The sequence below is a fragment of the Schistocerca piceifrons genome, chromosome 6 (genome assembly GCF_021461385.2).
Source record: "Schistocerca piceifrons isolate TAMUIC-IGC-003096 chromosome 6, iqSchPice1.1, whole genome shotgun sequence".
Lineage (NCBI taxonomy): Eukaryota > Metazoa > Arthropoda > Insecta > Orthoptera > Acrididae > Schistocerca > Schistocerca piceifrons.
The window spans coordinates 99,685,144-100,838,576 of NC_060143.1; positions in this window are offsets into that span (position 1 = coordinate 99,685,144).

Here is a 1,153,433-nt window from a genome sequence, read left to right on the forward strand (position 1 = left end):
TAGGTGCATCCAAGGAATCTCCCAGTTTACTGTTAAATAGGAGAATTATTACAGTTCGATGTAAGACCAAATTGATAAATATGAATTCGAACGTTAATAACGGTCATCTTTGACAACCAGTCGATTAGTTTAAAATATTTGATCTCACAAAATTCATAGCTACACACATTTGTCTTGATATGTGATGACAGCTTAACAGCCGAAAACAGGTTAGTAAAATAATAAATATTGTAAAATATCACGAAAGTGTTGCATGTTTTTCATTCAAAGTGTATGAAATATCCTCCTGTGAACCAACGAAACAGTCAGTTAACGCAGCTGCAGTTTTGAAGTTCTGGCAGGTACAGATTCATCCCACAACAAGTCTGCAAACGTCTGGGGGTCAAGGCATAAACAAACATAAAAAAAAATTTGCATCACCCTGTTTTCAGATCTCCTGAAGACAGACGTTGACTGTGGATAATGTATTACAGACACAGTCGCTTTGACTGTTCAGAGATGTCACTGAACCTGCCCAAAGATGTGAACAACCACGCATGAGCAGCGCCTATTAGACGGAGTGGCTCCGACAGCCGATCAGTTCCAGTCATTCCGTCAGGAAGGAGGTACAAGACTCGTCTTGTCTGTAGTGCAACCATACCTAGACAGTCAGTACCACGGTTCGATCACGTCCAAATTCTGACTTTGTGCCAGGAACGGCTCTCAGCAAAGGAAGTGTCCAGGCGTCTCGGAGTGGATCAAAGCGATGTTGTTTGGACATGGAAGAGATACAGAGAAGCAGGAACTGTCGATGACATGCCTCGCTCAGGCAGCCCAAGGACAACTACTGCAGAGGATGGCCACTGCCTATGGATTATGTCACGGAGGAACCCCGACAGCAACGCCACCATTTTGAATAATACTTTTCGCGCTGCCGCAGGACGTCGTGTTACGACTCAAACTGTGCGCAGTAGCCTGCATTATGCGTAACTTCACTCCCGACGTCCATAGCGAGGTCCACCTTTGCAACCACATCATGCAGCGAGGTACAGATGAGTCCAAAAACATGCCGAACGGACCTCTCAGGATTGGCATCACTTTCTCTTCACCGATTAGTATCGCATATGTCTTCAACCAGACAATCGTCGGAGACGCGTTTGGAGCCAACCCGTTCAAGATGAACGCCTTAGACACACTGTCCAGCGAGTGGAGCAAGGTGGAGAGTCCCTGCTGTTTTGGGGTGGCATTATGCGTGGCCGACGTAAGCCGCTGGTGGTCATGAAAGGCGCCGTAACGGCTGTACGATACGTGAATGCCATCCTCCGACCGAAAGGGCAACCATGTCGTCAGCATATTGGCGAGGCATTCGTCTTCATGGATGACAATTCGAGGTCCCATCTGGTGAATGACTTCCTTCATGATAACGACATCTCCCGACTAGAGTGGTCAGCATGTTCTCCAGATATGCCTGGGATGGATTGAAAAAGGCTATTTATGGACTGCGTGACCCACTAACCACTCTGGGAGATTTACGCCGAATCGCCGTTAATGAGTGGAACAATCTGGACCAACAGTGCCTTGATGAACTTGTGGATAGTATGCCACGACGAATACACGGATGCGTCAATGCAAGAGGACATGCTACTGGGTATTACTGGTGTGTACAGCAGTCTGGGCCACCACCTCTGAAAGTCTCTCTTTATGGTGGTGCAACATGCAATGTGTGGTTTTCATGAACAATAAAAAGGAGGTAAACGATGTTTATGTTGATCTCTATTCCAAATTTCTGTACAGATTCCGGATCTCTCTGAACCGAGATGATTCAAAAGCTTTTTGATGTGTGTAGTTTGCGAAACAGTAGTGATATTTGTCGGAATGAAAAACAGAAACGTCCTGTTACGCTTCGTAAATTAAGAAGATGCCCGTATCCACGACGACACAGAAAACCACTGCCTTATCCTTACTGTTCATCGTCAACTGAAGCCGCCATTATGACGCGTAAGGAACTGAAATGGAAATTAAATATCTCTTATTCATCAAATCTTCTTAATGCGTCAAACTGATCGGGGGATAAACAGGCTGATGTTTGGCTACCAGCTGTACTACACTGGAAAATTATAAGTCCTTTGCTGCGTACGTCCATTACGTGCCGGAAACAATGTACTAACGTGCGTAGTCAAATGTTAATCAGGCTAGGCTCGTGGCTGAATGTTGTCACAGTGGTAAGTAACGAAGCTGACAAAGCAACTGCAAGCAGATCAGTGAACTGCGTCGCCAGTCTACGAGTAGGTCAAGGGCAGGCTGGTAGGGGTGAGCATGGTTAGGGGGGGGGGGGGGACAGCTGCGGTGGTGGCGGGGTCGGAGGGGGGGGGGGGTAGTTGCAGTGGAAAGGCGGGGCACGGGAGCACTTGTGGATTGTCGATAGCGCGACGCCACGCTGTCGCTAACAACACTAATTTGACCTATCGCACTGCTCTATCTTAATTTTATTTGACGTGTCATTAATGCAAATTAGGGGTTTGCCGGCGCTTTCGCTGATAAATCATGACGTATCTCTCGTTTACTCCGTGCGCACCGCGGTGACAGATCACAGCTGTGCTGTGTTGTGTTTTTGTTTTGCTGTGGTTTGACACAGAACATACAACGCACGAAATACTTCAGCGTCTGATGATTTTACCTCCGCTAGCAAAACATATTATTACAATGGGTATTCTGAAAGTAACGTCTCCTCATTTCTTCCTCGAAGAAAGAAAATAATACTGGTTCCAAAACAATAGCAATCTCTTTAAACAAATCAAGCTATTTACGGCTCAGATTATAATTTTGCATTCATTTTTTACCTATCTGAAACTTGTGATTCTGGAAGTTATAATTCTCTTTCCATGCCAACGAAGAAATAAAACCTTTGAGGCTTGCTGATGACGTTACAACTCTGTCAGATACGGCAAAAGATTCGGAAGAACGTTTGATTGGAACAGAGATAGCTTATAAGATGAAGACCAACAAAAGTACAAGTCAGGTAATGGAGTCGATTTACATCAGGTGATAAGGAATCAGATACAGAAAGAAGACATTAAAAGTGAGTTTTGCTATTTTTGGCCCCAAAATAACTTATGGTAGCCGAAGCAGAGAGGACATAAAACAGCATGTAAATAAATTTTGGTAAGAGAAATGTGTTAACATCTAACATAAATTTAAGTTTTAAGAAGTAATTTCTGAAGAAAACCTTCTTCCAGTTCATAGCGGGAATGGTACAGCAACCGGTAACGTGCAATGAAGAAACAAAGTCTTTGTCGCAGGGTTGTGGTCATTATTTGTTGATTAAGGCTTATTGAAATTAGATGATATTAGATGGTGTCAGGCACATGGTATACCGTACAAAGAAAACTTTGCAGCAAATAACTGTCCTCGTCAAATATTCGAAAACATTCCGCAGTGTCCTTGTTGAGGCACGAAACGAGTCCACTAGTTACTATCGTGCAACCAAGATCGATAGTTTCTTCATATGCTCTGAAGGTATTTGTGTTGAGTGTAGCCTTTTACGCATGTGAAACATGAACGGTAAGCAGTTCACACAAGAAGAGAATAGAGGCTGTTGAAATGTGGTGCTACAGAAGAATGCTGAAGATTAGATGAGTAGATAGAACAAGTAAAGAGAAGGTACTGAATAGAAGTTGTATAACAAATTTATGGCACTACTTGATTAGAAGAAGGGATCGGTTGACAGCAGACATCGTGAAGTATGGAGAAATAGTCAGTCTGCCAGTGGAAGCAGTCGTGTGTGTTGGGGGAAGGAGGGGGTGAAATTTGTAGAGAAAAACCAAAGGGATCAGTGCAGTAAGCAGATTGAAGTAGATGTAGCTTCAGTAGTAATCCGGAGTTGACAGGCTGGTACAGGAGTAGCATGGAGAGCTTTATCAAAAATCCTCGGCCTCAAGACCACAACAACAACAATTATCTCGCCTGCTAACATTTCAAATAAATACATACCAAGTCAGGTGCCTTCATTTAGGGTCATTTGTCTTCTGATTGGTTTGAGGCATACCGTCATGTCTACTTGCCTTGAGCCAACCTTTTCATTTTAGAAAAGGTACTTCACACTACATTCTGAGTTATATGTTCGAAATATTCCATTATCTGCCTTCCCCTAAGGATTTTGCACCCTACAGTTCCCTCCAGCGGCGTGGAAGTTACTCCATACGTCCTAACACGTATCTTATCGTTATCACCCTGTCGGGCATTCTAGAGAATATTGTTTTCCTGGTGTATTCTGGGGGGAAAACTCCTCATTTCCTATCAGTCCACTAAATTTACAGCTTTTGTCTATAACATCAAATCTCGAACTCTCCAGTTTTCTTCTTTTACGATTTCTCTACCATACTTCCATACTATAGTGAGCACCAGACAAATTTTAACAAACGTCTACCGTAATTTAAGACCGATATTTTATGATAGAGAACCTTTTTAGAGAAGAATATTCTCTTCGATTTTAGTAATTGCTGCTTATGTCTTCCTTGCTCCGTCTGTTGTGTCTTCTTTTGTTTCCGAGACGGAACAATTTTGTGGTGTCACCGCCAGACACCACACTTGCTAGGTGGTAGCCTTTAAATCGGCCGCGGTCCGTTAGTATACGGCGGACCCGCGTGTCGCCACTGTCAGTGATAGCAGACCGAGCGCCACCACACGGCAGGTCTAGAGAGACGTCCTGCCACTCGCCCCAGTTGTACAGCCGATGTTCATAGCAATGGTTCACTGACAAGTACGCTCTCATTTGCCGAGACGATAGTTAGCATAGCCTTCAGCTACATTTGCTACGACCTAGCAAGGCGCCGTATTCAATTGATAATTAATAGTATGAAGCATGTACCGTAACGAGAGATGTTCTACAATTGTGGATTAAAGTTAAGTATTATATCAACTACGTACTTTATTTGCAATTCTCAAGATATCGTCCTGTTCCAGACCTCACGCCAGTCAGCGTGTAATTAAACGCGTGCATTTCGGCCTCCTCTAGAAAAACAGTGTTGGCTCTTCTGCCAACATTACAAATTTCGTCACATGTTCTACTATGTGGTACTTTAATATTGTGTTACCTTATCGCTAATGTCATTTAAGTTTGATACAGTAAACGACGATACATATACACTTTGATTCAATGGTATCATTCAAACCAAGACTGTTGTAGGCCCGCTGCAAAAGAGAATACAGGGAAACTGAAGGAAAGCAACGAAATATACATATCTGAGGAATGTAGAGAAAGAAGCTCACGACAGTTTCCACCGTCAGATGTGAGCAGCTCTAGTAAAAGTCTTAGACCGTATTTGTCCTATAAAAAGGCATTGAAGAGAACTCAACATTCCACCAGTTCACAAATGGATCACTTTGCTGTTGAAACCTAAGACAGCAAGCAGGGAACTGAAATTTTAATTTCATCATTTAAAAGGTGTTCATGCATTGGAAAGCGCCCAACCAATATTTCACCTACGCACTCGTAGACGAATTGTTGTTGTGTAACCACATACATACAGTACTGAAAACCACTTGAGAGTATTCAAATTGAACAATGCTCCAAAGAAGATATAAATGGTATTACGAGTACATTTTACATGAAAAGTGCTGCAGAACCAGCTTATTTTCAATATAATGTTTATGAGGACTCCCTGCGCATTCTATGATGCAGTCATAATCAGTTTCGGCCCAGAATGTACGACTTCAGATGCCACAAGAAGAAAAATGAGAAACGCTAATATTCTGAAATCCAAAAAAAATTTGGCACTTCCACTTATGAGTTTAAATAAAGGACGATTAAAATATACTATGTGGTTATATGTATTTGTCATGGTGGCATTTAGCTCTTACTGTTTCGCAGAATGTGCTGATCCTCTATCAAAGATAACAACGAATGAGTCACCGATCTCTTTTCGACAGAGTATTGTTTTTTCTGAAGGCTCTAACAAACAAGAAAGTACAATACTCTTGATTTCTGGAGATCACTTACAATATCCAATGCACCACTGAAGTGAAATAAGTAGGGACTATAATTTTAAGACAACCTCGTTAAAGAAAACACATCATCGACTAACTACAATGAAAAAACTTGAGAAATTGCAAATTATGTTCTGTAACAGCTGTCATATTTTAGGTGACTGAAATTCAGAATAAGTTTCAGATTGCAACGACTATTCCGCTTTGACGTCAGCTGCGTATTCCAGAACGTCGAACAGAAAACTTATTTTACTGTTGAGTTTTGTAGAGTTATAGTTGTTTACGGTACACTAAAAGGCTTTTAATCCTTATCTAAGACCTTTTTTTTAATTTTCAGGCAGGACTGTTATCAGAGATCCAAAAATTTTTGCATTATATCTACATTTTGCATGTTTAACTTACATATGACGATTCTGGAAAATGTCGTCACCCTTTTATTCTTCAAAGGTCAATTATAGCCTTGCGAGACACGCTACTTATAATACACTCTCTACATCCAAGGTACGCTTTGTAATGCGCTAAATTTGTTTCCCATAATGTACTTTTTTCCTTTGACTCCCTTTGTTTTCATTTCTATATGTGTGATGTAGGGCTGGAAACGAATAAAAAAGTAAAAAAGTCTTTGAAAATAATGGTTTGACACAGCAACTGTATGCCACTTCAGCATTAAAACTGCAGGTGTCAGTTAAACAATAGACCATGATCAGTCATGAAGAACAGCATAAAGAAGTAACAGACAGCTTTTGAGCCAACTCATGATTTTTCAGAGATATATAAAGGCGGTAAATCGTAATCTTGTTTATAAGGATTGATAGTTAACAATGATGCATTTCAAAACATTAGTTGAACTTTTTCATTAATTCTCTGGAGGAATCCTACTTCGCTGTGAAGTAACTTGTGAATGTCGAACCTTGATGGTTGGCCATATTAATCGTTCGTGAAGACCTCAAATAAATAGGAAAGTGAAATAATTACCTTGAGGAAGATTCGTTTGGATTCTTGAGAAATGTAGGAACACGCAAGGCAATACTGAGCATACGATTTATCTCAGAAGATAGGTTAAGGAAAGGCAAACCTACATTTATGGCATCTGTACAATTAGAGAAACTTTTTGAAATGTTAAACACAACATTCTCTTTGAACTTCTGAAGGTAGTAGGGGTAAAATACAGGCAGCGAAAGGCTATTTACAACTAATGTAGAAGTCATACTGCAGTTGCAAGAGTCGAGGGGCATGAAAGGGAGGAAGTGGTTGAAAAGGGAGCGAGACAGGATTGTAGCCTATGTCCGATGTTATTCAATACATTGAGCAAACAGTAAAGGAAACCAAAGAAAAGTTTGGAGTAGGAATTAAAGCTCAGGGAGAAGAAATGAAAATTTTGAGGTTTTACGGCAGCATTGTAATTCTGACAGAGATAGCAAAGGGCTGTTGAATGGAATGGAAAGTGTCTTGGAAGGAGGGTGTAAGATGAACATCAACAAAAGAAAAACAAGGGTAATGGAATGTAATCGAATTAAATCATGGGATGCTGGCAGAACTAGATGAGGAAATGAGACATTTAAAGGAATTAATAGGTTTTGCTATTTGGGCAGAAAAGTAAGTGAACATGGCGAGAGTAGATGGGTTATAAAATGCAGACTGGTAATGGTAAGAAAAGCGTTTCTGAAGAGGAGACATCTGTTAATATCGAATACGGTTTTGAGTTTTAGGAAGTCTTTTTTGCCGATCACTTAAATGTGATTTGCAGCGTATCCATGCAGATTTAGATGTAGAAATTACTTTTCATGTATAGGCCCTCTATTGTTCCTGATCTATATTAACGACATAGGAGACAATCTGAGTAGACGTCTTGTTTGCAGATGATGCTGTCATTTATCGTCTTGTAAAGTCATCAGATGATCAAAACGACTTGCAAAATGACTTAGATAAGATATCAATATGGTGCGAAAAGTGGCAATTGACCCTGAATAAAGAAAAGTGCGAAGTTATTCACATTAGTATTAAAAGAAATCAGCTAAATTTCGATTACGCGATTAGTCACACAAATCTGAGGGCTGTAAATTCAACTAAATACTTAGGCATTACAATTACAAATAACCTAAATTGGAACGATCGCATAGATAATATTGTGGGTAGAGCAAACCAGACTGCGATTCATTGGCAGAACACTTAGAAGGTGCAACAGGTCTACGAAAGAGACTGCTTACACCACGCTTGTCCACCCTATTCTGGAGTATTGCTGTGCAGTGTGGGATACGTATCAGATGGGACTGACCGATGACATCGAAAAAGTACAAACAAGGGAAGCTCGTTTTGTATTATCGCGAAATAGGGGAGATAGTGTCACAGACATGATACGTGAATTGGAGTCGCAATCATTAGAACAAAGGCGTTTTTCGTTGCGACGGGATCTTCTCATGAAATTTCAATCACCAGTTTTCTCCTCCGATTGCGAAAACATTCTGTTGGCACCCACCTACATAGGGAGAATCTACCATCGCGATAAAATAAGAGAAATCAGGGCTCGCATAGAAAAATTTATGTGCTCGTTTTTCCCGCGTGCCGTTCGACAGTGAAACGGTAGAGAGATAGCATGAAGGTGGTTCATTGAACCCTCTGCCAGGCACTTTATTGTGAACAGAAGAAAGTTTCTGAGATATGGAGCTACAGAAGAATGCTGAAGATTAAATGGGTAGTTCACGTAAGTAATGAGAGGGAACTGAATACAACAGGGTAGACAAGAAATTTGTAGCATAACTTGACTAAATGAAGGGATCAGTCGAGAGAATACATTCTGAGACATGAAGGGAGCACTAATCTACTATTGGAGGGAAGTAATGTTGGGGGAGGAGGGGGAAAGTGTGAAAATCGTAGAGGGAGACAAAGAGATAAGCCCAGTAAGTAGATTCAGAAGGATGTAGCTTGCAGTAATTATTTGGAGGTGAGGCAACTTGCTCAAGAGAGTGTAGTGTGGAGAGATGCATCAGACCAACCTTCGAATCGAAGACCACAACAACAACAGCGAAATAACTGGAAACTATAGACTGAGAAGTAGAGAAAAGCAACGAAAAGAGCTGAAAACTTTGCATAGCTACGCCAACTGTTACTCCACAGCATTCTGTAACAACTTCCTATACCATGTGGAATAGCGTTTATATACACCAAAAGACGCAACTTAAAAATTGCGAAACCGTTTGTGTGTGTGTCTCCAATCGACTTAAATAAACACAACTATAGTGGACTATTGGCCTGTTCATTCAGTTTTATATTTTAATAGTTTTAACACCTTTTTTACTGTAAGAACTGTCAATCTCTTAGGCATAACGAAAATTAGATCTGGGAAATATTCAGCCGACGGCAGCTCAGTACGTTTGCTCCTTGTAGACTCGTTAGGCACGGTGCTGCTTCAAAGCATCCTTGTGAGAACCCGAGTCCGGCTAGGACTGGCACCTGCCGAGGGCAGGAGAGGCCGCGGAGTTGCGCCCAAGTTGTGGCGCTGCCTGTTCAGATCTTCATCGAGTTGCAGTCCCGCGAGAACTCTCGGGCTCAGGCCGTAGTTTCGCAAGAGCCCTGCGCGCGGAGCTCTGTTAAGCAGCGCCCCTGTCGGCGCGGCTACCTGGCGAACACATTAGTAGGAGCGTTGGGGTTTCTCCAAGACTGCACGCCAGTAACGACATGTGTGTGACACTGTAGTGGGCTGACCTATTTATACACTCCTGGAAATGGAAAAAAGAACACATTGACACCGGTGTGTCAGACCCACCATACTTGCTCCGGACACTGCGAGAGGGCTGTACAAGCAATGATCACACGCACGGCACAGCGGACACACCAGGAACCGCGGTGTTGGCCGTCGAATGGCGCTAGCTGCGCAGCATTTGTGCACCGCCGCCGTCAGTGTCAGCCAGTTTGCCGTGGCATACGGAGCTCCATCGCAGTCTTTAACACTGGTAGCATGCCGCGACAGCGTGGACGTGAACCGTATGTGCAGTTGACGGACTTTGAGCGAGGGCGTACAGTGGGCATGCGGGAGGCCGGGTGGACGTACCGCCGAATTGCTCAACACGTGGGGCGTGAGGTCTCCACAGTACATCGATGTTGTCGCCAGTGGTCGGCGGAAGGTGCACGTGCCCGTCGACCTGGGACCGGACCGCAGCGACGCACGGATGCACGCTAAGACCGTAGGATCCTACGCAGTGCCGTAGGGGACCGCACCGCCACTTCCCAGCAAATTAGGGACACTGTTGCTCCTGGGGTATCGGCGGGGACCATTCGCAACCATCTCCATGAAGCTGGGCTACGGTCCCGCACACCGTTAGGCCGTCTTCCGCTCACGCCCCAACATCGTGCAGCCCGCCTCCAGTGGTGTCGCGACAGGCGTGAATGGAGGGACGAATGGAGACGTGTCGTCTTCAGCGATGAGAGTCGCTTCTGCCTTGGTGCCAATGATGGTCGTATGCGTGTTTGGTGCCGTGCAGGTGAGCGCCACAATCAGGACTGCATACGATCGAGGCACACAGGGCCAACACCCGGCATCATGGTGTGGGGAGCGATCTCCTACACTGGCCGTACACCACTGGTGATCGTCGAGGGGACACTGACGGTACATCCAAGCCGTCATCGAATCCATCGTTCTACCATTCCTAGACCGGCAAGGGAACTTGCTGTTCCAACAGGACAATGCACGTCCGCATGTATCCCATGCCACCCAACGTGCTCTAGAAGGTGTAAGTCAACTACCCTGGCCAGCAAGATCTCCGGGTCTGTCCCCCATTGAGCATGTTTGGGACTGGATGAAGCGTCGTCTCACGCGGTCTGCACGTCCAGCACGAACGCTGGTCCAACTGAGGCGCCAGGTGGAAATGGCATGGCAAGCCGTTCCACAGGACTACATCCAGCATCTCTACGATCGTCTCCTTGGGAGAATAGCAGCCTGAATTGCTGCGAAAGGTGGATATACACTGTACCAGTGCCGACATTGTGCATGCTCTGTTGCCTGTGTCTATGTGCCTGTGGTTCTGTCAGTGTGATCATGTGATGTATCTGACCCCAGGAATGTGTCAATAAAGTTTCCCCTTCCTGGGACAATGAATTCACGGTGTTCTTATTTCAATTTCCAGGAGTGTATTAGCGGACAGGAAATAGTTAATAAACATATCTACACACAGTCGTGTCCGATGTCATGTCTATTAGCAATCTATATACTGAGTTAACTCATTATGAATGAAGACGCTTTCTGTACAACGAGACTCGTTTTATTATAGCGCAGCCATAACAAGAGACCTTGTGATGATGAAAGCCATGGGATAACGTTATACACATAATCAGATTGCGATAGTGTCGTTAACAGGGTATAAAATGGTAGTGCATTGGCGGAGCTATCATTTGTACTGAAGTAATTTATGTGAAAAGTTTCCATAGTAATTACGGCCGCACGACGGAAATTAATAGACTTTGAACACGGAATGGTAATTGGAGATACAAGCATGGGAATTCCAATTCGAGACTCATTATGGAATTCAATATTCTGACATCCACAGTATCAATAGTGTGCCAAAAATACCAATTTTTCAGACATTACATCTCACCAAAGGGAACGCAGTGGCCGACGACCTTCACTTAACGACCGAGAGCAGCGGTGTTTACTTAGAGTTGAAAAAAAAAGCAACACTGTGTGAAATAACAGCAGAAATCAATGTGGAACGTACGATGAACGTACCTGTTAGGATGGTGTGGCGAAATTTGGGGTTAATGCGCTGTGGCAGCAAACGACGGAAGCGAGTGCCTTTGCTAACTGCATCGCACGACATCGCCTGCGGCGCCTCTCCTGGGCTCGTGACCATCCCGGTTGGAATCTAGGTGACTGGTAAACCGTGGCCTGGTCAGACGAGTCCCGATTTCAGGTGGTAAGAGCTGATGGTAGGCTACGAATACGGCGCTGACCCTACGAAGCCACGGACCTAAGTTTCTAACAAGACACTGTACAAGCTGGTAGTGGCTCCATAATAGTATGGACTGTGTTTACATGAAACTGACTGGGTCTTCTAGTCCAACTGAGCAGATAATTGACAGGAAATCTTTATGTTCGGCTACTTGGAGACCATTTACAGCCTTTCGCGGACGCCTCGTTCCCAAACAACGATGGATGACAATGCACCATGATAGCGAACCACAGTTGTTCGTGATTTGTTTGAAGAACATTCTGGATAATTCGAGTGAATGACAGGAATCCCACTGAACATTTATGAGACATACTAGAGACGCCAATTCGTGCACAAAATCCTGCAATGGCAATACTTTCGGAATTATAGACAGCCGGTGCAGTCATGGACTGTGTGGCTGGTCCCGGCGGAGGTTCGAGTCGTTCCTCGGGCATGGGTGTGTGTGTTTGTCCTTAGGAGAATTTAGGTTAAGTAGTGTGTAAGCTTAGGGACTGATGACCTTAGCAGTTAAGTCCCATAAGATTTCGCACACATTTGAACAACAATTATGGACAGCTACACAGGCAGCATGGCTCAACATTTCTGCAGGGGACTGCCAACGACTTGTTGAGTCCATGCCACATTGAGTTGCTTCACTACACCAGGCAAAAGAAGGTGAGACACGATATTAGGATGTGTCCCATGATTTTTGTCAGTGTTTAGTAAATTTTGCAATGGACCCAAAACTCCCTACGAGGTACATTTGATAGCTAATGATGGACTGTACTGATAACAAAACCCACCATCTGATGAAGAGTGATAACGTATCCTCACTAGGAAAATAACTTTCAGCCATTGGCAATTTGCTTTTCCTTCAAGGGTGTTATATGATAGCTAATTGCTAATTGTCTCACAACGAAACGTTTCGTAATATGGCCGATGGTGTGGGAATTCTCATAAATCAGCCCAATGATAGCATGCAGACAATAAAGGTTGCAGCATACGAGGGGCCAGACAAAGAGTCTACACACAACTGGACTCTTTTATGATGTCTAATGGAAGTTTGTTCTCATCATAAAGATGACGACAGTATGAGATCAATGACAATAGTATGAGGTCACTATGACAATGGTTGCTTCTCAGACTAATCGATGTGCATGCGACAGTACGCGCTGTAAGAAAAATGGTTCAAATGGCTCTGACCACTATCGGACTTAACATCTGCTATCGGTATTACGGTGCACTCTTCTGAGCAGAAATTCTTGCCTTCCTTTCACCTCACTTCACTGACACCCACTGTATCTAGATGGGGACTTAGCATTTCACTTTTCAGAATTTGTAACTTCGTTAACACATTCAGACATATGACATTCCACGTGCCGGCTCATAGAACGTTGTTGTTTCGTTGATTATTCAGCACGTACAATACGCACGTAAAATACACTTAAAAGGCGGTTTACAAAGAGATGTAGCACGGAGAAATTTGCTGTAAAGTGTCTCCACTATCAAAAGAGTTCTGGGAAAACCGTGTTCTACTATTGAAGCACATGCAAAATTTTTGTCCACGTAAAATCTGGTCTGTGATGTAAAATTAGTTTTGCATTATTACAATTTCACATCACTAACTTACCAACGTTTCAAAATTCTGGAGTCGTCACAAGACGCATGTAACTTTTTTTCTTTATAACTTTTCTGTATTTTGCCGGCCGTTGTGGCCGATCAGTTCTAGGCGCTACAGTCAGGAACCGCGCGACCGCTACGATTGCAGGTTCGAATCCTGCCTCGGGCACAGATGTGTGTGATGTCCTTAGGTTGGTTAGGTTTAAGTTGTTCTAAGTTCTAGGGGACTGATAACCTCATATGTTAAGTCCCATAGTACTCAGAGCCATTTTTTCTGTATTTTTCATGTTTCACTCGACCAACGAGTGCATCTTCGGGAACTGCGGGGCCGAGGGCCACTCCTTAAAATATCGGTCTGTGTATAGTACCACCGCCATACATAAGCACATACATATACATGGACGAAATAATAAACTAAAAGTCACTTATTGGCACTCAAAAAAAGCAAATACCAAGACGAGTAAAGGAGCAACTACAACCGATAACTGTGCAGTCGACAATAATGATTTAACAACGCCAGAACAATCGAATTTTTCCACTAAGAACTCAATGCGCTGTGTATCATTTCACTCAAAGAATGAATTAAAAAAATAAAGTATTCTAGGTTTTCAAGCCCCATCGACTCGAAAAAATTCTCTAGCCTATGATGGCTTTATCCGCCGACTTTTTCAGGAGTAAAACCACTGTTGGGCCTGGATTTTTTCCTTTATTGTTATTTCGATTTCACACAACAGGGCGGGCTGCCATGGGACCAAAATCTGCTCTTTAGCAACAGGATACATCAACTGTATTTAAAGACGGTTGAAATATATGAAATGAGACCAGATTATTTTGTAAGAAGTACGTAGGTAGACTAAGCTGATGATTTTTTCATAAAATCAATAAAAAGTAAACTGGGATATTGTAAAATACACATACACTATGTGATCAAAAGTATCCGGACACCTGTCTGAAAATGACTTCCAGGTGCGTGGCGCTCTCCATCGGTAATGCTGGAATTAAAGATGGCGTTGACCCACCCTTAGCCTTGATAACAGCTTCCATTCCCGCAGGGATACGTTCAGTCAGGTTCTGGAAGGTCTTTTGGGGAATGGCAGCCTACTCTTCAGGAGTGTTGCACTGAGGAGAGGTATCGATGTCGTTCGGTGGCGCCTGGCACAAGTCGACGTTCCAAAACATCCCAAAGGTGTTCTATAGGATTCAGATCAGGACTCTGTGCAGGCCAATCCATTACAGGGATGTTAGTGTCGTGTAAAAAATTCCGCCAGAGGCCGTGCATCATGAACAGGTGCTCAATCGTGTTGAAAAATGAAATCAAAATCCCCGAATTGATCTTCAACAGAGGGAAGTAAAAGGTGCTTAAGACAATGTAGGCCTGTTCTGTGATAGTGCCACGCAAACAATAAGGGGTGTATGCCCCCTCTATGAAAAACACGACCACACCGTAACACCACCGCCTCCAAATTTTACTGTTGGCACTACACACTCTGGCAGATGACGTTCACTGGGCATTCGCTACACCCACACCCTGCCATCGGATCGCCACATCACGTACCGTGATTCATCACTCCACTCAACGTTTTTCCACTGTTCAGTCGTCCAATGTTTACGGTCCTTACACCAAGCGAGGCGTCGTTTAACTGTTATCTGAGTGATGTATGGCTTATGAGCAGCTACTCGATCATGATAGCGAAGTTTTCTCATCTCTCGTCTAACTGTCATAGTACATGCAAGGGTCCTGATGTAGTTTGGAATTCCTGTGTGATGGTGTGGATATATGTCTGCCTATAACCCAATACGACCCTCTTCAACCGTCGGCAGTCTCTGTCAGTCATCAGACAAGGTCGGCCTGTACGCTTTTGGCAGGTACGTGTCCCTTCACATTTCCACTTCACTATCAAATCGGAAACAGTGGACCTAGGGATGTTTAGGAGTGTGAAACTCTCGCATACGGACGTATGACACAAGTGACACCCAATCACCTGACCAGTTCGAAGTCCGTGAGTTATGCGATCGCCCCATTCTGCTCTCTCAAGAAGTCTAATGACTACTGAGATCGCTGATATGGAGTACCTGGCAGTAGACGGCAGCACAAAGCACCTAAAATGAAAAACTTACGTTTCTGAGAGTGTCCAGATACTTTTTATCACATAGTGTAGATGGAAAGTGATGATGGCTTCTGAAACTCGTTTGTCTAGTTTATATTACAGTTAAAATATAGCTCTAATATGTGACATAGTGTAACTGTGATGTTAGGTGACACGTGAAAAAGTTGTCATGACGAAGGTGTGATGGACTATGGAACCGTGTAGAACCGCAGGTAGCGACTAGAAGTCAGTAGAGTTGATTAAGTGGGAGGAGAAAATGTCAGGATGGTATGAACTGGCGCGTTGTGACTAGATTTCGAAACAGGGGTACATACCGGGAGGGATTTTGTCGTTGGGGAGTCGGTTAATTCTTTGGAGGGAGAGAATGGTTAAGGCATGGAGGTACATGGAAGGTGGAATATGCATGTAGTGGCGCAGCAGAGCACCTAAATCGGTTATTACTGGGATTAGGTTTTGTGCTTAATGTAACGGATCGGCAGTCTCACAAGGAAGAGAAGAATGTGTGGGAAGTGCTCGAGTTGCTACAGGATGCAAGATGGGCAAAGTAGGCGGCTGCTGAAGGTGAGGCGGAGTGCATGCATTTCCTGAACTTCAAGAGACTTACAGAATTTAGGCGAGGCAGACATGGTTCAAAATGGTTCGAATGGCTCTGAGCACTATGGGACTTAACATCTTTGGTCATCAGTCCCCTAGAACTTAGAACTACTTAAACCTAACTAACCTAAGGACATCACACACATCCATTCCCGAGGCAGGATTCGAACCTGCGACCGTAGCGGTCTTGCGGTTCCAGACTGAAGCGCCTAGAACCGCACGGCCACACCGGCCGGCTGAGGCAGACATGCAGGAAACATAGGCGTACATTACAATGAGGTGATAGATGGATTTATTGGTGAGGATAATGGCAGATGGACGTAGACCCCAATGCGGCCTGTTAGTAGTTTTACTAGTTTTAGTCGGTTTCGGGCATTCCGTTGGATGGTAAGAAGCTGTTAATTTTCTGTCGAGTCTTCTTCTTCTTGTTCTTTCGCTTACGCCATAGTCCCACAACGATCGCAAGGTCGGCGTGGTTACAACGGATGTGGCAATGTTAGTTTTAGGGATGGCCGGATGCCCGTCCTGCCGCCACCCCGTACCCCCGGACGGAATCAGTGTACCACAACTGTCTGCGTCTAGTGGAAATCGTGAAACAGTGCGGACCTGGTTCAAATGTCTGTAACGCGTGTAGCTGAGGCGGAACGTGGGGACCAGTCCGGTATTCACCTAGTGGGATGTGGAAAATCGCCTAAAACCACATCCAGGCTGGCCGGCACACCGGCTCTCGTCATTAATCCGACGGGCGGATTCGATCCGGGGCCGGCGCGCCTACCCGAGTCCAGGAAGCAGCGCGTTAGCGCTCTCGGCTACTCTGGCGGGTCTGTTAATTTTCTGTCGAGTATTAGCCCTAAATACTTTTCTGTGATAGTCAGATGTAGAGATGGAAATCTGGGCTAGGGAAATGTCGAGTGGTGCGACCAAAGGTAGTGGCTGGGTTTCCTTTGGAGTTATGTGAAGTTTGCTCGTATTACACCACTAGACAAGGAGATAGAGAGGCCCCGGAGGGAGGCATGGGATACTGCTTAGATAGGGGTTAGATAGGGGATGTCGTCAACATACTGCAGGAGCTACGTTGGAGATGGTGGTTTGAGAATGTCTGCAGCGTACAGAATGTAAATGAGGGGTGAGGGGACAGAGCTTTGAGGGGCACTTACAGTGGGTGAAAGATGCGAATGAAGGCATGGTTGACTCTGACATATGTAGGGCGGTGTTGAAGGAAGGATGTTGTAAGGTCGGGACTGGCACAGCTTTCCTCTTACGCAGGCACGATTGCAAACTCTGCCACCTAAGTGGCACGTGCGCGGAAGTGAGTTGAGCATCTCGAAGATGCCCCGGCGGGTCCGAGTGACGTCACGTGGCGTGAGGGCCCGCCGCCACGATTGAAACTGACGCTCGCTCATCCCTAAAAGCATCAAGCATCTGTCTTTGCTTGCCTTCGATATCCAGAGCTTACCCTCAATCCTCACTAAGTGCGTACACCTGGTCTGTGTTAAAATTGTTGCTGTTCATTCCAATTTCAGCCGCGTCCTTCGCAATATGTTCACGCATGGAAAAAACTCTAGTGCTTTAAACTGTACTTTTTGTCTGTTTTCCAGGCAATGCTGAGCTTCGGTGGGTTTGTCAATCTCCGTTTGGTTAATATGTTTACAATGCTCGGTACAACTATCTGCAATTGTAATCGTCAGCTGTTTTCGACGCAGGAAAACTTGTGCTGGACCAGGACTCGAACCAGGATTTATCGTTTATCACGAGCAGTCACCTAAACAACTACGGCTAGGCGAGGACGCCTGCAGCTCGATCCAAATGTCACCTAATCACAATGCTCATGCTCGCACAGTTCGCGATTTCCGCTCAGGGAGATAAGTTTTATATTGACACTGTAGCCGTCAACGACGTATCCATGCCTAGGACTAAAATAACGATATAATAAATTGTGCGATGATATGGTTTGTGAGTACGTGACATACGGACGTTTAGGTCGGTTCTGGGGGCGTGTTCGGATATCCAAAATGGTCAAGGCGACCCCTCTTGATAAGCAGGAAATCCGCTTTCGACAAACGGTGCGGCATAAAGATTTGCATGAGTTGCAGACAGCTGACGTCGTTGCGTAATCGCAAATTAGATTAGATTAGTACTTGTTCCATAGATCATGAATACGACACTTCGTAATGATGTGGAACGTGTGAGGTTAATAAAATGTGTCTATACAAGCTATTACATTAAACAAAATATTACATGACACTTAATATTTTTAATTTTTATTTCGGGGGGGGGGAGGGGTTGGGTAAATTACCCACTTACTATATCCAAAAATTCATCTAATGAGTAGAAGGAGTTCCCATTAAGAAATTATTTTAATTTACTTTTAAATGCTATATCGCTATCTGTCAGACTTTTGATGCTATTAGGTAAGTGAACAAAGACCTTTGTGGCAGCATAATTTACCCGTTTCTGAGCCAAAGTTAGATTTAACCTTGAGTAGTGAAGATCATCCTTTCTCCTAGTGTTGTAGCCATGTACACTGCTATTACTTTTGAATTCGTTCGGATTGTTAATAACAAATTTCATAAGTGAATACATATATTGTGAGGCTACAATGTAAATCTCTAGCTCTTTAAATAAGTGTCTACAGGATGATCTTGGATGAGCTCCAGCAATAATTCTGATTACACACTTTTGTGCAATGAACACTCTTTTACTCAAAGATGAGTTACCCCAGAAAATGATGCCATACGAAAGCAGAGAATGAAAATACGCGTGGTGAGCTAATTTACTGAGATGTATATCGCCAAAATTTGAAATGACACTAATAGCATAAGTAGCTGAACTCAAACGTTTCAGCAGATCCTCAGTTGTGTTTTTTCCAGTTCAACCCCTCATCATGGCATACACCTAGAAATTTTGAATATTCTACCTTACCTACCGATTTCTGATCGAAGTCTATATTTGTTAATGGTGTCATTCCATTTACTGTGTGGAACTGTATATACTGTGTTTTGTCAATGTTTAATGAGAGCCCATTTGCAGAGAACCATCTGATGATTTTCTGAAAAACATCGTTTACAATTTCACCAGTTAATTCTTGTCTGTTGGGTGTCATATTTCTTAAAATTTTGAACGGCGTCTGAAACTAACCAATTAAGATCAAAGCAAATAGATAACTCCACAGGATACCCTTCTGTGAGGCTCTTCAGCTGGTTCAAATGGCTCTGAGCATTATGGGACTTAACATCTGAGGTCATCAGTGCCCTAGACTTAGAACTACTGAAACCTAACCAACCTAAGCACCGCACACACATCCACGCCCGAGGCAGGATTCGAACCTGCGACCGTAGCAGCAGCGTGGTTCCGGACTGAAGCGCCTAGAACACCTCGGCCACAACGGCCGGCCGCTCTTCAACTGGATACGGCATACGTGAAGAAGGTTGTTGCTCCTTTTATTGGCCCAGTTGACGCCAGAACCCGTGTTGCACAGTATTAACGTAATATCTTCTGTGGATTTTCCGACGTACTCACATACCGCAACGTAGCTCACTGTGAGTCATTCAGAACGTGTTACGGAAGCGATATCAGACTAGTGCACACCGCATTCCCCTCGTCGTCGCGTGCCAGGCCTCTATATAGGCGGTATGAGGAGGAATGGTGGTGGGCTCAGCAGACGCAGCGGGGAAGCGGCCCTGCAGCCGTTCGGCGGCGGGCTGGCCGGGCTAACGGGCACGGGCGTCTCCGTGGCAACCGACTTGTTACCGGTGCGCTGTTTGCGCCACGCCGGGGCGTAATGATGTTTACCTGCCGCGGCGGCGGAGGCGGTGGCACGCGTGTTTTCCGCGCCGCCAACGCCGCATCGGGCGCCACATCCGCTGGTGTCGCCCCAGGCCAGGTGGTGGGCGGGTCAGCGACGTAGGTGTTCGTCCCAACTCTCCATCTCGCAACAACAGTTGCCGGGGGAACCACCGCTTATAAACTCCTCGTTGCTGTTATTAAGCTTCGCAAAATGTGACCCGTCTGAAATAGCTCTACCGGTGGCAGATGCTGGAACTAACCACGCGGAGGAATATGGTATCCGACAATATAAAACAAATTCAATGTAGCCCTGTGCCTTGCGACGTGGACTTCAGGAGGGAAGAAATCTTTACTGTTGACAGAGTAAGAGCAGTTGACGTAAGTATTAATGATACAGTTATTAGAATTAATGTTAAAATTGTAAAAATACCGCGTGATCAAAAAGTCAGTATAAATTTGAAATGTTTATAAACGACGGAATAACGTAGATAGAGAGGTAAAAATTGACACACGTGCTTGGAATGACATGGGGTTTTAATAGAATTAAAAAAAAAAACAAGTTCACAAAATTTCCGACAGATGGCGCGGGACAGCAAAACGTCAGTGACTTTGCATGACAGTCTTGTATAAAAGGAGCTGTAATGAGAGAGAGAATCAGACGCGCCAGTAGTCGCAGCTTGTTGACGGTACCTGAAAAGGCGCTTTTAGTGAAGCTGCATTATCAGAATGGGGAATGTGCTAGTTCAGCGTTACGATCCTTGTGGTGTCACCGCCAAACACCACACTTGCTAGGTGGTAGCTTTAAATCGGCCGCGGTCCATTAGTACATGTCGGACCCGCGTGTCGCCACTGTCAGTGATCGCAGACCGAGCGCCACCACACGGCAGGTCTCGAGAGACTTACTAGCACTCGCCCCAGTTGTACGGACGACTTAGCTAGCGATGCAACACTGACGAAGCCTCGTTTATTTGCAGAGATGATAGAATAGCCTTCAGCTAAGTCAATGGCTACGACCTAGCAAGGCGCCATAGCAATTGATAGTTATCGTATGAAGCATGTCTCATCAAGAACGATGTATACAAATGATGGATTAAAGTTAAGTATTCCAGAAGCTACGTACTTTTCTTTATAGCATTCATTACGTATCCTGTTTCAGACCTCACGCCATCCTGCGTGCATTTCGGCCTTCTCTAGCAATATAACAATCCTATCGCCATAGGAAGGGGATTCGAACGGGTAAAGGTCCGTTGACAAAAGCAGCTGCGGAGAGAATGATTTCGAAGTTCGAAGCCACGGGCTTTTTAGACGATAGACCCCGCAGTGGCCGACCGAGCACAAGGCGTAATGCTGCTGAGACCGTTCAAGAAGACATGGAGACTGTAGCGGGTTCGTCTATGCACGGGGAAGTCAGCGCTCGTGCAGTCGCACGTCGCACCGGCATTCCATACACTACTGTTTGGTTGGCACTGAGGCGTACCCTGCGATGCTATCCGTACAAAATCCATTGGCATCATGAACTGTTACCTGGTGATTTAGTGAAGCGGAGGGCATTTGCGGTGTGGGCGTTTCAAAAGATAGCGGAAGATGACGATTGGTTGAGTAACGTGTTGTGGAGCGACGAAGCCCATTTCGCGCTCCGAGAGTCTGTCAACACCCACAACTGCAGAATTTGGGCTACCGAAAATCCTAGAACTGTCGTGGTAACTCCATTGCACGACGAGAAAGTCACAGTATGGGTTGGATTTACCACATCTACCGTTATCGGGCCTTTTATCTTCGAGGAAATGCGTGGTTCTGATTCTGCAACTGCTACCGCGACGGGTGAGAGGTACGCCGATATGTTACAGAATCGCATCATTCCCAGCCTGGCTGATAAACATCTGCTGGAACGTACGATGTTTATGCAGGATGTCGCTCCACCTGATATTGCTGGACGCGTGAAAGATCTCTTGCGAGCGTCGTTTGGTGATGATCGTGTGCTCAGCCGCCACTTTCGTCATGCTTGGCCTCCCAGGTCCCCAGACCTAAGTCCGTGCGATTATTGGCTTTGGGGTTACCTGAAGTCCCAAGTGTATCGTGATCGACCGACATCTCTAGGGATGCTGAAAGACAACATCCGACGCCAATGTCTCACCATAACTCCGGACGTGCTTTACAGTGCTGTTCACAACATTATTCCTCGACTACAGCTATTGTTGAGGAATGATGGTGGAGATATTGAGCATTTCCTGTAAAGAACGTCATCTTTGCTTTGTTTTACTTTGTTATGCTAATTATTGCTATTCTGATCAGATGAAGCGCCATCTGTCGGACATTTTTTGAACTTTTGTATATTTTTGGTTCTAATAAAACCCCATGTCATTCCAAGCATGTGTGTCAATTTGTACCTCTCTATCTACATTATTCCGTGATTTATTCAGTTTCCACATTTATACTGACTTTCTGATCACCCGTTATGTAAAACATAAATATAAAATATAAAAAGCTATAAAATAAACACCCTAATAAAATACAAACACGAAATTAGCCTTCAAAACAACAAATTATACTAGCGCAAAACTATATTCGGGAAAAAATCACATTCCCCGAAAACTTAAACCCGGGTATTTACAAAATTAACCGAAGTACTTGCACAAAATTTTATATAGGACAGACAGGAAGAAATTTCAAGCTCAGATTCAGAGAAAACACGAGAGAAACAAACAATATCCAGTCCACCTTCTTTACAGACATCAGAAATGAAAAAGACGAAGTTGACAACATTGAGAGCCGGCCGCTGTGGCCGAGCGGTTCTAGGCGCTTTAGTATGGAACCGCGCGACCGCTATGGTCGCAGGTTCGAATCCTGCCTCGGGCATGGATGTGTGTGATGTCCTTAGGTTAGTTAGGTTTAAGTAGTTCTAAGTTCTTGGGGACTGATCACCTCAGGTGTTAAGTCCCATAGTGCTCAGAGGCATTTGAACCATTTGAACAACATTGAAAATGCACTACGTACCCCACACAAAATCCCGGAAGGTCCAGTCACAAATATTTTGGAGGAATTTGAAATGCACATACACACTAAGGGCTACTACCACGAACAAACCGATTTCAAGCACACAGGGTTTTAATAAAAATTATTCAAATTTTATATAGCGGTAACAGTTAACCAAAACACCACAGACGGCAATAACTGTTCCGCCCACAGCTCGTGGTCTCGCGGTCGCGTTTTCGCTTTCCGAGCACGGGGCCCCGGTTTCGATTCCCGGCGGGGTCAGGTATTTTCACAGGCCTCGAGATGACTGGGTGATTGTGTTGTCCTCATCATTTCATCATCATTCATTTACGTGGCGAGATTGGACTGAGCAAAGGTTGGGAATTTGTACGGGCGCTGATGACCGCGCAGTTGAGCACCCCACAATCCAAGCATCGTCGTCATGAATAACAGTTCCATTGATAGACGACCTGCAGACGACATAAGTATCTTTGAGTAAACAACTAGCTGTCAAACTTAAGTTCCTACGACTGTCAAAATAATAAAAAACGTATAACAACATAAGGAAAACATTGAACCTTCGAACAACTTTGAAGAGCTAAGAAGTACATAAGACACACCACAAAATTTTCATGACTGTTCTTACAAAGATCAATGAAACAGAAAGGCTACTTGGAGAGAAAAATAATTTGTAAGTTTTGAAATAGTGCACAGTGGAATTGTTATTAGTTGATTATATTTGTCACATTGTATTAATATTTGTGGAATGTGGCCTTCAAACAAGCAGGAACAGCGATTTTGAGGTTAATTCTAGTAAACATATCGTTCTATTACTGTTTATGTGATGTGTACCACCATCACTCTATCAACAGTAGCAACTTCTTTTAGCGTGAAGTTCAAGTTGAGGAAAAGGGTTACATTCAGTTTGTGCAATATTGGCGAATACCGTATTATTCCGTTTGCAACCAATAACATGAAAAATCACAAAAATAATGGCGTTCGTTGCATCACAACACGTCAATTACATCCCGAGAAATTGCGAAGCGAAGTTGATGCTTGAAGTAAACTAAGCGCACAGCAACCGCACGCCCTGAGACTCAAGCGTGCATCTCACGCTGCCTGTGTCAGCGGCTCACACAATGGGAAGGTGTGCACAATTCGCAAAAATAAACAAGTAACACGACCAAGGAGAAGTTACGTTTTTCAAATTGTAAATGTATGTTTATTCTACCGAAATGACAACTAGAACTACGATTAACGATAACACACTTGAAGTCACTTTGCTGGACACATTTACTAGTTCCCTTTCACCCACAGAAACTGTATTGTTGTGGATTACATCCAACATAGAAAATACACCCACATCTTGAACAATGAAACTGTCACGTCAGCATATGTTCGAAGTGCTCTCCGTTTGCATCAATACACGTTTGCAGACGGGTAACGAGAGAGTGTTAAATAGATTGTAGAGCCTCTACAGATGTTGCGGCACACGCCTTAGTAATACGATGTTGCATATCCTTTATAATCGTTGGGGGTTCTTGATACACTCTGTCTTTCACCACAGCCCAGAGAAAGAAGTCTAATGGCGTCAAGTCGGGGACCGTGCTGGCCATCGCACAGTATCTCCCCGCCCCATCCACCCATTTGGGAATGTCGCATCTAGAACGTCTCTGGCAACTTTTGCATTGTGCTCGGGACATCTGTCATGTTGGAACCACATTGATAGACGAGTTTCCAATCCTAGATCCTCCATGAGGAGCGCTAGTGTGGTTGAAAAAAATGTGTGTGAAATCTTATGGGACTTAACTGCTAAGGTCATCAGTCCCTAAGCTTACACAATACTTAACCTAAATTACCCTAAGGACAAACACACACACCCATGCCCGAGGGAGGACTCGAACTTCCGCCGGGACCAGCCGCACAGTCCTAGTGTGGTTGAAGAAATGATGCATACCGCTGTACCAAACTTTACAGAAGCTTCTGTAAAGTTTGGAAGGTAGGAGACGAGGTACTGGCAGAAGTAAAGCTGTGAGGACCGGGCGTGAGTCGTGCTTCGGTAGCTCAGATGGTAGAGCACTTGCCCGCGAAAGGCAAAGGTCCCGAGTTCGAGTCTCGGTCGGGCACACAGTTTTAATCTGCCAGGAAGTTTCATATCAGCGCACACTCCGATGCAGAGTGAAAATCTCATTCTGGGATCAGTAGTGACGTTTACATGTTGAATAAAGTGCGTCCACGCCGCAGCTAATTTACGTTTTTCTCATATAGTTCAATAACTGTCGCCAAGTATATTTCAATATCTACATCTACATCTATACACCGCAAGCCACCTGACGGTGTGTGGCGAAGGGTACTTTGAGCACCTCTATCGATTCTCCCTTCTATTCCAGTCTCGTATTGTTCGTGGAAAGAAAGATTGTCGGTATGCCTCTGTGTGGGCTCTAATCTCTCTGATTTTATCCTCATGGTCTCTTCGCGAGATATACGTAGGAGGGAGCAATATACTGCTTGGCTCCTCGGTGAAGGTATGTTCTCGAAACTTCAACAAAAGCCCGTACCGAGCTACTGAGCGTCTCTCCTGCAGAGTCTTCCACTGGAGTTTATTTATCATCTCCGTAACGCTTTCTCGATTACTAAATGATCCTGTAACGAAGCGCGCTGCTTTCCGTTGGATCTTCTCTATCTCTTCTATCAACTCTATCTGGTTCGGGCCCCACACTGCTGAGCAATATTCAAGCAGTGGGCGAACAAGTGTACTGTAACCTACTTCCTTTGTTTTCGGATTGAATTCCTTAGGATTCTTCCAATGAATCTCAGTCTGGCCACACAGAATTTTCCGTGTGGTGCTTACAATTAAAATTGCTTGGTATGAATGGAACGCACACAATACTGGAGTTCATCTATCAAGTGAGTTTCACCCTTCCGAATGCAGAAAATAGTATTACATATTTAGCGACTTCTAATCAAGCTGCGGGCCTATGGGGTATCGTCTCAGTTGTGCGACTGGATTCGTGATTTCCTGTCAGGAAGGTCGCAGTTCGTAGTAATAGACGGCAAATCATCGAGCAAAACTGAAGTGATATCAGGTGTTCCCCAGGGAAGCGTCCTGGGACCTCTGCTGTTCCTGATCTATATAAATGACCTGGGTGACAATCTGAGCAGTTCTCTTAGGTTGCTCGCAGATGATGCTGTAATTTACCGTCTAGTAAGGTCATCCGAAGACCATTATCAGTTGCAAAGCGATTTAGAAAAGATTGTTGTATGGTGTGGCAGGTGGCAGTTGACGCTAAATAACGAAAAGAGTGAGGTGATCCACATGAGTTCCAAAAGAAATCCGTTAGAATTCGATTACTCGATAAATAGTACATTTCTCAAGGCTGTCAATTCAACTAAGTACCTGGGTGTTAAAATTACGAACAACTTCAGTTGGAAATACCACATAGATAATATTGTGGAGAAGGCGAGCCAAAGGTTGCGTTTTATTGGCAGGACACTTAGAAGATGCAACAAGTCCACTAAAGAGACAGCTTACACTGCACTCGTTCGTCCTCTGTTAGAATATTGCTGCGCGGTGTGGGATCCTTACCAGGTGGGATTGACGGAGGACATCGAAAGGGTGCAAAAAAGGGCAGCTCGTTTTGTATTATCACGTAATAGGGGAGAGAGTGTGTCAGATATGATACGCGAGTTGGGATGGAAGTCATTAAAGCAAAGACGTTTTTCGTCGCGGCAAGATATATTTACGAAATTTCAGTCACCAACTTTCTCTTCCGAATGCGAAAATATTTTGTTGAACCTAACCTACATAGGTAGGAATGATCATCAAAATAAAATATGAGAAATCAGAGCTCGAACAGAAAGGTTTAGGTGTTCGTTCGTTTTTCCCGCGTGCTGTTCGGGAGTGGAATGGTAGAGAGATAGTCCGATTGTGGTTCGATGAACCCTCTGCCAAGCACTTAAATGTGAATTGCAGAGTAGTCATGTAGATGTAGATGTAGATCTAACAATCAGCCAGGAAAGTTCACTGGCTTAAATACACAGCCCTTTTCCTCACGACTAAAACACGTTATAGCGTGAGCTGCCGAACTGCATCTCCCCTAGCACGCAGCGGCCGTTCACAAGGGACCCCCGCCTGTGCCACTGCCCCCTATTGTGCCCTGTAGTCTGCGCGGTTACTAGCTAACTTATTTCGTGTCCACTCTTAGCTTTAGAAAGTTCCAATTCGACGCGGCGAACAGAAGAACAACGTTTCCTTTCAATGTGTCTTGGCTGAATACTCCATTCCCTGAATCATCACATACTGTTGTAGCGTACTTCCATCTCAGATGCTGGTGAAAAAATGGCAGCCCACTATCGAGGCCTTCCGTCGTCGTCACTAGCTGCGACTCTAACCAGACAGAAACATCGTGGACGGCACCGAGACCTGCAACGTGCGGGGGCGCAGTCAGAGGAATCGATGCCCGACAATGGCAACAGCGCCAAAGGGTGTGCCACGGGAGGAGGGGGTGGGGCGGAGGAGGCCCTCTTAAAGGCAATCCCCCGGTGCAGCGCCGCGCCGGCTTATTACGGCGGCCTGTTTGATCTTAATTAAACTCCGCTTTGGATCCGGAAACCGCCTCCTCGCAAAATTGGCTGAAGGAGGCGGCCGCGATCCGTGCACCGGCGCCGGTGAAACTGCGACCTAGGCAGCAGCGGCGGCGGCGGCGGCGGCGACGCGGGGGCGGAGACGACGCCGCCCCGCCGCCGAAGACGCCGCCGCCGTCGACGCCTCGAAGAAGGGCCTCGGCGGCGCTTCGCTTCCGCCTGGCGGCGCGGCACCCGCTTTGCAATTCCGCAACCCTAAGTGGCGGCGGCGACGCCTACCGAATAGGCGAGAAAGGAAAACTTTCGCCACTTGGCGCAAGAAACAGAGGCAGAGCGTGGCAGTCAGACTGCCGCTCAGGTCGCCGCATAATTCACCCCCCCCCCCCCCCCCCCACTACTTCCTCGACCGCTCGAAATTAGTTTCCGAGAGCGGTGCGGTACCTCACACTGAGACCAGCAAGTTCAGCTGCGGCCGACGCGCCGACCGGGACAAAGCTAAACGTCAAGGATTAGTCGCTTTCTTCTGCGGGCGACTCTCGAAGAAACACAGGGTGCGTTTAAAGATTCTTGAGTGTAGTTTCATTCTATCGTTGCAACTACAAAAAAATACGTATTTCTTTCACCAGATGCGTTTCGCTTCATTGAGGTAAAGCATCATCAGTGGTGTGTTATTAACTTATTTACATTCTGATTTTCTTTAAGATCGAAAAACAGTTACTCTTACGCAGTACACCAATACACAGCAACACGTACAATTAACTCAACAAAAAACAAAAAAGAAAAAGAGTACAGGTCGAAGACAAACTGGTGGCAAGCTTATGTTGGCAAAACTACAAAATACTTATCACAGAGCATGCTTAGAAATATAAAAACAATCAGAAAACAGTGGTGTGCGGAAAGATGTGCTGCGTAAAACATGAAAAATGCATAGTGCTGCAGAGCAACAAAACTGAGACCACAACTGTGAGTGTCTAAAGAAGAAAAACATCAACGATGTGCTGGCAGACGGCAAATCCCCGATGTAGCTGAGACATCAAGCGGAAATCGCCGTAAGTAAAATCCGACATATTGTTAACGAACTGTTTTACGATTTTAAAGCAAATCAAAATGTAAATAATTTAATTGCAGACCAGTGATGATGCTTTACATCAATAAAGCGAAACGCTTCTAGTGAAAAGAACACGTATTTTTTGTAGTTGCAACAACAGAACGAAACTACGCTCGAGAATCTTTAAACACACCCTGTGTTTCTTCGAGAGTCGCCCGCAGAAGAAAGCGACTAATCCTTGACGTTTAGCTTTGTCCCGGTCGGCGCGTCGGCCGCAGCTGAACTTCCTGCTCTCTGTGTGAGAACTGTAAAAGAATTTCGGACAGTGTGGCCACAAAAATGACGTGTTTGAATAGTACGATGAATGAGAAAAATAAAACTGAAGAAAAGAACGTAATTTCCATTGCCTTCCTCGTTGTGATGATCACAAATACTCAAGGAAAGCAATAGGAAAAAATTTCTGATTTATGGACCCACATCGTTGACATACTTTCTAAGTAGAACCTTTGACCACCTGCTGTGTTCCAGTATAATGAAATGTGTCGAAGAAAACGATCTCTTGATATATAACCAAAATGAATTTATAACATATCGCCCTCCTGAAACACAACACGCTCTTTATTCACATACAGTAATGCTTGCTGTTAATATGGGATCTGAAGCTGATTCTGAATGTCTTTCCACAGTGGCTTCTAATCAGCTTCCGTGCCTACGGAGTATCATCTCAGTTGTGCGACTACACAAGCGATTCGCTGTCAGAAATGTCACAGTTTACAGTAACTGACGAGAACTCATGTAGTGAAACCAAAGTGATAACTGAGGTTCCGAAGGAAAGTCTTTACGCCCTTCGTAGTCTACATAAAAGTTTCATAAAAGAAAGAGATTATCCCTCTTAGATTATTTACAGATAATACAGTCGTTTACTGTTTGGTGAAGTCGTCACAAGATCCAAATGAATTGCAAAAGATTTAGAGAAGACATCTACATGGCGCGAAAACAAGAAATAATAAAATGTCTGAGATACTCCATATATCCTCCCCCCATGAACCATGGACCTTGCCGTTGGTGGGGAGGCTTGCGTGCCTCAACGATACAGATGGCCGTACCGTAGGTGCAACCACAACGGAGGGGTATCTGTTGAGAGGCCAGACAAACATGTGGTTCCTGAAGAGGGGCAGCAGCCTTTTCAGTAGTTGCAGGGGCAACAGTCTGGATGATTGACTGATCTGGCCTTGTAACATTAACCAAAACGGCCTTGCTGTGCTGGTACTGCGAACGGCTGAAAGCAAGGGGAAACTACAGCCGTAATTTTTCCCGAGGACATGCAGCTTTACTGTATGATTAAATGATAATGGTGTCCTCTTGGGTAAAATATTCCGGAGGTAAAATAGTCCCCCATTCGGATCTCCGGGCGGGGACTACTCAAGAGGACGTCGTTATCAGGAGAAAGAAAACAGGCGTTCTACGGATCGGAGCGTGGAATGTCAGATCCCTTAATCGGGCAGGTAGGTTAGAAAATTTAAAAAGGGAAATGGATAGGTTAAAGTTAGATATAGTGGGAATTAGTGAAGTTCGGTGGCAGGAGGAACAAGACTTTTGGTCAGGTGATTACAGGGTTACAAATACAAAATCAAATAGGGGTAATGCAGGAGTAGGTTTAATAATGAATAAAAAAATAGGAGTGCGGGTTAGCTACTACAAACAGCATAGTGAACGCATTATTGTGGCCAAGATAGACACAAAGCCCATGCCTACTACAGTAGTACAAGTTTATATGCCAACTAGCTCTGCAGATGACGAAGAAATAGATGAAATGTATGACGAGATAAAAGAAATTATTCAGGTAGTGAAGGGAGACGAAAATTTAATAGTCATGGGTGACTGGAATTCGTCAGTAGGAAAAGGGAGAGAAGGAAACATAGTAGGTGAATACGGATTGGGGGGAAGAAATGAAAGAGGAAGCCGCCTTGTAGAATTTTTCACAGAGCATAACTTAATCATAGCTAACACTTGGTTCAAGAATCATAAAAGAAGGTTGTATACCTGGAAGAATCCTGGAGATACTAGTTGGTATCAGATAGATTATATAATGGTAAGATAGAGATTTAGGAACCAGGTTTTAAATTGTAAGATATTTCCAGGGGCAGATGTTGACTCTGACCACAATCTATTGGTTATGACCTGTAGATTAAAACTGAAGAAACCGCAAAAAGGTGGGAATTTAAGGAGATGGGATCTGGATAAACTGAAAGAACCAGAGATTGTACAGAGTTTCAGGGAGAGCATAAGGGAACAATTGACAGGAATGGGGGAAAGAAATACAGTAGAAGAAGAATGGGTAGCTTTGAGGGATGAAGTAGTGAAGGCAGCAGAGGATCAAGTAGGTAAAAAGGCGAGGGCTAATAGAAATCCTTGGGTAACAGAAGAAATATTGAATTTAATTGATGAAAGGAGAAAATATAAAAATGCAGTAAATGAAGCAGGCAAAAAGGAATACAAACGTCTCAAAAATGAGATCGACAGGAAGTGCAAAATGGCTAAGCAGGGATGGCTAGAGGACAAATGTAAGGATGTAGAGGCTTGTCTCGCTAGGGGTAAGATAGATAGTGCCTACAGGAAAATTAAAGAGACCTTTGGAGAGAAGAGAACCACTTGTATGAATATCAAGAGCTCAGATGGAAACCCAGTTCTAAGCAAAGAAGGGAAGGCAGAAAGGTGGAAGGAGTATATAGAGGGTTTATACAAGGGCGATGTACTTGAGGACAATATTATGGAAATGGAAGAGGATGTAAATGAAGACGAAATGGGAGATAAGATACTGCGTGAAGAGTTTGACAGAGCACTGAAAGACCTGAGTCGAAACAAGGCCCCGGGTGTAGACAACATTCCATTAGAACTACTGACGGCCTTGGGAGAGCCAGTCATGACAAAACTCTACCATCTGGTGAGCAAGATGTATGAGACAGGTGAAATACCCTCAGACTTCAAGAAGAATATAATATTTCCAATCCCAAAGAAAGCAGGTGTTGACAGATGTGAAAATTACCGAACTATCAGTTTAATAAGTCACAGCTGCAAAATACTAACGCGAATTCTTTACAGACGAATGGAAAAACTGGTAGAAACGGACCTCGGGGAAGATCAGTTTGGATTCCGTAGAAATGTTGGAACACGTGAGGCAATACTAACCTTACGACTTATCTTAGAAGAAAGATTAAGAAAAGGCAAACCTACGTTTCTAGCATTTGTAGACTTAGAGAAAGCTTTTGACAATGTTAACTGGAATACTCTCTTTCAAATTCTGAAGGTGGCAGGTATAAAATACAGGGAGCGAAAGGCTATTTACAATTTGTACAGAAATCAGATGGCAGTTATAAGAGTCGAGGGGCATGAAAGGGAAGCAGTGGTTGGGAAAGGAGTGAGACAGGGTTGTAGCCTCCCCCCAATGTTATTCAATCTGTATATTGAGCAAGCAGTAAAGGAAACAAAAGAAAAATTTGGAGTAGGTATTAAAATCCATGGAGAAGAAATAAAAACTTTGAGGTTCGCCGATGACATTGTAATTCTGTCAGAGACAGCAAAGGACTTGGAAGAGCAGTTGACCGGAATGGACAGTGTCTTGAAAGGAGGATATAAGATGAACATCAACAAAAGCAAAACGAGGATAATGGAATGTAGTCTAATTAAGTCGGGTGATGCTGAGGGAATTAGATTAGGAAATGAGGCACTTAAAGTAGTAAAGGAGTTTTGCTATTTGGGGAGTAAAATAACTGATGATGGTCGAAGTAGAGAGGATATAAAATGTAGACTGGCAATGGCAAGGAAATCGTTTCTGAAGAAGAGAAATTTGTTAACATCGAATATAGATTTAAGTGTCAGGAAGTCGTTTCTGAAAGTATTTGTATGGAGTGTAGCCATGTATGGAAGTGAAACATGGACGATAACTAGTTTGGACAAGAAGAGAATAGAAGCTTTCGAAATGTGGTGCTACAGAAGAATGCTGAAGATAAGGTGGGTAGATCACGTAACTAATGAGGAGGTATTGAATAGGATTGGGGAGAAGAGAAGTTTGTGGCACAGTTTGACTAGAAGAAGGGATCGGTTGGTAGGACATGTTTTGAGGCATCAAGGTCTCACAAATTTAGCATTGGAGGGCAGCATGGAGGGTAAAAATCGTAGAGGGAGACCAAGAGATGAATACACTAAGCAGATTCAGAAGGACGTAGGTTGCAGTAGGTACTGGGAGATGAAGAAGCTTGCACAGGATAGAGTAGCATGGAGAGCTGCATCAAACCAGTCTCAGGACTGAAGACAGCAACAACAACAACAACAACTCCATATATGGACTAAAAAAAATCATTTAAAGTTAAATACACTCCAAGTAGCAAAAATTCAACGGTTGCAGATTCAACAAAATACGTTGGGCTTACAGTTACAAACAATTTTGCATTAATTGATTGTTCCGCCGTTTGTTGGAAGAATATTTTAATGTCATGAATGGGAAACACCAGTATTGTGTGTGTTCCTTTCATACCAAACAATTTTAATTATAAACATCACACGGAATATTTTGTGAGGAATGTGATCCAAAGAATGTATTTAGGAGAAAACTGTGAAAATATCTACTGAAATGACTCCTCACGACACACTTTTTTGTCCATCTTCCTCTGTGTTACTGATGCGCCTTTGGGGATCCTTACCACAAAAGATAGACGGTTGACATCGAGAAAGTTCAAAGGAGAACGGTTCGCTTTGTATTATCGCGAAGCAAATGGTTTAGCGTCACAGATATGGTAAGCGAACTGAAGTGGCAGTCACTAAAAAGAAGCCCTTTTCATTGCGGCGAGATGCTTACACGAAATTTCAATCAGCAGGTTTCCCCTCCAAGTGCGAATATACTCGTATTTTTTTGACAACGACCTACATAGGGTGAAATGATCGTCCTGATAAGAGAAATCAGAGTTCATACGGAAATATTTAGGAGTTCCTTTCTCCCGCGTCCTACTCAAATTAGAATCGTTGAGAAAACTCTCTGAAAGTCGTTCTGTCATAAGTCTGCTAACCACTTGAGTGTGAGCTACATGGATAATAAAATATATGTGGCTGTGTGTGAAAGTAGTTTGTGGACGTGAAAATGCAGTTCAGTGATCGTTTATAAACTTGTTGTAGAATGACCATAAGGCATTCTTTTGTAAATGACAGAAAGAAATATTGGTCTTGTGCTGCTTCATAATTTTATACAAGCGACCATTAACCGTACACAGTGAACTCGAAATCCAGCGACAAAATTTCGGCGGATGTTCAGAGACATTTTGTGAATATTTTGGTATCAGTGACCTAGTGGCTCATTAATTTTATCATGATTTACTTGGTTTTGACCCCAATTACCCACAAATCTGTGGAAATTTCTCAATAGTCTGTAACCTCACCCTTCCTAATCGGCCTACAGGACTGACCTTGATAGCATATGCCTAATGAAATTTTATAGTAGGTAAGGTTATCGTTACCGAAGGAAAATAACGCTGGTTAGCTGGAGGGAATTGTACAACAGACTCTGCTGAAGGACGGATATATTCTAAACTTAAGCTGAATACTGAAGATCATTTTGAAATGTGTGGAATATAGTGCAATCTCTCACGAACCATACAGGGGGAAAAAGGGTCACACGTAATATTTACTACAAAAATTACCGATAATACAAAGAAATCACTGATTAGTTAAAAAAGGGGATAATCAAACGGTCGCCAGCCCGCTAGGGCAATGAACCTCCAGAATCTTAAGAAAGTTAATGGAAAAAAAATTATGCAAATACTCACTGTCGTGGCAACAGAAGTTGTCACGCTTTTCCACAACACAACAGTTCACGATAAAATAAATGAATCAGAACGGAATGAGTTTGCAGTTACTTAATTTTAAATACTAAATTTTCGAAACAACGTTAAATGAAGTTGCTGGTTAAACAAATGACTAATTGTAACTGAAACTTAGTTACGTAAAAATGACTTTCAGTAATCTCGGCGTAACGTAATGAAAATTTTGAAGAAAAAGCAAGCACTTTAGTTTTAGTTACTTAAAGATTTAATTGAACTTACTTTAAGCAAATGAGCAACTGATTTTGTTTTTAATATAACAACAATGAGATACGCACTAAGCCAGCGGAAGTCACTTGGTAAGCTAAATATAGAATAAGTGAAATTGTACACTCTTAATCTGTGCTGTATCTTTAGTTATTACTTCAAGTGAGTGACTACTGAAAACTGCAAAACCGTTAAGCCTTTACCGTCCGCAGCTCGTGGTCGTGCGGCAGCGTTCTCGCTTCCCAAGCCCGGGTTCCCGGGTTCGATTATCGGCGGGGTCAGGGATTTTCTCTGCCTCGTGATGACTGGGTGTTTGTGCTGTCCTTAGGTTAGTTAAGTTTAAGTAGTTCTAAGTTCTAGGGGACTGATGACCATAGATGTTAAGTCCCATAGTGCTCAGAGCCATTTGAACCATTGTTTGAAGCCTTTACCATGCAATACAAGAATGAACAGTTACTGAGGAGCAAAATTTAGACGGAAACTGGTCATTAGCAAACAAACAAAACTGGCAATATTGCAGCTACCTCGGCCTGTCCACTCCTACCGTGCTCCCAATACTCGCGGATTAACGAGGTAGGCGCGCCTACACTAGTGGCAATCACAGCAGCACACCGCGTCTTTCATGACTCAAGCACTCTTTCATGACTCAAGCTGCTCTGCCTCCTCTCTGCAGCGCGGCAGAGACTCTCCATATGCCAAGATAAACAATGGCACAGCTATTGCCGTTTCTCTTGGCCATTATCCAGCAGTTTACAGTAATTACCTTTATAATTATACTCAATTGTATACAGTCAGGAAGATATACACTATTACTTCCATTACGTATTAACTACAGTTTCTGTAATAAAGCTTACAGATTCAGAATTTGCTCTACTGTACAAATTAAACTGTTCTACAAAAAAAAAGGTTTTTTTCTGTTTCTAAAAAAATACATTGTGATTCTAGTTGTACTTCAAGTGCTGAATTAAAAACTGTTTTTAGTTTTTTTCTGTCAGGGATAGTTTATGAGTAATCGCAATTTTATTTCTATTTTCTGTTTCCGATATAGCGCAGGAAACATGCGGTGAAATTCGATAAACAAATTCACATTTTTATGATGTTATAAATGCACCACATTAATGGAGGGTGAGATCTACCATATAAAATAGTAATAGTAATCTTTGTATCATTTATTTAGCATGAGAAATTACAGAAAATTGCCAAAAACGTGAGACACTGTAGTGTAACGCACGTCACTTTTTTCTCTTGTATTGTGAGTCTTTTTTTTCTCGAATGATATTCCAGCAATAACTTGTAACATAGAAGGTAACCACTTCCATTCATAACGCCTTTCTGTGGTAGAAATGTCTTTAGGGAATCGTTAGCCAAGTTCATCCGATACCTCACTACAACTCTCTGTGAAGTAGTCGATATGTGACTCCATCATATGGTCCTTCAAAGACATATTGCACCCCAGATCTTGATATGCTTTGATCATGTCAGTCATCATTGCTTTGTACGTAGTAGCTCATCTACTTCCGGGGAAGGTATCTGACACCATCTTGAAACAGTCCCATCCTGTCTTTTCTTTGTCAGTTAAACGTGCTTCAAAATTTGCACCTTTCTGCAGCTCCTTGATTTGTGGGCCCACAAATACACCTTCCTTTGTTTTTGCAGCTGAAAGACGGGGGCATCTGGTAGCTACATATGCAAACCAACTGCGTGTTGGATCCTTGTCATTTACGAATTGTTTCATCATGTCAAGTTTGATGTGAATCCGTGGAAGGAGTACATCTTGAGGAGCCACCAGACTTCCACGTTGTACATTATTTTCGCCCTCTTTCCATCTCCGCCTAGTCCATTTCTTTTTCACGTAGTGAGAATTTCTGTCGCGACTATTCCACTTGCAAAGAAAACAGGCATACTTCGTGTAGCCTTGTTGCATTCTCAGTACGATAGCGATTACTTTGAAATCTCCACATATTTTTCAATTGTATTCATTGTATTGTAATGAATTTATTATGCTTTGTACTAATTCGTCATTCACTTTGGTCAATCTGGCGTAAACTACTAGAACAGAGGGTATTTTATTTCCGTTATGGAGCAAAACTCCCTTGAGACTTGTTTTCGACGCATCTGCGAAAAGTATCCACTTCTGGGAAATATTGATGAAGTTCAGCACTTTCATTAGGCAAGCAACGTCATTGTAAAATGTCACTGCTCCGTCAGTTGGAAAATAGGAAAGAAAGGCATGTTCTCTGTGCCTGAACACACTGATTTTAAAACTTTGGTGGAGTAGATTATACTCTTGTAATCTTGAACCGAGCAGCTGCACCTATTGTTTACTTATTCCTAGATCATGTATTAAATCATTTAAGTCTGCTTGTGTTAACAAATTCGGCTCACTTGTGCAGTGATATAAGGGATCAACATTTGTGATTTCTTCAGTACTACTTACTTCACTGTCTCCCCGAATTTGACCTGAAGCTCTCGAAGGTACTGGAAGTCTGTCAGACTGCTGCACTGGCATTCTCGCTGAAGGCAGATCTGAGTAAATAATGTGCCTCTTAAATATTTTGTTTGTATGACCCTGAATTTTTGATAGACAGTAATAACAATCAGTAACGTGGTCCTTGAGCTGTCTCCACACCATGGGCACAGCGAACAACGCCAAATTCTCTTTACCTTTCCACCACTGAATTAGTTTGCAGTAACATGTAGCACTACAGAATGTGGTGACCATTCTTCATCTTGGTCCCCTATTTCTACTCTAAAGTAATGTTTATATGCTTTCTTTACGACTGTTGAAATTTTCTTCCTGTTTCTGACAAAGGTGAACTTCCCACAGATATGGCAGAAGTTGTCTGGCTTATATCTACTTCCACGACGACGTTGCATTTCTGAAAATTTAAAAATACCGCTTCAGTAATACACCTGTACCACATTAATACTATAGAACTAGGAAAACGCTGATAAGTAAAAACAAGCAGTCAATTTACCTTCAGCACCAGGCTATATCAGTTTAAACACAGTAACTTATAATTTCAACTGTGCTCAGAAATATGACAGAGACGTCTACTTGTCAGCCAAAATACCTAGCCGTTAAGAGTGACACAAATTAGGCTAACATCTCTGTTGTAAACTCAATAAACTCGATGCACCTGCATCTGGGAAGCGTGAAGGTCTACTGCCGAGGCAGCGACCGGTTGTCGCCGTTTGAGTTAATGAGCTATTGCAGGTGGTCTTAATGACATAGATTTGGAGGGGGATAATCCAATGACGTCTGATTTTTTACCATGTTGCTGAACAAGAAATTGTTCCGTTCCATCACTATTCGATGCGGCAACATACGCTTATTTTTCTATAACGTCCCTGTGTTTGCCATGAATTTTGTATATACATATACTTATTACATTAGGCTTATTACATAAAAAGTATCCCTGACAACGATATATTGTTTACATATTTGAACTTCCCATGGTAAACTGGTTTAGAAGCACAAACTTTAATATCAGAAATAGAACCCTTGTCGAACAGTGTTATGAACGGATATGGAACGGCGCAAAATTTTGGATGGTGCAGAAGGTAGTTTATCTGCATTTTCGGTTTTACAAGTCAAAAAGCCTCTTGCATTCAGTTACCATAAACGGAAGGAGCCAGTTTCTTTCAGCCGATTATGTGCAGCTGCAAAAGTAGTGTGGTGTGGTTGGCGCCGTTATGGACAAAGCTGAACAAAGCGTCGTTGTAGCACTGGTCCAGGGCATGCAGTGATCCCAAACACGAGGTGCATGTCAGCCAACTTTTCGTCAATAAACGCATCCATACTGCTGCTTTATGTCACTGTTAACGTACAAGAAACACTGCCGGGAAACAAAAACCTAGACAGAACAGGACAATGCTGAATGCAGACTTGAAGGCGAAAAGTAAAATCGGCACCACTGTTTTGAACAGCATATACCGTGTGTGTCAGTCGGAACAATCTTTCTCACGAGGTAGACAGCGCATACTGCCGACGATTGCGCTGTTGTACAGATATTTTCGGTCCACTAGAGATACAAAAATAAATTTTAGGAAAACAAGAGAAATTTAATTACACTGTAACGAGTCCCCAGAGACCAGAGGTCGCTTATAGTGATATACTCAGAAAAATTACTGTACTGTCACCGAAAATTTGGACTGAGTTCGTGTTCACTCGGTATATATTCTACATGACAAATACTTCTTTCTGGGATTGTTGTGCGTAGAAAGCCTCCAGCACTAAAAATACTTAAGTTAATTTAGGGAAAACAAGCGTAAGATCGACATTAGTAACAGGGACTGGCTGCTGGTCACCCAATAAATGTGAGGAATCGTGACTTTCTGCTTAATTATGATGAGAGGTCCATTACTTCTAGTTTACTCTATTGGCTTCCATTCACTGGGAACAAAAACGATCGTAAAATGTTTGGGAGCTCCCGCCGGGAGCGAAGTACACCAACCACTTAAAAGTAATTGCAGGGAAAGTAGATGCCAGGCTAAAGTACCTTGAAAGATCGCTGTGGATCTTTAATTCATTCACGAACTGCGTCTCATTCTAGGACCCTTACCAGGCTGCAATAATGGAATACACGAAGCAAATTCACAGAAGAGTGGTTCGTCTCATCAGAGGTTTGTCTCGCGAAATCGTGACGGAGATGTTCATCAAAGTTGGACCATTATGGAATACAGGGAGTAGCTCACAACTGGTTCACCTCTTGCTTTAGCAACAGAAAGCAAATGATCATTATTCACAATGTTGGGAATAGCTGTGATCTGGGGTGTGAATGGGGTACAGTCAAATGGGGGGGATGCCCTAGGGATCAGTGTTGAGTCCACTCCTTTTCCTCATTTATATAAATGATATGACCTCTAGTATTACAGATAACTCTAAATTATTTCTGTTTGCTGATGACACTAGCTTGGTAGAAAAGGCTGTTGTGTGCAACTTTGGCTCAGTTTCAAACACTGCAGTTCATGACATAAGTTCATGACTCGTAGAAAATAAACTAACGCTAAATCACAGTAAGACTCGGGGTTTACAGTTGCTAACACACAATTCAACAAAACCAGACGGTTTAATTTCACAGAATGAGAATATGATTAGTGAAACTGAACAGTTCAAATTTCTAGGTGTTCAGATAGCTGTCGTGTAAAGCCCACGTTCAATATCTTGTTCAAAGACTTAATGCTGCCATTTTTACTGTTCGAATGGTATCTGAAGTAAGTGGTCGTCCGACACGAAAATTAGTCTACTTTGCTTATTTTCATTCGCTTATGTAGTATGGTATTATATTTTGGGGCAACTCTTCCCATTCTAAAAGGATATTTTTGGCTCTCGTCACTTCTCTGGGTATTTTGACGTTGGCCTCTCAATATATATATTATTTACTGTCATTTCTTGTAAAAAAGAAAGTCAGCTTCTCCCCAACAATTAGCAGCTTTCACTCAGTTAATATTCGGCAGAAATCCAGTCTGCATTTGGATCGTACTACCTTAACTCTTGTGCAAAAGGTGTGCCGTATACTGCTGCATCCATTTTCAATAAGCTACCACAAGTATTCAAAAATCTCAGCAGTAATCCACGAGCTGTGAAATCGAAACTGAAGAGTTTCCTCATGGGCCACTCCTTCTATTCTGTTGAGGACTTCCTTGAAAAATTAAGCTGATTTTTGTGTTATATTGTTGATTGCATTTACTTAAACATATGACTTGCCTTTTTTGGGTTCATAAAGAATTTATTTTTATCTGTTATTACTTTTATCTTGTAATTTTATGTACTGACACAGTCCGTGACCTTGGGGATTTGCCTCTCAATTTTCTCCTGTGGAACTTGACGTGTAAATAAATAAATAAATAACAGATCTGAAACCAATGCGAGACACTGGCTTGTAGGACTGAAGTCGTGCTGGTGACACTCCAAAGCATCCAGATAAAATGATCAGTATAGCCTGATGAATCTGTGATTAAATTGTCTACGAAGTGGTGTGGAAACGGTTGGCACAATTATGTATCGTCTCTAAAAGGTATTTGTCGCGGATGTTAGAATCTCCGAACCCAAATTGTAACGAAGTAGTTACGAAGTAGTTGAGCCTCGAGAACAATGGCATTATATTGCACTATATTTCGTCTGAATAGGCCAGAAAGGCTCAGCAGACCGACCAACCGCCGTGTCATCGTCAGCCGATAGGCGTCACTGGATGCGAATATGGAGGGGCATGTGGTCAGCATACCGCTGTCCCGGCCTTTGTCAGTGTAGGTGAGCGAAACCACTACTTTCAAATCAAGTGGCTTCTCGATTGGACTGATAAGGCCTGAGTGCATCTCGCCGGCTAACATTGCTCAGCAGACCCGAACGGTCAGCCGGCAAGTGTGGCCGAGCGGTTCTAGGCGCTTCAGTCTGGAACCGCGCGACCGCTACGGTCACAGGTTCGAATCCTGCCTCGGGTATGGATGTGTGTGATGTCCTTAGATTAGTTAGGTTTAAGTAGTTCTAAGTCTAGGGGACTTACGACCTCAGAAGTTAATTCCCATAGTGCTCATAGCCATTTGAACCATTTTTGAACCTGAACGGTCACCCATCCAAGTGCTACCAGAGCCTGATAACCTTTATCTTTGACGATCTAACGGGAACCAGTGTTACCCCTATGGCAAGGCCGTTAGCAGAACTGCATAGTGGTGGGCAATACGTATCCATATTCATAGAGAGGAGAAGAAATTTTAGGACACGTTCGTCGCCACAAATTACGACTGCCCATCCACTATAAGGCAAAAACTTTTTGTAATAACTTTATAAGCATTGTATACTTAGTAACAGTCATCTAAGTGCACGTGTTCTAATTCTGAAACGATGAAACATTACAGTTTATGTGTTTTATAAATAGTTTTCGAGAAGTGTTGATATCCTCTACGATAATGTCAATATGTCGTTTATTTAACAAAGAAACTGGTGGTATTAATTACTATAAATTAAGTATTTGTTTTTATAAAGAGTTTTCTAGAGATGTAGATATCTGCTACGATAATGTCAATATGTCGTTTATTTAACAAAGAAACTAGTAGTATTAATTACTATAAATTAAGTATTTATTTTTATAATTGTTTTGTAAATAAGACCGCGTTTTCTCGAGGCAACTTAATTTATTTTTCCCAGACGGATTTCGCCTTTTTATCTCTAAGGCATCTTCAGTGGGATCTGTAACAATACAGTTTTGTTATTTTTAGATTATCAAACAGTTCATGTCACTTTTTTTGTGTAAATAAGTAATTATTTACGGTTTGCGTTTGCTCTCACCTGGTCTGGAGATCGCACTACCACTATATTATCGAAATATAAGAACAGTTTTGTATTCCGAACTTTCTCACTGTGTTCAACATGTTTCTCCCTCTTTTTTGTGGTGTACCATTATTCTTTTGCCACTAGATATAGCTATCTGTTCGAACATTGTGCTTGTGAGAAAGTAAATTCTGTAACCTCATTATGTGTTTCCTCCTCATTGGTTTGTATGTGTTCAAAACCATCTTCTATTCATGATATTTATATGTGTATGTATGTATGTATGTGTGTGTGTGTGTGTGTGTGTGTGTGTGTGTGTGTGTGCGCGCGCGCTGAGAGAGAGAGAGAGAGAGAGAGAGAGAGAGAGAGAAAGAGAACTTAAGGTTTATTTTTAAGTACGTGTCTGTGTATGGGCGTATGGAGAGGGTCGGGGGAAGGGCGGTTGGTGATTTGATTTTGAGAGTGTTGAATACGAATCAAACACCTCTTAGAGAGTGGTTGAAAGCTTTAGTGACAGCTGATCTGACTTTTCTTTTTAATGTTCTTTGGAGGGGTTCATGGACAAGTGATTGAAAAGATGTTCGGTAGTATTATTATTACGTTTGGTGGTTTTATTGTTGTTATTATTTTACTTGTTGTTCGTTTTTATATTAAGTTGTCGCCTTTCAACATGTCATGATTAAATTCGCGTGTTGCCAGTTTTTCAGATTAAACGAAATGATTTTCGAGAACCATGTCAGATGAGTTTTTTGAAACATGGTAGCTAGAGTGCTACATGGTAAAGTTTTCTACTTTAAGCCATCTCCCTTGTCAAATATCTTCTCAATACTAAACGAGAAGGTTGTACCAAAGTAATTACAATTATGAATGTAATATGCAGAATCAGCCTCATCAGGTCTGGCGATCGTTACATTTTAGTTTTGGAATTTATTGCAGAGGTATAAACTAATGGTAAGTTAGCTGCTGCTCACGTTCTGACGCTGAACAGTCACTGTTTCTTTCGGGAATGAAACCAAGTTTTGAAGACAATGACGCAGATAGCCAGCGCAGCGAAGTATTATGTATATGTGTGTGTTTTACATGGTAAAAGCCAAACCTCATGTATACCCAATGCTTCTGAATTAAATATAAGATCGGCTTTAACAGCTGTTCTAGTACCGGTTTACGCACTCCTAGAAGTGGTCAACATTATTATCAGCAACGTGTTTTTCCTTTGCAGTAACACATTCAGGGTACAAATAATTCCTATAAACAGCGATTATCAAAATTTACAGCTTGTTGGGAACATAGAAATTACGATACGCACTGCAGTCGAGGTAGTGAGCGAGGTCACGTGAACGGGCGCAGGTAGCTAACCTAAGCGTAACAGTTTAAACACAGAACCATGTGTACTGTTGCAGGACAGCTTACTATCGCTTGTGCCTTTTCTCATGGTTACGCAGGGTCGGCATGTTTAATCGGACTTCCTGCAGCCACACTGTACCCCTGGGATGGAATGGGTGTACCCGAACTGTCTGCGACTAGTGTAATCCATGGAAAAGTGCGATTGTGTTCAGATGTCTGCAAGCCATGTAACTGAGGCATGGGGACCAACCAGGTATTCACCTATTGGGATGTGGAAAACCACCTAAAAACCACATCCAGGCTGACCGACACACCAGTCATCGACGTTAATCCGATGTGCGGATTCGATCCAGAGCTGGCGCGCCTATCCGAGACCAGGAAGCAGCGCATTTAGCGCTCTCGGATACCCTGGCCGGATGTTGCTGGACAGCTTACAAGTGATGTAAATGTTACTAAATATTAGACTTGATAAAAAGTAGGTGAGCTTACACGGAGAATATACCGTCAAACGTTAGCTGGTTATTGCTACAGTCAGCCTGCCAAATAAATTATATCTCTTTATAATCTCTGGGAGTGTTAGTTTCTGACCAAGTTACTGCTAAGACTTTTCACAAATTTCTGTTCAAAGGAAGATGTATGAAACACTTCATATACCTGGATGTGATCTTTAAATGTTCCTATTTTGCTATATTCCCTGCTCTTTTCTTATATGATCGAAACTGAAAAGATCGTAATAGACCCTTTTCTCATTTGAAGACAAGAAATATTTCTTTCTCTTTTTTCTTTTTACTTTCTCCTTTAATGTGCATCCTTTTTCTTTAGAATATTTACATCACTTTTCTAGTTTGTTTCAGTAAACAAGGTGAATCAAGACAGAATAAAATTATGAGAGAAACACCCAACATTTCAGGTTGAAATCAAAGAAATCTTAAAGGTCTTTTAATTAAAGCTTTCCCTGAGACATTAAAATCTCATGTTTATCTGCGATAATAATGGAAGCAGAAGAAGTGAATTAAAATTTGTGCAGCGGCCGGGAATCGAACGTGGGTCTTCTTCGCTAACCATTACGCCACCGCAGCACTGTGATCAATATTGCTGCACGAACTACCGAAGTCAATGCTCTCCTCAACACACACTTTAATTCACATCTTCAGCTTATTTTTTCCCCTACATTGTCACTATCGCCAGGGCTCTCCAACAATCGAATAACGACACATCGTTGGAAGTAATGGGAAAGTAGGGGGGTTAATAAGCTAAAGATGTGAACCATCGACATGGGTAGGTCGTGCAGCAATGTTGACCATAGTGCTGCCATGGTGCAATGGTTAGCATTTCTGCCTGATAAGCAAGAAGAACCGGCTTTGAGTCCCGGCTGCGAGACGAATTTTAATTCAGTTCTTCTGCTTCCATCATTACTTCCACCGTTTACTTAAGGTTTCGCGTGCAGCATCTGACTTGCGCAGCATCACCTATAAAATCCCCGTCTCCTACTCACTTGGCCCGGTCTGAAATAGTAATAATAATAACAAGAAAATTAAAAGAAAATCATTATTCGCTAACACCACAACAATAACAATACTTCAGAAAACAGGCGTTAGATTCTTAAGTAAACGTCTTCGAAGCTTGCTTTATACAATACTTCCATGGTTTCACTTGGTAGTTCATGAAATGATGAAAGTGCTGTTCATGTTTTCAGGCCAAACTTACTTAAAACTGTTTCTCAGTGAAATGTGATGTAATGCAATCCTTATGATGTATAGTACCACCTCAAGATTCATTACTTTTGATAGCACATTTCTTAACGATCATATCGTTTCATTCATCACACTCCTTAGCAAAATAACTACAAAAAGTTTCCTACAGTTCGTAACTCTTCTGAGACTGTACAAGTAATTGAGAGAGTCGTCGGCTACTTATCTCCTCAGCCGAGAGACGCAAATTCTCAATACTAAATCCCAACGCGCCACTGAGCCCTTATGAGGCCAACTGGGGAGCTGCTTGATCGATAAGCATCGGCTCAGGTCTCGTAAACTGACGTACGGCCGGGAGAGCGGTGTGCTGACCACATGCCCCTTCGTATCCACATCCAGTAACGCCTGTGGACTGAGGATGACACGTCGGTCGGTCGGTACCGTTGAGCCTTCATGACCTGTTGGGCCAAGATTTTTGTTTTGTAAATCCAAACGCTCCATATAAACTCTCAACTATTCAGTATGAGTCCTGTGCATCAAATAACTAAAACCAATTTCATGCACAATAATCAGCATTCTCATTACCTCTGTACATTATTCACACTGCGCAGCGATAATAGCTGTCGCATCCGGGGAACGAGAGCATGTTGGCCGCTTTTTGGAGGGTTCCACTGTTCTGTGAGCCTAGAATTTCTGCAAGGTAACTCCTCTGCAAAGTCAGCGTCAGTTTACTGAAGTCTCCATACCTTCTCACACACACTAACAAAATAAAATAATTCCAATTACAAACCATACGTCATCCCTAATGTCAATGCACAAGGCCTATTTAAGTACGTCATGCAATGCAATGACGGTACAGTGACACTCCAGTCATTTTTAGACCATGACAGCCTCCAGTAATTTTTACCTGTACTGCCTTTTGCTCTACAGTCAGTCGGTGGGTTACAAATGAAGACTAGCAAAATCGTGGTGAATGATGCTGTAAAGACTGTTCTCTAAAACCACTGTTCCTCCTATATGGATTTCACAAACATTTGTCGACGTTGCCATGTCCTTGATGGATATTTTGTATCTGTTTGGTTGTTATGGTCTCCCTAAATGTAACATGTAATCAGCAATTCTCCTTTCGCCCTCAAAGTGTTTCACCAAGTCGTAAACATATTAAACTCTACTCCTCACCAAAGACTGGTTTCTACTGATAGCTGAGAATACGTAAACAGACCGGGCAGAGCATAATGACAGCCTGCTTGATGCCCAGTATGTCAACCTTCGGCATGGGTAACAGCTTCGAAGCGTCATAGTGTGGAAGGAATGAGATGCTGGTAGCTAGCTAGAGGGAGTTGGCGTTACATATCCATATACGAGGCACCTAATACTCGTAAATTCCAGGGAGCAAGCCGAAGAGCTCTGACACCACGTTCAATCATATTGCACATGTGTCCGATCAGGCTCTGATCTGGCGAGTTGGGGGGCAAGCACATAAACTGGAACTCGCAACTGTGTTCCTCGAACCACTCCATCACATTCCTGGCCTTGTGGCGTATTATCTTGTTGAAAAATGCCACTGCCTAAACATGATCGTCTGGCAGGGGTGTACGTCGTCTGCAACCAGTTTGCAGTACTCCTAGGCCGTCACGGTACCTTGCAGAAACTCCACTGTTCCCATGGTTGCCAAGTGAATGTTCTCCTGAGAATAATAGAGGCGCCACCAGCTCGTCTCCATCCCGCGGTGCAGGTGTCAACGAGATGTTCCTCTGAAATACGACGGATTCGCGTCCTCCCATCAACATGATGAAGAAGGTATCGGGATTCATTATACCATGCAACGATCTGCCTCTGCACCAATGTTCAGTGCTAATGGTCACATGCCCATTACTCTCCTAGTTGCCTTTAGGTGTTACGTATTAGAATATCGGGTCAAATTTACAAAGGACTTGGCTATATTAGGCCGCTTACTACCAGGATGTTGCACCGCTTCTCGCCTGGATCCAAGCACAGATTTGGTTTGGAGGGGTGCCATAAACCGTTCTATCCTCCCTTGAGGCAAAATGATTCTTGGAATCCTGAGTACAGTAACTGTAATGCAACTGACGTCCGAGTCCGAATCTATCAGGGACAGATTTGAGCATCTTGTTTTGCCGTTTAGTTGGAGACAACCCAGTGTCGAGTATAGACTCCTGATGAAAGCTAGACCACGTGTGCTTGTAACAAGGATCCCACAGTGAATGAGCCATGGAAATCAAATACTCTTTTGGCAGTGGGGCCTGAGGATGGCGAAATTAGTCATGCAATAGAATAAAGGCATTCTCAAGATACAGCTATGGTGGCACCTTTTCACATATATGTCATCAGCTGAAGTTCCTTGTCCATCCAATTAGGTGGACATAAACAAATTGAAGTACAAGTTGTCTGTGTGGTGAGTATGTGCAGTTACTCTGACCATCTACCATGTGACAGGACCCTGCCACCTGTCACGTAGGTAGCTATGGAATTTCAGTGTTGTGCCATGGGCTTTGGAGGCACAGTCCACCTCTAAGGGAGACTGCTGTGTTGCAGGGCGTGTGCTGTGGTCTGTGGCCGATGTCAGAAAACCTTCCAAATTCTGAATGCAGAATATAGAAGTAGGAGTTAAAAATACTGAAGAACACGTGTACCATTTGTGGTGTCAATTCAATTAACGTTAAATTACTCAGTCGGGAAATCCACATCATGAAGCAGTTTTCCTAGCCACTTTTACGAAAGGCAACTGGAACGCCGCCACTATTTTTTGGCTTGCCACAGCTAACGTAAGAGGCCATTGGAGTAGGCCTACCAAATGCTGTTAAATGTAGGACTGCCTGCTGATACAACAAGAACTGCTGCTAAGGGGCTAGGCAATTACCATACCTCTGGGCCAGCCAGGGCACCAGAGTTCTAATAACACTGATGCTGTAGAGAGGCACAGTCGCTGTGGTGCGACTGCCCTGATTGGATCACAGCTGAGCTTTGGTTTTCTGCGGCTTACTTCATAGAAATCGATGGCATGATAAAACAAGTATGGGCCTAGTCCTTTTAGTCGAAGGTATCACAGTCAGACAACTGCTGGTTTCGAGGGGAGATCCACGCCAGTCTAAGAGTCGACACGAACCTACAAGCTGCCACCATGAGACTTCTCTAACTGTGGGCCAACTCTGGTTCTGGATCCTATGTTGTTAACCTAGCACTGTCCAGCTGGGGTGTGTATGCTGATCAGCAGGTTGCTGCCACAGTGGAACAGCAGTGTCTGCTTGAGCAGCCTTGCTGGCACAACGATGTTGTTAGACATCCAGCAGGTGGCAACTGTATGCTGGATTAATGCCAACAATGGGCCACATGCACATAGGCCTTTTGCTGAAACAGAGCCCTCATAGTTAAATGGAGTGTCAAACCACGACGCTATAGGTGTGACCTCCACTCAGTGGCACCAGCTAGTCATCCAGAACCATCAGGTCCTAGATGGGAGATGAGCCGCCTTAGAGCCTACTTCCAGTCACTGCCCACCTCCAGCCCTGGAGGGTTATTTTTCGAGACTGGGATGGTGCAGCAGGCCAGGCACCTTCGTCAGTGCAGGCACACGCCCTGTGTCTGCCTCCATGTGCAAGGACGGGCACCACTGCTGACAGTTCGGGGCCCATGACGGGATTCGGTGGCTTCCAGTGCGTCTTGCCCTGAGCTGCGAAGCTGCGTCCAATTGGCGCATACGCGGCCCAAGCCACCAAACACACCTCTCGTTAGCGTTCCCTCTGAATCGCTGGCTTCATCATTTCTCTGGGCGAGTAGCGCAACCACATACCAGACACCATAGGTAGCCTGCTGACCTCGGCGCCTCCACATTCGCTGTCTTCAGCACATGTCCTGGGGGCGTTTCGATCCTTGAGCATTGTTCAGATTGTTGTAGTTGTTTCACTAATATAATGTGTGTTTAATCAATGATGTTTCCACGTTTATGCATCGTATGACTACTGGACATCGACTCACCACTCCACTGCTGCTCATACCAGTGACGTGAACTATTGGCTTCCTGATACTAAAAACTCAGTTTCACCACCCACTGCAGGGACCATCCTCTTCCGGCCATTACACAACATATAGCTACAGGAGAGAAAGAAACTGCATAAACATACAGGATTATTGAAAATTATTTAAACACATCATTCACGTGACTGTAAAAAATGTAAAAAGTAAACTATAAAAAGTACCCTGACGAGATTCAGTTACATGTATGTGGAAATCCAACAAATCTGTGCACACCCAACCAGCACGCAAATTCCGACTTACTTTCCCTATCAGTGTGGGAGCAAACCATAGGTTGAAATCCTAACCCATCTGAAACCAAAAGTAGTCTTAGTCGCTCACGAAATACTTGTTACTCCTCAGTTCAGAGAATCTCTTCCACCCTTAATCCTAAGCGGTACAGAAACAATCTTTTCATCTTCTGCAAAGAATTTTCCAGAAGAACTTGGGGTTAATTGTGGATCGTCATTCAGAAGGGACTGTAGACACAACTGCAATCTGTAAGAAAGTGTCACCGTCATTTCACTCACTACGGAAATATAGAAAAGTGTATTTCCATTCGAGCTTAAAAAAGGCATGTAGAGCCACTAACAAACTCCGTACTTGACTACAGTGATGCCATTCTTCGACGAATTTTGTACGAAAGCTAGAACTGGCGATGAATGCTTGTGAACGATACATTTTTGACTTACGTTTTTTTGACCATGTCACTCCAGCCTACGAAGAATTATCGTGTCTACGTGCCTTTAAGTGTAGAGATTATAATACTCTATGTTTTCTCTATTGTCTGGTAAATCATTGCACTTCCGCTTATTTGTGTTCGACTCTAAATCTACTATCTGAACAGTACAGCAGAAATACTTGTTATCAACAGAGTAAGATTCTCTGTACCATCACATAACGCTGCCATGTTCCTTAAACTACTTTCTGTACCAGGGAGACGACTTTGTAACAGTCTTCCACAAAATATTAGAGAAATTAAATTCCTTAAAAATTTCAAAAGGGAGCTAATGGTGCACTTTCTATCACAATAGCCATCTCGCCTACAAACGATGCAGCTCAAAATCCTGTCACTCCCTTCCCCCACGAAAGTGTCCCTATTCTTGTCGATGCATTTTTCTAACCCGTTCTTTCCTTAGAGCCACTGTCACTGTCACTCCAATCTTTTCCTCTGCTTTTAACCGTTCTGCTTCTGATCATTTTAATTACCCTTTACTATTACAGTTTTTACTTTTTATTACTGTTATTAGTGTCAGTTATTATTATTGGCAATATTATTATTACTGAGAAGGTTTTGTAATATGTTTGGTGTGCGTTGCTATTGTTCAGGTGCAAGAGAGGGCCTTAAGGCCCTAACCTGTTCAGACTATATAAGCAATATATATATATATATATATATATATATATATATATATATATATATATATATATATAGAGAGAGAGAGAGAGAGAGAGAGAGAGAGAGAGAGAGAGAGAGCTACAACCACTCAAGGACTTTTTTTACAGTGGTCTCTAGCTACGTGGCTGACAGATCAATGGGTAAGATTCTTCGTGTGATGGAACCCTGAAATAGAGAGTCCGCAACTGGAGCTTTCGGATTCAGAACCACATTTAACATGGTGAGAGGTTTCATGCCTTTTTTATGCATGTCACGTCTCACTTTCATCAATTTTATTAATGTTTTATATCATTTTACGGCGGGTGAAGGCCGAATAAGGTTATTCTGATGAGAGTATTTGTACTGAGAGCTCAAATTACTTTTCACTTGATTGCTATGAACGTTGGGAACTGTATGTGATCTTGCTTTTGGTTTATTCTGTTATTTTCCTGTGTGTCAGGTTGCGAGACGACCACCAGAGGACGCGCGTTTTCGTAGGGTGTCTGCTATTGCGCTATTCCACAAACGCGGAGAGTGTCAAAACAATGGGCTTGAGCGCCTGCGGGGCCACCGACCCTTGGTCGAGTTTCGTCTACTGTATGGAGGGTGAAACGACCTGCAAGCCATCTGTGTTGCGCCGCAGTTTATGTGTTTCCTGTTCCGGTGCATCTGGAACGAAGACTGTTGGCGCCAATTGACTGTGGTGTCTTCATTATTCTGACTCATTCTTGTGGACGATGCCCCACTTGGTGCGACTGTCTGGCGCCGGATGGCGGGTGGTCTTGGCAAGCTGTTTTCTTAGCCATTCAAACGGCAAGTTCAGTGCCCGCAGCTAAATAGCAGAGGCATGATTCGTCAACTTAAACTGATGCCAGTTGACATCATAAGGCCCAGCACGAAATTGGAGGGAACGGTCGCTATTAGCGCAAATGATGTTCTGAGATAGTGTGGGAGAATTTTAGTATGAGCACTGAGTGCTGATTCCACGCCTTTCGAGGGTAGTGGGGAGTTAAATGACGTTGGCTTTGCTCTTGTGTTGCTCGGGAGCAGGGCATTTCGAGACCTGTTATTCGTTGGAATTTGAAGATCTCATGACTTAGTCGCACTTTTTCGGAATCGTTGTGGAGCATGACCTTGGTCATACTCAAGTTTCTTTCTGCGACTTAAGACCCAGATTCTTACCCTGCGTTTTCGCACCTGTACCGATGTGGCGAGTTTTCCTGTATCTCTTCATTAAGATATACCCTCGGGCATCCAGGAGTTTTTCTGTTTCGGCCGCGTGGGTAGAACTTAGAATTGCAGGACTGCATTCGAGGCCATGGGGTGAAACACGAGCTGCTGCACAGCAGGAGTCGGAGCCTACATCATCAGAAGGCTGCATACCTACGACGTGCTGCATTTTCCAGGACTGGTGAAGCATTTTGCGGCTCCGGCATTGTAGAACCTATCATTTTTATACTGAAGTCCTCAGCAGCACGCGAGCTCGCTTTGCTACAAGTCCACCTTGTTTGTTTTTCCACGTGTTCCCATTTGAGTTCTCATTACTAATTGCGATACTGCACTGTAATCAGTGGAGTAATATTTGATTCATTAGGACCTCCAGTCGTTATCGTCAATCTATTGCATCACAGAGAGTAGGAGCCCTTTGTCCTCGAGCCAACTCTTATTCTCATAATAGTTCAGTATACCCTATCCTTTAACCTACCGTTTGTATCGACAATCGAGTACCTTGTGTTCTGACTGATAATAAATCTCATTGTAATATTTAATCCGCATATCATTGTAGATAAATGCAGAATTCCATTTCCTGTCGTTTATTACGATAAAATTCCCTTTCTTTACTGAGTAGATTACGATTTTTATTAAATTATTGTGAGTGTGCATTCCTTATTTTACCAACTAGCAGGGTCCACCATCAATTCATTTCGTTACCGTTGTGCACATAAATAATTAGGTGGTAGACAAGGAGAGGGCGGAGTGCATGTCTAGTTTTCATGCAAAATTCGCCAGAATTAAAAAGGCACTAACTCTCGCAACGGCCCCACCTACCACACAATTCATTTACTAGTGAATGCAGAAGTTTAAGTAAACTGGATGTCTTTGTGAGGGTTGACGCATCAGGCAGCTATGATTGATATCAATGGGGACACTTTAGGGTGAGTGTGGTCCGACTTGGTCTCTCGACTGGACGTGTGCCGTGCGTCTAGCCGTTTTTGTAAGCGTGACACAAAGAACTTCTTGAGTTTCTATTTCTATGCGTCTAAAAAAAATACCTTATCTCAACACAAACACTTCTGCAATCGCTTAAAAGTATCTACATCATTTTGAATAACCTGTGTGTGAAATGCGTTCCACTCTCATACGCCTTGTGCGTGCAAGACGGATGGCGATATAACAATCACAGACCTCTTCAGCTACCTAAAGTAGCAACAGCGGCCAAGAAAATGCCATGTATCATGTGACATGACGTGTTTGTTTAATACGTGTACATGACTACACCATAACTGTCACGGATAAAATATAATAATTTTTTAAATAACGACGCTGTTTCCTCCACCCTCATCGCTCTCCCACGCAGAATTCTGTTCGCTACAAGTACGAAACCTTCTCCGAAGTCCTCTCTGGCAGTGCTATCTTATCGTAATCTGCTGCATAATCGATACTAGTCGGTTGATCTGGTCGTAAATTCGCATACTGTAAATCGAGGTTTCTTGTAGCTTCCATCCACTTGAAATTTAAATCGGAACACCAGAACTTCCGTATCGGTCTGTCAGAGTGCTTTCTTTCGCTCTAAATAATAAGGAGACTTGCCTTCTCCTTCGCTGTATCTTCCTCCTGGAGTTTTTTACTCTCCTTTGGTTGCCTGAGCTGAGGTACCGGCTCTTTTCCAATATAAGAGCTGGTCTCTCGTCTTACTCTCCTGTCACACTAAGCTCCTTACAGCGGATACTTCCAGCAAAGTAAGATGCTATCGAGCCACAACCTCTTACTTTACCGCACCGAAGCTGAGACGATGAAGTTAACAATATTTTATCGCATCTTCTTCCTCCAGTGTAAAACAGGATGACAGAAAGCCTTGTTAATACCCCATGTTTCAGTCACAGTTATGCTGTTAGTTACGCGAATTCATTCTCAAAAGGTTTTGGAGTATTGTATACTTTGCGATTCCGTCCAAGACTTGTATGTTTTTTAAAATTAGTGTGTTGACTACATTATGTTCAAAAAGAGCTGAAACAGCTATATTTACACAAAATTCGTGGATACTTATCACTGAGCTGTATAATGAACGGATGAAACAAAAGATACGAAGAAAATATCTGGCGGGATAAATGCTAAGTGACTGGCTCGTGTAGACTAGGACGCACACTCCAAGAATGGGAGGTGAGCCACGCTAGGCTCCAATGCATTTTGCTGATAAACTACAGCTGATGTAGTGTACTGGCCAGCTTGTGACTATTAGGCGCTCGTCTAGGTAAGTTCTGGGTTGGTCCCAAGTCTGCTCCTCATAACATTCGATTATGGTAAACACGATGATTGTGGACGTCGAGTCCCTCTGGCTAGAGCGCTCCCACCATGTCTCCAAGCCAACGCACACTCACAAACATATTGAAACCCATACGAAATACAGGATTTACATTTAAATAACTTGAAATTAAATAAATATTCCTACGGCTGGACTTTAACCACGCTCTAACACATATTATTAGAAACCGGGTGATAAAAAAGTCAGTATAAATTTGAAAACTTAGTAAACCACGGAATAATGTAGATAGAGAGGTAAAAATTGACACACATGCTTGGAATGACATGGGGTTTTATTAGAACCAAAAAAAAAGTATTGCTAGACGCGTGAAAGATCTCTTGCCCGCGTCGTTTGGTGATGAACGTGTGCTCAGCCGCCACTTTCGTCATGCTTTGCCTCCCAGGTCCTCAGACCTCAGTCCTTGCGAGTATTGGCTTTGAGGTTACCTGAAGTCGCAAGTGTATCGTGATCGACCGACATCTCTAGGGATGCTGAAAGAGAACATCCGACGCCAATTCCTCACCATAACTCCGGACATGCTTTACAGTGCTGTTCACAACATTATTCCTAGACTACAGGTATTGTTGAGGAATGATGATGGACATATTGAGCATTTCCTGTAAGGAACATCATCTTTGCCTTGTCTTACTTTGTTATGCTAATTATTGCTATTCTGATCAGATGAAGCGCCATCTGTCGGACTTTTTTTGAACGTTCGTATTATTTTGGTTCCAATAAAACCCCATGTCATTCCAAGCATGTGTGTCAATTTGTACCTCTCTATCTACATTATTCCGTGATTTATTCAGTTTTCAAATTTATACTGAGTTTTTGATCACCCGGTACATAAACAAATCAAATAAACATATATTGAAGGAATAGGAACAAAAACAGGCCAGTACCCTAATGTTTCTTTGCTTCCTAAAACAAAGTAAATATTTGACCAATTTCTTCATGAATGGTTTATGTCGGATATAAACAAATACATATGACGAATAAATATATTTATAAGCATGGTTCAAAAATGTTTCAAATGGCTCTGAGCACTACGGGACTTAACATCTACGGTCATCAGTCCCCTAGAACTTAGAACTACTTAAACCTAACTAACCTAAGGACAGCACACAACACCCAGTCATCACGAGGCAGAAAAAATCCCCGACCCCGCCGGGAATCGAACCCGGGAACCGGGAAGCGAGAACGTTACCGCACGACCACGAGCTGTGGACTATAAGCATGGTGCCACCATTTTTTGTGTAACTGTGCAGTACTTATGGCCTGACGCGATCAATAGTAATCGGCCACTTTGACCTCCAATAACTCATGTACCATTCAAGTTACATGCCTGTAATTCATACCAATTTAGGTTTACACTAATAGCTTTCTAAAGACACGCCGATAAGCAAAATCGGATGAACTGTTTAGATTTTGGAAATTCGTTGCTGGGTGTTACTTGTCTAATTTACAGCGGATACTAAACTTTAAACTAATGAAGATACAGAAAATCTGATTACACCATCAGAATCGTCGTGCAAATAATGGTAATGTTCGTGCTTCTTTTTAAGGTGTCATGATTCCTCTGGCTATTATTAGTTTCTACATGAACTATGAAATGTCTGCCATTATGGTTTCACGAAGTCCGCCATCTTCGGCACTCCCAGCATACAAATCTCCTTCATCAACACAAAGCACAGTCCTCATCACAGTGTCAACATCTAATTCCCAGCCCCGTGGTCGGCCTGGACCACGCGCTACCTCTCTAGCTCCGGCTAACGTTCGCCACCACGCGGTTGCTGACGAAACCCGGCTAGCCGAGCGGCCCGTGCGACCAGCCCAACTCTGAACTTCGAATATTTTCAGGGTGCGACCACTCGCCCGTTACCACACACCAGAAACACGCAGTTTCACGGATTTTCATACTCAGGTTGCCACGTAATCATGACTTACCTTGTTTCATAGCCGAAAAAACAAATTGTCACTTCAATATGTTGATCGACATATTGTTCTCTGTAGGATGCGCAGTAGACATCGTGCACAGTTTTAACGTAAAAGGATTAATGAATAAACTGGGAATTATCTTGCAGTTCATTTAGTTAGATCTGCACATCCACAGAGGCCCTTTCAGCTGGAAGCGGAAAGTCTCGTAAACAACTCGATAAGAGATGTAATATTGGCAATGTCCTCAAAATGTTTAAGAAACTATCCTTGTAATTCTTTCAAAGTTACAATGAATACTTCAATTCTCGCGTTTTCTTTAATTCCAGGGAGCCTAGGGAATTGGACTGTGCTTGCCAGAATGTGTCCCTTCTATAAGACGATTTTCTTTTTAAATCCATCTCTTTCAATCCAGGGAAGAAGTTGTTCCTCACCTTGCAGTGTCTTACTGTGGACAGTGTGCAGTGAAGGCCACTTAAAATGCGAGGTCAGCAATCCTCTCAATTATCAATCATTTTTTTTTATTTTTTCCTTAAAATTCTTTCCTGTACTCCTTTTCCTCCATGAATTCAACATTTTTTTTTCTGGTTTCATCAATCTTCTGACTGGTTTAATGCGGCCTGCCACGAATTCTTCTCCTGTGCCAACCTCTTCATCTCAGAGTAGCACTTGCAACCTACGTCCTTATTTATTTGATGGATGTATTCTATTCTCTGTCTTCCTCTGCGGTTTTTATCCTCTACAACTCCCTATGGTACCATGGAAGTCATTCCCTCATGTCTTAAAAGATGTCCTACCATCCTGTCCCTCTTCCTTGTCAGTGTTTTCCACATATTCCTTTCCCCTCCGATTCTGTGCAGGACCTCCTCATTCCTTACTTTATCAGTCCACCTAATTTTCAACATTCGTCTGTAGCACCACATCTCAAATGCTTCGATTCTCTTCTGCTTTGGTTTTCCCACAGTCCATGTTTCACTACTAACAAAAGCGAGTTTTAAATTGAAAAAAAATGCTGCATGTGTGCCTCGTGAGCAAATCTCTGCACTCTGCACTCGTGCCGACTCTCCATTTAGTTACGTCAAACCTGTTGCAACTGACGTCCGGTATTTAACTATTCGTACCACCAATTATTTTCAATTGCTGGACGCCTGAAAATTTAGCACAAAGTTCATCTTAATGTACAGAACAACGAATCCCGTCTGTCAAGTGTTAGTATTTTTTGGTCGTCCACTTTAGGCGGCGCAGTTACTTCCGTCCATTACCTGCACCTACCTGTGAACTCGTTGCAGCAGATCGCCAGTACCAAAACCGAGCAGAAACCTGCCGTACTGCAACTCGCACCAGGCAGCATACAACGTAACTATTCCAAGAATGGGGAAGGTCTTTATTTTGAATGAAGGGTGGAAATAGTGGCAAAACTCCGGTAAATTCTGAACCTTAATAATGTACACGTTCACTGCTAATCGTAACACAGTCATGCACAAACCCTTTCATTCACGTTAGCAAGTTTATCGTAACGTATATCTCGAAATCTGAACAGCTAGTAAACACGGATTGTCCTTAAATGAAAATGCTCGCCATACTATTAAGTTTATCGGTATCTAATGCACTCCTTTTTTAGTCACCGATGTGCTCAATATGCCATGCGGAATTACTGTCTTTTCTCATACACAAAATTACTTAAAAAATCCGTTCTTTCTAAGAAACACACAGCAATAAATATGCCTTCATTTTAAAACATTTTTGAAATACGTAGCAAAACTAAAACCGGCAAATTATACCTTCCTTCGGAGATACTATTACACACGACCGTGCCGTTGAAAGGCAAGGCTCCGACTCCTTAGACTGCTGTAAGCATTCTCTATCTCCAAGAGAAAAGACACGCGAAGAATACTCCGTTCTGGTTGGTCAGTTTTCTTTAAGGTCAATATAAAAACATTATTCTCCCGCGTTAGTCCGCTCTTTTCATGACTAGCTAATCAATAAATAACACACTTTCGAACTGTACTTTTTCCCGAAATAAATATTTAACGTTCTGATATTCAGTTTATACTTTAGGTTATTAACTATTTCCATTTGCTCTCGAATTAGCTTTCCTTTTACCATGAACTTACTTAACAAATTATGATACAAAATTCCCCGTCGTTTGCATTCACACTGTCTTGAAACTTTCTGTCACTAGTTCGTACAGCGTTCATCTGCAGAACAATGAGCTAGATATTACTTTGGAACACATTCACGCATCATTCACACTACTAAAAGCATATACAGAATTGTACAAACATAAATAAACAAAAAGCCTTCGAGAAATAAACACAAAACAATTCACAAAAACATTCTCTTGACATCTTTCTTGAATGTCTCTGAGCACTACTGCACATTGGTGGTCAAAATTCGTAACTAAATTATAGTTCTTTCTGTTTAATCGTGTGCGCTACTGCCCTCTAGCAGATCAACATAGAACTACGTACTCCACTGAACAGGCTTAAGACCATCTGTCACTGTGCATTTACGAGTCGTTCTCCCGATACACAGGCTGTAGACAGGAGCGATATAAGGCGCCACGCCTCACACTGTCAGCTAAATTTTCAAATTCTTTCTTCACGGTATTGTAATGTCGTTACACAGGTAATCTGTAGTGCCTAATATGTAGTGAGACTTCTCATCCCTATCTTCTGTCAATCCCATTCATTTTAAAAGGCTTGTGGCGATATATCTCTAGACTGCCTCTTTTCAGGCAGACTTCCACCGGATCTGTGAACGTCCTTCATAACACGAACAAACAGGAGAGGGTAAGCAGCGGTGACTCCACGATTCCGCAGAATTGAAAAGAAACGTGCCGACCGAAAAACGCCGTCCGGAGTGGCCGAGCGGTTAAAGGCGCTACAGTCTGGACCCGCACGACCGCTACGGTCGCAGGTTCGAATCCTGCCTCGGGCATGGATGTGTGTGATGTCCTTAGGTCAGTTAGGTTTAAGTAGTTCTAAGTTCTAGGGGACTTATGACCACAGCAGTTGAGTCCCATAGTTCTCAGAGCCATTTGAACCATTTGAACCGAAAAACGCCACGCCCTAGTGCTGAATGAAATGTCTCGCTGTACCGAATACTTTCGGGAAGGAACGAGCGAAGTCAACACAGACGGAGCCAGGTCCTGCACACTGCCCGCACACTCGGCCCGCGTGAAGTTTGGTATGCTGTGGCCGGACGTGGACCAATACTTCTCACAATCCGCCACTAAAATGCTATTTCTTTCTAAGTGCTGGGTCATCCCTGCATAGAACGTATATCAGGACGAAATCGTTGATGAATGAGTAGGTGCGATCCCCTTGCAAATGTGCCTTCTCTGTAACAACGCACCGAGCGAGGTGGCGCAGTGGTTAGCATACTGTACTCGCTTTCGGGTGGACGACGGGTCAAACCCGCGTCCGGCCAACCAGACCCAGGTTTTCTGTGATTTTCCTAAATCGCTTCAGGCAAATGCCGGATGAAAGTGAACAGTCGATTTCCTTCCTCGACCTTCCTTAATCCGATGGGATCGGTGACCACGCTGTTTGGTGCCCTACCCTAAATCAACCAACCAAGCCTCTAACAATGTGTTAGCTGCCTGGCGTTTTGGTGCGGCTGTTCTGTTTGATGTATACTATCCGACTGTGTCTGCATTGACATGGAGCGCCCTCTCACACTACCTTCCACCTTTTACTTTGCCACCTTTACGACTCCTTATCACAAAGCTACTTTATACAACTATTGGTTTATTACAGACATTGATCCAGACAGTGTCTGACATTGGGCGCGATAGCCCTGGTTCTGCCGGCCAGGGTAGCCGAGCGGTTCTAGGCGCTACAGTCTGGAACCGCGCGACCGCTACGGTCGCAGGTTCGAATCCTGCCTCTGGAATGGGTGTGTGTGATGTCCTTAGGTTAGTTAGGTTTAAGTAGTTCTAAGTTCTAGGGGACTGATGACCTCAGAAGTTAAGTCCCATAGTGCTCACAGCCATTTGAACCATTTTTAGCCCTGGTTCTGCGTTGCACGTTCTTGAGTCTTGAGGAAATAATTGGATCATCGTTGTGATGAATAGATGCAATCGTGGACGACGTGCATGTGGTTGCCATGTTCTTTGCACATTATAATTTCCCATGTGCAAAGTAATCAAGTCTTCGGTGCTGTTTCAGACTTTCGTCCTCTGCTCTGACGTCAAGGATGTCAGTGAAATACCATCTTCCTGAGAGTTCACATATTCGCAAAAATCTTTCTAACCATACAAGCAGTTGCCCGACACTGCTTCGTATTGAATTATATAGTTCAGGGACAATGTCAAGAATTTATTTAAGACTTCATCCCCGTCCTCCACACCTGATTGTATACTGCTCATCAAAAACGACAATGCTTTCAAGGATGGTGTTTTGATGCAGATCTCCTGTAGTGCCCGCATCAGTGTTGCAATTTCCACTACAAGAACCATGATCACCAATCTGCAAATAAATTATGTATTAAATCCTCTTCATCTTCCGAATCTGATACATAACCTAAAGAACTTCCACATCGCACATTGTATATATTTTCGATATGCAAGGTTCTAATTTTTTGCTTTAAAGTATTCGCATATTGGTGCTATATTTTCTGCATACGTAAAGTGTACTGTACTGGAGACTGAAGTTCTTTGCATTTTATATGAATATTCTACGTAAAATGTTATGTAAATTGTTTATTACGTTACATAATTTTCTGATGAAATTTTGTATTTAAGAATATTTGTGTGTATAAACTGCCCATGTTGAAAATTTCACAATTGTAAGAAATAGTCACGCAGGAACAATGTAAGAAATAAAACTAAAGCTAAACTCCTCCCGAACCGGCCATGAAGGTGCAACGGTACCTACCGGCCGCCGTGTCATCCTCAGCTCACAGGCGTCACTGGGTGCGGATAAGGAGCGTTATGTGGTCAGCATACGCCCGTCCCGGCCGTAGGTCAGTTTATGAGACCAGAGCCGCCACTTCTCAGTCAAGTAGCTCCTCAGTTTGCCTCACATTGGCTCAGTGCACCCAACTTGCCAGCAGCGCTCGGAAGACCTGATGGTCACCCATCCAAGTGCTAGCCCAGCCCGACAGCGCTTAAGTTCGGTGATGTGTCGGGAACCGTGTTACCACTGTGGAAAAGCAGTTGGCGAATGTAAGAAATAGGTGTTATGTAAAAGCCAGAGTGCTTTTATTTGAAACGGAAGTGGCTCTGGGTAGTGGAAAAGGTGGTGAGCGCGAATTGGCGCGCTACCTAGAGCAAGCGGGTGAAGTAAGTCACACAATCTGTAGCTAGCAGTGATTGAGGCAACACCCTAGTAGAGCAGGAGAATCATCGCCTGCAAATTTGCACAAAAATGCATCGGATGAAGACTGAAAACGGCTTACGACATTCCTGCGAGTTGTTGGTCTACTGTATATAGAAATGAACGATGCCAAGAAGAGAAATTGAGCCCATACATCAAGATACTTGCAGGCCGTACTGTGGGTAGTGTAGCCGTCATAATTGTTCGCCATACCCAAACCTGTTGCCACCAGATAAGACGTATTATAGTAAATTTCTTTTTGTACAGCGAGAACCATTAATTTAAACTTTGTTTTAATAATCATTCTTGAACTTTAAAGAAAGTGATTGAACCTGGTATTTCATCTTGATCATACACCTATATAGGGTTCCTTCCTGGTATTAGATGATTCCGAGTGTCCTATTTTACAAATTTATGAAGTGCGAAGTTAATATAAAGAAGCACCATTTAAATTGTTTTTGTGTTTTCTTAACAACTACAAAGTGTTATAGTAAAAGTCTGCTTATGTAAAATTCAGTCAGAGTGTAGCCAAGTTACTAGAACCTGTTAAATGACTATACAATTTTATTTTTAATTTTTGGTAAATTCCTATGGGACCAAACTGCTAACGTCATCGGTCCCTGGGGTTACACACGACTTAATCTAACTTAAACTAACTTACGCTAAGGACAACACACACACCCTTGCCCGAGGGAGGACTCGAACCTCCGACCGGGAGAGCCGCGCGAACCATGACAACCCGCCCCAGACCGTGCAGCTACTCCGCGTGGCAATGACTATACAGAGATAGTTCAAAGAATAATAGCTTTTGGAGGTAAATTCCAGTAAGAAAGAGGTTTTCTTGAAGTGAAATGATCAGTATGAAAAATGTGTGCTTTAGTATCCAAGTATATTAGTTATTAAGTTTGTTAATTATGGAAAGTGCTTTTCTAAAGATCCCCCATGGCTAAATTTTTTTTTGCTTCCTTGAAGTTACCTACTGGGCTTTTTATCTTTGAAAAACATAATGTTTAACGGTGTAGTCCAACACTGTTTAAGTGGAGTAATAAGAACAAAATGAAAGAGTAGCAAGAAAGTAGGAAAACTTCATACTTCTGCTTCTCCAATACTTCACTGTTTCATTGCTTGGATAGGCTGGCGAACATTTGTGCATGTTTTAAAGCATTAAATGAACTTGGAACTGAGTTGTCCTAGCTTCAGTGTAGTATTATTCATACTGCGTTTCTATCTAACTGCTGGGTGATATCGTAGGAAAAGAAGTGAATAGTCTGATTTACTTATCCATAGACACGACATACGGTCAAATCATGTAAAAAGGGTAACTCTATTGATTAGTTTTTCATATAAACAGGACTATCTTTCCATGTTGTTGTAGTTGTGGTCTTCAGTCCTGAGACTCGTTTGATGGAGCTCTCCATGCTACTCTATCCTGTGCAAGCTTCTTCATCTCCCAGTACTTACTGCAACCTACATCCTTCTGAATCTGCTTAGTGTATTCATCTCTTGGTCTCCCTCTACGATTTTTACCCTCCACGCTGCCCTCCAATGCTGAATTTGTGATCCCTTGATGCCTCAGAACATGTCCTACCAACCGGTCCCTTCTTCTTGTCAAGTTGTGCCACAAGCTCCTCTTCTCCCAAATTCATTCAATACCTCCTCATTAGTTATGTGATCTACCCATCTAATCGTCATTCTTCTGCAGCACCACATTTCGAAAGCTTCTATTCTCCTCTTGTCTAAACTATTTATCTTCCCTGTTTCACTTCCGTACATGGCTACACTCAATACAAACACTTTCAAGAACGACTTCCTGACACCTAAATCTATACTCGATGTTAACAAATTTCTCTTCTTCAGAAACGCTTTCCTTGCCATTGGCTGTCTACATTTTATATCCTCTCTACTTCGACCATCATCAGTTATTTTGGTCCCCAAATAGCAAAACCCCTTTACTACTTTAAGCGTCTCATTTCCTAATCTAATTCCCTCAGCATCACCCGACTTAATTCGACTACATTCCATTATCTTCCCATAGTGTACTTTATTAGGAAACTAAACCAAAATTTAGTAAGAGGGTTATACGTGGTAACATAGAGACAGTGTTTCCTGGTATTTAGGTAAAAGTATACAAATTGCAATAGTTGTGGTAGGGTTATAACTTCCTCGTGCTTTTCTGTATCTAGCGTTAATCTATAAAGCTATCATTTCTCTTCGTAATACAAAATTTATATAATAGGCTTACAGAAGTAGCAGAATTCATAAAAAGCCTTGTTTAAAGTCATCTACATATTTAAATTTCTTACAAAGATTTAGGAAAAATAATCTATACACATATGTAATGTGTCCGTCCAAGAGCCAAAAGATTCTGACCGCTGCCTACCGAAACGTTGAATGCTGCCTCTTGACGTTATGGAAATCTGACACGTAAAGACTGTATGTAAGCTACGCAGAAATAAAACGACCGTACTGGACGCAGCAGGTGATATCCATTGACGTAATCGACTTTGGCAAAGTGCAGATTGTTGTTTCCCAGCGCCCGTACACCATCAACTCGAAGGCGGCGAAGCTGTCAGGCGGTTCGCGTGCTGCTGGCGTCAGCTTGTATGGAAAGAGCTTGTAGGACGATAAAACCGTGATTAAGCGACTGGGTACTGGACGTCCACACATCATCATAGTTCGTGGCGGTCGGAGGTTTGCTCCCTCTGAAAACTAGGATCGGCTGTGATCTGTGGCATATCTGAAGACAGCGTATAACGCAGGTGCGTCCAAAAGTGTTTTGGAGCTGTTGAGAGCATATTGTCGAACATGAGTCTCTGCAGTAGAAGAGCCCCATGTCTTGTCGCCTCGACCCAACGATATCGTGAAGTGCGACGGCGGTGGTCATAGGATCATCAGGACTTGGCTGTGGTTTAGCGAAAACGTGTTGTCTGGTCGAATGAATCACGTTTCTTGTTAAACCTAATCGATGGTCGTGTCTGGTTACTCTCTGGGGCGAATGGGCTACTCGCGACATGCACTGCACCACAGACGCAGGCCAATGAGGTCAGTATTATGCTGTGAGGGACGCTCGTCTAAGCGTCCGTACTATCTACATCTACATCCTAAATATACTCCGCTAGCCACCAAGCGGTGTGTGGCGGAGGGCACAATTCGCGCCAAAGTCATATTCCCCCCCTTTCCCCCCTCTGTTCCACTCGCGGATCGCGCGAGGGACAAACGACTGTCTGAGCGCCCCAGTACGAGCTCTTATTTCCCTTATCTTTGAATGATGATCATTACGCGATTTGAAAGTTGGTGGTCATAATATATGCTCTACATCCTCGGTGCAGATTGGATTTCGGAATTTAAAGAGTAGCTACTTCCGTTTAGCGCGTTGTCTACCTGCAAGTGTGTCCCACTTCAATCTTTCTATGAGATCTGGAATGCACTCGCGATAGCTAAATGTACCAGTCACGAATCTTGCCGCTCTTCTTTGGACCTTCTCAATCTCTTGAATCAGACCCAACTGGCAAGGGTCCCATACAAACGAATAATACTCTAAGACTGGACGAACTAACAAATTGTAAGCAATTTCCTTTGTTGAAGGACTGCATCGCTTCAGTATTCTACCAATAAACCGGTAACTAGAGTTCGCCTTACCCGTTACTTGTGTAATCTGATCATTCCATTTGAGATCATTTCGAATAGTCACACCCAGATAGTTGACTGATGTTACCGCTTCCAAAGACTGACCATTTATTTTGTACTCATACATTAATGGGGATTTTCGCCTTGTTATACGCAGTAGACTACACTTCCTAATATTGAGAGATAACTGCCACTCATTACACCACGCATTTATTTTCTGCAAATCCTCATTGATTTGTTCACAACTTTCGTGTTATACTTCTTCCCTGTGGACTACAGCATCATCAGCAAACAGCCTAAGGCTGCTGTCAATACCATCAACCAGATCGTTTATGTAAATCGTAAAGAGCAGAGGACCTATTACGCTGTCCTGGGGCACACCTGAAGTTACTCTTGCAGAACGACCTCTAGAGAATTGATGACTGGTGCAGACTCTGGCATATGACCCTGAACGTAAATAAATGTAACATATTGGTATACATAGGAAAAGAAATCCACTACTGTACAGCTACACTACTGATGACAAACAGCTGACGACAGCATCTACCTTAAACTATCTAGGCGTAACTATAAAGAGCGCCGTTAAGTGGAATGACCATATAAAACAAATAGTGGGAAAAGCAAACACAAGACTCATATTCATCGGAAGAATCTTAAGGTAATGTAACTCGTCCACGAAAGATATGGTTTATAAGGCGCTTATTCACCCGATTCTTGAGTGTTGTTCATCTATCTGCGATCCGTATCAGGTAGAACTAATAGAGGAGATAGTGAAGGTGAAACGAAGAGCGGCGCATTTCGTCACGGGATCGTTTAGTTGGCGAGAGAGCGTTACTGAGATGCTAAACAAACTCCACTGGCAGATTTACCACTGAAATTTCAGGACAGCACTGTTCAGGACCAGTCAGACAACATATTACATACGCCCATATACATCTTGCGTGTTGACCACGAGGAGAACATTCGAGAAATTAGAGCCAGTACAGAGGCTTACCGTCAATCATTCTTCCCGCGCAATATTCGCGAGTGGAACAGGGTTGGAGGGTTGAGACAGTGGTACAGAAAGTACCCTCAGCCACACACCATTACGGGACTTGTGGAGTATGATGTAGATAGTCTGCCGCCTCCTAGCAGTATAATGGTCCTTGACACAAGGCCAACATCATAGTACAGGGTTCTGAGGAGCATAACAGTGAAATCACTCTGACGTCTCGGCCAACAGACTCACCTGATCTGCAGCCGACGAAACACGGACCAGTGCGCCAGTTACGCTCCCACTTACCATTGGTCCGTCATTGACGAGTTCTGTGTGACCTGTACATCTGGAACCACCTATCCCTGGATATCTACTCAGGACATGTTGAGCGCATCTCAAGGAGAATCGTTGCTGTATTGTGTTCCGAAAGTGAATCAAGATTCTTATCCATCATCTATCAGAGATCATTGGAACAGCGGAAAGTTCCACGGGACTGGAACAAGGACCAGGTGATAGCAATCTATAAAAAGGGGAGAAAATCTGATGCACATAATTACCGGCCAACTTAACTGACATCTATTTGTTGTAGAATCATGAAACATATTTTGTGTTCAGACATAATGACCTTTCTAAACTCGTCTGCAGAAACAGGAAACAGCACTCATGCGACACATAGCTGGCCCTTTTTGTGCATGATATACAACAGGCTCTATATACCTGCTCCCAGGTTGATGCCAAATTTCTAGACTTTCGAAAGCCGTTCGACTCAAATGGTTCAAATGGCTCTGAGCACTATAAAACTTAACATCCGAGGTCATCAGTCTCCTAGAACTTAGAACTACTTAAACCTAAGTAACCTAAGGACATCACACACATCCATGCCCGAGGCAAGATTCGAACCTGTGACCGTAGCAGTCGTGAGGATCCGGACTGAAGGTCCTAGAACGGCTCGGCCACCGCGGCCAGCCGTTCGACTCAGTTCCGCACTGTCGCTTGCTCCAAAAAGTGCGCGCTTACGGTCTGTCCGATGACACATGCGGTTGGATAGAAAGTTTTCTAACAGACAGAGAGCAGTATGTCGTCCTGAATCCGGTGACTTCAACAGAAACAAGTGTAACTTCAGGTGTGCCTCAGGGCAGCGTAATAGGTCCGCTGCTTTTTACGATTTACATAAACAGTCTGGTTGATGGTATTGACAGCGGCACCGGACTGTTTGCCGATGATGCTGTAGTCTACAGGAAAGTAGTGTCACACGAAAGCTGTGAAAAAATCAGTGAGGATTTGCAGAAAATAAATGCGTGGTGTAATGACTGTCAATTTTAGTAAGTGTAACCTACTCAGTATAACAAGGAATCCCCATTAATGTACGAGTACAAAATAAATTCCTAGTCTTTGGAAGCGGTAACATGTGTCAAGTATCTGAGCGTAACTATTGGGAATCATCTGAAATGGAATTATCAGATTACACAAGTAACGGGAAAGGCGAACTCTAGATTGCGGTTTATTCGTAGAATCCTGAAGCGACGCAGTCCTTCAACAAAGGAAATTGCTTACAATTCGTTAGTTCGTCCAGTCTTAGAGTATTGTTCGATGTATGGGACCCTTACCAGTTGTGTCTGATTCAAGAGATTGAGGAGGTCCAAAGAAGAGCGGCAAGATTCGTGACTGGTACATTTAGCCATCACGAGAGCATTACAAATCTCATAGAAACTTTGAAGTGGAACACACTTGTAGATAGACGACGCGCAAAACGGAAGGGGCTGCTCACTACATTCCGAAATCCGATCATCGGCGAAGATGTAGAGCATATATGATTATCACTAACTTTCAAATCGCGCAGTGATCACCATTCTAAGATAAGGGAAATTACAGCTTGTACTGAGGCGTTCAGACAGTCGCTTTTCCCTCGTGCGTTCCTGCGAGTGGAACAGAGGGGTGGGAAAACATGACTTCGGCGCCAATTGTGGCCTCCGCCACACACCGCTTGGTGGCTAGTGGAGTATATATGTAGATGTAGATGGTGAAGATGGTATTAAGCTGGAGGCCATAGTGTCTGGCATCCACATCTTGAGACGCTACAGTACATGTATAGCGCCTGCTTCTATACAGCGACAAGGCTACGCTTGAGAGGGACGTAGCTGAAGTGAGATACGAGGTATGCGTTCAGCTGGACGAGTCGACGGTCCCTTACCATTAGCCGAGCGCTGCTCAGAGAGCACCACTGTGCGGTGGTAGGCGGCGCCGAGGAGCTCGCAGTGCCTCTCGCGGGCGTGCTTTTCTGTAGCTAAGTAGCAAAGAAGAGAGGCGCAGGCGGAAGAAAAGAAAGCGGACGACGCCTCCCTTCCCCGCCACTGAGGCGCCAAAGCCCTCCCCTCCACCCTGTCCCACCGAGGCTGCTCGGCTTTGACATAATAGAGAAGGGGTTCCTTTTACTTTGCAGATTGCTGATATGAATAATTACTGGCCGGGCTCAGTGGAGAAGACTGGAGGCGGTGGGGCGCGGGGGCGCCCTCGTCCTCTTGCTCCTCCTCGGCGGCAGGTGCCCCAGATATAGCGAAGAGGAGCGGCTCTGCCCGCCTAGGACGCTGGACGCTCTCGCTGCGTCGAGAACCGGCCGGCTCGCTAAATTATTAGCGGCCACGCCGACCAGTCGAGGATGCACCGCCGCGCCGCAGAATGGTACCGCGGGGCTCTTCCGGTCGAGAGGCTACCTGCTTCACACTGAAAGCCTGCGCCAGCGACAGTGGGGCACAAGGCAAGAAGTTATTTTCTTGAGCTTTGAAAGATACATTCGCTACGTATGTCCGAAAGAGCACTGCATCGTTCTTCTTAACAACAGCGGTACTGCAGTATCGTATTTATCGCTGGGCTTGTGGCTCTCAATTACAATGTCTCCCCTATACGGAAATATACTCCGAAGCGCCAAACAAACTCGTACAGGCATGCGTTTTCAATTACAGCAATATGCAACTAGGCAGAATACGACGCTGCGCTGCGCTCTTACATAAGATAACTCAACTCAACGTTTTGGAAAACATCCAAATTTACAAAAACAGAAAGAGGTTTCCGAGCAAATTGTTGAACGACCAGTTAGAATCGGCGGATCATAATATCTTTGACATATTTGATGCGGTGCTCTAGAGACCCTGTGCAACCTATTCACACATTGTGATGCGTAATGTGTATCTATTATGCTCGGAAAGTCATCCTTAGAATACTACTGCTGTTATTTATATGTTTTTTAGACGGCCTACCTTGGTAAAGTAAATAAATTTTTCATAAGGCTTGAAGTGTAGTTGGCCAGCTTCGCCAGTAAAACTTTACTCGATGATTACCATTGCCCGCCAAGCGTGTCTTCGTTACGTTCTTATTTTATTTATTTTATATCTTACAGATATATTTTTGTATGAAGCTAGAACGCTTGTGGTTTTGGTATCATAGTAACGTAGTTAGTCATTATTCCCCATTCGGTGAGGCCCATGGACGAAACGAGTGGCATGCCGACGGGACCGCACGTGGAGTCACGGTGCATCTTGGTCTGCATGTCTTTTCCCCTCTGTTCTTGTGCCCTTCGGTTTGCTTCTGACCTGGCATTCCTTAATTGCATGTGCCTATGCAGGTTTTCGTAGTGGATTCGTACCGAATGTATCGATGGTGAGAGACTTTATAGCAAGTAAATATGTTCTTTTTTAGCGCTTACAATACCTAAGACCATAGTGCCTAGACAGGTAACACCCAGCATACAGGTTTTTATCGCTCGTCACATTGTACCTAAGTCGTGTTATGAACAGCTTTCTGTGTGCATATTCCTGACGTCCTTATATGAATAAAGGTAAATCGTAATATGTAGTTTTGTAAGGCGATAATGGATAATGTCTGTGCCTCAGATGCTTTTACTTTGCAATTGACGTACTTTATAGTGATTGTAGTACGTAAAGGAAATGCAAGCGCAAATGTGGGTGCATGGGTATGTAACAAGCAGTTATAGTAAAGTTGTGTTTTAGTAGTAATGAGTGGTTATACCGTGGGACTATGTATGCACTGCTTGGACAGCGCTATCTGGTGGCCGGTTGTGAACCGCTAGGATCACAGTAGGTAAGCCTGCGCGGAAAAGGGCAGTGATGATGCCGACCGGTGTTAGGTGAGCAGTGGTAGTTTTATCTGGTGACTTCAGTTTTATATTTTATGGAAAGAACGACCATGAGAGCAGTTTTTTTTATTGTTTTTTATTGGTTGTGACAATTATTTTATCAGATCGTGTGCCTCATATGCCATGATGTCCATATGGTTTTATAAATGTTAATCCACGTTTCAGGTATGTGGTTCTGTAATAATTGTAATGTATATAGTTAACTCACGTAAGCCTTCCCTCAAACCTGTTATGTTATACCTTCACAGATCTGATGATGGCACCTTCAGAGCGCTGAAACCGGTCATCTAATAAACAATTAAAGCGATCGTGGCTTTTCAATTATTTTAAAAACAGAGTGATCGCCCCACGACACACCACGTGTTCACTGCAAAAGACAACAAGTGCCTGGCGCAGTTGTTAGATCGATTACTGCTGCTACAGTGGCAGGTTTTCAAGATTTAAGTGAGACTGAACGTGGAGTTGCAGTTGCCGCACGAGCGATGGATCACAGCATCTTATCCGGCCACGGTGGCCGAGCGGTTCTAGGCGCTTCAGTCCGGAACCTCACGACGTGCTATGGTCGCAGGTTCGAATCCTGCCTCGGGCATGGATGTGTGTGATGTCCTTAGGTTAGTTAGGTTTAAGCAGTTCTAAGTTCTAGGGGAATGATGACCTCAGATGTTAAGTCCCATAGTGCTCAGAGCCATTTGAACCATTTCGAACAGAATCTTATAGGTACCGATGAAGTGGGAATTTTCCCATACGACCATTTCACGGGTGTACTGTGAATATCAGGAATCCAGTAACACATCAAATCTCCGACATCGCTGTGGCCGAAGAAATGTCATTTCGCACTGACGAAAATCATTCGTATTCGGCATCGCTTTACCGATATAGAGAGGCTGGCCTAATTTGTTTTTCTTTGCCTTCATTTTAACCGTAAACATCCTCATTGAATAATATAAAGCCTCGCAAGTTTTGTCTTCCACTTTTCCAGGCGAACCACATTCTTCTTAAAACAGACTTGTCTTGTTGCTTTTGGTTTTCTCTTCCCGTTTCACATTCTGCTTTCTAGAATGATCTTCAAACACTTTTCCAAATGGGGTACCTGTTGCAGTCTTTCTATTTTGTTTAGATGCTCGATCTTTCATCAGACTCTGTAAATGTCACGACTAGCTAAATTCTGACACGGTGCTTTTTCCCTAGATGGTGTATTAGATTCAGTTTGACCCTCATCACTTATAGGTAGTACATCTGTACCTCATACATCTTATGTCGAAAATTCGCAATGAGCAAATACATTTCTAATTATTCCCTACTTTACAAAGATATAATCAATAAGACAGCCTCCCTCGGGCATGGGTATGTGTGTTTGTACTTAGGATAATTTAGGTTAAGTAGTGTGTAAGCTTAGGGACTGATGACCCTAGCAGTTTAGTCCCATAAGATTTCACACACATTTGAACAATGAAGAGAGCTGTTTGTAAGCATATTTGCAGCCAGTTTTCTTCCGCTTCGTACATGTCAGCAAGTAGGCTGAATTCAGTTTCTAGTTACGTTAAATTTTACTCATTGTATGCTGTGAAATGCTTTTTCTAGTGACAAATGAACATTTCACATAATATTGCGTCAGAAAATACCTACAAACCATTAACCACTGAGATAATATAAATTATTTCCGCTAATAGTGCACATGTTGGACATTTACTGAGAATATGCAAAGTGCCGGAAACAGTTTAGGCTTGTTATTTACTCATTATTAGTTGATTTATTCAGTTAGAGGGATCACTCTGACGTTCGTGAATATTTCTTTTATATCAATAGGTATGACGTCATGGAGGTGCTGTAGTTCCATGATAGGCGAAGTTACGACTGATCATGTAATGAAGTGTTGCGAAGAGGTCACAGAAGAGTACGCAGAAGGTTCAGAATTTTGAAGAGACGCTGGCGCAGAAGGTGTAGCTAGTCCTTGTACAGTTCCAAACGCCACTGAAGCAGCTGACAGTCTCTGGCAATATTGTCAAGTGGAGCAGTGTGTGAAACGATTCGTACAGATGCAGCGGGTACGGTGGTCTGTTTACGTTTCGAGAAGCTTTTCAAGAAAGTCTCGAAACTAAATTGTGATTCAAACGGCTCTGAGTACCATGGGACTCGACATTTGAGGTCATCAGTCCCCTAGAACTTAGAACTACTTAAACCTAACTAACCTAAAGACATCACACGCATTCATGCCCGAGGCAGGATTCGAACATGCGACCGTAGCGGTTCCAGAGTTAAGCGCCTAGAACCGCTTGGCCACCACTGCCGGCAGTCTCGAAACTAACCCTGATACTGAAGCGACTGCCAATGTCATTTATATTTATGGTGTAAAATTGAACCCTAGTGCTTTGGAAAACTTCTTCCTCCTCCATGCCATATGTTTACTAACAGGAAATGATATCCATAATTTCCTTCGGTTTTGAGAAACTTATCTGTGATATTATTACGTATAATTTCGTGTTCCTGACTGACTAAAATGAGTGTTTATGGCTACTAGTGGTGGACCTAGAAACGCATAATAAATTGAGCGGTTTTATTGGTTACTATTCCCGGAGAGTATATGCTGACATTTTGTTTTTACATTGGATGAAACATTCTTCAAGGGTTTGTGACCAGGAGACAAAGCTGTCAGAGCGGAATGAATTGATAAGGAACTACCGTACAGAGAAGACAGGTCGTTAGACCTCTGTAGCAGACACTGAACGTCAGATGACGCAACAGGAGTAGCACACACTTGTCGCGCAGAGTCCGACAGGCGGCGTGTATTCAGGCAAGTGTCAGGCGAAGCGCTGCGCAGCGCGGCTATCTCGTGTTTGCATCCCCGCCTCTCTCTCTCTCTCTCTCTCTCTCTCTCTCTCTCTCTCTCTCTCTCCGGCGGCCCTGGCAGACATCCGAGATGCAAACACGAGATGCGCGCAATTGAGCAGGCGGCAGACAGCGATGTACACGCTAGATAGCGGCGCCGCGTAAAGAAAGCCAATTTCTGCCACGGACAGCAGAGCCGCGGCCCAGGCTACCTGTTCAACGCGCCCTCCTGTCGGCGCCGAGACGTGCTGGATAAGCACTCTGCGGCCCAGGATGACTTGATGTGCGCAACGTCGGGGGCTCCTTAATGAAACGCTTTTGAAGCAGAACTGAAAGCGGCACATGGCGCAGTCGTTCCCGCTTTCTCTACATCTACGTCTTTCAATTGCACCCTTTCGCCAGTTTGTTAATCACCTTACACCCATCACACTAAAAAAAAAGTTAAATATTGCACCTCATTCGGAAGAGAAATTTGTTTTAATTATGTCCAGCCCAAGGCCTGGATCATTTCAGTGACGGTCTCTCCTCTATTTCGCGATAATAAAAAACATGCTGCCCTTCTTTGAACTTTCTCGATATGCTCCGTCAATCCTATCTCGTAAGAATTCCACACCGCGCTGGACTGTTCTAAAAGAGGACGGATAAGCGTAGTAAAGGAGGCCCTTTAGTAGATCTGTTACATTTTCTAAGTGTCCTCCCAATAAAACGCCATCTTTGCTTAGCCTTTCCAACAATATTTTTTGTGTTCCTTCCACTTTAAGTTATTTGTAATAGTAATCTCCAAATATTTCGTTGAATTTACGCCCTTTAGATTTGACTGATTTATAGTGTAACCGAAGTTCAAGTGGACCACACTGTAGTTCAGGTCGAAAAAATTCGATTTTCGCTTTTCATGTAATTTCGATAGATTAAGCTTTTAATTAAGTACTCTGAAAAGGACTTTGTTGAAAAAAGTTTTTTCGAGCATTTAAAGATCATTTTCCTACCATGTGTGTTTGTGTGCCACGCCCACTTTTCTGTCACCCACTGTCAACCCATCCACTGTCACCTCAAATCCATATGGAGATGCCATTATTATCAAAATAGAATGTGTAGGCCATGTTCAAAAGCGTTTGGGGACAAGGCTGAGGAAAACTAACTGTTGATATGAGAGGAAAAAAATTAGAAGGTGGAAAATTGCTGACCGAACAGGGTCGGTTAACTAAAACTGGAATAGAAAACTTGCAGGTATACTACGGGCAGGCAATTAGGAGAAATAAAGAAATCTGGAGGCAATGAAGAGAGATGTTTGGGCCATATTCTTCCATAAGTCCTCTGCTGGTGATGAGCCGTACCATCCATGGATTGTGTCCATCAGGAGAAAATTCGTGGTGCAAATACAATAGGGCTCAGGAAACTGGTGAATCATATTCTCACCAGCATTCTCTTCCTGCTGCTGTTATTACAGCAATTAAACCTATTTTCAGAGACTTGGCTCATCCTGACCTTCTAAGGAAATGTGTGCATGGGCAGACACAGGATGGTTCAACTGGCTCTGAGCACTATGGGACTTAACATCTATGGTCATCAGTCCCCTAGAACTTAGAACTACACTCCTGGAAATTGAAATAAGAACACCGTGAATTCTCCCAGGAAGGGGAAACTTTATTGACACATTCCTGGGATCAGATACATCACATGATCACACTGACAGAACCACAAGCACTTAGACACAGGCAACAGAGCATGCACAATGTCGGCACTAGTACAGTGTATATCCACCTTTCGCAGCAATGCAGGCTGCTATTCTCCCATGGAGACGATCGTAGAGATGCTGGATGTAGTCCTGTGGAACGGCTTGCCATGCCATTTCCACCTGGCGCCTCAGTTGGACCAGTGTTCGTGCTGGACGTGCAGACCGCGTGAGACGACGCTTCATCCAGTCCCAAACATGCTCAATGGGGGACAGATCCGGAAATCTTGCTGGCCAGGGTAGTTGACTTACACCTTCTAGAGCACGTTGGGTGGCACGGGATACATGCGGACGTGCATTGTCCTGTTGGAACAGGAAGTTCCCTTGCCGGTCTAGGAATGGTAGAACGATGGGTTCGATGACGGTTTGGATGTACCGTGCACTATTCAGTGTCCCCTCGACTATCACCAGTGGTGTACGGCCAGTGTAGGAGATCGCTCCCCACACCATGATGCCGGGTGTTGGCCCTGTGTGCCTCGGTCGTATGCAGTCCTGATTGTGGCGCTCACCTGCACGGCGCCAAACACGCATACGACCATCATTGGCACCAAGGCAGAAGCGACTCTCATCGCTGAAGACGACAAGTCTCCATTCGTTCCTCCATTCACGCCTGTCGCGACACCACTGGAGGCGGGCTGCACGATGTTGGGGCGTGAGCGGAAGACGGCCTAACGGTGTGCGGGACCGTAGCCCAGCTTCATGGAGACGGTTGCGAATGGTCCTCGCCGATACCCCAGGAGCAACAGTGTCCCTAATTTGCTGGGAAGTGGCGGTGCGGTCCCCTACGGCACTGCGTAGGATCCTACGGTCTTGGCGTGCATCCGTGCGTCGCTGCGGTCCGGTCCCAGGTCGACGGGCACGTGCACCTTCCGCCGACCACTGGCGACAACATCGATGTACTGTGGAGACCTCACGCCCCACGTGTTGAGCAATTCGGCGGTACGTCCACCCGGCCTCCCGCATGCCCACTATACGCCCTCGCTCAAAGTCCGTCAACTGCACATACGGTTCACGTCCACACTGTCGCGGCATGCTACCAGTGTTAAAGACTGCGATGGAGCTCCGTATGCCACGGCAAACTGGCTGACACTGACGGCGGCGGTGCACAAATGCTGCGCAGCTAGCGCCATTCGACGGCCAACACCGCGGTTCCTGGTGTGTCCGCTGTGCCGTGCGTGTGATCATTGCTTGTACAGCCCTCTCGCAGTGTCCGGAGCAAGTATGGTGGGTCTGACACACCGGTGTCAATGTGTTCTTTTTTCCATTTCCAGGAGTGTACTTAAACCTAACTAGCCTAAGGACATCACACAACACCCAGTCATCACGAGGCAGAGAAAATCCATGACCCCGCCGGGAATCGAACCCGGGAACCCGGGCGCGGGAAGCGAGAACGCTACCGCACGTCCACGAGCTGCGGACACAGACAGAGGACCCAAATGAATGTTTCAACAGCATAATTTGGAAACCGCATGCATACAATGAAACTAGCAGTTCATGATGCTGTTATTACATTCAATTGTGGTAATATTGGAAAGTGTTGGGTACTGAAAAAGCTGGAAATTAATCCTGGTGAAAATTTGATCACTGGCTGCAACACTGTGATAAAATGAGAAGAGCTGATGCAGACAGGTCTGCATCTAAAATGGCCAAGAAAGCAAGACAAACATCCAGGAGGGTGAAAAAGAAGCTGGAAGACCTGCTAGAGGCCAAAGAAGGGTCATCATATGCAGCACGACAGTTTTAATTAACTGTAAGTAACAAATTTCAAAAGTTTTTTCTTTAAATTCAATTTCCCGCAAACTAAAATTTTCAGTACTTATGCCCCATTAAATCAGAAACTATCATAGATAAATGAATGAAATTTTCAGAGACTCTGCATAACATAAAAAGCCACCTTTAGTACTACATTCATTAATATTCCCCCATTAGGAAGATCAAAAAAATTATTTTCTGCAGAGAAAACTTAATATTTTTGTTGATACATTTAAAGAAGTATTTCTTAAAAACTAGAAAATGGATGAAGTAGATTTTAGTATAGTTGGCTCTATTAGCATCATGTAACACACAGTAAAAATATTAAGGTCCTGCATCAAAGAGTTTCATCAGAAATGGGTGAAATACTTGCCTAAATTAACATGGGTTAGATAGGCAGGGTGTGGCCCCCTTAACAAATTCCTTTTAGCACTCATGTGGATGACCTCACGCTTTTCGTTATTTAGGGTCAATTACCAATTTTTGCACCTTACAGATATCTTTCCTAAATCGTTTTGCAATTTGTTTCCATCTCCTGATGACTTTACTGGTCGATATACGACAACGCCGTCTGCAAACAACGTAAGACGTATTCCTAGATAATCTTCTAAAACGTTTCTGCTTTACTCGATAATTTTCCGTCAGTTACACCCAACTGTGACCTCTCCGACAGGAAAGCACGAATCCAGTTACATAACTGAGACGATATTTCACACGCACGCAATTTCACTACAAGCCGCTTATATGATACAGTGACAAAAGCCTTCTGGAAATCCAGAAATACGGAATCAATTTGAGATCCCTGTCAACAGCACTCAACACTTCGTGTGAGTAAAAAGGTAGTTGTGTTTCACAAGGACGATGTTTTCTAAATCTGTGTTGTCTGTGTGTCAGTAGACCGTTTTCTTCGAGGTAATTTGCAATGTTCGAACACAATATATGTCCTAAAGCCTGCTGTATATCGACGTTAATGATATAATCTTGTAATACTACCTTTCTTGAATACTGGTGTGACCTGTGCAACTTTCCACTCTTTGTGTACGGATCTTTCGTCAAGCGAACGGTTATATAGGATTGTTAAGAATACAGCCATTATACCAGATTACTCTGAAAGGAACCTAACTGGTATACCGTCTAGGCCGGAAGACTTGCTTTTGTTAAGTGTTTTAAGTTGCTTCACTACTCCGAAGATACCTACGTTACTCATGTTGGCGTCTGTTCTTGATTCGAATGCCGGAATATGTACTTCGCCTTCTACTGTGAAGGAATTTCGGAAGGCTGTGTTTAGTACCTCTGCTTTGGCAGCATTGTCGTCGATAGTGTTTCCATTGCTATCGCGCAGAGAATGCATTCGTTGTGTCTGCTCGATAGCAGGCTTCACTTACGACCAGAATCTCTATTGATTTTTTGCCAGGATTCGAGATAAAGTTTCGTTGTGGAAACTATTATAAACATCTCGCTCTGAAGTCCGTGCTAAATTTAGAGCTTCAGTAACAGATCGGCAGTCTTGGAGATTTTACGTCCGTTTAAATTTGACATGTCTTTTCCGCTTTTCTGTGACAGTGCTCTGACACGTCTTGTGTACGAAGGGAGATCAGCTTCGCTGTTTTATAGTTTATTCGGTATGAATCACTCAATTACTGCCGATACTATTTCTTTGAACTGAAGTCCCATCTGCTCTACACTTACATTGTTAATTTGGAAGGAGTGCAGATTGTCTCTCAGAAAGGCGTCAAGCAAATTTTTATCTGCTTTTTTGAATAGGTATGTTTCTCGTTTATTTTTGGAAAAATAGGGCTTTCAATATTCAGTCTCGCTACAACAACCCTGTGTTAACTGATCCCCATATCCGTCTTGATGCTTGTTATTAGCTCAGGATTATTTGATGCTGACAGGTCTAGTATGTTTTCATATTTTACTACCCGCCTTTTGTACCCAACGAGGTGGCGCAGTGGTTAGACACTGGACTCGCATTCGGGAGGACGACGGTTCAATCCCGCGTCCGGCCATCCTGATTTAGGTTTTCCGTGATTTCCCTAAATCGTTCGAGGCAAATGCTGGGATGGTTCCTTTCAAAGGGCACGACCGACTTCCTTCCCCGTCCTTCCCTCATCCGATGAGACCGATGACCTCGCTGTCTGGTCTCCTTCCCCAAACAACCCAACTACCCACGTGGCGTCATGAACTGCTCTAAATAATTTTCAGGGAATGCGTTTAGCACAATTTCGGATGTTGTTTTATCCGCACCTCTGGATTATACATGTATTTTCAGCAACATACCGAGGGCAAAATAAAGTCACCACCAACTATAATTGTATGAGTCGGGTACGAGTTTGAAATTAAACTGAAGTTTTCTTTGAATCTTTCAGCAACTGCATCATGTGAGTTAGTAGGTTGATAAGAGTATCCAATTGTTATTTTATTCTGGTTGCCAACAATGAACTCTGCTCATATTAACTCACAGGAACTATCTACTTCAATTTTGCGTCAAGATGAACTACCTCTAACAGCCACAAACACGCCACCGACAAATGTGTTTTGCCTATCTTTTCGGAACACCGTTAGGTTCTTCGCAAAAACTTCGGCTAAACTTATCTCCGGCTTTAGGCAGCTTTCAGTGACTTTAACGATCTGAGCATCAGTGCTTTCTATTAGCGCTTGGATCTCTGGTACTTTCCCAACAGGCCGGCCGTAGTGGCCGCGCGGGTAAAGGCGCTTCAGTCTGGAACCGCACGACCGCTACGGTCGCAGGTTCGAATCCTGCCTCGGGCATGGATGTGTGTGACGTCCTTAGGTTACTTAGGTTTAAGTAGTTCTAAGTTCTAGGGGACTTATGACCACAGCAGTTGAGTCCCATGGTGCTCAGAGCCATTTGAACCATTTCCCAACACGGCTACGACAATTTACAACTACAATACCGATGGTTCCTGTATTTATGTTCTTCACGTGTTCGGGCTGCACCCTTTGTGACTGAAGCCCTTTTTGTGTTTTCTCGAGACCCTCTAACGTAAAAAGCCGCCCCTTTGGCACCACATAGCCCCTGCTACCCGTAGCCGCTTCCTGCATGTATAGAACTCCTGCCCCATTCAGCGGAACCCGGAACCCAACCACCCTTTGGCCTCAAGTCGAGGAATCTGCGGCCTAAACGGTCAGAGAACCGTCTGAGCCTCTGATTCCGACCCTTCACTCGGTTCTGTACTAGACGTCCGCAATCTGTCCTGTCGACTATGTTGCAAATGGTGAGCTCTGTTTTCATTTCGAAAGCGAGACTGGCAGCCTCTACCACTTCTGTAAGCCGCTCGAAAGCAGACAGAATCTCTTCTGATCCAAAGCGTCTCGCTTCATTGGTAACTACATATTAACTAAAATACTGTAACGGTCAACTGTCACCTGCTGATTACTGTCAAAAGAAAAGATTGAGATCACCACCAGGAAAACACACTAAAAAGTTCTACCTAATAATCTTTATTGTAACCAGATGCTACACAGACTCATGAACTCGGATCACATGCGTTTCGTCATCTCCTAAAATGGAATGTAAATCAACTGCCAAGCCACGTACTGACTTCATATTTTTATGTCCTTCTTGTTGTTGTGGTCTTCAGTCCTGAGACTGGTTTCATGCAGCTCTCCATGCTACTCTATGCTGTGCAACTTCTTCATCTCCGAGAAACTACTACAATCTGAAACTGTTTAGTGTATCCATGCCTTGGTCTCTCTCTACGATTTTTACCCTTCGTGCTTCCCTCCAATACAAAATTGATGATCACTTAATGCGTCAGAACGTGTCCTACCATCCGATCTCTTCTTCTAGTCAAGTTATGCCACAAATTCCTCTTCTCCCCAATTCTATTCGGTACCTCCTCGTTAGTTACCTGGTCTACCCATCTAATCTTTAGTAATCTTCTGCAGCACCACATTTCGAAACCTTCTATTCTCTTCTTGTCTAAACTATTTATCGCCTATGTTTTAGTTCCTTACATGGCTACACTCCATACAAATACTTTTAGAAAAGACTTCCTGACACTTAAATCTATACTTGAAGTTAACAAATTTCTCTTCTTCAGAAACGCCTTCCTTGCCACTGATAGTCTACATTTTCTATCCTCTCTAATTCGACCATCATCAGTTATTTTGCTCCCCGAATAGCAAATCTCATTTACAACTCTAAGTGTCTCATTTCCTAACCTAATTCCCTCAACATTACCTGATTTAATTCGACTACATTCCATTATCATCGTTTTGCGTTTGTTGATGTTCATTTTACATCCTCCTTTGTAGACACTGCCCATGCCGTTCAACTGCTCTTCTAGGTCTCTGACAGAATTACAGTGTCATCGGCAAACCTCAAAGTTTTTATTGCTTGTCCATGGATTTTAATTCCTGCTCCAAATTTTTCTTTTGTTTCCTTTACTGCTTGCTCAATATGTAGATTGAATAACATCGGGGATAGGCTACAACCCTGTCTCACTCCGTTCCCAACCACTGCTTCCCTTTCGTGCCCCTCGACTCTTATAACTGCCATCTGGTTTCTGTACAAACTGTAAACAGCCTTTCGCTCCCTGTATTTTACCGGTACCACCTTCGGAATTTGAAAGATACCATTCCAGTCAACATTGTCAAAAGCTTTCTATAAGTCTACAAACGCTAGAAACGTAGCGTTGCCTCTCCTAAGATAGGTCGCAGGGCAGTATTGCCTCACGTGTTCCAATATTTCTATGGAATCCAAACTCATCGTCCCCGAGGTCGGCTTTTTCCAGTTTCTCCATCCGTCTGTAAATAATTCGTGTCACTATTTTGCAGCCGTGACTTTTCACACCTGTTAACACTTGCTTTCTTTGGGTTTGGAATTACCATGTTCTTCTTGAAGTGTGAAGGTATTTCGCGTGTTCATACACCTTGTTTACCAGATATATATTTCATATTTTTGTATACAGTGCATTCTGTTAAAATGAGGTACGCTGATACCGGTACACGAGAAGTTCTGCACACTGGAGGGGAATCTCACCGGAAGAGGAATCGATGAGTCAGTACCCTATCTGAAGGAACATAGAAAGTAATCCTCCTGCCTCGTCGTGTGTAATTATTATTCCTCAGCTTTACCCTATCTTCTTTCCGTAGACACTTGATCCCGTAACTCAACAGTGATGTATCTGAAGATACAGGCTCAATTCCCTGTCAGATTGTACGCAGGAAGATGGTGTGCTGCGCGGGATTATCCGAGCGGTTTGAAGCGCTGCAGTCATGGATTGCGCTGCTGGTCCCGGCGGAGGTTCGAGTCCTCCCTCGGAGGACTTAGGATAATTTAGGTTAAGTAGTGTGTAAGCTTAGGGACTGATGACTTTAGCAGTTAAGTCCCATAAGATTCCACACACATCTGAACATTTTTTTTTTTTGTAATATGGTGTCGTGGATCCACTGGACTTGTTTTCCCGCTGGGCATATGTAGTGGAGAGCCTGAACAGAAGTTAGGGAGTCAGTTGAGGTGAAGAATGTGGTAGTACCATTACGCCTCATACGCTCCAGTACCATAAATATCACACATAATTCGCCGTCGTATACTGCGAGTTCATAAATTAAGTGAATCTTGAAGGTATAATCAGGAAATAACACAGTGCAGCTGACGGGTTGTCTGAGTATAGCCTGCTACGTGAAGGTGTCTGCCGTTAGCGTTGCGCACCAGTTTGCCTCGTATTTTCCGCCATTTGAGCTCCCGGATTTCGGCGGCCCACTACTGGGCTAGCGTAACGGCCGGCGCCCTTCCACCCGCCCTTGGCCGCCCTTCGCCGAGGACGAATCGATGTCGTCGCCGGACATTTGTTTGGCGGCGCTATCTCTGCGCGGATGGGGGCCCGCATGAATCACGCGGCGACAGACGCGCGTGTCGTACCCGTGTTTGTGTCAGCGGCGCCGAGTCCAAGCGCAGTCTTCCAGCAATAGATACACTTGACTGCTTCGTAGCGAGTGAACGGCACAGGATGGTTCCGCAGGAGTTTTGTTTTCTGCACGTAACGACAGCGAACACTACAGCAGAAGCACGTCGGACCTGAGGTTAATTTGGTCAGTCACAAATTTTTCTGCCACGTCCGTGCCTTTCTCCATATTTTCCTATCTTGAGCTAATCCTTCCATCTCTACCTATTATGCTCTACATTCTCAATAACGTATTTCGTATATTTCAGACATGCCTTTACTAGCGGCATCATTAATATCGTAATTATCACACCAATAAAATAAAGGTAATGCTTTTCTTTTTTTTGTGGGTATACGTCTGCAGCCATCCCGCCCTGATACTCGTTGAAATAATCGAATCTTAGTTCCGTTGCACGCCACTACAGGATCTAACAGAAATGACGCAAACCATTGATAAAGTTAATTGTCACGAGGCAAAATTTTGTATGCATAATGATGTGTGCGAAGCTGCTATGACGCATACAGAGATGGTGGATGAATCTACCATCCTGTGACAGAGTGGTAGTTCGCGGAGATGCTAATAGTACCTCCGAACAAGTCCGAATAATGTGTAGTGTCACTACCCAGTTTTGTCAGAAATGGAACAATATGCAAGGAGCCATGATGTAGCGTTGTGTCAATTTTAATCTAAATATGGTATGCCAATGTTTACATAATAAAAAAAATAAATTGTGTAATTCAGTACAATTATTATATAGATGCGATAAATCACTTTAACGGGGGCCAAATGAGCAATTAAAGTCAATATAATTCCAGTAAACCTGCAAAAGTAAAAACAAATTAATGTAGGGACCTACATAGATATCACGCATCTGCTAGGTGCCCACGAAATACTTAATTTTGTTTTGAAGCTGACAGCGAATCAGAAAATGGGTGCAGTTTTCAAGCAGTAATGGCGGACAGCATCAGCTGTTTATTTACTAAATTTTATGGTAGCTAATTTTACTACTCAAAAAATAAAATATGTATTCCCTCCAAAAGAAGTTACAAACAAACATTAAAATAAAATGATAATGAGCAGCAAAATGTCTGAGAAGAATTATGAAATAAAATTATTAATTGAACTTTAATTTGGCGAGTTTTCAACACTGTCAACAAGACGAAATAATGGAAAGAATATTTACTGGAACTAAACAAAATTGTGATACTGTGACAGAATTTTTAAAATAGTTAATTTAACTGCAATTGTCTTTAATTTTGAAATGAGAGAGAGCGTAATAATTTTCTTTTAATGTCTTACCTGTTGCTGCAGGCAGTGTGATGACATCAGCGGTGGTCCGCGCGGACGATGTGTGAAGTGAATCCCGGTTCGTGGCGTGAGGATAATGATGGATCCTCCTGTTCATTAATATTCCAGTTACAGCGGTGGTCCACGTCTCCGTTGTAGTCGACTCAGTTGGCAGCAATGGCGCGATAATAATAGTTCCAGTGTGTGCGTTGTCGTTACGCGCGCGAAGTTTCATTATTAAAAGTTTATTAATCACGCGGTGCGGATAGGTCGGAATTATACAATGTCTTTAGTATTCACGATATATATCCGGTTAATGCCAATACTTCGCACAGTTCTTTCACCGTGTTGCCACAGGAAAACAGTCACATGTGTTTATCACTTTAACAGACCGTTAAACATCAGTTCAATTTACGTCGTCGTCCTTAAGACACTTTGGACGATATAATAAATGTTTCTTGATCAAATCACATTTCTCTGCCTCGTGATGACTGGGTGTTGTGTGACGTCCTTAGGTTAGTTAGGTTTAAGTAGCTCTAAGTTCTAGGGGACTGATGACCATAGAAGTTAAGTCCCATAGTGCTCAGAGCCATTTGAACCATTTTTGAATCAAATCACAGCACTGTTCTTTTACTTAACATTTTGGTTTGTTCAACTTTCACACAATTCTAACAATTAGTGTCTCCACACGACGATGGTGTCTGATTCATAGCTAAATGTCTTAAGTTCACACAGTTTGTAAAATCGTCACCGCAAACACTCTATATACTTTTCAGGTTTTACTGTTCGCTTAATAGTGCAAGATCTCCTATTAATACAGCGGACGCACTGTAATTAATTGTTCCTCGGCGTATCACCGTCTTTCACGCCGAACTTTGCCACGTTTTTCCACCCGCGAACCGGCCGCGTACCACCCAACTCGCACGCTCTCTCTCTGACACAGTGCTTCTCCTAGCGTAACCAAAGATTTACAAAGCGTGTAGAACCAGAACATTCATATTCGTATAATATAAAATATAAAACAGAAGCAAAATGAATGGAGTAACAATGTGACGTATTAACAAATAAAGAATAGTTGAAATAAATGATACATACGTACTATGACAAGGTAGTGTACAAAAGGAAAAAAGATATTTTCGACTTTCGGAGAATGCAATGGCTTTACAGACTCATAGCAGGATGTACACAGGAGCACTGTAACATAGGCAAGCCAAGCTCACAAGGAAAGATCCCCAGCGGTGGGGTCGAATTTTTGAAACCATCCATACGATTGTGCAGGTTAAGATTCCAGGTATCACACTTCATCACCCTGGCGGGCCCTCGTCTGCGAGTAGTTGACGAAAGAAATGGTTCAAATGGCTCTGAGCAGTATGCGACTTAAATCTGAGGTTACCAGTCGCCTGGAACTTAGAACTAATTAAACCTAACTAACCTAAGGACATCACACACATCCATGCCCGAGGCAGGATTCGAACCTGCGACCGCAACGGTCGCTCGGTTCCAGACTGTAGCGCCTAGAACCGCACGGCCACTCCGGCCGGCAGTTGACGAAACAATTATGAAATTTTGTGTGACACTCAACAGTGTTAAAAATTTGCGTTATTAATGTAGATGCTTGATGTAATGTATCGGATATTAATTTCACATGCAGGAAGACGTGGGTTCGATTCTCGACAGCTGCAGTAACATTTTTGTTTTTAAATGTTTATCTAAATTATTCAACTGACTGGTCTAAATGTATTTTTTTCCATTCCTTAATCACATAATTTTAATCGTAACATCAACTTCATCATTTGCTCTCATTTTTCTTCATATCATTATTTTTGCACTTTACATCTTTGTTCATTAACTTTTATCACCCTGTTTTTTCGTCCTCGTTATTGCGTTCATTATACTTATATCTCATTTTGCTTGAATTTCGTTTTCTTGTAAACCCTTCGTTCATTTAAATCTTTATCTGTGTTAATTTGTTCATAGTGCAATACGTATGATGTGTTTTAAATGATTGTATGATGGTTACCATGCAAAAATCTTTCACATCCGAACGAGAAACACTTACTACATACCATTGCACAGTCAATATAAATATATTATTGCGTCTTCTGTTTTTTAACGATAGATCGGAAATTTCAAATACCATAACTGCATATTGTAACAGATAAATATAATTAAATTCATATTTTTAGAAATTCAGATTGGAAAGAGAGTGATATAAAGAAAAAAATGAAACAAATGAAAAAGTTCGTATGGTGATTAAAATGACGTGACAAAGGAATAGAAAAAAAATTAAATTCAAACTAATTAACTGAATAACAATAATGACCACAGTCATTTCGACAAAAATTAAAAAAAAAAAACAAAAAATTACGCTAACTGAAGAGATTCGACCCACAAATTCCTCCATACGAAGTTGTTGTTCTAACCGCTACACCACGCAGCCAACGTTGATAACAAGTTTTTTGAAAGTTATTGAGTATCACACACAATTCCGAAAGCTTTTTTCGTCAATTACTCGCAGAGGAGGGCCCACCAGGTGAATGACTACATTGTGTGATACCTCGGATCTTAACCTACATAACCGTACAGATTATTTCAATAGGTCGAGCCCAACGCTGGCAACCTGTCCTTGTCACTGAAAAACTGTACCGTAACAGCTGGAGTGGGTCATACGGTGTTACTACACCAGGACCACACTCTTCTTCTACATCTACATCTACATTTAAGTGATTACTCTGCTATTAACAATAAAGTGCCTGGCAGAGGGTTCAATGAATCACCTTCAAGCTGTTTCTCAAGCGTTCCACTCTCGAACGGCGATCGGGAAAAACGAGCACTTAAATATTTCTAAGCGAACCCTGATTTCTCTTATTTTATCGTGATGATTATTTCTCCCTATGTGTGTGGGTGTCAACAGAATGTTTTCACAATCGGAGGAGAAAACTGGTAATAGAAGCTTCATGAGGAGATCCCGTCGCAACAAAAAACGCTTTTCCAGAATGAGAATTACACTCTGCAGCGGAGTGTGCGCTGATACGAAACTTCCTGGCAGATTAAAACTGTGTGCCCGATCGAGACTCGAACTCGGGACCTTTGCCTTTCGCGGGAAAGTGCTCTACCATCTTTTTTTTTCTTTTTTTTATTTTTTTTTATTTTTTTAAAAGGGTGTTCAGATATGGGTAGGTGGAGACAAGGCGGGCAGGGGTCGAAACCCGAGGCCTGGCCGCGATGTCTCCCCCCTCCCGTCCCTGAATCACTCACTCAAAGTAGCTTTTTGATTTTTTTTTATTTATATTTTTTTTTTACCAGGAAAAGGGTAAATGGAAAAAAAGATCTTTATTGGTACAAACTTAAATACAACAGAAATGCCATCCTTCCGGCGAAAATAACACAAGACAATATACTCGTACAAGGCGAGGAATTTTTTTTTTATGAACATGGTGTAGGGAAAAAAAGAATAATAGGTCTGATGTAATCTAAGAGGTGTGAAGCAATATACAGTGGAGTGAGGGAAAGACCAGTGTTGTCTGGGGTAGTGCATTAAAGAAGGGAGGCGCGTGTCCATGCGCCTATTCCACTGTGGGTTACAATGTAGAAAGTAGCGCGGGGAGTCTCAGATGTCAGCAGGGGGGGCGGGAGTGCTGTCGGCGTGTGGCACCATCCAACTGAGCGGGGGTGAAGTAGAGATCGCGTGTAGGTAATTGGCGAAGAAGGCGCGGTAGCGCGGTCGCTGTTCGACTTCACTGTGGGCGGTTTGTAAGTACTGCCAGAAATCAAGGCGTGATTTGTCGCCACCATTATACATGTAGGTGATCGTCCATCCCTTGACCCATACAATCGCATGATTTTTGGAGGCGGGGAAATAAGTATTCTCAGGATGGATAAAAGTCCATGGGTCAATCGAGTCCGGCGGAACGCGGAGGTAACAGGCAACGAACTGTCGGGCAAGTTTCCAGACGTCACTGGTGGCAGTACAAGTCAGTTGATGGACATCGTCATCCACGAGGTGGCAAATGGAACAAAGTGGAGAGTCCTGTAGACCGATGGCGTGAAGGCGATGGTTTGTGGCGAATTTTTCATTTGCGACTTGGTACCATGTTGCCCGGACGTTGGAGGGAAGAAAAGGCTGGTGGATGTGACGCCAAACCGTTGGCCACCGCGTGGACGGATGTCTCAGTTCGATATTGTTGCTGGATATGGAACGAAGGAGAGGGGTGTAAAAATCTTTAGGTCGAGGAGAACGCGTGGTCGTTAGGTGTGTGTGAGCATAACTGAAGTCGACGATGAAATCAGAAATGTGCGTCAAATGGTGCTTGATGTGTCCGACTGGTACTGGTGGTGTTATGGTCGCGGGCACAAGAATTTCCAGCAAGCTGCGCGTAAGGGAGGTGCCCCCGTGCCACTGCTTGTGCATGGTGGACATGTACAAGGACGCCGCTCGGAGTCGCACATTGACAAGGCCGAGGCCTCCTGCTCGCGGGGGAAGGGTGAGCGTGTCGCAGCGGACCTTAAAGATCGTACCGGCTGTAAGGAAGTATCCGAGGGCAGCCTGGAGGCTGCGTCCAATAGTTGATGGCAGCGGGAGGACCTGTGCGATGTGGACCATTCTGGACGCCACATGTTGATTGAGGTATTGGACACGTTGTAAAGAATCGAGTCGTCGGAGAAGATTTTGTCGCACCGTCGTGCGGATAGTTTGGAGTGCACGCCGAAAATTGATGGCAGCGGAGCGGCGCACGGTGGAGGTGAAAATGATACCAAGATATCGTAGTTGTTGTACACACGGGAGAGGTGCTAAGTCTTCGTGTGAGAGGCCGCGTCCAATGGGCATCGCCGCGGATTTAGCCACATTCATGTTACTGCCCGCTGCAGTGCCGTACGTTGATATCAAATCAAGTACCGTGTGTGTTTCACTCCGTGAGCGGATCAAGAGGAGGAGGTCGTCCGCATACGCACGACATCGAAAACTGTGCTGTCGCAAAGTGAGACCAGAAAGGTGGCTCGTCAGACTCCCGATGAGTGGCTCCAGGCTTATGGCATACAGTAGGGTCGAAAGTGGGCAGCCTTGCCGTACGGAACGCCGGATCGTCACTGGTCCCGCCACACGGCCGTTAACCTGAATCAGAGATTCGGCGGTGCCGTACAGGCGCCGGATCACGTCGATAAAGGCTGGTGGAAAACCCATGCGGTTCATCACTGAGAACAGAAAAAGATGCCGCAATTTGTCGAATGCGCTGTCAAAATCAATGGCAACCACTGCGGCGCGGAGTCTGTACGCCGCTGCCAGTGCAATTAAATCGCGACATTCTCCTGTGGCCGTTTGTATATTAACTGAGCCGCCCGGAGTTGTCTGTTCCGGGGATAGAATGCTAGGCAGGATCTTGCGGCATCGCGTTGCCAGTAGGCGTGTAAAAATTTTACAGTCTGCGTTAAGCAGAGTCAGGGGACGGTAATGTGCTGTCGTCACACCTGGTGTCGGTTTGTGGATGGGTATAATAATTCCCGTGACGAAGGACGGCGGTACGGCGTTCCCTATCGTCAGCAGTTCATTAAACATCGTTGTCCACCGTGATGCCATTAGTGTGAAGAAAGCGCGATAAAATTCTATCGGCAATCCGTCGGCACCAGGTGACTTATTCAGAGCACCTTTTTTGATTGCATCGTGGATTTCGTCACGCGTAATGGGCTCCAGCAGCTCGTCCGCTTCGTCGCTGGTGAGGGTGCGAGTTACGTGTGGTAACACAGACTCCTCAGCGTGGTTGTCGGTAGTCTCCTCCTGGTACATTGTGCGGTAGTGGTTGATAAAGGCACGGACGATTTCGGCCTGGCAAGTGACGTGCTGGCCGCGACAGGTGGTGATCTCGGTGATGAGTTGTCGTCGTCGATGTTTCCTATCGGAGGCGATATGATGCATGGTCGGATGTTCTTGTTCCACCGAATCTTGACGTCGGGTTCGCACCATAGCCCCCTGCAGTCGACGGCGTGTCAAAGTTACAATTTGCGCCTTAATCCTGCTGCGTTCCCTCTGGGTGTCGGGGGTGGGCGGTTGGGCGTCCAGGTCGCGGAGAACGGCGTAGAAATAGTCGGTAGTGTGCCGGCGCCACATAGCAACTTCCTTTCCATACTGAATCAAAGTACGTCGAATGGCAGGTTTGGCACATTCTAGCCACCAGGTCAAGGTCGTGCAGTATTTAGGTAAGCGACGTTCACAGGTGGCCCATGTCTCGGTAACACGTTGAAGACATTCGGGATCATGAGGATGGGAGGTGTTTAGCTTCCACGGTGCACGACTACGCCAGACCACTTGCTTGGGGAAGAGAATGTTGCAGATGTAGGCACAGTGGTCCGAAAAGGCCAGGGGCCAAAGTTCTGCACCTTGGACTGCAGGTGTGAGTTCCCGAGAGACGTAAATTCTATGAAGGCGGCTCGCGGAGTGACTCGTCTGGTAAGTATGTCCAGGCGCGTCGCCGTGCCGAACTTCCCAAGTGTCGCGGAGCAACAGATCTCGGACGACAAGACGCAGTTCTTGACAGGTGTTGTAGTGGGGCACTTGATCTTTAGGGTGCAAGACACAATTAAAATCACCCCCAAGCAAGTAATGGTCGCAGCGTCCAAGAAACAAAGGAGCGATTTCTTCTGAATAGAAGAGGGCCCTGTCGCGTCTGCGGGTGGAGCCTGACGGAGCGTAAATGTTGATGATACGCGTCCCCATGACGGTGACGGCCATGCCTCTGGCAGATGGAAGGTATGTGATATCGGCCACTGGAATGCCTTCTCTGGCGTAGATGGCTACGCCGCGTCCCAGGTGGTCACCAGGAAAAGGATAAGTGTTATATCCCGCGACGTCTGGTAGTGTGGCCAGGTGTACTTCCTGTAGGAGGGCGATATCGACGTCCGACGCCCATATCATCTCTCGCAGCAGTTGAAGTTTCACGGGTGAGCTAATGGTGTTAGTGTTGATCGTCGCTATTCGGTAGGTTTGGAGCTGTAACCCGCCGTGGAGGGGAACTCCACCGGCGGAGGATGAAGAGGGACGAGGCAACGGTGAGTCGTGCCGTACGCCAGCTGACGGCATTATCAGCGGCGTAACAATGCTTCCGTCTGGGGTAACTCTGTCCCCAGCGTGTGGTCCGGCTCCTCATCGACGTCCTCACTCCACACCATTGAAGGCGTTGTCGTTGTGATGGTCGTACGTTCCACTTCGGTCGTAGGGGCAGAGGACGTCTCGGCGGAAGTCGCATCTGTGGAGTCCATTGGTTCAGGAGCACCTGAGCGAGCCAGTAGAGTAGGCATCGACGTATCCGCAGTCGGCGTCATGTTGTCGTCATTCGTATCGTCGTGTAGGTTCTCCGAGGCCTCTTCGGGTCGGACGGCCTCTGGAGCATCGGGGGGTGGTGATCCGTCTCGTTCCGAGACCGTACGGCGCCTCCTCTTGCGCCTCTTAGGTGAACGTTGTTTGCGGGTTCGTCCCTCCGTGTCGGAAGACAGGAGGGAGTCGCGTCGCTCTGAGAGGAAGGCCGTCGCGGGAACGTCAAATGAAGGGGCGTCCATATGTTCAGGAGGGTGGGTGTCGGAAGTCGTCGCTGTTGGTAGTGGCGCCGGAGTAGCGTCAGGCTTTGAGCGCGACGCGTCGGCCCCAGCGGTATCCGTAGCAGCTGGAAGGGTCACCGGTGCATGGTCCGATGGGCGGCGGCCGGTGGGAGGAGAACAGAGCGCCGATGCGTAGGTGATCGGTAAAACCGTAGTCGGAGCCGGAGGTGCCACGGTAGCGGCTGGCAATTGGGTGATTCGTCGCTGAAGACACTCAGATCTGAGGTGGCCTTCTTTGCCGCACCCGGAACAGGTCTTGGGTTGGCCGTCGTATATGACAACCGCGCGGCACCCGCTAATTTGCAGGTAAGATGGCACGTGGCGATGGAGGTCGATGGTGATCTGCCGTACACCGTTAAGAACAGGGTACGTTTGGAATTGCGCCCAGCGTTCGGCAGTGTGGCCATGTACAGTGCCATAGGGGCGGAAAGCCGCGATAACGTCTTCCGCTGGAAGCTCGAACGGGAGTTCGAAAACTCGTATGGTGCGCATTCCTAAGCCGGCATGGTCGACAGTGACCGCTCCGACATTGCCGTCGGCGTGGCAAAAGCGTAATCCATGGTTGGTGTCACGAAGTATTCTTTCACATACCGCGTCATTGACGACTTTGACGTACACAGTACTGCTTAATATGGACAAATGGATGCCCAAGATGTCAGAAGCTGGGATCTTAGCAACGTCGCGTAGGAAGCGTTCCACTTCCAAGGCCTTTGGTCGTGCGTAGTCGTTGCAGAAGTTGAAACGTAAAGTTGATTTTCGAAAACGGTTGGCCATGGTTCTAGTGCACGTAAGCGACACGTAAGTGACGGCCGCTGAAATGTAAACAACAGCGAGCGCGCGCGCTCCGCAGGCGGAAATAACAACACGTCCGCACTGCACGGCGGCGAAAGCCGGACTGTCCATCTGAGCTACCGAAGCACGACTCACGCCCGGTACTCACAGCTGTACTTCTGCCAGGTAGAGCACTTGCCCGCGAAAGGCAAAGGTCCCGAGTTCGAATCGCGGTCGGGCACACAGTTTTAATCTGCCAGGAAGTATCAAAAAACGCCTTTGTTTTAATGATTGCCACTCCAATTCACGTATCATGTCTGTGGCACTTTCTCCCCTATTTCGCGATAAAACAAAACCAACTGCCATTCCGTGAATTTTTTCGATGTCATCCGTCAGTCCCATCGGATGCGGATTCCATACCGCACAGCAATACTTCAGAATGGGGAGAACAAGCGTGTTGTAAGTAGTCTCTTTAGTAGACCTTAGCACCTTCTAAGTGTTCTGCCAATGAATCGCTGTCTTTGGTTTGTTCTACCCACAAAATTATCTACGCGATCGTTCCAATTTAGGTTACTTGTAATTGTAACCCTTAGGTATTTAGTTGAATTTACAGCATTAAGATTTGTGTGACTTATCGCGTAATCGAAATTTAGCGGATTTCTTTTAGTACTCGTGTGATTAACTTCACACTTCTCTTTTTCAGGGTCACTTGCCACTTTTCACACAATACATATATCTTATCTGAATCATTTTGCAATTCCCTTTGGTCATCTGATGACTTTACAAGACGGTAAATGATAGCATCATCAGCAGACAATCTAAGACGGCTACTCAGATTGTCTCCTATGTCGTTAATATATACCAGGAACAATAGAGGGCCGATAACACTTCGTTGGGGAACGCCGGATATTACTGATGTTTTACTCGATCACTTACCGTCTGTTATTACCAATTGTGACCTTACTGACAGGAAATCACGAATCCAGTCGCACTACTGAGGCGATATTCCATAGGCATGCAGTGTGGTTAGAAGACGCTTGCGAGGAACGGTGTCGAAAGCCTTCTGGAAAGCTAAAAATATGGAATCAGTTTGACATCCCCTGTCAATAACACTCATTACTTCATGCTAAAGAGCTAGTAGTGTTTCACGAGAACGATATCTTCTGAATCTGTCCTGGCTATGTGTCAATAAATCGTTCACTTCGAGGTGCCTCATAATGTTCGAACACAGTGTATGTTCCAAAACCCTACTGCAAATCGACGTCAGTGATATAGGCCTGTAATTCAGCTGATTACTCCTACTTCCCTTTTTGGGTCTTGGTGTGATTTGAGCAATTTTCCAGTCTTTAGGTACTTTCTGAGAACGAGAGGTTATATGCGAGGGCTATTCGGAAAGTAAGGAACGATAGGTCACGAAATGGAAACCGCAATGAAAATCAAAAACTCTTTTATTTGCAACGGTTTGCTACGCCTTCCAGCTACTTCTCTACACAGTCGCCGCTCAGACAGATATCTGTCGTAGCGTTGTACCAACTTTCCAATTCCCTCGTTATGGAAGACAGCCGCCAGTGCTTTTCGTCAATTTTCTACTCTGGACTGCAGCTCGTTGCCTGTGTCAAAATATTGTCTTCATAGCCAGCGATTCATCTGAACAGCCAATTTGTTCGTTGTATTGTGGGTGATCAAACACCTTCCATCGAAAACGCTGCAGGAGCATCATCATTGCCCCTGGAGAGTGCGGCCGAGAATATTGTCGTGTAGAACGAATCACATGATAGTTATTTTATGTGGATTGCATAGCTTCAGGCTAAGTCTTTCGCTAGGCCATCATACCTAGCGGGAGTCGCTAATTGCTAACCATCTTTACGTTCTCTCTGTGAGCTCAGAACTGAAAAGAGCGACATGATGCGATCGACAGGTGTACTAGAAACAGTGCCCAACAAATCTTTGCAAAGTTTCATCAGATCTTCACTGTATTTCCCATTTCGCGACCGATCGTTCCTTACTTTCCGAATAACCCTCGTATCTGTGCTAAATATGGAGCTATTGTATCAGCATACTCTGAAATGAACATGACGTATACAATCTACACCGGAAGCCTTACATTTATTAAGTGATTTAAGCTGCTTCGCGACACCGAGGATATCTCCTCCTATGTTTCTCATCTTAGCAGTTGTTCTTGATTCAAATTCAGGAATACTTACTTATCTCCGTCGGTGAAGGATTTTCGGAAAACCATGTTCAATAACTCTACTTTAGTGGCACTCTCACCGGTGACTTCATCGTTGTTATTGGGCAGTGAAGGTACTGATTGCATCTTTCCACTGGTGTGATTTATGTATGACCAGAATCTCTTTGTGTTTTCTGCCAGATTCCGAGACAGAGTTTCGTTGTGGAAATTATTAAAAGCATCTCGCTTTGAACTAAACGTTACATCTCGAACTTCTGCAAAATTCTTCTTATTATGAGCACCGTGACTGGGTGTAGGGCCGGTCGTTGTGGCCAAGCGGTTCTAGGTGCGTCAGTCTGGAACCGTGCGACCACTACGGTCGCAGGTTCGAATCCTGCCTCGGGCATGGATGTGTGTGATGTCCTTAGGTTAGGTTGGTTTCAGTAGTTCTAAGTTCTAGGGGACTGATGACCTCAGATGTTAAGTCCCATAGTGCTAAGAGCAACTTGAACCATTTTTGAACTGCGTGCGTTCCTTTAGTGTAATAAGTGCGCACTGGAGCCATATAAGTAGTAGCGTATTTTGAGGCAGAGACCCTTGGAGTCCTGCAGCAACACCACAGCGCCCCAATTGGGCATCACCAGCTGCAGCCGCGAGTTCGAGCGAGACCAGGTTGGTTCAGCCGTTCCCAGCACTGGGTCTCCTCGCAGGACTCGGCGCCACTACACTGCTTACTACCCGACTCCTGTCAGCGGGCTGCGTGTCGTGTCCCGTTCACGGCACTCTTCCTTATTCTTCTTCTTCCTCCTCCGGGCCTGAGGAATCTGAGCTTGGGCGCCGCCACCGCGGGACGCCATCACATCACAACACCGCACGGAGCTCCGTTGACGTCAAGATTGCGGTCCACTGCCAAGCCACCGGTTGTTGTTGCGCCTCACGTCAGCACAATGGGGCAATCACTGACGCTGTTCCTTCACGCCAGTGCGGAAGCCACCGTCTACGATCTACACCAGCCTGTGTCGCTGGAGTGGAGCGTTTCTGTCTCACATTCCTAAAGATGTAACGTGTATCTGAAGCTGATAAAGTATTGTTTCTGGCTCATCAGTGTACCTACTGAGTCTCACCAGTCCGTGCACCCTCAATGCAGGCACCTGCTGCACTCTACAAGTGACATACCTGCCCCTCACTCCTATTAAGAACTGGAACCCAGGTGGAAGCTTTAGAGGTTGTAGACTAGCATCTCTCGACCAACGTGACAACATGACCAACTGAGGCATTAGCGGATGTGTTGCCGCTGTGTCACCTCAGTCCAGACCCTTTGCCTCCTGATCACCGTGAAAGAGACCTGGCCGCATCATTATAAGACAAATGAACAAGGTCAGCAACGAAAACACGTGGAGTTATCACCGCCGAAGAAGGCAAGGATCCAACGATCGATGATGCTGAATCTTTTTTGGGATTGACATGGTGTAGTATTGACAGCTTATGCTCGTAAGGGGCGAACTATCACAGGACCATACTACTGAAATCTGCCTTGGTTCCCAGCCTCGAGGTTATTACCTACTGAGGGGTAAAATATAATATTCTTAAGGGTAAAACCGAAAGGAGTCGATTGAATTTCGATCACACAACTAAATTATTTTTAAAAGATCGTATCTATTTTCCCTGTTTCTTTATTAATTTATTTACTCGGTCGGCATCTATAAGGCGAAAAATTAGACTACGACATTACACCATTAAAATTACACTTTCAGCATTACTTCATACAATATGACTTATGTTTTAAGCCATTCAATTGCATTGTCCCTGAGGTTATGTATATCCTCCAGTTCACCATTAAAACCATTCACAGTACACTCGATCAAGTGGGCCATTGATTGGTTGAGCCCACATTCGCACTGTGGGTCATTCGTGAGGCCCCATGTTGTCATCATCTCCCTGCATCTTCCGCCAGTCGTCCTGACATGGTTCAGCGTAGTCCACACTCTTCTGGAAAGCTTAAAGCACACTATTGGTATGCTTAGATCGGAAACAAATTTTCTGTTCTTCACTGTGCTTCTACTCCATAAATTTTCCATTCATTTGCTGGGACGAGGTGAAACATATTTTCACCTGTTTGCCATAGAGGTGACCTTGATCTCATGTGGTTTTTTGGTGTCAGGTCCTGTTGTACTGGAAGGTTTGGGTTTGCCAGTATTTTGCTACACTGTCTTGATAGTAGCTGATTTCTTTTGATTTCAGGAGGTGCAATGTTAGACAGTACAGGTAGCCAATCTATGGTTTTAGGTCTACGTGCTCCTGATATTATTCTCATTGTTTCTCTTAGCTGGATATCGATTTTTTTATATATGCATACTTTTGGCCCATATAGGTGCACAATACGCAGCCATGCTGTATACCAGCGCCAAGGCTGATGTTCTCAAGGTATTTGCGTAAAGTCCCTCGGCGGTTCCGGTGAGTTTGGCAACAATGGCATTTCTAGATTTTAGGTTTTCTTTTGTATCCTCTAGATTATCGAGCTATACTCCAACCTTCATGTTTAATGGCCTGGTTATTCATGCACATGTTCAGCTTCCTCTTGGCTTCTTTCTTATGGAGTAGCATGTTTACACTTACTGTTTTGTCTGGATTCGCTTGCTGATGCCATTTGGTGCAGTATACGTGCAACAGGTTTAGGTCTTCGTTCAATTTCTGCTCTATTTTTTCAAAAGATTTGCATTGATAAGCTATTGCCATATCGTCCACGTATATAAACTTACGGGACGTTGTTTCTGGGATATGCACAGTGTACAAGTTAAACAATAAGGGGGCCATTATCGAGCCCTGTGAGAGTTCGTTGTTGAGCGCTATGCATCTGCTGGTTTTGTCGTTAAGAGTTACTCTAATTTTTCTTCCAGTTAAATGTTCTTCATAAGTTAATAAGTCTGGCTGCTCTTTTTTTTTATCAGTTTATAGAGTAGGTTATCCGTAGTGTAGGCTATCTGTCCATACTGTATCACTATTTTTAAGACTGTAATACTGATGACATAAGTTACCAACAATTACATTTTTTTAAGATCTAGGTTTAACGAACGATACAACGTGGTGGAAGTTAGAGCTTCACAAAAGAATATATCAACATTCGTTTCCTCACGTAGGGAACCCAATACACACTTACTTTGCACTTTGCACCATGCATGTACGACTGAGGCATATACAGCACGTATGTATCAGTATCTCACGAAAATTCCTTCTCCAAGAAAGAATTAGGAATTGATTCATTATTCACTTCGCAACACATGAACTAATTAATTCACAGCACAACGTAACAGTAACTCTGTAAAAGTTACAAACTTGTTCTAGTGCTCAGTATTTTGCTTCTTCTTTCGTTTCATCCGACTTTGATCTACTTTAAATCACTCAATTTTTAATGTTCTTTTGCCTTCTTCTTATCCCAGTATTGTTTGGTTCTCTCCGATCTTGCTTTCTTTTCTTCTTAAGAGATGTGGATCGTTATCTGGTTTTAATTATTAATTGGAGCACCTCTTTCTTGTCTTTAATTTCCTTCTTTGTTTTGACAGTTTTATCTATGAACATTCTCCGTATTTTCTGTGGTTTGGAGTAGCCTTAAGTCCTTCTCCGTTCCCTTAAACCAATTTGGCGTTTTTTTGCGAGAGCTGTCACATTTTTTGTTAATATGTTTGAGTTCATTGTGAGAATGTGTCCAAAAAATCAGTTCTTCTTTTGCTCATTGTATCTGAGAGTTTTTCGGCAGTTTGGTGTTTAGTTTCACGTTTTATGTTGGTTAGGTTGTTGGGAAATCTAGGGCCAAGGATTTTTCTGAATATCTTCCTTTATCTAATCTCCAGCATTGCAACTGGCCCATCGTTGGTGATTGACAGTGTTTCGGCTGCATACAGGGCTCCCGGTTTGATTATTATGTTGTATTGTTCTATTCTTGCTTTCCACGAAAGTAAATATTTTTGTGTTTTTGGTGAGCTCGGAGGTCGTCCTTTTCTTTTTTGGACTCATCGCCTTTCTCATGAAGGCATACCAGCTGATCGATTCTCCAAGGTATTTGAATTTTTTGACGGCGCCTGTTGCTTGTTTCACTTTAAAATGTTTGTTCGTTTTTTTTTATGTTTGTCATTAGCTTGGTCTTCTCGAAGAAGATTTTAGGAACTTTTTTTGCTTGTTTTTGTAGTTCGAGTGTTTGTTCTTTGGCTTCTTCCCAGGTATCGGCTAGTGGGGTAATATCATCTGCAAAGGCCGGAGGATTCACTTAGATGCCTTTAGTTTCTGCTCCTAGTCGGTTTCCGACTACATTTTCTAGAGAGCAGTTAAATAGAAATGGGGAGAATCCACATTGCTGTTCACCAGTTTTACTTTGAAGTAAGTATTGGTAGGGGTTTCTCTGATAAAGTTGGTGGTTTCTGGTTTGCTGTTTTGTTGTGTAGGTATAATTATTTCACTTCGAGAAAGAAGAATTACTGGTTTGTTGTGTCATATGGTTTTTGATAGTCCATGAAAGTGATAACATATCATTTACGCTCTCGATTTCTGGTAGGCCATGAGAGGTTTGAGGTACGCATTAGTTGTGGGCATGAGATCCGTTTGCTGAAATCCGCTAGGTATTCTGCACATTGGCAGTCTACTTCGGGTTCTGCTCTGTTTGTTAGGACTTTTGAGAACGTGTTATGTGTTACGTCTAGGAGTGAGATCCCACTGGAGTCTGTTTCGAAGTTGGTGGATCAGGACCATCTTCTACTCACCTGGAATTCTTTCATTCGTAGGAATTTTTCCAAAGATGTGAGAATCTATGCCATTTTTGTTGACATTTTACAAAGTTCAGATGTGATTTACTATTCGCCCCAAGCCTTCCCGTTTTCGAGATTTGAAATGACTGTATGACCTTGGTGGTGGGTGGTTCAGAGTTAGGGTTGGTTATTATTGAATTCTTGAAATCCATTTTTATGGGTTCTTCACAGGTGAGAAGGTTTCTGAAATAAACCTCCAATATTTTGCAGTTATCCCTGGTGTTGCGCGCATGATTCCTGTTTTGTGTCTTTCTGTTGCATGCGCTGGTACCGGCAGCCAGGGGAGTGGAAGCCCCTGATGTGCGACCGCCCGCTTAGCACCCGTGTGTGTCGCCGCCCTGTCCTCCCCTAGCGGCCAGCAGATTACTTGCTGCTGCTGCTGTTGGCGCTGATGCTGTCGCCCTGAAAGCCGCTCCCTGCTCTGTGGTCTCCGTGCGTCTGCAACTAGCAGACAGTCCGCCGCCGCAGCCGTTCCTCTGTTCCTCCTGCTCCTCCTCCAGCAGTGTGGTGGTACCTGGGCTGCGGTGTTGTGGCCACGCCTGTGCCAGAAGTGTGGGCTCCAAGGGCTCATTAATATTAGCCAAGGCATGAACAGTGTTCTGATTTTCCCTTATTTCCAACACTTGATTGAATTTTATCATTTTGAGAGTCCTGTTTTAATTGTTAAAAACCATTCATTGGTCAAGCTCGCGTAAAGTATTTCTTTACTTATGGCAGCCGGTTTCAATAGACTTTGCTGTCATCCTCAGGCCTTAAAAACCTTTTGTTGTAAAATATGTTCATTTTACGCTGAACCTCACGCACAATATGTCAAGTGGATAAAAATTAGCACATAATAAATGGTCTGTCGTCACTTAAATATTTAAAAACATAAAGCACCTTGCGCAAAAGGCCACGTCCATACACATATTGCTCACAGATGCTTGTTACATCACACAAACATTGTACACAATAGCACTTCTGTTTCGCATGCTGGACACACTCTCAACACTCCTGCTCTTTAGAACCGCTAGCCTTCAATAAAGAAACATTTCATACTATCTTGGCTACTTAATGGTGTTTAACGAAATTCCATCATTGTTTTGATAATTTTAAAAATCTATTTGAACACTGCAGTTGTAATGACTAAGTTTTACCTTCAGCAGTGATACATCCACATGATCAAAAGTATCCAGACACCGCCCAAAACATACGGCTTTCATATTAGGTGCATTGTGTTGCCACCTACTGCCAGGTACTCCATATCAGAGACCTCAGTAGTCATTAGACTTCGTGAGAGAGCAGAATGGAGCGCTCCTCGGAACTCACGGACTTCGAACTTGGACAGGAGATTGGGTGTCACTTGTGTCATACGTCTGTACGCGAGATTTCCACACTCCTAAACATCCCTAGGTCCATTGTTTCAGAAGTGATAGTGAAGTGGAAACCTCAAGGGACAAGTACAGCACAAAAGCGGACAGGCCGACCTCTTCTGTTGACTGAAAGAGACTGCCGACCGTTGAAGAGGGTTGTTATGTGCAATAGGCAGACATCTATCCAGACAGTCACCCAGGAACTGAAAACTGCTCAGGATCCACTGCAGGTACTATGACAGTTAGGCAGGTGGTAACTTGGATTTCATCGTCGAGCGGCTGCTTATAAGCCACACATCACGCCGGTAAATGCCAAAAGACGCCGTGCATGGTCTAAGGAGCGTAAACATTGGACGACTGAACAGTGGAAAAACGTTGTGTGGAGTGACGAACCGTGGTACACAAAGTGTCGATCCGATGGCAGGGTGTGGGTATGGCGAATGCCCAATCAACGTCATCTGCCAGCGTGTCTAATGCCAACGGTAAAATTCGGAGACGGTGGTGTTATGGTGTGGTGGTTATTTTTCATTGAGGCAGCTTGCACCCCTTGTTGTTTTGCGTGTCGGTATCACAGCAAAGGCCTACATTGATGTCTTGGTTCAAATGGCTCTGAGCACTGTGGGTCTTAACATCTTAGGTCATCAGTCCCCTAGAACCTAGAACTACTTAAACCTAGCTAACCAAAGGACATCACACACATCCAAGCCAGAGGCAGTATTCGAACCTGCGACCGTAGCAGTCTCGCGGTTCCGGACTGAAGCCCCTAGAACCGCACGGCCACCGCGGCCGGCCATTGATGTTTTAAGCAGCTTCTTGCTTTCCACTGTGGAAGAGCAATTCGGGGATGGCGATTGCATCTTTCAACACGATCGAGCACCTGTTCATAAATCACTGCCTGTGGCAGAGTGATTACACGACAATAAAGCCCTGTAATGGACTGGACTGCACAGAGCCCTGACCTGAAAGCTATAGAAGACCTTTGGGATGTTTTGAAACTCAGACTTCGTGCCAGGTGTCAGTGCAGTACTCCATGAAGAATGGGCTGCCATTCCCCAAGAAACCTACCAGCACCTTGTTGAACGAAGGCCTGCGTGGACGCTGTCATCAAGGCTAAGGGTGGACCAGCACCATATTGGATTGCTGCATTACCAATGGAGGGCGCCACGAACTTGTAACTCTTTTTCAGCCAGATGTACGGATACTTTTGATCATATAGTACACCTACAGTGACGAGTAACGAGATATTTCCCATGGTTGTATAGCAGCCAGCAAGGCCGCCTACGCTGTAATTAGTGCTGAAGTACGCCATTCCGATGGGGCAGAGAGTGTTTAACATAGCAATGTCAAAAGCTGGGGACCAACCGAGTTCTTAAATCAAATATTAATTATTAGAATCCACTTTTAACACGGTAAACGTTAGGGGAAGTCTAAGAACCATAGAAGCTTCTTCACCATAATTCTACGATGGAGAAAACTGTTTGTAATGAGAAATAAATGATGTTTATTATACTACCGACAAAGTACGAATCCAACCTATGGCATACGAACATTGTTAGTAATTCCTTTCACGCGCCACGTAATTCAGAGTTCGTTAGAATGTATAGGACGGGCCATAAGTCACGATCGGAAATTATTCAAGTAACTTAATACGTTTGCGGCTGCATGGTTCTGGAAATGTATTCCACTTCGAAAGTAATCTTCCCTGCCGCCTGTCTTCTGGTACAGGCCACTAAAATTACAACAGTGCAGCTGATAATTTATGTGCGTGAAATTGCAACAATGTAGGCGTCACTCCATAAAAATACGGCAACTAATGCTGTTGTTTTGCTTATGTTTCTGTCTAATGGTACGGTATGTGATAGTTTTGCTACTAAAGTGCTACTGCCTTAAAAATTTATGGTGAATACAAGCGTATTCAGAATTGAAGAATGTTTTCTTCTTGGCGTATGGGTGTGCGAAGGTACTCGAACGGGTGTGACCTATGATCAAATCACGACATTCTTTTTTAACTGCTTCGAGAAAATAGCCCCAATGCAGGCTAATCTTCGGAGGCCCCAACGGAGGTTAATCTTCGGAAAATGGAAATAAAGGCCTTTGCAACTGGGTCTGTGACGGACTCAAGAATGACGACAATGATAAGGAAGCCAATGAACGCTTAAATGCATCATTGGTTCGCTCACCAGCAAAATCGACAAGCAAGTGATCAGGGAGATGGACATTCCTCCACACGTCGTTGGTGAAGAAAGAAAGTTATCGTTCAGCTCTACCCGGCAGCATCAGTGTAAGTGGCCATGGTATGAATACACAACGAGGTTAGTGCGAACGCTTATTTGCAGCATTACATAAATTAGTGGATCGCTGTGAGATTATGATGACAATTGTATGTGCAGTTATGTTACATCCCTGTGTCGAAGTGTTTATGCCTGGGTGAAAGACGACCGTTAACAACCTTCAGGTCTGCACCGAGAATAATAGCATACAGAGAGAGTTTGAGGTATGAAAGAAGTATATAAGGCGTTCCTTTCTCTATTATTCCAATCTTGCGTGTATCTTTTATCAGTGAAATACAATTTCTGCTGGAGTCACGGAGTCTTTTCATGGCCCTGTTTGCCTTTCATCCTGCTTCTTGTTTAAAGACAAAAACATTAAACGTTTCCGATGGTGACTTCTGCCCCAATCTGTACACCGGTTCTGATCTCTATGTCTTCCATACTTACGATTTTCCGTCTTATGTGAAGTTAAGTGCACTAATCTGAGTAGTTGTAACCCACTTCAAAGCGTTTGTCAATATATCGACCGTAATGACATCCCGGAATATTGTTTAGTGTAGAACGTTGTTTTCTCTATGCATGGGTGATGCTGATTCAGCAACTGTTGTTCAATCAATGGAAACTCTATTAATTTTGTTAATCCTATCTTTATTACTTACGCACGACCAAATAGAGCTTTATATTAGGCCATTATCAAGTGTTTCTGAAAATTAGTCTGTAGAGAAACGCTGTCGAATGACGTTTTACAAATGTCTGCGGATAAGCAACCGAAAATAGTTTTTCATCGTGTTATTAACGGCTGTAAAGGTACACCATACCTTGTGGTAACATTGATACTCGTTGTGAGACTACTAAATTATTGACAGAGGGCCTCATTTTATTTGTTTACCCCATCCACCCACTCCCTCGCTCCTTACAAGAAAAACTATTTCTGTTTATTAACCACAACAATATACAAATGTGTAATGCGTGTCATCTGTAAGGAATAAGAATGCACGTATGTCCACTCTTTTATTATTGTCAGATGTGTAATACATTTAAGATCGTGACTACATACATTTTTGCCGGCCGCGGTGGTCTAGCGGTTCTAGGCGCTCAGTCCGGAACCGCGCGACTGCTACGGTCGCAAGTTCGAATCCTGCCTCGGGCATGCATGTTTGTGATATCCTTAGGTTTAAGTAGTTCTAAGTTCTAGGGGACTGATGACCACAGATGTTAAGTCCCATAGTACTCAGAGCCATTTTGAACATATATTTTTTATGTTTATTTTCCTCACCACACACAGTTATAAGCAATTAAATAGGCAAAGGAGGTCACTTGTCCGCGTAGCCTGTCATTTCGTATTGAAAGAAACACTCTGTCTCGTTATTTAGCGACAAAGGTAACATCCTCCTTCTACGCCATAAACGTAAATCACGGTAAAGTTTGAGTTTACAGTGTGTTATATTCCGTATATTAATGCGGGGGAAAATCAGGAAGTGATTGCGTTCCTAACAAGGGAAATAATGAAGCAGCATGTTTATTTTAATATAAAAGAACCACCTATATAATAATTACCTTAAGGAATTTATAGCGGTTGTGGACACATACGTAAACAAGACAATAAGCTACTATACAAATTTTAAACATTTGGGAGACGAAACTATAGTTGAGAAAGCTAATAGATGTCCATGTTCATTAAATTCCTCAACTTCACTTTCTGTAGGTACAGTTACGAGAGATTTATCCCACTTTCATCTTTAAATCTAAAGCTTGTCTAGCTATATGATTATGTTTCAGTAGTGAGTTTGAATATTCTTAGTCTCGTGCAGCAGTTCCTGACAATCTCTGTGATTGAGTTTCTGTCAACTGTGATATCGGTTGTGTTGTTCTGATCCCATAATTAGCAAAAAACCATTAGTCTCAATGCCCACATTTAATGCTTTTCTATCAAAAGTTGTTAGTGGGTATCACCAGAGTGTTTAAAACAGGAGTGCTTCAGTAGGAAATCCAAATAGACTCTCGAATTGAATGTGTTAACGGAAGTACAGAACAAAAGCGTTTTTTTTTTTAATGTTACTTTCTAGTAGTAAATGTCACATTTATTAAAATATCCTGGATCAGTGTGATAAATACCTTTCCTTTCTTGTGGATACTACTGGTTAGCTGGGGGTCAGTATCATACTGTCGGTCTGCTAGTGAATGCTGCTCAGCAAATCTGAATCTCGATAGCAAAAGTTGCTCCAATAACCAAATTCAGCTATTCGCTTCACACATATTTCAAGAACGTTCCGCTGCAGGTAGATTATAAGAGCATAGTTACCACAGGTAGTATTACATGTCATGTGCCGTCCGAGTTGTAGTATTAGTAGCGTGCTGCTTGACCAGTCACGTCGATCAAATATCTAGGCAGAACGTTGCATAGCGGTATGAAATGGAGCGAGCACGTAATGACGGTGGTAGAGAAGGCGAACGGTTGTCCTCGGTTTACTGGGAGAACTGTAGCTCATCTGTAGAGGAGATCTCATACAGAGCGTTAGTGGGATCCATTTTTGCTCAATGTTTGTGTGTTTGGGATCCACTCGAAATCGTGTTAAAGGAAGACATCGAAGTAGTTCAGAAGCACGCTGCAAAATTTTTCAGCGATAGGGTTCTATCAGCATACACTTTATGGAGATTCTCCGTGAAAAATAGGAATCCCTGGAGGGAAAACGACTTCCTTTTCGAGGAACACTACTCAGAAAATTTAGAGAAGCGTCATTTGAAGCTGACTGCATGACAACTCTACTGCCACCAACGTACATTTAGCGTAAGGACCACGAAGACAAGAGATTAGGGTTCGTATGGAGACATGTAGATAGTCGCACTTCCTCCCTCCATTTGCGAGTGAAACAGGAAAGAAAATGACTAGTAGTGGTACAAGGTACCCTCCGTCATGCACTACGCCATGGTTTGTGCAGTATGTATGTATATGTAAATATAGAGGATTGATTATAACAAAGTAAAATAGAATTGTGTGTGTGTGTATGTCTGCAAGTCATATAAATATTTATTTGTGTGGAATTACACAAGAAGCCGAGTGGTCTAGGACGCTGCAGTCATAGACTGTACGGCTGGTCCCGGTGGAGGTTCGGGCGTCGGAGACTGATGACGTTAGCAGTTAAATCCCGTAAGATTTCTCACACATTTGAACATTTTGAATTACACAAGAATGCGACCATTGCTTTATTTATTTTCTGATTGCACGAACAAACTGTAGTGACCGCAAGTACCACACTATACTTAGTTCATCATAGGAATAAACCTGATGTAAACAAACACAAACGCGATGATTGGTAAGCAGCCATAGCTCTAGTACACTGGTATTGTTCCGCTCTTGGAAATAGGTCTAACTTACGTATTAGATAGCTTATTAAATGTCACTGTAAAAGAACCTTTAAAGCATTCTGATGTATTAACAACCATCAACGTTTTTCTCAATAACACATTAGGTACGTATTTTTTATTTAAAAAATCGTGTACAGTCACAGTCTCTGTAAACGGCAATTGTACTCTGATTGTCTCGCTGTTCATATGTACTGTGAAAATGGATGAGACTGCATCCAGCTTCACAGTGAAACGCGCGCGGAACACCGTTAATGGCGCAAAACAAGTTATTCTTGACGTTTTTCACAACATTACAGAGAAAAATCAGGTCTGACGTTTTTCAAGAAACACTATCTAATGAATAAAATGAACGATAGGTCAATCATATGTGTGGTGTAAACGGTAGCGTCTTATAATGATAATCGTGTTTATTGACTAGCGGCGGTTCGAAACTCTTTGTGGATTATAATATTTTGTCCGGTTTGAATAGCCAAGTCATTCGAACATGAAATTCATCAAACATACGTTAATTAACGTATACTTAACCCTTTTTTGTTCGGTTTGAATATCTAAATCATTTATACATGAAATTCATCAAATATATGAAGGGCTTATTTCAATAGTGGTACAAGTCCATTACCTCCACTTTTCTGTCTATAATGCTTCTGAAATTAATGGTCGAAACAAACAGAAAGAAAGGTTCATCTCTAGCAACAAGCCATATGCTTGAATATTTCTGGCAACTCAACTGCAGATTTTTCAGCCCTCATTTTACTTTAGGACTCTGTACCTCAGAATGAAGAAAAATGGACTTGTACCACTATTGAAATAAGCCATTCATATGTTAGTTAACTCCTACTGAACGATCATTTTTTTAAAAAAATGCAAGTCATCTAATTTCATTTTACATGTCACATGCAAAATTCTTGTTTTCATTGCAAATATACATTCTTAATTGCCGATATTTTATAAAAGTTTGTTGAAGAGTGTTGAAGTTAAGAAAACACTATACAATTAAATTTTAGGGAAAAAATGAAAATTAAATACGCTTTCCTAAATACGCCCTCTGTTTTGTAGGACAGATGTGGTCTCACACGAGACAGAATGATAAGTGTCATAGAAACATGGAAAACAACTATTTAATTACAACACTGTGTTAGCTAAGATCGAGAGCATGTAATGTTTTCCGTCCCGTCACCTGAGAATTGTTGGCAACATTTTCGATTCGTGTGCAGGTAAACAATTGTAAGTGTCTAAAATATGGCGGTAAACGAGAGTTTGTGTGTGTTTACATCAGGTTTATTCTTATGATGAACGAAGCATATTATGGTACTTCCGGTCACTACAGTTTCTTCATGCAATTACAAAATATATGAACTGAGTTTCTGAACGAATGTGGAGATGACCTGCATACTTACGACCCTGATAAAGATCCAGAATACGTTCCTGAAGATGAAAACACGTCCAGAGTTGTTGATAGTCAGGTGAATATATATTTATTTCTGCAAGTAAACAGTGTTAAGTTGCGTCCCTTAACATTATTTACATCAATATGCTTGACAATGAGATGCCTGTAATGTTAAGGGCTATCCGTAACACTACTTACTTGCCGTAGTAAGAAATCCAGATTAGTTTTAGATGAAGTATTACGCTATCTGTAAGTGAAGCTATATGTCAACACCTAGCCATCTAACAGCAATCGGTATTAAGTTACGGATTTATTATTATGGAGTTCCTATATTCCACATGTTTAACGTTTTCAACATTTTTTTGCTAGAGAAGGTGTGTGTGAGAATGTCAGTGTGTATGTTACATAATGAAAACTGCAGTAGATGTATAGTTTTAGGTGTTTCGTTATCCCTAGAACTATGCAGAATGTTAATCTTAGACTTTTATTTATTTATTTATTTATTTTTTGTTTGTTTCAGAGGCTTCTTGGAGGTTGATTTTCCTCCGAAGATACATGCAGTAGTGACAGTGATGAAGCAGACATTAAATATGCTAATGATCAACAGAGCATACGGAAAGGACGAGTGGCAGCATGCAAGAGCAGATGAGGAATACAGGAATTAAGGAAAGCAGTATAAGAAGTACAGTGGTAAGGGTACTGTCGTTTAAGAAAAAAGACAAAGACGAAAGGTAGACAATCACGTACTAAGAAAACAATGTTTTAAGTAAAATAATAATGTTAAGTAAATGCATTGAGGATAAAAGGTTTAATGTAAAAAGTGTTAAGTAAGTGTGTTGAGACTACAATGTTTCGAGTAAATAATGTTAAGTACGTGTTTCTGAAATTTTGAAAAATTTTTCAAGTTGATGTTACATACTAAAAACAGGTAACAGCTGGCGCTGTGTAATAAAGCAATGCTGCACCCGAAAAAACATATGTATTTGTATGTATTTCAGATATTTGATTTATGGGATTTTATTAAATTATTTGTGGCGCGTTTTTTCAGAACTACTTATTTTCCCTTAACCATTTCTTACTGCAAAGCCCTCCAATTCACATGATGTTCGCAGGCCTCCTGTACACTTAACGCCGCGACTATATGGCGCCTAAGTTTACAGTTTTCATGTCTTATGCAGTTAATATATTCAACGGTATGGGTCATGTTCTGTGGTAACAAGATGTGAAATCGTTTCTTCTGCCACCATCTAAGATTACGGCTCTATCGGTGTATGAAGGCTTTGGTCTGTGAAAGACGGGTGTATACCGTACCCCGTGCAGTTGTGGCAAGTTATACACCTGTCAGAGGATGAGAACCGTGGAGGACCGCTGCACAGTACACGCCAGCACAGCAGCCGAGCGAAACTCCGATTTCAGAATATTGCACTGGTACCTAACATCATATGGAATATAATAACGTTGAGTTCCTGTCGTGCGCTTTCAATTACTGGGACAGTGTTTTGAAGGAAGCTGTTGACATTAAACTAGCAAATGACCTTATAAATAGAGTTAGAGGTTTGTTTGCTTGAACTCTGTCAGGAAAGCTGCTCTGTCACTGTTCACGCAAGAGAGGGACGGGACCAGCGCTACCTGCTCGCCCATTCGTAGTTGATATTTTACTCCCGGTAACCTCTGACGCCGATTACCCTGCTTCTGAAGTGGCGCTATATTGTGTGTCGTCTTTCTGCATTTTCCGGTTTTTGATCCTTCGTTGACGTAGGCCCACCCTTCGAGGATTTGATACCCACAGTTATCTCTCGTTTTACATGTGCACTGCAAATGACGGTGTCTTCACCTGTCGAAATATCGGTCGTTCTCAAGAATACCAGCCGGTTGCATTCTTGTAAATTATATGAACAGAGCATACACTATTTGTATCATTTTAGATAACAGAAAGGTCCGACGTACAAGGAGTGGACAAAAACAACGCTGACATTGAAAACTCCTTGCCGCGCGGTATTAGCTGAGCGGTCTAGGGCGTCATAAGATTTCACATACGGTTGACATTTTTGAAAACTCCTTCCTGTGGCGGCGTCGGAAGTGTTGGTACCTCAGGACAGTCGCTGTCTGACGCAAAAAAGGGTGAGACACGACGGCGTGGAGACGCCCACGAGATGTTCGATACGCCACCGCTGTTGGAAGACTACTTACGTCAGAGGGCAGTAACACTCAGCCCCACTCTGCAGTCGTCGCTTACGACGGCAGCGTCGTCTTGCTTCAGATCCAGCAGCGCGAGCTATATTTGAAACCAGAACTGTATCGACGTTCATTGTCAACTGAACATTGATATGAGGCCATCATCCTGTGTCGTGTCAAGGGATAAGTTACAGAGAACAACTACAGTAACAAATGCACAAGCAACATTCCTGTGGAAATGGATTGTTTCCAAGTTAACTATTTCCAATCAACCGAGTCTAAATAAAGTGATCTAATACTGTGTGTGTGTGTGTGTGTGTGTGTGTGTGTGTGTGTGTGTGTGTGTGTTGTAGAATCGACTGCCTCCAGAATAAAGTCTGCGCTTGCTAGAAAGCTGTGCAGAGCCGATGAGTATGCTTCTCGTGTTTTTTCGTCCGCTACTACAATTCCAGTCGCTTCGAACTAGGTAAATACAGGTCCAGTAGGGTTTTCAAGGAATTCTTACATAAATATTTCTCGAAAATAATGGCAAGTTAAGGTGGAGGTGGATGACGGTCAAGCACCCTTCTCTCCAAAGTAGCCCACAAAGCCTCGATAATTCTGAGACCAGGCAACTATGGAGACCAGGCAACATGCGACAATTCATTCTCGTACTCAGAAAACCAGTCCTGCACGATGCGTTCTGTCTGGACAGTGACCCTGTCGTCTTAGTATACAGCATCACCATTTGGGAACGAATATCGTGCCATGCGACACAAATGATCAGGCAAAACGGTCACATAATCCTTGGCAGCAATGGGACTTCCCAGATGTAGCCTACCGACCTGTAGAGTAACACGATATGGTTGGCCAGATGTTTACCGAAATTCCCCTGTATTCCATCCTGGGAGGTAAATTCGCCCAGAAGTTCGTGCGGAACAAGGCTCCTCCAACCACGCGACTTTCTTCCATTGTTCCATAGTACAGGTTTTACTACTTCACCACCACATTTCCCTGTTAATGTTTATTTGTTTCACTCAAGATGGGTTATGGAATTACAGCACGCCCTCAAATTCTCAGCTTATGGAGCTCCGTTCGTCTTGTTTTGGTGCTGGCAACGTTAGCGAGTGCGGCATCAGTACCTGCTGTGCCTTTTGCGGCTGCCGTTCTCTTACTTTTTGTCACAATCCTCTTCAACGACCGTCTGTCACCGTCATTCGACACAATCCAATCGCTTCGGCTACCGTGATTATGCAAACACCTACCATACGACCACCAATAATTTGCCCCTCATTCGAGCTCACTTAGCTCCGACATAATGCCCTCACAACTACACAGAACACTCTTCTGACAACCGACTGACACTCGCAACGTATTGACGACATTGCACAGATGACGTTCGTCGTCAAATACGACAGTGTCACATGAAGGCTTGGCTGGCACCTGCGTTTTTGTTCAAGCACGCATTTCACGCCGTGTTTCCGTATTTTTCTCTAAACCTTATATGCGATTAATTTCAGCATTATTGAAAGAATTTCTGTTTTTTTTTTTTTATTTTTTCAGTCATTAGTCTTCTGACTGGTTAGATGTGGCCCGCCACGAATTCCTTACTTGTGCGAACGGCTTCACCTCATAGTAACAGTCGCACCCAACGTTCTCAATTGTCTGCTGGATGTATTCCAGTCTCTGCCTTCTCGTACAGATTTTATTCTCTACAGCTCCTTCCATACCTTGGACGTTATTCTCTGATGTCTTAATATATGCCATTCCCCTTGTCAGTTCTTCGTGTCAATGTTATCCAATTTTCATCTCTTCGACAATGCTCGAAGAAAATCTCGTCATTCCTTATCTTATGAGTTAACGCAATTTTCAACATCGTTCTATAGCACATCCCCTAGAAAGCTTACATTCTCCATTTATCGGTGTTCATGACCGTGATTGACTATCATGCAATACTGTGCTCCATACGTATGTGCCCAGAAATTTCTTCTCCATACTGAGACCGATATTCGATAGCACATATTCTCTTGGCAGGAATGCCCTCTGTGCCTATGCTAATCTTCGATTTATGTCCACCTTCCTTCGGTCGTTATGTTTTGTTATGATTCCAAGATATCAGGGTTCTTTAACTTCTTGGTGCGTGTCTGGGGCACTGTGACCAGTTTGACCTACGTGTATGACATCCTGCGATCCGTAGCCATACCCTTTCCGCACAATACCCCAGACGTCATTTTTCAGCAAGACAATGCGCGACCACAAGTTGCTGCACGAACATGTGCCTTCTTTGTGTCACAGCATGTCAGTCCCTTGCCCTGGCCCACTACATCAACAGACTTGTCGCCAAACGAAAATGTGTGGGAGATGGTAAAACGGCAGGTGCAGCACTGTAACCCAGTGCTACTACAAATGAACTTTGGAACCTGATAACCCAGCATGGATCGCTATACCGCATTACGCCATTTACGCCTTTTACTCGTCGATGCCATCATGCATGGAACAAGTTATGAGGGCCCATGGCAGACCATGTGCCTACTAGGCAACAGGACGCATGTCGAACCGACGTGACTCAAATGCTAATCATTTCTGCCGAACACACTGATGTACATGTCCTGTGAATATGAACGCCCTGGGACCCAGGTAACAGGTTCAGGATACGAAAGATCACGCATCAAGACGTGGGAGGGAGACACATAAGATAGTTGGTCATTTTCACCAAACTAACGTTTATTTAAGAGAAACATACTGATCATTTAAAATCCAGATAATAACAATATCAAAACCATCAGAATTATAGTGACATATAAAGTGAGAAAGTACTCAAATTTACCATGATAAGCAAAAGGAATCAGTATTGAATAAACACAAAGCATCTGAGCTTATGAGTAGTCAGAATGAAATTTGAATTTACAAAAGTTCATGAGGCAATCCCGCTAAACTGCACAGCCTACAACCCTGGGGGGCAATCGATCAACCCAGGTATAGCTCCAAGGAACAAGACAACTACCCAATGTTTGCTAGGTATGACAGATGACGCGGCAAAGGGGTCCCACGACAATAACTTAGACGTCGGACGTTGGGCAGGGTGTCGCCAAAGTAGCGGCCCAGAAGTCACGGCTGCAAACACCGAGATAGACTCGCGTGTTTCGCAATCAACTGTGAACATAAATCAGAACCGAGGCAGCACCCTCAAACAGTAACAGAATATACACTACAAATTAGACTCGCTTTAGCAAGATAAAGACAACTCGTAACCTTAGCTAAAACAAATAGTTAAAGCCAAAGTTATACATGTGACTAAAGGAATCAGGGTGAGGAGTACGCTTAGCACGGAAGGTCCAGGCCCCTATAATGTCACTCCTTGAACACAACAATTACCAAAACAATAAATTAATTTATTCAGGACAACATTTATAAAACAGCTAAGAGACAAGCAACACGTGGCCATCTTTAAGACAATACTAAAATGTCACATAGCTTGCTTCTTAAGCAAGGCAGCAAAGTATAATTACCAAGACTAACTTTAAGAGATGAGGCACAAAGATTTGAATAGTTAAAGGAAAAATAAATTACAGTCTGGAGGTGATTTAAAAGTTACCACTTAATACAATTCATTCCCAAGCAAATTAAAAAAAATCTTATTTTTTTAATATACATGAAACACCTTTAAAGTTCACCAAAGGGGCAGCGACGCCAGGCTGCCCTGGGCAAAAGGTGACTCGACTTGAAGTGCTTCAAGCAGCAGACCAGCCATTCAAAACAACACCTAAACGCCGGGGCCCAACAGGGAGTCACTTCCATTAGACGTTACATCACAATATATGTACCTTCAAACGCTTTTTATCAGATCAGGGGAAACCCGCAAGCATTGGCAGAGATAATTAGAATGGATTTTGTCGTACACAATAAATACATATGTCTCTGTCTAGGCAAGATGATAAGCGAGTACATATAACGCACAAGGAGCAGGTACAAACAGAGCAGTGGCAGTTAAACCCCCTGAGAGACGAATAAGTTTGCTAGAACGCCTTAAGAAACATTAGCTAAGGTGAGCTTATGCTAAACAGAAAATTTCACTCAGTAGGAGCACTACATAATTCAGTTATGACTAAAACACATCAACGTAGGTTAGAATAAATACACTTTATAAATCACAATTAGATTTCAAATTCAAAGGCAGCACCTCATACAGTACCATGACATTGCCACCGGGTACAGTGCCACTCACCGGTGTTACTACTTCAATTCACAACATCGCACCCCAGGCGAGTCCATACAAGCGCTTTACCAATTAACAGAATCAGGTGGCTTCAAAGAAGATGCACTAACAACCATTGGACACTCTCAAGCCCAGGCACATTGCAGAACAAACGAGTACATATTATTCACTGTACAAGGCACAATAATATTGCGCCAACTTTCCTATGAACAATAATACCACAGGGCCAGAATATCAATATGCAGTGTGTTACGGTGCACTCTCCCCACTGTCAGTTATGCTTTTAACTCCTTTTCACAAAAGGTGGGAATTTAAGGAGATGGGACCTGGATAAATGACTAAACCAGAGGTTGTTCAGAGTTTCAGGGAGAGAATAAGGGAACAATTGACAAGAATGGGGGAAAGAAATACAGTAGAAGAAGAATGGGTAGCTTTGAGGGATGAAGTGGTGAAGGCAGCAGAGGAGCAAGTAGGAAAAAAGACGAGGGCTAGTAGAAATCCTTGGATAACATAAGAAATATTGAATTTAATTGATTAAAGGAGAAAATATAAAAATGCAGTAAATGAAGCAGGCAACAAGGAATACAGACGTCTCAAAAATGAGATCGACAGGAAGTGCAAAATGGCTAAGCAGGGATGGCTAGAGGACAAATATAAGGATGTAGAGGCTTATCTCACTAGGGGTAAGATAGATACTGCCTACAGGAAAATTAAAGAGACCTTTGGAGAAAAGAGAGCCACTTGTATGAATATCAAGAGCTCATATGGAAACCCAGTTCTAAGCAAAGAAGGGAAAGCAGAAAGGTGGAGGGAGTATATAGAGGGTCTATACAAGGGCAATGTTCTTGCTGAAAAATGATGTCTGGGGTATTGTGCAGAAAGAGTATGGTTACGGATCGCAGTATGCCATACACGTAGGTCAAACTGGTCACAGTGCCCCGGACACGCACCAAGAAGTTAAGGAACCCTGATACCTTGGAATCATAACGGATCGCATTATGGAAATGGAAGAGGTTGTAGATGAAGATGAAATTGGAGATATGATACTGCGTGAAGAGTTTGACAGAGCACTGAAAGACCTGAGTCGCAACAAAGTTCCGGGAGTAGACAACATTCCATTAGAACTACTGACAGCCTTGGGAGAGCCAGTCCTGACAAAATTCTACCATCTGGTGAGCAAGGTGTATGAGACAGGCGAAATACCCTCAGACTTCAAGAAGAATATAATAATTCCAATCGCAAAGAAAGCAGGTGTTGACAGATGTGAAAATTACCGAACTATCAGTTTAATAAGTCACAGCTGCAAAATACTAACACGAATACTTTACAGACGAATGCAAAAACTAGTAGAAGCCGACCTCGGGGAAGATCAGTTTGGATTCCGTAGAAATATTGGAACACGTGAGGCAATACTGACCCTACGACTTATCTTAGAAGCTAGATTAAGGAAAGGCAAACCTATGTTCCTAGCATTTGTAGACTTAGAGAAAGCTATTCACAATGTTGACTGGAATACTCTCTTTCAAATTCAGAAGGTGGCAGGGGTAAAATACAGGGAGCGAAAAGCTATTTACAATTTTTACAGAAAGCAGATGGCAGTTACAAGAGTCGAGGGACATCAAAGGGAAGCAGTGGTTGGGAAGGGAGTGAGACAGGGTTGTAGCCTCTCCCCGATGTTGTTCAATCTGTATACTGAGCAAGCAGTAAACGAAACAAAAGAAAAATTGGGAGTAGGTATTAAAATCCATGGAGAAGAAATAAAAACTTTGAGGTTCGCCGATGACATTGTAATTCTGTCAGAGACAGCAAAAGACTTGGAAGAGCAGTTGAACGGAATGGATAGTGTCTTGAAAGGAGGATATAAGATGAACATCAACAAAAGCAAAACAAGGAAAATGTAGTCGAATTAAGTAGGGTGATGCTGAGGGAATTAGATTAGGAAATGAGACACTTAAAGTAGCAAAGGAGTTTTGCTATTTGGGGATCAAAATAACTGATGATGGTCGAAGTAGAGAGGATATAAAATGTCGACTGGCAGTGGCAGGGAAAGCGTTTCTGAAGAAGAGAAATTTGTTAACATCGAGTATAGGTTTAAGTGTCAGGAAGTCGTTTCTGAAAGTGTTTATATGGATTGTAGCAGTGTATGGAAGTGAAACATGGACGATAAATAGTTTGGACAAGAAGAGAATAGAAGCTTTCGAAATGTGGTGCTACGTAAGAATGCTGAAGATTAGATGGGTAGATCACATAAGTAATGAGGAAGTATTGAATAGGATTCTGGAGAAGAGAAGTGGCACAACTTGATTAGAAGAAGGGATCGGTTGGTAGGACATGTTCTGAGGCATCAAGCGATCACCAGTTTAGTATTGGAGAGCAGCGTGGAGGGTAAAAATCGTAGAGGGAGACCAAGAGATGAATACACTAAGCAGATTCAGACTGATGTAGGTTGCAGTAGGTACTGGGAGATGAAGCAGCTTGCACAGGATAGAGTAGCATGGAGAGCTGCATCAAACCAGTCTCAGGACTGAAGACCACAACAACAACAACACATAGCAGAAGGAGGCGCCCATCACCAGAGCTCCAGAGCACAATCTTCGTCACCTTCTTTAGCGGCTGCCCAACATTCGACAAGTCGCTCGGCGATGCGGCTGCGTATATGCATCGTCAGACTCAAATCTGCGCAACCAAACCCTACCGCCACGCACTGCTGCCCCAGTCCTCCTCCTTCCGTCACGTGACGTTCACAACTAACTGCGTCCGCGCTGAGCCTCCACACTGCAGCCAGGAAAACCAAGGGAGGTGACTATCGATACCGGTGCCAGAGGTAGTTAGGCCAGCAAACCGAGGTGTTCTTTTTTCTGAACGTGAGTGTATTACGTTTCCTGGCGTGGTTGCTACGGACAGAGTCGTTCCCGGTGAGTGTGCGGAGGTGGGCGCGGCTTGGCCGGCGGCCAGCTACCCCCTTCGCGGCGCGCGGTGGGGTGACGGCGCGTCGCCGGCTGACTCATTTCTGTTCCCGCCACCAGAGCCCGGCAGACGACGGGCCGCAAGCGACCGTAAAGGTCGCGCTACGTGCTCCCGGCACGCACGGCGCTCGTTCTGCCACAGGGTGGCACAAAAGGGCTGCTCACTGGGGTGGAACGACGTAGTCTATACTCTTCATCTACATCTGCTTCTGCGTCTGTGCTCTGCGGGCCTCTGAGAATTGCGTGTAGCAGGGCACGTGTCATTATGAACCGTGGCAGATTTGACCGCTTGAGCCGCTGTTTGCCCCTTTTCTTGTACTGTCATAAATTTAAAGGACTAAAATTGTTGATTGCATCTTTTAAGAAGAGGCATTTTTAACTCGTCAACACTCGCGTGTATGACTCTCGCCATCTGCAGGGTGGTTATAATTAAAGTTAAACCTTCAAACTGCTGTAGAAGTAACACCACCGGTCAGAATGACGCCAAATTGCAACGGAATATTATCAGAGAAAGGGGAAAACGTATGGATGAAGAAAAATAAATCGTTACAAAAAGTAGCAATAGTTGGTGCTGTAAGCATCGTAATTTAATAGTGGTCGACTACAAATGACCAATGAATCACATAACAATGCCTAAGGTATACGTTTGACGTTAAGCAGACTGCACTACTCATTGTGCACGGGTGTACAGATGTGATACTGTTAATTACGTAACCCCATCCGTCACGGCAAGGTCGTATCACACCGGATGGGAAAAATCGGTTTTTGATTGTCCTGAGGCCAAAGGCCGCATAAAAAGCATCACTCACATCGGTTTTTAATTGTCCTGAGGCCAAAAACCGCATAAAACGCATCAGTCAAAATCTAATCGGCATATTAATTTCCGTGCGACTGGCGCAAAAAATGTTCAATATGCTGTCTACCGTTTTCTGTAACAAGTTGAAATCAAGAAACAGAATGTTCCACAACTGATCGAAGTGTTTCCAGGGTCGTGTTCAAAATGTGTTGCTCAATGCGTGCCTTCAATGCAGCTAATTTTGCAATCGGAACACTGAACACAACATCTTTCAGATAGCCCCACAGCCAGAAGTCAAGCAGATTAAGATCAGGTGATCGGGACGGCCAAGCTGTAGGGAAATGGCAGATGATAATTCTAGCAATTCCGGAATGGTGGTTAGGCAGCTGCATAACTGGATTTGAAATGTGCGGAAGTACGCCACCTCGCACTCGCACAAAAATTACCCCATCCACAAATCTACGCTGTTGGAGAGCTGGAATGACGTGGTTGCGCAGAAGACACTCATAGCGCTTACCAATAACGGTACAGGTAACAGGACCGGAAGCATCTGACTCTTCGGAAAAATATGGCCCTATGATAAATGATGCAGTAAACCGGCACCACACAGTAACGTTTTCAGGGTGAAGTGGTACTGGTTGATTTGCGTGAGGATTTTCCTATCCTACATCCGACAATTCTGTGTATTGACATATCCTGTCTCATGTGTGCTCACAAATCTTCAGCAGCCAATCATTGTCCACTTCCATGCGAGCAAGAAATTCTAAAGCAAAGGTCTCTCTTGCTGGCAGGTCAACAGGAGGCAACTCGTGCACATGTGTAATTTTGAATGGATAGCAAAGTACACTATGTAATCAAAAGTATCCGGACACTCCCAAAAACATATGTTTTTCATATTACATGCATTGTGCTGCCACCCACTGCCAGGTACTCCATATCAGCGACCTCAGTAGTTATTAGACATCGTGAGAGAGCAGAATGGGGCGCTCCGCGGAACTCCTGGCCTTTGAACGTGGTCAGGTGATTGGGTGTCACTTGTGTCATACGTCTGTACGCGAGATTTCCACACTCCTAAACATCCCTAGGTCCACTGTTCTCGGTGTAATAGTGAAATGGAAACGTGGACACGTACAGCACAAAAGCGTACAGGCCGACCTCGTCTGTTGACTGACAGAGACCGCTGACATTTGAAGAGGGTCGTAATGTGTAATAGGCAGACATCTATCCAGACCATCACACAGTGATTCCAAATTGCTTCAGGATCCGCCGCAAGTACTATGACAGTTGGTCGGGAGGTGAGAGAACTTGCATTTCGTGGATGTTTCGTAGGATTTTACGCACCATGCTCATGGGTATGTCCAATGTTCTGACAATTCTCAGGGCACTACTTGTTTGCTCACCACTTTAGAATTTATCTAATTTATGAAAAAATGAATGAGCTGTTACATTTTAAACTTCGTGTTTAGAAGAAACTCAAATTTTATAGTTAATTATGTCAATTTTTAGCACAGTTTTTAATAGATCTGGAAAATTCTAGAGTTTCATACACTTGTAAGTATGGTTTGTATGCTGTACAAAATTTATCGATGAATCTCTCTTACGTATGAAGAAAACTCTACCTATAACAACGAATCCAGCCAATAGTAAGTAAAAAAAACGATGAAATTTCACATGTAAAAAAAATTTGTTATGTTTTTGAACTTCCACTGCTATGAGTGTGAATCGTAATCGTTTTTGGTCATGCTAATAAAGTTTTATGAATTTATTTGTTAAAGTATAGACATTGGAAACTATAATGATCTGTAGTGCCTCTCCTGCTCCAGTTCGGCCCGGTTCATGCCCTGGCTCCCTTAATTCCGAGAAAAAATTGTGACATGTAATAGAGGTAAAAGGGAACAAGTTACGTAAGGTAGTACAGCACTGGTTTTTATCTGACTGTACGTCGGATAGTGCTTTAGTTGAACGGATATTTGGGGGGGGGGGGTAAAAGATTGATATTAGATAAGGCAATCTGGGATGGTTGCCATATACTATTGACTATTGATGGAACAGATGTAGGACATTCCAAGATAGGGCCCTCTCAAATTGTTTGAATTTCCTGTATCGCGTTTATGCATTTGCCCCCACTGGCGGAAATGGCAAAGCACGTGCGCCACCTGTTCTTCATAAATGATTGCTTCACGCCTCACATAGTTTACCTTAATTTTTCAAGTCTTAAAACCGTATTATTACCAACTTTTCCTGATGTTAGTATTTTATGCGCTGTAGGTCGCCAAAAACCGTTTGTCAACAGACTGCCGGTCTCTTGTAACCCATCCCAGCACCACTCTGCGGCCTCTTCCAATGCATTATTGTCGACTATTCAAAATACTTGTTACTCATTGTTTTGTAAAAAATACATTTTAGTAAAACATTGTAAAGTTGTTTCAATGAATTGTTTCCTAATGAATTTTTTTTTGTACGATGTAACGATGAAAAATGTAGTTGTGAACAAACAAATGTAGCATGTGACACTTGTGCAGCGCAGCCTAGCGTTGTAATCCACTTGGTTTCCAATTAGTTCCTTGGTAGCAGTTTACACTTGTCTCGTGATTGAGAATGTTGTCAAGATACAACGTGTCTATTGAAAAGCTTTATATGTTCATAACTTTGGTAATCAAGAAAATCAGACTCATTCATTATCCTCTGTCTCTAACCCATAGTGAAATGTAGCATATTTTCATATCTTTTGCTACCTGTTTTATGCTGTATTTTAAAGTCATTGAAAATTACGGAACTTCGGAGGCTGGTTTTGGAAATAATAAAAAATGTGGTCACGAGATCTGAAAGTTACTAAAGCCTATTATAACATCGAACCCAATAGATAAGCTGGAATGACGTAATTAGAGGGAGGTTGTGATCTCCGAAATCATCTGTGTCCAATTTGAATTTAAGATCTTGCATTAAGCCATTTAATGTGACGAAAGAAAAACGAATCTAATTACTGTATGCTTACTGGACTGAAAGTTCGCCTAACATGTCACACGTCAAAGCTGCCCGGCATATGGTCTGCTGGTAACTTATTCATTCTAGTCCTCCTGCAAACTGTCGACGCTTTGTAGATGCACCTACAAACCACGTGGGAGTGTGTTCCAGCGCAGCATGTCCCGGCTGTCATTCATTCCTTTCCACCACGCGCTTTGATTGCAGCTGCTGATGGCTTCACTATGTACTGAATCCTTATGGTCAAAGTGGATGTACCATTCTGTCATCCAAATAATTTGTATATTGGTGCCTCTTCAATCTGTAAAATAAAATTCATTGCAATCACCTGTCTTCTTCTTTATACGTCAACTTCACAGACTGCAGTTTACTCTCACGAAAGTTGATTCCCAGCGTGTTTCTTCCATTCAGTGTCATATCTTCAGAACGGACTTGGAACATGCCTAGCAAACACTGTTGTAGCACTAAGGAATAAAAAGGAATGGAAAAACGCAGGTACAAGGAAGTCAAGTGCGAAGAAATCACGGGTGACGGTTGATCGACGAAGCATGGACTACAAAAATGTTCAGGGAAATTCAGGAGTACATAAAAAAAAGCCACTTAGGAATAAAATAGGTAGAAACTGTAGGAAAACAAAGGCGAAATGGCTGCATGAAAAATGCTATGAAATCGAAAAAGCATATATAAAAGTAAAAACAATCTTCGGCGAAATTAAAAGCAAGGGGGGCAACATTAAGAGCGTGATGGTAATGCCACTGTTAAATACAGAGGAGAGAGCGGACAGATAGAAATAATTTGTTTGACTACGTGTTAGAAGAAGAAACAGGAGTCGACAGGAAAGAGTTAGAGGGTACAGTATTAGAATCAAAGTTGGAAAGATCTTTGAAAGACTTAAGACCAAATAAGGCTGAAGGGACAGATAACATTCCATCAGAATTTCTAAAGTCAGTGGGGGAAGTGGAAACAGATCGACTGCTCATTTTATCGTGTAGAATGTATGAGACTGGAGATATAATACAATTCTCAAGAGAGCAAGAGCAGGCTAGTGCGAGAATTATCGCACAATCAGCGTAACAACTCATGCACCCCAAATTGATGACAGGAATAATATAGAGAAAATTGGAAAATAAGATTGAGGTTCTATTAGTTGCAGATCACTTTGGCTATAGGAAAGATAAAGGAACCAGAAAGGCAGTTCTGACGCTGTCATTGCTAATGGAAGCAAGACTGAAGAAAAATCAAAACACATTCATTGGATTTGTCGACCTGGAAAAAATTGTGCAAGATGAGAAAAATAGGAGTAATATACAACTTGTGTAAGAAACAACATAGAACAAAAACAAGATTGTGTGAGAAAGAACGAAGTGCACGGATTAAAAAAGGTGTAAAATAGGGATGTAGTCTTTCGCCACTATTGTTCAAGCTATACGTTGAAGAAGCAATGACAGAAATAAAAGAAAGTTACAAGAGTGGAATTAAAACTCAAGATCAAAGAATATCAGTGATAAGATTTGTTGATGACATTGGTATTTATTCTTAGTGAAAGTAAAGAAGAATTGTAGAATCTGTTGGTTGGAACGAACAATGTAATCAGTATAGAATATGGGTTGAGAGTAAATCGAAGAAAGGCGAAAGTACTGAAAAGTAGCAGAAATGAGTACAACAAGAAAGTTAGCACCAAAATTGGGGACCACGAAGTAGACGAAGATAAGGAATTCTGCTACCTAATCACCAAATAGCCTATGGTGGACGGAGCAAGGAGGACATAAAACTCAGCATAGCACTGCCGAAAAGGTCATCCCTAACCAAAGGATGTCTACTAGTATCAAGCATTATCCTTAATTTGAGGAAAAAATTTCTGAGAATGTACATTTGGAGCACAAAATAGTATATTTGTGAAACATGGTCTGTGGGAAAACCGGAACAGAAAAGGGTCGAAGCATTTGAGACGTGATGCTAGAGAAGAATTTCGAAAATTTGGTGGACTGATAACGTAAGGTGTGAGGAGATACTGCGCAGAATCGGGGAGGAAAGGAATAGATGGAAAACATTGACAAGAAGATGGAACGGAATGTTAGAACGTTACGTTTCGTCAGTGGTAACGTGTCCACGCATGTTTAGGAGAACACTGTAGTCAGAGGCGGGCTTCTCATACATAGGTAACATCTCTAAATTTGGTCGTTTTTTGTATCAGAATTATCACAACAAATTTCTAAAGGAATAAAGTGTATTTTGTTGACTAAGTTGTTCAAAGCATTGATGTGAATCACGCCGAACAACCTTAAGATGATATAGACCATATCTTGAAGCCGGGCTTAAACACTATCGTGTCTGACAACAATTGTTCATTTTGCTTCTTCTACATTAGAACCAGATTGAGCTTTCACTGATTCAGAATTTAACTGTAAGTCTTCGTAGAAAATTTAACACTGCCAGCAAGAAAAAATATTTTTTGTATGTGCGCTTAGTTATACGAATGTCGTCTTTCGAAGTAAGTGCTAAATGCGTTCTGACGTATTTAGTACTGTGGTGTGCATCAGAAGTTCTCTTTGTGCGGATGCCTCTATGACAGAAATGATAATGATGATGATATTTGGTTTGTGGGGCGTTCGACTGCGCGGTCATCAGAGCCCGTACCCTTTCTCAATCTGAAAACAGACCAGTCTCGCCACTTTTCATTAATGATAATGGAATGATGAGGACAACACAAACACCCAGTCCCCAGGCAGAGAAAATCCCCAAGCCGGCCAGGAATCGAACCCAGCCCCGTGATCCACAGGTAGCAACGCTAGCCACTAGACCACGAGCTGCGTATTATGATAGAGAAATCAGAGTAAAAAAGTAATCAGGTAGTCAGCTAGTCAAACGTTTCCTTACATACACTGAAAGGGTACAGTACCGCCCGACATTGAAAATAGGTACAACATATTTCATTATTTTTGTCAGAACAACACATTTTTTTGTAAAATAACTCAATTTCAATTAATACAGCGAAGCTGGATACCAGTGTGGGAAATAATGACAATTTATTTATTTAATTGATCACATGTGCACTCCTACAAAGTAAATCCCTACATCCAGTTTGGTGAAATCTGTGAAATGAATGAATGTATGGTCGTCTGCTAACCGCAGATAGTGAATGTGAATATATGATCATCTTTGAGTCGATCCTTTGGCCACCTTTGGTGGGACCAAAGAGATGAAATTTACCAGAGCTTTGAGCGCCTGAAATGTGGCTGACCAATACGATAGCAAGGTGCTTCCCCCACCTCGACACAGGTGCGAGAGGACCTAGAGAATGGCCACGTTTCAGCACTATGCCGTTGGACCCTGTTCTGTTAAGACCTGTTTTAATTGTGCTCTGTATTGACGAAAGAGTGGAGACATGGTATGCATGTGGAATATTTAAGAGTAGTTTGAAATATTAATTTCTCTATTTCAGGAACTTTTGTGGGGAGAATTAAATGTCACGCAGGTAATATTAATGGGATTGTAGAAATCTTCGGAAGTGACCAACGGTCACAATGAAACCACATGTAGCATTAAGTTGAAATACTTCCGTGTGCTTAAGTTAAACTCAATTACTAGCGTGTGTACAATAAGTTGAAATATTTAAGAAATAGCGTGTGTACCATAAGTTGAAATATTTAAGAAATGGCGTGTGCAGGACTTGAAATTAGAGACGAGTACTTCCACGTGGTGAGTACTGTGTGAGTCTCAAACTGTGTATCAGACAAAAGATAAAGAGAAGTACTCGTCCATGGTATCAGTTGAGGACTCGCGTGTGTGATGTTCTTAATATTACTTTGCGTGATATGATTCCGTGTGACGCTTGATTCAAACTCTGAGAGAGAAGCAAGGTGAGTCGGCCGTCTATCCAGCAACGCCACTTGGCTTGCATTGCACAGGAAGACGAGCAAATATCTCCAGAGTTCATAGTAGGAAAGTAGAATTACAAAGTGGGGCAGTGTCGTGTGAAACTGGGATAAGTATTAATTGAAGTGGGAAAGCTGAAAGTGATAATGTTGTGACCATTCTCTGTGTAGTATTTCCTATTGTAGTGTGGTGTATGTCTTGTAATTTGGGTATGTATGGTTCGCATGGGAGAGTAGCGAGGTAGTTTCAAAAGATTAGTGGGTTATGCTTCTTCCTTCGGTACCGCTCGGTCTGGAGGAAAGTTTAGTGATGATGATTGTGAGAGTCGAAGTGTGAGGTATAATAAAAGATCCACCATCCTATCCAGAAAGTGCACTGTAGCGTTAAAAATAATTACAAGACCATAATATAGAGATTCACTATTGTAAAGCCATGCCCACTGGGCGGTATTTCTCATGTGTTATTGTTGTAGGTTGTAGAATTTGTGTGTTTAGGTTAGAGAATTTATTGGAATAAATAAGATAGTGAAAAGAAAAAGATTGGTAGACTATTCCTTCGAATTGTGTGTTGTCATAATGTCCCGAATTTATAATGTGTGCGCCATTCATATTCAGTGCGGTGGCCACGTGTTGACAAAAGCCGTTAAATAAAAGACAAAAAGAAAATGTGGTATTGCCAGTGCGTAGTGTACAGTCGGAGTTCTGTAAATTATTGATAGTCAGATGTGTGTTTCCATTGCGTATTAATCATATAGGAGGATAACTGGTAACTTAAGTGTGAGTACTAGAGTTCATGTTACTCGATAAATAAGAATGAATCCACTCGCTTGGCAGACCACTCATCTTGCAGGCCTGACTGCATGATGCCACTGTATGAGCAAGGCATGTGGGTGCCTCTCATAATTTCGACCCTGCCAGGATATATTTTCCCAGGATATTTTGCTGTTAAGATTTGCTGTTAAGATTTTTTTTATGGAATGTATTGTGATAGCGCTAAGAAGTAAAATTTTTTTTGTTTGTAATTTATTTCTGGTTTGGTGAGGATCTTTTATTTTTTTTATGTAATTGATTGCTATATCGTCCAAGGCTGGAAGATCGTTGCATAATTTTTTTGCGTAATGTCCGTGGTAACCAGGTCGCAGTCGAAAAGTGTAGTCACCATGGAGAATAGCGATTCTGGGGTGGATGTAGCAGTGCAGCAGGAAGTATCTGTTGACCATGGGATAATGAGCGGGGACGGCAAGCACTCAGAAGGGGCTGAATTGTTCAGTGGACCGCGGCTATGTGATCCTTTATGCGGGGGCTTTGTTCACAATCGGGGGCTTTTCCCGACGACGCGCACGAGGCGGGACTAGGTCAGGTATGCAGTGAAAGTGAAGCTACCCTGAGCGAAGCTACTGTTTCTCAGGCGAACGAGGTGAGCGCGTCGAAAGTAGCAGATGACAATGTGATACTGCAGTTTTTACAGAAGATGGATAAAGATTATAAGGAAAGATTGGAAAAGATGGATAGGGAGTTTAAGGAAATGGTGGACACGATGCGTAGAGGTAATAAGGAAAGATGGGAAGCGATGGATAAAGATAGTGAGGAAAGTATCGAGGCATTGGATAAGGGAAATAAAGAGGCAATGAGGAAGCTACACACAGTTATCGATGAGCGTTTGCCCGCAGTTAATAATCGGTTAGATGAGGGGGAGAAGCATCTGGGTGCGTTGAAGGAAGTATGTGACGCCGTGAAAGGAAAAGCTAATAATTTCGAGGTACAAGTATTTGCAATAGAGAGTGATACTACTGAGCATAGGGACGTGTTGCCGGATGAGCGAATCAAAGAGGTAGTGGTCAGAATGAATACGATTAGTGCAGATGTAGAAAAGATCAGTATAAGAGGCGAGACAGGCTCTGACAGTACGCAGCGAGAGGTTTATGCCGACCGGGAGGAGGTACAATCACTATTACAGTTTAAAGAGGAACAATTAGAAACAAATAGGAAACATAGGGAAGAACTAGCACAGTTGCAATTAGCGTGCAGAAGCGAAGGTGAAACACCACCAGGTAGACTGCAGAGGGAGAGTGAGATAGATTCAAAAAACGAAAATAGGCAGAAAGAGGAAGACGAATTCAGAGAGTCAGAAGAACGGTTGTGTCCGATAAAACAGGTGGCAGACCCAACTGGGTATAGTCCAAGGCTGTCTCAATTTCAAGATTCATTACCTTCATCGTGGGGACCGCGCCTCAAAATGAAGTTTGTGTGTAACCATTTGAGGGACGAGGCTAAAGCGAAAATGCAGGAAGTTATTAAAGACTGTAGTAGCTATTTAAATGAATTCTGCTCGAAAAGTAAGCAGGACCAGGCTACGCAAAGCGTATTGATGATGCCAAATTGTAACGAAGGTGGTATAAGAGATCCAGTGTCGTGCTATCAGGAAATGCTGAGACGAAATAGGTATTTGGATGTGCCATACGAACCTGGGGAGTTCATTAGGATCTGTATAACGAAGTTGCCAGTGAAATTGCGCAGAGGTATAGTGATGGCAGGCAGAGGCTTAGTCGATTCCGCGTCACTTCAGCACTTTTTACAAGAATTGGGTAATGAGAGCAATATCGTGAACGGAGACACGACTCATAGGTCAGACAGAGTCGAGGATAGGAACGGCAGAAACTATCAGAATGACAGGAGAGCATGGAATCCTGGCATATCTTTCTAGTCGTAATAGATTGATGGATAGGGGAAACTAATCCAACATATCAGCCCTTAACATCTTGCTTTAAAACACATGCAGCTGGCACTGAAAATTGTCTATGTAGCAGACATACTCTACTGATATGTAGGAATGCAGATACCATACTTCTGATCAGAGAATAAAACACCAGTAATGGCATCTGTTAGGCTGGTCTCTCAGAGCAAAATTTGCAAATTTTTATTTGGGACAGTAAAGTAAAAGGACTGTTTCCTCAAAAATCAGTTATTCTTTACTGTGTATAGTGGACCATTCAGAGTGAGGCGGATTGTCCAGGAAAATGCTGTACTGATTGAGACGATCAAGGGAAAACAATCTCATGGGCTTCATCACATTTCTAACATCAAATTATGGAAAAGTTAAGGATAGATCGAAAGTAGGCAATTTATTGTAGATAGTCAGGGTATTTATTTGTGGTGTGTAACGTTGTGCAGGGTCAAATCGAACATAACAATTTTCAGGCGGGATGTCAGGAAGTATGACGGAATAGACTGGTCAAATGAGCCATGAACAGGAGTCGACAGAGTGGTGTATATACGTATTTTTTGTCATATGAATAAGGATCAAGCAGAAACGACGTGATGATTAATGAGTGGATAAAGATGGTAGATAGAGAAGCGACGTGATAAATAGTAGTGGATAGAGGGGACATTTAAGGAGAGAAGCGACGTGAAGCAGCGTGGTTAATAAAGAGAGATTCGACGTGATGAAACAATGGTAAATAAAGGTGAGTAGAATTGAATAATGTGGAGATGTCTTAGATGTATGTTACAGAGAGACTTGTGTATGCTGCAATAGAGATTGATGCCAATGGCGAAGGAAGACCAGGAAATGATGGAGTAATGGACGGATAGAGAGCCGAAATACGAATGAAGAGATGAGGACAACTGCACAATGTGAAAGGACATAAAGGGAGTATGAGATCCAGATGGTGAACGTTGTGGAACACTGACGTAAGATGTAATATAAGTGTAGATCTAATTCTTACCATAAAATATGCAATTTGGCGAAAATAATATTTTTTGTTGTTGTTGAAGCCTGGTACCAGTATAACTAATCAAAACGGTACCAAGAAAGTGTACAGTTATTTTTCAGGATGAATAATTGGTGTATTTTTTGTTCTTAGATGAAACGTCGCAATTCTAAGTTGATATTTAGCATAAAGTGAATGCAGAGGTAAGCCGATGGAGAGAGGTGCCAGACTGAAAGGACGAATTCGGAGACTGGAAAGCTATCCCCGAAACAGCTTCACGTGTTATGTGGTTGAGTATAAGAGAGGAAAGGTATGGTATGTTGTCGTGAGTGTGGTGGTGTTATGAGTATAAGGGAGCAAAGGTATGGTATGTTGTCGTGAGTGTGGTGGTTTTAAGGTTATCTGACTTCTATACCTATTCTGTTAGTGTATTAATGGATTGAATGAGAAGTAAAATGTGATGTCTGGTGAGTGAGAGTCGTAGAGTAGTGTGATCAATGCGCACACTCCTGTGAAGGGGATGCTACCGATCTGTAACTAAAACATTATTGTGTATTGTTTGATTTGGATGAACCTTGATGGCAGGTCAGGATCTGACATCAAGTGGATGGTTCATACATGTCCTAGAAATGCAGTTATATATAATAAAATGTAAAATATATAAAGAGATACTAATTTCAGTCTGTCACAAGCACAAAGGTGCATTGTATGTTGTAGATTTAGTCATCAGTTTCTAAAAAATGTTTATTGTGTTAGGATGTTAATGTAGTTTAATATTTAATAACCTGTGGTAGGTAATTGTGAGCTGTGTAGATTATTTCTTATTTTTTTTGTTAGAACACTTTCAAGGGGTATTAATTTCAGTCTGTCACAAGCACAAAGGTTCATTGCATATTGTAGTTTTAGAATCAACAGTTTCTGATATTTTCACTGTGATAGGATGTTAGAGTAGTCTACTATTTTATATTGGAATTATGAGTTGTATAGATTGTTTATTATTCCTTTTGTTTTTTTTTTACACATTCATGTTTTGTATGAGGGACGACAGGTACAATCAATAGCGCAAGTGTGGGCTGTAAATAGAAAAGGGATAAATGTTGATGTATGTGTAGAAAACTAGGGTGTATAGTTTTATGTTTTTTGGAACAAAGATTCTTTTATTACCAAGGTATCTAATAGATCATACATGTAATCAATGAGTATTTAAATATACCCTTTTGTCTGTAATGTTGCGAGATGCACGGAAGGGTCTGACTGATTGGGTGTCATAACGCCCATACCGCTAGGTTACCAGCAACTATTAACTAGTACTGGACTGTGGAGCCGTGAAACAAGATGACTGCGACTTTCCATAAGGTGGAAAGTGAAGGACTGGTGTTCCCATGTTGTGAGTGGTGGAAAAGATTTTGTCTTTAGCAGACAGGCTGATCGTTTTGTTTTGTCTTGACCACTGAACGGTGGGATCCATAAACTTTTGGCAGTGATTTGTTAAGTGTGCTTTGTGAATTGCATGTGGGACGCTTGGTATTCTTGAAGAGGACAGTTGTCGTTTGGTGACTAATTATTGTATGAACGCAAGAAACTAGAGTGGGACATTGACATTTGCGTCTGTAGTAGGAGACATTTCTTTAATTGGTGCGGGAATAAGTGCTGTTTGTTGGAACTTATAAATTTTAATTACACCATGAACGGAAAGGACAGAACCGTGGATAATGGTATTGGTCGGGCCATTTCAGGACGACCAGATTCGTGTGGATGGTGCGCTGAGAGTGACTATGACATATGTGTTTAATGTGAGATACAGTTTACTGTTCAGTGCGTGTTCAAAATGCCGATTTGAGTGACTTACAGACTTTCGTCCGGGTAACCATGGGAGAGCTTTGACACCGAGACAGTGTTTCTAGGGAACCTGTCAGCAACTTTTTAGACCCCAAGAAAATCACAGAATGAAATGATTCCGTGTGACTCGCAAGATAGGGAATAATGTATTTGTACTTGTAATTGTGTAAAATTTTTTTTATATGTTTCATTCCTGCTGGGACAGCAAGTGTAATTGTATTTCATTAACATTTGTGTTTAGAATAGTTGGTGTTTTTTGTTTGTTTGTTCTGGGTTATCAAGTTCACGTAGCATGTTTATTAGAATATTTGATACAATGATGCTTTAATTATTAGCCAGTGGCGTAATACTAACGTAGTGGCTCTTGTTGCATTTGTCAGTAAGGTTGTCACAGGGGACAAGAGTTTGCATTGCACATCAAATATCGGAAATAACTGATGCATTTTGATGTCATGGACAGTAATGATCTTGTTGGTGTGTTGACTGAAGCCACTTATTTTCATTATCACAGTGGTGATATTTCACATTAAAGTGTAACGAAGGCTAGTCGAAATGCAAGTTCTTGTCGTCTAAATATGTAACAATAGAGATATGAGCAGTAGAGTAAGATACGAGAGCTACTGGTGGATTCAAGCACTTATTGCTAACTATTTATAGCGTGTATTGATATGGAGCCTGACTTCTACGTGTAACTAGTGTACGCAATTTTTTTCTTTTGTTGATTTTGTTTTGTATTTAGACATTGACGTGTAAAGATTATTACAACGCAATTTATGAATGTCAGATTACTTGTTCTGTGTTTGGACGGTGAGCTAATTACAATTAGTATTTTTTTTATTTATTTGTCATAGGGTTAGTGAAGTTTGGATTACTCATAAAAATAACGAAGATCCCAGTAACTGAGCAAATTTTTATTTCAACATTGTTTTTTATTTGTATGATGTAATGTTTTATTTGTCATGTGGATTGTTGTAAATTTGTATGTGTACGTTACTCCGCATTGTGGTGAGTACAATAATGCAACAACTGTGTCAATAATTTGGTAAAGTAACAACATTTGGTAGTCAATTTGAGGTCACTAGGGGCTAAGGTCTCCTCCTGGTTATTTTGATGACTTGCTAAGTTCGTTCTAATACAGCTTTCTTAAAAAAAATGTTCGGAACTACCCTCGCATTGCAAGGATAGTACTGTGCCATTTTTTTCTGCATGGGTAGCCGGTGGTGAAAGGGTACAGTACCGCCCGACATTGAAAATAGGTACAACATATTTCATTATTTTTGTCAGAACAACACATTTTTTTGTAAAATAACTCAATTTCAATTAATACAGCGAAGCCGGATACCAGTGTGGGAAATAATGACAATTTATTTATTTAATTGATCACATGTGCACTCCTACAAAGTAAATCCCTACATCCAGTTTGGTGAAATCTGTGAAATGAATGAATGTATGGTCGTCTGCTAACCGCAGATAGTGAATGTGAATATATGATCATCTTTGAGTCGATCCTTTGGCCACCTTTGGCGGGACCAAAGAGATGAAATTTACCAGAGCTTTGAGCGCCTGAAATGTGGCTGACCAATACGATAGCAAGGTGCTTCCCCCACCTCGACACAGGTGCGAGAGGACCTAGAGAATGGCCACGTTTCAGCACTCTGCCGCTGGACCCCGTGCTGTTAAGACTGTTTTAATTGTGCTCCGTAATGACGAAAGAGTGGAGACATGGTATGCATGTGGAATATTTAAGAGTAGTTTGAAATATTAATTTCTCTATTTCAGGAACTTTTGTGGGGAGAATTAAATGTCACGCAGGTAATATTAATGGGATTGTAGAAATCTTCGGAAGTGACCAACGGTCACAATGAAACCACGTGTAGCATTAAGTTGAAATACTTCCGTGTGCTTAAGTTAAACTCAATTACTAGCGTGTGTACAATAAGTTGAAATATTTAAGAAATAGCGTGTGTACCATAAGTTGAAATATTTAAGAAATGGCGTGTGCAGGACTTGAAATTAGAGACGAGTACTTCCACGTGGTGAGTACTGTGTGAGTCTCAAACTGTGTATCAGACAAAAGATAAAGAGAAGTACTCGTCCATGGTATCAGTTGAGGACTCGCGTGTGTGATGTTCTTAATATTACTTTGCGTGATATGATTCCGTGTGACGCTTGATTCAAACTCTGAGAGAGAAGCAAGGTGAGTCGGCCGTCTATCCAGCAACGCCACTTGGCTTGCATTGCACAGGAAGACGAGCAAATATCTCCAGAGTTCATAGTAGGAAAGTAGAATTACAAAGTGGGGCAGTGTCGTGTGAAACTGGGATAAGTATTAATTGAAGTGGGAAAGCTGAAAGTGATAATGTTGTGACCATTCTCTGTGTAGTATTTCCTATTGTAGTGTGGTGTATGTCTTGTAATTTGGGTATGTATGGTTCGCATGGGAGAGTAGCGAGGTAGTTTCAAAAGATTAGTGGGTTATGCTTCTTCCTTCGGTACCGCTCGGTCTGGAGGAAAGTTTAGTGATGATGATTGTGAGAGTCGAAGTGTGAGGTATAATAAAAGATCCACCATCCTATCCAGAAAGTGCACTGTAGCGTTAAAAATAATTACAAGACCATAATATAGAGATTCACTATTGTAAAGCCATGCCCACTGGGCGGTATTTCTCATGTGTTATTGTTGTAGGTTGTAGAATTTGTGTGTTTAGGTTAGAGAATTTATTGGAATAAATAAGATAGTGAAAAGAAAAAGATTGGTAGACTATTCCTTCGAATTGTGTGTTGTCATAATGTCCCGAATTTATAATGTGTGCGCCATTCATATTCAGTGCGGTGGCCACGTGTTGACAAAAGCCGTTAAATAAAAGACAAAAAGAAAATGTGGTATTGCCAGTGCGTAGTGTACAGTCGGAGTTCTGTAAATTATTGATAGTCAGATGCGTGTTTCCGTTGCGTATTAATCATATAGGAGGATAACTGGTAACTTAAGTGTGAGTACTTGAGCTCATGTTACTCGATAAATAAGAATGAATCCACTCGCTTGGCAGACCACTCATCTTGCAGGCCTGACTGCTTGATGCCACAGTATGAGCAGGGCATGTGGGTGCCTCTCAACACCGTTGGAATGGCGTTCTAGCTGAATAGAAGTCTAACTGCAGGATGTCATTAATTCCGTCCTCGATGTACTGTTGTTTATTTACGAAACTAAAGCCACACACCAGTAACTGTGAAACAGAGTACAGTATTTTCAAACATTGAATGCCAATACTTGTAAAATGCCAATACTGCTGCTCCGACGAGCTGTGCATCAAGTATGCAAATCTGGTTCATTGTTTTTCGCATAAATGATTGTGGGTTCACTGATATTTTATTTCAGTTACGCACACTGCCTATTTAGTTTCGGGAATCTAGCGTTTAGTTCAAGTTCGTGGCTCACTGCAGAGTATGAAATTTACGTCAAATTAGAATTATTTTTAATGGTGAATTATTTATGAGATAATGAGCTCTCGGCATCGAAAAATTTCTCACATCTCTCCCATTGGAGTACCTGATGTGAATAACTTCCTTCGTTAGGTGGTTTCAGCAGTTGAAACAACCTTACCTTCCGTTAGGATCTTGTCAGTCTGTAAGATATTCTTAACACTGTTTTCGTTTTTTTCTTTTTTGGGAGGGAATGGGGACTTGTTTTAGCCTTCTAACTGGTTTGATGTGGCCGCCAGATTAGCAATCTTGTGGAAATCTCTTCGTCTCAGAGTAGCGGATACACCAAGTGTCAATTATTTGTTGTACTTATTTCCGTATCCGTCTTTCATTGCAAATTTTGCCGCCTACAAATTCGACTAGTGCCATGGATGTTCTTCCATGAAGTGTTACCAAATTTCCCTTCATTCAATCTTTTCTTTTGTTTCGTGTTTCCCCAACGGATCCTTATTTTACCTGTCTATTCTGTTTTCTGCTCCTTTTGTAACACCATATCTCAGAGTGTTCGATTCTCTTCTTTTTCCGCAATACATGATTCATTTCCATAGATCACCTGTTAATAACGAGGCCTAATGCATATTAAGAACACCCTGTTACCGATGAGTTTCGGTAATTTCGTTTGCAAGACGATAACGTTATACAGAGCTGTTTCTACGAATATGACACATTTCTAGCATAGCTTCTTACGTATAATGTGGTCAGAATAACTTGAAGTTACTTAATACAAAGTTATGTAAATCTGATTTCCACCAAACTGTCTTAAATTCATGTAAAGAATATTTATTAGTCAGTTAAATACCGTCTTTGTCAGCGATGTTAACAATTAGATTCGTTTCCTACAAATGCAATCGTTGGTCTATCTAGTTTGGTGGGACAACAATCATACTCCGAAGACATCGTAGGCAACATATAAGACTAACTATGCACCAGACATGTTTAAATTCGAATTGACATACGTCGGTAGTTTGATTTGTCAATGGTGGATGGTGGTTTCACCCTTCCTTACACGCTGTACTCTAGACACAAATTCTCGAAAATTTCTAACTCAAATTATCGCCTGTTTTTGCTACTAGTGGACTTCTTTCAGGGAAGAATTCTCTCTTCGTCTCTGATACTTCGCTTCTTTGGCTGCGAGTGACCGATATGGCCTCGAGATCTTTTACTTCTGGCAGAGAGGTCAGTACCTTAACATCTCTGGAAACGCCTTTGCGAGCCCTTAGCAGCTCTGCCAGTAAATCCAGCTTCCACACCCACAAAAGCGAATGCAGCATGACCACTGGACAGTATACTCAGACTGTGGTGTAGCCAATGCGAAGGGGTTTATCGCGAGTGCCTGTCTCTTTAAAACTGGGGCAGTCAACCCTGATGGAAAAGAGGTCTAGAAGCCGAAAGTTAGTAGCCTTCTCCCCATCAGAGTCGCCCCCCAGCCCCCCTACCCCTCCGACACACACACACACACACACACACACACACACACAGTGCCCCTGACGCGTTCATGGGGAGATTTTATAACGGCAAGTGTTCAAACAAATCTCGGAGTTCGAATTCGACTAGACTCTGCTTCTTAAAAATTCTGCTTTTTTGCTTCCAAATGAGTCGGATTCCTTCGCTTCGCCTACTACATGGTATCCAGTTTTCGTGTTCAATTTCTTACTAATTTCCTGACTCAGCTTCCAAATATTTCCATCCTTCTTTAGTTTACTCGTGATCTATGTGTTGTGCTCAGCAGAGTGTTCTTCCACTCAAAAGATCCTGTAATTGTTCCTCGCTTGACGGGGAACTACAGTGTCATCACCGAATCGTGACTGAGTCTTACAACCTTACAACCTTCATCTGAATCCAACTCCTGAACCGTTCTTTTTCTAATATTGCTTCTTCGTTATTCACGTTGAGCAGTAGCGGAGACAGACTTCCCTTGCACTTCTTTCAATCCGTACGCAGCTCTTACATTGTCCCGTCTTCGCTCCTGTATATACTGTTTGTTGGCTACCTTATCGTATATTGTATAAGGCTTTCTGAAGATCTCAAGCACTACGGCACAAACATTATAGGCAGACTGAATCGCAAGATTGAAACGAAAGTGAGAGGGACACAGAGCACAACAAAACAAACTGAACATCATCAATACACAAAATCAAAGGTACTGAACGTAAACGCACAGAACAGAAACACACAGAACACAAAAGCACACATGAGCAAGAAACATCCACAGAAACAAGCAAATAGCACCGTCTCACTTACAAAAAGCAGCCCACAAGACAGGCAGCACATTCAATAAGCCAAGGACACTTACAGAACTGATAACTCAACGCAAGGGGAAAATAAAGACACCTAATACAAATCAGATAAACAGAACACATCTGGTATTTAACAACTGGGATGTCAGGACTGCAGTTCGTTTTATAATGGACAGGCAAGCAGAAATCTCTATGTTAGCTGCACAGAATAAAAAAGAGCACTAAAAAGTAGCAGCTATCATTCTAAATCCACAGAAAACCTTGTAAGTATGAAACACAGACCAACAGACTTCAACACAGACTTGAAACTTTTCAACTGCAGAAGCAGTCCAGGGAAAAATTAATACCGGAGGAAAATTACCAAATACGGAAAGCCATACCTGAAGTAAAATGAATAATAATGCACAGCTATCTGCAACAGAACTCTGTTCTCTGTCCTGAAAGAACTGTCAGACAACGCCAACCCATAAAAACAGAGCGGTGGCTGAGCGGTTCTAGGCGCTTCAGTCCGGAACCGCGCGACTGCTAAGGTCACAGGTTCGAATCCTGCCTCGGGCATGGATGTGTGTTGTGTCCTTAGGTTAGTTAGGTTTAAGTAGTTCTAAGTTCTAGGGGAATTATGACCTCAGATGTTAGGTCCCACAGTGCTCAGAGCCAGCCATAAAAACAGATACACAAACAAAAATTCACAGTCGGCGGACCTGTCACACACAAGCACATTCACAAACCGACACACACACACACACACACACACACACACACACACACACACACGCACACGCACACATGCACGCACACACACAGTGTAAGACACACCTCTCAATGATTCAAAACTCCCACCCAGAACGCCTAGAACACTTTCAGCTGTTGGCCATCTACACTCTGCAACACGATTAAAAGGTCAAATTTATGAAACAACGTACGTGTCTCCCCCAGCGACGCAGAAGTCTGAAATTTAGATCAAAGATGTCTACAACCTACCTCTACAATAGTGCAAAAAACGTGGAGCCCTGAGACCTCACACTCGGAGTCAGCGAAGCTTCAAACAGTAAGGTGGTGACTCATGAGAAAAAAGGCAAGAGCTCGGAAGTTCACTTGGGCTGTGATGGGGGTTAATGATTTCAGTTCTGTAAACCCTCGTCGTCAGTTTTGTAAATGCCTCGTCGCTACTGCTGTGGAGGCCGAGTTGCCACTGTTGTTACGGTAGGTCGATTCTGCAGTACACCGCCAAGACAATTTCTCCCTGCCAGTATTACACACCTATGCTGCAGAATCAGGTAAAAGGATAGGAGAACGAAGGTTCTATAACGCTCCAACAAATTATGAACAAAGTCATACAAATGAGTTAAAAGGTTTGTGAGCAGTTGCATAATAAAGTCTGCAACACTGCTTGTAATGTAACATAAATAAAAAGGCCCTCAGTGGCTACGTGCAAATAATCGTAGGGCTGTAATCCCATTGATCGTAGTCTCAACGCGTCGAAGTTTAGCGTGGGAGCAAGTTTTGTTTGGTGCACATGGTGGAACTACTAGGAACCGTTCAAAACCATACGTCGAAATTGGCACCTTTTATGCCACCTCCTGAGGCCTTTTCGTATCGCCGGCCGTGTGACCGAGCGGTTCTAGGCGCTTCAGTCCGGAACAGCGCTGCTGCTACTGTCGCAGGTTCGAATCGTGCCTCGGGCATGGATGTGTGTGATGTCCTTAGGTTAGTTAGGTTTAAGTAGTTCTAAGTCTAGTGGACTGATGACCTCAGATGTGAAGTCCCATAGTGTCCAGAGCCATTTGAACCGTTTGAACCTTTTCGTATCGATTTCGAGCAGCAGTATGTGTGAAATGTTTTCCTCACCCACCCATAGAAACCCCGTGTGATTTAGACACTATGCGTATTATTTCTGACCTCACAACAGAGGCGTCAAACGAAGATGTGAAAACTGGGAGGAGGTATGGTGATCTTCTCGTCTTGTGACACGTCCATGTTGGCTTTGGGCAGAAGTATGAGGGCAATTTCTGCCAATGTGACATCATTAACCCACCTCACAGATCACATGAGCTTCGGAACATTTGCCTCTTTTCACATGAGTCGACAGCTTGTTGTTTGAAGCGTCGCCCAACCCGATGGTGACGTCACGGGGCGCAACGCTTTTGCGTCGTTGTAGAAGAAGTTTGCAGACGTCTTTCGTCCAAATTTCAGTCTTTTGCGTCGTAATGGGAGACAACTACGAGGTATCAAAAATGTGAGATATTAATTATGTTATCGTTTTCGCAGTTCTGTAAATAAAGACGGTGAAATTTCAAAGTAATGCAGTCTTCCACAATGAAGATAATAGGGAAACCACGAAAGGAAGCGCATACACACACAAAATCAAAGACACAAAACCTTTGACATGGAACTAAATAATGTTAACAGTAACGTTTCCACTTGCAAATTTCTGAAGTAAACTGTTTTCTATACACGGTGTTTCAAAAAGAACTCCCGAGTCTTAAGAATAAATTTTGTGGGGACATTAATGAAAACTTTCATCAGTGAGTAGATATCATGAAACAGAATTCCTGCAGGTATTGTTCAGTGTTAGTATATGTCAACATGGGATCTGTTTGTTGCCCTACACACGTCGAGACGACATTCAACTTGTCGCCACGTATTCACTAAAATTTGAGGTGTAACTGACCATGCGTCGCTACGATTCTTTCCCATAAATGGTTGGTGACTCTGATCTTTTAACTGTGCACAACATTTTTTATGAGGCCCAAAAGAAAAAGTCCAGTGGGGTGAAGTCTGAGCTTCGTAGTGGCCAAGGTATTGGGCCAGCCCTGCCTATCCATCTTCCTGGAAAGCGAGTATCAAGAGCTACACGCACTTGGTTGTTGTAAAGAGGTGGGGCGCAATCTTGTTGGAGAAACACAAGCCCCTTTTTCCGCATCAGTATCGTCCATTTGGGGAAAGACGTACTCTGTCAACATGTCACAGTAAAAGTACCCGTTCGTTGTCTTTTTTTTTAAATAAAAGGACCAATCACAAGGTTTTCCATCAAACCGCACCAGACATTAACTGTGGGAGAATCACGTTGATGCTGAGTAACTTCATGTGGATACTCTGCCCCCAATTCTGCAGTTATGACGATTAACTGTTCCACTGACATGAAATGTAGCGTCATCAGAAAGGAGAATCTTTTCTAAAAATTTGACATAATCATCAATTCTGTGTAGAAAGTCAACAGCAAACTCAGTAGGTTTTATTTCATGTAAAAGTTGCAATCTGTTGCCGCACACCGTACGTCCTTTACGCACATCATACACAGTACCTTTAGGTATTCCTAATTGTTAGACTACGTCTGGCCAATGACTTCTTCGGGCTCCGAACACACGAAACACGGATCTGTTCAACAACATCTTCAGAAATTCTCGGTCTATCTGGTGATTTTGCTTTTAAAACACTGCCGGTTTCCTTGAACGACTTTAGTCAATGACGGATGGTTTCTGCTGTAGGTGGTTCACCACCTAACTGACGTCTAAAATTACGTTGCACTGATGCAACTGAGTCAGTTTTCACAAGTCAAATAACACACCGCTCTTTCTGTTGCGGAGTACATATTGTTGCTGAGTTGCTCTGCACTGCACAGCACGCACGCCTGGACTGAACTGAAAGGACAGAGGAAAAAAACAGCACTGGCGCCGACTCAAGGTCAAGCAGATCTGCCAACTGCAGGGCAGCCAAGCTTGGAGCGTTGATGAATTAAAAACCGCAAACTAGAATACTGTATGTCACTTTGTACAGATTCAAGGATTACAGAGTTCTTTTTCAAACACACTGTATTATGACTGCTATGCTCGCCGATGACGAATTGCGAAAGAAAAGCAACTACGATGCAAAATGAAGAAAAGCACCAAAACCACAGCATGTGGTAACACGTTACATTATTTGTCTGTTTTCAAATTTGTGAACACTTCCCCACAAATTCAGATTTTATATATGTACAGGCAGAACAGAACATTCCTCTTGTTCTTTAACCCAAAAAAAAAAGAAAAAAAAACATGATCCTGTAACTTCAGCGAAACGTCTCTGGGTGAAAGAAGACTAAACTCTATTTGATCAAGGCAGATTCTAGCCAAAAACAAATTTATTTGCAAGCAAACACCGGGTTGCAACCACACCTGCAAGACGGTGAGCGCTGCCAACGAATTCGCTGTCTGCGATAGCGGAGACCAATCACGTTTCTCCACTGCTGTATTCATCCGCGTGATCTCATAACGCAGGCATATCACCGAGTCCTATCTCATAGTTACGACTGACGGTTCTTCAGTCACTGTGGATTAACTATGTCATAATCCTGAGATACACAGTAGCAGTGACAAACTTGTTACTGCAACCAGCACAGTCAGATACTATTCTGGTATTTGGACTTAGCGCCAGGTGGAGACTGTGTTACTGGCAGTATGGTGTGTTTGTTTCAGAGTTCTTATCTAGGTATTTGCGAGTTATGAAAAACTAGAGTCATCTAGACATGGATTAATTCATTATGCAGTAGTTTCAGGAGGCTATAATGGCGCAGCCAATCGAAAGGGTGCACATCACCAGCACTGATACCACAACACAACAGATTTCCCTCCACAGCGTACCCCCTTTCAAGCCTGTAATCCGTCTCTAAAGACCTCGCTGTCGACGGAATTTTAAACGCTAATCTTCCTGCCACCTTCATTCAACTAGAACAGCCACTAGCAATCATTGTAGCATCCAGCTAGACTCTACTATTACATAACTTGTAGTTACATGATTTCCAATTTGTGCATTGTCTGCATTCCCCTGCATATTTAACTGGGCAAATGATTCGGCTTATTGCACTGTTTCGGAGATGTGAGGTACTGTATAATAAATGAAAGCACCAGTTTCTTTTGGTTCTACAGTAATACTCTTACTGTGTTAACCAGTTTTCGGCTTACAAGGCCATCTTCACACATTTGCTAAGTAATGCCACCAAAGGAGCTACAGTGTTTGTAAACAACGTTGGGAGAAAAGTTACACGTCCAGATTGAAGCAGAAACATACAGTAAGTAACATCTTTGACAGTGTGGCGGTAATGCAATAAAAAGTAAAAATTGAACAGTAAATGAATTAAAACTTGAGTAGATAGGAAAAGCATTAACACAAAATAGGAACAGTATATCGACATAACAGTTTCAGTAAATAAACAAAACTAATAAAATAAATTAAAATTAGTACTTGACAAGGCTACTTCAGGAGGGGTAAAACATTGAGAGTGATACACAAATCAATTGAAAGATGAAACAATTATCAATTTAACTACAGAATACATAACTAAGTTAAGCAATGTCAATAAGATAAACAGAAATAAATAAATGAAGAAAAATGGAGGAGTTTGAGGGAACACACAGTAAATGCAATCCTTGAGAGTATGGTAGCACTGCATTTTAAAAGGTAAAAAGGCTGAACAATACACAAATACAAAAGGAGCAAAGAGGAAATACGTTAACATTCAAAACTGTGGCTATGTAACAGGTTACATTAAATAAGTGATCCAAGTAAAATATAAAAAATAACTGATCAGACAACTACAAGAAGTCTTAAACGTGGACAGTAACACAAGTACCAGTTAAAAGAAAGCCTTGACAAAAAAAAATGGTTCAAATGGCTCTGAGCACTATGAAACTTAACATCTGTGGTCATCAGTCCTCTAGAACTTAGAACTACTTAAACCTAACTCACCTAAGGACATCACACACATCCATGCCCGAGGCAGGATTCGAACCTGCGACCGTAGCGGTCACACGGTTCCAGACTGAAGCGTCTAGAACCGCACAGCCACAACGGCCGGCAAGCCTTAACAGTTGAAACTACAGTCTATATGGAATACATAGACAATTGAATAAAATAAATGAACTTAACGAATACAGATACCGTTCAGTGTGCGTCGGCTTTCGGTGAACACTACGGGAAAAGCGGATGGTATTCTGGCACATAGTGTTCGCCGAAAGCCGATGCACACCGAACGGTACCTGCATGCTAAGGGTTGTCAGCCACCATACCAACGGAGTGTTGTCCCTAGAACCCTGGTACGCAGAGCATATGCCATTCCCGATGCGGGCAGCTTAACCCAAGAACTTGTGCATTTGACGGCTGTTTGTAAGGACAATGGATTCTCTGAGAAGCAGATTCGTCGGACTGTGGACGATAACCGGAGGTGTATGAAGAGGAACATAGATCGATGGTCTTCATTCCCTATGCTGAGGGTACATCGCTTAAGATTGTGAGAATTGTAAAGAGTTTTGACGTTAAGAGTGTGTTCCTTACACCTTCCAAGATTAGAGCACAACTCGGCTCTGTGAAAGATGATTTGGGGCTTAGGAAGACTGGTACATACAAAATTTGATGTCAATGTGGGAAGGCTTACATGGACCATTCGATTCGGACAGTTCATGACAGGTGCGTGGAACGTCGCCGTCATACGAGGCTACAACAGCCGGAAAAAACGGTGTTGCTAGAACATTTTTTAAGCAGGGGACACGGTGTGAAATTTGACGAAAGTGTAGATAAATGCCAACACTTCCAGTTTTCACGGTGTTTATAAAGAGGCAATTGAAATTAGGTTGGCCAATAATTTGATTAATGGAGACAATGGGTTTCCTCTTAGCAATACGTGGAATCCTGTACTATCCCGTATCAGAAGAGAGCGTTCTTCGTTGCGATCAGATCGAGTGTTGTACAAAGGGCAGCGCCACCTGCCCAGTCTCGGAGGACAGCCGTGTACGGCAGCCTTGCCATCAGCTCTTCTGAAGACGGCGAACAGTTGGGTCGTCGCGAAAATATCGAATAAAGTTCATTTTAATAGCCGTAGCAAACCCGAAGAAACTTATGTGATAACTTAACTGAAATTGGGGACCCCATTGCCAATCCTTCTCGTTGTAGGTAGATTTATTTGGTGAATACAAAGGAATTTTGACCAATAATGAGGTGCAGGAATATGCTCTTTTTCTACCATCGCGATTGTTTCTTTGAGAGTTTGTCTGTTTTTTACATCAGATGAGACCAACATAACTATCACTGGGATACATAAATCTTTTATGTGATTTATTACTTCTTCTGTGTTTTTACTGGTCTATCATTTTGTGTTTTATACGGCTGCGCGAGTGTGTTCAGCGTATGGCTGGCGAGGGCACTTTTCTGTAGTTCCCCACTGGCCTCAGAGGAGTATTTTCTTTATGGAACTTTGGTTGGCTCTAGAGTTTTGGCGAATTAGGTTTCACACCTGTCATATGAGCTTTTTGTTTGTCATTTAGTCTGTGTTCAATTGTCTTGAGGGCATTTTTCGTTTCTGAATGAAACCTTTTTTTCGGTCTGACTTCAGTTGCGTGATTTCATTTTGTGGAATGAATTCTTGTGTCTGGCATTTTATGTTTGTTCGTGAGGCTGCGCTCAATATCAATTCCCTGAACTGACGTGTCGAGAAGTCTGAGAATGTTTTATACAACAATGCCATCATGGAAGACTCCTTTCTCAATAATAAAAACATTTGACTTTCTGTTGTTAGTACTGACTAATAGCTAATAAACTTAACACAGGCAGTACTTCTCCTACTGTTGCTTCAGACAATAATAATATTAATAATAATAATGTTAATAATAATAAAATAATAATAATATCAGCAAGATGAATAAAAGCAGGCTCACAAGACAAATCTTACAGACAGTAAACAAGAGCAAAAACAAGACGACGTGGATCACTGAAGCACAAGAAGACATTAAAGAACTTGGGATCACACAAGACAACATCAACAATAGAGAAAAGTTCAGAAACATCAAAAAGAAACTCACACTTAAACAAGAACATACGGAGAACAGAACGGGAAAGAGATGGTCGGAAGAACGAAGAAGAAATCATAACTACTCAAGTTCAATCGCTCTCTCAAAAGGGACTAATCGAAAATAATAATAATAATAATGATAAATATTATTATTATTCTTTCTTTTCTCAGACGTTATGTCATTATTATTATTATTATTATTATTATTATGGCTGTGGCAGATGTGAAAGAATTTATACGTGTACGAAATAAATATTTACTGATGTAGTAGTTCCTGTGTAAGGGAAATTTAAGGAGATTGCGACACCTGGAAATGTTGGAATGAAGGATGAAGGTGCGTAACGAGTGTGTACACGGACAATGGTAGACATAATTGTTGTTTCAATAGATATATCTTGCAGTGTGTTTTGCAATGGCATGATGTAGAGGACTGGAGAAAAACAGCACAATTCCTGCTTTATAAAGTGCCCCCTGATGACATCATCGACGCATGTACACGACAACAAGCTTCTCTTAGAGGAGAAATATGCACTCTGTATAACAGAGACACAGTTACCCTTTAATTTGCACAAGTATTTTGACAATGTCGTAACTTATGAACAAAAAGGCCCAGATGGTACCTGTTATAACCAGGAATAACACAATAACCTCGTCAGTCTGGTTTATTAAATCACAAATCACTTTTTAACAATTATGTTAGCCAAGCGTCTACCCAGGCTCACACTCAGAAGTAATGCATAATTAAAGTTTGGTTATACCAATGTCCGAATGTGCATGGTGGGGTGCACGTCCCGTAATTATTCCCAAGTCCAGTGAAGTTCAGTCTCTCCAAGTGAAGTCGCAAGATTTCCGCCGAGCAGCCAGGTAACCTCGAGTGGTGCGGCGAGTCATCCACAAGCAGCTGGAACACGGCGTACTGCACTTCCCGATGAGAACTGTCGTCTGCGGCGGCGGCCGGGTTTTTATAAAGCTTGCTAGTTATTGGAGCCGTCGGCTGGGGTCGCTGTTTTCCAGGGAAAACCAATCGCAATGTTTCCTGGCGTAGCCAATTGCTGTGTGCTGACAAACGCGCGCGCGCGAAGGCGGCCAGCGATGGTAGCCACGAGCCGCCCGGAGAACTGCGGCCAGCGATGTATTCCTCGGCCACGTAAGGGAGCGTGCGTGTGAAGACGGCCAGCGATGGAAGCAGCGGGCCGCCCAGAGAAGTGCGGCCAGCGATGTATTTGGCGGCCGCGTACTGGAGCGCGTTGTTCGGTGTTTGTTAGAAGTGGTGTATACCACAGTACCCTTTCACTGGTACTCAAAAGACTAGCACCACAGATAACCTCTTCCTTAACAACATCATTGAACGGCGTCCTACGGATGGGCAGGGTACCCGCAACTTGGAAAATGTAAAAATCAGTTATAATCAAAACGTCGGAAAACAGAAGTCGTTCAGATGCAAAAGATCCAAAAACATTTTGTTCAATACGTCTAAAACTTTATGGCAAATGTTCAGGAGACGCTGCAGTGCTAACTCCCACTGGCTCATGGATCTGTTTCGGGACTGCGCTCAGACCCATAAAATCTATCAGTCAAGCATTGCAAATTGTCAGAAACACAACAAACAAACACACCACGGCAGTAGTGATAGACATTGCAGGATCGTTTGACAACTTCCGGTGGCCTGCAATCTTTGCCAGGTTAAGTCAACTGGAGGTACCACAGTCCCTGTACGATAGTCTACTAGACTACTGCAGGAACAGAGCAGTAGTATGGCAGATGGGAGTCGCAAAGTTATCAAACGAACTTCTAAGAGCTGTGGCCCCGTCTTCTGTGACTTAACTATTGAACCCCTGTTGTGATTACTAGTTGGGGATAGTAGGGCATATGGAGCTGTGCATGAAAATGATGTACTAGTGTGATATCAGAGAATAACAGAGACCACCTGTAAGAGGGAGTCATTCGTTCGTCTGTTTATCTCTGATGTCTGGGAGGGCAGCAAATAGAGAGGTCATCGAATTAGGGAAGGATGGGTAGGCAGTCGCCATATCAAATGAACAGTCCCGGCATTTGCCGGAAGCGATTTAGGGATATCGTGGGAAACGTCCTCCCCCCCATGAACCATAGACCTTGCCGTTGGTGGGGAGGCTTGCGTGCCTCAGCGATACAGATGGCTGTACCGTAGGTGCAACCACAACGGAGGGGTATCTGTTGAGAGGCCAGACAAACGTGTGGTTCCTGAAGAGGGCAGCAGCCTTTTCAGTAGTTGCAGGGGCAACAGTCTGGATGATTGACTGATCTTTCCTTGTAACACTAACCAAAACGGCCTTGCTGTGCTGGAACTGAGAACGGCTGAAAGCAAGGGGAAACTACGGCCGTAATTTTTCCCGGAGGCATCAAGCTTTGCTGTATGGTTAAATGATGATGGCGTTCTCTTGGGTAAGATATTCCGGAGGTAAAATAATCCCCCATTCAGATCTCCGGGCGGGGACTACTCAAGAAGACGGCGTTATCAGGAGAAAGAAAACTGGCGTTCTGCGGATCGGAGCGTGGAATGACAGATCCCTTAATCGGGCAGGTAGGTTAGAAAACTTAAAAAGGGAAATGGATAGGTTAAAGTTAGATATAGTGGGAATTAGTGAAGTTCGGTGGCAGGAGGAACTAGATTTTTGGTCAGGTGAATACAGGGTTATAAATACAAAATCAAATAGGGGTAATGCAGCAGTAGGTTTAATAATGAATAAAAAAAATAAGAGTGCGGGTAAGCTACTACAAACAGCATAGTGAACGCATTATTGTGGCCAAGATAGACACGAAGCCCACACCTACTACAGTAGTACAAGTTTATATGCCAACTAGCTCTGCAGATGATTAAGAAATTGATGAAATGTATGATGAGATAAAAGAAATTATTCAGGTAGTGAAGGGAGACGAAAATTTATTAGTCATGGGTGACTGGAATTCGACAGTAGGAAAAGCGAGAGAAGGAAACATAGTAGGTGAATATGGATTGGGGAAAGAAATTGAAGCCGTCTGGTAGAATTTTGCACAGAGCGTAACTTAATCATAACTAACACTTGGTTCAAGAATCATAAAAGAAGGTTGTACACATGACAGAATGCTGGAAATACTAGAAGGCATCAGATAGATTATATAATGGTAAGACAGAGATTTACGAACCAGGTATTAAATTGTAAGACATTTCCAGGGGCAGATGTGGACTCTGACCACAATCTATTGGTTATGAACTGTAGATTAAAACTGAAGAAACTGCAAAAAGGTGGGAATTTAAGGAGATGGGACCTGGATAAACTGATAAAACCAGAGGTTGTACAGAGTTTCAGTGAGAGCATAAGGGAACAGTTGACAGAAATGGGTGGAAAAATACAGTAGAAGAAGAATGGGTAGCTCTGAGGGATGAATTAGTGAAGGTAGCAGAGGATCAAGTACGTAAAAAGGGCTAGTAGAAATCCTTGGGTAACAGAAGAAATATTGAATTTAATTGACGAAAGGAGAAAATATAAAAATGCAGTAAATGAAGCTGGCAAAAAGGAATACAAATGTCTCATAAATGAGATCGACAGGAAGTGCAAAATGGCTAAGCAGGGATGGCTAGAGGACAAATGTGAGGATGTAGAGGTTTACCTCACTAGGGGTGTGATAGATACTGCCTACAGGAAAATTAAAGAGACCTTTGGGGAAAAGGTAACCACTTGTATGAATATCAAGAGCTCAGATGGAAACCCAGTTCTAAGCAAAGAAGGGAAAGCAGGAAGGTGAAAGGAGTATATAGAGGGTCTATACAAGGGCGACGTACTTGAGGACAATACTATGGAAATGGAAGAGAATGTAGATGAAGACGAAACTGGAGATACAATACTGCGTGAAGAGTTTGACAGAGCACTGAAAGACCTTAGTCAAAACAAGGCCCCGGGAGTAGATAGCATTCCTTTAGAACTACTGACGGCCTTGGGAGAACCAATCCTGACAAAGCTCTACCATCTGGTGAGCAAGATGTATGAGACAGGTGAAATACCCTCAGACTTTAAGAAGAACATAATAATTCCAATCCCTAAGAAAGCAGGTGCTGACACATGTGAAAATTACCGAACAATCAGTTTAATAAGCCACAGCTGCAAAATACTAAAGCGAATTCTTTACAGACGAATGGAAAAACTAGTAGAAGCCAACCTCGGGGAAGATCAGTTTTGATTCCGTAGAAATATTGGAACACGTGAGGCAATACTGACCCTACGACTTATCTTAAAAGAAAGATTAAAGAAAGGCAAACCTACGTTTCTGGCATTTTTAGACTTAGAGAAAGCTTTTGACAATGTTGGATGGAATACTCTCTTTCAAGTTCTGAAGGTGTCAGGGGTAAAGTACAGAGAGCGAAAGGCTACTTACAATTTGTACAGAAACCAGATGACAGTTATAAGAGTCGAGGGGCATGAAAGTTAAGTAGTTGGGAAGGGAGTGAGACAGGGTTGTAGCCTATCCCTAATGTTATTCAATCTGTATATTGAGCAAGCAGTAAAGGAAACAAAAGAAAAGTTTGGAATAGGTATTAAAGTCCATGGAGAAGAAATTAAAAGTTTGAGGTTCGCCGATGACATTGTAATTCTGTCAGAGACAACAAAGGACTTGGAAGAGCAGTTGAACGGGATGGACAATGTCTTGAAAGGAGGGTATAAGATGAACATCAACAAAAGCAAAACGAGGATAATGGAATGTAGTCGAATTAAGTCGGGTGATGCTGAGGGAATTAGATTAGGAAATGAGACACTTAAAGTAGTAAAGGAGTTTTGCTATTCGGGGAGCAAAATAAATGATGATGGTCGAAGTAGAGAGGATATAAAATGTCGACTGGCAATGGCAAGGAAAGCGTTTCTGAAGAGGAGAAATTTGTTAACATCGAGTATAGATTTAAGTGTCAGGAAGTCGTAGCCATGTATGGAAGTGAAACATGGACGATAAATAGTTTGGACAAGAAGAGAATAGAAGCATTCGAAATGTGGTGCTACAGAAGAATGCTGAAGATTAGATGGGTAGATCACATAACTAATGAGGAGGTATTGAATAGAATTGGGGAGAAGAGGAGTTTGTGGCACAACTTGACAAGAAGAAGGGACCGGTTGGTAGAACATGTTCTGAGGCATCAAGGGATCACAAATTTAGCATTGGAGGGCAGCGTGGAGTGCAAAAATCGTAGAGGTAGACCAAGAGATGAACACACTAAGCAGATTCAGAAGGATGTAGGTTGCAGTAAGTACTGAGAGATGAAGAAGCTTGCATGGAGAGCTGCATCAAACCAGTCTCAGGACTGAAGACCACAACAACAACAGTGGGAAACGTGAATAAGGGCGGCCGGAAGAGGGTTTCAGCCGTCGTGCTCCTGAATGCGAGTCCAGTGTTCCAACCACTGCACCACTTCTTTCGGTATGAGGCAGTCGGTGGAACAGTACGTGCTATCACACAATGGTGTAGCAATAATCTACGTCTACATCTTCATGAACACTCTGCAAATCACGTTTAACTGCCTGGCATAGGTTTCATCGAACGACCCTCACAATTCTCGTTCATTCCAATCTCGTATAGCGCGCGGAAAGAACGAACATCTATATCATTAGGTACGAGCTCTGATTTCCCTTATTTTATCATGGTCATCGTTTCTCCAAATGTAGGTCGGTGTCAACAAAATATATTCGCATTCGGAGGAGAAAGTTGGTGATTGGAATTTTGTGAGAAGATTCCGTCGTAACGAAGAAACTCCTTTCCTTTAATGATGTCCAGCCCAAATCGTGTACCATTTCAGTGACACTATGTCCCATATTTCATGATAATACAAAACGTGCTGCACTTCTTTGAACTTTTTCGATATACACCGTCAGTCCTACCTGGTAAGGATTCCACACCGCACAGCAGTATTCTAAAAGAGGACGGACAAGCATAGTGTAGGCAGTCTCCTTAGTAGATCTGTTACATTTTCTAAGTGCCCTGCCAATGAAACTCAGTCTTTGGTTAGCCTTCCCCACAACAGTTTCCATTTGTTCCTTCCAATTTAAGTTGTTCGTAATTGTAATTCCTAGCTACTTACTTCAATTTACGGGATTTAGTCTTTGGTTAGCCTTCCTCACAACAGTTTCCATGTGTTCCTTCCAATTTAAGTTGTTCGTAATTGTAATTCCTTGCTACTTAGTTCAATTTACGGGATTTAGATTTGACTGGTTTACCGTCTAACCGAAGCTTAACGGAATCTTTTAGCTCTCATGTGGATGACCTCACACTTTTAATTATTTAGGGTCAATTGCCAATTTTAGCACCATACAGATACTTTTTCTAAATCGTTTCGCAATTTGTTTTCATCTTCTCATCACTTTATTAGTCGATAAACGACAGCGTCATCGGCAAAGAACCTAAGACGGCTGCTCAGATTGTCTTCCAAATCGTTTATATAGATAAGGAACAGCGAAGGGCCTATAACGCCACCTTGGGGAACGCCAGAATTCACTTCTGTTTTACTCGATGACTTTCCGTCAGTTATTACGAACTGTGACCTCTCTGACCGCAAATCACAAATCCAGTGAAATAAGTGAGACGATATTCCATAAGCATGAAATTTCACTACAAGCTGCTTGTGTCGTACAGTGTCAAAATCCCTCTGAAAATCCAGAAATATGGAATCTATATGAAATCCCTTCTCAATAGCACTCAATACTGCATGCGAATGAAGAGCTAGTTGTGGTTCATAAGGACGATGTTTTCTAAATCCATGTTGACTGTGTGTCAATAGACCGTTTTCTTCGAGGTAATTCATAATGTTCGAACGCAATATATGTTCCAAGATCCTGCAGGATATCGACGTTAATGATATGGGCCTGTAAATAAGTGGATTACTCCTACTGCCTTTATTCAGTATTGGTGTGACAACTTTCCAGTCTTTGGATGCGGATCTTTCGTCGAGGGAACGGTTGTGTATGATTGTTAAGTATTGAGCTAATGTATCAGTATACTCTGAAAGGAACCTAACTGGTACACAGCCTGGACCAGAAAACTTGCTTTTATTAAGTAATTTGAGTTGCTTCACTACTCCCAGGATATCTACTTCTACGTTACTCATTTTTACGGCTGTTCTTGATTCGAATTCAGGAATATTTACCTCGTCTTATTTTCTGAAGGCATTTTGGAAGGCTGTGTTTAGTAACTCTGCTTTCGCAGTACTGTCTTCGATAGTATCTCCATTGGTATCGCACAGAGAAGGTATTGCTTGTTTATTGCCGCTAACGTACTTCACATACGACCAGAATCTCTTTGATTTCCTGCCAGGTTTCGAGACAAAGTTTCGCTGTGGAAACAGTTACAAGCATCTCGCACTGATGTCCGCATTAAATTTCGAGCTTCTGTAAGAGATCGTCAATCTTCTGGATATTGCGTCTGTTTGAATTTGGCGTATTTGCTTGGTTGTTTCTGCAACAGTGTTCTGAGCCGTTTTCTGTACCAAGGAGGATCAGTTCCGTCGTTTGTTAATTTATTTGGTATAAATCTCCGTATTGCTGCTGATACGAATTTTTAGAATTCAAGCCACATCTGGTCTACATTTATGTTATTAATTTGAAAAGAGTGGAGATTGTCTGTCAGGAAGGTGTGAAGTAAATTTTTATTTACTTTTTGGAATAGGTGTACTTTTCGTTTATTTTTGGAGGATTTGGGAGTTACAATATTCACTCTTGCTACGACAACCCCGTGTTCACTAATACCTGCATTCGTTTTTATGCTCGTTATTAACTCAGGATTATTTGTATCTAAGATGTCAAGTGTGCTTTCACATCCGTTACTATTCGCGTCGATATATCTGCTCGATATAATTTTGAGAGAACGCGTTTACCACAATTTCGGATGATGTTTTATGCGTACGTCCGGAATTAAACGTATTTTCGCCAACATATCGAGGATAAATTAAAGTCACTACCAACTATATTTGTATGAGTCGGGTACGTGTTTGAAATCAAACTCAAGTTTTCTCTGAACCTTTCAGCAACTGTATCATTTGAATTGGGAGGTTGGTAAAAGGGTCAAATTAATATTTCATTCCTGTTGCGAACAATGACCTCTGCCCATACTAACTCACAGGAACTATCTACTTCAATTTCGCGTCAAGATAAACTACTTATAACAGCAACAAACATGCCACCACCAACCGTGTTTAGCCTATCCTTTATCGTTAGGTCCTTCGCAAAAATTTCGGCTCAGCTTATATCCGGCTTTAGCCAGATTTCCGTACCTATAACGATTTGAGCATCAGTGTCTTCTATTAGCGCTTGGAGCTCTGGTACTTTCCCAATACAGCTACCACAATTTACAACTGTTATACCGATGGTTCCCGTGTCTACGTTCTTCCTGTGTTCCGTCTGCACCCTCTGTGACCGATGCCCTTCTTGTATCTTCCCGAGACCCTATAACCTAAAAAACGGCCCAGTCCACGCCCCACAGCCCCTGCTACCCGTGTAGCCATCTCCTGCGTATAGTGGATACCTGACCTATTCAGCGGAACCCCAAACCCAACTACCCTTTGGCGCAAGTCGACGAATCTGCAGCATACACGGTCACAGAACCGTCCGAGCCTCTGTACCAGAGGTCCGCAATCGGACCTGTCGACTGTGCTGCAAATGGTGAATTCTGCTTTCATCTTTCAAGTGAGACTGGCAGCGTTTAGCACTTCTGTTAGGTGGTTGAATCCAGAGAGAATCTCTTCTGATCCAAAGTGACACACATCTTTGGTACCGACGTGAGCAGCCACCAGCAGCTGGCTGCACACCGTGCTCTTCATGGCATCTGGGAGAACCCGTCCCACATCTGGAATGACTCCACCCGGTATGCACACGGAGTGCACATTGGTTTTCTTTCCATTCTTGGCAGCCTTGTCCCTAAGCGTCCCCATAACGTGTCTAATGTTGGAGCTCCCACCCTCTGTGACTCTGGATTTTGCAGGCTGAGAGGTTTCCTCTGAAAAGGACAGGCGACGGCGTCTGGCTCAGCGACAGTGTCTGCCACAGACAGCACCTGGAACCTGTTTGTCAGACTAACCGCGGAGGGCTTACGTGCGGCCGCCTGGGAAGGCTTTCGCCGCCTACTACACCCCGGGGCGACCTCCCAGTCGACCATAGGTGATGGGTCAACCTCAGTGCGAGCAGTAACTGGGCTGGCCACCGGTGAGGACTGATCGGAGGACTCGGACGTTCTGGACGTCCGTTGGATTCAAAAGTGTAACTACCGAAGCACTCAGGCGAAACTAAATAATTCACCCCTAATTATGATCTCGTAATATGTCACAAAATCGTTTTACTTTCCGACGCAAACGAAAACGCGAGAACTGTAGGTATTAGATATTAAATTAACACGCAGAAACTCAAGTAACTAAACTATTAAATTACACACATCATACTATAAAATCCGCTCCTGATTAGGAACTCGCAGAAGTCACAATATCGGTTACTTCCCTGTTGCTGCTTATGTCTCGCAAACAATCTAGACACTACTGATTGGAGCACTGACCAGAGACCGCTCAGTAAAGATTGGAGACACAAACAGCAAATGAGCTATCGTGACACACTGTCTTGGAATAGACAGATGAAATTTTGAATTTCCGTCAACACGTAATGTTAAGCAGAAACAAAGCAGAAAAAAACTCTGTATAAACTAGCGAGGCTTAATTCAAGCTAGTACCACTTATACCAGTGTCTATAGTTCTATGGGCACACCACTGCGCAGTCTTCGAATCTGTGCCAAGCTTTGCAGCCAGTAGATGGACACATCGATTGACCCTAGTTACTAAAAAGGCGTCGGTCAGACGAGGACAGAGTAGTGTCCTGAGTCTATCAGGGGCTTTAGGCACCATCTCAGTAACAGCACTGTGTATGGTGCTCGGAATATACCAGACACATATCACCATCAGATATCTCGCTACAGCTTACAGGTTATGTATGTGGAAACTAAATCAGGCAAGTAAAATTACCGGTGTACCTACAGAAACCAAAGCCAAATTAAGCTCTGACTGCTGGATACATGACAAGGGGAGTGGGGCACAAGTGATACGGGACGTTTAGTATATTATTTCGTCCCTGACATGAGTGGCCTGCTGAGAACGAAACATATCAATTTCATCTGTGTTGTCGTTCATTTCTTAACTTTACACGGAGCTTATCCCACACAGCCTGAGACACACACCTGCCTGTACTTGTGGGGTTCCTCAGAACGCACAGACATTTTATGTGTACAGTACAGAACATCAGAGACCATTATAACGCCAGACGACATATCAACACAGAATTAAGAAAGGAATGCCAATAAACCCAACTCAACACACTGCAGACATCGTCCCTGACATTACATATCAAGACCGCAAACGACCACTGGCACACAAGCGACAATCTCGTATGCGACCTCATGATGGATTCTGTAGGGAAGGGGCTCAAGAAGGAGCAGGAGAAGAAAGCAACGACTGAACTACATTAACAGAACTTCGGACGATTGACATAACATTGACACAGCCAAAGATAATGCAAGGGAACTGTCGCAGTACTGCACACAGAACACGTATAAGGTCAAGTAATATACGTCTGCGCAAGTGTATTGTCACAAGAATGCACTGTAAAAATGTAAAGTTATCTAGAATAACACTGATGGCAAATAATTAGTCTATTAAGAATACATGAATATATACTGCAACAGTATCCACTATGAAATCTTAGCACGATGTTTTTTTCTACTATTAACACAATTTGAAGGATTGCGACTGGCGGTCAACGGCACGAGGACACAACTGTGAGGTATTTGCCCTCAGTCACAGTGGTGGAGGTACTAAGTGTGGAAGATGAGGCGCTGGCCGGAGTGGCCGTGCGGTTCTAGGCGCTACAGTCTGGAGCCGAGCGACCGCTACGGTCGCAGGTTCGAATCCTGCCTCGGGTATGTATGTCCTTAGGTTAGTTAGGTTTAATTAGTTCTAAGTTCTAGGCGACTGATGAACTCAGAACTTAAGTCGCATAGTGCTCAGAGCCATTTGAACCATTTTTGAAGATGAGGCTCCATGCCTTGCAGTCCCCTCAGAGGCGGCAGCAATTGCCCCCGCTGTTTGACGTGGGTCGCATCTTGCCTGTTGCACAATGTAGTGGTTATCTGCTGCCCTAGTTAACCATGGTCTACCAGTTCCTCTCCTTTGGCCAGCCATGCACATGAGTAGTGGGGCAAACTGTGTACCATCGCATATTTCAGGTTGCCTACCTATCAGGGGGAAGCATAAGGACCAAACATTAGATTAAGACATCCAGAGTACAGTGCTGAACATTAAGTTATGCAACATGTTTGCCCCATATGCTTGCCCCTGATCGGTAGGCAATCCGAAAAATTGGGTGGTAATCACTTTGCACTACTACTCACGTGCTGTGGAACGGTCCCCATGCTCTTAAAATGACTCCAGGTAATATCATATTCCTGGGCTACACTCGTCACGTTTTCTCCTTCTTCCAGTTTCCTTGAGATTCTTTGCCGTGTGAACTCATTCAAATGTTGCCTCCGGACGATGCTGTAATGAAGGATGCCATCACAGGGCACCGCAACCGCTCAATGCTTGACACAAACTGTCCTTTCCAGTCCCTTGAACTGCCTCGTTTTTCGGGGCCAGCCACTTTCTGCGCTGTAGTCACTCTGACCTCGCGCCACGTGGTGCATAGTTTTCTGTGCACGACTGGGAGACCTCTGGCAACTAGCTCCGGAACTTCCATTCATTTCCACTGAGTAATCAATATGTTATACTACTTCATCTGTCTGGTTTTTAAGTTTTGCATAACAATATACATTTTAGAAACATTTGACACACCTACAATGATGTTCAGCAGCTGGGCCGCTCGTACGTTAGTGAAGTAAGGAACTGCTAAGTGAAATTCCACCAGAATATATCCTCTACTAGTCCTGAAAATTATAAGATTCTAATTTGAACACTGAACTTCAAATTCTCAATCGGCACCTCATTTGTTGTACATAAATTTGAGAATTATTCAGAGGCACATGAAATGTTTCTCTAATCTGTATTATTCCTCATTTTTATCCAAATAATTTCACAAAACATTTGGAATTTTTTTCCAGAATGTATGAAACATAATTTAATATCAGTAGATATCCTATTATTATTAAGAATATATAGGTCAAGAGAAAGCAGAGAAGTTTCAATTCACGCTGTGCTTTTGCATTTTTTAACACTTCGTTGACATAAAGTAGCTACCAACAGCTGTTCTGCAAGGTTCGCAGGAGAGCTTCTGTAAAGTTTGGAAGGTAGGAGGCGAGGTACTGGCAGAAGTAAATCTGTGAGGACGGCCCGTGAGTTGTGCTTGGGTAGCTCATTTGGTAGAGCACTTGCCCGCGAAAGGCAAAGGTCCCGAGTTCGAGTCTTGGTCCGGGACACAGTTTTAATCTGCCAGGAAGTTTCATGTTCGTGATATATTTGAATTTTCCCTCAAATCACTAATTTTTTTTCGATTATTCTGATTACTTTCCAGCAATTAAAGTTTTTTCCGTTTGCTAAATTGGACCTCAGGTTGGTCAGTTTGTTACCGCATATGTCAAGTTTTACTCTTCGTTTCGCTATGAAAATTCAGACTAATATATTTTGTGTATTTCTGTCGACTGTCGTTTCCGCTCCACTCAAATATTTGAGCAAGAAAGTAGATCGGGAAGCATTACCTCCGAAGGCAGTCACTGGCGCTAGGAGTACGGTGGACGCACACAGCACACACCCACTGCGGGCAAGTGCCAGAGTCACCCTATCGTGCCTGCCTGCGGCGGAACCTCTGCGCGGCGGACGGTAAAAATACCCCGACAGTCGCGGTGGCCGGTGTCAGGTTATAAAACAGGGCGGCCGCATCTGCTGGCCGGCGGGTGATGGATGCGCCGGCGTATTCATTCCATTGTTTGTCGGTAAATCTGGGATGGGGAGAAGCCGGCGTGTGGGCGGGTTTAGCGGGAAACTCTGCGCATAGACAGCGCCCCGGGGTCACGCCGTTCAGTTCACAGAAACACCCCGCCGGTCAGTCTCCCTGCCACGGCACGGCCGTGTAAATAAATAGCATCGAGCCACGTTCAGCTTGTGTGAAACTGACAGGGGCGCCCATCTAAATCAAGAAAGCGTGTTGCCATGGTCCTCTTGGGCTTCTGACGTTACACGCAGCCAACGACTCACCTGTTAGGTTTAGATTAGGCATTTTCTGGCCTGTAACTATACTCACGTTTATCATTTACTGTTCTAGTCTATTTGTGTTCTTCATTTGAATCGGTCACTCCTAAAAGGCTCCATACCGGCAAAAGTTATGTTCGAGGAAAAAGCGAAAGTGTGTTTTTCTGTCAAACTAATGGTCCAATACGTGCTAATTTTTTGATATCAGTAGTGAACGTCACGGAACGTGCTCTGTAACAAAATTAGTTTTCGATGCCTTATAGAAAGAAAGCTTTAAGCTTCCGAGATGTGTAAAATAAGTGCCTTGTAACAATGAGTACAGAAATATGCTAGATTATCCAACGAATCTTTAAGGGGTTGTCTTTTAAAAACAAATAGAACCTTGTAACGTCCCCTTAGAAAATTATGAATGACTGTGCTTTTAAACTTCTGCGTTATTTGATTTTTAAACAGCTGAGCAAAACTGAACATACTCAGACATTTCTATCTTTACTTATTCTGATCTTCACTAAACTGACACACAGTATTTTTTTTAGCGCAACGCAGTCTGACTTTCAATAATCCCTACAAAAGAATGGCCCTGACTAACAATAACCTATACCTTTCATGAATCACTTACCTCACAAAAATCTTCGTCACTCGAACCACTGCAATACAATGAGAGCCAATTCTGCCAGCTAAATGAAAGATTCTAACTACTGAAGGCACTAACTACTGATAGGCATAGTTAGCAAATAAAAGATTTTGATAGAGAACAAACAATGTATTTATCTTAATAAAGTTCAATAGTGATCATATATATATCAATTCATGACATCCATCTTCACAAATTTCCTTTTTCTGACGGACACGCGTCCAGATCGTCCGCTTATAGCAACCTCTCAAAACTCTGCCATCTCTCTCACCACATCCACCACTGCTGGCGGCTCACCTCTAACTGCGCAACGCCACGCGCTGTTCACATCCTACTGCCCAACACTACAATAGCGAATATCCAACAATGCCAACCAGCCACAGACTGTACACAGCACAGTCACTGATTTCCATACAGGGCGCTACGTGGCGTTACCAACATAAAAATCCAGGCCGTCTACTTACAACCTCTCAAACGATAGAACATTCTTTGTTTTACGAAGCAGTCGGTATACACCCTACGTATACAGGATATTAAATGCGATATATTCTTACAGAACGTAGTATATATCAAAGCTACAGGAAGGACGTATCTGCCTGTCACATGCAAGTAGACACTATAGACAGTGCTACACATCCTTCAGTCCTTCTTTCCAGTGAATCACTCATTCTTTGGTATCCACATGGTTCTATTCCGACTGTGTGAAATGCATTGGTCACACACTACTGTAGCGTCTGCACCTTATCTATGCTTGGGGCACACACCATTGACTTCAAATGTCCCCGTAGCCATATCCTCAACGTATTCAGGTTCGGTGAAGTGGAGGATGTACTACCGGATTTCCGTGACAGAAGTGCCGCCATTAAGGTTTGCTCTACGATACCGCCACACGATCCGTAGAACATGGTTTGTTTGTTGCCCTGCTGTTCGTCAACTACATTCGTTGTCTTTCTCTAAGGGTAACGGTCTGTAATAGCGATGGGAATTCATTGCACAGAAATAGGTGATACACAGCACCTGTTAATCCAGTGAAGTGTATTGGGCTATAAGTCTGTTTACAGAGGCGATCTGTGGAGAAAATGCTATTATACGGAAATTGTAAGCTTTTCATTTGTGTTTTGTTTATTGCTTTTGCTGTACTTCCAGCAGTAACTTTTGTAGTGTCTTCTGAACTTCCCACATGGCAACGACAAGAGTCCGTAAACTCTTAGTGACTCGTAGTGTGTGAAACAAATCACATGACATACTGCTCCAGAGACTTCGCTGGAGGACCTGGATAATTTCCATCCAATGCTGTATACCATCAAGCTACATGTGGGTCTGCAGCCTCTTTTTGACCTGTAACACGAAGTTAAAATAATCACTTCTTCTATACAACTAATCAATGCCCTGCAGCACTCTGACTGCTTTCGAAATACCCCAAAATACGATCACTGAACTGGAGAACAAGCACTGCAGTCAGTCACTAAGCAGTCATCAACAACTTTCTACAATCTCTTCCGTAACGTGCATTCGATCACAGTATAAAGTGAAAGAGACGAACGGAATACAAAAGAACTCCACATCTGAAATTTCCATTGGACCAAACGGAATTAATTGTCTACTGATGACCTCGTCAAATACACTTTGTTCGTTAGGCAACATCTCTGGCTAGTTAATTTCTACACACCCATCTAGGCAGATGCTTCCTAAGCAGTCCACGTACGCTCCCTAAACAGCATCACGCGGCTTATCAAACAACTGATGAAGCCAGTTCACACATCCGCACACGGGAACACACTTCCGAGCACTTTCTAAACTTTCCGTACAGAGAAAAACAACTTTTTGGACTATTGACGGCTGAGTTTCGAAATACACACCGCCTCACCAGCTTGTCACTAAGGGGCTCAAAACTCGCCTTCTGTACCCCATGATTTCTGCCAGTCCATTTTCTCGATTTCGGTAGTTGCCAGCTCCAAATCGCACCGTGAAGTTATTTTAACATGCGACGTTCTGGTCAATCAACAAGCAGTTGTGGTGCAGAAAATAGGCACTCAGAGAGTCCATTTACTGTTGGTGCTCAAAGTAATGTTGTGAAGTTCTGCAGTCTGGCGACACGATCAGGAGTTGTTTCCCACAGGGTATTAGGAAGCGGGAGAAACCCAATAGAAAACACTCACTTTGAAAGTCGCTGGTACGGACCAGGCTACCAACTATACACCCGATGAAATGATCACTGGAAACTTGTCTCCCAGCGGGAGACAGTCCCCTTACTCCAGAAGCCAGAAAACGCCCTAGCGTTTACCACAGTGACGAACAGAAGCGCCGTCTTGCATTCACAGCGCCAAATTTTGACCTGGTGGCCAAACTTGGAACTAGTCTTTTTCCAGCATAAATCTCTTCCACGTTAACGCAGTACAATATCTACCAAGTTCCGTTGGCGTACGATGATTACAGTCCACACTGGACCTCTGTCAGTAGCATTGTTTTAATTAACCTTTGACTGCTGGAGGTGCACGATCCGCTTGGCACGCTGAGGCGCTGCGGCCTGCACTGTCATCCGTACACCTGCGCTGATGTGGCTGACCCTCGAGCTGCCGCCTGGGGCGGAGCGCCCCTCGCTGCCCCACCCGCCCTGTGCTGAATATCTCTTTTCCGTCACCAAAATTATCTTGCTTGTAGTTTTCTTGCACTATTTTTGTAGATGATGCCGAAAGCGAGGTGATTCGTTAGCTTTACATCAATGGTTTATTGTTCTTTCTTGGACACCCGTTTATAATGTCTGCATTTATCTATGCGTTCCTCACCGTACTAACTCAAGAACGAATAAAATAAGCCATAGATTATAATTACTGTACGTTATTTTTGTTGTTCAGAACATCTATTACGTCGTTTATAGGAGAAAGCGACATACAGATCATCTTTCATATCGCACTACAACATCGGAATTTACTGTGAGCAACGATAAGAAGAATTTTACTTCACGTCGTTAAATTCGTATTCTGGTGCGATAAGAAATTTCACACGGCCTACTGTTTGTATCGCTGAATTGCCCGTATATTTGTTGCACTTTGTAATTACCCGATTATGCGTAATTTTGCTTCTTTGACGAAATTTTACAATACTTGTGATTCAACAGATTTTCCAACATTTGAAAGCTGTGAAATCTCTGTCCTTTTGTTAGCACATTAAATTCACTTATAGAGAAAATTCAAAGTCATGAACTGTATATTTAGGCCTTACTTTTACACTTTGTGAATATGTTTCCCATCCTTCTTTTTTATCCGGGCTTTGGACCGGTACTGGCGAAGTTATAAACTTTTTTTTTTGTTTTTCCCTTTTTATAATTTGTTTTTTTCGCTTTCGAAGCTTTTCTTAAATAGCATTGTTGTAATCGTTCTATGCTGCAATTAGTAATTCTGTTTTGTGTGGTATTTTTCAAAACAGGGTACGGCACACAATGGTACCTTGCAAGTTTTACATTCGTACCTGCTTTCTCGACTCACTTTTTGTTTCCAGCAAACAATGCATTACGCGTTAGCGCACTTTTCTTGGATTGCTCACTTGTTAAAATGTCTGGAAACCGCCTTCCCACAAATCTTAGAGGATTATCATCAGAACACCTTCCTCTACCAGCTTTTTTGCGCTCTAACGCATACGTTTCTGTAAGTTCCGTTACCAGTGACAGATGAAGCTCTGCTATCGTCATTTTACGGCCTGTTAGTGATATGTGTAGGACATGAGCATTTAAAACACACAGATCTAGAACGTGAAAAAAGAACTTTTTAACCACTTCATTGTTTTCCATGTACATCCGACAGAGCTAAGCAGCATATCAGAACGGTCAACTGCTCCCATATTCAAGTTATAATCTACAATGCTTTGTGGTTTCTTAATTTTTTCTCCAGTATTCCTGTCAATCTTTCCTGTTTCAACCGTTTCTGTGGTGTTACATGTGATCAACATCCACACTTCCCTTTTGTCTCACAACTTTATAGCAAGCATTGTATCAGTACACATAAACTGAAGAATCTCCATAATATCTTCCTCAGTGCAACCACGACGTCTCGCCATTTTCCTTGTAAAAATACAGGACGCGAAGAACACTGATGTAAATTCCGATGGACAGTGAACTAGTGGTGGGCAGGAAATCGCGTATCTGTTAGAAGTCACAGATATCACAGTAGCAACTTTACAGAATCTAACTGCGATTTCAGTCACAGGTAGCAGTCGCAAGTAGTATTTCACATTGAAAGACGTGAGCCATCTTTTGGTAGAATTTAGCACTGCTTTCTGCGATTTCCGTGACAAGTCGCAACTAAGAGTCGCAAGTAGCAACTAAAAAGCGCAGTTAGCACTGCCATCTGTTGAGCAAAGTTTATACTACGCTATTCGCTACCGAGTCAAACTGCGATTTCTGTGACAAATCGCAACTAAGAGTCGCAAGTAGCAACTAAAAAGCGCAGTTAACATACTTTTCCTAGTGTCATCTGTTGACCGACGTATGTACTTCGTTATGAGAGCCTTGTGCCTCACGAGATCGATGTGCTGTGTGTGCATATGAAGGGCTTATTTCAATAGTGGTACAAGTCCATTTTTGTTAATTTTGAGATATAGAGTCGTAAAGTTAAATGAGTGCTGAAAAATCTGCAGTTGAGATACCAGAAATATTCAAGCATATGGCTTCTTGCTAGAGATGAACCTTTATTTATGTTTGTTTGGATCACTAATTTCGGAAGCATTATAGACAGAAAAGTGTAGGTAATGGACTTGTACCACTATTGAAATAAGCCCTTCATATTATATGACGACATGCACATTCAGCATCAGTTATGGTTGGTCAAATACTGCTGTGACTCTGAATGTATTATATTAATAAGAAGCAACATTGCCTTTTTCTCCTGAAAATATCAAGTAACGTAACAAATGTGTTTGATTCTGCTTCCAATATGACAGTTTTGGTTAATACTCCACATGCCTACAGGACTTTGCAATGTTAACACAGCAGAACTCAGACATCTGTATAAGCGTAGAGAAATGAAAACAGTCATATGAATGCCTCACTTTTGTTCCGACACAGTTCAAGACTCGGGAGAAAAATTTTCCTGTGTCACTTTCAAGTAATGCACTTAAGCTATTCCTGATTTAACTGGAAGATCTGTACTTCCCACTTTCATATCAACAGCCTCAAAATGCATATTGTAGACTTTGGGATATGTTACAGGTCAGTGTCACACCAAGATTGTGGAGAAAGGGGGGGGGGGGGGGTGGGCGGCATGTCACTCTCCAACAAGTGATTACCAATAAATAAGTGGCGGAAAATTACGGGTATAGGACGGCTTAACATGTGGAAAATGAGATTTTTATTATTCACTCAATGTATTTAACATTTACTATTCCTTTAAAATCGCACAACAACTTCAATAAAACACTTTAATCAGTCACACACTTATTTCATAATTATTTCACTTTTAAACTGCAAATCCTCTAAGAGCTGTCTTGAATCTTCACGAGTCTCTCTCAACAGCCTTGATGTGGATAGATATGTACAGCAACCAGTAATCAGCCAGAACTGCGTCTGCAAAAACACAATTTTTGCTGTCACTAATTACTAGCAATATTATTGACAGAGTAGATTGCTAATATTTGCTATATCACATTTGCTAATATTTGCTATATCACATTCGCAAGAACGATCTCACTGAAGTAATTAAGTCCATCAAAACGCTTAGAAACTAACCTGTCGTCTGACGAAAACGGTCTAAAGACTGGCAATTTCTTCAGATCTGTTGACAATGATATTTTGAATTATCACTTTACTGAGTGACTGAAATGTAGTTCAGGTACCTATGAACATAACAATATGTTAGAATTCATTTTCTAAACACGAACTATTACGGTACTGTGCGGCTACTTACATATTAATTACACTATTAATATTTTCACAGTTGTTTCTTTAATACAAAAGTAAAGCCAACGGAAGAATAAACGTAAAACATACTTACCAATGACAGGTTTGTTGAGATGCAATTTTCTGTGAGGACAGATGTAACTTTTTCATACGGTGGTACGTCGCAGAAATCGCAGGAGTCACAGAAATCGCAGAAGTAGCAGAAGTCGCAGAAGTAGCAGAAGTCGCAGAAATCGCGGAAGTAGCAGAAATAGCAGTGGCGGAGGGATACGCGACTTAGGTTCCTTAACTGCGACTCTTAACTGCGAGAAATCACAGTTAAGAATAACAGATACTGAAAAGTAGCATTCACATAAATCACTGATATCGGAAAATCGCAGTTTAGCCCATCACTACAGTGAACTGTAGTGCGAAGCCTAGGCTCACAACAGACAAGCTAGCGGCCAGAATTCCGAAAGTCTACTGAGACATGGGACGGGAAGTCCGCTGTCCGAGTTATCTCGTCATCAGCACTCAGGTAGCGGCGCGCCTATACTCGTCATCAGCGCTCAGGGGCCGGCAACCGGGTGCGACTTAACTCGTCAACAGCGCTCAGGGGAAAACCGGCGGCCGCGACTATACCCGTCATTAGCACCCAGGGAGCGAGTAAACTCGTCAACAGCAGTCAAAGAGTTAAGACCACCTGGTAGTTGTCGAATTCTGAAGAGGAAAGGTGTCATCTCTTTCTCCTCTGCACAGAGTGCAAGTATGTGAAATTGTCAACAAAAGTTTGATTGCCTTCTCAGAGTGACGAGAGAACAAGTATTCGTGGCTTTTGTATGAAGGAAAGTTAACAGAAACGTCGCGGCCTTTGACATACCAGTGGATGCCCGACAAGAGACCGGCTAGTGTACCTGCGGTACCTCCCCGCCGACAAAGTGAATTTCTGTTACATTTCGATGCTGCGCTCCTCCCCACCCCCCGGCTCCGTGGAAGCGGCGTCTCGGGCAGAAAGTGAAGCTGTGTTTCGAGCAAGTCGCCGGGGACGGCGCTGGCGCCGGGAGTGGATAAGACGGCCGAACAATCCGGCCCCCCCCCCCGCGACCGCTGCGATCCTCCGGCGAGGCGCTCCCCCCCCCCCCCCCCCCAGGGGGGCGGCTCAGCGCGGCTCTGCGAGTAATTCGACGCAGCAGGCGGGCGCCTACCCGCCTCCGCTGCCTGCGCCTCGCGAGCCAAGTTGTCTCGCGCTCGCTCCTCGCTGTGTTGGCAGCGCTCCCAGCGGCCGCGCCGCGCAACTCGTGAGCTCTGCAGGCCCCGCAGATCCACGGGCTCTGCCCCGGGCGTCAGAGTAGCATGGAGGGAGGAAGGGGGGGCGGGGGCTCCAGAACGTTCCTCCTGTTTCTGATGGAGCACTTACAAGTGTATCAATAGATAGAGAAGTTATAAATTCCTCGAAAATGGTCAAGAACAAGGCGACAAATGGTACAAGGATCGCCAGAATATTATGACCGTTGATCTAGTATCGACATAAATCCGTCCAGGCGAGAGTAGTGTCACCTGGCTAGGAGTTACTGCTCGTCAGGCACACCCACAGTGCATGTAGTATCTGCGAGTTTTTGGAAATTTGTGGTAAGGTTTTATGGGACCAAACAGCTGAGGTCATCGGCCCCTAGGCTAACACACTAATTAAACTAATTTACGCTAAGGACAACACACACAACCATTCCCGAAGGAGGACTCGAACCTCCGACGAGGAGAGCCGCGCGAACGTAACAAGAGCCCTTAAGCCGTCGGCACACGGACCGTGCTGTCAAACGTCAACGTTGAGCGTGCAAAGTTCAACGTGCTGCCGAACGCTCAGAAACGATGCAACTTGTGCATACGGTACGTGGGCCCCAACATGGTATACGCGATCGCAACGCACTCCGGCGGCAGTTGCGGGAAGTTTCTAGTTTGTAAATCACACTGTTTACTAAACGGCGCGCGTAAAATTCCAACGTTAGCTCTATTAAAACGCACATTTCCTCCGTTGTCCACGAAAAGGAATGTACCTTGTCCAATCAATAAGGACACAGGCCTATCAAAGTTCCATTACAAACAGTGCGATACAAATATGCAATACTTCTTCACATAAGATAAACATTATTTCATCATTCCCACATTTTAGTTAAACCCTTAAGGTTAGTCTTACTTGATCACTGTTCCTACCCAGTAGCAGAATCCTTGCAACACGTTAATTACGAAGCCTAAAAGAAAAAGGAGCAAAATAGCTTTACACAAGTAGCGCAAGGTGTCCTGTAGATCAAGCCAATCGAACACCCAAAGAAAGGTGAACTTATATTTACATAACATCAAAATTTATAGTATGTACTTATATTAATCTAATAATAAAGTAACAGAAACTAATAAAAACGCAAATGTTAGGAAAAAAATTACGTACTGGCGAGTCGCGAACCACCGCCCAAACGTAAAAATGTCACCTATCAGTGCGACGGTATTCGCCACGGTAAACCCACATTTTGTGGTAGATTGCTATTTCTAGGATCTTACCAATCTTAGCACTTACTGAAAGCTTTAATCGTAACTATGTCACTAAGTGAAATTTAATTATAACAAATTGTACCAAGAACAATGCGTTTTGAGTGCATCCTCAGTGAATTGCTGCCTTCAAATAGCATACCCTCATAATATGCAAGTTACAATAATTCTTTTACCACGAATATGATGTTTCTCATTATTTTATTGCAACGGATCACGCAGTTAACAACGTGTTTTCCAGCGATTCTCAATTATCCGGTGCTCAGAAACGGCATATACAGGATGTTACAAAAAGGTACGCCCAGACTTTCAGGAAAATTTCCTCACACACAAATAAAGAAAAGATGTTATGTGGACATGTGTCCGGAAATGCTTAATTTCCATGTTAGAGCTCATTTTAGTTTCGTCAGTATGTACTGTACTTCCTCGATTCACCGCCAGTTGGCCAATTGAAAGAAGGTAATGTTGACTTCGGTGCTTGTGTTGACATGCGACTCTTTGCTCTACAGTACTAGCATCAAGCACATCAGTACGTAGCATCAACAGGTTAGTGTTCATCACGAACATGGTTTTGCAGTCAGTGCAATGTTTACAAATGCGGAGTTGGCAGATGCCCATTTTATGTATGGATTAGCACGGGGCAATAGCCGTGGCGTGGTACGTTTGTATCGAGACAGATTTCCAGAGCGAAGGTGTCCCGACAGGAAAACGTTCGAAGCAATTGATCGGCGTCTTAGGGAGCACGGAACATTCCAGCCTATGACCCGCGACTGGGGAAGACCTAGAACGACGAGGACACCTTCAATGGGCGAGGCAATTCTTCGTGCAGTTGACGATAACCCTAATGTCAGCGTCAGAGAAGCTGCTGCTGTACAAGGTAACGTTGACCACATCACTGTATGGAGAGTGCTACGGGAGAACCAGTTGTTTCCGTACCATGTACAGCGTGTGCAGACACTATCAGCAGCTGATTGGCCTCCACAGGTACACTTTTGCGAATGGTTCATCCAACAATGTGTCAATCCTCATTTCAGTGCAAATGTTTCCTTTACGGATGAGGCTTCATTCCAACGTGATCAAATTGTAAATTTTCACTATCAACATGTGTGGGCTGACGAGAATCTGCACGCAATTGTGCAATCACGTCATCAACACAGATTTTCTGTGAACGTTTGGGCAGGCATTGTTGGTGATGTCTTGATTGGGCCCCATGTTCTTCCACCTACGCTCAATGGAGCACGTTATCATAATTTCATACGGGATACTCTACCTTTGGTGCTAGAACATGTGCCTTTACAAGTACGACACAACATGTGGTTCATGCACGATGGAGCTCCCGCACATTTCAGTCGGAAGTGTTCGTACGCTTCTCAACAACAGATTCGGTGACCGATGGATCGGTAGAGGCGGACCAATTCCATGGCCTCCACGCTCTCCTGACCTCAACCCTCTTGACTTTCATTTATGGGGGCATTCGAAAGCTCTTGTCTACGCAATCCCGATACCAAATGTAGAGACTCTTCGTGCTCGTATTGTGGACGGCTGTGATACAATAAGCCATTCCCCAGGGCTGCATCAGCGCATCAGGGATTCCATGCGACGGAGGGTGGATGCATGTATCCTCGCTAACGGAGGCCAATTTGAACATTTCCAGTAACAAAGTGTTTGAAGTCACTCTGGTACGTTCTGTTGCTGTGTGTTTGCATTCCATGATTAATGTGATTTGAAGAGAAGTAATAAAATTAGCTCTAACATGGAAAGTAAGCGTTTCCGAACACATGTCCGCATGACATATTTTCTTTCTTTGTGTGTGACGAATGTTTCCTGAAAGTTTGGCCGTACCTTTTTGTAACACCTTGTATACGTGTAGGCTTGAAATGAATGCCAATATGGCGCCTCACAATTTTGTGCTGAAGGGAGATGGCGTGGATGTGACGTAGGTGGCGTTGCGCCATCTCATTGGTCAACGCTCAGACGCACGCTCAGAATGTCTGACATGCCAGATAGTGCTCTGCACGTTCGGAAAGACTCCCGAACGTGCTATTCCACGCTATGACGTCAGAAACTCGGCACGCTCAACGCTCAACGTTCGGATGCACGGTCCGTGTGCCGACGGCTTTAGGCAGTGCGGCTACCCCGCGTGACTATCTGTGAGGGTGCTGTGCGTGTGTTTAACGTGGAAGGAGGGCGATCTACACTCCTGGAAATTGAAATAAGAACACCGTGAATTCATTGTCCCAGGAAGGGGAAACTTTATTGACACATTCCTGGGGTCAGATACATCACATGATCACACTGACAGAACCACAGGCACATAGACACAGGCAACAGAGCATGCACAATGTCGGCACTAGTACAGTGTATATCCACCTTTCGCAGCAATGCAGGCTGCTATTCTCCCATGGAGACGATCGTAGAGATGCTGGATGTAGTCCTGTGGAACGGCTTGCCATGCCATTTCCACCTGGCGCCTCAGTTGGACCAGCGTTCGTGCTGGACGTGCAGACCGCGTGAGACGACGCTTCATCCAGTCCCAAACATGCTCAATGGGGGACAGATCCGGAGATCTTGCTGGCCAGGGTAGTTGACTTACACCTTCTAGAGCACATTGGGTGGCACGGGATACATGCGGACGTGCATTGTCCTGTTGGAACAGCAAGTTCCCTTGCCGGTCTAGGAATGGAAGAACGATGGGTTCGATGACGGTTTGGATGTACCGTGCACTATTCAGTGTCCCCTCGACGATCACCAGTGGTGTACGGCCAGTGTAGGAGATCGCTCCCCACACCATGATGCCGGGTGTTGGCCCTGTGTGCCTCGGTCGTATGCAGTCCTGATTGTGGCGCTCACGTGCACGGCGCCAAACACGCATACGACGATCATTGACACCAAGGCAGAAGCGACTCTCATCGCTGAAGACGACACGTCTCCATTCGTCCCTCCATTCACGCCTGTCGCGACACCACTGGAGGCGGGCTGCACGATGTTGGGGCGTGAGCGGAAGACGGCCTAACGGTGTGCGGGACCGTAGCCCAGCTTCATGGAGACGGTTGCGAATGGTCCTCGCCGATACCCCAGGAGCAACAGTGTCCCTAATTTGCTGGGAAGTGGCGGTGCGGTCCCCTACGGCACTGCGTAGGATCCTACGGTCTTGGCGTGCATCCGTGCGTCGCTGCGGTCCGGTCCCAGCTCGACGGGCACGTGCACCTTCCGCCGACCACTGGCGACAACATCGATGTACTGTGGAGACCTCACGCCCCACGTGTTGAGCAATTCGGCGGTACGTCCACCCGGCCTCCCGCATGCCCACTATACGCCCTCGCTCAAAGTCCGTCAACTGCACGTACGGTTCACGTCCACGCTGTCGCGCCATGCTACCAGTGTTAAAGACTGCGATGGAGCTCCGTATGCCACGGCAAACTGGCTGACACTGACGGCGGCGGTGCACAAATGCTGCGCAGCTAGCGCCATTCGACGGCCAACACCGCGGTTCCTGGTGTGTCCGCTGTGCCGTGCGTGTGATCATTGCTTGTACAGCCCTTTCGCAGTGTCCGGAGCAAGTATGGTGGGTCTGACACACCGGTGTCAATGTGTTCTTTTTTCCATTTCCAGGAGTGTATCTGCATTTGACCGAAAGCATATTACTTTTGCCCAGAGGCTCAGCACTAGGATTTCGCAAACTGCACAACTTATCGGGTGTTCGAGTGTCTTCTACACGCGGCGAAACCAAGGTGAAACCACGTCTAGACGTCGTGGGCCACACCTCATTACAGGTGTCGGACGTCGTGGGCTAGGCAGACTGGTAAAACGGGATAGGCGGCGAATTGTGGTGGAACCAACATCACACCTTAATGCTGAGCAGAGTGTAAGTGTTTGTGAACGCACAGTGCACCGAACACGCCCAACGACGAGCCTCCGCCGCCGACGTCCTATGCATGTGCCAATGTTAAAACGAGCGCAATGGGCACGTGACCATCGACACGTTGGCGCAGGAGCAGGGCGTTGCGTGGTCTGACAAATCCCGATACCCTCTTCATCATGCCAATGGAAGGGCACGAATCCGTCGTCTTCCAGGGAAACAGTTCTTTGAACCTGTATTGTGGGACGGAGACAAGCTGTCGGCGGCTGCATTATGCTATTGAGAACATACACGTTGGGCATCCATGGGTGCAGCGGAGTTTGTGCAAAGCAGCATGAGCGCCAAGGAGTATCGTACACTGGTTTCAGACCGCGTACACGCCTTCATGACGATCGTGTTGCCCAGTGACAGTGGCAATTTTCAGCAAGACCATGCACCATGTCACAGGGCCAGGAGTGTGATGGAGTGGTTTGAGGATCGAATTACCGAGTTCCAATTGATGTACTGGCCCCCAACTAGCCAGATTTTAACCGGATTGAACCCATCTCGGATGTGACTGAACGTGGTGTCAGAGCTCATCGCCTCATTCCCTAGGAATTATAGTTCTTGTGTGAGCATATGCGGTACCAGCTCCCTCCATCGACCTGTCAAAGCCTCATCGCTTCTGTGCCATGATGTGTCGCAGCTGCTCTCCGTGCAAAGTCGGACATACCGGCTATTAGGTCAGTGGTCATAGGGTTCTGGATGATCAGTGTATAACATGAAGAGCTGATCATGACTCATAACGTCTGGATGCACTTGTATTAAATTTTATTTTCCAATAAAAGAAGTGCACAACCAGGGTTCAGGACAACATTCCCATCTTCAGGTGCATAGAATATCTGTACGAGTCAACTGTAACATGTAATGTACCAGAGAATCTTACCCCCTTTTAGTTCATCCGTATGGATATTCTATGACATGTCCAGAGAATCACTACATTAACCCATTTTCAGTTGTATGGATATTCTATACACCTGAAGGTTGTTGTCCTGAAACCTGGATGTGCTCCTTTTTCATTGAAAAATAGAATTTTGTAGATCCGTAAACTAATGTTATTAATTACGTTTTATCTATACAACACTTGTGAATGTCCTATTAAGACAAACATGGACACCTCGCCTGTAAACAGTGGTAATGGACAAGTTGGTTGTTTTCATAAATTGCGCATAAAAATTTCAATGGAATCTAACAAATAACACATTTCAAACACATACAGGGCGAATTTTGTAATTGGATAAGCCATTGTTTTCAAATATCTCTACAGGAACGACATACTTTTAAAATGGTAACTTCTACCCAAAATTTTATTCTTAGTAATCCATCAGTGAGTCCGTAACATCGTTTACTTCCGACTGATTGCGTTTTATATGTGTCAGCATTGAGTTACCAGTGTTTACTTGCAGCGCGAGGTGTCCCTTAAACCAATAATCAGGCTTTTCTCATAGTTCGAAAGATGAAGATAAAGTGGAAGCGCACGCCCTCGGGGCATGATGTGTTGGGATCACCAACTGAAAAGTTCCAGTAATGCCGGACGCAAGCAGTAGCCATCAAATATTCACACTCAACTTCAGATGCACACAAGCCTTTCTTCAGTACTCGGAACGCTGAAAAATAAGCTCTCATAATGATGAAATTTCGCCAACTTATCTCAGAGGTATGCAACTACTGGACTATTCGTTTCATAGCATTCGGTCAAAGAATTCATGGTGTAACAGTTTCCACGGGCGTCAGTTAGGTTACAGAAGTTTTGCGAAAGGAGATATTTCCCCAATAAACTGAACAACCACACAATTTTTCCTTTCCACTGACAAGGAGACAGAAATGACATAAAAACTGTAAGCCCCTTAATCAATTTTCTGTAAGCTACTAGACAGACACTAAAACATTAGACTTTGATAAAGGAAAGAAACAAGCTACTTCTAGAAGTGAAGATAGCACTGTGGACCAATTATGGGCCAAGAAAGAAATTACGTAAAGGAGCAATAAATATCAGTTATTATTATTGCGGGACATGGGTTTTGATGAAGATTTTTACGAAGTTAAGCTGGTCACTGTGACCGAGTGGTTCTAGGCGCTTCAGTCTGGAACCGCGTCACCGCTACGGTCGCAGGTTCGAATCCTGCCTCGGGCTTGGATGTGTGTGATGTCGTTAGGTTAGTTGGGTATAAGTAGTTCTAAGTTCTTGGGGACAGATGACCTCAGATGTTAAGTCCCATAGTGCTCAGAGCGATTTGAACCATTTTACGCAGTTAGAACGAAGCCTGTACTGACACACACAGGAACAACGCTTGAATACGAGCTGCGCTAGTTTACTAACAAGTATATATGTCAGTGCCACAATTACCGTTGGGGTACATTCAAGGAGGTTCCACACCAGCTCAGCTAGTCTCAACAGCCCCAGCAGTCAAGAGAACAAGTTAGCATCCTGCAGTAGACAAAGACTACTCAAAATTAATAATAACTATTAAAATAACAGGCAGCATGCTCACTGCGTCAGGAAACAGTAATTTCTACTACTGACTTAGGACTATATGGGCTGTAGTAAAACAAGAAGCAAGACGATCAACCACAGAACAGGGGAACATCACTATTGACCTGAACTGAATGGCAAAATTGTGAGTTATAGATATTAAATATATTTAACGATTATTTCTTAAATATAATAAAAGTATAAGGACAAAGGGTTTAAGAGAAATATCGCAACAGTACGTTGTAAAAGTAACTCTCACAAAATTCAGTCAAATGACTGTACCACCGACATCTCCTTCTCAGATTAAAAAGTCTATGCATTCTATAGTCAGATATAATTGTCTTAAGGAGTGTGACTAAACTCCATGATGCTACTCCAGGCGGGTGTAAAATGAATGTGCGCAACGGAGAATAATACACCCTAAAAAGAAGATTTGGCCCTGTCTGGCTACCCCCTGAAACAGATCTTAGGATCTCTTAATTTTGTAAATTACAATCTAAACATAAATGAATGATGAAGGCAACTAATCCTACTAAATGATAAACGTTGTTCATGCTTAAATATTTAATGCAGATTAAAAAAACCTTTTTATTACAAAGTTTACATATCCTAAGAAAAATTACTAATCAATTGCCCAACTCTGCCCCTTATTATGACTGTGCGGTCTAATATCAATAACGCGAAATGACCGACATCATCTATTTACCAGACACTTGAAGACACTACTTTTCAAGATGATCTACGGTGGTGCGGAACCTCAGTGGAAATAAACTAACGTGATCACAGCTGTTTAGCTTTTATAGCCCTAATAAGCAGAAGCAATTTGCTATATCACCGTATGTACTGCGTCTGGTGCGTCGAAGTGATGGTTCTCGTACTCGTCTGCGACGATGGAAGAATTCCAGCCACAGATTATCACGAACTAGGAAGGCAGGACGCGGTCCTCTGACTACTATACCCTAATACCGTCCTCTCTTAACTGTGTTCTACAGACGAGAAACGCGAAATCCCAGCCACAAAGACGGAGTTCAGATAACGTCTCACCGCAAGTATAGGCAGAGGAAGTGCTTTCAATTACTGAACGCTGCGTTCTCGACGACGACTTCCAGCCCGGAGGCGAAATCCACAATCGTATAGGTTCGCAACAGTACAGTGCCTAACTGTTCTAACTATAAACTCTCCTGAGAGCAAAGACAGCAGGTCCGTCTGTAGCAACAAAAGTTGATATCGAGAGACTGTCACATACGGGCGCTGACTACGGAGCGCCACGTCTCTCCACCACTGGCTTCCCAGCAAGTCTCGGCTCCCCGCCATCGTAATTCCGAAAACGAATCATATTCCCGAAACCACGGAATATTCTCCCTCTCTGCAGATTCTTCCGATCGCCGACCAACGATATTTCAGTCTTTTGTCGTCCAGCGCGAAAGTTTGCGAGGAAAGACCTATACTCGTACAATGGTACCCTTCTGAGTAAAAATCTTTGGAAACAACCCAGCCTGCGTGGTTTCCGAGGTGCAGCTTCTTCGTTCCTCTCACCTGCGTCGAAGATTTTCAGCGTTCGGAAGTGTTATCCGGTTATCATTCCGGCCCCTACTACAATAGCCGCCGGCCATCACCCTATTGAGCTCCAGAGATCAGGTGCCGCGACGTCTCTCTAGCGACTTCCTGTGTTTAAGCAGGACCAACACCTGTGCGGGCCTTCCACCCAGAGCTTGAGTTCTGCCTGCCGTTTCATCTCCACTGGCGTTCCAACCTCTATTAGTGAAGCCAATTCATTACGTCGTTTTTATAATAAAACCACTCCGTCACGTTTCATACAATAAGCGCAAGCAATTATTTACATGACGTACGTGACAATGTCAGTCTCCTTTATATATTCATATATACGATGTACAACCTGTCACATTATACCGAATTGTGTTTGTAGATCATGGAAAAGTATGTGGATGAGTTCTTGTAAGGGGCGAAATTATAGTCAACTTACGAAACGTAATTCAAATGTTTATTTGACACTACAGTAGTGAAGCCATAGTCACAGGACATAAAATTTAGAAAAAGGGGCTACATTACCAGTTTGAACAACCTACGTCGTCATTTTCAAATATAAAACATCAGTTGGAGAATTCACATTTTTCACATTTTTCCTTAAAAATGTTTCACAGTTTTCTTAAAAAAAAGGGGGTTACGGTACTGTAACACTTTTTTTAAAGAAAAATTTTATGTACTGTGATTATGGCTTCACTACTGTAGTGTCAAATAAACATTTAACAACACATTCACTTAAACCTCATCTGGATATGATAGGGTTTCCAATAATGTAAACAATTGTTCCCAGGTAATAAGTCCTGTAACCTCGGAAATATATGATACACCCTAAATCAAAACATTTTTGCTGAAAATCTGAAATACACCACTGTTTAACCCTCCAAGAAAAGATGGTAGACCAGTTTCACTACTGACATCATTTTCCAAAAACACTGAGAAGGTGATGAGTTGTAGAATGGTATCTCATCTGAGCAACAATAATATCCTAAGTAAACACAGTTTCGATTTCAGAAGACTTGCTCTACGGAGAGTGCCATTTAAATGTTCAAATATTTTACAAATAGCACAGAGTGGCATTTCTGCTACCTTTCTAGGACAACTGACTGTGTGAATCCTAATTCTCCTAGATAAACTGAGGTTTTATTGAAACACGTAAATGAATATAAATCACCTTAAGACAGGTAAAAGCTCAAAACCGGTCACGTATTAGATAAAATCACCTTCAGTTGTGACTGGTAGTGTTTATTGTTCTACACCCTATAAACGAACAGTCATGGAGTTCAGCTGCATCCATGGAGGGATTTCACTTGGGGTTTTATGGTGTTGATGTACTGCCAAATGGTTCAAATGGCTCTGAGCACTATGGGACTTAACACCTATGGTCATCAGCCCCCTAGAACTTAGAACTACTTAAACCTAACTAACCTAAGGACATCACACTACACCCAATCTGTACTGCCAACCAATGAATAATGTCAGGCAGTTAGTTCCATGTTACACAGATCATTTTGACGATTAATCCTAATTACGTGATGTAGAACGAGACGTTGTACATTCACATCGCAAATGAATTTGTAAACATGTCTTCATACTGAACATTTATAAGTTCTTTTTTTAAGATGTAGATGTTAGTAATTCCTACCCACGTCCTTTTACACATCACAATAATGGAAATTCTTCGACGAATTAGAAAGAATTTTCAAGGTAAACTTTTACCATCTGTGTTAAAATTTTACTTTACTTTCTGTCGGACATTTAATATCAGTAGGTAAGTAATCAAAAGTTTTTGTCGAAGAATTGTGCGCCCCTTTTTATGCTAAAGACAACCTTAACGTGGAGTAATGAATGTCATTTGTCCTTCTGATTTTTTAATTGTGTACCTCATTCCTCCTTTTGAACCGTTCGTGAATTACTTACAGCAAACTTCATGAGGGAATAAATTTACTGTGAAGCAATAGTTAGGATGATCAACTCATTAAGCAGATGTCTACTAGATGACCGTGGACAGCACTAAATGTTATTTTTACATAAAGTCTCTTAGCAATGAAGACTTTCCTTCTTAAAGATAGGTTACAGTAGTACATTATTCCACATGACATTATTGAACAACAATATGAAAAATAAGGCAAATTCCCGATTTTTTTCTCCCCAGGATTTGCAATGACTATACGAGTGTAAATGTGGCTGAACTACGTTTTCTTACGAGTTTCGAAATGTGCTTCTTCCCATACAATTCCTTATCAGTGCGAACACATAAGAATTTTGAAGTTTTCACCTCATTACTATTTACTCCTGATGTGACACACTTATCATTGGTGTAGTGCACTTATATGTTCGGAACCGAATACGTTGTGGCTTTTCTAAAATTGAGAGTCAGCCCATTCGCAGAAAAGCAGCCAGTGATACTGGTAAGAATATTGTTTAGCATTTCTTCTGTTTCTGTATGTATGCTTGGGTTAATTACAAAGAACAAGCAATTCTGCTTGTTGTATATTAGTTGGAAGATCGTTTACAGACATGAGAAAGAATAATAGGTCTATGATTGAGCCTTGTGGATCCCTATGCGTGATTTCTCGCCAGCAAGAATTATGTTCCCAGCCTACATTATTTGAAATGCCAAGTACACCTTTCTGCATTCTCATGGTTAGGTATGACATAATCCATTGTTTGGCTATACCATCATTCCCATAAAACTTCAATGCATCTAGGAGAATACTGTGATTCACACCGTCAGATTCCTTGGACAGGTCGCAGAAAATTTAATTCTTGTAAAATTTGGTGGGTGAACGTATAAATGACATTCTCAGTAGAGCAACTCTTCTGAAACCCAAACGGTGATTTGCTGAGGATATTGTTGTTTCTAACGTGAAGTATTATTCTAGAATGCGTAAGCTTTCCAAGATTTTGGAAAATGTCAAAAGTAATCGAAAGCAGAAAGTTGTGTTTAATAATTCAATCAATGTTGTTCGGAAATCTTATTCTGACTGGACACAATCTCAGGTCCACTGTTGTGTCTGATATATGTAAACGAGCTTCCACCTGATATACAACAAGTAGAATCTGTTCATTTTGCGGACGCCACTAATATTATACTCTATTCAAGCATACGAACAGAAGTAGAATAAATGGTAAACAATATTTTTAAAAGTATCGTTGACTGTCTTTTCCCGAGTGGTCTCTCCCTCGATATTAAAAAGAGACAAAATATTGTGTTTTGCACACCTAAGGCTACTGTAATGGTGGAAAGTGTAACACATGGTGAGGATATAATGAACAGGACGGAATTCTAAATTCTTATGTTTATTTGTCAATGAGAATTTGAATTATAAAAAAGGTAATTTTTGAACTCCTAAAACAACTTAGTGCAGCCACATTTGAACTTATCATCACTGCAAATCTTGGGGAAAAACGCATCAGAAAGGTAACTTACTTTGCATATTGTCATTCAATAGCGTCACATTAAATAACGATCTGGGGTAACATATCTTTAGAGAGACTACCTTCATTGCTCAAAAACGTGCTGTGAAGAAAATATGTGGCGCACATCGACGATCATAGTCTAGACATTTAAGGTGTTATGCATCTTGACCACCGCTTTACAGCATATTTATTCCCTCTTAAAGTTCGTTGTAAATAGTCCACAGCACTACAAAAGGAACAACGATGTACATAATTACAGTACCAGAAGAAAACATTCATTACACCACATTAAGGTGTCAATAGCACAGGAAAGAGTGTACAATGCTGCAACCAAAATTTTTGATCACTTACCCAGTGATGTAAAATGTTTGACAGTCACCAAAGTAGAATTTGGAAATAGACTGAAAAAGCGTCTGCTTAAAAAGTCCTTCTGTTCCAAAGAAAATTTTCTATTATTGCGATGTGTAAAAGGTGGTGGGTATGAATTACTAACTCACATCTGTGTGTCCAAGCTTGAAAGTGATCATCATGTAGGCGTGTTTACAAAATAATTTGTGATTTGGTTATAAAATGACACTTTTCGCATCATTACGATTTATGCTACAAATGATCCGTGGATAATGAAACTGATTAACTAACTATGGGGAAATTTCAAATAACTAAATGCAGAAAACACATACAGGTTTTAATAAGTCATGCATGAACCATCTTCGTTGCGGTCGTTACATTCTACTAATTGCCTCTGCTGCAGGAAGCACGAGAATCGATTTTAACAATTCTAAAACTGCCCCAGTACGAGCTCTAGGCTACCTCATGAACTAAGTAATTTATAAACAAGAAAACAGTATAAAATAATAATGAGGTCATAGAAGCAGTGCGTGCGCTTTTATATTTAGGGAACTTGAAAATAATGACCGTATTGACAGGAAAAGATTAACAGAAGGGTAAAATGACTCGAGAGGTTGTTGAAGGCTTTCAAAACGTGATGTGTCTGAACCTAGCCTACGTTGCGAGCTTGGGCTGTGTTTGGTGTCTGAATATGGCTCGATTTTTCGCAGCTGTACGACAGACTTAGACTTTATTCACAAATATGCAGCATTCCCCATTGTTCATTCTTCGCATAACCGCATCCATACAGAAGTATAGGTGAAGTGCAAAAATTTGAACCTAGACCAAATTTGTAACTGGACTTATTCTCTAAATAAATGAAACGGAAGTACCGTTCCCACTCAGTGAGATACGCATTCGGGGAAATACTAGAGGAGAGAGGAAAGCAAGTGGCCCAGGGGACAGTTACGAGAGGAAGTTATAATCGTAACTAGAAAGGATATGAATTGGAGGTAGCAGTGACATGTAGCCAGTCGAATAGATAGGAAACTGAGGAAACAAGTTCTTTCCTGGATGCTAAAAAAATCAGCATAGCTCAGGATGACGACATAGTGGAAGCCCAGATGATACTAGAAAACTTGCAGAAGCAACGTCGACCCAAGAGAGCGAGAATGCTCGGAAAGTTTTGTAGGAAGCAGTGATCCAGCAAATGGGTGTCAGATATCTCATGATAACGATAGTTGTGATGATTTATGTGAATGCAAATTAGAATTACAGTACTTCAGATATCTGAGACACAGTGGAGAGTTGCCTGAAGTGTACCACTTTTGAAATGTTATTTATTGTATCCTAAACAGTAAGGTACAAGGTTATTTAGACAGTGCCATACTCAGCTGCAGGATTTAGTTTTTGGTATTTGATTTAAAGACTAGAAATTCTGAGAAAATGACCACTCTATGCTCTACGCATAGACATCTGCGAATGATACAAATTCGGATCTTGGTGTCCTAAATTGTGCCAGTGGATTACCTTACACTCTGGTCACTTAGTGTTGTCCAGCACCCTGCCAGCGCTGTCTAAAAATGGAAATGAGCGTTTGGCGTCATTGGCCGGGAGGCCCCTTACGGGGCAGGTCCGGCCGCCTTGGTAAATGCTTTTTACATTCGACGCCACAATGGGCGACCTGCGTTCCGGACGGAGATGAAATGATGATAAAGACAACACAACACCCAGTCTTTGAGCGAAGAACATCACCGACCCAGCCGGGAATCGAACCCAGGTCCGTAGGACGGCAATCCGTCATGCTGACCACTTTTTTTTCCATTTTGCATTGTGTTCGTTGTTGATCGTTGTGTTTGGTCGTTGCGGACGTCACATGACATCCGTTCAAGTTCGTTGTTGATCCTTTCACTCAGTTTTTTTATTACAGAGGCCAACCAGCTCTCTGACCGAACACGCTGAGCTACCGTGCCGGCAACCACTCAGCTATCGGGGCGGACAGCACTGTGTACGGCCCTCTTTTCTACTCGTTCCGTTGTTGAAACAGCGTGCCCTGTATCAGCCGCAGTGTCACTGAATGGCAGACTCGCCTCTTCGAGACCACTCGTTCTGCCCTTTTCGAACCCATATTCCACACTGTTTTGCCGACGAGGCACTATGACACTTGGTTACACGTTTCCGCTCTGTGTGACGGCTTTGCACCACTGATCATTACGTAACACTGACCTGTCCGGTCGCGAAAAAGAGGACGCTGTTGGGCCTACATGCACGCCACTTCTTTGCCATTTAAATCACTTATCATGATTCACCTGTTCTACCCGTCCTCTTATCGTGGCATGTTACAGACCATTGCTTCTGAGTGTTTCACTTTTACAAACAATAGTGGACATTTAAGGGAGGTAGGACGTCACAGGACGAGTTCCAGCAAGAGAGGCACCACAGGAATTTTTAATTTCCACTGTCTGTATTTTTAAAAATAAATTCATAAAACTTTGTTAGAATGACCAGAAATGATTCAGGATTTACACTTATAGTGGTGGAAGTTCAAAAATATAAGAAAATAATTTATTTTTTTACGTTTGTATTTCACCTTTTTTCACTCACCATTGGCTGCATTTGTTGCTATAGGTACACTTTTCTTCATAAGTAAGGGAGATTGTTCGATGAATTTTGCACAGCATACAACCCATACGTACAGGTGTATGAAACTCTAGAATTTTCCAAATCTATTAAAAACTGTGGTAAAAATTCAGATAATTAACTATAAAATTTGAGTTTTTTCTGAACATGAAGTTTAAAATGTAACAGCACATTCATTTTTCAATAAATTAAATAATTTCTAGAGTTTCATACACCTGTAAGTATGGTTCGTATGCTGTACAAAATTCATCGAAGAATCTCTCTTACTTATGAAGAAACGTGTACCTACGGCAACAAACGCAGCAAATAGAAGTGAAAAAATGATGAACTTCCGCACCTAAAAAAAAAAATATTTTGTAATTTTTTGAACTTCCATTGCTATGATTGTGAATCGTTATTCTTTCCTGGTCATGCTGACAAAGTTTTATGAATTTTTTGCTAAAAGTTTAGACAGTGGAAATTAAAATGTGGTATGGTGTCTCTCCTACTCGAAGACGGCCCGTTTGACGTCCTACCTCCCTACCCCCCGTTAAGAATAAAACTAAAATAAACTCTGCCCGAACAGGCCACGGAGGTCGAACGGTACCAATCGGCCGCCGTGTCATTCTCAGCCCACAGGCACCACTGGGTGCGGATACGGAGGCGCATGTAGTGAGCACACCGCTCTGCCAGCCGTATGTCAGTTTACGAGACCGGAGCCGCTTCTTGACAATCAAGTAGCTCCTCAGTTTGCCTCACAAGGGCTGAGTGCACCCCGCTTGCCAACAGAGCTCGCCAGACCGGTTGGTCACCCTTTCATTTGCTAGCATATCCCGACAGCGCTTGACTTCGGTGATCTGACGGGAACCAATGTTACCACTGAGGCAATAGCGTACGTTACATGAACTAAATTATCATTAAAGAAGCCTTTTTAGGAACTGAACTCAGTTTGTTGCCAATTTTGCCTCTCATATGGAATAAAATATGAAATATCGTTTCGTTTGTAACATTATTTATCATAGCTCATATCACAGACATTATGTCTAGCTAGCGAATGCTGAACGAAATCATTATACGAATTTATTACAATTTTTCTGTAATATTGTTTTATCGTGTGGCTACATGAATGTACAAGGTAGTCTATATTCTTTTGAGACAAAATTACAATGTTTGGACACAAATAAATGTTGCTTTGAATTGGCGTTTACTCTTTTTCTTGACAATTTGTTCGTCTCAAGCGTGTAACGTGGTAGTCACATCAAGTGAGGAGCCACATCAGTACCTTGCTCTTTGAGCTCCCCGAGGTGCAAGTATTGTGGTAGAGTGAATGGCAGAGGGAGGGAGGGGGAGAGAGACAGAGACAGCTGCACAGGGCACGGGTTATACACATACAGCGAGCAGCAGGCCGTCCTTAATTAAACTGAGCGCCCGCTGCAGCTCCTGGTTTTAAGCTCAGCCGTTCCGCACTTTTAAGCAAGAAGCAATTAGCATTTACAAATTTTAATTTCCAGTTCTTTTAACGTTAGAAGCTGCCGCTACTAAAGCCGGTGCTCCGCTGCATTTTGTTCTTCGAAATAAAGCTTTCCAGATTCACAAGCTTACCAGATTCCGCTTGTGCGAGAATATCTTGCACTTTACGACTGAACTCAAGCTCTGAAAAGAAACAAAAGTGCTTTTAATAACTCGAGCTCCACGGCAAGTGAAGACTGTGTCTTCAGTGCGACCTGAGACTTAAGCCGTCCTCTCGCAGGACTAGTTAGCTAACGTTGGTTTGGAGATGTACCAGTTCTGTGACGTCACTTCCTGCTATTTCACTTTGAGGAGGCATTTAGTAATGTGAAACACAAAATAAGTAGAAACAATAAGAAGTAAGAACACTTTCTGTGTCAAAGGACTACTTGAGAGACACCGTATTATATTTGAAGTTTTCAGCTTAAGTCAATATGTGGTGTCCTTTAATTCTGAATTTTTTATTCCTTTTTTTATTTGCATTGATTGCTGCAGTTGTAGAGAATTACACCAGTGTTGTATGTGTTTATATTCATAGTTTCACTTATTTATTTTTCTTTTAACCTACATACTGTCAAAGTATACTGGTTCTAAAAACCAACACATTGAGGATCTCTCGAACACCCGTTACTGGTATTATTTGTCATAATAAAAAGATGGGAACGTTGTACTGTTGTTGTACGAATTTTCGTAGTTATTTTCGTGTTATAACTCGCGTCTGATCAAAGTATGCCTTTTTTAGGCAACGGTACACTGGAGATTCGTAGAAAGCACTGTAAGTAGGCTGTTTAGGTTTTTTTATTAGTAACGCCACCTCTGTATAAAAAATCACTGGCTGTGCTGTGTGCAGTCTGTGTCTAGTTTGCATTGTTGTCTGCCATTGTAGTGTTGGGCAGTGGCAGCTGGATGTGCAGCTGGATGTGAACAGCGCGTAGCGTTGCGCAGTTGGAGGTGAGCCGCCAGCAGTGGTGGATGTGGGGAGAGAGATGGCGGAGTTTTGAAATTTGTCATGAACTGCTATATATATATATATATATATATATATATATATATATATATATATATATATATATGATATTAAGGTAAATACATTGTTTGTTCTCTATTAATATCTTTCATTTGCTAACTATCCCTATCAGTAGTTAGTGCCTTCCGTAGTTTGAATCTTTTATTTAGCTGGCAGTAGTGGTGCTCGCTGTATTGCAGTAGTTCGAGTAACCAAGATATTTGTGAGGTAAGTGATTTGTGAAACGTATAGGTTAATGTTAGTCAGGGCCATTCTTTTGTAGGGATTTTTGAAAGTCAGATTGCGTTGCGCTAAAAATATTGTGTGCCAGGTTAAGGACAGTCGTGTATAATTTTTCTAAGGGGACGTTTCAGCACGTTGTCCTTGGTAAGATTAGTCTTAATTAAATTCCAGTTAATAACGTATCAGACGTTGAAGCCTTCCGAATAACAAGGTCCTTATTAAATAAGAAGATACTATTTTTGTAATACTCGACGTTATGTAAATATAGTTTGGCCGATTTTGTGAAGTTTTATATGCTGACGTCTCTTCTAACTGGACACGGAACTTATGTTTTTGTCTTATAACATGTTCAAGGATACTGAAGTTACTGTTTATATGTCCTACAGCGAGAACAGCATAACTAACAATGGGCAAGGGAGGAACTGTGCGCCTTAGCAGAGCTAACGTAGGGATTTTACGCGCGTCCACTTTCGTAAGCAAACTGTGTGGTTTGCGAGCCAAGTATAGTCCAGTGTGTGGATGGCTTCAGGAGGATCTACAGTAAGAGGAAAACCGTCAAAACAACTTTGATAGTGAATACAAGCGTAGCATTTAGAAGGGAATTATTAAGTGTTAAAGAAAGCTGCTATTGAGTGACAATTGTGATTACAGGGGCATCCAAGTACGTTATTCGGATCTTCACTACAAAGACACAAAAAAAGAAATTAAGATATCTTATTGTATCTATTTTATTTAAAAGATATGCTTGAGACCTTGTGGTCAAGGAAGGCAGGATTCGGTTACGATTATGGACGTGTCCGTAATCAATTACTGTTAGTTGGCTTTTCTTTTAATCACACACAATTTATTTAACATCAACAACAAATTAAAATAATGGCAATAATTTAAGAATTGTTTCACGTCTGAAGGCCTTAATGGCAATAAATTAAGAACTCACTAAACTTTATGCAACTTACAGTTACAGTTATTAAAATATAAAAGGCAAGTGACCAAGATCTTAAACCTCGCTGCAAAAATACAACTGCCAAATTAAAAGACAAGTAACGACACTCATGGCTGAAGGCCTTAATAGCAGTACATTAAGAATAGTTTCACGGCTGAAGGCCTTAATCGTAATAAATTAAGAATGCTTAACTTTTTGCAACTAACAAACTACAGTTATTAAAATATTGAAAACAAATCATCAAGGTCTTAAAGGTTAATTGCTAAAATACAATTACCACATTAGATTTTTAAGACAAGTAGCGACAGTCACGGCTGAAGGCCTTTAATTCCAAGAATGGCAATTATTAAAAAACATTTAACAAACATACTGTCAAACAACACGGCAATAGCAAAAGTTAATTTAAAAGACAGGCAACTGATCACCAAACAGGTGAGACAAAATGGTAGTAAAGTTGGTGGCACAACCGTTTAAACTTGCTGTAACGCCAAGAATGGCAATTATATTTAAAAAAATTAGAAACATACAATAAAACAGCAAATATAATAACATGGTTAATTCAAAAGGACAAGCAACTGATCACCATACAGGTGAGACAAATGATAGTACCTTGGTACTACAATAATAAAATAATAACACAATAATAAAACACACCGACGGTGCTCCAGGAATCGACATCTGAGTAGGTCCGGCCAAAAACACTTTCGCAAGCGATGAGAAAGGCAGCCAAGAGTTCCATTCACTTGACAAGATGGTAACTCAGACTAGTGGCAGTTCAACAAATGACTAATGATAATCTGCTGAAGCTACCTAAAGTCCGATAACCTATGCAACGATAGAACACCATACCAAAGCCGGAACCGGCGGTCAGCACTACGTCTTGAGAATGCTGTGTTTACAGCGTCCGAAAGGAGAAAGAGACCACTGCTGCCAGAGTAGAAGAAACACCAACTGACCTACAAATCAAGGAATCTGTCAAAACTACACGCCTTAGCGGACAGCAGCGGCAAGGCGAGGAAACGTACACTGCGGTTACATACACTAACCTCCAGGACAGGTCACTGGGGAGATAGCGGACACCAGGCAGGAAAAATACCGCTGGTTGAACTTAACAAATAGTAACACATATAATGCAGTAACTAGTAACAAGAAGTCGAGGAAAGCTAATTAGATCCGCCTTCCCCAGCATTCGACTCACTGCTGTTCGTCTTGGCGACACTGCGAGCAGCAACACGAACCCAAGTCACTGGAGAATTGCGAGATCTCACAATAGTGGAGGTTTCAGTGCTAGGGTTAAAATCCACTCAACTTAAAGCTTGTTGGATCTGGTTGACGACTAAGTCGTGTACCTTTGCGACCGCAGCCCTTCCATCCAGCAGTGCATGTGTGCTGCCGGCGGTCCCGGCGTGTTCTGGCACTGCCCCCTTAGTTCCTCCGGAGTCCCCAACCGAACTGCTCACTCACACTACCCGGAAGAACAACGACGTCACCCCAAAGATAGGGCCACAGTTACTACATATTGATAACGCTGCTGCTGCCACTAGCGGACAGGCAACGCTTGCGAAACTGAGCGGGGCCAGTCAACACAAGTATAATTCAAACAACCGCAACCATGTCTACTAAACGATACAGAGGACGGAAACCTACAACAGCACCAACGCGAGCTGCAGCACGGCTCAATGCCTCATCAATTATTGGTGTTAGTCACTTGCTGTAGCATATTGTGTTATCTAATTTAGCGAAACGGGCCTCAGTGAGAATTAAAACGGTTCTATCACAGATGTTTAAGTAATTTTAGCGGATAAAAATATATTTCCAACATGTGTAAATTCGAAAGTGAAAGACGGGCTAAGATTCTGACGATGTACTTCTAAACTGTTTATTAAATGCAACAAGAAATGTCCATAGTACATGCTCTATTTCACAACAAATTTCTGATATTCTGCGAACAGTCTACATCTACATGATTTCTCTGCAATTCACAACTCAACAATCTGTGGTAATTATTTGTGGAAACAACAAGTTGAAGACACAGAGTTCTCGTAAGCATATAGTTTACGGCCGATAGATGGAGTGGAACGTTTGAAATTTTCTGATCTTCTGCTTAAAGCTTCACCATTTCGTTTATGTGATACAATTTTTGGTATTTTGGTAGAGAAATAAAAATTGTCTCCTTGACGTATTTTCTGATGAATGATTATCCTATGGTCAAACGAAGACACCTACGAAGCGACAGCAAATAAAACTGGAGTAATCTTCAGCAACGATGTTTCCTTTTAATTATTCCGGAAGGTAAGGTTTGCAACTGACGTTCTTCAATTTATCAACGACTTTAATTGGCGAAATGTAACAAAACGTGTTTATAACTGTAAATGAAGATGAATACACAAAAATCTAGAAGAGGGAGAATTTTATATCCTCTTCCTCTCGGAAAGGTGCTCTGCCTCGTTTCTTGGATGGGTTATTCCTGGAGTTGTTAATACAGTGCGCCACAGAGAGTTTAAGAGTTTTATCCAGCACATATCCAGTAGAGAACTTCACCAAATTCCACAACAAAGGAAAAGGCAAAGAAATAATAACTTTGTACCATATGATACGAAACTTTGCACAATGAGCAGTACATAAAATGTGCTCCACTTTAAAAATTGATGAAATTACCAACAGATTAGGAAATATAAATAGGACAGAGTGGCTTTCAGCCGATACTTATCACAAGACAAGCATCCTAAAGAAGAAAGCAAGTAAGATAGACGCAGCATCATCACCCACATTAATCCATGTGCCACATCATCAAAACTACTTTTTGATATAGAATCATCTTTCACTGTTTTTATAACCGTTATGCTACATAAGTCAAGAGGTGTAACAATCTGCTCAGATTTTAAATTATGTTCCGTTAAAGAGCAGAGAAATGAATAGTGGAAATGTTGAACCTAGGTGCCGAACGTCATATTTGTCAGGACAATTAAAAATGTATCTTCTTTTATTCACAACTTGTTTCTTTCCAAAAAGCTGAGAATTAATTCCAATACCACAGAAATCAGCTACTCACTGTGCTAGCGGAAACCTTCACCAGCACGCCGGTCGGCACTGGGAAACATCGTATAGAGGGCGCCAAACTAAGCCCGCCTATGACAAGACAAGACTGAGAGGGAAAGTTAGTCATTGTATACAGTTGTGATATGGACACGGACAAGATTCAAGAATTAGTAAATTTTTTTATTGCTGTTAACCACAGAACTTCAGGCTGGACATCATTGAAGAACTCAATTGGTTCCTGTAATAAAGTGTATTTAATCACGTGTGCATTTTCTGTCGCAGTGAGAGGAAACCGGCCACCCATCTATCATAACACCCTCTCCTCATTCATGCAGGAACCACAAAACATTACAAGAGGACACAGCTGCAACATTCACATCATGATCGCAAAAAATCATGAGACAAATTAAAAAATAAGTAATTTATTAAGAATTTTCTGAGTGCCACATCAAGAAAATTAGTGGTTCTTAAAGTGAATAAGAACATTTTTGTTTCAGTAGCCGTGAATAGCGAGGCACAACGTTTTATTTGTGTTAATACAAGTACAAGAATGCCCCAGTTGTGTTTGAGTGCCACATCAAGAAAATTAGTGGTTCTTAAAGTGAATAAGAACATTTTTGTTTCAGTAGCCGTGAATAGCGAGGCACAACGTTTTATTTGTGTTAATACAAGTACAATAATGCCCCAGTTGTGTTTTAGCTAGTAGATCTGTAGACAACAAAAATCGGTTCTCATATCTTTTTAAGTTTTCTCCGTAGGAAAGTAATAAAATGAAGCAAAACAAATAAAAGTCACCCAGTATCGACTTAGTTTTGTGGCGAAGCAACCGCTGTTTCGTTTGAGAGATAGAGAGGCGAACGAGTGTGCCGTGACATAACCTCAATTCACTGCTTATAGCTCAACTTCACCATAAAGTGCCTGTGCGTAGCACACGAGTATTGCAGCATAATTTAAAAATGGAATTAAAAGCTAAAGTTGCTTTTCCAAACTTCGTCAGCATATGCTTTAGTATATCAATGTTTAAACTGTCAAATTTCAGACTGATCAGATGAATATGTTTTCCTAAATACATGGTTTAATGAAAAACATCACCGGTGCTGAATAATAAAGCTAGGAAGCCAAAAATTGGTTAGAATGTGCAAATTAATGTCAAAATTAACTGGTACAAGTCTGAACGTGATCAAAGCGATTCACATTTTTAAGAAAAACTGATGGCGCTAAGTATTAGACTTACAAATATGAAGTTTCAGTTCAACATAAAAATAGTAGACTAACTACGTGACCCAATTAAGGTGCCGCTAATAGTTTTCGAGTAATTTGCTGAAAACTTAATTTGGAGAAAAAACATCCTTATTTATAGTAGATTAAGAATTATTTATAGTAATAACGAAATGAAATGATCGTATGGCATTGATGGGTGGGAGGCCCCATGCGGGGAAGTTCGGCCGCCGTATTGCAAGTCCTTTTTAGTTGACGCCACTTCGGCGACTTGCAAGTCAATGAGGATGAAATTATGATGAGGAGCACACAACACCCAGTCATCACGAGGTAGACAAAATCCCTGACCCCGCCGGGAATCGAACACGGGACCCCGTGCACAAGAAGCGAGAACGCTACACCAAGACCACAAGCTACGGATTTTCGTACCACTCATGGAAAGTTATGATTACAGCACGTGATTAAACCCATTAAATGATATATCTATAACAATTTTTCAAGGCCTGGATGTAAAGAATAACAAATAAAAGGGCTCTTAAGTTGTAGTTCAGAGTACTTGCTCTACTTTCGGTTCCGTTTTAAAAATTCTAGACGGCAAAGATTATATGTAGGCGAGCTAAACCCTTTTCTGTGTCTATATCCAACCTAATTACATTCATATAAAAATCGCGAAGATTCTAAATTGATTCATGTCAGTGTTATAAAATATTATGTGCCCGAGAAAGCGCCCGTTTAGAGACTACCTCCGGGCGCATAGAGCGCATAACAGCAGTTGTTCCCTTGGCCGTCCGCTGCCCCCGTATATAAATACGGCCTGAGACGTACCACTTCACTTCACATCCAGCTACCGTACGAAGCGTGTCAGTGAAACGCCGGAGTACGTGCTGCCTCGGATGACGTCACTGCCAGATTGCAACTGAACTCTTCATCATTTGCCACTTGAAACAAATCTAGTGGTATGCAACTTAGTACTGTGAACACAACAGCACTGAAAATGCGTTTTGCGAAAAAAATGGCACCTGGTACGTTTGACATTTTCACCCTTCAAATGGCTACCGGTAACTCCCCCATCCCTGTTGCCAACCTCTACATAACACAAACAAGGAAAGGGAACGTCCGGTTTTCTCTTACCCATCGAAATCACGAAACACAGCTGTGCCTTTCTACATTTTCTGTATTAACGTGTATCTATTTTAAATGAAGAGAATGCTATTTCAGGGAGATATATGAAATGAATTTCCACAGTTACATGCAAAGAGTGAGTTGGAACTGCTCTAAACGATTCCGTACTGTGCAGAGACATTTTCTACTGTGACTTTGTTTTCAGTGCGAGACCTTCCCATTGCTATTCAGTAGGGAGTGACGTCACAGACATAATTCACACCTCAGCAATGTGAGGCCTTCTCAGTGCTAATCAGTGGAGAGTGACGTCACAGACATAATTCACACCTCAGCAAGACAACCTGTTGTAATTAAGCTGAGCAGGGTACGTACTTCTCTAACCTAGAAACGAGATTTTGTTCCAGACTTTCTTAGCTATTTTACTATTTGTTGCACAAAGCTGGTGAACGTTACACATATTGTGACGTTGTGTTATCTTCAGCAGCCGCATGCTGCTTCAGGAATTGACGTCCGACGTGACTCTCACAGCTGGAGTTAACTTGGCTATTTCTCAGTAATCATCCGCGGCAGTGCTTCTAAAGTGTTAAGTCGCACATGCTACTAATTGAATGCTAAATCACCAAAAGATGGTTTGTTGTTACACAACGACCAACTCGAGGAGACGAAATGGGGTTCGGCAGTGGGCGTGTATCGTATGCCTACCTCACCTACGAACTCAATATTGAGGTGTTATATAAGCGAGTGCTACATTCGTTGGACATAAATCAATGTTCCACAGTGTACACACCAGATACTCAAAGGAAACACCGCCACAATGAGACAGTAAATTAAATGACAAAATGACTGATTATGTTTACTATTTGACCCACTGACTTATACAGCCGGCTAAGTAGACGAGGCATCGCGTTCTTGTATCTGCTTAAGGGAAGCCGCATTTAGTCAGCCTATGACCCGAGGTGTCTCAGCAGCCAAACACGGCCTCTGCTGACAGGAACAGAAGGCTCGCTAACTTCCACAAACTGCAATCCCTTGCGACACTATTTCTCCTACTCCGAGCCGGCCGCGGTGGTCTCGCGGTTAAGGCTCTCAGTCCGGAACCGCGCGACTGCTACGGTCGCAGGTTCGAATCCTGCCTCGGGCATGGATGTGTGTGATGTCCTTAGGTTAGTTAGGTTTAAGTAGTTCTAAGTTCTAGGGGACTGATGACCACAGAAGTTAAGTCCCATAGTGCTCAGAGCCATTTGAACCATTCGAACCATTTCCTACTCCGAGAGTCCTGTAATTTCCTACCATGAGTAGAAAGGCACACCTGGATTTTCTCGTCCACGTCGAGACAATCTCAATTTCTATTCCTAAGCAAACAATCCGCGTACTCTCTTCCACCACCGTTAAGAATAATAACAAAATGGACTGTAATCAAACATCGCATTGTGATATTTCCTAAGTTCTCATCTAACTCCTGCATCGCTTATTGTAATCCGCCACGTTAGCTTCCAAAGCATAACTGACTTCAGAATTTGCAAGCTCCCATTCAGTGTTCCTTTCTCCAAACATCGCAGCTTTGGCCACCTTCCTTTCTTTGTCAATATTCAGTTACTTTACTGTTAATTTTTCTCATGCAATTTCAATATTCCTCACAATGCTTCTGAAAAGGGTGTTCCCATTCTGTGATTTCTGCTACATAAAGGATATGTGGAGCTTGTTTCCAAAAGATACCAGATCCAAAAAATTAAAAAAAAAATAACGTACAGATGGCATCCTCTACCTAACAGCTTGCTGGATCTAACAAGTAAATATTTTCTTCCAAAAAGAACCAAATCTCTTATACGGAGGTAGTCAAATCCGACATTTTACACCATAACATAACAAATGCCCTTGAAATTTCACAGCAAGAAGTACCAAATCCTCTTGCACCGATCTGAATGAGTGCTGTGACGTCACAAACGCAGTGAGGCAACTTCAGTTTGTTATTGACTTACTTCATGTAATATTCTTGTGTTTTCTGTTGTGTTTGCTTATGGTGAACACTTAAAACGAATTCTGGTATGTCAGACGAATATGTCACTCTGCCTGAATTTACAGAAAAGCTAAGGAAACGTAAAAGATCGGTAAATATGTGGAAATGGAGTGTTTTGAAACACGAAAAACATAATGCTCCTGCAAGTGCAAAAACTGAACTACGTGCAATCGTAATGACTGCTTTTACGAATCATTATGCATGTCAGAAGATGACATGATACGTGAAAATAGCAGGCACTGGAACACTACAGCGCTGTAAGTCACAGAAACTTTTTAACGGCTTATATTGATGTATTCAGATCAAAAATGCCAGTAAATTTGAAGAAAGCAGTATTTGATCAATGCATTCTTTCTGTGATGACGTATGGCTGTGAGACATGAACACTAAACTCATTTACATAAGGGATACTTAGGACAGCACAGAGAGCCATGGAGAGATGAATGCTGGGCTATACAAGAAAGGACAGGAAAAGGGCAGATGACATCCGGTCTGTGACGAAGGTTAATGACATCTTAGAGCGAGTAGGTTCCTTGAAATGGCAGTGGGCTGGCCACGTCGCAAGAAGAAAAGACAGCAGATAATAGGGAAGCAGCATACTCACACCTTATAAAATTCACACCAGTCTTTCCATTGTGTGCCAGCCAAGTCCGCTGTAACTAGCTCTGACGTCATAAATATTGCGCAATACTTTAAAATGAAGTAAATAACCTGAAACGTTTCTAGCATGTCAGGAGTAATACAAAATCAATATGTGTTGGATATCAGTTCAATAACTTTAACCATTTTCGAAATTTGGATGTTTTTCTGTAAAAATCATTGGCGCAATAGAAAAGAGCTAGAAACTTGAAAATTTATATTTAGATTCCTTTTGGATAATAATTTAGTAGAAACGGTATTCTGGATCTCACAAATTAAAATTTTAGTTGAAATTAATGAATTCCTGGTTTTTGTCTTAGAAATTAAGGAAGCATGATAGATTAAGTAGGCAAATAAATAAAGCTATGATGTTTAAATTTCAGTAGAAGGGAGATCCGCTTTAATCATAAAATGTGAGAAGTTTCAACAGAATAACTATAAAACTATAGCCATAGCGTATCTCCAAAGAGCAAGTTCAGAGCTCGTCTAGTGCGTTAGTGTAATTAAATTAATTCTCTCGCCCAAAATATTTGACTCAGCCATGTCAGACTTTTAGTATGATTACTTACCTGTGTGCTGATTGCACATTTAAATTGAGAGCTTCATCGACCATCAGCAAAGGAAGCAATGATTTATTCGATAACTTAAAGTGGTGCATTACTAGCCTAGCTGCTAGTCAGGAGAGCAGATTTGATCAGGCGTTCCCTTAGCCGTCCGCACCGCGGCTTTATATGTAAGAACGCTGTGCGAGAAGAGGAAGGCCCCAGTTCTCTCCAGAGGCTGATTAGCGCACCACCTGTGTCGGGAGTCGCGTCGCGTCGGTATCGTTGATATAAACAGCCTCGGATGCAGTAATAAGTTACTCGGGATACGCGTAACGATGAAATCGTTTTCGAGTGAAGTGTTAATTTTGGGATGACGTTAATGATCTATTTTTAGTTTGCGTGTGTCGTATCTTCACGTGCCGCCGCAGGGCAGACATTCTACCATTATTAGCGTGGCGTTTGATGAACATTATCGTCAAATTATGGTGAGCATTTACTTAAACATTTAATTTGAACGGTTATAGTTGCATCAGCGCATTAGACTCTGGACTGCTCTGGTAGATGGATTGTGGATTGTTTTTGGTTTGTGACTTTCAGAATATAGTGAACATTTTAGAGAGAATGGTTTTTGATTATGAATCCCAGACAATCTCCTAATTCCTCAGAGCTAAAAGCTGTAGCTATAAGTGTATTTCTCAGATGAAGTGGGCACTAGGAATTCTAATTACAGGCTTCACGTTTTGCTAATCACTTTCTGGTTGCCAATATTGTAGTTAGAGAGCCAGTGTTGAGAACGGCAAACTGCATAAATACAAATAATTTTGATTCTATTATTCCACCTACCGCCCCACATGATGGACGAAGCTAGTACTGGAGTGGAGTCCAAGAGAGCATCGGAGGGCTAGAGGAAGACCACCAGACAGGTGGGACAAAGACATCAAGAAGATCGCTGGTAACACCTGGCAGAGAACTGCCCAAGACCATCCCACTCGGAGAAGACTGCTGAAAGCCTACCTGAATCCACGACTCGATAAGGCCACATCATCTAATGATTGAATTGGCTGATGATGATGATGATGATGATATTGATATGGACTATCCTAAAAGAAAAAGGCTTGATGAAGGCAACAAAGAGCGTTCAAACAAAAAGAAAACTCTAAGCTACAGGATACAAACTCCTTTTCAGGGATAGCTCCCGGTTTGAAATTTTACATTCCTAAGTATTTTAGATGTTGGGAAAAGGAAGGTTGAGAATGCAGCTTATAAGACAGTGAATAGTTGTAAGAAAGAACGTTCAAGCAAAAAGGAAACTATAAGCTGCAGGATACAAACTGCTCATAGGGGTAGGTCCCTTTTTCTGAATTTACATTCCCAAGTATTTTTGATGTTGAGAGAAGAAAGGTCGAGCATGCAGCTGATAATAAAATGAGTAGTGGGGCAGCAGTTCCTGGAAAGGACGTGGTGCAAGGCTTGGTGACAATGAAAAGAAAATAAAGGTTGAAACTCAAGCTAACATAAAACGTCTTAAATGCAGAGAACAGCATTGTGGGAGAAAAAAGACACCATTAAGAAAAATAATTGCCTCCAGAATTCACCATAAGTAAGATGTTGAATTTATTTTCTGGGAGGGGATGGAGGAGAGTTATTTGTGCATTAAGTATAATTTGTACACTTCAAAAATAATTTTGTTACAAAAAGTTCCGAATCGTAAATTAAATTCCTAATGGCTGTACAGTAATAGCGAGGAATACCTTAAATTTTTCTAGAAGACGTATCAGCGAGTCCCAGACACACTGTATATCAACTATGATTTGCCTACAAGAACTATAGTGCCTACAGAGAATATTTCTGCTCTACTCAGAGATCTGCCCGGTTGGATTTAGTGTGCTTTCGAAACAAGCTCCTCATATTAATATAGAGTATCCATACTACATAACATCTATATGACCTCAACAGTTTTTTTTCTTTTTTTTTTTTTTGTATCCACGAGAAATTCTCCACAGATTTTACTCACTGCTCATAGCTGTGCTAAATTGTCTTATTAATACTGTTGCAACGTTTTGAATACGAATAAATATTAAAATTAAAAACAAATTGCACTAAACCAATATGTTGCAAGGCCCACTTCTTATCTGGTTAGATGTCGATATGTCTAATGATTGTATAATATTACACTATAAGTCAGTGTTGATAATTTTCGGTTAAAGTTAGATTGGAACTGGGCTTCTAAGTGTAGCTACTTTAAAAGAAGACTTGCTCAATAGGTGATGAGTTCATCAATATGTGTGTCAAGTTGCTCCGGTTAATTATGTTAAAAGTGTTTCAGTTTTGGAGGACGAGTGCCGAGAAAAGGCTGAGTAAATAGTGACTATGAAACGTAAATTTTCTGTCATGCACAATAATCAAATATCTTACCTGTTATTATGATTATGTGGAATTTATTGAAAATATTAACGGATCAGACGATACTCACTATAATAATCTAAGAGACACTGAAATGGCGCGTTGTCTTCTTTCTACGAATTTTCAGGGTCTCACCGTATGAAGCTTTAGTAGTATTTGTGTGGTGGAGCTACCTGGAAGTATTAATTTGAACAAAGTGATCAGTCATGATGCAAGACCCGTCAACTTATCCCAGTCTCCCCCAATACAAACATCAACTCTTGTCGACTGTTATTCGAGTTACTTGACCATGTTTGAAGTTGTCCTAACTTGATGTCTACTTATCTTCACCGGTTCCTCATCAGCGAATGCCACGATTTTGATCATTGCAACAAAGGTGTTCAGTCTTCTTTTATGCACTCGTCTGGATTGAATACGCATGTGCTGGCCTTCTTAAAAAACCGTACTCTGTTTCAATTAAAATCAGTCGTTCGTATGGGTGCGTATCTAGCATGATTTATTAATTTCGAAATGTGTAACCAATTTCTTCAGCCGACCATCAATGACGTCGTCAATTATACGAGTAGTATTTCAAAAAGGACCACATTAACTCAGGCACTCGTTTAAACATGATGAGTTTGTGGTGTTCATGGGCACCTCATCTCTCATACCATATTTTCAGAGTCTTTTCCTATGTCATTGACAAATCTACAAAAATTATGTCAGTGTCCAAACATAAAAAGCAGTTATCATTCTATTACCAAAAACAAACATCAATACGCTATGAAATTCATTTAAGTGATTCGTCGTGTAGAAAGAAGAATTGGAAGTGTTTTTGCATAGCACACAATAGCTCTTGACACTGACTGTGCAGGCAGTGGTAATCAAAAGTTGAACGGTTGGCACAGTAGCTCGTGGAAAGCCATATTGGACCGGCGTCTTCTAGGATATGGAAGCCAGACGTTCTGAAATTGCAGAATCTACGACAAACGACAGCGGCAGGTCCTAGGGCGAAAGGCGAGTCGGGAAATTGGATGCCGATGCGCCCAGTGCTGAGACGCTCAGTTTGAGGGCAGAAGAGACTGGAAGGTAAAGGAAAAGAAGGAAAAAAACACGTAATAGACTTCATCCGCTTATAGCACCTCTCCTTGTTTTCACGGGGTATTAGGAAACAACACTGCTAACTGTACTGACAACTAAAGGATATGAATTTGTTTACGAAGATGCTGTTACTTATTTAAGTGTATATTAATATCAAACAGTTGTTGTTATCCTTAAATTAATATCTCCATTTCTAAGCTATCATCACATCCTATATGAATACAATTTAGGATTCCTGTATCCAGTAGCTCAAGTGGTTTGATCATAGTAATTTTTGTTGGTACTCTTGTAGAAAGCATCACAATTTAATGACTTTTTAAGTTTTAATGTTTTTTCAGACATAAAATCACGAAATTGGAATTGGTAAAAACATTTGAGTGAATTAAGACTGTATCCAAAATTCTATTTCATTCGCATTTAACATATTTAATATTTGAATTTATCCGGGCTCAACAGTCTTTACGTAATCTAAAACGCATTACATTTACTGTGCCATTGAAGTTTTTACTGACATATGAATTGTCGAAAGATGGAAACGCATTATATATACGTAAATTTCGAAGATGAGTGTTTTACCAGATTATGTATCAATTTGTATATATTATTACTCTGGTTGACGTTTCGGTTCTTTATACGGGACACGTGCATTGGGGATGTAAATTAAGTATTAGCCACTATGAAAATGCTTTTCCAGATATTGCGTTTTCCTTTTGTCAATAAGCGAGAATATAAAGCGAACATTATGTAATTTTGTGAGCTTAAATAAGAGTGTCAGGCATAATGACCTGATGCGTGACTCATTTACGGTTTTCTTTACCGATAATTTAGCGAACAAAACTGTATTTAAGTGTTCGATACGCAGTCTGTTTAGTTATACAGTGAAATCAGGTCCACTTGAAGCAGCTTTGGAGCAAACATTGCAAAGGTGAAAAGAATACTGTGAGTTGGATGCTTCGTAAAAAGCCAGCTGCACACAGCAATACAAAAAGCTGCACGTCTTCAGCGTTCGAAAAAGTAGGTGTTAGTCAACTGGAGGCGTGTAGTGCGACCGACGAGGTCCGTTTTTTCCTCTTCTTGAAAGACATATGTCCTTTGGAGGAAAGAGAACTACCTAAACGAATATCAAGAACTCATGTGGAAAACCGGTTCTAAGCAAAGAAGGGAAAGCAGAAAGATGGAAGAAGTATATAGAGGGTCTATACAAGGGCGATGTACTTGAGGGTAATATTATGGAAATGCAAGAGGACGTAGATGAAGATGAAATGGGAGATATAATGCTGCGTAAAAAATTTGACAGAGCACTGAAAGGCCTAAGTCGAATCGAGGTCCCGGGAGTAGACAAGATTCCATTAGAACTACTGATAGTCTAGGGAGAACCAACCATGACAAAACTCTACCATCTGGTTAGCAAAATGTATGAGACAGGCGAAATACCCTCAGACTTCAAAAAGATTATAATAATTCGAATCCCAAGGAAAGTAGATGTTGACAGGTGTTAAAATTACGGAAGTCTCCGTTTAATAAGTCACATTTGCAAAATACTAACACGAATTCTGTAGAGACGAATGGAGAAACTGGTAGAAGCCGACCACGGGTAAGATAAGTTTCGATTCCGTAAAAATGTTGGAAAACACGATACAAAACTGACCCTACGACTTATAGATTAAGGAACGGCAAACCTGCGTTTCTAGCATTTGTAGACTAAGAGAAAACTTTTAACAATGTTGACTGGAATACTCTTTCAAGTTCTGAAAGTGGCAGGGGTCAAATACAGGGAGCGAAAGGCTATTTACAATTCGTACAAAACCCAGATGGCTGTTTTAGGAGTCTAAGGGCTCGGAATGGAATCAGTGGTTGGGAAGGGAGTGAGACAGGGTTGTAGCCCATCCCCGATGTTATTCAAGAGCAAGCAGTGAAGGAAACAAAAGAAAAATTCGGGGTGGGAATTAAAATCCATGGACAAGAAATAAAAACTTTGAGGTTTGCCGATAACATTGTAATTCTGTCAGAGATGGCAAAGGACCCGGAAGAGCGGTTGAACTGAATCGACAGTGTCTTGAAAGGAGGATATAAGCTGAACATCAGCAAAAATAGAACGAGGATAATGGAATGTAGGCACATTAAATCAAGTGGTACTGAGGGAATTAGATTGGGAAATGATACACTTAAAGTAGTAGATGAGTATTGCTATCTGGAGACGAAAATGACTGATGATGATCGAAGTAGAGAGGATATAAAATGTAGACTGGCAATGGCAAAGAAAGCGTTTCTGAAGAAGAAATATTTGTTAACATGGTGTATAGATTTGAATGTCATGAATTCCTTTCTGAAAGCATTTGTATGGAGTGTAGCCATGTATGGAAGTGAAACATGGAAGATAAATAGTTTGGACAGGAAAAGAATGGAAGCTTTCGAAATGTGGTGCCACAGAAAAAAAACACAAGATTAGATGGGTAGATCACGTAACTAATGAGGAGGTACTGAACGGAATTGGGGGCGAAGAAGAAATTGTGGCACAACTTGACTAGAAGAAAGGAACGGTCGGTGCGACACGTTCTGAGGCACCAAGGGATCACCAGTTTAGTATTGGAGGAAACCGTGGAGGGTAAAAATCGCAGACGGAGACCAAGAGATGAATACACTAAGCAGATTCAGAAGGATGTATGTTGAATTAGTGCTCTGAGATGAAGAACCTTGGACAGGATAGGGTAGCATGGAGAACTGGATCAAACCAGTCTACGGACTGAAACCCATAACAACAACATGCCCTTCTTCTAGGAAATTGAATCTAGTTAAATTATGGTGCTGGGACATGTTTTCGCTGAAGGCCACGGTTTTCACATTATTCAAGAAAAAGGCGGTTGAAGGTGTTCTTTGTACGTTTTTATTGAATAACATGAAAACTACGGCCTCTGGTAGAAATCATCCCAACACTAAATTTAACCGTATTCAGATTCCTACAAAATCGTCCAGTTAATATTTCTCACACGTTCCGAGCGAGATAATATGAAAATAATGTATGTGGTACTTGAAGGCGTTGTCAACTGCGTGAAACGCATACGTAGGGGCAACTTAACCACCCTGTACGTATATGATGTTTTCTTCAGAGCTGTCACTTTTCTAGCAACTTTGATACATATTTTTTCAAAATAAAAACAGTAGTCAGCTGCACAATTTACACATTTTATTGCACTTTATCGGTTTTGACAGATTAGTCTGTCATCTTAGGAAGATGACAAAATTTAGAAAAATACAAATCGTTTGAGCTATCAATTTACATGCGCGTCACAAAATACTTACGCAATATTGGCTTGTAACATGGATAAAGAGATATCAAATTGGAACTGGACAGTTAAGAAGTCCTTAAAAGATAAAGTTAAAGCACATCAAAATATTTATTTAAAATTAAGTGTTGTGCGAGAGTAACAGCAAGAAAAATACCATAGTTTCGTTAATGAATGACATGACAAATCGCAAAATACAGATAGCGTAATGCATTAATTGCAGTTATTGAGTGATAACACAGAGTGAATTAACCTCAGATACATATAGCGTTAAGTAGGTACCCTAGCTACAAAGTATACTACAGAAGCATATAAAATGTATGACTGTGGCGTATAAAAGAAAGTTATACATTAAACAAAAAACTCAGCACTCAAGAACCGGTCGAAGGTCAGCATAAATTTTTAGCAAAAGGGGTCTGACAAAAGACTGGTATAGAACTGTATTCATTAAACGTTTATGTTGGCGGCATGGGCCGATACTTTAGTGGCAGTTCATTGTACTTTCCAATGTCCTCGAGATGCTACTAGTAGCCAGAATTGAGTCTGCAGAAGCATGGAGGAAGTCATCTGCATGTAGGCTTTGGTATAGGTGTGTTAATTAAAATCCAAAGGGGTAATGTCTGGTAACGTTGGTGGCCAACAATAGTGACTATTTCTCCCAGTTCATCTTCCAGGGAACGACGTGTTTCAACGACGTGTCACCTGACGACTACAATGTGCAGGAGCTTGTCGTGCTCGAAGAACACACTCACCACTGTAGCCAGAAAGAAAATCTTCCAACACTACTGGAAGGTCGGTTTCAAGAGTGTCCAAATACTGAGCAACAGTAAGACGATGAGGTAATTTCAGCAGCCAGATAATCTGATTGTCTATCAAGCTAAGTCACATATTTACAGAGCACGTTCTAGAAAAATGTGTCTCCACATAGGCATATGGGTTTTCTTTAGACTAGAGGTGTAAGTTACGAGTCTTACTCAAGCGGCCGCTACTGAAAGTGTCTTCATCCAAAGTCAGTTTTAATGGGACTACTCGAAGATATGCAATTAGCCAAAGACAGAATTTCAGACGTCTACCTCCATCCCCTTCTTGAAGGTGTCGTACCACTGTAAGTGATAAGAACCGAGGCCTTGGAGTCATATGTTTGCCACCTTCTTGTATTCTGCCTGTTTACATATCTCTGTATTTGAATCGCATGCCTATACCAGTTCCTTTGGCGCTTCAGTGTATAACGGTATAGTTGCGTGTCACGAAGATAGCGGTAGAGTTTGGGCTTGTTCTGCGCATAAATGACACACATTCTCCAACAGCCAGTGAGCGTTCTAGTAGCGTTCTCAGTGCTCTGTTGTGAATTTGGTAGCCGATGCGAGCATTAAACTTGATCGCAACGAGTTATTTCCATTATTTCTATTCTGTTGTTGCAGTCTGTCACAGCTGGTGGTGGTGGTGATCGACAAATTACGCACAGGCGAGCGAGAGAAATAATTTGGCAGTGCACACGGTTTCCTCAAGCGCAGAGCACTTTTATGCGCTTACGGTAAATGTCGCGTGGAACCAACTGGCAACACTGCAATCCCCGTCCTTCTCTCGAGCTGTGCGAACTGCCTTCGTTCGTGGATCAGACTATAGATCTTACTCAACAGTATTTGTTTCTATTGTTATGTTGTCTTCTAATTTTACTGGTTATTTCATTCATGACGTTTGTGTGCTTTGCTGTTTCGTCTGAACAAGACACAGCCAGTTCACAAGCACCACAGGCTCAAAGATGCGACTTGGTGCCAGTGCCATAGACACTCGGCACTTGTGCAAGTTCCCCCAGCGCCACGAGCGGAGCCAATTGCCGGCCTAATACAGTGCGCCAATGACCGGACGACAACGGACAGAAGCCAACGCGGAAGACAGTAGAGCAGCTCCCGGCCACTAGGTTATAGATCATCGTCCACGGCTGACTTAGACAGGGAACGTCATTTAGTGAACTCTTAGAAGTGAACAGACAGTTGTTTTAAATTGCATTTTCTGTGTGCTGAGTAATGTTGCAGACTTCATTATTCAAGTAGTCACAAAGATAAATAAACCTTTTTAACTCATTTGTGTGACTTTGATACTCATTTGTTGGTGTCTTGTGGAGCCTACGTTCTCCTATCCTGTTGCCTGACCCTTGGGCATAGCTGTGTAATGTGGCAGGGAGAAATTGTCTTAGCAGTGTATTGCACCAGAAACTGTTTCACGAATTCACAGACTTGACCTACTGTAACAACAGTGGCAACTCGGCCTCCACAGCAGTAACGACGAGCCCTTTACAAAACGGGTGACGAGGTTTTGCCAAATACTGTCTGACGCCAATTTTGTGCAGCGAGAGGGTTGACTTCAGTTATTTGCCTTAAGGTGATTTTAAGGACGTTATGCATTGTCAGCTCTGTATACATCACTTGCTGGTGAGCATTATATTAATTTGGCAGTTCCTGTTTCAAGGCAGTCCTAATTACGAGTTTTGTATCTTATTTAGGTTAATAGTTTGCTACCGGAAGATGTGACTGTAATGTTATGACACTTGTCATAATGAATAAATCATTTCGACGCAGCTGTTGCTGTTTTCTTCATTCAATATTAAGGTATGCTTTACCGAAACTGATGGCCTTTCTTAACTTGTGTTTCACAAAAGCCAGTAACACTTCTGCTGCTCTGCTATAGTGGAACTGGGGATACAAACTACACGTTTTCATTTGTTATATAGGTTATCCGTCTTGAGCTAACTGCAATCTAATTAAAAAGAATTACACCAGACTCGTTTCGCCTTTATTTACAAAGCATCTTCCGTGGTTATTCTGTAGATTGGACCCATACGTTTACACATTTTTAATTGTTTTAGGTTTAAACAGTGTTTTCCGTATAAAGTTTGTCTGTAAGCTACTTACTTTGTTTCTTTACATAATCTGCTGCTTCCCTATTGACTAGCAGTATTTGGTATCAACAGGCTTCATTTCACATCTGAACTTTGCAGTTTTTAGCATTCTGCAGTATTTCCTGTGCTGCACTATTTACAATTGACTTTCTTAAACTATTTTTCATTCTGCACTGCCACAGTGTTTATGCCTGTTCGTTTGTTTCCTTGCACGTTCTGAGGGTTGTCAACCTATGAAACGATTTCGTATGTGTGTGTGTGTGTGTGTGTGAGAGAGAGAGAGAGAGAGAGAGCTAGTGAAATTTACTTATATATAGGTAGAGAGGGGTGGGAGTGGTCTGATATTTATTTATCTTTGCAAGTGGGGGGGGGGGGGGTTGGTGAAGGAAGACAGAGTGATTATAGGACAGAATCTGGGAGGAAATGGTAGTGGTAGATTGAGCCTGTTCTATTAAGTGTTCAATCAGTTTAAAGAGTGTGTGGTTTGCCAAGTTGACCTATCTTTTATGAGTTGTTTCTTTTCTGTTATGGGTTTTTGGATGTGGTAGTTTTCTTGTATGGTGAGGAGATGTTTTTTGTTGTTGTTTATCGTTATGATTTCCGTGTTTGTGTCTCTTGTTACAATTTTATGCTTGTGTTGGTGTAAGTGTTCTGCAAAAGTTGAATGATCTATCGTATACTTCCATGATCTTACATGTTCTTGGTATCTGGTGTCAAATATTCTCCTGGTTTGACATATGTATCTTCCATCACATGTATTGCATCTCAGTTGGTATATTCCTGATTTCTGATACAGATCAGTTTCTCCTATTGTTTCTTGGAGGTATTTCTGAATTGAGTTGGTGGTTTGGTGTGCTATTTTTATGCCTTGTTTCTTGAAAATATTGGATATTCTGAGTGTGTATGTGTGGTTGTGTCATTGTGTACCATCTTTTACTTTCTGTTTCTTTACGCACTTTATGTTGTTTCTGTTCTTGTATTTTGTGTATTTGTCTGTGTGTGATTTTGTCCTTGTTTCGGTAACAGTTGATTGTTTATTCTTTTCTGTTTCTTGATTTTCCTTTTCAGCTTTGTTACTATCTTTGTATCCATTGTTGGTGGCTATTTGTATTATAATATCCATTCCTTTTTGTAATTTTCTGTATCTAATAGTACTGTGTTTAGTCTGTGGAGCATGTACCTAAGTGCTGCCTGCTTTTGAGAACTGGGATGTTGTGATATCTCTTGTATAATTGAGTCTGCTGTTGTCGGTTTTCGGTATATGCAAATGTGTGTTGCTTGTTTTGAATCTTCATGGTGATTTCCAGGAAATTTAACTGTCTATTTTGCTGTTTCTCTATTGTAAAATGTATCTTATCATGAACAGAATTTATGTCTGTGCGTAACTGGTCGGTATTGTTGTTTCGTTCGTCTATCAGGCATAAGATATCATCCATATACTTAATCGAGTATAGGATGTTCTACCTACTTGGCACTATTTTGTTAAATCTAATCTGTTCTACAAGGTTCATAAATATGTTTGATATTGTTCCAGACACTGGAACAGTTTAAGAAAGTCAATTGCAGATAGTGCAGCGCAGGAAATACTGCAGAATGTCGAAAACTGCTAAGTGCAGGTGTGAGAAGAAGCCTGTAGACATCACAACTGCTAGCAAGGAGGGAAGAAGCAGATTACATAAAGAAACACCGTAAGTAGCTTGCAGACCAATTTTGTAAAGAAAACGCTGTTTTTAACACAAAACAATCAAAAAATGTAAAAACGTATGTAACCAATTTACAGAATAACCGCGGAAGGTGCTTTGTAAATACAAGCAAAAGGCGTCTGGTGTAATTCTTTTTAATGACACTGCAGTCAGCTCAAGACGGATAACCTATAGTGACAGCTGTTAATACCTGCTGTGTGTGACAGCTGTTAATAGCTGCTGTGGAAGATGGCCACGCAAACGAACACACACTTCTTCATCTTCAACAAGATGGTCAAAGATAAGTACATGCCCATGAACCATGGACCTTGCCGTTGGTGGGGAGGCTTGCGTGCCTCAGCGATGTAGATGGCCATACCGTAGGTGCAACCACAACGGAGGGGTATCTGTTGAGAGGCCAGACAAACGTTTGGTTCCTGAAGAGGGGCAGCAGCCTTTTCAGTAGTTGCAGGGGCAACAGTCTGTATGATTGAGTGATCTGGCCGTGTAACACTAGCCAAAACGGCCTTGCTGTGCTGGAACTGCGAACGGTTGAAAGCAAGGGGAAACTACAGCCTTACTTTTTCCCGAGGGCATGCAGCTTTACTGTATGGTTAATGATGATGGCGTCCTCTTGGGTAAAATATTCTGGAGGTAAAATAGTCCCCCACTCGGATCTCCGGGTGGGGACCACTCAAGAGGACGTCGTTATCAGGAGAAAGAAAACTGGCGTTCTACGGATTGGAGCGTGGAATGTCAGATTCCTTAATCGGGCAGGTATGTTAGAAAATTTAAAAAGGGAAATGGATAGGTTAAAGTTAGATATAGCGGGAATTAGTGAAGTTCGGTGGCAGAGGGAGCAAGACTTTAGGTCAGGTGAATACAGGGTTATAAATACAAAGTCAAATAGGGGTAATGCAGGAGTAGGTTTAATAATGAATAAAAGCTACTAATAAATTAAGCTACAACAAACAGCATAGTGAACGCATTATCGTGGCCAAGATAGACACGAAGCCCATGCGTACTACAGTAGTACAACTGTATATGCCAACTTGCTCTGCAGATGACGAAGAAATTGAAGAAATGTATGATGAAACAAAAGAAACTCTTGAGATAGTGAAGGGAGGCGAAAATTTAATAGTCATGGGTGACTGGAATTCGGTAGTAGGAAAAGGGAGAGAAGGAAACGTAGTAGGTGAATATAGATTGGGGGTAAGAAATGAAAGAGAAAGCCGCCTTGTAGAATTTTGCGCAGAGCATATCTTAAACATAGCTGACACTTGGTTCAAGAATCATAAAAGAAGGTTGTGTACATGGAAGAAGCCTGAAGATACTGACAGATTTCAGATAGATTATATAATGGTAAGACAGATATTTAGGAACCAGGTTTTAAATTGTAAGGCATTTCCAGGGGCAATTGTGGACTCTGACCACAATCTATTAGTTATGAACTGTAGATTAAAACTCAAGAAACTGCAAAGAGGTGGGAATTTAAGGAGATGGGACCTGGATAAACTGACTAAACCAGAGGTTGTACAGAGTTCCGGGGAGAGAGTAACGGAACAAATGGCAGGAATGGGGGAAAGAAATACAGTAGAAGAAGAATTGGTAGCTTTGAGGGATGAAGTAGTGAAGGCAGCAGAAGATCATGTAGGTAAAAAGACGACGGCTAGTAGAAATCCTTGGGTAACACAAGAAATATTGAATTTAATTGATGAAAGGAGAAAATACAAAAATGCAGTAAATGAAGCAGGCAAAAAGGAATACAAACGTCTCAAAAATGAGGTCGACAGGAAGTGCAAAATGGCTAAGCAGGGATGGCTAGAGTATAAATGAAAGAATGTAGAGGCTTATCTCACTAGGGGTAAGATAGATACACCCTACAGCAAAATTAAAGAGACCTTTGGAGAAAAGAGAGCCACTTGTATGAATATCAAGAGCTCAGATGGCAACCCAGTTCTAAGCAAAGAAGGAAAAGCAGAAAGGTGGATGGAGTATATAGAGGGTCTATACAAGGGCGATGTACTTGAGGACAATATTATGGAAGTGGAAGAGGATGTGGATGAAGATGAAATGGGAGATATGATACTGCGTGAAGTGTTTGACAGAGCACTGAGAGACCTGAGTCGAAACAAGGCCCCGGGAGTAGACAACATTCCATTAGAACTACTGACGGCCTTGGGAGAGCCAGTCCTGACAAAACTCTACCAACTGGTGAGCAAGATGTATGAGACAGGCGAAATACCCTCAGACTTCTAGAAGAATATAATAATTCCAATCCCAAAGAAAGCAGGTGTTGACAGATGTGAAAATTACCGAACTATCAGTTTAATAAGTCATGCCTGCAAAATACTAACACGAATTTCTTACAGACGAATGGAAAAACTAGTAGAAGCCTACCTTGGGGAAGACCAGTTTGCGTTCCGTAGAAATATTGGAACACGTGAGGCAATACTGACCCTACGGCTTATCTTAGAAGCTTGATTAAGGAAAGGTAAACCTACGTTTCTAGCATTTGTAGGCTTAGAGAAAGCTTTTAACAATGTTGACTGGAATACTCTCTTTCAAATTCAGAAGGTGGCAGGGGTAAAATATAGGGAGCGAAAGGCTATTTACAATTTGTATAGAAACCGAATGGCAGTTATAAGAGTTGAGGGGCATGAAAGGGAAGCCGTGGTTGGGAAGGGAGTGAGACAGTGTTGTAGCCTCTCCCCAATGTTATTCAATCTGTATATTGAGCAAGCAGTAAAGGAAACAAAAGAACAACTCGGAGTAGGAATTAAAATCCATCGAAAAGAAATAAAAACCATGAGGTTCGCCGATGACATTGTAATTCTTTCAGAGACGGCAAACGACTTGGAAGAGCAGTTGAACAGAATGGACAGTGTCTTGAAAGGAGGATATAAGATGAACATCAACAAAAGCAAAACGAGGATAATGGAATGTAGTCGAATTAAGTCGGGTAATGTTGAGGGTATTAGATTAGGAAATGAGACACTTTAAGTAGTAAAGGAGTTTTGCTATTTGGGGAGCAAAATAACTGGTCGAAGCAGAGAGGATATAAAATGGTAATGGCAAGGAAAGCGTTTCTGAAAAGGAGAAATTTGTTATCATCGAGTATTGCTTTAAGTGTTAGGAAGTCGTTTCTGAAAGTATTTGTATGGAGTGTAGCCATGTATGGAAGTGAAACATGGACGATAAATAGTTTAGACAAGAAGAGAATAGAAGCTTTCGAAATGTGGTGCTACAGAAGAATGCTGAAGATTAGATGGGTAGATCACATAACTAATGAGGTGGTGTTGAACAGGATTGGGGAGAAGAGAAGTTTGTGGCACAACTTGACTATAAGAAGGGATCGGTTGGTAGGACATGTTCTGAGGCATCGAGGGATCACCAATTTAGTATTGGAGGCAGCGTGGAGGATAAAAATCGTAGAGGGAGACCAAGAGATGAATACACCAAGCAGATTCAGAAGGATGTAGGTTGCAGTAGGTACTGGGAGGCGAAGAAGCTTGTACAGGATAGAGTAGCATGGAGAGTTGCATCAAACCAGTCTCAGGACTGAAGACCACAACAACAACAAGTACATGCCGCCTGTGCATTCTAGAGGATCGAGGAATCTGTAGTGCTGAACTCAGGTGTGAAGTCACGTGCAAATTCCACCAAGACTTTGATGATACGCCACAACTGACTACAGAAGCTGCTTTTGAATTTGAAATCTGTTGTCCGAGGAGGTCTGTCCCACGCTAAATGCTCCAGCCGTTGCCTGCCGTGAAAACTGGCAGCGCCGCGTTAAAGCGGCACGTTTTACAACCATTTCAGTATGTGACTGTCCCTTGAAAAAAGTTAAATCCTTCTTCAAATGACACTTGGCGAATTTTCCGTATGCCACCAACAATCAACGCTATAGTAGCTACGTACCCTAAACATAGCTAAATAAAAACGGCTGTCAAATCTAAATGTTCTACACTCCTGGAAATGGAAAAAAGAACACATTGACACCGGTGTGTCAGACCCACCATACTTGCTCCGGACACTGCGAGAGGGCTGTACAAGCAATGATCACACGCACGGCACAGTGGACACACCAGGAACCGCGGTGTTGGCCGTCGAATGGCGCTAGCTGCGCAGCATTTGTGCACCGCCGCCGTCAGTGTCAGCCAGTTTGCCGTGGCATACGGAGCTCCATCGCAGTCTTTAACACTGGTAGCATGCCGCGACAGCGTGGACGTGAACCGTATGTGCAGTTGACGGACTTCGAGCGAGGGCGTATAGTGGGCATGCGGGAGGCCGGGTGGACGTACCGCCGAATTGCTTAACACGTGGGGCGTGAGGTCTCCACAGTACATCGATGTTGTCGCCAGTGGTCGGCGGAAGGGGCACTTGCCCGTCGACCTGGGACCGGACCGCAGCGACGCACGGATGCACGCCAACACCGTAGGATCCTACGCAGTGCCGTAGGGGACCGCACCGCCACTTCCCAGCAAATTAGGGACACTGTTGCTCCTGGGGTATCGGCGAAGACCATTCGCAACCGTCTCCATGAAGCTGGGCTACGGTCCCGCACACCGTTAGGCCGTCTTCCGCTCACGCCCCAACATCGTGCAGCCCGCCTCCAGTGGTGTCGCGACAGGCGTGAATGGAGGGACGAATGGAGACGTGTCGTCTTCAGCGATGAGAGTCGCTTCTGCCTTGGTGCCAATGATGGTCGAATGCGTGTTTGGCTCCGTGCAGGTGAGCGCCACAATCAGGACTGCATACGACCGAGGCACACAGGGCCAACACCCTGCATCGTGGTGTGGGGAGCGATCTCCTACACTGGCCGTACACCACTGGTGATCGTCGAGGGGACACTGAATAGTGCACGGTACATCCAAACCGTCATCGAACCCATCGTTCTACCATTCCTAGACCGGCAAGGGAACTTGCTGTTCCAACAGGACAATGCACGTCCGCATGTATCCCGTGCCACCCAACGTGCTCTAGAAGGTGTAAGTCAACTACCCTGGCCAGCAAGATCTCCGGATCTGTCCCCCATTGAGCATGTTTGGGAGTGGATGAAGCGTCGTCTCACGCGGTCTGCACGTCCAGCACGAACGCTGGTCCAACTGAGGCGCCAGGTGGAAATGGCATGGCAAGCCGTTCCACAGGACTACATCCAGCATCTCTACGATCGTCTCCATGGGAGAATAGCAGCCTGCATTGCTGCGAAAGGTGGATATACACTGTACTAGTGCCGACATTGTGCATGCTCTGTTGCCTGTGTCTGTGCCTGTGGTTCTGTCGGTGTGATCATGTGATGTATCTGACCCCAGGAATGTGTCAATAAAGTTTCCCCTTCCTGGGACAATGAATTCACGGTGTTCTTATTTCAATTTCCAGGAGTGTATATGCGCCCGAAAACAAACTCAACAGACGCTACTGGCTGATACATTATGTTGTACACTAGCCGTTGGTACTATTCGTTGCCTCGTCGCAAGCGTTCTAATGTGTAACAGCCCAAAGAGGACCACGGCCAGAAGAAAAGCTACATTGCCTCGGCCTGTGAATAAGAAGGGTAAAATTACGCACCCGCAGAATTACAGGCCATACCCTTAGCATAAGTTTGCTGCAGAATTCTTGAACACTTTCTCAGTTTGAAGACAATAAATTTCCTTGAGACGAAAGAGCTTCTGCGCACAAATCAGCAAGTATTTAGAAAGCATCTTTCGAGCGAAGCTTAGCTGGTGCCTTTTCTTACATTGTATCTTGCGAATCATGAATGAAGAACAACATGTAGATTCCATATTCTTACATTTCCGGGAAACGTTTGACACAGTGCCCACTGCCAACTGTTAACGAAAGTACGAACATAAAAAAACAGGTTCCCAGTGGCTAGAAGATTTCTTATGTTATAGAATGCAATGCGTGTTGGTCGACGATTAGTGTTAGAGACAAGGATATCGTCACAAGTGCCTCAGGCAAGTGTGATGGGATCGCTCTTATTCAGAAATGATCTGATGGATAGGGTTAGCAGCCATCTGCGACTGCTTACTGATTATGTTTTGGTGTACTTAAAAGTATCGTCATTGACTGTCTGTGGGAGCATAAGGATGTCTTAGACCAAGTTTCTTTTAGTACATTTCAATGACAGTTTACCCTAACTGTAGAAAAATAAACCTTAATGTGGATAAATTGGAAAAAGCAATCCCTTAACGCTCGGATAAGGCATTAGTAGCGTGCCACTTGACACAATCACATCCATTATATCTCCAGGCGTTAACTTCCAAAGTGACACTAAGTGGAATGAACACCTAAGTACAGCATTAATGTAGGCGAATTGTTGACTTCAGTCTATTGGAAGAATTTTAGGAAAGTGTGGTCCACCTCTAAAGAAGACCGCGTGTGCAACACATGTGCGACAGATTCGTGAGTACTGCTCCAGTGTTTGGGGTCCCCACCAGGTCGGATTAAAGAAAGAAATCGATACAAGTCTGAGGTGGGCTGCTAGCTTCCTTACCAATAGGTTTGATCAGCATGCCACTATTATGGATACTCTTTTTGAACTCACATGGGAATCCCCGGGGGAAACAGTATTGTGAATATTTAGAGAACCGCCATTTGAAGCTGACAGCAGGAAGATTCTACTACCGCCAATGTACATTTCGCATAAGGTCCTCGAAGATGGAATTAGAGAAATTAGGGCTCGTACGGAAGCATATAGACATTCTTTTCTTCCAGAGGCCCCGTTGCGATTCGAACAGAGGCGGAATGACTGCTAACAGTACAAGGTACACTGTCCCAGTGTAACATCTATTTTCGACATATTTTGTATGTGTATCGGTATTTCTATGTCGATTCATCGTATTGCTTATGTAGAGTACTGTATCTATCATGGAAATTCTTTGACTATGTATATATGTTTCAGTTACGTGAAACTTTTGAACGATGTTGTTTAAATTATGCTTGTAGAGTTATATAACTAATGAATAATTGTTATGTAATGTACTGTAAATGACTTGGTCCACAGTTAGGGAACGTAGGGTTGCATATATAAGATGTAGGGAAGCCCTGCTGCTACGAAAGTAGCCTGGCGGAGTGGAAAAGGTGTGGATGGCACGCAAGTGACAGCTCATCCTTTGTGACGGGTAAGGAGTCTGGGCTGAGCAGTGCTGCTGTTAACACCTTACTACCAACAGCGAATCATTGTGGCTCATATGCCTGGAGCCGTGAGGCCAGAAGAGCTTAAGGGCAGTATTTATGGGCCTCGGACGCTGAATTTGGTGATACCATTATCATGGTATAGTTTCTGGCTCTGTAAATATAATTCTGACGCCACCAAGATATGTAACAGGGAGAGGCTAACAGTAATGCTACGATTGCATCGCCGGCAGGTTAATAGCCAGTGAAAATTGCGGCTCCAGAGCCACCAGCCTTCCACTAAATTGTTTATATTTGGCAATCTGTAAATGGACCAGGTATTTGTTAAATTTGGTTGATTTTATAATAATAGTCGTGATTATCCCAGGTCACAAACCTGGACATAAATCCAATCCTAGTGAATTTAATTCCGAGTGTCCAAATTTATTATGAGAAAGTGGTTGAACTTGAATTTAATGTTGTGTTGTCAGTTGTACAGCCAATTATATTTCTGGTTACATCAAAAGACTGCTCATGAAAGCATATTTGTTATGTAAAGAGTTATAGTTTGTTGTGCTTTACTTAATTAATAATTAATGATAAATATACTTACCATTTCTCATACATACTGGTGTTGTTTGTAAATGAGCATGGTTCTTCAAAGTATGACAGTTTAATGGTCCTCATGTACTAGGCTAGTTAGTTAATGAAGCATTTCAAAGGGTTCTTCAGAGCCAGTGTAGTTAGATTTTCATTCTGTTTCGTTGCTTCAAACAGAGTTAAGAAAGAAATATTTACTCTGTTATCTCTTCCAATGCGAGCTCGTTAATGCACAGTCATAGAGACCCTGTACTAAGCAATAAAGTTATAGATAAGTTTAATTTACGTCTACGGGCAGAATCTTTTTTGTTTAACAGATTACCGGTTTCGGTCTTTAATGACCATCATCAGATCTGTTTCATAAATACAAAGTCCTAATGTTCTGTAGCCATAGATTATGATCATTAGCAGACGCCCTGATTTAGATTCAGATTAATTTCAAGCTTTTCCCTGTTTAGTATTCCTGTTGAGTTTCATGTGTGTCGGTAATTGCTTTTATAAACTTTTTCACCCATTTCATTTTAGGTAAGTGTTGTTGAGAGGCATATGTTACTGTTTACTATCTCATTGGCCATTTGTTAGTAGCACATTTATCTGCAAGATTAGGCTACTGTGTTGTAGTGTGCACAGACACAAGGAAAGAGTTTAGTGTGTGTGTCTAGGTAGGTTAGGTCAGCCTTAGCACTGCCATCTGCTTTATCATTTTTCTTGACACAAGAAAGCCTAATTAGGCCGGCGACTTGTTTTAATATGTAATACTACAATTTGATTTTGTGCTGGGAGAACGTCTGTTCCTGACCCACCGTCTACTATTGGTTATACCCTGCTGGAATGTTTCGGAAACGATTCCCAGTTTGATTGCTCTATTTCCATTAGATTATCTCAAGGTCACATCTCAAAAATTCCTCGCAGAAGTATAACGCTGGCATCGATTGTCGTTTAAGGTGTTCTGTGGTAGCGTTACACAAGCACCGTATGGTGACTTGCGCAGTTTGTATATACGGATGCAGATGTAAGCGTACACCCTACGATTACAAGATTCACCGTTATCGTTATTCGATTCACATCGAAGTGTGCCAAGCACGCAAATTCAGGGCGAGAGGCAAACATCACCACCGAAAGTGAAAAATGGACACATTCAGTCGATTCAGCTCCACCAGTCCTTGTTTTATTCTGACTGTTCGCTCCTTCCGTTGTGAGGGCGATGAATTATCAACTTCGGAACGCACCAGGAAGGAAGGAAAGAAAGAAGTAAATGGAGAGAAATCCTGGTCTTCCCCCACTCTGGGGCAATAATTTATCGGATATCAATTCGGGCCGGTGGGCCGTTAAGATAGGCTGTTTTACATATCGTTTCCCACCCGGACATGGCCCAACCCTCTCCAGCCGCGCCGCTGGAGGCGGCGAACGCTCGCGGGGACGGACCCGACCGCAGAATCCAATAAACTTCGCCTCCAGCCAGCCACTTCCAATAATTCGGGGCCAATCGGAAGGCCCGGCGCCGCAGAAACAAGCGACGGTCGCGCGCCCCTCCGTCGTCGCGCGAGCGCCCTCTCGCCGCCGCCGCCAGTAGACTCCGCGAGTAAATCCGGCCCTATGGGCTATTAAAGGGCCCGCGGCGGGGCTCGAGAGCGAAGAGCGGCCGTCAACGACAGTGCCACGGACGAGGTGACGGTGGCCTCTTTCGTTATTAAAGCCAATAAATCCAGTTTATGGCGGCCCCCTCCGTAACGTACAGCGCAAGAGAACATACGCTCTCAGTGTGGTAGACTGGTCGATGCTGGGAAATGCGCCAACCTATGTAAGACGTGTATATTTCTATTGTCTATTGTCAAACCACAATTTACGAAAGATGTTTATGTTTTATTAATGGGATTCAGTAGAAATAGTTAATATTTGTCATTTTGGAAATAATTGTGGTAGCAGGGAATGTCTACATCAAAGTATTGTTGGCGAGAGAGACCGCACATTGATATAATTTTAAAAAGGGCGGGAGAGACCGCGTATGGATGCATTTTAACCCTAGGACGCCCAAGCCTCTTTCTCTAATTTGGATGCCTAATGGGGGGGGGGGGGGGGGGGGGGGGGGGGTTCGGGGAGTCCACAGGTATTAAATAAGTTTACTGACGAAAAATTGCAACTTTCAAATGGTTTATGTATTTTAACTAAGGCATCGGTTTATAAATGTTGTTAATTGTTATAAATATTGGATTGAGTGAATAAAAAAATTGACAAATTACTATACAAAATACAGATGTGCTCATATACAATAGACTACTCTGAGTCCTCAACTTCAAGGCAAGAAACACACTTCACAATTTTTTTCTGAATGTGTGTTACACACATGTTTATGACACTGTCCACAATATTGTTTTGGTTTACTTAGATTGTTGTACTTCTGCTTCTTTGTTTTAGCTTTTCTTACACAAACATGGCACAGACCTTTCCCTGCAGGAGGCTGACGTGCTTCTGTAGTCAATTCTTTGATTTTCTTTTGTAGAATAGAATCCATTGATTGAACGATTTGGTTAGATAACCCTCTTGCATTGGCACTTCTTCCTTCTACCCGCAATTTCACTTGTTCCGTCCCAGCTTGCAGAAGATAAAGTTTCCGTTTGTTGTGTTTCTCTTCATTCCATCTTGGATGTTGCTGGATGAATATGGTGGTTGCATTGATAGCACAAATGTCGATGAGAGAGTAAAATACAGATAGAGGCCATCTCTTTGTTCCCCTGTTGTAGGCGTACATACGCGCCATTTGATCAATAGTATCAGTTCCACATTTAGTGGAATTATAGTATGCATTTATCTCGGTTTTATTCTTCTCCGACAGTGCCTTTATCTTGGTGCATTGTTGACAACATAAGTAAGTTCTTACTTGGTTTCGTTTTTGCTGTGTAGGACACCAAAGTTACTGGAGGCCTACGTGTTGGGAACTGCACTAACTCACTGCAAGTTTACAAGCTAAATAACAGCTGACTGACATCAACAACCACTTCCTCTGAAAGTACACCGATTGTTGTGAATATCAAGAATACCAACCAACAAGAAACTAACTTGCATTGTTGTGGAGATGAGAAATACGAAATCCTACTAAGGGAAATTTTCTATAGCATGGAAGCCTAAGGGAGGGTTTGTTGGACCCATAATAAGTTTATTTATTTTTTCTTTCAAATCAGGAATTTTCTATAAAATATATTGACACAAACATTTCATAAAATAGCCCACAAACAATAACTCAAAGGGAATATGTAGTATTAGAGTTACTTGGGAGAAAGCAGGGGGCATAAAAAAATTGTGGATTCAACGAACGCCCCCCCCCCCCCCCTTAGGCGTCTGCTCCAGAAAGTATTGTTAGTGGGAGAGACCGCACATTAGCGCTCGTAGGATGTCAGTAGTAAGCGAGATGTGAAGCGAGTTGGTAGCAGGTCTGAAGCGAGAGGTTGAGAGGAGCAGTGTGCCTGCCAGCCACCAGCTATGATTTACAAGAGATTATAAACGGATGTACTGAGACATCAACTAACTACACTCCTGGAAATTGAAATAAGAACACCGTGAATTCATTGTCCCAGGAAGGGGAAACTTTATTGACACATTCCTGGGGTCAGATACATCACATGATCACACTGACAGAACCACAGGCACATAGACACAGGCAACAGAGCATGCACAATGTCGGCACTAGTACAGTGTATATCCACCTTTCGCAGCAATGCAGGCTGCTATTCTCCCATGGAGACGATCGTAGAGATGCTGGATGTAGTCCTGTGGAACGGCTTGCCATGCCATTTCCACCTGGCGCCTCAGTTGGACCAGCGTTCGTGCTGGACGTGCAGACCGCGTGAGACGACGCTTCATCCAGTCCCAAACATGCTCAATGGGGGACAGATCCGGAGATCTTGCTGGCCAGGGTAGTTGACTTACACCTTCTAGAGCACGTTGGGTGGCACGGGATACATGCGGACGTGCATTGTCCTGTTGGAACAGCAAGTTCCCTTGCCGGTCTAGGAATGGTAGAACGATGGTTTCGATGACGGTTTGGATGTACCGTGCACTATTCAGTGTCCGCTCGACGATCACCAGTGGTGTACGGCCAGTGTAGGCGATCGCTCCCCACACCATGATGCCGGGTGTTGGCCCTGTGTGCCTCGGTCGTATGCAGTCCTGTTTGTGGCGCTCACCTGCACGGCGCCAAACACGTATACGACCATCATTGGCACCAAGGCAGAAGCGACTCTCTTCGCTGAAGACGACACGTCTCCATTCGTCCCTCCATTCACGCCTGTCGCGACACCACTGGAGGCGGGCTGCACGATGTTGGGACGTGAGCGGAAGACGGCCTAACGGTGTGCGGGACCGTAGCCCAGCTTCATGGAGACGGTTGCGAATGGTCCTCGCCGATACCCCAGGAGCAACAGTGTCCCTAATTTGCTGGGAAGTGGCGGTGCGGTCCCCTACGGCACTGCGTAGGATCCTACGGTGTTGGCGTGCATCCGTGCGTCGCTGCGGTCCGGTCCCAGGTCGACGGGCACGTGCACCTTCCGCCGACCACTGGCGACAACATCGATGTACTGTGGAGACCTCACGCCCCACGTGTTGAGCAATTCGGCGGTGTCCACCCGGCCTCCCGCATGCCCACTATACGCCCTCGCTCAAAGTCCGTCAACTGCACATACGGTTCACGTCCACGCTGTCGCGGCATGCTACCAGTGTTAAAGACTGCGATGGAGCTCCGTATGCCACGGCAAACTGGCTGACACTGACGGCGGCGGTGCACAAATGCTGCGCAGCTAGCGCCATTCGACGGCCAACACCGCGGTTCCTGGTGTGTCCGCTGTGCCGTGCGTGTGATCATTGCTTGTACAGCCCTCTCGCAGTGTCCGGAGCAAGTATGGTGGGTCTGACACACCGGTGTCAATGTGTTCTTTTTTCCATTTCCAGGAGTGTATTATCATTGTTGTTGTGGTCTTCAGTCCTGAGACTGGTTTGATGCAGCTCTCCGTGCTACTCTATACTGTGCAAGCTTCTTCATCTCCCAGTACCTATTGCAACCTACATCCTTCTGAATCTGCTTAGTGTATTCATCTCTTGGTCTCCCGCTGCGATTTTTACCCTCCACGGTGCCCTCCAATGCAAAATTTGTGATCCCCCGATGCCTCAAAACATGTCCTACCAACCGATCCCTTCTTCTAGTCAAGTTGTGCCACAAACTTCTCTTCTCCCCAATCCTATTCAATACCTCCTCATTAGTTACGTGATCTACCCACATTATCTTCAGCATTCTTCTGTAGCACCACATTTCGAAAGCTTCTATTCTCTTCTTGTCCAAACTAGTTATCGTCCATGTTTCACTTCCATACATGGCTACACTCCATACAAATACTTTCAGAAACGGCTTCCTGACACTTAAATCTACACTCGATGTTAACAAGTTTCTCTTCTTGAGAAACGCTTTCCTTGGCATTGCCGGTCTACATTTTATATCCTCTCTGCTTCGACCATCATCGGTTATTTTACGCCCTAAATAGCAAAACTCCTTTACTACTTTAAGTGTCTCATTTCCTAATCTAATTCCCTCAGCATCACCCGACATAATTTGACTACATTCCATTATCCTCGGTGTGCTTTTGTTGATGTTCATCTTATATCCTGCTTTCAAGACACTGTCCATTCCGTTCAACTGCTCTTCCAAGTCCTTTGCTGTCTCTGACAGAATTACAATGTCATTGGCGAACCTCAAAGTTTTTACTTCTTCTCCATGAATTTTAATACCTACTCCGAATTTTTCTTTTGTTTCCTTTACTGCTTGTTCAATATACAGATTGAATAACATCGGGGAAAGGCTACAACCCTGTCTCTCTCCTTTCCCAACCACTGCTTCCCTTTCAGGCCCCTCGACTCTTATAACTGCCATCTGGTTTCTGTACAAATTGTAAATAGCCTTTCGCTCCCTGTATTTTACCCCTGCCACCTTCAGAATTTGAAAGAGAGTATTCCACTTAACATTGTCAAAAGCTTTCTCTAAGTCTACAAATGCTAGAAACGTAGGTTTGCCTTTTCTTAATCTTTCTTCTAAGATAAGTCATAAGGTCAATATTGCCTCACGTGTTCCAACATTTCTACGGAATCCAAACTGATCTTCCCCGAGGTCGGCTTCTACCAGTTTTTCCATTCGTCTGTAAAAAATTCGCGTTAGTATTTTGCAGCTGTGACTTATTAAACTGATAGTTCGGTAATTTTCACATCTGTCAACACCTGCTTTCTTTGGGATTGGAATTATTATATTCTTCTTGAAGTCTGAGGGTATTTCGCCTGTCCCATACATCGTGCTCACCAGATGGTAGAGTTTGGTCATGACTGGCTCTCCCGAGGCCATCAGTAGTTCTAATGGAATGTTGTCTACTCCCGGGGCCTTGTTTCGACTCAGGTCTTTCAGCGCTCTGTCAAACTCTTCATGCAGTATCATATCTCCCATTTCGTCTTCATCTACATCCTCTTCCATTTCCATAATATTTTCCTCAAGTACATCGCCCTTGCATAAACCCTCTATATACTCCATCCACCTTTCTGCCTTCCCTTCTTTGCTTAGAACTGGGTTACCATCTGAGCTCTTGATATTCATACAAGTGGTTCTCTTCTCTCCAAAGGTCTCTTTAATTGTCCAGTAGGCAGTATCTATCTTATCCCTAGTGAGACAAGCCTCTACATCCTTACATATGTCCTCTAGCCATCCCTGCTTAGCCATTTTGCACTTCCTGTCGATATCATTTTTGAGACGTTTGTATTCCTTTTTGCCTGCTCATTTACTGCATTTTTATATTTTCTCCTTTCATCAATTAAATTCAATATTTCTTCTGTTACCCAAGGATTTCTATTAGCCCTCGTCTTTTTACCTACTTGATCGTCTGCTGCCTTCACTACTTCATCCCTCAGAGCTACCCATTCTTCTTCTACTGTATTTCTTTCCCCCATTCCTGTCAATTGTTCCCTTATGCTCTCCCTGAAACTCTCTACAACCTCTGGTTCTTTCAGTTTATCCAGGTCCCATCTCCTTAAATTCCCACCTCTTTGCAGTTTCTTCAGTTTCAATCTGCAGTTCATAACCAATACATTGTGGTCAGAATCCACATCTGCCCCAGGAAATGTCTTACAATTTAAAACCTGGTTCCTAAATCTCTGTCTTACCATTATATAATCTATCTGATACCTTTTAGTATCTCCAGGCTACTTCCATGTATACAATCTTCTGTTATGATTCTTGAACCAAGTGTTGGCTATGATTAAGTTATGCTGTGTACAAAATTCTACAAGGCGGCTTCCTCTCTCATTCCTTCCCCCCAATCCATATTCACCGACTATGTTTCCTTCTCTCCCTTTTCCTACTGACGAGTTCCAGTCGCCCATGACTATTAGATTTTCGTCTCCCTTCACTACCTGAATAATTTCTTTTATCTCGTCATACATTTCATCAATTTCTTCATCATCTGCAGAGCTAGTTGGCATATAAACTTGTACTACTGTAGTAGGCATGGGCTTTGTGTCTATCTTGGCCACAATAATGCGTTGACTATGCTGTTTGTAGTAGCTAACCCGCACTCCTATTTTTTTAGTCATTATTAATCCTACTCCTGCATTACCCCTATTTGATTTTGTATTTATAACCCTGTAATCACCTGACCAAAAGTCTTGTTCCTCCTGCCACCGAACTTCACTAATTCCCACTATATCTAACTTTAACCTATCCATTTCCCTTTTTAAATTTTCTAACCTACCTGCCCGATTAAGGGATCTGACATTCCACGCTCCGATCCGTAGAATGCCAGTTTTCTTTCTCCTGATAATGACGTTCTCTTGAGTAGTCCCTGCCCGGAGATCCGAATGGGGGACTATTTTACCTTCGGAATATTTTACCCAAGAGGACGCCATCATCATTTAATCATACAGTAAAGCTGCATGTCCTCGGGAAAAATTACGGCTGTAGTTTCCCCTTGCTTTGAGCCGTTCGCAGTACCAGCACAGCAAGGCCGTTTTGGTTAATGTTACAAGGCCAGATCAGTCAATCATCCAGACTGTTGCCCCTGCAACTACTGAAAAGGCTGCTGCCCCTCTTCAGGAACCACATGTTTGTCTGGCCTCTCAACGGATACCCCTCCGTTGTGGTTGCACCTACGCTATGGCCATTTGTATCGCTGAGGCACGCAAGCCTCCCCACCAACGGCAAGGTCCATGGTTCATGGGGGGAACAATTATCATAAGAAGAACTAATGTTATTGAATTATTTTCTTTGCAAAACTCAAGAGTACTGAAGGTATGTTTGCTCAATGCTAGTTGTAAGATTATTGTAAAAAGTAAGTCCCATTTGAACGTTTCTAAAATCATTTCATTACCAGCAGTAAATATTTGAAGCGTTTTCAGAATATAATTAATTTTTGCCAGCAATGTTGCATTACTGATTATAATCCATCCCAAAAACCATCAACGTAAAACTCTGCAAAAATTTTATTGTTGTCAAGAAAAAGTGTAACTATGAATTACGTAACTTCAGTCAAATTAATTAAAGAATAACGTCAGCTTCGCTATTAAAGAATAACGTCAGCTTTGGTAATAAATACAGCCACCTATTATGACAGCCCACCAGCAGTTAATAGAGAATAGTAAACCAGAGTAAGTATATTCATCTCCCAGTTGGATGTAGTAGTCAGATGGCGATCCAGTAACAGTAAAAAAGGTAAGGAACAGTTTTGGTTATTGCAGATAACGACTGAGGGCCACGACGACGACACATTCTATGTTTCGTCGAAATAATCAGAAAATCACTTTTAATAAGCAGCAATTAAATTTGTATACCGAGATTGAGAAAGAGAATAAATTTCAAAGGGAAGATTTCATTTGTTATTATTAAGCAAGAGATAGAAATCCTAAGGAAAGGTTTCACAGGTTATTGTAGAAGGGAAGGTTGCGTAAAGAAAAAGAGATATAGAGGAGACGGGAAGGTTTCACCTGTTAACAGAGTAACTCCTATGGAGGCCGTAGCCTATAAACCCAAGGGTTATAAGTGTTGCCTTATTTTTAATTAACAGAATATAATTCGTCAAACTGTCGTGAACAGTCTGGCATCAGGTAATCGCAAATTACTGACAACAATAATGTGAAGAATGAAAAGAAAAATTGGAATTTTTGGGATTTGAGGTCCGCCAGTTACGCAAAACACCTTTTTTCTCAGTACCGAAACATGTTTCGGCACCACTGTGCCATCATCAGTGGGTTTTCGTTTTTATTTATTCTGCAATGTGAACATTTTTGTTGAATGATTATAAAATTGTGTGCATTTTTAGTTCAAACAACAGATCGTTTCTTTTAGAAAATACCTTTACATTTGGTGAGCATGAATTTTCTGGACCACTTTTGTGTTAATGTTTACAGATAGTTTGTCATCTGCAACAAAACGATGTTGATGAGAAAGTTTTTTTTTCTTAGAGTTAACCTATCTTATAGAGTGTAATTTAGTTTTTCGCGATGATTTCAGGCCTATTTTCGTATTTACTTACGTCTTCGTTTGTCAAGCACTTCCATTCTCCGCATCATGCTGAGATGTTGTGATGCATACATAGCTATAATAAATATTTTCCACAAATAGCGTAGTACAACGCTTTTCACTACACACCAGAACATAGTGTGATTGTGGTTTGTTATGTGTCCCAGCGCAGTCAGTGTTCATTTGTTCACCAGAGAGTTTGGCGCCAAATTTGAATTTTATTTGTATTTTATCTTTGTGTGTGCGCGCGCGCGTGTGTGTGTGTGTGTGTGTGTGTGTGTGTGTGTGTGTGTGTGTGTGTATGTGTGCATGTGCGCGTCCGTGTGTGTGTTTTCTGTGTGTTTCTTAGATGTGTTTGTTGTCTTTTATATGGTATTCCTATTTGTATGCAAATGGTGCGTCTTTGCAGATTTTAGCGTGTTTATTTTTCGCGCGCACACAAAGATAAAATGTAAATAAAATTCAAATTTGGCACCGAACTCTGTGGTGAACAAATAAGCACTGACTGGTCTGGGACACATAACAAACCATAATCACACTGTGTTCTGGTGTAGTGAAAAGCGTTTTACTACGTTATTTGTGGAAAATATTTATCACAGCTACGTATGCATCACAACATCTCAGCATGATGCGGAGAATGGAAGTGCTTGTCACACGAAAACGTAAGGAAATACGAAAATAGCCGTGAAATCATCGCGAAAAACTAAATTACACTCTAGATGATAGGTTAACTCACAGCAAAAAAAAAAAAAAAAAAAAAACTTTCTCATCAACATCGTTTGGTTGCAGATGACAAGCTACCTGTAATAATTAACACAAAAGTGGTCCAGAAAATTCATGCTCACCAAATGCAAAGCTTTTAAAAAAAGAAACGATCTGTTGTTTGAACTAAAAATGCACATAATTTTATAATCACGTAGCAAAAATGTTCACATTGCGGAATAAATATAAACGAAAACCCACTATTGATGGCACAGTGGTGCCGATACATGTTTGGGTACTGAGGAAAACGGTGTTTTGCGTAACTGGCGGACCTCAAATCCCAAAAATTTTAACTGCAAACACTGCCATTACAAGGAGCTGCAGATCAAAAGATGGGAAAATTGGAATGTTGCTGGATGATAACAGATAAGACGCAGAAAAAATAGTAGTACAGAAGAAAATCTCAGATGGTAGTTTTTCGCTCTTCGAGATTTGCCGATTATTCCTTTCTTGTGGGTAATGTTTCGACAGTTCCGTTAGTCGTCTTTGGCAGATGCCTGGAGCAGTGGTATTAAGGAAATCTCAGTTCTTAAACTTCAATCTGACTTATTGATTATCTTTCTCCTTTTTTACGTATGAGGCAGGTTGAACTTACCGGAAAGTCCCAGCGGGTTTATAACGAGGAGGAGAGGATCCCAATTGAAGTATTGGGGAGGGCTCGTTGAGTTGCAATGTTCACCTCATTTTCTTATCTGCTTTTATGCGCAAGCAGTCCTGTGCTAGGTTAGATGTTGTTCACTACGATTTCCCGTCCTGTTGCAACTTCTCCCTCTCAGAGCAGCACACTCAGCCACCCTCCTCTTTTATTTATAGGGTATATTCTAATCTCTGACCTCCCATAGACACTTTCTGTTCCTTGTGGTATTAACATGTCCCATTGTGACACGGCTCTAGTCAGTATTTCCAGCATATTTCTTTTCTTAGCGATTTTGTGGACAACCTCTCATTCACTTCTTATGACTTCACTTAATTTTCAGCATTTTTCTGTAATACCATTCGCCCTCCTGCAAGATTCTCTTCGTTTCCGTCTTTCCCACAGTCTATGATCCATTTCAACACATCGTTGCACCGCAAATGTAAATCCTCAGAAATTTCTTCCTAAAATTAATGTACACGTACGATAACAGAACACTTCCCTCAACAAAGAAAACCATCTTCGCTTGTGTGATTCTTGCATCCTCTTCCCTTTCGTCGGTCTTGCATTAAATTCCTTCCAAAGAATCAGCATTCTTTAACACTATTACTGCAAGTTCGCGTCAAGTATAACGCTCTATTGCAATCTAGCGTTACCCTCTGGGAGGATTTTTGAAGCTTGACCGTGTGTTAACGTAATGGGCTGAGGGCATCTGACAGTATTTTCGTTTCTATGGCATGTAATAGAAAGACTAACAGACTGAGTTTTGGAGATATTGAAACTAATGAAATACATACAAATGAAATAATCGACGATCGCCAGCCTAATTAGACATAATACTTTGAAACATTAAGTTTAAAGAAAAATTAATATGGACTGCTGAAGTGACTTTCTTTAATTCTCCTTTTAAATAGTGCAATGCATATATAAAAGTAACGAACGTAGTGGTTAGCAGTAGAAAGCTTTTACACAAACCAGCAAACGTAGAGAACTAAATAATACTTCACTCACAGTAATAAAAGTTACTGTTGCAATCATTAATTGATTCAGTGCCGGCCGGAGTGGCCGAGCGGTTCTAGGCGCTTCAGTCTGGAACCGCGCGACCGCTACGGTCTCAGGTTCGAATCCTGCCCCGGGCATGGATTTGTGTGATGACCTTAGGTTGGTTCGGTTTAAGTAGTTCTAAGTTCTAGGGGACTGATGACCTCAGATGTTAAGTCCCATAGCGCTCAGAGCCATTTGAACCATTTTGAATTGATTCAGTACTAAATGAACATTAAGATGTTACCAAAGACACACTGGACTGAAATTTGGCATGGAAAGAGTTCTGGCCGGCCGAAGTGGCCGAGCGGTTCTAAGCGCTACAGTCTGGAACCGCGAGACCGCTACGGTCACAGGTTCGAATCCTGCCTCGGGCATGGATGTGTGTGATGACCTTAGGTTAGTTAGGTTTAAGTAGTTCTAAGTTCTAGGGAATTGATGACCTCAGAAGTTAAGTCCCATAGTGCTCAAAGCCTTTTTTGAAAGAGTTCTGATTTCAGCTAACACATACATACCACAAATGAAATTAAGTAATCCTACACCTATACTTATTATACCTTCATTATTCGCCATGTCACAGATTTCTCTTAATTGCAACGAAAAACCCGATTATCTTTCAATTTGAGAATAGATTACTGTGGCGACCGATGAACTGTTGCTTTCTCTACATGCAAAGTCTGTAATTATTTCGGACACCAACTGAAATTTAATAACATTAAACTCTTAGCCGCACTTGCAACAGGTTATGTTTTAATGCTTTAAGACAAGTTAACAAGCTCAACCAATTTCAGAAAATAGGTCATAATACCAATCAACGCAAGTTACTTTTCACCATAGTCCAATATACATGCCTTTCTCACCACCTGTGAAGCAAGTAGCTTTGATAACAACATTCAAATGGCGGCTAAGTGGAGTTGAATACTCTTTACAAATTCTTCTTGGCGACATATTTCTTTCATTTCAGATCCATTCCATGATAACAGCCAAACCCACATCCGAGGCAATTTCAACATAAATTGACTTCCAAATGCCTCACTTGGCACCAGCGTTTTTGACAGTACAACGTCTGGCCACTGACTGCATAATCTGCTCTCTCTCTCTTGCACCCAGATTCACCGGCAAATCCACCTTTTACCGCGCGCCAAGACCCTTCCGCAGCGGAGAGGGTCCCTATACCTTTTCCTTTATATAATACAACTTCCCTAAGTATGACTCAGTATTCAAAGTACAATTTCTCTTTTAGGAGCATACATATTTTATGAAGTTTCATTATTTTTAAACATTATTAAGTTTTTATACTATATACTTCACAAACTTCCACTTCCCTCTGACAATTCAAAGATCTTAACTAGTACAGAACAATCACTACAAAGTTACGTACACATAATTACATAGCATGCTCTACTTACTATTGATAATGGTGTCACAATTCCTTCACTTAATCTACAAAGCGGTCGCCAATTTTAAGGTCATCGCCAATTTCACTTCTGCTAGTCTTCATTACTTTCATCTGTCTTTAGTTTACTTTCAAACTATATTCTACGCTCACTATAAGATTAATTTCAAGCCATCGGTTTGTAATTCGTTCCCACTTTCACTGCGGATAGCAGTTGCTTCGGAGAATCTGGTCATTCCACCTTGAATTTTCAACGGACTCCTAAATCTTTCTTTTATCCGCTCTCTCTTTTCCATTTAGCAGTGATATTCCTGTGGTATTCTTAATGTTTTAACTGAACCAAAACTTAGGCTTCTCTGTATGCCATGCCTGTGCTTCCGACGACTACTTCCGTTTGGAATTCGTCACATTTTTCCTGAAGGCATTCGTTTCTTCGTTTTACCTTTTCTGAATTTCCTTTTTATTTCGTTTCTAAGTAACATACTTACAATGCTGTAGTTCTGTCTGTTGAGAATCGTATCTGTACTTGCTTCTGTTTTCAAATAGTTTAAATATTTTCTCTATGACTCAAAACTTCTTCTCAGTTATCTTCCTTGCACCTTGTTTGAATGACCTGTTTAGGGATGGTTTTTACCCTTCAACCGAAATGTCTACTGTGGTGTTCGTTTTGATAATACTTAAAATCTAAGAGAACGTCAGACGCTCAGTATCAGTCCGCAGTTGTTTAGTATCCCACTTCCTTAGTATCTGATGCTTCCTGACGGTTATCTTCAACTTTAGCCTACTTTTCATCATTACTAAATTGTGGTTCGCGTCTATATCTGCTCCTGTGTACGCCTTATCTCAGAATTTCTGTCTGACTATGACGTAATCCAGGTGGTACCTTCCTGCGTCAATACCTTTTCGAATTACTTCTTCATCTTGTGGCCCTTGACAGGTATATTACTAGCTAAAATCTACTGCAGAACTCAAGGAGTCTTTCACCTGCCTCATTCCAACTATAGAGCCCGTATTCTCCCGTAACAATTTCTTCTACTTTTGCCCCATCAATAGCGTCCCATCATTATTATTAAATTTTCATATCAGTACACTTATTTGCTCAGTGCACTCATATGCTCTCCCCAACACGTAGTCTTCTGCCCTAGATATATCGTTGTTTGGATTGGTTGTTGTCAACTCTGATGAGAATAATCCTATGACAGAACTGTTCACAGTACCGCAATCTTTGCCCTACCTTCTTATTCCTGACGAATCCTACTCATTAATACTATTTCTCACTAAAAACATTTCCTTTTTCCAACTTATGTGCATTGCGCACTTGCATTTCGCTTTTCAGATGTTCTGCCATGTTCAGACTTCTGAAGCTCCAATTCGGAGAATGCAATGGTTTCGTAGGTTTTTCTGTCCGACAGTCAAACGTGAAACCCCGAGAAACATTTGTCGGAACCAGAGATTCAAGCTGCTCTTTTTGCTAGTAGGGATAGAACAAAATAGCTTGATATTCGGGTTATTTGTCACTTCATCATTTCGTCGAGCATCCCTAATTGCGGGTCTGGGCAGACTTATGTAGCAGCATTTGCTTGAGGTATTTCATATTTTTTAATCTATTAATGTGGTACTCTCAGTATTTTGAAATAATCTGAATTGTGGATAATACATTTAGTACTCACCGATACTCAGTTTCTCACATAATTCAGTCCGGAAACAGCCGCAGTATTTCTGAAAAATCTCATCTCCGATAGTCGGATCCATGCTTGAACTTTAGCTGACACAAACCAGTTCTCACTTCCATTAAGGATATCTGTGCTGTCACCTGCCACAATTTTATTCTGATCTCTCGATTTGTCAGGTTTTCAGATGACGATAGGTATTGCCACACATGTGCTGGAACGTAGGTTTATGTTTTAGGTCTTCTTCACGTTGACCGCCGACACATCAAAGATGTTTGAAACGTGACATTCGTTCATTGGTCTAGCAATTCTTACAATTTTAAAGCGAAGAATTTCTGTTTATACTCTAATATTATCTTTTCTATACCATTAATTAAGGCTGATATTATTTTTAATTTTTCTCTAGCACTCATTTTTAAGTCCAAGTCACTCTGAGTTCCTGCTAAAGTCTTTAAAGTGAATCTCGTTTCCGTGCCCTGTTACTCTGTTCCGTAAGACAGACTCACAAGAACTCATAACTTTTGTGGCGACGTTCGTAGCGACAAACAATTCGCTGTAGAAACGGCTTACGAAGTCACCGCCACACTTTTAATAGCGGGCCGACCGGTCCGCTGGAACAGTGAACAGAAAGATGAAAACCCAAACACTCTGATTAAATAAAAATCGGTACTTATCTTTATTAACGAAGATACAGAAACACAGTAGTGAACTCCGTGTCTACAGAAATATGTCTAGTTCGAGTCGGAGCGGCTAGGTCAGCGTCGGCTGACGACAAACAACAACTCTGCTGCGATGAACACACAACTGACTAGCAAGTACACAATTCGGTGGCGAGTATACAACTGAGCGGCGAATACAGAACTCCTATCGCTCGCGACTCCAGCGCTTAAGAAACCAGAAGCCAGCGGTGGCGCGCGCAGACTTGCGGCGATTTCCTGTCTCGCTGGCGCTGCTTATGCGGACGGCGTCCGGACTTTGATGCTGCCAACCTTTTGGCAGCGGGCTCGGGTGGCATTACTGGCTAGGATATAACAAAAACGAAATCCCAAACGTTTCTTAAACTGGAATTAACGTCTCTGTGTAATGACAAAACATTCTCTAAAGTAGAAATCCGCAGTTGAGGAACATATTTACAGAATACCGAATTTTTTATTCTATAAACCTGTGCAGTGAGTTTTCTAAAACCGTTACATCTATCGATTCAATGACGGTGTGTGAGAGCCGTAGACATAAAGAATATAGACGTGTGTAGAATGAAATAGGCCTTGCTTGGAATTTTCCTCCACTAACAGACCATATTTTGTGGACAGTTTATGAACCCCATACAAAGCAGTAATTCACACTTATTATTCGGTTCTGTTATTTCCTAGGGGCCCACTGCCTTACATTCATCTCTAAGGGCAAACCGTTCATTTGCATGATTGAGGTCTAGTGCCTTTCTTATGCCCTAGCTAATAGCTTTAGTGACTGTCTTATAATTTGCGGGGAGGAATTTCACATACAGTGTTTTACTTCTTGTAAGTCGTATTTCAGTAGTTGTAAGATATCCAAGTATTGAGGAGTTGTCTTCCTCCGCGGAAAGTCTACACGACATCGCAGGGCCCTTTTGTAATACTCTGTCTGAATCCTTAACGTTTGGTAGATTATCGAGGCATTACCATCTACTGGTGAAATTCCTTTTTCGGTACCTCGACTGGCTGGTTTCTCAGGATGGGGCAGTATAAGGTTATGATTGCGGATGGGGCCGTAATCAGCTACTCTCGGTTGGATAACAAATACGTAAACTTTATTTAAAGAAATTAAAATTTTAAAACAGTCTCTTAATAAACACAATTAACTGTATGACAGCTCAAGGCCTTATCACAAAAAAAATCCACAATTTTAGGGCCGAAGGCCACCGACAGTAACCTCAAACAACAAACGGCTGACGGCCTGAATTAGAAGTCAGAAGAACAATTCCAAGTAGCACATATTAAGATAAATACTTCGTTTTAAAATAAACTGTAACACGGCTGAAGGCCTTATTATGAAAGAGATAAAAGTATTGCTCGGCTGAAGGCCACTCAAAACTTCAAATAACAAATATCCTTAAAGCAAACATCACAATCTAAGGAATCAGGACAAGTGGTTCTCAGCAAATGTTCCAGGGGTTGGCCTGCGAAGGTAACTCAAACATAAGGTAAGCTGAGACAGGCAGCCAAGAGATGTACTCACGTAACAGGAGGGCAACTGAAACTGGGCTCAACTTAAGCGCCGACCGACCGATTAACCAATCAGCCTAATGTCCGGTCACCGGTACAGTTATGGAATATTTTTAGGCAAGGGCGAAGAGGGAGACAGCACTACGTCTTCAGAAAACGCACAAGGCCGAAGGAAACATTAGAACCAAGGCAGACCTCCAAGAAAAAGAAATATATATATGCACAGTACAATACAAGAGGCTGTAGAACTACATGACGTGTCGGACAGCATCAAAACTTCAAGGAAAGGTACACTGACGGAAAAGTACGCTAACCTCCAGGGCAGGTAACGGGAGCGTCAGCGGCCACAAGGCAGAAAATACCGCTGGTTGAATTTCAGTAATAAGAATAATACTAAATTGAATGACGAATAACATATAGAGAAAGATGTCTGCAATATTTCACCGCCTCGAAACACTTCACTCGTTGCCACCTGGCTCAGCGACCCTGGGAGCAACAACTCACCGACCAAAGGCGAGATCTCAGAATAGTCGAGGTTGCGCTAGCAGTTAACTCTTCGCTCAACTTAAACGCCCAGGGTTCGGTGTGCACTGAAGTGGTCGCTCTCACAGCTATGCCTCCTCGATCCGGCAGTGGCAGCACGCCGCCAGTGGCCCCGGCTTGCCTTCGCACAGCACAGACCTGCTCGCTGCTGCGCCCCAACCGAACTGATCTCTGTTTGCAAGTCACAAATCCAGTACCCAGACAGCATTAAAATAACTGCCCATTCAAAACCACAAGATAGACTCGGATCTGGGAAAACAATTCCTCCAACAATTCACAATACTAAAACCAGTCACAGTGAAACAACACGGACGAATTATAAGTCGGCACAAACGCAGAGAAGCCAGAGGCGGTCGGAAGACCAAATGCACGTCGTCCGCTGCGACGACCGACCGAACGACCAAACAACGGTCGTCCCCACTCAAGTCAGGCATGGGAAAGATACCACTATAAATCGCCGACTGACAACTGATTGCCATGAGGTCACTTCGACGTATGGACACACACACACACACACACACACACACACACACACACACACACACACACATACCACGCAAGTGAAAGCTGCACTACTCGAATATCAAGGCCCATTCAACTAAAACTCGTGAATCCGATCCTTGACATGGTCGTGCTCTCTCGCGACCACATCCATCGTGGGACAGTGCATGTGTGTCGCCAGCGGTCGGGCTGTCCGGACCTCACTGCTGCTCCGTCCCAACTCCACTCGCTCGACATCAAACGAACCGTAAATACTAGAGGCCGCTCCATAGATGGTACCACAGTACGCGCTATCGATAAGCGCTGCTGCTGCTGCCACTCACGGACAGACAAGGCGAGCAACGTAGTGGCGCCAGTGAACACACTAAGAAAACGAGACGCCACTATCGCTATATCAAGATGCCAAGCTATGAACAGCATCAACGCAAGCCGCACACGGCTCAGGTAGAACTCATTTAAAAGTAGTGTATACTTTTGTTTCATATCGCGAACTTAACAAATATTTAAGGAAATCTTCAAAGACTTGTACGGTTCTACTTCTGTTGTTGTAGTGATTTTTGCATCTCATCTGATGAAATTTGGTCTCTACCCATGTATATTTCTAGTTTCTTTACTCCATTTTTTGTTTTCAGGTGTTTTTACATTCAAATTTTCGTTCTTTCTATGTAAATCCTGGCTAAGAAGATCCGAATAATTTTGTTCATTTAAGTGTATAGTGTGTAAATAACAATGTAGAGCAAGTCGAGACGAACAGATTGATAGAGGACACGACAAGACACAAGTAGGGAAACTAGCAAAAACTGGCCTACAAGAACGTCCCTAGTTACAGCGCATCCACGTGTGGGTGAAATTTTTAGTTTTGTCTCGCTCTCTGCAAGTAAACTGTTGGTACTAGAGATAAGAAATAGTAAACCATTTTTATAGGAGATGAAATGTAGTTTAATTTTGTTCTGGGGTTCGTTTTCGCTAGAGAGCGCAGATTTCAAATTATTCAAGAAAACGTACAAACGCGACTTTCCAGCACACCCGTAACCCCTACCTGACTCCCCACTATTCAGGATTTTTTTGCTCCTACCACCGTACAAAAACTTGCGATTACTATCCTTCATATTCGATCTGTTTCGGTCTTCACTGACTGGACTGTTATGCCGTCGGCATACTCTGCAATTTCGTTGCATTACGAATTTAATGTTTCGAGGGCGGGTATTGAAAGAAAGGAACTTTTGTAAACGTTTGTCGTAAACTAATAACGTCTAAAATTTCGATCTCGTCTTAGCCCCTACAAGCACGGTACTTTCACAGTAAGAACGCCCAATAAACAGAAGTATATAAACATTAATTTCATGCTAAAATTCACAAAAATGTTAGGCGAAAATCACACAAGTGTCTATTTTACAATTTGTAACTACACAACTAAACAGGTGACGGAATAATAGCCCAGTGGATGAAGACACGAATATGGAAAATTATTCGTTTAGTGGCAAATTTTTGTACCTTTGTAGGAGGGAGTGCCATGAATATTATAATAAAAATCTTGAACTGTGGTGGGCTACTTTTGAAAGCCAGTTTCGTACGTTTATGTTGAATACCACGAGAACCACAGCCTCTAACGAAGACGCATCCCGGTATAAAGGTAAACTACATCACAAAAAAGACTTGTTCCTTTTTCCTCTTAGGCCAAGATTTTGAGCACGGAGAGCGAGAGTATGTTGAAAATCTGGCGCAACGGGCATGCGCTGTAGCTTTGGTGATTCTTGTAACCCAATTCGTGGCAGTTTCCCAGCTTGGTGGACCACAAGGTCCTGTATCAGATGGTTTGGCTCGATTATCCCTTCAGCATTACCGTAAGCTGTAAATCATGATCGTTTACGGTGTCTGCTATCTCGCGTTTCCGCTATCGCGTGCTTGGTACTTTCGCTTTGTCTTCAATAGCTGCTTTCTTACAAAACAAATTTTTCTGTTCATGTACAAAATGTATCACAATTTATTGTGAATGCTTACGAAGTACTGGGGAAATAATACGATAATTGAAGCAAAAGTATTCTAGTCTTCATCTCACTTGGCTCGAATTTCACCATAAGTCACATAGTTGAGGAATGAGAGCACCGCCACATTTTACTGTTGATATAAGACAGCATACAGAGCTCCAGTACGGTCATAGATGGGCAGGCCTATCAGGGGTCTGTATGTCGACCGCAAGATCACATGCTCTCATTCTCCAGAGCAGTTTGTTTCCTATGTATTCTCAGAAAGTGAAGTATACAGTAGCCCGTTGGTATAGTTAAAGCGTCGAATCGTACAGCCATGTCAAGATTTACGATCCGATGCGAGGTCGTTTTAAACAATTCGCAACTAACGGTAGCGACGACTATAATATTGTAGAAACCCTCCTTCGAACAGATACAGGTGTACAGTGAATTCTAACATGTAATGAAGTAGTATCGTATTCCTTGAAATGATTAAGCCATATGTGTAATGCGAGCTCAGTTAAATGGGAACTTACTGAAAAGTTTACATTTTAGATACATTCCCATTTCCTGTCTGAATAACTTACACTACAAATAGATTCTAATTATAGAGCTATAATCTCTACCTGTTACAATAGTTTGGTCAGAAACTTGAGATATTCTCCAGATTCTGCAGCTTCTTTCGCAAGTGGTATGTAAAAGCACTGCTGTTCATTTCCGGTGGTAGCCAGATTTCTTTCTTAACGCTGTTACTGTTGTGGTCTTAAGTCCGAAAACTGGTTTTAAGCAGCTCTTTATGTCAGTGACGTGCCAGTTCTCTTCATCTCTGCGTGACTACTGAAACCTACGTCCTTTAGCAGCTTCCTGCTCTACTCGAGTAGTGAACTACTTCTACAGCTTTTACGCCCCACAGTACCCTCCATTGGCAAATCGAAGAGTCTTTGATGCCTGAAAGTGAGGCCCATCACACGAGCTCAGAGTCAGGTTAATTTTGTTCCGAATATAGTACTACACCTCATCCTCACTTATTCAACCACCGACCCAACCCTCAGCATTCTCTACTTCTATGAACTGTCTATCGCCCACGTTTCACTTCCGTACAGGGCTGCACTTCAGACAAACACCCGTCCCCGAATACCCCGAATGTATACCGCAGAGACAGACTGGACAGTGAAGGGGAAGTCGTGTTTATAGCGATAAGAAGTGCAATTGTATCGCAGGAAATTGACGGAGATCCGAAATGTGAAATAATTTGGGTGAAGGTCACGGTTAAAGCAGGCTCAGAATGGTAATTGGATGTCTCTATAGGCCCTCTGGCTCAGCAGCTGTTGTGGCTGAGCACCTGAAGGATAATTTTGAAAATATTTCGAGTAGATTTCTGGGTGGAGATTTTAATTTGCCGGATGTAGACTGGGAGACTCAAACGTTAATAACGGGTGGCAGGGACAAAGAATCCAGTGAAATTTTTTTAAGTGCTTTATCTGAAAACTACCTTGAGCAGTTAAACAGAGAACCGACTCTTGGTGATAACATATTAGACCTTCTGGTGACAAACAGACCCGAACTATTTGAAACAGTTAACGCAGAACAGGGAATCAGCGACCATAAAGCGGTTACTGCATCGATGATTTCAGCCGTAAATAGAAATATTAAAAAAGGTAGGAAGATTTTTCTGCTTAGAAAAAGTGACAAAAAGCAGATTTCAGAGTACCTGATGGCTCAACACAAAAGTTTTGTCTCAAGTACAGATAGTGTTGAGGATCAGTGGACAAAGTTCAAAACCATCGTACAATATGTATTAGGTGAGTATGTGCCAAGCAAGATCGTAAGAGATGGAATAGAGCAACCGTGGTACAACAACCGAGTTAGAAAACTGCTGCGGAAGCAAAGGGAACTTCACAGCAAACATAAACATAGCCAAAGCCTTGCAGACAAACAAAAATTACGCGAAGCGAAATGTAGTGTGAGGAGGGCTATGCGAGAGGCGTTCAATGAATTCGAAAGTAAAGTTCTATGTACTGACTTGGCAGAAAATCCTAAGAAATTTTGGTCTTATGTCAGGTGGATCAAAACAAAATGTCCAGACACTCTGTGACCAAAATGGTACTGAAACAGAGGATGACAGACTAAAGGCCGAAATACTAAATGTCTTTCTCCAAAGCTGTTTCGCAGAGGAAGACTGAACTGTAGTTCCTTCTCTAGATTGTCGCACAGATGACAGAATGGTAGATAACGAAATAGACGACAAAAGGATAGAGAAACAATTAAAATCACTCAAAAGAGGAAAGCCGCTGGACCTGATGGGATACCAGATCGATTTTACACAGAGTATGCGAAGGAACTTGCTCCCCTTCTTGCAACGGTGTACCGTAGGTCTCTAGAAGAGCGTAGCGTTCCAAAGGATTGGAAAAGGGCACAGGTCATCCCCGTTTTCAAGAAGGGCGTCGAACAGATGTGCAAAACTATAGACCTATATCTGTAACGTCGATCAGTTGTAGAATTTTGGAACACGTACTATGTTCGAGTATAATGACTTTTCTGGAGACTACAAATCTACTCTGTGGGAATCAGCATGGGTTTCGAAAAAGACGATCATGTGAAACCCAGCTCGCGCTATTCGTCCACGAGACCCAGAGGGCCATTGACACGGATTCCCAGGTAGGTGCCGTGTTTCTTGACTTCCACAAGGCGTTCGATACAGTTCCCCGCAGTCGTTTAATGAACAAAGTAAGAGCATATGGATCATCAGACCAATTGTGTGATTGGATTGAAGAGTTCCTAGATAACAGAACGCAGCATGTCATTCTCAATGGAGAGAAGTCTTCCGAAGTAAGAGCGATTTCAGGTGTGCCGCAGGGGAGTGTCGTAGGACCGTTGCTATTCACATTATTCATAAATGACCTTGTGGATGATATCGGAAGTTCACTGAGGCTTTTTGGAATGATGCTGTGGTATATAGAGAGTTTGTAACAATAGAAAATTGCACTGAAATGCAGGAGGATCTGCAGCGAATTGACGCATGGTGCAGGAAATTGCAATTGAATCTCAATGTAGACAAGTGTAATGTGCTGCGAATACATAGAAAGAAAGATCCCTTATCATTTAGCTACAATATAGCAGGTCAGCAACTGGAAACAGTTAATTCCATAAATTATCTGGGAGTAGGCATTAGGAGTGATTTAAAATGGTAAAGCAGAAGCCAGACTGAGATTCATTGGAAGAATTCTAAGGAAATGCAATCCGAAAACAAAGGAAGTAGGTTACGGTACGCTTGTTCGCCCACTGCTTGAATACTGCTCAGCAGTGTGGGATCCGTACCAGATACGGTTGATAGAAGAGATAGAGAAGATCCAACGGAGAGCAGCGCGCTTTGTTACAGGATCATTTAGTAATCGCGAAAGCGTTACGAAGATGATAGGTAACTCCTGTGGAAGACTCCGCACGAGAGACGCTCAGTAGCTGGGTATGGGCTTTTGTTGAAGTTTCGAGAACATACCTTCACCGAGGAGTCAAGCAGTATATTGCTCCCTCCTACGTATATCTCGCGAAGAGACCATGAGGTTAAAATCAGAGAGATTAGAGCCCACACAGAGGCATACCGACAATCCGGGAATAGAAGGGAGAACCGTTAGAGGTACTCAAGGTACCCCCCGTCACACACTGTCAGGTGGCTTGCGGAGTATGGATGTAGATGTAGATGTAGAACATCCTAAATTTAAACTTTTATTCGATGTTAGCAAAATTTCTAGTTTTATGAACGCTTTCCTCGCTACAACGGCTCTGCATTTTGTCTCATCTCTACTTCGGCCATCATCAGTCCTTCTTCTGCCCAAATAAAAAGGATCATCTACTGTCGTTAGTTGCCCATTTCCTAATTGTATTCCGTAAGCATCGCCTAATTTAAGTCGCTTTCATCACACTGTCGTTGTTTTATCTTTGTACTTGATCCCCTTATAAATACTTTTCCTGAGGCTATGCATTCCGCGCGACTGTTTTTCCAGTGCTTTGTCGTCTCTGACGGAATTACCGTGCCATTGGTTAACCTGTTTTTTTACTTTTCTCACTGAATTTTAACTCATTTTCCAAGTTTCTCCTTGCTCTTTCATACATTGCTGCCCATTAAAATTGCTACACCAGGAAAATGGGTGTTCATTGGACAAATATATTTTACTAGAGCTGACATGTGATTACATTTTCACGCAGTTTGAGTGCATAGATCCTGAGAAACCAGTACCCAGAACAACCATCTCTGGCCATCATAACGGCCTTGATACGCCTGGGCATTGAGTCAAACAGAGCTTGGATGGCGTGCACAGGTACAGCTGCTCATGCAGCTTCAACACGATACCTCAGTTCATCAAGGGTAGTGCCTGGCGTCTTGTGACGAGCCAGTTGGTCGGCCACTACTGACCAGACGTTTTCAGTTGGTGAGATATCTGGAGAATGTGCTGCCCAGGGCAGCAGTCGAACATTTTTTGTATCCAGAAAGGCTTGTACAGGACCTCCAACATGCAGTCGTGCATTATCCTGCTGAAATGCAGGGCTTCGCAGGGATCGAATGAAGTGTAGATCCACGGATCGTAACACATCTGATATGTAACGTCCACTGTTCAAAGAGCCGTCAATGTGAACAAGAGGTGACTGAGACGTGTAAGCAATGGCACCCCATACCATCACGCCGGGTGATACGCCAGTACGGCGATGACGAATACACGCTTCCAATGTGCGTTCACCGCGATGTCGCCAAACACGGATGCGACCATCATGATACTGTAAACAGAACCTGGATTCATCCGAAAAAATGACGTTTTGCCATTCGTGCACCCAGATTGGTCGTTCAGTACGCCATCGCAGGTGCTCCTGTCTGTGATGCATCGTCAAGGGTAATAGCAGCCATGGTCTCCGAGCTGATAATCCATGCTGCTGCAACGTCGTCGAACTGTTCGTGCAAATTGTTGTTGTCTTGCAAACGTCCCCATCTGTTGACTCAGGGATCGAGACGTGGCTGCACGATCCGTTAAAGCCATGCGGATAAGATGCCTGTCATCTCATCTCGACTGCTAGTGATACGAGGCCGTTGGGATCCAACACGGCGTTCCGTATCACCCTCCTGAACCCACCGATTCCATATTCTGCTGACAGTCATTGGATCTCGAACAACGCGAGCACCAATGTCGTGATAAGATAAACCGCAATCGCGATAGGATACAATCCGACCTTTATCAAAGTCGGAAACGTGATGGTACGCATTTCTCGTCCTCACACGAGGCATCACAACAATGTTTCACAAGGCAACGTTCGTCAACTGCTGTTTGTGTATGAGAAATCGGTTGGAAACTTTCCTCATGTCAGCACGTTGTATGTGTCGCCACCGGCGCCAACCTTTTGTGAATGCTCTGAAAAGCTAATCGTTTGCATATGAAAGCATCTTCTTCCTGTCGGTTCAATTTCACGTATGTAGCACGTCGTGGTGTATCAATTTTAATGCCCAGTAGTGTAGTTTGCTTCTTGTGCAGACAATAATGTTGGAAACAAGTTACAACTGCGTCTGAATTTCTCTGCGACTACAGTTCCCTTTTCATGTCCTTTGGCACTTTTACTTGCCATCTGGTTTCTGTACACGTTGCACATCAACGGCCTCCTAACTCTGTTTGTTTTTTCGAATTTCAGAGATTGTAGTTCTGTGAAAACTGTCGAAACTTCTTTCTAAATCTACAAATGCTACAAACGTTTACCATTCTTCAGTTACCTTTTAACCTAACAATAGGTTGTTCGGTCGCATTGCGTCGCGTGTTCCTTCATTTCTCCGGTGCGAACTCAAACTGTTCTAGCTGGCCGGTGAGGTCGTGCGGCTCTAGGCGCTTCAGTCTGGAACCGGGTGTCCACTACGGTCGCAGGTTCGAATCCTGCCTCGGGCATGGATGTGTGTGATGTCCTTAGGTTAGTTAGAATTAATTAGTTCGGAGTTCTAGGGGACTGATGACCACAGATGTTAAGTCCCATAGTGCTCAGAGCCATTTGAACCATTTGAACCAAACTGTTCTACCCCTAGGTCGTCTGCTACGTTTCCATTTAAGCTGTGTGTCGGCTGGTATCGTTAGCAGTATCGGGTCTGTTTTACATCCGACACTGTCACTCAGCAACGAGTACCTTAGCGCACCGCTAGAGGGCCTGCGGTGCGTCCGCCTGCCCCACTTAGGAGCACTGCCCAGCCATCTGCTTCTCAGTCTGAGTTTACCGTCGAGTACCTCGAAGTCCCGGTGCTACAGCTGACCAGAACGCCGCAGACTGCGGCCTTGCCATGTGAAGCGCTGTTTACCATCCTCCTGTTGTAACAAACTGCGCATGACGTGCTGCAGTCCGGAGGGTCAGGCTAGCTACAGACAGAAGTCATCCGAGCCTACAGAACTGGCTGATGGCGACTTCGTTCACTGCACCGTCAGCGGACTACCGGAAATAATTAACTTGCTGACAAGTCAGAGGCCACACTCGCTTGTAGCTGTGTGGTGTTCTGCATGCAGTGACTGGTGTAACTGCTGGTAAAAATTTCGGGATATGAGTTCGTGGTTCAAGAAACTCTTTTGTTCCTGACGTTTCGTCCAGGACCACGCTGGACATCCTCAGAGGCACTCTTCCGCTGAGTATTGCCGGCTGACCGGTCGGACGTCCGAGAGCGACATAAATACCATAGGAAACCGGGCGTGGTCAAGGTAACACGTGATGGGCAGAGATAATCCTTGTCAGAGATAAAACTTAACTATCGATTGTCGTCTTGTCATAGATAAAACTGTCTAGCGATTCTGCAGAGCTACTGTCCATATGTAGCTAAGTTTCATTTCCTCCTGTTTCCTATTAAAATTGTCCTGTTGCTCATAAATTTCAGTGGCTTCTCTACATAGTCTTGGACCACGACCTCATATCCAGATAGGTTTACCAGCAGCTGTGTCGTCAGGTCGTGAAAGCCTTCATTCTATGATCAGTGACTGGTGTGTCTTAGTAAGACAAAGCGTTGCTAAATTTATTTTAGTTGCCAAGCTTCATTGGTTTCTTCAGTGTTGGGGCTGTGCGGTGTTGTTCTAGTAATGTTCTTAATACAATCTGCAAAACTATAAATCACTGCCATTAGTTTTGCTATATGTATATCCACCCTAGGTTATGTGTTACATTACGAGTGATTATGTTCTGATTGATTATGACTTGTACTATGATTTCTATAATTAACAGCTCTTTTACTTAATATTTTCATATTTTCCTAAACATTTATCCAGAGCTCTGAATTCTTTTGGATTTTTACATGCTCTGTGTGTAATCTGCAGTTGCCCCTTTTCTAATTTTTATTACTGTATATCTTTCATTCATTCCCGTTTTTAAAGATAATTAGGTTTTAACTGTTCTTTACAATGTATGGCCAGTTCACTGCGTGACATCGTCATGCGAAGTGTGCTTCCAGTCTGCTCCTGATTGTAAATTGCGTGCATTTTACTCACGTCATTATAATTCTTCAAGTGTTTATTCGTTTATTGTTAAGCCTCATGGCGGAAAACTTGTCAAAATTTTTGTTTTGTTGCCGTATTCACTCGAAGAATAAAATAGTTAGTTCCTTGCAATAAATAATTTCTTTGGTAACTTCCACTCCCACCAACCTTTCACCGTGCATCTGTAAATAATGTGTCAGTCCTTTGCCAACAGACCGAGCGAGGTGGCGCACTGGTTAGCACACTGGACTCGCATTCGGGAGGACGACGGTTCAATCCCGCGTCCGGCTATCCTCATTTAAGTTTTCCGTGATTTCCCTAAATCGCTCCAGGCAAATGCCGGGATGATTGCTTTGAAAGGGCACGGCCGACGTCCTTCCCCGTCCTACCCTTCTCCGATTAGACCGATGACCTCGCTGTCTGGTCTCCTTCCCTAAAACAACCCTTTGCCAACATGCCTTATTAAACAGAGAGTTCGGTAATATTCACACCTGTCCTCGTCTTCCCTCATTGGATTAAGGATTATATTTTTCCAGAAATATGATGTTCTTTCGCCTGTTTTATGTGTCTCAGAAACCAGGTGGTGCAGTTTTGTCGTAAGAGGCTCACTCTAGGACGTCGGTAATTCTGAGGTAATGTCGGCTGCTCCAGGGGTCTTGTTTCAAGTTGGGTCTTTCAGTGCTTCGTCAATATAGGATAAATGCCATGGACGCTAATTATTCTCCAACACTTGGGTTTCACATTTTTAAGAGTATGTGTACGTCGTCCTCTTTTCCTGGCAATAGTGTGAGATAAAAGAAAACTTGAAACTACGTGTTTGTCTTCTTTTCTTCTCATCAGTCTTCTAACCAGTTCAGTCCCACCCGCCACGAATTCCACACTTACGTCGACCTCTTCCTCTAGGAGTAGCATATACATCCAACATTCTCCGTTTTATGTATTCTAACCTGTCTTGTTCTTTAGTTTTTACCCACTACAGCCTAATTTAGTACCATGGAAGTCTTCCTCTGACGTCTTACCACAAGTCCTATCATATTCATCCTTCTTATTTTTTCCACATATTCTTTCTCGCCCATTTTGTGAAGAACTTCCTCATTTCTTACCAGTCCATCACCTGTTCAAAGTCCTTTTACGCTGAAGTGCCAAAGAAACTGGTGTAGTCATGCATATTCAAATACAGAGACATATAAACTGGCAGAAGACGGTGCTACGGTCGGCAACTCCTATATAAGACAACACCTGTCTGGCGCAGTTGTAAAATCGGTTGCTGCTGCTACAATAGCAGATTATCAAGATGTAAGTGAGTTGGAATATGGTATTATACGAGTCGCACGAGCAACGGGACACAGCATCTCCAAGGTAGCGATGAAGTGGGGATTTTCCCGCATGACCACTTCATGTGTGTGCTGTGAATATCAGGAATCCGGTATAACATCAAATCTTCGACATCGCTGCGACCGGAAAAGGATCCTGCAAGAACGGGATCAACGGCGACTGAAGAGAATCGTTCAGAATGATAGAAGTGCAACTCTTCCGAAATTGCTGAAAATCTCAATGCTAGACCGTCAGCAAGTGCCACTGTCCGAATCATTCCACAAAATATCAGCGATATGGGCTTTCGGAGCCGAAGGCCCACTCGTGTACCCTTCATAACTGCACGACACAAAGCTTTACGCCTCGCCTGGGACCATCATCACCGACATTGGACTATTGATGACCGCAAACATGCTGCCCGGTCGGACGAGTCTCGTTTCAAATTGTATCGAGCGGATGGACGTGTACCGGTATGGACACAAACTCATGAATCAATGAACAAATCATGTCGGCAGGGGACTGTTCAAGTTAGTGGAGGCTCTGTAATAGCGTGGGGTGTGTGCATTTGGAGTGATATGGAACCTCAGAAACATACTACTCTGACAGGTGACACGTACGTAAGCATCCTGTCTGATCACCTGCATCCATTCTGTCCACTGTGCATTCCGACGGACTTGGCAATTCCGGCAGGACAATGCGACGTCCGACACGTTCAGGACTGCTACAGAGTGGCTCCAGGAATACTCTTCTGAGTTTAAACACTTCCGCTGGGCACCAAACTCCCCAGATATGAACATTATTGAACATATCTGGGATGCCTTGCAACGTGCTGTTCAGAAGAGATCTCCATCCCCTCGTACTCTTACGGATTTATGGACAGCCCTGCAGGATTCGTGGTGTCATTTCCCTCCAGCACTACTTCAGACAGCTGAGTCCATGCCACGTCGTGTGGCGGCACTTCTGCGTCGTTGCGTGGGTCCTACATTATATTAGGCTCGTGTAACAGTTTCTTCGCGTCTTCATTGTACAAGCGTCGTTCAATGCCCCTCATTTTTTTTTCTCAGTATATATTTATTGTTAAGAGTTAGAATTTTGTGACAATATAAATTAACACGTCTTGTCCCTGTCTTAATTTTCTACGTTGTCTCCATCACGTTCTATGGTCGTAACCCAACAATGCGGAAGAGCATGTATTCCCTGCTGGTAGAAGCTCTTGTTCTGTAGACGTAGCCATGTTTTCACTGCATGACTGACACTCTCGTCCTCTTCAAAGTAGAGAATTTTTAAGAAGCCCAAAGAGATGGAAGTCCGAGGGTGACAGGTCTGGACTGTAGGGTGGATGAGGCAATGATGTCCAACCGAATTTGACGATGTGTTCCCGGGCTGCAGACTTGTGTGTGGGCGTGCAGTATCGTGTCGGAGAAAGATACATGCTGGAACCTTGTCCGATCGAAAACGTCGGAAACGGTTCTTGAGTTTATTCAGTGTCTTCACGTATACCTCTCCATTGATAGTTGACCCACTTGGAATCACATCCACGAGAACGACTGTATGGCTGACACTCTCGTCATGTTCAAAGCGTGTTGCCCACTCCAACAATTCAGATGAATTGGCCTTTCATTGAATCTTGTGGCCCGCTGTGAGTATTCGTGACATCATTCGTCAGTACCTTTCTGAATATCCTAGAGTCTCGATCATTGCAGACGCACTTCCAATGCACCGACAACTATAGAGCCAATTGTTGAGTTGTGATTCGCCGGTCAGCACGAATAATGGCATCCACACCATTCAGCATGTCTGGAGCAATGGCTGTGACAGGACGTTCCGAGCGTGTCTGATCATGGTGCTCTGTTTCTGCATTTCCTGAGGCTGTAACTTTCTTTACCCATCGCCCAACTGTACTACTATCAACTGCACCATCGCCATACATTGCACACAAACGTTTTTGGTTGTTCACCACGGTTTCCTTTTCTGCACACAACAATTCAATAACAGCACGCTGCTTGTAGCGTGAGTAGTATGTAGACCGCCATTTTGACACTGTACTACGTCTCTGCTACCTTCCGGAACAATTCGATACGTCACTGGCGCTCAGAACAAATATAAAATGTGGAGCACGAACAAGGACGTGTGTCTATGTATATTAACGGCTTCTTAAAGGAATATGGGGCATTACTTATTGATCGACCCTCGTTTAACATCACATTCAAACTCTTCGATTCTTTTCTCGTTCCAGAAAGCCTACGATTCACTTCCGTGTAATACTGTGCTTCAGACGTACGTTCTCAGAAATTTATTTCCCATGTTAGGGCCAGTTTTGGATACAGGAGACTTCTTTTGACTAACCTCATATTTTCTTGTGCTGGTCTGCTTTTTATGTTCTCTATAATTGTCTAAATATATTTTTTTCACTACAAATTGTTTTCCATTTCTGAATCGCATAGTTCATATAAATGTTAGAAATATAGATTAGTAGCTGCACACTGCTATCTCAACCGTGGTTAAACAGTTAATCATAAAGAAATTTACTGTCGAAACTCATTATCCACGCATATGCGCCACGACGAAAGTTATCTCTTGGATGTATTCAGGCGCGAGCCACATGCGGTCCAGGTAACTGCGAGACATTGTAGACAATAGGAGATGCTGACAGAATACATTTATTACTTTTTTATTTATTTATTGTTCCGTGGGACCAAATTAAGGAGAAGTCTCCATGGTCATGGAACGAGTCAATACATGAAGTTATAACGATATTAGAAACAGATAAAATGAAATATAAAAAAACATATTCATGTGACAAGTCGTAAGTTTAAATAAAGAAAATAAACAATGTAACACTGGAATTTGCTTAATTTTTTAGCTCTTCCAGGAGCTCCTCGACAGAATACAGGGAGTGAGCCATGAGGAAACTCTTCAGTTTGGATTTAAAAGAGTTTGGGCTACTGCTAAGATTTTTAAGTTCTTGTGGTAGCTTATTGAAAATGCATGCAGCAGAATACTGCACTCCTTTCTGCACAAGAGTCAAAGAAGTGCATTCCACATGCAGATTGGATATCTGCCTAGTATTAACTGAGTGAAAGCTGCTTACTCTTGGGAATAGGCTAATATTGCTAACAACAAACGACATTAAAGAAAATATATACTGTGAGGGCAATGTCAGAATTCCCAGACTATTGAATAGGGGTCTGTAACAACACCAACGCTATACTATTGCACAAATAATAAATTTTTCTTCTAATTTTCGATAAATTAGTGTAATGGATGTTCTGATTTCATTTCTTTTCTTTTCATGTCATTATGTTAAAGAAACTGTAAACAATTTTTGATGTGAATATTAATGTTTATGTCAAATTGCAAGCAATATTGTAACAAAATTGAAATGTAAGAAATGTTGAAACTGTTGTAAGATGTTAAAGTTGTAATTGTGCGTCTGGTCCATACGTAGGCAATGTATTAGGATATGTAGAATGCAAAACCTCGGATGAATACCCTGGCTGTAGGGGAGCGGTAAAAGGTGGATGGCAGGCGAGCGCGGGAAAATGCACACGGGCGTGGCATGGCATAACGGGCTCAGCAGCAGTAGTAGTCGGAGTTAGGCATCGGTCTGAGAAACACGTTCTGGGTCGAGGAGGCTCTCCTGGAAAACGTGATTTCGTTGAGCCTCGGATGTGCCGTTTCCGACGCCTATACAGCATGGCAATATTCCGTAGGCACTAAACGGAAAAGTATTGCGACGCTAAGAAGAAGCAAAGTGCCGATACATCAAGAGCCATGGCTGTGATTGTATGTGTGCTCTGTGCCTCGCCATCTCGCCGCCCGCCAACCGCCGCAGCGATACGAACAGGTTGAAACTTTTAGTACTGTATTCGTATGGACCAGTGTTACTTTTGTTCCATACTGTTCAATAACAACTTAAATTTTACCAGAACTGTCCTATCAGTTAATTATCCTCACAACTAACCTAGACAGGGTCCTTTCCACATGTTGTGCAATCCGAGTGTCCCGAAATAAAGATTTAAAGTTTATGTTAATAATAATTACCTGCAGACCTAGCTATGTTAGAATGATGTTTAAAGAACTTTGTTGTTAATGAATCTATGGGTAAATAAATAAGGAACGACAAAGTTGGAAGACAATTTTGAAATTGATTCAGTAATGAAGTTTAATTATTTTGAGGCAGATATAATGATAATTAAATGAGCAGGAAATAAGCTAAAAAGAGTAGCAATTCATATATTGGAAATCTTGAGCACTTAATGATTTCAATAATCAAAAGTTTCAATACAGTGATCATAACAGTTTAAGGTTCCTCCCCCCCCCCCCCCTCTTTCTTTTTCAATTGGATTCTGAAATGTACTGAACTCATTTGACCAGCAAAGTTAAAGTCAATATAAAACCAAAATTTATCAGTGTTTTACCCTTTTCAAAATTGACATTGTATGTGTGTTTCGAAAGTGCTATTTCCAGGGTAACCTAGGCCCGATTTTAATCAGATCAATAGACAGTACGAAGTTTGTAGTAAACATTATAGTGTATTGTTGTGTATTTATGGCTTGTCCATATTAGTACAGAAAGTGAACTTATTAGTTCAGTAGATCTTCTGGTTCTAAAATTTACCATATTATGCAGTGTTATTACATGTTGTTTTGCATGCACGTACATCAACTTGTACAGGGAAGAAACTCAGTTAATGCCTAATTAGGCTGGCGACCGTATTATTAACAATTTGGTAGCATCTGCTGTGTTGTTTCTTGTCCGTCCTAACGTGTGGTTGCACTCCGGAATTGCTTGACCTATCATTGTTATTACTGAGTGGGTGTAAGTCTGATTTGCCTCCATTCAGGTACACGCGGTCAAAATCTATACAAAAATCCTTTCTCTTAAGGTGAAGCCCGTCAACTTACCATAGTACAGGCTTTAAAGAGTATCGTGTGCGATAGCGCAGTGTTACAGGTCGACAAGAGATTCTCGAACTTACACCACATATAGCTCGAACAGCCCGTTTCTGAGCCAAAAATACCCTTTTTGAATCAGAAGAATTACCCCAAAAAATAATACCATACGACATAAGCGTATGAAAATATGCGAAGTAGACTACTTTTCGTGTTGAAGTGTCACTTATTTCAGATACTGTTCTAATGGTAAATAAAGCAGCATTTAGTTTCTGAACAAGATCCGGGACATGGGCTTTCCACAACAGCTTACTATCTATCCGAACGCCTAGGAACTTGAACTGTTCCGTCTCGCTTATAATATGCCCATTCTGTCTGATCAAAATATCAGTTCTTGTTGAATTGTGATTTAGCATCAAATTATTTTCCACAAGCCACGAACTTATTTCATGAACTACATTATTTGATACTGTTTCAATATTACACACAAGATCCTTCACTATCAAGCTGGTGTCATCAGCAAACAGAAATATTTTTGAATCACCTGTAATACTAGAAGGCATATCATTTATATAAATAAGAAACAGCAGTGGCCCCAGCACCGACCCTTGAGGAATGCCCCACTTAACAGTGTCCCATTGGGACTGAACATCACTACCGCTCCCAATATTGCGGAGAATTACCTTCTGTAAGAGGCGAACCAATTGTAAGCTACTCTCCTTACTCCATAATGGTCCTACTTCTGCAGTAATATTTTGTAGTCAACACAGTCAAAAGCCTTCGTTAAATCAAAGAAAACACTTAGCGTTCGTAACCTTTTATTTAATCCGTCCAAAACCTCCCAGAGAAAAGAGAATATAGCATTTTCAGTTGTTAAACCATTTCTAAAACCAAACTGAACGTTTGACAGCAAATTTTGTGAATGTAAATGCTCCAGTAAGCTTGTGTATACAACCTTCTCGATAACTTTAGCAAACACCGATGGCATAGAAATAGGTCTAAAATTGTCAACATTATCAATGTCTCCCTTTTTATAAAGTGGCTTCACTACCGAGTACTTTAATCGGTCAGGAAACCGACCACTCCTAAAGGAAAAGTTACAGATATGGCTAAGTACTGGGCTAACATACGTAGAACAATACTTCAGTTTTCTGCTAGATACCCCGTCATATCCATGAGAGTTCTTGGTCTTTAGTGATCTAATAATTAACTCAATCTCCCTCTTGTCAGTATCATGGAGGAGCATTTCAGGTAACAGTCTCGGAACACTTTTTTCTAAGAGCGCTATATGATTCCCTGTTGGGACTAGGTTTCTATTTAGTTCACCTGCTATATTCAGAAAGTGATTATTAAATACTGTACATATATGCGACTTATCAGTAACACGGACATTCCCACTACGCACTGATTCTATATCCTCGACCTGTCTCTGCAGACCAGCCACTTCCTTTACGACTGACCATATGGTTTTAATTTTATCCTGAGACTTAGCTATTCTATCTGCGTACCACATCCTTTTTGCCTTCCTAATAACATTTTTAAGCACCTTACAATACTGTTTGTAATGGGCTGTTGCATTTAGATTTTGACTGTTTCTAACGTTTTGATATAATTGCCACTTTGTTCTAAAAGATATTCTTATCCCTCTAGTCAGCCACCCAGGCTGCCTGTTTGTGGTAGTACCCTGTTTTGAACCTTCTAACGGAAAGCAACTTTCAAAGAGCATGAGAAGAGTCTTGAGAAAAGCATTATATATATCGTCTACTGTATCAGCGCTATAAACATCTTGCCACTCTTGTTCCTTGATGAGGTTTACAAAGGTCTCCACAGCAACTGCATCAGCTTTCCTAAACAGCTGATGACTATATTTAACACGTGATGCAGCACAAAAATCTTTTAGAGTTAAAATTTGTGCATCATGATCTGAAAGGCCATTCACCTTTTTGCTAACAGAATGCCCTTCTAGTAATATGGAATGAACAAAAATGTTGTCTATGGTTGTTCTACTGTTCCCTTGCATTCTCGTTGGAAAGAATACGGTTTGCATAAGATTATATGAATTAAGGAGGTCTACCAGCATCCTCTTCCTTGCACAATCACTTGTACAATTAATATTGAAGTCACCACATATAACTAACTTTTTGTATTTCCTATAAAGTGAACCAAGAACCTCCTCTAGTTTTAGCAAAAATGTTGTGAAATCGGAGTCTAGGGATTTACAAATAACAAGCTCCGTTAAATTTAATCACACCTGCACAAAATTCAAACACCTTTCCAGTGCAGTACTTTGAAACATCAATTGTATCAAATGGGATGCCGTTTTTCACATACATGGCTACTCCCCCACACCGCAAAGAGCTCCTCGAAAAGCTGCCAGCCAACCTGTATCCTGGTAAAGGAAGCCTCTGAATTATCTCCTTACTTAAGAAGTGTTCGGATATACCAATAATTTCAGAGTCAACATCTATAAGCAGTTCACTAACTTTATCTCTAATACCTTGTATATTTTGATGAAATATACTAATTCCCTCATTACTCGGATACCTAAGCTTTGTCAAAAGTGGTTCCTTTCTTAGAGAGACTTCCCTTAAGCAGGAACCACTTATCAGCTGACTTCAATCTAAAAAAGGTGCAGCTCTAACACCCACTACTGCAGGAATTTTCCCATGAGTGATCCCACGAACCCTACCTATGCTGTCACCTATAAGCTTTGCCAACCTCCCCTTCCCATACCTGTTGACGTGAAGGCCATGTCTAGTGAAACCCATCCTGCTGATAGACTCCACCGACACCACTGAAATGTGACCCATGCTTTCTGTCATCAGTGCACCCCCAAGTCTCATGTTATTACGCCTGACGGCTGTATTAAGATGAGGCCGATCGTGACGCTGAAACAGTTCCATGAAATGCACATTCGTGTCGCCAGTCTGAGTGGCTATCTTTTCGAGGTCACCATCTATGTTATACTCCCCATCCCTATCAATACTATTACCAGCCCCACCCACAATCACTACCTGATCCTCTTTAGTAAAATCCCTACATAACCCCCCTACGTTAACAGTCACCTGAGCCAATCCAGCATTAGGCTTCACAATGCTGGTGACCTGGTACTCACTCCCCAGCACTTCCTGCAACTGCTGGCCTACACCTCTGCCATGAGAACTACCTAACAGCAGAACCTTCTTCTTCCTCTTCGACTTTGCTACTGTTCTAGCCACCGTAACTACTGAGGTCTGCTGCATACTTCCTCCATCTACAGCTACTAGAGATTCCTCTCCACTAGACTCTGACAGTTGGTCATATCTATTGTAAACACCAATAGTAAAACTATCTGAAAATCTTCTTCTCCTAGCAGATCTCTTGCCAACAGCCAGCTCCCATTCCCCAACCCCCTTCTCCCTCCTCATCCTATCTAGCTCCTCCTGTGCGTTTTTCAACTGCACCTGAAGGGCACAGATCTTACGCTCTTGCTCCTCTATCAACTTACTCTTGCTACATAACCTGCAGTTCCAGGAGAGGATCTCACCAGAATGTCCACTGGCTTCCCCACTGCATTCCCCCCAGTGAAAATACTTCGAACAAGTCTCACACCGCAATCCACTACTCACGAACCTACGGCAAAGCCCACACTTCTCACTCATGGTAAAATTTTACTTTTTCTAAGTTCCGCTACTACAATAAGAAGATGTTAAAAACCTGACTACAATAATCACAAACTCACTCTACAAGGGAAGTATTAATAAACAACAAATGTGAGTATAAAAAAAGACTAATACAGAAAGAGAATCAAACGTCTAATGACACAGTAACGAAGCTAAAAACAGTTACCAAAAGGTTATTCTGAAATTATTTCACCAGAAAACACAAACTCCGGTTGAAGACTACTAAAGTTCCTAAATAAACCACTATACATAAACAATTAATTAGTACTTAGCTTTCGATGCGCCGCTACAGCTGCAACTGGTCAGCGCGGAATGTAAGGTAAGAGGTTACGTTGCTCGATACGAAACACTCACAAATATCAGGTCACAACTCTAGAAAGGCAGAGGTGAATGAAGAAACCACTAATAAGTCACTTATATAGTAAATATTATCACAAAAACCGTTAAAATATGTATCTGAAAGCTAAAAATATATAAAAACTTGGAGAGCGATCTCACACGCAGTCACTCGCTTATGACGTCACACCAAGGATACATGACTTTCAGAACTCACTCGTTTCTTTTTCTTTCTGAATTTGGCCAACCATGGACCGCAAGAAACTTAAGACTTCTTGTCTTTTCTTCTCCTTTCCTCACAGAACCTCTTCATTCTTTCACTTCTTATTTTCTCTCTCCTCCTCGGAGATGGTCTGCTTGGGCGTAATGATTGGTGGTTTCTTTTGAAATGATTCTACACTGTTAACTCTGCTTTTGAACTCTATTATTGAGAACCATCTGCGGTGCACAATTCCACGTTTCGCTGCAACACTCTTCACCTCGTCTGTTCATTTAGATGTGGCCTGTAACCGCACGGTTTAGTTGAAGATCCTTTTGGTCAGTCTGCTTTCATCCATCCTTAGCAGGTGTCCGTAGAACTTTAACCTCCGTTTGCCTCATTGTTTCCGTTTTGTTTACGGTGTACTTGTAGCGTTTAGTGTTTTTCTATTCATCCACATCCCATGCGTATTCTTCTGCGGTCCGATTGTATTCCTCAGAGGCTTCCTTTCTTTTTATTTAAAATAACACACGCCGAAGCGTAAAATACTTCACGTTGTACTGCGGAGTCATAGTATCTGAATTTGGCCTTGTATGATAACGCGCGTTTGTTGTATTTGCTCTGCGTTAGCTGTGTCACCCGTTTAATTAAGGAAAATCTTTTTTAAGAAACCGAGTAGCGAACTGCAAAATGTACCAGCTAATGGAATAAATAATTTCACGACAGTTTGAGACATATCCAGCGCGGAAAAGACCACAACTGTCTTGGTGTGTGTGGTGTCGGAAATCTACTGTAATACGTCTCTGCAACCAACGTTCCAAGGGTCGTTGTTATCTGTGTACATGTGTAGAGATTTATGGCTCTCGACACACTCAAGCAGCTAATGAAGATCTGTCCGTGTTTAATATTATAGCTCAAAAGAGGAAATTAATGTTTTTAAGCTGGTAATATTAAACTTGTTGTTATTGAACTAGTGTGTATAGCGTCTCTGTTTGTATGACTATGAAGGACAATATCAATTTCCAGAGCGGCGTCGACTACTCCCACAGCGTACGTAATTTCGTAGTCTACACTCTCGTGGTGGAGAAGCAGCTGCCGACTCCGAGGGTCGCTTGTAAAATTCGTTAAAAGTGAGAGAAAGAAAACTTCTGTAGTATCTTCTCGGACTGGGATACTGCCATTCGTATTTAGTCATTCGATGATTGGCTGCGAGTGAAATGATTTCATTTTGGCGGAGAAAACTTTCTCTATGCTTTTGACCGTATTATTGATGCTGGTTCTACAGCAAACATCGACCACCAAATGTTCGAAGCCCTATACAAGCTTGTCGTACAGTACAGTTTCTTTTCAGAATCTTTTGATCAAAAATAAGTACGAGAAATTACCTTTGAAATGCACCAGACTGTATTATGGCTGTTAATAACATTAACGTTACATACCGCTTGTGAATCTGAAAAAATACAAATTATACAGTATGGCGGCTTATAATGACTGTTTCATTGCACACACTTCATACACTTCCTGTAGTTATCCTGCCTACCAACAACGTCCGGTCACATACTGATTTTCTTACATTTTGTAAGTAGGCTGTTTATGTTTTCTTATTGGCAACGTTACGTAGCGGTCTGTATAAAAATCACTGGCTGTGCTGTGTGCAGTCTGTGGCTAGTTTGCATTGTTGTCTGCCATTGTAGTGTTGGGCAGCGGCAGCTGGATGTGAACAGCGCGTAGCGTTGCGCAGTTGGAGGTGAGCAGCCAGCAGTGGTGGATGTGGGGAGAGAGATGGCGGAGTTTTGTAATTTGTCATGAACTGCTATATATATTATGACTATTAAGGTAAATCCATTGTTTGTTCTCTATTAAAATCTTTCATTTGCTAACTATGCCTATCAGTAGTTAGTGCCTTCAGTAGATTGAATCTTTTATTTAGCTGGCAGTAGTGGCGCTTGCTGTATTGCAGTAGCTTGAGTAACCAAGATTTTTGTGAGGTAAGCGATTTGTGACACGCATAGGTTAATGTTAGTCAGGGCCTTTTTTTTGTAGGGATTTTTGAAAGTCAGATTGCGTTGCGTTAAAACAAATATTGTGTGTCAGTTTAAGCACAGTCCTGTACAAATTTTTCAAAAGGGGACGTTTCATATGTCGACCCTTAGCCGAGGATACCTCACTGGAATCTTCCGATTTTTTCCTTGTAGTTTGTGTAATTAGTGTAGCTTTTGTTTATTGCCAGCGTGTAATTATAGAGAGAATTTCCTTTGTAGTTGTAGTTTTTCATTGTTGTACAGTAAAATAGTTGTGGCATGCATGTAGATTTGCAGCAAGTATTTCGCAGCTGCGCTTGCAATTAACTAGCTATGTTAATGTGTTCTCTTATTTTTGCTCTTCAAATTGTGCTTTTCTGTGTTATCGTGTGAAATATTGTGCCAATAATGGCGTGTGAAAAACGTAACACTAGGCTCCAAAGTAAACTGAGAAATAATAGTGACGACAAGCGTAGCTTATCAGCACCACTGTGTAATAAAGTAACAGACATTCAAAGTAGTAATTTGGTAATAGTGCATAAGGAAATGGAGCGGGCGGCAAACAGTGGCGTAGACAGTGAAACAAATAGTGAACAGGGAAGCATTATCGATCGATCGGTCGGCAACAGCTCGCCTCAGGAATCGGGAATGACAGGACACAATCTTGCAAATACTGCAGATTCAGGTTTTGGGTCCTCACCGTTTTCTCAAATAAGTCAAGACACATTTTCTGCTTGTCAAAATGTCAATGTTGCCGGTGCAAATTCACTGCCGAAAAGCACTGAGGAACATGTTTCAGACACCAGTGCATTGTTATTACAGTTAATGCAACAAATGGGACAAAAGCTACTAAAGTTAGACACAACACTTGAACAAAATCAGAAACAAATGGCACAAAGTCTTCAAATGGAACAAAATCAGAGACAAACACAGCAACAGCTTCAAAAGTTAGACTCATTAGAACAAACGCTTGAACAAACACGTGAAGATTTAACTACCGAGTTACATAACATTGAATCGAAATGTCAAAAAGTCTGTAATGACGTAAAAACACAAATTTCTGAGCATTTTCAGCCTATTTTTTCGCGGCATGAAAATTCATTACAGAATCACGAAGCAGCCATAAAAGAACTGCAAACTATTGTTCATGAAAATCATGAGACCTTGCAAGCTAAATTTGACTAAGTTACATCTACCGATTCGGTTACGCAACTTGCAAAAACTCAGGAAAACTTAAAGGACACAGTAAATACTCTGAAACTTGGTTCAGAAAAACACACTAAGGAAATAGGTTCACTATCGGAGAAAGTAGCCGAACTTTCGGATCAGTTCACTAATTTATCTACGAAGGTAGATGATAATCTGAATGACACAAAACCGGTAGTCTATAATGACACAGAAGAGTGTGAACAAATTAGGAAATTCAAACAAAATCAGAATCAAATTAATACGCAACACCAAAGAGAAATCCGCGAAGTACAAGATCAGCTGACACAGGTAATACAAGAATTACGTATTTCAGAGGACACTCGCGCCCCAATACGGGAAGAGGGACATAGAAATACGGAACAGCCACAAAATAATAACACAGCGCATTTCGGAAATTATGAAAGAAATTGGCAAGGTGCACCGAATTTTGAAATGGAACCGCCGAAACGACGTAACAATGAACGATATGCGACTCGCCGACATGATGACTTTGACTATAAGCTGTTCATTACTACACGTAAATTCAAAACGTTTAAGAATTCTGCCAACGACATTCATCCACAAGCATGGCTCCATCAATTCTCTCATTGTTTTCCTCCCAACTGGTCATTGGAGCACAGGTTAGAATTTATGTGTGGCTACTTAGAGAATGAACCAGCTGTAAGAATGCGATCGGTCATTCACGATTGTCACAGTGAAGGAGAATTTTACCATGCCTTCCTCTCAGCATATTGGTCTCAAGCTACACAAGACCGAGTAAAACATAGCATTATGATGATGAAACACTTTGAACAATCTGAATTTTCCAGTCCTTTCAAATATTTTGAAGACATGTTGCATAAGAATCAGTATCTTTCAAACCCATACAGCCCCTCAGAACTCATCCGCATTTGCTTACTCAAATTGCCTGAACATTTACGACATATTATTTTAGCAGGACGTTGCAAAGAAGACATTGAGGCTTTTCAGGGACTGTTACAAGAACTGGAAATTGACACTGACAATCGGGGAACGCGGAAGCAGGAGCACAACAATTACAGGTCACATCTGTCACAATTCACCTATGAAAGAAATAATAACTGGACACGACAAGGCTATTCTCACAACACATATCGTGACCAAAACAGACACCACCCGTATGACAATCGTTGGCAGAGTAGTAATAATTACAGGGAGAGATCACCTCTCCGCGGTAGTGACTATCACAGAGACAATCAGAGAAACAGACAATTTGGGAACCAAAATAATTATTATCAAGGGAGACAGAATAACTTCAGATGCAACGGTCCAGCGCACAGTTACGATTCAGGGAGAAATTCTCCACCACGTGACCGACAAGAAAGAAACTATGGAATCTACCGACATGACGACAGACGATATGATCGTAATGGCAGACCTGAATTGCATCAGAACTGGCGGGATTCAAACAGAGCAGGGCCCTCTCGACAAGACGAATTTGTAGAAGTTAGGTCTCCAAATCCCAATAACGACGCGTGCCAACAAGGAGACAATAGGCAATGACTCATACCGCTGGCAGCCACAAAACGTACGTATGAAACTGACGACGCAGCTGCCGTAGCTAGTAATTACGTAAGAATGAAAGACATTAGAGATATCTTACTCCAGGAACACGACGTTAAACAGAACAACATTGTATATCCTGTGATTCACATTACAGTAAATGACGTAAAATTTACGGCAGTACTTGACTCTGGCAGTCCCATTTCAGTAATTAGTGAAACAGCCTTTAGAAAATGTAACAAATCGAACGATTGCCCCACACTTCCGTTACGTAAGATTAAATTACAAGGTGCAATCTTTGGAAAAAGTGTAGATGTACGCCAACAAACCAACTTAGAATTCTTTTGTCAAAGCCACAGCTTCTCTATGAGCTTTCTTATTGTTCCATTATTGTCGACGGAAATTATATTGGGAGTAGACTTTTTGAATGAATACAAAGCAATCTTAAACTTTCACGATGCTGAAATAAGTTTAGAGAGAGAAGGTAAGTCAATAGCTTTGAAATTTGAAGATTGGCTCTCATACCATGACGAGGAAATTAATCGGCTTTATCTTCTGTTAGACAACAGTTCGGATTTTTCTATGGAACTAGACACTAACAATCACTCTGCAAGTACTGACAGGGATGATATCGACGACATATTTGATACTAATGAGTTAATTCAGAATAAAATTCGAACAATTGAGAATTGTAATGACACTGATAGGCAAGACCTTTTTGAGATTTTACAAGCACATTCCACAGTGTTTACTCACAAAACAGGAACAATCAAGGGATTTCAATACCAATTTCGTCTTCGTGAGCATACTAAATTTTGTGTTAGACCATACGTAATTCCGGCGCATTATAGGGACCGTGTTAGAACAGAAATACAATCTGTGCTTGACGAGGGCATTATTGAGCCTGCAGTAAGCTCATACAACAATCCATTACATGTTGTCGAGAAGAAAAATGGATCTATCAGGCTCGTCTTAGATTCGAGACAAATCAATATTATCATCATTCCTGAAACAGACAGGCCGCATATGTTGGAAGAACTTCTTCAAAATTTTAATGGTGTAAAAGTGTTGTCTTCTATTGATCTCAGATCCAGCTTTTATCAGATCGAACTTCATCCAGAATGTAGAAAATACACAGCTTTTCTTTGTTTCAGCGTTTGTTATCAGTTTCGGAAACTTCCTTTCGGTTTGATCATTTCTTCGGCAGCATTCATTCGTGGGCTAAATTCCATATTACCTGAGTTCTTAAAACGTCACATCACCTTATCTTATAGCAGAAGCTTCATGGGAACAACATAATCGCATCCTCAACAGTTTGTTACGTACTTTTGCAGAATCTGGAATTACAGTTAACTTGGAAAAGTCTGATATGAATAGGACAAAAGTGAAGTTTTTGGGACATATTATTTCTTCTGAAGGCATTCAGCCGGATCCTGAAAAGTTAGAAGCAATCAGGGCCATTTCAGTTCCATCCACAAAAAAACAAGTCCGCAGTTTTCTAGGTCTCGTAAGTTTTTACCGTCGTTTTCTGAATATGCAAATTCTAGTAACACCAAAACTTTGTTCTCTCACTGGAAAAAATACTATTTGGAACTGGAACGAACAAGCACAGTTGGAATTCAATTCTTTGAAAGAATCGCTACTTAACGCGCCAATACTAGCTCATTCAGATCTGTCACAAGATTTCTGCCTTAACACGGATTCTTCTAAAGTCGGTCTTGGTGCCCATTTATTTCAAGAAGCCATAGAAAATAACACTACCGTTCAGAAAACCATTGCTTTTGCTAGCCGAGTGCTAACAAAATCTGAAAAAAATTATTCCGTTACTGAATTAGAAGCTTTAGCTATCGTTTGGGCATTTAACAAATTCCGTTTCTTTCTTTCTGGTAAGCACGTAAAAGAATACAGTGATCATCGTGCATTACAGTTTCTTATGTCTTCAAAATTATGACAGGTTAAAACGTTGGGCATTGTTTCTGCAAGAATTCCACTTCACAATAGTCTACATTCCCGGCAAGGAGAACATTGTTGCGGATGCACTGTCACGCGCACTGGCTGGGCTTGAGAAAAGTAACACAGAAGGCAACCTCGAGAAAAATTTCAGTATTCTTTACATTCAGGAAGTCGCCTTTGATAACTTCATCACCACATCTTTAAAGGACATTGCTCATGAACAAGATAAAGATCCGATTTGGAAAGACATCAAGAGCAAATGGCATGAAAAGACACACACACAGATTCGGCATTATTATCTGGTTAGAAACAACATACTGTTCAAACGCTGTACTGTTGATGACAAACTATGGGTACTTAGCATTCCTGACGATTTTGTTAATAAGCTCATTTGGTACATTCATTTCAGCTACGCAAATTTTGGTCCACGAAAATGTTATCACATTCTTCGAACGACTTGTTATTTTAACAATATGGAAAAGAGAATTCGAAGGGTCTTGTCTATTTATAAACTTTGTCAAAAGGCGAAACCATCTACTATCTCACATCGTGCTCCGTTGTTTCCTATCATTCCTTCTAAATTAGAAGAATTTGCTGCTGTTGATCTCTTGGGACCCCTTGTCAGAACATCGAATGGATTTTCGTACGTTCTAGTCGCTGTTGAACTTACTTCAAAATTTGTTCCTTTCACACCGTTACGTAAAGCCACTGGACGGTCTGTATCCAACGCCTTTGTTAAAATTTTTTTACGTGAAGTTGGACACGTTAGTAAAGTCATTTCAGATAACCGACCGCAATTCAGATCTGCTGTTTGGTCACGCATGCTTCGGAATCATAAAATCAAACCTGTTTTTATTTCATTGTACTCACCACATTGCAACCCGTCTGAAAGAATAATGAAAGAAATCAATAAGCTTTGCAGACTTTATTGTCACAGAAAGCATCAGTATTGAGACAGATATTTACACTTATTTCAAAATGTGCTGAATGAAATGCCTCATGATTCCACTGCTTTACCACCTACTCTTGTACTGAAGAATGAAGAACCACCGAACAGAATCAGAGATCTTGTACCTTTCCCGAATACACGTAAACTTCGACACAAAGACATAATTGATTTGGCTCTTAAAAATATAAAATCTGCAGCAGACAAAAGGAGAAAATTACACGGTAAAGCAAATGCAAAGAAATTATATATTGGTCAGAAAGTTCTCATTAAAGCTCATTCATTGTCACATAAGAAGAAACACTTGAGTCACAAATTCTTTCTAGTTTACAATGGAACTTACAGAATCCGACGTATACCACATGATAATTGCGTTGAAGTTGAAACTCTGCGTACTAGGAAGAGTAAAGGTTTACACCACATTTCACATGTAAAACCGTTTATTGAAAGATAATCTGCTTTTTAACTTTGTCTGTGGCATATAACTTTTCACTTTACATTACTAGTACGCTTTGTCAGACTTAAGAAACTGTTAACATACAACAATGTTTGAAGTTAAATATCCAATCAAGAACCAAGAGAACTTATTTAAACAGAAATTACGAATGCATTGTTATAGTGAACAGACGTCACAGTGTTATTGTGTGTGTACATTCTTGCTTGTTAGTTGCACGATTATGTTACGACTATAAGGCTTACATACTTAGAACATTTACCAGTACTGCTAATGAGATTTTAATGCAACATTTTGGTTTACTTGAAAATACATTCTGGATTTAAAGTACTTTCTGTGAGATACCAGATGACACAGTGGTTAGCTTATGTGACAGCTGCACGATTTTATCACGACGCTACTAATGAGTGACAATTTACAATGTTGCTTTTGCAGTGTCTCTGTTTTATATCTGCACAGTTTTCTGAATTCTTCTGGAAAGTAAAACATGTGTTAGTAGTAACTTTTGTGGTACAGCTACAATGAGACAGCCTTTTCTGTAGCACAACAATACGTTACAGCACAGTAATTTCTTCATCACAACAATAAGCGTAATAACTAAGATATCTATACGCAAAGCATTTCACTTTTGTTTATCACGAGGTAAGTACATTGACTTCTGCAGAACTTAGCTTTCGGAGGACAATAACTACGACACTTCCACAGAGATTATCGTACAGCAAGACACACATTTAGCGCTACAGGACACGTATTTGAGTGATTAATTTTGCACTTAAATCATTTATTTTTAAAGATATTTGAAGTACAATGATACAAAGGTTTTCCGTGACACATTTCATTCCATTGCTGTAATCTGTAACACCTGAGGGTATTATTCATTAATCCTCAGGGGGGCACACGCCTACTTTGTGTACCATGTGTTTGGCAAGCACAAGGAGCCCTAGCTAATATGGTATTTGCTTATACAACTTTACACATCGGTACCATATTTCTCTAACACACAAATTACACAGCTATCTGACCATTTAACTGAGAGATAAACATTTTTTTTACTACGTCAGTGACACATGTTTACGCAATTACAGAGTTGGATTACTTCACACTTACGAAATTGTATTTTTGTCTGTACTTCGTGAATTGTTCATATTTTTTCGGAACCATTGTGATACTATAAGAGCTTTGAATGATGTATTTGGTAAGGGAGCATGATTTTAAAGTACGTTTGAGGTAGATGACACTCTTGAAATGAGCAGAGAATTTTTTTTAGGTTCTGACATTATTGCAAAAAGCTACGACGTTTTTGAGATTTGACTGAGGTGTTATGATATTATTATGACGATGATGTGTATTATGCTGTTGCAGTATGTTTATGATCAGTAAGCTGATGCTATATGAGTTATTTGATTATGCTACATATCTGTAATGATGAAATATTGAAGAAGTGTCGACGAATAAGGTAAGGAATAATGAGTAGTGGTTAGGGACTCTGGTTTGTGAAAAAGGTTGTTGGAAACCAAGAATCGTACTTTAAGAGTTATGAAATGTGTGTATATGCGTGAATGTATCACAATGCTGGCAAAAATTTTTTGGACGCTGTTATATTATAGGATTTTGTTTCTACAGATTTGTAACCCAAATTCTTGACCTGTGAAATATTTTATATGAGACTGTCACTGTAGTGGAAACTGGTGTCGTAAATATTTCGGTAAGAAAGTTAAGTGACCACCTGCAAGTAATGCATCGTGGGCACCCAGCTGGGCGACAGTCGCAAGAAAAAAAAAAAAAAGGCCATTAGCGTGTGCCCTTCAGAGGTACAGGTGGAGAAAAAAAGGGAGGCCATTATCCTCGCCATTGTCATTCCTTTAGAGAAAGCATCGCAAATACGACACGCTAATTACTTGGAAACATATCGTACTTTCTGATATTTACTGAAATGCCTAATGAAATGACGTGACTACTGTCTTTCTAGATGAGAGATTTTTTTACTACTTATGAAATGCCACATGACTATTGAACAATGTTCTTATGCTTTGCTTTGTACATAGTTGCTTATTTCATTTGATATCTAGTTTCTAGCTGCACTGCAGCATTGGTTAAAATAAAATTTTATAGATGTACTAATATAAATATTTTCTGTCTACAGATCGAGTAAATAATAATTTTTTTCAAAAAAGTGAGGGAGCACAAAACGACATTTACCTTCACAGGAACTGCATTCATAATTTTCTTTTCAAGTACTTGGTAATTTCTTTTGTAGAATAAATTGTGATGCATCACTCTAGTGTTAGGATGTGACATAGGTATTAGACATGGCCATTTTTAGTGTAATATTTTTTCTGCTTGAGCTATGTCATGTTTAGATACATGTTTTTTTTATTTGCTGCTGCTGTTTGCCAGGCATAATGTTACAGAATTTGACTTTGTATTACGCTGTTAAGCCAGTTTTACTACGGATTTAGTTTTCTTGTTTGCTGCACAGTGCCTTATATTAGTTGTAATATTGCAATTGCTTTGCCAATTTGAATTTTTTTGTCATTGATGTTTGTGTTAATTGTTTTGTGCTGCTGCATTGCCTCGTCCCTTAGTTTAGCATCTGAGCTCAGTAGATTTAAGTTAGCTTAAGAGGGGGTAGACTATAGAAGAGAATGAGTTGTGATGAATTGGAAGAAATGCATTGAGAAGTTATACAAAAAAAGTACAGAAAGCAGGTATAGGTAGGATTTTCTTGGAAATAAATAATGAGGTAAGAAATATGTGAAATAAATACAGAAAGCATGCTTGGATAGGATTTTTGTGGTGGAAGCAAAGGTTGAAATAAGACGAAAGACCTATGGAATGAAGTTTTGGGTTGGACTGCAGTACCAAATGTTACACTGAAAACAAACCCTGTCCTTTCCTTTTGTGTTATCCCACTATGTGTTTGTGTACCCTTGTGTATTTGTTTTCTTCCTATCTCTGTGTAGTTTCATAGAATTTTTTTTCTTCTAATACTCGGCTACATTCACTATGATGAGGAATACTGTTATCCTCAAATATAATTTGCATTAATAATATGTTATTTACTTTGTAAAGATGTTTAGACATTATTTATCTGTTCTGTTTTGTTACTCATATGTGAAGGTGATGTTTCAAAAGTTATTCTGATCTTTATGTATTTACTTATGTCATTATTTTTGTAACACTGATGTATATGTTTATTTCTATTCTTTTGTAAAGCCTGTGTTACTACAAATATTATCTGTATTGTTATGTTCTTTAATGATGTGTTTTGTACCGTTGTTATTGTGTTTTTATGTTATAAAATTGTACTTGACACCAGTTCATCAAATTAAGTAACTTGTGAGTTCCATTTCAATGCACACGTTTCTGTTGGTCATAGTATATGGACAATATGTGAGAAGTAGGGACTGATAGAGTTTGCACGTGTGTTAATGATTCAGCAAGGGACTGGATAACAGCATTGCTGGTTCTAAGGAGAATTCCAGAAACTTTGTGAGTGCACAAGTGGTGGTTTATGGACTTGCTATATTCTCCGCAAGACTCTTCGATGGTGAATGTGCACCAGCACAGTCGCAACAGATGGCTGCTGGCCGTCTCTACATGGACTACAGTGGGTCTGCACCTCTGGTGGCCCACCAGTACCGTAATCTCTACCAGGACTACAGTGGGTCTGCTCTGTGACGACCAACCTACCAATATTCTTCAAAACGTCGAATGACTCTGCTGTGGGTTTGCTCTGTTGTGGCCCATTACCTGTCAGCATGTCAAGAGTCAGCACTGTCTTTCCGTTGGAAGGACAACACTAATTCATCAAGACTGCATGGAAATCCACTACTTCCGTGTGCATTGTCTTTTACTGCTCAGACTTTGAGAAAAGAAACGGCAGTTTCACTGTGATGAATGATCAGGACTGTCTTTATGGACTGTGAGAAAATTTTAGCTTTTGACCAACATTGTATCAATAAGTGTGTGCATTTGATATCTTTGTTATTGTAATTATGAAAAATTTCTTCAAATCATTATTGGCCACTGCCCAAAACAATTTGTAAAATTTTTTTGTGGGGAGCATGGGGGCTATGTAAGTAGGCTGTTTATGTTTTCTTATTGGCAACGTTACGTAGCGGTCTGTATAAAAATCACTGGCTGTGCTGTGTGCAGTCTGTGGCTAGTTTGCGTTGTTGTCTGCCATTGTAGTGTTGGGCAGCGGCAGCTGGATGTGAACAGCGCGTAGCGTTGCGCAGTTGGAGGTGAGCCGCCAGCAGTGGCGGAGTTTTGTAATTTGTCATGAACTGCTATATATATTATGACTATTAAGGTAAATACATTGTTTGTTCTCTATTAAAACTCTTCCATTTGCTAACTATGCCTATCAGTAGTTAGTGCCTTCAGTAGTTTGAATCTTTTATTTAGCTGGCAGTAGTGGCGCTCGCTGTATTGCAGTAGCTTGAGTAACCAAGATTTTTGTGAGGTAAGCGATTTGTGAAACGCATAGGTTAATGTTAGTCAGGGCCATTTTTTTGTAGGGATTTTTGAAAGTCAGATTGCGTTGCGCTAAAAAAAATATTGTGTGTCAGTTTAAGCACAGTCCTGTATAAATTTTTCAAAAGGGGACGTTTCAATTTCTTCGCTCGCCAGGGTGCAACACTAAGGAATAAATATTTCGCTCATGCAGGCGAGACGGACCGCCTCGCTATATACCCGTATATTAACTTTGAACCAATAATAATAGGAAGGACGTTGAACTGATCAGTTTATCGTTCAACTACTCCTGACCGCTAGTACGGGCCAAGGGATATTATAGTGCCAAAAACGTGGAATGCCCAAATGAATACGTACTGATCGAGAAGACCACGTTCAAAGGAAATCGAAAAAGGAAATCGAAGCGTTTGAACTGGAAAGGCACGGTCGATGGGATCGTAGCAATTCGTGGCATCAATAATTTCGTTTGTCGAAACAGATGAAAACCAACCTCAGCGCTAAGTTTAATGCTTTCATTTGATGGTTAACTTTCATGGGTGATTTTTCAGTCACGTTAGTCTTTCCACAGGAACATTAGTCACGTTGACCATCCCTCGGAAACAGAGCTTTTTCGAAACAGAAGGTGGCCTATGTGTTAATTCAGGGTTTACGCTATCTCTATTCCAAAGTTCATCTAAACACGTCCATCCGCTTCAGCGTGAAGGAGTTTCAAACACAGTCACACCCTAACTTCAATATCTACAGTATATATGGAATAAGCTTTACCTTTGTCTGACAACATAGCTTCTTGTGAAGAATTTTTCGTTTTGACACCTTCTCTACAAAGAATTACGTGTTCTTGCAGAATCTCTTTACCACGTTCATCAAATGAAATGGATAGCGTCTCCTTCTCGTAACACCTCCGAGGTTTTGCTGTGTTAGCAAATCATTCAGAGAGAAATTTGTGTCGTATCTAAACCGTTCTGTCGTTGCATCGGGAGCTCTTCGATTAAGTGACAGAGGCTCGGCCATCGCGCACGCGTGTAGACACTGCCGCCAATCAGTCGGCCATCAGACGCATCACGCGGAGCCGCCTACCTAATATCTATTGCCGAGGCTGCCGGCGTAATGTCATGCATTAGTGGGGTGATCGACTATAATGCAGTCGCGGGCGCGGATTACGTTTGCCCCCCCCCCCCTCCCACTTCCTCCTCTCCCCTCCTGCCCCCTTCCCCACCTCACTCCTCACTATACTGTGGCGCCCTCCGATCCCTTCACGATGTCTCGTTCGGCCTCCTGATGGCTAGCCATATGACCAGAAGCAAACAGGATGAAGTGGTGATTCCGATGCTTTTTTCCCCTCAATGGACGTGCTGTACACACAATATAACCTGGCACATTCCTGAGAAGTAAGGAATCGGTGGAAGTTGGATGACTTCGGACAGACACGGGAAGTTTCCACTCGTCGAAACTTTAACTGTTAGACAATAGAAAACGCCGTAGCGCTGTAGTAGGTAATGAGATTCCAATGTTGATTCCAGTGTGCTTCCGGTGCTGCGACTACGTACTACTACCAGCGGTTTCCTTTTGTTGATATTCATCGTATAACCTCTTTTCAAGACACTGTCCATCCCGTTCAGCTTCTCTTTCTCGTCCCTTGCCGTGCCAGGCACAATTAGAAAGTCATCAACGAATCTCAAATATTTTATTTGTTCTCCCTGAACTTTCATTCACTTTCAAACAATTTCCTTGGTTTCTTCTCTTGCCTGCCCAATGCTCAGACTGAATAGCATGGAGCATAGATCACAATCCTGACTTAATTTCTCAATCACTTATCAGCCACTGCTTTCCTTTCACCTCCTTAGAGACTTATAACTGCAGTATGGTCTCTATATAAGTTTCGGACAACTTTTCACTGCATGTATTGTACCCTTACCATCTTCAAAATACCGAAGAGTGTGTTCGAGTTAAAACTGTCAAAAGATTTATCTAAATGCACAAGTGTTACGAAGTGTTGATTCCAGTCTGCTTCCGGAGCTGCGACTATGTACCACTACCAATGGTATCCCTTTCATCAGTCTTTCTTCAATGTAAGTCGTAGCGCAAGTATAATATCACATTTTCGCACATTTCTCCCGAACCCAAATGGATTTTCCCCGGGACGGACTTCGACCAGTTTATCCTTTTTTACATATACGGTTCGTGTCAATATTTTGTAGTCGCGTCTTATATACCGATACAACTGTCAGCACCTGCTATCTTTGGAACGGGAATTGTATCTTGCATACCAGATGGAGTAGTTTTAACATGCCTGGCTTCCAAAGTTCTCAGTAATTCTGAGTGAATATCGTTAACTCCAGCAGACATGTTTCAATTTAGTTCTTTGGAGCTCTGTTATATTATTCTCATCAAATCATCACTTTTTCTTCTTCTCTTCCTTTAATATTGTAATCATGTTTGTTTCCTTATATATGCCCTCTATACATTCATTACAGCTTTCAGCCATCTCCTGTTTGCTCAGTACGCGTTTGTCATCTGAGCTTATACATGTGCGTCTACTTACTCTAAAGGTCTCTTCAGTTTTTCTACATGATGCATCTATCTTTACCATAGCTATCTTCGCTTCTTCTGCCCAGTATTTTCCTTCTGGATATTCTTGTTTTGCTGGTTTGCACTTCCTATGAGCCACATTTTTTTAGGCGACTGTATTCAATTTTACCTGTTCCGTTTGCTGCAATTGTACACTGGTGCCCCAAATTAAAGCAACAAACCGCTGTTTACCTGTGCTGCGTCTAATTCGTGATATAATCATACAAACTGTCAACAGATGCCCGTGCGATCGTGTTCCACACGGAAGATGGCCTTCCGGTCAAAGGACAACCACGCCAACGATAGCGTCAGGGCACCTATCAAGCGGAATAGTGTTTGCCTAATAGTCCCGAATCCAAAATCGCTGTGTACACAGTCACAGACAGTGCAGCATGGCACAGAGCAGACCCCTAGCAGACTATGGTGCGGTGGAGGGCCATAGGAAGAGTGGAAGCAGAACAGTCGCAAAATTATATAGCCTGATGGCTTAATGTGAATCGTTCTGTTGTTCTTCGCACGTGGCGGCAGTTTATAGAGAGCAAAACTGTATCCCAAAGACCAGGACAGGGCCGTCCACGTGTGTCGTCAAAAAGAGAGGACTGTTATTTCGCTTTGAGGGCACGATGGTACTGTCTTAGTACTGCACGGCAACTGGCATCTGACCTCGCAGCATCCACTGGACGTGTTGTATCGAGGCAAACCGCACAGAAGGTTTCGGCAGAGTGGCCTTTATTGTCGGAGACCTGCTGTATGCGTGCCTCTGACGCTTCTTCACAGAAGGGATCGTCTAGAGTGAAGTCATCAAAATGCTACCTGGATGGTCGATCAGGGGACTGTTTTTCACAGATGAGTCCCAGTTTTGTCTGGAGAATGATTCTCGACGGATTCACGTCTGGAGGGAACGTCGAACTGAATTTCGGGAACCAAACATAATGGAAGAGACCGATATCCTGGAGGATCCCTAACAGTTTGGGCAGTATGGGTGAATCAGCAAGGTTTAACTGTTGTCAGATATCGTGACAAGATACTGGGTCCTCATGTGCGGTTCTTGTGATGTCTATTGGCCCAAACGTCGTATTCATGGACGATAATGCTCGAGCCCCTAGAGGACGGGTAGTTGGTGTTCACTGAGAACACTCTCACGTTCTGAATCTCGTAGAGCATGTCTGGGATGCACTAGGGATACTGGTTGGATCACGTCAGCATTCATCAACGACACTCCAAGACTTGTGAGCAGTTTTGCAGGAAGATTGGGCGTTATTGCTTCAACTTGTCCCATCGTTGTCAGGCCTCTATTGGCGCCAGACGTGGTCACACCCCATACTGAGAACATTAACCAGTTGTCGGAATGTGTGTGCAAATCCGTTAAGTTGGAAAAAACGAAGAATTTCTTTGTCTACCATTGTGCGTGTTGAAATTGTTTACGTTCTGTATTATTTGCATTGTTTCTTCTTTATAATCATCTGTATATACTGTTTCGTGGCAAAATACACGGAACTTCCCAAACTTACCGCTTCTTGCTTTAATTTTGGACAGCAGTGTATGTTTTACCGTTTGGGTAATCAGTGCAATCTCTCGTATAGAAATTAGGGACGTGGAATTGTCAAGTGGTATGGCAAAATATGGTGGCTTGAATTTTATGTGGATTAATTTGACTTTTTTGGTTGTCGCACCACTCTTCTAGAAGATTGGGGCGAGGTTAAAGAGGGGCACGGGAGGGCGTTAAGTGTGCGGTGATAGCTGCGTTGTCGTTTATTGGTGCAGGCGTCCACGGCACTCGCGGTCACAGATGTTCGGTCCCAGCGTTGTTTACAGAGCTGAAAAGAACCTGAAATGGGTTTCTTGTAACTAGCTGACGAACAGAGCCCTCGGTCTGATGTTCTGAGCATGCTGAAATATTGAAGCTTACTATATCTTAAGTCGACACATCCGGGCTTGTATCGACAATTAAACAATTACCACGAAATTCCAACACCAGGGTTGTGCTTGCAACTCTAAAGCGTAGGAAGCATAGCACTGATAAAGAGCGCTGGCCGGTGTGGCCGAGCTGTTCTAGGCGCATCAGTCTGGGACCGCGCGACCGCTACAGTCGCAGGTTCGAATCCTGCCTCGGGCATGGATGTTTGTGTTGTCCTTAGATTAGTTAGGTTTAAGTAGTTCTAAGTTCTATGGGACTGATGACCTCAGATGTTGAGTCCCATAGTGCTCAGAGCCATTTTTTTCAACTGACAGCGAGCGCAGACTGAGGGACGGGCTCACGTACGATAAGTAAGTGGTAGTCAAATGGAAACAGAACACCCTACACCACAGAATCTCTCCATTCAACCTGGGGTCCAGGTGATCATTTCCTCTTTCGTAGAATGCCGTCGGCCACTGAGAGAGCTATAACCGCAGCCACTCTTTCACCTCCTCGTCCGAATGAAACCGACGTCTGCTCGTGTCTTTCTTCAGCTCGCCAGGGATGTGAAAATCACACGGTGAAAGATCCGGTCTGTACGGAGGTTGTTGCTGTCTTTGTCAACAAAATCGCTGGAGTATAGCCTTCTTCTGATTGGCAGCGTGGGGGCGGGCGTTACCGTGTAATTTATCGGAACTTGGGCTTTGGATTTGTTTGGCGGGGGAGGAGTGGGATGCTTCCAGTGCTGGCTCTGCCGTTTGCACTGGGCTCAAAGTGTCGGCACTACTTGAGGACATCACTACCTTCTTCTTCGACTGCAGGTGCCCTCTGCGTGGAACCACAATCAGTGCTCAGCCCTATGAATACTCTCTGAGCAAACTATGCCGCTCCATAAAGTCAAAACGATCAGGAATGCAGTCGGACCGAGTCATCCTGCCGCACGGTAACGCCCGCCCCCACATCTACATCTACATCTACATGGTTACTCTGCAATTCTCACTTAAGTGCCTGGCAGAGGGTTCATCGAACCATTTTCATACTACTTTCTACCACTTCACTCTCGAATGGCGCCTGGGAAAAGGAACATCTAAATCTTTCAGTTCGAGCTTTCATTTCTCTTATTTGATTGCGATAATCATTTCCCCCTACGTAGGTGGGTTTCAACAAAATATTTTCGCATTCAGAAGAGAAAGTTGGCGATTGAAATTTCGTAAACAGATCTCGATGCAAACAAAACCGCCATTGTTTCAGTGACTGCCAACCCAACTCGCGCATCATATCAGTGACACTCTCACCCCTGTTGCGCGATAACACGAAACGAGCTACCCTTGTATTCACTTTTTCGATGTCCCCCGTCAATCCTACCTGGTAAGGATCCCATACCATGCAGCAATATTCCAGCAGAGGACGGACAAGTGTAATGTAAGCTGTCTCTTCAGTGGGTTTGTCGCATCTTCTAAGTGTTCTGCCAACAAAGCGCAGTCTTTGTTTCTCCTTCCCCATAATATTATCTATGTGGTCTTTCCAATATAAGTTACTCGTAATTGTAATTCCTAGGTTTTTAGTCGAATTGACAGCCCTTAGATTTGTGCGATTTCTCGTATATCCTATGCAGCCCGGATCTTTCACTGTATAATTGTCATAGCTTTGGCGGCCTGAGGAAAGAGGTGGGTGGACGTTGATTTCAGCCGTACGAGGAGGTGCAAGACAGAGAGGGGTTCTGGTGGATCCGTTGGCAGCCGATCGCCTTCTATGGCAGAGGAAATGTTCATCTCGTCCCCCAGTGGGATAAATGTCTTAATGCGTGTCTATAACTCTACCACTACTATCGTAATTTAGTATGCTTTTACCTAAGTAACAGAAAACCCTGTCCTTATGTTGCCAAGTATAGCCCTCTTGCTAAACTTAGCTTAGTTTCCAAATAAAGTACACTTTGGGAGAATAGCCCTGTTAATAGGAAAAGAAAGCTAACCAATAGAGTTACCCTTTTTACAGGATTTGAGCGTCTGTTGTGTCCAATGAATAAGTAAATCAGACTATCCAATTCTTTTCCTAAGACCTTACACAGTGGTTAGAAAGAAACGCAATACGACTAGTATTATATTGAAGCTAGGACAACTCAGTTCCAAGTGGTTTAAAATATGTACTAACGGTCACCAGCCTATCCAGGCAATGAAACAGTGAAGTATTGGAAAAGCAGAAATATGAATTTTGGCTACTCTCTTACTACTGTCTAACTTGATCCTTCAGATATACAATGTTGATTGAGACACTAAAATTATTTGACTACTGAACCCTTATACATTACGTTTTTAAAAGGAAAGGAAAAGCCCAGAAGATAACTTCAAGGAACCCAAAAAAAATTTGGCCAGAGGCGACGTTTAGAAAAGCACTTTCTATAACCAACAAGCTTAAATACTAGAGTACTTAGATACTAAATCACACACTTTTTATAACGAACATTGCACTTCAAGAAAACCTCTTTCTTACTGGAATTTACTTTCAAGAGCTATTACTCTTGGAACTGAGGCTGTACAGCCATTTAGCAGATTCTACTAACTTTCGTTGATTCTGACTGAATTTTACGTAAGCAACAGTTTGCATTACTTAAGAAAACTAATAAAACATGAACAGTTTAACTTTATTTCTCTGTAATGTACTAAAGCATGGACGTGTTATTACTCTAACTAAAATTTTCATTACACCTTTCAGTGAAACAATCACGAAAACTTTTCTTTAACTATTTCTCAAGATTAAAATATTTATGAACTCTTTAATTTTATGATGCAAAATTTCATTTAAATTCACTCTATTCAATTTACACTCTTCCACTACTGAGACTTAATTACATTGCTACATGATTTAGTCCCTCCCACATACATCTCATTATTTACACACACAAAATTTAAGTGGTGCTTCTTTATATTAACTTGGCACTTCGTAAATCTGTAAAACAGGATACTCGGATTAATCAAATACCAGAAAGGAATCCTATATATGTGTATGATTACGATAAAATAAGAGGGTGAACAAGTACAAGAATGATTATTCACTAATAAAACACAGCTTAAATTAATGATTCACACTGTAAAAAAGTAAAATACCAAAAAGAAATCTTAGGTGGTTGCTGTAGGCTTGAGTGTGGCAAACAGTTATGACGGCTACACTACCCACAGTACGGCCATCAAGATCTTGCTGTATGGGCTCAGTTTCTCTTCATGGCGTCGTTAAATTTTACCTACAGCAGCCCAACAACTCGCAGCTATGTCGTAAGCCGTTTGCAGTCTTCATTCGAGGCATTTTTGTGCAAATTTGCAGGCAAAGCTTCTCCTGCTCCACAAGGGTGTTGCCTCAATCACTGCTGCCTACAGACTGTGTGACTTACTACCCGCGCTTGCTCTAGGTAGGGCGCCAATTCGCCCTTGCCACCTTTTCCAGCCCTCAGAGCCACTTTCGTTTCAAACAAAAGCACACTGGCTTTTACATAACACCTATTTCTTACATTGTTCCCTAGCGTGACCATTTCTTACAACTGTCAGATTTACATCAACATGAACAGTTTATACACACAGGTATTTTTAGTTACAAAATGTCATCAGAAAATTATTTAACGTAATAAGCAATTTACATAATGTTTTTCTTAGATTACTCACATACAATTCAAAGAACTTCGACCTTCAGTATAGCACACTTTACGTTACATATATAGAAAAAAATAGTACCAATATGGGAAAATCTTAATGCAAAAAAATTAAAAAATAATTTGGATGAACTATAAACAAATAGTGTTATTGTAAGAGGTCCGAGCAAATGTAATTTCGATGTATTGCTCATGTGCTGCCTACGATATGCAAGGTATAAGAGAATCGCTGACCAGAGAGCAGTGTTGACTGAGTAGGTACTGTGTAGCTGTAGCAGTATCTTGTCGCTAGTCTGCGCTAGTCTGTGTGTGTTGTGGAGTCTGCTCTGGTCTGGTATGGTGTATCGTGTTGGCTGGCCCGGTGCCGGTGCAGCGATGCCGGAGCCTGAGTATTATTGTATAAGGTAAAAAGCAGTGTCGCGCATATCTAGTAATGTATCTGAACTCCAATGTAAATGTTTTAAAAATGTCCTAATAATAATCTTGGTCATATAAAGTAATATTTTTTTACAAGCATTCATTTCAATTTAAAGAATTTACTAATTTCTCCAATCCATGATCATTCCGATTGTTGCAAAAGAAAAATCAGTTGCTTACTTTCATAAGTGACAAATCTATCGGCCAGCATTGCACAGAGCTGTGCCGGAAAAATTTTATAGTAAGAGCAGATATTTGGCGAATTTATTGAGGTAAGAATTTTTTTGCTTTTTTATTCAGAATGATCTTACAGGGCCGTGACGCAGTACTGCTGTCGTCCAAAATTTACTAGGTTACTGAATTTATTTTTTATTACGAGGTTTAGGAATTTTTCTGTTTCGAGCTTACATAAAATGAGAAAAGAATTTTGTGGGCACATTAAATGTGAATGCATTACTGTACAGAGATTATAAATGTGAAGCAATTTTGTTCTGAGGTTACACTAAAATTAGAATCATTAACCAAATAATATTTATTTTATTTTGTGGGGAAGTTACGCAAAAATTAGAATCATACTCATATTATTTATTTTTAAAAATTTTGTGGGGAGGTTACATTATATGTAGTGGTTAGTTTTGGATCGAACCATTCCATGGTCCCGTTGTGACGGCTGTTCAGTTTTCATTAGACTTCCCCTCATAATCTTAGGCGAAGCTACTGAATAAGGAGGAGGATGTAGAGAGGTTTAAATCCATGGTTTTTCGGCCGTATGTAGGAAGTCTTCCGTCAGAGGTAGGTCAGATCCTCACCGAGAACAGTGATCTTCCGCGCTGTACTGAAGACGGTAGAGGTTCTTGCGTCCATGAAAACGTTTTTAATGATCAAATATCCTGGCGTTCACTAGGTCCCCCGCCAATGCGATAGTCACAGCTCTCACTGCCTGGTACTTGCACTTTGGCAGAGCACTGACACCAGTACGCAGTGCCTGAAACTGTTCAAAAGTCAGTGTTGACTTTATTCTTCTGCGACACAGTTGTGGTAGAAGAGCTATGGGACGACTTTATTTAATGATGACAATGGTTTCAGCCTGAGAAATCTCAGAAATTCGGCCCCTGTTTTGACCAGAGACGCAGCTGTACTCGCGTGACCCTGACATTTAATTGGGAGTATTCCTACCAGTCTCATACCACCTGCATTCCACCTCCTGACTCTTCCTAATACTCTTCCTACATCCTTCTCCTATTTAATCGCTCAAGGTGTTTGGTTATTACAGGTACAAACCAAAGCGGCGACTAGAGGGCAGTGAAACAAGAAAATAATCACAGTAAACATAGCTCCAGAAACCACTGGCTGCTCCTATATGACGTAAGCGTAAATGCAGCCATGGCAATGTTACAACACTGTTAATGTCTGAGCCTACCTTTGTGCTGCTGCTGAGGTACGTAAATGATGGTGCACAGTCACACTTTCATGTCTCTGCTCGGGAATACGCAGTACGAATAATCGACGACATGCGTGTCGATCGTGGTTGGCAGCTGAGTCTCATTGAGCGCAGTGAACTCATTCTGGATGATTATCAATGCATTCGGAATACGCCTGGCATTTTTGAAAGTGTACAGGAACGATGAGGAAACGTGCTGTAGCCTGTACCCACATGAACGGTGGCCATCATCCACGTCGATATGCAGTAGGATTTTCGAACATATATTGTGTTCGAACATTATGAATTACCTCGAAGCGAACGGTCTATTGACACACAGTCAACACGGAATCACAAAAATATCGTTCTTGTGAAGCACGACCAGCTCTTTACACTCATGAAGTTGTAAGCGTATTGTCATATCGCTGGCTTAGTTGTGGAGTATCTTTGCGGGCAGCCGCGTCTGTATTGAGTCGAGCGCAGGACACGGTACTGTCATATTGCGTAGTGTGTAGCTCTGCAAATGAGAGGCATTGTTAGCATGGAAGTTGAAGTGTTGCTACAAGTGTTATTACAGTAAAGTGATAAAATAAGTAAATGATTCAGATGAAAGTGCGTCAAGAAGTAATTTAAAAATGAGCAGTGCTGCTGTTAACGTATTTGTGTATCCTCTCGTTGCGTGTCGTACCGTACTGTATCAATCATCTGTGCCGTGTTCGGTCTCCCAGAATGAACTGATGGTAATCAGTAGAAATTAGTCACCATAAAAGAGTGCGGTCAAGTGCCAGTGTCTAGTAGCGAGCGTGAGGACGTGCGGTCGATCATCGCGTTTCCGCATTATCAACAATCAGCGACGCCGCGACGGTTACGCGCACGCTAGTACAAGTGAGAACTGAGAACTGAAAAATTAACTTTAAGAAAAGTGTTATATCATTACTAGTGACAAGGAGGACTATTACCAGACATGTGTATGTGTGACGAGCGTAAGAACTTTCGTTCGATCATTCGGCTTCCGCATCATCAACCATCACCCGCGTTGTGTCGGTTACGCGTACGCTCGTCTAAATGATATTTTGTGGACTGTTAATCATCCATTAATTGGGATAACACTTCTGAATTAGAATGTAAACAGTGCAACCTGCGATTTTCCTTTAATCGTCTCAGAATATAGTTGTTCATATCAGACGTAGAACAGTTTTGTGTTTTAACGTTGAGTGGCTCCCCTTATTCGCTTGCATATTTCGATAAATAATTTCAGGCAAGCTAGGAGCAGTGTGGAGCAGAACAGTACGATCGCCGCAGGATTACCATGTACGTGGTGTAGACAGGGCGCACGGTCAAGAAAAGCAACGGTCACGAAACGAGAAGTCAGTATGAGAAACACCACGCCAACCATTCGTATTCCCGGGCGTGTTACAAAGTGCTAAGTGCTGTTGAAATGGGATTTCAAATTGACTTGGGATTTCAAATTCACTTGGGATTTCAAATTGATTCTGCATTTTTAGATTTCCAGAAGGTTTTTGACTCTGCACACAGCAGAGGCTTGTAATGAAATAGCGTGCATGTGGCATATCGTCTCAACTATTTGATTGGATCCGTGATTTCCTGTCAGAGAGGTCACAGTTCGCAGTAATTGACGGAAAGTCGTCGAGTAAAACAGAAGTGATTTCTGGCAATCCCTAAGGTATTGTTACAGGTCCTTTGCTGTTAGGAGGCAATCTGAGAAGCCGTCTTAGGTTGTTTGCAGTGATACTGTCGTTTATCGTCTGGTAAACTCATCAGAAGATCAAAACAAATTGCAAAACGATTTAGAAAAGATATCTGTACGATGCGGACATTGACAATTGACCCTAAATAACGACAAGTGTGAGGTCATCGACGTGAGTGAATCTGTTAAACTTCGGTTGCATGATAAATCAGTCAAACCGAAAGATCATAAATTCAACTGCAACGTAGGAATTGCACCTACGAAGAACGTCAATTGGAAAGAACACACAGAATATGTTGTGGGGAAGGCAAACCAAAGACTGCTTTTTATTGGCAGGACACTTAGCAAATGTAACAGATCTACTCTTGTCCGTCCTCTTTTAGAGTACTGCTGCGCGGTGTGGGATCCTTACTAGACAGGTAAGATAGTACATGGAGAAAGTTGAAAGAAGGGTAGCACGGACATGACACTTGATTGGCTTGGACACCACTGAAAGAAAGGCGCCTTCTGTCATGGCGGCATATTCTCACGAAATTTGAATCACTAACTTTCTCCTGCGAATGTGAAAATAATTTTTGACGCCAATTTACGTAGGGAGAAACGATCACCATAACAAAATAAGGGAAATCAGAGCTCGCACGGCAAGACGTAATTGTTCGGCTTTCCGCCCGCTGTTCGAGATTGGAATAATAGAGAACTACTGTGATGGTGGTTCGATAAGCCCTGTTCCAGGCACTCAAGTTTGATTTCTACATCTATATCTACATCTACATCTACATTTATACTCCGCAAGCCACCCAACGGTGTGTGGCGGAGGGCACTTTACGTGCCACTGTCATTACCTCCCTTTCCTGTTCCAGTCGCGTATGGTTCGCGGGAAGAACGACTGTCTGAAAGCCTCCGTGCGCGCTCTAATCTCTCTAATTTTACATTCGTGATCTCCTCGGGAGGTATAAGTAGGGGGAAGCAATATATTCGATACCTCATCCAGAAACGCACCCTCTCGAAACCTGGCGAGCAAGCTGCACCGCGATGCAGAGCGCCTCTCTTGCAGAGTCTGCCACTTGAGTTTGTTAAACATCTCCGTAACGCTATCACGGTTACCAAATAACCCTGTGACGAAACGCGCCGCTCTTCTTTGGATCACACTGATGAGCAATACTCAAGTATAGGTCGAACGAGTGTTTTGTAAGCCACCTCCTTTGTCGATGGACTACATTTTCTAAGGACTCTCCCAATGAATCTCAACCTGGTACCCGCCTTACCAACAATTAATTTTATATGATCATTCCACTTCAAATCGCTCCGCACGCATACTCCCAGATATTTTACGGAAGTAACTGCTACCAGTGTTTGTTCCGCTATCATATAATCATACAATAAAGGATCCTTCTTTCTATGTATTCACAATACATTACATTTGTCTATATTAAGGGTCAGTTGCCACTCCCTGCACCAAGTGCCTATCCGCTGCAGATCTTCCTGCATTTCGCTACAATTTTCTAATGCTGCAACTTCTCTGTATACTACAGGATCATCCGCGAAAAGCCGCATGGGACTTCCGAAACTATCTACTAGGTCATTTATATATATTGTGAAAAGCAATGGTCCCATAACACTCCCCTGTGGCATGCCAGAGGTTACTTTAACGTCTGTAGACGTCTCTCCATTGATATCAACATGCTGTGTTCTGTTTGCTAAAAACTCTTCAATCCAGCCACACAGCTGGTCTGATATTCCGTAGGCTCTTACTTTGTTTATCAGGCGACAGTGCGGAACTGTATCGAACGCCTTCCGGAAGTCAAGAAAAATAGCATCTGCCTGGGAGCCTGTACCTAATATTTTCTGGGTCTCATGAACAAATAAAGCGATTTGGGTCTCACACGATCGCTGTTTCCGGAATCCATGTTGATTCCTACACAGTAGATTCTGGGTTTCCAAAAACGACATGATACTCGAGCAAAAAACATGTTCTAAAATTCTACAACAGATCGACGTCAGAGATATAGGTCTATAGTTTTGCGCATCTGCTCGACGACCCTTCTTGAAGACTGGGACTACCTGTGCTCTTTTCCACTCATTTGGAACCTTCCGTTCATCTAGAGACTTGCGGTACACGGCTGTTAGAAGGGGGCAAGTTCTTTCGCGTACTCTGTGTAGAATCGAATTGGTATCCCGTCAGGTCCAGTGGACTTTCCTCTGTTGAGTGATTCCAGTTGCTTTTCTATTCCTGTTTGCAGAGTATCTCTTTGGATGCAGAACTGGAGCTCTTCCGATAGTGTATTTGTCCTTAGGTACGTGTCTGCAGTTCAGATACTTTGGTACTCTGTTATTAGGTGTTCACATACTCAGTCGCAAAACATGGTATCGGGGAGACAATTGCTTTCTGGACCTATATTTATCAAAATGATTTGCTTGTTTCGTTGTCTTTTTGTTGTTCCATCCGTTTGTTCTTTAATAGCCAAACAGATTACAACCGTTGAAATGAAATTAGTGATGATGGGAATGGAATTAATGTAGATGCGATGTCATAAAAATATACCTGCGATGACGTGTCAGAAACGTGAAGTCAGAAACGTTAAGCCTATGTTGCGTCTAATAAAAAACTTAGTCGGACATGGACTCGAACCCAGAGACTCCGTTCCACCTTTGGTGCTTTTTTCCCTCTCACATTGTAAAATTCCCCCGGCAGTGGCAAAACGCAATTACACTTAGTTCCGGAGATTAAGTTCTGCTATACGATTATTATTTTTCGTTTCATATCTTTTGCAATCGACTAAGCGCTATAATGAGCAAACCGTATTTCTGTTGTAGAGTAATTTTCACTTACCACCCACGAAGGACGAAAGAGAAACGGGACTAGAAATCTCAAACTGCCATCCTGTGTAAAAGCTACAGAGCGGACAAATTTTAGAAGCGCATTCGTAGTGGTAACGGATTGTGAAATAGAGGCAAGTTTTTTATCGTATTTCCATTGCCCACATTATTTAAACAACCAGTCACTCAAATCTTTGGTGGAAAATGTAGTACCTGGAGCACAGCGTACCTAGGAACACATGTTTTTAGTACTGTACTTCAGTCTAGTGATTGATTTTAGAATCACACGAAGCAATCCGCACTGGAGACCGCCATAAGCAATTTCGGCCATTTTCTACAGTTTTTGTTGTTGCTAGCCACGATGCTGAGTTTCGTGCAGCATTTGTAAATCTTTAACATTTTAGAAATTTAAATTCTGTATAAATATTAAACCTATTTGGAATTTTCGTTCATTCTTTAGCTGCAGAATTTTATGGAAAATAAAATTCTATGAACTTTTAAAATTAGTTTTATTACTTGTTCGTCAGTTGCTATCTTGTGCCTAGAAGCAGCAGGACGTCCTTTGCCATGGAACATGGGATACTCGTCAATGAATTGAGTTTCGTTACTTTAATAATTCGCCTGTCTTGAAAATGGAAATTTGTGTTAGTTCTCGATAAGGTAACCTGAGGGAGGGAAGCATTGTGCGCCACGGGTCTGTGAATCGTCTAAACTTAAACTGTGTTCTGTATGTGATCGTGTTTTAACTGCTTGTGTACAGTATTCTCTGAGACGAAATGTGGGGGCAAGTGCAGCGTTCGCCTACAGAGCGTGGGAAACAGCCTAGGGCTGGCTGGTTAATCAGCTGCGTGGTAGTTGGTTAAACGTGTAGAATGCGAAATATTTACAAGTGCCGGTCTGTGGTGGGTATTTCTTCGTGTGGTTCTAAGGTCAGTCATTACACTACAGCATCGACGAAAAATCATCGTGTGTTCCTGGGTACACAATTCCCTTCGTACATCACTTTTTCCTACGAGATTGAATAAAAGATAGGGCATAATATGGTAGGAGAAGCCATGTGATGTTTTGAATGCTTGGAAGGATCATAATCCTTCTATCACAAAACCAATAACATGCCCAACAGCATAGTGAGAATCTCCGTAAGTGAAAAATGTATCAACTTTTTCGACTTCTTTTATACACCGTGAAACACTGGACAGCTCAACCAGCTAGTCATTTCACTTTTACAGAGAAGAGCACGTAAGCCCTTTGAGTGCAGAACTGTACCTGAGTTACGTGTGCGCTTGCATTTGGTGTAGCAGCACAAACATTAGTAGCTCTCTCTCCATGTTGCGTGACAGTCTTTTGCGGCACTTTTGTCTTGTTGCTTTTTGATCATGTTCCACATAAGTTATGCTGTTCAAGTCCTTTTTGAAGAAGAGAAACAGTTCATAATTATATGAAAAAGGGTTCATTTACTATGCTACTACCTAAAATATTTTAAAAATGTGTTGCAATTACGTTTCCCCTAATTCTATTTTGTTCTTCATCTATAGAATCACTTAGGAGTTTACACGCTTTTATGTCTTCTGTCTCTAAAAAGAATTTGAATGTTTGTTGGTAAAGCATTACCAGAGGATATCCAAAGCTGAATTAATTTCGTAGTTTCTTAATATTCTCTGTCGCAGCTGAGAAAACGTGGCTAAAATCTTCCTAGTTGCCGCAATTTCATGAAGTAGATGTGATCATGCTGAGACGGAAAAGACATTTCCGGAATCTCTCCAGATTGTATCGAAGTCATGCCATTCCCACCATAAAGTTTATGCTGTGTCTTAATTTTTAATTCCAAGGACGTGATGGGAGACCATACCTCTGCTGCACAGCGTCTCCATTTAATTTCGTAAGACCGATGGAGGTTTCCGGTCTGTAGGGCACTGCGAAACTCAGCTTGCCCCTTTCTCACACAATATAGTGAGAACTGTGGATGAAGGGCAACAGGCAGATTCCATATTTCTAAATTTTAGGAAAGCATTTGACACGGTTCCCCACTGCAGGCTGCTAATGAAGCTACGAGCATATGCGGCAAGTTGACAGATATGTGAGTCGCTCAAAGACATCTTAAATAATGGAACCCAGTATGTTGTCTTCAACGACGAGTGTTCATCAGAGACAAGGGTATCGTCAGGAGTGCTCCAGGGAACTGTGATAGGACCGCTGTGGTTCCCTATATACGTAAATGATTTGGTGGACAGGTCGGCAGCAGTCTGCTATTGTTTGCTGGTGATGCTGTGGTGTATGGTAAGGTGTCGAAGTTGAATTACTATTGGAAGATACAAGACTATTTACACATAATTTCCAATCGGTGTGATGAATGGCAGCTAGCCCTGAATAATGGAAATGTAATTTAATGCGAATGAGTAACGAGAGACTTGGGGAACCTAACTGGAATTTACGTGTAAATCAGACTGGCCACTCTGAGTGGAAGGATGCCAGTCAAGGCAAGTACACTCTGCTGTATCGTTCGACTGACTGATCTGTCATGTCAAAATATAATTAAGAATGCAATGGACAGTGGGAGTGACTACTGCGAATACAAGGCTGATATGAAAAAAGATGGTCGTAAAAACGATTGATAGAGCTCTGAATTTGGCGGAGCTGCTCAACGTTACCGATATAGACGGTGAAAGATGAGATACTGTGATCTGCGTGCGTGTGCTGCTGAAGCTGCTAGCTTCGGAGGCACGTCATACTGCTGGAGATTACCCCACGTCCACCGGTCTCACTTCCACGAAAATATAAAATTTCACCCGGGTCTCTGGACGTATTTACAACTAACTGCTCTCCCGATAGAAATGGAAGAGCTCCAGCGACTGTACTCTGCAATGGTCGAGAAGCAAGTACAAGGCTCTCCTGTTGCTCAAAACTTTCCAAAACATAGTAGTGGCCCAACAGTGGTTGCCGTGTGAATCACTTTTTCTAGCAAGGAGACCCGATCTTCCTCAACCAATCAGTGCAGTGTAGTATAAATTCTGCTGTCCGAAAAAACATCACACAATGTCTGGAGGTCCTGCAGCCAAACCCCCGGCGCATTTCACAAGATTAGGGGAGCTTCCTAGTGAGAACAAGCTCCGTCTCTTCAACAAAACGATTTAGTTGGCGATGTTTTGGCGAGGCGCGGTGGCATCTAAGAAACGCAACATCAGGAGAAATTTGTAGTCCCATCTCACAAGGTACACTGTTCTTGTAATAACCACATTAGCGGGGCGCCAGCTCGACGCCGCTTTACCTGGACCCACACACGGGATAAGGAGAACAGGCTCCCACACCACGTCCACTCGCTAATAAAGCAGTTAGGCCTGCGCCAGGATGCCCGGCGCCGTAAGAAGAGGTGTCATTTCACATTCAGCCACAGCGTTCCCACCCTCTTGCTTGGCCACTAGCGAAACAAGCACGTCCGACAGAATGGTGGCCCATAAACCACTACCCTGCAGGGCCCACGGCCTGTTTTGGTGACTCAACGGACTCTGCAAACTCACCTGCTGCTCGGGGAAAGTTCTAAAACCGCCACTAATGCAATGGCCACCTCCAGTGTCTAGAAATCTGTCTCTATAGCCGAGTTTAATTATACTACTGCTACTCAAGTCATGCAAGTACTGTGAGTGGTTTACCCTAACCCTAATAGTCCATCAGATTAATATACATCAGGGAAAATTTAGATACACCAAAGGTGAATGAAATTGTATGATAACCAAAACAAAACGAAAGGGAAGAGTCTCACAGGTATTATCACGGCAGTGGCCTGCCCGGAAGGTACTGACACCTTTGACAGTCAATTCGCTGAAATATCTGGGCGTAACGTTGCGTAGCAATATGAAACGGTACGAGCATGTGAGAACTGTGATGGGGAAGACAAGTGGTTGACCTCAGTTTATTAAGAGAATTTTAGGGAGGAGTGGTTTACCTGTAAAGGAGACGGCATATAGGACTCTGGTGCGACTAATTCTTGAGTACTGCTCGAGTGTTTTGGATCTGTACCACGTTGGATTGAAGGAAGACATTGAACCAATTCAGAGGCAGGCTTCTAGATTTGTTACTGGTAGTGTAGTGTCGCAGAATAGTAAAGAGTTGGAAACGTGGAATATCGTCAAAGTTTCATTGCCTATGCCGAGAGCCAGAGGCAGTAGGTTAGCCAAGAGGTAAGGGAATTGCACATGTTCTCGCTCCCACGCCCGGGTTCCCGGGTTCGATTCCCGGCGGGGTCAGGGATTTTCTCTGCCTCGTGATGACTGGGTGTTGTGTGATGTCCTTAGGTTAGTTGGATTTAAGTATTTCTAAGTTCTAGGGGACTGATGACCATAGATGTTAAGTCCCATAGAGCCAGAGCCAATTGCACACGTATGGAATGTGTCGTCACGCAGGGTCAATGGCCTGGTTACACACAACAGGCGAGAGAGAATTTCTTAGCATGTGGGTTCGTGTTAGACGGAGACTTTCGTAGCGTGTAAGACAGAGGTATAGCGTCAGCTGTACTGCATTTCACAACTTCGCGTAAGTCTGCCGTAACAACACGTAACTCTGTCGCAAGAACACCAAAGGGGCGAGTACGATAGATGAATCAGCAGTATAAGTGGAACGAATGCGTTCATTACAAACGAGCATGACGTCAGGACGGAAGTCGCTCATACTTCCTTTAAATACGCCAGCTTTGATAGCAACAAGACACTCGCAGTTAGACTTGCAGTTAGATGTGTACTGGGTCGCTGCGTAGCGCTCAGCTCTGTGATCGACATGTTAATCTTTATTAAGGAGATGTTGCAGTAAGGGCGGCCCATCCAGCAGCAGACGTGAGGGGACAGTACCAGCTCTGGTACTCTCTGCTGCCGCTGTCAATCATCAACCCAGGATTAGCAGACACCGCGGCAGACGCGCTCGCCGCCTATGCTGGCCACATCAGTGAGCCGTCGTCGAGATTGTGCGGGGCCTAGGCCCTGTGCATCCGCCGTCACAACCGGGTGAGCCGACGACGATGGGGGATTGCAGCCCGTTCCACCCGTCCACCGCAGACGAGCCACCAGGAGAAGCAGGGAGAAGGCGGGGTGGGATAGAGTACACTCCACACTACGAGAACGCTTCTCGTGCCGACAGCGCCGAGACTCCAACCCGAAGCCTCCTACGCAGAGTAGCTTGCTATCTGCCGAGCCGGCTGGCCAGCCGTGCACCGCCAGCCACTCGCGGCCGAAGTAAGGGCATTCTTCCGCTACGTCACAGCACGCGGCGCTGCGCTAGCAAGACTGGTGCGGCCCGGAGCTGGTGTCATCGCTACGAGTCAGCGAGGACTCAGGGAAGGTCGTTGATATCACCAAGCTCAGCCAGCCTGTGCTACGCTGGCCACATTGTACTCGGCAGGAGTAGAGGTGTTATGAATTAATAAAGTTTCTTTGGCGTTTCTGACGCGTCCACAGTCATTTCCTAGCACCCTGACAGCTGGAGAGGTCACCGCTCGGCCTCCAGTCCACCGTAGACGACCGGGACCACCGGGGCGCCTACAGTAGGTTCGAACAACTCGTGTTACGGAGATTCATTGGAAACTCAAATGGGAATCCGTATAGCGAAGGCAACGTTCTGTTTGAGAAACTACGCTGAGAAAATTTAGACAACAGGCATTTGAAGCTGACTGCCAAATGATTCTACTGCGGCAACGTACATCATGCGTAAGGATCAGGAAGATAAGATACATGGAGGTGTACAGACAGTCGTTTTTCCTATTGCTTGCTCTATTTGCGAGTGGAACAGGAGGGGAAATGACGACTAGTGGTACAGGGTACCCTCCGCCACGCATCGAACGGTGGTTTGCGGAGTGTCTATGGAGATCTAGACGTTGATGTAGTTCTCATGGCATGTAGGAGATCGTCAAATCGCTGTTTATCACAGTTCACTCAAGCAGTGTACACGACTTCCTTGGTAACCGTATGTACTTGATCGCCCTTCATTTCGTTGTGCGTCTTTAACCTAAACCGGACGATAGTCTTCTTTACGCGAGAAAGCTACTGAGCAGTTTGTATAGTGCAGTAAAGAAGATTTTTTTTTTTTGGGGGGGGGGGGGGGGGGGAAGGAGACCAGACAGCGAAGTCATCGGTCTCATCGGATTAGAGATGGATGGGGAAGGAAGTCGGCCGTGCCCTTTCAGAGGAACCATCCCGGCATTTGCCTGGAGTGATTTATGGAAATCACGGAAAACCGAAATCAGGATGGCCGGACGCGGGATTGAACCGTCGTCCTCCAGAATGCGAGTCCAGTGTCTAACCACTTCGCCACCTCGCTCGGTAAAGAAGATAATTTTTGGCGTTGTTGACCCCATAGCCTTTTAATAGCGCCAGGGCATTGCCTGAGACTGATAAAGTGATGGTCCCTTGTCGAACTTGTTTTACGTATTTAAGTCCCTCGCTGTAAGTTTTGTGGTGAGTATAGGCGCAGCTTAAGAGAGAGAGCACGCAAACTGCGGCTGTGATTAAACAGCCGATTCAGTCTGCTGGCCAGCGGAGCGAGCGTTGCCTCGAGGCCACAGACGCTCCAGGCCGTGGTTTGACGAGTGACGCGCTATGAGTGAAAGCCGTAGGGGTTGGGTTGTTTTGAGGGAAGAGACGAAACTACGAGGTTTTCGGTCTCATCGGATTAGGGAAGGAAGTCGGCCGTGCCCTTTCAAAGGAACCATCCCGGCATTTGCCTGGAGCGATTTAGGGAAATCACGGAAAATCTAAATCAGGGTGGCCGGACGCGGGAGTGAACCGTCGTCCTCCCGAATGCGAGTCCAGTGTGCTAACCACTGCGCCACCTCGCCCGGTGAACTCGTAGGGCGGCGGCGGTGGTGAGGACTCAGGAGGGCCGCTCACCCATCAGCGGAAGGGCCGCCCGCGGGGGCGCGTAGGAGGGTGTGGGTGGCTTCTGGAGGCGAGGTGAGGCCGCGCGCCGCGGCGGTCGTACTTGGTGCGTGTTGCATTGTGCGTAATATCTGGCGCTGGCAGCCGCGCCGCCTGCTTATTTGTCTGAACAAACAGCCGCATCCCGAGTTGCGAGCGGAGCCGCGCGATAACACCGCGGTCTGCGCTCGCGACTCCCAGGCGACCTGGCGGAACTAAAGTAGGGGTCGCGGAGCTAGCATGGGGGCAGCGGGATGCTGCTGCAACCGTCCGATTCTCTGCTGTAGTCCACTTTGCGTTGCTCATTTACGCGTCAATTGGAACACAGAAGTAAAATGTGTTTAGTAAACAGCCACCATGTAACTGTTTTATGATTAAAACATTTTTTCATATATTATGATTTAGCACAACAGCTGCCGCTATAAAATACTACGAATTACAGACAACAGACCATCCACACCTTGCTGTATACAGGATGGAGAAAAATTCTTCAAATGGTTCAAATGGCTCTGAGCACTATGGGACTCAACATATAGGGTCAACAGTCCCCTAGAACTTAGAACTACTTAAACCTAACTAACCTAAGGACATCACACAAATCCATGCCCGAGGCAGGATTCGAACCTGCGGTCGTAGCGGTAGCTCGGTTCCAGACTGAAGCGCCTAGAACCGCTCGGCCACACCGCCCGGCAAAAATTCTGTCACGTCATGTGTTCCTAGACAGTAATGAACTGCAACAGCAGTGTATTGTATCTCGACAACGATTGATTTGTGGACCCATGTTTGTTGGAGCTCTTTAGCTACTTTTGGCCTGTACTTTCCATGTGTGAATTATTGATCATCACTTCTGAAACATCCTCTACACGGAGGAGAAAAATTGTTTGACGAAAATTTAACCCTAGGTAGCTGGTGTCAGGAGGAACCATTATTACTAATCTTGTGTAGGTCGACAACTCACCATTTTTGAACTGTAGAAACTTGGTGCCACGCGCTCCATAGGCCGTGGGATTGCCCTGTTACCGTTCGTCGGTAGATGGGCAGCGCTATGGTTGTCGATTCGCACATACAAACGTCCCTCGCCCCGTCACTGCCCCCAACGTGATGCGCACGCGTGTCGAATAGGAAGCACCTACGGCAAGTACTTGGGGCGTTGGACACAACATGGGGGGTCACTCATCGGTTAGTTTGAGATGTTTTGAGGTATGACGGCCAGCATCCATTTAGTTTCCACCCCGTCGAAGACCTAAATCCTGTGGCGGACTACTGGGCAAGGGGAAATCCTCACGTCTACGGACACCAGGGACGATTTTCACTCAACATTTAGGCGAGCACTGTGGGTGACCATCTAATTGGGGCGGTCCGTCTACCTCCTCGACTTGCCGGTGCAAATTATCTTCACTTTTTGCAAGGAACTCTACCTGGCCTGCTGGAAGATGTTCCCCTGGACATACAGCTACGAGTGTGGTTGCAGCATGATGGGGCGCCCTCACATAACAGTCGTGCTGTGCGCGGGCATTTAAATGAATTCTTCGACGGCCGTGTAATTGGCAGAGGTGCTCGTAGGACATCACCAGACCTCACGCCACCGGACTTTTTCCTGTGGGTATTCTCCATGGTACTACTTCACCCACCCAGACGCGAACCACCTACAAACGAAGAGGAATTAATGGGTCGCATTCAACATGTGGCCAATCACATCAGGGCAATGCCGGAATCTTTGAAAGAGTTCGGCAAAACACTGTTCCCAAGCTTGTGTCGCGTCAGAGCGTCGCCAGTTCGAGCACCTGTTTCAAGTAAACAATGTCCTAGCTACAATAAAGGTTCTTTTCAGGGTCGACACAATTTGTAAACGACTTTCTGTGCTCGAACTAACAGCTGTTGATACGTTTGTTCCCGGTATGTCTTATCATGAAACTACAATGAATGTGTCGGGACCCCGGCGAATTCGTCCCCAGGCTCCCAGAGTGGAAGGCTAGCGCGGTACCCACCGAGCATGTGGGCTGCCTTGGATACAACGCCATCTCAGGCAGCCAAAGTATTCGTTGTCATCCGCTGTCCACATCATCCAGCAACAGCCAATCGGAGTGCGTGGCTCCAAGTTTCTGTAGTTTAAAAATTGTGCATTGTCGACCTACACAACATTAGTAGTTTGGGTTCCTACTTGCATCAGCTATCTAGGGTTAAATTTTCGTCACAAAATTTTTCTCCAGCCTGTAGAGCATGTTTCAGAAGTGATGGTCAATAATTCACACATGGAAAGTACAGGCCAAAAGCAGATAAAATGCTGCAACAAACATGGGTCCACAAATCAATCGTTGTCGAGATACAATACACTTCTGTTGCAGTTCATTACTGTCTAGGAACACGTGGCATATCTAAACGTTAAAGTAGGTGTTCGAAATGTTGTCCGTGCGTCTCAGTGCAACATTGAACTCGTCTCTGAAATGAGTTGCGAATCCACTCAGGCAGCCCTGGGGAATGCTGGAATACTGCTTCAGTTCGCAAGCATAATTCCTCAAGAGAGTTGACCTCCATAACGTATACCAGGGTTTCTATCATGATCCCACACAGAAATCTATAGGACTTAAATCCAGAGACCTTGGAGGCCATGGCGCAGGCTCTCCTCTACCTATCCGAATTAGAAGCCGGCGCACACGTAAATGAAAATGTGCTGGAGCATCGTCGTGCATGAACCACACGTTCAGGCGTTGGTTCAGTGGTTGATCATCATGTACATCTGGAAGTACAGTCCCCAGAAACAGCATGTACTGCTGTCTAGTTAGTCTCTGTGGTAGGAACTGTTGTCCAGTTATGCAATCTCCGGTCAGTCCTGCTCAGTCGTTTAAATCCAGCCTCATCCGTGAACCGAATACTGCTTACAAACAGGGGATCCAGTATACACTGTTGTTGCACCCACTGGCATAAATTCTCTCTAGGAGGGAAGCCTGCATTGTTGAGGGCTTGGACTCACTGGAGATGATATGGATAAACTACTTGCCGATGTAAAATCCGCCACACACTGCTATGACTCAGGACACGCTCTTGGGTAGCAATCCTCCTTGTTGGAGTACTCTGACATTCGTGCACAATGCGTAATATCCTTTCCTCAACATCGGGTGTTGTGGATGTGCGTCGAACTTCTACATGGTGTGTGAAATTCCCAATTTCTCTAAGGCGCTGATATAACCGGCTAAATGTACGTCTTTCGGGCTGCCTGCGGAGAGGAAAAGCTTCCTCATGCAGTCGTGCAGCCTCAAGGGCACTGCCATTTGCTTTGCCGTACGTGAAGTACATGTCAGCGTATTCTTCACTGATGTAACCTCTGTCCATGGTACCTTCATGTTTGACTGTAAGGCCGATATGGCACAATGCATGGATGAGGAAAGGGATATAGTTGCGCATGCGTAAACAAACAGATAGTCAATCCCAAACCTTGAGATACTAATATAAATACCGCAGTATCCACGGGGGCTTACAGTTGGTCCCCAACTCAAATTAATGCGATATCTCGGCAACGGTTGATTTGTGGACCCATGTTTATTGAAGTTTTAAGCTATTTTTGGCCTGTACCTTCCATGTGTGGATTATTGACCATCACTTCTGAAACACCCTGTATAATAAAAATGACCATAATGATGAGCAATCATCACAAAGGAAAAAACAATATCCATATAACCTTCGTCATTCATACTTACAAAATTACCTTAATTACAGGACATGCATTCAGTCATAATCATTTGTGTCCAGACCAAAGTGGGAGTAATCTTCTCAGGTTAACAGTCGAGTCATGTCCTTTTGTCATGACATTTCGACGAGTTTTTGCACGACATGTTAGGCGAAGTTATGGCTTCATGTCCACTTCTTTCCTTTATAGCTGATGGATAGCAGACTCCCCTGCCGAGAGTCCATTGCCTGGGCCAGTCATGTACAACTGGAACAGATGCCTCTACCAGTGGTGGTGAGGCCCTGAGCAAGGTGGAGGGGGTTTCAGCCCCAGATCCCCAGTTCCACCTGTCTATGCCGTCAGCTGCCTCCGCTAGAGATGGACAGAACCATTCTTTACAAGGATCAGATCACAATTGTTTTATCACAGGAGTAGACTAGCTCTTCTTCATGATTCTCTCTTGTCACTTACTAAAATCAATGAAAAGATGGCACCCTGCCTTTTCAATCCAAAGCCATAGAACCTGTATTTTTACCCTTTTACCTGTTTTGAAAGAACGTAGAAAGACATTAATAATTTTCTGTTGTATTTCTTGTACTTTTAAGATTTTCGAAAAGCTGTAAATATCATCTTCAGTAACGAGTCCACAGCCAGAAAAGCAATAAAAGAAGCTTCGACAGAAAGCGAAAGCATTATTAAAAGGACTTATGAGCTTAAAGAGAAATAGAAGTGCAGTGGAAATCTAGTTTAGAAAGTGATTTATAAATAAAATAAAATTTTGTAACGTTGGAAAAAATGTGATAAATTGCTTACATTTGTTATTATACCCGAAAACACTCCATTTTTGGTGAGAAAACCTGACGTCATAAAAAATGGATTGCTTTTCTGAAATCAGAGCTGAAAAGTACATAAAAGTCAGTTATCAAATTTCAAACAACTTTCAAAAAATATTTTTTTGCAGACCTGTGTTATCGTAACCGTAAAAGTCCGAGGGGGAAGCACCCGAACTTCCTGTAACAGCGCTATGTCTAAATCTGCAGCCTTTATCATGTCACTGAACATCTGATTTTTATCCGCGTCCCAATGCTGCTGATTTTAACAGACCCCATTCAATAAGCTTGTTGCATGACTGTCGACGTAGTATGGCACCTTGCAGTCGCTAATTCTTCCGTACACAGGCTGCTTTCCTTCTAACGTCCCCCGCCGTCCCCTCATATGATCTGCCGTTATTCCGTGCATTCTTCCGGTCTTACAACGAGAGAGTGTTTGGGAGCAGATCCTCCAGCATGATTTGCTCCCCCTGGGGGGGGGGGGGCGTCTTCTGACCAATCCATTGCTTCCCATCGCTGTCGTGCGTCGTAGGCGCCGTAGCCGCCTCAGTAGCCTGTTGCCGTCGATCGAATGCCTACGCTGTTTCAGGTGAATCCTCAGCGGAAGGTCGTGTCGCCGTCCCGCTGGCCACCCCTGCATCCACGTTGGGCGGTTTTTCTGTATCTATTGTCGTCTGCTCTGTACCCGAAAATGTCTCAGACTTGTCTGCTGGTTCTATTTGGTCGTTCTCCACCGTGAGGCGGAGCTTCATCCGGCGTTTTGGTGATCGCTGTTTTCGTTGCCGAGCCTCGGAATCAGAGATCAGGATGGCCTCTGGATGTTATTGGGGGACGCAGGAATCGCGCGCCGTCTGCAAGTGTCTTATCCGAAGGGGCCGCAAGCGACACAGAAGAGAAGGCGTCACGTGACTGCTGCAGGGGGTCCAGCGGAACGTCGTCCTTCCGTGGCTCCGGTACTTTTCAGTCGCGCGGCCTACGTCATCGCGTAATGCGGAGATATAGGTCATGGGGAGCATAGTCAGATGCGGAGTGAGTATTGGATCATCCCGTGGCAGTTGTAACAACCTTCTTTCAGTACACTCAGAACGTACGTGTCCCTCCTTCCCATACCCAGAGCACGGCCTTGGTTGTCCGTCGTAGATGAAAACCGCCCTACAACCAGCGATTTACAAGTATGACGGAACATGTTTCCGAAGTTCGATCCTTATTTGTCTGACGCCATTAGGGACAGGGTATGTTTTGAAACTCGCCCATTTTCAGCCACATGGGATAGGACCGTTCCGCAAGGACGCAGGGCGTCTGCCATCAATTCTTCTGGCAGTTCGAATGGAAGCTCAAAGACACGGATCGTTCGTAGTCCCATGCCGGCGTGTTCAACTGTAACCGCTCCAACATCCCCGTCCGAATGACAGTAACGAAGTCTTTGTCGGTGTTGGAGTAGTAGTTCATCGAATGTCGCTTCATTGATGAGCTTGAAATAGACCACGCTGTTGACTATAGGTAAGTATATTCGAACTAGAACGTCAGGTTCGATTTTTACCTCTTCCCGCAAATAACATTGTATCCGGAAGCCTTCGGTCGAGCATATTTATCAACAAAATTAAATTTCAGTGTCGATTTGCGGAACGACAAGGCTATGATTCGTTGTATGTATTACCGTGGCACACCGCTACACACTTTACGTAAACACCTCTCGCGCGCACGTGCGGCAGGGACGTAAACTCCGTCCGAACCGCTGCGCCGCTGAAGGTTGATTGAAATCAGCTACCCAAGCACAACTCACGACCCGTCCTCACAGCTTCAATTCCGCTAGTACCTTACAAAGGTAGGAGACTAGGTACTGGCGGAGCTGAAGCTGTGAGGACGGGTCGTGAGTCGTGCTTGGGTCGCTCAGTTGATAGAGCACTTGCCCGCGAAAGGCAGAGGTCTCGAGTTAGAGTGTCGGTCCGGCACACAGTTTCAATCGGCCGGGAAGTTTCGTAGAAACACTTAGGCTGCCATAGTTACGGGGGCACCCACCAACGAGCAGCGAAATTTCGCCACTTTGGATATAAATTGGGTCCAAAGTATTGCACTCGCGGCTACACAGAACACTTTTCTGTCCACGAATGACACTTGCAAACATACTGAGGGCGTTGCACAGGCGCCTTTAGTGGTCAAATACAACAAGCTTACATAACATCTGTATTTATGTTGAAGGAGACATGTATCCTGGCGTTTCCCCATTTTTGTCCAATCCATGTACAGCCTACAGGCGCTTCTTACAATGAAAGCTTTCATTCACGTATCATACATTTTCAATACGACCGTCCACCGGACGCAAGGCAATCATCTACCCGACAGTCAAACTCCCACACATTTGCTAGCGTGACTGGACTTATAGTAGTTGCTACTGCTGTTGCTATGCGACATTAGCTGTTCACATAAAAGTGTTGGAAGGTGAGGCGCATAGGCGGAGTGAACAAACTCCCACGTCCCTTCCCAGAAGATCATATACCGTGAGACGAGGCAACTTTGGAGGCCAATGGAGCATTGTGAGATCCGTACACCCCTTACGGCTGTAGGAGACATGCTGGTTTAAGCCTTCTTCACACGGGATGAAGCAGATAACTTCGGCACACAAGCAGACGAGATACCTAGCATCACAACACTCAGTGCCGTCGGCAAGGGGGCGAGATGGTTAACATGATTTGCTCTCTCAACCCTCTTCAGCGAAAGTTAAAATTACCCAAAATGGTACGCAAGGAGGCAAATGCTCCAAACAGAGCCAAATCGGAAGTAAGCAAACACGCGGAGCAGCACTCAACTAAGATCCGTTCATGTGTGCGCGCTACAAAATCAAGGTAATTTACATTCATGACTCATCCACATTCACAGATGCATGATATACTTAAAGCATATACATATTTATCCCAATATAGCCTAGGTAGAAAAATCAGAAAATCGTATTTACATTAAAACATCTATTCTGTTTAAAAATTTTAGTGAATGAACTTTCAATATTGAAACTTCAAGGCTTTAAATTCTTTATGTTGTGTCTAGACAAGACTGCCTAGACACAATGAGAGGAAGCCGAAACGCACGCGCTTAAACTCACGCAGGCTGGCGTGCGGTCTGAAACAGGATACGTAATGAATGCTATAAAGAAAAGTACGTAGCTTCTGGAATACTTAACTTTAATCCACGTTTGTAGAACATCGCTCTTGATGATACATGTTATAACCACAATATATATAGCAAAGGATTATGGCGCCTTGCTAGGTCGTAGCAATTGTAGCTGAAGGCTATGCTAACTATCGTCTCGGCAAATGAGAGCGTAGTTGTCAGTGAACCGTTCCTTGCAAAGTCGGCTGTACAACTGGGGCGAGTGCCAGTACGTCTCTGTAGACCTGCCGTGTGGTGGCGCTCGGTCTGCTATCACTGACAGTGGCGACACGCGGGTCCGACGTATACTAATGGACCGCGGCCGATTTAAAGGCTACCACCTAGCAAGTGTGGTGTCTGGCGGTGACACCAACCTTAATTGTTCCTTTATGGGAACTTAGATTTGATCAGGAATCAAAATTACAGTTAAACATATCGTCTGGTCATACATGACCTGAAATAAACCCTTATAAACTAAGACACATGAATAAAAAAAGGTTTTACAATAAAACTACTCTAAAACTAATCGTTACATATTTTACAATGGTGCTTGTGCACTGAGTATATTTTGTTACTTGCAATCGATGAACAGTGGTTGTTATTGCAAATATTTCTGAATGTCCCTAAGTCAATAGAGTCCCTTTATACTTTCAGTATTGACGTCTTTCGCTAAACAGCAACAGTCTTGAGGAATTGAAACTATCTTGAATGGTCCTTCATATAGTAGATGCCTAATTTTATTTTTTTCCCCTTAATCAGTGATGGCTTAGGACGCGTTCCAAGCAGTACTAGCTATATCTCTCATTACCTCATTCTTCTTCGTCCAGGGGACCGAACGCAAAGACTTACGATAGGTCTTGTGCGGATACACTTTCATATCACAAATATAACCTTTTTTAACATCTGGACGATCTATGAATACTTTTTCATAGTTAGACAATAGATTTACTAATTGCCTAGCTTGGATTTGGTCAATGCATGAAGCTTCCTTCACTTTCTCCTTAATCATGGCAGAGATGTCACTCACATTGTTGTGAACATCATCCTTTTGGGTAGTACGCCACTCTTTGGTGATCACACCGTAATTTGAGCCATTTTTGTTCGCTGACCGCTACATTTACAGGTCTAGTCAGCTAAAGGCCTGCCACGATTTCCCGATTTAGCTGTAAGTTTGTCTTTCGCTCCTGCTACTTCAGATCGCAGACTCCTCGGGCGAGATCTGTTATTGCTTTCCTATCCCGGAGAAATTCGAAGTCCAAAATTATTGCTACAGACAGGTTTTCCATAACTAGGAACGTGCACCTGAGGCTATCATTGCCGAAGGAAAGCTCTATCTGCGTTTGGAACTTCACCGTCTGTGACTTCTTTCCCAAAGCTCCTATATAACGTTATAGTTGCTCACTGGCAGAACCGCTAATCGCTTGACTTGCATGACCCTCTACAAAAATTGCCCACTTATCACTGAAATACTTGCGCCAGTATCAAGGAGTACTGAGGTAATAATTCCTTTTACGGATGCATTAACTGTTGCTTGTGTATATTCTGCTGTTTCATTGTCAGAGACGGTATCTTCTTGATATAATGCGTCCTCTAATTTTATTCCGTCCTGATGTCTAACCATATTAATTTCGTTGGGAACAGACCCATTGCCTTCATTTTGTAGTCCGGTCTTTTGACGAAGGCCTACAGGGACCGAATCCAGTTTGTTGGATTCTTTGTTGCTTGTTTCGTATCCGGTGTTACTTCCACAATTCTCATATTCTCGGTACTGTTAGATGGAGGTGGTCTGTTTGGATCCCACGACTGTGAAAACGGACTGTTTGGTGCAGGTACAGTCTGTATATAATTTACAGGTTGCCCTTGGTTTGAAACATAGTAGTGGGGTTGCCAATGACTCGGCCCTGGCATTTGACAGTACTGATTGTCATTAGGTATAATTTTAGGTCTATCCTTGTATGGACTTCCCGATTTGCTATCGTTTCTCTTTCTTTTATTGTTTTGATGTTTATTATTTGTATTCTCATTCGAATACTCCCTCTGATTATCATTCGCATGTTGATAATCTCGGTTTCCCTGGTAATTATGATTACTGGGATTGTCCTGTTCCTGGAGGTAATTATCTTTTCCACTGTAATTGTTATTACCATTAAATTTATTTTATTCTTCTTCGGATTATTTTCACTCCTATTACCGTTGCTCCCATTCCAAGAGTTTTGGCATTGGAATAGTTGGTATTAGAATTTCCTGTATCTGAACTTTTTCGTACATCTTCCTGGACCAGGTCTGATGAGTATATTACGGTCAGAAATTCTTTAAGGTCAGTGTCCATAACATTGAACAGCTTTTCCCTTCTGTTAATCGGTAACCTTGCTTTTAATACTCTCAATAGATCTCGATTATGCTGCTACAGTCGCAGGTTCGAATCCTGCCTCGGGCATGGATGTGTGCGATGTCCTTAGCTTAGTTAGCTTTAAGTAGTTATATGTCTAGGGGACTGATGATCTCAGATGTTAAGTCCCATAGTGCTTACAGCCACTTTTTTTTACTCGATTAATTACCAGCTCGTCCCAATATTGATGTATTTTTCAAAGTATTTTCGTAGAGACCCAGTCTTCGGATTATATACTTCTACATTGTACACAATTTTTCAAAGTCTTTTTTGTATCGAGACTGACCAGAACTGATCAAGAAATGCCTTCTCAAAATCACTGAAAGTTTGGCAAGTCTCGCAGCATTTAATGCAGCGAAGCATCCCCCGCAATATGTGATACCACGAACTTTCTTCTGTTCCTCCGTCCAAGATTTCGGAAGAACACTTCTGAAGTTACGTATAAATACGACAGGATGAATATAATTTTATTTTCTTCATAGAATATCAGAAATTGATGATGTTTAATGAGACTTTCCTCGTGCATCACTGTACTCAAATGCATGGATCGGCTCTCATTAGCAGGCGGTGTACTCGTTTTGCTACAGGTACAGTCCGCTTCTACTTTTGAATTTCTTGTATGCACCAGTGGCTGTGATAATACAGGTTGGCTATCATGGCTTGACTTATCATAAACTGCAACAGGGGTTGCTGGTAAACTTAGTGTATTACTCTGATATATAATATGACCAGTGGGCAAATGTTGCGGTCTATTCTGCACTGCCACTCTAGCTGTCGGCAAATGTTCAATTTCAGTTTCAACGTCAGGACTATATTCTTCATTACTCCATTCTTACACTAGACCTAAGTTTCGATTGTCTAAATTAAAAACTCTGGCTACCTCCGTTTGTACTTGTTTCTTCACTTTGTATTGTGTTTTACCTTCAATTCTGTCTACGGCAGTGCTCAACGTTTTAAAACTAGTTTCTAAGTTACTGATTTCAGTCTGCATATCATTTACTTTGGTGGGAATGTTTTCCAACGGTTTGCATTTATCTCCGAATTAAAGTGTACTGACTGTGCTTTATCCCTGTTGATCATCAGTTGGATAATATTTTGAACAATTTCTTTGTCCAGCTAGATAAAAATGATTGATTTGTCCTAAGAATTTATTTTCTTCCTCTTTCTTGTTCTTTTAATTCGCGTTGCTCTGCTTTTAAAGCCTTTGCATCCAAATGTTACTGCTCTTTAACAGCTACTTCTTCCCTACGTTGCTTTTCTATCAATGCTAATTTCTGAAGTAATATCGCTACTTTATTACCAACTAGTGCGGCGGCGAGGTTCTTTCCGTCGCTTTACGACGGACCTGCACCTACCTGTGAACATTGTCTCAGCAGATGATCAGTAGGAAAGCCGAGTGAAACCTACTGTACTTCGACGGGAACCAGGCTGCAATTTAAGTCACTAATCTACGTTTCGGGAGACACACGAAATGAAAGTTTGGAAATTTTGTCCTCAAAACCTAGTGAACAAGTATCACTGCCAAGCCCGTTCTAGTCTTAACAGTCATTCACGATCCCTTTCACTCAGGTTAGAACGTTTATGGTGTTGCATTTCCCTAAAACGTAATAGCTACAGAAATACTGATTGTTTTTGATTGAGAATGCTCAACAAATATTAAGTCTGTCGGTACCAAATGCAGTCACAGTTTTTAGCCACCGACATGCTCAATAGGCCATGCGGAATATATGTCTTATCTCGTCACGAAATTCACTCAAATATTCCGAAATTTCTACACACACATCGGAATTATTATGCCGTCACTTTACAACACTTTTGACGTATGAAACATTGCTGGATCCGTTAACTTTTCATCTCTATCGGAACTACAACTACACACGTCCGAACTGTTCCATGGCTAGGCGCCGACTCTCTCTAGAATACTCTGTCTTCTCTACCAGCAGAGAAAGGGTGCGAAGAATATTGCTTTCCATTGGCCAGTTCACTCAACAGCCAATAGCAAAACAACACTCTCCCTCGTCAGTCCGCGCTTTTCATCCATAACCAATCGCAAAATAGTAAACCTCACGTCTGCACTTTTTACCGACGTAATTATGTAATGTGCTGAAGTTTTGCTTACGCATAAAATTATTTACTGTTGTTATTTATATCTGAATTAACTTTCCCTTTACCATAAACTTACTTTACAAATCTATTCTACAAAGATCCCCTTTGTCCATACCCATACTTCTTCGAAATGTTCCCACACTATATCCTACTACATAACTCGTTAAACAACTATCTCCACATTAACCTTAAACCACACTCACGCATCATTCATACTGCTAAAACACATTTACAACATTTTACATACGCAAAAAAAAAACTTTATGAAAATACTCGAACAGTTCATGAAAACCATTCTATCACTTTAGTGCACTCTAATGGGCACAATCGAAACTAAAATCACAGTCCCCCTACCCAATACTGTCCTCTATCGGCTGATACATAAACTACGTGCGCGTCCAGTCTCGCGTCACCATCTGTCACTATCCAGCTCTGAGACACATCTCCCACTTAACTGCCTCCAAGGCAGGATTGTTATACGGCGCTACGCCTCACACCCCCCTATGATTATAAAATTTGAGTCCAAAAAATTTTAAAATTATACTAATATCGATCCTGATTTAAAATTACAAAATATTTCACAAAAATATTCTCATTCTTATGGACTAAATTCACAAATCTCTTACTGCGGACTTGGCAGTCTATAACTCACCTAGTCTAAAATCTTTAATTTCTTTGACAATAATTCTTTCTCACTCGAAAACATTTTTTGCAAATCTCTCAAAAAAATTCCTTACTTTTTTAATAATTTTTTGCATTTACTTTTTGAATGTCTTTTTTCAGGCACTGCGGTTGGTGGCCTACTATTTAATAACAGTATTTTGTCCTACCTTAAAAAACTGCACATAAGTATCGCCTCTTTATCCCACACATTTCCGTGAGTCTTGAGTATGACAAGTTCCATAGTGCTCAGAGCCCTTGAGTATGGCACCTTGCATTGTAACGTCCACAACACACCTTCGTTCTCCACTTATTGGTCCCTCAATGGTTTACATGCATTGCTGTCCCTGAAACCATACTTCCGTCTAAGCCTACTTCCTTTATATACATCCTAATATACAATTACTTATAGTATAGGAGATTATTTACATTTTTTACTATTTAGTTTAACTTGAATTCCAATGAAAGTAAATTAATAGAGTATTGCTTACTCAAATCAGCAAGATCAAATCTATTCGAAAATCTTGTCTAAAATTTACTTCCTTTCCAAAAACTTAATGAATTTAAAAGAACCAGTTGCTATTGCAAGCAAAGGTCATTTTTTCTGGTTAACTTTCACTCAACTTGAAAATATTTAATGGCAAAAAACACGTTTCCTATAAAGCAATTATTTACAAACATTTTTATAGTGCATAGTTACCACTTTTTATGTAGTGTCTCTTTTCATCACTTCTTCCTCATAGTTTCACCACTATGTAACAGAAATCAAGAATTGTATTTACCAAATATACATATATTCCCCACATTCATTCATACTCCACTAATAAAAAATATTCTTCACCTAGATCTCCTTTACTAACTGCCCTTGTCACGTTCGGTAATTCTAATATTTGTATCTGTCACTCAGCCTTCTATCACAAACTGACACCCATCTCTCTCACCACAAAACTTACTTCAACTTAATACCATGACTCCATCTTACACCTACAAAGCCACGTTCCCTGATAGAGAAGAATATTACAGAAGATAGTGAAACACGTATGTAACATAGCAGCGATGGCGAGGCATTGTAACATCTGTGACCAGAGAGTTTGCGCTTGACCGCGCGAGTGTTGCGAGCGGTTCTCACTCTGTCAGTAGTCTGTCGTTGCGAGTCTGTCAGTTCAGTCGTTGCGAGTCTGTAGCTCTGTCTAGTTGAGAGCAGTACACGGTCTGTAGTCGTCATGCAGAGCGGTCGGTCAGTAGTAGCAGCCCAGTGCGGTTGTGTGATGTAGGCGGTCGGCAACACTGGTCAAGATGAGGAATAAGGTATACCATTAATTAATATAATCATTAGATAATGTAAAAATTTATTTATTGTAATTATTCTCCAACAAGTTCCCCAATAATAATTTTTATTTCAAAAGCATTTTTTCAAAAATTTAATTTTTTATTGAACAAAAGATCTCGTTGCACTTCCCATTTCATTCCACTTCTTTTGAAGAAAAATTTCACTAGAATCAAAAAAAAAAGAGAATATTATTATTTGCAATGCAGTTCCTCCAAGCGGTGCGCAACAACAAGAGCAGATATGTGACATCTATTTATTCTGAGGTAAGACTTTAATTCTGATTGTTTTTACACAGGGCCAAAGACCGATATTTCGGTTTAATTGTATTTTCTTGTCACTGAACGGACTTTAAATTTTGTGAAGAATTTATATTTGAGTCAGATTGCGAATTTCACATTTTTGTTGCCATTTTTCAGTACATTTCATTGTGGGCAGGTTACGCATAGAGCAATGTCCATCAGCATTTCTAATTAGTATCGTCTTTTCTTTTAAAATTTTTGTGGGGAGGTTACACTTGGCTCCCCATTTCTATTAAGTATTGCTATATTTCCTTAAAGAAATTGCGGTGGGGAGGTTACACTTGGCGACACCCAGTCCAGGATCGTATTTCGTTGAGAGTCTTTTGAACAACAGTCAGATATCTGCTCTTATTTGCTTAAGTATAATTAGGATTTGGCGCTACGCTTTTATTAATCTTGTGACTTTCTCTCTACAGGTCAACGGCAATTTGTTGCTTTGTTGTATTTGTGTGTTGCTTTTGCATTGTGTTGGTTTGTTTTGTGAAAAATTTTGACTATTGTAAAAATGCCGCGAAAGACTGTGAATAGTGTATCGCGAGGTATTATGAATGAAATTACCGACGCAAACAACTTTACCAATAGGACATGTGACACGCAGTGTGATGATGACAATCCTGCGTTCACTAACAATCAGTGCATTCCAACCATTAATGATGACTTTTACCTTAATGATGAACAAACGAACCCAATTGCCTCGTCTGTTAATTTGACGACAAATGATGATGCGGGACACTCTATTGTAATGAGCGCTGCCCAGCCTAACACACCCGGTGTGAAAAATTCTCGTGACGAACAGACAAATTTGTCTAATGAAAGTGGTCAGTGTACCGAAAATACGACGGACTCGAGTGAGAAACGTTTTTGTAAATTACAGAATGACCAAATGGTCATACAAAGCGCAACAATTCCATGTACACGAGCAAACAGCACAAATAATAGAGTAGGGAAAGTTACATTGGATCAAATTGCGGCATTTGTACAACTAATGTCTGAAATACTGAGAAACGAGCGCAAACAACGTGAATTAATTGATGAAAGAAATAAACAATCGAATGAAGATCAAGACGACATTAATAAAAAAATCAAACAACTTAGTGAACGGAATGAACAGATTAATGAACAGCTTGATGCCATTGCCGCGCATTATTATGATAATAGAGGACAATTACGTGTGGATACTAAGACTTGTGCTAATAACAGTAATGAAGAAGTTGGCACTGTTGCACAAGAATTAAGTAGCACACGTGTAGACACAACAGAATCACATAAAGACGAGATTATTGCAGTCACTGAACAATGTTCAGCAAACGAAACATTGATACACGAAATTAATGCAGTCACTGAAGAATGTCCTAAAAACGAAGTACAGATTCGCGACGACATTAATTTAGAGTCAGTGGAAGTTTCACACACTCCGAATACGGAAGTTGACGAGAAAAGTGAACGACACAACAACCAGATTGACGAAAGTATTAAAGTAACAGAATTAACAATTATTCCAGTCACCAATACGTCACAGAATCCGCCACCTTGCGAGCATTTATCAGAGTCACGCAGCGCGTATCATGTAAGCAATTTACAGCAACTACGCGACTTAAAATCCGAAAAGCCACGCGACTTAAAATCTGAAAAGCTACGCAACTGGAAATCCGAAATGACACAGACGAACAGATTCACACACAAACCCGAACGTGTTTTCAAATTCAATGACGAGAACGTAGATTACGAGCAAATTTTATCCGCCAGAAAATGTAAAGAAATTAATAATGACAGCGTACAGGTACACGCTTTGCACTGTATACGACAATTTGTTTTTATGCTTTCACCGCTATTGCGTGTAATGCAGAAACTAGCTTTGAACCAGATGCGACAATTTATTTTTGTATTTACAACAGCATTGCCTGTAATGAGAAAACTTGAATTAACATGGATACAACTATTTGCTTTTGGATTTATACCGCAATTGCCTGTAACGCAAAAGCCAAAATTTATTTGCAGTGCGTAAATGACCTCAGGGGATTCATTACGCTTTAATGAATATGTGCCGTAGCGAGCATAGGGCCCCGAGCTGTAGTAGTGCTGTTTCATCTTTAGTTTTCTGCACTGCTGCCTTCTCTTCTACTATCCTTTATATCTATCCAAACTGCTCTTTAACTATTGCTCTACCTAGAATTAAGAAACGTAGTAATGAAAACCAGATATGACAAGTTTTTACTGAAAGTGACAATTTTATTAAGCACTCCCGTAATGACAACTACCGCCGTAACTTTAATAACAGATAAAATCGTAATCATCAGTATGTACAAAATTTTCGGCAGTCGCAACCACATTTTTGTAGCAATAGATGTTTTTTCACCACAATAGCATGAAAGTCAGCCGCTTAGCATACCTAACCAACAATGCAGTCTACAAGGTCAACCAAACTTTAATGTTTCGCCGCGTGCACGTAAAGTCTCAGCTACAACAAATAGTAACGCACGGCAGCAAAGAAATAACTACGTACAGACAACACACTATTTCAACTCGTATCGCAATGCGCCGTATAGAAATTACTATCATGACAGACGTAAAAATAACGAACACAATTTTCAGCGTACATTTAATAACAGTCGATCTTATGAGCAGCAACAACATCAGCAACAATAAATAATGATGAATGAAACAGACAATAGGTGTCATCCATAGCGTAACACGTCAGTAAGAAATAACAGAACAGTTCATATAGTGGATATGCCACAACATTCTCCCGTAAATAATAGCACGTACGACGGAATTTGACCAGACACAGTACAGATTGCATAATACAGTAACGCAAACATTACTTTTGACACGCAGAATTTTGCTCACGAGAATGTTATTTGAAACATGCTTTGTTGAATGCACCACTATTATCGCACCCCGATCTTACTAGAAATTTTTCCATTGCTACCGACAGTTCCAACACCGCTTTAGGCGTACATATTTTCCAGGAAATAGAAGAAGATGGTTCAACAGTTATTAAAAACATCGCATTTGCAAGCCGCATTTTGTCACCTGCTGAGCGAAATTATTCTGTTACAGAACTTGAAACATTATGTGTTGTATGGGCTTTCACGAGATTTAGGCATTTTCTTTATGGCAGACACACCACCGTTTACACTGACCATAGAGCCATACAATTTTTGCTTTCAGCCAAATTCACTCACGACAGATTAAGCAGATGGAAACTTTATTTACAGGAATTTAATTTTTACAATAGTTCACATTCCCGGTACGCAAAATGTTATAGCAGACGCACTATCGCGTTCTTTCGGCAACAATCAGCAAGACGTAGCAACCAACTTCTGTAAAACAAATTTCAGTGTCATGTACATTGAGCAAGTTGCATTTGAAAACTTTATTTCATCGTCATTATAGGAAATAGCAAAGGAACAAAATAAAGACAATGTGTGGAAAGAAATTAAACACCTTTGGCAAGATAAGAATAATGTTACGGTTAGGAACCACTACACTGTACGCAATGACATTTTGTTTCGCCGCTCTCATCCTGACAGCAACAATTGGTTATTATGCATCCCTGACGAACTGGTTAACAAACTAATTTGGTACACTCATTTAAGCTACGCACATTACGGAGCAAGAAAATGTTTTCTTATACTGAGACAGAACTGTTATTTTGCCAACATGGAGAAACGTATACGACGAGTTTTAGCGTCTTGTAAAATTTGCCAGAAAGCTAAATCAGACACCACTTCACATATTCCTCCTTTATATCCCATTATACCTGTTAAATTAAGACACATGGCCGCAGTAGATATTTTTGGTCCGATTCCGAGAACTAACAGAGGTTTTTGCTACATTTTTGTCGCTGTTGAGCTCACTTCAAAATTTGTTACTTTCACTCCATTACGCAAAGCTACTGCTAAAACTGTTTCGAAAGCATTTGTAAAACATTTTCTATCTCATGTAGGGCATGTGATGAAAGTAATTTCTGACAATGGATCTCAATTTCGTAGTAGCGTATGGACACGCATGTTACGAGCCAGAAACATTTCTCCGATCTATATATCCAAGTACCACGCTTCTTCGAACCCCTGTGAACGATTAATGAAGGAAATTGGTAAGCTGTGCCGAATATACTGCCACAAAAGACATATTGATTGGGATACACACATACTCTCATTCCAAGATGTAATTAATTCCATTCCAAATGAATCCACTATGCTATCTCCGACTGTTATACTGAAAAGCGTTGAACCACCGAACAAAATTAAAGAATTAATAGAATTTCCCAAAAGTCGTCGCCTACGACACCACGAAATAATTGACATTGCGCTGAAGAACATCAAACGTGCCGCAGAGCGCCGGAGAAGACAGCAAAAACAGGTTTGTACACGCCGCGACTTTCACGTTGGACAGAAGATACTAGTACGTACCCACTATTTATCCAGTAAATTAAAAGGTAAGTGCAGTAAATTTGAACTTCTATACGCAGGTCCATATCGGATTCGCAGCATCCCTCACCCCAATGTTGTACACGTCGAAACTTTGAGAACCAGAAAATCGAAAGGCAATCACCATATCTCAAACATTAAACCGTTTATTGAATGAAGACACTTTATGATTCAACACACTATGATGTCATTTACTAATGCAATTAATTCACCTGACTAATTACTGATGATTATCGTATTTTTTCTTGGCAAGTGCCCGGCAAGGTAAGGTTAGCAGGTCGCTTTTCTTGTCGTTACATATCAGACCGTGCACATTTTCCACTTTTTTGTGTGTATGATTGTTTTCAAGTTTTGTTTGTATGTACTGTGAAATAGTTAAGATATAACACACACCAGTTGACTTTGACATTTTTTGTTGCCATATGACACCTCCAGATCGTGACTGTTTAACATTTTTTTTTTTTTGCTACTGCATTGTATTATTCTGTGTACATTTTTGCATCTGAACACTGTCAACGTCTTTAACATATTACGTTTTCTGTCATGTTATGCTGTAGGGTTAATTATGTTACCATAAACCAGTCATTATCTAGTGGGTATATGATTTAAATGCAGGACATTAATCTTTGTTCATCAATTTCAGAAAGGAATGATGATTCTAAGAAATAAATTTAACATAAATGGAATTTCACCTACGGAATAAACGAAAGGAGATGCAATAACTTTATGAGGAAGAGTAAATGGATCAGGATTAACAAACATTAACAAGAATATACTATACTCATCGAAGAATAGCAGTCTTAACTAATTTTTTCTTTCAGAATACAAGGTGATTGATGCAGGCTGTCAGACTGAACTACACATCTTAGTTTTAGTGATGAAATATGCTAGAGATAAGGAATAGTTACATAATGAGTAATGAAGTGATTTTTTGCAGACGATAATGAATACTGATGAATAATGATGAAGGATATGGTATTATGAATAATGAAGTTTTTCTTTACAGGTGATGATAATGGTGAAGTTATGATGATATGGATAATGAAGTTTTTTTCTTTACAGATGAGGATAATGTTGAAGTTATGTATTTATGTTATGTAGTTATTTAAGTATTTGTTGCAGTTTGCTTTGACAGCAGGTGTTACATTGCATAGTAGGATGACTGAAAGTTTTGGAAAGGACAGCTATGGAACACATTTTTATACACACTTCACTGCCTGTTAATTCGAAGTTCACTACTTTTCAGCATAGTGTGCGTTTCTTCTTTCAGGTCAATAATCCGTTTTTGTATTTTTTCCAGGAGAAGTTTTTCATGACACTTACTAAACCTGTTAGTTATTATACCTGTTCTAGTACTTGCATTTTTATTTTTTACCCATTTGTGTTTATCACTTCTAAATGTGATCACATGTACTGTCTTGTTACGTAATCTTGCTACAGCTGACTCATGACGAATGACGTTACCTATCCTCATTTGCAGCAATAGGTCAAAAGCAAAAAGTATTATGCCTCAGCAATTAATTATCGATCCCAACGCAATGCATTGCTACCAAAAAAATGTATTACCAGTCCCACATAATGTCACTAGTTTATGATAATTCTGAATAATACTGATCAACTCTGAATAGCATGGCACTGGATTAATGACCTCTTAATGAGACTATATTCAAAATGATGCTTTGTCACTAGCTAATAACTGCCACTGTTTATTGTAATGATACCACTTATAATGCTTGTGATTACTAATGATTTGACTGTAATTAACTGATTTTAATAATGCCTTTGTAATGATCTGAATACTACTGAATGAGGAACACTGTTTATTGTAATGAGTACTTGTAATGCCCATGATTATTAATGCTATGACTGTAATTAACTGATTTTTAATAATGACTTCGTAATAATCTGAATAATACTGAATGATGATTCTATTCAATACCTGCTGGCCACTGAGTGCCAATAATTAATGTCACTCCACGAATTGTTATTAATTATGCCATTGATTAGCTCTTGTTTCCAATGTTGATACTTTGTAATTTGAAATGAATGTGACTGTTTAATAATGCTTTGTAATTAGGAGAAGGCTAATAATTCTTAATATATTGGAATTTCAAATGATTAATTAACGATGCCATACTTTGTTGTTGGAAATGAATGTGACTGTTTCATAATGCTTTGTAATTAGGAAAAGACTAATGATTCTTAATAGATTGGAATGACACATAATTAATTAACTATGGTACTGTTTAATAATGCTTTGTAATTAATTAAGGCTAATAATTCTTACTATATTGAAATGACAAATGATTAATTAATTAACTGTAATTATACAAATGATTAATTAACTGTAATTAGACAAATGATTAATTAACGACAAATGATTAATTAACTGTAATTAGGCAAAGGCTAATGATTATTGGAATGACAAATGATTAATTAACTGTAATTAGGAGAAAGTTAATGATTCTTGATTATACTCTGTAACTGAAAAGAATGCGATTATTTCATAATGCTTTGTAACCAGGAAAAGAAGGCTACTGATTCTATGTACAACAATTAATGAACATTTTTCTGTAATACTACATACTTGGTACAGAAATGTTCAATAACTGGGCTATGAATGCCACAAACTACTAATTAAGTCTGTAATTGTCAATATTATGTGACATAATGTCCTTCTCCTCATAAGCTAACTACCCTGAATTACTGCAATGTCCATTTGTCCTGTTTATCCTAGTGATCATGGAGCACTATCTTTGGTTTTGCACTAATTCTACGTTGGTGTGCCTTGTAAGAGTGTGGTGTTGACACGACATGCTGTCCACCACCGTGAGCGATGAAGACATTATTATGGTCCCACTGTTTGGTGTACCTAATGTACTGCCAAAATGAAAACATGGAACATTACTACGACAGTTCAGTGTCTTTGCTACACTGATAAATTCTGATGGGAAAAGATCTTCAAGTTGTGTCACTTGGTGTTGTACTTCTGTGGAAAGATATGGACTTTCAGAGCAGCTGTGTGCAATCTAAAGTGCTACAACCATGATGCAATCCTTCCCTTTCCTATCCTGATTATTGTCACATAAAGAAAATCATTTTTTTTTTTTTTTTTTTTTGGTAACATCATTTATGTTCATAGGTTATACATTTTTTCGATTTGTTGAACTCCAGTGCGAGTATACTTATGTCATTGGTCGACATGATGCTTGCCATTATGTTTATTTATTGCGAAAATGCTAAAGACATTTTTCAGTGCCTGTGCACTTTTCTCATCTTTCAATATGATTTGTATAACTTTTATGATTTCCTGATATGTTCATTAAGTACACTCATGTCACTTGTCAACATAATATTTTTTTTTTTGCCAGTCTGTTTATTTGTTCTGAATATGCTAAAGAATTTTCAGTGCCTGTGCACTTTATCTGTCAAATAATTTGTATATACTTTTCTGATTTGCTACTATGTTTTGTACTCACATTTTGTCTTTGTCTGATATATTTTGTACTTAGTGCGTGTGCACAACATTTACTTTATGTACTACATCTAATTATTCTTGCCAGTCTGTTTATTTGTTCTGCATATGCTAAAGAATTTTTTCAGTGCCTGTGCACTTTGTTATCTGTCAAAAATTTTGTATATACATTTTTCTGATTTGCTACTATGTTTTGTACTCACATTTTGTTTTTGTCTGATATATTTTGTACTTAGTGCGTGTGCACAACATTTAAATACTCTGTAAGTTGTAGAATTTTGTTAATTAAAGAAAAATTTTGCCGCGCTTGGCAAGTCCAAATGACTCACCATCGCTGCCAAATTTTTGCCCCCCCAGTGGAGGGTTATGAAACACGTATGTAACATAGCAGCGATGGCGAGGCATTGTAACATCTGTGACCAGAGAGTTTGCGCTTGACCGCGCGAGTATTGCGAGCGGTTCTCACTCTGTCAGTAGTCTGTCGTTGCGAGTCTGTCAGTTCAGTCGTTGCGAGTCTGTAGCTCTGTCTAGTTGAGAGCAGTACACGGTCTGTAGTCGTCATGCAGAGCGGTCGGTCAGTAGTAGCAGCCCAGTGCGGTTGTGTGATGTAGGCGGTCGGCAACACTGGTCAAGATGAGGAATAAGGTATACCATTAATTAATATAATCATTAGATAATGTAAAAATTTATTTATTGTAATTATTCTCCAACAAGTTCCCCAATAATAATTTTTATTTCAAAAGCATTTTTTCAAAAATTTAATTTTTTATTGAACAAAAGATCTCGTTGCACTTCCCATTTCATTCCACTTCTTTTGAAGAAAAATTTCACTAGAATCAAAAAAAAAAGAGAATATTATTATTTGCAATGCAGTTCCTCCAAGCGGTGCGCAACAACAAGAGCAGATATGTGACATCTATTTATTCTGAGGTAAGACTTTAATTCTGATTGTTTTTACACAGGGCCAAAGACCGATATTTCGGTTTAATTGTATTTTCTTGTCACTGAACGGACTTTAAATTTTGTGAAGAATTTATATTTGAGTCAGATTGCGAATTTCACATTTTTGTTGCCATTTTTCAGTACATTTCATTGTGGGCAGGTTACGCATAGAGCAATGTCCATCAGCATTTCTAATTAGTATCGTCTTTTCTTTTAAAATTTTTGTGGGGAGGTTACACTTGGCTCCCCATTTCTATTAAGTATTGCTTTTTTTTCTTTTATAAAATTACGGTGGGGAGGTTACAATAGATTCAGCTCAGAATGATTAGAAGAGGAAGACTGGCAATACGAAAAGAAAACGAAATAGCACTGCCAGTAACTTGAGCACCTGGTGTTCGTTAAACACCTAGCATCGCATAGGTTGCAACGGCCTCTGAGGCCTCCAACTTCACATCTACCTCAGGGTCCAACCCCACATCATCTCCATACTCATTGTAGTCCCCCAAATCCTCTGTCCTTCTACAATACCTAACTGGTATTCTAGCTACTTCTTCATCGATCACATAGTCTTTTGGAAAAAATGGCACAACCACATCCATCCCATTTGTTTCAAGAATTGTCACATTTTCTTTAAAATTTAATCTCACTTTGTAATGTCTAAAGAAATCTATACCAATCAACATTTTAATACACAGATCAGGAATTGTAAGGAAGTTATGGAATACTTCCACCCCATTTATTTTCACTGGCAGCAGAACTTCATGTCTAACAGGTTTTTTCACTTTTCCAGTAGCTACAATAATCTGTACCCCCATTACTGGCATAATTACAAGATAATTCCCTTTTTGCAATGATTCTAACCAACCTTTACTCACAGCACATAAATCACTACCTCTATCTGCTAAACACTGTACCTCTTCATCACACACCTGCAGACTAATTATTGGTCGACTTAATACTTTCCTTTCCTTGTTAGTATCAGCACCATCCTCCAACAAGTCGTTCACAACCTCTCTTCGATCGAAACCTTGCCTGTTTCCGGAAATCACACAGATTTTTGCAGAATCACCTACACCACTTTTCTCCCCCATACTAAGTATTCTATCCACTAGTGACAATTCAAAACTCCCTTCTGGCGCTTCGCTATTCTGTATTATAGTCTCTCTCTCTTCCCTTTCTCCAAAATTAGTCGAGCCCCACTTTGGTCACCATCCTCCTGCTTCTCCCTAATAGCCTCACAAATGTCGTCATTTATAGACACTAATATTTCCTCGACAATGGCATCACTAATTTCCTGTAATTCTGCAGCCTCCTTCCTCAGAACATGATTCGACTTCAGCTTGGTTGCTAACCACTTTCTTGCAGTCGGATTCTGTCGCACATTCCGCTAGTACACCATCCCTCTCGTCTGCAAACAGTACTTATCTTGTTTATGTCTATCCTAAAACCATTTCCACGGAACACGCCAATTCTGTTAATGTTTAAATTAAGTCGCGGTCCTGCATCATTTGGTGGCCTGTCATTACGGTTTGCATGTTCCTCCTCATGCAATAACTTCTCGACTCTCTACAAATAACTAATGAACTTATGTAAATCATCCCTCAGCGCTGCAATAAGTTTGATCCGCCAGTGCATAGGCATTTTACCTTCCAAACCCATAACAATTTGCTCTGGCTCGATTTTGTTGTTCAAGTATGACAAATTTGTCATCCACTTTAACGCAAACCTTTTTACACTTTCACTTCTGGGATTAAACTTTTCCCCAGCCCAGAGGCTATTTAATAACTCCATCTGTTTTTGCTTACCCCAATATTCTTTCAAAAACGCCTCTTTAAATTTATCCAAAGTGTCGTACTGTTCAGTAGCAATAACCCCCCAAGTTGTGGCCTCTCCTAAGAATTTTCACGTAATAAAATCTATTTTTTGTTTGTCTGACCACAAACTAGGTAACACACCTTCAAAATCATTCCAAAATTCTCTTGGATGCACATTTCCTGTTGGATCAAAACGTAAAAACTGTCTGTTAGTGACTTACGAAATTTCAGATGATTCTACCACAAAACTACACCCACCACTGTTAATTTCATGTTTGAGGTTAGTTTCAACTTGGCATAGTCTACTGTCATGCTCATCCAACATACTTTCCACCTCTTCTACTCGGTTAGTTAGCTGAAGAACATTTTTATCAGACTCATCCACTCCTTCTGACACAGTTTTTACTTCATTCATACATTTGTCAGATTCAGAACTGATTTTGCTGGCTAACAGTTTGTGATCAGTTTCACATACAGATTCTACAGCTGCTAATTTAACCTGTACTTTTTGTACACCTTCTTTAATTTCATCTACTCTTTGTTTGTTTCCAACGGCAACTCTATTCAAAAACTCTGTTAATTCACCTTTTACAGTGCTAACAGATCTTTTGCAGTTATTCTCAACTCGAGAAATTTTGTCATCTACTTTATTTTCGAATGGCTCCAATTCATTTTACCACATTTCTTTTAAAACAGCAGTCTGCTTTTCAAGTTTTTCATTAAACCCACTGTCAATTTTACTAATATTTTTTTCAGTTTGTCCTTGTATAGAGCCCATTAAAGCGGCAAACATTTCCTGCATACTTCCTAGTTCCATTTTTTTCATCATTGTTTCTTGTTTACCTTGTTCCACCGGCACTATACCAAATTTGGTATCCACATTTGACACGTTTACCACATTTGAATCAGAAACACTACTAACACTATCATCACACAACTGATCGTTACTGAGTTCATGCTTAATGTTACTTTTGGGATTAGTATTATCCCCACTAGTTACATTAACAGACATACTTGAAGCAGACTCAAATCCACTGTCCGTAATAACATAGCAATATCATCAAAAACATCCCCTTTTATTTTCACATCTACTCCTTCTCTCTATTCAGGTGTGCTAGTGTGTGAAGCACTCACACTGAATAAAACTTCTTCCTCCTTCCCCGTATTCACAAAATCTTTATCACTTGCCATGTTCCTCAGTCTTTCAACACACACACACACACACACATCAGATGTAACAAAGTTGACTTATCTTTTGTCGCATGCTGCAGCCAAGGCGTGTTGAAACTGCGAGTCCGATCCCCTGCTGCTGCCGTAACATTTTCCGGGCCCCCGCTCGCCGTGTAGGCTAGCCGCGCTGCCCCGTTGTACTGCTCGCCGACACCGCGAAGATGCCATCTGCTTCTTCGCTGCGCTTCCGTCGCTACTGCAGCCATTGCAGATCATCTTCTTTCTTGCAACTCCAGCAACTCAAAACGAGTTCCGTTCAAACTCCTGCTAGTACCGGATCACTAAATTCTTTCACTAACGTTCACTGTTCAGTCCATCAAAATCTTTCTCTCGACCGCGGATACAAAATACTACGGCTTTAGTGTTTCCCGGCACCGATGCACCATGTGCGGCGGCGCGGATCTTTCCGTACCTATACGACGGACCTGCACCTAACTGTGAACATTGACTCAGCAGATCATCAGTAGGAAAGCCGAGTGAAACCTACTGTACTTCGACGGGAAACAGGCTGCACTTTAAGTCACTAATCTACGTTTCGGGAGACACACGAAATGAAAGTTTGGAAATTTTGTCCTCAATTAATATATTCTGAAACCTAGTGAACAAGTATCACTGCCAAGCCCGTGCTAGTCTTAACACAGTCACTCACAATCCATTTCACTCACGTTAGCAAGTTTATGGTGTTGCATTTCCCGAAAACGTAATAGCTACAGAAATACTGATTGTTTTTGATTGAGAATACTCTCCAAATATTAAGTCTGTCGGTACCAAATGCAGTCACAGTTTTTAGCCACCAACATGCTCAATAGGCCACGCGGAATATATGTCTTATATCGTCACAAAATTCACTCAAACATTCCGAAATTTCTACACACACATCGGAATTATTATGCCGTCACTTTACAACACTTTTGATATATGAAACATTGCAGGATCCGGTCACTTCTCATTTCTATCGGGACTACAACTACACACGTCCGAACTGTTTCATGGCTAGTAGTGGTGGGCAGGAAATCGCGTATTTGTTAGAAATCACAGTGACTGAGAAGTCGCAGATATCACAATAACAACTTTACAGAATCTAACTGCGATTTCAGTCACAGTTAGCAGTCGCAAGCAGTATTTCACATTCAAAGACGTGAGCCATCTATTGGTTGAATTTAGCACTGCTTTCTGCGATTTCAGTGACAAGTCGCAACTAAGAGTCGCAAGTAGCAACTAAAAAGCGCGGTTAACAGTGGCATCTGTTGGCCAATGTTTGTACTACGCTCGTCTCTGCGATTCGGAGTCGAGTCCAACTGCGATTTCCGTGACAAGTCGCGACTAAGAGTCGCAAGTAGCAACTAAAAAGCGCAGTTAACAGTGCCATCTGCTGGCGAAAGTTCGTACTACGCCTATCTCTGCAATACGATGTCGAGTCTAACTGCGATTTCCGTGACAAGTCGCAACTAAGAGTCGCAAGTAGCAACTAAAAAGCGCAGTTAGCAGTGTCATCTGTTGAGCAAAGTTCATACTACGCTATTCGCTACCGAGAAACTGCGATTTCTGTGACAAATCGCAACTAAGAGTCGCAAGTAGCAACTAAAAAGCGCAGTTAACATTCTTTTCCTAGTGTCATCTGTTGACCGACGTACGTACTTCGTTATGAGAGCCTTGTGCCTCACGAGATCGGTGTGCTGTGTGTGCATATGAAGGACTTATTTCATTAGTGGTACAAGTCCATTTTTGTTCATTTTGAGATACAGAGTCGTAAAGTTAAATGAGCGCTGAAAAATCTGCAGTTGAGATACCAGAAATATTCAGGCATATGGCTTCTTGCTAGAGATGAACCTTTATATATGTTTGTTTGGATCATTAATTTCAGAAGCATTATAGACAGAAAAGTGGAGGTAATGGACTTGTACCACTATTGAAATAAGCCCTTCACATTATATGACGACACGCACATTCAGCATCAGTTATGGTTGGTCAAACACAGCTGTGACTCTGGAAGTATTATATTAATAAGAAGCAACATTGCCTTTTTCTCCCGAAAATATCGAGTAACGTAACAAATGTGTTTGATTCTGCTTCCAATATGACAGTGTTGCTCAATACTCCACATGCCTACAGGACTTAGCAATGTTAACACAGAGGAACTCAGACATCTGTGTAAGTGTAGTGAAATGAAAACAGTGTTATTGGGTCATATGAATGCCTCACTTTTGTTCCGACACAGTTCAAGACTCGGGATAAAAGTTTTACATCTGGTGTTCCACATGGCAACTTCACACACAAGAACTTTTTGCCGACACTACTACCACCTACATAAGTAAGCTTTTCCTGTGTTACTTTCAAGTAATGCACTTAAGCTATTCCTCATTTAAATGGAAGATCTGTACTTCCCGCTTTCATATCAACAGCCTCAAAATGCATATTGTAGACTTTGCGATATGTTACAGGTCAGTGTCACACCAAGATTGTGGAGACAGGGAGGGGGGGGGGGGGGGGGCGGCATGTCACTCTCCAACTAGTGTTTACCAGTAAATAAGTGGCGGAAAATTACGGGTACAGGACGGCTTAAACATGTGGAAAATGAGATTTTCATTATTCACTCACTGTATTTAACATTTATTATTCCTTTAAAATCGCACAACAACTTCAATAAAACACAGTTTAATCGCTCATCTGCACACTTATTTCACAATTATGTCACTTTTAAACTGCAAAATCTTCCAAGAGCTGTCTTGAATCTTCACGAGTCTCTCTCAACAGCCTTGATGTGGACAGATACGTACAGCAACCAGTAATCAGTCAGAACTGTGTCTGCAAAATCACAAGGATTATTAAACAATTTTTGCTGTCACTAATTACAAGTAATATAATTGCTAAAATTTGCTCTAATGAAAGCCACTCAATGGGGTATATTTCACAATTGCAAGAACGATCTCACTGAAGTAATTAAGTCCATTGAACAACTTAGAAACTAACCTCTCGTCTGACGAAAACGGTCTAAAGACGCAGTGGCAATTTCTCCAGATCTGTTGACAATGATATTTTGAGTTATCACTTTACTGAGTGACTAAAATGTAGTTCGCGTACCTGTGAACATAACAATATGTTAGAATTCATTTTATAAACACGAACTATTACGCTACTGTATGGCTACTTACATATTAATTACACTATTAACATTTTCACAGTTGTTTCTTCAATACAAAATTAAAGCCAACGGAAGAACAAACGTAAAACATACTTACCAATGACGGATTTGTTGAGATGTGTGGACAGATGTAACTTTTTCATACGGTGGTAAGTCGCAGAAATCGCAGGAGTCACAGAAATCGCAGAAGTCGCAGAAATCGCAGAAGTCGCAGAAATCACAGAAGTCGCAGAAATCGCGGAAGTAGCAGAAATCGCAAAAATAGCAGTGGCAGAGGGCTACACGACCTAGGTTCCTTAACTGCGACTCTTAACTGCGACAAAACACAGTTAAGAATAACAGATACCGAAAAGTAGCATTCACAGAAATCGCTGATATCGGAAAATCGCAGTTTAGCCCATCACTAATGGCTAGGCTTCGACTCTTTTATAGAATACTTTAAGTCTTCTCTACCAGCAGAGAAAGGCGCGTGAAGAATATTGCTTTACCATTGGTCAGTACACTCAACAGCCAATAGCAAAACAACACTCTCCCTCGTCAGTCGGCGCTTTTCATCCATAACCAATCGCAAAATAGTAAACCTCACGACTGCACTTTTTACTGACGTAATTATCAAATGTGCTGAAGTTTTGCTTATGCATAAAAATATTTACTGTTGTTATTTATATCTGAATTAACTTTCCCTTTACCATAAACTTACTTTACAAATCTATTCTACAAAGATCCCCTTTGTCCATATCCATACTTCATCGAAATGTTCCCACACTATATCGTACTACATAACTCATTAAAAAATTATCTCCATATTAACTTTAAACCACACTCACACATCATTAATACTGCAAAAACACATTTACAACATTTTAGATACGCAAAAAAAAAAAAAATTACACTTTATGAAAATACTAGGACAGTTTATGAAAAACATTCTATTACTTTAGTGTCCTCTAGTGGGCACAATCGAAACTAAAACCACAGTCCCCCTACCCAATACTGTCCTCTATCGGCTGATACATAAACTACGTGCGCGTCCAGTCTCGCGTCACCATCTGTCACTATCCAGCTCTGAGACAAATCTCCCACTTAACCACCTCCAAGGCAGGATCGCTACGCCTCACTGGCAATGGCGTCACTTGGGTATTGGTAAGTCCTGCCCCTTGCTTGGTGAAATTACTATCATTTGCTTCTGAAGCCTTCACAACTGGAGTGTCACTCAACACTGGCAACTCCTCATTTTCGGTATCACTTGACATGTCCGGTGAAATAATATTATCACCAACATTAAAACGGTCTAGCTCCTGCAACGAAGTGTGTGGAATTTATCTCAATTGAGCATCTAACACTAAATCTGTACCAGCCTGTTCATTCGCTTTAGCCTACGTCTTAGGCCTAACCATTTTTGTCAGCAAATCTTTCACACTATAAAGCAATTACAACAAATTCAAATCCCCATAAATATTATGTAACTAACACTAGAAATAATCACTACAACTAAATTTGTGTTTGTGTTCACTAAAATTCTCTAGATACAAGAAAATATTTGATAATCCTTCTCGCAGTCAGTATATGATACTGTTACTTCTTATTGGTGGAGAGATTTTCAATGATGTGGTGCAAAATTGTTTATCGCACTGACAGATGATAATTGTGTGTTTGTGATGTATATTTAACCGTTTCTGTTTTCGGCAAACCGGTGACGCTATCGTTATATTAGGGTTGCATACTTCTTGGAATTTGCCATGCTGTTAGGAATCTCACAAGTAAGATCATACACAAAATGAAATACACTGATAACAATACTTGTACTAGAGCGCCACATGACATGGCGCCAATGCTGTGTATGGGTAATGGGGTCTATTTAATGTTGTGGTGGTGTATACGTGTTATTGTAAAACGAATGAAAGTGTAGCAGCAAGAATAACAGTATTGTTTGAAAGAAATAAATAACCTCTGATTATTCTTATTTATGTGCTGCTGCACCCGACTACAGTTTCAATAATTCTTTACTTGTCATTAAAATGTATTCACCAAATAATTAATATATCACATAACATCCTCTACCCATAACAACACTGGTGTCGTAAATATTTTTATTTAAAGTCACTGATAAATTAGTCTGGGAAAAATTAATCATACGCACCAGCCATAAAATGATTTCATTTACTTAAAGGAAGATTGCTCTGGTGAATGTTATTATTATGTTTACAGTAGAAAAATAATAAATTCCTGTGGGTTCTAGTCCTCGGAGTTTAAATATTGTAATAACGATCGAAACAATTAGAGTCTGATTATTTCTGCAGTTTAACATTGCCTCTCCATACGCTCACATAATGGCGAGAAACAAAGCACAGTCTGGACTACTACGGACACAACACTTAAAACATTCATAGTTGGTTATCTAGTTAAACACAAAAGTCTGTAAACTAGAATTGCATTTAGTAAATTGTACGTTATATTTTTCTTTTCATCACTTATGACTACCTTCTACAATATTTAAAAGAACAGACCTCAGCTTATCTTCGATCTCATCCGCTTCACACATCAAGAGAAGAAGGAAAAATTCCACAGACAACACAATGCCAATACATTCTTTCAGTGGTATTATCTTTTGTTACATGATTATTCCTTGTCGAGAACTGGTAATAAAAGTAATAAAACATATCGTTGTAGGACATTTCGCTATGTAATAATAAGTCCCAATATAATAATAAATCTTTTCTCAGTTAAAAGTCATTTCTGGAAAAATATTCGTTAATTCATAAGTCTCGAGCACTGTCCCTTATTGGGATTGACATTACACAAGTCACATTACTTCGAAAGACCTCTTTGATGTTTGTGGAATCATGGATCCTTTCAGGGACACAAACGTGCAGGGAGGCGGCGGACTATGTGTACACCAGATTCGGAGGACCGTGAAGCCTGTCGAGCGCAAACAACCTCAAGTTCCAAGTAAAAGTATCAAGTGTCATTGTGGCCCGATGTGACTACCGTGTGTGATGTGGCAAACATCCCACCGGTAATCAATGTCTTCCCACACTCGTTGCAGCAAATCCGTCGTAACTTGTGCAACGGCAGGATAGATTCGATTTTTCAGGCCGGCTGAGTCGTTTGGTAGGGGTGAAACGTACACACGGTCTTTGATAAAACCCTAGAGAAAAAAGTGCAGTTGTGTCAAGTCTAGGGAGCGAGGTGGCCCTTCATGGCAAACCCAGTGACATTCGAAGTAATTATCGAGGAACACGTCTCAACAAACTTTTTGTGCCAAGAGTAAAATGTAGGCTTGCTAGAAGGTTTCCAGCGTATTCAGTGCGAAATTTACACTGAAAATTTATTGCACAGTTCGTCTCAAGGAACCAAAACACACAGAGGGTACGCTCCCTATCAGTTAAAGTACCCATTGTATCTGTACACTATGCTGGTGATCCTGGGGGCTGAATGGGGTACTGATGCATTACTGTGAATCAAATTTGCGGTTATTTGCTACAAAATGATACATCTAACGATTCTGTAAGCTGCCTCAGCAAATTTTAATATCATTCCAAAGTAGTAATGCCCTTTTTGCCCCCCCCCCCCCCCACACACACACACATGTATATATACCTAAGAACTATGGACCTTGCCATCGCTGAGGTAGCTTGCGTGCCTGAGCGATAAACATAGCCGTACCGTAGGTGCAACCATGTCGGAGGGGTATTTGTCGAGAGGCCAGAGAAACGTACGGTTCCTGAAAAGGTTCAGCAGCCTTTTCAGTATTTGCAGGAGCCACAGTCCAGACGACTGTCTGCCTTGTAACATCAACTAAAACGGTCTTGCTGTTCTGGTGCTGCGAACAGCTAAAAGCTGGGGGGGAAACTACAGCGATAATTTTTCCCGGGGGCATGCAGCTCTACTGTATCGCTAATGATGATGACATCCTCTTACGTAAAATATTCCGGAGGTGAAATAGTCACCCATTAGGATCTCTGGGCAGGGATTACTCAACAGGAGGTCGTCATCAGGAGAAACAAAACTGGCGTTTTACGGATCGGACCATGGAATGTTAGATGGCTTAATAGAGCAGGTAGATTAGAAAATTTAACAAAGGAAACGAATAAGCTGGAGTTAGATATAGTGGGAATTAGTGAAGTTCGGTAGCAAGAGGAAGAGGGCTTCTTGTTCGTTGAATACAGGGTTTTCAATACAGAGTCAAACAGGGGTAATGCATGAGTGGGTTTAACAATGAATAAGAAAATAGGAATGCGGGTAAGCTATCATGAACAGAATTTTGGACACATCGTAACCAAAATAGACACGAAGCAGTCACCGATCTTCCTAGTACGAGTTTACGTGCATTCTAGTTAACCAGGTAATGAAGAGCGATCTGAAGATTTCCCGGAGTATTTCCAATTTGAACAGTTCTCGGGTATCCGATCGGGTAGCATCGTAATTTCTCCACAATATTTCGGCAGACGTACACGCTGTCATCTTCAGGTGGTTCATGACGAATGCTGTGCTGTAGCATAAGTGGAAAGAACCAGATGTGCTGAGACTTTCAGGGGCAGTATTAGGTAATGGTTGATTAGATAAGGGAAAAGGAATACAGCGGAAGAAGAATGGGTAGTTTTGAGTAGTGAAGTCAGCAGTTTATCAAATAGCAAACAAGATAAAGTCTAATAGAAGTCGTTAGATAACACAAGAGGTATTGAATTTAACGGATGGGTGAAGAAAATATAAAAACGCAGCAGCTGAAGCAGACGAAAAGAAATACAAACGTTTAAAAAATGAGAACGACAAGAAGTACAATATTGCTAAGCAGAAATGCCTAGAGGACAAATGTAATGACTTAGAAGCATACTTCACTAGAGGAAAGATATATACTGCCCACAGGAAAATTAAAGAAGTCTTTGGGGGAAAAAAGAGCAGCTGTTTAAATATCTAGACTCCAGAAGCAAGACCTGTCTTAAGCAAAGAACGGGAAGCTGAAACGTAGGAGTATATAGACTTATAGAGGGTCTATACAAGGGAGATGAACTTCAAAGCCGTATTGTAAAAAGGGAAGGGGATTCACATAAAGACGAGATGAGAAATATGATACTGCGAGAAGAATATGACAGAGACCTGAAAGATCTATGTTGATACAAGCCCTCTGGTGCAGAAGACATTCCATCAGAACTCCTGACGGCCTCGGAACAGCCAACTATGACCAAACTCTTTCATCCGTTGTGCAAGATGTATGAGACAGGTGAAATATCATCAGACTTCAAGACGTAATAATTCCAGTTCCAAAGAAAGTAGTTGCTAACATGAGTGATAATTACAAAACTATCAGTTTAATGAGTCATGGCTGCAAACTACTAACATTAATTCATTACACAAGATCAGTTTTGATTCCGGAGAAATACAGGAACAGACGAAGCAATACTGACCCTACGACTTACACTGAAGAGCCAAAGAAACAGGTGCACCTGCCTAATATCGTGTAGGACCCCAGCGAACACGCAGAAGTGCCGCAATAATGTTTTTGTCTGGGGAGTTTGGTGGCCAGCGGAAGTGTTTAAACTCATTAGAGTGTTCCTGGAGCCACTCTGTAGCAATTCTGGACGTGTGGGGTGTCGCATTGTCCTGCTGGATTTGCCCAAGTCCGTCGGAAAGCACAATGGACATGAATGGATGCAGGTGATCAGACAGAATGCTTACGTACGTATCACCTGTCAGAGTCGTTTCTAGACGTATCGGAGGTCTGATACCACTCAAACTGCACACGCCCCACACTATAACAGAGCCTCCACCAGCTTGGAAAGTCTTCTTCTGACATGCGGGGTCAACGGATTCATGAGGTTGTCTCCATACCCGTACCTGTCCATCCACTCGATACGATTTGAAACGCGACTCTTCCGACCAGGCAACATGTTATCAGTCATCAACAGTCCAGTGGTGGTGTTGACGGGCCAGGCGAGGCGTAATGCTTTGTGTCATGCAGTCATCGAAGGTGCACGGGTGGGCCTTCGGTTTCGAAAGCCCATATCGACGATGTTTCGTTGAATGGTTCGCTCGCTGACAGTTGTTGATTGCCCACCATTGAAATCTCCAGCAGTCTGCGAAAGGGTTGCACTTTTGTCACGTTCAACGATTCTCTTGAGTCGTAGTTGGTCCCGTTCTTGCAGGATCTTTTTCCTGTCGCAGCGATGTCGTATTCACGGTACACTCGTGAAATGGTTGTACGGGAAAATTCCCTCTTCATCCATACCTCCTAGATGCTGTGGCCCGTAGCTCGTGTGCCGATTGTAACACCACATTCAAAGCCACTTAAACCTTAATAGCCTGCCATTGTAGCAGCAGTAACCGACCTATCAGCTACGCCAGACACTCTCTGTCTTGTATGGGCGTTGCCGACCGCAGCGCCATATTCTGCCTCTTTGCATATTTTGTATTTCAATACGCATGCCTATACCGGTTTCACTGGCGCTTCATGATATCTTCCAACATAGGTTAAGGAAAGACAAAGCTACGAGTATTGCATTTTTAGATGCAGAGAAACCTTCTGACTGCAACACGCTCTTTGAAATTCTGAAGGTAGCAGGGGTAAAATACAGGAAGGGAAAGGCTATTTACAACTTGGACAGAAACCAGACGGCAGTTGTATGAAATGGCTCTGAGCACTATGGGACTCAACTGCTGAGGTCATTAGTCCCCTATAACTTAGAACTAGTTAAACCTAACTAACCTAAGGACATCACAAACATCCATGCCCGAGGCAGGATTCGAACCTGCGACCGTAGCGGTCTTGCGGGCAGTTGTATGAATCGAGGGGCATGAAAGAGAAGCAGTGGTTAAGAAGGGAGTGAGACAGTCTTTGTGATGATAACGCGTCAGAGGGCATTACAAAATGTAACCGTATCATCCGAAACGGCATCTCTCGAACGTCGACTGGCCAAGAACCGACCGTGTTCCATTACTCGAACTGATAATAACCTGATCCGTCTCCCCTAATTTACCGTGCCCAGAATGTTTTAGTTACCCGGAACTAGGAATGCTCTACTTTTCTTCATAGTGGCTGGATATTACAAACACACAAGCAAGTAATTACCCAAAAATTATAACATTACGAATGACCACATGTTAACCCAAATCAAACATGTTACCATTGCTAAAATATTCTCCTAAGCAAACCGAAGTACTCGTGACGTGCCTCTACCTAATAATAAAATGGCGGATAATGCATCCTGCGAAAAATTCATTGGCAGAGCACAATAATTCACGTGAGGTTAAATGGGAAACAATAAAACATGCCAGAGCAGATAAACAGGCATAAAATACGCAAACAAAGAAAAATTAGCAAGTAAAAGCAAATGAAAGGCAATAAAACTGTTTAACTTTTACCTTGTTAGTATTGATAGGAGTGCAATAATATGGACTATGTAGAAAGCCAGTGAGTTTTAAAATTTACTATGATTAAGGAAGGGTATAGGTAAATAGACGAAACTACGTTTTAACTATTATTCTGAACATTATTACTGACAGGACATCAAAACAGCATTGCAATATTACAATTTACAATTACGTTAAATTCATCACCATGAAAAGCTACTCTTGCTTATGCATATTGAGCTTTTACATCACTGGTTAGAACAACATACAACGATGAGCCAAGACATAACCAATTGTTTAATTGCTTGTTTTCCCGTCGGTAGACAAAATAAATCACTGCTTCTGTGAATCACGAATTCGACTGTTAGTAGATTTCTGCCTGTATGCGGCATTGGATGCCTATGCACAGGTCATGTAATTCATGTAAATAATGGGCCGCTGTTTCGTGCACGCGGTGATGGCGCCCGATATCGACCCAGATGGATTCCATAGGATTTCAACCTGAGTTCATTGTAATGCTCCCCGAGTTACTGTACCACGGTTCTGCCTCCGAGATACGGTCAATAATACTCCTGAAAGCTGACATCGCCGGTGGAGAAGACATCAAGCATGAAGGGATGCATGTGGTTCGCAGTCGCAGCTGTCAGCGTGTCTTCGGTCATTACCACAGGTCCCACGCAACAGCAGGAGAATGTCTCCCGTAGCATAATACTCCTCCCGTCAGCCTGTTTCCGTCGCTCGCTGCACATTTTGAGCCGCCGTTCATCTCGATGACGGAGTTTTTGGAGGCAACCATCTATCTGGTGTAGCAAAAATGTGATTCACCCGAAGAGCCGACACTTTTCCATTGATCCACCGTCGAATCCTGAGGGCCCCTTGCACATTGGAATCGTAACTGACGATGTCGTTGTGTCAACATGTGAACACGTGGGGTTGGTCTGCTGCGGAGCTTCATTTCCAGCAATGTATTATGAACGGTGTACTCCGAAACAGTTGAGCGTGCGCCGGCATTGTGCTCTTTCGGCAGAGATGCCACAGATCCTGCTTTACAGAGCAGACAAGCCTCCGAACCCAATGTTCTGTGATGAGTTGTAGATGTCCAATAACTTAGCGCCTAGTAGTGGGTTAACTGTCCTTCTGTCTCTTTTCGTAGATCCACGCGACAGTAGCACGTGAACATTCGACCAGCTTCACCGTTCCCGAGGTATACGTCCACAGGCTCTGCGTAATAATATTCTGCCCTTAGACAAAGTCGCTTATCTCAATGGATTTCCCCGTTTGCAGCTCATATCTTCTGTAGTGTGATACCCGCCCATCTCTGCTGCGCTTACGTATATTTCATAGCGCGTCACCTGCCCCCATCGTCACCAGACGGCTTTCAATGTTGCGGTGGACAGTGGTCATAATGTTTTGGCTGATCAGAGTAGTTCACGGTGTCTCTTAATCAATGTTCCTTCAAAACAGTTCCCACTTCAAAATTTTCGAATTCCACTACGTTGTTCCATGATCCTTGAGTGTGTAACCTGATAACTGGCATTGTCTTGATGAGCTCCTTGATCGGAGGCGCCTGTTACAGATCTAACAGGAACGCTTGATCTTCGCAGAATTCCTTCTAAATTGCATATCTTCATTCAATAAAACAAAAATAAGACACGGTTCTCCCAATAACACGTGACGTAACCTGACGTCATAATGTTTGTTGCACACGTTAGCCACAATTTCCAGATTTATGTTTACGATCGCGGCCCGGTACTTTTCACAGTATATCCGTCCGCACTGTGAAATAAAACCAAGGTAGTTGTACTACAAATCATTAGTCCGTCGTTGAAACAGACCAATAAGTACCGTGCGCAATTGTCTATACATCACTTCAATTACGCGGCAATCAGTACGTCATAATTCACAGTTGAAGTTCCTCGTATCAATACAAAACGCTAAAACGTGTAACCACATTTTCTGTTTCATTCCACAGTCTGTGGTGTTCACTAAACATTTGTGCTGTCTTCAGTCGAAAACAGTATCTTCACGGCTTGCACATAGCTTACCGGTCTGCATATCAAACTTTGATGCATAGGCCTATCAAAACGCAGTTCCCGCAAGTGAGCAACGAGACACGTAAAGTCACTAGATCTTTAATCGTGGTACACACCGAGATCATGAATGTGGCACTGTGGAAACACTGCTATTTTACACCGCGACACGAGCAAAACGTATAGCAACAGTACATACGTGGCACGACAACCACCTCCTTCTCCTCTTTTCGTTCCCCACTCTTTGTTGATGCCTTGTACTTCGACGTCACGATATGATTCTACATCGCTCATGTCTCTCGCTTCATATAACGCTTTCGAAGATTCTGTTTACCTCAATCTACAGTTTTATACAAAATCACAATTTCATATTACTCTGTCCACAGTAAATGAATTAAAACATAACGTTAAAAAATGAAAACTTATACAACATCAGAGTAGTGGGAAAATGGCAGTCATATTCGTAACAACTACTTAATGTAAACAGGAACATAATTATACCAAGAATTAAATTTCCAAAACTTACCTTGATATAATCTTTTCAGAGTACGATGAAGATAAAGCAGGAAAGGAGCAAAAGGAACTGCAGTAAAATGAGAAAGAATGTAAATCAGCCTACAGTGTTATCTTCCGACGTTGTAGCCAGTTTCGGATGTTATTCAGTCTGTACACTGTAGAAGCAGTAAAGAAAACAAAAGAAAAATTTGGAGTTGGAACTAGTTTACTGAGAAGAAAAAAATCATTGCCGATGATATTATGTAGGCAACAGAGACGGACCTGGAAGAGCAGTTCAACGGAATTCACAGTGGCGTGAAAGAAGGACATAAGATGAACACTAACTATAGCAAAACAAGGGTAATGGAGTGTATTCGATCTACATTAGGTGACGCTAGGGGAAATGGATAAGGAACCGATATAGTTCAAGCTGTTTGCTGTTTTGGGAGCAAAATAACTGATGATGGTTGACGTAGAGAGGATATACACTGAAGCGCCAAAGGAACTGGTATGGGCATGCGTATTCGAATATGGAGGAATGTAAACGGGCAGAATACGGCGCTGCGGTTGGCAGCGCCTACGTAAGACAGCAAGCGTCTGGCGCAGGTGTTAGATCGGTTACTGCTGCTACAATGACTGGTCATTAAGATATACGTGAGTTTGAACGTGGTGTTACATTCGGCGTATGAGCAATGGGACACAGCAGCTGCGAGGTAGCGATGAAGTGGGGATTCCCCAGTACGACCATTTCAGGAGTGTACCGCGAATATCAGGAAACCGGTAAAATATCAAATCTCCGGCATCGCTGTGGCCGGAAAAAGATCCTGCAAGGACAGGACTAACGGCTACTGAAGAGAATCGTTCAACGTGACAGAAGTGCAACCCCTCCGTAAATTTATGCAGATTTCAATGCTGGACCGTCAGCAAGTGTCAGCGTGCGAACAATTCAACGAAACGTGATCGATATACGCTTTCGGGGCCGAATGCCCACTTGTGTACCCTTGATGAATGGACAATACAAAGCTATACGTCTCGCTTACCTGGGTTCATCAAAACCTACTTTGGACTGTTGTTGACTGGAAACATGTTCCCTGGTCGGACGAGTTTCGTTTCAAATTGTACAGAGCAGATGGACGTGTACGGGTATGGAGAAACACTCATGAATCCATGTCAGCAGGGACTGTTCAAGATAGTGGAGGCTCTGTAAGGGTGTGGGAATTATGCAGTTGGAGTGATATGGCACCCCTGATACGTCTAGATACGACTCTGACAGTGACACGTACGTGAGCATACTGTCTGATGACCTGCATCCGTTCATGTCCTTTGTGCATTCCGACAGACTTGGGAAATTCTGGCAGGACAATGCGACACCCCACAGGTCCAGAATTACTATAGAGTGTCTCTTGGAACACTCCTCTGAGTGTAAACACTTCCGCTGGCCACAGGATTCCCCAGACATGAACATTATTTATCATATCTGGGATGCCTTGCAACGTGCTGTTCAGAAGAGATCTCAACCCCCTTGACCCTTACGAATTTATGGTCGGTCCTGCAGGATTCATGGTGTTTATTCCTTCCAGCACTATTTCAGACATTGGTCGGGACCAGAACATGTGCTGTTGTGGCACTTCTGCGTGCTCGCGGGGGCCCTACACGATATTAGACACGTGCCCAGTTTCTTTGGCTCTTCAGGCTGTAAGTAGGCAGTTTAGGTTTTTATGTTAGTAACGCCACGTAGCGCTCTATATGAAAATCACTGACTGTGCTGTGTGCAGTCTGTGGCTGGTTGGACTCATCGTTGGAATATTCGCTTGTGAAGTGTTGGGCAGTAGGATGTGAACAGCGCGTAGCGTTGTGCATTTGGAGGTGAGCCGCCAGCAGTGGTAGATGTAGAGATGCATGGGTTTTGAGAGATTACTATAAGCGGACGATCTAGACGTGTGTCCGCCAGAAAAAGGTAATTCGCAAAGATGGATGACATGTATTGATAGATATATGCATGATGACTTTTGAACACTATTAAGGTAAATACATTGTTTGTTCTCTATCAAAATCTTTTTGCTACCTATGCCCATCAGTAGTTAGTGCCTTCAGTAATTAGAATCTTTTATTTAGCTGGCAGTATTGGCGCTCACTGTATTGCAGTAGTTCGAGTAACGAAGATTCTTGTGAGGTAAATGATTCATGAAAGGTTTAGGTTATTGTTAGTCATGGCCATTCTTTTGAAGGGATTTTAGAAAGTCATATTGCGTTGCGCTAAAAAATATTGTCAGTTTAGTGATCATCAGAATAAGTAAAGAGAGAACTGTCTGAGTACGTTCAGTTTTACTCAGCTGTATTTGTATAAAATAACGTAGAAGTTTACTAGCACAGCCATTCATAATTTTTAAGGGAACATTACAAGGGTAATATGTAGACTGACAATGGCAAGAAAGTTATTTGTGAAGAGGAGAAATTTATTAACATAGGCTATAGACTTAACTGCTATGAAGTAGTTTCTGAAGATATTTGTGTGAAGTTTAGCCATGCATGGGCTATAAACAAATTTGATGTAAAAGCAACAGAAGCTTTTGAAATGTGATGGTACAGACAAATGTTGAAGATCAGATAGAGGGTCACATAACATGATAATGAAGTATTGAATGGAATCTGGGAGACTAGAAATTTGTGGGACAACTTCATCAAAAGAAGGCACGGTTTGATAGGACACATTCTGAGACATCAAGGGAACACCAGTTTAGTGTTGAAAGGAAGTGTGGAGTTCAAACCATAGAGAGAGACTAAGAGATGAATATATTAAGCAGATTCAGACGGATGTAGTCTGCAGTAGTTATTCGGAGATGAAGACGCTCGTGCAGGGTAAAGGCTTGGAGAGCTGCATCAAACCAGTCATTGGACTGAAGACCACAATAACAACAACAGCAACCAGCTGAGTACCTGACATTGCGTGGGTATGTATTACAGTCTTCTCTTAGTCCCTGTCCTCCCTCCTTCAGCCTTTCTACATCTACCTCCTCCTCCTTCTCCTCCTCCTCCTCCTGCTCCTTCAATCTGTCCATTTCCTCCACACCTTCTCTCTGTTCATCTCCTGCTGTTCTTCTCTCTGTCCATCTGCAATTTCGTCCTCTCTCGTGCCCTTCTCTGTGTCCATCTCCTCCTCTTTCCTGTTTCTGTCCATCTCCACTATCCCCCTCTCCCAGTCCATATCCTCGTCATACCTTTCTTTGTCCAACTGCTCCTACCCTCCCCTCAGTCCCTCTGCTCATCTCCTACCCCTCCATCTCCTCCTCCACCTTCACTCTCTCCATCTGCTCTTCTTTCCATCCTCTGCCCATTTCTTCCTCCCTCTCTATCCATCTCCTCCCCCCCAGCCATATCCCCCCCCTCTCTGCCCATTCCCTTCTCCTCCCTCCACAGGCTGGTTGTTACACACTGTATCTTTTTTTTCAGACAGAAACATAAGTACCAAGTTTGGCTGAATTCGATCCAGGGGCTTAGGAGGAGCTTTCTAGCCATGGCTTTGTCAGCATATACACTTGTCATACACATTTAAAGTATTTTTAACAATATTATGAGAAGGCAAGTTGCTACTCACCATGTGGTGGAGATGCTGGGTCGCAGACAGGCACAACGAAAAGACTTCACAATTAAAGCTTTCAGCCATTCGGCTTCGTCAACAACAGACATACACACACGCACACACATACTCACACACACACACACACACACATACACACACACGCTAACGCAATTCACACACACGACTGCAGCCTTACACGACTGAAACCGTACTGCAAGCAGCAGCACCATTGCATGATGGGAGTGGCGCCTGGGTTGGGGTAAGGAGGAGGCTGGAGTGATGAGGGGGAAGGATAGCATGGTGGGGGTGGCGGACAGTGAAATGCTGCAGAGGTGGTGAGAGGGGGGGGGGGGAGAGGTAGCGCAAAAGGAGAGAAATAAAAAGACTAGATGTTGTGTTTGAATGACCCCTGTGTAGTGCTGGAATGGGAATAGGGAAGGGGCTATATGGGTGAATACAGTGACTAACAGAGGTTGAGGCCAGGAGGGTTACATTGCAGGGAAAGTTACCACCTGCACAATTCAGAAAAACTAGTGTTCATGGGAAGGATCCAAATGGCACAGGCTGTGAAGCATTCATTGAAATGGTGGGTATCAAGTTTTGCAGCTTGTTCAGCAAGAGGGTGGTCCACTTGTCTCTTGACCATAGTTTATCGCTGGCCATTCACGTGGACAGACAGCTTGTTGGTTGTCATGCCTACATACACTCCTGGAAATGGAAAAAAGAACACATTGACACCGGTGTGTCAGACCCACCATACTTGCTCTGGACACTGCGAGAGGGCTGTACAAGCAATGATCACACGCACAGCACAGCGGACACACCAGGAACCGCGGTGTTGGCCGTCGAATGGCGCTAGCTGCGCAGCATTTGTGCACCGCCGCCGTCAGTGTCAGCCAGTTTGCCGTGGCATACGGAGCTCCATCGCAGTCTTTAACACTGGTAGCATGCCGCGACCGCGTGGACGTGAACCGTATGTGCAGTTGACGGACTTTGAGCGAGGGCGTATAGTGGGCATGCTGGAGGCCGGGTGAACGTACCGCCGAATTGCTCAACACGTGGGGCGTGAGGTCTCCACAGTACATCGATGTTGTCGCCAGTGGTCGGCGGAAGGTGCACGTGCCCGTCGACCTGGGACCGGACCGCAGCGACGCACGGATGCACGCCAAGACCGTAGGATCCTACGCAGTGCCGTAGGGGACCGCACCGCCACTTCCCAGCAAATTATGGACACTGTTGCTCCTGGGGTATCGGCGAGGACCATTCGCAACCGTCTCCATGAAGCTGGGCTACGGTCCCGCACACCGTTAGGCCGTCTTCCGCTCACGCCCCAACATCGTGCAGCCCGCCTCCAGTGGTGTCGCGACAGGCGTGAATGGAGGGACGAATGGAGACGTGTCGTCTTCAGCGATGAGAGTCGCTTCTGCCTTGGTGCCAATGATGGTCGTATACGTGTTTGGCGCCGTGCAGGTGAGCGCCACAATCAGGACTGCATACGACCGAGGCACACAGGGCCAACACCCGGCATCATGGTGTGGGGAGCGATCTCCTACACTGGCCGTACACCACTGGTGATCGTCGAGGGGACACTGAATAGTGCACGGTACATCCAAACCGTCATCGAACCCATCGTTCTACCATTCCTAGACCGGCAAGGGAACTTGCTGTTCCAACAGGACAATGCACGTCCGCATGTATCCCGTGCCACCCAACGTGCTCTAGAAGGTGTAAGTCAACTACCCTGGCCAGCAAGATCTCCGGATCTGTCCCCCATTGAGCATGTTTGGGACTGGATGAAGCGTCGTCTCACGCGGTCTGCACGTCCAGCACGAACGCTGGTCCAACTGAGGCGCCAGGTGGAAATGGCATGGCAAGCCGTTCCACAGGACTACATCCAGCATCTCTACGATCGTCTCCATGGGAGAATAGCAGCGTGCATTGCTGCGAAAGGTGGATATACACTGTACTAGTGCCGACATTGTGCATGCTCTGTTGCCTGTGTCTATGTGCCTGTGGTTCTGTCAGTGTGATCATGTGATGTATCTGACCCCAGGAATGTGTCAATAAAGTTTCCCCTTCCTGGGACAATGAATTCACGGTGTTCTTATTTCCATTTCCAGGAGTGTAGAATGCAGCACAGTGGTTGCAGCTTAGCTTGTAGGTCACATGACTGCTTTCACATGTATTCCTGCCTTTGTTGGGATAGGTAAATTTCGAAATTTGTGATAGGGTCTAATGGGACCAAACTGCTGTGGTCATCGGTCCCAACGGCTACTCACTGCTTAATCTAACTTAAACTAGCTTACGCTACGACAACACACACACCCATGCCCGAAGGACTCGAACTTCCGACGTGGGGAGCCGCGCGGACCGTGACAAGACGCCTCAGACCGCGAGGCTGCCCCGCGCGGGTGATGTGATACGTGTTGCCAGTGTTCCTAAAGTATTTTTGTAGTATGTAAATAGTGTTTCTAAAACATATTTAAGATATTTAACTCATATTTCTACACTTATTTCACCAGTATCGCTGGGGAATTTCGCCCTGCCATTTCGTTGTCACACAGTTCAATGTTTATGATTGAACTGTGTGTTGGAAAATGATACAGTTTGCCAGGTGCTTTCAGTAATATAAATGCATACTGTCTGCCAAATGTGCTGTGAATAGAGTTAGTAGTAAAGATGTAATAAATTAAAGCGAAGTGCCAAATACGGCAGTTTTATTGTATGAACAGCGAAAATGGAGTGAGTGATAAACTTTCATTTTGTGGGGGCTGTCAGGAAGAAAAAGGATGGTAAAAGTTGGAAATTACTTATGAAGTTTGTTCCAAGTCACTAAGTGATCCTATTATTAAATACTGGATGAATATAGTCTGGCAATTTCCGCGTCCTGAGCTACCACACGTTTTCAGCCCCACTTCCATCCGTTTGAGACAGGGATGTTTCTTAACACCATAGAGGTCCTTGCCAGAGACTTAGTCGTATAGGAACCAAGTTTGGTTCAACTCGATGTAGTGTTTTAGAAGAAGTTGTGGTACGTACATGCATGCATTCATACATACATACCTACACTTTTATAATATGTGTGAAGGCATCGAAATACTCTGAAACCACACAGTATTCTAAAAGCATCAGAAATGTACACACGAATAAACATTAAGATGCGTCAGCGCTATACTTTCCAGTGGGAAAACAAACGCACTGATATAGTGCTCTGTGGTATGGCAATCATTTAGAAGCTGCATCGATAGCACTTAACTTGCGTGAACCTTAGGTAGTAAGAACACCACAAGTCTAATCCCAACAATAAAAAAAGTGTTTTGTTTCATTGTATCCCATGCTTCTCTTTTCCCCTATGTTTCACTGTGCTCCATCTTTCCCCAACTCAAAAAATGATGAAGCCTGTGTTATGTAAGCCATTTCATAAAAAACATGGCTCTGAGCACTATGGGACTTAACTTCTGAGGTCATCAGTCCCCTAGAACTTAGAACTACTTAAACCTAATTAACCTAAGGACATCACACACATCCTGCGACCGTAGCGGTCCCGCGGTTCCAGACTGTATCGCCTAGAACCGCTCGGCCACACCGGCCGGCCCAATTCTTCCGAACATTAATTATAAATAACTTTTTTTTCCATCTTGAAATCTCCATCCTCGACATGTAGATCCATGTGGCTATGAGAATAAAAGCATAGTGATTCGGGCATGTACAGAGCTGTACAAACAGTCATTTCTTCCTCGATCAATACTCAACTTGAAGAGAACAGAAACTCGACCGCGTTGGTACGATGTGATGCACCATTCAGTGGCTCGCAGAGCTGTAGAGCTCGTTGCGCGATAATCATACCCGGACACGGAGAGTACCGTATACGGCGTTGTTTCCTTTTCTTTTTTTATCATCCGCCGCATGCGAGACACTCGCGTGGTTAGCAGGTGTTGGCCCGGGGAAAACCTGAGGGGCGTGGCGGCGGTGGGCCAGAAAAAGGGTGCGGGTATTTACGGACGCCTAACACGTATGGGAACTTTACGGTCCGCGACGGGGGAGCGCCCACAGGGTGTGGAGCAGCAGCCAGGCCGGGGCGCCGAAGGGATTTTTCCAGATTAGAAGCGCGCGCGTGGTCGTTGATTAACAAACAAGCAACATCGGGGCCGAAAGCGGCCGCACGGGGCGCCGTAAAAAACTGTCGCCGGCCGCGTGTTGCCGTCCGGGCGGAATTCCTCGGTCCGTGTTCAGCGGGTTCCTAATAGAGTGTACGCGCCGTAGGAAACTGCGAATAAATCAGGATTAGCAGGAAATCCTACATCGGAAAGCAGCTTAATGTGCGAGCAAAAAGTGAATTGCATAACACTCGGACGATACTAAATGTTTGGAAAAAGTTGTCACGACTAGCAGGCGCTGCTATGAGAGACAATAAAACATGAAGCAGCGCAGATGGGCAACCGTCACTGCTGTAGGCGTTGTCCGATCGTTTAGCCAATGGAACAGACGTTCTTGTGTGGAAAGATCTCTTACTATATTTCTGTAAGAAAGGCAGCCAACAGAAGATAACGTCACACATGATACTGTGTGTCGAAACGTGCCACAACCACGTATTTGCGTGGACATAAGGCCTAGTCACAATGTAATGTGTTGAAAGGCGTTGGTGATTTATAAAGGTGAACCTGATAACGAAATTTGATATTTTGAAATTGGCAGTGCTCTCAAACAACAATGAATAAAATAAAACATGTTGTAAGGAACATAAGTTACCCATATTAAAGATTTTGCATCTGTGACCGCAGCCATCCAATTTCAACGAGATGGAGAAAGCTACGAGAACAGTATGTAATTTAGTCTACTTGCATTTAAAACACGTGAGTATGAACTAATAACAAGCGCCTAGTAATTAGTTAGTAGTCACAAGGAGATCGAACCAAGCTGCTCTTGTGCAATTTAACTATTACAGAGCTCAAAATAAATCATTTCTCATTAAAAGAAAATCGTACTCTATAAGCTAATCTTGTAAAGGATTGCTTTAGCGTAGAGGAACTTGGTGACTGTTAGGGCAATGTTAGCGAGGTGCGTGCCTTAGAAACATAACTTCACACTTTACATTAATACCATTCCACACGAGTAGGTCAGACTTACAGAACCGACTAGACTATGGCTCTGAGTAAGTTTGCTCTGCTAGTTTCTTGAAGACTCTCACATCACTATTGCATCTCTAACAGTACTAGGTTGTCGGCTAGATCGTCAGTGACAGAGACACTCGACGTCCTGCTGCTAATAAGGCGAGAACACCGTTCGTTTATTACATATTCTTACGAGTTTCAAACAGGACCGATTTTCAGTAATGGATAGGAACTGATTGCTGTGTACAGGTACAAGCTGAGTTGTTGACCCTTCGGTTACAGCTCCAGGCAGTGTTGGCTTCCGTCACACAGCTTGAGGCTCCTGCCAAGGGGCATCACTGTCGGGGTGGGACACCTGGATGCGAGGGACGTCGAGCAGGTCCCACTTGTCCCCCGATCGGTCCACTACTGCGGGCGCCCCAGGTACTGCCTGCACTGAAGTTGACCCCTCACCCATGGTCGAGTGGGAGATCATTCCAAAGTCTGGCACCGAGCGAAAGAATTTCCGAGGGGCCGATCGTAGAGCCTCCCCATTTCGTTTGACCAACAGGTTTCGGAAGTTATCTGTGGCTGACGAAGTCTCTAAGCTGGATGCAATCGTCCAACCTGTTCCAGAGGCCCGGAATTTCTGGGCGTTCACAGAGGGAGGGTTTGCTGGTAGTTGGCAGCTCCAATGTTAGGTGCGTAATGGGGTCCCTTAGGTACATGGCAGCCAAGAAGGGGAAGGAAGCCAGTGTGCACTGCGTGTGCATACCGGGGGGAGCCATTCCAGATGTGGAAAGTGTGCTTCCGGATGCCATGAAGAGTACAGAGTGCAGCCAACTGCCGGTGATGGCCCATATTGGTACCAATGGCGTGTGTCGCTTTGGATCGGAGGAGATTCTCTCTAGTTTCGGGTGCTTAGCGGAATGGTAAAGACTGCCAGTCTTGCTTGTGAGATTAAGGCGCAGCTCACCATCTGCAGGCATCGTCGACAGAGCCGACTGCGGTCCTTTGGTGTAGAGCCGTGTGGAGGCTCTGAATCGGAGTCTCAGGCGGTTCTGTGACCGTGTAGGCTGCAGATTCCTTGACTTGCGCCATCTGGTGGTGGGTTTCCGGGTTCCGCTTAGTAGGTAAGGAGTCCACTACACACAGGAAGCGGCTACACGGGTAGTGGGGGCTGTGTGGAAGGGACTGGGCGGTTTTTTTAGGTTAGAGGACCTCAGAAAATCACAGACAGGGCGTCCGTCTAAAAGGGGGCAGGTAAAACACAGTAAGGTAGTTGTAGAAACGATCGGTATTGTAGTTGTAAATTGTCGTAGTTGTGTAGGGAAAGGACCAGATCTCCCAGCCATAATGGAAAGCACTGAAGCTCAAATAGTTATAAGTACAGAAAGCTGGCTGAAGCCGGAAATAAGTTCAGCCGAAATTTTTTCAAACGACCTAACAGTGTTCAGAAAGGATAGATTAAATATAGTTGGTGGTATATTTATTGCCGTCAGAAGTAGTTTACCTTGTAGTGAAATTGTATAGTTCCTGCGAGATAGTATGGCTAGAGGTTATACTTGACAATTTGACTAAACTATTAACTGGATCGTTTTACCGACTCCCCGATTCAGAAGATATAGTTGCGGAATAGTTCAAAGAAAACTTGAGTCTCATTTCAAATAGATACCCCACTCATACAAAAGTAGTCGGTGGTGACTTCAGTATACCCTCGATATCATTGAAAAATTACACGTTTAAAGCCGTCGGCAGGCATAAAACGTCATCCAAAATCGTACTGAGTGGTTTCTCAGTAAATTATTTTGATTAATTAGCTCATGGGACTACGCGAAGTGTAAATGTTCGCGAAAGAATTCTTGATCTCTTAGCTACAAATAATCCTGCCTGAAAGCATGCACGATTTGTCTCCCGCCGTGTCTGTTGCTGTTGAATACATCCTTGAGGAGACCGAACTCCCTTGGTAGGTTTTCTTTTTCTGATATTGCACACAACCTGCGAATTCATGTTCGCAGCACACCCACATGCTGTGAAGCATCGTGGCTACTGGAGGCGTGGAGATACAAACCAGTACGGATGGCCTTCCTGTATCAACTGTGTGCCATAGTGCCGTCCGATTTATTCTCAACTAAGGCGCCCAAAAAGGGGACTGAAATCAATGGACAAAATTGAATATTTTGTGCCAGACCAGCTGCAATGTCCACTGTGTCTAGATGGCTCAGTGGCCAGAGTATCTGCCTAGTAAGCAGGAGACCAGCGTTCGTATCCCGGCCTGACACAAATTTTCAACTTTCGCCACCAGTTTCAAGCAGCGGCCGCTCACAGCCAGCGTCTGTAATTCCTCTGTGTCTTATACCTGAAAAAGCATATGGACTTCTTTGCAGTTTTCTCCAGAGCTCTCTCTTCGGAATCATCCATGAAAAAGTTTGCCACCAGAGAATCAGTAAAGGTGTGACAAGAAATTACAACTGAGGTTTAATTTCTCCATGATCAGCTTGAGAGAATCAGTAAGCGGTGCATTGGTGAAGAGGGAGACCATATCAAAGATCAGTTTCATATCCTGGTTATGACGGAGCAGTTCTTGCGGTAACTGCATGAAATGCACGTTGTTTCTTATGTGGTACTTACATGTACTGACGTGTTGCTGTTGTTGCGGTCTTCAGTCCAGAGACTGGTTTGATGCAGTTCTCCACGCTACTCTATTTTGTGCAAGCTTCTTCATCTCCGAGTACCTACTGAATCTACATCCTTCTGAATCTGATTAGTATATTCATCTCTTGGTCTCGCTCTACGATTTTTACCCTCCACGCATCTCTCCATTACTAAAATGATGCCTCAGGATGTGTCCTACCAATCGATCCCTTCTTTTAGTCAGGTTGTGCAACAAATTCCTCTTTTCCCCACTTCTATTCAGTACCTCCTCATTAGTTGTTTGATCTACCCATGCAATCTTCAGCATTTTTCTGTAGTACCACATTTCGAAAGATTCTATTCTCTTCTTGTCTAATCTATTTATCGTCCATGTTTCATTTCGATACACGGCTACACTCCACACAAATACTTTCAGAAAAGACTTCCTGAGACTTAAATCTACACTCGATGTTAACAAATTTCTATTTTACATATACGCTTTCCTTGCCATTGCCAGTCTACATTTTATATCCTTTCTACTTCGATCATCATCAGAAATTTTGCGCTCCAGATAGCAAAACTCATCAACTATTTTAAGTGTCTCATATCCTAATCTTATTGGCGCAGCATCACCTGATTTAATTTGACTACATACCATTATCCTCGTTTTGCTTTTGTTGGTGTTCATCTTATGTCCTCCTTTCAAGACACTGTTCATTCCGTTCACCTGCTCTTCCGGATCCTTTGCTATGTCTGACAGAATTACCATGTCATCGACAACCCCCGAAGTTTTTATTTCTTCTGCAGGGGTTTTAATTCCTACACCAAATTTTTCTTTTGTTTCCTTTAGTGCTTGCTCAATATACATATTGAATAGCATTAGGGGTAGCCTACAACCCTTTCTCAGTCCCTTCCGTACCACTGCTTCCCTTTTGTGCCCCTCGACTCTTACAACTGCCGTAAGGGTTTGATATTGCCGTTAGATGTCTCGCCAGGCGGTATAAATGGTGATCCTTAATGAAACCGACAAACTACAGGTACGGATTTCTGACTGGAAATGAAGGGGGGAAGGTCATCTGAACATGTATTCAGTAATGCATCATTGATACGGCAGATGACGTTGACGAATGAGAGTTTCTCTCACCACGTGCCGTGTGTTCCTTGTGTTCTGCAGGCTGTGTGATTGACGCAGCGTACTTTTAGCGGCAGAATAGTCTGCTACTCATGTCAGGCGCAAGCTGAGATAATGTTTGTGTACGGCCGAGCAGATACAAACCGTCGACAGGCAGCACGGCTATACCAAAACAAGTAACCGCACGTACACGTACGACATCACACAACATTTCAAGCTCTGTTTGGGCGATTGTGATCATGGGTCCTTTCAGACAGACGAACGTGCAGCGGTCGGCGGATTGTGCGTGGAGGACCGGGCTCTACAGGGTATTGAGACGAACCCTCGTACAAACTTCAGGCAACGTGCCCGTCGCCATGGTATAAGCCGAAGTACGATTGTGTATACTGCATGTCAAGCGCTACTACCTGCAACGCGTGCAAGGATTATCGGCAGCGGATTTCCCTCTATGGGAAGAATTTTGTCGATGGTTTTTGCACCAGACCATCACAGTTATGGGATTTCTGTCATGAGTCCTCTTTACCGACGGAGCCACCTTTACCAGAACTGGCTTCATAAATCTGCGTAATCGCCATCTGTGAACTAAGACGACACGTGGGCAGAGAATTTTCATTCGTTAGCGCAATCCACCGTGGCAACGATGTACACTCCTGGAAATGGAAAAAAGAACACATTGACACCGGTGTGTCAGACCCACCATACTTGCTCCGGACACTGCGAGAGGGCTGTACAAGCAATGATCACACGCACGGCACAGCGGACACACCAGGAACCGCGGTGTTGGCCGTCGAATGGCGCTAGCTGCGCAGCATTTGTGCACCGCCGCCGTCAGTGTCAGCCAGTTTGCCGTGGCATACGGAGCTCCATCGCAGTCTTTAACACTGGTAGCATGCCGCGACAGCGTGGACGTGAACCGTATGTGCAGTTGACGGACTTTGAGAGAGGGCGTATAGTGGGCATGCGGGAGGCCGGGTGGACGTACTGCCGAATTGCTCAACACGTGGGGCATGAGGTCTCCACAGTACATCGATGTTGTCGCCAGTGGTCGGCGGAAGGTGCACGTGCCCGTCGACCTGGGACCGGACCGCAGCGACGCACGGATGCACGCCAAGACCGTAGGATCCTACGCAGTGCCGTAGGGGACCGCACCGCCACTTCCCAGCAAATTAGGGACACTGTTGCTCCTGGGGTATCAGCGAGGACCATTCGCAACCGTCTCCATGAAGCTGGGCTACGGTCCCGCACACCGTTAGGCCGTCTTCCGCTCACGCCCCAACATCGTGCAGCCCGCCTCCAGTGGTGTCGCGACAGGCGTGAATGGAAATACGAATGGAGACGTCTCGTCTTCAGCGATGAGAGTCGCTTCTGCCTTGGTGCCAATGATGGTCGTATGCGTGTTTGGCGCCGTGCACGTGAGCGCCACAATCAGGACTGCATACGACCGAGGCACACAGGGCCAACACCTGGCATCATGGTGTGGGGAGCGATCTCCTACACTGGCCGTACACCACTGGTGATCGTCGAGGGGACACTGAATAGTGCACGGTACATCCAAACCGTCATCGAACCCATCGTTCTACCATTCCTAGACCGGCAAGGGAATTTGCTGTTCCAACAGGACAATGCACGTACGCATGTATCCCGTGCCACCCAACGTGCTCTAGAAGGTGTAAGTCAACTACCCTGGCCAGCAAGATCTCCGGATCTGTCCCCCATTGAGCATGTTTGGGACTGGATGAAGCGTCGTCTCACGCGGTCTGCACGTCCAGCACGAACGCTGGTCCAACTGAGGCGCCAGGTGGAAATGGCATGGCAAGCCGTTCCACAGGACTACATCCAGCATCTCTACGGTCGTCTCCATGGGAGAATAGCAGCCTGCATTGCTGCGAAAGGTGGATATACACTGTACTAGTGCCGACATTGTGCATGCTCTGTTGCCTGTGTCTATGTGCCTGTGGTTCTGTCAGTGTGATCATGTGATGTATCTGACCCCAGGAATGTGTCAATAAAGTTTCCCCTTCCTGGGACAATGAATTCACGGTGTTCTTATTTCAATTTCCAGGAGTGTATTTTAGGTTCAAATGGTTCAAATGGCTCTGAGCACTATGGGACTCAACTGCTGTGGTCATCAGTCCCCTAGAACTTAGAACTACTTAAACCTAACTAACCTAAGAACATCACACACATCCATGCCCGAGGCAGGATTCGAACCTGCGACCGTAGCAGTCGCACGGTTCCGGACAGCGCACCTAGAACCGCGTGACCACCGCGGCCGGCTGTATTTTAGCACACATGATCATTGGACCTTTTTCCTTCTATTTTCAGGCAGGAATCCGTCCGTGTAGTTAATCTGTTTTTTTAATGTTCACGCCATATCAGTGCATCTACACTCCTGGAAATTGAAATAAGAACACCGTGAATTCATTGTCCCAGGAAGGGGAAACTTTATTGACACATTCCTGGGGTCAGATGCATCACATGATCACACTGACAGAACCACAGGCACATAGACACAGGCAACAGAGCATGCACAATGTCGGCACTAGTACAGTGTATATCCACCTATCGCAGCAATGCAGGCTGCTATTCTCCCATGGAGACGACCGTAGAGATGCTGGATGTAGTCCTGTGGAACGGCTTGCCATGCCATTTCCACCTGGCGCCTCAGTTGGACCAGCGTTCGTGCTGGACGTGCAGACCGCGTGAGACGACGCTTCATCCAGTCCCAAACATGCTCAATGGGGGACAGATCCGGAGATCTTGCTGGCCAGGGTAGTTGACTTACACCTTCTAGAGTACGTTGGGTGGCACAGGATACATTCGGACGTGCATTGTCCTGTTGGAACAGCAAGTTCCCTTGCCGGTCTAGGAATGGTAGAACGATGGGTTCGATGACGGTTTGGATGTACCGTGCACTATTCAGTGTCCCCTCGATGATCACCAGTGGTGTACGGCCAGTGTAGGAGATCGCTCCCCACACCATGATGCCGGGTGTTGGCCCTGTGTGCCTCGGTCGTATGCAGTCCCGATTGTGGCGCTCACGTGCACGGCGCCAAACACGCATACGACCATCATTGGCACCAAAGCAGAAGCGACTCTCATCGCTAAAGACGACACGTCTCCATTCGTCCCTCCATTCACGCCTGTCGCGACACCACTGGAGGCGGGCTGCACGATGTTGGGGCGTGAGCGGAAGACGGCCTAACGGTGTGCGGGACCGTAGCCCAGCGTCATGGAGACGGTTGCGAATGGTCCTCGCCGATACCCCAGGAGCAACAGCGTCCCTAATTTGCTGGGAAGTGGCGGTGCGGTCCCCTACGGCACTGCGTAGGATCCTACGGTCTTGGCGTGCATCCGTGCGTCGCTGCGGTCCGGTCCCAGGTCGACGGGCACGTGCACCTTCCGCCGACCACTGGCGACAACATCGATGTACTGTGGAGACCTCACGCCCCACGTGTTGAGCAATTCGGCGGTACGTCCACCCGGCCTCCCGCATGCCCACTATACGCCCTCGCTCAAAGTCCGTCAACTGCACATACGGTTCACGTCCACGCTGTCGCGGCATGCTACCAGTGTTAAAGACTGCGATGGAGCTCCGTATGCCACGGCAAACTGGCTGACACTGACGGCGGCGGTGCACAAATGCTGCGCAGCTAGCGCCATTCGACGGTCAACACCGCGGTTCCTGGTGTGTCCGCTGTGCCGTGCGTGTGATCATTGCTTGTACAGCCCTCTCGCAGTGTCCGGAGCAAGTATGGTGGGTCTGACACACCGGTGTCAATGTGTTCTTTTTTCCATTTCCAGGAGTGTATGTTGCTTACAATAGGTCGTAGGGGAATGGTTTGTTTGTGATTGTTTGGTAAGCCATTGGCGGAGCAGGAGATTCCTGTATGCCGGATCCTCCTACAGCAATCTGTACATTTTTCGATTGCGCACTGATAGCCAAAATAGTATAGCGGGAATATCTTGTCCGCAAGTAAAAAAAAAGTTTCAGGATCATTTCGTAGTTCTTGCATGCCATCTCTTTCCACTTTCGGGATATTTTTCTTTGCCTCTGGTGAGCACACAGCACGTTTCCCGACGTATCTTTTCCGTATCATCTATGAGTATGATGGAAATTACTTGTTTTATATCTCTGGTGAAATCTCCAATATGTATGGAGTCGATGCTGGTGCAAAATCGTGTCCCCTCCCCTGAACTGATTTCACAGCGACGTCGATCTGTTTGCCTGTGAGATTCATTATGGTTGATCGTAGCTCTTCATGTGGCTATTTTTCTCTCTGACAGACATTCGAACCTGGAGAACTGTTTGGTTGTAGCGCTGCTTCGAGGTCAGTCCGTCTTAGGCCAAGAGGCAACATCAGACACTCCTTTCTAATGAGGCCACAGTAAATAAGCCACCTCTAAGCGGAATACAAACAGTTCCTTAGATGTTATGCTCAATCGCCGACATGTGAACAGGATCCCTTCCCTTACAAGGGACAGACGTGCTCTTCTTGTGACCTGAGTCACGGGCACTGTGGGAGACAAATACGATTTGCTTTCACGCAGAAGGCACAGCGCAGCAAACAGAACACGGCGAAGAGGATAAGACAATGACGCATCTACAAAATACCGGCAAGTTGGCGAACAAAATCAGAAGAATCTTTGCTCGACGCAACAATAAATAAATGTTCTGTGCACCTACGCAAACGCTTGCACTACTAGGAATGAGGAAAGATAGTTGGGGCTCCATAAACCAGGTATCTATAGTGGTCCATGCAAAAGATTTGGAGCATAAACCGGGCAGAACGTGCGGACGGTCGATTAAATGTGCTAGGAGCGCAGGAGATACGCCGAACACAAGCAACCAGCAAAATCTGTTGTAATAAAATAAACACTTACACGCGTCCTTATGTGGTCATTCACTGCGTACTACCAGTTTAGGCTGTTCAGTGCACCATCTTCAGGCCTTGGTTGATGCTGAATGGGTTATCACGATCCATACATACGATGCATTAGTGGCCAATAACTAGTTTACGCAGACTGTAGCTGTGATGTCATCTCTCCAACCATCATACTTACAGTCTGCTTTAACTAGTTGTTGACCACTGATGCATAGATATCGTAGATCGTGATACTCTTATTTATCAGCTAAGGCCAGAAGATGGCGCACTGAAGCGCCGAAACTGGGAATTACAGAATAAATGACAACATAAGGATGTCTGTAGGTGTTTATTCTCCTAAATGGTTCAAATGGCTCTGAGCACTATGGGACTTAACATCTGAGGTCATCAGTCCCCTAGAACTTTGAACTACTTTAAACCTAACTAACCTAAGGACATCACACAAATCCATGAGCGAGGCAGGATTCGAACCTGCGACCTTAGCAGTCGCGCGGTTCCAGACTGAAGCGCCTAGAACCGCTCGGCCAAACCGGCCGGCTGTTTATTCTCCTACAATAGAGAACGTCCGTAGTCCCTCCAAACCTCCGGACACAAGGATGTACAAACAAAAACGAAATCTGTGGTTACAGAACACTGCGTTGCTACAGGGAACTAAATGAAACAGCAATAAATGGAAGTGCTAAGAATCACTCGTCGTTTTGGGAATGTGTTGTAAAGGAGGTTACTGAAATACGAGTGGCCGACGATCTGAGAAATAGAGACAGTGGCCTGAATGTCAGTAAAGCATGGGACCCAGCGCTCAGCCAACTGCAGTCGCGGCTTCGGCCAAAAGCGACTTCCGACCACGCCGAGGGCATCAGAAGTAATGAAGAATCAGAGCTGGTGCCGAGTACTTTGCGATTGCGTCCGCCCACTACTCCACCCTGCACGGCGTGCGCCTGGGCAGTGAGAAAAGGGGTGGGGTGTGGTAAGAGTAGAAAGGAGGCGTGTATTAGCGAAGAAGCTAATTCTACAGGGTATTAATCGCTGTACTGCGCCACCCCTTAGTTACCGCTAACCAGTAGTAGATTTACTGTATGGATAGGCTCTAACAGCAATGCGGTATCCAGGTTCAAAAAACAAAGAACTACAATGTGGCTCACACTGGTAATACTACAGTAAGTTATACTGACAAGACCTTGCCTACTCTCAACGATGTAATCTGTGTGACTTGAAATAATCGTCTGTACCCATATAACGATGTCACGTAAGATTTGATATTCAGCTTCTCACGCTATGAATCACACTACAAATCGCTACGACATCACTATGTACAAAAGGATGGACACAATAACACTTTTCGTGGCATAATGGGGTCAGTGGTACCTATCTGGATATTAATAACAAAAACGAATCTGACTGTCGGAGTTCACTAGCTAGCATCAGTCACCAGAAAAATACTAAATACGAGAATTTATGAGGAGTAGAAATGATACACTACTGGCCATTAAAACTGCTACATCACGAAGATGACGTGCTACAGACGCGAAATTTAACCGACAGGAAGGAGATGCTGTGATATGCAAATGATTAGCTTTTCAGAGCATTCACACAAGGATGGCGCCGGTGGTGACACCTACAACGTGCTGACATGAGAGTTACCAACTGATTTCTCATACACAAACAGCAGTTGACCGGCGTTGCCTGGTGAAACGTTGTTGTGATGCCTCGTGTAAGGAGGAGAAAAGCGTACCATCACGTTTCCGACTTTGATAAAGGTCGGATTGTAGCCTATCGCGATTGCGGTTTATCGTGTCGCGACATTGCTGCTCGCGTTGTTCGAGATCCAATGACTCTTCGCAGAATATGCAATCGGTGGGTTCAGGAGGGTAATACGGAACGCCGTGTTGGATCCCAATGGCCTCGTATCACTAGCAGTCGAGATGACAGGCATCTTATCCGCATGGCTGTAACGGATCGTGCAGCCACGTCTCGATCCCTGAGTCAACAGATGGGAACGTTTGCAAGACAACAACCATCTGCACGAACAGTTCGACGACGTTTGCAGCAGCATGGACTTTCAGCTCGGAGACCATGGCTGCGGTTACCCTTGACGCTGCTTCACAGACAGGAGCGCCTGCGATGGTGTACTCAACGTCGAACGTGGGTGCACGAATGGCAAAACGTCGTTTTTTCGGATGAATCCACATTCTGTTTACAGCATCATGATGGTCACATCCTTGTTTGGCGATATCGCTCTGAACTCACATAGGAAACGTGTATTCGTCGTCGCCGTACTGGCGTATCACCCGGCGTGATGGTATGGGGGTGCCATTGGTTACACGTCTCGGTCACCTCTTGTTCGCATTGACGGCACTTTGAACAGTGGACGTTACATTTCAGATGTGTTACGACCCGTGGCTCTACACTTCATTCGATTCCTGCGAAACCCTACATTTCAGCAGGACAATGCACGACCGCATGTTGCTGGTCCTGTTCGGGCTTTTCTGGATACAGAAAATGTTCCACTGCTGCCCTGGACAGCACATTCTCCAGATCTCTCACCAACTGAAAACGTCTGGTCAATGGTGGCCGAGCAACTGGCTCGTCACAATATGCCAGTCACTACTCTTGATGAACTGTGGTATTGTGTTGAAGCTGCATGGGCAGCTGTACCTGTACACGCCATCCAAGCTCTGTTTGACTCAATGCCCAGGCGTATCAAGGCCGTTATGACGGCTAGAGGTGGTTGTTCTGGGTACTGATTTCTCAGGATCTATGCACCAAAATGGCGTTGAAATGTAATCACATGTCAGTTCTAGTATAACATATTTGTCCAATGAATACCCGTTCATCATCAGAGACCAATTTGCGCTTTATCGTTTTGTGTTAGGGCCGTTGTAATAACACCAAGTCTCCTCATCATTGATGGTTTTTTTCCAGGAAACAACTATCCGCGTTTTTCATTTCGGTCAGGTCATAACAGGCGTGCTGGCCACGTTATATTTGGTCAGCGGTCAAGATGGGCGTGACAAAGTTTCTACCAGTGGCGGATGCGTACGGGGGTAACGCGGGTAGTTGTATTTGTACTTTCCTATATAGCACGCTCGTCTTCGTGATTGTATTTTATACGTTTCTGTCTGGCACATAGATAGCTAACACATACCTGCGAGAAAAGTCGCGGCCATTATAGTGATCTCGATACGTTATTCTGTATGGTATTTGTTGGAGAAAAGTCGCAAATATTCATAGTTTTTTGATCATGGAACCTTCGATACGTAGCGTTATAAATACTGACTATTCGCCGAATAGGAAGCTAGTTTACATTCAGAAGCAGAAATGTTAAGATGAAGAATGAATAAGTAAAAAGTCCTAGTTGTAGCAAGTGCAAATGTGAGAGTGATCAGTTGACTGTGAAGTACTAGTAATAGTAATTCTTAGTAATTTATCAGTAAAATTATTGTTACGAGACTCTTAACAATATTTTTACTAACAACGTAACAATAGTTTCCCATACCTAACTCGTAATACGAGAAACTATTGATGAGTGTATCTTCAGTAATAGCGACTTTCGAGAAGATTCCTAAAAACCCATTGTTACTATGTAGGACCTCTATCGAATGCACTAGAAAGGAACAGAATCGACAATAAATGTTCCACGCACGTAAATTGCCGGATGACGTCATCACTGGAAACTCTCCCTTATAATATGCCTCGTAAGGCCTCTCCCTTTCACAGTAGGTATTTGATCACACTCCATAAAAGTCTGGAAGCGAACATTACTGCACCGAATGTGTGATCATCCCGGCTTTAGCCTGCAGCGATTAAGAGAAATTACGGAAAACCTAAATCAGGACGGCCGGATGTAGGTTTCAATCGTTGTCCTCCCGAATGCGAGTCCAGTGTGATAACCAAGGCACCACCTAGCTCGCTTCCAGGACAGATGGTACAATTTTCGTGAAACAGTGTATATCTGCTAAAGATGTTACAGCTTAATTGGAAGGTAATCAGTATATAGTGACGTAGAGCATTTGAGAATACGATGTCGGAATATTCCGTTAGCGTGATGAGAGACAGAGAGAGAGAGAGAGAGAGAGAGAGAGAGAGAGAGAGAGATCTGGTAACGTGGTCCAGCAATCCACTCGATCGAACGGAATTTTGAAATTACTGCGTGCGCCACTGAGTGTGCATCAGGATGAATTGCTGCCATTCTTTTATTTCTGCGAAATAATTAAATTTTTGCTGGGAAATTATTTGTAAATAGCAGAGTGTGCTGTCTTTGTTCCCGCGACTGCTCCCCGCGTTTTCGCTGCTATTTCTGCTTGCAGCGTGGGCTTTGCGACTGTTAAAGCTATCAGTTTGACGTTCGCAAATAGATCGGCACTAGTTCCGTCTCACTTTACGACCTACATATCACGATTAATTTACTCCTACTGTAAGTTATTTTGTGTCCATTTGAAATGATCATTCCGTAAAATAGTTTTACTGGCGATGTTATCTCAAAACAAAGTTCCAAAATTTTTAAATGATATTCCTGGTAAAAAATTAACTATCTTTTATTTTATGTATGTTTTTGTGCTTCTACACTGTAAAACAGTATGTGGCTTCGGTGTCTAAACATTAAACAAAAAGTAATGTCGCGGAGTGCAAACTGAAGTGACGAATGAGATCACCAAACTTTAGCAATGATAAGTCCCGTCGATATCCAGATCATTCGAGACGGTGCAGTCACTTGGGAATTAAGTTTCAGTCCTCTGATAACCTCTTCGTCAGTATTACCTAAGTATAAATTTTCACGTTTTCTAATTTTTCTGCATCTTTCCTGAGGCAGTCAAGCTTTGAAAACCACATATAGCTACGTTTTCCACGTTCTTTATTCTCCTTATTGTGTAAATGGAATAGCCGTGCGGGATTAGCCGAGCGGCCTAAGGCGCTGCAGTCATGTACTCTGCGGCTGGTCGCGGTGAAGGTTCGAGTCCTTCCTCGGACATGGGTGTGTGTGTGTTTGTCCTTAGGATAATTTAGGTTAAGTAGTGTGTAAGGTTAGGGACTGATGACCTTAGCAGTTAAGTCCCATAAGATTTCACATCCATTTGAACATTTTTTTGTAAATGGAATAGGTGACGATTCCTACAGCCATCTCCGATTCCCTCTTTTATCAGACTTTTGCTTCATCGTTTGCCCCGTCTGACATACGCTAGCTGGTAAAAAGAAACGGGACACCAGTTAATGGACATTAGCCCTCTAAATGCCGCGTGCGTCACAATCTCATTAGATTCCGCGCGCGAACCTGGGTACCGCGTTTCCAAAATGACACCATCCGTACATTTTTGTGTTTATTATCACTTGTATGATGTCAGTACAACATAAGCATATTAAACGTCACAGAAAAATAATATTTATTTTAAATTCGGTACCAGTTTAGGGAATGAATACGTAACTATCCTTTATATTATAATACAAATAGTTTTGCTTTCAGTAATATATAATATTGAATAATTACAGTGTAAATCATATACATTTACCTGTATTTCTCATTTTAACTGAAACTAATGATATTAGAACAAATATAAATATGAAAACAATAAATATCAATCGCTCTGCACTTCTGTTTCCCCATCTTCTCTTCGACGACAGCAATTGCAAACTACTTGGTGTGTTGAGTGATGCTCACATACAAAATATTTGCATGTCGAACGAGGTACGGCAGTCTTGCTATTCTTGTGTCGACCAAATTCCTGGCACGGATCTACTCTTTTTTTCATTCGATTGTCTCCTAGGTTCGCTGTTAGTTGGTTCTCGGTACTCTGAGGGAGTTATATCCACTGAAGAGCCAAAGAAACTGTTACACTTGCCTAATACCGTGAAGGGGACTCGCGAGCACGCAGAAGTGCTGCAACACTACGTGGCATGGACTCGGATAATATCTGAAATAGTGCTGGAGGGAAGTGACAACACCAATCATGCAGGGTTGACCATAAGTGTGCAGGAGTACGAGAGGGTGGAGATTTCTTCTGAACAGCACGTTGCAAGACATCCCAGATATGCTCCATAATGTTCACGTCTGGAGAATTTGGTGATCATCTGAAGTGCTTAAACTCGGAAGAGTGATCCTGGAGCCACTCTGTAGCAATTCTGGATGTGAGGGGTGTCGCATTGTCCTGCTGAAATTGCCCAAGTCTGTCGGAATGCACAGGGGACATGAATGGATGTAGGTCATCAGACAGGATGCTTACGTACGTGTCATCTGTCAGAGTCGTATCTAGCCGTATCATGGGTCCCATATCACGCCAACTATAGACGCCGCACACCATTACAGAGCCTCCATCAGCTTGAACAGTCCCCTGCTAACACGCAGGGTCCATGGATTCATGAGGTTGTCTCTATCCCCGTACACGTCCATTCGCTCGATATAATTTGAATCGAGACTCGCTTGACCAGGCAACGTGTTTCCAGACAGCAACAGTCCAGTGTCGGTGTTGACGGGCGCAGGCGAGGCGTAAAACTTTGAGTTGTACAGTCATCAAGGGTACACGAGTGGGCCTTCGGCTCCGAAAGCGCATATCCATGATGTTTCGTTGAACGGTTCGCACACTGTCCCTTGTTGATTGCCCAGCACTGAAATCTGCAGCAATTTGCGGAAGGATTGCACTTATGTCACGTTGAATGATTCTCTTCAGTCATCGATGGTCCCGTTTTGCAGGATCTTTTTCGGGCGGCAGCGATGTTGGAGATTTGATGTTTTACGGGATTCCTAACAATCACGGTACACTCATGAAATGGTCGTACGGAAAAATCTTCTCTTCATTGCTACGTCGGAAATGCTGTGTCCCATCGCTCGTACACCCACTATAACGCCACGTTCAAACTCACTCAGATCTTCATAACCTACCATTGTAGCAGCAATAACCGATCAAACATCTGCGCCAGCAGTTGTTGTCTTATATAGGCGTTGCCCACCCCACCGCCTATTCTGCCTGTTTACATATCACTGTTTTTGAATACGCATAAGTGTACTTTCTTTTTGTGCTTCAATGTATATATCCTTTGGCAAATTGTTTTTTGCTCGGTCTTTGTTGTGTTATATAAGGAGCCCCAAACCTATATTTTCCAGGAAGGTGTGTTTGGTCTATATTAGTCCACATCCACAATATGTGTGCACTTATTACTGCGATGTCCAAAAATCTAAAGAATATTGCCAGCGGCCACCTTTTCGTTTTTCTTGAAGGCGAATAAAGCGAACACTTTCGGACAACTGTATCCACGCCACCTTAGTGTAGTTGTAGTCCGTTATTGGTGTATGTTTTCACGTTTCTGTGTCTATTTCCTTGCAACCATGCATTGTACATAACAGGAGGACACATTTTTTTCTTCTTCGGCATATAGGGTGCCGGGGTGAAACGGTCCTCAAATCCAACAGCGAAGAACTCCTTTCTCGGGATTTCAGATCCAGAAAGTCTGAGGGAATTTCGTTTCTATCCTTTTTCATTATACCGAGAAATGTTACACCGTTTTCCAGAAGAAACTATGGCAGTGGATTGTTAGTGTAGTAGTTGTCGATGGTCACAATTCTTCGAGAACCTGAGATGGGCTGAACCAGCCGCTTGACTATGTCGAAGTGTTTGTTCCGTGTAAAGTAAGGGCTTTCACTTTGTTTCTCTGTTTGCAGCAGTATATCTCAAAACTGTGCACATAAAATGCTCTACTGTTTCAGGCCGTACTTTGCCGGCTAGGCAGGCATATATTAGATGAAACTACACGGACCTTGTAAGGGAAGCAGAATTTTATCAATGGTTACAAATTCTGAAAGGGAGTACGTATTCTTACTATTATTTGTTGTATATCTCCCTAATGGCTGCTCGTTTACCATACTTATCTCGTATTCACCTGCTCCCCCCCTCATCCGACCTGATGTTTCTTAGTAGGAACATATATCTGCGATAGGAAAACACTGCTCGGCAAGCCATCATCCTTGTACCATTACATTTCCAAGCTCTTCGGGCACTGGCGAGGCTAGTTTTGTTGAGAGTGTTCGAGAATAGAGCTTCACAAAGATATTTCATTTCCGAAGATGAAGTAAGCCTAGAATCTCTTTCCCTCGTGTACTGAACTGTACATCTCCGCACTGAAGTATGTTGGTTTGTGTAACTACGAATTTTGTCAATCATAGCCGGCCGCTATGGCCGAGCGATTCTAGGCGCTTCAGTCCGGAATCGCGCTGCTGCTACGGTCGTAGGTTCGAATCCTGCCTCGTGCATGGATGTGTGTGATGTCCTGAGGTTAACTAGGTTTAAGTAGTTCTACGTTCTAGGGGACTGATGACCTTGGATGTTAAGTCCCATAGTGCTTAGAGCCATTTGAATTTGTCAGTCATATTTGTAGGAACGAATGTCATAAACGCATCCAATTCCGACGAAATATCTCTGCCCTCACGGGTGGGGTTGGGAATAATATTATTTTGATTTCGGTTTATTCGACAGACATAAGGAATTGCTTATGCAAAGTATTTCCCGACATTTTCCGACGTAAACACAGTAAACATTGCCTTAAATATCGTCAAAGCGATTGAAATGTTCGTCCACGGATTGTTCCAAGCGGCAATCCACGATCACACTTTCTTCGCCCCCCCCCCCCCCCTTTCACTTTTATCGGTGAAATCTCATGGAGGCTCTACCCCTTCATCCTCGTCCTCAGACAGCCCACTAAGTATTTGAGGTACAACTTCACCATGTAAATTGTCCCTATTCCTAGAAAAGCAAAAGGGGGCAAACAGGTAATTATATGTATTATATAATTATGCATATTATACTTACCGCAATCTGCAGCGGCGGTTAGCACATACAACGGCAAAAGCAAAGGGAGATAGGACAAAGTAAATACGTACGTGATTGACCGCGCGCGCTATGGAGTGCCACCTGTGCGACGTTATCAGTTCAATGGGTGATTTCTCAATGTCTATGCAAGAAAGCCGGAGACATACACGTGCAATACTCGGGGGAAGTGCGATCATGGGAATTCCTATAAACAAGAAGTGAGGTGACTGGGGTCTAACACGTAATTCAGCGAACTCTGGGTTTGTGGTACTCCCTGCCGCCGCGCTTTGTTTGGTCTGTTAACACGGAATGTGGTCACCTTTCGGCTTTATGACGAGTTTAGCTGTGCTGAGGACAGGTTCAGTGAGGGTCCGAATTTCTGTGGAGGATTGGCACCCGATTCTTCTTCAAGTGCAGGAACTTGAGAAACTAGTGATGTTGGACGCTGGTGTCTGAAGTGAAGCCGACGTTCTAACACGCCCCAAAGATGTTGGATCTACTTCAGGTCGGGACTATGGGTAGTCCAATACATTTCAGGAATGTTATTGTCCACATATCGTCGCCTTAGACATGTTGCTTTATGACCGGGTTCACGGTTACGGTGATACAAACGTTCATTACTTCGAACAGTTCCTCTGATGTACGCAGTACACAGTGCCGTAGAAGCTGTTCATCTCTTTCCACAGTTACCACTTTCAGAAACGCAATAAGGATATTGCGCAATAACCACGAGAATACACCCATACGGTCACACAACTTTCTCCCTAATTCACTGTGGGCGCATCGACCAGCTCGTGTCAATAGACCGCAATAGCGCTTTGCAGCAGATTACGTAATCGGAGAGTTCACAGAAATTCCCTGAGGACAGGCGGCGGTTTGTGGAGAGTGTGATACAATGCTGACGTAGGCACCGGTGTTTCGGAGCATAGCGTTCAACATCGTTGAGCACGGGGCTCTGTAGCAGCTGCAACATCAGTTGCTTGGTGACCACATTTACGGCCTTAAATGTTACGGTTTTATTCGTATCATTAGTTTTTTGTATTTAGATAGTTAACTCAGTGTCTGGTATTTTTATTATTTTTGCGTTTTTTTCAGAAAAGACTGAAATCGATAGGGTTCTTGGCAATAGGCAGTTATACAACATTCATTACTTGTTATAATACGCTACTGAAAAGTACTCTTTTTCCGTGAGCCCCGTTTTCATCACTGAAACGAATTCTGTAAATGCTACCACAGTAACTAATTAATACTGTGTATGTGTACAGTCTTTTGTCAGATACTCTTACTTTCAACAATAATTAAATTACGGCATTTGCCTACCCACGTGTTTCGCATACATCTTCAAGAGCCTTTTCCATATCTGAATTATATGTGGATCGTGGTTAGTGCCTTTAAACGGGTTAGAAACATGGACTCCGAGAAAGCAGGACTACAGAAAAACTGTAGCTTGCGAAATTTGGACATGGGGCAGAATAGAGAAGATCAGTGGAGCTGATGAAGTCAGGAATGCGGTACTGAGAAGAGCTGTAGAGGTTCGTAGGATGTTGCTCACAGTGGATAATAAGAAGCTGAACTGGATGCGACAAAGCTGAAGCGAGTCTGCCATCTAGTAGAGGCAACTGAAGGTTTCATTCCGAGGAAGAGAGGGAAGGGCGAGGAAGATATCAGATGCTGGATAAGTCAGTAGACTGCAACAAGGGTACCAAGGAATGAACAGGAAAGCAGAGGACCGAGAAAAATGGAGGGCTATGAAGCTTGAACCTGCCACCGAGCGAGGTGGCTCAGTGGTTAGCACACTGAAGTCGCATTCGGGACGACGACGGCTCAGACCCGTCTCCGGCCATCCTGTTTTAGGTTTTCTGTGATTTCCCTAAATAGTTTCAGGCAAATGCCGGGATGGTTCCTTTGAAAGACCACGGCCGTTTTCCTTCCCCATCCTTCCCTATTACGAGCTTGAGCTCCGTCTCTAATGACCTCGCTGCCGACGGGACGTTAACCACTATTCTCCTCCTCCTCCTCCTCCTAAACCTGCCGCAAGGCAGATAACCAAATGATATCTCTCTGACGTTCTCTGCTGTTTTCTAAGCAGCAGTCAAACCAGCTTGTATGAATAATAAAAACATAAATATTATACATCTGTCACTCACGGTTGTTTGTTTCTTTTGAGTACACAAAACTGCTCGCCCGTCTAGCCGCGCGGTCTAACGTGCTGCTTCCCGAGCGGGAAGGTTCGCTGGTTGGCTCAAATGGCTCTGAGCACTATGGGACTTAACATCTGAGGTCAGCAGTTCCCTAGAACTTAGAACTACTTAAACCTAATTAACCTAAGGACATTACACACATCCATGCACGAGGCAGGATTCGAACCTGCGACCGTAGCGGTAGCGCGGTTCCAGACTGAAGCGCCTAGAACCACTCAGCCAGGTATGCTGGTCCCCGGCACCAATCCGCCCGTCGCGTTAGTGTCGAGGTCCGGTGTGCCGGCCAGCCTGTGGGTGGTTTTTAAGGCGGTTTTCCATCTGCCTCGGCGAATGTGGTCTGGTTCCCTTTATTCCGCCTCAGTTACACTACGTCGGCGATGGCAACGCAAACACTGTCCCCAACTACGCGTGCACCATAATTACTCTACCACGCAAACATTTGGGGTTACACTGGTCTGGTATGAGACGTTCCCGGGGTTGTCCACTGGGGGCATAACCGCACAATAACCATGGGTTCGGTGTGGGGCGGAGGTGAGGTGGGTGGACTGCTGTGGCCTGTTGTGGGGTTGTGGACCACTAAGGGCTACGGCGGGACGAAGCCTCTCTGTCGTTTCTAGGTCCAAGGTTTAATACACAATACACACACACAATACTAGAATTACATCAAAACTAATTTCACCCTTCAAGGGCTTAGACCATTTCAGCTTATTTTCAAGTAAAAATATTAAAAAATTAAAAAAATTCAGATCCCTCACAAACGATATAACAACAATTTGTAAAGTTAGAACTACAGGGAGCCTATATAACTTTGTATTCTTTACTATTTTGTTTTATTCATTTTATTTTGTAGTAGATGCGAATACAATTGTAGTAGATGTGAATACAATTTAATAATATGTACATGGCCACAAAAGTTTAAATTGATTTTTCTGTATCCTTGACCTTGGGTTTCTTTATTATTTTGTTTTATTCATTTTGTTTTGTAGTACATATGAATAAAATTTAATAATATATATTTTCTGGACACAAAATTTTCAATTGCTTTTTATGTATCCTTTACCTTGGGTTTTGCGTGTTTGACGAATGGTACGCCATACTGCTTTATTGTTTTGAGCTGCAGTATAAGTCTGATTTCAATCTTTCACTTCTTCAGCCTGTATGGAAAAAATCAATGACGTTAAATGGGCGAGCTGTTATAAACCGCTGTAACCGAGATATACTGCTTGCGATAAAAATCGAAAGGTTATTTAACGCAATATCACTAACGCCTAGTGCTTGCTTGTGAGCCTCTGCTGGTTACAGACTCGTTACAGAGTAAAACGCATATAGAGAGAAAGAGACATTTAACGCATCAACAGCTGTCATGTTGTTAGTCCATGTTGTAACATGTATTTTGAACAGTTTCAAATGCCTTTGCAGCAATTTCTTCTGGTGAAATAAAATGATCCCTTTGATTCGATGTCGTTCATTGCCTTGCGTACCAGTTTCAATACTTCATTTACTCGTTTCTCGTTGCATCCCATTCCGCATCACCTGTTTGGCGGCAAATGTGAGGGAATGTTAGTCGAGACGTCCGCAGGAATGCTGTCAGCCCACGGAAGATGCCGAACAATAATATACAATCTTCGTACATCCATAGTTGAAATGGAGGACAGTGGGACGTCAGCTGGTATAAATTTATATTAAAAATGAAGAAATTCCTCCAGCTGTATTTAAGGTGTCGATTTTATTTTGGCAACTAGTTTCAACGTTGTAACAACGTCATCTTCAGGCCTATGCACTTGTTGACGTCACTTGGGTAGTAACCACCTGCGACAAGGAGCACTTACGTATCTGACCACTGACTTCTAGTATCAGCCGCACGCAGTTAACGTCAACCAGTGTATGGGCCTGAAGACGACGCTGTTACAACGTTGAAACTAATTGCCAAAATAAAATCGACACCTCAAATGCAGCTGGAGGAATTTCTTCATTTTTAACATAAATTTAATATACAAGTACCACACTTCATTTTATTCACTCAAAATCTTGTTCAGAAGTACCTCTGGTCGCGGCGCTACCACCCTGCTGCTCTCTCGCGGCGGTTCGCAGAAACGACTCGCGGCTGCTTGCTGCGCCTTGCAAATGATTTCGTGCGTCAATCAAACGCCATGGCGGGCCGGAAATTTCATTTGATCTCTGAAAGAAAGTGTCGTTCCATGCATTTTCCTCTGAAAAGCTCCACAAGAAGTTCGGAAATTTAGTTTGCGCCGCCCGGCGGAAATTTGTCTAAGCGAGTTTTCGATTACGTCGATAAGTTCGTTTGACGTCGAGAGAATTGCGGGCTGCCGCCCTCGTATTGAGACCGACAACTTTTTCTCGTGCCCCACCACTGGCGTCTGCGAGAGTGCTGGAAATGAAGCGAAAACGCCAAGGGCGAATTACAAAATTACTTTCGGCATTTTGTTTTAAGAGTTTTCCTAAGTCCGTGGTGGAAAAGCAAGTGAGCCGTTACACAGATCCGAAGTCCAGCGGACGAAAGTATATTCCGTGTGTCCATCAAACAGGTAATACGCAGATGTTATATAACACTTCCCATTTCCATCCAAGCTCTTCTAGTGCAAGCGCTACTATTCCATTTTGGAACTGTAACACGTATATATTTTGCAGGGTAGTAAATTTGTAGTCATGCGACGTTCAATGGCATTACAAAATTGTTGCCATTAGCAGTATTCGATATTATCTTCATTATGAAATTCTCACTGAACTGAAGATAATTTACATCAAAAGAAGTTTTGAATCACCCCGGTTCCCAGAACTCCTGAAGATAGACGTTGACTGTGGATATTATATCAGAGACACAGTCCCACTGACTGTTCAGAGATTCACTAAACCCGCCCAAAGATGTAAATAACCATGCATGAGCAGCGCCTATTAGACGGAGGGGGTCCTAAGCCGATCGGTTAGTGCCTCGCTCAAGTCACTCAAGGGCTACTATTGCAGTGGATAACCGCTACCTACGGAGAATGGCTCGGACGAACCCTGACAGCAACGCCACCATGTTGAATATTGCTTTTCGTGCAGCCACAGGACATCGTGTTGCGACTCAAACTGGGCGCAATAGGCTGCATGATGCGCAGCTCCAACGTCCATGGCGAGGTCCATCTTTGCCATCATGACACCATGCAGCGCGGTACAGATGGGCCCAACAACATGCCGAATGGACCGGTCAGGATTGGCATCACGTTCTCGTCACAGATGAGCGTCGCATATGCCTTCAGTCAGACAAACATCTGGAGGCAATCCGGTCAGGCTGAACGCCTTAGACACACTGTCCAGCGAGTGCTGCAAGGTGGAGGATCTTTGGCATTGTCTGGGGCCGACGTAAGCCGCTGGTGGTCATGGAAGGCGCCGTAACGGCTGTACGATACGTGAGTGCCACCCTCCGACCGATAGTGCAACCATATCGGCAGCATATGGCGAGGCATTCGTCTTCATGGACGACAGTTCGCGCCCCCATCTTCCACATCTTGTGAATGACTTCCTTCAGGATAACGACATCGCTCGACTAGAGTGGCCAGCATGTTCTCCGGACATGAACCCTATCGAACATGCCTGGGATAGATTGAAAAGGACCGTTTATGGACGACATGACCCACCAACCACTCTGAGCGATCTAAGCCGAATCGCCGTGAGGAGTGGGACAATTTGGACCAACAGTGCCTTGGTGTACTTGTGGATAGTATGGCGCGACGAATACAGGCATACATCAATGCAAGAGGACGTGCTACTGGGTATTAGATTTACCGATGTGTACAGAAATCTGGGCCATCACCTCCGAAGGCCTCACTGTATGGTGGTACAACATGAAATGTGTGATTTTCATGAGCAATAAAAAGGTCAGAAATGATGTTTATGTCGATCTCTATTCCAATTCTCTTTACAGGTTCCGGAACACGCGGAACAGAGGTGATGCAAAACTTATTTTTATGTGTGTTATTGATCCAATACGCAGTATATCACGACTTAAGTATATCTGCAAATAAGACAAAGATAATTGCTTTGAAACGAAAGATCGAAAATAGTAGTAAATGAGAATCTTTTAGAACAGGTATCCCGCTTCAGTTATCTCGGATGTGATTTTAGTTGCAACTACAAGGAAGACATTCAGAAGAAAGTTATAAATATCACGCTATCTGTGGAACAATTGAAAGAACTTTGGGGAGAAAAACAAGAAAGGAAAAACAAATGAAATTCTAGAAGGTTATGGCTGTATCTACTCTTGTATATGTTTCCTAACCATGGACAGTAAAAAAAAAAAGAAAGAAAATCACGTATACAAGCAGCAGAAGTGAAGTTAATTGCCGGCCGGTGCGGCCGTGCGGTCTAGGCGCTTCAGTCTGGAACCGCGTGACCGCTCCGGTCGCAGGTTCGAATCCTGCCTCGGGCATGGATGTTAGGTTTAAGTAGTTCTAAGTTCTAGGGGACTGATGACCACAGATGTTAACTCCCATAGTGCTCAGAGCCATTTGAACCATTTTTTTAAGTTAATTAGACATGATAGGGGCTGTAATAACATTGTTGGAATGAAACAATAAGAACAGATTTAAAAATCTTTTCAGTTAATGACAAGACAGAAAAGAATGTAGAATGAAATGAAAGGTTCATGTTTATAGAATGACGGACTGCAGATTGCCAAAAATGATCATGACTTATCGGCCGACTGCAAAGAGAAAACTAGATAGACCTCGTAAGTGGTGGATTGATGGATGATAGAGATCTGAACAGCTGATTACAACACTTAATTCTTAGAAAGAGTTAATAATGATTATGTAATTCTAAGTTTATAATGAAAGGTAAGAAGATCACTGAATTTTTTATTGTTTTTCAAATTTCGTAATCCAGTTCGAAAGAACCAAGACCACAGCCTCTGGTAGAAATCTTATTATTTCTGTGACAGCAGCTTTCAGTATTCCAAAGGGAGTATCATCAGGTTCAATAAGACAAACATGGGAAGCAGGCTGCAGTATATTTACCCAAATCACGCGAATTGGACATACATCACGACAAATAGAAAATTATAGCGCATTGCACTGACATTAGTTCACAAATAAGCCAGGAAGCAGTCCGTTTGTGCACAAAATTGTTAATTATTTCGTAAATGGAAGTCCATGTAAGACCTGTCAATGAAGCTTACCCTGCTAAAGAGAGAACTAACCACTTCAGAGCGTTATAGATGGTTTACAACTGGTACCAAATGGTCATGTAACTACACCATTTTCCCACGTCATGGCACACAGACAGTGTGCGTGGGCCATGCTGTATCGAGGCTTAATGCCTGAATTTTCACCAACCAACATTACATCAGTGCTTCTAAGACGCCTGACACATAAGGAAAAATTTTCTGGAAGACAGACAGACGATTTCCGACTGTCGACCAGGAGGTGACCCAACTGCCTTTAGAGACCAGGAGCTGCTCAGGCCTTTTCACTTCTGCAAGACAAGTGATCGAAACTAGGCCTAGTCGTATCCTAGTGCCTGGATGGTGGAAATACTACTTCAATAGGTTGTATGGAATCAGTGTACATAGATGGGTAAATGCGGAGGCATGGCAGAATCCCTGAAAAGAGATATAGTGATTGTCATACCAGTGACTACACCATGAATAAAACAGTCCGATTTGTTGGTGTATCAATGCCAACTGCCCATCGTGTCTACAAGATATGGTATACCACTTGCAGTTATGTAACATGGCTTCAGAATACTAGTCGTAAAAAGATCTTAACTGACAAGGACTGGTCACAAATGTCAAACATGGTCCATGACAAACGGTTTCAAACTCCTAAGGAATTGCTGCTGGCGCTCAATGCCAGTCCACCTCAACAAGTTTCTGAAGGGAACATAGCGAAAGCAACTCCACGTAAATGACGACTGGAGTCAGGTACTTTGCAAATGGCTATGGTTCACAGCAGCATATAAGGCTGCATGTTTTCAGTGGGTCAAACAACACAGAATCTGTATATTAGTTGATTGGAGGCATATACTGTTTGTCCACGATCTGGATGGTTGGAGGCGTGCCGTGGTGGTAAAGTGGCTGGCATACTAGACTTCATACAATGAAGACTTTCACGACCGGTTGTTTCAGCTGCCGAGAATTCTTCCGGTTTGTATGGCCGTGGTCCATGGAACTCTTCTATCCTTGACGTTTCGTCCAAAGCTACGTTGGACATCTTCGGAGGCGCTCCTGGTTGTGCTGAGCCTTGCCGACTGTGGCGAAACATGTACTTCAGTCGAGTGATCACGTAGTGAAATTTTCGGAAACTGAAGTTTTATGTACTATGACGAACTATTATCCACAGCTATACAGAGAAGCCATCGAATTATATAAACATGTGGATAATTTTAATAGAAAAGAAAAAGCTATGAAACTCAGCGATATATGGACAGTGGCACTACAGAATCGATGAGAAGTTTTTATCTTTGACGTACTATGATTGATAGTTATATTCTATCCTTGAGAATGTTTATCTCTGCTGTCACTTGAAATCAAGACCACGCCCACTTTCCACGGTATTTAGGCCGTTCTTCGACGTCAGACTTGTCATTCGGCAAGGCTCAGCCTCCGAAGATGGCCAACGTAGCTTTGGACGAAACTTCAGGGACAGAAGAGTTCTATGGACCACGGGCATACAACCCATTACCCGAGCTCTATGCTTATACGACGAAATTAGAAATGACGTACGCGGAAATATTGGCAACTCTCGGAGGTATATCAATATCATCCAACCAGAGCCGATTTTCTCCGCTACTGGCGCCACCACTAAAAATGGTCTTTCTACCGTGTGAGATACTTCGATGATTCAAGAACTACCTCGAGTCCACTGAAGACTGAATGAGGCGTTTAACTTGCAGTTTGAGGGTGTGTAGTTCAGGCCGTCAAACTACAGGTTAAACGTCTCTTCCAGTCTTCGGTGCACTCGAGACACCTCTTGAATCATCGAAGGACCTCACAACGATAGAAAGGGGATGTAGTTCAGGCCGAAATGGAACCTGATGTATTACTAACCAAAATGTCCTCAGCCTCGGTTTCGAAACCCGCCACCACTTAAATTTTGATTAATAGTTAGGATTGGCTGCCGAAGACTTCCGGCATAAGAAGTCACCCTCATTCTGCCAACTGCCTTGTCAAAAAGGGCGGAGGAGCGGGCAGAGGTTTAGGGCACTCTCTTGTTCTCAGGGCGGGAAACTGCCCCTAAATACGGAAGAATGGGCAATATTAACGCATGAGGATGCAGAAGCCAATGGAAACCACTGCATTAAAGGCACTTAAGGCGTACGCGTAGGACATGTGGCCTGTAACTGAAAAAGAGTCATGATCATCTCTCCGATGGCAAAAGATTGCAGAATAGTCCTCCATTCGCATCTCTGGGTGGGGAGTGTCAAGGGGAGGTCACCGTGAGAAAAAGATTGAATGACCAACGAAAGGATAACGTTCTACGACTAAGAGCGTGGAATGTCAGAAGCTTGAACGCGTTAGGGAAGCTCAAAAGAGAAATACAAAGGCTCAGTCTAGATGCAGCAGAAGTCAGTGAAGTGAAATGGGAAGAAGACAAGGATTTCTGGTCAGATAAGTATAGGGTAATATCAACAGCAGCAGAAAATGGTTTAACGGGGATAGGAGTCGTTATGAATAGGAAGGTAGGGCAGAGAGTGTTTTACTGTGAACAGTTAAGTCCTAGGGTCGTTATTATCAGGGGCGACAGCAAGCCAACACCAACAACAATAGTTCAAGTATACATGTCGACGTCGCAAGCTGAAGAAGAAGGTATAGAGAAAGTATACGTCGATATTGAAAGGATAATAGAGTACGTAAAGGGAGATGAACATGTAATAGTCATGGGAGGCTGGAATGTAGTTGCACAGAAAGGATTAGAAGAAAAGGCTACAGGAGAATATCGGTTTGGGACAATAAATTAGAGTGGAGAAACACTAACTGAATTCTGCAATAAATTTCAGCTAGTAATAGCGAATACCCTGCTCAAGAATCACAAGAGGAGCAGGTATACTAGGAAAAGGCCAGGTGATGCAATAAGACTTCAGTTAGATTACATCGTGGCCAGACAGAGTTTCCGAAATGAGATATTGGATTAAGGCATACCCAGGAGCAGATACAGAATCAGATCACAATGTAGCAGTGATGAAGAGTGGACTGAAGTTTAAGAGGTTGGTTAGATAAAACCAATACTCAATGAAGTGGGATACGGAAGTACAAAGAAATGACGAGATATGCTTGAAATTCTCTGAGGCTGCAGATACAGCAATAAGGAATAGCTCAGTAAGTAGTACAGTGAAGAGAAATGGACATTTCGGAAGAGGGCAATCGCAAAAGTTGGAAAGAAAAACACAGGTAACTGCGAAGAGTCCATGGGTGAAGAAATACTGCAGTTGTTCGATCAAAGAAGAAAGCACAAAAATGTTCAGGGATATTTAGGAATACAGAAATATAAGTCACTGAGGAATGAAGAAAATAGAAAGTGCAGGAAAGATGAGACGGAATCACTGCAGGAAAAATCTAAAGAAATCGCATCAAAACAGTCAGAGGGCTGATAACTCCAAAAAAAGTTGCACGCCGAAGTTGGTTCTGATGGAATGATGCCTTTTTTACTAAATTTCATGCACGTTGGTGACACGTGTAAAGCAACCTGCCTTGTAAACAGCTTTCCCAGGCTGAGCCACATCATACAACACTACAGGGCCTATGGGCATGGGCCCAGTAAATTCAGGTTTGATGGGTAGGGGTGCACGTGACAGAGTAGGCAGGTTGAGCATCATCACAGGGGATGAAATCTAGTCTGGGACATTGCTTAAAAATGTGGGATTGTGCATGATGGGGTCATGTGGGAGGATCCTCACAATCAGAAAGAAGGTGGTCGTTATATAGGAGGCATTTGGGCGCTGTTTTATTGGGGGGTTGGGGTGGGGGGGGGGGTGGAAATTGTGATTGGTTGATTTGATGAAGAAAGAGTCTTTGAGAGAGATAGGAATGTCGAGGGGGGGCATACTTTCTGATTCCAACAGTAAGGGATTTGGCATTTAGGATCTGAGAATGAGGATGGTCATGAAGAGCAAAGCGAGTAGTTACCCTTGTCGAAGAATCGACCTCGCTGGATCGCGGTCGATCCACAGTTTTTCGGCTTTGTTTCTGAGACACGAGCTAAGCAGCTGATCTGCATAATCGATTTCTGAGTGTTGTCGAGGGGGAAGCGGAGTGAGGTGAACTGGAGAGTGGTGTTGTGGACAGAGCAGCGAGCACCAGCGTCGCGTGGCCTTCTGCAAGTAACTCTGATCACGAAGAGAGGTCGCCACTAGCCTAGCAGTACGGCACCGCCGAGCACTGACGCATGCTGCAAGGAGGATGGTGTACTCGGGAGCTGGTGACGAGGTTGACAGTGCGGGGCAGAAGCTGTAATCGTCAGCTGTTGTTCGACTATCCTATCTCACTGTGCGTGGATTGTCAAGGCATCAGTGGGACAGAGGAACGAGCAGCTGATGTTCTACTACGTGGTAAGACTGACGGCACGTAAATCTGGGCAATCGGCAGATTTAATAATAAATGAAGCGACATTTTTTATATGTGCTAGAGATCATAATTAAAGTGTATTGGTGATCTTATCAGCTGTAGAATGTGACTGTCAGGGAAGTGTGACTCCCGCCCTAATGTAGCTAACGCCAGGTAGTTTCATAAACTGTGTCCAATTTTTGAAAAGATACTTGGCACTCATCCGTCAAAACAAAGGGGACATTCTTGCAACGCAAGCCATGCAATGGAGCTGCGTTTCGTGTAGCATTCGGTATTAACCGAACGTAATAGCTCATTTTCCCTAAAACTGACTGCAATTCTATGACACTGCGAGGAACTGGCAAGTCTCGTGTGACTAACAAATGCGACTGAAGAGGATGTACACCTTGACTGTTTATGATCTGACCAAGACACTGCAACTCAGGTTTAAAAGAATCACACTTGTCCAGTCTACACGTTAGTCATGCATTAGGTAACAGACGAAACAAGGCACGCAAATTTCCGATGTGACCTTAAGGTGTAAGGCCTGCTACGACAGTATCGTCCAAATAGTTTAAACAGTTGACATTTGTGCAGTCAGCTGTTCTAAATACCGTTGGAAAATGGTGGGTGCGGAAGCACTGCCAAAAGGCAAACGTAAAATTTAAGCAAGACCTAATGAGCATTTACTACTCCCACTTTTTGAGATTCTTCATAGAGCGGTATTTGAAGAAACACATCGTGCAAATCAAGTTTTAAAAAATTGCGATCGACGCCTAATCTGTCCATGAGATCCTCTGGGCATGGCAATGGATAAGTATCAGTCACAGTTTGTGGGTTGACTGTAGACTTAAGGTAACATAGAGGCGAATGTGACCTGAAGGTTTGGGGAGCAAAACTAGTGGTCGTGCCAATTGAATAATGCTGTCTTGCAGGTCTTTACGTTCAGCAGCAACTTTGTCCGGTAATGCAATAGCAACAGTTCTGACCCGGCAAAATTTCGGCTGAGCACTGTCTTTCAGAGTAATATGTGCAACAAATTTATTAACATTGCCTAAAACTTCAGAAGAGAGTTCAGGGAATTCTTTGGGCAAGCTAGCTACACTGTCTTTTGCACTGTGCGGCTGATCCCGGCGGAGGTTCGAGTCCTCCCTTGGGCATGGGAGTGTGTGTTTGTCCTTAGGATAATTTAGGTTAAGTAGTGTGTAAGTTTAGGGACTGATGACCTTAGCAGTTAAGTTCCATAAGATTTCACACACATTTGAACTTTTTTTTGTGTGTGCGTGTGTGTTTTGCATGGAATGCAGGCACCGACAACACATTGTCCTGAATGTGAAAGCCAAACAGATCAAATGAATCAGGATCAAATATGTTCTCACAGTCGCCTGATTTTAGCACCGTAAAAGTCACTGTTCACGTATGCATGTGATACGTGGCACGCAAAGTACAGTCGTGGACAAAACGAGTGAGACCCCTCGCCTTTTCGGTATGAGAACCCGCACAGCTTTAAAGTCTGCTACACAGAATAACAGGCAAGGCGACGAAGTGCTACCAACATACTATGCACAGGCGTGAAATTGAAAAACTATCTAAATTTTGTCACACTGTTTTCAACCGTGTGTAAGCCTATCTTAATGCTGAACACAACGCGTAAATATAGGATATAAATGAAAGAAGAAACGCTAATTAGTATGAACTGTACTAATAAAAATGAATTTTAGCTTATCGAGATAACATAACTGTTTTAGTAAGACAGAGTACCCCAGATTGTTACGAATTAGCAACATATTATGCGCATTCGGCCACGTTTAGACCAGTCATACTGGATTACCGTAACTGACCTACCATGAAAGTGTGCAAATTTAGCAATGCATGAAGATTCATAACTAAATTCAGTTAAAAATCGTTCAGTGCCACATTTAAGTCAATTCAGTTATTGGCAGAAGCGAAAAAAGTAGGCAGTAATAAGTATGAAATTCTACAAGTGTTTCATATTGACATCCATAGGGCGCTAGTACAGAATCAAGATAGCAATAAAACGTATTGAGGGCGCGAGAATTTCTTAAAATTGGTTTACTGATAGGCTATGTGCCTCCATCAAGATCAGAACCGAAAACAAGCCAGACCTCCCTTGCAGTAGCAAACACCTTTCACTACGCTAGCAGACAACCCAGGCAAACAGCCCTCTATTATTACCCCATACATGAATATGCCGGCAATTTCGCAATGAAAATGGCAAAATGATCTGCAGTTTATGTTGAATAGAGCTTTCTGGACTCAAAAACATGAAATTTCTACCTTTATGTAACCGCTTATGTGACAATCATTCGGGATGTTTATCGAAATAACAAAATACTGTTATTAGCGAGTAAATTTAGTAGGATAATTCTGCACCACCCCAGGAAATAAACGGCAACATAGCTGCCAAACGTATTCTACAATTCCATTATTTTCGTCATGGCAGCGACAACAACAGCCGTTTCGTAATTGTCTCGAATGGAAAACAGCCCACAGTTGCACTAAATTATGTTTATTTTATACCTTGACCATGGTTTCTGCTGTAATAATATAGCCTTCTTCAGAAGTCACACACTAATAAATGAAAAATGTCTTGGCCCAGCAGCTGCGTCAAGACCAATAAAATAAAACAACTTCAACAGACAAAATGGTTCAAATGGCTCTGAGCATTATGGGACTTAACATCTATGGTCATCAGTCCCGTAGAACTTAGAACTACTTGAACATAACTTACCTAAGGACATCACACAACACCCAGTCATCACGAGGCAGAGAAAATCCCTGACCCCGCCGGGAATCGAACCCGGGAACCCGGGCGTTCAACAGACATAAGGCTGTTACGAACAAAAGTAAAATTACAGATGGCACCGTATGTCCTCCGCCACTACCTCTGTTAAAGTTTTTTATTAGTCTTGACGCTGCTGGGCCAAGGCATTTTTCATTTATATGTGTATGTGACTTCTGATGAAGGGTATTATATTTTTATAGCAGAAACCATGGTCAAAGTTTAAAATAAACATAACCCAGTGCAACTGAGGGCTGTTTCTCATTCGAGACGTATTGTACAATGTTTCGAATTCTTCATTAGACTTGCCACAGCCAGCAAATTTTCATTAGTCAAAGTGTTTCTTAAGCTAGCTGGCAATGGAAATATTCGCACTTCTAAAACGCGAAAACGCGGTGGCATTAATACTGGGATCTGAATTAAGGTCGGGACACACATGTCAGGACCGTGTCCGTGCCGAGACACGTCCGAGTATCGGCCGTCACCCGGACTACGAAATACAACATAAAACAAATGCAGCGGGCCCCACTTGACAGGGCCGTGCACGGGGAACGTCAACGGGCCGGGGCCGGGCCGGGCGGGATTCGCCGTGTTTAAATTTTCACGCGACGGACACGGCCTGACGGTGGGGTTGTCTTGTGAGCTGTGCAACTGCGCAAAACTGTTCTGTGTACAAAACATGGATGTGGAGCGACTAATAGAGGAAGTTCGTAAGTTTCCTGTTCTTTACGATCAGGGAAGTGAAAACTACAGGAATATCGAGTACAAAGACAGAGTTTGGAAGACAATTGCAACAGATCTACAAGCCAAAGGTAAGATAAAAACTATACAAGTTTTAATACCCGAAAGATATTTATTTACTTTTTATTTTACAAACAGATGTTTGGTTTATGTCATCGTTATATCCCCAAGGCGACATGTTCTTGCCATTCCACAGTCCCTTGTGGAGAGTTCAGGAATTTTTTGAGTTGTTCTCGTACAGCAAATGCAGCATCTGTTGATCTCCCACGAATTCGAGGTAGGTTTCGAAGATTTGATGAACTTCCGGATCCCTCAGCAATTTCCGTTTGATCCATCCTCTGTTCGGGCACCCTATAACCTTCCATTTTTCGAATAAAGTTGTACAGTACACACGCAGCCATCACAATCATTGTAAGGTTATTAGGATCTCCCTGAAGGATTCTTCTAAATATTCGAAATTTCTGTTGCAATATACCGAATGCATTTTCGGATATTCTTCTTGCCCGACTCAAACGATAATTAAATATAGCCTTGTCATTTGTTAAATTCCTGCCGGGATATGGTCGCATCAAGTATGTTTTGAGAGGGAAAGCTTCATCGCCTACAATTACCATTGGAAGTTCAACATCAGTTCCGGGTAAAATTTTACTCTTTGGGACGCTAAGCGTATTGTTTTCCAATGACTTTCCAAGATTTGAATTTACTAGAATGCCTCCATCAGAGTTTTTCCGTACGCTCCCACGTCTATTGCAATAAAATTATAACATGGGTCAACTAGAGCAAGAAGCACAATGGAATATGTTTTTTTTGTAATTCCAATAGAGACTTCCTGAGTTGTTTGGAGCCTGTATTGTTACGTGCTTTCCATGTAAAGATCCAATGCAGTTTGGAAACTGCCATTTTGTCCAAAACTCCTCAGCTATAGCATTCCATTTTTCTTCATTCGGCACAGGCATCACCTCTTCTAACAATAAATCGATAACTGTTCTAGAGGTGTCATGGACGATAGCTGCAACTGTGGATTTTTCCCAACCTGTAGCTGAAGGAAATAGTTTTAAAGGAATCTCCTGTAGCAAGGAACCTGAAAAAAATTGAATGTATAAGATGAGAAATACTGTATAATCTATAAAATATTTGCAGCATTTTAAACATTGTAATATAAATACGCGATTTAAAATATTTTTGCTACAGGTGGAATAGAGGAATGCAAAAAAAAAAATGGGCATCTGTTCGTGACCAACTAAGGAAGACCTTGCAGAAAAGGAAAACTGTTTCAGGACAAGCTGCTGTTCATCAACATAAATACAAGTATGAAGATCTCTTAACGTTCCTGCTACCTTACATGGTAGAACGAGAAACAGTTTCCAATGTTCCTTAGACGCAAGACAATAATGAGCATAAACAAGAATCAAATACAGATTCCCAAGAGGAGCAGTCGATTGTTGAAAACGAAAATGTGTCTACACAAGAAGACATTGCAGATGAAGAATGAATCATTAAAACCCAGGATAGTGAAACAGAGAATTTGATGGAGCGCACTCGGCATTCCCAGACGCCCTCAGCTCATTCGTCCGTCACTTCAAAGAAGAACACGTTTATGAAACCACCACTGAAACGAAAATTTCAGCGTGAGGTTAAACCACAAGAATCTGCATCAAGCCAGCTCATGGTTTACATTTTGGCAGAAAAAAAAGCTGAAAAACAGAGAGATATACAAAACCCAGTTGATGCTTTTTTGGCTGGTATAGCACCAGCCCTAAAATCATTGCATCCACTACTGTTTCATCAAGCTAAAAGTAGGATTTTTTTCAACTGTACAAGACTTTGAACTGAAGCAACTCATGAATGACGTATCAGTCCATCAATTCACTCCATCATCCTCCAATTCCTCAGCAAAATCTGTTTCAACACCATATCCTTCACCTGTGGGAAACGAGTCAACAGAACCTACACAGCAGCTTTTGGACCTGCAAAGGGATTCGCACAATTCGTATATAAATAACCAAAGCCATCATCCTCCAAGTTCCCCTGCATCCTCATCAGCTTCAGAAACTAATTCACTGAATAGTCCTCATTTGTTTTTCTTAGGGTAGTAGAAATTTAACTGTATTATTTACTAACTTATGTATTTATCTTTCAATTACTAAAGTAATAAAATAAAAATGCTGTCCTTGAAACTTCTTATTTATTTGTGTTCTATGTACTTTTCTTTAACCTACCGTAAAAAAACAGCCAGTCGTTCTTTGGGTGAAACTGATACTCTCCAGAACGTGTCATTTTTTCTCAGCCTTGGTTCTAGTTTCTTTAAAGGTTCACAGAAGGTGTACTGCGTCATCCTAAAATATTCATAAAACTTAGTCTCATCATCTACGAGGTGAGAAAATAGTGTTCGAAACTCTCCCTGTACTGGTCTTGTTTTCCAGGCACTGTGAATCCATAATTTTCTTTTTCTTGTTTGCCTTCGTTCGTTTTCCTCTTCGTCTAAAGCAAGTGCTATAAGTCCTAATTCACTATTACGAAAATTAGTGAACATGTTTTACAGCTTTCACAAACAGAAACACAGCTCACCGCGTCCGAGTCACTACAAGGAACAACAGAGACACGGACGTGCCCCGGTCATGTGTGTCCCCTGCAGGAACGGACCGGAGTACGGCCGTCACTCGTCCGACGCTCGGCCCTGCCACGGCCCGGACGTGTGTGTCCCGACCTTTACCACGTGTATAGGCAAATGGATTTTATTTGCATTCCAGTAAACGTGATTTGGATCGAAAGCGTAGCTAAGATTAATATGCTGATGTATCAACTGCAACCAGAACATTTCGAATAAAGAGTAGGGGGAATTATTTATGCAGCCCTCATCTTCAGTAACTGTCTTAGCTATTTTCGTTGTTAGGATTTAGTCACCTAAATCGGTGATAATGGAAGTCTACTAGTCTCGCTTTCTTGACTGTCTATCTGTCTGCCCAACCCTTAAAACCCTTTCACCTTGAGTACGGGTAGACGCAATAAGCGGATATGTATCGCATTTACTGCGGTATACGTTCCCTTGGTGGTGTAAAAATGTGAGCCTCTATGTCAACGCAATCTAAATATACGGCCGTTTATGTAAAGAAAATTTACGCGAAAGGTCAAAAAATGGCTCTAAGAACCATGCGACCAAACTGCTTAGGTCGTTAGTCCCCTAGACCTAGAACTACTTAAACCTACGTAACCTAAGGACATCACACACACCCATGCCTGAGGTAGGATTCCAACCCGCTACTGTAGCAGCCGCGCGGTTCGTGACAGAAGCGCCTAGAACCGCTCGGCCACCCTTTTCACCTGATGATAATAAGTTCTGTCTAGTAAGGGTAAACTGTATTCGCCAGCAACTCAGGTCGTTTGATCATGGAACTTTTACGAAGCTACAATCAGATTTTCTTCGAAGTCGTCTGCAATATCCACTTATAAACACCCTAGGAACGTCGTATGCGATATCCAATTTTGAAGACGCTGACTGATACTGCAGTACCATAACAAGTATTTAAGAATTTATTGTTATTGGTCCATGCATGACTATTTCAGTATCAATTTAAGGCACCTAGGTGTCTGTCTATGGCTGAAAATAATGACGCCGCGCGGGGTAGCCGTTCGGTCTGAGGCTTCTTGTCACGGTCCGCGCGGTTTCCTTAGCGTAAAGTAGTTTAAGTTACATTGATTAGTGTGTAAGCTTAGGCCGATGACCTCAGCAGTTTTGTCCCATAAGACCTTGCCACAATAACAAAAATAATGAACAAAAAATAAACAAACAGCAAACAACTTCGATGTTCAAATAAAATGTAACTCATGTCGCAATTACAACATAATTTCGTTGTTAGATGAACATGACTACATGTACAGGATTTCTTTGCAATGCAGACTTACGTGCCTGGCAGAGGGTTCAGCGAACCACCTTCGGACTATTTCTCTAGCATCCCACTCTTTAACAGCATGCGGGATAAAGGACCCCTTAAATATTTTCTTACGAGCTCTGAATTACATTATTACTATGGTCATTTCTTCCTGTGTAAGTTCCCGAGGAAATAATGTTTTGAGATTCAGAACAGATTTTGGTGATTGAAATTTCGTTAAAAGATCTCGGGACATCGAAAAACGCTTTTGTTCTCATGAATGTCATCCCAACTCGCTTATCAAATCTGGGACTCTCACTCCTCTAATTCGTGACATTACAAATCGTGCTACTGTTCCTTGGATGTTTTTGGCATGCACCATCAATCACGTCTGTCAAGGATACCATACCGCGCAGAAATACTATAGCAGTCGACGGACAAACGTAGTGTAGGCAGTGTTTTCAGTAGACCTGTCGCGTATTCGTAGTGTGCGGCCAATAAAACCCAGTCTTTCGTTTGCCTTCCCCACAAAAGTAAGTTTGCGATCGTTCCAGCTTAAGTTTTACTGGGTACTGATATGAATTTATGGTATTACGACTTGTTTTTTGTCATGTAACCAAAAGTTAATTATTGTTACTGGATGCAGCTTTCGTGTTTGATGTATTCCTCATTCAACAGAGTACATTTCTCGTGCACCACACGTAACTGTTTCAAAGTATTAAATTGTTACTGTCTACTGAATCGCAACGCACGCCACTTACGAGAGGATCCGCAAAGTGTCATACCCCGATCTTGCTGAAACTTCGCTCAGTGAAAGAGGGGACAAAATAAGCGAATGCGTGTCTCGGCTTAACTGCATACACTCGACCGCTTCTGAGAAAACGACAGTCCAAGTTTTCAATGAGCTGTTGCTGTAGTGTACATACCTTTTAGCGTGTAAGGATTCAATTCAAGCGGTGGGTCAGCGGCTTCAGTCGCGACGTCAGAACTTTGCGCTGCGAGTGCGAAATCCGGTTGTTTTCCTTTTTTCCCCCCTCACTCTCTGAATTATCTACGGGGATGTTTATTCCAACTTACGTTGAAACAATGTTGTCGTTATTCGTCAATTATTTACTGTGTAATGAAAGAACTTAAAAAAATAAACGAATAAGAAAATGATGTGAAATATTTGTGAATGTCCTTGCAACCTTACAGGTTGTAAGGAGGCTCAAAAATATTTCTTGTTATTTTCTCATTCCTTTATTATTTTTTTAATTCATTAATTACACAGAAAGTTAATTGACGAATATGACAACATTATTTCAACATAAATTGAAAAAACATTCGTAGATAATTCTGATAGAGAGGGAGGAAAAAATAATAATAAAAGTGACGAGATACTGGCAGAAGTAAAGCTGTGAGGACGGGGCGTGAGTCGTGCTTCGGTAGCTCAGATGGTAGAGCGCTTGCCCGCGTAAGGCAGAGGTCCCGAGTTTGAGTCTCGGTCCGCCACATAGTTTTAATCTGCCAGGAAGTTTCATCAGTAGAGATGTTTTTCAGCCCTTAACCAATCAGCTGCAACAGATGTTTCAAGATATTTCTTTTTACAGGCGAATATTTTACATAATCTTACGGAAACTCAGTAAGTGGAATCTGGACAAACAAATTAATTCACAACAACATATGTAATATTTAATTTGCTATGAGAAGAAATACGTTATATATTCAGGCAGTCTCTAAAAATACATGACACACGTGTACAAGCAAGAAGGGTAAAGAGCAATTCAGCACAATTGATAAATATTGAGGAACAACTCGCCGATGAAGGCGTAATTGGAGAGCCAAGTTTGGTCTAGAAGGGGAGGTAAGGATGCCCGAAAAAGAAGAGAAAAATCAAGTACCCAATAGACTTCGAGTCGTTGACACAGCAGAGGGAAGTTGGTATATGCGATTCGGAGCAATAGTAGAAGAATAGTTTTATTTACTGGTTTTTGAGGCATTATTTTGTGACGGCTAAACATTGCTGCTTCATGACATCCACTATTTGTCCACATGTGGATAAACATCGTAGGTGTAAATATTTTGAGTGTCGAAGTGTTTTAGACAAGAAGATGATTTTTAGTTCATTTCATTTTGACCATACACAGTATGCTTTGAGATTCTAATCTATGATTTCATTTTATTACTATGTATGTTTTCTTCAGTGAAAGTGAAAGGTAGTATGTTTCAAGATATTAAGAATAACTGGAACTTTTTAATTTGTGGTATAGCGTATTTAACAGTTCATATTTTCAAGAAATCTGTAGTTATAGGACATATTAAGAAGCAAGTCAAAAATGGTATTGTGGATAGTTCAGGTTTGTCTCTAAAGAGTGACGACGGTCAAATAGCAAATACAAAACTATGGGTAACAACTGTTGTTGATGGTGAGGAGCCATCATAATCGATATGCCACTATTCGGTAATTGTATTTCTCAAGTTTATCGTCGATCCTAGGACTGAAACCGATACTCTGTTTTACGTAAAGAATATATAACCTTTAAAATTTATGTAGCAGCGCAGAATATTAATACACAGTTTATAGATAAGGAACCTAATCCCACTGCCTTTAATTTTATTCTCACGGATGACATTGGGACAGTAAATAACAAGAGGAATAACAAAACTCTCAGAATCATTATAGAGAATTCAAGTGTCCAATGGATATAAAAGTTTGCTATAATAGCGACTCCCTCATGCCTACGTTTTCACAGTCAGACAAAGTTTGAAACTAGGATTAGCAAGGTAAAACATTTTTCCACAAATTGTCAAATTGGAAGTCGAAGAGCAAGTTACATAAATTACGATGACAACAAACGTGTTTCAGGTAGACTGATCACTGTAGGCGTCCAACGCTTTTATTGTGTGTTTCATGCGCAGTATGTAAACTGGAAATGCCACCAACAAACAATACCACTAAGCTATGTAGCAACTGTAGCAGAACATAACATCCTCGTTGTCCATGTGATGCATAAGACGACTAATTCGCAACATAAATGTCAATGTAAGCAGCAATTTCTCTTGGAACGTGCTTCCTAGACCAAGTAATATACATTTCCTACGTCTTCAGTGCGAATCATGTAGCAAAAGTAATTTAAAGGACATAAAATATCGTGTAGATTTATTAACATAATTATGAACCCCTCAAGAACGTAAATCGATGGTCACATATTTGTCAAACGTATACTACGGTGTTGCCATTGTCCATTAGACTAGCAGCAGGAAGAAAACGTTCGCTCAGCTGATGTGCTCAGTGCTCAGTGCTCAGAAGCTCGCGCTTCGAATACTCCACAGCATCGTCTGCCACCACTTCGTGAGAAACGAAATACCTCAAGTATAAGCCAATGTGTTGCATTCGCATATCTGTGACGATAGCTTGGCGCTAAAGTATGGTTATGGATAGTACGTATCCTCAGATTGCGAATCTAACATCATACATAGAGACTAGGGGAAATGAATTAGGCGTCCTTCATATTCCGTAACATCAAATATATTTTAGTTATTCTATCTTAAATGAACTGCACAGAAAATCATTCACCAGAAGTGAATAACTTTTTAGCAACACCAGATGATATTAACAGCTTGCCTGCGCGGTATAGCCATGCGTTCAACGGCGTCGTATCGCAGACCGCGCGGCTGCTTGCGCCGTCAGTTCGAATTCTTCCCCGGGGATTGATGTGTGTTAGGTTACGTAGGTTTAAGTAGTTCTAGGTCTAGGGGACTGATGACCTAAGCAGTTTGGTCGCATACTTCATAGAGCCATTTTTTGACCTTTCGCGTAAATTTTCTTTACATAAACGGCCGTATCTTTAGATTGCGTTGACATAGAGGCTCACTTTTTTGCACCACCAAGGGACCGTATACCGCAGGAAGTGCGACACATTTCCACTTATTATGTCTACCCGTACTCGATGTAAAAGGTTTTTAAGGGTTAGGTAGTGGGTAGACGGTCAAGAAAGTGAGGCTTAGGGTTCCATTTTTACCGATTTAGGTGACGCAATCATAACAACGAAAATAGCTACGACAGTTACATAAGACGAAGGCCGCATAAATAATTCTTCCTACTCTTTATTCGAAATGTTCTAGTTGCAGTCTATACATCAGCATATTAATCGTAGCTAAGCTTTCGATCCAAATCACGTTTACAGGAATGCAAATAAAATCCATTTGCCTATACACATGGTAATTCAGATCCCAGTATTAATGCCACCGCGTTTTCGCGTTTTAGAAGTGCGAACATTCCCATTGCTAGCTAGCTTAAGATACACTTTGACTAATGAAAATTTACTGGCGGTAGCGAGTCTAACGGAGAATTCGAAATATTGTAGAATACATTTGGCATCTATGCCACCGTTTATTTCCTGTGGTTGTGCAGAATTATCCTACCAAATTTACTCGCTAATAACAGTATTTTGTTATTTCGATAAACATTCCGAATGATTGTCACATAAGCGGTGATATAAAGGTAGAAATTTCATGTTTATGAGTCCAGAAAGCTCAATGCAACATAAACTGCAGATCATTTTGCCATTTTCATTGCGAAATGGACGGCATATTCATGTGTGGGGTAAAAATAGTGGGCTGTTTGCCTGGGTTGTCTGCTAGCGTAGTGAAAGGTATTTGCTATTGCAAGGGAGGTTTGGCTTGTTTTCGGTTCTAATCTCAATGGATGCAGATAGACTATCAGTAAACCAATTTTAAGAAATTCTCGCGCCCCCAATACGTTTTATTGCTACCTTTATTCTGTACCGGTGCCGCCGACCGCGGTGGTCTAGCGGTTCTAGGCGCTCAGTCCGGGGCCGCGCGACTGCTACGGTCGCAGTTTCGAATCCTGCCTCGGGCATGGATGTGTGTGATGTCCTTAGGTTAGTTAGGTTTAAGTAGTTTCTACGTTCTGCGGCACTGATGACCATAGATGTTAAGTCCCATAGTGCTCAGAGCCATTTGAACCATTTGTACCGGTGCCCTATGGACGTCAGTAGGAAACTCTTGTAGAATTTCATACGTATTGCTGTCTACTTTTTTCGCTTCTGCCAATAACTGAATTGACTTAAATGTGGCACTGAATGATATTTAACTGAATTTCGTTATGAATCTTAATGCATTGTTAAATTTGCACACTTTCATGGTAGGTCAGCAACAGTAATCCAGTATGACTGGTCTGAATGTTGAAACAGACCGTTTCGCGGCCGAATGCGCATAATATGTTGCTAATTCGTAACAATCTGGGGTACTTTGTCTCACTAAGACACTTATGATATCTCGACAAGCTGAAATTAATTTTTATTAGTACAGTTCATACTAATTAGCGTTTTTTCTTTCATTTATATCCTATATCTACGTGTTGTGTTTAAGGCACTAATCAGCATTAAGATAGTCTTACACATGATTGAAAACAGTCTGACAAAGTTCGGTTAGATTTTCAATTTCACGCTTGTGCTTAGTATAATGGTAGCACTTCGTTGCCTTGCCTGTAATGCTGTGTAGCAGACTTTAAAGCTGTGTGGGTCAGCATAACGAATAGGCGAGGGATCTCGCTCGTTTTGTCCTCGACTATACATGTTTTGAGAATCGGAAGGTCTTGTCCATTGTAAGCCATCAGTTCCGTGCTAGTTTTAGACAGGCATGGGGAGCCTAACAGTTCATATGTGTGACAATTTAGCAATGTGACAAAGGCACCCATGTCCAACTGAAATTTCACACTATTCCCACAAAGAAGTAAATGAAAAAAAGTTTGTTGGACTGGCATATCACTGAAGAAACTGTTCATATGCCAGTTTATCGAATGCCTGTAGCAGACTTTGAATATACTACATTAATGACATGGGCCTGGTGACTAGATTTGTGTGAGTAGGCTGAATTCGTATGTTTATTCCATTGCAAACATATGGATTGTGCATGTCTTTTCTTGGTCACAAGCATAACACTGAGCTTGTCAAGAGGGGATTCTCAGCTTCTGTGCTGTGAATGACACCGAGGGCAAGACTTAATTCCGTTCACCTGTGTAGCCGCCTGTTTAGTGAGCTGCTTACGTGGTGTGGAACGTTGTTTACTTGGCGTGGTGAGCTCAAGCAGCCGCCTTAAACAAGGGACTCAATCTGATATATTACTGGCTACTCTGATCTATCGGCCAACATGGCACCTGAACCGTACTGATCTAGTATTTGCACTACCTGCTAAAATGATGGACTGGACTGATTCAAAATCTGTTCTCTGAGTTTGACATCAGGTATGTTATACACAGTCACATCACGCAAGATAACTTCTGAACATAAAGCACTACAAGCACAACTGAATTTGCATTTCCTCGTCATACCCTGAAAATCTGTTACCCACACGCGATAGGTTTGTTCCGACCGTTTTTTACAAATAAAGAATTCAGGTTACCTTCCATCCGGAAAGTGGGTGCAATCAGCGACTGTTATCTGACTTATAAATTATGAAGTGCAGAAATCAGTCGTCCTTTTTTAGATTTTATTACGCAAATCCAGATCTCGGCTAGCAGAGACGTGTGTCGCGTCCTCTTAAAAAAGGACGTTTTCCTGCTTACGTGCTGGAGAAGTGTTGGTATTGGTTAAAATTCTTATGGCTACCATTGGTGGGCCATATTCACAGGTTACTATTCCCGCAGGGATGCAGAAGAAGCGTCATTGTTGGCTAAACTCCTGTGGATACTACTGATGGCCCATCGTCATTGGATAGGAAGGCACTGTTCTACACGATGGAGATGGGTTATTGGTTGAAATTCCTCTTAATGCTATTGGTTGGCAGTCATCAATTGGCTAGACTCGAAACGGACAGGGGCATGTTTACGCAAAATATTATTGTCCGCCGAGGTGACTTGCTGGCGAAGGAAACAAACATTTATAGAAGAAAGGTACGAGAAGCGGTTGAAATATCCAATAATGTACGTAATTTCAATAGTGAGAACCGCTATAGGCTTCCGGCATCGTGGCTTCCCGCCATCGAGGAAGTGAATATGCAGCCGCGGTGTGCGAGCGACATAAACAACTTGCTGCAAGTCACTTCGGCGGACAATAATATTCTGGGTAAACATTCCCCCTCCCTTGCTATGTCCTTTTCGAATCTAGCCAATTGATGACTGCCAACCAATAGCATTAAGAGAAATTTCAACCAGTAACCCTTCTTCATCGTGTGAAGTAGTGCCTTTCTAACCTACGACGATGGGCCACCAATAGTATCCACAGGAGTTTAGCCAACAATGACGCTTCTTCTGCATCCGTGCGGGAATAGAAACCTATGAGTATGGCCCACCAATGGTATCCATAAGAATTTTAACCAATAATACCACTTCTCCAGCACGAACGCAGGAAAACTCCCTTTTATAATGGGACGCGACACACGTCTCTGCCGGCCTGTGTGATCGAGCGGTTCTAGGCGCTACAGTCTGGAACCGCGCGGCCGCTACGGTCGCAGGTTCGAATCCTGCCTCGGGCATGGCTGTGTGTGGTGTCCTTAGGTTAGTTAGGTTTAAGTAGTTCTAAATTCTAGGGGACTGATGACCTCAGACGTTAAGTCCCATAGTGCTCAGAGCCATTTGAACCATTTGAACACGTCTCTGACAGTATTCTAGCAGTAGTGAACACCGGAAGATCCTGAGGAACATCCCAGCAGAGGGGTTGAAACGTCGATCGATTTAGAGCAAATATGACGCGGTCTAATAATCCAGGAGATTTTAACTTCAGCGTCAATGGCCACGAAAGCCTGCAGACTTACGACTGATCCTTCTTTGTAAGAACTTAAAAGCAACAGCACACGACCGAATCACTCTAGGGAAAAGGTCTTGTATTTGCCCTCTGGTGGTTACATATCACTGAATTAACGCTTACGGCGATTAAAATCTCGTCTTTAATACGTTACGGAGTCGGCTATTTAGGCCCAGGGCAGTTTCAAATAGTAGATGGATTTACTATAACAAAGAAAATCATTGCAAAACTCAAGCATCGTGGTACACTGTTGACAAGACTGAAATCGTATATATGGAAACACAGGTACGAAAAGGCTCCTAATGAGGCCGCACTACAAATCCTTTTGTCTCAGTGGCATTCGTAAAGTCAAAAGTTTTTTTATCTTAATCAAACGGTCGGACCAAAATCAAGTGGCACTTGTTCACACAATATGATTTTAGGGTCTAGCGCTTCTACTGAGCGAGGGGGGATAGTGGTTGGTACAAGAATGATGAGTGGAGTTTCAATTAGGTCCGTCTATTGGTGAGGCGAATGCTCGGAGCTTCCTTCGAAAAGGATACTGCTTCCACTTTGTTTTGTTTTGTAATGACCTCGTCGTCGACCTGCTGTGAAACCTTAACTGTCACTTCTTGCTTTAAGCGAGGACACTGGGCTACAATGCGGACAGAAGTCTAGCTCCCCGCCGTAAATAGTATCAAACGACTCTGCAGCGACACTGAAAAATTAATATGAAACTAAACATTAGAAACAGTTATCTACGAGAGTTACATTTTTCGTAAATACCTTTGTGTGCTACAAACATGAGTATGTGGTAGTCATATGGTGTGTGCAGCGTACTGGAAGCGTTTGAAAAAAAACACCTAAACAATTTGTCTTCACCCAAAAACACGCAAAACCGCCCCGCTGCACGATTATTACAGTGCACTGGTATCAGACTACGTTCAATTTTCTTAAAATTTGTTCTAACAGTAGTAGTAATTTTTGTCAAGTCTTGTAACACGACCGTCGCGGCCCATCTGCAATTTCCCTTTGTGGCAACCTCTACATCTCAAAGTTGTGCCTTCTCCTGAGAATCTTGCCTCACCTGTATATACACTAAGCACCAAAGAAATTGGTATAGGAATTCGTATTCAAATACAGAGATACGTAAACAATCAAAATACAGTGCTGCAGTCAGCAGCACCTATGTAAGAAAAAAAAAATGCTCAAATGTATGTGAAATATGGGACTTAACTGCTAAGGTCATGAGTCCCTGAACTTACACACTACTTAACCTAAATTATCCTAAGGACAAACACACACACACATGACCGAGGGAGGACTCGAACCTCCGCCGGGACCAGCCGCACAGGCCATGACTGCAGCGCCTGAGACCGCTTGGCTAATGCCGCGCGGCTCCTATGTAAGACAAAAAGTGTCTAGCGCAGTTGCTAGATCGGACACTGCTGCTTCAGTGGCAAGTTATCAAGATTTAAGTGAGTTTGAACGTGGTGTTATAGTCGGCGCACGAGCGATGGGCCACAGCAGTTCCGAGTTAGCCATGAAGTGGAAATTTTCCCGTACGACCATTTCACGAGTGTACCGCGAGTATCAGGACTCCGGTAAAACACCATATCTCCTACATCGCTATGGCCGGAAAAAGATCCTGCAAAAACGGGGCCAACGGCGACTGATGATAATCGTTCAACGTGACAGAAATGCAACCCTTCCCCAAATTGCTGCAGATTTCTATGCTGGGCCATCAGCAAGTATCAGCGTGAGAACCATTCAACGAAACATCATCGACATTTACTTTCCGTGGCGAAGGCCCACTCGTGTACACTTGATGACGGCAGAACTCCTTTACGCCTCGCCTGGGGGCGTCAACACCGACACTGGACTGTTGATGACTCGAAACATGTTGCCCGGTCGGACGAGTCTCGTTTCAAATTGTGTACGGGCGTGTACGGGTATGGAGTCAACCTCATGAATCCATGGATCCTGCATGTGAGCAGGGAACTGTTCAAGCTGGTGGAGTTTCTGTAATGGTGTGGAGAGTGTGGAGTTGGAGTGATATGGACCCCTGATACGTCTCGATACGACTACTACAGTGACACGTACGTAACCATCCTGTCTGATCACCTGCATCCATTCATGTGCATTGTGCATTCCGACGGACTTGGGCAATTCCAGAAGTACAATGCCACATCCCACACGTTCAGAGTTGCTACAGAGTGGCTCCAGGAATATTCTTCTGAGTTTAAAACACTTCTGCCGCCCACCGGACTCCCCAAACCATGAAGATTATTGATCATATCTGGGATGCCTTGCAAAGTGCTGTTCAGAAGAGATCTCCAGTCCTTTGTACTCTTACAAATTTATGGACAGCCCTGCAGGATTCATAGTACCAGTTCCCTCCAGGACTACTTCGGACATTAGTCGAGTGCATGCCACGTCGTGTTGCGGTACTTCTGTGTACTCGTTGGGTCCTTACACGATATTAGTCCGCGAATATTGTTTCCCGGAAATGCGGTACTTGTAAACGAAACTGTCACCACCTTATTTCATGTATCTCTACACGTCACATATGCTCATAAAACGTATGGGAAAGGTTACTATTTTTCTTAAATGTTAGTTTAGTTTCCAATCACCGATAGCGCTCGAAAGTATTTACGAGGTCAAACATATCAGTGCGGACTTGTCTACGATACTATTGTCTTCCTGATCGTTCTGTTCCTCTAGTTAGATTCTATACATTGCTCTAACAAAGTGCCGCTCTTATCGTTTCCGCTGACACCCATACGAGACCTCGACTAAACATAGCGTCCGCTCTGCTGCTACTGACATATCCGCGTGAAGAAGTAAAACCAGATGAACAGAAGTAAACCCTGTGCCCGTACCGGCTAATGAGTCTACGAAATTTAGCATTTTCGGGAGTCGATGGGATTTCATTGCTTTAATTTCAATAAACTGACGCGTTTCTATTTCGATCCTTTTGCCGAAACACAGAAGTTTCCGAGGAATGTCTTATTGGAATTGCGAGTGTTTGCAAAATGAAGTTCAATGAACGAGGCGGGCTTATGAAATTCGACTGTTCCCGGAACTGCATCCAAGACGGTTTAATTAAAATTCCAGCAGAGTACCCGGCTGCTGCAACTTTGTCGTCCGTCGCATGCTGGTGCTCTTTCATGCATCATCACAGGAATGCGAGCAATGCGAGTACATAATAACTGCTGCATGCACAGCACGTTCCCGGTAAATGGTGCCGGCGTTGTAAATACAGCGCTGAAAGGTGTGTGTTGCTCCAAGGACAGACTTATTAGCAAGAACATTTTGCATTAATTGTACTGTTACGAAAAATATTATATTGTTTGCATAAAATAAAATTCAGGAGGTCGACAGTGTATTGTGTGTTCTTCTGAAGGACTTAATTTTGTATTATACATAGCGAATTTCGCTTTAAATTTTTCCTCTCGTCGATATTACCAGAGAGACTACCGTAATGACCCGATGTCGAATAAAGTACTACATTCTCGAAAATACAAACTTCAAAACGACACAGCTGCTATGCTAACGCAGGCGCAAGTTACATATCCTGCCTCGGGCATGGCTGTTTGTGATGTCCTTAGGTTAGTTAGGTTGAAGTAGTTCTAAGTTCTAGGGGACTGATGACCTTAGAAGTCCCATAGTGCTCAGAGCCATTTGACACTGTACATCCACAGTCAACGTCTGTGTCTAGGAGTTATGGGAAACGGAGTGATGCAAAACCTTTTTTTGATGTGTAAATGACTCCACAGCATATCAACGAAGCTGTACGATTTTTTTCGCAGCTTGAATTATTAATGAAAAACTTTTCTGCTACATAGTTATTGCATTTGTTGATTGCGTATCATGTGAAAAATAAGCTATTAATAATATTAGGACCAATAGAACAACATCCACGTGGTTCTTTGTTCCATTGTATAATTGTGGATAAGATGTGATTTCACCACTTTGCAATCCAAACAAAACGAGAGAAACGAGAGTGAAATGTTTGCGCTGAACGCGGTAAGTCCTCAACGAAAACAAATAAAGCACGTAACATACACCGGAAATGTTACTGTCAGATATTTACTGGGTTGCACAATGTATTCATTTTATTAATCATCTTGTGAGGAGTAAAGCAAAAGCTGGCGATTACATTAGAAGTGTTCAGACGAGTTGTATGAAAAGCCCCAAGACAGGAGGTGTGAACTTCAAAACAAAAGGTCATTTTATTTTCTGGGTAATGCAATGTCCACGTGGATACTTCGGCTAAGGAAGGACATACATAATGGTTTTATCTATGTTCACATTGTATGGGAATATTGCTCAATAAAATAACGGGTAGTACATTCTGTAACGCAACCACCACAGTGAAAGTATATTCTCAAAACTTCTAAACACGTGTTGGTATGGTTGGCATCTGATAAATGTATAAAACTTACTTTGATATTAAAATGTAGACTTTCACGGCCGGAAATGTCATATCCATTATAATTATCCGGGCTGTTATGCCGTGGTCGGTTGATGAATTCTGTGTTAATTCCCAGCGTTTCATCTCCGTCTGCGGGAGACATCTTCAAGGGGGTCTGTAGCTCGATTGAAGGTCCAACACACCCACTGCCGCTAAATTCCGTGTCCGCGCGTTCCCGCGCCGCGGCGTGACGTCACGTGTTTTGAAAACGTCAGTGCAATTGGCCTTTGTCCGTTGCCGTCGATCGCCGTTGCCATCACCCAGTAGTGGACGGGTGGTACACATCTTCTTTAACACCGGCATCCATATACAGTTTAATTTCACGCCCTCCTCCTTACGATTGAAATTATTAGGGTGTTTAGCGATTTCGATTGCCTCCCTGTAGAGCCTTTCGTAATATCCACTTGCGGCCGCTAGTACTTGCCTCTCCTCGAAACGAATATGGTGGTTCTCTGGCTGGAAAGCATGCTCCGCAACAGCTGGTCGTTCCGTTTCTCCTCTTCTACAACCGCCCTTGTGCTCTTCCAAACGTTTTGAAACCGTTCTTTTAGTGGTACTCACGAAAACTTCTCCACAGCTGCATGGGATCCTATATACTCTAATTTTTTCTAATGGTTTGCGAGCGTCCTTGGCAGGCTTAAGGTATTCCTGTATCTCCCTGGTGGGCTTGTAAATTACGGTAATATTCCGCTTCGTCAAGATCCTCCCTATTCTTTCCGTTACATTTTTAACAAACGGCAGGAAAACCTTAGATTTTGCAGTAGCCTGTACTTCACTATGATTTCTGCGTGGCTGTCTCAACGCAAGTTTTATTTCGGCGGAGGAATATCCGTTCTTCACTATTGCATTGTGTAGATGTTCCATTTCAGCGTCGAGCAACTCAGGTTCACAAATATTTCTAGCTCCGTCCGCTAACGTGTTGATAACACTCCGCTCCTGTTGTGGGTGGTGGTTCGAATCCCGGTGCAAATAACGGTCCGTGTGCGTGGGTTTGCGGTATACTAATTGGCCCGAACTACCATTTTCGGTTCTAAAAGCAAGCACATCGAGGAAATGTAATTTGCCGTCTACCTCCCCCGCCACTGTAAACTAATTTCTCGAGTTTATACTATTCAGATGTTCGTGGAACCGGCTTAGTTCCTCCCTGCCATGTCTCCACAGCACAAACGTGTCATCCACGTATCGGAACCATACATTTGGCTTTTTGCTGGCAGTACCTAAGGCGTGTTCTTCGAATTTCTCCATAAAGAAGTTTGCAATTACGGGACTTAGGGGGCTTCCCATAGCCACGCCCTCCGTTTGCTCATAAAACTGTTCATTCCACTTCAAGTATGTGGTCGTCAAACAACACATAAATAGTTCTGAAATATCGGCAGGAAAAATTCGATCCAGCTGTTCCAGTGCATCATTAAGTGGAACCACGGTAAACAGCGATACTACATCGAAGCTGACCAATATGTCCTCCTGCTGGACCACTAAGCCATTCAATCTGCTTATGAAATGTGTCGAATTCTTTATATAAGAGCCTGAACGGCCAACATGTGGTTTTAACAGCGTAGTCAAAAACTTGGCTAACGAGTAGGTGGGCGAACCAATGGTACTTAGTATCGGTCTTAACGGTACATTTTCTTTATGAATTTTGGGCAATCCATAAAGCCTCGGTGATAGCGCAACCGAATTACAGAGACCTTCCTGTACACTCTCTTCAATGGAGGACTTTTTTATTAACCGCGACACAGTTCTAAGAACGTTGTTAGTGGGGTCCTTATTCAGCTTCCTATATGCATGCGGATCCAGTAGATCAGTAATTTTACTCTGACAGTCGGCCACATCCATACCCAACGTTGCGCTTCCTTTGTCAGCTGGGAGAATCAAAATACTATCGTCGTCATTCAGGAGATTTAAGGCTCTTCTCTCACCCACAGTTATATTACTCTTCGGCGGTTTTGCATTGGCTAATATTCTCGCTGTTTCTATACGGATTCCTTCAGCTGTTACAGAATCCACACTGCAAATTCCTGCTTCTACACTGGCTATAATTTCTTCCGTGGCCACAAAACACGGACTAACAGCAAAGTTTCCTCCCTTGGCAAGCACAGATGTCTCATCGTCAGATAACGAACGTTTGGATAAATTGATAATGGTCCGGGAAACGTCTAAATGCCGAACAGTCTGATTAGGTAGCAAATTATCAAACTTCTTCTTCTGTCTACTAGACGTTGTCAACATACGCTTCCCCATGGCATCATGCAGTAGTCTATCAGTTTTATCCCAGTCACCGCTGCACAGTTTATTACTGATAGTAATATGGAGAGACAATAACTTAGAGTTTGTGCTTGTCAAGTCCCGTCGGGTCTGCTGAATGCGCTCTTGTAGTAAGGCCTCCTCAGTCCGTTAGAAAATACGTTGTGCCTTTCCCGAATAGAACAGTCGCTTTATCTTCAGAAACTGCGGTGTAACGCCGACGGCTCTGCAACGAGACAGGAATGTGAGGGAACACAAAAGCTGCACTCTCTTCTTCTGGAGTCCTTCCAGGCGTCACACTTCTCTTGACATCTCGTCCCCGTAGAGGCATCTGATACTAAAATGTAGACTTTCATGGCCGGAAATGTCATGTCCATTATAATTATCCGGGAAATACGTAAAGCTCAGTACAGAGCAATAGAGCTGTGCTGAAATTAAATTTTTGAAGGGAAGTATATGAAGCACACGCTAAACAATGAGAAATCCAGGCTATCCTGTATATCAAACAATTCGCCTGCGAAAGAGAAATCCGTTTTCTATTAAATATACATATACTGTTTGACTGGAAGATAAATGACTGGTGAAAAATGTTGCCCCTGAACATAGCTATTTAGCCTTGCCAGAAATCACTGTACCAGAACTGTTATTGTTATTGTAGAGCAAATGGAAATAAAAATTAGTGCATTTGACTTTGTGTTAAAATTGTTTGAATCTTCAAAAAATAACACTTTTCTGTAGTTTTTTACTGATCTGAAACCTCTGAAATGATATGATACTTTCACAAATACATTCCGACAATCACCGTACCTCACAGTGGACATGAATACTGATAGTTAAATTTGTCACGTTCCTTCAGTATGAGTGTCTGAGGATGGTCACAAACTGACAGGATCCTGTTACCATCAAAATAAATGTTTTTTGCGGTCGAGACTGGTTGTTTCTTATTTTAAAAAAATAGTCTTCGAGATCACTGAGCGGCATATCAAAGGAACTGATAATATGAAGCAAGATCGATGACAATCAAATTCAGACAAGAAACTTTCCTTGGCGGGAAGTTCTGTTCTTACTGCTGAACAAGAACAGTAATTAGTCAACCGTGTAGCTACATGGGCATAATTATTCTATGGCATTTCCGTGTTTAAGATGCGGCGAATTGCTTATGACCCTGCCGAAATAGTAGGTCTCAAGCACAATTTCAATGAAATTAACAAAATGACAGCAGAAGACTCAGTTTCTACACTCCTGGAAATGGAAAAAAGAACACATTGACACCGGTGTGTCAGACCCACCATACTTGCTCCGAACACTACGAGAGGGCTGTACAAGCAATGATCACACGCACGGCACAGCGGACACACCAGGAACCGCGGTGTTGGCCGTCGAATGGCGCTAGCTGCGCAGCATTTGTGCACCGCCGCCGTCAGTGTCAGCCAGTTTGCCGTGGCATACGGAGCTCCATCGCAGTCTTTAACACTGGTAGCATGCCGCGACAGCGTGGACGTGAACCGTATGTGCAGTTGACGGACTTTGAGCGAGGGCGTATAGTGGGCATGCGGGAGGCCGGGTGGACGTACCGCCGAATTGCTCAACACGTGGGGCGTGAGGTCTCCACAGTACATCGATGTTGTCGCCAGTGGTCGGCGGAAGGTGCACGTGCCCGTCGACCTGGGACCGGACCGCATCGACGCACGGATGCACGCCAAGACCGTAGGATCCTATGCAGTGCCGTAGGGGACCGCACCGCCACTTCCCAGCAAATTAGGGACACTGTTGCTCCTGAGGTATCGGCGAGGACCATTCGCAACCGTCTCCATGAAGCTGGGCTACGGTCCCGCACACCGTTAGGCCGTCTTCCGCTCACGCCCCAACATCGTGCAGCCCGCCTCCAGTGGTGTCGCGACAGGCGTGAATGGAGGGACGAATGGAGACGTGTCGTCTTCAGCGATGAGAGTCGCTTCTGCCTTGGTGCCAATGATGGTCGTATACGTGTTTGGCGCCGTGCAGGTGAGCGCCACAATCAGGACTGCATACGACCGAGGCACACAGGGCCAACACCCGGCATCATGGTGTGGGGAGCGATCTCCTACACTGGCCGTACACCACTGGTGATCGTCGAGGGGACACTGAATAGTGCACGGTACATCCAAACCGTCATCGAACCCATCGTTCTACCATTCCTAGACCGGCAAGGGAACTTGCTGTTCCAACAGGACAATGCACGTCCGCATGTATCCCGTGCCACCCAACGTGCTCTAGAAGGTGTAAGTCAAATACCCTGGCCAGCAAGATCTCCGGATCTGTCCCCCATTGAGCATGTTTGGGTCTGGATGAAGCGTCGTCTCACGCGGTCTGCACGTCCAGCCCGAACGCTGGTCCAACTGAGGCGCCAGGTGGAAATGGCATGGCAAGCCGTTCCACAGGACTACATCCAGCATCTCTACGATCGTCTCCATGGGAGAATAGCAGCCTGCATTGAAACGTCCCCTTTGAACATTTTCTATGAAACGTCCCCTTTGAACAATTTATACATGACTGTGCTTAAACTGACACACAATATTTTGTTAGCGCAACGCAATCTGACTTTTAAAATTCCCTACAAAAGAATGGCCCTGACTAACATTAAACTATACCTTTCACAAATCACTTACCTCACAAAAATCTTCGCTGCTCAAGCTACTGCAATACAGCGAGCGCCACTACTGCCAGCTAAATAAAAGATTCAAACTACTGAAGGCACTAACTACTGATAGGGATAGTTAGCAAATGAAAGATATTAATAGAGAACAAACAATGTATTTAGCTTAATATCATCACAAGTCATAATATATATATCAGTTCATGACAAATTACAAACCTCCGCCATCTCTCTCCCCACATCCACCACTGCTGGCGGCTCACCTCCAACTGCGCAACGCTACGCGCTGTTCACAGCCAGCTGCCTAACACTACAATGGCAGACAACAATGCAAAACTAGCCACAGACTGCACACAGCACAGCCAGTGATTTCATTTTCATACAGAGAGCGCTACGTGGCGGCGGCGTTACCAATATAAGAACCTAAACAGCCTACTTACATAAAGAAAACATAAACAGCCTACTTACATAGAGAAAACATAAACAGCCTACTTACATAGAGAAAACATAAACAGCCTACTTACAGCATTGCTGCGAAAGGTGGATATACACTGTACTAGTGCCGACATTGTGCATGCTCTGTTGCCTGTGTCTATGTGCCTGTGGTTCTGTCAGTGTGATCATGTGATGTATCTGACCCCAGGAATGTGTCAATAAAGTTTCCCCTTCCTGGGACAATGAATTCACGGTGTTCTTATTTCAATTTCCAGGAGTGTAGTTTTAAAAACAGACATCCTAAGCTAAGCTGAAGAATACCATCAGCAACAAGTATAAATTGAGTTCTAGGTTTCAGTAACGCTGAAACGGATTATTTCTTTCCAACTTGGACACCATTTTCGAAAAACATGCTCTGCACGTATTTTGATATATGTTAATATAATAAAATCTGTTACTTCGTTAGAACAGAGATTTTATCCTGTCTGTATTTCACACTTTTTTTTGTTATGAATTCCAATTGCTAGCCTCCACGGGTTGCGTTCGCCACATCGACCTGTTAGCATTAGGGCAGATGTACCCACATCATACAGGGTTTTAAGCTTCAGTTAAGTCAGTTTTACACGCGTGGTATCTACCAAATCCTGTAATGTACCCTGTGTGGTGTTATCCGGCCTCTCTCATTCAGAAGGCATGGTTTGTACACTTTTGACTAATGTCCTTTGAGTGTACTCAATTTTCTTATGACAACCTACCAGTGTTGTTTGGCTCTCTGAATGTCGAGACTTTGTAATTGTCCGTCTACATCACGACAGCGTTAACATTATAAACCGGAAGATGTGTTTATACTGACGATAGCTGCAAATGAAGCACCTTCATATAGGTATGCATCATTTGGAAATCCCTCTACATTCTTCAGTTTCTTAGTTGTTGTAATTTTTATAATGATTTGTTTGGTTATTGAGTGTTGAGTGTTTTTTACTGTTACTCACTATGTCTCAGAGCTGTGGTCGCCCTCCCCAGAAAGTTGTCTGTTGGTATCACCTCGTGTGCACAGTACACAGGCACCCGGGGAAATACTGACAGATTGCAGAATTGAGAAAATGTTTATAATTGGTGAATCACCTAAAAGGCACACCGCAAATATTGTTGAAATGGAGTGTGCAATTGATGTGCAGTTTTCATACAATAGATTGATGTTCAGGGTCTCGTACTATTAACCAACAAACAGATTGTAATAATACTTAGAAACTATTCATTTACAGCAGACATACACTTTTTTTAAATAGAACAATAGCTACTGATATTAACAAACTAAAAGTAGGGTAAATTACAATATCAATGGTGTTTGTTGCACGACTCTAGTGCGAGTTGTATACGAGATATTGTATTAGTAAAAGTTCTCACAAAGACACTTGCTTGTGCCGTTCAACCTACGTAGTCGGTAGGTACGATGTTGTTATGTTTTTTTTTTACAGTGTGCTTGTGTGCTCCTTGAGTGCATTCCGACTTGCTAGTCCGTTATTGTGGGACAGTCCAGGCAGTAGCTCGTGAGCGGACGATGAGACTTACCAGTGTAGGAAAAGCCGATATTCTGGTGCTATATGGAGAGTGTAGGAGGAATGCAGTTCGTTCTTGTACCGCGTATACGGCAATATATCCTAATCCACAACCAACCATCTCGGAAATTACTTATCAACCTCTTCAACCAGTTACGTGAAAGTGCTAGTGTTAAACGTAGACAACGTACCAGAAGGAAACAAGTGACTACGGAAAAGGAAAAATTAATGTTCATACTGCTGTTGCAGTTGATCCGCACGTTAGCTCCCACGCTATCGCAAAAGGAAGTGACATGAGTGAGGAAAGTATCCTACGAATTCTCCTTCGACATCGGTTGCATCCCTGTCACATCTCTCTCCATTAAGAGCCGCATGGAAACTATTATGAGAATCGTTTTAGCTTCTGTAACTTAAGAAGACAAGATTCTCCAGATGTATCATATATTTTGTTTGGTGATGAAGCCACATTTACCAATCATGGCCACGTAAACCGCCGAAACATGAACTATTGGTCTGTTGACAAGCCCCGTTGGCTTCATCAGGTGGAACGCCAGCATCCATGTGGTGTAAACGTGTGGTTCCGGATAGTAAACCATTAGCTCATAGGCCCGTGTTTCATAGACAGAACACTGAACGCGCACAGATATCGCAGTCTCCTAACAGGCCATCTTCCACGGATGTTAGAAGACGTTCCTCTGCAGGCTAAGAGGAACCTGTCCCAAAAGTAAACAATAAAATGTCAGTAGGCTTAGATGAAGTATCAGTGTGTGTACTGAAACAATGCATAGAGATTATACAAGGCCCCTTAGCAAATATAATAAATGAATCCTTCACATAAGGGACATTTGCAAAGTAGTTAAAACAGGCAAGAGTTGTACCTTTGCTTAAGAAAGGTAATGCAGAAGAGATACAGATTTACCGGCTCATTACCGTGCTGTCACGATTCTCAAAAATAATAGAAGCAATTATGAAAGACAGATTAATGAATTACCTGAATAAATACAATCTTTTAAGCGAATCACAGTTTGGATTCCGAAGTGGCAAAAATACGGAGTCAGCCAAACAGAATTCACAAAGGTTGTACTTGATGCTCTTGACAAAGTGACTGTGTTGGGGGCATATTTTTCGATCTTTCTAAGGGCTTTGATACAGTTGACCACAAGATTCTATTAAATACTCGTAAATTAGAAACATTAGGAATAAGAGGGATACCTAATGACTGGTTTCGATCATACCTAGCAGATAGGATACAAAGAGTAGAGATGACACAAACTTCAAAGAGACCTAAACATTTAGTAAATTACTTATCAGAACCAGAATACATTAATATAGGGGTTCTGCAAGGTAGCATGTTAGGACCAATACTGCTCCTGATGTACATCAACGACTTCCCCAATAGTGTTACTCATGCTGAAAAAACTCTCTTTGCTGATGACAGCAGTATTATATTCACTGAGAAAACAAGAGAACTCCTTGCAGAGAAAGCAAATGAAGCTCTCAAAGAAGTTTACGATTGGTCAATAAGCAATAAGGTGACACTGAACATAAAGAAAACTAATGCCATGAATTTCAGTTTGAAGAGGAAAAATGACAATGTTGAATTAAATGTAGATAGCACCTCTATAGACTGTGTAACAAATGCAAAATTTCTAGGAATGAATTGATTCTCAGTGGAAGTGGTGTGAACACACAAGGGTACTTGCAAACAGAATGTCATCAGCATGTTATGCCCCTAGAACCCTATCACCAGTGTCTTTTAGTTGCATACAATTCATATGTACACTCAATATTTAGCTATGGCAGTCTTTTTTTGGGAGCAAATGCACAAAATATGAACACAATTTTCAAACTCCAGAAAAGAGCCATAAGAACCATAACCAAAAATAGTAGTCAAGTTCATTATAAAGATCTGTTCAAAACACTGTGGATTCTAACCGCTCCATGTGAATACATGTACCAGTCAGTTGCACACATCAAAAATAACATTGGTAATTACTGTACTAACAGTTCTGTCCACGACCGTGGAAGAAGAGCTAAACTGAACTTGCTTCTACCAAGAAAAAATAAACGTAAAACTGAAATCAGTATTTTTACCAAGGAATAAAACTGTACAATAAATTACCAAAAGAGACAAAAGAAATTGCAAAAATACACTTATTTAAAAAGGCAGCTAAAAAGTACCTCTTATGCAATACATTTTGTATATTTAAGGATTACTTGGATAAAACAGAGTAGTGCTTGGGTAAAAATTTTTATACAAAATAATAATAATAATGACTATAAAACATCCAACATTCCACGTAACACCTTCACACTGCGTTTTTTCCCTTCTTTTTTCCTTTTCTAGAAAAACTTACCCCCAAGCTATGCATTGCACAGTACTAACACCTCTTCCTCTTTCTGAGCTCTACATCTCACTCATTTTAGGGGGATGCTGACTCAGTTTTTTCTGGATAGCAAATGGGAAGTTGTGGTACAGAAAATGGCCCAGAGGTCACCGGTGTGTGTGTGTGTGTGTGTGTGTGTGTGTGTTTGTGTGTGTGTATGTGTGTGTGTGTGTGTGTGTGTGTGTGTGTGTGTGTGTGTCTGTTTATGTGTGAAGTGAGTGAAGTGTTACGAAACAATGTGTGTATAGTGTGTGCAGCGACTGATAGTGAGATATGAGTGAACAGTGTGGCATTACATTATTTAATAAGTTATTTGTAAAAAAAGTATTTTATACCAGGACCAAATCAAATTATTGTCTCTAACTAGAAGTGTCTAAATGTATGTGCATACGAATTAGCTTATTTTAAAAGGGTCTAAACTTTTAAATACTTTGACATGTCCTATATCCTTGTCAAAAAAATAGGATCTACGTATGAATAAAGCTACTACTACTACTACCACTACTACCTGTGGTACCAACATGAGGACTGTCTAGCCCATAGCGCACGAAGTAGTACAGCATATTGAAACACGTATGTAACGCAGCAGCGATGGCGAGGCATTGCAGCGTCTCTGACCAGAGAGTATGCGCTTGACCGCGCGAGTGTTGCGAGCAGTTCGCTAGTTGTCGCTATGCAGAGCAGTACTCTGTCTGTAGTCGTGGCAGTCAGTAGTCGTCATGCAGAGCGGTCGGTCAGTAGTAGCAACCCAGTGCGGTTGTGTGATGTAGGCGGTCGGCAACACTGGTCAAGATGCTGAATGAGGTATACTGTTAATTAATATAATCATTAGATAATGTAAAACTTATTTATTGTGATCAATCTCCAACGAGTCCCCCAATAATAATTTTGATTTCAAAAGCATTTTTCAAAAAATTTTATTTTTTATTGAACTAAAGATTTCGTTGCACTTCCCATTTCATTCCACTTCTTTTGAAGAAAAATTTCAGTAAATTCACAGAAAAAAGGAATATTATTATTTGCAATGCAGTTCCTCCAAGCCGTGCGCAGAAATAAGAGCAGAAATTTGACATCCAGTTATTCTGAGGTAAGACTTTAATTCTGATTGTTTTACATAGGGCCAAAGACCGATGACAATTTATCTTGGTACATTCACCGCTATTACCTGTAATGCAAAAGCTAGCTTTGAACCTGAGGCGACAATTTGTTATTGTATTTTCATCAGCATTGCCTGTAATGAGGAAACTTGAATTAGTAAGAATACAGCGATTTACTTTTGGAATTTTACCGCCATTGCCTGTAACGCAAAAGCCAAAATTTATTTGCAGTGCGTAAAAGACCTCAGGGGATTCATTACGCTTTAATGAATATGTGCCGTAGCGAGCATAGGGCCCCGAGCTGTAGTAGTGCTGTTTCATCTTTAGTTTTCTGCACTGCTGCCTTCTCTTCTACTATCCTTTATATCTATCAAAACTGCTCTTTAACTATTGCTCTATCTAGGATTAAGAATATGTAATGAAAACCGGATATGACAAATATTTTACCGAATGTGACAATTTTCAGTAGGCACTCCCGTAATGACAACTACCGCCGTAATTTTAATAACAGATAAAATCGTAATCATCAGTATGTGTAAAATTTTTTAGCAATCGGAACCACATTTTTGTAACAATAGATGCTTTTCACCACAACAGCATGAAAGTCAGCCGCTTAGCATACCTAACCAACAATGTAGTCTGTAAGGTCAACCAAACTTTAATGTTTCGCCGCGTGCACGTATAGTCCCAGCTCCATCAAATAGTAACGCATGGCAGCAAAGAAATAACTACGTACAAAGAATACAATATTTCAACTCGTATCGCAATGCGCCGTATAGAAATTACTATCATGACAGACGTAAAAATAATGAGCACAATTTTCAGCGTACATTTAATAACAGTCGATCTTATGAGCAGCAACAACATCAGCAACAACAAATAATCATGAATGGAACAGACAATAGGTGTCATCCATAGCGTAACACGTCAGTAAGAAGTAATAGGACAGTTCAAATAGTCGAAATGCCACAGAATCCTCCTAATAATAATAACACGTCAGATAGAATCTGACTAGATAATGTACAGGACGCATCTTCCAATAATACAAGCACTACCTTAGACACGCAAAATGTTGTTCACGAAAATGTAATTACTTTTGACGACATCAGAGACACTCTTTTACAGGAAAGACCAGTTATTCAGAAAACCATTTCACATCCTGTTATCGAAATTAAAATTGGTTCTTCGAAATTCTCAGCAGTAATTGATTCCGGATCACCAATATCAGTAATAAATGAGGAGACTTTCAACGAGTGCAACAAAGAGAATACGTATCCGACATTACCATTAGGCAAAACAAAAGTGAAAGGAGCAGTACCGAGTAAAGGAGTAGACGTTAAATTACAGACGCATTTATCATTTTGTATTGGAGGTCATAGTTTTCATTCTAATTTTTGGATTGTTCCTTTATTGACAACAGACGTTATTTTAGGTACGAATTTTCTGGTACAACACGACGCAGTCATTGATTTTCAGAATTCTTATTTAATGTTAAAGGATGAAAATGTACAACTGGCTTTAGAATTTCAGCACTCTTTATCTGCGGAAGAACAAACAATTAACCGCACAGAGGTCATTTCCGCAACACGTAACATAGACTGTAATCCCACATTGTTCACGGATACGTACGTACACAACTATAATACTCCAGACGAAGCTGACTACGACGTAATACTATTGATTTCTGATAAGGTTAAAGAGAGCAGTGCAACTACAGACGACGAGCGAACGCAATTACACAAAATTCTTTTACAGCAAGCTCAAGTTTTTGACAACATTCCTGGTACTATGTCCGGCTTTATGTATGAATTTCAAGTCAAACCGCACGACACATTTAAAGCAAAGCATATCCCATCCCATATATTCACAGAGAACAGGTTAAAAAGGAATTGCAGGATATGCTTGATCAAGGAATTATTGAACCAGCAGTTAGTCCGTACATAAACCCGCTACATATTGTTAAGAAAAAAGATGGGTCACTTCGCCTTGTACTAGATTCACGTCACATTAATGACATTATTGTTAATGAAACAGATCGACCACAGAGTTTAGAGGAACTTTTACAGAAATTTCATGGTACAGCTATTTATTCTACACTAGATTTGAAATCGGGATTTTGGCAAATTCAACTTCATCCAAATTGCAGAAAATATACAGCTTTTCTCTGTTTTGGCGACTGTTATCAATTTTGCAAATTACCGTTCGGCTTAACTATTTCTTCTGCAGCTTTTATTCGCGGTTTGAACACAATACTTCCGACAGAACTTAGAGACAGACTTACGACGTATGTAGACGACATTCTTATCGCAGAAGCTAACTGGTCTGAACACAATCTGATTCTTGAACAACTGTTGCAAACTTTTCATGCACAAGGACTTACAGTTAATCTTAGTAAATCGCACTTTGGCAAAACTTCCATAAAATTTCTGGGACACGTAATTTCAGCAGAAGGCATTGCGCCTGATCCGGAAAAACTTCAAGCTCTACGTGACATTACTGTTCCTACGACGAAAAAGCAACTACGCAGTTTTTTGGGCTTAATTAACTTTTTTCGTAAATTTATTCATCATTCTGCTTTAGACACACCCAGGTTATGTCAATTAACAGGTAAAAACACTATTTGGTCTTGGGATAGGCAAGCACATTCTGAATTTGTGAACCTGAAACATGCTTTGTTGAATGCTCCACTTTTATCGCACCCAGATCTTAACAGAAATTTTTCCATTGCCACTGACAGTTCCAACACCGCTTTAGGCGTACATATTTTCCAGGAAATTGAAGAAGATGGTTCAACAGCAATTAAAAACATCGCATTTGCAAGTCGCATTTTGTCGCCTGCTGAACGAAATTATTCTGTTACAGAACTTGAAACATTATGTGTTGTATGGGCTTTCACGAGGTTTAGGCACTTTCTTTGTGGCAGACATACCACCGTCTACACAGATCACAGAGCAATACAATTTTTACTTTCGGCCAAATTCACTCACGATAGATTAAGTAGATGGAAACTTTATTTACATGAATTTAATTTTTACAATAGTTCACATTCCCGGCACGCAAAATGTTATAGCAGACGCACTATCGCGTTCTCTGAGCAACAATCAGCAAGACGTAGCAACCAACTTCTGCAAAGCAAATTTCAGTGTCATGTACATTCAGCAAGTTGCATTTGAAAACTTTATTTCATCGTCATTACAGGACATAGCACAAGAGCAAAATAGAGACAACGTGTGGAAAGAAATTAAACACCTTTGGCAAGATAAGAATAATGTTACGATTAGAAACCATTACACTGTACGCAATGACATTCTGTTTCGCCGCTCTCATCCTGACAGCAACAATTGGTTATTATGCATACCTGACGAACTGGTTAACAAATTAATTTGGTACACTCATTTAAGCTACGCACATTACGGAGCACGAAAATGTTTTCTTATACTGAGACAGAACTGTTATTTTACTAACATGGAGAAACGTATACGACGAGTTTTAGCGTCTTGTGAAATTTGCCAGAAAGCTAAATCAGACACCACTTCACATATTCCTCCATTATATCCCATTATACCTGTTAAATTAAGACATATGGCCGCTGTAGATATTTTTGGTCCGATTCCGAGAACTAACAGAGGTTTTTGCTACATATTTGTCGCTGTTGAGCTCACTTCAAAATTTGTTACTTTCACTCCATTACGCAAAGCTACTGCTAAAACTGTTTCGAAAGCATTTGTAAAACATTTTCTATCTCATGTAGGGCATGTGGTGAAAGTAATTTCTGACAATGGATCTCAATTTCGTAGTAGCGTATGGACACGCATGTTACGAGCCAGAAACATTTCTCCGATCTATATATCCAAGTACCACGCTTCTTCGAACCCCTGTGAAAGATTAATGAAAGAAATTGGTAAGCTGTGCCGAATATACTGCCACAAAAGACATATTGATTGGGATACACACATACTCTCATTCCAAGATGTAATTAATTCCATTCCAAATGAATCCACTATGCTATCTCCGTCTGTTATACTGAAAAACGTTGAACCACCAAACAAAATTAAAGAATTAGTAAAATTCCCCAAAAGTCGTCGCCTACAACACCACGAAATAATTGAATTTGCGCTGAACAACATCAAACGTGCCGCAGAGCGCCGGAGAAGACAGCAAAAACAGGTTTGTACACGCCGCGACTTTCACGTTGGACAGAAGATATTAGTACGTACACACTATTTATCCAGCAAATTAAAAGGTAAGTGCAGTAAATTTGAACTTCTATACGCAGGTCCATATCGGATTCGCAGCATCCCTCACCCCAATGTTGTACACGTCGAAACTTTGAGAACCAGAAAATCGAAAGGCAACCACCATATCTCAAACATTAAACCGTTTATTGAATGAAGACACTTTATGATTCAACACACTATGATGCCATTTACTAATGCAATTATATTCACCTGACTAATAACTGATGATTATCGTATTTTTTCTTGGCAAGTGCCCGGCAAGGTAAGGTTAGCAGGTCGCTTTTCTTGTCGTTACACATCAGACCGTGCACATTTTCCACTTTTTTTTGTGTATGATTATACTCCAGTTTTATTTATATGCACTGTGAAATAGTTAAGATATAACACACCAGTTGGCTTTGACATTTTTTTCGCCCTATGACATCTCAAGATCGTGACTGTTTTACATTTTTTGCTGCTGCATTGTGATATTCTGTGTACATTTTCGCATCTGAACACTGTCAATGTCTTTGACATATTACGTTTTCTGTCATGTTATGCTGTATGGTTAATTGTGTCACCATAAACCAGTCATTATTCAGTGGGTATATGATTTAAATGCAAGACATTAATCTTTGTTCATCAATTTCAGAAAGAAGTGATGCGTGTAAGAAATAAATTCAACAGAAATGGGAATTTCACCTACGAAATAAACGATAGAAGATGCAATAACTTTATGAGGAAAAGTAAATGGATCAGGATTAACAAACATTAACAAGAATATACTATACTCACCGTAGAATAGCAGTCTTAACTAATATTTCTTTCAGAATACAAGGTGATTGATGCAGGCTGTCAGACAGAACTACACATCTTAGTTTTAGTGATGAAATATGCTAGAGATAAGGAATAGTTGTATAATGAGTAATGAAGTGATTTTTTGCAGATGATAATGAATACTGATGCATGATGATGAGGGATATGGTATTATGAATAATGAAGTTTTTCTTTACAGGTGATGATGATAATGAAGTTATGGTAATGTGGATAATGAAGTGATGAATAATGAAGTTTTTTTTTTACAGATGAGGATAATGTTGAAGTTATGTATTTATGCTATGTAGTTATTTAAGTATTTGTTGCAGTTTGCTTTGACAGCAGGTGTTATATTGCATAGTAGGATGACGGAAAGTTTTGGAAAGGACAGCTATGAAACACATTTTATACACATTTCACTACCTGTTAATTCGAAGTTCACTACTTTTCAGCATAGTGTGCGTTTCTTCTTTCAGGTCAATAATCCATTTTGTATATTTTTCCAGGAGAAGCTGTTACCTATTATACCTGTTCTAGTACTTGCATTTTTATTTTTTACCCATTTGTGTTTATCATTTATAAATGTGATCACATATACTGCCTTGTTACATAATCTTGCTACAGCTGACTCATGACGAATGACGTTACTTATCCTCATTTGCAGCAACAGGTCAAAAGCAAATAGTGTTATGTCTCAGCAATTAATTATCGATCCCAACGCAATGCATTGCTAACAAAAAAAAAAAAAAAAGTATTACCAGTCCCACATAATGTCACTAGTTTATGATAATTCTGAGTAATACTGATTAGCTCTGAATAGTATGTCGCTTGAGTAATGACTTCTTAATGAGACAAAAAAAGGTATATATTTCAGATAATGCTTTGTCACTAGCTAAAAACTGCCACTGTTTATTGTAATGAGACTACTTATAATGCCCACGATTATTAATGCTATGACTGTAATTAACTGATTTTTAATAATGACTTCATAATGATCTGAATAATACTGAATGATGATTCTATTCAATACTTGCTGGCCACTGAGTGCCAATAATTAATGTCAGTCGAAGAATTGTTATTAATTATGCCATTAATTAGCTCTTGTTTTCAATGTTCATACTTTGTAATTGGAAAAGAATGCGATTGTTTCATAATGCTTTGTAATTAGGAGAAGGCTAGTGATTATTACTATTGAAATGAATGTGATTGTTTCATAATGCTTGGTAATTAGGAGAAGACTAATGAATGCTTTGTAATCAGGAGAAGGCTAATGATTATTACTATTGAAATGACAAATGATTAATTAACGATGCCATACTTCGTTATTGGAAATGAATGTGACTGTTTAATAATGCTTTGTTATTAGAAGAAGGCTAATGATTCTTACTATTGGAATGACAAATGATTGATTAACGACAAATGATTAATTAACTGTAATTAGGAAAAGGCTAATGATTATTATTGGAATGACAAATGATTAATTAACTGTAATTAGGAGAAGGTTAATGATTCTTAATTATACTTTGTAATTGGAAAGGAATGTGACTGTTTAATAATGCTTTGTAATTAGGAAAAGGCTAATGATTAATACTATTGGAATGACAAATGATTAATTAACCATACTATACTTTGTAACTAGTAAAAGAAGGGTACTGATTCTGTGTAAAACAATTAATGAACATTTTTCTGTAATACTACATACTTGGTACAGAAATGTTCAATAACTGGGCTATGAATGCCACAAACTGCTAATTAAGTCTGTAATTGTCAATATTATGTGACTTGATGTCCTTCACCTCATAAGCTGACTACCCTGAATTACTGCAATGTCCATTTGTCCTGTTTATCCTAGTGATCATGGAGCACTATCTTTGGTTTTGCACTAATTCTACGTTGGTGTGCCTTGTAAGAGCGTGGTGTTGACACGACATGCTGTCCACCACCGTGAGCAATGAAGACGTTATTATGGTCCCACTGTTTGGTGTACCTAATGTACTGCCAAAATGAAAACATGGAATATTATTACGACAGTTCAGTGTCTTGGCTACACTGATAAATTCTGATGGGAAAAGAACTTCAAGTTGTGTCACTTGGTGTTGTACTTCTGTGGAAAGATATGGACTTTCAGAACAGCTGTGTGCAATCTAAAGTGCTACAACCATGATGCAATCCTTCCCTTTCCTATCCTAATTCTTGTCACATAGTGAAAATCATTTTTTGCTAACATTATTTATGTTCATGGCTATACATTTTCTTTAGATTTGCTGAACTCCAGTGCGAGTACACTTATGTCACTGGTCGACATGATGTTTTGCCATTATGTTTATTTGTTGTGAAAATGCTAAAGACATTTTTTCAGTGCGTGTGCACTTTGGACATGATTTTTTTTGCCATTATGTTTATTTATTGCGAAAATGCTAAAGACATTTTTTTTGATTTGTTCTGAAGTACAGTATGTGCACTCTTGTCTTTTATATTGTGTATACATTTTTTATTTTTAAAGATATGTTCTGAACTACAGTGCATGTGCACTTATGTTAGGCGTTAATATGTTTTCTATTGAACTTCAGTGCCTGTACACTTTTCTCATTTTTCAATATGATTTGTACTATTCTGTATATTCAATACTTCAATGCGTATGCACTTATGTCATTTGTTACTAATTGTATATACATTTCATCATTTGTTGATATGTTCTCAACTGCAGTGCATGTGCACTCATGTCACTTGTCAACATAATATTTTTTTGCCAGTCTGTTTATTTGTTCTGAATATGCCAATGAATTTTTTCAGTGCCTCTGCACTTTGTTTTCTGTCAAATAATTTGTATATACATTTTTCTGATTTGCTACTATGTTTTGTACTCACATCTTGTCTTTGTCTTATATATTTTGTACTTAGTGCGTGTGCACAACATTTAATTCATGTACTACATCTAAATATTCTGTAAATTGTAGAAGTTTATTAATTAATTAAAAATTTTGCCGCGATTGGCAAGTCCAAATGACTCACCATCGCTGCCAAATTTTTGCCCCCCCAGTGGAGGGTTATGAAACACGTATGTAACGCAGCAGCGATGGCGAGGCATTGCAGCGTCTCTGACCAGAGAGTATGCGCTTGACCGCGCGAGTGTTGCGAGCAGTTCGTGAGTAGTAGTCGTGCAGTGCAGTGCTAGTAGTAGTCATGTAGTGCAGTACGCTAATAGTCGTCATGCAGAGCGGTCGGTCAGTAGTAGCAGCCCAGTGCGGTTGTGTGATGTAGGCGGTCGGCTACACTGGTCAAGATGCTGAATGAGGTATACTGTTAATTAATATAATCATTAGATAATGTAAAAATTTATTTATTGTAATTAATCTCCAACAAGTGCCCCAATAATAATTTTATTTCAAAAGCATTTTTTCAAAATTTAATTTTTTATTGAACTAAAGATTTCGTTGCACTTCCCCTTTCATTCCACTTCCGTTAAAGAAAAATTTCAGTAAAATCACAAAAAAAAAAAAAGGAATATTATTATTTGAAATGCAGTTCCTCCAAGCCGTGCGCACGAAAAAGAGCAGAAATTTGACATCCAGTTATTCTGAGGTAAGACTTTAATTCTGATTGTTTACACAGGGCCAAAGACCGATATTTCGGTTTAATTGAATTTTCTTATCACTGAATGGACTTTAATTTTTGGTGAATAATTTATATTTGAGTCAGATTGCGAATTTCACATTTTTGTTGCCATTGTCAGTACATTTCATTGTGGGGAGGTTACACTCGGCTCCCATTTCTATTAAGTATTGTCTTATTACTTTTAAATTTCGGTGGGGAGGTTACACTTGGCGACACCCAGTCCAGGATCGAATTTCGTTGAGAGTCTTTTGAAAAACAGTCAGATATCTGCTCTTATTTGCTTAGATATAATTAGGATTTGGCGCTACGCTTTTACTAATTTTTGTGACTTCCTTTCTACAGGTCAACGGCAATTCGTTGCTCTGTTGTATTTGTGTGTTGTTTTTGCATTGTGCTTATTGTTTTGTGAATATTTGTGACTACTGTAAAAATGCCGCGAAAGACTGTGAATAGTGTATCGCGAGGTATTTTGAATGAAATTACCGACTTAAATAGCGTGACCGATAGTAATTGTGACACGCAGTGTAGTGATGACAATCCTGTGTTCACTAGCAACCAGTGCATTCCAACCACTAGTGATGACTTTTACCGTGATGATGAACAAACGAACCCAATTGTCTCGTCTGTTAATTTGACGACAATTGATGACGCGGGACGCCCTATTGTAATGAGCGCTGCCCAGCTTAACACACCCGATTTGGAAAATTCAAATAACGTACAGACAAATTTTTCGAACGAAAATGGTCAGTGTACTGAAAATTCGACGGATTCATTTAACGCGACAATTGCAGGTACACAATCTAACAGCACTGATAATGGAGTAAGTAATGTTACTAGGGGTCAATTTATGGCATTTTTGGTACAAAATTCAAACAACTTAATGAACAGTTCAAACAACTTAGGGAAGATAACAAACAAGATAACGAAAATCTCAAACTACAATTTAGTGAACAGAACGAAAATTTTAGAAAACTTATTGAACAGATCAGACAACAGAATGAAAGTTTCCGCAACCATTACAAACAACCTAGCGAAACAATTGATAAAAGTTTCGAACTCACAAACGAAAAACAAGACGATCTTAAAGAACAGAACAAACAAGTTAGTGAGCAGGTTACAGCTGTTACCGTGCAATGTCGGGACAATAAAGTACATTTACGTGAGGATACTGAGGCTTGTGCTAAAAACAGTAATAAAGAAGTTGGCACTGTTGCACAAGAATTAAGTAGCACACGTGTAGACACAACAGAATCACATAAAGACGGGATTATTGCAGTCACCGAACAATGTTCAGCAAACGAAACACAGATACACGAAATTAATGCAGTCACTGAACAATGCCTTAAAAACGCAGTACAGATTCGCGACGAGTTTAATTTGAAGTCATTGGAAGTTTCACACACTCCGAATACGGAAGCTGACGAGAAATTTGCACGACAGATCAATCAAATTGACGAAAGTGTTACAGTAACAGAGTTGAAAACTATTCCATTCACCAATACGTCACAGAACCCGCCACTTTGCGAACATTTGTCTGACTCACGCAGCGTGTATAATGTGAACTATTTACAGAGACTATGCGAATTAAAATCCGAAAAGCTACGCGACTTAAAATCTGAAAAGCTATGCAACTTGAAATCCGAAATGACACAGACGAACGGATTCACACACAAACCCGAACGTGTTTTCAAATTCAGTGGCGAGAACATAGATTACGAGCAATTTTTATCCGCCAGAAAATGTAAGGAAGTTAATAATGACAGAACACAGGTACACGCTTTGAGCTGTATACGACAATTTGTTTTTATGCTTTCACCGCTATTGCCTGTAATGCAGAAGCTAGCTTTGACCCAGATGCGACAATTTATTTTTGTATTTACAACAGCATTGCCTATAATGAAGAAACTAGAATTAGCATGCAGACAGCAATTTATTTCTGAATTTGTACCGCCATTGCCTATAACACAAAAGCTAAAAATTATTTGCAGTGCGTAATTGACCTCAGGGGATTCATTACGCTTTAATGAATATGTGCCGTAGCGAGCATAGGGCCCCGAGCTGTAGTAGTGCTGTTTCATCTTTAGTTTTCTGCACTGCTGCCTTCTCTTCTACTATCCTTTATATCTATCAAAACTGCTCTTTAACTATTGCTCTTTGTAGAATTAAGAAACGTATGTAATGAAAACCGGATATGACAAATTTTTACCGAATGTGACAATTTTCTTTAGGCACTCCAGAACTACCAGCGTAATTTTAATATCAGATAAAATTTTAATCATCAGTATGTGTAATATTAGCAGCAACAGCGAATGCATTTGAGTAACAATAGACGTTTTTCACCGCAACAGCATGAAAGTCAGCCGCTTAGCATACCTAACCAACAATGCAGTCTACAAGGTCAACCAAACTTTAATGTTTCGCCGCGTGCACGTATAGTCCCAGCTCCAACAAATAGTAACGCATGGCAGCAAAGAAATAACTACGTACAGACAACACACCATTTCAATTCCTATCGCAATGCGCCGTATAGAAATTACTATCATGACAGACGTAAAAATAACGAGCACAATTTTCAGCGTACATTTAATAACAGTCGATCTTATTAGCAGCAACAACATCAGCAACAACAAATAATCATGAATGGAACAGACAATGGGTGTCATCCATAGCGTAACACGTCAGTAAGAAATAACAGAACAGTTCGTATAGTGGATATGCCACAACATTCTCCCGTAAATAATAACACGTACGATAGATTTTAACCAGATACAGCACAGATTGCATATTACAGTAACGCAAACATTACTTTTGACACGCAGAATTTTGTTCCCGAAAATGTTATTAATTTTGACGCCATCCGACACACGTTTGCATTAAGAACAGAATTACGACGTATGTAGACGATATTCTTATTGCAGAAGCTAACTGGTCTGAACACAATGTGATTTTAGAACGTCTGTTACAAACTTTGCATGCACAAGGACTTACAGTTAACCTCAGTAAATCGCATTTTGGCAAAACTTCTATAAAATTTCTTGGACACGTAATTTCAGCAGAAGGCATTGCACCTGATCCGGAAAAACTTCAAGCTCTACGTGACATTACTGTTCCTACGACAAAAAAGCAATTACGCAGTTTTTTGGGCTTAATTAACTTTTTTCGTAAATTTATTCATCATTCTGCTTTAGACACGCCTAGACTATGCCAATGAACAGGTAAAAACACTATTTGGTCTTGGGATAAGCAAGCACATTCTGAATTTGTGAACCTGAAACATGCTTTGTTGAATGCTCCACTTTTATCGCACCCAGATCTTAACAGAAATTTTTCCATTGCGACCGACAGTTCCAACACCGCTTTAGGCGTACACATTTTCCAGGAAATTGAAGAAGATGGCTCTACAGTAATTAAAAACATCGCATTTGCAAGTCGCATTCTGTCACCTGCTGAGCGAAATTATTCCGTTACAGAACTGGAAACATTATGTGTTGTATGGGCTTTCACGAGATTTAGGCACATTCTTTATGGCTGACATACCACCGTTTACACAGACCACAGAGCGATACAATTTTTACTCTCGGCTAAATTTACTCACGACAGGTTAAGTAGATGGAAACTTTATTTACAGGAATTTAATTTTACAATAGTTCACATTCCCGGCACACAAAATGTTATAGCAGACGCACTATCGCGTTCTCTCGGCAACAATCAGCAAGACGTAGCAACCAACTTCTGCAAAGCAAATTTCAGTGTCATGTACATTCAGCAAGTTGCATTTGAAAACTTTATTTCATCGTCATTACAGGACATAGCAAAGGAGCAAGATAAAGTCAACGTGTGGAAAGAAATTAAACAGCTTTGGCTAGATAAGAATAAGGTTACGATTAGGAACCACTACACTGTACGCAATGACATTTTGTTTCGCCGCTCTCATCCTGACAGCAACAATTGGTTATTATGCATACCTGACGAACTGGTTAATAAATTAATTTGGTACACTCATTTAAGCTACGCACATTACGGAGCACGAAAATGTTTTCTTATACTGAGACAGCACTGTTATTTTACCAACATGGAGAAAAGTATACGACGAGTTTTAGCGTCTTGTAAAATTTGCCAGAAAGCTAAATCAGACACCACTTCACATATTCCTCCATTATATCCCATTATACCTGTTAAGTTAAGACACATGGCCGCAGTAGATATTTTTGGTCCGATTCCGAGAACTAACAGAGGTTTTTGCTACATTTTTGTCGCTGTTGAGCTCACTTCAAAATTTGTTACTTTCACTCCGTTACGCAAAGCTACTGCTAAAACTGTTTCGAAAGCATTTGTAAAACATTTTCTATCTCATGTAGGGCATGTAATGAAAGTAATTTCTGACAATGGATCTCAATTTCGTAGTAGCGTATGGACACGCATGTTACGAGCCAGAAACATTTCTCCGATCTATATATCCAAGTACCACGCTTCTTCGAACCCCTGTGAAAGATTAATGAAAGAAATTGGTAAGCTGTGCCGAATATACTGCCACAAAAGACATATTGATTGGGATACACACATACTCTCATTCCAAGATGTAATTAATTCCATACCAAATGAATCCACTATGCTATCTCCGTTTGTTATTCTGAAAAACGTTGAACCGCCAAACAAAATTAAAGAATTAATAGAATTCCCCAAAAGTCGTCGCCTACGACACCACGAAATAATTAACATTGCGCTGAACAACATCAAACGTGCCGCAGAGCGCCGGAGAAGACAGCAAAAACAGGTTTGTACACGCCGCGACTTTCACGTTGGACAGAAGATATTAATACGTACACACTATTTATCCAGCAAATTAAAAGGTAAGTGCAGTAAGTTTGAACTTCTATACGCAGGTTCATATCGGATTCGCAGCATCCCTGACCCCAATGTTGTACACGTCGAAACTTTGAGAACCAGAAAATCGAATGGCAATCACCATATCTCAAACATTAAACCGTTTATTGAATGAAACCACTGTATGATTCAACATACTATGATGCCACTTACTAATGCAATTATTTCACCTGACTAATTACTGATGATTATCGTATTTTTTCTTGGCAAGTGCCCGACAAGGTAAGGTTAGCAGGTCGCTTTTCTTGTCGTTACACATCAGACCGTGCATACTTTTCCAGACGAACTTACGTATTTTATGACTAATTATGCAATGTTAGCTAATGAGATGTTAATTTCATTACATTTTTTTTCATTAAAGGCTTTAATTCTCGCCTCTATTAACTACACTACATACAAGCTGAACACAACGAACGTCACATTTTGTCTTTTTTATGTACGATTGTATTCCAGTTTTGTTAGTATGCACTGTGAAATAGTTAAGATATAACACACACCAGTTGACTTTGACATTTTTTGCCTTATGACATCTCAACATCGTGACTGTTTTAAATTTTTTGCTGCTGCATTGTATTATTCTGTGTACATTTTTGCATCTGAACACTGCCAATGTCTTTGACATATTACGTTTTCTGTCATGTTATGTTGTATGCTTAATTGTGTCACCATAAACCAGTCATTATTTAGTGGGTATATGATTTAAATGCACGACATTAATCTCTGTTCATCAAGTTCAGAAAGAAATGATGCGTGTAAGAAATAAATTCAACAGAAATGGGAATTTCACCTACGGAATAAACGAAAGGAGATGCGATAACTTTATGAGGAATAGTAAATGGATCAGGATTAACAAGCATTAACAAGAATATACAATACTCATCACAGAATAGCAGTCTTAACTAATTTTTTCTTTCAGAATACAAGGTGATTGATGCAGGCTGTCAGACTGAACTACACATCTTAGTTTTAGTGATGAAATATGCTAGAGATAAGGAATAGTTGTATAATGAGTAGTGAAGTGATTTTTTGCAGTGGATAATGAATGCTGACGAATAATGATGAAGGATATGCTATTATGAATAATGAAGTTTTTCTTTACAGATGATGATAATAGTAAAGTTATGATGATATGGATAATGAAGTTTTCTTTACAGATGAGGATAATGTTGAAGTTATGTATTTAGGCTATGTAGTTGTTTAAGTATTTGTTGCAGTTTGGTTTGACAGCAGGTGTTACATTGCATAGTAGGATGACAGAAAGTTTTGGAAAGGACAGCTATGGAACACATTTTTATACACATTTCACTGCCTGTTAATTCGAAGTTCACTACTTTTCAGCATAGTGTGCGTTTCTTCTTTCAGGTCAATAATCCGGTTTTGTATCTTTTCCAGGAGAAGCTTTTCATGATACTTACTAAACCTGTTAGTTATTATACCTGTTCTAGTACTTGCATTTTTATTTTTTACCCATTTGTGTTTATCATTTATAAATGTGATCACATACACTGCCTTGTTACATAACCTTGCTACAGCTGACTCATGACGAATGAAGTTACCTATCCTCATTTGCAGCAATAGGTCAAAAGCAAATATTGTTATGCCTCAGCAATTAATTAACGATCCCAACGCAATGCATTGCTAACAAAAAAAAATGTATTACCAGTCCCAAGTAGTGATACCAGTTTGAGAAAATTCTGAATAATACTGATTAGCTCTGAATAGTATGTCGCTTGAGTAATGACTTCTTAATGAGACAAAAAAAAGTATATATTTAAGATAATGCTTTGTCACTAGCTAATAACTGCCACTGTTTATTGTAATGAAACTACTTATAATGCCTGTGATTATTAATGCTATGACTGTAATTAGCTGATTTTTAATGACTTCATAATGATCTGAATAATACTGAATGATGAACTATGTTTTATTCTATTCAATACTTGCTGCCCACTGAGTGCCAATAATTAATGTCACTCGATGAATTGTTATTAAATATGCCATTAATTAGCTCTTGTTTTCAATGTTCATACTTTGTAACCAGAAAAGAATGTGACTGTTTAATAATGCTTTGTAATAAGGAGAAAGCTAATGATTCTTACTATATTAGAATGACAAATGATTAATTAGCTGTAATTAGGAAAAAGCTAATGATTATTACTATTGAAATGACAAATGATTAATTAACGATGCCATACTTTGTTATTGGAAATGAATGTGACTGCTTAATAATGCTTTGTAATTAGAAGAAGGCTAATGATTCTTACTAGATTGGAATGACACATAATTAATTAACTATGCTATTGTTTCATATTGCTTTGTGGTTAGGAAAAAACTAATGATTATTACTATTGGAAGACAAATGATTAATTAATTATGCTATATTTTGTAACTGGAAAAGAATGCGATTATTTCATAATGCTTTGTAACTAGGAAAAGAAGGCTACTGATTCTATGTAAAACAATTAATGAACATTTTTCTGTAATACTACATACTTGGTACAGAAATGTTCAATAACTGGGCTATGAATGCCACAAACTGCTAATTAAGTCTGTAATTGTCAATATTATGTGACTTGATGTCCTTCACCTCATGAGCTAACTACCCTGAATTACTGCAATGTCCATTTGTCCTGTCTATCCTAGTGATCATGGAGCACTATCTTTGGTTTTGCACTAATTCTACGTGGGTGTGCCTTGTAAGAGCGTGGTGTTGACACGACATGCTGTCCACCACCGTGAGCGATGAAGACATTATTATGGTCCCACTGTTTGGCGTACCTAATGTACTGCCAAAATGAAAACATGAAATATTACTACGACAATTCAGTGTCTTGGCTACGCTGATAAATTCTGATGGGAAAAGAACTTCAAGTTGTGTCACTTGGTGTTGTACTTCTGTGGAAAGATATGGACTTTCAGAACAGCTGTGTGCAATCTAAAGTGCTACAACCATGATGCAATCCATCCCTTTCCTATCCTAATTCTTGTCACATAGTGAAAATCATTTTTTGGTAACATCATTTATGTTCGTGGGTTATACATTTTTCGATTCGCTGAACTCCAGTGCGAGTACACTTATGGCAATGGTCGACATGATGTTTTGCCATTATGTTTATTTATTGCCAAAATGCTAAAGACATTTTTTTCGATTTGTTCTGAAGTACAGTATATGTACACTCTTGTCTTTTATATTTACTGTTAATTAATATAATCATTAGATAATGTAAAAAATTTATTTATTGTAATTATTCTCCAACAAGTGCCCCAATAATAATTTTTATTTCAAAAGCATTTTTTTCAAAAATTTAATTTTTATTGAACTAAAGATTTCGTTGCACTTCCCATTTCACTCCACTTTTTTTAAAGGAAAATTTCAGTAAAATCACAAAAAAAAGGAATATTATTATTTGCAATGCAGTTCCTCCAAGCCGTGCGCACGAAAAAGAGCAGAAATTTGACATCCAGTTATTCTGAGGTAAGAACCTAATTCTGATTGTTTTACACAGGGCCAAACGGTGGTGGACAGCATGTCGTGTCAACACCACGCTCTTACAAGGCACACCAACATAGAATTAGTGCAAAACCAAAGATAGTGCTCCATGATCACTAGGATAAACAGGACAAATGGACATTGCAGTAATTCAGGGCAGTTAGCTCATGAGGTGAAGGACATCAAGTCACATAATATTGACAATTACAGACTTAATTAATAGTTTGTGGCATTCATAGCCCAGTTATTGAACATTTCTGTACCAAGTATGTAGTATTACAGAAAAATGTTCATAAATTGTTTTACATAGAATCAGTAGCCTTCTTTTCCTAGTTACAAAGCATTATGAAATAATCGCATTCTTTTCCAGTTACCAAGTATAGCATAGTTAATTAATCATTTGTCAGTTAATTAATCATTTTTCATTCCAATAGTAAGAATCACTAACCTTCTCATAATTACAAAGCATTATTAATTAAACAGTAGCATACCTTTCCAGTTACAAAGTATAATTAAGAATCACTAACCTTCTCCTAATTACAATTATTTAATCATTTGTCATTCTAATATAGTAAGAATCATTAGCCTTCTCCTAATTACAAAGCATAATTAAACAGTCACATTCCTTTCCAGTTACAAAGTATGGCATCGTTAATTAATTATTTGTCATTCCAATATAGTAAGAATTATTACCCTTCTCCAAATTACAAAGCATTATTAAACAGTAATTAACATTCATTAGCCTTCTAATTACAAAACATCCTAATTACAGTTAATTAATCATTTGTCATTCCAATCTATTAAGAATCATTAGCTTTCTTCTAATTACAAAGCATTATTAAACAGTCACATTCTTTTCCAGTTACAAAGTATGAACATTGAAAACAAGAGTTAATTAATGGCATAATTAATAACAATTCATCGACTGACATTAATTATTGGCACTCAGTGGCCAGCAAGTATTGAATAGAATCATCATTCAGTATTATTCAGATCATTACGAAGTCATTATTAAAAATCAGTTAATTAGTCATAGCATTAATAATCATGGGCATTATAAGTAGTCTCATTACAATAAACAGTAGCAGTTATTAGCTAGTGACAAAGCATTATCTTAAATATATACTTTTTTTGTCTCATTAAGAAGTCATTACTCAAGTGACATACTATTCAGAGCTAATCAGTATTATTCAGAATTTTCTCAATCTGGTATCACTACTTGGGACTGGTAATACATTTTTTTGTTAGCAATGCATTGCGTTGGGATCGATAATTAATTGCTGAGGCATAACACTATTTGTTTTTGACCTATTGCTGCAAATGAGGATAAGTAACGTCATTCGTCATGAGTCAGCTGTAGCAAGGTTATGTAACAAGGCAGTATATGTGATCACATTTATAAATGATAGACACAAATGGGTAAAAAAAAATGCAAGTACTAGAACAGGTATAATAACTAACAGGTTTAGTAAGCATCATGAAAAGCTTCTCCTGGAAAAAATACAAAAACGGATTATTGACCTGAAAGAAGAAACGCACACTATGCTGAAAAGTAGTGAACTTCGCATTAACAGGTAGTGAAATGTGTATAAAAAATGTGTTCCATAGCTGTCCTTTCCAAAACTTTCCGTCATCCTACTATGCAATATAACGCCTGCTGTCAAAGCAAACTGCAACAAATACTTAAATAACTACATAGCATAAATACATAACTTCAACATTATCCTCATCTGTAAAGAAAAAAACTTCATTATCCATATCATCGTAACTTCACTATTATCATCACCTGTAAAGAAAAACTTCATTATACATAATACCATATCCTTCATCATTATTCATCAGCATTCATTATCATCTGCAAAAATCACTTCATTACTCATTATACAACTATTCCTTATCTCTAGCATATTTCATCACTAAAACTAAGATGTGTAGTTCAGTCTGACAGCCTGCATCAATCACCTTGTATTCTGAAAGTAAAAATTAGTTAAGACTGCTATTCTGTGATGAGTATAGTATATTCTTGTTAATGCCTGCCAATCCTGATCCATTTACTCTTCCTCATAAAGTTATTGCACCTTCTTTCGTTTATTCCGTAGGTGAAATTCCCATTTCTGTTGAATTTATCTCTTACACGCATTATTTCTTTCTGAAATTCATGAACAAAGATTAATGCCTTGCATTTAAATCCTATACCCACTAAATAATGACTGGTTTATGGTGACACAATTAACCATACAGCATAACATGACAGAAAACGTAATATGTCAAAGACATTGACAGTGTTCAGATGCAAAAATGTACACAGAATAATACGATGCAGCAGCAAAAATGTAAAACAGTCACGATGTTGAGATGTCATAAGGCAAAAAAAATGTCAAAGTCAACTGGTGTGTTATATCTTAACTATTTCACAATGCATACAAACAAAACTGGAGTACAATCGTACATAAAAAAGACAAAATGTGACGTTCGTTGTGTTCAGCTTGTATAGAGTGTACTTAATAGAGGCGAGAATTAAAGACTTTAATGAAAAAAAATGTAATGAAATTAACATCTCATTAGCTAACATTGCATAATTAGTCATAAAATACGTAAGTGTGTCTGAAAAAATATGCACGGTCTGATGTGTAACGACAAGAAAAGCGACCTGCTAACCTTACCTTGCCGGGCACTTGCCAAGAAAAAATACGATAATCATCAGTAATTAGTCAGGTGAAATAATTCCATTAGTAAATGGCATCATAGTGTGTTGAATCATACAGTGGTTTCACTCAATAAACGGTTTAATGTTTGAGATATGGTGATTGCCTTTCGATTTTCTGGTTCTCAAAGTTTCGACGTGTACAACATTGGGGTGAGGGATGCTGCGAATCCGATATGGACCTGCGTATAGAAGTTCAAACTTACTGCACTTACCTTTTAATTTGCTGGATAAATAGTGTGTACGTATTAATATCTTCTGTCCAACGTGAAAGTCGCGGCGTGTACAAACCTGTTTTTGCTGTCTTCTCCGGCGCTCTGCGGCACGTTTGATGTTGTTCAGCGCAATGTTAATTATTTCGTGGTGTCGTAGGCGACGACTTTTGGGGAATTTTACTAATTCTTTAATTTTGTTTGGTGGTTCAACGTTTTACAGTATAACAGACGGAGATAGCATAGTGGATTCATTTGGAATGGAATTACGTCTTGGAATGAGAGTATGTGTGTATCCCAATCAATATGTCTTTTGTGGCAGTATATTCTACACAGTTTACCAATTTCTTTCATTAACCGTTCACAAGGGTTCGAAGAAGCGTGGTACTTGGATATATAAATCGGAGAAATGTTTCTGGCTCGTAACATGCGTGTCCATACGCTACTACGAAATTGAGATCCATTGTCAGAAATTACTTTCATCACATGCCCTACATGAAATAGAAAATGTTTTACAAATGCTTTCGAAACAGTTTTAGCAGTAGCTTTGCGTAACGGAGTGAAAGTAACAAATTTTGAAGTGAGCTCAACAGCGACAAAGATGTAGCAAAAACCTCTGTTAGTTCTCGGAATCGGACCAAAAATATCTACTGCGGTCATGTGTCTTAATTTAACAGGTATAATGGGATATAATGGAGGAATATGTGAAGTGGTGTCTGATTTAGCTTTCTGGCAAATTTTACAAGACGCTAAAACTCGTCGTATACGTTTCTCCATGTTAGTAAAATAACAGTTCTGTCTCAGTATAAGAAAACATTTTCGTGCTCCGTAATGTGCGTAACTTAAATGAGTGTACCACATTAATTTGTTGACCAGTTCGTCAGGAATGCATAATAACCAATTGTTGCTGTCAGGATGAGAGCGGCGAAACAGAATGTCATTGCGTACAGTGTAGTGGTTCCTAATCGTAACATTATTCTTATCTTGCCAAAGGTGTTTAATTTCTTTCCACACATTGTCTTTATTTTGCTCCTTTGCTATGTCCTGTAATGACGATGAAATAAAGTTTTCAAATGCAACTTGCTGAATGTACATGACACTGAAATTTGTTTTGCAGAAGTTGGTTGCTACGTCTTGCTGATTGTTGCTGAGAGAACGCGATAGTGCGTCTGCTATAACATTTTGTGTGCCGGGAATGTGGACAATCGTAAAATTAAATTCTTGTAAATATAGTTTCCATCTACTTAATCTATCGTGAGTAAATTTAGCTGAAAGTAAAAATTGTATCGCTCTGTGATCTGTGTAAACAGTGGTATGTCTGCCATAAAGAAAATGCCTAAATCTCGTAAAAGCCCATACAACACACAATGTTTCAAGTTCTGTAACAGAATAATTTCGCTCAGCAGGTGACAAAATGCGACTTGCAAATGCGATGTTTTTAATTACTGTAGAACCATCTTCTTCAATTTCCTGGAAAATATGTACGCCTAAAGCGGTGTTAGAACTGTCGGTGGCAATGGAAAAATTTCTGTTAAGATCTGGGTGCGATAAAAATGGTGCATTCAACAAAGCATGTTTCAGGTTCATGAATTCAGAGTGTGCTTGCTTATCCCAAGACCAAATAGTGTTTTTACCCGTTAATTGGCATAGTCTAGGCGCGTCTAAAGCAGAATGATGAATAAATTTACGAAAAAAGTTAATTAAGCCCAAAAAACTGCGTAATTGCTTCTTTGTCGTAGGAACGGTAATGTCACGTAGAGCTTGAAGTTTTTCCGGATCAGGCGCAATGCCTTCTGCTGAAATTACGTGTCCAAGAAATTTTATAGAAGTTTTGCCAAAATGCGATTTACTGAGGTTAACTGTAAGTCCTTGTGCATGAAAAGTTTGTAACAGTCGTTCAAGAATCAGATTGTGTTCAGACCAGTTAGCTTCTGCGATAAGAATGTCGTCTACATACGTCGTAATTCTGTCTTTAAGTTCTGTCGGAAGTATTGTGTTCAAACCGCGAATAAAAGCTGCAGAAGAAATAGTTAAGCCGAATGGTAATTTGCAAAATTGATAACAGTCGCCGAAACAGAGAAAAGCTGTATATTTTCTACAATTCGGATGAAGTTGAATTTGCCAAAATCCCGATTTCAAATCTAGTGTAGAATAAATAGCTGTACCGTGAAATTTCTGTAAAAGTTCCTCTAATGTCTGTGGTCGATCTGTTTCATTAATAATAATGTCATTAATGTGACGTGAATCAAGTACAAGGCGAAGTGAGCCATTTTTCTTCTTAACAATATGTAGCGGGTTTATGTACGGACTAACTGCTGGTTCAATAATTCCTTGATCAAGCATATCCTGCAATTCCTTTTTAACTTGTTCTCTATGAATATACGGAATAGGATAATGCTTAGCTTTAAATGTGTCGTGCTGTTTCACTTGAAATTCATACATAAAGCCGGACATAGTACCAGGAATGTTGTCAAAAACTAGAGCTTGCTGTAAAAGAATTTTGTGTAATTGCGTTCGTTCGTCGTCTGTAGTTGCACTGCTTTGTCTAACTTTATCGGAAATCATTTGCATTACGTCGTAGTCAACTTCGTCTGGAGTATTATAGTTGTGTACGTACGTATCCGTGAACAATGTGGGATTACCGTCTATGTTACGTGTTGCGGAAATGACCTCTGTGCGGTTAATTGTTTGTTCTTCCGCAGATAATGAGTGCTGAAATTCTAAAGCCAATTGTACATTTTCATCCTTTAACATTAAATAAAAATTCTGAAAATCGATAACTGCGTCGTGTTGTACCAGAAAATTCGTGTCTAAAATAATGTCTGTTGTCAATAAAGGAACAATCCAAAAATTAGAGTGGAAAGTATGACCTCCAATACAAAATGATAAATGCGTCTGTAATTTAACGTCTACACCTTTACTCGATACTGCTCCTTTCACTTTTGTTTTGCCTAAAGGTAATGTCGGATAGGTATTCTCTTTGTTGCACTCATTAAAAGTCTCCTCATTTATTACTGATATTGGTGATCCGGAATCAATTACTGCTAAAAATTTCGAAGAACCAATTTTAATTTCGATGACAGGATGTGAAATAGTTTTCTGAACAAATGGTCTTTCCTGCAAGAGAGTGTCTCTGATATCGTCAAAAGTAATTACATTTTCGTGAACAACATTTTGCGTGTCAAAGGTAGTGCTTGTGTTATTAGAAGATGCGTCCTGTGCAGTATCTAGTCAGATTCTATCTGACGTGTTATTATTATTAGGAGGGTTCTGTGTCATTTCTACTATTTGAACTGTCCTATTACTTCTTCCAGACGTATTACACTCTGGATGATACCTACTGTCGGGTTCATTCATGAGAATATGTTCTTGTTGATTACTTTGTCGCTGGTAAGACCGACTGTTATTAAACGTATGTTGGTAATTATGCTCATTATCTTTACATCTGTCGTGAAAGTCATTCCTATACGGTGCATTGCGATAGGAATTTAAATACTGTCTTCTCTGTACGTAGTTGTTTCCTTGCTGCCGTGCATTACTATTTGTTGGATCTGGGACTATACGTGCACGCGGCGGAACATTAAAGCCTGGTTGACCTTGTGCATTACATTGTTGGTTATGTATTCCAACCGGCTGACTTTCATGCTGTTGTGGTGGAAAACGTCTATTGTTACCAAAATGTGTTTCCTGTTGCTGAAAATTTTGACGATATTGATAATCTGAATTTTGTCTGTGATTTAAGTTCTGGTAGTTATCGTTCCTAAAGCGTCTGTTACTTTTCCTATTGAAATTACGTGTCTGATCATAATTGCTGTACTTTTGTTGACCTTGGTTATTATAAGAAAAGTTTTTGTTTACAAAAGAATAATCAGATTGCTGTACTTCCAAGAGCTGTAAAAGATCTCTGAACGCTGAAATATTTTCTTTTTGCTGACCTGTTAGAAGTGACACTCGTAATGACCGTGGTAATTTGGAAATGCATAATTGTATCAGTGCGGATTCACTGTACGGTTCACTCAGGTATTGGTTTTGTTGTACCATGTGCTCAAAAAATTGCGTCACACTGGGAAAATTTGAGTTCTCGTAATTCGGCAAACTAATTAACTGATCTTTAATTCCGCGCTGTGTCGTCTTCGACCAGTACGCTGACAGAAAAGCATTCTGAAACTCTTCTACTGAATAGCATTGCCTCGCGATCGGTCTCATACGAGTTGCCGGTTCGCCCTCCAAAAAGCTGCAAATAAATTCAAGTTTATGCGTTACAGGCCAAGTCGGTGGAAGAGCAAAGCTAAATTGTTGAATCCAATCCAGTGGGTGAATCTGCTTTCTATCGTTTTTGAAAACCTTAAACTTTCTCACTGACAGAAAATGTTTGTAATCGAAATTATCATCTCTCTGTAATGGAACATGTTCAGGATCGTAAGAGAATCTATTGAACTGTGGTTGATCGGAATCTAAGTCCCGCACTCTCTGCAGATTACCCAAATTATACGCGCCGCGTGAGTCTGACAAATGTTCATAAAGTGGCGTCTGTTGTATATTATTATTAACTAAAATGCTTTTCATCTCTGTTACTTCTTGTTGCAAATTTGACAACTTCCTACGTAACGTGTTGTTAGATGAATCGATCTCATTAATTGTCTGCTGTAAATTTTGAAATTCAGGTGTTTGGTTAAATGAAACCGGTGCAGTATCGTCTGATTTATTGTCATTAGTATTTTCGATAACATCAATACGACTGGCCAATTCATCACATTTTTCAGTCAGTAATTTAACCTGATCATCGGTTTTAGAATCGGACGCATTAATCTGTTTTTGCAACTTACGCGTAGTTTCGCTCAGTTTTTTAACATCAGCTTTGATCACATCACAATCCTGTGTTAATTCTAATTGTTCGAATTTGTCTGTCACTGTTTGAATATTTACTGTGTGTGTATCTGTTTTTGATTTAAGATCAGAAATTTCATCCCGTAATTCCACGTTCAACTGTTCTATGGTATTAATTTTGTCGGACACTGTAGTAATATTATTGTCTACATACGTCTTCGCTTTCGCGAACATTTTACGTTTGTCCTCTTGTCTTTGTGCAGTGATTGTTTCCATAACCTGACGTTTGACTTTATTTTGATCCTGAATAAATTTGCGGAAACGCGTATCACTGTTTTGTATGTGTTGATTAAAGCGCTCGTTAATCTGAATGTTCTGCTGTTCGAATTTCGCGTCGATCTTTTCATCCACTGTGCGCGGAAGTTCTACCGTCATTGCTTTAAACTCGTCCCGTAATTGTGTAGCTTTTTCAGAGCATTGTTTAGCGACTCCGCTAATTTCGTCTCTGAGTGTTTCTGTTGCGGCTGTTTGCATTTCTCTTAATTCCTGCGCAACAGACTTAATTTCTTCGCTATTTTCTCGTGAACAAGCCTCAATTTCCACGCGCAACTGTTCCTTAGTGTCATGGCACTGCGCGGCAACGGCTCTAATTTGTTCGCCAAGCTGTCTGGAATTGTCGTCTAATTTTTCATTTAAGTATTGTTTGAGTTTTTCGTTATCTTGTTTGTTATCTACACTCTGTTGTTTGACCTGTTCACTAAGTTTGTCTTGTTTTTTGTCATTATTGTCAAGTTTTTCATTTAAGTGTTTGTTATCTTCCCTAAGTTGTTTGAAATCTTCACTCTGTTTTTCATTCATTTGTCGTAAAAATGCCATAACTTGATCCCACCCAAAAGTAGCTGTTGCATTCTCAGTACTATGTGGTGGTATATGTGCAATTGTCATGTTTTGTGCGACCATTTGGTCATTCTGTATTATAGAGAAAGGTTTGCCAGTCAAATGTACACTGTCAGACACTATTTCGGAATTAAATAAATCCGTCGTACTTTCAGTACACTGACCATTTTCATTCGAAAAATTTGTCTGTACATTACTTAGATTTTCTAAATCGGGTGTGTTAAGCTCGGCAGCGCTCATTACTATAGACCGCTCCGCGTCATCAATTGTCGTCAAATTAACAGACGAGACAATTGAGTTCGTTTGTTCATCATTAAGATAAAAGTCATCATTAGTGGTTGTAATGCACTGATTTTTAGTGAACGCAGGATTGTCATCATTACACTGCGTGTCACAATTACTATCGGTCACGCTGTTTAAGTCGGTAATTTCATTCAAAATACCTCGCGATACACTATTCATAGTCTTTCGCGGCATTTTCACAATAGTCACAATTATTCACAAAAGAAATAAGCACAAATACAGAAAGGCAACAAACAAATACAACAGAGCAACGAATTGCCGTTGACCTGTAGAAAGAAAGTCACAAGATTAGTAAAAGCGTTGCGCCAAATCCTAATTATATCTAAGCAAATAAGAGCAGATATCTGACTGTTGTTCAAAAGATTCTCAACGAAATTCGATCCTGGACTGGGTGTCGCCAAGTGTAACCTCCCCACTGTAATTTTAAAAGAAAGAAATAATAATACTTAATACAAATGGGAGCCGAGTGTAACCTCCCCACAAAAATTTTAGAAGATGGACAATATCTAATTAGAAATGGTAATGGACACTGCGCTAATTGTAACCTCGCCACAAAGAAATCTACTGTCAATGACAATTAAACAAATTAGCAATCTGACTCAAATATAAGTTCTTCAAAAAAAATTAAGGTCAATTCAGTGATAAGAAAATTCAATTAAACCGAAATATCGGTCTTTGGCCCTGTGTAAAACAATCAGAATTAAAGTCTTACCTCAGAATAACTGGATGTCAAATTTCTGCTCTTATTTCTGCGCACGGCTTGGAGGAACTGCAATGCAAATAATAATATTCCTTTTTTCTGTGAATTTACTGAAATTTTTCTTCAAAAGAAGTGGAATGAAATGGGAAGTGCAACGAAATCTTTAGTTCAATAAAAAATAAAATTTTTTGAAAAATGCTTTTGAAATCAAAATCATTATTGGGGGACTCGTTGGAGATTGATTACAATAAATAAGTTTTACATTATCTAATGATTATATTAATTAACAGTATACCTCATTCAGCATCTTGACCAGTGTTGCCGACCGCCTACATCACACAACCGCACTGGGTTGCTACTACTGACCGACCGCTCTGCATGACGACTACTGACTGCCACGACTACAGACAGAGTACTGCTCTGCATAGCGACAACTAGCGAACTGCTCGCAACACTCGCGCGGTCAAGCGCATACTCTCTGGTCAGAGACGCTGCAATGCCTCGCCATCGCTGCTGCGTTACATACGTGTTTCAATATCTTCACGAATTGTTTCCATATCGTTGGATTGGATGGAGAGGACCTGTACCTCGTCGGCCCTTTCCCCGAATTTGACGCCTGTAGAATTTTTTCTCTAGATAAAACCAAAAGACGCTGTCTACAAGGATATACCAACCACATCCGATGATATGCAACTACGTATTACTGCAGCTGCCCGGACATCTCCGCTGAAATGCTAGCACGTGCGCGCTAGTCGTTCCATACCAGACGGGAAGCGTGTATTGCCGCTACCCGTTGTCATTTTGAACACGGAATGTGAAGGTCAATTATTTCGTCACTTGTCTGAATCCACGTAGCTAGCGTATCCACTTTGTTTGATGTGTGCTACCACAGGTATTGTTGAAGTGTCGATGTGGGAAGCTTTCAAAATCCGATATCTCGTAACGGGCTCGCACTATAAGCCTGCAACAAACAGCACTGACATTCTGATTTGTCCTAGTTTTAGTTTGCTAATGCCAATAGTCATTGTTCCATATAAAGAATATGTTTGGACAAAAAATATACATTCTAGGTATTATTAGAATCTGTTGACTGGGTAAATATACAAGCCCCTGACTACCAATCCATTGTGTGAAAACCGCACATCAACAGCACTTTACAACTCCGCAGTACCTGCTGTGCAAGTTTTAGGTGATTCACCCTATGTACACTATGTGATCAAAAGTATCCGGACACCGCCAGAAACATACAATTTTCGTATTAGGTGCATTGTGCTGCCACCTACTACCCGGTACTTCATATCAGCGACCTCGGTAGTCATTATCCACAGTGACAGAGCAGAATGGGTCACTCCGGGGAACGCACGGAGTTCGAACGAGCTCAGGTGATTGGGTATCACTTGTGTCACACGTCTGTACGCGAGATTTCCACACTCCTTAACATCCCTAGGTCCACTGTTTCCGATGCGGTTGTGAAGTGGAAAAGTGAAGGGACACGTACAGGACAAAAGCGTAAAGGCCGACCTCGTTTGTTGATTAACAGAGACCGCCGACAGTAGAAGAGGGTCGTAATGTGTAATAGGCAGACATCTATCCAGACCATCACACAGGAATTCCAAACTGCATCAGGATCCACTGCCAGTACCACGACAATTATGCGGGAGGCGAGAAACTTGGATTTCATCGTTGGGCTGCACGTAAGCCACACATCACGACGGTAAAGGCCAAACGACTCCTCGCTTGGTGTAAAGAGCATAGCCATTGGACGATTGAACAGTGGACAAACGTTGTGTGGACTGATGAATCACGGTACATAATGTGACGATCCGATGGCAGGGTGTGGATATGGCGAATGGCCGGTGAACGTTATCTGCCATCGTGTGTAATGGCAACAGTAAAATTCGGAGTTGGGTTGGAAGTCATTAAAGCAAAGACATTTTCCGTAGCGGCGAGATCTATTTACGAAATTTCAGTCACCAACTTTTTCTTCCGAATGTGAAAATATTTTGTTGAGCCCAACCTACATAGGTAGGAATGATCATCAAAATAAAATAAGAGAAATCAGAGCTCGAACAGAAAGATTTAGGTGTTCGTTTCTCCCGCGCGCTGTTCGGGAGTGGAATGGTAGAGAGATAGTATGATTGTGGTTCGATGAGCCCTCTGCCAAGCACTTAAATGTGAATTGCAGAGTAATCATGTAGATGTAGATGTAGATGTAGATGCACGGCCTGTGGCGGAGTGGTTACACGGCAGTAACATACCTGTAATGCACTGGCCTGCACAGGGTCCTGACCTGAATCCTACAGAACACCTTTGGGATGTTTTGGAACGCCGACTTCGTGCCAGGCCTCACCGACCGACATCGATACCTCTCCTCAGTGCAGCACTCCGTGAAACGTGGTCTGCCACTCCCCAAGAAACCTTCCAGCACCTGATTGAACGTATGCCTGCGAGAGTGGAAGCTGTCATCAAGGCTAAGGGTGGGCCAATACCACATTGAATTCCAGCATTATCAGTGGAGGCGCCACGAACTTCTAAGCCATTTACAGCGAGGTGTCCGGATACTTTTGATCATATAGTGTAGCTCCGAAGGTGTTAAGGTTTTTTCCTGGTACAGATATCGGTCTATCATTTCTTCACAGAAGTGATAGATTCCAAAATAAAAGGAAAAATTTAGCACGGTGTCAGTATTCCTCCGGTCTCCCCTATAGACCGGCGCCGTGTCTTACCCCTCGCGAGCACAGTAGGGGTGGACACTGCTTTCCATCGGGTCGCCGCGACGCCCGCACTGCGGCATTCAACAAAACGCCGCGCGACACTTCCTGATTACCACTTTATGTCCGCCCGGCCTCGGCTGCCGCTCGAGAATTTTTATCTTTTTAGCTCGCCCTCCAAACTACTTTATGTCCGGAGACGCTGTTATTTTGCTCGCGCTGTCGAGGAAGTGATTTCAAAGTTTCTTCATTGTAACTTTGAGCGGCTGTGCTATATATATAGCCGGCCAGACGCGTGCCGAGAAAGGACTGGATCTGCGGTTTCACTCCGTCTTCCCTCCGTCCACTCTTTTCTTGCGCCCGCTTTCTCTCGCCATCGCCTAATTTTGCTTCGCCTTTCTTTCCCACGACGCGGGCCTCCCTCCTCCGCGTCCGCCTCGCTTATACGGTATAAAGTCTTCCGCAGACCGCCTGCCAGCTCCCGGGCGCCGCTGGTAATCTGTCTCATTGTGGGCGGCCCGGCGGGGATTCGATTTGGGAGCGGCCGCGCCGCTTACATTTTCATTCATCCCTGTCTCGCCTCGTACGTCTTGCGAGGAAAATCCCTACGTGTGATCAGTCGCCCCAGGACGATCTGCGGCTGTGCCGCCGTAGTGCCTTACATGTTAGCGGAGTGGTATTTTTGATTTGTTCTATACCAGTTTCTCTTCTCTGAAGACTCAAGTGTACGTCAACACAATCTGTATCACGAAGAATCTCAATAGCCCGTCGCTGTCAGCTAAAAGTTTCAGCTTTACGAATCCGTGTATATATCCCTGTTCACAAGAAAGCAGGTGCTGACAGGTGTGAAAATTACTGAATTACCAGTTTCATAAGCCACGGCTGTAAAATACTAACACGAATCCTTTATAGAGGAACGCAAAACTACTGGAAACAGATCTCGGGGGAGATCAGTTTGGATTCCGGAGAAATGTAGGAATACGCGAAGCAGTACTTACCCTACCACTTCTAATAGAAGATTGGTTAAGGAAAGGCTGCAAAATACTAACACGAATCCTTTACAGAGGAACGCAAAACTACTGGAAACCGATCTCGGGGGAGATCAGTTTGGATTCCGGAGAAATGTAGGAATACACGAGGCAATACTTACCCTACCACTTGTGATAGAAGATAGACTAAGGAAAGGTAAATCTACTTTTATAGCCTTTGTAGACTTAGAGAAAGCTTTTGACGATGTCGACTGGAATATTATCTTACAAATCCTGAAGGTGGCAGGGGTGGGAGCGAAAGGCTATTTACAATTTGTACAGAATCAAGAAGACATAACAGTTGGGGGGCACGAAAGGGAAGCAGTGGTTGAGAAGTGAGTGAGACAACGTTGTAGCCTATCTCCGATGTTATTCAATCTATATATTGAGCAAGCGGTAAAGAAAATAATAGAAAAATTCGAAGTAGGAATTAAAATCCATGTAGAAGAAATAAAAACTTTGAGGTATGCCGATGACATTGTAATTCTATCAGAGACAGCAAAGGACCTGGAAGAGCAGTTGAACGGAATAGACAGTGTCTTGAAAGGAGGATATAAGATAAAGATCAACAAAAGCAAAACGAGGGTAATGGAAAGTAGTCGAATTAAATCAGGCGACGCTGAAGGAACTAGATTAGAAAATGAGGCACTTAAAGTGGTGAATGAGTTTTGCTATTTGGGAAGCAAGATAACGGTTTGTGATCGGCGTAGGAAGGATATAAAATGTAGACTGACAATGGCAAGAAAAGCGTTCTTGAAGCAGAGCAGTTTGTTAACATGGAATATAGATTTTAGTGTCAGCAAGTCATTTCTGAAAGTATTTGTATGTATTGTAGCGATGTATGGAAGTGAAACATGAACGATAAACAATTTAGACAAGAAGAGAATTGCTTTTGAAATGTGATGCCACAGAAGAATGTTGAAGATTGGATGGGTCGATCACGAAATTAACGAACAGGTACTGAATGAAACTGTGGAGAAGAGAAATTTGTGGTACAACCTGACTAAATGCAGGGATCGGCAGGTAGGATTTATTCTGAGGCATCAAGATATCATTACGTTTGTACTGTACGAAAGCGTAGAGGGTAAAAATCGTAGAGGGGGACCAAGAGATGGATACAACAAGTATATTCAGAGGGATCTAGGATGCAGTAGTTATCAGGAGATGAAGAGGCTTCGCAGGGTAGAGTAACATGGAGACGTGCATCAAACCACTCTTTGGACTGAAGACCGCATCAACAACGAGCATTCCAAACAGCCTCCAGTCGTATACGGTTGGATAAGCATAGGATCTGAAAGGTTTTGAAACGAATCTTTTACCGTCCGCAGCTCGTGGTCGTGCGGTAGCGTTCTCGCTTCCCGCGCCCGGGTTCCCGGGTTCGATTCCCGGCGGGGTGTTGTGTGCTGTCCTTAGGTTAGTTAGGTTTAAGTAGTTCTCAGTTCTAGGGGACTGATGGCCATAGATGTTAGGTCCCATAGTGCTCAAAGCCATTTGAACCATTTTTTTTAAATCTTTTACCACTAATTCTGCAAAATAGCGACCAGCTCATTTAGCGATGGTCAAGGTGGAATCGGTAAGCCACCTCCTCTCCAAAGTAGACCTCTAAGATCCAGTAATATTGAGATCTGGTTACTGTTAAGGCCAGCGAAGATGTAACAATTCATCTCTCTGCTCACAAAACCACCCTGGACGATGCGATCGCAAAGATTCAATAATTATGAGATCTAGTCACTGTGCTGGCCAGGGAAGATGTGACAATTCACCCTCGTGCTCACAAATGCACTCCTGGACGATGCAGGCTGTATGGATAGCAGCCCTGTCGTCGTGGTACCCAACATCGCCATTGGGAAACAAACATTGTACCACGGGATGGACTTCTTCAGCCTAAATGTCACAAAGTCGTAGGCAATAAAGCTACCTTACAGAGTAACCACGGGGCCAGCAATTACACGATATGGCTGCCTAGGTGTTTACCGAAATCACGCAATCTTTCAGTCTTGGGTAGTAAAACTAGGCCAGTAAACACCAAGACTCATCCGACCAGACAAGATTCTTCCATTGGTTAACAGACCAGCTATTATGGCTTCGACATGTTTTCGTGTTACGGGCATGTGAATGACTGATAAGCGTTTTTGGAATTCCAGCTCGACTTGCTTTCCCTGATAATGGACGTACCTTCGTGTTATTTATTTCCCCTGACAGAGTTCGCAAATTCGATATTCCGTTTTTCAGTGATTTTGGCAGCTGTCGTCGCAATATTTTTCGTTACAATCGGTTTTAATGAGTCTCCGTGACGATCAGTCAACACATCCTTTAGATCGCGGCGTGACTAAGCGGATGATGTTTTAATATTTTTGAAAACATTATCAGCGATCTTATATAATATAATCAAGTATATATAATTAAAAACGGTCTTGGTTGCAATTTCTTTTAATTCGAGTGACCGGTTTCAATCCTTAAGTATCGTCTACAGACTCTAGAACGGCTAGTGCGCTTCCATGGAGCATCAGTTCAGCGTCGTGGGTTGGCGCAGCTTGCTCCATGGAAGTCCACCTGCCGACCTGGAGTCTGAAGATGATCCTTAAGGATTGAAACCAGTCACTCCAATTAAAAGAAATTTGCGATCATGACTGTTTCCAGTTATGAATATTTAATTATAGATGATGTTTTCCTGTTTCAAAATGGTTCAAATGGCTCTGAGCACTACGGGACTTAATTTCTGAGGTCATCAGTCCCCTAGAACTTAGAATTACTTAAACCTAACCAACCTAAGGACATCACACACATCCATGGCCGAGGCAGGATTCGAACCTGCGACCGTAGCGGTCGCACGGTTCCAGACTGTAGCTCCTAGAACCGCTCGGCCACTCCGGCCGGCTCCTGTTTCCCTTTATGACGTATAGAAGAAGTGGCTGCTGTAACACCGAAGCAGTTCAGCTACACTTATTACCAGACGTACCCACAATACGACCACCTACAATTTTCTTTCGTTCGAATTCACTTTTTTTCTGAGTCATCACACCACGAATTCCTCTCCTGTGCCAAACTCTTCATCTCAGAGTATCACTTGCAGCCTACATCCTCAATTATCTTCTGGATTTATTGCTGTCTCTGTCTTTCTCTACATTTTGTGCCCTCCACAGCTCCCTCTACTACCATGGCACTAATTCCCTCTTGTTTTAACAGATGTCCTATTATCCTGTCCCTCCTCCTTGTCAGCGTTTTCCACATATTGCTTTCCTTTCCAATTCTGCGCAGTACATTCTAACTCCATACCTTATCAGTCCACCTAATTTTCTACATTCTACTGTAGCACCATATCTCAAATATTTTTTCCTTACTGTTCCGGATTTCCCACAGTCCATGTTTCACTACCATGGAATGCTGTGCTCCAAATGTACATTCTCAGAAACTTCTCCCTCAAATTAAGACCTATGTTTGACAGTAGTAGACGTCTCTTGGCCAGGAATGCACTTTTTGCAGTGCTAGTCTGCTTTTGATGTCCTCCTTGCTCCGTCCGTCTTTGGTTATTTTGCTGCCTAGGTAGCAGAATTCATTAATTTAATCTGCTTCGTAACCATCAATCCGGATGTTAAGTTTCTCGCTTTTCTCATTTCAGCTGCTTTTCATTACCTTCGTCTTTCTTCGATTTACTCTTAATCCATACTCTGTACTCATCAGACTTTTGATTCCATTCAGCAGATCATGTAATTCTTCTTCTCTTTCACTCAAGATACCAGTATCATCAGCGAGTCGTTCATAGATAACTTTTCACCTTGAATTTTAATACCACTCCTGAACTTTGCTTTTATTTCCATCATTGCTTCTTCTATGTACAGATTGGACCCCTTTTTAATCCGAACACTTCGTTCTTGGTCAGTCACTCTTATTATTCCTTCGTAGCTCTTGTACGTATTTTATATTGCCCGTCTCTGCCTACAGCTTATCTACTTGGCATTGTCGAACGCCTTTTCCAGGTCAACAAATCCTATGAAAGTGTCTTGCTTTCTCTTTAGTCTCGCTTCCATTGTCAACCACAACGTCGAAATTGCCTCTCTGATGCCTTTGCCTTTCCTAAAGCCAAACTGATCGTCATCTAATACATCCTCGACTTTCCCATTCTTCTGTATATTATTCTTGCCACCACCTTCGATGCATGAGCTGTTAAACTGACTGTGCATCAATTCTCGCACTTGTCAGTTTCAGTGATATTTTTCCGAAAGTCAGATGATATGTCGCCAGACTCATACATTCTACACACCAGCTCGAATAGTCGTTTTGCCGCCACTTCTCTCAATGATTTTAGAAATTGTGATGGAATGTTATTTATCTCTTCAGCCTTATTTGGTCTAAGTCCTCCAAAGCTCTCTTAAATTCTGATTTTAATACTGGATCCCCCATCACTTCTCAATCGACTCTTGTTTCTTTTTCTACCATATCAGACAAATCTTCCCCCTCACAGAGGCCATTAATGTACTCTTTCCGCCTATCCGGTCTCTCCTCTGCATTTGACAGTGGAATTCCCGTTGCACTCTTAATGTTACCACCCTTGCTTTTAATTTCATCGGAGGTTGTTCTGGCTTCCCTATATTCTGAGTCAGTCCTTTCGACAATCATCTCTTTTTCGATTTCTGTACATTTTTCATGAAGCCGTTTCCCTGCACTTCCTATTTATTTCATTCCTCAGCGACTTGTATTTCTGTATTCCTGAATCTCCCCGAACATTTTCATTCTTCTTTCGTCGATCAAGGAAAGTATTTCTTCTGTTGCCCATGGTTCCGTCGCAGTTACCTTCTTTGCACCTATGTTTTTCTTTCCATCATATAGTTTCTTATTAATTCACTCGCGAAGAGAGACAGAAAATAATGACATATTATTGATCTCCGTGCGCGCTGCTATTAGTTTCAATTCTACGAAAGCTATACTGTATCATATTAATGGATTTTTCACTTAAAACTGGCTCTTGAAACTAAAGCAAGCTTTCGCAGTACAGATGTCGTCTGCCTACAAACATCTGATTCTGGAATTTCAGCGGCCGTAGCCACGTGAAATTTTTTTGCTCCCCATGTTTGTATACAGGCTATTTCCTTATTATAGCTACAAACGAAAGGGGCGAGTAGAAGACAACATAAAAGCAAACAATACTACTAAACATCGGCCCGGGAAGCAAAGGTGGATCCGATACGACATATTACGACTTATTAGAAGAACACCTTGTAACCGAGTGCCCAGGGATGCAGAATGCAGAGAGACACTTGAGAACAAACACTGTAGAACAATCGTTGCACGTGGCCGGTGCTCACGTGGAGACGGCCTTAAGCACCTCCCCTCATCGATGCCAGTACTCGTTCAAAAATCCCAGGCGCGTTCCGGATTCTTTAGCGGACATCCACCACAATGCATTCCCCGTGTCCATCGACTCTATCAACACGGCTAGAATACATTTATGCACGTACAAAAAGAACCGACGCATTCAAGTCGAGGTACTCGAGCGGCCTCGAAATTGTCAAAGACTCGTATTACGTACTCCAGAACAGCGACATGAAAGTGTGCCAGTGAACCATCATACGTATACCGCATATGCATCCTCTGACCACAACGCAGTCATCCAGACAGGTATGAAAAGTGTTGTGACAATGTCATAAGTACACCTGCGCATGCCATTTCAGAGAAGCCATCAGTTTCCGGACCTGTGTTTGTTATAATTACTTCCTAGTTTGATTGTCCTTTATTAGCTCATTTCGTTTGTACCTATAATAGTAAAAACTACAGAACACTGTATCTCCAGTTAGCTCAGTTAGCTATGGTGAGTTCTACTAGTGAACCGAGTTCTGCCAAGTCCTTTACCAATGAATGAGCCTATGCAATCATTCCAGATTATGATCTTTTGTCTGTTGGCAGCTGTTTCAGCAAAAGTAACATAATGAATCAATTAAAGTCTGAATTCCAACCACACGCTGAGTTACGTACGTGATGTTACCGAGCGAGGTGGGCATCTGTTAGCACACTGAACCACGCATTCTGGAAGACGACGGTTCAAATCAGCGTCCGACCATCCAGATTTAGGTTCTCCTTGATTTCTCTAGATCGCTTAATGCAAGTGCCGGATGTTTGTGCCCGTCCTCAAACAAGCGATCAGTGTTTGTACTCCGCTTCTGAGGACCACGTTCTCGACGTGATGTTAACCGCTATCTTCCGTCTTACCTCCATGGATCTTGTTCACAAACTCTCTCGTTGAAGTTACGTCGACTGCTGTCGGAAGCTACTTACCGATACCAAAATCGTGATTACAGTACATGGTCAGCTCCCTCGTGCCTCCGAGATCGGAGGTTTCCTAGTGATAGGACAAATATAAATGTTTCATTAAACACTATTGGCGGCCTTAGTTTATACCGCTGAGGTAAATGTTGAGTTAGCTTTTCCACTTCCACTCATCAGATTTGGGTCAAGGATGATTACTCTGACTTTACAAGCGGCTTCAAAGAGCCACCTATCAGGCATTTACAGTAGTGATAGAAGCTCCCCATTATCCCAGCTTGCTCAACAGCTTGCACGTAAATCTCATGCAAGACCTCGTACCTACTAAGATATTCATTTCTGACTGTTGGTTCTTGTGTGAAAACTGTATAAGAGTCTTCATAGTTGGTATAATTTTGAGCCTAGAGATTATTTATTTATTTACACGTCACGTTACGTAGGACCAAACTGAGGAGCAAATCTCCAAGGTCAAGGTCATGGAACGTGTCAGTACATGAAATTACAACACAAAAGTAATAACAGATAACAGATAAAAATAAATGTTTACGAACCCGAAAAATATCATTCAATAAGTTTGAATAAACTCAATCAACAATACAATAAGAATCAGCTTAATTTTTCAAGGAACTCCTCGACAGAATAGAAGGAGTGACCCATGCGGAAACTCTTCAGTTTCGATTTGAAAGCGCGTGGATTAGTACTAAGATTTTTGAATTCGAGAGCTTATTGAAAATGGATGCAGCAGTGTACTGCACATCTTTCTGCACAAGAGTTAAGGAAGTCCGATCGAAATGTAGGTTTGATTTCTGCCGAGTATTAATCGAGTGAAAGCTACTTATTCTTGGGAATAACAAGAAATGACAGTAAGGAATGTATACACTGAGAGGGCAATGTCAAAATACCCAAACTCGTGAACAGGGGTCGACAAGAGGTTCATGAACTCACACCACTTATTGCCCGAACTGCCCGTTTCTGAGCCAAAAATATCCTTTTAGAATGGGAAGCGCTACCCCAAATTATAGTACTGTACGATATAAGCGAATGAAAATAAGCAAAGTAAATTTTCGTGTCGAACGATCACTCACTTCTGATACCGTTCGAATAGTAAAAATGGCAGTATTAAGTCTTTGAACAAGATCCTGAACGTCGGCTTTCCACGACAGGTTACTACCTATCTGAACACCTAGAAATTTGAACTGTTCGGTTTCACTAATCACATGCCCATTCTGTGAAATTAAAAGGAAAGGTTCTATTGAACTGTGTGTTAGAAACTGTGAAAACTAAGTCTTACTGTGATTTAGCGTTAGTTTATTTTCTACAAGTCATGAATTTAGATATGTACTGCACTGTTTGAAACCGAGCGAATGTTGCACACAACATCATTTACTATCAAGCTAGTGTCATCAGCAAACAGAAATATTTTGGAGTTACCTGTAATACTAGAGGGCATGAACAGGAGTGGCCCCAACACTGATCCCTGGGGCACCCCCCACTTGACAGTACCCCACTCAGATCCCGCATCACAGCCGTTATTAACATTGTTAATAACGACCTTTTGCTGCCTGATGCGAAAGTAAAAGGTGAACCAATTTTGAGCTACTCTCCGTATTCCGTAATGGTCCAGCTTATGAAGCAATATTTTGTGATCAACATAAGCAAATGCCTTAGTTAAATCTAAAAATATGCCAAGCGTTCGAAACCTTTTGTTTAACCCATCCAGTACCCGCAGAGAAAAAAGAATATAGCATTTTCAGTTGTTAAACGAAATGTACATTTGATAGCAAATCGTGTGATGTAAAACGATTAATTATCCTTACATACACAACCTTTGCAATAACATTTGTAAACACTGATGGCATAGAAACAGGTCTAAAATTATCTACTTTATCCCTTTCTCCCTTTTTATAAAGTGACTTTACTACTGAGTACTTTAACGCTCAGGAAACTGACCATTCCTACAGGAAAAATAACAAATATGGCTAAATACATGGCTAACATGTGCAGCACAGAACTTTAATATTCTGCTAGACACTCCATCATAACCATGAGAGTCCTTAGTCTTCAGTGATTTAATTATTGACTCAATCTCCCTGTTGTCTGTATCACAGAGGAGTATTTCAGACATTAATCTCGGAAAGGCATTTGCCAAGAAAGTCATATGATTTCCGGTAGAAACTAAATTTTTATTTAATTCACCAGCAATGCTCAGAAAATGATTTTTAAATAGTGTACGTTTATCAAATTTATCAGTAACAGAAATATTATTAATGCGAACTGACTTTATGCCGTCGACCCTGTGCTGCTGACCAGACACTTCCTTCACAGCTGACCATGTGGTTTTAATTTCATCCTGTAAATTAGCTATTCTATTTGCATACTACATACTCTTTACCTTCCTAATATCATTTTTTCAGCACCTTACAATACTGTTTGCAAAGGGCTACTGTAGCTTGATTGTGACTACTTCTACCATTTTGCTATAATTCCCGCTTTTTTCTACAAGATATCCTTATCCCACTAATCAGCCTCCCGGGATGCCTATTAATGCTGGTACCCCGTTTAGAACGTTCTAATGGAAAGCAACTCTCAAAGAGCATGAGAAATGTGAAGGAAAGCATTGTATTTATCATCTATGTTATCGGCACTATAAACATCCTGCCACTCTTGTTCCTTGGCAGGATTTATATAACCCTGGGAATATTTCATATTTCATGAGGGATAGAGGCTATACTGAAATGAAAAAGGCCTCTCAAGTTTCTTGTATAAGTGAGGGACAATTACCAAACCTTTCTAATGAGTACAGAATACGGATTGGAAGTAAACCAAAGAAAGATGGAAGTAGTAGGAAGTAGGAGAAATGAGATTAGCCACAAAATTTGCCTGAAAATTGCGGCCATGTGGTGGACGACATTTAGGAATTCTAATATATAGACAGTAAAATAACCCTTTATGGACGGTGCAAGGCGGTTTAACAAGCAGACTTAAGAATGCGTTTCTAAAAGTGTTTATTTCGGCTACGGCATATTATGGAGGTGAAACACGGACTTTGGGAAAGCAGGAACAGAAGACAGAATTTTGAGATATAATTCTAGGGATGATACTGAAATTAATAGCTGCTAAGAAGAGAAAAGAGGACTTTCTTTGGAAAGACAGCGTAGAAAGGATTATCGAGTTTCAGTAAAGAATGCAGAGTAACTGGCGGTGTCGATTTGCGGTCTAAATTCAAAAGCGCTTTCAGTCGCAGCGCTTTCTTATTGCTTGTTAAGTATCTCTCCGTGCTGGAAAGCAGTTCTTGTGTAAAGGTTTCAATTTATGGAAATAATCAGCTTCTCACAAAACGATCTTAGTACCGATATCGAAATCGTTGCGAACCCGGAACTAGAGTATGTAAGTGAGGGTTCGTTTCGAGAGTGATATTCAGTACAGCAGGCAGTTACTGCCCCAAGTTATGCATTTTAGCTGCACCATCACAATACGTATATCCGCCAATGAAATTCGTCGTAAATAATCCGTCACAATTTGAGAAGAATAGTGATGTCCAACCCTATGACAGTAGACGACTCTATTACCTTTATTACCCATTATTAAAACTGTCAGAGGCTCAGACACTGGTTCAATATGCAGAAACAAAATTTTTTGATTTGCCCAATAACATAACATGTCAGACAGGAAGCAAGGCACAATTTCAAACTAACCTAAAAACATTTCTCCTGGGATAATCCTTTAATTCCATCGAAAAACCTTATTTAAAAACTGATAGTCTAAAAGAATTAGTTCTTAAGTGTAGTTGCATGAGTAGGACTAAAAATAATAAATTGACACTAATGTTAAAAAATAATAAATTAACATTAAAGTTAAGACTAATCACGTATGCATACCTTGTAAACCGACTTGTCCCACATCATTTCGATGAAGATATCGTTCAGCTGACCTATGGACAATATAATCAAGTAACAAACTAACCAGCATACTTCGTCTGCAGGTCTTCCTACATTTCGCTACAGCCTTTCGTGGGGAGGTAACATTTTTATAGCCAACAGCGTCGACGAATAGCTGCATGCAGATTTGGATGCTGCAGTTAACAGTATTTCTTTCTCTTGCACTTATGCACAATGTAATATATTTTTAACTCGTTTTACTTAAGGAGCATTATTTCAGTTTAATTTTCAGGACGGAGAATTCGTCATTCCTGCTGTAACAACAGGTGAGTTGAATCGAGTTTTCTAACTGACCGATAGCCAGAAAATTTGGTAAAGTCATTAGGCAAAATTTTATGTTCAGCTACTACACCACTTATTAGAAGAAGGGTCGGGATGGTAGGACATGGAATAAATTGCATCGTACTAGAGCGATCTGACGAAGGCAACATCTGTGGGGAATTTAGCAGCGGAATATAAACCGTACACTAGAAGTTTCCACTTACTTATTCACTGTTGTTAAGTCACAGGTATGTCATGACGTACAAAATGTATAAAATATAGTACAATGTCGTACAAACACAGTATGCTGAATACTTTAGCTAAAATAAAGGAATGAAAATATTTCGATTGTTCGTATATAATATGTGGATACAGGAAAAGGGCGAAAGAGGCTTTATCAGCTGATCAAACATTCAGTCTTTATAATACATCCAAATGAAGGTAACTTGCTGTTCTGCAGGCTATTTTGAAAGGACTTTTAGAAGTTTCGCAGGTACATCCAGCTCAATGTTGAGCCTGGGATGTAATTTACCCAAATATATATATATATATATATATATATATATATATATATATATATATATATATATAGCTTTCAAAACCTACAATTTAGCAACATGAAGATCACCGAATGAGCTACATCAGTAATGGCAGTTTTAGAAGTTGCTTCCTCTTGGATAAATTTCTACAGGCGCCCATATGTCTCAATCGTTCGAGAAACAGCTTATACTAGAACTCTACCGTAGAAGCACAGCTCCGCGTTCTGGTCTTGATGAGCCCAGCCAGAGGCGGCATTAGATGCTTCTCCTCACTCAAGTAGCTTCTCAGCTGGCATGGAGAGGCTGAGTGCATTCTGTTCCAGCCCATCTAGTAAGGAAAAATCCGTGGCCGTGACGGGAATCGAACACAGATCCGCCGCATTGTAGCCAGGCACACCGAGCACTGAATAGCCGGGCGGAAACAGCATTATTGGACAAGTCAAAATTAAGATGTAAGAAAATTACATAGCGAGCTGGACTCCAACTCGAATATTTTAACGCTTAACATTACCCATTGAACTAACTTGGCAGCAGACGTAGACAATACTGAATCAACATACCAGTCGTACATGTGGTCACAGTGTTACCAAAGGGCCTATTATCAACGCCCACTTTCTACTTAAAATTTGGACTCGGCGAAATTTTAGTACATCTATATCTACGTGATTACTCTGCTATTCGCAGTAAAGTGACTGGCAGAACGTTCAGTGAACTACCTTCACGCTGTATCTCTACCGTTCCACTCTCGAACGCCGCGCGGGAAAAACGAGCACTTCATTTTTTTCTGTACGAGCCCTGACTTATCTTATTTTATCGTGGCGATCATTTCTCCCCATGTAGGTGGATGCCAACAGAATGTTTTCGCAATTGGAGGAGAAAACTGGGGATAGAAATTTCATAAGATTGCCACTCCAATCTTATCATGTCTGTGGCACTATCTCCCCTATTTCTCGATAATACAAAACGAGCTGCCCTTCTTTGAACTTTTTCGATGTCATCCGTCAGTCCCACCTGATGCGGATCCCACACCGCACAGCAATACTCCAGAGTAGGGTGGACAAGCGTGGTGTAAGCAGTCTCTTTAGTAGACCTGTTGCACGTTCTAAGTGTTCTGTCAATGAATCGCAGTCGTTGGTTTGCTCTTCCCGTAACATCGTCTATGTGGTCTTTGAAATGTACATTATTTGTAATTGTAATTCCTAAGTATCTGAATTTACAGCCTTCAGATTTGTGTGACTTATCGCGTAATCGAAATTTAGCGGATTTCTTTTAGTACTCATGTGAATGACTTCACATTTTCCTTTATTCGGGGTCAGTTGCCACTTTTCGCACCATACAGATATCTTATCTGAATCATTTTGCAATTCGTCATCTGATGACATTACAAGACAGTAAATGACAACATCATCTGCAAACAATCTAAGAGGGCTATTCAGATCGTCTCCTTTGTTGTTAATGTAGATCAGGAACAATAGGGGGCCTATAACACTTCTTGGGGAACGCCGGATGTTACTTCTGTTTTACTCGATGACTTTCCGTCTATTACTACGAATTGTGACCTTCCTGACAGAAAATCACGAACCCAGGCGCACAATTGAGACGATATTCCATAGGCACGCAGTTTGTTTAGAAGACGCTTGTGAGGAACGCTTTTTGGAAATCTTCATAATGTTACAACACAGTGTATGTTCCAAAACCCTACTGCAAATCGACGTTAGTGATATGGGGCTGTAATTCAGCTGATTACTCCGAGTTCATGTTTTGGGTATCGGTGACTTGAGCAATTTTTCCGTCTTTAGGTACTGATCTTTCTGTGAGCGAGCGGTTGTATATAATTGTTCAAATGTTCAAATGTGTGAAATCTCATGGGACTTAACTGCTAAGCTTACACACTACTTAACCTAAATTATGCTAAGGACAAACACACATACACACATGCCCGAGGGAGGATTCGAACCTCCGCCGGTAGCAGGCGCCTTAGACCGCTCGGCTAATTCCGCGCGGCCGCGCGGCTGTATATAATTGCTAAATATGGAGGTATTGTATCAGCATACTCTGAAAGGAACATGACTGGTATACAACATGGACCGGAGGCCTTGCCTTTATTAAGTGATTTAAGCTGCTTTGCTACACCGAGAATATCTACTCTATTTCGGCAGTTGTTCTCGATTGAAATTAAGGAATGTGACTTCATTGTTGTTATCGCGCAGTGAAGGTACTGATTGCGTCTTGCCACTGGTGTGCTTTATGTATGATCAGAATCTCTTTGAGTTTTATGCCAGATTCCGAGACAGAGTTTAGTTGTGGATATTATTGAAAACATCTCGGATTGAAGTAAGCGCTATATTTCGAACTTCTGCAAAACTATGCCAGTCTTAGGGATTTTACGCTCTTTTAAGTATGGCATTATTTTTTCATTGCGTTAGGGACATTTTTGTACTGTTTTCACGCCGTGGTATCCAGGTGCTGTAGTTTCGGTTCACCTTCTATACACCTACACCATGATATCTACTACATCTACATCTACATACATACTCCGCAATCCACCATACGGTGTGTGGCGGAAGGTACCTCGTACCACAACTAGCGTCTTCTCTCCCTGTTCCACTCCCAAACAGAACGAGGGAAAAATGACTGCCTATATGCCTCTGTACGAGCCCTAATACCTCTCCTTTTATCATATGTTTGTGGTCTTTCCGCGAAATATAAGTTGGCGGCAGTAAAATTGTACTGCAGTCAGCCTCAAATGCTGGTTCTCTAAATTTCCTCAGTAGCTATTCACGAAAAGAACGCCTCCTTTTCTCCAGAGACTCCCAGCCGAGTACCTGAAGCATTTCCGTAACACTCGCGTCATGATCAAATCTACCAGTAACAAATCTATCAGCCCGCCTCTGAATTGCTTCTCTGTCCTCCCTCAATCCGACCTGATTGGGATCCCAAACGCTCGAGCAGTACTCAAGAATAGGTCGTGGTAGTGTTTTATAAGCGGTCTCCCCCTTACAGATGAACCACATCTTCCCAAAATTCTACCAATGTGCGGAAGACGACTATCCGCCTTCCCCACAACTGCCATTACATGCTTGTCCCACTTCATATCGCTCTGCAATTTTACGCCCGAATATTTAATCGACGTGACTGTGTCAAGAGCTACACTACTAATGGAGTATTCAAACATTACGGGATTCTTTTTCCTATTCATCTGCATTAATTTTACATTTATCTATATTTAGAGTTAGCTGCCATTCTTTACACCAGTCACAAATCCTGTCAAAGTCATCTTGTATCCTCCTACAGTCACTCAACGACGGCACCTTCCCGTACACCACAGCATCATGAGCAAACAGTCGCACATTGCTATCCACCCTACCCAAAAGATCATTTATGTAGATAGAAAACAACAGCCGACCTCCCACACTTCCCTGGGGCACTCCAGATGACACCCTCACCTCCGATGAACACTCACCATCGAGGACAACGTACTGGGTTCTATTACTTAAGAAGCCTTCGAGCCACTCACATACTTAGGAACCAATCCCATATGCTCGTACCTTAGTTAGGAGTCTGCAGTGGGGCACCGAGTCAAACGCTTTCAGGAAGTCAAGGAATATGGCATCCGTCTGATACCCTTGATCCATGGTTCACAAGATATCATGTGAAAAAAGGGCGAGTTGCGTTGCGCAGGAGCGATGCTTTCTGAAGCCGTGCTGATGCATGGACAGCGACTTCACTGTCTCAAGGAAATTCATTTTATTCGAACTGAGAATATGTTCGAGAATCCTGCAACAAACCGATTTTAAGGATATTGGTCTGTAATTTTGAGGATCCGTCCTTCTACCCTTCTTATATACAGGCGTCCCTGCGCTTTTTCCAGTCGCGTGGGACTTTAGGTAGAACAGAAAAAGTAGAAGATATGCTTATTACTGAATGGCTAAAAACTTCTGCTTCCCCATGCTCTTTGTTATTACTACCTTGAGGGTCGTGTCAATGATAGGATACATTTGCCTTTATGTACTCTTCAGTAGTGTAGAAAACACTGGAGATGTCACGTGATGTCGCCAACCCCTAAACTTTGCTGTGGTGGCAGGTGAAATGTCAAGTCGTGGCAGGAATCGCACAGCGAAATACAGACGGGGAGGTGGCGGCACCAAATGTGCGCACTGCTGAGTTGCACCCTCCCTCGGCGGATACCTCATTCACTGCCCCTAACTAGACACGCACGAGCACCCCCTCGCAGCAACGCGCGAGACCTGCTGCAGGGTACAGCGCGGCTTGGCATAGCTGTCCTCCCTGCTTCGCTGCGACCGCTGCCTGCCGCCCGCAGTGGCTGTCGCCCCGACCGCAGCTCCACCACTGTGCAGTGCGCGGGCCGAGTCTATCAGGCGCGGCGGCGGCTGTGGCGGCCGTGCCGTCCGCGAACGCGGTTTAATTCGGGCGGCCGCCACCGCGCCGCTGCGAGCGCGGTCCGCGCCTTTGTGGGGAACCCCCGACCCGGCCCGGCGCGACGCGTCACGTGCGCGCGTAGGTGGACGTGTGTGCCAGACCGGAGAGCGCGCCGTGTTTGCTCGGCCGGCGCGCCTATCTGTATGCGTGAGCCCCGCGCCCCGCAGTGTGTTCACGGAAGCGAGAGCCCGCCAGCGCACACATGCGTGCGCACGTGCGTCTGTCTCCGTGACGGGTCGGCGCGGGGTATCCCATTCGGAGCGCTGATCCCACGCCGATATTTATTGTGTCGGCAGTGCATAGTCGGCTGAGCCAATAGCGTAACGCGATCCCAAACGGCGTCATCACGTAACGCTTCATCGGCGGCTGAAGGCCGGAGATACGCAAGGTTAACAATACAATGAACTGGGTGCACCTCCAGAGAAACTAATCAACCAAATTATTTCCTTTAGTCCGGGCTACACAGCCGTGAAGAATTATTTGAAGGTCAGAACCATAACTGTATCGGGGCAGTTAACTTGTCAAGACTAATATTTTATTAAGAATAAACAACAATCGTCTTCAGCCAGAAGTCGTGTTTTTATTATAAAGCACGATGAACTTCGAGCCCTGAACCTGACAAGATCAGATACTTATATTACAAAATACCACAATATAAAATATAAGTTCATAAAAGAAATAAATCGAAAAGTAACTTACTGTTTCTACTACTAGGTGTATGGCTCTGGATTTTGTCTATACATTCAATAAAGCAACATATTTGCAGAAACATTTTGACGCAGCACATTTTCGAATACAATTCAAAACAACTCAAACAATTTCGACCCTCAAGATGCTGCATTTTTACAAATACATAGATATTATTTCAAAGGTGTTACATTATTATTTACAAAGTTATAATTAATATTATAAATATTTGTGAATGCGCTAAAAGTCTCTATATTTTATGAAATGGTTACATTATTAAATACTTGTTTATGCAAGAAAAATAAACTTTTAAAATCAGTGAAAAAATTTTGACTGCTGAACACTGTTTGCTCATTCAACAAATTTTCAGAAGCTTTCTGTCTATTTAAAACAATCTCTAATTGCTCTAGCACATCAAGTCTTTTACCATTGTTTTCTGTGTACAGTACAGTTACGCTGTTATAGATGTCACTTAGGCTGTGTGTGTTAAGATACATGTCGTTAGCTATTGCAGAATTGTCAAAGTGGTTAGTCTAAAGACATCATTGTGTTCATTGCAACATCTACGGGAACTTCGTGTTTTGCCTATGGAAAATGCAGGGCACCTGTTACACTGTAATTTGTGTACACCACTTTGTTCTGTTATTTGAGTGTTTATGTTTACTGTGTCAGTTAAGTAGTGTCCCAGTTTGTTGTTTGTGGAGAAAGAAATTTTAAGACTCGTGTTTCTAAATAAGTTAGCAATTTTTTGTGATGCTGCTCCTAAATAGGGGATCCTTGTGAACATATATGCTGTGTCAGACTTTTTCCTGTAGTGTTTCTGTTACTGATCTTGGCCTGTATTTTGTTTGATAGGTTGTCCAATGAAACAAATATTTAATACTGTAGACAATTCAAAAGATATACGCACATTTACCACATTCGCAAATATTTGTATTATTAAAGGGACCTATGTAAATAATAATGCAACACCTTGTAAATATCGGTGTATTTGTATAAGTGAGGCATCTTCATCGTAGGAATTCTTTGACTTGTTTTGAATTGTGTCGGAAAATGTGCTGCGTCAAAATGTTTCTGCAAATGTGCTGCTTAAGCGAAAGTGTGTATTTGTACATAAATATTCTCCAGAATCATACACCTACTACTAGAAACAGTAAGTTACTTTTAGATTTATCATGGTATTACAAACTTGTATTTCATAATGTGACATTTTTTCATATAAGAATGTGAATTTGCCAGTCCCAGAAATAAACGAGATGTAGCCGGCCGAAGTGGCCGAGCGGTTAGAGGCGCTACAGTCTGGAACCGCGCAACCGCTGCGGTAGTAGATTCGAATCCTGCCTCGGGCATGGATGTGTGTGATGTCCTTAGGTTAGTTAGGTTTAAGTAGTTCTAAGTTCTAGGGGACTGATGAACTCTCAATTTAAGTCGCATAGTGCTCAGAGCCAAACGGGATGTTGACTGTCAAAGCACCAGAAGATGAGCCCCCAGGGCTCGAAATACATCGTGCGTTTTAATAAAGTCACCATTTGTGGCTGAAGGCGATTGTTTTTTATTATTACGAAGGTAATACAGTCACGGAAGAAACACTGCAAACAATGGATAAAATTAAGTAACACTTTATTGACACTCACTCTATGTCTGTTTCTGGTTTTAAGCCATTATCACGTAATCTTGCTGCTTGCATGATGCTGGATTTTGGTGACTTCTGTCGTAAATTATTAACGTTTGAGGCACACAGGTTACTTTAATTCTAATTTTAAATCAAACTGTCTTTGTTGTTTATCTGTAATCGCTTTCGAAACCTTTCATGACTTCGTCTTCAATCAATTAGCTGCAGTTATCGAAATGGATTGGGGCTAAGAAATGAAAGAGGAAGCCCCCTGGTAGAATTTTGCGCAGAGCATAACTTAATCATAGCTAACACTTGGTTTAAGAATCGTGAAAGAAGGTTGTATACATGGAAGAACCGTTGAGATACTAAAGGGTATCAGATAGATTATATAATGGTAAGACAGAGATTGAGGAACCAGGTTTTAAATTGTAAGACATTTCCAGTGGCAGACGTGGATTCTAACCACAATCTATTGGTTATGAACTGTCGATTAAAACTGAAGAAACTGCAAAAAGGTGGGAATTTAAGGAGATGGGACCCGGATAAACTGAAAGAACCAGAGGTTGTACAGAGTTTCAGGGAGAGCATAAGGGAACAATTGACAGGAATGGGGGAAAGAAATACGTAGAAGAAGAATGGGTAGCTTTGAGGGATGAAATAGTGAAGGCAGCAGAGGATCAAATAGGTAAAAAGACGAGGGCTAGTAGAAACCCTTGGGTAACAGAAGAGATACTGAATTTAATTGATGAAAGGAGAAAGTACAAAAAAGCAGTAAGTGAAACAGGCAAAAAGGAATACAAACGTCTCAAAAATGATATCGACAGGCAGTGCAAAATGGCTAAGCTGGGATGGCTAGAGGACAAATGTAAGGATGTAGAGGCTTATCTCACTAGGGGTAAAATAGATACTGCCTACAGGAAAATTAAAGAGACCTTTGGAGAAAGGAGAACCACTTGCATGAATATCAAAAGCTCAGATGGAAACCCAGTTCTAAGGAAAGAAGGGAAAGCAGAAAGGTGGAAGGAGTATATAGAGGGTTTATATAAGTGCGATGTACTTGAGAACAATATTATGGAAATGGAAGAGGATGTAGATGAAGATGAAATGGGAGATATGATACTGCGTGAAAAGTTTGACAGAGCACTGAAAGACCTGAGTCGAAACAAGGCCTCGGGAGTAGACAAAATTCCATTAGAACTACTGACAGCCTTGGGAGAGCCAGTCGTGACAAAACTCTACCATCTTGTGAGCAAGATGTATGAGACAGGTGAAATACCTTCAGACTTCAGCAAGAATACAATAATTCCAATCCCAAAGAAAGCAGGTGTTGACAGATGTGAAAATTACCGAACTATCAGATTAATAAGTCACAGCTGCAAAACACTAACGCGAATTCTTTACAGACGAATGGAAAAACTGATAGAAGCCGACCTCGGGGAAGAAAGATTAAAGAAAGGCAAACCTACGTTCCTAGCATTTGTAGACTTAGAGAAAGCTTTTGACAATGTTGATTGGAATACTCTCTTTCAAATTCTGAAGGTATCAGGGGTAAAATACAGGGAGCGATTGGCTATCTACAGTTTGAACAGAAACCAGATGGCAGTTATAAGAGTCGAGGGGCATGAAAGGGAAGTAGTGGTTGCGAAGGGAGTGAGACAGGGTTGTAGCCTCTCCCCGATGTTATTCAATCTGTATATTGAGCAAGCAATAAAGGAAACAAAAGAAAAGTTCGGAGTAGGTATTAAAGTCCATGGAGAAGAAATAAAAAGTTTCAGGTTCGCCGATGACATTGTAATTCTGTCAGAGACAGCAAAGGACTTGGAAGAGCAGTTGAACGGGATGGACAATGTCTTGAAAGGAGGGTATAAGATGAACATCAACAAAAGCAAAACGAGGATAATGGAATGTAGTCGAATTAAGTCGGGTGATGCTGAGGGAATTAGATTGGGAAATGAGACACTTAAAGTAGTAAAGGAGTTTTGCTATTTGGGGAGCAAAATAACTGATGATGGTCGAAGTAGAGAGGATATAAAATGTAGACTGGCAATGGCAAGGAAAGCGTTTCTGAAGAAGAAAAATTTATTAACTTCGAGTATAGACTTAAATGTCAGGAAGTTGTTTCTGAAAGTATTTGTATGGAGTGTAGCCATTTATGGAAGTGAAACTTGGACGATAAGCAGTTTAGATAAGACGAGAATAGAAGCTTTCGAAATGTGGTGCTATAGAAGAATGCTGAAGATTAGATGGGTAGATCACATAACTAGTGAGGAGGTATTGAATCGAATTGGGGAGAAGAGGAGCTTGTGGCACGACTTTAGTAGAAGAAGGGATCGGTTGGTAGGAGATGTTCTGAGACATCGAGGGATCACCAATTTAGTATTGGAGGGAAGCGTGGAGGGTAAAAATCGTAGAAGGAGACCAAGAGATGAATACACTAAGCAGATTCAGAAGGATGTAGGCTGCAGTAGGTACTGGGAGATGAAGAAGCTCGCACAGGATAGAGTAGCATGAAGAGCTGCATCAAACCAGTCTCAGGACTGAAGACCACAACAACAACAACATCGAACTGAAATTCACGTCCTAGTTTATATGTTGCGCATTATCACAGAAAACATTGCTGGCTGTACAATGTTTGGCACCGTAAACTCTGCCTACTTCAGGCATGAGGTTTATCTTGAGCCCAGAAAGGAGAAAATGCATCGTCTATTAGTGAGAGGAAACAGGGATCCATGAGAATGCCAGTACATACTACGATTTTCCACAAGGCCGAAGCAGTTTCTCTAATGTGGACAGGTTTATTAGCTCATGAGGTTAACTGAGGTACTGTTTTGGCTCATTTGCCACAGCGAAATGTTATTGTTTCGTTTACTCGTCAAACTTTCGTCTACACACCTTTCAAAAGTTACAGATTGTTGAAAAGAGATTTTTTTCTAACTGCATATGGAACCATAGTCAGTTAACGTTTTTGCCTGAAGAAAATGATGTAAACAGATTGACTGAAAAATGTGTCAATAAGCTATTTATTTATTTATTTCCTCGTATGGCTGACACGGAGTTTAAAATTACAGGTAAATAACATTAGTAATACCATATGTGGCAGGAATATGAAAATACTAAACTACATTGTCAATCAGTAAAAGTGAGTAACTTGGACTCATTGTTCCTCACATGTGACTTGCACTAAAGATGACCTGAATCACATTTGCACCCTTCAAATGCGATATCAGTGTGGGCTGAAAATACCATAAAGTGAAATTCCTTAACAATACTATATATCCCCACTGTAAAATATAGTTTACTGAAGAGCATGTGACTGCACTGAGGTGATAAAAAGCATGGGATAGCCATATGCACATATACAGACGGCGGTAGTATTGCGGACACAAAGTACAGTATAAAACGGCAGTGGATTGGCGGAGCTGCCATATATATCCAGGTGATTCGTGTGAAAAAGTTTCTGACGTGATCTGGCCGCACGACGGAAATAAATGCGCTTAGAACGCGAAATGGTAGTTTGAGCTAGATGCATGGGACTTTGCAGCTCGGAAATCGTTAGGGAATTCCATATTGAGATATCTAAAATGTTAAGAGCGCGCCGACAGTATCACATATCAGCCATTCCCTCTCACCACGGAGAACGCAGTGGTCGACGGCCTTCACTTAACGACCGAGAGCAGCTACGTTTGCATAGAGTTGTCAGTAAGACAAGCAACACGGCGTGAAATAACCGCAAAAATCAATGAGGGACGTACGACGAACGTATGCCTTAGGACAGTGTGGCAAAATGTGGCGTTAATGGGCTATGGCAGCAGACGACCGACGCGGGTGCCTTTGCTAAAAGCACGACATCGCTGAAGTGCCTCTCCTGGGATCGTAACCATATCTATTGGACGCTAAATGACTGAAAAACTGTGGCCTGATCAAATGAATCCCGATTTCAGATCGTAAGAGCTGATGGGGTTTCGAGTGTGTCGCAGACCCTTCGAAGCGATGGACCCAAATTGTCAAAAGCGCACTGTGGAAACTTGTTGCGGCTCCATAATTGTGTCGGCTGTGTTTACATGGAATAGATTGCGTCCCCTGGTGCAGCTGATCCGATCGCTGGCTGCAAGTGGGTATGTTCTGACACTTGGAGACCATTTGTAACCTAACAATGATGATATCTTTTTGGATGGCAGTGCGCCATGTCGCTGGGCCACAACTGTTCGCGATTGGTTTGAAGAACATTCTGGACATTTTGAGCGAATTATTTGGCCATCCACATCGCCCGACATGAATTTCATCGAACATTTGTGTGACATAGTTGACAAATCAGTTTGTCCACAAAAACGCTATAGAAACAGAATGGCTCAGTATTTTTGCAGGGGACTTCCAGCGACTTGCCGGCCAGTGCGGCCGAGCGGTTCTAGGCGCTTCAGTCCGGAACCGCGCGACCACTACGGTCGCAGGTTCGAATCCTGCCTAGGGCATGGATGTGTGTGATGTCCTTAGGTTAGTTAGGTTTAAGTAGTCCTAAGTTCTAGGGGACTCATGACCTCAGATGTTAAGCCCCATAGTGCTCAGAGTCTTTTGAGGGGAGCCAGCGACTTGTTGAGTCCATACCACCGCACTACGCAGGGCAAAACGAAGTTCGTCACGATATTAGGAGATGTCACATGACTTTTGTCACTTCGGGTCCACTGCTTTAACAAAGTAGGGCCACAATAACCTGTGATAACCTCCACTGTGGATACATACAGACGATAGCGTGTTGCTCTTTAAGGTATCGTCACTAGGGTTTTTTCTTACGGACATGAGTAGTTTCTTCTTCTTTAGCTACTGTCCTTGTAGGATCACGAGTAGCTTCTTCAACGGTTACGTTTTTTTCTCCTCCTACTACCTCTTCACCCTTTCTTTTCTCCTCTCCTGTTCTTTTTCCGATATCTTCCATATCATCTTTACTTTCCTGACACATAACTGTTCTTTTCCTGTGTGCATCTCTGTCGTAGATCTCTGGCACATTGATCAGTGTCCAATACCTTCTACAATTTTACTTTCCTTCCAAATAGCTACCTAGTTACGACCAACCCCTCCTGAGTTCAGCTGCCCCCCTGGTTCCTCCTTTTCTTCTTGGTCTCCCCGTTGTTTATCATACTCATTTCGTCATTCTATTTACATTCACCGTAATAATACTCCTCGCAAATCTAGCCCTTTTCAGTTTGATTCGATATTTGATCTTTCTCAGGTAGAGTTCTCGCCTAGGTCTTTGCATCTCTTTGAGCGACCAGGACTATTCTCAGTATCTTTTTCTCTTATTTCTATTGTTTTCTGAACTGTGTATTCCCAGTATTGTCGTCTTAGCAGCATACACACGGTGATCAAAAGCACCCGGACACCTGTTAGTGGACATTAAGATGGGGTGTGTACACCCGTCACCCACACGACTGCTTGAACTCTACTAGGGGTACTTTCAGTGAGGCTTCTCTGTGGAGGAGTAGCAGACCCTTTTCCCCCAAGAGCCGAAACTAGGAAAGATATTAATGTTGGACGTTAGGGTCTCAAGTCGATGTTTTAACTCATCCCACAGCTGTTCCACTATTTTGAAGCCAGAACTTCGCTTACGCCAGTCCATTTCCGAAATGTTGTTGTCCACAAACTATTGCCTCAAGGACGGATATTTATGCATCTACATCTACGTGATGACTCTGCTATTCACAATAAAGTGCCTGGCAGATGGTTCAATGAACCACCTTCATGCTGTCTCTCTACCGTTCTACTTTCGCAATCGGAGGAGAAAACTGGTGATTCAAATTTCATGAGAAGATCCCGTCGCAACGAAAACCGCCTTTGTTTTAATGAATGCAACTCCAATTCACGTATCATATCTGTGACACTATCTCCCCTATTTCGCGATAATACAAAACGTGCTGCCCTTCTTTGTACTTTTTCGATGTCATCCGTCAGTCCCACCTGATGCGGATCCCACACCGCGCAGCAGTACTCCAGAATAGGGCGGACAAGCGGAAGGTAAGCAGTCTCTTTGGTAGACCTGTTGCACCTTCTAAGTGTTCTGCCAACGAATCGCAGTCTTTAGTTTTTTAGTTTGCTCTACCCACAATATTATCTATGTGATCGTTCCAATTTAGGTTATTTGTCGTGCTAATACAATCGTCGCTCCCGAACTTTTCCTCTACTGCACACAGTACAAACTGCTATAAAATGTGTTCATATCCTTCCCCAATTTTCGTTCTTTTAAGGGCAATGCGTGTACCGCAACCTGGCCGCGAGAATCACTCCACACCATAACACCACCTCTTCTGAACTTTACAGTTGGCACAACAAATGATGGTAGACTTTCGCCAAACTGGAACACTTCCATCAAACTGACACAAGGAACAGCGTGATTTATCAGTTCACATCACTCGTTTCCAGTCATACAGTAGTTAGTGTGGCCCCTTACGCCACCTCAAGCGTCGTTTAGTACTGACTGTAGAACTGTATGGCTTATGAGAAGCTGTTCGACGTTTCCACCCCCGGCTCCCCTTAACTCTCCACGCCCTGTCAGTGTGCTGGATGGACTACTGGCAGAGCTTTGCAACTCACAAGTGGTTCCTTCCACTGATTACGTACAATTTGGTAAACTCACTCTCCGCACGGCTCGACGGTCCCTCTACACCAGAACATGAGATCCACTTGTTCTTGATTTAACTGTGGTTGTTTCTTCGCGTTTCCACTTCACGATCTCATCACCAACAGGCGCCTTGAGCAGTTGTAGAAGGGTTCAAATGTTCGTGAGGGATTTGTTACTCTACTGACATCCAATGCCTTGTTCACGTTCGAAGTTACTGACCTCTGCTGATAGACCTATTCCGATGTTACCGCTTCTCTGCTCGCCGCATTTTCATACTGGCGGGTCCGTCCCACGTAACATCAAGTCGTCGATTCCGCATTAAATAAGGGTGTTCGGATATTTATGACCAGACGCTGTATAGTACCTCATTCCTCGCCGTTGCCTTGTACTGTCGGATCTTTGCGTCAGTAGATATTTTCCTTTTTTAGTATCAATATAGCAGCTTTCGAAAAGTGGTGCTACCGCAGAATGCTGGAGATTAGATGGGTAGATCACGTAACTAATGAATAGAATTGGGGAGAAGAGGAATTTGTGGCACAACCTGACAAAAAGAAGGGATCAGTTGGTAAGACATGTTTTGAGGCATTAAGGGATCACCAATTTAGTACTGGAGGGCAGCGTAGAGGGAGGCCAAGAGATGAATACACTAAGCAGATTCAAAAGGATGTAGGTTGCAGTACTTATTTGCAGAAGAAGAAGCTTGCACAGGATAGAGCAGCATGGAGAGCTGCGTCAAATCAGTTTCTAGACTGGAGACAATAAGACAGTATCAATACCTCGTGTCGTTAAGAAGGTCTATTTCATCCTCTCTATTATTACGATATTGTTCCTGCTTCATCCTGTTATATACTTCACCAAAATATTTAAATTTTTACACCTTGTGCACAGCACTTCCTAGCATTTCCCTATCCCAAATGGGATTCAATGGCTTTGTCTAGTTGCAGGCTATCATCAGTCCCACCTTCCTGCCCCTTCTGCTTAACTTATCGAGTTGTTTATTTGCATATTTTTGTGTGTCACAATCATTGTATCATCCGCAAAAGCTGTGCAGTCAAATGTAGACCGCAGTGTTCTATTTCTCGTCCAAGTGTTTATTTGGTATGCCTACTTGTCAGGAAGTCTGCTCTAAAAGTATTTATATGGAGTGTAGTCATGCATGGATGTGAAACATGGACGATAAATAGTTTAGACACGAAGGCAATGTGGTGCTAGAGAAGAAAAATGTTCAACATTACGTGGGTAGATCACATAATTAATAAGCAGGCACTGAACAGAATTGGGGAGAAGAGGAATTTGTGGCGCAACTACACTAGAGGAAGGGATCGGCTGATAGAACATGTTCTGAGGCATCAAGGGATCACCAACTTAGTATTGGGGGTCAGCGTGGAGGGTAAAAATCATAGAGGGAGTCCAAGAGGTGAATACACTAAGCAGATTCAGAAGTATGTAGGGTGCAGTAGTTAACTTGGAGATGAATAAGGTTGGACAAGATCGAGTAGCATGGAGAGCTGCATCAAACCAGTCTCTGGACTGAAGACTATAACAACAACAACACTTGATCATACACTGCTGTTTGCTGTATGATTATTTCGGCCAGCGCTACCCTCAACATATATGGTGACATTCCATCTCCCTGTTTCACACGAAGCTTGATATCAGATATTCTATTCCTAAATCCCGCTTGATAGTCTCCATCCGTACTTTCATTTTTGTCCTGCAAACTTCAGGTGTAGTTTCGAAAAAATTCTGTAGCCGATCCCTAGCAGTCACATTCCTCCCTAGCTGTGCTTCATATGCACTATTCGTTCACGCTGTTTCACTATTTGAAGTATCGATTTCGCTGTATCGAAATATTCAGTTTAATATCGTGTGTGGCGTATGTGTACTTTTAACATAAGATATCACTTTTAGAAGCTAAGATATCACTTTTAGTAGAGCAGGGAACTTCCATACTGCACTGACGATTTGTATCCACTGACAGCGCTGAGGGTCTTCAATTCTCAGTGAAGTGCAAAAACTACAGTCGTAACTAAGCGCTGATACCTAAGATCCTAAGGCGCACAGTATACAGGGTGAGTCAATTACTACTGCCACCTAGAATAACTCCGGAAGTATGACAGAAGCTGAAACGTTTGTGGGACAAAAGTTGCATGGGACAACGGGGGCCATAATATGCTAGGTGGGGTCGCGTCAGAGGTATGAAAGTCAACTTTGTTGTTTTTTTTTATTAATGGGATGCTATAGTTTGTTATTTATTTTCTGATAGCGGCTATAGATTCGAATCCAATGGTGTGTAACAGTAAGGTCTTTGAAGGTCAACGAAGGTCAAAAAGGTGGCATGTACGTCCTTCGACAGAAGATGTTCGAACTGATGACCATTGGTATGAATGCAGTGCCCCAGCCTTGTTATCATGGATTGAGTAGTATCCCTTATCACTTCAGCACCTATCGAAGTTCATGCTCTGACAATTCTCTCTCGTATATCGTGCAAATAGTAAATATTCTCAGAATACGGCGTATCCATCTAACGTGCGATTGACATGTAAACACCATTCGACGGTTTCGCAATACAACATAAATAGGAACGGTAAGACTAGTATCATCAAATCAAGCGAATGTGAATGATGTATCCCTTCGAAGATTAACTCGACATGCTTCTCAACTACGGAGAATGCCAACGAAATTCAGTGAGAGCTGAGGACTTATACGCTGAGAGGTATCCTCAACGTACTCACCCTATACGTCGTACATTTAAATATGTTCATGACTAAGAACAACTGGTCTATAACGCATCGGAAACATATCCGGCAAAGAAAAATTACTAACGAGGAAAGGGAAATTGGTATTTTTGCCACTGTGGTTTGAAATCCTTGTGTAAGTTCGCGTCAAATCGCAAGGGAATCTGGCATGAGCCAGAGAAGTGTTGTTCCTGTTCTGCATTTCCATAAATATCATGATTCCCATACCAGTCTCCACCAAGTATTAACTGGTACGGATTGTATGCGTCGCATTGAATTCTGCCGATGGGCTCAACTTCAGATTCAGAGGGATGACACATTTATTAATTTTCATTTTATTTACTGACGATACTTCGTTCACGAACCATGGAAATGTTAATTTGCGCTACGTACATTATTGGGCAACTGAAAATCCTTGTTGGCTGCCGCAAGTTGCACACCAAAAACCGTGGTCAGTGAATGTAGGTTTGGGATTCTAGAGGACAGAATTATAGGCCCCTTTTTTATCGAAGGAAATCTTGATGGTAGGAAGTACACCGCATTCCTGCAAGAAAAATTAGGTCTTGTTATTGGAAGAAATACCTTTAGGACCAAGGAACAAATGTAGTTTCAACACGATGGGTGTTCGGCACATTTTTTGCTGATGGCTAGAAATGAGTTGCAGAGAGAATTCCCAACTCGTTGGATTGGACGCGGAGGAGATGTGTGGTGGGTGCCTCTTTCACCAGACTTGTCGCCTCTGGATTTTTTCTTGTGGGGATTCGTAAAAGACATTGTTTATAAAGACGTTCCAACTACGCCTGAAGATATGCGAGAGGGAACTGTCAGAGCATGTGCTTCGGTAAATGCCGATGTGATAAGGAATATCACTCAAATCATGATAAGAAGATTGCGGCACTGCATTGATACCGGTGGTCATCACTTCCAGCACCTTCAGTAAATGGACGTCCATGCCAGCTTTATGACCTTCGATGACCTTCAAAGATCTTACTGTTACACATCACTGGATTCGTCTCCATAGCCGCTAACAGAAAATGATTACCAAACTACAGCATCCCACTTAAAAAAAAAAAGGAAAAAGGTGACCATCATATCTCTGAAGCGACCCCACCTATCAGCAAAAAACCGACGTCATATTATGGTCCCCGTTGTTCCATGCAACTTTTGTCCCACAAACGTTTCAGTTTCTATCATACTTTCGGAGTTATTGTTGGTGGCAATAGTTACTCACCCTGTATAGTCTCTGGCTACGGTACGTTATTTGCCGCCTTGTCATTACTAAACCACGAACACTCAGGAATTCATCACATGAAACTAACAATGTTCGTTGTGTGTGCCTCACAGTATTGTTTGATTACAGTCAAGTAATACAGTATGCCTAAGAAGCACCGTGTTCATAGGTCAGAACCGTGTATTGTATACTGGAGTGTATGTATATAAAAACGATGTATCCAGTGGATCAGTATGTGCACCATCGTGCCTTAGAAAGGGATCCAAGCACCTCCAACTCATGTCTGATACCTTACGAAACATCTCAGGAGTTACGCTCTGGAAGACTTCCTCAACACTCTGGCACAGTTCTTCGTTAGTTCTGTACCGACGTTGAGCTACGAGTAAGATGATTATTGACGAAAAGGCGTTGTGTCGTGTAGTAAGGTCCGGACTTCGTGGTTGTCACTTTAGTGGGGCTTCAGATGTTGCGCTGCTTCGAACAATTCAGCGACCTTGAAACTGTTCGTCGAGAAACTCGTGCATCTGAATAGCAGGCTGTGTTGGTCCGTCCTTATGGAACAAAAGAGGATGCATAATTGTCTCGTCATCGAGCTGAGATATTAACCATATTTGCAAAGTATCGAAATAATAATCTCCATTCATCTGACCTTCGAAAAAGTATAATCCGAACAGTAATCGTCATGGTATTTCGGCACTTCTGTACAATTTTCCTTAGATTGGAAAGCATGAACTGCAGTGCATTGCACATACATCAGATCATAACAGTCTTGAGTGAGACACGGCATTTACAACACGTGCCAATGAAGCACAACACGCTACAACTTGCTGTTCTATGCCGTTGTCAGATAGTTCATTCACTAACATCGGCCTAAATTGTTTCATTTTCGGATCTTTGTTAGTGTGGCCATGCTTTGTTGACTACGATACTTGAAGGTGAGCTACAGCTACTTTTTTGCGATTGGAGACCGCTGGAGATTTCTCAGTAGACTGAGATGGCAACCCACGTTATCTCTCGTGTCCACCAGGCGGCTTATTTTTAACACTGCCTGAAACGAAAGCACGATTCTTGAATCACGCAGGGCTAGTTAAGAAGGTGATGACTTGCCAAAGTGATGTCTAGAACCACTCATTATTTCCGTTATTTTTTGCTCTTGCTGTCTTCGTTTCTCCACCCACCCACCCATCCGCCCACCCTCGCACACACACAAACACACACACACACACACACATACAAACACGACTATAATCGTTCTTCAACGGCGTCATTGCGTCCGCTGACATCTACTATGGCTTCACGGCTGAAACAATGCAATATGGAAACAAGTCATTTGGAAGTCAGATCTGGAAGCTGGAGAGATCTGGAGAGATTGAATAAGAGTCTCTAACCGTTCTTACCACCAACCTGTCGTCTTCTATAGTTGTGTCCTTAGCGCAGATGTCAACTGTCGGTCGTGGGATCTTCGCCGGACGCTGCTACACTGTCAACGTGAACCTGTGATTGTGCTTCTTATGGGTTGTCACTTGCGCAGGTTAGTCTCTGTATCTATATATAGGGCAAGATCTGTAGTACTGACAATGATGGTAGGCAATATTTCCTGTTTGGTTGTTATTTAAATATACACACATTTTACACTGTCTTTTACAACAATCGACACAGCTCTGTTAAATCCACTTCCGATATAGAGTCCGTCCGAAACAGAGCTACATGTTCGGCTCTGAAGAACGCCCAAAAGGGAGTTACGGGTTCGTCCCTCCAGAACGCCCAAAACAGAGTGACTAGCGCAGCCAAAGTACTTCGTCTCCCAGGCACCCAAAAGCTACCCGACGGTGTCCGGAGCACTTCTGTTGCAATATCGTTACACTTACGTTTCTCAAAACTAGTTAAATTTAACAAACAAGAACGATAGACTCGTAGGATAACCATGAGGCATTGTCATACCAAAACCTGGGTTAAATACAATGAAAAGTATATATATAATTAATAGGGGAAGTTAGGCGTTTTGGCGCCTAGCACACGAATGTGCCGACCAATCAGAAGTTCAGTACAACTGGCGGACTCTCCCACGGGACTGGTACATACTGTACCATCTGTCTCTTGTTCCTCACTCCACTATTGTACCATATGCTACTTCACGTGTATCAGCCTGCATCAATGCGAGCTTCTAGCAAGATAAAATACTGGCGGCCACAGCAAGGAATGTCACACTGGACCTCAAATAAAGCAATTTATTACATCGCAGACGGTACGAAATCAAGAAGGGTACAAGGACGTCTTCGACATCGTACAGGTAAAATTGGATGGGAAAGGAAGAAGATTAGGTTTTAACGTCCCTTCACCGCGTGGTCGCCAAAGAAGTTTCAAAGTCAGATTGCGGAAAAATTGGGAAGGAATTCGGCCGTGTCCTTTAGAAAGGAACCATTACGGCACTGATTTATTGACACCACGGGGAAACGTAAGTCTGGATACCAGCAGGGGACATCAACCGCCGTCCTGTCGAGCAAGCGAGTAAGCTGCCTGCAGCCCTGGCCCACGTCGCCCGCTACCAGACAGGTGCTGAGTTGCTGCGGGCTGGCGGCGGATGAAGACGTTCGCCAATATCGGCAGCTGGGCAGCTGTGGGGAGTGTGGGGTCGTCGACACGGCGGGCTGTTTGCCCTGGGCCGTAATTACCAGCGAACACAGTTTGGGCAGGGCGCGCCCCGCTGCCAGCGCAGGGACAGCCTCTTCTTCGACAGCGCCGAGGCGAACCGCCGCCAGATTCTTGCCTGTCCAAAACAGTACATGTAAGTGAACTACGACTTTGTCTTTGCTTCGGAGTACATGACAGTATGTATTCAGAAATATGACATGAACGAAATTCCCTATTTTACATAAAGTTAAGAACCAAGAAATGTTTTACAGCACAATCTAATACTTCTTTCCTTTTCAAGGAACGAAATTAAGGAGGGTAGGACGTCAAACTGGCCGACTTGGAGCAGGAGAGGCACCACAGGACATTTTAATTTCCACTGTCTATACTTTTACAAATAAATTGATAAAACTTCGTCAACATGACCAGGAAGGATTCGGAATTCACACTGATAGTAGTGAAAGTTTTAAATATAAAAAATAATTTTTTTACATGTGAAATTTCATCACTTTTTCACTTAGTGTTGGCTGCATTTGTAGCTATAGGTACACTTTTCTTCATAAGTAAGAGAGATTCTTCGATGAATTTTGCATAGCATGCAAACAACACTTACAAGTGTATGAAACTCTAGAATTTTCCAAGTCTATTAAAAACTGTGGTAAAAGCTCAGATAGTTAACTATAAAGTTCGAGCTTTTTCTAAACATAAAGTTTAACGTGTAACATCTTACTCCTTTTTTAAAAAAATAAAATAAATTCTAGAGTTTTGTAGACCTCTAAGTAAGGCTTGTATGCTGTGCAAAATTCATAGAAGAATTTCTCTTACTTACGGAGAAAAGTGTACCTATAACAACAAACGCAGCCAATAGTAAGTGAAAAAATGACGAAATTTCACATGTAAAAAAGAAAATTATCTTACTATGTTTTTGAACTTCCACTGCTATGAGCGTGATTCCTGTATCCTTCCTGGTCATGCTGACAAAGTTTTGTGATTTTTTTGTAAAAAGTATAGACAATGGAAATTAAAATGTCCTTTGGTGCCTCTCCTACTCCAAGTCGGCTCGTTTGACGACCTACCCTCTTGAGAGTGGTTACTGATTACTTTCCTCAACGGAAAAAAATGGAGGATTATAAATGAACACTGGGGTGACTTTCTTTCATCGCAGTTCCTACTTGCAAGTTCATATTCTGATTTCGCGAACGTGTCACTAACCCACCTTAAAGGCGATACATGACCATACCTGGCTCATTCTGATAAAGTAACTCTTCTCTGCTTAGAATCTTGAAACATCGACAGATGTAAAGGTAATATACGGATTACCACAGGGAAGTGTGATAGGACCACTGCTGTTTATAATATATATATATATATATATATATATATATATATATATATATATATATATATATATATAAATGGTCTAGTAGAAAGCGTCGGATGCTCTTTAAGGCTATTCACAGACGATGCAGTTGTCTGTACCAGAGTAGCAACGCCAGAAGATGGTAAGAATTTGCAGAGAGACCTGCAGAGAATTGATGATTGGTGAAGGCTCTGTCGGTTGACCGTGATAGTAAATAAATGTAGCATATTGCGTGCACATAGCAAAAGAAATCCACTACTGTACAGCTACACTATTGATGACCAATAGCTGGAGATAGCGTGTGCCGTGAAATATCTAGGCGTAACTATCCAGAGTGACCTTAAGTGGAATGACCATATAAAACAGATAGTGAGAAAAGCGGACTCGAAAAGACTCAGCTTCATCGGAAGGATCTTAAGGAAATGTAACTCACGCACGAAAGAAGTGACTCATAAGGCGCTTTTTCGACCGATTCTAGAGTGTTGTTCATCTGTCTGGGATGCCTACCAGGTAGGGCTGATAGACGAGATAGAGAAGATCCAACGAAGAGCGGCGCGTTTCAAGAAACTCGAATGGCTCTATGCACTGTGGGACTTAACATCTGAGGTCATCAGTCCCCTAGACTTAGAACTACCTAAACCTAACTAACCTAAGTGCATCATACACATCTGTGCCCGAGGCAGGATTCGAACCTGCGACCGTAGCAGCAGCGTGGTCCCGGACTGAAGCGCCTAGAAAGGCTCGGCCACAGTGGCCGGTTAGGCGCGTTTCGTCACAGGATCGTTTAGCTGGCGAAATCCCGTTACGTTGATGCTAAACAATCTCCACTGGCGGACGTTACAAGAGAGGCGTTGTGCATCACAGGAAGTTAAAAATGTTCAGATGTGTGTGAATACCTAAGGGACCAAACTGCTGAGGTCATCGGTCCCTAGACTTACACAGTACTCATACTAACCTAAACTAACTTATGCTACGAACAACACACACACCCATGCTCGGTAGAGGACTCGAACCTTCTGCGGAAGGGGCCGCGCAGTCCGTGACATGGCGCTTCAAACAGCGGGGCCACTTCGCGTGGCAGAGGGAGTTACTACTGAAATTTGGGAACAGCACTTTTCAGGAGGAGTCGGACAACATGTTACTTCCCCCCACCCACCTCAACATACATCTCACGTACTGATCACGAGGAGAAAATTAGAGAAATTAGAGGCAATACAGAGGCTTACAGACAATCATTCTTCCCAGGCACTATTCGTGAGTGCGACAGGGTTGGAGGCATGAGGTAGTGGTACCGAAAGTACCCTCCGCCACAAACCATTAGGTGGCCTACAGAGTATGATGCAGATATAGATCTGTATTGCAGTGGTGTGCAAAACTTAAGAAAGACAATAACTTTCGCCTGATCTGTCACTCACAGGTAACACAGTTTGATGGAACTTCGACCATACTTAGAAGAAATCAGCTACATTACAGTTCAGAAAGTAGCTCAAAGAAATAGGCAATGGGATGGACAGAAATAACACTTTTATTAAAAGACAGTAATAACGCGAAAGTCGCCATGGACATGACAGAAGGTGAGACATGGTTCTTTGTAGGTTGCGGAATCACATGGGACGGTGGCGCGTGTTGCGCAATGTAATACCACGGTAGCCGCAATGTAGATAAGGAGTCCTTGCGATGGGGCTTTCCATTCACCCGTCAACGCTATTGACAACTGCTGGACAGTCTTTTGCGCATGTGCATTACAAATAACCTAAATTCGAACGATCACGTAGATAATATTGTGAGCAGAGCAAACCAAAGACTGCTAATCATTGACAGAACACCTAGAAGGTGCAACAGGTCTACTAAAGAGACTGCTTACACCACGCTTGTCCGCCCTGTTCTGGAGTATTGCTGTGTGAATTGGGATCCGCATCAGGTGGGACTGATGGATGACATCGAAAAAGTTCAAAGAAGGGAGGCTCGTTTTGTATCATCGCGAAATAGGGGAGATAGTGCCACAGACATGATACGTGGTTGGAGTGCAATCATTAAAACAAAGGCGTTTCTCGTTGCGACGGGATCTTCTCGTGAAAATTTAATCACCAGTTTTCTCCTCCGACTGCGAAAACATTCTGTTGGCACCCACCTCCACCGCCACTCAAGAATCGGACGGTAGAGAGACAGCTTGAAGGTAGTTCATTGAACTCTCTGTCAGGCATTTAGTTGTGAATAGCAGAGTAATCACGTAGATGTAGATGTAGATGGACGTGCTGCAATACATATCTCTCCAACGCATCCCATGCGTGCTCCATACAGTTTCACTTGGAGGAACGGGTAGGCCAGTCCATTCGCTGAATATCCCTTCCAAGAGTTCCTCCACGTACACCGTTCGACGCTGTAGAGCATTGTCATCCACAAAAACGAACTGAGGGCCAAATGCACTCCTGAAAAGAGTCACATCGGGAAGGAGTACAGTGTCACGATAACGTTCACTGGTGAATGTGTTGTGTTCAAAGATTTGGAGCTCAGTACGCCACACCCTAGCATCTGGATCACCAAAATGACCTTGTTCGTCAGTGATGGACGTTCATATGGCTAGAGGTGAGTACATGTAAGGCACTGACGAAAATGGTGAAACATGAGCTTATAGATGGTCCAGTTGTTACGGTGTGGAGAAGCAGAATAATGCAACGGAATGCTGACCTCGAAATATGGTCAAACGCCATTTTGAGACGGTTCTTCTTCCCTTTTGCGTCTTTTAAGAGGTGCATTCAGAACTTGAGCCATGCGCGGCTCGTGTTCGTGCCGTTATTACTTGACTTCTTGTCTTGGCGGTACTGCTGTTTCGTTTCTCATTCGATTTTATGCCGTCACTAAGTTGCTGGCTTGCGTGCCCGTGAGTGGCAGCAGCAGCGCTTATCGATAAGAGCACTGTTGTACCATATTTGGAAAGACCGTTAGTATTTCCGGGTCGTCGTGTGTCGGGAGTTCAGTTGGAACGGAGCAGCAGTGAGGTCCGGAAAGCCATGACTCGCCTGACCGTTACCGACACACATGACTTGAGTGGGGACGTTCGGTCAGTCGTCTCATCGGACGACGTGTATTTGGTCGCCGACCGCTTCTGGGTTCTCCGTGTGTGTCCACTTGTGATTCGTCCTTGTTGTTTCACAGTCACTGGTTTTAGTATTGTTCGAGTTGTTTGTAGAAGTATTTTCGTGGAACCGTGTGTAGCTTGTGTGGTTTTGACTGAGCAGCTATTTTAATGCTGCCTGCGTGCTGCATGTGGTCAGTCGGTTGGGATGGAGCAGCGAGGAAGTCTCCGCAGTGTGCAGCCAGGCGGAGACCACTGGTGTCGGATCGTGAGGCGCTAGCTGCGGTAGTGACAAAGTTCGTTGCCCACCGAACCTGGACGCTGAATTTGAGTGATCAGTTAACCTTTTATGAAGCTACTATTGTGACATCTCTTCGTTCATTTGCGGGTTGTTGCCCTCTGGGCTGTTTGGGCTAGCAACAACGTATAATGGGTTGGAGTCAGTGAAATCTTGCAGCCGTCTTCCTACGTTGAGATTAATTATGAAATTGACTGTTACTTACCAGAGAAGTGCGCCAGCAGTATTTTCTGCCCTGCGGCCGTTAACGCCCCAGTTACGTGCCCTGGTCGTTAGCGTACTTTTCTGGCAGTGTCCCTTCCCTCTTCGTTTGATACTGTCCGGTATGGCGTGCAGTTCGACAGCTTTTTAAGTTGTCTGGTTCATATTTGCTTAGAGTGGTTATTGTTCCCTTGGCGGTTTTCAAACGCCAATTTCTGAAGAAGTAGTGCTGTTCGTATCCTCGTCCGCGGCCGATATCTTCCCATCATTGTGCCGTTGGTTTGATGGAAGGGAATTGGTCAAATTTTTGGTCGGTCCTTCGGCCACCCCTAGGTTGGGTTGCCATCTGATTATTTAACTTCAGCTCTTGGCTGCCTGTCTCATCTCGTCTTACGTTTGAGCTAACTTCTCAGGCCAACCATTGGAACACTTCTGAGCACCACTTGTTCTGTTTGTTTTAGACTGTGCTTTCATATTAGTTTGAAGTACTGTGCGAGGCCTTTGTCCATGTATTAATTCTGCCGTGTTAAACTAAAATTATGAAGTTTAATTTTATTTAAAAAATGAAACAAAAAATTTTTTCTTTAAAATTGGTTCTATCTGAAATTGTTTGTAGTCCAGGCTCTAAGCCGTTAGTTGTTCGATGTGTTATGTGTGGCCTTCAGCCGACGGTTTACGTGAATCCCTTTTAAAAGCAATGTGTAAATGAGTGGTTCTTAGAAAAATAAAGTTGTATGTTTGATTGTGCAACTCACAGAAACTGTTTACGGCCCCATCCACAATCATAACCTCGTCCTGTGTTCTCTCTGAGTACCTACCAACCTGGTTTCAGTCCAGATTTTGTTTTTATGGATGACAATAGATGACAGCACTGAACGGTGTAGATGGAGGAACTCTTGGAACAAGAAGATATTCGACGAACTGAGTGGCCTGCCCATTCCCCCGGCTTAAGTCTCATGTGGGATGCGTTGGGGAGACGTAGTGTAGAACGCCTCCATTAACCGACGACAGCCCAGCAGTTAAACACGCTGGTGGACAATTAACACATTATACCACAAGAATTGTTTACCAGCCTTTTGGCTAGCATGTTAAGGAGATGCTTTGAGAACTCAAAAGGGAGTACCTGAAGGGAAGACGATGTTCTTTCGAGAAAAATTATTGAGAAAATCTAGAGCACAGGCTTTTGAAGCAGACTGAGGAAAGATTCTACTGCTGTCAAATAGATCGCGCGTAAGGACCACGAAGATAAGATACGAGAAAGTAGGGCTCGTACAGAAGCGTGCAGACAGTCGTTTTTCCCTCGCTGTAATTATGAGTGGAACAGGAGGGGAAATGACAAGTAGTGGTACAGGTTACCCTCCACCACGCACCGTACGGTGTTTTGCGAAGTTTCTATGTAGCATTGCATTCGTTCAACAGCTCATTAACAATCACATGTTGCCATTTGTGATGTCCACGAGGCTGTCACGATTCGCGTTGATATCAGTGTAATTACTAGCTTTGAATAAAAGTGTCATTTCTGTTTGTATATTACAAATTTGTTTCAGTTAACTTCTTTGCTATACTAAAGTTCCTTCTATGTGTGGGCAAGTTTCTTCGAGCTCTGTTACTTTGCGTGACACCTCATGTGAAAGTTACTTTCATCCTTAAGTGTTGCACGCCAGTGCATATCTATAATGATTATATAGAACACGATGTGATAAACAGCTACAGCAGAATCAGAATCTCCACGCCATTACTTACCTTCTACCCTGGAAGGCATGTAACGGATGGCAAAAGCGTTCTGCTGCCTGCAGCGTGTGGGATATACGGGTTGCAACAGTGGCTCACTTCAGTGGCTCACTTTGACTAGTGTTCCTGACTAAGGCAGACAGCTTACAAAAGTACAAGCTGTCCATCAATGTAGGTTGCAACCTGCTCTCAATACCTCAAAACTAATAGAGTCCGTAGACGTGAATTTATCATTGCCACAGGAATGTGAAATTCAAAAGTATTTCGTCTCGGAACATAATCATTGATACAAAATGAATACCATTATTTATATGTCAAATATGTGGCATACTGTGCCAGCAAAAATGAAATAACTGAACAACAAGATATTCTACGTACATTGGAAAATGCCGGAAACATTTAACTAACGAGAGAGTGATGATTTCCTCAAACCTGTTATTTTGGTGGATCAACGAGAAACCGATTCCCTACTATCTGCCTTGAAACTATCCACTTCACTGAACAACGACATTAAAGTCTGAACATAAGTAAATGCACGATAAAGATCGGGAAACGGTGCAAATTAATATACGTCAAGCTGCTGGACGCCAACCAGAATCTCACCGTAAATTTGTAAATCGTCGTGTGACAACGGCCATATTGGGAGCAAATTCAAAACATGTTAACACATCACTCGTCCAAAGCAGGGCTGCAGTTGGTGAGCACGCAGAAACTGTGACCATTTCACTGTTTCGTGTGGTTCAAATTGGCATACGGACAGGGAGCACTCGGTCGCGCTCGCTTCCCATTGGATACTCGCCAAAGTATACTGCTTCAGACGTCCATTCGCAGTTTCTCAAATATTATTATACAGTCAGTAACGGAGCATTCGGTACAGTATATCTTTGCCAGTACGCTTGTGATCCATAAAATGCGAAAAAGCAACACCTTTGAAAGCAGACTCTGTGAGAAGTGAATTTCACTCTTTAAAGGAAAAATGCAGCTTATAGTGTTATCAATAGTACCAACGGCCTTGCCTCACCGTTCCCGTCCGATCACAGAAGTTAAGCGCTGTAGGGCTTGGTTAAGACTTGATGGGTGACAGTCTGCGTTTGTCATGCACTGCGGGCAAGCGGGGTGCACTCAGCCTTGGTGAGGCCAGTTGAGGAGCTGCTTGATTAGGAAATGGCGGCTCCAGTCACGACAACTGACAACGGCTGGGAGAGCCGTATGCTGCCCACATGCCCCTCCATACCCTCATCCAACGAGCCACCGGTTGAGGATGTCACGGCGCTAGGTCGGAGCCGTTAGGCATTCCGAGGCCTGCTCGGGAATAGTTTACAAGCACTAATAATAATCGTGGTTCAAGAGAAGTAGTTGCACATGTTTGGAATGTCTGGATTGTTAAAACTCGTTTGATGTTCAGAGCATCAGCAGCCTTGCATAACGTGAGATACTGACTTCTCAGCATATTCAACACAGTTTCATATCCGATCCACAAGCCCAGTTCTGTATTAAAGATCTACTTCAGTCCCACTTATTGAAATACAACTGGCATGTGGAATGAGTTTTCTCCATCTAACTGAGCGCACGCTGATTTTTAACTTCCTGACAGATTAAAACTGTGCACCGGACAAAAACCTGAACTTGGAATCTTCGCGAGAGACACCTTTCACCTGCCAGAAAGTTTTAAATCGGCACACAATCATTTCCAGACTGAAAATTTATTCCGGACATGACCCCTAGACAATGGATAAGCCATGCCTTCGCAGAGTCCTTTCTTTCACGTGTGCTGGTTCCTCAAGACTGCAGGAGATATTTCGTGAAGTTTGGAAAATAGGACGCGAGATACTGGCCGAAGTAAAGGTCTGAGTACACGTCGCCAGTCTAACTTGAATAGCTCAGTCATTAGAGGACTTACCAGTGCAAGGCTATAGTCCCAAGTTCGGGTTCTACTCCAGCACACTATTTTAATGTCTGAAGCAGCGTTATAACTGCGTTTATAAACGTACTACCACTGTTAAAATGCATGACCTTACGACTATCACTGGAACCGCAGTCCTTGAGTACTAAGTAAGGGATATATCGTTTTAAATTTTATTACTTATTTTATATTGGCCTTTGGTGCCATCGAAACAGATGATTCACATTTCCAGGACTGTCTTACCACTAAAAGCATCAATCTTTCTTTCCTACAACTTTCTGAAAAACTCTTCATTTATACACAAAAAGGTTTTGTGTCACTTCGGTTCCAAGAGTTCAGGAACCTGTACAGAAAATTGGGTCAAAGATCAACAAAAATATCATTTCCGCCATTTTTATTGCTTTTGAGAACCACATCTTGCATGTTGTACCACCATACAGCAAGACCTTCAGATGTGATGTCTCAGATTACTGTAAACACCGGCAAATTTAACACCCAGTAGCACGTCATCTTGCACTGATGCATGCCTGTATTCGTCGTGGCATACTATCCACAAGTTCTTCAAGGCACTGTTGGTCCAGATTGTCCTACTCCTCAACGGCGCTTCAGCGTATATCCCTCACAGTGCTTGGTGGGTCACGTCGTCCATAAACAATCCTTTTCAGTCTATACCAGGTATGTTCGATAGGGTTCAAGTCTGGAGAACATGCTGGCCACTCTAGTCGAGCGATGGCGTTATCCTGAAAGAATTCATTCGCAAGATGTGCACGATGGGGGTGCGAACTGTCGTCCATGAACACGAATGCCTCGCCAATATGCTGCCGATATGGTTGCACTATCGGTCGGATGATGGAATTCACGTACCGCACAGCCGTACGGTACGATACCAGCGGCGTACGTCGGCCCCAAATAACGCCGCCTCAAAACAGCAGGAAACCTCCACCTTGCTGTACTCGTTGGACGGTGTGTCTAAGGCGTTCAGCCTGACCGGGTTGCCTCCAACACAACTCCCACGTTTGTCTCATCGGTGAACAGAACGTGATGCCAATTCTCAACGGTCCATTCGGCATGTTGTTGGGCCCATCTGTACCGCGCTGCATGTTGACGTCATTGTAAAGATGGAACCCGCCATGGCCGTCGGGAGTTAAGTTGGGCATCATGCAGCCAACACGACGTCTTGTGGCTGCACAAAAAAGCATTACTTAACAAGATGGAGTTGGTCAGGGTTCCTCCGAGTCATAATCCATAGGTAACGCTCATCCACTACAGTACTAGCCCCTGGGCAGACTGAGCGAGGCATGTCATCGACGGTTCCTGTCTCTCTGTATCTTCTCCATGTCCAAACAACATAGGTTTGGTTCACACCGAGACGCCAGGACAATTCGCTTGTTGAGAGTGCTTCCTGGAAGCAAGTGACAATGCGGATGCTATCAAACCGCGGTATTGACCGTCTAGGTATGGTTGAACTACAGACGACACGAGCCGTGTACCTCCTTCATCATGGAATGACTGGATCTGATCGGCTGTCGGACCCCCTCTGTCTAATAGGCGCTGCTCATGCATGGTTGTTTACATCATTGGGTGGATTTAGTTAACATCTCTGAACATTCAAAGGGATAGTGTGTGTGATACAATATCCACAGTCAACGTCTATCTTCAGGAGTTCTGGGAACAGGGGTGATGTAAAACTTTTTTGATGTGTGTGGTAAACCTAAAAATTAAGGACAGTGGTCAAAATGGCTTTGTGTCTCACACTAAGAACTCCATTTTCTAAATGATGGTAGAATCTTCTGAGTCTACAGGTCCCCTCATAATCATCTTCAAATTACGTGTAATAACACACGCAAACAGAAACACATGCACACACAACATCGTTGATTTCACCTATAGATGCGAACAGTGCCATGTAATTGGTATGGCATCTGTCGTATCTGCTGTTTCCTTTCCATCACTGATACAAAGCACTAAATCAATACATTGGACTTCAAATAGTGTCTAGAGAAAGGCAGTCCACAAAGCGCGTACCTGTTTTTACTTTAAGTATTTGGTTCTTCAAATTCCTGATTAACTTGATCGAATGTGTTTCTCGAAAATCCCGGATGTAACACCTACTCACCGATATGTCAGCTATTAAGATGTGGGACGACAGAAAAAAAGTCTGATAAGAGAAATTGTGTGTACAGGGGACTAAAAGGTATAGGGAAAAAAGAAAATTTTGCTTCTGAGAAAGGGAGGGAGGGAAAGGGAGGGAGAGAGAGATAGAGGGAGCGAGAGAGAGAGAGAGAGGCTGCATCAAAGAACTATAAGTCGTCATTGATTGTAATTAGTGCCAAATTTTATCAACATTTCCACGAGCAAACTATAAACCTTTATATTCATTTCTGTCAAGAGCAGCAACACATTCGACGAAAGTTTTTGTTTCGTTTTAACCAGCTTCAGAAGTAGCCAATCTGAACCATTTCCGATTACAGGACAGCCAAAGTGTATGTGTTTGACGTCATGGATCTTATCACCAACGCTGTTGGTGACAGTATGACATAAATTCTATGGAGAAACTGTCAGCTGCAGCAGCCCTGAATGGTTCTGAGTCCTGCAATGATCATTACGAACGGCCCCTTGTTTCCTTTGCCAGTGGAGTTCAAAGAGGAACAACGTCGTTGCAGCCTATCAACATGCTCTACATGTTACGTTGACTTCTCGACGTACGGTGTTAAAAGACATAGTCGCTTCTCTCACAATTGATCGCTTCTGAGTTGAGATGTTTTTGGGTTCTGAACGGAGACACGTGATCCGCTTCACTTTTGTCTGTAAGCCGAGATTTGACGACAGATTCTGCACACTGCACTGTTGGACGTGGTAACAAAACTTGTATTATTACACGTGTATTGCCAAAGACCTGCTGCCAAATCATCGTTTTACAGGAGAGCGTCAATGATACAACCACTAACGACTGATTCTTGTCGTTTGCCGTTAAGCACGTTGTGCTGTATTCCGAAAATGGTGCATGTTTCATAGGCCCAGTCTCTGTCGGGGCAGCCCTTGTTGCGTACGCTAATTATCGTACTAACTGAAGTCACGATTTGGCCCAGTTATGGTTGAGAGATTGGAATAAATTTGTTGTTCGTTCCTGAACTTGTTCAACGACGGTCTGGCAATTCAGAGCGCATGCAGTCTCATGTGGATATCCTTGTTTCTCGCGTTCCATCTTCTGAATGTACTCTCCATGAGTTTTGTCGGCGCTTTTGTATTCATGACTGATGTATGACTTAGTGTAGATTGTACCATAATAGCACAGTGAATGCTACAGACCAGTCTCGTAACTCAGGTATAACAGCATTATAAACTTTCTCAACAAGCACAACCGAGTGTTTGAAAATTAAAATGGATTCTTAAAATGTATGTCAGCTAGCGTAGCAGATGCTCAGTTAAATTAAGTGGTGATAATTGGTATCAAGAAGAAGCAACATGCTGCAGGTATGTACCTCGACTTTGAGAAAGCTTTCGACAGTGTGAACGCTACTGCACTATTAGATAAGCCATGGGACATTGGCATCAGCGGCATTGCTCTTCACCTAATCAAATCTTACATGAGTAACCGAAAACAGTTTCTACTGCTTGAAACTGAAACTGGTGTTCACAAATCCAAAATCCCTAATATAACGTTTGGTATGGCCCAGGGCTCGGTACTGAGTCCTGTTCTGTTTTTTATTTATGTAGATATCGTAAAATATTGCACTCAAAGATCCAAAGTACGAGGTGCATTCAAGTTCTAAGGCCTCCGATTTTTTTTCTCCGGACTGGAAAGAGATAGAAACATGCGCCTTGTTTTAAAATGAGGCCGCATTCATTGTCAATACGTCCCAGAGATGGCAGCACCGTACGGCTGGTGGAATTTTACCGCCCGCGGCGAGAATGAGAACTGTTTTAAATACTTAAAATGGCGACGTTTTCCTTACCTGAACAGCGTGCAATCATTCGTTTTCTGAATTTGCGTGGTGTGAAACCAATTGAAATTCATCGACAGTTGAAGGAGACATGTGGTGATGGAGTTATGGATGTGTCGAAAGTGCGTTCGTGGGTGCGACAGTTTAATGAAGGTAGAACATCGTGTGACAACAAACCGAAACAACCTCAGGCTCGCACAAGCCAGTCTGACGACATGATCGAGAAAGTGGAGAGAATTGTTTTGGGGGATCGCCGTATGACTGTTGAACAGATCGCCTCCAGAGTTGGCATTTCTGTGGTTTATGTTCACACAATCGTGCATGACGACCTGAAAATGCGAAAAGTGTCATCCAGGTGGGTGCCACGAATGCAGACGGACGACCACATGGCTGCCCGTGTGGCATGTTGCCAAGCAATGTTGAAGCGCAACGACAGCACGAATGGGACTTTCTTTTCGTCGGTTGTGACAATGGATGAGACGTGGATGCCATTTTTCAATCCAGAAACAAAGCGCCAGTCAGCTCAATGGAAGCACACAGATTCACCGCCACCAAAAAAATTTCGGGTAACCGCCAGTGCTGAAAAAATGATGGTGTCCATGTTCTGGTACAGCGAGGGCGTAATCCTTACCCATTGCGTTCCAAAGGGCACTACGGTAACAGGTGCATCCTACGAAAATGTTTTGAAGAACATATTACTTCCTGAACTGCAGCAAAAACATCCAGGAAGGGCTGCGCGTGTGCTGTTTCACCAAGACAACGCACCAGCACATCGAGCTAACGTTACGCAACAGTTTCTTCGTGATAACAACTTTGAAGTGATTCCTCACGCTCCCTACTCACCTGACCTGGCTCCTAGTGACTTTTGGCTTTTTCCAACAATGAAAGACACTCTCTGTGGCCGCACATTCACTAGCCGTGCTGCTATTGCCTCAGCGACTTTCCGGTGGTCAAAACAGACTCCTAAAGAAGCCTTTGCCGCTGCCATGGAATCATGGCATCAGCGTTGTGAAAAATGTGTACATCTGCAGGGCGAATACGTCGAGAAGTAACGCCAGTTTCATCGATTTCGGGTGAGTAGTTAATTAGAAAACAAATCGGAGGCCTTAGAACTTGAATGCACCTCGTAGTTCTGCAAGACTGCAAGAGAATGGAACGTCCGTCGTGTGTGTATAAAAAAAAAAAAAATCATTTAACGGACTAGAGACCTCTTGTGGTAATGTGACAAGTAAAATTCTTCAGTACTTAAATGAAAGCCACTTAAATGTGAGCACTACCAAATTACGTTTTGTGGAGTTTAATAATAGATGTAATGATGAAGTTAAACTATACATAGGCAATGAAAATCAGTAAAAAATAATTTCCTTGGTTTTACAATTCGAAAAAATCTAAAATGGGACACATGCGTATAGACACTCTAGCATCTAAGTTATCTATGAACTTATTTACAGTTAAAATCATTAACAAGTTCTGCAACGACACTGTTGTCCTAAAGACTGAATATTTTGCTTGATTTTACTCTTACCTGAATTACGGAAAAGAAATTCGGGAAGCAGAAACGGAAGGAAATCTAAGTAAGCTTTGATACTTCAAAAAGGGGCTTTAAGAATCATCTGTGGAGTAAAATATAAGGAATCGTGCCCTGGCTTGTTTCCAAAAACTGGTATGCTAATCATAGTAAACGTGTACATTCTAAAAGCCACGTTGCTTGTTAAAAGCATTTGTTCCGATCTGCATCGGTACAATTCCAGAAAGGAAGAAAAATTTTACAACAGCAGCCAGAGAACAGCACTCTATGAAAAGGATCTATAGTACGCAGGTTTAAAATTAGCCAATGAACTACCCCGTATAGTTATGACTCTTTCCAGAACGAAGCTTAAATTTCAGCTATAATAATTGCTGTTGCGAAATCTCTTTTTCACATTAGAAGAATGTCACACTTACATGCAGAATAAAAAGTGCTTTGAAAAAATATGTAAATAGTGTTAAGCAAAGCATTTTATCTCTAATCTAATCATTTTGTTGATCAATAACGTATTGAGAAGAATGTATTGAATTGTAACCTGCTATAATGATTCGATGCTGAATAAGGCATTATTATTATTTATGTATTTAAATTGTTTAGACCCATAGAGGGTCACACAAAGCGAACTACGATCTGTGGTTGCTATTTTTCTTGTTCATCCAGAATTGTTTCATATTCTCGCTACGTTTAGCTCGACGTTCTTCCATTCATTTTCTCGTAGATCTTTTGGGTTTTTTTTCTGGAGCAACTTCCCAGCAGAGGATCATCTGTCTGAAGATTTTTCGATGTGCGATGTCTGCGCATGTGATGTTGACATTTTTGAGATCAGTTTGAACTTGTCTGATCCAGACTGTTTTAGTCACTGTGGGTACATTAGAATTTTCTTTGTTAATCTATGGTCATCCAGTCTCATGATGTGTCCATAGAACTTCAGTCGTCGTTTGCGGAACTCTGTTTCAATGTTAGAGTATTTTTCTGTTGTCGTGTTTGAATGTAGTCGAAATCCTTCGGTTGTGACCTTTGGATTCAGGATTTTGATAATGATTTTCCTTTCAACTTTTATGATGTTGTCTAGATCGCCTTTGTAAGTGAGGTTTAGGGTCTCGCTTGCATACAGTGTTTCGTGTTTGATGTCAGTCGCTTAGTGTCAAAAATGGCTCAAATGGCTCTGAACACTATGGGACTTAAGGTCTGAAGTCACTAGTCCCCTAGAACTTAGAACTACTTAAACCTAACTAACCTAAGGACATCACACACATCCATGCCCGATGCAGGATTCGAACCTGCGACCGTAGCGGTCGCGCGGTTCCAGACTGTAGCGCCTAGAACCGCTAGGCCACTCCGGCCAGCTTAGTGTCAAATTTCTGTTTTGATAGTCATGCACCTTTTGTTTTAGATGTTCGCAATCTTCCCGTATGTTTTCCGCATTTTGACTTCACGTGGGCTAATCTTTCTGTTCCTGTGGGTTCGATGATTTCACCCAAAAATTTAAAGTGGTGGACTCTGTTTATTGAACGTATTCTGTGACCAAATTTTCTGTATTGACGTGTTTTGTGGCCATAAATTCAATTTTTATGAAATAAATTTCGAGCACGACTTTTTCGGTTCATTTTTTGAGTACTTCGATCTGACGAACTGCTGTTTGTTCATCCTCCGAAAGGATCGCGAGACCAGCAGCGAAGGCTAAACATGTGACATTGACGTTATCCCCTTTTTTACATAGCATTATGGGCCTCCAGTTGTTTTGCTTTTTCAGTTCCTTTTACCATTCTTTGGTGACCCTATCGAGAACGATGTTGAACAGTAGTGGGGAGAGTCCGTCATCCTGTTCGGAGGCTGCTTTTGATGAGGAAAGACTGGGAGATTTCTCCGCTGAACTTGACTTTGGAAATTGTGTCGTTTGGGGTTTGTTGAATGAGTCGTCGAGTTTTCTGGTCAAGATTGCTTTCTTCGAGTATATTAAAGAGGGATTGTCGATTGATGGAGTCGTTGGCTTTCTTGGAGTCGACGAATGAGCAGGTGGTTGGGAGGTTTCGTATGGCTCGAAGTTTTAATGTGGATTTCAGGTTCAAAATTTGTGCAGTGCATGATCTGTGTTGTCGAACCCTGTCTGGTATTGACCAGTTAGGGGCTCGACCTGTTTTTGTGCGCGTTGTAGGAGGCAGGCGGAGAGTATTTTGTTAGGAGACTGGAGGAGGGAGATTCCTCTGTAGTTATTTACTTCGGATTTCTAAAAATGTTCAAATGTGTGTGTGAAATCTTATGGGACTTAACTGCCAAGGTCATCAGTCCCTAAGCTTACACACTACATAACCTAAATTATCTAAGGACAAACTCAGACACCCATGCCCTAGTGAGGTCTCGAACCTCCGCCGGGACCAACTTCGAATTTGTTTCCTTTTTTGTGGAGAGGGTGGATGAGTGCACAATTCCAGTCTTCTGGGGTTTTTTCACTTTAAGAGCTATCTTGGATGATCTGTATGATTTCCTGAAGTGATCGTGGCGCCAGATTTTTCGATAATTCCGCGACGATTCCATCTTCTCCTGATGCTTTTCCATTCTTGAGTTACTTCTTGTGTTGGTGGTTCTGCATCGGGTTTTGTGTGTTCTGGGACTAGGTATTGGAAACGTTCGGGTGGTTTTGGGCAGTTGAGGAGGTCGGAAGAGTACCGTGCCAGTTCTTCGCAGTTTTCTTGGTTCGTGAGTGCAAGTTTTCCATCTCGTATCCTGAAAGTCAGTTTTTGCGGTGAGTAACCTATAATTTTGCTCTCAAAAGTCTTGTAGAAATTCCTACCGTTGAAGTTCCTGAAGTTATCCTCTGTTAATTTGAGTTGTTCAGTGATGTAATAGCGTTTTGTTTTACTGGTGGTTCCGTTTGTCTGCTTGCGAATGTTGAGGAAGTGCTGTTGGGTTTCTGGTGATTTGAGGCGAGTCGGCGGCTAATGATGGCTTGATCACAGTCAGAATTCCACCAGGGGCGTTTTACCTTCTTTTATAGTGGGATAAGTTCTTTGGCTTTTCTGATTATTTTGTTGCGGAAGTCAGTCCAGTTATTCGCCGTTTCTTTCGGCCATGCTTCCACGATTTTTGTTTCCTGAATTTTCGATACATGAAACTTTTGGATGTGGGATTTTTTGTGGTGAAGTCTCTACGGGGAAAACTTTTCTTTGATTCGAGTAAGGTAGTGGTCCGATCGATGTTCGCACCCTGTCGGACTTGGACATCATGGATGGTTCTGTAGTGAGCGTGGAAGATGGCTACGTGATCGATCTGGTATTCACCAAGTTGTTGGATTGGAGATCGCCACGTTTTCTGTTTGTGTGCGGGTTTTCTGAAGTCAAATTGTTGGCAGATATCAACCAGCCGTGTGCCGTTCGTGTTTGTGTTTTGGTGTGCAGAATTCTTGACAATGATTTTTCGATAGATATTTTCCTTGCCAAGTTGCTCATTAAAGTCTCCCATTAGGATTTTCAAGTCATCTTGATGAAATTTGCTCACGGTCTTTCCGAGCTGGTTCCAGAATTTTTCGACGATTTCGGGGTTCTTATTGTCGATGTTGGTGGGAGCATGTGCACTGATGGGGGTACACTTTTTGCTGGCGCTCTGGATGCACATCGTCTAAGTCGACTTTTGACAGGTGAGATTTCCTTGACAGAGTTGATGACAGATCTATGCACAAGAAAAGCCATGCCGAAGATTTGTGCACCTTTCGCGACTTCCTGTTTTGTTTTGCTCTCGAAGATGCGGTAACTTCCATAGTCCATGGTTTCGTCGCCGGTCAGTCGTGTTTCCTGAAGAGCAAGGATAAGGATTCGTTGTTGGTCGATTTCTTGAGTGAGGTTGTTCAGTGTTGCGATGAATGATTTCTGTCTTTAGGGAAGTGTACCAGAGATCTCAAACATTCTCTGCTGTGGTTGCCTGGACTCCTCAGAATCCGAAAGTCCAGTTGCTGTCTCTTGCTGGGTGGACTGTGTACCACCTGGGGTAAAGTAATTGCATGCACAGTTCAAGCTCACTTGCATTTCAGTGGTTTGGCCTGTTTCGTTCGAGGACCAGCTAAAACCAGAGGTTTTTGAAGCATTTGGAAGATATTGTTTCCTGCCGAGCTCACTGAGTTAACAAACGATGACCAGACTACCTATGATTTTTCACACAGACTTGTCTGAATATCTTGGGTTGATGTTAGTATTTCGTCCAACCCGAGTATTTGATTTCCTCAGTACCACCCATATCTGGGAGGCTTTCCTCTGTCTGCCACTTGGGGAGGCGCCCGATACTGGATTTACCTCACATGGGCATTATTGTTATTATTATTACAATTACACATCGCAAACCATCAGACAATGGCCATGTATAAGTACGTTAATGCCTATGATCTGAAACCCATTGTCTTAATTGTTCTTTTTCATCCTAACACACACACAGATTCAATCAAAGCTGTTGATAATGTTTTACTGCACCCCAATCACAATTTTCCTTACTTCCCGCCCTGTCGCCACGAAATTCACAATCTCGCTTTTATGTAAAGTTAATCTGGGTACGTTGCACACAAGCTGGGGTAAGTTGTCACTGCATATGCTCACTAGATGCAGGACAGTTCCACAGGGAACATTTGTTGTGCATAATATGACCTGTCAAGAATTAAGATCGTCTGTTTCAGGGCAAAATTTGTAGTCCAGTAGAGACTTAACTTAGAAGCACTGATTTAAATTTATGACTAAACTTTAATGTAAGTGCTGCAGTCACTACAGACGCCTACTGCAGCGGCAACTACGCAGACAGACCAGCATTGGGAGTTGCCGAACCTGCTGAGAAGTCTGGCAGGCACAAGAGTGTTTACAAGCAAGTACCACAGTTGACAACAAACACTTAGGTGCGACCAATGTCCAGCAGAGGGTATCAACCAACAGCAGATGATTGGGGTGTGACGATCAACGAACTATTTCCTGGAGATCACGTCTGCGCTAATAATCTGGGAAATATCCTTCCGCGGGGGCTAGATAAGCCAGCACATAGGTCGCTTCCATCGTGTTAGGCAATTTACCAGCTGCTAACAGCCGACTTCAACGTGAAACAGCTGTATGGGTATAGAGTTGAAGGAAACTCTAACTATAAGAATTAGTTGTTATTTGCTTGATCCGAGAAGGGATCCTTATTGCCTTTTGATTTTGAAAAGTGTCACACAGTTGCTGATTTATTGTAGTTCCCTTAATACCCAAGTTGGCAAAACAAGATGGTTCTTGCTCCGTAGATTCAGCAATAAGTCTTCCCAAATTAAGTTTGAATCTTAACCGTCAACTAGAACACTTAGATTTGCCCGTACCAGGTGCCATTGTTCCATTGGCTTTTGGTCACGTCTCTTAATACAGAAATTAAATCAGCCATAGGAATTCACCTCTTCTATATTCTGTTCTTTGCAGTAATCTTTGTCAGTTGACTAACCGTCTTGTTCCCCACAAACGAGGTGCCCCCTTTTGCAAACGATAAGTTACAGGGAAGTAAATTAGGTCTGAGCTTCTACTTAGCGCCAGGTAAATAAAAAGGGTAAATATTTGAGCACTAGAAGGAAAGAGCGCAAATCACTATGTGCACTCAGACTGTGGCTCCCAGCGCAACGTAAATAAAAAGGGGAAATGTTTGAGCATTGGAAGGAAAGAACGAAATCACTATGTGGACTGAGACTGTGGCACCCAGAGAACACATTTACTGAGTACACAATTGTTTTAAAGAATCAGGTTTATGCCTTTCGTGTCATACCTCATACTGGGTATCTGGTGATGCAGACCAACGTAAACTGCCCGTACACAGCGACTGATTCATCGAACTAGATGAAATTTGTCACAGGTCACAGCGCAAAGACACAGTCAGATCGCTGCAGTCGTGTACACTGGAAATGAGTGTGTTGGAGCAGATGAAGGAATCCCAGATTGCAACCTGTGACAAGGCCCTTGTGGAGGTGCTTTGCCGTCGCCTTCCCCCAACCTGTTATGAGAAGAGTATGAGTTAACAAGTATTTCACTCTCATTTAAATATATGGCCGAAACAGTCAACCTTCAGGAATGTGAAAAGAGCCCTGTCGCTCAGGACAGTGTGCCACAAAAAGCGCGGATTCGCCATGAGATGGGAAATTCACAGGTGTCTATTGTCTATTGAGGCCTAATTCTGTAGTGTGCGAGTGTGACAGACGAGAACGTACATCACAGGGGAATCCTGTAGAAGCCGTTTGTGGCCAGGGAGACGTAGCAGTGTCAAATATGGCGGACCTAAGACTGGCCACAAAGGGAAACATTTATGAAAATTATTTAATTCTGTAATAATTCAGGGAATGAAGCCACAGCATTTTTAATCTACCAAACTTCATAAATTTTTATCGTGATCCCAATAAAACTTTAATATTGATCATATGTGTAATAGTTTAGGATTAACTGTTAAAGTGAAATTAGCAAGTTTTGTAACAAAGACCTGAATACTAAAATCTGAACGCTTTGGTCGATCTTAACGATCGACATTTCATGTAGAAGCGCAACATCATAATGACAAATGTTGTAAAAATTGACTCTGTAACTTTATTTATTCAAAAGATATAGCAAGTTTAAATTGTCAGTATTTTCAGTTAAGCGTCATGTCATCATTTCCTCCACAGAAAACACATTGAACGATGACAGCATGACATCTTGTTGAATTATTAGGTAATAGAATATTTGTTGGCAAGTTTAGTGCATTGTAGTTACTTTTGTCCTTTATTTATTTATCAGGAAGCTAATTGGTGCAAGGCTACTGGCCGTGGTATTCAAAGCTAAGAATGGAATTGTATTAGTTTTACGTAAAAGAATTTAACATTTATTACGCATTGGATGTTATTGTTACTTTATTTAGAGCTTGAAAGTGGTCACATTTTGATTGTTCAAATATGTCTAAATGTAAAATAATGTAGAATAAGATGTAGCCAATCATATGGATGGCTTCAGGAAAGGGAACTGCCCTATCCAGTTGAGCGACGATGTTCAGCACGCGGGGGACGCGACCGGAGACGGTTACAGGGACAGTGCTGGTCTAGACACCAAAGGGCACAGTTCGGATTGAGATGCAAAAGTGGACAGTCGGTATTTAGGTAGCTAGGAAGTGAAACGACTTAGAAAATTTCGCGTTCTGTGATACCGCGAGACTTAGTCCCTGAGCGGTGAGCAGCCATGCGCCTGGTGTGAACTCTAACTTTTCGTTTAAATATCGTGGTGGCGTATTGGACATGTGTTTCGCGATGAGATTGTGAATGATCGCACTGTGGCAAATGGATATGCGCGCGAGTGTGTTAGTAACTCTAAACACACTCCTGGAAATGGAAAAAAGAACACATTGACACCGGTGTGTCAGACCCACCATACTTGCTCCGGACACTGCGAGAGGGCTGTACAAGCAATGATCACACGCACGGCACAGCGGACACACCAGGAACCGCGGTGTTGGCCATCGAATGGCGCTAGCTGCGCAGCATTTGTGCACCGCTGCCGTCAGTGTCAGCCAGTTTGCCGTGGCATACGGAGCTCCATCGCAGTCTTTAACACTGGTAGCATGCCGCGACAGCGTGGACGTGAACCGTATGTGCAGTTGACGGACTTTGAGCGAGGGCGTATAGTGGGCATGCGGGAGGCCGGGTGGACGTACCGCCGAATTGCTCAACACGTGGGGCGTGAGGTCTCCACAGTACATCGATGTTGTCGCCAGTGGTCGGCGGAAGGTGCACGTGCCCGTCGACCTGGGACTGGACCGCAGCGACGCACGGATGCACGCCAAGACCGTAGGATCCTACGTAGTGCCGTAGGGGACCGCACCGCCACTTCCCAGCAAATTAGGGACACTGTTGCTCCTGGGGTATCGGCGAGGACCATTCGCAACCGTCTCCATGAAGCTGGGCTACGGTCCCGCACACCGTTAGGCCGTCTTCTGCTCACGCCCCAACATCGTGCAGCCCGCCTCCAGTGGTGTCGCGACAGGCGTGAATGGAGGGACGAATGGAGACGTGTCGTCTTCAGCGATGAGAGTCGCTTCTGCCTTGGTGCCACTGATGGTCGTATGCGTGTTTGGCGCCGTGCAGGTGAGCGCCACAATCAGGACTGTATACGACCGAGGCACACAGGGCCAATACCCGGCATCATGGTGTGGGGAGCGATCTCCTACACTGGCCGTACACCACTGGTGATCGTCGAGGGGACACTGAATAGTGCACGGTACATCCAAACCGTCATCGAACCCATCGTTCTACCATTCCTAGACCGGCAAGGGAACTTGCTGTTCCAACAGGACAATGCACGTCCGCATGTATCCCGTGCCACCCAACGTGCTCTAGAAGGTGTAAGTCAACTACCCTGGCCAGCAAGATCTCCGGATCTGTCCCCCATTGAGCATGTTTGGGACTGGATGAAGCGTCGTCTCACGCGGTCTGCACGTCCAGCACGAACGCTGGTTCAACTGAGGCGCCGGGTGGAAATGGCATGGCAAGCCGTTCCACAGGACTACATCCAGCATCTCTACGATTGTCTCCATGGGAGAATAGCAGCCTGCATTGCTGCGAAAGGTACTGTACTACTGCCGACATTGTGCATGCTCTGTTGCCTGTGTCTATGTGCCTGTGGTTCTGTCAGTGTGATCATGTGATGTATCTGACCCCAGGAATGTGTCAATAAAGTTTCCCCTTCCTGGGACAATGAATTCACGGTGTTCTTATTTCAATTTCCAGGAGTGTATTTTTCCCCCCAAACAGCAAAACTCCTTTACTACCTTAATTGTCTCATTTCCTAAGCTAATTTCATCAGCATCACCCGATTTAATTGGACTACATTCCATTATTCTCGTTTTGCTTTTGTTGATGTTCATCTTATATCCTCCGTTCAAGACTGTGTCCATTCCATTCAACTGCTCTTCCAGGTTCTTTGCTGTCTCTCACAGAATTACGATGTCATCGACAAACCGCAAAGTCTTTATATCTTGACCATAGATTCTAATTCCTATTCCAAATTTTTCTTTTGTTTACATTACTGCTTGCTCAATATATAGGCTAAATAACATCAGTGATAGGCTACAATCATGGCTCACTCCCTTCCCGACCACTGCTTCCCTTTCATGCCCCTCGACTCTTATAACTGCCATCTGTTTTCTGTATAAAATGCAAAAAGTCTTTCGCTCCCTTTATTTGACCCTTGCCACCTTTAGAATTTGAAAGAAAATATTCCAGTCAACATTGACAAAAGCTTTCTCTAAGTCTACAAATGCCAGATACGTAGATTCGCCTTTCCTTAATCTATCTTTTAAGATAGGTCGTAGGGTCAGTATCGCCTGACGTGTTCCAACATTTCTACGGAATCCAAACTGATCTTCCCCGAAGGTTCGGTTCTACTAGTTTTTTCATTGGTCTTTTTGTATGTAAACATTATTAGATCAGAGTTTGTTTCCGTAACTTTTTATTCCTTCTACATTTATATTATTTTAAAATACTCTAATACACGTAGAGATTAATGAGATATCGAAGAACTTGCGGTATATAATCTCCTAAAATGGCATATTTGGGCGGGAACTTCACAGCCCGAAAAAGGACGCGTTGGCATATCTGTTGGTGTCCTAAGTCTTTCATAAGTGGCTCATACCTGGAAATACACTTCTGTGCTCGGCTTCAGTGGGTCCTGACATTTGTAGCATTGCTGCAAGTTCTGGATCAAATGAGGACTGCAGCGAGTGTTGTTTATCAACGAGTAAGTTGAACAAACAAACCCGGACTTTACACACTGACTAGCATATGAGTATGTAAATAGAACCGTGTTTACGCTAGAAATTTGACAAGTGACGCACCCCACTAAAAACTTGGAATAGCAAACAGGCAGCCATCGAGCCAGTGATGGAAAAACAACTGTGTGTGGAAGCGTACTAAACACAACTAGTCACAGCCTGCCCGATGACCCATTTTGCAGGGAACTGGGTCACACAAAAAGTGACGACACCAAAACTGTACGTATGTGGATAGAGTCTAGGTTCGCACTCGTCCGCACCGGCTCCTGGCGCAGTCTGGAACTCTTACAGGAGACTGCAGTGAGACTTTATCCTAGAGAGCTGATAGGGAAGTAGTCTGTAGATTGTAAGCCTTCCTAAGATGTACCGATGTTGTCGATTATACTGTGTACTATTGTGGGGCGGCGGGTTGATAGTAAAATAAGAAACATTGTTCACGATCTTTTACGAGAGCCTGAAAACTATTTTTCCGGTCAGTCACAAAGCGATGGAGAACATACTGACAGTGATTTCCAGTCTGCAAGTCGACATTCTTCTTGTACTGGCTGAAAGAAATGTTTCTACTCTCTGTTCATTCAATGGGATCAGGAACAATGATTATAAATGAAAGTTTTGGGTTCTAACTGATTGATATATTTTATAAAATCTCATATACACAACATAGTAATATTCCTGAAAATAACAACAATAATGATATTGCAACGTCCCCTTAGAAAAATTATACATGACTGTGCTTAAACTGTCACACAATATTTTTAGCGCAACGCAATCTGACTTTCAATAATCCCTGCAAAAGAATGGCCCTGACTAACATTAACCTATACCTTTCACAAATCACTTACCTCACCAAAAATCTTCGTTACTCGAACTACTGCAATATAGCGAGCGCCACTACTGCCAGCTAAATAAAAGATTCTAACTACTGAGGGCACTAACTACTGATAGGCATAGTTAGCAAATGAAAGATTTTGCTAGAGAACAAACAATGTATTTACCTCAATTGTGTTCAAAAGTCATAATGTATATAGCAGTTCATGACATCCAGTCTTATAAATTTCAAAACTCCGCCATCTCTCTCCCCACATCCACCACTGCTGGCTTCTCACCTCCAACTGCGCAACGCTACGCGCTGTTCACATCCAGCTGCCGCTGCCCAACACTACAATGGCAGACAACAATGCAAACTAGCCACAGACTGTGCACAGCACGGCCAGTGATTTTCATACAGAGCGCTACGTAACGTTGCCAATAAGAGAACATAAACAGCCTACTTACAATATCTCTAGCCTAAACAGCACTATGAGAAGTTCAGAATCGACCTCTACGTTAAGTTCTAGTTAAAGGATCTTTCGCCCTGTCTTCCTGCCTCGGGCATGGATGTGTGTCGATCCTTAGGTTGGTTAGGTTTAAGTAGTCCTAAGTTCTAGGGGACTGAAGACCTCAGATGTTAAGTCCTATAGTGCTCAGAGCCATTTGAACCATTTTAGAGTTAATTGCTCGGCACAAAAGTGGAAATTAATGTCAACACTTGTTAACATTACGGGCGGCCCACAAACAGTAACATCCACGAAATCTAGGCTGTCCAGGGTGGTGTACAGTCCTCGCAAGTTCATTTCCTATTTCTACCGAGAACGTGTTTAGCTGCAGCCTTGCTGTGGCGTCATCCGAGGCAGCGCGTAAGCCGGCGTTTGACTGACGCGGACAGAGTGATAGCGGGGTGCGAATTGTGTCCCCCTACCTCTCTGGCCTATTTATATATGGGCGAACGGAACATAACGCCGTCATCTGTTGTATGCCGAGGTAGGAGCATCCCAACGGCCGCTTTCTCGGACACATATTATTTAATAACTCGCTCATGAATCAATTTACGATCTTCGTAATTTTTGTATGAATGGAGTTGTCTATAATCACAGAAGAAGTTTTAACTTGTCTGCATTTAAACTCTGCCGGCCAGAATTTATAGAACGGAACCGACAGTAGAACATGACCTCTGAACTACAGTTTTAGAGAGACCTTGTAGTGATTGGTATTGCGTTAAAGTCTTGAAACTTGTTACAGCTTTTTTATTTAATGGATTTAATCGAGCGCTGTAATCAGAACTTTCTGTCATTGATATAAATGATACTTAATCTCTTACAAATAAAGACGTTTTCCTTCCAAATTTAGTTTTCAGTAAATGAAAACTATTAGAGGTAGCTTAAAGGGGTCACGTATTTATTGTTTTTATATCACACTGAAGCTTCGTACCAATTTTCATCTCTCTAAGGCTAATATTTAGTGCCTTCAAGTTTTCGTAAAAACACCGATTTTCACCAAATTATTGTTCCGATCAAGTTGAGACTTGTAACAGTCGATTTTCACATACATTTTCACATGTTGAAAAACTGTTCGCTTTCTAGTTCTATTATTTAGCGCCACTCGTTTTTTATATTAAACGATGTATTTAGGGAAACGTATTCATCTGATCACTCTGAGATTTAACAATTTAAACATTAATACACTCAAGCATATGTTGACAAAGTCTGGAAAAGCTAATTTAACTTTTAATTTCACCCTTACACTATGGTGCAATACTTGTACGCTACGCACAGGCGTGTTCTGATTACGTGACGCTAGTAGCAGAGAACTGGGTAAGTCCCGACACACTCGCTCTCCTCTGTATTTCTCAATTAATAGAAAGATTTACCGTCAGTTGAACATAGTCACTTTCAAAGTGTTGTACGTGAGATACTTTACTCAATATGTGTATGAAGTAGAACTTTATACCATCATTTATGATCACAGTCCTGATCCCGCTGAGTAGAAAGAGAGAAGAAACAATTCTTTCAGTGGGCTGGACCAAAATGTGGCATTGCAGACTGGAAACTAAGGTCAGTACGTTCTCCATCGGTTTCTGGATGACCACAAAAATCATGACAGGCTCGTTATCAACGTAGCAGGTGACACTTCCAGAACAGAAATGTATTTCTCGGATTTGGATAAGGAACCCGCTAGGAGAATACCAGACGAGTATGGCTCTGAGCACTATGCGACTTAACTTCTGAGGTTATTAGTCGCCTAGAACTTAGAATTAATTAAACCTAACTAACCTAACGACATCACACACATCCATGCCCGAGGCAGGATTCGAACCTGCGACAGTAGCGGTCGCTCGGCTCCAGACTGTAGCGCCTAGAACCGCACGGCCACTCCAGCCGGCTCCCAGACGAGTAACTGTAATACCTTCAGTGGCTGCAGTATTCAACAGTACGGTGAAATCCCTGCAGTATGCTTTTGCATTACACACAACTCGCTCAGAAAAATTTCCCTATGTGCAAGCAAGATATTTTCATCACTCTTGTTCGTAATTCGAATACCATGTCAGATGAGAACGAATGCGTTTCATGCTTCTTCCGTCCGGTCACCTAAGAAGCGTGTGGTAGTGCTGGAGTTGCTCCGAATATTATTTCGTTCTCTTTAAAAAGTAAATGACATTGGAAGCTATGTTGTTTCTTTGCTCGTCTCTTTTTACCTCTGAACTGCAACTGATCAAATCATTCCAGGTTATTTTGACCGTTGGCCGACTGGTGCTGTCCAAGTTTAATACGCCGGTAATGCTGTTGTCCCGCATTATCGCTCAGTGTATGTGCGTGTAGCACAGCATTAAACGTAACCTTATGATCGTACTTGACTGTACTGGTCACTGCTTGACTTCCGCTCCACGTGAAACTAAATCCAATGAGATTCAAGAAAACGCGGAAGAACACACGGCGTAATGTTTACATCAGGTTTATTCTTATGATGAACAGAGTATAGTTAACTTATAATCTGTGTGAACAAGTTCATTTTACCGTGTTTCATAATCAAACACACTATAATTGCATCAGGTGTAAAAATTATTTACACAAAAAACATCTTCCCTCTTCATTACATGAAACATACACGGTAGTATTGCACTTTCAGAATCCGACGGCGCGGTTACGGCTCTGTACCGCGGCTCACTAACTCAGTTGAAGACGGACTGGCTTAATTACCCCAAAACTCGGATGGGGAAGCATCGCCAGTTATACTGTACGCCTCTTACATCACCATCTATGGATCCTCAGGCTAAACTGAGACATTTCTGTAGGTTTAGTACCAGGGGTGAGGGGTGATTACTGCAAGAGAAAGACGCATAGTCTACCAAAACTAAAAAGAGAAAAAAACTAAGGTTAAGTAATAAAAGTGGAAGCTGAAGAAAGAATTCGTATTAAGACGGCTGCAGGGCCGGGATGTAGCTTAACAGAATCATTGTTCAACTTGTAGTAGCATCAGCTAGTGCCGGAGACTGCAACCGTCCTTCTGTATTTTTGCTTAGCCTCAGAAGATGACACAGTTCAGCTGAAACTAGTAGATACCATCAAATAAAAATGTGATATAGGCTCTATTGTTCGTAAAGGAATTAAAGAACACTATATAGGAAGTAAGATTACAAAGCGTAGCTGAAGCAAGGAAGATAACACAAGTAGAGACTTCTGAAGAATGTTTTCTTCAGTAAAAGACGTCTTCTGGTATCAGATAGTAATACGGAAATGTGATAGAAGTTCCTGATGCTTTACGTCGTGGTACTGTATGGAAGTGAAATGTGGAGTGAAATGGGTGCCATTGGAAATGCGGGAAAGAAATGGAAAACACCTGACATGCTGTACCATCGCTGACTGTTGAAAATTAAGTGGACAAATGCAGTATGTGAGAGTTAACTAACAGAACGGATGAGAAACAAAGCCACTGGAAGAGATTTATTAGAAGGAAGGACATACTAGAAGCACGAGGCACGAGAAGATGGACGACAGTATCAAAACAGTCTAACATCTTCTGACAAAAAGAAGCTGCACTCAGTCTAAGCAAATGAACATATTAAGACTGCTAAATGATTAAGTCCTCCACAATGACAATGATACTGCCCTCTGTAAAGTAGCAGCAACCTGGAATTCGAAATAAGGAAACTGTGCCCCTATCTGTTAATGATTACACGGTGGTGCCACATTTGAAACAAAAAAATCGTTGCTGGGAACATCTAAACGTAGTTTTAAATTGACAGCCTAAGGTACTAAACCGACAGGACACACACATACGCTCAAGCTCGCAAACACACACACACACACACACACACACACACACACACATACAGATAGGCAGACAGAGAGAGAGAGAGAGAGAGAGAGAGAGAGAGAGAGAGAGAGAGAGAGAGGGAGGGAGGGAGAGGGAGAGATCTTCAATATACGCTTTACAAAAATGTTTACACCCTCTCTAACCCTTTCACACAGGTGACGTTTAAGAATACAAGCTACACTGTTTTGATTTCATGACTTCATCTTTCCTGCGGTAATCTACGGATCAGCAGCACAGTCAATATACCGTGAAGACTATAGAAGCTGCGAAATAAAGTACTGACCATTTTACGAGGATTTTTTGAAAAGTAATGACTCCTATTTTTTATGTGCAAACTCTTAGAGCTTTTTAAACAAAAGGAACGTTATTAACATTCTACACTTTTATTCTTCATGTTTGGACTTGCAGCTTTCTGCCGCTAGAGAGCTCGGAATTGTAGCATGTAACATGGCGGTGTCTAACGTAACTACGCCGTTCCATGAGAAACAACGTGCTGTAATGGACTTTGAAATTCGAACAATTCGTCCTGAACATGGAGCACCGTCTCCTACAACATGAAAATGTCAGACCACACACGAGCGCTGCGACATCTGCCACAATTCGACAATGCCTTGGGTCCACTGTCATCTTTCATCCTCCATACAGTCCCATCTTGGCCCCATACGACTTTCATCTGTTTCCAAAACTTAAATATCAAGTTCGAAGACATCACTTTTATGGTGGAAGCAGAGGTGTGGTTCTACGTCCGTAAACAAAGTCAAGCCTTCTACAGTGACGGTATCAACAGACTGGTAACGTCGTGTGACTAGGGCCTCCCGTCGGGTAGGCCGTCCGCCAGCCCTAAGTCATTCTACCTGACGCCACTTCGGCGACTTGCGCGTCGAAATAGACTGGTGTCTCGTTGGAAGAAATGTGTTCATCGGCAGTGCCTATAATAAGGAACAAATATGTAGACATGAAGAATATAGATGCAGAATGTTAATAAAGTTTATTTGAACAACTGTAAGAGTTTTAAATAAAATATTCGGAGGCATCGATTTTTAGCGTGCCCTCGTACACACCGAGATAAACTCAAGTTTCACGAATTATCATTTGTGCAGAAATAATAAGCAGCCAGTTAGGTGCGTAACGGATGTTTTATTTAAACTCGTTGACCATACTTCGAACGACTATAAAAACGTCTTCTTCAGAACGATATTAGTGACAACGTGAACAGGTTGGCTCTGAATAGATGTTAACAACAGTAAGTCGTTACGGACACAAAAATTATTCAACGTTAATGGGTTAAATGAAGCAGATAGAAAGGAATAGAGACGTTTCAAAAATGAGATCGACAGGAAGTGCAAAATGGCTAAGAAGGGATGGCTAAAGGACAAATGTAAGGACGTAGAGGCATATATCGCTAGGGGTAAGAGAGGTACTGCCTACAGAAAAATTAAAGGGACCTTTGGAGAAAAGAAAACCTCTTGTATTAATATCAAGAGCTCAGTGGGAAACCATTTGTAAGTAAAGAAAGGAAACCAGAGAGGTGGAAGGAGTATATAGAGGTTCTATACAAGGGCATTGTACTTGAGGGCAATATCATGGAAATGGAAGAGGACGTAGACGAAGACGAAATGGGAGATATGATATTGCGTGAAGAATTTGACAGAACAGTGAAAGACCTAAGTAGAAACAAAGTTCCATTAGAACTACTGACAGCCTTGGGAGAGCCAGCCCTGACAAAACTCTACCATCTAGTGAGCAAGATGTATAAGACTGGCGAAATACCCTCAAACTTCAAGAAGAATATAAAAATGCACCATTTGTATGATATCCTCGATGCTGTGAAAATTATTGTTTTTCATGTTTTTACGGTACTTATCTATCTCTGTGGTTTAAAACGATGGACATAGTCCCTATAAAGAGGATTTTGATTTTGATTTTTGCCTTAAAAATGAAATTGTTATGTTTTCTTAATTTAAACAACTGTTACGAACAGTCATTCGTAAAATATCGGCAACTAAGAATTTGTATTTGAAATGAGAACAGGAATTTCGCGTCCAATATGTAATTAGAAACAAGAAGACGTGAATTTTTCACAAATAATGATGATGCGTTTTATAATTACGAGATGTAGGTATTTCATGTTGAAGAGCAAAGAACAGTAGTACTGGTGAGATTTGAACCACCAAACCATCATCTGTACGCTACACGTATGACGTAAGCACATGAATGAACTGTTTTACATGCAGTGGTTGGGAAAACTTCAAAGCCGATTTTCACTGTAAATTTATGAAAAACATTAAGAACAGCCTATTTCTCGGCATTTTTTAAGCGTATTCCACACGTGTGTTTCACTATCGAACAGAAAGCAGCCTCAACCATTTTCATACTGCGCATTACCAGCGTGACAATCAGAGCACAACGCTGCAGACGCTGTGACTATACACGATTTTTGCAATAAAAACTACGTAGCTAAAGTGTGGTTAAGAAAAACATTGGTGGCTGTTGATACATTTGGATATCTTTAAGTTTCATTTAATGTAACTTAGTAACAATATATGAGCTGTACGCGGCTCATGTTCATGCCAGTTATTGCTTGTCTCCTTGTCTTTACAGTACTGTCGCCTCCTTCTTATTCGATTTACTGGCGTCACTAAGTTGCTGGTTTGTTTGCCCGTGGGTGGCAGCAGCAACGCGTACCTATAGTGAGTGCACTGTCGTACTATCTCTGAAGCGAATTCTCGTATTTCCAGGTCGTCATGTGTCACGAGTTCACTCGGGATGGAGCGCCAGCGAGGTCCGCTTGGCCTCACCCTCGACCGTCACCTCACCTGGACGCCTCACCTCCTGACCATCCAGCAGAAAGCCCATTCCCGCCTCCACCTCCTAAAACTCCTGTCTGGCCAGACATGGGGATTGCATCCTTCCACCATACTCAACACCTACAAATCCCTCATCTGTCCTATCCTCTGTTATGCCAGTGTTGTCTGGATCTCTGAAAACCCACCCACATTTACAAGGCCCTCCAAATCCTCGAACGTCATGCACTCTGCCTTGCCTTCCGTATCTGCTTTCCTTCCCCCACACGGTTCCTGTATAACCTCATCCCATTCCCCCACCTCCTCCGTTTCCTCCAACATCTCTGCATCCTTTACACTGTCCGCAGGCTTGATCCCCCCACCCCTTGGTTTCCTCCTTCCTCTGCGCCCCCACCCATTGCCACGCCTCTATCACTGTATATCTCCCTCTCTTCACCTCCACACCCTCCATCTCCTTCATCAGGGCAATTTCCAGTACCTCCCCCTCCCGGATGTTGAACTTCACCGTGACGTCAACCCTTCCTTCCAACTGTAACCTGGCCTTGTTCCTCCCCACGCCAGGGCCTCCATTTACCTCTCCCCCCCCCTCTCCCACAGCGGATTTTCCTCCTTCCCTACCCTCTGAGTCCCTGCACACCATCCTCGCCTCTATCCCTCTCACATCCTCCCCTCCCCTGCCCTCTTCGGCGCACCCCGCGCCCATCCCCCCTCTCTTCCCCTCTCTCCCTTCTTCTCCCTCATCTCCTTGTGCCTGGCAGATCCTCCATTTGGCTCATCGTCATCAGTGTGCTACATCAGTGTTGTGTTTGGTGTTGGTCTCCTGTGCATTGAGGGGTGTGATTTTAATTGTGTGCTGGAATGTACATAGCGTTACTGTCAGTGACTTTTATGTGCTGCACTGTCCATCGATACCTTTATGGTCTGGTCGTACTTCGCCTTGTGTTCTTTTAACTGTCCCAGTGTGTTGGTTTTTGTGTGCACTCCTTTTCATGGTTTTTATCTCCATTTTACACACATCCCTTCATGTCTATTATCTTCCATAATGTTCCCCCCTTTTTATATGTATGTACACCATAATTTCTCCTTTATGTTATTTTTAAATTTCTATTGTATGTTTTATGTCTTTTGGCTGAAGAGCAGTGCATACGCTGCTGCCAGCCCGCCCCGATGTGGAATTCAAATACAATAAAGAAAAAAAAAACAGTTAGGTTCTGACAGCCGATACTCGCCAAACGCTGGCGACACACATGTACTGTCTGACGCAAGAATACTGCAGTGACAACGAGCACTGGTTGGTCATTCGGTCAGTCGTCTCATTTGCGACGTGTATTTGGTCTTTTCACCTTTTCTGAGCCTTGTCAGTTGGTCATCTTGCCGGACGTGGTTCGGTTCCTTCCTTGGCAGAGATGTGGGGTGGCCAATGATCAAGTATTCCCTCTGCATGGTTCGGTCCGAACAAGTGTGCCCAGGTCGCCATATCTCTGATTTTCGAATGGGCATCAAGGGAGTCTGGATGGAGCCACAATGAGCTCCGGACATCCATGACTCGCCTGACCGTTGCCGAAGCACGTAACTTGAGTGGGGACGACCTTGGTTGGTCGTTTGGTCAGTCGTCTCATCGTTCGACGTGTATTTGGTCGCCGACCGCTTATGGAAATGGTTAAAATGGCTCTAAGCACTATGGGACTTAACATTTGAGGTCATCAGTCCCCTAGACTTGGAACTACTTAAACCTAACTAACCTAAAGACATCACACACATCCATGTCCGAGGCAGGATTCGAGCCTGCGACCGTAGCAGCCATGTGGTTCCGGACTGAAGCGCCTAGAACCGCTCGGCCATCGCGGCTGGTGCTTATGGAAACTCTGTGTGTGTCGACTTGTGATTTCTCCTTGTTGTTCTACAGTGATTGGCTTTAGGATTGGAGTTCTTGGTGCAAGTGTTTACGTGGAACTGTGTGTAGCTTCTGTGATTTGCACTGAGCAGTAATGAATGCTGTCTGCGTACTGGAGTAGGCAGTTGGTCGGTTGCGATGGAGCAGCGAGGAAGTCTCTGCAGCGTGAGATCAGGCCAGGGCCGCTGGCGGCGTGCACGCGCGGTCAGAGTTGTGTGGCACTAGCTGCGAGAACTGCTAAGTTCGTCGCCCACCGTACCTGCATACTGGAGTTGAGTAGACGGTGAACCTGTCATGAAAGCTCAACCATTGTGACGTTTTGTTGATTGCTGGTTGTTGCATCCTGGGCTGTCGCCGAAAGCAGCAACGTGATGGTGTGTTGGAGTTGGCAATATTTTTCAGCCGTTTCCCTGTATGGTGTTTAACCTTTGAAATCATTATAATTTATTAGTGAAGTGGCCTTAAACGTTCCGATTACCTGCCCTGGTCGTTACGGTAGTTTTGCGGCAGTGTGTTTTCCTCGCCGTGTTGATGCTGTCCGGCATGGCACGTAGTTCGACAGCTTGGTGTTGTTCTCTTTTCTCTTTGAGTGTTTATTGTGCCTTGATTGTGTTTATAAGCCAATTATTAAGACATAATCCTGCTGCGATCCTCATCTTCACTGATACCTCTGGTTGCCGTGCTGTTGGTCGGGTGGAAGGGTACTGATTAGGCAATTGGTTGGTTCGTCAGCCGTCCATACATCGTGCTGCAACCTGATTGTTCAGTGTTACGCTTGGCTGTCTGTATCACCTAAACTGTGGTTAGAGTTACCTTCCCAGGCTGACCTTTGGAACACTTCTGAGCATCTGTTCTGTTGATTGTGATTGTGATTTTCTTTTGTCACAAGTACTGTGCCAGGCCTTCAGCAATGTTTTAATTTTGTCTGTTCCAGGTTCAGTATATGGCCTTCAGTCGAACCTCATGTGAAATATTTTAAGATTATGCATTCAGCCGTGTTTTATTTAAAATTCTTGTTTGTTCTGTATTTAAGCCTTCAGCCTCATTTGTTTTAAAATCTGTGTCTTTCAGCCGTAATGTATAAATTCCTGTCTGTAATAATATTGAATTCTTAAAATGGCCTTCAGCGGCACTGTGTGAATGCTTATCTTAACGTTTGTCTTTAATTATTTTGAATAATTGTTTGGGCCTTCAGCCATCAAGATACTTCAAGTTGTCTTAAAATGGTTTTCTGTCGTACTGTGTAAATGCTTGTCTTTAAAGGCTCCCTTTTATTATGTTGAAATAATATTGGGCTTTCAGCAGAGGAATTAATTTAAATTTTCCTTAATATGCTTTTCAGCCATCATTTGTAAATGTTAGCCTTTTAAAGAATTTCCTTTGCTGTTCTGAAATATTATTTTGGGCCTTTAGTCGAGAAGATACTTTAATTCTACTTAAGTAAGGCCTTTAGCCGTTTGTCTAAACCCTTGTACCTTAAAAGGAATTATTTAAGGATATTTTAATTTTACTTAAGTAAGGCCTTCAACCGTTACTCTAAATCCTTGGGTTTTAAAAGAAATTGTTTAAACTTTATTATTGAGAAGTTGCTTGGACCTTCAACCATGAACTGATCCTTGTTGTTTTAAAGAGAAAACTGTCAATTGGTTTTCGAGGAAAAAAGTTGTGTGTTCTTGTGTAACTAACATTAACTGATCTTGGCTCCTTTCCACAACCTGATCCGCTCTGTCCTGCGAAACCAGATTTCAATATATTTAATACATAAGTAGGACCTACTTCCAAGAGTGTAACAACACCAGTTTACATGTTCTACGGCTTCTGGCCAATCATCGGGTTTGTGTTTGATTACATCAGGTTTAATCTTATGGTGAAAGAATTATAGTAGCGGTACGAGAGCACGGTCTACCACATGACTTGACCGAAAGGCATCCTATCGATGACTGTCGACTATTTCTTTTTTTTCAAGAGGTAAAGCCCCACCACGCTCACACCGGCATGATGGCCAACTCAAAAGGTCTACTGCCATCTCCCCAGCCGGCTGGTGTGGCCGAGCGCTTCTAGGCGCTTCAGTCCGGAACCGCGCGACTGTTACGGTCGCAGGTTCGAATCCTGCCTCGGTCATGGATGTGTGTGACGCCCTGAGGTTAGTTAGGTTTAAGTAGTTCTAAGTTCTAGGGGACGGATGACCTCAGATGTTAAGTCCCATAGTGTTCAGAGCCATTTGAACCATCTCTACGTAAGGTGTCGCAGGATGTGCAAGTGTTTACGTGGAACTGTGGTAGCTTCTGTGATTTGCACTGAGCAGTAATGAATGCTGTCTGCGTACTGGAGTAGGCAGTTGGTAGGTTGCGGCACCTGGTTAAGGTTAACCATTAATATGCGCTCGTATGGAGACAGATTGAGTCGACAGTTGAACGAAGGGTAGCGGTTTGAAGGGCACAGGAAAAAAGTGTCAAGGCAAGAGCCAAGGGAAAAAGGTCTGAGATACTTGGGTAAGACCAGTAGCGGATGTCTTGGTGCCTGCGACAGATCATGCAAGGGTAGGCCTTTTTAGTAGTGGGCATCATGCATGTCGATAACCTTGACGTTGTACGGCTTCCGCTAGGTGCCGTTGTTGATCTCTCGGTCAGCGTCAGCATACCTGTAACAGTTAGGTTCATCATCGTTTTGTGTCCGATAGGTGATATAGCGGAAGCACAGTGTAGGGTGATGTTGGCAATTTGTTTGTGCGCTAGTGGGCGAACTGTTCGGTTTCCCTGCTGTAGCCTGTTGGTCGGCTTTGATAGCAGCTGGTATATTCAGTCAACGTTGCTGATATGCAGGGGCTTCCCGACGTTTGTCGCATGTTGGTGTATGTTAGGTTGTCATAGGTGGTTATGCTAGCTAGTAGTGTCTTTGGACGCTTATGCTTCCACCTATGGTTGTGATCATAGTTTCCCAGAGTGAGGATGAAAGGACTGTTCGAGTGTCTCGAGTTCCTGTATAGTCGTGTAGCGTGTTTTTTGAATACTTCCTTGAGGGTTTCAGGGCGGCAGTCATTGTGAAGATCCACGGTGCGTGTGTAGCGTGGAGTGTTGCTGATGAAGTGTTGCATTTTGTTCTGTATGATTTGCAGGCGTGTAGGAGCTGCATATCCCCAGACAGGAGCTGCGTCCATCATCAGAGGTCTAATCAGTGTCATGTACATGGTCCTCGACTCCCTCTTATTCAGTGTACTTTCCCAGTTGCGCATTGAGTGCAGTTGTCTGAGCCTCACGTGCGCTCTGTTGACAACGTATTCGATGTGGTCCCCCCATGTAAGGTTCCGATCCAGCCAGACACCCAGATATCTTTCTCTCGGAAACGTTTTGGGCGTGTATGTAATGTTACCTGTCTACAGTGTTGATGTTTGCGCAGTAGTTTCAGTTTGCGTGTGAAGAGAACTACTTCGCACTTGTCGACGTTTACTTTAATACGCCATCGTTCCAACCATGCCTCGGCAGCTGTGAGTGCCTCCTGTATTCGTGAATTAATGTTCGTCGGTTTCCAGTCTTGCACAAGGATGGCTGTGTTCGTGAGATATGAGTGTATGAGACGTATGAGTCCGTCCGGGAAACGAGCTTCTCTTAATTTGTGTATAAGGCCGTTGTGCCAAAGACGGTTGAAAACTTTTTCGATGTCCAGGAACACAGCCCCTGTGGCTTTTTTCATGTTGTAACCGTGTATTATATGTTCGACTACGCGGAGGACTTGTTGTGTTGTTGAGTGGTGATTCTTAAAGCTGAATTGCTCCGGTCTTAGGGTGTCATTGGCGATGCAGTGCTTAGTGATGCGTTATAATATTACCTTTGCAACAATCTTGCTGAGTGAGCACAGCATACTGATGGTTCGGTAATTTTGTGGGAGGGAGTGGTATTTCCCTGGCTTCCTGAACATCAGGACCATGGCCGCCTTCCAAAAGTCAGTTGTGTTATGATGGCATTCGCTATGTGTGCAAGGTATTCTACAGCTCTATCAGTAAACTCCTGGACGATACGGTTTCGAATGCCATCAGGCCCAGTGGATTTCCTAGCGTTGGTATGCTTGAAAACCTATGTAATTTAATTTGTGCTAGTGCGTCTAATTTCGTCGCGCGTCGGCTGGGCCACAAGTCGAGTAGCCTCCTGGTCCGTTTCAAGTGTGAATACTGGATCTGAAGGAGCCAGATTCGGCATGAAAGACGCTGCAAGTGTTGTGGCCACAAGCTCTGCCTTCTCCGTCGCGGAGTAAGCTGTACGATGTAATGTTTCTCCCTGGTGAAGTGTCTCGCTAGCTTCCACATGCCAGGACGTGTGGTATCTAGCCCTGCGAGTTTCTATCCCCACTGTTCGTTTCGAAATGTCTGTATTTTGTCCCGTATTGTACACTGGAGTCTGTTGCCGTGCAACTTATACATTATAGTTATTCGACTATAGCGCACAGTCTGTAACTTGAGTGTATAACCCATTTAATTCATGTAAGATCGTACATCCTCGGTTATGCTAAAGTTATTCACTCATTTATTAATATCGGCGTTTCCTGGCATTGTAAAGGTACTGAAAGATAGTATATATGACTGGTAGACTCCTCCTAATATCTAAGTGGCAAAAGGCAATTTTTGTTAGCAAGTATTTATTAATAAGAACAAATGTATTTCCCCTATATGTCTCTTTGCTGACGTGACGAGTGATTTCTGCATCTGCATCTCATCCACTGGCTATGCAGGCATCAGATGGACAACTGCCTCCTCTAGCCAGCGTGGGAACCTACCGATCGCTCCTTACTCCATACTTACTGCAGATCTGATACATTCACTTCACGTGTGTGAAAAAGCAGAGCTGGAAATAAACTAAGATGCACTATTTATCTGCAAATAACGGGTGTCTTACACCCTATACTTTGCTATCAATATCCTAACAATGGTGAAAGTTACATTCGCAGGATTTCTCCGCGTCCACAAATGCTAAGAAGAAATCCTGATATTTCTTTCGGCCGCCTTTCACTGTCGATTACAGTCAGGATGTTTATTCTGGTGCCTATTTCCTTCCTAGAATCAACTGATTCAGGTGTAGTACATATTCAAATATCCGTTTTTCTATTCCCCTTCGTATTATTATGGTAACCAATTTATAAGTGACACTTGTCAGACTAATCTTGCAAGAGCGGTCACGTATATCCGCACCTGCCTTATCTGATAAACTAATGCTACCGATATCCTATTTATTGATCTTTTAGTAAAAATAATTCATTTTTAGTAAAAATAAATAAATAATGAGTGAGTCCCTAGAAGTCAGATGGGAATCAACCCGATTTATTTATTTTTACACCAATTCAAATAACTTCAATCCCACAACTGGCACTTATTTCTACAACTCCAAAGATACAGCTTTTACTCGGAAGTCATAACTTTGATCCCAGGTGACTTGCTTGAGCTTAGAGCACACAGCGTACTGTTAAGCTCTAACTACAATACGGGGTCACTAGTTTCTTTCACGTATGCAAAAAAACTCTGGTCATAGACCTGAAATTTGCGATATTCAGGCCCTAATTGTCAACAGTTGTCACTTCTGAACACAAACTCTGCTTCAGATCCGAGTCATTCATTGTTTGAAAATCAAATTCACAGTAATGGACTCGTTGTGCTGAAAATCACGGCTCCACTTTTGTGCCACGTTTGTTCAGACACACGCAGGTAAAGCGCTTGCAATTGCCTCCCTTTATACGGACGCAGTACAGCCATTACGACAAAGTGGGCAGAGCACTCCCCGTGGTGACAGAACCTTGGAGAAAATATTGCAGAACGCGATGCCTTTCAGAGGTCAGATTTTTTTCACGTTAATGTGACCACTTGTCAAAAGCCTTAATAACCATCTTTAGCAGCGCGGATCTCTGAGAGCCTTGTAGGAGGATAGGAGATGTGGTTCTGGAAGTTACCGACAGGAATGTGAGACAATGTCGACTTCACTGCTTGGCCAGCTTTGCTACGTTTCTTGGTTCAGGTTCCATGGTGCAAGCAGTTCTGTCGAGGTGGTCCCATAAATTCTCAATTGGGTTTGAATTCGGCGGAGTTTGGCTGGCAGGGCAATACGGCATGGTGGCCTTCGAGCGACGCACCTTACAACACCACAACTATTTGGATGATCATACATTTTCTACGTGTTTTACGAAGTTTGTTTTATTAGTTGTGCTGAATATTATTCTTGTAAATATGTTGTTAAGTTACAAATGCTATTAGGTATATGTGAAAGATAATAAGCATGGAATGTTAACATTTTATGCGTAGACACGCTGGCCTAGTCAGGGAAAAGCTATTGTCAAAGAGTGTAGTAAATTGTAAATGCATTATCGCTGGGCGTGCGAGCGCGCCAAAAAGGTAGCAGCTGGGAGTCGCGAGGTGTCGTTGGTTGTGTGTATTCGCCGGTGTGGCTATGCAAAAGTGCGGAGATAGAAGTCTGTTGCTGAACTGAAATTGTTCTTTTGGTGCATGTTTAATGTGGGCAAGCTATGTGTATGGCATTTATGGGGCACAGTACAAATGCAGAAAGAGTAATTCACATAACATCAAGAGTACTGTGGGTCCTTGTTATTGGCTATGGTATGGCAATAAGATCAACCTGTGCCCTATTTTAGCGCTAAATGAAGCCGCTCGACAAACCAACGGCATCATAAAGTGGAGTAAGATCTAGAGCTCTTATAACTAGAAGTGTAACAGGCTGACCAGCGTAGTTGGAATTTTTTGTTTAAATAACATTGTTCTCGTGCGTATTGTCACATAAGTAATTTCCTAAGTCGTTATCCAACTGCTATGCACTCTATCCCTTTGTACGATCCGAGATAATCAGAAAATGAACTGAAAGTGATGTGAACATTAATTTATTAGATTATCAAAACATAATTTCTCCAACTTTTGGACAGTTAAGTAATAAAGAAATCTTTGGCTGTAGTATGAATAATGTCAGAAAAAGAATGATGCAAACGGCAGTATTAATTCATTTGCTAATAGCAGAGTAACTTTCATAATAAAAAATTAGTAGTAAAACTTTAAGTAACTGGTACACTGAATGCACAGTTCCTAATTTATAGCTTGTTGCATGATTTATAACTTTTACTACAAAGAAATATTAAAGTAACTGTTAAATCAAAACAGTCTTTCTGCTTGCTACAGTTATGACATTCAGTATTACGGTGAGTAAAGCAAGAAAAATTTTCTGTCCACAGCCAGTAATCAATCTTACTTTAATTGATCTTTGAATTTTAATATAATATGTTGTATGTGTTTGCTATTTGATTATTATCTGACTGCTGTGACATGTGTGGTGTGAAGTACATGAGAGTGTGTGTTAGTTACTGTTCCTACGTCATGACGCCAATAACTATTCCGAGGTAAGATTGGTTACGAGTGCAAAGTTCAGTTTCAATTTACTTATTCTTGTTCTGATAAGGAACTGGCGACCTTTGGTTATTTTCATTAATGACATACTTTGAAAACCTTTTTTTCAAATTTTCCACTACTGTTAGTTAAAAAATAGTTTACGCAATAAAAATATACAAAGCTAACCCAACTTTGTTTCTAATTGTCATTGCTAAAGTAGTGAACAGTGGCGATTCGATTATAACTTCATCTACTTCTCTCGGCTTTCCATTATTCTTCGGAGTAGATGCCTTTTCCCTACAGATTAGGGACTTTAGGTACACGGTCAAATAGAACAGCCTAATTAGCTGGAGAGGTAGGAGGGTTATAACCCACACTGCAAGCTGTGTGACACGGTGCATTGTTCTACTGATAGATGCCATGAACTCTGTGTAGTGGTGGGCCTGATCGCCAGAGATAGACGCACACTTGTGTTGATTCATTGTGTCTTCCACAATGACGAGATAACCCATGAAACGCCACGAAAATATTTCTCACGCCATGAAGCTCCCTCCTCCGGCCATGACCCTATGCTTTCAGGCGTTTCACGCCGTACGTGCCAGTGGCCGTGCGTCTAATGCAGCATGAAACGTGATTGATCTAAAGAGGGCACGTGTCTCCACTCTGTGGAAATCCAGCTTTGGCAAAGGCGTGCACGTTCCAGCCTTCGTCGTCGATGAACGGCGGTGAGCATGGGTACGCAAACCAAGCACCTGGTGCCAGAGTACGCAGTAACCTTCGCTGTAAGGCCGTTGAGGAGACATTGTTGGTAGCCCTGTGGTTCATCTGGGCGGTCAGTTGCTCAACAGTTACACGACTATTCGCCCGTACACATCTCCGTACCCATCGTTGAGCCCCGCATTTACGGCCCGCGGTGCACCACAGGTGCCTTGAAGCCGTTTTTGGATAGCGACATTATGCCATGCAGCATATACAGTACTTTAACCACGGCGGAAAGCGTAGAGTTAATAAATTTAGCCGTTTCGGAAATGCTTCCAGCCTCGGCCGTTTGGACGTCGTAGTTTCGCATTACGAGAGCGACTGCACTGTTTTTGGCGTTCCCCCGACACGTTTTATCTACCCTCCACTGCTAGTGCTACCACGTACCGTCTGTGACTGGTTACCGCACATGGCATCGAACATAGGCGGTGGTCATCTTAATGTGACTGGACAGCGAAATCAGTCACTTTCGACATTTCCGAAACAAGCTTTCGATGTTTTACCTCTGTATTAAGATCGAAGATTTTTTTTTTTTTCCTCTTTAGATCCAAATGTTTCCAGCTGATAACACTATTGGTTTCTGGTTCATCTGATTTTTTAAATATTTCTTTGCTTTAAAATTTTTGCATATTGGTACCATATTTCTGTGTATACTTAAGATCAAATAAACCAGAAGGGATAGATAACATTCCATCAGAATTTCTAAAATCATTTGGGGAAGTGGCAACAAAACGCCCATTCACGTTGGTGTGTAGAATGTATGAATCTGACGACATACCATCTTTCTTTCGGGAAAGCATCATTCACACAGTTCCAAAGACGACAAGAGCTGATATGTGCGAGAATTATCGCACAATCAGCTTAACAGCTCATGCATCCAAGTTGCTGACAAGAATAATATACAGAAGAATGGAAAAGAAAAATTGGGGACGCGCTAGATGACAATCAGTTTGGCTTTTGGAAAGATAAAAAGGCACGAGAGAGGCAATTCTGTCGCTGCGGTTGATAATGGAGGCAAGACTAAAGAAAAATCAAAACACTTTCATACGATTTGTCGACCTGTAAAAAGCGTTCAACAATGTAAAATGGTGCAAGATATTCAAATTCTGAAAAAATTACGCGTAAGCTATAGGGAGAGACGGGTCATATACAACGTGTACAACGGTCAAGAGGGAATAATAAGAGTGGACGACCAAGAACGAAGTGCTCGTTAAGAAAGGGTGTAAGACAAGGATGTAGCCTTTCGCTTCTGCTGTCCAATCTGTACATCGAGGAGGCAATTATGGAAATAAAAGAAGGTTCAGAAGTGGAATTAAAATTCAAGGTGAAAGGATATCAATGATATGATTCGCTGATCACATTGCTGTTTTGAGTGAAAGCGAAGAAGAATTACATGATCCACTGAACGGAATGAACAGTCTAATGAGTACAGAATATGGATTGAGAGTAAATCGAAGAAAGACGAAAGTAATGAGCAGTAGTAGAAATGAGAGCAGCGAGAAACTCAACATCAAGTTTGATGGTCACGAAGTAGATGAAGTTAAGGAATTCTGCTACCTAAGCAGTAAAATAACCAATGACGGAGGGAGCATGGAGGATATCAAAAGTATACTATCAATGGCAGAAAGGGCATTCCTGCCCAAGAGAAGTCTACTAATATCAAATATCGGCTTTAATTTGAGGAAGAAATTTTTTAAGAATGTACGTCTGGAATACAGCATTGTATGGTAGTGAATACAGCATTGTATGGTGTGGGAAAATCGGAACAGAAGAGAATTGAAGCATCTGAGTTGTGGTACTACAGACGAATGTTGAAAATTAGGAGTAATGATAAGGTAAGGAATGAGTGGGTTCTACGAAGAATCGGAGAGGAAAGGAACATGTGCAAAACAGTGATAAGCAGAAGGGACAGGATGACAGGACATCTGTTAAGACATGAGGGAATGACTTAAAATGAGAAGGTTCAGGATTGTGTGGATGATATTCTTCCGAAAATTCGATGTAATGCCTCCAGTGTCATTCCTCCTACATAATAACTTGACTAATCATCTGGTTCCCACTTTCATTAATGGCTTTAGAATTCTGAAATAATGTTATCTATCCATTCTCTTATCACTGTCACGAAAATTATTTAATTTTTTGTTTATTTCGATTGCGGTTTCCAATATTACTCATCTTCTGGCAGAAATTCTCTCGTGGTTTTTATCTCGTTTCGTTTTCTTTCATGCACTCTACGACTTGCACACTCTTCGTGCCATCTTGATGGTTGGCCTACCATGACCGAAGATGAATATTTTGACTTCGTTTTACGCTGGATATGTACTTATACATTCATTTCCTTTCCGATTTCTTCGCGTTTTCCTTACGACACCATAATTTGAAATCAACGGACCCAGTACGTCGGGAGAAATGGGTTCAATCGAAGAGTGTGGTGTTCAGCCTCACGAAACTTTTTAAAATGGTAACAGCTGCGAACTGCTGGTATGAGGTGTTTCCACCCCACTGCCCCACTTGGCTATCCTATCGTTCTTATACGGCATTATCGGGTGGATGACCACCTGGCGTCTCCTGAACTCGCTCCATGAGAGGCTGCGACGAGCTTGTAATTTGGACCACGACAAGTGATTAGACTGGTGATCAAGAACTTAACGCGACCACACCTTATTCCCAAGCTGGACGGATTCCGGTAGGGAAAATTTATTCCACTGTGATGACCGAGACCTGGTATTTCGCAGTTGAGCACTACTGCACAATCATACGTTAGCAAACGGATATAGAAGTGAATTAATTTGACAACTGGCGATATATCACTGCGGTTTAGGCTAATCCAGGTATTCCATGTGGAGCGTACCAAGTCATATCACCAGTGTGTACCACTGGCACTGAAGAGAATCTGGGCATACAATTTTACCTCACTTTGAATTATTTCTCAGCTCTGTTATCAATATTGCTTACAATACCTCCATTTGGCCACTTCTAATACTTTCACAATTGGACCAAATTTGTAGCTAACGTTATTAACCTCAGATATATTGTCTCTTGATAGAAGGACTGATGATCTCGCCGCTTAGTCCCTTACTCCCCAACCATGAAACGAGAATCTGAAAAGCTTAAAAGGGAAATCACGGAAAACCTAAATCGGGATGGCCGGACGCGGGATTGAACCGTCGTCCTCCCGAATGCGAGTCCAGTAATATCTCGTAGGGAGCAGCAAGTTTTTCAGTGTCTGAATTTGAGTGTTTATTGGTATAACACAGTCTGCTTAGTTTTTACACATTTAGTGATAACTAATTAGTGATTAGAAGACCAAATTACTGAAGAGTTTTAGAAAATTTCCGTAAAAGAAATTCTGCTCTTCTAAATCCCGTCAAACTTCATGTTCTTGCAGAATAGAGAGAGTTACAACGAGGAAGACGTCCATTGTGTTATGACATCAATTCAGTCTGAAGTCGAGACACAGGAACAGTTGCTTCACAAACTACAGGTAGACACTTCATGTCTTCAATTGCCATGCTTTTCAAATATCGATATATATATTTTTTTAATGTCAACAGTCCTAGCGTATAACGCACGCAGCCCGAGACGTGTGGCGGGAACGTGCAGGCGCCCCAAGCTGATCCCAGGACCGTCGGGGACTGGCCGGGGTGTCAGAGACGATATTTTCAATGAAACAGGTGTTTCTAAATCTCCCATCGCCATACAGCGCCCTTGAAGGGCACTAGCTCGTTAATTGCTCGTACCCCAAATAAATGCAAATACTGACTGCATCGGCAAAGAAGAAACATTTCTTTCTCTAAAGGTCGCCGCTGTACATTAAAAGGTTTGGCATGATTTGGCTCCCTAATATTTTCATTAAGATGTCGTTCCATACATATGAATTTTATAAACATCCTATGCTCGAGGCCGGCCGCTGTGGCCGAGCCGTTCTAAATGCTTCAGTCGGAACCGCGTTGCTGCTACGGTCGCAGGTTCGAATCCTGCCTCGGGCATGGATATGTGTGATATTCTTAGGTTAGTTAGGTTTAAGTAGTCCTAAGTCTAGGGGACTGATGACCTCAGATGTTAAGTCCCATAGTGCTTAGAGCCATTTGAACCTGTGCTCGAACAATAACGGTTCTCAGGGACAAAAAGTGGATACTTCTACATCGCTAGTCCACAATCTAACTTACGGAGCGTGGTGGAGGGTACCCTGCACCACTGGTACTCACATCCTTTTCTGCTCCATTCGCAAACAGAACGAGGGGAAAACGACTGTTTACAGTACTCCACACGAGTGCCAGTTTCTTCCATCTTATCATCGTCGTCCTTCCGGGAAATGTACGCTGGCGGCAGCAGAATCGATCTGCATTCGGCCTCAAATGTCGGTTCTCTAAATGTGCGCAATGGCACCTATCGAGAAGAGCGTCCTCTTTCCTCCAGAGATTCCTGTTTGAATTCACGAAGCAGCTCCATAATACTTCCTGCTGATCTAACCTAACGGTATGAAGTCTACCAGCAAGCCTCTGAATTGCTTCGATGTCTTCCTTTAAACCTACCTGGTACTGATCCCTAACCCCGGACGAGTACTCATGAACGGGTAGCATTATCATTCTATACGCCATCTCCTCTATGCATTAACTACACTTTCCCAACATTCTCCCAATAAAACGCAGTCGAAAAATCTGCTGAAATGCCTTCCCTGCTATTAAACTGACGTGCTCATTCCGTTTCATATCGCTTGGCAATATTATGCCTGGATATTTAATCAACTGGACTGCGTCAGTCAGCACATTACTAATGTCGTATCCGAATTTTACAGAACTTTTACTCATACTAATCCAGATTAACTTACTGTTTTTTACATTTAGAACAAGCTGCCATTCATCACATAAACTACACACATCACAAAAAGTTTTGCATCACCTCGGTTCCGAGAGTTCCGAAACCTGTACAGAAAATTGGAATAGAGATCAACATAAACATCATTTCCGCCCGTTTCAGTGCTCATGAATATCAGAATAGAGATCAACATAAACATCATTTCCACCATTTTCACTGTTCATGAAAACCACACGTTGTATGTTGTACCACCATACAGTGAGACCTTCAGAGGTGGTGGTCCAGATTGCTGTACACACCGGTGTATACCCAGTAGCACCTAGTACACCCTCTAATACCCAGTAGCACGCCCTCTTGTATTGATGCATGCCTGTATTCTTCGTGGCACACTATCCAAGGCACTGTTGGTCCAGATTGATCCACTCCTCAACGGCAATTCGGCGTAAATACCTCACGGCGGTTGGCGCGTCACGTCGTCCATAAACAGCCCTTTTGAATCTATTTCTGACATGTTCGATAGGGTTCATGTCTGGAAAACATGCTGGCCACTCTAGTCGAGCGATGTCGTTACCCTAAAGGAAGTCGTTCACAAGATGTGCACGATGGTGGCGCGAATTATCGTCCATGAAGATGAATGCCTCGCCAATATGATGCCGATGTGCTTGCACTATCGGTCGGAGGATGGCATTCACGTATTGTACAGCTATTATCGCGCCTTCCATGAGCACCAGCGGCGTACGTTGGCCTCACATAATGCCACCCGAAAACAGCATGGAACCTCTACCTTGCTGCACTGGCTAAGGCGTTCAGCGTGATCGGATTGCCTCCAAACATGTCTCCGGCGATTGTCTGGTTGAAAGCATATGCGACACTCATCGGTGAAGAGAACGTGATGCAAATCCTGAGCGGTCCATTCGGCATGTTGTTGGGCCCATCTGTATGGTGTCGTGGTTGCAAAGTTGGTTCTTGCCATGGACGTCGGAAGTGAAGTTGCACATCATGCAGCCCACTGCGCACAGTTTGAGTCGTAACACGACTCCCTGTGGCTGCACGAAAAGCATTATTCAACATGGTGGCTTTGATTTCATTGTTCCTCCGAGATATAATTCGTAGGTAGCGGTCATACACTGCAGTAGTAGCCCTTGGGCGGCCTGAGCGAGGCATGTCATCGACAGTTCCTGTCCCTGTGTCTCTTTTCCATGTCAGAAAAACATCGCTTTGGTTCACTCCGAGACGCCTGGACACCTCCCTTGTTGAGAGCCCTTTCTGGCACAGAGTAACAACGGGGACCTGATCGAACTGCGATGTTGACTGTCTAGGCATGATTCAACTACAGACAACATGAGCCGTGTACCTCGTTCCTGGTTGAATGAGTCGAACTGATCGGCTGTCGACCCCCTCTGTCTAATAGGCGCTGCTTATGCACGGTTGTTTCCGTCTTTGGGCGAGTTTAGTGACATCTCTGAACATTCAAAGGAACTGTGTCTGCAATACAATATCCACAGTCAACTTCAGTCTTCAGGAGTTCTGGGAACCGAGTTGATGCAAAACTTTTTTTGGTGTGTGTAGAAATTGTTAGTTACCTTCAATCCTCCTACAGTCACTTACGTACATCACAGTGCCATCAGCAAACAAAAAGTTATGTGACCAGGCCAGTTGTCTAGGATCCAACCGATACGGTCACGAGCCCAGGAGAAGCTATGCAGGCGATGTCGTGCTGTTAGCAAAAGGCACTCGCAGCGGTCGTCTGCTGCCATAGCCCAATAACGCCAAATTTCGCCGCACTTTCCTAACAGATACGTTAATCGTATGTCCCAAACTGATCTCTGCGCTAATTTTACATGGTGTTGCTTGTCTCTTTGCTCTGACAACTCTAAGCAAACGCCGCTGCTTTCGGTCATTAAGTGAAGGCCATCGGCCGCTACATTGTCCGTGGTAGAGGTAATGGCTGAAATTTGGTACTCTGAGCATACTCTTGACATTGTTGATCTCAGAATACTGAAATCTCTAATTATTTCCGATATGGAATATCTCATTCGTCTAACTCCAAATATCATTCCTCGTTCAAATCCTGTTGAATTCCACCAGGCGTCTCCACAATCACGTCGGAGTCATTGTCAGATGACTCACCTGACTACAAGTGACAGCTCCTTTAGTGCACTACCCTGTTGATACCTAGTGTACATGACACTGCCGCCGTCAGTGTATCGCTATACAATGACTTTCGTCACCTCACTGTAATTCAGACATGTTTGTAAATAATGGTGTGTGTAATATTCATCACTTGTTAGCTAAAATTCCGAAAGTACATTCTACCATGTAGGGAATTCTTGTGCCCCGGTATTTGCATATGTTTTTGTAGTATGAAAGAGTGTTCGCAGACTATGGCTTAGTGCAAAGTGTTTGAAAGAAAGAAAAAGCATTCATTTTCAACAGTCCATATCTTCTACATGAATTAGGATAGAAACTTGGGGTATTTGTTACGGAAGAATAATGTAATTATGGTTTATTCGGTTTGTTACACCAATTACCGTTTTTCTCGTGAAAACATAAAAATGGAAGTAATATGCAGTAACTGGAGGGTATGTGAAAAACCTCAGAGCAGTTCAGCGACCTTCGTAGGATGCAAAAGTACCATGATGTCCATTAAATTTCGGGCATGCAGCCGCGCAAATAAAATTTCCTCCACTGATATTTCGGCCGTGTATCATTCGGCCGTGCTCACAGTGAGACACAAGACTGACGACAAGTTTTTTTTTTCTTTTTTGTTATTTTGACACCTTATGCAAAGGTAGGCCGGCAGCGGCAATACTACGCCGCTCTTCAGCCACAGATAATACATTTATTACAAGTGGAGACATCGAAAAACGAAACAACACAGTGGATAGACAACAGTAGACACAAAAATCTAAAAATACATGAAGTCGTTCACAAGTGCAGCCTCTAAAGAAAAACGTTCAGCACTCGGGCACCAACAGAGACGACAGAAACGGCACACGTGGACGAAGGAGCACAAATGACGAAACACTGAATCACTAACACGATGGCACACACATAACACTGGCGACGATCTCCGGTGCGTGAATGTTCAATGTTCACTTTACATTTACGAGTCCGGGGACCTGCCAAAAGGGGAAAAGGTGGGGGAGGAGGGAGAGGGGAGGGTGTAGATGCCAGTGGCAGAGGAGATGGGAGGGGGAGGGAAGAAAATAGGTGGGGTAGGGGAAGCCCGGGGGAGGAGGGGGGAGGAAAGTAGGAGGGAGAGAAGGGAGAGAGGGTGCCCTAAGGAAAAAACACAGGATGTGTAAGGGGAGGATCAAAGTTGGTAGGAGGGGTAGATGGAGGGGATGAGGGCATCATCAAGGAGGGGGAGTTGGTGGAAGCCACCTTGGGCGAGGGTATGGAGAGTGGAATAGGAATCTGATACACACCCGCTTTACGAAGCTGTAAATCGTCCTTCACAGAGCCGAGTAAGGCTGCAATCTTCGTGGAGGGGGGAGGGGGGGTGGCGGAAGAACACCTTAATACTGTGTTTCTCAAGAATACGACTTATCTTCCTTGCGGAAATTGCTAGAAGTCATACATAGGTCAAACAACGCGCACCGTTCATGAGAGATGTGTGGAGTATCGAAAATACACACGCTTATTACAGCCAGACAAGTCAGCTGTGGCCGAACATTGTATTGATACAGGGCATTCCATGAACTACAGTGCTGTGAAGACTTTAACATCCACCTTTTTCTTCTGGGAATCTGTCTTCAAGGAAGGTATAGAGATTAGATTAGCTAATAATTTAATGGATTTAATTTGGACAAAGATTGAGTCCGGCTCTTGGGGTAGTTAAACTGTAGAGAAGTCGTCATGGTGTCACCACCGCCGATCATACATCGATAAGCGAATCGAATGTCTGTACGCCTTCACCACAGGCGGCGCATGTGTGAAAGTATTTCTCTACCGCCGACTAGCACCTGTGACCCGCATGCGCAATACCGCTTCAGTGGAGCATATAAGGCCGCGCTTGGCATCTTGTTGTCAGTCTTGTGATTCACTCTGAGGATGGCCGGACAATACGCGGCCGAAATATCAGTGGAGGAAATTTTATTTGCGTGGCTGCATACCCGAAATTTAGTGGACCATTCATTACGCTGCGAGAAGACGAAAATGTACCGTAATGTGATTGCCGTTGCTGCCTTGTGCCGCTCTTGAATTGCAGTCGTTGGACCCATACATGAGGTTCAGATCCGTGGACTCGTCATCAGTAAACCTATCCATATTGTTGTGTATCGCAACCAGTACTGCCGGAAAAACTAACCCGCTACGGAAACGATCAGTGGTGACCACAAGAATGAGAGTGGAGAATGAAGCAGGTATTACTGTTGTTAAGAGCGAGTACCTTGAGTCAATGGAACACACAGCCCTTACAGTCAACATTTGCGCCGTTATGGCGATATTTTCGGTGTAATGCAGGTGTAAAGATAAAATGAGGATAAGAAATAATACGAAATGCAAGTACTGCATATAACGAACCACTGGACACAACCATCGTACAGGGGAAATATCCCTGATTAACGTCCTTTATTTTGTCGGTGGAATTCTAATCTGGTATTCTACCGGAATTCGAATACTATGTGTAACAGATTGCTACAGAACGTTTGAAATCTTACTCCCGAAACATCTCACACATTTTTTTCACCCGCAGCGTGACAAAACTACACTAGTTAGAAGACTCAGATATATGTTCTTTTTTCGTTGGGTGTTTTTCAAATGATGATGATCAGTTGTATTGTGAGTTCGCTGATACTGTGTTTCGTGATTTCTAATTGCTCTTCAAGTGTCTTATATTCGTGCCATATTTTTTTCTGAGACTTTATTCTATTGTTTATTCAGTTTTGAGAAGGGGACCATTTTCTATTTCACTGTTTTCTTGCCGGTATTATCCTTCTGGACAATCAGTTAGTTCATCTCTGTTGCAATTAGTCCAGCTAAACTTCTTATTTGTCAAGTAATGGTAGAACTGACGTTATAGCGTTCTTTGGTATTGCAATAATCTGCGAAAGAGGCATGCTTGTAGAGTGTATGTTGAATTTATTATTATCACATAACCAAAGAGCACTCTTTCAGTGTTGGCCAGCAACACAAGAATGGTTCAAATGGCTCTGAGCACTATGGGACTTAACTTCTGAAGTCATAAGTCGCCTAGAACTTAGAACTACTTAAACCTAACTAACCTAAGGACATCACACACATCCATGCCCGAGGCAAGATTCGAACCTGCGACCGTAGCGGTCGCGCGGTTCCAGACTGTAACGCCTAGAACTGCTCGGCCACTACAGCCGGCCGAGCAACACAACTTAGTGGCAAATTAAGTAAGCAATGCCCTTTAATTTAATAACACACTTGACGCATGTCGAAGTTTCAGTAGAGTATCTACAGTATTCACGATCTGTTGAAACAAGGAGTGGTCACGGATTCTCCAAGCCCCAATATCTTTTCACAAGAAGCTTACTAATGTGCCAGAATAGAGTAGCTGAAGCCCCTATATAGACTCTGGACACGAAATAAAGTCTGTTAAAGATGATCTCTGAAATGCGTACCTTAACAGCTATGTGCACTTGTTCATCTTCCATACGGTGGAACACATCTCTTCAAATGTAAAGTTTGCTTTCCATAGTTTGGGAGGAAGTCGTACGGACCAAAAGAAGAAAAACTGTCCAGTAACCATGGCCCTAAAATGCGTATCTCAAGAGCTATGAGCACTTGTTCAGCAAAAGAGATGTGGTCCACAGCAGCGGAAATAAGAAGTGCTGGTAACTCTTAAGGTATGCATTTGAGAGACCAAGTTTACTGGACAGTTATCGAAACGGTGTCTAAGCAAGACACTCGCTATAAGCAACGTGCTGTAATTGGATTCTTGGTCCCGGAAAAAGAAAAGGTGGTTAACTTTCATAAAAGTTCCTGTGCAGCGTATGGTAATGCAGCAGTTGATACGAGTACCAGCGTATGATAGGTGAAGAGAGTTAAAGAGCCAGGAAGTGATGTAACTGAGCCCCGTCATCGGCCACGTTCAGTGCGTTCAGCCACAGCCACTGCTCCCGCCAGGGTGAATCACGCAGATGGCATTATTCGTGCAGACCGACGCATCACAACTCTACAACTGACTTTACAGGTACCGGCGAGTGTTGGGAGTGGATGTGCAATGATATTCTTAAATTCTCAAGTGTGTACTCAAGATCGGCTGCACAAATGTTCATAATAGACCAAAAGATTCAAAGGAAAAATCATTTCGGCTGAAATGTTGGAGAAGTTAGAGACCAACGGAGAATCTTTTCAGTCACAAGTCGCTACAAGTGACGAAACCTAGGTACACGCCTCTGAGCCGAAACAAAAAGGCATTCCCAGGAGTGCTACCATTTGCAATCACCAAAAAGAGAATATATTCAAGGCAGGTCCCTGTACGCTCAAGAAAGAGTGAACCATTAATTCAGACACAAACTCAAGATCCGTTTGCGACGTGTTCAGTCAACAAGAAACCAAAATAAATCTTGCTTCAACACGACAACGCAGGCCCACACAGTAGTCTCAGAAGCTGGGATCACACCGACAAACAGAGTTGGACATCGCTGACTCATCCACCGAATAGGCCAGACGTGGCACCCTCGGAACTCCATCCTTCTTGGTACCTTAAACCGTCGACACGCGGACCATGATCGTTGTGTGTGCCGAACTTCTGACGTCATAGAACGATGTCTAGGATGTCAGATATTCTGGAAGTGAGCGATTGAAAGTGGACCACTGAGATGGGAGAACGCCACCTACGTCACATGCTCTCGCCATCTCTCTTCAGTGCATAGTTGAGTGAAGTTGAAGCGCATATGTGTATATGTGCCGTTCCTAAGCTCCAGTAAATACAGGATCTCACCAAAGCCAGACTCACAGAGCTGTAAGATACCAGGTGATGTGTTGCTGGTTCGCGTTTCACTGAATCCTAATTTTTTTACTAGCCTTCGCGTTTTCTAATAGGTTTTTACACTTTATTACTACTTTAATAAAAATACATTCTGTAATATTCAATGTTATGTAAATACGCTGAAGAGCCAAAGAAACTGGTACACCTCCCGAATATCGTTTACGGTCCCCCCTCCTCCCCCCTCCCCCCGAGCACGCAGAAGTGCTCGAGTAATGTCTGAAGTGGTGCTGGAGGAAATTAACGGCATCAGTCCCGCAGGGCTGTCCATAAATCATAAGACTACGAGGGAGTGGAGATCTCTTCTGAACAGCACGTTGCAGGGTGTCCCAGATATGCTCAATAATGATCATCTCTGCGTAGTTTGGTGGCCAGAGGAAGTGCTTAAACTCAGAGGAGTGTTCCTGGAGCCACTCTGTAGAAATTCTGGACGTGTGAGATGTCGCATTGTCCTGCTGAAATTACCCAAGTCCGTCGGAATGCACAATGGACATGAATGGATACAAGTGATCAGACAGGATGCTTACGTACATTTCAACTGTCACTGGTCCCAAATCACTCCAACAGCACACGCCCCACACCATTACAGAGCCTCCACCAGCTTAAGCAGTCCCCTGCTGACATGCATGGTCCATGGATTAAAGGTGTTGTCTCCATACCCGTACACATTCGCCCGCTCGATATAATTTTAAACGAGACTCGTCCGACCAGGCAACATGTTTCCAGTCATCAACAGTCCAGTGTCGGTTTGACGGGCCCAAGCGAGGCGTAAAGCATTGTGTCCTCGTACATGAGTGGGCCTTCGGCTCCGAAAGCCCATATCGATGATGTTCCGTTGTACGGTTCGCACGCTGATACTTGTCGATGGCCCAGCATTGAAATCTGCAGCAATTGGCGGAAGGGTTGCACTTCTGTCACGTTTAACGATTGTCTTCAGTCGTCGTTTGTCCCGTTTTTCTAGGATCTTTCTCCGGCCGGAGCGATGACGGAGATTTGATGCTTTACCAGTTTCCTGATATTCGAACGGGAAAATCCTCACTTCATCGCTACCTCAGAAATATTGTGTCCCATCGCTCGTGCGCCGGCCATAGCACCACGTTCAAATTCACTTAAATCTTGATTACCTCACATTTTAGCAGCAGTAACCGGTCTAACAACTGCGCCAGGCACTTGCTCTGTTACATAGGCGTTGCCGATCCCAGCGCCCTATTCTGCCCGTTTACATATATCTGTATTTGAATACGCATACCTATACCAGTTTCTTTGGCGCTTCAATGTATAAGTGCGCTCTTTCTGAGGAATGAGTTTGTTCGATTCGCTTTATCTACAAGACTGTGGCGTACTGAGATACCACACAAGAAGAGTTTTCGACAGTTGGTAACACAAGTACCGCGAACGTCCTTCCGCTGCAGGAACAAGGCTGCGAGCAAACCGGTCACGCTGCCAGTAGTAACCACGCCCCTTGAAGCGCCCGCGCCACCAGGAAGAGAAACACGCACACAAGTAGCCGTGCACGAGCAGAAGTTGTGAGTTGCAAGTTGTGAGTCTGTCCGATTCTTGCTAGGGAGTTTCTGCAGAAAGTTGGTCGCGTCTTCAGGTCGTCGAGTGAGATAGAAACAGTGACCGACAGGTAGTGATTAGTCGTCAGTAGAAACAGAACAGCGAATACAATTACCGTGTATGGACAGCGACCGCCTGCCTAGGGATTTAACTGAGTACTGTTAGTCTGGAACTGTTCTTCGAATAGTACATCAAGACAGAAGACTAGTTTTCTTCTGATATTTAGTTGAGAGAGCTCTATTTAGCTTGGCCTCATGGAAATGTTGTCAACGCAGGACAGATAGGCTGAACCTGCATTCTTCAATTGCTTTAACCACCCTTCCCAAAAATGAGTAATATATTTTACTATTCTCTATTCTATGCTGCTTTCATTGAGAGTGTGCTGCCCTAGAACCCACGCATCCGTCCTATTAGGACACCTAATTAGTCTTTTTCAGTGGGTACGAGATTTTCATCAAAGTGAACACCCCCAGTCCTCAACAGAGACAGCTTGCGCTACTTGCGATAAGATATTTTGCTCTTTCTTGCTTTAGGTTTTGTATTTCACACGCTGTAAAAAGATTCCACTACTGAATAGGAACAGTGATTTACTCAGTGACCTTCGGGTTCTACTGAAACGTGGGAATCATGAAATGATTTTGATCTTATGTGGATGATGATGTTTGGCTTTTGGGGCGCTCAACTGCGCGGTCATCAGAGCCCCTACAATGTCCCAATTTTTACACAATCCAAATTTACGCAGTCCAATCGAGCTACTGTCACGAATGACGATGTTGATGAAATGATGAGGACACTGCAAACACCCAGTCCCTTTGCAGAGAAAATCCCCAACCCGGCCGGGAATCGAACGCGGGACCCCGTGATCCAAAGATAGCAACGCTAGCCACAAGACCACGAGCTGTGGACATCTTACGTCGAGAACCATTTTAAATTTGTATCTCACTGTTTATAATGGAGCTGTTGTAAGCTAATGTTCTCATTGACTGACATGGTACTTTCCTTTTGCTTTATAACATTCTCATGGCACTGAAGTTTTTATTTATGAGTACTACAGCAACAACATGACTAGCATTTTGACCAGGGAGAAAATGTGCCGTCTAACAGAGCTGACGTATGAATTTTACACGCGTCCCTTTCGTAAACAAACTGTGTGATGTGCGAGCCGGACCACTTCCTAGATGATCACTGAGCAATTGATGCTGTGTCATCATGGCTGCGGTCCCTGGACTAGGGCTTTTACCAACAGGAAATACATGCTCTTTCACAACGCTGGCATAAGGCCTCAAAACGTGATGGCGACTCATAGGAAAGTACTAAACGTAAAAGAAATGTTGACCAATATCCTCACCCACTTCCACCTCCTACGAAAAACATACTTCCGGCGAAAACATCTGCGGGGAGGTTATTTATTGAACGATTCTCGTATACCTACAGAACTGAGGACATTTTGCATAACTGCTACTCCGACATGAAGAGATGTGGAGTGACACTTTCGTGTAGCGACATTTCTGCGGAACCCGGGGTTGTTGCTGAAATATGTAGCTTTTCGCATGTGGTTTTAGGGACAGACTGTTATGTAGCTCAGTGTGAGTTTTAGGTTAGGCTGAAAGGTGGTAGTCTGTTTGCGAGTTGGCGAAGACGACATAAGTGAAAGCAAAAAACCTGGTTATGGGGACGGACTGATCTATAGCCTAGCCCGAGGTCTAGGTTGGACTGGAAGGTGGTAGTTTGGTTGTGTCATGGCAAAGCCAACGAATGTGAAACCAAAAGTTGGAATCCGCAGAAATGTCAACACACTCCATCTCCACACAATTATCGCTCCGGAATACTGTAACAACTCGCGGTAGAAGTATGGGAGATAAGTTTGTTACACATGAGAATTGCCTTAAATTGGCCACTGAACGTATCGCTTGCACTAATACGTGGCTACACACGTACCCGCAGCAATAGATAGTTGCCTTTCACCGCTCAGATAAACTTGTGAACGTCTTTTTGTAGTGGGACGAAATTGAAGCGTCACCCATCCACCAGTGTCAGCCCAGTTTGCAGGTGAATATAAGTTTAATTTAGTTTTGTTTATGTATTTTTGTAATATTTATAATGGTTGTGAAGTGTCTAAAGTTTTGTATTTTTTTTATGTTTCATGTACGGAGAGGGCGGCGCAACGAACGGAGACAGCATCCTCGTTGCCAGGACCGGAGAGAAAATTGCTGACAACTATACGTCGCGGGTCGACAGCCAAGGAGCAACAGAAGACCCTGAAACCGAGTTGTTGCGTCGTGCTTCTAAAAAAAACAAATAATCGAGAATTTGTAATGTTTTGTACAACAATAATATCATAGGAAGTTTAATCTTATTGACAATGTTAGTTTTGTCTCGTCAAGGCTCAGGTTCACGTCTGTATGTAGGAAGATAATAAACTAGTGGATGCTATTAAAGTTGAAATACGTGTTCCGAGGATTTATTTATGAAGAATTATGTGAATGAATTAATAATATATTTGACAAGATTATTGAATTTTGACAGCGTTCATTGCGACTTTGAATCCCAAAAAGTTTATTCAGTGTGGTCCTAATATCGATTAAATCAGATAACGTGTATCAATATAATTTCTGAGGAGAAACAAACGACATCTAAAATTGAAGAGGTTTACGCAAACCAATTGGCCCGAGTGACGTAATTCTGCGCATAAGACTCAAATGATGTTTTACAGTTTCGTTCAAGAACCATTCTGAGACAATTTAAAAAGAATATAAATAATTTTTAAGTGGGTTGTAACTGACGTAGGTGACGAAGTCTACACATGGTCATATGTCAAAAGAAAATCATTTATAAGAAACAAATCTATACGTCGTTACACTACACCGTGGCGACCTTATAGACAGGACTTGTGTGCATCTAAGGCACACAGGTACGAGACAATTAAAACATCAAGGGTCCTTCGGAAGTCAACGCGAGCCTTCGTGTAGCCTTCACCAGCCAGCGGCGACTTTGCGGGCGTGGGCATCTGACGGAGCGCAGCCAAGCAGTACGGTCACGCAGTTATTCCACGAGAAGGCGCATCTGTTGGGCAGCAGCTGAACGCTCCAAACCCCGACAACCTTTTCCTCGCCAAACTAACAGGCCCAGTACGTCAGCTGGGGGGCGTTCCTCCGGTTGGTATTAGAGGTGTTGCCGAGGGCTTCGCCTGTCTACGGTGCGGCCGGGCGTGGTTGCAGCCAGTGACGTTTCCGGTGTTCGACAAAGCGTCCTGCCGGTTGCGGAAGCGGGGTAGCAGCATCTCAGCGGCTACATCGACGGCTGTTACTTCTGCAGCCCATAGCAGCACACTGATCACCGAGAACTACAAACTACAATATTAGTGTCCGGTGAGTTTGTTTCAAGTTGGAAGTGGAGTGTTGTACATAGGGAGTGTGCTTTTACAGGATTGTTGATTACAAGTCGGCGTGTGTAACTAGTTAATATCTTACAATAATGTCGGGAAGTGAAATGTCAGACGAAGAGCGGTCTATGTCCGATAGGAGCATGAGATCCCTTTTTAGGGCGATCGCTAAATTAAAACAATCTAACGGGGATTTTCTATCTGAATTAAAACAGTCTAACGAAGAATCTACTGCTAGATTAAAACAGTCTAACGAAGAATCTGCTGCTAGATTAAAAGAGGAACTAAAACAGGAATTAAAACAGTCTAACGAAGAATTTATGGCTAGATTAAAACAGTCTAACGAAGAATCTATTACTAGATTAAAACAATCTAACGACGAATCTATTACTAGATTAAAATAGTCTAACGACGAATCTACGGCTAGATTAAAAGAGGAACTTAAAGGGGAATTAACAAAATCGACAGACAGGTTACAGGAACATCTTAATGAAACCAGTCGAGAATTAAGTGATAAAATAGAGGCTTCTAAAGTTGAAATGCAGGAAAAACTAGTAGGACTTAGTAATAAGATTGCTGGTGATTGTAAAAGGTTAGAAGAACATATCCAGGAATCACGTGAGGAAAAAGCTCGCATGCGAAATGATAATATTGACTCAACCGAGAGACTAGATAATGTCAATATCTTAGTTGTAAATGCCGGCCGAAGTGGCCGTGCGGTTAAAGGCGCTGCAGTCTGGAACCGCAAGACCGCTACGGTCGCAAGTTCGAATCCTGCCTCGGGCATGGATGTTTGTGATGTCCTTAGGTTAGTTAGGTTTAACTAGTTCTAAGTTCTAGGGGACTAATGACCTCAGCAGTTGAGTCCCATAGTGCTCAGAGCCATTTGAACCATTAGTTGTAAATGAAATACAGAAAAATAACGATAAGTTACGAGATGAATTTTCTATGCAAACAGAAACTGTTCGTAGAGAATTATTAGAATCTATTAAAGAGGTCTCTACCAAATCTGTAGAGATTTCTTCAATAGATAATGTAGAAGTAGAGACATTAACTCATCAAGTAGAAAAACATCGTACTGAAATAGAAAACGTGAAATTTTTAATTACTGAAATATGCAGTAACCTTGAGACCTCCAAAGATAATAACATTGACGAAGGTACAGAACGTTCACATCGTGAACACAGTGAAGAATCGATATTAGCTAACCGCGTATCCAATACAGAAATGAGAATACAGGAAATTACTAAACAGTTATCGGAATTAGATAATAATGAAAACATTTCAAGCAGTAGAAGTAATAACGTAATCAGAGACGACAGTCGCATCGTGTTTGCTAGCTCGGACGACAACAATACAAATAAAGAAATCATGGCAAGCAAATCCGACGCAACTCCGTCTCTGCAATCTAAACAAAATCCAACTATGTCTTTCGCAGAATGTTTGGACGATATAATGACAAATTCAAATGTAGCAATTCGATTTCCTGTATTCAAACCAGGAGGTGAACTTCACCCTATAATCTTTATAAAAGCTTTTGAAACTTCATTATCTCCTAAATGGAGTAATGAGAAACGGGTACAATTTGCAATCGGACATTTAGAAGCAGAAGCTGCGGAATGGGCAGTACTGCATAGAACTGAATTTAGGGACTGGGATGATTTTATTAAGCAGTTTAAACAAAATTATTGGTCAAGAGGAAAACAACAACATTTAACTTTAGAGTTGTTAGACCCTCCTCGATATTCTAAACGGTGGGGAGGTTATAGGAATTATTTCGAATGGCATTTTAACCGCGCTAAATTAATTGAAGAACCAATTATTGAAAGTCATTTACTACGAGTCCTAATTAGTAGATTACCGTATTATGTAAAGGAAAGAAAAATGTTATTCTACGAATTGTCCATCCGAACAGGAAAAGGAAGACCTTGTATTAGTACGATCTCATCCTAAAAGTTCGAAGATCAATAAGGAATGTGGAAAATTCTTTTGATCTTTGAAGGTCCATATGTTGTTCATAGATTGTACATCCCAAAGCGTTACTTCTTATGGAACCTTCATCAGGTGTAATTAAAGAATTATATAGTGTCGATCAAATGAAACCCTTCATTCCTAAATAAGTTAAAATTTAGTATATGTTACATACGGAAGAGCGTTCATAGTTTATTCATGTGAAGTTTTTCGTGATAGTTACGTGTTATTTTTAAAGAAATGACAGGAATTTTAAACAAGTGTTCTACAATAATCTACCGGTACTTCAAAAAGGAGAAAGATAACTAAAAGGGGATTTATATGGAAGAAATTCTGTTATTAGGTCAGAAGGAATTTTGTATATTTGAATTTTGTATCCCAAAGGGGATGGTTAATAATTTTAGGGACCATGGGAGTCCAGAGCTATATGGCTCACGAGAACATACCAGAGTGCCTTTAATAGAGATTTGTAATAGTGTTAATATAGAACACACCAAACGGGGCTCTCTCGCTTGTTTCTCCTAAATAAATTGCCATTACCCAACAGAGTGTCCGAAGGTAAAGAAAGCCGTGCCGAGATTCTAAAGAAAGTTTTGCTTGATTTCTTCTTGACCTCAGGCATAAATAAGGCATTAGGGAAAATAATGACGTAAAGTAAATAGTACTATTAGTTATTGTGTGAAACTTATTAGTAATATACATTTTTGGAAAGAATAACTCTAGTAAATGAATAAAACTGAAACTAATCTATCGCAATTTGAACGCTCTGTCCTAATGTAACAACGTTAAAGAACGTAATAAATTATTATTCACTAGCAACTATTAAATGAAAAGGAGTAATCTCCATATATTCGGCTGTGAATTACCATAATATCACAATTAGGAGTAAATGACAAATAGTCACAACAATATCGTCATAAAAGGATTGAATCTATCGAAAAGCAAGGACTCTAGATTACGTAAAATGTGAGGAAAATGTATTAACAGTTAAATATTGTATATAGAAAAGTTTTATTTTCGGTTAAAACCCGACAAACTGAGCTTGTGGGTGGGGTATGTAGTGGGACGAAATTGAAGCGTCACCCATCCACCAGTGTCAGCCCAGTTTGCAGGTGAATATAAGTTTAATTTAGTTTTGTTTATGTATTTTTGTAATATTTGTAATGGTTGTGAAGTGTCTAAAGTTTTGTATTTTTTTTATGTTTCATGTACGGAGAGGGCGGCGCAACGAACGGAGACAGCATCTTCGTTGCCGGGACCGGAGAGAAAATTCTGGCCACTATAAGTCGCGGGTCGACAGCCAAGGAGCAACAGAAGATCCTGAAACCGAGTTGCTGCGTCGTACTTTAAAAAAAAAAAAAACAAATAATCCAGAATTTGTAATGTTTTGTACAACAATGATATCATAGGAAGTTTAATCTTATTGAAAATATTAGTTTTGTCTCGTCAAGGCTCAGGTTCACGTCTGTATGTAGGAAGATAATAAACTTGTGGATGCTATTAAAGTTGAAATACGTGTTCCGAGGATTTATTTATGAAGAATTATGTGAACGAATTAATAATATATTTGACAAGATTATCGAATTTTGACAGTGTTCATCGCGACTTTGAATCTCAAAAAGTTTATTCAATATGGTCCTAATATCGATTAAATCAGATAACGTGTATCAATATAATTTCTGAGGAGAAACAAACGACATCTAAAATTGAAAAAGTTTACGCAAACCAATTGGCCCGAGTGACGTAATTCTGCGCATACGACTCAAATGATGTTTTACAGTTTCGTTCAAGAACCATTCTGAGACAATTTAAAAAGAATATAAATAATTTTGAAGTGGATTGTAACTGACGTAGGTGAAGAAGTCTACACATGGTCATATGTCAAAAGAAAATCATTTATAAACAAATCTATATGTCGTTACACTACATTTTCCGCTCCAGGCTCTGAAAAGGGACCAGGCTTCCAGTACTCTATGTCTGAGGGCATCAACACCCTCCTTTCTCGCAGCAACCCCCACGATTTGCGCACCGAAGAAATCAATGCAGCACGGCGAACTGTCAGTACATACACGAAGTGATGAAAAGTATCCGGACACTTGGTTAAAAATGACTTACAAGTTCGAGGCGCCCTCCATCGGTAACGCTGGAATTCAATACAGTGTTGGCCCACCCTTAGCCTTAGCTTCCGCTCTCGCAGGCAAACCTTCAGTCAAATGTTGGAAGGTTTCTTGGGGAATGGCAGACCGTTCTTCACAGAGTGCTGCACTGAGGAGAGGTATCAATGTTGGCCGGCGTTCCAAAACATCTCAAAGGTGTTCTATAGGATTCAGGTCAGGACACTATGCAGGCCAGTCTATTACATGGATGTTATCGTCGTATAACGACTCCACCACAAGCCATGCATTATGAACAGGTGCTCGATCGTGTTTAAAGATGCAATCGCCATCCCCGAATTGCCCTTCAGCAGTGGGAAGACAGAAAATGTACGCCTGTGCTGTGATAGTGCCACGCTAAACAACAAGGGTTGCAAGCCCCCTCCATGAAAAGCACGACCACACCATAACACCACCGCCTCCGAATTTTACTATTGGCACTGCACACGCTGGCAGATGACGTTCACTGGGCATTCGCCATACCCACACGCTGCCATCGGATTGCCACAATGTTTACCATGATTCGTCACTCTACATAACGTTTTTCCACTGTTCAATCGTCGAATGTTTACGCTCCTTACACCAAAACGACGCGTCGTTTGGCATTTACCGGCGTGATGTGTGGCTTATGAGAAGCCGCTCGACCATGATATCCAAGTTTTCTCACGTTCCGTCTAACTGTCATAGTACTTGAAGTGGATCCTGATGCAGTTTGGAGTTTCTGTGTGATGGTCCATATACAGGGTGGTCCATTGATCGTGACCGGGCCAAATATTTTACGAAATAAGCGTCAAATGAAAAAACTGCAAAGAACGAAACCTGTCTAGCTTGAAGGGGGAAACCAGATGGCGCTATGGTTGGCCCGCTAGATGGCGCTGCCATAGGTCAAACGGATATCAACTGCGTTTTTTTTAAATAGGAACCCCCATTTTTTATTACATATTCGTGTAGTACGTAAAGAAATATGAATCTTTTAGTTGGACCACTTTTTTCGCTTCGTGATAGATGGCGCTGTAATAGTCACAAACATATGGCACACAACTTTAGACGAACAGTTGGTAACAGGTAGGTTTTTGAAATTAAAATACAGAACGTAGATACGTTTGAACATTTTATTTCGGTTGTTCCAATGTGATACATGTACCTTTGTGAACTTATCATTTCTGAGAACGCATGCTGTTACAGCGTGACTATCTGTAAATACCACATTAATGCAATAAATACTCAAAATGATGTCCGTCAACCTCAATGTATTTGGCAATACATGTAACGACATTCCTCTCAACAACGAGTAGTTCGCCTTCCGTAATGTTCGCACATGCATAGATAATGCGCTGACGCATGTTGACAGGCGTTGTCGGTGGATCACGATAGCAAATATCCTTCAACTTTCCCCACAGAAAGAAAACCGGGGACGTAAGATCCGGTGAACTTGCGGGCCATGGTATGGTGCTTTGACGACCAATCCACCTGTCATGAAATATGCTATTCAGTACCGCTTCAACCGCACGCGAGCTATGTGCCGGACATCTATCATGTTGGAAGTACATCGCCATTCTGTCATGCAGTGAAACATCTTGTAGTAACATCGGTAGAACATTGCGTAGGAAATCAGCATACATTGCACCATTTAGATTGCCATCGATAAAATGGGGCCCAATTATCCTTCCTCCAGTAATGCCGCGGCATACATTAACCAGCCAAAGTCGCTGATGTTCCACTTCTCGCAGCCATCGTGGATTTTCCGTTGCCCGATAGTGCATATTATGCCGGTTTACTTTACCGCTGTTGGTGAATGACGCTTCGTCGCTAAATAGAACGCGTGCAAAAGATTTGTCATCGTCCCGTAATTTCTCTTGTGCCCAGTGGCAGAACTGTACGCGACGGTCAAATTCGTCGCCATGCAATTCCTGGTGCATAGAAATATGGTGCGGGTCGAACGATGTTGATGTAGCATTCTCAACACCGACGTTTTTGAGATTCCCGATTCTCGCGCAATTTGTCTGCTACTGATGCGCGGATTAGCCGCGACAGGAGCTAAAATACCTACTTGGGCATCATCATTTGTTGCAGGTCGTGTTTGACGTTTCACATGTGGCTGAACACTTCCTGTTTCCTTAAATAACGTAACTATCCGGCGAACGGTCCGGACACTTGGATGATATCGTCCAGGACACCGAGCAGCATACATAGCACACGCCCGTTGGGAATTTTCATCACAATAGCCATACATCAACAGGATATCGACCTTTCTCGCAATTGGTAAACGGTCCATTTCAACACGGGTAATGTATCACGAAGCAAATACCGTCCGCACTGGCGGAATGTTACGTGATACCACGAAGTTACACGTTTGTGGCTATTACAGCGTCTTCTATCACAAAGCGAAAAAAGTGGTCCAACTAAAACATTTATATTTCTTTACGTACTACACGAATATGTAATAAAAATGGGGCTTCCTATTTTTTTAAAAAACGCAGTTTATATCCGTTTGACCTATGGCAGCGCCATCTAGTGGGCCAACCATAGCGCCATCTGGTTTCCCCCTTCATGCTAGACTAGTTTCGTTCTTTGTAGTTTTTTCGTTTATTGCTTATTTCGTGAGATATTTGGACCGGTCACTATCAATGGATCACCCTTTAGATGTCTGCCTATTACACATTACGAGCCTCTTCAAATATTCGCAGTTTCTGTCACTTAACTGTTGAGGTGGTCTTGTCAGCTTTTGTGCTGTACGCGTCCCTTCAGGTTTCCACTTCACATTCACACCGGGAACAATGAACCTAGGGATGTTTAGGAGTCTGGAAATCTCGCGTACCGATGTATGACACAAGTGACAGCCAAACACCTGACCACGTTCGAAGTCCGTGGCTTCCGCGGAGCGCCCCATTCTGTTCTCTCACTATGTGTAATGACTACTGAGGTCGCTGATTTGGAGTACCTGGCAGTACGTGGTAGCACAATACACCTAATATGAAAAACGTATGTTTTTGAGGGTGTCCGGAAAATTTTGATCACATAGTGTATAACAGTATGTCGCTTGCAACATCTTCAAATGGGATCACGCGTCCCGTGACGTTTGGTCACCCAGCCTGTCACGGATGCTTTATCCACTATATTATGATGTGTTAGTCGTAATTACTTACATTTAGGAGTAAAGCTGCGATTTGTTCCATCGTCATTGCACGGATCTGTGGTAACTTTGGTGCTGTCTAGGGCAGTTAGCACTTCTCTATCTGATAAAGACAACAGTTTATTCGCCTAGACAACAGTTTATTCGCCTGCCAAAAGGCCGATCAGCCGCTGACGGATTTGGTTGCCAGTTTTTTTTTCAGACATGCCGGCTTTAGTAGCGGTGGGAGCTGAGCCAGTTGGTGCACCACCTCTGCGTGGGCCACGTGCAGAAAGAGCAGCCAGTTAACGGGGCAGCGGACCACCATCGGCCGCTAACGAAGCGCCATGAATATTCACGCCCGCGCGGCGCGACCCGTTTTAACGGCCGCCGGCCCCGGACAAAAAGTTTAATTTTAATTCAACCGTGTTTACGCTTCGTTACCTGCATCTGCGTCTTTACCATCATGACTGCTGAAGGACCAAAGAGGAAAGAAGTCCGCAGGTAACTGTCCCCCCCCCCCCCCTTCCATCTTCATTGACCCGCTGCTACACTGAAGTTTTTTCAATCTGAGGACAAATAAATTCCGTCAATGTTTGTAGCTTATCCTTCAATGAATGGACACCTGATGCTGTTACATTCTCCATTTCGTAGCGAAAATGTTTAGATTTGAACAAACAGAGTATTTTGAACAGTTAACGAAGCGTATCTTACTACAACTACATGTTCAAACCGTGCAAAGCTCAGCGGCCGTCCAGTGGACCTGCTGAGTCACGTTATTGTGGTGACTCGGCGCTCCTCCCAACAGGCGAGTGTAGACGATGCAACTTCCCTTCGCGATTCTCAGGGCAGTAATTAATGACGAAAGGTGTCTTCCAACGTTCCCATTTTACATGTAAATGACCGTAGTTCTATATAGGCAAGTGGGTGGGCAAAATCATCTCCGACAAATTCAAGGTGAAAATCTTCAGCTGCCTTTTACACTGAAGAGGCAAAGGAACTGGTACACCTGCCTAATAGCATGTAGAGCCCCCGCGAGCACGCATAAGCGGCGCAACACGACGTGGCAAGGTCTCGACTAATGCATGGTTTAGTGCTGGAGGGAATTGACGCCATGAATCCTGCAGGGCTGTCCATAAATCCGTAAGGGCACGGGGGGTGGAGATCTCTTCTGAAAACCACGATGCAAGACATCCCAGATATGCTCAATGATATTCATGTCTGGGGAATTTGGTGGCCAGCGGAAGTGTTTAAACTCAGAAGAGCGTTCCTGGGGCCACTATGTAGCAATTCTGGACGTGTGGGGTGTAGCATTATTCTGCCGGAACTGCCCAAGTCCGTCGGATTGCACAATGGACATGAATGGATGCATGTGACCACAAAGGATGTTTACGCACGTGCCACCTGTCAGAGTCGCATCTAAACGTATCTGGGGTCCCATATCACTCCAGTTGCACACGCCCCACGCCATAACAATGCCCCCACCAGCTTGAACATTCCCCTTTTGACGTGCAGGATCCATGGATTCATGAGTTTGTCTCCATACTCGCACACGTCCATCCGCTCTATACAATTTGGCACTAGACCCGTCCGACAGGCAACATGTCTCTAGTCATCAACAGTCCATTGTCGGTGTTGACGGGCCCAGGCGAGGCGTAAAGTTTAGTGTTGTGCAGTCAACAACGGTACACCAATAAGCCTTCTTCTCCGAAAGACCAACGATTCTCTTCGGTCGTCGTTGGTTCCGTTTTTGGAAGATCCTTTTGCGGCTGCAGCGATGTCGGAGATTTGATGTTTTACCGCGTTCCTGATTTTCACGGTACACTCGTGAAATTGTCATACGGGATGCTATATGACTGCTGGTTGGCTGTATGCTGGTTCTTTATATATTTTTAATTTATATTGAACTTGTGTGACCATCTCCTCGCGTTACCTTAGAGAATTGTACTCGACTTTGCGTCCTGGTTGCTAATATACCAGGCCCATACGAAATGGTGTCTATATTGTGACCCTTATTTGATTAACTTGATAAACAAATTAATTATTTTTGAAATATGCGCAACGGAAACTGGTGCGAGTTTCTCTAAGATAACACGTTCTGGGGTGGTTGAACTCATAGCCGTCCTATAGCAGCTGGTAGCCTATCTAAATTCACATTGCAGATTATTTCTGTCTTTCATTAACTTTAGAAAATCGAACTGAATGAAATACATCCTCCCCATTTCATGTGTCAGGTGATTGGGGGAATATTTCTTAACTGAAATGCTGACTCTCATTTAATAGATTTATTTTCTACTTTGATGAAAACTTTAGAAGCCGACACATTACAATTTTTCTTTGGTTAAAAAACTTATGTCTGAATCAGCGTTCCTCTCATGGGTAGGACAATGACAAAACGAAAACACTACACGAATAATTTCATATATGACACATAATTTCATAATAACACAAAAAATATATGACACATAATTTCATAATAACACAAAAAATACATAAGTGGGCCACACCGTCTTTAGCGGGAAAATCGTCATTCATTCTCTAAGACTCACTTATCGTCATGCATGAATTACACCACTAGAAATTTAAGGTAGGCCACTGCTGAAGGTAGATAACCTCTATCAGAGAAAAGATCCTGGGAAAAAATGATGTACTATTGGCGCCAACCCCCCCCCCACCCCCAACCCCATGAACAATGGACCTTGCCGTTGGTGGGGAGGCTTGCGTGCCTCAGCGACACAGATAGCCGTACCGTAGGTGCAACCACAACGGAGGGGTATCTGTTGAGAGGCCAGACAAACGTGTGGTTCCTGAAGAGGGGCAGCAGCCTTTTCAGTAGTTGCAAGGGCAACAGTCTGGATGATTGACTGATCTGGCCTTGTAACAATAACCAAAACGGCCTTGCTATGCTGGTACTGCGAACGGCTGAAAGCAAGGGGAAACTACGGCCGTAATTTTTCCCGAGGGCATGCAGCTTTACTGTATGATTAAATGATGATGGCGTCCTCTTGGGTAAAATATTCCGGAGGTAAAATAGTCCCCCATTCGGATCTTCGGGCGGGGACTACACAAGAGGATGTCGTTATCAGGAGAAAGAAAACTGGCGTTCTACGGATCGGAGCGTGGAATGTCAGATCCCTTAATTGGGCAGGTAGGTTAGAAAATTTAAAAAGGGAAATGGATAGGTTAAAGTTAGATATAGTGGGAATTAGTGAAGTTCGGTGGCAGGAGGAACAAGACGTCTGGTCAGGTGACTACAGGGTTATAAACACAAAATGAAATAGGGGTAATGCAGGAGTAGGTTTAATAATGAATAGGAAAATAGGAATGCGGGTAAGCTACCACAAACAGCATAGTGAACGCATTATTGTGGCCAAGATAGATACGAAGCCCACACCTACTACAGTAGTACAAGCTTATATGCCAACTAGCTCTACAGATGACGAAGAAATTGAAGAAATGTGTAATGAAATAAGAGAAATTATTCAGATAGTGAAGGGTGACGAAAATTTAATAGTCATGGGTGACTGGAATTCGGTAGTAGGAAAAGGGAGAGAAGGAAACGTAGTAGGTGAATATGGATTGGGGCTAACTAGGGAACCTCCCCATCGCACCCCCCTCAGATTTAGTTATAAATTGACACAGTGGATAGGCCTTGAAAAACTGAACACAGATCAATCAAGAAAACAGGAAGAAGTTGTGTGGAACTATGAAAAAATAAGCAAAATATTCAAACTGAGTAGTCCATGTGCAAGATATGCAACATTAAGGACACTGTAGGCTCAAGAGCGCCGTGGTCCCGTGATTAGAGTGAGCAGCTGCGGAACGTGAGGTCTTTGGTTCGAGTCTTCCATCGAGTGAAAATTTTACTTACTTTATTTTTGCAAAGTTACGATCTGTCCGTTCGTTCATTGACGTCTCTGTTCACTGTAATAAGTTTAGTGACTTCGTTTTGCAACCACACCGCAAAACCGTGCGATTAGTAGACGAAAGGACGTGCCACTCCAATAGGAACCGAAAACATTTGATCGCAAGGTCATAGGTCAACCGATTCCCCCACAGGAAAACACGTCTGATATATTCTATACGAACTGGTGACGGCATGTGCGTCACATGAGAGGAATATGTTGTCGACCCACCTAACTTGCACACTTGGCGTATGGGTAAAAAGATTCTTCTACCTTGCCCGATTTAGGTTTCCTTGTGGATGTGATAATCACTCCCAAAAAACTGATAAAAACATAAGAGTTTGTCACATAAACTGCAACAAATGAATCCAACAGTTTCACAGTCGCACAGTTTTCCCTGTGCTATGTAAAAACATATGTTTTTTATGTTTTCAAATGTTTCCGTGTGTAGACCGTCAACTCCCGCATATGTCCAAGCAAATCTGAACATGCCTGGAATTTTGGAGAGCGAAGTTGATTATGTGTGAGTGTCTGAACTTTGATAATTGTCTGAAAACAAAAAATTAAACTTTTTACTCGAGAGAAGACTTTAACCAAGGACATCTTGTCCCGCAGATGCTCACGCTAACCACGGGACCACGGCGCTCGTAAGCTCACACTCTTCATGATGTTGCCTACCTTGCACATGGATTACTAAGTTTGTATATTTTGCTTATTTTTTTCATAGTTCCACATAACTTCTTCCTGTTTTCTCGATTGATTTGTGTTCAGTTTTTCAAGGGCCATCCCTGTGCCAACTTATAACTAAATCTGAGGCGGGTGCGATGGGGAGGTTCCCTTGTAAGAAATGAAAGAGGAAGCCGCCTGGTAGAATTTTGCACAGAGCACAACATAATCACAGCAAACACTTGGTTAAAGAATCATAAAAGAAGGCTGTATACATGGAAGAAGCCTGGAGATACTGACAGGTTTCAGATAGATTATATAATGGTAAGACAGAGATTTAGGAAATAAGTTTTAAATTGTAAGACATTTCCAGGGGCAGATGTGAACTCTGACCACAATCATTGGTTATGACCTGTAGATTAAAACTGAAGAAACTGCAAAAAGGTGGGAATTTAAGGAAATGGGACCTGGATAAACTGAAAGAAACAGCGGTTGTACAGAGTTTCAGAGAGAGCATAAGGGAACAATTGACAGGAATGGGGGAAAGAAATACAGTAGAAGAAGAATGGGTAGCTTTGAGGGATGAAGTAGTGAAGGCAGCAGAGGATCAAGTAGGTAAAAAGACGAGGACTAGTAGAAATCCTTGGGTAACAGAAGAAATATTGAATTTAATTGATGAAAGGAGAAAATATAAAAATGCAGTAAATGAAGCAGGCAAAAGGGAATACAAACGTCTCAAAAATGAGATCGACAGGAAGTGCAAAATGGCTAAGCAGGGATGGCTAGAGGACAAATGTAAGGATGTAGAGGTTTATCTCACTAGGGGTAAGATGGATACTTCCTACAGGAAAATTAAAGAGAGCTTTGGAGATAAGAGAACCACTTGTATGAACATCAACAGCTCAGATGGAAACCCAGTTCTAGGCAAAGAAGGGAAAGCAGAAAGGTGGAAGGAGTATATAGAGGTTCTATACAAGGGCGATGTACTTGAGGACAATATTATGGAAATGGAAGAGGATGTAGATGAAGATGAAATGGGAGATACAAAACTGCGTGAAAAGTTTGACAGAGCACTGAAAGACCTGAATCGAAACAAGGCCCCCGGAGTAGACAACATTCCATTGGAACTACTGACGGCCTTAGGAGAGCCAGTCCTGACAAAACTCTACCATCTGGTGAGCAAGATGTAAGAAACAGGCGAAATACCCTTAGACTTCAAGAAGAATATAATAATTCCAATCCCAAAGACAGCAGCTGTTGACACATGTGAAAATTACCGAACTATGAGTCTAATAAGCCACAGCTGCAAAATACTAACGCGAATTCTTTACAGACGAATGGAAAAACTAGTAGAAGCCGACCTCGGGGAAGATCAGTTTGGATTCCGTAGAAATGTTGGAACACGTGAGGCAATACTGACCCTAAGACTTATCTTAGAAGAAAGATTAAGAAAAGGCAAACCTTCGTTTCTAGCATTTGTGGAGTTGGAGAAAACTTTTGACAATGGTGACTGGAATACGCTCTTTCAAATTCTGAAGGTGGCAGGGGTAAAATACAGGGAGCGAAAGGCTATTTACAATTTGCACAGAAACCAGATGGCAGTTATAAGAGTCGAGGGACATGAAAGGAAAGCAGTGGTTGGGAAGGGAGTGAGACAGGATTGTAGCCTATCCCCGATGTTATTCAATCTGTATATTGAGCTAGCAGTGAAGGAAACAAAAGAAAATTTCGGAGTAGGTATTAAAATCCATGGAGAAGAAATAAAAACTTTGAGGTTCGCCGATGACATCGCAATTCTGTCAGAGACAGCAAAGGACTTGGAAGAGCAGTTGAATGGAATGGACAATGTCTTGAAAGGAGGATATAAGATGAACATCAACAAATGCAAAACGAGGATAATGGAATGTAGTCGAATTAAGTCGGGTGATGCTGAGGGAATTAGATTAGGAAATGAGACACTTAAAGTAGTAAAGGAGTTTTGCTATTTGGGGAGCAAAATAACTGATGATGGTCGAAGTAGAGAGGATATAAAATGTAGACTGGCAATGGCAAGGAAAGCGTTTCTGAAGAAGAGAAATTTGTTAACATCGAGTATAGATTTAAGTGTCAGGAAGTCATTTTTGAAAGTATTTGTATGGAGTGTAGCCATGTATGGAAGTGAAACATGGACGATAAACAGTTTGAACAAGAAGAGAATAGAAGCTTTCGAAATGTGGTGCTACAGAAGAATGCTGAAGATTAGAAGGGTAGATCACATAACTAATGAGGACGTCTTGAATAGGATTGGGGAGAAGAGACGTTTGTGGCACAACTTGACCAGAAGAAGGGATCGCTTGGTAGAACATGTTCTGAGGCATCAATGGATCACCAATTTAGTATTGGAGGGCAGCGTGGAGGGTTAAAATCGTAGAGAGAGACCAAGAGATGAATACACTAAGCAGATTCAGAAGGGTGTAGGTTGCAGTAGGTACTGGGAGATGAAGAAGCTTGCACAGGGTAGAGTAGCATGGAGAGTTGCATCAAACCAGTCTCAGGACTGTAGACCACAACAACAACATTGGCGTCAAAATAAAGTGCGAACTCAACTCACAAAGAAAGTACCAAAAATAATTAAATTTCGCGACAGAAATTTCTCGATCTACCATCCGATACGCAATCTGCACTCATTGAGCTAAAAGTGAAGCTTATAACTCGGGAAACAGCTACATGAACTGATGGTTCCTGTTGCATGCTCACTACCACAAAGCAAAATTTCACAAACACATTTCAGAGAAAACTATTGCAAATAAATTAAAACCGTAACCTGTACCGATGAAGGTATGTTGAATGCGTGCTTTGAGCATACCCTGTCGTGAATTTTTAGCCATATTACCTCATTTCTATCTCACCAAATCTGCGAGCTGCTGTGCTCCCGCGTCCGGTCCGTCTCATGGCTGGCCCCACAGTGCTCTCCACGCGCCAAAATCCGACCAACGTTCCTATTCAGACGCGGTGGTGGGGAGAGTCACCCCACCCCCGCACCAACTTTGTAACCTACCCTCGTGCCCGTTTTCATCTTTGCCTGCTGCTCTGGCCTACTTGCCGTTATTCTTGTAATGTTGGCAACGACTGCTATTCCGTTAAACTGTTCCCTTTGGTCCATGCTCCAGCTACATTTGACTTCCATTCATAGCCATGCACACTCATACAGGATGGAACAAGGAGTATACATATAAACGGCGTGTGACCTCTTTGTGGAATGATGAAAAATAAAAAACAAATGCGTCAAATATTCCTTTCAACCAGCGAAAAAAAATGGACAGGTATTGTCTTTCCAGTGGAATGACAATACTGGACACCTTTTTCATTGAAATAGCGTGGAGGAGACCCTAATCTCCACGCTGCCTCAATCCTCTTTTTTATTAAAATATGTGATACTAAATTCAAAAACTAACACATTATTTCCCTCTTACAGGTACAATTAAAGTGAGATGACTTTGTACATCGCTAGTTTCAACAACACAATAAAAAACAAATTTATACATTACTCAAATGCTATTAAATTGATGAGCTCAAATCTTCATAGCCTAAAACCTACACACACAGCAAATTTAAGAGTCTGAATGATTAGCATTATCTAGAACTCTCAAAGAAAGAGGCTATTCACTTCAGTAAACATGACTACTTATCGACTGATTCAAACGAACTACATCATACCTTGGCATAGTAATGCAAAAAAAAAGAACAAACACATGCAAATTCTACCTCTACTCACCAATTATCTCGTAATCGTTTCATTTTAAAGCATTTAGAAAAAAAACTCATTACCATTTTCTATGTTACAAAACAAAATCTAAAAGTTACAGCAACAGCTTAATTTGTCACAACACTAGCATGACTCAGAATAGCACATACCCTATGAACATATGGTAATTTGACACTCTCTGGTGCCTGCACCTGACATTTATACACAAAACGAATAGTGTTCTTTACACATGAAACACAAAGTATAACAAAGCAAAACATCACTGAAAACACACATCTCGTGATCATTGCATTGGCACTCTCTGGTGCTTGCATCATCTAAATATTGGACATTTGTATGCAAAGCATTTGACATTACTTCACATGACACACAAAGACAAAAAAAAATATTACTCAAAACACCAATATTTTGTCTGTGCTTATAAAACACAAATCGATTAAATGGCTGTTGTTGCCAGTTTCTTTGCACATAGACATAAAAAAATGACAATACAAAACATGACAATCAATGACACAACACATATGATTCACTTCACTTTCAAGCTTGAGCTTATTGACTCTTTGTAGCTCTCTTTGAGCTTCTGCACTTTCCTCACATTCTTTTTGGTTTCATATGACGCACGATTAATAACACAGCCTAGGCGCATCGATGGGGAGGACATTCTTCCAAAGACACTTGGAGGAGCTATCCTCACGATTTTTTTGGCATCATCTTCATGGTGAAGTCTATTTGTGCCGCAAAAATCGGTAATGCTACCCGTTAATCTTATCTGCGATCTCCCCTCTACTATTTATCGTCTACTGAGTTAGTAACCGTACTACTACCATTTTTGTTAACCACACGTAGTAACAACAACATTGGGTTGTTATGCCACCCAGTCATTGTCTTCTACTGACAAAACAACACAAAATTTACGCCACTCTGTTGTTTAAAAGTTCTGCAATTGTCTGGTTGCTAAATTTACTTGCACACGTCATGGTTCATTAGTGAGTTCATCATGACCCTTATGTTACACTATTAGCTAAACAGGTCATAAGTGCCGGCCGCTGGTGGCCGAGCGTTTCTAGGCGCTACAGTCTGGAACCGCGCGACCGCTACGGTCGCAGGTTCGAATCCTGCCTCGGGCATGGATGTGTGTGTTGTCCTTATGTTAGTTAGGTTTAAGTAATTCTACGTTCTAGGGGACTTATGACCTCAGCAGATGAGTCCCATAGTGCTCCGAGCCATTTGAACCATTTTTTAGTTCATAAGTGGCTGGCTACCTGTCCCCAATTGCTGCAATGAAAACATCGTCTGTGAGACGGTACTTTGCTCTCTCATTCACTTAAAGTCTTAAACTGTCCAACATGAGACCTCAAATGAGAATTTAATAAAGAGCTGCATACTCCAACACAACAAGTTTCTGCATACCAGTGCAGTTGCCAAGCTGATTGTCCTTTGGCGGATTATTAATTAACTGCCTGTTCGATGTCGTTGCGGAGTGTACATGTTCGTAATACGTGGTGTTGCGGGCATATTTTGCACGCCAGAGACTTGCTGATTTTCTTCGCTGTCTCCCGGCCCTGTTTCCTTTTGCTGTCCAGCCGCCTCGCCGTCCCATATTACCGCTGTGCGTCTGGTGGTAGCTACAGCGCTTGCCGTCCCTGGCGTCACCTGACGTCATGTGTGGTTCTTCCAGGCCACCGTCTGTTTCAATGTGCTGACCCGCACGCACTCGGCTGGAGTCGGTTTAGCGTGGCTGGCACGCGCTTCGGCAAGCCGACTGGGGAGTGGGCAGAACTCTCGCTCCGTTCCGCCGCGGGTAGCAGATCGCTTATCTCCTTTCAGCTCTCGACCTGCGCCGGCGTGCTGGTCCGGTGTTTACATTCCTCGTAACAAACAAGTTACAATCCCTGTTAAGTACGATGTCAACATGCTCTAGTTACACAGTTAACTCCTACATGACACTTGTCAAAACAATTATTTACATAAATCATACAACTAAATACAGCATTTAGATTTCCTCCTAATGTCTTTATATGGCGGAGGTCGCTTATCCTAGGTACAAAAGTAAATTCTTCCTTCTAGTTTGATCTTTACATTTGGAGGACACAGGCTGCCCCGCTTAATCCACTAAAATTTACCTTACATGAAATGACAAAAAATGAAAAGAGCACTCCTTATGAACTTTATAAAGTAGGAGGTACCTATTGTAATTCTACATCCAACTAAAAGCTATATGACTAAGTGAATGTCAGCTTCCTTTCTTCCATTTGTCTCTCAGTTTACGAGCGTCTTTACCACTCGATACTCTGATTTCAAAAAATATAATCGCTTAGCTCATTTACTTCTCAAAGAAAGGTTGGGTTATCTGCAAACCATTTAGGACAATTCGGACGTAGGAGACTTTAGTAATTTCCAAGCTACCATCACCGATCCCGTTTATTATTAATAAACCCACATAGCTCCTTTTATTTAGTCATTGTCTTACATGCACTGCTTCACACTACTTTCCAGTTATGACAGACGATATGAAGGAGACTGTTAGTTTACATACTGCAATTACTACTTTCTTTGCATGCTGTTAAACAAATAAAAAAACAACAAAAGACTTCCTAGTTATTGTATAGATAAAACACCTTAAATTATCTACTTTATTTGACCGTGATACTGGTATTTATACCCTCTTTTTTGTTTTGTTATCAAGCAGCTGATACTCTGTTTGTGCTCCTCTGTCAATTTCGCTTCCCACATGTCTTAATTCTCTCGTAAGTTTTGGATACGTTTTCTGGTGCCTCTTTCCTTCGCACTCTGTTCATTTATCGCCTCATGCTCTGTTGACATACACACAACACGCATAGATTCTCTATTTTTTTTTTAGATTTCCTTAATGATTACCATGATTAGGGCTTAAATATTCTACATCTTGCAGCTATTATACTCAATACTTATAGTTAACATTTGCTTGTCTCTACAGTACTCCCTGGATTTTCCTTCGTTTGAAAATGTTCCGGTGGCAGGCATGTTTCGTCCGGGTTGCTTTCCATTTAAGGTTCCCGCTGATTCATCCATCCCCTGGCAGCATCATTCGGCATTGTCTCAGGAGCTCTACACTTCTGCAACAACAAAAATGCGTCCCCGGCGAAACTTCGTCGCCGCAAGACGGGACTGGCGCAACTTTGGCGCGAGTCAAGACTTATTAGCTGGCCGCACTCTGTGACGTAATCAAAGTATAACGCACGAGTTCGTCTGCTGGTATCGGCTGCACATTGTTTGCCTGTCAATAGACTACGGCCCTTCAGTCATATGCCACTACCATAGAACGAATTCCAAGACACTGATTTGATCTTCTGTGTATTTCATCATACACAAACAACGTATAAAAGTGAAGGTTATGACTAGACTCACAACTTATACCTTGCAAAATGATAACTAAACGATGCCTGTGACCTATTATTCTTGCCATAACTTGATGTTTGAGACGTGGTGTAGGCCTCTAGGTTTACGTGACCTCAACGTTTCCACTTCGACAGCGTGTGTGTGTGCGACTCGTCGGACTCTAAATGGATCTATATATACATTTAAAAACTTACTGCATATATGTTTATGCTTCTTTGATAACCTGTGGGCTTGTATCAACACCTTATCGCCAATACTAAGATTTAATGAGTGCACCTTCCCCTTTTGATTTCTCTACCTTCTCGCTGCTTCCTTCTGTATTCGGTCTATCGCAATTTTGATCACCTCGTTATGCCGTCGTCTGATTTCAGCGGGCCAGTCTACTAACTCACGGATCTTGTCCGGCGGTCTTTGGTTTCTTAGGACCTCAACTGGGGACATTCCTGTCACACCATATGGCATTTCATTTATAATATTCTGGAAGTCCACCAAATTTCGCGCCCAGTTTCGGTGCTGTCTATTACAATGGATTCTACATAACTTAACTAGCTCTTTAATTACTCATTTTTCATGTGCACGCAGGCATTTTCAAAGTCCAGTACTGCTTGTAGTGCCTGAGAAAATCTAACCCTAACACTGCCTCCACTGTCAGTGACTGTACCAACAGGAACACCGCAGTTAGCGATTGGTCCTGGCAAGTGAACTCGATATATGCCTGCCACTTGACCTCTACACTTTTCTCGTTCACTGCACCGCGCACGCGTGTTTTTCTAAGTGGTAGTGTTGGCCACAAACTCTCGGTATTACATCTTTGAAACACATTCTCTCTCAGTACTGACGCCTGGCTTCCTGAATCTAGCAAACATGTCACCCTAACATTGTTTACCACTATGCTAACAACAGGACATTTTACTGAGCTAACTACAACGTTGTCTTGCAGTAGCGTCTCTCTCAAATCTTCTAAATCTAAGTATCTACACTTAATACCATTATTTACAGATTCTTGGCTACTTATATAGCCTCCTTCTACCTCTCCTAGCCACAGCTCAGCGCTCGGCCTGACTTAGTTGTGAGCTATTGTGCCCATTTTCAGGTGAGCCAGTGTTGACCGAATCTGTACTGTTATTACCACCTGGCTGATGATAATTGTTATTTCGCCTATTAAACCCATTATTACCTCGGCAGCCATCATTCCTATTCCCTCGATAGTTATTGCCTCCTTGGTGTCGCCTCCTGTCATTATCACTTCCACCTCCGCTTTCATTACTACTTCCTTGCAATCCTACATTATTATTCGGCTCATGCAAAGTCCGCTCGGTGCCTAAAGAGCTGGAAGGATCGTACATCGTTCATACACCTTCCTGCGATTGTAATGTCCCTTCGCAACTTGTTGGGCAGTTTCGTGAGACCAATTCTCACAAGTTCCGGTTGCACATATGGAGCATCAAGGTACTGGTTCGCCATGACCATTTCTTTGAAGTATTCCGCAGGATGCCTGTGTATACTGTCAACATAGGTTTCCTTCATTAGCACGCCGAATTTCACTCTTTCATGAACATCTCTTGACCAATATTTGTTCAAGAACGCGGCCCTAAACTCGTCATACGTCTTGCAGTCACGCATAATCATTTGCATACGCGCTGCCGGCTCGCCTCGCAAGTGGCTGCACGCAAATTTCATTCTCAAGACGTGTCCCCAAGAGATGGGAAGAGACATGTCGAATTACGAAGCCCATACATCTGGGTGTAAGCCTTCATTATCGTCCGGAAATTTAGCATATTGCTGTACCGAGACGAAATGCCTTCAACACTCCTCTTCATCTACATCCTGAGTAGTACTCCTGCCTGCAGTATTCGGAGTTTCACCTACCCAACGCAAATTATTTAATCTTTCATTCAGGTCTCTTAACTCGTCTTCTTCGTGACGTTTGCGCTTAACCCCCGTGTCTTCCGGTACTGTAGCATCTCTATCCCGTCTATGCATTCCTGCCTCGTGCTCATTGCGCTAATTACGTAATTCAGAAATAGCTTCCCGATTTCTCCTGTTGATTTCGATTTGATTGTCTCTAAACCGCAGCAGTGCCTGCACCTCTTCGCTGTCCGCAATTGCGATTGGCTGCGTTGGGTCCGAACTATTTTCGTTGCGAACAGACATCTGCTCTTCGCCAGCTGCTAGAGCTTCGACCCTGTCTGCCTACTCCGTCACCTGTTGGCTAACACGGTCTATTTGTTTCCGTTGCTCGGCACAGGCTTCCGTAACTACCACCTTTATTTGAGCATCAGTACCTGCTGCCGTGTTCTGCACTGAAATATCGAGCTGGAATGCTACTACCCTGCTTTGCAATTGTTCTGTTGCGGCAGCTTACTCCTTTAGAGCAGCAGCTGTAGCCAGGTCACTTTCGGCTACCGTGTTTAATGTTGTCGCTACGCTATTTATTCTCTCATTCTGTTCCGCCAACATGGCACTGTATTCTTCAAATTTCCTGTTGATGCTATTAATCTGTTCGGATATTGTTCTATTTTGCTCAGACAGACTTTCGATCTTGTCCTCTGTCTTCTTGCCCTGTTCGGATACAACTTCAAATAAGCTCTTTTTTTAATTCTTCCTCTGTCCTTTTGCTTTGATCGGCTAACCCTTCGATAGCCTTAAATGTAGCTGCTATCCAGTGATTATCTGGAACGCTACTGTCTGCTCCATGCGTTTCCTCGCTGTCGGCAAGAGCTGAAGGCCCAGCCGTGTTTCCTGTCTCTCTGTTCTGGTCACTACAACCGCTCGCCTGAGCCTCTGCATCCGGCATCTCCGAGACCGTTATGGCTCTATTGTCTGTTTCATGAGGGCTCGCCACCCCTTTCGCCCGTACGAGTTCGTGAATGGGCTCAAGGTCGTCCCCGCCAACCTCTTCGGGCGCGGCTGGATTCGCGTTAAGTTCGCCCTCACCTGCCTCATTCACGTTAGCCATACTTTTGGCCCTCGCTCTCGTAACTATACCAGTCATTACCTGACGCACCACGTGCACCACAATTACACAAAAATTACACAAACAAATAAGAAAAACTCTCCCTACTATCAGAATTACTAATTTACCCAGTATAAATAGAAAAATTACGAACTACACAGTAACAAATAAAAATCATCAAACAAATACAACAAAAACACACAAACTGCAAAAAAGTTTAAAATTCCTGAAAGAAAAAATATTAGTACAACTAATACTTCACAGGAGAACCAGCGATTCGTAAATCCTGCACAGCGGTCGCCACGTTGCTATATGACTGCTCGTTGGCTGTATACTCGTTCTTTATATATTATTAGTTTATATTGAACCTGTGTGACCATCTCCCCGCATTACCTTAGAGAATTGTACCCGACTTTGCGTCCTGGCTGCTAATATACCAGGTCCATAAGAAATGGTGTCTATATTGTGACCCTTATTTGATTAACTTGATAAACAAATTAATTATTTTTGAAATATGCGCAACGGAATCTGGTGCGAGTTTCTCTAAGATAACACGTTCTTGGGTGGTTGAGCTCAAAGCTGTCCAATAGCAGATGGTAGCCTACCCAAAATTCACACTTCAGATTATTTCTTTCATTACTTTAGAAAATCGGACTGAATAAGATACATTCTACCCATTTCATGTGTCAGGTGATTGGAGGAATATTTCTTAACTGAAATGCTGACTCTCATTTAATAGATTTATTTTCTACTTTGATAAAAACTTTAGAAGCCGACACATTACAATTACAAAACTTCAGCGTTACCTCTCATGGGTAGGACAATGACAAAACGAAAACGCTACACGAATAATTTCATATATAACACATAATTTCATAATTACACAAAAAATATATGACACATAATTTCATAATAACACAAAAATACATGTGGGCCACACCGTCTTTAGCGGGAAAATCGTCATTCATTCTTTAAGGCTCACTTATCGTCATGCATGAATTACACCACTAGAAATTTAAGGTAGGCCACTGCTGAAGGTAGATAACCTCTATGAGAGAAAAGATTCTGGGCAAAAATAATGTACTATCGGCGCCAAAATGAAGTGCGAACTCAACTCACAAAGAAAGTACCAAAAATAATTAAATTTCGCGACAGAAATTTCTCGATCTACCATCCGATACGCAATCTGCACTCATTGAGCTAAAAGTGAAGCTTATAACTCGGGAAATAGCTACATGAACTGATGGTTCCTGTTGCATGCTCACTACCACAAAGCAAAATTTCACAAACACATTTCAGAGAAACCTATTGCAAATAAATTAAAACCGTAACCTGTACCGATGAAGGAATGTTGAGTGCGTGCTATGAGCATACCCTGCTGTGCTCCCGCGTCCGGTCCGTCTCATGGCTGGCCCCACAGTGCTCTCCACGCGCCAAAATCCGACCAACGTTCCTATTCAGACGCGGTGGTGGGGAGAGTCACCTCACCCCCGCACCAACTTTGTAACCTACCCTCGTGCCTGTTTTCATCTTTGCCTGCTGCTCTGGCCTACTTGCCGTTATTCTTGTAATGTTGGCAATGACTGCTATTCCCTTAAACTGTTCCCTTTGGTCCATGCTCCCGCTACATTTGACTTCTATTCATACCCATGCACGCTCATACAGGATGGAACAAGGGGTATACATATAAACGGAGTGTGACGTCTTTGTGAAATGATGAAAAGAAATAAACAAATGCGTCAAATATTCCTTTCACCCAGCGAAGTATTGAAGCTACTAGCAATCAAATAAAAACTTATATCTTGATATAGAAAACATAATTACTTCCTATTATAACCTGAGGCAACACGAAAGTAACGGCTCAAACTGATACGTGCAAACTTTAGTATTTAATAATGATATTCAGAATGTACTACAAAAACAGTACTCTTGCCAGTAATTTACTATTATTCGAGCTTCAATAAACATCAGGATACTCGGAATAGATTCGTTTAGGTAAGGACCCTGCTGAGGTAAATGGCTTAGGAAAATTACGGTTAAACACAAAGGTACATTTAACACTTACAGGGTGTTTCAAAAATGACCGGTATATTTGAAACGGCAATAAAAACTAAACGAGGAGCGATAGAAATACACCGTTTGTTGCAATATGCTTGGGACAACAGTACATTTTCAGGCGGACAAACTTTCGAAATTACAGTAGTTACAATTTTCAACAACAGATGGCGCTGCAAGTGATGTGAAAGATACAGAAGACAACGCAGTCTGTGGGTGCGCCATTCTGTACGTCGTCTTTCTGCTGTAAGCGTGTGCTGTTCACAACGTGCAAGTGTGCTGTAGACAACATGGTTTATTCCTTAGAACAGGTGTTGGAATTCCACCGCCTAGAACACAGTGTTGTTGCAACAAGACGAAGTTTTCAACGGAGGTTTAATGTAACCAAAGGACCGAAAAGCGATACAATAAAGGATCTGTTTGAAAAATTTCAACGGACTGGGAACGTGACGGATGAACGTGCTGGAAAGGTAGGGCGACCGCCTACGGCAACCACAGAGGGCAACGCGCAGCTAGTGCAGCAGGTGATCCAACAGCAGCCTCGGGTTTCCGTTCGCCGTGTTGCAGCTGCGGTCCAAATGACGCCAACGTCCACGTATCGTCTCATGCGCCAGAGTTTACACCTCTATCCATACAAAATTCAAACGCGGCAACCCCTCAGCGCCGCTACCATTGCTGCACGAGAGACATTCGCTAACGATATAGTGCACAGGATTGATGACGGCGATATGCATGTGGGCAGCATTTGGTTTACTGACGAAGCTTATTTTTACCTGGACAGCTTCGTCAATAAACAGAACTGGCGCATATGGGGAACCGAAAAGCCCCATGTTGCAGTCCCATCGTCCCTGCATCCTCAAAAAGTACTGGTCTGGGCCGCCATTTCTTCCAAAGGAATCATTGGCCCATTTTTCAGATCCGAAACGATTACTGCATCACGCTATCTGGACATTCTTCGTGAATTTCTGGCGGTACAATCTGCCTTAGACGACACTGCGAACACCTCGTGGTTTATGCAAGATGGTGCCCGGCCACATCGCACGGCCGACGTCTTTAATTTCCTGAATGAGTATTTCGATGATCGTGTGATTGCTTTGGGCTATCCGAAACATACAGGAGGCGGCGTGGATTGGCCTCCCTATTCGCCAGACATGAACCCCTGTGACTTCTTTCTGTGGGGACACTTGAAAGACCAGGTGTACCGCCAGAATCCAGAAACAATTGAACAGCTGAAGCAGTACATCTCATCTGCATGTGAAGCCCTTCCGCCAGACACGTTGTCAAAGGTTTCGGGTAATTTCATTCAGAGACTACGCCATATTATTGCTACGCATGGTGGATATGTGGAAAATATCGTACTATAGAGTTTCCCAGACCGCAGCGCCATCTGTTGTTGACAATTGTAACTACTGTAATTTCGAAAGTTTGTCTGCCTGAAAATGTACTGTTGTCCCAAGCATATTGCAACAAACGGTGTATTTCTATCGCTGCTCGTTTAGTTTTTATTGCCGTTTCAAATATACCGGTCATTTTTGAAACACCCTGTATATTCCACTGATTGAAGATGGATCGTTCATACTGTGATGCACTTATAAATAAAGTACTTTGCCTGTTACTGATGTCGAAAGTGGCGTGAGGCGGTGCTGCGTAGTAACACTGCGCAGGTACGGCTCTTGATGTACACAGCTCTGTCTTCCTCTTGGTGGCGACGATAAAATTACAAATTTCTGAGCTATTAATTAATTGCCGTACTGCACCAATCATGTAGAACACGTCCGAGGCCAAAAACCCAGTCTTGCAGGTAAATCCTGGGCCTCTAGTGCTTGACCAACGTAATGCGCGTTCACCACTTGCAGGGCAGCTACCGACTGTCTGAGCCACTTGCGCGCCATATCTCACTCGCGTGCCCCACCACCTTTTCCATTCCACCACAGAACGGAGTTCCATTCTACCTACACCTTTTCAATTTACACTTCTGCTACAAAAAACATAAGAATGAACCATCTACAATTGCATGGCAGCATATACATACAAAACTGACAGAATTAATTATAGTTGTACTTAAAATATTACATAATTATTTACAAAATATGTTTTAATACATTTATTCCACCTACGTCAAAGAGTTTATTTTAAACAGATAAACTACACTTAACAACAGCTTACTCTCGTTGTAGTGTTTGCTTAATGTTTCAAAATTATTACGGAACAAAAAAAATTTAAAATATACAGATTAATGGCAGTATTATATTTACAATAGCATTACATGTTGCTTTAATTTTTGGCACCAGTGTAGTTATTTGGCTGCTTTGAATAAATAGTTTGAGTAGATCCATTAGCGTAAATACCTTTAAATGTCTACAGGCTCTTTCGAATTGTATTTGCGATAACATAGTTTCAGTAAACTGATAAAAGCAAATGTAAGTGACTCACGTGGAAAGAGTGGCCAACTGATAATTTCGATCTCACGGAATCGCCCATCCCCACGGCCCACGCCGTGAACAAAAGACCACTTGCAGCTATCAGCGGGAGCCTGCTGTCGAGAGAGAGCATTGTTTTGCCAGCAGCAGGTGTGAACGCGCGCCCCGTCCCCACTTGCCTCGTGTCCGCGCTCACGTGTCGTGCGGTCACGTGCTGGCGAGTTGTCCAGCTGCCCGTAACAAGCACTGTGCACTGCGCTCCCACATCGCCGCCGCTTTAGCTGCACGCGCTTTCCAATCCTGCTTATTGGCGGTGAAGTTGACGTAACGAACCATCAGCTGCAGGCCGTTCTTAACGAAATACGCTTCCCAGCCATAATGGCGCGCCATTGTGGGGCATTATTCACCTGTCAAACAGAGTTTTCCTGTTAGCAGCGGGCGTTTCGACCGCCGTGCGCTGCGGTCGTCAGATTCGGCAGCCGAGTGACCACTAGCTTGTAGGACACTGGGGATGGCATAAAAATTTCAGACGAATTACACGCTCATGGCGTTATAATTCAGCTTATAAAGATAATACGTTTAAAAATTTGGCGTTCTCGTCACTCTTTAGCAGCTGAATAATAAATTCATGCAAAATTTTGTAACAGAGCAATGTGGGATCATCCTACTTATAAAATTAATGTCATATATTCCCCAAAGTGCAAACAGGACTACAAGGAAGAAGCCGATTAAAATCACATAACATTAGCGTACACTAATGTCGAACACTGTAAACTAAATTATACCGTAAACTGTACCAGCTGCAGGTTCCATTACGTGCATACATCACTATCCTCTTAACTGCAAATGATAGAACTACCTATGACATCCTATGTTTCTACCTAAAAAACTCAGACACTACTATTTAACTTAATTTTGTTCCGTTTACATCTGTATGTGTATCCCGTTTACATCTGTATGAGGGCGAGCTGAAACATTATACCTCCAAATTTTGTGTGAAAACTCTTAAAGCTTTTTAAATAAAATAAAAAAAACATTTTTAACATTCCACATCAGTATTCTTCATGTCTACATACCTATTTCTCAACGTAACGTGGCGGTGAACACATTTCTCCCAACGAGAGATCTGCTGGTTGATACCGTCACTGTAGAACGTTTCATTTTGTTGACGAAGTCACGGCATCACTTCTGCTGGCACCGCTTCATCACCATTAAACTGAAGTCCCCGAAGGAGTTCTTTCAGTTTTGGAAGCAGGTGGACATCGGATGGGGTCAAGTCGAGACTGTATTGGGGGATGATCGATGATAGTGAACCCAAGGTGTGGGATTGTTGCAAATGTTGCAGAGTTCGTGTGTGATCCGACATTTTCATACTGAAGCGATGTATGCTCCATATGTGGACGAACTCTTCTAATCTGCTCTTTCAGTTTTGTGCACCGACACTGTTACATTAGACGCCACCACGTTGCACGCTATAATTCGGAGCCCTCTACCGGAAGAGGGCAGCAACTTGCGCCAACGAAGCGGTAAAGTCGACCGAGAAACGTGCATGATATAATACTTCAAATGGGATTGAGAACAAATAATAAATGCGGAAGGGTTAGTCTTCAGAACGCTCTCGTATGTTTATCACATCATGGTAATCTACCCAAGATATTCAGACATCAAATTTTAATGTCGTTTTCATTTCGAATGTTTGAGTCTCTGTACGTAACGATGCATATATATGTTTATGTAAAATGTAACGTTAAAAGGGAATCTTATGTAGATGTATAAAAAAAATGTTGCTAGTGACTTGATGGATACCATCTAAAACCAAATGAATAAACAAATTAAAACTTGTTCTTGTACCACTCGTGTTGAAAATATTATTTTTTTCCTTTTTCCTGATCTGTTTTCATTCGTCAGGCACACACTACAAGGACCTGAAATTGCTAAATCCTTGACCATGCATTAATCTTTATTATCATGGTATAGTTTCAGACTACTGACAGCAGTAAAATTAATTTATACTGGAACACTTTATTCAATAAAATATTCATGTTTTTAGAACCATGTAAAACTCAAGCACTAGATTCGACCTCACTAATTTTTTTTTTAAAAAAAGGAGATTAGCATACATTATTTGAAAGCCCTCTTTCTCACTACACGTTCTACTTTTTCCGAAAACAGCATTTCAAAAGCTATTCCTATTCAAAATCGTCGATTCCTGGAATGTTCTAATATTAAAAAGTAACGCTTTCCAAAATCCAAAGTTAAGATTTGGAGCACAAATTTTTCTTATTCAGAAATGTATAATTCTTCTGGAATAACGAAATAATTCAGAAAATTTAAGATTCCAGAAAAATTTGTGGGCTGTTGTAGATCTAAGTGTGTACCATAACTTCCATCCCATAAAACAGAATCGTCTTTGTATCAATTTCAGGACTTTCAGCCATTTTCTAACTACAATAATGCCTGTGCCTAACGTGAATTTATATTCTATTCCATTTCTGTCTTTCATGTAAATAGATAAAATGTAATAGCCTTATATTTTAATAGATTCGCACACAAAGTCAGTCGTCAGAGAACAGTGAACCTGTTAATCACAGTAACTTATTTCTGTTTGCATCGAGTCTGACCTTGGGAACTTGCCGTCTAGTCAGTGATCTCTGTAGTTATGAAAGACCAAATGTGAACTTTTGTTAGGTTAGTCATCACCTGCGTAGCCCATCGATTTATGTAGTTAAATTCGTATGGTATACTGGAAACAAGCTGACCATAGTGTGTTTAAACGCACTCTACAGTATTATTGTCGACTGTTTAAGACACCTCATAATCGTCGATAGCAGATAGGCGTATATGAAAATCTGCGACACTTATGGGGCACAAAACTCATTTGTAAAGTTACAACCTGAGTACGATAATTTGAGGGAACATGAAATGGAGTGTTCACATGTAGTCATTCGTGGGTGTCAGATTTGGAGTAACTAACGGGACAGTAGGAAAATGCTGTCGGTCTACAGTCAGACTGCTGACACTCTCCTACTCTCTTTTAAAATGGCTCTGAGCACTATGGGACTTAACTGCTGTGGTCGTCAGTCCCCTAGAACTTAGAACTACTTCAACCTAACTAACCTAAGGACAGCACAAATACCCATGCCCGAGGCAGGATTCGAACCTGCGACCGCAGCGGTCGCGCGGTTCCAGACTGTAGCGCCTGGAACCGCTAGACCACTCCGTCCGGCTCTCTTTTAAAAATTAAGATTACATGCAAATATGCATTGCTAAGCCTGCACTGAATATGCCCATATACAGTTTAGATTCACGAAATAATATGATAACGCTATTCGACTATCGATTACTTAATTGAAGAACAAGAGAAAGACAGGAATATTCTACTTTGCAAAGCGTAACAATAATGGCCATAAATGAACACTTGACTGAATTCTACCAGTGGACTAATTTATGATAAGCTTATTGCCTGGCATCAACAACACGTAAGTGACACATATTATAACCTCACTATCATGCTTTACTCAATCTGAAATTTGAAGACAAAGAAAATACTTCACATATAATGTAGTGCACTGCCATCTCTTTCTGCAGCTCCAATAATGACTTACCTTCTGGCTTGGAAAACAGGGAAAGAAGTACACGAAATTAGTATCATTGCTGAAGGCAGAAAAACTACAGCGTTATAATTACGAAACAGCAAGATTGGAAAGTGCACACTTAGTGGTAGAGACGTTAGAATCTTAAATCATACACAAGAGATCAGAAATAAACCTCACAATAATTGATGAAGAAAAAAAATGTATTTAACGCATAATTATGCCCACAATGATTCACACAAAATCAGAGCGTGGAACACGTGGTATAATAAATCACCACAGAATCAAAAGTATTCGATATCCATCACGAGGTTTGCAAAAGGTCCACTAAGAGAGGATAGAAACGTCCCCTTTTGAAAAATTATACATGACTGTGTTTAAACTGACACACAATATTTTTACCGCAACGCAATCTGACTTTCAAAAATCCCTACAAAAGAATGGGCCTGACTAACATTAACCTACACCTTTCACAAATGACTTACCTCACAAAAATCTTCGTTACTCAAGCTACAGCAATACAGCGAGCGCCACTACTGCCAGCTAAACAAAAGATTCAAACTACCGAAGGCACTAACTACTGATAGGCATAGTTAGCAAATGGAAGATTTTGAAAGAGAACAAACAATGTATTTACCTTACTAGTGTTCAAAAGTCATAATATATATAGCAGTTCATGACAACCAGTCTTACAAATTTCAAAACTCCGCCATTTCTCTCCCCACATCCACCACTGCTGGCGGCTCACCTCCAACTGCGCAACGCTACGCGCTGTTAACTTCCAGCTGCCGAACACTACAATGGCAGACAACAATGCAAACTAGCCACAGACTGCACACAGCACAGCCAGTGATTTTCATACAGAGCGCTACGTAACGTTGCCAGTAAGAAAACATAAACAGCCTACTGACAGGATGTGATGAATTCGACTGCCGTACCGGTACTATTCGGATGGAACGATGTAAACTTAACTCCGTACTGTGCTTCGAAAACTGACCATCTCACCAAACAACTACTAATATTTTATTTGAACATAGATAAGGGCTCATTAGACATGTGTAGATTCTGTAAATACGGCTACATCAAGGCTTGCAGTACATGCCGGATCGTCAGAAAATTTTTATAAAACAAGATACATCAATGAATAACAGAAACTTTCTTAACTTGAACTTAATACATTGCTCAGTCATAGCAGCGTCTCGAGATCTATTACTCAAGATAGACACACACGACCCGGGTGTTTCGGATATAGAACACACAAAGGGATATCACTTCCGAAAGCTGTGGATTTGAGACGCTATGTGTTCAAATGAGAAGGAACATTATCGTTTCACTAACGGAGGACCGCAGTGAGATAGCAACTGCATTACGAACATACGCGTGCGACGAATTGATATTGTAATGAACGGTATATTCTGACTGCGAGAACCGGACATTCTGTGCGATGACTGCATATCTGTGTCTTACCGAACAAAAGAATTTGTTTTAGATACTCTTTGTGAAAGAAATGGGGAGATCGGACACGTGAGAGGAGGAGAGAGATTGTATTATTGTGAGATGCCATTACGGTATAAAGTAAGTGTTCAAATAGTTTTTTGCACGAAATGAAATCCAACAAGTAACATCAAGTATTTGAGGTGTGTATATCTCCATATCGAAATTTGGAACGATATTGCTAACCTGCATTTGCACGGTCAGATTTCGTCGAGAGATTATCTCCGAATTAATAAACTTTAACTTGCTAAATAGTTGGACCTATCAACCAGACCCATCAAACAACATAGCACACAGTTGTACGGAACGAAAGGTTTTAGAGATTTCTTGTGGAGCAGATAACGACGAGGTATTTCCGCGAAATTGCCGCTGCGGAATACATCTCTTGCTTGCCAGTGGTATTAAAAACAAAATATTTTTCCTGGTTTTCAGGAGAGAAAAGATAAAAGGAAATAAGGAACTAAGCTAAACCAACTAAAATCAATAACTAAACCAATAATTAAAATAAAAGCACATGTAAGGAATATTTACTTATAACAATAAATAAATAAAGAATATTTTTTATTACCTTACCAATAATAACAACAGTATATTAAAAGGTACAGCGGCAGTGGCGTAAAGTGTACAGAACTGAGCCTCTGGCACTTACAACAATGTATCGTATTCAGGATGAGTTTTAAGTCAATGGTACTGTCTACGATGTGAATAAGGAAAGGTCTGGCCGAGGAAAAACATCAAGTCCAGCTTCCAGCGCTACTGTGTTAACAACATTTTACTAGGTCACCTCAGAAATCTGTGAAGCAGGATGCACGTAAAAGTAGGATAAACCGATCAAGCGTACGACGAAATCTCAAGGCTGCGAAGTGGAAAGTGAACATTCCAAGATAGCTGCACACTATGAACGAGGATGACCCTGCTCGGGGGACGGAGTACCGCGAGTGGTTTGAAGGCATGCTTCACCAGCATGAGCGGTTTGCAGGGATGGTTACCTGGTCTGACGACGTGCTGTTCAAACTGAACAGTACTGTAAAACGCCACAACAGCTTGTTCTAGGCTCCTGAAAATCCTCACGTGCACGTGGACAAACATGTTAATCTATCGGGTGTTAATGGATGGTGTGGTCTGTCATCGTGTGGTTTGATTGTCCCAGTCTTCTCTGAAGGTACCATACCTGCTGATCCATATCTTCATATACTACAAACATCAGTTTTGCCTGCCGTTCAAGAAGTGTTTAAAAAATCATAGATTTTACCTACAAAAAGATGGTGTTCCGCCTCACTATCACGGAAATGTCAGAGCTTAATTGGATGAAAATTTACCCGTGCTGCAGTCCGCACAGACGCCTACTACAGCGGCAACACCGCACACAGACCATCGATGCGGGTTGCCGGCTCCGTTGCGAAGTCTGCCCGACGCAAGAGTGTTTACAAGCCAGCACCACAGTTGACAACAAATACACTCAGGCTCATAAATTAAAGATAATTCCAGAATGTGGTGCCACACAACGTGGCACTACACAAAACTGGCGCTAACAGCACAGGCACATAGGGAACACACACGACATAGATCACTAAGTCCATGGTATTCGTTATAAGTTGAGAACATCGTCCCGAAACACATGTACTACAAAACGCCACTGTTTCCTGCGCATGTACAAAACATCAATATGGGATATGATCACCATGCACACGAACACAGGCCGCACAATGGGTTGGCATACCCTGGATCAGGTGGTCGAGCAGCTACTGGGGTATAGCCTCCCATTGTTACACCAGTGCCTGTCGGAGCTCCTGAAGTGTCTTGGGGGTTTGATGATGTGCAGTGATACGTCGACCGAGAGAATCCCAGACGTGCTCGATGGCGTTTAGATCTGGAGAACAGGCAGGCCACTCCATTTGCCTGATATCTTCTGTTTCAAGGTACTCCTCTACGATGGTAGCTCGGTGGTGCCATGCGTTATCATCCATCATCCCTGAAAAGGCGGACATACTGGTGCAGGATGACGTCCCGATACACCTGACCTGTTACAGTTCCTCAGTGAAAGACCTGCAGGGGTGTACGTGCACCAGTCATAATCACACCCCACACCATCAAACCACAACCTCCATACAGGTCCCTTTCAAGGACATTAAGGGGTTGGTATCTGGTTCCTGGTCCACACCAGATGAGAACCCGGTGAGAATCACTGCTCAAACGCGTCCGTGAACATATCCTGGGACTACTGTTCCAATGACTATTTACTGTGTTCTTGACACTACGATTTACAGGCTCTCCTGTGACCAGGGGTTAGTGGAAAGCACCTTGTAGGTCTCCAGGCGAGTAAACCATGTCTGTTCGGACGCCTGTAGACTGTGTGTCTGGAGACAACTGTTCCAGTGGATGCAGTAATGTCCCAAGCAAGGCTACCTGCAGTACTCCGTGGCTGTGTGCGGGCACTGATGGTAAGATATCGGTCTTCTTGTGGTGTTGTACACTGTGGACGTCCAGTACTGTAGCGCCTGGACACGTTTCCTATCTGCTGGAATCGTTGCCATAATCTTAAGATCACACTTTGTGGCACATGGAGGGCCCGTACTACGACCTGCTGTGTTTGACCAGCCTCCAGTCGCCCTAGTATTCTGCCCCTCATAGCGTCATCAATATGTGTTCTTTGAGCCAATTTCAACATACAGTCACCATTAGCACGTCTGAAAACGTCTGCACATTTACTCGCTGCACTGTACTCTGACATGCACCAACACGCCTCTGGACTTGTGCCAGCGCCACCGTGCGACGACCGCAGGTCAAATGCACCGCATGGTCTTACCCAGAGGTTATTTAAGACCGCAAACCGCCCACCAGAGCGTTGTTTCACCATATATCAGCATTGTCCTTAATTTATGAGCAAGAGTGAGCATAGGTGCCGCCAACGTCCATCAGAGGGCATCAACCAACAGCAGAAGAAGTCGGCGCGACGATCAACGAACTGTTTCCTGGCGATCACGTGTGTGCAAATAGTCCCGGAAATATCGTTCCGCCTGGTGCTAGATAAGCCGGCGCCCGGCCGTTCAGTGGGCATTTCTTGATTCGGCGAGGGTGGAGAAGACTGGCCGGTTCAGTGGTGCACCATCTCGACCATGCTCTCTTCTGCAACGACAGTGATACGTCGGTTTACGCTATGTACCAGCTGCTAACAGCCGACTTCGACGTGGAACAGTTGTACGGGTATAGAGTCGAAGGGAACTCCGATTGTAGGAATTAGTAGTTACTCGTATTTGGTTGATACGCAGAAGGGATCCTTGTTGTTTAGTTGGTTTTGAAGAGTGGGTTACTGGGGTGGTGGTTTACTGTAGTTTCCTTAATAAATAAGTTGGCAAAAAGAGTTGGTTTTTGCTCTGTAGATGTAGCATCCTGGAAGATGGATAGCTTGAAGAGGAGCTGTTGAGTACCCACCACATTCTCCGGACCTTACACCTCTTGACTTCTGTCTGTGGGGGAACTTGACAAAGGAAGTTTATCAACAGCAGCCATCTACACTGAACGAGCTACGGGAAACCATCGAGGCGTCCTATGCAGCCATCACACCAGTAACAATGCACACCTAAAGTTCGGTCAATAGTTCAGAAGCATCAACTTTGTTTGACTGCTAATGAGGGTCACTTTAAGCGCGCACACACACACACACACACTGCATGGGGGCTTAATTAAATAAATTATTAATTGAAAATGTTTTTTTTTATTTTTCGTTGCTGTATGTCCGATTACGCAGTGTCTCGTAATCGGTTGGCCCTGACTAGTATTATTACGCTATCTGACTACAAAGAACAATGTAAGAAAATTTCCGTAAACACAGTTAATTAATTAAGTCCCCAGCAACTAAAAAAAAAAAACCAACAAAACCAATAAGCACAAGAGTCACTGTTCTATATGTGGGAGTGTGACTCAACGTCCACATCTGGCACGGTTCTTTTCCAACAAGACAAGAATTTTGATACCAATTATACTGACGTGACAAAAGAAATTTAGAAAAACTATAATTACGCAAAAAAATCACAATTACACTCTAATCCAAGAACACAAGCCAGATGCTTTGTTGACTGAACCTGTAGTGACACATTATTTCAGATACACAACTAATAAAGGAACATTATAAATTTTACCTTTATATATATTGACGAAATGCACTCATTACAATAACATCTGCTATCTCTCCCATCAAATAACTGCATACAACATGGAACAACACTCTTTCCTACAACATCTTACTCCAACTTCACGACAACCACCAGCTCTTAACACACACTGTCCTCTACGAACTCTCAACAACCACTGACTTCTACAATCTCATAACACGCACTGACTGCTACGAACTCTAAACAGGCACTGTGGAGGCGGCTAATAGTACTCTTTGGCGCACTCTCTGGCGCAGTGGCACAGTGTAGCCACCTTTCATATGCCCCTCCTCCACAGGCCAGAATTTGATGGTATTCTTGCCAGCATTGGTGGTGAAAATACCACCAAATTCGTCCAGAAAAATACAGACAAAAATAAAAGATAATATTAATACCTAAACATCACATAATTAGTTAAAAATTTTGGCTTTGCACTGACCTTTCACTAACCTAATATATGAAAAATAGTCAGCAATACAACTTCTTTTCATGCATTTAGCTTTACATAATAGTTTACACAATATACAAAAAATCAGTTTATACAAATGTTCACATAAAATGCTTTCAATGATTAGTTTATACAAAAAAAGGACACCAACAGGTAACATCTTTTCAGTAAAAGCAGTCCATCAGTTGCACCCAGTAAAGTTTAGCAGGTACACCCAACAACAAGTCACGTTATTTCAGTAAAAGCAGTTCATCAGTTGCACCCAGCAATGTTGAGTAGGTGCAGACAGCAACCAGTGACTTTATTTCAGTAAAAACAGTTCATCAGTTGCACCCAGCAATGTTGAGTGCAGGTGCAGACACCAACAAGTGACACCATTTCAGTAGAAGCAGTCCATTAGTGGCATCAGCAATGTTGATCAGGTGCACACAGCAACAGGGGACATCTTTTCAGTAGAAGCAGTTCATCAGTTGCACCCAGCAATGTTGAGTTGGTGCAGACAGCAACCAGTGACTTTATTTCAGTAAAAACAGTTCATCAGTTGCACCCAGCAATGTTGAGTGCAGGTGCAGACACCAACAAGTGACACCATTTCAGTAGGAGTAGTCCATCAGTTGCACCCAGCAATGTTGAGCAGGTGCAGACAGCAACAAGTCACATCATTTCAGTAGAAGCAGTCCATCAGTTGCACCCAGCAAAGTTTAGTAGGTGCAAACAGCAACAAGTGACTTCATTTCAGTAGAAACAGTTCATCAGTTGCACCCAGCAATGTTGAGTAGGTGCAGACAGCAACAAGTGACACTATTTCAGTAGAAGCAGTCCATCAGTTGCACCCAGCAATGTTGAGCAGGTGCAGACAGCAACAAGTGACATTATTTCAGTAGAAGCAGTTCATCAGTTGCACCCAGCAATGTTGAGCAGGTGCAGACAGCAACAAGTGACATTATTTCAGTAGAAGCAGTCCATCATTAGCACCCAGCAATTTTGAGCAGGTGCAGACAGCAAAAAGTCACATCTCTCAACAGAAGCAATTCCATCAAATTCACTAGCACTGATCACTCTGTTCATCAGCAGAAATTAAACACGACCAAATGTCACACATCATGTTGAAAAGTGCAGGTAACAGTTCAGAATATTTATCTTCACTAATCAGACAGTTCAGGCATGAACAATAGTTTGAATGCACATACAAATGCTTTTACAGTAAGATACAAATCATAACAAACACACAAATGATGTCAGATAATTGTCCTATTAACTATTACAATACACAAATACCAGTAAACCTATAATATTTATGGGTGTCAGTGCAAGCCACTACAAACAAATAAAATAATATTTAGGAGATAGGTGGTTAGGATTAGTAAAGGAAAACACACAGAACACACTCACTCATCTCTCATCCACCTTAAGTACTACTGTGTAATTGAATAGTGTTAACTGTGTAAATGTAATTCTGTCAAAATCTGATGTTCATCATGTGTATCAAGTAGTAGTGGCAGCAATGTATAACAGTCAATAATAGTTAGTCAACGTCATAGTCATCATGTCAAGACCAATGTTTGCCAAGCCAGATCAAAATGTACTGTTGTTGAACAACTGTCAGTGAGCCAAGATATGCAATTACTTCCTCTCTCCAAAAAAAAAAGTATATACTGCTTAGTTATTTAACAAAGTGTGTGTATAGACTATCTTCCTTCTATTTTAGTGTTCTAGTCTGCTCTCTTCATCCTCCTTGTTCCATAAGACCAACAAAAAAAAAAATATGCATCTCACTTACTTTACCTCTTATACACCAAAATTTCGATAATCATCAGCATCACATAATCTCAATACGTCACTAATACTTCTTCAATACGTCGATACATATAACTCTTATCATCAACATCATTTACCTTACCTCTTGTCCACAAACAACTTCATATACTCTCAATACCTATAATAATACGTCGATAAATATAAACCTCAGCACCAATATCATTTCACTTCCATAACAACTCTTTCCTCTAGTCAGTCTCCTCGAACAAGTACAGATAAAATCCTAATGCAAACCTCATCATCCCATACAATCCGAAGACACACTGTCAACACACAACCTCTGTGTAATCCATCTGACCCAAATCTTCTACTCATTATGAATTATAAACAAAGAAATGCATACATGACCTCTAACAGACTTAGTTCGAATAACTCTCAGTAATTAAGTACGATTACGGAGTGTGAATGATCATAATATTTCACAGTGTGTACACCACTTCAAGAATTATGGCAGACAGAAGCAAACATGTGGAGTATTTCTTGTGTCAAGTGTCACTTCCTATTTCAATTGCTCACGAAAAATGCAGTGTAATAACTGTCAATGGTCTAAACCTAGTATTGGTATGTCATGTCGTTAGCTTCCTTCCTATTAGCATAAATGTATACAGCTTCCATAAAACCTCAGCTCATGTGACTTCTATGACTTTCTTGTACTAATGTCGTTCGTCGAATTATAGTAGTTAATTTTCTTATCTTAAAAGTGTAAGGCACTGAGCGTAAGCAAAACATGCAATAGCGAGTAAATATACCAGTAGAGAACAGAATGTCAACAAGTGGATGCAGCACAATTCTTACAACGAGGCTTTGCCAAGCGAACAATCTATAATTAATACCACAGTGTAACCTAAACTCTATGTTTATACACAGTACATCAGCATTGCTATACACCAAATTAAAGAGCAGTTATGGCAACAAAACAGAAATGTGTAAATATGTAATCCATACAAAAAGCAGCAAACATATATCTTACGTAATAAACAGGTCATTAGCATCATATCAGCATAAGCAAATAAATGTTCATATGTAATCTTAATAAGTAAACATGGAGGCGCAAGCAGATAAATCACAAAGTATAACTTACATACCTAAACACATCAGCACAATAAATCAGGTTACCATTACAATTTAAATAAATAAGCACAGCAGGCACATAATTAAAAAAAAACATGACATCAGTGAAAAAAAAAGCAGCGCAGCCAAGCGATGCACAATATACACAAGTCACAACCCAGTTCATTAATAATCATTGTCAAATTCAGCCAACGCACGCAAGCACGTCGCTTCACACGTAAATTCATAGAACATGAAATTAGCACCAAGTATGAATCACGTAATCGCGAGCAGCAAATTACGTCTAAAGTACGTACCTAAGTGGAAATTTGTTACCTGAAAAATAAACTCAATTAATAGTTACCCTTTTTAGTTTATTAGTTTCTTCTTCAAAATTACATTCTTCCTGAAAATTTCTCGATAGCAGGTCGTCTTAACGTCGGACACGCACAGAATTTACCTGAAGTTCTTAAATACTTTATACAACCGTATCCTGCAAAATACTGAATGTTAATAACACAATTCAACAAGTCCTTATAGCTTTATACAGAATTTAGTCGGAGAAATGAGACTGAGTATTTGTTTACGGCTGTCAGTGCATTCGCACTGAGCGCTCGATCAGCTGTAGGCGCGTGACGTAGGAAGCAATTGTTTGCGGTCAACGACTGCCTTGTGCGGCGCGCAGACTTGACTGTTGCTTTGAGTATGTGCCGCCGCCAAAACACAACGCGGTATCCTTGTACTCTCTGCATGTTTACATGTAGCTGTTAGTTTCTCACTAGTATGTCATTCCACAAAAATTTTGACGTTTGATATATGATGTATTCCTTTAGAGCGTCGAGATTTAAGAGTTTCTACTTCGACAGTGTTATCATGTATAATTTTGCGAATTCTGTATGGACCGTTATAAAGCAGAAAAAATTTGCGACACAAGCCTTTTCCTTTATGAGACAAACGATGAGATTTAATTAATACCTTTTGACCAACCGACAAATTTTTTAAACGACCAGGACGCTTCGCCGATTTCTTTCTTCTAGCAGCCGCAGATGCAATATTTCGTAGAGCCATGTTCACAACTTCAGAATGCCGTAGTTTCCGTGAAGGCGGAAAAGGAACGATTTCAGAAATGCGATTTGTTGGTACTTTATTTTTTAATGTCAGTATAGGCGGTAAAGAAGTTGAATCATTAGGAAGTTCATTCAGAATATTTTGAAAAATATGAAGATACTGATCCCAAGTTCTGTGATTCTGATGACAATAAAGACGGCACAATTTATTGATTTCCTTCATCCATCTCTCTGAAGCATTAGATTGAGGGTGAAAAAGTGAAATGAAGATTGGTTTAATTTTACGACGCTGTAGAGTACGAAGCCAAATTTTAGAACGAAACTGTGATCCATTATCTGATATAACCTTATCAACATGACCAACTTCGTTAAGAAAATGTTTGATAAAAGCGTTAGATACTGAACGAGCTGTTGCTTTGCGTAAAGGTGTAAAACACACATATTTTGACGTCAACTCCACTGCTACGAAAATGTACGCAAAACCATTAGTATAACGAACCACTGGACCAAACAAATCGACTGCAGCCAACTCCTTTAATTTCGCTGGAATGACGGGAAACAACGGTGCTCTGTGAGAAATCGTTGGAGGCTTAGCCATTTGACATAATTTGCATTTGGCAAGAACAGATCGAATACGTTTTTCCATATTACTGAAGTAACAATTTTCTCGTAATTTATGAAAGCATTTTCTGGGACCAAAGTGTGCATAACTGAAATGCGTGTACCAAATCAATTTATTGACCCACTCATCAGGAATACAAACTAACCAAACGGAGTTGTCGACCGATTTTCGTTTAAAAAGAACTTTCCAGATAGATCGCAAAAACGAGGTGTGGCCAAATCGTCCAAACTAACAAAGCGTCTAGGAAAATTAGAGACACCAAGGAAACTACGAACATCACGTTTTGCAGTAGGAACAGCATAATTACGAATAGCATCTAATTTCTCTGGATCAGGAAGAATACCTTCTGTAGAAATAATGTGACCGAGAAATTTCATCTGAGGACGACCAAATTCAGATTTTTCTAAGTTCACTGTAATGCCAACTCGTGCAAAAATACGTAACAATGAATCCAAAATTTTGTTGTGCTCACTCCAAGAACGTTTAGCAATAAGAATGTCGTCAACATAAGAAGTAATGTTGTCACGAAGATAAACAGGTAACATTTCGTTTAAACTACGAATGAATGCTGCAATAGGTACAGTAAGTCCAATCGGTAATTTCCAAAGTCACTTTTGGGTAAAACAGTCATATCCGGTTATTGTTCTTACTCACTAGATAGATTGATAGTCGAAGAGTTGGTTTGACAGATGCAAAGAATAGTAAAAGAGTAGGTAGCGGTACAGAAAACTAAAAGGGAAATAGCACCACTACAGCTCGGGGCCCTATGCTCGCTACGGCACATATTCACTTTAGAGTAGTGAATCCCCTGAGGACATTAATAGGTTAGAACAGTAATTTTCGAAATCTCATTTAGGTAAATAGTCAAATCCGGTTATTGTTTACTTACTCACTAGATAGATTGATAGTCGAAGAGCTGGTTTGACAGATGCAAAGAATAGTAAAAGAGTAGGTAGCGGTACAGAAAACTAAAAGAGAAATAGCACCACTACAGCTCGGGGCCCTATGCTCGCTACCGCACATATTCACTTTAGAGTAGTGAATCCCCTGAGGACATTAATAAGTTCAAACAGTAATTTTCGAAATCTCATTTAGGTAAATAGTCAAATCCGGTTATTGTTTACTTACTCTCTAGATAGAGTGATAGTCGAAGAGTTGTTTTGACAGATGCAAAGAATAGTAAAAGAGTAGGCAGCGGTGCAGAAAACTAAAAGGGAAATAGCACCACTACAGCTCGGGGCCCTATGCTCGCTACGGCACATATTCACTTAGAGTAGTGAATCCCCTGAGGACATTAATAAGTTCAAACAGTAATTTTCGACATCTCATTTAGGTAAATAGTCAAATCCGGTTATTGTTTATCTACTGTCTAGATAGATTGATAGTCGAAGAGTTGGTTTGACAGATGCAAAGAATAGTAAAAGAGTAGGTAGCGGTACAGAAAACTAAAAGGGAAATAGCACCACTACAGCTCGGGGCCCTATGCTCGCTACGGCACATATTCACTTAGAGTAGTGAATCCCCTGAGGACATTAATAGCCGCACATAATTTCAAGTTTGTGACTTAATGGCAAATTTGGCGGAAGTGCGTACGTAAATTGATCTAACCATGCACATGGATGTATGTCATTCCTAGAGTTGCGGATGATCTTAAATTTCCGGACAGTCAAAAAGTGTTTATAATCAAAGTTTTCGCCTCGTGGCGACAAAGACCTACCGCGTCTGTCCCAGTCCGAATGTCGATTATTGTAAAGTTCGCGCGCCTGGCGCTCTCTTGTTGCATCCCGTAAATGAAACAAATTATTTTCTTCAAACCCCTCTGCTACCTGTGATTCTAAATTTCTTCTGCTATCTTTTCCTACAATTTCGCCTTCGATCTGCTTGACTTGCTTCCGTAATGCCTCAAATTCCTTTTTCACGCGTTCATTAAATTTTCCCTGATTCTCAACATGCTTATTTATGTTCTGATACTCTTCGGTTTCTGCAAATGGTAATGGAGCTGTATCATCCGAATCTCTGTCCCCATGTAAACTAAGATTTGTCAGTTTATCTGAAATTTCCTCAACTCTTTCCGATAAGTCACCTAATTGTTCTTTCTGTTTATTTACGTCTTCCGTAAGTGTCGCGACTCGGGTTTCAGTATTGTCACATTTGGTAGCTAGCTGTTCATATTGTTGTGTTAGGTTATTTAATCTGTCATTTGGTACGGATCCTTCGATTCTCTCAAATATTTCTTCCTTATCCTTTGCACGTTGTAAATTTAACTCTGAAAAATTCTGTACTATCACGCGATCTCTTTCTTCCTGCTCTCTATCCTGTTCCCTTTGTCTGATTTCTACTGCAATTAATCTATTATTGTGAGAATTCAGAATCGGTTGTACTTCTTCCCTGATTTCTTTCTTTAATTCATCTTTCATATTTTTGAAACATGTCCCTATTCTTGAATCTAACCGTGTTTCCAAAGTTCCCATCTCTGTTTTAATTGTTCCTATCTCTGTTTTTAATTCAGATCCTAACCGAGTTTCCATTGTTCCCATCCGTGTTTCCATTGTTCCCATCTGTGTTTTAATTGTTCCCATCTCAGTTTTAATTGTTCCCATCTCAGTTTTCATTGTTCCCATCTGTGTTACCATTGTTCCCATTTGTGATCCCAGATTTAATATTGCACCCATCAACTGCTCCAAGGTAGCTGGTTCGCAATTCTTTTCGCGCCTAACATTTCCCGCAAAACCAGTTTCCTCCGTCATAGCTGTAAAGCTATCTGTGTTCGATACAATTTCAGAATCTTCTATCGTTAATCTCGGATTCTGTGAATTTTCTGATTGAGAAAAATTTTGAAATGGTTCCGGACTATTTTCCCGACTTATTACATTGTTTTCCACTTCATTATCCATCATACTGTTTTCCTCTGTTGGCGAGTTCGCCATGTTAACAATTTCGTTATTCTCACTATTCATCATTTTTGCCTTTTTCATTGATCGCGTAATCATTTACAAAATATACGAAAGATTCGTCACTGTACGAAAATCACACACAATGACCCCTTATCTCCAACAATACTATTCACACGCAATGTCTCCCTCAAACACGATCAATCGAACAATTGAAATAATTGCACAAGATTGTCAAACGCGTATACAAGGCAATAAAAATTAAATTTTGAAAAATACCATTAGAAGAATGCCAATTACCAAATCTACACACTCAATACAGACTACAATCACTAAACTCAAAATTACTACAACAATACTACAGTCTACAATTTTCACAATCAGAAAAATTCCAAGGGAGGATCCGAAGCAGCGGTCGCCACGTGCATGGGGGCTTAATTAAATAAATTTGAAAATACTTTTAATTTTAATTTTTAGTAACTGTCTGTCCGATTACGTAAGTCTCGTAAACGGTTGGCCCTGACTAGTATTATTACGCTATCTGACTACAAAGAACAATGTAAGAAAATTTCCGTAAACACAGTGAATTAATTAAGTCCCCAGCAACTAAAAAAAAAAAACCAACAAAACCAATAAGCACAAGAGTCACTGTTCTGTATGTGGGAGTGTGACTCAACGTCCACATCTGGCACGGTTCTTTTCCAACAAGCCAAGAATTTTGATACCAATTATACTGACGTGACAAAAGAAATTTAGAAAAACTATAATTACGCAAAAAAATCACAATTACACTCTAATCCAAGAACACAAGCCAGATGCGTTGTTGACTGAACCTGTAGTGACACATTATTTCAGATACACAACTAATAAAGGAACATTATAAATTTTACCTTTATATATATTGACGAAATGCACTCATTACAATAACATCTGCTATCTCTCCCATCAAATAACTGCATACAACATGGAACAACACTCTTTCCTACAACATCTTACTCCAACTTCACGACAACCACCAGCTCTTAACACACACTGTCCTCTACGAACTCTCAACAACCACTGACTTCTACAATCTCATAACACGCACTGACTGCTACGAACTCTAAACAGGCACTGTGGAGGCGGCTAATAGTACTCTTTGGCGCACTCTCTGGCGCAGTGGCACAGTGTAGCCACCTTTCAACACACACACACACACAAAACGGTTCAATTGTCTCTGAGCACTATGGGACTTAAAATCTGAGGTCATCAGTAGAACTTAGAACTACTTAAACGTAACTAACCTAAGGAAATCACACACAACCATGCCCGAGGCAGGATTCGAACCTGCGACCGTAGTGGTTGCGCGGTTCCAGACTGTAGCGCCTAGAACCGCTCGGCCACTCTGGCCGGCCCTGAGCACAGAAAATAACCTTCCCCCGTGCAAGAATTGTAACGGTATGTCATTTTGTTCAATTAATGTCGACTATCAACGAATGTCTGCATTTTTCTGGACCCCTCAGTAGTTCACAGAACGACAATGATACGCCGGTAAGTCAACACTCGTCCTGCCATCACGCCGCGCTCGCTCTCTTCGCTCGGTCTCCACAGTTGTCTACAAGTCATGAGCAGTGCCGACCAGCCTCTTTGTCTGACGGTTTACGCCGAGTGTCAGACATAATTTAAGTGACAGTCAAAGCGATAAAACTGAGAGACAGTTCTTAAACTTTCTAAACTTCAATTTTATAGTCACCACCTCTAGTGTTAGATTATACTGGATTCATCAGAGTGCCACACCTTTTCACAAAGCACAAGTTGAGTATGTACTTTGTGATGGATATTCGTTAAATGACTGCTACTTTGCGGATGCAAAATACTAACACGAATTCTTTACAGACGAATGGAAAAACTGGTAGAAGCTGACCTCGGGAAAGATAATTTTGGATTCCGTAGAAATGTTGGAACACGTGACGCCATACTGACCTATGACTTATCATAGGTTAAGGAAAGGCAAACCTATGTTTCTAGCATTTGTAGACTTTGAAAAAGCTTTTGACAATGTTGGCTGGAATACTCTCTTTGAAATTCTGAAGGTGGCAGGGATTAAATACAGGGAGCGAAAGGCTATTTACAATTTGTACTTAAACCAGATGGCAGCTATAAGAATCGAGGGGCATGAAAGGGAAGTAGTTGTATGGAAGAGAGTGAGACAGGGTTGTAGCCTCTCCCCGATGTTATTCAATCTGTATATTGAGCAAGCAGTGAAGGAAACAAAAGAAAAATTCGGGGTAGGTATTAAAATCCATGGAGAAGAAATAAAAACTTTGTGGTTTGCTACGAAATTGTAATTCTGTCAAAAACATCAAAGGACCTGGAAGAGCAGTCGAACGGAAAGGATACTGTCTTGAAAGAGGATATAAGGTGAACGACAACAAAAGCAAAACGAGGATAATGGAATGTATTCTAATTAAATCAGGTGATGCTGAGCGAATTAGGTTAGGAAATGAAAGACTTAAAGTAGTGGTTGAGATTTGTTATTTGGCCAGCAAAATAACTGATGATGGTCGAAGTAGAGAGGATATAAAATGTAGACTGGCAATGGCAGGGAAAGCGTTTCTGAAGAGGAGAAATTTGTTAACATCGAGTATAGTTTTAAGAATCAGGAAGTCTTTCTGAAAGTATTTGTATGGAGTGTGGCAATATATGGAACTGAAACATGGACGGTACAGTTTAGATAAGAAGAGAAGAGAAGATGGTGCTACAGAAGAACGCTGAAGATTAGATGGGTAGATCACATAACTAATGTGGTGGTACTGAATAGAACTGGGGAGAAGAGGAATTTGTGGCACAACTTGACTAGAAGATTGGATCGGTTGTAGGACACGTTCTGAGGCATCAAGGGATCATCAATGTAGTGTAGGAGGGAAGCGCGGAGGGTAAAAACCGTAGAGGGAGGCCAAGGCATGAACACACAAAGCACATTCAGAATGATGTAGGTTGCAGTGGTTGCTTGGAGATAAAGAAGCTTGCACAGTATAGAGTAGCATGGAGAGCTGCATCAAACCAGTCTCTGGACTGAAGGCTACAACGACAACGACAACAACTGTACTCCTATGTTGCCGCTAGATATTTACATTTGGAGATATTTCTGTATGAAGAGTATGTAGCTACCGTGCCGACAGGCCATTTTCATTTAGCTAAATATATCTGCGGCATGGCGTTTGCTTCCTGCTGACCTTACGTTGGACATCTTCCCTGGGTCCACACAACATATAATAGATGAGATAAAAGGAAGAACTGTCAGTACACGAATACTGAGGAATCGCAGCTACCAGACACTCATGAATGTACACTTCTCGTGAAAGATTCAATATCTAGAATTAATTGATGAATGTAGGGATATTCTAAGACAGTACTTGATTTGTATAGAAAGCGGTTCCGGTACTGTGGCCTTCCGAATGGGTGTTTTTGAAATGTAGATTTCTTAAAACGTTACTTTAACGTTTTCCTGAGCATTTTAAAAGTGTGAATGCAACATTTGCACTGGTGAAAAATAAAACTTTCATGCGTACCAACAACTTTTTGGTGTATGTTTTAGTAATTTACAAAACTGTCCAAAGCTTTGGAAGGTTTTATTTGCACTTTCCTCCTCTCTCTCTCTTCCTTGCTGTTGGTGTCCATAGCGGGACGCTGTCCACGAAGCAGCCATGATTCTACATGTTTTGGAGGATAAAAACGAGGTAATGGTGGGACAGTCAACTTGAAAAGTGGTGAAAAAAACAGTATTTGCTTACGGAGAGGTTCTACGGTCAGTAATGAGCAGATTTATTTCTGAAAACCCTCTCTTACGTTCTCTAGATGGCAGTGGAATTGTCTTGATGGTGTTTTCAACGCAAGAAAATTTTTTGTCAGAATTTCCAGCAAAGCTCTCACAGTTGTCAAAAGATATTCACGAAATGTTTTAATCGTATCTCGTTTGTTCAACTGATAGAAAACTGCACTTTACAGGCGCAGTTTTACTTCGCTTCATCCACAGAAAATGTTCTATCCCACCACCTCTCAAAATTTGCTGCTGCTTTTTTTTTTTTTTTTTTTTTTTTTTTTTTTTTTTTTTTTTTTTTTTTTTTTTTTTGTCAGAGGTGCCGGCGCGGGTTATCAATGCCTAAAGTCAGTAACCAGGCACTGCTCTAAAGACACCCACTTACTGCTTCCACAACTACTGCGAAGACAGGACTAAGCTCATACCATCGTGTTCGTGAAAAATTTTAGCCATTATCTCTAATAGCTCTTTGTTGTGAATGCAGCAACTGACCACTACTCTTAATTCAGCCCAAACATCTACAGTAGCTAAAGAATGTTTCTCTGCTACAGTTCCCGTATGGTAACCACTGTGCGCTAACAGCATTAAGTACACACTTGCTAAGGCAGAATACGTTGTAACAACGATGTGGTGGATTTACTAAAATTATAAGACAAAATGGTATTTATTTTCGTTAGAGTTTCAAGTGTGGCACTCGAAATAACTTTGCTGTCTCTTGGCTGTCTATCGTATCGTAAATATCAGTAATAGTAATGTTGGCGGACATTCTTCATAGGCTCCAGAGTACTGTGTTGAGCTAATTGCAAGTACTAAAGTTAAATAACTATTCGTGTGGAACAATGTGCGTGGTTGGCGCGCGTCTTATTTGAGCCTGTCGATGGAAAGATTCCCATGTCCGCTTATACAAGACGGAAGGGAAGTTGTCCGGGATTGGCAGTGCTCCCTAGTGGCTCTTCACAGTATGGGTGGACGTACACAACACACCGGAGGAAGTGGTGTGGAAGTATGAAGAGGTCCACGTGTGTGAGTGCTATCCAGAAGCTGCTGCATGGAGGTGAAAGATGCAAAACGAGTACTTGTGCCTATGGTATGTGTGAAGTAAGCTATGCCATGCACTTCAGTGGTTTGAAAAATAAGGATATTGATGTACTGGATGTTTATAACTACACTGACGGTGATTCGAGTGGTGCAGTGCGGGCTGAAATATCATAGGTATGTGTGGTCTTGGAGTATGCGGAAAAAATAGTTCCACATTCTGGCACCAGGTGCAAATATGGCGTTGCACGCAATCAGAATGCAAACTGGTTCGTTTTATGACGTTAGTAAGTTGTTTGTCACTTGGTGATGCGTTTTCATTTCTTTTGTAACGTGACTGTTGGTGTAAAGGGTCGAGAAGGTTGAAAATTTCTATAAGAAACGCAATGGCTATTGGGAAGAAAGACCTTACACTGCTGGTAGAGTTGTTGAATGACAGGTATAGCATCGCTGCATTGTGGGAATATCGTAGACAGAAACCGCCGTGAAGAGGCCCAATGGCAATAAATGGGCTTAAGAACACGATCAAAAAATTTGAAGAAAAGGGATGAATTAGGTATGCAGCAGGGGGAGGGAAGCGATCTATTCAAATGTTCGAGCGTGTGTGAATTACTATGGTACCAAACTGCTGAGGTCATCGGTCCCTAGACTTACACACTACTTAACCTACCTTATGGTAAGAACAACAGACACACCCATCCCCGAGGGAGGAGTCGAACCTCCGGCGGAAGTGGCCGTGCTATTCGTGACATGGCGCCTCTAACCGCGGGGCGACTCCACGCGGCAGTGATCTACTCCAATGGCAGTTGTTGACGAAGCTGCTGTAGCTATAGTTGACCGTGCACCCCATGCCTCAAATTCTGCAGCCAGTGTTCGAGCTGTGTGCAGGAATTGACTCTCCCCTGCTCAACGATTCAAAAGAATTTGCTCCCATTTTACACTGTATCCCCAAAAGGTTCAAAATATGCACCAAATGAAGCTTGGACCACATGGACATCGGTGACACGTGACCTGAGAATATTCTTTGTACGGAGGAGACACATTTACTCTACGTGGTGCCTCGAATGCACAGAACTGTTGCATATGGGTTTCTACTCGGCAAAATGTTGTGCAGGTACATCCACTGCACTCATCTTATGTGACTGAGTCGTGTCGTTTCACAAGCTCTTTCATTCTCGGTCCGTTTTTCATCAGGGAGGTGACACCTCGCTGGCCCGTTAGGTGTACGGTGACATGTACACGTTATAAGGACTTTCTTGTGCAACAGGTAATTCCAGCTTTTTAAGAATGCATCTCTGCCCACATGATTATTTCCATGCAAGATTGGGCGATACCACATTTTGGTTTGCCAGGTGAAAGGTTTGCTTCGAGAAACATTCGATAACGACTGCATCGTCCCTAGGCTATTTCAAGATGTCTGGTCTTGCAGATCGTCCAATCTGTGACGCTTTCTGAAAGATCGTGTCTATCATGATTGTTTTCGGACAGTTTCTGATCAGAACAGCACACGAAGAAGTATCGCTCTGATTACACCGGATATCTTGTGAGCAATTGTCGACCACGCCGTGTTATGGATACGGCGCCGGCCGCGGTGGCCGAGCGGTTCTAGGCGCTTCAGTCCGGAACCGCGAGAATGCTACAGTCGCAGGTTCGAATCCTGCCTCGGGACTGGATGAGTGTGATGACCTTATGTTGGTTAGATTTGAGTAGTTCTAAGTTCTAGGGGACTGATGAACTCTGATGTTAAGTCCCATAGTGCTCAGAGCCATTTGAACCATTTGAACCATGGATACGGCATGTTGATGAGTCGGGACACCATATCGGACACACGTTGTAAATCGTGACCATATCCTAAAAAACGTGCCACAGCCACTGTTATCACGTCTTTGATCGGTCTTCACCTTTGCCTGCACTCACACTACATTCTCACTACTTATATCGCCATATTTTCACCTGGTGACAGAAAGTGGACTGTTACTTTTTCAGCACGCACATCGAACACACCGAGTACTGGACATACCTACGATGTTTCTGCGGCCTGCGAAATATACATCCTACACTGCAACACTCGGAAAATCCTCAGTTCAATTTTTACTGCCCAATAGATGCAATGAAAGAAAATGAAAAATAGAAGCTAATAAGGAAATTCAAAGACAGCTGAAAAATTAATTCCCCAATGACACAGATTACAATTTCTTCATTGGGGGGGGGGGGGGGGAAGGGGGGAGGGGACAGTCGACCACAAGAATGGCAAGTTGGGTGGGAAAAGTAGTTTCACTGTGGGCAGACCAGGACCTACGATGCGTTCAGTAGGGCAATAATTTACGGCATCACGTGGCCGCAACTGCGTTTCCGTCTACACTGCTGTGATGTGGCTTCACGAGACACCAGTACTGGAGTGTGTCCAGGCAGTATTGCTGAAGGTGTAGGCTGTTGAAGGTAGTTGCCAACGTATCGTCAAAGAATATTTCGTACGGTTGGATCATATCTACCCGTGTCCTTGTATACAAAAGCTTCCCTCTTAGCCTTGTTTCTTGCTTCTCACGCTGCATTGCTAAGTAACGTAATCTGAGCTGTGAAAAATGTCATCTCGGTTTGAACTATGTTCCGCACTTGGTTTGAAAGATGTTGCTCACTTGATTGTTTTTTGCCTATAGGAATATAGAAGTGGGCGAACGAGACAACCATGAATTCGATAAATACATAGCCAGAACCTTGGAACACGAAAGGTAATATCTACAAACCCCGAAATGTGAAAAAGGACATGCTCGCTGGTACCGACGTAGTGGATGATTTGTAATAGTGAACGGAAGTTGTATTCAGAATGAAGGCCCCGAGTTCGAGTCTCTGTCTGGCACACTGTCTTAAGCTGTCAGGAAGTTTCGGAAGTCGTACTCTTCATAAATTCTTACGGCATCTAAATTTATATGGGGTTTATGTGTGTTTTTCATCGTCAGAAATTTGACAAATGTCAGTTTTTACTATGGTCTTTATGGGTAGTGTTCTTCGCGCCTCGTAAGTCTGGTCGTGAGCATATCACACTGATGCAATTCAAGGTTGTGTCACTGGACTGGTGACCCACACTAAAATATTAACATAAAAATTTGATTCTTATTTCAAACTACTTCAATGAATTCGTAAATTCCTTTCACTTCAGCGTTGTAAACGCCTGGTGCTATGAAGCGCATTGGTAGAAGTATAGGCCCTACACATTACAGAGGTACATCAGGTATCTGTGTGAATCATAAGCAGTTAAAAACTGAGGGATGAACGCCAGTCTCGTTGCAGCTAGTGTTCAGTGCTTCACATTGGTACTGATCTTACCGAGTTTCGAGCGAATAAGTTGAAAACGGAGTATTCAAAATCGTTTTTGACAATTCCGGAAAAGGTACGTATTCAGAACCATAGTTCTTTCTGAAGAAAGCTTGAGTTTTACTTTGCTTTGATACGATAAGGAAACAGACAACAACCGTTTATTCTCAACATAACGCGTACTAATCGGTCTCATACAACAAAAACACTGTTCTTTTGAATTATGGCGCAAAAGCAGTATATGTCACACTCTCTTCGCAATTATGTTTCGTCTTTCACAAGCACGTGATAACGCGTTTAGCCGAGTAACTTTTAAAAGCGAGTAATCTAGATGAAATACGTTTTTCTGGCAGGTTCTTTGCTAATTCTGAAGTTTAGTACTGAGCAGCCTTCACGTTTTCGGGTAGTTATCGTTTCTACTCTTCATACCACCAGTTTCTCATAAATTGATGCGTATCGGTATATTTATGAACATGATCAGTGGAATTACGGTTGTGAGCACGTCACTCCTTCTTATCTAGGCTAGATGCATCATTCAGCAACTGTGATTTGCATATAGTCAGCTCACTGAATTTTTAGTTCGTTAGATCATCTCCTTTGACGGTTCTGTGATTGTTTCCTTCTTCCCACTGGCAACGAATTCAGTGAATCTAATAGCAAGATGTCGTATCTATTCATGATGTCATTAACCTCGGTCACTTCCCTTGCATTCGCTGCAAAATAACGCACCTGCCTCCTGATACTCACGTGATGAAGTTAGTTACCGCTACGACCGGGGAACCTTTGTTGTTTCCACAGCGTGACTCTATGAAACTGCGTTTGCAACAGCAAACAATGAAGTTTCCATTGGCAGGCAACGTGTACCTACCTAAGTAACTACTTTACCTTCAACCTATGTTGGCAACACGGTGATTGTAAGAATCGACCTATAAACGTTGTGGCCGGCCGGTGTGGCCGAGGGGTTCTAGGCGCTTCAGGAGGAGGAGGAGGAGATTAGTGTTTAACGTCCCGTCGACAACGAGGTCATTAGAGACGGAGCGCAAGCTCGGGTGAGGGTAGGATGGGGAAGGAAATCGGCCGTGCCCTTTCAAAGGAACCATCCCGGCATTTGCCTGAAGCGATTTAGGGAAATCACGGAAAACCTAAATCAGGATGGCCGGAGACGGGATTGAACCGTCGTCCTCCCCAATGCGAGTCCAGTGTGCTAACCACTGCGCCACCTCGCTCGGTAGGCGCTTCAGTTTTGAACCGTGTGACCGCTACGGTCGCAGGTTCGAATCCTGCCTCGGGCATGGATGTGTGTGATGTCCTTAGGTTAGTTAGGTTTAAGTAGTTCTAAGTTCTAGGAGACTGAGGTTAGTTAGGTTTAAGTAGTTCTAAGTTCTAGGAGACTGATGACCTCAGAAGTTAAGTCCCATAGTGCTCAGAGCCATTTGAACCATGTAAACCTTGTGATCTTACACCCTTAGTATTGTATTTTTTTAGAGGTCTCATAAAGCTATGTAACCGAAACCTATAAAGTTTGTGAGAGGAATTTTAGACTTTTAATAGCATCGCTGGTATATGCCGACTTATCACCAGTGTATGACACTGTCAATCACCAGCTAGTACTAGTGAAGGTCTGCAACCTGATCAAAGATTTTAGTCCAATTAGGCTCATCGCCATTTGTTGTAGAATCGCCGGTTCCTCGTAGACCTCCAGGAAAATCGTAGCTGATGGAGACTGCAAGAAAACGACATGCCGCAGGGAAGTGTGCTGGCTCCAACCCTGTCAATATACACACGAATGACCAACCCATAGCCCTCAATAGCACGAGCTACTAGTATGCCGACGATCTTGCTCTAGCCACCCAGAGCACACAGATTTAGAATCACTGGAGATCCGCTTACCAACGTCCTTAAACAACTTTCCACATGCTGCAACAAAGACCAGCTGAAACTAGATCCCTCGAAGACAAAAGTTGAGAAGTTAATCCCAAATTAAGAGCAGTATGTTCAGGTGTTGAACTGCAACAATGTGAGACCCCAAAATATTCAGGAGTGATACTTGCTACATGCATGAACTGCAAATCAAAATTTTCGGCCAGAGACGATCTTCTACAGAAACAAGCCTGATCACATTGGGGTAGTCAACCTGAAACTATACGAACTTCTGCAATGGCACTGTGCTATCTTGAGACCGAGTATGCCTGTCGTGACTGGTATAATTCAACACACGCCAAACAGATGGACACCTCTATGAATGACACCTGCTAAATTGTAACAGATGGCTTGAAATCCACTCCAGTCGGATGGATTTAACACCCAGCAGGAACAGCACCACTTCCTGTTCGAAGAGAAATAGCTGCGAACGAGGACACAAAGACAGTTGCAGAAGGGGACCCATCACCTGTACGGCCACGCACAGCACCCACAACGACTGAAGTCCAGAAGTTTCTTCAGAATATCGACGGCCCTTAGGACAAATGCTCAAAAATCTGAGTTGCAACCTTGGGCAGCAATGACCTACAATCCCACTGGTTGGAAAAAAGGTTCTGAAACCTTAGGTCCTGGCTGTGATGAGAAATGGACGATTTGGAGGTCATGAATAGATTATGATCTGGAGATGGAGGATCAAAGGTTGATTTGGTAACATCAAGACAAGACTCAGTGCGACTGTGTGGATGATCGTTCATTGTATGCTTCAGTGGCGACTGTATCCAGCCTCCTGCACAGAAAATTCTTCGGGACGGTCCAAGTTTTGAGAAAAAGTAATATCCTCGACTTTTTTCTGCAACTGTCTTCTGACTGGTTTGATACGACACGCCGCGAATTCCTCTCCCGTGCAAACTTCTTCATCTCAGACTAGCATTTGCAACCTATGTCATCTACTATTTTCGGCATGCGTTCCAGTCTCTTTCTTCCTCCAAAGTTTTCGCCGTCTGCAGCTCCCTCTAGTACCATACGAGCCGTGGCGCCACATTTTACTTCGTTTGGGTCTTGTCTAGCACCACTGGCTCGAGTCTGCTCAGTAAGCGTCTTTGGTCGAAGTCGCCCTAGGAGGAAGTGCTGCATGGGTGGTGCGACTGTGGGTAGAAGACGCTTGGTCTGCGACAGCGGAGCTGCACGGTTAGAACCGAGTTGTTTGTGACATCGCGTTTCTATGTGAGACTGAGTTGGGCTGTTGAGCACAGCTGGTCTGCGGAAGCCACATCCGTCCGACACAGAAAATTGTCTGTTGGACGAGTGGTTTGTGCGGCTTGTCCGTCGGTTGATGGGGTCCGTCTTCCTCGCTTCCGCTAGCTAGTGCGGTCCTTCGGCTTTGGAAAGGGGCAACTTTGTGGCCGTCCGATCGCTGGTTAGTGACACTGTAATTGATCGGGTTGTATGGACTGCCGCATCATGTTGCTCGCAGTCTGGTTCGTCAGCTTCACTCTGGACCGATCTGTCGTTTATGCCATCCGACGGCCTGTTTAAGAATTACCATCTAAAGGCACCTCTTGCACACGAGATAAGTATAAAGTGTGGCTTCGTTCTACAACAGTAGTCTGAAAAGAGCAACCTTGTAGTTATATTTCTCCAAACTGTGGCCTTAAGATTTAAATTGTACATTTCACGTAGCCCTTTTCTTGTTATTAATATTATTATTATTATTATTATTATTATTAAAAGTGTTGTGTCGGTAGCTGGGCCTACACCGTGAAGTTGAGATGGCTGAAAAGGCAAGCTAGACTAACGCAGACGGGCGTGATGTACTGGAACAGGATACGTAATTAATGTTAGGAAGAAAGGTACGGAGCAGGATTAATACTTATCTTTAATATCATTGTGGTACATCGATCTTGACGATACACAGGAGACTTTAAGTTCAATCACTGTATGGCTAATGGCGCCTTGCTAGTTCGTAGCCATTAACTTAGCTGATGGCTATTCTGCCTCTCGGCTAATGCGAGAGAAAGGCTTCGTACATCTGGTCGGTAGCTAGGTTCTCGTACAACTGGGGCGAGTGCTCTCTCGTATCACGAGACCTGCCTTGGTGGTGGCGCTAGGTCTGCGATTACACAGTGGCGACACGCGGGTCCGACATGTACTAAATGGACCGCGGCCGATTTAAGCTACCACCTAGCAAGTGTGGTGTCTGGCGGTGACACCACAAAAAGCATGTTATGTTTCTCCAAATTGTGGATTTAAGATTTAAATTGCAGATTTCACCAGCAGTTTTTCGTAGCTCGGCCCTTTATTACTATGATTATTATTAATAATAATAATAAGAAGAAAGTTAATAATAATAATAATTAATAATAATAATAAGACGAAGAAAGTTAATAATAATAATAATAACAAAAGGGGCGAGCTACGCAAAATTGCTGGTGAAATTTGCCATTTAAATTAAATTATTAAATTATTATTTATTACTATATATTATTAATTACATTTATTAAATTATTATTATTATTATTAAAAACATGTTATATTTCTTTCAAAATGTGGCAAGATTTAAACTGCAGTATTTACTTCTTGGTTTTTAAGTTAAATTTTAACTTACCAATAAACTGTTATTTGCATGAAATAACAACAAGTTGATCTGTGGGCACGGTCCTTCCCGTTTTCCTTAACTCCCAATTGTCCGGTTCACCATTGAAGTTATTCCCTGATGTCTTAATAGATATCTTCTCATCCCGACCCTTCTTCTTGTCAGGGTTTTTCATATTTATCGTCCATGTTTCAATTCCATAAATGGCTACACTCCATACAAATACTTTCAGAAATGACTTCCTGACACTGAAATCTATACTCGATGTTAACGAATTTCTCTTCTTCAGAAACGCTTTCCTTGCCATTGCCAGTCTACATTTTATATCCTCTCTACTTCGACCATCATCAGTTATTTTGCTCCCCAAATAGCAAAACTTCTTAACTACTTTAAGTGTCTCATTTTCTAATCTAATTCCCTCAGCATCACCCTACTTAATTCGACTACATTCCGTTATCCTCGTTTTGCTTTTGTTGATGTTCATCTTATACCCCAATTTCAAGACACTATCCATTCCATTCAACTGCTCTTCCAAGTCCCTTGCTGTCTCTGACAGAATTACAATGTCATCGGCGAACCTCAAAGTTTTTATTTCTTCTCCATGGATTTTAATACCTACTCTGAATTTTTCTTTTGTTTCCTTCACTGCTTGCTCAATATACAGATTGAATAACATCGGGGAGAGACTACAAGCCTGTCTCACTTCCTTCCCAACCACTGCTTCCCTTTCATGTCCCACGACTCTTATAACTGCCATCTGGTTTCAGTACAAACTGTAAATAGCCTTTCGCTCCCTGTATTTTACCCCTGCCACCTTCAGAATTTGAAAGAGCGTATTCCAGTCAACATTGTCAAAAGCTTTCTCCAAGTCTACAAATGCTAGAAACGTAGGTTTGCCTTTTCTTAATCTTTCTTCTAAGATAAATCGTAGGGTCAGTATTGCCTCACGTGTTCCAACATTTCTACGGAATCCAAACTGATCTTCCCCGAGGTCGGCTTCTACTAGTTTTTCCATTCGTCTGTAAAGACTCCGCGTTAGTATTTTGCAACCGTGACTTATTAAACTGATAGTTCGGTAATTTTCACATTTGTCAACACCTGCTTTCTTTGGGATTGGAATTATTATATTGCTGCAGAATTTCCCGTTCCTTTCGATGTACTGAATCTGCCACGAGGATAGAAAAAATTATTCAAAATTTAAAAAATAAGTAAGTGTCGTAAAAGCGTAAATGTGAATAACTCAGATTCAGCTGAATTTCACCCGTAGGGATGCGGAATGTGAAACACTTTGCGACAAAATGTAACTGAATATAATTTTAGCTGCAGTACTGGGATGCTCATAGTCTGTTTTTCTTTGTTTTCTTTTGTTTGTTTGTTACGGATGACTGGCGTAACCTTCACAGCTGTAATAGTATTACATCGTATCGACAGACATACATCGACGAAGAAGAAAATATGAGTAGATCGCTCGCAGTAATAAGGAAACAGTGGCTTTGTTGCATTAATGCGAGTCTTTTTTTTTCGACCTACACCCAAGTCACTACTCTGCGACTAGTTCCATCCATGTACTCTTGGTGGTCAGGCAATTTATGACGGCACGCCAGAAACCATAGAATACGACGCCTGATACAAAATATTTAGTGAGCCGTGGTGGGCCTTTTCTGGCACACCAGCTCTTTGGCATGACACTATCGATTACTTGGCTGTACTACGATCTTTGCCCCTGTTGTGATCTCGCGGGTGCTACGCGCTCGCGGCAGTTGGTGTTGGACTCGCTACGAGGCGCAACGACGTGCTTGCGTGGATGAAAGAGGAAAAACGCGTGTAAGACGGTAGCGAGTTTGTGGCGGACCTGCTTGATGTCAACTCCGGGTGCTGTTCGTCACATTGCCTTGGTGCCTGTTTTCTCGGAGAGACCCATCGGAGGTGTAAGTGATTTTGGTGCCTTCGTTTCGTTGAACCTTCTGCGTTGCAGCGAGTGTACTTGTTGCTTGGTTGCCCTAATGTAAAGTGTGTCACCGCATGGAGACCAACAGTTACTACTTATTTTTAAAATTCCGCTGGTTAGATTACTATTAGGAAGCTGATTAGTACAAAAGTGCGTGCTATATTTTGGGTTTTGGGGACAGTATCCAGAAGTTTATGTATTAACTGTATGGGATTTCCAGTGTATTTTGATTGCCATCAAACCGATGTCCCTTGTATATTGCTGTAAAATTTGGGACACTTATATACGTGAATTTATTTGAATGCACTCACTCAGTACCATTTGGTAAACATTTAACGTGTTTCATGTATATCTTTTTTAAAAAAGGGTTCTTTTATTTGCAGGGGAATGAATTGTATTGATCTGTTACTTGAGTTATTTGGGTTCTTAACGAACTGGTGTGCATTCCATAAATCACTTTCATGTTGCAAATTGTTGCTCTTTAAAAAAAAAGTTATCTGTGCTACATTTCTTAAAATCACTTCCAGATTGTAATTTATTGTTCCTTTAAGTACTGAAATTTTTTGTGGCTCATCTCTTTAAATCAGTTTTGGTAATTGTAATTACTGCGTTGCTAAAGAAGAAGCTATCTGTGGTATTTTGGTATTGTCTTAAAGATAGCCACACGTTGATTGTCTCTTTGCTGTCTTGTAAATATCGTCTTTGAATAAATTGTTAATTAATTGATTTAGTTGTTGTTGCGTTTAAGGGGTGACACGGCAGGGGCCTTGATCTTCCATCCTAAGTGTACCCCTCAACCTGATTTCCTCAGTCACATATAGAATAATGTTGCATTTATGTGAACTAGCCAAATGCGCTCATTTAATGGTGGGCTTCACAGTGCCACACATCAGAGTCCACACTTACATCCACTGCTCAAAACCTCTCTTCGTATCGTTTCCCGTCAGGCTCCGAAGGATTCCGTTGCCTTTGCTTTTCGGCTTAGCTGAGCGACATGTCACCAGTAAACTGGTAGTCCACTGGCTGCCCTGCTGATGCCTGCTTCAAATGTTTCCTATCCAGATTCTAGAACAAACTGTATCCTCCACATCACAATGTTGAAGGTGCATCATACAGTGGCCGGAATAAAGGGAAATCGTCAGGCGAAATAGAAATGACTGTAGCCAGTCAGATTTATTATTTTATTCTTCCCACTACACGTTTCGGACTATTATAGCTCCGTCATCAGGTGGGTTTCTTATTAAGACGGAGACTACTTGTGATGTACAACTTTTTGTCCGACAACGTGTTATGGCGAAACAAGGGCGGTACCATTTGAAAGATACAGAGGCGGGCGAGTGTGCCGGGACTCACCCCAGTTCACTGCTTCGTGGTGCCACGTCACCACAACGCATCTGTGCATAGCACACAAGTATTGCACCATAATTTAAGAATGGAATTAAAAGTTTAAATTGCTTTTCCAAACTCTGTCAGCAAATGCTTTAGTATATTAATGTTTAAACTGTCAAATCTCAGATTCAGTAAATTAATATTTTCCTAAATTCATCGTTTTAAGAAAAAAAGTGCTGCTAAATAATAAAGCTAGGAAGCCAAAAACTAGTCACAGTGTGCAGGTGTATGTCAAAATTAACTGGTACAAGTCTCAACGTGATTACAGCAATATTTTGCTGAGAATTCACGTTTTTAAGAAAAATTGAAGGTGCTAAATATTAGACATAGAAATATGAAACTTTGTATGAACCTTCAGTTTAGTATAAAAACATTAATTTTGCAACCCCACTGAGCTACCTCTTAATAGTTTCCGAGTAACATGCTGAAAACTAAATTTGGAACAAAACCGTCCTTATTTGTAGTGGATTACGTATCTGTTCTATCAATGCTAGAAAGTTCTGATTGCAGCACGTAATGAAACCTATTAAATAATAGAGCTATAACAAGTTTCAAGGCCTGGATCTTAATAATAACTAATAGGCGGTCTCTTATAGTTGTAGTTCAAAGGTCATGTTCTACTGTCAATTCTGCTCTAAAAATTCTAGATGGCAAAGTTTATATGTAAGGGAGCTAAAACTTTTTCTGTGATTTTAACCAACTTTACATTCATAGAAAGATTAAGGACATTTTAAACTCGTTCTTGACTTCGTTATAAAATATTATTTGTCCGAAAAAGCGGCCGTTTAGAGGCTGCTACCGTGGGCATAGAGCAGATAGCAGCAGATGTTCCCTTGGCCGTCCGCTGCGCTAGTATATAAATACAGGAAAGACTAGTCTTCACTTTGCACCAAGCCACCCAGGGCTGCCTCAGATGACGTCAGAGAAAGACTGTTAATAAACGCATATTTTGAATAATAATAGAATGTTAACTCGCCAGGACTGTACACCGCCCTAGATCGTTTAGATTTGTGAAAAGGCTAAAAGGCTTCACTACATACCCAGCCACCATTCGATCCACGTCAGTCAAGTGCCATAGTACGTACTGCCGCGGCTGACGTCCCAGCCAGACTGTAACTAAACTCATGTTTTCGGTACAAATAGTAAGTGAAACCAGAGGACTACATACCGTCCTGGATCACTTAGATTTCGCGGAAGTATCTGTTAGTGTGCTGCCTGCAATGTTAACAAATCCGTGTGGCAAGTGGTGACAGCTATTTTCCATTTTTGTGGCGAGCAATTATTTTGATTATCAGAAGTTACGGTGAAAGACGATTTAATAGGAACTTACCGTAGAGGTCGCCTCTGAACTGCTCATAGTGTTGTTTAAGATAGAGATTTATTATTAGTATTAACACGATGAATAATACAACGTTGTGTATTTGAAGTTTTACCAAATAAATCTATCAATTAGAACTCAAAATCTTCATTTATAATCCTAATCCCGATTCCGTTGAGCAAACAGAAAATAGAAACATTTCTTTCAGTGGGCTGGACAAGAATGTGGACTTGGAGACTGGGAACTATGGTCAGTATGTTCTCCATCGCCTTCTGGCTGACCAGTAAAATAATTTCCAGGCTCTCGTAAAAGACGGCGAACAGCAATATTCCAATTACCTCCTACGATTTATGAAATATTATTATTATTAATATTAACCCACTGCCCAACAGTGTAGCACTATCTTCCAGTGGTCACAACCTGCTTTTTCATCGAGCTACCTGCCGTTCGATTGTTGTTGACTTACACGGTCATTAGGGCGCCAGGGGAACATGGCAACACTATATTGTTTACGCTCGAGAAAATCTAAAGCAAAAAACATTGTGGCAGTCGCTAGACTAGACCCTAAAAGCTTCCTATTACAATCACAACTCTCAGAATTGAGCTTCTTCCCGCGCCTTCTAAATCGCAGACACTTTGCAAAGATCATGTTACCCTCCATTCAGAGGCTGTTCCACGCAGCGACTGTTATTTTGACTTGTAAATAATAGATTCCAGCTATCAGTCACACTTTGTAATTTTTACTGGCAGATCTAGATATCAGCTAGAAACTATCCATTCTCAATGCACTATCATTTTTGGTCAATGCATGTAATGCCTGTTGGTCGGGCTTTGTCCACAGTTCACTGCATTGAGAATGGTTAGTTTCTAGCTGAAATCTAGAACTGCCAATAACAATTCCAAAGGACGACTGATAGCTGAAATCTATTAATTACAAGACTTTGCAAAGATGTTTCTGCACCGATGAGTCCATTACAGTCTTTGACGAAGTTAGAAGGGATATTTCAGGTGACACACTTTGGCCAGCTGTGGCGCTAGCCAATCCGAAGGTCTGGGTCTTCCTGTCAGCTGGGTCTTCCTGCAGAGGCGCTGCTGTGGTTGGATAGTGAGTTAAGTTCGGTAGATGTTACTCTGTTGATCGTTCTCAGATTTTGTGTTACAAATGTTTGCCGAAATTCTGGCTTGCACTGCGCAGCTTAACGTAACAGTATCTGCAGCATTTCCAGGTCTTTAATATGCCTTTACTTATTTTTAAACTTAACCTTCATTGTTGGTTGTGATTCGAGCCATGATACTGAATCAGGTTTACATTATTCCATTCGACTGCTGAGATATTGAATTTAACACACTCTCGACTAATAAGTTTCTAATGCATAGGAAATTCTCGTTGCTCACCATTTTCCTTGTGGTGATCCACTGTACTACCTGTTCCACTCAAGGAAAGTTGTGTACTTTATTGTGGCCGTAATTGTGCTCTAGAAGAAATAACAAAAAACTGTGTACTTTATTGCGGCCTTAATTGTGATTTAGAAGGAATAACAATCATGAGGTTTATTATCTATCTCGTGTCACTATTTAAAGGTTCTATTATTTTAAAGGTAGTGTGTCCACTTTGAACCCCGTATCGAGATATCACATGTAACTTCATCAGCTTCAGCAGAGACACCAATCTTAGATATCAGACATCACACATAACTTTATCAGCTTCGGCAGAGACAGCAATCTTAGTGAGCCACTATTACAAACCGTGTATACGCTGCTCAAAACTGTGATGAGCAGTGTGCTTTGGTCATGTCTTTGCATGATCGTACGGTCAGAAATTAAGTCATTAGCTGGTGATGCATCACGTTTTACACTACGTCATTGCTATGTGTCTTTAAATTTCAGATTTCTAAATAGAAAAGGTTAGACTTGCAGACTACGCTATGCATGCTCACTGCACGAAACTTGCCTACAACGTGGATTACTTACACGCTCTTAAATACAGCTTACGAATCCATCACAATTTAGAACAATCAGAGAATTCATTCAAATCTTCATCTACACCAAGTGTTTCTCTCGTTGCGCAAAGTAAGTTGCACCTATCTTTTAGTGTGTTATATTCCTTGCAAAACTGTAGCCGGATAGCGTAACAATATAGTTTCTTGGATCTTAACGTTATGTAGAAAAGCTTATTTGTTCTGGGAATATTTTAGGACACTTATTTGCATGTAATCCAAAATTTCAGAAGAAGGAGGCAGCTTACAACCTCTAGTAAAAATCACATGTTGATGCGTCATTTTCTTTCGACGATGCTGCTCGCAAACGCCCCTTTGTTAGAATTCACGCCCAGAGAAATGAACGTGAATCCACGTTTCATCTCAGCAAACTGTCATATTGATCAGTTAACCATAAGGCACCTAAATTCTAAATTTATTAATACACCTATGTCTGAAACTGTACTGTTAAGATGTAAAATATGCCGACAGTTGAGATTAAAACTTCAAGCAAAAAATTTTAGGTAGTGTGATCACTTGCAAAAACCGATCAAGTGCGGGTAAGACTCTGGTTTGTGACGTAAATGGCCGTATCTTTCGTTGGTTTGATTTATGGTTCAAGTGGTTCAAATGGCTCCGAGCACTGTGGGACTTAACATCAGTCCCCTAGAACTTAGAACTACTTAAACCTAACTAAAAGGACATCACACACATCCATGCCCGAGGCAGGATTCGAACCTGCGACCGTAGCGGTCACGCGGTTCCTGAGTGAAGCGCCTAGAACCGCTCGGCCACACCGGCCGGCGGGATTGACTTAAAAGATTATTTTATTTACACCTCTAAGGGACCGTAAACCTTAATATTTGACCCAAATTTCAACTTCATACCTCTGCCCGTCATTGAGAAAGAGAATTCTTAACAGACGGGCAACAAAGTTATCCTCTAAGGATTCCGCTTTTACCGACTGAGCTACGGGACCCGAAAATAACGCCTGGATGAGCCAGGTATTTCGATAGCACACTAAAATATTCTACACAATAACTTAGGGTAGTACGTAAGACATAATACAGAATCCTAAAATAGACACAAAAGGTCTAACTTTTTCCTTGGTTCATCAGTATTCTGACTGGTTTCCACCCACCACCACCGTTACTTATACTACGCCAGTTTCATCATCTCCGAGGGGCACTTACAACCAACGTCCTCAAATAAATGCTGTAAATATTGAACACCTCGTTTAATCCTACAATTTTTACTCTCTGTGGTTGCGCGTACTTCCCATAGAAACTTTTCTTTGATGACTTCTCACACGTCTTACCAGTATGTATCTTCTCCCACCGTTTTCCACATACTCCTTTCTTTGCTTTGCCCATTACGTTCAGGATCTCGTTATTTCTCACCAGCTCACTTAATTTTCAGCATTTTTCGATTCTCTCCGTTCAGTTTCTCCCCAGCTTGCGATGGACTTCTACACAAACTGTGCTCGAAGTTTACGTTCTCATACATTTCTTGCCTGCCGGAGTGGCCGAGCGGTTCTAGGCGCTACAGTCTGGAACCACGCGACCGCTACGGTCGCAGGTTAGAATCCTGCCTTGGACATGGATGTGTGTGATGTCCTTAGGTTAGTTAAGTTTAAGTAGTTCTAAGTTCTAGGGGACTGATGACCTCAGACGTTAAGTCCCATAGTGCTCAGAGCCATTTGAACCATTCATACATTTCTTATTCAAATTAAGGATTATATTTCGAAATAGAAAACTCCTTTTGGTGAGAAGTGCTCCATTTAGTTACGCTAGTACGGTTCTTACATCCTCCTTGCTTCGTTCACCGTTACTTCGCTTCCGTGGTAGCTAAATCCCTTTTCCTTGTCTGCTATGTTCAAATGTTCAAATGTGTGTGAAATCGTATTGGACTCAACTGCTAAGGTCATCAGCCCTAAACTCACACACTACTTAACCTAAATTATCCTAAGGACAAACACACACACCCATGCCCGAGGGAGGACTCGAACCTCCGCTGAGACCAGCCGCACATTCCATGACTCTCTGTCTGCTATGTAGTAACCAGTTTTGATGTCAGATTTGTCGCCGGACACCTTTCTCTCCTTTCTGCTGATCTTTAGTGAGAAAATGTTGTCTTTTCTTCGTTTACTGTCAGTAGACAATAAATCACATTCGTCATAGTCTCTAATCTACCACACTTTCACAGAGAACGGGAAGGTCATCAACGAATCTCGTTATTGATATATTTCACTCCGAATTTAGGTTCCAATGAAATTTTCTATTATTTACCTCATTACTTCTGCGTTGTGCAGGTTTAACAGTGGAATAGTGAGACTGCATCCCTTCCTTATGCCGTTTTTAATCCGAACACTTTTGTCTCAGTCTTCCAGTATTTCCCCTCCTGGTTCTTACACGTATTGTATATTACCCGTCAAACTGCAACATTTTGAATTTGCGGGCGAATGCCATTGGTAGATTTTTCCAGAGGTAGTCTTATGCTTTAGTTACCTTCCGTAAGGGAGGAAGAAGGAGGCTGACGATCATATGTGAGGTCCTTGTACGAGAAGTCAGCGGAAGTACTTTCCGGTTTGTTGACGTGAAAACAAATTTTCTGAATTAGATTTTCTACGGGTTCTTAGATAACGGGATTCGTTTTAAGTAATATATGAAAATATATGTTAGTTAATGCGGTATCTATATTTTTTCGTATGGTGGACGCTATTCAGTTTTAATCTTAATATGGCGTGACGGGCTCGGTTGTACAGTGTCCTTGGGGGCATCAATAACACGTTATAATAAACTGACCCCCAGAAAAAGGATAGTTTTTGTATCTTTTTCTACGCTGTCCAGCTTGTGTTACTAGCATTCAGAAGATGCTTAAGACCTATACAAGACTCTTCACATCCGAATGACTACTGCAACCTACATCTTTCTAAATCTGTTTACTGTTTCCATCTTTGGTCACCCTCTGTGAATTTTAACCCCCACACTTCCTCCATTGCTAAACTGGTGGTCCCTTGATCTCTCAGAATTTGTGCTATCAACCGATCCCGTCTATTAGTCAAGTTGTGCCACAGCTTTCTTGTTTCCACAATTCTATTTGGCATCTCCTCTTGAGTTACGTGATGTGTTCATCTAATTTTCAACATTCTTATGTAACACCACATTTCAAAAGCTTCTATTCTCTCTTATATCAACTGTTTGTCGTCCATGTTTCACTTTCATACAAGGCTACACTTCAGACATATACTTTAGAAAATGCTCCCGAACTCTTAAAACTATATTCGATGTTAACGAATGTCTCTTCTTCAGAAACGCTTTTCCTGCCATTGCCCGCCTACATTTTACATCCTCTCTGCTTGGGACATCATCATTTATTTTACTGCCCAAATAGCAAAACACATCTACTACTTTCATTTTCTCGTTTCGTCTTCTAATTTCCTTGTCATCACCTAATTTAATTCGTTTACATTCCATCATCCTTCTTTTGCTCTTGTTGATATTCATCTTATTTCCTCTTTTCAAGACGCTGTCCATTCCGTTAAACTGCTCTGTGAAGTCCTTTGTTATCTCTAAAGAATTCCAGTGTCATCAGCTAACTTTAAAATTTTATTTCTTCTCCAAAGAAAAGTTAGTAATAGGTATTGTACTCCAAACGTACCTTTGGTTTCCTTTACTGCTTGCTCCATGTATTGAACAACATAATGTACAAGCTACAATCATGTCTCACTCCCTTGTCAACCACTGCTTCCCTTTCATGCCTCTCGTCCCTTATAACTGCCGTCTGGTTCCTTTTCAAGTTTTAAATACCCTTTCCCTAATGTGTTCTGCCCCTGCTACCTTCAACAGGTAAGAGAGGTTTCCAGTCAAGATTGTCAAAAGCTTTCTCTAAATCTACAAATGCTATAATCGTATGTTTGCCTTCCCTTAACCAATCTTCTAAGAGAAGTCGTATGGTCGGTATTGCCTCGCGTGTTCCTACATTCCTCCGGAAGATGTATCAATTGCAATAGTCTATATTAATCTTATTTACAGAAATCGTAAGCGTACGACAATGATGATAAATGTAGGACAGGAAGCTATGGTCGTTTTATATTCCAGTGAGTCAGTGAGAAGTTTGGCGAGAGTATGTGGCACATGTCACATGTCACTACATAGATTTTGATAGGAAGTGAGGAACAACGAGGTTCGAAAGATAGGCTGTAATCCACATATCTGGAAGCAGAACGACAATATGTCATATTCCAGAAATTGTTACTACTCTACTGCATCAAGCAGAAATACCGAGGAATATTCTGTTAGCTTCTCTGCAGTTAAGATAACATTTGTCAAGGGTCGAATTTCGCATCATGCTCAGGTAGGGACTCACAAAATCCAGGAAACAACCCTAATTGTCATAGTGATAGACTAAGACATGCCTCAACTAGCGGGGTAACATCGCCGAAGCGACCTGAGGGCTCATATTTTTCACGCTGAGTGATGCGCGTGTCTCGTAAGGACGGTTTGAAGGGATCTTCAACAAGACATCAGGCCCTAAGCAAAAGATAACGAACAACAGTTACTAGCATTTGCTGTAAACTTACAAAATTTTTATTATCGGTCGCAGTAACCTTGCAATTGAAGAAATGTCTAATAACAGATAAGTACTCGTGACTGCTGAGAAGTAAAGATTCAAAATACCAAAGAGAAACCATCCCTTGCAACAATTTCATTTCAAGGCGACGAGACTAGGACCTAGCAAGACAATGCTGAATGTTTCTGTCTAGAAGACAAGGATAATCATGTAGATCAGGAGAGAGATGGGTGCAGTTTATTAAATTTTCGAAGTTAGCTCATCTTAGTAGCACGGAGGGAGAAAATATTTTAGTTTTTTAAGGTTAGAGTTTATTTTTTTTACTTTCTTCTCTTACATATGTTATAATAGTTGTGTGATTATTTTCACATTTACAGATAATTATAAATAAGTGTTACACTGCAATACAAAATTGTGGCTTTGTTTAGAATGTCTTAAAAATTGTAATAGATAGTAAATAATCATTCCAGTACTAACTATGTGAACAATCTATGTTATAATGTATCTTGAACAACCTATTACCCTAAAACAACGTTTATCCACAACAAATGTATATGTCACGTTTGACCCCTATGTACGTTACAACTGACCCACAAGTGGGACCAGAAGTAACGCCAAAAAGTTTTAATTACAAATTTAAATACAGTACAAAATTTCATAGAGGTATTAATAATCAGTATGTGCTTATAATTACAAACAAAGGATGATTTTATTGAATAAGTTAGAAAAATTTTCTACCACAAATGAATGTAGTAGCAAAAAAGGCTAATGATCGTTTTGTAAATAAAAGTGCATTTATCTCGGTACAATGCTTGTTATTTACTCCAGATGCATTTCGCATCCTACTTTAAGGCATCTTGAGTGAAATCTAGAAAGATACAGTTTCGTTCTGAGGTGCTACATTTTTAGATTATTTTTTTTAAGTAAATAAGCAAATGAGTTTTTGGCTTGCATCTGCGTTCCCTTTCATCTAGTCATATGCTGGAGGTCGCAATATAACTTCACTTCCGAAATATAAGCACATTCCCATATTAAGAACCTATTTTCTTCACAATTTTTATGGTCTTTGCGTTACTTGCTTTGGAGCACAATTATGCTTCTGTCATTAATTGTAGATTTTTTGACGAATACCGGGTTCTAAAGTCGTAACTACTGTGCGTACACTTTGTGTCTTCCTGTTTGATTTTGTTACGTATGTTTTGGAGTTCATTTCAGTTATCTTTGTGTGTATGTGTGTGTGTGTGCGTGTATGTGTGTGTGTGTGTGTGTGTGTGTGTACGCGCGCGCGCGCGCGGTTGCGTTTGTGTAAGAGAGAGACAGAAATCTACTTGCAGATGTAAAGAGAACAGAAATAAACAGATATTAGTTTTCTGCATATGCTTAATCAGGTTGGCAACATGCAGATATTCAAAACAAATAGTTCGGTAAACATAAGGATAATAGCACACCACAGCAATTAGCACGAAAATTGTGAAGAAATAATTTGTAAAGTGGGAATCTGGTTATTTTGGAAATCAAGTTGCCATGTGACCAGATGAGAAGAAAAGTAGATGTCAGCCAAAAACTCAGATGACCGTAAATCATTAATTATTTACGAAAGAAAGACGTGAACTGTTTCATAATCTACAAATATCGCATATCAAAGCAAACCCGTATCATTCTAGATTCCACTGAAGATACCTTAAAGTAAAAAGCGAAACGCGTTTGGAACAAATAAAATATAGTGCAGCAAGAGAAAGGCGATTTTTATTTACAAAAAGAACATTTCTGTGGTTGCTGCGGATGATGCCCACGCAACCAAACTTGTTAAAAACATCTATTTTTTCTAAAAACTGGACTCAGACTCCCCTATGTCTATTTGTTTGAGAACGGAAAAGAATTTGCACTATTTTACATTTTCGAGCATTATTTCTAGGGCCACAGAACTCAACGAAAGTGTCTGATTTTTCTCAGTTGTTGCTTCCACCACTAGGCGTCTGTGGTTCCTTTACCTTGAAAGGTTTCTAGTTTATTTCTGGCAATCAAATAAAGTGATGTGAGCTTTTTATTTTCATGGGATGGGACATATCTCATGTTTGTACGCCGAATATTTTTTCAAACAGTGGTTTTTAATAGTCGGTATGTTATGCCGCAGACGTTCTGAATACAAGCGCTGTGACGTTTGGTTGCTGGTAGTATTGTCGTTGCAGCAGGCATTGTAACAGAAGTTAGCGAGAGAGTCGGATGTAGGCCATACTACTGAACGGCCTAATGTAGTTTCCAGAGCACGAAGACAAAGGTACAGAGGATGAAGAACTGTGGTATACGATTTGGTAAAGATTTATTTGGTAAGTCCAGATTATGAGGTAAAGTTGTTGCTGCATTTGTTGCTTACCCGTAATTATGATGTGTACGAATAACGGAAGATTTTAATGGAATTTTTCTTTACTGGTTTGGAATAGTAAGTTTCGCTGTTAAGGCTGATTAAGCAAAGTTTTCTAATCACGTCTCTTGCACTCAGAGGCTATAGATTTAACATTGCTTCACCATTTTCTGTACGTAATGGTGCTGGCAGAGCAATATCTGTTATGAAAGATAATTTTTGTTGAGATGATTGTAATAATTAGAAAATGAGTTTGTTTTTGGTATACAGTTTTTCAAAGCTCTGTTTCGATTTAATTATTCTGCAAGCTCAGATCCCATCACCTTCCTCTCACGGAAGAATTTCATTTTTTTGATTATTTGTGTCGCCGCATTGTCCTTTGCGGCACACGGTGATCGAAGCTTGAGCTGTTTATCATAGCTGCATGTCCTTGCATTGCTCAGAGCACGGATTTTACCTTTATTTAGCGTGCACTTTGCTGCGCTACATATTTTGTGTTCGTCAGTGAGAGCTGTATTAAGTTTCCGTTGCTACAGGTAAGCCACATCAAAATTTGTTAGGATCATATACAGTACAGTCAAAACAGTAAGATCGCTTATAGTCAGGTGTTGCTTATCAAAATTATTACCAGATCAGTTTAGGTAAAATTCAGTTCAGATTTCGTATGCAGACAGTTTTATTTTTTCACAGAGCAGTGGTATATTCTCGTGTGTATTATTCACTGTGTAGAATTTTGTCAGTCAGATTGCGCACGTGAATTCACAGGGCATTTTGTGAAACATTTTGGTGATTCATTCTTTCAAACTTCAATTAGCAATTTTATATGGCATTTTCATTCCGTTAATTCTGTGTGTTTAAATTGCAAGTCACGTAGGGGACAGTCGGTTGAAACAGGGTACTTAATAAACAAAGTGGCATACGTTAAGAACTATGCGTACCAGTCCGTTGAGTTTTTAATGACTAATTGTCCAATCTGTCTACTTACAATTGGGCATGAAAAACATACATTCAAAAAAGTACCTCATCACTAACCCGTTTTATCAGACTAGTTGGATAAAACAGGGTACTACATTATAATGAAAATAAAAAAAACTCCATTTACAAACCCTGACCATCACTTCATGTACAAAAATCATATTTATATGGTTCATCATCATTATCATTAATGCCGGCGCACTGTTCATGAGCCCATTCACTTCACTTATAACACTTCACCTAGCCCTCTTCAGACTTAGAATTATAGAAAAGTTCATTACAATAAATTAAAGCTGTATTATTATTATCTTCTCCTTCTTCTTCTGACGATGTGCTATACTCCCATACTTTTTCAACTTCCTTTGCTTTGCTCTGTCTAACATTTATGACTTCAATAGGCATACAACTGTTAGAATGTGGCCCATTTGAAGTTTCCTTTTGGGAGTCTTCCCCTTTTTCATAGAAGACTTTCATTCTTCCTTATAAGGTGAACTTGTAAGAACAGCTGTCTTTCCGCTTCTTCCATGAGATTTTTGTTCCTTTCTTTCAGCTTGCGGCACTGCTTTTATGTCTTTCGGAGAGACGTGGAAAGTTGAAGTTGAAGGCTTAATCCTATCCCACTGGGAAGACCCTGGTGTGGTTGGAAAAGATGTTTCTCTGTTTAATGACTCTGAAGTAGGTTCCGAAGGCGGGACATCATCTTACTCCAACGGTGGGTCAGCGTCTGTTGTTTCAGCAGGCTGATACATCAAATCAGGGAAAATACCTGCATACAGTGGGAAGATTCCAATTTTACGCAATGCATTTACAGCAGTCTCAATAGAAGCAGTTTTCATGAATGCTGTCCCATACTGCCCTGCAACTTGATTGATGGTTGTCACTCATCCAGGATGACACTGAAGTCACTTTCGAACCTCTTGAGAGTAATAATTACTCAGTGGGGCCATGAATGCAACATCCAGGGGCTGCATTCGATGAGTGCAGTGTGGGGGGATGCATAAGAGATGAACATGGTTTTCTCTAGTCGTATCAATAAGTTCACTACTCTTTATGTGTGTTGAGTGACCATCTAAGAGCAGAAGAACGGGTTTCTCCGCAGTTGGTTAAGAAAATTCAACAAATCGTTGAAACCACTACAGGAAAATTTCTTTCTGCATCCATCTACTAGGGTGATACTCCGCAGCAGATACCGGCGGAGCATTATCCAGCAGCTCTGGCTTGGCTCTTTGTCTAGGGAACACAAACATTGTGGACATATAAATTCCAGAAGCGCTAATACAGGCTATAGCAGCCAATAAGATTCCTCTCTCCACAGAAACCAAACCGCCAACTTGACGTTTTCCCCTCAAGGCAAGCACCTTTGATTGCTTATTTGGAACTGTTGTTATTCCTGTCTGATCCTCATTATAGACTCCATGGGCTGTGAAGTAGTACCTATTATAAAGCTCTAACAGCAAACCAAAGAACTGCTTCACCACTCCACGGTTAAGGCCCATTGCTTTGGCAAGAGATGTTGGCTCGGCAGAACGCAGGCTTATTTCCGGATTCCTCTTCAAAAACGAATAGAACCAGCATTTACCTGCCATCTTCTTAGTCTTCCTGAAGTTATGCGACAAGTTATTTTTCTCTGCCAGTTCAAAAGCAAAACTCCGCACCTCATCTGCTTTCCATTATCAGGATATATTCAGCCTGTTCATTTTCCTGTTCCTGATTAAACGCAGGTTTGTAGCAGCCTAGACATAAAATAATAATAATAATAATAATAATAATAATAATAATAACTGCCACAGTTTAATTTCTTCTAAAGTAGTAAATAGGTCTACCTTTCTTTGTAGGATCCTCTAAACACATTCCACTCCGTGCCTTTTTTCACGTGCTTCCAGAGTACTCTGACGAACCCCGAAGGACTCTGGTGCTTTCAAATAGCCCTTTGTTTGGGCCAAAACTCCCGCTACACAATTTCATACTCTCTTGACTTGATGACTGTCAGTTCTCCTTTTATGAGGTACCATAATTATGGCATAATTTAAGTTACATCCTGTGATTAATAATAATAATAATAAATTTTCTAATTGAAAAAACTAAATAAACAACTTAGTGGTACCCTGTTTTATCCGACAACGCCATGTTAAGAACAAGTTGATTTCAACAGCCCTTGAACGGGACAAACATTTTAAAACACTCAACGGTCTGTACTACAGACAACGTTTAACTTAGATTACTTTACAGTCTTCAAAATAGTGTCTTGTAAATATAAACGCACAATTCACAGTCGAATATTACAGCACAACACTGCAAAAATATATTTTTCCACCGAGAGAACTCACGGTTGCTTTTAACAGCATGCAGCTACTCTAAGAATGATCATAGAGTGGGAAAGAGGTTACTGTGTTTACCGGGAGATGGCAGCACATATCAAACTAGAAAAGTACGATACCCTGTTTCATCAGACTCTCCACTATTGTGACGTAACGCATTACATTACTTCAACGTTCTTTGCAGTAAAATTTCACAGAGCTTAGTTAATGTAAAGTTACTTTTTCAAATCACTTTTACAAAGTTATTTCAAAACAAAGTTATGCAGTTCCAGTTCTGGCGACTCATTTATCAAAATATAGTCTCCATAGTTACACCACTGGTGCCCTTCAGGATTGCAATACAGATATACAAGTTATAAAGAATGGCAGTTCAGTTTACTACAGTTTCAGTTCACAAGATTAAACATGTATAGGTTACAGCCTTTCCAAAACCAGTCGTCATCTAACAGATCCTTAATTCTATTTTTCTATATTTTGTGCATTATTCTGGGTAAAACATAGGATGCTTCCACTGAGAAGCTAATTTTGTGATTGTTCTTGACTATATTCTTTCCAAAATTTCGCTGCCATCTCAATTATGAAAACTCTTGACACGACGTTAAGAATATTGAGTTAAAACATAACTTACGGAAATATTCACTGTAGTCTACATAATCATCTTGAGAAATTCAGCAACTGTTTAGATATTACAGATAATTCTCATTCTTATTTCGCCTCAGTAGCACATTTTTAACTAGTTTACATGTTCTGATTATTTTCAGATATAAGTAGTTGCGTCAGCAACCCTCCTTGTCTACATAGAACCACATATCATGGTACGCCACATATTAGAGTACTCGGATATCTTGTTGGTATCTTGTTCTGAGTAGACAACATGGGTTGATGACGCAACTACTCAGATCTAAAAATGATGCCAAGTGATTGAAACATGGAATCTAATTAAAAATGTACAACGAGACAAACTGTACAACGAGACAGAACTATAAATGAGAATTATCTTAAGTACGGAAATTTGTATGTCTAAGAGCTGCTTCCGGGTGGATTTCTTCTCCAGAGAAAGGAAGGGAGGAAAACTATAGGTTAACGACACATTGACGAAAACATTAGACACGGACAACAAATTTGCACTGTGGGAAGATGGGGAAGTAAACAAACGGTGTACATTTCAGAGGAACCATCCTGGCAACTGCCTTAATCGCTTTACAGAAAGCTCGATGATAGGGCCTTACATTGAAGTGCTGTAAGGTCTGACGTAATGTGTATACGGTAGTCGTTGTAAATTTATAAATGACTGCTAATTACAAAGTTGTGACGTGACAGTTGATTGCCGATTTCGGCTGTTAAGGGTCATATTCAGATGAAGAAAAATTAAATACTGGCGATTTTTATTGGTTTTTGAAGGTAGTGCCATCCAAGTTGATGCTCCAGGTAGCTGTCTATTACAAAACACGTTTAAAAACTCGTTCCTTACACACTTTTCTAGTTCGAGACCTTGCTCAACTTCATGTTCGGCCCTTAGCTCCTCGTGACAAAACACATAATTTAGCGTCTTCCGCCGTCTGTACACGTCTGAAACCCGTTGTATTACCCATCAAAGCAAACAACTCTCGGCCGTAGCAAGAAACGACTTCGTAACGTGATCAATACAGATTCTCAAAGTGTTTCCGGATAATGACTTCGAAGACAGGCGTGACGGCTAGCCGTTAATGTCATTAAATTTGCTCGCGACGAGAAGAAAATAGGGGCGCCAGCACCGACTGAGAGGGTCGCGTACCGAGCTCGCAAAATGTCAGAGTTGACTATGTCTACGTCGTGCTAACTACGGAAGGTGGGGCACAAGGCAAAGGCGATTTAGGTACCTACTCTAAATAAGTTAGCACCACTCCACACGGATCGATCTGTCTGCGAAGAAAATCTGTGCGAATATCTGTGCATAAAGTAAATCATATTAAATCTCGTGCGTCCGCATGACACAGTTTCATTCGACTCCCTGCCGGCCATCTGTCGCTCTAGGACTTTAAGGCACAAGCGTTTACCCTCTCGCGAAGGATATTTCATTTCAGGACACTAACTGATATGCATAAAATTCTGATGTAGTCTGTGTTCGCGACTAGCCTTCAAAAATGTTGATAAAGTGTCAAAGGTGGGTAATACGGCCATAATAACCAAGACAGTGACTCAGAAAGCGACGGCAGTTTTCACATCTTAATTTACTTCGCGAGTTATACGGTGAACCAGGCGACTGGCAAAATAATTTTCGATTGGACATGGAGGCATATAAACATCTATTCACAATCATATAACACTGTAAAATACTTGTACAACAAGAGCAATTTCAACTGCACTGCATGAACTGCTGGTATGTACATTCATGTTCATGGGAACAGGAAGAAGTTGCAGAAATTTAGGATTGTCGACAGCATCCAGACAAGTATTGAGCGAAACAATATCGGACACATCAGAAGCTAAATTGCTGTCGCGAAGAAGGATTTCATGAAAAAGTGTAAAATACCTCTGTTACATGTCAGTTGTGACAAGTTCCAGGTAAGGTTTTCCACTTTCAGGCCAATTTAGAACTCCATATTGGAATGTCACCAATGAGGCACTGTATCACCAAGATCGATTATAAATAATTTATATTGTGTAATTTTATGTATGTAACTAGGAAATGTTTGGTCTTTACTGATTAATGTCTTTGAATTGCCAGAGGGAAGTGGAAGTTTGTGAAGGATATTTTGAAAAAACTTAACAGTGTGTTTAAATAATGAACATAAAATATGCCTGTTTATAAAAGAGAAACTGTACGTAGAAAACCGTTTCATTCTTATGGAAGTTGTATTATAAGGGTGTTAAAGGTGTAGGGAACCCCCCCCCCCCCCCCCCCCGGTACTGAAGAGGCCTGGCGCGTGGGAAAAGGTGGATCTGGCTGTCAATCCGGAAGGCAAGAGAGAGAGCACATTACGCAGTCAATGGCCAGCAGTTGTACGGTCAACATCGCGGATGCCAGGTGAGGCATTCAGAAACCGATTAATGATGGAATCGCCTCGGATGTGGTTTCTGCTGCAAAATGGTGCTATCGCACTTTGGAATGTCTCTAAAATGATTAATATGTCGCCAAGAAGATTTGAATAGAGCATTAAACCGCCTGAGGTGAGACCAGATAGCCGCCACGCGCTTGCCACCACTACTGCGCCATTGCTTTACCAACTTTCGAAATCAGATATGTATACCAGTATGAAACAGTATGCTTGTGTGTGAGTGTTTTCCAATAATAATTTCAATGATAAAAATTCGTGTTTCAACTTTGAAACTGTCCTGTTCATGAAACCAAGCAGGGTCCTATCCTAAACGTGCTGAAGACTGACTATCCTGTTTATGAAGAACCACTAACTTGTTTCTATTTGAATGTGCCTACGTTTTAGTGCTAAAGGGCATAAATGTTGTTAGTTAAAATAACTCGCTTCACAAGTAATGAAAGAGGCACACAATGTTGAACCTACTTGAAACTTAATTTTTTGCCTTAACTTTACCTTGAACTTATTTCCGAAGTTAATTAAGAATATTGTTAGTGTAAATTGCTATAAAGCATTTACAGATAAATAATCTCAAGTGGGGTTGGATATCAGTATCAGTGTGATGCAAATTGTGTATGAAACGTGTGCATAGTTTGCTTATAAAGGAAGTGACTGTTTATGGATCCCCATTTTAATCTTTTCTAGTATGAGAAAGTTAATCTAAATAGCAGTTTTTCTAGGGAAATATGAAACATTTCCACAGTAGAGTGAATAGAAAAACTGTATGTACAGCGTCATTTAATTGCGTTAGTGATGTTTGGATGTTAGTCAAATCAGAATTCTGTTCATGCTCAAATTTGGTTTTATGATGCCTTTGATAACATCTGGTAATGCATCTGTTAATGGTTGAGACGGTAATTATTATTAATAGATGTATAGGGCCATTTTCTGTGATTGCCAATTAGGCGAATGATAACTACTGCTATCTACTGTTCAGTTCGTCTGGTAGTAGTGTGTGTTCATTGCACTTTGCAAAGAAACAAGTAACGAAAGTTTCCTTTCGTAAAATTATACTTAAATTCTTTGAACTTAATGTTCTAAATTATTATGCCTAATTAGGCTGGCGACCGTATATCCATTCTTTTCCGTAAATTTAATTACTTTCTTAACTTCCAAAAGTAAAGTCTTTCAGTTTTTCTATTAATTTCGATTTGTACGAAACCATAGTTCAATACCCTCTGTCCACTAGGTCAGCACGGTCAAACTATGCAAAATTCTTCCCATTGGGTAACGCTAGTTGCAATGAAGTGTTATACTTAACGCGGAATTGTAGCGCATGCGATATCCTTGGATTCCCTGTGAGATGAGTAGAAGTTCGGTTAACAGAGAGCTTAAAGGTTATACAAGACGTACATTTGCGTTACAGTACCTTTTAATTTGTTTCTGAGGCTATGGGAATTTACAAATTCTCTGCCTGAAATCTACAAGTCCGAAAGAACAGATACCACCTTAGTATACAGGGTGTTACAAAAAGGTACGGCCAAACTTTCAGGAAACATTCCTCACACACAAATAAAGAGAAGATGTTATGTGGACATGTGTTCGGAAACGCTTAATTTCCATGTTAGAGCTCATTTTAGTTTCGTCAGTATGTACTGTACTTCCTCGATTCACCACCAGTTGGCCCAATTGAAGGAAGGTAATGTTGACTTCGGTGCTTGTGTTGACATGCGACTCATTGCTCTACAGTACTGGCATCAAGCACATCAGTACGTAGCATCAACAGGTTAGTGTTCATCACGAACGTGGTTTTGCAGTCAGTGCAATGTTTACAAATGCGAAGTTGGCAGATGCCCGTTTGATGTATGGATTAGCAAGGGGCAATAGCCGTGGCGCGGTACGTTTGTATCGAGACAGATTTCCAGAACGAAGGTGTCCCGAGAGGAAGACGTTCGAAGCAATTGATCGGCGTCTTAGGGAGCACGGAACATGGAACATTCCAGCCTATGACTCGCGACTGGGGAAGACCTAGAACGCCGAGGACACCTGCAATGGACGAGGCAGTTCTTCGTGCAGTTGACGATAACCCTAATGTCAGCGTCAGAGAAGTTGCAGCTGTACAAGGTAACGTTGACCACGTCACTGTATGGAGAGTGCTACGGTAGAACCAGTTGTTTCCGTACCATGTACAGCGTGTACAGGCACTATCAGCAGCTGATTGGCCTCCACGGGTACACTTCTGCGAATGGTTCATCCAACAATGTGTCAATCCTCATTTCAGTGCAAATGTTCTCTTTCCGGATGAGGCTTCATTCCAACGTGATCAAATTGTACATTTTCACAATCAATATGTGTGGGCTGACGAGAATCCGCACGCAGTTGTGCAATGACGTCATCAACACAGATTTTCTGTAAAAGTTTGGGCAGGCATTGTTGGTGATGCCTTGATTGGGTCCCATGTTCTTCCACCTGCGCTCAATGGAGCACGTTATCATGATTTCATACGGGATACTCTACCGGTGCTGCTAGAACAAGTGCCTTTACAGGTACGACACAACATGTGGTTCATGTACGATGGAGCTCCTGCACATTTCAGCCGAAGTGTTCGTACGCTTCTCAACAACAGACTCTGTGACCGATGGATTGGTAGAGGCGGACCAATTCCATGGCCTCCAGGCTCTCCTGACCTCAACCCTCTTGACCTTCATTTATGGGAGGCATTTGAAAGCTCTTGTCTACGCAACCCCGGTACCAAATGTAGAGACTCTTCGTGCTCGTATTGTGGACGGCTGTGATACAATACGCCATTCTCCAAGGCTGCATCAGCGCATCAGGGATTCCATGCGACGGAGGGCATTTTGAACATTTCCTGTAACAAAATGTTTGAAGTCACGCTGGTACGTTCTGTTGCTGTGTGTTGTTATTCCATGATTAATGTGATTTGAAGAGAAGTAATAAAATGAGCTCTAATATGGAAAGTAAGCCTTTCCAGACACATTTCCACATAACATATTTTCTTTCTTTGTGTGTGAGGAATGTTTCCTGAAAGTTTGGCCGTACCTTTTTGTAACACCCTGTATATATAGTTAAGGCTCACCGGCCACTTGACCATCTTCTTCTTCTGTGCACAGACAGTGCCCGAACGCTTACGGGAATCGGCAACGCGCAGCGAGTAATGAGTATAATGGGCGGGGCCACTACGAATGGAGTGCGGGACAGCACGTTGAGAATGTGGGTTTCGCGGGAGGCGTGTCAAAGATAAATTCCTGCAGTCGCGATATACTCTGTGGCCTCGGTGGCTCAGAAGGATAGGGCGTCTGCCTTGTAAGCAAGAGATCCATGGTTCGAGTCCTGGTCGGGGCATAAATTTTCATGTGTCCCCGTCGACGTATGTCAACGCATGAAAGCAGCTAAGGGTGTTCATTTCATTGTAATTTCATTCTAACGAGCTGCATGGTCACCGATGGTATCTGTTCTTTCGGACATGTCCGAAGGAGCATATCTGTTCTTTGGGACATGTCCGAAAGAACAGACACCATCTTAGTATAAATATAAAATTTTCAGTTTTAATTTTGTCCTATAATGGCAGTCGTCATAAGGCTGCAACAGTCATAAGTAGTACCACGTTTCTGGTTAAGATGCCCCCCATTCTTTGCACTATCAAAATATTAAAGGAGATGTTGAATTTTATTTTCGGTTCCCATTATTTTGAATTTCATTGTCAATTCTCATTAATACGACACTCTTAAAAATAAATTTGCCATGAGATACTTTAATGAGCCACCCCGAAGCGACATGTGGGTGCTCACTGCTGTGCTGTGAACAGTTGTGCTTAACTGCTGAACTTCTAAGTGTAGCTATACCTGTGAAAAGCCGGGTAGCCCGACAAGAGCCTCAGGCTCCATGCGAGTGTCACTCCGTGCAAATATTACTGTCAACAAGTGTTCCAACGCCTCCTTTCGTGGTCATATACAACATCGGTAGCTGGAGTGTTGGCTGGCATCTGCATTTATGACCAAGCATGCATTTCTCGTCGTGTCTTCATATTTTAAAAATGTTCAAATGTGTGAGGGACCTAACTGCTGAGGTCATCAGTCCCTAGACTTATACACTACGTAAACTAACTTATGCTAAGAACAACACAAACACCAACGCCCGAGGGAGGACTCGCACCTCCAGTGGTAGGGTCCTTGCAATCCATGACATGGCGCCCGAAACCGCGCGACCACACCGAATCGCTCCCATATTTTTGCCCAGTCCCTGTAGTTTAATACGACAATGAACTCTACAATATTACAAAAAGTGTAAAGAGATACTTTCTTTGTGAAACATTCACAACTCTTCGGAATACGTGATAATACGTGTTTGAAACGCTTGAGTCAGTTGTATTTAATTTCGTTGTCTATATCTTTAATATTTTTCAGATTTTCGAGGTTTGTACCTCACACACACAAAAAGTAACATATATCCCACATTCACTTATTGAACAAGGCGCTTATGTATGTTTCTGATTCACGTGTTCAGACCACCTGGCTCGCTAGCTTCTCTGAAATTTGTAAGCAAGTATCCTGGGTCACGTAATTAAATCCCAGTTTCAGGTTCCTTATCAGGGCTTTCAGGACCAACGAGAATTTGAATATTTGATGAGAACAGCGGATTTAAAAATTTAAAATGCTGTCAGAATCTACTCGGTAAGAGATATAGTGTTACGCGAAAGGTTCAGTGCACTAAGTCAATTACACGATTATTCAAAATGATTTAGTCCATCGAAGTGTACGTAAAAAATATCTCTATTAAGGTTAGGTACTACAATGTTATACGCATGAGAACAGCAACTCATGAAGTTTCTTGTGCCCTGTTCACAAGTGTTCAATGTATGTAGCATTAGTCACATGGCACACACCCACTCTATAGCCCATCTCGGCATCAATGTGAGTTGCAGCTGATCTAGTATGTGAGTAGCAGGATAAACTTCAATGTGGGTCATTTCGTTGTGCAGGTTGTATACATTCAGGGGTAAACCTATTCTTAAACTAACTGATTTATAACTCCCCCTAGTAATAAATCTATTAGCCTAACTATAGGTTTGCTCCTGAATGTGTGCTTCACCTCGAATTTACGCAACCTGCACAAACAAAAAGGCCGAGAATGAACTTTACTCTACTACTTATGTGACCGTAAGTCAGCGATGGGTGTTGCCGTGAAATAAAGCTGTGATAACAGTGTCTAAGCTAACTCCACTGGTAAAATCCACACTTTGTCAGGTTGAGAGAACGTGGGATTCATGCCGGCAACTGGAGATTGCCAGCTGATTCACAAACAAACATTTGTCATAGTAGTTCAGTATCTGGGAACTCACAAACATCGTTGTGCAAGTGCGGTGGAGAACCATCTTGTTGACAAATAAAAATGTCACAGTCTTCCAGCAGCTGCGGCATAAACGACGCAAAATGAGTTCTCTGTTGGTGTAGCAGCCATGTTGCTGGAGACCATTCTAACAAAACCAATTCCTTGAGTTGCAATTTCTCTACATACCAGTACAATCAAACACATCATGTCCATAAATTACCTTTACCACTTAAAACTATAATAAATTTGAGACAGTAGTTGATATTAACAAATGGCTTTCAACATGTGATAAGATTGCTCATGAAGTTCTGTTTCCTTATTTATACACATGAATGACTGTACCCTTAATGGCAAGGATAGTGTCTACTCGGAATTCTACAGTGACATATCCAAATGCATTGTGAATGCATGCCTTCAAGTCCTGTAGGTCTCTAATCTTGGTTCGATGCACTAAATCCTTTACAAAACCTGACAGGAAGTGTCATTACACTTGGGTATCGGACATCGTCTATATGAACCAGGGCACACACTGAGCTTTCTTCCGTGGTATCCATATTTTATCAAATTTTCAAGTTCTTTTTTGCGTCAAAATTGGGTGACATATAAGGTACAAAAATAATTTTTGTGTTGTCCCACTCTGAAAACTATTTGTTAATATCTCGTATACAGAATGAAGGCTTTCACGGCCAGATGACGTTGCTGCTGGTAAACCGTTCGGGATAAAAGGTAATGGCCCACGGAACTCTTCAGTTCCTAACGTTTCGTCCAGAACTACGCTGGACATCTTCAGAGGAGCTGTTCCTCCTCGGCAAGACTCAACAGAGGAGCAACTCCTCTGAAGATGTCCAGCGTAGTTCTGGACGAAACGTTAGGAACTGAAGAGTTCCGTGGACCATTACCTTTTATCCCGAACGGTTTACCAGAAGCAACGTCTAGCATAGTTGTAAAGCAATTAAAGTCTTAAACTGTGAAGATAATTTACTCATTAACCCACTACAAACATTTTTTACCATCACTTGAAAATGTCTAGATTATTTTCAATCATCCTGTATTACAGTTCCAAACTATCTACTTGTATTGAGGAGGGTAAACTCTATGTGGGCAGAACGCCCATTCCAGTATTTGAGAATGAGAGCAATTAGTGACCTGCAACAAACTTTACACACAATTTCAAACCGTTGCGAAACTGTTTCTCCGTGACACCCAATACAAAACTATGAAAGGGGGGAAAAATATGTCGCTTGCTACATTTTCGCTGTTTATGCAAGCGTTTTACGTTATTTCTTCTTTACTGTCAAATATATTGACAACAGATTTTGAAGGCAATATCTACATATACCACTGAACGTACCTACAAAATTATGTCTGTATATGACACATCAGAAGATGTGACGGCATAAATACTGACAAGGGGAAATCCTTTGCACCTCCCTCAGATTTAGTGGAAGAAGGGCCAGTGGACAGACCATCAAAAACTGAACACAGATCAAGCATGAAAACAGGAAGAAGGTGTACTGAACTGTGAAAAAACAGCTAAATAGAAACAGTGAACAGTTCAAGCAGAAGAGTGCACCATTGAAGAATGAAAAGAAGTGATAGCGTCGTGGTGTAGTGGCCATCATGCTGGGCTGTAAAGTGGGCGAGCCGTTTTCGGAGCTCCTTTTGCCCTTTATTTCCCTGTTCGCTGTATCAAAATTTGTCTGTGTCGTCGTGTAACGTCCATCTGCAACAGCGAGGTGTGTGGAAGGGAGCTGAAAGTCGATTATGCACAATCACTCTGTCAGCAGCCGAATGGAAGTGGCTTCCTTTGATGACAAGGCGACAGGTCAACCGAATCCTCCGCCGGAAAACACATGTGATGTGTTATACACAGCATTAGCGCCAGTACGTGTGTCACATGATAGAACCTAATTTGTACGCCTGATGAGTGAGTGAGATGTGTCTCCTTGCCTAGTTGAGGTGTTCGAATGAATGTGAACGTGATCACTCCCAAGAAAGTGACGAAAACATAGTACCAGAATGAGATTTTCACTCTGCAGCGGAGTGTGCGCTGATATGAAACTTCCTGGCAGATTAAAACTATGTGCCCGACCGAGACTCGAACTCGGGACCTTTGCCTTTCGCGGGCAAGTGCTCTACCAACTGAGCTACCGAAGCACGACTCACGACCGGAAACTTCACCCAGGCTGTGGCTAATCCATGTCTCCGCAATATCCTTTCTTTCAGGAGTGCTAGTTCTGCAGGTTCGCAGGAGAGCTTCTGTAAAGTTTGGAAGGTAGGAGACGAGGTACTGGCTGAAGTAAAGCTGTGAGTGCCGGTCGTGAGTCGTGCTTCGGTAGCTCAGTTGGTAGAGCACTTGCCCGCGAAAGGCAAAAGTCCCGAGTTCGAGTCTCGGTCGGGCACACAGTTTTAATCTGCCAGGAAGTTTCATATCAGCGCACACTCCGCTGCAGAGTGAAAATCTCATTCTGGAAACATCCCCCAGGCTGTGGCTAAGCCATGTCTCCGCAATATCCTTTCTTTCAGGAGTGCTAGTTCTGCAGGTTCGCTGAAGAGCTTCTGTAAAGTTTGGAAGGTAGGAGATGAGGTACTGGCTGAAGTACAGCTGTGAGTGCCGGTCGTGAGTCGTGCTTCGGTAGCTCAGTTGGTAGAGCACTTGTCCGCGAAAGGCAAAGGTCCCGAGTTCGAGTCTCGGTCGGGCACACAGTTTTAATCTGCCAGGAAGTTTCGAAAACATAGTAGTTTGTCACATAACCTGCAACAAATGGACGCAGCAGTTTCACAATCAGACAGTTTCTCTGTGCTCTGCCAGAACATATGTTTCTAACTTTTTTGAAGTTGCGTTCCATTTTGGAAGTTTCGACCCTTGAATTCTTTTGTTGTAACATTGTTTTTGTAGTTCAGTACACCTTCATCCTGTTTTCAGTCTTTATCTGTGTTTAATTTTTGACGGGCTGGGCCTCATTACCACTAAATCTGAGGGGGGAGAGGAGGGGGGGTTGTGATGGGGAGGTTCCCTCGTGAGACGCTTGGAAGACTAGGTTAATAAGACTAAACCCATCCAGTGTTTCACAGTGAGAGCACTTGGGGACTTAAAACAAAATTTAAACATACTTTCAAACGTTTTTTCTCGCTTACATGCCTAATGTCAAATATTTAATACAGTAACTGATTTTCAAAGTAATCTAACGTCCAAAATTGTTTTAAACCCCCAAGTTCGATTCTTTAAGGAATAGGGAATTTATTGGTTTTCATCCTAAGTTTTAAAGTTTACTTGTTGATAAACGTTTACTGTGTGGTACCGCTCCGCTTAAAATGACGTTGCCTCTCTCTCTCTCTCTCTCTCTCTCTCTCTCTCTCGAGAGAGAGAGAGAGAGAGAGAGAGAGAGAGAGAGAGAGTGAGAGAGAGATTTATGATTTTCTAAAAAAGTAAATGAAATTTCATAAACGCAATTTGGTCCTCCGACATCATCTCATCACGCACTTGTTGAAATGGCTGTACCTGTGTACAGAACACAGGAAGGAGGCCTACGAGCTACAGCTTGTCGTGGTTCAATACGCTCTGCGTTAATCAGCGCTACGTTTTTCAACCCGGCGGTACGCGTCGCTCCCTCCATATGTGTTCCTCTTGTCCCAAGCTGGTTTTATTTTCTGCGCTGATGTGATGTCATTCGTCCTCATTATTCTGCCGCCGAATTTGTGGCTGTAAAATGGTGTTTCGGGCGCTATGGACAACTGCGGAATATTCATTTCACGCTGCTTGGCTCGCTAGTAATGCGTACGCTTATTTTACGCGGAATGCACACTCACACACACACACAGTCATTTGTAGCGGGAATTATTATCAGCTCTTTTATTTTTGCGTTCACGTTCTTGCTATAATAGTTGTTTTTCGTAACGCTTCGGCGAACTCCATTTCTGGTCCGTTGAAGACTGTCGCTATTTGCTATCCGTTCTAGAATTTCCCAAATAAATGGAAATTGTATACAGGAAAAGGTTCAATTGTGCCTTTAAGAAAAACACTGATTAACATTCTCACTCTTTTTTGTGTTTACATTGTCGTGTTGTATAGTTATTATGACCGCAGAGGCAAGTTTAAAAATCACTTGCTCCTACACCATTAACATCATCTATCCTCAGCAAATCGTTGTGAAATGTGCGGCTGGCGATACTTCTTTTGTTGCACGTGTTAAATTTTCCTCCTGTTCTGTTCACTGCGAATGGTAAGAATGACTGTTTGTACACCTCTGTACGGGCTGTTGTTTTCCTAAGGGTTTTATGCATAGGAGGCACTTCAATGGAAGGCAGTTCATGCAGATTGGTGAGGTGCAAGGCGCCTTCCTTTGGGTGACTACACATCAAGGTTTTTTTTATAATTTTTGCTACAATCTCAGTGAAATAAGTCTGTGACCGCGAGTACAGTCTCCCGTTAGTCTCATCATATACGTATTGTTTTGCTGTTGTTGTTGTTGTTGTGGACTTCAGTCCGAAGACTGGTTTGATGCAGCACTCCAAGCTGCTCTATCCTGTGCAAGCTTCGTCATCTCTGAATAACTGCTGCAGCCCACATCCTTCTGCATCTGCTTACTGTATTCATCTCTCGGTCTCCCTCAACGATCGCCCCCTCCCCTCCCCCCACATCCCTCCAAAACTAAACTGGTGATCCCTTGATGTTGATGTCTCAGAATGAGTTCTACCAGCCAGTCTCTTCTTCTAGTCCGGCTGTGCCACAAATTACTTGTCTCCTCCTGTTCATTATACCCTCATTATTTATGTGATCTACCCATCTAATCTTCAGTATTATTCTGCAGCACCACACTTCAAAAACTTATATTCTCTTCCTATCTAAATTGGTTATCGCTCCTGTTTCACTTGTGTACTTGTGTGCACTAGACAAATACTTTCAGAAAATACTTCCTAAGCTTAACTTTATATTATATGTTAACAAATGTCTCTTCTTCAGAAAGACTTTTCTTTGCCTATCTACATTTTGTATCCTCTCTACTTCGGCCGTCACCAGTTATTTTGCAGCGCAAATAGCAAAACTCATATATTACTTTCACTGCCTCGTCCCTAATCTAATTCCCTCTGCATCACCAGATTTAATTCGACCACATTCCGGCATTAGCCTTCTTTTTTGCTTTAGTCGATGTTCATCTTATATGCCCCTTTCAAGACACTGTGCATTCCGTTCTGCTGATCATCAAAGTCCTTTGCTCTCTCTGAGAGACTTACAGTGTCATCGGCAAACTACAGAATTTTTATTTCCTTTGTCTGATCTATAATCCTACTCTAAATTTCTCTTTGTTTCCTTTACTTCTTGCTCAGTGTATAGATTGAGTAACATCGGAGATAGGCTGCAACCATGTCTCACTCCCTTCCCAGCCACTGCTTTCGTTTCATGACCCACGATCCTTATAGCTGCTGTCGGGTTTCTGTACCAGATGTCAATAACCTTTCAATCCATGTGTTCTGCCCCTGAATTTCAAGGAGAGTACACCAGTCGACATTATAAAAAGCTCTCTCCAAGCCAATAAATGCTATAAACGTTGGTTTTCCTTTCCTGGACCCATTTTCTGAAAGTCGTAGAGGTAGTATTGTACCCCGGATCCCTGCATTTCTCCGAAATCCCCAAATTCGGCTCCTACGCTTTTCCATTCTGTAAATAACTCTTGTTAGTATTTTACAACCACGCCTTATCGGTAATACTCACACCTGTCAGCACCTGCTTTCATTTTAATTGGAATTATTACACTCTTCTTGAAGTCTGAGGGTTTTTCGCCTGTCTCATACATCTTGCGCAACAGATGGAAGAGTATTCTGTTAGCAGTTTGACGGAATGTCGTCTAGTCCAGGGGCCTGTTTCGACTTTGTTCTTTCAGTGTTCTGTCTAATTGTTCAAGCATTATAAAATCTCTTATCACATTTTCATCTACATCCTCTTCCCTTTCTGTGATATTGTCTTCAAGTTCATCTCAGCTGCATAGACCCTCTATAGACTCCCACCTTTCAGCTTTGCCATCTTTTTATAGTACTGATTTTCCATCCGAGAACTTGATATACATTGAGCTGCTTTTCTTTATTCCAAAGTTCTCTTTAATTTTCTTGTAGGTGGGGTCTGTCTTTCCCTTAGTACTAAATCCTTACATGTATCCTCCACCCATTCCTGCCTAACTGTTTTGAACTTCACGTCACTCCCATCTTTTAGACGTTTTTATTCCCTATCGCCTGCTTCATTAGTTGCTTTTTATATTGTAATTTCTTCTTTCATCAATTAAATTCGGTTTCTCCTGTGATATCCAAGGATCTGCTCTAGGCTTTGTCGTTTTACGTATTAGATCCTCTACAGCCTGCACCGTTTCATCATTCAAAGTTACCGATTCGTCTTATATTGTATTCATTTCCCCTAGTGTAGTCAGTCGTTGCCGTGCTCTCTCGGAAACTCTCAACAACCTGTTGTTATTTCCAACAATTTTGCCCTTTCTTCAGTTTTAATCAACAGTTCATAACATCTGCCCCTTACAATTCAAAATTTGGTTCTTAAATCTTTGACTTACCAATATACAATCAAGCTGAAACCTTCCACGTCTCGACGTCTCTTCCACGTATAGAACATTATCACCTGATTCTTAAACATATGTTAGCGATGACTAAATTATGCACTGTGCAATATACTACCAGCCGGATTTCTCTTTCATTGCTTAACACCAGTCCATAATCATCTACTACGTATCCTTCTCTTCTGTTCTCCAGTATCTAATTCCACTCACCCATTACCAAAACCTCCCTCAATTACTTGAATTATTTCTTTCGTCTGAACATACATTTTTTAATCTCTTCATCATGTACGGAGCTACCTGGCAAAACATAAACTTGTGCTGAAGTGGTGGTTGTGAGCGTAATCTGTCTTGGCTACGATAATTTGTTTACTAAGCTGTTCATAGTATCTTACTCGCATACCTATTTTCTTAGCCAATATTAAACCTACACCTGCATTACCGCTGTTTGATTTTATGTCTGAAGCCCTGTATTCACCTTTCCAGAAGTCTTGTTCCTCGTGCCGCCGAACTTCAGTAATGTCAATGTATGGGTGTTAGACTCATCAACAGCATTCAAATATGAGTTAACACAATGTTTTGTAGCGAAAAATATCTGATCCATCTATTACTGGACATTGACGACAACTTGAATTCTAGGGTTCAAATGGCTCTGAGCACTATAGGACTTAACATCTGAGGTCATCAGTCCCCTATAACATAGAATTACTTAAACCTAACTAACCTAAGGACATCCCACACATCCATTCCCGAGGCAGGATTCGAACCTGCGACCGTAGTGGTCGCGCGGTTCCAGACTGAAGCGCCTAGAACCGCTCGGCCACATAGGCCGGCAACTTGAATTCTACTGCGGATAGTTTCAACGAGATGTGTGAGTGTCAGCAGAGGAATGGCAATCCTTTCTTGCTCAAAAGCCGATACCAGAGAATGTAATTATGCTGTACGCCGGTATCTAAGGCGAAGTCGATATTCTGACTCATCCCAAAAACATTACACTGTGTTCAGGTCGGACTCTGGGTAGTACAGTCTATTTCAGCAATGTTATCGTTTGCAAAACATTGACTCACAGATGCGGTTTTACGACAAGGCACTTTCGCGTGCTGATACAAACAATTATTGTCTTCGCACTATTTCTCTGGTAACGGCCTTGCCACAGTGGATACACCGGTTTCCGTCAGACCAGCGAAGTTATGCACTGTCGGGCGTGGCCGACATTTGAATGGGTGACCATCCGGGCCGCCATGCTCTGTTGCCGTTTTCCGGGGTTCACTCAGCCTCGTGATGCCAGCTCAGGAGCAACTCGACCGAATGGTAGCGGCTCCGGTCAAAGAAAACCATCATAACGACCGGAAGAGCGGTGTGCTGACCACACGCCCTTCCTATCTGCATCCTCAGCTGAGGATGATACGGTTGTCGGATGGTCCCGTTGGGCCACTTGTGGCCTGATGATGAAGTGCTTTACTATTCCTCTGCTGTACGCAGTACACAATCCTGTAAAGTGCCTTTAGCGTTACCTCATGCTCACTAAGGAGACCACAAAACGACCGCGAATCGCTACCCCCCTCCCACCCATCCGCCCCCCCCCCCCCCCGCCTCCTCTCCCATCTACCATCTTGTACCCTAACACCACCTCCTCTGTTAGCTCCACACATCTTGGTATCCAACGTTATCCCGGCTTTTGCCAAACCGAACCCTACCACCGGGCTACTACTGTGTCCACCGTGATTCGTTACTCTAAATTACTCGTTCCCAGTCAGCCAATGTCCAGTGGCTTCGCTCTTTACATCTCCTCAATCGATGTTTAGCATTTACTCTACACATGCGTGGCTCATGAGGAGCCCCTCCCCATTGTACCCAATTCATTTTAACTCCCTACGCACAATCATTGTGCTAGCTGGACAGCTGACAGCACTTTGATTCCTTCCACTGACTTCGTGTAAATTTTTAGAGTCACTGGTCTTGATTTACAATGATGAACCAAAACATTATGGCCACCAGCTTATTAGCTTGTTTTTCGTCTTTGGAATGTAATACATCACTGATTCTGTGTACCAGCGCCCCAGCAGTTTCTGAAGGTATGTGGCATTTGATGTCTAGGCACAGGTCAAGTAATTTGCGTAAATAACGGGCCGCTGATTCGCGTACACGGTGATGGCTCCCGATGGCGACCCAAGTGTGTTCCATAGGATTTACATCAGGCTGATTTGGTCACCGAGACATAACGTGAGTTTATTATAATGCTCCTCAAACCACTGTAGCACGGTTCTGGCTCTGAGACACGGACAGTTATGTTGGTGAAAGATGACATCGCCATCGGGGAATCCCTCAAACATGAAGGGATGCAGGTGGTTCGCAGCTGTCATCGTGTCTTCGATTACTAAAATGGGTCCCATGCAAGCACAGGACAGTGTCTCTCACATCATAATACTGCTCCCACCAGCCTACGTCTGTGACGCGTTGCACGTTTCGAGCTGTCGTTCACCTCGATGACGGCGTTTGTGGAGACGACCATCGACCTAGTGTAGGAAAAATGTGATTCCTCCTTTTCCATTGATCGACGGCCGATTCCCAATGGTCCCGTGCCCACTGCAGTCAGAAGTGACGATGACGTTGGGTCGCCACATGAACACGTAGGGCAGGTCTGCCGCAGAGCTCAATGTTCAACAACACACGATGAACAGTGCTGTATCGTCCTAACAAGACACGACCAGGACAAAAGCACCAAAGCTGCAAAGATTCGAGCTGGTGCCAGTGCCATAGAGATTCGTCACTTGCGCAAGTTTCACTAGCACCACGGGGGGCGCTGAGGATGAAGACATCGACTTCGACTCAGCCTATTGCTGGCCGAGTAAAATCCTCCAATGACCGGACGAAAACGGACAGAAGTCTTCTCGGAAAACAGAAGAGCAGTTGTCGCACACTTGGTTATAGATCATCGTCCAGGGCAGACTTAGACAGGGAACATAGTTCGTAAACTATAAGAAGTGGACAGACAGTAAATGTAAATAGTAATTGATATGCAATGTGAAGTTTACCTACGATTATTTTCACTTTGCCATTCAGGGCCTTTTTTGTGTTACACTATGTGATCAAAAGAATCCGGACAGCCACAAAAACATACGTCTTTCATATTAGGTGCATTGCGCTGCCACCTACTGCCAGGTAATCCATATCAGCAACCTCAGTAGTCATTAAACATCGTGAGAGGGCAGAACGGGGCGCTCCGTGAAACTCACGGACTTCGAACGTGGTTAGGTGATTGGGTGTCAGTTGTATCATACGTCTGTACGCGAGATTTCCACACTCCTAAAAATCCCTAGGTCCACTGTTTCCAGTATGATTGTGGAGTGCAAACGTGAAGGACACGTACAGCACAAACGAGTACTGGCCGACCTCGTCTGTTGACTGTCAGCGACTGCCGACAGCTGAAGAGAGTCGTAATGTGTAATAGGCAGACATCTATCCAGACCATCACACAGCAATTCCAGACTGCATAAGGATCCACTGCAAGTACTATGACAGTTAGGCGGGAGGTGAGTAAACTTGGATTTCATGGTCGAGCGGCTGCTCATAAGCTACACATCACGCCGGTAAATGCCAAACGACGCCTCGCTCGGTGTAAGGAGCATAAACGTTGGGCGATTCACCAGTGGGAAACGTTGTGTGGACTGACGAATAACGATACACAATGTGGCGATCCGATTGTAGGGTGTGGGTATGGCGAATGCCCGGTGAACTTCATCTGCCAGCGCGTGTAGTGCCGAAAGTAAAATTTGGAGGCGGTGATGTTGTGGTGCAGTCACGTGTTTCATGGAGAGGACTTGCACCCCTTGTTGTTTTACGTGGCACTATCACAGCACAAGCATACACTGATGTTTTAAGAACCTTCTTGCTTCCTACTGTTGAAGAGCAATTTGGGGAAGGCTATTGCATCCTTCAACACGATCGAGCACCTGTTCATAATGCACGGCCTGTGGTTACTCGTCAATAACATCCCTGTAATGGACTGGCCTGCACAGTGTCCTGACCTGAAACATCTTTGGGATGTTTTGAAACGCCGACTTCGTGCCAGGTCTCACCGACCGACATCGATACCTCTCCCCAGTGTAGCACTCCGTGAAGAACGGGCTGTCATTCCCCAAGAAACCTTCCAGCACCTGATTGAACGTATGCCTGCGAGAGTGGAAGCTGTAGTCATGGCTTTCCAGCATTACCGATGGAGGACGCCACGAACTTGTAAGTCATTCTCAGCCAGTTGTCCGGATACTTTTGATCACTTAGCGTATATTACAAGCAGTGTTTCAGACTTCATTATTTAACTAGTCACAAAGATAAGGAAATCTTTTTAACTCATTCGTTTGACTTTGTTACAGATTTGTTGGAGTAACATACACTGTTACCTGATCCCTCCATCGTAAGTTCGAGTCCTCTCTGGTGCATGGGTTTCTGTGTTGTCCTTAGCGTAAGTTAGTTTAAGTAGTGTGTAAGCCTAGGGACCGATGACGTCGGCAGTTTTGTCCCATAGGAACTACCACATATTTCCAAAGAAAAGAAAAATTCCTGTTACCTAACCCTGGGGCATAGCTGTGAAATAGCAGCAGGGAGAAACTGTCTTAGCGGTGTACCGCACCCGAATCCATTTCACGAAGGCACAACCTCGGCCTACCGTAACAACAGTTGCAACTCGGCCTCCACAGCAGTAGCGACGAGGCATTAACAAAACTGGCGACGAGTGTTTGCAAACAAGTATTCTTCAATACACTCCTGCGTGCACCAGCATTCTGCTCTTTCATCAGAGATGCCGAAAATCACCACCTCTCTTATTTTACAGAGCAGGCAGGCCTCCGAACCCCACATACTGTGAAGAGTCATGGACTTGCTACCATTTAGTGCCTAGTGGTATTTTCACTGTCCTTCTACCTCTTCCCGTAGATGCTCACGACAGTCGCACGTGAAACATCGACCAACTTCGCCGTTTGAGAGATACTCGAGCACAGTCTCAGCGTAATAATAATCTGCTCTTTATGAAACTCGCTTATCTCAATGGATTTCCCCATTTGCAGTCCATATCTTCGTTAGGGGATCCCCCGTCCGTGTCTGCCACATTACATACTTTTGTTACCGCGTGACATGCATGCAACGCCGCCAAGCGGCGTCCGAGGTCTCGGTGGACAGTGGTCATGATGTTCTGGCTTATCAATGTAGCTACGGTTGTCTCTTCGTGTACTCACTTCACAATCACATCACCAACAGTCGACTTGGCAGCCTTAGAAGGGTTGAAATTTCAATGGAAGATTTGTTACACAAACTCGGCCTACCGTAACATACATTTGGCTGATACATTTTCGAAGTCACTGGGCTCTCATGACCGACCCGTTCTGCTGCTGCTCTTGCTCTACTGACAGTACAATGCTCTCCGCCTCCTACTATACTGACGATTGTGCCTGTTCTAACATCTGATGGTCAATTCCCCATGACATCAGGTTGTTCGTAAATTCTTTTTGATCGCGTGAGCACCTGAGCTAGATCTATCCGATCAATCATAACTTGACATTTTCTGTACCTACATGTGAGCCTAGGTGATCGTTCAACATCATATTTCTACACATTGTTGATCCCAGATAACGACTGAACAATTTAAAATGCTTAGTAGATATCATTGATGGTGGAACGGTTATGTTACACCTTATTCTATGAATATGACAATTAAGTGCTAAATATATCATACTTACCTATACTAGAAAACTGCTGAAACAGTTGACTTGTGCCGAGTGAGATGGCGCAGGGGCTAGCACAATGGACTCGCATTCGGAAGGACGACAGTTCAATCCCGCGTTCGGCCATCCTGATTTAGGTTTTCCGTGGTTTACCTAAGTTGTTCCAGCAAATGCCGGGATGGTTCCTTTGAAAGGGCACGGCCGACTTCCTTCCCCGTCCCTCCCTAATCCGCTGAGACCGATGACCTCGCTGTCTGGTCTCCTTCCCCAAACAACCCAACCAAACCCCCAGTTGACTAGTAGGCTGCCTATCTATCGGCTTTTAAGGGCAAGAAAAATTTAATTTTCCATATGCCACGAAATTATTGACCAAATTTAAGAATTATAAAAGCCATCATAATCCACTCTCAAACAGCTATAATCTTGAATATGAATTTTTAACACAGTGAGCCATGTATTAAAGTTAGAAACTGTGTACATGTCATGAGGCAGCTAACTCACGGCAAGCAAATTCCTCAGACAGCATTCATATTGTGTTTGAGAATGAAAGTACTTCCTACAGACTTTGCGGGTAATTTCAAACCTCTTCCGAAACTTTTTCTCGCTGAAATCCCCCAAAAAATAGTGGAAAGAGAGAAGTTTATGGCGAACTAAATTTTCGCTGTTCATCCAGTAAAATATCACCATCAGCCATGACCTTTTGATTTGTTACATATTTACTGCCAATTCTATTGGCAACACGTTTTTTAGACAGTATAAACTATTGAATGTAATTATTATAAAGATTCCGCCTCGATTGTAAATTGAATCCGGATGTTGACCTAGGTTTCGGCGCGGATAACAACGCCTTCTTCGGAACACACTAAAACTACAACCTGCCTAAAGGGGCACGGTCCAACATTACTACTGAACGCCCAAAAGAGCAAAAGACACGCATAAACTGCAAAATAAACGGTACGTATGTACCATGTCAATAGCTGTACTCAGCTCAAACGTCAGAAGCGTGCTCCCTCACTCCAGCCAACGTTCGGTGGGCCGTGGGCTCACAGGTAAACTGTAACGTCCTCCCTTACTAATTGGCCTAACCTGCTTGCGATTTAAAATATCACCGTGGATCGTGTGTATATGTAATGGAATTTTTCTAATTGGATAAGGCCATCTTTCCCGAAGAAGTAATACCGATAAGTAGGGGGAAAGTGTACAACCGATCTTTCTGATAGAAAAGTGTACTAAAAATAAAAAAGTAATGAAGCCACTGATAATGAATCCAAAAGTTCCACTAATGAACGAAAACGAAATAATTACGGTCCCCAGCCCACTAGGGCGATTTACATCCAAAATCCTGTACAAATGTTGGGAAAGAAAAACATTTATTATTGTTGTGACTTGGCAAGACGCCAAGCCACTATAAGAGGAAGCCGAAAGGCACGCGTTTAAGCTCACGCAGGCTGGCGTGAGGTCTGGAACAGTTAAAGGAATAGAGACTAGCAAAAAAGGTACGTAGTTTCTGGAATACTTAACTTTAATCCATAATTGGTGAACATCGGTCTGACGGTACATGCACCACAAGATAAATAGCAAATGATAATGGCGCCTTGCTAGGTCGTAGCAAATGACGTAGCTGAAGGCTATGCTAACTATCGTCTCGGCAAATGAGAGCGTAATTTGTCAGTGAACCATCGCTAGCAAAGTCGGCTGTACAACTGCGGCGAGTGCTAGGAAGTCTCTCTCGACCTGCCGTGTGGCGGCGCTCGGTCTGCAATCACTGACAGTGGCGACACGCGGGTCCGACGTATACTACCGGACCGCGGCCGATTAAAAGGCTACCACCTAGCAAGTGTGGTGTCTGGCGGTGCAACCACAATTATTGAACACTGACGTGGCAACTGAAGGTTGTCAGGATTTTTTTACACTAATTTTAAGTTAGTATGTAATGATAAAGAAAACTGATAAGTCAGTTTTACTTTAAGTTTGTCATTAAATTTTGAAAAAGGCAATCGAGTAATGATTTGAAAATATGCACTTAAACTCTATGTTAGTATTAAACTTCATTACGTGAACAATGACTTTCAGAGACCTCAACATGACGTCATTAAAAAAAAATTGAGAAAGGCAAGCACTTTTCACTTTGCAGTTACTTAATTTTCAAATTGGATTTCATATTATAGTCTGAACAACTGAGCCTTTTTTACTGACTTGAACAGAATTAAATAGAGGAATACGTACCAAACCAAACAGCCATGTGCTCCATGCTATATGTAAAATAAATAACACTTCCGCACTCTTTAATTTGTGCATTTTCTTTAGATTTGGATTTTTTCCAGTGATAGATTCTCAAACTTCGGTCAGCATATAAGGAAAAAAGGGAACAAGGACCCTGCTTGGTAACAATGTCTGAGGGCAATGAGGACACAATCGCCATGAATTTAACTGATTATTATTTAAATAAACTTCATTAATCAAGTCACATTCAGTTGTGCTGCTGGGTTAGCCGTTAATACTTTCTACCAATGAACAGTCTTACTTCAGTGCTGTGCGTGCGACGGAACTCGGAGCCGACGACGAATCTGTGTTGCTGGAACTGCTGCTGTTGTTGAAGACGGTAGCATCTTGTGGGGACACGGCTAATTACAGGAACGGGCAATCGTAATTAATACAGCCTCTTCCGCCCGTCCACTGTCCTACCTCCTGCTACTAGTCATCTGGCCGGCGCGCGTACATGATGCCGCGGAAATGGTACTCTCTACTGCGAGAGCATCGACACCACACTTCCGGACACCAAAAGCGCTGGAACTCGTCTCTCACTCTCTCCCCGCGCTCTGCGCAACGACCCCCCACCCAAAGATTTTACAACGCACAAGCGCTGCTATTATCGTTGCTCTTCGATGCAAATAACAATTTCTTTGCCTTTTTCCCAGAGCCTATAAGTTTCACAGTAAAACACAGATAAATACAATAAAACGTCAACAGACTTCTACGTAAATGTACACATACAGTGAAGCAATGTCCTTACTTATTAAAAGAAAGCATTTAAATTACAAATATTTACATACAATTAAAAAAAATTATACACGGTGTTACAAAAAGGTACGGCCAAACTTTCAGGAAACATTTCTCATACACAAATAAAGAAAAGATGTTATGTGGACATGTGTCCTGAAACGCTTAGTTTCCATGTTAGAGCTCATTTTAGTTTCGTTCACCTACGCTCAATGGAGCACGTTATCATGATTTCATACGGGATTCTCTACCTGTGCTGCTAGAACATGTGCCTTTACAAGTACGACATAACATGTGGTTCATGCGCGATGGAGCTCCTGCACATTTCAGTCGAAGTGTTTGTACGGTTCTCAACAACAGGTTCGGTGACCGATGGATTGGTAGAGGCGGACCTATTCCATGGCCTCCACGGTCGCCTGACCTCAACCCTCTTGACTTTCATTTATGGGGGCATTTGAAAGCTCTTGTCTACGCAATCCCGGTACCAAATGTAGACTCTTCGTGCTCGTATTGTGGACGGCTGTGATACAATACACAATTCTCCAGGGCTGTATCAGCGCATCAGGGATTCCATGCGACGGAGGGTGGATGCATGTATCCTCACTATCCGAGGACATTTTGAACATTTACTGTAACAAAGTGTTTGAAGTCACGCTGGTACGTTCTGTTGCTGTGTGTTTCCATTCCATGATTAATGTGATTTGAAGAGAAGTAATAAAATGAGCTCTAACATGGAAAGTAAGCGTTTCCGGACACATGTCCACATAACATCCTGCATTTTCGGTGTTACAAAACCTAGGTCAACATCCGGTTTCAATTTGCAATCGTGGCGGTATCTTTATAATCATTAAATTACTCACGATTGCTGACGCGCTGCAATGTTAAAAGTTCTCAACTATTGAATGTACCTGTAAAATTATAGCCGGCCGCGGTGGTCTAGCGGTTCTAGGCGCTCAGTCCGGAACCGCGGGACTGCTACGGTCGCAGGTTCGAATCCTGCCTCGGGCATGGATGTGTGTGATATCCTTAGGTTAGTTAGGTTTAAGTAGTTATAAGTTCTAGGGGACTGATGACCACAGCTGTTAAGTCCCATACTGCTCAGAGCCATTTGTAAAATTATATCACTCTAGGGCAGGCAGTTCAGAAGATATGACGCCGTAAAGTAATCAGATGTTTGAAGCCACTTATACATCGCCTTTAATGTTTTCGACCTTTAAAACGGGTTATTTTAAGTTCTTCTCTTTGTGCGAATCGAGCCATTGACGTAAGAGCTGAGCTCCAATGTTCCGGCCTGCACTGTTAACGTCAGCAGCTAACAAGTTGATTGTGAGTCTATTACCGCGAAAAAAACTCGCTTATTTACGGTTGCTGACTGGATCATTAATATTGTGAAATACCCGTCTTATTCGTAGCTGTCGCCAGGAGCGCATAACAGGTAAGAGAAGTGTGCGCCAAGTGAACAGCTCGTTTTCCATTAGGCAGGTTAATGGCGCCCCGGTGGCTGCGAGGAAGCCAAGTGAGCGTACCGACCGCAGCCCGAGAAGACGGGTTTAATGAGGCTTACAATCAATAGCGCGCCTCGCCTGAATTATCGCCGCGATGAATAATATCGGCGGGCAGCGGGTAGCGGGTAGCGGGCCAGCCGCCATAATTACGATGAACAACCGCAATAACTTCCAGCACGCTGATCAATCGGCAGCGCCGATGCGCCCAAGGAGTCGTCCTTGCAGCAAAATGGCGCGGAAAAAAGAAAATAAGAGAAAACTGAGAGGTAGGAAACTTTGCCTGGGATGGATGGAGAATGAGGCGGAAGGAAAGCGGTTAGTAAGGCACGGGGAACGAAACGGACAATAAATTATCTTTATCGACAGTTGTCTCTTCACCAAAGAACGAGCGACTTGGGAGAAAACTGGGAACAGAATACGAAGCTGTGACGAGCGAAATATTACGAGAGATGACACACGAGCGACACAAACGCTAAATGAGCGACTGGTGTTCTTGAAAAATGTGTAGCATTGTCACTGCAGCGGAAGCACAGGTGTAACTTACACTTGCCGCATACTGTTGTCAGTATAAAGCAGTTTTTCCCTACAGGGAAACTGAAACTTAAAATCGGAAATGCTTTGGGCATTTATTTATTTATTTGTCATTTCCTTTCAGTCTGTTACCTACGTATAAAAGGATACCACATGTTTCCCGTGAACTGACATAAATACAGCATGCCATGTTTTAACATAATTTCAGATGTGTTAGCATCACTATACACACTGCCATAAAAAAGAGTTGCACCCAGAGGGATAAGGCAGATTGTGATGATTGCTGGAAGACAGGTTAATGATTACACTTTCAGTTTTGAAATTTGTTGTGCTGCACGGCTACAAAAACGTGCGTTGTTTACAGCATCGTACACAATTGTAAGGAGAGCTGGGCTATAGAGAAGAAGCAACTGTCGTCGTAGGAAATCTGGACAGGGGCAGAAATGATAATCGAACAAGTTAACACAATAAACAGAAGTTTCATTTAACTGTCCAAGTGTGTGAAGCCTCAATGAAAATAGTGCAGCAAGAAATAGAGTCCAGGTCTCAGTGTCAACAAGGAAAAGACTCCCTGCATTACAGCATGAATGATGGTGTCGGAGCCGCGACTAGGTAGCGTCTGAGTAGGGAAGTTGTAAGTGGGCTGTTCAGGTTTTTATGGTGGTAACGCCACGTAGCACTCTATATGAAAATCACTGACTGTGCTGTGTGCAGTCTGTGGCTGGTTTGCATTGTTGGAATTTGCTACTGTAGTGTTGGGCAGTTGGCTGTTAACAGCGCGTAGCGTTGCGCAGTTGGAGGTAAGCCGCCAGCAGTGGTGGATGTGGTTAGAGAGATGACGGAGTTTTGAGAGCGGATGATCTGGACGTGTGTCCATCAGAGACAGTAAATTTGTCATGAACTGACATATATATTATGTCTTTTGAACACTATTAAGGTAGATACATTGTTTGTTCTCTATGAAAATCTTTCATTTTGCTAACTATGCCTATCAGTTGGTAGTGCCTTCAGTAGTTAGAATCTTTTATTCAGCTGGCAGTATTGGAGCACGCTGTTTTGTAGTAGTTCGAATAACGAAAATTTTTGTGAGCTAACTGATTCATGAAAGGTATAGGTTATTGTTAGTCAGGGCCATTCTTTTGTAGGGATTTTTGAAAGTCAGATTGCGTTGCGCTAAAAATATTGTGTGTCTGTTTAAGCACAGTCATTTATAATTTTTCTAAGGGGACGTTTCAAAGTGTCTCCGAGCACAAACGGTGTGTTTGGCTGCCATCAGCCGTCCTGTATTGTGGCAACAGACGGCGCTAGTGTTCCAGAGTGTCTAGGGGTATGGCTTAACTGGCGCGCACCATTGGGTCCATCGGATCCTGCACAGTCGCTAATGGCATCAGACAGAAGATAGCAATTCCTCTGCCAGCTTGATGACCCCTGTGGAGTGGTATCAATACATGATACCACACATCTACATCTACATAGATACCCAGCAAGCCACCGTACCATCGTGCTGGGCACCGATGATTGCAAGTACATACTTCCTGAGATCACAGTGTGGTGTTGTGTGTGTGACATAACCCTTGTATACCCCATCCCATGTTGCTTGCATCTGAGGACACAGTTCCCACAGTCTGGCAGGTGGAGGTGGCGTCCATGTGGCATGGTCCATGGCACCCCAGAGGTTAATTCCCAGTGAGACATCCAGCAATGTGCCTAACCATAGAAGAGTATCCACAGCTGCAAAGCACATCTCGGAGGGGGCAGCGGTATGAGGAGAACCATTGTCCTGTTGAGATAAGGGACTGGTGTGGGCATTCAGGAATGACAGAGCAACTGATGCTAGGCCTTCTTTGTGTAGTGTGTGGCTGTAACAGACCTCTTTAGGAAAGGATACGAAAGTTCATCACCCCCCACATTATTAGACCAGACTGTCGGCACGTTGAGTGGGAGACCACAAACCACTCTTTGTGGTGCTTTGCATTGCACGTGATGGTCGTCGTGCGACTTATGACTATAGATGACCTGCTGTCAGTCTGCGGAGTTCCATCTCCATCGGGGCCCGCCCCAGGTTAACCAGATATGACACTGGACGTGTGTGAGTGGCAGGCGTTGTAATGGTTGGCATGCGGCGAGTCCTGCGATATGCAACCGTCCGACAGTGGTACTGTCACGTATTGGCTGTTGCATAGAAGGCAGAACAGCCCGCTGAACGACCCCTGACACTGTCGTTGGAGCTTTTCTCATGGGGCAGGCAATTCGACAGTCCTTCCCCATAGTGATGACTGTCAGGCATTTAGATACTACATGTCACGCGTGTGACATGCCTTCTTGTACCCCTTTCTTCCAACAAGGCGACCGGCGTGGAGCGCAGTATTACGGTGGGACCACGCAACCTCCCACAGCCCCACGATGCAGCCCCATTCGAACTCATCTAAATGGGCAGCGTGCTATCAAACTTGTCGTCTGGGCTTATTCCACGTTCAGGTGATGCTCTAGTGATGCTACTTACTGCCATGCTGTCTTTTGAGGCCCTCTTATATCAATCAACGCACACAACGCCACGGCCCCACTCACACTGACTGTCTGGCCTACCATGCAAAAGTAATCATTGGTATAGCTGATGGAGAAACATACCCACCCAGTTTCCAGTAGATCGATGGGTTTCTTGTGGCTGCAGGTCTTTTTATGACGATGGTGTTCAAGGAAAAAAATCTTTGTAAAATATCTACATAACAAAAACAAAAATAATTTAAAATAATTAACATACTATCGTTTGGTCATTTGGTGCATTGATCTGTTTTCATCAGGAATCAGGAAATCACATGCTCCTGACCTACTGTAGTATACTACGTTGATAAACCCCAAATATTTAATTTAAAAAAAAATTGCCGGCAGGAGTGGCCGTGTGGTTCTAGGCGCTACAGTCTGGAGCCAAGCGACCGCTACGGTCACAGGTTCGAATCCTGCCTCGGGCATGGATGTGTGTGATGTCCTTAGGTTAGTTAGGTTTAATTAGTTTATGGGAGCCTTTATATTTTATGAAGTAACAGCTTTTTCATGAGATGAGAAAATATTTTATTTTCCAAGCACAGATAAAAAGCTAACAAGAATAAACAACTCGTAACCAAGCCGACTGCGGCAAAGATAAATATCTATCAGCTGCAGCTTTCACCCGCTGTTTTTGGCGCAGTGGATAAATGACGTCGCAGCATCAGCCCCCCTCCTTTTGAAACCGGGTGCACCAGGTATGTGTGGAAACTTGCACTTGATTTCTCTACCAGCTCTCGTGAAAACATCTGGTGCAGGCAATGGCTGCTCCTGTTCTGCACTTGCTGCTTCGTTGTCCTCTTCTCAAACCGAGGGCTCGGCGAGAGTCTCTGCTGTTTCTTTGGCCTCCACGTTTGAGGGTGATTTTGCAGGCCGAGGAAGGAGTGTACCCTCTTCGGTGTAAGCAGGTTTAAGCCGCTCAACTGAGACTGTCTCTTCTTTACTTTCCTTATCGATTTTGAAGCAGTGGCTTCCTCTTGCGATTACCCTGTATGGTCCAGAGTAAGGTGAAACAAGCGGCGGGCGCACAGTATCATCCCTAAGCCACACGTGGGACGTTGCTTGCAGGTCTTTATGTACAAACACTCTCCGGTCTCCATGTCTGACAAGGTTAGTGGGTTTGATGTTTCTCATTCTAACGCTGAGTTGTCTCGCGAATTTCGTGCATAGCTCAGGGGCGAACGGCTGTGTAGATGCTGGAACGATAAATTCTCCATGAACCCTCAATTGCTCGCCATAAACCAATTCTGCGGAAGAGCATTGTAAGTCCTCCTTCACGGCCGTTCTCAATCCGAGTAGGACCAGCGGTAGTGCTTCAGGCCATGAAGTGGAACTACACATTAATGCAGCTTTGAGCGTGCGGTGTTTGTGATGGTGTCTGCCTTTTTTGCTAAGACTTGCAATGGTAAGTCTGTTTCTGCTGCAATGACGGCACGGATGTTGGCAGGAAGTTTACGAAGCCATATTAGACGTAAAGACTCTTCAGGTAGGAGTTCCTGGCCGGCTAATGTACGTAAGGCTTTGAGTACTTGTGACGGAGTCTTGTCGCCCAAATCTTCGTATGCGAAAATTTTTTGTAGTCGCAAATCTGGTGACAACGGATAATGCTGTATGAGAGCTTCCTTTAGCACAAAGTAATTTTGTTGCGACAAGATTTCTTCTACTTGCTCTATCACTTCTAAATTTAGATGTGAAACCACTATATTAAATTTGTCAATGTTGATAGACACCCCACGCTGCCGAAATATGCATTCAGCCTGCGTAAATCAAAGCTGGGGGCGCGTCGGCCAGAACGCGGAAAGCTTAACATTTCCGTGTCACGCGTAGGTACTCCCATCTTTTGCGTGGAACGCGATCCTTGGTCGAACAGACTGTAGTCTTCAATCTTGATTCCACTGCCCCCATGCTTTTGTCTCTGAATTCATTATTCTCGTCGGTATATATATTTTCTTTATGCTTCTGCTAGATTTTTCGGGGTCACCACTATGGGAGCCTTTATATTTTATGAAGTAACAGCTCTTTCATGAGATGAGAAAACATTTTATTTTCCAAGCACAGATAAAAAACTAACAAGAATAAATATCTCGTAACCAAGCCGACTACGGCAAAGATAAATATCTATCAGCTGCAGCATTCACCCGCTGTTTTTGGCGCAGTGGATAAATGACGTCGCCACAAGTTCTAAGTTCTAGGTGACTGATGACCTTAGAAGTTAAGTCGCATAGTGCTCAGAGCCATTTGAACCATTTTTTAATTTAAAATACTGGATTACACTAATATACAGCGCTAAACTCCACGACACTAATCTACACTACTTTCCTGTACTTGGTATCCGAACCAACTTAGATTTCCCCATTTGTCTGGGTAGTTAGCCCCTGGTGATCGTACATGGAACTCAGGACTGACAGGGGTAGTGCTGCTGTGCCATCCAAAGTGAAGAGACGGGGGGGATGGCTTTCAATATCTCAAGATATCCTTCCTGGTCCTGTCCAAGGCTCATCACCTCGCTGCTTCTCAAAAGTTGTTCTACATATTTGTTATTCCATGGGGCGTATTGTTGTTACGGTGTATGACCTCTTCTTAGTTGTCTACAGATCATGTCGTCTTGCAATTCATTGGTTGATATTTTTGCTATCAGGAGTTCAGTTTATCCCACATTTTCTAATTTCTTTTTACGTTACGGACTGTCGTATTGTCAAAGACGATCCAGCACTGATCTATGACATCTTGTCTAATGGCACATATCCAGATAATGTAGTCTGGGGTGCCGACTGCTCCACATTCACAAGTGTGTCATGCGCTGTGGCATTTTCAGTAATTCTCTGGGATATGGACCACGTCGCGAGAGGTAGAGTATAGCTCTCTTGGTAGGAGGTATTTATGGCATTCTTGATCTTCGTTTTATGTCAGAAAGGAAATGGATTTTTAGGAGATGGTAACATAGTGGTGTGACGAATAAAAACTTTCAACTGCTCGCGAGAACTGTATTTGTTGTACATGAACATCTACGTCAGCCATCTTATGGTGTGTAGCAGAATTTTTAGGGGATTCACAAATGGTAAGTAGGAAGGTAAAGACTGTCGACGAACATACGACCTCTAGTTCATGTGATTTGTCATCATGGTCATTTCGGGAGACATATGTGCGAGGAAGTAATACATTGTTCGACTCTTCTTGAAACCGACGCTCTTAAAGTTTTGACAATATATCACCGCTTGTCGCCCATCGTATCTCATGAGGTGCCTGTCATTGTTGATTATCACCGCAGTGCTCAAGCGCTGAGCAACAATCCCGTGAGGAAACGCGCCGTTCTTCCATATCTCTTCCTTTAAACGTACTAGTTATCCCAGAAGGATGAACTGAATTAAATAATCAATCGAACGAGTGTTTTGAAAATTGCTTCCTTCCTATGTGAATTACATTTCCTCAGAATTCTCGGCTTGGAATCTGTTTCTCCTACTGTTTATTTTATCTAATCATTCCACTTAGAACTCGCAGGACTCCTAGTTACATTGCGGCAGTTACTATACATTCTGATTTGTCGGAAGTAGTACAACTGATCAGCAGTGTATCTCGTCCTCCCATTTCACTGTAATATGTTACGTTTATTTACCGTCTGGGCCAACTGACAGTTCAAAAAAAATGGTTCAAATGGCTCTGAGCACTATGGGACTCAACTGCTGAGGTCATTAGTCTCCTAGAACTTAGAACTAGTTAAACCTAACTAACCTAAGGACATCACAAACATCCACGCCCGAGGCAGGATTCGAACCTGCGACCGTAGCGGTCTTGCGGTTCCAGACTGCAGCGGCTTTAACCACACGGCCACTTCGGCCGGCGCCAACAGCCAGTCACTGCACCAATCGTTGACTGCCTTCTTGCCTACCTGCGTTTCGCTACAGTGTTCCAGCGTTGCACGCTTCCTATAGACAACAGAATCGCCGGAGAATAGCCTCTCAGTGCTTCCAGCGTTATCCATTAGATCATTTAATATAAAGGGTAAAGAGTGACGTGACTATAACACTCCCTTGCTGTAATCTCTAGACCAATTTATAGAAGTCTACTATAAAGCAACAATGTGATCAAGATTTATGAAAACCAGTATATCTAGACGTTCAGTTTGGCCAAAAATAGCATTTCGTTTCATGTACTGCTCATGCGAGTAGTACAACAATATTAATAACTAACAAAATTGGAAGTATCCTCGGAGTGTTTCGCAGCAGTATCTCAGAAACAAAAGCCATCTGACGTCGAATAAAATCCTCCAGGTTTCGACAGATGCGACAGATGTCTCCTGCTTCGTCATTAGGAGTAAAATTACTTCATTCCGGCGCCGGCCCAAAAAAGGAAAATGAATGACTTTGTTCTGTATCGAATATGATGGAACGCTATAGTGGAGCAAAAACATTAGCAACGCTTCGTCTTCTTAGCATTCCGTAGCCTCGTGATGAGGCTTCAGTAGTACGTTCTTCTGGGGTATTACCCTTTACAAGCATAATCTGTTAGCTCCACAATGTTGTAATTCCAAAAATAACTTAGTATCATATTGCACGACGATCGTTAGCTCTTTGCCTTTTCGGCCGTAGTTAATTCATATTGTTGCGCAGCTTGCTTCTTCATCTATCTCGAGGCCATAATGCTGCACCATCCAACGTCCCATGAGGACTAGGTGACTAAGAAAATTATCTTCATTGGCCAGATATAGTTGCAACATTTCCAATGCTGCCTTGGTTCGCCTGGCTGTTTGGAAGAATGTGAGCAGTCACTGAATCCACCAGGCACTTCTGTCACATGCAAATTGTTGTATGAGATACTGAAAACTGATCGATGACTTCTTCTTATTCATTCTGCCGTCGCTTGTATTGCGATACACCAGTCTTGGAGCACCAGTACCTCCTAATGTTTACTGGTTCTTCCCCATTCAGTCTTATTTGACCGCAGTGGATTCTTTGCACCACTTAATCACTAGGTCATATGATTGTGCCATTTGCCCGTATACTTTCGCCAGCTAAACATGGAATCTTCCTCTTCATATGCAGAAAACAAGTTACTGCAGATCTTCACTTACACGATGGGTTGAACTATTTAGCAGCAAACTCCAGTACTATGGAATGAAGATTTAAATATTCACGAGACAGACACAGACCTACAAGCAAACAAAAGTGATAATTTTTGTGACTGCTTCCACGAGAAAATTATGCTATAGTGGAGCGAGAACTCGACTAGCTATTTTGTGTTAGTATTGCTACGAAACTCACTGTTGTACGATCCTAAACCTTTGGTGGTAGCTAAAGTGTACAGCAGATGATGGTGTCTGACTGAAACCCGCGTCTCAATAAGTAAATAACGCAGCAACGTACTGTGGTCAATAAAGAGATATGAAGGTGAGATTGAAATTATATGTTGATCAGCTCAACTTAATTAAGGAAATTTCATGTATACCAAAATTACAGAGATATTTTACTTTGTCAGAAGAAAAATTACACATTTAACTTCTGAATGCTGTTTCGTTTCATGATCAATAAATCATTAAGCTGATCTTTCATTGGTGATGCAAGCTGATATATTAAGGACAATAACACTAAATACTCGCAGATCTTTAATACTGTCGTCTGTCACGAGACAGACACAGACCTACGTGCAAACAAAAGTGATAATTTTTTTGACTACTTCCATGAGAAAATTATGCTATAGTGGAGTGAGAACTCGACTAGCCATGTTGTGCGCGTATTGCTATGAAACTCATTGTTGTACGATTATAAACCTTTGGTGGTAGCTAAAGTGTACAGCAGATGATGGTGTCTGACCAAAACCCGCGTCTCAATAAGTAAATAATGCAGCAACCTACTGTGGTCAATAAAGAGATATGATTCTTTGTATACCGTATGCACTTTTGGTATTGCAGCCGGAAAATGAAAAGACCTCTCGTACGGAGTTAAAATATAATGCCCATAAAAGAGGTATTCAGCTTCCTCTTACTCTGTAAGAAAAATCTTGAATCTATTTTTCATTGCAGAGCAAGTAACTGGTAACTGTCAAAGCTGAGTAACATTGAATTTGTTTCTATGTACGGCAAGTGGTGACGCTGTTAGGGTTATGAGTAACTAGAAATGGTGGCTCAACAGAAAACTCCTACGATCTTCTTTCGGCTTGCAAAACTAAAATTTGCAAAATAAATCCAGTGAATTGTCGTGACTATGCATCGATGACTATCTCAAAGTCGGAGAACCATCTACCAATGGACAACGAGCTTTCAGCAACTGCTTTGAAAAGTATGAACAGTGTCAGATCGTCCATATACGTCGACGAGGATGCCAGACCTGTGCAATAAAAAGCATGGACCCCGATACACCATTACATTACAAGGACAGAAACACACAACAATGAGGATAGTTTGCGTGAGAATACTGTTGATAATGATGACAGAGAAATCTGAGAAATAAGGGCCCAGTATGCAAAATCATTGCGATAAATATTTTATAATACTTTGTTGTCAGTGGTGGAATGGCCTAGAAGGAAAAAATGATTTAGTATGGTGTATTAATTGTTGCCTTTTGTCTCCGGGTCTTTGGCTAAAATTTAACTATTTTTCTGACGTTTAGCCATCACTAGTGGTAGAGACTGTCAAAGGTTCACCATCCATTGCTGGTGATGGAGATTCAGCCTTTGATAATACCAGTCACTCGTGCTGGAAAAGCGTCATAAAAAAAAAAGAAAAACATTAAACGAACGTCGGCCAAAGATCCCGAGACAAAGCCAGTAGGCAGTATGTCAACAAGAGGTTAGGAACGACTCAACAACGTTGATTTTGTATGACATGCACAAATGAAATGTTTTAAGTTATTATCTATAACTTTGTTTTGTTTTTAACTCAAAATAAATTCCTAAATTTTTCTGCTAACTCATCCGAACATTGTATAACTTTTTCATCTTCATATGTTTGACACTTTTTCATAATTTTTTTAACTTTTTCGATAAAAAGCTCGGCGTTAAAGTGTTCTATCTTTACCAGCTTGCAAATGCACACCCATAATGAAACCGTACCAAAGGCAGAAGGTTTACATTGGAAACAAAAGAAATCACCTCAACCAAATTCGCAAGCTTATTCGACCAATTAGGAGGCAAGTAATTACGGGTACACGCGTTGGAACATTTACCCGAGCGGGCGATATGTTCGCGTATTCTTGGGTGAGCTGTTGACTGCTTTAGGCAGCCCACTCTGAGGAGAGTTGGTTTAACAAACCTGACTGACAGCATGTCTGACTACCACGCCAAGCATCTGGGTGGAAATAATGGACTGAAATGTCTACAATCAGACTAACGACCTGCTAGCACAAATAGCGATTCCGATAGAGAGAGAAAAATAGACTTCGTCTGCCACAAGAATCTACTAACAATTTGTTCTTCCTGTGGTATAGTCCACTGATGATTTTGGCAGAGAAGGAAGTACCTGTAGGCAGGCAAGATAGGCCAACATCTGTTGCGTTTGTGTGTTCACCATCCAAATACGTGCAGTTTCCCCTTCAGTCTTCCCGTCGTTGTCGTTTCCCTTAAGTGCAATACTTCTTCGCAGTTTCGGATAGGAAGATGTTAGCAATAAAACAGTCTTGGTGAAGAAATATTCTTCTTCTACCAAAATCTGCTTATGAGGTATGAGTTGTTTCCACCATGACTGCACTTTTAGTTCCTACATAGGAACTTTTATTTCCTACATGCTGCTCTCCATTCCACAACTGTTAATTACGTTCGTCCTTCCTCTTTAAATACACACGTAATTTATAACATGGGTATTTTAGTGGAACGGAACTCTTCCAGAGTAGACAATAAGTTTTAATGTCAGATGTTCTGGCTTCACCCAAAAAAGGTGTGAACGTTGATTTTAAACTGTAAGTGTCAAGCAGGCACAGACATTCGAGGCAAAGTTTTAGAGGGCAGAATTACACTTTGAAAGTGCGAGTCGAAGTGGGAAGTACAGCAGGTGGTGAGGGACTTGCTTGCACCTAGAAGACTCCTTAATCGATATTGGGAAGTGGGGCAATAGTCCAGTTTTCCCCAGGTGCCTGAGGAACACCAGTTTCCACCCAAAACCGACTCCACAAATAACAACCCTGCGTTTATTTTTGGTATTTTTTTTATTTAAAAACGTGTTACTTTAGTTGAAGGCAAATGGGCAAGGGGAAAGTTTGGAATGTCAGTCATGTTTCAAAGTTCACCGTACATGCTAAACTGTATTGAAAGCAACAATGATGTCGAGGGAGATACCGGCAGCTACGTGGAATCATTCATCTTGCGAGTTAGTAGGGAGACGACAGCAGTGTCACAAGACTCTCTTTAAGAGGAACTGCGACCCATTGTTGCAGCCATAGTTCACAACATTTGGTGAGAGGTATTTTTTTATTTTGTTTCCGTCGCGTTGTTACTCCCAGTAGCAATCAATTTGTGGCCTAGCCATTATACTGTGTATACTGTAGGGGGTGAACAGAGAAACGGTAACTTTCGAAGTGCGTAGCGACAGCCATATACAGATGGCAGGACCGCGTAAGAGGAACCTTGAGGTGTAAGTGGTTTCGCTGTTTAGTAAACATGGATCGATGGAGCGGTCAACAGCGTGCTTTTGCTACAAACATGTTTTCCAAGAACAATGATAGTTTGGAAAGCGCGCAGAGCGAAGTCCGATATCTTTTCATCGTTGGGTGCCATCGTCTGGTTCCTTCGCAACACGCGATAAAGACTTGCATAAGAAGTTTTGAAGAGACTGTATCTGCTCTAAAAAGGAAACCGACCTGACGTTTGAGAAGTGCTCGTACTCCACAAGTCGTGCACGTTTCAGTCTTACGGAACCCACGGCGTTCAGTTGGTAAGGAAGCGTATGTCCCGAGGGAGTGTTCGCCGAAATCTCCACTACTATTTCAAAGTTCATCTGCATAAGCTGCGGATCGAGAGCGATTACCAGCTGCGACTGCAATTCTGTCAGCAAATTACGTCAAACATAAACGAGGAAAACGGATTTCACGACAAGCTGTGGGTCACATGAGGCCCGTTTACTTCTCACAGCTTATGTGAATAAGCAGAACCACCAGTAGTGGGCAGCATCGCTAAGGAAATTCATGAACGCCCTTTACACTTCAGCGAGATGACAGTGTGGTGTGCAGTTTCGTCACACTGAGTCATGGGATCTTACTTTTTCGAAAATGGAGAGCGGACGACCGTAACTGCCACTTCAGATGAGATCGTGCATCTTTTTGTTGCACCCGCCTTGAATGGTATTTCTCATTGCAAGCGCGGGCCGCCCGTTGTGGCCGAGCGTTTATACGCGCTTCAGTCTGGATAACCTCAGAAGTTAAGTCCCATAGTGCTCAGAGCCATTTGAACCATTTTGGTCTCGTTACTTATTTTTATCACTTGAACACTGATCCACAGAATTTTCCCTGACAAGGACGACTCAAACTTACCCTATTCGTTTATTACCCACAATATACAAGTCCAACCCAGTCTGACTGCTCTGTAATGATGACATGACTTCAAATAATTAACTCAGAAGAATGGCCCTGGATTAGAAGAAATCCTAAGAAGTCTTGTACCTCACAGAAAATCTTAATAACACGAACTACAGCGATTACAGCAAGCAGCAACTACAGCCAACTGAATAAAAAGATTCTACCTACTATAGGCTCTAACTACTAGTAGGTATATGGTTAGCAAAACAAAAGATTTTATTGAAGAGCAAACAATGTATTTAGCAGATATTACGTTAATCACGTGACATCCAGTTCGAAAAATTATATAATCGTCAATAATTCCACTAGTCAAACATTAGCAAATACATCAATCATCATTTTACAATACATGTTCTACCAACAGTGAATATCCCTGAAAGACACACGTCCAAACCGTCCGCTCGCTAACTGTTAACCGCTAACTGCCAAATGCAAGTCCGTCCAACCACAGAGTCTCTTGCCGAGGGCGCAGAGCGCTGTCAGCGATATTAATATTGTCTATAGCGCTGCCAACATACAAAAAGGCTTCTTACATAGCACAGCCCCCCCCCCCCCCCCTGTTCCCCACAAAATATTTTACAAAGTGTTTTGGGCAGTGGGCAAGGCAAAGTTCTTAAAATGTTTTATATTAACAATATCAAATAAATCAAATGCTTTTCCTTATAGCTTCTCGATGCATTTCTTCCCAATTCATAATAATGCATTTTCTTATATGGCATACCCCTCTTAAGCTAATTTCAATCTACTGAGCTCAGATACATAAACTAGACAATGAGGCAATGCAGCAGCACAAAAAATTAACACAAACAACGACAAAAATGTAAATTGGCAAATCAAGCAGCAGCATGTCTAAATTAACAAAGCAAATGCAACATTACAACTAATATAAGGCAATAAGCAGGAGATAAGAAAAATAAATCAGTCGTAAAACAGGCATATCCCAGTAATACAAAGTAAAATTCATTAGGTCATTGCCTCACAAATAGCAGCAGGATATGCAATAACTTATACCTAAACATGAGAAAGCACAAGCAGAAAAATATTACAGTAAAGACAGCAATGCAGATAAGGGAAACATACGTATAATCTTTCAGTACCATGTGTGCATCTGTGATCATCAAAACTGTGCAAAGCGCCAGTACAAGGAACAAGATCTATTCTATCTCCCACGTGAAATGCAATGATTCTGTGTCACATCTTAACACTAAAGTGGTGCACCACATCAACTTATTCTACCAAAACAATTACCAAGTCTTTGAAAAGAAAATTATATATGCAGTTTCTATTACTAGTCCTTCTTATTGCTCTTTCCTTTCCAAGTGCTGTTTTTTTTAAGTATGTGGATCATGAATTTATTATTTAATGGATCTGTTGACAGAAAGTGTTCACATTAGCATATGTATTGAACTCTATTTTATAAAACCAATGCTGCAGCTCAGCTAGAAAACAGATATCAAATAAAATAAGCAAATATGTACAAAGCAAAACATAAAAACATAATTCTATATCCATGGGTCATTTCATTCTCAACTCTTGTAGAGAGACACTTGTCATAATCAGGTGTGTAAACGTAAGAATATTTCTCATCAATTCATAAGCATTTCAGTAAGCAGCAGGAAGTTCAAACTCAAACTGTAATCATATGTTTACAAGTAATAGTGTATTTCGTGTCTGTCGTGGTTTCTGCAAAGGAATGTGAATAGCAAGGTCAACGGCCTCTCTTTCCTACAGGTATGCAAACGCTTGTAGGAGTGCGACGAGCTTCCTAGCGGCTTAAGCAGCACCGGTAAGGTTGAAAGGCAATACAACAGAGGGTATATTTCAAGGCAGCTAGTGTGCAGCCCAGCGCAGCAGAGCATTACGTCAAGGTATAAAGGCTCCTTCGAAAAAAAAAATTGTTTACTACTACTACTAGGGTAATTACTGTTTGACTCTACATGACCTTTATACTAAAATGTTTCCCACACCACTTTGTATTGTCTTTCTATGTGTGTGAGTAACTGTATGTTCACTGTTGTGGGTAAATACATACAGCGCACACAGGGCGATGTGTGAAACTGATAGCGATTACGCGCTTCCGCTGTTGTAGAAATCTGTTCCAGATGCTACAGATACCGTGTTGAGCTGAAAGTGGTAACCAAAGTACGGAGAAATACTCTTCGGGGCTCTGTTGCATAGCAATCAGATTGCTTTCATTTCTGTGAATTGTCCAGGTACTATTGTGGATTTGAATGATCCATGAAATGACTTCTTTTCCGAAGAAAATCATCGAACTATTTCACTAGAACTGATCGCTCCCGTCGGAACTGTTCTCATGCTGGTATTTATTATTAAATCACAATAGAAGTATACGCTGGATGAAGAATATCTCGTACCTCCTTGAAATGAACAATATTTTATTGTTCTATTAACTGATTTCTTTCCATATACACATATATTTTACAATGTGAATCAAAAACTCGCAATGGGGTCGGTTTTTACATCACAAGAATGGCTCTCTACTTGTAAAAATTACTCTTAACCAGGATAAAAGCTCTATATCCTAAGAATAATTATGTGAGCGCTGACCGCCATAGAGTAATAAACAATATCTTTGTCTCTCTCTCTCTCGCACTGTCACAGCAAGTTACGCTGCATGATGCATCATAAAGGTCACATACAATATACATCACTCAAAGCCGTCGCTGTACCTAAGGCAAATGTGAACAGTTCCAAAAATGCAGACAAAGCACTATTTCATAAATGCGAAGTAATCCCACCGTGTAATTACGTAGACATGTGTCAGAGACGTAGTAAAAAATGTTTATTTCTCTCTGTTAAATGTCATATAGCTGTGTGATTATGTGTTAGAGAAGTATGGTACCGATGTACAAAACTGTTTAAGCAAATACCATATTAGCTAGGGCTCCTTGCGCTTGCCACATGCATGGTACACAAAGTAGGCGTACCCTAGGCGTACCCCCATGAGGGATAATGTAATTATACATCAGATGTTACATATTAAAACTGTGGAATGAAATGTATCACAGAAAACCATCTCTGTATCACTGTAGTTCAAAAATATTTCTAAAAATGTTCCAAGTACATAAGGTAATCAGTCAAATGCATGTCATGTAGCGCTAAGCTATGCTTCTTGCTGTAAGAAAATTTCTGTCATTGCTTGGTGGTAAAAATGTGCCAAGTGTCGTAGTCATCTTCGTCCATATGCAAAATTCTTCAAAAATCGATGTACTTATCTTCTCATATACAAAAGAAAAGTGCTATGCGTATAAAAGTCGTAGTTATTACGTTCATTGCTGTGACCTTCAAAGTACTGCACTGTATCATATGGATGTGACACTGTGCAGACATAAAACAGATATAGCGTAAAATCAATAATGAAAATTGTGTCACTCATAAGTAGCATCGTAATATAATCATGTAGCTGTCAAACAAACTAAATACTGTGTCACCTGTGACATCTGAGAAAGTACTTTAAATAAAAAAACGTTTCTTTTCAAGTAAAGCAAAATGTTGTAGTAAAACCTCATTAGCCGTTTATGTTCCAAGAATGAGGACCTTAAAGTCGTGACGTAACCGTGCAACTAACAAGCAGAAATGTACACACAATGAGACTGTGTCGTCTGCTCCCTATAAAAGTGAAATCGTAAAATTACTGTATTAATAAGTTCCATAGATTCTTGACTAGACAGTTAACTTCAGAACATCGCTACATGCTAAGTGTGACGAAGCGTAAAAGTAACTTGAAGTAAAAAATGTTATAGCAACGATTAAGTCAGAAAGCAAATTATTTCTCAACAAACAGTTTTACGTGAAAAATGTGGTGTAATCCTTTACTTTCCTTAGTAGGCAGAGTTTCAACTGCAACGCGATTATCATGCGGTACACGCCGGATCCTGTAAGGTCCATGTTAAATAAGAAAAAAATTGTGACTCAAATGTTCCTTCCTATGTGACAATGAGAACTTTCTGACCAGTAAGTAGTTTCTTTGAATTTGTCTTACCGTGTAGTTTTCTCCTTTTGTCTGCAGCAGAATTTATATTTTCAATAGCCAAATCAATTACGTCTTTACGTCGAAGTTTACGTGTGCTCGGAAAAGGTACAAGCTCTCTGATTCTGTTCGGTGGTTCCTCATTCTTCAGAACAAGAATAGGTAGTAAAGGTGTGGAATCACGAGGCATTTCATTCAGCACATTTTGAAATAAGTGTAAATAACTGCCCCAATACTGATGCTTCCTGCGAAAATAAAGTTTGCAAAGATTATTTATTTCTTTCACAATGCGTCCAGACGGGTTACAATGTGGAGAGTAAAACAAAATAAAAACAGGTTTGAGTTTACGATTCCGAAGCATGCGTTACCAAATAGCAGATCTGTATTGCGGTCCGATACCTGAAATGACCTTGGCAACGTGTACAACTTCACGTAATAAATTTTTATCAAAGGCGTTGGATACAGACCGTCCCGTGGCTTTCCGTGATGGTGTGAAATAAGACATTCAATGTTTTGACAATGGGTCAAAGAAGGCCAACAGCAGCGAATTCTTTTAATCTAGTAGGAATAATAGGAAACAATGGAGCACGATGTGAGATGGTAGATGATTCAGCTTTTTGACAAAGTTTACAAATAGAAAAGACTCTCCTAATTCTTTTTTACATGTTTTAAAGTAACAAGTCGTCCGAAGAATATGATAACATTTTCGTGGACCAAAATGTGCGTAGCTGAAATGAATGCACCAGATGAGCTTATTAACAAAATCCTCAGGAATGAAAAGTACCTATAACTTGTCGTAACAGAGCAACGTTTGGAGAATATGTTGTTTCTAAAGAGATAATAATGACGAATCAGCGTGTGTGTCTCTTCATGCCATTTACTTTTAATATCTTTCCAAATCGGATCCTTGTCTTGCTCATGATCAATGTCCTTTAAAAATGCAGTGACGAAGTTATCAAATGCTAATTTTTGAATTTAAAGAACACTGAAATTTTTCTCAAGGTTAGCTTTTGTGTTGCTTTTCTCAAGGCAGCCGGTGCACGTTAAATTGCGTCCGCAACGATGTTTTTCGTACCAGCAATGCATATTGTTGTGAAGTGGAATTGTTGCAGAAACAATGCCCAACGTTTCAACCTGTCATGATTTAATTTTGATGACATAAGAAATTGCAAATTCTCGAAGCTCACTATAAACTTTTACATGTTTGCCAGAAAGAAAGAAACGAAATTTGTCAAATGTCAAAACGATAGCTAAAGCTTCGAATTCAGTGACGGAATAATTTGTCTCAGGTTTTGTTAGTACGCGGCTATCAAAAGCGATCGTTTTCTAAACAGTAATGTCATTTTCTATGGTTTCTTGTAATAAATGGGCACCAAGATCAACTTCAGAAGAATCTGTGCTAAGACATAAATCTTGTGGTAGATCTGGTTGAGCTAAGATTGGCACGTTAAGTAGCGCTTCTTTCACAGAACCAAATTCAAACTGTGCCTGCTCGTCCCAGTTCCAAATAGTGTTTTTGCCAGTGAGAGAACCAAGTTTTGGTGTTACTAGAATTTGCATATTCAGGAAACGACGATAGAAATTCATGAGACCTAGAAAATTTCGAAATTATCTTTTTGTGGATGGAACTGGAATGGCTCTGATTGCTTCCAACATTTCAGGATCCAGCCGAGTGCTCTCAGAAGAAATAATGTGACCCAAAAACTTCACCTTTGTTGCACCGAATTCCGATTTTTCCAAGTTAACTGTAATTCCATATTCAGCAAATATACGTAACAAACTGTTGAGGATACGATTGTATTGTTCCCAAGAGGCTTCTGCTATTAAAATGTCGTCCACGTATGAGGTGAACTCAGGTAATATGGAATTTAGGCCACGAATGAATGCTGCGGGATAAATGTTCAAACGAAAAGGAAGTTACCGAAATTGATAACAAAAGCCGAAGCAAAGAAAAGCCGTATATTTTCTAAATTCTGGATGAAGTTCAATTTGATAAAAGCTTCACCTGAGATCAATAGAAGACAACAATTTATGCCATTCACATTTTGAAGAAGTTCTTCCAACGTTTGTGGCCTGTCTTTTTCAGGAATGCTTATGGTATTTATTTGTCTGGAATCTAAGAATAGCCTGATCGACACGTTCTTCTTCTGGATTATTGTGTGAGGTTACCTCTGGTTCAATAATGCTCTCATCAAGCATAGATTGTAACACGGTCCCTATAATTTTCCGGAATTACATATAGTTTGACGCAAAATTTAGTATGCTCACGAAATCTGTGTCGAAATCCTTTAATTGTTCCTATTTTGTGAGTATAAACTGTGAAATGTGCTTGTAAGATGACAAAAAGGTCCTGCCTATCAGTGTCATTACAGTTCTCAATTGTTTGAACTTTTTCTGAATTAAAACCTTTGTATCTAATACGTTATCAATTTCATCCCTGTTAGTACTTGCAAAGTGATAATTACTGTCTAACTCCGTCGAAAGTTGCAAACTGGTATCTGACAAAACCTAAAGCCTGTTGATTCCCCTTTCATGGTATGAAAGCCAATCTTCAAATCTGAAAGCTATTAACTTACCCTCTTTCCCTAAACTTACTTCAGGGTCGTGAACCAGCGGTAAGAGTGCGATCGCTTATTCGCGACTGTCACAGTGAAGGAGATTTTCCTCATGCCTTCCCTTCTGCGTATTGGTCTCAGGCTAATCAAGATCGAGTAAAACAAAGTATTACAATGATGAAACATTTCGAACAGTCTAAAATGTTTTGAAGATATGTTACACAAGAATCATTCAAGAAATCTACAACGAATATGATCTCCGTCGACAATAATGGCATAATAATAAAGTTCATAATAAATCTGTGGTTTTGACAAAAGATTTCGAAGTTAGTTTGTTGGTGCATCTACAATTTTTCCAGTAATTGCACATTGTAATTTAATCTTACGTAAAGGAAGTGTTGGGCAATCGTTCGATATGTTGCATTTACTGAAAGCTGTTTCGCTAATTTCCAAAATAGGACAGACAGAGAGAAGTACTGCCGTAAATTTTATGTCATTTGTTGTGACGTGAATTACAGGATACGCAGTATTGTTCTGTTACATGTAATGTTCTTGGAGTAAAATGTCCATAATGTCGTCCATTTTCACGTAACTGATAGTCATGGCAGCTATTTCGTCAGCTTCATAAGTACGTTTTGTGGTTGTCAGCGAAGTTAGTCATTGTCTATTAACTCCTTGTTGTTATGCGTCGTTACTGGTATTTGGAGATCTAATTTCTACAATTTCAGCTTGTCGAGAGAGCCCTGCCCTATTTGAATCACGCCAGTTCTGATTAAATTCTGTTGTCCCGACTGTAGCGTCTGTCGTCTTGTCGGTAATTTCTGTAATTTCCTTCTTGTCGGTTAAGTGGTGGACAATTTCTCCCGGAACCGTAATTACGAGGTGGACTGTTGAGTCTGAAGTTATTTTGTCTCCGATGATAATAATTATTCTGGTTTCCATATTGTCTATTTCTACGGTTGTCTCTCTCATAGTCATTATCACGGAAATGTGATCTTCCTCTGTAACTACTGTTATTTTACCAATGGTTGTCATACGGGTGATATCTCTTTTGTGCTCGATTTGCGTTATAACAGTAGCCTTGTCGTGCCCGGTTATTATTTATATCCTCACGAAATTTTGATGGATGTGCCCTGAAATTGTTGTCGGTTCCTGTTTTCGCATTATGCGAATGTCTATGTCGATTTGTAACTCTTGAAAAAGTCCCTGAAAAGCTTCGATATTATCTTTACAACGTCCAACCAAAATAACAGGTCTTAATTGTTCAAGCAACTTAATAAAGCAAATGCGAATGAGTTCCGAGGTGCTGTACGAATTTGACAAATACTGATTCTTGTGTAACATATCTTCAAAACATTTTAGACTGTTCGAAATGTTTCATCATTGTAATACTTTGTTTTACTCGATCTTGATTAGCCTGAGACCAATACGCAGAAGGGAAGGCATGAGGAAAATCTCCTTCACTGTGACAGTCGCGAATAAGCGATCGCACTCTTACCGCTGGTTCATTTTCTAAATACACATATATTCTAATCTATGCTCTAATGACCAATTAGGAGGAAAAAATTTAGAAAATTGATTAAGCCAATTAAGCCAAGCCTGTGGATGTATATCATTAGTAGAATTCTTGAATGTTTTAAATTTACGCGTTGTGATGAAGAGCTTATATTCAAAGTCATCGTGACGCCGGGTCGCAAATAGGTAATTCTTACGCGGTTCCGTCTCAAGGCACAATACACCTTGCCAACTCCTTTCAAAATCTTCGAAATACCATATGTTATTACTTTGTGACTTTTCCGAATTTATAAATCGTTGTTCTGGTGTCGGAGTGGTAGTATCCTCAGAAATATGCATTTCTTGTATCACCTGTGCCAACTGATCTTGTACTTCCCGTATTTCTCTTTTGTATTGCGTATTAATTTGTTTCTGACTTTGTTTGAATTTCCTAATTTCTCCGTACTCCTCTGCATCAGTGAACGCTACCGGTCTTGTATCTTTCAAATCATCGTTTACCTTCGTAGATAACTTTGTCAACTGATCCGAAAGTTCGGCTACTTTTTCCGATAATGTGCTAATTTCATACGTGTATTTTTATGAACCTAGTTTTAGAGTGTCCATTTATGTCGTAATCGTATCTACAGCGTGTTTTAAATTTTCCTGAATTTTTACCAGTTGCGTGATGGTATCGGTAGATGCAACTGAGCCAATTTTAGCCTGCAAGGTGTGATTTTCGTGTACAATAATCTGCAGTTGTTTTATGGCTTGTTCGTGGTCATTAATGTGTTTTCATGTCGCGAAACAATAGGCGGAAAATGCTCACAAATTTTTGTTTTTATATCTTCAGAAATTGTTTGATACTTCGATTCGATTTTGAGTATCTCAGCGGTTAAATCTTCACGTGTTTGTTCAAGCGTTTGTTCAGTTACGTCTAACTTTTGAAGTTGTTGCTGTGTTCGTTTCTGATTTTGTGCCACTGTGTTTAGCTTTTGAAGTTGTTGCTGTCTTTGTCTCTGATTTTGTTCCATTATGTCTAATCTTTGAAGCTTTTGGTCTGTTTGATTAAATTTTTCATTTAATTGCAATAACAATGCATTAGTGACTGAAACATGTTCCTTTGTCCTTTTCGGCAGGGGATTTGCATAGGCAACATTCGTATTTTTAAAAGCAGAGAGTGAGTCCTGACTTAATTGAGAAACGTGTAATGACGCAAAACCTGAATCTACGGTATCGGCAAGACTTGGTTCTGTTGTTTCGCATTCGTGAGGCGAACAGTTACCGACCGGTCGATCGACAGTAGTTCCCTGTTCACTGATTGTTTGAATATGTACTCCGTTATTAACTGCCTGGGCTATGTCACTCTGCACTATTATCAAATTATTGTCTTGGACATTTGTCAATTCGTTACTAGGTGGTGCTAACAAGCTACGCTCGTCGTCACTGTCATTTCTCACTCTGCTTTGCAGCTTATTTTTACGCTTTTCACTCGCCATGATTATCACACTATTTTACACAATAACACAGGGAAAAAACGATTTGAATAGCAAAAATAGGAAGACACACTAAAATAGCATTGAAAATAATTAGTTGCAAAAGCGAGTGCGAGACACTTAATGCACATCCACATGCATGTCACAACTGCTTTGCTCATTACAATAAAGCACAACGATAAGGAACTACAACTACAAAGGAAATTCCATACGCGCTAGCAGTAAACAATGACTAATTTCTAATCACGCATTACTTATTCAAACTACAAGAAAATCAGAAGATTGCTGTGAAGTATCCTCGGCTAACGGTCGACAAGTGAAACTTCTTAGTTTGTACTGGAACTGCTGAACGCAATTCAACCTACTGTCTCATTACTTATTTTTATCATTACAATACTGACCTACAGAATTTTCCCTGAAAAGGATGACTCAAACTTAACCCACAATATACAAGCCCAAAGCATTCTGACTGCTCTGTAATGACGACATGACTACAAATGATTAACTCAGAAGAATGGCCCTGAATTAGAAGAAATCCTAAGAATAGCCCATACATTTCTTAAGTCACTTACCTCACAGAAAATCTTCATAACACGAACTACAGCAATTACAGCAAGCAGCAACTACAGCCAGCCTAATAAAAAGATTCTACATACTACAGGCTCTAACTACTACTAGGCATATGAATAGCAAAAGAAAGATTTTGTTGAAGAGCAAACAATGTATTTATCAGATTTTGCCTTAATCATGTGACTTCCAGTTCGAAAAATTATATAATCGTCAATTATTCCACTAGCCAAACATTAGCAAATACGTCAAACGTCATTTTACAATGCATGTCCTACCAACACTGAATCTCCATCAAAGACACACGACCAGGCCGTCCACCCGTTAACTTTTAACCGCTAACTCCTAACTGCAAGTCCGTTCAACCACAGAGTCTCTTACCGAGGGTGTAGAGCGCTGTCAGCGGTATCAATACAGTCTATAGCTCTGCCAACATATTAACAGGCTACTTATACACTTCAAAATATTCTGCCTCTTCCCAATTTCCTCTCGTTCTAGTTTGACTTCCGACAGAGAAATTGTTTATAATCCCATTCAACTTATTTGCAAGCATACTCTGCCAACCACTCGGAATAGCGTGACAGGGGATGCTTCATATTGAACAACCTACTGTGGTATTTTATCGTTCCATACCTGTGTGAAAGCGGGAAGATGACTCCTTAAATTGCTCCATTTCTCTTACGTGAATTACTACAAATGTGGCACTTGGGGAAGTCTGTTCAGATTTGCAGAATACTTATAGATAAGCTCAAGTACTGTGGTATAAAGGGGGCAGCGCTCAATTGGCTTAAATCATACCTAAGTGGAAGAGTGCAGAAAGTTGAAATAAGCAGTTCACATAATATGCAAAAAACTGGTGATTTCTCGAACTGGGGAACAATCAAGAATGGGGTTTCGCAAGGTTCCGTCTTGGGTCCTCTGCTGTTCTTAATATATTTTAATGACTTGCCACTCTATGTACACGAAGAAACAAAGCTGGTACTTTTTGCCGATGATGCAAGTGTAGCTATCACACCCAACAGACAAAAATTAACTGGCGAAATTGTAAACGATGTTTTTCAGAAAATCATTAAGTGGTTCTCTGCAAATGGGCTCTCATTAAACTTTGACAAAACACAGTATGTGCAGTTTCACGCACTAAATGGAATGACACCATTAATAAATATATACTTCGATCAGAATTCGGTAGCTAAGGTAGAATATTCAAAATTTCTAGGTGTATACATTGATGAGGGGTTGAACTGGAAAAAACACACTGAAGATATGTTGAAACGTTTGAGTTCAACTACTTACGCTATTAGGGTCGTTTCAAATTTTGGCGTTATACATCTCAGTACCACGCCTATTTCCATTCTCTGCTTTCGTATGGCATCATATTCTGGGGTAACTCATTATTGAGTAAAAGGGTGTTCATTGGACAAAAGCGTGTAATCAGAATAATTGCTGGAGCTCATCCAAGAGCAGCCTGCAGACACTTACTTAAAGAGATATGGATCTTCACTGTAGCCTCACAATGTATATACTCACTTATGAAATTTGTTATTAACAATCCAAACGGATTCAAAAGTAATAGCAGTGTACATGGCTACAAGACTTGGAGAAAGAATGATCTTCACTACTCAAGCTAAAATCTAACTTTCGGTCAGAAGGGGGTAAATTATGCTGAAACCAGTCTTTGGTCACTTACCTAATAGCATCAAAAGTCTGACAGATAGCCATATAACATTTAAAAGGAAATTAAAAGAATTTATGATTGGCAACGCCTTCTAGTCATCAGATGAATTTTTGGGTATAGTAAGTGGGTAATTTCCCCACCCCCACCAAAAAAATATTATGTATCACGTAATATTTTGTTTATCTTGTATTGACACTTTTTATTAACCTGACACGTTCCAAATCATTAAGAAGTGTCATATTCATGATCTATGGAACAAGTACTAATCTAATATAATCTATTCTCTAATCTAATCACTAACGAAGATCTTTTCACAGATTTAGTCGCCAGCGTCTGTCTGAAAGAATACAAGGTCCGTTGCGCAGTGGGCAGTGGAATACAGCTGTCTCCTCCTTGTTAAAACAGCTGCTTCTAACTCGTATTGTTAAAACAGCTGCTTCTAACTCGTATTACCAATAACACCGCCATTGCTTGTGATGTCGATTATGCCTGATGCGAACTAGCACCGATGGTTATTCAGATTATTATTATTGTTATTATTCAAACAACGGAAACGTTTTGTGTGGTCGATAGTGGATGCATTCTTAAGTACTATAAAGTCATGAAATGTACGTTCTGTGAAAACTCTCAATAACTCGTTGAAGGAAACAGATTATAAATTGTACTTTTATCGTTGCTAATTAATATAGGGGTATAAACAGCAGTACGATACTTCAAAATTAAAAGTTATTGTCTGGTGCAACAACAGCAGAGCGTGCGCAAACTTGTTTCACTAGCGTCTTTGATAAAAGTTCGTATTTATATAAGGAGAACAATGACCTAAAGCATGGTCTAAATTTTCTTTTGCAAACTACATCCTTGATAAATGGAAATGGTAACAAATAATCAAGATCAGATTTGTTTTTGTGAACTGTATTCCTAGTGCATAAGTAACATTGTAAATACGGTAGAGTCTCTTTTCTGTTCGACTTCGGGAAGTAAATAATGCATAGTTTCCTCTCATTTCTGTATTAATTATAGAGATATTGGCGTATCATGCAAGCTTTTCCGCTGCTGGACTCGTAGATCTTATGGAGATAATTTGGACACCTTTTCAGTCTCCAAAATTTGATAAGTCTTTTGGAGAACTTGTAAGTTTTACAGTTTACCTATTTCGAACATCAAACCAACTGCTTCCACATGCGGAGTGTACCTGTACACGGAGTGTTCAAATCAAATGATACGAAACATCATTACAACGAAACAGCTTGATATTTGCATGTTTCGTTTTGGGATAACATAGTGAGACATCTAGGGAGTTCAAAACTGCGCCCACAAGGTGATTCTCACCGTAGGTTTCGACATCCGAGGTCCGATACTCATCGAATTCTTTGACAACGGAAGATCCACTGACACTGACGTGTACTGTGAGACACATCGTTGCCTAGGCAAGTCTATCAAGAGCAAACGGCCTGGGCTGATCTCGCAGGGAGTAACTCTGTTCAAAACACAAATTTTAATGGCCAAGTTCAAGTAGGTGCAGTTTCAGTATCCTCCCTAAGGTCCGGAAATGTCACCCTGCAACTTCCAAGTGTTTGGCCCGTTAAAAAACATCTTAAAAGGAAGTGCTCCAATTCGGACGACGAACTTTCGACACGGTATGAAGATGGTATCTGTTCCTTCGGATATGTCCGAAAGAACAGATACCATCTTCATATACCGAGCGAAGTGGCGCAGTGGTTAGCACACTGGACTCGCATTCGGGAGGACGACGGTTCAATCCCGTCTCCAGCCATCCTGATTTAGGTTTTCCGTGATTTCCCTAAATCGCTTCAGGCAAATGCTGGGATTGTTCCTTTGAAAGGGCACGGCCGATTTCCTTCCCAATCCTTCCCTAACCCGAGCGTGAGCTTCGTCTCTAATGAACTCGTTGTCGACGGAACGTTAAACACTAGCCACCACCACCATCTTAATATACACTCCTGGAAATGGAAAATAGAACACATTGACACCGGTGTGTCAGACCCACCATATTTGCTCCGGACACTGCGAGAGGGCTGTACAAGCAATGATCACACGCACGACACAGCGGACACACCAGGAACCGCGGTGTTGGCCGTCGAATGGCGCTAGCTGCGCAGCATTTGTGCACCGCCGCCGTCAGTGTCAGCCAGTTTGCCGTGGCATACGGAGCTCCATCGCAGTCTTTAACACTGGTAGCATGCCGCGACAGCGTGGACGTGAACCGTATGTGCAGTTGACGGACTTTGAGCGAGGGAGTATAGTGGGCATGCGGGAGGCCGGGTGGACGTACCGCCGAATTGCTCAACACGTGGGGCGTGAGGTCTCCACAGTACATCGATGTTGTCGCCAGTGGTCGGCGGAAGGTGCACGTGCCCGTCGATCTGGGACCGGACCGCAGCGACGCACGGATGCACGCCAAGACCGTAGGATCCTACGCAGTGCCGTAGGGGACCGCACCGCCACTTCCCAGCAAATTAGGGACACTGTTGCTCCTGGGGTATCGGCGAGGACCATTCACAACCGTCTCCATGAAGCTGGGCTACGGTCCCGCACACCGTTAGGCCGTCTTCCGCTCACGCCCCAACATCGTGCAGCCCGCCTCCAGTGGTGTCGCGACAGGCGTGAATGGAGGGACGAATGGAGACGTGTCGTCTTCAGCGATGAGATTCGCTTCTGCCTTGGTGCCAATGATGGTCGTATGCGTGTTTGGCGCCGTGCAGGTGAGCCCCACAATCAGGACTGCATACGACCGAGGCACACAGGGCCAACACCCGGCATCATGGTGTGGGGAGCGATCTCCTACACTGGCCGTACACCACTGGTGATCGTCGAGGGGACACTGAATAGTGCACGGTACATCCAAACCGTCATCGAACCCATCGTTCTACCATTCCTAGACCGGCAAGGGAACTTGCTGTTCCAACAGGACAATGCACGTCCGCATGTAACCCGTGCCACCCAACGTGCTCTAGAAGGTGTAAGTCAACTACCCTGGCCAGCAAGATCTCCGGATCTGTCCCCCATTGAGCATGTTTGGGACTGGATGAAGCGTTGTCTCACGCGGTCTGCACGTCCAGCACGAACGCTGGTCCAACTGAGGCGCCAGGTGGAAATGGCATGGCAAGCCGTTCCACAGGACTACATCCAGCATCTCTACGATCGTCTCCATGGGAGAATAGCAGCCTGCATTGCTGCGAAAGGTGGATATACACTGTACTAGTGCCGACATTGTGCATGCTCTGTTGCCTGTGTCTATGTGCCTGTGGTTCTGTCAGTGTGATCATGTGATGTATCCGAACCCAGGAATGTGCCAATAAAGTTTCCCCTTCCTGGGACGATGAATTCGCAACAGTGTCCCTAATTTGCTGGGAAGTGGCGGTGCGGTCCCCTACGGCACTGCGTAGGATCCTACGGTCTTGGCGTGCATCCGTGCGTCGCTGCGGTCCGGTCCCAGGTCGACGGGCACGTGCACCTTCCGCCGACCACTGGCGACAACATCGATGTACTGTGGAGACCTCACGCCCCACGTGTTGAGCAATTCGGCGGTACGTCCACCCGGCCTCCCGCATGCCCACTATACGCCCTCGCTCAAAGTCCGTCAACTGCACATACGGTTCACGTCCACGCTGTCGCGGCATGCCACCAGTGTTAAAGACTGCGATGGAGCTCCGTATGCCACGGCAAACTGGCTGACACTGACGGCGGCGGTGCACAAATGCTGCGCAGCTAGCGCCATTCGACGGCCAACACCGCGGTTCCTGGTGTGTCCGCTGTGCCGTGCGTGTGATCATTGCTTGTACAGCCCTCTCGCAGTGTCCGGAGCAAGTATGGTGGGTCTGACACACCGGTGTCAATGTGTTCTTTTTTCCATTTCCAGGAGTATATCTTGTTAGTCTTCCTTAAACAATTGCAACGTGGAGAATCAAAACATTTAACCCACATATCTCTAAATCCAATCATTTTTTAGATGTGTGCCATCATCCATCATTAACTGTTTGTAACTTTTATCAGCGCGATGAGACACAAAGCACTGTCTAGTACATGCACACTAATGAACGTGCGTTAGACGTAATACACAATGAAAAGTGTGTATAATGGATATAATGGATATAAGATATTTCTCTTGGTGACTAAGCATGGTGTACTGAAAAATATTACTTCAATATTTACATTATATGCAGACTAATAATTATAGCCGTTATCAATCGTATGTTTTTAGATTGGTTAGTACCTCCAAGTACATGTGGAAAGAGCAAGCCTCTAATGCTTAGTCTACCCTGGGCAGCAAGTCAGATGCTGAAGTGTGGAGGTGTTGATGCAGAACTGTTAGTCACTACTGTTAGGCGTAGTCCACATAGTGGTGCAGCACAAACATGCAGAAAACATCAAGTGATAATGTTTGTGACGTGTTTGTGTGTAAACTATTTGACGCCCAGAGAAAACAAACAACACACTTTTGTGTGTACATATTAAGGTATCACAAATAAAAACAACCGCTGTTATATGTGTTACACCCTGTCTACTCATATGGGACATATGTCCTTAATTTACGGTGTTTTTGCAAAATTAGATTAACATGTACAGCTTGTGCTGTGCATTTTCCATGCCGCCATTAAACGTACAACAGTGGTCACTCAACATCGCTGCAGTGTGTCAACTCTGAGAGCGTGGCTCCAACGCTGAGATGTGCTGGTGAGGAGGCTCACCCTGACTAGACTTAGTTTCTGCCTAACCCATCTTCTAAATTATTCATGAACCTTTGTTTTTTATGAAGTGGTGGCACGATAACCCAGATACGCTCAACCAACGGTACGTAAGGGCCGCTTTTACTTCCTGGTTGCATTCCGCTTGTGATCGGTCATTTGTTCCTGCGGTAGTTGCACTTTCCATCTCTGCTGTCCCAGTGGCAAATAAACCTGCACAACTTTGACGCTGTGAACACTCTAATGAGAATAGTTATCAATCACCACAGATGCACCAAAAGCAATCGCGACGTGGCTTTTGTGTGTGTAATAATACTGCATTTGAACTTGTCTGAGATCAGTCGATGAATATTCGCCGTGCATCAAAGCTGTCATCGTTACTCATCATTCGTGTGGTAAACACATGCAGTACATTTGTAATACGTAATGAATGTCATTGGACAAACAAAAATAAATCGTCTAAATATTAATATCTAGCTTTCTAATGTATTTCACCGCTGTGTCACTGGCTTTCATAAAATCACTTATAACGTAATAAGATGCTCTCCTCTTCAGTAAATACAGACATGACTCGGAGACTCCACAATACGACTGAGAGGACCGACCACATGCAGTGCGGATTCTGTTTAATTTGACCCACAGTTTCCTCTCAAGTTCGACGCCTACAGTATGTTTCTCGACATTCCAGTTTCGGCGTTTGACAGCTCTTGTTCCAGAGACCTGTTACTTTGGTGTCACTTGCACCTAGCTGTTCACGGTATAGTAGTGGTGGGTGTATCGAACGAAAGGGTAGTTCTCCCTTTTCTTGTATGTTTTGGTAATCTCTAAGTAGAGTCTCAGCTGTGCGAAACTGTGGTAGCAGTTGAATCTAATGGACAAGAGTTTGTCTGATTGTACCAGTAACCATGCGCATGGTGTTGTTGAGTTGTGAATGGATGAGACTGTTCTGACAACTAGTACATCACATTCAAGCATAATACTCTGCAGCTGAAGAAAAAAGTGGAAGATCCAAGTACGCCAGGTCTCCACTGCAGCTCCCAGGTTCTGCCAGGCAACCTCTAAATGATGTTGCGAGTTTTTATCTTGGCTGATGTGTTGGGTTGGGTTGTTTGTGGGAAGAGACCAAACTGCGAGGTCATCGGTCTCATCGGATCAGGGAAGGACGGGGAAGGAAGTCGGCCGTGCCCTTTCAGAGGAACCATCCTGGCATTTGCCTGGAGTGATTTAGGGAAATCACGGAAAACCTAAATAAGGATGGCCGGACGCGGGATTGAACCGTCGTCTTCCTGAATGTGTGCCAGGCTGATGTGTTTTTCAGATATTTTTATAAGGTACAGTGCAGTCAAGGGTGATTCCAATATACTTCGGGTGCTTGTTGTAACGGAGAACATTTCCATCAAATTGCACTTAGAGTTCAGTGTTAGCTTGTTTGTTGAGGGGAAACACACAAACCTTGCTCTTACTCCTACTGGGCTTTAATCTATAAGGTTTGAGAATTAAGGGCCACTATGTCCTCTTTTAGTGTCTGACTGACCAAGCTTTTTTGATGGACAAGTCAGAGCAATATCGTCTGTATAGCATAATTTCTTGAAAATGTTTTTTTGGAACGTCAGTAATATAAAGGTTGAACAGGAGAGCACCGAGAACCGAGCCCTGTGGCAGGTCATTATTTTGTTTCCTTACTGAGCTTTATTTTCACCCAAGCAAACCTGAAGCTATCGATTATTTATCATGTTATTAATAAGAGATGCTGTAGTTTGTCATTTAACTATTTTCAGTAATCTGTGAACCGTACCCTTCCCTCCAGACTGTGGCATGTGCTGCTGTAAGGTCGATAAAGGTCATAGGTACTTCTAATTTCTCCTGGAAAGCGGGCTGTGTGAAATTGTCATGGCAAGTACCTGGTCGTTGTGGCTTCAGTAATGCCTAAACCCCGCTTTTTCTATTGGAATGCGTTCTAAAATAGACCCACTAATTCTGTTGTAAATAAGCCTCTCCTAGACCTTTTATGTGCAACTAAGGAGGGAAACAGACCGAAAGTTCTGAGGAGATCCAATGATATGTTATGTTTCATGATTGTCATAATTTTTGTATTTTTCAGTTTCTTGGGAAGTGTTCCTGTCTTCAAAATAATAGAGAAGATGCGAGTCAGCTAGTGTTTGGCATTTTCCTCAAGATCGGATAAAAATTCTGGATGTACGAGTGTCTTATCAGACCTAAGACTCTTAACTTCTAGACTCTTCTAGACCTTAAGACTCTTAACTTCTAAAATTACCTATATTTCATCAAGAGTGGCCGACCGCTGTGGCCGAACGGTTCTAGGCGCTTCAGTCCGGAACCGCGCTGCTGTTACGGTCGCAGGTTCGAATCCTGCCTCAGGCATGGATGTGTGTGAGGTGCTTAGGTTAGTTAGGTTTAAGTAGGGGACTGATGATCAGATGTTAAGTCCTATAGTGTTTAGAGCCATTTGAACCATTTGAACCATCAAGGGTGAGTGCGGAAGACAATTTTGAATTGCTTGGATGTTGAGCTTTTAGATTTGTCAACTTTTTTTCTGTCCTAGGGGTATGCCGTTGATTCATAGACGATCTGGAAATTTGCTATACCGTTAATAAAATGATTGACTGAAATACCAGGCTCCTGATTAGATTAATTAAAGAAGCAGCCCAGTTTACTTGAATGTGAAACGTCCCCTTAGAAAAATTATATACGTGACTGGGATTAAACTGACCCACAATGTTTTTAGCGCAACGCAATCTGACTTTCAATAATCCCTACAAAAGAATGGCCCTGACTAACATTAACCTATACCTTTCACAAATCACTTACCTCACAAAAATCTTCGTTACTCGAACTACTGCAATATAGCGAGCGCAACTACTGCCAGCTAAATAAAAGATTCTAACTACTGAAGGCACTAACTACTGACAGGCATAGTTAGCAAATGAAAGATTTTTAAAGAGAACAAACAATGTATTTACCTCAATAGTGTTCGAAAGTCATGACGTATATAGCAGTTCATGACATCCAGTCTTACAAATTTCCAAACTCCGCCATCTCTCTCCCTACATCCAGCACTGCTGGCGGCTCACCTCCAACTGCGCAACGCTACGCGCTATTAACATCCAGCTACCCAACACTACAATGGCAGATATTCCAACAACAATGCAAACCAGCCACAGACTGCACACAGCACATACAGAGCGCTACGTGGCGTTACCAATATAAAAACTTAAACAGCCTACTTACATAGCCCCCATGCTCCCCACAAAAAATTTTACAAATTGTTTTGGGCAGTGGCCAATACAGATTTGAAAAAATTTTTCATAATTACAATAACAAAGATATCAAATGCATACACTTATTCATACAACGTTGGTCAAAAGCTAAAATTTTCTCACCGTCCATAAAGACAGTCCTGATCATTCATCACAGTAAAATTGCAGTGTTTTTCTCAAAGTCTGAGCAGTAAAAGAAAATGCACACGGAAGTAGTGGATTTCCATGCAGTCTTGAAGAAGTAGTGTTGTCCTTCCTACGGAAAGACAGTGCTGACTCTCGACATGCAGACAGGTAATGGGCCACAACAGAACAAACCCACCGCAGAGTCAGTCGGAGTTTTGAAGAATATTGGTAGGTGGGTCATCACAGAGTAGACCCACTGTAGTCCTTGTAGAGATGGCCAACAGCCATCTGCTGCGACTGTGCAGGTGCACAATCCCCATCGAAGACTCTTGCAGGGAATATAGCAAGTCCATAAACCACCACTTGTGCACTCGCACAGTTATTGGAATTGTCCTTAGAACCAGCAATGCTGTTATCCAGTCCCTTGCTCAATTATTAACATACATGCAAACACTAACAGTCCCTACTTCTCACATATTGTCCATATACTATGACCAATAGAAACGTGTGCAGTGAAATGTAACTTACAAGTTACTTAATTTGATGAACTGGTGTCAATTACAATTTTATAACATAAGAATACAATAACAAAGGTACAAAATACATCATTAAAGAACATAATAGTACAGATAACATTTGTAGTAAAACAGGCTTTACAAAAGAATAGAAATAAACATGCACATCAGTGTTACAATAATTATGACATAAGTACATACATAAAGATCAGAATAACTTTTGAAACATCAACTTCACATATGAGCAACAAAACAGAACAGATAAATAATGTCTAAACATCTTTACAAAGTAAATAACATAGTATTAGAAAAATTTCACAACATAACTCATATCAGCTAAACACATAAAGACAGGAAAAACACAAATATACAAGAGTACACAAATACATAGCAGAATAACACTAGAGGAAAGGGCAGGGTCTGTTTTCAGTGTAACATTTGGTGCTGCAGTCCAACCTAAAACTTCATTCCATAGATCTTTTGTCTTATTTCAACATTTGTTTCACCCAAAAAAATCCTATCCAAGCATGCTTTCTGTATTTATATGTTCACATATTTCTTACCTCATTATTTATTTTCCATTATCTTACTATTATTTATTTCCAAGAAAATCCTACCTAAACCTGTTGTCCCTAAAACCTACTTTTTTGCTCACATCCTCTTTCAAAATACCTTTTTTTGGCCAAACCATTTTCTTATGGCTTCTCAATGCATTTCTTCCAATTCGTCACAACTCGTTCTCTCATATAGCCTACCCCATCTTAAGCTAACTTAAATCTATTGAGCTGAGATGCTAAACTAAGGAACGAGGCAATGCAGCAGCACAAAACAATTAACACAAACAGCAATGATAAAAAAAAATGGAAATTGTCAAAGCAAGCTGCAGTAAATCTAAATTACCAAGCAATGCAACATTACAACTAATATAAGGCAATGCGCAGCAAACAAGAAAAATAAATTCTCAGTAAAACTGGCTTAACAGAGTAATGTAAGGTGAAATTTAGTAGCACTATGCCTGGGAAACAGCAGCAGCAAATGCAATAACTTATATCTAAACATGACAAAGCTCAAGCAGAAAAAATATTACAGTAAAAATGGCCATGTTTAATACCTATGTCACATCTTAATACTAGAGTGATGCGTCACAATAACTTATTCTACCAAAAATAATTACCAAGTAGTTGAAAAGAAAATTATGTATGCAGTTACTGTTATTAATCCCTTATTATTGTTCTTTCCATTCCAAGTGCAGATCTGTTGGCAGAAAGTGTTCACATTAGCAAATGCACTTAATTTTATTTTGTAAAGCCAATGCTGCAACACAGCTGGAAACCAGACAGTAAACAAAATGAGCAATCTCTCAACTAGAAAGACAATAGATGTAAAATGTTTCTCATCATTTCATTAGGCATTTTAATAAATATCATAAATTAAGAACCCCAGAGAGTAATCATATGTTATGAAGTTTGAGCGTGTCGTATTTGCGATGCTTTCGACAAAGAAATGTCAATAGCAAGGATAATGGCCTCCTTTTTTCTCCACCTGTGCCTCTGAAAGGCACACACTAATGGCTTTTTTCCAGGTGTCTGTCGCGCAGCTGGGTGCCCACGGCGCATTACGTGCAGGTGGTCACTTAACTTTCTTACCGAAATATTTATGACACCAGTTTGCACTACAGTGACAGTCTCATATAAAAATTTCACTGGTCGAGAATTTGCATTTCAATTCTGTAGAAACAAAATCCTGTAAATTTAACAGAGTCCAAAAAATTTTTGCCAGCGTAGTGACACATTCACACATATACACACATTTTATGAATCTTAAAGTGCGATTCTTGGTGTCCAACATCCTTTTTCACAAGTCAGAGTCCCTAACCACTACTCATTATTCCTTACCTTATTACACATATACATATTCATCGACAGTTCTTCAATATTTCATCTTAATAAATACGTAGCATATTCAAATTCCTCATATAACATCAGCTTATTGATCATAAACATACCTCAACAGCATAATACACATCATCGTCATAAAAATAACATCATAACACCTCAGTCAAATCTCAAAAACGTCGTAGCTTTCTGCAATAATGTCAAAACCTAAAAAATTCTCTGCTCATTTCAATAGTGTCATCTACCTCAAACGTACTTTAAAAATCAAATACAACATTCAAAGCTCTCATAATATCACAATGGGTCCGAAAAAATATGAACTGTTCACAAAGTACAGACAAAATACAATTTCGTAACTGTGAAGTTATCCAATGGTGTAATTACATAAACACCTGCCACTGCCGTCGTAAAAAAGTTAGTCTCTCTCAGTTAAATGATCAGATAGCTGTGTAATTATGTGTTAGAGAAATATGGTACCGATGTGTAAAGTTGTATAAGCAAATACCATATTAGCTAGGGCTCCTTGTGCTTGCCAAACACATGGTACACAAAGTAAGCATGTACCCCCATGAGGATTAATGTAATTATACTCTCAGGTGTTACAGATTACAGCAATGGAATGAAATGTATCACGCAAAACTTTCTTTGTAATTCAAAAATCTTTAAAAATAAATTTTTTAAGTATAAAATTAATCACTTAAATACGTGTACTGTAGCGCTAAACTGTGCGTCTTGTTGCAACATAATCTCTGTGGAAGTGTCGTAGTTATCGTCCTCTGAAAGCTAAGTTCTGCAGAAGTCAATGTACTTACCTCATGATAAACAGAAGTGAAATGCTTTGCGTATAGATATCGTAGTTATTATGCTTATTGGCGTGATGAAGGAAGTACTGTACAGTAATGTATTGTTGTTCCACGAAAAAGGCTGTCTCATTGTTGCTATACCACAAAAGTTACTACTAAAACATGTTTTATTTTCCAGAATAATGCAGAAAAACTGTGCAGATATAAAACAGAAACACCGCAAAAGCAACATTGTAAATTGTCACTCATTAGTAACGTCGTGATAAAATCGTGTAGTTGTCACATAAACTAACCACTGTGTCGTCTGGTATCTCACAGAAAGTACTTTAAATTCAGAATGTATTTTCAAGTAAACCAAAATGTTGCATTAAAATCTCATTAGCAGTACCAGTATATGTTCTAAGTATGTAAGCCTTATAGTCAGTACATAATCGTGCAACTAACAAGCAAGAATGTGCACACACAATAACACTGTGACGTCTGTTCACTATAACAATTCATTCGTAATTTCTGTTTCAATAAGTTCTCTTGGTTCTTGGCTGGATATTTAACTCCAAACATTGTTGCATGTTAACATATTCTAAGCCTGACAAGCATACTAGTAATGTAACGTGAGAAGTTATATGGCAAAGACTAAATTAAAAAAAAAAATAAAACAGATTGTCTCTCAATAAACGGTTTTACATGTGAAATGTGGTGTAAACCTTTACTCTTCCTAGTACGCAGTGTTTCAACTTCGACGCAATTATCATGTGGTGTACATCGGTAAAGAATACTGGAATTTTTTTTCAAGGTTAGCGTCTATGTAATTTTTCTCTGAGCCAGCTGGCGCACGCGGCTGATTGCTGTGCGAGTCATTGTCTGTCTCTTTGTTGGCGCAAGTCGTTATTAGGATTAGGAGACCTAACTTCTACAAATTCACCTTGTCGAGAGTGCCCTGCTCTGTTTGAATCCCGCCAGTTCTGATGAAATTCAGGTATGTCGTTATGATTATATCGTCTGGCGTCATGTCGGTAGTTCCTGTAGTTTCTTTCTTGTCGGTTAAGTGGTGGAGAATTTCTCCCTGAATTATCACTGCACAGTGGACCGTTGCGTCTGAAGTTATTCTGTCTTCCATGATAATAATAGTTCTGGTTGCCATATTGCCTGTTTCTATGATTGTCTCTGTCATATTCATTACTACAGAAATGTGATCTTTCTCTGTAACTATTGCTCTGCCAGTGGTTGTCATATGGGTGGTGTCTGTTTTGTTCACGATTTCCGTTGTAAGAATAGACTTGTCGTGTCCAGTTATTGTTTCTGTCGTCACAGAATTGTGACGGATGTGACCTGTAGTGATTGTTTTCCTGTTTTCGCACACCGCGACGGTCTGTGTCAATTTCTAATTCTTGTAAGAGTCCCTGAAAATCTTCAATGTCGTCTTTGCCACGTCCTGATAAAATTGTATTTCTTAAATGTTCAGGCAATTTCATTAAGCAAATGCGGATGAGTTCTGAAGGGCTGTATGGGTTTGAAAGATATTGATTCTTATGCAACATGTCTTCAAAATATTTGACAAGACTGGAAAATTCAGTTTGTTCAAAGTGTTTCATCATCATGATGCTATGTTTTACTCGGTCTTGTGTAGCTTGAGACCAATATGGTGAGAGGAAAGCATGGTAAAATTCTCCTTCACTGTGACAATCGTGAATGACCGATCGCATTCTTACAGCTGGTTGATTCTCTAAATAACCACACATAAATTCTAATCTGTGCTCTAATGACTAGTTGGGAGGAAAACAATGAGAGAATTGATGGAGCCACGCTTGTGCATGAATGTCACTGCCAGGATTCTTAAATGTTTTGAATTTGCGTGTAGTAATGAACAGCTTATAGTCAAAATCATCATGTCGGCGAGACACATGTCGGTCATTGTTACGTCGTTTCGGCGGTTCCATCTCAAAATTCGGTGTGCCTTGCCAATTTCTTTCATAATTTCCGAAGTGTCCTGTGTTATTATTTTGTGGTTTTTCCGTATTTCTAAGTCCCTCTTCCCGTGTTGGAGCGCGAGTGTCCTATGATATATGTAATTTTTGTGTTACTTGTGCCAACTGATCTTGTACTTCCCGGATTTCTCTTTTGTGTTGCGTATTAATTTGATTCTGATTTTGTTTGAATTTCTTAATTTGTTCATACTCTTCTGTGTCAGTGATGGCTACAGGTCTTGTGTCATTCAGATCATCACCTACCTTTGTACATAAGTTAGTGAACTGATCCGAAAGTTCGGCTACTTTATCCGATAGTGTACTTATTTCCTCAGTGTGTTTTTCTGAACCAGGTTTCAGAGTATCTACTGTGTCCTTTAAGTTTTCCTGAGTTTTTGCAAGTTGCGTAACCGAATCGGTAGATGCAACTGAGTCAATTTTAGCTTGCAGGGTGTCGTGATTTTCATGAACAATGGTTTGCAGTTCTTTTATGGCTGCTTCGTGATTCTGTAATGCATTTTCATGCCGCGAAAAAATAGGTTGAAAATGCTCACAAATTTGTGTTTTTACTTCATTACAGTCTTTTTGACATTTCGATTCAATGTTATGTAACTCAGTAGTTAAATCTTCACATGTTTGTTCAAGTGGCATGTCTAACTTTTGAAGCTTTTGCTGTGTTTGTCTCTGATTTTGTTCCATTGTGTCTAACTGTTACTGTGTTTGTCTCTGGTGTTGTTCCGTTGTGTCTAACTTTTGAAGATTTTGTTCCATTGTGTCTAACTGTTGCTGTGTTTGTCTCTGGTGTTGTTCCACAGTGTCTAACTTTTGAAGCTTTTGCTGTGTTTGTCTCTAATTTTGTTCCATTTGTTGCATTAGCTGTAATAACAATGCATTAGTGTCTGGAATCTGTTCCTCTACGCTTTCCGGCAGTGCATTTGCACCGGAAACATTCACATTTTGACAAGCAGAAAATGTGTCTTGACTTATTTGAGAAAACGGTGAGGACGCAAAACCTGAATCTACAGAATTTGCAAGATTGTGTCCTGTCATTTCGGATTCCTGAGGCGAGCTGTTGCCGATCGATCGATCGATAATGCCTCCCTGTTCACTAATTGTTGCACTGCCCACGCCATTGTTTGCCGCCCGCTCCATTTCCCTATGCATAATTACCAAATTACTATGTTGAACATTAGTTAATTCATTACACGTTGGCGCTAACACACTGCTTTCGTCTTCACTGCCATTTCTCAGTTTACTTTGGAGCCTAGTATTACGTTTTTCACACGCCATAATCGTCACAATATTTCACACGATAACACAGAAAAGCACAATTTGAAGAGCAAAATAAGATAACATAGCAATGGAAGTAATGACTACTTAATTCCGAGCGCAGCTGCGAAATACTTGGTGCAAATCTACATGCATGTCACAACTGTTTTACTGTACAACAATGAAAAAACTACAATTACACAATTACAAAGGAAATTCTCTCTATGATTACGCGCTAGCAGTAAACAAAGGCTACACTAATTACACAAACTACAAGAACAAAATCAGAAGATTCCAGTGAGGTATCCTCGGCTAAGGGTCGACATACGAAACGTCCCCTTAGAAAAATTAATACGTGACTGGGCTTAAACTGACACACAATGTTTTTAGCGCAACGCAATCTGACTTTCAATAATCCCTACAAAAAAATGGCCCTGACCAACATTAACCTACACCTTTCACAAATCACTTACCTCACAAAAATCTTCGTTACTCGAACTACTGCAATATAGCGAGCGCCACTACTGCCAACTAAATAAAAGATTCTAACTACTGAAGGCACTAACTACTGATTGGCATAGTTAGCAATTGAAAGATTTTGATAGAGAACAAACAATGTATTTACCTCAATAGTGTTCAAAAGTCATAACATATATAGCTGTTCATGACATCCAGTCTTACAAATTTCCAAACTCCGCCATCTCTCTCCCCACATCCAGCAATGCTGGCAGCTCACCTCCAACTGCGCAACACTACGCGCTGTTAACATCCAGCTACCCAACACTACAATGGCAGATATTCCAACAACAATGCAAACCAGCCACAGACTGCAAACAGCACATACAGAGCGCTACGTGGCGTTACCAATATAAAAACTTAAACAGCCTACTTACAAATGTTTCAAATTCAAATTTCATACCAGCCCAGCGCACTTCCCTTGCATTATCCAGACTATGATAAGTTCATCTGCAATGTCACTGTCTGCACTTCTGTTAAATTGTTCATATACTCGTAGCTGTTCACATCTCTCATCGCACCCTGGGATATATTTTCTTCTATATGCAGATGCAAATAATACTCCAACTAAACCGGTGTAGCTGAGGAGTTCTGGTGGAGTGGAACAAATATGTTTTTCCTGGTGATCCGAGGAACCCTGCCAGTTTGCCTTTCTAAAATTCCATCTAGTTCTTGGCACTAACTTAACCAATGGTTATGGTCTCTGTGTTGGCTACGTCGGAAGCCTGACAGGGGTTTTCTTGAGTCGCCGCGCGGAGTAGTCGCGCGGTGTCAGGCGTCTTGTCACGATCCGGGCGGCTCCTCCCGTCGGAGGTTCGAGTCCTCTCTCGTGTGTGCCGTCCTTAGCGTAAGTTAGTTTAGGTTGAATTAAATAGTGTATAAGCTTAGGGACGGATGACCTCAGCACTTTGGTCCCATGATACATCACCACAAATTTCCAATTTTTGCTTTTATTGATGTAGGTATTGGTTGGTCTTTACGATCATGGGAGACAAAACAGAGGTCTGGGTTGTAGCCTCTCTATCATTTAGCTGATCTAAGTGCATCCAAATCCTTGGCGCCAAAAACTAGGTGAAGGTTGTGCATGGTGGCTGTTCAAAAATAGTTCAAATCGCTCTGAGCACTATGGGACTTAACTTCTGAGGTCATCAGTCCCCTAGAACTTAGAACTACGTAAACCTAACTAACCTAAGGACATCACACACATCCATGCCCGAGGCAGGATTCGAACATGCGACCGTAGCGGTCGCGCGGCTCCAGACTGTAGAGCCTAGAATCGCACGGCCACCCTGGTCGGCGTGGTGGCTGTTAAAACCATCAGTAAATACTGATAAATGGACAGTAATGGGCAGAACATTTGGCGGCTACTCTTCATTAAATGGTTTGTAGATATCATGGATAATGAGCTCTTCAAGTTTTATTGAAGCATTATAAATTGCATCAGCTGCATTTGGTGAGATTGAGTGTGGGTGATCAGTGTTACCTCTAAATTATGTAAAACGCCATGAACGTTGTGGTTTCACCAATAAGCTCATAGCCATATATCTTTTCCTTTTTTCGAAGACCTTCTTCGTTTGATACATGCGTTTCCTGGATTAAAACCATGTCAAAATCATTAGTTAAAAGGAAGTTTGACAAGCATTCACTTATAGCCCGGGTAATTCTTTATCAATTTATTTGGTAAACAAAGAGTGAAGGGATCAGATCTTTAGTCATTTAGTCCTGATAAGTGCCCTTTGCTTAAGTTAGTCAGCATGGCTGTAAGCAGCAAGTCCAAATAAAGATCTGGCGGCCGAGACGCTCTAGCTCATTCAGCGTTGTCCAGAGCGCACGTGCGGTATTTCACTGTGGACGCTAGCTAGATTTACACCCAGATCGACGCTTTATTCCACCCTGAAGCTCAATGGAAGATTATGAATATCCGTATAGTAGCAAATACTCCTAATCACTGCCAAGATCTGGTACAAATGGCTCTAAGCACTATGGGACTTAACATCTGGGGTTATCAGTCCCCTAGAGTTAGAAGTACGCAAACCTAACTAACCTAAGAACATCACACACATCCATGCCCGAGGCAGAATTCGAACCTGTGACCGTAGCAACAGCGCCGGCCACAGCGGCCGGCTGCAAAGATCTGGAATTGTATGAAAGTGTGAAGTCGTTATACGCGATGCAGATAAATGAAATTCCTTAATATCTGCACAATGAAGTTCGACTTTGCTATTTTATTAGTGCCAGATCTCGTACGAAGTTGCGAAGGTCAGTTATACCCAACAGATTCTTAGAGTCATAAAGCGTGTAAGTAGGCTGTTTAGGTTTTTTTATTGGTAACGCCACCTTTGTATAAAAATCACTGGCTTTGCTGTGTGCAGTCTGTGGCTAGTTTGCATTGTTGTCTGCCATTGTAGTGTTGGGCAGCGGCAGCTGGATGTGAACAGCGCGTAGCGTTGCGCAGTTGGAGGTGAGCCGCCAGCAGTGGTGGATGTGGGGAGAGAGATGGCGGAGTTTTGTAATTTGTCATGAACTGCTATATATATTATGACTATTAAGGTAAATACATTGTTTGTTCTCTATCTAAATCTTTCATTTGCTAACTATGCATATCAGTAGTTAGTGCCTTCGGTAGTTTGAATCTTTTATTTAGCTGGCAGTAGTGGCGCTCGCTGTATTGCTGTAGCTCGAGTAACCAAGATTTTTGTGAGGTAAGTGATTTGTGAAACGTATAGGTTAATGTTAGTCAGGGCCATTCTTTTGTAGGGATTTTTGAAAGTCAGATTGCGTTGCACTAAAAAATATTGTGTGTCAGGTTAAGCACAGTCATGTATAATTGTTCAAAGGGGACGTTTCAAGAGGTCATAAAACACTGTTTCCTTGCATTTCTACAACTATTGTGTATTCTGCAGGTCCTTCTGGTGTTCGAGAAGCGACGGTATCACGTGGAGTTGATTTAAAAACTGAGGGCACGTCTGGATACTTTACATATGCGATTGCATTTAAAGGTAACTAAAACCTCAAATATTTCGGTGAATGCAAAAATTGTTTCTAAAGTACGGTTTCATCGGAGTTCCAGATGCGGTGCCGAAGTAATTTAAATAACTAAAAACGGCGAGAACATTTCCGACGAACAGTATTTCGTCAAACATCAAATTATGTCCACATCTTCGTAGTATGAGCTAATTCGGTGAAATGGTTTTCGTAAGTGAAATCAGTACGAAAATCTTCATTATGAAAAGTGAAAATCGTCTTAGATACCTACAGTTTATTGAGCAGTGTAATTACGAAGGGGCCAATTCCTTTGCACCCTCACCTGTGTTTGAGTGTAACGCTTCCTGTATACCGGTCTACGGCCTTACGAGTCAAATAAACTCAATAACATTTCGATATTGCAGAAATCTCGTTGAAAAAAGAGTTTCATTGGAGTTCCAGATAGTGTACGAGGAAAGTTTATTACGTTACATGAACAATAACAGAAAATATTTCGTATGAACCATATTCGACGTTATATCGAATTTGTACCTTCTACATCTACAGTTGTATGGAAAAACGAATTTCACATTTACTATCAGCATGAGAAATTTCGTTATAGAAAGTGAAAGACGTGACGGATTACTACAGCTACTTTGTCAGTGTCATTAAAAAGGGACGGATAGTTTGACAATCACATCGTATTGGAGGTCGCCCCTGGTTTAATAAAAGACTACTCTCTTATCCCTCTTTGAATATTTAAATTTTCCTCTGCTGTTTGTTCCTGGAAACCGTACAGGGTCGAGCAGGAAATATAGCCGTTCATGCCGTGTAGCAAATTACGCCGGCTTCTCTACACCCAGACCCATCTGCTCCCACACTGTGGCCCGTTTTATGCAGTCTCTCGACTGCTGCTCTAGTTTCGATGAGCTGTAGGCTATAGGATGGGGCAAGGGCTGCGCGAGCGGGCGCAGAATTGGTTGTTCGGAACTCATATTCGCAAGCGTGCGGACAGCGATGGTAAATAGCTAGCTCCCACTTTTTGCATATTACGTTTGCGAACCACTTCACACAGCATTTCAAACGCACCTAATGAGAACGTTATTAACATATTCCGCTGCGAGGGGTGAACTCTGAACAGAGCGTTGCTTCCAGCAGCACCTCACTGAACTGCGAGGGCCGCCACGCACCGCCAAAAAGTCTGATTGCACAAACGAAAATTATTCCTCCATTTTTTTAACAGGAGCACCTATATTTAAAGCGATAAAAAAAAGGAGGAGGTGGAAGAAGCTAAGCCTCGTTAGTCGCACAAACAGACGCCTGAAATACAAGAAGAGAAGGGGAGGGAAGCTCCCCACGCCGCCAGCCGGAATTAATCCAACTTCCTTTCGTCAGGAGAAATTCAGACACTGGACCTAAGAAATCTTGTTCCCGTTCATCTGAAAGTATAATACGGTTGGGAGAAAATTATTTTGCATTCGTTCTCGAAATCCATTTCGTATTTTAGAAGTAAATGAAGAAGATTAAATGCGTCAAACGGCACGGTCGCGGTACGTCGTGTCTGGGGTCTCTACAGGAACTTCAGAGGGAAGTTTCAGCTCGGCTGGGAACTAGCCATTGAGCAAACACTACTTTCTCCAGTGGCTGAAGCAGACAGGGAGAGAGCCATTGTACTAATTCATTTTACTTCGTGGTGGTATTCGAAACTAGTTGGCTATCTATCTCTGACGGGTATTAATGGATTTTAAGAATTAAATAAGATTACACGGCTACATTTTTACACTACTCTCTTCTATCCTCATATCAACCGGTGTCATAGAAGTAGCCTGATAGTCTTCACATCGAGACATCCGTTCGAATAACGCGTATTGCGTGATTGAGAACAAACCGAAATAAGTTAAAAACAAACATGTCGAATATGCAGCTATCTGTGTGATTCGGCATTTATAGACAAAATTAACCGTTTTTTTTATAATGTAACAACTTACTGTTTGAATCGACACAGTAATCACATGCGACGTTGTAGAGGTTCCTAGGGCCATTTCTCGTCAGTATTAAAAAATGTTTGCTGATGCTATATACACTACGTGATCAAAAGTATGCGGACACCCCTAAGAACATACGTTTTTCATAGCAGGTGCACTGTGCTGCCACCTGCTCCTAACTACTCCATATCAGCGACCTCACTAGTCATTAAACATCGTGAGAGAGCCGAATGGGGCGCTCCGCGGAACTCATGGACTTCGAACGTTGTCAGGTGATTGTGTATCACTTGTTTCATACGTCTGTACGCGAGATTTCCACACTCCTAAACATCCCTAGGTGCACTGTTTCCGATGTGATACTGAAGTGGAAACGTGAAGGGACACGCATAGCACAAAAACGTACAGGCTGACCTGCCTGTTAATTAACAGAGACCGCCGACAGCTGAAGAGGGTCGTAATGTGGAATAGGCGGGAATCTATACAGACCCACACACAGGAATTCCAAACTGCATCAGTATCCACTGCAAGTACTATGACCGTTACGCGGGAGGTGAGAAAACTTGGATTCCATGGGCGAGCGTCTGCTCATGAGCCACACTTCAAGCTAGTAAATGCCAAACGCCGCCTCGCTTGATGTAACGAGCTGAAAGATTGGACGATTGAAAAGTGGAAAAACGTTGTGTGGACTGGTGAATCACGGTACACAATGTGGCGATCCGATGGCAGGCTGTTGGTTTGGCGAATGCCCGGTGAACGTCATCTGCCAGCGCGTTTAGTGCCAACAGTAAAATTCGGAGGCGGTGGTTTTACGTTGCGGTCGTGTTTCTCATGGAGGGAGCTTGCACCCGTTGTTATTTTGCGTGGAACTATTACAGCACAGGCCTACATTGATGTTTCAAGCACCTTCTTGATTCCCACTGTTGAAGAGTAATTAGGGTATGGAAATTGGATCTTTCAGCACGATCGAGCACCTGGCCTGCACAGAGTCCTGACCTCAATCCTATAGATCACCTTTGGGATGTTTTAGAACGCTGACTTCGTGCCAGGCCTCACCGACCGACATCGATACCTCTCCTCAGTGCAGTACTCCGTGAAGAATGGACTGTCATTCTCCATGAAACCTTCCAGCACTTGATTGAACGTATGCCTACGAGAGTGTAACCTGTAATCAAGTGTGGGACAACACCAAATTGAATTTCACCATTACCGATGGAGGGTGCCACGAACTTGTAAGTCATTTTCAGCCAGGTGTCGGGATATTTTTCATCAAATATTGTAATTAATGCACATTGCGTGTCGTATCTCATGTGAGAGAAAAGTGTTTTTCAAGTCTGAGAAGTATACACAGGAGCAGTAAAATTAGAACGAGAAGGATAGCATGAAAGTAACTAAACTACTGTTAATATATTTATCTCACTATGAGACAGGATGGTCGTCATTGCCTTCATGGAAAAATGTATCCGATTTCCCACGAAACCATGATTCTACCAATTCGTCCGAAGTAAATTGGCGGCAACAAATTTCTTTCGTCTTGGCTCCAAAGATATGGAAAGTGCATGGGGAGAGATCGGGAGGACGTGCAAAAGCTTCCCAGAGAAATTTCTGCAGCGCAGTCCAAACAACGTCGGTAACATTTGGGCGGCCATTATTCTGTTACAGGATGATGACATCCATTAACGTTCCTGGGTTTTAGGATTTGATGATTCGAACAGCGGTCCGCGGTCACAGCAAGAACTGAAAGTGCGTCATCAAGTCCAAAAGTCCTGCAATGTTGTCGGGCGGCATCATTATACTGCAAGATTATGCCCACTTAGATGATCTCGAGTTTCGGGTACACTGCAGAATTTTAGCTGGAACGGCTTTATTCATACTCCACATAGTCCCGATCTTTCCCCATGCGGTTTCCTATCTGCAGAGGCCTCAAGAAAGATATTCGTTGCCGCCGATTTACTTCGAACGAGCAGGTGCACACCTGGGTACAATCATGGTTTCTTAGGCATCTGGTAACGTTTTGCCATGAATGCATTGACCCTCTTGTGTCACAGTGGGATAAATGTATTAACAGTTATTGATATTGCCTTTGAAATACACTGACGGAAAAAAAATCCCAACACGAAGAAATAGTTAATGTGAAGTGATGAAATTTCCGGACTAAATTTTTCTAGTTAACATATTTAAACGATTACCGTTGCAAGCTCACAGGTTAATGTAAGCGCGAGAGAAGCCATTGCAAATGTGAAATGCTGGCACATTAATAGCCGATGTAACTGCTACAGTGTTGAAAGGACGCTCGCAAACGTGCATGACTTGTGTAGAAGTTTCAGATGTTACTCTTTGGGATGGAGCTTCATGCCGGCTGCACTTGGTCAGTTATTACAGGGATGGTGAATGCTGGTTGTGGATGACGATGTATTTGTCAACCGATGCTGTCAAATACGGGCTCGATTGGTGGCAGATCTGGTGATATATAAGGCCAAGGCCACATGCGGACACACTGTAGAGCGTGGTACAATAACGGTATGTGGCAAGCGTTGTCCTGTTGGAAAACATCCCTTAAAAATGCTGTTCGTGAACGGCAGCACAAATGCTCGAATCAACAGACTGAGGCACTTGTGCTGTCATACGAAATGGCACCCCAGGCCATAACTCCTGGTCTATGTCCAGTGTGTTTAGGTCGCAGACAGGTCGGTTACATGCGCTCACTTGGCCTCCTCCTAACCAACACTTCGCGATCACTGGCGCCGAGACAGAACCGGCTTTCATCAGAAAACAGAACAACCTCCACTTCGCCCTCCAGTTAGCTCTCGCTTGACACCACTGAAGTCACAAACGGTGGTGGTTTTGGGGCCAGTTGAATACACGTTACAGGATGTCTGGCTCGGAGCTGCCTTTAAAGTAATCGGTTTGTAAAACTTGGTATTATCACTGTGGTGCAAGCGCTACTCGAATTGCTCCTGCAGATGCAGTACGATGTGCCACAACCATACACCATGATGGTCTTCATTCTCTGTATTGCCATGTGGCTGTCCGGAGCCCGGTCTTCTCGCGACCGTATCTTCACGTGACCGCCGATGCCAACAATCCTGTACAGTGTCTACATTCTTGCCAAGACTTTCTGCATGTCGCCGAAGGAACCTCCAGCATCTCGTACTCTTATCACACCACCTCGTTCAAACTGTGTGAGCTCCTGATAATGGCGTCTTTGTCGCCTAAAAGGCATTCTTAAATAACATCGACACGCTATATCCAATCTCAAAACTAGTAAACGCTCATGATCTTCACAGCGCTTATTTAAAGTGAACCTGATTTGTATCCTCATAGCGACGCCACGAGACTACAAGGAAATGTGAGAAAACATCAAGTTCCAGATGTGGAAACACGCCTACAGCTTCCATTTATGTCACACATCTCCTTCTTGGTACTGGAACTTTTTTGCGTCAGTGTAATAATCTGTTTGATTACTGTTTTTCCATCAGTCTCGTTTTCATTTGGCTGCCCTTATGATACTTCGAATCTCGTTACACCAACGTACGAGGGTTGGAACATTAATAGTGGCAACTATTTATTTACAGCTCGTACAAAATAGATAAGTGTTTCAAAGTTTTACTGACCTACAAAGTAGTCACCAATATTGTGTATAACCCGTTGCCAACGATGTGGATACTCTTAGCAGTGACAGTTGTGTTGACAATTCGTGCGGAGCGGTCTATTGCCCGACGAAGTTGTAGCAGTTCTGAAGCGAATGCCGTGAAGTGTTTCCTTCAGTTTAGAAATCGTGTTGAACTTACGAGAGCTAAAGTCGGGAGAGTGCAGTAGTTGATATAGCACTTAGCATCACCATCAGTCAAAGTAGGAATAGCTTTCACAGTACGTGCTTGACCATTGTCCTGCAAAATGATGGTCAGGTCATGCAGAAAGTGTCATCACTTCTGTCTCTATGCTGTTCATTTTTGGAACACAACCTACAACCAGCTTAGAGACAGAAGTGGTGACAGTTTCTGAAGGACCTGACCATCATTTTGCGGGACAATGATCAAGTACGTACTGTGAAAGCTGTTCCTACTTTGTTTGACTGATGGTGATGCTAAGTGCTATATCAACTACTGCACTCTCCCGACTTTAGCTCTCGTAAGTTCAAGACGATTTCTAAACTGAAGGAAACACTTCACGGCATTCGCTTCAGAACTGCGGCAAGTTCGTCAGGCAGTAGACTGCACCGCTCGAACTGTCAACGCAGCTGGCACTGTAAGAGTATCCTGCGACTTCCACATCGCTGGCAACGTGCTGTACACAATGCTGGTGACTACTCTGAAGGTCAGTAAAACTCTGAAACACGTATCTATTTTGTACAAGCTGCAAATAAATAGTTGCCACTATTAAAGTTCAAACCCTCGTAGAAACTACTGACAAATCAAACTCCATCTGTAGATCAGGCCTGTGACTAATAGGTTATACCAGTTTTTCGTCAACAGAAATTCTGAATCTTTGTCCACATGTTTGTGTAAATAGGATCACACGGGCTATTCTGTTACCAATAAAAATTTCGTACTTTTCTGCAAAATGAAATCGCCTCTAGTCAGCTCTTGCAGGTAACCATCGAATGATTAAATAATCGGCACAGATTGTAGCGTGGTGCTGATTCGGCAATACGCCAACCTGTGGCAACCAGTGGCGTTACCGAAATCTGGGCCGGCACTTCCGCGTTATGACGGGGTGACTACGTGACACCTGGGTTGTCTACAGAACACGGCTGGTCAGGGCAGGTATAAATAGCACCCACTAAGCCGACACAAATGTTGAATTTGGCGACTACTGTAGAGTCAGCTACCGCCCACAGAAGCATCATCACCCAATCACCGACTGCTTGTCCTGCTTTAAATATCAGTAACCACTGTTTGAAGGGACCGAATGTCGTCCGGATCTTAAATTCGAACCGATGGGCTCGAGGGTCGAAATGAGATCCTACTTGCTACTGATCCACTTTGTGTCTGCCGTCGCTGGATGGCACCAGCCAAACGTCAGAGTACAGAGTTCGCTCTCTGAATAACGTAGCCCTCACAGCAAGCTGCTGGCGGGCAGGCTGTCGGCACAACATACTGGGCCTATAACCGTGTGACCGCGAAGTACTTCTGCACCACCGACATTCGGGAAGGCGGCGTTTGAAACCCGCGTCGCGCCATACTGATTTAGGTTCTCGCAATTTCCCCAAATCGCTTCAGGTAAATGCCGGAATGGTTCCTTCGAAAGGCATGGCGACTTCCTTCCGAAATCCAATAGGACTGATGACCTCGCTGTTTGGTCCAATCCCCAAAATCAACCAACACTGACTCACCTACAGCTGCTGTCCGAATTGCCTGCCCACGAAGAACTCTCCAGCCAGTGCCGCCATGGACTGTGGGTTACATGGCCACCCTGTCGCCTCAATGCGTTCCTGTGTACTGTATGAGATCAATAAATTTCTGGTTGCAACGTGAGCACTGCTGAGTTTGCTCCTGCTCACCACTACTGAACCAGCATGCCTGTAGTTGAGCGGGTCACATCCACCCTGACAAGCCAACACGTAATTTCTTAGACTTCCCTGGCGATTTGATGACATCTTGTGGAAATCGGGTTTTCTGCCGGATATCAGCGTCTTCCAAACACGATATTTCGACGTCATTACTTGACGTCTTCATCAGGTGTTCCCTGAGACTGGCTGCTCGCTGGACCGGGTCGCATATTTATGCCTGCCCGGTGCCTGGTGTTCTGTTTGCCGTTCGCTAGTCGGTCCGCGCCCGCGAGCCGCGCTATCCTGCCGCTCTAGGTGTTCCCTATTCCGTCCGCGCCCACTCCGGCCGCCTCCAACTGCAGTCGTGGCCTCCTGGTGTTGCCTTCTCAGTACGCGCCCGTGAGTGGCGCTCCCCTGCCACTCTGGACGTTCCCTATTCCGTCCGCGCCCGCTCTGGCCGCCTCCAACTGCGGTGGTGGCCTCCTGGTAGTGAGCGATGCAGTGCAAGCAGGACCACGCTACACAAGCGAAGGGTGTGGCGAATCGCCGCCAGGCGGGACGGGCTCGGGCGACCTAGTCCGCCCCGTCTGTGACCCCATCTGGCCCCCCACGTACGACGACGCAGCAGACGACAATGGACTACGAGACGGCATATTCTAGGGAAACAGGCCCGCCTACGGCGGCGCAATTGTACCTCATCCTGCACCGAATGTCATGGGATACTGATTACCGGGAACGTGCAGCCGACGAACGAGCTCTCCACTTGTTCCACCAGTACCTAAAGTCACTCGGTTGCGTGGCCAATGAAGAGGAAAGAGTATCGTCGGGAGCCCTGACAGGCGACACTGTTCTGCCAGCGGCGGCCCCAACGAGTGTTGCGCCACCAGTCCCAGTTACAGAAGAAACTGGTGCACTGCTGGCTGCCACTTCGGTCTCTTCCAGTGAAGAGGCCACAGATTTACCGGAAACGGTACCGCCAGGCGTGACGAGAGAAGACGTCACCGTCCTGCCACGTGACGACACTATCATAGAGGCCAACCTTGGCGAACTGCTTGAGGCGGAAACCGTGGCAACATTGCAGCCCTCCAGGAAGAGGCCAACAGCAACAGAGGATGACGACTCCTCCACATTCTCTCAGTTTGCAGGCGAGCCAGAAGCAGAAGATGGCAGACGACCCTGCCCCCAATGAGGCAGACCAGGCGCCAGACGATGGGTTCACCGTCCCGAAGTGGCGGCACACTGCTCGGGCCAAACAGCTCCAAACAGTGCAGCCACTCCCGACGACGAGCCAGAGGCCATGGAGGCCACTGAGCCACCCAGGAGGCGGGCACCTGCCCCACCACCGATAACTGTCTCATGGACAGACACTTACAAGTCCTTCCTTGAAAAATTTGAGACAGTTGCGTCCGTTGCCAAGGTCAAATGTGTCGGGCGAGACCTATACCGGGGCTTCAACCGCCGCCATGGATGACTACCGAGCAGCCATGAAGATCGTTGAGACCGACATGCTACACTGCTTTACGCATAATGCGGAGCCCGTGAAGCAGCTGAAGGTGGTTTTCCGCCGCCTCCCGCTGAAAATGGAGCCCTCGCACCTCAAAGACGAACTGGCGGGGCTGCACTACATGGCCAGCTCCGTGACCATCAAGAAATCGCCCAGGACGAGACGAGGCATGCCTCTTATCCTAGTGGTCCTCCCGGACAACTTCGAAAACCGAAAAATCTTCCAGCTGCAGATGGTGGCCCGGATTGGGGTGGAAGTGGAGCCGCTCAAGGCCAAGGGGAGGCGTGCCCAGTGCTTCTCCTGCCAGGGCCTTGGCCACGTGGCTCGCTACTGCTCCATCCTGGCCCACTGTGCCAAGTGCGCCGACTCCCACCAGAGTCGGGACTGCACGAAGAAGAGAGAGGAGGCGCCAATGTGCTGCAACTGTAGCGAGCCACATGTGGCGAGCTACAGAGGCTGCGCTGCATTCCGACGCCGCCCACGGCAGAACAGACGATCAGCACCTGCCAGGAAGGTGCAACCTGGCACCAGCTACGCCTCCGCCACCAAGGGGGAGTCCGCTGACGCCACCACGAGACGACATGTGGCCTTCCCGCCACTTCCGCAACGGGACTCGAACGAGACCGCACCATCCACCACGCCTGGCTCGTCAGCCTCACAGGCTGACTCCCAGGCCGACCACCACAAGGGCGGACGACGCACTGCCCGTCCACTCAGCACTCCCGCGCCGCAGGCTGCTGGGCGCGCGGTCCAGCGAACGGACGCGACGGCGACGCCGCGCTCGGCCGCCCCCGCGCCCGCCACTGCGGCTGCACCCGCACCATCAACAGGACCAGGAGCTGCAGACCTGGTAGCCCTTCTGGGCTCTCTCTCTGCCCTGCTCCAACAACTGCCCGTGCTAGTCACGGCAGTCACGGAGGCCCTCCAGGCTGCTACCGTCACCATGAAGCCGCACCAAGGATAATCCACTCATCCATGGACTGACCGTTTGCGGCTTCAACGCAAACAGCCTGTTCCCCCATCAAGGTGAGTTTCGCCAGTTCATGCAGGTCGAGGCCATTGACGTCTGCCTGGTCGGCGAAACTCACCTTAAACCTGGGGTCTACGTGCGTGTAGAAAACTGCGTTTGCTACCCCAATGAGAAGCGGTGGCATCACCATCTATGTACGTGCATCACTCAGGCACCACGAGGTGCAACTCTCGGACCTGGCAACCCTGGAAGCCACTGGGGTGACGGTCACCGCGACAGCCGGGCAGATCACGTTCGTGGCAGTATACAGGCCACCACGCGGACACCTCCAGTTGGCGGACGTCGACGCGCTGCTGACAGTTGCGGGGAGGGTGTTCATTGCGGGTGACTTCAATACGAAGCACCCAGAATGAAACTCCCGCCTCAGGAATGTCAGTGGCCGCCGACTTTCCCGCGCTGCCGCGAGGAACGGCGCCCTGATCCTGGGCCCACAGGAGCCCATAATCTACCCAGCCAGGGGACGGCCGGACGTGCTCGATGTCGCAGTCATAAACAGCATCGGGCACCACACGACCGCCTCCACACGGTGTGCACTGTCGTCAGACCACCTGCCGGTGGTCTTCGCCATAGATGTCGCTGGAGCGACGCTGCCACCACGCCGACAGACGTACTGGCACATGGACTGCGAGCGCTTGCAGGAGATAGTCCTGGAATCGATCGTGGACACACCCGATCCAGACACAGTGGTTGCGGATGCCACTCTGCATGTCCTCTCCCGCCAGCTACTGCACGCAGCCGACGCTGCCCCCCCCCCCCCCCAGCCCCCGCAACCTACCGGCTCCGATACGGGAAGCAATCAGGGAGAAGAACAGGCTGTTCTGGGAATGGCAACTCACCCGCCAACCCGCGACGAAGCGACGCCTCAACCGCATGCAGAGACATCAAAGCAGTGGCTGAGGCTCACAGGAAGAGCGTGTGGTCGGCCTTCGTCGCCTCCCTCAAACCAGAGGATGGCAGCTCCTGGCGCATGGTGAAGTCGTTCCTGCGCCGACGACAGCGCATACCACCAATACTGGTTGGGCAAGACGTCGTCTGCAGCCCAGACGGAAAAGTAGGTGTCCAGGCGGACCAATTCGAATCGTCATTCACCCCGGTGGACGACAATCTGGATGAAGACCACGTCCTGCGGGTAGCCGAGCAACTCCCGGTGTTCCTGGAGGCAAGGGACGACGGGGACGTAATCGAAGCCATCTCCGAGGCGGAGGTAGCCACACAGCTGAAGGCGCTCAACACTAGGAAGGTCGGAGGCGCTGATGGGGTCACTAACCACCTGCTGAGGAACCTTGCAGCAGGGGCCCATCCGCTGCTGGCGGGTATCTTCAACCAGGTCCTTCGCTCGGGTGTCTACCCCTCTGTGTGGAAACATGCAGAGGTGGTGGCCATCCCCAAAGCAAACAAGGACCCGCATGACACCGCCAATTACAGACCCAGCAGTCTGCTACCGGCCCTCTCCAAAGTGTTCGAGCGCCTCTACGCCAGGCTCCTTCTTCGCCACGTGACAGCAGAAGGAGTGATACCGGATGAGCAGTTCAGATCCGGAGGGGTCACTCCACGGTCCATCAGCTGATGTGGCTGGTGGAAGAGGCCATGCGCGCCCTGGAGACGCGGTAATACTTTGGGGCGGTGTTCCTCGACGTCTCCAGGGCATTCGACTCCGTGTGGCACGACGGCCTCGTGTACAAACCTTTTGTGCACGGGGTCCCGACTTCGCAGGGGGTCCTACGCTGGTCGTATCTGGCCGACAGGACTTTCCACGTCCGCCTGGACGAGGGGACGCCCACGCACCGACCCATCCGTGCTGGAGTGCCGCAGGGGTCCATTCTCGGCCCCCTGCTCTACTCCTTATTCACGGCCACGCTCCGCACGTGGCGCTGGTGAAGTTGGCACTCTACGCTGACGACACGGCACTATTCGTGCAGAGTATGAAGGCAGTCGAGATGCGCCGCCTGCTCCAGTGTGGATGTGAGGCCCTTAGTGTGTGGTCGACAAAGTGGCGCCTGAAGCAGAATGCGGCGAAGAGCCAGGCAGTGGTGTTCACACGAAGACCACTGCTACCAGATCTCCTGGTGTTCCTTTCTCGGTCCGCGCCCGCGAGTGGCGCACCCCTGCCGCTCTGGACGTTCCCTATTCCGTCCGCGCCTGCTCTGGCTGAGGCTTCCTGGTGTTCCCTTCTTGGTTCGTGCCTGCAGTGCGCGGATGTCTGAGGCTCGTTGTTGGTGTTGGAAACATATTTTCTCCGGTATTGCTTCAGCAGTTCAAATGCCGTGTTCCATGCAGTGCTTAGCTGGTATCCTGCTTCCCGGTTTATCAGGTTTTGTCCCATCTTAATCTCTATAGATTCAGTGATGACACTATCCCAGAACCTGGAGGTCTGGACCATCACCTTGGTGTTCTCATAATCAATGGAATGTTCCAACTCTAGGCAGTGTTCTGCTACAGCTGATTTTGTGACCTGCCTTAGCCTGGTATGTCGCTGGTGTTCCTTACATCTGATTTCCACCGTTCTAGTCATTTGGCCAATGTAGGGCATACCGCATTCACAAGGAATATTGTAAATGCCAGGCTTCCTTAAGCCCAGATCATCTTTGACTGTTCCAAGTAAAGCCCTGATTTTGCTAGGTTGGCAGAAGACACTCTTCATGTTATGTTTCATTAGTATTCTGCTGATCATGGCAGAGACAGGCCCGGCATACGGTAAAAATGCCAGCTTCTTGATTTCTTCTTTTTGCTCGTTCTCCGGTGTATCCTGACGTCTGGCGGGATGTAGAGCTCTGCGGATTTCCCTGGATGAGAGTTTGTTGTTAGCAAACACTTTTTGAAGATGTTCAAGTTCCCCTGCCCGGCTGTCAGAGTCAGACAGTGTCTTGGGTCGGTGTACGAGTGTTCTCAGCACCCCAGTCTTCTGTGCTGGGTGGTGGCAGCTGTCAGCCTGTAGGTATAAGTCCGTGTGTATTGGCTTTCGGTACACACTGTTGGAGGCGGTCAGAGCGGGCGCGGACGGAATAGGGAACGTCCAGAGTGGCAGGGGAGCGCCACTCACGGGCGCAGACCGAGAAGGCAACACCAGGAGGCCACGACCGCAGTTGGAGGCGGTCAGAGTGAGCGCGGACGGAATAGGGAACACCTAGAGCGGCAGGATAGCGCGGCTCGCGGCCGCGGACCGACTAGGGAACGGCAAACAGAACACCAGGCACCAGGCAGGCATAAATATGCGACCCGGTCCAGCAAGCAGCCATCCTCCTCTACACATCCCTGATCCGCCCCATCCTTGAGTATGCTTCCGTTGTGTGGGGCAATGCCGCCCCTACACATCTCCACCGTCTCCAAACGGTACAGAACCGTGCTCTCCGCCTTGCCCTCCGCCTCCCCTACCGTTTCCCCACCCGTGAACTTCATTTTCTTGCTGGAATCCCCCTCCTTCGCGAACGCGTCTGCTCCTCTGCCATTTCCTTCTATCACCACTCCCGCCAGTCTGCCAATCCTCTTATCCTTTCTCTCGGCACTCGCCTCCACCGTCTGGCCACTACCCGATGGCCTGACCTCCTTGCCGCCTGATCACTGGTCGCCCCCCCTTTTTTCCCTCCCCTCCTCACTCCCTGTGTCCCCTTCCTTTCTTCCTCCCCCTTCCCTGCCAACTGCTCCTTGCCTGCGACCCCTCCATCTACGAGTGTCTGCCTCACCGTCAGAGTCGCCAACCGGCTCTGCTGGTCTTCATTTTTACAATCTTCATCTCTCATTCTCACTTCTGCTTCTTCTCTTCGATCTCATCAACGACCGGCTTGTCAATTGAGCCTTTCGTCTTCCTGCTTCTCTTACTGTCCCTTCTACTATCCTTTTCTCCTTTTAAAAAAAAAAAAAAAAAAAAAAAAAAAAAAAAAAAAAAAAAAAAAAACACCAGGCCAGCCATATGAGGCCTTACACCTGATGAAGACGTCAAGTAATGACGTCGAAATATCGTGTTTGGAAGACGCTGATATCCGGCAGAAAACCCGATTTCCACAAGATGTCAAGCCAACACATGTTCACCTAAACTCCAGTGGGATCCACACTGCGTCACGTTACCGAGACCAGTGCAAAAGATAAGTATATTCTGTACACATCTTTGTTGATTCTTGTGGTCTTCAGTTCAAAGCCTCGTTTCATGCTCTATTTGCAGCTTCCCATGATAGCCCAACCTGTGCACTCCTCTTCATCTTTGCATAACTACTGCAACCTATGTGCATGTCAACCTGCTTACTATATTCAAGCCTTGGTCTCCCTCTACAATTTTTATCCTATGCATTTCCTTCCATTGCCAAACTTTCGATCCTCGATGGCTCTACCATGTCCAATCAACTGATGCCTTTTTCAGTGATACCACAAATTTATTTTTACTGTGGTGGATTAAGTACCACTTCATACATTATTCAGTCTACCCATTTAATTTTCAACACTCTCTCAATGTATCACCACCTTCTCCTGAAATGAAGAAAATTGTATATTATCTCTGAAGTTCAACTGGATTCGATGGCATTTCCAGTGAAGTACTGAAGATTTGTTCCAACACAATAATCCGTGCATTACCCGTAATATGTAATGATTCACTCACTCAAGGCATTTTCCTAGAGAGACTGAAATACGCCGTTGTTAAACGCCCCATTTAAGAAAGATGATAAGAGAGATATAATTAACTACCGACCTGTATCACTAGTGGCTTCATTTTCAAAAACTTTCAAGAAGGAAATGTGTTCCAGAATAATACGCCGCCTGAGCAACAATGATATCCTCAGCAAGTCACAAGGTTTTTGAAAGTAACATTGGTTTTCTGTGGTTGTTTTCATCCTCAATTTTAAAAATACACAACGTATTCAGTCCTGCATCTCTAAGGGTACTACATCAGTGACAAATGTATCACATGGCGAAGAAATAAACAATGGGGTGGAAACTTCACAATTCTTAGGTCTATATTGATGTGAGTTTAAAGTGGAAAAAGCACATTTCTTAAATCTTAACACAATTTAGTTAAGCCACGTTTGCACTTAGAATCATTGCAAATCTCAGGGATGACATACTTCACATATTTTCATTGAATGACGTCATATTGGATAATGTTCTGGGGTAACTCTTCTTCAGGAAAGTAAATCTTCTTTGCTCAAAAACTTATTGTAAAAATAATATGTGATGCTCAACCACGATCATCTTATGTACATCTGTTTAAGGAATGGGGCAGTTTGACTAATGCTTCATAGTATACTTACATACTCATGAAGTTTGTCGTAAATTATCCGCTGCAGTTCAAAAGGAAAAATGATATACTTAATTATAATATCTCAAAGAAAAAAAAACATTAATTACTTCACAATAAGTATATATTAAGGACAAAAGGGGGAACACAACGCTACAACTAAATTTTTTACAACTTATCCAGTGATATTTAATATGCCTGAAAGACAGAAGGATAAAATTTGGAAAAGAAAACTGAAAAAATTTCTCGTCAACATCTCTTTCTACTCCGTAGTAGAATTTCTGCTGTTGTAATATGTGGAAGATGCTGGGCAGGAATTATTAACTAAAATCCGCATATTTAATAACAATAATTTAGCCTTATTCACAAATTAATTCGTCATGTGAATGCAAAATAACTCTTTTCACATCATTACGATTTATAGTGCAGATATTCCCTGGAACACGAAATTAGCTACCTAACTTTCAATTGTTTGAACTGCTTATCGTCACGAGTCACATATTTTTAAACGCTACACAGCATACAAACACATGAACCTGCACGTCTACACGACTATTGTGTAATTCGCACTCACGTATTACTCAGAGGGTTCATCCAACCGCATTCAGAGTATCTGCGTCATCTGTCGACCGAAATTTTCAATTGCCACTTTTCGCGTCATTCAAATATCTTGTCCAAATCATTTTGCAATTGATTTTGATCTTCTGCCGTCTGTATTAGAAGTTAAATGGTAACATTATCTGTAAAAAATTTAAGATAGCTGCTCAGTCTGTCTCCTAAATTGTTTATACAGATTAAGAACAGTAGATAATGATGTTTGGTTTGTGGGGCCCTCAACTGGAAGGTTGTTAGCGTCCGTAAAAATTCCCAAACTTTTCTGAGTCAAATATCGCTTCTTTCATGAATGAGGATGAAATGATGAGGATAACACAAACACCCAGTCATCTCAAGGCAGGTGAAAATCCCTGACCCTGCCAGGAATCGAACCCGGGACCCCGTGCTCGAGAAGCGAGAACGCGACCGCGAGGCCACGAGCTGTGGACAAGAACAGTATACGGCCCATAATACCTACTGGGGGAACGTCAGATATCATCTGTGTTTTAATCAGTGAGTGTCCATCATTCACCATGAACTCTGATTTTTCTGACAAACTCAAGAAGCCAGTCGCACAACTGAGACGATACTCACAGACACGCAGTTTGATTTGCGGTCGCTTGTGAGAAAAGGTGCCTTCTGGAAACCTAGAAATATGTATCGATCTGAGATCCCTATCGATAGCATCCATTAATTCGCGTAAATAAACAACTAGTTGTGCTTCAAAAGAACGTTGTGTTCTGAAAACGTGCTGACTTTTCGTCAACAGATCGTTTCTTCTGGATAATTCAGAGTGTTCGGACACGGTATATGTTTCAAAAACCCACTTCAAATAAATGTTAGTGATATGGGTCTGTAAATCAGCGGATTACTCCTGTTTCCTTTCTTAAGTATTGTTGTAACCTATGCTACTTACCAGTCTGTAGGTACAGGTCTTTGTTCGAGCAGGCAGTTGTATGCTATTATCTCGTATAGCACACAGCGCGAGGAACCCATCCAGTATGCAGCTTGGACTGGAAGACTTGTCTTTATTAAGCTACGCCGAGGATATCTACTTCGAAGTTATGCTGGCAGTTGTTCTTCATTCGAATTCTGGAACATTTACTTTGACTTCATTGGTGAAGGAATTTCGGAAAGCCATGTTTAGTAACTCTGCTTCAGTGGCATTACCACTGCTATCGTGCATTGAAGATACCGATTGTGTGTTGCTGCTGGCGTACTTTACATACGACTAGATTCTCTTTGTATTTTCTGTCAGTTTTAGAGACAGAGTTCTGTTGTAGAAACTATTAAGGACATTTTATTTTACACGTCCGTCTTGAGCACACAAACTTTTACACTTCACTATTACTGGTTTCAGCTACTGCCGTCTTCAGATTTGTTGCAAACAAAAACGGTAAGTAACGAACTAAGTTCAGTTTGCTGACGCTAAAACTATAAAAGGCCTGGTGCTACATAAAAATTATATAAAGTGTCTCCATTATTAACAGCCATGTATACCAGTAATGCAAACCATAAAATATTCTGATGTAGTATCAACGTCAAACTAAACATGTAGGTACATAGTAAGTGCTGGTGATGATCTGAATTCGTCTGGTACTTATACACAGTAACCGAGGCCAGCAGGGGGCACTATAGCCAGGGTACATGATCAGCCAGTATCGCAAATGTAATGGTTAAAATGCGGTATGCGTAGTCATCAATTAAACTTACTTCACATGGCAAAACGAGCGTCTACAATAAAACATGTACAGACATACTATACGTCGAATTAGATCTATACTAGGACGCCCGTTTTGTCATTTGAAGTAATTTTAATTAGTTACTACGCATGCCGCATTTTAACCATAACATTTGCGATACTGGTTAATCATGTACCCTAACTACAGTGCCCTCTGCTGGCCTCAGTTTCTCTGTGTAAATATCAGATGCATTCTCATCATCACCAGTACTTACTATGTACCTATATGTTTAGTTTGACGTTGACACTACATCAGAATATTTTATGGTATGAACCGCTGGTATACATGGCTGTTAATCATGTAAACACTTTATATAATTTTTATGTAGCACCAGGCCTTTTATAGATTTAGCGCCAGCAAACTGAACTTAATTGGTTACACACCGTTTTTGTTTGTAGCTGATTTGAAGATGGCAGTAGCCGAAACACGTAATAGTGAACTGTAAAAGTTTGTGTGATCAAGACAGACCCGTAAAATAAATTGCCAAAATATGATTACGGCCTCATTTTCAGACTTTACGTCTTTAATTTGATACTAAGAACATCTCGCACTGAAGTACACCCTAAATTTCGAGCTTCTGTGAACTATGGCCAATCTTGGAAGTTTTGTGTTCCTTTAAATTTGGAATTCATTTCTCATTGTTTCTACGACAGTGTTCTGGCGTGTTTTGTGTACGAGCGAGGTATATGTTTCGTCTCTTATTAGCTGGTATGAATCTCTCAATTTCCGTCGATTGTTTCTTTTAATAGAATCCACATTTTGTCTACGCTTATATAGTTTGGAAAGAGTGAAGACTGTCTTCAGAAAAGAAATCCTAATTCCTAAATTTATTTACATGGTTAACAAATTTATTATTTTAAGGAAAGATTTTCTTGCTGTTGCCAGTCTGTATTTAACACCCTCTCTATTTCGGACGTCATCTATCATTTCCTGCCCAAACCACAAAACTCATCGACTACATTTAGTCTATCATTTCTTATTGAAATTGTCTCATATCGCCTGGTTTAATTCGACTAGACTCCGTTGCCCATGTTTCACTTTCTTCGGTATTCATCTTATAAACTCTTTTCGAGACAGTGCCCGTTCCGTTCAACTGCTGTTACAAGTCCACATCTGTCTCTCTCAAAATCACATATAATTACAATTTCCTCTGCAAAATTCAAAGTTTTTAATTCTTCTTCCCGAATATTGTTCTCTTTCTAAATTTTTCCTTGGTTTTCTTTAGTGCTTGTTCAGTGTGCAAACTGAATAACATTGGGTATAGGAGACAACCCTCTCTCACTCCTTTCTGAACCACTGCTTCCCTTGCATTTCCTTCGACTCATACAATTAGGCAGGTTTCTGAACAAGTTGTAGATAATCTCTGTTATCTTCGGAAATTGAAACACTGTATTCCAGTCAACGTTGCCTAAAGCTTTCTCTTAGCGAACAAATGCTATAAATGTTTATTTGCCTTTATTTAACCAGTCATAGGATCAGTATGGCTTCGTGTGCTTCTACATTTCTGCAGAATCCAAGCAGATTCCCAGAGGTTGGCCTTTACAAGTTTTTCCATTCATCTTTAAATAATTGCGTCAACGTTTTGCAACCATAACACCTATATAACGTTCTTTGTAATATGAGTTAATACATCCTTCTGTAATTGAAGTGCGAGGATATCTCGCCTGTCTGCTGTATCGTCTATACAGGGTAGAAAGACAGTACTCTATCCCAAAGCAGTTGCTATACATAGAAAACAGAATGTAGTATCATTATGTGATTTGGTATAAAAGATAATGTCTCGCTGTTCCAGCAGCATGGAATCCTACTTTATCTGTGCCTCTATGGAGTCGCCATGTTACTCTCGTATTTGACAGTGTTGCTGTTAGTGGATGGCCGAAAGTTCTCCCACCACTTCGTCTCCCAGACATCAAGTGTTAACTGATGTTCGTGTGGCACAGTCTCCTAAATGGCTGCACAGCGTATGTTCGAGGCAGTACGAGGGAACCAGACCGGCATTTACTCAGTCGGACGCGGGAAACGACCTCCAGGCTGGCTGGGACCGGCATTTACTCAGTCGGACGCGGGAAACGACCTCCAGGCTGGCTGGCACACTGTAGGCCCTCGTCGTGAATCCATAGAATGTATTCGATTCAGAACCAGCGCATCTCCCCGTGACACGGAAGACGGCGCTTTAATGCGCTCGCCTATCCAGGGAAACCGACTGAGCTGGTGGCGGCGATAATATCTGTGCAGCAGGCGGGTCCGCATTAAGTGGCGACTACTCCAAAGGTCAAAGGCAAACGCGTCACGTGAAGACAACCGTTGGTACCCTAAAGGAAATCAGTAGCCAGCCCGGAAACAGATTTTGGTGCCATGATTGCGTGTCTTGTTTTTCAGGACGATTATGGCTTTGCTCATCGGCCCGAATTTACGCTCGCGTTACTTGTGGTCGTAACGTCCGTTCTCTGCAGCGTTTTCGGACGTCGACTTGCCATCGATCGCGGTTTCTGTAGACTACGTGGTCCGCGGCAGTTACTTACCAAGTTTACACGTGAGGCCGGGACACGAAAGTGAACGCCGCAAGACACCAAGACAAGCGGAATTTATTCGTGTCTTGGTAAGGAAAGAACGGGTTTCTTTGGCAAATAAAGCGTATTTCTCTATCGTATACCCTTTAAGTCAATTGAGATGGCCAGTCTTTCCCCAGTGAGCAAAATCAAATGGCTCTGAGCACTATGGGACTTAACATCTGAGGTCATCAGTCCCCTAGAACTTAGAACTACTTAAACCTAACTAACCTAAGGACATCACACACATCCATGGCCGGGGCAGGATTCGAACCTGCGACCGTAGCGGCAGCGCGGTTCCAGACTGAAGCGCCTAGAACCGCTCGGCCACATCGGCCGGCCCCAGTGAGCAGATTCGGTGCTTCCATTACCGGGAATACAATCTGGTAAGCCTGCTAAATACACATTTAAGGATGCCATCAGTCCTTCAATGAATTCAATGTATTTCCAACTTACAAACTGTTTTATGTGTTGGGAGAGGTGAAAGTCAGTGGTTGCTAAACTGATCAAAGGGGTGGGTGTTCTAACAATCGGTTCTTCAGTTATGTAAGCACATCACAATGTTCTGGTGAAATTTATTTAGTTAATTAATTAATTTATTTTTGTAATATTACAGAAAGGAGGAGAAGCGGTTATGCAACCCACAACGTCCTCTGCCACATAGCCTAAGATTCTTTGCGTACAGATACAGATGTAGATGAAGCCGTCACTATTTGCCTAAAATTCCACTCGTAATAAACCGTCCAAATGAAAGAATTTAATGATGGTTCAGTACTTCAGTTTATACAACTGAACGATAACCGAAGGGCTCCGTTTGATTTCTTGGCTTTTGTACTACAGGATCAAACATATTCCTCCGGTTAATTCCACACTCGATGTAATAAATTGCTCAATATAAAGTCAGTCCGTGCGCCGGGCCAAAGATTTTATTACGCTTATCCATGACGGATGTTTTAGAACCAGTGACTGTTTATTCTATGTAAATACATAAAACTGCAACGTCACTTTTTTGAAATAGTCATATATTCATTTCATGAACCGGTTTTCGAACCTTTTCGGGCTCATATTCATACGCTTTCCAGAAGTTACACAGCTATTTCAAGCATAGTTCTGTGTCTGACTTGCGACGGTGCGGGTGGCTTTTGTTGTCAGTGTTCATCTGTCTGCTTCCATTGTGATGGCCAGTTGTACGACATCACACACTTTTGCACAATATGCATGTATATAGACTGTGAGAACGAAACTTTGTCAACATCCAGCATATGCTGTACAACACTTCTGTAACGTGGACAGAATATCTTTGTTGGTTGGTGTCTTGCTTCAACAGTTGCGTGAGGATTGATGCCTGCGCCGGCTGCGGTGGCCAAGCGGTTTTAGGCGCTTCAGTCCGGAATCGCGCCGCCGCTACGGTCGCAGGTTCGAAGCCTGCCTCAGGCATGGATGTGTGTGATGTCCTTAGGTTAGTTAGGTTTAAGCAGTTCTAAGTTCTAGGGGACTGATGACCTCAGACGTTAAGTCCCATAGTGCTCAGAGCCATTTGAACCATTTGATAGATGTCTGCCCACACATGTCGACTGCGAAAATTTACAGTCTGATCTCGTTGGAGAAAATGAGTTGTAACACGGAAACAAAGCGTTTTCAGACCCATACAGATAAAACGTAATTTCTTCGTCTGCGTGTGAGGAATGTGTCCTGCAATTTGTGCCATACGTTTTTTTATACCCTGTATGTTGTTTTAGAGACAGAAAAAAAAGATTCTGGACGAAGCGAGAAGCTGCCCCGTGTGCGTGTGTGGTGGAACCAGAGATGCTTGCATAAACACTTTACGAGCGGCAAAGATTCAGCGCAGGCAACTTTAGAGGGCCGCTATTAGACATCGCATCGGCTAAATCTAATAATCTGAGCATTCTTAAAAGTGGTCCAACGCTATTCATTTATTCGTGATAACGGTTCCAATATGGTTTTATGTAATTGTTATGGCAGTGCAGTTCTGGACAGAGACGTGTCGAGAGGTTCCGAAAGTACGAGGGGCGTTCAGTAAGTAACGAAACACATTTTTTCCTCGAAAAATTTCTGTTTAAAAATGCGAAATTTGTTGTGGAATATATTGGAATATTCCCGCTTCAGTCTTTATAACCTTCTGAAGTTCCGATAAGCAATACGTAGCCCCTCCAAATGGCGCCTACAACGGAGGTGGGTTCCAAGCACAGACTTCATTGATTTTCTTTCGGAGGAAAACCTGAGTATCACAGATTTTCATAGGTGCTTGCAGAATGTGTGCGAAGACCCGGTGGTTTACAAAAGGATGGTGACTCGTTGGGTGACGTGCCTCTCATTGCAACAACATCGTGCAAACCTGTGCGGTCTCTCGCGTGCCGGCCGACCGCACACAGCTGGGACTCCTGCAGTGTTGGAAGGTGCGGACACTCTCATTCGAGATGGTCGACGGATCATAATCAAATGCCCTGCTCCACAACTGGACGTCTCTGTTGGTATCGCTGACACACTCGTCCACCATTTTTGTTACTCAAAGGTGTGCGCCCGCTGAGCACCTCGCCACCTAACGGATGGTCATGAAGAGCTTCCGCGTTACGAGGCTGATAGCGACAATTTTTTGTCGAGCATCCTCACAGGCGACGAAACATGGGTTCATCACTTCGAACTGGAAACAAAGCGGCAATCTACGAAGAAGAAATTCAAAGCCGCACACTCGCCCGGTAAAAACAAGGCGACGGCCTTCTTGGGACTCTGACGGGGTTTTTCTGTTTGATGCCCTCTCCCATGGTGAAAAGATCAAGTAGGAAGTGTGTTGTGCTACCCTCAACCTTGAATTACTGTTTTTTTGAAAAGTATCATTCTTTGTAAATGTTGTAGATAAAACAAAAGGAAAGAAAACTGTAAAAAGATGCAAAACGAAAACTGTAAGATGTACGACCTGTTTTAAACATCAGGTAACAGGTCTGTAATTTGGCAATAAAAAAAAAATACCCTCAGGAAACTGAAGAAACTGCTTACGCGTGTTCGTCGCCACAACACTGCAAACGAACATCTCTTTCACGACGAGAGGCCTCTCACAAGTTTGCGCACCCGAGAGGAGTTCACAAAACTTCATTGAACTATTCATCTTAAATCACCCTGTAGACCGCATCTTGCACCTTCGTACTTCATCTGTTTGGTCTTATGAAGGACGCACTTCGCTAGGAGTAGCGCGTGGATGAGTACGTGGGAGTGTTACAATTAACTGTCAGTTTTGCGTCGGAAATAAGAAACTTGACTCCCAGGAGAACGTCCATCCGGTGAACGTGGCTGCGTTAGTCGCTTGGAGAGAAGTCGGCTGGAGGCTGATGTATTGAATCGCGATACAATTTGTGGGTTCCATCGTCAATACGACGGTGCGAGGACTACATATAACTGTCAGTTTTACGTCGGAAATAAGATACTTGACTCCCAGGAGAGCGTCCATCCGGTGACCGTGGCTGCGTTAGTCGCTTGGAAAGAAGTCAGCTGGAGGCTGATGTATTGAATCGCGACGCAATTTGTGTGTTCCATCGTCAATACGTGGAGGTTACTGATGCAGCAAATCCTTGGCTCTGATATCGACCAGTATCGTGGTAGTACACAGACTTACAGTGAGGTGGCGCAAGGCTGTCGCATTGAACGGAGCTTATGTCGAATAACGTTTTGTAGCCAAAAGAGTGGGGAATAATATGATGTACTGGAATCTTGAATAACACCAACCTGCTTTCAGAAAAAAACATGTTGCATTACTAATTGAACCCCTCTCATACATCTTTCTCTGTACCCAGTTGTTTCCAGAAGTTTACCATGAGGGGTGAATTACTGGTGGTATTTGTGGTTCAGTCACCATAAAGAGGGACCATAGTGAAGTTTTACCGCGGTTCCATTGGGTAACTTGTGTGACTGAGTTCATTATACAGGGAGCGAATTTGCGTTAAATCCTGTGCAGCTCTGAAGAGCTGCTCGGGCCTCTTTATTCGCGTTGAATCCAAAAGAGATTTAGACGACAAGCGGTTTTATCACAAGTATGATTGGTAGTTATTCCGATCCCGTTCCAGTTTACAAAGCTAATATCCAGCTGCGAGCACACTCTTAGAGAGAGACGTTTCAATTTATTGGTCATTGTGGTATATAGTACATCTACATCTACACAGATACTCGGTAAGCCACCATACGGTGCGTGGTGGAGGGTACCTTCTTTTCCGCTCGCTCTATTTGCGAGTGGAACAGGAAAGGAAATGACTGTAGAGTCACTTCCTTTCCTGTTCCACTCGCAAGTAGAGCGAGCGGAATTTGCCGGCGTATGAGGCCTAATTTCTCGAATCTTATCTACCTGGTCCCTATGCGCGATGTATTTTGGAGGCAGTAGAATCGTTCTGCAATCAGTTTCAAACTCCGGTCCTCCAAGTCTTCTCAATAGTGTTTCTCGAAAATAGCATCGCCTTCCCTCCAGGGATTCGCATCTGAGTTCCCGAAACATCTCCGTGACGCTTACGTCTTGTTCGAACACGTAAGCCGTAAGATCGAAAGAGAACTTATTGTTTGGCTGGTAGGGACTAGGTAAGATGAACTGAAATTATTTTATTTCGTGATCTCGCATTGTTAGCATACTAGCGAACAAGATCTAAATCCGTTAGCTGTAAATAAGATAGCTAAAGGAACCATTAACCCGTCACCAATAGTGTTGCTACTCACTTACAAAACACTTCGGGTGAGTGCCCATATACATTTAGATACTGTGGTAAAGTATTGTGGAGTAGACGCCAAGACCTGAAGAGGCCCTGCTTTGATTAATTTGTTTGATTTAGTTTCAAAATGACGATGGAAAATTAGCAACTTTTTTCTACTTGATAAATACGCCATCTGAGTAATAGGTTTGGGGAAACACAGGCAATCGTACATAGCGACTCATTATCTCCATGTAACTGTCTTTTCAAATAAATCACATTTAATATGGAGGAACGGTCATGCTATTCGGCCACACGATCAAGTCTGGGAAAGTTGAAATGTTTAAATTTTAGTGGGGTATTACGAGAAGTTTAGATCGCTTATCGCAGTGTCTGGCCATAGACAATTTAATTCCTAATCTGTTTCCAATATCTTGCTCATAATTTGTCCACATTCGTCACATTACATGCTTTTTCAGTGTGTGGAGTGAGCTCTAGGCGCTTATACCTTTTCTAATCCGAGCACTTCGTTGTAGGTTTTGAATTCTTATTGTTCCCTCTTCTTTTCTGTGGATATTCCATATTACCCATCTTTTGTCTAAAGCATTTGACACGGTACCCCAAAAAAATGTTCAAATGTGTGTGAAATCTTATGGGACTTAACTGCTAAGGTCATCAGTCCCTAAATTTACACACTACTTAACCTAAATTATCCTTAAGACAAACACACACACCAATGCCCGCGGGAGGACTCGAACCTCCGCAGGGAGCAGCCGCACAGTCTATGACTGCAGCGCCCTAGACCGATCGGCTAATCCCGCGCGGCACACGGTACCCCATTATAATCTCTTAACGAAGGTACAAGCATGCGGAATATGTTGGCAGATATGTGAGAGGCTCGAAGACTTCTTAAGTAATAAAATCTTGTATGTTGTCTTCGACAGTAAATGTTCATAAGAGATAAGGGTATCGCCAGGAGTGTCCCAGGGAAGTGTGATAGGATCGCTATTAATTTCTGTACACACAAATCATCGGCGGACAGGGTGGGCAGAAATCTGCAGTTGTTTGATCATGATGCTGTGGTGTACGGTAAGGTGTTGAGGTTGAGTGACTGCAGGAGGATACAAGATGACTTAGGACTTAGGTAAAATTTCTGGTTATGATCGATGAATGGCGGGTAGCTCTAAATGTAGAAAAATGTAAGTTAATGCGGATGGGTAGGTAAAACAAACCCATAATGATCTGATACAGCATTAGTTGTGTCCTGCTTTAGACATTCACATCGTTTTAATAACTTGGAGTAACATTGCAAAGCGATATGAAATAGAACGAGCATGTGAGGATTGTGGTAGGGAATATTTTAGAAAAGAGCCGTTCATGTGTAAAGGAGACTAGGTACAGGACGTTGGGGCGTGCTATTTTTGAATAGTGCTTGAGTGTTTGGGATCCTCAGCAGGTCGAGTTGAAGGAAGACATTGAAGCAATTCAGAGGCAGCCTGCAACATTTGTCACCGATAGGTTCGAACAACAAGCAAGTATTATGGAGATGCATAGGTAACTCAAATGGAAATAATTAAAGGTAAGGTGAACTTTTTTCGACGAACATTATTGAGAAAATTTAGACAACCGGCATTTGAAGCTGACTGCTGAGCTATCTTACTGCCGCCAACATACATTTCGCATGAGGACCACGAATATCAGGTACGAGAAATTAGTGCTCATACGAAGGCATATACACTGATTAGCCAAAACATTATGACCACCAATCTAATAGCCAGCGTGTCCACCTATTGCACCGATAACAACCACGACGCTTCGTAGCATGCAAGCAATGCCGCTTTGGTTGTTCGCTGGAGGGTGTCGGCACCACATAATTACCGCAAATTCCGGGGAGGGGGCGATGATGCCTGAAGCCTCGTTCAATTACTTTCCAGATGTGTTCCACTGGGTTCAGATCTGGCACACTGGCCTTATGACATGGAGCATTATCGTGCTGAAAAATGCCTCTGCCATCGGGAAACATGATCGTCAGGAAGGGGTGTACGTGATGTGAATCTAAGGTACGATACTCCTTCGTCCTCATGGTGGCGTGCACGAGGTCCACTGAACCCTTGGATGCCCACGTGAATGTTGTCCAGAGTATAGTGGCGCCCCCGCCAGCTTGTCTGCGTCCCGCAGTACAGGTGTCAAGTAACTGTTCCCATGGAAGACGACAGATCCGTGTCCTCCCATCGGCATGATGAAGAAGGTATCGGGATTCATCATACCGTGCAACGCTCTGCCACTGGGCCAAAGTACAGTGCCGGTGGTCACGTGGCCATTTCAGTGGTAGTAGCCGATGTCATGGTGTTAACATTGGCACATGCATGGCTCGTCAGGTGGGAAATCCGATCGTTAGGAGTTCAAATGTTCAAATGTGTATGAAATCTTATGGGACTTAACTGCTAAGGTCATCAGTCCCTAAGCGTACACACTACTTAACCTAAATTATCCTAAGGACAAACACACACACCCATGCCCGTGGGAGGACTCGAACCTCCGCCGGGACCAGCCGCACAGTCCATGACTGCAGCGCCCTAGACCGATCGGCTAATCCCGCGCAACGTTAGGAGTGTTCGGTGCACTGTGTGTCCAGATGTTCAGACACACTTTGCCCAGCATTCAACCCTGAAGTTGCTTCCGCCACAGTTCGCCTCCTGTCCTGTTTTACCAGTCTGCCCGGCCTACGCCGTTGGACACTTGCAATGAGGGGTGACCGCACAACTGCACGACGTGTGGAGATGGTTTCAGCTTCGTTTCGCCACGTGTTGAAGACACTCACGACAGTATTCCTCGAACACCCGACAAGGCGTGCAGTTTCCGAAATGCTCGTGCCGATCCCCTGGGCTATCACAATCTGCCCTCGGTCAGACATATATCCTGCACTTTCCCCATTCTATACACTGATACTAAAGGCGCCCTGCGTCTATCTGACTAGCAGATATTCCTCGCCAGATGACGCTGCTATCACTGGACGGGCTTATATCGATAGTAGATCGGTGGTCATAATGTTCTGGCTGATGTGTGTAGACAGTCGTTTTGTCGTCCGTCTGCGTGCGAGGCAATTACTAGTAGTGCCGTATTGCCGTGAGCCACGGATTTCACGATGGCTTGTGGATATATCTTACATCATTTCCATGAGAATTTCGAACATCATTTACCTTTTACATTGTCGAAAGCTTTTCGTTGGTGGACGAATCCTGTGAAGTCTTAACTTCTTAAAAATTGCCTCAAATGCTGAAATAGAGCCTTAATTTTCTATGATGAGAAAATTTTGCCGCGCACGATTAGCCGAGCGGTCTAAGGCGCTGCAGTCATGGACTGTGCGGCTGGTCCCGGCGGAGGTTCAAGTCCTCCCTCGGGCATGGGTGCGCGTGTTTGTCCTTAGGATAATTTAGGTTAAGTAGTGTGTAATCTTAGGGACTGATGACCTTAGGAGTTAAGTCCCATAAGATTTCACACACACATTTGAACATTTGAGAATATTTTGTCCTCTCACACACTATATCTTTAGGTGAAAAATATTTAGATTGTCCGTCGTAGTAACTTCTCTCGAGATGCGTTTACGGTGCAGTCGTAGAGTGCTTGGAGACTCCTGTAGGGCTTGGGAAACGCAACACAGTAGCTGGTGTCTCCTTACTTGCATGACGTACGCGGAGGGCCCGGGGATAATTTTGCCAGCAAATAACGCCCAGTGGAAGAACCCGCGTGTGTGTGCGTCCATGTGCGAATGCGTGCACGCAGCGCTTTCGCCGCCGTGATCACCGCCGCTGCACTGACGATACCCGGGAGCGCAAGCAAGTGGGCCACGCAGCCCGAGTCGCTCCCAGAGGGATATAGCGCGCCGCCAAGTTGGCCCGCCGCTCGCATACATCACGGCCGCGGTGCGTGCGCAGACAATGGGCTGAGTGCGCCGGCAGGCAACTTCCCGCTTCTCGCGCAGCCGGAACGGCCCCCGCCAGACCGGACCCGTGAGGTCGAGACCCACAGGGGAGGTGCGACAAGCGCCGACTCGTATTTGTACACTGTCGGCGTAGAGAACGATGGAAACATATAAGTGTGAAGACTGTTTACAAAGGTGTGTCGAATGTCGTCCAGAGTAATGATATTCACTCCACTCTGGCCATACGAATGTAAAATCTGTCAGCGTCCAGACTGAGCCGTGGTAAAAATTGCTGTTTTGAAGAGCGCGCCGCAGCGCGTAGTGTGAAGCAGTCTGCCTCCGTTTCTGGCGGTGGTGCCGCTGTGGCAATCGGAGCTTTGGTGTCTCCCTCTGGTGGGAAAGGGGAAAGGTTGCCTGTTCACGTGTATTTGAGGGGCGCTATGAGCTCGCCAGTCGATCAGTCTGGGTCAGTCTCTCGTCCGCAGCTTGCTAGTCTGTCTCTCGTCCGCAATTGTTACGCAGATAGTGTCTGTCTGTCGTTCGGAGTGCTAGTATGTCTGTCGTTCGGATCAACTCTCAAGGCAAAATGAGAGTCTTTCCACTCCGCTAGTAAGAGAACTCAGCGACTGGTCGCCCGGTCGGGGCTTAGTTCCTACATCTGAGTCTGCGCGTTAGGCCACCAGTCTGCTCGAGTTTGCTCAGGCAATTGTCATTGGCGGTTGGATCGATCGGTCGGTCGGTCGCGCACTGAGACACAAGATGACTTGTCCGTCTTGAGCGTCGGCGCATGTGAGGTCGCCACGTGAGTCCAGTGGGCCGCGCCGTATAGCGAGGGGTAGTGACTTCGCGGTCGACACGAGAGCAACAGGAGTCAACCCACATCAGTCTGGCCGGTAAGAGATGCAACACCGTGAGATGGGAGATCGGCGCGCCTTCCTGCGTCCGTTGATGCGGGTGGCAGCGGACGGTTCGGGAGAGCGATTTGGAGGTGCTGCGCCAGGTCTTCTCGAGAAATCGCAGTTTATTAGAAATTAAGTGATTGGTGATATGTTGTTTGATTTACTCTTGTTAAATTCTACTTGTTTTCTTGGTGAGGCCACCAGTCGTTTTGTTTTGGGGTCGTCCCGCCATTCTTCTCCGTTTGCCCACCTGCGGGAAGGTGGTTGTTTATAAATTGGGTGGTCCGTTTTTCCCTTGTGGAGTAGGGGCGGGTTAGAGCAACCTGTGGTTCGGGTTGTTCGGTAATCTCCCTATCAATCTGCCGTACATTAGTAGCTGCCTCTGTCATGTTGTCGGATTTGGTGTGTTAACGAATTTATTGCTTGGAGTGTAACGGCCTAATACCTTAAATATGTTTTGATATTTGGAAACTTTGATATTATTGCCTATGATCTTCAGAGGCGATATCTGTGTACTGTAGAGCATCTTAACTATTATTTGGCCAACCTTGTAGAATTTTATATAAGGTTGCATTTCTTGGGCTTTTATTTAAATGATCATTTTATTATATAAAGTTGCCACCCTTTCACCGTAAGACTTTTCTTAGAAGTTAAAATCAATTTGAACCTTCGATGGCAAGGTTAATATTTTAATTGTTAGTGTTTGGTACCATTTCCATCCCTCCTACGGGGAGTGCATAGTTTGTGTGCTTGTGTAAATTGTTAAAACTCTTAGTTTAAAGGTATCTGGTGTGTTGCAGATTTGCACCAGTGTAGTCTTTCAGAGGCTGTTGTGAGCGGTCGTAACTACGGCTGTGTCAAAAGGGAGCGGCGAGGTTCTCTGACTGAAAACCCATACAGTCAAAACTTGTTTCTTTCTACCTCTGAATAAATTGTAACTTTGATATTTAGAGGGTGCTTTCTGATTATAATTTTAAATCTGTTTCTTTTAAAAAAATGCCTTTAGGCACTATTAAAATAAATATAATTCCCATTTGATAAAGGAATTCGGTTATGATTTCATCAGTTACTCCCTGGCAACTACTTCCATCCTTACATAGTGTGATTAAATGTGTTAATGTTCTTGATGAATCGCTAGTAAATAAAATAAATTCTTAAGAAAATTCTTTGAAAATAAATCAAAGTTCACAAACTCTTTTGGGTGACACACGAAATGCAGTTGACGGTGATAAATCAAAAGCTGAAGTGCAGAACCCGCTTTCATATGTTCCTTTAGAAAGGGATATTCACAGTACTGTTCCAGCTGAACTATCGTACCACTGCAAAGATGAGTGATATATGGATATTAGCAGTAAAAGCTGAAGTCGCGAAAACTGAACTTAGCTCCAAGGTCCGATTGGCATCCTCATGAGATAAAATACCGAATTTGCGGTTGAGTTGGACACTCTTTTAACCGTAAGATATCGTGTTCGAACAGATTTAGGAATTTCAGCCGGTCGTCGTAAACTACTCTCCGCGATATTTCGACTGGACAACTTCCAGTCATTTTCAGGCAAGCCATCGAAGTCTTCCTATTCATAACGAATCCTACACCTGTTATATCATTTTCTGCTGCTGTTGGTAGTACCCGATACTCATCTGACCAGAAATCCTTGTCTTCCCTCCACTTCACTTCACTGACCGCTACTATATCTAGATTGAGCCTTTGCATTTCCCTTTTCAGATTTTCTAGTTTCCCTACCACTTTCAAGCTTCTGACATTCCACGCCCCGACTCGTAGAACGTTATCTTTTCGTAGATTATTCAATTTTTTCTCATGGTAACCTCCCCCTTGGCAGTCCCCTCCCGGAGATCCGAATGGGGGACTATTCCGGAATCTTTTGCCAATGGATAGATCATCACGACACTTCTTCAATTACAGGCCACATGTCCTGTGGATACACGTTACGTGTCTTTAATGTAGTGGTTTCCATTGCCTTCTGCATCCTCATCTTGACCATTGCTGATACTTCCGCCTTTAGGGGCAGTTTCCCACACCTAGGACAAGAGAGTGCCCTGAACCTCTATCCGCTCCTCCGCCCTCTTTGACAAGGCCGTTGGCAGAATGAGGCTGACTTTTATGCCGGAAGTCTTCGGCCGCCAATGCCGATTATATATCAAAATTTTGGCAGTGGCGGGGATCGAACCCGGTACCGAAGACGTTTTGATTTTGAATCAAAGGCGCTACACCTAGACCACGGGTGATCTCTTAGAGCATGTAATTCGCTAGGAAAATTTTATATTTCGCTTAACATACTGTTCCGACCTGGGTAGCCAAGATCACACGTGTGTATGAGGCTGGGCACAGAGTGTGGGGGAGTGGTTCACTTCACGCCTGGAGACGTTACAGACACGACGGTAATTAGACTTGTTTTCGGGTTTACATAACAGAGTCAGAAAATGTATCATTGCATCGGACGGCAGCCGGCGTAAGGGCGAGCGGAGAAGAAGTGTTGACGCGCCACATCAGTGAATCGTGACGGCGACACTGCAGCTCAGTGAACTGCGCCGTGTGCTGTGCCGGTGGCAGTGAGCAGACAGGCAGGCGTCGCACGTCTGCACACCCTACGGTACAGTCTGGCTCACACCTCAGCTCTCTCGTGGACAGCCTGTCGTGTGCTCAGGTGAGGACAGCCTGCTATACAGTCCAGGATGTCGTTTGTCGTCAAGACTATGGCCTGGTCTCCATCATGGATCGACCAACACTACAGCAGGCCTTCAATAGTCACTAAAAGGGCTCCACGAACGTATCGCTCCTGGACGTTGTAGAGGTGATAGCTTGTAGATCATCCTAGGTTGACCCCCTGTGAAGGATGGCTGGCCCCACATCGGTCTTCTCCTCATTCCAAATCTTCCAATAGGGAGCAACAGCACACCGCGACTGTTGTTTGCATCAGGTTCGTAGCATATCATTGTTGAAGTCAGACAGAGGGTAGAAGGCTGGCCATCATTGATCGTGGTTTCTCTGAAACTCAATAGACCGACACTCTGTGTGGTACTAGGGACACAGACAGGATGCTGGCGCGACTCGATGTCGTTGAGTTCCCAAACTTTCGTTGTTTAAAGAGCGGAGTCTGCGTTTATGTTGCGATAGCTCTTGTCGCACGATGTAATTTGCCGTCCTTTATTGATCTTGTAGCGAGCCCACCTTTTGCAAGGCACAAAACAGAATATTCATGGTTCCAGAGCTAGACAATCTCACTTACATTACAGCAGCGTTAACGCGAAGCTGCAGGCAAAAAATAACATTACACTGAAAGGTGGCTTTCATTTGTGACATTCATTTCGCAGATTATTCTGCATATTTGAAGTAAATAAACCCATATAATGGTTAATTAGTCTTATTAGGCGGATTAGAAAGAGAGATACGTAATGATTAAACACATGTCTGAAATAATACGGGCTTTGGTAATGATAATATTTAGTTGCATGCTGTAGGTGTAAGCCAAGTAAATTTGCCAGTGGAGGCGGGGAGGCGAAAGCCGGTGAGCGCCGGAAGAGCATTGTGCAGGGGCCGGGGGTCCCAGGGGATGCGGCCAGTGACCGGCAAGCATCAAAAGGAAAGCCGCCGAGTGCCAAGTGAGAGAGAGAGGGGAAATCTCGAGCAGACAGAGAGCGTCCAACGCACTCGCTGGCGCCGCCCGGTCGCGCGCTGTTTTAGCACCAAATGGGCTGAGTTCGTAAGAAAGTGCGGGAAACGCTGAGGGTCAACGCCCGCTGTTTGAACAGAGAAATTTTTGGATAGGTGGAGAAATTGTATCACTCCACGAGGGAGATGTGGGAGGACTTTGCAGCGTCGGGATTGGCTGATTAGAGTTTGGCGGCAAGATTGTTGCAAGAGCATCGTGCAGAGAGCGACAGGTGGGAGAGCGTCTTGTGCCGTGAAAGCGGACTGCCGCAAAGTTCTGTAGCTCTGAGATAGGGACTTAGATTCTGAATACTGTGCTGTGTATGATCTAGAGTCTGCAGGTACAGTAGGACATCAGCGTCCACGATAGGTATTGCATTGACTACTAGTACAAGTGCAGTTGATTCCACCTTATAGGCTGACAGTCACCATTGAACGTAGTGAACCAGTGCACAGAGCTATCATACTGGTATTGCACGTTAGTACAAGACACACTGGGCTGCACCTTAAATGTTGTTGAGCCAGTCTTGAAAGCGTTGTATACCATTTAGAGGAAATATAGGGCTTGCGGTATTAGTAGTTTCTGAGTAGTTCATTCTGCTCAAGATATTTTAGAGACTTATCTTAATTCAGTGACTTCGCAGCTGCAGTCGTCGTCCCAGCAGTATCGACGGAGCCAGCACGCTGGTAGACGGTATTGTAAAACTTGCAGCAGCGGCAGTAAAGTTTAGAAATAGTTGTTGGATCGTGTTCTTGCCATCCACTGAGCATCCGTGCAGTTTTGCTTACGATTCGTTATTGGATATTTGTCTTTTCGCATGTTGTTTGGTTTGTTTCTTGGTGGTGGTGTCTGAAGTACGTATTATTTCAGACACACAAAAGATTAGAGGAACGCAGTCAGATCGCATTTACCATGGCTTATCCAGGGGCATAATTAAACCTAACTTCGCATCAACTTAACATTAAGAGCTGAGAGCCAATCTTACCAGTGTAGTATATCTAAGTACAGTGTACAATTTGTTTAATTTGTTTTCATTCATGATTTGTTCAATATGATCTAATTTCTATCGTGAGATAATTTACAATAAATACAAGTTATTTACATTATCGCTTTTGGATTCAGTAGTTGGTGGTAGTTAGCCATCACTGTAACATTAATATATTTTATTCATGTTTAATTTCGGCCACTACCCCCAATATGAAGACCTACAACAGCACTGAGAGTGGGCCAAATACAACCACAATAGACAACGGACTTGAGCGTAAATATACTGGAATAGAGCAGCTAGACAATTGTATGTTAACCGAGGGCCTAGAAACGACGGAGAGGCTCTGTCCCGTCTGCAGCCGCAGTGGTCCACAAACTCACGACGAGTACCGTAGTCCACTTCACTCGCCCCACACCGAACGACTCTTTCGGGGTTATTGTGCGGTTCGGCCACCGGTAGACACCCCCGCCCCCTCACACCAGACGAGTATATCCCCTATGTTTGCGCGGTAGAGCAATGGTGGTGTACCTGTACGTGGAGAACTTGTTTGCCCAGCAATCGCCGACATAGTGTAACTGAGGCGGAATAAGGGGAACTAGCCCGCATTCGCTGAGGCAGGTGGAAAACCGCCTAAAAACCATCCACAGACTGGCCAGCTCACCGGACACCGACACAAGTCTGCCGGGCGGATTCGTGCCGGGGACCTGGCGCTCCTTCCCAATCCGGAAAGCCGGGCGTTAAACCGCACTGCTAACCGGGCGGGCTTAGACAGGATTACTTCACCTTCGTTACGTGATGAAAGGGACGCTATTGCTAACTCAAAAACGCGTACCAAGAACTTTGACGAACCGGTTCTACACGATGACAAACTCGTTAAGCAAGCACAGCAAAGTGAGAACCGCTGATACCTTCGTAACCGCGAGACTTATGCGATCACAAGTAACATCGGGTAAGATTTACCCTCTACTTTGTTCCATAAATTCTCCAGCATTTTAGCTCGTAAGGCTGTTGGTCAGATAGGTCGATAGCATACATTACATTCACAGTCGATTCCGTAATTACAGTAAAGTGACGTCTGGAACAAGTCTGTTGTAGATTTCTTGCACTCTGTAGAACAACAGCCGCAACTGGGAGAGTTGGCTACCTGTCAGTAATCACCATTCGCAGAGTTCAACACCACAGCCGGCCCGTGTCACATATGCGTGGACTTGGAGTACCGGTGAGCTAAATGAAAACCGTAAATATTTTTTTAAATATTATTTATTGTGCAGAAGTGATACAAAGCTGTATCACTTTTCAACATAATCTCCCCCACGCTCAATGCAAGTCCTCCAGCGCTTTCAAAGGGCATAAATTCATTTAGAAAAAAATTCTTTTGGTAGTCCACGCAACCACTCACGCACCATGTGGCGTACCTCTTCATCAGAACAGAACTTCTTTATTTCCATTGCGTCTTTGAGTGGTCCAAACATATGGAAATCACTTGGGACAAGGTCTGGTGAGTATGGTGGATGAGGAAGACACTCAAAATGCAGGTGTGTGATTGTTGCAAGTGTTGTACGGGCAGTGTGGGGCCTTGCATTGTCATATTGCAAAACGACACCTGCTGACAGCAGTCTACGTCGCTTTGATTTGATTGCAAGCCGCAGATGATTTTTTGGAGATCTGTGTATGATGCACTGGTGACAGTGGTCCCTCTAGGTATGTAATGCTCCAAAATGACGCCTTTTTCGTCCAGAAAGAGAGTCAGCATAACCTTCCCTGCTGATGGTTCTGTTTGAAACTTCTTTGGTTTTGGTGATGAGGAATGGCGCCATTCCTTGCTCGCTCTCTTCGTTTCCGGTTGGTGGAATTGAATCCAGGTTTCGTCCCAAGTAACGATTCTTTCAAGGAAGCCATCACCTTCTCGTTCAAAGCGCCAGCGCCGAAGAAGTTCTTCAGAAGCATCAACACGTCGTTCTCTCATTTCAAGAGTCAGCTGCCGTGGCACCCATCTTGCAGACAATTTGTGAAAATGGGGCACATAATGCACAATGTGGTGTGCTGACCCATGACTAATCTGTGAACATGCTGCAGTGTCATTCAGTGTCACTCGGTGGCTTTTCTTCACTATGGCTTCAATTGCTGCAATGTTCTGTGCAGTCACAACTCGTTGTGCCTGACATGGACGAGGAGCATCTTCCACTGAAGTCACATTTGCGAACTTCCTACTCCATTCGTAGACTTGCTGCTGTGACAAACATGCATCTCCATACTGAACCTTCAGTCGTCGATGAATTTCACTTTCACTACGCAAAAACCGAATAACAGGACACTGATCTTCCCTGGTGCAAGTCGCAAGTGGGGCGGCCATCTTTATACTGATAGTGCGACGGTATGTGTGCTTCTGCACTATGCTGCCACCTACAGGCCATTCTGGACGCTGTTTGACGCACTCTTACCAACTTACAGGATAAAGGGGCGAAATTTCGATTTGGTATTACAAATTTAGGGTTTTCATTTGACTTACCCTCATACTTTGCTATCGTCCCGGGCCAGGAAAGCACAGTCCCTTATACGTCGGTCGAGGGGCCAGGGCTACACGAACGGCCAGCAAGGATCGTCGCACTGCACGATTACACTACAAACGTCATCGCGGCTTGACAGATGTAGAAGATCGGCGGTGAGCGGGAAGCGTCAGAACACCTCACAGATCGGCATTTGTTATGCCAAACACACGCGCCGCCTTCACTCACAGCCGCGCGATCGCGGTACGGCCAGCGTCAGAGACACTGCGGGCTGAGGCACGCCACACCAGCAGCCGACGAGGACCAGGCGTGCGGTGTCAGCTACCTTGAGCAGACTGAAGGCCGGTCATGACACGATTCTTCTACAGGGATCGACAGCCAACATAAACAGCGAGTCAGGACACTACTTGTAACTTACGGAAATACATAATTGTCTCTCAACCTTCACACACTGCGCCTACCGTCGAAATCAGCTCACCACCGTCCTTCCGAGGATAACTGGCAAAGAGAGAAGTGGGAGATTGCCTCTTGACACAGAACAATCTCTGCTTCCGCCCTCTCAACGGTCACTTGTTGCATTCTTGTCAGTGCTCTTGTCTCGCTGTCGTAGATGGCTGACTCTTCTCGGTCGCCGACCTCACTTCAGCAACATTTGACTGTCACAGTGGCTACCTAGCGTTGAAGTTGCAGCGTATATATTCATACTACCCTGTGACGCAGCACTGCGGTGTTCACGCTTCTGCATCCGTCACTTGGTGCTTGCGTGGCAATTCGCACCTCATGTCCTTCTGTCCGGTACATGGGTGGTACACCTTCCTTCACTCGGAGCTTGCGTGGAGATGCGCATCTGGTGTCCTCCTGTCCAGTACATGGGTCGTAAACCTTCTTTCACTCCGGCCGCAGTGGACGAGCGTTTCTAGGCGCTACAGTCTGGAGCCGCGTGACCGCTACGGTCGCAGGTTCGAATCCTACCTCGGGCATGGATGTGTGTGATGTCCTTAGGTTAGTTAGGTTTAAGTAGTTCTAGGTTCTAGGGGCCTGATCACCTCAGATATTAAGTCCCATAGTGCTCAGAGCCATTTGAACCATCTGAATCTTCCTTCACTCGGCCGTTGCGCCGCAATGCGCAGCTGGTCTCCTCCTGTCCGGAACATATGCTGTACACCTTCCATCACTTGGAGGTTCCGTGGCAATACCCACCTGGTGCCATCCCGCTCGGTACGTCAGTGGTACACCTTACTTCTCCCGCAGGCTGCGTGGCAATGCGCACCTGGTTTCCTCCTCTCCGGCGCATGTGTGGTACACCAACCTTCACTCGAATGTTCCGTGGAAATGAGCAACCGGTCTCCTACTGTTCGGTACATGGGTCTTACAAATCTCCCCGCTCGGAGGTTGTGTGGAAATGGGCACCTGATGCCCTCCTGCCCATTACATATGTCGCACACTTCCTTCATTCGGCAGTTGCGTGGAAATGCGTACGAGGTGTCCTCCTGTGTGGTACATGGGTCGTACACCGTTTCCATTCAGGGGTTGTTTGGAAAAGCGCTCCTGGTGTCCTCCTGTGCGGTACATGTCCCCAAAGCATTGCCTGATCCAATTCGAGTACATTATTTTTCCTTTTCTGATGTTTATATTTTAATCTCTTTACACGACACTATCCATTCCGCTGACCTGTTCTTGGCCGTCCTTAGTCTTCTACTGATAGAATTACAATGTTATTGGGAAATGGCAAAGTTTTTGAAGCTTCCTGGCAGATTAAAACTGTGTGCTGGGCCGAGACGCGAACTCGGGACCTTTGCCTTTCGCGGGCAAGTGCTCTAACAACTGAGCTACCCAAGCACGACTCACGCCTCGTCCTCACAGCCTTACTTCTGCCAGTACCTCGTCTCCTACCATCCAAATCTCATTCTGGCAAAGTTTTTATTTCTTCTCCCTGAACATGAATTCAGTTTGGATATTTCAGCTTTGTTTCCTCCACAGCCCTCTCAATGTGAAGACTGAATAACATCTGGGACAGGCTACAATCCAGTCTTTCCCTTTTCAACCAGGGTTGCCCTTACGAGTCTTTCGACTCTTACAACTCCAGTCTCGTTTCTTTAAAAGTTCTAAATAAACTTCCGTCCCTGCTTCTTATCACCATTACCTTCGCAAATGTCAAAAGTATTTTGTAAATCTGCAAATATTATAAACGGAAGTTTGTAATCTTCAACCTATCTTCTAAGCTAAATCGTACGGCCAGTATTACCTCGCGCGTTGCAACATTTCTGTGAAACCCAAACTACTTTTCCTCAAGGCCAGCCTCTGCTAGTTTTTCCGTTCTTCTGCTAATCATTGCTAGTAATTTCTAGGATCTCTCGCGATTCTCGAGTTTAACTTTTCGTACCACTTTAACGTATGAAAGTTGGCTGAGAAATTGTGAAAGTGGATTACGTAAAAATCTAAGCGCTTTTACTTAAGTGTGGCCTGCAGCAGGGTGGGTGCGCCATGACGCCCATATCCTCCTTTGCCGCCCCCCATCCACTCCCTCCCCTCGCTGCCGATTGGATCCGTGTCTGTGCGCTCTAGACTCTATCGGAAGTAAATCGTCTGGCAAAAAGAGTGAAGCACGGAGGATGCGAAGAGGAATCCAAATGAAATTTCACAAGTTGTGGGGGTATTTGCAAGTAAGTTCCCAATTCGAACACACTTGTCAGTATGACGCTCCTACATCTCAGGACAGGACGCGTGCAGTGATTCGGTTTCGTAATAGCTCCGTGAAGCCGTTGTATCGTCTCCTGAAGCGAACTGCCGTAACTGGTTCCTGATATCCTGGGCACTGTCTCTGGGACGGAGTTGGCGTGCGATCTGGTCCTACACGTGTTCTATACGCGACACAGCTGGTTGTCTGCTGCCCACAGGAGTATCTCGGCTTCACGCAGGCAAATCCTAGAAACATGCGTCATGTTTGGCCGAGCATTGTACTGATGAAATATGGCACCACGACTGCGTCACGTGAGATGTAACACAAGAGGTCGCAGAAGTCCGCGGGATGCGTTAGTGCCGGTACAGTTTCCTCAGTGTCCAGCGACAGTGGCCTATAGTCGTACTTGACGACTCCCCTTATCATGACGCTAGTGGTAACACGGCTATGCCTCTCAAAACTCTCCCCGATGATCGCGTCCGGGGCAATGCAGAACCGCGAGTCGCTGAACGTGTTGCAACGCCGTTTATCAGCACCCCTCGCTTCCCAGACACGACAGCGCTGAAAATGTAGTCGTGTGTGCTGTGGTGAGAACGGCAGTCTACGAACGGAATGGTAATTTCACAGTCCTGCTGCTGCTAGTCTCCGACCAGATGACAGAGAATGCTGCAGAGACTCCGTTACCTGTTCCCAGGCGGCAAATTCAGATCTACAGGAGGTACGATGTGCTTGGTGCACCTCCCTTCTGGTGGTCAGTCGTGGTTGACAGGAACGTTGACAAGTAAACCTGCCCTCACGTTCCCATGCAGTCCAACATCGGAGCACTATCACATCCAAACGACACACAAATCTAGATATCGCACGATTCGACCAGCACGCCAAATGCAGACAAAAAATGAGGCTACTTTGTTACTCTATGAGGCGCTGATAACGCTGAATCACAGGAGTAGGCGCCTTTTACGTATCGTTCAATGTCATCGCTCCACACCTGACCTGTACACGCCCCTTATGTACTCTACGAGGCCTGGTATTAACATTAAACACGAACATCACAAAGACACTCTGGTGGCCGTTCTACCATTCGAGGAGAATTACAACTTTAAACACTTACACACTCGGTGCGATCTCCAGATCAATAATACAAGGACCAAAGTGAGCACTATAGATGGCCTTAATGACAACAGACCTGACAGCAAATACTGCAGCCTACGAGGTCGTCAGTCGCCTCGAGTATTTACGATCTGTTGTCACTGACACTGGAGGTTGTGAACCGGAGACGTATTTCGTTTGCGAGAAAAATGCTACAGCAAAACTAGCTTGCATCTGGAGGGATACCTCCATCATCGCCAAGACAAATTTCTCCCTCATCCGGACACTCACATTCCCTATCGCGACCTATGCAGCAGAACCTCGGAGATGAAGACGGCTGACTGTCGCAGGATTGGTGCAACGGAAATGTGGTGCTATAGAGAATTACTTCGAATGTCATGAACAGCACATCGAACTGATGAATATCCTGAGGCAGCTCCGTATCAGAACAAGGCTGTCGACTCTTGTCAGCCAAAATCAGTTACAACATTGTGGTCAGATTTTCAGAAGGCAAGAGGCAATGGAAAGAACATTAATAGAACGAGAAGTTGACGATAGAAGGCCTAGAAGACGCGCGCCATTGCGGTGGATAAACCTGATTAAGAACTTGACAGGGACGGGCTTGCAGCAAGTAAGACACCATGCCCAAGATACAACTTCGTTGAGACAGGTCGTCAAGGAGCTTACCATGTTGGTGCGTAGCGTCAGACCAGAGAGAGGCATGTGACATGTCCTCTGGGTGCTTCACTTTTCTTGTCGGCCAGTGTAACTGTGGCCCGAGTGGGGAGTCTGTTGTGAGGTGAGGTCCGGCAAGTGGCTACCCTTGGAAGTTGATCATAGCTGCGTTTGCGCCGAGGCGGCTGATCGACGCCTCTCGGTAGAGCATTCGGGCTGACTCCGTATCGGTAAACCGGCGCGCGCCCTATAAAACCCGCAGCGTCGCTTTATTGGGGAGGCGCGCGCCGGAGGGGTTCATAACCGGACATCCCGCCGGCCTCCGCACTGAATGCCGCCATATTGAAGGTCGCCCCGAGCCGGGGGCGGAGGCAGAGGCTGGGGCGGCTACACGGGCTGATATATTGCGGCGGCACCCCTGCTGGGACTCCGTCACGCCGCCCTGCCGCCTCCGGGAGGCTTCCGCATTTCATACCCGTCTGCGCCGGCGGCAGCGAGGAGTCGAGGAAGCAGCACGTGCTCTCAGGAAAGAAAAAAAAGATATACTGTGCATGACTCGGGAGTGACAGAGCGTTGATAAGTGTTTGTTCTGCCGCCGCAACGGACGTCGCTTCGTCCGGCCGGAGAAATTGGATGGAGCGAGGCATCAGAGGTTAGGAATGGAGGGCGGGGAAAGGAGAGTGATGGAGATTTGGGTGGAACCAGGGGCTGTGGGGGTGTGGGGTGGGGGGATGGGAGTTGCCCGGGAGCAGGACGTGTGCCACACGCCCCCACAGGCCATAACTCGGCCAGGAGCTCGCCGATCGCCATCCGCTTCCTGCAGTGAATACGTGATCAGTCTGCCATAGCTTTCCACCCTCTTCTTTCTCCCTGCACGCTCTACCGCCCCCCCCCCCCCCCCGCCCACTCTCTCTCTCTCTCTCTCTCTCTCTATGCTCTTCTTTTTGCGTCGGCGGGCAGCCGGCATCCACAGAAGCTCTTCCGCGTAATCGAAGCTGGGCGGGTACTAGCTTCCTGGTATCGACATTCTTGACGTATAGTGCTCTTGCGCAAAGTAGGAAGCGATCGTGCATACGGGAAGCGCGTGCATCGTATGAGAGTTCCTTTTTTTTTGGCATAAGCTAGGCGGACTCTGGGAGAAGTCCCCGACAGGCGTAGTGAAACTTTTGAACGCGGGAAACTCAATCAGATAGCGCATCGAAAAAGCGAGGACACGCCGATAACCCTCGTTGTGGTGTCACTAAGGATAACAGCTACGTTGTTGCGTGACCGTACAACTGCGCCATCTATGAAATATATTTGCTTTTCGGTGCTACACTGCCCATAATACTATTTATTTTCGTTTATTGTTCAGTCTCAGTTCCACATACTTTTTTTCTTTAATTAGATTACATGTTTCGATAATTTCTTTTTCAGATCGAAGCAGCTGCGTCAGCAACCCGGCTTGTCTACTCACAACCACTTATCAGAGCTTAGCAACTGCAGTCAGACTGTAGCTCAAAAACGCAGTTGCGAAACATAGTACTCAGATATGTGGTTCTGAGTAGACAAGACGCAACTACTTAGATCTGAAGATGATTCTAAATGATCGAAAGATGTAATCTGATTTAAAAATGAATATCTGAGACTGAACCAAACAATGACAGTTGTCTTAAATGTCGATCAGCTGCTGATTCTCACATGACAAATATGTCGGCAATAGTGATAATTGTATGAGAACTTCGTGGTGTACAGACAATACTGACTAGAATAAACTCTTTGAAATTCCTAAGATAGCAGTGACAAAATGCAGAAACCGACAGTCTATCTAAAAGGTGCGCAGAAAGCAGGTTTTGGTTGTAAGAGTCGAAGAACATTAAAGGAAAGCAGTATCTGAGAGGTCAAAAACTTGTAAGAGCGGTTGAACGGAATGAATAGCGCTTGCAAAATAAGGTATGCGATAAATATCAACAAAGGTAACTGAGTGTACTCGAATTAAATTAGGAGGTGCTAAGGTAATTAGTTTAGGAAATAAGGTACTATAAAAGAAGTCGATGAATGTTGCTACATAGACAGAAAAATTAGTGTCCACATCCGAAGCAGAGAGAATGCAAAATGCGTGCTTTCCTGAAAAAGAGAAATTTCTTAACTTTGAATATGAATTTAAGTTTTGAGAAGACGTTTCTGAAGTTCTGGGGCGCAGACGTGTACGGAAGAAAAGTGAGGGAGATAAATTGCTCAGACGAGAAGAGAGCAGAAGATTTTGAAGTGTGATGCTATAGAAAAATGGTGGTGATTGAATAGGTAGATCAGATAACTAATGCGAGCGGACACTGAACAGAAATAGCACATTTCCACTCAAAGAAAACATCAATGGACAGGATACAGCGTGAGGATTATGTGAGTTTTCAATTTCGTAATGACGATAAGTGGTGGGGTGCAGGGGGAGGGGTGGATTTTAGGGAGAGAACAAAGCTTGACTACAATAATCAAGTTTAAGTGGATGCAGGGTGCAATAGTTATGCAGAGATGAAGAGACTTGTACAGCATAAACTTACGTAGAGAGCTACATCCAACCAGTCTTCAGACAAAAGACCCCAACAGTCTTATTGTCAGCTGATAAGTGAATTTCTTTCATTTTACAACCATTTTCGATCTTCTGTACCATTATTGCTTGGACCAAGAAGGCGTTTGTACTCTATACTGTGGTAGAGAGGAAGAAGACACAGTAAGACGACGAATAGAAAGATGTTAATGCCAAGGGAAGCAATGTGATTATAAATGTATAAGGTGGAGATATTGAAAAAGAGGAAGAAAATAATGGTTGTAATGAGAATGATGATGTTAATAATGATAATGGAGAAGAAGTAGAGGAAGAAGAAACAGACGAAGTTGACACGAAGGAAGTCTCTAATGAAATATCAAATGATATTGATTATGTTCACTGGAATAAGCTGAATGATATGGCAGAGCAGTTCGTTTCTTCGCGAGCTTAAAAAGTGGTAGGCAATAATTCGGGTGATAATGAAATAATATATAATTAAGAATAACTTCGGAAACATCGATTATTGCTTTATATTTAGAACGAATCTGTGAAATAAAGAGAAAGACTCAACTGCGGAATGCTAAGCTCCATATGAGAACATTAAGTCCTACTTAGAGAAATTAAGTGTTTGGATAAATAATGTGAAACTTACTTTATGGAGCCAGATTCTTGTTTGACTGGAGACTAAACTAAGACTGCATAGGATGATGAATGATGATACAGGCGGGAAACTTGTTTCAGCAGCTCCATCTTTCCAGAGGTTTTAGTCTGACAACATATCAACATACTGTTTTTGCTGCCGGTAGGCATTCTGATCTTACTGCTATACTGTAAGCAGTCAAAGTATGGGAAGACGTATAGATGCGTGATGAACTAGTTGAAACTGATTTTTGTGGGCATAAGATGTTTCCTAATACCAACGCTCTGACAATAACATTGTTTACTTTGCTGATTTTCGACAAAAAGGGCAAGTTAAGCAGTAACTTTGATCATCAGATGTGTTTCACAGAGTCACAGAACCAATTTTGTTGTATGTTGATGACTTTAATGATAGGTATCAATGTATGGTAAAAAAGACCGATCCTGCTCATCTACTAACAAATATTTCGATGCTACCAATAAGAAAGCTACATATATTTTTAATAAATAATGCAAACAATTTAGATGTGTAAATATTTAATTTGAGGGCCCATGGTACTTGCAAAGTGTGGTCCAGCAATCTAACTGTTAGGCTATTGGAGTATAAACATTGAGTCCAATAGAGGACACACGTTTTAAATTGAATTGATTCCAAAAGACGTAAAACAAGGTATTAGTATTTAGGTTCATCTAACATGGTGAACTTATTACAGTCAAATCAGCATTAAATAAAGCGGCAAGGCAACAACCTTTCAAGAGGCCGCACTCTTACAAAATCTTCCACTCTTTTCTTTCTTCTAAAAAACAACCTCACCAGCAGTTAACCAACAACATGTTTCTCCTTTTTCTTTGCTCTATTAGCCTACAGCTAGATACCATTATTGCTAAGTTTCATAAAAATAATTTCAGACAACGATTAGCACCAAATTATGAGATAACATCAACAAAGGTTATTCTTGATCACTCAATTCAACGAGTTACTCGTTCTGGAAGATTTGTGCTTGACAACTATTTGTGAAGGAAAATCTTAAAAAACAGTTCCTTGGTCAGATTTCAATCTCAGTAAGGTCGAATTAAGAATCGGAAAGCATTCATTTTGCAGCTAGACACGAAATTACTTCTAAAAACCTTTCTGATTACCACACATCTGTCTAACGTGTGGTAAACATGAAACATGCTACATCTGAATAACTAGTCCTGACTCCCATCACTTGGTATTAGTTAAAAACAATAAACGCTTTTCTCCTTTTATAAATTTTCTTCTTATGGAGAAACTATAATTACTAATTTTATTAGCAAGAGCAAAAGGTTACTTAATTTTAAGAAAAAGAAAAAAAAAGAAACAAGAGATCATAGGCTCTTGTGCATGGCCGGTTAATATAGCACAAGCCGTTTAGCCAACTTCTTCACACAACCAGACACTGCACCCTAGGCAGGGCACTTAGACTATGAACAGATAGATCTAAAACATGAAACAACAATTAACACGTAAATGTTGCTTCAGAAACTAAACCTTGCTGCATCAGCCAGTAGGCACTTTACAAACTTGGGCACCGTCGTGAACAAAGGCAATAGTGATTAAATCATCTGCACAATTACAGCTTGTGCTTGTACCTCAAATTAGTTTTCAAAAGTAACAGAGAAGCAAGAACCTTAACCTAACACCGAATACAAATTTTGCACCTGTAACTTTCTAGTATGGTATTCACATAACACAGCATTTTTGTACATGGATTAAATAGTCATTAGAACTATTAACTCCTCAAATAGGTTTTAACTCTGCTTCAACAAAATTTGTTTAACATATTAACAGGGACAGTCCAACAGTCAGCAGAGATCTCACAGAAAGAAATGCCTGCCTTTACCACAACAAGAAAGCACAGCCAATCTCATTTCTATATTCTTAACCCTATGTTCGGAAAGGCTATGGCACAGTAAGAATCAAACTACGAACTCGCAGTAGGCACCTGCTCGATACGACTATAAATGGCGGCGTTAATGCTCTAACACCATTAGGTACAAGTTCACTAGGCAGTCATCTGTGGAACAGTGAATGGGATGCAGAGAAACACCAACAGTCCCCGGCAGCAACCACGCCCAGCGAAAACCAGCCCCGCCATGAGAACGACACCACGCCACGGTGTCCCACAGGGCCGCGCTGCCACACCTAAGCCGCCCCTAACCAACCACAGCGGCCGCCGGGAGACCCCTGCACCCTCGCAGATAAACCTGAGCGAATCAAGGTCATCTGTGGAACAGTGAATGGGACGCAGAGAAACACCAACAGTCCCCGGCAGCAACCACGCCCAGCCAAAACCAGCCCCGCCATGAGAACGACACCACGCCACGGTGTCCCACAGGGCCGCGCTGCCACACCTAAGCCGCCCCTAACCAACCACAGCGGCCGCCGGGAGACCCCTGCACCCTCGCGGATAAACCTGAGCGAATCAAGGTCATCTGTGGAACAGTGAATGGGACGCAGAGAAACACCAACAGTCCCAGGCAGCAACCACGCCCAGCCAAAACCAGCCCCGCCATGAGAACGACACCACGCCATGGTGTCCCACAGGGCCGCGCTGCCACACCTAAGCCGCCCCTAACCAACCACAGCGGCCGCCGGGAGACCCCTGCACCCTCACAGATAAACCTGAGCGAATCAAGGTCAACGGCGGGAGTTAACGGCTCACGAACTTTGGTCATTGATAACAGCTGCTTAACCTATAAATATAAATATACAAGCTATGTGTACATTTTTAAATGTTACATAATAACTGATTTAGAAGATGAGTGCCACATGTGCCATTTTCCGAGAAATAATACAATTACATTTTTCTGAAAATTTTGAATTTTCGGTTGAGATCAAAAGTCAATAATTATACTTGCTTTTTTACGATAAGCTGCCTGCGTGTGTGCTCAAGCGCGCCCCTGTGTGTGTGTGTGTGTGTGTGTGACTATATGAACCGGACAAATGTTAAAAAAAAATATTTTGACGCTAAACATTATATCCTGAACATATCGACCCCCTATCTCTGTCCTGTTGCAACGTCATCTTTGGATATGTCTCATCTCTGCCTTGATCCCCTGCTGTCACCGTCCTTGATTATATTGAGATGAATTTAAACAGTACTTATGTATTATGAAACCATGTAGTTTAGCTGATGCACAGCAAAAAACTTTCCTTCCGCTGTAAAATCGTTTTTCACCATTTCGTTTATTTTTCAGCTATGTTTTGTGTGTGTTTTTCTTACATCACGGATTTCGTTTAGAGTGTGGTCTGTGTAGTAACTGGTTATAGGAAATACAATCTGTACACGATTCAGAGAGCCTTGGCAGCATAGTTGCAGTAAATATTTGTGGTAAACACTTAATGTGACTTCTGAAATTTCCCCGTATTACTCCTTTTAATTTTCTTTACCTAAACACGTTATCAAGCGGCTGAGATCACACAATGCTGTTCCACCATGACTGTAAGGGCTGCCCAAGATTCACAAGGATGGAGTTCCACTACGATTGATAGTGAGTAATATTGGTGCTTCTACTTATTCGACTGCAAAACATCTGGTCTCGTTACTCAAGCCGTATGTCGGTAAATGCTGCCATCATATACGTAATTCCAAGGATTTTATATATCGTTTGAAGGCTGTTAAGCTGAGCAGCTCGGATTTACTAGTTAGCTTCGATGTGGTCTCACTTTTTACCAAAGTGCCTTTATCTGACTCGCTACATCTTATTGGTAACTTGTTCAGTGACGATTTGACGGTTTTGTTTGAACATACTCTTTCCTCAACTTATTTCTCATTTAATAACGAATTTTTTGAACAAACTGACGGTGTCATCATGGGGAGTCCCTTGTCACCTGTGGTGGAAAATCTTTTTATGGAAGACTTTGAGGAGAAAACTCTTGAGTCTGCCGTCTTAAAGCCAACGATTTTCTGGTGGTACGTAGACGATACTTTCGTTGTATGGCCTCATGGCAGACAAGAACTGGAAAAATTCCTCTATCATTCAAACTCTGTACACGAGAACGTCAAGTTATTATGGAGATTGAGAAAGATGGGACTTTACCCTTTCTAGACGTCTTAGTACATACAGTGTAAGTAGGCTGTTTATGTTTTCTCTATGTAAGTAGGCTGTTTATGTTTTCTTATTGGCAACATTACGTAGCGCTCAATATGAAAATCACTGGCTGTGCTGTGTGCAGTCTGTGGCTGCTTTGCATTGTTGTAATTCTCGCCATTGTAGTGTTAGGCAGCTGGCTGTGAACAGCGCGTAGCGTTGGGCAGTTGGAGGTGAGCCGCCAGCAGTGGTGGATGTGGGGAGAGAGATGGCGGAGGTTTGTAATGTGTCATGAACTGATATATATATTATGACTTGTGATGATATCAAGGTAAATACATTGTTCGTTCTCTATTAATATCTTTCATTTGCTAACTATCCCTATCAGTAGTTAGTGCCTTCCATAGTTTGAATCTTTTATTTAGCTGGCAGTAGTGGCGCTCGCTGTATTGCAGTAGCTTGAGCAGCGAAGATTTTTGTGAGGTAAGTGATTTGTGAAAGGTATAGTTTAATGTTAGTCAGGGCCATTCTTTTGTAGGGAATTTTGAAAGTCAGATTGCGTTGCGCTAACAAAATATTGTGTGTCAGTTTAAGGACAGTCATGTAAGAATTGTTCAAAAGGGGACGTTTCATAAGGGGAAGTTTCATATGGCGACCCTGCCAGGATACCTCACTGGAATCTTCTGATTTTTTCTTGTAGTTTGTGTAATTGGTGTAGCTATTGTTTATTGGTAGCGCGTAATCATAGAGAGAATTTCCTTTGTAGTTGTAGTTTTTCATTGTACAGTAAAACAGTTGTGGCATGCATGTAGATTTGCACCAAGTATTTCGCAGCTGCGCTTGCAATTAACTAGATATTATTTTCAGTGCTATGTTAATGTGTTCTCTTATTTTTGATCTTCAAATTGTGTTTTTCTGTGTTGTCGTGTGAAATACTGTGACAATAATGGCGTGTGAAAAACGTAACACTAGGCTCCAAACTAAACTGAGAAATAATAGTGATGACGAGCGTAGCTTATCAGCGCCGCCGAGTAATGAATTTACTAATGTTCAAAGTAGTAATTTGGTAACTGTGCACAGGGAAATGGAGCGGGCGTCAAACAATGGCGTGGACAGTGAAACAATTAGTGAAGAGGGAAGCATTATCGATCGACCGGTCGGCAATAGCTCGCCTCAGGAAGCCGAAATGACACGACACGATCTCGCAAATACTGTAGATTCAGGTTTTGGATCCTCACCGTTTTCTCGAATAAGTCAAGACACATTTTCTGCTTGTCAAAATGTGAATGTTTCCGGTGTAAATTCACTGCCGAAAAGCACTGAGGAACATGTTTCAGACACCAGTGCATTGTTATTACAGTTAATGCAACAAATGGGACAAAAGCTTGAAAAGTTAGACACAATGGAACAAAATCTTCAAAAGTTAGACACTACACTTGAACAAACACGTGTAGATTTAACCACTGAGTTACATAACATCGAATCGAAATGTCAAAAGGTCTGTAATGACGTAAAAACTCAAATTTGTGAGCATTTTCAACCTATTTTTTCGCGGCATGAAAATGCATTACGGAATCACGAAGCAGCCATAAAAGAACTGCAAACTATTGTTCATGAAAATCATGAGACCTTGCAAGCTAAATTTGACTCAGTTGCATCTACCGATTCGGTTACGCAACTTGCAAAAACTCAGGAAAACTTAAAGGACACAGTAGATACTCTGAAACTTGGTTCAGAAAAACACACTGAGGAAATAAGTACACTATCGGATAAAGTAGCCGAACTTTCAGATCAGTTCACTAACTTATCTACAAAGGTAGATGATGATCTGAATGACACAACACCTGTAGCCTTCACTGACACAGAAGAGTATGAACAAATTAGGAAATTCAAACAAAATCAGAATCAAATTAATACGCAACACCAAAGAGAAATCCGGGAAGTGCAAGATCAGTTGGCACAAGTAGTACAAGAATTACGTATTTCAGAGGACACTCGCGCCCCAATACGGGAAGAGGGACATACAAATACGGAACAGACACAAAATAACAACACAGGGCACTTCGGAAATTGTGAAATAAATTGGCAAGGCGCATTGGATTTTGAGATGGAACCGCCGAAACGAAGTAACAATGACCGACATGCGACTCGCCGACATGACGATTTTGACTATAAGCTGTTCATTACTACACGTAAATTCAAAACATTTAAGAATTCTGGCAACGACATTCATCCACAAGCACGGCTCCATCAATTCTCTCATTGTTTTCCTCCCAACTGGTCATTGGAGCACAGATTAGAATTTATGTGTGGCTACTTAGAGAATGAACCAGCTGTAAGAATGCGATCGGTCATTCACGATTGCCACAGTGAGGGTGAATTTTACCATGCCTTCCTCTCAGCATATTGGTCTCAAGCCACACAAGACCGTGTAAAACATAGCATCATAATGATGAAACGTTTCGAACAATCTGAATTTTCCAGTCTTATGAAATATTTTGAAGACATGTTGCACAAGAATCAATATCTTTCAAACCCATACAGCCCCTCAGAACTCATCCGCATTTGCTTAATCAAACTGCCTGAACATTTACGACATATTATTTTGGCAGGACGTTGCAAAGACGACATTGAAGCATTTCAGGGACTCTTACAAGAATTAGAAATTGACACTGACAGTCGCCGGATGCGAAAACAGGAAAACAATCACTACAGGTCACATACGTCACAATTCCGTGACGACAGAAACAATAACTGGACACGACAAGGCTATTCTTACAACGCAAATCGTGACCAAAACAGACACCACCCATATGACAACCACTGGCAGAGTAATAATAGTTACAGAGAAAGATCGCATTTCCGTAGTAATGAATATGACAGAGATAACCACAGAAACAGACAATATGGGAACCAAAATAAATACTATCAAGGGAGACAGAATAACTTTAGACGCAACGGACCAGCGCGCAGTTACGATTCAGGGAGAAATTCTCCACCATGTGACCGACAAGAAAGAAACTATGGAATCTACCGACATGACGACAGACGATATGATCGTAACGACAGACCTGAATTGCATCAGAACTATGATGAATTTATAAGAATACAGAAAGCAGGCTTAGATAGGACTTTTTGGGAATAATGATGAATGAAGGGAGATCTCCATGCAAAATACTGCAGTAAAACAAACCCTGTCCTTTCCTTTTGTGTTATCCCACTATGTGTTTGTATACCCTTGTGTAGTTGTTTTCTTCCTGTCTCTGTGTAGTTTCACAGAATTTTTTCTTCTTTTAATATTAAGCTACATTCACTATGATGAGGAATACTGTTATCCTCAAATATAAGTTGCATTAATAATATGTTATTTTCTTTGTAAAGTTGTTTACAATTCTGTTCTGTTTCAATGTTCATGTGTGAAATTAATGTTTCGAAAACTATTCTCATTATTTTATATATTTACTTATGTCATAATTCCTGTAACTCTGATGGATATGTTATTTCGATTCTTTTGTAAAGCCTGTTTTACTACAAATGTTATCTGTATTGTTATGTTTTTAATGATGTATTTTGTATCTTTGTAATTGTATTCTCATGTTATAAAATTGTAATTGACACCAGTTCATCTTATTATTAACTTGTAAGTTACATTTCACTGCACACGTTTCTGTTGGTCATAGTATATGGACAATATGTGAGAAGTAGGGACTGTTAGTGTTTGCACGTGTGTTAATAACTCAGCAAGGGACTGGATAACAGCATTGCTGGTTCTAAGGACAATTTCAAAAACTTTGTGAGTGCACAAGTGGTGGTTTATGGACTTGCTATATTCTCCGCAAGACTCTTCGATGGTGAATGTGCACCTGCACAATCGCAACAGATGGCTGCTGGCCATTTCTACAAGGACTGCAGTGGGTCTGCACCTCTGGTGGCCCACCAATACCACAATCTCTACCAGGACTCCAGTGGGTCTGCTCTGTGATGACCTACCTACCAATATTCTTCAAAACTTCGAATGACTCTGCTGTGGGTTTGCTCCATTGTGGCCCATTACCTGTCAGCATGTCAAGAGTCAGCACTGTCTTTCCATTGGAAGGACAACACTACTTCTTCAAGACTGCATGGAAGTCCACTACTTCTGTGTGCATTGTCTTTTACTGCTCAGACTTTGAGAAAAGAAACGGCAGTTTCACTGTGATGAACAATGTTGACTATCTTTATGGACTGTGAGAAAATTTTAGCTTTTGACCAACATTGTATCAATAAGTGTGTGCATTTGATTTCTTTGTTATTGTAATTATGAAAAATTTTATCAAATCATTATTGGCCACTGCCCAAAAAAAATTTGTAAAATTTTTTGTGGGGAGCATGGGGGCTATGTAAGTAGGCTGTTTATGTTTTCTCTATGTAAGTAGGCTGTTTATGTTTTCTTATTGGCAACATTACGTAGCGCTCAATATGAAAATCACTGGCTGTGCTGTGTGCAGTCTGTGGCTGCTTTGCATTGTTGTAATTCTCGCCATTGTAGTGTTAGGCAGCTGGCTGTGAACAGCGCGTAGCGTTGGGCAGTTGGAGGTGAGCCGCCAGCAGTGGTGGATGTGGGGAGAGAGATGGCGGAGGTTTGTAATGTGTCATGAACTGATATATATATTATGACTTGTGATGATATCAAGGTAAATACATTGTTCGTTCTCTATTAATATCTTTCATTTGCTAACTATCCCTATCAGTAGTTAGTGCCTTCCATAGTTTGAATCTTTTATTTAGCTGGCAGTAGTGGCGCTCGCTGTATTGCAGTAGCTTGAGCAGCGAAGATTTTTGTGAGGTAAGTGATTTGTGAAAGGTATAGTTTAATGTTAGTCAGGGCCATTCTTTTGTAGGGAATTTTGAAAGTCAGATTGCGTTGCGCTAACAAAATATTGTGTGTCAGTTTAAGGACAGTCATGTAGAAATGTTCAAAGGGGAAGTTTCAACAGATCCATATCTTCATGCGTCCAGCTGCCATCACCCCGCACAAACCGCCGGTGTTCTTAGTACTTTAATTCATCGGGCGCATGTAATTTCGGATGCAGATAGGCTTCATGAAGAATTAATGCATCTGGAAAAGATTTTTAAAGAGAACGGCTATACCTCGCGTCAAATACCGAAGTCCATGCACAATTATAATAACAAGAAGCAACGCTCTGAGGAGACTGATGACGACTATAAATCAACTCCGTTCCTTCCATATGCCTGGAACGTGTCTTCTAAAGTAGGCAGATTGCTTAGGAAGAATAATATTAATGTCATCTTTCGTCCACCAGCAAAGAGCAGGGCCTTAGCTGGATCCGTTAAAGACGATTTACAATTGAGGAAGGCGGGTATTTATAAAATTCCCTATGAGTGTGACTCTGCATATATAGGTCAGACGACACGAACGGTCCAGGAACGCTGTGTAAAACACAGAAGACACACCCGTCTGCGGCAACTTTTAAAATCAGCAGTGGCAGACCACTGCATTTCCATGGGACATTCAATGGAATACAATAATACCAAAATTTTAGTTCCAGTTTCTGGGACTCTGTAATTACAGAATCCGTGGAAATACGTCTCTGCAGATAATTTAATGAATCGTGACAAGTGCTTTCAGCTTGATAAAATTTGGAGTCCTATTATTGAAATGATGCGTTCATAACGGAATCTACATGCTCATTCGATACTCAAAGATTAGTTTGTTCTTACTTCACCACTGAGAGCACTGAGGGCAGTACACATAACTTGGCTGCCTCGCGCATGTCTCCTCCTTACGCATGCACCGTCAACCGCTAGTACGATTCGCAAGCACGGAATTCCCTACAAATATCATGACTGCATCATGTCTCTTCAATACTTCGTCTACTCACCTGAGGATGGCCGGAGGTCTCTGGAACGAAATATCATGGCAGAATGTTTATGGGATCCGGCTGCAAACCCAAAAATTACCTGAAGATACACTTCAGTATTTCTCGGTAGTCTATTTTGTATTCAACCTCCAGTAGGTGTAGTTCAGATGCAAGTAAAAAGCAATATTATATTTTCAGTGTAGAACATGATGCCTTATCTTCGTCACCCCCAGAAAGATCCTTGCTAAGGTGAAAAATTACTGGGAAACTGAAAATCAACAGGTGTTGTCAGTTCGTCATATAAACCATCGTCAACATTTCCTCAGACTGAAATAACAACACCCTATACTTATTTTGGGTATGGAAGTACCATTGAAACACATGGTAAGCATCATAGAACAGTTTAGATGAGGAAATATTTAATTTGACGGTGAATTATATCATACAACTAGTATGACCTCAGTAATCAAATAAATTACATTCTTGCAGCAACTGTCAGTAATTCAGACTGTCTACATAAATTCAGACTGTCTGTCTGTTTCTGTGCTTACCTGCTTAGTGTAGTATTTTATCCAACACGTATCTTCTGCAGTTATAAGCTCAGTCACTTAGGTTTGCTACATCACTGGTTTTAGGTGTGACTGGAAAGACCACATGTTCATTTGGCATGTTATTTTTAGTAAAATGTAGCAATAAAGTAGCGTTGAGGCACTTATGAGTCCAAAACTATGTCTTAGGTATCAATTTGACGGACATGTGTGTGTGTGTGTGTGTGTGTGTGTGTGTGTGTGTGTGTGTGTGTGCGTGTGTGTGTGTGTCCGTGTGTGTGTGTGTGGAATGTGATATTTGATGTAAACGTGGGATTTCTATGTTGCTGACATGTTTTTGCAGACGTTTTAGACGTGGAAGGGACATTGTAACACCTGACAAGCGCTGAAGAATAATTTAGACGTGGAAAATAAATCTGAGGGAAATAAAATATGTGACCCTTGAGGCAAGTATTGGATTTTTTGCACTGCTGATGTGTTTTTGCATACATTTTAGACTTGAAAAGAGCAGTGCGACATTTATCAGGCATCACAAAAGATTATAGATGTGGAAAATAATTTGAGGTTCCCGTGTGCCTTACACGTCCTACGCTGCAGAAACTGCATTCTACACCTTGATTGGAGATTCTTAACCTGTAAGTTCATGGTGTAAACATTGTGCGTGTGCGTGTGTGTGTGTGTGTTTGTGCGTGCATGCATGCCGACATATTTTAGAACTGGGAATACTATAAAATACACTCTTTCTGTAGCTTTGAGTTTAAATATCTTTGAAGATGGTGTAGAAATTCAAATCGGTGGGACACTTTTTAGCACAGCTGCTCTGTGGTACACTGTGAGTTTATCTTAAAGCCCAGTTGAATACTAAGCTTTGATTGATTGTTTCATTTAATACTACGCTGATATTGGGTGGAGAGGGAAGGGCGGCAGATGGGGGGGGGGGGGGGGGGGAGAAGGGAGGAAGCAGGAGAGTGCTGTAATGTGTCACGTGATGACGATGATGATGTCATTGGTAAGGGACCGGGGTTTGCCGCCATTTAGAATTGTGCCATCATTAATCCTGCATGTAAACAAACTGCAAAACCATTTGTACTTGAAGGTAGTTGTATCACAACGATCAATACCGCGTACAATTACAAAGTCGGCAGTTACATTACTATTACATATCCGAATTAGGACGATAGTGCTTAAAAGAGACATTATTTCTCATGCAGCCACCTCGAAAACAATTGTTTATTCCAAGAGATTTGAAAAGGCTGTTGAACACGGCATAATAAATATTATAAATAAGATACACTGTCTCACAAAGAAATCAATATCCCTCAAGGCTAAACTTAGACAGTATTCAACAGCAATCCGTCCAGAAGCAATTCATGTAGCAGAATGACTAACTCTGAACAAGATGGCAATGATGGAAGTCCTCGAAATAAATAAAAGAAAAATACCAAACAAATCCTATGACCATACATTAGACACGTATCGAAAAACTTACAGACATGATTAATAAAAGAAGAAAGTTATTAATGACCGACAAAAAGACTGTTCTCTTATTTCAGTAAATTAAAAATGGGTAATACAAGGTACAAAGAAACTGGAAGGGATACAGACGAACTCCGAAGTATTGCTCAAGATATTGTAGAACGACTGTCACCCAGAAGGAAACTATAAGACTCCAGAGGTTTGCATGAAAAACCCAAAAAAAGAAGACTGGAGCCACTTTGATAGCACAAACAAGAAAGAAACTTCGATAAATAATGATAGAATGTAGGAAGAAAAGAAAGGAGAAACTTGTAAATAGACGTAGTCTGTAGTGACATATACGTAAAAGAAGAAGATACACGCAAGGTTGTAAAGGCAATACTTCTGCTCTCCACCCAAGAGCGGAGATCCCAAAGCAAAAGGTCTCCATGTCCGAGGTATAGTGCACGGTTGCTTGCTGAATAGGAAAACGGACAATGGCCAACAACGACGTAAGCAAAGCCCACGTATTTCTGGAGGTCTGCGGGGGCGAGTATAACGCCGACACTTAGCCAGCTGCCCTTCTGGTGACCCGAGCCCTCCCCTGCTGTGATCGGTGCCTCTCGGACGGACTACAAGTGCAGTAATCGTGTTCGCCGTGGCTTGCAACACGCCGCCGCGGGCAGTCCGGGCGGATTAAATTCTTGGGAGATGCGGGCGGAATTTATTACGTCGGGGGCGGTGCGGTCACCGGGCGCATACTGATGCAGCGGGCAGAACGTGGCCGCGCCGGTGACTCTGCGGCCTGCGACCCGCCGATGACTCTGGCGCCGCCGACTCGAGGGGGCACTCGACTGTCTGGGGACACCATTACGCTCTCCTTCATGAAAAAAGCTGCCGCCCGCGGTAAACGGTCAGTAACAAACCTGAAAGAGAGAGCACAGAGTTTCAGGAATCGACACCGCACCCGAGGAAAAGTAGAAAAGGTTAGATTTTAAGGTCTCGTTGCATCATCTTGTTCATATAGTAAGTGAGTATCAAAATACTAAACCTCTCTTGTTTTCATCTTTGTTTTCATCCAAAAGCAGCAGGCTTTCCATGATTTTGCACTGTTATTTATGCTGCGACGCATCACAATGCTCAAGGATTCGTTATTGTTTCATAGACCGCGTGAAATACCTGTGAAATTATATAAAATGATGTGAAAGCACTTGTTCCCACTCTACCAGCTGTTTCTCGTAATGGCCGTATCAATGAAAAGTACCTAGCAATTCGAAAAACTCCCATATCATTCCGATCTACAAGAATAATTGCCAGAAAAACGTCCATAACTATAAACATCGGCATCGTGGAAGTATGGAACATATTTTATGCTTACGCTATACTACCAGTTGCGTAACGAAAATATTCTCTACAAAAAAATTAACGTGGATTCTGTAAACAGCACTCTCCGTTCTTTCATGAAGTAGATAACACCTAGGTGTGGGTAGAATCAGTGTGCTTGACTTCCGGAAAAGAGGAGTTTGACACAGCCGCTTAAAGAACAAAATGAGAGCTTACCGAGCATTGGACCAGTTTCAGAACACTCTAGGGGAGAGAACTAAACACATTGTTCTCAACGGGCCGAAATCGATAGATCTAAAAGTAATTTCGGGAGTACCCGGATGGAGTCACAAGCTGCTACATGGTCGCGAATAAAACGGTGATCCGAATATAGAATAAATTCCCTTTACTTCACGTCTATGGTCTTAATTATTTTTGTCTTCAGACTACCGGTTTCGGTCTATAATTACCATCATCTGATATGGAGAAAAATATGGGAAAAAATACAAAGTCACTAGCAGATTGACTACAGCTTAAAACGATAAAATAGACCATAATGAAAAGTACTACTGACATACATGTGCATTCGTGCGCTTAAAATATGAAGAGGAAGAGGCATGCCAGTTTTATGAAAACATGTCCTAATGTACTGGAGCCATAGTGGCATCGTCAAACGTTAAACACAAAATCAGTACCAGCATCGTCAAATATATATAAATAACAGCATATGCAAGAGCCATCTTGTCAGCAGCAATACTGTTCAAAACAAAGCGCAGTACAGTAGCCACGAAATGTTTGTATTGCAAGTTCGCCAGAGATCGCTACTGTAGGCATACATATATTCTTCAATAATTAATTGTACAACGTAAATTAAAGGTAGGTACAAGCCCCTCGAACCCTGCGGCACGCCGTTGCAAGAAAAGAAAGATAAAATCCCGTATCAGTTCATGAGCATGGTTATCGATTTAATGATGCATATTACATAAACACTCAGATGGAGTGTTATAGGACCACTAGAGTTTATATAAATGATCTTGTAGAGAACGTCGTAAGCCTCATGAGACTGATCGCAGATAACAGGACAGTGTTGCTGTGTATAGGAAGTTAGCAAGGCCAGACGATTCAAGACCCACGGAAGATCCGCGGTAGGTAAAGGGACTGGGAGTTGTCTCTGGAGGCCTAAAAGGAAGTAAATGTGGTTTATTACAAATACAAATGTAAAAATGATCATTACTGTCGTTACGTTATCGGTGATAAACGACTGAAAAGAGTAACAACCATAAAAAAGTTAGGATTAACTGTCCGGAACGTCCGCATAAAGCTAGTGGCAGGAATAACAGTTTCCAGGCTGAGACTCATTCGAAGGTTATCATGGAAGCATTGTACATCTCAGAAGAAGTAGCTTACAAAACTCCTCGAGTGTTCATTATTACTCATCAGATGAGGCCCTTTCCAAGTTGCATTATCAGAGGAGACAGCAGAAAATCCGACGAAAGCGTCGCGTTTCGACAAGGAATTGTTTAGTAAGCGCTAGAGCGTTTTGGAAATGCTCAAAGAAGCTGCAGTGCCAGACGATACGAGAGAGGCGTTGCGCATTACAAATAAGTTCAGTGTTGAAATTCGAGAGTGTACTCGTACGTTTACGTTCCAAGAGGAGTCGCGCAAAGTACCACTTTCCACCAAGTCTTGAGAAAAGGCCGCGACAACAAAAACAGAGAAATTAAAAATAAGATGGAGGTTTGTTTTTCACTCGTGCTTTCCATTCACCATTCGCGAATGGAACAGCAATATACAAGTAGTGCTAAAATATGTATCCTAAACAGAAATTAACAGCCTTTTTAATTCAAGCACTTTGTTCCTTGTCGTCCACTCTTCTTATACCGTCTTGTGTCTCGTAAATATTGTATATTACCCGTCTCTCGCTATAGCTTACCCTATTTTTCCCAGAATTTCGAACATCTTGCACCATTTCACATAGACTTTTTCCAGGTCGACAAATCGTATGAACGTGTCTTGATTTTTCTTTAGCCTTGCTTCCATTATCAACCGCAACGTCTGAATTGCCTCTCTCGTGCCTCTACCTGTTCTGAAGCCAAGCTGATCGTCATCTAGCACATCCTCAATTTTCTTTTCCATTCTTCTGTATATTATTCTTATCAGCAACTTGGATGCATGAGCTTTTAAGCTGGTTGTGCTATAATTGTAGCACTTGTCAGCTCTTGCAGTGTTCGGAATTATGTGGATGATATTTTCCGAAAGTCAGATGGTATGTCGCCAGTCTCATACATTCTACACAGAAACTTGAATAATCATTTTGTTGCCACTTCCCCCAATGATTTTAGAAATTGTTAGGAAATGTTATCTATCCCTTCTTCCAAAGCTCTTTTAAATTCTGATTTTAATAGTGGATCACCTATCTCTTCTAAATGGACTCCTGTTTCAGTGGTCCATTGCACTCTTAAGGTTACCAACCTCGAATTCAGTTTCAACGAAGGTTGTTTTGACTTTCCTGTATGCTGAGTCAGTCATTCTGACAATCATTTCTTTTTCGATTTCATCACATCTTTCATCCACCCATTTCGTCTTACCTTCCCTGCATATCCTGTTTATTTCATTCCTCAGCGACTTGTATTTCTGTATTCCTGAATTTTCCGGAATATTTTTGTACTTCCTCCTTTCATCGAACAAATGAAGTATTTCTTCTATTACTCATGGTTCCTTCGCAGTTACCTTTTTGTACCTATGCTTTTCTTTCCCAACTTCTGTGATGGCCCTTTTAGAGATGTCCATTCCTCTTCAGCTGTACTGTCTACTGAGCTGTTCCTTATTGCGGTATCTATAGCCTTAGAGAACTTCAAGCGTATCTCGTCATTCCTTAGTACTTCTGTGTCTAACTTCTTTGCGTATAGATTCTTCCTGATCAACGTCTTAAACTTCAGCCTACTCTTCACCACTACTGTATTGTGATCAGAATCTATATCCGCTGCTGGGTACGCCTTACAATCCAGCATCTGATTTCGGAATCTTTGTCTGGCTATGGCGTGTTCTAACTGAAATCTTCCCGTATCACCAGGCATTTTTCAATCTTGTGATTCTTGAACATTCGTTATTGCTAGCTAAAACTTGTTATAGAACTCAACTAGTCTTTCTCCTCTCTCATTCCTTGTCCCAAACCCATATTCATCTGTAATCTTTTCTTCTACTCCTTTCGCTACAACTGCATTCCAGCCTCCCATGACGATTAGATTTTCGTCTCCCTTCAACTACTACAATACCCTTTCAGTATCCTCATATACTTCCGCAGCCGGCCGGTGTGGCCGTGTGCTTCTAGGCGCTTCAGTTTGGAACCGCGTGAACGCTACGGTCGCATGTTCGAATCCTGCCTCGGGCATGGATGTGTGTGATATCCTTAGGTTAGTTAGGTTTAAGTAGTTCTAAGTTCTAGGGGACTGATGACCACAGATGTTAAGTCCCATAGTGGTCAGAGCCATTTGAACCATTTGAATATACTTTCGCTATCTCTTCATCTTCAGCTTGCGATATAGGCATATATACCTGATCTATCGTTGTCGGAGTTGATTGGCTGTCGATTCTGAAAGAACAACCCTACCACTGAACAGTTCACAGTAACACACCCTCTGTCCTACCTTCCTATTCATAACGAATCCTATTCTCGTTATACCATTTTCTGCTGCTGTTGATATTACCCTATACCCATCTGACCAGAAATCCTTGTCTTCTTTCCATTTCACATTACTGACCCCTAATGTATCTAGATTTAGCCTTTGCATTTCCCTCTGCAGATTTTCTAGTTTCCCTGCTACGTTCAAGCTTCTGACATTCCACGCCCCGATTCGTAGAACGTTATCCTTTCGTTGGCAGTCTCCTCTCGGAGATCCGAATGGGGGGCCGTTCAGGAATTAGCTACAATTTTCGTAAAAGCACTGTGAAACAAATCGACCGTGGTATGCGGTTAAACGCTTTGAATATCTTCTCCACAATTTTATTATTCCAATACGCCTTACGCATTTCGATATTACGTCATTATCAAAGATAAATGCATGAAGCCATTACTATGAGTCAGTAGAAACTTGTCCAAATGGATACATAATATTTAGTCAATATTTCCTCACAACAAGCAAGTGCGAATTAAGAATGACGTGATGTGATGTCGAAAAGCGCAAGGTGTACTGCGATAGTAAAATTTATTCATGAGATCTCATTGTGTTTTAGGGGCAGAAATTAATTACTAATAGCATGATCTCAACTCAATTTGACTTTATAGTAAGAAATTTGACACAGAGTAGTCGTTTCCGACCTTATGGGGGAAAATAAAGTGATTAACCTTAACAGCTATTAATGTTTATTTTATTTTTTTTTGTAAATGTTTACTTATTCGTATCACTATTAGTATGGTAAGGTGACTGTTTCTGATGACAGCATATGACCAAAACTGCTGCCAAGATAAAGAAACTCATGTTACTAACAGTCGGTGTTTTCAACGTAATTTGCTTTGAAAGTTTAATAACTGTGGCGTATAGATTATACAAAATATTAGATAAGAAGTGATCGTGAAACTTAGCTCTCGGAAACTCTGCCCAGAAAGGGAAAAGAGTAAGAGCCACTTTGTGGACCCCCAACTGCGCACTGGACAGGGCAGAACTGCAACCGTTATAAATGTTGGGCAGTTCGAATCTCCTTGAGAAACAAAATCGCCTGCTTGCCATTCGAGGTAAACCCTCACAACAGCATGACTTTTGGAGCAGTTCAGTGACTTCCAATCTGTACAATAAAGCTGAGTGTGAGGGGTACAAATTTAGAAGCCACGCACTTTTTTCTGTGAGACTAATCGTTCTAGATAGCCACAAACCTCTAGGTGCTTTCATCGGTTATTTACCTACAAAATTAAAAATGTGGAAGAAGTTTCTCATGCATTTGGGTCTTCTGGGTGGAGTTCTATGGCAAAACAGTGTGTGGGTCATTTCGTTCAATGCACGCAGCTCTCGCCTTAATCTTCGTGCAGTTCTTTATCTAGTGTGAGCTCCTTGGAGGCAGTATACTCGTATACTTGGCTTCCATTTAACGTACAAAGCCAGTTATATGGGGACTTAGGTTTTGACTTGGATTCTGGATCACGGTAAATTAATTATTTTTTACATTAAGAAATTATTGCCTTCGACGAATGGAAAAAATCGACAACTTAATGTAGTACCTTTGAATGTGTACAATTATATTTACTTGCTTATCAATGGCGCAACAAGCGTAGCTGAAGCACTGCCGAAATACTTACTTTCACTAATTCGTTACGCTCATCGAGAAACGGGATTCGCTGACTATATTTCCTGCACCCACCTGAGAGACAATAATAAGCTTCCTCAGAATGTAAAGGAATCCTCATTCGGCAATTTTATTGATCTATTATTCCTGTAAATATTGGAAATATTAAGGACGTCAAGCGCCGCCTTAAAATCGAAAAGGCATTTTATATACCGGGTGATCAAAAAGTCAGTATAAATTTGAAAACTTAATAAACCACGGAATAATGTATATAGAGAGGTAAAAATTGACACACATACTTGGAATTACATGGGGTTCTATTAGAAACGAAAAAAAAACAAAGTTCGCAAAATGTCCCACAGATGCGCGTCGTTTGGTGATGATCGTGTGCTCAGCCGCCACTTTCGTCATGCTTGGCCTCCCAGGTCCTCAGACGTCAGTCCATGCGATTATTGGCTTTGGGGTTACCTGAAGTCGCAAGTGATCGACCGACATCTCTAGGGATGCTGAACGACAACATCCAACGCCAATGCCTCACCATAACTCCGGACATGTTTTACAGTGCTGTTCAGAAGCTTATTCCTCGACTACGGCTATTGTTGAGGAATGATGGTGGACATATTGAGCATTTCCTGCAAAGAACGTCATCTTTGCTTTGTCTTACTTTGTTATGCTAATTATTGCTATTCTGATCAGATGAAGATTTTTTGAACTTTTCTATTTTTTTGGTTCTAATAAAGTCCCATGTCATTCCAAGCATGTGTGTCAATTTGTACCTCTCTATCTACATTATTCCGTGATTTATTCAGTTTTCAAATTTATACTGACTTTGTGATCACCCGGTATTTTGCATTACGTTCATGAAAATGCACATATTATACAAAGTCTGGCATTTAATGTGGAATACAATGCTTCGAAATAACTGTAACGTGAATAGTGGGAACAGTAGGTAGCTGTAGCAGGAACAATAGTACTCTTTGCATAACTTCACGAAAAGGTGAACAACAAAGAGAAATTATAGGCAGGCAGATGTAAAGTGAAGGTGCCAACTGAAATGGTCGTCAGGGTAGGGGTGAGAGAGGGAGGGAAAGAAGAATGGAATGGAAACACAAGAAATGAATGGTTGTGGAAAAAGAGAGTGATGTGATCGAGTGAAAAACCAAAAGAGAAAGTTTGACTGGAAGAATCTACATCTACATCTACATCCATACTCCGCAAGCCACCTGACGGTTTGTGGCGGAGCATTTATTTTTTAACTGAGGATAACTGTCCATATCCGTTAGCCTTTATAATAAAGTTCATATACAGGCTGACTCAGCTGCCCCTACCGCTTATCGTTTTGTGCATCCAGCATTGTTATACCTGACCATAAAAACCTGAGCGCCGGCAGCTGTGACCGAGCGGTTCTAGGCTCTTCAGTCCGGAACCGCGCTGCTTCTACGGTCGCAGGTTCGAATCCTGCCTCGGGCATGGAAGAGTGTGATGTCCGTAGGTTAGTTAGGTTTAAATAGTTCTAAGTCTAGGGGTCTGATGACCTCAGATGTTAATTCCCATAGTGCTTAGAGCCATTTGAACCATTTGGAAACCCGAACGGGAGATTTTCAGAGTTCCTGCTTCACTACGTGCAAACTATTAGTTCTACAGAAGAAATGAACAGGACCCTTTTTGTAGGAAATTTTCGTACAAGCAAATGTTTTAGCTGCGGGCCACAGTTTCCGACTTATTCAAGATAAACGTAGAAAATTAACGTTGAGACACACGTTCACACCCATAGTCATTCCTCACGTCAGGATTTGTAGTATGTTGTTCCTAGCATTCCCTACTACCACCGCACAAAAATTTCCCACTACACGAACTGTTCTCCGGGGATATTCGACGTTTTTCGGTATTCATTAACTGATCTTATTATTCCACTGCAGGCCGCCACACGTACAAATTGTAAAAGCGATGTTTTAATCAATTCTGCCTAACAAGTTTTTTTAGTTTTAACGGCATAGAATAAACAATTACATCGTTTTATTTGTCAGGCCTTCTGATCGTGAAACTACTACACGTGTAACGGTTAAGCTCGGGTCGAATTGTCAACGCAATTAGTTTTAGCGTAATGTATCATTAGCCTCTCGGGCACGTTTAATTAATAAAATAAAATAAATCAAAATTTTAACCAAATGAAAATTAATCAAAAGAATTAAATTAAATGAAAAGACACGAAAAAAGGTAGAATCATTCGTGTAGCTGGAAATTGTTGTGAAGTGGTAGGAAGGAGTGCCGCGAACAACATTATAGAAATCCGAACGTGAGGGATAAGTTGGGGATGGAGGAACGTTTAGATGTCCATTTTGTGTATTTTTTCTTGAATAAGGCGAAAACCGCAGCCTTTATCGAAACCGTATCTCAATGCGAGATCTGACACATTAATTTCCTACAAAAAAGGTTCTGTTAATTTTTTGCTGTATGACTAGTAGTTTGATCGGAACGAGTGAGAGAACATGAAAATTTCGCGCGTCGTTTTTGAAGGCGAAATACAGCGTTGCTGAAGCACCTTGTATGTTAGCTTTCAGAGTGACTTGACAATGTTTGCAAAACGAAAAGTTTCAGATTTTCCTTAATGAAACAGTCGTTTGACTGGGACTCACAGTGTGGGATGGAAGCAACCAAGAAAGAGTTTGCGAATTTTTCTATTTTCTGGATGGAAACTTCTGAGATAATAGATAAGTGTGACCTTGTGTTACGATTGCGGTGTAATGGTACGTCCTTGACGGGAGCTAAGAGGATGTGTGTGTAATGAAGAGAGAATGAAGTCGTCGTAGCGTATGGTAGTCAAGTAACCTGTCTGGCAGCAAGTATACCGTCACTGTGCCATAATTATCTCTTAAGACATAAAAGGTATTTGGTGTGAATTGCAACTACGACTAAGCAACTGCGAGTTGGTATTTGGCACACAATGCCTGATCCCAAAAAAGAAAAGTTTCCGCATTTGAGAATTATAGTTAAAGTACAATGTCTCCTAATAGGTTTATCAGTAGTGCCGGTGTAAGCCCAACTGCCATCCAGTGCGAACTGCACCCGACCCTCCCCCCTCCCCCCCCATTTTTTTTTTTTAAAAATTTGGTGTACTGTTAAAATCTGTCTGTTTTTTGGTATGTGTGGAAACCAAACTTGAGAACTTAGTCATGCCATTTAAACAAATCCAGATCTTAAAAATAATCTTAATAAACCATGCGAATTTACGGTTACCGTAAATGAACATTTTTTACGGTTGTGTACCGATAAAGTATTCTGCGGAAAACAAAATATAGTTACAATACAGTTTAAAACTTCCATGTTAATTTTCTTTGAACAATAATGTGTACAACAACAGATTATTTTACAATGAACAAAATGAAAAATAACATGGTAGAGAACGAAGCAACTGAACATCTAAAAACTCTTTCACTCGATCCGCGTAACTTAAGTCCTCTGCAAGCTCATGCTCAACAGATACTGGTGCAAGTTCACTTAAACGAGTTTGGCTCATCATTGATCTGAGATATGTTTCTAGCAGTTTTCGCTCTGAGAATCTTTCCTCACAACTCTCCACTATCACCGGGAGTGTTAGGAGACTCCTTAGAGAATTTAGAAGAGGAATAATATCTTCCTAAAAACTCCAAAGTCTCTATTGGCCCTATGCGGGTTTCAGCAACGCTGAAAGCACTTTAAGTTCCTCCCACAGGTCCAGCGCACCAACGTCGCATGACTCGTTGCTTTGAAAACCCGCTGTAAAGTTCCTCCACTAATCGTCTACTCTATTAGGAGGTGTATTTTCAATCTTACCAATGGCGTACAGAAAAAATGATAGCATTAAGACTTCAACTGACTGCCTCTCTCGTCCAAAGATGTGGTGACTACGTCTAAAAGATAGTAGCATACTTCTATCTTGTAACGTTTCGTTGGATCGCCTAACGTCTCCTTCCTTCGTAGTAGGTAAAGTATCTTGCCTTCTTGCTTTGTCGCCGGGAAACACTCATCCGCGGTAACATTAGGTCTTCTAGCTCTAATTCTCTGTCCAGTTCTTTAGAATCCATTAAAAAAAGAAATAATATTTTCCTCTGTTTCTGCAGTTCTCAAAATATGCTTTCGTACTTCCAAGAATTCCCAGTGCCTCAGAAACATTTGTGTCACTGCTTTGGGGAGTCTTACTGACTAGACTGATGTGAAGCAGTACGTCGTACTAGACTACCAGAGAAGTAAAATAGCTGTAATATTTTATTTGTTTCGCAAGTACCGTGGCTTCGTGAGAGGCTATGCCGTCGAATTCTTCTGATACGTGAATAAGCATGCCGTAAACTCCAGTACGAAACCTCAGGGGAGTGGGTACATCGACGCGGCTTTCCCACCTAGCGACTTCTTCAGCGACAGGTTAAGCAGATACTACTTCAAGACATTCCAACGCTGAAAAGGGGAAAAGAAAGAATCGTACAAGTATTTCACTGCGGAAAACAAGGAACAGTGTATTGGGAGGACATAGCGGAATCATTTACAACAACATTCAATGAGTAACTGCTACATGGTACATAGAACGCTACCTTGTTCAAATATAAAATTGTTTTCTGGAGACCAGAATGCTTTCCCCTCATGTTAGCCCCATTATCGTACCCTTGACCTCTCATGTCACACAACGGGATTTTTCTTTATCTTCCAAGAACTCGAGTACGACCTGCGACAAAGTGGAGCCTGAAGAATCGGGCACTGGAAGAAATCCCAGTAAATGCTAGCGAGTTTTGACATCGTATACCCACCCCTTCGAGTCGTGTCTCCTGGACAAGGCGTACCACAACAACGCTGCTCAACTTTTGAAATATCTGGTGTGCAGTGCAGAATGATACCGTAATCTTTGCAGATTTCGTTGTTGGTTATAAATGACTACATAAGATGAGTTATTTCGTTCTGTGTGCCTTTCCTTTGCTTTGTTCTGCGCAGTTGCTCCATCATCACAGCGTCGAACCTTTCAAATAATTCAACGGGTTTCTAGAAGTTTCCTTTGTCACTCTGGAAGAGTGTATCAGTACTTCCTCTTAAAGACAGACATCGCTGATACAAGAAATTTATTATAGCTATTAAACGCTGTGTTTGATTTCAGTATCCAGTAGCCTTTGATGATGGGTGTCCACAGTTCGTGAACTCAGTCCTTCAGAAAACACGATGCAGTCCTTGTGCGAATTCAGATGCCCGGTAGACTTCCAATGACTTTTTAGGTAAGAAGCAAGGTGCCATCAGTTGCTAATACCGTGTAGCTTTAGTGTAGCTGACGAAAAATGTCTGCAACAAAAGCAGAAGACAGCAGTCTTGCTCTTTCAGTAAACCAACCAACGGGTCTCAACCAAACGATTCATCGACTCTGTGACGATCTTGGCTGCAGATTTCTAGGCCTGTGTTATCGGTTGAGGGTTTGTTGGACTACCCTTGATAGGTTAGTGATGCACTACACGAAGCAAGCAGCTACTCGGATAGCAGAACACTTGTCAAGTAAACAAGAGGTTTTCTTAGGCTAAGCGGTAGTTTGACTTACACTGATGAGCACTCATCAGTCGAAACGCAGCAAGGTCAGTCAGACCGCATTCAGAGCACAGACTTCGATTGTTAAAATTTTATCAGTACATTGTCGTCGTATTCCTAACAATATTCCTGAATTTACTGCCTTCCAGGAACGCCCTCGTGCTCAAGTTATTCTCGGGAGGGAGAGCCGGTTGAAACCCGAGGTTGAAAGCTCTCAGATATTTAGCGAGCCATGGACCGTATATCGGAAAGACAGATTGCAGGCCAAAGGAGGGGGAGTGTTCATTGCAACTGAGGAAAATGTTTTCTCTATTGAGGTCGAAGTGAATACGTCCAGGCGAAACCAAGTTAATTGTTAGATGTTTTTAGTGGCCACCCGATAATGCCGTGACAGCTCTAGAGTCATTCAAAGAATGTCTATGGTAGTAGTGCGTAAATGCCCAGAATATGTATTGCTAGTTGGAGGCAGCATCAGCTTACCGAGTAAAGACTGGAATGTCTATGGATTCATTGCAGGAGTACAGACAGATAGTCTCGCAAAATTCCTTTTCAAAAAGTTCTCTGAAAACTGTATTGATCAGATAGTCCGGCAGCCACCCGCAATGGATAAATCTTATACCTTGTAGCTACGAGTAGGCCGAACCTTATTGACTACGTCAGCATATTATACAAACGCGGATTAGAGACCTTGATATTGTAGAAACTATGATTACAAAAGTTAATAAATCAGTCAAGAAGCCTACGAGAGTATTTCTGCTAAAAGGAGCAGATAAGCAATTGTTAAGCATCTCACTTAGACAATGAAGTGACATCAGTTAGCTCCAGTAAGAGTGACGTAGAGGAATTACGAGCAAAGGTTAGGGAGATTGTAAATCGTGGCCTAGAGAATTATGTGCCTAGTAACTAGATTAAGGATGAACAAAACTCACCGTGGTTTAATAAGAAGGTTCGGAAACTGCTGAGGAACAGAAGTCGTTGCACTCTCGGTTCCAAAGAGAACGCACAAGTGATGATAAGCAAAGGTGAGATTCTTGCATCTGTGAAAAAATCAATGCGCAAAACATCCCTCTACGACCAGCGTCGTACTTTCGCAAAAGATCTGTCAGAGAACCCAAGAAAATTCTGGTCCTATGTAAAGTAGCTAAGCGGGTCTGAGGCTTCCATCCAGTCACTCGTTATCCAGTCTGGTGTGGCATTTGAAGATAGCAAAACGAAAGCCGAAGTTTTTAATTTCACAGATGAGACTCGTACAAACACACCGTCGTTTCACTATTGAACAGATTCCCGCATGGACGGCACAGTAATAATCGTCCCTGGCGTAGAGAAATAACACAAGAAGTTGAAAACAAGTAAGTCACCACGTCCGGGTGGAATCCCAGTTCGGTTTTTCAAAGAGTACTCTACAGTACTGCGCACCTTACTTAACTTGCATTTACCGCGAATCTCTCACACAGCACAAAGTCCCAAGCGACTGGAAAAATGGCAGGAGACTCCCGTATATAAGAAGGACCAAAGAACGGACCCATAAAATTACAGACCAATATCCTTAATATCAGTCTTCTGCAGAATCCTTTAACATATTCCCAGATCGAATAGAACAAATTTTCTTGAGACAGAGAAGTTTATCACCACGAATCAGCATGGTTTTAGGGAACATCGGTCATGCGAAACTCAACTTGCACTTTTCTCACATGATACACTGCGAACTATGTATGAAGGGCAACAGGCCGATTCCACACATATAGATTTCCGGAAAGCATTTGACACGGTGCCCCACTGGATGCTGTAAAAATAAGGTATAAGCATATGGAATAGGTTCACCCATATGTGAGTGGTTCGAAGACTTCTTGAGTTATAGAATCCAGTATGTTGTCCTCGACGGTGAATAGTCATCGAGACAAGGGTATCACCAGAAGTGACCAAGCGAAGTGTGGTAGGACTGCTGTTGTTCTCTATATACATAAATGACCCGGCGGACGAGATGAGCAGCAATCAGCGGTTCTTCGTTGATGATGCTGTGGCGTACGAAAAGCGTCGGAGCTGAATTACTGTAGGAGCATACAAGGTGACTTAGACAAAATTTCTTGTTGATGTGATGGATGGGAGTTAGTTCTAAATGTGGAAGAATGTACGTTAATGTGGATGAGAAGGAAAACCAAACATGTAATGATCGGATGCATCGTCAGTAGTGTCCTACTTGACACAGCCACGTCATTTCAATATCTGGGCGTATCACTGCAAAGCTGTGTGAAGCGGGACGAGCAAGTGAGCACTGTAGCAGGGAAGGCGAATGGTCGACTTCGGTTTATTGCGAGAAGTCGTTTATCTGTAAAGGAGATCGGACATGGGACGCAAGTGCTGCGGCGATGCTTCGGGAACTCAAATGGGAATCCCTAGAGGTAAGGTGACGTTCTTTTCGAGGAACACCACTCAGAAAATTTAGAGAACCGGCATCTGAAGCTGACTGCAGATCAGTTCTGTTGCCTCCAAGATACAATGCATGTTAGGACCACACAGATAAGCTACGAGAAATTAGGGTTCATGCTGAGGCATACAGACAGTTGTTTTTCACTCGATATTTTTGCGACTGGAACAGGAATAGAAATAGCCTGTAGTGCGGCTACGCACCGTAAGGTAGACTGTGGAATATCGCAGTAGGTGTAGATTTAAATGTAAGTATCTGCTTTTCCTAGGTTCTTCAAAGAGTAGCAGTAATGCAAGGGGTTGAAGCGTCGGTAGTCCCTGTTTTTAGAACATCCTTCAGCTTCTTTAAGGGGCTCCGGAAAGGCTCAAAATCATGAAAAGTTCAGTTTTTACTTTTTTGCGTTTTCTGAATGTGCAGACTATTACCTTTTAATAGATATATAATTTATTCAATTCCGAAGACTACAACTATTTTTAAATTTTTTTTGAAATGTGTTCTACATGGGCGTGACCCACTGTGGCGCTGTTAAACTGCTGGCAAATGGTGTTATTATTGACGTCCGTGTTCATCAGGTACATTTTAGTGATGTGAGATAAAGTATGTGTTGTGGCTAACCTGTGATGGTTCAATATATATCGCTGGTGTGATTGTCGATTGTTTCATGTTTATTTACTCTGTCGTTATCTCGAAAATATTCGTAATTAATTCTGTTTCTTGAGTCTCTGTTTTGCTGAGGTATAATAATGAGTAAAAGTAAAGTTATTAGAAATCCTCTGAAGGCTTTTAAGAAAAGGAGAAATGTTGGAAAGCCAAAGGTATGTGTTATTACTGTAAACAATAAAGACGATAACCAAGTGAGTGAACCTAACCTCTCAAGTACACCTGCCCATAGCAGTCAAAGTGGGAAAGAAAATATTTCACAGAAGAAGCTTGGTTCAATGAGTGAAAACTATGAATGTTTTATGGGCGAATCAGATGTGAATGAAATATTTGATATGTCGGTTCTCAAAGAAATTTTTTCAAACTGTGTAAGATGTATTCATTGTAGTGAAGTTGGTCTGGAACTCTCCATAATAAAGCACGTAGGACTTGCTAGTGAAATACAACTGAAATGTGATAAGTGTTCATACATGACCACCTTTTGGAACAGTGTTGCAGTAACTGCAACTGAAGAAAATGGTAGCAAAATCTACGAACACAACAACGACCGATGCTTGCTTTAGACAAGGAACGCCTTCGGGCTGCAGACAGGGCTGTAAAGAGTCTAGAAATACAAGCAAGAGTAAACAGGAGGAGGAAAAAGAGGAAGCTGGAGGAGGAGTTTGCAGAGGATGAAGATAATCCAGCCTATGGACCTGGAATGCACTAAAAAGTTAATCCAATCTTTGTCGCTCGATTCCCAAAACTTTTATTTTCTCATGCTAATTACATGTTTTCTAAGAATCTTCCAAACACATTTGTTTCAAACTTTCAGTAAATGTTACATAGTACCTTCTGCATAATTTAAGACAGCCTTTTTTCCAAAAAACTGTATATTTTTGAATATATAAATAAAAAATTGCAAAAAAATGTTGTGAATTTTCATTACAATTGAAAAAAAATCATCTTTAATAACTGAACTAAAATTTTGTAAAATCCCTGTGCTAAGTTGTAGCCCATATTCCAATAAATAATCTGTAAAAAGTTCAGTTTCCCTCATAAACCAGGCCTTCAGTGGACCGGAGGCCTGTTAAAGATGTCATCGGTGGCCAACTGTCACCATTGCTGTCGTCTTTGGTGGTCAAAGGGACGTTCTAGTCAGCTTGACCTGAAGCTACTTGTGTAGTTCCCCAAGTTTCTTCGGACTGTGTCTCAGCAGCCATCTTTTCTCCTACACGCTGGTTGGTCGTTCTCTCTTTGGCTTGAAATTTCATTGTAGTGCTTCCGTTTGCTTCTTATCGTCTTTACCTACATTCACTGCCAGACACTCGCATTCGGGAGGACGACGGTTCAATCACGTCTCCGGGCATCCTGATTTAGGTTTTCCGTGATTTCCCTAAATCGCTTCAGGCAAATGCCGGGATGGTTCCTTTGAAAGGGCACGGCCGATTTCCTTCCCCATCCTTCCCTCACCCGAGCTTGCGCTCCGTCTCTAATGACCTCGTTGTCGACGGGACGTTAAACACTAATCTCCTCCTCCTCCTGCCAGACAGTCTTTTTCTCCTGTCGGTCATGTCTGGATGCGGCCTGTAAAGAGCGATTACTTGAAACTAACTGTTGATTTCACTGTTTTTAATATTCATCTTCATTTGGTTTTTCTCCACTTTGTCCCCTTCTTAAACTAAAAAATTAAGGAAAAATGGGAAGCCAGCTGCCCTCGTAGAAATAAAGGAATCATTGCAGCATTCGTCTCGTGGAGTCAAGGAGTCCTTTTCTTGTACTGCAGTTCACTGAATTTATTTCACATTTCATCGAACCCACAGAATTTTCTTTCCAGGTTACTCATAAGGCCTTCGGAATTTTTGTAGACTGGATTTCTGGCAGTTTAACAAAAAAATTTGTTAAACTCACTCATTAAGAAATCTCATGTTACAGAACTTCATACTTAGCACATCAAAATTTATACAGGGAGCGAGCTGAAGTACAGTTAACAGAATAAATAACTTGTTAATAGAACAATTTAAAATTCTATTCAATAACTAGGCTATTCGGCCCGATTTTAGCAATTTTTTTAAGTAGACACACACAGTCAAGGATCCGTGTTTCAATCATATACTTTAAAAGGAATATTAACGCTGTAGTAAATTACAGGTCTCAGTTGATTGGAAGTAAACAAACGTAAGGAATTATTTGCTGTTGGGAGGTTTCAAAAGTAAGCCCACAGAAACGGGTGGATCATTCAGCATAGTTGCCCTTATCAAAGATGATCACCGGAGAACGGCTTCACCGATTTGGTTGATCTTCTTTTATCTTTTTGTTATTGTCAGGACAAAATTAGTAAGAAAGAAACTTTTTGGAAAATTCCCAGAAATGAAGAAAATTAAAATCAATTGGAAAAGACCATCATTTGAAAATGATTCGACTGATTTGGTTGATTTTTTCTCTTAACCTGTTTGTAATTGTGGAAGGTAATGATATTTTTGGTGTGAAACAGAATTTTTTTAAAAAAAGGTGCCCTCACTTTGGAAGTTCTGCTGTGACATCCAAACGTCTAAAGTTCATAGCTGGAGGGTCTGAGGAGAACAGCGCGAGTCCATGTCTTGTGAAAAATTCGTTTCAGCAAGGAGATCTTTGAGATTATCTGGCAGCCTCTGCTTCTTGGCTTTAGATATTTGCCTTGAAGTGACTGTTCTTTAGCACTACCCAGGCACACGTATGGTTAATGATATGTCACGCACGCAAACTGTCATCTGTTTTCGTAAAAACGAAAATCAATTTGACCGTTTTACATGTAGATAAGTAATATATAAAGAGGAAACTTTGCTACCGAAAATCTCCAAAAGTTCTTGACCGATTTACTACAAAATTTTACACGGGACTCTAATGATCGTTCGGTCAGACACTTTTGTAACACATACAGTATATATATATATATATATATATATATATATATATATATATATATATATATATATATATATAAAAAGGGAAAGCATAGTTATCACAAATCTCCAAAAGTTCTTGACCGATTTACTTCCAAATCTTCTGCGATATTCGATGAACATTCGGACGGACACAGCTATATATTTCTGTGATATATTACACATATAGATATATATGTAATATATAAAGGGGAAATGTTGCTACCAAAAGCTTGAAAACATCTTGATGGATTTACTTCAAAGTTTTACACGATACTGTACTGAACATTCTGACGGAAAGGGGCATAGAGAGGATGAAGAAGGAGATGGACAGAGAGAGGGGGGGAATAAACTATGCATAGAGAGTTGGGAAAAAGGGGAGATGTAAGGAGAGAGAGGGAGGATGAAAAACTGGGCCAACTGCGAAGCATTGCTGGATTCACTAGTAATTCCTATAAACACACAAATTTATGTGTTTCTCAATGGAACACTTTAAGAGGAATAACTGTTGAAATTTTCACACAAACAAGCTGTTCTCTTGATTGACTGTACATGAAATAAAATTCCATTTCTGCAGATAAAAATATCTAATATTATTGTGTTAAAAACAACTTAAATCCTTTTCTCTAGTAGCGCTTTTGTCCGCTTTGTAAAACGTTGTCCTTCCCTACCTAGTCCTATTTAAAAAAAAATTCTCGCACAACAACGAAGCAAGCGTTATAGGAAAGTGCAGCCCGTTGAGAGGGTCTGGGGTCTGACACCATGCGTCAACAAGGCTCAGTTTCGTAAATTTTTATCACTTGCTACTGAACTCACTGTTTCAGATGTAGCGCACAGCACAGACACTCTTCATATCAGAATTATAAAGCAAAATATCGTAGTCGTAGCAGTATATACAAAGACAAAGAGAGGATTTCTCATATAGCAAGTACACTGATTCACTTCCTTTTCGTTTTTCGTAACATTTGGCTTCATAATTCTCACATGAAGAATGTAATAGAAGATAAATAGAAAGATATTAACACACTGCATCGGGGTCGCTCATTATGAAGAACCATCACTAGATGTATGTCATCCTTATCATGTTTCATGTCATATCTCTTTGGTGTCTGATTAATCAGCAAAGGCTAAGAAACTACTCTTCGTCGCCGTATCACGTCACTTTCCTTCTTTTTATTTTCGTTCTAGCTATGGGGACGACTTGTACTTATATGCCGCCCTGCCGAATTCTTCAAGTAAAAGATCATAAAAAATAATTTTTCCTCTCTGCAACCCTAAATGAGAAAACGTCTGACTTATGAACAATGTGCATGCACAATACTAATTACACTGCACACGAAAAACAATAAACTATTACATCAACACAATATTAAGTTAGAAAAATTGTGACATGCCTCCTTTTATGATGTTATGGAAAGCAATAAATGTGCATCTGATCAGTCTTGGCTCCCTCACCCAACAGCCAAAACGAACGCTGCATTTTTCGGTCGTAAAGAATGTAACAAAAATGAAGACAACAATTGACAAAAGTAACTTTCATACGCAGCGCCATATAAACACAATAATGGCTACTCTCAAAACAAAACAAAGAATGTTAATTAAAGGGTATTACTGCTTTCAGCTGCAGTGGGACATTGCTCAGAATTAGCGGCGACGAGTGAAAATGTGTACCAGACTGGAATTCGAACCTGGGATCTCCTCTTTGCTAGGCAGGTTCATTAACCACTTTGCCATCCAGGACACAGCGTTATCGTAACTGGGTGGATTATCCCCGCACCCCTCAAGGCCGATCCACATTCCCACTGAACACCACCTATCAGCAGTCCCTGTCCATTTTACTACCTTTCGCGACTCTGAGATTCCTGCAGGACGTCGGACATACTTCCACATCCGCCTAGGAGAAAGTGGATTGATTGCACAGCTAGGCATGTCAATGATATGAATGTGTGGTCTCTGTTCTTTCAGACACTACGCACTCATATCAAAACAAGGAAGTAGTGAGTTCTCACAAAATTCCCCTCCCTGCCCTCCCTCTCCTCGTATAACCATAGTTACCCACTGTAGGGACATAGTAGAGAATGGGTCGGCAACTCTGCGTCCCACAGGGATGGCAAATCTGGCACTGCGTTGCCGCCCCGCAAATGTGCTGCCCCGTGCTGCCGCACGTTTCGCAGGTGCAATGCGCCAGCCCTGTCTATCAGTGAGCGGAAGCTCCATTCTACACCATCTAAGACACAACCTGTGGTGTCACCGCCAGACACCACACTTGCTAGGTGGTAGCTTAAATCGGCCGCGGTCCATTTAGTACATGTCGGACCCGCGTGTCGCCACTGTGTAATCGCAGACCTAGCGCCACCACCAAGGCAGGTCTCGTGATACGAGAGAGCACTCGCCCCAGTTGTACGAGAACCTAGCTACCGCCCAGTTGTACGAAGCCTTTCTCTCTCATTAGCCGAGAGACAGAATAGCCATACAGTGATTGTACTTAAAGTCTTCTGTGTATCGTCAAGATCGATGTACCACAAGGAATAAGTAAAGTTAAGTATTAAACCTGCTCCGTTCTTTTCTTCCTAACATTAATTACGTATCCTGTTCCAGTACTTCACGTCCGTCTGCGTTAGTCTCGCGTGCATTTTCAGCCACCTCAGCTTCACGGTGTCGGCCCGGCTGCCGACACAACATTGGCGACGATTTAAAGTATTCTTTCTGATTGCTTACATTTAATTGTGTCATGGCTTCGCCACATTCTCCAGATGTACTGTCCGAATTTTATCGCTTGCAGAATCAGCAGACGCAGGCGTTACTGGATGCCCTTGGACAGCTCGTCCAGGGTCAACGTACCATTCAAACCGATGCGGCCGCCGCCGCTTCTTCGCTACCGCTGCCACTAAACGCTGTTGCACCTCCCTTTCGACCATACGTGGCAGCCGATGAGACCTGGCACGAGTGGTCTCGCCAGTTCAACTTTCATCTAGCAGCCTACAGAATTCAAGGTAAAGAGCGGCAGCCGTTTTTGCTTTCTTGTGTCGGTGTGTCCACATACCGTGTGATAGTGAAATTGTTTCCCAGACGCGACGTAGCAACTCTGTCCTACGAGGAAATTTTGTCTGCATTAGATGCCTATTTCAAAGAAACAGTTAATGTGGTTGCAAAACGGTATACGTTCTTTCGTACAAAACGTACGGCCGGTCAAACTAATAGGGAGTGGGTAGCAACATTGCAAGGACTTACTAGGGACTGGGCCTTTGAATGTGACTGTGGTCTTTCTTATTCAGATACAATGGTGCGTGATGCAATTGCACAGAACGTTTCTGATGTTCGCATACGGGAGCAAATTTTGAAACTAGTTAATCCCTCCCTTCAACAAGTGATAGACATATTGGATAGACAGGACACACTTGACTGTGCTCAGGAATCTTTTGAAACTTCGCCAGCTGTGTGTAACATTAACCGGCTCGCCGGGCGCGCTCGCGCAACGCGGCCCGGTCAACTACCCTCGCGGCCGTCCGCACAGCTGCCGCCGCGCGCTAAGCCAGGTGTGCCGCGCCAGCACACAAATGCAGTGAAATCGTGCCCGCGGTGTGCTACTCGACATTCGCGTGAACATTGCCCATCACGCCAAGCTATTTGCTTTTTCTGCAATAAGAAAGGACATGTTCAAAGTGTTTGCCAGAAAAAGCTCAGATCAGACAATCACGATCATTCCAGGCCCTTTGCTTCGCGCCGGAATCAAACCAAGGACACTCAGGCTCGTGGACCTTCGCCTATGGACATTCATGTCGTTAATTCCACTTCGTCCAGTGACACTTTCTCTAACAGTGACTGTGATCGTCCCACAAAAACTGTGCGTCGACGTCGCCGGAAATCACGTCAATTAGCAAGTGATTCTGTACCAGTGTCTGTTCCAATTGCACAAAACAGTCGCTCTTGTCGTCAGCAGGACAATAAACTTTTTGTGGACTTAGACTTTGAAGGCAAAGTGATACCATTCCAGCTCGATACCGGAGCTGCAGTTTCATTGCTCAATCACGACACGTACAAACAACTGGGCAAACCTCCGTTGCGTTCCGCAAATGTTAAGCTAACTACATATTCCGGACAGAAAATTCCTGTGTTAGGACAGTGCAGCCTTCTTGCAACATACAAGGGACAAACAAAACTTGTGTCATTTTACGTTCTTCGTTCTTCTTCTGCAGTGAACTTGTTTGGTCTAGATTTATTTCAGTTGTTTAACATGTCTATTGTAAATCAGGTCCTAACAGTGAATCAAACTGTGCCTTCAGACAGAGTTTCTAGTGTATGTGCAGAATTTGCAGGCATTTTGCACCGGGCTTCGGTTGCGCTAAAAACTATGAAGCACATTTAGAACTGAAGGTACACGCGCAACCGAAATTTTTCAGGGCGCGCAATGTTCCCCACGCATTGCGTGATGAGGTCGCAAGAACGTTACACGATCTCGAATCACAGGGTGTAATTGAACGTGTGCAAGCTTCTCTCTGGGCCTCACCCTTAGTAATTTTGCCAAAACCTTCCGGAAAATTGAGACTTTGCGTGGACTTCAAGGCCACAGTGAATCCACAGCTAGTGACTGCTACTTTTCCTTTGCCCCGCCCGGAAGATCTTTTTGCTAAACTGTGCCCGGGAAAATATTTTTCAAAGTTGGACCTAGCCGATGCGTACTTGCAAATACCGGTGGACGACGCATCCCAGCGCGTATTGGTGGTTAACACGCATCTTGGATTGTACCGCTTCAAAAGACTGCCATTCGGGTGTGCATCCGCCCCTGCCTTGTTTCAGCAATATTTACAAACTATTTGTGCGTCGGTCCCTACTGCAGCAAACTATCTGGACGATATAGTGATCTCCGGACAGACAGAAGAAGATCATCTTGCGAATTTACGAACATTATTTCAGGTCTTGCGGCAAAATGGTCTTCGCTTGAGGAAGGACAAATGTGTGTTTTTTGCTCGTGACTTACCATACCTGGGACATGTCATTAATGCCCAAGGCATACATCCGAGTCCAGAGCACCTCCGTGCCATACAAGAATTGCCTTCCCCTCAAAATGTGAAACAGCTACAGAGTGTGTTGGGTAAAATTAATTATTACAATAAATTTGTGCGCAATGCCTCTTCCATTTCAGCTCCGCTTCATCGCTTACGCCGTAAAGGTGTTCCGTTCGTCTGGACGACGGAATGCGAACGCGCCTTTCGCCAGTTGAAATCGGCGTTGCTTTCTAATACTTGCCTTACGCCATTCGATCCCCAGAAACCCCTTTTGTTGATGGTAGATGCAAGGGATTTCGGGATCGGTGCTGTGCTTGCGCACAAAGTTGGCTCCCATGATCGCCCTATTGCCTTTGCGTCCAAATTGCTCTCGTCTGCGCAAAGAAATTATTCACAGATAGAGAAAGAAGCTTTGGCTCTCGTGTTTGGTGTTACTAAGTTCCATGATTTCTTGTATGGTCGTCACTTTACCATCATCACAGACCACAAACCTTTGACATCGCTTTTTCATCCGACCAAGCCTGTACCTCCACGTACAGCGCAGAAATTCATTCGCTGGTCTATTTTCCTCTCGCAGTACCGCTACGATATCTTGTATCGGTCCACTGCTAAGCACGGAAACGCCGATGCGTTGTCCCGTTTGCCTGTTGCTGAGGATAAAGCATTCGATTCTTCCGAACTTGCTTGCATGTTCATTGATTCGGAAACCGATGAAGTGGTCGAATCGTTTCCGATTGATTTTCGTCGTGTCGCAACAGCCACAGCTGCTGACCCTGTCCTTGCTACTGTTTTACGTTTTGTTGCTACGCAATGGCCTTTGTCAAAGTCTCGGATCGAGGATCCGTTGGTTCGCCGATTTTTTGCTCACAAGGAGAGACTTTTTGTTCGACGTGGTGTTTTGTTGTTGCGTTCTGATAATGATCAGTCCAGAGTCGTGGTCCCACGTTCGTTACAGTCCTCTGTTTTACGGCTTCTTCACCAAGGACATTGGGGTATAGTGCGAACGAAACAACTTGCTCGTCAGCACTGTACTTGGTTCGGAATCGATGCTGCGATTACGAATATGTGTTCTTCGTGCCCGGCGTGTGCCGAACAACAATCCGCACCGCCGCGGAAAGTCTTTGCATGGCCAAAATCCACTTCCCCTTGGCAACGCTTGCACATTGATTTTGCTGGTCCATTCTGGAATGCTCGATGGTTGGTTCTGGTCGACGCCTTCAGTAATTTTCCTTTTGTTGTCCGGATGTCTTCCACGACGTCCTCCGCCACCATCCAAGCGTTGTCTGCTATCTTTTGCATTGAAGGTCTTCCGCAGACTATTGTTTCCGACAATGGCCCACAATTCATGTCCGCAGAATTTCAGTCATTCTGCCAGGCCAATGGTATTCAACATCTGACATCCGCGCCGTTTTCGCCTCAGTCCAACGGTGCCGCTGAACGATTGGTCCGGACTTTCAAGTCACAGATGTTGAAATTGAAAGAGTCGCATTCTCGGGAGGACGCATTGTTGCTCTTTTTGGTCTTCGTATCGCTCTCAGCCCCGAGATGGTCGCTCGCCGGCTGAGTTGCTCCACGGTCGTCCTCATCGCACCTTGATGTCTTTGCTGCATCCGCCGCATCAGGTTCCTGTGCAGCGGCAGACTCCTGCTTTTGCTCCAGGCGACGTTGTATTTTATCGCAACTATCGAGGTTCACGGCGTTGGCTCGCAGGGCGCATTCTTAGCTGCCTCGGCCGCGCGATGTATTTGGTTTTGGGGGCCTCTGGTGAGGTGCGTCGGCATCTCAATCAGCTGCGCCTCTGTCGTCGCTCGGGTTCTGCCGCTCCCCGTCTGCTTTCAGCGACGGTGCCGTCCGGTCAGCGCCCTGGGGACCCATCTACTGGCTCGCCTCATCCCCAGGTGTTACCGACGATGCCTTCCATTTTGCCCCATGGCGACGCGCCGCCGCAGCAGCAGCAGCCGCCGCCGCCGCCGCTTGTTCTCCCGCCGGCGCCGCCCGCATTCGACGCTTCGTTGCAGCCGCCAAGCGCCTCCCAGGGTCACGCGCCGCCGATCGCTTCCCGTGACCAGCTGTCCTCCGCCATGGAACTCCCGCCCGCTCCGGACCACATGACGTCATCGCGCGTCGGCTACCCCGACGCAATGGAGGTCGACCCTTCGGTACCTCCTGTCTCTTTACGGGCGCATACACCGCATGTTGACGTGCACCCTGGACTAGTTTTTCAGGCGTTTCCTAGCTCCCCTCGGACCGGATGGCCGGGTGCGGGTGGCACAGCCTCGCCTGTTGTTAGGCTCCCCACCTCATCGCATACGTCAACATGTGGTCCTCCCCACGGCGGGCGGAAGCCTTATCACACGACCGTTCGCCGATTTGCGGGGGAGGAATGTGGTGTCACCGCCAGACACCACACTTTCTAGGTGGTAGCTTAAATCGGCCGCGGTCCATTTAGTACATGTCGGACCCGCGTGTCGCCACTGTGTAATCGCAGACCTAGCGCCACCACCAAGGCAGGTCTCGTGATACGAGAGAGCACTCGCCCCAGTTGTACGAGAACCTAGCTACCGCCCAGTTGTACGAGAACCTAGCTACCGCCCAGTTGTACGAAGCCTTTCTCTCTCATTAGCCGAGAGACAGAATAGCCATACAGTGATTGTACTTAAAGTCTTCTGTGTATCGTCAAGATCGATGTACCACAAGGAATAAGTAAAGTTAAGTATTAAACCTGCTCCGTTCTTTTCTTCCTAACATTAATTACGTATCCTGTTCCAGTACTTCACGTCCGTCTGCGTTAGTCTCGCGTGCATTTTCAGCCACCTCAGCTTCACGGTGTCGGCCCGGCTGTCGACACAACACAACCGAAGAATGTCAATAGATGATCTGTAGCTGCATTGCACGAGGCATTGAAATTTCCATTGTTTAGAAATACTGAGCACTTTAAAAAGCGTCAGGCAGCAGTGATAATTGTGCAGCAGCTGGCTCCATTAAGTTAATACTTTAATGACCGCTGATCGTACCTACATATATCCCAAAAAGTATCAATGTAACTTTGCACTTGTGATTTAGTTCGTACTTTAGCTCAGCTCTCCCTCTATCACTTGCAAACGTTCGCATGTAATTATGTATTTTTGACCAACGATAATTCCGGAGAAGAAGATTGTTTGCGAACCCAACACTGATGTAATAAGGGTGTCTTTCTTGTTAGTAAACTAGCTTTCTAGCAAACGGTTTCTGGTGAAGTACTGGTCTTTATTTACCGTTCCGAAAGCAAAACTAACTCCTCTAATGAGTGCTTTTAAGGTGAACGCGCATGGTGAATCCTTCATGAACCTGAAGTTCAAGTACACTGTTCTCAAATTACACGCATCACCACTGAGCTAATATCTCATGTCAGACAAGGTGGGTAATTCTTAAAGACAACTCAGGTTTGTGCGCTTCCAGTACACCACCTCTCTCTAACTGAAGCCACTGCGAGAATCACACGTTATGGCTGCCTCCTAGCATATTTACTATATTTACTAACCTAGTACGGTGCTGGAAACAACTGACGACTCCATAGTCAAGTACAGTACATGTATTACGTGTCCTTCAGAGGCACTGCGTGGCCGCCACACTATCCACGTCATAGTGTTTTGAATCAGTGCATTTACTGCACTCTATCTGAACTGCGAGCTAACATCCCAAAGATGTTCGGGCTCACAAGCGGGTCCTCTTCGTCGAAATGGCTCATAGTCGTCTAGGGGTTGAACCGCAAGTGTCGCATTACATGCCCTAAATTAGACACTTTTGACCCTTTGGTTAAATTGTCTGGCTGATGGCAAGTTTGCGAAATTATATGAAACATACAAAGTTAATATAACATTTAATAACAGTAACAATAATTCTTGGAGCTAAATTAACGACCCATAAATAATGTAGGTCACATAATTGCGATTTGGGTAAAATAATGTTTATTCAGAAAGCAAACTAATAGCGAAAGTGGTCGTATTTAGAGTTACTGTTACATTCGAGTGCTTATCCATTTGACACAGTTCGATCATTCATAATGTCATTGCGAAATGCAAGTCCAATATTCCACCTCGTCACTTACACGAAAAGTTGGAGTTCACGCCGGGCGCACGGCTGCTCACCGCTCACAGATTAAGTCCTGCGATACCACACAACACGAAATTTTCTAAGTCGTTTCACTTCCTAGATGCCTAAAGACCGACTGTCCACTTTCGCATCTCAAAATGGTTCATATGGCTCTGAGCACTATGGGACTTAACATCTGAGGTCATCAATCCCCTAGAACTTAGAACTAATTAAACCTAACTAACCTAAGGACATCACACACATCCATGCCCGAGGCAGGATTTGAAGCTGCGACCGTAGTTCCAGACTGAAGCGCCTAGAACCGCTCGGCCATCAGAGGCCGGCTTTCGCATCTCAATCCGAACTGTATCCTTTGGTGTCTAGACCAGCACTCTCCCTCTGCCCGTCTCCGGCCGCGTGCCCCGCCTGCCGAACATCGTCGCTCAACTGACTAGCGCAGTTCCCATTCCTGAAGCCGTCCATCTGATTGGCTACAGCTTATTCTACGTTATTTTATATTTTAAAATATGTAAATAATAAAAGCTTGACCACTTTCACGTTCTAAATCAAGTAACAATAATGTCCATTACATAATATATGTTAAATTCTTTTACATAAAACCAACACAATTTCCTTCTTAGCTTTGAACGCCATGGCCAATAGCCTTGCACCCATTTGCTTTCTGATAAATAAATAAAAAACTAAAGTAACTATTATGCACTAAACTTTACAACAAATATTCTATTACCTAATGATTCAATAAAGTGTCATGCTGTCATCGTTCAATGTGTTTTCTGTGGAAGAAATGATGATCTGATGCTTAACTGAAAATACTGATAACTTAAATTTACTATATCTTTTAAACAAATGAAGTTACTGGGTTGATAATTACAACGTTTGTAATTTCAGTGATGCTCTTCTATTTGAAATATCGATCGCTAAGTTCGATCAAAGTGTTCAGATTTTAGCAAAACTTATTAATTCCACGTTAACAGTAAATCCTAAACTGTTATAGGTATTTTCAATATCCAAGTTTTATTGGGATCACCATGAAAATTTATGTAGGGTAGATTAAATTACTGTGGCTTCATTTCCTGCATTACTACAGAATTAAATAGTTTTCATAAATGTTTCCATTTATGGCCGAACTTAGGTCCGCCTTATTTAACACTGTTACATCTCCATGGCCACAAACAACTTCTACGCGGTTTCCCTACGATGCAGGTTCTTGTCCGTCTCACTCACACACTACAGCGCTTAAGCCTGTCAATTTCCTCATCTCGTGGCGAATCTGCGCTCTTTGTGGCACACGGTCCTGGACAACAGGATTCGTTTCACAGTTCCTGGAAGGCTGTCTCTTTCAACCATAGATTTAAATGACAGCGAAATGTTCGTTAACTCACAGTACCCTGTGCTAATATGGCGTTTGATCGTGATATCTGACAGGTATTCTCTGTCTTTCATTTTCTATGGGTGTGTAACTGAAAAATGTGCTCTATAGGCATCAGTGGCATACTTTATCTTAAAATATGAGATTATTTGACATTCTTAATGATTTTCATTTCTTCGGTGTCTCTTTGTTTTCTGAGGGTTGTCTCTCAATCTCAGATGCTACCTTCCAGGAGAGAGAAACGCCTGTCAAACTTCGTTCAGGATTATTTGTCAGCAATGCGTTTTGATGTACATAAATTACTGTCTTTCTTGTAGAATGTGATATGTGACACTTGTTGATACTGTGGAGACTTCGTTTGAACTGAGGTCTTTTGCCTGATGGGATTTGAAATAATATCCGGTAGTTGTGCACAACCGCTCTATAGGCTATATTACTGAATCATTAGAATGTCCCGTGTAACTTATTAACAGATGTTCGTGATCATTACAAACTTACAAGGTACATAGTGATGTTGTGTCAACAGAGCGCACACATTCATTTAACAACAGCGACTGAGCTAGAATGGTATTTGCGCAGATGAGGCTATTATATAAATTGAAGGCGCAGGGGCAAGAAAGAAAGGAAACGACCTGATGCTATGAGCTGCATCTGGGCTTCAAGCTGGATCGGTGGCTACGAGAGAAAATGTCTACTGGTCTGGGGCTCGAACCAGGGATCTCTCACTTACTAGGAATTCGCGTTAATCACTACGCCATCCGGACACAGAGTCTAACGTAAAGGCACGTACTATCTCGGCACGCTGCCAGCCTACTCACAATCCCACCTAGAGTCACCTGTCCGCAGTCCCCGTCCAACGTCCTCAACGCTCGCTAATTTTATATTCCCGCCGGAGGTCGACCGATGTTATGCATCCACATTCGAGATTTTGCAGTCACTGCCTATCGATGCGAATCAATTACATGAATGCAAGGTGTCTGTTCTTTCGGACATGGCTTGGTTGGTTGCTTGTAACTTAGCTATTATTTAGCTTTGCGTGACTTCGTGCATTTTCAACTGTGAGAGAAACCGAATATATCTTCCTGCGAGAATAGAACATGAATTTGGCTCTGTTTCATAATCTTTCTAAAAATGTGAAAACTGACTAAATCCTAAACTTTACTCTTAATCTCTTTAATGAAACAAAGTAGTCCCTGTGCGTTAATGATCTGCCTAATAATGCTGTTCATGAAATTGTCCCCGTGCGTTGATATTTTTGTAGAAAACTGATCCTGAAATGAAATATCTTACCTCGTAATGTAATTGCTCCGGAACGCAGTGTTTACTGCTCTCTGTGCGTCAACTGCAAATTTCAAATGCAGCTGCTGAGAATTTAGAGGAATGCTCCATGCAACAAGCAAACTACTTTATGCCCATCATTGAGTGAGACACTCTCCAAATAAAAATGAATTGAATCGAAGATGTGGGTAATGCTCTTTGGTAAAATATTTCCGTAAAAATCGTTTTAAAGTTATCTCATGTATTATTACTTGTATGAAATTCATGTTACGACACTCATTAACACTGACAAAGGGCAACTTTGATATGAAACTGTTACTCTCACAAATGTTAGACAAAATGATTAATAAACATGGAAAATATCTTAGACTGGAAATTACACGATCTTGAATGAAAATTCCACAATGGTTCCAAACTACGCGCAACTGCAATGCAACTAAATGAAAAATATTACCTTCATTCCTCTTCATACGCGTTTCTAATCTCATTACACCACATTTCCTTCTAAATCACTAATTGAACCTTTCTTCTCTGTTCCACAATATCCAAAGACAAATCATTATACTTAAACACAAATACACTTAACTGCATTGCTACCAGACCTCTGCTCGGCGTCTCTCTTAATACTCCTCTGACGACAGCACAGCTACTCTGACCAAAAACTGCACACGAATAATACACAATTCAAAATTGTCGTTTTAGCGTTTAAGACATCCAAAATATATACAAATTCCAGAAATGCAGTTAACAAATTCCAAATAGACCTATTTAAACTCCAGCCTCAATAAAATTACTTTACATAAAAGTAGGTAACATTTATACGTTACAAATTTACGATGAATTGTTGTTGTTGTTGTGGTCTTCAGTCCTGAGACTGGTTTGATGCAGCTCTCCATGCTACTCTATCCTGTGCAAGCTTTTTCATCTCCCAGTACCTACTGCAACCTACATCCTTCTGAATCTGCTTAGTGTATTCGTCTCTTGGTCTCCCTCTACGATTTTTACCCTCCACGCTGCCCTCCAATACTAAATTGGTGATCCCCTGATGCCTCAGAATATGCCCTACCAGCCGATCCCTTCTTCTACTCAAGTTGTGCCACAAATTTCTCTCCAATTCTGTTCAATACCTCCTCATTAGTTATGTGATCTACCCATCTAATCTTCAGCATTCTTCTGTAGCACCACATCTCGAAACCTTCTATTCTCTTCTTGTCCAAACTATTTATCGTCCATGTTTCACTTCCATACATGGCTACACTCCATACGAATACTTTCAGAAATGACTTCCTGACACTTAAATCAATACTGGATGTTAACAAATTTCTCTTCTTCAGAAACGCTTTCCTTGCCATTGCCAGCCTACATTTTATATCCTCTCTACTTCGACCATCATCAGTTATTTTGCTCCCCAAATAGCAAAACTCCTTTACTACTTTAAGTGCCTCATTTCCTAATCTAATTCCCTCAGCATCACCCGACTTAATTAGACTACATTCCATTATCCTTGTTTTGCTTTTGTTGATGTTCATCTTACATCCTCCTTTCAAGACACTGTCCATTCCATTCAACTGCTCTTGCAAGTCCTTTGCTGTCTCTGACAGAATTACGATGTCATCGGCGAACCTCAAAGTTTTTATTTCTTCTCCATGAATTTTAATACCTACTCCAAATTTTTCTTTTGTTTCCTTTACTGCTTGCTCAATATACAGATTGAACAACATCGGAGAGAGGCTACAACCCTGTCTTACTCCCTTCCCAACCACTGCTTCCCTTTCATGTCCCTCGACTCTTATAACTGCCATCTGGTTTCTGTACAAATTGTAAATAGCCTTTCGCTCCCTGTATTTTACCCCTGCCACCTTTAGAGTTTGAAAGAGAGTATTCCAGTCAACATTGTCAAAAGCTTTCTCTAAGTCTACAAATGCTAGAAACGTAGGTTTGCCTTTCCTTAATCTTTCTTCTAAGATAAGTCGTAAGGTCAGTATTGGCTCACGTGTTCCAGTGTTTCTACGGAATCCAAACTGATCTTCCCCGAGGTTGGCTTCTACTAGGTTTTCCATTCGTCTGTAAAGAATTCGTGTTAGTATTTTGCAGCTGTGACTTATTAAGCTGATAGTTCGGTAATTTTCACATCTGTCAACACCTGCTTTCTTTGGGATTGGAATTATTATATTCTTCTTGAAGTCTGAGGGTATTTCGCCTGTTTCATACATCTTGCTCACCAGATGGTAGAGTTTTGTCAGGACTGGCTCTCCCACGGCCGTCAGTAGTTCCAATGGAATATTGTCTACTCCGGGGGCCTTGTTTCGACTCAGGTCTTTCAGTGCTCTGTCAAACTCTTCACGCAGTATCATATCTCCCATTTCATCTTCATCTACATCCTCTTCCATTTCCATAATATTGTCCTCAAGTACATCGCTCTTGTATAGACCCTCTATATACTCCTTCCACCTTTCTGCTTTCCCTTCTTTGCTTAGAACTGGGTTTCCATCTGAGCTCTTGATATTCATACTAGTCGTTCTGTTATCTCCAAAGGTCTCTTTAATTTTCCTGTAGGCGGTATCTATCTTACCCCTAGTGAGATAGGCCTCTACATCCTTACATTTGTCCTCTAGCCATCCCTGCTTAGCCATTTTGCACTTCCTGTCGATCTCATTTTTGAGACGCTTGTATTCCTTTTTGCCTGTTCCACTTACTGCATTTTTATATTTTCTCCTTTCATCAATTAAATTCAATATTTCTTCTGTTACCCAAGGATTTCTAGTAGCCCTCGTCTTTTTACCTACTTGATCCTCAGCTGCCATCACTACTTCATCCCTCAAAGCTACCCATTCTTCTTCTACTGTATTTATTTCCCCCATTCCTGTCAATTGCTCCCTTATGCTCTCCCTGAATCTCTGTACAACCTCTGGTTCTTTTAGTTTATCCAGGTCCCATCTCCTTAAATTCCCACCTTTTTGCAGTTTCTTCAGTTTTAATCTACATGCCATAACCAATAGATTGTGGTCAGAGTCCACATCTGCCCCTGGAAAGGTCTTACAATTTAAAACCTGGTTCCGAAATCTCTTTCTTACCATTATATAATCTATCTGAAACCTTTTAGTATCTCCAGGGTTCTTCCATGTATACAACCTTCTTTCATGATTCTTAAACCAAGTGTTAGTTATGATTATGTTGTGCTCTGTGCAAAATTCGACCAGGCGGCTTCCTCTTTCATTTCTGTCCCCCAATCCATATTCACCTACTATGTTTCCTTCTCTCCCTTTTCCTACACTCGAATTCCAGTCACCCATGACTATTAAATTTTCGTCTCCCTTCACAATCTGAATAATTTCTTTTATTTCATCATACATTTCTTCAATTTCTTCGTCATCTGCAGAGCTAGTTGGCATATAAACTTGTACTACTGTAGTAGGCGTGGGCTTCGTATCTATCTTCGCCACAATAATGCGTTCACTATGCTGTTTGTAGTAGCTTCCCCGCATTCCTATTTTCCTATTCATTATTAAACCTACTCCTGCATTACCCCTATTTGATTTTGTGTTTATAACCCTGTAGTCACCTGACCAGAAGTCTTGTTCCTCCTGCCACCGAACTTCACTAATTCCCACTATATCTAACTTCAACCTATCCATTTCCCTTTTTAAATTTTCTAACCTACCTGCCCGATTAAGGGATCTGACATTCCACGCTCCGATCCGTAGAACGCCAGTTTTCTTTCTCCTGATAACGACATCCTCTTGAGTAGTCCCCGCCCGGAGATCCGAATGGGGGACTATTTTACCTCCGGAATATTTTACCCAAGAGGACGCCATCATCATGTAATCATACAGTAAAGCTGCATGCCCTCGGGAAAAATTACGGCTGTAGCTTCCCCTTGCTTTCAGCCGTTCGCAGTACCAGCACAGCAAGGCCGTTTTGGTTATTGTTACAAGGCCAGATCAGTCAATCATCCAGACTGTTGCCCTTGCAACTACTGAAAAGGCTGCTGCCCCTCTTCAGGAACCACACGTTTGTCTGGCCTCTCAACAGATACCCCTCCGTTGTGGTTGCATCTACGGTACGGCTATCTGTATCGCTGAGGCACGCAAGCCTCCCCACCAACGGCAAGGTCCATGGTTATATTTTGAAAACACACAGTGTCATTTTTAATACGTAAATTTACCTTTTTACTGAATGAAGAAATAATTTGTATTGTGACACACGTAGTTGGGGATTCATGTGAGTACATATCGACTTGTTGATACCGAAAAGTAAACAACTGTATACAGTCTCATCTGTGCAGATATCGTAGTGTCTCAGTCACTGTTGTGGTATTAATTGAAATCGTGCCCTACAACGTGACCACAACTTGATTCGGCTTTTATATTTGTGATGTTTTATGTTAAACATGCTGATGTTCCTTGCTATCATTTATTGTAAAAATATGACGCAACATCACTATGTGACTTGCAAGTTTGTAAAGACCATTAACTTCTTTTAATGTTAGGATCCACGTTCTAATTCATCAGTGATGGTACAGTGTTTACATGAAACCATTTATGTATGAGCTACCTTGACTTGGAATGTTTGTTCATTAAACTTTCAGATACCATGACGACAGCACAGAACTGTCGAAACCGGTGATCATTAAAAAGATTTACAAGCGATCTTGGCGAACCTAGTTTTAAGAATAAGAGTTATAGATACTTGTCTTGATGCTGTTGTTTAACTTATTAAGGCATTAGATCGTCTTCATCTTGGACCTTATTTCGCGTGTAGTCTCTATGTCTGAGGCCACTGGCTATCCTTTAAGGGGCTTAGGTCTCAACAAAGGCTCAAAGTTCTAAGTTTGGAAAGTAGTTGGTATTCAATTTAATTACGCCATCGGTTCCGATCTGTGGCACTAGTAGAACGTGCCATGAGAATAGAGAGCTAGCTAGGCCTGCCTATTTGTTCACTGCGAAACGTCTGTAGTTTATGAACTGTGTAATTGAATCAGATATTTTTGAAAGGAATGGTGGAAAAAGGAATATATATACAGCTACGGGTGTATCATCCTTACGGCTGCGAGAACGTAGTTTTCTTTTCCATTAAAATTCGCTGAGTATTTTATGCTCTTCTTTCTCTTACGTTATTCGTATTGTGGGAGCATGGCTAAGATTCTGGACAGCATCTCCACTCCAGAAATGGCTATAACTGCCACGAAACGCGGCCTTTTCTTTTAGGTAATGGATGGAGCACTCACTTTCGTTGCATTTAGGCAGGTGCTGCGCCCCAACCGTGGAAAATATATCGGCACACTCGATGAAATATGTGGCGAAGCATTCTAAAGCTCTCTCTTGCCTACGTAAGAAGAGAGTAGGGAAAGGGCCTCAGAGCGAAATGGTAAAGCTAGCGCGGAGCAGGCATCAATAAGATATAGAGGATTGTTGGATAGCAGAGATGGCGAGATCGTAGCAGACGAGTAGAAAGGAAACCCGCTCACTCAGTGGGCGACATTTCACAGCGAGCGAACACCAACATTTCCCGGTCCCGACAAAGCACCCCTCTCCAGGTAGAAATCTAATTTAAAATTACGTAGGCCGTTCTCGTCAAGCCGTTCCCCTCCTCCATTTCGCGCAGTCCGCTAGGAGAGCTCAATCGGGATTCAATTCCCGTTGCTAACGAGGACCTGCGACGTCACGCGAACTGCAGTTCCTCCCCCACTGTCAATTAATTACATTTATATATCTGTCGTCAATTTTCTTAACTTATTCCGCGCTGCCGGTTTATCACCGCGTCATCCGAAATTACGCGTTCGTGTCGAACAGTGCGGCATCGGAAGTGGAGGAACGATAAAAATCTTAATCGGATGTGTGTGACACAAAGGGCGAAGAAATTAGAGCGCCGTGGCTAAAGTTGTGCAGCGGTGAATAGTTAATGTGGCGAGAACGTGCCGACTTTATGACTTCATTTGGGACCGCCGCGGCAGCTGGGCAGGCAGGAAATGAGCGAGAGGGAGCGAGGGAGGGCGAACGGGGGAGCAAAAGAGCGCAGGCTGCTACAAATTTGATCCAATTAAGAGAGACGAAAAATGGACCGCTGGCGGAGATATCGCTTCCAGCAATCTGTGTGTGAATCGATCGGGCATTCGTACGTCCCATTTTGATGGTAATTACACGGATGTATCTCTCTGCAGTGAACGATTAAGTTAAACTGTGCCTGCAGAAGTGATTTTAAACTTCTATACTGTTTATCTTCTTTTGAAACTGAATTTTATTTTTGTTTTCTAGCGACCACTTAATTTTTTAGGCATTTTCCATGTTCCAAAAATTAAGTAACACTCATAACAAGTACTTGCTGAAATAAAATAGCCAGTCTCGAGGTGTTTAGTTTTAGGTATGTCACGTTGCGAAGTTGCACTGTCTGGTTAACTCACTATTTTCTATTACTTTAAGTGTGTGAAAAGTTCTTTGTACAATCGTGTCTGACGGCGAGGTTATTGTAGAAGGAGATACCGTACGATTGCTACATGTTGAGAAGCTGAAGGAAGAATACGAAATGTGAGTAATGGCAGCTAACATGCAGAACATTGAAGAGTTACCAGTAGCAGAAAGAAATTTAGTATCCTTGGACTGAAAAAATTCAAAGGCTACGATGTTTTCAGACATTTGATATCATTGTTATCATTTAACTGCAAAAGCACAGCATGTAAAGCTCCTTAACGTATTTCGTTAATTACTATTGAGGCTATTCGAATGGAATATGGGGGCTTTACAAAGAGATCACACTTCGCTATTAAATGATCTTGACCAGGTGCCTAACATGAACCCGCATTTCTTACGCTACACGAATATCGGAGCTTCTCAGTTGTAAAACAGAAAACATCACTTTGAGATAATAATAGTACAGATCATACTACTTCGATTTATCGACCGTTAGGAACGTAGCACGACATAGCACACTCCACAAAATAACCTAAACTCATTCGCGCTTGTATTAACCAATTTATTCCACTTTCATGTAGAAGAAACCACTCCTCCACTACATTTTCACATTAATTTAACAGGGTATCGGCGTTCAGAGAAGCGTTTTCCTTTATGTTCAAGTAGCAATATGTACCGCCAACTGAAGTTACTGATCAACAATCATGATGTGGTACCGTCTACTAACCTCAAAATAATTCCGAACACCTTTCTGAGATTAAATTGGCCGACTTAATATAAGGTGGAGCGCGCTAAATTGCTGATTAGGGAAGGAAATAAAAAAAATAATTAACACTTAGAAACTTAGACTTTTATTTTTCTCATATTGGACAATAATGTAAGTTTCTAATTACATGGTTTCAACAGTATATCAATGAATGTCTACCTTCACAATCCACACACTGCTGAAGTCGTTTTCTGAAATTTTTATGCACTCTTTCAATCATGGTTTCTGGTATTCTTGCAATGTCAGCCTCAGTATTGTTCTGTAGGCCTTCCAGGGTGTCGGGACGGTTGCAATCCAGCTTTGGCCTCACGTAACCCCACATAAAAATATCGCACGGGGCCAAGTCCGGTGATCGTGTGGGAAAGTTGACATCCCCATTCGAGAGATAAGACTTCCAGGAAACCTTTGTGTCAAAAAGTTCATGGTAACGCCCTCTGTGTGTGCAGTGGCACCGTCTTGTTAAAACCAGGTATCCTGTAATTGCATTGCCTCGAAAGCCGGCTGGAATAAATCATACTGCAAAGTTAAGTAACGACCAGAATTCACAGTTACAGCACGACGATTTTCCTGGAAAAAATAAGGGTCAGTGATGCCTACTCGTGATATGGCGCACCAAACTGTGACGCGGCGTGAATGCAGAGGTCTCTTGTGAAGACGCCTGGGGTTCGTGTCGCTCCAGTAGCGCATATTATGTTTGTTTACATATCCACTGAGGTGAAAATGTGCCTCATCAGAAAAGAACACATTTGCGTCACGGGGTCTGGTTGCAATCACGTCTTCACAAGAAGTTCTTCGTGTTACATAATCACGTACTGACAACTACTGGACCACGCACATTTCATAAGGGTGAAAATTCAGTTCGTTGTGAAGAATCCGGTGGAGAGAACGTCTTGAAATGCCGAGAGCAAGTGCGTGTTTGCGTGCTGAGCATTTAGGAGATTGCAGTGCTGCTGCTTTAACACATTTTGTGGTGTTGTAACGCTTCTCTCAGGTCCCCTTCGGACAGACGACGCATCCCCTATTCTTACGAATGCATTTATCCAATCTAAAATTGATTGCCGTACAGGAACACGCCGCTTCAGGGTTTTGCAAATCGTGAACGAAAAGAACGCTGCACTGTAGTAATCGAGTGGGAATTCGAGAAATACACTTCAACACAAAATGAGCGCTCCTCACGTGTCCACTGCATTATCGCAACTGAATAACAACTGAATATAAACGTCCCCTCGGTCACTATAAACCACGCCCACTCTCCCCTCTATTCGACCAACAGTGCCACCACAACGTGAATTCTAAAAAAAAAAAAATTACCGCGCTCCAGCCTGCACTTTCAGAGTCTTAATAAACGCTTTAAGAAGTTCTTCGTATGTGTGAATGAGCACCAGACGAACACTCCTTAGGAAACCCAAACAACTACTCTCCGCTCACATTCACAGACATGCGCGGTACCAGCTTGGGCATTGTTGACGTTAACAGCAAGAGAATGCCTCTACCAGAGAAAAGTTCTAGAATACAGCGATGTGTAACAAGTACGATTTACTAAGTCGGTAGTACTCCTCACAAGCTGACATAAAGATCAAATTTAGGGTAGGACAAAGAGCAATAAGACCACTCAGATCAGCTTACCTTCAATTAGCAACGTGGGTACACACAGCGACTGCGATATGATTTACAAATGATAGAGCACAGCAACCAGTCGTCCTTTTTTTGCAGGTTTTATTTGGCTAGAGCCTAGCCGTTATCAGTTCTAAAAAGTACAAGAACTACATGGAAGCTGCCACCATAGTAGACAACACTCATGATGTGATGACTTTAAGTACTTACTTTCATCTCTCCTTTCTTTTGTGTATGATCTTAGACCCTTCTGCTAGAAGTTCTGCGCCGAAACTTCCTCGTGTAAAAGTTTCCACTGCACGGTATTCCACAACACAGCTGCTACTGCACTTGCGTCGTTCATCGAGAACAGTAGTACGCCGCGCCATACACCATTCGGTGAGAGGAGAGCCCCGACAAATGGTAGTTCTGTTCTCAGCTTTCAGCCGCGAAGTGCGAAGTGCTGCCAGCAATACCGAACACATGTCACTGGGAAGCCAGTCTGCTACAAACGGCTTTCATCTTACGTATCAGTATGCTTGCTGTGAAACCTCTGTGTAACTCAAAGACCATATAGTCCTCATTTTCGTCTGCTGGAGCAGCCTTCCTCTTAGCTGAGTAGTTAAAAGCGTGTCTTGAAGCAGTACTTTGTGAGCGGAATGTAGTCAGCCAAACTCGGCGCCGAATTTTGCCTTCGATAGAGCACAATGGAAAGGCAATCATTCACTTCTGTTCCCCTTCTCTGCCCGGAGATACAGCTCACCACTTTTAAAGTGTAGACATGTGCCTTTGTGTATCGTAGAGAAAGGAATTTCGAAGCTACTTCGTCCAGAATAATTGCTGAGAACCATTCCTGCTCACATTGCACTGGCGTAAATTTGTTTGAGTGATTGTTGAATATGTGAGTATCAATCAACATATAGGTAGCCTTTAATATTACTTTCTCACCCTCTATATTACATTACAGGGATTAGATAGAATAGTTTTGGAGTCATTTATATGTCTTTGCAAGTATTTGGTAGAGGTAGGGGTGTAAATGTGGAAGCGTGTGGGTAATGTGGAAACGTCTAGTATCTGACCTGTAGAGTGCTGCACTGTAGTGGGGCAGCCAGAGATTGTTGCAATAGTTCCTATGCGTCACGGTAGAGGGTTAGAAGTCTGTTGAGCAACAGACGCCGTGACAGTGATGCAGTTTACGGTCGCGCGTTTTCTAAACCTTTTTCGAGGTATGTTGTGCTATTATATTTATCTATATACTTTGTAGTTATCTTTCTTTACGTCTGATAGCTTATAAATGGTGCACAGAAGGTTTTAGCAGTCCTTTGTCAACCTTAAATGGATAGTTGCTTAATGTAATCTACCGAAACTTAAAATGGCCATTGTGTAGGTAATATGGAAGCATACATACGATGGTATTGTGGAAACGTTTCCACAATACCAACATCAAATACATTACTTCTTATAGGTTTTGTGTCTGTTTCTAGATGCCACGAAAGCTAACTGATCGGAAACCAAGAGCTATTGTGAAGAAGTGGGATGCTGAAAGCATGATTAAGGCTATAATAGCCTCAAGGGAAAGCAGATGGGGTTAAGAAGAGCAGTAAAAGCTTTCAGTGTACCTCAGAAAACACTTCAAAGGTTTGTGCATAGTGATACGTCACCTGAAGAATGTGTTTCTTTGAGACTTGGACGCAAGTTTGTACTACCTGATGTTACTGAGAAACAGTTGGTGCAGTATCTCATTGAAATGGATAAAACAGAAGGTCAACATCGTTGTCAAATACCTCATCAAATACGTGTGTGTCTCCACAAAATATCATGCCATCCTTCCTCTAAAAAGGACGGTTTCCAAAAGAGGTCGTAAGCCAGGTTCATCAGCTGTTTTGACACTTTCGCCTTACAGATCACGCCTTGAAGACTCCTTACCGAAGGGTAAACAGAATTTTCCTAAGGCGACTGCCAAAAGCGAGAAAAAACGTGAAGCTCCTCCTAGAAAACCGTGCAAAATGGGACAGGCACCATTCTCGTCTCTCTGACGGCGCCTGGGTACGTGAGCGGTTTCGCTCTGCTAACCTGGTTCGTTACGGTATCGATACAGGAATCTGAATGTACTAATACGACTTGCATGAGGGTTTCACCTGTTCTGCTTCAGCATTATTTATGTCAGGGAAATGCTTCGATATGCCATGTTATGGTCCTTTCACTTAATTTTGTGTTTGAGAGTAATGCGATGGTCATTTCATTCTACAGACTTGGACCATCACCCTGAATGGCCAGACTTCGTTATCTTGAACACTGTCGCTTATTTTAATGTGTTCGCTTTATAATACGCGTATCGTGTGAAGAACTTGGTGTGGAGTTAATATCATTTTAATACGCCATCATTTGTGTTCAACATCGCGGCATTGGTCCATTAGGACTCAACGCTTTCATGATCTCGCAGCTCTTCCACAACACCTCTATGACATTTGTAGTGCGGAAGATACTGTCCTGAACAAACCCCTACGTCCAGGAGAAACATCGTCCGTTACCCACCTTAATTATTTTTAAAACGCGTGACACTTCGTGTACTTGTGATAACGGCGGCTACTGTTCCCTCCATTCGATCTCTGAATGTCTTAGTAGTTGTAGGGGACACCCTCTTTGCGAGTTGCTTTCCATTAGAACCTTCTAAGCGGGGCACTAGCACTAAAAGCGCCCCTGAATGGCTGACTAGTGGGATAGGGGTATCACGAAGAACGAAGTGGGAATTATATGAAAATGTTAGAAGCAGTCACAATCAAGCTAAAGTAGCCCATTACAAACAGTATTGTGAGGTGCTTAAAAATGTTATTAGGAAGGCAAAGAGTATGCAAATACAGTAGCTAATTCACTCGATAAAATGGAAACCTTATCGTCAGTTGTGAAGGAAGTGTCTGGTCAGCAGCACAAGGTCGACAAAATAAAGTCCATTCGTAGTAAAAACATTTCTGTTACTGACAAGTCAGGTGTATGTACAGTATTTAACAATCATTTGCTGAGCATTTCTGGTGAATTAAATAAAAACTTAGTTTCTACTGGTAATTATATAACTCACGTGGAAAATGCGCCTCCGAGACTGATGTCTGAAATACTCCTCTGTGATACTGAGAAGGGGGAGACTGAGTCAATAATTAAATCACTGAAGACTAAGGACTCTCACGAATATAACAAAGTACTTAGACTATCAAAGTACTGTGCTGCACATTTTAGCACTGTACTAAGCCATATTTGTAATTTTTCCTTTAATAATGGTCAGTTTCCTGAACGATTAATGTACTCAGTAGTAAAGCTGCTTTAAAAAAGGGAGAAAGTGATAATATAGAAAATTTTTTACCTATTTCTATGCCATCAGTGTTTGCTAAAGCTATTGAAAAGGATAATTGTATGTCACAAAATTTGCTATCAAATGTACAGTTCGGCTTTAGAAGTGATTTAAGAACTGAAAATGCTATATTGTCTTTTCTCTGTGAGGTACAGCACGGAGTAAACAAAAGGTTTCGAACGCTAGGCATTTTTTCTGATTCAACTAAGGCGTTTGTTTATGTTGATCACAAAATGTTGCTCAAGGAATTTGACCATTATGGAATACGGCCAGTAACTCTCTTACTTTAACAACAGACAGCAAAAGATCATTATTCACCTTGTTGAGAATAACTGTGCTGTGGGGTGTTAGTGGGGCATGGTGAAATTGGGGGTGCCCCAGGGATCAGTGTTGGGGCTACTCCTGTTCCTTATTTATGTAAATGATGTGCCCTCTACTATTATAGGTAACTGTAAATTTTTTATGTTTGCTGATGACACTAGCTTGGTAGTAAATGTTGTATTGTGCAACATTGGCTCTGTTTCAAATAGTGCAGTTCATGACGTAAGTTCATGGCTTGTAGAAAACAAACTAATGCTAAATCACAGTAAGACTCAATTTTTACAGTTTCTAACACACAATTTAACACTACCCAAAGTTTTATTTTTACAGACTGGGCATACGATTAGTGAAACTGAACAGTTAAAATTTCTAGGTGTTCAGATAGATAGTATACTGTCGCGGAAAGATCACGTTCAGGATCTTGTTCAAAGACTTAATGCTGCCATTTTTACTAGTCGAACGGTATCTGAAGTAAGCGATAGTTCGACACGAAAAGTAGTCTACTTTGCTTATATTCATTAACTTATGTCATTTCGTATTATATTTTGGTCTAAGTCTTACCATTCTCAAACGATATTTTTGGGTCAGGAACGAGCAGTTCAGGCAATAAGTGGTGAAAGATCGCCAATGTCGACCACTTTTCAGTAGGATCGGTATTCTGTCACTGACCTCAGTATATATATTAGTTACTGTCGTTTCTTGTTAACAATATCAGCTTATTTCTAAAAATTAGTAGCTTTCCTTCAGTTAATACTAGGCAGAAATAGAGTCTGCGCTTGTATCGCACTTTTGTGCAGAAAGGTGTGCAGTATACTGCTGCATCCATTTTCAATAAACTACCACAAGAATTCAAAAATCTTAGCATCAATCCACGCCCTTTCAAATCGAAACTGAAAACTTTCCTCATGGTTCACTCCTATTTTGTTGAGGAGTTCCTTGAAAAATTAATCTAATTCCTATATTGTATTGTTGACTCCGTTTATTTAAACTGATGGCTTGTCATTCCATAAACATATTATTTTATCTGTTATTACCCTATGTTGTAATTTCACTTACTGACACGTTCCATGACCCTGGAGATTTGCTCCTTAAATTTGGTTCTACGGAACATACTTGTAAAATACATGAAATTAAATAAACCATTCCCCGCCTTTTCATTGTGCAAATGTTCGTGAAACTGCGCGGTCCTTTTGCGTCCTATTTTTGAACTGTATTAAGGCACACCTACGTAGTAATCATTTGTGATCATACACTCTTATCAGCACCATGAACTAATGTAATTCTGACAGACAGTTTCTGATGTTCATCCCATGTGTTTACCTAAATAAATCGTCACTTTTCATGATGAAAGAATCTCACTCACCCCTTAAATATTTCACCACCGCCAATTCCGCGTTGCCACCTCCCAATACACATATTTTCAAACCGTAAACGTGCAAGGAATTATAGGTTATATATAAAGAAATGGATTGAGAAATGATCGGTGTGGTAAACGAGGAGATGACAGAGGCCGTAGGATATCTACTAATATCCCGTGGAACCTCCTTTTTGACGGGCGTTGGGTAGCAAGTCGATGTGGCATGGAGTCAACATGTCGTTAGAGGTTCTCTGCAGAAATATTGAGCCGTGCTGCCTCTATAGACGCCAATAACAGCGAAAATTTTACCAGTGCAGGACTTTGAGCACGAAATGACCTCTAGATTATGTCACATCAATTTATTTATTTACACGCCGAGTTCCGTAGGACCAAACTGATGAGCGAACCTCCTAGGTCATGGAAAGTGTCAGTACATGAAATTACAACATGAAAGTCATAACAGATAAAAATGAAATGTTTGTGAACTCGAAAAAAGGCAAGCAATGAAGTTAAGTAAACACAATCAACAATACAACAAGAATCAGCTTAATTTTTCAAGGCACTCTTGACAGAATAGAAGGAGTGACCTGTAAGGAAACTCTTCAGTTTCGATTTCAAAGCACGTGGATTACTGTTAAGAGTTTTGAATTCGAGAGGTAGCTTATTGAAAATGGATGCAGCAGTATACCGCACCCCTTCCTACACAAAGTTAAGGAAGTCCGATCCAAATGCTGGTTTGATTTCTTCCGAGTCTTAACTGAGTGAAAGCTGCTTATTCTTGGGAATAAGCTGATATTGTTAAAACAAATGACAGTAAGGAACACATATATTGACAGGCCAGTGTCAAAATTCCCATACTCGTGAACAAGGGTCGTCAAGAGGTTCGTGAATTTACATCACTTATCTGAGCCAGAAATATCATTTGAGAATGGGAAGAGTTACCCCAAAATATAATACCATACGACATATGCGAATGAAAATAAGCAAAGTAGACTAATTTTCGTGTCGAACGATCACTTACTTCAGATACCGTCCGAATAGTAAAAATTGCAGCATTAAGTCTTTGAACAAGATCCTGAATGTGGGCTTTCCACGACGGTTTACTATCTATCTGAAGTTTGAACTGTTCAGTTTCACTAATCATACGTCCATTCTGTGAAATTAAAACGTCAGTTTTTGTTGAATTATGTGTTATAAACTGTAAAAACTGAGACTTACTGTGATTTAGCGTATTTTCTACGAGCCATGAAGTTATGGCATGAACTGCATTATTTGAAACAGAGCCAATGTCGCACACAACATCCTTTACTACCAAGCTAGTGTCATCAGCAAGCAGAAATACTTTAGAGTTAGTCATAATACTAGAGGGCATATCATTTATATAAATAAGGAACAGCCCCAGTTCACCGTATCCCACTCAGATCACACATCACAGCCATTCTCAACATCGTGAATAATAACCTTCTTCTGACTGTTGCTAGAGTAAGAGGTGAACCAATTGTGAGCTACTCCCCGTGTTCTGTAATGGTCCAACTTCTGGAGCAATATTTTGAGATCAACACAATCAAATGATTTAGTTAAATCAAAAAATAAGCCTATCGTTCGGAACCTTTTGTTTAACACATCAGTTATCTTTACATACACAGCCTTTTCAATAACTTTAGCAAACACTGATGGCATAGACATAGGTCTACAATTATATACATTATCCCTTTCTCCATTTTTATAAAGCAGCTTTACTACTGAATACATTAATCGTTCAGGAAACTGACCATTATTAAAGGAAAAATTACAAATCTGGCTTAGCACAGGGCTAATATGCGTCGCACAGTACTTTAATATTCTGCTAGGCTCTCCATCATAACCATGAGAGTCCTTAGTCTTCAGTGATTTTATTATTGACTCAATCTCCCTCTTTTCTGTATCTCAGGAGTTACTCCTTATATATATATATATATATATATATATATATATATATATATATATATATGTGTGTGTGTGTGTGTGTGTGTGTGTGTGTTTTATCAGTAACAGAATGTAGAGTTCGGTTTTAGAAGTCATTTACCAACTGAAAATGCTATATTCTCTTTTCACTGTGAGGTACTGGATGTGTTAAACAAAAGGTTCCGAACGATAGGCTTATTTTTTGATTTAACTAAGGCATTTGCTATGAACTGACTTTATAACGTCGACCTTGTGCTGCTGAGCAGACACTTCACAACTGACCATATGGTTTTAATTTTATCATGTGAATTTGCTATTCTGTTTTCATACCACATATTCTTTGCCTACCGAATAACATTTTTAAGCACTATAAGGTACTATTTGTTACGGGCTACTGTATATTGATTGTCACCACTTCTAACATTTTGATATAATTCCCATTTTGTTCTACATGAAACCCTTATCCCACTCGTCAGCCGCCCTTGTTGCCTACTACTGCTAGTACCCCGTTTAGATTGTTTTAATGGAAAGAAACTCTCAAAGAGCACGAGAAATGTGTTAAGGAAAGCATTATATTTTTCATCTATGATATCAGCGCTATTAACATCCTGCCACTTTTGTTCCTTGACAATGTTTAAAAAAATCTATATTACTGTTGGATTAACTTTCCTACATAGTTTGTAATTATATGTGACATTTGTTTGAGTATAAAACCCTTTTAGTGTTAAAATTTGTGCAACGTTGTCTCAAAGGCCATTCAACCTTTTACTAACAGAATTACCATCTAGTAATTTAGAATGAATAAATATATTGTCTATGGCTGTGCTACTGTTTCCCTGCACCCTGGTTTGAAAAAACACAGTCTGCATCAGATCATATGAATTTAGGAGATCTACCAACATCTTTTTTCTTCCACCATCATATACAAATTTATATTGAACTCTTCAGAAATAACTAACTTCTGGTACTTCCTACAAAGTGAATCAAGAACCCTCTCCAGCTTGAGCAGAAATGCTCTGAAGGCAACAACAATTAGAGGTTGGGTTTCACAACATTTAAATATCTGTTCAGTGCAGTACCGTGATACATCTATGGACTAAAATGGTATACTGTTTCTTACGTAAGTAGCCACTCCCCCCCACCCCGCTAGGAGCTCCTTGAGAAACAGCCAGCTAATCTGTATCCTGGTAAAGGAAACCTCTGAATTGTCAAATTATTTAAGTGGTGCTCCGACATACCAATAATATCAGAGTCAACATCTATAATCAGTTCACTAAATTTATCTCTAATACTTTTTATATTTTGATGAAATATGCTAATGCCTGCTCTGCTTGGAAACATGACGTCCTCTGAAGGTGAACCTTTAGTTAGAGGGCCTTCCTTTAAGCAGGTATACCTATCAGCAGACTTTAGTCTAAAAATGTTGCAGCTCTAACACCAACTACTACAGGAATTTTTCCACCCACCACTACCCACTAAACTGTCACCTGTAAGCTTTGCCAGCCTCCCCTTCCCATACCTATTGAGGTGTAGGCAATGCCTAAAACGGGATTCATGTCGGACGATCTTTGTGACCGTATCATTCGCTCGAATTGTCCAGAATGTTCCTCAAACCAGTCTTGAACAGTTGTGGCTCCCTGACATGAATTACTGCCAGCCATAAAAATTCCGTCGTTGTTTGGCGACATGAAGCCCACGAATAGCTACAGATGGTCTCCAAGTAACCGAACATAACCATTTGCAGTTAATAATCGGTTCAGTTGGACCAGAGGATTCAGTTTATTCCCTGTAAATAGAGCCTACATCATTATGGAGCCACCACCAGCTTGCACAGTGTCTTGTTCACAACCTAGCTCCATGGCTTCATAGGGTCTGCGCCAGACTCTAACTCTGCCATCAGCTCTTACCAACTGAAATCGGGGCTCATCTGACCAGGGCATGGTTTTCCAATCGTCTACAGGTCCAAACGATGCGGTCACGATCCCAGGAGAGGCACTGCAGGCGATATAGTGCTGTTATCAAAGGCACTCCAGTCGGTCGTCTACTACTATAGTCCATTAAGGCCAAATTTCGCCACACTGCAAGAACGGATATGTTCGTCATAGATCCCGCATTGATTTCTGCTGTTACATCACGCAGTGGCTTGTCTGTTAGCACTGACGACTCTACCCAAACGCCGCCGGTCTCGGTTATTAAATGAAGTTCGTCGGTCGCTGCGTTGTCCTTGGTGAGATTTAATGCCTCGAACTTGGTATTCTCGGCACACACACATCCATGCCAAAAGCAGGATTCGAACCTGTGATCGTAGCAGCAGCGCGATTCCTAACCGAAGCGCCTAGAACCGCTCGGTACAGCGGCCGGCTCAGGAAGGGCAACCCAACGAAAATCCTACTGTATTACACTGAGGTGACAAGTCATGGGGCAGCCATGTGGGCATATTCAAATGGTGGTAGTATCGAGTACCCAAGGCATAAAAGGACAGTGCATTGACGGAGCTGTCTTTTGCACTCACGTGATTCATGTCGAAAGGTTTCCGACGAGACTGTGGTCCCAGGACGGGAATTAACAGCCTTTGTACGTGGAATGGTAGCAGGAGCTACACACGTGGGACATTCCGTTTGGGAAATCGTTAGGTAATTCAATATTCCGAGGTCTACATTTTTGCCATTCCTGACATATTAGTCTTGCGTGATTCCCAGTGCTGAATAATGCATTATATTCCTTGTTGTACAATGGAAGTTACGTTGAGTCTGCAATACGAGCGGGACATAGAAACGTAAACAACGTGGGGTTTCCCTAAACGGTTGTGGATCTGCACACATCTGCTCTTGTGAAGACTACCGTTAATTACCACACATCTCCTCTGGCACAATGTAACTTGTGTGTTGTCTGTGTTAGAAATGGAGTAATTGGCTATTTTGCAATATCAGTTATCGTTGGTTTTCTTATCAGAACAGTAATTTTTTGGTGATTATGAATGACTGTCACTTATTCTCCCTTTGTACGTGTATCAGTCTGTATCTTACTAAAACCAATAGTTACCATATTCTTCATATAACTATTCACCATCATTTATTATCATCTGCAAAAAATAGACACTTCATTATACATATTACAATTTCCTCCATACAACTATTCATTCTCATTCATTATTTCATATATTATAGACTTTCTTACTTCTAGCATATTTTGTCACTAAATTAACATGTGTAGTTTTGTCGGACAGCCTGCCACAATCACCTCGTATTCTGAAAGAAAAATAATTAGTCAAGACTGCTATCATACGGTGTGTATAGTATATTCTTGTTAATGCTTGTTAATTCCTATCCATTTTCTTTTCATGACAAAGTACTGCAGCTTTTTCTTTCATTCTACTGGTAAAATTTCCATTTCATAGTAAACCCTTGTGGTTGTTTAATTTATTTCTATTATACGGTATTGCCTTCGGAAAATGATGAATAGGGATTAATATCTTGTAGTTAAATCATATACCCTTTATATGAAACTTGTTTCTAGTGATATAACTAAGCATACAGCTTAGCATGACAGAAAACGCATGTCAAAACCATAGACAGTTTTCAAGTGCAAAAATGTACACCCAATATCATAATTTAGAAGCAAAAAATGTAAAATAGTCAAGATATTGGGATATCATAAAGCAAAACGCCAAACTCAACTTGTGTTTGTTATATCTTAAAGATTTCATATTGCATACAGAGAAAATTGTACTTTCGATAGGAAAACCATCATACATACATAAAAAAAATGGAAAATGTGCACAGTCTGATATATAACGACAGGAAAAGCTACCTGCTAACCTTACCTTGCCCTGCATTTGCCAAGAAAAAATATTATCATCATCATTAAGTGGTCACATAAATATCTGGAGATGGCATTACAGTGTGATAAGTCATGAAGTATGTTTATTCAATAAAGGGAAATATGGTGATTGCCCTTGGTTTTTCTGGTTCTCAAAGTTTCGTCATGTACTACACTGGGGTGAGGAATACTACGAATTCTATTTGGAACAGGGTATAGAAACTCAAATTTACTGCATCTACTCTATCCTCTGTTGGATAAATAAAGTGTGTACTAATATGTTCTGTCCTATGTGAAATTCACGGCGTGTACAAACCTGTTTTTGCTGTCTTCTGTCAGATTATTTCATGGTGGCGTAGTCGACGAGATGTAGGAAAAGATACTAATTCTTTAATTTTGTTGGGTGGTTCAACCTTTTTCAATATAACAGTCGGAGATAGCATAGTAGATTCATTAGGTATGGAGTTAATTACATCGTGGAATGAGAGTATGTGTCTGTCCCAATCAATATGTCTTTTATGGCCGTATATTCTACATAGTTTACCAATTTCTTTCAACAGTCGTTCAGAAGGGTTCGAAGAAGCGTGATACCTGGATATATAGTTCGGAGAAATGTTTCTAGCTCGTAACATACGTGCCCATATCGCAGATGGAAATTGTGGTCCATTGTCTGAAAATACTTTCAATACATACTCTACATGAAATAAAAAGTGTTTTACAAATGCATTCGAAATAGATTTATCTTTGGGTAACGGAGTGAAGGTAACAAATTTCGAAGTGAGTTCAACAGCGACAAAGATGCAAAAAAACCTCTATTAGATCTGGCGATCGGCCCAAAAATGTCTACAGTGGCCATATGTCCCAATTTAATGGGTACAATGGGATATAACGGAGAAATATGTGAAGTCGTGTCTGATTTAGCTTTCTGGCAGAGTTTACATGACGCTAAAACTTGTCGAATACGTTTCTCCATGTTGGCAAAGTAACAGTTCTGTCTCAGTATAAGAAAACATTTTCCGGATCCATAATGTGCGTAACTTAAGTGAGTATACCAAATTAATTTGTTAACAAGCTCGTCAGGAGCACATAATAGCAAGTTGTTGCTGTCAGGGTGAGATAAGCGAAATAGAATATTGCTGTGTACAGTATGTGGTTGTTGTTGTGGTCTCCAATCTAGAGACTGGTTTGATGCAGCTCTCCATGCTACTCTATCCTGTGCAAGCTTCTTCATCTCCCAGTACCTACTCCAAACCTACATCCTTCCGAATCTGTTTAGTGTATTGATCTCTTGGTCTCCCTCTACGATTTTTACCCTTCACGCTGCCCTTCTATACTAAATTGGTGATCCCTTGATGCCTCAGAATATGCCCTACCAGCCGATCCCTTCTTCTAGTCAAGTTGTGCCACAAATTTCTCTCCAATTCTGTTCAATACCTCCTCATTAGTTATGTGATCTACCCATCTAATCTTCAGCATTCTTCTGTTGCACCACATTTCGAAAGCTTATATTCTTTTCTTGTCCAAACTATTTATCGTCCATGTTTCACTTCCATACATGGCTGCACTCCACACAAATACTTTCAGAAACGACTTCCTGACACTTAAATCTATACTCGATGTTTACAAATTTCTCTTCTTCAGGAACACTTTCCTTGCTACTGCCAGTCTACATTTTATATCCTCTCTATTTCGACCATCATCAGTTATTTTGCTCCCCAAATAGCAAAACTCCTTTACTACTTTAAGTATATCATTTCCTAATATAATACAGGCAGCATCACCCGATTTAATTCGATTACATTCCATTATCCTCGTTTTACTTATGGTGATGTTCATCTTATATCCTCCTTTCAAGACACTGTCCATTCCGGTCAACTGCTCTTCCAGGTCCTTTGCTGTCTCTGAGAGAATTACAATGTCGTCGGCGAACCTCAAAGTTTCTATTTCTTCTCCATGGATTTTAATTCCTACTCCGAATTATTCTTTTGTTTCCTTTACTGCTTGCTCACTATACAGATTGAATAACATTGGGGGCTAGGCTACAACCCTGTCTCACTCCCTTCCCAACCACTGCTTCCCTTTCATGCCCCTTGACTCTAATAACTGACATATGGTTTCTGTACAAATTGTAAGAAGCCTTTTGCTCCCTGTATTTTACCCCTGCCACCCTCAGAATTTGAAAGAGAGTATTCCATTCAACATTGTCAAAAGCTTTCTCTAGGTCTACAAATGCTGGAAACGTAGGTTTGTCTTAATCTATCCTCTAAGATAAGTCGTAGGGGTAGTATTGCCTCGCGTGTTCCAGTATTTCTACGGAATCCAAACTGATCTTCCCCGAGGTCAGCTTCTACCAGGTTTTCCATTCGTCTATAAAGCATTCGTGTTAGTATTTTGCAGCCGTGGCTTATTAAATTGATAGTTCGTTAATTTTCACATCTATCATCACCTGCTTTCTTTGAGATTGAAATTATTATATTTCTCTTGAAGTCTGAGGGTATTTCACCTGTCTCATACATCTTGCTCACTAGATGGTAGAGTTTTGTTAGGTCTGGCTCTCCCAAGGCTATCATTAGTTCTAATGGGATGTTGTCTACTCCCGACTTAGGTCTTTCAGTGCTTTGTCAAACTCTTCACGTAGTATCGTACCTCCTATTTCATCTTCATCTACATTCTCTTCCATTTCTATAATATTGTCCTCAAGAACATCGCCCTTGTATAGACCCTATATACTCCTTCCACCTTTCTGCTTTCCCTTCTTTGCTTAGTACTGGGTTTCCATCTGAGCTCTCGATATTCATGCAAGTCGTTCTCTTTTCTCCAAAGGTCTCTTTAATTTTCCTGGAGGCAGTATCTATCTTACCCCTAGTGGCATGCGCCCGTACAGTATAATTGTTTCTAATGGTAACGTTATTCCTATCTTGCCAAAGGCGTTTAATTTCTTTCCGTACGTTTTCCTTGCTCTGCTCTTGTGCTATTAAATTTTCAAATGTAACTTGTTGAATATACATGAAGCTAAAATTTGCTTGGCAGAACTCTTTTGCGATGTCATGCTGGTTGTTGCCGAGAGAATGCGATAGTGCGTCTGCTACAATATTTTGTGTACCGGGAATGAGAAAAATTGTAAAATTAAATTCCTGTAAATAAAGCTTCCATCTGCTTAGCCTGTCATGTGTCAATTTAGCGGAAAGTAAAAATTGTATAGCTCTATGATCTGTATAAACGGTAGTATGTCTTCCATAAAGAAAATGCCTAAATCTGATAAATGCCCATACACCACATAATGTTTCAAGTCCTGTAACAGAATAATTGCGTTCAGCAAGTGACAGAATGCGACTTGCGAAAGCGATGTTTTTAATTACTGTAGAATCGTCTTAGAATCAAATTGTGTTTAGACCAATTAGCTTCTGCGATAAGGGTGTCGTCTACATACGTAGTGATTCTGTCTTTACGTTTTGTCGGAAGTATAGTATTCGAACCGCGAATAAATGCTGCTGAAGAAATTGTTCGACTGAACGGTAATTTGCAACAGTGATAACAGTCACCAACACAGAGTAATGCTGTGTACTTTCTGCAATTCGGATGGAGCTGAATTTGCCAAAATCGCGATTTTAAATCTAATGTTGAATAAATAGCAATACCATGAAATTTCTATAGAAGTTCTTCAAGTGTCTGTGGGCGATCTGTTTCATTAATAATAATGTCTTGACATGACGGGAATCAAGTACGAGGTGAAGTGAGCCATCCTTTTTCTTAACAATATGGAGCGGTTTTAAGAACGGACTAATTGCCGGTTCAATAATACCTTCGCCAAGTACAACTTGCAATCCCTTCTTAACTTGTTCTCTGTGAATATATGGAATGGGATAATGTTTGGCTTTAAATGTGTCACGATGTTTAACTTGATATTCATACATAAAACCGGACACAGTACCAGGGATGTTGTCAAAAACTGGATCTTGCTCTAAAAGAATTTTGCGCAGCTCTGTACGTTCATCAACTGTATTTGCTTTGCTCTGTTTTACTTTATCAGAAATCATTTTCATAATGTCATAGTCGGCTTTGTCTGGTGTATTATAGTTGTGTACATACGTGTCTGTGTACAACGTGGAATGACTATGTTACGCGATGTAGAAATGACCTCTGTCCGATTAATTGCCTGTTCTTCTGCTGATAGAGCGTGCTGAAATTCTAATTCCAATTGTAAATTTTCTTCCTTTAACATCAAATAGGAACTTTGAAAGTCAATAATTGCGTCATGTTGTACCAAAAAATTCGTACCTAAAATAACGTCTGTTGTCAATAAAGGAACAGTTCAAAAATTTGAGTGGAACGTACGACCTGCAATACAAAATGATAACTGTGTCTGTAACTTTACATCTACTTCTTTATCAGATACTGCTCCTTTTACTTTTGCCTAGCGGTAACCTAGGATAGGTGTTCTCTTTGTTACATTCATGAAAGTTTCTTCGTTTATAACTGACAGGTGACCCAGAATTGATTACTGCTGAAAATGTGGATGGTCCAATCTTTACTTCAATAACAGGGTGGGAAATGGTTTTTTGTATAACTAGTTTTTCATGTAAAAGTGTGTCTCGGATGTCGTCAAAAGTAATAACAGTTTCGTGAACAAGATTCAGTGCATCAAAAGTATTGTTTACGTTGCTGGAAGATGCAACCTGTACTGTAGCTAGTCAAATTCTTTCTGACATGCTGTTATTTGCAGGAGAATGCTGTGGCATTTCGACTATTTGTACTATTCTATTATTCCGTCCTGACGTATTTGGCTGGTTCATTCATGATAATCTGTTGTTGTGGATGATTCTGCTGCTGATAAGACCTACTATTATTAAATGTACGCTGAAAACTGTGCTCAATACCTTTACGTCTGTCATGATAGTCATCACTATATGGCGCGTTGCGATAAGAGTTGAAATGATGAGCGATAGGAGTTGAAATGATGTGTCGGCTGTACGTAGTTATTTCCTTGTTGCTGTCCGTTCCTATTTGGCGGAGCCGGCGCTATACGTGTAGGCAGCGAAACATTAAAGCTTGGTTGACTTTGCGCATTATATTGTTGGTTAGTATGCTAACCGGCTGGTTTTGTTGCTGTTGTGGGGAAAAGCCTCAATTGTTGCAAAAAAGTGTTCGCTGTTGCATATGATTTTGACGATACTAATAATTAAAATTTTGTCTGTTATGAAAGTTCTGGTTGTCGTCATTCCCAGAGCGTCTATCACCTTTGCTATTAAAATGGTGTGGCTGATCGTAATTGCTATATGCTTGTTCGCCTTGGTTATGTTGTGAAAAATTTTTGTTTCTGAAGGAATAATCTGATTGCTGAACTTTCAAAAGCTATAGCAGATCTCTAAATGCCGAAATATTTTCTTTCTGCTGTCCTGTTAAAAGTGACACTCTTAACGATCGTGGTAATTTTGAAATACATAATTGGATAAGTGTTGACTCACTGTATGGCTCACATAAATATTGGTTTTGCTGTACCATGTGTTAAAAAAATTGAGGGACAGTGGAAAAATTTCAGTTCTCATAATTTGGTAAGCTGATTAACTGATCCTTGACTCCGCACTGTGTCGTCTTCAACCAATAGTATTCAGAAATTCTTCTACCGAGTAACACTGTCTCGCGATCGGTCTCATACGAGTTGCCGGTTCGCCTTCCAAAAACCTGCAAATAAATTCAAGTTTGTGTGTTACGGGCCAAGTTGGTGGAAAAGTAAAGCTACATTGTTGTATGCAGTCCAAAGGGTGAATCTCTGTTCTGTCATTCTTAAATACCTTAAATTTTCTCACAGATAGAAAGTGCTTATAATCAAAATTATCGTCTCTGAATGTTTGAGCAGGTTCAGGATTGTATGTGAATCTGTTTGTCTGTGTCTGTTCGGAATCTAAATCACGTACTCTCTGTAAAGTACCGAAGTTATACTGGCTGTGTGAGGGTGACAAATGTTCAGAATGTGGTGTATGCTGCGACGTGTTAGAGGCTGAAACATTTTCCATTTCTGTCATTTCTTCCTATAAAGATGACAATTTTCTACGGGATATATTATTGGACGAACCTATCTCACTGATTGTCTGCTGTATGTTTTGGAATTCGGGTGTCTGATTAAACCAAACTGGTGACGTATCGTCTGATTTGGTGTCACTGTTATTTTCGATAACGTCAATACGACTGGCCAATTCATCAAATTTTTCAGTCATTGCTTTTACCTGAATGTCATTTTTAGTGTCACAAGCATTAATTTGTTTTAGCATTGTACGTGTGGTTTTGTTTAATTTCTTAACGTCTGCTTTAATGACATCAGGATCCTGTATTAATTCCTATTGTTCAGGTCTAGAGGCCACTGTCTGAAAGTCTACTGTGTATTTACTTTCCAAAGTCTGAATATTAGTGTCTGTTTTTGTTTTTGGATCGGAGATTTCACCATGCAATTCGGTGTTCAACTGTTTGATGGTTTTTATTTCGTCTGATACTGTAGCAATGTTGGTGTCTACGTATGTTTTCGCTTTCGTAAACAAATTACGCTTGTCTTCCTGTTTCTGTGCAGTAATTGTTTCCATGACTTGTTTCATTACTTTGTTCTGTTCCTGTATGAATTTACGGTAACGCGTTTCACTGTTTTGTAGGTGGTGATTAAAACGTTCGTCAATTTGGCTGTTCTGTTGTTCAAATTTCTTGGCTACTTTCGCATCGAGTGTGCGTGAAAGTTCTGCCGACTTTAATTTAAACTCGTCGCGTAACTGTGTTGCATTTTCTGAACATTGTTTAGCAACTTCACTAATTTCATCTCTAAGTAATTTTGTTGTAGCTACATGTGTATTACGTAATTCTTGTGCATCGGATCTAATTTCTTCACTACTATTCCTAGCACAAGCCTTAATTTCCTCACGTAATTGCCCGCAGCTCGTGGTCGTACGGTAGCGTTCTCGCTTCCCACGCCCGGCTTCCCGGGTTCGATTCCCGGCGGGGTCAGGGATTTTCTCTGCCTCGTGATGGCTGGGTGTTGTGTGATGTCCTTAGGTTAGTTAGGTTTAAGTAGTTCTAAGTTCTAGGGGACTGATGACCATAGATGTTCAGTCCCATAGTGCTCGGAGCCACCAGCCTCACGTAATTGTTCTTTAGCATCATGACATTGCATGGCAACGGCTGTAATCTGTTCATTAATCTGTTTAAAGTTCTCATTAATGTGTTTGATCGACCTGTCGTGTTTTTCATTCCAGTGTTTGAAATTTTCATTAAGTTGTTTGTTCGAGTCCTTAAGGTTGTCATGTTTTTCATTCAACTGTTTGAGATTTTCGTTACGTTGTTTATAATTGTTGTCTTCTTTTTCATTCTACTGTTTGAGATTTTCGTTAAGCTGTTTGTTCGATTGATTAAGTTGTTTATAAATGTTGTCTTGTTTCTCATTAAATTGTAGCAATAAGGCCACAACTTGATCCATGCCAAAATTAGCGACTCTACTTTCTATGCTCTGAGATGGTGTGCCTGCATTTATCGCAATTTGCGTAACCATTTGGTCGTTGTCTGATTCACGAAAAGGTTTGCTAATTGGATGTGCACTGTTGGTCACTACATCGGAATCAAATAAATCTGACGTGTTTTGACTAAATTGTTCATCTTCGTTAGAAACATTTACCTGTTCATTGAGTTAATTTTGCAAATCAGGTGTGTCAAGCTGGGCAGCGTTCATTCTAACGGAACGGGCTGCTTCATCAATTGTCGTTAAATTTAGTGTGGACATAATTGAATTTGTTTGCTCATCATTTAGATTAAAATCATTACTGGTGGCTAGCACGCACTGCTTATCTGTAATTGGAGGATTATCATTACGACAGTCAGTGTCGCTAGTACTATCAGTCAAATTATTGAAGTCGGCTTTTTCACTCATTACGCATCACGATGTACTGTTAGCAGTTTTTCGCAGCATTTTCACAACTCAAAGGTAGGAACAATATCAAATAAAGACAAAGCAAAATGGAACAAATACAATAACAACAAAGAGCAATAAATTGCCGATGATCTGTGAAAGAAAGAGTGCCAAGTTAGTAAATGCGTTGCGCCAGATGCAAACTACATTTAACAAGGTAAATAAGAGCACATATATAACTGTCTACTTCTCAGAATTTCACCAAAAAAAAAAGAAAATTACAATCCTGGCCGGCTGTCGAAAAGTGTAACCTAACAACAGTTTAAATAATCATGACATTCACATTTAGTGTAACCTCCCAACAGTTTATTTCCATGACCTCGGAAGAAAGATGTGACTAACCTCCCAATGAAAATGTGACTCATATATAACTTTTCAATAATTAACTGATTGTGAATCTAAACTGGAAAACCTGGACGTCAGCAATGCTGCGTCATGGCCGTGAAAAGTCATTCTGAATAAACCGAAAATTCTTACCTTAATGAAGTCGCCGGATAACACGTATATATCTGTTCCTATAAAAAATTTTCTGGCACAGCCCAGTGCAGTGCTCGCCATTAGATTTGTCATGTATAATAAGAAACAATTGATTTTTCTTTACGATAATCGGGATGACCATGGATATGAGAAATTAGTAAAATCTTTAAATTTAGATGAATGATTGTCAAAAGTTAATATTACAAGAAAAGTTACTATTAAAAGATTTTTTAAAAATCATTTACACGGGACTTGATATAACACTGGAACAAAATCAGTTGTTACAAATTACATATGCGTGCGGCTATGAATAGTACACTACTGGCCATTGAACTTGCTACACCAAGAAGAAATGCAGATGATAAACGGGTATTCATTGGACAAATATATTATGCTAGAACTGACATGTGATTACATTTTCACGCAATTTGGGTGCATAGATCCTGAGAAATCAGTACCCAGAACAAACACCTCTGGCCGAAATAACGGCCTTGATGCGCCTGGGCATTGAATCAAACAAAGCTTGAATGACGTGCACAGGTACAGCTGCCCATGCAGCTTCAACACTATACCACAGTTCATCAAGAATAGTGACTGGCGTATTGTGACGAGCCAGTTTCTCGGCCACCATTGACCAGACGTTTTCAATCGGTGAGAGATCTGGAGAATGTGGTGGCCAGGGCAGCAGTTGAACATTTTCTGTATCGAGAAAGACCCGTACAGGACCTGCTACATGCGGTCGTGCATTATCCTGCTGAAATGTAGGGTTTCGCAGGGATCGAGTAAAGGGTAGAGCCACGGGTTGCAACACATCTCAAATGTAACGTCCACTGTTTAAAGTGCCGTCAATGCGAACAAGAGGTGACCGCGACGTGTAACCAATGTCACCCCATACCATTACATCGGGTGATACGCCAGTGTGGCGATGACGAATACACGCTTCCAATGTGCGTTCACCGCGATGTCGCCAAACACGGATGCGACCATCATGATGCTGTAAACGGAACCCGGATTCATCCGAAAAATGGCGTTTTGCCATTCATACACCCAGGTTCGTCGTTGAGTACACCATCGCAGGAGCTCCTGTATGTGATGCAGCGTCAAGTGTAACCACAACCGTGGTCTCCGAGGTGATGGTCCATGCTGCCGCAAACGTCGCCGAATTGTTCGTGCAGACGGTAGTTTTCTTGCAGACGTCCCCATCTGTTGACTCAGGGATCGAGACGTGGCTGCACCATCCGTTATAGCCATGCGGATTCCTGTCATCTCAACTTCTAGTGATACGAGACCGTTGGGATCCAGCACGGCGTTCCGTATTACCCTCCTGAACCCACCGATTCCATATTCTGCTAACAGTCATTGGATCTCGACCAACGCGAACAGCAATGCCGCGATACGATAAACCGAAATCGCGATAGGCTACAATCCGACCTTTATCAAAGTCGGAAACGTGATGGTACGCATTTCTCCTCTTTACAAGAGGCATCATAACAACATTTCACCAGGCAACGCCGGTCAATTGCTGTTTGTTTATGAAAAATCTGTTGGAAACTTTCCTCATGTCAGCACGTTGTAGGTGTCGCCACCGGCGCCAACCTTGTGTGAATGCTCTGAAAAGCTAATCATTTGCATATCACAGCATCTTCTTCCTGTCGGTTAAATTTCGCGTCTAGCACGTGATCTTCTTTGTGTAGCAATTTTAATGGCCAGTAGTGTAGTTCTTGGTTTTACCTTATACTACATCGCTTAGGCACCGCCATCGCTCTCCACGACCGGCCGAACCGCCCGACAGCGAGCCACTGCAACCACTGCTGCCAACACTGCTCTCTGGTCTGCGATTCTATTGTAGTTTACATATCGCAGGCAGCGCGTGAGCAATCCATCGAATTTACATCTGCTCGAGTGCGCTAGCAATAAATTCCTTAGTCATGGACCCCTTAAAAAGGCTGTTACTCCTTCCCCTCCTCCTTCCTCAGTACTTGCATGATGAGGCTCCGGCCTTGGGACCAGCACAGCAGCGATGTATTTATGCTAGTAGAAGGAGTCTGAAAGAAAACATATCCATCGATAGAGAGAAAACTTTTCTTGTACCGGCCCAATGCAAGATGTTATATGACGCTTCAGGCCCATTACTACCATTTGTTAGAGATTTAAGCACTTACTAATGGCGTTTAGGCTCTCACCGGTAATCTCCTCCCCCCCCCCCCACCCCCCCCCCGTCGTCACCATAAAACAGCTTCAAACGTCAGATTACTTTACAAAGGAGTTAATAAGTTAGAAACGACCTTTATGACAACAGTAGTGTTGTACAATATCTTAGCAGGCACGGAAGAGTATTGTACTTAGAGCATTGTGTGCGTCGGAACACTGTGTTTTTTGGTCAGTGATTGAGTCTAGCGATTGATTCTAGAATCAAATGAAGCATTGCGTACAAAGTACTGCCATGAACAGTTTCCATCATCTTTCACAGTTTTTCTTGTTGTTAGACATGAGACTGTGCCTTGGGCAATATTTTTCACTATGTATAATACACACATCAAAAATGTTTTGCATCACCCCGGTTCCCAGAAACCCTGAAAGTAGACATTTGATATTGTACCACAGACACAGTCCCTTTGACTGTTCAGAGATGCCACTAAACCCTCCCAAAGATGTAAACAACCATGCACAAGCTGCGCCTATCTGATGGAGGGGGTCCGACAGCAGATGAGTTCCAGTCACTCCACCAGCCACCAGGAAGGAGGTACACGGCTCGTGTTCTCTGTAGTTCACCTATGCCTAGACGGTCAATTACCGCGGTTCGGTCGCGTCATCATTTGTTACTTTGTGCCAGGAAAGGCTCTCAACAAGGGAAGTGTCCAGGCGTCTCGGAGTGAACCAAAGCGATGTTGTTCGGACATGGAGGAGATGCAGAGAGACAGGAACTGTCGCTGACGTGCCTCACTCAGACCGCCCAAGGGCTACTACTGCACTAGATGTCCGCTACCTAAGGATTATGGCTCGGACGGAGTAACCCTGACAACAACGCCACCATGTTGAATAATGCTTTTCGTGTAGCCACACGTCGTTGTGTTATGACTCAAACCGTGCGCAATAGGCTGCATGATGCGAAACTTCCGACGTCTATGCCGTGGTCCATCTTTGCAACCACGACACCATTTAGCGCAGAACACAAAGGACCAACATGCCGAATGGACCTCTCAGGATTGGCATCACGTTCTCTTCACCGATGAGTGTCCCATGTGCCTTCAAACAGAAAATCGTAAGAGACGTGTTTGGAGGCAACTCAGTCAGGCTGAACGCCTTAGACACACTGTCCAGCGAGTGCAGCAATGTGGTGGTTCCCTTTTTTCGGGGGGTGGCATTACGTGGGGCCGACGTACGCCGTTGGTGGTCATGGAAGGCGCTGTAACGGCTGTAAGATACGTGAATGGCATCCTCCGACCGATAGTGCAACCATATCGGCAGCATATTGGCGAGGCATTCGTCTTCATGGACGACAATTCGCGCCCCCAACATGCACATCTTGTGAATGACTTACTTCAGGATAACGACATCGATCGACTAGTGTGGCCAGCATGTTCTCCAAACATGAACCATATCGAACATGCCTGGGATATATTGAAAAGGGGTATTTATGGACGACGTGACCCACCGACCACTCTGAGGGATCTATGCCGAATCGCCGTTGAGGAGAGGGACACACATACTTGAAGTGACATTTTTTTAATCAAAGGGAAGTACTCACACAACATGACGAACACATGGAGCTTCGTATGATACAAAAGCAATAATTAGCATAACAAATGATTTTTAGCAAAGACAATGTTTTTACAACAAATTTTCAACACGTCGGCTGTCATACATGAATAATACCTGAAGCAGAGGGACAATGTTGTGGACAGGACTATACAGCATGTCAGTAGATATGGCGAGGAACTGACGTCGGATATTGTCTTTTAGCATCCCTAGTGAAACCGGACTATCGCGGTAGACTTCTGGCTTGAGATAACCCTACAACCAGTAACCACACGGATTGAGGTCTGGGAAGCTAAGCATGATCGAAGTGGCGACTCATCACGCGATCCTCACCAAACGAAATGCGAAGGAAATCTTTCACGCGTGTAGCAACAGGGGATGGACCGACATCCTGCATAAAAGTCGTGTCTTCTAGCAGTTCTTTATCAGCAACGTTAGGAATCATCGACGTAGTTCGCATCCGCCATGCTGACATTTTACACACAATTCTCGTGTGACGTCACTGACGTATTGATGTCCAGCGCCGTCCGTTGGCCGCTTTTTGCACTCGTTTTTGGATTCAGTAAAGCCCCATATCGTTTCAAGCGTGTATGCCAAGTTCTATCTGTCTGCCTACATTATCCTGTGAAGTAGAACATTTTCAAATGTTAGCGGGCTTTTAGGTTAAATGGTTCAAATGGCTCTGAGCACTATGGGACGCAACTGCTGAGGTCATTAGTCCCCTAGAACTTAGAACTAGTTAAACCTAACTAACCTAAGGACATCACAAACATCCATGCCCGAGGCAGGATTCGAACCTGCGGTTCCAGACTGCAGCGCCTTTAACCGCACGGCCAATTCGGCCGGCGCTTTTAGGTTATCCTGCACTCTTCGGTAAAGAAGTGATAAATTAAAACGTCGTGCCTGATGCTCTAGTCTTACTGACTGAAAAGCGAAAATGTAACAAGCGATAAATTTTGTTATTTTCATTATTTTGCGTACGGTGTTCACGAGAAAGTTTCCAAAAGTTCTGAAATTAAGTTGAAAGTTTCTCGGAAGTGACTGCGTGCTGTCATTTTAAAAAATTGGATGAATATAATCTCACTAATTGTCCCGCAATTTCTTGCGTTGCCTCAAGACGTATAGACGGCTTTCAAGTTAAGTAATTCACGTATTGTGTCAAAACTTGAACTTAAGCTTATATCTATTGACGAGTAAATTCTGGCAGGATTTGAATTTTTAAATTTGGTCAATAATTACATGAAATACTGCAAAACCAAGTTTTTGTTGCATCTGAAAGTCGTTACATTCACAAGTTGCTGCTAACAGCGTATGAGCATTTGAGGCATTTAGTAATATAGGTCTGTCAACTAACTACAGGAACCACGGACAGCACTCCCTAGAAAACTGCCAATTTTAAGCAAGGAAAGGGAGAAAGAAGATTAGGGTTCAGAGTCCCTCGACGAGGAGATCATTAGGGACAGTACCAAAACTCGTATTGTTTCACGGATGGAAAAGCAAATCGACGGCAGCCTCTCAAAGGGACCACTGCGGCATTTGTCAGCAGCAATTTAGGGAAATCACAGGAAACCTAATTCAGAATGACCGGACGCCGATCCGAACCGTCATCCTCTCGAATGAGGGTCCACCGTACTGAACACTGCGCCTCCGCCCTCGGCGGCCGACTTTAAGCTGCGATTCGCATGCTCATGACCTCAACTGTTCTGGACCATATAGCCCCTACAAACAAACAAACAAACAGGTATAGGATAGGGGTGGACAAATGTATTCCTCGCCTGAGTTCGAATCGGTATGCATGTTACAGCATGTATACCTAATACGTTCCAAATCCCCGTTCATAAAACGGCGTTTTCTAGTACTTACACCTCTAGTTATATTCGCGATAAAATGGGAGGGACAACTGTTTTGGATAACCTTTGGGCTACAGACCAGTTGTATACTCAACGGAAGGATCGTCCTAGTGTCATTATACTTGGGTCAAAATATGAATATTACACTCTTCCTTAGGCAAACAGAGCAAATAAATTAGTTTTCTTTGTATTTGATGTGGTCTACGCCGGGCTTGATGATATTTACGGAGACACCATTAGTTCATGTGAGGTTCCAAGGATACCCCTACAAAAAGGACCTTTTTGCCATATTTTCGACGTCACCAGCGGACAGAAACCCAGCTGGGGATTCTAAGACGACTATACACAGAAAATAGTTAAAATTTTTACCATACATACAAAAGATTCTGATATCGAATAGACTTCAAAGTTTTCTTCATATCTTCATCCCTTTCCAAGACACAGAGCTTCAAAGTTACCCTATAATAACAGTAATAATAATATCAACAATGTGCTTTCTGATAAATAAATAAAGGACAAAAGTAACTGTTCTGCACAAAATTTTACAAAAAATATTCTATTGTCTAATGATTCGATAAGGTGTCATGCTGCATCGTTCAATGTGTTTTGTGCGGAAGAAATGATGATCTGATGCTTAACTGAAAATAGTGATAATTTGAATTTACTATATCTTTTAAACAAATTTTTCATTTTAATGAAACGTCGATCGTTAAGATCGACCAAAGCGTTCAGATTTCACCAATCAGGTCTTTTTTTAGAAAACTTGTTAATTTCACTTTAACGGTAAATCCTAAACTATTATACGAGTATATATGATCAATATTCAAGTTTTATTGAGATCACCAGGAAAATTTAAGAAAGATTATAGATTAAAATTACTGTGACTTCATTCCCTGAATTACAACAGAATTAAATAGTTTTCGTAAATGGCCGATCTTAGGTCCCAGGGCACAAACAGCTCCTACGGGATTTTCCTACGATGTAGGTTCTCGTCTGTCTCACTCACACACTACAGTGCTTAGGCTTGATCAGCCTGGCCTCATTCAGCGCAATAGACACCTGTGAATATCCCATCTCGTAACGAATCTGCGCTCTTTGTGGCACACGGTCCTGGACGACAGGACTCGTCTTACAATTCCTAGAAGGCTGTCTCTTTCGGCCATTTACTTAAATGAGAGTGAAATGCTCGTTAACTCGCAAATTATTTCTGTGTTATTTCAATGTCACTTTTAGTAAACTATCTAAAGTTTACTGACCAATTCATTTCTGTTCATATGAGTTACATGCCTTGCTGCAGCAAGGAGAAGAAGGGAATCAGCCGAAAAATGCACCTACTGGAGCGCGAAAAATGTTATTGTTTCTTTAAAAGATTCCAACTGAAAAATGGGGTACCAGCTGCCTGATTCTATCTTTCTCAGGACCTTTAAAATTTTTCCAAGAAGTATGATATGGGAACATATTCGGGCTTTTTTATGCTGACAGGGAAGCAGACAGTGATAGTGGCAGAGAGGTGGAAGAGTAATAAAAATTAGAAGGTATTAGACAGCAGAGGGGAGAATGGCAGTGTGAGAGAAAGACAGGAACACAGTGTCATAACAGTACCAGGAAAAGGGTGAAGGAAACTGTGTCAGGGGAATAAAGAGAAAGTGAAAGTCGAAGTGGGTTAAGTCACAGATATTGAAGAGAGAGAATGACAGCGAGGAGAAACAGCAACAGTACGAAGGAGGGAAGGAATGAGTTTATGACTGTTAGATTCCGGCGCCAGCGGCTGCCACTTTCAATTCCCGTCGAGTGGCACCTCCAGCGCGTGCAATGACTGAGAGGGCGCTTCGGGATCGAGCACAAACTGCCGAAGGTGGACGACGTAAACTTGTCGCTGCGACAGAGAGGGCTAATGAAGAGTGGCGGCAGTCTGGTGTTCCGTTGCATTGGTCGGGGCACATGGTCGGTCAAACGGTGGTTCCTGGCCGTTGTTGGATCGAGTGGGCATGGAGAGTTTTACGAAGGGCGCCCGCAGGAACTGCTGCATACCGCTATTCGAATTGTGGACTCTGAGCGACGCTGAACAGTCACATGAAAAAAAGGTATGTTGCTCGAGATGACTGTTTGCAGCTGTTAGCCTGAGTGGATTGGTGTGCCTTTACGGCTTGTAAAGGCGCATTCACTGCTCAGACGATTGAATGACTTAGTGGTAGTGAAGTACGTTACTGGTCGGCATCGTGGTATTTAGTCTACGTGGTTGTGGATGCCCGTGCTTGTCTTGACAAGAACCATATCTATTACATTACGTTGAGTACTGTGTATCGTGTTATTAATTTGATTATTGTTGAGAAAGGCGTCGTTCACATTTTGAAGTGGCAGTATGTGGGTGTTAACGTGTGACCCATCAGTTCAGTATAGCAATGGACTTGTCTATTGTGTAAGGATTTTTATTTATTGTGAATTGCAGGACGGTGAAATCATTGGTAAATTTAAATCTTTCTTGTTAATTGCTAGTGAGATCTGTGCCATTTCTGTCTGCAGTGTTAGTTAATGGGATTTGCTCCTTACGTGAAGACTATCTGTGGGCGTTTTTAAACTGTTTATTCTAAATGCAGGAAGGTTAACCCAGTACATAATTTGAAAGTTATTTTAGTTGATTCCAAGTACGTATGTGTGATGCTGGTTCATTAGCTGCTGTCTTGATATGTTTCTTAAAGTTAAAGGTAAATGAACGAGGGTGAGTCAAATAAAAAACTTAAATTTGTCATAACAAATCGAAATTTCACACCGTTATCCTGTAAGTTGGTAAGCGTGCTACAAACAGGCTGCAGAATGGCCTGTAGGTGGCAGCATAGTGCAGATGCACACATACCGTCGCAGTATCAGTATAAAGATGGCCGCCCCACTTGCGACTTGCACCAGGGAGGAACAGTATTTTGTTATTCGGTTTTTGCGTAGTGAAGGTGTGAAACCTATTGAAATTCATCAACGAATGAAGGTTCAGTACGGTGATGCATGTTTGTCACAGCAGGAAGTCTACGAATGGAGTAGGAAGTTCTCAAATGGTGTGACTTCAGTGGAGGATGCTCCTCGTCCAGGTCAGGCACAACGTGTTGTGACTCCACAGAACATTGCAGCAGTTGAAGCCATAGTGAAGGAAAACCGCCGACTGACACTGAATGACATTGCCGCATGTTTACAGATTAGTCATGGGTCAGCACACCACACTGTGCACGATGTGCTCCAGTTTCACAAAGTGTCTGCAAGATAGGTGCCACGGCAGCTGACTCCTGAAATGAGAGAACGAAGCGTTGATGCTTGTGAAGAACTTCTTCGGCGCTTTGAACGACAAGGTGACGGCTTCCTTGGAACAGAACCATCAGGAGGGAAGGTTATGCTGACTATTTTTCTGGACGAAAAAGGCGTCATTTTGGAGCATTACATGCCTAGAGGGACCACTGTCACCAGTGCATCATACACAGTTCTCCTAAAAAATCATCTGCGGCCTGTAATCAAATCAAAGTGACGTGGATTGCTGTCAGCAAGTGTCCTTTTGCAAAATGAGAATGCAAGGCCCCACACTGCTCATACAACAGTTGCAACAATCACAGACCTGCATTTTGAGTGTCTTCCTCATCCACCATAATCACCAGACCTTGCCCCAAGTGATTTCCATATTTTGGGACCACTCAAAGGCGCAATGGGAGGGAAAATGTTCCGTTCAGATGAGAAGGTACGCCACGCGGTGCATTAGTGGTTGCGCGGACTACCAAAAGAATTTTTTTCTAAAGGAATTTATCCACTTTGTAAGCGATGGAGTACTTGCATTGAACGTGGGGGAGATTATGTTGAAAAGTGATACAGCTTTGTACCTCTTCTGCACAATAAATAACGTTTAAAAAAATTTAAGGTTTTCATTTGACTCATCCTCGTAAGTTTAAATCAAAATTTTCCCTGCTCATTGACCTTAAAGTTGTATTCAAAAAATCGTGTGATAAAATTGTTTCATCTAGTCTCTTGTAAGGCTAACTGGCAGTTTCCTGCCGGCCGAGGTGGTCTCGCGGTTCTAGGCGCTCAGTCCGGAGCCGCGCGACCGCTACGATCGCAGGTTCGAATCCTGCCTCGGGCATGGATGTGTGTGATGTCCTTAGGTTAGTTAGGTTTAAGTAGTTCTAAGTTCTAGGGGACTGATGACCAAAGATGTTAAGTCCCATAGTGCTCAGACCCATTTGAACCTTTTTTTTTTTTGGCAGTTTCCTCCTGAGTTTTCCGTTTAAATATTTGTGTGTAATAAAAGAATGAAACTTTGTCTATTGGTATGTCATTACGTATGCCTGTAAACCCCAGCACCACCACTTCATTGCTACGTAACAGAGATATTAGCAGGACGAAATAGCAAGAGCGAGCAAGTGTCAGTCAGAGGACACTGTAGTAGAAGGACGGGATGAATGGGACTGCGGCTGTGACAAGAGACAGTGACAGAGAGACAATCAATGTCGCGAATGGTAGAACATAGAGTTAAAATTCAAGTGAGATGTAGGCTTGGAAATGCTTCTTACCAGCGAGGCAGACGCGACCGGACGTGGCTTATGTGTAATTTTGACTCTGCTAACAAGAGCGGACTATGCTTCATCACGAGGCTCGAGGGCCGTCGCAAGACGCAATCCTTGGACAGCGGCGTACGGCCTGTTCGTCACGTAGGTCTCGCGTGCTACCTCGTGACACACACACAATACTCAAGAGTACTGGAAACTTCTGGAACAAGTGGTGCCGGGTGCACTACTGCTATAAAAGGCCTAGCCGCCATATTGTTGGGGGAGTGATGGCAGTGATGGAGCAGCAGGTCGGTTGGTCAGATATGGTTTAGCTGAAGTTTTGATGCTGTGAGGTCGCAGTGCAGTACTGCGTAACTGCGAGGAGACTTAGACATATTTTCTTGTAGTCAACACTTAGTCAGGCGCGCCCGACTCCGCTATGTTGGGACGTAAACTCGGGGAACTATGAGAAGTCACACTACTAAGAAGGCAGTTAGTCAACTTTGTATATAGACTTGTTTATAAAACGGATGTCCCAGGGGTGCTTCCAGTGTATACAGGGTGTTACAAAAAGGTACGGCCAAACTTACAGGAAACATTCCTCACACACAAATAAAGAGAAGATGTTATGTGGACATGTGTCCGGAAATGCTTAATTTCCATGTTAGAGCTCATTTTAGTTTCGTCAGTATGTACTGTACTTCCTCGATTCACCACCAGTTGGCCCAATTGAAGGAAGGTAATGTTGACTTCGGTGCTTGTGTTGAAATGCGACTCATTGCTCTACAGTACTAGCATCAAGCACATCAGTACGTAGCATCAACAGGTTAGTGTTCATCACGAACGTAGTTTTGCAGTCAGTGCAATGTTTACAAATGCGCAGTTGGCAGATGGCCATTCGATGTATGGATTAGCACGGGGCAATAGCCGTGGCGCGGTACGTTTGTATCGAGACAGATTTCCAGAACGAAGGTGTCCCAACAGGAAGACGTTCGAAGCAATTGATCGGCGTCTTAGGGAGCACGGAACATTCCAGCCTATGACTCGCGACTGGGGAAGACCTAGAACGACGAGGACACCTGCAATGGACGAGGCAGTTCTTCGTGCACTTGACGATAACCCTAATGTCAGCGTCAGAGAAGTTGCTGCTGTACAAGGTAACGTTGGCCACGTCACTGTATGGAGAGTGCTACGGGAGAACCAGTTGTTTCCGTACCATGTACAGCGTGTGCTGGCACTATCAGCAGCTGTTTGGCCTCCACGGGTACACTTCTGCGAATGGTTCATCCAACAATGTGTCAATCCTCATTTCAGTGCAAATGTTCTCTTTACGGATGAGGCTTCATTCCAACGTGATCAAATTGTAAATTTTCACAATCAACATGTGTGGGCTGACGAGAATCCGCACGCAATTGTACAATCACGTCATCAACAGAGATTTTCTGCGAACTTTTGGGCAGGCATTGTTGGTGAGGTCTTGATTGGGCCCCATGTTCTTCCACATACGCTCAATGGAGCACGTTATCATGATTTCATACGGATTACTCTACCTGTGCTGCTACAACATGTGCCTTTACAAGTACGACACAACATGTGGTTCATGCACGATGGACCTCCTGCACATTTCAGTCGAAGTGTTCGTACGCTTCTCAACAACAGATTCGGTGACCGATGGATTGGTAGAGGCGGACCAATTCCATGGCCTCCACGCTCCCCTGACCTCAACCCTCTCGACTTTCATTTATGGGGGCATTTGAAAGCTCTTGTCTACGCAACCCCGGTACCAAATGTAGAGACTCTTCGTGGTCGTATTGTGGACGGCTGTGATACAATACGCCATTCTCCAGGGCTGCATCAGCGCATCTGGGGTATCATGCGACGGAGGGTGGATGCATGTATCCTCGTTAACGGAGGACATTTAGAACATTTCCTGTAACAAAGTGTTTGAAGTCACGCCGGTACGTTCTGCTGCTGTGTTTTTCCATTCCATGATTAATGTGATTTGAAGAGAAGTAATAAAATGTGCTCTAACATAGAAAGTAAGCGTTTCCGGACACATGTCCAAGTAACATATTTTCTTTCTTTGTGTGTGAGGAATGTTTCCTGAAAGTTTGGCCGTACCTTTTTTGTAACACCCTGTATAGACTTGTTTACAAAACGGATGTGCCAGGGGTGCTTCCAATGTATATATCCTCATGCAATGATTTATGATTGCATCCAGTGTACCCTGAGATCCCAGCCGAGTTCCGTATTCTAACTCACCCTACAGCCCTCTTTTCAGTGGAACAGGTGCACAGAAGGCAGCCCACGACCACGAGACCTCCTGCCAAGTAAGGTCTTTGACACGCATTCTTGCAGTCCTTCCACTCCCTCTCAGGACTCGTCAGTGGGACTCGACATCAGTTGGGCTGAATGAGTGAGTGAGAAATGGTAGCTGAGCGTGTAATAGTGTGAGCGACTTACAGCGATGCACTAGTGAGTGTGAGTGAGTTACAGTTACGGAAACTAGTGGAAGTTTGACGTGACTTGCATGTTAAAAGAAAAGAGCGAATTTGTTCGCATGCCAAAATTTTTGGCAAAACTTTAAAGCTGCTGATGAAGGTAGAATGAGGCAGATGGTATTGCACTTTTCAGTCTGAGTCTTTTAAATAAACAGGAACGTATCCGCACTTTGTGTGCTCCAATAACAGTGTTTTGCCGCTGCTGCGTAGTCAGCTGCGCGGTAACCGGTCCCAGCAGTGGCACAGCCCTCGCCCACAAATCTTTGCCGGCGCCCTCCGCGGCACCGAAGACACAGCGAACGCGGAGGGCCCTTTGTGCGGGCCCAGGGTGGAGCCCTGCGGGGCGCCAGTTGGCTGATGAATGCCGCGCCGCCCTAATGGAGGCGGCAGCTGGCCCGCTCCCGGCTACCAGGCCGCTGTTATCGAATTAGCCGAGCGCCTCGCGGCTGCCTGCTAATGCTCTCCGCCTATATAAGTAATTACAGAGTTGCAGAGGCCGGGCGCCGGAGTGAATCATTCCCGGGCAGCAAAACTTCGCCTCAGGGCTGCGCGGCGGCAAACGTCCCGTTTCGCGCTACACCTCAATTCCGTTTCCACCAGGTCGCGGCTCCCCAGATGAAATTATACGCCTCCGTTTGCTCCCTCTGCCCCATCCCCCGCACCCTACCCACTGCCCCTGCCTCTCCCCCCTCTATCTCTCTCAGCAGAGCAATCCCGGTTAACGGCGCCCATTTTCTTGCGAAAAGTGCTGACGTCCAGCCATCTGCGGGGATTCCCCCGACAAATTCCCGAGATACCTCGCGGCTGAACGATACCTTCGGTTCGCGGAAGCAGGCTCAGCGCGAAGGCCGCGTCTATTAAGTAGCTGTCGGCCAATCGCAGCGCGGCGTAACACTGGAGAGAGTTGCCGTATGAACGGTGGGAGCTCCGAGCATTTAAAGAAGTTCGCCACCATTTCGTAGCTGCAGTGAAAGTGAACATGTTCGTTGTGATTGCTATATTACGTACTGCCGTCGCTGCAAAACGAGAGCAACTAAGCGGTATTGGGTGCGCACTGTGCACATTTTCATAATGTCGCCTCTAATATGTAGGTATGAAAGGAAGCAAATGGTTTCTTAGGAACGTTATCTGATCCGATATCAACAAAAGTTTACCGTTTTCAAACTACTCCTTGTGACGGTACGTCACATAAATATTGACATTTTTATCGGTTGTAAACAGTGAACGATATTGTGATCATAATTAGTATAAAAGACACAGTTAATGTCGTTGAAACAACTGATATGTAGCGATAATTTAAAAGTAGCATCTTCATTTAAAACATGTCTATGAAAATAAAAAAAGGTCGTAAAGAGACGCGATTGTACGGCCGAGGAGGAAGGACGTACTTTATGGTACTCACACTGGTTTTTTTTCGCGATACGGAAGGCAGCCATTGAGCGGCTACACATATTTTATGTAAGTTATTCTGGAAAAATAAATTAATTATTGTTATCACAAAATGAATTTCTTTGTAATAGTTGTCACCTCAAATGGTCGCAGCGGCTAATTATTTTTTTTTCAGTAATTTGCGCTGCGGGAAGGTCATCTTCCGATGCAGCCTCTGGTCGGCCATTACACGCCGAAGTATTAATTTATTTTTCAAAGTGTTAACAGTAACTGTAAATGCGAGAGATTTCGATGTAAGAACCTTTTTAAATTGCAACAGATAATTAATTTACGTTAAAGTTCATTTTTTAAATTATACAGATTCCATGAGTTCAGTTAGTTTTATCTTGGCCGCTCCACGGCAACAATCGAAATTTTCTCGAGCCTTGCTTTGCAGTCAATAAATAGAAATTAACAAAATTACATTCATTTCAGTTAACGGCAACTACAATTTACTCATCACGTCCAAAATCTAAAGTTGGTACATGAATAACAGCGGCCCTTCAAGAACCCGTTTCATATTTACTTATGCACGTGAGTAAAAGTGATGAGAAAAGATAATATCCTTGAGAGAAAGGATCATGCTCTGACAAAAGAAAATTTCACCTGATAAATTATATATATATATATATATATATATATATATATATATATATATATATATATACCTTACTGTAACGAATACCTTTCATTGGATCTTTCAAGATACAGCAGAAGAATTTCCAACATTTGTTTGCACCTTCCCGTAACAACATACCGCAGCTTGCATGTTATTATTATTTTTTTCTATCTCTTAGAAGTTTGACTTGTTCTATCCCCTGTTCTTCATTTCACCGTTATCGATCACACATTGTACCTCAACATTTCTCAAATTATGACACTTTCATCATCTGCAATGTGTAGTTTGAACTGATTTAATTATTCGCTTGTACTGTACGACGACGTATAGCAAGAAGTCAAGAATGTTTAGCTATAAACGTAACAATGTAAATCTGTGTTAGGAAATCGCGAAGATGCAGGTTCGAAATTCGTCAAAAGAAAATGATATAAGCGTTTTCAGTACATCGCGTCTTGCAGCTTTCTGATATTGAAGAAAAGACGTTATAAACTGTAGAAACAGTCTTACATACTTAACTGAGGAAAAGCTGAACACAGTTAGACTGATCAGCCAGAATATTGTGGCCACCGATCTACTATCGACGTAAACCCGTCCAGACGATAGAAGCATCATCTGGCGAGGAAAGACAGTTAGTCAGACACACGCACAGTGCTTGCAGAATTAATAGGGGGTTGTCCGTGCGTGGAATGGAGAAGGCGCTCGATCTATCTGAGTTCGACAGGGTCAGATTGTGATGGCCCGGAGGCTAGTCACGAGCATTTCGAAAACTGCGCGACTTGTTGGTTTTCCGAGGAGTGCCTTCAGTTCATGACGAAACCAAGACGAAACCACGTCCAAAGTTGTGGGGGTGGACGGCCACCCCTCATTACAGATGTCGGACGTCGTAGTCTGGTTAGACTGGTAAAACAGGACAGGCGCCGACCCATAGATGAACTATCAGACTTTAACGATGGGCAAAGTAAAAGCGTGTCAGAACACACAGTGCAACCAACACTTCTAACGATGCGCCTCCGCCGCCGACGACCCACGCTTGTGTCACTGTTGACACCACGAAATTGGCAACTACGAATGAAATGGGCACTTGACCATCGGCACACGGGCAGAGCGTTCCATGGTCGGATGAATCTCGATACCTTCTTCACTATGCCGATGGGAGGAAGCGAACCCGTCGTCTTCCCGGGTTACAGATCCTTGACACCTGTTCTGAGGGACGGAGACAAATTGGTGGGCTTCCAAGATTCCAGTCGAGCTCGGGCAAGGCACCATGACGGCCAAGAAGTGCAGTATACTGGTTGCAGGCCACGTACACCCCTTCGTGACAAACAGGTCTGCTGGCAGCAGTGGTATTTTTTAGCAAGATAATGCGCTTTGTAACAAGGGCAGGTGTGTGATGGAACGGTTCGAAGAAAGCAGTGGCGAGTTCGAGTTGATGCGCTGGCCCCCAACTCGCCAGCCCCGAACACGATAGAACACATCTGGGATGTAGTTGATGTGTAGTCAGAATTAGGTGACTTTTGTGTGCATATGTGGTGCCTGAGAGGCGAGTGCTGGCGTCGCTGGCAGAGCAGTGCCTATCTGGTTACTGATGGTCGTCCATGGTTTGGTCTTCCGATTAGAGACGTTGGTCAGAGGGCCTCGACTGGAAGACCATTTAAGCGCGCGCGGCGTGTCGGTTGCTCTCCAGTCCTTCGAGTTTGGTTCCGCGGAGGTGCGAGGACACTTCCCGAGGTCGTAGGTCACGAGGCTTGCTGGCAGGGTGAGAGAGCAGTGCAGTGAGGGGCGCGTTTACTGCCCGCTACCATTGCGCGGAGCCGACGTGGCAGCTGAGGACGAGCCCGCAGAGAGTATTGTGAGTCTGAGGGACCAGTTTGCACCGGCGTTCACAAACAGCGATGACCGTTTGTTAGTCGGGTTGGTTTGGTGACTACGCGGCTGTTTAAAGCATTAGTGTGTCCCACAGCCTGGTTACAGTAGAAGTACGAGTACAGTTACGCTATAATGACCGCATTGCACTGCTGGGCGTATATATTATGAAACAGCTGGATGGTCTAAGTGACCTTATATTAGTTTTACTGTTCAAGTTTGTTCCGCCGACTAAGAAATGTCTTAACTTTAGTTGGCTGTAATTTAGTACGGTAAAGAGCCATCATGTGCTGTTGTTATTGTTTTATCATATTTTAGATGTGAGTTCCTTCTGCTCAGCTGTTACATAAAGATTAGTTGCGTGGATGTTCACTGAATTGTTTATAATTCTAGTACGGTTAAATGCGCTGACACTGTTACTTCTCGTAAACCGAGGAGGTGTTTGTAAACGAGCTGTTGGCTTGCTGAGTGCGTGTGGAATACGAATAACTGGTTTAAGCTGTTTACAATGCACTTGATCCAGAATTGTTTCATAAAGGTAGGTGCTCTTGCTACAGTGGTCAAATAGTTACATCTTACTAAAAGTGTCTGGAAGTCATTCAGATTGTTGGTTTGTTTAGTTGTTTTGAGATGGAATAATCACATTCTTCTTAATGCACTAACTGCTAAAGTAAAAGGTTAAAATTAAGTGAGCTTGTGGCGTTTAATGCCAAGGGGTAATTTTAATACTTCTAGGTGATTTTCAATTCAAATGGTGTGTGTGTGTGTGTGTGTGTGTGTGTGTGTGTGTGTGTGTGAAGAGAGAGAGAGAGAGAGAGAGAGAGCGCATGGGATTGTTCCCATTACTAAGCAACTAAATTAAGCGCGGTGGCTTCTTGTCTATGCCTGGTGCTAACAGGTTTATGGATGGAGAGGTTTGTATGGCCGAACGACCGCAAGGTCTTCAGCGCCAGCAGGTATATGTTACAGGTATCATAAATTATTCTGACCAGAAGCCCCAAGTTGGGGACTATTGTCATGAGAAACGACCGCAACTGCTCTGTGTAACTTACCAACAACAAATAAAGGCTATGTTCGTCTGTGAAATTGGACTCGATAAGCGACCCGCTCTATCAGTAATCGGAATCTAACCTGAATAACACTGTGTGCTTGTTGTAAGAGTGTCAGTTTCATTGTAATTTAAGCCCTCAACAGATCGTTACATCATGAACTTAAAACTAACTGAGACTACAGGAACAAATGAAGCTGTAAACCGGCCGGAGTGGCCGTGCGGTTCTAGGCGCTACAGTCTGGAACCGAGCGACCGCTAAGGTCGCAGGTTCGAATCCCACCTCGGGCATGGATGTGTGTGATGTCCTTAGTTAGGTTTAGTTAGTTCTATGTTCTGGGCGACTGATGACCTCAGAAGTTAAGTCGCATAGTGCTCAGAGCCATTGGAACCATTTGAACCTGTAACAATGAATACCTAAGCTATCTGACTGCGTATTTGAATGAGAATTTACAAGAGATACAGAATCTGACTTGTGCAACGGAATTTACTGGATTAGAGTACATGATATGTTGTTGCGTGTCAGTGTTTCTGTTTTGGCCCTAGGTTTCGTACTCACCTGTTTAGATGACTGCCTTTTTCCATGTGGTTTACAGGAATTTGCAGCAGCATGCAGCAGGAGCGGCTAAAGATTTTTGTTACTAAGAATGAATTTAATAAAAAGGAGTATGCTTAGGTCCTGTTAACTACTAAATAACTCGTAAGAAAGGATTTCATATATTAAGTCTATTTAAAAACTTCAGAAATCATCATGACCAATAATAGTTTGGCAAGTATTAATAATTGCGAAATGCCTGACAATGACCTTATGAGTATCAGTAATGGCTGAATACCAGATTAACAAATTATTTCAGTTTCAAAGTTACATTAACATTTAATAACCCCAGCTTGTTTATGAATTAGATGCGGAGAAAAGTTATTATTATTTGGTGGATAAGGAGGCTTCTTTAACTGATAAGCAAAACATGGGATTATTGAAAACTCGGAGTAACCTTGCAATTGCACTTTACGCTGTGCTTGCGAATTTTACCTTGAATTCCATCTTCAAGCATAGTTAAACGATACAGATTTCTCCTGGCGATATAAATGAAATCAGGCTTTGAGTGTGGTAAGATCTGCCATCACCGACGTGAGCCATCACCGAGCTCTCGACCAACACTACTGAAATTTTACTCTCGCAGACAGACCTTGTCTCACAACAATGCTTATAATTGCGCTTCGATGTTTCGCCCTCAGATTGTTACTATCGATATATGAGTTGTTATTTGTTTCCAGTCTTACACAATGCAAAGAATAGCCTTAAGTTGGCTATATTGTTTTCGATAGTCAATGTAATATTTAATCAATGTAATGGAGAGTTCTGACACACTCCTTACAACTGAAGCACCTACTTTTCTAAAACTAATATCAGAATTGTGGCGCGTAGGTCTCTCTCCCCCCCCCCCCCCCCTCCACACAAATTAAGTACTGTTCTTTATCTCTTGGTTGTCAATTCATCCAAAGGATTGTGTGGCTTATTTAGTTGACTGGCTTTAGTGATTTCTCGAGTCAGTTTGTGAAATCATGAGTTGTAACCGTGTGTTTTAAGGAGAAAGTTCATACTTGAAGATTCTCGGAATTCTTTGTTCATAAACTTTATTGTCACTATTATTTTAAAGTCAACAATCAGGATTTCAAAATTAATAATGTTCTTTAATTCTGGTTATCTGAGTTTGTTTAAAGTTTTGTAAACTGACCGTCTGTGTTGAAGCGCTTAAAATTTTGAAGTGAGCAACAATAAATCTGTTTTAAGCTATGTTTTTAAAGTGGCTTGGCACTTTAACACTCCCCTCCGGCTCCTGCCATTTGTGAGCCAACTGCCTCCAGCTACCCATCAAGGCCTAATTGGATCTCTGCAACGACTCGCCGCCGCTGCTATCCGTGCCAAAGGTGTACATCCCCCGATATTAGGTACATGGTCATAACATTCTGGCTGATCAGTGTATATTACACAATTACACATACTTAGATGATATACCGTCAAAATCTTGATAGACCTGGTTGAAAAACAAGACATAAAAATTCCTGATAATAGCAGATTCTTATCGTTATGCATAACTAAGTCGTATATTGCAATGTACCCATTGACGAAATATTGACATCAAAAAGAAAACCTCATCAAATACAATATCCCAAGCATTAGTTTAGGAATTAGAACTACTATACATAACATTATGCAGCAACAATTTTATCTTCACTAACCACATATTTTCACAGAAAGATGGTCTTGCAGTGAGTAGTTACTTGTGTGGCCCACAAGAAAATATGTTTCTGGACCACGAAGAAATTAAATTCTTTGAAGAACAAGACCATTGGAAAATAAAAGCAGTACTCTATCTAAGGCATAAATCCATTCTTCTATTTAATAGGACAGAAGAGGAAATTAGCAACTTCTATCAACAGTTTAGCAATATGTACAAGACCATCGCCTTCAAGTGTTTAAAGTTTTAAAGAGACTAACAATAAATCTGTTTTCAAGGTATGTTTATAATGTGACTTGGTACGTTACCACTTTCCTCCCACTGCTACTATTTCATTGGTAGCAGTGCATGTATGTAGGAAACTGGTGGGGTTCTGATTCCGTGCTATGTTGTGAGTGACATTTGTTGTTGCTAACTTTGCTGTACGTATCAGGTGTTATCTGGATGGAGCATGGAGGCCAGAAATGGGCTGGGAATATCATACTTGAGGAAACCGCACCTGGAATATGAACTTTGAATCCGAGGTGGAAAACGCGACGGCAGAGCAGCTGAACTAGCGCGATGCTTACGGGGAGTGCTCTGGCGCAACCTTGTGAATAACAACGACGCTGTACCTCGGTTGAGTAACGCCTATGTTAGGTACAGTAGCTTCCTTGACCGTCTAGTTTGCAGCTGTTGCAGGGTCGCGTTGCTAGCAGAGAGCAAGTATATAGAGTACATGCTCAGGTCTAAACTAATTGATTACTGAAGTTAAACACAAGAACATTGTTAACGAACTGCGCGATAAGGTAATGAAGTTGCGTTTGGAGAGTAATCCATTGAACTGGCAGGTTAGCGATTGCCCGGCAGATAATAATGTGACTGAGCACACTAGGGAAGCATCAGATAAGTCCCGGGATGTAGGCTGTTTTTTAGGGGGTTGGGGGAAATACCATAATTTACCCAATCCCTCTTCCGGCTTACTGTGGGGAATGTCTAGTCTTGCGATAAATTCTAGTGACCAAGCAGGCCAGCTGCTGTGATTGAGTATTACTGGTCCTTGAGTAGATTTAGGAGGGGAATTTTACAGAGACGGCTCTCAGAACGGCGCCTTTACCAACATACAAATTCTCACGGTTTTCTGCACGCAGCGTAGTTAAGAGAGTCTTGGGCAGAACACTGAAGATGTTCGTACAGCCACATCGGCGTTATGTCGAAAGTTCTCTTTTAAATAAATAAAAACATATCAGAGTGAAGGTTCTCCTTGAAATAATTAAAAATATAGCTGAAGTACTGCTTCTGTTTGTAAGCTCTGAGCTGTCATAGTAATTGAACTGTCGAAATGAAACTTGTACTGTCGTAGTGTGAAAGCAAGGCTGCACTGTAATAATAGTTAATTGTCGTAATGTAAAGGGAAGAATTTCATACTGTAAAAGTTAGCAATCTGACTGCAAGAATTTTGAACAGTATAAACTGCCTGAATAACGAACTTTGACATGAAACCTGCAGTAATTGGGTTTGAAAAACTGATCGCAAAAACTGACCCTGAATGACATATATTGGCCCTGACTGAATAAATAAAGTGTCATCATATTTTGTCCTTACCTTTATTCTGCGCAACTCTGGATATCGCGTTGCAGTACTACCCTGTCCTGGGCGCCGCTATGCTAAAGCCGAAAAGTACTGTATCGACACAGATTCACTCGAGAGGTGCAATGAGTTCTCTGTTAGTTGCAAATCGAACTATTTTCCGAACACATTTGGTTCCATGATCCAACAAAAATTGTAATAGGAAGGTTGGTAAAAAAATGAAATATGGGCATAAATGACAAAACTAAGTTTTTTTGTATACTGTGAAAAGAGCTCAGAGCTAATTTTAAATTTAATGAACGTATTCACATCCAAGCAATCAAATCTAGCAACTCTCAGCACAATAACCAAGTTCGATGGCGCAGCAATAGTAAAAAGAAAAGTAACATCATTATAATATTTATCTCTGACATTTCACTAGACTTCCTCCTTCACGAACCAGTTTCCGTTGCAATCTCGATAAAGTCATGCTGATTGAACAACACATGCTCTATAATGTGTGCAGAATGCGATGTACCCTGTGTTAGCGCGGCGTCGGTATCGTGTGACGCTTGGTCCGCTAGCCATTGTTCCGTAGCGTCGATACCTTTTGGTGCGTTGACAGATGCGACTTCAATGATCTGAACACTGCGCTGTGGTTCTGAATGATTTGGATTACCTTGTCGCGTATGAAAATGTGAATCTGGCTCATTTAAGCATAAAGCCTGGTTCTTATTAAAGTGCCCTGTATTATTGAATTTATGATTAAAACTTATGTTGCCCTGCTTATTCCTATTGTGACCTTGAAAATGCAGGACATTGCCATAAGAGCTTTGCTCATACGGCTGTTGTCTGTAGTTACGGAAGGTATTCCTGTGTACAGAATTATTACCAGAATCATTTTGCGAGAACGATGGCTGCTGTGACAGCTGTTGTGGCGAAGGCTGATTTATGTGTTGTCCGGAATTAAAATATTCCTGACTATACTGTTGAAAATTGTGATTCTGCCGTTGGTCGGCCTTTCCCACCGGAGGTTCGAGTCCTCCCTCGAGCATGCGTGTGTGTGTGTTGTTCTCAGCATAAGTTAATTTAAGTAGTGTCTAAGTCTAGGGACCGATGACCTCAGCAGTTTTGTCCCTTAGGAATTCACACACATTTAGACATTTGCTGTTGGCAGGTATTAGGGAGACTTTGGTTCTACATAAAATGTCGTTGCTGATTACTATTAAAATTTTGGTTGTTGTTGTCAAGATTTCTATTACGTCTTTCTTTCACAAAATAGTTACTCTTATTGTGATTGAAAAACGTACCAGAATGACCACCGTTGTGTTCGTAGTGAAAATATCTGTTGTCAGAAAAGTTATTATTATTCTACTGCTGAAAAAAATGACTGAACAATTTCAAGTAACTGTGAAACGTACGAAAAGCATACTCAAAACCATAACATCACAACATTATTTTGTGTTCAACAAAGAATTTTATTCTCAACATGAAGGACTGCCAACGGGATCATCAATTAGTGGCCTCCTAGCTAACATATTTATGAACAACCTGGAGAATATAATCTTCAGACACATTTTACATAATATGCCTGACTGATGAACCACATCTTACACACAAAAATTAACTTCACGTTAGAAAAAGAAACTAACAACGCACTACATTTTCTAGATCTCACCATACACAAAAAATCATCTCACACAACTTCACCGACAACCACAAGCACCACCACTCACAACCTATCGAACCATCCACTGACGCATAAGCAAGCAAACTTCAGATTCACGCTCCATAGAGTAAAGAGAACACCCATGAAGAAACAGAACCACACACAAGAACTAAACACAATAAAACAAAAAGCAGTAGAAAATGTTTATGATGCCCATATGGTAGACAAGTTAAATAAAAAAATGTGTAAACAGTACAAAAATGAGCATACCACACACACACACACACACACACACACACACACACACACACACACACACGCACACGAAAAATGGATACATTACACTCTCAGCAAAGATTCACCATTTTACACACAAGAGGAATACCATGTAAAAGACAACTCAAACAGATAAGAAGTGTACGGAAAACACACACACACAAAGATAAAATGTAAACAAAATTCAAGTTTGGCACCGATCTACCAGGTGAACAAATGAACACTGACTGGGCTGGGACACACAACAACCACAGTTATACCTGGGGACACACAACAACCACAATTACACTATGTTTTGGTGAAGTGCAAAGTGCTTTTACAACTTTATTTGTGAAAAATACGTGTTATATTTACGTGTGCATCACAATGCCTCATCATGATGCTGAGAATAAAAGATCCTGCAACACGAAAATGTAAGTAAAAACGAATATAGAGGCGAAATATCGCGAAAAAGTAAATTACATTTAGATGATAGGTTAACTCCCAACAAACTTTATCAACATCGTTTGCTTGCAGATGACAAGCTTTCTGTAATAAATGATACACAATTGGCCCTAAAAAATCATGCACACCAAGTGTAAACGTATTAACAACAAGAAAGGAATGATTGTTTGAACTAAATATCCACATAATTTGTAATAATTTAGTAAAAATGTTCACATCATGGATTAAATAAAGACGGAAACGCACTGTTGATGGTACGGTGGTGTTGGAACATATTTGAAAACTTGAAAAAACGGTGTTTTACATAACTTGCGGACCTTACATCCTACAAAAGCATGTACGTTGGATGTTTGTTGACCTGCTCTTAAATCACATTTCAGACTTCCTGGAAGTTCTGAAATACAGATGTCGATCAAACCTAACGGTCTGAATGGCTCAAGTAAATGCTGGCTTTGTTGTACCATGTATTCAAAGTACTGTGTTAATGTTTCAAAATTCGAGTTTTTGAAATTCGTTAAATTTATCAATTTTTGTTTTACAGCACGCTGTGTCGTCTCAGACCCGTAAGCTGCGAGGAAAGCGCTTTGTAATTCTTCAATTGAAAAACACTGGCGTGCAATAGGTCGCATTCTCGTCGACGATTCCCCTTCCAAAAAGCAATAGTTAAATTCTAATTTAAGAGAGACAGGCCATTTTGGCCTGCAGGGATGCAGACAGTTAGGACCATTACGAGATACTTTGAATTTTCTGACTTATAAAAAATGCTTGTAGTCAAATCCATCGGTTCTAAAATTATCAAAAGAATTCCATCGGCTGAAAAAGGTGCGAGAGTTGTCATGTGATTATAAAAATTCTCTTTCTCTGACCGATTTAGGAAGCTGAGGTTACGGAGAATGTTCTACACAACTTTTGATCGGTACAATACGTGGCAAGGTTATGTCAACAGTCCTGAGAAATGGTATCGTTCTTATTGTCAGACAAGCGAGCATTAAGTTTATTAAGTTCCTGATTGATATGACGATTAATTTGCAACTGTCCCTATCGAAAGTTTTCAAGTGATTGAAATTCTTTAGTATCAGTGAAGTGTACAGGTTGTCTATCTTCAGAGTGATTGTCATGATTTAATTTGAATTATGCTACTGTGTGACTGATTTCATCATACTCAGCTTTCAGATTGTCGTATTGGTCGTGAATTTTGGTAGTATCAGCTCAAAGTGACTAACTTTACAGCATGGCTACGCGTTTTCTTTTGCAGAGTAGCAACAATTTCACTGGGTACTACTGACTTTCCAGTTTTAGCAGTAAGTAGGGCTTTATCATACCGGTGAGCTTCAGAAACGGTATTAAGTTGTTCGTCAACTGCTACTTCTCTGTCTGAAACACGTTGATTACGGTTGTCATGAGCTGTAGTTAGTTCACTTTCTGTCTTTCAATTCGTCAGGGAGTGCTTTCTGAAGGTCACGGAGCGCATCTAAAGATTTTTTATGCTATTCGAATTTATGATTAAGTTCTTCCAAATGAGTAGCCATTGCATCGAATCGTTCTGTGAGAAGTTCACGATTTTTAGAACATTTAGCATTAAGTTCTGGAAATTGCCTTGTAAGGTACTCGTTACTGTTTTTAAGTTCGTCAAAACGGATGGATTGTTCATCAAAACGTTTCGTAAGTGTCTCGTTGTTTACTTCAAGTTCCTCAGAAAAATGAGTGGATTGTTCCTCAAAACGTTTATTGTCGTCGGATAATGTCTTAATGGCTTGCAAAAAACGTTCAAAATCTGATTGAGAAAAAGAATGTGAATTGTTGGTTGTCAGAGAACGCTGTTGCGTAATAGAGTTGTCGGAAAAGTTTTGTCGAGCGTGAATGTCGGATTTTGTCAAATCTTCCATATTTTTCTGTGTGCAATTACAATAACCAGAAAATAGAAGATAAGTATTACGACAAATATTACTATTGGAATGTTGAGTTACATCAGAATTAAGAGTGTCTACAAAGTTCGTGCATTGACTATCCGGGTGCAAATACACAGCATCTTACATTATTACGTCAGAAATATGGTTAGTATTAGTAGCAACAGAGTAATCAGCAAAGATGTTGTTGCTGTTGTTGCATTTTGCAAACTGGATTTTTGCGGATTCATTGTAGTGCGTGATTTGCTGACAAACGTACCACACGACATGATGAAAGAGTAATATAAAAACAAATCACAGATGTATAAGACAAATTCAAGAACAACAGATGCCAAATCTGCAAAGAGATGTACAATGTTATTAGAAAAATTCGTGTTGCGCCAAAAATTATAATAAGTAGGACCGAACAGTGCACAATTACTGATTGTTTCCCAAAATATTCCTACGTTGCCCGTGCTGTACAAAGATTTCGCCAAGTGAGAGTTCTCTTTAAATAATGAAAATAATTAAAATATGACTGAAGTACTTTTCCTGATTGTAAGCTCTGAGCTGTAATAATAAATGAGCTGACGCAATGTGAAGGCAAAGCTGCATTGTAATAATTAATTGTATTTTAAAGAGAAGAATTTCATACTGTAAAAGTTAGCAATCTGACTGCAAGAATTAACAGTGTAAACTGCCTGAATAATGAACTTTGACATGACACCTACAGTAATTGGTTTTGCAAAACTGATCAGAAAAACAGACTCTGAATGAGGGCCGTGATTGAATAAATAAAATAACATCAAAATATTTAGTCCTTACCTCTGTTCTGTGTAAATCTGGGTAACGCGTTGCAGTACCGCCATGTCTTGCGCCCCGCTATGCTAAAGCTGCGAATTACTGTTATCTGCACAGATACATTCGAGAGGTGCAATGAGTTTGTTAGTTTTCTGTTTTCCAAACATACTTGGTTCCATGATCCAATAAAAACTGTAAGAGAAAGGTTGGTAAGAAAATTAAATATGCACATAAATGACAACACTAAGTTTTTTTGTGTATACTAAGTGCACAAGGCTGATTTTAAATTTAAAGAATATCTTAACACGGAAACAATAGCCTTCCCTATCTCTCAAATCTGGCAACTCTCAGTACTGATGTGAAGGTCGATGGCAGCATGTCATTCTAATCTGACTTCGCTCACGACCTGTAGCTGATTCAGCCGGTGCGATCTGCAAGTCTCTGTCCGTGCCATACGGCGGCGCTGCAAGTGCCAGCGAGTCCAGAGAGGTTGCAAGTGCTGGACCGCTATCGATTATCGCAACCTCTAGAGTGGTGTCTAACGTTGACACCACAAGTACAATAACCAAGTTAGTCCGATGGAGAAGCAACAGTGAAAACAAAAGTAATGTCATTATAATATTTACCTCTGACAGTCCAGTAGACTTCCTCCTCCATAAATAAGTTTTCGTTTGAACCTTTATATAATCATGTTGATTGAACAAATTGATAAAGTGAGACTTTACATTTGAAACATAACATTGCCATTACTTCCTCACCTAAACACAGTTTAACACTGTCTGCCCTACTGTGCCCTCGCGCACGTCAGACATACTAACCTAACTTCTGCAATACAGCTTTACAACATCACTGCTTGCTCACAGTTGTTTCAGATACCAAAATTACACATGACACCTATCAATGTTTAGAGATTTCTAATGGAGATACCGTGAAAAATGTCGTGCAAGGCATTCGCGCTGAAGACCGGTCATTGGCAATTTTTTTTTTTTTCTAAACTTCAAACGTGTGTCGAGTTGGATGAGCTGCTTTCACATATTCAACAATTTATGATTGGTGGTAAGAAACATGATTTAGGGGAGGGATATGCTAATTGCAACCGGGCAGAAGAGCCAGTGATTAAGCAACCTCATCATAAATCCGGTCTTGCAAGCAGTCCCGACTATTTCCAGTGTAATAAAGAAGGGCATATCATGGGTGATAGTAACAAAGTGCCGGTTAAGAGCAAATCGGTCTGGGAACCGTTACAGTGTAATCAGGAAGGGAATTTCGCGCTCAGTTGCAGAAAGGGACGGAATGCAGGTAGTGGAAGTTGACGCCAGAGGAAAGGCGAGTGGGGTAATAATATTGCGGCTTTAATCAGAGAAACGCGTGAAGTTGTGCATGGTTTGCGCACTTCTCTACCTTTTATTTGTGCCACTGTTCAAGGAGAACTCATTTGTCCGCTGTTAGATGACGATAGTACACCTTCTCTTATCTACAGGAAATAGTATCAACATCTTGTGCTTCTGTTCAAGGCTCCACGGGTTCAGAGACCTTATTTACTTTGTCGAAGTGCGAATGTGGAGGTTATGCCAGTGGTAGCAAGGGTTGTTCTTTACGTTAAAATTCAGGAATTTTCTACTGTAAAAAAGGCTGGCTGTGTGTGCCATTCTCGGCGGTAATTTCCTTAATAAAACCGGCTGTCTGTTAGATTATGCTACTCAGTTTCAATTTCGTTCAAGGGTTAAGTTTCTGTGATGTCAACATCAGAAAATGTAACTTTTAGACTAGCAAACTCAAGTTTGGAATATCACATTTCGACCCGAAGCAAAGTAAGGTCTTATTCAGGGTATTAAACATTTTCCTGAGGTACTTACGACAAAAAAACTGTTCAAATGTCTCTGAGCACTATGGGACTTAACATCTAAGGTCATCAGTCCCCTAGACTACTGAAACGTATCTAACCTAAGGACATCACACACATCCATCCCCGACGCAGGATTCGAATCTGCGACCGTAGCAGTCGCGAGGTTCCGGACTGGGGCGGCTACAACCGCTCGGCCACAACGGCCGACACTTAAGGACAACTTGGGGATTACAAACAGCCGGCCGCGGTGGCCGTGCTGTTCTAGGCGCTCCAGTCCGGAGCCGCGCTGCTCCTACGGTCACAGGTTCGAATCCTGCTTCGGGCATGGGTGTGTGATGTCCTTAGGTTAGTTAGGTTTAAGTAGTTCTAAGTTCTAGGGGACTAATGACCACAGCAGTTGAGTCCGATAGTGCTCAGAGCCATTTGAACCATTTGATTACAGACAGTACTGAATATGCCGTTCATCTGAGTGAGGGGTTGCCGCAATTCAGTCTCTATATCGATTGTCTCCTCTTAAGATGCGAGAATTAACGAAGCTGGTGGATAAGATGCTTTCTGAAGGGGTAATTAGCCCACGTGTACCTCCTAACGCTTCACCTATGTTTTTAGTAAGGAAATCCCAAGGATATCGGCCAGTAGTGGACCACAGGCCACTCGGTCAAAAGGTTGTGTTCGAATCGGTCCGCTGCCTAATCTGCATAATTGTTTTGGATGGTTTTCTGGAGTTAGGTATTTTTCTATGGTTGACTTGAATCAAGTGTGTCATCAGATACCTTTCGCTGAAGAGTCCAATGCCGAGACTGTATTCACCACAGACTGGAACTTATTGGAATACAAGCTGATGCCTTTTGTTCTTGCTGTGGGAGTTGTGGTACTGAGTCGTTTATTGGAGACTGTATTGAGCGATATGAAGTTCAAATGTGTGTACATCTACCATGACGACGCCGGCCACTGTGGCCGAGCGGTTCTAGGCGCTTCAGTCTGGAACCGCGCTGCTGCAACGGTCGCAGGTTAGAATCCTGCCTCGGGCATAAATGTGTGTGATGTCCTTCGGTTAGTTAGGTTTAAGCAGTTCTAAGTCTAGGGGACTGATGACCTCAGATGTTAAGTCCCATAGTGCTCAGAGCCATTTGAACCATTTTGAACCTTGACGACGTGGTTTTTATAGCGGCAATTTTGAGAATAATTTTCGGCGTACTACTCGGGTGTAGTGAGTCTTCCGTCGAAGTTATTCTTGGGCGAAGTACCTGAATTGTTTCATAATTTGGGCGGTGAGCAAAAGAACGACCCGAAGTTAGGAGTAATTAAGAGCCGTTTTAAAGCGGGCGAGATAGTTCTAGCGTACTCGTTGTTGTTGTTGTTGTGGTCTTCAGTCCTGAGATTGGTTTGATGCAGCTCTCCATGCTACTCTATCCTGTGCAAGCTTCTTCATCTCCCAGTACCTACTGCAACCTACATCCTTCTGAATCTGCTTAGTGTATTCATCTCTTGGTCTCCCCCTATGATTTTTACCCTCCACGCTGCCCTCCAATACTAAATTGGTGATCCCTTGATGCCTCAGAACATGTCCTACCAACCGATCCCTTCTTCTGGTCAAGTTGTGCCACAAACTTCTCTTCTCCCCAATCCTATTCAATACTTCCTCATTAGTTATGTGATCTACCCATCTAATGTTCAGCATTCTTCTGTAGCACCACATTTCAAAAGCTTCTATTCTCTTCTTGTCCAAACTATTTACCGTCCATGTTTCACTTCCATATATGGCTACACTCCATACTAATACTTTCAGAAATAACTACCTGACACTTAAATCTATACTCGATGTTAACAAATTTCTCTTCTTCAGAAACGATTTCCTTGCCATTGCCAGTCTACATTTTATATCCTCTCTACTTCGACCATCATCAGTTATTTTGCTCCCCAAATAGCAAAACTCCTTTACTACTTTAAGTGTCTCATTTCCTAATCTAATACCCTCAGCATCACCCGACTTAACACGACTACATTCCATTATCCTCGTTTTGCTTTTGTTGATGTTCATCTTATATCCTCCCTTCAAGACGCCATCCATTCCGTTCAACTGCTCTTCCAAGTCCTTTGCTGTCTCTGCCAGAATTACAATGTCATCGGCGAACCTCAAAGTTTTTATTTCTTCTCCATGGATTTTAATACCTACTGCAAATTTTTCTTTTGTTTCCTTTACTGCTTGCTCAATATAGAGAGTGAATAACATCGGGGAGAGGCTACAACCCTGTCTTACTCCCTTCCCAACCACTGCTTCCCTTTCATGTCCCTCAACTCTTATAACTGCCATCTGGTTTCTGTACAAGTTGTAAATAGCCTTTCGCTCCCTGTATTTTACCCCTGCCACCTTTAGAATTTGAAAGAGAGTATGCCAGTCAACATTGTCAAAAGCTTTCTCTAAGTCTACAAATGCTAGAAACGTAGGTTTGCCTTTCCTTAATCTTTCTTCTAAGATAAGTCGTAAGGTCAGTATTGCCTCACGTGTTCCAGTATTTCTACGGAATCCAAACTGATCTTCCCCGAGGTCGGCTTCTACTAGTTTTTCCATTCGTCTGTAAAGAATTCGTGTTGGTACTTTGCAGCTGTGGCTTATTAAACTGATTGTTCGGTAATTTTCACATCTGTCAACACCTGCTTTCTTTGGGATTGGAATTATTATATTCTTCTTGAAGTCTGAGGGTATTTCGCCTGTTTCATACATCTTGCTCACCAGATGGTAGAGTTCTACATCTACATCTACATTGATACTCCGCAAGCCACCCAACGGTGTGTGGCGGAGGGCACTTTACGTGCCACTGTCATTACCTCCCTTTCCTGTTCCAGTCGCGTATGGTTCGCGGGAAGAACGACTGTCTGAAAGCCTCCGTGCGCGCTCTAATCTCTCTAATTTTACATTCGTGATCTCCTCGGGAAGTATAAGTAGGGGGAAGCAATATATTCGATACCTCATCCAGAAACGCACCCTCTCGAAACCTGGCGAGCAAGCTACACCGCGATGCAGAGCGCCTCTCTTGCAGAGTCTGCCACTTGAGTTTATTAAACATCTCCGTAACGCTATCACGGTTACCAAATAACCCAGTGACGAAACGCGCCGCTCTTCTTTGGATCTTCTCTATCTCCTCCGTCAACCCGACCTGGTACGGATCCCACACTGATGAGCAACACTCAAGTATAGGTCGAACGAGTGTTTTGTAAGCCACCTCCTTTGTTGATGGACTACATTTTCTAAGCACTCTCCCAATGAATCTCAACCTGGTACCCGCCTTACCAACAATTAGTTTTATATGATCATTCCACTTCAAATCGTTCCGTACGCATACTCCCAGATATTTTACAGAAGTAACTGCTACCAGTGTTTGTTCCGCTATCATATAATCATACAATAAAGGATCCTTCTTTCTATGTATTCGCAATATATTACATTTGTCTATGTTAAGGGTCAGTTGCCACTCCCTGCACCAAGTGCCTATCCGCTGCAGATCTTCCTGTATTTCGCTACAATTTTCTAATGCAGCAACTTCTCTGTATACTACAGCATCATCCGCGAAAAGCCGCATGGAACTTCCGACACTATCTACTAAGTCATTTATATATATTGTGAAAAGCAATGGTCCCATAACACTCCCCTGTGGCACGCCAGAGGTTACTTTAACGTCTGTAGACGTCTCTCCATTGATAACAACATGCTGTGTTCTGTTTGCTAAAAACTCTTCAATCCAGCCACACAGCTGGTCTGATATTCCGTAGGCTCTTACTTTGTTTATCAGGCGACAGTGCGGAACTGTATCGAACGCCTTCCGGAAGTCAAGAAAAATAGCATCTACCTGGGAGCCTGTATCTAATATTTTCTGGGTCTCATGAACAAATAAGGCGAGTTGGGTCTCACACGATCGCTGTTTCCGGAATCCATGTTGATTCCTACATAGTAGATTCTGGGTTTCCAGAAATGACATGATACGCGAGCAAAAAACATGTTCTAAAATTCTACAAGAGATCGACGTAAGAGATATAGGTCTATAGTTTTGCGCATCTGCTCGACGACCCTTCTTGAAGACTGGGACTATCTGTGCTCTTTTCCAATCATTTGGAACCCTCCGTTCCTCTAGAGACTTGCGGTACACGGCTGTTAGAAGGGGGGCAAGTTCTTTCGCGTACTCTGTGTAGAATCGAATTGGTATCCCGTCAGGTCCAGTGGACTTTCCTCTATTGAGTGATTCCAGTTGCTTTTCTATTCCTTGGACACTTATTTCGATGTCAGCCATTTTTTCGTTTGTGCGAGGATTTAGAGAAGGAACTGCAGTGCGGTCTTCCTCTGTGAAACAGCTTTGGAAAAAGGTGTTTAGTATTTCAGCTTTACGCGTGTCATCCTCTGCTTCAATGCCATCATCATCCCGTAGTGTCTGGATATGCTGTTTCGAGCCACTTACTGATTTAACGTAAGACCAGAACTTCCTAGGATTTTCTGTCAAGTCGGTACATAGAATTTTACTTTCGAATTCAATGAACGCTTCACGCAGACTTCAGGACTGGCTCTCCCAAGGCCGTCAGTAGTTCCAATGGAATGTTGTCTACTCCGGGGGCCTTGTTTCGACTCAGGTCCTTCAGTGCTCTGTCAAACACTTCACGCAGTATCGTATCTCCCATTTCATCTTCATCTACATCCTCTTCCATTTCCATAAAATTGTTCTCAAGTGCATCGCCCTTGTATAGACCCTCTATATACTCCTTCCACCTTTCTGCTTTCCCTTCTTTTCTTAGAACTGGGTTTCCATCTGAGCTCTTGATGTTCATACATGTGGTTCTCTTATCTCCAATGGTCTCTTTAATTTTCCTGTAGGCAGTATCTATCTTACCCCTGGTGAGATAAGCCACTACATCCTTACATTTGTCCTCTAGCCATCCCTGCTTAGCCATTTTGCACTTCCTGTCGATCTCATTTTTGAGACGTTTGTATTCCTTTTTGCCTGCTTCATTTACTGCATTTTTATATTTTCTCCTTTCATCAATTAAATTCAATATTTCTTCTGTTACCCAAGGATTTCTACTAACACTCTTCTTTTTACCTACTTGATCGTCTGCTGCCTTCACTACTTCATCCCTCAGAGCTACCCATTCTTCTTCTACTGTATTTCTTTCCCCCATTCCTATCAATTGTTCCCTTATGCTCTCCCTGGAACTCTGTACAACCTCTGGTTCTTTCAGTTTATCCAGGTCCCATCTCCTTAAATTCCCACCTTTTTGCAGTTTCTTCAGTTTTAATCTACAGGTCATAACCAATAGATTGTGGTCAGAGTCCACATCTGCCCTTGGAAACGTCCTACAGTTGAAAACCTGGTTCCTAAATCTCTGTCTTACCATTATATAATCTATCTGATACCTTTTAGTATCTCCAGGGTTCTTCCATGTATACAACCTTCAATCATGATTCTTAAACCAAGTGTTAGCTATGATTAAGTTGTGCTCTGTGCAAAATTCTATCAGGCGGCTTCCTCTTTCATTTCTTAGCCCCAATCGATATTCACCTACTACGTTTCCTTCTCTCCCTTTTCCTACACTCGATTTCCAGTCACCCATGACTATTAAATTTTCGTCTCCCTTCACTATCTGAATAATTTCTTTTATTTCATCATACATTTCTTCAATTTCTTCATCTGCAGAGCTAGTTGGCATATAAATTTGTACTACTGTAGTAGGTGTGGGCTTCGTATCTATCTTGGCCACAATAATGCGTTCACTATGCTGTTTGTAGTAGCTTACCCGCATTCCTATTTTCCTATTCATTATTAAACCGACTCCTGCATTACCCCTATTGGACTTTGTGTTTATAACCCTGTAGTCACCTGACCAGAAGTCTTATTCCTCCTGCCACCGAACTTCACTAATTCCCACTATATCTAACTTTAACCTATCCATTTCCCTTTTTAAATTTTCTAACCTACCTGCCCGAGTAAGGGATCTGACATTCCACGCTCCGATCCGTAGAACGCCAGTTTTCTTTCTCCTGATAACGACATCCTCTTGAGTAGTCCCCGCCCGGAGATCAGAATGGGGGACTATTTTACCTCCGGAATATTTTACCCAAGAGGACGCCATCATCATTTAATCATACAGTAAAGCTGCATGCCCTCGGGAAAAATTACGGCTGTAGTTTCCCCTTGCTTTCAGCCGTTCGCAGTACCAGCACAGCAAAGCCGTTTTGGTTATTGTTACAAGGCCAGATCAGTCAAAGCGTACTCGTTACGTACAGAAATCTTGCGTTGCGGAACTAAGATCTGCCTGCCCAGACAATTAGTCCTACATTCTTCAAGTACATCCATGAATCCACATGTGGGGGCACTTGGGTACGTTCAAAACAGTCTCGAAGATCAAGGAGAGCTGGACGTGGCCTAACCTGAATCAGGATATTAGGCGCTTAGTGAGCCATTGTCAGGATTGTGTAATTCGAGAAGGAGCAAATTGAATTCTGAGAGAAGAGCCTCCAATGGAGTAGATTCTTTTATTGACTATGTTGGATCCTTCCCGCGCACTAAGCAGAGAAATAGGTATTTTTTGCTGATTGCTGATGCGTATTCTCAGTTTGTGTGGTTGTTTCTGAGTCAAGCGAGTACTTCCAAAGTCACGTCACAAAATCTGTCTATGGTCTTCTCCATTTTTGGTGCACCTCGGGTTCTGGTAAAAAAAAAAAAAAAATTAGGCACATTACTACATACATACATACGTTATGGTTTATAAATTAAACTAGTCAAGAGTGAAATAAATGATTAGACACAGATTGTGTTGTCAAACATATGGTAATTTTAATCTATACAGTGGATGCCCAAAAATTTGCAACGTCCAGTGCACTTTGTGTAGCGTTTACGAGGTCTTCCATGGTGCACACAGTTGGAGGTAATGTGCATTGTAGTAGATGTGTTGATGTCTGCACGGCAGCTCCACAGACACACTGGAGAGAGTCCACCTGGAAGCCCCACCTCTCCAGATTACTCTTGGATCTTGTGACAGAAGAACGCAGGCGTTTGAGTGATTTCCATGTGGACCATTTCTCTGCGTGGCCTGGGGGAAGAACTTCTTGCGGGATCAGCCACTCCTCCAGATGCTGGCATCTGACCTGCCATCTCTTCTCCCAGTGTTGATGTGGAGTGTCAGCGAGTGGTTCTGTACTGTGAAGGAAGCTTTTTCTAGACACAAGTCTTTGCTGTGCCAGTTGGTGGCCATGTAGTGGGTGGGCTTCGGATGTTAATGCCTTTCATTTCACTCGGTGCTGCTGTATCTCTTCGGATGTCGGGGGGGGAGGGGGCTATGCCGGATAAGCAGTGCAGTTTTTCCCGTAGTGATACGCCATGTCTCATTCAGAGCAACATCAACTTCCTTTGTATGTGTAGATCTGCACCATAGTGGGCAAGCGTACTCATCTGCAGAGTAGCAGAGGGCTAATGCGGATGTGCGCACTGTGTCTGGCTGTGCTCCCCATGTTGTTCCAGTCAGCTTCCTAACCACATTGTTCCTGGCAGCCACTTTTTGCTTTGTTTTTAAGCATTGTTCCTGATATGTAATTGCACGGTCCAGAGTGACTCCGAGGTATTTTGGAGTCTTGCAGTGTTCTAAAGAGGTTCCTTCCCAATCTATCTGCAAGGTTCTACTAGCCTGTCTGTCTCGGAGGTGGAAAGCACAGGTCTGGGTCTTAGAAGGATTTGGTTTCAGTTGATTGTCCCTGTAATAGGCAGTTAATTCTTTCAGAGCATCAGTTAGCTTCCGCTCCACCCTCTCAAACCTGTGATCTTGTGCTGTGATTGCTCGGTCATCTGCATGTATGAAGCTTTTTGTTCCTTCTGGTAACGGCTGGACATTAGTGTATATATTGAAGAGGGTGGGTGCCAGTACACTGCCCTGTGGCAACCAATTTTTCTGCTGCCTCCATCTGCTTCTTTGTCCTTGATATTCCACAAAATATCTTCGGTTCTGCAGAAGATTTCTAATTAGACAGGTTAGGTTGTAGTACTTGGTGAGCTTGTATAGCTTCTGCAACAAGAGTCTGTGGTTGACAGTCCTCTATATGCTGTGTCAAATTCAACACCTGTGCTGTGCAGCTCTTCCCTTGTCTGAATCCTGCCTGTTGAGGGATTAGTAATGGTTCTATCATATCTGTAAATCTTTGGAAGATCAACCTTTCCAATACCTTAGACAGGTGGCATAGGAGGGAGATTGGCCTATAGCTTTTGGGGTCATCCCGGTCTTTCCCTGGTTTATGTATAGCTATAATTTTTGCTTTCCGCCAAGATTTTGGTATCTTGCCGCTCTTGGCACAATTATTCATTAGCTCGAGTAGCCAGCACTTTGTGCCTGGACCAAAGTTCTTGATCTGTTCACTTCTTATGTCATCTACCCCTGCTGCTTTTCCGATTTGCACTTATTTAGAGCTGAGTCGAGCTCATTCAAACTGAATGGTCGAGACAGAGTGTTTCCCTCTTGTTCAGGCTCCCTTTCCAGGGTTCGTCTCGCGATTTTACTGGTATGGTCAGGTTTACCATTTTTCAAAAGCTGGTGTGCGATCAGGTCTGCCTTCACATTTGTATGCGTATTGGGTTGGGAGGGATCATTGTCAAGGTGTCGTAACAATCTCCAGGCCTATTGACTACTTCTACTCATCTCACATTCTGTCACCAGTTTAATCCACTGTTCTCACTTCGCCTCAGAGATTGAGGAGAGAGTATTTTGCGCAGCCAGATAAGTCTCTTCGCTATAAGGGTTTTCTTCATATAGTCGATAGTATCCGTCCAGCAGAGCAACTGTTAAGGTTAGTGTTAAAGCTTAGGCATTCTTTATCCAGAGAAATGAAGACATGCGCGGAAAAACGGGCTAAACCCTCAAATGTAAAAGCTTGGGGATAAATGTTGCCATCTGTCACTGGGTACGGGAACTATCAAAATTGACATTGGTTTCATCCTTAAATATCACTTAGCGTTGAGACCAACGTCGATTTTGATAGTTCCCGTACCCAGCAACAGATGGCAGCACTTATCTCTAAGCTTTTACATTTTAGGGTAGGCCCTTTTTCGGTATATGCCTTCAGTTTAAAATGTTTTGTTTTGGGGAGTGCGTCCGCCATGTGACGACGACACCGTACTATCCACAACCGTTATTCGCCGAACGTGTCAGGCACAACCTCAAGTCTGCTCTCATTGCATTTCATTCAGACAGTCGAACTGGATCGGTCCTATCGATTTCATGGCTCACGATTGTGATGAGCACTACGCATCACGATTCACTTGGGGCAACATGTTCTAGTTCACTGTTAATTCGTCGCCCTCTAATGTTTGACCAGTTAACACTAGAAGGACCGTACCTGTAAATCTGACCGGTAAGCGTTGTCGAACATTTAAAAAATAGCGGACGTTTAATTTAGGGGCCTGCGCTGCATGACTATTAAGGTACTTTACTGCTTTATAATCTCTGAAAAAGACAAACATCTATTACCAAAATCATTTTCAGCGGTGTAATATTTCTTACATTCTCTAAAGGCGCAATGATGGATTTTTACATCCGCTTATCTAACTTTATTTCACTGTTGTGATCTCGTTCCCACTTTCGGTTTCGATTTTTCTTTCTTTAGTTGCAGGGTAGACGTACTCTAGTTGGTGTTCTCTATCATGTGCTCTGTTGAATTGTAGCGCTCATTATTATTATGTTGCGCCGGTATTTCCTCAGATAGCTTCTAAAACTCGACAAAATATTCTGGACTAAATGTCTGGGCTGTACAGTGTCAAGTTTGGCTGCCGCAGAACGCCTATACAAGGTTTCTTCAACGTGCTACACCTTGCTGGAATGAACGCCTACGGAGAGACAACAGGAGAAAAAGTTATCTGGCGAATGTTTCTTTTCGGACCAACAGAAGAACTGTCCTCAGCGTATCTACAGTCAAGAAAAGGGGCTGTTCAGACATTTGTTGCAAGTACCGAAACGTTTAAGGGGCAGGTACGGAAGACCTGCCAAACAGGAGGATGCAAAAGTTCAAACAAAACTAAAAGTTTGTGTGAAGTGCAAGAAATTCGGCTGTGGACCATCAGCTGGAAGTGATCAGTACATGTGTGCAAAGTGTTTCGATAAATATGGTGGCTTTGACTGAAAACATCATGTAAAGAAAAACAATGTCATTTCATCGTAATTATCACAGCAACTTATGTCCAGTTTTCTTTCTCTTTTCCTAATTAACACGTGTTTCTGACCTGTTTGCGGCTCTGTTTGAGAAAAAAATCACAGAGACAAAAAATATTATTTTAGAACTATACGTTTATTTGCATTTGTTATTCTGTTTTCAATCAGTAAGGGGTTTATGTCGTATTCTTTACTTTGATCCTGCGCTATGCACTATGGACATTGATGAACTCTTGACATCAAAAAGAAAACCTCATGAAATACTACAAAGTATCCCAAGCAGGAGTTTATGAATTATTACTCCAACCATAACTTTACTCGGCAGCAGTCATATCTTCAGTAACCAAATATTTTCACAGAAACATGATCTTGCAATGGGTAATTGCTTGTCTGCCCCACTAGCAAATATATTTCTGGACTACGTAAAAATTAGATTCTTTGAAGGAGAATGCCAATGTAAAAGAAAAGTAATATACTATCTAAGATACGTAGACACCACGATCCTTCTATTTAAATGACCAGAACAAGAAATTAGCAACTTTCACCAACAGTTTAACAGTAAGCACAAGACCATGACCTTCACAGCGGAACAAACCTGAATTCACTATATACTTTCAATACCTTCCGCAAATCCACAGAAATATCTTAATTTGTAAAAGCGCTTGTCACCCATGGAGCCATAGTGATGCATACGATACATCAGCAGTAGGTCGAGTCACCAAATACCTCTCAGCAATTCATAAATTAAAGAAGAACTGAAGAGTCGCAGAACAGTAGAAATCAGTAATGCCTACCATCTAGAGTTAGTCAACAAACTGCGTAAAAAGAAATTAAACACAAACATGAAAGCTTTAAAGATGGAATCATGTTGACAAATATTGAAACAAAAAAGGAAAATAAATTTGTAGTGCTCTCACGATGGAGACACGTATTAGTTAGAAAAAAATACACACTAAAGAAAGCAAATCTCAGAATAGGTTTCTAGAAGATAAAAGCATTAGGAGTCAACATCATACATGAAACACACAAAACAACAATATAACCATTCTGGTGTTCAGAAAATCGAATGCACTGATAGTAATAAGGCCTACATTGGACAGACTGACAGAACGTTTAAAACGAATTATAGAAAAAACGAATACAACGAAAATAATTATTCGGCTCTCGCCACACATCTCAGAGAGAATAAACATTCCACTACAAATACAGAAAGAAATCTCACAGCTTTGCATATTTTTTCCATAGGCCAATTAATAGACATTTAGAAGAAACAAAAATCTACTATCACATGACGAAGTAGCGAGAACAAATTCTAAATGAACAAAGAGAATTGTGCATCAAAGAATTCATAGAAAATTTCCATAGAACTTTAATCAGCATATGAAAGGCACACTATCTTGCACTGATCACCAAATACGTGCGTGAGTGCAAACGACACATAGAAACCTAAAATAGAACCTTAATTAGCATATGAATGCACTCCATCCTACCTCACCAAATACGAGACTGCAAACTATTCAGTGAAAATTACAATAGCATAACGATACTATCACATGTAAAGTCAGTTGAAAAACGAATGGAGCAATATGTTTCCTTTCAAATTGTGCTGAAAAGGAAATGAAAATTTATTGTACAGCAATGATGCGGTGGAATACTGTGTCTGACACTAAATGAAGTTAATAACATTAATATAATTGCGAAGTAAATTTAGTATATCAGACATTGTATCAGACGTTACAACAAAGTTTTTCACATTAAAATCTATCAAAATTGCCATTACACCTTTGATAAATTAAACCAGCATGACACACAATGTAGTCCAATAGGAACAAACTCTCCATTGCGTATACAATATTGTTGCACGTAGATTACATCATGCTGGATAATGGCGGAACCACAACTAAGAAAAATGTCTATTATGCATTTCCATTAACACAATGCCGTCAGGTGTAAGAACATCTGTCATATCTTTTAACGCAGATATGAAATACATTTGTGTGTGACGACATAAACAGAGCTGTTAATGCCAAGCAAATTTTAAATAAAAATACGTAGGCAGTTACAACGTGTAGGTAGTTTCCCTCGTGTAGGGCTTGGGAACGCACGAATAAAACGCTGGAAAAGAATATTTCGGTATAAAGCATTAATTCACTTCCGACAGAACGACACAATACAAAGCGTACAGTACTTCGCATGCCTCAGAACGAACTGCTTGCCCCAGTCACAGATACGAGTATTCAGCATTTCCGCGTGAGAACGCTAGTTATCGGTCATATATGTTGCGGTGTACCCACACCATATGAACCATTTTACCAGATATACCTTTATTGTACACATTCCGCTCATCCACTCATAACAAATTTTGTTCTCCGTGATAGGTGACTTGTGGAAATGGGCAAAGCCCGAAACTAGTTAGCCAGTAAATAAACAGAATCTTTGGTATTAAAATGACTTTCATTCAAAAAGAAAATGAATTACTAACATCTAAATTAATTTCTGCGTCAGACAGGCACAAGATATATTATACACCACAATAATTCACCCGGTTTACTTTTAATCTTGGAGAGTAAAATTATTTGATTTGGAATCAGTTACCTCAGGTTTCTTTTTAAATGAGAAGAGACTAAGTCGTAACAAGAACACTAATTATTTCCAGTTGGTTCAACATAATCAGAATACCAATACCTCTAAAGTCGTTTGTCTTACTGGCCTGGCAGAAACCAGCAGAACGAGGGAAGCAAAGTGGCCGCGTAATATTATACATTTTTCGTAATTCAGCAAGCGAAAAATGAAGGCCGACGAAGATCCGAATAATGCGTACAAGACACCTCTGCATTCTTACTTACTGAGACACCAATTATTGCTTGTTATGAACATAACATAAAAACTTAATTTACACGGCCATACTGCCTGTAGTTGCTTTATAAGTAATGAAAGTATTCTAATGCGATGTTGGTTTTACTTATTGTACGGTATTTTATGCCTGGACAGGAAACACCATCTGTCTGCATATTTTTGACCTATTTAGAACTATGCGCTTCTTGAACTGAAATACAGCAGACTATAGTACCACATCCGTTCGTATCTTTCCATCTGTATAGGCCTCATGTGTTTTGTCTGGCCGGCCGCGGTGGTCTAGCGGTTCAGGCGCTCAGTCCGGAACCGCGCGACTGCTACGGTCACAGGTTCGAATCCTGCCTCGGGCATGGATGTGTGTGATGTCCTTAGGTTAGCTATGTTTAAGTAGTTCTAAGTTCTAGGGGACTGATGACCACAGATGTTAAGTCCCATAGTGCTCAGAGCCATTTTTTTGTTTTGTCTAGTGTTGCCAACTTTACGTTAGTTTTCTTTGATTTGAAGACGTTGTCTTTCTCTGTGATTCACGATATGTGTGTTATGGCGTTTAATTATGTTACTACGTATTTATTTAACGTGTTAGAGAAGTGAAGGTGTAGTAATGTTGAAGATTTAAATGGTGAGTAGATGGAAGAGGGGGGAAACACAATGGAACAGCAAATGCAAATCAGAAGATTGGAGAGTACGCTGGACGAAAAGATGTGAGGAGCAAGAGGTGAAATGAATGGAGACAGAGGTAGTGTGAGAGAACGTGAAGGATGGAAAAATGTAAAGATCTTTTTGCTCTTACTTTTTTCACTTATTGTATATAGTTTTTGGCTTCCATCATTTATCTGGTCACTGAGTAACTACTTATTTTGTATTAATGCTTTGGTGTACCAAAGTTTCCCTGAAAATGAAGGAGATATCTGTCTTTACTGATTTTTATAATGTTCATATCTGTATCTATTGTGCTTGGTCTGCTGTATCCCTGTTTAACTCAGCTGTCAGCCTTCGTTGGTGAAGCACCAGAATACTAGCAAGTAGCATATTTAGCTTCTCTGTTTGTGTTCCCAGTTTAATTCTTAAATCCTTTCCATGTTTTTCTGAGATTGGGAAGTTTAATTCTTAAAGTCATTGCGTGATTTGTATTTGAGAGTTGTGGTAAAACGTTTTAGTAACCGCAACGTGTACGCGTAGTGTTCTTTTTTTTTTTTTTTTTTTTTTTTTGACGGCCTCCTTTGGTGAAGTCCTATGAGACTATCGAGTGACATATTTAGTCTTTTTCTTTTCATAGTTTGTCAAGTTACTAGTAGTAGGGTGATTGCGTATGTGCGTGCTGTGTGCGGACGCAGGAGGAGCTGGCCGCAGTTCACGAACAGCTGAAGAGACTTATGGCCTCGGTTAGCCACCTTCAGGCTGCTGCCTCTGGGTGCAGTGGCAGCCGAGAAACTGGCGCATCGCGTGGGGCACCAGAGGTTTCGTTTGTTTTGCCCATGGGCTCTGCTCCCGAGGCAGCTTCCAGCGTATCCGACGCAGGACATCCGCGCTCACTACAGGTTGAGAAGCAACTTGTTACGCGGCCGCGTCGCCCGCGGCGGAGAATCACTGAGGAAGCTGGCCGTCTGGACCCGCCTGTTCACTCAGTGAGTGGACATGTGGCCGCTCCTTCAGCACGGTCCGAGCAGACACACTGGGGAGGGTTTGCTAGTTATCGGGAGCTCCAAGGACAGGAGTTTTATGGAACACCTTAGAGAAATAACGTCCACACCTCACACATTGGAAAGAACACCAAAGTTCTTTCTGTATGTCTGCCAGCGAGGCTCATCCGAGATGTGGAGGAGGAGGGTGCAGGGTCCAGAAGTCTGCAAGTTGTTGCTCATGACGGCACCAGTGAAATTTGCCGCTAGGTTTCTGTGGCCATCCTCTGTTTCTACGGGTGGCTGCCGGCTTCGCTCGTGGTGTAAATGCAAAGCTCACATTTTGCAACATCGTACCCAGCCAGAGTCGATCGGGGTCATTCGCTTTTGAGCCGAGTGGAGGATCTGAACCAGAGATACCGTCGATTCTGTGTCGGACACGCGGTTACGGTGGTGAATTTCTGGAGCTGCGTTGTAGGGTGCAGAGTTGTAGAGCTCTCCTTCATACGGGTGCACTACACAAAGGAAGCAGCTACTCGGAAAACGTGGGTGGTTTTTACTCTAGTCGGCAGACCGAGGTCCTCTTATGAACTCGGCGAGTGATACGAAGAGAGTGAAATGAGATCGCTTACTCATGAGAGACGCATCGACTGTCAAAATTGTAACAGAAATTTTTCGAAGTATTCGCAACGAAGTTCTCCGAATTTACTGTCCTCCAGGAAATTTTTGGAGCTCAAATTATTCTCGGGACCGCGAGATGCCTGAAGCCCTGAGAAGAAAGCTCTGAAATATTTAGCGATTCATGGAACATGTATCGGAAACACATATTGGACGCCATATGCGGGGGTGTCTTCACTGCAGCTGACAAAAATATTGTCTCTATTGAGACCGAATTGGAGTGAAACACTGGAATTATCCGGACTCTCATAACAGATTCAAGTGAAATCAAGTTAATAGTTTCCTGTTTTTACCGGCCACGCGATTCCGCTGTCGTACTTTTAGAGTTGTTCAAGGAAAGTGTGCGGTCAGTACGGCGAGGTCTTGCAGTATTGGTTGTAGATGACCTTAACTTACCGAGTACAGATTTGAACGTCTATGGATTCATTGCAGGTGGTATGGACAGACAATTCTATGAAGTACTTCTCAACATGTTTTCCGGAAACTGTCTTGAACACCTAGTTAGACAACCCACACGCAATGGAAATATTTTAGGTCTTGTACCTACAAAAATACCTGACCTTATCGACAGTTTCAGTATAGAAACAGGGGTTAGTAATCATGATGTGATCGTAGTGACGTTCTACTAGTCTCGGGCAGCAAGAGAATACTGTAAAATGAAAGATCAAGTTTAAAATTTTACATGTAACAAATCATTCACGCAGGAGTATCGTATAAGCTTGACGTCATTTGATAGCCCCACACTTCCGTAAGGAGAACATAGAAATAGGCATCCTTGGCTTAAAGAAGCAATTGGAAGAGTTGGAAACAAATTAGTTACTAGGTGCAAATGGAATCGCAGTTCCGTTTTACAGAGACTATTCTGCTGTTTTGGCCCCTTACTTAGACTTCATTTGTCGTGAATCTATCGCCCAGTGAAAAGACCCAAGCAAATGGGAAAAAGTTCAGGTGTCCCTCGCATACAAGAAAGGTAAAAGAACTGACCCCCCTCACCTGTCTTTAATAACGATTTGTTGCATTATTCTTGAACACATTATGAGTTTGATTATATTAAGTTTCCTTGAGAGAGAATATCTTCCGTCCACAAATCAGCACCCCTGCGAAACACAGCTTGCCCTTTTCTCACGTAATATCTTCCAAAATATATATGGAGGGCAAGAGGCAGGTTCCACATTCCTAGACTTCCGGAAAACATTTGCAGCGGTGCCTCATTGTAGACTGTTCACGAAGGTCTACATCTACATCTACATCTACATGGATACTCTGCAAATCACATTTAAGTGCCTGGCAGTGGGTTCATCGAACCACCTTCGCAATTCTCTATTATTCCAACCAATCTCGTGTAGCGCGCGGAAAGAATGAACACCTGTATCTTTCAGTACGAGCTCTGATTTCCCTTATTTTATCGTGGTGATCGTTTCTCCCTAAGTTGGTCGGTGTCAACAAAATATTTTCGCATTCGGAGGAGAAAGTTAGTGATTGGAATTTCGTGAGAAGATTCCGTCGCAACGAAAAACGCCTTTGTTTTAATGATTTCAAGCCCAAATCCTGCATCATTTCTGTGACACTCTCTCCCATATTTCGCGATAACAAAACGTGTCGAGCACGTTGTCATCTACGGGGAATGTTCATCAGAGACAAGTGTATCGTTAGGAGTGCACCACGGAATAGTGATAGCACCGCTTTTGTCCTCTATATACGTAAATGACCTGACGGACAGGTTGAGAAACATGTGAACGGCTGTTTTCTGATGACGCTGTGTAGTACGAGATGTTGTCCCGTTGAGTAACTGTAGGGACATACACGCTGACTTAGACAAGATTTCTGGTTAGTGCGATGAATGACAGCTTGTTGTAAACAGAGAAAAATGTAAGTTAATCTGAATGAGTTGGGACAACAGCCCTGTAACGCTCGAATGCAGCATCAGTAGGGTACAGCTTGACAGAGTCACTTCGACTGAATACCTAAACGCAACGTTGCACAACGATATGAAACGGAATGTGACTAGTAATGGTACAAGGTACTCTCCGCCGTACGGTGGCTCCCGGAGTATGTATGTAGACTTAGATGTGAGGTGGCCTGCAAATGTTGAATGACTTGTAGTGATTTCCATCGTCTGTATATCTTGTGTCCTGCCAGTCTCTGCAATTGAGCTGATACACGATGAGAATTATTGAGCTATATGAAATAAAATCGTCATAACTTCTGAGCGGTTTGCGTTAAGACGTACAAACTGCACGGTTGGCCGCGGGGCATGATGGGAATTAGTACGGTTTGGTTTAGCGACGAAGCCTACTTTCATTTGGACGGGTTCATCAACAAGCAAAATTGGCGCATTTGCGGGCCTGAGAAACCACATTTCGCAATCGAGAAATCTGTTCACCCTCAACGGGTGACTCTGTGGTGTGCAATATCCAGCCACGGAATAATCGATGCGAAATTCCTAGATGGCATACGGTGAGTACCGAACAGTACGTGAGGGTTTTGGAAGATGATTTCATCCCCATTATCCAAAGTGGCCCTGATTTCGACAAGATGTGGTCCTGGAAGAGCGCTTTGGGGACCGCATTCAGGCTCTGAGGTGCCCAGAGGCCACTGGCATGAGCCTCGATTGGCCGCCATTTTCTCCTGATCTGATCACACGCGACTGCTTTTTGTGGGGCTATATTAAAGACAAGACAAGGTGTACAGCAATAAACTGAAAAGCACTGCGGACCTGAAAGTAGCCGTTCAGGAGATCATCGACAAAGTCGATGTTCCGACACTTCAGCGGGTCATGCAGTAGTTCTCTATTCGTCCGCTCCACATCATCGCTAATGACGGCAGGCATATCAAACATGTCATAAACTAAATCCGAATATCTGCAGTGACGTTTACAAGCTGAATATAGTGTTTGTAGCTAATTTATGTATTTTTCATATAGTTCAGTATTTGCCACCATGTACATACCAGATTGTTGGTATCTGTCTGGTTTCGTTTCTAGTTTAGAGATGGTTAGACAGAACGCCAGTTTGTAAATATCTTTCATTAGAGACCAGTGATGGCGTTTTATTTCGATAAAACGTTATTTGATTTGCAGGCATTGTTAATGCTTTGCTTTTTGGATATATCACATATTAGTGTGTGAATTTATTGTTGGAGGTCAGTGTGTGACTTTTTCTTGTGATTGTGCTGCTTCTACCGGTTTGTGTTATTGTGATTTGGTTCGTTTGTTCATGATTTGCGTCTTAATTTTTCTGTTAAGTTTTTCTCCTAGTGTTTCTTTGAATCAATTTCTTAATCGTATCTGTTTCAAAGTGGATAGCTTCTTTTGGTAATCAGAAATGTCAAGGGGAATATTATTGTGTCTGTTTAGCATGTATCTGATTTCAGCTTGTTTGTGGTTCTGTGAGTGATTTGTTGTTGTGCATTTTCTGAATATGTCAAAGGTGTAATTGTAATGGTGCTTTCTTGTGTAGATGCCTCGAACGTTGAGTGTGTCTTCTTTGTCTTCTTCTATTGTAAGCGTTATGTTCTTGCGTATAGTAGGTAGCTATGTCTTTTTGTGATGGATGTTTTCTGTTCCGAGTTTGTCTGCACACCCTTTAAACCTTTAACACCATCACTACAACTTCATTTCTCTTAAACATTTATTAAATACATGATAACATTGTTAAATGACATATCACACTCGTCACAAATCACATGGAAAGGGAACATTCTTAGATCACAGAAAAAACTAGCGGTAACGTTGGCAACACTAGAGAAACACACGACACATATTTGGGTGGAAAGAAACAAACTGTAGTGGTGCTATAGTACGGTGCCTTGCACATAAAGAAATGAAAAATTCTGCAAAACAACATGGGATTAGGCCGGAGTCAGTAGTGTCAATCGAAGGCATAATTCAAAAACGTTCTAGCAGACGGCGTTTCCTAATGTGTGAGAAAGCGAGGCTAAAATATCGTAAGTAAAATCAGCATCGTTTGTAGCCCACTATTTTTCGATCTAGAATAAACGAGTTTATAGATATCTTTCATTATAGACCACTGATGACGTTTTATTTCAATAAACGAAACGCGTTTGGTGACATAAACACCCATTCTTACTTTCGCTGCAAAGACAGAATTTAAGTACCTTCAATATTATAAACGATGTTGCTCATAGGGTAGTTTGTAACATCTTCATGTGGCTTTCAGAGAACAGAACAAAGCTTAACTGCAACAAGACACACTGCACAGAATTTCTGAGACGGAACTCTTGCAAAATCGAAGTTTTATTGTGTGAAGGTGGCCAGCCAGTGGAGCTGAGCATTTTAAATTCTTTGAGCTGAAGGATGGAAGGCCACAAACGAAGTACTCACATTAAAAAGGGTGTAGGACGGGGATTCAGTCTTTCTCCTCTACTACTCAGTCTCTACATCGAAGAAACGATGGTGGAAATAAAAGAAGGTTTCAGGAGTGGGGTTAAAATTCAGTGCGAAAGGATACCAATGATAAGATTCGCTGTTGACATTACTGCCCTCAGTGAAACTGAAGAAGAATTACAGGATCTGTTGAATGGAATGAACAGGCTGATGAGCGCAGAATGTGGATTGAGAATATGTCTAGGAAAGACGAAATTAATTAGAAGTAACGAAATAAGAGAGAAACTTATCAAAAATAAGGACTACGAAATAGAAGAACTGTAGGAACTGTGCTATCCTGGAAGCAGTCGAATAAAAGCATTTGACAGAAAGGGCAAGAAATGGAAGGAAATATCCCACACTGAATTACTAAAAAATTTAGAGCAACATAGATTCTCTTGTAATTTCACTTACATAAAAGTCTGTTTGGTGTGTGACTGCATGATACTACAGGTAAAACCACCATTGTTTCAGCTACCGTTACAGACAACTTTCATCACTTGACTCTGACATCTTGGAGATACAACACAGTACTTTAGATGATATCGTTTTGAGGTTTTACTCCTTTTATATTTATCTGAAGTCCTTGGTCTTATAAATTGTCATCTTCAGCTTAGAAATTTTGCTGCACTTGTGGTCATTTACTTAATTACAAGTGGCTTAAGTCTTATCTTCTTTACAGACAGAGAAAAGGAAAACGTACCTCAGTGAAGCGAGAATGCATTCAGTATGCAGAAAGTCCAGTTATGGGGCTATTTAGGGTTTTGTCTTATGCTCTCTTTTATCACCAAGCATTGAAAATTAACTACTAGACCCTTGTCGTTATCAAGTGCAATTAGAGTATATACGTTTTATTACAGCAAAATGTACTGCTGATTTAGAGTAAAGTGTTTCCATATCAGTATACAAACCAGAATGGCTTATAAATGCTATTGTTATGAATAGCGAGGAAATAAATTTAAACACGTATAATCAGGCAAAAAGCGATTAATGTTCTTAGTTTAACAAAACAATTGTCGGAACTATAAGAACAGGCTAGGTGGTCCATGAATGTGTGAAAAGTTAAATATGTTTAATCTTGTATGTTTTTTGGCATCACACAAGAAACTTTCAGCAGTAACAAAGAAATCGATCAATGTGAAACTGTAAATAGGTATGAATTTCACAATTATATACTTCATAGTAAGACCCTATATCAAAAAATTATTATGTAATATAAAAAGCTCTTCAATGTGTAGCATATCAAGCAATAGAGACCAAAAATTATATGCTAACGATACTTAATATGTCTTCCGCATTAAGGTTGCTTTTTGCCATTTTTCCTTTGAGTATTCCAGTACGAATTGCAATTACCTAGCTGATCAAACTTTGCAGTAATAAGTGGTGTGGGTGTAACAAATGGCTCTGAGCACTATGGGACTTAACATCTGTGGTCATCAGTCCCCTAGAACTTAGAACTACTTAAACCTAACTAACCTAAGGACATCACACACACCCATGCCCGAGGCAGGATTTGAACCTGCGACCGTAGCAGTCGCGCGGTTCCGGACTGAGCGCCTAAAACCGCTAGACCACCGCGGCCGGCTGGGTGTAACATTTTATCTTCTTGTTAACAGTAGAAGTTTTAGTAAATCATGCAATGGCAAATAAAAAAAGGATAGGAAATAAATATGCCCTTTGACACTTTCAGATTTAAGAGCTTCAATGTCACCATTAATCAGTCAAGTAATTAGATGTTACAGTACACGACGAACATGCAATTCTTGTGGAATCAATTCTGTGACAGCATAAGTAGTCGCTAGTATACGAAGATCGGTGGAAAATTATGTTCTTCGAAAACGGGCAATTGTATAATTCTTCAGGTTATCGCACACCCGACAGCTGAAATCTCACATCAGTAATTACCCTTAAAGCGGCGAAATCTCCCCTGCGCCGTCTGAATTTGTCTTTTCGATAGAGTGAAGCAATCATTCGGTTGACAATTGAGGCTATGTGACTGACAGGCGCATCAAACCAAATTAAGCGAAACGTCGATGTTGGCAGATGTTGTGCCGCTACAACCTATTCACAGTGGCGATGAAATACGAAGCATCTGCCAGGAAGGGAAGAAAATATCCTGTGCTGTTAATTACTTTCCTGTGACGCGTCTTCGCGGGACCACGTAATGTCTGTCTTTTCTTGGCAAATGTCCACAGACGACGAATCAATTAACTTTACAGAAAAATAAGAACAACACCCGCTAAACGCACAGATAAGAGTAGCTGAAGGTAATGGTTTCGGATGCAGCAAAGGGTAAAATTTGAAGTGCCGTTTGAAAATGATGGAATGATAGGGACAGAAAAATTGGATATAAGAAGTTAGCGTGATTTCAAATTGTAATGCCGTAGCTTTAGACATTGAGAAAGTGAGGAAGATTAGTGTCTGTTTTCTGTCAACTACGTTGTCCTTAGAGATGGAACTTAAGTTCAAATAGGGACAGGAAGTAGAGAAAACTTAAAAACGGATGGCCACGAAGCGAACTGAATCACTTTCCTCCCCCACACAACTTCAATGACGTAAACGCCACACCACTTCAGCCTGCGAAAATGTCTACACAGAGATCACCATTATCTGCACGTGTTAGATTTTGTATAATAATTTACTGTACCAAAGTCGCTTAAATACATGTGAAATATACACGTCATTAATTTCGGAAAGTAGATGTGATGACTCCATTTAAAGGCTTCGTGGAGATACATAACAAATACAATTAGGCAATCATTTTATCTTGTGGCGGTGTATATTCATTGGAATGTCTTAGTTGGTTTCATGATGTATGAAATGCCTCACTGTATTTCTTATACATCTGTACGAAGGCCTTCAGTTGGTTCATCCATATGAAGATGGAGACTATTTGCCGAAACCGGTAATCTAAACATTTTATGTACATTTAAGAGATCACGGCGTAATAAATAATCATACAAATATTTACAAAGATCGCAGACTTCTCCTTGGGAAATGCGTTAATTTTTGAAAAGGGTTACATTTTGTCCATTACACTTACTTGTAGAGATTAGTGCAATTCCACCCATCTGAAAGTTAATAAAAGTCACCACAGCTGCTGTTACATGTACATTTATTACGTCATAACTTCTTTCGTTCTAAATGAACGTCTTCAGGTGACAAAATATGCCAGTGTCATGGCACCTGTACGTTTTGACACCTGAAGGAACGGGGTGTGACGTAACAGACGCACATGTAATAACTTCTGTGCAGGCTTTTGAGGTGTAGAGGCACAAAATGATAGATATTATTACCAAGTATCCGTTTTGTGTATGTTTCTTCGTTCTTTCGATTTGTTTCTGTATAGTATTTCTTATAGCCTGTCATCTCTTGATCTTAATGACGTGGTCTTTCCATTTCCTCCTGTATTACTCTTTCTTTTCATTTAGAAACATTAATTACAGATCTCATTTAATTTCTGTACTTCGCTTTCGATCTCGTCTACGTTACTTCATGTCTGAGAAATCTCATTCCCCAATTCCGGACTCTCAGTGTATCCTGTTTCGTAGTCACTTAGGTTTCGCTTGCATACCGGGCGTGACAGAGATTAGTAAAATTTCGTGTCTCTTTCCTTCCTTCGCAAACTTAGTCTAATAGTTACATTTCACTATTTTATGCAGAAAATTAATTTCGTCTTTACGTGGTATATTGCATACGAAGTATTTAAAATTATCAGTAACGTTCCTGATGAAAACCTGTAGTTGGTTAATTACGTGGTGCATATCGTTACTCGAATCCAGGTTGTGGCTCTTGCTGGCGAAACTTTGTTGCAGTTTGTAAGGGCCACGTACTTTTATACATGATATTTCTACTCACTGTTATTTATTTTTATGGTTTTATTAATTTATTCCTTCGTGTGCATTCAAGCAGTCTGTCGATAGTAAAAACACGATAGGAGCCCAAATAATACCCAGCTGGAAGGAATGAAGAAAGTATAGGGTGTTTCAAAACGTACGGGATAACTTTAATGTGTTATAGCTTCAAAACTAATTAAGATATTCACAAAGTATTTGCAGCGTGTGACTATCTCACAAAGCTTTTACGCCATTCACTTCATTTCAAGAGGTGCAACTCTGTCGGCAGGCACAAAATCAAATCTGTATTCGGGCTCCATCCACATTTGGCGCAACACATCCGCATCAACTGTGGCAATAGTAGCAATGATTCGGTTCCTTTAAATCATTGATGTGATCGACAGGCGTTTTAGATACTGTCCTTGACATTTCTCCATAGACAAAAATCCATCGGTGAAATGCCAGGCTGCCAAAGAGGCCAGAGATTGCCAATCGGGCGATCGGGAAACGTCTTGTCCAGAACATCTCGAACAATCTGTGCACCATGTGGCAGTGCGTCATCTTGTTGGGAAGCGACTGTGTCTTGGCGGTCAGTCGTTTGTGGTAACGGAAAAATCTCCAGCATATTGAGGCAGTTGCTAAAATTTACTGTTTTTTCTAAGGAAAAAAGATAGTCCTACAATGAGATCAACCATCAAACGACACACCACATCCACTTTCGGGCTGTCACGTTCTGTTCCGTCACAGTATTCGGATTGGTCGTGCCACAGATGCGAACATTATCTTTGTTTATGTTACCATACACTCGATGCTGCTTCGTCATAAAATTCTTAGTTGTTCAGGAAGTTTCCATTCTCCTCTAAACGGTGGAGATTGTCCACAGATCGTGGTTCGTCGTCTGCTTTCAACGCGTGCAACTGTTGCAGTCGGTATTGGTGTATATCTAAACGTATCTGAGGGGCCTTGAGCATTGTCGCCCTATGGATCTACAGTTCCTGCGACGCCCTCCAAACAGAATTCTGCGGCGAACGTTGAAAATCCACCCGTATCCGTCCTATGTCGGTTTCACTTGTTCCAGGTCGTCAAGTATGACGCTACACATCAGCGCTATTTGTCTACATAAAATTCCCGTATCACCGGCGTATCATAGGGTGGGAGCTTCCTGTACCATGTTTGGAGGTTCCTTTGAACCTGTTTGGGCTGAATAAGCCATTCCACACACTGAGGCTTTTCTTGAACGGTTGTCATTATGCTTCACTCACGACAAACACACAAAAGCAACACTTTGTGACTTTGTTTGTCAGATGAGCGTAGCATGGTGAAAATGTCTTGATTATTTTGGGAGTTACAACGCACTGAAGTTGTAGCGTGACCTGTATATCGCTACAGAGAAGTTAGTCTAGTGTCAGAGCAGAGCGCATTCATACAATTTCAATATTAACACTGATGCGTTGTAGTCTTGTAAAATTGTTGTTCTCATGATTCCAATAATATGTGAACGAAACATGGTAGTACCGAATCATAAAATGAGGTCGAGCATTTGCGTGCAAGAAACTCAGTGTGAATAATTTTAGTCCCGTCATGTCGTGCACAGTCTATTACGCTTTACTGTGAATTTTTGTAGGTCTATGGATGACAAATGAACAAATAAAGCCTTTGATCCTAATTATACGGTGGCTGCTTGTGCAAAATTTTACCAGTGTACTAAACTGCGATGGCCCATAGATTTTAGTCTTACAAGGGTAGTAATCGTAACAAAATTGAATATATTAATTTTATCTATATAAATGAACTATATAAATATATTTAAATTTAAAAATTAATGGTCTAACAATAAAATAAAATGAAGAAAAGTGTCAGTAGCAGTGGGAACCGAACCCAGACCACTCAAGCAGGGAGCCATTGCTGCGACTGGTCCTCAAAAACCCTTCATATTCTGTGCGTGCACAATACGTTACACGGAATTTCGCGGAAAAACAAAGACCTAGTACTGTGTGCGTCGTAGTACCCGTGTTTCCCGAAGCTATGACGTCACTTCAGAGCATGTGCAGTCGAAAACAGGCAGCTACATCCTTTCTCTGGGCTGAGAGTAGCGCAGCTGACCGTCATTTCGGCACTTGGCACGAGATGTATAGAACATATGGCTACAAAAACGTTCCCGATCGTTTTATTTGCACACCGGGGCGCGTTCAACGAGAAATGGCATGATTTTAGTGCAATTCCCAGCTCGCTTACGTTTTGTGGGTCGTATTTGAAGAGAAATGGGATAATGTTAGAGTGATATTTACTGTGTGCTGTAGTACATTAGCGCAGGATAACTGGTCGCTACTGTAATGAAGTGTTCTCATGTTATACCACCCATTATTCATTTTGTTATGAAATATTCACTGAGTTAGCAAGATGGCTTCACTTAACAATCAAGCGTGTTACAGTTGCAGTCAGTATCTAGGTTGCTGGTAATCGTAGACACAGTACTGTTTCATTTATTCACAATTTCAATCTAGATAACGGCACCACTTCCACAAGGTAATAAAATTTTTGAATACGTATCAAAAATAAAGGCCCAAGTGTAACAGAAAGTGGCATGTTTGGACGTTCTTTGATTTTTTTTCGCCATGGCTTTTCCAATTTGGTTTGTGAATATCAGATAACAGATAAACAATAATAATTATTAATAATAGTAGTGATCAGTTTACACAAACTTTGCGCGCTTGACAACGGCTTTTTGCATAAGGTCCGGTCATTGTAAGTTTGACCGTGTGTAATTCTTTATCGGACTTCGTACACTGAATAATTCCCAAGCTTTGGTTCGTACTGGACCTTTGATATAATTTGTAACATAGAACCTTTAGCCTTGCCAATACGCCGTTTAAATGGAACAATAGCTTTCAACGTAAATGAAACACAAGATTAAATAATATCACTATATTCACAAAATATTATACTAAAGTGAATAACACAGACACTTACATTAATTCTGTTGCTGTGTGTAACTATCAGTACGCCTAGTGGGATTGTGTCTCAATACATATAATAATGGCGGTGTGCCAGATAATTATCTGCAGCAATGGCAGATATGCGTCCGATCAGGACGGCTTCGAGAACAAAAAAGGTGCCGCCTTCTCGGCAAGACAACTGAACTGCGTAATTATTCTAGTGTTTCAGCGGTTGCACATCACAATCCATACTACCGCTTGTTGTTGTTGTTGTTGTTGTTGTTGCGATCTTCAGTCCTGACACTGGTTTGATGCAGTTTACCATTCTACTCTATCCTGTGCAAGCTTCTTGATCTCCCAGTACTTATTGCAACCTACATCCTTCTGAATCTACTTAGTGTATTCATCTCTTTGTCTCCCTCTACGATTTTTACCCTCCACGCTGCCCTCCAATGCTAAATTTGTGATCCCTTGATGCCTCAAAACATGTCCTACCAACCGATTCCTCCTTCTAGTCAAGTTGTGCCACAAACTCCTCTTCTCCCCAATTCTATTCAATACCTCCTCATTAGTTATGTGGTCTAACCATCTAATCTTCAGCATTATGCTGTAACACCACCTTTCGAAAGCATCGATTCTCTTCTTGTCCAAACTATTTATCGTCCATGTTTCACTTCCATACATGGCTACACTCCATACAAGTACTTTCAGAAACGACTTCCTAACACTTAAATCTATACTCGATGTTAACAAATTTCTCTTCTTCAGAAACGCTTTCCTTGCCATTGCCAGTTTACATTTTATATCCTCTCTACTTCGACCAAATCAGTTATTTTGCTCCCCAAATAGCAAAACTCCTTTACTACTTTAAGTGTCTCATTTCCTAATCTAATTCCCTCAGCATCATCCGACTTAATTCGACTACATTCCATTATCCTCGTTTTGCTTTTGTTGATGTTCATCTTATATCCTCCTTTGAAGACACTGTCCATTGCGTTCAACTGCTCTTCCAAGTCCTTTGCTGTCTCTGACAGAATTACAATGACATCGGCGAACCTTAAAGTTTTTATTTCTTCTCCATGGATTTTAATACCTACTCCAAATTTTTCTTTTGTTTCCTTTACTGCTTGCTCAATATAGAGATTGAATGACATCGGGGATAGGCTACAACCCTGCCTCACTCCCTTCCCAACCGCTGCTTCCCTTTCATGCCCCTCTTATAACTGCCATCTGGTTTCTGTACAAATTGTAAGTAGCCTTTCGCTCCCTGTATTTTACCCCTGCCGCCTTTAGAATTTGAAAGAGAGTATTCCAGTCAACATTGTCAAAAGCTTTCTGTAAGTCTACAAATGCTAGAAACGTAGGTTTGCCTTTCCTTAACCTAGCTTCTACGATAAGTCGTAGGGTCAGTATTGCCTCCCGTGTTCCAACATTTCTACGGAATCCAAACTGATCTTCTCCGAGGTCGGCTTCTACCAGTTTTTCCAATCGTCTGTAAAGAATTCGCGTTAGTATTTTGCAGCTGTGACTTATTAAACTGATAGTTCGGTAATTTTCACATCTGTCAACACTTACTTTCTTTGGGATTGGAATTATTATATTTTTCTTGAAGTCTGAGGGTATTTCGCCTGTCTCATACATCTTGCTCACCAAGGCAGTCAGTAGTTCCAATGCAATGTTGTCTACTCCCGGGGCCTTGTTTCGACTCAGGTCTTTCAGTGCTCTGTCAAACTCTTCACGCAGTATCGTATCTCCCATTTCATCTTCATCTACATCCTCTTCCATTTCCATAATATTGTCCTCAAGTACATCGCCCTTGTATAGACTCTCTATATACCCCTTCCACCTTTCTGTTTTCCCTTCTTTGCTTAGAACTGGGTTTCCATCTGAGCTCTTGATATTCATACAGGTGGCTCTCTTTCCTCCAGAGGAGTATTTCTGTATTTATATTCTTAACTTATGTCCACGTTTTTCCTATATATCCACGCCCATCCTAAAAATGTATCTTTAAATTGCCCCCTGAATTGCGAGGCGAAAGGACGCACCTGTATGCGAGCAACTCACCCTAAAGCACATTCAGTATAATATTTACACACATATTCAAATATAGTCCATAGTATATAATATTTGGATATGGCGCGTGCGCCCAGAAGATTTCAATGTTGTTACTGCGGCTGCCGCGTATGTGCAGTCTCGTTTATTTCAGTCTGGCAATAGCCGTTAGTTGAACTCGCGACACGGTGGTCACAGTTTATATATATAGTTCGTATGTGCAAGACATCACTATGACAGGACTTCCAAGAAGTTTTTACAAAAAATGTGCACTAACATCTAAAACAGGTACAATAATCTTAAAACTACTACGTATGTTGAAGCAAACTACATTTCATTACTGGTCATTGTCCGTCATGGAAAGTATTTAAAATGTCTTTCTTACGACGTGTCGTCCTTTGCAGTTCATATACATACTACATACAATAATAATGCTAAGGTGAGCATTGTTTTAATAGTTTGCCTAACATATATGTTATTGCCTATCGACGTCACTGTTCACAGATTTGACTACCGATATGTGGGAATTTTCACTCGCTGTACTCTTTATTTTTGTTGATAACATTGTTCTTCCTAGGTAATGCGTCGCGTGATTGAAGACGAATGGACTTCCAGTCCACAACATAAGTTTCGTGAAGGCATGCATGCAAGACTTCGGCAGGCAAACTGCTGGTATCGATCCTCGATTTGTGCAGGTAAGAGTGGCCATCGTAATCTTTGAACATTACGTTCCCTGAAGTCCCATCCAAAATTCCTGGACCGGTGGAGCTGTCTCAATACTTTTATGCGTCGCGACCGTAGGTCCAGTCGTTTCCAGTTCTTTATTTTCCACAGTTGCATCGCGGTAAATGTCATTGGGCGGTGCACTACAAATGTTATTGGACTTAACATGCACAGTTCCATAGCGCTCACAGTTTATCTGGCGACGTACGTACAAAGAATGTTTGTTATCAAGTTTTTATATAAATATTTCGGCGCGATCATTCTCATAGCGATATATGAAGAATAGTTTTAACAATTTTGCACCCGTACTTCAACGCAGGTTCAGGCATTGCGATGTATGTAAAATGTCTTTAAAGCAGTCTGTATCCCATACATCTCGTGGTTTTACACATTTTGATGTATATTACAAATTCGATTCACATTTACATACCAACATAATATATTTTGCTTTTCATCAATACCGATAATTACACATAAACACATAAATTACATTTTGGGATTATACGGAGTACTAGTATTTGCATAATTTTACAGACATTACAGATTTTAGAACCAAATTTTGCATTCGCGCATTGTTGTCACCTGAAATTGGGAAGATTAGACACAACATCTGGATACAGCAGCAAACGAGCCCAAGCGCACATATACTGATGGATAAACGTCTAAAGCAATACACTAGAATCAAATCTTCAGAATTCTCGCGTTGCGAGTGTGTGTAGAGTGTGCATATGGCCTTGGCTTCACATAAACATGTGTTATATGTTATGGAGTATTAAGTGCATCTAATCCATTCCTAGGTGATAGTTTTCGTTGTCGTGCGGTTTTACGTATTTGTCAATCAGTCGTGAATAGTCCTTAACCGACGCTACAGTTAGGTCAATTATGTTGTCTCAAAAATTATTTTCATCGCACTTGCGTAAATATCGTCATAACATTTGCCTAAAAATTTAGGCTGGTGTTGTTTATGTACGTTCGGCAAGTCGAAATCTCTCCTTTCTTCTTCTGCTGCTGGCTGGATCAGCTGTAATAAAATTTCTTATGCTACCTTATTTGCTTGCAGTAGTACTGAGAGGTACGTGTATTTTATGAATATACAGTTTACTTAACCATTACTAACAGATATACGTTTACTGCTTAGAATGAAATACTCTTAAGTCTCGATGAGCGTAAAACCAAATAATTCTATTTGTTTTTGTGTTTTGCAACAGGTATGCACCAGGATGCGGTATTTTGACAATTACAAATGGTTCAAATGGCTCTGAGCACTATGCGACTTAACTTCTGAGGTCATCAGTCGCCTAGAACTTAGAACTAATTAAACCTAACTAACCTAAGGACATCACACACATCTATGCCCGAGGCAGGATTCGAACCTGCGACCGTAGCGGTCACGCGGTTCCAGACTGAAGCGCCTTTAACCGCACGGCCACACCGGCCGGCTGACAATTACATGTGGACCGTTGTACAGCAGACGCCACTTCGCGTTCCGCCGTTTTGGTCAGAAGATTTATGGTGAGTACGCAGTAATACTTAACATCCTGACCTTGAATTCCTGTTTTCACTTAATAGTACTAGAGTAGTATCTGTTTCTTGCGTAAGCATGCTGCGTCATTCTCTTATCTTTCCATCGTGCGTCTGCTGCTAAGGTGATAGCTTCGGCGGCGGATCGCTCCACTCACTTGATTCTTTGCGGTCGAACATAAGCTCTTTAGGTGTATAGGTTGTGTCATATATATTCAGGTTGTTGTGAACTTCTCCAAATAGTGACAAATAACTTACCCTATTAGAATGCTGTGTAGGTATATATGTCCTCACAAATCTGTTCAGTTCTCTGAAAATTCGTTCAGTAGGATTAGATTGTGAGCTAAACTTCGGGATAAGGATGCTCTTAATTTTCGCCATTTGTACCCCGTCTAGTATGTGGCGTTGACAGATAAAATTGCCTTGGGTTTTCCCACGTGAAGAATGTAGTCACGTGGAATCGTCTGATGATTGCTTTAGCAGTTGCAGATTTTATGGCGTAGAGCTTAACACGTTTAGAAAATATGTCATAGAATGCTAAAATATACTTCACACCACCACTACTTGCTGGATGGGGACCACTTATGTCCGTACTTACAGTCTCCAGAGGCTTACTGAGTAGTACGGAATGTAGATCTGTCTCTGAAGACAGATTCTGAGGTTTAGATTTCTGACAAGATATGCACGTTTTAAGTACATTGTGAATTTTTCGTCTCATATTAGCGAAATAACAATACGTGCTAAGTTTTGCAAGGCACTTCTTCCTTCTATAATGTCCCCAAACTAAGTGTGTGAGCTAGATTAAGTTGTGTTTCGTGTCCTTTGGAATACATACAAACCAGTTAGAGTTATCAGGATGACAACAATAGAATAACACGTCATTATTTATAAGATAACGGCTAGACTGTGGATGGTCAGGTTGATCTATGACTAAAGTTCGTACCTTGTTCTAGTGCGCATCAAATTTTTGTAAAGCTGCCATATTTCTACACAAATCAATGTAATATTGGTAATACTGTTTATACTACATTGGGGTTATTCTGTAGTCGTTGACATTATCAAGATCAGCTTTACAAACATCCATATCTCGTGGAAGACGGGACAAAGCATCAGCAATCATGACGTCTTTACCTTTAATGTGTACAATCCCAAATGAATAATTCTGCAGAGATAATGCGTGATAATCTAGGATGAACTAACTTACATGTTAACAAAAATATCAGAGCTTGGGGATTTGCATAAATTTTCGTGTTTACCGTACAAATAATAGTTGAACTTTTTGAACGCCCAGACAATAGAAAGAGTTTCAAGTTCAGTGGTTGAATAAGTACGTTCACATTCACTTAAAGTACGGCTTGCAAATCCAATGATTTTTACCTGATCCTCTTCTCCATTCTTAACTACTTGAAATAGGCAACAACGCAAGCCACTGCATGACGCGTCGCACGTCATACAGAAATCCAAAGCAGTAACAAATACACCTGAACGGACGCTCAACCCGAAAGGAAGGACAAAGAATTAATATTTTCGCCCCCCCCCCTCCCCACCAAACATGAAAGCAGTATATTTCCTGAAATCAGGCGTGATTGCGACTTGCCAAAACGAATTTGTGAAGTCGAAAGTGGAAAGTACTTAGCATCTAAAAATTTCTGTAATAGTTCCTTTAAATTTTCTCGTTTAGTGCATACAGATAGTATACTTTTAGTTTTGGCACGTGCGTCCAACACCATTATAATCTTTCCGGTAGTTTTTTTCACAATAAGTAATGGACTACAGTAGGGAGATGTGGGAGATTCAATGACTTTCCATTCTAACATCTGTTTAAGTTCTTGCCCACCGCAGGTCGTTGAGACAGTGGTACATTAAAGGTTTTACGATAGAAAATTTGGCGAGGCTTGACTTCAATTTTATAAATATATGTCTTAATGGCACCTGGTCGTTTGATAAAGACATGTTTGTACTTAGATAGCACTTGATAAAGGCCATTGCCTTCATCACCGGTGGTTTCACCTAACTTACGGCTAATCAGTGTTTTCAAGTCATATTCTTTATCAGGTGCGAGTACCTGTACGTTTGTTTCGTCGCTTGCAAAAACTGAATTTTGTACCATGTACAAAACTTGTCATGTTTGAGAGTCCTGGTACCCAAGTCAATCGTGATTTCACTGCCCTTATGTCTAAGGAAACATTTACGTTTCGAGAAGTCAATAATACTGTCCTTCTCAAATAAGATATCAAAACCTATAATACAATTAGTAACAAGATTCTGGACCACGAGGAATGTCCATTGTACTGTTCCATTACCTATCTTAATGCTCACAAAAACCTGTTTCATAGCTCTACTAGACTTATTACCTACGGCAGTTAAAATCTTACACTTCTGAACAGGAAACTCTGGTGCAGATTCAAAATTTTCTCTTTCAAATAGCTCATATGTCACTCATCTGTCGGCTTCATTGTATGCCCAGACACCTGCGTCACCTTGGATGTAACCTGCAACGTAAGAAATTATCTTTCGGTCAATCCATGCTCTTCGGAACGCATTTCTAAATGCTTTCAGAAAAACTACAGAATGTACAGTACGTTTTTCTGGGATGAAAGGTTGAAATTGCCCATGCTTAATCAGACTTTCTTCTTCTTTGGCACTGTAATGTCGATTGCATTCACTGTAATTATTGTAGTGATCGACTGGTGAATGAACAGGAATGTACTGCCCATAAATGTCTCGACTGTAATTAGGTGTCATGTGCACGGGTGTGTACATTTGTTGCTCTGAGGTGTGTGTTGAGCACAGAGAATACGTGTCATACATATATTTGTTTTCATTACCAAAGCGATCACTTATTAGTATTACTATACGTCGGTCGTATGGCACCGTTTAGTTGTTTCTGTCGTGCTACATTGGACTGAATTGCTTCAGCTATGAAATGTTTATTTATTATAATTTATTATAATTTATTATCGTTTTAACAAATTCGGCGACGGTGTCGTGCACAACCGGCGGTGATTTTTCCTCTGTACATTGGTCGAAACATTTATTTTTCTGAGCAACCCAGTCATGAAATTCTTTATTTATGTTGGCAAAATGGTTGGCGGCGTGTAATTTCAGTTTGTCTGTAAGTTGTTTATCCATAGTGTTAACTTTGTCTTCAGTTACAGTAATGCGTGTCTTTATTGTTTCATGAATTGACGAATAAGATTTCATTTCAGTGGTAACAGCTTCGCATGCAGCGTTTAGATGTTTGACTTCAGTTTGAATATCTTTTACGTCTTTTGTGGTTTTTTCCTGCTGTAAGTTCAATTCGGAAAATTTTGAGTCAAGTTCGGATATTTGGTCGCTCAGTGTCGTGTTAATCTCGTCTACTCTTTCACACAAAGTGTCGTTACAAGCTTTTAGTGCTCTTAATTCAACCCTAATCTTGTCGTGATTTCAAAACCGTCATGTCTTTTTTGTTTTTGTTTTCAGTCTTCTGATTATGTATTGATAACATTTGCGCGTCGGTGTCTTCCTTGTTTTTAGTCATTTCATTATGTATTGATATCATCTGATTTTTGTTTAAGTCATTTGCTTGATAATAGTGTCAAACACGCAGGAAATATTTGTCAACTGAAATTGTTCTGGCCTCGCCACGTCGTTTGACATAACGTCACGGACAAGTATGGGCTCTGAGCTGGATTTAGCTATTTGACTAGTGGTCGGTCTATTTACGAGATTTCCGTCACTAGGCATGCAAACTGCTGATTGATCGTTAATATTGTAGTAAGCGCTGGAGTCATTGTCACTGTTTCGTCCAATGCCCAAGTTGGATTCGGTTTGCGTCTGTTGTCTGTCACCATGCTACACGTAATGTATATTGCAAGAAAAATCTTTAAACGCGTTTGACAATGAACTCATGAAATTAATTTCGTATAGCAAAAATGTTGGCATAAATAAGCAAGAATTACCATTAATGGTGAAAAAATTAACATTCTTGGCTGCTTGTCATTTTGCGTTCCACATGACACGATTCGGCCATTTTGTGGAATGGTATGACTGTATTGTTGTAAGAAACTGTATGATAAAAGTAATCTGGAATACGCGAACTTGCGCAAAAATGACTGCAACGGTTACGGAAAATTTTCGCAAAGTTAGGAAGCAAGCTACAATTACTGAAAGTTCTGGGACCAGCACGCTAATTTAAAAATGCAATGCCTTACCTTGGATCCAAGTATGCAATGTAGATTCCAGGTTTTATCAGTTTCAATGGTTCATCTTTTTGTATAGTCTTTACAAATATTCAGTGGCAATGGCTAGTCAGATATGATCCATTATCCATGCAACAAGGAAAAACAATGTAGGAAATACAATAAAAGGTCCAGGCACGAAGTCGCCAGTTTGATTTTTCTCGCCGTGGCCTTGTCAGTTTGGTTTGTGAATATCATACAACAGATAAACAATAATAATTATTAATAATAGTAGTGATCAGTTTATACGCACTTCGCGTCCTTGACAATGGCTTTTTCCGTGAGGTCCGTTCATTCTAAATTTTACTGTGTGTAATTCTTTATCGGACTTCGTACATTGAATAAATTCCAAGCTTTCGTTCGTACTGGACCTTTGATATAATTTGTAACATGGAACCTTTAGCCTTGCCAAGACGCCGTTTAAATGGAAGAATAGCTTGCAGCACAAATGAAACAGAAGATTAAATAATATCACTGTATTCACAAAATATTATACTAAAGTGAATAACATAGACACCTACATTAACTCCGTTGTTGTGTGCAACTAGGAGTGCGTCTAATGAGATTGTGTCTAAATACATATAATAATGGCGGTGTGCCAGATAATTATCTGCAGCGATGGCAGATATGCGTCCAATCAGGACGGCTTCCAGAACAAAAAAGTTGCCGTCTTCTCAGCAAGACCACTGAACTGCATAATTATTCTAATGTTTCAGCGGTTGCACGCCACAATCGATACAATCGCTTATACTAATTATTATCTTATGTATTTCTTTATTTATATTCTGAGCTTCATTTGCGTTTTTGCTATATATCCACGCCCGTCCTACAAATGTGCCTTTAAAGTTCCTGTGTGATACTCCTTTTTCTTACTTGATGATGCACAACAGATTTATTGAGTAAACCGTACGTTAAAGCAAAGACTTCTAATTGAACTCATTTCAATAAGGGTGCATTTAGTCTGAGCAAGTCACAACACAAAAGTTTTATTTTTTCTTCGTATTCTGTCTCTGCTCCAAAGGATAATAAAAATCTGAATATATGTTCCGATAGACACAAATGATATTCTTACAATGCAAAAAACACATCAGTTGCAACTATGATGGAACTTGAGCACTTACCTTCTCATCCTCATATTCATCGTACCAAATATACACTCCTGGAAATTGAAATAAGAACACCGTGAATTCATTGTCCCAGGAAGGGGAAACTTTATTGACACATTCCTGGGGTCAGATACATCACATGATCACACTGACAGAACCACAGGCACATAGACACAGGCAACAGAGCATGCACAATGTCGGCACTAGTACAGTGTATATCCACCTTTCGCAGCAATGCAGGCTGCTATTCTCCCATGGAGACGATCGTAGAGATGCTGGATGTAGTCCTGTGGAACGGCTTGCCATGCCATTTCCACCTGGCGCCTCAGTTGGACCAGCGTTCGTGTTGGACGTGCAGACCACGTGAGACGACGCTTCATCCAGTCCCAAACATGCTCAATGAGGGACAGATCCGGAGATCTTGCTGGCCAGGGCAGTTGACTTACACCTTCTAGAGCACGTTGGGTGGCACGGGATACATGCGGACGTGCATTGTCCTGTTCGAACAGCAAGTTCCCTTGCCGGTCTAGGAATGGTAGAACGATAGGTTCGATGACGGTTTGGATGTACCGTGCACTATTCAGTGTCCCCTCGACGATCACCAGTGGTGTACGGCCAGTGTAGGAGATCGCTCCCCACACCATGATGCCGGGTGTTGGCCCTGTGTGCCTCGGTCGTATGCAGTCCTGATTGTGGCGCTCACCTACACGGCGCCAAACACGCATACGACCATCATTGGCACCAAGGCAGAAGCGACTCACATCGCTGAAGACGACACGTCTCCATTCGTCCCTCCATTCACGCCTGTCGCGACACCACTGGAGGCGGGCTGCACGATGTTGGGGTGTGAGCGGAAGACGGCCTAACGGTGTGCGGGACCGTAGCCCAGCTTCATGGAGACGGTTGCGAATGGTCCTCGCCGATACCCCAGGAGCAACAGTGTCCCTAATTTGCTGGGAAGTGGCGGTGTGGTCCCCTACGGCACTGCGTAGGATCCTACGGTTTTGGCGTGCATCCGTGCGTCGCTGCGGTCTGGTCCCAGGTCGAAGGGCACGTGTACCTTCCGCCGACCACTGGCGACAACATCGATGTACTGTGGAGACCTCACGCCCCACGTGTTGAGCAATTCGGCGGTACGTCCACCCGGCCTCCCGCATGCCCACTATACGCCCTCGCTCAAAGTCCGTCAACTGCACATACGGTTCACGTCCACGCTGTCGCGGCATGCTACCAGTGTTAAAGACTGCGATGGAGCTCCGTATGCCACGGCAAACTGGCTGACACTGACGGCGGCGGTGCACAAATGCTGCGCAGCTAGCGCCATTCGACGGCCAACACCGCGGTTCCTGGTGTGTCCGCTGTGCCGTGCGTGTGATCATTGCTTGTACAGCCCTCTCGCAGTGTCCGGAGCAAGTATGGTGGGTCTGACACACCGGTGTCAATGTGTTCTTTTTTCCATTTCCAGGAGTGTATATCGACGATTTGGGAGACAATCTGAGCAGCCTTCTTCGGTTGTCTGCAGATGAGGCTGTCGTTTATCGACCAATAAAGTCATCAGAAGATCAAAACAAACTGCAAAACGATTAAGAAAAAATATCTGAATGGTGCGAAATGTGGCAATTGATCATAAATAACGAAAAGTGTGAGGTCATCCACATGAGTTCTAAAAAGGACTCGTTAAACTTCGGTTACATGATAAATCAGTCTAATCTAAAACCCGAAAATTCAACTAAATACCCAGGTATTACAATTACGAACAACTTAAATTGGAAAAAAAATGGAAAAAGTTGTGGGGAAGGCTAACCAAAGGCTGCGTTTTATTGGCAGGACACTTAGAAAATGTAACAGACCTACTAAGGAGACTGCCTACACTGCGCTTGTCCGTCATCTCTTTTAGAATACTGCTGCGTGGTGTGTGATCCTTACCGGGTAGGACTGACGGAGTACATCAAAAAAGTTCGAAGAAAGGCAGAACGTTTTGTATTATCGCGAAATATTGGAGAGAGTGTCACAGAAATGATACAGGATTTGGGTTGGAAATCATTAAAACAAAGGCGTTTTTCGTTGTGACGGAATCTTCTCACGAAATTCCAATCACCAACATTCTCCTCCGAATGTGAAAATATTTTGTTGACACCTACCTACATAGGGCGGAACGATCACCGCGATAAAATAAGGGAAACCAGAGATCGTACGGAAAGATATAGGTGTTCATTCTTTCCGCGCGCTATACGAGATTGGAATAATAGAGAATTGTGAAGGTGGTTCGATGAACCCTCTGCCAGGCACTTAAATGTGATTTGTAGAGTATCCATGTAGATGTAGGTGTAGATGTAGAATGGCAGGCGTACACAGTAAACGTCGGTGATACGTGACGACAACCCATCTTAAAACAGCCTCCAAATTCGGGCGGGTCCCACCATCACAACACCATCCAATTCAAAGGCGAGTGGACGAGCTTCACACGAGATGTCCAATTCGCCGCTTTCCCAGCGCACCACTGCTTGTCGAATGTGGCTGTTGCTTCCTTGTGGACGCACATGCACAGCCACACTCAGTCGCACGCCCTATTACGTGCCTCGAAAGAACTGTTCCCGCCCGGGAAGCACTTGAATGTCACTGCAGCAGCAGCAAATATTCACCAGGAGCCCGTTACCGCAGTGGAGCTAAACGCGCTACTGTTCGACGGCGCAGAAACCATGCTCCCCCATCCACTGAGAGCTAACAGCCTGCCCTCGGCAACATATCCATCTAATCGACTCCTAAATACAATTCTGGTACTCCCGTCGGAACGTCCACTCTCTCTGAACTCCTCAGATAACGAGTAGAATCGGTCGCCTGACCACGCGATATCCCTGACACGGCTGCGGTGGGCTACAGTAGTGCCAACCACTAGCACTGTTATTTTCGTAGCCTTAATCGGTTTGAACTAAAAGAGATTTTAAAATTTTGAAACATAGCAATAATTATAAAGTTAATGGAAATTTCTTACCTTTATTTCAAATTTGCACTTTCCATAAATTTTATTAAGTGAAGTACTAATTTTATCAGATAGTCGAAGAGAGCACTCATGAGGCATAGCACAATACCTAGATGGAAGTAATTAAACAAAATACTTGTTTTTTTTACTATTAAAGACAGTCTTGATCACGATTTATTTATTAAGGTGACCGGTTTCGACCACTACTGTAGTCATCTTCAGACCTACACGTCGCATACAAAGCTTTAATTAGGGGGCTACATACATTAAAGGAAATACATAAAGTTATAAAGCTATAAAACGATGAATTACCATTGAGTAGGAACCTCTTTCTGCTGGAGAATCACTACTGGAGAAACCAGTGCACGTCGTACTATATATAATGGAGGCTCTGCCCACTTTAAATATTTTTAACGCTTCTTAATTGACAATAGCTGTTTAATAAGTTAGGTTTAGTGTGTGTTTATTTTTATTTCATGATAATGTTCTGTTAACTAAGAAATTTTACATTGTTATTCGACTTATAACTCATTGGTTAGTAATGACATCATGCCGTCAGAAGTGGGCGAAGCCTCCATTATATATAGTAAGACGTGCACTGGTTTCTCCAGTAGTGATTCTCCAGCAGAAAGAGGTTCCTACTCAATGGTAATTCATAGTTTCATAGCTTTATAACTTTATGTATTTTCTTTAATGTATGTAGCCCTCTAATTAAAGCTTTGTATACTACTTGTAGGTCCGAAGATGACACAGTGGTGGTCGAAACCGATCACCTTAATAAATAAATCGTGATCAAGACTGTCTTTAAAAGTAAATATTTGTAACTCATTGATCACTGCTACTCCCATAATGTATTCTAAACAAAATAACAGTGACGGCAAAATATCGAAACGCCAAAAAATAATTCATGTAGAGTAACGAAATTTCGGGGATACATGTGTCTAAGTAAGATATTGAAGTGATTAATACTGCAAATTGACAGGTTAATCTAAACGCAAATAAGCAACTGAAAATGTGATAAGCTGGTACATTAGTGCTCTAAACGGCAGAATGCTGAATGCAAGCGTGCAAACGTGCATGCATTATGTTGTGGCCGGATGTCACTTTGTGGGATGGAGTGCCTTTCTGTTGCACATGGCCGGTCAGTACAGGGACGGTTAATGCTGTTTGTGGATAACACTAGAGTTGTCCTCTAGTGATGTACGATAGTTACTCGATTGGAAACAGATCTGGTGATCGAGCAGGCCAAGGCAGACTGTCGACATTCTGTAGAGCACGTTGGGTTACAACAGAAAGTTTTGAGCGAGCGTTATCCTATTGGAAAACACCTCCCAGAGTGCTGTTAATGAGTGGCAGCACAACAGGTCGAATTATCAGACTGGATACAAATTTTATCAGATAGTCGAAGAGAGCACTCATGAGTCATAGCACAATGCCTATATGGAAGTAATTATACTAAATACACTGGCGGTAAAAAATCGCAACACCAAAAAATAATTCACTTAGGGTATAGAAATTTCGGGGATACATGTGTTTAGGTAAGATATTGAAGTGATTAATACTGCAAATTGACAGGTTAATCTAAACGCGAATAAGAAACTGCAAATGTAAAAAGCTGGTACATTAATGGTCTAATGCAAGCGTGCAAACGTGCATGCATTATGCTGTGGCCGGATGTCACTTTGTGGGATGGAGTTCCGTGTCTGTTGCACTTGGTCGGTCAATACAGGGACGGTTAATGCTGTTTGTGGATGACACTAGAGTTGTAATCTAGTGATGTCCCATATGTACTCGATTGGAAACAGATCTGGTGATCGAGCTGGCCAAGGCAACATGTCGACATTCTGTAGAGCACGTTGGGTTGCAACAGCAGTTTTGGGCGAACGTTATCCTATTGGAAAACACCTCCTGGTGTGCTGTTTATGAATGCCAGCACAACACGTCGAATCATCAGACTGGCGTTCAAATTTGCAGTCAGGGTGCGTGAGATAATCACGAGAGCGCTACCGAACTTCACTAATTCCCACAATATCTAACTTTAACCTATCCATTTCCCTTTTTAAATTTTCTAACCTACCTGCCCGATTAAGGGATCTGACATTCCACGGTCCGATCCGTAGAACGCCAGTTTTCTTTCTCCTGATAACGACATCCTCTTGAGTAGTCCCCGCCCGGAGATCCGAATGGGGGACTATTTTACCTCCGGAATATTTTACCCAAGAGGACGCCATCATCATTTAATCATACAGTAAAGCTGCATGCCCTCGGGAAAAATTACGGCCGTAGTTTCCCCTTGCTTTCAGCCGTTCGCAGTACCAGCACAGCAAGGCCGTTTTGGTTATTGTTACAAGGCCAGATCAGTCAATCATCCAGACTGTTGCCCCTGCAACTACTGAAAAGGCTGCTGCTCATCTTCAGGAACCACATGTTTGTCTGGCCTCTCAACAGATACCCCTCCGTTATGGTTGTACCTACGGTACGGCTATCTGTATCGCTGAGGCACGCAAGCCTCCCCACCAACGGCAAGGTCCATGGTTCATGGGGGGGAATATTAACATAATACAGATATTAAACAAAGCTCTACGTTACGCTATATGAGTATGCGTGTCTGTAGAAGCCTAACAGAGAGTAGTCAGATGGCATTTTGTTAAGTCGGGTCATATTCATTTTTGAAGGTAGCCTTTATGTCTTCTTTCACTTGCGCCTTTGTCCCGCAATGTTCGCAGGGTCGGCGTTGTTACAACGGAGTTGGCAAGGTTAATTTAAAGGGGCGGCCGGGTGCCCTTCCTACCGCCACCCCATACCCCCCAGGACGGAATCAGTGTACCCCGGTGGTCTGCGGCTAGTGTAAACCATGAAATATTGCGCAAGTGTTACAAATGCCTGCGTGTCTGTTTTAGCAAGCAGAACACAGCATGTTGTTATCAATGCAGAGACGTCTACAGACGTTAAGGTAACCTCTGGCGTGCCACAGGGGAGTGTTATGGGTTCATTGCTTTTCACAATATATATAAATGACCTAGTAGATAGTGTCGGAAGTCATGCGGCTTTTCGCGGATGATGCTGTAGTATACAGAGAAGTTGCAGCATTAGAAAATTGCAGCGAAATGCAGGAAGATCTGCAGCGGATAGGCACTTGGTGCAGGGAGTGGAAACTGACCCTTAACATAGATAAATGTAATGTATTGCGAATACATAGAAAGAAGGATCCTTTATTGTATGATTATATGATAGCGGAACAAACACTGGTAGCAGTTACTTCTGTAAAATATCTAGGAATATGCGTGCGGAGCGATTTCAAGTGGAATGATCACATAAAATTAATTGTTGGTAAGGCGGGTACCAGGTTGAGATTCATTGGGAGAGTCCTTAGAAAATGTAGTCCATCAACAAAGGAGGTGGCTTACAAAACACTCGTTCGACCTATACTTGAGTATTGCTCATCAGTGTGGGATCTGTACCAGATCGGGTTGACGGAGGAGATAGAGAAGATCCAAAGAAGAGCGGCGCGTTTCGTCACAGGGTTATTTGGTAACCGTGATAGCGTTACTGAGATGTTTAGTAAACTCAAGTGGCAGACTCTGCAAGAGAGGCGCTCTGCATCGCGGTGTAGCTTGCTGTCCAGGTTTCGAGAGGGTGCGTTTCTGGATGAGGTATCGAATATATTGCTTCCCCCTACTCATATCTCCCGAGGAGATCACGAATGTAAAATTAGAGAGATTTGAGCGCTCACGGAGCCTTTCAGACAGTCGTTCTTCCCGCGAACCATACGCGACTGGAAGAGAAAAGGGAGGTAATGACAGTGGCAAGTAAAGTGCCCTCCGCCACACACCGTTGGGTGGATTGCGGAGTGTAAATGTAGATGTAGATGTAGTGTCGTGTAACTGAGGCGGGATGTGGGGACCAGCCCCGTATTCACCTAGCGGGATGTGGAAAACCGCCTAGAAACCACATCCAGGCTAGTCGATACACCGGCCCACGTCGATGGATTCGATCTGGGGCCGGCGCGCCTACCCGAGTCCAGGAAGCAGCGAATTAGCGCTCTTGGCTAACCTGGCGGGTTGAAGGCAGCCTTTATGTTGTGTCACCTAGTAATCACAGATTTCTGCAGTTAAGTTCATAAGTAGTATCCATTCACTATGCAACTAGATAGAACATGCCCAGATGAACTTCACAAATTGGCAAGATAAGCATGCGAACGAATTAGAGCGAACAATGTTTTACATGTTGCCAGCAGTCCAAACTAATTCACTCGTATTTTCTGCTTGTTCAACTTAAGTTTCTGCTGCTGCATTCCTTGTACTATAGCGGCAATGTTTACAAGTGCATATAGCGCTCCATACTTCTTTTATGCAGTGCCAAAACCTCTGAACGCTTTTCAAGTTACCAATGAGATGTATTCTGGTCATATTAATTGCTGAAGAGGAGAAGGTTGAATTGGGCAGGCCATATAGCAAGAATGACAGAGAATAGACTACCTAGAATGGCATTCAGCAGAACAATAGATGGAACGAGAGGAAGAGGGAGACACAGAATCAGATGGCGGGATAACATTCGGGAGGACACAACTAGGATGAACAGCAACAGCAACTGGACAAACAGCGCACTGGACAGGCAGAAGTGTAAGAGGCTCATAGAGCATGCGTATGGTCGATAAGGCCCTTGCCACATGTAAAGTAAACAGGCTGTGAAATGAAAACTGGTGAAGCGATCTCTAGCCCATTGTCTGCAGAAGAAGGCATTGTTCCTATTAGAGCTCTGAGGTTCCAAAGTCGTTGGTAGAGGGACACGGGCACACAGCCACGTGCCGACAGAGCAGACACGTGCAAGCATCGACCGTCCACCGTACTCAATCGTGATGAAAACAGTGAAATGGAGGCTTCAGAAGAAGACAAAAGGGTTGCAGTGTGTTTCCTGGAAGAGGAAGCAGTGCAGGAAACGGAAATTCATTAGATTGGCACACGTGTACGAAGAGCACTGCATGTGAACTTTCAAAATTTATTGACAAGTGTCTCATCCCTGGCTATTATGTAGAAACTGCCATCAAGGTTCTCATTTAGGCCACGAAATACTGAAAATCCACTGGCCTTTTTTGGAAAAGCAGCCGTGGCAATTCTCGTTTGATTGTACAAAATTACCCCTCTATAATGAAAAAGCACTTCTACTACGAATGAGCCATCCGATGTGACGGAGCGTTTCTAGGCGCTTCCGTCCGGAACCGCGCTGCTGCTACGGTCGCAGGTTCGAATCCTGCCTCGGGCATGGATGTGTGTGATGTCCTTAGATTAGTTACGTTTAAGTAGTTCTACGTTTAGGGGACTGATGACCTCATATGTGAAGTCCCATAGTGCTTAGAGCCATTTTTAACTACGAATGACCTCCTGGTACGTACGTCGTTAGCACATTTTGTTCAGTGCTGTTACGTTCTTCATTTTTATATTTTTCCGACACATTCACGTCATCATGTGACTGTGTTGTAAAAACTAAAAAAGAAATAAAGTAACATAATCAGCCACTTAATATCCTTTGCCAATATGGTACTTTTCCTATTTGGTTATGTTTGTTATAGTATCACTTGAGAATGCCCTTAAGGGTGAAACTGGTATTAGAACTCTTTCCGGCGCAACGGGAAACACACAATGCGTGTGCTACATAGGCCTAATTCATTTTAGCTCAGTCTATTATAAATTCTGCTCACTTGAAAAGTATTTCGAGACTGGCCGTACGAGTGTTCTCAAGGGACCTTTTTGTTGAAAGTGTCCAAGTCCCCAGAATCCTTCCGACAAGTGAAGCGCACAGTTTGCTTGAGCCCATGTGGTAGCTTCGAATATCCGCTCATTACTACCCCGAGCTATTTGCGTGATAGTCCATATGTGACTCAAACTCAACAGCAGTGCTGTGAAGAGCAAGGAAAGAAGGGAAATTTGAGTTCGACGTCCCCTCGACAAGCTCGGATTTTTTCAAGGGTGGGGAAGGAAATCCACCGCGTCCTTTCATGGGAACCTTCCCGTCATTTGCCTTGTGTGAATTATGACGGAAAACCTAACTCTGAAAGACTGGGTAGGGTTTCGAATCTTCATCCTCCCGAATGCGAGTTCAATGTGCTAACCACTAAGTGCTATTCTACATTCGGTCATAGATGACAGTCTCTGACATAAATGTTTTGTTTTGTTCCCACTGTACTTCACAGCACTTTTTCATAAGACAGCACACATTCAACGACAAATTGGTAATCTGAGAATAAGATTCTCACATTAGACGCTGATTCGTGACTTTATAGCAGAATAGCAACGACTTCTTGGCAATCTCATGAAGGATACTGGAAAATGCTCGTTTTGTTAAGTCTTCGATGTCAGTTTCAGGCAGGCCACGTAGAAATCGATTCAGAAGCTGCAGATGCCGATTAATCTTTCAGAATGGATCAGAGCTGGCAGACACATGTAACTGTGTTGGATCTGCGACAGAACAACATCAAGAAAATATTTCCATCAAAACAAGTTAAAAACGTTACTTGTGCCTTGTAAATAAGATTGTACATCTTTAATCTGTTTCGTTGAAATACTTTTAATGGCCTCTTTTTCGCTGATTGTTTTCGAGTCTTTCGACAGGCTTTGAAGTCTTGCTCAAAACAGTGTAGATACTGCTAAATCTTTTAGTGATAGTTGAAACAGTGACAAATAAATTTTTATTGATGGTTCTAGGAATGAAAGGGGACACATGTGAAAACAGTGGTTTTTTTGGGGGGGAGGGCAGAGAAGATTAAGAGCATAAATATGCTCAGACACGATGCAGTATGCATGCCACAGTTGACATTACATACATTGCGAACTGTCTCTAACATTTTCACTGCACGGTTACGGAGAGCCAGATTTATATGATTAACTGGAGTCTAGCAATGCAGTGCTGCTCTTTACGACTAACGCCCGTTGGTGCCATCACTCGTTACGTGTATTTTAGCTTTTGTCGGGTCTAACGAAAATGGAGTTCAAATTCAACATCGTAGCTGTGGTGCGCATGCTCTGCGGGTACGCCACTGGTACAAAACCTCTCCGACGCTTGCTCGGCATGTTCATATCGCAAATACCAGTCCATATAGTTGCCGCTCTTCGCATCCCAAGCACTGACGCGCAGAGATAATAATTCAGCCAGTGGAACAAATAAACATTACTCAGTTGCGCTGCCCGGGAACTGTTTTGCCCGTCGGCACTGCCAACAATACGGACAGGGTCCGTTATTCCTTGTGCGCATGTAAGTCTCACTGCATTCTGTACCCTATTATCTTTTCCAAGTCCTGTTCTTGACTCTTGCATTACTCTGGAAAATGTCCTACTGTGTTTCGCATTTTAAGGTAAATGCCTTAGACATTGTTGTTGGTCTCTGCGAAAGAAACTACTACGTCAGTATCTGAGCTGCCCTTTTCTTAATCAAAAACAAAATTTATAAAGAAAATTTTAAAATATGACGAGACACAGAACAACGTTTACACGATTCACAGACAGCTGGCCCATACGGTTTCCTTCTTTTATGTTAACCTTGACAACTATGTAGTCAGCAAGGGTACCCAGCCACAAACCTAAGTAATGAAGCAAAATTTGCCAGATCTTTAGTAATAATAAAACTGTAAAACCGTCATTTCTGTTTAAGCACGCTAATCTCAAAAACTCCAGACGACTTTTCATAAGGTTTTCGCAGATAACATGAGCGTAGCTTCGGCTAACGTATACGACTTTTCATGAAAATCGGAGTACAAAAGGAAGAAAAAGACAGTCGATGTAAAAAGTTTTATCTAAACCGTCGTGTCTGTCGCTTTGTCTGATTGAACACTCTAATCTTCAAAACTACTAGACGAATTTTCATCGGTTTTTCACAGGTAACTTGTGCATAGCTTTGGACAACATACAGGCTTTATTTCATCTAAATCGGATCACGAAAAGAAGATGTAATTTAAAGATTTATCTCGTTGGGGAATATAATGCGACGTACGGTAACATATGTATTCTTTGAAAAAGCTGTTTATTCTTAGACGTTTGAATTGTATCATATTTGTGATGATTGGTTTTATCTAGGTGATACGACTGAACGTAATGAATACAAAGCTTTTACAATCCTCAAAGTGTTTAATCTATATTATTAAATGCGAAAGTAACTCTGTTGTTTTCACGAGTAACACACTGAACCGATCTGGATGAAATTTCGTATGGAGGTAGCTTGAATCCTGAGGAAGAAAACATGCTGTTAAAAAAAAAAAGTCTCCACCCCCACCAAGATTAAGTAGTGGATGGAACATTTTTTTCTTGCATCAGTGTAGAAAACTAAGCTGAAAACTATTAAATTTGGCATAATGTCCACGTTATATGATGAATAGTTACTTCAGCCGCATTATGGATAGGTATGCGCTCCTGCCCACGCCTCTTTGCACCGAGCGAGGTGGCTCAGTGGTTAGCACACTGGACTCGCATTCGGGAGGACGACGGTTCAATCCCGTCTCCGGCCATCCTGATTTAGGTTTTCCGTGATTTCCCTAAATCGCTTCAGGCAAATGCCGGGATGGTTCCTTTGAAAGGGCACGGCCGATTTCCTTCCCCATCCTTCCCTAACCCGAGCTAGCGCTCCGTCTCTAATGACCTCGTTGTCGTCGGGACGTTAAACACTAATCTCCTCCTCCTCCTCCTCTTTGCACGCACCACTCGGCAGTGACACTGCGCATGCTATTGTGTTGTGTTTTGACGCAGTTGGGGAGGGGGGTGGGAGTTGCACATCACGAGCTGTACTTGTCAGAACAGGCAGGTACGTGATGGCAGCTGACGTCACTGCACGTAAAACAGCTTACTCACTCGCCGTCACCCGTAGTACAACAACTATTGTTATGCAAGGACAGCCACAGGTAAGAGCTAGTTTCAGATAAGATCAGACTCTGTACTATACGGAATACACACTAGGGAATACAAGAAAGAGGAGTTGTTATACCACCTACCACTGCGTGTATGCGACAGAGTGTGTCTAATTTTTTTTCCTTTTTTTGAGAAGACTACACCTAAAGTTCATGCCGTGTAATCGATTCAAAATCAGTAGGCTCGATAGGTAAATGAAAACTGAGCCTTTTTCATCCTCGTAAGTGGGGTCTGAAAACGTGTATTTTCTCAGAAATCGAGGAAAGAAACTGTTTACTTTACATGTGGCAAGGGCCTTATCGAGCATACGCCTGCTTTATGAGCCTCCTCCACTTCTGCCTGTCCAATGCGCTGTTTGTCCAGTTGCTGTTGCTGTTCATCCTAGTTGTGTCCTCCCGAATGTTATCCCACCATCTGATTCTGTGTCTCCCTCTTTCTCTCGTTCCATCTATTATTCTGCTGAATGCCATTCTAGGTAGTCTATTCTCTGTCATTCTTGCTATATGGCCTGCCCAATCGAACCTTCTCGTATTGAGCAATTCGACGATATTACGGTGTTTGTACAGCCCTCTTAATTCTTCATTTCTTCTTATTCTCCATTCAACGTTATTTTCGTCGTATACAGGTCCAAAACTTTTCCTTAGCACTTTTCTTTCAAATATTAACAGTTTTTCTTCATCTTTCTTCCTAAATATTAATGTTTCAAATGGTTCAAATGGCTCTGAGCACTATGGGACTCAACTGCTGTGGTCATCAGCCCCCTAGAACTTAGAACTACTTAAACCTAACTAACCTAAGGACGTCACACACATCCATGCCCGAGGCAGGATTCGAACCTGCTACCGTAGCAGTCGCACGGTTCCGGACTGCGCGCCTAGAACCGCGAGACCACCGCGGCCGGCTATTAATGTTTCACATCCATATAACATCACAGGTATAATGGTCGATTGATATAAGCGGATTTTGAAGTTACTGTTATCTTTTTCTTAGAATTTTGATGAAACTAAAAAGTGTCTTGTTTGCTTTTGATAAACGGGTCTCTATTTCTATATCAGATCTGTTGTTATTACTATAAAGACTTCCTAGATACTTGAAGTGGTCAACAGTCTTGAAATTGAATCCATCTACAGTCAGAGGTGCATCTTTTCTCGTTTTCCTACTTATGGACAGGTATTCTCTCTTTTCTTCATTAATATGTAATCCTGCTTTCTCAGTAATTTTGTAGTAATTTTGCATCATTCTGATTAATTCTCTTTTGGAACTACTTACTAGTGCTACATCATCTGCATAGGCAAGTCTTGTAATGTTCACATCCTGTAGCTGGATGCCTTGTGGAGTGGTTTTAGAAAATTCTCTATCGATCTTCTCTAGGACAAGGTTAAATAAAACAGGTGAAATGGTATCCCCTTGTCTCAGTCCAGTGTGCACCTTTAAATCTGTTACTTACCCATAAGTTTAACGCTGTTCAACTAAAGAGCCACTGATGTAGCGTCCAAGGGATCTAGCTGTGGAGGAGAGAACCTGTCTTTGATTCTTAAATGAATCCCAGATCTTCTTTATTTGCATTTTATTCCGTATCGAAATTGCTAGAAATAGGAATATTAATCATGTAATCGATAAGTAATAATAACGAGGCAGGCAAATAAATTTCTGAAACGACTTGGGTTAGTGAAGAATTGTAGTAATCCTGGTTGCCTTGCAACGGCTCTTTCATCAACTCGGTTGCGTGTCCTCAATTTCCTTCTAACAACTACATAGATGGCTCTTCTCACACAAAACGTTCGAAGGAATCACTAAGAACACATAATGAATGCAATCTTGACGCAACAACATCTTTCAGAAGATATGGTGGAGAGAAGTCTACCGCGAGGAGTGACCGCGTGGTTTGAGGCGCCATGTCACGGACTGCGCTGCCCTCCCACCGGAGGCTCGAATCCTCCCTCGGGCATGGGTGTGTGTGTTGTCCTCAGCATATATTAGTTTGAATAGTGTGTAGTCAGCAGGTTGGTCCCCTAGGAATTCACACACATTTTAATAATAATATTTAAAAACTTTTCTTTTTCTGGAATGACTTTTAAGGCATACCACGCATACGGTAACATCCCTGAAGCATCGGAGCTAAAAGATGATCACGAATTACGCTATGCATCGTTGTTCCATACGCCCGGTTCTGCAATTCCGACTGGGTTTCCAGACGCACACTGCAATTCTGAAAACCTCGCTGTTAACAAGTATCTTGCGGTCGGTTGTCTGATGTCCCTCGTGACGGATTCGCAGCATGATATACGGAGTTCTTTTCGTACAACAAGTCTTAAAATTTCAATTCTTTACTAATCGAAGTCGTTTGAGACATTTATTTTCCCACCTTGCTATTATTCTATGTTGATTACCTTATTAAATCTCCTGTTGCTACCAGTTTCGATATGGTAAAAAGGACAACTAATAAAAAAATTAAAACATCTGTGGAACTCATTTGAGAATCGCTCCCCGGTCAGATTTCTTGGTCGCTATACGAGCATCACTTTTATTGAAAAGGCATGCACATTATGGATACATAAGGGGCAGTCATAACAGTTTCTTTCCGCAATTTCTAGAAAAATATGCATTCGCGGATGATGAAAACTGCTGTTTCCAGTCATTTGTCGATCCTGGTAATTCTGAGACGACTGCACGTCATGGACTTTAGGGGTACTTTCTTTAAAAACGGTGTAGTGTTGAGACAATAAATCTAGAGTCTTTTATTTTAGGTTGAATACAGGCGACCTGCCAAATACGAAACGAATCCGTTGGCTATATTTGAGGCGGTCACCTTGTGAGCAGTTTGATTTTTTTTTAAGAGGTACTTTAGTAAATCAGTCTCTTAACAAATGCTGTGGAAACTCCTCTTCTTCGCTGTATTAATCTCCTCTATGTTTTGTTCTAAGTTTCTTATTTTATACACTGAGCGTGTACCGTGTGCAATTTCATCGAGCCTTCGTGTCCCGTGAAGTTAATATGGATATTGCAGCCACTCTACCCATTGTATAACTTAATAAAATTTTGCACTTACTATTTTACACCACCCCATGAACCATGGACCTTGCCGTTGGTGGGGAGGCTTGCGTGCCTCAGCGATACAGATGGCCGTACCGTAGGTGCAACCACAACGGAGGGGTATCTGTTGAGAGGCCAGACAAACATGTGGTTCCTGAAGAGGGGCAGCAGCCTTTTCAGTAGTTGCAAGGGCAACAGTCTGGATGATTGACTGATCTGGCCTTGTAACATTAACCAAAACGGCCTTGCTGTGCTGGTACTGCGAACGGCTGAAAGCAAGGGGAAACTACAGCCGTAATTTTTCCCGAGGACATGCAGCTTTACTGTATGATTAAATGATGATGGCGTCCTCTTGGGTAAAATTTTCCGGAGGTAAAATAGTCCCCCATTCGGATCTCCGGGCGGGGACTACTCAAGAGGACGTCGTTATCAGGAGAAAGAAGACTGGCATTCTACGGATCGGAGCGTGGAATGTCAGATCCCTTAATCGGGCAGGTCGGTTAGAAAATTTAAAAAGGGAAATGGATAGGTTAAAGTTAGATATAGTGGGAATTAGTGAAGTTCGGTGGCAGGAGGAACAAGACTTTTGGTCAGGTGATTACAGGGTTATCAATACAAAATCAAATAGGGGTAATGCAGGAGTAGGTTTAATAATGAATAAAAAAATAGGAGTGCGGGTTAGCTACTACAAATAACATAGTGAACGCATTATTGTGGCCAAGATAGACACAAAGCCCGTGCCTACTACAGTAGTACAAGTTTATATGCCAACTAGCTCTGCAGATGATGAAGAAATTGATGAAATATATGACGAGATAAAAGAAATTATTCAGGTAGTGAAGGGAGACGAAAATTTAATAGTTATGGGTGACTGGAATTCGTCAGTAGGAGAAGGGAGAGAAGGAAACATAGTAGGTGAATATGGATTGGGGGGAAGAAATGAAAGAGGAAGCCGCCTTGTAGAATTTTGCACAAAGCATAACTTAATCATAGCTAACACTTGGTTCAAGAATCATAAAAGAAGGTTGTATACCTGGAAGAATCCTGGAGATACTAATAGGTATCAGATAGATTATATAATGGTAAGACAGAGATTTAGGAACCAGGTTTTAAATTGTAGGTCATTTCCAGGGGCAGATGTGGATTCTGACCACAATCTATTGGTTATGAACTGCAGATTGACACTGAAGAAACTGCAAAAAGGTGGGAATTTAAGGAGATGGGACCTGGATAAACTGAAAGAACCAGAGGTTGTAGAGAGTTTCAGGGAGAGCATAAGGGAACAATTGACAGGAATGGGGGAAAGAAATACAGTAGAAGAAGAATGGGTAGCTCTGAGGGATGAAGTAGTGAAGGCAGCAGAGGATCAAGTAGGTAAAAAGACGAGGGCTAATAGAAATCCTTGGGTAACAGAAGAAATATTGAATTTAATTGATGAAAGGAGAAAATATAAAAATGCAGTAAATGAAGAAGGCAAAAGGGAATACAAACGTCTCAAAAATGAGATCGATAGAAAGTGCAAAATGGCTAAACAGGGATGGCTAGAGGACATGTGTAAGGATGTAGAGGCTTGTCTCACTAGGGGTAAGATAGATACTGCCTACAGGAAAATTAAAGAGACCTTTGGAGAGAAGAGAACCACTTGTACGAATATCAAGAGCTCAGATGGCAACCCAGTTCTAAGCAAAGAAGGGAAAGCAGAAAGGTGGAAGGAGTATATAGAGGGTTTATACAAGGGCGATGTACTTGAGGACAATATTATGGAAATGGAACAGGATGTAGATGAAGATGAAATGGGAGATATGATACTGCGTGAAGAGTTTGACAGAGCACTGAAAGACCTGAGTCGAAACAAGGCCCCGGGAGTAGACAACATTCCAATAGAACTACTAATGGCCTTGGGAGAGCCAGTCATGACAAAACTCTACCATCTGGTGAGCAAGATGTATGAGACAGGCGAAATACCCTCAGACTTCAAGAAGAATATAATAATTCCAATCCCAAAGAAAGCAGGTGTTGACAGATGTGAAAATTACCGAACTATCAGTATAATAAGTCACAGCTGCAAAATACTAACGCGAATTCTTTATAGACGAATGGAAAAACTGGTAGAAGCGGACCTCGGGGAAGATCAGTTTGGATTCCGTAGAAATGTTGGAACACGTGAGGCAATACTAACCTTAAGACTTATCTTAGAAGAAAGATTAAGAAAAGGCAAACCTACGTTTCTAGCATTTGTAGACTTAGAGAAAGCATTTGACAACGTTAACTGGAATACTCTCTTTCAAATTCTGAAGGTGACAGGGGTAAAATACAGGGAGCGAAAGGCTATTTACAATTTGTACAGAAACCAGATGGCAGTTATAAGAGTCGAGGGGCATGAAAGGGAAGCAGTGGTTGGGAAAGGAGTGAGACAGGGTTGTAGCCTCTCCCCGATGTTATTCAATCTGTATATTGAGCAAGCAGTAAAGGAAACAAAAGAAAAATTCGGAGTAGGTATTAAAATTCATGGTGAAGAAGTAAAAATTTTGAGGTTCGCCGATGACATTGTAATTCTGTCAGAGACAGCAAAGGACTTGGAAGAGCAATTGAACGGAATGGACAGTGTCCTGAAAGGAGGATATAAGATGAACATCAACAAAAGCAAAACGAGGATAATGGAATGTAGTCAAATTAAATCGGGTGATGCTGAGGGGATTAGATTAGGAAATGAGACACTTAAAGTAGTAAAGGAGTTTTGCTATTTAGGGAGTAAAATAACTGAAGATGGTCGAAGTAGAGAGGATATAAAATGTAGACTGGCAATGGCAAGGAAATCGTTTCTGAAGAAGAGAAATTTGTTAACATCGAGTATAGATTTAAGTGTCAGGAAGTCGTTTCTGAAAGTATTTGTATGGGGTGTAGCCATGCATGGAAGTGAAACATGGACGATAACCAATTTGGACAAGAAGAGAATAGAAGCTTTCGAAATGTGGTGCTACAGAAGAATGCTGAAGATAAGGTGGGTAGTTCACGTAACTAATGAGGAGGTATTAAATAGGATTGGGGAGAAGAGAAGTTTGTGGCACAACTTGACTAGAAGAAGGGATCGGTTGGTAGGACATGTTTTGAGGCATCAAGGGATCACAAATTTAGCATTGGAGGGCAGCGTGGAGGGTAAAAATCGTAGAGGGAGACCAAGAGATGAATACACTAAGCAGATTCAGAAGGATGTAGGTTGCAGTAGGTACTGGGAGATGAAGAAGCTTGCACAGTATAGAGTAGCATGGAGAGCTGCATCAAACCAGTCTCAGGACTGAAGACCACAACAACAACAACAACAACTATTTTACACATTTGAGATCTACTAAATTTACTACTATATAATAGTTTCGAAACGAACGAGATGTTGACATGATTAACGCGTTCGACTGGCATTACTTACAGACTGGTTTCAAATCACTAGCCATACGTCCAGATTTGGTTTCCTTTGACTACCGTAAATCATTACAGTTGGCACACTGTTTCCTTTAAGAAGTCCACTGTCAACTTTTCGATATACACTGCCTGTATTTGAATTTTTGAAATGAATATTGAAACACCTGCGGTCGTTACTTTTGCTTTTTGGTTTATTTACCCAACGAGTTTCGATGTTCCGTTACACCATCTTCAGGTACCTTGACTGACAAATTGGAAGGACTCCAATCTCGTGTGCAATCGTAGAAGTCGCTATATCTCTGGTTGCATGACACTATCCCTTCGTTAATCAACTGACGACTGTCAAAACAACATTCCAACAGTTCTGTGTAAGTAAATCAGAGATGAACCGACGTATAATACTGGCACCTGTTACAACTGCACACAAGGGAAGATTCCTTCCACCTTACGTTGGTCAAGGGGCCTGAAGATGATGTAATTGAACACCGAAACTGATTGCGTAAATAAATTAAATGCAAAAGTGACGGCTGCAGGTGTTTTAATTTTCATTTCATACTGTACAGCCGAAGTCCTTGTAACCATCCATTACAAGGATGTACGAGTACATACAAGGATTTGGGATTTTGTTCCATTTATAGTAACCACGTACTCAACGGGGTATTATTATTTTTTTGTTTCATCAATTACCATGCTGGGTAGATCTGGTTTCTTAGGATCCCAGCCCTCTGCAAATCTCGTTATCTTTCAGGTGAGGTAAAAGGTGGATCCCATTTGGGAATATACAAGAGACGATTTTCTGTATCAGAATTTATCTGACGTTCGAGGAAATTATTGCTTAGAATTGATGACGATTCAATTTTGATTTAGAGCTTAGATGTGTCTGTTGGAGAAAAAAGATATACGAATACCGTAGGAGAGTCTAAAGAAGAGAAAGGAGGTGGGTTTGGTCTCATCTGAGGAAAGCAAATATGAACTGGCGAACGCGGTCAATATCTGACTGAGGGTAGAGCTATGAACTCATACTGGAATTCCAGGCGTAAGTGGGAGCCTGACGTCATCAACTGGAGATGGCGAAGTCATTGACTCCTCTCGGCCAACGGGAAGCCTTCACGGCTCGTAAATTTTCCGGCTTCGACGCCAGAAGGCAGCGCCTCTTCTTTACTCGCAACGCAAGCCCTTTTGCACTGACGGCGATTTTCTTTTCTTTCTTTGCGTTTCTATTTTTACCCGTCCCATAAGTAGATTACTTAGTGCTGTATATACTAAACCAGTTACCTTGTGCCTAAAACGGCATATACTGTACACAATATGTTTCAAAAGTTTACAAAATAAAAACGGTTTCATTATTTTAAACAGTTAATGCACGATAATTTATTAAAAACTTAACAGTCTAAGGAACGATAGAAACAAAATCAAAAATTCTACATCTACATGGACACTCTGCAAATCCCATTTAAGTGCCTGCCGGAGGGTTAATCGAACCACCTTCACAATAATTCTCTATTATTCCACTCTAGAACACCTCGTGGAAAAAACAAACACCTATATCTTTCCGTGCGATCTCTGATTTCCCTTATTTTATTATGGTGATAGTTTCTCATATGTATGTCAGCGTCAAAAAAAATATTTTCGCATTCGGAGGAGAAAGTTGATGATTGAAATTTCGAAGGAAGATTCCGCAGCAACGAAAATCGCCTTTGTTTAATGGTGTCCATTCCTAATCCTGTATCATATCGGTGACACTCTCTCCCCTATTTCGCGATAATACAAAACACGCTGCTCTTCTACGAACTTTCTCTGTGTCCTCCGTTAATCCCGTCTGGTAAGTAAACCCAGACCGCGCAGCAGTACTCCAAAAGAGGACGGACGAGCACAGTAGGAAGGAAGATTGCGTTTAACGTCCCATCGACGTCTAGATCTTTAGAAATGGACGAGATAGTATAGGCAGTCTCCTTAGTACAAAACAATATTAACACCCCATCACAAAACACCAAAAGAAAAAGAAGGTAAGAAGGTATCTAACAGAGTATCGGCACTAGCTTACTGGTTGAGAAACGGTCCCGAGAGTGTTTTTCCCAAATATTTGGAAATATTTCGTAGAGGCATCTATCGTTACCGTATTTACAGTCGCTTTACCAACTGTCAGCTTTGATTTAGCGCTTAGCTGGACTACTTTGCAAAATTCTCTTAGTGGTTAACACATGGATCTTCTCCATCTCGCCATTCCTAAGCCAGAATGGAGCAAGAAAATAACTGGGGACAATCCTATCGTTAATACACGTAATATCACAAGCAGTGACTCTACTGAAATTTTAGTAGCCCTTACGAGTCAAATCCTCCGCGCTTTCCTCAAGATACACATTTACTGAGCATTTGCAGAGCTGGTGCGCCGACATGCTGGACATGCATATGTACCATGCGTGCGATTTAGATTATTTGTGATCCATTGCAGGTGATGTAGGATGAGACTTCAATATACCAGAATCGAATAGATGTGAGATAAATTTTGAAGGGAATCAGTGGTATTGGCAAGTGGATAAATTAAAATAAAAAATTACATCAGTATTACAGCAGAGTTGATAGCTTTTCATCTTGCTATTTGACGTGTTACATTTCCTTTACCCCTTCAAAACTACTGTCAGGAGCTCGGTTATTAAAATAGAATGTGGATAATAGTGACGTAATCAAACGTAATATCAATCGATGTAAACATTGACCAATCTGTCATCGGATTGTTTCGAACATATGTATCGAGCCCTTCTTCAGGATTATGGATGTGGATGAATTCACTTGAAGTATGCGAAATGCTTGCTGGTAGTAGTTTCAGCTAACGTCGTTGCAGTTTCAGAGGAGAGAGCAGATATGGCAGGTATGTAAATGTTAGTATCGATACTGTACTGTATACGCTGCTGAAACGTAAACCTTTCACAAACAGGAACCTGACTATACGGTAAAGAGGCAGTTCTGTCTCTAGACATGAAGTGCGGCTATCTAGGAGTATACTTACACTTAGCACTTTTACCTAGCCAGTTTTTACATGAATTCGTGATAACAAACGGTTTAGTTACTTGTTCCATCGGGAATTCTTTCTGCCTTAATGATTTTATTCTGAGGAAATATGGCTCCCTCATTCTCTCGACAGTGATTTCATCTCTGGTACGTCATAGGCTTCTACCCAGTGTCATCAATAGCGAAACTCGACAACGTAACACCTCTAACGTCCCATCTTTATTGAAGCAACTTTACATTATCTAATCGCTCCTCATTCCGTTCTACAGTGGAATAAACCAGGATAGAGAAATTTTTCTTGAAGTAAGTGGAATCGCTGTCGTCCCGAATAAATTCTTCTGTTTCACTTATTACAACTGTCACACATCTACTCATATTATCGACCCTACTGCATTTAGTTATTGTTGACGTTCACAGGAGCCCCATTAAAAAGATGAAACCTACGAGAAACACTACTATGGGCAACTGCTAACTCATTCATATGTCAGGTAAATCTCTATCATCTCTATAAATTGCTGCCAGGTGCCAGGTTGAGTCTTGGTCGTAATTTGGATCTGTAATATTCATCGTTATAACATGAAGAGACCGAAACAAACTTTGTTTTGAGCTCCTTGTGAATATGAATGAAAGAAAATATTCGCTTCATTTACGAGTTACACAATTCTTCTGTGTTTGTAATTTAATCCTCAGTGTTTCCAGAGCGCGTATTATTTACGAAGCTACCTTCATATTATCTGGGGCGATATCATCGAAGAGTCCCAACCACATTTCACCATATAGAAATGTTACTGGTATGTCGAAGAATTTTAGCTGCTTCAGAAACTATTGGGCTGGGTGGGATTAGCCGAGCGGTCTGGTCGCTGCAGTAATGAACTGTGCGGCTGATCTCGGCGGAGGTTCGAGTCCTCCCTTGGGCATGGGTGTTTGTGTGTTTGTCCTTAGGATAATTTAGGTTAAGTAGTGTGTAAGCTTAGGGACTGATGACCTTAGCAGCTAAGTCCCGTAAAATTTCACACACTTTTTTTTCAGAAACTATTGGACTTCGCAAAAAAAGATGTATTTAAGAACTGTTTATTCATGGGGTACGAACGATTCAGTATCAAAACTAATGACAAAGAATCTTTCTAAGATCGATGGAATTTCTTTAAAAGGATCATCCTCGTCAGTTCTCAGTCCCTTTTTTTTCCTACTTCGTCACTTCTAAGGGGAATCAAGAAATAACGTACGAAACAAAGTTTGCCGTCAGCACTTGCCAATATTCCATCGCATCGTAACCAAAACCGCCCTTTACTATTGAAAGTTGAAAGATCTATTTCGTCTGTACCAGTGAGAAGACTTTCCTAGCCTTTAACCATTCACTGCTGCTCATAGAGCTTAAATCAGCTGGATGAACATTGAGTCGCAGGCTTCCCGAATATCAAGTCTGGTGTTTTCTTCTTCACCGTATTTTCGATGGTTCATGGTTCACTTACGCACAATGCTGAATTTCTGATGTACACTTTCAGGAAGTTCTTCCTCATTTCTGTATTAACATCTGATTCCAGTAGAATTCTGCTATGGCAGAAACCTTTCTTCACCTGTGCCAGTTTACATCTCAAATCTTCTTTGGTTCGGCCGTGCTGGATAATCTTGCTGTCTTCAAACAAGGCTTCATTCACTTCTTCCATTGCTGTTCTGCTCTCACATTTCATTTTAAACAAGTCCGTATTCACCTTCCAGCTACTCGTCGACTGATTCTTCTTTGCTTTGTTTATCATTAATCTGGAATTTGTGATAATGTAATATTTCTGGCTTATTCAGCCATCATATTAGCCTCCAGGAAGCTATTCCCAGGGCGGTGGAGATGCAAGAAGCATAGAGATGACGCCATGTGGGATGAGGTACCGGTGACAGATGTTAGATTCGGTACCATTCCCGTGAGAAAGACCGCCTGCATGATGCTGCTGCTCTGTGATTGGACGCTGTGTTCGGCGGTAGGATGTCAAAACGTTAAACTTTAGTTGCTATTATTAATTAAACCTGTCATCCAAATTACTTCATTTTTTTAAATAAACATCTCTCAACAGCCAGCTATCAATTAGTCATTTCAAAATTATTAAAATAATAGTATTACTAAAACAAAAGACTGACGATATTACTGCCGATGCACTTCGGTGGCGTTCGGGTCACGCCTTGCTGGCTTGGCGCGCGAAATGTCTCGGGCAGCCCGGCTCTCCAGTTCTGACCGTTCCAGTAGACAGACATGTTGTCTGTTACAGCAGTATTTGTTTCATGCAATTTTATTTACTACAGTTTCGACCGTCGCTAGGTACAGACATGTTGTCTGTAATAGTAGTATTTGATTCATGTAATTTTATTCTCCAGTTCTGACGGTTCCAGTAGACAGACGTGTTGTCTGTGGCAGGATGTATTTCATGTTATTTATCCAGATATAATGACTGTGGAAAGATATTTTCAATACGTTGTGATCAAGAATAGTTTCTCGTTTCTACATCAATAAAAAACGCGAGTGGCATCCCAAATGAGTTATAGTTTATTCGTAGCAGCAATTCCTTGCGAAGTTAATTTCAGCCTCAAGAAAAAGAATCCACGACCTGCGTGCGGTTTTCTGCGCTGTGGACATCATCATCATGAAGACAGCAGGTTAGTGAAGTGTACAAGAACTTATGTATTCCACACAGGGCAGTGGAAACAACTAGGCACCTCACGTGTACTGCATGCACAGTACAAATGTGCTCAGTAACACGTCATCTGCAGTAATGCAGAGGAGGTAAAGAAGGATGAAAGTATTGACACTATCTCACTGTTATTCCTTTTTCTCGCCGTACGTGGCATCCCTTGCTGGGAAATCTTCGATGTTTGAGTGCTTTGGAGATATGAGGCTTGATTATTAGCGATGACTGTGAACTTTGAAAAATTCTTGGAAAATTTATAACACCTTAAGTGACTGTTCTGCTACTACATGACAACAGAAATTTGTAGGAACTGTTTCAAATGATTTTTGAACTGTGTTTGAACTCTTTTGAACTTAAGTTGAACTTCGATTTTTGATGCCACAGACAAGTTTTTTTTATTCACGAGAACATAACGTCCGTGTATAGCAGATGCTGAAAGTGTTAAAGTGCAATTGACAGAAAATCAAATACGTGTGCGCGGTGCATGGGAGATTTCGACGTGCTATGAGGCGACGCAACGCAGCGCGGGGAGGCAGAGGCAGCGGCCGCAGTTCCCCGCGTCGGGTGCGAGGATCGGCAGCCAGCAGCGGGCAAGATCAGTAGCAGCCGCTGAACAGGGTGTTCCAGCAGTCCGCACAGCAGTACGACACTTCAGCTTCAGCAGCCAGAGCAGAGAAGGAGCTTCTCGACGGCAGCATGCAGAATAGCATCGAAGAGTGTTATTCTGGCGCAATCTCTGTAACGGACAGTAGAATAATATTGTAACTTCAAAGTCTAAAATTGATCCCTTTAAACATATTTGGCTAAAATTTGTAAATTGTATTAAGTGTAAAATGTGTGACAAAATTGAAAAAAGTTATCCTCTTAGAAGTAGGGTAAGGGATCAAGTAGATATTGATGGCATTGATCCTTCAGATCAGCCTCAAAACTTGCAAATAGATAACATTGTTGATGATCTATAAGATAATTTGCAAAGTTTACATAATGAAACTGGAAATGTTTCGGAAAATGCTGATTCTGTGTTAAATGATCGTACTGAAAATGTAGACACTGTCGCTCCTGAGCACAACGACGTAGTAGATTTGGATGATGACGTCAGACACACTGAATCTGACGTCAAAATTGCCAATGAGCCAACAGTGGACTCACACAGATTAAGTCATGGCACTGCTTCAGCTGAAACATTGCCAACAGTAGATAATGGGGATATAGAAATCAACAAGGAGCAAAATATGTTATCTATGTTATTATTACTTTTAAAAGAAACTAACGAAAAAATAGATAAAATAGATAAAGGGCAAAATGACACTAAAGAAGAGATAAAAGCCGAGTTAAGAGAAGCAAAAGGTGATGGTAGGAAAGCATATGCAGTAATGACTGAAATCAATAGCAATTTTAATGCTTTAGAACAAAAGGTATCAAAACTTGAAGCTAAAACTGAGGCTTATTCCAGCAAAATAGATCGAGAAACAAAAGAATGGGGTAAGAAATTAGAATTATGTAAGCTTGAGATAAATCAGAAGTTTGATTGTAAAATTAAAAGGCTAAATGACGATATGGGGGCTCAGGATTGTGTAATATCAACAATAAGTAGTAATGTTAGCCAAGTAATAAACGAGCAAACCAAGGCTGCTAAAGAATGTAATGATAAACATGAACAGCAGGTAAGTGAGTTAGAAAACAACAAAGATGAGCAGCAGGTACTTATTCGTAAGGTTTCACAAATAGGTGGTCATTGCAAAGGTACCACAGATGCGATTCAAGATAAATTGAAGGAATTTGAGCAAGCAATTAAGCAATTTCCTGACAAAAGTAAGGACAGAGTGTGTGTACATGCTAGTGATGTAACAAATCCCACTATTGTTTACCATCCCTTCTCTAGTAGAGGTAACATACATCTAATTGATTTTATTAAACAGTTCGAGGGTACACTTCCTGAAAATCTAACAGAACAACAAAAAATTAAAGCTGTGGTAAGTAGATTTCAGGGAGACGTATTATCGTGGGGAACCGGGGTCAGTAAGACATGTACCACATACAAAGAATTTGTACAGTTATTTTTAAATCAATACTGGTCTACTAGCACACAAAATAGCGTCAGGAGTGAAATTTTTGAGGGAAGGAGTTTTGCTAGTAGTGGTTGTGACAGTTACAATGAGTTTTTTCAACACTGTTGGGAAAAGAATCAACACTTAACTGAACCTTTAAGAGAATCAGACCTCACTGAAATAATCATACTTAAATTTCCAGTGTCTGTACAAGAGAAGTTAATCAATGTAAACAAAAGCGATGTCAATAACCTACTGCACGTCCTCGAGCAGTTAGATGCGTTGTCAGGCAACAAGCAAGTGCAGGAAGGCTGGAGAAAAACAGGTCTTCTAAGACAAATTCAGAAATTAAGAAGTTTCATGAATTGTATGAAGGGCCATAAAAAATAATTAGGATACCACACCCCCAATGCTGTGGAAGTAGCTAACATAAAAACGGGAGTAAGCAAAGGACTCTACAGTATCGTAGACATCAAAAAATGCTATGAACATTAGTAATCCTCAGGGGGCAATAGCGTTCTCTGCATTGCTAGGTAGATGACGACTACCAGGTACCCGAGTTAACTGACAGTGTGGTGTCACCGCGTTCGTATTGCTCTAATTTATTTGTGTCATGGCTTCGCCACAATCTCCAGATGTACTGTCCGAATTTTATCGCTTGCAGAATCAGCAGACGCAGGCCTTGTTGGATGCCCTTGGACAGCTCGTCCAGGGTCAACGTGCAATGCAAAACGATGCGGCAGCCGCCGCTCCACCGCTACCGCAACCACAACATGCTGTTGCACCACCTTTTAGGCCGTTTGATGCGGCGATGGGAAGCTGGACGGAGTCGTCACGCCAATTTGGATTTCATCTCGCCGCCTACAGAATTAAAGGTAACAAGTCAAACCCTCCCTTCAACAAGTGATAGACATATTGGATAGGCAAGACACACTTGACTTTGCTCAGGAATCTTTTGAAACTTCGCCATCCGTGTGTCACATTAACCAGCCCGCCGGGCGCACTGCACGGAACGATAAACAGCCCTCGCGCCCGGCCGCGCAGCTGCCGCCACGCTCTAACCCTGGTGTGCCGTGCCAGCATGCAAATGCAGTTCTAAAATCATGTCCGCGTTGTGCCACTAGACAGACGCGTGACAATTGCCCGTCACGCCAAGCTATTTGCTTTTACTGTAATAAAAAAGGACATGTTCAAAGTGTTTGCCAGAAAAAGCTCAGATTGGACACTCACAACCATTCCAGGCCCTTTGCTTCGCGCCGGAATCGAACCAAGAATACTCAGGCTCGTGAACCTTCGCCCATGGACATTCATGTAGTTAATTCCACTCCACCCAGTGCCACTCTCTCTAACAGTGACTGTGTTCGTCCCACAAAAAGTGTGCGTCGATATCGACGGAAATCACGTCATGTCGCAAGTGATTCTGTACCAGTGTCTGTTCACGTTGCACACAACAGTCGCTCTTGTCGTCAGCAGGACAATAAACTTTTTGTAGACTTGGACATTAATGGCAACGTGATCCCATTCCAGCTCGATACCGGAGCTGCAGTTTCATTGATCAATAAAGACAGGTACACACAACTGGGCACACCTCCATTGCGTGCCGCAAATGTTAGGCTCAGTAGTTATTCAGGACAGCTTATCTCTGTGTTAGGACAGTGCAGCCTGCTTGCAACTTACAAGGGACAAACAAAACTTGTGTAATTTTACGTCCTTTGTTCTTCTTCTGAAGTGAACTTGTTTGGTTTAGATTTATTTCAGTTGTTTAACTTGTCTATCGTCAATCAGGTCCTATCAGTGAATCAGACTGTGCCTTCAGCCAGTGTTTCTCGTCTATGTGAAGAGTTTGCAGACATTTTTGCACTAATGCGCTAAGAACTATAAAGCACAACTCATGTCCGCAGAATTTCAGTCATTCTGCAAGGCCAATGGTATTCAACATACGACATCCGCGCCGTTTTCGCCTCAGTCAAACGGTGCTGCTGAACGATTGGTCCGGACTTTCAAGTCACAGATGTTGAAGTTGAAAGAGTCGCATTCTTGGGAGGACGCGTTATTGCTCTTTTTGTCTTCGTATCGCTCTCAGCCCCGAGATGGTCGCTCGCCGGCTGAGTTGCTCCATGGTCGTCCTCATCGAACCTTGATGTCTTTGCTGCATCCGCCGCATCAGGTTCCTGTGCTGCTGCAGCCACCTGCTTTTGCTCCAGGCGACGTTGTCTACTATCGCCATTATCGATGTTCACGGCGTTGGCTCGAAGGGCGCATTCTTCGCTGCCTCGGTCGCGCTATGTATCTGGTTTTGGGGGCCTCTGGTGAGGTGCGTCGGCATCTCAATCAGCTGCGCCTCTGTCGTCGCCTGGGTTCTGCCGCTCCCCGTATGCTTTCAGCGACGGTGCCGTCCGGTCAGCGCCCTGGGGACCCATCTACTGGCTCGCCTCATCCCCAGGTGTTACCGACGCTGCCTTCCATTTTGCCCCATGGCGACGCGCCGCCGCCTCCGCCACCGACGCCGCCCGCAGTGGACGCTTCGCTGCAGCCGCCAAGCGCCTCCCTGGGTCACGCGCCGCCGATCGCTTTCAGTGACCAGCAGTCCTCCGCCATGGAACTCTTGCCCGCTCCGGACCACATGGCGTCTTCGCGCGTCGGGTACTCCGACGCAATGGAGGTCGACCCTTCGGCCCCTCCTGGCTCTTTACGGGCGCATACACCGCATGTTGGCGTGCACCCTGGACTAGGTTTTCAGGCGTTTCCTAGCTCCCCTCGGACCGAATGGCCGGGTGCGGGTGGCACTGCCTCGCCTGTTGTTAGGCTCCCCACCCCATCGCATACGCCAACATGGGGTCCTCCACACGGCGGGCGGAAGCCTTATAACACGACCGTTCGCCGATTTGCGGGGGAGGAATGTGGTGTCACCGCCAGACACCACACTTGCTAGGTGGGTAGCCTTTAAATCGGCCGCGGTCCATTGGTATACGGCGGACCCGCGTGTCGCCACTGTCAGTGATCGCAGACCGAGCACCACCACACGGCAGGTCTCTAGAGACTTATTAGCACTCGCCCCAGTTGTACGGACGACTTAGCTAGCGATGCAACACTGACGAAGCCTCGTTTATTTTCAGAGAAGATAGTTAGAATAGCCTTCAGCTAAGTCAATGGCTACGACCTAGCAAGGCGCCATAGCAATTGATAGTTATCGTGTGAAGCATGTCTCATCAAGAACGATGTGTACAAATGATGGATTAAAGTTAAGTATTCCAGAAGCTACGTACTTTTCTTTATAGCATTCATTACGTATCCTGTTTCAGACCTCACGCCATCCTGCGTGAGCTTATAGCGTGCATTTCGGCCTTCTCTAGCAATATAACAGACAGCATTACTTCATTTTCTTTCATGCTGTTCGTTCTTCCTCTTCTTTCATTCTGAGCTATATTCTGTCTTCTTTACTTTCTTCTATATCCACGGCTATGACAATTTTTGACCCGATTTGTGACAACAAACATAATTAGTGACAGCATAGTAACCCAGCAGTATAAACATCTGCATTGCACTGGTGAAAAACAGGAATTGACAGAAAATATGTGAACAGCGAGTTTTATAATACCAAAGTATAGCATCACAGATACACACGCTAGAGAACACAGTATTACGTTGCCTCAAGAAACATCAGGATAAGCTTTTAATGACATTACGTTTATCACAAAGCATATAGTGGAACGATTTATTTTTGAATTTTAAGAACTAGTAAGTACTACACATCACGCATTATGTTTGAAAAATCTGGAAAAAGCAGCAAATAAGTGAAATATGGGCTCTTATTACAGACCTAAGCTAGCAGTTGCTGAAGAAGAGGACGACGCTAAACCAGGTAAGTGAACATGACGAAAGAATGAGATTTGGTGGCAGAAAACGATGTCTGGAGATTATTAGTGCAAAAGTTGTTTTAAGTTTTGTGGAAATAAATATATTATATTCTTGAGTATGAATTGCCAGCGACGCAATTTCCGCTGAGGCAAGAGAGTATGTATTTATAGGCAAGGGATGGTCCTTCCAAAGAGGTTTATGTTGTGGAGAAATATTATAAGGCGACAGGTAAGTCGGCCAATTGTAAATGAAGAAGTGAGGAGATGAGAATTATTCGGCGACATTATTTATGAAGTATGAGGAAGTGGAGGTACAAGGCAACGTGTGAGTCGGCCCATTATTAAGAAGGTATTTATTGGCGAAGTGGTTCCGCCAACTGGTTATGAAGTACGAGAGAATAGACGTATTGTTATTGACGTGAGCAAGACACAGCACCAGCACGAACATCTCAAGGGACACAGACACAATACAATTACGATTTAAAGATAAGGCCACATTATATAAGATATGGAGAATATCTCACTGGTTTATAATAATATGTATGAAAACTACAATGCTAGCAATGAATAGTTCAGACAGCCCCTGCATGAAGTCACATTATACTTACATAGGACTTTTGACACAGGAATGATTACAGAAGTGTACACATATGAAAACATTAATACAGTTCCACTGGTTATAGAAATAGTAACAACGCTTACATGAGAAGAGAAAGGTATGGTAACTTTTACCGTTGAGTGACGCAACGTTTCTGACAGCCAAAATTTTCATTAAGAGATTTATTCTGAAGTGTTCTCTCAATATCTGTGAATCGCAACTGTGTGCCTATTAATGGTTAAGAAAACTGTTTACGTAATATCTAAAATGATACTGTATTGAAAAACGTAGAAATAACGTATGAGAATGAGTTGGAGGTGCGTAATAAAACAGTTATACGGCGCAGAGTTGTCTGTCAGAGTTAAAGCGTACGGCAACAACTGGCGTCTGTATGAATGAGTCACGGCGCTAGTACTGGACGTCACATGTTGTGAATGGACATCGACCCATCATACGCTGTGGGCAACGCCCCAGCCATATGATAGCAGTCACTTTTTATAAACAGTGGCACTGAATTCAAACAGAATGAAGTTTACTTTTTAGGTCTATTCATGAACATATTCATTGTATTGTATAATCAAAAGTTTATTTCAGCGGTTAGTTAAGTTTTATTAGAAATCTAACATAGGCATTTTGTATTGTTACATGAAATGTACTGGTCCTGTATGCTGGAGTTGGAGACTGAGAATGGACAGTGACTTGTCTAACCCAGCACCAGTGGAGATGAACTATGCAATGCAAGACCACTTGATGGACAACAGAAGCCCCTGTTGCTGTTGTGAGTCACATGCGTTTGTTCCTGTAATAGTGAAAGTGTACGTAAAAGAGTGATTTTCAGTCATTTATTTTCGAAAGTGTGAATAGTGCTTTTAAAAAAGACGGCAATGAGCCGAGAAGGTGTATTTTAATGCAATTTATGTAATGCTGTAATTTCTTTTGAGTTTTAAGGGACGGCAATGAACCGATAATAATGTGATCTTTTGTGTGCTGTTAATGTTTTTTGGATAACTTTATCATCATTTTTGGTAAATTTAAAAGACAGCTATAAGCTGATTTTTTCTTGTGTTTCAGATAACTATGTGATTTATTTTGAAAATTCGTTTATTTCTCACATGTTTTGTGTAATCACATGATGATATACCATTTGTAAAAGTTTACATATTCTTCATATTATTGTGTTAGGAGCTGAAGATGTAACTTTATGTTGACAATGTTAGTGGTGTAGGGTGTTACTGTTATGGAATTTATGGCAGGCATCACATCATTTCCTTCTTCTCAGATTTTGGAATTTTAATAATGATTTTAGGGCAGATTGGTTAAAGCAAGCTTCTTGTAAACAGGTTGATTTTTTAAAGTAGGGACAGTGGATAGCTTGGCTCTTGAGAGATTACCTATTGGTTCACAGTTTTATCAAAATTTGGTTCTATTTTTTCATGTGTTTCCAAAATTGAGCGTTGTCTTCGAGAACACCCCAAATTTTGGAAATCTCAGAAGGAAGGGGACGTGTAATATTTCTGGCTTACTCAGCCATCATATTAGACTCCAGGAAGCTATTCCCAGGGCAGTGGAGATGCAAGAAGCATAGAGATGACGCCATGTGGGATGAGGTACCGGTGACAGATGTTAGATTCGGTACTATTCCCGTGAGAAATACCGCCTGCATGATGCTGCTGCTCTGTGATTGGCTGCTGTGTTCGGCGGTAGGGTGCCTAAACGTTAAACTTTAGTTGCTATTATTAATTAAACCTGTCATCCAAACTACTTCATTTTTTAAATAAACATCTCTCAACAGCCAGCTATCAATTAGTCATTTCAAAATTATTAAAATAATAGTATTACTAAAAAATAAGACTGACGATGTTACTGCCGATGCACTTCGGTGGCGTTCGGGTCACGCCTTGGCGCGCGAAGTGTCTCGGGCACTCCGGCTCTCCAGTTCTGACCGTTCCAGTAGACAGGCATGTTGTCTGTTATAGCAGTATTTGTGTCATGCAGTTTTATTTACTACAGTTTCTACCGTCGCTAGGTAAAGACATGTTGTCTGTAATGATAGTATTTGATTCATGTAATTTTATTCTCCAACTTCTGACGGTTCCAGTAGACGGACATGTCTGTGGCAGGATGTATTTCATGTTATTATAGCCAGATGTAAGACTGTGGAAAGATGTTTTCAATACGTTGTGATCAGGAATAGTTTCTCGTGTCTATATCAATAAAAACGCGAGTGGCATCCCAAATGAGTTTTAGTTTATTCGTAGCAGCAATTCCTTGCGAAATTAATTTCAGCCTCAAGAAAAAGAATCCACGACCTGCGTGCGGTTTTCTGCGCTGTGGATATCATCATCATGAAGACAGCAGGTTAGTGAAGTGTACTAGAACTTATGTATTCCACACAGGGCAGTGGAAACAACTAGGCACCTCACGTATACTGCATGCACAGTACAAATGTGCTCAGAGACACGTCATCTGCAGTAATGCAGAGAAGGTAAAGAAGGATGAAAGTATTAAGGCTATCTCACTTTAACTCCTTTTTCTTGCCATAGTAGGTTTGCTGTTCACTTCATTCAACAGGTCTTCGAACTCTTTCTTCTTTCTATATGCAAGGAATATGTCATGTATGGCCGGCCGCGGTGGTCTCGCGGTTAAGGCGCTCAGTCCGGAACCGCGCGACTGCTACGGTCGCAGGTTCGAAACCTGCCTCGGGCATGGATGTGTGTGATGTCCTTAGGTTAGTTAGGTTTAAGTAGTTCTAAGTTCTAGGGGACTGATGACCACAGAAGTTAAGTCCCATAGTGCTCAGAGCCATTTGAACCATTTTTTTGTCATGTATGATCCCTAATATTGGTATCGGTTCCAGCTGCAGTTTTAATGCTCTTCCAATTTTTTGTCACTCTTCTATTGCCTCTTCTATGTAACCTTGTTGCATTGTTCTTGTCTTCCTTGACCTTCGAGTTTTATTACTCCCGTCTGGGTTTTGTTGATGTAGATTATTCGCCTGTCTCTGTAATTTAGCTGAAAACATATTAGCATTTTAACGTCTCATTCCAAGTTACGTCATAGAAAGCTTTCTCTTGGTCCACAAATGCTAGGACGCTATCCAGATTTTTGATCTGTCTACCTTTCAGTAGTAAGCGCAATGTCGGAATCGCTGTCTTAGTAGCGTTTCCCTTCCTCATATCAGACTCGTCATTCAGATGATCTACATCCTCCATATTTATTTGTATTTTTCTGTAGAGCATTCTTGTTGACAGTTCCCACGATTGACATGACTGACTTATCGTACTAAAGTACACTTTGATAGTCTTGTTAATCAGCTTAAGATGTGTGCCACACAAATTACATGTGAACCGGCATGGACTGCAGTGTGCCTGGATCGCCTTAGCAGTGCCCAACTCATCCTTAAACTTTGGGAAGTGAAGTATACTTGATGCTAGTGTAACAATACCTGAAGTACAATCTTAAATGAATTCCACAATACTAATCTCGTGATGCAGGCTTCTAGTTTCTGGGACTGTGTTTATCTAAATAAGGATATACGGAAACTTTATAAACAGGACCGGGCATTTCATATGAAATATGACCTGACAAATATATAAGCTCAGTAGTCGTAATACTGTGCACATCGGAAAACTTACAGTCGATCAGTCACACAGGTAAAATCTTAGAAATGGTTAACATATCCAGAATATTAATCACTGTTCCACCTTGTTCTACAAAAGACCCGTAGAATGTAAATCCGATGATAGAATGCAAGTTACAATCGTACAATAGACGATAGCTGGGTTCTGTCCATTGAGATTTTAGGTTGACTACACATACGATTACTAACGCACCAATCACCGGCATTACCCCGCATTAGCGGAAAGATCCACATGTAGTAAAATGACTACCGGTGATTAGACTTCCATGCAGGTTCTTGAACAACTTCGCTCACAAATAGGTATACTCCTTCTTCCAGCCTCTGCTTGATGCAACCAGTAAAATACTCGTTGCACCCAGTACTCACGAGACTCAGTACAGCCGTGAGGACTACCGTCAGCCACTATGCTTTGGCTGATTCTGATACATAATAAGTAAGTGGAAGGCCTTGGTTCAGGTGAATGTGATACTTTCCTCCAAAACACATCACACTTTTATTTCAGAGAACGGCAGTGAAACGAAAACATTATTCAAAATTGCTAATTTAAGACAATATAATTTTATACAGTACAATACACGGTGTTTCAAAATGAATATACGGATTCTGTACAGTACAATACACGGTGTTTCAAAATGAATATACGGATTCTAAGGCTTCGTAGCATGTATTGCATTCACTTTACTGTAATAAATAATACATTAACTGAAAGAGCAACACTAACAGTTTTCTTTCTGCACCAGTGCGTAAAGGAAAGAACACTGTAATACGTCTGACGACGGCTACTATCGCCATCGCGCCGCGAGAGGCCGAGGAGGAGGAGGAAGCCAGACAACCTGCGGCGAGCTCCTACGAAGAGGACACTGCAGTCATTCTGCAAGCGCACACAGTTGGAAGCTGGGCCGAAGTCCACGCCTCGCTCAAGGAGGGCCACGGTGCGAAGGGCCCGTCTCACGACGAAAAGCGTACCGAGAGCTGATGGACACCTGCAGCCATGAGGACGGAACGCCAAGAACGTACACGCGAAAGCATAAGAGTTTTTCTGGCCTGGCGGCAGTCATTTTACCTGCCTCAGAAAACAGGGATGTGCCGACATTTCTAGTACTACACAGGCAAAGCGAGGAGTGTACAAAAAGCGGGGGAATTGGCGCAGGGAGGCATGCGAAAGAAATCAGCATTCTTAAGAAGACGTTTTTCTCGACAGCGAGGATAGCCCTTATAAATCACGGACGGCGGCAGATTTTGAGGCGGAGCCCAAACATGAGTCTGTCCAGGGCTCACGCAGAGAGAGCGGTTATAAACAAGTGTTGTGTTGGTTCTCTGCCAACAGCCTCGGAATGCAGGAAAACATCTTAAGAACGTGAAATCGTGCCAATTCACAAGGCACACGACAGCCCATGCCATATAGGAAATTTCCACCCCGCACGGAGAGGCGTGGCAATGAAACGGCATTTGTCATTGGGCTGCATTGAAAATTTCGTCCGCCAATAACAACGCCGAAAGGAAGCATATTCCGAAGGGGAGTTGAGCTGAGAGACGGAGGAAAAGAGAAGATGAGTCGCGGAGACACCGCGGAAGCGAGAGGAAATGGGTGCCTTCCACCCATCGCCAACATCCGCCTTCCGATGCCGTGATACGACATCTTCGGCGGCGCAACTGACAACTGTCAAACAACGCGGAGATCGTACCTGGGTCCTGCCGCAACGCCGCGATTACTGATGAGGGCAGCCAACTCGCGCATCACAGCTCTGAGGCAACGCGCCGAGCCAACGCAGCGCCTGCCACCGACACTGCATACAACGAACGATAACGGAAAATGGTCAGACGATTCGTTCCCTCCCCCTTCCCCTTAATAACTGACTCTTGTCCACGCCCAGTCAAATCGGCGCTCAGATTTGTAATTTTGTTTTTATTTTGTGTAAAGAGAACGAAAATAAATACATCTCTTTCGTGTTTGATCATATAAACAATCTTTACATTCATACATGAGCACCTTAATTTTGTACCCTTTGTGTTTGATTTCATGTAATCACTGTTATAAATTAATTGGTGGCTCATAATGTGGAGCAGTCTCATCGGCTCGTCATTTCACGTCTGACAGTAGACAGAAAAATTCACATTTTCCCACATTTTTGGCGCCCAATGTGGGGCGACTTGATTGGTAATTTTCGTGGTATCTGATGTCAAAAAATAATTTCACCAGTTCACTACAATACGGAAAGACCAGGAGTGGCTGAAGAACATGTTAAATGAGTCAGAGTCTTCATGCGTAACTCCAAGAAACCATTTCGGGAGGCTAGACGTGAATTAGCAATTCCAGTGACGTCTGTGTGGAGACTCTTAAGGAGACTCTTACAACTACATCCTTATAGTCTCTAAGGCCTACAGACTACAGTTTACGTGCCATCTTAGCAAACAAATGTTTCACTATCGGAAAAGCATCATCCACACAATTGCGAAGACGGCAAGAGCTGACAAGTGCGAAAATTATCGCACAATGTGCTTGACATCTCATGCATCCAAGTTGCTTACGAGAATAATATACAGAATAATGGAAAAGAAACTTTAGGGTGCGCTAGATGCCGATCAGTTTGGCTTTAGGAAAAGTAAAGGCACGAGAAAGACAATTCTGACATTGCGGTTAATAACGGAAGCAAGACTAAAGAAAAATCAAGACACGTTCATAGCTTTCGTCGATCTGGAAAAAGCATTCGACAATGTAAAATGGGGCAAGATCTTCGAAATTCTGAAAAAAGTAGGGGTAAGCTATCGGAAGAGACGGGTCATATACGATATGTACAACAGCCAAGAGGGAATAAGAAAAGTGGACGACCAAGAACGAAGTGCTCCCCTACTGTTCCATCTGTACATCGAAAAGCAATGATGGAAAAAAAGAAAAGTTTAGGAGTGTAATTAAAATTCAAGGTGAAAGGATGTCATTTTCTACCTCTACGTTTCTACAAGGATAGTCCGTAAATCACCTTCACAATTCTCTATTATTCCAATCTCGTATAGCGCGCGGAAAGAACGAACACCTATAACTTCGCTGATGACATTTCTATCCTGAGTGAAAGTCAAGAAGAATTACATGATCTGCTGAACGGAATGAACAGTCTAATGAGTACAAAGTATGGACTGAGAGTAAATCGAAGAAAGACGAAGGTAATAAGAAGTAGTAGAAATGAGAACAGCGAGAAACTTAACACCAGGATTAATGGTCACGAAATAAATGAAGTTAACGAATTCTGCTACCTACGCAGTAAAATAGCCAATGACGGCCGGATAACGAGAACATCGCAGTGGCCATAAAGGCATTCCTGGCGAAGAGAAGTACACTAATATCAAATATCGGTCTTAATTTAAGAAAGAAATTTCTGAGAATGTACGTCTGAAGTATAGCATTGTATGGTAGTGAAACATCGACTGTGGGAAAACCGGAACAGACGAGAATCGAAGGATTTGAGTTGTGGTGCTACAGACGAATGTTGAAAGTTAGGTGGACTGATAAGGTAAGGAATGAGTATCTTCCAGGCAGAAACGGAGAGAAAAGGAAATGTGGAAAACACTGATAAGGAGAAGGGACAGGATGATAGGACTTCTGTTAAGACATTGGGGAATGATTACCATGGTACTAGAGGGAGATGACTCCACTAGGCATTAAATGACAACATCATGTGCAAATTTCCTAATAAGGCTGCTCAGATTCTCTCCTAAATCATGTATATTTATATAGATTAGGAACAGTAGAGAGCCAATAACACTTCCTTGGGGAACGCCAGATATCACTTCTGTTTTCTGAGTTGCTGGCGTGGTTCTTGAGAAACCATATCATCAGATTACCGTGCTTCAGACCAAATAAAAAAATACTTCTATAATTTTTTTAGTTTATAATTCTCCTCTTAAATACCATGTCGATCGGCCCCCATCACTGGTCGACGCAGTCGGATTGCAACTGTCCACAAACAAAGGTATTACCGTTGCAATCTATCCATTTGCAGCGGTTGTCGAAATAAGACGGTTTGAAGATGACCGGCAACTTTAAATGGTATTGCTAAAAAATTAGAAGAAATATTTCTCTAATTATGTGTCCACAAATCACTAACGGAGGTGATAAGGGCCAGTCAAATTGTGCAAATCGATTAATTCCTTTTAAAGAAGATTTTAATAGAATTGTAATTAATGCTCAGCTAACTGCACCACTTGTATGTGCACAGTTTTCGAATTTTATGTGCAAAAACCCTTCGATAATTCCAAATTGGAGTGAGACTGATGGTTCAGATCTGGTCCGCCGGTCTGTCGGACCTTGGTGAGAGGTAGATTTTAACCTTTGGAAAAGATCTTCCTTCGCTCAGATTTTATGTGCATTTCTCTGGGAGGCTTTTGAAGCGCTCGACTTTCACACCTTAAACTTTTAGTAATCGTTTCAAACTTTCCTCGATGGTAGATAAATGGATGACGTAAAAACGAAATTTTTTATCAAATCATCATTGTCCGTTGTCGAGATACGGTAGATTAAAGTCGAGCTAAATTTCGAGCTAAATGTAGTACGTTAACTTCGTTCGTATGTAAAATGAATGCGCGAAAACGTTTTAAAATGATTCTGATAAGAATGTATTCTTATGATAAAATTTAAAACTCACTTTCAAAAATCTAACTTCATTCGGGTTTTACGTGCAATGAACACGTTCATCTTTAGTTTTACGCGCGCCTCTCTTTGTTCCAAGCTTGCAGGGATCAGTTCACATTTTGTGAAAAGGTAGACAGGTACATGTAATTAATTGTCAACCTTTTGTTTTATGGAAGCTTTATCCGTTACTACGATATAAGCAACATAGTTCGAAAGACAGTAATAAACGTATTCCGGATAAAATGTCGCTCGAGCTGCAGCGGCCTAATGTCAAAATTATGGCGGAGCAAAAGCTGGAAAGCGCAATGAAATGTGTTCTTATCGTAGCATAACAAAGAAATGCGAATATGTCCTGGTCGACTTTTCTATAGCTTCAAAGACATTTAACTCAAAACATCTTGACATAATGGCGTCATTTTTACGAGATAACGCCACTTCCCCTGTGCAGTGTGCTCTCTTAGGTGCAAGGTGTTCGGAAACCTGATCCTGTGTCCAAAATCCAGGAGATTCAGTAGCAATAGTAAGGACTAGTATTCATGTGCTCTGAGCACTATGGGACTTAACTTCTGAGGTCATCAGCCCCCTAGAACTTAGAACTACTTAAACCTAACTAACTTAAGGACATCACACACACCCATGCCCGAGGCAGGATTCGAACCTGCGACCGTAGCGGTCGCGCGGCTCCAGACTGTAGCGCTTGGAACCGCTCGGCCACCCCGGCCGGCTGGCATCCATGTCATAGAGGTTATAATGCTCTGGTGGATGCATTATATTACGTGACAGAGGTACTAATACGGGGGGCTTCAATAATAACTCAGCACTTTGTACTGAAAGCAGGTTGGTTGTATGAAGGCGACCGCTCGCGATAAGCGGGAAACCCGTGTCCGCGTCGCGGTCCTATACAAATTTTCACCATATTCACCGTCGTCATTCCATTCTGCAGCTGATGGTTATCCATTTTCGCAATTGCAAATATATCTCACGTACACCGTGCTTTTGTTCACTTATAGGCTTCCGTAGACGTTCGCTAAGGACTTGTGAACGTCTGCAATGCTCTGGCTTCTTTGCCAAAGGAAATTCAATGACAGCTCTCTGTCTAGGGGGCAGCTCCTTAACAGACTCCATTTTGAAAATTACGTACAGCACCGTCACATGTAGGAACTGCATGAAACTGTAGAGGCTGAATCGAGAACATTCCACGATGCCCCGCAACAAATTCCAGATCTCTTCAACCGAAATTGGCCGAGAAAGAAAACTGTTGCATTACTAATTGAACGCCTCTCGTACTAACAAGAAAAAATGCGCGTAAATGTCAAGATGTTTTGATTTGTCTTTGAAACCGTCAGAGAAGTCGAAACGCTAGTTCCCTTCTTTTACATCCCTAACTCTGTCGGATATATATATATATATATATATATATATATATATATATATATATATATATATATATATATATATATATTCTGCGATGACAGGGCTATTTGTCAGTCTGGTGAGTGTATGCTCACGAATTATTGGTGACAGACTCAACAGAGTTAGGCGCTTTACTAAACAGAATAACAGATGCTGTGGATTACCGATTTCTGTACCATAAATTAGTAGCGCTACTGGAGATCGTTATTCGTGCAGAAAGAGAACGACTGGTTTGTGAATGACGGGGTGCCACCCGAGTTTCTACAGATCGTGCGACACTACCTCACTGTAACGTCTCGTGGTTGAGGGCATCGGTAGTATGGCTCCGCCGTCGGATTTTTAACTGTGGTGCTACTTAAAGGTGCGGGTGTATGCTCAACCGATAGACAAAGCGGAGACGTAGCAGGTACGTGTGACTGATGCCGTGTGGCACAAGCCGAACGGAGCCAGGTGTATTCGAAAGGCTGTATGATCCACTGCTGAATAATGTGTCACAATGATTGGTAACCACGTGTAGCACTAACTACCTGTAGTCTCTTCTTGTACGTAACACAGATGTTAATGAGCGGACATATTGGCCCTTATCAAAACAAATGTTGTTCTTCCTGATGTGTCAGAGTAGGAACTTCACTACTAGTTCTGACCAGTACTGTGAGTCGGCATTTAGCCGCGATGCGGCTCCGACGCGCGGCGCCCTGAGTAGCGCTCCGCACGTGTTTGTTTACTCGCCGCGCGGGGTACTGCTTTCGCTGTTGTGATTTAGAACTCTCGATAGATTTGGCGTTCTCTTACAGCCAGGCAACGATTCTTTTTAAACCCCAGTGTACACGATGATCAGGAACAATATGGGAAACTTGTAAGGGTGTTGCCGATTAGGTTGGGCTGAGAAATAATTTCTATGGAAAAACGCGATACATTGCGCGGTTTCCGATTTAATTGACGTAAAAGTCAGGCAATCAGGTGAGATCTTAATTTTTCCCGGCGAATTGAATGTTTAAATAACTTACGGATTTCCTGCCGGGTGACGTCGTCGACCACCGCCGATATTTCGACAGGAGCACACCCGGCCACTCTCAAGGCACAAATTCAAGGAGGAAGCAATGTGCAAGAGCATTTAATATCTCGGTTCACAGAGGAGAAACGAAGAAGATATCACACACAGAACAAGTAACGGCAGGGTCAACACACAACCAAAGATAACCAACATCACAAATAGTGACTATTAATCAACAGGTGAGGTAGCACTAACTCTGTCCCTCTGTGTTTTGATGAGAGACAGAGCCGGATTGCAGGCAGCATTTAAACAAAATCCACCATCTCTGTTTATAAGGTTGCTTCATACTTTGATTCAAACAGCTTCCTTAATAACGCTATCCCACTAGCTGGACGTGTAGGCCAGAATCTTCGTGTTGTGTTATTCCATAGGATGACCGGTGTCAAGGCAATGCTTTGCAATAGCGGATTTGCTCGGCTGTTGTAAGCGTATTTGACGCTTATGTTCAATACACCGGTCTTCCACAGTCCTGATTGTCTGACCAATATATGACATGCCACAACTGCAAGGAATGCGATAGACACCAGCCTTACGCAAACCAAGATCGCCTTTTACGGACGCCAACAGGGCCTTAATCTTAGAAGGTGGTCGAAAAACGCATTTCACATCATATTTCCGCAAAATACGGCAAGTGACCACCTTCTAATGTTAAGGCCCGGTTGGAGTCCGTAAAAGATGATCTTGGTTTGCGTATGGCTGGTGTCTATCGTATTCCTTGCAGTTGTGGCATATCAGGACTGTGGAAGACCGGTGCACTGAACATAAGCGTCACACACGCTTACAACAGCCAAGCAAATCCGCTATTGCAAAACATTGCCTTGACTCCGGTCATCCTATGGAATAACACAATACGGAGATTCTGGCTTCCACGTCCAGCTATTGGGATAGTGTTATTAAGGATGCTGTTGCAATCAAACTATCAAGCAACCTTATAAACAGAGATGGAGGATTTTGTTTAAATGCTGCTTGGAATCCGGCTCTGTCTCTCACCAAAAAACACAGGGACAGAATTAGTGCTACCTCACCTGTTGATTAATAGTCACTATCATTATTTCTGATGTTGGTTTTCTTTGGTTGTGTGCTGACTCTGCGGTTACTTTTTCTGTGTGTGGTATCTTCTTTGTTTCTCCTCTGTGAACCGAGCTATTAAATGCCCTTGCACACTGCTTCCTCCTTGCATTTGTGCCTTGAGAATGGCAGGGTGTGGTCCTGTTGAAATATCGGCGGTGGTCGACGACGTCACACGGCAGCAAACCTGTTATTTGAACAGGCAATCAGGTATTTGCGTACGCAGATTCAAGCAGCCTACAAGAGACTGTGTCTCCAAACGTGTTCTTTGTTTGGTTTTCTGAAACCGAGCAAGAGAGCGTCGCAAAAATTGGACATTCGGCGTTGTCATATCGCACCTCTTTCCGTACAAAATTCGCAGCTAATCCAATATTTCCTATAAAAATAGACTGCGTAAATTCAGTTTCTGAAGATAGTCGAATGACCAGCAGATAAAATTCAGCTTCAGAAGGTGATACGTTTAGTGTCAGCTGTTTTCATAGCGTAGATAGCAGCGCACGAGACTGCCCAGACGTTCCCTAAGGTTCGATCCTTGCTACGAATGTCCAGTTTCCAGTTTTTGTGTCGCTCTCTTGATCGGTTTTAGGAAAGCAAACAAAGATGATGGCTTCTTGAATTTACGGCCTTAACGGCCTGGTTGGCTAATTTCAATCCCAATTAGCTTCGACACTAAATGGTTTTGTAGGTAACTGGCTAGAGCTGTGAGATATTTATAGGAGAGCATTTTATTTGCCATCAGCTACATCATCTTAAATGAATCTTGGTAGAACAACATTTTAATAAATGCAAAGCACTAGTGCCGGTTGTTTCAGCCATCACCAACTGGAATTCTTTTGAAGCAGACAAAACCATATGTAAAATAGACAAACAAAAAACCAAAAATTAGAGCTGTACTTCTGAACAGCAATATCATATACAGTACTTACAGAATTATAACATCTGTTGGTTTAAAAACGCATATTCCTCATAGAAGACACTTTCATGTACTAAACGCTACAATAACAAAACATAGAATGCCATATTACCAGAGTTTGACAATACCACTTTAGATATATAACAGGCGACTGCCATCTCAGGCCTGTGTACTCTCAGATGATCAAAGAGTCTAACAACACACAATAAAAGAAGTGGATATCTAACATTGTCATTGGTGAAGTCAGAGGGAACACTAGGTAGCAAGATTAACTTTATAACAAGTTTAATTTCAATGTTGGCACCATATAATATGTCAATAAACAACATACTATCATTGTAGCACAAGGAAAACAAAGGCTAAACGACGTTAGAATACAAAACAAGTCAAACAAATATTATGTACATTTGAAAACAATATCTTGTAAGAGCCATATAATGATATAATAATGGCGTTGATAAACTACATTGTAAATAGTTGTTGTTGTTGTGGTCTTCGGGCCTGAGACTGGTTTGATGCAGCTCTCCATGCTACTTTAGCCTGTGCAAGCTTCTTCATCTCCCAGTACCTACTGCAGCCTACGTCCTTCTGAATCAGCTTAGTGCATTCATCTCTTGGTCTCCCTCTACGATTTTTACCCTCCACGCTGCCCTCCAATACTAAATTGGTGATCGCTCGATGTCTCAGAACACGTCCTACCAACCGATCTCTTCTTCTAGTCGAGTTGTACCACAAGCTCCTCCTCTCCCCAATTCTGTTCAATACCTCCTCATTACTTATGTGATCTACTCATCTAATCTTCAGCATTCTTCTATAGTACCACATTTCGAAAGCTTCTATTCTCTTCTTGTCTATTTATCGTCCACGTTTCACTTCCATACATGGCTACACTCCATACAAATACTTTCAGAAACGACTTCCTGACACTTAAATCTATACTCGATGTTAACAAATTTTTCTTCTTCAGAAACGTTTTTCCTTTCCATTGCCGTTCAAGACACTGTCCATTCCGTTCAACTGCTCTTCCAAGTCCTTTACTGTCTCTGACAGAATTACGATGTCATCGGCGAACCTCAAAGTTTTTATTACTTCTCCATGGATTTTAACACCTACTCCGAACTTTTCTTTTGTTTCCTTTATTGCTTGCTCAATATACAGATTGAATAAGATCGGAGATAGGCTACAACCCTGTCTCACTCCCTTCCCAACCACTGCTTCCCTTTCATACCCCTCCACTCTTATAACTGCCATCTGCTTTCTGTGCAAATTGTAGATAGCCTTTCGCTCCCTGTATTTTACCCCTGCCACCTTCAGAATTTGAAAGAGAGTATTCAAATCAACATTGTCGAAAGCTTTCTCTAAGTCTACAAATGCTAGGAACGTAGGTTTGCTTTCCTTAATCTTTCTTCTAAGATAAGTCGTAGGGTCAGTATTGCCTCACGTGTTCCAATATTTCTACGGAATCCAAACTCATCTTCACCGAAGTCGGCTTCTATCAGTTTTTCCATTCATCTGTAAATAATTCGAGTCAGTATTTTGCATCTGTGACTTATTAAACAGATAGTTCGGTAATTGTCACATCTGTCAACACCTGCTTTCTTTGGGATTGGGATTATTATATTCTTCTTGAAGTCCGAGGGTAATTCACCCGTCTCATACATCTTGCTCACCAGATGGCAGAGTTTTGTCAGGACTGGCTCTCCCAAGGCTGTCAGTAGTTCTAATGGAATGTTGTCTACTCCCAGGGCTTTGTTTCGACTCAGGTCTTTCAGTGCTCTGTCAAACTCTTCACGCAATATCATATCTCCCATTTCATCTTCATCTACATCCTCTTCCATTTCCATAACATTTGTGGTGTCACCGCCAGACACCACACTTGCTAGGTGGTAGCCTTTAAATCGGCCGCGGTCCATTAGTATACGGCGGACCCGCGTGTCGCCACTGTCAGTAATTGCAGACCGAGCGCCACCACACGGCAGGTCTAGAGAGACGTCCTGGCACTCGCCCCAGTTGTACAGCCGACTTTGCTAGCGACGCTACACTGACCAATACGCTCTCATTTGCCGAGACGATAGTTAGCATAGCCTTCAGCTACGTCATTTGCTACGACCTAGCAAGGCGCCATTTCCAATTGATATTTATTATGTGAAGCATGTATCATCAAGGGAGATGTTCTACAATTGTGGATTAAAGTTAAGTATTACATCATCTACGTACTTTATTTGCAATTCTCAAGATATTGTCCTGTTCCAGACCTCACGCCAGTCAGCGTGTAATTAAACGCGTGCATTTCGGCCTCCTCTAGAAACACAGTGTTGGCTCTTCTGCCAACACTACAATATTGTCCCCAAGTACATCGCCCTTATATAGACCCTCTATATAGTCCTTCCACCTTTCTGCTTTCCCTTCTTTGCTTAGAACTGGGTTTCCATCAAAGCTCTTGATATTCATGCAAGTGGTTCTTCTTTCTCCAAAGGTCTCTTTAATTTTCCTATAGGCAGTATCTATCTTACCCCTAGTGAGATAAGCCTCTACATCCTTACATTTGTCCTCTAGCCATCACTGCTTGGCCATTTTGCACTTCCTATCGATATCATTTATGAGATGTTTGTATTCCTTTTTGCCTGCTTCATTTACTGCATTTTTATATTTTCTCCTTTCATCAATTAAATTCAATATTTCTTCTGTTACCCAAGGGTTTCTACTAGGCCTCGTATTTTTACCTATTTGATTATCTGTTGCCTTCACTACTTCATCCCTCAAAGCTACCCATTCTTTTTCTACTGTATTTCTATCCGCATTCCTGTCAATTGTTTCCTTATGCTCTCCCTGAAACTCTGTACAGCCTCTGGTTCTTTCAGTTTATCCAGGTCCCATCTCCTTAAATTCCCACCTTTTTGCAGTTTCTTCAGCTTTAATCTACAGTTCATAACCAATACATTGTGGCCAGAGTCCACATCTGCCCCTGTAAATGTCTTACAATTTAAAACCTGGTTCCTAAATCTCTGTCTTACCATTATGTAATCTGTCTGATACCTTTTAGTATCTCCAGGGTTCTTCCATATATACAACCCTCTCTATGGTTCTTAAACCAAGTGTTAGTTATGATTAAGTTATGCTCTCCGCAAAATTCTACCAGGCGGCTTCCTTTTTCATTTCTTAGCCCCAATCATATTCACCTACTATGTTTCCTTCTCTCCCTTTTCCTACTCTTGAATTCGAGTCACCCATGACTATTAAATTTTCGTCTCCCTTCACTATGTGAATAATTTCTTTTACCTCATCATACATTTCATCAATTACTTCGTCATCTGCAGAGCTAGTTGGCATATAAACTTGTACTGCTGTAGTAGGCGTGGGCTTCGTGTCTATCATGGCCACAATAATGCTTTCACTATGCTGTTTGTAGTAGCTTACCCGCACTCCAATTTTTTTATTCATTATTAAACCTTCTCCTGCATTACCCCTATTTGATTTTGTATTTATAACCCTGTATTCACCTGACCAAAAGTCTTGTTCCTCTTGCCACCGGACTTCACTAAGTCCCACAATATCTAACTTTAACCTATCCATTTCTCTTTTTAAATTTTCTAACATACCTGCCCGATTTAGGGATCTAAAATTCCACGCTCCGATCCGTAGAACGCCAGTTTTCTTTCTCCTGATATCAACGTCCTCTTGAGTAGTCCCCGCCCGGAGATCCGAATGGGGGACTATTTTACCTCCGGAATATTTTACCCAAGAGGACCCCATCATCATTTAATCGTAAGTAAAGCTGCATGCCCTCGGGAAAAATTACGGCTGTAGTTTCCCCATGCTTTCAGACGTTCGCTGTAGCAGAGCAGCAAGGCCATTTTGGTTAGTGTTACAAGGCCAGATCAGTCAATCATCCAGACTGTTGCCCCTGCAACTACTGAAAAGGCTACTGCCCCTCTTCAGGAACCACACGTTTGTCTGACCTCTCAACAGAGACCCCTCCGTTGTGGTTGCACCTACGGTACGGCTATCTGTATCCTTGAGGCACGATAGCCCCCCCCCCCCCCCCCCACCAACGGCAAGGTCCATGGTTCATGGGGGGAAGTAATTAGTATAATACTGGGCTTATCATTCAGTGAGGAAATGTCAGGGTTACAAATTTTCATTCTAGCATCAAGTGTCATCTTTATCACCAATAAAATGATAGATCACCAACCATAACAGATAATGGCATTGCTGTCTGCTCACATATTGTATGGGAAAATGAGCTATTACGTACAATCGTGAAAGTAAAATGTATTCCTTTGCACCTTAGACATGGAGTGCTCAAAAATAGCGAGTTCAAACTGTTATATACATAATACTACAAGTTAATATACAGGTGTAGAAACACGGGATGTCAGGAAATTAAGCTTGATAATATACCTACATTACAGATCAGTAAGACACGCATGTAGCATAACGTAGACTCAGGTTACGGTCGAGATGAAACTGAGAGCTGACTTCCAAAAACGGAAAATCTAAACCTCGGGTTATTGATGTAATACAACATGTGTAGGAACATGAAACCGGAATTCCCCTATAGATGGTGCTAGCCGTCAGTATAGTGCCCGTGTGACCGCGTCTGCGGCGCCATCTGCTTCTTGTAACGGCTGACGACGAATGTCAACACGCTGTAACCCGAGTTCCAAACATCGGTATCTGTTTAAAACCCGTAAAGATATCGAGTTTTGTGCTTACGAACTACGATTTGCGGACAGCCTTGGTTTTCTGTTATCATTTGAAGAAAACTGCAGCAGAATCGCATCTAATGCTTGTCGAAGCTTTCGCCGAACATGATATTGCGAAAACACAGTGTTTGGAGTGATCAGATAAATTCAAAGGTGGTGATTTTGACGTTAAACCACCGAAAAAGTTCAAAGACAACGAGATACAGGCCTTATCGGATGAAGATGATACTCAGACTCAACAGGAACTCGCGGAACATATGAATGTGACGCAGAAAGCCTCTTCTCTTCGTTTGAAAGCTACGGGAAAGGTGCAGAAAGCGGGAAAATGCACTGAATGAACTGAATCAAAGACAGCAAGCAAATCGAAAGACCACTTGTGAAATGCTTCTCGTCAGATACAAAAGAAAGTCGTTTCTCCATCGAATAGCGACAGGCGGCGAAAAATTATTGTATTCTGAGAATCCTAAGCGTCGTCAATCGTGGGTGAATCCAGACAAACCATCAACATCCACTGCAAAACCAAATCGCTTCGGAGAGAAGACAAAGCTCTGTGTTGGGTGGGATCAGAAGGGTGTCATCTGTTACAAGCTGCTGAGACCTAGTGAAACAGTTAACATTGATCGCTACCAACAGGAAATGATCGATTTAAATAGAACATTATGTGAAGAACGAACTGAATATGGAAAAAGGCAACACAAACTCACATTGCTCCATGATAACTTCCCATCACACACAGCAAAACGTGTCAGGGAAACGATCGAGGCGTTCGGCTGGGAAATACTAGGGCAGGCGGCTTATTCTGCAGACTTGGCTCCGTCTGTTTATCACCTGTTTCCATCACTGGAATACACTCTCTGTGAGCAACGCTTCAGTTCGTACTAAAATGTACCAAAATGGTTCGCCGTTGGGCTGGTTCGCTTCAAAAGATGAACTGTTCTTTTGGCGTGGAATTCATAGGCTTCCGGACAGATGGGAGAAATGTATAAATTGCAATGGAGAGTATTTTGAATAACATATTGTTTATCAGTTTCAAACAATAGACTACTAATTATTGCAACCAAATTCCGGTTTCGTACTTCTACACCTGGTGCATGACGTGTATCGGATTATAGATCACAACAGCAATATTTACCCGACATTAGTGCTAAAAGCAAAAGCATGTAAGTGATAATACATATAAAAATACCATTTGCATATCACTGTCCATTATACACAAATCACAACTCAAGAATAAAGTTATGAACAAATAAAAATACAGGCTGGTCGGTGATAAGAACCTAAAGATAAGACCTATTGGGCACAATTTACACCTACCATAGTACTACAGCTAACTCCATACTAAACTTACAATAATATACAAGCAGCAATACCCAAGCCTCAGGATAGGCTTTATAATAAAAATGGTTCACAAATGACGTGAACTATTGGTAGTACATATAAAAATGTAAACATTACTCACTGGCCGGAACAGATGATATAGACCTTTGCCCAGACAGGACAAAATCCAATGTGTATAACTGGTCTCCTGGTTACAAATCTTACAAAATGTTTGTATAAAACAGGAACACCCTACATATGTTGAACATAGGAACATTAACCAAGTTATCTCATGCACATATAAATGATATCTCAAGATAAAAATGGATTTCCAGTTGATAAAGCAGTAATACAAGTTAAGACATCGACGAACATTAGAAACGCAATTTAATGGCTACGTAGCACACCTGAAAGTCTCTAAGTGAGGGCGCGGTCGCGTTCTCGCTTCCCGAGCACGGGGTCCCGGTTTCGATTCCCGGCGGGGTCAGGGATTTTCACCTGCCTCGAGATGACTGGGTGCTTGTGTTGTCCTCATTATTTCATCATCATTCATGTACGTGGGAAGACTGGACTGAGAAAAGGTTGGGAATTTGTACGGGCGCTGATGACCGCGCAGTTGAGCGACCCACAATCCAAACATCAACATCATCTAAGTGAAGGGTTAACGTCACTTGAGTGGTAATACAATAAAAAGCGGCGAGGAATAAACAGTGAAATATCCAGTTGCATATACAGCAACAGGCGAACCGTACATTACTTTATTCTCTCTCTCTCTCTCTCTCTCTCTCTCTCTCTCTCTCTCTCTCTCTCTCTCTCTCTCTCTTTTCGTTTAGTCGGTTTCGACTCTTCGTGACCCATGAACCAAATCACGCCACTTTTTCCTGTCTTGCAATTTCTCCCGTAGACCTTCCAGGTTGGAACACATTGCTTCTGTGATGCCATCGATCCATCTCATCCTCTGACGTCCTCTTCTTCTAGTTCCTTCAGTGTTCCCCAGCATTAATGTTTTTCCCAGCGAGGGATGCCTTCGCATTGTGTGTACAAAGTAGGTCAGCTTTTGTTTTAACATTAGACCTTCCAGGAAGAAATCTGGTTTTATTTGCTCCAATATTGATCTGTTGGTTCTCTTTGCAGTCCATAGAACTCTAAGAAGTTTCCTCCAATACCACGATTCGAAGGAGTCAATTCTTCGCCGTTCAGCCTTTCTAATGGTCCAGGTCTCACATCCATACATCACAACTGGAAAGACCATAGTCCTCACAATACGGATCTTTGTTGCTAGTGTTATAGCTCTGGACCTTATAAACTTGTCAAGGTTTGACATCGCCTGTCTACCGAGCAACAGGCGTCTCCGGATTTCATGGCTGCAGTCGCCATCAGCAGAGATCTGAAAATCTTCACTTTCTGCCAAAAGGATCGTATCATCCGCGTACCTGAGGTTGTTTACATTTATTCCAGCTATTTTAATTCCTGTGTCTCCTTCATCTAGCCTCGCGTTCCTCATAACATGTTCTGCATACAGATTGGATAAGTGCAGTGACAGTATGCAGCCTTGCCGGCCCCTTTCTGAATCGTTATCCATTTCGTTGTTCCATACATAGTTCTCACCGTGGCTTCCTGGTCAAGGTATAAACTTTATTCACGTTGTCTTAAAATGATGGTACGAAAGAAACCTGTATAAAATAATTCTTAATGCATATCATGGTATTGTGAATTACAGTCCAGACGAAGACTGTCCGGAAACTGCGCAATGTATTGATTTTTTTTTCTTAACAATTCTACGCACAAAGTACACTGTAACACCCTTACAAGTTTTTCAGCCTCTCTCCGACCACCCTGTATGTGAGTTAGGCTGTTACACAAGGTGATTTTCATACCGTCGCTCGCGGTAGCGGCTACCGCAACTTCGGCCGGTGAGGGAGCGTGAACCCGGCGGCAGAACCCCGGCTCGCCACTTGCCGCCGTCCTGCTGGAGCGCTGGCCGGGACGGCCGCTTTCTGATCGGGACCGGCGGGCCGATCGATGCCCGCAGTGGTCCCGGCGCTCCGAGTAATTGTGTTGACACTAGACTGGCCAGTGTAATTGCTAGACCGTGGCAGCAGCATCTGATCAATAGCACTTAGTGTTTGCCCTCGGCGCTCGCGGACCACTGCATAGGCGCATCTCATTACCGTCACACAATCTGCGCGCAACACCGCCTCATCCGGCTGCACGCTCGGGCCCACGGCATAGCTGAGAAGTACGTCTCAGTGTCCTCCCACGTGTTTCGTAAATCATACCTGCCATTTCTTGACATAACGTTTACTTTCCTTTCGCGGACGTTAAAAGATTATTTATTTGCATACTAGCTGACAGACACGACAATGGCGGGATATTTATTTATTCCAGTCGTTTGTGGGTCTATCTTCTCACCACTCCCGTTCTCTCTTACCACCTCCTCTTTCGTCCTTCCCTGTCGATGACCCCGTTATGAACCCCACGACAGTGGGAGGTTGGTGTCTTTTTCATTTCTTTACCAAATTTGGCTTAGGAGGAAATGTTGAAAATAGACGCATCTGACACAGGAAGGTGTGCTGGAATGTAATGCCTCAGAATGTTTTATGTGAAAAATCTTGTACATGGCTGCACGTTCAGAGACCGTGAATAGTTATAATTGACAGAATACAGCCCTCGGCCACTATTTTTAACGAAACCGGGTTTCGACACTGCTAGGAGTGTCTTCCTCAGAATTTAAATCAAAGAATGGTCTATAACATGCTCACAGAATTATGACTAAAAACGTATGACACAGAGTGTAAGTACAGAATCATCATGAAAGATTGGCAGTACTATTATGTCATTTATAAAATGATAAATATGCCAAAAGGGCATTAGTCACATAGAAATTTAAGATAAAAAATTGTGATGGCGAGCCATTTGCAACCTGTAACCACGCAAGTAACGAGCAGCCCTTACTGTCGAAACCCGGTTTCGTTAAAAACAGTGGCCAAGGGCCGTTTTCTTTCAATTATGTTTTATGTGAAAACTCTTAAAGCTTTTTAAATAAAACAAACTTCACTAATATTCCTCACTTTTATTCTTCATTGCTCCACATTTCTTTCTCAACACAGCCACCTTCACGACGAACACATTTCTCTCAACGAGAGACCAGATAGTTGATACCCGTACTGTCGAATGTTTCACTTCTTTGACAGAGCCACAACCACAACTCAGCTCGTGCCGCTCCAACACTTTGTAAGCGAAGTTCTCTAAGGTCTTCATTAAGTTCTGGAAACAGGTGGCAATCGGATGCCGCCAAGTCGCGGGTGTATGGAGGATACGATATTACAGTGCCTCTGTTATTCTGATTACGATGCATGCTTGTCCAAAAAAACGGGCACTGCAGTGATTGCAGCCGTTATGAAACACATTAAATGAATTCGCAATTGAAAAGAAGGACAACCATCAGCTGCAGAACGAAATGAGGACAATTAAAATTTATGCCGAAACGGGAATCGAACCCGTATTTCCCACATATCGGGAGCGGTCACCTTACCGTTTGGCTATCTGTGGATGACACACGACCAGACCCATACTTCCACATGACGTCAGCACCGCCTCTACGATCTATACTCGTACATCCGTTATGAACATTGCTGTAATTCTCGCACAAATCAGACTTTGTACTTGAAAGTCGCTTGCCCGGTATTGGCAGATAAATACAATATGGTATTTAATTTCCATATTGTATTGCCTGTGTTATTCTGATTACGATGCAAAGTTTCTTAGGACAAGCAAGCGACTTTCGAAATGGGTCAAATGGCTCTAAGCACTCTGGGACTTAATATCTGAGGACATCAGTCCCCTAGACTTATAACTTCTTAAACCTAAATGACCTAAGGACATCACACACATCTATGCCCGAGGTAGGATTCGAACCTACGACCGTAGCAGCAGCGCGGTTCCGGACTGAAGCGCCTAGAACCACTCGGCCACAAAGGTCCGCTAAGCGACTTTCAAACACAACGTCTGACTTGTACGGGAATATACGTAACGGATGGACGACTACGGGTCGTAAACGCGGGGTTGACGGTATATGGAAGTTTGGGTGTGGCCGTGAGTCTTACACGAATAGCCAAATGGTAAGACGACCGATCGCGATAAGCGGGAAATCCAGGTTCGAGTCCCGGTCCGGCACAAATTTTCATTATCGTCATTCCATTCTGCAGCTGATGGTTATCCTTATTCGAAATTGCTAATTCATTTAATGTATGGAGGATGATCGACGACACCGAACTCAAGACGCTGGGTTGTTGCAGAAGTCGTAGCGCTCGCGTGTGGTTTGGCATTGTCATGCTGAAAGACAGGGTGCTCCATACATCGACGAACCCTTCGAATTCGAATGTCGATTGCAGCACGCCCTTTCCCATGCACCGACATTGTTACATTACCCACCATCTTGTTACACGCTACAATTCGGCGTCCTGTAGCCGAAGATGTAGACACGAAAGATAAAGATGTAGAATGTAGAACGTTTCTTTAACTTGCACTACTGGCCATTAAAATTGCTACACCAAGAAGAAATGCAGATGATGAACGGGTATTCAATGGACAAATATATTATACTAGAACTGACATGTGATTACATTTTCACGCAATTTAGGTGCATAGATCCTGAGAAATCAGTACCGAGAACAACCACTTCTCGCCGTAATAACCGCCTTGATACGCCTGGGCATTCAGTCAAACAGAGCTTGGATGGCGTGTACAGGTACAGCTGCCCATGCAGCTTCAACAAGATACCACAGTTCATCAAGAGTAGTGGCTGGCGTATTGTGACGAGCCAGTTCCTCGGCCACCATTGACCAGACGTTCTCAATTGGTGAGAGATCTGGAGAATGTGGTGGCCAGGGCAGCAGTCGAACATTTTCCGTATCCTTAATGGCCCCTACAGTACCTGCAACAGGTGGTCGTCCATTATCCTGCTGAAATGTAGGGTTTCGCAGGGATTGAATGAAGGATAGAGCCACGGGTCGTAACTCATCTGAAATGTAGCGTCCACTGTTCAATGTGCCGTCAATGCGAAAAAGAGGTGACCTAGACGTGTAACCAATGGCACACCATACCATCACGCCGGGTGATACGCCAGTATGGCGACGACGAATACACGATTCCAAAGTGCGTTCACCGCGATGTCGCCAAACGCGGATGCGACCAACATGATGCTGTAAACAGAACCTGGATTCATCCGAAAAAATGACGTTTTGCCATTCTTGCACCCAGGTTCGTCGTTGAGTACACCATCGCAGGCGCTCCTGTCTGTGATGCAGCGTCAAGGGTAACCGCAGCCATGGCCTCCGAGCTGATAGTCCATGCTGCTGCAAACATCGTCGAAGTGTTCGTGCAGATGGTTGTTGTCTTGCAAACGTCCCCATCTGTTGACTCAGGGATCGAGACTTGGCTGCACGATCCGTTACAGCCATGCGGATAAGATGTCTGTCATCTCGACTGCTAGTGATACGAGGCCGTTGGGATCCAGCACGGCGTTCCGCATTACGCTCCTGAACACACCGATTCCATATTCTGCTAACAGTCATAGGATCTCGACCAACGAGAGCAGCAACGTCGCGATACGATAAACCGCAATCGCGATAGGCTACAATCCGACCTTTATCAAAGTCGGAAACGTGATGGTACGCATTTATCCTCCTTACACGAGGCATCACGACAACGTTTCAACAGGCAACGACAATCAACTGCTGTTTGTGTATGAGAAATCGCTTGGAAACTTTCCTCATATCAGCACGTTGTAGGTGTCGCCACTGGCACCAACCTTGTGTGAATGCTCTGAAAAGCTAATCATTTGCATATCACAGCATCGTCATCGTGTCGGTTAAATTTCGCGTCTGTAGCACGTCATCTTCGTAGTGTAGCAATTTTAATGGCGAGTAGTGTAAAAAGCGTCAAGAATTTTCACACAAATATTCCAAAACAATACTTTTTAGCATACTCTCGTATATTGTACCCATATACACGTGATTCTATGCTCTGTTACACTAAACAGCTGCATTCATTTCCCTGTTACAGTTTTGGTAAAATTGCTTCTACATAGCGACAATGAAATTTGTCTGTAGTCTTTAGTATACATGGGCCCGTAGCCCCGGTGAATTCTTTGCGAGAGGTCGTTTTCCTATGTTTTTATTTTGAAATAATCACTTTATTTCACGATTTTATTATTAGCTAGTTTCTCCACCTTAGGAATTTTGAAGATACCTGGTTATCAAAACAACATAAAGAGTTACAACAGCTTGAAGTACAGACGAGAAATAAATAGAGACGAGACAAAAATGGTTCAAATGGCTCTGAGCACCATGGGACTTAACTTTTAAGGTCATCAGTACTCTAGAACTTAGAACTACTTAAACCTAACTAACCTAAGGACATGACACACATCCATGCACGAGGCAGGATTAGAACCTACTACCGTAGCGGTCGCGCGGTTCCAGACTGTAGCGCGTAGAACCGCTCGGCCACCCCGGCCGGCAAGGCGAGACATAAACAAAACTTAACACACCTCTGTTATTTACATCACAAAACATCCTTGTAATCATGTAGCATCTGATACTCCAGACATCTGTGTGGAAGAAGCCACATCTTATAGTATCCCTAATAACAGTTTCTTACGACCATTGTGATTACGGACTGAGCTACATAAGAAGGAACGTCTTGAGTGCGAGGTTTTAAGTTCGACCTTTAGTAAGGCTCATTTGAAAGTGTTGTGTTAACAATTATGATAGGAAAAATATCAGCTGCTAATGACTCACCATGTGCAGCGCGGGAGGGGGGGGGGGGGGGGATGTGTGGCCTGGAAATACAGAGTTCAAACTTCTATCGGATGTATGTATTACACTTTACAAAATAGACATGGTCGAAATGTCCAAACCAAAACAAATCGTTAACTTGCACCATTAACACTGAATGAAAAATGGGACGCCACAGCGATTACAAAAGTTCACACCATCAAGATCGATGGCAAACTCCTTGGTAGTTCAAACCATTCAGGACGTTCATTTACGTATCCGCTCTTCAGAACACGTATGCAATCATATTGGTGCAACGAGGCGATGAGAACTCCTGGAATGTGATGGAATGCAACCCAATGCGAAACATTCTGTCGTGAAGCCTATCGAATGAAGCTGGCTATCCGCTAAGACGTAGCTGCAGATAGAGCGATAATATATTTTATAGGCACGGAAAAACCAAATATGCAGCGGCTGAATTTGTCCAGCGGTTCCAAGCGGTGTGAATTGCAATGTCACACTTTTCGGGAGGGATGGTCTGCTATGAAAGGGCTATGGCCAAAAGCATTGCTCATACCATAATTCCAGTTCCCTTACGCCCATTTTCGCAGTCTTGCTTGCTGTGACGTAACTGTTCGCTACTGCCCTTGAAAGATCACAGACCCGAAGAAGAATCTTAGGAGTCAGAGCACCTCCACTTTCTCGCAGCTTTCCAGCTAATTTACCAACCAGATTAACAGTCGGAATAATTGTATGCTAATGCGTTAAGGGATTGGTATTAGCTGATCTTGATACAACTTAGTAGGCACCTTTAATTTCCGCGTTTCCTATCATATGCATTTCCTCTTCAAATCCCGATTGGTCGTAGTTGAAAACAAATTCCCTACTGACCGATGGAATAAGTTTGTTTACCTCATGTAAGCATTGTCGTGCCGATTCCGCAGTTTTCTGTGCATCGTCAGTTGACACTACGTTTGCAATTTCGCTATCTCACGTCTTCTAATTCTGTAGTACTATTTGAAATTGCTGCCATCCAGTGCTTTCCTTGAAGTCACTACAACCTATGTCGTGAGCAGTTTTATGAGCATATAACAGTAGGTCACTGTCAAGTACATCCTGTAAATTGTCTCGAGAGTCCCTGAAACGCGTAAACAACAGTTTTGTGACAAGTGCGTTGTGTCCTCCCTAGGATATCCATAGCTTTTCTAATGCACTGCACGGCGATACTGCTACGGACTTATTCGAAATCTGTTCAAAATTGTTATTTTACTACGCTGTGGATGGTCATCCATACGTAATTATGTTTAGTAACCGCTCCTTTCACTGTTTCACTGGAGACTGAATTTCTGGCTCCCTGTCTAAGAAGGATGATGATGGAAGAACTCCAGTCACAAAATAAACTCTGTCAAACACTAGGACGGCAGAACGCGGTCCTCTGACTAGTGCACTATAAAACTGTCTTCCCCTGTCTGTTTTCAACACACAAGAAACTTGAACTCTCCCAGAAGGACGGAATTCAGATAATCTCCATAAGTGTGTACAGACAGAATAAGTGCTCTCAATCACTGAATGCTGCGTACTCAACGACGATTCCCTACATCGAGGCGAAGTCCAGAATCGTATAAGTTCACAACAGTACAGTGCCTAACCGTTCTAACTATAAAATCTCCTGACAGCAGAGACAGGAAGTCCGTGATACTGGGCGACCGTCGAACACGGGCGCTCAAAACGGAATACCTCTTTCTGTCCACCGCTGGGTTTCCAGCAAAGCTCTGCCCCCCTCCGTCGTAACTGCAGAAGGCAAATCATACCTCTAAACCACGGAATATTCTCCCTCTCTACAGATTCATCCGAATGCCGACCATCCACATTTTAGGTTTTGTCGTCCAGCAAGGGAAGTTTGCGAGGAAATACCAATCCCTGTTAATTAGGAATTCATACAATGGCACGCTTCTCAGACATCCTCGGAAATAACCCAGCCTGCTTGATTTCCGAAGTAACGCTTGCTTGTTCCTCTCTGCTACGTTCAAGATCTTCAGAGTTTCCGGTTATCCTTCCGGCCTACCTACAAACCGGCCAGCCGCCACTGTATTGTGCTTCAGCGCTCAGGTGCCTAGGGCTACTTCCTGTGTTAAGCAGGACCAACACACATGTGCGGGTTTTTCCACCCAGGGCCTGAGATACGCCTGCCGTTTCATTTCCACTGGCGTTCCAACCTCTAATAGTACAGGCAATCATTCATTACGCCGTTTTGATAATAAAGACACTCCATCACCTTTCACGCAATAAGCCTTAACAACTATTTACAAAGTGTGCGGACCGGCCGCTGTGGCCGAGCGGTTTTGGGCGCTTCAGTCCGGAACCGCGCGACTGCTACGGTCGCAGGTTCGAATCCTGCTTCGGGCATCGATGTGTGTGATGTCCTTAGGTTAGTTAGGTTTAAGTAGTTCTAGGTTCTAGGGGACATAACCTCAGATGTTAAGTCCCATAGTGCTCAGAGCCATTTCAACCATTTTGAACAAAGTGTACGTGACAATGTCAGTCTTCTTGAAATATTCATACATACGATGTACAGCCCTTTCAGATGATACCTAATTCTGGCTGTAAACCACGGCAAAGTATGTAGATCAGTGCTTGTAAGGTGCGAAATTATAGCCACCTTACAACATGCCGAACGCCAATACAGTTGCTGCTACTGCTAATGCCTGGAAAGGCGCAAAGACAGCAACGCGCTTTGGACGTCTGTTAATCAGGTTGCCTGCTTGCCGGCGCGAACTAATTCTACATGGCACTATGGAGCGGCAGATTTGTCTACATGTTCTGACGCGCCTGGCCACTCCTTGTGCCTTGTGCAAATTAGTCATGGTATGTATTACGAATCAAAACTTAAGGATATGCTCTATGTATTGATATGTGTCAATTTTATGTATGTCTGGTAGATTTCGGGCAGTCGTTTTCTGAAACTTCGGAATTACTCAGCGGTTATAATTAAATCAAAGGTGTTCCGTGAGCTGCAGTGCGGGTTGTTTACATCGCAGGATGCTTGAATGTCGTAACTACTGTGATTAACGAGAGCGTTCGCGGAGTAGTTCCACTTTAAGCCACCAAGTGAAAATTCGATGCTGTAACCAGACAAAATGTGACATAGACTTCTTGTCTTAACGTCAGTATCCTGTGTGACGCTTGGTGACGCATGTTGATTTCTTCTGTGAAGTGACTCATGGCGTAAAGCCTTCCTTACGAGACGCAATTATTTCTGAGAGGAAAAACAGTTCACTGCTGGTAAAGTTGTTTTATCAGACGGCAGCGCTACATTTCGGGAATATCGCCGACAGAAACAGCTGTGATAAGGCCCCATGTCAATAAATAAGTGGCATCTCTACAAAATTATAGTGTCCACCAAACGAAGTCCAAAGATAGCTTACAACGCCCGTGACGTTGCCCTTCGTCTTTTTGTAGGCATGAAAATGGGTGACACATGGCCGCAAGATTTTCTTTGGAGGGACGAGCCTCAATTTACTCTGCATGGTGTCGTGAATACACGTAACTGTCGTATATGGGTTTCTTCGCCACATGGTGTGCAGGAACATCCATTGCACTCAACGTATGTGACTGTGTGGTGTAGTTTCACAAGTTCCTTCGTTCTAGGTCCGTTTCTCTTCGAGATGATGACACCACTCACGTAGTGATGCGAACAACCGAATAAAAACAATCGATTCATCTGATTCTTGGGAAACAATCGACTCATTCGGTTGTAAACACACATATCTGAAGAATTATTCATTCATTCTTTTGAGTGAAACAAGTCGGTAATTTCCAAGAATGATTGCCAATTAAGTCGCGGTGTCCAAACGATACATATCGAACGTGCGATCACAAATCGATGATGCAACTCTTGTGGCGGGCGTTGTGAGTGTGTTTACGGTGGTCGCTACAGCAACGAGAAAAGAAAAGCGTTACAAAAGTACTTGTAATTGCAAAGGCGACGACTTACCTTACTCGTCATCGGTGTTGTCATCATGAGACGGTCCATTACCGTGGTCTGGATGGATAATTTGGAAGAGTCGAATCATGTATTCTTCCTGATAGTCGTTCATTTTCCGCACTGTCCGCAATGAAATTGTAAATGGTATTTCAGCATCGAAACTATTCTTACGAAGTTTTACACATTTCGCACCACCACAGTCTACATAATCCTTCTTTCCTCGTCTGGCGGTACTCCATATTTGCGACAAAATGTCGATCTATTTTCTATGCTGGATAAACATGGAATTACATTTTTCCATGTGAGAGAATCCGCCGAAGAAACGTCGAGAACACCAGTCCTCCCACTCACTAACGACATAAATCGTCTGGGATTTCCTAGAAGCTCACAAATAATTCGCGGAGGTATGTAATGTAGAGCAACTAAGGGAACGACGGAAAACAGATAAAAATGACGATCACAAATAACTGATCATAACGCCCGCCACAAGAGTCCATGATCGATTTATGATCGCATGTTGGATATATATCGTTTGGGCACCGCGACTTCGATAGACAATCATTCTTGGAAATTACCAACAAGTCTATGGGAGCAACAGAATGAAACCAATCGATTCAGTCAGATGGACTACACATTCATTGTTTCGAGTGAAACCAGTCTGTGGGAGTAACCGAATGAAAACAATCATTCAGTTGGTAGGCCTATTCATTCATTCTTTTGAATGCAACTAGTATATGGGAGCAAGCGAATGAAAACAGTCTTTTCTTTTTTTTCGAGTGAAAGCAGTGAGTGGGAGCAATCGAATGAAAAGATTCGACACGGTTGTAGCTTTGCATATTGACTGAATTATTTCTTCTTTCTTTTCAAGTGAAAACAATCATTAGTTTTCCTGTCGGTTGAAACATGTACTCGTTCTTTTAACTGAAACCGCCCTTTAGTGTTTCAGCTGACCGAGCAATCCATTCATTCTTCTGAGTGAAACCAGCCTGCAATACTTTAATTAGCTGAACTAAAGCAGTGCTAAATTATACAGAGAGTGGTCCGGAGTGAAGACGTACCTCAGGGGTATTTCAAATTTAAAATAAGCATTATACATGTTCATTTAATTATGAACTGAATGGATTAACTTTTCTTTTCATCATCACTGATTCAAATACTGTTGTGGATTAAACTGTGCCATTAACGAATAACTAATTAACTTGGCGTATCACTGGAATAGGCTTGCCATCATTCAAATTTCCCATCCCAAACAAAAACTTCGAAAACCCCTGACATGTGGGTCAAATCGTATTATTTTCCCGGATACAAACACTCTGTAGATGATAACTTGCCCGATGGCCACGAAGCTGCGCGGAGAACAGGGACGTGAGAGGGAGAATTTTCCTCGCTTACGTTTCAGTGCCGACAATGCCAGCGCGACCGTACCTCCCACCGATCAGAGGAAATGAATTACACACGAGAGTGACAAGGATTTGTGAAAGTGGACTGTAGAGACGTTCATATTCAGACGTATTACAAATGTGCAGCAAGGAAAATGAACGTAAATGAAATCAGTTTTATACAGCTCAATGGGTAGAAGGAGAAAGACATTCCAGACATTTAGTTGTGTGGTGGGCGGGGCGGCGTCACGGTGTATGAGATCGCCCGTTGCCAGCGGCTTCTCATTTTCTCAATAAAGAAGTATGGAAAATACAGGATTTTCGAAAATTGTCCTTACAAATTTGGTCACATGTACACTCAAGAGCAAAAGAAACTGGTACACCTGCCTAATATCGTGTAGGGTCCTCTCGAGCACGCAGAGGTGCCGCAACACGACGTGGCGTGGACTCGACTAATGTCTGAAGTAGTGCTGGAGAGAATTGACACCATCAATCCTGCAGGGCTGTCAATCAACTTGTAAAAGTAAGAGGAGGTATGGAGAACTTTTCTGAACAGCACTTTGCAAGGTATCCCAGATATGCTCGATAATGTTCATGTCCGGAGAGTTTGGTGGCCAGCGGAAGTGTTTAAATTCAGACGAGTGTTGCTGGAGCCACTCTGTAGCAATTCTGGAGATGTGGAATGTCGCATTGTCCTGCTGGAGTTGCCCAAGTCCGTCGGAATGCACAATGGACACGAATGCATGCAGGTGATCGGACAGCATGCTTACATATGTGTCACCTGTCAGAGTGGTATCTAGACGTATCAGGGGTCACATATCGCCCCAGCTGCACACTCCCCACACTATTACAGACCCTCCACCAGCTTGAACAGTCCCGTGCTGACATGCAGGCTCCATGGATTCATGACGTTTTCTCCACACCCGTACACTTCCGTCCGTTCGATACAATTTGATACGAGACTTTGCCGATCAGGTAACATGTTTCCAGTCATAAACATTCCAATGTCAATGTTGACGGGCCCAAGCGATGCGTAAAGCTTTCTGTTGTGCAGTGATCAAGAGTATTCGAGTGGGCCTTCGGCTCCGAAAGCCCATGTCGATCATGTTCCTTTGAATGCTTTGCACGTTGACTCTTGATGGCCCATAACTGAAATCTGAAGCAATTTGCGGAAGGGTTGCACTTCTGTCACATTGAACGATTCTCTTCAGCTCGTCTTTGGTCCCGTTCTTGCAGGATCTTTTTCCGACAGAAGGGATGCCGGAATTTTGATGTTGTACCAGAATCCTGATATTCACAGTACACTCGTCAAACGGTGGTATGGGAAAATCCCCACTTCATCGATACTTCGGAGTTGCTGTGCCCCATTGCTCGTGCGCCGACTGTAACACCGTGTTCAAACTCACTTAAATCTTGATAACCAGCCATTGAAGCAGCAGTAACTGATCTAACAACTGCGAAAGACACTTGTCGTCTTATATAAGGGTTGCCCAGCGCCGTATTATGCCTGTTTACATATGTCTGTTCTTGAATACGTATGCCTATACCATTTTATTTTGGCCCTTTAGCGTATTTCAGAAATGGTGATAGGTGTAAAACCGCGGTTTTTGGCATAACGTTCATTTATACCTAAAGTTCTAGTAGCTGCTAACATAGCTCAGTGTGTTAAGGTGAGCATATTTTCTAGAGCCAGATTCGGGACACATTAAAATATTTTGGTATTACAAATAAGGAGTGAATTGAATGTAATAAATGAAATCTATCACTTTAATTTGTTACAAAAAGTACATTAATTTATGTTTCAGTAGTGCCTTCTAAGACCAAGTAGTGTGAGCAGACATAAAGTATTTGTCAATGCTGTAAATTTTCTTCAGCATGTCTGTACCCTTCAACAGCGTTATGAAAATATTCAACTAAAGTTTCACAGTAGTTCACTCTAGTCATTAACACTGTTTTCGTAGTTTCTACAACAAACTGTGTTTTGTCACTGCTTCATACGTTACTCATTTTGGAAAATCCCCTTTCAGTGTCAGCATACCGATACATGGGAAATGAACATACAACTCGCGATAAATCGTTTTATAACTGTTAAAATCCGGACAAATAGGTGTCCCAAATTACTTTTAAAAAAGGGGGTTGGTGGAGAGGGGGGGAGGTGGGATAGATGGTCACCTTATATGAGTGCGCTGTCTATACCACACAGGTAATCTAAGGGATATTCCTGTTCAATGTCCAGCTTACGTTTCATTAATGTGTGCTGTTGCTTATCTGATGCGAGCTCACAGTGTGTGCAAGTCCCGCCTGAAGAAAAAAGTATAACGGGGTTCCGCAGATCCTAGGTGTCCGGTCTGGTCTGCACCAACCGTTCCTCAGATTGTGCCAGTGAAAATTATACCGTAAACCGAAACTTCCTACCTGTTCCGATTTATAAAACATGCGTGATCAATGTTGTAAATACAATTTGGGAACACACGCTGTGCGCGTAGGAGAGCGGCTAAGCGTGCTTGCCACTTTGTTTTCAAATACCAAAACGAAGAAACTATCAATAGTTAGGTCCTCCTTTAACGACTTTTAACTAAGGTTTAAAGCAGAATATTTCAAATCAATCGAATTTTCGCAGGAACGAAAAAGATCCAGGTTTACCCAGGACAGTTGTATAAAAATCCCTCCAGCACGTCTCTGTACGCCCTCAAAACTAGCACCTATCCGGGAAAATCCAGACGTATTGCAACCCTAGTCGGGGGTGCAATGATGAGCGCAATGGTTCTGTGGATATATGAAGAAAGGCACCTTGCGTCGCTTTAGCGACAGTTTGCATTACGTTTTATAGGCAGTGTGTGATGATGTCCAAAAATGCAAAATCATTTGAATTCTCAGCCATGTATTTGTGTGGAAGGCAAAAATTTTGAACAGAAAATTACGTCAGTAATTACAGACGTACTGCCCACGTTTTCAGTTTTACAGGTAATGTCATAGCTATTAAAAATTCACAAGCACAGTTTTTCAGGACTATCTGTATGGCGTTAGGAATCTCAACGGGGCTAGGAGAGATTATTTAATATTTACTGATCCGGTTTGAAACCGTGTTATATTAAAAAAATTTCTATTGAAATAGTCCTTTTCTGAATTTTGGTCTTCTGTGTGTGAAATTTTTTAGGTTTATTTCAAACATTTTGATGAGATTACAGCAGGACATGTGGTAACCTTCTGGTTTATTTCAGTTTCTCTTCAAATGAGTCAACCTATATATTGCTTCCTCACAGGCGTATCTCGCGACAAAACTGCGAATGTAAAAACCAGAGATAATCGATCTGACAGGGAAACTCAACAGCAATCGTTCTTCACTGCGAAACATTGGCGACTGGGAATAGCTGTGGTACACCAAGTACCTACTCTCCGTCACACACGAGAAGAGAAAATGTGTTAATATCGCATTGTCTAGTTCTGAGCTGTCTGTAGCTTATAGGGGAGTTAGATTAAAATAAACTGCAAAATTTGTACCGAAAAAAAAAAAAAACAGACAAGAAATTGGCCTAATAAAAACGTGTTAAAAAGTGACTGTTCGTTTCTATATGCACAAATTTACAGCGCAATACCAGACATTAAACTTTTATACTATCCGAAATTGATGTTTAATGCCACAAGTATGAAAATTCGTATTTTAGTGAGTACATACATGCATTTTGAGTGTACTTTATTTTCAGAAAAACGCTTTTATGCACATCTCATTGAAATAATGTACTTCATTTAACTCCAAAAAATTTGTCTTCCCTAGGCATGTTTCATGCACAACCGAAAAGGCTGGAAAGTACGTACACAAAATCACTCAAATCAGGTGGGCGAGTGAAAACATTCATATAACGGCAGCAAGTGACGGACACTTCTTTCAGTCGGATGTCTCACACTCTATGAAACCACTCAAATACGGTGCGTGAGTGAAAACATTCATATTGCTGAAAAGGCCGCTGCGAGTAGTTTCATTCGGTTGTTTCATTCGACTGAAAAAAAAACGACCGAACGTAAAAACAATCGATTGTTAAAAACTGTCGATTGTCATCGCGTACCTGTTAGGTGTATAATTACATCTACACGCGATTCCAGCTTTGTAGGAACGCATCTATGTCCACACGATTATTTTCATGCAAGAGGAACCGACAGCACATGTTGCTTACCAGATGAAAGATTTGCTTCGAGAGAACTTCGGTTAAGACCACGTCATCTTTAGGCGATTTCATGTTGTGTAGCCTTCCGTATCGCCTGACTTAAATTCATGTGTGTCGGGTCCTGCCTACTTGTCTCTTATAGGTTGCCTAAATGTTGGTGCGTTGTCGGGTAGCTATTCAACAGTTCAAGCAAATCACATTAATAGTTTTTATTACAATATAGGAGATTGAGAATACTTAACTTTGTATTACAAAAACGTGTCGCAAACGATAGGCTACATGTAACTATGTCAGTGTCCTTCACTATATACACTATGTGATCAAAAGTATCCGGACACCCCCAAAAATGTATGCTTTTCATATTAGGTGCATTGTTGTGCCACCTACTGCCAAGTACTCTATATCAGCGACCTCAGTAGTCATTAGACATCTTGAGAGCAGAATGGGGCGCTCCGCAGAACTCATAGACCTCGAACATGGTCAAGTGATTGGGTGTCACTTGTGTCGTACGTCTGTACGAGAGATTTCCACACTCCTAAACATCCCTAGGTACACTGTTTCCGATGTCATAGTGAAATGGAAAGGTGAAGGGACTTGTACAGCACAAAAACGTACAGGCCGACCACATCTGTTGTCTGACAGAGACCGCGAACCGTTGAAGAGGATCGTAATGTGTAATAGGCAGACACCTATCCAGACCATCACACAGGAATTCCAAACTGCATCAGGATCCACTGCAAGTACTATGACAGTTAGGCGGGAGGTGAGAAAACTTGGATTTAATGGTCGAGCGGCTGCTCATAAGCCACACAACACGCCGGTAAATGCCAAATGATGCCTCGCTTGGTGTAAGAAGCGAAAACATTGGACGATCGAACAGTGGAAACACGTTGTGTGGAGTGACGAATCACTGTAGACAATGTGGCGATCCGATGGTAGGGTGTGGGTATGGCTAATGCTCGGTGAACGTCATGTGCCAGCGTGTGTAGTGCCAACAGTAATTAGGAGGCGGTGCTGTTATGGTGTGGTCGTGTTTTTCATGGAGGTGGCCTGCACCTCTTGTTGTTTTGCGCGGCACTGTTACAGCACAGGCCTACATTGACGTTTTAAGCAGCTTCTTGCTTCCCACTGTTGAAGAGGAATTGGGGGACGGGGATTGTATCTTTCAACACGATCGAACACCCATTCATAATGCACGGCCTGTGGCGAGGTGGTTACACGACCATATCAGCCCTGTAATGGAGTGGCCTGCACAGAGTCCTGACCTGAATCCTACAGAACACCTGTGGGATGTTTTGTAATGCCGACTTCGTGTCACGCCTCACCGACCGACATCAATACCTTTACTGAGTGCAGCACTCCGCGAAGAATGTGTTGCCATTCCCAAAGAAAACTCCCAGCATCTGTTTGAACGTACACCTGTGAGAGTTGTCATCAAGCCTAAGGGTGGGCCAACACCATATTGAATTCCAGCTTTAACAGGGAGGGCGGACGAACCTGTAAGTTATTTTCAGCCAGGTGTCCAGATACTTTTAATCACATAGTGTACAATGTCTATGCAAGCAAGGGATACGGATCAATCGTTGTGCTCTCTTCCAGTGCTGGGTCGACTAACTGTGTTGGTCTGCCAATGCCGGTCTAGTACTGTGCGGCCGAGGCTGGCAGGAGCGGCGTTTATATTCCCTTCTTAGAGGCCACTCCTGTCGTGGTGCGGTCCTAGTCAGCGAGCTATTGGCTGACGTCGTCTCACAGCCTTCTCTGATCTTGCGTTCTTCGTCTTCGTGCCGGCGCTTGTGGTTACGCCATAACAATGTGACGTTCGGCTGCTGAGATATCTGGAACATCGTGTCTATTAACAGCGTATCCACAGTCCTCCTGATCTGAAGGATGACATACTACAACATATCGCTCTGATTACACAGATATGGTGCGAACAACTGTCGACCTCGCCGTGTTACGGATGCAGCGTGTTGCTGAATCAGAAGACCAAGCTGTGTACTTGTGGTTACTTATGACCTTTTGCTGCACCCACACCACTTTCATAGTCTATACGGCGCCATATTTTCACCTGGTATCAGAAAATAGAACTATTACTTTTGCAGCACACTCCATTAGCGCACAGATTAATGAACATACCTAAAATGTTTCAACGTCTGTGATGTGTACAGTCCCACTTCAGCAGTAGGAACACTGTGAGTTTAATTACAACACCCCGATACTTACGAATAAAACCGCATAATTGTAAGTTGTGAAGACCATTTATTTTATGAACTGAACCACATTTTACTCAAAAACAGTAATGTGGAAAAACACATTAAACAAGTACGCATTTGGTTGAGAGTATATGGGATAAATTAATATTCAATTGATTCAGACTTGCACATGCTTCTTCAACCCATTTTTGGATTTCGCATGACGTGTACCGGACAGAAAATAATACGACTGCACGTAATGAATCCCTCAATCTTTCTGTCTCTTCCGACGTTTCTCAACGTGTCCGCTACGACCGCTGTACAAATGGCTTTAAGCACTATGGGACTTAACATCAGAGGCCATCAGTCACCTAGATCTTAGAACTACTTAAACCTAAGTAACTTAACGAGGCAGGATTCGAACCTGCCACCGTAGCAGCCTCGTGGTTCCAGACTGAAGCGCCTAGAATCGCTCGGCCACCGCGGCCGGCGACCGCTGTACAAATCACGAACTTTGTACAAGTCACAACCTGTCAGCTGCCTCACATGGTAAAAGGCAGTCTCTCGCTGGCACCCAACTCATATTTGATGACCATGCTTTCTATGACAGCCTGACAGGCCTAAAAAAAATTATCGTGTGTGTGAAAGAAGATGCACTCTGAACAAAGCTACGTTTCTCCTGATGAAACTTTCACCCAAACTGGAGCGTATTCTCTTTGAAAGTATAAAGGGTGATCCCGCGACGACGTTGCAAACTTACAAGGACGATGGAGGATAGTAGATCTATCAATCCGAGGTAAGAGCCCCTGCTCCGGAAGCGACCGAGTCGAAAGGCATAACCGAAAAATCCACTTAGGTTCCACCTTAACCTCGCGCAGCGCTTAAACTAAGAGCCCCAGCTTCCGAGACCTGATCATGGACGTACAAAACACCCGCTGAATACTCCTCAAAGTCCTCAGACAATTTTCTCTGTTGATGGACCAGTAATGGCGCACGTAATTTGATTTCCGACAGACTGAAAATCCTAAGCCTATGGTACAATTTACCTGCACGCGTTTCACGAGCTGCTACATTTGCAACGGTTCTTCAAAATGGCGAGCCGCAGCCTCAACGAAGGCACGCCATCGTCGCTCAAAGTCCTGTCGCACGAGTTCTACTGTCCCCAGTGTCACCTGAACAGTGTGGCAGTCAGCAGCATTCTTCCCAGTAGATCCTCTTCAGTCACGACAAACGTCTCGTACACAGGAATTTTCACGTGGCCCCAAAAGAAAAAAATAACAAGCGAAGTGAGATCATGTGTTGGTCACAAAGAGGACCTCATCTGCCTGCCCAATTTTCACGGATTGTCCGATCCAAGTGCTCATCAACCCTCTGCCCGAAGTGACGTGAGGTTACATCATGTTGGAACCAAATCCATTTATGAATAACAACTGGGATACATTCCAGGAACCTGGGTGGTCTGGTACACTGTTAGTGGCATCAGAATTACTTTCGATTGTAACTTTCGACTCGGTCGTTTCTGGAACGAGGTTCCATACCTCAAATTGGTACGTGTAATGGCAACTTCTGCCACTGAATGTAACAGCAACACCAAATGTAGCGGGAAGAGGTAGAAGGCACCGTATTAAGACTCGTCCGAGCCTTCCAAGTGATACATTGTATCCAACTACAGTGCCGCATTACCCTCGGTCTGTATCACTGGTATGACGGATTGGCGCAGAATGGCTGCTTCAGCGACCCATGCACTGTGTGTCGGCCTTGTACAGCAGCTGATTTGCGGCGTCATCAGGATGTAGGCAGCTGACTCGGCGGTCTGCATCCCTGCCAACTCAGTGCTGCTCGATGTGAGCCGCAGGTGGCCTTCTGCGTGCTTCTCGCTGGCGTGGCTGAAATTGTGGTGACAACAAGTGCCCGCGATGCAGCGTCCGAATCTGCGGCCCTGACCTTGAGATACCTCCGGCGTGTGTTAGAACCCAACATGATTGCCCGATGAAGCGAACCGCGGAGTGGCCCGCTACTGGACCCCGCATCAGCCTCAGAGGGTCGAACCAGCGACCTGCTGGGGACGGGAACGCTGGCGCCCCATCTGCTGCTGTGTGTAGCTAGTGGTGTGACAGACCCCGCCATCCAGGAGAGCTGCCACACTTTAATGAACCTCTTTAGAAACCTGCTCCTATTTATACGTGGCTGTGTGCCTCTGTTTTGCCATACGTACATGCTTCGCGTCACATACTCATAACAAGCTAGGTTGGCCGGTGATCCTTTTCTGCCTGTGATTTGCAACATGCAAAACCACTACATATACTCTTTCAGCAATCTGATGGCCCTGTGGCCTCTATTCTACTTCGCAACTGCTGGTATGCGTAACTTACTGCAATCTAGCCCACACTTGGCTGTAAATTGTGCTCAGAATATTGCACAAAACTAACCTTCCCTAGCCGAAACGGTGGTGCCACCATATACGTTTAACCTTCTCCATAATCCCGGAAAGTATTTTATTATCATGACAGAATCATCCTTGTGCGCCAAAGAAAATGTAAGAACTTTCTGTTTTAGGTTCACAGCGACCGGAGCACTCTTTTCAGTACTTACTGTACCGACCTCTTATGATCTCCAATAGGGTACGAAACTTAAATGGTCAAATGTGGATATTTTCTTCTCTTCTTCTGTAGTGGTCAATCCAAGGATTGGTTTGCAACGGCTACAATGGCAGCTTGTCTCCATTCTGTGCGTCTTTCAGCTTTTCTCTTCATTTCTTTATAGGTGTTACATCCTACCTTTTTTTTTTTTTTTTTTTTTTTTTTTTAAGGGACCAGACTGCGACGGTCATCCGTCCCCCACATCTTTCACGATTTGATCCCTGTACCTCAGTCGTGGTCTTCCCTCTTGGTCTTCTGAATAAAAAAAGCAAAAATTCTTACCTCAATAAAAACTGCAAATATGCCTGCTCTTACATAAAAAATTTTCGGCACAGCTCCGTGCAATGCTGGCCTATGATTTATGATTCGTGAAAGGAATAATTATTCATTGGAAAAAATCTTTAAATTGAAATGAATGCTTTTTTTAAAAAAAATTACTTTATATTATAAAAATTATTATTGGGGCATTTTTTTGATAGAAATTAAATGACAATTAATATACATTACTAGATATGCGCAAGGCTGCTTCTTTACCTTCTATAACAATACTCATCCTCCAGAGTCCTGACCAGAGTCCCGAGCTGAGCAGACAGCCGACACGCGCCGACTACCGCCGACTCACGCAGACAACTCAAGACTACTGCAGACTACAGAAGACTACTGACAAGCAACAACTAACTACATATTGCTCTCTGGTCAGAGACTCTCCTAAGTCTTGCCTGTTGCAGGCAGCGCATACATCGCATACCACTTACATAAACCTCCACTGGGGGGGGTCAAAAATTTGGCAGCGATGGTGAGTCAATTGGACTTGCCAAGAGCAACAAATTTTTCCTAATTAACTAAGTTTACAATCACAGAAAATATACATATATATAAGTACAGAACATGAAATAAAATATAGTGCTCATGCACTGAGTACAGAACATATCAAAGAATGGCAAAATGTACACGCAATGAGTACAAAACATATTAACAAATGACAAAAGTGCACACTCACTGTAGTACAGAACATATCAGCAAATCACAAAATGTATACGGAATGAGTACAAATCATATTAACAAATGACATAAAGTGCACACGCATTGTAGTTCAGAATATATCAGCAAATCACAAAATGTATACGCAATGAATACAAATCATATTAACAAATGACATAAAGTACACACGCACTGTAGTTCAGAACATATCAGGAAGTCACAAAATGTATAGGCAATGAATACAAATCATATTGACAAATGACAAAAGTGCACACACACTGTAGTACAGAACATATCAGGAAATCACAAAATGTATATGCAATGAATACAAATCATATTAACAAATGACATAAGGTACACACGGACTGTAGTACAGACCATATCAGGAAATCACAAAATGTATAGGCAATGAGTACAAATCATATTAACAAATGACATAAGTGCACGTGCACTGTAGTTCTTTTTACTATTTTACAAGAACTAGGATAGGAAAGGGAAGGATTGCATCATGGTTGTAGCACATTAGGTTGCACACAGCTGCACTGAAAGTCCATATCTTTCTACAGAAGCACAACACCAAGTGAGACAATCTGAAGTTCTTTTCCCTGAAGTATTAATCAGTGTAGCCAAGATACTGAAATGTCGTAATAATATTCCATGTTATCATTGTGGTAGTACATTAGGTACACCAAACAGTGGGACCATAATAACATCTCCATCGCTCAAGGTGGTGGACAGCACGTCGTGTCAACACCACGTTCTTGTAAGGTACACCAACGTAGAATTAGTGCAAAAACCAAATATAGTGCTCCATGAGCATGAGGATAGACAGGACAAACGGATATTGCAGTAATTTCTGGTAATTAGGTCAGAAGGTGAAGGACATTAAGTCTTATGCCAGTCATCATTGATATTTACACTAGTCTATTAACTGATTTGACTAATTCGTGGTACTCATCGCGCAGTTATTGAACATTTCTGTACCATGTATGAAGTATTACAGAATAATGTTCATAAGTCATTTTTTTTACAGAGAACATTGGCACTCATTGACCAGTTACAAACCATCAGAAGTCATCAATCAAAACAGGAGCTAATGAGTGTAGCATCAAGCTACTGGTATTCATATATACAGCATAAAAGTGACATAATATAAATTTAAAATATAAGGAACAGTGGCATTCGTTGGCCATCAAGTATTGTATATTACAAAACATTTTTCATCATTCAAGTGACATATGACATATTTACAAATAGTTATTGGCACTCACTGATCAGTTACAAATCATCAGAAGTCATCAGTCAAAACAGGAGTTAATGAGTGTAGCATCAAGCTGCTGGTATTTATATATATATAGCATGTAAGTGACATAATACAAATTTAAAATATAAGAAACAGTGGCATTCATTGGCTAGCAAGTATTGAATATTACATAACATTTTTCATCATTCAAGTGATATATGACATAGTTAAAAATAATTATTGGCACTCATTGGCCAGTTACAAATCGTCAGAAATCATCAGTCAAAACAGGAGCTAATGAGTGTAGCATCAAGCTACTGGTATTCATATATATAGCATGTAAGTGACATAATATAAATTTAAAATATAAGAAACAGTGGCATTCATTGGCCAGCAAGTATTGAATATTACAAAACATTTTTCGTCCTTCAAATGACATATGACATATTTAAAAATAATTATTGGCACTCATTGATCAGTTACAAATCATCAGAAGTCATCAATCAAAACAGGAGTTAATGAGTGTAGCATCAAGCTACTGGTATTCATATATATAGCATGTAAGTGACATAATATAAATTTAAAATATAAGAAACAGTGGCATTCATTGATCAGCAAGTATTGAATATTACAATACATTTTTCAGCATTCAAGCGATATACGACATATTTAAAAATAATTATTGGCACTCTCTGGCCAGTTACAAAACATCAGAAGTCATCAGTCAAAACAGGAGCTAAGAAGTGTAGCATCAAGCTACTGGTTGGCTAGCAAGTACTGAATATTACAAAACATTTTTCATCATTCAAGTGACATATGACATATTTAAAAATATAACATACTGGAGCTGTTACTCAAAGTCTGTGATTAGGAAACATCATTCAGTATTACTCATAACTCTCTTAAATTGGTATTATTATTTGGGACTGGTAATACATTTTTTTTGTTTGTGCTAGCAATGCATTGCGTTGGGATCGATAATTAATTGTTGGGGGCATAACAATATTTGCATTTGACTTATTGCTGCAAATGAAGATGTGTAACGTCATTCGTCATGAGTCAGCTGTAACAAGGTTATGAAACAAATAGAGTATATGTGATCACATTCATGAATGACACAGGTTTAATGACCAACTGCTTATAGCACATTAATTTCATGAATAATTTCTCCTGCAAAAAATACAAAATGGATTATTAAGCTGAAAGAAGAAATGCACATAATGCTGAAAAGTAGTGAACTTCGAACGAACAGATAATGAAATGTGTATAAAATATATATGATCTCTAGCTGTCCTTTCCAAAACCTTCAGTCATCATACCATGCGACATAAGACATACTGTCAATACGAACTGCAACAAATACTTAAATAACTACATAGCATTTCTTAACTAACAGTAAATATATAAACTTCATCTGCAAAGAAAAACTTCATTATCATTACTATCATCACCTGCAAAGAAAAACTTCATTATCCATATTAGCATAATTCCATTGTTTTCATCACCTGTAAAGAAAAACTTCATTATCCATATTAACATATTCTACATCACTATACATCATCATTCATTACCATCTGCAAAAAAGTCACTTCATTATTCATTATACAACTATTCATAGTATAAAGTTCCTTATTTCTAGCATATTTCATAACTAAAACTAAGATGTGTAGTTCCGTCTGACAGCCTGCATCAATCGCCTCGTATTCTGAAAGAAAAAATTAGTTAAGACTGCTGTCATACGATGTGTATAGTATATTCTTGTTAATGCTTGTTAATTCTGATCCATTTACTCTTCGTGACGAGGTATTGAATCTTCTTTCGTTCATTCCGAAGGTAAAATTCCCATAATTTAATTCTTTTACACGTTATTTCTTTTTGAAAATGATGAACAATGATTAATGTCTTGCATTTAAATCATATACCCATTAAATAAAAATTGGTTTCTAGTGATATAATTGAGCATACAGCATAGCATGACAGAAAACGTAATATGTCAAAAACATAGACAGTGTTCAGATGCCAAAATCTACACAGAGTATCACGATGTAGCAGCAAAAAAAAAAAAAAAAAAAAAAAAAAAAAAAAAAAAAAAAAAATGTAAAAATAGTCACGATGTTGAGATATCATAAGGCAAAATGTCAAAGTCAATTGGTGTTTGTTATATCTTAAATATTTCATAGCACATACAAAAAAAACGGGAAAACAATCATACATACATAAGAAATGGAAAATGTGCACGGTCTGATGTGTAACAACAAGAAATGCCTCTCTTTGTTCAGCTTGTATGTTGTGTAGTTGATAGAGGAGAGAGATGAAGACTTTAATGGAGAAAGAATTTGATAAAATTTATATGTCACTAGATAGAATCGCATAATTGGTCATAAAATGTGTAAGTTCATCCGGAAAAATGTGCACGGTCTAATGTGTAACGGCAAGAAAAGCGACCTGCTAACCTTACCTTGCCGGGCACTTGCCAAGAAAAAATGTGATAATCATCAGTAAGTGTTCATGTGAATACAATTGCATAAGTGGTCATAAAAAAAATCAGCAAATGGCATTACAGTGTGATAAATCATAAAGTATATTCATTCAATAAAAGGTTTGACATTGGAGACCTGGTGGTTCCCTTGGGTTTTTCTGGTTCTCAAAGTTTCGACGTGTACTACATTGGGGTGAGGAATGCTGCGAATTCGATATGGACCTGCATACAGAAGCTCAAATTTACTACACTTACATTTTACACTATTAGATAAATAATGTGTGCATACTAATATCTTCTGTCCAATGTGAAAGTCACGGCGTGTACAAACCTGTTTTTGCTGTCTTCTCCGGCGCTCTGCGGCACGTTTGATGTTGTTCAGCGCAATGTCAACTATTTCATGGTGTCGTAGTCGACGAGATGTAGGAAAGGTTACTAATTCCTTAAATTTGTTAGGTAGTTCAACATTTTTCAGTGTATCAAACGGAGATAGCATAGTAGAAGTCATTTGGTATGGAATTAATTACATCCTGGAATGAGAGTATATGTGTGTCCCAATCAATATGTTTTTTATGGCAGTATATTCTGCACAGTCGTTCACAAGGGTTCGAAGAAGCATGGTATCTGGATATATAGATCGGAGAAATGTTTCTAGCTCGTAACATACGTGTCCATATAGCAGATCGAAACTGTGGTCCATTGTCGGAAATTACTTTTAATACATGCCCTACAAGAAGTAGAAAATGTTTTACAAATGCTTTCGAAACAGTTTTAGCGGTAGCTTTGCGTAACGGAGTGAAGGTAACAAATTTTGAAGTGAGTTCAGCAGCGACAAAGATGTAGCAAAAACCTCTATTAGTTCTGGGAATCGGACCAAAAATGTCTACAGCGGCCATGTGTCTCAATTTAACAGGTACAATGGGATGTAATGGAGGAATATGTGAAGTCGTATCTGACTTAGCTTTCTGGCAGATTTTACATGACGCTAAAACTCGTCGAATACGTTTCTTCATGTTGGTAAAATAACAGTTCTGTCTCAGTATAAGAAAACATTTTCTGGCTCCGTAATGTGCGTAACTTAAATGAGTATACCAGATTAATTTGTTAACAAGTTCGCCAGGAATGCATAATAACCAATTGTTGCTGTCAGGGTGAGAGCGGCGAAACAGAATCGTATTGCGTACAGTGTAATGGTTTCTAATTGTAACATTATTCCTATCTTGCCAAAGGTGTTTAATTTCTTTCCATACGTTGTCTTTACTCTGCTCTTGTGCTATGTCTTGTAATGACGACGAAATGAAATTTTCAAATGCAACTTGTTGAATGTACATGACGCTGAAATTTGCTTTGCAGAAGTTGGTTGCGATGTCTTGCTGATTGTTGCTGAGAGAACGGGATAGTGCGTCTGCTACAATATTTTGTGTACCGGGAATGTGAACAATTGTAAAATTAAATTCCTGTAAATAAATATTCCATCTACTTAATCTGTTGTGTGTAAATTTAGCGGAAAGTAAAAACTGTATCGCTCTATGATCTGTGTAAACGGTGGTATGTCTTCCATAAAGAAAATGCCGAAATCTCGTAAATGCCCATACAACACATAATGTTTCAAGTTCTGTAACAGAATAATTGCGTTCAGCAGGTGACAGAATGCGACTCGCACAGGCGATGTTTTTAATTACTGTAGTGCCATCTTCTTCAATTTCCTGAAAAATGTGTACGCCTAAAGCGGTGTTAGAACTGTCGGTGGCAATGGAAAAATTTCTAGTAAGATCTGGGTGCGATAAAAGTGGTGCATTCAACAAAGCATATTTCAGGTTCATAAATTCAGAATTTGCTTGCTTATCCCAGGACCAAATAGTGTTTATACCTGTCAATTGACATAATCTAGGGGTGTCTAAAGCAGAGTAATGAATAAATTTACGAAAAAAGTTAATTAAACCCAAAAAGCTACGTAGTTGTTTCTTCGTCGCAGGAACAGTAATGTCACGTAAAGCTTGAAATTTTTCCGGATCAGGTGCAATGCCTTCTGCTGAAATTACATGTCCAAGAAATTTTATAGAAGTTTTGCCAAAGTGCGATTTACTGAGATTAACTGTGAGTCCTTGTGCACGAAAAGTTCGTAACAGTTGTTCAAGAATCAGGTTGTGTTCAGACCAGTTAGCTTCTGCAATAAGAATGTCGTCTACATACGTTGTGATTCTGTCTTTAAATTCCGTGGGAAGTATTGTATTGAAACCGCGAATAAATTCTGCTGAAGAAATAGTTAAACCGAACGGTATTTTACAAAATTGGTAACAGTCACCAAAACAGAGAAAAGCCGTGTACATTCTGCAGTCCGGATGGAGTTCAATTTGCCAAAATCCAGATTTCAAATCTAATGTGGAATAAATAGCAGTACCATGAAATTTCTGTAGAAGTTCTTCTAGTGATTGAGGGCGATCTGTTTCATTAATAATAATGTCATTGATGTGACGCGAATCAAGTACGAGGCGAAGTGAACCATCCTTTTTCTTAACAATATGGAGTGGATTTATGTACGGACTAACTGCCGGTTCAATAATTCCTTGGTCAAGCATAGCTTGCAATTCTTTCTTATCTTGTTCTTTGTGAATATACGGAATGGGATAATGTTTGGCTTTAAATGTGTCGTCCTGTTTAACTTAAAATTCATACATAAAACCGGACATAGTACCAGGAACGTTGTCAAAAACTGGAGCTTGCTGTAAAAGAATTTTACGTAGTTGCGTGCGTTCGTCGACTGTATTTGCACTGCTCTGTTTAACTTTATCAGAAATCATCTGTATAACGTCATAGTCGGCTTCGTCTGGAGTAGTATAGTTGTGTACGTACGTGTCTGTTGGCAATGTGGAATGACAGTTTATGTTACGTGATGCGGAAATGACCTCTGTACGATTAATTGTTTGTTCTTCTGCAGATAAAGAGTGCTGAAATTCTAAAGCCAGTTGTACATTTTCATCCTTTAACATCAAATAGGAATTTTGAAAGTCAATAATTGCGTCGTGTTGTACCAGAAAATTCGTACCTAAAATAATGTCTGTCGTCAATAAGGGAACAATCCAAAAATTTGAGTAAAATGTATGACCTGCAATACAAAATGATAAATGTATCTCTAATTTTACATCTACTCCTTTACTAGATACTGCTCCTTTTACTTTCGTTTTGCCTAATGGTAACGTAGAATAGGTATTCTCTTTGTTACATTCGTTGAAAGTTTCCTCATTTATGACTGACATAGGAGATCCAGAATCGATTACTGCTGAAAATTTTGAAGATCCAATTTTTACTTCGATGACAGGGTGTGAAATGGTTTTTGGAATAACTGGTCTTTCCTGCAAAAGAGTGTCTCGGATGTCGTCAAAAGTAATAACATTTTCGTGAACAAGATTCTCTGTGTCAAAAGTAGTGCTTGCGTTGCTGGAAGATGCGACCTGTACAGTATCTAGTCAAATTCTATCTGACGTGCTATTATTCTCAGGAGGATGCTGCGGCATTTCAACTATTTGTACTGTTCTGTTATTTCTTCCTGACGTATCACGTTCGGGATGATACCTACTGTCTGGTTCATTCATGATAATATGTTGTTGCGGATGATTTTCTGTTGGTAAGACCGACTGTTATTAAATGTACGCTGAAAATTGTGCTCATTACTTTTACGTCTGTCATGATAGTCATTTCTATATGGTGCATTGCGATAGGAATTGAAATAGTGTGTTTTCTGTACGTACTGGTTTCCTTGTTGCTGTGCGTTACTATTCGTAGGGGCCGACGCTATACGCGTACGTGGTGAAACATTAAAGCTTGGTTGACCTTGTGCATTACATTGTTGGTTAGGTATGCTAACCGGTTGGTTTTGTTGCTGTTGCGGAGACAAACCTCTATTGTTACCAAAATGTGGTTCCTGTTGCTGATAATTTTGTCGATACTGATAATTAAAATATTGTCTGTTATTAAAGTTCTGGTGGTTGTCGTTCCTAAAGCGTCTATTACCTTTGCTATTGAAATTGCGTGACTGATCGTAATTGCTGTATGTTTGTTGACCTTGGTTACTATATTTTCTTTCTGCTGACCCGTTAAAAGTGACACTCTTAACGATTGTGGTAATTTAGAAATACATAATTGAATTAATTGAATAAGTGCGGATTCACTGTATGGTTCACTTAAGTACTGTTTTTGTTGGACCATGTGTTCAAAAAATTGCGTAACACTGGGAAAATTTGAGTTCTCATAATTCGGTAAACTAATTAATTGATCCTTGACTCCGCGCTGTGTCGTCTTCGACCAATATGCTGACAGAAAAGCATTCTGAAATTTTTCTACTGAGTAGCATTGTCTCGCGATCGGTCTCATACGAGTTGCCGGCTCGCCTTCTAAAAAACTGCAAATAAATTCAAGTTTGTGTGTTATGGGCCAAGTCGGTGGAAAAGCAAAGCTAAATTGTTGTATCCAATCCAACGGGTGGATCTGTGTTCTGTCATTTTTAAATACTTTAAATTTTCTCACGGATAGAAAATGCTTGTAATCAAAATTATCGTCTCTGTATGTCTGAACAGGTTCAGGATTGTATGAGAGTCTATTTGTCTGTGACTATTCGGAATCTAACTCACGTACTCTCTGTAAATTACCTAAATTATACTGGCTGTGCGAGTGTGACAAATGTTCGGAATGTGCTGTATGCTGTGACGTGTTATTGACTGAAACATTTTTCATCTCTGTCACTTCTTGCTGTAAAGTTGACAATTTTCTACGTAATGTATTATTGGACGAATCTATCTCACTGATTGTCTGCTGTAAATTTTGGAATTCAGGTGTTTCATTAAACGAAATCTGTGAAGTATCGTCTGATTTGCTGTCATTATTACTTTCAATAACGTCAATACGACTGGCCAATTCATCACATTTTTCAGTCAGTATTTTTGCCTGATCATCGTTTTTAGTGTCACAAGCATTAATTTGTTTTTGTATTTTACGTGTGGTTTCGTTCAATTTTTTAACGTCAGCTTTGATGACATCGGAATCCTGTATTAGTTCTAATTGTTCAAGTCTGTCGGTCACTGTCTGAAAGTCTATTGTGTGTGTATCTGTTTTTGATTTAAGATCGGAAATTTCATCACGCAATTCGGTGTTCAACTGTTTGATAGTATTAATTTCGTCTGATACTGTAGCAATATTGTTGTCTACGTATGTTTTTGCTTTCGTAAACAATTTACGTTTATCTTCCTGTCTCTGTGCAGTAATTGTTTCCATGACTTGTCGTTTTACTTTATTTTGTTCCTGTATGAATTTACGGTAACGCTTTTCACTGTTTTCTAGGTGGTGATTAAAACGTTCGTCAATTTGACTGTTCTGTTGGTCAAATTTCGCGTCTACTTTTGCGTCTAGTGTGCGCAAAAGTTCTGCTGACATTAATTTAAACTCGTCGCGTAACTGTGTTGCGTTTTCAAAGCATTGTTTACCGACTGCACTAATTTCGTCTCTAAGTGATTCGGTTGTAGCTGTTTGCATATTCCTTAATTCTTGAGCAACAGATCTAATTTCTTCACTACTTTTCCTAGCACAAGCCTTAATTTCCTCACGTAATTGTTCCTTAGTATCATGACATTGTGCGGCAACGGCTGTAATCTGTCCACTAAGTTGTTTGTTGTGTTCATTAAGTTATTTGAAATTTTCACTAAGTTGTTTGTTCTGTTCACTAAGTTGTTTGAAATTTTCATTAAGGTTGTCTTGTTTTTCATTCAACTGTTTGTAATTGTTGCCTAGCTTTTCATTAGGTTGTTTGTGATTGTTGTCTTGTCTTTCATTCTGTTGTTTGGAATTTTCATTAAGTAATTTGTGATTGTTGTCATATTCTTTCTTAAACTGTAGCAATACTGCCATAATTTGATCCAGGCCAAAATTAGCGACTCTATTTTCTACGCTGTGTGTTGGAATATCTGCATTTGTCACGTTTTCTGTAAACATTTGGTCATTCTGTGATTCTCGAAAATGTTTCCCAATCGGATGTGCACTGTTAGTCACTACCTCGGAATCAAATAAATCTGTCGTACTTTGAGTACACTGTTCATTTTCGTTAGAAAAATTTATCTGTTCACAATTCAAATTTTGCAAATCGGGTGTGTTAAACTGGGCAGCGTTCATTGTAACAGAACGTGCCGCGTCATCAATTGTCGTTAAATTAACAGAGGACACAATAGAATTTGTTTGCTCATCACTAGGATCAAAATCAATATTAGTGGTCGGTACGCACTGATTGTCTGTAAATGGGGGATTGTCATCATTACACTGAGTGTCGCAAATATTATCGGTCAAATTATTCGAGTCGGCTATTTCGCTCATTACACATCCCGATGTACTGTTGACATTTTTTCGCGGCATTTTTCACAAATCGAAATTAAGCACAAATGAAACAAGGACAAAGCAAAAATGCAACAAACACAATTACAACAAAGAGCAATAAATTGCCGATGATCTGTGAAAGAAAGAGTGACAAATTAGTAAATGCGTTGCGCCAGATGCAAACTACATTTAAGTAAATAAGAGCAGATATATGACTACTTCTCAGAAGATTCACAAAGAAATACGATCCTGGCCGGATGTCGCCAAGTGTAACCTCCCCACAAAAAATTAAATTATAAATATGAACCAAGCGTAAACTCCCACCAAAAATAATAATTAAATGAATTTTTTAATATTGTAACCTCTGAACAAAATTGGCTCCCATTTATAGTCTCTGTGCACAAATGCATTCACATTTAATGTTCCCACAAAATTCTTTTCTCATTTAATGTTAAGTTCGAAACAGAAAAATTCTTAAACACCAAAATAATAAAGAAAATTTAGTAAGCTGGTAAATTTTATGACGACAGCAACGCTGCGCCTCGGCCCTAAATTCTGAATAAAAAAAGCAAAAATTCTTACCTCAATAAAAACTGCAATTATATCTTCTCTTACATAAAATATTTTCGGCACAGCTCCGTGCAATGCTGGCCTATGCTTTGTGATTCGTGAAAGGAATAATTATTCATTGGAAAAAATCTTTAAATTGAAACGAATGCTTTTTTTTTAAAAAAATTACTTTATATTATAAAAATTATTATTGGGGTATTTTTTTAAAGAAATTAAATGTCAATTAATATACATTACTAGATATGCGCAAGGCTGCTTCTTTACCTTCTATAACAATACTCATCCTCCAGAGGCCTGACCAGAGTCCCGAGCTGAGCAGACAGCCGACACGCGCCGACTACCGCCGACTCACGCAGACAACTCAAGACTACTGCAGACTACAGAAGACTACTGACAAGCAACAACTAACTACATATTGCTCTCTGGTCAGAGACTCTCCTAAGTCTTGCCTGTTGCAGGCAGCGCATACATCGCATACCTCTTACAATATGTTTTTCTTCTTGTTAAAAGCAGCCTTTGCTTGAGCTATTCTACTTCTCACTTCTGCCTTGCTCCTTCCATCCCTGGTAATATTACTGCCCAGATAAGTAAATTTATCAACTTGTTCAAGCAGTTCATTGCCTACATGAACTTGGACTTTCACTTGATCTTCTTTGTCGCATGCCATTACTTTTGTTTTTGCTTTATTAATTCTCATATTATATTCTTCACTCAAAACTTTATCCATTCTATTCAGTAGGACTACAAGATCTTCTTCACTTTCAGCCAGGACAGCTATATCATCGGCATATCTTATCATATCTATTCGTTGGCCATGAATTACTACACCTGCCTGTGAACTATCCCCTATTTTTTTCAGCTCCTCATCAATGTATACGTTAAAGATAACAGGGGATAGCGCGCAACCTTATCGGACACCTTTCCGTATCTGCACCCCTTCTTGTTTTGTCCGTCCACGGATAACCGCTGTCTCGTTTTTGTACAGGTTCCATATCATTTTTCTATCTTTATGGTCTGTTACTACTTTTTTGAGTACCTCAAACATCTTATCCCATTTAACATTATCAAAGGCTTTCTCTACATCTACGAAAGCTATGTATGTTTTCAGGTTCTTATCTAGTCGTTTCTCTATTATTAGTTTTAGAGCAAATATTGCTTCTCTGGTTCCTCTATCTTTCCGGAATCCAAACTGGTCTTCGGAGAGTGTAGCTTCGACTTTTTGTTCTATGCGTTTTAGGATAATTGTAGATATTTTAACCACAATTAATTGGGAAAGATCTATTGAGTCCTGTCAAACAAACAAACTTTTGAACAGAATAACAACTGGCCTATTCTATACCATATTTTTAGGTTAGATTTAAATAGTAGGTGATACAACGCCATTACAATCTTCTAACCGCGAGTAGAAAATCCAGGGTAATAAGCTGAGTATGAGGCAATATTACATCTCTTTCAGCTTCTCAATCACATAGCAGCCTTAAACGAACCTGAGGCTTATCAGAGATCAGAAAGCAAGCGAGTAAGTCTCACAAGTGGTCTGAAGTGTTCATCCTTCTGACGAGTTACACTTATTTTCCGATTGTTAGCCTTCAGAATGAAAGCCTTGCGTTTCAGGCCCTCTGCACACACATGTGGTTTTCTTGCATCTGTCTAAGGGGTCTCTCATGCGACAATGAAAACTAGTAGGGAGTGGCAGTCACAGAAATGTGCCTGGTTGTCACACCGTCTCGCAGCGGTACCAAGAGCTGCGACATAGGTCGTCTTCCGATGTGATCCCTCCACGCTTGCCTGTACTCCAAATAAATGTGTAGCTCCTTGGATGGTGTTTTGTCCCCCATCATACCGAGCTTGTAGGTGACACTCTTACCCATCAGTAACTGACATTTACTTGGCAGGAGACTCTTTTGCGTGCTTCACGTTCATAGTTCCTAACACGCAGTGCGTATCTTGACGACCACTTTAATAATGGACTTTGACGTGCTCATTAGCAATGGAGTCCATAAACGATAATGCTCCGGCCAAAATTATTGTTTTCTCATACTTCATGGAATGTCGAGTGAAGAAATAATGCTCGACAAGACACTTGGTCGTTTCTAAAAACGAGTGCTGCGTCTCTGTTCACAGAAATGATTTTCCACAGTGTATAACATGTCACCCTGGAAAGGTGTTTTAAGAGCTCTACGCGTAATAGAAAGTCCCTTCTCGACGCCGTAATGTCTGCAGTTCTCTGTGTTGGGCGAGAAATCGCTCGAATTTAACATTTCTGCAGTACTCTGGCATATTACACGAAAGGTTTGGAATGAACGAAACGCAAAACTTGTATTTTGCGGCGTACTGTATTATGTATCCAATGGCTACATTTTGTCTATGATATTGTCTTATTAATTTTCCGGGACAAATATCCATCTCCCTTGACTACTGATTTAATGTGGCGATCTCCGTCGGCAAACTATACGAACAATCTGTAAACATGTGTTATTGTGAATGGGCTTATGTAGGGTGACCAGGCGTCAGGGTTAATCCGGACATGTCTCTTTGTCCGGGATCCGGGAAGATTTTTACAGTGTCGGGCTTTTTCGCAAAGCTGAGCGTAATACTGTTGAACTTACAATTCGTCCCGTTCTATTGCCCTTTTCTTAAATACTTTAACTATTGGCACAGCCTTCGTGATAAACACTCACCAGGCACCAGGATCGTCGATGTTATAGTTGATCGACCTATAAGCGAATGCAAATATCGATTATTTAAAATTTTCGTTTCGTATCTTCAATTTGTATTGGCATAGTGCACGTGTGATTTGTGAGTGTAATTTTTAACCGAGTGAGTTACGTAAAATATTTGGCTATGCCTAAACGAAAGTGTACATTTTCTGATGTCCTTTCCTGCAAATATCCGGCTTTCAAGAAAGGGAGAAACGAATCTGAAGCGGAATGTAAGATATGTGGAGCTGGAACGTACGACTCAGTGGCCAATGAAGGTAAGAAATAACTCGATAGATTAACTGTCATGGTTTTGTTTAATTGTTTCACAGTCATTCAATTTATTTGTATTCGGAAGGTTAAAGTGCAGTTTACATGTCGTCAGCTGCTGCTTGAATTGTAGATGTTGATAGTGGTGCGTCGAATGAAGGGAGGTGTGAAGGGAGGTGAATGGTCTTACGTTTTTCGCGTTGTAAACAATTCCGTGTTGTTGACATAACAAAACAATTGTCGCCACACTACCACAATCAATGTTTTTAATTTTTTTTTATATTGCTCAGTTAACGACCACCTGACCATCAGTAACAATTAACTTCTAGTTTTACCGGTAATTCCCGGTAGTCACGTTACTTGCCTAAAGATGCCGGGTGGTATCCTCAGCTGCAGTTGATCCGTTTGATGTGTCCTCATTTGTCTTCCTTTGTCCTCCTTTTTGAAGCTGTTTGTCCTCCTTTTTAAACAATTGCATCTGGTCACCCTAGGCTTATGGCAAATCGAATTCCCTAAAGAGCCACCGTTCTTTCATCTGACCAGGCCACCCAGTAATAGGAAATCACAGCTTTTTAACATATGTACTTAGAATCAAATGACGAGATCCTCAAAACAATATCGAGGTTTCAGTATGCCGAGGAAGGTTCAAGGTGGAAAGTTAATAACAGATTGTCGGGCAGTTCAGAGGTTCTGACACTGAGGTATCTTGCATCAAGACCTCCTCTACTGCTGCACAAATTGAAGAGATGCGATTCCCAAAACTCTGGACTCTTTCTCTGGAGATTAGGGGTTCAAATCAGTAAGTTTTACCGTGAGGAATACTCCCATCCCTAATGACTTCGATGTCAACGGAACTTTACGCTGTAACCTTCCTCTTATTGGGTCACTACAGCTTCCTCTCTCCATTTTTGCTCATTTGAGCAAGTATCCTCCTCTAATGATGTTGATGATTTTATGAAAAGCTAACCGGTCTTCTTTATAAGTAATACAAAAGAACATTCATTCTAATTTCAGGTGAAAACAACAGTTCAGTGTAGCCAGAACTCCTTTCAACACACTTCTGTCGCACGAAACCGATAAAAAATGAAAAATTACTCTTTTCAAGAGAACGCACGCTGCACTGAAACAGTCTTTCGTCCTGTCTAGCGTTGAACGCTGACTCCATTGACGCATACATTCGTATGCCACGTCTAAAAACGTCAGCAGCTGCCGGAAGTAATTAGCGCAGGTCTCTGGAAACTGCTGCTTTTAATTAAGGACGTGAAATTTCACAGACAAGGAAAAACTGCGAATCTCACGGCAATTAACTACTACTCCCAGGTTGCTGCTTTAATTCCTTGCAGTAACTGCTGTCTATGATGATGCCATCTTTCCTGAAGTCACGGTGGCGTGACCGGCCTGTAGAAATGGTCCGTTCTATGGGACGTCCCTAAGCTTTGAGGACAAAAAAAGCAAATTACTCAAACTTCGACACAGGATGTGGCGGTTCAGTGGTAAGGAATTATATTTCTAATCGGGAGGACGTCGGTTGAAATCCTTCTCCTAAAAATCAGATTTTGGTTTCTTGCGGTTTAACTAAAACGCTTCAGGAAAATACTGGTTGGTTCTTTTGAGAAGGAGCTGCAGAGTTCCTCCCTTACTCTCTCACAATCTGAACTTACGTTCCGAGTCTAATGACCGGTATTTCGATGTGGCACTGAATCCCAACATGTCCTACGTCAGTCCTTTCATACAGGAAATTCAGAATCTAGAATGGTGTTGTGGAGGAGGGAAGATTTAGATTGGTTTGATGCGACCAGTCACTATTTTTATTTTATGGAGGATGGTAGGGAGAAATAAATTGTGTTACAGAATGACGCGAAGGAGAGAATGTTCCCATCGCGAGATGACTAGCAAGATTTGTCAACGGACTGAAAGCGAGAGACTTTCATAGACACAGAATTAATTTCCGATGAGTTTCAGGGAAGTGTAATACGGACATTATCATTAAAGATGTATGACAGGAATCATCAGAAAGCTGACAGAATCCAAATAAGAATTAGGGACAGAATCTCTTTATTTTCCTCGCTTGAACTCGTTTTCTACAGCTCTTCATGGTTCGCTATCACGCGAAAGAGAAAGGAACAGATAGTGCCAGCATACGGCAGGAAACTCATTCTTACATTAAGTGTTCAAAATGCCAGTTGTTACCACTGATAGATGTGTGATCCCGGCGTGGTAATGAATCCCGAAACGCGCTGGTGTTTCCCTTTAGTACTTCGTACGATAGTTGCGCAGTCCCCTACAATTTTTATTCTTCTTAGTGTTTCGAAATCTGATTTCGCAGGACAGAGCAGATCAGCTTGGGGAAAGGGTTGGGTTGGGTTGTTTGGGGAAGGAGACCAGACAGCCAGGTCATCGGTCTCATTGGATTAGGGAAGGACGGGGAAGTCGGCGGTGCCCTTCAGAGGAACCATCCCGGCATTTACCTGGAGCGATTTAGGGAAGTCACGGAAAACCTAAATCAGGATGGCCGGACGCGGGATTGTTCCGTCGTCCTCCCGAATGCGAGTCCAGTGTACTAGCCACTGCGCTCGGTGGAAAGGGGCCGAGGTCAATTACTGTTAGTTGTTCAAGAACACACACAACTTTATTCCTCAAACCAATGCACAGTTTTCTCTTTAACACAACAAAGATCAATTCACGGCTGAGGGCCCAAGTAACTTCTCCAGAATAAGTTTTAAATGATTGCTTTTCAAACACCAGGATTTAGAGTAACGACTGAAGGCCTTACTTAAGTAAAATTGCAATATCCTGTCGGCTAAAGGCTTCAGATCAGCTAAGGAAATTCTTTAAAATCCAAGCATTTACAAATTTCGGTTAAGGCTATATTAAGAAAAATTCAAATTAATTCTTCGTCTGAAAGCTCAACAAAAAAAAAAAAAATTTGCATAATAAAAGTGAGGCTTTAAAGATAAGCTTTTACACAGTACAACAGAAAAAACATCTTAAGAAAACCTGAGGTATCTTGTCGGTTGAAGGCCCAAACAATTACTCACGAATAATTAAAGATCACCTTAAGATAAACATTTACAGAACAGGGCTGAAGACCGTTCCAAGAATTCAGGATAATTAAAGAGAAGCGTAACAGACAAGGATTTACATATTAAAGTCACAGATTCTGAAACAAACGCTGCTGAAGGCGTAAAAACAGAGCAACAACAAGAACTTTAAATAAAACACAGATGAAGGCCTAATCTTGAAATAGTTGTCACGAAGTTCGGCTGGAGGCCATATACTGAATATAAAACAGACAATGTTAATACGCGGCTGATGGCCTGGCACAGCACCTGCTACCAAATAAAATGACAATCACAAACAGCAAAGTGGTGCTCAGAAGTGTTCCAAGGGTCGGCCTGAGAAGGAAACTAACCACAATTTAGGTGAGACTGGCAACTAAGCGTAGCACTAAGCAATCGGGATGCAACACGACCTAGGGACGGCTGAAGAACCAACCGACAACCTAATCAGTTCCCTCTGTCGCAACCGAGCAACTGCCTATTCCATTACGCAGACAGCATTCATTTGCTCAGTGGAAATCACAGAAGCTACACACAGTTCGACGTAAACACACTTGCACGAGAACTCGAACAATCTAAAAGCAATCACTGTGGAACAACAAGGACGAATCAATTCGACACACAGAGAGTTTCCACAAGCGGTCGGTGACCAAATACACGTTGTCCGATGAGACGAACGACCGAACGACCAATCCAGGTCGTTCCCACTAAAGTTACGTGTCGGTGACGGTCAGGTGAGTCTTGGATGTCCCAGGCTGACTGCGGCTCCAACCCTACTGAACTCCATGCCCGTTCGGAGCTCGGAGACACGGCGAGCCGGGTACCCTAGCTCGGACCCGTCCATACAAAGGTAACTCTTGCGCAATGGCCACGACATCTCTGTACAAGGAAGGAACCGACCCACATCCGGCACAGAAACGGTCAAAAGACCAAATACACGTCGCCCTATGAGAAGACCAACTGAACGACCGACCAATGGCCGTCCCGCTCCAATCTCCTTCCGTTGGACAGTTTATGTGTGTCACCAGCGGCCGGCGGGCATTGGCTGTCCGCACCTCACTGGCACTCCGTCCCCGACTTCATTGCCGTTGCGTCCGGACTGAACTCCGAACTCAACTCCAAACACACGACGACCGGGAAATACCATCGGTCGCACCAGAGATGGTACGACAGTGCACTTATCGATAAACGCTGCTTCTGCCACTCACAGGCAGGTAAGGCAGGAAGTTAGTGGCGCCAGTAAATGGAATAAGGAAACGAGGCGGCAGTACTGTAAGAGAAGATGACAAACAATAAACGGGATGAACGGGAGCCACGCATGGCTCATGTTTCTCCCGCACTAGCAGGGTGATCCACATTTGTCTCCGTTTGGTCTGTGAAGTCGTAAAGGCATATTGCGATCACAAAGGACGCCGATCACCTGGCACCATTTCATCCAGGGTGTGCTAACATGTACAGGGACATCCGGTAGACTTTCACCATCACTGCATATGAGTTAGCCAAGATATTTGAATTACTCCGCTTTCTTCAGGTCTTCCCCACCAACTTTGATGGTCTCACCAGTTTGAATACCACACACCATGTAGTCTGTCTTCTTGATATTCAGTCGGTGCTCAAATTCGCCAAGTCGTTGATTCCTTTGCTGCGTTTGTTCCTGGAGATCTTCTCGAAGTTCGCTTACCAGCAAAATATGGTCAGCACATAGGAGTGACCAGGGGTGTGGTGACTGTACATCGTATGTCACAGTGTTTATACAGACGGTAAAAGGTAGAGGTGACAGTGATGAACCCTGATGTACTCCGACATTGATAGTAAAAGGGAGTGATGTTCCCACTGCACATCAGACATTGCTGGAGACATTTCAATACAGCAGTTGGGCCCATCGGATGTAGACTCCAGAGATATTGTGAGTTCGTAATGCATGCCGGATAAACTGATGTGAGACACGGTTGAAGACCTTTTCAGATCTAGGAATGACGTATTAATATCCTTGTTCTTCTCAAGGTGTTCCTCAATAAGTAACCGAGCGGTGTGAATGACATCTGTGGTTCCACTTCTGATAAACCCGCACTGGTCTCGAGTGATAGAAACAATTCCGCAGAGCCTGGAGTCTCTAACACGCTCAGAGACCTTCATGGTGTGACAAAGCAGTCGAAATGGTCGATACTGAGAGCATTCTGTCACATCCTTCCAGATTGGCAGAGTGACTTTTGCATTCGCAGCCTTCCACGATAAAGGCCCGAAATTTTTCTGCATCTTATACGTGACGCCACATGCGCTATGGTGCTCAGTTTCAGTGCCTGTAGTCTACTACGTAACAGCTCCCCTCACACATGAACAGGAAGACGTGGACTAATTCTCCGGCCTCCACCTTCTCCATACCTAAGCGAACAAGATTTTTATTTTCTGGAGCAGCTGATGGCTCTTTCGTGTTGAAATCTGGTACAGGATGAAAAGAGTGTTTATGCTATTTCTATGGAAACTATACTCCCTACTCCAGAGCTGTACCAGCATATAGAAGCCTCAGTCTGATGAGTGGTTGATGCACATATCAAAGCTTGAGGGCTAATCAACATTTCATGTAAAAAAGAATTTAGTTTGGTATGCCGGTAAGTTCAGTTCTTGTTAGTTTCCCACGATTAAAGTACTGTTAGTGGTTTTAATCGTAAGTTCTAGCATGTAAGTAAAGTGTTCCCGTACCCTTTTTCCGTACAGTAACGTATTTTCTTCCTCTATGTGTTAAGACTATGTGATTTAACTACATTTGTTAGGGAGAATAAATACAAGAGGCCTCATCGAATAATGAACTCCTTAATTCATTCGGACGCTCCGTCTAGAACATTATTAGTTACCGGCTTATGCTTTCACTCCATAGGAAGCACCATCTGATAAAAACTTAAGTAGTATGCGGTCATATCTGGACAGTAAAACAACTAGATGCTGTTCGGCCTCAGATTTCCACCTAGTGGCCGAAATCGGAACCAATTTTTTGCGTAAATCGATTCCGCATATTTAACGCATATGTAACAATTTCTACTGCCATACAGCAATTACAGCCGACAGTGGACCTCAGTGAGTAGATGCACTCAAATCATAACCACCCGGTATATTCAAAATAATGTAAACATACCAGACAAACTTCCCTCATAAAAAGTCAGATGCGTACGTTCTCACCATCAGTGCTCAACTGATCGATGCGTCAAGTGGCTCATTTTGTAGCCGTTAGGGAAGGCGATGAAATGATAATAGGAGAGGGAAAAAGGGGTGAGCAGCATTTTGGGGCAGTAACAAACTAATAGCTCATCAAAAATCCATTCACTAAACCAAAATACGTAAAACCATGAAGTAATAGATGAAATACCAACCCAACCGTGCGGAAAGCTAAGGAGAGACATAAAGGGTGGTGAGAAACATCTCTATTAGATAGAATATTCAATACACCACAGCAATGTCTAGTAATCTGGAAATCTGTAGGCAGTATACACTTTTACGAGTGGCTTTAAGTATCGTTGCATCAACTAAGTAAAAACGCAAAACGCAAACTTAAAAGTGTTTACAAATAAGTTCAAAAAATGTTCAAATGTGTGTGAAATCTTATGGGACTTAACTGCTAAGGTCATCAGTCCCTAAGCTTACACACTACTTAACCGAAATTATCCGAAGGACAAACACATACACCCATGCCCGAGGGAGGACTCGAACCTCCACCGGCACCAGCCGCACAGTCCATGTACAAATTAGTTGGGAAGAAAGAAGCAATAACGGGAAAAATAATGTATTATGAAACCTTAAGCAAAGGCGTTGGTGAATGTGAAAGCAATTATATTTGTTTTTGAAACTTGAAGAATTTGCTAACATGGAAACAGTACCACGTTTAACAGAAACCACAAAGTCTCACTGACTTGTTTCAATCAGTTCTACTGCGATTGTTTTGGCTCTGAGCACTATGGGACTTAACATCTGTGGTCATCAGTCCCCTAGAACTTAGAACTACTTAAACCTAACTAACCTAAGGACATCACACACATCCATGACCGAGGCAGGATTCGAACCTGCGACCGTAGCAGTCTGCGATTGTTTTGTTTCGTCTTCTAACTTCGTGGATAATTCGATTGTTCTCTCGAAATTTTACCGTCAAGGTGTTTCTCGTGTAGCGAGCGCGAGGCTATTTGCCCTCATGCGCGATGCCGTGGGCTCCTCTTCGATAGTAGCTCCTTGGGTTGTGTGCTGACTCCCTGCGATGTGCTGCTAGTGACAAGGAATGTGACAACAGGTGCCGGGGTATTCGACTGTAGTGTTGCTAGTGTGGGTGTCACGTGTGCAGTAGCATGGTGCGCCTTGCCAAAGCTGCGTCAAAGGGCTCTATTAGCATCCTGAAGAGGTGATCTGGAGACTGAGTGCAGATTTTGGAATTCTATAGAGTGCACTCTTGTGCAGCCTCAATGAGCTGGTGATATTGTTGCAGACTATTTCACATACTGACACAGTTTAGTCCTACGTAAGGTGACATATAAAGAAAAGCTCTTGTCAGTTATTTTATCTTTGGTATCCTGTCGCCACCGTGTTGATTCTAGATGGCCTAGATAGCTAAGCTGTGTGTTAGTGGCTTTCTTCTGCCGAGTCCTCCAGAAAGAGGTGAGAGTTGTTGTACTATTTATATTGTTACCATTCCCTGGTTGCATATAAAAGCCGAGTTATGTTTATTCTCATGTCAACGTTTGGCACAGTGACCTCAAGTTGGTCATGTTTTGTTAACATTTAAATCAACAGCTGTTGCACGTAACAAGTGTATAGGTACCATCCCTTATGTTTTAGTTATGTTGGCTGCTTGCGGTAAAAAACAAACCGCCAGAATAGCCGAGAGAGCTAACGCACTGCTTCCTGGACTCGGGTAGGCGCTCCGGCCCCGGAACGAATCCGCCCGGCGGATTAACGACGAGGGCCGGTGTGCCGGCCACCCTGGATGTGGTTTTTAGGCGGTTTTCCACATCCTGATAGGTGACTACCGGGTTGGTCCCCACGTCCCGCCTCAGTTACACGCGTCGCAGACATTTGAAACACGTCCCCACTATTTCACGATTTGCACTAGACGCAGACGGTTGGGGTACACTGATTCCGTCCTGGGTGTACAGGGTGGCGGCAGGAAGGGCATCCGGCCATCCCTAACACTAACACTGCCAAATCTGTTGTAACCACGCCGACTCTGCGATCGCTGCGGGACCTGTGGCGTAAGCGAAATGAGAAGTTGCTTGCCGTAAAAAATCTATACTTAAGATATTTCTACCCAGACGTTCTTCTTTCTTAACACATTGGCCACCTACATTATTGATGTTTTGTTAACATCCCAGGAAGCAGCTATTTGACAATGGGACTTCTACCTATGTGTTAATATTTGGAGCTAAGCTCTTGAGTTAAGTAATCAGGGTTTTAATCCGTTATGTAGTCAGCTATCCAATATCTTAATCTGACATGCTGTAAGTCAGAAGTAATTATTACTTGGTGGTAGTTGCAGAACATTGCTATTTAATTCTAAGTTGTGACTACTGTTTGCTTGGAACTACCACTGTATCTAATGAGATGCATCAGTTTCTGTGGGCAGGCACTATCTGAAATGGCTGTGTGCCTGAGATTTACGTAATTTGGTATTTTTACCTTTAATCTTTAAAGTGTTCACTAGTTGAAGATATGTAACTGTTTTGCTTTTTTCAAAAACTGTTCATTGCAGTGAGCTTTGCTCTAACGGCAGTTCCCAAATTTTAATAATTTACGTGGTAACTGCAAGTCCATTCTTCTGGAATTGAATTAAATCAAAATTCGAGAAAGTGCAGTTCAGTTCTCTGACTCATACTTTAACTTGAATAGTTGTTATCTTAGTTCTACGAAACTGATGTCAGGTTCGAAATCTTCTTTTCCTGAACTATAGGCGCTTGTAAAACTTGTGGTCGGGGCTTGATTTCATGTGAGTTGCATTAAAACTGTTAAACTGTTGTTTTGTACCATTGTGTCACTATAACATGAAGTAGGAATATGTGACATTATATTATGAATGAAGACTAACTTCTGAAGTTCAATACTAAAACCCAGTCTTCGTGTAGTAAACATATTTTTGGTAAAATATGTAAATTAATTTGGGTCCAGCATTTTACCGTTTTCTCTCCTCAATGATCCTTTAGGACTAAGACACTTAGGAAGTTATAACGTAATGTGCCAAAATGTGTAGGAACAGTGAATCCGTCAGAGTCAGTTGACTCGTGCGAGTAAAACATAACAGAATCTCGCCTTGACTACCTAAAGCGAAAAAAGTTAAAATACATTCAGGAGCCTTACAAGCATGGGCAGTCTCGTTGAAAAATAGGCGAGCTGCAATGGGAAGGACAATGTTTAAACAGCCTGCCTTGTGCTACGTAACAGACACTTAAAATTATTGCGTTTACATAACCTTTACACCATTTTGCAGGGTTGGAGACAGGCAGAGCATTCGGCTACTCTATACTACTAACATAGCCAAATCGAAATTTAACATCTCGACCACCTAGTTGATGAAGACTAGAGAAAAGAATAAGAAGATGAGGAAAAGAGAAGAAGTAGTTCACGATTCCAAAGAGTGTGTTCCAGTTATCACTGTCCAACTATTTTTCCAACTCTAAATCTAAAAATGTTATAAATGGTGGTTTCGGTAACTTACTTACGGTAATTGAGACATTGATTTCAATTATGTGGTAATAGAAACACGAACAACTGTGAAAGGCAGTATTAGGGGCACACTGGCTCACGAACACACTCACTTCTCTTGAGTACAGATCTGCTACGACTGACGACTTGCGTCCGATGCAGACAAATCGGTGGAACAAGAAAGAGAGATGGGGAATTTATTGAATGAAATTCCTCCTGCATCTGTTGCACGCTTCCGTTAGTTACGATGAACCCAGTGAAATCTTTCCCTCTACTGAAAGACGCACACTGCATCCTTTCGAAAATGTCGCACATAGATTTAGTTGCCGGCCGCGGTGGCCGTGCGGTTAGGGCGCTTCAGTCCGAAACCGCGTGACTGCTACGGTCGCAGGTTCGAATCCTGCCTCGGGCATGGATGTGGGTGATGTCCTTAGTTTAGTTAGGTTTAAGTAGTTCTAAGTTCTAGGGAACTGATGACCTCAGATGTTAAGTCCCATAGTGCTCAGAGCCATTTTTTAGATTTAGTTACTTTCGTGTAATACACGGTGTTACAAAAAAGTTCGGCCAAACTTTCAGGAAACATTCCTCACACACAAATAAAGAAAAGATGTTATGTGGACATGTGTCCGGAAACGCTTAATTTCCATGTTAGAGCTCATTTTAGTTTCGTCAGTATGTACTGTACTTCCTCGATTCACCGCCATGATTTCATACGGGATACTCTACCTGTGCTGCTATAACATGTGCCTTTACAAGTACGACACAACATGTGGTTCATGAACGATGGAGCTCCTGCACATATCAGTCGAAGTGTTCGTACAGATTAGGTGACCGATGGATTGGTAGAGGCGGACCAATTCCATGGCCTCCACGCTCTCCTGACCTCAACCCTCTTGACTTTCATTTATGGGGGCATTTGGAAGCTATTGTCTACGCAAGCCCGGTATCAAATGTAGAGACTCTTCGTGCTCGTATTGTGGACGGCTGTGATACAATACGCCATTCTCCAGGGCTACATCAGCGCATCAGGGATTCCATGGGACGGAGGGTGGATGCATGTATCCTCGCTAACGGAGGACATTTTGAACATTTCCTGTAGCAAAGTGTTTGAAGTCACGCTGGTACGTTCTGTTGCTGTGTGTTTCCATTCCATGATTAATGTGATTTGAAGAGAAGTTATAAAATGAGCTCTAACATGGAAAGTAAGCGTTTCCGGACACATGTCCACATAACATATTTTCTTTCTTTGTGTGTGAGGAATGTTTCCTGAAAGTTTGGCCGTACCTTTTTGTAACACACAGTATATCTTCAGGGATGGTATCTTAACGGGGTCCAGCTGCATTCGATTAATGTACAATTACTCGATAATCTGTTCAGCTATTTTATTGATGCTACTTGATTCACATAATTTCAAAATTACGCAGTTTCATCTTCAAAAGGGAATTAAGTAAAATATACAGTAATTGTGACGGTAAACTAACTATAACGCACCAATACGCCTTGTCATCACAGATACGTTGCCTGAAAAAAAGAAACTTCCGGAAAGGGAGAAGAAAACGAAATTGACCTGCATTGGTTGAGAGGTTATGTGACGTTATTTCAGTGATTACAGGTCGCACTCAAATTTACAATGAACTTGACAATAAAAAGACCACATACCAATATAACGTTGTACTCCTCAGGTCTAGATGCACGCAGTGATTCGATTGGGAACGTTGTCATTGCCGTCGTACTCTCTACGGTATCAAGCTGGTGCACAATGCGTACAATAGGTCGTTGTCATCTCCGAGGCTGGCACTGTGACGGAATTGTCGTTCGAGCTGTTTCCACACATGATCTATCGGGGGGCAGATCTGGGAACCTTACCGGTGACGAGAATACATCAACATTGCGTGGGAGCTCACAGAAACACGTGCCATGTGGGGGCGAGCATTGTCCCGTGGGTAAAAGGCACCGGGTACTATCCCAAGAGACGTAACGCAAGAAGACCAGGATATCCGAATTGTACCGTTGTCCCTGCAGAGTTCTCTCGGTCACTACCCGCAGCACCCCACACCATATCATGAGTAACATCTCTTTGCCTGTCCAAGGACGTGGAAGGACGTGACCTCTGACCAGGCAGCCACTGTACTCGCAGATGACAGCCATCCGGAATGATGGAGAACCGCTATTCATCACTGAACGCAGTGCGAACCCATGCATCAGAACTGATGTCCGATGACACAGAATGTTGCACGAAGTACATCATTTATTCTCGGATGGAAGGGGCAGCCGTGAAGGGGTTACGATGTGCGTGGTTTACAATACGGCCATCCTTCTCTGCGGTGGTCAGACGTTGTCAACTGGAACCTTGGCGAGGAGTATACATGTCCTGACGTTCCCATGCTGTCCCACAGCGGGCTGCTATTGCATATGAATGACCCAAAAATCTGGACCTTGAAAAATTCGACCAGCCCGCCACATGAAGGCGCACAATGAAGCTTCTTTCAAACTCTGTCAGATGTTGATGGCGCTGTCTCACACGAGTACCTGAACTCTCCGTGTCCGTAACACTAATTACTCAACATATGACGCTGTTCACGCCCCTTATAACGTCCACCACGTCTGGTAATATCACAATACACGGACAATACTAATTCACCCCAGAGGCCGTTCTACCTGTCACAGAGATTTGCAACAATGTAATCATTTACATAGCCACTGACGGTATGTACGTGTACGAAGTTACGTTAACATCCGCTCATCTATTCTGGGTGCTTCATTTTCTGTCAGTCTGTGTGTCTTCAGACCAAATATACAAAGTAATAATGGTTTGTTTAATTTCTAGACAATGAGCGAACGACATGATTACGTGAAAGGACAAGGACTTCACAGTCAAGTGTATGAGATTCATCCAGAACGTAAGAAGTCATAAGGATTTAATTGTTTTAAGTTGGCACCCATAAGATGTAAAGGGCTTAGTATCGGTCGAATGAAGTTAGAGACAGTCATCAGATTACTACTCGTATACAATACCTTTCTTTACAAATAACTTATTTAATAATGTAATGTCACACTGTTCATTCATATCTCACTATCGGTCGCTGCACTCACTATACACACATTGTTTCATAACACTTCACTCACTACACACACAAACACACAACCGGCCGCGGTGGTCTAGCGGTTCTAGGCGCTCAGTCCGGAACCGCGCGACTGCTACGGTCGCAGGTTCGAATCCTGCCTCGGGCATGGATGTGTGTATTGTCCTTAGGTTAGTTAGGTTTAAGTAGTTCTAAGTTCTAGGGGACTGATGACCACAGTAGTTAAGTCCCATAGTGCTCAGAGCCATTTGAACCATTTGAACAAACACACACACACACACACACACACACACACACACACACACACTGGTGATCTCTTGACCATTTTCTGTACCACAACTTCCCATTTGCTGTCCTGAAAAACTGAGTCAGCATCCCCCTACAATGAGTGAAATGTTGAACTCAGAAAGAGGAACAGGTGTTACTATTGTGCTACGCATAGCTTGGGGGTAAGTATTTCTAGAAAAGAAAAAAGAATGAAAAAAACGTAGTGTGGGGGTGTTATGAGGAATGTTGGATTTTTTAAATCACTATTATTATTTATTTGCATTACTTTTTTTTACCAAACCCCTAGTCTGTTTTATCTAAGTTATCCTTAAATGTATAAAACGTATTGCGTAACAGGTACTTTTTAGCTGCGTTTTTATATACGTGCATTTTTGCAATTTCCTTAATCTGGTTTGGTAATTTATTGTACTGTTTTATTCCTCGGTAAATAATGCTGTTTTGAGTTTTATGTTTATTTCTTCTTGGTAAATGTGAGTTGAGTCTAGATCGTTTTCCATGGTCATGAACAGAGCTGTTTGTGCAGTAATTACCAATGTTATTTTTTATATGTACAACTGACTGGTAAATGTATTCACATGGACCAGTTAAAATCCCCGGTGTTTTGAACAAATCTTTACAGTGAGCTCGACTTCTATTTTTGGTTATTATTCTTATGAATCTTTTCAGGAATTTGAAAACTGTGCCATAGCTAAAAACTGAGTGTACATATGAATATCTGTAACTAAAAGACACTGCAATTTATACGCTGATGACATTCTGTTTGCATGTACCTTTGTATATTCACATCACTTCAACTGAGAATCAATATTCATTCCTAGAAATTTTGCATTTGTCACATGGTCTATAAAGGTGCCATCTATATTTAATTTAACATTGTTATTTTCCCCCTTCAAACTGAAATTCATGGCATTCAGTTTCTTTTTGTTCAATGTCACTTTATTGCTTACTGATCATTTGCTTTCACTGCAAGGAGTTCTCTTGTTTTCTTAGTGACTATAATACTGCTGTTATCAGGAAAGAGAATTTTTTCATCATGAGTAACACTACTAGGAAAGTCACTGATGTGTATCAGGAATAGTATTCGTCCTAATATGCTACCTTACAGGGCCCCTATATTAACGTATTTTGGTTCTGGTAAGTGTTTTACTAAATGTTTAGACGTATTTAAAGTATGTGTTATCTCTACTCTTCATACCCTATCGGATAGGTTTCATCGAAACCAGTCATTAACTACCCCTCTTATTCCTAATGCTTCTAATTTATTTAATAGACTCTTGTTGTCGACTGTATCAAATGCCTTAGAAAGATCCAAAAACATGCCTGAGACACACTCATCTTTGTCAAGAGCATCACGTACAACTTTTGTGAATTCTAGTATGGCTGACTCCATGTTTTTGCGACTTCGGAAACCAAACTGTGAATCGCTTAAAAGATTGTATTTATTCCGATAATTCATTCACTTGTCTTTTACAGTTGCTTTATTATTTTTGAGAATGGTGACAGCATGGAAATGGGCTGGTGATCTTCTGTCTTATGCATTACCTTTCTTAAGAAAAGGTGTATATCTTGCCTGTTTTAACTGCTCTGGAAATATCTCTGATGTGAAGTATTCATTTATTGTATTTGGTAAGGGGCCTTGTATAATCTTTATGCATTGTTTCAGTACAAACACTGGTACTTCATCTAAGTCTACAGACTTTTTATATTTTAGTATTTGAACGGTTTTATTGACATCATTCTCTGTGGTTGGAAGTAACATCATTGTATTTAGTGCAACATTATTTACAGGTGTCACATTTTTTTTTGAGAATCTTTGCTGTAACTTCTCTGCAGTACTTGAAAAGTACTCGTTTACATAGTTTGCTAAGTGTTGTGGATCGTTTATTACCATATCCCCCTCCCTTAGCAGTATGTTGGTCTGTGTTTGTTTGCCTCTCTCTGTTTCCCTTTTTATAAAACAGTTTGTACAGTTCTGTACAGTAAATGACATAACACCACTGATAAATGCAGACGATGAACAGAAGTCTGTTGCTAAATCAGAATACTCAAAATTTCTTGATGTCTGCATTGATGAGAATTTGAATTGGAAGAAACACATCGATGATGTGCTGAAACGGTTAGGTTCAGCTACTTATGCTATTAGGGTTATTGCAAAGTTTGGTAATAAACATATCCGTAAATTAGCCTACTGTGCCTATTTTAATTCACTACTTTCATATGGCATCATATTTTGAGGCAATTCGTCATTAAGAGAGAAAGTATTCATTGCACAAAAGTGTGTATTCAGAATAATAGATGGATCCCACCCAAGTTCACCTTTCAGACATTTATTTAAGCAATTTGGGATATTCACAGTACCTTCACAATACATGTATTCACTTATGAAATTTGTCATCAATAACCCATTCCAATTCAAATATAACAGCGAAGCGCATAGCTGTAACACTAGAAGAAAGGATGATCTTCTCTATTCTGGATTAAATCTCACTTTGGCACAGGAAGGGGTGAATTAAGCTGATCATTTGCCAAATAGTATTAAAAGTCTGACAGATAGCCAACGAACATTTAGAAGCAAATTAAAAGGATTTCTGAACGACAGCTCCTTCTACTATATGAAGTAGTAACTGTAAAAAAGGAAGAAAACAATTATTTTGAGTAAAGAAAACTTATGTTAAAGTGACACGTTCCACGTCATTACGAAATATCGTATTCGTGATCAATGGAACAAAGATTAATGTACGTATGTATAACATCTCAGACTCCTTTGCTTTTATTCTCTGCATTATATACTATTTTGTCATTAAATGACTTTTTTTCGGCAATCAGCACTTTCCCATAGATATTTTTGTATCTGTGATAGAAATTTAAGATTTGTCGATCATTGCGACTCTTTTTCATGGAACTGAGGTATTTAAGTGTTTGGGAGGACTTCTTACTACCTGCTGTTATCCATCTGTTTTCGTGAGATGTTGAAACAGGCAAGCATACTTTTGGAAATGACTTTTCAAAGTTCCGTTTAAATAATGTGCAGAATTTAGAGAATTTCATATTCACATTGGTTTTCTTACACACCTCATCGCAGCTTTTTTTTTGCTAGTTCTTTTGAAAATTCTTTTATTTTGATTTATGATAGATGTCGTTTGTAGGCTTGTAGTTTAGGGAAAGATTCGATGCCTGATTTTACTGTTGTTATTTGACAGAGATGGTCTGATAGTCTGAGATCTTTTACAGCTACATCACATTTTTCTCTGTCCATATTTGTGGCCACATGGTCAGTTGCTGATGCAGTCGCTGTAGTAACCCTTGTTGCACTATTAAGCCATAAGGACATGCTAAAACTTTGAAGGATATTTATGAAGGTGCTGTTGGATTCATTTACGGTATTAGTGTTGATGTTAATGTTCCCACACAGAATTATGTTGACCTTTGTACTTGAGACTTGATCTAGAACTTCTGTTAACTTATTGAAAAAAGCATCCACACTACCAGTGGGAGATCTGTACACGCACAAAATCATTAATTTCTTAGTGATATCAAGCCCTGTTAATACAATAGCTGATATTTCAAAGTGTTTGTCTTCACTTACTGTACAAAGGTCATGTTTTGACTTGAACTGTGTTGTTTTTCTGATATAAATGTATGATTCTCCTCCCATTAAAGTAGTTCCACAGTAAGAGTTTGCCCTTTCATAGAATGATAATACTACATGCTAGATTTCTGTGTCTCCACACCAGTGCTCAGTAACACAAACTACCGTGCAGCTCAAAGATTGAAGCTCAACTTCTAATAGTTGTATTTTATTTTTTATTGATTGCATGTTTTGATGGAGCACTGTTTAGTCTGTCAAATGCCCCATGTTACTCTTTCCAATGGTTTGTTTTCCTTTGAGACATCTGGTGTGTGTGATATTTGGAGTGTTAAAATCTGTCTTGTGAGTGATTGTTTCAGTATTTTTTAAACTACTGGAGATTCTCTTTAGGCAGGGGAACCTGTTGTCTAGTTATATCCTAAAAGGGACTTAATTTTTATACCCATGACAATAGGTATTCAACCATGTGTGGCCTGAGATCCACCCCTTATACTTTCATGAATCAGCTGTACCAACCTTCCCTCCCCAGTCCTATTTAGGTGTAGGCCATGCCTATTGAAACACCATCTGTTGAATAGTTCCGATGGGCACCAGAGAAACATGGGCGACGTTGGCTGCCCTCAGAGCCATCACTAAATCCACATTGATTTACCTCACAGCTCCATCAATGTGTGGTCGATCATGACACCGGAACAGTGTTCACGCCATGAGTCAGGGAAGCTATCTTGTCCAGGTCACCACCTATGTCATATGCCCTATCACTGCCCAAACTGTTTCCTGCCCCACCCACTATCACTACATGTACCTCTTTTGTAAAGTCCTTACATAAAGACCCTACGTCCTCTATCACATTACTTAGCCCTGCATTTGGCTTGAAGATGCTGGTGGCCTGGTACGCTACCCCAAAACTTTCCTGTAACTGCAAGCTGCAAACAAATTTTTTAAACGTTTTCAAACTGTGGGTGAAGATCTTCCTGGCTCAGATGTGACTGGCGATGAAACGTTGGTCGATTTCATGCCCAAATCGACCACCATTATGCTGCTGCACATTGTGAGTCACTGCCGAAGTTGAGAAAAAATCAAAGAAAAAAGGAGGGGAATTTTGACTCCTTTCTTCATGACTCTGCCAGTCCCCACACTACCCCACTCACTCGTGACTTAATTGTGTCCTTTGGAGGGGACATTGTGACTCACTGATCCTACTCTCCCTACCTGGCACCCCCGAATTTCTATCTTTTCAGTAAACTGAAGACACTCTTTGGTGAGCTGCACCTTTCGAACAATGAGGAGGTCATGGACACTACTACAAAGTTTCTTCAGAGGGTGGAGCGGACGGCAGGCAGTGAGGGAGTAGGAAAGCTAGTTCCCTGGCTTCAAAAGAACATAGATCTCAACGACGATTATGTGGAGAAATAATATTCATTTTTAGCAACTGTTGTTTTCTTACATTCTGGATGCCCGTCGTATCTCTGCACCCAAATTAACACGCAAAAGAAACTGTACGGTATTATGCTGCAATGTTTATGTGGACTACATAGGAACTGAAACTACGTATCTGTCTTCGAATACATAGTCAGAACATAAGTGCTTCATCATAACTCATAGGAACTGATTTTTTCGTCATCTGACTGTCACCTATATAGCAAAGGCCAAGTGTACCAGTCATGGCAGCAAAAACAAGAATGAGCGGTTAATGCAGTGGTGTAAAGTATACCATCAGCTTTGGAAATATCCTGGTTTGTCTACCAATTACCTACACAACAAGGCGTCAAGTGACGAAAGAAGAAAATAAGCCTATTTTCATCTTCTTTCGCCCTCACATGACCTTTTGGTTACTTCGTTATCTTATAATTAAAATAAATTATAACTGTTTTCTATATTCTTTGACTGCATATATTTTGTGATGGCACTTCATATGTTGACGCATTGTATTGAACTTATATTCATTGTTGTTACATGCATCACTCATAGCACGCCTGAAGATGAAACTGTATGATTTCGAAATTAATCATTAGAATTAAATGGCGTCAATAAAACAACTGAATGAACACAAAATTGTTAAGGCTTTCGTGGCCACGTGTTGACAAACTGCCTATTGGCTTCTGTCTCGGGTTCTTCGGCCGACGTTCATCTAATGATTTTTCTGATGTTTCGCCAGCACGAGTGGCTGGCATTGTCAAAGCTTCACCCTTCACCACCAGCAATGGAGGGTGAAGCTTTGACAATGCCAGCCACTCGTGCTGGCGAAACGTCAGAAAAATCATTAGATGAACGTCGGCCGAAGAACCCGAGACAGAAGCCAATAGGCAGTCTTTCAACTGAATGAACCATCCCCAACTGCAAATTAATAAATACAGTTATTCTGCCTTTAAATAGTTAAACAAAGCAGGAAACTGGATGGAGGTCCTAAAATCATGCAGGAAGAGGAGTATAATATGGCGTGCTTGCGAACGCACAGTACTCACCAAATGTAGACACTTATCCCTAATTTCGCCCATAAGCTATATTAAGAACATTGCGTGGATTAATGAACAGTTATTCGGATACTCGTATTTTCTATATCTGGAAGCTTTGCTGAAAGCGTAGGGAGCAAATTAATTGTTGGAATCTAAGGCAGTCATAAATTAGCTTAGTTGCCTGCTTCAACTGCGTCACAAGAGAGAGAAATAGCCAACAACTGTTAATGCTATATTTCTGACACTCTCCTCAGCATTAATTAAGTGTTTCTATAGAAGGCAAACAGAACGTGATTACCTAAATACCCTAAGATGAACTTCATGTCCAGTATTTTATCATGAATCATAAGTTCATTAAGATGAGAAGTAATACTGAATTATGTCGGGTAAATCAGTTTGACCACTAACAGAACACGTTCTAACAAACAAAATTATTTTTACTCCTGAAGTAGTGACCAGCGTACTCCGAGTGGGAATCCAATACTGCAACAGCCATCGTGTGTAAAATACGCTGGCAAGTTAAGCTGGGATATAAGCAATTCTGGTAGAACGTTGATTTCGTATCAATGTCTCCAATGGTTTGCGCACGAATTTTCTCGTCATGTGCGGACGACTAACTTAAATTAATGTTTGCGAAAATTTAATGAACGGGGCTTATGTTGTATTTGAGATATCAAAGAGACAGGAGCGGGGAGGTAAATATTTCATATGTGCCGTTTAGACTAAGTAATTAACCAAGTATTTCCGAATATGTTCCGACTGGGATCGTGGAACGAATTTATAACAGTGAACTCATAATTACATTTTCAGAGGTAAAGAGAAAATGTAATGGGCTTCCAATTATCCTGTCCTTTCCTAGAAATTCGGTAGCCAGCTCTCATACATAAAATTTTGTTTTTAATTGTTCTGACTGTTGTTACTTAGGAATAAATTGGATTTAGAGCAGGTCGTTCTTGCACTGACACTGTGTTTGTAATTAAGATAATTATAGGAAAACACAGAGAATTTAATACAGAAACCTACACAGGCCTTATCGACCTTGAAAAGGCTTCTGACAGTGTGCGTCGTGATAGCCCATGGAAGATCATGTCCGAATGCGGATATACTTAGCACCAAATAGAAATAGTGAAAAGTATTTAAGAAATACACGCATTGCAATAAACGCAGGCAAAAATAAATTAGAAAAAATAGTTATAAACCCACGTGTGAGACTAGGGTGTTGACCATCGGTTACCTGTTTTGATATTTACAATGACTTCATTTTTTGTAAATGCAAATGTAAAGTAAACAAAGGAATTAAGATAACGAGTGAGGAATACCTGAATATGCTAACGTTTGTAGTTGATTAAGTTATTGGAAAGAATGCAGATTATCTCCGTAGTCGATATACTAGCTGAACGAAATGTGTAAGAAATACACGTGGGATCTTGCCCACTCGTCGCTATTAGGGTGACTAAGAGATGCAGCGTTCTCGGAATGCTATACGACAATTTCAAACAAATAACGTTAGTAGTTTTATTTCTAGAAACCAATTACTAGTCGCAAACGAGAGGTGACAAGCAATATAATTTAGAGTCCTTGACATGTGAACTGTTCAGGCAAGTTGAGACACGTCACTGATAACTCAAGTCCGCGATCCGGGGCCGATCTGAGCAGCCGAGGCTAGCAGGAGCTCCGTTCATATTTCCTTCTTCCACGTGTCGGTCTTGATGCGGCGAGGTCCAATTCCGCACACCATTGGCCGCTGTTTCCTCACTGCCTTCTCGGCTCTTGCGTTCCGCATCTTCTTTGTTCTGGCGCTTGTGGTTACGTCAGAACAATACAATTTAAAGGCTTCTGGTAATAAAACGGAAGCAGCGTCATTATGAGGAAAATACCCAATGAGATGAAAAACTGTTTTAGATAATTCAGTTCCAGAATAAATCTCTCAGATCTCTTATTTAGGTTGTGATATAAGTTCTGACTTTTACTCTGATATTGAAAAAATTGAAAATAGAATAATATTGAAAATAAAATACAGAAATTCCAAGCAGTCTACGGTACCCTTAAAAGGACTTTTGGCCACAAAGTACAAAAATAGACCATTATGGTATTTTATAAAGCGATGGCAGTTGCTAGGTTACCATGTAAAAAACCAAGAAATACTACTGAAACAGCAGAAATGGGGTTCTAAACGAAAAAGAATGGCTTCATACGGAGCGACATGATTAGAATTAAAGGTATTACAACAGAATTAAAGACTTTCAATATGAATGAAAAAATTCGGGTAGATCGTCAAAATTGGAGACAGCACGTCATGAGAATGTTAGTTTACAGAATTCCCCATAATATTACGAACTACAAGCCGAATAAGAAAAGAGATGTAAGAGCTCAGAAAAGCTGGGAATGCATTGTTTGTGAGTTTTGAAGCGACAGTAGCCTAATGCTTGAGAGGAAGGTGATAATGGTGATGAGTTAATCCCGCTAGATTTTTATGAATGAAGAAATTAAAGAGTTATATGGCTTCAACAGTCATAAAGATGTTTAAGATAATAGCTAACATAACAAGAAAAATTCTGTGGAGAATGCTCTGTGATGATTTGGAGTATAAAAGCTCAGCATTACTTCAGAAAGGTAATAAACTGTGAACACAAGGCATTGATAAATGATGTACTTATCAAGTAAGGGAATCCCTCGTGCTCTCTGTGGTTCGGGCTGGTATTAATAGGGGTCGGAATAAAAACGGTCATATGTCTCAGAAATGAGATTTAACGCAATACGTATAAAGGTAAGATATTGTTAGAGTTGAAACTGATAAGTCACAGTTAACGAAAATTATGTTATTGATGAATCCCCAGTCGTAAACTCATCACTGTGAACATGCTTTTAAACATGGTAAGGCCGTCCAAGAGAATGTACTGCCACAGTCATTCTCTGTCTTCATCTACGTATCTACATCTACAGCTGTTCTCCAAAGGCTAACGTGGGTGGAATGGAGTACCAATGACGAGAAGTGGCGTGGTGGATGAGTCAGTGGAATAGCTTTCAAAATGACTCGAGTCTGTTAATCCGGCAGGCCATTGGTATTATGGTTTATTTAGATTTGGTCACTGTCAGAAGAGAAACGCTGGGTTGGTTCCTTGATCATGACATGGCTGACTCCCTGCACCAGAGTGCTGGTCTATGGTGGAACATTATACTGATCACCATTGTTTTCATGAGGGTTCTCTCTATGCACGCCCTTTGGTGTGACGTCACGTGTTGAAATTGCTTGTCAATATTTTATGAAGTTTTATTCTTCAGTTACTTATTTTTAAGTTTGTGTTAATATGTGCTGCAAAAGTAACTTATTAGTGGATTTTTATTACGCTCAGTCTTTCTTCCTGTGTTATTGACTCGAGTGGTCTGTTATTCGTGAGTGTGCTTACGTCGTTCCCCCAAGTCTCACGCGCCAGTAGTGCGTTTCCATTTTGCGGCGTGCGGTTGCACCTGTAGCGATTATAATGATAAGCACTGACAAAGTTATTTGTGCACTGTTATACAGTTATTAATTGTAATAGTTTTCAGCGGTGTTTCGTGCTGTTTGTAGCTAAATACCGATTTAATAAACTTATGGAAATGTTCGCACGCTGTGTTTTTTGGAATTTTCAGTGCATTGAAGTCATTTGGTAAATTTCATGCTTTACTTTTCAGCTGACGTTTCTTATGGTTTCTAGTGAAATATTTCAGCAAAATTTTCATTCAGTGTTTTAACTTCATTGAGTGTTCCAGTGGTGGCTTAAATTTTTGGTTTTTGCTAGTAATTTTGTGAAGTTTTGGTGGTACTGGTATTAGGTGTTGTGAAGTAGTATTAATACTAGAAGTTGCTTTCTTAGTAGACAGAGAATTTCGAGTCTACTGTTATTAGTATATAAATAGTTATACTGGTGTAACTGAACTTAGGTAATGTAGACGTACAGTTTTTTCAGTAACTGTAAAATTTTATCATGAGTGAGAAGTGTGTGGTCTGTTGTAGGTTTGTGAGTAGTGGGTTACGGTGTGGGATTTGTTAAAATTACTTTTATTTGGGGGAATGCAGTGGGGAAGCCAGTGGGCAGTCTAGTGAGATCCTCTTCTGGGAATGCAGAAGGAAGTTGATAGAGGAGCAGGAGGGTAAGATCTGTGTCCTTCAGGTGCAGTTACAACACGCAAAGGAGTAACTAGATAGGTTGAGGAGGATGAAGGGTGGTGGAGAATGGGAACTGGCAGCTGGAAAGAAGGCAGCTAGGAGGAGGAGGTATTCAGACATTTATAGTTCGCGTATATACAATACTTTTGACCAACTTCCAGAGTTGAGTGGCGAGGAGCCTCTTATAGCTGTAGATATAGGGAACATGCAGCAATCCTCAGCAGTTAGGACGCCTAGGTCATTTGCAAAGTCAAACAGGAAGAAAAAGGTTCTGCTGATAGGTAGTTCGCATGGTAGAGGTGTGGGCCAGCGGTTGCAGGAAGTGTTGGGAAGTGAGTGCCAGGTCACCAGCATTGTGAAGCTTAGTGCAGGGTTGGCTCAGGTGACTGACAGCATAAAGGAGTTATGTAGGAATTTTACGAAGGTGGATCAAGTAGTGATGATAGAGAGATCAGGGAACTGTCTTGACAGGGATGGGGAATATGATGTAGGAGGTAACCTGGTAATGATAGCTACTCAAACTGGTGGCATTAAAGGGCGTTTCGTGCAACTGTTTTAGCGTCATGATCGGCCTCATCTTAATGCGGCTGTTAGGCTCGCTAACATGGGGCTGGGGAGGGCGCTGATGACAGAGAGCATGGGTCACATTTCAGTGGTGTCAGTTGGGTCTATCAATAGATCGAGTTACACTAGGCATGGTCTGCACCTCAGTAGTTATGGGAAGGGGATGCTGGCAAACCTTATAGATAACAGTGTAGTGGGTGGTGGTGGGATCACTCATGGGAAAATTCCTGTAATAGTTGGTGTTTCTTGACAGAAGTCAGCTAATAGGTATACCTGCTTAAAGGAAATCCCTATAACTATGGGGTCACCTTCAGAGGATATTATGTTTCCAAGTAGAGAAGGAATTAGCATATTTCATCAAAATATAAGAGGTATTAGAGATAACGTTGGTCAGCTGCTTATAGATGTTGACTCTGAAATTATTGGTATGTAGGAGCACCACTTAAATAATCTGACAATTCAAAGGCTTCCTTTACCAAGATACAGATTAGCTGGCTATTCTTCAAGGACGTCCTTGCGGGGTGGAGGAGAGGCTATGTACGTAAAATTCAGTATTCAGTTTGAGTCCATAGACCTATCACTGCACTGTACTGATCAGATATTTGAATGTTGTGCAGGGCAGTTGAATTTAGTGAAGCTACAATTCTAATTGTTGTTGTTTATAGGTCCCCTAACTCTGACTTCAGAGCATTTCTCTTCAAGCGAGAGAGGGTTCTAGATTCACTTTGTGGGAAGTACCAGAAATTAGTCATATGTGGTGACTTTTGTATACGATGGTGCAAGAAAAAGGATGTTGGTAGATCTCCTAAATTCATATGATCAGATGCAGACTGTGCTTTTTCGAACGAGGGTGCAGGGAAACAGTAGCGCAGCCATAGACAGTATTTTTATTCATTCTTCATTACTAGATCGGCATTCTGTTAGTAAAAGGGTGAATGGCCTTTCAGACCATGATGCACAAATTTTAACACTAAAAGACTGATGTACGCAAACAAATGTGATATATAATTACAAACTACATAGGAAAGTGAATCCAACAGCTATAGGGGGTTTTTTTAAACCTTGTCAAGGAATAAGAATGGCAGGATGTTTATAGTGCCGATAACATAGATGATAAATATAATGCTTTCCGCAACACATTTCTAATGCTCTTTGAAAGTTGCTTTCCATTAGAACACTCTAAACGGGGTATTAGCAGTAATATGCAACCTGGGTGCCTGACTAGTGGGATGAGGATGTCATGTAGAACAAAGTGGGAATTATATCAGAATGTTAGAAGTAATCACATTAAAGCTACAGTAGCCATTACATACAGTACTTTAAGGTGCTTAAAAACGTTATTAGCAAGGCAAAGAGTAAGAGGTATGCAAATTGTATAGCTAATTCACAGGATAAAATTAAAACCATATGGTCAGTTGTGAAGGAAGTGTCTGGGCAGCGGCACAAGGTCGTCGATATAAAGTCAGTACATAGTAAAAATATTTCTGTGACTGATAACTCAGATGTATGTACAGTATTTAACAATCATTTGCTGAGCATTGCTGGTGAATCAAATAAAAATTTAGCTTCTACAGTTAATCTTATAACGTTCTTCGCAAATGCCTTTCCGAGATTGGTGTCTGAAATACTCCTCTGTGATACAGACAAGTTGAAGATAGAGTCAATAATTAAATCACTGAAGACTAACGGCTCTAATGGCTATGATGGAGCGTCTAGCAGAATATTAAAGTACTGTGCTGCACATGTTAGCCCTGTATTTAGCCATATTTGTAGTTTTTCCTTTAGGAAAGCCCAAAAGACTCTGAGCACTATGGGACTTAACTGCTGTGGTCATCAGTCCCCTAGAACTTAGAACTACTTAAACCTAACTAAGCTAAGGACATCACAAACATCCATGCCCGAGGCAGGATTCGAACCTGCGACCTTATCGGTCTCGCGGTTCCAGACTGTAGCGCCTTGAACCGCTCGGCCACTCCGACCGGCTCTAAAGTTATTGAAAAAGCTTTGTATATAAGGATAATTGATCATTTTACAACACATAATTTGCTACCAAATGCACATTTCGGCTTCAGAAGTGGTTTAACAAATGAAAATGCTATTTGTCTTTTCTCTGTAAAGTAATGGACGGGTTAAACGAAAGGTTTCGAACGCTAAGCGTATTTTTTGATTTCACTAAGGCGTTTGATTGTGTTGATCACAAAATGTTGGTCCAGAAGTTGGACCATTACGGAATACGGGGAGTAGCTCACAATTGGTTCACCTCTTACTTTAGCAGCTGGCAGCAAAAGGTCATCATTCACAATGTTGATAACGGCTGTGATACGGGGTCTGATTGGGGTACTGTCAAGTTGGGGGTGCCCCAGAGATCAGTGCTGGGGCCACTCCTATTCCTTACTTATATAAATGATATGTTCTCTAGTATTACGAGTAACTCCAAAAATTTCTGTTTGCTGATGAAACTAGCTTTGTAGTACAGGATCTCGTGTGCGACATTGGCTCGGTTTCAGTTAGTGCAGTTCATGACCTACCTTCATGGCTTGTGGAAAATAAACTAATGCTAAATCACAGTAAGTCTCTGTTTTTACAAACACACAATTCAACATAACCTGACATTTTAATTTCACAGAACGGGCATATGATTAGTGAAACTGGGCGGTTCAACATTCTAGGTGTTCAGATAAATAGAAAACTGTAGTGGAAAGCCCACGTTCAGTATCTTGTTCAAAGACTTAATGCTGCCAATTTTACTATTCGAACGTTATCTGAAGTGAGTGATGGCTTGATACGAAAATTAGTACCTTTTGATTATTTTCATTCGTTTATGACGTATTGTATTGTATTTTGGGATAACTCTTCCCATTCTAAAAGGGTATTTTTGGCTCAGAAATGGGTGGTTCGGGCAATAAGCGGTGTAAATTCACGAACCTCTTGTTCAGGAGCCTGGGTATTTTGACATGGTCCTTTCAATGTATATATATTCCTTACTGTCATTTCTTGTTAACAATATTAGCTTTTTCTCAAGAATAAGGAGCTTTCACTCAGCTGATACCTGGCAGAAATCAAACCTGCATTTGGATCGGACTTAACTCTTGTGCCGAAACGTATGCAGTATACTGCTGCATCCATTTTCAACGAGCTAGCACTCGAATTCGAGAATCTTAGGGGTAATCCACGCGCTTTCAATTTAAAACTGAAGAGTTCCCCCTGGTTTTGAGACACATTTGGCATGCTATTGCATTAAGAGAGAGACTGTAACACGGAAAAGCTTCATGGGTTCACACGAATTGTATCAGGAATTTCATGTAAGGTTGATGGTGTGGCCATGAACGAGCACTGACGAAAATTCGAACCATTATGACAGCCGATACGGTGACTGCACAGTTACAGGCTATAGTTTAGTAAACACTGCCCGCTGGATTACCTTGGTGGCGCTGGTATTATTCTCAGTCTCAGCTATATGTCTCACTCAGCTACCATCACCAGCGTTTGGTGTCATTTTTCTATACTAATAAGAAACTTGTAAAACATTCATGTCTGTCTATTCATCTCTTTCAAAACTCTCCTTCGAGACGAATTTTCACGTTCCCGCAGGTAACTTGAGCACAGATTGTGGCACCGTGCAGGTTTCAGTTTATCAAAATCGGATCACGGAAAAAGAATATATTGTGATTTAAAGTTGCATTATGTACATTTTGTATAATGGATAGCTAATATAATAGCCCAGTGTATAGATGCGCGCTGCTGCCCATGTTCCTCTGTACGCAGACCTCAACAGCTATGCGGCGCATGCTGACACATCGTGCATTGGGACAGGCTGAGACGGGGTCAGCAGGGCACAAGTCACGAATTGTGATTACCCGAAAAGGTAGACCCATGAGGCCAGCTTACGTTGCTGCACATACAACAGCTTACTTTCTCGCCATCAATCATCTTAACAAAACTGCTGATATGCAGAAGCATCTGTGGGTGACAGCTACTATTGACTGTAACGGCGATTCATTTGGAAAATGTATTTCAGTTACATCAGAATGTAACGCTTTTGTAGAATAAATTCAGCAGTAAGCTCGTCGAATCCATCTTGGTTCAATACGAGATTGTATATTGTTCTTAGTGTATACGCATGGTACTTGTTTTGTTTATATCTCTCGTTTCTTATAAGTCCACAGCTCAAAATGTCTCTCCAGAGAGGTCAGTCTATTACCGTGTGACACCACTACAGCATTGCTTATTGTGTCAGTTCAACGACGAAGAGAGTCTTCAGGTCTTTATCAGGAATGCCATGCCCATCTAAAGACAGTTATTGAAGTTTAGGCCCTGGAGAGCTATCGAACTGTGAGAAGGTTGATTAGTACGCTTCACTCGCTATTCCTAATAGTCCTACACACTTTCTGTTAGATTACGATCGCATGATTAAGAAGGACAGTCGATATCCGATGGGGTGCCTGTATGTTGTAAAACCAGAAACGTGTTGTACAGTCATGTGAATTCGGCTGCTGTCATCTAAGAACTATCCGCTACGCCACTGTGGCCAACCTGTTAGTACCACCCCAGTATTTCCTCTCGCGGTATTCTACGAAGGTTGGAACTTTAATGTTCAAAATGTTCAAATGTATGTGAAATATTATGGGACTTAACTGCTAAAGTCTTCAGTCCCTAAGCCTACACACTACTTAACCTAAATTACCCAAAGGATAAACACACACACCCATGCCCAAGGGAGGACTCGAAGCTCCCCCGGGACCAGTCTCACAGTCCATGAGTGCAGCGCCCATGACCGCTCGGCTAATTCCGCTCGGCGGAACTTTAATAGTGGCAACTATTTATTCACGGCTCGTACAAAATAGATACGTGTTTCAAAACTTTACTGGCCTTCAAAGTAGTCACCAGAATTGTGTATAACCCGTTACTAGCGATGTGGAAGTGGTAGGAAACTCTTAGTAGTGCCAGCTGTGTTGAAGTTGGAGCGGCGCGGTCTATTGCCGGCGAATCTGTAGCAGTTCTGAAGCGAATACCGGCAATGCCGTTAATTTCTGGAACACAACCTATGATCAGCTTAGAGGCAGAAGTGTGACACGTTCTACAGGACCTGACTATCATTTTGCAGGACAATGCTCAAGCACGTACAGTGCAAGCTGTTACTGATTTGTTTGACTGATGGGGCTGCTAAGTGCTGTACCAACTACTGCACTCCACTGACTTATGCCATCGTCAGTTCAGCTCGATTTCTAAACTGAAGGAAACACTTCACGGCATTCGCTTCAGAACTGCTACAAATTCGTCGGGCAATAGACCGCGTAGCTCGAACTGTCAACACAACTGGTACCGCTAAGAGTATCCTACGACTTCCACATCGCTAGCAACGGGTTGTAAACAATGCTGGTGACTACTTTGAAGGTCAGTAAAACTTTGAAACAAGTATCTATTTTGTACGAGCTGTAAATAAATAGTTGCCACTATTTAAGTTCAAACCCTCGTATATTTTCTTTTGCAATGACTCATTGGTCACGTTGATAATAATTTGTACCGGCGCCATGAACTTTTGGAGAAGGGGTCGAATCATCTGTGTTTCCTTTATTTACTGGTGCATATCCGTTTTTCCTGTTCCTAAAATGTTGCTAGAACTGATATAATGAGTGACTGATTTGCCGGTGTCGGGTAGTAAGTAGAGCAGGGATAATTCACAGGTGGCTGTATGATCTGAGATTTACTGCTAACTTAATTCCTGAGACGAAGTTTTTCAAAGATGTAGTGGTGGTCAGGGTTGCACCTGCGGTGGTGTGAGTGTGGTGTGTTCTACAGGGTTGGTGTGGCTGCTCCCCACCCTCTCAAAGCAGTTCAGAGTGACCGCTAGGCGGTTCTTCACCATTATAGGCAATCGGATTCCGGTTGTCTTAGAGTGTGTACATAACGGTGAGGACGACTAATAAATTCAGAGTATGAGATATATTGTAATTAAAATAATCATTCCATCTCACATTTAGAATTAAATTGCGACCACTCTTTACCATAATTTTTCAGCAAAGTCAATGATTAGGATGCCAACTATCTGTGCAGATGACGAAGAAACTGATGAAATGTATGATGAGATAAAAAATTATTCAGATAGTGAAGAGAGACGAAAACTTAATTGTCATGGGTGACAGGAATTCGATAGTAGGAAAAGGAAGAGAAGGAAACGTAATAGGTGAATATGGACTGGAGGTAAGAAATGAAAGAGGAAGCCGGCTTATAGAATTTTGCGCAGAGCATATCTTAATCATAGCTAACACTTGGTTCAAGAATCATGATAGAAGGATGTATACATGGCAGAAGCCTGGAGATACTAGAAGGTATCAGATAGATTGTATAATGGTAAGACAGAGATTTAGGAAACAGATTTTAAATTGTAAGACATTTCCAGTGGCAGATGTGGACTCTGACTACAATCTATTGGTTATGAACTGTAGATTAATACTGAAGAAACTGCAAAAAGGTGGGAATTTAAGGAGATGGGAACTGGATAAACTGACTAAACCAGAGGTTGTACAGAGTTTAAGGGGAGCGTAAGGGAACAATTGACAAGAATGTGGGAAACAAATACAGTAGAAGAAGAATGTGTACCTTTGAGGGATGAAGTAGTGGAGGCAGCAGAGGATCAAGTAGGTAAAAAGACGAGGGCTAGTAGAAATCCTTGGGTAACAGAAGAAATATTGAATTTAAATGATGAAAGGAGAAAATACAAAAAATACAAGTATACAGTAAATGAAGCAGGCAAAAAGGAATACAAACGTCTCAAAAATGAGATCGACAGGAAGTGCAAAATGGCTAAGGGGTAGGATAGATACTGCCTTTGGAGGAAAGAGTACCACTTGTATGAATATCAAGAGCTCAGATGGAAACCCAGTTCTAAGCAAAGAAAGGAAAGCAGAAAGGTGGAAGGAGTATGTAGAGGGTCTATACAAGGGTGATGTACTTGAGGACAATATTATGGAAATGGAAGAGGATGTAGATGAAAATGAAATGGGAGATATGATACTGCGTGAAGAGTTTGGCAGAGCACTGAAAGACCTAAGTCGAAACAAGGCCCCGGGAGTAGACAACATTTTATTAGAACTACTGACACCCTTAGGAGAGCCAATCCTGACAAAACTCTACCATCCGTTGAGCAAAATGTATGAGACAGGCGAAATACCATCAGACTTCAAGAAGAATATAATAATTCCAAACCCAAAGAAAGCTGGTGGTGACAGATGTGAAAACTGCCGAACTATCAGTTTAATAAGTGACGGCTGCAAAATACCAACGCGAATTCTTTACAGACCAATGGAAAAACTGGTAGAAGCCGACTTCGGGAAGATCAGTTTGAATTCCGTAGAAATATTGGAACACATGCGGCAATACTGACCCTACGACTTACCTAATAAGCTAGATTAAGAAAGGCAAATCTACGTTTCTAGCATTTGTAGACTTAGAGAAAGCTTTTGACAATGTTGACTGGAATACTCTCTTTCAAATTCTGAAAGTGGCAGGGGTAAAATACAGGGAGCGAAAGGCTATTTACAATTTGTACAGAAACAAGATGGTATTTATAAGAGTCGAGGAACATGAAATGGAAGCAGTGGTTGGGGAGGGAGTGAGACAGGGTTGTAGTCTCTTCCGGATGTTATTCAATCTGTAAATTGAGCAAGGAGTAAAAGGAAACAAAAGAAAAATTCTGAGTAGGTATTAAAATCCATGGGGAAGAAATAAAAACTTTAAGATTCGCCTACGACATTGTAATTCTGTCAGACACAGCAAAGGAATTGGGAGAGCAGTAGACGGAATGGACAGTGTCTTGAAAGGAGGATATAAGATGAACATCAACAAAAGCAAAACGAGGATAATGGAATGTAGTAGCATTAACTCAGGTGATACTGAGGAAATGAGATTAGGAAATGCGACACTTAAAGTAGTAAAGGAGTTTTGCTATTTGGGGAGCAAAATAACTGATGAAGGTCGAAGTAGAGAGGATATAAAATGTAGACTGGCAATGACAAGGAAGGCGTTTCTGAAGAAGAGAAAGTTGTTAACATCGAGTGTAGATTTAAGTGCCAGGGAGTCGTTTCTGAAAGTATTTGTATGGATCGTAGCCATGTATGGAAGTGAAACGTGGACGATAAATAGTTTTGACAAGAAGGGAATATAAGCTTTCGAAATGTGGTGCTACAGAAGAATGCTGAAGACTAGATGGGTAGATTACATAACTAATGAGGACGTATTGAATAGAATTGGGGAGAAGAAGAGTTTGTGGCACAACTTGACTAGAAGAAGGGATGGGTTGGTAGGACATGTTCTGAGGCATCACGGGACGACCAATTTAGTATTGGAGGGCGGCGTGTAGGGTAAAAATCGTAGAGGGTGACCAAGAGATGAATACACTATACAGATTGAACGAGTGACATCCCCTTTCCGAATCATTTCTTTAAACTACATAGAAAATTTTCAGAAAATTTTACTTATAGCGGCCTCCGGCGTGTAGCTATGAGGTTACAGTTTCCTCAACACTGCTTTTCAGTGATCTCGTAAATAGCTGCAGTCAGGAGTTTACGTGCGAAAATCTACCGCTGTAAAGAGGTAGGTGAACAAAATAATTATAAAAGAATTTGCGTTGCAACAGCAACGTATAATCTGTCGCAATTGGTGCATCGCACGCACGCACGTAAAAAGTCCGTCGCAGTATCTTCACGAATTCGTGGCCCCTGCGCTGACCCCTGTCCCATCTGGCTCTATATGACAGTCGAGCGTTTATCTAACAATCGTCAGATGATTTTTGAAGTGGTCTCTCTGTCAAGAAGAAATCTACAGATACCAGTCTTAGAATGATGGCCACTGTTTTGACCAGAACTGAGTTTGGAATCTTCCTATACGTCGGTCAGGGGGCTAGAAGATGGCGTAATAAATTGTCGAAATTGGTAGCCCAATAAAATGACAGTTTGGAAGTTAGACGGCTGAAACTTGTTTGATTTGACATTTTGTACTGAAAGGTCGAGTCCCGCAACCATCTCTGAAAAGATGGACATAACAGAGAACAGCTTTATGACACCTTTCCCAATCGGATCAGTGCATGCAGCCAAACCAGAGGTACAGCGTCTTGATGCTGATAAGTAGGTTGGTTGGTTGTTTGGTTGAATTTGGGGTGTGGACCAAACAGTGAGGTCATCGGTCCCATGGGATTAGGGAAGGATGAGGGAGGAAGTCTGCCTTGCCATTTCGAGGGAACCATTCTGACATTTGCTAGAAGCGATTTAGGGAAATCACGGAAATCCTAAATTAGGATAGCTCGCCTATGGTTTGAACCGTCGTCCTCCCGAATGCGAGTCCAGTGTGTTAACCACTTCGTCACCTGACTCAGTTTGGTAAGTGCGCTCATATTGCCACGATGAGGTAATCCGACTCAGTCTAGGAATAACTGCAATAACATCACAGATCCTGTTAAGCCGTGAAGTTTCATTCCGTTTCCTCCACCCCTTCTGCTTGCTACACTTTTTTGGTCAGGCAGTGCAATTCCTTTTACAAAGACCTTAGTTGACCCTGTGTGCGTCTCGTACAAAGTAGCTTCATTTGAAAATACGGTTTACCGTAGTAGCGAAGGCTTAGCTTCTTGCCGCATATTAGGATGTTGCTTGGCATGACAATCCCACCTAGCGGTGTTTACACCAAAATAGCCCATTCGGGCAACTTTATCTTTCAGTCTGAGCAGATTTTTCGGGTACTTTGCGAGAAGCTTAAGCTCCAACATTTACAGGTGTTACGTCACTACACTCGTATTTTCAAGAGGTTCTTAGTACCAGTGCGAGGCTTGTTGGCTTCAATTTCTCGGTTGATGCGAAAGTTAAGAGGATTAAAAGTCAGACCTGACCGACGTCTAGGAAGATTCCAATCTCTGTTGAAGTGGTCGCTGTATCAGGTAGAAATCTACAACTACCAATATTAGAATGCTACCTCCTACTTTGACCAGAACCGAGGTCGGGGGCCTGAGAATGGCACAGTAAATCGCCGAAACTGCTAACCAAATAAAGTAACAGTTTGGAAATTAGAAGGCTTAAAGGTGTTTGATTAGACATCCAGGCACCATATCGGTGCATTGTCTTACCCATGGACGAGTGGCACTTTGTGTTATTCATGTGATAGGCCTGAAGATGACATGATTGAAAGGTCAAAACTGGTTGCCTGGTAAAACAATATCAAAGTAACGGTTGTTGCTTCAGTATAATTATATGTAATCAAAAGGATTCTGTCGGGATGTTATTCTTCGTACCTGAAACTCACTGGAAGCGCACAATCGACCGCTTCAGCAGCTCTCGGTGCTTCGGCGGTTTGAGAGACCACTCTCTCTTTGTAAAGGTATAATAACATTCCAGGTTGAAGAAAATATCGATATAGATGTTTCACTTGCCCACCAGATGTCTCAAGTACATGCTTTCGACAAAAGTGAGATGAAAAGCCGGCCGGGGTTGCCGAGCGGTTCTAGGCGCTACAGTCAGGAACCGCGCGACCGCTACGGTCGCAGGTTCGAATCCTGCCTCGGGCATGGATGTGTGTGATGTCCTTAGGTTAGTTAGGCTTAATTAGTTCTAAGTTCTAGGGGGCTGATGACCTTAGAAGTTAAGTCCCATACTGCTCAGAGCAATTTGAACCATTTTTTCAGATGAAAAAAGCCGTTATGGTGACACTTTACCGCAGGAGTTAGCGAGTGACAACACGCAGCACAATTACTGCTTTGAAAGATCGTGTAAATGAAAGCAAGCTGAGGTGAGCGAGATAAAAATGGTTCAAATGGCTCTGAGCACTATGGGACTCAACTGCTGAGGTCATCAGTCCCCTAGAACTTACAACTACTTAAACCTAACTAACCTAAGGACATGACACACATCCATGCCCGAGTCAGGATTCGAACCTGCGACCGTAGCGGTCTCGCGGCTCCAGACTGTAGCGCCTAGAACCGCACGGCCACTCCGGCCGGCTGAGCGGGACACTGGGTGGTTTTGATCATAAGCGGCCACTGAGGAGTGACGTTACTGAAGACGTTTCTGACACGCAGAAACATCTGGCTGTCGACAATTTAATTGATAAATATCTTGGAACCTATACGCGGAACAACGAAGCACTGAATGCTTTAATTTGGATTTATGCTCCAAAACACTAGCTTTCGAGTCTAAAAGTCGTCCAGATTGCTAACAGTCGGACGATAGATGAGTCTTAACGGTGTATTTAAGGGTGATCCGCATAACATGAAGCCCATGCGAGTCGTTATCAGTACCACGGCTTGTAGAGTCTAGACGAAAAGAGACGAGGAGGCCCTCAAGCGTTCGGAGAGGCTTTCTATCGAGAGCAGCATCGTGGTTGGAATCGCAGCTGGAGAGCCTCGCACTCTAGAAATTGAGTTCTTCGAAGAAGAGGAGGGGTTACCATATGGTTCGGGAGAGAAGATTGATCGCAAGTTGGGGCATTCTAAAGTTATATACACAAAAATTTTAAATGGGCATTTTTGGAGACATCTTTTTTAAACTGGTTCACATAATTAAATAAACTACTCGGTTAAAATGGATTCCATTTTGGATATAATAAAATAGACGCTTGTATCTTTGGGTGACTCTAAAAAAGATACATTTTTAAATATGTTTATTATTTATTTACGTTTAAAGGCAACGAAATCGGTCGATTTCTAGTACCTACGTTTTCAGGTGGCCACCATTTCCAAATACACTTCAGGAAATTAGATTTTCGAGTTTCACTCCATAGATAATTTAATTTTGTTAATGTACATGTTTAATTTTAACTGCAGACCTATACGTCACCCTCAATCAAGCAGACCGTTTGTGCCATTCGCACGTAGGTATTTTGGCCGCCATTTCTGCTGCATAGGCTAGTTTACCGACGAAAAATTATTTACACTGTAATTTAGATATGTACTTTTGTTTATTATTAAGGAATTGTACGAAGAAATAATTTTTTGAAGAAATAATTTTGGGCTTAAAATAAGGCTCCGAGACCGGAAACTCACTTAAAATGGAAACTCCCCAAACTGCGGTCATTCAGTGTTTGATATTAAGGGCACGCGCCGATCTCCAGTCAGACGTTTAAAGCTGTTTTGTACGTGCAGTATCGCTGGTGGGAGAGTTGCTGCTAGTACCTAATTAACGTTGTGCTATTAGAAAAGTAACTTTGCAGCATGTTTATATGTAAAGTGGACGCAGTTACGAATGCAGCTAGTGGCCTGAAATACGTACGTGTCTCTCGTATTCTAACATTCGCCCTAATAATGAGCGTCGTTTAATAACGACGCCGTGTCTGCAGAGCGTGGTGGAACATCAGAGGGCGAGCTAAACTCAATGCTCACCCTCCCAACCACCTCTGCAGGTTGGCTCGCGCCCCAACAGAGGGCACCGATGAGAATAATTGCATCGTCCGTTAACGCAGCCAGTAACGAATAACGCTGCCCTTAAAACAAATTCTCGAGCGGCAGCTCGGCTGCGCCCACAGCGGGGAATGTTTTTCCGAGGGAGCGAGGACTAATTTAGCGCGCGCTGGCTCGCGATTTTTCTCGCAAATAACCGCCGCCGGTTTATACTGGGGTTTACGGAATGGCTGAGCGGCAAATGAGCTCAGCACTTCAGGTAAGAATTACGCAATGGAAACCTCGGACATGAAATCGTTAGTGGCCAAAATTAAAAGAGCTCTATTGATTTTTCTCACAGTTCGTCTCACTGAATCTACTTTGCAGGTACGATACTATGTTTCGATGTGGAACGACAGAGGGAAGAATGAAGACTACTTTTTTTTTCTTTATTGTGATTTCATTCTCCTGCCCCATATGGGCAGGGGAGGGCTGTCAGTGGCACAATCCGCCGCTCTTCAGCCGAGTGGCATGAAAACTTAAAAGAAGAATAAAATGTTACATACATAAGGCGCTAAAGGGGAACTTAAAACAGAATATCTGGAGAAAATGGAGGTAAAATATAGACTAACACGGAGACGTTCATGGAGGATAGTTAAAAAAAAAAAGTCACCAGACAGTTAAAAAACACAGTTGGCGATTCTTCAAAACTCAGAGAAGGCACTGAATGGACATGCACACGTTAAAAGTCGGCCACAGTAGTAAAAACACTCCGGAACAACACACTTAAAACCCACATGGAGCACACACGACGAAGAATAAAACTTCCAGGCGGGACCTGCCGAGGGAAAGGGCAGAGAGGATGGAAAAGGGGCAGCAGGGGAAGCGGCGAGATGAAGAGAGGAGGGGCAGCAGTGGGTACACGAAGAGAAGGGAGACACATGGGGTGGGAGATGAAGAGGGAAGACAGGGCAGGAGGGAGTGCAGAGACACTGAAAGGGGGCACAAGAGATGGGGGGGGAGTAGGAGGGGGAAGCCGCTCAGGAGGAGGAAGGGGGAGGAGGGGGAGCTCTGAGGAGGAAGCAGGAAGATGGGGTTAGAGTTGGTAGGAAGGGTAGATGTCAGGGCAAAGCTCATCAGCCGGGAGGGGTGGACGGTGGAAGTTGCATTGGGAAAGGAGATGAAGGGTGTGGAGATGGAGAGAGAATGAAGACTAATGTGTAGGCAGATCTTATGCTGTTATTTGTATAGGAGCTAGGTAATTGCTTGACGATGGGGATGAAACATTTACACTTACACACAATGTCGATAACAGCGATTGTACGCCATAAGTGATGTGTGTAAATCTCTGTGCCATGCTATGGTTATTCTACGGCAATGTGACTTGAAAACAAAAATACAGAAGCCTAACATGAAATACTTGTTGTGTACATAGTTCCGCGTATTCAGTGTGTACACAACTTTCCCACTAGAGCGCGCCCCACTAAGCACAACAGCGCAGGCGCAGCGCTCGTCCGTCTCCGCACTACGAGATGGCGCCGCCTTAGAGACAGACCAAATTCTGCTTCCACCAATCTGCGTATTAATATGTAACGCAGCCAATGAGATTGCTGCAAACGTAGAACCTTTTCTCCTCGTGGATCACACTCATGCAGTGATACCTGAACGCTCCAGCTATTATAACAAGTGTACAGACCTCCGATTAGTCACTCTGCATCTGTCTGCATTAGTCTGTATTAGTCTGCATTTGTCTGTACCAGTAAATAGTCAAGTTTCAGTCTGCGCCTAATAAGATTACCATATTCCTGTACATAGCTCTGAAGATAAATGAATAGACACTTTGTCAAGTATCTGAGGTATGTGAGAATAAGATTAACGTACCAAGATCAAAGGAACTACAGATTGTCAGTTGTAAACAGCATCCAGAATCAAGTTACGTAATATCTATGCCTTTTTATTATTTTAATAAATGTGTGTGAAAATTAATCAAGTTCTGTTTAAAGCTGGTCACCGTCAATCTGCTACTCTAAGCGTGCAAGTGGCATTTCTATCGTCTGACCTAACGGCAGAAGATAAACACGCCACAATAAGACCACGAGACATATTGCTGACACTCGCCACTTCGTTAGAGCGACAAGTCAAATAATCTGATGGTGTGTGTACTGAAGGTCTTAGGAGTACGCACACCACAATACTGAAGTTAAATATGTAGGACTTTGATTGACATAGTTAGGAAGAGTGAATGAAGAACGTAATCAGAGATCCTCAACTGCGTAACCAGCACTTTCAAATTAACAGGAGAAATGGACAAAAGAATTCTGCATCGAAGCTCCACAAACAACCAGATAAATACGAGCTGTTCACAGCACAGACTCTGAGATGGCACCTCATGCTGCAGCAAAAAGCGACACTTACATCACCGAACTGCACCGTCAACACCGGACAACAACCGAGAAGCGAATGGCAGTTGGCACGGTACGCCTACCAGGAAATAATTGATCAGAATTTAGGCTTCTCTCCTCTCAGCCCTAAGTGTGTTGGATTGACGATGGCAGTGCCCGTAGCGAATGTAACGAGCGTAAATGTGCCTCGAAGCATGAGAATGGAGCAAATGCAGCAAAAATTTTCTGACATGGTGTATAAATAAGTATAAACAATTTAATATTTTGGTACCGATTTTTACGTCTACCACTGTTGGAGGCCGTAATGCACACACAGTTTCGGGAACGGGGACGATACACAGAATTGCACAAACTGTTCGCATGTTTTATGGGAAATGAGAGGTAGGATTCATGCTGACATTCATAGTGAACAGATATTTATTGATTTTCAAGTGGGGACTTGTGGCCTAAGGCGCCGATTCGACCGCTTGTCAGCCATGAATTCCCGGAAACCACAAGTTCAGAATAATCCGAGCAGGCCTTGGGAACCACACCGGAAGTGCCTCTCAGCTTGAGCAAAGCCTTATCGCTGCAACTCCACAGTAGTCACGGTATGCCCCGGAATCCGCAGCTTTCCGTGAGAACCTTCCAGCCACCAGCCAACAGTCGGTACTGCTCACTTAGTAGATGAAATAAAATGTAACTTAGCTGATGCAGGATAGAGGAGCTTTTCTTATCAGTCATGCTACAACAGGTACTAGTAAAAGCGTCGTAAAATGTAAGAACTTTGGTATACGATACATGGCCGGAAGGCATTAATCTCTGCAGTATAAACAAAGCTCGCCCGGCGAAAATGTCTCTCCATAACTGAGAGCACGGGTAGCTTGTTAGTGCTTCAAACGGTTTACAATTGGTACCAGACAGTTACGTAATCCTCCGTCACTGCCAGTGCAGCAATGTGGATGTGCCAGTACATTGTACTGAATGATCCCAGTAAGATGTCTTGATTATGTGACAGAATGGCAGAAAGAAACCATCGTGTTTGGTCGTACCTATGGCTTCGCCATGACTGAGGTTTCCAGTCTGTTGATGAATCAGCGCGTAGTGTTTCTACAAGGGATAGAGTGCAAAGTGCAGCCATGTAACACTATGAGAGAGGAGCCATCGTATAAATATTGTAGCTAATAGGGTCCGAGTGAGAGTGTTCTTCAATGTAGATGAAAATCGGCTTCAAACATGACAGGGATTCCAGCTGGCAGTGAATGTAGGTCCAATTTAACTTACGAGCGAAGGGAACGGTATGCAATGTGCAAAACCACGCGTGTGTGAGAAAGTGAAGTCTAAATGAATCTAGATGTAATCAAGAATCAAATACACCCTTGAGAGCTAGTGCTGAAGTGAATGTTCGCAATGGAATTACTAACGTTGCAATTTATTGGCCCTCGCAGTGATTCTGAATCAGGGGAACTGACGTAATATTTACCATTTAGAGGAAACGGTTGTGACAATAAACTCAGAAGTTAAGTAACATTATGGTTTGGTATAAAAGATGTATGAACGATAATGGAGCAAAAGTGAGGTGGACAAGAACCTTAGAAATATGTACCTCACTATGAGATCTCCAAACCAAAACTCTGACTTGGCAAAGTTACTGAAACACATGGAGTTACATACAGTCTTGCACCTAATTCTGTGGAATCAGCAACCAAGTATCCTGGTTCAAATGGCTCTGAGCACTATGGAACTTAACAGCTGTGGTCATCAGTCCCCTAGAACTTAAAACTATTTAAACCTAACTAACCTTAGGACATCACACACATCCATGCCAGAGGCAGGATTCGAACCTGCGACTGTAGCAGTCGCGTGGTTCCGGACTGAAGCGCCTAGAACCGCTCGGCTACCGTGGCCGGCTCAAGAATCCTAAAGTTCTGAGGAAACACTGACAAATATGAGCCAGTGATTCCCATCTTGCAATTGAACTACAACACCCTCACTTGAACTAATATCCCGGAGCTGTAAGCGATACCTACCATGATCTTCAATTTACTGTGAGCAGAGAGGAGACACAGAGACTCGCAGTCTGAGAACGCAACCGCAACTTGGCCTCCAGTACCTGCCTGTGGCTTCAGCCCTGGGACTCCTCCAACTTCTGTGGCTCTTCACCCTTGTGACCAATTGTATGCACATCTGTGTATTTCCAGTCTCCTCCCAGCTGCTTGCTCCTGTCTTTGAGCCAACAAAACGTGACCACTAGCCTTCTTACCTTCTTAAGAGAGGCTACATCTCGCAAACGGCGTAATTGTTTCTTTGACAATATATCAAGCCCAGAAACGGCGAATTGTCAACAAACAATAGAATTTCTTCCTCTCTTTTCAAAAAGGCATCCCGCCGACTGTGCATCCTTACGACGTCACTGCTAACAGACCAGTCAGTGCTCATTTCATCCACCAGCTAGCCTTGCAGTAGAGGCCCTGTGAAATGTTCAAAAGTTTCACACAAGGCTAGTAGTGCTGCGGCGTCCTTCCGTTAAGCTGGTCACTGCTGTTTTGTCAAGGTTTTTTTTTTTTTTTTTTTATAGAAAAGCCAGAACATGTTTACTGCCCAAGTATATCATTCAACAAGCTCTACATCTACATCTACATACATACTCCGAAATCCACCATACGATGCGTGGCGGAGGGTACCTCGTACCACAATTAGCATCTTCTCTCCCTGTTCCATTCCCAAACAGAGGGAAAAATGGCCGCCTATATGCCTCTGTACGAGCCCTAATCTCTCTTATCTTATTTTTGTGGTCTTTCCGCGAAATGTAAGTTGGCGGCAGTAAAATTGTACTGCAATCAGCCTCAAATGCTGGTTCTCTAAATTTCCTCAGTAGCGATTCACGAAAAGAACGCCTTCTTTCCTCTAGAGACTCCCGCCCGAGTTCCTGAAGCATTTCCGTAACACTGGCGTGATGATCAATCCTATCAGTAACAAATCTAGCAGCCCACCTCTGAATTGCTTCTACGTCCTCCCTCAATCCGACCTAATAGGGAACCCAAACGCTCGAGCAGTACTCAAGAATAGGTCGTATTAGTGTTTCATAAGCGGTCTCCTTTACAGATGGACCGCATCTTCCCAAAATTCTACCAATGAACCGAAGACGACTATCCGCCTTCCCCACAACTGCCATTACATGCTTGTCCCACTTCATATCGCTCTGCAATGTTACGCCCGAATATTTAATCGACGTGACTGTGTCAAGCGCTACACTACTAATGGAGTATTCAAACATTACGGGATTCTTTTTCCTATTCTTCTGCATTAATTTACATTTATCTATATTTAAAGTTAGCTGCCATTCTTTACACCAATCACAAATCATGTCGAAGTCATCCTCCGACAGTCATTCAACGGCGACACCTTCCCGTACACCACAGCATCATCAGCAAACAGCCGCACATTGCTATCCGCCCTATCCAAAAGATCATTTATGTAGATAGAAAACAACAGTGGACCTACCACACTTCCCTGGGACTCTCCAGATGATACCCTCACCTCCGATGAACACTCCCAGCGCCTGCCAACTGATGACAGAGCTCTGTCTTCTGGAATGAAGGCATTTTATCACTGCCACCCACACGGTATCCTATAAACGGACAACAGTCTGTCTGCAAGCTCTCCCTGCGGCAAAGCGACTTCCCTGGCATTAGAGTTGAGTCCCCTGCCAGCTGGTTTTTCTCCCTCTGTGAAGGCAGCCCAGCACGTCCACGGCTCCTTGTGGCTCTGCGGGCCTCGAACCGCATCTCCTGTCCCATATTCACAGCACTCCTTACTTCCAAAGTTAGTCCATACAGTAAATGAATGTACCCAGTACAAGAGTTTAAGAAGAGGGAGTGAAATCAGCTAAGGCAGGTACTGTCCCAGCATGACTCCTGTTAAGCTAATACAACCCCCCTCCACTCGTAAAATGAAGGTGAACAAACATGAAAAGAAGTTCGCCAAAAGAGTTGTTTCGGATAATCATTTGGAAGTGGGTACCTCGGAAAAGACCATTGTTCACAGCGGCAGTCTTCAATGGGGCTATCTGAAAGTGTGTATTGGGGTACTATATGTCGCAGGTTAACCATTTTTCAAATTATGCAGGCTGTCCAGAGTGTCGTAGGCTCAAAGAGTCGTGTGTGGAGGATGTAGTTTACGCACAGATGGTTTAGGCTGTGACGGTTTAGGTTTACCATGAAAATGAGGTAGGATGCCTCTTTTGACAGACTTGACCAGTTGTTGCATTTTCTTCAGTGTCACCTTAATGAGTATGCTGGGGCAAAGACTAACTCTCCTTTCAGAAAAAATATTTACCTTACAATTACTACTAAATATCTCATGACTTCACATAAAACATACTATTTTACACAGATAATGCAAAATAACCGGAAATGTTGAAAGTATTTACACCAACTTACGTGGTTCGCAAATAAACATCAGATACATAATCTATTTACTTACATCTACTAGACACTTTCCTTGTGCCTCTTACTACAAACATCTTTCAATATCACTTATACATATTCTGAATATGGCTTACAAATAACGTATTAAGGAGTCACATTACACTATTTTTTAGTATACCTTTTTAAATCACTTTCACTCCACATTAGTCTTTAGTAATCATTTACCTCCAAAAATATCTTTTTACCAGTTCTCTTATTTTCTGATGGCATTTACTCTCTGTGTACATGTTATATAGGGACAAGTTCTCGCATCGTGTCTTCCTTTTCTTTCCAGAGCCTTTTCTCTTATATCTGTCCGTGCTAACCTCTTTTTTTGTTCTATGGTCATTCAGTAAGAATCAGAAATTCAACTAAGTCATATAATGAGTTATTTGGTCTGACACCACGCATTGACTCTACAGATGCAAAATGAGTTGTTTCATGTTTCAGGTGATCGATCACCTCTTCAAAATATTCTAAGTAGTTAGCCCAAACTGAGTGCCTCTTGTGCCAATGCGTCCTACACAGGCGATTTAGTTCTTTCATTATCCTTTCGTTCCTATTTTCCTGGGGAAAATAGGCTGAAATCTTTATATGTTCTATATTGTTTAATTATTCCTCAAACTTCTTGGACAAAAACAGTGGTCCATTATCTGATAACATGGCGTTCAGCACCCCAATGTTTACAAAATAATCTGTCTCTAGTTTGCTGACAATTACTCTGGAGTTGGCCTTTTTTATAGGGTAAAATCTAATATACTTGGTAAATGCATCTATCAGTACAAAGACATATTCACAACCACTCCTTGATACAGGTAAAGGGCCATAAAGGTCCACAGCTACGAGATCTAGCCTATTTTGAAGTCCTACAGACTACATTTGTCCCTGTACGATCCTATTATTTGCTCGCACCTTGTGACATCTGTCACAAGATTTCAGCCATTTCTGTACCCTGCGCCACATGTTATCGAAAATTTCTACCTCATTCAACTTCGCAATAATTTTCTGGCTGCATAATGCCAGTACTTTTTACGCAAATAATCTATCAGCAAGTCCACATGTTGTTCTGGGAAACATATGCGCCTTTTTTCCTCATCGTTCTTTCTTCTCCTAAACAGTATCTCCTGATGTATTTTGTAATATTCCCCATTTTCGGAAAATCTGGGTGACCTAGCCGGCTTTTTACCCGTTTCATATTGTCATCTTGATCTTGTTCCCTCCTGAGGTTCTTACAAATGCGTTTAAGCGGTCCTTCTTCCTCTAATTGTATTGTTTCCAGGAAAACATCACTCCGTTCCCGTTGTCCTAAAGGATCTATTTCCTGCCTGTTTCTTTTTTCACATTTCTAGACAATACATGGGCTACAATGTTCTCTGAGTCCTTTATGTACTTATCTCTATATCATATTGTTGGAGATACAGTGACCACCTCCTCAGTCTGCCGAGTTTTAGTTGACATATCTGCAAATGTGTTAAGGTCCGATGGTCACTGTAAACTATTGCTTTGAGACCTAATAGGTAATGTTCAAATTTCTGTAGCCCAAATACAACAGCTAGAGCTTCCAGCTCCGAAATGCCATAGTTATTTTCCGCCTGTTGCAACGATCGACTAGCAAACGCGATCGTTTTGTGAACTTGATTTTCTCCTCTTTCCATTTGGAACAGTTCCACCTCCAGACCAGAACTACATGCATCTGACCCAAGACAAAAAAGCTTGGCAAAGTCAGGATGGTTTAAGATCTGAGCAGCGCCCCTTTAAGTTCTTCAAAGGCCCTCTGACACTCATTTGTCCATCAAACGGTACATTTTTCTTTAATAGTTCTCTCAGACAAGGTGCATTGAATAATTGTCCAGGCACAAATTTTCGATAGAATTCAAAAGGCCTGACATACCTTGTAATACCTTTCTGGTTGTAAGTGCTAAATAATCCGTAATGGCTTTAATTTTTTGAGGATTGGGCGTAATTCCTTTTCCACTAACATACGTCCCAGGAATTTTATTTCTTTCCTCACAAACTCCGTTTTGTCTAATCTGAGTTTCATTCCACCCTTTCAATTGCTTCTAAAACCTCAACCAACAACATACAGCGTTCTTCCCAAGTGGAAGTTGAAATGAACACATCGTCCACATAAACTGTAATTTCTTCTTAATAACTGGTCACTTAGCATTTGGGACATTGTCCTAACAAATGCACAAACATTAATGTTTAACCCAAAGGGCACAACCTTGTACTGATGGCACGTTCCCTCGAACAGGAAAGCTATGTGTTTCCTAGATTCTTTCGCTAAGGGTAGGTTCCAGTAACCACACGTTACATCCATCGATGTGAAAAACTTTCCACCTTCAAATTTTTGCAATAATTCTTCTATATCTTCAGGGCTCTCACTCCCTTGCAATATTATTTTGTTCAAAGCTCTAGCGTCCAAAACGAGCCTAATTGAACCATCTTTTTCAGGCACCACAAAAAATGGGTTGTTATACACACTAATTCCCCTTTCTATAATGTCCCTTTTAAGCATTTTCTGAACCATATCTCTCACAGCTTCTTTATGTACTTCTGCAACAGCGAATGGCTTTCGGAAGAAATGTGCATCCTCTTTTAAAGTTAGATAACATTCGTAACCCCGAACGAGTCCTGGCTGGTGTGACGTCCCTTCCATCCTTCTCCACTCGCCGGGAGGAGACTCGTAACGATATGCGTCCCCGTCGGTATGACGTGTAACAGCACCTTTAACTCTCGTAAGAACACAACTCCTCGTGTGTTTTAGAAATATTCTGTTATCTGTCGGCAACAGTCTTCTCAGTTTGTGCGAACTGGTAAACTGCAATCGTTTATTTTTATTTTTATGTCTGGTTAGTTCCGAGATGAATAAAAATCTTGATTCTTGATTTCATCATTACGGTCGTTTTTCACATCATACATAGCGAGGATGAAATTTTTCTGTCTATTGTTCCGTTGCTATGCCGTTGCTGCGTCCAGCTATTAACAACGGTCCGACATAACTCCAAAGATACCTTATGTTGGAGTAAATGTTTTTTTAATACGCCGTAATACTGGTTTAAACTAACCACTCTTCACTGCCCATAATTCATGTACTGACTCAGTAAGCCCCAGTAGTAAGTGGATCTTTGCACTCCTGTTTCATTCACATGTGCCTCGGCTCTGTTTCCATTTTGCTTAATGGGAGGCCTATAATTGTTTCTAGCCTTCTCCTCCTCCTTTAGAAGATTTTCTACCTTCTCAAGTTAGTAAATTTATCAGTATCATCCCTAGGTGCAGAGATTATTTTATTACGAGAGTATAAAGGCAACTTATTCTCTACCCCCCTAATAGTCTGTTTCGTCTCCACTTTAGAGCTCAAATATGACAAAGCTGTGATCCATTTTTGCACAAACCTCTTAATACTATCTTTCTTCGGATAATATTTTTCACCTGGCCAGAATTTGTTGAAAACTTCGATCTGCTTTTGTTTGCGCCAATATTCCTCAAAAAATGCCTTTTTAAAATCCTGTATCTTGTCATATTTATATACTGCCCAATTTCCCCAGACTCTAGCTCCACCCATCAAATTTGACGCTCTGAAGCCAATTTTTTGCTCGTCATTTAGTGGTTTGGGCAAAACGTCCTCAAAATCACCCCAAAATTCTTAAGGATGTACATTTTTACTTGGATCAAATCGCAAAAACTGCCGATGTGTCACATATGCAATTTTTGAGGACTCTATAATACCATTAGACATTACATAGCCACTTCTATTAGTAACACTTTTTTCTAATCTTTTTAGTCTACCATCATGGTTACGTAGTTGTTCACCTACAGCTGTACTAAAATGAGTTATGTTAGTTTCCAGATTAGTAAATTTAGAAGCCACTTGCAGACCAGATTTCTCACACACACCCTTTCCTTCCTTGATTTGATTTCCCATTACAGTGTGACTATTCTCACATTTTTAGTCCACATTATTTACTTGTTCCTGCATTTTATTTAAATCAACAGTTACGTCTTTACCTGTTTGCTGTCATCAGCAACTTGCTGAATCTAAGATGTCAATTCATTTTTTACAGTTACAACAGCTTTATTACATTTTTGTTTTACTTTAGTAATTTCACTTTTTACACTGCCACGAATCAAAGTCATATCGTTTTTCCATGAATCTCTTGATTTAGGAATTTTGTTTTCCATTCTGGCTTCCATTTCTACTGACATGTTAGTAATCCCTTGATTAACTTCAGAAACCAATCCATCAGCTGCAATATGCAACCCATTTATTTCAGTGTGCAACCCATTTATCTCAGAACTTAAGGAATTTCTTTACATCAGAACCCAATTCGTTCATTTTAGTGTTAATATCAGAGTTTAATGAAATTTTAATTTATGAATCCAATCCATTCATTTTGATATTCATATATGCCATATGTTTCAAAATATTTGCTAAAATGTCTGAAACACTATATTTCTGATCACAAGCAATTAACAATGGTTCCTGTTTTATCTCTGTAACAGTAATAGGTGTAAACTGAACATTAACCTCAGATTCTGCTTCACTTTTTTCCTCCAGAATAGAAATAGGTGTGGAGATTTCAACCTTCGATTCCCTTTTCAGGTTTTGAACACGTAACAGTGTAAACTTTACATCAGTTTCCACCGTGTTCTGCTCATTGTCTGTCTCAAAATTAGCACGCATTGAATCTGGCAAGCCACTATCATTTGCCTGTGATGCATCAAAATTAAATTCTCCAGCCACTGCATCATCTGCATGTATTACTTTCTCCAAATCTACCCGCATATTCTTGTCTACTATAGCAGGGTTATTATTTTCCGCCATGTTTACATGTTTCTTTCCACACACACACACACACACACACACACACACACACACACACACACACACACCAAGCGAAGTAGAATACAACTAAGCTTTTCTCAATCGTCGTCAGCACGGTGAGATGTTCAGCAGATCTGTTGGCCAAGCTCTGCCCCCGCAGAGGTAGTTTCTGGATCCACACCCCGTCCACTGCTGCGAGCTGCCGCAGACTCCCGGCAGCTGTTGTTCGTTGTCGCGCGATGATCAGCTGTTGCCGACGTCGTCATCCGGCTTCTCCACCGGTTGTTCTAGCCGCTAAATCTTCCATTTCGCTATAGCTGTCCTTTCTAAACCTTCTTTCCCTTGACCACATGAATCCTCTATCATCAGTTTATTCATTGCACGTGTGGGTCTTCCATTTAATGAGTTAGCTACACTGCTACTTTTAAAGTTCGCACTCACTTTAACTTCACGTTTCCTAGCCGATGCACCAATTGCGGCGCGCCGGGGTCGGTCGTCTATGTTGTTGTTAATGCTATCGTTCAGTCCACCTACTCCTACAGGATTCTTGCCGATAACCCTTCACTCTGTGGTAGCAGATATGTGATAGGCAGTGTAAAGCAGCGTTGGTGAAACCACTGCCTAATACCTACCACACAGAGGCCGCGTAACTGTAGTTGAAAGTCAGTTCCTGAAAGTTCATGATTAAAAAATCGGCCGTTCGGGATATTCAGTCTACTTGTAGAAAAGAGTTTAAATTAGATTAACTCTGTTTATTCTTTGAAACATATGAAATAGCTATAAAGTCTGTATTTAATATGGTGAAACGTTATCATTGAAAGTTCACTATCTGTATAAAAAATATTTACTCGAAAAGCGGCCAGAATTTTAGAAAGTCAGTCCAGACTAATTTTCACGTTTTACCAGTCACAGTTCCACAACTACTCACGAGTTAAACATTCGGTCGTTTCAGTGGTCTTCTTCGTAAGAAGTGATCGCCAAAATATTCCGTACAGAGCACGAAACACGCCACCGAAGTTGTTGCTACGACCAGAAAGTTCACTCGCTCATACCTCTCAAACTATTGAACTTAGAAACACCAAACTTTCATTAAACTGTTCGTAACTCCAGTCGCTTGAGTCACGACATGTTTCAACCGAAATTAGCTCACTATTACCTCATCTTACAGAGTATTTTTAAGGAGCGATCTAACATCGTGCTATCCGCAGGACGGCTAGCAAGCGACTTCCTCAATGTACTCTCCTCCCTACACACTCCTCAATACGCGTGGGAACAGCTTAGTTCTGATTGGCTGTAGATCTAAATGACCATTCTCGCGACAAATCTTGTCTTATCCAACCACTAATTTGATAGTAATTAATGTCAGCAAAACTTGCATTTCTTGTATTATGTTTAATCAAAATTTGGAAAGTGCGAAATATTCGTCAAATTGATAAATTAACTTATTCCGCTGTAATGTCTCTTGCAGCGGTCTCTTCGCGATATTTTCAGAAATTTTATAAATTATATAACTCAGTACATATCTTGAAATATCTCTTCTTTTCTTACCGATTCCTAAACTTTAATATACGATGATTATCAATCCAAAGTAGTTTCAAGCCCTATTATTCCTTGGAGCGTCCATTTACTCCATGGAATAGTTTCTCTGCTATCTATGTTTTCTCTTATCAAAAGAATGAAGAAGATCTTGCCGATTAGCCGTGAAAGAACAAAGATGTATATGTATGTATTGTTGAGCTAGCCGCCATCTTGATGAGATTCTGTATGAGAAGGAATTTAAGACATGAACTGAAGTAAAGTAAGTGAGTTCGCGTATTATGTAACTGATTATTATTGACAGTGTCTGCTTACAACGCTGTGTTGCACGGGATCAGTGGGGAACGTCTGATTTACACTGGACGAACCTGCCGTTTTGTATGCTCAAGATATCCAGCTTATTACTTTCAATAAATAGGCTAACACGGTCCTACCAGTAGATCTCCGGTCTTCCCCATGTGATCACCGAACGTTACTAATTATTACAAATGTTTTCAGGAGATCGACTGACAATTTTCGTCGCACCGAGACTTCGAAATTGCTTCACTGCCTTATGGAATTTAAGTTAAGCTCAATTTAATCAGGATAGAACAGTATTGAACTTTGTGAAAGTGGTAAGCCTGCTTTGTGAATGAAAATTCCCTTAATATACGCATGTTTTTTACTATCCTGATCAGTGATAGTATAGGCCGGTGTGAGAGAGGTTTTTAAATTTTAGATCCCACAAAAAAATATTAAACTGTCTCTAACTTCCATTCTGGCTGCTTTTATACAAAAACATGCTCACACAGATGTAGTCACCTGAATCATGGTTGCAACATAAATTTCCCATGTTTCGTTTGTAGAAGGTTTTACGTAAAATAAAATATTAAATTTTTACATATGTTCCACACACTCTCCCTCAATCATTCTCACGCACTCACACAACAAAATATAATCAAATAATAATTTTGATTATTATTTGATTATATTATATAATTATATTATATTCTATAATATATATATATAATATATATATTATATTATATTATATAATAATTTTGACCCCCCATGAACCATGGACCTTGCCGTTGGTGGGGAGGCTTGCGTGCCTCAGCGATACAGATGGCCGTACCGTAGGTGCAACCACAACGGAGGGGTATCTGTTGAGAGGCCTGACAAACATGTGGTTCCTGAAGAGGGGCAGCAGCCTTTTCAGTAGTTGCAGGGGCAACAGTCTGGATGATTGACTGATCTGGCCTTGTAACATTAACCAAAACGGCATTGCTGTGCTGGTACTGCGAACGGCTGAAAGCAAGGGGAAACTACAGCCGTAATTTTTCCCGAGGACATGCAGCTTTACTGTATGATTAAATGATGATGGCGTCCTCTTGGGTAAAATATTCCGGAGGTAAAATAGTCCCCCATTCGGATCTCCGGGCGGGGACTACTCAAGAGGTCGTCGTTATCAGGAGAAAGAAAACGCATTCTACGGATCGGAGCGTGGAATGTCAGATCCCTTAATCGGGCAGGTAGGTTAGAAAATTTAAAAAGGGAAATGGATAGGTTAAAGTTAGATATAGTGGGAATTAGTGAAGTTCGGTGGCAGGAGGAACAAGACTTTTGGTCAGGTGATTACAGGGTTATAAATGCAAAATCAAATAGGGGTAATGCAGGAGTAGGTTTAATAATGACTAAAAAAATAGGAGTGCGGGTTAGCTACTACAAACAGCATAGTGAACGCATTATTGTGGCCAAGATAGACATAAAGCCCATGCCTACTACAGTAGTACAAGTTTATATGCCAACTAGCTCTGCAGATGATGAAGAAATTGATGAAATGTATGACGAGATAAAAGAAATTATTCAGGTAGTGAAGGGAGACGAAAATTTAATAGTCACAGGTGACTGGAATTCGTCAGTAGGAAAAGGGAGAGAAGGAAACATAGTAGGTGAATATGGATTGGGGGGAAGAAATGAAAGAGGAAGCCGCCTTGTAGAATTTTGCACAGAGCATAACTTAATCATAGCTAACACTTGGTTCAAGAATCATGAAAGAAGGTTGTATACCTGGAAGAATCCTGGAGATACTAAAAGGTATCAGATAGATTACATAATGGTAAGACAGAGATTTAGGAACCAGGTTTTAAATTGTAAGACATTTCCAGGGGCAGATGTGGATTCTGACCACAATCTATTGGTTATGAACTGCAGATTGAAACTGAAGAAACTGCAAAAAGGCGGGAATTTAAGGAGATGGGACCTGGATAAATTGAAAGAACCAGAGTTTGTAGAGAGTTTCAGGGAGAGCATAAGGGAACAATTGACAGGAATGGGGGAAAGAAATACAGTAGAAGAAGAATGGGTAGCTCTGAGGGATGAAGTAGTGAAGGCAGCAGAGGATCAAGTAGGTAAAAAGACGAGGGCTAATAGAAATCCTTGGGTAACAGAAGAAATATTGAATTTAATTGATGAAAGGAGAAAATATAAAAATGCAGTAAATGAAGCAGGCAAAAAGGAATACAAACGTCTCAAAAATGATATCGACAGGAAGTGCAAAATGGCTAAGCAGGGATGGCTAGAGGACAAATGTAAGGATGTAGAGGCTTGTCTCACTAGGGGTAAGATAGATACTGCCTACAGGAAAATTAAAGAGACCTTTGGAGAGAAGAGAACCACTTGTATGAATATCAAGAGCTCAGATGGCAACCCAGTTCTAAGCAAAGAAGGGAAGGCAGAAAGGTGGAAGGAGTATATAGAGGGTTTATACAAGGACGATGTACTTGAGGACAATATTATGGAAATGGAAGAGGATGTAGATGAAGATGAAATGGGAGATAAGATACTGCGTGAAGAGTTTGACAGAGCACTGAAAGACCTGAGTCGAAACAAGGCCCCGGGAGTAGACAACATTCTATTAGAACTACTGATGGCCTTGGGAGAGCCAGTCATGACAAAACTCTACCATCTGGTGAGCAAGATGTATGAGACATGCGAAATACCCTCAGACTTCAAGAAGAATATAATAATTCCAATCCCAAAGAAAGCAGGTGTTGACAGATGTGAAAATTACCGAACTATCAGTTTAATAAGTCACAGCTGCAAAATACTGACACGAATTCTTTACAGACGAATGGAAAAACTGGTAGAAGCGGACCTCGGGGAAGATCAGTTTGGATTCCGTAGAAATGTTGGAACACGTGAGACAATACTAACCTTACGACTTATCTTAGAAGAAAGATTAAGGAAAGGCAAACCTACGTTTCTAGCATTTGTAGACTTAGAGAAAGCTTTTGACAACGTTTCAAATTCTGAAGGTTGCAGGGGTAAAATACAGGGAGCGGAAGGCTATTTACAATTTGTACAGAAACCAGATGGCAGTTATAAGAGTCGAAGGGCATGAAACGGAAGCAGTGGTTGGGAAAGGAGTGAGACAGGGTTGCACCCTCTCCCCGATGTTATTCAATCTGTATATTGAGCAAGCAGTAAAGGAGACAAAAGAAAAATTCGGAGTAGGTATTAAAATTCATGGAGAAGAAGTAAAAACTTTGAGGTTCGCCAATGACATTGTAATTCTGTCAGAGACAGCTAAGGACTTGGAAGAGCAGTTGAACGGAATGGACAGTGTCTTGAAAGGAGGATATAAGATGAACATCAAAAAAAGCAAAACGAGGATAATGGAATGTAGTCAAATTTAATCAGGTTATGCTGAGGGGATTAGATTAGGAAATGAGACACTTAAAGTAGTAAAGGAGTTTCGCTATTTAGGGAGTAAAATAACTGATGATGGTCGAAGTAGAGAGGATATAAAATGTAGACTGGCAATGGCAAGGAAATCGTTTCTGAAGAAGAGAAATTTGTTAACATCGAGTATAGATTTAAGTGTCAGGAAGTCGTTTCTGAAAGTATTTGTATGGAGTGTAGCCATGTATGGAAGTGAAACATGGACGATAACCAGTTTGGACAAGAAGAGAATAGAAGCTTTCGAAATGTGGTGCTACAGAAGAATGCTGAAGATAAGGTGCGTAGATCACGTAACTAATGAGGAGGTATTGAATAGGATTGGGGAGAAGAGAAGTTTGTGGCACAACTTGACTAGAAGAAGGGAGCGGTTAGTAGGACATGTTTTGAGGCATCAAGGGATCACAAATTTAGCATTGGAGGGCAGCGTGGAGGGTAAAAATCGTAGAGGGAGACCAAGAGATCAATACACTAAGCAGATTCAGAAGGATGTAGGTTGCAGTAGGTACTGGGAGGTAAAAAAGCTTGCACAGGATAGAGTAGCATGGAGAGCTGCATCAAACCAGTCTCAGGACTGAAGACCACAACAACAACAACAATAATTTTGACTGATTTTTGTACTAAAGTTTTAAAAATGAAATTCTAGTTAACTGATTTTTTATGTACTGACTCCTTCGTAATGGCTTCAGATGATAATTAAAAGTCAAACTGTTGTTGTTTCTGACGTGGGAAATCGAGTGTACGTTTTAGGGCTCTTTGATAATTCTCTTTATCTCCGGAACTATAATAAATAAAAATCTGAAATTTTGACAACATGATTCCATTAATAACAATAGGCTGTGTACCAAATTTGAACACAATCGGATAGTAACTAACATTGATTATTTAGATTAGTAGATGGTATGAATCTTCGTATCGACTGAACGTTACGCTATGCAGTTCTCACGGCAGGCAGCGCGATGTGTGCTGAGCAGAGCGGGGAAAAAAAAACAAAAAACAAAAAAAGCCATCTCACAGCCACCATACTAGAAGACTGTGTGCCTTAATGCAACGAATTTAATCTCGTAAATAACTTCCTCCTTTACACAATCTCGTAATTTCATTCGGCAACCAAGTTGCGGCTGGATCCAAACCCGTCCCTTCTGATAATTTTATTTTGACTAAAGCCCTGGTGACAGTTGGTTGTTGATATTTTCAAAGTTAAACTGATTGTCAGTTATTAAGACCCCCCTAAAAGAACGTCTTAAAACATTACTTTTGAACACTTGTTACAAGAGAATTCGCTCGGCTGAACCACAAGATCCAGCTAAAATACACCAATAACGACCCGGGCTTCCGAACACAGCACTGAACAGCTTAGTAGAACAGGTTGTTCAGATTATAACTAATGACTGAGAAATGCAATTACAATCAAAGAAATGGACCCGTTAACATCTAAATATAACCACAAGGTCCCTCTTTTGTCTAACGGCAACTTGTACCGTACAATTCTTCCGGCTGTATTTGCGACTGATTCATTAGAACATTAATGATCTGGTACAAACCATAAAGGAGAGTCAATATAATAGCGGGACAAATTTTCAAACGACATCTAGTGTCTTACTAAAATACTACGGCCTGTATATACGTCCAAAGAGCCGACCGAGTAGAACTCTGACGGCCGGGTACAAACCAGAAAATAGTAAGGAGGGCAGGTAGATAATGCCACAAAGCACCATGAGGATTACAGTATGTTACTCCCCTTTGTCAGCAAACAGTTCCATGGAACCATGGTGCATCGCGGCCGTTACTGAGTGGTGCCGGTGAGAGCCAGGTAGAAGAGGGCAGCCAGACCACGAGTGATCTTAAGACACGAGTGTTGCCAACCAACCGATGGGATGTCGTTCTGCTGCTTGTATCCGACGCTGATCCCGGTGAAGTACTCCGGTATCTTCGCTCTGCGCAGGCCCTCCTTGCTTTGGGCCTCTCGGACCTCGTGACGCTGCCGCCAAACTCCAAACTTCGTCCCCTCCTCTCAGGCCAGCGAACCCCGTATATATAGCGGCAAGCAAAGACCTATAGAACCACAGATACCAACCCTTCCTCATGGATATTTGCATCCAAAGAGCCGACTGAGTAGAACTCTGACGGCCGGGTACAAACCAGAAAATAGTAAGGAGGGCAGGTAGACAATGGGGCATAGTCGATACTAGACCCGAGCCACTGGCGACAGAAAGAACAGTCTACTATCTCAATGGCGCCACGGCTCACCGCAGATGGCAGGATGGCCCAGAAGTTATTTTCAATTGCTATTGGGCTTTGAGGCAAAATTCTTCGCATTACCACGTGTCGAGTAGAGAGATTTCCGCCAATGTTTGTATCTGGGAGATCTTAGCGCGCATGCTTCAGAAGTACAGACGACTGACAAAGACGAGCATATTGTGGAAACATCGAATAGAATTGCAGAGTCTACCTTAGAACTTAACAGCAGACTGAATATATTGCACTTGTCACAGCTGACAGTAGAAAAGGATATGACGAGTAGTAGTCCATATAATCAAAATTATTTCTACATTTTTGCAATTCCAATCTTTACAGAATAAAAAGTGCCAGATAAATAACAGCAAAAATCTGACAATGGGCATCAGGAAACAAATGTAGGAGTTCGCACGTAGTCTTCTGAAAATTTGTGACTTGACCTCTAGCTAAATTTTCCGATCTGAGCCAAGTCACGCACAGAATAAAAACAAACTTTTTGTCGGCATCGCATTACTTGCAACTCTAAGTCACAACTAAGAATTGACTATGAATCCAAATAAGTCAGCTGGTTTAGTAAGAACCACTGTCGCGTTGAACTGATACAGTTCGTTCACGAAACTCGAAACTGCCGACGACACTTCGATTCCATGACCCGTAGGATCATTCTTTTTCCCTTCTACCGGGTTCTCGGTCGACATCCCGACTTCACGATTTGTGGGTAGCTCACGTGATTTTCTGAACATTTGGAGCTTCATTGCCAGAAATCATCGCTGTAGCTAAATAATGAGTGGTTTGTTTCTCTCAAGAGGGCAATCTCATAGCTTCAGCCCCCGTTAAATCTAGGGAAAGATGAATAACTGTGAAGTTATACTACATAGCAGAAGTATTCTTACTGTAAAATGACCATTAATTCCTACGACATCGAGGGAAGTCCTCTGAATGCTTCTTGGAGAAAGTGGTGGCCCCAGAATTTGAAACCCTGACAAATGTCAAACTAGACTTTGGGAAAATTCCGCGCGTTCACTCATACTATTGGCGAAGGAAGTACGTCAACTCCCGTGTAGTCCAGAGTACTGTCCGAAAATGCTACTAATACTGGAGCACGATGCAGTAACTGCGGCGTTGTCTCGCACCACAATTAATGCACGTTAAATTACTCTCTGGATTGAATTCCGAGTCGAGTAATTAATCCTCCGACAACTCGTTCCTAACAGCGTGGAAAACAAGACATTATAACGCTGATGTAGGCAATTAAACAGCCTGAGATAGAACGAGCCGCGCCCATCTGACAGCACAGTTGGTGTGACTTATAGATCTGCCATTCCCCAATGGCATCAACCCAATAAGAATATGATAATTGACAGCTCAGAAATCTTAGATTTCTTTACGTAAGGTAGACTTAGTTAGACGTGGTACTGAACTGGTTCAAATGGCTCTGAGCACTAGGGAACTTAACATTTGAGGTCATCGGTCCCCTAGAACTTAGAACTACTTAAACCTAACTAACTTAAGGACGTCACACACATCCATGCCCGAGACAGGATTCGAACCTGCGACCGTAGCGGTCGCGCGGTTCCAGACTGATGTACCTAGACGTAGTACTCTAACGTTAGGAAGCATATCGGGCAACGAAGTTTTTCCGGCGAACTTGATCAGCTGCCAGGTTTTGGGATTCCTTTCGGTTCATGTGCATACACTAAAGATTTTTTGCAGAAGTTCGTTTCCGGTTGTTACGAGCTCTTCTGCTGCTTCTGTATGCATCCGTTGGTTTCCACAACAGTGCTTGCGTGGGTATTAATCCGCCTTTCATGCATATAACAAGCCTTGCAAGCATCAGTAAACTTCAGTAACGGTTTTGAGAAGACGAAGTAGACCACTTCTCAGCACTCCATCGCTTGAAACGTGTTGGCCATGGCAAATCTTCCAAATTTCCCTCAACCGTCATACGGGAGATGATGGTGATGGTGATGATGATGATATTGGTTTGCAGGGCGCTCAACATCGTGGTCAGCAGCGCCCGTACAAGTTCCCAGTCTTTCCAGTTTCGCCACGTCTCGAATGACAATGAGATGATGACAACACAAACACCCAGTCCGTGGGCGGAGAAAATCCGCGACCCGGCCGGGAATCGAACACAGACCATTGGAGAAAAACAATGCGCTTTGTGTGCTGATTTTGCTGAAACTTTCCAAATCTCTAATGCGAATATGGCCATTGGTAGTATGACAGAGCAGTACAGCTGTAGCCTTTTGGACATTTGGAGTCTAACTGCCATGTGGATCGTATTCGATGGAAGACTGTAGAAGGTTTCCAACTTCTGCTTCTTGTGTCTGCATCTACCTCGCCGTTACTACAAATAAGAATGACGAGATGTGGAAATCGTTCAGCATCTTGTAGTACCTGCTGCTGCTGCAGTATAATTTGAGTAGATGTTCGGTAGTCTTACTAAAGAACAAAGTTAGTTAGTTAGCTTTTGGACAATTCTTTTATCAAAGTGATGTGGAGCCCAAGTCGGTTTACAGGTACAAACGATACAGGATTAGTGTTAACATTAATGAATGCTCATACCACTACATTTAAAAATAATTCTTTTAATTTTTATTTTTTTAAGCCACAGACAGGTTTAGTAATGGTAATAAAGGGCATTGTTTCCTCTTGTGTTGGAGATATATATTAATGTTCTTCTAAATCTGTGATGGATTACGACGATTTTCATTAACGAATATATGTGTTGTGACAGTGTAGTTAAAATGCCCAACTTCAAGACGGCGGGTTAGCACCACATGTTATTTTTACTGCTCACTTTTGTGCAATCAGTACTTTCTTTCTTAATGGAGAGTTACCCCAGAAAATTATTTCAAAAGACATTATTGAGTGGAAATATGCAAAACATGTCAGGAAGTTGATTCGTTTGTTTCCAAGATTAGCAATTGTATGAAGAACGAAAGGAACTTACCCTAATTGTTAGAGAAGCTGAGTGGTATGCTCCTTCCTCTTCAGGTTTTCATCAGTGTGTACACCAAAACATTTCGAGTATTCTACCCTATCCGCTGACTCCTGCTCATATGGCACATCAGTTGCTAATATGACTATTTGTTTACAGGACTGAATACGCGTTTTCAAAATTCACGGTGAATCTATTTTCTGAGAATCACTTAATAATTCCAAAATGAGATTTTCATTCTCCAGTAGAGTGTGCGCTTATATGAAACTTCCTGGCTGATTAGAACTTTGTCCCGAGTTCGAGTCTCCGACCGACAAACACTTTTAATCTGGCAGGAAGTTTCACTTAATAATTCTTTGTAAAACATCTCTTCTGCTGCTTTCACTCTAACGAAATTTTTTCTAACACTAGTATCGTCTGCAAAAAGTATCATTTCTACTTGTTGAATGTTAAGTGGGACGTCATTCACAAGTATAAGAAACAGGTGTGGATCCAAACTTGAACCCTGAGGGACTCCGTTTCTGATTTGTCCCCAGTCACTAAAAGTTTTTCCCCTCCCAGTATTGTTGGAACGATTCAGCACAAGCTTTCCATTCCATTTCTGAAGTACGATTCAGACCAGTTGCACTTAAAGCCGTCAGTTCCATAAAAACTAAAAGTTTTCTTAAGACTATAAAATTATCTACACAATCAACCGCCTTGGAAAGATCACAAAAAATGCCAACTGACGTTATTTTATTGCTTAAGTGTGGAAAACTAGGAAAGCATGTGGCACACGTGTGTTGGTTTACCTCCGGGGCATATGATTGTTAACGGTGACGAACGCAGCCTACGAACACGAGAAAAGAATAAACGCCCAGTTTTTCAATTTTATTAGTGGATTACACAAGGAGTTGCAAATACATTCATCCGATTTCATAATACTGTCTTTTCCACACGTATGGAGATAGGAGCATGGTGTGGATTTTAACATACGCAAACAAACTACACGATTACCTTGGCTCAAGCTGAAAGCTGCTAGTTCGTGTGGTTCGCGGCAGGTGTCTCGCTCGTGCAGCTACTTCGCTCGGTGGCTCATTGGCCGCTGTACGGAGACTGGAGACGGAAGTAACACAAAGTGTACCGGAAACCAACGCACACTAATCGGTACCTGCACGCTGTCAGCCACCACCAACCAGCTCAAAAGTATTCTGCTCTGCATACGTTAGGCTGCTAGAGCCTACCGGATAAGCGATGAAATTAACATCAAAGAAGAATTAAAGGAGCGTTCTCCGTTTCAAAGGTTACCGCTCTGCGGTTGGATTTCCATCGAGAGTGCGGCACTGCACATCCTACGGCGTAAGGGACAATCAATGGGATCTCAAACTGCGCCGGTAGGCTCTGCACCTCAATACCCGGTAAGCCATACATTTCCTTTTTTCATTTTCTGCGTAGTTTGCGAAACAGTACGAGAATGTGCCTACTCTTCCAACAACTTTGTGTGAACTACGACGCCACCTAACAAGAGCAGTGAATGCTTTATCGGTTCATAGTCAGTATTATTGACTCACATCGCCACTAAAGACACTCAAATCATTTTAATGCCATTTGTCATATTAAAATTGTTATTTCTTACGTAACTATCCTATAAAAAAGGTTCTGTATGTGTGGAAACTTGGTCGACGTAAGACAAGTCCTGTTGGGCCTAATCAGATCAGGCTGAATAAATAAACAAATATTAAAAGCCATGCAGCACCTCAAGGGTTCCACGTGACTAGTGCCCGAGAGGACAGACGTACTGTTCACTATGCAACGCAGTATCGAACAGTCGCGCGTTCAGTTAAATGTCTTGTTTGCAAGACATGGATAGTGTGACGACGTGAGGAAGAGCGCAGACCACAGACTGTGAAGACGGCGACACTGTTGAGGCTTCCGTTGACGTGCCAACACATAGAGGTGCACAGACAACGGTCCGCCCAGCTACAACAGCAGACACAACGTTCGTATCACATCGCCTTTCAGGCGGATTCCGGCGTTGCGTGCAGCATGGTGATGGACGTATCAGTGTGTAGTGGGTACGAGGTGCACGGACGTAGCTAGATGGCAATCGTCATCTCCCACTGCCACAGCACCTGGGGTCATGGTATAGCGTTCATTTGGTAAAGAGCACCATCACCTCTCTTTCGCATAGTCCGTAATGTCGACAGCAGGCGATACATTTCCGACGACTTAAGGCCAGTAGCCGTGTTCTATCTTCGAGTTCACCGTGAAGTTTCCTGTCAATCAGATAACGCAAAATCAAATGTTGACCGCACTGCCACGACGTACCCCAATAAACCACATGTTCCACTTTTACCCTCGGCAGTACGTTCTCTGGGGTGTCACCCACTGATTCGGGCGTCTGTGAAAAGATCTGTGCTGACAGCATACAACAACTACCACTGTCATACTTTAGCAAACGATCTCTCCGAGAACTCCATAAAACTCCGGTCCCTTGTAAAATTGCTGAGTGGGACTGTCTCTTTGACCAGTGTGGTCTGACGGTAGGTGATTGCAAAATGAAAACTGAAGTTTTAAATTTCGCGTTTAAGAAATCTTTCACGCAGAAGAACCGTACAAACATATCGTCCTCCGACCATCGCACAAAGTGCCGTATGGATTACGTAGTAATAAGCGTCCCTGGAATTTGAGGATTGCGGTAGGGAAGGCGAATTGTCTACTTTGATTTACTGGAGGAATTTTGGGAATGTGTAGTTCATCTGCGAAAAAGGCAGCATATGGGACACTAGTGTGACGTGCGAGTGTTCGTGAGTACTGCTCGAGTGTTTGGGATCCGAACCAGGTCGGATTGAAGGAAGACATCGAAGCAGTTCAGAAGTGGGCTGCTTGATCTATTACCGGTCGGTACGAACAACACTGAATATTACGGAGATGCTTCGGGAGCTCAGATGGGATCGCTGGAGGGAAGGTGATGTTCTTTTCTCAGAATGCTTTTAAGAAAATTTAAAGGACCGGCATTTGCAGCTGACTGCAGAGTGAACCTGCTGCCGCCAACATACATTTTGCGTAAGGCCCGCTAAGATAAGATAGAAGAAATCAGGGCTCATACGGAGGCACGTAGAGAGTCGTTTCTCCTGCCTCTCTGTTTGCCAGTGCCACAAGAAAGGAAATAGTGATTAAAATTCTTCTGGGTATTATGACGTGTCATTGCTAAAAACTAACAACAATAATAAACTAAAACCGACGTTTCGGTCGAATTGCAACGGCCTTCCTCAGGCCACGAATGGTTTTGCATGGGGATAGGTGCTTCTATTTATTACAGACTACCGATGTCTGACGTCACTGTTGAAAACTTTTAATTGGCCCTCTAATATCATAGGCTAGCCATGACGTAAGGGAAGATGGAAAGAAAGAGGCTATTCGTGGATGTCCATGTCGTCAACGATTGGTAGCTGTCCGCCAATCAGCGTTCGGCTTCTGGTCGGCAAGTTTTCCTCCTGGTGTGCGCGGAAGTGGACTGACAGTTGCTCTACAGCTGTTTGTGCAGATACGCCCGTGTCCCGTGTAGCTTCTGCCCCGCGACCGCTCGCGGCCCGTTGGACTGGGATGGCCGGCAGCCAGGACGCCGGGAGTTTGTAGCCATCTTCTCTGTTGGTGTTGTCAGGATGCTTAATAATTTCGATCGCCTCCCTTATTTTCCGTTCTCGCATCCACGATTCTTTCGCCAGTACTCGGGCTTCCTGGAACCTGACAGGTTGTCCACAGTCACGGCGGTGTTCCGCTATCGCCGATTTATTATGTTTTTGTAATTGTACATAGCGTTCGTGTTCTGCTACTCGTAAGCTGACAGGTCTCCCTGTTTCTCCTAAGTAGGCAGCTCCGCACTCACACCGTAGTTCGTAAACACCTGTAGTGTTAAGATTGTTGTCTACATCCTTCGTGGAACCTATCGTTTCGTGGATCCTGTGGCTGCTTCGAAAAATCGGTTTGAAACCTCGTCGGCGGATGACGTTGCCTAGCTGTTCAATGACGCCTTTTACATATGGTAAGTGTACCAGTGGTAGCTTCTCTTCTCTGCCTTCTTCTCGTGTTCTGTTCCCTTTGGTTTTAGCTACCTTTCTTATGATGTTGTCATCATAGCCGTTGGCACTAAACGTGTGTTGTAGCTCCTTTAATTCTAATTTGATGTTAATTTCATCGCTTATCCGGTAGGCTCGGGCAGTTAACGTATGCAGAATAGAATACTTTTGAGCTGGTGGTGGCTCACAGAGCGCAGGTACCGACTAGTGTGCGTTGGTTCCCGGTACACTTTGTGTCCCAGTTTACCTTCGGCAGCTCTATATACTTCCACATCCAAAATTGGCAAGGTACCATTGTTTTCAGTCTCATGTGTGAACTTTATATTTCTGTGCAGGCTATTTAAGTGCTGGAGGAAGTTTTCCAATTCCGCTTCACCGTGAGGCCAGATAACGAATGTGTCGTCCACATATCGTAGCCAACAACTGTGACGTAACGGAGGAAATGATTAGTAGTGGAACTGAGTGCTCTCCACCATGCACCGTATGGTGGCTTTTGGAGTAGATGCAGACGTAGGAAATATCTGTTTATGGCTTGGCACGGTACGCTTGGGAGCCACTACGATTGGTGAATTAATGAACTGAGGCAATGTGAAGGTGCTGCGTGGAATGACGCGCCCACCCGTATCTGTTATGCTATATGAGCTCTGCTTGATGGCTAGCCGGGTTAGAAACATTATTAATGTGAAAAGTGGCAACTCTGTGTACTGAATTTCACACGCTGTGTACACCTAAATCACCTAAAAATTTAATAGCGCATTGCTCCTCCTATCCTGTATGCGCACAGCAAGTAAAATTTCGTTATTTGCTATCCTTTCTGGTGTTGCAACTTTATTGTCTCGTCTGTGTGGTTCGCCCAGAAAATGGCTGCAACTAGCACCAGTTAAAGCACGTTACACCAGTACGGCACATTTACTGTGAGTCCTCTGTTCTTCTCTTGAGGTTTAGTAGTCGTTCTCTCCGTCGTTTTTCCTCTTTGTCTCTACGTGCGCCCCTTTATGCTCGCGTGTGGGGACGAGACGCCTGGAAGCGACGCAATGGCAGTCGGAGCGGTGCGTTCGGTACTAATGCGACAGCGCCTGGATGGGGCTGCTGCGCTGCGCAGTCCTCCCTGGGAGAGGGGGGGCGGCTATTGTACCGCAATTACGGCTCTTCTAATTGGAGCGCGGCCCGGATTAAGCGGCGCGGCAAGTGGTCGATGCCGGCTCCACGCCTGCCAAGTTGGAACCTCCCCGCGCCGCTACTGTGCCGCCAAGGGATCTGCATCTAGTGTGCTGCTACGGCGTAGCACCCCGCCGTCAAGCCCGCCTGCCGTTTTATAAGCGTCACACGAAACGTTATCCCTGCTCCCTCGTTTATGTGCTTTAAGTAGTTGATATAAATGACCAACAGTCATGAAATATCCTCCGCATTACTCTCTGGCTTTTCATGTGCTTCGTTGAGCAGCGGTTAGACGAATTTTTCTGGTGATCTCAAAATGTAGCTCGAAATTTCCTTCAAGGGTAATACGTAGTGATTCCACAGTACGTCGCGATACCAAACAGATTGTTTAGCGTGATATTATGCACGCCAATCTGCATCAACAAGCAGAAAATGCAAACATACGTTGTTTTCAAAAAATTCCGCCCAATTTCACTGGGTTATACAGGGTGGTCCATTGATAGTGACCGGGCCAAATATCTCACGAAATAAGCACGAAACGAAAAAACTACAAAGAACTAAACACGTCTAACTTGAAGTGGAAACCAGGTGGCGCTATGGTTGGCCCGCTAGATGGCGCAGCCATAGATGAAACGAATATCGACTGCGTTTTTTTTTTAAATAGGAACCCTCAGTTTTTATTACATATTCGTTTGGTATGTAAAGAAATATGAATGTTTTAGTTGGACCACTTTTTACGCTTTGTGATAGATGGCGCTGTAATAGCCACAAACGTATAAGTACGTAGTATCACGTAACATTCCGCCAGTGCGGACGGTATTTGCTTCGTGATATATTACCCGTGGTAAAATGGACCGTTTACCAGTTGCGGGAGAGGTCGATATCGTGTTGATGTATGGCTATTGTGATCAAAATGCCCAACGGGCGTGTGCTATGTATGCTGCTCGGTATCCTGGACGACATCATCCATGTCTCTGGACCGTTCGTCGGATAGTTACGTTATTTAAGGAAACAGGAAGTGTCTAGCCACATGTGAAACGTCAAACACTACCTGCAACAAATAATGATGCCCAAGTAAGTGTTTTAGCTGCTGTCGCGGCTAAACCGCACATCAGTAGCAGACAAATTGCGCGAGAATCGGGAATCTCTAAAACGTTGATATTGAGAATGCTCCATCGACATCGATTGCACCCGTACCATATTTCTATGCACCAGGAATTGCATGGCGACGAATTTGAACGTCGTGTACAGTTATGCCACTGGGCACAAGAGAAATTACGGGACGATGACAGACTTTTAGCAGGCGTTTTATTTAGCGACGAAGCGTCATTCACGAACAGCGGTAACGTAAACCTGCATAACATGCACTATTCGGCAACGGAAAATCCACGATGGCTGCGACAAGTGGAACATTAGAGACCTTGGCGGGTTAATGTATGGTGCGACATTATGGGAGGAAGGATAATTGGGCCCCATTTTACCGACTGCAATATAAAAGGTGCAATGTATGCTGATTTCCTACGATGTTACTACAAGATGTTTCATTGCATGATAGAATGGCGATGTACTTCCAACATGGTGGATGTCCGGCACATAGATCGCGTGCGGTTGAAGCGGTATTGAGTAGCATATTTCGTGGCCGGTGGATTGCTCGTCGAAGCACAATGCCATTTCCCGCACGTTCACCGGATCTGATGTCCCCGGATTTTTTCTGTGGGGAAAGTTGAAGGATATTTGCTATCGTGATCCACCGACAACGCCTGACAACATGCATCAGCGCATTGTCAATGCATGTGCTAACATGAAGGTGAACTACTCGCTGCTGAGAGGACTGTCGTTACACGTATTGCCAAATGCATTGAGGTTGACGGACATCATTTGAGCATTTATTGCATTAATGTGTTATTTACAGGTAATGACGCTGTAACAGCATGCTTTCTCAGAAATGAAAATTTCACAAAGGTACATGTATCACATTGGAACAACCGAAATAAAATTTCAAACGTACCTACGTTCTGTATTTTAATTTAAGAAACCTACCTGTTACCAACTGTTCGTCCAAAATTGTGAGCCATATGTTTGTGACTATTACAGTGCCATCCATCACAAAGCGAAAAGTGGTCCAACTAAAACATTCATATTTCTTTACGTATTACAGGAATATGTAATAAAAATGGTGGTTCCTATTTTTAAAAAAAACGCAGTTGATATCCGTTTCAACAATGGCAGCCCCATCTAGCGGGCCAACCACAGCGCCATCTGGTTTCCTCCTTCAAGCCAGACAAGTTTCGTCTTTGTAGTTTTTTCGTTTGACGCTTATTTCGTGAGATATTTGGCCCGGTCACGATCAGTGGATCACACTGTATATTTAACTTTTGAAGTCATGTTGCAACGGCAGCGATCTGCTTAAGCAGTATAAGAAAAACAATCAGTCCAAATCGCGGCTTATGTTTATTTTTTCTGGTAACTGGTTTCAGTCAAATATGAGATTCTTCAGACCATTAACTCCTTGGTACTGTGTCCAGACGGCAAACGGAGCTGTCGTATGTATAAAAAGCTACCAGTCAAAAACTGCATAAAAATGGAATGGAATGGAATAAGTTTCACTTCGTCAGGATGTTTGACATGCTGTGCAAGATAAATGAAAACTCTGATTCAAAACGTAATTGTAAAAATGTGCTCCGGCGTTGTATGTCCATGCATGTAAAAGATTAATTGTAAAATGGGATGGTTCTTTTGAGTAACAAAGCTTCGTAACACCATCGATAATTAAAATTTACTTCACGTTTCGGTTTTTATTCACGTAAGATGTAGAACAACGAATACAATCAGTCTAGACCGCGACTTTTGTTTATTTAGTCTGGTAACCGGTTTCTGGTAAACATGACAATCTTCAGACCACTAAGGCTTTAAGTTCTTCATTTGTGTGGCCATACAACTATCAGTGTCGAAAGAAGGAAAACATCGAAGTAGGCGAGAAATCATGCGGAAATCACCGTAAGTATAAATCAACATAGTGTTAACGAACCGTTTTTCGATCTTAAAGCAAATCAAAATATAAATAACTTAATCATAGACCACTGGTGATGCCTTACCTGAACTAAGCGAAAGGCGTCTGCTAAAAAAAAAAAAAAAAAAAAAAAGGGCATTTTTTGCAGTTGCAACGACGGAACAATACCTCCCAGAAACACTAAGGCCTCGGTGAAGTACAGCAGTTCGTGTTCCGGCTCCACAGGTCACCGTGGAGTTAGTATTCTGAAGACGGTCATGTTTCACTGAAACCGGTGGCCACATTAAAAAAATATTGGTTGCGATCTAGACTGACTCTTTTGTTACAATGTATCTTCTACATGAATGAAGAGATAAACATGTGTTAAATTTTAACTCTCGATCGGACTATAAAGTTTTTACTTTCAAAAGAACCATGTGTTCTTACAAAATGAATTTGCTACATGCATGCATGCACGTACAACATTGGCACACTGTTTACCATTACGTTTAGGAAATGTTCAACATAACCACCAACATCCGCTTGGTGAATATCCAGACGGCAGTCAAATTCGTTCCATCCTTTTGTGAGAGTTCGGGCAATGACAGTGCATCCGCACTGAAGATGTTCATTGGCCGGTACGCCTTATCTATATGAAGATGGTATCTGCTCTTTCTGACATGTGGGTCTCACGGGGAGCGTGCCAGAATAAGTCCCTGGAGTGGAGCTGTCCTGTGTCCTCGATGGCTCACACGGATTTTTTTTTTTTTATTTTCGGTAATTTTCGTTGCGTTTAGTCTGGGCGGACGTCATAGGACATCAGTTCAAGTTGATCGTTGATTCCTTTACTAGTTTTTTTTTTAATTACAGAGGGCCAGCGCCTGCCTGAACGAACACTCTGAGGTACCTTGCAGGCGTACGGATAGAGCGTCTGCAATGTAAGCAGAAGATCCTGAGTTCGAGTCTCGGTCATGGCACACATTTTCAACTCTCCCCGTTGATATTTATTAACACCTGTAAGCAGCTAAGGATCTGGATTTCATTGTAATTTCACAAATTAATGGTGCCACATTAGCCCCTTAAGGCAGTTCCGCTTCGAGCGCCGAATGGGAAGGTTCTTGTTTATTACACTTGACGCAGCTTCGTTTGCGTGGAGTTTTCCTCGTTAGTGTTGTTCTGTCTGCCGAGTGAGTCGTAGCATCACCGCTCCGTCTTTATTGTCTGTTTGTGTCCGTTTACCTGCAGTGGCGTCGTCCGCTCCGCTATGACTACCATGGTTTCCACGTATATTCCACAAAACATGCTGTGAGCTTTACTTTCGATAAAACAACACAACGCGACACGTGCAGCCCGGGTCTCTAGATATCCACGATTGGCTTGTCGATACAATTCATGTGAACTCTGATCACGTCCACACCGCTTATTTTGATGCTGACGAGTACGTGTTTTACGTGAAATTTATGGATCCCCTTCACGTTCAAAGATTCCGTCGCGACATAGTTCTCAAGTCCCGTTCAGACATCGTGATATTTCCATTAGTGTATGTCACTCGCCGCTGCTGAAATCGAATATACCAATGTTCCAGCCGGAAGTGGATGAAAATGTTCTAAAGGACATATTGACTTCTTATAGTAACGTGACACACGTCCGTCGTGAACGCTGGTCTACTGAATACAGAATACAGTGTTATAGCGGAATTCGTACGTGTAAATGCATGTCAAACGCAATATATCGCGTCCGTGTCATGTATACTGGTCTAGATGGAACCTACTTCCTATGTAATGAAAGTGGATAAGTTCGGTCTAATTGTCCGCGGAGGGTTTTTGTATTAAAGCACTCATAAGTGCAGCGTCGCAAATTGACGGTTGCTTATCTTGTTCCTTCTATTCCCGCCATCGGCCCTACTTCTGCTTCGGATTATAGTGAACAAAGTCAGTTCTGATATTCGTGTCTATGAATTTCCGCCTTTACCTCCGCGACAAGCTCAGAATCCTATTGGCCCCAGGATAGAACTTACAACGACGACAAACAAGCCACGTCGCACTCACGATGGTGATGGTGAGGATTTGGCAGTACCTTCTGCGCCAACCTCCTCCGCATCGATTGTGTCTCCTGCTCCTCTCGATGATACGATGCCTCCAGTCCGTGGTACGGTGAGTGGCGAAGAAGTTATCTCCAGCATCCCTCCTGCTCGAGAAGTGGCTCCTTCTGAGCTGCCTGTGTGTGAAGAGGGAGCGGAGTCCCCCCGTTCGTCTTTGTGTCCTCCGTTACAGTCGGAGACGATGCAATGTCCTCCTTTTCCTTCGTCTTCCGCCGGTGACGGTTTCCTGCATTTGCCGCCTACAGCAACTCTAGAGGAGAAGAAAATTAGCGACCAAGTATCACCCGTTGTATTGATAGTTCCACATAATGCTGCCGCCTTATTGATTGGAACTGCATTACATGACCCTAGATCTTGGTGGGAGGGGAGGGGGGGGGCGGAGGAGGAAGCTATGCATATGACCCCTCCCACGCCTCCGTCTGCAGAGGCCGCCATCCCACGTAGCCGACAGGAACAGCGTATACAACCTGACTGTGTGGTGGCACGTAAGAAATGTAAGAAAAAAGGTTGCGATGACGGGAGTTCTGGTCCGCCGATGTCTGATTCCTCTGTGGATTCCGCAATGGAATTTGACTCTCAGCTGTATACATAATTCTACTCGGGGGTTCCGTACAACCCTGTCCAGCTGTGATCAATGGCTTAAGCCTACAGGCTCCTTTCCTTAAACGTTAATCGTGTGGAATCAGAACAGCGATTGGCTTCGCTGCATCAGTTCATTTACGATTCATGTGCGGACATAGTTTTCTTACAGGAGATGTTATTTAGTAATTTCTCCTTACCTGGTTTTCGTATGATCTTTAATGTAGCACCCGAATATTCTACGGGGACCGCCTTATTCTTTCGCGAAGGCATTCCTATTGCTGAGGTGTAAATGTTGGATTCTGGCAGGGGCCTAGGTTGTCAAATTTTTAATCTTACCTTGGTACTTTTATATGCCCCTTCTGGTACTGGTCACACAGTGACTCGTTCTCGTTTTTATAATCCTCCGGATATATTCTGTTGGGTGGTGACTGTAACTGTGTATTGCGACCTGCGGATCAATCTCCAAATTTTAATTCCTATCGCGAATTACATGAATGTGTCCGCTCCTTACACCTAAAAGACATCTGCATACGTAAATACCCGACAATAGTTAAATTTACCCATTTTACTGCGACTTCTAGTAGCAGGTTACATAGATTGTACTTATCGGACTGCCTGAGCGATAGTGTTCTTAACGTTGAAGTTATCCCAGCTTCCTTTACGTATCACTGTGCTGTGGTCACAACTCTCAATCTTGAACGGCAACCTGTCAAATTAGTTCGCCGTCCGTGGATGCTAAACGTTGCTCACCTCGCTGACCCCTCTCTCGATGACGTGTTACGAGTCGTGTGGGAGCGTACTCTACGGTCCACTGGAAATACTCTTCCACCCTTGACTGGTGGACACAGCTAGCGAAACCGAGGCTCAGGCAAACTGATAAGTTTCTGTGCTGCCAAAGTGCGAGACTTTCGGAGAACTTATGAATATTACTACTCCATCCTGCGTGAACTTTATGCTGCTTCGGATCACGCCCCTCTGCGAATTGCGGATGTTAGGCGTGTAAAGGCAAAATTGTTAACCTTGAAGTGAATTCAAATGGAAGGTTTGAAAATCAGATCGAAGTCGCGTTCATTGGTGACGGAAGAAGTGACTTCGTTACATCATTTGCTTCGGCATCAGACCCGTCGCCGACGCCCTTGTATTCATTCTCTCACGACAAAAGACGGACAAATCGTAATGGCGCAAACTGATACAGTGCGTATCTTACACCAGTACTATGTAGACACCTACGATATCGAAAAGTCTAGTGAAACCTTTTACGACCTACTTGTCAGCTTCTTGGACACGACAATAACACCTGAACATAATGAAGCGCTCTTAGCTGCCTTTCAGCCTGAGGAAGTTTGCAAAATTATTGTTGGATCGCCTTCTCAAAAGTCCCCGGGTATATATGTACATCCAACGAAATTTTACGTGCGCTTTTGGCCGTTGTTGGGTGCTATCTTTACCCCCCTTTTGAATGACGTGTTACAGGGTAGAGTAGAGCCGCCCTCGTTCGAAGTGGGAAAAATTGTTTTAATCCCGAAACGCACTGGACCGGCTGCCCCTGATCACTGATTTCGGCTCTGGTGGATACGATTGTTGCAAAACATCAAAGCTGCTTACGTGGTCGTACCATTCCTACCCCTATAGTCGAGTGTCGTGACGTGGTTTCGGTTGCTGCTGTAACGTCCGTCCCTTGTGCCCTTGCTTTTCTAGGGTTCACTAAGGCATTTGATCGTGTTAATCACGACTTTTTGCTTCGGATTCTGGAGGCAGATGGTTTCACTGTTGACACGCGGTGAGTGCTCTAAAATCTGTTTACGGGTATTTCGGCTTCGGTGCTTGTTAATGGCCAACTGACGCCCTCAATAAATATCTGTAGGGGAATGCCTCAAGGAAGGCCGCTGTCAATGACTTTATTTGTGTTGTCTCTGGAGCCCCTACTTCGGATGCTAGCATCCCAGCTGACAGATTGGACGCTTTCCGGCGGGACTACAGCTGTTCGTGCATACTCGATGTCGTGATGGTTCTACTTCGCAATCTTGCTGAGATACCTCGACTGAAGGCTGTCATGGGTGATTTTCGTCGGAGTTCAGGTGCAAAACTTAATTAAGGTAAATGCAAGCGAGGTTTTGATGACGCGGTTGTTCCGTGGGCTACTGCGGTCGATCGGCATACGTCTCTCGGTATCATCATTGATCGTTGTCCACTCAAAATGGCAGCGCTCAAGTGGAAGTGTGTTGCGGAAGAAATTCAGGGAGCGATATTAGAGCATGAAAGGCGTTCTCTTACTCTGCTCCAGAAAGACGAATACTGGATACATATGTCTTATGCAAAGCTTACTACGTGGCCCAAGTTTATCCGATTCCCTCGATGTTGGCGAAGAAACTACAATTGTCTGGTCGTTTCTTATGGAGAAGACATATATTTCGCTTATGGTATGAGGTGATCACGAAGCCTCGCTCCGTTGTGGGGCTGGACCTGACTGACATACGCAGGAAGTCGCAGATGCTATTTTGACGATGACTCAAGAAACACACACATTCACTTCTCATTTATTTCCCGGTGTCCGTCATACTAGTCTTCAACCCCCTATTGATGTTGGTCGTATAATTTATAAGTTAAAACACCTCCGTGACTTCTATCTTGCGGTGAGCTATTTAGGGGCTGACATCGTATGGAAACCTGTCCTCGGCATGAAATTCCTACAGACTCGTGGGGAAGCAGTCACTTGCCCGAACCGTTGAAAGAGACTAGCCGCAAGCAACGTGGACGAAAGTTTGGTTCAATATCAATCTTCCGATTTTGCCGATGTGCGTAGCGTCATCGTGGTATAAGGTCGTAAATTGATTCCAACGAACGAGCGACTTTTGCGTATTGGGCTTAGTGACACGCATTTATGTAGTCGTTGTACGTCTCCCGAAACGATACGACATCCCTTTACTTGTGGAGGTCATAAGGCAAACTGGTCTTGGATCAGAACACAATTGGCCTTCCTCACTCGATCTTCTGAGACTGCCTACACTACGGACACCATAGTGCGCCCAGATTCTTCTTTCTTTCCACGGTCGAAAACCCATATCGTTATGTGATTGCTGGGACATTTCGTTCATTATGTTGTAGAAGGTGAGAGGGACCATCACATGAACTTCATGCAGCACATGATCGCGGCCTATTGGACATGCTTGCGAATGCCTCGATACCGAGACTTCCTCGCCAACATGTTGAATCTTGTTTCCCGTCGTCCAGGTATTGGTTAATTTAATTTATTCTGATGATAAGTGTTTTTCTTTGTTATGTATGTTCCCATCTGATCTGCTTAGGGTTGTCCTCTCCTGGCTTCCCTGTTCGTTTTGTTTTGTATTTTGACTCAGCATTGCTTGAGTTCTATTGTCAAATGTGTGTGGATGATGTACGTCTACAATCCTTAGTTTTTCTCAGTTTACTTGGAATTTTTCGTAGTTCGCTATTTCGAATGTAATCTTCTTTCCTTTTCCTACTACTTTTAGATTCAACTACTAACTATAAAAATATATAAAAAACACAAAATAAAAAATTAAAAATTACTAAAAAACCGTTTAAAAATAATTTTTGATACGTATCTTGTGAGCTTGGTGGTAGTTTGTTGGCTACAATTTTTTCTCCTTTTGCAGCCTCTGTTACATGACAATATGACTACGGTCTACTGAAGTGTCATGATAGTACCAAGTCATTCTGATAATAAAAAGAAAAGTCATCAGCGCGACGGAATGTCATATCTAACGACCCGGGTTCGCTTTCCGGCTGGGTCGGAGATTTTCTCCGCTCAGGGACTTAAAAAAAAAAAAAAAAGAAAGGACCAACCAATTTGCTCCACTTTCCTAAGCAGGAGAAATTTTTAATATTCATACTTCGTTCCCGTACTACAGAATAGTAAAACTATAACCATTCTTCTGTTGGGTATACAGCCCAGGAACTATTGAAAACACTTGTACCTTAGAACCCGAGGTATGGGCCCTGAAAGAATCGCCTTTTTATGCATGGCTTTTATACGCGCATACCAAGTACATCAATAAAAATCATATTGAGATATGATATACTTTTTTTCAACAACCTAATTCACGTAGCAACAGAAAATAATTGCTAAGCATTTGAAGATATACAGAAAACTTTTGACAATGTTGATTGGAGTACACTCTGAAATTTTGAAGGCAGTAGGGCTAAAATACTGGTACTGTTATAAATGTCGAAGATCATGAGAAGGAAACATAGGTTTAGAACGTAGTGAGAGACGGGTGTAGCCTGTACCTAATGTTATTCATTCTATACAATGAGAAAAGAGTAAAGTAAATCAAGGAGAAATTTGGAAAGGAGACTGAAGTTCAGGGCTAAGAAATAATAAATTTTGTGCTTGCTCATGAGATTCTAATTGTGCCAGAGACGCAAAGCATTTGGAAGAGCAGTTGAATGGAACAGATAGTGCCTTGAAAAGAGGTTGTAAGATGAATGTCAACAAAAAGAAAACAAGGCTGATGAAATGGAGTCCATTTGAGTCACATGATGTTGATGGAATTAGAGCCACAACGACATCAAAATTAGAAAATGAGTTTTGCTGTTTGAGCACCAAAATAACTGATGATGGCCAAAGTAGAAAAGGTATAAAAGAAAAATGTTTCTCGAAAAGAAAAATTTGTTTACACTTAAATTTAAGTGTCAGGAAGTCATTTCTAAATGTGTTGGTGTGGAGCGTAGCCTTGTACTGAACTGAAACCTAGGCGATAAGCATTTGAGACAAGAAGAAAATAGATGCTTCTGAAAAGGGGTGCTACAGAAGAAAGCTCAAGATTAAATGGGTGGATCGAATAATAATTAATGAGAAGGTACTGAGTCTAATGTAGGAAAAAAGAAATTTATGACACAATTTGAATAAAAGAAGGGAGTAGTTGATATGATATGTACTGCAGCATCATAAAATCATCAACTGCCTAATGAAGGGAAGCACAGGGCGGTGACGGGTGGACGGAGAGCTGGAGCAGCTGTAGGGGAAGACTTACGCAACTTCAAATAGATGTAGGTTGCAGCAGTTATTTGAAGATGAAGAGGCTTTTACAGGATAGATTAGCATGGAGACCTGCATAAAAACACTCTTCAGGCGGAAGACGACAACAAAAATACCAACAAAAACGGTAATCAAGTCAAGTTGTTTCGAAAACTCAGTCATCAAATTTTTATTTTTAATTTATTTCGTTTCAGGTGGAATCCATATCATAAGATAGAATCGTTGCACACAATGATATAGACAAGATATTGGTGTGACTTCATTACAGAATATAAAACATAATTAAAGGAGACTAAGGAGTCAACAACGTATGTTAGTCTCACTGAACCATTGCAATAAAAACCAAGAAATTGGACCTAAGCTCCAATTATATACATACATAATAAAGCACTGAAGTTGTCTTCAGATTTTGAATTTCCCTTTTACAAAGACGAAGGAAATGGCAAATGCATTTGGCATCGAACCTGTTTAGGAAACCAAAAGCTACTCCAACAAATCAGTAGTCCTTAATTTTTAAAATGTTTTTCACTGTTTGTTCTTGTGTGATGGTATTTATAACATTAGACGAATGTATGTACAGTGTCGTCGTTCATGAGGCAGGAAACAAATGTCGCATTTTATTGATATCCACGTGACCTGCTCTTAGTCTTAATTTTAATTTTAATAATGAACAGCCTCAGTTGCACCGTTTACCTAGAATTTACCTAGGTTTCAGCCGGGATAACCCAACCTTCTTCAGAATAACAGTATCTACCGTTCGTCCATAGACTGGAACTCCAGTACAGCACTCGTTGCTGCCGCATCGCGATCGCGAAGTGGGGCCGAGGCAGTGCCAGATACGTTTTACAGTTTGACGATAATTTATGGGTTTGTAGTTTTAGCTTGACGATGTACACTATGGACAAACGGTAGATACTGTTATTCTGAAGAAGGTTGGGTTATCCGGACTGAAACCTAGGTAAATTCTAGGTTAACGGTGCAACTGAGGCTGTTCATTTCTAAAATTAAAATTAATATTTATACAGATGCTGACAGGGCCACGAAATGTTGAAGATAGTTATGCTCTTAGTCTGTTAAGAGTAGCCTCCCCTCGTGAGCATCAGTTTGAGAAACCGAGGGTGGCGTGGAATCTGTTGCTGAATCGCCCACCATCATGTGCGTTGATGTTACAATCTATGTCTACTAACTTTGTCCATTCCGCTTTTGCTTGCTTGATGAGTCTACTACGAAAATCACTGTGTGGTAGGCTTATGTGGTTGGGAAGTAGATCCTGTACCACCCAATTCTGGAAACAGTCGTGACTAGTATTCACAAGTGCATAGCATATATCGGGGACGAGTGCCGAAATGCACACTGGAGTTCTCTGTTTCGTGTTCAGAGTCTCGCGTAGGTAGCTAGCATACGCACAAAGACAAACACACACACACACACACACACACACACACAACGTCAGAGGATGGGCCGTGACACAACCCATCGGCTGGCGCAGCTCTGCTACTGAGGACCACCAGTAGTTGCTTACCTGTCGCGCACACACGTCCCCTTGAGCGGCCGAGTTTACAGAGTAGTGTTAGCAGCGCGGCAGGTGTCTTCCGTAGGACAGCAACGCGCACCCGCAGCGCCTCTGCCAAGCCGCCAGCACCGCCCCCTGTGAGAATTTTCGCGAGCGGCGGCCTGTAGACAGCGGGAGATAAACTCCAATCCAAGTTTGAAATAGCTTCTGAAACTGAGCAGTAACAAGTTGGGGCGACGCGCCCGCCCCCCCCCCCCCCCCCCCCACGACGCAAGTTTAAAGTTCCCTGCCGCCCGCCCCGCTAGGGCGCCTCCCGTAACTACTGTGGCGGCGACCAGAGATTGCTACATCATACGCGCCATTGGCTATCGACTGCTTCTTCTGGAACCGCTCTGCCGCGCCGCGCCGCCCCCCGCCGCCCCCGCCGCAGCACTTGACAGATACCGATGTTCTGCCCGCGGCCTCATTACGAGCGCAGGGCTTTTTACAGTCTGCAGGGCGGCTCGCCGCTATTAATCGGATTGTCAGAGGCTGCCAAACACGTCAGAAGTAAGGCGCCGATTTGTTTCCCCACACACCGTCGAGAAATCTAACCTCTCGACACTAGCTATTTCGAATGCGAATGCTTCAATCCTGCAGTGATGGACTTTCACCTACATACTTTGTCCCTGTCTCATAGAGTACATCGCTCCACATAATACACCCCCGACCCCTTCTTTTAAATGTATGATGACAAACCGGCAGATATCATAGCGAATGACATATTCTTCTACGCAGATGTCACTAATACATATAAAAACATCTCTACAGCTGAACCAATACCTATTAGAAAAAGGAACTCGTGGAAGTTTAATAAAATGGAGCCAAATAGAAATTGATGAAAGCCGAGCGGTTCTAGGCGCTTCTGTCTGGAACCGCGTGACCGCTACGGTCGCAGGTTCGAATCCTGCCTTTGGCATGGATGTGTGTGGTGTCCTTAGGTTAGTTAGGTTTAAGTAGTTCTAAGTTCTAGGGGACTGATGACCTCAGAAGTTAAGTCCCATAGTGCTCAGAGCCATTTGAACCATTTTTTTAACCAAACTGATGAAATAACCATATCGAATTAGTCATAGCTCTGAACTAGTTCATCTTAAGCGTTTTGTGGATGGATTCCACAAAACATATAAACCAAAACTCGAATCACCTGAACACCAAAACTCTCAAGCATCCTCTCACAGCAATTGCAGTTACATTCAGCTTTCTACAACTCGCCCTCATAACAATCTACCCACACTCACTCACTCACACACAGACACACACACACACACACACACACACACACACACACACACACACACACACACACACACACAAAAACAAAAAGCCGTACATATATACTCTTTAGGTCTCTTACAAACCCTCAGATACACAAAATAGTAATCCATACTACACCCACTCTTTCACTCTACCTCACTCACTCGCTCACACACACACACAAAGATGTGAACAGAACAGAAGTGAACAGACGTTAGGTTTCAGCATACAGTAATTCGTTGTGTTGGCAACATGCACTTAAATAAGTCTAAGAGGATGAGACAAAGCCAGCACAATAGTTACGACTGTAAAGCACAGTTTTCGGTAAATGACAGAAGAGTAATAGTGCTCCGGAGCAATTAGGGAAAACAATACGGAAACTGCGAAGAGTAGAGTTCATAACACGAAAATGTGCTTATGTTTAATATCTGAAGTTATAGTGCGACTTTCAACATGCGACCAGATGAGAGGAGACGCAGATGCCAACCAAAAACACGGAGAACGGTAGGTAACCACTTATTTATGTAAAAGAAAACACATGAACTGTTTTATAATTTACAAATATTGTATATTAAATCAAGACTGTATCATTCAAGATTCCACCGACGATGCCTTAAACACAAGGCGAAACGTGTCTGGAAAAATGAAATATATTACAGTAAGAAAATGCTGTTTCTCTATTTTTTCTCTTTTCTTTTACTAAACAATGCCTCTTGAATGGTTTAGACTAAGTTCACCTTCCAAACAGCAATACAATTTTTCCGGAAAAGCTTACTGGCAAGTATAATACGGCACTACTATCATTATCACTTTACATAATACTTATTGCTCGAGCAGATTATCAGTGTACATATTGTAAGTAGGCTGTTTTGGTTTTTATGCTGATAACGCCACGTAGCGCTCTGTACGAAAATCACAGACAGTGCTGTGTGCAGTCTGTGAATGGTTGGCATTGTTGGAATATTCACTATTGTAGTGTTGGACAGTTGGATGTGAACAGCGCATAGCGTTGTGCAGTTGGAGGTGAGCCGCCAGCAGTGGTGGATGCCTAGAGAGAGATGCCAAAGTTTTGAGAACGGACGATCTGGACGTGTGTCTGCCAGAAAAAGGAAATTTGTAAAGATGGGTGTCATGAACTGATAGATATATATATATATGATAACTTGTGAACACTATTGAGGTAAATACATTGTTTGTTCTCTATCAAAATCTTTCATTTGCTAACTATGCCTATTAGTAGTTAATGCCTTCAGTAGTTAGAATTTTTTATTTAGCTAGAAGTATTGGCGCTCTCTGTATTGCAGTAGTTCGAGTAACGAAGATTCTTGTGAGGTAAGTGATTCATGAAGGTGTAGGTTATTGTTAGATAGGGCCATTCTTTTGTAGGGATTATTGAAATTCAGATGGCGTTGCGCTAAAATGAATATTATGTGTCTGTTTAGTGATGATCAGAATAAGTAAAGAGAGAAATGTCTGAGTATGTTCAGTTTTGCTCAACTGTCTGAAAATCAAATAACGTAAGTGGTTTTCCAGTAATGTCATTTTTAAATTTTTGTAAGGGGAGTTTCAATATGCCACATCCATTCATCTTCTTTTAGCGCAATAAAAGTTGCCATTTATTTGCCCTCTTTTAAGTTGTTTTATATTTTCTAGTAAGTTTGATCATCCTGTACGTGGTTAGACAGTGAAATTTTGTTCTTGAATATGGCTAAGCTTATTTCTATCGATGTATTATACATTTACACTGAACAGTTTATTGTAAATAAGTTTTAAGTTTTGCAAATTAATGCCGAAATTCGAATTAACTTGCTTGAGTGCTATTTTTGTTTCCACTGTGTAGTATGGCTTGCATATTTTATTCCAGTGTGAGATTGTTAAAGAGAGTGTAAGCGCCAAGGACCATATAAAAAATTCAATGAAGTTCTAATATATAAGCGGAACAGAAATTTCCTTATTCTTTCCGCATTGAGTGCACATCGCAGACTATTGTCTTGCGCCTGGCTGGTGACAGCTTTGTCCGTGTGTGTCGCACACATCATCGTAACGAATCATCACAGTCAGCGATTCGTCGCCGAGCGCCGTATGCGCTTCAAGGAATATTTCTCTTTTTCCTGTCGCAGGGCAGTGAAAGATGCGACGTAAAATTTTGTGTCTCCCAATCGTCGGATAGAAACTTTATTGCTCGTAAAACATTTGTCCCGATTTCCCTGCAAGTCCTCCCTGTTTTAGATCGGTTATAAAGAAAGCGGCGCGTCGTGTTTTAAGTTTTCGCGAAAAGGGACAATAAAATCTCAAACAAGACAAAGCCCTCCAACGAATTACGTATCGACGCTGAAGGCCGAAGTTGAAATTCAGCCAAAATAAATTCCTTCTTCAGGAGCGTGCGGACACACACACACACACACACACACACAGACACACACGCACACAGATTTGGTACGCAGACGTAGTCATTAGATCGAGAAAAATCTAGGAAAAAAAGAGAATCTGACTTTAATAAGTATCGCTGAGATATGTTTTATGCGCTGGCATTTCTGTTGACAGCAAAAATATAAGACATAATTTTTATTTCCTTCCTGATGCTGTGCAACAAAGCTGTAGTTTCTTTTTGGTATTTATCACTGACCTATGGTGAAAACGAAAATTCAGTATTGGGAAAATATTGTGGGTGGATGTGTATTTGTTGACATATCACTACAAGATATTGATTCACCTTTGACGCCATTTGGTGCTCAATTTTATTTAGCGTGTAGTGGGTCCATTTGCCAGTAGAAACGCTTTGCGCTTTTCTCACAAGGAAAACTTTTTTCCGGCATGGTCTCTGGGAGTCTGGGCAGTTTTCATGGGAGGAGAGCTGTGATCTGCTTCGTGATTTCGTCGCCAGTCACCTAGGCATGAGCAGAAGGCGACAATTCCAGAGAAGAAATGAGCACTACATTCTTGCCTATTCTGTTCAGGCGTAAAAGAACGGGACACCGAGACGCCGCCTGGCCAGCATGGGAAGGTCCGTTGCTGTCGCTCCAAAGCTTCGTGCACCCAATTTAGTTGAGTTGCCCTACGACAGTGCTCGGCGCGAATAATCCAACCAACCGATGGAACAGTGGACCAACCTCTTATTTGTTAGGGCGCGTTTTGTACGCTAGGAGTGGGGAGATTCTGCAGCATTCAGTGTTGCTCCGTTTTTTGATAAAATAAACAATATTCTTGTCAGTCACACTGGCAACAGCATTAAGTCGTCCCCCCAAATATAGTTCTTTTGAGTGTGGAGAGCTGTGGAGGGCGATCTATGTTTCATGGTCATTCGATCGCTGGCGCCTGGAAGTGTCACTTGTCTCCCGGCCACCATCTGGTGCTGATGGGTGCACGGTTTTCTGAATTTGGTTAAATGTAAGTGCCGCCACTTGAGTTGCTTTATTTGGTTATAATTTGTGGCAGTGTTTTCTATCGTTAACTTTGATTTTACGAGCTGCCAACATGAGCCGATCTTGTTGCACTTCCACTATGCAGTCTTCCACACTTTTTGGTACTTCGGCACAGTGTAAGCGGCGTTTTATAATTTGATTTCAGTTTTAGAGCATTTTGTTCAGTGTTAGTTTTTATTGTAATTTTTGTCAGTCCTTAGAGCAAGTGAGTGTCTGTTGATCTCAGACTTAAATTTCAAGATCCTTTACATTGTTCCACAACTTTCCCATGGTGAGATTTTCACTCTGCAGCGGAGTGTGCGCTGATATGAAACTTCCTGGCGGATTAAAACTGTGTGCCGGACCGAGACTCGAACTCGGGACCTTTGCCTTTCACGGGCAAGCGCTCTACCAACTGTTCGAGTCTCAGTCCGGCACACAGTTTTAATCTGCCAGGAAGTTTCATATCAGCGCACACACCGCTGCAGAGTGAAAATCTCATTCTGGAAACATCCCCCAGGCTGTGGCTAAGCCATGTCTCCGCAATATCCTTTCTTTCAGGAGTCCTAGTTCTGCAAGGTTCGTAGGAGAGCTTCTGCAAAGTTTGGAAGGTAGGAGACGAGGTAGTGGCAGAAGCAAAGCTGTGAAGACGGGGCGTGAGTCGTGCTTGGGTAGCTCAGTTGGTAGAGCACTTTCCCGCGAAAGGCAAAGGTCCCGAGTTCGAGTCTCGGTCCGGCACACAGTTTTAATCTGTCAGCAAGTTTCAAGTTTCCCATGGTTAGACGATCCACTAATGACAAATATGTTGATGAGCCAAAACATTATGACGTCCTGCTGAATAGCTTGTTGGTCCGTCTTCCGAACGAAATACATCACTGAATATGCGTATCAGGGATCCGACAGTTTGTTGGTAGGCTTGTGGAGATACTTGGCTTTACATGTCTACGCACTGGTCATGTAATTCGAGCAAATAACATCGCTGATCTGCATTCGCGGTGATGCTGACCGATAATGACCCAAATGGGTTCCATAGGATTTACATCAGTCGAAATTGGGCGCCGAGACATCAACGTGAGTGCACTATAATGCTCCTTAAATCACTGTAGCACGGTTCCGGCTGCCAGACACGGACAATTATACTGCTGAGAAATGACGTCTCCATCGGGGAAGACATCAAGCATGAAGGAATGCAGGTGGTTCGCAGCTGTCAGCGTGTCTTCGATTGCTACCACCGGTCCCATACAAGCTTAGTAGAATGTCTCCCATAAGCCAGGGTCCGTGGCGCGCTTCACTTTTCGAGACGCCGTTCACCTCCAAGACGGCGTTTGTGGAGATGACCGTAGTTAAAATGTGCTTCACCCTAAGAGGCGACACATTTCCATTGATCGACCGTCGAATCCCGACGGTCCCGTGTCCACGGCAATCGTAATTGACTGCGCTGTTGAGTCAACATGTCAACATGTAGGGATGGTCTGCTGCGAAGCACAGCGTACGATGAACGGTGTGAGCCTAAACGCTTGTTCGCGGACCAGTACTGCGCCCTTTCGGCGTAGATGCCAGAGATTACCATCTATCCCACTTTACAGAGCAGACAAGCCTTCGACACATCACTAATGAATTATACGAATGGGACGGAAATTGGTAGATGTACATATACAGACAAAGAAATGATTAAATTTGCAGAAAAACTGGATCATTATTCATTCAGGAGTGAGAGCTTCACTAAATGAACGAGTCAATAATGCGTTGATCCATCTCTGGCTCTAATGCAAGTAGTTGACTTGGCATTGACTGATAGAATTGTTGAATGTCTTCCTGAGGGACATCGGGTCAAATTCTCCCCAATTGGCGGGTTAGATCTTCAAAATATCGGTATGGTTAGAGGATCCTGCCCATAATGCACTAAACGATCTCAATTGTGGAGAAATTTGGCGACCTTGCTGGAAAATGTAGGGTTTGGAAACCACGACGACAAACAGTAGGAACTGTCGCTGTGTGTTGAAATGTAATCCCAGGATGACTTGCCATGAAGGGCGACAAAACAGGGCGCAGGATTTCGTCGACGTACCGTTGTGGTGAAGGATACCGTGGGTTACAACCAAAGGGGTCCAGCTGTGAGGAGAAATGACTGCCCAGGCCATCACTCCCGGACCGAGCGAGGTGGTGCTGTGGTTAACACACTGGACTCGCAGTCTGAAGGACGACGGTTCAAACCCGCGTCCGTCCATCCTGATTTAGGTTTTCCGTGATTTCCCTAAATCGCTTCAGACAAATGCCGGGATGGTTCCTTTGAGAGGGCACGGCCGACTTCCTTCCCCATCGTTCCCTAATCCGACGCGACCGATAACCTCGCTGTTTGGTCCCTCCCCCAAATCAACCAACCAACCATCACTCCCAGCTGTCGAGCCGTACAGCAAGCGACAGTCAAGTTAGTACCCCACCACTGTACGCGGCGTCTCCAGATATGTCTTCGGTGGTCACCGTGGCTCAGTTCGAAGCGTGGCTGTCACTGACGACACTTCTACTCCACGCTGAAGACGTGTCTGCAGATATCCTGGACGGAGGTGAGATACGACCCGAGTGTCGCCCATCATACGGCTCGCCAATCATAAGTTATTTCTTTTCACAGCAGAGCCCCTTTGGTAATCATTCATAGTACCCTTCACGGCTCAACAGTACGTTAACGATATTGTTGTCCATCATGGCAAGCCATCCGGGTCTTACATTTCAGCAAGATAACGCCCGACAGTAAACGGTGACAGTTTCTACTGCTTGCCTTCCTGCTTGCTAAATGCAACTGTAGCCAGCAAGATCGCCGGATCTCTCCCAAATTGAAAACATTTGGCACGTTATGAGCAAGTCCCTCCAAGCAGTTCGGGATTTTGATAATATAACGCCCCAATTGGACAGAATTTGGCACGATATGAGTCAGGAGTGTATCCAACAATTCCAGCAATCAATGCCAAGATGAATTATTGGTTACATAACGGGCAGAGATGGACCAGCGCCTTACTGACTCGCTCAACTTGTGAAGCTCTTTCTCTTGAATCGATGACCCGATTTTGCTGAAATTGTAATAATTTGTTTGTCTATACATCTACATCAAATCCACCAATTTCCGTCCCACTCGGACAATTCCTTCGTTGTGAGTGTGTTGAACGAATTACTTCATTTATAAAGTAATCAGGCGTCTGAAGTCATTTTATACAGACGAGTTCAGTTCTTTAAGAAAGAACGCTGGAGGGTTTACCAGTAGAGTCTGATGGAGAAAATATTGCCGTGTGACAGGCGGCTATGAACAGAGAGCTTCTGGGGAACACTAGGATCACCTGTTCTCCGCTTAAAGCCGTACCTGTCCCCTTGTGCACACTCCATCCGCAGAGCAGTGTGCACGACTTTTTGTTTATTTTGTTTTGCCGTCCCCCGGCGATAGGCGAAGTGGCTGGAGGGACTCTCCGGATATATTGCTTTCTCGGATGCGTTATTGGAAATGCCGCCGCCGCGGTCTCCACCTCCAGCAATATTTATATTTGTTGAGGGCTGACTCGAGCCGAAGCTAAAGCTCTGTTGGCGACGCCGCTGTGGGTCCCCCACCCACCGGCGAGCGCTCTTCATTATTCGCAGTCCTCTCCCGTTCCACCGCTGCCCGCACTTCCATTTCCGGCGACCCTGGACGCCTTTCTCTCAGCCGACGTCGGAGTCGCCAGCTTCGTAAGACGACGGGAAGTTCTGCAAACCTGAATGCTCCCAGCGACGGGCATTTGTTTGGAGGTTGAGTATCGACTCAGCGGTACACGTGGCCCGGTTCGGTGAGCGGAAGCTGGCGGCAGTGTGTAGTACTGGCTGGCTGAGGAAACCTGCCTGTACTCAAATCGGATTCTCATAAACGAGACCAAAATGTAACGAAAGATGTTACACTAGTGTAGCCTAACCAAATCAAAAAACTCTCGGCAACTTAGAAGCTGGAGCTGAATGTTAGACAGAGTAACTCAAAACAAATGGCACAAAAAGAAATTATTCCTGTGACTACATTAATTTTCTTTCGAAATACACATGCAGACGGAAAGATTATCTCTCACAGTTCCTACGGACATTCACATGTGTCTGATGTGGGCTCCATCTGTGACACGGCAGGTAATGCATCTCCTTCCAGATTCAATCCAATGTAGCCCGATCTATGGAGTTAACCGTGCCAACTATCTGTACATAAACTATGTCCTTCACACATTCCCAAAAGAAAAAAAAATATCCATTGGTGCGAACTCAGGGCCACAACGACACAGCATTCAATCTAGCACGACCATTCGCTTACTGTGGAAGACGCTCTCTGAGGTGACTACGTACGAACTTATGACAATGTCGCGGGGCTTAGTCTTGCAGCAAAGTGAAGTCGAGTAGCTCTTCTGTCAACTGAGGCAACGATCAGAGAGATAATTCCTGTAACAGTAGATTCTGCGAAGAAGGAAGCACCAAAGACTCTGTAGATGGTTATGGTGCAGAAAACTATGATGTTTTGGAGAAGCTTGTTAATGTTCCAGAGAGGCATGTAGCTTTCGTGTACCTCATATCCTCAAATTATGCTTGTTCACTTTGCCACTTAAGTGAAATGTGACCTCGTCAGAGAACACGAGTCTGTAACCGTCCCTAATGTTACGCAGTACTGAATAGTCCTACATCCAGTTTCTTCCAACCCCGCCTTTTAATCATAATTTTCTCCCCAACTGGAACCCCCAGAATTTCTGCCGTCCTCCCTTTTTGAACCAGTGTCATCCTGCCTGCTCATTTATCTTGAAGTGAAGGGGAAAAAGCCCCATCAACACCAACAACGCCCCACCCAGGCATGTCCTATATGCCCCCCACTGAACACAGTAACATGTTTCGTTGCACTCTTCTGACAATCACAACAGGCATGTCGATCGCAAGCCTGTGTGCCCACACTCCCAAACCATAACTCACTATGGATGTAAGAACACTGTTTTTATACAATTTAATTAAGTCTTCTGGTAAATGAAACTTTTTGTGCCCAATGCCAATGGGGTTTTTCAGCACGTTTAGTGATCTCTGCGTTACTCTTTCTATTGCACATTACAAAATTCCATTTTTCTTCTATGATGACTCCTAAGTATCGGGCCCCATGACGCCGAAGAACTGGTTAACCCCTAATTCTCATTGTTGGGACTAACTGTCCTTTAAGAAGTAAATATGTTGATTTATTGGGAGCAGTTTTCATTTCTATTTTTCAGTACCAGTCTGTCAAGAAACTCTTGGTCCTCTCCACCTTAGATTCCAAATTTTCGCGGCTACAGCTGCCAATCAGCGGGAGAAGGTCGTCCACTTAGGCTGTTACCTCTAACACGTCCTCTCTAAGTTGTAAAGTCTCCAGCAAAGGCTCAATGTTAATGTCCGAAAAGAGCAGCTCCTGGACAAAGCCTTGTGGACACCCCATTGTTATTTTCTTGCTGACTCGCGTGCTGAGAGAGGATATCCAGACCTCCATTCCCTCACAATAGCTCCTAAGACGACCACATAGCGGCCAAAGACAATCTTTCTCCCATAAACAGGAGAAGAACGAAGGCCATCACAGGTGATCAAAGGCACCACTGATATCTGCTATGATGCCAACCATGTACTCGTGCAGAGCTGAGCCTAAGACCTCAGCCACCAGGGCGATAGCGCCAGACGCCTGTCGCCCCTGCCAATAGCCAAACTGCCTTTACTCGTCCCAAAAAGCTCTCAAATTGCCTCCAGTTCGTCAGCCGGAAACTTCTGGAACAAATTCTGCAATAAGTCTAACATACAGAGAGGCCTGATATGACTTGACCTCCTACCAGGTCCTTATCTGGACGTTGCTTAATAATTATGACATCCGCTTTTCCAGCTAATGGGGAATTACCCAGCCTAAGGCACTGGTTGAGGTGCAGTCAACTGGGGGTGAGGAGTGCACTGCATCTGCTATGATGCTATCGGGCCCTGGAGCTTTACCTCTCTTTGGGGACTTTATTTGATTGAATATCTCCTCCATTGTGTTATTAGCTCATTGTGATCCTCCACTCTTATTTGGTACCGGTCCTCTGTGTCCCTAGTTCATCATTGTCAGGCAACAACTACCGGAGGAGGACGTCAGCAGTTTCCCAACGTCATCTGGTCCCTGTCCCTGACGGTGGACAGCACCATTTGTGATCTTATTTTCTCCCTGGCCAATTTGTAGGAGACTCTCCAGGTGTCAGTAGCCAGCTGGATCAGCAGGTACTGTTGCTAGCTTTAGAGTCTAACGCCCTTGGCTCCTTTCAGAAGCCGGTGTTGTTTTCCTGCCAAGCGACACTTCACTGGTTGTACGTCCTTGACCTCTTGACAGACTGACGCATCTGCCCCAGTTCAGAAGACCGTAGCGATGAGAAGCCGCTACAGCTCTCTTCCTGGTTGGTACAGCTGCCTTCGCCACCTTCGTAAGTGCTCCCACCAGCTCCCCGACATACCCATCCACGTTTGCATCACCTTCTGCTAAGGTCAGAAGTCACACTCCTTTGTTAGGCATTCCCAATGAGTCTTGTGGTAATTTAACTAATCTATCAACCCATGTCGCAACAACATTCTCTGTCGCTTAACGAGAGTATGATCAAGTTGTGATTACTTGTGGTGACTTTATCAAGTACCCTCCAATTCTTAACATTACTTGCGTCTCTAGGTGTCATTAATGAGACGTCTCTGTTTGTGCCATTGCCCCATTCGCCAATGTAGGTGGGGTGTTTCTTGGTCTGTTAATAACCACAAGCTGCAAAGCCATGATTGTCTCCTCCGCCTTACCTCTATTTGCATCCTGAGTGCCACTGAACCATGAGGCAGACTTCGTATTAATGTAGACCCTCACTATGATCTTACACCCCTGCAACATCCTGGTCACACTAGTGAGATTGTCTAAGTGTTTTCTATATTTCCTCCATACTGCAAGTACATATTCACTAGGTACAGCACTACCAGAAGTGACTGAAATCCTACGATGTTGCAGTGGCTGTTTGTGCCAGTTGTGACAAGACCATGACTTAATGATTTATTAGTCACAACTATAGCGGCCTTTGGCTTGCAACGTCCCACTAGAAAAATTATACATGACTGTGCTTAAACTGACACACAATATTTTTAGCGCAACGCAATCTGACTTTCAAAAATCCCTACAAAAGAATGGCCCTGACTAATATTAACCTATACCTTTCACAAATCACTTACCTCACAAAAATCTTCGCTGCTCAAGCTACTGCAATACAGCGAGCGCCACTACTGCCAGCTAAATAAAAGATTCAGACTATGGAAGGCACTAACTACTGATAGGGATAGTTAGCAAATGAAAGATATTAGTAGAGAACAAACAATGTATTTACCTTAATAGTGTTGAAAAATCATAATATACATAGCAGTTCATGACATCCAGTCTTACAAATTTCAAAACTGCGCCATTTCTCTCCCCACATCCACCACTGCCCGCGGCTCACCTCCAACTGCGCAACGCTACGCGCTGTTAACAGCCAGCTGCCGCTGCCCAACACTACAATGGCAGACAACAATGCTAACCTGCCACAGACTGCACACAGCACAGCCAGTGATTTTCATAGAGAGCGCTACGTAACGTTGCCAATACGAAAACATAAACAGCTTACTTACAGGCTCTTCTCCATTACTGATACCTTGCCATGTAGCGGTCATAAAGGCAGTTTGCTTCACAAGGGAGTATGTGTCCTGCAGACACAGCACATCCAGCCTCCTCTCCAACACCACTCTTTGTAGCTCCAGCATCACAAACCTGCTGTTACGTGTGTTGATCTGTCCAATAGTTATCCCATTATCATGAGAAGTAAGTGTAAACATTGCTTTCAGGCCATGTCTTTTTCCAGTTTAGTATTATGCGAACTTTAGCTAGGACCGATTGGATGAATACCTCATCTAAGCCGAAATTTTCATTTCGCCTCTCAAACACCTTTTCTAACTAGATTCCGTAGGGCTCTGAAGTCATTGGAGAGATTCATTGACTTTGCTGTATTCTGTCCACAGTCTCAATCATCGACAAGGTGACTTTCCCATCATATTTGTGACCAGCGTGTCACAGAGCAGTGGTCTAGAATGCCGACTGCTCGAGACCTTCAATCTGCATTTCAAATTCCAGATCTGGGTAAATTCTTATATGGTCCGTTCTCGGACCTCTAGTGGGGGAGAGTCCTGCATTGATATTGTCCCATTCATACTTCTCACGGTACTCTCTTGTTCTTGACCGTCCTGATCTTCACTCCCTGTGCCACCACCAGTCGGCCCATCACCGGAGGACGCGCCACTTGCTGTTCTCGATCGTCTGTCGGCCTTTAACCCTCGCTGTGGGTGGAGTTTGGGGCTCTGTTTGGGTGCTGACATCCACCATATCCACCCTCTGATTTCGAGACTCTGAGACCATTCTCAGAAACTCTTTAAAACTATTCGCCCTTTCAACATCCCTCCTCCTTTTGCCTAGGGACTTCCTATCAGGTACCCTAGATCCAGTTATGTCTTCAGCCATAATCAATTCAAGCATGTTGTATGTGAGGCAGATCTTTCCAGTGGCGCCAAAGAATTTTTTCCCTCCTTCACACATGGGATATAGTCCCCTGTTCTGTTGCAGTTCTTCCGTATGTGATCCTCTGCTCCGCACTTGGAGCATGCCGGCTTCCTGTCATAGTGCCTACGAACATGTTAGAGATCCCAAAAATTACGATAAAGAAGTTTATTGCATGGAAACCCATGTACAGCTTGGCCATAGTGGTCATCGTTCTCCAGATTTTACCCGAGACCTTTGCAACATGGGGCACAATATGACTTAAGCATAACGATATCTCGCGCGTATCTAGTAAGCAGGTAGCGATGAATACTAGACTGTGTCGTTACGGATCTTCTGTCAACTTTATTGGGCTCTGGAGGGTACCACATCACGCCACATGAGATGACATGGCGAAAGAGGGCGTCCCCCAGTCCCCCAGCTCGTTGCTGTGAACTCATTCCTTGCTGCGAGTGTATGACACCGCGAGATGTGGGAGCGAGTTGGCTCGACACCATGCTTTGATGAGAAGTGAGCGAACTTATACTGAATTGTCTCATAAGTTGCAGTACAGTCAAGAACGTCTGGAACACACCTACCCACAGCACAGCTACGACAGAGTGGTTGCAGGGCTGTCTGCTTACGCACTTCACACACAAGGTCGTGCACAATATGAAGGTGGATCGATTTTGTAAACAAACTATTTATTTCCTGCAATATACACCATTACTGTCGAAAATGTATAACCGTTCCTCCGAAAGCTTACAAATGCCATTCTTCCAAAATGTGGGGTTTTTCCGGTTGTTAAACTCTTCGACGTTCAGTCTACAAGCGTCCAAGGAGGCGAGGCGTTTGCCATTCAGGAAATTCTACAAGGAATGGAATAGATGAAAGTCGGACGGGGCAATGTCTGGCGAATACAGCTGTTCGTGAAAACAGCTTTTGATGGATCACAATAGAGGTATGTTGTCTGGCGTTGTCGTGGTGAAATTCGACATTGTGTCCCAAATCCGGTCGTTTCTCATCAATGGGTGCCTTGAGACGTTTTCGGAGGTGACAGCCCCATTTGCAACTAATTCGTAATACAGGACGCATTTGCAATCCCACCAGATGCACAGCAGAAACTTTCTCGAACGCAGCCCTGGTTTAGTAACTGGTAGTGGTGGCTGCCCTATCTTGCACAGCGATTTACTCTTCCGGGCGTTGTTGTACATGATCCACTTCTCATCTCCACTTAACAGCCATTCCGGAAAAGGAGCACTGTGATTGCTTCTCAAAAGGAGTCACAGACAGACACGCTCTGAGTCAAATTCGCTTCACTCCGTTCATGAGGAACCCACACATCGCAAATATTTACCTAATCCAGATTCGTCAAGTTCCTGGCTACAGTAGCACGAGCGACACTGACTTCCAGTGCCAATATTCACGTTTAGAATTTTACGCAGAATTCGATTGAAGCTATCTTCAGTATCACAGAAATCTCCGGTGCCTCTGACACTCAAATGACCAAAGTTTGTATATTTTACAAAACTTTCTGCTATTATATCTTGTGCTAGAATATTTTAGGGAAACTCTAAGCATTCACAAAGAATGTTCTTAACCGATAAAGCGACAGTGAAAAGATCTATACTGTCAGTTTTACACTGAAGCGCCAAAGAAACTGTTATAGGCATACATATTCAAATACAGAGACATGTAAACACGTAGAATACGGCACTTCGGTCGACAACTCCTACATAAGACGACAAGTGTCTGGCGCATTTGTTAGATCGTTTACTGCTGCTACAATGTCAGGTTACCACGATTTAAGTGAGTTTGAACGTGGTGTTACAGTCGGCGCACGAGCAACGTGACACAGCATCACCGCGGTAGCGATGAAGTGGGGATTTTCCCGTACGACTATTTCACGAGTGTACCGCGAATATCAGGAATCCGGTAAAACATCAAACCTCCGACATCGTTGCGGCCAGACAAAGATCCTGCAAGAACGACGACTCAAGAGAATCGTTCAACGTGACAGAAGTGCAACCCTTCAGCAAATTGCTGAAGATTTCAAGGCTCGGCCATCAACAAGTGTCAGCATGCGAGCCATTCAACGAAACATCGTCGATACGGGTCCCACTCGTGTACCCTTGATGACTGCACGACACAAAGCTTTACGGCTCTCCTGCGCCCGCCAACACCGATACTGGACTGTTGAAACATGTTGCCTGCTCGGATGAGTCTCGTTTAAATTGTATCGAGCGGATGGACGTGTACACATATGGAGACGACCTCATGAATCCATGGATCCTGCATGTTAGCAGGGGGACTGCTCGAGCAGGTGGCGGCTCTGTAATGATGTGGAGCGCGTGCAGTTGGAGTGATATGGGACCCGTGATACGTCTAGATACGACTCTGACTGGTGACACGTACGTAAGCATCCTGTCTGATCACCTGCATCCATTCGTGTCTATTGTGCATTCGACGGACTTTCGCAGTACCAGCAGGACAATCCGACACCGACACGTCCAGAATTGCTACAGAGTGGCTCCAGGAGCACTCTTCTGAGTTTAAACACTTCCGCTGGCCACAAAACTAACCAGACATGAACATTACTGAACATATTTGGGATGTCGTGCAACGTGCTGTTCAGAAGAGGTCTCCCATCCCCTCGTATTTTTACGGGTTTATGGACAGCCCTGCAGGATTCGTGGTGTCAGTTCCCTCCAGCACTATTTCACACATTAGTCAAGCGCATGCCACGGTGTGTTGCGGCACTTCTGCGTGCTATCGGGGGCCCTATACGATATCAGGCAGGTGTACCAGCTTCTTTGGCTCTTCAGTGTATCATTCTCCCCTCTCTACAGTAAAATATGTGGCTGAACAGTACTATCTAAGAAATGTGTTTTAGCACATCATATAACAACAGCAGAAGTGTGCGGAATTTATAAACATTTATCTCACATAGTTGGCTCGATGTCTTAATTTGGTGTGGGGTGAGAGAATTTATAGAAATTACGGAATGTAACACTGACTTTTCTGTCACATGATCATACATTTTCAACACAGACTGACATCGCTTGTTCGTCAGTAATATAATAGTCGAAACTGCTTTTGGGTCTGGCCTGGTATTGACCCTTAAACAATCGAATAACACAGTTGTTATATATACAATCGTCATCGGTATATTTGTAAATCCGCAATAGAAAAATTCACATAATTCTCAATATGTTAACAGATTCTGCTTAAATGAGTAAAAGGATATGAGAAACAAAAATTTGCTGGACACTTTTTAATATTGAAAAATCTGTAAAGTTTCGCATTTGGACAATAAAATAGGAAATATTAGTTTTGCAGACTAAATGTTTATAGATTCTAACTGCCGTAATTTAGAGATATTCCAAGACTAATGCCCTATTAATGCATAAGCAGAAATTTTTGAAATAGTGATTAAAATTATAAATACTTGAACGGTTTAGAAATTGAATAATCAACCATTATGTTTCACATTATTTTCTAGGACGTCCTATGACGCGAATTTTACCTAAAAGTTTGTATCAAATAATTGGACTGACATTAAAATGAGTAAATAAAGCGAGGTCTGAAATGTTTACTAGAAGTTTTGATTTTCGTAGTATAGTATATGAAATGAGATGATAAACTATGCTGTCCAAAAGTCATTACATTACTTTAAATGATCTTAAATAGCATTTAATACGTGTGAAAGTGAGTAACATGAAGAAAAATGCATGTAAACACCGTAAAAATATGATTTATGAAGTAGTCAAGTAATTCCAGGTATTGCATAGTGGTTGTGAAGTATCTCATCACTTCCCGTATGGATTTCGTATCAGGCAGGACTGTTTCACCGTATAGAGCTCTTCTAAACTGGCAGCTAAATCTCACAGTTCATAGATTCTGTACAGGCCACTGTTCACTCGTTTCTGGGGCGTAATTCTGCCATCCCTCCCCGCTACATATGCTCCCACTTCGCAATAGTGGTTGATAATGAGTGGATTCAGAGGCAATTGATGGGTTCCCTCACTAAGCATAAGTGCTGTAAGACTTCAGTAACTACAAGTATTTTGAGGCCAGGTATGCACTATTCTGCACATTCCATTTCCAATAATGCTCAAGGAAACAGAAAAAGTTGAGAGAGAAACATAGGATATTTAAATTTGAGTCTTCTATGTGGCCAGCTGATTTTACTTCTGTATAATAGTTTAGTGCCTTGCATGTAGCATTTTCTTCTTCTTCTCTTTCTTCTTTCGTTTCAGCCAGCTGCGACTATGTTCTTGCTATCTTGCCTCTACTTGAGCATTAACTTGGTCTCCTCTCTTTGTTCACTTCATGACTTATAAATTCGCAAGTGTGGCTTTCCTTGGAGACGCTGTAATCCTTTATTCATTGTAAGTAAACTTTTTGATCCGCACTTAAACATCGTGTTGTCTTTTTTCCAGCTGTTCAGTTAACAATAAAATCAATTTTTTTGTTCATACGAACCAGGTTTGGTAATCCTGCATCGTTGTCGGAACAAGCAGCTGTTTGTTGGCAACCCGTGTCGAAAGGGTACGAAAGTGTGTGACGTTCATAAGAAGACAATCGCCACGTATCGTTCCAGACTAGATTGGAGGGAGCGCGGTGTTTCCTAAGCTGACACCCACTTTCAGCCTATTGGCAGCGAAAATCTTACTGCATTTTGCGACAAACATTCCTGGTTTAGACGAAGCAGCTCAATGAAATATCCATAATATGATTCTTTCACATGTAGAATATTTTGGCTTGTCTTCTGTGAGTTCCAAAAAGGAGCGCGATAGCTCTGGAAATAAAAGGATTCCATGAAAATGACGCAGACGCTGCAGATATCTAAGATGAAGTACTGTCTGAAGAAAGGTGCACAAATATTCAATCGGATCTTCACAACATTTAAAACTGGTGGAATATATGGCAACTTATTTAAAATATGCAGCCATGTAAAATTTTCCACTTCAGAATGAGATTTTCACTCTGCAGCGGAGTGTGCGCTGATATGAGACTTCCTGCCGGATTAAAACTGTGTGCCGGACCGAGATTCGAAATCGGGACCTTTGCCTTTTGTGGGCAAGCGCTCTACCGACTGAGATACCCAAGCACGACTCACGCCCCGTCCTCACAGCTGTACTTCTGCCAGTACCTCGTCTCCTACTTTCCAAACTTTGCAGAAGCTCTCCTGCGAACCTTGCAGAACTAGCACTCCTGAAAGAAAGGATATTTTTCCACTTCAAATAACAAAGGAACGTAGTACCCAGAAATCAATGAGTCACAACTGGAACTGGCCGAGTCAAGAAAATCCATGGGCGTAAGTGCTTGTAGGGATATGAAATGGAACGTTGAGACATATATCTAGGGAAACGCAGTCAGTCTCCAAAGGAGATTGCTTACAAAACACTCTCACGACCCTTCCTAGAATATTGCGACCCATACTGAAATGGACTAAAAAGGGATACTGGACGTATAAAACGAAGGACAACACGAAGGATCACAGGTTTGCTTGACAACTGGGAGAGTGTCCAGGCGATGTTGAATAACCTAAACCGGCAGACAACTGAAGACAGACGAAAGCTACCACTAGAATGCCTACTTAGAAATTTTCAGGAAGCAGCTTTAAGTGATGAACTTAGGAATATACTACAACCGTCCACGGAACATTCCGGTAGGGATCGCAAAGACAAGATTTAGAACACGCACAGTGACGTTTAAGCATTTCTCTCGCTGGCCACATGTGAATGGAAAGGGAAGGGGCCCCGATATCTGAGACAACAGTAAATACCCTCTGCCATGCACTTCACAATGGTTTGCAGAGAATACATGTAGGTATATGCTCCTCTTCTTTTTCCTGGCGTGGTCCCTTATCTTCACGCTATCGTCGTGTTAATCTGTATTTGGCAATGTTAATGTCAGAGCGTCGTCTAATAACATTCCTGTCGGCCTCTCACAGCCACCCTCCCTCCCCCCTGCCCCCCCCACCCCCCGCCCCCGCCTCCCCTCGCCTACTCGGACGGAATTTGTGTACCCCATCTGCCTGCGTCTATGTCCTTGTGATGATGTGAAAGTTTTTCGAAACGTTGTCTGCGAATCGTGTAGCTGAGAGACAAATAATCAATAATAATAACGACGGGCGACTTGTACACACGTCAGAGTCAGTATCAGTAAAACTAACTAAATTAATTTATGTATTCAAAGAACTGTGACTGACGCCTGAACAACAGGGAAAATAGTGCACTGGAATGGCTAGCTACTAGCCGAAATCTGAATTTGCGTAATAAAATCTAAAAAATGACGACTTATTGTTGCATTCTATAATTTATAAGTCACATAACAGTCGCTGAGTGCACCCACTTTCCGAATGGAAGGTCCTGATAACTAAATTAAGTTGCTATGAGTACCAGCCTTGTAGTATTCACTTATTCGGAAACCGCTGTAAGATGTGTGTAATTCTACTGCCTATTGTCAAACCACAATTTATGAAAGATGTTTATATTTTATTAATGGGATTAAGTATGAATAATTAATATTTGTCATTTTGGAAATAATTGTGGTTGCAGGGAATGTCTGCACCAAAGTATTGTTGGCGGGAGAGACCGCACATTGATATAATTTAAAAAAGGGCGGGAGAAACCGCGTATGGATACATTTTAAGAAAAAAGCGGGAAAGACCGAGCATTGATACATTTTGTAATGGTAGCAGGGATTGTCTACATCAGGAAGCATTGCTGGCGGGAAAGACCACACTTTAGCGGTGTGCATACCAGCCACCAGCTATGATTTGCAAGAGATTATAAATGGATATACAGAGACATCAGCTAACTATTATCATAAGAGGAACTAATATTATTGATTGATTGATTGATTTATTTTATTTTATTTTATTTTATTTTTTTTGAGAAACTCAAGACTACTGAAGGTATGTTTGCGCAATGCTAGTTGTAAGATTATTGTAAAAAGTAAGTCCCATTTGAACGTTTGTAAAATCATTTCATTATCAACAGTAAATATTTGAAGAATGGTTTTCAGAATATAATTAATTTTTGCCATCAATATTGCATTATTGATTATAATGCATCCCAAAAACCATCAACGTAAAACTTTACAAAATTTTATTGTTGTCAAGAAAAAGTTTAACGATAAATTACGTAACTTCAGTCAAATTAATTAAAGAATGACGTCAGCTTTGCTATTAAAGAATAACGTGAGCTTTGGTAATAAATACAGTCACTTATTATGACAGCCCACTAGCAGCTAATGGAGTATAGTAAAACAGAGTAAGTATATTCATGTCGCAGTTCGATGTAGCAGTCAGATTGCGATCCAGTAACAGCAAATAAGGTAAGGAACAATTTTGGGTTATTGTAGGTAATGACTGAGGGCCACGACGACGACACATTCTATGTTTCGTCTAAATAATCAGCAAATCACTTTTAATAAGCAGCATTTAAATTTGTTTCCGAAGATTGCACTTATTATTATTGAGAAAGAGAATTAATTTCAAAGGGAAGATTTCATTTGTTATTATTAAGCAAGAAAAAAATGGTTCAAATGGCTCTGAGCACTATGGGACTTAACATCTTAGGTCATTAGTCCCCTAGAACTTAGAACTACTTAAACATAATTAACCTAAGGACATCACACACATCCATGTCCGAGGCAGGATTCGAACCTGCGACCGTAGCAGTCCCGCGGTTACGGGCTGCAGTGCCTAGAACCGCATGGCCACCGCGGCCGGCTATTAAGCAAGAGATGGAAATCCTAAGGGAAGGTTTCATAGGCTATTGTAGAAGGGAAGGTTGCGTAACAAAAGAGATAGAGAGGAGACGAGAAGGTTTCACCGCCTGGGAACCACATCCAGGCTCGCACGCACACCGATCCTTGTCGTTTATCCACCGGGCAGACTCTATCCGGAGTCGCCGCTCTCCCTGAATCCTGCATGCCCCGTGCTAACGCCCGCGGCTGTGCGGGAGAGTACAGATGCAGATATGCACTGAATATTACGACTACTTACCTAATAGCGCCGGCTTCTGTGACCGAGCAGTTCTAGGCGCTTCAGTCCGGATCCGCGCTGCTGATACGGTTCCAGGTTAGAATCCTGCCTCGGACATGGATGTGTGTGATGTTCTTAGTTAGGTTTAAGTAGTTCTAAGTGTAGGGAAACGATGACCTCAGATGTTAAGTCTCATAGTGCTCAGAGCCACTTGAACCATTTGAACCTAATAGCTGGTATGCCCACCTTTGGCATGGATAACGACGGCAAAGCTTCGTGGCATGGATGCATTGAGGCCATGGTAAGTAGCTGGAGGCAGTTGGCACGAAACCTGTACTCGTAAGTCACCTACTTCCAGTAAACTGCAGGAAGGGGGGCGATGAGCTCTGACGCCACAGATGCAGATATGCACTGAATATTACGACTACTTACCTAATAGCGCCGGCTTCTGTGACCGAGCAGTTCTAGGCGCTTCAGTCCGGATCCGCGCTGCTGATACGGTTCCAGGTTAGAATCCTGCCTCGGACATGGATGCGTTCGATGGAGATTTGTTCGATCCATTTCAGATCTGACGAGTTAGGGGGCCAACACATCAATTGGAATTCGCCACTGGGTTCCTCGAAGCACTCCAAACACACTTCCTCTATCGACATGGCGCTTTTTTTTTGTTTGTTTAAAAATACCACTAACGTCGGGAAACATGATCATCATGAAGGGGTGTACGTGGTCCGCGACCAGTGTATGATACACCTTGGACGTTATGGTATCTTGCACGAGATCTACTGGACCCATGGATGTCAGCTTGTCTCGGTGCACTGTATGTTCAGACATACTTGTACTCTGCCCAGCATTATAGACCGATATTAGTTCCGCCACTGTTCGGCACCTGTCCTGATTTACCAGTCTGTCAAGCCTACGACGTCCGACAACTGTAATTTGGAGTGGCCACCCGACCCCTCAACATCTGGACGTAGTTTCAACTTGGTTTCGCTACATCTTGAGTACACTTACCACAGCTCTCCTCCAACGCCCGACAAGTCGTGCAGTTTCCGAAATGCTTGTGGCGAGCCTTCGGGCTATCACAATCTGGCCGCGATCAAACTCAGATATGTACCTACAAGTACATTTGGCAAGAGCAAATTATTAATGCTTATTTTCCCATGGGCAACAGGTCAGGTGAAGAAGGGAAAAGCGTGGACACAAAACGATTAGTCCATACTGACAGGCGTAATCAACTTAGTCGTGTAGTTAGAACCATGGAGAAAACATCAAGTAGTGCTTATGTGACGTAGTTGAGGGAAGACTGTTACAGGCAGAGAAAAGACAGCTAACACACTGAAGAGGGTACATATTAAGGTTGTAAGTAGGCTGTTTAGGTTTTTACATTGGTAACGCCACATAGCGCTCTGTATGAAAATCACTGGCTGTGCTGTGTGCAGTCTGTGGCAGGTTAGCATTGTTGTAATATTCGCTATTGTAGTGTTGGGCAGTTGGATGTTAACAGCGTGTAGCGTTGTGCAGTTGGAAGTGAGCCGCCAGCAGTGGTGGATGTGGGGAGAGAGATGGCGGAATTTTGAGAGCGGATGATCTGGACGTGTGTCCATCAGAGACAGTAAATTTGTAAGACTGGATGTCATGAACTGATATATATATATATATATATATATATATATATATATATATATATTATGACTTTTGAACGCTATTAAGGTAAATACATTGTTTGTTCTTTATCAAAGTCTTTCATTTGCTAACCATGCCTACCAGTAGTTAGTGACTTCAGTAGTTAGAATCTTTTATTTAGCTGGCAGTATTGGCGCTCGCTGTATTATAGTAGTTTGAGTAAGGAAGATTTTTGTGAGGTAAGTGATTCATGAAAGGTATAGGTTATTGTTAGTAAGGGCCATTCTTTTGTAGGGATTATTAAAAGTCAGATTGCGTTGCGCTAAAAATATTGTGTGTCAGTTTAGTGTTGATCAGAATAAAAGAGTAATGTCTGAGTACGTTCAGTTTTGCCCAGCTGTTTGAAAAGCAAATAATGTAAGAGGTTTATCAGCACAGTCATTCATAAATTTTTCTGAGGGGACGTTTTAAGGTATCAGTGATCACAATATCTTCACTTACACCGCTAACACCCTGCATGTCGATGTAGCTTTTATTTATATGTTCCCAATTCCACGCAGTTTCAAACTATAAAAACACTGTACTTTTTTGCGTTTACTATTGGGAATAAGATCGCTCTATCTGCAACCATAAAAGCGCTGCAATCAGGCAGCCATAAGCTCGACGTCCTCTGCCAAGCGTAAGTAACGGAGACCTCGATATCACGAAGAGATCGTCTCTCCCAACGAGCTCGAGTCCGGCGCTGTCGAGCCGTTGCCGGCGACGATCACGAAATTGAAAACGTCACTCCCGCCCGACGCAAATTATCCCTCCGTCCTTCCTCGCTCGGTGGACGTCCCCCGCGGGCCCGCTGTGGTGCGCTGCGCAGCCGGCCCGGTTAGCGAAATGGACCGCCCCACTGCCTCCGTCTCTTCCTGGCCCTGGTCCTCCCCCGCCCCCCACACGCGCCGCCAGCTGACTGGGTAATCTGCCACTCAGGACGGCCGCGAGGCCTCTTGTTAGCCGCGTCTGCAGCACCCTCCTTCCGCCTTGTAAGCCGCCTCCCCCTCCCCTCTCCACCATCTCGCTGAGCCGTCAACTTCTGCTGACAGCGGACTCTGCGGCGCGCTTCTTCAACCCCTCTGACGGCATCCGACCGGCAGTCCCCCGACTGTCAAATACGCTGCCGCGTAATCTCCCTCTTCCCGGCCCGGAGCGTCCTCCGTCGTATCTCCACGATGGCGGGACCCGTCCCGAAAATTTCTGCCAACGCCTTTTTTCTGGCACCACCCCCTCCACCCCTGGCCATCCTTTACTTCCCCCTCCTCCAGGAAGCGCTACCGCCTTCTTGTACCCCGTGCTGGCTACAAAGCAAAATTTCACCTCGGCTGCGCCCATAGCTCATCCGCAGCCTTCTATATCATCGGACGCCGTAAAAACGTCGCGATGCGACGACGGCGCGCTGCTTATGCAAAGGCCTGGCCGTACGTCATCATCGTCGACGCCCCGGCAGCCGCTATAATCCGGATCCTTCCTCGTGGGGGAGGGGGGGGGGGGGCGTTCTTTAGCGCGCAGAGGTTTGCCCGTATTCTCCAGGGAAGCTGCTCGCCGGATATGCGGCGTTTTTCGTCCGTATGGTGGCCGTCAACAAAATTCAGAGCCGCGCTTTTCCGCTCGCCTTAAGTCGCCCAAGAGCGTCTCTTACAGATCGACACTGACGGAAGCCGAATTTGAATAGCGGATTCACAACGTTTGAGTGTGAAACGGAAGCAGTAGTTGAGAAGGGACTGAGACCGGGATATAGCCACGACATGCAGTCGAATGTATCAGACGATGTTCAACTCATTAGATTAAGAATGAAGACACTAAAAGTAATGTCTAAGAGAAAACAATCTTGGGCGCGGCATGGTTCTCTCATGCATCTCTACAGTGTGTAATTAGGTCAAATTACCTTCCATTAGGATTGTGGAATGCACTCAAAGACTGTGATACGACTTTCAAAATGACTGAGCACAGCACTCAGTCGTCCTTTCCTGTCAGGCTTTATTAAAGCAGATATAGATTTAGGCTAGTGACTAGCCATTATCAATGCAGTAATTCAGAGCAGTTCCCCGTTCCTCCGGATACTGTCACATTTCGTTCAAGACTACTCTTGTCTTCAAGGGCAGTCTTGAAATGAACACCGACGGTGTCTCGAACAATAGGTGACTGACGTACAAGCACATGTATTTAAACTCTCAAAATGGTTCAAATGGCTCTGAGCACTATGGGACTTATCATCGGAGGTCATCAGTCCCCTAGAACTTAAACCTAACTAACCTAAGGAGATCACACATATCCATGCCCGAGGCGGGATTCGAACTTGCGACCGTAGCGGTCACGCGGTTCCAGACTGTAGCGCCTAGAACCGCTCGGCCACCCCAGCCGGCTTTAAACTCTCCATTACTGCATTGATAATGGCTAGTCACTAGCCTAAATCTATATCTGCTTTAATAAAGCGTGACAGGAAAGGACGACTGATTGCTGTGATCTATCATTTTGAACGTGCAAGTAAGCAATTTAAAAATCGTCGCTAAGGAAAATTTACGTAGTCTCCAGGAAATAAGCATTCCCCAAAATACATGCGACGTACGGCATTGACATATCAGGTCAATACTGTGCTAAGACGTTTTGTAAGCAATAGCCACAAGGGACAAAAAAAAATACAAAGGAGCTAGGGCAGAAACCGCAAACATTATCTTAAACATTGGATTCCTGATTTCCTGTCAGAGAGATCACAGTTCGTAGCAACTGACGAAAAGTCATCGAGTAAAATGGAAGTGATTTCTGGTGTTCTCCAAGGTAGTGTTCTAGGCCATTTGCTCTTCCTTATCTTTATAAACTAGGGACCGTTGGCCTCAGCAGTTTGGTCCCATAGTCCTTACCACAAATTTCCAATCTATGTAAACGATTTGGGAGACAATCTGAGCAGTCCTCTTAGGTTGTTTGCAGATGACGCTGTCGTTTATCGGCTAGTAAAGTCATCAGAATATCAAATCAAATTGCAAAACGATTTAGAAAACTTGTCCATCCTCTTTTAGACTGTTGCTGCGCAGTGTGGGATCCTTATCACATAAGATTGACGAAGTAAATCGAAAAAGTTCAAAGAAGGGCAGCACGTTTTTTATTATCACTAAATACGGAAGAGAGTGTCACTGAAATGATACAGGATTTAATATCGACATCGTTAAAACAAAGGCAGTTTTCGTTGCAGAGCAATCTTCTCACGAAACTGCAAACATCAACTTTCTTCTCCGATTGTGAAAATATTTTGCTGACTGCGATCTACATGGGGAGAAACGATCACCATGATAAAATAAGGGACATCAGAGCTCGTACAGAAAGATATAGATGTTCGTTTTTTCCGCGCGTAATACAAGATTGGAATAATAGAGACTTGTGAAGGTGGTCAGATGAACTCTCTACCAGACATTTGAATGTGATTTACAGAAAATCGATATAGGTTTAGATGTAGATGCAGATGTAGGTGTAGGTGTAGATAAACACACCAGCATCTGCAGATGTAGAAGCGCAAAAAAAGGACCACGCTTACAAACCTATACAAATGTGGTGTCATCTGCATACACAGCTGTAGTTTCCTCAAAGCAGACATGTAACCGGATACATCGTACTGGAGAAAAACTGTATGTCGCGCGAAGCTTATTTAATTTTAATCCTCGTTACAATTATTTTCCTACCACATAATTATACCTCATCTGATCTGCCGGTACATGTTAATGCATGCGCTGTCCGCTACTAATTCTACGAATGACTCTTTCATACACGCAAATTGCACATCAGTGTATTTAACCTTTACTCGCATTTACTGCGTCTATTTCCAATCCATTTCAAAAGTTTGTAGGTTTTTATTGTTGTTCTATATTATAACTATCCATTATACACACATAAAAAAGGTTTGCATCACCTCGGCTCCGAAACTTCCAAAACCTGTATAGAAAATTGGGATAGGGATCAACATAAACATCATTTCCGCCCTTTTTATTGCTTATGAAAACCACACACTGCATGTTGTACCACCATACAATGAGACCTTCAGAGGCGGTGGTCCAGATTGCTGTACACACTGTTACATCTAGTACCGAGCAGCACGTCATCTTGCATTGATGCCTGTATTCGTCGTGGCATACTATCCACAAGTTCATCAAGGCTCTGTTGGTCCAGATTGTCCCACTCCTCAACGGCGATTCGGCGAAGATCTCTCAGAGTGATTAGCGGCTCACGTCGTCCATAAACAGCCCTTTTCAATCTATCGCAGCCGTGTTCGACAGGGTTCATGTCTGGAGAACATGTTGGCCACCCCAGTTGAGCGATATCGTTATCCTAAGGAAGCCATTCACAAGATGTGCACGATTGGGGCCCGAATTGAAGTCCATGACACGAATACCTCACCAATATGCTGCCGATATGGTTCCACTATCCGTCGTAGGATGGCATTCATGTATCGTACAGCCGCTACGGCGCCTTCCATGACCACCAACGGCGTACGTCGGCCCCACATAATGCCACCCCAAAACAGCAGGGACAGTGTGTCTAAGGTGATCAGCCTGACCAGTTGCCTCCAAACACGTATCCGACGATTGCTGGTTGAAGGCATATGCGACATTCATCGGTGAAGAGAACGTGATGTCAGTCCTGCGAGGTCCATTCGGCATGTTGTGGACCCATCTGTACCGCGCTGCCTGGTGTCGTGGTTGCAAAGATGGACCTCGCCATGGACGTCGGGAAGTGAAGTTGCGCATCATGCAGCCTATTGCGCACAGTTTGAGCCGTAACACGACGTCCTGTGACTGCACGAGAAGCTTTATTCAACATAGTGGCGTTGCTCTCAGGGTTCCTCCGAGAAATAATCCATTGGTAGCGGTCATCCACTGTAGTAGTAGCCCTTGGGCGGCCAGAGCGAGGCATGTCATCGACAGTTATGTATCTCCTCCATGTCCGAACAACATCACTTCGGTTCACTCCGAGACGTCTGGACACTTCAGTTGTTGAGAGCCCTTCCTGACACAAAGTAACAATGCGGACGCAATCGAACCGCGGTATTGACCGACTAGGCATGTTTGAACTACAGACAACACGAGCCGTGTTCCTAGCGGAATGACTGGAACTGATCTCCTGTCGGACCCCCTCCGCTCATGCGTGGTTGTTCACATCTTTGGGCGTGTTTAGTGACGTCTCTGAACAGTCAACGGGGCTTTGTCTGTGATACAATATGTACAGTCAACGTCTATGTTCAGTTCTGGGAACCGGGGTGATGCAAAAGTTTTTTTTATTGATGTGTGTATCTTAAACGCAGCATTTTCTACGTCACGTCTACCAGCACCACCTAGGTGAAGTTTCCCTCACTAAACTTAACGCAGCGTACAGTTTTCCTTTATGTTCGAGATGAACGGTTACATGTCTGTTTTGAGGAAACTACTCATTGTAGAGGTGTATTTTGAGACCACACCCCCTTTTCTTTAATATTTTTCTTTTCCCTTTTCTTTGTAAATAATATGATTATCTGATGTTGCTCCAAAAAGTAGAAACGCATTAGTATATAAGCAGTATTTTGCTAACCAAGACTGTTTTGTTTTTGAAATAATTCGTAGCGGCTGCTGCACCAGTCAGCCATTGGAGTGGAAAACATTTTGCTAAAAGTAGAGGATGAGTTCTGTTATTTGATCAGCAAAGTAACTGACGATTGCCGGAGCACAGAGAATATAACAACAGAAAAGCTGTAGTTAGAGAAACTTTTCTAAAAATGTGTAATTTCTTAAGATCGAATAAAAATTTAAGGGGACTGATGACCTCAGGTGTTAAAGTCCCATAGTGCTCAGAGCCATATGAACCCTTTTTTTGTTTTTTTTTTTTAATGCCACAGTCGTCAAAATGCTTCTCAACAAGAGCATTTTCGGCATTTGGCTGTAATTACGCTTATTACGTGCGCTACTGTAGTTTTGCCAGCGTAGCCCTTTACAAGTGCAATACATTGTGCCAAGAAAGATAAAGTACCTAGTGAAGCTATTAGACTAGCCGACAATATCTGTACGTTCCTTTTACAGAACAGATTTATTCTTAACAGTAACAAAACGTAATGGGTAGAGCTTTTTACATGAAACTCCCGTAAAAGGAAAATTTTACTGACGTAATGTGGTCAAACAGTCATCCATTTTATATTTTTAGGACTGAGGGCAGATGAGAAGCTCCCTTGGAGGTATTATCACTAAACAATAATTTAAATATCTACGATTGAAACGCAAAGGCTTGTTTGCTTACTTTAAACAATCCTGAGTGGTAGTATATTTTGGGGCAACTGGGTGCACTCACGAGGAGTATTCTTAGCCCAGAAAAGGGCTTTCAGACTGATCTGCTTTCTGAGTTTGTGGGATTTGTATATGGCGCTGTTTAGGTGTCTCGGAATTTTCAGTTTGCCGTCCGTGCACATTTATTCCATCTTGGAATTTGCTACTGACAAAGTTCACTTACGTGAAAGAAATTGCAATGTTCATTGCAGTGAACACTATGCGGTAAAGTGGTGTGGACTACGATAACACTTCCCTATTGTATGGAAAGGTGTGCACTATTTGGCAGGTTTTATTTTCGAAGGGTGCCACCAGAACAGAGAAACGAGGTATGAGCGCCAATTATTCACGCTCATCTTGGAATCTTTCGTTGTGGCATTTACTTCCTGTTCTGTACTGGCGCTCCTCGCAATTCTTGAAATATTTTCCCTGTAATCACTAATTTATTCGTATTTCCTCTCTCAAATATTTTCAAGTGTTATTACTTCAAAATGGCTCTGAGCACTATAGGACTTAACTACTGAGGTCATCAGTCCCCTACAACTTAGAACTACTTAAACCTAACTGACCTATGGACATCACACATATCCATGCCCGAGGCAGGATTCGAACCTGCGACCGTAGCGGTCGCGCGGTTCCAGACTGAAGCGCCTAGAACCGCTCGCGCACACCGGCCGGCTTTTATTACTTCTTCAGTTATTTTGTTTCTAACTATTCTAAACAGTATTGTGTAAACTGTGCGAAGGTAAAAGCTACGGTAAAGTTCTGCCTGTGTCGTCATTGCACGCGGTATGGAGGGCACGTGGTGCGCACACCGCTCTCCCGACCGCTGTCGGGTTTCTTGACCTAGGAACCGACACTATTCAGGCAATTTACTCTTCAGTTGGCCTCAAGAAGGTGGGTGAAACCGCGTACCAGTCATCCCTCAGTGGAAGAATTACTGCCAGTACTGCGAGTCGAACCCGTGTTCCTAGCATGGCTGTCAGCGGCGCTAAGCTACTCTTCAGTTGGCCTCAAGAAGCTGAGTGAAACCGAGTACCAGTCATCCCTCAGTGGAAGAATTACTGCCAGTACTACGAGTCGAACCCGAGTTCCTAGCATGGCAGTCAGCGGCGCTGACCACGCGGCTACGAAGGCGTACTGTGAACTGTCTATTGATTCGTAATATGGCCAAATAGCATTGGCTCCCATTGTAAGGAATGTAATTGAATAAAGAAACACATAAATTACGAGGGCTATCCAGAAAGTATGTTCCGATCGTCCGCGAAGTGGGCACTACTGTAAAAATCAAAAATGTTTTATTTGCAACAGCTAGCCACAACTCCCAGCTAATTATCTAAATAATCGCCGTTCCGACTTAGACATTTGTCGTGGCGTTGTCCTAATTTGCAATACCCTTGTCATATAAGGCAGCCGCCAGTGCTTTACGCTAATTCTCTACGCAGATCTACAGCTCGTTGTCTGTTTCAAAATATTGTCTTCATAGTCAGCGGTTCGTGTGAGCGAACAGAGATGAAACTCAGGGGGTCAACTGCGGTCTGTGTTGTGGGTGATCAAACACTTCCCACTGAAAACAAAGTAGGAGGATTTTCATTGCCCCTGCAGAGTGCAGCTGAGAATTGTCATGAAGAAGGAACGGCGTGACAGATATGTTACGTTGGCTGCATAGCTTCAGGCGAAATTTCTCACCAGGCTCTCGTACTTGGCGGGAGACACTATTTTCTAAGTACATTTACGTGATCACTGTGCGCTCAGAACTGAAAAGAGCGATGTGACGCGATAGACGGGCATTCTACAGACACTGTCCACCACATCTGTGCAAAGTTTCATTGGCTTTTTACAGTGGTTTCCATTTCATGACCAATCGGAACTCACTTTCTGGATATCCTTCGTAATATGACTATAGTAGATCGGTTTAGTTGCATGTAGGCTACAATAGTTATGCAGAGAGGAGAGGCAAGAAACCTTGGATCGTTTTTCGGTATGCACTGCAATATCGTATTTATCCGCCGACACTGGGCAAACGAATTCACGGCAATATACATAACGGGTGTATGAGTGCAGGTTGTAGACTGTTATGTCCGTACTATAACACAACAAATATTCCGTGATAACCAAATTTATTTGAACTTCTGTCACTCAAAACAAAACTTAGGTTCGACTACACAACACTTCACTGGCTGTAGCGCCAAGGAGAAATCAGAGTCACTAGTAGAGAATACAAGTCCAAACTACTGCCAACCAGTAGATACCGACGCGTCGCATGTTTCCAGCCAGGGAGGCCACAGTACAGGTTCGGTCGTCGTGAATCCAGCAGCCGAGTAGTAACACAGTCATCGGTGAAGATTGAACTGGTTAAACGGGCTCAGCGAGCTCGCTTAAATCCGCAGGTCCGGCCAATCAGAGTGTTGGTAGATGGCGCCCTTATACGGTTGCTCACTCTGGTGCCAAGGGCAGCGCCGCCAGGGTAATCCGTATCGATAGTGGTGTGTACGCTGCCGCTAACCCCGCGACGACGCGTTCACTTGCGCCAGTTGTTGACATCGTGTGCGGCGCCAGCGATACTCGCTATGTGCCTTGCGTGTTGTAGCACGCCGCGCCGAGTTGACGGCTGCTGTGTGGCGGCCGATACGACATAGACAAATGATTAACGACGTATGGAAGTTTGGGTCTGGTCGTGCGTCATGCTCGGATAGCCAAACGGCAAGGAAACAGCCAGTATAAGAAGAGAAACAAAAACACAACATGTAGAACATCATCAACGGAACCTGCCACTGAAGATGCCTTGCAAAGACTAAAGGCGGAACGTGTATGGCACGAAAATTGTGTTTCATTCAGCTGTAATTAGACGGTCCAAAAGTAAAAATTATCAGCATACGGTAATAAAACAGTTCTTCACCTGAAGATGATGAAATGAACCATCGAAACGCATAGTGGCAAAATAAACAAGTGATGGACGCAGAAACTCTTTTATTTGTATTGATCAACAATGTCGTCCGTTATGGACGAAATATTCATCTATTGTTCAATCTATATATCAAAAAAACAACGAAGGAAATAACAGACAGGTTCAAGGATCGGACTAAAACTCAAGGTGAATGGATATCAATAATAAGATTCTCTGATGCCATTGTTATGCTCAGTGAAAGTGAAGAAGAGTTACAGGATCGGAGTAATGGAAAAATGGTTCAAATGGATCTGAGCATATGGGACTTAGAATCTGAGGTCATCAGTTTCCTAGACTTAGAACGACTTAGACCTAACTAATCTGAGGACATCACACACATCCATGCCCGAGCTTGATTCGAACCTGCGACGTAGCAGCAGCGTGGTTCCGGACTGAAGCGCCTAGAACCGCTCGGCCACAGTGGCCGGCTCGGAGTAATAAATGACTGCAGAATATGACCTGAGAGTAAACTGGAAAAATAACAAAGTAATGAGATGCAGCAGAAATGAAGGTAAGGAGAAACCACCATCAACATCAGTGATCATGAAGTAGACGAAGTTCAGGAATTCTGCTACCTTGGAACCAAAATAATCAATTACGGATCAAACATGGAGGGTATAAAAAGCGGACTAGCACAGGCGAAGAGGGAGTTCCTGACCAAGAGAAGACCACTGGTATCAAACATAGGCCTCAATTTAGCAAGAAATTTCTGAGAATGTACGGTTGCAGCATAGCGTTCTGCGGTAGTGAAACATTACCTGCGAGAAGACCGGAACAGAAAAGAATTGAAGCGTTTGAGATGTGGTGCTACAGAAGAATGATAAAAATTAGGTAGACTGGTAAGCAAGAAATGAGGAGGTTCTCGGCAAAATCGATTAAGCAAGGAACACATGGGATTAACCGACATGAAGAAGGGACAGCGTGCCAGGACATGTGTTAAAACACCAGAGAATAACGTCCATGTTACTAGAGGGAGCAGTAGAGGACAGGAACCATAGAGGAAGACAGAGAATGGAATACATCCAGCAAATAATTGAGGACGTGCGGCAGAGGAGAGGAATTCATGGTGGGACGGCTGTTGACTGAAAAAGAATAACTGAGAGACAGATAGAGAGAGAAATCTGAACCTCGCACTTGGTAGTCCCCTCCAGGAGACCAACCTGGAATCTTTTGCCAATGGATAGACCATCATGACAGTTTTTCAGTTACAGGCCACATTTCCTTTGAATACACATTATGTTTCTTTAAAATAGTAATTTCCTTTCTTTATGTTTTCTCATGCCACTGATAGTTGCTGAATATTCGGCATTAAAGGAGTAGTTGCCCACATCAAGGGCAAGAAAGTGCCCTCTGTTCGCTCCTCCACCGTCTTCTACAAGATCGCAGGTAGAACAACGGGGGCTTCTTCTTCCGTAAATCCTCAGCCACCATTGCTGATGATTGTTATTCAACATTTAAACAATGTCTGGCCCAGAAGGGGGAGCCAGGGCGTTTTACTACCCCCTAGACAACGGAGTAAACATTATACAAACACTGTTATGGGCCTGCGATTCGTGCCGCATGGTAAACTAAGCTGGGCACGATATCTTTTTGTCGAAATTGCCCTCACTTACTGACATCTCAAGCTTCTCACGCTCCCCAGTGATGAACAGATAATAGGTGCTTTCCCATACGGTTTCTGCTAGCCCGAACAAGCGATACCTGTTTCTTTCCTGACACTGCACAATGTTGTCGGTGACTGGTTACAATCAGGCCTTATTCAACCAAATATTTCCTTAGTGATCAACTTTCAGAACTACTGTGTCCTTCGGCAATGGCCAGGTGGGGATCTGAACCACCGTGCGTCAGAATGCGTAGTCCAGCGTTTCGCCATTGGACAGTGATCACTTTTGACGAGGACAAGAAGAATTCATGCTGTATCAGAGAATGTCTATGTGTCTTAGATATAAATATCACTTACGTTTCCACGAAAGCTGTTGGTGATTTACAAAATGAGACGAAATGTTCCAACAACAGCCCACAAATACTTCCTAGAGGATGTGGACGTCAGAGTTCGCTCTCCAATATGGGAGTCATCTCATTTCGAGTCATCATCAGATTATTAACTTGGAAGAACGACATTATTCCAACGCGCTTTGGAATAATACTGATAGATTGTTAATTAACGCTGAGAACACATGTTCGGTGAGTTCTTACATATCCAGCTGCGTATTTGGAGCCTACATTTCTTGTAACGTAGCCGAATTTATTAATGCATTTACAGGAACCTGAGCTTGGAGATCATTATTATTTTAGTATTACCAACTGTAATTATAAAGTATCAAAATGTTAGGCAGAGCCTCCACATTTTGAAGCTTTCTTGCTTTTTCGTATTAGGTTTGTGATGTATTGAACATCCCTTCAAACTGTAACTGCCAAGATTAGTACATCTGACTTTCTGTGTCTATTTCTGTTGCTAAATATTTTTGTCCCTTCAGCGGAGATTTTCCATAAGCTGAAAATAATTGGAGCTTATGGCCATTAGCGTAGAGTTCATTATAACATCGCCCCTCAAGGGGCTCCGGGTGCCATTCCCCCCTTCTTTTGGCTTTGTTCATCAGATACAAGAAGTGGAAACTAGATTCTCCTTCATTAGCGTCATGGGAACAGTAAAACTTTCCTTTTTCCTTATACGTGTGCCCATATTTTAACAACTTTACATCGAATAGGCTGCCCTGTGTGAAGAATGATAAGAATTGACGACTCATGAATCAATGCAACTTGACCGATTGGCAGTATAACACTCGAATCGTGCATCTGTCTCAGTCGTTTTGTTATCTCTAAATACTGTTGACTGCAGTAAACAGAAACAGAATTAATAATAGTAATATTCCAGAAAATAATAATAATAATAATGATACCCGTGGAGGTCCGGGAAAAGAATAGGCCTCCCGTATGTTCTGCCAGTCGAAAAAGGCGACGAAAAGAACAAACCACTAAAAGGGCTAACCCCCCTTTTAGTGTGATTAGTTGGTTCAGGACAGAACTAATGAAGCCTCGGACAAGCGCTGTCATGGTCGGGGACGACGCTTGAACCCTATGCCTGTCCACAATGGTAACGACACTGCTAGCCACACGGAAAATGATTTAAATCCAAACAGAGGTGTTTTGCAGGATATGCTTCCTGCAACCACTCTAGAAGGAAAACAAAGACAGAGGATGAGATGGTCAGATGAAGTTAACCAACACCCCATGTTCTGTTACTACCAAGCAACAAACTTAGAAGAAAATTCTTTATAGAACGAGCAGAAACTAGCAAAATACACAAAGCAATCACTCATATAAATACATCAGCTACACCACTACAATTTCATAACCACCTCTACAACCCTTTAGATCACATAACGTCAACAGATACGAAGAAAGTAAATTGGAAAAAGAAAACACTACATGGCAAGCACCCATATCATCTAACACAGCCACACATAGATCAAGATGCATCCAACACATGGCTAAGAAAAGGCAATATATACAGTGAGACGGAAGGATTCATAATAGCAATACAGGATCAAACAATAAACACCAGATATTACAGCAAGCATATTATTAAAGATCCCAATACCACAACAGATAAATGCAGACTTTGCAAACAACAAATAGAAACAGAAGATCACATCACAAGCAGATGTACAATACTAGCAAAAACAGAATACCATAGAAGACGTCACAATGTAGCAAAAATAATACATCAACAACTTGCCATACAACATAAACTAATAAAACATCACGTTGCCACATACAATTATGCACCACAAAATGTACTGGAGGATGATGAATACAAATTATACTGGAACAGAACCATTATAACAGATAAAACAACACCACATAACAAACGTGACATCATACTCACCAATAAAAAGAAAAATTAACACAACTAATTGAAATATCCATACCCAATACAACAAATATACAGAAGAAATCAGGAGAAAAAATTGATAAATACATCCAACTGGCTGAGGAAGTCAAGGACATGTGGCATCAGGATAAAGTTGACATTATACCGATTATACTATATACTACAGGAGTCGTACCACACAATATCCACCAGTACATCAACGCAATGCAGCTACATCCAAACTTAGATATACAACTACAGAAATCTGTAATTGTTGATACTTGTTCAATTACCCCAAAGTTCCTAAATGCAATGTAACATATACCATACAGTTAAAAGGAAGTCACGCTTGACAAGATCGGCGTCACTTTCCATTTTTAACCAGACATAACGTCTGAGAAAGAAAAGAAATAATAATAATAAACCCCGTGGAGGCCCGGGAAAAGAATAGGTCTCCTTTATATTCTGCCAGTCGTAAAAGGCGACGAAAAGAACAAACCACTAATAGGGCTACCCCCCCTTTTAGTGTGATTAGTTGGTTCAGGACAGTACTAATGAAGCCTCGGACAAGCGCTGTCATGGTCAGGGATGATGCTTAAACCCCATACCCGTCCACAATGGTAACGACACTGCTAGCCACATAGAAAAGGATTTAAATCCAAATAAAGGTGTTTCGCAGGATATGGTTCCTGCAACCACCCTAGAAAGAAAACAAAGACAGAGGATGAGATGGTCAGATGAAGTTAACTGTCACCTCATGTTCTGTTGTTACCAAGCAACAAACTTAGGAACCAACACAACTGGATACAGATCACAAGTATATACAACATTTATTACCAGATACCCAGATTTAAAATTTTTAACAGAACAATGACAAGCTGATCAGATCCGTGTAATAATCAAAAATAACAGGATACCCCAGTCAGAATAAGAAAACATCAAACAACAAGTACAACAAACACTGGAACAAAATAATGTGCAGTCAGAAGAAGAAGAAATACTGTAATGGACTCAAACATCCCAGAGCAAACAAACCAAGAACAACACGCATCCATTAAATAAACAGAGGAAAACGAAATCTTAAGACAGCCACCAGAACAAGCACAAATAGAACACAAAGTGACACACATGTTTGATGTAGAAGAAAAATTTCAGCTGACGTATATAGAATACAAAGACACAAATACAGACATTAGACCATTCTTGCACAGACCACCAATAACCCACAAGTCGAAACAACAATAACAACTATCAACACACTCATACACAACAATATAAATGAAAATACAACTATGGAAGAGTTACAACTATTGGTTTATATAGGAGCACTCTCAACACTAAATATACACACTAGGCAGAGATCAGAACAAACAAACACACAGAAGAAACCCACAAAACCAGCATGGCAACACAGGCTACAGATCAGAATAGAAAACCTGAGAAAAGAGATCGGACAGCTAACACAATTCATAAGAAATGAAATATCAGACAAAAAACGAAAAAGGTAAGGTAAGATCTCACAACACGAAGCGATAGAGCAATTACATGAAAAGAAGCAGGAATTACAAGCATGGGCCAAACGACTTAGAAGATACAAAAAAAGTGAAAATAGGAGGAGACAAAACCAAACATTCAACACAAACCAAAAGAAATTTCACCAGACAATAGGTAACACACACATTAAAATAGACAATCCACCAAACACAACAGACGTGGAACACGTCTGGAACAACATATGGTCAAACCCGGTACAGCGTAACAGGCAGGCATGGTGGAAACATGCAGAAACAGACACATACAAGATGATACCATAAATGCCTGAAGTGATAATTTTGCAACATGAAGTCACCCAAGCAATTAATTCTACTCAGAATTGGAAAGCCCCTGGAAAAGATAAAATAGCAAATTTCTGGCTAAAGAAGTCCACCTCAACACATTCACATCTAACTAATTTATTTAACTGTTACATTCCAGACCCATACACATTCCCTGATACACTTACACATGGAATAACATATCTGAAACCTAAAGATCAAGCAGACACAGCAAACCCAGCTAAATATCGCCCCATAACATGCCTACCAACAATATACAAAATATTAACTTCATTCATTACACAGAAATTAATGACACATACAACACAGAACAAAATTATAAATGAAGAACAAAAAGGCTGTTGCAAAGGAGCACGAGGATGTAAAGAGCAACTGATAATAGATGCAAAGATCACATACCAACGTAAAACTAAACAAAGGTCGCTACACTACACATACATTGATTACAGAAAAGCTTTTGATAGTGTACCCCACTCATGGTTACTACAAATATTGGAAATATACAAAGTGGATCCTAAATTGATAGAGTTCCTAAATATAGTAATGAAAAATTAGAAAACCACACTTAATATCCAAACAAACTCAAATAATATCACATCACAGCCAATACAGATTAAGTGTGGAATATACCAAGGAGACTCATTAAGTCCTTTCTGGTTCTGCCTTTCTCTGAACCCACTATCCAACATGCTAAATAATACAAATTATGGATACAATATTACTGGAACATACCAACACAAAATCACACATTTGCTATACATGGATGATCTAAAACTGCTGGCAGCAACAAATCAACAACTCAACCAATTACTAAAGATAACAGAAGTGTTCAGCAATGATATAAATGTGGCTTTTGGAAAAGACAAATGTAAGAAAAATAGTATAGTCAAAGGAAAATACACTAAACAAGAAGATTACATATTGGATAACCACAGCAACTGCATAGAGGCGATGGAAAAAACAGATGCCTATAAATATCTAGGATACTGAAAAAAATAGGAATAGATAATACAGATATTAAAGAAAAACTAAAAGAAAAATATAGACAAAGGCTAACAAAAATACTGAAAACAGAATTGGCAGCAAGAAACAAGACAAAAGCTATAAATACTTATGCTATACCAATAATGACCGACTCATTTGGAGAAGTGAAATGGAGTAACACAGACCCAGAAGCACTCAATACACTTACACGATAACAATGCCACAAATATAGAATACATCACACACATTCAGCAACAGAAAGATTCACATTAAGCAGAAAGGACGAAGGAGGGGATTTATCGACATAACAAACCTACATTATGGACAAGTAGACAATTTAAGAAAATTCTTTATAGAACGAGCAGAAACTAGCAAAATACACCAAGCAATCACTCATATAAATACATCAGGTACACCACAACAATTTCATAACCACCTATACAACCCTTTAGATCACCTAACGTCAACAGATACGAAGAAAGTAAATTGGAAAAAGAAAACACTACATGGCAAGCACCCATATCATCTAACACAGCCACACATAGATCAAGACGCATCCAACACATGGCTAAGAAAAGGAAATATATACAGTTAGACAGAAGGATTCATGATTGCAATACAGGATCAAACAATGAACACCAGATATTACAGCAAGCATATTATTAAAGATCCCAATACCACAACAGATAAATGCAGACTTTGCAAACAACAAATAGAAACAGAGGATCACATCACAAGCGGATGTACATTACTTGCAAATACAGAATACAACAGAAGACATGACAATGTAGCAAAAATAATACATCAACAACTTGCCATACAACATACACTAATAGAGCAACACGTTCCAACATACAAGTATGCACCACAAAATGTACTGGAGAATGATGAATACAAATTATACTGGAACAGAACCATTATAACAAATAAAACAACACCACATAACAAAGCTGACATCATACTCACCAATAAAAAGAAAAAAATTAACACAACTAATTGAAATACCTATACCCAATACAACAAATATACAGAAGAAATCAGGAGAAAAAATTTAAAAATACATCCAGCTGGCTGAGGAAGTCAAGGACATGTGGCATCATAATAAAGTTGTCATTATACTGATTATACTATCAACAACAGGAGTCATACCACACAATATCCACCAGTACATCAACGCAAAACAGCTACATCCAAACTTATGTATGCAACTACAGAAATCTGTAATTATTGATACATGTTCAATTACCCAAAAGTTCCTAAATGCAATGTAACATATACCATACAGTTAAAAGAAAGTCACGCTTGATCAAGGTCCGCGTCACTTTCCATTTTTAACCAGACATAACATCTGAGAAAGGATAGAATAATAATAATAATGTCCCTGTCAGAAACAACAATATGAGCAGTTCAGAGGCGATCAATGCGGTAAGTTAAAATTAAAATGGTCTTTCACCCTGACTTCTAATCATCAAAGTTAATTCGCTTCAAAAGTGGAAAATGATCTCACCACTTGCCACTCGGTTTTATCAACGTTACGGGCGGCAGACAAACAGTTACTCCTGTGAAATCTAAGCGATCCAGGATTTACCGAAAACACGTTGAGTAGCAGCCTCGCTGCGACGTCATCAGAGGCAGAGCATAAGCCGGCGTTTGACTGATGCGGGCAGAGTGATAACTTGGTGCGAAATGTGTCCATCACTGCCTCTCAGGCCGTATTTATATACAGGCGAAGCGGACGGCCGAACGGAACATCTGCTGTCCACAGCTCTGCGCCCAGGCAGTAGCATCAAAATGACCGGTTTCTCGGAGACGTATAATTAAATAACTCTATTGTGTGTCAATTTACGATTTTCATAATTTTATATGAATGGAGCTAAGTTGGCTTTAATTACAGAAAAAGTTTTAGGTCGAGTGCATTTAAACTTTGCTGGCTAAAATTTTAGAACGGAACCGACAGTAGAACATGAATTATGAACTGCTTCTTTAAGAGTCCTTGCACTGGCAGTTATTTACATTATAGTTTTCAAACGTGGCATAGCTTTATTATTTAATTAATGTAATTAGCTTGTGTAATTAGAACTTTCTATCATTAATACAACTTATACTTGATATCTTACTAATAAGGACATTTTTGTTCCAAATTTAGTTTTTAGTAAATTATTTGAAAACAATTAGAGGTAGCTTAATGAAGTCGCGTGGTTAATGTTACTATATCAATCTGAAGCTTTCATCTTTCTAATATATAGCGCCCTCAGTTTATCGTAAATCTACCAATTTTGACCAAAATACTGCATCGATCAAGTTGAGACTTGTAAATTTTGATTGTGACATACATCTGCACATTCTGAATCATTTCTGGCTTTCTAGCTTTACTATTTAGCGCTACTTGTTTTTTTTCTAACAATATATTTAGCGTAAAATAATCTCAACAGAAAAAGAATGGCACGAGCCAGTCGCATACAGAAATGCACGTCTTATCCCAAGATACATTTGAATGATCACCTTTTGAAGGTCTATGGGATTTAGGTAACGAGAGGAAAGCGAATGTCGATACAATGGGACAATAAAACACACATATTTCAGTGTACTCACTTATGCCTATATTTCCCTCTGCTTAAAATAATTACTCTCTCAGAACAACAAACTTTTTCTACTGACCTGATAGTATTGCACTGTTGAGGTCAATTCACACTGGCAGTCCAGTCACGTTACGTCACATCACGGCACCGTCAAGGTTTCTCTGGAGGAAGGTTTTGACGGCTGACGAATCCATCCGTTGCTGATCATGTGACCCATAACTTAAGTTTTTCCCAGTACACAGCCGTGGATAGATCTCCATGTTTCGTTTCATCTTAATTTTCGTGTTTGACATCAGTTGTCTGTTGTTCGTTATTTGCTATAAATTGTTTCGTTTCGTTATTTCCTTTGTTAAAATCTGTAATAAATGACCCCAGATTAACTGAAGCACTGAGACAGCAGTATGAATTCTACTAAATTGCTTGCCCTCTAGTACATTTATAAAATGGATTTTTATAGATACCGTTACCATATTTACTATTTTACAACGAAATGGATTGCAACATGGCTGCAACTTGAAGCGAGGAAAAGGACTGTGGGTAGTATCAGATTGATTAGTAGGTAGAATTTATTTCTATGTTGTCAAGCATTTTTAGTGTTACATAAAGAAATGCACTGAACCTTCACACGCTGGTAGTTGTTTGTTTGAATATGTGTTTGTGGCAGGTCTATTTATTGTTAAGCTGCTCTCTGAACAGTGTGTAAAACAGTTTTACAAGCAACAGTGGTCAATATATATGTGGCATCACTAGCTAACACCAATACAAATTGGACACTTTATCTACTAAAGGTACATGTATCTTGAAAAGAAAGGTAATGAGGGAGATATGACTACTTCACAAAATTTGCATTGGACTAGCAATTAAAGATAGCTTTAAACCAAATTTTCACGATAAGGGATGGCAGCTCGTGACACTGTCGTCCTTAGAGTAATTCTAGGTGTAGTTTGACGTAACAAATGAAGAAAACTTGATGCTACCAATTTTCAAAATATAAACTGCAGATTCCTCTTCCTCACGCTCCTCGTATAATGTATAATGAATGAAATTCCCCTTGTGTACCACGTAAAAGCATTTTTTCGAACCCATACACGTTTATTGTTTTAAACTTCTATCTCCCTTCTTTAATACACAAGTTATTCCTGCAAGCTGCAAACCATTTGAGTCCAATAAATGTCATCTTCGCACGAATATGTATTCCAGCATCCACGCATATAAGCTACCGCGTCGTGTATATGGACTTCGCGCGTGAAACCATTTGAAAATCATCTTACGAAGATCGCAATTCCCTCGAACAGTTCGGGACAGCAATGCGAGTTGAGACCATGTGACTTGGATTGACGTGACGGTGCCCTGACACGGTGGATAGTTGAATTGGCGTGTGTGTGTGTGTGTGTGTGTGTGTGTGTGTGTGTGTGTGTGTGTGTGTGTGTGTGTGATGTGTGTGTATGGGTGCGATTTCACTCTGTGCTATACAGCCAAATTTCTGCACTGAAGTAAAAGCTTACGTTACAATATGCTCGACAAAAGGTAAGCTATGAAACTTACATACCAGTATCATCGTTTGAAAATGTAATTCGGATGCTCTGCAAAAGGTAGGCTTTGAAACTGACGTACCAGTATCATCGTTTGTTAACTCGGACTGGTCCAATTCAGAAAAATGGCTGTAGTCAGATGAACACGGTATTTCCTTCCAATTATGCTTTGACCATTGCACTAAAATCCTGGAAGACTGCATCCGGAAGACTGAAAACCTACAGAACACTGTCAGTTTAGTAGAAAAAGTTTGAGAGAAACGACATGTTTTTCATAAAAGTAAACGCAATTCAAAATATATTGTTAACCCAGCAGTACCAAGACATTTTCGGTGTTTTTCGAAGGGGGTGTTTACTCTATGCGCACAGTAAAAAAATTAAGACAATATATCAATTGTTGTTGACTTATATTAAAAGAATACCTTTTAAAAAAGTTAGTAGGACCCAACACCTGAAAATACCTTTTAGCACGCTCTTAGCAATAGCAACGCGGAGGGGAGGGGTATTTTATGCCTACTACAAAAAATTGAATGCAAATTGCGTTAACTGTTGTTGGCTTCTACTAACAACATACTTTTTGAAGAGAAACTGATGTGTAAGTAGGGTGCCGACCCAGAAAATACTGAATATAACATTAATTGTGAAAAGTTACATATATTAAGACTTAAATTTAGGGTCTAGTTTAGCTGAAAAATGTGAAATATCTACGCAGTATAATAGAGAGCTTCATTAATAACTACAAATATTTTTCTATTTTAAAATGTTACGGTATAACGTTTATCACAAGATTTTAATATCTGCAAAAGGTGGGCACAATGTAATCCCCTCCATTTTGGCATTACGAGGTTGAAAATACATCAACAGATACTAAATAGTGTTTACTTGCGAACTGGGAGCACTTCAAAAGGCTGATCATTGATCTGTCACCGCATACTATCTGGGCGAGTTTACGAATCGTTGGTGTGAAATCTCTCAAAAGCACTGATTTAAAAGTTCAGAATCGTTTCAGTTTATATCACTAAGATTTTCGTTACAAATTTTAGCAATAATATAGTATAACAGCCTCAAAAAATAATCTGTGTTAGATAACAATATTTAATTAATGTTATTGTCGCCTTACTACAGCACGTAAACAATGTTGAGGGTGTTCCTCAGTATTGTGGCCGTGACATTGTCACGTGAATTCACGTACTGCATGGTAATAGAAACAACAAATCTTTGCTCGCTCAAATAGTTACTTACATTTACCTGATGTCTTGTGACTATGGCCTCCCGTCGGGTAGACCGTTCGCCGGGTGCAAGTCTTTCGATTTGACGCCACTTCGGCGACTTGCGCGTCGATGGGGATGAAACTATGACGATTAGGACAACACAACACCCAGTCCCTGAACGGGGAAAATCTCCGACCCAGCCGGGAATCGAACCCGGGCCCTTAGGATTGACAGTCTGTCGCGCTGACCACTCAGCTACCGGGGGCGGACATTTACCTGATTAGCCACAGCTTTTAAGGCGCATTTTCGTTCAGATGCATATTCAGGATCCTTATGTGAGTCGTAGTTTTCAAGATCATTCTCAGATTTGTACAATAAAATGGTTCAAATGGCTCTGAGCACTATGGAACTTCTGAGGTCATCAGTCCCCTAGAACGTAGAACTGCTTAAACCTAACTAACCTAAGGACATCACAAACATCCATGCCCGAGGCAGGATTCGAACCTGCGACCGTAGCGGGATTTGTACAAATCGTCCCCGAAGAGAGTATTCCTGGCATTAACACCATACAATGACTACTTACCACTGTTTATGAGCACACATCCTGACGAAGTTGCCATTAGTGAGAATGTGAATTCAGAAAGAGAGGTGCCATTTCTCGGTTCAGCGTGATACTGTCAATTAATATGAATACAGCACATCAAGTATCATCGAAGCAAATCAATATCGTGCGGTTAGATTTGCTACCAGTAGGATCGATCAGCGCGCAAGTATTACGAAGATGATCTGTGAATTTAAATGGGAACGCCTGGAGGAAAGAAGATGTTCTTTTCGCGAGATACTACAGAGGAAAAATTAGAGAACTGACGTCTCAGCCAGAATGCAGAACGATTCTACTGTAGCCGAGGTACATTTTGCGAAAGGGCCACGAAGATAAGAGAAACTAGGGCTGATACGGAGGCATACAGACAGTTGGTTTTCCCTCGCTCCATTTATGAGTGGAACAGGGAAGGGAATGAGTAGTAATGGTACAAGGTATCCTCCGCCATGCACCATGCAGTAGCTTTTGCAGTATGTGTGAAGATGTAGCCATAGCATGTAATAACACTGTTTATAGTCGGCTGTGCGGAATCATTATTTACAGCCGAGGTCTTCGTGCAGCCATATAGTGTCGATATTTTCTTTCTTGGCGTTAATAAAGTCCCTCTCTTAGACACTGAATAGATGATCATTTAAGTGTCTCTCGTGGTAAGACGCGTAGTTTTGCACACGAATAGTTTAAACTACACTTTTTGTGATGAGCGATTTACACTGAAGAGCCAAAGAAACTGGTACACTTGCCTAATATCGTGTAGGACCCCTGCGAGCAAGCAGAAGTGCCACAACACGACGTGGCAAGGACTCGACTAATGTCTGAAGTAGCGCTGGAGAGAATTGACACCACGAATCCTGCAGAGCTGTCCCTTAATCCGTAAGGGTATGGAAGGGTGGAGATCTCCTCAGAACAGCACGTTCCAACGCATCATCCCAGATATGCTGAATAATGTTCATGTCTGGGGAGTTTGGTAACCAGCGAAAGTGTTTAAACTCAGAAGAGTGTTCCTGGAGCCTCTCTCTAGCAATTCTGGACGTGTACAGTGTCGCATTGTATTGCTGGAATTGCCCAAGTCCGTCGGAATGTACAATGGACATGAATGGATGCAGGTGATCAGACACGATGCCTACATACCCGTCACCTGTCAGAGCCGTATCTAGACTAGCTGTTTGGGCGTGACCACAAGCGCCGGAATGAAGAGGAAGAACGCAAGACTAGAGACGTGTAACGTCACGTGTGCTAGACGGGTGTTGAAATCGCTCGTCAATATTTTATAAAGTTTTAGTCTTCAGTTACTTATTTTAAAGTTTATTTGTGTTAATATTTGCTGTAAAAGTAACTTACTGGTGTATTTTAATTAATCTCAGTCTTTCTTCGTGTGTTTTTGACTCGAGTGGTCTGTTATTCGTGTTTTTACTTACGTCGTTTGTCCAAGCCTCACACCTCAGTAGTGTGTTTACATTTTGCGGCGTGCAGTTGCCGCTGTAGCGGTTATAACGCTAAGTACTGACAAAGTTATTTCTCCACTGTTATACAGTTATTAAATTTAACAGCTTTCAGCGGAGTTTCGTGCTGTTTATGACGAAATAACGATTTAATAATTAATAAACTTTTGAAAACGTTCGCTCACTGTGTTTTTTAGAGATTTCTGTGCGTTGAAGTCTAGTAAATTTCGTGCTTTACATTTCAGTTGACGTTTCTCATTGTTTCTAGTGAAATATTTCAGTAAAATTTTCATTCAGTGTTTTAACTTCGTTGAGTGTTCCAGTGGCCGTTTGAATTTTTGGTTTTAGATAGTAATTTTATGAAGTTTTGTTGGCATTGATATTAGCTGTGGTGTAGTGGTATTAATACAAGTAGTTGCTTTCTTAGTAGACAAAGAATTTCGAGACCGCTATTATTAGTCTTTAAATAGTTCTACTAGTGTAACTGAACTTAGGTAAAGTAGACATATAGTTCTTTTTACAGTAACAATAAAATTTTACCATGAGTGAGAAGTGTGGGCTGCGTCGTAGGTTTGTGAGTAGTGGGTTACAGTGTGGGATTTGTTCAAAATATTTTCATTGGGTGTGGTGGTGAGGGGGGGGGGGGTAGGGGAATGCAGTGGGGAGGACAGTGGTCATCCTAGCGAGATCCTCTCCTTGGAATGCAGAATCTGTAGTAGAAATAAGTTGATACAGGAGCAGGGGCGTAAGAATGTGCCCTTCAGGTGCAGTCACAAAGCGCAAAGAAGGAACTAGGTAGCTTGAGGAGCGTGAAGGGTGGTGGGGAATGGGAACTGGCAGGTGGTAAGAAGGCAGCTAGGATAAAGAGGTATTCAGACAGTTATTCTTTGCGTATATGCAATACATTTAACCAACTGTCAGAGCTGAGTGGAGAGAAACCTCTTATAGCTGTAGATGTAGGGAACATGCAGCAGTTAGGAGGCCTAGGTCAGTTGCAAAGTGTAACAGAAAGAAGAAGGTTCTGCTGCTAGGTAGGTCACATGGTAGAGGTGTGGGCGAGCAGTTGCAGGAAGCGTTGTGGAGTGAGTACCAGGTCACCAGCATTGTGAAGCCTAGTGCAGGGTTGGCTCAGGCGACTGACAGCATAGGGGTGTTACGTAGGAATTTTACGAAGAGGCATCAGGTAGTAATGGTGGAGCAGGAAACAGTCTTCACAGGGACGGGGAGTATGATGTAGGTGGTGTCCTGGTATAGATAGCTACTCAACCTGGTGGCACTATTGTGCATTTCGTGCAATTGCTTCAGCTTCATGATCGGGCTCATCTTAATGCTGCTGTTAGGCGCGTTAACATGGGGCTGGAGAGGGCGCTGATGGCAGAGGGCGTGGGTCACGTTTCAGTGATGCCAGTTGGGTCTTTCAGTAGATCGGGTTTCACTAGGCATGGCGTGCACCTCAATAGGTATGGGAAGGGGAGGCTGGCAAAGCTTGTAGGTGACAGTGTAGTGGGTGGTGGTGGGATCACTCATGGAAATATTCCTGTAGTTTTGGTGTTAGAGCTGCAACTTTTTTGGCTTGAAGTATACCTGCCTAAAGGAAGTCCCTCTAACTAAGGGCTCACCTTCAGAGGACGCCTTATTTCCAAGGAGAGAAGGAATTAGCATATTTCATTATAATATAAGAGGTATTACAGATAAAATTAGTGAACTGCTTATACATGTTGACTCTGAAATTACCTGTATATCGGAGAACCACTTAAATAATTTGACAATTCATAGATTTCCTATACCAGGATACAGATTAGCTGGCCATTTTTCAAGGAGTTTCCTGGGAGGTGGGGGAGTGGGGAGTCCTCATGTACAGAAAAAGCAGTATTCCATTTGAGTCCACAGACGTATCACGGCAATGCACTGAACAGATTTTTGGATGTTGTGCAGGGGCAGTTGAATTTACTGAAACCAAACGTCTAATTGTTGTTGTTTATAGGTCCCCCAACTCTGACTTCAGAGCCTTTCTGCTCAAGCTAGAGAAGGTTCTTGATTCACTTTGTAGGAAGTACCAGAAATTTTATGTGTGTTGACTTCAGTTTGAATTTTGTATTTGATAGTGCAAGGAAAAGGATGTTGGTAGATCTCCTAAATTAATACAACCTGATGCAGACTGTGTTTTATCCAACTAGGGTGCTGGAGAACAGTAGCACAGCCATAGACAATATTTTTATTCATTCTTCATTACTAGATGGGCATTCGGTTAGTAAAAGGGTGAATGGCCTTTCAGATCATGATGCACACATTTTAACACTAAAAGGCTTTTGTATTCAAACAAATGTCACATGTAATTACAAACAATGTAGGAAAGTTAATCCACCAGCAACAGGGACTAGTGGGATAAGGATCTCATGGAGAACAAAGCGGGAATTATATCAAAATGTTAGAAGTAGTCACAATCAAGCTACAGTAGCCCATTACAAACAGTATTGTAAGGTGTTTATTAATGTTTTTAGGAAAGCAAAGAGTATGTGGTATGCAAATAGAATAGCTAATTCACAGTGTAAAATGAAAACAATATGATCAGTTGTGAAGGAAGTGTCTGGGCAGAAGCACAAGGTTGGCGATATAAAGCCAATTCGTAGGAAAAATAATTCTGTTACTGATAAATCAGATGTATGTACAGTATTTAACAATCATTTTCTGAGCATTGCCGGTGGATTAAATAAAAGTTTAGTTTCTGCAGGGAATCATATAACTTCCTTGGCAAATGCCTTTCCGAGATTGATGTCTGAAACACTCCTCTGTGATACAGACAAGGGAGAGATTGAGTCACGAATTAAATCATTGAAGATTAAGGACTCTCATGGATATGATGGAGTGCCTAGCAGAATATTAAAGTACTGCGCTGCACATGTTATCCCTATTTTAGCCATATTTGTAATTTTTCCTTTAGGAATAATCTGTTTCCTGAACGATTGAACTACTCGGTAGTAAAGCCACTTTATAAAAAGGGAGAAAGAGATAATGTAGGCAATTTTAGACCTATTTCTATGCCACCAGTGTTTGCTAAAGTTATTAAAAAGGCTGTGTATGTAAGGATAATTGATCATATTATATCACACATTTTGCTATCAAATGTACAGTTCTGCTTTAGTAGTCGTTTAACAACTGAAAATGTTATATTCTCGTTTCTGTGCTAGGTACTGGATGGGTTAAACAAAAGCTTTCGAACGCTAGGCATATTTTTTGATTTGACTAAGGTATTTGATTGTGTTCATCACAAAATATTGCTGCAGAAGTTGGTCCATTCTGCAATATGGGAAGTAACTCACAGTTGGTTCACCACTTACTTTAGAACAGACAGCAAAAGGTCGTTATTCACAATGTTGAGGATGGCTGTGATGTGGGGTCTGAGTGGGGTACGGTGAAGTATGTGTGCCCCAGGGATCAATGATGGGGCCATTGCTGTTCCTTATCTATATAAATGAAATGCCCTTTAATATTATGGGTAACTCTAAAATATTTCTGTTTGCTGTTGACACTAGCTCAGTCGTAAAGCATGTTATGTGCAACATTGCCTCAGTTTCAAATAGTGCAGTTCATGATCTAAGTTCATTGCTTGCAGAAAATAAACTAACGATAAATCACAATAAGACTCAGTTTTTACAGTTTCTAACAACCAATTCAACAAAACCTGATATTTTAATTTCACAGAAAGGGCATATTATTAGTGAAACTGAGCAGTTCAAATTTCTAGGTGTGCAGATATATAAGTGTCATGGAAAGCCCATGTTCAGGATCTTGTTCAAAGACTTAATGCTGCCATTTTTTTTATTCGAACAGTATCTGAAGTGAGTGATCGTTTGACACGAAAATTAGTCTACTTTGCTTATTGTCATTCGCTTATGTCGTATGATATTATATACTCCTGGAAATGGAAAAAAACACATTGACACCGGTGTGTCAGACCCACCATACTTGCTCCGGACACTGCGAGAGGGCTGTACAATCAATGATCACACGCACGGCACAGCGGACACACCAGGAACCGCGGTGTTGGCCGTCGAATGGCGCTAGCTGCGCAGCATTTGTGCACCGCCGCCGTCAGTGTCAGCCAGTTTGCCGTGGCATACGGAGCTCCATCGCAGTCTTTAACACTGGTAGCATGCCGCGACAGCGTGGACGTGAACCGTATGTGCAGTTGACGGACTTTGAGCGAGGGCGTATAGTGGGCATGCGGGAGGCCGGGTGGACGTACCGCCGAATTGCTCAACACGTGGGGCGTAAGGTCTCCACAGTACATCGATGTTGTCGCCGGTGGTCGGCGGAAGGTGCACGTGCCCGACGACCTGGGACCGGACCGCAGCGACGCACGGATGCACGCCAAGACCGTAGGATCCTACGCAGTGCCGTAGGGGACCGCACCGCCACTTCCCAGCAAATTAGGGACACTGTTGCTCCTGGGGTATCGGCGAGGACCATTCGCAACCGTCTCCATGAAGCTGGGCTACGGTCCCGCACACCGTTAGGCTGTCTTCCGCTCACGCCCCAACATCGTGCAGCCCGCCTCCAGTGGTGTCACGACAGGCGTGAATGGAGGGACGAATGGAGACGTGTCGTCTTCAGCGATGGGAGTCGCTTCTGCCTTGGTGCCAATGATGGTCGTATGCGTGTTTGGCGCCGTGCAGGTGAGCGCCACAATCAGGACTGCATACGACCGAGGCACACAGGGCCAACACCCGGCATCATGGTGTGGGGAGCGATCTCCTACACTGGCCGTACACCACTGGTGATCGTCGAGGGGACACTGAATAGTGCACGGTACATCCAAACCGTCATCGAACCCATCATTCTACCATTCCTAGACCGGCAAGGGAACTTGCTGTTCCAACAGGACAATGCACGTCCGCATGTATCCCGTGCCACCCAACGTGCTCTAGAAGGTGTAAGTCAACTACCCTGGCCAGCAAGATCTCCGGATCTGTCCTCCATTGAGCATGTTTGGGACTGGATGAAGCGTCGTCTCACGCGGTCTGCACGTCCAGCACGAACGCTAGTCCAACTGAGGCGCCAGGTGGAAATGGCATGGCAAGCCGTTCCACAGGACTACATCCAGCATCTCTACGATCGTCTCCATGGGAGAATAGCAGCCTGCATTGCTGTGAAAGGTGGATATACACTGTACTAGTGCCGACATTGTGCATGCTCTGTTGCCTGTGTCTATGTGCCTGTGGTTCTGTCAGTGTGATCATGTGATGTATCTGACCCCAGGAATGTGTCAATAAAGTTTCCCCTTCCTGGGACAATGAATTCACGGTGTTCTTATTTCAATTTCCAGGATTGTATATTGGATTAACTCTTCCCATTATAAAACGATATTTTTAGCTCAGAAACGGGCGATTCGGGCAATAAGTGGTGTAAGTTCAGGAACCTCTTGTCGGCTCCTGTTCACGAGTCTGGGTATTTTGACATTGGCCGGTCAATATATATATTCCTTACTGTCATTTATTGTTAACATTGGTAGCTTATTCTCAATAATAAGGAGCTTTCACTCAGTTAATCCTCGGCAGAACTCAAACGTGCATTTGGATCAGACTTAATTAACTGTTTTGCAGAAATGTGTGCAGTATATTGCAGCATCCATTTTCAATAAGCTACCACTCGAATTCAAAAATCTTAGCAGTAATCCACGTGCTTTCAAATCGAAACTGAAGAGTTTCCTCATGGGTCTCTCCTTCTATTCTAAAGAGGAGTTCCTAGAAAAATTAAGCTGCTTCTTGTTGTATTGTTGATTGCATTCACATAAACCTATGGACTGACTTTTTTCATGTTCATAAATATTTTGTTTTTATCTGTTATTAATTTCATGTTGTAATTTCATGTACTGACACATTCCATGACCTTGGAAATTTGTTCCTCAATTTGATCCTACGGAACTTGAGGTGTAAATTAGAAAATGAAGAAAGGTGATGTAGCGATGACAGTAGCGACCTCTGCAAGAAGTGGAAATAAGCCCAGCTGCTGCCACCTTCAGCTGCTCAGATCGGCTCCACCTGCTCTGCCCACTGCTCAGGTGCTGCAGCTGTGTTAGATGCCACACAGCTAATGCAGATGTTTCAGTTTCAGAGGCAGCAAATATCTACACTGCTCTACACGATGCAGCAGCTACTGGCAAATTCTGCACGACTAACAGAACAAGCACCACTTACTTCAGCTGCTGTACCACCTTTTCGGCAGTTTTGTGGCCAAGAAGAGGCACGGCTGAAGTGATTATCACAGTTCGAGACATATTTACTAGACCCCAGTGTTGTAGGGTCTGTGAAACTTCCCTATCTGTTATAGTAGAGGGACAAACCATGTACGGCCTCACATTGCATTGCTGTGAAATTTAGTTGGTATGGCGAGTCCAAGATGGCGGCGATAGACATAGCAATGTTACAATGATGTCATTGCGAGAAGTACAAATTTTGGTGGCAAAATAGGTCAAGAGGGCTACCTCCAGGTGCATAAACCTCTCTCCCCATTCCCCCCTCCCAAACCCCAGAAAATGATGGAAAGTTCAAATTCCAGTAGGACTATGCAACACACCATGCCTACCTCCTCTAACCTAAGAAAATGGTGGGAGAAAAAGTCTTTTGGGCCACCACCACTAACCTAGTCATCCAACCGCCATCTCTTCCTTAAAAGTGGTGGGGAAAGGACTCGGCCTCTGCTGGACCGCTGGATAGGATGGATGTAAGTCTTTACTTTGTATGCTGTGTTTATTTAAAAAAATTTGATGCAGTAGCTCCAGCCAGTGTGTCCACCATTAGATCTGGAGTCCAACTGACCTAGTACACAGTACTGCCACCAGAGGGCCCCTTCGTCCCTTCCATGATCTAATCCAAGAAGGCGGTATGTGGAAAAATGGTGGAAAAAGAATTGGGACTGTTCTGGGCTGCTGGAGAGAGGAAGGATTTTACTTTATTTATTTTAGAGCAATTTTCTTAGGGGTGGATTTCACGTAGGTTTTTATTACACTGATACAAAACACTCACTCTGACATGCTTAGGGTCACAATGCACATCCTACAGACCCTCAAACTACTGGTAAGTCACCGAAATAATGCAGCACACTGATGTGCAGACATGGAAACAATTCATAAATTACCGAAATAATGCAGTACACATCAAAAGAGCTGCAAAGTACTCTTAGATCACTGAAATAATGCAGTACAATGATGTGCAGACACGAAAAAAACTCGTAAATTACCGAAATAATGCAGTATACTGATGTACAGAGACGCAAACAAGTCATAAATTGTCAAACTAATGCATGTAAGAGGCTCTGCAAACACACAACGCTTAAAAAAACGAAAATAATGTTTCGCACAAACACTCAGTGCACGTAAAAATTGCTTTCAAACTATAATTAATCACGACTTATCAGCAAACTGTTCCGCTGCCCAAACACGCTGGTGCCACCACAAGCCACAGCGCCGGAGCACGAACCATCGCTCTCACGTCACTGCTGCCTACAGCAAGCAGGTGAAAGTCGCATCTATTTTCAAGTATACAGTTAGAAATTTTCGAGTGTTGTACTGATGTCACATGTCTGTCTAAGTAAGAGCCACGTCACCCTCTGGACGTGCACATGTTCCCCATTGCTGGCGTGATGCCTCTCTACCTACAGTCCAGCGAAGACCTAGTTGGCGAGTGACTCACCCTCGCAGATGCTGCTAAAAGGTTCCCAACGTTATATTGATGTCACAGTTCGCGCTATAGAAATCTGTTCTAAGGTTTCCCATGACAGCACAGAGTGCATTGTTCCTAGCGATCCTAATGAAACTGGGTAAGTTCGGTGGCATTGCGGAGCATTTCCAACCTGCTGTCCGAGGGTGATTGACGACCTCTACATGTAAACTCATCTGTCACAGTGACAGAATGGCTGATGGCTCTGCGTTCCATTTAGACCGATTCCTCATATTGCAGTCATGTATACGATAACTGCTTCAGTGCTAGCCAACCCCTATAGGTGTTGCCCCCCACCAACCATCTTTCTCCACCTCAAACAAGCGATGTCATTCAGTCATTATGTGGTAACCACAGTGTACCATTGGACAGATGGGATGGAAAAAACAGCCTCAATGTACTGAAATAATAAGTATCACAGTTGATAGTGTGAACAATTTTAGCAATTTTACAGTAATCCTAACACTGACCAATGATACGACAGCATGTTTCCCAATTGCAGTACCATTTCTAAATTTCCCCTTCTCTGCTTTCCGAGTATCATTGCTAATTTAGATAGATGACTGTGCAGTACATCCATTCATTGTTAATTCTCGAACATATACATCATCAAAGTATACCAGACAGCACTCTACATATTTCTAGCACGTCGCGCGTAGTGCTTAATTTATGATCTATCTCAATGCGGATGGGAATTGAAACGTCCCTTTTTTGAACAATTATATAAGAGACTGTGCTTAACCTGACACACAATACTTTGTTAGCGCAACGCAATCTGACTTTCAAAATTCCCTACAAAAGAATGGCCCTGACTAACATTAAACTATACCTTTCACAAATCACTTACCTCACAAAAACCTTCGCTGCTCAAGCTACTGCAATACAGCAAGCGCCACTACTGCCAGCTAAATAAAAGATTCAAACTACTAAAGGAACTAACTACTGATAGGGATAGTTAGCAAATGAAAGATATTAATAGAGAACAAACAATGAATTTACCTTAATATCATCACAAGTCATAATATATATATCAGTTCATGACAAATTGCAAAACTCCGCCATCTCTCTCCCCACATCCACCACTGCTGGCGGCTCACCTCCAACTGCGCAACGCTACGCGCTGTTCACAGCCAGCTGCCGCTGCCCAACACTACAATGGCAGACGACAATGCAAACTAGCCACAGACTGCACACAGCACAGCCAGTGATTTTCATATTGAGCGCTACGTAACGTTGCCAATAAGAAAACATAAACAGCCCACTTACATAGAGAAAACATAAACAGCCTACTTACATAGCCCCCATGCTCCCCACAAAAATTTTTACAAATTGGTTTGGGCAGTGCCCAATACAGATTTGAAAAAAATTTTTCATAATTACAATAACAAAGATATCAAATGCACACACTTATTGATACAACGTTGGTCAAAAGCTAAAATTTTGTACAGTCCATAAAGACAGTCCTGATCATTCATCATAACAGTAATTACAGGTTTTTTTCACAAAGTCTCATTAGTAAAAGAAATTGCACACAGAAGTAGTGGATTTCCATGCAGTCTTGAAGAAGTAGTGTTGTCCTTCCAACGGAAAGACAGTGCTGACTCTTGACATGCATACAGGTAATGGGCCACAACAGAGCAAACCCACAGCAGAGTCATTTGACGTTTTGAAGAATATTGTAGGTAGGTCATCACAGAGCAGACCCACTGTAGTCCTGGTAGAGATTACGGGTTTGGTGGGCCATCAGAGGTGCAGACCCACTGCAGTCCTTGTAGAAATAAGGATATTGATGGATCATCAAAGATGTAGACCCACTGTAGTCCTTGTAGAGATAGCCAGCAGCCATCTGTTGTGACTGTGCAGGTGCACAATCACCATTGAAGAGTCTTGCGGATAATGTAGCAAGTCCATAAACCACCACTTGTGCACTCACAAAGTTTTTGAAATTGTCCTTAGAACCAGCAATGCTGTTATCCAGTCCCTTGCTGAGTTATTAACACACGTGCAAACACTAACAGTCCCTACTTCTCATATATTGTCCACATACTATGACCAACAGAAACGTGTGCAGTGAAATGTAACTAACAAGTTAATAATGTCATGAACTGGTGACAATTACAATTTTATAACATAAGAATACAGTTACAAAGGTACAAAATACATCATTAAAAACATAATAATACAGATAACATTTGTAGTACAGGCTTTACAAAAGAATAGAAATAAACATATACATGAGTGTTACAAAAATAGTGACATAAGTACATACATAAAATAATGAGAATAGTTTTCGAAACATTAATTTCACACATGAACATTGAAACAGAACAGAATTGTAAACAACTTTACAAAGAAAATAACATATTATTAATGCAACTTATATTTGAGGATAACAGTATTCCTCCTCATAGTGAATATAGCTTAGTATTAGAAGAGAAAAAAATTCTATGAAACAGTACACAGAGACAGGAAGAAAACAAATACTCAAGGGTACACAAACACATAGTGGGATAACACCAATAGGAAAGGACAGGGTTCGTTTTCAGTGTAACATTTGGTACTGCAGTCCAACCCAAAACTTCATATATCTTTCCTCTTATTTCATCCCTTGTTTCCACCAAAAAAAATTCTATCTAAGCATGCTTTCTGTATTTATATGTTCACACATTTCTTACCTCAACATTTATTTCCAAGAAAATCCTACCTAAACCTGTTTTCTCAATGCATTTCTTCCAATTCATCGCAACTCATTCTCTTAGAGGCTACCCCCTCTTAAGCTAACTTAAATCTACTGAGCTCAGATGCTAAACTAAGGGACGAGGCAATGCAGCAGCACAAAACATGTAACACAAACAGCAATGACCAAAAAAATGCAGAGTGCAAAGCAAGCAGCAGTAAATCTAATTTACAGATAAAATGCAAAATTACAACTAATATGAGCCAATGTGCAGCAACATGAAAAATCAATGAGTAGTAAAATTGGCTTAGCAGAGTAATGTAATGTGAAATTTAGTAGCACTATGCCTGGCAAACAGCAGCTTATATCTAAACATGACATAGTTCAAGAAGAAAAAATATTACAGTAAAAACAACAATGCAGATAAGGGAAATGTATATTCACATCTTAATGTCTATGTAATTAAAGTGGTGCACCACAAGAAGTTATTCTACCAAAAAGTTACCAATTACTTGAAAAGAAAATTATGAATGCAGTTACTAGTTCCTTCTTATTGTTCTTTCCTTTCCAAGTGCTCCTTTTTTAAAGAATGTGGATCATAAAATAATTATTTAATAGATCTGTTGACAGAAAGTGTTCACATTAGCAAATGCATTTCATTTTATAAAAGCAATGCTGCAACACAGCTGAAAAACAGGTATCAAATGAAATAAGCAGTTACGCAAACCAAAGCATAAAAATATCATTCAATAGTCATGTGACATTTCATAAGTTAGTAGAAATTCTCTCAACTCTCGTAGAAAGACGCTTGTCGTAATCAGGTGTGCAGATGTACGAATATTTCCCATCAATTCATAAGCATTTCAGTAATTAGCACAAAGTGCGAGTAATCATATGTTTTCAAGTAACGAGGGTGTCGCATTAGCGATGAAAGGCACACCCTAATGGCTTGTTCTCCAGGTGTTTGACACGTCCCACGTCCCCTTTTTTTTTCTACCTGTGCCGCTGAAAAGGGCTCGCAATAATGGCTTTTTCTCCAGGCGTCTGACACAGCTGGGTGCCCGCGACGCATTACGTGCAGGTGGTCACTTAACTTTCTTACGGAAATATTTACCGCTACAGTGACAGCCTCACATAAAAATATTTCACAGGTCAAGAATTAGCGTTGCAAATCTGTAGAAACAAAATCCTATGAATATAACAGTGTCCAAAAAATGTTCAGTGGCATTGTGATACATTCACACATGATTCACACATGTCATAACTCTTAAAGTACGATTCTTGGTTTCCAACATCCTTTTTCACAAGTCAAGAGTCCCTACCCACTATTCATTACTCCTTACCTTATTACACATATACGTATCCATCGACACTCGTCAATATTTCGTCATTATAAATATGAAGCATAATCAAATAACTCATATAGCCTCAGCCTATTAATCGTAAACATACCTCAGCAGCATAATACACATCGTCGTCGTAAAAATAACATCATAACACCTCGGTCAAATCTCAAAATCGTCGTAGCTTCCTCCAATAATTAAAAAAATTCTCTGCTCATGTCAAAAGTGTCATCTGCCTCAAACGTACTTTAAAAATCATAATCCCTTTACCAAATACGTCATTCAAAGCTCTCATAGTATCACAATGGTTCCAAAAAAAATATGAAGAGTTCACACAGTACAGACAAAATACAATTTCGTAAGTGTGAAGTTATCCAACGGTGTAATTGCGTAAACATGTGTCACAGATGTAGTAAAAATAAATGTTTGTCTCTCTCAGTTAAATGATCAGGTAGCTGTGTAATTTGTGTGTTAGAGAAATATGGTACCGATGTGTAAAGTTGTATAAGCAAATACCATATTAGCTAGGGTTCCTTGTGCTTGCCAAACACATGGTACACAAAGTAGGCGTGTACCCCCCTGAGGATAAATATAATTATACCCTCAGGTGTTACAAATTACAGCAATGGAATGAAATGTATCACGGAAAACTTTCTTTGTAATTAAAAAATCTTTGAAAATAAGTGTTTTAAGTATAAGATTAATCACTCAAATGCGTGTCCTGTAGCGCTAAATGCGCGTCTTGCTGTAAGATAATTCTGTGGAACTGTCGTAGTTATCGTCCTCTGTAAGCAAAGTTCTGCTAAAGTCAATGTACTTACCTCATGATACACAAAAGTGAAATGCTTTACGTATAGATATCTTAGTTATTACGCTTATTGCCGTGATGAGGAAAGTACTGTACAGTAACGTATTGTTATGCCACGAAAAAGGCTGTCTCCTTGTAGCTATACCATAAAAGTTACTACTAAAACATGTTTTACTTTCCAGAATAATTCAGAAAACTGTGCAGATATAAAACAGATACACCGCAAAAGCAACATTGTAAATTGTCACTCATTAGTAGCGTCGTGATAAAAATCGTGTAGCTGTCACATAAACTAACCTCTGTGTCATCTGGTATCTCTCAGAAAGCACTTTAAATACAGAATGTATTTTCAGGTAACCAAAATGTTGCATTAAAATCTCATTAGCAGTACTGGTAAATGTTCTAAGTATGTGAGCCTTATAGTCGTTACGTAATCGTACAACTAACAAGCAAGAATGTACACACACAATAACACTGTGACGTCTGTTCACTATAACAATGCATTCGTCATTTCTGTTCAAATAAGTTCTCTTGGTTCTTGATTGGATACTTAACTTCAAACATTGTTGCATGTTAACAGTTTCTTAAGTCTGACAAAGCATACTAAAAATGTGAAGTGAAAAGTTATATGACAAAGACAAAGTTAAAAAGCAGATTATCTTTCAATAAACGGTTTTACATGTGAAAAGTGGTGTAAACCTTTACTCTTCATAGTACTCAGAGTTTGAACTTGAATGCAATTGTCAGGCGGTATACGTCGGTAAAGAATACTGGAGTTTTTCTCAAGGTTAGCGTCTATGTTATTTTTCTCTGAGCCACCTGGCGCACGCGGCTGCCTGCTGTGCGAGTCATTGTCTGTCTCTTTGTTGGCGCGCGTCGTTATTGGGATTTGGAGACCTAACTTCTACAAATTCACCTCCTCGAGAGGGCCCAGCTCTGTTTAAATCCCTCCAGTTCTGATGCAGTTCAGGTCTGTCGTTACGATCACATCGTCTGTCGTCATGTCGATAGCTCCTGTAGTTTCTTTCGTGTCGGTCACGTGGTGGAGAATTTCTCCCTGAATCGTAACTGTGCGTCGGACTGTTGCGCCTTAATTTATTCTGCCTCCCTTGATAATAATTATTCTGGTTCCCATATTGTCTGTTTCTCTTATTGTCTCTGTGATAGTCATTACCACGGAGAGGTGATCTTTCCCTGTAGTTATTACTACTCTGCCAACGGTTGTCATCCGCCATCTCTCTCCCCACATCCACCACTGCTGGCGGCTCACCTCCAACTGCGCAACGTTACGCGCTGTTCACAGCCAGCTGCCGCTGCCCAACACTACAATGGCAGACAACAATGCAAACTAGCCACAGACTGCACACAGCACAGCCAGTGATTTTCATATTGAGCGCTACGTAACGTTGCCAATAAGAAAACATAAACAGCCTACTTACATAGAGAAAACATAAACAGCCTACTTACATAGAGAAAACATAAACAGCCTACTTACATACAGAAAACATAAACAGCCTACTTACATAGCCCCCATGCTCCCCACAAAAAATTTTTACAAATGGTGTTGGGCACTGGCCAATACAGATTTGACAAAAATTTTTCACAATTACAGTAACAAAGATATAAAATGCACACACTTATTGATACAATGTTGGTCAAAAGCTAAAATTTTCTCACAGTCTATAAAGACAGTCTTGATCATTCATCACAGTGAAACTGCCGTTTCTTTTCTCAAAGTCTGAGCAGTAAAAGACAATGCACACAGAAGTAGTGGATTTCCATGCAGTCTTGAAGAAGTAGTGTTGTCCTTCCAACGGAAAGACAGTGCTGACTCTTGACATGCTGACAGGTAATGGGCCACAACAGAGCAAACCCACAGCAGAGTTCATTCGACGTTTTGAAGAATATTGTTAGGTAGGTCATCACAGAGCAGACCCACTGGAGTCCTGGTAGAGATTGTGGTATTGGTGGGCCACCAGAGGTGCAGACCCACTGCAGTCCTTGTAGAAATAATGGCGTTGGTAGGTCATCATAGATGCAGACCCACTGTAGTCCTTGTAGAGATAATGGTATTGGTGGGCCACCAGAGGTGCAGACCCACTGTAGTCCTGGTAGAGACGGCCAGCAGCCATCCGTTGCGACTGTGCAGGTGCACAATCACCATCGAAGATTCTTGCAGAGAATATAGCAAGTCCATAAACCACCACTTGTGCACTCAGAAAGTTTTTCTTTTAATTGTCCTTAGAACCAGCAATGCTGTTATCCAGTCCCTTGCTGAATTACCAACACACGTGCAAACACTAACAGTCCCTACTTCTCATATATTGTCCACATACTATGACCAACAGAAACGTGTGCAGTGAAATGTAACTAACAAGTTAATAATGTCATGAACTGGTGACAATTACAATTTTATAACATAAGAATACAATTACAAAGGTACAAAATACATCATTAAAAACATAATAATACAGATAACGTTTGTAGTACAGGCTTTACAAAAGAATAGAAATAAACATATACATGAGTGTTACAAAAACAGTGACATAAGTACATACATAAAATAATGAGAATAGTTTTCGAAACATTAATTTCACACATGAACATTGAAACAGAACAGAATTGTAAACAACTTTACAAAGAAAATAACATATTATTAATGCAACTTATATTTGAGGATAACAGTATTCCTCCTCATAGTGAATATAGCTTAGTATTAGAAGAGAAAAAAATTCTATGAAACAGTACACAGAGACAGGAAGAAAACAAATACTCAAGGGTACACAAACACATAGTGGGATAACACCAATAGGAAAGGACAGGGTTCGTTTTCAGTGTAACATTTGGTACTGCAGTCCAACCCAAAACTTCATATATCTTTCCTCTTATTTCATCCTTTGTTTCCACCAAAAAATTCTATCTAAGCATGCTTTCTGTATTTATATGTTCACACATTTCTTACCTCAAGATTTATTTCCAAGAAAATCCTACCTAAACCTGTTTTCTCAATGCATTTCTTCCGGTCTGTTACAAGAATTGGAAATTGACACTGACAATCGGGGAACACGGAAACAGGAGCACAACAATTACAGGTCACATCTGTCACAATTCCACGATGAAAGAAATAATAACTGGACACGACAAGGCTATTCTCACAACACATATCGTGACCAAAACAGACACCACCCGTATGACAACCGTTGGCAGAGTAGTAATAATTACAGGGAAAGATCACCTCTCCGTGGTAATGACTATCAGAGAGACAATCAGAGAAACAGACAATATGGGAACCAAAACAATTATTATCAAGGGAGACAGAATAACTTTAGACGCAACGGTCCAGCGCGCAGTTACGATTCAGGGAGAAATTCTCCACCACTTAACCGACAAGAAAGAAACTACAGGAGCTATCGACATGACGACAGACGATGTGATCGTAACGACAGACCTGAATTGCATCAGAACTGGCGGGATTCAAACAGAGCAGGGCCTTCTCGTCACGGTGAATTTGTAGAAGTTCGGTCTCCTAATCCGAATAACGACGCGCGCCAACAAAGAAACAGACAATGACCCGCACAGCAGGCAGCCGCGTGCGCCCGCTCGCTCCGAGAAAAATAACATAAGATGCTAGCCTTGAGAAAAATTTTAGCATTCTTTACCGATGTATACAACATGATAATTGCTTTGAAGTTGAAACTCTGTGCACTAGGAAGAGTAAAAGATTGTACCACATTTCACATGTAAAACTATTTATTGAGAGATAATCTGCTATTTTAACTTAGTCTTTGTCATAAAATTTTTCGCTTCACATTACTAATATGCTTTGTCAGATTTAGAATCTGTTAACATGTAACAATGTTTGAAGTGAAATATCCAGTCAAGAACCAAGAGAACTTATTTAAACAGAAATGACAAATGCATTGTTATAGTGAACAGACGTCACAGTGTTATTGTGTGTACATTCTTGCTTGTTTGTTGCACGATTATGGAACGACTATAAGGCTTGCATACTTAGAACATTTACCAATACTGCTAATGAGATTTTAATGCAACATTTTGGTTTATTTGAAAATACATTCTGAATTTGAAGTGCTTTCTGAGAGATACCAGATGACACAGAGGTTAGTTTATGTGACAGCTACACGATTTTTATCACGACGCTACTAATGAGTGACAATGTACAATGTTGATTTTGCGGTGTTTCTGTTTTATATCTGCACAGTTTTTCTGTATTATTCTGGAAAGTAAAACATGTTTTAGTAGTAACTTTTATGGTATAGCTACAAGGAGACAGCCTTTTTCGTGGCACAACATTACGTTACTGTACAGTACTTTCTTCATCACGCCAATAAGCATAATAACTACGACATCTATACGCAAAGCATTTCACTTTTGTGTATTATGAGGTAAGTACATTGACTTCTGCAGAACTTAGCTTTCGGAGGACGATAACTACGACACTTCCACACAGATTATGTTGCAACAAGACGCACATTTAGCGTTACAGTACACGTATTTGAGTGATTAATTTTGTACTTGTAACATTTATTTTTAAAGATTTTTTAATTACAAAGAAAGTTTTCCGTGATACATTTCATTCCATTGCTGTAATTTGTAACACCTGAGAGCATAATTACATTAATCCTCAGGGGGGTACATGCTTACTTTGTGTACCATGTGTGTGGCAACCACAAGGAACCCTAGCTAATATGGTATGTGCTTATACAACTTTACACATCGGTACCATATTTCTCTAACACACAATTTACACAGCTATCTGATCATTTAACTGAGAGAGACAAACATTTATTTTTACTACATCAGTGACACATGTTTACGTAATTACACCGTTGGATAACTTCACACTTACGAAATTGTATTTTGTCTGTACTGTGTGAACTCTTCATATTTTTTTGGAACCATTGTGATACTATGAGAGCTTTGAATGATGTATTTGGTAAAGGGATTATGATTTTTAAAGTACGTTTGAGGCAGATGACACTTTTGACATGAGCAGAGAATTTTTTTAATTATTGGAGGAAGCTACGACGATTTTGAGATTTGACCGAGGTGTTATGATGTTATTTTTACGACGACGATGTGTATTATGCTGCTGAGGTATGTTTACGATTAATAGGCTGAGGCTATATGAGTTATTTGATTATGCTTCATATTTATAATGACGAAATATTGACGAGTGTCGATGGATACGTATATGTATAATGAGGTAAGGAGTAATGAATAGTGGGTAGGGACTCTTGACTTGTGAAAAAGGATGTTGGAAACCAAGAATCGCACTTTAAGAGTTATGGCATGTGTGAATCATGTGTGAATGTATCACAATGCCACTGAACATTTTTTGGACACTGTTATATTCATAGGATTTTGTTTCTACACATTTGCAAAGTAAATTCTCGACCTGTGAAATTTTGTATATATGACTGTCACTGTAGCGGTAAATATTTCCGTACGAAAGTTAAGTGACCACCTGCACGTAATGCGTCGCGGGCACCCAGCTGTGTCAGACGCCTGGAGAAAAAGCCATTATTGCGAGCCCTTTTCAGCGGCACAGGTAGAAAAAAAAAAGGGGACATGGGACGTGTCAAACACCTGGAGAACAAGCCATTAGGGTGTGCCTTTCATCGCTAATACGACACCCTCGTTACTTGAAAACATATGATTACTCGCACTTTGTGCTAATTACTGAAATGCTTATGAATTGATGGGAAATATTCGTACATCTGCACACCTGATTATGACAAGCGTCTTTCTACGAGAGTTGAGAGCTACTAACTTATGAAATGTCACATGACTACTGAATGATATTTTTATACTTTGCTTTTCGTAGTTGCTTATTTCACTTGATATCTGGTTTCCAGCTGTGTTGCAGCATTGCTTTTATAAAATAAAATGCATTTGCTAATGTGAACACTTTCTGTCAACAGATCTATTAAATAATTATTTTATGATCCACATTCTTTAAAAAAGGAGCACTTGGAAAGGAAAGAACAATAAGAAGGAACTAGTAACAGTAACACATAATTTTCTTTTCAAGTACATGGTAATATTTCTTTTTACAATCAGTTGTTGTGGTGCACCACTTTAATTACTTAGACATTAAGATGTGCTTATACATTTCCCTTATCTGCATTGTTGTTTTTACTGTAATATTTTTTCTGCTTGAGCTATGTCATGTTTAGATATAAGTTATTGCATTTGCTGTTGCTGTTTGCCAGGCATAGTGCTACTAAATTTCACATTACATTACTCTGCTAAGCCAATTTTACTACTCATTGATTTTTCATGTTGCTGCACATTGGCTCATATTAGTTGTAATTTTGCATTTTATCTGTAAATTAGATTTACTGCTGCTTGCTTTGCACTCTGCATTTTTTTGGTCATTGCTGTTTGTGTTACATGTTTTGTGCTGCTGCATTGCCTCGTCCCTTAGTTTAGCATCTGAGCTCAGTAGATTTAAGTTAGCTTAAGAGGGGGTAGCCTCTAAGAGAATGAGTTGCGATGAATTGGAAGAAATGCATTGAGAAAACAGGTTTAGGTAGGATTTTCTTGGAAATAAATGATGAGGTAAGATAATGGAAAATAAAAATGAGGTAAGAGATGTGTGAACATATAAACACAGAAAGCATGCTTAGTTAGAATTTTTTTTGGTGGAAACAAAGGATGAAATAAGAAGAAAGATATATGAAGTTTTGGGTTGGACTGCAGTACCAAATGTTACACTGAAAACGAACCCTGTCTTTTCCTATTGGTGTTATCCCACTATGTGTGTGTGTACCCTTGTGTATTTGTTTTCTTCCTGTCTCTGTGTAATTTCATAGAATTTTTTTCTTCTTTTAATATTAAGCTACATTCACTATGATGAGGAATACTTTTATCCTCAAATACAATTGGCATTAATAATATGTTATTTACCTTATAAATATGCTTACACATTATTTATTCTGTTTAATGCTCATGTGTGAAGTTGATGTTTCAAAAATTATTGTGATCTTTTATGTATGTACTCATGTCATAATTCCACTGATGTATATGTTAGTTCGATTCTTTTGTAAAGCCTGTACTACAGATGTTATCTGTATTATTATGTTTTTAATGATGTATTTTGTACCTTTGTTATTGTATTTTTATGTTATCAAATTGTAATTGTTACCAGTTCTTCCAATTAAGTTACATTTCACTGCACACGTTTCTGTTGGTCATAGTATATGGACAATATGTGAGAAGTATTTGTCATGAACTGATATATATATTATGACTTGTGATGATATTAAGGTAAATACATTGTTTGTTCTCTATTAATATCTTTCATTTGCTAACTATCCCTATCAGTAGTTAGTGCCTTTAGTAGTTTGAATCTTTTATTTAGCTGGCAGTAGTGGCGCTTGCTGTATTGCAGTAGCTTGAGCAGCGAAGGTTTTTGTGAGGTAAGTGATTTGTGAAAGGTATAGTTTAATGTTAGTCAGGGCCATTCTTTTGTAGGGAATTTTGAAAGTCAGATTGCGTTGCGCTAACAAAGTATTGTGTGTCAGGTTAAGCACAGTCTCTTATATAATTGTTCAAAAAAGGGACGTTTCAGAATCACAGAGCATTCTCGTAGTCTTAAGATAAAATTAGAGTCCGAAACAACCCCTTGCACTGTCTTTGACCAACCTGCGCTGCAGCACTATTACTGATTTAATCTGCACCTGACCAGAAGTAGAACACTACATCCCACGTCTCATGAATGAATGGAGCATTCTGTGTACTCGCCCATCCAAGTACACAAGATATCTCCAGATGAGCCTATGTCAAGGAGGTTAGCACTCCTTGTCGTTGTATAGTAACAGATTTGAAAGTGTTGTGATGTTATGGAAGACAGTCAAGAAGAACAATAAATGGGTGATTCTTATGCATGATGGAGTTCCAGACAGATGGAGTTCAAAGCATTTTACGTAGATCCACTACGCTATCAATTTTGAAGTATTGTCCTAGTGTCTGGGATCAGTACCGGGAGGGTATTGGTAAGAGAGTACACAAACACACTCATGCCAAAGGTTACATGGTTCTGCACTTAAAACAGGCTGTAATGTTTGAGTTTCCAACGTATCAGCTGTGTGGAGTGCAGCGCTGTTAATATTAAAATGTAAGAAATATATCTCCAGCGGATGACATACATCCTTCTTACAGGTTTCTCTACGATAAACTATGGTAGCGAACTGTAAAACGAAAAAACGATATCCTTAAAACATCGGCTCAGTGTGATACATCCGGATCATGGTTCAAAAATTATACTATGCCCACATCAGTCCTATATAAAATGATCGTTAGCAACGGAGAATACCTCTTACAAGGAAACAGATAAACGCATAGCAGTGGCATCTGACAGGTGAAATTATATGTCATGCCGCCACTAACTCTGTAAACGGAACGTCTGTCAAGCAGATGTGTACAAGGGGACTGTAATATGTCACAAACACCTATAGCTAACTTAGAATCATCTTATTTATGAAACTGATATCCTGACTTTATGCCCAAGATGCGACAGGTGAATAAAGTACATCAAGTAAATCTTCCTTCGTTCAGAGGAAAGTGTCGAAACAGGATGGTCACGTTTCATCACATACGGGATGGAAGTCCTCTGCTGACCGAGAGGTTTGCTGTTCACGATGAGGAATCATTCGAAATGTAGCACAGAGCCATCAGCTATTCCGTCATTGGGACAGATGAGCTTAAATCCAGAGATCGTCAATCACCTTCAGACAGCTGTTTGGAAACGCTCCGCAACGCCACCAGACTTACCAGTTTCCTTATGTTGTAACTGTCTTTTATTTAAAATCATCCAGTGTGTGGTGTGTTATGGTAGCAGCAGGAACAACGTGATTTACACTGTGTGATATCTGGTTTTCTATGAGAAGCAATGGATCACAACGTGTTAATGTCAGTTTATACCCTGACACATACCTCGAAGTTGTGGCGGAAAAAAAATTGCATGGCAGTGTACAATGCGTGTTACAGCAGAAAAAACTATGTTTCAAACAACACAGGGTCACAGGGATCGTCTCTTGCGACGTACAGTACAGTTTGTGTGACAAAGTCATCTTCCTACAGTACAGGTGATGCAGCTTTACACTTGTCTGTGCAATGCATCGATACCTGTTTATTTAATAAGATCGTCACATGTGCTCAGTGCCGGCACACAGACAGTATTTGTTTTCTACATATGGGAGGAGAGAGATGCGATAAAAATCTTATCGAGTTCTCTATCGGATGAAGTTAGTGGAGCATTTATAGTTCGTAATTTTTCGCTGTTGGATGGTACAGAACAACGATGATAGAATGTTGGGGTGATAGACGTAATGGGTCCTGAGGGACGTGAATATGCTTTAGACTGCAGTATCTGTATGCAGGCAAAATCCTCATCCTTCTCCCAGTTCCCGTACTGTCTTTTATACAGTTAGTTTCGCACTGACCTTACACATCATGCACAGTTGGCGGAGCTACGACAACATGTTCCCATTTCCATCGTATGGTCAAAACACAGTCCTGTCGCACTAACTCAGCTTAGCCTGTTTCTACACAGGTTTCAGAAATGGTAGATATAGCTTTCCCCGACTTCTACTCAATCTCAACTTATATTGGAACGATCACATGCACAAAGCTGCAGGGATGGTAGAGACGAGTCTGAGGGGCAGTTGCAAGATGCATAGGTGCTACCTAAAACCATGTTGGAACTTTACTGTAGCAGATATTTTCGAGAAAGGTGACTCATTTCGAGATGTGAGAGTTCCAGAAATATGATTCACTTGTGGCTGTATTCACTGAAGAACTTCTCCGTAGGATTCAACTCAGGTAAGTGGTTGAATGGAAAGACTTGATTCCAAATCCCAGACAGCATTTCTACCAGATAGTGTAAGCCTAGAGATCTGAAAAGCCTGTGTACCCTTCTTATTTCTTACAACCTCAATCAGCACACCATCTACTGTTTGATTTACCTATCAATCAACCTTCGCCTATAACCCACCGGATATATTGCAGAACCTCTGACGTGGCATTGAGACAGGGAGCGTTACAAATACTGGGGAAATATCTAGCAGTGCCATGAGGGAGTTGCAAATACTGGTTTCATGCCACGTTCCTTAGCCGAATCACTTTCTAAATTCTGTAATTTTACTATGAGGTTGCACCGTCGGTGACGCGTAACCGCAGTATTGGTCTGATAATATACACACTGGCGATCACTATCTATATTCAGTGTCACGGTGTTAGTCTGAAAAAAAAACACTTTATTCGCAGGTAATGTCATACCTCGATTTATAAAGCCAGTATAGCTTTTAACATGGATACTTGTATGCACCTGGAGAACCAAGACCGATTATGATAGTAATACGGTCGTCTTTTTAACATCTGGCTGTTTGTAAAATGATTACACCTCTCTTTCTGAGACACAGTGGCAGCATTCGCAAGAGAAACTTACGAGACATATCCAGCTATCGCTGATTTTCTCTCAGTATTGTTTCGTATCGGCAGTAATCAGTTATTGGCAAATAATTATACTTAGTTGTAGGGCGGGCGGCGTGATAGGTTCGCCATGAGCATCAGGCTTATAAAGTATGTGTGTGTATACCCACATGTGGAAAGGAATTGACTATGTCCTTAGTAAGGAAGGTATGAATTTGATGTAGAATACTGTGATAGCTAAGGGAAAAGTATGTTAAATCATAAGAATGGTACAGATATTTCTATTTCCAGAGCCACAGCCGTCAGCAGGGTGTATTTCCGATATTTCACTCATTGTCGAATGCTGTCCAATTGAGATCGCAATCGAAACATTTAATTTGAAGTGTAGCGATCAAATATGTATGTGACCAGTTTCCTAGGAGAATTCTGTCTACGCCGGTGGCCTGTGGCGGGGATGATTCACGTTTCTGGCTGATGGTAGGAGTTGTCCGAATGGAGAGGCCTGTTGGGATGTAGCTGACTTAATCATGTCTTCATGTAGGAGGCCGAATTTCGAATTAATACTTAGTATGCGTTTGATACCTTTCGTGTTCATGTGGAAATTTAAGAAGAGTCAATATGGACGTGTGTATATGCTGGACCATTATTCCCTCCCATGTAAATTGTCCAGTTGACTGCTTCTGCACATTTCGCGCCCTTATTTAGTTGAGGGAACTTCGATTGTGTTGTGTGAATTTAGCAGGTGAAAGACAGGTGGAAGACAAGTTTGCTGGTTCTCTAGACATGAGAAACACTTTTGACTTTGTAAATTATAAGAATGGTTTGGAACCTGTTTCATCACCGACATCGGTATTCGTGAGTGGAAATATCAATTTCCTCTTTTTTTTCGAATTCTCAGGACAGGATAAGGTTCTAGTTACTCAGTGGCTTACAGCATGATCCACCTCGCTACAATTTCAGGTTTCTAGAGAAATAATTTTCAGTCTATATCTTCGGAATTATATATGGTGGTGGCAGGAAGGGCATCCAGCCACCCAGTGCCACTAGCCACTAACACTGCCAAATCTGTCATAACAAGGCAGACCCCACATTGGCGCAGTACATGTAAAAGGGGTGATTTTGTATGGCGCTGGATACGAATTGTTTGTTTACTACATCAACACTGCATGCAGTGATATATTACCAGGTTGGAGATCAGTTTCACACTCTAATATTCATTCCTCCATCCTCAGTGGCAGAGCAGTGTAATTAAGATTCTTCCTGTATTTGACATACTGTAGACCATTTTGCAGGGTTTAATTATCAGGGCATTATGGCGATCTGTACAAAACAGTTTTGCCACTGAAAGTCTCGAGAAAGAAAAAGGCGGACAGTGCTACCACACTGGCAGCATCAGTAATTTGGTAGATAAATTCAGTAAGAGCTGATCATAATGCTCCACTCTCTCACAAGAAATCCTATGTGCTGGGACGTAGGAGTCTTTACATAGTGGTGAGAACGTTTGCATTTCGGACAGGTTTGCTGAAAGCAGGAAGGGTAACAAATGATGGACGGGGTGCCATGTTAGGACCATGAGGAGGAATGCATTCAGCGTTATTCTGGGCTATTTTCGTAAACAGGTTCTGTTAGGACAAGTATTTCCCTGTGGACACGCTGTGACATCACAAAAGCTCCTGCAAAAGCGACGATTAACTATTTGTGGGACACTTTGCGATTTCAGAGAGGTCGACTTCACACTTATTTACACAGCCATGTGACGTCAGTATACCATTCAGAACCTTTTAGATGCACCTGTGATGGTGAGTCGCTACGTGAACATTTAGTGATGAAGTGTGAGCCACGTTTGGCAAGTGAATATGTGCACAGTTAGACGCAGCTCACATGTCTCATTAGGATCGCTAGGAACAATGCACCCTGTGCTATTCTGGGAATCATTGGAACAGATTTCTATAGCATGACCTGTGATGTCAGTATAACATTGAGAACTGTTTAGCTGCGTCTGTGAGGGTGAGTCGCTAGCCAGTTAGGTCTTCGCTGTACTGCAGGTAGAAAGGCATCGCCCCAGTGACATTGAGCATGTGCTCGTCCAGAGGGTGACTTGGATCTTATTTACATAGGCATGTGATGTCAGTATAACACTGACTGTGTACCTGAAAGTAGGTGCGACTTTCACCTGCTTGCTGTAGGCAGCAGTGGCATGAGAGTGATGGCTCGCACTTTGGCGCTGGCTCACGGCAGTGTCGGCATGTGTGTGCATTAGAATAGTTCATTGATACATCGAGGTTGAGATAGTTCGAAAGCGTTTTTTACGTGCACTGGGTATTTGTGCAGTGCATTATTTCCGGCTCTTTAAGCGTTGTGAGTGTGTTTGCAGAGACTTCTACATGCCTACATGCCTTATTTTGACAATTTACGAGTTGCTTGCACGTCTGTACATCAGTGTACTGCATTATTTCGGTAAATTACGAGTAGTTTGCCGGTTTGTATGCTGTGTACTGCATTATTTCGACAGTTTAGAATTAGTGAGTATATCTGCAGAGCGTTTTACACGCGTTATTTTGATAATTTACTAGCTGTTTACGTGTGTGCACATCAGTTTAGTGCATTATTTCGATAATTTACTAGTAGTTTCCCGGTCTGTATGCTGTGTAACGCATTATTTCGGTAATTTACGAGTTGTTTTCATGTCTGCAGTTCAGTGTGCTGCATTATTCCAGTGATCTACGAGTACTTTGCAGCTCTTTTTGCTGTGTACTGCATTATTTCGGTAATTTACGAGTTATTTCCATGTCTGCACATCAGTGTGCTGCATTACTTACCAGTAGTTTGCGGGTCTTTAGGATGTGCATTGTGACCCTAAGCATGTCAGAGCGAGTGTTTTGTATCAGTGTAATAAATAAACTATGTGAAGTCCATCCATAAATAAATTGCTCCAAAATACATAAAGTACACTCCTTCCTCTCTTCAGCAGCCCAGAACAGGCTGAGTCCTTTTCCCGCCATTTTTCCCACAGACTGCCATCTGGGATTACATCACAGATGGGATGGCTATGCCCTCTGGTGGCAGTAAAGTGTACTATGACATTTGGGCTCTGTACCTCATGGTGGACAGACTCGAAGGAGCTACTGCCTCAAATTGTTTAAATAAACACAGCATAAAGACTATCCAGTAGCCCAGCATAGCCTGAGTCCTCTCCCTACCAATTCCTAGGAAGAGGTGGCGGTTGGACGACTTAGGTTAGTGGAGGTGGCCAAAATGACCTTCTTTTCATCATTTTCTTAGGTTAGTGGAGGTAGCCGTGGTGTGTTGCATTGTCCTGCTGGAATTTCGACTTCCCACAATTTTCTGATGGTGGGGAGGGGGGGGGGGTTAGGTTAGAGGAGGTAGCCCAATTGACCTATTTTCCAGCCAAAATAAGAACTTCCTTCCATGACGTGACTGCGACGTCGCCATATCTATCGCCGCCATCTTGTATCCACCATATTTAATAAATTTGGTAACAATGCAACACAGGGCCGTATATAGTTTGTCCCGCTACTTATTATCCACTGTAGGAAGTGCAGTGTCCTGATTAATTGAGAAACTCTTTTTCCTAACGGCACTCCAAATGAACTTAGTTACTACCAGGTTATTGCTTTGTTAACTAACTATTGTGACCAACAGGTGAATGTGGTAGCAACTAGGTATAAATTCTTTAATTGCAAAAAACCGTCAGAACAAACTTATGACGAGTGGGACAGATTTGCAGGGTATGACAAGGAATTGAAATTCAAATGCGCTTATGGTGCTTCATATTCAGATATTATGTTGCTTGATGTGATCGTGTACAATGTGCCTGATGTTAAACTCAGAGAACAGATTTTGAAACAGTCCGATCCACCATTTTAGCAGGTAGTGCAAATACCAGATCAGTACGATTCCGGTGCATTGTCAGCTCATACATTTGAGCAGCCAGCTATTTGTCAGGTTGAGTCCCTTGCTTGCGATCGCCCCATTTCGCACCGGCGGCGTGTGCCGAGTAAACACCACTTGCCACACCGTGTACGCAGTTCACTAAACAGGCAGCTACACAGGCGAACAGAATTAAGTCTTGCCCTAGTTGTTATTCATGGCACAAATGCCAAGACTGTCCCTCCCGACTAGCTCAGTGTTATGCTTGTGCTAGGAGAGGACAATGCGTATATTTCCAAAGGAACAAACATAAGAATTCAGCTCACTCACTAAACTGTCATCACAAGACCCATGTCATTAATGCAGTATATTCCAAGAGTGCAATTAGCAAGCGTGCAGTTTCGTCAGTAATACGTAAGTCTAACAAACTTTTTGTTTATTTAGGTATTTCTCCGAAACTTGTGAAATTTCAGTCGGACACGGATGCCTCTGTCACACTGCTCAGTCGTCACACATATGAACTGTTAGGTTCCCAACGACTGTCTAAAACTAGCACGCAACTAAGGGCTTATAATAGAAAAGACATTCCCTTTCTCGGAACATGTACTATGCCTCCTACGTATCGCTCGCATAGACGAACAGTGACTTTTACAGTGCTACAATCACGCGAGTGTGATAACATATTCGGTCTTGATTTTTCCGATTTGTTTGGCTTTAATATTCAGGATAATATGTAGTCAGTGTCTGCATTCAATGCAAAAGACAGAATGGCTAGCTTTTTAAAAGAATTTTCAGAAATCTTTTTTCTGCAGGTTTAGGTCAAGCTAACAATTTTGTCGCACATATTACGCTGAACATCTATGCTCAGACGAAATTTTGCCAGGCCAGAACTGTTCCCATTTCATTACGGGACAAGTCGGGGCTGAACTTAAAGCATTGCAAGGTAACGGAGTTACTGCGCCTATGTCAGCCAGTCAGTGGGCAAGCCCACTGGTTTTACTCCCCAAACCTTCAGGACGCATTCGCCTCAGTGTTGACTTTAAGTCTACAGTCAACCAACAAACTCTTTTTATCCATTGCCACGCCCAGAGGATCTTATGGATAAATTAGGCTTAGGCCGCTATTTTTCAAAAATAGATTTGCGTGACATGTATCGTTAAATACCGCTCGATGAGATATCTCTAGAGGTGTGTGTAGTGAAGACTCATTTGGGCTTGTTTAAATATTTGCGTTTGCCTTTTGGCAGTGCTTCTGCAGCCGCCATTTGTAACGGCATTTGGAACAGCTGACTGCACCAGTGCCAAACTGTTCAAACTATTTGCAGGTCGTACACCTGAAGAACATATTGCAGATATTCGCGCTTTGTTTCGTATGTTGTCTGATGCAGGACTAAAGTTTAGACTTGACAAATATGATTTTTTTAAACCTGCGTTGCAGTATCTTCGTCATGTCATAAGCAGTCAAGGTGTACATCCTCTTCAGTCACATTTGTTAGCCATACGAGAATTGTCAGTTCCTCGCAATATCACACACTTGCACTCAAATGGTTCAAATGGCTCTGAGCACTATGGGACAACATCTGAGGTCATCAGTCCACTAGAACTTAGAACTACTTAAACCTAACTAACCTGAGGACATCACACACATCCATGCCCGAGGAAGGATTCAAACCTGCGACCGTAGCGGTCGCGACTTGCAGTCAGTTTTAGGGAAAATGAACTATTATATTCGATTCATATCGAATACTGCACAACTCGCAGCTCCACTGCAACTTTTGCGTCACAAGAATGTCCCCTGTGTTTGGACAGATGAGTGCCTTAAAGATGCATTGCTCAGTGATCGACGCTTAGTTCACTTTGATCCTGACACACCAGTTGTCTTGAAAGTTGACACTACCTCCTACGCAACTGGTGCAGTGCTTTCGTACAGAATTGGTGATAAAGACAGACCTACTGCTTTCGCATCAAAAATGTTATCCAAAGCATAGTGCAACTATTCACAAATTGAAAAAGAGGCTCTGACTATTGTGTATGGTGACACCAAATTTCACTAGTATCTGAATGGTAAAAAATTCTTCTTAGTAACGGATAACAAGCCTTTTCAGTTCTTGTTTCATCCGACGAAACCGGTTCCTGTAAGAACTGCCCAAAAATTGCAAAGTTGGGCTTTGTTGTTGTCTCAATACCAGTACGCGATTGTGTATCGTCCGACAGCTCAACGTGGTTATGCGGACGTGCTCTCACGTCTTCCAATTGGCCCTGGTACAAACTTTGACGCTTCTGGTACATCTTGTTGTCACATCGATGCTCAGGGTTCTGAATTGCTACAGTCTTCTCCGCTGAACTATAGGAAAATTTCACAGGGCACGGAAGCTGATCCAGATTTGAATGTATCTTATTTCAGGTACAGGTGGCTTGCAGCACCGCCATCAAAATCAACTTCGCCTCTGTCATGTACAGGATGATCTTTCAGTCTCTCTTCCCCCAGATTCACGGATCCAGATACAGCGCTGCCACAGCAGCCGCCAGAGAGCGTGATCACGACAACGTGGGACGACCCCATGGAGCCTTCGTCTCCTCCGCCTCCTCTCGTCTACCGATGGATCCGGACCCGCCCACAACGCAGAAGTCGCCGCTTTCTTCAACTTGTTCACGGCATCAGGAGGTTGACGAGTACACTTCTGGTCATTTTCCGGGGGACGTTTCCGCCAGAGCGCAGGCCGGATGTGGTATGGTACGGCCAAAAGCTGGACTTCCCCTGCAGCCCCAGTTTCCGGCCCGAGGTTGCGCCCACACTCCTGCATCCCCCGCCGTGGTCGCACTCCATACACGACGACGGCCCGCGATATGGGTAGGTGGTGGGGGGAGAATGTACGGGCGTAACCAGAAACGCCGGAATGAAGGGGAAGAACGCAAGACCAGAGAAGGTGGTGCGGCGACGTCAGGCAATAGCCCGCTGACAAGGACCGCGTGATAGGAGCAGCGACCTCTGTGAGAAGTGAATGTATACGGACATCAGTGGAAAGTATTCGCGGAGCATTAGCACGGCCTAGCAGAGAGTGTTACGAGAACAGTCAGTGGTGATCCACAAACTGTGTAACAGACTAGCCTGAACATTACATATAGCACAGAACTCTGATTATACAGGGTGAAAAGCATTTAAAGCGACAAACTCTGGGAGGTTGTAGGAGACATAAAAAAAAATTATTTTTCCTTAATGTCATTTTTTCCTACGAGGATTATTTAAACCGGTGGAGGCCGTATTACGCTCTTCAGTTGTAGACAACTGCTGTCCACCAGTGTAGTAGTGCATTGTCCGTGTTTACTAATGGAGCGATACACCTGGAGTGAGTACACTGACATGCTTGGTGCGTATTACGTAGCGCACCACAACGGACGAGCTTCGCAGCGGGTTTATCAACAACAATAACCTAATCGCCCTTTGCTGCTGTGTACCAACGTCTGCGTGAGACCGGGCCATTTAGCAGATAACATGGACAGGGACGCCGTCGCACGGTAAGAACGCTGCAATTTGAGGAAGCTGTCTTGCAGCATGAGAAGCGGGATCCTTCAATCAGCACTCGTGCTACTGCATGTAACATGGGGACGAATCAGACGAATGTAAGAACAGACAGTCCTTCGAGAGCAATTGTTACGTCCATTTCACTTACAGCGTGTCCACAACCTGGAACCAGTTGATTATCCACCCAGAGTACAGTTTTCGCAGTGGTACCTGGGACACTGTGAAATGAACTCTACATTTCCATCCTCCGTGTTGTTTACCGATGAAGCAACGTTCGGGCGTGATGGAGTCTTCAACATGCACAATTAGCATGTTTGGAGTGAGGATAACCCACAATCCACAGTTACTCGCGCTCATCAAGTGCGGTTCTTCGATAATGTGTGGGTCGGTGTTGTTGGGAACTGTTTAATTGGGCTGTATCTGCTACTTAGGCCATTAAATGGCAGGCACTATAACAATTTTCTCGCCAGAGCATTGCCGGAATTGCTGGAAAACCTCCCGCTCCCTACAAGATAACGCATGTGGTACCGATATGACGGGGCGCCGGCACAGTTCAGTCGTCGTGTGCGTCGATTCCTTGACCGACGGTTCCCAGAAACGTGGATTGGCAGAGGTGGTCCTGCACCGTGGCCTGTTCGATCCCCAGATATGTCCCCTCTGGACCGTTTTGTTTGTTTAATTAATTTGTCGCCAGAGAAATCTTCCTCTACCGGTTTAAATACTCCTCGTAGGAAAAAATGACATTAGAGAAAAATGTTTGTTTTGATGTCTCCTACAACCTCCAGAGTTTGTCGGTTAAAATACTTTTCACCCTGTACTGCCTATCGCCCATCGCTTGCAACATTTATTCTAAATTCGTAGTTAAGTATTGTCAATCGGCTTTATTGAAATAAAACCAACTGTATCAGTGGTCCCATATCACTCCAACTACAGACGCCCAACTGCACAGAGCCTACATCAGCTTCAACAGTCCCCCGCTGACATGTAGGGTCCATGGATTCATGATGTTGTCTCCACACCCGTACGCGTCCATCTGGTCGGTACAATTTCAAAGGAGACTCGTCCCACCTGGCAACCGGTTTCCAGTCATCAACAGTCGATTGTCGGTGTTGACTGGCCCAGGCGAGGCCTAAAGCTTCAGTGGTGCAGTCATCAAGGGTACACGATCAGGCCTTCGGCTCCGAAAGCCCATATCGATGATGTTTTGTTGAATGGTTCGCACGCTGGCACTTGTTCATGGCCCAGCACAAATCTCCAGCAATTTGCTGAAAGGTTGCACTTCGGTCACATTAAACGATTCTCTTTAGTCATCGTTGGTCAAATTCTTGGAGGATCTTCTACCGTAATGTCCAAGTTTCGATGTTTTACCGGACGCCTGATATTCACGGTACACTCGTGAAATGGTCGTACGGAAAAATCCCCACTTCTTTGGTAACTTGGAGATGCTGTGTGCCATCGCTAGTGCGCCGATTATAAGACCATGTTCAGACTCCCTAAAATCTGGATAACTTACCAGCAACCGTTCTAACTACTGCGCCACACGCTTGTTGTCTCACATAGGCGTTGCCGACCGCAGCGCCGTATTCTGCCTGTTTACATATTTCTGTATTTGAATACACATGCCTATACCAGTTCCTTTGGCGCTTCAGTATATACTTGAATAACGCTGACAAAACCAGCGGGTGTACTTGAATCTAAACTCGTTTATTCTTTTTAAAACATGCAACTAGTTTCGACACCACATGGTGTTATCTTCAGGCATGTTTTAAAAAGAATAAACGACGTTTGATTCAAATACAGCCTCTGGTTTTGTCATCATTATTCAAATTCTACGCGTCCGACTGCAGTCCCGTTTGATGGATTATCCGAGAGGAATTTATGTTCTAATGTTCTAAGTACATTTTCGTGCAGTTCTGAGCATTTAAGGTCACGCTCTGCCCTTGTTCAACGAAGAACCGACTACAGAGTAATGGACACTACTGGCCACTAAAACTGCTACACCAAGAAGAAGTGCAGATGACAAGCGGTATTATTGGACAAATATATTATACTAAAACTGACGTGTGATTCCATTTTCACACAATTTGGGTGCATAGATCCTGAGAAATCAGTACCCAGAACAACCAGCTCTGGCCGTAATAACGGCCTTGATACGCCTCGGCATTGAGTCAAACAGAGCTTGGATGGCGTGTACAGGTATAGCTGCCCATGCAGCTTCAACACGATACCACAGTTCATCAAGAGTAGTGACTGGCGTATTGTGACGAGCCAGTTCCTCGGCCACCATTGACACGGCGTTTTCAATTGGTGAGAGATCTGGAGAATGTGCTGGCCAGGGCAGCAGTAGAACATTTTCTGTATCCAGAAAGGCCCGTACGGGACCTGCAACATGCGGTCGTGTATTATCCTGCTGAAATGTAGGGTTTCGCTGGGATCGAATGAAGCGTAGAGCCACTGGTCGTAGCACATCTGAAATGTAACGTCCACTGTTCAAAGTGCCGTCAGTGCGAACTAGAGGTGACCCAGACGTGTAACCAATGACATCCCATACCATCACACCGGGTGATAGCCACTATGTCGATGACGAATACACGCTTCCAATGTGCGTTCACCGCGATGTCGCCAAACACGGATGCGACCATCATGATCCTGTAAGCAGAACCTGGATTCATCCGAAAAAATAATGTTCTGCCATTCGTGCACCCAGGTTCGTCGTTGGGTACACCATCGCAGGCGCTCCTGTCTGTGATGCAGCCTCAAGGGTAACCGCAGCCATGGTCTCCGAGCTGATAGTCCATGCTGCTGCAAACGTCGTCGAACTGTTCGTGCAGATGGTTGTTGTCTTGCAAACGCCCCCATCTGTTGACTCAGGGATAGAGCCATGCGGATAAGATGTCTGTCATCTCGACTGCTAGTGATACTAGGCCGTTGGGATCCAGTACGGCGTTCCGTATTACCCTCCTGAACCCACCGATTCCATATTCTGCTGACAGTCATCGGATCCCGACCAACGCGAGCACCAATGTCGCGATACGATAAACCGCAATCGCGATAGGCTACAATCCGACCTTTATCAAAGTCGGAAACGTGATGGTACGCATTTCTCCTCCTTACACGAGGCATCACAACAACGTTTCACCAGGCAATGCCGGTCAACTGCTGTTTGCGTATGAGAAATCGGTTGGAAACTTTCCTCATGTCAGCACGTTGTAGGTGTCGCCACCAGCGCCAACCTTGTGTGAATGCTGTGAAAAGCTGATCATTTGGATATCACAGCATCTTATTCCTGTCGGTTAAATTTCGCGTCTGTAGCACGTCATCTTCGTGGTGTAGCAGTTTTAATGGCCAGTAGTGTATCATCATCATCAGTTATCTGCTATATTATCAGGTCCTTTGCCTCTCCATTTCCTGCGATCCATTGCTTCCTTCTTAGGGCTGCTATATTTTGTAGCGTCCATCATGTCATCCAGTATCTGGAATCTCTTCCTTCCTCGCTTCCTTTTCCCTTCTACATAACCTTCTAAAACTGTTCTTATGAGTCCGTGATTCTTTCTTAATATATGTTCAATCCAATTTCTTTTTCTTCTCTTTATTACATCTAGTAACTGTCTTTGCTCTCCCACGCTTCTCAGTACCTCTTCATTTTTTACTCTGTCCATCCAACTTATTCTTTCCATCTTCCGCCATGTCCAGATCTCAAAAGCCTCCAGCCTTTCTCTGTCTTTTTTCCCCCATGATTCAGCGCCATATAGAAGAACACTCCATACAAGACATTTTATGAGTATCGTTCTGAGTTCTCTGTCCAGACCGCTGCAGAAGATTCTCCCTTTCTGATAAAACGCCTCTTTTGCCATTGCTATCCTTGTTTTAATTTCTGTGATGCACTTCCAGTCGGTGTCTATCCTGCTTCCAAGATACTTAAAATTTTGCACCTGTTCTAGTGTTTCTCCATTCACCATAATTTTAATTTCCTTATATCCTCCTAGTGCCAATACTTTTGTTTTATTTGTGTTAATTTTCATTCCATATTTTTTTCCGTTAGTTGCAATGGTCTCCACCAAATCCTGTAACTATTTTTCCCCTTTGGCTAGAAGGACCATGTCATCAGCAAATCTCAAACACCCTACTCTTCTTCCTCCAATTTCTACTCCTTTGTCAGTAGTGTATATTCTAAGTAGATTTTCGTGCTGTTCTGTGCGTTTAAGTTCACAGACTTAAATCGTTCAAGGATCAACGGTAATACCGTGCAGGTGTACGACGGCGTCCCGTGGAAGTACCGCGTGTGCGAGGCGGTAAGGAGCTATACGTACGCAGCACGACGGCCGCTGCTGGTGCTGCCGGCGGACGCTGACGTGTGAGGCGCGTCCCGGAGACAGCGGCCCACGCGCGTCACCAGCAGGTGGGGCCCTCCATCAGAGCCGCCAGGGACATTCGCGCCACCGATACCCGCCCATCGACGCCCGTGAATCAGGGGGGCGGGCAATCAGGTGCATCTGGCTGGGGACGCCCAGCCGCCGTCTTGGAGGGGTGATTTGCAGGTACACAATGGAGCCCCCACGACACAGTGATGTAGCACACTGAGACAGGAGCCAAAACTGAGGAGAACGCTGCCCGATTGTGGAGGACCTTGTGGCAACTCATTTTCTGCGTCCGAAGGTTAATAACACTGCAACAGTCCTTGCTATATGTGTGGACCTGTACGGCAAACGACGCACCATCGTAAGACACAGAGGTAGGAGGCGCATGTTACGGCCCTCCGCGAGTAGTAATGCGAAGCACAATGTAATTTACGAACTTGACAAATGCACTTCTGATACCTTTTCTCAGGTTCGAATCCTGCTTCGGGCATGGATGTGTGTTATGTCCTTAGGTTAGTTAGGTTTAAGTAGTTCTAATTCTAGGGGACTGATGACCTCAGATGTTAAGTCCCATAGTGCTTAGATCCATTTGAACCATTTTGAACTTTTCCCACGTCTTGACCACACTTTTACTTTTGCAACAATCTTATGCGTTTCGCCGCGCGGTCTAAGGCGCTGCAGTCATGGACTGTGCGGCTGGTCCCGTCGGAGGTTCCAGTCTTCCCTCGGGCATGGGTGTGTGTGTTTGTCCTTAGGATAATTTAGGTTGCGTAGTGTGTAAGCTTAGGGACTGATTACCTTAGCAGTTAAGTCCCATAAGATTTCACACACATTTGAACATTTTTTGTGCATTTCGACTTTACGCTAGTTTCAAAGGCTTCAAAATACAAAAAAAATGGCTCTGAGCACTATGGGACTTAACATCTATGGTCATCAGTCCCCTAGAACTTAGAACTACTTAAACCTAACTAACCTAAGGACATCACACAACACCCAGCCATCACGAGGCAGAGAAAATCCCTGACCCCGCTGGGAATCGAACCCGGGAACCCGGGCGTGGGAAGCGAGAACGCTACCGCACGACCACGAGATGCGGGCTTTCAAAATACAACACAATGAAAATCAGCCTTAATCAAACACAATTAATTTGTATTTATATTTTTTTATTTACCCAGACATGGTTCGACACCTGTGTGTCATCTCCTGTGGGTTAAATATTTATTTCTGTAAAGTACAATATCCAATTTATAATAATTTATATACTTGAAAAAAGAGACAGCATTGGTCGTATATTTTTTACTATTGCAAAATCGATTTTCTGTCACTGAGTGACCATTTTCTGTGCTATATTGTATAACTTAAATTGGGATGCACTGTTGTCACTAAGCTTACGGCAATTTAAGTTATACAATATAGCACTGAAGATGGTCACTCAGTGACAGAAAATCGATTTTGCAATAGTAAAAAATATACGACCAATGCTGTCTCTTTTTTCAAGTATACCTGTTATCTGGTCGTAGTGCACAAGACAACATGGAGTCGCCAATCAATAAAATTTATATACTGTGGACCTAAGAATTACAATATATGCATCTTGCTTTGTTTTGTTTAGGCGCTCGCCTTAAAATTACATCGCTGAATGAATTGCATTATTATAAATCGATCTTTGTGGCCTTTTCGGTCGTTTCTTTGACAGCATGCCATCTGCAAACTAACCGTGAAGAAAATTATTGTGTATGTGTGAAGTGTTTCGCGGGTAGAGGTTAGGTGCGTTTCTGGACTTGCGTTTTTCATCCTGTTGCGTGCCTCTGGTTGATGTCGCGATCAACTGCTACTCAGTGCACTATTTCGGTGCAGTTTTTCACAAAATTTTCGCTCACTAGTTCCCTTCATATGTACTTCAGCAAAAAGTGGCGAAAATGGTCTGAGCATACGCTTATGACTCCATAATCAGTGAGTGGTGTTACGTTATTGTTGCTGCTGACTTGTTCGTCGTTGGTTTTGTGTTTGCTGTGGCGCTAATTTTAGCAGCATAAAATAAATAATTTCATCACTGTATTCCTCTGGCCTTCTGAGTACGAAACTACTGTAACTATAAAAGTCCGCACAGAATTATCAATGTAATTAGTTTTAGTTTTACGTTTAGAATAGTCGTTTTTCTTTCAGTACCGTCACGGGCAATACTAAATTAATAGTGTTAACGAAAAAGCCGACTAGTCTGGTGGCGTAATAGCCCAATCAATAGAGACCAGAAATAGTCGAATACCGGGAACGATTCGTGTAGTCGGAAACTTTTGAACAGTAGTCGAGGAAGTGCAACTAACAACTTACTAAAAATCCTGACTGGTGCCGGGGGGGGGGGGGGGGAGAAGTGGGGGCGTGGCGTTTGAAGGTCAGGTCATTTCTGTAGGTTTTTCTTGAATGACTCGAAAACCGTGGCGTCAAGCGAAAATGTATCCCAGCACAAAAGTTAACGACATTAAATTTCCTACAAAAAGGTCATGTTGACTTCTCTGTAGGACTAACAGTGTGCGCATTGCGAGCAAGAGGATACGAAAATCTCGCACGTGGTTTCTCAAGGGCAGATATAACCTTGGGGGTTGCTTAAAACGATGTAGGTATGGGCAGCTGAATCAGCCTGAATACAACGGTGGCACGATAACTGTTACACAGTCCTTTTCGAATGTGTACGTTGTAACTAACCTATTTCTACGGGTTATTATGTTAAGAGTGGGAATGGAAATGCTTATTGATTGTGAAATTAACGTGAGAAGATTAGGGTCGCGACCGACTCTAATCATACAACTAATCATAGGTTTGGCCGAGTCGGAAAATAAATTAATTTGATCACAGACCAAAAACTCATAAAAATACGTACGTCGTGATATCACTCATAGTGGATGCGATGTAATTAATAGTATATCCCGTGCACTGTCCACGAGAATCAACCATTTAAAATAAAATAGTGCATGCATGAACACTGTGCAGAAGATCAGTTCCCAGCAACACACCTGAAAATAAGACTTAATCTAAAGCATTTGTTTTAAAATGAAAGGGGAAACTAATCACTGGACCTGTGCGTAAGGAAACGCGTTGGATGTCCTAACAGGAAAGTTACGAGGTGAGTGGCTTAGGTGCAAAAACGTAACCTAGGAATGCAAGCGAAAATTGTGTATAAAATCATTTATTCCTAACATATGGATGTGAGGCATTTACACAATTCCTGATAACATTAATTTCCAAAACATTAAAGAAAAGCATCGAAACATACACCGTTATAATCTACACCTAAAATCATTGGTGTGAATCATTCATACAGCTGCTGTTGCCTGATAACTGATCGCAATAACTCGTGAAACGGTACACGTTTCGTAGTACACCCGCGTGCCCACGTGGTTTGTGGAGACGCAGTTTCTAGGTATCGTGGCCAAGTTGCAACAATATCTCATCACACAATCATGAACAGTTAACATTCTTTAAAACAAACATGAGACTGGACAGTTAGTGATGACGGTAGCCCAACGAACTTTAATGTTCAACCACATGGTCGGCTCCCCATGGACGAAAGATACATAAAGCAAGGCAAATTTACGAGAAGGCAAAGCTATTAATATTTAGAAAAATGAAACCTTATACGGGTACAGCTGAAGGCAAACAGACATTCATACAGAAGCGAGTGCTCACTTCTTATCGACAGCTTTGTGTGGCGCTCTTGCGGTGGATCCAAGTCTCCTATAGAAATTTACTAAAAGAAAATTCTGCCAAAGTTTTGCTTTCCTTGCTGCGACAAGGCAAAGCAATCTTTCAGAGTTGAAAAGCGAGACCAAAAGCTAACAGCTCTCCCCTCGCCAAGTAACAACGCGCCACGCGGTCAGTCTAACTCACCCTTCTTCGACTGGACTGTGGGCGCTTCCCGTACCGGCGGCAAACTGCCACCCTTTTTCTTCTCCAGCCTCCTCCACGCTCCGTATGGCCCGGAAAACCCAAAGATGCAATTTCCGCCACCAATCTAACGCAAGTGGATTTCTCACAAGTAGCGCAAACCTCTTTGCCTACTTGACCACTACGAGAGTTGGCTATCCTGTACAACTGCTGCTGAATCTGTATGACTATCGCAGACTTTCTGCAGCAGACTGCGCCACCGTCTAGCAACGTGACACACAACCACATTCATTCAATCGCAGCATTATGAGAGTTATGAGGAAAGAGAAACAAGGAAAAGAAGGAGAAATGCCAGTGAAAATGGGCACCGGACTAATGAAAATTGGCTACAGGACCCTTTCAACGTAGCATTTATCGAAATTCATATGTAGTACAGTTGGTAAGCTGAATTACTGCAGTTTACTCCATAACAGCCGATCGCCTGCCATCTCACGAAGACCGCCTAAGGTCACGCAAGCCCTGTACTGGAGATATTGTCTGATGGAAGAGTACACTTTTGTTTCTTTTTTCTGTCAGAGCTAGACTCAGGCACCTATCATCATATACGTAATGTTTACGAGTAACTTATTGAAGAGCATCGTACAGGGGTTTAGTACATTGCACACAATAATAAACAGATAGTTATAGTAGGATCATATTAATTTCCCTGCTCTTCCACGAAAAAGGCGTATAAAAGGCGACGTGTTCTCAAGTCTTTCAAGGGGAGCAGTTCAGTGATACACGTCGGCAAACAGGAGCCGATGGTGACCAGACGCTGTAGGGGTACACTTAATCGATGAAGCATTTTGCGCGCCGCCGCCCACTTGACTAGGAGCTGAGACTCCTGTGTGCAGCAGTACCGACCGCGGAGCTGCGGTCAGGGGGAAGCGTTCCGCGTGCGCCCTCGGTTGTGCCTCTTCCGGCGCCCCGGGAGAAGGTGGGAGGGCAGAGTAGAGTAACAAGGGCCCGCCCTGCGCTGCTGCGCCGAGTACAGCTTCAGAGGAAGGGCTTGCGGTCTGCGGCAGATAGCAGCCGCGGACCGGAAGCCGCTTCGATTGCACACCGCCTCCCCCCACCTCCTTCTGCGGGGCTCCTGATCCCCTTCTTCCGGTTGCGAGGCTGCGGCGTGTAGTGAGATGACTTACCACTCAGTACGGGGTATTTTCATTGTAATTTTATCTACAGTGAACCACAAGTAACTTTGACAACAGGCGTGATGTAGAGGGCGTCCGGGAAGTGGGGACAATATTAAAGTGCTACAGAACATACAAAATTGATTGAAAGTAGAATTTTTTATACAAAGACAATAGGTAACTTCTCCCATTTGCGTATGAAAAATTATATTCTCCACATAACCGCCCCAGACCGCGAGGCAACCAGTTCTTGATGACGCGTCAGCAAAGATCTGGTGAGATAATCCTTTTAATTTCATACTTCAATTGGTGTATTGACTGTGGTTTGTACCCGTACGCCTTTGATTTCACAAATCCCCACAAGAAATGGTCACAAGGCATAAGGCCGCACTATCTGGCAGGCCACTCGTGGTTGACATAAAGAGATAAATTTTTGCAGAAACTTTTCATTCAGAAGAGCAATCGTTCCGCGGGATGTGTGAAGTGTCTTTGAAATTCGTTGAAACCAACAATCGACATTTTCATCAGTAACAGCTAAAAACCAACCAGAAAGCATGTTTCGGTAACGGTCGCCGTTCACAGTGACGGCAGCTCGCTCATCATCTTCAGAAAAATACGGGCAGATCACTCCTCCAGCCCAGAAACCACATCACACAGTCTTGCATTGTGGATGCATATCATCTTCCACAGTCACAGGCGGATTTTCGTTGGCCCGAATTCTGCAGTTCCGCTTATTGACGAATCGACTGGAGTGGCAGTGAGCCTCATCCCAGAAAATTATTCTTTTTATGAGGTTCTCGTTCTCCTCTTGTCGAGCCAAAACACATTGAGCAAATCGATGCCTCTTTCAATGATCTGCAGGTTTCAACTCTTATGTGAGTTGAATAACGTACTCATGCATTTTCAGAGCTTTTGAGAGGATTTCATGCAGTGAATTCGGTGATAAATTCAATTGTTCAGCTAATCCGCGAACTGACTTTCTGGGACTTACCGTCACTTTGTCATGCGCGACAGCAATGTTTTCCTGTGTTCGAACAGAACGCGGTCGTCCTCTTTTCTTAACGCTTGCCGGCCGCGGTGGTCTAGCGGTTCTAGGCGCTCAGTCCGGAGCCGCGCGACTGCTACGGTCGCAGGTTCGAATCCTGCCTCGGGCATGGAATTGTGTGATGTCCTTAGGTTAGTTAGGTTTAAGTAGTTCTAAGTTCTAGGGGACTGATGACCACAGATGTTAAGTCCCATAGCGCTCAGAGCCATTTGAACCATTTTTTTCTTAACGTTTGAAACAGTGCCCGTGCACTCAAACTTCCGGATTAACATCCGAACTGATGATTCTGTTGGAGCAGCATTACGTCCGAGAGTCGCACGCAATTCACGAACGGTTGCCGTGGGACTATCACTGTTTTTGCAATAACTTTTTGTCACACGGATGTGTCTCTCAGATGTCATCTGTTCCACGACGAAAATAGATATCAAACAACAATGCTCACAACACAAAAGCTGTCAGGCTACTAACGGCAAGGATCGCTTATAAAAACATGAAAGGAACGCGGTTGGCAACCGTCATATGACAAAATGGCGCAAAATTCAGATAATTCATCTTTACTTCCCGGACACCCGTCATCATAAACTTAATTTCTTTTTCGATTTCTTCACATTTTCATGCAGCCATTTCACCTTAGCTCCCCTGCACTTCCTATTTATTTCATTCCTCAGCGACATGTGTTTCCCTGAACATTTTTGTACTTCGTTCTTTCATCGATCACCTGAAGTATTTCTTCTGCTACCCATGGTTTCTTTGCAGTTAGCTTCTTTGTACCTATGGTTTTCTTTCCAACTTCTGTGATTGCCCTTTTTAGAGAAGTCTATTGCTCTTCAACTGTACTGCCTACTGAACTATTCTTTATTGCTGTATCTACAGCCTTAGAGAACTTCAAGTGTATCTCGTCATTCATTAGTACTTCCGTATCCCACTTCTTTGCGTATTGATTCTTCCTGGCTAATGTCTTAAACTTCAGCCTATTCTTCATCACCACTACATCGTGATCTGGGTCTACTTCTACTCCTTGGTACGCGTTACTATAATCCAGCATCTAATTTCTGAATCTCTGTATGACCATGATATCATCTAACTGAAATCTTCCCGTGTCACCCGGACTTTTCCAGGTATACCTCGCCTTCTTGTGATTCTTGAACAGAGTATTCGCTATTACTAGCCGAAATTCATCACAGAACTCAATTAGACTTTCTCCTCTCTCATTCCTTGTCCCAAGCCCATATTCTCCTGTAACCTTTCCTTCTCCTACTTCCCCTAAGACTGCACTCCAGTCCCCAATGCCTATCAAATTTTCATCTCCCCTTGCGTGTTGTATTACCGTTCCAGTATCCTGATATTCTTTCCCTATATCTTCATCTTCAGCTTGCGTCGTCGGTATATGTACCTGAACCATCGTTGTCGGTGTTGGTTTGCTGTCGATTCTGATAAGAATGACCCAGTCACTAAACTGTTACAATAACACACTCTCTGCCCTACCTTCCCATTCATAACGAATCCTTCTCCCGCTCTACCATTTTCTGCTGTTGTTGATATTACCCTATACTCATCTGACCAGAAATCCTTGTCTTCTTTCCACTTCACTAACCCCTACTATATCTAGACCGAGCCTTTGCATTTCCCTTTTCATATTTTCTAGGTTCCCTTTCACATTCAAGCTTCTGACATTCCAAGTCCCGCCTCGTAGAACGTCATATTTTCGATGATTATTCAATATTTTCCTCACGCTTACCTCCCTCTTGGCAGTCCGCTTCTGAAGATCTAAATGGCGGGCTATTCTGGAATCTTTTTCCAATGAAGAGATCATCATGACAGTTTTCAGCTACAGGCCACATGTCCTGTGCATACATGTTATGTGTCTTTAGTGCGGTGGTTTCCGTTGCCTTCTGCATCCTCATCCCACTGATCTTTTTTCCTTTTTTTTATTCTTCCGCCTTATGGGCAGTTTCCCACCCCTAGGGCAAGAGAGTGCCCTGATGGTCTGTCCGTGCCGCAACCCTCTTTGATACGGCCGTTGGCAGAATAAGGGTGACTTCCAATACCGGAAGTCTACGGCCGCCAATGTTGATTATTAATCAAAATTTAAGTAGTGGCGGGTTTCGTACCCGGGACCGAGGACATTATGGTTTGGAATCAAAGATGTTAAGATTCCTTTTTTTCATTTTTTTCGTTGTTATTCGTTGTATTTGGTCATAGCGGACGTCACATGACATCCGTTGAAATTCGTTGCTGATCCCTTCACTCAGTTTTTTTATTTTTTTTTATTTCAGGGCCCAACCAGCTCTACTGAAAAAAAAGAATACACCAGGACAGTGCGAACGCAGTCCCGACCACCAAAAAGCAAATCACAGTTTGCATTTCAAAAATGCTGTTCCACAGAGACAGCAATATACAATTTCACTGCCCACTAATAGAGTTTTTAAATAGTAAAATGTTACCAATAGGAATTTTCTGTGACTTGTCCAAAGCGTTTGATTGTGTGAACCATGACATTATGTTACAGAAATTACAATTCTATGGAACAGCATATGGGTGGTTTAAGTCATATCTACAGAACAGGAAGCAAAAAGGTTCTTTATATGGTTTAAGCGATTTAAGGAAGTTTCCCACCTCATCTAACTGGGATGAAATTACATTAGGTGTTCTACAGGGTTCGAGCACGGGTCCGCTTCTGTTCTTGATATATGTGAATGACCTCCCTTCTTATCTGAAACAAGAAGCTGAACTGACACTGTTTTTGATGATACAAGCATTATTATTAACCCAGTGAAAGAAACTCCAATAGAAAATTACACAAATAATGTCGTTGCAAAAGTTATTGATTGGTTTTCTGAGAATGGGATGGCTCTGAACTTTGAAAAATACAGTACATCCAATTTTTTACTGAAAGTACAGTTACTTCAATAAATATAACACATCAACAGAAGTCAGTAGCCAGAGTAGAGCATACTAACTTTTTGGGTGTACATATAGATGAGAATCTTAATCGGAAAATTCATATTTTGGATCTCCCACAGCGACTAGGCTCAGCAACTTTTGCAATCAGAGTAAGTGCTAATTCTGAGGATACAGAAATTAGCAGGATAACGCACTTTGCATTTCTTTAACTTTTTTTTTAATCTTATGCGACTTAACTGCTAAGGTCATCAGTCCCTAAGGTTACACACTACTTAACCTAAATTATCCTAAGGACAAACACACACATCCATGGCCGCGGGAGGACTCGAACCTGCGCCGGGACCAGCCCATTTCTTTCACTCTCTGATGTCATACGTAATAATATTTTGGGGTAACTTAACACTTAGGCAAAACTAATTCACTGCTCAAAAGAAAGCGGTTAGAATAATGTGTGAGGCTCATAGTCACACATCTTGTAGCCATCTCTTTAAAAGGTTAGCAATTCTTACAACAGCCTCACGGTACATTTACTCAGTAATGAAATTTGTTCTGAACAACACAAACGAGTTTAAAAACAACAGTGACATTCACGATTATACTGTCCTCTACTTAACCTATCTTTAGCACAGAAAGGAGTAAAATATGTTGTGTAAACCTTATCGATTAATTACCAGACGAAAGAAAATGTTTGGCAGAGAGCAGTAAAGTTTTAAAATTAAATGGAAATCATGTCTTCTTGACAACTCCTTCTATACCATACAAGATTTTTGAGTAGGAATAAATAAATCTATAGGTATAATATATGCATTTTGTACCATTTAAGGGCATGGAGTAGATAACAAAAATGTTAAGCTTTTTTAACAAAAACTTCATTCATGTGTGCATTTCTTATGGACTTGACACGTTCCACATATAACGGTTACCGTGAGATTGGAGCTCGTAACTAACTCCGTCATAAAACAAAGAGTAAATACAGGGTGACAATTATTGGACCGTATGAAAAAAAAAAAAACGTAAATTAGTCAGAAACTACGGCGTGAACCCACTTTATTCAACATGTAAACGTCACTACAGATATTCGAATTTAGGTTATGACATGTTCGACATGCCTGACATCATTGACGATGATGTGTGGCAGACAAGGACGAATAGCGTAATTTTGCATTACCCGCTGAAGTGTCGGATACCTCCTGAATAGCTGTTTTTAGCTCCGCAATGGTTTTGGGATTATTGCTATACACCTGGTCTTTAATACAGCCCCACAAAAAGGGGTCGCATGTGTTCAGATCCGTAGCATATGTCGGCCAATCGAGGCCCATTGCAGTGGCTTTTCGGTATTCCAGGGCCAGAACGCGGTCCCCAAAGTGCTAATCCAGGACATAAAACACTCTCCTTCTTCGATTGGGTCGAGCACCGTCTTGCATGACATCTTGTCGAAATCAGGTTCACTTTGGATAATGGGGATAAAATCATCTCCCAAAACCTGCACATAATGCCCGGTAGTCACTATGCTGTTGCACTACCACTGTTTAGAATACGGAAAGTTAGTTTTGTGCAATATTCTGAACACAAGTTACAGCCAGGTTTGGGCCTGATAGCAGTGAGTTGTGCATACCAATAGTTGACTAGAGGCCACATGGCAATCAAATTGCTGAGAGAGCATATGTAGAGGTTTTGCATTTCGCAATTCACAGGCAGAAGGGGCCCACTGGCCAACCTAGGTGTTGTGAGTACGTGATGCGAAGCTGCACGTATGGAAAAACAGAGGTGCACAGGCATGTATTAATACATGTGGGTTTGTAACGAGATTCATTCAAGTGTGGCAGCTCTCCTGGATGATGGAGTGTGTCACACCACCAGCTACATGCAGCAGCAGATGGGGTGCCAGCATTTCTGTCCACAGCAGGTTGCTGGTTCGACCCTCTGAGGCTGACACAGGGTCCTTAGCCAGCCAGCAGCAGGCCACTCCATGGCTTGCTACCATGGGCAGTTGTCCTGGCTTCCAACACACGCTAGAGGCATCTCTAGGCGAGGGCTGCAGATTCGGACTCTGGATCACAGGCGCTTGTTGTCGCCGTGATGTTAGCAATGCCGGCGAGAAGCACACAGATGGCCACGTGCGTCTCACACCGAGCGGCGCTGAGTCAGCAGGGACACAGACCGCTGAGTTGACTGCCAGCATCCTGATGACGCCGCAACTCCACTGCCGTACAAGGCCGACACACAGCAGGGCAAGCACCGGTCACTAAGGCAGCTATTCCGTGCCAAGCCATTATGTTGACAGCGAAGTGGTGTCCTCAGCATTGCACGACCAGGTGACGCAGACCAAGAGGAACAGAGGCACTCTAGTTGGTAACAATAAATACCTTCGTGCCCCGTGGAACGTCCTAACGCAAACCTTTCAGAAGTTATGACGATTTTATTTCATACAGTTCAATAGCTGTCACTCCGTACAGTGGTGTGGATACTTCCTCACGATGTGTCACTGTCTGGTAAAGCATTTCGATGAAACTTGGGTCAAACACAGAAAGAAGTGCTGTGTTATAGTACAGAAGGTAACTGAAAGAATAGGCAATAATACGAACAGACATATTCTTATTCAAAGATGATAATTATGTCGAAGTCACCGCGATTTATGACGGTTCCTGGGACATTAAAACAGGCGGTACATGGTTTTTAATATGACGTGTGATCACCAAGGAGTGCCTGCTCTGCAACGTCCTCCAATGCCGACCACAAGCTTGTTTAGGAGTTCTTGTGATTGAGCGTTCCAGTCGTTCACCAGCGCGGCTGACAACTGTTGGATGGTCGTTGATGCATGTGAACTTGCTGCAGTACTTCTCCTCAACGCATATTTTATGGGACATTTTTTTAAGGTAGAGGAACGGATAGGCCAGACCATTCGTCGAATATCCTCTCGTTCAAAGAGCTCCTCCAGCTGCGCTGTTCGATGCGGCCGTTCATTTTCATCCATAAAAATTAAGCAAAGGCTGAATTTATCACTGAGAAGAAGCATAGGCGGAAGGAGTACAGTGTCACAATAACACCAGCCGGAGAGAGCGCTGCGTTCAAAGATTTTAAGGTCTGTACGCCAATGCAACATTATACCTCCTCACACCACAACGCCCGAACTGTGGAAACGATCTGTTCGACGGTGTTGGTTATAGCCTCATATGGCGAGAGGGGGAGCACGTAATGCACGCAAAATCGCTGCCTACTTCCGTATGAAAGATGCACACAGACTCTATTAAGCAGATGGTGACAGTGTGACAGTGTTTTTGCCCCTCAACGTGTGTCTGGAAGTTCCTAGAATTTTCTGGTAGATCATTCGCACCGGATCTCACTATCAGTATTATTACAACCTTCGCTCAGAAACCATCGCACCTATACATGGTTAGCCATTAAGATTTCCCTGTCTGTTTCCCTATATTGTCTTTTAAAGCGAGTAAGTAGATTGGCCTGTCTCACAATATCCTACACGAATCATATCGTCATACTAAATTTAATACTATACTTGTTAACTCTTTATTTCGACCGTAGCTTAAGATACCTTCGTGCTTTAACTACTTTTGTCCTACGTTTGCCACTTTTCAATTAAGTGCACTTAGTCACTGGCAGAGACTTCTATCAACTACCAACTATTCTAGCGTTCTTGACCTTTTTTTGAGGTCGCTAACCACCTGTTACATTCAACTGTCGAAAATAGTGGGTCTCATTCGAATTCGTCAAGTATAAATCAAGGAATCTTTTGGAGAGTTTTTGCCAAGCTTGCTAACATTTAGGGCAACAACAGAGAAACTAAACGAAGATTTGCCAGACGTACAATTGCACACAATTCTGCTCGAAAAAAAAATTCATGGTACACTCTAACACTAAAAAAGGAATTATGCAAACTGGTCACAAACTGATAACCTTTCAGATATACTCGGATACTGGTAAACTGTAAACTTTGGTGGCCGATGGATGGATGTGTGACGCTGCAGTGTAATTTCACCAACTAGCTGCCAAGGATAGTAAACAACGTGTAACACTTGTATCGATTAGTGGCAGGTTTATGTTTTATATTATGAGGCTCTGTATCTGTAATTACGAAGCGTGCATTCTTTGTTGATTAAGGTCATTGATTTGTGACAGGACATTTGTGTTTTGTAATATATATATATATATATATATATATATATATATATATATATATATATATATATATATATATATAGAGGGTGAGTCACGTAAGACGCCCCGGATTCGATTCCCGGCGGGGTCAGGGATTTTCTCTGCCTCGTGATGACTGGGTGTTGTGTGATGTCCTTAGGTTACTTAGGTTTAAGTAGTTCTAAGTTCTAGGGGACTAATGACCGTAGATGTTAAGTCCCATAGTGCTCAGAGCCATTTTTTTGAACGTAAGACGCAACACCCCATTTATTCCGAGGGCGATTGCACGTATCGGCATGCGGTTTTCGGCGAATCAAGGCGGACTATGAGGCACATACGTTGGTACATGCACAATAATCACAACGTTTATATTGACCGAGATGATGAGGCAAGTACATGTTTTTTAAATCGGACGCTGTACTTTTTTTACCATCATTCGAACGCTCTGGAAAAGACGCGTATAGTGATGTAACGCATGTTGCTATTGTGATTCAAACTTTCCTTAAAATAGGGCGGATGAGGATTTACCTACGTAGCGTAGGCCGTGCATACTACATAGAGCACGGCAACTCGGCCTGCGGGTCGCGTGAGGCGTGTTTACAGTCTGCAGCCGCTTCCGACCGCCACGAACTTCAATCGTACAATATTTCCCAGCGTCAAGGGAGGCAATTGGAAGCCGCTTTGCAAGTAATTTTGCCTCGGATGTGGATTTGGCTGTTGCATGGTACTCTCGGCAACAAGGAATGGCTCTAACACATTAAAAATTTGTCGCCAAGAAGAAACTGTATAGAGTATTCAAACATCATGAGGCGTGAGTACAATTAGCCGCCACGTCGTTTGCTACCACTACTTCGCCATTGCTCCACCGACTTCATGCATACAGATATGTATCACAGCATGGACAAGTTAATTTGTGTGAGTATTTTTAATAATAATCCAAGTGATATAAACCTGTGTTTAGAACCATAACTTTTATCCTGATCATGAACCTATGCAGGATCCATTACTAAGTGTTCAGAAAACCGAGTATCCTGTTTCAAATGAACTACTGATTTATTTATGTTTGTCAAATGTGCACGGATAAGCAGAAGTTGAAGTTAGTTACAATGCTGCTAACGTGATCTGCTTATTGCAAAGTATCGTTTTGCAAAAATTCAGTGCCAACCTGAGTAAATGTTACTGTCTAAGACACTTGCTTCACAGGTAATGAAAAAAAGCAAATAAGCTATACTCATTTGAAACTTAATTTGGCTTTGATTACTTTCATGAACGAATGTTTCAAGTTAAATTGAGCTCAGTGTTGAATAATTTGCTTGAAAAGTAAGAACATAAATTATTCCAAGTGAAGTTAAGAATGAAATTTAGTTGAATTGAATTTTGTTGTTGAAATAATCATAGAGTTTGACGAGTGACACAGTATCATTTGATGGGTCCATATCATACTCTTCCCATATTAGAAAGAGTTGGAATATTATTGCTACTAAGGAAATCTGTTATATTGTGATATTATTTATTTTAATTGTGGTATTTATATTTCAAACAATAAACTGGTAGCCAAGATCGCAGGAATTCTTTTTATTCCATGATTACCGGTTTCGGCGAAACTAAAGCAGAGTCTCTTAGGACGCGAGCTGTGACATTCATTGGCGCCTCTTCTGCTAGTGCCATCTAGCGACGCGGCCTGTTGTGTAAGAACAGAGCCAGAGTTGCGGTAGTACCTAGCTTGCGCTTGTTTGTGACGGAGACACTTAACATTTATAATGTCATCTCTCTTGGACGCCTATGTGCTACTTACGACAATTTTGTAAGGCCTGCATGTTATAGTCAATTATTAATATCACCATTGTTTGCTTAGATGTTGTAACGTGCATGTGTCCTAAGGTCTGTAACTAAATTTATATGCATACATGTTATATAAGAGGAATCCAAGCCCATTTTATAGTGTTTTCTATCCTCCCTAGATCCGATGATGGCGGCTTTAGTTTCGCCGAAACTAATCATGGAATAAAAAGAATTCCTGTAATCTTGGCTACCAGTTTATTCTTTTACAAGCAAATAGATCGCTCCCACATGAGAACAATGTGCTCCGTACAAAATTTATATGTCTGTTAAGTTAGAAGCCCCTCCATTCCAACTTCAGTTCGGTGCTTCCTGCAGTAATATCTCAGTACTGAGTCACGTAATGATCGTGATTGTAGCTGGTATTAATATGAGTTGGGTACAATTTTGCTTTTTATGATTACCGGATTTTTGCATTAACTACTGCTACCCACAACTTAGATTGCCCTGTGTCCGTTTGAATCCTGTGTGCTATTCAAAGAAAATCTTAATGAAAGTCACTTCAACAACTAATACTCAATTTTCTTGAACATATATTACCAAATTCATGTGCTCAATTGGGCTGACGACCGTTCATTTTTTTCATACATATACGAAATTTATTACTTTCACTAAACCCCAAAGTTTAAAGGTTGTTCAGTGTTTCTGTTATTTACAATATATTCAAAATTACTGTCGAATACCTTCATCTATTAGACACACGCATGATCAAAACTCAAAATCCTCCCAGAGAGTAACATTTGCTTGTGTAACGTCAGGTTAGCGTTATACGTGGTGTCGCGTGACAGGACATCCGTCAGTTTTATTCACTAAAATACTGTTCATAACGTAAATATAGAGTGTAAAACAATTGTGAGACGAGTATTGAATGTCCAGCGGCGCGAGCTTGCAATAGATCAGGCAAAATAATTAATAGAGAATTTTACAGGCGTTTGAAAGATAAAATATAAAGTATTGACAAAATTAAAATGGATACTAAGACGCATGTAGGTCAGAACAAGCGAGACGAGAAAGTACCTAGTGTACTAGGTGGCAGTAGTTCATTAGACAGGAATACAGATGACATCATGGGACGGCAACAGTCTTACATGGAATACCATTTGCACCTAAATGATCAATTTCAGATGATGAGCTCGTCGCAAATAAAATGAGATAGGAAAGACCAAGCGACTGAAGACAGTGGTTATGTTAATGACTCGATGGATATGTTCAATTCGTCGAAAGTCGAAAGTGAAACACGAGCGAAACACGAGAAGTAGAATGTGAATATGAAGACACATTATAACAAGAAAGCGAAAAACCACTAATTATGAGCGATTTGTTAAAGATATTGTCTGCACAAATTACAGCACAAAGTAATAATATTAACAAACACATTAGAGCACAAAGCAGTAATATTACCGAACACATTACGGCACAAGGTAGTTATATTAACAACCAACTTAAAATACAGGCAGATGTAATTAAAGTACAAGGTCAGCAAATTGAAATGCAAGGGGTTAAAATCAGTAAACAGATGTAGAAGTAAACGCAATAGTAGGTGTTGTAAGCAATGCAATTGATGTGTCTAGACAAGACAGTCTAGACACAATGAGAGGAAGCCGAAAGGCACGCGCTGAAACTCACGCAGGCTGGCGTGAGGTCTGAAACAGGATACGTAATGAATGCTATAAAGAAAAGTACGTAGCTTCTGGAATACTTAACTTTAATCCACATTTGTAGAACATCGCTCTTGATGATACATTAATACAATCTCAATATCAACTGAATACGGCGCCTTGCTAGGTCGTAGCAAATGTAGCTGAAGGCTATGCTAACTATCGTCTCGGCAAATGAGAGCGTATTTGCCAGTGAACCGTTCCTTGCAAAGTCGGCTGTACAACTGGGCGAGTGCTAGTACGTCTCTCTAGACCTGCCGTGTGGTGGCGCTCGGTCTGCAATTACTGACAGTGGTGACACGCGGGTCCGGCGTATACTAATGGACCGCGGCCGATTTAAAGGCCACCACCTAGCAAGTGTGGCGTCTGGCGGTGACACCACAGCAATCAGGGACTTAAAAATATCAATAACAATGTCGACAATGTGCAGGTACAGATAAACGTCATCAACGATAGATCCGACACCAAAATAATGAAAATTCAAGACGCTGTAGAACCTTTGGTGGTAACAAAAGTTGATGAAAAACCGAATTAATAAACAGATGTAACACCGAAATTTCGCAATTGAGGCAAACGGTGAATGATTCCGAAAAAGAGCTCAGTAAACAATGACAGCATGCGAAAAGAAGTGTGAACAAGGTAAAGTAAGCGACCTTGAACGCAAAATAAGAGAAACACGGAATTATGCCGCTCACAGAACAATTTGTAGCAAATTGGTGGAGGGCGAAGAACGATTCGATCCGGCAAAAAGACATAATGGATGGCACTGCTTAGATTTTTTGAAAAACTGTGAAATGTATTTTCCTTATTATGTAATGGACCAAGAAAAGATCAATGTAGTTGTTAGCACCTGGGCAGGTGACGCGAAAAGATGGGGACTAAATTTGGATACGGAAAAAATTTCATTAGAAGAATTTAAATAAAAAAATGATAGAGGGACACTGCTCAGAACAAAAATACTACTGTCTATGGCGAGAATTTATCATGGCAAGGTCGTATGGCAACAGAGGCAGAAACTCAATAAAAGAATTTTGGGAAATGTGGTATCGAAAATTGACACACTAGAGAAATAGACGAACAGAATCCGAAATAGTGTGGGAACTATGGAAAAAGCATCCGGAAGATTCAATACATTACGTGGAAAGTAACCGCAAAAGCTTCTCGTCGTTTTGGAAAGATTAGAAGATGAGGATCACTGGAGAGGAAACCGTGATAATCACCAAAAGAATAATATCAGGATGAGAGCAAATCATGAGCATAATGAACAAAATGAGAGCAAACGTTACTGCATAAATATGATACAAAGAGGTAGAAATGGTTCAAATGGCTCTGAGCACAACGGGACTCAACATCTGAGGTCATCAGTCCCCTAGAACTTAGAACTACTTAAACCTAACTAACCTAAGGACATTACTCACATTCATGCCCGAGGTAGGATTCGAACCTGCGACCGTAGCAGTCGCGCGGTTCCGGACTGAAGCACCTAGAACCGCTCGGCCACCGCGGCCGGCACAAAGTGGTAGAGGCAGAGGTTGCGGTAATATGTCTTTTCGTGGTAGAAGGTCTGTAGCGTGAAATTATCAAAACCTAAATGACGCAGAAAACTAAGGCCTGCTTGTTTCATGGGCCAGATTCGCGTGGACAAGTATTACGGGCCCAAACTAAAGAAGTCATACTGGCTGAAACAAAATGAATTAAGACACACGAAAACGTCAGAGTTAGCGGTGTGCACAGAACGACATGTGCTAGCATCTATGAGTCAGATACGGGAGAATATGTGGCAGGCAGTAGCATGCGAACTAAGCCACTGCGTTCATTGAACTTCGCAGAGGTATCAGCTGTCCATCGTGTGGCTGTAGTAGCGGCAGTAGGAAGAGATGACGTCGTATGAGCAGGAAAACTTTGAAAAGGTTTATACGACCAGAGATTTAATAAAAGAGAGAAACGGAAGTGGAAATGTTGGAAAGACGACGTTAACCGAAAACGAAAAGGTGGTGGAAGTAGTTAGGGCCACACAAGATGCGTGAGCAGCAATTTTAGAGGAAAAAGTTTGTAAGAGAAAGGAAGATGCTGCGCAAAGCTCACGAGCTGCTGATATTAGGGAAATTGGTACTAAAAATATAAAAATTGTCGGTATAAATAGGGATCTGGACGAAGATGAAATACTGAATAGTGTGGGTGAAGTGATCCTGGCTGACGACAAACTCGTACAAGTAAATATTGTTGATAATCATGATAATATAGATTCAGATGAATATATGCAAATGTCAGGAAGTCGTTTCTGAAAGTATTTGTATGGAGTGTAGCCATGTATGGAAGTGAAACGTGGACGATAACTAGTTTGGACAAGAAGAGAATAGAAGCTTTCGAAATGTGGTGCTACAGAAGAATGCTGAAGATAAGGTGGGTAGATCACGTAACTAATCAGGAGGTATTGAATAGGATTGGTGAGAAGAGAAGTTTGTGGCATAACTTGACTAGAAGAAGGGATCGGTCGGTAGGACATGTTTTGAGGCATCAAGGGATCACAAATTTAGCATTGGAGGGCAGCGTGGAGGGTAAAAATCGTAGAGGGAGACCAAGAGACGAATACACTAAGCAGATTCAGAAGGATGTAGGTTGCAGTAGGTACTGGGAGATGAAGAAGCTTGCACAGGATAGAGTAGCATGGAGAGCTGCATCAAACCAGTCTCAGGACTGAGGACCACAACAACAACAACATATGCAAACCACTGAAATCCCAGACGATTATACGAAATATGAAGTTAAAGTCATCCAAAGTGGTATTGAACAAACGCCTGTGACAGAAAACGCAAGCGAAATCTTAGTAAAGGATTGTAAATTGAAAATAATGAAACTAACGAAAGATCAAAGAAGAGCTGGCTCGTTGTCTTAGAGTAGCGTCCATGCTAGAATCAGACAGTGAATGTGAAATGAGTGATAGTTCAGACGAAGAAAACGTAGAAATAGAGAAAAGAGAACCAGGCATAACGAAAGATGTATCTGGAAAGTATAATGAAATCTTTTCCAAACAAAATCTGGCACTAAATACCGAACCTAAAGAGAACGAGCCACCTGACAATACGATACTGGGGCAAGATAAGATTAGAGTCATGAAAGAATTCGAAATCAGAAAAGCGAAATAGCCACCAGACCATACGATACGGTGGCAAGAGTTAACAAGGGTCGTGAAAGACGTAGAAATCAGGAAACCGAAGAAACACTACAATTTTCCGCCCTACGTAGAACAAAATTTGAAAGAAAGACTTAGTAAGAAAAATAATGACAGAAAAAGCGGAAGCTAGATCTAAAAGGTACGATAAGGGCCTTTAAGTGACCAAATTCAAAATTGATGGTTTTGTTCTCGTAAAAAATTCACGAGAAATATAGTGAGATGAACGAGGAAATTTCTAAGTTTAAATATATTTAGAACGGTCCCTCTGAAGTGCAAGGAACTCCGCACACTAATGCCTATTACTTTGTTTATCCTAAGTCAAAGAAGCCATTTGGTGTTCGTATCACTGCAGATTTAAAACCTTATGTCTGCAGAAATGAGTAATAAGGGGCAAATTGAAAAAGTGTATTTGGATTTAATCAAATAGTAATCTTACTCTGTATGTTATATTGTTATAAGGTACCATTACGATGACTTCGACAATGGTTTTCTTAAAAGCTGCCTGGTAATCCTTCTTTGTCACATAATTCTGTGTAAAAAATGGAAATACGTATCCTGGCGCACAACTTTGAAATTAAATACTTAATTCATGAGAACTGTATTGTCATGCTGTCGGATGGATGTAATATAACTGAGCCAAAGTTCCAGTTTATACTCCTTGACACTTATTCTGACATGTACATCAAAATAGTTCCATTCCGATAATTGCAGTGTGAGCAACTCCAAACATTTACGCATTAAAATGTTGACTGGAGGTAATGACAATCTCCTAAGGCTAAGTCCCCAACAAACTTGATATGAATTCGCATTTTGGCTCCATCCCATTTCCTCTCTGAAGTCAAATCCACAACTGATTTGAATCTCGAGATAATCTGTTTGATGTGAACACCATTGTCCCATCAAGTATGCAAACCTAAAATCTTTTCTTTCGATCTCTTAACAAAGCTTCCCAAATGTGTTGTCTTCTTCAGGTGCAAAATGAACTCTATAAAGCAATAATCTCCAATCAATGTGAGTTTCAACTTTGAAATAATCTGTCAGCATAGTTGCTCTAATACCGGATGTACCTTTCTTTGTTGGAAGATGCTCTGGTCTACATCTACACCTACATCAACAGCCATACTTCGCAAGCCACCTGACGGTGTGTGGCGGAGGGTACTTTGAGTACATCTATCGGTTCTCCCTTCTATTCCAGTCTCGTATTGTTCGTGGAAAGAATGATTGTCGGTATGCCTCTGTGTAGGCTCTAATCTCTCTGATTTTATCCTCATGGTCTTTTCGCGAGATATACGTAGGAGGGAGCAATATACTGCTTGACTCTTCGGTGAAGGTATGTTCTCGACACTTCAACAAAAGCCCGTACCGAGCTACTGAGCGTCTCTCTTCTTTATTTCAAATATTGTATTCTGTATGTTCTTGTCCTTGATGGTGTATTGCCAAGTGTTGTTATGTTGGAAAAAAACTTTTCCATTATCAGACCACTGACGCATGTCTATAAGTTTCAGATTCGGTATAACATAATGGGATATACATTACATGTAAACTCCAGGTTATGACTTATATAATGACGGCAATAACGGAATATTGCAGTATGATCAGAAGGACTGCGAAGTGTACTCTTAGGCAGATAAAGTGTTGATGAAAATAACGGCGGACTGCCAAAAGTGCAAATAGGCAGACAAAGGGTGAAAAGTAGATATAGTGTATTGAGTATTGTGTTTTCTTAATGAACTGCATGTGTACCTCCAGCAGAGAAAACAATTTCTTGTTGATCCATACAGTGACAAATATGTTTAGATTAACCATGTGCAATGAAAACTGTGTATGTAAGCAACATGTAAATCACTAATTTAGGTCAAGGGCAGAATTAATATAAAAGTAATCCATCTGTTTGAAATTAATCAGGATGTGAAAGACATACAAACCGAATGACGGTATGCTAGGAACACGTAAGAGGAATACAGAACAACATATCGATACACAAAAAGGCTGTAATAAGCAGTACACAGGTCATAAATGCAGCTGTTTAGCAAGTATTTACGTTCATATTCAGAGGAAATAACCCGAAAATACAAAGAAAAATTTCTTCCGCTGAAGAATTATCAATGGTGTAGACAACGATCTCTTTCGTTTTACATCTTATTTTACAAGTGATATGTAGCCTCTCTTCTAAAATGGATATTATATACTCAAATACTTCATCACTGCTGCCTGTGTTGTATTACTTTTATTGCCTTACTGTATCGTCGTATGGGAATATCTAATATCTTGCAGACTGCAGAGTCAGAAAGAAGAACAACATTCACTCACTGCTGGTGACTAATGGAGGGAAATGCTCTACACAATGAGAACCGATATCAAGTTTGTAATAAGGTACCGGAAATAGCAAGTAGGTATATTCCGCAAAAGTTGATTACAGCAATCACCCCTAGCAGCTGCCTGGACATTAAGTCACAACGTACCGAAATCAGTCTCACCAACAACATTATAAATGTAAGGAAAATTGTTTACGGAATGAAATCATGAGCATGTCGGAACCTCCTACTGTCTACTCCTTCCAAAATAGAGAATTTTACGTTAATTAAGAAATTGTTCTACTAATAACTCAATTAAAATAGGTTAATTTTTGGTACTGGACGTATTTACCACTTTAATTATTCCCTATTGTATAATATTGTGAAGCTAACGAAGCACAGTGTTTTGTATTGCTTTGAAAGCACGGTACTGGGTTAAAGCTCATATCGCTGACGTTTGTGTTGCGCGACAAAACTCCTGCCTGGTACGTATCAACGCAAAACCCCTCTTCTCGCACTAATTGCGCCTTCCTTTTTGGGACGGCACAGAATCTATAACTCGTGACAGGCAGCGATAAACTCTGGGTCAGCTGCTGGCCGGACGCGGCTAGAGTTAGCACCAGTCGTGCGTTCGTGGGGCCCGGCGTGTGACGGATATATGACGCCCTCCTCTGCCACTCACGCACACACACACACACACACACACGTACACACGCACACGCGTACACTCGTCCGCTCGCCGTCACATCGGGCAGCAACCAACCCCCTTCCCTCCCATTCCCCCTCCTTTCCCCACCTTCCGCCCCCGCAACAACAGTGTTCCAAACTCGCTCCGGCGGAAGCTGGATGCCCAGATCGGACACGGTACATGCATTTCCTGTCGGAAAGCGCCGCCGCCCGACGCCCGCCCTGTTCACGCTTAGTCGCTAAATGCTGTTACGGAGTTTCGCGCACTGTTTTATTATTTCCTTGTGTCCACTGACAAAGTGGATAGCCTCGTTTGGCGAATTCTTGTTTCCCCTCGCCCCGCGCCTGCTGACGCTGTGCGACGCTGATGGACCTATATGTTTTGCCCAGTCAGGCGTGGAAACGTGTACAAAATACCAAACGCGAAACTTCCAACGTACACACGTCTGTAGATGACACAGCGAAACGAAAGGGTTTTAACGCTTTTTTTCTGCTAACTCTACCGTCACGACCTTCACTTTATGTGGCCAGCGAGACGTACATTTTACATACCTAATATCGGTTTAGCCTTTGAATCGGAACAATATCAGTTAAAAGGGAAAAAGGAAGAAAATGGAGGATATTTGTGCTATTTTTTTGAAAACTATCGTTCTGAGACCGCGGAAATGCACAAATATAGGTTCATCCATTCAGTGAAGAGGATAGCGATTAGCCACTATTGATAATGCTATTTATTTACGTAAATAGCGCCGTAACTGGTTTCGAACCTAGAGGTTCATCTTCAAGCTGCTGTTCGCATCAGTACGCACATTTGTTGAAATTTATATTAGTTTTTAGCTCTTTATTTCCTCACAAGTGTGTATAAAGCTCCAAAAACTTACATAAACTTCAACAAATGTTCATCTGGATCCCGACAGCCATCTGAAGATAAACCTGTTGGTTCTAAACCGGTTACGGTGCTATTTAAGTAAATAAATGGCATTACCAATGGTTGCTAGTTGCTATCCTCTTCACTGGAAGGATCAACCTAAAGGGAGATGTTTAATGGCCCGTCGACAAAGAAGTCATTAGACACGGAGCTAGCTCGGACTGAGGAATGATGGTGAAACTAAATCTGCCCTGTTCTTTCGAAGGAAACAACCTGATATTTGAAATTAATATCTTTTGGATTATGAGGCCGAGTCATATTTCTTAATACTATCGAGGTTCCGATCCCTCTGCTGGAATCATATCAAAGAGTTTGTTGTGTCCACGATTGACCCAAGATCTTCAAGAAGATGCCAGCAGAGACTTTGAAATATAAAGCTAACAAACCAGAAGCTTTTAATTGCAGTGATTACGGCCACGAAAGCCTGCGGGCACTCACTTCTACTGCCGTCCTCGGGAATATGTTTCCAGTCCGGAGTCGTACCACTGCTTCAACTCTGTCAGTCTCAATTCCCCTCCTTTTTATCAACTTTTTGTTTGTACTTTACAGCAAACAGACACTTTTTTATGCATTTTTAACTACGCCAATACGCTTTTCGGGCATTCATCCATCTTCATTTGGCGTAATACGAGGGCATGCTGAAAGTTATGCTTCCGAATTTTCCATGTGAAAACTCAAAACTTTTTAGGTAAAAGTAAGGCTATTAACATTTTGCATCTTTGTTCGTCATGTCTACGTTTTAGTTTCTCAACATAGTCACCCTGTCGACGAGTACACTTGTCCCCACGAGAGACCACTTTTTAACAGCGTCACTATACACTGACAGCGCTGACGGAGCCACAACCTCACCTCTGTTTGCGCCTCTTTATCACTATCAAAGTGTAGTCCTGGAAGGTGTTCTTTAAGTTTTGGAAAAGGATAAAAATCAGATGGGGCCATACCGGTACTGTATGGAGGATGATCGCTGACAGTTAAAGCAAGGTGTGGTGTCACCGCCAGCCACCACACTTGCTAGGTGGTAGCCTTTAAATCGGCCGCGGCCCGGTAGTATACGTCGGACCCGCGTGTCGCCACTATCAGTTTTTGCAGAGCGAGCGCCGCCACACGGCAGGTCTAGAGAGACTACCTAGCACTCGCCCCAGTTGTACAACCGACTTTGCTAGCGATGGTTCACTGACAAAATACGCTCTCATTTGCCGAGATAGCCTTCAGCTATGTCATTTGCTACGACCTAGCAAGGCGCCATATTCAGTTACTATTGATATTGTGAATCATGTACCGTCAAGAGCGACGTTCATCATTACTGGATTAAAGTATTCCACGAGCTACGTCCGTTTTTCTAAATTCTAATTTCCTTGTCCTGTTCCAGACCTCACGACAGGCTGCGTGAGCTAAAACGCGTGCATGTCGGCCTCCTCTAGTAACACGGTGTTGGCTCTCCTGCCAACCACAACACAAAGCATCGGTTTATTGAAGGTGTTGCAGCGCTCTCGTGTGGTCTGCCATGCTGAAGGACAGGGCGCTAGAAACATGTGTGGACGAACGCTTAGAATTATAAACTCGATTACAGCACGCTGTTTGTCTCGCACCGAAATACACTGACGGAGGAAAAAGAAAAACGAAATACCAGGCACATACCGCTGTTGTAACAGAACTTGCTTAGCAGAGTGTCGACATGTTTCCCTCCCTTGGCTTCCTCTGTCACCTGATCTGTCTCCAATCGAGCTCATATGGGACGTCATCGGATGACAAGTCCAACCTCATCCACAACTTGCATTAACCGTGCCTGTATTGACCGACCAAGTGCAACAGGCATCGAAATCTATCGCACAACTAACATCCGGCACCTGTGCAACACAATACATGCTTGCATTCAATATTCTGGTGGTTACATTGGTTGTTAATGTATCAGTATTTCACATTTGCAATGGCTTATCTCACGTTTACGTTAACCTGTGATCTTGCACTGGTAATCACTTGAGTTCGTTACCCAGAAATATGTCTTCTCGGTATTTCATTAATTTACATTCATTATTTTTTGGTACTGCGATTTTTTCCGTCATTGTAGTTACGTTACACAACGCCATGTTACACGTTACAATTCGTAGACACGAAGAATAAAGATCTAGAATGTTAAACACATTTTTTAATTACAAAAGCCTTTAAGGGTTTTCACAAAAAAAAATTCTGATGCATTACTTTCCAGCATATCCTCGAACATATCTTAATCTCCACTTAGAACATCGTTGAAAGACTCAAATTCGATGATGCAACTAGCCCATGGTAAATAGCAAATTTGTTTAGCTGCAATATATAACGAGTGGAATGTTTAGGATATATTACACGTTAAATGTACTCTGCTTGTTTTTGTTCCGATTTTCCCATTCATAATCGTGGCACAAACACATTTCTCTTTTGCGTATTGCACGAAAACAGCGCAGAATTCACCACGGTTCCGACCGACATCTTTGCTTACATCGGTAGATAATGTATACCATCAGTGTCATATTTTTCTTACAGTTTCCGAAGGCACTAGTGAAGTCACTTGAGTGTATACATTAATTGTTTGTAATTTAAGTTTCTGTGTGACTGAAATGTTTGAAATTGCTTAGTATATATGTAATGAGTGCTATTACTGGTCACTGAATAAGTGCAATAGTGTCTGATTAACTAAACTATACTGAATATTACAAAAATAAGTACTAAATTTTATAGAAGAGTATTAACTCACTTTACTCACTATGGAGTGACATTTCCAGTGTGTAAAGACAGAACAGCCGAACTATACTATGTACTGTATACACGGAATGGACTGACATAGGATATCACAACAGAATTATATGGCTCTGTATTTCTTATTAGTATTATGTTTTTCATGACTGGACTTAGTGTGCGGCTGTATAAGTAAATTACGGAAATTTCTTGGAAAAATTTTGTTGGGAAACTGATTGGTCATTTAGGATGTGGTTTCGGCACACACATTTGTTCAATAATTTTTTTGTCATAGGGAAACTTAGATAGGAAGTAGTTCATGTATACGTCCAACTGACTTCAACAGTGCCTTCGTAACCTGTAACAAACATTTCTTTAAGGTTCCATTCCTCAATCGCTAAAAACGGAACTTATATACGATCACTTTGTTGTCCATCTGTCCGACTGTTAAAAATACCTTTCCTCGTGAACAGGTAGACGCGTCACATTGAAATTACGCCACATACTAAAGCCTAAGGTACCTGGTTGGTGTAAGAAATTGCCGCTGCTCTTTGTTACGTACTGGTGTGCAAAACTTAAGGATGGAAGTAACTTTCGTCTAGGAGTACATACTGACAAAAATGGACTGAGTACTACAGAAATAAAATTCAGAATACAAAAAGGGAGAAAAGTGATAGGGTGTGTGAATTCCTTTTTGGTGGGGCGGCAATATCTGCAGCCTATCTACTCTTTCCTGATAGTTATTAATAAAAAAAGAATGGGTAGGCCTATGCTTGAATGTGTTCTATGCTATGGATCAGAACGATGGATTTTAAATGATGAGCTGGAAAGAAGAATAACAGCTGTTGAAATGGATTATTTAAGGAGTGCCAGAATATGAAGAATCGAAAAGAACTCGAAACTCGAAAGAAGGCAGATGAAACACTGATAGAATGAACTGAAAGAAAATCTCTAAAGTGGTATGGACATCTATTGAGGATTTCAGATCGTCGACGGCCAAAAAATTTTTTTTAATGGAAACCACGTGGCAGACGTAAATGCGGGAGACCAGGACGTTTTTTGAATGACCACATCAGAGGAATAATGGAGCATCGCGGGGTACGCAAGGAGGAGGCACTGAATGGAGTGGCTTGACAGAAAATAACAGGAGTGCAGCAAAATATTGTTATTAATTGATGTCTATATTAAGTAATCCTGTAAGAATAAATAATAACCTGTAACTTATAGTAACTTATAATGTGGAAGGAGTATATAGAGGGTCTATACAAGGGTGATATACTTGAGGACAATATTATCGAAATGAAAGAGGATGTAGATGATGATGAAATGGGAGATATGATACTGCGTGAAGAGTTTCACAGAGCACTGAAAGACCTAAGTCGAAACAAAGCCCCGGGAGTAGACAACATTCCATTAGAACTACTGACAGCCTTGGAAGATCCAGTCCTGACAAAACTGTACCATTTGGTGAGCAAAATGTATGAGACAGGTGAAGTACACTCAGGCTTCAAGAAGAATATAATAATTCCAATCTCAAAGAAAGCAGGTGTTGACAGATGTGAAAATTACCGAACTATCAGCTTAATAAGTTACGACTGCAAAATACTAACGCGAATTCTTTATAGACGAATGGAAAAACTGGTAGAATCCGTCCTCGGGGAAGATCAGTTTGGATTCCATAGAAATATTGGAACACGTGAGGCCATACTGACCCTACGACTTATCTTAGAAGCTAGATTAAGGAAAGGCAAACCTACGTTTCTATCATTTGTAGACTTAGAGAAAGCTTTTGACAATGTTGACTGGAATAATCTCTTCCAAATTCTAAAGGTGGCAGGGGTAAAATACAGGGATCGAAGGGCTATTTACAATTTGTACAGAAACCAGATGGCAGTTATAAGAGTCAAGGGACATGAATGGGAAGAAGTGGTTGGGAAGGGAGTGAGACAGGGTTGTAGCCTCTCCGCGATGTTATTCAATCTGTACATTGAGCAAGCAGTAAAGGAAACAAAGGAAAAATTCTGAGTAGGTATTAAAATCCATGGAGAAGAAAAAAAACTGTAAGTTTCGTTGATGACATTGTAATTCTGTCAGAGGCAGCCAAGGACTTCGAAGAGCAGTTGAACGGAATGGACAGTGTCTTGAAAGGAGGATATAAGATGAACATCAACAAAAGCAAAACGAGGATGATGGAATGTAGTCGGGTTAACTCGGGTGATGCTGAGGGAATTAGATTAGGAAATGAGACACTTAAAGTAGTAAAGGAGTCTTGCTATTTGGGGAGCAAAATAACTAATGATGGTCGAAGCAGAGAGGATATATAATGTACACTGGCAATGGCAAGGAATGTGTTTCTGAAGAAGAGAAATTCGTTAACATCGAGTATAGATTTAGGTGTGAGGAAGTCGTTTCTGAAAGTATTTGTATGGAGTGTAGCCATGTATGGAAGTGAAACATGGACGATAAATAGTTTGGACAAGAAGAGAATGAAAGCTTTCGAAATGTGGTGCTATAGAAGAATGCTGAAGATTAGATGGGTAGATCACATAACTAATGAGGAGGTATTGAACATAATTGGGGAGAAGAGGAGTTTGTGGCACAACTTGACTAGAAGAAGGTATCGGTTGGTAGGACATGTTCTGAGGCATCAAGGGATTACCAATTTTGTGTTGGAGGGAAGCGTGGAGGGTAAAAATCGTAGAGGCAGACCATGAGATGAATACACTAAGCAGATTCAGAAGGATGTTGGTTGCAGTAAGTACTGGGAGATGAAGCAGCGTGCACAGGATAGCGTAGCATGGAGTGTTACATCAGACTAGTCTAAGGCGCTGCAGCATGGACTATGCGGCTGATCCCGGTGGAGGTTCGAGTTCTCACTCGGGCATGGATGTTTGTGTTTGTCCTTAGGATAATTTAGGTTAAGTAGTGTGTAAGCTTAGGGACTGATGACCTTAGCAGTTAAATCACATAAGATTTCACACACATTTGAACATTTTCACACCAGTCTCATGACTGAAGACCACAACAACAACAACAACGACAACAACTTATAGTACCTAACTTCCGAATGATGTGTGACCACCAAATAATTCAACTACATGAAACCTGGACCGTACGTAGAAAGAACTGCAGCAATATAGTACACAAGATAGTTCAAAGAAATATGAAATGAGACGAACAGAAAAGACACATTCACGCAAAGCCAATGTTTACAGTGAAGTCTCCTGGACATTACAAAAGGCGAGACATGGTTCTTAAAAGGCGTTTGGTCACCACGGGCGACAATCCCAGCTCTTCAGGGTTCTGCCATGCTGGCCACTAGGGCGGCAAAGAGTTCCTGTGGAAGAGCGGTAAATTCCTCCACAAGGGCAAGTGGCAGCTGCTAGACGGTCGTTGGTGCATGTGAACATGTTGCAATACTTTCTCCAACGCAACCCACACGTGCAATGTGGGATTTAAGTCGGGGGAATGGGCAGGCCGATCCAATAGCCGAATATCCTCTCGTTCCTAGAGCACCTCCACCTGTTCTGTTGCCGGCCACCGTGGTCGAGCGGTTCTAGGGGCTTCAGTCCGGAACCGCGCTGCTGCTACGGTCACTGTTTCGAATCCTGCCTCGGGCATGGATGGGTGTGACGTCCTTAGGTTAGTTAGGTTTAGGTAGTTCTAAATCTAGAGGACTGATGACCTCAGATGTTAAGTCCTAAAGTCCTCAGAGCCATTTGAACCATTTGAACCTGTGCTGTTCGAAGCGGTCGCACATTGTCATCCATCAAAATCAAGTCATAGCTGAATACAACCCCTGAAAAGACAGACATGGGATACAAGTACATCATCAAAAGGGCACTGTCCGAAGATTTATGGGTCAGTACATCCACGCGACCTTATGCCTCACCACACCATAACACCTGGACCACCAAAACTATCATGTACGACGATGCTGTACGGACCCTCATATCGTGAGAGTTTGGAACACATAGTGCAACATGATCATATTGGAGGTCAAGGTATTACAGGGTGGGAAGGCTTAATGTTGCTTGGGCGTAAGGACCTCCAAATCTTTGAACACCGGCACTCACAGGTCAACGTTATTGTGACGCTATAATACTTCCCGACGTCCGCCTTTTTAGGAGTGCATTCGGCCATGACATTGTTTCAATGGACAGTGCTCGACCGCATAAAATTACTCAGGTTCAAATGGTTCAAATGGCTCTAAGCACTACGGGACTTAACATCTGAGGTCATCAGTCCCCTAGACTTTTTATTATTATTATGTAGTATTCTGTCTAGTGTCAGGTCCATGTCTTCGTACGGAGAATTTCCGATTCCACTGTTCCCTGTCTTCAGCTTCTTCCTTCAGTCTGTTGTATCTCATTCTATCGTTCATGTCGGCCAGATGTTGTACTCTTCTTCTTCCTCGTTCTGCATTTCCTCTGAGTTTCCCTTCGATGACATCATGTGTGAGTCCTTCGTGTCTAAGTACATGTCTCTGAAGAATTGTACGCAGAAAATTTCTCTTCTCTCCTACTCTTCGCAGTACATCGTCATTTTTTATGCGGTCTGTCCACTTGATCTTTTCCATTCTCCTCCAGCACCACATTTCAAAGCTCTCTAAGAATTTTTTCCTCCTTCTTTCTCATGGTCCATGTCTCTGCTCCATACAGTGCAATGCTCCAAATGTAGCACTTTATCAGTTTTTTCCTCAATGCCAAACTCAACTCGCTGGTCAGCAGAGCCCTCTTCTTGTTGAAAGCAGCTTTGGCCACGGCGATTCTTGCTCTGATTTCGTTGTTTCAGTGGGCATCCTTTGTGATAAAACTTCCCAGATACTTGAACTGATTCATATTTTACAGTTCCCGATTGTCAACAGTCATCTTCAAGTGTTTCACACGTTTTGATATGTGCACCACATCATACAGGTTGAAGAGACTTGGCGACAGACAACATCCTTGTCTCATTCCCGTTCCTATTTCCACACTGTTCGTTTCTCCATCGTTAAGTCGTACCTTTACCCTTTGTCCCAGGTACAAGTTCCTTATAAGTCTCCGATCTCTCCAACTGAATCCTATTTCCTTAAGGATGTTCATCAATATATTCTAATTGACTCTGTCGAAGGCCTTCTGCCAGTCTATAAAACAAGCGAAAACTTCTCCGTTAACGGTCTAAACTTTCTCTGACAATATCCTCATCATGCCAATGCCCCTAGACTTAGAACTACTTAAACCTAACTAACCTAAGGACATCACACACATCCATGCCCGAGGCAGGATTCGAACCTGCGACCGTATCAGCCAATTACTCAGGTGAAAGAGCTCTTACGGCTACAGGATATCCTGTGAATGGACTGGACTGCCCGTTTCCCCGATTTAAAAACCATCGAGCACTTGCTGAATGCGGTGGGGAGAAGTATTGTAGTGCGTCCACATGCAACAACTACCCTCCAGCAACAGTCAACCACTAGGTCCAGGGGAGGAACTACGTACCACAACAACTCCTTACCAACGTTGCGTTCAGCCTCGGAGCACGTTTCAGAGCAGACTTGCGGTCCTTGCTCACCATACAAACTATTTCCAATGTCCACAGTACCACCATAATTCGCGGTGACTTCAGTTGTAAGTAGGCTGTTTATGTTTAGGCTGTTTATGTTTTCGCTATGTTGCATTGTTGTCTGCCATTGTAGTGTTGGGCAGCGGCAGCTGGCTGTGAACAGCGCGTAGCGTTGCGCAGTTGGAGGTGAGCCGCCAGCAGTGGTGGATGTGGGGAGAGAGATGGCGGAGTTTTGTAATTTGTCATGAACTGATATATATTATGACTTGTGATGATATTAAGGTAAATACATTATTTGCTCTCTATTAATATCTTTCATTTGCTAACTACCCCTATCAGTAGTTAGTGCCTTCAGTAGTTTGAATCTTTTATTTAGCTGGCAGTAGTGGCGCTCGCTGTATTGCAGTAGCTTGAGCAGCGAAGATTTTTGTGAGGTAAGTGATTTGTGAAAGGTATAGTTTAATGTTTGTCAGGGCCATTCTTTAGTAGGGAATTTTGAAAGTCAGATTGCGTTGCGCTAAAAATATTGTGTGTCAGGTTAAGCACAGTCTCGTGTATAAATTGTTCAAAGGGGACGTTTCATATGTCGACCCTTAGCCTAGGATACCTCACTGGAATCTTCTGATTTTTCTTGTAGTTTGTGTATTTAGTGTAGCTTTTGTTTATTGCTAGCGCGTAATTGTAGAGAGAATCTCCTTTGTAGTTGTAGCCTTTCATTGTTGTACAGTAAAACAGTTGTGGCATGCATATAGATTTGCACCAAGTATTTCGCAGCTGTAATTAACTAGATATTATTTTCAGTGTTATGTTAATGTGTTCTCTTATTTTTGCTCTTCAAATTGTGTTTTTCTGTGTTGTCGTGTGAAATACTGTGACAATAATGGCGTGTGAAAAACGTAATACTAGGCTCCAAAGTAAACTGAGAAATGACAGTGAAAGTGAGAGCAGTGTGTTAGCGCCACCGAGTTATGAATTAACTGATGTTCAAAGTAGTAATTTGGTAATTGTGCATAGGGAAATGGAGCGGGCGGCAAACAATGGCGTGGACAGTGAAACAATTAGTGAAGAGGGAAGCATTATCGATCGATCGGTCGGCAACAGCTCGCCTCAGGAATCCGAAATGACAGGACACAATTTCGCAAATACTGTAGATTCAGGTTTTGGGTCATCACCGTTTTCTCAAATAAGTCAAGACACATTTTCTGCTTGTCAAAATGTGAATGTTGTCGGTGCAAATGCACTGCCGAAAAGCGTAGAGAAACAGATTCCAGACACTAATACATTATTATTGCAATTAATGCAACAAATGGAACAAAATCAGAGACAAACACAGCAAAAGTTAGACACAGTGAAACAAAATCTCAAAAAGTTAGACACAATGGAACAAAATCTTCAAAAGTTAGACACCACACTTGAACAAACACGTGAAGATTTAACTAGTGAGTTACATAACATTGAATCGAAATGTCAAAAAGTCTGTAATGACGTAAAATCACAAATTTGTGAGCATTTCCAACCTATTTTTTCGCGGCATGAAAATGCATTACAGAATCATGAAGCAGCCATAAAAGAACTGCAAACTATTTTTCATGAAAATCACAACACCTTGCAAGCTAAAATTGACTCAGTTGCATCTACCGATTCGGTTACGCAACTTGCAAAAACTCAGGAAAACTTAAAGGTCACAGTAGAGACGATTGCAACACAATTGGACACTCTGAAACTTGGTTCAGAAAAACATACAGAGGAAATGATTTCACTATCGGATAAAGTAGCCGAACTTTCAGATCAGTTCACTAACTTATCTACAAAGGTAGATGATGATCTGAATGACACAACACCTGTAGCCTTCACTGACACAGAAGAGTATGAACAAATTAGAAAATTCAAACAAAATCAAAATCAAATCAATACACAGTACAAAAGAGAAATCCGGGAAGTGCAAGATCAGTTGGCACAAGTAGTACAAGAATTACGTATTTTAGAGGACACTCGCGCCCCAATACGGGAAGAGGGACATACAAATACGGAACAGACACAAAATAACAACACAGGGCACTTCGGAAATTGTGAAAGAAATTGGCAAGGCGCATTGGATTTTGAGATGGAACCGCCGAAACGAAGTAACAATGACCGAAATGCGACTCGCCGACATGACGATTTTGACTATAAGCTGTTCATTACTACACGTAAATTCAAAACATTTAAGAATTCTGGCAACGACATTCATCCACAAGCATGGCTCCATCAATTCTCTCATTGTTTTCCTCCCAACTGGTCGTTAGAACACAGATTAGAATTTATGTGTGGCTACTTGGAGAATGAACCAGCTGTAAGAATGCGATCGGTAATTCACGATTGCCACAGTGAAGGAGAGTTTTACCATGCCTTCCTCTCAGCATATTGGTCTCAAGCCACACAAGACCGTGTAAAACATAGCATCATAATGATGAAACGTTTCGAACAATCTGAATTTTCCAGTCTTATGAAATATTTTGAAGACATGTTGCATAAGAATCAGTATCTTTCAAACCCATACAGCCCCTCAGAACTCATCCGCATTTGCTTAATCAAACTGCCTGAACATTTACGACATACTATTTTGGCAGGACGTTGCAAAGACGACATTGAAGCATTTCAGGGACTGTTACAAGAACTGGAAATTGACACATACCGTCGCGGGATGCGAAAACAGGAAAACAATCACTACAGGTCACATCCGTCACAATTCCGTGATGACAGAAACAATAACTGGACACGAAAAGGCTATTCTTACAACGCAAATCGTGACCAAAACAGACACCACCCATATGACAACCACTGGCAGAGTAATAATAGTTACAGGGAAAGATCACCTCTCCGCAGCAATGACTATGACAGAGATAACCACAGAAACAGACAATATGGGAACCAAAACAATTATTACCAGGGGAGACAGAATAACTTCAGACGCAACAGTTCAGCGCGGAGTTACGATTCAGGGAGAAATTCTCCACCACGTGACCGACAAGGAAGAAACTACGGATTCTACCGAAATGACGACAGACGATATGATCATAACGACAGACGTCAATTGCATCAGAACTGGCGGGATTCAAACAGAGCAGGGCCCTCTCGGCAAGGCGAATTTGTAGAAGTTAGGTCTCCTAATCCCAATAACGACGCGCGCCAACAAAGAAACAGACAATGACTCACACCGCAGGCAGCCGCGTGCGCCGGCTGGCTCAGAGAAAAATAACATTGACGCTAACCTTGAGCAAGATTCCAGTATTCTTTACGGGCGAATACCGCATGATAATTGCATTCAAGTTGAAATTCTGCGTACTAGGAAGAGTAAAGGTTTACACCATATTTCACATGTAAAACCGTTTATTGAAAGATAATCTGCTTTTTAACTTTGTCTTTGCCATAAAACGTTTCACTTCACGTTACTAGTATGCTTTAGAAACTGTTACCATGCAACAATGTTTGAAGTTTAATATCCAGCCAAGAACCAAGAGAAATTATTTAAACAGAAATTACGAATGCATTGTTATTGCGAACAGACGACACAGTGTAATTGTGTGTATACATTCTTGCTTGTTAGTTGTACGATTAGAACATTTACCAGTACTGCTAATGAGATTTTAATGCAACATTTTGGTTTACTTGAAAATACATTCCGGATTTAAAGTACTTTCTGAGAGATACCAGATGACACAGAGGTTAGTTTATGTGACAGCTACACGATTTTTATCACGACGCTACTAATGAGTGACAATTTACAATGTTGCTTATGCAGTGTATCTGTTTTATATCTGCACAGTTTTCTGAATTCTTCTAGGAAGAAAAACATGTTTTAGTAGTAACTTTTGTGGTATAGCAACAATGAGACAGCCTTTTTCGTGGCATAACAATACGTTACTGTACAGTACTTTCCTCATCACGGCAATAAGCGTAATAACTAAGATATCTATACGTAAAGCATTTCACTTTTGTGTATCATGAGGTAAGTACATTGACTTTAGCAGAACTTTGCTTACAGAGGACGATAACTACGACAGTTCCACAGAATTATCTTACAGCAAGACGCGCATTTAGCGCTACAGGACACGCATTTGAGTGATTAATCTTATACTTAAAACACTTATTTTCAAAGATTTTTTAATTACAAAGAAAGTTTTCCGTGATACATTTCATTCCATTGCTGTAATTTGTAACACCTGAGGGTATAATTACATTTATCCTCAGGGGGGTACATGCCTACTTTGTGTACCATGTGTGTGGCAACCACAAGGAACCCTAGCTAATATGGTATTTGCTTATACAACTTTACACATCGGTACCATATTTCTCTAACACACAAATTACACAGCTATCTGATCATTTAACTGAGAGAGACAAACATTTATTTTACTATATCAGTGACAGATGTTTACGTAATCACACAGTTGGATAACTTCACACTTATGAAACTGTATTTTGTCTGTACTTTGTAAACTGTTCAAATTTTTTTGGAACCATTGTGATACTATGAGAGCTTTGAATGATATATTTGGTATGGATTCATGATTTTTAAAGTACGTTTGAGGCAGCTGACACTTTTGACATGAGCAGAGAATTATTTTAGGCTTGGAAATTATTGGAGGAAGTTACGACGATTTTGAGATTTGACTGAGGTGTTATGATGTTATTATTACGACGACGATGTGTATTATGTTGTTGAGGAATGTTTATTATGCTACGTATTTCTCATGATGAAATATTGAAGAAGTGTCGACGAATATGTATATGTATAATGAGGTAAGGAATAATGAGTAGTGTTTAGGGACTCTGATTTATGAAAAGGATGTTGGAAACCAAGAAACGTACTTTAAGAGTTATGAAATGTGTGTGTATATTCGTGAATGTATTACAATGCAGACGAAAATTTTTTTTGGACACTGTTATATCAATAGCATTTTGTTTCTACAGATTTGTAACGCAAATTCTTGACCTGTGAAATATCTTTATATGCGACTGTCTCTGTAGCGGAAACGGCTGTCGTAAATATTTCCGTAAGAAAGTTAACGGACCACCTACACATAATGCGTCGTGGGCACCCAGCTGTGTCAGACGCCTGGAGAAAAAGCCATTAGCGCGTGCCTTTCAGAGCACAGGAAAACACCTGGAGAACAAGCCATTAGGGTGTGCCTTTCATCGCTAATGCGACACCCCCGTTACTTGAAAACATATGATTACTCGCACTTTGTGCTAATTGCTGAAATGCTTATGAATTGATGGGAAATATTCGTACATCTGCACACCTGATTATGACAAGTGTCTTTCTATGAGAGTTGAGAGCTACTGACTTACGAAATGTCACATGACTATTGAATGATGTTTTTATGCTTTGGTTTGCGTAATTGCTTATTTCATTTGATACCTGTTTTTCAGCTGTGTTGCAGCATTGCTTTTATAAAATGAAATGCATTTGCTAATGTGAACACTTTCTGTCAACAGATCTATTAAATAATTATTTTTTGATCCACATTCTTTAAAAAAAGGAGCACTTGGAAAGGAAAGAACAATAAGAAGGAACTAATAACAGTAACACATAATTTTCTTTTCAAGTACTTGGTAATTTCTTTTGTAGAATAAACTGTGATGCATCACTCTAATGTTAAGATGTGACATAGGTATTAGACATGGCCATTTTAGTGTAATATTTTTTCTGCTTGCGCTATGTCATGTTTAGGTATAAGTTGCTGCTGTTTGCCAGGCATAGTGTTATTGAATTTGACTTTTGCTAATTTATGCTGCTAGCTTTGCCAATTTGCATTTTTTGCATTGCTGTTTGTGTTGATTTGTTATGTGATGCTGCATTGCCTCGTCCCTTAGTTTAGCATCTGAGCTCAGTAGATTTAAGTTAGCTTAAGAGGGGGTAGCCTCTAAGAGAATGAGTTGCGATGAATTGGAAGAAATGCATTGAGAAAACAGGTTTAGGTAGGATTTTCTTGGAAATAAATGTTGAGGTAAGAAATGTGTGAACATATAAATACAGAAAGCATGCTTAGATAGAATTTTTTTTGGTGGAAATAAAGGATGAAATAAGAGGAAAGATATATGAAGTTTTGGGTTGGACTGCAGTACCAAATGTTACACTGAAAACGAACCCTGTCCTTTCCTATTGGTGTTATCCCACTATGTGTTTGTGTACCCTTGAGTATTTGTTTTCTTCCTGTCTCTGTGTACTGTTTCATAGAATTTTTTTCTCTTCTAATACTAAGCTATATTCACTATGAGGAGGAATACTGTTATCCTCAAATATAAGTTGCATTAATAATATGTTATTTTCTTTGTAAAGTTGTTTACAATTCTGTTCTGTTTCAATGTTCATGTGTGAAATTAATGTTTCGAAAACTATTCTCATTATTTTATGTATGTACTTACGTCACTATTTTTGTAACATTCATGTATATGTTTATTTCTATTCTTTTGTAAAGCCTGTACTACAAATGTTATCTGTATTATTATGTTTTTAATGATGTATTTTGTACCTTTGTAATTGTATTCTTATGTTATAAAATTGTAATTGACACCAGTTTATCAAACTAAGTAACTTGTAAGCATTCATTTCACTGCACACATTTCCGTTGGTCATAGTATATGGACAATATGTGAGAAGTAGGGACTGTTAGTGTTTGCACGTGTGTTAATAACTCAGCAAGGGACTGGATAACAGCATTGCTGGTTCTAAGGACAATTTCAAAAACTTTGTGAGTGCACAAGTTGTGGTTTATGGACTTGCTATATTATCCGCAAGACTCTTCAATGGTAATTGTGCACCTGCACAGTCACAACAGATGGCTGCTGGCCATCTCTTCAAGGACTACAGTGGGTCTACATCTTTGATGATCCATCAATACCATTATTTCTACAAGGACTGCAGTGGGTCTGCACCTCTGGTGGCCCACCAATACCATACTCTCTACCAGGACTACAGTGGGTCCGCTCTGTGATGACTTACCTACCAATATTCATCAAAACTTCGACTGACTCTGCAGTGGGTTTGCTCTGTTGTGACCCAATACTTGTCTGCATGTCGAGAGTCAGCACTGTCTTTCCGTTGGAAGGACAACACTACTTCTTCAAGACTGCATGGAAATCCACTACTTCCGTGTGCATTTTCTTTTACTGCTCAGACTTTGAGAAAAACACTGCTATTCTACTGTAATGAATGATCAGGACTATCTTTATGGACTGTGAGAAAATTTTAGCTTTTGACCAACATTGTATCAATAAGTGTGTGCATTTGATTTCTTTGTTACTGTAATTATGAAAAATTTTATCAAATCATTATTGGCCACTGCCCAAAAAAATTTTGTAAAATTTTTTGTGGGGAGCATGGGGGCTATGTAAGTAGGCTGTTTATGTTTAGGCTGTTTATGTTTTCGCTATGTTGCATTGTTGTCTGCCATTGTAGTGTTGGGCAGCGGCAGCTGGCTGTGAACAGCGCGTAGCGTTGCGCAGTTGGAGGTGAGCCGCCAGCAGTGGTGGATGTGGGGAGAGAGATGGCGGAGTTTTGTAATTTGTCATGAACTGATATATATTATGACTTGTGATGATATTAAGGTAAATACATTGTTTGCTTTCTATTAATATCTTTCATTTGCTAACTACCCCTATCAGTAGTTAGTGCCTTCAGTAGTTTGAATCTTTTATTTAGCTGGCAGTAGTGGCGCTCGCTGTATTGCAGTAGCTTGAGCAGCGAAGATTTTTGTGAGGTAAGTGATTTGTGAAAGGTATAGTTTAATGTTTGTCAGGGCCATTCTTTAGTAGGGAATTTTGAAAGTCAGATTGCGTTGCGCTAAAAATATTGTGTGTCAGGTTAAGCACAGTCCTGTATAAATGTTCAAAGGGGACGTTTCACAGTATAATTATTGTCTTTTAATAAAAGTGTCATTTCTGTTCCTCTCTCTGCTTATCGACTGCAATTACCTTCAGTAGTGTACTCTGGCAGTTCCTTGTATGTGTGTGCCTCAAGTTTCATCGAGCCACGTTACTTGGCAGTGAGACGTAGTGCGAAAGTTATTTTCGTCCTTAACTTCTGAACACCATTCTAAATGCTTGTTAAAATTAAAGTTACGCTACTTGAGACTTTGCAAACGGTGAACTGTTTACCGTATTGGTGCCCAGTTTTATACACCCTTGTCCATAATTATTGAGCACTGTAGAAAATTTGCACGTGTGTGACATAAACAACAGCAAATAAACCGCTCGGTTTAAAAAGGCCAGAAACAATGATCCCTGTTAAAGCCACCAAAAAACTTGAGGTGTAATAAAATTTGTCATATTAATATTTCTGTGTGTACTAATCAGCTAGCTACATTCGCTCGTTGTGGACACTTATCACTTATCAAGTGCTCCTTTTTCCTGTAACAGACATAAAAAAACTTCACATAAGAGTTCTATGTTTTTTAACGTATGTTACAAACCGCTCTCTCCCCCCCCCCCCTCTCACTATTTTGTTTTCCATTTCGACATTTCACTATGAACAAAACGGTGATACTATTGCGTTATGCCTAAAAGAAACGAACTTAGTTTACAAAAACGAGTGCGCATAAGGCTTTCGCATCAGCAAGGGACATCACAGCTGGAGAGTTTGGAAATAGGATCACAACAGACAGTGAGGACCGAATGATAGTAAGAGTGTCATTAGAAAATAGGAAGCAAACCTCTTTAGAGCTCGCTGATGACTTGTCTGAAAGTTTCAACAAAACAATATCTGCTCGCACCACCCATAGACAACATCAAGAAGCTGATCTACAAGGCTGTAAAGCCAGAAGGAAGCTCTCTGACAAGAATAGAAAGGCACTTTGTGAGCGATCTCTAAAACACGAAACGTTCGCCGAATTATATTGGTGAAATATCGAGTATACCGACGAAGCAAATATTCAGACAGGTTTGTCAACTCAATGCTCTAACAACACATATCAATTTGCGTAGAAAACAAGGTAATTTAAAAATTTATGAAAGAATTCTCTACAATATTTATTCACATTTCAGATTTTTGATACACCGGGTGTGACCTATGTCCATCGCCGCATGCCCGAGGAATGTAACCCAGAGTGTGTGATACCTACCGTAAGAGACAGCAGAGGGACCGTCATGTTCTACACTACGAGTACTGCAGTAGTGGAACAAATGGTCATATGTGTAGGCCGCATGGATACAGCAAAGTACACAGCGTCCTAGAATCTGCTTTTCTTACGTCTTTTACAACCCTTTTTAGCGATACAAACATGGACGGCTTTAAATCCCAGCACGATAACGCAACCTGCCGTCCGCACATTGACTTGGCTTCGGCAAAATGACATGGAGCTTCAACACTGGCCAGCCCACTCGTCGGGTGTGACCCTCATAGAGCATATACGAGGTTTATTGAAGAGCAAAGCATGGCAGCGCACAGTTAAGTCAAACGAAAAATTAGAAGTCCATCAGACTCTTGAATGGAACGGTGTAAGTGTCAAAGATTGTAGAAAGCTAAGTTACTCTCCAACAAACGAATTTCTGCTGTAACAAGGGCAAAAGATAGTCCGACAAAAGATTGACTTTCTGTTACTAATAAACATTATAAACTCAAACAAATTGTTTATGCTTATTTAATAGTCTTTATTTTTCACATTACTCGAAGTTACCGACGGTGCTCAATACTTTTGGCCAAGGGTGTAGGAATGATGTTCAGTTTGTGCGCTGCAGGATTTGCGTTGATAGTAGTGTTACTCTTGCCGTTAGGCACTGGTACTGATAAGACGACGTGGGAATACGGAGAGGTCCGTTTTTCGAACCGGCGTTGAAGTACACGATTAGAAAACTCGAAATAACTGGCGAATTCGGAAGTGCACCCAAATTGTTGAAGAAGTCATCGTTGCCGTGGCTCAGAATGCCGGATGCAAGGTGCAATCTTCAAGCACAGCACGAGATGTGTCATGACTGCTGAACATTCCACGGACCACCGTTCGTAAAGTGCTGCGAACAGTTGAGAAATGACGAAATAGTTGTGAAATGGTAACTCTAGTGCGATTCCAGACTGTCGTGGATGCAGGTGTCATCACAGTGAGCAACGTTCGTAACCTGGAACGTAAACATGATCACAATTAACAGATTCTACACTCTCATGAGGAAATTTAAATGTCTCGTTCAATAGTTTATTCGTCATTTCTCTTCCGCGTGTTTTTTACAAATATTTCCACAAGTTTTCATTCTCCTACGATGACTCGTTTTTCATGTGATCCCTCTCAAGCAGTGATACTTTAGAATGAGATTTTCACTCTGCAGCGGAGTGTGCGCTGATATGAAACTTTCTGGCAGATCAAAACTGTGTTCTAGACCGAGACTCGAACTCGGGACCTTTGCCTTTCGCGGGCAAGTGCTCTACCAACTGAGCTACCCAAGCACGACTCACGCCCCGTCCTCACAGCTTTACTTCTGCCAGTAACTCGTCTCCTACCTTCCAACCTTTACAGAAGCTCTGGTACTGGCAGAAGTAAAGCCGTGAGGACGGGGCGTGAGTCGTACTTGGGTAGCTCAGTTGGTAGAGCACGTGCCCGCAAAAGGCAAAGGTCCCGAGTTCGAGTCTCGGTCCGGCACACGGTTTCAATCTGCCAGGAAGTTTCAGTGATACTTTAGTTACAGTGGTCCTGTAATTTAACCAGTCTACAGAGCAGGTTATAACTCTGAAATTAATGCCCTACAACTATTCCCGTTAGTATGAAGTTTAACACATGATTGAACAACTACACGATCTGACTAGAGTTAATAAAATATGAGGTAGTAAACAAACTTCCACAGCGCAACGGAACATAAAAAAGGGACCTTTAAAAGAAGACAAACTGTCGTAATACAACATATCAGTCTGTGTCCTTGAAGGAGAGATTCGTGCTATGCAAATATAACGAGATACGGTATGTTCTAAAACCTACCCACAAGGAAATGGTTCATAATGATGCAAAATCACAAAGCATTCACTGCTGCAGCATGTGTCTTGAAGTTCTCTTGAACTTTTATGCTGCCTTGTTTGTTTGACAAATTGTGTATAAAACAGGAGATTACTGTGTCTGCGGAAGGGAGGTTTTAGCGGTACTGCTGTTATGGCGTGAGACGGATTAATAGGGCTCGACCGACCGCCTTGTCATTTACCAGCCAATAGCGTCAAGTGGGTGTGGCATGGTGGCGTGGGGTGCTGGCACAGGGCACCTCCAGCTGCTCTCGCGTCAGCAGACCTGGCACTGCTGTTACTCGGTCAAGCAGCTACTCATCTGGCATTGCGAGGCTGAGTGCGCCCTCTACCAGGACTCCCACCGAGAAAAAGTCCCTGCCAGTACCGGATATTTAGATAGTGGCGAAGTTACGTGAAAGGATGTCTATATATTCGGATGACTCACTGAAAATTAGATATTGGTTCTCCCATATTCAAACACTGACGCGATCTGAACAAGGAATTAATATGACTCGCATGTATACACGATGGAAAATCATTTCGCGCAGCAGGACGTGAAAATAATGCTACATGGAATTAGCCCAAGGCAGCTCAAGCGAGCAATGATCTCACTAATAATGCTCGACGCTTAGTAATGCAGGTGAAATTTAACTCACAGAATAAAATCCTGTGTTTTAAAAACTTGTCAGCAGGTAGTACAATGTAAGCAGCGACCGGCGCAGACCAAAATTGTACTGAAACAGAGGATGACAGACTAAAGGCCGAAATACTAAATGTCAGGTGAGGCGACCGAACTAGAAAATCTGTGCGGAGTAATCTGAATCGCTAACAGGGCTCTGCCCTCGAGCAACAAAAGCTGCGAAAAATATACTATTCGATTTTGATAGGCGGTGTATTTGCTGTAGTGTAGACCAAAGTAAGAGACATATTTTTTTATACGTGCCCATACGGCCGTAAAGGAAAGATACACCATCTTGAAAATATGTGAGTTTAATATGTCTGAATGAATACCGTTCAAAGCGTAACAGATATAAAAAAAACTTCGCATAAAAGTTCTATGTTTTTTAACGTGTGTTACAAACCCCTCTCCCCCCCTCTCACTATTTTGTTTTTCATTTCGACATTTCACTATGAACAAAACGTATATTGTCGTTCACAGCAAATTCAACCGTATTCAATCATATGTGAAGAAGTGGAATTCCAAAGACACATTTGTCAAAAATATGCTGGAAATATCTCTACATCACTGCACTCACGCCGATATTTGCCCGCTTCAATGCCAGTTGTCATGGTGGGCTGTTTAATACGTATTTCACAGGTTAATACACTCCTGGAAATTGAAATAAGAACACCGTGAATTCATTGTCCCAGGAAGGGGAAACTTTATTGACACATTCCTGGGGTCAGATACATCACATGATCACACTGACAGAACCACAGGCACATAGACACAGGCAACAGAGCATGCACAATGTCGGCACTAGTACAGTGTATATCCACCTTTCGCAGCAATGCAGGCTGCTATTCTCCCATGGAGACGATCGTAGAGATGCTGGATGTAGTCCTGTGGAACGGCTTGCCATGCCATTTCCACCTGGCGCCTCAGTTGGACCAGCGTTCGTGCTGGATGTGCAGGCCGCGTGAGACGACGCTTCATCCAGTCCCAAACATGCTCAATGGGGGACAGATCCGGAGATCTTGCTGGTCAGGGTAGTTGACTTACACCTTCTAGAGCACGTTGGGTGGCACGGGATACATGCGGACGTGCATTGTCCTGTTGGAACAGCAAGTTCCCTTACCGGTCTAGGAATGGTAGAACGATGGGTTCGATGACGGTTTGGATGTACCGTGCACTATTCAGTGTCCCCTCGACGATCACCAGTGGTGTACGGCCAGTGTAGGAGATCGCTCCCCACACCATGATGCCGGGTGTTGGCCCTGTGTGCCTCGGTCGTATGCAGTCCTGATTGTGGCGCTCACCTGCACGGCGCCAAACACGCATACGACCATCATTGGCACCAAGGCAGAAGCGACTCTCATCGCTGAAGACGACACGTCTCCTTTCGTCCCTCCATTCACGCCTGTCGCGACACCACTGGAGGCGGGCTGCACGATGTTGGGGCGTGAGCGGAAGACGGCCTAACGGTGTGCGGGACCGTAGCCCAGCTTCATGGAGACGGTTGCGAATGGTCCTCGCCGATACCCCAGGAGCAACAGTGTCCCTAATTTGCTGGGAAGTGGCTGTGCGGTCCCCTACGGCACTGCGTAGGATCCTACGGTCTTGGCGTGCACCCGTGCGTCGCTGCGGTCCGGTCCCAGGTCGACGGGCACGTGCACCTTCCGCCGACCACTGGCGACAACGTCGATGTACTGTGGAGACCTCACGCCCCACGTGTTGAGCAATTCGGCGGTACGTCCACCCGGCCTCCCGCATGCCCACTATACGCCCTCGCTCAAAGTCCGTCAACTGCACATACGGTTCACGTCCACGCTGTCGCGGCATGCTACCAGTGTTAAAGACTGCGATGGAGCTCCGTATGCCACGGCAAACTGGCTGACACTGACGGCGGCGGTGCATAAATGCTGCGCAGCTAGCGCCATTCGACGGCCAACACCGCGGTTCCTGGTGTGTCCGCTGTGCCGTGCGTGTGATCATTGCTTGTACAGCCCTCTCGCAGTGTCCGGAGCAAGTATGGTGGGTCTGACACACCGGTGTCAATGTGTTCTTTTTTCCATTTCCAGGAGTGTATATTGTAAATGTATATTCTACATATATTGTTTTATGTATACATTTTTAAACCCGTCTAATTTATTTCAAGTTGTAACCTTTTCATATTTAATTATGTTACACTTGAAACTGTTTCTACGTTATTCTTGCAACATTATTGCAGATCTGTGCAATAATGAGGAAGCGCAGAATTGTTTGGAACAAAAAACGCTGAATGCACTTTGATTTTGCGCACCAAACACATCGTATATTTGCAATTTCATGACAGCAGTCATTCTTTGCAATACCACTTCATCATATATATCTGATATATGACTGAATTTGACATTAACGATGTTATGCAATTTGCTGTTAGCCATATGTCGAAATGAAAAACGAAATAATGGGAGAGGGGCTTTCGAAAATCTGGATGCACCATTCATCTACATCTACATCTATACTCCGCGAGCCACCTTACGGTGTGTGGCGGAGGGTACTTATTGTACCACTATCTGATCCCCCCTTCCCTGTTCCATTCACGAATTGTGCGTGGGAAGAACGACTGCTTTTAAGTCTCCGTATTTGCTCTAATTTCTCGGATCTTTTCGTTGTGATCATTACGCGAGATATATGTGGGCGGTAGTAATATGTTGCCCATCTCTTCCCGGAATGTGCTCTCTCGTAATTTCGATAATAAACCTCTCCGTATTGCGTAACGCCTTTCTTGAAGTGTCCGCCACTGGAGCTTGTTCAGCATCTCCGTAACGCTCTCGCGCTGACTAAATGTCCCCATGACGAATCGCGCTGCTTTTCGCTGGATCATGTCTATCTCTTCTATTAATCCAACCTGGTAAGGGTCCCATACTGATGAGCAATACTCAAGAATCGGACGAACAAGCGTTTTGTAAGCTACTTCTTTCGTCGATGAGTCACATTTTCTTAGAATTCTTCCTATGAATCTCAACCTGGCGCCTGCTTTTCCCACTATTTGTTTTATGTGATCATTCCACTTCAGATCGCTCCGGATAGTAACTCCTAAGTATTTTACGGTCGTTACCGCTTCCAATGATTTACCACCTATGGCATAATCGTACTGGAATGGATTTCTGCCCCTATGTATGCGCATTATATTACATTTATCTACGTTTAGGGAAAGCTGCCAGCTGTCGCACCATGCATTAATCCTCTGCAGGTCTTCCTGGAGTACGTACGAGTCTTCTGATGTTGCTACTTTCTTGTAGACAACCGCGTCATCTGCAAATAGCCTCACGGAGCTACCGATGTTGTCAACTAAGTCATTTATGTATATTGTAAACAATAAAGGTCCTATCACGCTTCCTTGCGGTACTCCCGAAATTACCTCTACATCTGCAGATTTTGAACCGTTAAGAATGACATGTTGTGTTCTTTCTTCTAGGAAATCCTGAATCCAATCACAAACCTGGTCCGATATTCCGTAAGCTCGTATTTTTTTCACTAAACGTAAGTGCGGAACCGTATCAAATGCCTTCCTGAAGTCCAGGAATACGGCATCAATCTGCTCGCCAGTGTCTACGGCACTGTGAATTTCTTGGGCAAATAGGGCGAGCTGAGTTTCACATGATCTCTGTTTGCGGAATCCATGTTGGTTATGATGAAGGAGATTTGTATTATCTAAGAACGTCATAATACGAGAACACAAAACATGTTCCATTATTCTACAACAGATTGACGTAAGCGAAATAGGCCTATAATTATTCGCATCTGATTTATGACCCTTCTTGAAAATGGGAACGACCTGCGCTTTCTTCCAGTCGCTAGGTACTTTACGTTCTTCCAGCGATCTACGATAAATTGCTGATAGAAAGGGGGCAAGTTCTTTAGCATAATCACTGTAGAATCTTAAGGGTATCTCGTCTGGTCCGGATGCTTTTCCGCTACTAAGTGATAGCAGTTGTTTTTCAATTCCGATATCGTTTATTTCAATATTTTCCATTTTGGCGTCCGTGCGACGGCTGAAGTCAGGGACCGTGTTACGATTTTCCGCAGTGAAACAGTTTCGGAACACTGAATTTAGTATTTCTGCCTTTCTTCGGTCGTCCTCTGTTTCGGTGCCATCGTGGTCAACGAGTGACTGAATAGGGGATTTAGATCCGCTTACCGATTTTACATATGACCAAAACTTTTTAGGGTTCTTGTTTAGATTGTTTGCCAATGTTTTATGTTCGAATTCGTTGAATGCTTCTCTCATTGCTCTCTTTACGCTCTTTTTCGCTTCGTTCAGCTTTTCCTTATCAGCTATGATTCGACTACTCTTAAACCTATGATGAAGCTTTCTTTGTTTCCGTAGTACCTTTCGTACATGATTGTTATACCACGGTGGATCTTTCCCCTCGCTTTGGACCTTAGTCGGTACGAACTTATCTAAGGCGTACTGGACGATGTTTCTGAATTTTTTCCATTTTTGTTCCACATCCTCTTCCTCAGAAATGAACGTTTGATGGTGGTCACTCAGATATTCTGCGATTTGTGCCCTATCACTCTTGTTAAGCAAATATATTTTCCTTCCTTTCTTGGCATTTCTTATTACACTTGTAGTCATTGATGCAACCACTGACTTATGATCACTGATACCCTCTTCTACATTCACGGAGTCGAAAAGTTCCGGTCTATTTGTTGCTATGAGGTCTAAAACGTTAGCTTCACGAGTTGGTTCTCTAACTATCTGCTCGAAGTAATTCTCGGACAAGGCAGTCAGGATAATGTCACAAGAGTCTCTGTCCCTGGCTCCAGTTCTGATTGTGTGACTATCCCATTTTATACCTGGTAGATTGAAGTCTCCCCCTATTACAATAGTATGATCACGAAACTTCTTCACGACGTTCTGCAGGTTCTCTCTGAGGCGCTCAACTACTACGGTTGCTGATGCAGGTGGTCTATAGAAGCATCCGACTATCATATCTGACCCACCTTTGGTACTTAACTTAACCCAGATTATTTCACATTCGCATTCGCTAATAACTTCACTGGATATTATTGAATTCTTTACTGCTATAAATACTCCTCCACCATTGGCGTTTATCCTATCCTTGCGGTATATATTCCATTCTGTGTCTAGGATTTCGTTACTGTTCACTTCCGGTTTTAACCAACTTTCCGTTCCTAATACTATATGCGCACTATTTCCTTCAATAAGAGATACTAATTCAGGAACCTTGCCCTGGATACTCCTGCAGTTTACCAATATTACGTTAACTTTTCCTGTTTTTGGTCTCTTAGGACGGACGTTCTTTATCAACGATGATAATGTCCTCTCTGGTAAGCCGTCAGGTATTTTATCGTTTCGCCCAAGGGGGGTTCCCTCTAACCTAAAAAACCCCCGTGTGCACGCCACACGTACTCTGCTACCCTAGTAGCTGCTTCCGGTGTGTAGTGCACGCCTGACCTGTCTAGGGGGGCCCTACAGTTCTCCACCCAATAACGGAGGTCGATGAATTTGCAACCATTATAGTCGCAGAGTCGTCTGAGCCTCTGGTTTAGACCCTCCACACGGCTCCAAACCAGAGGACCGCGATCGACTCTGGGCACTATGCTGCAGATATTAAGCTCAGCTTGCACTCCGCGTGCGATGCTGGTTGTCTTCACCAAATCAGCCAGCCGCCGGAAGGAACCAAGGACGGCCTCAGAACCCAAGCGGCAGGCGTCATTCGTTCCGACATGTGCTACTATCTGCAGCCGGTCACACCCAGTGCGTTCAATAGCTGCCGGAAGGGCCTCCTCCACATTACGGACGAGACCCCCCGGCAAGCACACCGAGTGCACACTGGCATTCTTCCCCGACCTACCCGCTATTTTCCTGAGGGGCTCCATAACCCGCCTAACGTTGGAGCTCCCTATAACTAATAGGCCCGCCCTCTGTGACTGTCGGGACCTTGCCGGAGAATCGGCCACTGGCCCAACTGGCGAGGCATCCTGTGGTGGCTCGGAAACGATGTCATCACCACTAGGAAGTACCCCGTACCTGTTGGAAAGGGGTAAGGCAGCTGCCACGCGGCCAGATCCCACCTTCGCCTTTCGGCCAGGCACGCGCGAGCCCACCACTGTCCGCCATTCACCCTGGAGTGATGGCTGACCGGTAAGATGCTCACTGCCGGAAGACGCAGCGACATCAGGGGTTCCATGTGATTCCAAGGCCACCGAAGTAGGCATAGGTCTCACCACAGTTGCCCCAACGCCACTACGAGCCGACGCCTGCGCCTCGAGCTCGATGAGCCTAACAGACAAAGCCTCCACTTGCCCCCGAAGAGTGGCCAATTCTCCTTGCGTCCGCTCACAACAACCACAGTCCCTACACATGACTATGTAACGTAAGCTAAAAGTCACAGAAATTTTATTTTAATTTTCTTTCGTAACTGTTACCGTTTCAACGGTGTTCATTCATAAATATTAAATTCAGTTTTTTTTTTGAACGGATGTTTCACCGTCTTAACGTCCGTGTGGTGACGTATAAGAAATTTGTGTGTATTATTGCTCCACGCTGCAACATATACAAAGCCGATCAAAATCAAAGTGTACAGGTACGGAGGTTTACTTGTAACTATCACCTGAAGACCTGCTGCTCAGCCAAACATAGACTTCTCTAATACACTAATACACGGACACTAAGATTTTTGGGTCATTCCAGTGGTTCGCAGCTCGCCTATTGACACACAACGTAAGAGACATTTATCACAGGTCGCTTTCAGTGTGAACTCCTATTCGAAGGAACCTTCCACCGTCAACGTTAACTGCCGTTGGCAATAACATGCCGTGAATTCGTAGAAGCGATACTGATTGACTTCAAGCTTGGCAGCGGTCAGCTGAACGCTTTACTGTTTACCTGCGCAAATCTGCACTCTGTATCCCGCTACAGCTCGAACCGTTTAGGGGAATTTGATGAGAAGGCTGGTAGATAAGGGTATAGTTCGCACGAAAATAACGAACACCTTATCGATGTATCAGTCTTGGACAGCAAGTTACTTACGCAAACATTTGATACAACAATTAAGATGTCATGTCACATCGACGGGCGGAGAACTGTATGGGAAGACAACAAATGAACGCTACAATTGTTCATTGCTCCAGCCATAGATAAAATAAGGTGCCACCGTAATCACATTCAAGTAAGAGAAAACGCGAAAGTGATGAGAACAGCTCGTTTTATTAATATAGTGTAGAAGTAAACGCGCCTGCAGCAAGAAAGTTCTTCTCTCTCTCTCTCTCTCTCTCTCTCTCTCTCTCTCTCTCTCTCTCTGTCTAAGTGTGTGTGTGTATGTGTTAGTGTGTGTGTGCGCGCGCTAAGGGTGACACATTTCAATACGAAAACACGAAGGGAATTTTCTTAACACCAGATTCACACTGTGAATCATTATTCTCATCTTCCGTGAAATTATTTTAAAATACCTGTCGTCCCACATTGCAGAAAGCTGTAATCTAATAACGTTCTTAAGCCAACCCGTTTTAGATAAATTAGAGATCATCTTCAGGAATATAGGCACTTAATCCTTGTGTTACGTATGTGTGCACTGTTTTCATGTACTTCAGTGCGTTATATAACAACTTGTATGAAGATTACAACTAAGAGTTTAAACGTTGAACTGTATATACTTGTAGACGAGAAGTTACCTGCCAGTAACCTCAAAACTTATGTTAAAAACGATTATTGATATAAATCTTTGTGAAGTGTAGCACCATGATATTTGATAAATATCTCAAAGCTGTAGGTATTCGCTTATTGATCCTTAACTCACGAGGTGTGATCTTTCAGACTTCGCGAAAATTTTCGAACTCGCTCTCCAAGGCCACTTGTGTTGGAATGATTCTATACTCCCCCTACCCTCCTTAAATTGCCAAGCCTACGATGTTTTGCTGTCGGTTGCGTTATCGCCTTCTGTGTTTATCGTTGACACGTGTTATTGGTTGGTGTTGGAGTCTCCTAGACCGCGCCTCGTGAACTACGTACCTGTTTTCTTCAGTACGGTACCGTATAACTCAAAATGTGTTCGCACGAATGTGTCAGTTTTAACTTTCGCGAGTTTGATGAAATTGTTAGTCTGTCTATGGAGGTAGGTGTCAGTGATATAGTCAAGATTTTACATTAGCCAATGGTCACAGTTATGCTTTCGAACAAGAGTATCATTCAGAGGAATAACTTCAGGAAAGCTGTGATAGGGATCTGTATATTTCTTCAATGAAATACCTGAAGTGTCTGTTGAAATCGAATGTGTTCTGAGTGGTGATAAGAAAAATGTAGTTCCCAGCAATGAATGCCAATTTGACAGACTTTCTTTTTGTACGTATTGGGTGGAATTTTTATACACAAGTATAAACCCTGGAATTTAGTTTCATTTGGAATGTTTTTGTTATAGAGATTGCATAATTTTCCAGAATGTAAAATTCAGTACCGTAACAGTTCATTTATGTGTGCTATTTAAAAGAAACACACAAAATTATGTGCTTTTGTGTGATAAGTATCAAAATGCTGCAGGTTTTGTTTAGTGTAACGATTTTTCACATTTATAACATTTATAATAAGTATTCTGTATTCTATAACTCTTATTTCCAAAATTCTCTGTTGCCTAAGGAAACTATTCCTTGTCATCCGGTCAAGAAGCTTAAATATTTTATAGTTGTATGAAACAAAGAAAGCACTATTACGAGGGCTGTTCGGAAGGTAAGGTGCGATCGGTCGCGAAATGAAAACCACAGTGAAACTCAAACGTTTCTTATACACAATAGTTAGCCACACCTTCGAGTTACCTCTCTAAACAGTCGCCGCTCCATCTTAGACATCTGCCGTAGCGTTGTACAAACTTTCCAATGGCCTCGTCACAGAAGGCAGCCGCCTGTGCTCTCCGCCAATTCTCTACGCTGGTGTGCCTTCCGTTGTTTTTGCCAAAAGGTTGTCTTCGTAACCAGCGGTTTATTTGAGCAGAGATGAACATCGGAGAGAGCGAATAAGGGCTGTAGCATGAGTTATCAATCACTTCCCATCGAAAACGCTGCAGGAGCGTCTTCATTGCCACTGCAGAAAGCTGCTGAAAATAGTCTTGAAGAAAGAAATGCTAGACATTTATGTGATGAGGGCTGCATAGCTTCAGGCGAAAACTCTCACCAAACCCACATACTTGCAGGAGATACTGTTGTTTTAGACACTTATACGTGATCACTTTGCGCTCTGAACTGAAAAGAGCGACGTGAAGCGATCGACAGGCGCACCTGTGCAAAGTTCCATTGGATTTTAATAGTGGTTTCTATTTAGTGCCAAATCGGATCTTACTTTCTGAATACTGCTCCTACCTGTGGGGTGTAGCGTGCTTCAACTTCGACAGCTACTCTTAACATTTAGCAATTACGTAGACAGTCCTGTTACATGAAAAGAAGTACAAATTTGAACTTTAAAACAGATGCTCATGCAACAATCAAATAAAGGATAATATTTATTCTTCCAAATATTTGCACCTTACACAAATCTCATGTTGTTGCTAGTACAAAGTACTTAAAGCTAATCCCTGTGCATTTTAAAAGCTAAAAAAATGTTCGAGGCACTTCTGTTCACAGCAAGAGTTATATTAGTTTGGATTCAAAGTAGATATCATCAGATAGCTCCCACATTAATAAACAGGAATGTAACGCAGTTACCGAAGTAAAACTAAAAGAGTGAAGGGGGCATCAGAAAGTGAAACGTTGTGAAATCGACAAATTATATAAATAGGACAGTAGTAAGAGTCTAATAAATGTGAAACGCAGATTTTTTTTTGTTCTGTACGTGAAGTTAATCTGTGTTAGAGGTAAATGTAATGCTTACCTCTTTCTCTGCTGAAAATAATGCAGCAAATAATTTATTCCGTAAGTTTTATAGAACTGAATATGACTACACTGCTTCTGTAGTCGGTTTTGTCACAGCTACCCTGTGTTACATACACTGTACGATAATATCTGATTAACTATTTTGAAAATATTTATCATTACTGAATGAATAAAGGTTCAATGTATAACCTGTGGTTTGTGATGCGGTTCTCAGTCTGAAGACTGGTTCGATGTTGCTCTCCCTGCTGGCCTATCCTGTGCAAGGCTCTTCACTACTGCATAACTGGTACATCAGCATACTGTAGCCCAGCCTTTGTCTGCCTCTACATTTTTTACTCGCAAAACGTCCCTCCATAACCATATCGACGATTCCTTGATGCATCCTCGATTCCTTCTTGTTGTCAAGCTCTGCCATAAATTTCTTTTTTCTCTTGTGAGATTCTGTACCTGCTCATTAATTACCCGTGCTACCCATTTAATCTTCGGCGTCATTCTGTAACAACACATTTTAGAAGCTTCTGTTCTCGCCTCAATTGTTTACCAACAAGGTATCACTTCCTTACAAGGCTACACTCCAGATTCCTTCTCAAAATAATTATCACCAGCTTTAAAATCGGATATTAACAAATCTCTCTTTCTCATAAATTCATTTCATGCTGCTGGCAATCTGTATTTTATGTCCTCTCTACCTCGGTCATCATGAGTTCTTTTTTCCCCCAAATGATACAATTCTTCTACTACTTTTAGTGCCCCTTTTCCTAATCTAATTCCCTCAGCAGCGTCCGATTTAATGCGACTCCATTTCCTTAGCCTTGTTATACTTTAATTGATATTAATTTCATAAACGTCTTTTAAAACTCTATCCTTTCATTTAAACTGATCTTCCAAGTCCTTTGCCATCTCTGCCAAGTAAAAGTGTCATCCGGAAATAACAACATTTTTAATTCTTTTCCTTGAAAGTTAATCGCCTGTCTGCCTCCCTTGTCAAATATTACTTCCCCTTCATGTGCTTCTATTCTCATATCTGCAGTCCAGTTTCTGCAGAAATTGTAGATAATGTTTGCTTCTTTATATTTTGTCGCTGATCATTTCAGGATTTCGAATACTGTACTGTATTTCACCGAACACAGTCCAAAACTTTTTCTAAATCTACAATTCTGCAAGCGTATGTATGCCTGCTCTCAAAGTGCCATCTAAGATAATTTGTAAGGTTAGTATTGTCTCTCGTATTGCTATATTTCTTTGGAGACCAAACTGATATTCCCTGAAATCGGCTTTTATTATTCCTTCGATTCAAATAATGTACTATTTGATAGTTTCAAAGATACAGGTAAAAGCCGAGCGGTTCTAGGTGGTTCAGTCCGGATCATCGCGACTGCTTCGGCCGCAGGTTCGAATCCTGCCTCGGGCATGGACGTGTGTGCTGTCCTTAGGTTAGTAGGTTTAAGTAGTTCTAAGTTATAGGGGACTCATGACCTCGGATGTTACGTCCCATGGTGCTCGGAGCCATTTTGAGCCATAAAAACTGTAAGAAATAAGTGGTTGTAAAAATAATATGAAAAAGAGGATGGTACTTACAACCGTACGTTCTCGTAAGTCACTGCGTCCGTATTCACTATTGAGATAATGGGAGTTCAGCTGTTGAACACTCGTGGAGCGTTCCTAATTAAAACGGAGAAGACCCTTTTCACAAGAACTACCAAGAACAGAACCAGCAACTAATTAATACCTATAAACTGACGGTGACTCATTTTATTCCGAAACATTTGTTTAAAATAAAACTACCCTATCTGATTAAAGACATCCTAACGAAGGATTGAAAGCAGCTAAGAAACCATTCACCCTTTGTCAAATACTAACGCTTACGTTTTGTATTGATGTTGTCGTTGAAGTTGTAGTTTTTAATCATCGTATTTTATCTCCACCAAGTTTGTCGAACACCACGTACTAAGTCAGGCAGCAAAGAATTTCTACCCAAGTCTTATGTTCTCTAATGTGTACCAAAATCCTTCATTGCCTGATAATATTAATTTAAGTTTTTAGGCAGCGGGAGAAGGAGATAGTTGCAGGATACGGTACACCAAAAGAGAACAATAAACTTTCTGCATCACATAACAAACACATAATTTAATCTATATAATACAATTTGTAAAACAGCTTGTAGATAAACTGGGTCGGCGATTACAAATAGCGAGTATTAGCGACCGATTCGTGACGCTACTGTAGATTCGTCCATCAGATAGTGAGATTATTTCGTACCGTTTTTCACGTATTTACACGTTTTGAACTGTTTTTCCCGTATATGCACGTTCAATAAATTGCTCACACAGGACTTCTTCGTGTTCTCTTTCCGAGACACTAACAACATTACTTCGGTTTACACGATAAATCAGTCAAATCTGAAGATCGTAAATTCAACTAAATACAACTTCGATTAGAAAGAACACATAAAATCTTATGGGGAATGCTAACTAAAGACTGCATTTTAACGGAAGGACACTCAGAAGATGTAACAGATCTACTAAAGAGACCACCTACCACACGCTTGTCCGTCCTCTTTTAGAGTATTGCTGCGCGGTGTGGGAGCATTACCCGATAGGATTAACGGAGTACATCGAGAGATTTCAGAGAAGGGCAGCACGTTTTGTATTATCACTAAATAGGGGAGAGAGTGTCACTGACATAATACAGGATTTGGGGTGGACATTAAAAAAAAGGCGTTTTTCGATGCGGCGGAATCTTCTCGCGGAATTTCAATCACAACTTTCTCCTCCGAATTGAAAAAAAATTTTTTTGACGCCGACCTACATAGAGAGAAACCATCATCGTAATAAAATTAGGGAAATCAGAGCCCGCGCGGAAAGATATAGGCGTTCGTTCTTTCCGAGCGCTGTGTGCGTGTGACATAAGAGAAAATTATTGTGAAGATGATTCAGTGAACCGTCTGCCAGACGCTTACGTGTGATTTGCGCAGCGTACATGTAGATTTAGAAGTTGAGATCTCTTACACAGTGGTTTTGGTATACGCTGCATTTCGAAAACGCCAAAAACTTCCTGCCTATGGGTATCGCGTGAACTATTGCCTTTTACAGGATTTGACTTTCCAATGAGCATCCTGCCTTTGCTGCAGTGCTCCATGTAATACTATAGGGCCGGCCGCTGTGGCCGAGCGGTTCTAGGCGATTCAGTCCGGAACTGCGCTGCTGCTACGGTCGCAGGTTCGAATCCTGCCTCGGGCATGGATGTGTGTGATATCCTTAGGTTCGTTAGGTTTAAGTAGTTGTAAGTCGAGGGGACTGATTACCTCAGATGTTAAGTCCCATAGTGTTTAGAGACATTCGAACTATTGAATCCTGAAGGCACTGAGCAGTTGAGGGGTCCTCAGGGTAAACAGTTTCGCATCTGCTTCTAATACCTTAGTGTTCTACAATCTTCGAAGCACGCATACCCAGAGGAGGGAAAGATCAAGCTCATACATGACCAACTATCATTCTGCTTGGTTGCGGGGCATGTGGGAGTTTGTTCACAATGACATCGTTCAGGTGAGCCTCCAAACTTGTGCCAGGGTTTTGTTTCGTCCCAATAGCTCACGTTTTGCTTCACACAGTGCATTATCGGACTTATCATAATATTCCGTATTTGCCACGAAATCTACATATCTTCCAAAGTCTATAATCCCTCTATAAAAATTTGGAAAACAGGCACTGTCCTTTCTTCATGGAATCTTTTCCTACAGTTATAAACTAGTTTCTTAATCTGCACATCAGCTTCTTTAGGTGTGCAAAAACGTTCAGAGAATGATTCTGTGATTTACAATGTTTAAACGACCTCGGCACTTTCTCCGTTCGGAATTCACGCGCAGCCAGTTGGCATACGCATCACATTTTCTGTACCTCTGGTCAATGACTGCTTAGCCAGAAGATGTTTGGTCCAACCCGATATTTTAAACGTCCTAAACAGCCACTGAACCACAAGTACTTGCGAGTTAATACAGTCAGTTGTTCTTGTGCAGAAGTGCTCGCCATAACGTCTCGTAATTTGCACGAAACACACCACGGGGAGTTTATGTACCACTTGAAATGTTCACACGCGAAATCTCCTAAAATAAATCACTCACAAAGCTCAATATCTCCCAAAATACTCAACACAGCAGTTGCTTTTCACCAACTACACGAGGGCCGACCAGAAGCACGGATTTCTTCATTTTGGTACACATTTGATCAGCGCGCTTTAACATATGTAGCTACCAGAAGAAGGCTCCCCAGCGACTATACCGATTCGTACATCTGAGACACAAAGCCCTACTCAAACTCTTTGGGAAATACTTAAGTATGAATGGGTAGTATGTGAAGTAGCCAATTAGATCGTCTCGAGCACTTCCGTACTCGCGGTATTTCAATGTCAACCAATCATGTTATCACAAGTAATTTAGACTAGAAATTTCGTAACACCTAAAGAAAATTTAACTAAAAAAATACCATTCCTTTCCACAAAATAAAATTACTAATAAAATTAATACTCCACACCCTTTCTGGCTGCCTTTTAGAATACAAATTCACTCGGACATGCGTCACAAATTCCCCTAGTACCCAACACCTTTGTAACGCTTACATTTACATAGTTTTAATAAAGTGTCACATTCTCACTTTACGTATGTCTTCCATTCACACTCTCAGTTTCTCCAAAACACTCACATAACCAAAACACAATGAAATAATAATTTTCTAGTGTACTGTTCATTACGTCAGAAATCTGAGGCAATGAAACCAAAGAAAGTTCCAAAAAATTAGATTATATGAACCTATCCGCTTGGCTGTATTTTCAATTTACTGCAGGCCCTAACTCTGGTTACAATGCCAGTACAGTTGCTATGTGTTTTACGTTAAAAATTATATCTCCCAAAGTAGTGAAGTTATTGATTTGAAATTTTGATAGTATGGTTCTATTATTCATAGAGTTTGGTACACTAAGTATGATAAATTTTGTTAATATTTAATAGAACTTATTCAGATTCATAGAGATAATGCGTAACGTATTGCACGCATAATTTGTCAAGTACACCGATTGCCCGGCCCAGTAGCCAGCTTAAGCAGTGCGAGCGTAAGAACCAACATCTGCTCTCCTCCATGCACAAATGAAAGCTAAACGCAACATGACAACACGTAGTAATTTGCTACGTTACAAGACGACAGAACCAAACTTCTGTGGGCATCTCCACTGTGTCTTAGTTGATGGCGAAATAAGTGTGGTAAAAATTTTAAAGTTTCGTTTTGCGTCTGAAATCCAGCCACACTCATCGCATAGTACTTTCGTAAGCGCACTGAAGACTGTGCGTCAACCGTATAATCAACATACACTGCTGGCCATTAAAATTGTTACACCAAGAAGATGACGTGCTACAGACGCGAAATTTAACCGACAGAAAGATATGCAAATGATTAGCTTTTCTGAGTATTCACACAAGGTTGGCGACGGTGGCGACACCTACAACGTGCTGACATGAGGAAAGTTTCCAACCGATTTCTCATACACAAACAGCAGTTGACCGGCGTTGCCTGGGGAAACGTCGTTGTGATGCCTCGTGTAAGGAGGAGAAATGCGTGCCATCACGTTTCCGACTTTGATAAAGGTCGGGTTGTAGCCTACCGCGATTGCGGTTTATCGTATCGCGACGTTGGTGCTCGCGTTGGTCGAGATCCAATGACTGTTAGCAGAATATGGAATCGATGGGTTCAGGAGGGTAATACGGAACGCCGTGCTGGGTAAGAACGGCCTCGTATCACTAGCAGTCGAGATGACAGGCATCTTATCCGCATGGCTGTAACGGATCGTGCAGACACGTCTCGATCCCTGAGTCAACAAATGGGGACGTTTGCAAGAAAACAACCATCTGCACGAAGAGTTTGACGGCGTTTTGCAGCAGCATGGACTATCAGCTCGGAGAGAATGGCTGCGGGTAACCTTGACGCTGCATCACAGATAGGTGCGCCTGCAATGGTGTACTCAACGAGGAACCTGGGTGCACAAATGGCAAAACGTCATTTTTTCTGATGAATCCAGGTTCTGTTTACAGCATCATGATGGCCGTGACCGTGTTTGGCGACATCGCCTTGAACGCACATTGGAAGCGTGTATTCGTCATCGCCATACTGGCGTGTCACCCGGCGTGATGGTATGAGGTGCCATTCGTTACACGTCTCGGTCACCTCTTGTTGGCATTGACGGCACTTTGAACAGTGGACGTTACGTTTCAGATGTGTTACGACCGTGGTTCTACCCTTCATTCGATCCCTGCGAAACACTACATTTCAGCAGGATAATGCACGACCGCATGTTGCAGGTCCTGTACCGGCCTTTCTGGATATAGTAAATGTTCGACTGCTGCCCTGGCCAGCACATTCTCCAGATCTATCACCAATTGAAAACGTCTGGTCAATGGTGGCCGACGGAGAAACTGGCTCGTCACAGTACGCCAGTCACTACTCTTGATGAACTGTGGTATCGTGTTGAAGCTGCACGGGCAGCTGTACCTGAACACTCCATCCAAGCTCTGTTTGACTCAATGCACAGGCGTATCAAGGCCGTTATTACGGCCAGATGTGGTTTTCCTGGGTACTGATTTCTCAGGATCTATGCACCCAAATTGCGTGAAAATGTAATCACATGTGAATTCTAATATAATATATTTGTCCAATGAATACCCGTTTATCATCTGGATTTCTTCTTGGTGTAGCAATTTTAATGGCCAGTAGTGTAGAAATTTTACTCTCGCGACTAGTCACGCTTCCAGCGCCTCCCTTCTTTCTCTTTTCAGTGTATACTTCATGAGTTGGCAGCCTGGCCTCAGCTGCTGGCAACTCCTCTGCCCGACCTGTCCGCGACGTTGCGGGTCGGGCGCTGCCCCGGCCGTGACGTCAGGCAAATTTGGTTGGGTCCGCAGCCGCCCGCTGGGAATACCCATGGCGGGGCGCCCGTGGCAGGCCGCCTTCCTCGCCTTTTATCTGCGCCCCTCGTGCACACACAATGACGGCCACCTCTTTGCGTCTGCGGCGGCGGGGACCCCCTAACGTCGTAACGCCGCCTTTTTAGCACCAGCCGCGTCCACGCTCGCCACAAAGCGACACGGAGTACCATCTCTAATGTGTTGTTAACACTGCTCCGTTCGGTGACTGTTCGCTGCTACTTTCATTTGAATAGGATCCGCAACTGCATATATCTGAGACACGATGGTACAGATTCAAGAATTTTAACTATTAGTTTGTAACACTTGGGATTAGCCTAAGAAATTTGAGGCGGAGTAACATTATGGACTCTTTTTTTTAAAAAAAAATAACAGTGTGTAAGTAGGCTGTTTAGGTTTTTATATTGGTAACGCCACGTAGCGCTCTGTACGAAAATCACTGGCTGTGCTCTGTGCAGTCTGTGGCTGGGTGGCATTGTTGGAATAGTCGCTATTGTAGTGTTGGGCAGTTGGTTCTTAACAGCGGGTAGCGTTGCGCAGTTGGATGTGAGCCGCCAACAGTGGTGGATGTGAGGAGAGACATGCCAGAATTTTGAGAGCGGATGATCTGGACTTGTGTCCATCAGAGAGAGTATATTTGAAAGACTGGATGTCATGAACTGATATATATATATATATATATATATATATATATATATATATATAATGACTTTTCAACACTATTTAGGTAAATACATTGTTTGTTCCTATCAAGATCTTTCATTTGCTAACCATGCCTATCAGTAGTTAGTGCCTTCGGTAGTTAGAATCTTTTATTTAGCTGGCAGTATTGGCGCTCGCTGTTTGGCAGTAGTTCGAGTAACGAAGATTTTTGCGAGGTAAGTGATTCATGAAAGGTATAGGTTATTGTTAGTCAGGGCCATTATTTTGTAGGGATTATTGAAAGTGAGATTGCGTTGCGCTAAAAATATCGTGTGTCAGTTTAGTGTTGATTAGGATAAGTAAAGAGCGAAATGTCTAAGTACGATCAGTTCTGCTCAGCTGTTTGAAAATCAAATAACTTAAGAGGTTTATCAATACAGTAATTCATTAATTTTTTTAAGGTGCCGTTTCATAAGTGCATTGAAAAAATCGGTGAAATACTGTGGTTGTTGTGGTCTTCGGTGCGGAATGATTTGATGCACCTCTACATGCCAGCCTATCTGTAAAATCTTTTCACCGTTGCGTAACAAAAGCAATATACATCTATTTTAACCTGCTTACTGTCCTCGTCTCTCGCTCTCCCTCTGCTCCCATTGCCAAACCCGACATCTGATAATTCAAGAAGCGTCCCATCAACCACTCACTTACTTTAATCAAATTCTGTCACAAATTACTTTCCCTCAGTTCGATTCATACTTTGTTATTTGTTTTTCGAAATACCCACCTAATCTTCAGCACTCTATTACAGCACCACATTTCTAAAGTTTCTATCTTCCTCTTGTCTGAACTGCACAGCGAACACGTTTCACTTCCGTGCAAGGCTGCACTTCTGCAAAGACTTCCTAACACTTAAATTCGTGTTAGATGTTAACAAAGTCCACCTCTTGTTCAGAAATGCTTTTCTTTCTGCTGCCAGTCTCCATATTACACCTTCTCTAGTTCGGTCATCATCATCAATTATTTTATTTATATTAAAAATGAAGAAATTCCTCCAGCTGTATTTAAGGTGTCGATTTTATTTTGGCAACTACTTTCAACGTTGTAACAACGTCATCTTCAGGCCCATACACTTGTTGACATCAACTGTGTACGGCTGATACTAGAAGTCAGTTGTGAGATACGGACGTGCTTCGTGTGGGCCACCCTCCACACGGAGCACGTCCACAGTTGACGTCAACAAGTGTAAGGGCCTGAAGATGACGTTGTTACAACGTTGAAACTATTTGCCAAAATAAAATCGACACCTTAAATACATCTGTAGGAATTTTTTCATTTTTAATATAAATTTATATCATCTGACGTCCCACTGTCCTCCATTTCAACTATGGATGTACCAAAATTATTTTATTGGCCAAATAACGAAACTCTTGTATTACTTTTAGTGTCTCTTTTCTTAATCCAATTCCCTCAGCTTCACCAAATTCACCTCGACTACATTCCGTTACCCTTGCTTTGCTTTTGTTGCTGTTCTATCCTCCTTTCAAGACACTATCCATTCCGTTCAACTGCTCTACCGAATCCTCAGCTTTTTATGAGAGCATTGCAGTGTCATCAGAAAACCAAAAAGATTTTTTTTCTTTTCCCTGAACTTTAATCCCCTCTCTAAATGTCCACTTCGTTTCTTTCATAGCTTGCTCAGTGTGCAGATTGAATAACGTAGGATATAAGCTACCCCTTGTCTCATATGCTTCTAAACTATCGCTTCTCTTTCTAACTACAGTATAGTTTCTGTACAAGTTGTGAAGAACCTTTCGGTACCTGTATTTTATTAATTTATTAGCGTTACCATGGAACCTTCCTAATTATAAAGACGACATTCTGACTGTAGCCGATTTCCAAAATGTCGCTTGCTTCCTTATCCTATGATGAGCAGTGCCTTACCGCAAAAGAAATTAACCTGCCACCATGACCATCGTAACGTTGGCTTTTTCGTCTTACTACAGGTGTTTCTGTCTAAACTTCCTATATGAATCAGGGACAAGTGCTTTATGGTTTCAGATAGGAAACAATTTGGTCGAATTTTAATGTAATTCGCATGTATTCTTCAATTTACATGAAATTTGCGAAACTTTTTTATCATGAGCGCCACTACTACACGTCGGCCTCTCGTTGGAAATAGTCCTCTTGCACACAGGGGTAGATGAAACCTGATAAAGTATTAAAAAGATACAGATTTTCTCTTACTCCGGTACGTACCACCCTAAAATGGAAAGTCAATTCCTCGGAAGTACAAAAATGTTCTGTGAAATTCAGGAATACCATAATATAAATCACTAAGGTATGCGATAAATAGGAAGGGCAGGGAACCCAAAGTGAAATGGCTGCAGAGATAAATGTGAAGAGATCGAAAAAGAAACGATCATCGAAAAGACTGACAGCATACAGAAAAGTCCAAACAACGTTCCGGTGAAGTAAAAAGCAAGGACGTCAAGATTAAGAATGAAATGGTAATTCCACTGTTAAGCGCAGAGCATAGAGCGGATAGCTTGAAATTATATACTGAAGGCATCTTCGAGTGGGAGGACTTACCTGATGAGGGGATAGAAGAAGACATAGGAGTGAATGTGGAAGACAAAGGGGATCTAGTATTAGAGTCTGCCTTCAAACGAGATTATAAACGCTATGATCAAAGAAAGCAGAAGGGGTAGATAACATTCCTTCGGAATTTCTGAAATAATTGCTTAGTGTGACGACCGAGCGACAGAAGTAAAAGAACAATTCAGGAGTGCAACTAAATTTCAGTGTGTAAGGAGATCAATGATGCATTGCTATTCTGTCAGTGAAAGTGAAAAAGAATTACACCATATGATGAATGGAATGAACAGTGAACCGGGAAAAGATGAAGGTAATTATATGTAACAGAAATAAGAATAGCGAGAAAATTAACGTCGAAATTGGTCACGAAGTAGACGAGGTTAAGGAATTCTGATACGTTGGAAGCAATAAATAAATAAATTTCTCAGACTGTACTTTCGGAGCACAGTACTGTATATAGGGGAAACCGGAACAGAACAGCATCAAAGCGTTTGAGATGTGGTTACGTAAGAATGTTGAAAATTAGATGGGCTGATAAGATAAGGAATGAAGTGCTTCTCCAGAATATCGGTGAAGAAAGGAACGTATGGATAACACTGAGAACGAGATGATAGGATGACAGGATGGTAGACGTATTAACACATCATGGAATATCCTCGTGATACAAGAGGAAACTGTAGAGAGTAAAAACTTTAGAGGAAGGTAGAGATTGGAATTCATCTAGCAAATACTTGGGGACTAAGGGTGCAAGTGGTTCTATGAAATAAAAAGGTAAGTGCGGGAGAGGAATTCTGGGGGCCGCATCAAACAAGTCAGAAGACTAATGACTAAAAAATACTACTTATAACGAGGGGATATGACTGTATTTTACTTATAGCGAGTTGTTGGGCAGTGTTTTCAATATTATAATCTGTATAACTGCTTGTGCCTTATTTGATGCCAGTTTTGAACATTTGGAAATGACCTATGAACCGAAAACAGTCGTGGAAATATTTTGGTGCAGTGGGTGATGCGATTCAAAAAAAAAAATGTTACTAATAGTTTTGGGGGCCGTGCATCTAAAGAAAAACGTTGGACTAAATACCGGAACTCGAAGTGTTACATAATGTACTATCCTCCAGACAGAAGCAAGATGTGGAGTATAAATGTAGGTATAAAGGCAATCAAAGTTTTATTGTCTAAATTACATGGACGACAAAGAATTCCAGACTAAATTTTTTGAGACAGAAAGCCTATGGAAGGAAATGAATGTTTGGGCACTAAGAGGTTGTTAAGAAATGTGTGTCACGTAAGTGTTTACAACTTCCGTGTTGCAAAATACACAACTGCCCGGCGCGTCTTTGTTGTTGGTGCAAAGAGGATAACAGACATTGTATCCACGGAGAATTTTATCATTGTTTACAATCGACGACTGGTGGTCAAAAATGGAGCGTTACTCGTCACGGCATTATGAAGGAATACCTTTAATGTATGGTACAGCAGTTACCTTTTTGATTCAAAAGAAATGTTTTGCCCTGGACAGAAACTAATGAAAAATGTGTCGTTCAGAACACAGAGAGGTGGCCACGATTCTCCACAACGAAAATCATGGACAGTGGTATCTGAGAAAGTAGTGTTATATCTGATGGCTATTCTTCAACAAGCAGCCGTCAATATGGAATGACGTGCACACACCGAAGAATGCCGTGTGGACAACACAAAAAAAAGAGTGAAAGCTATGTAGCTCTGTCTGACAATATATTACAAGCAATGTATGCATTGGGACGAGCTGTTGAGACTCTGAATATGGCTATGAGGTTTTATCTATATAAAAAAGGCTAATTTACTTTCTACCATTACTTTCGCATTTCGTATTTACCATTTTATAATCTTCTGTCTTCCTTCCTGTAGCTGCCAACTTTCACGATATCTGCTGAGTAAAATATTTGCTCATTTTTCGAACTCATCCTCCATAGGCGTATTACAGATACCACTTTTTGCTGCACATTACTGCAGTAATTGAAGCTTGGTGGCAAGAGGGAAAGTTTTAAGCGATAAATCCGTATTTCTGGAGTGAATTTTCAGTTGGGCCAATTTTTTTCCACTTAACGATGGTTCGTACGTGGAAAAAAATGCAATTTTGCGTTGCAGTTCTAGGTCCGCAAAACTGTAGATCCTCCTGCTGGTGTCTAGGCAACTGATATCAGAGGTCGGTGAGAGATGTGAGCATAGCATAAGATCATGTCCAGTAACGTGCAGAGAATTTTATATCAGTCTTTAGGTTGAGGACTGATTCACCCTCAACAGCTTAAAAGCCCTAAATGCTTGCTGTTATGAATGGTTAAGATTTTACGAAAAATGCTTAATTTACTACACATAGTTATAATGAACTAAAGATCACTGGCAGCTTACACACTGACGGAGGTGCAAAGTCCTGCACCATGAAGCACCAGTCCGATACTTACCAAACCTTGTGAATGCTGCATTGAGCACACGTAAGATATTATCAGTTCTGAGTAAAAGTTCACAACATTTATCAGTGCATACACAGTACTTAACGTTTTTCTCGAGGTCGTTGATATCAGAAACAATATTTGATGAGTAATCACTTTGTCTGAGAGTGCTGATCAGCTTAAGTTACACTTTGAAAATATTTTAACTCCACTCGCTGAGCGCTGGTGGATGAGTAGCTGGCCCGGAAGTGGATCTACTGACCTTCAAGCTGGACTCCAGTTGACTCTCCACACCGCTCTGGTGTCGTCGGGCCGCGCAACCTCCTAAATGTTCGGTGGGCGGAAGGATACTGAACGGACGCGGCAAAACACTGCGGCAGAGGCGGTGCCCTTTCTGTGCCATGTACGCCTGCCGCTCGGACAACCCGACTGACTGAGCTGTACCGCGTGTAGCCTCTACTTCCCCTGGGTGTAGCATTGGAGATGTTCATGAAAGGGTATTAAAAAGATGTGTGAGCCCCACGGACACAAAGTGCTGTCGTTTTCGTCGCTGCATGGAAGCGAACAGGTTCTGAATGCCACCTAGAGGAATTTCTTGCCATACACACTGTCTCATTTCACCACAATTACGAGCTGAAAGTCTTCCTATCCCATCCCAGGCGCATTTTACGGGTCACAATCACGAAACCCTGAAAGATAGTCAAGAATCCGTACACCTCAAGACGTTCGTGGTGTGAACCGGAGTCTGGAGCCTTGCATTGTCCTGCTGGGAGATGTCATTCGGTACCATGAGCAAGAAGACTTGCGCATACTGGTGAGCTTTCAGCTGCCCTTCAACAATAACTGAATCAGTGCTGTTGCGGTATCCAATTACTTTACATACCACGACTTCTCACTTTTACGAAATGCATGACACGCAGTTGTATTAATAACAGTGCTGTAAAGATATGATATGACATGGTTCGTAAATATGAGGTCTGTTCAAAAAATTCCGGAACTTTGTCCACGAAATTTTTCTGCGCTTACCTTTTACTTATTGTGCATGGTCTCCTTCGAAATACTCTCCTCCATAATTGATACACCGCTCCCAATGCCGTTTCCACCTCCGGAACCAGTCTTGGTGTGCCTGTTGCTCGATTGCGTGAAGCGCAGTCTGCGAATTTTCTTTTATCAAATCTATCATTGCAAATCTTCGTCTTTTCAACGAGGTTTTCAACTTTGGAAATTAAACAGTCTGCAGGAACCAGGTCTGAAAGGTACGGAGGATGAGGCAGCACAGTGATTTCTTTTTTTGTGCAATAGTCACGCACCAGCAGGAATGAATATGCAGGTGCGTTATCGCGATGCAAGAGCCCCGAATTGTCTCACCACATTTCAGGCCGTTTCCATCCCACATTTTTTGCAGCGTCGCAACAAGTACCGATAGTACCATGGATTAACAGTTTGACCCTGTGGCACCAATTCATGATGAAATAACCCTTCAAAGTCAAAGGAAACTTTCAATATGGCTTCGACATTTCATGTGATCTGATGAGCTTCTTTTGGTTTTGGAGAACCTTTCCCTACCCACTGAGAAGACTGAACCTTGTTCTCAACATCATGACTGTAGACTCACACCTCAGCATCACTTATGATTCTCTTAATGAACATCTCGTTCTCATTTGCGCGATCCAAAAGCTGTTCGCAGACTGCGAGGCGAAGGTCTTTCTGGTCTTGACTCGTGACCCATAAAACGAACTTGGCGACAACCCGATGTATTCCAAGGTGCTGTGGCAGGATTTCATGACATGATCCAGCTGAAATATTACGTTCTTCTGCAATCTCTCGGACAGTCAGTCTTCGACTGGCACCAATAATTTCGTTGACGTTACTGACGTGAGCGTCGTCGGTAGACGTCGAAGGACGTCCTGAACGAGCGTCGTCTTTAGCTTCCTTCCGACGATTTTTAAACGGTCTAAACCATTCGTAACGCCGAATACGGCTCTAGCACTCATCACCTTAGACTTCTTGCATCATTTGGTGTGTCTCTGTAAACGATTTCTTCAGTTTCACGTAAAATTTAATGCAGACGCATTGCTCCTCTGACTCTGCAATCTCTAAGTTGGCAAACTGTGTGAGGCAACGTTCTACTCAATACAGCACTGAACAACAGCTGGCTCACATACAAAAATGAAACTTCCTGCATTTACACATTCAACACTGGCGTGTGCAGGGATGCCAACAGCATTTCGCTTCAACACACCATTGGCGCGAAATTACGAATGTTCCGAAATTTTTTGAACAGACCTCTTAATGTATGAGTTTTTCTGCTTTCATGATGATTATTGCTCGAATCCAGTAGTTATAGTAAAGGAGCTACAGGATGTTCCAAGAGAAATTGTCAATACTCACGGAACAGAAAACTTCCTAAGGGCATATACCGTATTCCGAATGGTTTCCGAGACAGAACACATTAAAGGTACATTTATTCGGGGCTAGAGTCCCACAGGTATATGACTTACCTACACAACGTTTTGGAGTTTTATTCTAGTCAACGTACCTCGGTGCTTCCAATCTCTTCGCACGGAAGGTTTTTCTGTTGTTAAACTAGCCCGTTGAACGTGCACTTGTCCACGGTCTGTTGTAAATGATGTAATGCGAGGGAGTGAGAGGATGTCAAACAGAAACATTGATTGACTCTTTTGTACATGCACTAGCTAATATGCCACATGGTACACTAATGAGGAAAATGGAGATATGCTGAATGTTTACGGTTTCTGCGATGGTAGTGCTCCTAATGCTGTAAGGAATACCGTCGGCGCTTTCCGACACCTCGAAGTCCTGATCGTAGAGTATTTACCATTGTTCTCAGCACATTGTAAGATACAGACATTCTTCCAAGTAGCCAGTTTTCTTCCGAGAGTGTAGTTCAACAACCTGTGCAGGAACAGCAACACACTGTTGAAATTTAGCAGCGTAGTCTTACTACCAGATATGCGGGCTTTCCGACTGTGGTGCTTGCCGGCCTTTTATTGGTGTCGCAGATACCGCCAGTTTTTCGGACAACTGGTTTCGCACCACGTGTTTTCTGACCAGGGTCTCCCCGACTGCTTATTTACGCCTGCCGTTCAGCAGCAGTGAACGTGTTGACCCCGTCGTCAGGCTGTAACGGACTCCGTCTCGGTTTAGTTCCACAGGCCTAATCTACTTGAGCTCTATACACTCTGAACAATTAAATAATTACAGCTACGAAAAAGAAGTCGAGTCTTCTCCGAATGGTCGTCACTACTGGGCACACAGAATAAGCGTTGAGCGTACGAAGCTGATCACAAATTCGAAATGGCAGAATCGTGGCTGAATAGCAACAGTCTTGCTCACCTGGAGAAGGAGGCGTGCATATCAGGAAACGAATGCATAAAAGCACGAAAAGGACCACGAAGAAATGCTGTCTCTACTTTCCCAATTTTTAAAGAGGAATTTGAAGATCTGAAACATGATAGTTAAGATTTCGTCGCAAATATGGCAAATTACGAGAAATCAAAAATTGCAAGGTGTGAAGCGTTTCAAACCCCTAAGGGATGAAAACTTTTAAGAGAATATTTTTAAAGGTAAAATTAAAAAAACTGTGATTCCTCTTCTCGGTTAGATATAAAGAAATATGTGTTAGGGGATGAGAGTCTATATGGGAATATCACCACAACAAAGCAAAGGGCATGATTAACAAAACCTTGGACTGCAGCTACCACAATCGCTTTGTGGTCAGAAGTGCATTCGGGAAATACTGTGTGTTATGGCCATAAATAGCGGGAAATGTTTGGAAGCTGTTGTTAATTGCGAACAACGTAAAAATTCGATTAAAGAAAAGAAAGAATCAGTGTAGAACACACGGTCTACGCGAGAGAAACACATGTCGCTATGTTAGTACATATTTTTTTAGTTTAATTATGGCTGTATTCGTGCGGATGTATTGATCAACTGCTACTGCTGGTAAACGAAGCAGAGCTTTTCCGTAGCAAAAATTCTTGACACAGTGGCGAATGATAGATGTGTCGAGAAGAGCGACAAGTTGCAGCGATATCGCTTGCAACGAATCGCTTTGATCAGTTACTCCTGTGTCGGGACCTTTTAATGCATCCAATACTCCCCCCTCCCCCCCCCCCAACCGCCCTTTTGAACCGAGAGAGGAGGCGCGGTGGCTAGCACACTGGACTCGCATTCGGGAGGACGACGGTTCAATCCCGCGTCCGGCCATCCTGATTTAGGTATTCCGTGATTTCCCTAAATCGCTCCAGGCAGATGCCGAGATGGTTCCTTTGAAAGGTCACGGCCGACTTCCTTCCCCGTCCTTCCTTAATCCGATGAAACCGATGACCTCGCTGTCTGGTCTGACCCCCCCCCCCCCCCTTCTGAAACAACCCGACCCAACCAGCCCGACCCCTTTTGTACTCTCTTCATCTGAAGAAGTGGCTTTTTTTTTCTGCACTGGAGTTCGAGTAAAGATAAAATGTCAGTCAACAGATCTCACAGGCCTGGATATTCTAGGTTATCGATTTGTTAGCGGTCGTTATTCATGGTGTAGCACTTTCCATCTCGAGCAGTGTAGTTGCAATGTAAGAGCTTAATCCAGCGAGCAATAGACATCCGGAACAGAGAGGGCGACAAAGCGATCGCCAGCCGGGCGTTTTCCGAGGGCTTAGCTGCGGTGGGTAGGGCGGGAATAGTATTAGGGGGATTTTAGGGGTGAGTGTGACCCACTCGGCGAGAGGAGAGACGCCGGGGTGAGTTTTTAATCAAGCGAGCCGGCTTGAGGGATTTGCGTGCTCCGGAGGCGCCATATATATCGCGGCCTGGCAGCGCCGGCGCACTCTTCCCGGCTTTTAATCCGGAGGCGCGGTCCTGCCGGGGCCGTAAAACGCGCCGATTCCCGCCGCCTGAAATATGGACGGCCCGCTCCAGGAGGTAGCTCCGAATGAAGGACAAGGAAGCGATCTGCAAGAGGGGCGGACCTAAACGGAAGAGGTACGCGTACCAGCCGGTTACATCTGTCCTGTCAGGCGAAGCTGTGATAAGTGTGTGTTGTGGGCATCAATGTCTACTTCTTTGGACATCTGTATCGATAGTCTCGCCGTATAAATTCCATGTAAATAATGGAATCCAATTACGCTTGGCTGTTTGAACTATACAGACATTCTAAAATACATTGCGAAGCGCAGTTAGAGGGTTCCTTTTTTGAAACTCGTCACTGTCTCCCATTGTGATGCAGAACTTTGAGTATTGGTTGAAAGCTGTCTACAAACTTTCCCGGTAAAGGTGCAAAAGCGCGGCATTCTGCGAGGTGTCTCTTAGGCTCGGCGACGCATCAAATAGCACGGTGTCGGCACGTGCGAAGAAAAGGCTGGAGCAGAATATCAAGTGAGATGTAAGCATAGCTGGACACAAGGCCGTTAATCCATCAACCGTTAATTAACTAAGTTAATTTTTCGAGTAACAGATTAACGTCTAAGGAAATTTTGAAAAAAATAATTCGTAACAGTGGCGTCACCTTATAGAACGGCACCGTATCTACAAAACTTAGAGTGGTTGACGGTTTACGTAAAATCAGGATCACGGGACATTGTGCTGAAGACATGTTTAGCATGCTATTATGGTTTCTGCTATCGTACTTTCCTTCCTGTTTGCCTGTAGAATCATCGATCTCACTCGTAATGGCCGGCAGTTGTGGCTGAGCGGTTCTAAGCGCTTCAGTCTGCAACCGCGCCACCGCTACAGTCGCAGGTTCGAATCCTGCCTCGGGCATGGATGTGTGTGATGTCCTTAGGTTAGTTAGATTTAAGTAGTTCTAAGTTCTAGGGGACTGATGACCTCAGATATTAAGTCCCATAGTGCTCAGAGCCATTTGAACCATATGATCACTCGTCATGCGTAGCGATGTTTCAACAATCATTCGGGATACATGAGAATAGGCTGTATTACAGAATCAATGTTTACTTCGTACAGGGGAGCCTAGAGACAAAACGCGAGAAAAATCATAACTTGCTCTGCATCAAGGCGTGGGACTGACAGAATTAAGTTCCCATATTGGTCACTCTGCGCCACTTTTTTCGCATTACTACGTTATAATCCAACTACCACATCCAACGGGTCCGTGTTATGTTGTTATGTCGTTATACTGCTCCGTATACCACAACTGGCATATTTCAGTGCTTCAGTGGTTTAAGCTTTCATATACAATGGTTGGAACTTAAATAGTGGCAACTATTTATTCACAACCGATACACAAGAGTTACATGTTTGCACCTATTATTGTCCTTCTAAGTAGTCACGAGCGTTGTGTAGAATCCGTTGCCAGTGATGTGGAAGGCGTAGTTTAGCAGAACCTGTTCTGTTGATGGTGCGAATGGAGCATTCTATTGCCTGTTGAATCTCTGGAATAGCTCTCAAGCGAATGTAACGAAGTGGTTCCTTCATCTTCGGAATCAAATCAAAGTCACAAGGATTTACGCCCGGGGAGTATGGTGGAAGGTACAGTACTTCCCAGTTCCATCGACCGAACAGAGCAACCACAGCTCGCGATGTATGCACCCGCGCATTGTCGTAGGCAAAATGATGGGTGGCTTGCGCAGAGAGTGCCGCAGCTTCTTTCGCAAAACTGGTCGCAGGTGATGCTCCAAAAACGAACAGTAACACTGTCTGCCGTGGAGGAACGTAATACGTTAGGATAACACCATCACAGTCGTACGCGAGTATCACCATAACTTCAGACTACTCCTTTGGCCCCATCAAAAGAACAGGCTCCGCTAACTGTATACTACACTTTCCACATCGCTGGCAACAGGTTCTACACAACGCTGGTCACTACTTTGAAGGACAGTAACAGTTGCAAACGTGTAACTCTTTTGTATCGGTTGTGAATAAATAGTTGCCACTATTAAAGATCCAACCCTTGTAATAGCTTGTCTCCTCCATAGATAGAGAATGTACAGGCTGAAAAGTAACATCAACGTATAATGGACTCTTCTTTTTGTTGATTGCTGTTAAGATCTCTATCTCCAGGCCGTTCTGTTTTAGCAATATTCAGAGCTTTCAAACACTCATACAACATGATCAATTATTTCTTTCACCCCTGAAGCGGAGCAAATCTTAGACCTCATGACAAGATCATCCATGATATGCGAGATAGGCATTCAACAGCACATAGTCAGCATATGATAACGACCAGTACTCGCCTTATTGCATACGTCCGCGTAAGGCAATGGTGCCGGGCGGGTTGCAGCAAAACAGGGAACAATCGTGCCTACTGCTAGTCGCGCTACGTTCATCTGTGGATAGCTTTCTCTTTCCTGTGGCAGCCATATATATTGACTAAATGTTCTATTTTGACTGATTACTGCTTTCTAGGCAATTATTTCCTCGGAAACAGGCACTTAACACTCCATGAAATATCCCGTTTTATAATGTGCTTGGTGATGATAAAATTCGAGTATACGAGAGTGATTAATAAGCAGCGCAGCGAGATCTCTCACGAATGCGTAAATACCTAACCTGAATGCCAAATCTAGATATAAGAAATGATCAAAACGCTGTCCTTGGATAGAGACAGCTAAGCTGTTGCGCATCGAAATGAAGTTTTAGGATGGAGGCGTCGCCGGATACATGGTCTGCGATTAAAGTGCGAAGTGTAGTAGAGCTTTTGCATTTAAAGAACACGTTCCCTGCTGCAATTCGTAGCCATCTAGCATACGTTTACAGATCCAGTGTAATGGCACGAAAAAACGTATTCTCTTAGCGTCAGGATTTTGATGTGTGAGACATGCTAGAGTTTCGAACGAACCTTAACAGAAGCTCGAACAACGGGGGACTGACGTACTAGGCCATGCATTAATACTATGAAATAGTGCATTGATAATGCCTAGACACAAGCCGAAATCTAGATTTGCCGAATAAAACGTGAAAGGAAAGGAAGACTGATCGCTGAACTCCTACATTCTGAAAGTTATTGGGATTTTTCCCGTGCCATAGGCTACAAGAATGGACTGCATGAAGAGCGATTGTTTGAGTTCCTCTGTGCATTATGCAGTTGGTCTAACCTTGTCATCACGATCCATACGGGAGGGGGTTGTAGTATGTTGCTAGAGTCTTGATTTAGAGCCTGTTCTTGAAACTTGGCAAGTAAGCTTTCTCGAAGTAGCTTGTGTCCATCTTCAAACGTCTGCCAATTCGTTTTCTTCAGTGTCTCTGTGACACTGTCCCGAGGATCAAACAAACCTGTGACTATTTTTTCTGCCCTTCATTATGTTAGTCCTTTTCGGTACGGGTCTCAAACACTTGAGCAATATTCTACGATGGCTCGCGCAACTGGTTTGTAAGGAAGCAACTTTGTTGACTCATTGTATTTATTCTACCAATAAAGCTAAGTCTGCCACCTGCTTTTAGCCACGACCCATCGTATGCGATTATTCCATCTCCTATCCCTTCACACTGTTACAACCAGGTATTTGTATCTTTTGACATATTCCAATCGTGACTCGCTGTACCATAGTCATAGGATACTACGTTTATTCGTTTTGTGAAGGGCGCTCTTTTACATTTATGAACATTTAAAGTAAGTTGTCAATCTTTGCACCACTTTGAAATATTATCAAGATCTGACTGAATATTTATGCAGCTTCTTTCAGACAGTACTTCATTATAGACAACTGGATCACATGCAAAATGGCTGTGATTAGTATCGATATTTCCGCAAGGTCATTAATCTACAATATGAACAGTAAGGGCCGGCCGCGATGGTCTCGCGGTTCTAGGCTCTCAGTCCGGAACCGCGCGACCGCTGCGGTCGCAGGTTCGAATCCTGCCTCGGGCATGGATGTGTGTGATGTCCTTAGGTTAGTTAGGTTTAAGTAGTTCTAAGTTCTGGGGGACTGATGACCACAGATGTCAAGTCCCATAGTGCTCAGAGCCATTTTGAACAGTAAGGGTCCCCTGTGGCATACCCGAAGTAACTTCTAGATAAGTAGAAGACTCTCCATCCCAGATAACTTACTGCCGCCTCCCTATAGTGACATAATTTTGGAGGTACATTCACTGGTATATGTGGATACAATCTGCGAAAGATGTTGTTAATAGAGTTAGCAACAAAGAAGTATTTAATTAAAACGTCATGCGTGATGTGGTAGATTTTCAGGAATCCCAATGTTTATGACGTCATATATCATAAACGATGTGTCGTATAAAGATATCATTTGCAGGCGGATTTTGTGGTGTACATTAAAAGTTGTTTAATTGAATACTTGTAATTATTATTGTTCTGGTGGGTTAAACTTGAACTTAGTTCCATATAATGTAGCTAATCGTGTGAACACCTTAATACCTGTTGGTACAGCAATAATTATTGTTGCTGATCTGAAGTATGTCCGTGTATTAACATCGTACGCAAATGTGTAAAGCTCCATCTCTGACAATATTAGTGTTATGATTGAGCAAAAAATACTGGAAATTTATTTCTCTTCTTATAAATCACGAAAAATCAAATTATCTTGTATCTGACTGCGATTATAAAAATATTATCTAATATTTTACCTCGTCTTGGCGCTGCAAATGCGTGAATATTCTGCATCCAGCAACATTCTCTAATAACTCAAAAGAAATACTGTGATCCATGCAGTGTGCAGTGCATGGTCACGAGTACTGATACAACTACTGCCATATATATATCACGAAATTTTAAGCCTGAATAGGTGATGCCAGTGGGAACCAAAACTGTTGATGTTGAGCAGGTCGACAACGCACAATTTTTACACTACGGGAACTTGGCGTCACACTCTCCGATGGGCCGCGGGATTGTCCTGTTGCCGGATGCTATGGACAACCGATGACCGCGTATGCTATTCGACACGTGTGGATATCAAGCTGGGGCACTAATAGGACGAGAGACGTTTCTATGTGTGAACCGATACCCATAGCGCTGCAATATACATCAACATGTCTTGTTCATGTCCTATTTTTCTACGTAGTATCCATCACGTTCTATGGACGTACGACAAAGTTGTGGAAGAGCATGTATTCCCTGTTGGTAAAAGCTCTTGTCCTGTAGGCGTAGCCATGTTTTCACTGCATTACTGACACTCTCGTCATCTTCGAAGTATGTTCCTCGTAGAGAATCAAGTTCTGATGCACCGATCGGCACGAATAATGGCATCAGCACGATTCAGCATGTCTGGAGCAGTGGCTGTGACAGGACGTCCCGAGCGTGGCTGTTCATGGCTCTCTGTTTCTACATTTCCTGAGGCTGTAAATTTCTTTACGCGTCGCCCAACTGCGCTCTCATCAATTGCACCATCGCGATACACTGCACACAAACGTTTATGAATGTTCACCACTCTTTCTTTTTCTGCACACAACAATTCAATAACGCGAGTCGTATGTAGACGCCATTTTGATGCTGCACTACGGCTCTGCCATCTGCCAGAACGGGTCGAAACTTCACCGGCGCACAGAACCAACATCAGATGTGAAGCACCAAGAAGGACGTTTGTCTACGTATATTAATAGCTTTAAAAAAATGTGGAGCATTATTTACTGAAAGTGAATGATCATGAGGTGTTAACAAGCCTTAAGCGGTTTAAATGAAATGAAAGAAACCAATAAAAACTTTTAATTTACTATTTCCTGAAAATTGAAATTTGTACGCTATCAAACTCTACACACAACTTTGCATTTCTTCGGCAGTATGATTAGCAACAACTTTAAATATCCGACAATGTCTGTAATGAATAATTACGTCTCTGGCCAAAACAAAGATATGAATATTACTCTCATTGTATGCACAGACAAAACTAACAGAATCCTTCCAGTGCTCAAACAATCTACAACTACTTGCTGCCAAAAGGCAAATTACCAAAAAAATCCTCAACTAATACCAAAGTCTCCTCCGGCGCTACTAGCACGATCACAGCAGGCTGCGACCTCATCTGTCTCGCGGCTTCTCTGCACTGCACGTTGCATCCGACAACCCTCAACTCCTCTTCGCTCAGTACGAATCCCGATAATAATATCCCAGACTCAGAGTTTGTGTATGCACAGCAAAGCAGCATCAGTGGCCAACTTTCCAAAGGAATATTAACGTCCACCTTTCAATATGGATGCTGTCTGCAGGACGCGTTGCGAATAGAGTAAGTAGTAAAGAAGTAATAAATTAAAACCTTATGCCTGATGCGGCAGTTCTACTGAATGAAGAACAAAGGTGTAGTAAGCAATAAGTTTATGTGTTTTGATTATTTTGTGGGGTGCACCGAGAAGAAGTTCAGTGAGGGTTTGAAAGTATGTGTAAAATTCATTGAAAGTTGTTGACTGTTTTCGTTCTCAAATACTGGATGAATATAGTACCGGTATTTGCATGCGGTGCGTTACGCTTCGTTTCCACCGCCACCACCAACCCTCTGAGAGGCAGATGGATCTTACTCCCGTACTGCTTCTTTCCAGACCTTAAGTGACATTTGGACCAAGACTTGTTCAAATCGATCCAGTAATTCAGGAGAAGATGCTGAACGTACACACGCACGCTCACCCATATTTTGTAAGACACAAAGAAGACCTCACAGTTTCGCTTGTGTCTGAGTGCGTTCCCTTCATATTTTCAATGGCATATCATAGAAACTCGCATATGTAATGCAACTCAGTATATCTTGATTTCTGTGAGCATTACCATGCGCAAAGCACGAAGTCTTATCTGAAAACTTTAAGTAAGCACATTGCATTAAAATAGCCCTCATTTAGCAAGTAATTGTGTTGACTGCATTAGGCGTTGTGTTTTCTTGATAACTAAGTGGGGGGAGGGAACCGATTGGCAGCACAGGGTTCCCCTGTGAGTAGAACCCAGGGTCTGCCGAGCTTAGCGTCCACATCTGACGAACAAACCAACAGCTGACCATGCGTCATGAGTCAATCACACACCGTGGACAGGCTCCAGATTTAATCCAAGATCTAAAACTGATGATCAGATACTATGCGCCACATCAACTGCCCCGTTATCAAGACAGATTGTAGTTAAGGAAACGTCCTCTACAGACATGATTAACTGAATCTACCACAGCCGTTTCGATCAGAGTTAAGTAAGTATTTTTGCGTGCCAAGGGAAGTGGACAGAAAAAGTCAGACCCATACAGTTTTCAACTTTTAAAACTTCCAGTTTAAATAAAATTCTCTTGGGTTGTAATCCGCTTCATTATAATCAATAACACGGTTATCATGATCAGCAAAGACGATCTAAATGTCGCCGTTGTACTTGTTTTGTTCCTTCATAACAATGCGGCCTAACACCCAACGGGTATAACTGCAAATTGACGGAAAAATGATGTCGGTATTTTACTTCATAGCCGAAATAAGAATGTCTTTTGGCAGGACTAACCCCAGATTTCAGCAGTTTAGTGCCCGGTCCAGCCGTTGGTGTAACAGTATATGTAGTTTGTGGAATGTTTATTTTATGTGTTATGATTTCATTCGTTTTTTTTTTTTTCACTGTTCGCCTGTTCTTCGTTTCATAGTACTGAATTTTGATTTTGTTCATGTGTTTTGCCACGTGGTATGATAGTACATTAATGAATCAATAACTGGTCTCGCCAGAATAAGAGGTTTGTGAATTATAGGTTCATTTCTGAGTGTTGGTGCTTTTGCGCTCTTCTCTATGATGTGTTGTTTTTGCTTATCTGTGATGTCTTTGAGGTTGATTTTTATATGTGTCTAGACATGTGATTTTTTTTCTATGTATCCTTCTTTATTGGTCAGTACTATGGTGTTCTCTTTAGTGGCTCTTGTGACTATGATGATATCAGAGTGTAGCTTTTCTTTTAATGTCTTAGTGATGATATTTTCTGTTTGAAGGTTCCGGTTTTGCTCTTTCTTTGACACGGTGGTCATTTTCTTTATTTCTTTCTTCAATAATTATTGCGTTTTTTACCTATTTAAGAAAAACCATTTTTCGGCAACTTTGCGATTTTTTGCCATTTTTACCATTCTGGATTGAGTTTCATGAAAAAGAATCTCTGTTCAAAATTTAATTTCAGACATACTCATTTTTTTGTTTTCAGGTAATAATTTTTGTACATTTAATATTAGACCATCACAGAATGCTTGGACTACATAACAAACAGCATCGGGTGTGCTGTACTTCCACTATCCAGACAGTATACATTTACCGGCCAGCGACTAGACCACGGCTAACCAGACACATGGCCAAATCCTTCCCGTTTGTCTCTTCGATGGTACTCCAGGGTTTCCTATCGTATTACTCGTTCCCAATTCTCCCTGATGTGTTCAGCCGGTCTTGCACACCAATTCATGCCTGTGCTGGTGCTGCTGCTCTCTCGTTAACAGCGTCCTTTTGCATGCTGCCGCAGCCGCATTGCAGTTCGCGTGGCCTCTCAATTTGCCGTGGCTGAGTAATGTCTTGTGATAGCACAACCTTGCCCTTGAGATGGTTTCCCCTTACTAGCCTAATCTGATAGCATTACATCATGGCATTCCCAAACTGCACGTAATAGCACTTTACCTTGATGGTGATTCGATACTCCGCTATTTTGGCGGTAGTGACTCCACATGTATAAACTGCTCTCTTTCCTTTTCTGACATGGTGTCGTAGCGGCATGCACCTAGCATTCATTCACAGAAGTTATGCGGTGTAGAAGTCATATCGATTGGCCCGACATACGTGCAATATTTCTACTTATGACTTGATTCAGCTACAATTGTACAATGTAATAATATTTTTGAGGAGTTAAATGTTTTAGTTATTGTAGTCGTCTTCAATAAATTCTTCATATTAGACTGTAAAGCCTAAGTCGAAGGCTGGAGAAAGGCTGCGCTGTGCGCTCTGAATATGAATTATCCTCTTCATAATCGCCGTAATTTGTCTAAGCTAACAGGGGAGGAAAATTGTCGCCGAAGTCAATTTCTGCTGCCTCCCGATAACTAATAATATGCCATGTCAAAACTTGATAAGCAGAGTACAAATTACTCTCAGTAATGAATTAGACCTGTAAAATTACTTTAAGTTTCATCAGGTACGTCAAGTGAGACATTTATTCAATTTCTATAACGTATTCATAACTGATCATAATTTACAAGATGGCATACTCAAGTCAAAATAATTTTTCACATCTCAGTGCCATGTCCTTTTTTTCCTTTTTTGCAGCGCTCGTCCAAGAAGCCTCATTTCTATTGACGATAAGCAATAACCACCAAATATGATAGCCACATGAACAGCTCTAGAGACACAGGTCACTACCGCACCAATACTAACAATTATGCAAGACGGAAACTTCTGACCTGAAACATGTATACTAGACACTGTGCTTTCTGAATGTATGTGGGCATTCAAGGAACCCAGATGAGACCTTTATCGTATTTAAAATGTTGTGTAAGACGTTTAGAACTAATCCATGGCTGATTTTCACTTTTTCCACCGTAACTTCGATTCTGATAAGCTCATCTTCAACCGCAAGGGCCTCCACTTCTCTGGTGATCCGTGGTCTACACAGAGAGATGGTTCTTCTTCAGTCAGAATTGTTCGACCATACTTGCAGCATCTGTGCAACGTAAGCACTGAGCCATGCAGTGGTGCATTGCTGCTGCACAGTTTGAAGAACTTTCTCCCAAAACTGTTCCATAACTGATATAAAACCAGGGTTAAAATGACCAATGAAACTGGAACAGTTAATGCCTACTGATAAATGAGATGCATGTCAGTACCAGTGACATCCAGTACTTGAATAACAGAGATTTCATTTTCATACTGAACTGCATGGTTCACCTAAATAGGAGGTCATTGTGAAGGCATATTACGTTGGGCTGCGCTCCAGTGGATGCGGAGCGAGTCACGTCAACTGGCCTCTGGAGGCCACCCCCAGGAGCATTTCTGGAAGTGTCTCACCAGCAGCTGCAGAGATCAATGCCACTTGTTCATGCTGGGTTTTGTTTCGAAGGGCCAGTCTGCACGCCAAGAGCGGCAATGCAGAAATGATCTTTCGTAGCGCAGGGCCACTGGCAGAGTGTTTTCAACAACCTTCATGGGGAGGGAGCAGATGCACCGTTTTTGGCGAAGTCTGGGAGAACACTTTTATAGACAGAAGACGTAGGATGCTGCCTTACTCAGGCACTGAGAAAAAGTTTAAAACAGTTTAAGAACTGCTAGAAAAGGCTAACATAATTTATAAGTTACAGAGAGAAACTTGACTATGTTGCAAAGATCCCACCCCATTGGCCATACACAGAGTTAGACACAGTTTTTCAGCTCCAAGGGTTGGTGAGAGTGTTACTGGTTAATAGCCTGAACAAAAGTTATTGATTTAGACCAGCTTCTTGTAAAGCATCTTTTCACTGGTCAGCGTTCAGAGCACCCATAGTTAAGCCAATAGAAACGATAAGATGAAGGACAAATTTTAGGAACCAGTCGGTACAAAATCACTTCTTCACCGTCTGCTTTCTCTGAAATGAGGATCCATCACGCATCAAACTCGTCACCGAGCATCTCTGCAGCCAGATGCCTCTTTGAGAAGATAAAATGGAGACTTGGAAATTTTTCCCACTGATTTGAACTTAGCTGCCGACTAAAGTTGCTGATATGGAATCAATGATTGATTTGGCAGCCAATTCAGCCTTCACCTGCAGATTAACATGATGAGATCTAGCTCTGACGGTCAGACAAGCCTCAGACACAGTCAAGCTTCATTCTAGAGACTTGCTTGCCAATTTTACGGTCAATACGCCCTTAGCTACTGTGACAGATGTAAACCCATACCCTTCCATAGTGCAGTCTGCCTTCTAATACTAACATTTCGGCAATCATAGTACGACTCCACGGAAATAATTGTTTTACACTGATATGCGCTTATTAGAGTGGGACCCCAGATGCGTTAACTAGACACGGTTTTAGTCTAGCATTGTCAATGTTTGTCAGATGATTTATCAAGCACTTTAAAGCAATAAACTGAGTTAACTGTGATTCTTGTTTATTATTGAAGGTAACGAGTTCCTTGTTCATTACATTGGGGGTCAATGATTGATTATGTCAGATCAACAGGACTACTTTCTGTACCTGTAGTCAACACCCCGACCCCATACCCTAACATTTGAAGCTTTGAAGCATTGTTGCCGCCCACTTTTTCTGCGAACTATATATATATATATATATATATATATATATATATATATATATATATACACTCCTGGAAATGGAAAAAAGAACACATTGACACCGGTGTGTCAGACCCACCATACTTGCTCCGGACACTGCGAGAGGGCTGTACAAGCAATGATCACACACACGGCACAGCGGACACACCAGGAACGGCGGTGTTGGCCGTCGAATGGCGCTAGCTGCGCAGCATTTGTGCACCGCCGCCGTCAGTGTC